This window comes from Bactrocera tryoni, chromosome 1, assembly GCF_016617805.1.
Source record: "Bactrocera tryoni isolate S06 chromosome 1, CSIRO_BtryS06_freeze2, whole genome shotgun sequence".
Lineage (NCBI taxonomy): Eukaryota > Metazoa > Arthropoda > Insecta > Diptera > Tephritidae > Bactrocera > Bactrocera tryoni.
The window spans coordinates 80,772,012-81,702,196 of NC_052499.1; the positions used below are offsets into that span (position 1 = coordinate 80,772,012).

At 36.2% G+C, this 930,185-nt stretch overlaps 33 protein-coding genes, 1 long non-coding RNA gene and 1 pseudogene across 43 annotated transcripts; 14 read left to right on the forward strand and 21 right to left on the reverse strand.

Moving 5' to 3' along the window:
* Positions 1 to 37,064: 37,064 nt before the first annotated feature.
* LOC120778527 (protein toll) lies at positions 37,065 to 343,409 on the forward strand. The gene is made up of 9 exons (XM_040110369.1): positions 37,065 to 37,748; positions 54,997 to 55,309; positions 130,792 to 130,843; positions 156,154 to 156,232; positions 185,248 to 185,295; positions 226,426 to 226,476; positions 310,198 to 310,207; positions 338,761 to 340,110; positions 340,203 to 343,409. Exons 8-9 carry the CDS (start codon positions 338,840 to 338,842, stop codon positions 342,307 to 342,309), a joined length of 3,378 nt encoding a protein of 1,125 aa, XP_039966303.1. The 5' UTR covers positions 37,065 to 37,748; positions 54,997 to 55,309; positions 130,792 to 130,843; positions 156,154 to 156,232; positions 185,248 to 185,295; positions 226,426 to 226,476; positions 310,198 to 310,207; positions 338,761 to 338,839; the 3' UTR covers positions 342,310 to 343,409.
* LOC120777831 lies at positions 273,851 to 274,512 on the reverse strand (annotated as a pseudogene).
* Positions 293,812 to 446,279, reverse strand: LOC120778535 (cation-independent mannose-6-phosphate receptor). 2 transcript variants are annotated; one of them, XM_040110381.1, is made up of 17 exons: positions 445,785 to 446,279; positions 441,952 to 442,162; positions 441,738 to 441,892; positions 441,503 to 441,654; positions 441,313 to 441,444; positions 439,787 to 439,928; positions 439,568 to 439,683; positions 439,018 to 439,130; positions 416,142 to 416,596; positions 415,815 to 415,931; positions 394,037 to 394,183; positions 387,995 to 388,174; positions 387,741 to 387,855; positions 381,097 to 381,164; positions 295,444 to 295,660; positions 295,123 to 295,253; positions 293,812 to 293,901 (listed from the first exon to the last, which is right to left on the reverse strand). In XM_040110381.1, exons 1-17 carry the CDS (start codon positions 445,863 to 445,865, stop codon positions 293,821 to 293,823), a joined length of 2,613 nt encoding a protein of 870 aa, XP_039966315.1. In that variant the 5' UTR covers positions 445,866 to 446,279; the 3' UTR covers positions 293,812 to 293,820. The 2 variants fall into 2 exon arrangements, with proteins under 2 accessions (XP_039966315.1, XP_039966324.1); XM_040110390.1 differs by having other exon boundaries at positions 295,101 to 295,253.
* On the reverse strand, positions 442,460 to 444,134 carry LOC120778549 (ATP-dependent RNA helicase me31b). Its single transcript, XM_040110402.1, has one exon. It carries the CDS (start codon positions 443,945 to 443,947, stop codon positions 442,574 to 442,576), a length of 1,374 nt encoding a protein of 457 aa, XP_039966336.1. The 5' UTR covers positions 443,948 to 444,134; the 3' UTR covers positions 442,460 to 442,573.
* A 311-nt stretch (positions 446,280 to 446,590) lies between the features above and the next one.
* On the forward strand, positions 446,591 to 447,743 carry LOC120766718 (integrator complex subunit 12). Its single transcript, XM_040092365.1, has one exon. The coding sequence runs from the start codon at positions 446,679 to 446,681 to the stop codon at positions 447,687 to 447,689; it is 1,011 nt and encodes a 336-aa protein (XP_039948299.1). The 5' UTR covers positions 446,591 to 446,678; the 3' UTR covers positions 447,690 to 447,743.
* Positions 447,744 to 447,963: 220 nt separating this feature from the next.
* LOC120782749 (nucleosomal histone kinase 1) lies at positions 447,964 to 450,333 on the reverse strand. Of its 2 annotated transcripts, XM_040115194.1 has the most exons (4): positions 449,977 to 450,333; positions 449,250 to 449,916; positions 448,526 to 449,191; positions 447,964 to 448,450 (listed from the first exon to the last, which is right to left on the reverse strand). In XM_040115194.1, the coding sequence occupies exons 1-4, from the start codon at positions 450,223 to 450,225 to the stop codon at positions 448,200 to 448,202; spliced, it is 1,833 nt and encodes a 610-aa protein (XP_039971128.1). In that variant the 5' UTR covers positions 450,226 to 450,333; the 3' UTR covers positions 447,964 to 448,199. The 2 variants fall into 2 exon arrangements, with proteins under 2 accessions (XP_039971128.1, XP_039971127.1); XM_040115193.1 differs by having other exon boundaries at positions 447,964 to 449,191; positions 449,977 to 450,332.
* Positions 450,334 to 450,915: 582 nt separating this feature from the next.
* Positions 450,916 to 452,595, forward strand: LOC120766675 (histone H2A.v). Its single transcript, XM_040092315.1, has 5 exons — positions 450,916 to 451,094; positions 451,437 to 451,514; positions 451,659 to 451,772; positions 452,281 to 452,451; positions 452,517 to 452,595. Exons 1-5 carry the CDS (start codon positions 451,092 to 451,094, stop codon positions 452,574 to 452,576), a joined length of 426 nt encoding a protein of 141 aa, XP_039948249.1. The 5' UTR covers positions 450,916 to 451,091; the 3' UTR covers positions 452,577 to 452,595.
* Positions 452,596 to 455,573: 2,978 nt separating this feature from the next.
* Positions 455,574 to 463,979, reverse strand: LOC120782755 (SPARC). Of its 2 annotated transcripts, XM_040115206.1 has the most exons (6): positions 463,835 to 463,979; positions 460,125 to 460,301; positions 456,723 to 456,908; positions 456,567 to 456,660; positions 455,883 to 456,493; positions 455,574 to 455,815 (listed from the first exon to the last, which is right to left on the reverse strand). In XM_040115206.1, exons 3-6 carry the CDS (start codon positions 456,873 to 456,875, stop codon positions 455,756 to 455,758), a joined length of 918 nt encoding a protein of 305 aa, XP_039971140.1. In that variant the 5' UTR covers positions 456,876 to 456,908; positions 460,125 to 460,301; positions 463,835 to 463,979; the 3' UTR covers positions 455,574 to 455,755. The 2 variants fall into 2 exon arrangements, with proteins under 2 accessions (XP_039971140.1, XP_039971139.1); XM_040115205.1 differs by lacking the exon at positions 460,125 to 460,301.
* Positions 463,980 to 464,891: 912 nt separating this feature from the next.
* LOC120782336 (ribonucleoprotein RB97D) lies at positions 464,892 to 468,405 on the reverse strand. The gene is made up of 6 exons (XM_040114567.1): positions 468,226 to 468,405; positions 467,920 to 468,152; positions 467,553 to 467,797; positions 466,875 to 467,498; positions 466,631 to 466,813; positions 464,892 to 466,259 (listed from the first exon to the last, which is right to left on the reverse strand). Exons 1-5 carry the CDS (start codon positions 468,304 to 468,306, stop codon positions 466,665 to 466,667), a joined length of 1,332 nt encoding a protein of 443 aa, XP_039970501.1. The 5' UTR covers positions 468,307 to 468,405; the 3' UTR covers positions 464,892 to 466,259; positions 466,631 to 466,664.
* Positions 468,406 to 468,722: 317 nt separating this feature from the next.
* Positions 468,723 to 479,321, forward strand: LOC120766248 (oxidoreductase-like domain-containing protein 1). Of its 2 annotated transcripts, none has more exons than XM_040091631.1 (3): positions 468,723 to 468,951; positions 476,717 to 476,832; positions 476,894 to 477,113. In XM_040091631.1, the coding sequence occupies exons 2-3, from the start codon at positions 476,719 to 476,721 to the stop codon at positions 477,107 to 477,109; spliced, it is 330 nt and encodes a 109-aa protein (XP_039947565.1). In that variant the 5' UTR covers positions 468,723 to 468,951; positions 476,717 to 476,718; the 3' UTR covers positions 477,110 to 477,113. The 2 variants fall into 2 exon arrangements, with proteins under 2 accessions (XP_039947565.1, XP_039947564.1); XM_040091630.1 differs by lacking the exons at positions 476,717 to 476,832; positions 476,894 to 477,113 and adding exons at positions 478,794 to 478,906; positions 478,967 to 479,321 and having other exon boundaries at positions 468,730 to 468,951.
* On the reverse strand, positions 471,815 to 481,765 carry LOC120766247 (homeobox protein rough). Its single transcript, XM_040091628.1, has 4 exons — positions 481,464 to 481,765; positions 481,200 to 481,342; positions 474,865 to 475,099; positions 471,815 to 472,373 (listed from the first exon to the last, which is right to left on the reverse strand). Exons 1-4 carry the CDS (start codon positions 481,763 to 481,765, stop codon positions 471,878 to 471,880), a joined length of 1,176 nt encoding a protein of 391 aa, XP_039947562.1. The 3' UTR covers positions 471,815 to 471,877.
* A 3,417-nt stretch (positions 481,766 to 485,182) lies between these two features.
* On the forward strand, positions 485,183 to 505,207 carry LOC120770210 (mitogen-activated protein kinase kinase kinase 4). Of its 3 annotated transcripts, XM_040097488.1 has the most exons (15): positions 493,343 to 493,358; positions 494,557 to 494,751; positions 499,007 to 499,207; positions 499,292 to 499,799; positions 500,027 to 500,264; positions 500,341 to 500,623; positions 500,679 to 500,912; positions 500,978 to 501,118; positions 501,193 to 501,721; positions 501,791 to 503,233; positions 503,304 to 503,495; positions 503,967 to 504,255; positions 504,321 to 504,427; positions 504,495 to 504,674; positions 504,741 to 504,831. In XM_040097488.1, exons 2-15 carry the CDS (start codon positions 494,738 to 494,740, stop codon positions 504,822 to 504,824), a joined length of 4,443 nt encoding a protein of 1,480 aa, XP_039953422.1. In that variant the 5' UTR covers positions 493,343 to 493,358; positions 494,557 to 494,737; the 3' UTR covers positions 504,825 to 504,831. The 3 variants fall into 3 exon arrangements, with proteins under 3 accessions (XP_039953402.1, XP_039953413.1, XP_039953422.1); XM_040097468.1 differs by lacking the exons at positions 493,343 to 493,358; positions 494,557 to 494,751 and adding an exon at positions 485,183 to 485,582 and having other exon boundaries at positions 504,741 to 505,207; XM_040097479.1 differs by having other exon boundaries at positions 493,294 to 494,751.
* Positions 505,208 to 507,287: 2,080 nt separating this feature from the next.
* Positions 507,288 to 507,756, reverse strand: LOC120766412. The gene is made up of 2 exons (XM_040091863.1): positions 507,695 to 507,756; positions 507,288 to 507,592 (listed from the first exon to the last, which is right to left on the reverse strand). The coding sequence occupies exons 1-2, from the start codon at positions 507,699 to 507,701 to the stop codon at positions 507,372 to 507,374; spliced, it is 228 nt and encodes a 75-aa protein (XP_039947797.1). The 5' UTR covers positions 507,702 to 507,756; the 3' UTR covers positions 507,288 to 507,371.
* A 9,049-nt stretch (positions 507,757 to 516,805) lies between these two features.
* LOC120766553 (choline O-acetyltransferase) lies at positions 516,806 to 545,598 on the reverse strand. The gene is made up of 10 exons (XM_040092137.1): positions 545,180 to 545,598; positions 539,176 to 539,255; positions 536,391 to 536,582; positions 522,640 to 522,812; positions 521,764 to 522,567; positions 521,570 to 521,692; positions 521,424 to 521,481; positions 521,215 to 521,358; positions 520,944 to 521,147; positions 516,806 to 517,706 (listed from the first exon to the last, which is right to left on the reverse strand). The coding sequence occupies exons 1-10, from the start codon at positions 545,577 to 545,579 to the stop codon at positions 517,491 to 517,493; spliced, it is 2,394 nt and encodes a 797-aa protein (XP_039948071.1). The 5' UTR covers positions 545,580 to 545,598; the 3' UTR covers positions 516,806 to 517,490.
* On the forward strand, positions 533,667 to 534,509 carry LOC120766555 (peritrophin-55-like). The gene is made up of 2 exons (XM_040092139.1): positions 533,667 to 533,677; positions 533,821 to 534,509. Exons 1-2 carry the CDS (start codon positions 533,668 to 533,670, stop codon positions 534,468 to 534,470), a joined length of 660 nt encoding a protein of 219 aa, XP_039948073.1. The 5' UTR covers position 533,667; the 3' UTR covers positions 534,471 to 534,509.
* An 18,755-nt stretch (positions 545,599 to 564,353) lies between the features above and the next one.
* On the reverse strand, positions 564,354 to 602,365 carry LOC120766554 (vesicular acetylcholine transporter). The gene is made up of 2 exons (XM_040092138.1): positions 602,286 to 602,365; positions 564,354 to 568,323 (listed from the first exon to the last, which is right to left on the reverse strand). The coding sequence occupies exon 2, from the start codon at positions 567,707 to 567,709 to the stop codon at positions 565,904 to 565,906; it is 1,806 nt and encodes a 601-aa protein (XP_039948072.1). The 5' UTR covers positions 567,710 to 568,323; positions 602,286 to 602,365; the 3' UTR covers positions 564,354 to 565,903.
* Positions 602,366 to 640,584: 38,219 nt separating this feature from the next.
* On the reverse strand, positions 640,585 to 640,975 carry LOC120766316. The gene is made up of 2 exons (XM_040091737.1): positions 640,948 to 640,975; positions 640,585 to 640,880 (listed from the first exon to the last, which is right to left on the reverse strand). Exons 1-2 carry the CDS (start codon positions 640,955 to 640,957, stop codon positions 640,600 to 640,602), a joined length of 291 nt encoding a protein of 96 aa, XP_039947671.1. The 5' UTR covers positions 640,958 to 640,975; the 3' UTR covers positions 640,585 to 640,599.
* A 4,820-nt stretch (positions 640,976 to 645,795) lies between these two features.
* Positions 645,796 to 646,183, forward strand: LOC120777906. The gene is made up of 2 exons (XM_040109528.1): positions 645,796 to 645,805; positions 645,918 to 646,183. Exons 1-2 carry the CDS (start codon positions 645,796 to 645,798, stop codon positions 646,181 to 646,183), a joined length of 276 nt encoding a protein of 91 aa, XP_039965462.1.
* A 10,824-nt stretch (positions 646,184 to 657,007) lies between these two features.
* LOC120782611 (proline-rich extensin-like protein EPR1) lies at positions 657,008 to 659,540 on the forward strand. Its single transcript, XM_040114978.1, has 2 exons — positions 657,008 to 657,087; positions 657,194 to 659,540. Exons 1-2 carry the CDS (start codon positions 657,052 to 657,054, stop codon positions 659,204 to 659,206), a joined length of 2,049 nt encoding a protein of 682 aa, XP_039970912.1. The 5' UTR covers positions 657,008 to 657,051; the 3' UTR covers positions 659,207 to 659,540.
* A 14,348-nt stretch (positions 659,541 to 673,888) lies between these two features.
* LOC120782652 (high-affinity choline transporter 1) lies at positions 673,889 to 679,566 on the reverse strand. The gene is made up of 9 exons (XM_040115025.1): positions 678,744 to 679,566; positions 677,471 to 677,781; positions 677,236 to 677,343; positions 676,996 to 677,151; positions 676,496 to 676,924; positions 676,100 to 676,421; positions 675,765 to 676,037; positions 675,589 to 675,700; positions 673,889 to 674,291 (listed from the first exon to the last, which is right to left on the reverse strand). The coding sequence occupies exons 2-9, from the start codon at positions 677,634 to 677,636 to the stop codon at positions 673,974 to 673,976; spliced, it is 1,884 nt and encodes a 627-aa protein (XP_039970959.1). The 5' UTR covers positions 677,637 to 677,781; positions 678,744 to 679,566; the 3' UTR covers positions 673,889 to 673,973.
* Positions 679,567 to 680,324: 758 nt separating this feature from the next.
* Positions 680,325 to 682,837, forward strand: LOC120769037 (kanadaptin). Of its 2 annotated transcripts, XM_040095892.1 has the most exons (5): positions 680,745 to 680,907; positions 680,976 to 681,522; positions 681,591 to 681,727; positions 681,796 to 681,981; positions 682,046 to 682,837. In XM_040095892.1, exons 1-5 carry the CDS (start codon positions 680,824 to 680,826, stop codon positions 682,754 to 682,756), a joined length of 1,665 nt encoding a protein of 554 aa, XP_039951826.1. In that variant the 5' UTR covers positions 680,745 to 680,823; the 3' UTR covers positions 682,757 to 682,837. The 2 variants fall into 2 exon arrangements, with proteins under 2 accessions (XP_039951819.1, XP_039951826.1); XM_040095885.1 differs by having other exon boundaries at positions 680,325 to 681,522.
* Positions 682,745 to 684,532, reverse strand: LOC120769068. The gene is made up of 5 exons (XM_040095928.1): positions 684,231 to 684,532; positions 684,029 to 684,163; positions 683,858 to 683,957; positions 683,201 to 683,426; positions 682,745 to 683,123 (listed from the first exon to the last, which is right to left on the reverse strand). Exons 1-5 carry the CDS (start codon positions 684,515 to 684,517, stop codon positions 682,870 to 682,872), a joined length of 1,002 nt encoding a protein of 333 aa, XP_039951862.1. The 5' UTR covers positions 684,518 to 684,532; the 3' UTR covers positions 682,745 to 682,869.
* On the reverse strand, positions 684,524 to 687,139 carry LOC120769061. Its single transcript, XM_040095916.1, has 5 exons — positions 686,564 to 687,139; positions 686,365 to 686,502; positions 686,108 to 686,270; positions 685,784 to 686,018; positions 684,524 to 685,236 (listed from the first exon to the last, which is right to left on the reverse strand). The coding sequence occupies exons 1-5, from the start codon at positions 686,863 to 686,865 to the stop codon at positions 684,980 to 684,982; spliced, it is 1,095 nt and encodes a 364-aa protein (XP_039951850.1). The 5' UTR covers positions 686,866 to 687,139; the 3' UTR covers positions 684,524 to 684,979.
* Positions 687,140 to 687,229: 90 nt separating this feature from the next.
* Positions 687,230 to 689,424, reverse strand: LOC120769052 (isocitrate dehydrogenase [NAD] subunit beta, mitochondrial). The gene is made up of 7 exons (XM_040095905.1): positions 689,383 to 689,424; positions 689,162 to 689,206; positions 689,004 to 689,102; positions 688,826 to 688,942; positions 688,310 to 688,765; positions 688,112 to 688,237; positions 687,230 to 688,050 (listed from the first exon to the last, which is right to left on the reverse strand). Exons 1-7 carry the CDS (start codon positions 689,422 to 689,424, stop codon positions 687,820 to 687,822), a joined length of 1,116 nt encoding a protein of 371 aa, XP_039951839.1. The 3' UTR covers positions 687,230 to 687,819.
* A 601-nt stretch (positions 689,425 to 690,025) lies between these two features.
* Positions 690,026 to 691,624, forward strand: LOC120770874 (fumarylacetoacetate hydrolase domain-containing protein 2). 2 transcript variants are annotated; one of them, XM_040098512.1, is made up of 3 exons: positions 690,026 to 690,249; positions 690,377 to 690,773; positions 690,986 to 691,624. In XM_040098512.1, exons 1-3 carry the CDS (start codon positions 690,152 to 690,154, stop codon positions 691,475 to 691,477), a joined length of 987 nt encoding a protein of 328 aa, XP_039954446.1. In that variant the 5' UTR covers positions 690,026 to 690,151; the 3' UTR covers positions 691,478 to 691,624. The 2 variants fall into 2 exon arrangements, with proteins under 2 accessions (XP_039954446.1, XP_039954454.1); XM_040098520.1 differs by having other exon boundaries at positions 690,157 to 690,249; positions 690,311 to 690,773.
* A 66-nt stretch (positions 691,625 to 691,690) lies between these two features.
* LOC120770886 (39S ribosomal protein L35, mitochondrial) lies at positions 691,691 to 692,515 on the reverse strand. The gene is made up of 2 exons (XM_040098533.1): positions 692,367 to 692,515; positions 691,691 to 692,306 (listed from the first exon to the last, which is right to left on the reverse strand). The coding sequence occupies exons 1-2, from the start codon at positions 692,389 to 692,391 to the stop codon at positions 691,798 to 691,800; spliced, it is 534 nt and encodes a 177-aa protein (XP_039954467.1). The 5' UTR covers positions 692,392 to 692,515; the 3' UTR covers positions 691,691 to 691,797.
* A 56-nt stretch (positions 692,516 to 692,571) lies between these two features.
* LOC120770866 (MICOS complex subunit Mic60) lies at positions 692,572 to 696,257 on the forward strand. Of its 2 annotated transcripts, XM_040098489.1 has the most exons (12): positions 692,572 to 692,781; positions 693,196 to 693,329; positions 693,391 to 693,605; positions 693,669 to 693,712; positions 693,777 to 693,967; positions 694,028 to 694,176; positions 694,250 to 694,416; positions 694,486 to 695,014; positions 695,087 to 695,107; positions 695,204 to 695,362; positions 695,426 to 695,714; positions 695,776 to 696,257. In XM_040098489.1, the coding sequence occupies exons 1-12, from the start codon at positions 692,737 to 692,739 to the stop codon at positions 695,951 to 695,953; spliced, it is 2,121 nt and encodes a 706-aa protein (XP_039954423.1). In that variant the 5' UTR covers positions 692,572 to 692,736; the 3' UTR covers positions 695,954 to 696,257. The 2 variants fall into 2 exon arrangements, with proteins under 2 accessions (XP_039954423.1, XP_039954432.1); XM_040098498.1 differs by lacking the exon at positions 695,087 to 695,107 and having other exon boundaries at positions 695,776 to 695,953.
* A 598-nt stretch (positions 696,258 to 696,855) lies between these two features.
* LOC120766543 (holocytochrome c-type synthase) lies at positions 696,856 to 698,171 on the reverse strand. Its single transcript, XM_040092120.1, has 3 exons — positions 698,024 to 698,171; positions 697,289 to 697,897; positions 696,856 to 697,230 (listed from the first exon to the last, which is right to left on the reverse strand). Exons 2-3 carry the CDS (start codon positions 697,888 to 697,890, stop codon positions 696,972 to 696,974), a joined length of 861 nt encoding a protein of 286 aa, XP_039948054.1. The 5' UTR covers positions 697,891 to 697,897; positions 698,024 to 698,171; the 3' UTR covers positions 696,856 to 696,971.
* A 19,348-nt stretch (positions 698,172 to 717,519) lies between these two features.
* On the forward strand, positions 717,520 to 740,856 carry LOC120766681 (homeotic protein deformed). Its single transcript, XM_040092322.1, has 5 exons — positions 717,520 to 718,317; positions 720,435 to 720,535; positions 720,612 to 720,789; positions 737,521 to 737,918; positions 739,727 to 740,856. Exons 1-5 carry the CDS (start codon positions 717,612 to 717,614, stop codon positions 740,111 to 740,113), a joined length of 1,770 nt encoding a protein of 589 aa, XP_039948256.1. The 5' UTR covers positions 717,520 to 717,611; the 3' UTR covers positions 740,114 to 740,856.
* A 40,883-nt stretch (positions 740,857 to 781,739) lies between these two features.
* On the reverse strand, positions 781,740 to 783,283 carry LOC120781646 (protein amalgam). Its single transcript, XM_040113876.1, has one exon. The coding sequence runs from the start codon at positions 783,164 to 783,166 to the stop codon at positions 782,153 to 782,155; it is 1,014 nt and encodes a 337-aa protein (XP_039969810.1). The 5' UTR covers positions 783,167 to 783,283; the 3' UTR covers positions 781,740 to 782,152.
* Positions 783,284 to 790,616: 7,333 nt separating this feature from the next.
* LOC120777977 (protein zerknuellt-like) lies at positions 790,617 to 791,683 on the reverse strand. Its single transcript, XM_040109657.1, has 2 exons — positions 791,606 to 791,683; positions 790,617 to 791,541 (listed from the first exon to the last, which is right to left on the reverse strand). Exons 1-2 carry the CDS (start codon positions 791,681 to 791,683, stop codon positions 790,687 to 790,689), a joined length of 933 nt encoding a protein of 310 aa, XP_039965591.1. The 3' UTR covers positions 790,617 to 790,686.
* Positions 791,684 to 822,898: 31,215 nt separating this feature from the next.
* Positions 822,899 to 903,683, forward strand: LOC120779854 (homeotic protein proboscipedia). Its single transcript, XM_040112214.1, has 7 exons — positions 822,899 to 823,544; positions 855,474 to 855,488; positions 899,193 to 899,350; positions 899,427 to 899,541; positions 901,691 to 901,822; positions 901,888 to 902,057; positions 902,132 to 903,683. The coding sequence occupies exons 1-7, from the start codon at positions 823,025 to 823,027 to the stop codon at positions 903,656 to 903,658; spliced, it is 2,637 nt and encodes an 878-aa protein (XP_039968148.1). The 5' UTR covers positions 822,899 to 823,024; the 3' UTR covers positions 903,659 to 903,683.
* A 13,241-nt stretch (positions 903,684 to 916,924) lies between these two features.
* On the reverse strand, positions 916,925 to 917,364 carry LOC120766765. The gene is made up of 2 exons (XR_005704617.1): positions 917,234 to 917,364; positions 916,925 to 917,142 (listed from the first exon to the last, which is right to left on the reverse strand). It is a non-coding gene; the product is annotated as an uncharacterized LOC120766765 (long non-coding RNA).
* A 5,410-nt stretch (positions 917,365 to 922,774) lies between these two features.
* Positions 922,775 to 923,411, reverse strand: LOC120775736 (larval cuticle protein A2B-like). The gene is made up of 2 exons (XM_040106058.1): positions 923,400 to 923,411; positions 922,775 to 923,308 (listed from the first exon to the last, which is right to left on the reverse strand). Exons 1-2 carry the CDS (start codon positions 923,409 to 923,411, stop codon positions 922,775 to 922,777), a joined length of 546 nt encoding a protein of 181 aa, XP_039961992.1.
* Positions 923,412 to 925,162: 1,751 nt separating this feature from the next.
* Positions 925,163 to 929,596, forward strand: LOC120775708 (cuticle protein 18.6-like). Its single transcript, XM_040106023.1, has 3 exons — positions 925,163 to 925,174; positions 925,239 to 925,735; positions 929,089 to 929,596. The coding sequence occupies exons 1-3, from the start codon at positions 925,163 to 925,165 to the stop codon at positions 929,594 to 929,596; spliced, it is 1,017 nt and encodes a 338-aa protein (XP_039961957.1).
* Positions 929,597 to 930,185: the final 589 nt, after the last annotated feature.

Here is a 930,185-nt window from a genome sequence, read left to right on the forward strand (position 1 = left end):
ATGTAACAATCAGTCCGCGTTAAAAATTCCACTGAAATTCATTTTTTCAAACAACACATTCCTCATGCAACTAAAAACTTAAGAAAGCCACCACTTTTTTAAACAAAAACTATGAAAGCTCTAAGCTCTTTACTAAAATATCCAGCAAAATATTAAATTTTCTTATAATCTCATATATTTATTTTCGAAGTAAGAAGTTTAGTTGACCTTACACTGCTCTCTCCAAAGATTTGAACTCAGCCTGACCATAATCCCCAAAGTCTTAAGAAACTTGTCAAAAACTTTACGACAGAAGATTGAAAAACGGTAAATCTGCTTAAAAAGCCACAAAGGACACCACCGAAAGGTGTCAAGCAAACACACAACACAAAAACAAGTACAAAATTTCTAAAAAAAAACAGCATTAACAACTTAAATGTTTGTGCGCTATAATGCCAAGGGGATGCGACCTTACAAGTACAATAATGTCTGGCAGAATGAAGAAAAGCATACATACATTGTGACAAAAAAGTATATATTTATAAGTAAAAGTGTATGCATATATGTGTATGTATTTACACTCGCTTAACCGACACACGTTGCTTTGTGCCACATTGTGGCGACCGCGGTGGCCGCTCAGTCTCCATGCGCTCCGCTGACAAATGTGTTTATAATAGAAAATACACAAGTTTACAATGTAATCCATTTAGGTGTTGTTGTGTCAATATAGTGACAGCAGAAGAGTCGAGAAATTTTTACAAGCACTGGACAGACGTTAAACTTTGTTGTTACATAAGTTGCATGCAACACAACACAAAACAGCTGCAACAATCTCAGTAAGAAAAGAAAACTGTACCATACTCGTACAAGCATGTACACAGGTCGTACGAAGACGATTCGATAAGACAGTGATTGTACCATAAATGCAACACTGTAACTGTCAGCTAACAGCTGTTAATGAAGAGCTGTCAAAGTTCAATGAATAAGTTCCGAGAGAAGTAAATTTGTTGTACTTTACTTTAGACATCTTTTTACCGAACTTCGCCATGGTATTCAGCCCTGAAATTAAGAGAATCCGAGAAATATTTGAGATCTAGAATGTATAAGAAGAAGAGGAGATGGTCTTGTAAGAACTTGGACAGCCTCAACACCAATAAAACTTTTCGGACGCGTTCTTAAGACAAATGAGTTCTAGGCCTATAAAAATGCATCGGACCGAACTTCGTCAGGGTATCTAATCGAATCGTATCAACCAAACTTCGTCATGGTATCCAAAGTTCAAGTTATCCCGAAATTTTAATATATTTGAATCTTGAAATCAAGAAAATTCAATAAATATTTAAAATTTAGAATGTAGAAGAAGAAGAAGAGAAGATCTTGTAGGTACTTGGAAGCATTTTTCGGACGCTTTCTTAAGAGAAATGAGTTCTGGAACTATAAAAATACATCGGAAATGAAAAAAATATTAAACTTTGATCTTTTCTCCAGTGATATGTGGTTTAAAAGTGAAAGAAAGCAACTTCAGAAATTGCGGAATTAGAAACTCTGATTTATGAAGACAGTGGTTTATGGAGGTATATTATGGAGTTTTGATCACTGTGACTATAACTTGTTATCGGACTGGAATAAGTGGCTGATTAGAGAGAGTTGACGGTTACATATGGAGTTACAATTGAAATATAAGAATAGAATATGGGGACCTTCTGAAAACTTTTCTTAGAAGACTAAAGAGACTTAAATAGACTTAGACTTGAACTAAACAATTCTGTAAAATAATGTTTTACTACTTATTAAAAAAATCAAGGATATATCTAACAACCCGCTTTATGTGGTAGTAATGTATATTAAACAGAGACTACGGCACGAGATAAAAAGCGAACCCACAGAGGGACTTGGTGGCAAAACTAACTGAGGCAAAGCTCTGCTTCTTATAAAGCAGAAAGGTAAGGTGTAGTGAAACGAATAAAAAGGTACTAAAAGGAAAATGGCAAAACATTTTTAGCGTTTTTCCGAAGAAAGCCAGGTAAATTGCAAAACTTTCTGCTGCTAAATTCCAAATTTCTCCAAAAAAAAAGTGACAGAAGAAGCGGAAAAGTTGTGCAGAAAGTGCAAAATTTCACCGAGTCTGACTGTTACGAAGCAAAGCCCAAAGGAATGACTATCAATGTTACGGTAAAATGTAATGTCAATGGACGGCGTAAAAGTTTTTTTGCACGCCACCCACGAAATGAGAACTCTTCTCACTTTTGGCGCGCCTCACTCACCTTTGTTGGAGTGGCAGGGAGTGTGTTCGCAACGCTTTTAATTTTCTCAGTTTCGCATGCCGAATCCACTTTTCGCCGCCGTAGCAATGCCATCAACTCAATAACCTGCGTTAGTTGGCTACACTTCCGTTTTCAGTTCGTGTTGCAGTTCGCACTGCAAGTCGCTTTTCGTCGAAAGTTTCCGCTTTCACAATGACCCAGTCAGCGCTTAAACGTTTCCCTTTTGCCTTGCCACTTAGCGCGGCATGAAAAATGTACTGCGCGAATTCGTATGACAATGCAAGGCGGTGCGCGTCTCAAGGAAGGACGTAAGTGCGAGATGAGTTGACGACAAATTTGCAACTTGGAAATCGCTAAAACTTTTCGCAAATTATTTACTCTTTTCTGGTAAACTTTCGCATTGACTATCGCGCTGGCGTCCTTCGCACCTCCGTCCGTCCGCTCGACTGTCCGTTCGTCTTGTAAAACAATTTCAATTTGTTGATGGTGACGTTTCGATTGTGCGAAAGGAAAACAGAACTCTCAAATGGAATTTGGCGTGAATTGTGGCGTACTTTGTTTTGCTAAAAATGTTCATTTGCTGTCGGTGGATATTATTCTTATAAACTATTTGGATATTGAAAGTTTTTTTTTTAGAAATATTTGACATAATATTGGAGAGGGATGTACTTCTTAATACAAATTTGGAGGAATATACTATAAATCGTACACTAAGAGCTCAAAAGTAGTACATAAGTAGGGCAGTAACGTCTGCAGGAAACATGTTAATATAAGTTCTTGGAAATTTTATAGGTAAACGGTCTTCTTTTTTCTTCAGAGAAGCGTGCATTCACTCTGGTAGCTCTAATACAAGTCAAAACTAGTCAAGAAGTGCATTACTTCATTGGCAACAGCTTCAAGCTTTTTCCATATTAGACTTGAATGAGCACCAGGTCAGAATAGAAACTGCAAAGCCCACCACAATTTCAGACGACGCTAAGCAAGTCGCTTGTTCGATGTCCTTGTCCTCGATCTATGAACATCCAATGTGCTTAACACGCACTGGTCAACATCCAGGTACAATTTTTACAATATTTTTTGTAGCAAAGCACCCCTACCCGCATCATATTCGGTATGTGGACGCTTGGCAAGGTATAACACGATTGCGACAAACATGCTGATAGACATCCGGAGATCAATGCAGCTCTTTTTGGATCAGTTGGATAATATATTCAATATATTATTTGGATTAATTTTAAGTGTTCAAAATAGTCTTCCATTCCAGAGAAGAGTAGAATAGAGTTGAAGGGAACAGGGACATAGTGATAAGCTTCTATACGGATGGGTCAAAACTATATAATCGAGTAGAAGCTGATGCCCACTAAGCAAAATTGGATACCAGAATCGCCGTCCGTAAAGCAGAACACATCGGAGATCACAGCAATTAGAGAAAACCTTCTTGTTCTGATAAACAGGGTGCTTATTCTTTAAATGTACATTATATACAGACAGCCAAAGTTCTTTGAAATCACTACAATATTTTAGGATTTCGTCAAAGATGGTGAAAGTATGCTTTGATCTATTAGTGGATTTATCATTTCATTTCACGATAAACCTGCAATTGGTTCCAGGACATAGTGATATTCTTTGTAATTGTTAAGTAAATAAACAAGGTAACATATGTAGAGCAGACACCATTCTACAATTAAAAAGGTGCGAATTTATATCATTCTGGCTACTTATAAATTTTTAATTGAAAAACTTATTATAAATATAGCTGAATCTCCGTGGAGTTAAACCATAATTTGATCAACGTGTAGATCCCTAGAGTCGAATATTTAAATTCAAAAGTATGACCTCTATTAGTAGTGATAACAAGTCACTGCCTGATTAGCAGAAATGCCAGCAGACTAGGAACACAACATAATGACCATTTTAGAAGCTGTCAGAAAGTAGAAGAAGAGGAGAATTGTATATGTTAAAACATCTTTTATGCGAATGTAACGCATAGGAAAAGAATTGGAACTACCGGTCGAGTGCTTCTTAACGATATTTTAGAGGTTGTGCAGATAAAACTTTTTTCATTTCAAGATAAGTACAGGGTGGTTCAGAGAGGACATAATAGAAATAGAGGATTTTAGTGCCGATGATTTCATAATGGCCTGAAGATCTAGGTGATTATTGACATTTTCTAAAAAACCATCGAGATCAGACAGAGAATGATAAAAATTAACTGGAAGCAAAAAGTTCGAAAGGAATACAGAATGGCCATACTCTAGTTACTACTAGTTCTCTCCGTCAAACCCAAACGTCGGCTTTATGCAACCAAAAGTTTTTCTCCCATGAAACCAAATTAACCGAAAATATATAAAGTGCTATAACTAGAGCACTAAATTAAGATATAAAGTTGTCTGTACCAACAGAGGATTCAAATAGCAAGAGGCATCTGTGGTCAAAATTTTTTGAAAAAGTGGGCGTGGCCCCGCCACCTCACAAGTTTAATGCACATATCTGCTAAGTACAAATCCTACAAGAACTTCTACCAACAGTGTGAAAATGGATGAAATCGGAAGATAACCTTGCTCACTCACCATATAACGGTACAGTTAAAAACTACTAAAAGCGCGATAAATCAATAAGTAAATACGGCAGAGACATTAAATTTTACCACCAAAATGGTACGAAGGAGCTCTATCGAAACGGGGTGAAAATTGGACGATAGGCGTGGCACCGCCCATTTTTTGGTGAAATCCCACCCGTCCGAGACCCGACCAACCGATTTCTACAAAATTTAGTTCATGGCTTTCTTTTAATACTTTCTTGTCACATTGTGAAAATGGGCGAAATGGCACTACAAATGGCCTACTTCCCTTATAGCACAATTTTAAATTCCACTTGATTCGTTCAGTTTCCAGTACACAAATCAAGAAAGTATTGAAATAACAAATTAAAACTTTGCATAAATAATACCTTTAGTGTGTGCCATCTTGTGACCAAAAATTGTTAAAAACCAATAAAAACTGTTCAATCCCCTAGGAACCGAATATTTAGACTCCGGTACCTAAATTTGACTTTGGATCGAAAATGTGGGTCAATGATATACATTTATATATTTTTTTCCTTAGATAATATGTTAATAGTAAGACTCTGAGATAGAAATTTATGCTTTTTTCCCAGTTTTCTTTGGTAAAAGTACAGCTCTAATATTTGGCAAAATACCATCTTGAGCAATAGTTGACTTTTGATCGAAAATGTGGGTCAATGTGTCATATACATATAATAACAAGTCCGTTCTTTTCGAATGTAACTTTATTAATTTATTACAATTTCCAATCCTTACAGCTAGGAAGTTAACATAATGTATGTGAGCTTAAAACTAATGAGTGCAAATGTTTATTATTGTTGTTATTATTTAAGAGAAAGAGAGAATTTAGTTTAAGGAAAGATCAATTAGCAAGTATGAAAATTATGAAATGAGAAAAAGAGATATGAGAGGATAAGTAAAACAGGTAAAGAAAGAATGAAGAAGGAAGTGTATGTTGTTGGTAGTGGGAGTATTGGTATATGACTATATATTTTTTTTCTTTCCTTAGATAATATGTCAATAGTAAGACTCTGAGATAGAAATTTATGCTTTTTTCTCAGTCTTCTTTGGTAAAAGTACAGCTCTAATATTTGGCAAAACACCATCTTGAGCAATAGTTCTGATCGAAAATGCGGGTCAATGTGTGATATAAATATGTGAAATTAAGGGATAATCCTTCCCTAATAATGGTATGTCTGTATATCAAAAACGGGTTGAATCAGACCAATACTTCTCTTAGCTACCATATACCTAATATAAAAATTTTCTAACTGCGGAGTGACTTTGTACCGCATATATCGGTTAATATATGAGTTATGTCAACGAAAATGAGCTGTGTTTTATTTATAACAGTATATCGTTGTGCCAAAAATAGCTAACTTTGAGCGAAAACTTAGCCTGGCCCCTATATACCTAATATCAGGATTTTCGAACAGCCGGCTGACTTTACTCTATATGAATGGTTTTACAGCTTAAAGTATTTCACTGGCCTTGATTCTTTCAAGTTGCAAGAGTATAAAATGTTCGGTTGTAGCCGAATTTAGCTCTTTCTTATTTGTTTATGTTCCTGTAGTTGGCTCTGAAACTGTTTTCGTGTTTTGGTTTGGAAAATTTCTCCGAAACATTGCACCAATCGACTTGAAATTTTCCACCACCTCCGTGGACATACATATTTTTCAGATAGTGATAGAAGAAATATGTTTTTTGAAAATAATTTCTATTAAACCGCTCTGTGGTGTTGTTTTCAAAAAAGCCTGCTTTTTTTGGAAAGATACCATCTTGTCAAAAATTAATAATATATTTAACAATATTTTGAACGTTACCTATATTCTTCTATAACAATAAGAAAATTGTGTTTTTAATAGAATCATTAAAATCTTCCTCACCGCCAGACAGGTCAGGCATCAAAAGTATTCAAATTTTGAATGAATCGGCAATTATTAAAATTAAACATAAATTTCATAAATAGTTTTTTTTTTTATTTTTTTATTGAATAAAATGCTTCTGCAGAAAGAAAATTCATTTACTTTTGTCCTTATTGTCTGTTAAGGGATGTCTTGTCAACTATCCATAACATTATTAGAGCTGAAAGCTTAATAGGTTTCCATAAATAAATTGGTTACTGTTTGAAAATTGCCACTGGAATGGTTAAACCCTTCTTCATCCTTACTTAGTTAATCTGAAATTATGATTGAAACCAGAAACGTGTTGAAAAAAAAGTCGGCAAATATTCTGCTACTCCATTCTTCTTTACTAACTTTCTTCTGGGCACACGTATGAATATTTATAGCAAATTTCACACATAAAATAAAAGCGAAGACGTTCTTAAATTGCCGCCAACATTTCACGAATTGGAACGCATAATAAATTTCAGAAGAGAATTTCAAATTTGCCGTGAAAACTGCTGAAGCTTCGTTTAAAGTGCACAAGTGTCTGTTGCAACGGTCGCATAAATATCCATTATGTTTTTTTTTTGATTTTCAACTTTTCTTCTTCAATATTTTGTTACATATCATTTCGTCTCATTTTATACAGCAGCACGAACCTGCAGCCATAAATTGCAAACACAGCAAACATTTTTCTGAGCGATGGAAGAATTCGCCAAAACAAAAAGTAAATAAAATAAAAAGTACAACAACAACAACAACAAAATTGCCAGTAATCCAAGAGAGTACAACAAACTATGAGAGTCACGTAGCAGTTTCATATTTCCACAGCGACAGGCTGCTGGTGTATAAGACACACGGTTAGAGTGCACATACACACGAACATATGCGAACAGCGCCTAACATAAAAGGACGCGAGAAATTGTTGTAGTGCAACTAAAAGATACAAGTGAGGAGAGAACACGGAAAATATTAAAGCAAAAACGCAGAAAATGCATTCGGACCGTGTTATTTGGGCACCAACACACACACACACACACACACATGAACTCACGCGTGGCGCATACAAAAATAACAGTTGTGGATGTGGGGCAGCAGCGGCGAAAAAACGGTACATTTTCGCTAACGTAAATTACCTGGAAAATACGTGACTCTAACAAAAAGTTATACATCAAAGGGGTGAGCGCGCGCCTCTGGCGGTGTGTGTGTGTGTGTGAGCGTGCTATTGCAATTGTGTTGCAGAGCGTTGTTGGGGGCACACACTCATATTCGTGCAACTGCCACATTGGCACGAATCTGCTGTGCGACGAGTGGACGCTTGTCGTCAGTTGCCGCTGAAATTGCTCTGGGGCGCACAAACCTAATCACGATGGCAAGTTTACCTCCAACTACACACATACACACGCACACGTATATATAACACACATACATAGAAGGCAAGGTATGAAAATATTTGTTTGTACGGTTGTCAGTTTGTTGGACGACGGCGTTGCACGTCTGCAACTGTTGCTGCAAAACGCTAAAAATGAGTCTGAGTTAGCAGACGATTTAGGATGTTGCCTGCAAACAGCTCAAGTCGGATTTCGGTAAAAGTCCATTAAAAGCCAGTGCAATCATATGGCTGTGTTAAAGGATTTGCGACGTAAAGCGCAAAATTTTAAAATTAACTGAAGTTGGGATCCTGCGCGGTGAAGGATGATGCTAAGGATAGCGAAATTCTTGATTGGTATTCAGCTGTCGTTGGCTAGGATCGGTTTGGCAAGCTTCATTCTATTATTTATTGACATGTAAGAGTAATAATCAATACACTTTTAGCAGATTTTGCTATGAGAATGAGAATGTTTTATTCCATATGTGGATCTTGGAAGACAAGGTAAGATGTTCTTCAGCTAACCTGCTAAACTTACCAATGGCAAGTTTTATGGTACTAGGTTAAATTAGTCTGGTAGGCCAATGAGTCACGCATAGTTTATTTAAGATCCTTTTGCGATACCAGATGGAGTTTAGTTACTAGGTCCATGAGGAGTAGTCATCATTTAGTATTTCAACAGACCCTGTGGCCTCACTAAAGATACCTCTTCCAGTGTATCATACCGTGTGGACCCCAGATGCCTAGAGCCAATGAGGTTTCCCTAGACATTTCCTGCAGTCTTCTCGATATGTCAGCCCCACTCCGGTCACATGCTGTATTATAAAAATTTTATGGTGCTACATCGAGAAAAAATATACAGTAGTTTTAAAATTGAACCGTTACTACTTAGCAGCACCTATTTCGCTGGAGCTCGTCATATAAAACTATGCTGAGTCTTCGGACTGGGATGTGGTAGTTTCTCTGGGCATCCAGCCATAGTTCAACTACCATACTCACCCTGAACATCGTGAAGAACTTTGAATCAGATCCGATAACCAACCCGTGTGGGTCTCGAAGTCACGGCTAAGGTGGAGTATTGATGGAGCCACTATGAGGTAATTGGTGTAAGTGCTCACCAAGGTTGCAGCGCCTGTCCACCAGCAGGTGTGGCTGTAAGCCGTCGTATGTTTTGAAACTGTCACCCCAGCTGAAGATGTGCCGGCGGGTTTCGGATCAAAAGGTAATTCCAATGAAAGGAACACAAAAACCTCGGATAATGACCTTCCCAAACGTTGATGACCACAGCAAATGAAATAAATAAATTTCACCAATAATCTTAATTACACTCAATAAGTCTCTAATTAATCCCGTGAGGCGCAGAAACATGGACGATGACAAACCGAAATAAGGAGGCACTTGAAGCGTTCGAAGAGAACTGTTCTTTGCAAAATCTTTAGAGCTGCCTGCGTAAGCGTTGTATATCGAAGTAGATGGAACCACGAACTCTACGGCGACATGGGTATAGTTCAGCGCTTAAAAATCCAACGAATGCGCTGCTTAGGCCTTGTGGTTCGCATTGAAGAGGATGCTTCAGCGAAAAGCTGCTTCGACCAGAGACTCATAGGTGAACCGAAGCAATGGCGCATCCAATGGAAGAATCAACTCCATTGCGACCTGTTTGCACTTGGGATATAAAACCTGGCAAAGAATAAAGGCATCTGGCGAACTTTTCTGTTCTGAGCCCAGACCGACCCACGGTTGTAGTGTCAAAGAAGAAGAAGATGATGAATAGTATTCGTACTAGGTAGTTGTGCGCTGAGCTCGGGATCTATTTTATATCTGATCAAATTTGATAAAAACTGACAAAATAAAATACATATTCTAGTATTTTAAATCAAATCTTTATTATCGCCTTTAAAATAGACTCCGGAGCAAATATGCGAGACATGGCTTTATGCATATGACGTCCAACAATCTACCGAATGGCTCTACATCGTGAGACGAAACCGAAAAATCCAAAAACTCACTGAAATTCTTCTGTGTAAACCGACGTTGAGCAATTAAAGAAGCTCCGTCAGGATCGGGAAGGACCTCTCCAAGAATTTCGATACCAAACGATGTCTCAGACAAGGTTATTCTCTGTCGTGCGACTTCTTTAATCTAATACTGTAGAAAATAATTCGAGCTGCAGAGCTATCATCAAACAAACAGTCTTTCTCCACGGGATCCCCGTACCAACCCCTCAAAGTTGCTTTCACACGCATTACGTGTATTTTCTGAATGAATTTACAACAATAGCAACACACACAGAAAAACACATGAAAACCTGATTGTGGAAGTTCTTAAGCTTGCGATTAACTGTATGTTGCACATTAAGACCATGTTCAAGGAATTAAAGTGGCAATTATCACCAAACGAACGAACGAATGACTGGCATCAACGTGCCGCAGCGACAGGATTTACACGCGTGCGCACCCAAGAGCGCAAATCAACGCTGACATAATTTAATCAACAAGCGAGCAACAACAACAACACCACACGCATGTGCGTGTAGCGAATTTATGTGGAAGCCACATGCCACATGCCACACATGTGCTGCCACGAACGCATCAACACGAACGCAAACACGCCAGGCGACAAATGTAATTTGCTTGGCGCAGCAACAGCAACAACAACAGCAGCAGGGGCAGCAGCATGAATTTCAAATCCAAAGCAACGCCGCTCCCCAGCAGTGAGCCAGCGCTGACTGGCAGCTTCGAAACAAAAACAACAACAACAACAACAACTGAATAGAAATGAAATGGCAACAACATACATGCATTTATAAAAATGCAATAAACTGATTTGCACCTCACACTCCCCACGCACCGGCTTGTCGCTCACTCACCGCGTCGATAACTCGGCCGCACTGCCGCAATCGGCTCGTTGAAATGAGCAGCCGGCAATAAAATGCTTGTCGCTCCATCAACAGCCATGGATCAGCAGCACGCAGCAACATGCAATAGACAACAACAATAATAACAACAAAAACAACAACACATGTTGCAACAAGAAGCACTTCAAAAACAAAAATAATAACTAAAACAAAACATCAACGATAACTACAACAACAGCATACTTTATAACAACAAAAACAACTATAACAATAACTACAAAAACAACAACAGTATAAGTTATAATTCAAACGCATGTCGCTGCTTTCAGCCTCTTCAAATACATAATAATTTGAGTGAACGCACATGTGTGCGCATGTATGAATGTGTGCTTGCGTGCAACTTAGTCGCTTTAAGACTGGCAATTAATTTAAATTGCGCATCCACTTTAATCACCGACAGACGTACGAAACAGCAATCACATAAAAGCGACTTAAGATGAGCACACATGCAACCGCACAATGCCACACAACACAAATATACACACATCCACGTGCAACATGCCACATACAAACATTTATTTATGAAGTTTACACATGCGTATGTGCACCACACCCGCGACTTATGGATGCCTGTGCCGCATGCAACGCATGACTTGGCATTCGAACAGCACAACGATAAGCAACAACAACAACGACTGCTATTTTAATACCAAAAAGTTTGTATGCATCTGTACGTATTTGATGTTGGTGTTGTTGTTGTTATAACAAATACAATTTGTTGTTGTTGTTGTTACTATATTTGACTTTGTTGTTGTTTCTGTTGTTGTTGCTATATTTGACTTTGTTGTTGTTTCTGTTGTTGTTGCTATATTTTCTTTGTTGTTGTCACATTTGCTTTACTGTTGTTGTTGTTGTAGCTGCCAGTGGCATGTCATACACACGTTCTTCTTTCCATTTTGGCATAACCAACTGACAGCATTCAACATGGAAATGTCAAGTTCAAGAGTCACTCCACTCAAATGCCTGGCAGCCGCTGGCACTACACGTTTTAGATAGCACCACGCACACACCCACACCCACACCCACACATACATATGCATATACTTTCATAAATAAATATCAACCAATATCCGCACGGCGTTGGCGCGCTCACTCATAAGTCAGCATCGAGGCAAATTCCGTCCAAATGCAGTTGGCAATGCGAGTTAGTCAGCGCCTTTGCCACATCCAATTCCCCCCACACGCCTTCTTGCCGTCAACTCATGCGCTCCAAATCCAATTCACTAAACTCCACTTCACTCTCGCTGCGGCAATGGCAATGTGATTATCATCAGCGTCAGTCTGTCCGTCAGGCGGCAGCCGGCAGTGCCCATCAGCGTCGCTTATAATGCTTGAGGCACCCAACCACACACACACGTACGCATACTGGAGATCCACCACAAGACTTCTACATACTCCAACACTCCAATTATTTGTGTATATGTATGTGTGTGTGTGTAGATGTTGCAGCGCTATAAGAAGTGGATTAGTTGTGACGTTTATGGCATTTGGCTCGGCATTAAGTGGACTTAAGATTTTTAAATGACTCCAAGTACTAGAGGGTGGCTGTGGTTATTGCTGTTGCTGATTGTCGGTTGCTGGTGGCTGCCAAATGTAAACAGAACGCATCACAGGAAGCAGCAGCACGCACTACGCAGCTGCATATAATTACAGTTCTATGCGCTGCTGTATGTGTGTGTGTGTATGTATGCGTGCAATTATCTTCGGTAGTCACTGATAAGGCAATATATGCCTCTGTTTGAACGCGGGGTCAACTTTTGGTTGTAAATTTAGTGCTCCACGTTTTCTATTGCCTCACCCATTTGACTAAGTATTTAAAATAGATATAATGACCATATAAAATCAATAAAATATGAGCTCCATTTGTTTGCTGCTCAATTTGTAATCTCAACTGTAAACTTAATTTCCATAAACAATTTATGTGTTGAGTGACCGTTACTGCATTTAGTCTTATATTGCTCATTTATTATCTAGAAAAGGCCTAAGCTGTGAGCAAGTGTGGAAGCGCCAAGTTCTACAGAATACTTAATAGACATCCATAACCAATTGATTTTAATTGAAAAATGTTTTAATCAATTTTTAACATTTTTTTAAATTATAAATTATCCGTTGGAGTTAAAAATTTTTTTATCTTTTTTATCTATCAGATGATTTTGATAAGCCCTCGTTTCAGATATATAAACCTCAACCGAGTTATAACCCGCAACATCATGCGAAAGATGAGGAATACTGAGTGAATACCTAGGTTGGGGTAGGATTAGGTTAGACAGCTGATCAAAGATCGCACGTGGATTTCACAAAGACACTCCATGCTATTGATAGCGAGGTTAAGTACTTCTAGACCAACCATGAACGCATTGTTAATGAGTACAAGGCTAGTATCGCCGTTCAGCTATCTGAGTGAAGCTGCACTTCAAAGTAGTAGATCTGCTGCTATCTTAATGTCTGCAACCTCGGCTTCAAAGACATTGCAATAGTCAGGATGACTGAATCTGGAGTTGATGCAGAGTTCCTGATAGTAAACATCTCCATCAAAATTCCCCTCAGGCGTTGACCCATCCGTAAGGAATATGGGCAGAGAAAGAGCCGGAAGTCTGCGGTTTGGCGACTCCATGCTCCAAGTAATATGGTATGAAGTCAAAGCGTGCGAGGATATCCCAGTGTGCAGATGCGCGTTCTTTTAAGAACCCTGATTTTGGCTTTCAGTGCTATGGTTGGAGTGGATCTTAGTGCACCTCACATGCTGCCCCTTTGAACGCACTCGAGTTTTCTAGAGCCCTCCACAACACAGCAGGGTCCATCGAACATATGTAATGGGCTTGACTATGGTGTCATAGAGCCAGAGCACCACTTTCGGTGAGAGGTCTCTACCTTTTGCCAATGACTCCTCTGCAGAAGTATATAGGGCACCGATATCTTTTATAAATTCCCTGAACAGGGTATCTTTAAGTTTGTCACGAAGCGTCAGGAGATCCTATAAAGTACTTATATATAGATATTTATATAAATGTCCTCGTCTATTCCATCTGTCCATCTGTCTGTTCTATATAATGGATTGTCAAAAAGTCTTGCGGTATTTTTATTGATTTTTTTTTTATTGAAATTGAAATGAATTTTGATGACTCATGCCCAGCTCTTGACCGTTGCTACGGCTGCTACTATGCCGGTCTCTTTCGACCAATTCAGCGATTTTATCGCAATTTTCGACGACAGCCCTTCCGGAACGTGGCGCATCTTCGACCACCTCTACAGCAGAACGAAAACGTTGAAACCATCGTTATGCGGTGGAAATGGAAACTGTATCGGGTCCATAAACTGCACAAATTTTATTGGCGGCTTGAGATGCTATTTTGCCTTATCGTAGTAGTACTGTAAAATATGTCGTATTTTCTCTTTATTTTGCTCCATGTTTGCGACGCTATAACTCACGAACGACTTAAAAGAAACGACAATCAATCAAACACGTGTTAGCGCGTGAAATGAGCTTTCCAACAGGTATAGCATGACGAATAAAACTAGAACTTCGCGCCAACTAGCGAAAATACCGCAAGACTTTTTTGACAACCTCAGTTTTTAAGATATCCTTTTGAAATTTTGCAAACGTTATTTTCTCTTCAAGAAGCGGCTCTTTTGTCGGAACGGCCGATATTGGACCACTATAACATATAGCTGCCATACAAACTGAACGATCGGAACCAAGTTCTTGTATGGAAAACTTTCACATTTGGCAATGAATCTTCACAAAAAATGGCACAGGTTATTTTCTAAGATAATAATATAATATCCGAAGAAATTTTTCAGATCGGATTACTATAGCATATAGCTTCCAGACAAACTGAACATATAGTTACTAAAGAAATGCGCATAATGAAGGGTATATTAGCTTCAGGTGAATTTAAGGAACTTTCTGACATACTCTCTTCGATGCTCGACTTACATGAGCTTCCTATCAGAATGACCTGAATGGTTCGCTGAATCCGCCGCGTGCACGGGCGGATGTCTCATTGCAGCAGCGACGTCACCGGGATCTTATATTTTCACGAATAGAATAAAACTATCTCCGCAGACCGCTTCGGCCTGCCCAATTTGCTGTGACGGCACTGGGCCTCGTCGTTATTCAACGAAACACTGATGTCAGCATAAGGCGGCAATCACCCGGCAGTAGCCACGATTCTAGTTTTTAAACGGATCGATGGCTCGGATCTGAGCAGAGGTACAACTGCTGATTCTTCGCACAGAAGACTGAGAATAAGGTGCAAAAGGTTTAATTAAGCTAGCCGACCAAAGTAGCATCGAACTTCGTGATGAATTGGGTTATCTTATCTTGGAATGAAATAAGCAGCAATAATTCAAGCTCTTTCCGGTACATCGCTTCATGGACAGCCCTACAAAAAGTGTTCAGGTTTTCATGACACCTTGGTATAAAAATGAGTTGCTGTTGAAATAACATACCAATTCTGTTTTCACCTAAACCGTAATTGGGAATACTCCAGTGCCGAGCATTCAATTGTTCTGGTATATAAACTCGTGCTGTTTCAAATCCTTTTCGCCATGGACCCAAAACTATCCGGCGATTTTAAATCACCGTTATTCTTTCGGACAAATATAATCAGGTAACTGTTTTAAAATAAAATATATAAAATATCTCACACAATTACGGTATAACTATTTATTAACTTTAGCGGCAGTCAGGGTGTGGTGTTTTATTTGGTTTGCACTGATATTTATTTCTACAATTTTGGAAAGAAGTCACGGCAAAAATCGCATTTCCTTCGGCTGTCGCTTTAATGCAATAAATAACTGATATTTTATGACTTCTGGGTTAAGTAAAACAACAACAAAAATATAATTCTTAGAGGCTTACGTACACATATTTTTATGTTGTCTTGCCTCAGCTGCACGCCGAATGCAATGGCGCATATAAATAACGGCACTGCAACTCGAAATAAAAATAAATACAAAATGCTGCCGCTGCATGCAACCAAACGTGGCAAAGCTAGCACGGCTGCAGATCCATATAAATCTTAATTGAAAGTCAAAAGCATTTTTTCGGCATCGAAAGTTCGACCGCTGCACCGCACCGATTATGTTTGCGCAGCCAACGAGTGGCAAGAACGGCGGTGCACACCGCAGCCACCATGCGTGCAACACTCGTACTTGTAGCATATGCCAAAGCCCTTGCCGAAAGTTATCTAAAATATGTACGAGTGCGAGCGCAGTGAGTGAGTAATGTGATAAAGAAAAAATATTTGAAAAATAATCTTTAATAAAAAATAATAAAAAAGGTGAATTTGGTGCTCCCGTGGAACATGAAACATATGCTCGCACTCACCAAGCGGCAGGTCTTTGAGTGAGGGTAAATGCTTTGCCTTTGCAGAGCGCGCGTCTAAAAGGCAGCACTTGTCGATATGAATGCAGCCGCCACTACGCACTCCACCAAAGTCAACACACACACACACGTACACACGGTCATATCAATATTTTGGGTATTTTTGTATGCTTCAGGGTTAAAATGGGTCTCTTACTTCGTTGGCTGCGTGCTTTTAAGCAGATTACTTGTAAAGTTGCGTGTGTGGCGCTTCACGGAAATGACTACGCTTTTTGTTGAAGGGGAAACACTTAGGAAATGACTATTTTAAAGCATTTTAAAAGGGGTTCCACCGAAAGATTGCAGCGGCAAGTCATTAGAAATTTAATTGTTTATTACCCTTGTGAATAAGTGCGAGAACACGTGTAGCCATTAATATTTACATTGTATTTCGAACAAATTATTATTTTGATTACAAATTTAAAATTTTGGATATGCTTTACATGTTGGTTTGGAACAGTAATATTTGAGGTAATGGTTTTAATATTAGATGAGATAATACACATGTTTATTAAGGAGCGATTTTCTTTACTTCTGGTTTCTGAGGAGATAGGAAGCTGGTGCTATTTTCCAGCATATATGATGAATATCGATTGAGCGTCTGCTGAAAGATGTAATCTTTGAGTCTTGGAAGTACTGAAGTCGAATTCTTTCTATCTCCTTATATATTTTATTTTTCTACGAAAAGAAAAGGATAAAAGGAAGAAAATCATAGTTTAACATAAAACACAGTCGTTGAACTGGCTCTCCCAAAAAATGAGAAACTTTGAAAGTTATTAGTATTTAAAGGCGTAAGAAAATTATAGATACATGTTTGCTCATTTGAATGTCAAGTTTGGTTAGGGAACAGGTAGAAGTGTGTTGGAAAAGTCTTTAAATTTGTATATATTATTGATCGTAATGAATCGATTTTTCATCACCCAATCAATCCATCATCAATCCAATGATTTGTATATATTATTGATCGTAATGAACCAATTCGCTGTTTGGATCTTCCTTGATAATGAGATAACTTTCAACATTAACAACAAACATTCGTTGCTGCCTTGGACGGTCTGGGGTTGAATCAAACCTCAAAGGCCTCATTTTTCAGAAGTGGGGCTTCTCAGCGAAAGTGGTCCTCTGGCTCTATGACACCATAGTCAAGCCCATTATGTGGAGTCTTTATATGGTGAAGTACTCTAGAAAAGACCACACTTGCAAAGAAAGTTGAGAGCGTGCAAATCGGAGGCGCACATCAGCATGTGTGGTGCACCAAGGTCCACTCTAATCATGGCACTTAACGCCATTTTGAACATAGTACCCGTAGACATTGCCGGAAGATGTTTGCCTGCAAAATTGGCTATTAGACTCAGGGGATCTGGGTTCTTAAAAGAACGCGTAGGTGAAGACTAGCATGTCCTTGCACACTTTGACTTCATACTAGATCACTTAGATCATGGAGCCGCCTAATCGTACTCTAGCGGCTACTTCTCTGCCTATATACCGACATGGGAGTAATGAGTGGGAAGGAGCCGTTGAAGGAGAGGAGCAGTGAGCTTCTTTACGGGTAAGTCAAAGCTTGGGAGGAAGGTTGGTGTTGGGGCTTACTGAAAGGAGCTTTTTATCAACTCCAGCATCACACTTCCTGACTATTGCAGCGTCTTCCGAGTAGACTACGGCCTCGTTCAGAGAAATGACCATTCACTCAGATAGCAGAGCGGCAATACTAGCCGTTGACTCATTTACAGTGCGTTCAGGGTTGGTCGAGGAATCGCTAACCTCGCTATCTATGGCATAGAGTGTCTTTGTGATAAGACTGTTATGGGTGACGGGCCAAAGCGGAATCGCTGGAAATTGTAAGGATGATGAGCTAGCAAGGAAAAGAACCCTAGAGCCGCTATTGTTAGAATGGGAGCGGGTCGGTGCTCCCGTATCCTTTTGAGTTCTACTATTAAATAGCTGAGCTTCGCGAAAGATTGACCAGTGCTGGGCGACCTTCGGTACTTGCGCTGTCGCAAAAGCAGTTTGGCCAAAGATTGATCTCAGGAGATCTGGTGATGTTTTTGCCTTCCGTTTGGCTTTTTAAAGGTAATTGCCCTATTGGCGTTCACGAAGTGAGCCTGGAAATCCTCCCATACGCCGTTTACAGAGGCTCTATGAGAAAAGAAGAGGTGGAAACAACTCTATACTTCCTTCTTGACTATCCCTCGATGAGAAGGTCAAAACTTAAAAACTTGGGAGCCCATTCTTGCAGACATCCCCGCGAACTGGCGGAAATTGAAACTAAACGCCTTGGCTACTAAACGTTTTGCTAATCTATAAGTTCGAACACAGGAGTTTTTCTTTTCTATGGCTTCACAAGGGCATATACCTTCTATGGCTGCATATACCAGCCCATGTGCGTTCTTCGATCAATCATCTCACTTAACCTAAATGACCTCTGTTTTTAAAAGTTTAGAAATGGCCACTTGAGCGACTTCCAAAGTTCTTCGAGTTTTTTTTTTTTGTACTAGGCAACAATATTCGTTGAATAATATAATACTTCCAGTTCCCGATCTTCAAACTTCTTGGAACGTTCTTCGTTATATACGATAGCTTTTTTCAGATATCTTTTTGCTCTAAAGTTTTTTAATAATACCCCAAAACTATTTCGACATTATTTTACCAATAAATTCAATAAAATCTAAAATATGCCACGAAAATCAAATGAAATATGCAACTGAAGTACATATTACAAACACAATGAAGAGAACATCCTTATGTTCAACACTTCTGCACCATTCAGCGCAGGATCCCATCTTAATACGTTCAATTACGCCCGAAAGTATGCTTAGAGCCATTTAAAAATTCTTTTTTATATTTACTTTTGATATTATATGCTTGTACAGCAGTGTAGGTAACAAATCCTTGGCGTCTTTACAAATAATCTTTCACTCCACACACACACACACACACACACAAATACTCGTATGTTATAACATAACCTCAAAGGATGCTTCGAATGCTACTTCAGTCTTTTATTATTGCTGTGTTCGCTTTTTGTACAACAAATCACTTCATTTCGCTCCGAAAACCTTGTTCAAATGCGAGCATGTCGAATCAAACAAATACTCGTACATCTTCGTCAGCAGGTGAGTATGCCGGTGTGTATGCTTCGGTGTTTGTATGCTAAAGTGGCATATTTGCAATTCTCTTGAGTGTTTGTAAACGTGCGCTGCGCTAAAAAATGCTAAAAATTGTAAATGCGCTTTCTTTGCTTGCACTGCTCTACACAAACAAAAGCAAATACACACACACACACACTCTAACACATACATATATGATCTTTGTATGCTCAAGCACACGCTTGCATTTGGACATTGAGCGAGTAAGTCGTCCACTTGAACGATGCTCACGTGTTGTGTGCTCTGGCACTTGAACCTACTCTTGCAACTGCTTTGTTTGCGCTGCTCAGCTGCCTCCCTTTCGGTCAACAACATTCACTCCACTCAATTCAGTGCACTCCTTGGTCCGTCCATTCATCTCCGCTCGCACTGTCATTCAATTGTTGCCTTACAACAAGCGTCCGAGCGTCCAAACGTCCAAGCATTCGAGTCATTTATCAACAGCTTGTACAATTTATTTATTTTAAATGAATTTACTATACTCGCAAGGATATTTATTTATTTGTTTGCTCCTGTGTTATGCCCCTGACACTTGCAATTGTATACAGTCGTGTATTTATTCCGAACACCATCTCCATTATAGCTATCGGAAGAGGGTGTTTATATATCTGCTGTTGTTGCTAAACGAGTGTCAGACCGATTGTTGTAAGTTTTATAGTTCGAGTGATGACAGGAAAGTATGTTCGAATATCTTTCTTCACCAGTGGGAATCATGTACTGCATCAAAAGCGACACATTCAAGTGAAAGGCGCTATCTTTTTGAGTTTTATATGAAATGAATATTTTAGTAATAAAATTTTATGTTAATAAATGATGTTTTAGTGTATTTAAAATTACATGCTCATATTTTTTCAATTTGAATTTTCGCATGTTTTCTCAATTGTCACCTTAAATCATAGAGAAATATAACGAATATACTATAAATGCGCCACGTTGCCTACATTTAGGCTATCTGGCAAATATTTAGCTATGTCACCCACCCAAAACTATTATGCCGCCAATTAACCTTAAGGAAGTGGGTAAAGGATGGTGAGTAACTCCATTATTTAGTGTATGGATATAGTGGCATGGTTAAGTTAGGTTAGGTTAGATAAATGGGATACTTTTTCATAAGGCCATGAATAAGTAATCCCACGTGGACAGCTAGAGACGGGTGTCTGTTGTGATGCCCAGAGCTCCTAAATACGGATCAAAAAGACCGTCCCATATACTTACATATACTTGTACAAAGGGCCTAGTGCTAGGCGCAAATTTATTGAGGCGTCTAATATCTATTTCAGTCAATTCAGTAAAATTGCAAAAATTATGGTAACCAAGATGCTTCAATTTTTCTCTGGTAAAAGCTATACAGTCAAGGAGAAAGTGTCTGGATATTTCCACCACATCTTCTTCCCTGTATGTTTAGCAAGTTGCAAGACAAACGTCCAGTTAGGACATTTATCATAGCGCCTGACTGCGCGACGACAGGACAACAACATATAATAATAATAGAACCTTTCTTACGAGCTCCTCGGCTTTACAATTTCTGACGACTCCACTGTGATCGGGCACCCAGACAAGTTGAATATGGGAGCAGCTTAATGCTACAGTTAGTGAGGTCACTGCCAGCAAGCTCAAGGCCTGTATAGCAGCTCCGCTATCGGAGTGGAAATATAGCCGCCTACAAGAAGCCGTACTTTATTAAAATATCTATTTTCTGCTACCTTAATACTTAACACTTCTGCTTGAAGGTCACTACAGTGGTCTGACAGTATCAAACAAAAGTTGTTTGAGAACTCTAGACAGAAGATTCGCCCTCCAACCTACCAACCATCTGTTAAAAAGCTCTCTTCTATAGCGATTTTGTCCTACTCAGATACACCTCGGAGGAGAAGATGCCGTTAGGCGTTCCGTGGAGCAGTAGTCGAAGTTAGCGGCGATGCAATCGAAGCGAGAGAGGAGTATCATGGACCTGACAAATCATAGAACTATATTTCCTTAACTATATTTTTAAAGCCAAACGACCACAATTTGTGAGAGTAGTCATCGCTACTCAAAAGCTCGGTTATAATAATATGAGGCAACCAACATTTTGCTCACATTCTCCTCAACATTGCGCTTTCATGATAGTAATAGTATTTGTTGTGGTGTTACTTGTAAAAAAATCTGAAGACGAAACTCAGAGATAGAAAAAATGTTGCGACACATTAAAATGTTAAAGAGACATTCATATATTTATGTTTTAAGAACACGGCGAACTTATATAATATTTTTTAAGTTACATCCGATAATTGTGACTCTAAAAGAGATCATTCAATACAGTGAATCCGGCGTTATTAAGGGGTTACATGGGATTCCTCGGGTACAAAACAGCCTTATTTCAAAAACTTTGTTCTCAAACAAAAAATGAGATATTTGATAAGAATTATTTATGGTTTCAAACATACGCTACTAACAAAGAAATTCTGAAATTTTAGAAAATATATTTTTTTTTAACTCGAGCATTGTGACGCCATTTCCGGTAATTTGTTAAGTTTTGTATTCGATGGCAACCATATCCATTGAAACAACCATTGGGTCTGAGTAGAACTATTTCTCTTTTATTAAAGCATTTTTTGGACTTAGCAAATTATAGCAAAAAAAACTGCCAGAAACCCGTTTAAAACTTTCCTTGAGAGACTGAACTTTTAACATAATTTCTCTGTTTGTTTCGCCAAAAAAATTAAGAAAAAAAGTTAAAAAATAACTTGACAGAATACAAGTTTATTTTAAAACTCATTTCCACATTCTTTTATTTTATTTTATTTTTTTGCGGCCTGTAACAATGACAACGAAAATAATCAACGGAAGTTGCATGTTTATTATTCCTTGCCGCACATAATGACGACAGACAGATGTTTAATAACTAGTAAAGAAACTTCCAAATAAAAGTGGGCAAGAGACTATGAAAAACCAAATAAAAAGCGGCATTTCATGGGCAAAGTTTCTGGCCTTTTTCGCAACAAAAGCAGCAAAACAAAAACGCACAAAATGTTGTACGAAAAGCAGGAAAAAAACTCGCCGGCTAGAAATTTTTCTCCTCGAAAGTACTTTAAGTTTTAGCTACGTGTGGGTCTCAGGCCTTGTAGCACACGCTCATCTGGGGTCACTAGGCCGTAAAAGAAATCGCTGGGGCGACATTGACTTTGAAAATGTCGTGACAATGAGAAAAACTTTACTACTTACGAGCATACAACGAGCAATGGACATGAAATTCTCAAATCAAAAGCAATGAAGCAACAAAAATCAGAAAGACAAATGTAAAAGAAATCAAATATTTATGCAATTTCATGGCTTTCAAACAAACTAAAAGGGAAGTAGCGAAACTTTTGTGCACTTGTTGTTTGTGTAGGCAGTCCAGTAATTCACGTGCCAGCTTAAGTAAAGAATTAAGCGCTGGAGGAAAGCTAAACATGCTATTGTGCTTGTAAAATCAATTTCTAGCGCAGCTTTTGTTTGCAGTTTACTTGGAATGTTCTTTGAAAATGTTGAATGAATTATTTCAAATATTTTGTATTATTTTTATATTGGTAAGGATTTGTAGCAGAACTTATGGCAGGACTGACGTACCTTCCAATATCTTCAAATATTCGTACTTACATATAAACAAGCTTAAATTTTACGTTTCGGCTCGAGGACACGTGCACTAAATTCCCCATCAAGCATGATTGAATTGCCCACTTTTCAAAGTGTGCCTCTACTTAAAATCACATAGGCCTAACCATATGCCTATGCACACAAATACACTTCCATATAATTTTATATCTACGAGCAGTTTGTCTGACTAAACTAAAACTACAACTCGAAGTGTGTCTGCAGACAGTGTGCCTCACTAAATCGTGCATGAAAGGAAGTATGTACGTGCCGAATATGCTAATTACTTTGCTGCACAGGAAATTTCACATTAAACACATGGCAAAACCGGAGTCTGCAGTTCAAGAGGGGTGACTTTAACATAAATCTATGGTATCTGTGTGCAGGCAGGATTATCACTTTTGTGGAAGTAATGCGATCGAAATCAGGAAATCAAATGATTGAACCCAAATTGACATTGTAAATTGCCGTTGAAGGAATGCGTCGCATATATAGAGATATCTTAGCATTTTACTGATTTTGTTTGCGCACATTTAATACGAGTATGAGGGTTATGGGGTAAAATGTAGTGCTACTTGCTTGATTTGTATAAAATATTAAGCCCAGCTGACTACGTCTTTTCTTACCTTAATATTTCAAATTAAAAAAATTGGTTAATTTATGAGATGAGATGTGTATTTAATGTTGTTGTTTATAAATATTACAATACCTTTTAGATGTTGCAAATTTATTGCTCTGACATTCTTCAAAGCTCTTATGTAGCTATGAAGTGGTTTTTAGGTTTGAGATTTGAAATCAGCAGAAAAAATTATGGTTTTTTATTATTTTACTTACATTTAAGGTTTGTCTGGGGCTAGTTGATTAAATATCTCTTATAGAGAGTATTACCTGAAACGGGAGAGAATATATTGTATAAAACCAACTATTTTCGTTAGAAAAAATATTTTTAATTTAAAAATATATATGTATAACATTTAGATTAGTGAGCATCTATTGTTTTTTTTTTCTCAGTCATTTGTACTCGTAATATCATTTTCGCAATACCTCGAATCAAGAGCATTCCACCGAAAAAAGCATAAAGCTAGCAACACGATTTAAAGTCAATGTAAATGGTGTGTAAAATATTGTATATTACATATTTAATATTGTTATATAAAGATCAAGAAAACCTGTTCTCTAAATATTAATCAAAAAGTGGGCGAAAATAAGGACCAGTGAACCAAATTTTGAAGAAACCAAAACAAAAAAATTAAGAAAGTTGGCCTTAATAAACCAAAACAAATCAAACTCTGTGCGCGGTTTGGCGAAAAAAAGGTAAAACCAGTGATACTTGATTCCATGGGTGAAACAAAGAAATAATTTTAAAACTTATAAGAAAACAAAAGATTGCCAAAAACAAGTAAACGACAAGTAAAAATAAGGAAACAAGAGTAAGGAAGTTGTATGATCGTTTGCTAAAAGATTCGGTTGAGCGCATAAGAACAGGAGATGAAACATATGTAAAAATGGAATCAAAAATATTACCATCTCCTCAGTTCTATACGAAACCAAAAGATGGTACTGTCGATCAGTCAGCATCAACAATTTAATAAAAAATTCGGCGAGAAAATACTCATCTGGCAGGCTATTTACTCTCCATATTTTAAAAAGGGTACGATATCGGCCGACAATTATAAGAAGGAATGTCTAAACTCTTGCCACGAAGTTTTTAACACCCAGAAGGAAACGTCGGAGGCACTATAAAGTATATATGTATGTAAACGCTAGACGTGGCGAGTTATTTCAATTTAGTCATATTCGTCTGTACGTCTTTTCGCATGCCTGTCTGTATAAACGCGATCTAGTCCATTAGTTTTTGATAATGGGTTGTCAAAAAAGTTTTGCGGTATTTTTATTAATTTTTTTTATTGAAATGGAAATGAATTTTTGATGACTCATGCCCAGCTCTTGACCGATGCTACGGTTGCTACTATTCAGCGATTTTATCGCAATTTTCGACGACAGGCCTTCCGGAGCGTGGCGCATCTTCGACCACCTCTACACCAGAACGAAAACGTTGAAACCATCGTTGTGTGGTGGAAATGGAAACTGTATCGGGTCCATAAACTGCACAAATTTTATTGGCGGCTTGAGATGCATTTTTGCCTTTATCGTAGTAGTACTGTAAAATATGCCGTATTTTCTCTTTATTTTACTTCATGTTTGCGACGCTATAACTCACGAACGATTTAAAAGAAACGACAATCTATCAAACACGTGTTAGCGCCCGATGCGACGAATAAAACTAGAACTACGCGCTTTCAGCGCCAACTAGCGAAAATACCGCAAGACTTTTTTGACAACCTATTATATCGATATAAAATTTTCCACACTTCTTTTTCTCCAAAAAACTGCTTCTTTGAGCTACTATTGGAAATAACTGTCAAACTAACTCCATTCTGTGTTTGAAAAACTTTTCTTTACGAGTTGCTTACAATAAATTAGGTTATTATCTTAGGCACCGCAATAACTTTCGAAAAATTGTTCAGTTCGGACAACTATAGCATAGAGCTACAAGCCAATATAAAGACTCTTGCCGAAAATTTATGACTCAGCTATAACCTCTTTATTATCACTTTTTCTCGGCAAATTCTGTTTGAGCTTTAAAATTGGACAAAAAGCTGTAGAAAACCGGATTATATGGGAAAACGGAAATAAATTTGCTACCTTTTTCTTGAATTGTGACTCGGTACATTGTCTCGATTTTGAAATTGCACGACATACACTTTGTTGAGAGACTTCACATAATCAAATATTGATGAAAAACATTTTCAACATGTTCTCTATTTCTTTGTAAGGCCAACTCTCTAGCTCTGTCAGACCTCACTATCATCCAGAGTTACTTAGGGGAAATTTTTGGATATTTTCGTACGTAACAAATTTTAAAATTTCGTTGAGGCTGGTCTTGTACCATATTTACTTACTCGAATATTCAAAAACACTATTTTACAAATTTTGTAAAAGTATAATTCCTTAAAATGTTGACATTCAAAGTATGACTAAACTATTATGTAATGGGTAATCGAGTCTGGGAAATATTTGCGTATTTCTAATCAAATTCAATTTACTTTTTATATATATTTTATATATATTCATAAAGAACTTTAATGAACCAAATGTATACCATTTTGGCCGACCACTTTTGCCATTTTACGACATTAAAGACGTTATTCCTTCAGTGTAAAACTTTTCTGGTTTCTCGGCGAAAAACTGCAATAAGTAATTTTCACAGGCTTCTCTTGAAGCCAACTTTACTCCATTAAGAGAGTTCTGTATTGAGCGAAACAAATAGTAGTCCGATGGTGAAAGGTCAGGGTTATATGATGGCATCGAAACTTCCCAGCCAAGCTGTCATAGTTTTTCCACTGATCCTACTGATATTCGCACCATGTGATTGCTAGCACTAGAAATATACGACTGCAACAACATCTATTGCAAAAATACGAAAAGACTTTTTCGACTATCAAACTTATTGGAATCTTTAGGGCTTATTAGACGGCGTTTTACATACGTATATGTATGTATGTATAAGTTATATATTATATAATACCACAATATTTTTCAAACTAATTTCGAATTTTCGAAAATATATTTTATGTCTAGCGGATTTGAATGTACGATTATGCAAAACAATTTTAAAAGTTTTCTTTGTGTCTTTAATTTATACTTGACACACCACAGACACTCTTAACACACCCAAATTTTTACAAGCACAATTAAACGCAAAAAATAATAAAAGCAAAAACAATGTTAAAATTGTTGTAATTTCAGGTACCAAAAAGTCAATTAAATGCGCGTCTTTATGCCTGCATCTCCTTTGCTCAGCAAACACCGTCGTATTGTAAGGTGACGATAATGCGCTAACGTGACGTTAATCATACAACAACAACAACTCTAGTCTTATTGTTGTAGACCTGCCACCACAGGACGCCGCCGCAACCCGCTGTGACAGCGAACGCCTTTTGTTCAAATGCAAACGCAGCACCTTGTTAGTAAAAATAATGAGTACAACAACAACAACGGTGACTGACACGAACGCATCAAGTATACTGCTTCAGTTGTGTTCAACTCAATATTCTCCAATTCGGACCATGAATGTGTTAATTTAGAATATTTGGGCTCGTAAGCGGAACAAATGTACACAAACACACACAACCATGTGTGGTAGTAGATATATGTACATACATAAGACGAAACTGGGCTGGACATGCCAACAGGTTCAAACGAAACACATACATATGTACTGGGTGTACATGTGTGTGTATATATATTATATGTGTACTTCAAGCGTTTCTTGTGAGACCCACCATGTCAATATTAGTTAACTTGTGAACTTGTGTGTATATATGTACATATGTATGTATATAGAAAGTACATACTAAGTAAACTACAAGCATATCTATGAATTCATCCATTTCCGCCTTGAATTTGCGTGGGAAATGTAAATTTCCGCCAAATCGAGTGCAACAACTCGAATAGTAGAGTTCAAGGTAAGATGCTACAGACACATTAACTTACAAATACTATATTCATATATACTTACATATATATATGTATATATACTAGAGTGATTCAAAAAACAAAATTTTTTTCGTTTGGTACCCGGAAAAATAGGTTCCTAGACACCTCTAAGAAAGCCTCACCAAAAATCTTTTCATAATAATTTTTTTTCATTGAGTTATAAAATTCATAAGAAATTAAAAATTTTCCCAAAAATAATCAAACTTTAACTGTTAATATATTTTAAACGTTTGGGTTTACGAAAAAATCTTAATAGACCTTTTTTGTAGAGCATTCAATTTCCTACCAAATCTTAGGAACAAGATATTTTTTCAAGTAATTGGAAGCGAGATATAAATTTTTCTATCTGATAATAAGAAAAAATAGAAAACTGTATGTAGGAGGACCTTCCCGTTACAATTAAAAACTCATGTTTGGAGAGGCTTTCGTAGAGGTGTCTAGGAGCCTATTTTTTTTTTTTTTTTGAATCACTCTAATATATAGGTACATACATATATAAATATTGAAAAATTTTCAAAACAGAATTTCGAACCGCATTATAATATTTCCCATTTGCATTGGAAACCTGCAGATTCACACACACAAAGCCATACAGCATCTCCAACTCTTCACTCTAAGTTTTTTCTCCAGAAATATTGCTGCGTCCATAACGGTAGAGAGTAATTTAATACTTTCGTTTCGGTTGTCAACGTCGAGCGTTGAGCGTTGACATTTTTTTTGTTTGAATGTCAAAAATAAATCGTTATTTACTTTGCTCCACACGTCGAAAGTAAAAGCGTTGTTTGTGCTGAAGTCTGTCCGGTTGCACGTGTGCTTGTGTTGTGCTGTTAAACCGTTGTGCAACACGTGTGTGTCACTTGCAACGTCTGGCGCAATTTAGCAGGTAGAAACTCTAGACATTCATCACCAGAATATTGTCAGCAATAAGTGATTGATTTGGGTTTATTTAGTTTGGCTGATCTCGTATTCACGGACACGAATGAATTACCGCAAAGTTTGTTCTATTATTTTTTCAAGTATTTTCGTGTTAAGAAAAAATAAATAAAAATTCTAACGAAATAATAATGATAGCAAATGTATCAAATTCTGGAATAAAATTGTTGTGGCCATCTTCGATTCGCCACTTCGCTACTCGCTGACGCTAGACGCACTCTCTTCTAAAAAGCAAGATTCACACGTGACAATAATAAGAGTATTTAAATCGCTATTCTCTAAAATATATATGTCAAGTAAAAATAAGAAGAACGTTAACTTCGGTTGCAAGGATACCTTCAGAGTACAAAAAATTTCTTATAAGAACTTGATTTTGACCTGTCAGTTTATATGACAGTTATATGCTGTAGTCGGCATTTAAACTAAGTCCAAGCACACCAGCCATTATTCAAATATATGTCTTCGACCAACAGACTCATCCTAGATAGTGCCGAACTACCTTTGTCTAAGCCTCAAAACCGATTTACAATACAGAAAGAGAAATTCGCTAAACTAAGCTAAGAAAAAATTAAAGAGTATATTTCTAGATCCACTTTTCTGCAACTGATAAAGTTAAATAGCCTTAAAGAAAAACCGAATCATTACGAAAATCTCGCCTGAAAATGTTTTGTGAACGTTGTCCAAAAAAGCACTAGATCGAAAAATTACGGAGACTTAACAAATGAAAACATCATATGTGGAACCCTCATTTGGATTTCTTTCTGACAAATTTTGATGCTGAGAATGACGTACAAGGCGAAAGGTTCCAACAGGACATATCTTTAATAGAGAACCGATAACCAAGGAAATGGAGCGCAGGAAAGCTGGCATATTACTGAAACAAGACCTTCAGGATACCAAAAACTCTTTCCAACCGAGTTGAGTCGTCACGCTGAACGTTTACCATATTCCATACATAATTTATAAGGTCTGCGACGTTTCCTACTGTGGTTTCAAACCTAAAAGACCCTGCATAGAAAAACTCAACGGTGCAATTGGTTCATTTATATTGATGAGAATGACATCTGTATAACTCCTAATACAGTTGATTGAATGGACACGCAAAGACTTACAAAGTTTTCTAATCGTGGAAATTTCGTTCTAAAACTGGATACCAAAAAACATGAAGAAAATAGCCTTTATAAAACACGGGCTTGTGTGCCAAAATATTGGAAATTCTTTATACCTTGAATATTCAAATATGATAACAAGCCAAGCGCACTCACAAGAAAAAATCATATTTTTTTTTTATATTGCATATCTTTATTTACAATCTGTCGTGAAACAATAAGTAAATGTAATTGACTGATATAATTCACATTGATGCATTAAGTGCAATTTGGCCTTAATGTAAGGGTGATCAGTAAATGTATCGTATGATTATTTTTGCATTAACTACTTAATTAGTTCTTACGATCTAAAGGGCAGGATTAGAGGATGCAGTCTTTGAAGTCGTCGTGTGTCCTCACTGTTGTCTAATAAGTTTATGGCGTGTGTGTTGGGATGGAAATTTAGTCTTGTGATGACTAAAAGATTTGTATCTTTTTATTTCGTCAATCACCGTAGATGTGTTCAGATCCTTGTGGAGATGGATATTTTTGATATACCACGGAGCCTTAGCAATCAGTCTAAGAGTTTTTGACTGGTACCTTTGAATAATATTTATATTGGATTTACTTGCAGTACCCCAAATTTGAATGCCATAAGACCATACAGGTTTTAACACAGCTTTGTAGAGAAGCATTTTGTTTTTCAGACTAAGTTTAGACTTGGGGCCAAGCAAACAATACATTTTTTTTGTTTTAATTTTGAGCTGTGTTCTCTTGGCTCTGATATGTTCACGCCAAGTAAGTCTTTTATCTAAATGTAATGTGAGGTATCTTACACTATTGGATTTAGGAATTATGACTCCATTAAGATTTACGCTGGGTCACTCTTCTTTTCTCGATGTGAAGGTGATTTGAGCAGATTTTGAGGCGCTTACCGAGATGTTCCAGTTTCTAAGCCAGGATTGCAATTGATCTAGCTGTGCTTCTGCGGTTTCAGCAGCTTCACTAGGCGAGTAGGAGGATGAAAGTATAGCAGTGTCGTCTGCGTAGGTGGCAACTATTAATTTATCGTCTTCTAGTATTGGCATGTCTGCGGTAAAAACTGTGTAGAGCGTTGGTCCCAGAACACTACCTTGGGGGACTCCTGCTTTTATCTCGTGTATGTCCGAGATTTCGTCTTGAATTTTAACGTAAAAATGCCTGAAACTCAGATAGGATCTGAGGAAGAGATAGAGCGGGGTAGGTAGTATCTTTTTAATTTTGTACAGTAGGCCTGAGTGCCAGACTCTGTCTGTCTGTCTTGTTCTCTTCCAGACTACAAAGTACAGATTTCACAATACGATGGCATTGTTCCGGTGTGCCGTGCATTTGTCTGAAACCAAATTGATGATCTGGGATGATCGATTGCCTTTCCAGCTCTGACAGTAGTCTTCGAAGAAATATTTTTTCGAGTATTTTCGAGAATATTGTCAGTAGGCTTATTGGTCTATATGAAGATAACTCATTTTCCGGCTTGTTTGGCTTTGGTATCATAGTTATTTCAGCACATTTCCACTGCGTAGGGAAATGACTTAGCCTGAAGCTACAGTTAAAAAGCAACACTAGAAATAACAGGCAATTCTTGGGAAGATTTTTGATTGTCTATGCGTCGATATTGTCGTGACCTGGAGACTTTGAATTTTTTATCCGCGAAATTTCCGACTGAACTTCTGAGAGTCTTACGCTTGTTAGAGGTTTATCCATTGGGCATGGACTGTCGATGTATTCTTCAACGTCCCGGCGTTGGATGGTACTGTTGAAGTTAAAAGGCTCAAATTAAGCGTTAAGATGGTTGGCAAAAGCATGAGCTTTGCTTGTGTTTGATCTACACCAAGAATTGTTGGCATCTTTTACCGGAACCTGTCTCACGTTTTAGGTATTTGGTGGTCTTCCATATACTATAGTCCCCGTCCTTGTTTGGATCAACATTTTTGAGGTATTCTCCTATCGATTCTTCTTTAAGTTCAGCCAACTTAGTTTTAAGCTCCTTGGTTGCTTATTCAATGCGTTAAATTCGGTCACAATCGTAGCTCGATGTGGTGGTGCGTAATCATCGTGTAAAATCCATGAATTGTTCTTTCAAAATTATAACCGTTTTCGACGGGTTTTCTCACGCAACCGTCTCAATAGAAATAGAACTCCTTATTGACCGTATGTCCCTCTGGAATAAATTCATGATACACCAAAGCACGAATATCGAAAAAAGAATGAACAACACCTTGAGTTTCGGCGTGATTTTTTGGGCTCAGATAACTTTTCCTTCCATTCCGATGATTATTCGGAATCCCTGCGGACCAAGCATATCCAAAGAGACCTGTTTACGGTACTCTTTTTGGATAAACATCAGCTTTATCGGGACGAGTCAATGCATTTCATACCCAAAATACCCAGCAAAATCATTCGAACTTAAATCTCCAATCCATCTCTCTTAAACTCGCTGATGACTTTCAAGCACCATATCCTTCAATTTTGAATATTTTCATCAATTAAAGAGGTCGAAGGTTGTCCAGAAATTAGGTTAGTTTGAAATACAAAATTTGAGACAAATTTTTTGTCCGATGTTTTAGCCATTGTTAAAGTTGCAACACGCTACTGAGGCGTACCGACTTAAGCTGCTTAATAACTTAAAAATCACATTTACATAGTTATAAAAAAGTATTCTTTACATCAAATATCTAAATATATAAGCCTTCAGTTCCAAAAATACTACTTGCTAATGTAAGTATAAATAAATTTTTGGTAACAAAACTCGCTTTCTGAAAGCTTTAAAGTTGCCTCACATGCATAAACACAGTTCGCATAACCTAAACAAATACATATGGCTGCGTTTCCGGCAAGATTTGTCTCTCCACATGCATACATATATACATATATGATACACATGTGAGTGTGTGTGTGTGTGTTCATATATAAAATTATATGAGACATATTAGCTCTTTTGCCGGTCGATGCTGGCGCATATAGCAAAAGTTTCCTAACCGCACTTTAGTTTGTAAACAAACATTGAGAGGTGATTGCACTTCGCAACCAAAAACAAAAAACAAAGGCACACGCACTAACACAAGCACAGTGGCACACAAAATGCCGCAATGAATAACGCAAGCAAAAGCAGCGACCCACCGAGCGGCGCCGTCAACCCCACCGACGACGGCCAGCCGGCCGATCGAACTGATTGTACAACAATAACAAGGCGGACAACAGCAACAGCAAGAACAAGTGAAGCGCCACAACTGGCAGAGCAAATGCAAACGCCTGCAACAGAAATTTTCGGTGTAATCTTTGCTTTTGCGAAAACAACAATCATTAACGAAACTTGCGATTGTTATTTTGGCTACACCATAATTGTTATTGTTGTTGTTACGCTCGTAGTTGCAGTTACTACGGCTATTTTTAGTTTGCGAGTTTTAGGCGCACTTTTGATTTTATTCTACTACCATCTCTTTTGTTATGCTTTTTACTACACTTTTTTGTTTTTGTTGCACAATTTTGTGCCTATTTTGTTTTTGTGCATTTTGCTTTTGCTTTTGTTACGCCACTTTCATTGTTGTTTGTGCAAAATGCAAATTCAACCGACACAGAGTTCGGTCGGTAATCCAAGCTCTTGGGTGTGAGAGTTGGGTTCCGAAGGGTGGAACCTGCGAGGGCTTCTTCGCTGCCGAAGTGTTGCCGGCGGAGCGCACGAACGACGCAGAGCAGAGAGCTTTCCAAGTGTACGCATGCGTGTAAATTTGCGCTTTGTGCTGCTGCTTCTTCTACTTTTGCCGCTGCCTGCGCTGTTGCTGTTGTTGGTCATTTTTGCGAGCAGCCATGCGAGAAGAACACACAACGAAATTTGTTGCACCAGTTGCAACTCGATTACCGCACGCAATGGTTGGTTAGCGCGACGGCCTCTCCTTGGACGGCAGACAGACATACTATACATATGTATGTGTGCATATGAAACACGTATACAGTTACTAGCTCAAGCAGTGCCGTAAGACGCTTACTTTTTCGCTTGCGAAAGCCGCACATACGTTCATATTGGGGGCCAACAGGGTCACCGCTGCGGCCAGCCAACTGGAACCGGGTGTTGATAAATTAATGCAAATTGCAAAAGATGTTTTTATTGTTGCCCACAAGCTGGCAGTTATTCGTGGTGTAGCGTTCTAAGGCGCTGCATTCACTTGCCACATGTGGGTTGCAATTAAAATTGTAGCCTTTGAACTAAGCGCTGGCTCGCGGTTCAGTTTCCTTATCGTTTTTTAAGGTGCTGAACTAATAATAATTAACAGAAATATTTGTGTCGAGGAATTTTATGGCTTTTTCTTTGGAACTGTTTAAAGAGACATAACACATAACATGTATATGTTCCAAATCCAATATTTGTGGACTCGTTCTAATGAAAAGTTAGTTCAGCGCATGTTTCTGATTTGCTTAGCGCTGGTGTCCTCATTTCAACCTGTTTTGAGATGTTCTCTAAGCATAGAAAAGTTCGAAAGCACCCAAAGTTTGCGAAATGCTGTATGAGTTTTACATAACCTTAAAATTGTACATCGGTATCATAGAGGATTAAGAACCAAATTTCTTCTATACAAAGGCATTCTTTATTACGTTTGTGTAACAAAAAGACCGTGGGCTTCATTACATTTACTTTAACTCTATCGACAAATTTGAAAGTGTTAGGTGTTCTTTGATCTAGAGCTTTTAACTTTATTGAATATACTGAGAAGTTCTCATAAGCTTGATCGATTTTGGTGGTACCAAATCCTTGCGAAGAACTATTTATTTTATGCTAAGATCTGTTCCTTTCTCTTTCAGTTTATCTGAAGTCCTACTTTAAATCCGTCAATTTTGCGTTTGAATAGAATCTTGTTCTGGAGATCTTAATTTCATTGAATACATATACTGGGAAGTTCCTCAAAGCTCGATCGATTTAGTGCAAGCTAATGCCTTTCTTCTTTCAGTTAACCACAAGTTCTACTTTCAGTTTGTAAATTTTGAGTTTGCATATTTGAAAATCCAGTCCGTTTTGGACGACCTTAAGCTTATTCATTAATATTTCGGTTAAGCTTCTTTACAAGAGAGTTATCCAAAATGCATGGCTACTCTGAATAGTAAGTTCAGTTTTCTTGCCCAGGTATTATTTATTAGCAGGGTGCCCAAAGAATATTTGAATATTATTGTATAAATAATAAGTGCTTGAAACTTCTTAACCATCCACCTTATAATCCAAAAGTAATTTTTACCTGTTCCACTTTAGGTTAGAGATTGTGCTGGTGAAAAATTCAACTCAAGATAATCTTGTGACAACGGTCTGTTCCAGTTTTTTTGTCAATTCGGAACATCCAGCTTTATGCAAAAATAGTCGATTTATTTCTACTAGATCTCGTACAATATATAGATAAATTCCTTGTCAAAGTATCAGTGATGAAGTCCTGAAGTAAGAAGTCAATTAAATACTATATATTCAGTCATCGTTGTATTTCGTATGAAAGCACTGAGGACTCTGTAAAAGAGAAAAATCGTGCTTTGTAAGGAGTTTATTGTCACCTAGAATATAAAATAACGTAACATCACTTTTGATAAGTTGACAGGCGAAGGAAAAATGATATATTGAAAAGAATTTGAGTTTTGGTTATAAAGTGGTTATTGGTTATACCTTACAGCGGAAGCTGAACATTTTATGCTGCATATGTGTAATATAATGTAGTGAATCGTAAGGTTGTGCAGATATAAGGGTTTTAGGTTTGGAAATACTCTAAAAAAAAATCCCTGAAAATTTTAGCCGTCAATATTAAAATTAAGAACTGGACCAATTCCTGTAAAAATTTTCCAAAGAAAATACGCTACAATCGTGAGTTTTTATCTTTAAATTCCTACAGATCAGAGGTATTTTATGACATCGCTTTGACTTTAGACGGATATTTCTCAGAATTGTTCACTCTACAAAAGTGTCGAGTGCAACAAAGTCATAACTCACACCGGCGAGGTAGTCCGCGGCTCTAAACCCGATTTTTCCAAGAACTTCGCTTTTTTTGTATATATATCTTGTAAATGACAGAAGCTATAGAAAACATTTACACCACAAATTTGTAAGAAATTTTATTTGCTATAAAAAAGGTCCGACTTCAAAATCGCTATCATTAATACTTCTCGAGATATTCAGCTTTTTAAGTAAGGCTGTATGCAAATTTCATAGATTTTTTAATACATACCATCTATAAAATTTCTATATAGCCCTACCTAAAAAACCGAATATTATTGGAAATATGTCACTCTACCACTCACATTCTTCTGGAAAGGACCTTAAAATCCCAGAGAAAATCCATCTTTCCTTAACCATATTATTCTTTTCCAGATATTGTGACTACGAAAAATTACCTCAAAATTGCATATTCAAACCTAAAGAGGGTATAATAAGTTTGCCACGATGTTTGTAACACCCAGAAGGAGAGAGAAGAAAGTCGGAGAACCTATAAAATGTGGTATATACAAATATAAAATATCAGCCTAACGAGATGAGTAGTCTCTCAGTTTTTGAGATATCGCACTGATATTTTCCACACACCCTTTTCTCTCCGGGAAACTGCTAATTTGTGGAAACCCCCGATATTAGACCACTATAGCATATATCTGCCCTACAAACTGAACAATCGGAATCAAGTTCTTGTATGAAAACTTTTTTTTATTTCTGAAGGGTATTCAACTTCGAAACAACCGAAGTCAACTTTTTTTATTGCTCTAATTAATATGTATTATTACGCCGATGAATAACTATCTAGCAATCGACTAATTATAGGCACAGCTAATTTTTTAATATAAATTATAACATATATTCAAAAGTTCTAATCTGCAATAACTGTCGAACTGCCAGAGCCCTCAAATAATTGGGTTGAATGCGAAATCCCAGAAATAATTTAAAAATTTAAGAAAACAACCCATCGCCAATGCAAGTTAATCCCCTCAGCAACATTTTGCCCCACAACAACAGCAATAAAAATGTAAACAAACTTTCCGCGTCGCTTTTGTTACCGACAACACAATTTGACGTAGACAACGCCGTCTCTCAGCTGCCAGACGGCACATTTATCGCATGCGAGAAAATAGTTACCTGAGCACCAAATTGACTTGCTACACCACTTGCATACACATTGCGCTCTCAAACGCCAACCCACAGTGTGGCGAGAGCAGCGACTGCCTCAACACATTTCCAACTCCATACGTATTCGTTTTGTATACTCGCACCAATGCTGTTTGTGCGCAGTTGGCAACCATGCTCAATGTCGTCTGCTGTGTGGCCGCCGTGTAGCATTGTTGTGTTTGGCGCTCTGCAGGGCGCATTCGTTCGCCTACCAACTGACTTGCTGGTTGGCGTCGTCATCGTCATCGTCGTTGTATGATTATTTGGTCCGTCGTCGCTTCAGTTGCCTATGAGACGTCGTGACGGTCATGTGTGTAGGCGCATTCAATTCCCGTGTTCGGTAGTGAAATAATCAAATTTTGTTTGTTATAAATTTTCGCTCGCGCTCTATTGGCCAGCCCCATCAAAATTGTCGCAATTCCTAAATCGTGCTTTTTGCCAAACTTTTAAAGTTGATGACGCGAATTGGCAGCGCGTGTCGCCCCAAAGCAAAACAAACCGAAATTTTTGTTTGCGCGAAGGAAGCGCGTGCAATTTAGCAACGCGTTGGTGTTTTGAAACCCGAGCGAAAATTCGGTTTTACCAAAAAATTATTTGTTTTTCCATAAAGTGCGGCCGAAGAAATCGCAACGCGTACGTGCGTGTGTGTATGTGTGCGCGCAGGTTTTTTGTGTGAAAATTGATATTTGTGCAAAGTGCAAGTGAAGTGAAGCTCTTCGCCAGCATGCAAATGGTGTGCTGATGTAGTAACAACAAAAATAAAAGTTGACAACAAGTTTACAAACGTCAAAGTGCTGTTTGCGGGCGTGAATCAGCCCGTTTGCCCCGAATTATTGATATTTAACTGTTGTGTTCAACTCTGAAACAGCTTGTAGCTTCGCATCTTTGCAAACTTGAAGATTTGGTAAATAAAACTTTGTGTTTGGAAATTTAATTTTTTAGTAAATCGCTTTTGTCATTTTGTGGCCATGCTAGTGCGTGCGTGTGTGTGTGTGGTTTTATTTGCGTGTTTCAACATCGCTTTGTCCCGCTTTAGCTTATGTTTTTAAGCGCATTGTCTTACTTATTAGCCAAACGTCAGACAAAAGCTGAGCTTAAAGCGACCCTCACGGCCGCCTCACCTGTCTGCCGTAAATGCCTGCGAGCGCGCTCAGCTTCAGCCGTTCGAGCAGCTAGCTTTTGCGTTTGTTATAAGTAATACTGGTTTACAAAATAAACTAATATAACAATAATAACAAAAAATGTAACAAAAACAATAATAAGTAAAAATATACGAAAAATGAATTTATTTGCGGGAATTTTTTTAGAATTACGAAGAAAGTAATTTAATGGTTTACATAAATAAAATTTTGCGAGAAAATGAATTGAAATATAAATAATTAAATGAATTAATAAATATAAGCTATAAAATTGACAACAACAGAAACAATAACAAATGCTTAAATAAAAAAGGTTAAAATTAAAATCAAAATTATAATGTTTCCCACTTGTTTTTAGAAAAAGAAACTAAAAGTAGTTTAATGGGTTTCTTAAATTAAAGTTTGGTTTAAACAAAAGAAATTATAGCATAAATAATTACATTAATTAGGAAAAATTAAATTAAATAAAATTAAAAATTAATCAATAAAATTAATAACAACAAAACATACAACAAAAACAATTATAAATATAAAAACACTACCAAATGAATTTATTTGGGGGAATTTCCTCTATTAGGAAAAAAATAGCTTAATGAAAAATTCAAACTATTAATAATAATACATTAAATGTTGTTAAAAAAAATTAAATAATAAATAAGTATAATATTAAACTGATAATAGCAAAAATACTAGATTTACAATAATAATTATATATATTTGGGCAGATTACTTCTAAAATGGGGAAAAACTATTTCACTCAAAAATAAATATTAATAATAATCATATCAATAAGAAAACGGATTAATAATACTAATTTAAAAATGCAAAATAAGAACAATGCTTCACATTTTTTTGTATTATAAATATTTTAATTTCTTGCTTATTTTCTTGCAATTTGAATTGAATTTGTTTGTGAAAAGTATTGAAATTCTGCAGCATTTAGCAGCAGGAAATTAAACAAAAAATTAATAATAATATTATAACTCCTTATGCTAATCATTCTCTTGGAAATAAAATACAAAATTACTATTTTATTTAAAAGTGAAAAATAATTGTCTGTGCTGTCCGTTATTAATCCTAAAACTTTTTTTATGCCAGTTGAAGTATTTTTTAGCGCCATAATTTTTGGTTAGGTCAAATATTGTAAAATATTAAAATATTTTTGAAGTAGTTTATGAAATTAAATCTAAGTGAACACATTAAAAATGTAAATTTATAAAAATTTATTATATTAAAAAATATTGAATAAATTAAAATAAAAATCATAATAAAAATAAAATATAAATAAAATTATTAAAAGTAAAAATTTAAATAAATTTAACAATTTAGAATTATATACAATTTTTTACTTAAATATCAACAAGTGTGATTATGCAAAATGAATAAGACGGTAACCTAACCATATTAAGTGATTTCCTGTGCCACCAGATTAATTAATTAAAAAAATTACCTGAAAAAAATGAGTTCCTTGAAGGAATTGTCTTTGAACATATGTATAAAAATATAAACAAAAATATTTATAAATAAAAAAAAACAAAATAAAAACAAAATTATTATTAGAAAAATTTAGGAAATAACCATTTATTAATAAAATAATCGTGTATAATTGAAAAAAACTGCAGAAATTAGTCAATAATATTTTGTATATAATATTGCTGGAAAAATTTGGTTTGAGGCAATTAAAAACAAAAAAAAAAGACAATAATATCACAATTTTTGGAACAATTTGAAAATATTTTTTTAAATAAAAGTAGTCAAATGGTCGTACATAATTCAAAAAAAGAAATACAAAATACAGAAACTAGTTAAAAATACTTGGTTTTAATTGGAAATTAATTTAATTTTTTTAATAACAGTAATAAAAAAATCGTATATAATGAAAGAAAATACAGAAATTATTCAAAAATATTTCGAATTTAATTTTTTTGAAAATAACTAAATGACTAAATAATATAAAATAAATATTTGGTTCTAGGCAGTTACAAAAAAATTCAAATATTTATAAGAAACGAAAATAGTAAAAATAATAACTCAATTCTTTGAAACTTTTTGAAAATATTTTTTTTTTGAAATAACTAAATTAACTCAGTAATATAAAATAAAGATTTGATTCGGTTACAAAAAATGCAAATAACTATAATGAGTTTTCTTATAAAAGCAATAATTGGGTGTAATTGAAAAATATACAGAAATTAGTCAAAAGTATTCAGAATATAACTTTTATCAAAATAACTAAATAAATCAAATATTTTAAAATAAAATTTTATATTATAATTATAAATTATAATAAATAATAATAAAAAAAAATATATATATAATAAATATAATTACAATTAATAAAAATTATATATAAAAAAACAATACAAGCTTTTAAAAAATTGTGTATAATTAAAAAAAAAATACAGAAATTAGTGAAAAGTACATATGTATGTATATTCACTATAACTTTTATCAATGAAAACAATGAAACATTTTATTAAAAATAAAAGGAAATAATTACTCCATTAGTGGAACATATTTTTAAAATAATTTTTCATATGAGTAACTAACTACATTGTTCTAAACATTAAAAATAAAATTTTGGTTCGAAACAATTACGGCAATGAAATCGAAAAATTATATTTCAAAACCAAGTTTACTAAAGTAATAAAAAATCATCGTAAAACTTCAAACAAAAATTTATAAAAGTTAAAAAAATGTATAAACTTTTATCATAGTAACAATAAAAATTAATTCCAAATTCAGAATAATTCAGAATAATTTATTAAAAATATATATTAAAGAAATTAATAAATTAAAAATTAATTAAATTGTTTATTACAAAAAATAAATTTTTATTACAATACGTTTTACCTAAATAACTAATTTTTCCACTATATATTTTTTTAAATTTTTTTGCAAAAATCATAAACCGTGTAAACCAGTGTAACGCGCTTTTAAACCTCTATTGCCATTATTGTTGCGTTTTTGCACTTGCTTTGCACAATTTTCTACACCGAATATGTGCTGTAAATAATTAAAAGTTCGCGCTCTTCCTTATCCATTTCAGTAATTCCCCACTTTTCGACGTTGTTGCTTTTCGCAACAATCTGTGCGTAGCGCGCATAACCGAACAAAAAACTTTTAACTGCACAAGCATGAGTTCTGAGTGACTGGGGAGTGCGACGCCCCCCAGTCTCACCCCCCGGCCGCTGTCGTACTACTGTCTGCCTGTCTGCGTTTTATATGAAATAATGCGCCGTTTGACCCGTTGGCGATGCCATTTGCTGTGCATTGTTTGTCGTTGTTGTTGTTATTGTTTGCAGTTGTTTGATATTGTTGTTGTGTTTGGTTTTTGTTTTTGCTGTTGTGCGCGCAGTGACAATCACATTTTCTGCGCTTTTCGCAAACGACGTTTCAGCGGCAGAAGTAAACAGATTAATAACAACAAGCGCAACAACAACAAGAATAACAACAACAATGCGAATACATAAACCAGCAGTTGCACAGCATCCACCACAAAAGTTCCAATGCAAAAACCAGCGTAAAAGTGAAATAAAAATCGGCAAGCAAACCGAGAACGGCCGGTCTGTCGCGCCAGTGTAGAAGCAAACCTGTTTTTGAATAAAATTGTGCTTTTTTGCATTTATTTTTAATTACTACTTTTTCCAATATTTATTTGCCTTCTGTGCTGCTTATCGCAATTGTTTTTGCGTTTTCATTTTTTAATCATTTATTGTAAATATATTTATTATTATTCTGAAGCCCAGCTTCTGCTCTAAGGCGCTTATCGTCACTTATTTTACTACTTGCAAGCGTTTTGTATTTATACCCTCAACGGTATAAACGTATATTAAGGATGCCAGGAAGTTTTCAGCAGCCGGAAGCAAATATTGGAGGAACTTTAAAGTGCATACGATTATATAAGAGATTAGTGTTACGAGCTGAACCGATTTAGCCATTTCCCTGTATCTGTCTATTTATAAGCGAACTAGTACCTGAGTTTTTGAGATATCGATCTGAAATTTTGCGCAGATGCTATTCTCAAGAGGTAGCTCATTTGTCGGAACTGCCGATATCGTACAACTATAACGTATAGCTGTCATACAAGCTTTTCAATCAGAATCTTGTCTTTGTATGGAAAACTTTTTCATTTTACAAGATATCATCAAAAAAATTCGCATAGGTTATTGCCTAAGCCATTGGTGAAAACACCGAATAAATTGTTCAGATCGGACCACTATATGTTTTAGCTGCCATACCAACAGGTGGATGATAATGAAGTCTTTGTATAGAAAACTTATTCAGTTTACAAGGTATCATTACGAAATTCGGCAAAAATTATTTTTTAAGACAATTATACAATATACGAAAAAATTGTTTAAATCGGATCACTTTAGCATATAGCTGCCATACAAAATACTGATTATAATGAACTTCTTGTATGAAAAACTTGTTCACTTTACGAGATATCATCACGAAATTCGGCTCGAATTATTGTTTATCGCCATAATACCATGTCCGAAGAAATTGTTCACATCGGACCACTTTAGCATATAGCTGTCATACAAACGGATCGATCAAAGTCAGATTGGCGATTTTTAAAACACTTTTATGCGATGAGAAATGCACCTGTGAAGGGTATTATTACTTAGGTGCAGTCGAGGTTAACGGTTTTTTATTACATATTTTTCCACTTTTTAAGCTCTTCTCTAACCCTCCTCTCCTCTATCCCTTTTTAACTTATTTTGTCTTACTTTATTATTTTGCTTATTGCTGTTTTACTAATTTGTTTCGCTTCTTCGTCGCCTGCCTGTTCGACGGCCTGTTGCTTTCCGTTTCCGTTCTTCGCCGCGTACGCTTCGTTGACTGCACATTTCAATTTCTTTTGTTTATATTCACCCTCCGGGCGACATTTCATATTTTACTCTCGAGCGATAATAATAAGCGAGATTTTCTGTACAGCTTCTTAGGTCCCGTGAGGCCCTCAACCCAACAACAGGCAGTGAAGTGCTCTAATTAAATTTAAGCATATTAAAAACATCAAACTTTGTTGTAGATTTGTTGTAAAAAAACGAAGCGATTAGTCGCGCTTAAGTCATGTTATAGATAAGCGAATCACTGTGTCAATAAGTTTGTGCATGTGTGGGTAGGTCTAAGTGTATGATTCAAAATTAAATTGAATAATATTAAAACCGTTACAAGATAAGCGTTTATGTGCATATGACACATGAATTTATTTGTTTTTTCCCCATTTTAATTAAAAAGTCATCTTTTATTGGGATTTATGCATTGAAAATTGCTGAAATGAGTTGATTTCACGATTTGACGTATTTGAAACATTTATTTGGAATTATCAGTAGCTTAGAGTTATCGCGTGTTCGTTGAGCTAATATGTGTTCGTTAGAACGAACAGTTGATCTCGTCTTTGAGAAATTCCCCAGAGGGCTCTCTCAATTTACAAGTTGATTTTAGTAGCTAAAATCTTGTTTTTCGACGCAAGCTAGTACATCAGATTAATTTATTAATATTAAACGGTTCGAAAAAACTAGCAAATAACACATTACTTAAACCGTTGGGGATTTTTTGTCTTATTATCTTTTAAGCAACAATTGGAGCTTTTCGTTCTGGTAGTGGCTTGGGCTCAATTTTTGCGCATTTTTAAGGTGTTCACGTTGTGGTGTTGCGAGCGAGAGGAATTAGAATTTATAAAACGACCCCAAACGGTTTGATGGACTTTATTAGTTCCGGTAACGAAAAAAATGTGCTTCAAGTTAGATCCAGATTTCATTGTCTCAGATCAAAAACATTACCCTCAAATATATTACACTTGCCAGCATATTAGTTATTAAATCTATCTTTTACACTATTATGAGAACTTGATTTGTACTTATTATTTAAGATATTCCCAATCGGAAGCTGTCAAATTTTCTTCAACTTTCTGGCAATTTGTGAATTCTACTCCAAACCAAGGTTAAGTCAAGCCAATTTCTGACAAGGCGTTCTGTATCGACTCGATATGATAGTCAGAAGGGCTAGGTCTTGGCTACAAGGTAGCTGAGCCAAACATTTTCTAGCTGCTGTTTTCCAAATAATTTTTAATCAGGCTTGCAACATGAGGCATGCATTGTTATGATAGAAAATTATTGCCTCGTGTCTAATCGCAATCTCCAGTGGTTTTCCGGCAATCGTTCCGGTTTTGGAAGCACATAGTACACCATGATCTTCTAATACCACCAAATACAACGAATTACCTTGGCGCCATGGATATTCGGCTTTCACGTTGATTTGGCTGTTTGGTCAGGTTTCAGATATGCCTCTTCCGTCTAAAATTTTCCTACTTACCTAAATATTTCATCAGTAGTCACAATCTGACTCAAAAACGGCTTCTTTTTCTGGAGTTCAAGCAAGCTTTCACACATGCTTATTAAAAAATTTTGAAATCGGTGAGACCGATATCATTCCATGGTTCTACAATACCTGAAAGTGAAACTGTAAAATAACTAGATCTTTATTTGGACAGAAGGCTCACTTGAAAGACACGCACAAAAGAGAAATTGGAGGAGCTTAATTTAAAACACTGACTGACACTACTGAATTTTATGCCCACCATCACAACTTAGTCTTGAAAATAAAGTTCGTCTCTACAAGTCAATCGTTAAACCAGTATGGACGTATGTAATGTAGCTATGGGGTACGGCGGGTACATCCAACATTAAAATCATCCGAAGATATCAGTCTACGACTTTAAGAAGCATTGTAAGTGCTTCTTGACATATAAACAAGTTTGAAATCTACAAACAGTTTAATGTAGCTTTTTTTAAAAACAAAATCAGTCGAGAATACCTAGATAGACTTTCTAATCATGATATTTTCCTGACAATAAATCTACTGGCCAACAGTTTGGTTGTTAGACGTTTAAAAAGAACCCACATTTAGGATCTTCAAAATAGATTTTAAGTCCTTTTAAGAATATTTTTAACACATTATGTTATTCAAGAATATATTGATTAGTCTCAATGAGGCACAATCGATCCTGTTATGATTCTTATAGTTATTTATAAAATTTGCTGATTGCCTTCAGGTAGATTACAAATAAAACATACAGTAACCAAAAAAACATATTTCGAAGAATAGGACGATATACTAGTAATAAAATTTTGAAATCGACGAGACCGGATCACAATCAATGTTTTAACATATTCTGTTAACAAATACTCTTTCTTCTAATGTGAAATATAATGTAAATTCGAACTTGTTTGGAATCGAAATTTGATAGCTTTAAAAAATACGATCTTTTTATAATTAAAAATCAAAATTAGTTGAATATTTCTAAACCAATATATATAATATTTGTCAATAATAATTTAGTATTCTTACTCTTATAATATCTAGGTGTTCGCACATCAACAAAATGTTAATGAACTATTTTTACTGCTATTGAAGAGCAAGTCAGTTGTGCAAATAGACGTCGAGTTGAGCAAACATGCGGCATAAATAATTTTGAAGCACGATAACAAGTAACACTTGAATGTTTTTATAAAAAATAATTGCGAAAACCTACCTATAATCGTTTTAATTTGACTTGACTACTTCACTAGGTGTTAGATCGATGTTATTGTTCATTTTTTTGGGAGCAATTATAAACGTGAATATAATTCAAAGAGAACAAGAGAGAGAGACCGAGCGTAATGGATTTCGAACAACATATTCTTGCCTATGTATACAGTAACTCTTCACTTGTGGAGACTACCGTTTTGCCTTCCTACTTTAATTTCACACCGTAATTCTCAAACGCTTTATGCAACCTTCAATGATGCTTCACAAGACGCCTAGAGATATCAATGCTCAAATGAGAAAAAATTGGCATTGACATATAATAAACGAATAACGTATATGTTTACAACCAAATCATCATAAAATTCACACACTCACACTCACACAACAAGTAACAACAACCACATGTCGTGCGAATATAAATTGTCCTCAAATTAAATACAATGAATTGTGGGTGTTTGGAAACAGATTAATTGCATGAATGAGTAGCGCACATGCCACATGTACAGCAATAAAATAATAGCAGAAACATAAACTGCAGCGAAGTGTTTGCAAGCCGCAAAGATTGACTGGCGCTACTGTCCACTCACTGGTCTAAAGCATATGTTTCTCTATAGTATATAATGTGTATGCGTGTGAGTTCCAGGAAAAAATTATATACAGTCACTCTCAAGAACAACTGGCATCAGCAATTAGTTTATTGAATGTTCAATTAAAAGACACACTTGTCGCCGTAGGTTCAATTATTCTTGTAACACATACCCTGTTGGACATAAAGGGAAGATATTGACATTTCACAAACTGTTATGAATGGTACTCTTTTCCATAAAAGCTAGAGAGAAAGTTATCAGCGTTAACATCACTAAAGAGATTATGATGATCTATGACTAAGTCAGCAGTTTGTTATCCCTGAAAATATATCCTTATATGTGGTATATATGCAAGTCGTATGACTTATATAATTACTCTTTTCGATCCAATACCTACTACTTTTAGAAATTTGAAAATATTTCATACCATAGGAACCCTACCTACTACTTTTTGAAGTTTCAAAAATATTTCTTAAACTTGAACCCCTTATTACTACTTTTTGAAATAAAAAATACTACTTTTTAAAATACGAAAAAATTTCATAGCTGGACCCCTTGTTACTACTTTTTGAAATTAAAAAAAAATAGTACTTTTTAAAATATGCAAAAATTTTATACTCTTGTACTCCTTGGCATTATTTTTTGAAATTAAAAAATACTGCATTTTGAAATATGAAAATTTCCCTTCACTACTACTTTTTGAAATTAAAAAAAAAAATATTACTTTTTAAAATATGAAAAAATTTCCCTTGGAACCTTGGCTATTACTTTTTGAAATAAAAAAATACTAATTTATGAAATTAAAAAAAATACTACTTTTTAAAATATGAAACAATTTCAAACTCTTGGAACCCTGGCTACTACTTTTCGAAATTTAAAAAAAACTACTGTTTAAAATATGCAAAAATTAAATACCATTGGAACCCCTTCTACTACTTTTAGACATTTGAAAAAATTTCATACCTTTGGAACCCTACCTGCTACTTTTTGAAATTTCAAAAATATTTCTTAAACTTGATGCCCTTGTTACCACTTTTTGAAATAAAAAAAATACTACTTTTTAAAATATCAAAAAAAATTCATAGATTTGGCCCCTTCTTACTACTTTTTAAAATTTGGCACACATTACTACTTTTTAAATTAAACAAAAATGTCCCTCCCTAGAAAAAGTTGCCCTTACCATACCTTGGAAAGTACTACCAAATGTAAAAGAGAAAATTCCAACAAGGTAAATCTTGCCACTGTCGTTTGTCAGTATACTAAAGCCATAAAATATAATGATGTGTGAATGTGGCACGCAAATGAAGAAGTCATAAAAATCCAATATGCGAACGAAGCACACAAATCCAGCATTCATTTACACACACACACCCCCGTTCATGAAGACACAAGTATGGATATGTATATTTTCGGAGGCGCATGTCCCCATCATTATTTTGATTGTTTCGAGAGCATTTGTGTTGATTCCTAGACCCTAAGAAGTCATTAAACTCCTCTTCATGCCGCTCATGCGGCATTAACATTTTAATGTGCTGCCTCTACTTGCTGCCTGCTGCACTCTTTTGTTTTTAATTGCTATGCATTGTTGTTGCTTTGCTGCTGCTCCGCCAGGCGAGATTAAATTTAGAGCAACGCTTTTGGAGCACACTGTGTTTACTCGCAGAAGAATGTCAGTCAGCTATTCAATCTTTCTTTTTAATTCTATTCCTTTGCTGGAGCTATAATTTAATGCTGCTCGTAAAATTTCTGAATTCACTGGCATTTGTTTACTCACATCTCGCATGTAGTGGTGTGTGTTGTTTCAGTATTAAATGCCTTGCTCGGAATGCAGTACTTGTAGCAGCAGCTTCGAATGTTGCACGGCAATGGGAGATGTACGAATTAACTGTTTTTGTTGTTGACAGAGCTATTTGGGTCAATTCTGATTCTCAAAAACAAACAAAACCAACAATATTTAAATACAGAATATAAGTGTACCTGCAGGCAGAAGTCGTCACTGAGATAAGCACGTACAGTTAGAAAGTAAAATTGTGTGCGGCAGGCGATTAGGTGTAGGAATACTTACTGCAAATGTTCGTTTAAGAATTAAATATATGTAGATTTAAAGAGTTAGTAATATTTGAGGAGTTTCCAAATTGAGAAATATTCTATTTTTAGTCATGTTATATGTACTCTTAGTATAAAACTGACTTTAAATATTTTCTCTGAAGAGTCCGCTGAAGCTAAGTTTACTTGTAAGACGAGGCTTTTGGCATACAGCCTGTTGGGTTATCCTACTGAAAGCAAACCTTTATTAAGATATCAGACAAGCGCTTAGCTCTCTTCAAAGTGGGTTATTTTTTTCTTAGACTTTAAACATCTTAAATTAGTAGTGAGTAATTTCCTAAACCAACGCTGCACAATAGCAGAAGCGCAGTCAAAATTGAGAAGGGCCTCTTCGCGCCGTTCGGTATCAAGTGAAACTTCAGAGAGAACAACTGCTTATTGTGTGATTTGTTCAGCATGATGCTGGAAAAACTAATAAGAGCCGCAGAGCTAAATAGATAAGGGACAAAATTATACAAAAATGTACCACGGCTGATGCTATTAGTTCTCCTTTCTCGAGGCTAGACAAAGAAATGAAGCGTACGGGTCTGGTTGTGAACGGGACAAGACGAAAATTCTTCTGTCATCCAACAAACGGTCGTCGCGACTTGGCTCCCACATCACAGTTGACAATCATAGCTTCGAAGTTGTAGATAACATCGTCTATCTTGGAACCAGCGTTCACAACTACAACAACGCCAGCTTTGAGTTGGACTGAGTAGCAAGTTAGTAAAGTCTTCCCTCGACGGACCAAAACCAAACTCTACAAGTTGTTCATTATTCCCGATCTGCTATAAGGTGCAGAAGCGTGTATGATGTCGACATATGATGAGAATCTTTCGATTGAAAGATTTTGCGGAGTGTTTATGGTCTTTTGAACATTGGCTACGGTGGATACCTCAGACGACAGAGCGATGAGCTTTACGAGTTATATGACGATATTGACATAAACTTTCTGTATCATGTTGACGGAATGGAGTAAAGCATCCCAGCCTTGAAGGTGTTCAATGCAGTACCTGCTGGTGTAAATAGAGGAAGGGAAAGACCCTCAAAGGATTGCAGAAAGGTGAAGACTTTCATTCCATAAGATCAGCAGAGTGACATGGTTTGCATTGGTCTTTATGATTGTCGCCAAACTGCGAGAAGAAGAAACGAATGGCGCGCTATAGTTGATTCGGTTATAATCACGGAGGCGATACCTATATTAATGCTGTAATAGTAGTGTAATTTCCTTTACGTACGTACGTTAGCAACACTATTTCTTTAATGATGGGTTGATCAAAGATGGTTTTGTTTTGACTCTCAGCATACATTTGGTCTGAGTGCTGCCGCATCTTCCTTACCTTATCTTAAGTTGTATCTCAGATCCCGTTCTGGACATCCGTTTCAAATCATCAGACAAACCATATCCGATATAAGTGTTTAATAGAACAGAATTTCTATATAAAATTGGATATTGGCTTCTCATATAATACCTACTATTTCGACCTAAACAGCTTAGCTCTCCGTGAGAATATTTTCAGAATAACGCTATTTAGTTAGAGAAGCATTGGTGAGTATCATCATCTGAGCAATAAATGAATTAAAGATTCCCGGTTTGCGCTCTTGCCTTAGTTCTTTCACAGTTATAATATGATAAAGTGTCCAAGAAGTGGCTCCCTGCTTGAATACAGCTGATTATAGCATATTCATGCCCTACACAATGTATGTAATGGACCGAGCGTTAGCAAAAACTTGACTGTCGCCCAAGGGACTGGTTTTCCTTGCTGCAATGACAAGCGCAGTGAAATGACAGAATGTTACGTCTTAAGACAGATTCTATATTTTTTTTCTTTTAGGCATATGTATTATACATTGATTATTTTCCTTGAGATGGAAGAACATAGAACTCTAAAATGGATAGCGGGTATTGGTTGTCTTTTTTCGGTATCAAACTCAGGTTCTAAAGCACTTTATCCAACACCACGGATTCGGCTTAGCTTAAAATAAAATATCATTATACGAAACTGCGCAGAAAAGGCAAGTCTTACATCTGTGACTGTGCGTCGTGTTTACAGCTATGCAACAGGTATAAGTAAATACCTATGTCTCCACATACAAACAGACGTCTCCACAAATACATGAAATAAAGTGTTAACTGCGCGACGACGAAGTTCCACATTCAAAACTGGTCATTGGCTTAGGGCGTACAACACGCATGCGCTGTCTGCTGACCAAGTTGAATTGAGTTGAACTGAACTCAAATGAACTGAACTGAGCCCCGTGCTGAGCAGGGCTTGGCTTGGCCCTCTATTTGTCGTTTACTGCGGAAGTAATTTAACATTTTACAAGAGCAGTGGAAAGCGCTGCACTCACACACACATGGTTACCTATTCAGTGCGCGGAATGCTTTAGTGATGCCCTGTTGCTGTGTTTCCTTTTCACCATGCTTCTCTTGAACCAGAGTCAACTCGAAATGTGCCAACTTTAATTTGTTGTACCCTCTTCACTTATTAAAATATTTTGTAAACACTTTATTTCTTGTTGCCGAGCATGAGCAGTGGAAATTCACACATGACAACGTGTGTATATATATACATATGTACGAGTTTGTGTGTGTGTTTCGTTAAAATAAATGAGTTGGTCATTCCCAAGCGGCTTTTGCTGTACAAACTTGGCCCGATTTGTGAGTTTTTGCGCAGAATAGCGGAATTACTTGGCGGACAGTTGTAATAACAATCATATCTTAAGTGTACTTTTACATATGTATGTATATGTGTCTATTAGGGTGCTACAAATAACTTTCTTGAATTTTTTTTTCAAGAAATACATATATCCGGTGATATATATACCTACTATTAGGGTTTCCCAAAACACTTATTATTTTTTTTTCTAAGAAACCGTATACACTACTAGGGTGACCCAAAAAAAGCTTTTGAATTTTGTTTTTTTTTTATAAGAAACCGTGAAAATAACGTCTGAAATCAATAAGAAAAAACTGAAACTTTTCTTTAAAAAATTTTTTCGATCCACCCTAATATCCATACATTTGTGCTTTTGCGCTTCTTATTGACAGTCAGTTAAACACAGACAAAGTGAGGAAGCAACAAATGTGCGAAAAGTGGCTTAAAGCGTATTGCGAATAGCAAACAGTTATACACAGTTCATGTTGACCGTTGTTTTTGTTGTACTCGTATTTATAAAAATAACATATTTTTTTGCCTTCCAATGTCTCGCTTTAAAGTCTTTTGTGCGCAAATTCAAGCGGGTTTTCATTTTTTTCTTCTTGCCGTTTCGAAGCTTTTGGCAAAATGTTCGCTTTAATTTGTTTTCGCACCGTTATTTCTTTAACGGCATTCACTTTTTCATGTCGACCGCGCCACATTCGAGTGTTGTGGGTGTATGTTTACGGGCATTGTGACCGAATTGTGAGCCAATTATTTCCCATGTCATGGCTGTGCGGCCATTTTCGTGTAAAACGCCAGCGATGCGTGTTAATTTTCGTCTCGGATTGTGACACAAAACCCACTCACGCACCAAAATGTCAGCATTTGATGGCCCGGCTTCTTTCGTGCCGCAAGCTTTAGCTCTTAACATTCCTTATAAGTATGTCTGCATATATGTTTGTATATTATTTCTGTATACGAGTTTGTATTTCTATGTGTGTGTGTGTTGGTGACCAGAAATTTTAATTACTTTTTAATTGCATAATATTTTTATGCATATTTAATGCTTTAACGTCTGTCGTGGGTGTTGTTATTGTTTTGGATTGACATTTTTCCATTGTTATTATTGTTTTTGTGTGTTGTTGCTCATGTAAAAGTTGAACTACTTACGCGCTGAAGCGGCATTTAACTGCGATTTACATACTCATTTGTTTCCATTTTTTTGCCACCGCATGTTTTTGTGGCCCACATCTATGTAGTGTACTGCGAGTGTGTGAGTGTGTGTGTGTTAATATTCGACAAATGTTTGGAACGCCTGAATTTCCGTTTATGAAAGTTTTACACCGCGATTACACTTGTCCAGCCAGCCATGCTTGAAAGCGCTTGTAAATAACTTACTTGCTTTGCACCCTCCTTCCACCACTCATTTCATAACGTTTCGTTAGAAATCTGTAGTAGTTTACATATATACAAATAAGCTTCAGAATTAAAAAACTGTAAGCCATGATTTATAAATATTTTTTTGTTATCAATTAATGTTAATTTAACAATTCCCCGCTTCAATTTCTGACTCTCTCTCTCTTTCTTATCACGAACTGACAGCTTAATGCATTGTCATTTCTCCCGCAATCAATTTGAACACACACACATGACAACTCAATTGAAAAGTCCCCGGCCTAACATAGTAAAATATATTTCAAGGGGGATAGACCGACCCTTCAATTATTCGATACCATTTTTGTAGTACGATTTGTCTTTCACTTCAAAATAGACCTCACTTTCGGCGTTCACCTCTTCTTTCGACAAAAATTTCTTACCAGTAAGCATGCTTTTGCGATCTGAGATCGGGAATAGTCGCTGGGGGTCAGATAAAAAGAAAACGGTGGATGCGGAAGCCATGCAAAGCTCAACTCATCGATTTTTGTCATATTTTTCAGTGGCTTTTGACACAATACACTTTCTTGGTGAAAAAGCAGTTTCTTTTTCTTCAAATGTGGTCGTTTTTCGTCCATCAAATGCTCCAAGAACACTTTGCAATAGTCGATGATATAATTCACAAAACAATGATCTAACATCTATCAAATTTATACACGTGCCTCTTGAAGGTAAACATCGAGCAGGGGACTTTTCAATTGACTGTTATATTAACAACGATTAACAGTTTTAATTAGAAATATTCTTTAATTATACAGCTGTATAATTTTATCAGTCCCTGTAGGAAAATTTACTAGAATAAAATATTATGATATTTATTTTTTCTCTTCTTAGAAATATTAGTCATTCTATCAATAATAAAAGAGTGAAAAAATATAAATTATTTACTATGATAAGTGTCGTCATAATTATGTTCACATAATCTATATACTGATCGACTCAATTTAAGTTTTAGAGAACACGAGCTACGATGATGATATAATATAAATAAGCTCGACCAGCCACCCCAATATAGTAACATCAAAAATGTATACGATATATTATTTTCAAAAGTTTCTTTTTTACGAATTTTTAAAATATTTCTCATTCTACTTTTATACAATTTTAAAATTTTGTTGATACTCCACACTCTTGCAAATTTTACTTTACTAACCGATATTTTAACCACAAATTTATAAGAAACTGATGACACTCCGCACTGTTGCCAATTTTACTTTACTGACCGTTATTTTAATTACAAATTTATAAGAAATCAATTCGTTTTCCCCACAGGGTCTGCGCTTAAGTATTTTTGTGCGAATAGTTGTGTGTATTTTACAAAAACAAGCATGTGAAACCCGTTTAATAACTGTAAGCGTAAAAATTCAGTATTATATGCCCTGATGTGTGTACATACATACATACATACATATGTATGGCTGTAATGGAATGGGGAATATTAATTACAACATTGAGTGCTTTGAAAATTCATTGGAAATTCCTTTTTCTATAGAAACAACACTTAACGTACATTTTGCAATTAGCGTAAATCAAATATACGTTAGATTGGCATTTCGAAAAATTTAAAATACATAAAAAAATTTGTCAATATTTAAAAAAAAAATAAAAAAGATTCAGTAATGATATCTTAAAAAAGAATTAACGTTGCGTTTTAATTTAAAATATTTTGTAGTTTCCCGAAATTTAACCAATCGTAGGCCCTGAAGATAAATTGAAAAAAAAAATATTAATCTACATAGGTGCTCCATTTCGAGGTTCCCTACTTTTCTGAAGAAAAAGCACAGAAACTTCAAATTTAATGGGGAATGTTTATTATCGTCCGAAAGAACATTCTTTGGAATATATTTTTTGAAGATTATCTCTGCGGCTACGTCTCAGATGGTACATCCGTTGAGTCCAATTTTCGATGACTCGCTTGAGCATATCAACTGATAACTGGCGAATGACAGGCGTGATGTTTTGCTCCAAGCGTGATTGTCCGGATAGACTTTAGACTTTACATATTCCCAAAGGCAATATTCTAACGGCATGATATCACATGACCATGGTGGCCAATTGACCGACCCAAAACGTAAAATTATCTGCTCATTGAAGTGTTCTCTCAATAAATCCATTGTTTGATGCGATGTGTGGGAAGTGGCGCCGCCTTGTTGAAACCAAATGTCGGCGAGATCACGAGCTTTATTTTAGGTCTCCAATAGTCGGTTATCATGGCACGATAGCGGTCGCCACTGACGGTTTAGTTCTCACCGGCACTATTTTTGAAGAAATATGGACCGATGAAACCACCGGCATACAAACCGCACCAAACCGTTGTTTTTTCTTGATGAAATAGCAGTTCTTGAGTCTCTTTAAGTTGCTCTTAGTGGTTTGGCAATTTTGAAAACTACCAATCTTCGGCAAGATTTAGGAAAATCTCAGGGATTGAACAATATTAAAATACGCAGCACTACTGTTTTATCACTCAGGCCTGTTTATAGATAATCTAACTTTTCTTGTGACAACCGAAATGGTATTATTTGACCGGGAAATGTATTTCGAAATCAATAAAACTCTCCTCACTTTAAAGCTGTCAAACAATATTCAAGTGAATTTTCTGTATAATCATATGTAAATATGTCGTGTAATTACATTCATTTACTGCTTTAACATTTACATGTTTATTTTTATATTATTTTATTTGTGTATTCTTATCATTAACTTGTCTGCTCGGCTCTTTACAGCTTTCATCGCATGAGGTCAAACATTTGATGTCTTTCTCAGAACACAGCAAACAAAACAAACAGCAGATTACACAAAGCGATAACCCAAATTCATTTGCTTTGGGAAATTGCTGATGATGTTGATGATGCTGATGTAAAATACCAAATTCCCATTAAAAAAATTCAACTAATTTACACACTCATCAGACAGAGAAAGATAGAAAATCCCCAAACGGAAGAGTTCTTGTGTTGTTTGGAGCTGAGGTTTTTGTGTTTAAGGTGAACAAATAGGTGCAGTGAAGAAATTCTAACGAAAGAAGTGAAAAATATTCAGGTGAGTTTCATATAAAGTATAATTATAGACTATTATCTTTGTGTATCAGAATTATTTTTCAATCAGTTTGCTGCTCACATAATTATAAACCGTCAATTATATTTCAAAGAGCTGGTAATAATTAATCAAATATCCAGAAAAAAGAAGACTTTAGTTATTTACCTCTTTTTTTCAAGAGAGAGAGAGAGAAATAATACTCTATCTATGTAAATGGAAAAAGTTCTAACGAAAGGTCGACTAATAGTTATGATTTTTTTATTTTGTTAAAAGATCGATTAGGGGGAGAATACTGCACAATTTCTATTGTCAAGGGTCTATGTTTATCATATAATGCTGGGAGAAGCTTATAGGCTTCCACGTCATTGTAGGTTCTATAGTAAAGAACATTACTAATTATATGTACTTTAATTTTCGAAAAACTATGAAGGTTTATAAAACCACCTAAGTCGATGGGCAACAAGCCTACAGAATTTCAAATCGTTGTAGGATCTCTTAGAGACATTGTAAGTAAATTGTATAACTTTAATTTTTGAAACACCATGAATCTTTATAAAAGCTTCTAAGTTGATGTAAAACAAGCTTTCAGTCTTCCACGTCGTTTTAAGTAAATTGTATGTATTTTAATTTTCGAAACATGATGAAGCTTTATAAAAGCGCTTAAATTGCTGTACAACAAGCTTTTAAGTTTCTTAAAAAAACCTTTTTTAACTTTTAAAAATGTTTGTGATTAAAGTGTTCTGGCAAATGGCTATGAAGCTTTACAAAACAAGATTTCAGTCTTCCACGTCGTTTTAGGATTTCTACGAGGGAGGTAGGGAGCACTTTAATTTTCGTGATGAAGCTTTATAAAAGCTCTTAATTTAATGTGCAACAATCTAAGTTCTTTAAAAAACCCTTTTTAACTTTTAAAAATGTTTGTAATTAAAGTGGCTGGCAAAAGGCTATGAAGCTTTACAAAAGCTCCTAAATTAATGTAGAATAATCTTTTGAATTCCTTAAAAACCTTTTTTAATTTTTGAAAATATCAGTCATTAAAGTGTTCTGGAAATTGCTATGAAGCCTTCCTTATAAAAGCTTTTAAGTTGACTTAACTTTTTTAACTTTTAAAAATTACGTTTTGAACTTTGAAATACAATTATATGAGATAATAGAACATTATAATGAGCTTATCACTGAAACAAAAAATACTCAAAAATCAAATAGAGCTTTCGAAGCTTTTCAAAGCTTAGCTGGACTATATCTTTGCTTATAAGGAAAAAATTAAAATTACATAATAAAAAAATGTTGCTTTCGTAGCTTGAAACACTATACCGAATCTATCCACGGACCTCTAAGCAGGCAGTGAGGAGCTTTCGCATGCAGATATGTAGTGGTAAACCATTTCCTAAATGCGGATCGAGTTAAATTTTTTAGTCTCGTATATGTAAATGTCGAGCCCTTTATGCTGCGCAGAGTCTTAGGATACGACGTATATATCGTTTCTACGACAATCGGTCGGACAGTCGGTTCAAGTAAACGGAACGTACTCATATTTTCATCCGGCCAAGTACTGTCAACTCGACACCATTCCTCGAAATTACTACTTGACTGTTTTCTGCCGCTACAAAAAAAACAACAACATGTATAAACATATGTATGTGTATCTCAATTAAAACTAAATCTCTAGACAAAATCGGGAGTAAAATCTCATCCAGCTACCTAGAAAAAATAGCAATTATTTTATACCGACATTATCAAAATTTGAAGCACTGTTTGCGACATAAATTTAACAGTTTCACATATGTACATTGTACTTGCAACACGAAGAGCAATTTTCGCAAATTTTTCCATTTCTTCCCACCGACACTAATAAAACGCGGCAACATTATTCATATTTGCTGTCAAAAAACAAAATCCAGAGAAAAGTTGAAATCTTACACAAAACTTTTATGTCAAACTTAAGGGGCGAACACATGTTAAATTCAACAGCGCCACATATGATTGCCGCCACAACCCTTAAACGAAGTCAACTGGCTGCCTTCAGCCGAAACTAGAACCCACTTGCTTGAGTTCCCACAACTCATTGTATGAATATACATATTTGTAAGTGTGTGTGTACGATTATTCAACCGCATTTTAGCCATCATTTTACACATTACGCGGCATGGCAGCGCACAGGTTGCACACGGAACTTTTCGAGACATTTGAACAGGCGGCGGGCGGCGACAGCGCTTGACGGAAACGGGAAAAAGGCGAATTTTCCTTATATAAAGCGTTTTACACCTTCAACTCTGCGCTCCACACGCGCTTCACGCTCACGCCTCTTCACTTCTCTTTACTTTATTTGCAGCGCTCCGCTTGCCTGCCAGCTGCTTGCATCCACGCAGGCCATAACTCAAGCATCGCAAAACGTTGCAAGATTAATGGCACCTCAGCTCGAAACTATTTAGTTGCAACCATCGCCGTTACACTTGTACGACTGCATCTGCGGCCACTCTATCAAAGGCGTTGCACGTGCGCCTGCGCTCTTATATGTGCGTGCGTATATGTGTGTGTGTGTGTATCTATGCATATGCGGCTCTACCCTTGCTGTTATTGTAATAATTCGTTTGGTACTTTTTCCTTTTATTGAGTTATAAATTAAGTTATATCATATTCAAAGGGGAAACGCACACACATACATGTATGCTTGTATATTTACACACACGTGAATACCAGTTGCATGCGCGGTGCTACCTTAACTTCAGCTAGATATGTATAATAAACGTAATATGTGTGTGTATGTGTGTATGCAGTTAAAATTTTCTTTCCCATGGCAGTTCATAACCAAAGCAGTTGTCCAAAACAGCGCAAACCTTGAGAAGTGAAAGTGTATCAATTATTTTCTAATATGCTTTATAAGCACTTAGTCGCTTTTATGAAGTCAGTAAGACATATATAGGTATATACATATGTATGTCTTCACAAGCTACTAATGTAAATTACTCATTTATCCGCTTTGCGGCGTCGCTGTTATAACTCAAAGGTTTATAGCTCAATCTACAAACATTATTGCCAGCTATATAAAAGATATATACACATACATACATACAGACCTATATCAATTTATAATTACATATAGTTACTTACGTAAATCTAAGCGGAAAGCAGCGAGTGCACAGACCTTGCTGCAGTGAAATTGTTATGTTTATGGCCAATATTTTACCTTGAAACCACTTCCAGCCAATTAAATCTAAAGAAAGTGAAGTTTCTGTAATTACAAGAGTTACTTTTTCTTAAGCTGCTTTAACTAAGGTTTGCTCTACAATAATAAAATAATAATTTCGGATTTAGAAATTATATTTTTGGATTCCAAAATCATAAAAATAAAGAGACAAGTTAATAAAACAAAAGCTGTCTCTTCATCATCTTTTCTATGTTCAAATTTGAAAAACTTGATTGACACTTGAAATATATTGATAAAATGCTTCGTTGTGGCATTAGTTGGGATGTGACTGAAAATTCCTGGAAGAGGTTCATACAGTGTGTTCTTGCAGAGAAGTTTCCTAGATGAAGTTCAAAAGCGTTTCAAGTTCGGATTGGTGTCGGGCATTACTGAGTGCTTTTGTCGCTGTTATTTAACTTTATTCCATTTTGTTTTACAGAATCCCTGTGATATATATTAATGTAGCTTTCTTTCGAAATCAGAAATGATCCCTGATATTTATTGCTACCAACCATTCTTGAAAAATGTTCGGCTGCAGCTGGAAATTTCGTTAAAAGTTAAATAAGTCAGGCCATCAGCTTGCTTGCTTGCTGTTGAGCAGAACTGTTTTTATGATCTAATAGAATAATTTGAACGTCGTAAATATTCACTTATAAAAAAAAGAGAGAATTACTTATATGGGTAAAAAGGTTTTTTCATATTTTAATATATGCAATGGTTATTTCAAGGTTGGCACGAAATTTTTAACAGCAAGAAGAAAACGTCGGATACATGTTATATAATCTAAGAGGTAAATTGAACAGGCTCCAGCCTGATACATAGCTGGCGCTACTTGAATTAAAGCCATATGTTCTTAGTTAGCTCTAACCTTTAAAAGGCGTGTGTATAATTTTGACAGCTGTTGGATCATTAGTCTGTGAATTATATCACTTTGAGTGAAGCAACTTTTTTATTATGATAAAAATGGTTAGACAATGTTGCGAGTGTTGATAAAAGATTGCTTTTTGACCGGAAAACAGTTACAAACTTGGCTTGATGACAAGATTTCATACACTATCCTTGGAAAATTAGCCGTCAAGGATTGGTATGCCAAGTTTGAACATGGTGAAGTGAGCACCGAAGACGGTGAACGCAATGGAGACCACAAAAATTCATTAGAATGACCGTAAAGTGAAGTTGTTTCAGATTGGAGGCAGTCTAAAGATATCAATTGAACGTGGGCATCATATCATTCAAAAGTATTTAGTTATGAGAAAGCTCTTTGTACAGTGGGCGCCGAGCGAGCGTTCAAAACAAAGACAAGTTGTTAATTCGAAGTAGTGTTTGGAGATTTTTAGGCATGATAAAGAGTTTTTGCGTCGATATGTGACCATGGATGAAACATGGCTCATTTCACTCCGAGTCCAAACGACAGTCGTCCGAGTCTATTTGTACTAAACTGTGGATGCGTGTGGAATAGTTTTTATTTACTACTTTGAAAAAAGAAGGACCATCAACAGCGACTATTACATAGCATTATTGGGACGTTTGAAGGGCCAAATTGTCGAAAAACGGCCGCATTTGAAAAGAAAGAAAGCGCCAAGAAAATGCGCCGTGTCACAAGTAAGTAAACAGGATGGCAAAATTCATGAAATGAGCTTTGAATTGTTTCCGCATTCACCTTATTCTCCAGAGCGACTATTTTCTGTTCTCAGATCTCAAAAGAATGCTCTGTGAAAAGAAATTTTCGTCGAATGAAGAGGTGATCGCCGAAACTGATGCCTTTTTTGTAGTGAAGGACAAGTCGTAGCACAAAACTGGTATCGATGGAGGGTTGAAGCGTCGCTATAATCAGTGTATCACCCTTGAAATGAACTATGTTGAATAAAAAACGAAGTTTGCCAAAAAATATGAGGCGGAGGACTCTTCAATTGTCGTAATTATTATGTATAAACGATCTGCAAAGACATGCTGAATCGATTAAGTCAGGTCCAAGTTAGTTTTTAGTTTTTGAGCTATCGTTAAGAAATTTTGCACACGTCTTTTCTCTCCATGGAGCTGCTCCTATGTCGGAACTGTCGATATCGCACTACTTTAGCGTATAGCTATCACGCAAGCTGAATGATATATTCCATTTGAAGAGATATATTCAAGAAATTTCGCATGGGTTATTACCTAAAGCATTGTTTCTTACATAATGCAATTCTCGAAGAAATTGTTTTGATCGGATCACTATAGCATATAGCTGACATAGAAACTGTACGATCGGAATCAAGTTTTAGTAAGGAATAATTTGTATTTATGAAGAGTATTAGGAGATTTTTTTTTCTAAGGTTAATGTGGAAGTTATTTCTAGAGTTAATTGTAAAACTTACTCTGAACTCCACCCTCTGAACGTTATAACCCGTATGACTGACCGACTATACCGTTTTTCGCATTGCCTGCTGTGCTAGTTTGACTAATTGCTCCCGTTTCGCTTTTTGGACCAACCAGAACGCGCCACGTCAGTTCATAGGTAGCAAGTAGGTCTTAAAAAAAATGCTTCCATATCGTTTATTAGACCAATCAGAATCAATCAATCAATCATGTATGTAGGTATAAACTTTTGAGACGAATTCTTGTTCTTACATATAATTAGAATTCAAACTGAAATACCAGTAATTTTAGGTTCACCGAAGATTTTTATCTACATATATAATCTAGTAGACAAAAACGTAAAATATACCTTTTTTAGTAAAAAATTTCAGTTATAATTAAATTTTCTCAAAGTTATTTTATGTCTCTTTCCAAAATTTTCTCAATTTCCACACTATATCTTCCCGAAGACATACATTTTCCTAGTAAAATTTCGTTTTGAATTACAAATCCTTTCACTTCGGCAACCTTCATTACTACAAAACAAAAAAAGGCGCATAAAATCTCAGCACAAACTACTCAGCTTACAAACGCATAAGCCTTTGTAAGCAACATTGTGGCCGGCAAAACAAAAACAACAGAGCAACAACAGACTGGCACCTGAATAAAGGGAAAAGTGTAGAAAAGGCTTTAACATGCAAAAGACAGCGGTCATCAATATTTTATAAGCAATCCAACATAAATACAGGTGTATACAAGCCCTACACTCACACAACCACACACACACGCGTCTACGTCTACAGTAACTTGCATGGCTGTCAAACACTTGGCCAGCTGCAGCGCCAGTCACATAAAATTTATATTAGTTTCACAAACTTTTGCCTCGATTTTTCACTTTTTTCCTCATTTTCGTTTTATTTGTTGCTTCATGGTTTGTTGCTGGTTGGCGCGTTCTCTGTGTCGTGTTGTTGTACTTACCTCCGATTTGTATGCCATTTTTTGCACCTTCATCTGCTAAATTATTATTATTTTCTCTTCATTCTATTTGCGTATTCGTGTCAAGCTTTAGGGTCATTTGTAGAGCGGTGTGGCACATGCTTTGTCTCGTCTTTGTTTGGGTAACCAGAGCAATCTACTACACACACTCGCTTGCACACGCTGATTATTTCGAGCGCTTTGTTTGTTGCTGCTGTTGTTGTTGTTGCGCTAGTGTAATAGGTGGTTTCTGCAAACGTTTTTGTTCTAAGCAAAGCGTAGTTTCACCTACCTTCTTACTTTTTCGTTGAGTTTGCATTTTTTATACCCCGAACAGGGTCGGTTAAGTTAGACAACAAGTTTGTGATATCCAGAAGGAGTGTAGAAGTATATACCAGATACGCCTTCAGATTTAGAGATATTGATTTGAAAATTTTCACATGTACTTTTCTCTACAAAGAATTTGTTTATTTTTCAGAATCGCTTATATCGGATCACTGTAGCATATAGCTGCCATACAAAGTGATCGGTTGAAATCAAGCCCTTATATGAGAAACTTTTGTATTTATCAAGATATCTTCACGAAATTTGGTACGGATTATTTTCTGAGGTATTGCCATAACATGCACTAATATTGTTCAGATCGAAGCACTATAGCATATAGCTGCCGTACAAAATGATAAGTTGAGATTAAAGCCTAGTATGAGAAACTTTTTTATTTTCCAAAATATTTTCACCAAATTTGGTATGTATTATTTTCTAAGATAATGCCACAAAATCTGCTCATATTGCTCAAATCGGGCAATTATAGCATATAGCTGCCATGCAAACTGACCGTTCAAAGCAAGCTAAAGAGAGCTTGATAAACCTTGCATAAATCGTAGGTTTATATATGTACATAACTAGAACCAACACAATGCCTTCCGTTGACTGCTAACTGTTAGACGGTTACGTTACCTTTTTTCAGATTTTTACTATAAGAAAAGCACCTGTGAAGGGTATTAAAACAACGTTGCAGCAAAAGTAAACGCTTTTTCTGATTTTTTGTTGTTGTTGCATACACATTTTCTCCAGCAGCTGACATTGTCTTTCAGCATCGAGTTTTCTGCAACCAAACGAAATCAAACCGAACCTTCATCAGCACTTGCCACAACACCAGCCCCAGTGCGCTTGCCACACTACACATTTGCGCCCATTTCGTCGGTTCTTCGCTTCATTTGCACATAAGCGCTTGTTGTTTGCTCCTTTTCGGTCTGCTTTTCATTCGAAAAAATGTTTTTTGTAATTGTTGGTTTTTTTTTTCTTTTTACTTGCTCTTACGTGCAATTCGCCGACCGACCGACCGACCGACCTGCTTCTGTATTTATTTGTTTTCACTACTAACACGCTTCTTTTATTATTTATTTATTGGAGCATTCTATACACGTAACACACACGAGCCACCAACACACATACACACATGTATGAAAGCGCTTGATGTGTGTGTGTCGCTATTTCAGCGACTATTCATTCATTCAGCCATTGTTCGAGAGAAAATAGAGCTACTCAAACCACTTTGCCATTAGCCTGATTCTATTTGGTTATTCGATTTAGTCGAGCACATACACACATATACATATATTGACATAACATACATACATATGTATGTACATATGTACATGCATTCCCTCAATACTATAGATTTGGTGGCGTACAAAGTTATTTAGATAACGAAAAAGGTTGCATGCAACGGATTGAGATATTCATACGAACACACACACTCATATGCACACAAACTTAGCTACCTTTAGTGGTGGGTTTGCAGCGTGTAACCCCGCTCACAATGGTCTCGCTTCACAGTTCGACCGCTTTTACCGCCGCTGCTGCCTCGCCTGCACTTTACCTGCGACTCACCTGCTTCAATATGTGGCAAATACCTGCACTTGAAGCCGTTGAGCTTAGACACATTTGTATGTGTGTGTATGTGTGCATACCATTCATGTAGTTTCACAATGTCTATATTTAACCACTTTTGTTGTTGTTGTTATTGTTGCCACTATTTACGTTCTTTTATGGGCATGTTTAGGTTGCAAGATGAGCATCCTTATAAGCTTGTAAGCAAGAAATTGCAAAGGATGTGCGTACAACAACTATACAAATACACATACATACAAAAACACACATACAAAACACACTTACAAACATACAACATCCACACATACACACTAAAATGTATACATGCATTGCGGTGGCATGCTTAAGCTCACCGGAAGTTGCCCTATCAAGCTTTTGCTTTATGCTGCTCCTAAAAGCGTACCTTTAATGTGTGTATGTATATATGTATATACATGTTTGTATATGTATTCATATTTGTAAGTCTGTATAAGTACATTCCCGTATTATCTTGTGTATTTATTTGTTTACCTATATGTGTGTGTGTGTGCGTGTTCTATAGTTCGCTCTGCTTTAAGCTTAATTTGTGTTCGAAAAGCAACTTCCTTTAATTTTCCTTAAGCTGCTTTCTTTGCCGCTGCTTGCCGTATGCCTGTATGTGCCACATATTTATTAGAAAATGTCCTTGGGGCATTTGTGGCATGTGTGAAATCACACCTACAAACATGCGATATTTAAGCGCTTTGGCGCATATTTTTCCCGGAAATATAAAATTACGCACAATATTGCCACCTTTTGTGAATTGTTCATTCATGCTTTGCATATTATTAGGCAAATTGTTTGCGAAAGTTATTTTAGTGTAATCAGCATCTTCAAGGGCTTAAGCTCTTGTCTGCCAAAGGAAGTTTTTGAGGTAAATGATGATGAAGAATAAGGAATTAAGGTCGCGTTGGTTGAGCGCTTACTGTAAGCTATTACTTTTCTACATTTTTATACCCTGAACAGTTAATATTAAGTTTGCCACGCGGTCTGTAACACTCAGAAGGCAGTGTCGCAGGCCAAATAAAGCATATTTATAAATATCATCACTGTGTGAACTGAGTCGTTACGGCCATGTCTGTAGGTCTAACCGAGTATTTTTGCGAACTAGTCCGACAGATTTTAAAATAATTTTTTTTTGTCGGAATTGTCGAGATATCGGTGCACTATAGGGTACAGCTGTCATACAAAATAATCGTTTGAAATCAAGCCGTTGTATGAGAAACTTTTTTATTTGCAAAGATAAATTCATGAACTTTGGTATGCATTATTTTCTAAAATAATGTCACAATATCCCCTCATATTGCTCAGATCGAAGCACTATAGCATATAGCTTTCATACAAACAGAAATCTCAAAATCATGTCCTTGTATGAGAAACTTTTTTAGTTGACGAAAAATCTTCAAATCGAATTGAAAATATTCTTCTTTTGAGATCGGACCACTACAGCTTATAGCTTACTTATAAACTCTCCGATAATAATCAAGTTCTTATATGAAATCGTTTGTATTCCTTTGCAAGGGAGGTTTGTATACTTACCTTCGTTTGTATTCTTGAAGCTCCTCGTAAGAATCTTATATGGTAGAATCACATAGCTATGTTCAGGGTCTATATTGGAAATATTTCTTTACAAGCTACCATTTGTGGGAACTTATTCAAACTCTCGTTTAACATGGCTTGAAATAATTCCATTAACGACTCTTAATCCTTCTTTATTGGCATAGACACCAATCGCCTATCTATCTTTCTGAAATCTATGATTACTTATGATCTAAATAGCATTTAGAAAAGCTGAAGATTAACTAACTATTCATTATTAAAATTTGTTATTCAAAATATGGTTCTGATATCTCGAAGTTTCCAATTTGTCAGTTCCGGAAACAGAAAATATTCACACGGAGTCAAATCTGTCAAATACTTCGGCAGAGCGATATAGAATGTTTGAGGTTCAAAATCAGTGAATTTTCTCTCCAAAATCCAGTCGTTGACGAAAACTTGTTTTATATAGACGCCTCAAAAAGGACATGTAGTATTCCTTATTGACCGTTTGACCTATGGTGAACTACACTTCGTTAATCAAAGAACGTTTTCGTCTTTCTTGAGCTGCACCTGATATTCTGATCTCCTCTAACGCGGTTTTTCCGGTCTCAAATCATAATTGTAGCGCCCTTCGCTGGATTGCTGGACAGTTTCGTCATCATAAACCCACGTCTCATCTCCGGTAATGAAAGAACAGTCATCAGCTGCATTGTCAAACATTTCTTTTTGGACCTTTAATCTTTTTCGGTACATATATAGCATTGACGGTCTTTATACCCAAAATATTAACCAAAATGAGTTCGAGTCGAGATCCTCTGCTGCCAACACGGCGATTTTCAATCTTTAACTTTTCTTTAAGTTTTTCGATCTTTTCGTCATTCACAGTGGAGGAAGTATGACTCACATAAAGTTTGAAATATTTTTTCTATGCTAAAAATAACATATTTTTAGTTCCCTTGAACAAATTTCAATATCTACAAGCAGATACTCAGCCACACATCCACTTGTAATCTGATAATTTACCTCCTACTTCCACAAAAGTACAAACTCATTCTGCACCGTAATTTGTTATGCGACTAAAAACGCTAAGCTCAAGAAAAAACAACACCATACACCCACCCCTTGCAAGAAACTTCACCACAAAGTGCTCCATTTGTGGCGGCGGCTGGCGAAGTTAACGAAAACAGACAAAATACTTTACTCATGGGACCAATTAGTTGATGACCCACCAAAAAAAAGTGAAGACCAACAAACACCTACAACAACAACAATGAAGTTTGCGTAGAAAAAGGTGGAAGCTGCTGCAGCTGGCGCCCGCCGCCTTTGCTAGACATACATGCCTAAGCATCCTGCGTGCCGGACCGTCGATTAGAAGCCGGAGCGCACGTATCACCTAAAACAGACCTAAATGAAGCAAAACATCTTTGAATGGGCGCAACAAATACAACAATAATAGTAGCGAATGTAATGCCGTGGCTTTTTAAGTCTGCCGAGCTTTTCCGGCTAACATTCGACATTGCTTCTTTGATTTTGATTTTTTTTTGTATCTCTCTGCCGGCGTGTCGCCTAAGTCTAACGTCTCAAAATGCTAATATATTTATATGATCCTTGTTGTTGTTGTTGTTACCTTTATACTTAATATGCCTCGCTTTTGTGGCCGTCTATGTTGCCGGTGGGCGTTGGAGTGGCACTGCCTCTGCCCTGTGCCCGTGTCGGCTTTGTGGGCTGCGCCAAGTGTGGAAAATGTGAAAATGTTCCCATCGTTAAAGCGCGGAAATTTAGTTGTCTATAATGAGTAGGCGATTTTTATATAATTTTTTGTTTGTATTTTTGTTGTTGTTGCTGTTGTTGGTTTCACGTAGGAAATGTTTAGCTTTCCACTTGCCGCCGGCAGCCGCCTGCAAGTGCTTCCATGCTTTCATGCTTTGTATTTGTGGGCGTTCCCTTACACAAATGCTTTTGTAGCGCTTCAGCGGCATCTGTTCTGTAGCTGTGTGTATTTGTGTGTATGTGCTGCGCGCATCGTGCCCCAAAATGAAGTGTAGCAGCGCGCCGTGTATCAAATTTTTCTTCGTTAATGTGAATGTACTCTTAATTTTCTTCTTTTTATCTCTTTTTCGTTTTTTTTTGGTAAATGTGGCAAGCATTCAGGCTTCATAAACTTCAAATAAGCGGTGGAGCTCATCGCTGCTTTGTTGTTAGTATTTACGCAGGTTTATTCAAATTCTAATTAAAAAATGTAATTATATTTATATTTTTATATATGTGTGGGTGTGTTTGTGTGCGTGCGCTGGGTCATAATGATAATATCTTTCACTCGTAAGCATTTTCCTCATAGACACTAATGTTCAACCTGCAAGCTTGTGCCAGCGGCGCCGCTCACGTAACTCCCCTCACCACACTCTCTTTTTTTTCGCTCGCCCACTCGCCATCAACCACTTATTACAACGTTACATAAAAAAAGCTATTTCATATCGAAATGCGTTTAATAATAAATATAATATGCCAGCAATATCTTTACATCAACTTTTCTAATGAGAGCTTCACACACACACACACACACATTTTCATAAAGGAAACCGCGGCAACTATGAGGTAGGAAGGGCAGAACAGGCATTAGCGGCACACAGCGCTGCCCACGGCAATGCCATTGGCAACGCGACTGGCAACGACAACCACAAAAAGCAATTATCATGTCTAGATTGGTGTAGCCGAGGCAACAACCAGCGCCAGCGCCACCGCATCTGATAAGCAGCTCTTCAGCGCGCGTAGCTGGTAGCATTAAATGAAAAATAAATGAACTGCAGTTTCCCTGCGCACACAAGTGGCCAACGCATTTTCATTGAGTCTGCACAAGTGGTGCTGCTGCTTGCTGTTTGGGCTGCCCGTTGTGCTGCTGCACATGCGTGGGCACACAGTTGCGCCTTGGCTGGCCGGCAAGCAAACAGCGCGCTGTGGCAGGTTCTTTCAGTGCCGCCGCCGCCGCCGCTTCTTAAGTGCTACTGTTGAGACCCGAACACACACACACACATACACGCATGAGTATACAGTATATATGTATAATATATGTATGTAACTTGCGCGCTGGCATTTTTCAAGTGTTTTGTTGGAAGGATGGCGCGCTCAAGTGGTTGGACCTGCTGTCCGCTGCCAGCCGCCTCACCAATTGTCATTATCTGGCATCGAAGGCAAGACAATCGCAGAAATTACAAGTATTTGTTGTACGCAGTCAATTGTTTTGCTTTCTTTGGCTGTGGTAAGCGATAGCATCGGCTCAAATTTCGTGCGTGTTCGGTTTCATGCAATCTATTTCGGTGTTTACACAAACTGTGGCAGCCTTGCGGTTGCAAATGTCAAACAACACATTTCCATGATGATTTGCTAAATTCACTAAACCCTAAAGTGTCACTTTGGACCCATGAGAAATTTGAAATTTCCCACTTGTCTTGTGCGTAGGTGGTTATTTTGCCGCGTCAAGTAGTTATGCAACAGCCATTACTTACTTGCCATAGATTGCAGCTGTGTTTTTCCAGTCCGTCGACTGCCTACAAGTGCATAGTTATTAGAAACAATTGTTGAATGCGCGCAATCTTGGCATTATTAGTTCGAAAATAATTAACTGCATATTAATTCTAATAGAAAATTCTTATCTCACATGACTTTTTCCCAGTTGCTCTGGGTTATTTTTGAGACAGCACATATTTATGCTAAGAAATGGTGCAAAGTATAAATAAATTTACTAGATTGATTGGCGTTCAAGGTCTTTACATATATGTATATTCTTTGCTTGAAATTCCGAGTATCAAACGCATTGGCTTCCTACCGATGGCAACCTTCAAGGTCACACGTCACTTACTAATGTGAATATTTCTGAGAAATAAGTCTCTAATGCTGCGAACAGACGTTATTTAACGAGTTGTGCTCTTCGAAAATCAGACATCCGTAATTGCAAGCAGCGGTCTAGCGGTTCATATGTGAATACACGTAGTCGCAAGTTTTGTGCAGGAAGTGAAAGTGTGCTGAAAAGTTTGTTTCTTTGTTTCTAGTATTAAAGTGTTTGTCTTTCTTCAAACAAAGGTAATCAATTATTCCAAAATTTTAATTTATTTCATAATTTTAGACAAATGTTTATTATTATAACATAATTTTTAACACAATATGTACTGAAGTCTAGAAAATTTTGCGTTAAGAGCTTGAAAATTTGATAGGTGGATTAAGTTTATACTTTTACTTGTTTTTAGGAAGTGATTTTGAGTAGAAAATCGGTATAGTGATTTTTTGTATTTTCTGATCACTTTAGAACGAACTAACAAAAAAAAGTTCTCCTTCAAAATAGACTCCTGAACCAATACAAACTTGCTAACGCTCAAATAAATTTGCTTTAGTCCCTTCCCTTCCTTTCCTTTCCTTGCCTTTACTTTCCTTATAGCCTCGGCTGGGATGTGCTGTAGTCCTTTCCCTTCTTTTCCCTTCCTTTCCATTTGTACCTTTACTTTCCTTTCTTTTCCTTCCTTTTCTTTACTTTCCTTTCTTTCGCTTTCCTTTCCTTTCCCTTTTCCTTTCCTTTCCTTTCCTTTCACTTTCCCCAGCACCTGCTTCACTCCTTTCAACTTGCTTTCCTTTCTTTCCTTTCTTTCCTTTCTTTCCTTTCCTTTCCTTTCCTTTCCTTTCCGCTTTCCTTTGCTTTCCTTTCCACTTTCTTTTATATCTTACTTCTTTCATTTCCAGCCTCTTTCAACTTTCCTATTCCTTTCCCTTTGCTTTCCTTTCTTTTTCTTTCCTTTCATCTCATCTCCTTTCTCTTCCTTTTTTCGTTTCCTTTACTTTCCTTTTCTTTCCTTTCCTTTCCTTTCCTTTCCTTTCCTTTCCTTTCCTTTCCTTTCCTTTCCTTTCCTTTCCTTTCCTTTCCTTTCCTTTCCTTTCCTTTCCTTTCCTTCCCTTTCCTTTCCTTTCCTTTCCTTTCATTTCTTTTTTTCTTTTCTTTTCATTCCCTTCTTTTCCTTTTTTTCTTTTCATTGTTTTTCTTTTCTTTCCTTTCCTTTCCTTTCCTTTCCTTTCGTTTCCTTTCCTTTTCTTTCCTTTCCTTTCCTTTCCTTTCCTTTCCTTTTCTTTCCTTTACTTTCCTTTCCTTTCCACTCCTTTCCTTTCTGTTCCTATCCTTTCCTTTCCTTCCCTTTCGATTCGTTTCGTTATTTTTCCCTTCCTTTCCATTCCCTTCCTTTCCTTTCCTTGCCTTTACTTTCCTTTCCTTTCCTCTCCTTTCCTTTCTTATCTGTTCCTTTCCTTTCCTTCACTTTTTCTTCCATTTTTTCATTTCCTTATCTTTTCTTTTATTTTTTTCTTCTCCTTTCTTTACTATTAGAAGAGTAGATTCTCTGCTAATACTCTGATAACAACACGACAATATCCAAGCACTGTTTCTTAGACTTTTTGAATGTTATCGTCATTAAGAGAGATGGACTCGGATGAGGAAAAATTTCGATGGCCTCACGACCTTCACTGAATGCTTTGCATCATTCAAAAACTTGTGTTCGTGATAAAGTAGGCTCCCCAAAAACACATCGGCAACATTTTTAAACATTCTGTGGCCGTGATTCCATGCGAAAAAAAAAATTTCAAGCAAACTCGTTGTTCAACATTTTTCTATGGTAAAAATCGCCGCACTAACTTTTTGCGTAGTAAACAAACTTCACATGAAAAACATAAAAAAGTTATAAAAATCTAGAAGAAAACATATGACGATTCGATCTCAAACTTAGTGCTTGAATATTTAGAAGAAAATGCATGAAAACAATTAATATAATATGAAGCCAAATTTTTCCATACGAAATCTAGCTTACACTTCTCAGGGCGTAAATAATCACTGTGAATCCGCCTTTAAGCAGTCGAATTAAATTCAAATTTCTACGTCCTCCCAACAAAACGTTGTTGGAGTATTTTTACAGAAAGTATATTATTGTTTTTATAACGGATACCTAATCCCAATTAGGATGGTAAGGATTAGAAAAGTTGTTAGGTTTGTTGTAGGCTCAGGAAACCTGTTGTTTCGACGCGGTCCGATCACTTGGAGATCTAACTTCGTTTGGATCGGTAAGCTTAATAGAAAGTATCTTTTAAGATGAAGGGTTTGTCTTTAATTATTTATAAAAGAGCGCCCGCATGTAGGCCATATTTTTCGAAGCACGTTGATTGTTTCGAAAAACATATCTTGCATACTTTTCGAAGTAAATTAATTTTAGAGAGGCAATAGGGGCTTCTCTGCTTATTTCCATAAACTGATGATAAGTAATTCTTCAATAATGAACAAAATTTTATAAGAACTTTAATAGAATATTAATTTTTTTTTACAAATTGATGACTTGCAGAAAATAAAGAATCCTTTTAAACTTACTACATATATTATTGAAGAATTTCTTTTGTTTTTAAGAGATTTCTAAGGCGAACACATTACCAATTTCGAAACTATAAATCACACTTAAATTATTTAAATTCAATTTTTAAATTAAACTTTGAATGAAATTGTTATTTTAACCTAACTTTATTAACTTGTTTGCTCCGTATTCCTCGAAATAAGTGCTTTCTGTTTTATTTACAAACTTTTCCCCGCAAATAATGTCTGGTCAGCATACTTAACTTCATTTAATAGAAAACAAATATCGCCCCCCTTAATTGGTGAGTGTTTCAAAGAAACATATTTTCCCAACGCTTATTTATGCCATTAAAAGTAACCGCCGGCAAGATTATATGCCTTGGCACTCTCATTAATGCGTTAACACCTGGGTTGATCATAACTTTTGCTTAATTAACTGGGTCAGATTAGCATCTAAATAGCTTTATGCGCACTTGTACCTAAACCTGATTCCATACACAAGCAAAGGCACTGCGCCGCACTATAATTTTCGCCGCAATGTCTGGCACAGTGAAGCATCAAAATTGAAATTACCCAACGACAGCTTAGAATTAAGGCAAACAGGGTTTTCCGTCTGCCAGCCTTTGTGCGCATTAATTTACTTTTTTTGTTTTAGTTGATGAAAATATAGAGAACAACAAAAATATGAAAAAACTGTGACTCAATAACCCACCCTCACTTAATATTATATTTAAATGATAAAGATTCAAAATTTTCATAAAAACTTACTAAAATGTGTCGGATAACAGCTGAAGCAGCAGAATTTACCCCAACTTATGTTTATTAGGATGGGTCCATTTTTGGTTGCTTTACAAATGTTTAATTTTGCCACGCACCTGTTCCTCTATGGCAAGGTGTGTATCGTCATACTGTTTTTGAATTAAAATTTTGAATGTAAAATATTTGAGCTTACACACATGAGTAAATTTTAATAAAAAATTAGGTATTTAAATTAGTATGCCTAAATATCTTGTGCATTATATCACGCATAAGGTGAAAACTTTAATTCGAAGAGGAAGGAACCTCCGCGCCCTTCTTTTGAGTCAATCGACATTCTGGTTAGCATAATTTCATGCTTTACCTCCATTGATTTCTGAAAAAATTTGAAAAAATTATATATCCTGAGAACCATAAATATTGACTTTATAGAAAAACTCTTAAGTCCAAAGTTGGCCACATTGTGTTGCAAAGAAAAAATCTGCTTAAATGAACATAAAAATAGTATTATCTTATATTATTTCTCTCCCAACTCTCAAAAATATTCCTTCTCCTATATAACCCAATGACTAAAATATCGTTAAAAATCACTAAGCACTGGTCAAATTTTTCGAGTTCAACAAGATTAGTTTAGCTTATTTTAAAGGGCCGACGCTAAATAGTGGATCCAAACTTAGGCAACTTAGATGGTAGGTACTCTGTGTTACTTAAAAACGCTATGCATAGATCATAATGACCCATAATGATGAATATAAAAAGTGCTTTGTCTATGTCTCCTCGTTCACTGAGAGATCTCTAAACCTCATATATAAGTTTAACAATGAGGGAGAGAAACCCTGTATGTTCAGTAAACTTGACTAATATGTCATCAATATTATTGCCAAAAGAAAAATACATAGTAGTGAAGTTTCAAACCAACGCAGATGTATAATATAAATTTTACATCTTACCAGTGATATTAAATGTCTACAGAGAAATTTTACTTGAGTTCCAATTCTCTAATCTGTAATAATTCCTTCTCCTTCCCAACTTTTTCACAAAACAGTCGTGTTAGTAAATTGAAGATAAAGTTCTTTAGCAAATATAGCACAGAACCGAACCAATTACGATCTTTGATTAGCCTTTACGAGCAAGTAACTTTACAATAGAAGCAAATCACGCTGGTTCATCGAATCATAGAATTTTCCGTAGAAGAAATTACTTTTTATTCAAAGACGCCATATCAGTTTGTATTGAATTCATGAGTAGTCTAGTTGGGTTGTTTAATATGGTATATTAAGCAACTGTTTCTTCTATTTCGAAGATCTAAGGAGAGCAAAATTCATAGGAATGTTCTCTCGAGCGCATACCATCATTAAGTTTGAAGCGTATTTTTTAAAGAAATACTAATTTTTTAAACCAAAACTTATTGTTAACTTGGTGCGGTGATATACTGTACAAAGTTAGGCATAAGGAGGTGTGTTTCAAGCTGAGGTTTTTGCAACTTCGAAAGCCGCAGCCTCTAATGCACCTGCAGCCAATTCCAAGATCAAAATCTAGGTAGGCAGCCAAGCAGCAATCAAGGCAGTACCCTCATATCGCATATCGGCCAGAAGTGTCTTGGAGAACATGGCAGTGGAAAGTGTAGCCAGAAGCAAGCAACTTCACTTCTACTAGGTGCCAGCTCACAAAGGCGTCGATGGCAATTAAATAATGGGCGTGATTGCCGAAAAATATGTGCGACTAGTACCCGAAAACGTGTTCAACATTGGGAAAGCATTGCCTATACGACGATCCGGACAGAAGCATGGTAAAGAAAACCAAAACAATGGAACAAGACTACTGGGTGCAAAACTGAAAAAGTCATGTGCAAAACGATACTTGGGAAGTACACAAAACTCCTTTTGCCACTTGGAAGAGACTGTGAGTACATGATCGGAATACTAACTGGTCACTGCCTGGTGGCGACACACGCCCGCAGAATGGCTCTGACAGATCGAGTAGACTGCAGGAAATGTCTAGAGCTAGGCACCAGTGAAACAATGGAGCATACAAGTATATTGTGAACCCATCGTGAAGACTAAGCTGTCAGCATCTGTGGTTCTCCCGGCATGATACACTGGAAGAGGTATCGATAGTGAGGCCACAAAATCTGTTAAAATTCGCTTCAAGTGCAGGCAACCTAAAGGATGAATACTGTTCATGGACCTATTAACTGAACTCCATCTGGTGTCGCAAAGTACCAAAACTGGTCTATTTGTGTCTCTTTGGCCTACCAAGCTAACTTAACCTAACCTAATATTAACTTTCAGAACAGGTAAAAGTCACAGATAGTCTAATCTGGCGAATATAGGGCTGCTCGATGATTTTTTTATTTGTTCATTAGCAGATAAGGCAATACATTTGAATCACTTTATACTTAAAGCAGCAACCGAAATGTATTAAGCAACCTAAATGTATTGCAAGAGATTTTTTCAGAGTCTTACAATATGTCTCATACTGGCAGGGTGGTTGTATATGATAAACTTAGGGTGTTAAACTTTGGTGGCTACCTATATAATATCATTGAACAGAGGGTTCGAAAGGCAAATCGATTCTAGTCACTTCAAAATATTCGAGTTTGATTGAGAATGGAAAATAATAAAGGGCCTTAAAACAAAAAAAATAGTTTTCTCACAACTTTATTATTAATAAAATCTTTTGATTAGGTTTCTCTTTAAAAAATTCACATTTCATTCTAAACTATATTCTACTACCTCTTAGGTAGAAGCTTGCTCATATGTATGGATAAAGCTTTAAGAGTATAAATTGTTTAGAAGAATTATACAAATGCAATAATAAATTTTTACTCTATATTTTGATTGACGTGTAATCTAAAATTTCTTAGCAAATTCCTGAATAATAAACATAACAAATTTCAATAAATCAAGCATCCTTCAGCTCTTACGAATAATTGTTGCCAACTACTCAAAAGGTATGCAAAATTGCATGAAAATTTTACTTCAAATGATGCATATATGTATGTACATACATATACTAACAAATTTGCGCTTTTCAGTACTAAAAATGCAAAATAACGAAACATCACTTTTACTAAGTTTACAGTAAAGGAAAAACGGTATAATAGAAATCAGTCATATTGAAACAAATTTTGAGTTTGGTTATAAAATGGATATATATTGGTTACATATTGGTTACGTATTGGTTACGTATTGGTTATGTATTGGTTATATTGGTTATATCTTATAGCGGAAATTTTATGCAGCTATATGTAATATGATGTAGGGAATCGCAAGCAATAAAAAACTCAACTTCGACTTTTTTGATAAAAAGTTGTTTTCCATTTTAGGTGACAATATGTAGATTCAACTAAAAATAAATTGGTATTTCTTAAAACTTGCAAAACTTTTAAGAACTGAGAAAAATACAAACTTTTCTAGCTATTGTTAAATATAAAAATAAAATATATGCTATAGACCACCGATATTATGTTACTTAATTGTCTGTCAATGGAAGAAGGCAGCTCGCTCCGTCTAACAATATTTATTTTCGTTCGACTTCGGTAATTTCAACTTTTTAAAAGAGTTCATTTTTACAACAACCATATTTTTTCTGCAAGAAGTCGCTGGCCTGTAGTTTCCTTACACATATGTGTGTTTGTGTGCAAGTTAGCTACACGTCTGTCTCAACAGACTTTATTAGGTTCCGCCTGTCTTCCTGCCTGCCTGCTTGCCTAGTGAAGCCTAGAATTTTCAATATAACTTTTTCTTTGCTGCAAACTCAAGAGTAAATTGCATAGTCGCACAGACTCAGGCAGTTTTTCGCAACAAAACAACAACAACACATTCTTTTTATGGCAATTACATGCAACAAATTGGAAGCGCTGCGCATAGCCCATAAGCGGAGCGTGCAAACCGGAGCATTGGCCATTTTAGCTTGAAAATAATGCTGTACACACACACACTCAACAGAAATACCTTACATGTGTGCATGCACAAGCTACAGTCATGTGTATATGTGTGTACGAGTTTCATGCTTTTGTCTACGATTTGTTCATATAAAGCCAAGTGCTCTCATATATATTTGCTGAGAATATTTTATTTCGCATCCTTTAAGCGGCAAGTGTGGCAGGCTGCAGCAAGCAGCAAGCTCAGTTGAGTTTGGCACTTAACTTTTCAGCATCGCAATGTATACGGCGCTGTTGCTGTTAGGGCCGCATATTTGGCATGCGGCGGGTAATCCTGTTATGGGTGTAAAAAGTAATCCGATAAATGCACTATAATGCACGAGTATAAAAATATACAAGCATGTACTTACATGTTAGTAACTATATGTGAGGTTTATTATGACAAGTATGTAAGGGTTGGCCAAAAACAACTTTGAAATGGATTTTAGAAGATTGTTAAGTTTTTTTTTTTTGTTTTTCTAACTCCGACTGCAGTTCACTGATCCTACTGGACTGCCGTTAAACATTTCTTCGCATTTCAGCCAAGATTGGTTCTTCATGAGCACCTGTTTGAACTACTCTTCTCTACTTCTTGATTTCGATCACTCATAATAATCTCTTTTTCTCGTTTTCGCTGCCATTACCGCAGAATGAACATACTGTTCCGTTATCGTGACCGTATTTATAGATATATTGTCTGAAGCATCCGTGTCCGGTTGGGAATTGCGTCAGCTAGTAATCAGTCTCGGCGTGTTTTCTCACCACCAATGCTTGCACCTTTGCGTGTTGTTTGTACGTCTACCTTCCTTATCTGCCATGCCCCAGCACAACTTCCTCTCAAATATACTTTTCTGCCTTTCTTCGTTTTCCCAAGCCTCTGCATTTTTCATATGATGGTATGATACCCGCTATAACTCCAGCTGCTTCGTGCCATACAGTGCGGAATCCACAAATAACCCTTATTGCATTTAGTCAGAGATCTTGATTTCTTGACTTATGCCTTGCTCTGCATTGTTGGTATCCATATGGGCGCCGCGGACATTAGCCCAAACTGACCAACTTTAAACAAGAGTGCTCGCTTGCCCTGGATTGGTCCTTCAATAATTAACCATCATCCTCCGCCGTGAACCCCAGCTCTTTATATATAATTTGCACTACCTTTTCTAATGGGAGTCGTAGCACTCCGTCATATAACACCCTCCACAACAGTGGACCTAGAACTGAGCCTTACGATACTGCTCTCGTCACCTTGAGCAGCGGGTATAGTCCGCTCGATTTGCTGGAGAGTAACGCTTGGCGCATCTAAGAAAGCTATAATAATTTTTATTTAATTTTTTTAACTTAAATGGTGTGTGACTCCGCTTTTATTTTTAATGTGGGCTCCTATATGTAGGCAATGAGTTTTATTTGCTGATGCTGTTTTGTAAGTCAATATACATACATAGAACGCATAATTTTTTTTTACCAATCATAAGTATCACATATTTTAATAATCATTGGACACAACTGGAATTAAAAAATATTATTTTTCTTATAGGATGTACTGTTAAAGCTAACAGACTGATATCGAAGTCTCAAATAGGTTTTGAGTTACGGCCATCTATAGTAAAGCCATCTTTAGACGAGTTTTTATCAAAACAGCATTTTTCACATTAGCTAGAGGGATTTCTGCATACAATTAGCAACTAGTTTTCTCTGATCTGATCAAAAATCGAATTTTGTCAAAAAAAAAAATTCAAAAAAAAAAAGAATTTTTATAAAATTTGAAAAATGTCGGCACTTAAAAAAAATTTTAAAAATTCAATAAAAAAATTTATAAAAAATTAAAAGTAAATTGAATTTTATGAAAATAAACAAAAATTATTCATATTAAATTTTTTTTGTCCGTAATAAATTTTTTTTATTACATTTTTAATAAAACTCAGTTTTTTTAAGTACGAACATATGTATTTTAAGTTTTACATTTTTTTCTACCCTTCAGTAGATATTTTTCTTTCTGGATTCACTCACTGCGTAAACCGGAATCACAGGAACTGTGAGAGACTTTTTTAAGAGCTGTCGAAGATCTCGAGATCTTCGAAAAATATTTAATTTTCACAACCAAGTTATTTTATAAGAAAGTGAGTCTCAATCCCACTGAGCATGGAAATGCAGAATCGAAAGCAGCTATAGATAAAGATAAGAACACGTATCTTCACTTGAAAGTAAACGATATTATTGTCGAAAAAAATAATAACAAAAAAATTTGTTCTCGAAATCTTTCAAAAATATGAATATTACAAGTATTCGAACCACCCTGTGTCGCATATTTGCTTTTTGCTCTTTGCCTTAGCTCTGCAACTGTTTTGCTCCAAAATATTATACTACTATATCAAATTGGTTTTACATCAGCCCAGGCGTACAGTAGCCTTGCAGCGACACCACCGCCCCCCTTCTCTTACCAACATTTTGTTCTACTTCAACGCCTACTCCCTTAGAATATTGTGCTTATCCATAGGTACACACCTAAATACATGGATTTAGTTCCTTTTATGCTCACACAAACACACTCACTCACTTGCCAAGGCAGACGCGCTTAGCACTTTTTCGCCTGTTGAGACATTCATAAATTGCCTGCCTCGCTGGAGAGTAGTTGAAGTTGGCAGCATATTACCGCTGCATATACAACCACTGCTATCATCGTGCTTGTTGTTGTTTTGTAGCGCAGTAAGCGCCGCATTTAGAAAATTGCTACTTTCGCAAATTTGCAGACGCTTCGTGTTTTGCCACCGGCATTTGCCGCACGCCAGCGGCGCAGCGCGCTTCCTAACTTTCCTAGTTACACCTCCCATAAGCACCGCCGCCGCCATTTGAACCTAATAGTTTGCTGCTATGCATTTATGCAGCACTTACACACACACACACGTGCGCTCTCTTCCGTTGCGTTTCGTTTCTCACTGTTGTCTCGTCGCTCTGGTGTTGTGAGTTATAATCATGTGGCAACATTGTAGAGCGCCATTTCATTCACCTTGCCGCTTTTCTTAGTCAGCCAAGATGGTGCTGTGGTGACTCAACCACTCAGCCGGCGCGTTCACACCGGCACACCTGTATGGTGCATGTGGCATGCAGCTGCAGCGCTGAGTCGCACAGCGCCCTCTGAGCGTGTGTTGGCATGCGATGACAGCCTGCTCATAGGTTGCAATCTATTGCTCCATATTTTTCTTGGTCTTCAATATTTTCCTTGATTTATGGCGCATTCTTGCGCTCTACTGCCCACTGCCGCGCGCTCGCCCTCAGCCCCTGTTGGGTGGGGGAAATAAAGCAAAACTGTGTTGCCACGAATTTATGCCTTCCGTTGAGTGTCGTATGAAAAATCGGTTTTGCATGTAAATAATTTTCGGTTTTTGGCATTTGGCAACGCCGCATGTCACATACACAAGCACATATCCACACATGCAGCTTGTTGGACTCTTTTATATATATTATGTTGATTTATTTTGAACCGTTATTATTTTGCGCGCATCGCTTTTGTCTGTCGCCCGCCCGCCGCCTCTGTTTCTGAATTTCTGCTGGAGTTGTGCAAAACTTTCGGAGTTTGCGGCGCTTTGGGAGTTTTCCCACACACACACACACATACGATTTCGTTTTTAAACAAGCTTAGCGTGCGCTCAAATCGCTCCAACGATTATGCAACACCGCAATTAATCAAAATATAAAGCAGAAACAGAAACAGAAAAATGTTGAAACGAAATTGCAGAATAAAGTCGCTGAAAGTTCGTAGGTTTGTTTGTGTTATTGTTGCCAAACCATAAATCATGGCATAAATTGCTAAATAGTTTGAATATGATTGTTTTTGGGGCGCGTTGTGTTTTCGTGCTTGCACAGTCGTATTTCTTAAGCTTCCGCTGCGAAGGCGAAATCGTTGTTTACTAGGTCAAAGTGGTCTGGGAGGATACCTAAGCTATGTATGCGTGTAAAACTGTGAATAAATAAGAAAATATTTTGTTTAAGTGGTTTTAAAGAGCCTTCAGTTAATTTTAGCTTGAATATGGTAGCTTGACTCAATGCATTAATCTCAACTATTCACTTTTCACCTTTATGATTTCAATGTTTTATTCAAAGTTTCTGCAAAAGTTATAAATAAAATTTCTAGCGTTTAAAGACTTTGACTAAAGTGATGTCAGCATGAGAAGAAAATGTAATATATTTGTTCGCTTTTGACAATATTAACTACAAAATTTTCGACAAATTTGATTAAAAAATTTTACTTTTTCTTTTTTTAAAGGATATTCTAGTCTAGAAAAAAGTCCTTTTTTCAAAGTTTAACTCTTCAAGAGTGTGTCCATAGGATGGATTTTGAAATTAAAATTATTTTCGGCGTACACCAAACACTAACGATTATTTGATGTGACATTTGGCGCAGATGTCACTGACAATCATGCCAACCTAGAAAAAAATATTTCGCGGAATGAGTTTTCGCGGGAATTTTAAAATAAAACGTCTGACTTTTTTGTGCTCATAGTAAGTATTAGGGTTACAGAAATTTATAGATCCGGTCTCAACATAATTTTTTTAGTCTGTTCTTTATTTGTGTGAGACGGAATCCATATTAAAGGGACTATTATCGGATCTAACTGGCAAGATCTGATGTAATAAAGAAGTAATAAAAACTATACCCCATAAGTAATTTAACATTTTTAATTCAAATTCATTATTAAAATCACTATGAACTTGGTGAGAATTATATTCATTACTAATAACTAAAATCAAGACAGTCATATCTCAAAAGTTTTTGTTTTATATTAGTTAGAGATTTGAAAAGTGAAGAATGAGTGCTATAATATGTTAACAGAGTGCTGTACAAACATATATTAAGTTGTGAAATCACACCTTGAATTCCATCAAAACTTATACACACCCAAAATAAACATCATCGAAAAACCTATGCTTGTCATTCATACTGTATAACAGCAAATATCAACAAATCGCTCAACTTAACAATTTTCAACCCAATATTTACAAATAACTGAAACAGTAATTTATTTGTTGTGCTATCTTTCAATTTCTGACGTCACTTCCATTGTCGTACAAAAATATTTCATGTGATAACGTTTGAGGGGCGTTTGTAGCATTCACCGCCACACGCACACGGTGGCTCATCAGAACCAGTGTTAGACCAACTTACACTGATAAAAGCTTTGTATCAGATATCGAAAACATATGTTTCTACATACATATGTATGCCGCATGTTGACAAACAAAAATTATGCAGAAATAAAAAGATACGGGGATTCCGAAGACGCAAATAATGCCACTCATTGATAGGTTATTTATAGGTTATTTGCTAGCAAAGTACTTAGTGGATATAAATGGCTTTCGTTAGAATATTCGTGGTATTAAAGAGGTGATATGAGGGTTGCTGTGATAAGCACTGACTTGATGTGGGTATTTATAGCTGTGATAGTACGTTAAAAAGGCTTAAGTTGGCATGGGTCAATGGCAGTGGCAAAATTTGAGTAATTGTGATTCATTGGTACGAACATCGGTTTTGAATTGTATCAAACAAAGCTTCAAATTCGGAGTTTGAAATTGTTTTGAAGCAAAGATAAAGATTATGTCAAAATATTTACTAAAAATAGCATAAACCGATTTAAGTTGATTTTATCTTCTTCCACAACTAACTAACGCTCACTTTAAGAATAAAATAATAGTAATCTAGATCTCTAAGAACTTTATTCGATAATTAGAAGCATAGTTATTTTCATCGCTCTGGGGTGTTATAAATTATAGACTATTATCGAACTAATATTTATATAACTTTTCTTTACGCCTATAGACTCTTTGCGACGTACAAGACTTCGTTATTGAGAAATATTTATTTCAGGATCCTAATTTATCGGATCTATTCTATATTTTTATTTTTAATTACACATATTATAAAGTAAAAATTTTCACCAAAGAATAAATTTCTACTTTTACTACTGTGTGCACAAAATAGTAAGAAACACGAGTCGCGAGCAAGTGTTTTAGATTGGTACAAATTATTCAAAGAGGGTCGAGAACGCATTGACAACGAACCACTGCCAGAACGGCCATCAGCTTCAACAGTTGCTCAACACGTCAATAAAATAAAGAAATCGGTCATAAACCGTACTGGCATCGTTGGAATATGGGAAAGATCAGTGTAAACCATTTTGAAAGAAAATTTGGGCCTAAGAAAAGTGAAAGCACGATAGGTTTTTTTCGAAAAACAGCGTCGTATTAACGTCTGAGAAACAATGCTTTCCGACTACGAGAATGTCATGAAAAGTATTCTTTTTGGCGATGAGTCTTAGATCTATACATATGACGGAAACAGATGATCAATTGGACGAATATCGTGGCGAAGCTGGTCAAATAACTAGGTTATGTTGACAATTTTCCTCGATTATCGAGATAGGCGAGCTCCGAATTACTTCCGACCGAAAGCTGGCAACAAATAATACTATTTGAGTGGTATGCGTCGTATGCGTCGTATTTACGTGAGAAAGCCGGGAAGAGGTCGCTGTGAATGAGCAAATCCAAAGTAAAAACGAAGCTCATTGTCTTCTTTGACATCAAAGGCATCGTCCAGCATGAATTTGTTCCTTCTGGACAAACTGTCAATGCAAAGTTTTACGTGGAAGTCCTCAAGAGACTAAAACGACTTTGACATTGTAATCGCCGATAACGCATCAGTTTAACATACAACTGATCAAAATCAAGTATTTTTTTTGGAAAACTTTTTTATTTGACACGATATCTTTACGAAATCTAGCGTGGCTTATTTTTCAAGATAACGGTACAAACTCTGAATATTATGTTCAGGTCGGACCAATATTATTTCTATTACTTGTAAGTTCTTCTATGAAATTTGATCTTAGGAAGAGTACTTTATTGGTAGATACAAGTTCTCTTTCAATAGCATTTTCAAAAAGTAAATGCCAGTGTGATAATAAACATATTCCCCATTAAATTTGAAGTGCCTGTGATTCTTCTTTAAAAACGTAAGGAAGCTCGAAATGGATTATCCTTCATTTTCGGTGTTTCTTGCTTTTATGTTGGTGTTGTAACTCTAGAAAACATTCCTGAAGTAATTTCGAGGAATGGTGCCGAGTTGTCAGTACTTTGCGGGATAAAAATCCGGGGCCGTTGCAATTACTTGAACCCAACTGTCATGGGAACGCCTTTTTGATATTTTCTTACATACATATATGTACATAAAATACATATATTTGACAACTCTTTAAATACCAACTTTGTGGCACATAAATATTTTGCACAAATACGAACACTTTTCCATACAAATTGTTGAACATTAACCGTATTTACTTAAACCTTGCCACATCGAGGAGAGCAAATAAGAAAAACATTAAAGTAAATCCCACAAATTTGTAATCATAAAATAAGTGACAGCAGTCATGTCACAACAAGAATACAACAAATCATACAGAAATCAATATTGAGACCAAACAAATTATTAGCAGCAATGAAATTTGATGTTTGGCATTTGCCGAAAAATATCAACCCCGTAAAGCGCATTGACTGCGCTAAAAAATGGTGATGTTGTAACGCATTGCTAACATAACTGTTTATGTATTTAAGTGCTCAAGCAAACATATACTGTATGTCACTAATGTGTGCGGGTGTGCCTGCGTGCACATTACTGGCAATAATAAATTGTGGCTCAACGTACGAGTAACTCCCATCAAAGTTTATCGCCTTGATTTGTCAAAATCAAGCATAACATAAAAATTGATTTCGGTAATCAAGCCGGATCGCAGCGCCACCGCCCACAGAGCGCGGCATGCCCGTGGCAATGCTTAATAAATGGCTGAAAGTACTAGATGCGTAGCGATGTGAGGGAACGAAATAAAAATTTACATCAGAAACATTTCACAGCAATAATGGTTAAAATAGCACACACACATATTCATGTGTGTGCATGTGCTAAGGTTTAAAGTAAAGTAGCTCTTCTGCTTTGTGCTGCTGTTTCGAAATATGCGCAATGAGAATTATGAGCACGTATATCCACAATATACCCACAACTATACCATAAATAGTTAGCACGCCTCCCTGCTCCCTGTAGACTAAAATCTGCTCATATTTGTGTGCGCTGAGCAGCTGGGCGCTGCATAGCTTCCTCCGCGAGTATGTTAATCAGGCTGGCGGGCGAACGGATTGCATGCCAATTAAGTCAGCATAGAAAACACATTTGCTTAATGGCGGCACTGAATTGGGTCACGCCACCGCAGCACGGGAACACGCAGATACGGGATGGAATGGTTAATTATAAAAAATGATTGGATTAAAATACTGCCTAAAGCCACAGCAAGCCAAGAACCACTAATAAACATAAAAGCAAACAAACATACACATACATATACACACACTTACATGCATATATAACCACATACACACGCATATATCTTCTCCAAGCATAGCTCCAACACATTCTTCTTCAATTCTCCTCAAAAAACACTCATCGCCCTGAGCAGTTTACGTATTCAAAGTGAGTCACGCTTTGCAGCGCCAACGAAATCTTGAAAAGCTCCAAACTAGCGTTATAGATAACTCCCAGTTTGGAAAGTAAATAATTAAAGTTTTGTTAAGTGTCACTTTGTATGTAAGCCGTGTTGTGCATAAATTAAAAAAAAATCCGAAAAAACTAACCAATTTTTACGACCAAAACACGACAAACGGCATATTTGATACCAAAAGCAACAACACAAGTACGCAGGGCGCAACAACATAACAAGCAACAAGAAAGGTGAACGCACTCACAGCACACACACACGCACGTATACAGCCAGTGCCGGTTTAAACAAGGTGCTAAGCTCAACCTAAGCCCACGGCTGCAATAATAAATGTGTAAATAACAGTTAATGTAATAAAATCTTCTTGAATTAAAGTGTATGCGATAGCTGGCCATGTGCCGCTTACAGCTGTATACGTATTTATATGTATGTGTATATATAGAATCTGCCTTTCACAATTCCGAAATACTAAAACACATATTTACATAAAAAAATACACGATTTCATAAAAAGTATTCAAATTTTGTGGCCAGCGTGTGGCAAATGAATTTCTGGTGTGTGATAAAATTATGGGTGGAAGAACTTTTTTCGATAGTGATGGCTTTCGAAAGATCACTGCATGTTAATGATGGTTCTTATGATTACATACAGTTGAAAACTTTTGAAATTTTTGAAACATTCACAAAATTATATGAAGACACTTGATTTGACTTTTTTGCTAAAAATCTTCGTCAGTCTATTTAGTACTGCTTCATGCACTCTGAAATTCGGTAAAATCAGTTAACAACCAAGCCTACTCTCCGCATAAAAGTTAATAATTGCGACACAAGCATTAAAGTTGGATAGTGAATACCTAGATGATAGGGAAGGGCTTTATGGAAGGCCAGTGTATAATTTGTACAGTGAGAGTGGCACCATATACCTTTAGGTAAAATAATTTATACATATATCGGGTATTACTTTACCAATTTCAACCAAATGGTGTGTGAGGTTATCCAAACATTCCTATCATACAAATGAAACATCAAAAAAAGTTATCAGAAAAAAATTTTTACAAATAGAGTTCTCCAGGTATTTCATTTAACGCGCAAAAATTGTCGAAATCAGGCTATAACTATAACTTCTCAGCGGCCCAAATACCTAAAATGTGAATACCAGTGCATATGGCTAATTTTTTACAGAAAATATTGGTCAAAATTTTGATTCTGTGAGAATATATTTAGACTGACAACTTGAGCTTGTGCTGGAATTTGATATAATCGGCGTAATTCTTCTCTTAGTAGCATATATGTACCTAATATAAGTGATTTCGAACTTCCGGTTGACTTAAAACCGTGTAAAACCCGTTTAAGAAATCTTAATACAATTCATAAATAATTTCTTTCTAATAACAGTATATCCTCTTGCCTAAAATGTATAAAATCAGGCAATACTGCCCCTAGTTTAATATAAAGTTTTGCCAACACTTGAAGTCTTTTCACCTGCTTTGATGCTTGCAAGTTGCAGGAGTATAAAATGTTCCCTTACACCCGATCTAAGCCCTTCCTTACTTGTCATTAATCTACATACTTATTTCCTTATATCGATTGTTTTTATCTTGACTCAAACGAGAAAACGATTTTCTTTCGCAACGATCAAATAAGAAACTTTTAAGAATATTTTAGTTTTTTCCATATAAAAAGTGTTAAGTCGGATTTTGGAGTTCCGAATTTAGAACTTTAACTTTCGGGACTTAAGTTTCTTGTAGTGTTAAATTAATTATTTATATTCTTAATTTTATTTAATGCCTCGAATAAGATGATGGTGCATGTTCAGTTTAGTTTTAGGTGTTGTATTCGTCATATAGGACGTCAACGCGTTTTGAGAACTTTAAGAGCGACTTAATGACTACGTTTGATACTTCGTCTAGCTTCTTGAACTCCGAAGCTCATAGCTACTTAAGACGAGTTCTAGATAATGCTGGACAAAGGCATAGGTAGTGTTCCAGCGTCTATCTTGTCAACTTCTGTGCACTTTCTACATGTTTCGTCAACATTTATGCCCGTCCGGCTCGCATGTGAAATCAGTAGGTTTTGACCTGTCAAGAGCCCAACAGCCGGCCGGCAGTCTTTTCGGGACCGTCTGAGTACGAAGCAAGCGAATTTTCCTAAGAGTCTCTGGCACATGCTCTTGGCGATCCTACATATACTTAATGCATTCCATCATGCCCTGACCCGCCTGTCAGCCCGTTAGTAAATTTCGTCGTATATCGTTCTTAGTGATTTTCGTATTTCCTGTACTTGTTCGGTAGCCAGACGTATGCCACTCTTAGCAATCTCATCAGCAGTTTCCTTTCCCGGAACTCGTTTGAAGCCGCTTTCCGGCAGTCGCTACATCTTCCGCTTCCCAGCTTCAAAGGACATTTTCTGACGTAATGCGATGTGCGGTTATTGCCTTAATTTCTGCCGGGCTGTCGACGTATGTATATATTAATCATTTTTATGTTGTTTCCTGCGTTGTTAGCTATCTCGGCCGCTTTTCCAACTACAAAGACTTCCGCCTGAAAGATATTGCAGTATTGTGTCTGTATCTGTATCCATCTGTATAGATATTGTAAGTTCCACAGGTGTATCACAGGCTTCTGCGCCTCTTTTAATGTGACTTGGAATCTTCTCTTCCATATAAATCGTGTGGGTATGTGGTCCAATTTGTCACCCCTCCCTCCGCTTATTGAGTTATGCCCGAAGGTTCTTTTAGAAAATTCACCTAATGCAGACAATCTTGCAGTTTATTTTGCCACAGAGCTTGTCACTGTAATGTCGATTGGTGGTATGTTGAGCAACCTTAGAAATGTGCTGCCGTTTGAGTGGTTCTTAGCGCTGCCGTTATGCAGAAAATAGCGAATCCCTGTACCCATTCCATTGGTTACCTGTATAAAATGTTTTTCATAGCGGTCCAATCTAAAGTAAGATTGGCTTGACTACTTTTGTGTAACACCAATGCATGAGATCAGGTGATAGGATAAGTGGATCTTAGCATTTTCTTACCTGCAAATAGTGCACCACTGACAGTTTTCACTCTCTCCACCACATTGAGTTTCCACATCCGCGGGATTTTCCATGGCGGGATTTTGTACCTCCTATCCCTCTTATCGGTATTTACCTCTAGGTTGTTAACTAGGTAAAGTTACCCAGAACTTCACAAACGATGGTTGTTAACCAGATATTAAGAGCATTGTCCTAACTGTTTAAGCTCTAACACTAACTCATAGTATGTATTAATAGAACAGAAGAGAGCATCGAAACAACAAATTTAAGTAGTCAATTAAAGGATTTCGAGTATAGAAATCATAAGCAATGCTTCTTCATATTGATCTTACTACATTTTGCGCCCAAATGTAGTGAACTTTTTTGGCTAATGTTTTTTTTATTCTCTACTTCTTTCTAAGCCAAATTAAAAATATAATGGAAATGGATATAAATCAAAAAAATTGTGCAAGATGAAAATAAAAAAACCAAAAACTTGATTATTTTAAATTCGTCACACAAATTTTTAAGTTATGTTGAGAAAGTCTAAAAACCAAAGTTATAAATCACAGGTAATGACCTGCAACATTGCCATATCACTTTTTTCTATAGGACTCATAGCTCTCAACCACGCCTATCCCCATCTTTTTTACCGACCTCAGATCACCTGAAAATTACTTTTCTTTGAATGTTAGTTTATTCTTCGTTTCAAATGGGTTTCATACCACTTTACTTTTTTCTTTCCGAAAATTATCTTCTTCTTCTTTATTGGCGGAGACACCGCCTAGCGGTTTACGGTTGCAGGAGAAACGACACAAAAATTATCTATCTTGGTCTATTGAGACAATTTTTTGTGAAAAAATACCATTTCTTGTTCATAGGTTTTCGATAGATGTCTCATATGTTTTATATTTTGTTTAAACGAATTTTCAACAATTATTTCGATAACACATTTATTCTAAAAAGTCAAATTTTAACCTTTTCTCCAACTTTGTTCTACAAAAGTTTACTAAAATGTTTCAATGCAACACCCCGCAGTCATAGCACACCAGTGAGTAGCGAAGCGAACACGAGCCGCATTAGCATAAAACACGACCTGCAACAACAATTACTGTTTGTTTACCAAAAACAATGCCAGCAAGCGTAACGGAACGCACTAACGAGGCATTGTAGGTAATATGTATACAAAATAACTAACCAACTGGCCAATCGAACAAACAAACACTAACAACAAAAGCTGTTGCTCGCTTCATGTTATTTGTATTTATTTTTTTTCATGCGTTGCACGCTGACTTTGCAACAGCAAATGCATTTTGCCAGCATAATTTTTCATAATGCCCCGACACATAATTCAATGCGATAACTCTGCGGCCTTATGCACAATGTAACGGAATTAGCTGACTAACAGCCGCAAAGCGCAGTTGCAGCTTAACACTTGTGAATAACCAACATATGGAGGCATAGTTTATGCGCAAACACTTCCAGCGGCATTTGTTAATGTCTACTTAATCATATGGACGTATATACATATATAGTATATGCATATGTATGTATATGTATATATTGACATACAAACTCTTGTGTATGTGCAACTTCTATGCGCCAGCCACATTTGGCATTAGACGTAATCGAGCAACAGGTTTATTGCTTATACCCGCAAGTATAGACACACACACACACATACACATGTGGGCACATAGAGCGCAGCTTACAACATTACAGTTACAACTTGTTTGTACATATGTCTGTACGCGCAAATGTATGTAGTGTGTATTTGCGGAGGTGAAACCGTTACAGAGCCGTCTCTGCCAGCTGCCGTTGGAGAACTGAAGAAAAGCAATTTGTGTCATAATGAGATTTATCATGTGCTGAGTCGCACAAATCTTGAGATTTTGTAACACATTGGCAAACATGCTTGCTCACATGCACACACACGCACACATCGTTGCCGTTCGCTCACCTCGTGTGCAAGTGTGTGTGTTAAAGCGATTTGCAGCGCTCAAAAGCTTGTGAATTGCTTGCGAGCTCATGAAAAAAGCCAAGCAACGTGTAAATCACAACTTAAGCTATTGAAATATTTATGGCTGATATTAATGATTCTATAAGGCAAGCGTTGCTGCTGTAATGGCGTCTGGTAAGCCTTTTGCGGCTGTCATTTTTCCAGCAAAGGTGATGTACGAAATTGTAAGCGCTTATTTGTTGTTGTACTCTTCGTTGAAATCCATTAATTTTATTGTAATTGTTATTAATTTATAATAGTGTCGCCATAGGGAGGATTATTGCAATATTTATTACCAACAATATTGTTTATTATTATTTTTTGGAAATTTGGAATTTGTACATAATGACCTCGATTTAATTCTAAGAGAATGCTCGAAAATGTGTGACTTTCGCAGTAAACTACATATAATGGAAATGCATTGAAATCTTCTTCTCACACTATCAAGATACTTTCCTTATATATGTATGTGCTTATCTCAGACTCTTCTATAATTCTAAAAAGTAATATTTAACAAGTAAGGAAGGGCTAAGTTCGGGTGTCACCGAACATTTTATACTCTCGCATGATAAAGTGATAATCGAGATTCATTATCCGGCATCAGATGGAATTCAAAATAGCGTTATATTAGAAGAAGGCGTGGCTGTGAACCGATTTCGTACATATTTCGTACATGTTATCAGGGTGTTAAGAATATATTATATTCCGAATTTCATTGAAATCGGTAGAGTAGTTCCTGAGATATGGTTTTTGGTCCATAAGTGGGCGACGCCACGCCCATTTTCATTTAAAAAAAAAAGCCTGGATGCAGCTTCCTTCTGCCATTTCTTCCATAAAATTTAGTGTTTCTGACGTTTTTTGTTAGTCGGTTAACGCACTTTTAGTGATTTTCAACATTACCTTTGTATGGGAGGTGGGCGTGGTTATTATCCGATTTCTTCCATTTTTGAACTATATATGGAAATGCCCGAAGAAAACGACTCTGTAGAGTTTGGTTGACACAGCTATAGTAGTTCGATATTCGTACGAAGCTCATCAGTTGGCGCTGGCTTTTTGGCATTGACAATAGACTTAACGTAGCTCCATAGGAAATGGTCTAACAGTGTCAAATCGCACGACCGAGGCGGCCAGTTAACTGGGCCATTTCTGGAGATAACACGTTAACCAAACTTCGTTTTCAATAAATCGATTGTGACATCCGCTGTATGGCTTATGATGCCGTCCTGTTGAGACCACGTATTATCCAAGTCCACATCATTGCATTCGGTTCAAAAATATTCGGTAATCATTGGGCTCACCACGGAAGACCGTAATTTTTCGGGATGTAATGGTGACTCATGGAGTGCGTGTGAATTGCTGTCTGACCAATAATGCATATTTTGCTTATTGTCGCAGCCATTCAACCGGAATTCATCCCCGAAAATGATTTTCCAGATAATTTTCAAGTTGTTGCTCAGCCCAAATCACGAACATTCGACGATTCTGGTGATCAAGCGGCTTCAGTTCTTACGTCAATTGAATCTTGAACCAAGATCTTTTCGCCACAATGAAGTCACAGCGCTGCCCAACACTGGTAAACGACGTGTGAGAGACTGATTTGTATCTTCCTCAATTGATGCGATCGCAGCAACAATATTCTCGACACTAAGGGTACTTCTTTGTATCACTGGCACGGAAACATTTTAATTACTGTGCCTGCGGATTAAAATTTTTCCAAGACGCTCAATGGTGTATGTGACAGGATGATTATGACGATCATACATTGAACGTAGCGCTTTAAAAGTTGGACCACTGACTCCGAATTTCTGTGGTAAATTTTAATAATTTTAACCGGTTGCTGGATCGCATATCATTTCATGATTAAAAGGCAAACTTTACTGAAGAGAAATGTTAAAAGAGCGGGAAAATATGGCGTCGTTTGCCATCCCTATCGGTCTACTTTTGCAGCGTCTCTATTGAATCAAATTTTTAACGTAGATATAATACATAAAAAATCCATAGGCGCTTGTCTTGGATTATTTTAAAGCAATAACTAATCGAAAATAAAATTAATTTATAGGTATTAACCTAGAGAAAAAAGAATCATTAAAAAACGTTGTCTACATTTGGGATGCTAGTAAAACATTATCCAAGTTTCACACCTAACACTCACAAAGGTATATTTAAGCCAATCAAGCGGCTAAGATTTAGGAAAGGACAGTCGACAAAACCAGATCGCAAAGCATTCCTTTGTTTTCGCAAAATATACTACAAAACAGTAACAGAAAATTTTCACTCCAAATATCAATATATTTCTGGACCGAAAGACTAGTGAAACTGTTAATATACAAGTATTTAAGAATGAACTGTCTACCGATGTTTATTAAAATCAGAATGTTTTGGCAACGATATTTCAATGTGTAAACGAAGTAATTTCTTTCTTGACAACAGTGAGGTTCTATTTTGTTATTATAATGTCTTAAATAATAAAATAAACTTTATCCACATGTTAATGTCTTAAGTCCTCAACTTATTGCAAGTAATAGTTTTGTAGATACAGCATTGAAGAGTTGCGTGGTCGAGGTCTTGAAACTGTGTTTTCAAAGTCGGTTATCAAGATTGCTCGCTAACTACTTAATCGTTAATTTTTAGGGTATTAAACGATAGATTTTTTTGTTCAATTACAACTATTTAAAAACAAAAAAGTCAAGAAATTTTCATCAGAAGTTCATTTTTTTTTATAAAAATCTCTAAATACCTCTAAAATATCTCTTTTCCGAAGGACCACCAAAAATGACGTCACAAATCCCTTCGTAATATGTATCTTTTGAATAATAAAAGGTTTGAACGTAATATTTAATTTTTTTACTGGAAAAAACAAAAATTAATAAAATTAGACCGTGTTTGTCCAACAAAACCCATGTAACCCCGTAATGCGAAAAGGGAAGTCAAAAACCTTACCAACTTTGCTCAAAATAGTTTGAGGAACAGCACTATACTTTCCTCCACCATAATCTCTCATATGTGAAAAATTATTTTTTATAAATAAGTGGCAAAAACAACAACAACATATTAGGCCCGATTTCTACGGCTTTAATGTATTCTCTTTAAGAATATTAAAAAAATTATCTGTTCTTTCTCTGTTTAATGTTAAAAGCAAATTTAAGCCAAACTCAAGTTCAAGGAACTACAATCAAAACATTATGAAGCTTAAGAAACAAAAAAGTTAAATGAAAATAAAATCTTAAAAGGCAGATTAGTAAACTAATCCTAGCCTAAGAGCATAATCTATTTATTTTTTTAACTTAATTGTATAGAGTTTAAATCGACTCTATTACACGCTTACAACAAGCAATCTCGTTTTACAAAAAACTCAATAAATTCCACGAGCTTCAAACGAATAAGACTTTTCATTCACTCTTTCAAATGTAAAATGAAAAAAATATACTTAAAGATTCAGTATATATTCCTAAACGAATGCAAATTAGCAGGTTTAGTTGGGAAAACCAATCGCGTATAAGTAAACATATATGCGGCTAAAGTTAATAACAAAACGCTAAGAGATAAATCGCAGACTAAGCGGGGACAAAGCGCGTCTCTTTGTAGAACCGAAAATAAAAAATAAAAATAATAAAAAATAACAGACAAATTATGTTTACTACTCATTCTTCTTGGTGAATCGTTAAACCAGTAACAATGTAGAGATATTTCACAAAACAAATTTGGAAAAATTAACATAGTATCAACGAGTATGTACATACATATATATGCCCTAAAATCACACACCTAGAAAAACCGGTTATTTCGGCTGCCAAACTATTGACCGCATATTTATTACTTATTTGTTGTTTTTTTTTGTCGGATTTAGGGTGAATCACTTGGCGATTAAGTGACACAAAAACTTACAAAATTCTTGTTCTTTGGTAAATTACCAGCTTATCTTAATCGGATTTATTCAACTGTTTTTATTTGGAGGAATACATAAAATGCTCTCATTTCGAAGATTAATAAAATTTACAAAGATAAATAAGAAATTCGAAGCTTAAGAAAATTTTAGAAATATGATATACATAATAAAAGAATTTAGTTTCGAGAAAATTAGAAATTTTACATCAGAATTGCAAGCTACAGTGCAACATTGCTTTCTTTTACTTACATAGAAGTTCCTTTAGTATTTTTTCTTATCGCACGAAAAAGAAAAATGGTCCATTACCGGTAATTACTTTTAACGATTCAAAAATAAATCCTAAACGTACCTTTTTTTTTGTTTGATTTTTGAAAATTTTAGCGAATTTTTAACTTTTTCTCAGCCTTAATACAAGATTAACAAAATCTTTTTCTTTTTCTTTTTTTGGATTTTTAAAACATCTATCCTAAATGTAGGCAACATACTATTGTAGCGTGTTTAGCTATATAAAGCTCAATGCGCTTGAGTTCTATTTAGAGAGCAACATTAGCATACTTTTTGGCTGAATATTTCCAAAATGGTTACTAATTTTATGCTTTCGAAAATATCGTACGTAACAATCAATAAATAGACCTCGTAATATATTTACAATAAATTTTTAAAGTGTTTTTTTACCAACAACTGTGGTGATTTCCTTCCCGAACTGTAAGTTATTTGTTATCCGTTATCCACCGTGAGCAAGTTTTGAAGTTTAAAGTATTTGAAGTCATTTTCGAAGATATACAGATGATACTAATGCGCAGGCATACGTAGAGCTAACACTTTGTCGCATCTCTATCTTGGATGACATTAAAATTTTCTCGTACAAAAGCCTATTGAGACCAGTGATGCCTTAAATGAAGAAACGTATAGTGTATTTTCTTCTCAAAACTTTATTCTCGAATATTAGTGTTTCTGATTTTTTAATATTGAACAGGTTTTCGGTGTTGGGTGACTGATAGTTATATGCTTTAAGAAGTAGCGTTGGTAAGTAAGGTATATTCTACAGTTTTTTGGTATTAGTTGTACAGATTGACACTTGCACTATGACTTCTGCTCTAGTGCCTTCTCCGATAACTACACTTTTTTTAATGCACTCAAATCAAAGAGACTTTATAAAGCTCCTTTGTTAAAGATTGTAATGTCTTCTTTCGTCGGGTTTGATTGCCCGATAGTCTGACTTCTTCCTCTTGTGATTCCAGAAGTGTGAGCTCTGTTGTCTTTTTGGAATAGAACCCTAATATGTGCAGAAAACACCGCAACCTGCATTGACCTACATAAAATCCCACAGCGCCTTATTTGTTTTCTAGGTAGGTGGAATAGTTGTTTGAATCGTTTTGTATCGAACTTTTACAGAAATAGCCTCGCCTCTCGAAGTGCAGGCACTTGTTGCCTATGATATTTTTTGCTGAGCCTTTCCTTTTTCCATAGCTCATCTCGTAAAGTGCTGGGGTCTATAGCGAAAAACTGTTCCGGCCCTATTTGTTCCTATATTTGTCTGCAGATCGGCTATCTCGTTTTCGTTGATGCCTGTGTGTTTAGAGATCCATGCTGGTAGGATGTTGTTTCAGTGGCAACTCTGTTAAGCATTTTTATGTCCTTTAGTATCATTTCTGATTTGATTTCAACGGACGAGATTGCCTGCAGTTCCGCTTGAGTAGCACTGAGAATGACAACTCGTTACCCATGATAGTTCTTCTTTGTAATAAGCACTGCAGATCTGCTAATGGCATAGATCTTAGCTTGAAAAATGCTTGCTAACCTTTCCATGGATACTGGTACATGGTCAGACTCTACCAGCCCCAATGCCATCTGCCGCTTTGTGATAGCTTTGGGACAAATCCCTCACTTTAAACTGAGCTCGTAGTGTGGTGAATAACGATGTAGCCGTATCGTATTAATGCTAAAACAAAAGAATTGTGTTCCACTTACATAAACTTCAATATTAAAAGATTTTTTGCTAAATTTATTCGGCGAACTGCTTTCTGATCAGATATGATTTTTAACAAAAAAAAAATTTTTTAAGTAACCGGGCGTGTTCTTAAAAGGTATTAGAATTCTGAGAAATATATTAAAATTAAAGAAGAAGCGAATACGGCAAACTATTTCTGAGTAAAGGCGATATGTGAAAGTGAGAGGTCAGGTTAATGGTGTGTACTATATACGCCTCCCTAACTCTATTATTTTTATCCATGTCTAAAAATAATTACACTTTAAAATAAATATGCTCACAACTGCGTTAAACATATTTACACTTTATGGGTTATTTTTTGCTCATTAGCTCAAAGGCTTATGTTGTCTAAATAGCGTAGTAAATGCCTATCTATATGGGATATCTGGTGATATATGGCGTGTAAATTTGCTAATTCGTCTGTGCTTCTTACATACGTTTAAACTCATATTTATCTACACATATGTACATGTGTACATGCACATGCTTATAATCACCGTGCCACCAACCGGCGCAGTCATTTTTCAAGCGTAACAAATTCGGCGAGTTTCACACCATTAAAGCGGCCTATCTGCGAATTTCGCGTGTAAATTTTCTTTTTTCTAAGTCGAAAGTTCAACAACGTTCCTTGACTCTGCGAACTGTGAAATGAAACCACTTAAGCGAAGGTATATAGATACCTAAACATAATTGCGCAAATAATATTAGCAGAGATAGTTGGTGGCAGCCAAATGAGCCGAACCGGTGGCACAGGTGTTGCCAAGTGTTTTGAAGTGGCAGTAAGTTGGCGGTTTGACGAAATAGTGATGAAATATGCAAAGGTCTTGAAGCATAGACAAAGCAAATACTGTGAAATCAAGCAGTGCGAAAAATCTGTGTACCGTTAGTCACTTAGCCCAACCGCCATATGCCTAAAATGAACATGCTGTACACACTTGGTGGCATTCATTAGCGGCGCGCTGCGCAGCTCGGGCACAATGGTGCGAAAAATTTACAGGAAAATCAGCGCCTAGGCCTCCACTGAGGCTGAGTGTAGTGAGCATTTAGCATGAAGCAGACAGCGCTGACATTTGCACCAGCTTACGCCGAAGAAAACTTTCCGCAATACTCCAACGCACTCCACACAGACATCTTACAAACACACCAACAAATTGCCAGCAGGCTCATGACATAGCTGTCCCAGGCCACCGGCGGAAGTCTCTTCTGCCCGCCGTAAGCCTCTCCTGCCTGCCATAAGCGGCTTACTAAGCTGGGAAGTTCGCACAGCCGCCTAACTACGTGCAGTCGCTGCTAGCCACCTGTGTGTGTGTGTGAGTGGGCGTGCAGAAGTCGGTCGCAAGTGCGAAAGTTTTGCTTGAGCCGCGTGTTTTGACGCACATTTTCTTAAGATTTACGTAATGGAAAGTTGGTCGCGTCCAACAAATGGCAGCTGTGTGCGCTTCGCTCGTTTTGTACTTTGTGTGTGTGTATGTGTGTGCAGTTGCGAGTCGAAAGTAATCATAAGAATTATAAATACATAAGTTTTGATTATAATTGGTAGTTAGGTGAGTGCGGCATCTAACTGTTGGCCGGCGTCTAGTGATCTTTGTTAGCTAAAAGAAGTCACCGCAGAGTCGAAGCTTTCGTAGAATGCCGCGTTGCGCTTGGAAAAAGATTATTAGTGAATTTTAATTAAAAAACTTTTTAAATTACAACTTGCGCGCAGAAGAATTAAATTCATAATCATTACTCATTTTTATCTGTGTGAAACTATTTTATGTTTTGATATTTTAGCCGAATTTCATGCAGTTTCCTTGATTGCAATGATAACAAAATTACTGAATGACAGTAAAAGGACTTTCAGCATTTTTTTCTGGTTGTAATTAAATAAAGAAATGCCTTAAGAAAAGTAGCGTTTATTATTTAAGTCAGAGTGAAATTTATTTTATTTCAACACTCTAATAAAATAGTGAAAGCTCTTTTCCGTTGCAACTTTTAAATAGTTTGATTTTAGTAAAATTCCGTTACATCAATCTTATTGGTTGTGTCAAATAGTTTGCAAAATTGAAAGCTTAGTAAAAGCTCTTTTGCCTTGGAGCTTTTACATATATTTTTAATATCTTTTCAGAAAATATTTATTATTTTAAACGTTCAGAACCTACGTTTGATATAATAATTTTATTAATCTTAAAAGAAAAAAATGTTCGTGATTTTGCTCAAAGTAGTTACAATAGTTCTTATTCGAAATTTTGAATTTTGTTAGCTCATAAATTTCTAAAAATACGCAATAAATAAGCAATGATACATATAACAAATATAAAAATATAAAACATGTTTAAATAGTGAAAGCTCAGTGAAGGCTTTTTTCGCTGCAGCTTTTGTATGGTTTGATTTTAGAAAATCCATGAAAAGTTTTTTTCTCTGAAGCTTTCGTATATACATATATATTTATTTTTTCAAAATTATGAAAAAAACATAAAATATTCGGGATTTTACTAACGGCAGAGAAAAAATTTTAGATTTTTATTGCTTATGTTTTGTGTAAAAATAGCCAGTATCATAGAAATAATGTAAAGCATTTGTGAATAGTGGAAGCTTTTTACTTAAAATTTATGAAAGGAAATTTATTTTTTTTTGATCATTTTGGATTTTCATAGTTTATGCTTTGCTTAAAATTTGGTAATATTGCAAAATTGAAGCCTTACACATAAAAATTTCTCAAAATATTTGCTTAGTGAAAGCTCCAAGCTTTTTCCGCTCAAATAAAGTCCATTTTACAAATCTTAACGGAATTCCAGGCTTACACATAAAATTTTATCAAAATATTTGAATAGTGAAAGCTATAAAGCTTTACGAAAGCTCATTTCCTTTCAAGGAAAGTTCATTTTACAAATTTTCACAAAATGAAATCCTTACTCATAAAAATTGTACAAAATATTTTAATAGTAAAAGCTATAAAGCTCTATGACAGCTCCTTTCTTTTCAAAGAAAATTAGTGTTTTCTAGAGTCTTTCGAATTTAAGGCAGCTTTGCCTAAAAATTGACAATATTTCAAAATTAAAGTCCCGCGCATAAAAATTTATGGAAACATTTAAATAGTGAAAGTTTCAAAGCTCCATGAAAGCTCTTTTCCTCTTAAGGAAAGTTTATTTTGCAAATGTTCACTAAATTAAAGCCTTACACACAAAAGTTTTATCAAAATTTTTGAATTGTGAAAGCTTCATGAAAGCTTTTTCCCTCTCAAGAAAAGCTCATTTCGCTAGAGCTTTTAGAACTTAAGGCTTATACTCTGAATTAGAATATATGTTTGTTATATGTTTAGCTAAAAGATCTCAGCAATGTCATAGAAACTAAAAAGTTTACATATACATATTTATGTATGTATAAAGAAATATCTATTTCATTGTATATCAACTGTATTATTTTTCGCTTCAACAAATTCTGATTCAGAAATGTAATATTTTACTTTGGTCTAAAAATCGATTGAATTATTTTAAACAATTCTTTATTCAATTTGTGCTAAATATTACAGTAAATGTCAAATTTATATACAGTAATGTTGTTATTGTCAAAATTACAAATCATTTGAAATGTCAACATGTCAAACAAATTACATAATAAAGAGATACTTTTGGTTTTATTACATTTACTGGTTATTCAAATTCATCTAGAAATAACCGATATGTCAAATTTAATGTTGCAATGAATTGCTGACAAATACAAAAGGAAGCTTAAAAGCTTGAAGGACTATGCGAGCATAAAGCTTGAATTATATTGGCATATTTTCAAAAATTTCGCTTATCAAAAATTCTGCCATATATTTTCATATATCTGGTAATAATTTTTACAACTGAAAATATTTGTCTCGCTAGCGACATATATGTGTATATCTCATTTATTTTATTTTTATTATATTTCTTTGTTCTTATATCTGTGAAATCTGCAAACATTCACTAAATTTCCTTTAACATTCTTTTCTTTGCAGGTAAATCAAATAAATCTCACGCTGTGTCACATTCATTTCATAGCAAAGTAAGTAAATGCCACACACACACACACACACTGGTGAGCAACTCAATTATGAATATTTATTTGTGCGCATTCACAGAAGACTGCGTTTCCTGTGCCCATGTTAAAAGCATAGGCAGCAAATCACATAAAGAAATAAAGCACACACACAGGCGCACACCGATTTCATTATAAAGAAAGACACATCAAATAATAAATGGCATATTCGCACAACAAGCAGATAATCAAAACAGAAAAACGAAATTTGAATTTTTCTCACACATGGCTGGATGACTACTTCACATATATGTATGTATGTATGTATAGATATATGTGTAAGCTCGTCCTTTTGTTATAGCTTATCCCTCATTATCTGCTCCGCAAGGAACAAAGCGCACATAAAAACGCCGACTTAATCAACAAATCTTATTGTAAAGTATCCAGAAATGGCATAAAAGGACGAGTGCCCAACAAAAGCAGGCATTCACAAACACAATGGCAGGCTCATAGTAATAAATAGAAGCCGCACAGAAAAATGGAAATAAAACCTGGCGTGTTAGTGGTGAAGAAGCAGTGGAAAAAAATCTGAACTCAGCCTAAGCCTGCTGCTTATGTGGTTGACCACAACGGGCCTTTGTTTTCCGCACCGACTAAACCGACTGTTTGTCCGTGCAACTAGTAAGTTATGTCGGATTCTACGAACTCATATGAGGCTTATGCGAAAGCACCAACGGCTTAAGCACATTTGAATGCCAACATGCTTTTGAAAAGCATGCCTCAGCAGCACTTATTAGTGTGTGTAGGTGTATGCGCTTGTGTAGGTGTGTGCGTCCAATTATGTATTTATGATAGCTGCAGGTCCCTTTCGGTTAGTTGCTTGGATTTTGAATGGCGCATTTCACTTAATATGTTTATGTGCGCTTCTTTCTACAGGTACTTGCGTTTGTGTAGGTGCGCTTGTGCATGTGTGTTGCGAGATATGAATATGGAGCACTTATTCTACTTAAAATATGATGCTGCTGATGCTCTTAGTTGCTATGTAGTCGGGCGGAAAATTAAAAGACATAAAAGCTAGCGCAAACACACACACAGAGACATGTGTGGCTTTGTATGATATTTGTGTTTGTATGTGTGCACTCTTATTGCTGTGCATGTAAATGTTGCACAGTCACAAGCGCACACACAAGCCAAGTGCCAGCTTATACACACATTCATAATATAACCATATGCCTTGTTGTTGTTGTGAAGCAGCGTTGTGTGTCGTACTCAACTCGATTAAGAGCTTTTGCTCTTTTAATGAGGCAACCTTTTGCTTGTATAATAAGCACTTCATAATAAGCTAAATTATTTAATAGAGTGGTTGGGAAAAATAAGTGCACTTTAAGTGGTATATCTTCTTCTGAGTGGATTTTCCTCTTTATCGCATTTTCATTTAATAATGAGTTCACTATAGTTTGTTTATGCCAGAAATGTAATCTTTTTTCATAATTTAATTTAATTTAATTTCACTTTATTTCGCATTTTACTTTTTTCTATTGAAATTTTAAAATTCCGCATCTTGGCTTTCCACAAAATTTATTTTTTTTTTACATTCAGTTATTAAGGGGTTACAGTTTTCGAACTTTTTTTATTGTCTTATTTAATTCTATAACACCACTAGAATATTGCCCTAATTTTTCAATTTGATCCGAGTAATTGTTTTCGAGATACAACCTTGAGACTTGGCGCTCGAGGCTATCCTTTTCTTTGCCAAAGCCGCAGAGCTGGCCTCTAATGCACCTGCAGCTGATTGCAGAGTCAACATCTACGTACACAGTCAAGCAGCAATCAAGGAAGTAACCTCGTATCATACATATATCGGTTAGAAGTCTCTTGGGAAGCAGGGCAGTGTTGCAACAAGCAAGCAACTTCACTTCTACTGGATGTCAGGTCACAAAGGCATCGAAGGCAATGAAATAGTTAACGGGATTGCCGAGAATGGTATTCGGCCAATGTCCGAAAACGTGATCAACATTGTGATCAAGGATTGTCTATACGACGATCTCGACAAAAGCATGGTAAAGAAAATTAAAACCATTTCATCAAGAATCTGCTCTTATGTATGTCGGAGCTGCCGTCATCGGACAACTAAAGCATGCAGTCGACATGCAACTGACCGAAAAAACTCACATCCTTGTATCGTAAACTCCTAATGCTTTCATATTAAAAATTCAATGTCTATGAATTTAGCATAAAAAATCTTAGTATGGCTATAAATCTGTTGACAAAGCTCTCTTCCTCACTGACCTTCAATAAGTCACGAATGGCGCCCACTGACGCTCCACAAATTTGCATACAAATCAATGGTCGCAATTACCATGATTACAATCGAAATTTATAAGTCTGTTTTAAGTCTTGCTTTCTCCTTTTTGTTGTTGTTTTTGTTTTTGTTTTTGTTTTTGTTGATGTTGCTTTTGTGTTACTTTAGCAAAGTGCTTTTTTATGGCCTGCCCTGCTGCGGCCTGACGCATTACACTTCGATTATCTTTTTATGCCTTTTAAATGCAAACTTTTGCCACCGTGGCAACGCACAACCCCCAACTCAACTGCTGCCGCTCTCCACCGCCGCTGCGCTTTTGTGCGTTCTGCCGTTTTTCAATGACTTTTCTTTGCGACGGAATTATTTTGCTTATCTCTGCCATTTTGTTTTCGCTTATCGGCCCATTTCTACTTCATTTCATTGCGGATTAGAGACTCTAAAGAACCACGAACAGTTTCTTCAAACGCTAGCATACATACACATACGCACATACTTTAGTTGGCTTTTTATCATTTGGCCGGAAGTTGAAATAAAAATAAATAAATTTCAAAAAAACGCAACAATAACGTGTAATTTGCATTTAGTGCTGCGGTACGAATACATATGTGTGCGTGTGTGTGGGTGGGAGGGCGCTTAGTTCAAATTGGGGTACAGTTTATTACTGTATTCCCAAAACAAATAACCCTAAAAGAATTGAAAAATCCACGGTTCAATAAATGCAATAAATTTATGAGCGTTTGGCCAGCACACATTCGCTGTCAGCAAAATGTCGGCTGGAGTGCCTTTCGGAGCATACACACACACATAATACGCATACGCCTGCATAACAGTTTCCTTGAAAAGTCAAGAGTTTCACAAACAAAACATAAGTATTTGACATGAATTCAATGAAATGGATTTATGGCACGCCCACTCGTAAGAAATTTGTTGATTATGTTTGCACTAGCGACCCAAAGTCAAGCCCACACACACACACACGCATATATGCAGAGCCCAAATGTGAAAGTGACAAAGGCCTTTAAAGGGTTGTGTTGGTTTCACATAAAATTTACATTTTCCATTTGAGTTTGATGGAGCCAAACGCAGCAAAAAAGTTAAAAAAAAATAAATAAGAATGAAGAAACATAAGGCCGGCAAAGGAAACATGCAAATATTTAATACACATATGTAAAAAAAAAGTTTCACTCATAATATATTAGTGTGTGTGTGCGAATTCTTAAGGCAACTTTTCATTGGCACTTTCAACTTTCGCATTTAAAAAGCAAATAAATAAATAAGGCCGCTTTCCAAACACAAATACCTACATATTTACATATGTATACAGAAAAAAAATGTACGTATGTATGCTCCAATCAACCGCCATGTGTAGCATTTTCCGCTCGATTGTTGTTGCTGGGGCCGCAGCTTGTCGCCTTTGCGCCTTGAACACGTCAACGTCGCATGTTGCCTTCGTAAATTTTCAATTGTTCGTTTCGCTCCTCCATTAAATATTCACAAGCCAACTGATGGCACTTTGAATATTATTTCCTTTGGCAGCTTTAGTAAGCGCTATTGTTTTAGTTGTTGTTCTTGCTTTGCACTTTCACCAAATTTGTTCGCTTCTGTCTAATTTTGGCTTTCGATATTTTTGTCGCAATGAAGAAATATAATATTCATACTTTTGGCGTTTGAGCCAGCTGCTCACGGTCTAAGTTTTGTTGGGAGTTTAAAATTAGAATTTTCACTATTCCACACAATATGCTGACAAAACAAAAACAAGAATACTATTTTACAAATCACACAAAAAAATTAAAATTAAAAATCAATCTAAAGTTCATTTACGAAAACGAAAAAAAAAATTAAATAAGCCTGTCCATTATAGTTCTTGAATTTTTGTGAGCGAAGACATTCATGTCGAAATTTCATAGACCCCAAAAACCACCTACAGCTTGAAAAAGTCAAAATTTTATTTGCAATTCGAACTCGAAATTAGTCGGGACATCTTAAGTATTATGAATATATTTTGGGAGTTAATTCCTTTACAAGTTGTTTGTCCGCGATGGACTCCTGAATTACTGAACCGATTTTAGTAAAAATTAGCACACTGTGTCCAGTTTGAACCAACTTAGAAGATTGAATAGCAAAAACAATTCACAAATAAAATAAATACTGTGAAAGCTCCATTAAATGGACGCTCTACTAAGAGAACATCTCACTAACCATGCTTATTGGCCAGTCCCACAATTTGTTGATGTTTATTAAGTACAATCTATTAAGCGGACAACTCTATTAACTAAACAGAAAGGCTGGTAACCAGACATTTAGAAAACAGTCCAAAATTCGTTATTTTTTCCAATGAAATTTATTTGCATGAACATAAGTATTCAAAATTAAACCTCAAGTGCAATCCCATGGATTCTTATACCGTCATAAACGGGTTCGCCTTTATTCGTAAATAAAATTTTCACCGTATTGAATGGTTTATTATATGAGTCAACAGTAGGTTCAATTTCTCTAATACATATGGCCATTAAGCATTTTTTCCATAATCACTCATTTTAGAGCTTTCCTTGTAGTTGTTAAATTAATACCAGAAAGAAAAATAAGTGCTCATTTTTTGACAAGAGACAACAAACCAGAAAAATTTTATTTTGTATCCAATCTTTGTTTACGTGTATGAAACATCCTTTTTATGCAATTCGATAATTCTTACCTTATATCATCCGGCCATTTTTCGCCTTCAAATATGCTTATGTCTTCAAAATTTGAACCGACAAAGTCAAAACTCTTAAACGAAAGCAGTGTAAAACTTAATCTGTTGAGTGATCAGCGAAGATTTGCCTTCTAATATTAATTTGCGAAGAATTAGTTTTTTCTCAGATATTTAATTTAATTCGTTTCTCTTATTAATGCAGTGGAAATTTGGTATCTCAATATAGATGACACTGAAAGTAGGTCGAATGAACCTTCTTGATAAAATAACTCCTTCCGATTCTATATTTTACAGGTCAGTTGAAAAGTCCCAGGCCTCACATATTTTTGGGCAAAATTCGTTTTTTTTATTCAACATTGTTCCCTTGAAGGGTGATGTACCTATAGTCATGATTTCTTTCATCCAACTTTTTGATACCATTTTTGTATTACGATTCGATCTTCACTTCAAAGTAGGACTTAGTGTCAGCGGTCAACTATTCATTCGACGAAAAATTTTTTCCCAGCGAGCATTCTTTTGAGATCTGAGACCATAAAATAGTCGCTGAGGCCAGATATGAAAACTACAATGGATGCGGAAGCAATTCGAAAACCATTAAATGGATTTTTGCCATGGTTTTCACTGACTTGTGACACCGTACATTGTTTTGGTGAAACGTCACATTCTTTTTCTTCAAATCTGGCAATTTTTCGGCAATTTCATCCCTAAAACAGTCCTATAACGCTATGGAATAGTCGCTGTTTATGGTCCTTCCTCTTTCAAGGTAAATAAAAATTATTCAATGCATATACCAAAATACAGGCACCTTAACCTTGCCTGCCGACTGTTGCATTCTTTCGCGCTTTTGAGCGGATTCATTGTGTGCAATCAACTCAGATGACTGTCCATTGGGCTTCCGAGTGAAATGTTGGAGACATGTTTCATTCATTAACACAGATCGACGCGAAACTCAAGGTTATTACGCTTGAAGATCTCCAAACACTGAATCAGCAACTTGCCCATTTTTTGATCAAAACGTCTAGTTCGCGTGACACCCGCTTTGCAGAGAGCTTTCTCATAGCCAAATATTCGTGAATTATATGATGTATACATACAGTTGATATCTTTAGAGTGCTTGCCAGCTCAAACAACTTCACTTTATGGTCATCCAAAATTATTTTGTGTGTTTTCTTTTGATGTTTTCGTTGGTAATTACCTTATTTGGGCATTCACCGTATTGATGCTCATTCAACATGTGCAAACTTAGCATACTAATCCTTGATAACAGTATCCAGAAACTATTAGTCAAGCCAAGGTTTTGCTTCAACCGCATTCTTCCTCTTCAAAAAGCAATCTCTTATCAGCACGCGAAATTTCCCTTTCACCCATTTTTTCTAACAATAAGAAAGTTGCTTCACTTAAAATGATATGATTCACAAACTAATGATCCCACTGCTGTCAAATTTGTATACGCTCCTTTTGAAGGTTTAACATAACTCAGATTTTAATGTATTTAATTCTAGTAGCGTCATCTATGAGTCAGAATCAGGCCGGTTTTCCACTGAGATATTACTAAATAAACAACTATGTCAGCTATACCACTGACCAAATAGTATTAAAACTCCTCCAATTAAGCTTTCAAGTTTTAAGTTTTCATCAGAAAGCAGTCAAAACAAATACTATGAAAACAAAACGACTTTAGACTCACTCTTCAACTGTGAGCATAGGAGTAAGTTGAAAAAACACAGCATTTTCGCTCGAAATATTAATTCCCACTTTCATAACACGACTTTTCATACATTGCTGCTTGCAAACTTACTTCCAAAACCGCTGAACTTTTGTTTCCCCGAAATTATTGAAATTTTTACTCCCAAGAGCAACTTCACTGCCAACGCTTTCGTGGCGTTGTTGAAAGTTACTTTAAGCCCATGCCGCAAAGTTATAATGTACACCTGCAACAGAAACACATACACAGTCAAAGTATTATATTTCGACGCGTGCTAATAATCAATATGCGACTATTTCTGCGAAATTCTCGTGGGCCAACAAGCGCGCTCGTGCCACGATATGCCACTATACGCGCGCCACAGCCTATTTCGCCCTTCAACATATTTCGCGCTAAACTTTTCTTTCTTCCCAAGCCACATGTACGTGCACATATACACACACGCGCTCAAATAATTACAATTGGTCTTTGTGTAGTTGTAGCGCGCGTTGAGCTGCTTTTCTTTGCGCGCGTCTGTAAAAAGTTGGCCATTTTGGCTCGAAGCGCCTGCCTTGCCGCCTTCGCTAACTGCTGCCGTTTGCCTTAATTGTGAAGCGCCTTTCAAGACAGCGCCCGATGATGGCAAACGCAATTCATTAAATTCATTAATTTCGTTCGCAGCTCGACGAGTTCAATAAACGCACTTATACAGTTGCGAGTAAAGCCTGTGCGCGCATATTTCCAATATGCAAATGATAAGGCGCTCAACGCAGGCTGCTAACGAAATCCATTAAGACTTCGGCACACACACACAGACATGGATAAGTGTCTACATTGAAATGCGCACACATACATACTAGACTCATCTGGTCTCTCACATTCGTCCGCGCGCTTTTATGTGCCGTATATTGGTTAGGTCCCTAAGAGCTCCCACATCTGCAAAGTTCGCCGACGTGATTGCGCCAATGTGCCATTTCATCAACTCATTACCCTGCCACGATTGCAAGTGAGGATTTGCGCTTAAGCACCCATTACTAGCGTTCGAAAACTGCGTACTCCGCACGCAAAACAACCAAGCCACCTTCAGCAACAGCAAATGCCCTCGGCGCGGTGGGTGAAGCTCGATTAAGTACAAGCGAGTTGAAAGTAAATGAGTCAAACAGTAAAATGTGAATTGAAAATGGCAAAATGCAAAGCGTAGTGAAGCGAAAAGTCACCGCGTCACAAAAATCACAAAACCGAAGTGTAACCCGCCGAGCGCGTCCAACCTTCGTAGTGCTTTCCTACCGGTCCATTTCGCATTTGCAACGATTGTTAACTTCGATTAGAAGTGTAATTTCAATTATCGCCAAGGAAATTTAACGGCGCGTAGTCGAATGAATGAATGAGCGCAAAGTTCATGGAAATCATGAAAATCAACAGCGGGCGAGCTACAAAGGCGCCGGAAGGCTGGTGGCAAGCAGGAAGTCATGTAGGAAGGAAGGTTGTATAAAAATCAACGTGAAGGACATTCACGCAAAAAATGCGCACACATGCAGATGCACATATATATATGTATATATATACATATGTATATATATATTTAACTATGTATATAGGTATAACCACTCACCCACAGACAGTCGCGCGCTTACATTCGCCAGTATTTTGAACTCGATTTGGCATTGCGCTCACCAAGTGCAGCCAATGAAATTGATAATGGCGCTTTCAACGTTGGCAATGAAGGTAATGACGCTGCCGTCGCCTCTTTGTCAATGACGCGCACTGGACGGCTGCGACGTGCCCATTGAGCAAACGCGTATAGCCGCTGATGATGGCGATGATAATGATGAAAGTATGAAAATAATACGAATGCACGTGATTGGAATTGAGCGCATATTTGCCGCCTTCGCTTTTTGTTTTGATATTGATATTCTGCTTTGTTGTTGTAACATTTCTTTTAGTATTTGTAGTATGAGTTCTTCCTCTCATCCTCTGCTTGGTAAAAAATAGAGCTTTGTATTTCTCTGCCAACAAAAAAATGATTTTATTGTCACGCCATCGAAAGGCCATTCACTTTGGTGAGCGAAAAATTTACGCCTGTTGCTGTCAAGTTTCTTCTATTTGTCATTATTGGCAACTTGGGATGTGTAACGGAAATTAATGTTCATTGTTTTTTTTTTGTTTTTACTAATTTATTCTCACTAAAATTTAGTTTTAGGACTCATTAATTTCGAGACTTTATTTTGATGAAGTAATTAGTTGCCAATATTAGTAGAATTGGAAGTTATTGATGTTATTATTATCTATGACAATTAATTACTTTTATGAGCTAAGAATGGCAGCCCAAAAGTTCGCTTTAAGATTATGAAATTACAATTGGCTATCCTATTTTTAGTTCACAGTTATAAATGATTTCTTCTTCATGAACATATTGAAATACTCGAAAATTTTATTTTGAGATCACATACTTTTCGGGTATTAGAAATAGTTTTTAAGTAACGCTAATCTGACGTCACAGTTAACTTTACGGTACCACCAATGAATGTCAGATCAGCTTCCACACTCCTTTTCTTTTAGAACAGGTGTTTCGTTTTGAGATCAACCTTTAATATGGTAGTATTAACCTAAGCCAGTAAAGAAGAAAGCAACCTTTAATAATTTATCAAAAGTGACGTTTCTGAGGTTTACATACATTTATACATTTATTTGTAATATTAATTTTAAGCAGTTCAGAAATTAGAGGAATGCAGTTGCTTCAGTCGAGCTCACATAGAGTGAGAGCTCACATTGTCGTGGTGAAGGGTGATCCATCTTCAGCGGTTAATTTTCTAGATTTCTGGTAAGACAAGTGGCCAATAATTGGTTGTGTACCACTCAAAATGTACCGTTCTCTGTTTTTCTGGTGGTATGGTTGCGACATATTCAAATTTTTCAAAAAACCAGGCAACCAATTGCTTGGAAATGCTTTGTGCACGAACAAGTTTTGTTGTATTCGACTCATCTAGAAACACCTGTACAGTCGGCCGGTATTTATTCACAGGTTCAGATGCAAAAATCGACGATTCATCACCTGCCCCGATGTCATAGACGTGCTTCGTACCACCGCTATCGCATTTTATTAACATTTCTCTCGACCAATTGACACCAGATTTTTTTTGAGCTATTGACAAATTCTATGGGATCCAACAAGAACATTTTTTTTTTTTAACTGAAATGTTCATGCAATATTGAATGTATGCTGGCGCCATAATGCCTGTAGTAGTTTCAAACTCATGGTAGGTCATATGATGATCTTGAAATATCTGCATTAATAGTTTCCGAAACATTAATGGTTTCTGGACGTAATATGTTGTGGAGTAATCTGTGACCTACATAGATTGAGCTTCTTCGCAAAAATTGAATTAAGTTCATCAATGCACTATTACAAAGTAAATCCAAGGCAGAAGCTGTAAAAAATAATCGCACGAAAATGTTCGCGAATTAATCGCGAGGTGAATTTTTTAAGTTCCCATAAACAATACAAATAGCACTAGTATGTAAAAAAGTTCTGAATATGTATAATATCAAAAATGCCAAACTCTATGATAAAGTTGTGATTTGCAAATTTTCACACTATGGTCGGAAAATCCCGAAATATGATAGGCAACCCACGTATTATAAACACACATGACTTATATAAGAGTGGTAGAGGAACATTTCGAGAGTTGTTTTCTAGATATTTTTACTTTTACGAGTTTTAACCTTCGAGTAGCTCAACTATTTCTGTTTCATGTTATGGACGCAAAGGCATTATATTGACGGGTCTTCTGCAAAGTTAAAAGACCGAAGACTTTATGGAAATACTAGTCTGTTCAATCCAAAAATTTTAAAAATTCGATTTGCTGCTTTGATATGATTAAGTTTAAAAAGATCTCCAAGGTATAAGGAATGTGTACTTTTTCCAAAGGTCGCGGAAAATGTAAGCTAGAGAGTATCGTCTATAGTTATAGATATAGATATGGATATAGATGTAGATATAGATATAGATATAGATATAGATATAGATATAAATATAGATATAGATATAGATATGATATGATATAGATATAGATATAGATATAGATATAGATATAGATATAGATATAGATATAGATATAGATATAGATATAGATATAGATATAGATATAGATATAGATATAGATATAGATATAGATATAGATATAGATATAGATATAGATATAGATATAGATATAGATATAGATATGAGATATAGATATAGATATAGATATAGATATAGATATAGATATAGATATAGATATAGATATAGATATAGATATAGATATAGATATAGATATAGATATAGATATAGATATAGATATAGATATAGATATAGATATAGATATAGATATAGATATAGATATACATAAAAAGAAACACAATGAGGTTCATTATAGAAATTATCATTCGAAACAAGTTCCTGAGCTAAAAGCCCTGGAAACCATTCTCCAAGCATACAATTTCTTCATAATACCACGCATTCAGCAATAGCTTACCTACAAATTGAGAAGTCAAGCTCTGAAATCGCTTTCTATATTTTGATATATTTTACGAAAAACCCGTTTATGAGCTGTAATCTTAGTTTGTAGCACAATGAACAGGATTTACATGTTATACAAAAACAACTCAAATGCAAGTATATGTATATTCCACACATAATACATACGCACTTATATATAATATGTGCTTACATGCAAAATACTTGGATAACTTACTGAAGCCACCACCAAATCCAGCCAGCCACACAAACTGTCACCGACGACAAACCCCATCAGCGGCATGTAGAAATAAATCCTTTGCAAAAATCTTCAAAAGAGTAAATCTTGCTGAAAAATAATAAAAATTCCAACAACAGTGGCGCGAACAACATTTCCCGCCCACTATTCGCACCGCGTTCGAGCTCATTTCGCAGCGTATTTGTTAGATTTGGCACCCTTTTGCGCAGCGCAAATCCCCTTTGCCACCATAAACTGCGTTATTTTGACGCTTCTTTATTTCGCTCGAGATAAACGTCGGCTGATTGTTTGTTTACACAATCACAATAAATTTCGCTGCCGTTTTCTTTCGCCGCAACATTGCTGGCTTTTCAGCATACGCAATCGACCCAAATCTCTCACTTTGACACTGCTCTCCCGCGCCGCACCGCCAACATCAAAATCAAGTGCTCGCCTCGCCGCTGCTTGCCACAACATCTTCGCGGAAGCGCAGCAAGCGCCAAGGTAAATGTTATTGTGTAGCATACATATTGGCGTGGCAACTTGGCGTCATGGCCACAAAAATGTTTACCGTTTTCCAATGCCTTTTGGCATTATCGCGCCATTTCGGGCGCGCTTGTAGTTGCCGCGTGCTTGTATGTGGGTGTGTGGGGGCGTGCAAATGGTTGTTGTGAACCTGCGCTGTTGATAAGCATTTAAATTCCTGATTTATTTGTGGCTTAAGGCGCTGCCGCACTAAAAGAAATCAAGCAAAATAATAAAAATGTTAGCGCTGCCAAAAAAAGGGAAAATACTTCGCATAAATTCATGTTTATTTGCGTGTGTCTGCGGGTGTGTGTATGTGTGTGTATTGCCACAAAAGTATCACAATAAATGGCTAAAAATACGCCAAAGCTAACAAGCTTCAAATGTCAGGGGAGGCGGCGCTTTGGTCGTCCGTGAGTGGCTGTCGCATGAAATTGTCGAAAATATAATATTGAATTGGCGCAAAAGCTCGATATGAAAGGCCTGCGGGTCGCCGCGCAAACTGATGTGCGGGCAATAACAACAACAACAGAGGAAATAACATCCCTGTATATATATGTATGCGCATTGTATTTGTGTGCCGCTGGAAAAATATCGAAGAAATCAGTTGAAAATAAAACGCAAACAACAACAAGCTATGCGCGCCAAAAAAGAGCGGAAATTTTTCGTTTTCAAAAAAGCTTTAGAAAAATTCAATTTGTCGGAATTGAACGCTTTGCGGTGTTGCGGCGCTTGTTATTGTTGCCGTTTTAGGCGATAGGTCGCGGTGGGTTCGCACCAAAAAAAACGAAAATAAATATGAAGAGTGTTAATAAAAAATGTTGAAAATAAAAGAAAAAATGTTGAAAATAAAATAAAAAAGTTGAGTAAAAATAAATACAGCCAAAGCTTGCTCAACTAAATTGCCGCATGTAAACGTGGTTTTTGCGGTTGGCGAGTGATTTTTGCTTAATGAAAACGAACTGGCGAAACGTTTCGGTGTTAAAAATAAATGCATAAGCATGGCTGAAAACAGAAACAGCGACTACAAGCAACTACAAGCAATTTCAATAAAGCAATTTTTCTACGGCATGTTTTCATAGCGCGCACGAAATAGTCGCAACAAAATGTTTCCGCTATTAGTTTTCAGTTTATATGTTTTCGAATTTCGAAAAAAGCAGAAACAAATGTTGATTGAAATTTGCAAAAATATTAGCCATTGCTTGTATTGGTATTTTATATATAAAAGCCTCAAGCAATTTCAACTAATGGAAATTTTTTGACAGAAAGCTCAATGAAAGCTTGAATAGAATAAATTCAGATATGGAAAAGTTGTAGTATTTTTGCAATTTTTTGGGTTTGCTATGCAGTTAGAAGCGACAAACATTTGCTAACTATAATCATGAATATTTTTTGTAATAGCAGGGTTGCAATGACGTAACGTTATTGGCAACAAACGATTTCTTTTCTAATTTATTGCAATGAAGGAAGGTTAAAAGCTTCGAAACCATTATCGCGCTTTTGGTTTTCGCTAACTATATTACAACGTGGCAACATAAGTCTTATATTCAGAAATGTTTCTCTGATTCAGCGCCAAATCAATCTAGTCTCTCTCTCTCGCTCTCTCTCTCCTCGTTTCGTTTCTCTTCTCTTTATTTCTATTTTGTTCTCAGGCATGTTTCATTTTGTATTTTTGTATTAGAGCTAGAAAAAATTTTAGCAGAAACGAAATGTTTTTCTATCTTACCAGAAGTTTTCTACGACGAAAGGCAATATCTCAACTTTCTAGTACTTTGACTATAAAACTGGTTGGTTGACTAAATAATAAAAAATATCAATGTACATAAAAGCTCTGAGGTATAACCTGAAATTACATAAATTCTATATACGCAAACATTTCATATGCGTTTGCCATAGTCGTCATCAAAAGGGGGTCTCTCGTCCGAGGCTGTTGTCTTCTTTTCACTGGGGACATTTTTTACTTGGCGGGCCCCAAATCCAGCGCACAACCCGGTTGGGGAGGTCACTTCTCCCGCTTCTCACTTTAGATCGCCATCAGACGGATGTTCTTTGGCTACCCAGCGGTTATTTGGTCTAAGATCGGAAGTCGTGAGCTGCTTGAGCCATATGTGAAAGAATCATTTCTGGCTACTCTCAAGCGAATGGGGCTTAGAGATCTTTCCTCACTTGCCTGAAAAATCAACTAGAACAAAAATTATATTAATTTTCCGAAATTATTTAAAAATCTCTATCAGAGCTCAGCTAGAGAAATGAATATCAACAACTTATGCTACAGAAAACAAACAATACGAAGAAGTCAAAGTTTTTCTTAATGTTGGTTCATTGAATATTGGGAGCCACGGAAGATATACCGCCTCAACCGGCTGGGCTATAGAAGGTAACCGCGCAGCATTTCCGCGCAGGCTCTGCATTCCGCCGAACCTACTTTACCATTTTTTAAGGCGGTATTTTAGATGTAGGTATTACTCCTAATAAGTTACTTAGTCCTCTTCTGCCTAAAAGTAGAAGTTTTTTGATATGTCAATCATCAACACTGCCCCAAAGTATCTTTTTGATATTGCCAGTGTTCAAAGATCTGATTCTAGAATCCATTGCTTCAAGCAGCACTCAATGATTTGAATCATCTAAGGCAGCTTATGGGAATAGCATGTCTGACTGCCCACGAATGGGCCAACTCATCTGCTTTTCGTTTCTTTTATCCCTATATGACTGGGTTTCCAGATGACTGTAATCAAGGTTTCCAGCGAGAGTCTATTTATTGCTTTCTTGCATAACCTGCGACATTTAGTATAAACATTACACACAATCTTTATTGTCGGTTGGTTACGCACTAGAAAGTGAACGGCGTTCTGTTTAGAGCAAAAGCACACTTGGCGCATTCTGTTAAGTCAACGGTTAAACATCTCGGGCAAAAACAGTAAATAGTAATAATATAATTCGAAGCATCCTTCCTTCATTTAGATTACTACAGAAGAAGCTCGTTCCTGTTCTATTTCACGCTTTGATCTATCAGTGAATACATAGTTTTCATCTTTGGAAATGTCGTTCACAGAACAATTGATCCATGCTTCTTTACTGGGGAAAATGTTAGATTTAATCCCATAAAATTTCATTTCTTGGTAGCTTTGCCAAATTAGACCAATTTCAATATATGTATATGCTTTAACTATACTGAATCATTGCACGAAAGTGGCTTGTTAATTTAAAATGCTGCGTTTACTCTCATAAAACTGAGTTGCTATAATATACGGTACAAAGTTTTAGTATTACAAAATGTTTCCACCACCCACTTTTAATATTTCTTTCATAATGCTTTCAATTATAACACCTAAAATTATGTCCTCTTAGCATGACACGTGCGACGGTTACTAAAAGTTTTCAACAATACATTACATTTTTATTATTTTTGTATGTTTTGGAATAAATGCAGTATAATTTGGAATTTTCGGAGTTATTCGAAATGTTTTCGGAGAACTCTTTCTTTCGATATTTAAACAACTTTTGCGTACATTTCATGCCACATGACCACAACTAAGCAATTCAGAAATTTCGGAGCATTTTGACTTTTCGGAGTTTATCCGAATTTTCGGAGTAGTTTTATTTTTTAATTTTTCGCTATTTTCAGCAGTTACTTACAGTTTGTTTATTTTTTTCAGTTGTTGCATGTTCTTGAATAAAGGGAGTGCAATTTAAAATTTTCAGAGTATTTTGGAATGTTTTCGGGGAACTTAAAAAAAAGATGTTCCACATAACGGTGTGCGAAACATAACAAAAAAATAAGAATAAAGTAGTCCCGGCCAATTACATTCAAACAAACATGCGCAAATTTTTTTGTTTTTGTCAAGAATCGGAATGCTTGCTTGTAGCTACTATATGCCTTACCCTTTGCTAGTGCACACTCCACTCTTTAGTAATAACCGTAATGAGGGTGGGCGCATGCTTTTATCAATGAATTGAGTTAGGTCGATAGCATGTCAAAGCTGAGTAATGGCTATACATCTATCTGTATATATGATAATATATAAGTATGTGTGTGCATACTCACTCTTGACATTAAATGCGAAATTCCAATGAATCGAAGAGTAGTCCCTCAACTCGAGCGCCCTTATTTCGCAGCATACCGATACAGTTTTTTAAAATTTTTTTTTATTATCAGCGCATTGAAATCACCTGAACTGTATTGAGTCAGGCGCTTGATGATGCAACCGCTGTAGTAGAGGCTGCTTTACATGGAAATTACGCCATATAATGCCGACTGCAAAAAAGCAATAACACATACAAGTATATTTACCATATATGAGGGTGTGTGTTCTTGAATGGTTGCCATGATTACGAGTGTGTGGCAAATAACGGTATCCAGCGTATTTATAAACATGTTTTATTGTGCAGGTGTTAGTGTGTGTTTATTTACATATCTTCTCGCTACTTTGTTTGCCGGCTTTGAAATGAAATCGAGATTTCCATGCTGATAACTTCTGTGCCTGAATGCTTTCAACAGCGGCTCCCTATAATACCGCTCCCTTCACCGCGCTCAGCTGCGCTTGATTTTCCACACACTTTTTTTGAACCTTTTTCCTTTCATGCCACAATCTTTTGCAACATATCGCCCTGCTTTAGCGTGTATGTAAATGATTATTTTAATGGAACTTGTGCATTATCCTTTAGTCCTTGCCACCATTCACTGATTTATACACTATGTATAAGTATATGTATATATGGATGTGCTTGTAAGCTGTGTGTGTGCGCGCTAAAAATTGCATAGTTGCGAGAAATGTGCAACAACTACAACAGCTGCTTATTTGTTAATTTTATTTCCACTTTTGCGCTTGCATTCGAAGTGGTCCTTCACAGTGGTGGCGAATGCTTGCGGTGTGCCTCATACAAATGCTACCTGGCCTGCGTGCCCGTGTGCGCCTGTGTGTGTTAGTGTATAAAATAGCAGCACTGCAAAATATGCATTGAAATGCGAAAGTGTTCTTGCACAGCATCATTTTTTTGTTAGTGTTTGTGTATATTTTCGCGGCACAGCAGTTTGCTGCTTATGTGTGTTTGTGTCTATGTGTGGTGTTGTGCCCGCTGTTGGCTGTCGAAGTGCATGTTATCGCGATGAAAAGGTGATGTTATTCAGTAAACTATTCACTTTAGGCACTCATTCAGCTCTCAAAGCCGTTGAGTTGTTGTACGCCTGTGTTTTTAATTGAAATTGCTGGTAAAGCGAATAAATGCAGGCGGTCTTTTTAATCTGTGAAAGTAGTGTGGAGTAGTGGAATAAGTAATTATTTTGTGTGTTTAGATATGTATAAATAGCTAGAAGCTGCACCACAGAGGCTTATGAGAGACTCATTGTTAATGGTGAAGAAGGAATTATAAATATTTAAAAAAATTGGTCTACAATTTTTTTCGGTCGTTAATTACATAGATACGTTAGATACATATATAATTACCATAAAATATTAAATATTTATAAAAATGTATGTATACCGTCACTTAAAATGCAAACAACGTATCATTAAAAAAATCGGAAGTTTTTACTGCTTACGTTGCACTATATCATGTTTCATATATGTAGCATAAAGTTTTCAGCTTCCGCTGTAAGATATAACCAATATTTAACCAATATATAACCAATATATAACCAATATATAACCAATATATAACCAATATTTAACCAATATATAACCAATATTTAACCAATATATAACCAACGTATAACCACTTTATAACCAAAACTCAAATATTGTTTCAATATACGTGGGTTCTATTATATCGTTTTTCCTTCGCTTGTAAACTCATAAAAATTATGTTACGTTATTTTGCATTTTAGAACACGATACGTATTATTGGTAATTTTGAAAAACATGTGATTTGTTGTTAAAGATTTTGTCTAATATTTTATATTAAAAAAAATAATAATTTATTAAATTTACTATATATTCGTCTTTACTTATAAATGTTACTAAAAAATATTATTAAATTATCGCAGCAAAGTTTTAGATAATAATCACACTTGGTGTGGGTCTTGGCTAAATTTTTAATGAGTTAACGCCTTATTATGGGCAGCGCAAATTAACTTTAAAGTAATAATCTCATAACCATCAAAAGTGTAGCATAAATATTGGATGCGCAAGTTTTGAGAAGATCTGAATAGTAAAAAATAAATAGCGGGACGTTCACTAAGCAATTTCGATTTTGTTAGCGCAATTTAAACGCGACTTTTTCATTGCCTACAACATTTTATGAAATTATATATTATTCTTTTTGAACCAATGCCATCTTTCGGCCGAAATATTATTTTCACGCTCATAAAATTTGTGATGCTTTCTGGCCAAAAACTGATCCTTCCTGGCAAACAATTCTTCCAAGTGGTTCTTGACGTTCTAGTAAAGGTTGTCCCATCCAAATAATTTTAAAGCAAACAAGTAATATTCTGAAGGTCCCAAATCTGCAGTATATTGTGAGTCTAGTAGCACATTCATTCAAGCTGCCAAAAGCTTTTAGCGAATCATCAAACTTTTATGAGGTTACGCATTATGCTCATTTTTGCTATTGACCAATTATGAGCTCTTCTCTTTGGTTACATCACTCAATTTGTACAGCGGAGCACAAATATACTTTAGAATTAATCATGATATCGTCGGACAATAGCTCAAAATAAACGATTCCATAGAAATTCACCAAACAGACAACATAACTCTTTTCGTGACTTTCGGCCTACGAAATGGTTTCAGCTGGTTCATTCTTTGTTAGACCATGATCTCTTGTGCTTTACATTCTTAACACACTTTTCGTCGTCAGTAATAATGTGCTTCAAAAATGAATATCTTCTTTGATGTTTGATAAGTAAATCACAGTCGAAACAAATTTTGCTCTGTAAGAGCATGAGGCAGCCATTTGTCAAGGTTCAAATCTTAGCCGTTTTATGTGCCTGTGAACGGTGGCCTTACGCAAATTTAATGTTTCAGTAATCCGTCGACTTATTATTCGACCTTTTCTATCGACAAATGACTTTATTTTATTCACAACGATTTCAAGAATTCTTCTAGTGCATCATCAATTTTGCTATGGGTGTCCGGTCATCACATTTTCTTCGTAAATATCGCATAATTTTCGCCTTGCTTGAACTGCACTTTTAGCCTTTTGACAGTTTAACAGTAAAATTTGCCGACAATCATTTTTTCAATCTTCCATATTCAATATGGTGCCCTATCAAGTTCGCTGCAAACAAATTCAATATGATCAGCTGTTTTAATCAAACGAAATTGCATAGTGAACGACCCTATACATAACCAAGGACATAACTAGGTGTGAGACCTGGCTAAATTTCAATTTGATAATATCTCCCAAAGTTTTATTTCATACACTTTTGTCTTTTTAATATAAACGTAATCAAACTATCGCCATTTTCACTGTCATTATATAGCTTTGTGAACTATAACAGACCCTTCAATCATCTAGCGGCGTCAAGTCATAAATAAAATTTTGCTTCCCAGTTAAATTAACACCGAATTATGGTCATAATTGAAACTCATAAACTCCACAACAAAACCCAAACAAAAAACAAAAAAAAAAAACTAGACAAATAAAAACTAAGAAATGAAAAATGAACAAACGCAGCGAATTTTCCCAAGCTTAAAACGTCACAGTAGCGCCGCAACTGTGTAAAGCTCCATGTGATTACCTGATCTCGCCACCAGCCGAGCGCTAAGTACCAACACGAAATGTGAATTACGAATTTCTTTCTTACTCATTCGCTGACAATGCAAATTGCTGAATGGTCATGAAAGGTCAGTTGCAACAACAACAATAGCAGAATAGCACTACATTAGCAGTTGACAAGCAGACAACAACAAATAATAGCACATTTTTGTCGGTGCAGACACCTTTATTTATGTACAAGTCGTGCCAGACGATTTCACACCCACTGTCTCCAACAAAACAAAAAACCCTACAACAAAATTAACGAAAAAAGTGGCGCAATCAAGTGCTGCAACAACAAGAAATACTGTAACAAAAGTGACTGCCAACGGCAACAGTAGTAAGTAGTGACAATTTACATACTTACATACATACATATATATGTATGACGAAAGAAAAACTAAACAAATGCGCCAAATAACACCAACAATAGCAACAAACACAAGGAAGCCAGTGTGGGAATGCACTTCATTGCAGCGAGCGACTGCGCTGCGTTGCAGAGCGTGCCGACGCAGACATAACAGCGGCAATGCACACATACAAACACACCTACAGACATGCATAATAAGAAAGCGTCTCAATGAAGACAGCCAAAGCGTAGACGAAAGAGACAAGTCTTCGCTGGAAGCAGCATAATGAAGACCGCTCACACATTGTACGTGGGAGGGCGCAAGCAACACGCAACAACACCAAAAAATAAGAGAAAAAAACTAAAATAAAAATAAAATAGAATAAATAAAAGACTGCGGCAAAACCAAAAATAACTAATGCATTTTTTCAGCTTTGTTTCGACACTTTTTCCCGTCAACTGGCAACGCTTTTTCCCTTGAAATCGCTTTACTTAGGTTTGTTGTTGGTTGGTTGATTCGTCGGTTGGTGTGGTTGCTGGTTGCTGTGGCGGTTGATTTCGCGTTCGTGTGGCCTTTACTGCTGAGCGGTTTTCACTGCATTTTTTCACCATGTCAGCGCTAGTTTTTTCCTGTTAATTTATTTTATTTTTATATGTATGTATGTATGTATGTATGTGTGGGTGTGCGTGTGTTTCATGTCTTCTTTTACTGCTTTGGTTAGTTGCACAAATTTTGTATTCACCCGCGTTTGCTTGTCTTGTCGGAACTCAAGTGTGAAGTAAATTACTACCAGGAATAATAAACAGTCAAGAAATTGGCGAAAAATTATGCAAAAGTAAGTAATGTGATGCTCCTGAGAAAAATATGGAGAACGCATTAAAGATAACTTGCAACAGAACATGAACTCTTTTGGAGTACAAAAATCAGATTCAAGGCAATAAAAAATTTTAAATAAAATAAAAAAGTGAAAATAAATTTGTGTAACATAGAGTTTTAATTAAATTTTAACTAACATAAATTTAATTTAATTTTAAATTAAAATGGCGAAAATTAAAAATGTAAGATAAAATTAAAATCGAAAATTCATTTATATAAACTAAATGAAATTTAAAATTTAATCAAAATTGGAATTAAAGTTGGAATAAAAACTAAGAGTAAATTATGTTAAAATTAAGACTAAAAATAATAATAAAACTATAATTATAATTATAATAAGAATTAAAATTAAAATTATTAAGAAAATTATAATAAAAATCAAAATTAATACTATTAAATCAAAAGTAAAATTGAAATTAAAGTTAAAATTAAAATTAAAAATAATAGCAAAACTAAAAACTTAACTGAAGTAAAAATTAATATTAAAACTAAAGCTAAAAATCATAAAGTAATTAAATAAAATTAAACTTATAATTATAATTACAATTAAAAAAAAAATTAAAATTAAAATTAAAACTAAAAGTTATAATTATAATAATAATTACTTTTAATTAAAGTTATAAACGTAATATAATTAACATTATTGTTAAAATTATAATTAAATCAAAATTAAAATAATTAAATTAAAAATTAAAGTAAATCTAAAAATAAAATTATAGTTAATATTAATATAAATTAACAAAATTAAAACTAAAACCAAAAACTAAAATAATTTTGTTAATATTAAATAAAATTAAAATTAATATTAAAATTAAAGTTAAACTTTAAATTAATATTTACTTCTGAGCGGTTTTCACTGCATTTTAAAATTATTTATAATTAGAATTAATATTAATTAAAGTTGTAATTAAAACTAAAAAAAAAATATTATTAAGTTTTAATTAAAACTAAAAAACGTAATTTTAATTAGAATTAGTACTAATCAAAGTTAGAATTAAAGTCAAAATAAATATTAGTAAATTAAAATTAGAATTAAAATTAAAATTGAAAGTAAAACTACCAAAACTATTATTAAAATTGAAATTACTAAAAATAGAAATTATAATTTAAATTAAAATTAGAATCAAGAATAAAATTAAAACTAAACAATAATTAGAATTATTAGTAACCAAATTCAAATTGAGATAAAACTAAAAACAAAATTATAACTAAAATATCAATAAAATGAGGCAAAAATCTTATTTATATTTTATATTTTAAAAGAAAGGAAATATTAGTGTAAAAGACAATTCCTGCCTTTGCCTAATGAGTCATATTACGGAGAAAACCCATCTCCAAAATACTCGAAAAAAAAAAATTTTTGAACGTTTTTTTAAGTTTTTTGTAAGAATGTTTAAGGAAAAGAATGTAAAACAAAACTCTCAAAATGTCAAAGCTTAAATAAAAATTGAGTGAAGATAGAAAAGAAACCGCACTCAAGTAATACTAGGCACCACACAAAAAGGTGTTCTCGCTTGAAGAAACATAGCAAGAAAAAGTGCCAATAAAAACGTACTTCTAGTAATCATTATTGGCCAACCTCGAAACACGTACAATATTTGAATGCTCCAAATGACGAAAACCACTTTGCCTACTTACACAAAAGGCTAAAAGCACTTAAAGCCAATTGCATGTACAACGCAGAGGCGCAGCACTAGTGAAAGATTTCCCTAATGTCGCTCTTGTGTGACCAAAGCAATAACTCACGTCTAGCCCACCAGCATCAATCTAGGCTGCAATGTACCAGGCATGTTGCCGTGAGCTTTTGCTAATAAAATACATGATCCGAAGAAAATAAAATCCGCCGCATTAGGGTGAACTGTAAAGTTGCGCTTTTCTTTTACTTCCTGTTTCTCTTTTGGTTCGTTTAAGCATGCATTGAAGAGATTTTTTTGTTTGACAGCTGTCAAATCTTGAATTCAAAAACTGTTTGTATATGTTGAAAAAGTGGATTTAGTACAGAGGATTTTCAAAAGTAACTAGGGTTGCTTTACGAAGTAATGAAATGTAAGAAATTTTTAACAGAAGTTGCTTAAACAAGCATAATCTATTGAGTTAGGATTTATAAGAAAGAAATCAATCGAAAGTATTATTTTTTTTCGCCGATAACTTGTGACTCTCTCAGCTTTCCACGAACGGACTTAATCGCGACTGGAAAAATCTTCCAAAAAAACTCATCCTGACAACTCTAAGCAACTTAAAATCGTATTAATTCTTGCTACTGCACGAACCTTAAAAACAAATTACTCAACAGCACTTTAAAGACTTCATTTTGAAGTGAGAAATCGAACCCACCTAGTTCATATGCGTCTATAACTAAATTTATGTATATACCCTTTCCAGCTTGTCAGCTGATATTCGCGTAAATATGTGTCTCTCCCTACCTACCGCGCGTGCGAAGTTTCGACGATTGCAGCCTCCAATCGGCCATTCATGTCGTACATACAACGAGCGTGGATTGCTGATGGCGAACTGTCTAGACACATCTACCCCGTGAAATGTGTTTGGCTGTCAGTGGCGCTTTAAGCTGCTGCTGGCAGGCTAACAAGTAGTGGAATAAGAAGAAAAAATCCAATTGACACCGGCATGTTTAGCTCGCTTGACTTCGGTCATGCCTACTTGTCAGGCGCATACAGGCCAGCGCACATACGCGCCAACAGTCGTACATAACTGTGCTTAGTATTCCCTTATGTAATCTTCAGCTTTCGGTCATTATTGATTAGTGTGGCGCATCTTGCGCGCCTTGAGCGCCCCACAAACGACCAGCCGTAGTCCAAACGTGTGTGCGCCACACAGCCATCGCCTGCAACCTCGTGCTTTGGCGTTCACATCGACAAAATGTCTGAATCGTACCACTGGGCCATTGGCCTGTTGGGCCGCTGGGTCGTTGTAACCCAATCTGTATGTGTTGTTTTCGCTTTTAAAGGTCAACGGTTAAGTAAGTCGAACGTTCGTTCATATGTGTGTACGAGTGTGTGAACTAATATATCCTGTTTTTGCTTGCCTCTCTCTGTGACCAGTTATCTGTTTCCTCCCATTTGTTCCTACACTTATTTGTAGCATTCTATTTCTCCAATGGCCGCGGAGCTTTGAAGGCGATATGAGCTTTGGTCACTGTCAGTCGCGTCTAGCTAATGTCGTCAGCTCATCTCATGTGTGTTTAGCGGTGAGGATTCTCACGTTCGATGGCACTTATACACAGACAATTACAAATTTATATAAGATTATATATAGAAACCTTCTTGCTAGATTCGCTTTAATCGCCAGCAAACTTCCTCCCTGTAAGGGCAGAGAGGTCATTATGGATGTATGTATGTGTATACATAAATCTAGCATGCTTGTGAGCGCTCACGATGTCTAGCACCTCGTAAGTGTGCCAATAGCTCTCAATCGTTGGCTTGTTGTATCAACGCACGCCATATATGTATACTGTTATACACATTATATATGTACATATGTGTGTGTGTTCAGAAGCAGCTCATTTTACCGGCAAATACAACTACTGATAACTGTGTGACATCAAGTGTGTGTGTGTCGGACTTTAAGTGCCCCAACTACACACACACACATACATACAAATATACACACAGATGCTATGGCGCTGTTCACTTGCCTGCTGGCTGCCCTCTTCGGTGTCACTTACATAATTTACGCTCTTATGTCTCGCATTGATATCGAATGTCGTTTATTTTATATTTTATAGGCGGCCAACTAATGCTATGCGTACACACACTTCAGCTTTAGCCTGTAATTGTGTTGTTGTTGCTCAAATATATGGTCCGGTCATTGCGTGTGGGCCATAAAGACAGTGAATATGGTTCATCGGCATGTGTAGTCAGCATTGATTCGTTGTTTATGGCATATTGAGGAGTGTGTGTGTATGTGGGTGTGCGCGCTGTGTTGTGTCGGTGACAGCGTGTAGGTGTGTAATAGATGGCGGGTCTTGCGAGTGTAGCTTAAGCCGTAGCTAAATTTATTATTGTCATAAATTTAATTCGAAACTTCACGTAATTCGAAATATGCAGAATACGCTCACAACTTACTTTTCCCCAACATTCTGAGCTATCTCAGAACTGGAGACGCAATAACTATTTGCTTATCTATGCAATAAATATATTTGATGTGTTTGTTGTTTATGTGAATTTATATAAATTATAATCAAATGCAATATTTTATTTAACAGCAAGTTGATATTTTCTGTGAGTTCGTAAATTTTTCTTATAATTTGATTTTTATTTATTACTTTATACTGCTTTTTTTTCTATTAAAACTAATTGGTTCTTTCGTGATCAGAAGAATAGCATTATGGGCCTAGCATTCCTATAACAAAGGCAGGTCGGTCGATATTGCTTTGTATGATATAGGGTCTGTTATATAGAGAGGGCCCTCAACAATGTGCGTCCGGAGACAGTGACTGAAGGCCTGGGAAAGTTTGAGGTGGAATCGAACCTCAAGCTCTTCATATACCTTTAGTCATATTTGCGATAGAACGGTCGAAGCGAGCTGGAGTAGTACAAAGGCATCACGAAAAGTTAATAGGGGCACGCCACGGTGTGGGGCACTCTCGCCATGGCTTTGAATCTTGCTGCTTAATAACCCACTTAAGAAACTCGAGTAGCGAGGCTATTGGTTGATAAACTACGGTGATGATAATGTTCTTATTTTTAAAGGAGAATTTCGGAATAACGTTTACAAACTAACCGATTGATATCACAACGTGGTACTCAACTGGGCGTATAGAAGCAACTTAACCGTCAACCCAAGTAAACCTGAATTGGTTTTATTCACTAGGACACATAAGGTCTCAAACGAGCCTTCAACCTCTTGGATAAGGTGAAATACCTGGGCTCTAATGGAGGTCAGATATTGAGGAGAAGATAAGGAAGCCATCGGTGCACCCGGTGACATTGCCGGCAGGTGTATGGGTGCGACGTGTGCCCTAAGACTCAAGAAAGCTGAGTATATGAAGGTGTCCGAACTCCTCCTTAAATTACATTTCTGAAAAGTGAGCTTTCAGGTCAGCGGTCGAAGCTAAGAAGCTAGGAATTTTCTGTAAGGAGCTCACGGCCAATCTTAGCTTTAGGCTTCCGGACCACTGCACTAAAAGCATTTAGGACCGCTCAAAGTGACGGTGAAAGTAGCAACACGAAGTGCAGCCTCTTTCAAGGAAGCGATCGTTCACTCTTAAAACTAGTCAAGGAGTTTCTATACTCATTAGAAACAGCAACAGCAACAAGCTACTTCATCTGCAAAGGCTTAAGTTGTTAGGGACAGTTTTGCCTCACTCACATCGAAATGGGACCGAGTTGGATCTCCATTAGCGTCTTGGATTCTTGCACTGAACCAATGGAACTCGCTTGCGCTAAGCAGGCGTGAAGCGACGACCTATCCGATAGACATTAATGCAGTAAGGCTAAAAATATTGTCGGACTTTAGTTGTCAAAGTTATATGGTGAAGTACCAGGTGGAATCATCCAATCACTTTGTATTCCATTATTTAGCCTTTGCAAGACTGTAACGGAAATTTTTCGATAATCCAACTACTAGAATACTTAATCGAAACTCATCTCAAGAAATTCGTGATAGGCTCAAAGCAAACGACCAGCGTTCTAAAGTTGAAGATCGACCTCGAAGCCTAACCTAACCTAAACGTACAAAATGTAATTTTTTAAAGACAATTTATAGTTAATTATTATTTTTTTCTAATTTTTGGCTCAGTGAAAAGTTATTTCTTTAGGTTGCTAATTAAAATTTTTTAAATTGATTAATATTTTTTAGTTAATTTTCTTAATTATAAATTAAAATTTTCTTTAATTAAGAAAAAATTAAGAAAATTAACAAAAATTTATCTAATTAAAAGTTTAAATTTTCTTTTAATTAAGAAAAAATTAAGAAAATTAACAAATTTATGATTTATTTAAGAAATTTATTTCTAATTTTATTAATTTTCGTTTAATTAAGAAAAAATTAAGAAAATTAACAAAATTTATTAATTAATTAAGAAATTTATTTTTAATTTGATTATTTTCTTTTAATTAAGAAAAAATTTAAGAAAATTAGACAAAATGTATTAATTAATTAAGAAATTTATTTTTAATTTTATTAATGTTCTTTTGATTAATAAATTTTTGTTAATTTTCTTGATTAAAAATTGACAAAAAATTATTAATTAATTAAAAAAAAGACAATTTCAATTTTATTTCGATACAATTTTCAATTAGTTTTAATCAAGAAAACTTTCCAGTCGGTATACAAATAAAACTTGTTTCTTAATATATTTATATTGTCTTGTATATCGAGTTAGTATTTAAATTTAAGTATAACATTTTTTAGTTAACTGGCAATCAGGTATCTTCTACAATATAGCGTTTTCCTATTTTCTAATTACATTTTTCATAAATTCCAGTCACAATATTACTTAAATTTCTTCATTAGCCGTTTTGAAATTATATCTTGATTAGCTTGCTATGAACAAGGAACAATGGATTTATGGCCGCATTGAGGTTATTTATAAAATTATATTTGTTTCCATAGCTCAGTAATCACCTATCTAAATAAGTCATTTGTTCGAATATTTGATATAATCAAGATTGCGTGGAATATGCTGTAGCCCGGTACGCATAATGGACGCTCTTCGTATCTTGTATCTAACTACAGTTACTTCAAATGTCACTTTATTATTCGGAAAATATGTATCAATCAACATTAAACATCAATCATTTTTGCCATGTGCGTATGTGTGCGTTCGCCTTTAAGTATGCTTGTTTATGCAGCAAACACTTATGGCTTGTAGCAATATTATGGTAATGCAAGCAGACAATCAATATCTCTGTTGTATGAATCGAGGCACACACTGCTTCAAACATATGTAAGTACATATAAGCGTGCATGTATATGCTTTTATTGAATGTAATATTTTGTGTGTGTATTTAGTTACGCCAAATATTATGCTACATGGCGCCATAATCGTGTTATGCCATTAGCGCACTGCTATATTGTGAGTGTGTGTGTGGTGGCAACACAGCTGTGCGCGCTTATGACAGAATTTTTCACATTTTTTGGATTTTCATTTATTTGGTTTTTCGTGCGCATTTTTCGTTGTTGTTGGTTCTCGTTTTTTTTTTGTGCAGCACGTCAAACGGGAAGCTATCATTTACGGCCACACAACAGAGCACAAGTTCAAAAGCCATTCATGTCAAAGCCGGGCGTTGTCACTATGCTGACACTTACACGCACAAACACAAGCACACACACAGACTAATGGAAAAATGGCTTCACACTGCCATTGTAGTTGTAGTTTTGGTGCGCTGACAATGTAGTGAAGCGCAAAGCAACGCATCGCATCAAAGTAACGCATCCCCAGATATTTTTTTAGGTTATGCTCACACTGCACTCTCATGTAAATAACACGCATACATTTACATATACTTATATACACATGTGGATGTAAATTTTAATGCCTGTTTGTAGTAAATATATTGGCAATAAGGTCTTATGTTTGTTAGTCTTATGCAACGCTTTGTGGCAAGCCAAAAATGTTCCGTACGCCACATCATTAGTCCCGACTCGGCTCGCCTTATTGTCCTGCTCTGCCGTGCCATCACTCCCATTCGTCTCGTTGCTGTCATTGTCACTGGCTTCGTGGTTGTTATTTATTATATTCGTATGTGTGTGTGTGTATGTGTTCACTAGTGTGTGTGTAAAAGGTCGCGTTTTGTCATTGGCATGTAAAGTCAGCGGAGATCAAGATTTTTGGCAGCAAATTCGTAGATTTTCATGTTTTTGATATTTTGATATGCCAGCTACAGCTGTAACCTCGTATTAGTTTGCATAATTTGTGTAAATTTCTTTGTGCACAAATGTTGATTTTATGTCTTGTGTTGCGTGGGCGGTTGATGTTGACGACGGCAAGATTGATTGGCTCATTAAGTAGGGCAAATTCCATTTATGTGGAGGCAAAAAATTACTATGAAATATTTTCAGTAAGTCATTATTAAATAAAAACCAAGATTTTGACACAATAAATATTTATGTGAAAGAATAAATAGCTGTGAAAATGTAGTGAAAGTTTTTGCGAAAATATTGCGATTAGAAAACAAAGATTTTCCAAGTTTCTGAGTCTTTGACGATGGATAACTGAACTCAGCTGATGCTGGCATGAATTTGTTGCCTACACTCAGGCACTGTGGGGTATGAAAATTTTAAAAATATTTGTTTTTTTAGGAGAGTATTCTGATATAGATGCCAAAATTTTAGGTATTTTTAAAACTAAGACAAACAAATTTTTTAAAGTTTTTTTTACCCAATTTTATGATATAATTTTTATTGTATAAAAAAATTAAAAAATTCTTTTGCTCAGTTTTATTATATAATTTTTTATTGACAGTTAGAGAATATGAAAAAATCAAAATAGGGCGATGTAATGGAGGATGCAAAAAAATTTAAAAAACAGTGCTTCCTGGCAGCTATGATTCCAACCAGTGATCTTAAGCAAAAAATTTAAAATTAGTAAAGATGTCGCTATCGGTATCTTCGGCGAGTTTTTAGAAATCCGCTTAAGGGCAGATTTTTGAAGGCCTAAACATTGAATAAATGCAAAAAAAATTTTTATTTTCTCAAATTCTTAAACAGAGTACTTGCTTAGAAGTATCTTACAAACAATGTTGTTTCGTACTCAGTTTGCGACTAATATGTACAACTATATGAACTAGTTAGTCACGAATCGTCACAGAGTAGCTCTCTTTGGTCACTTGGCTACACAGCACTATCACCCACCATTGATCCATTTAGTTCTACTATAAGAAAGAAACTAATTTTCACAAATCTACAAACTGCTTCAGTGCATAGTGGCTTCCTAGAGAGAATTTTCTGACTACTAAATTTTGGCCTACATTTAGGAGTTGTCAAGAAAGTGCAAACGTGAACATAGTTAGCTTATTATATACTGCTGGTGTTTATATTTTTAAAGCTTTTTTGATTTACTTTATCAGAAAAGCTGAAGCCTAAAAATTCATTTGGGGGACTGACGGCCTTTTAAGAGTAATCCCAAAACCTATGACGGCGTTAAACACAAGACAAACCAGAAAATCTCAAACGATGTGCTTATTATGTAGAACAATTTATTCCTTCGCCCATACTAGAACAGATATTTTTTATTTTCGGTAAAAAATCGATAATTTATCGATATTTTACACTAAAAAACTCGATAACATGTCGATATTTTACACTAAAAAATTCGATAATATGTCGATATTTTACACCAAAAAATTCGATAATATGTCGATATTTTTCACTAAAAAATTCGATAACATGTCGATATTTTACACTAAAAAATTCGATAATACGTCAATATTTTGCACTAAAAATTTCGATAATATGTCGATATTTTGCACTAAAAACTTCGATAACATGTCGATATTTTACACTAAAAAATTCGATAATACGTCGATATTTAGCACCAAAAAATTCGATAATTCATCGATATTTTGCACTAAAAAATTGGATAACATGTCGACATTTTACACTAAAAAATTCGATAACATGTCGATATTTTACGCAAAAAAAATTCGAAAATATTTCGATATTTTGCACTAAAAATTCGATAATTTATCGATATTTTGCGATAAAAAGAACAATTTAACAATATTTTAAATAAACATCAATAAGTTTTCGATTATTTTAAATTTATATCGATAATTTATCTATGCTTTTATCATAAAAATTGTAATGTTTCGCTAATTTAAATTTAAAAACACCTCAACCTTGCAGAAGATTTTTGTACTAAATTACCAAAATAAGTAGATATGATTAATAAACGCGAGTTTTCGCAAATAAAGAATGTTGTTAAAAACTCCTCTTACGAACTACATTTAAAGCGAAAAGGCTTAAAATAAGATAGGTGAATGATTGAAGCGATTAGGGCGTTGTAAGACCATTTCAGATAGTTAAAACGTCTGCTTGCCGATATAATGGCATCTTAATGACTAAGCGGTTCCAGTCACAATATATGTATGTATATTTTAGAGAATACTCGATGGTCCGCGGTCTTTCACAGCCAAATTAAACAAAAGGGCTGAAGTAAAAGTTTAAAAAAGTTAACTGGCAAACTGATATTCTAACCATATGTTTTTTAGAAAAATACTTATAATTAATTCCAGCGATATTAACATTTATTATATCTTCTTCTCATTTCAGATTTCAAATACAAAATAAATCGACTACTAAAGACCAAAAGTGAAACATAAAGGTAAGAATAATATTGTTTTCCTCAAAAAACAAAATTTAATTAACTAAAAACTGTTGTTACAGTGACAAGCTGTCTTTCAATAAATTTATATTATTTTTTAATTTAAATGTGACTGTCGCACACTTTAATTCAGAACTATTCATGTTTGTACTCACACAAACATTAATAAGCAGAGCAGCGTAAAAGCATATGTAGCTTTGTATATAGATGTTTTTATAACCAAGAAAACTCATTTAATCAGCTCAGCGCACACACACACATCCATTTACATATAAGTATATTTCCACTGCAATCACCTACAAATGCACACATACAGTCGCACACACGTATAATGCAATATTGTATCGCACACGAAGTTATGATTAAACTGACATATCACGTCTCGCATCTGTCAGTGGAAACATTACGCTGCAGTGGAGTGACGCATGAACGTGCTGCCACTACGTAAACACTGGCAAAAATTATGCAGAACGCATTTGAGTTGCGAATTTAATTATATTTCACTTACAACTGCGAACCTTTGGATGAAGCAAGAGTTACTTGGCATTGGGTCAAGGTTTTTACTTGAAATTTTAATATTTTTAAGTGTGGAGGATAAAAAAGTTTGTTTGGTACCAGAATCCTTTTAAGTCCTTCATATTTGAAAAACAGTTTTTGTTCTCATATTCTACTATATTATGGGTCTAATCTTCAAACTTCAATATACAGAAACTTACGGAAGGACTCTAGCTTATAAATTTTTTATTTCATCAAACTTCGGAGCTCGCTCGCTGTTTTCGACAGAGCAGAGAATCTCAAAAATTCGGTATATGCGATTATTGTTTGTTCTTTCACCAATACTAGGACAGTTATTTGTGTATTCAACGTAATTATGACATATTCATGAGGGTCAGTAAAAAAATTGATCGATAGTTTATCGATATTTTTAAGATAAAAAATTCGATAATTAATCATTATTTTTACGAAAAATAGAAACCTTATCTATATTTTTAAAATAAAACTTTATAATGATGCGACATTTTTAAGTTAAATATCGAAATTTTTTAGTTAATCGATAATTTATCGAAACTTTTTAGTTAAAATATCCATTTTTTACTATAAAAAATCGATTACTATTATTAGATAACTAAATTCAAAGATAAACTATCGATTTTTTTTGTTAAAATATCGATATTTTTAATGTTAAAAATCGATATTTTTTGTTAAAATCGATAGTTTTTTTGTTAAAAAATCGATATTTTTTTAATCGATAGTTTTTTATATTAAAAAATCGATATTTTTTATGTTAACTATTTTGAGGCATTTCTGTAACAAAACCTATAACAAATTTTGAACAATGAAGTTTATGAATACGTTTTGTAATTTCCAACAAATACGAGAGACGAGACCAGTGAAATAAAATTTGACAGGTGACAGAAGTAGTGTTGCATTTAATGTTTAGAATGCAGAAAACTTTAAAAGTCAATGAATTTTTCGAAGTGGACATGACAGACAGTGTGATAGTTGACTATCAAACTTTGCTCGCAACGAAATGGCCTGCTAACCCTTTGTCAAAACAACATAAGGTGTACGAGTCGAATCACGCATACACATCTTCGCACACACACACACATATAAAACTCGTTAAAAAAAAAGAAAAATAATGTGACAACTTTACTCCACACTTTGCACAACTTTCCGACAGCAGATGAATACAGAAATAGTGGTTCGCTAAGGTCTACATGTATTTGCTTGCAGAAATATGTAATGTACATGTGTGTATGTACTGCGTGTGTGTGTATGTGCGCCATGATTGCATGAAACATCATTTAACCCATCCATCGCTCATTTTAAACGACAGTCTGTCAGACTGTTACACAACTATCAGTTTTTAAGTTCATTTGCATAACGGGAGTAAAATGATAACATGCACCCAATGCTGACAGCTGCACAAACACACACACCCAGCTACTACATAGGTAGACACACATGTGTATGCGAGATAAAAATTTAACAATATTTTCATTGAAGATGAACCAAAAATACATGAAGAGTAACAAAAACAACCACAACGTTGCGGAAATACCAAGTCAATACCCCAGAAATGCATTTATTGGCCAATAGAAGGGTTTACAGCAGCAGCAGCAGGTGAAATATGCATACATACATATACCCTAGTATGAAAAATTTGCAGTTTTCAATGCTTGTCGCTTGTATTTATATAAAATTTTACTTAAAAATATTTGAAATTTTCAAACAATGTATTTGAAATGCACACTTATATATAATGAAATTAATTTTTTCACAATAGTTTTTTCATTATATAAGCTGTAGAAGAGTTGGCAAGCACACTGGCGATGATACTTCTTTGTTCTTCCAATTAGATTTTGTAACAATTTAAGCACCTTGTTAGATTGAAAAGTAGTTTTTTGGAATTTATAGTGTTTCTCATGCATATAAAATCTCTAAAAATATTCCAGTCAAATATTTATTTATGAAAAAAACTTTTTTCTCTACAAATTGCGTTCTACTAACGGCTCAACAAACATTTTTGGTATACATATTTTTTTCTAAATAAAAAAAAAAAAATAATTAATAAATTCTGGTAGATTAGCTTCAAAGTAAAGCAATTTTGGTCGAGATAAGTAACTCAAGATAATGCCACTTTTGTTCGGCTTCTCTTTTTGATGAAGAAAAAAGTCATATTAGGATGTTTGGCTAGAAATGCGCGCTTCATTACTCCGACTAAGATTGGACTAGCCCTATTCGATCGAAAATAAAAAAAAATATTGAAAGCTCGCAAGGCAAAAGCTTAGAAAAACACAATTTTTTGTAATTTTTTGAAGAGCCATTTAATTTCAAATAATTAAAAAAAAATTATATTTACCAAATTCGAGCTTCACTAATAATCGCCGGTTAATTTTGCAATATTTTGGATTCCTTCGCTTTCATAACCAATATTCAGGAGGTCCTCCGAAAAAATTTGCTTTGGCGGTAAGGAAGATTTTTCTGCTTAAATTAATCTCAAATCCAGAACCACTAAGCTAAAATATCCAGGATTTAACCAATCAATCTCATTTTCGAGGCAGCCAAATGTTGAGAGGGAGAAGGGTTGGAATGCGTTAGCTGTCTTATATTTCTGTAAGAAGTCATCAATAATATTTAAAGGTTTAATTAGACTAGCGGCAATATCAGAAGATATCTCTCAACTTCTTTCATAATATTTGGCATCCCCAAAACTCACATAGATTTGATAAATCTGGGCAGTTGTTTCTATACCTAAAAAGTAGGAAAACTAAACCATTAGTAATAGCAAATGCAACAGTAAGGAATAGTTGATCTCAACTTCCCGATTAGATAGGAAGGATGGATTCAATCCTCTAGATAGCTTGTTTCTTTAACTCATGTGAATATTTTAGAATTTTAATAATCAGCGCGACAGGCTCACACATTTTCATCGATTTTTAGTGATATCCGTTTCAATAATTATAGTTTCCTAAAGCCTTCATGAAAGTTCTCTAATTGCAATCCGCGTGTGCGAGAGAGGCATAAAAGTCTAATATAGCAAAGCACTGTTACGAATAATCTGGTTTGAGTACTTCACTTACCCTTCTAAATATGTTAAAACTTCGTTCAAATATGTTATCTTTGCAGCTTTTCTCATGCTCGCTTCAGAAAATTTCATTCTCCCAATGCCATTAAGTACCTAATTAGGTTTACTCACAATATAATTGACAACAAGTAAGGAAGGGCTAAGTTCGGGTGTCACCGAACATTTTATACTCTCGCATGATAAAGTGATAATCGAGATTTCATAATACGTCATTTACATATTTTTCAAATACCGTATTTTTGTAAAGCTTTATTCCGCTATCATCATTGGTTCCTAATGTACTATATATTATACAGAGAAGGCATCAGATGGAATGCAAAAGAGCGTTATATTGGAAAAAGGCGTGGTTGTGAACCGATTTCACTACCATATTTCATTGAAATACGGTCATCAGGGTGTTAAGAAAATATTATATACCGAATTTTTCATTGAAACTCGGCGTTGCCACGCCCATAGTTCCTCGAGATATGGTTTTTGGTCCATATAAGCGTGGTTATTATGCCCATTTTTCAACTTTTTTAAAAAGCCTGGGTGCAGCTTAAAAACGACTCTGTAGAGTTTGGTTGACATAGCTATATTAGTTTCCGAGATATGTACAAAAAACTTAGTAGGGGGCGGGAGCACGCCCACTTTTCCAAAAAAATTACTTCCAAATATGTCCCTCCCTAATGCGATCCTTTGTGCCAAATTTTACTTTAATATCTTTATTTATGGCTTAGTTATGACACTTTATAGGTTTTCGGTTTCCGCCATTTTGTGGGCGTGGCAGTGGGCCGATTTTGCCCATCTTCGAACTTAACCTTCTTATGGAGCCAAGGAATACGTGTACCAAGTTTCATCATGATATCTCAATTTTTACTCAAGTTACAGCTTGCACGGACGGACGGACAGACAGACATCCGGATTTCGACTCTACTCGTCGCCCTGATCACTTCGGTATATATAACCCTATATCTGACTCTTTTAGTTTTAGGACTTGCAAACAACCGTTATGTGAACAAAACTATAATACTCTCGTTAGCAACATTGTTGCGAGAGTATAAAAATATTAGATGAAACGAGTACTAAAAATAGACTCAACCATAAAAATTACGAATGTTAACATTAACACATCAAACTGTTGTGCTGAAAGCTAGCAAATAAGATCACATACGGTCATATACATATATAGATATTTATATTTAAATGCCCTCTACCTTCTCCATCAAATGACAACTAAACCAAGTAAGCACTCGCTAAACATTCGCCAAACAGTTTCATCTCATAACTTCGCTTCAATTTTCATTTGCACGGCTTTTACTCGGTACTTACTACTTTCATGGAGAAAATTTACAACATATTATTTAACAGTATATGCGCAAATGTATACAGAAACAGCTCAAACAGCAAATAGGCAGATATGAAAGTAGGCAACGCATCAAATTTATAGTCAATTTAGCAGCGAAAAACATAAAACGCGCCATGGCGGGCAATCTGGCGTGGTAGCACACGGCGTATGAGTAATAATATCACAAGCACTGTCAGCATGTGTGTGTATGCAGGCATACGTTGTGAGCCTTTGGAGCGTGTGGTTAAAGAATCGCTGGCAAATTACTCGTAAATTATGCCAACAATTTTGCGTGCCTCTACTTACACGCTAATAGCCATTGTCAATAGCTGTCAAGGTCTCCAACCATGCTGCGTTGTTTATGTATAAGTGCATGCGTATGTCTGTGTAGTTACATTGAAACCCACTAGGGAATTGTAAATTACTAGTTGCATATAGGTATTAGTGAAAATTACTGAAAATATGAATAATATCGGGTGATCGAAGTAGAGTTATTTTTTTTTCAATTTTTTAACAGATCACGTTTGAGTCGTGTTAACATTTGATAGAGATAACCTCCAAAAAATAAATACCAAAGAATGTGCTTTTGAATGATAAAAAACATTATTCCTTACATTTGAAGCTTCAGTGTTTTTAATTTGAATAAGTAGGAAACCACGAAATGGATCACTTTTTATTAATATTTACTTATGACCGTATAATCCCTCAGTTTTTGATCGATCAGTATCGAACTGAAACTTCGTATTTGTCCTTTTCTCCCCCAAAAGCTGATTATTTGTCGGAAAGGCCGATATCGGAGCACTATAGCATATAGCTGCCATACAAACTGATCGATTAGCAGCAAGTGCTTGCATGGAAAACTTTTTCATTTAAGGAGATATTTTCATGAAATTTTGTATTTGCTCATTCTTAAGGCAACTGTGCCATCTCTGAAGAAAATGTTCAGATCGGGCCACTATAACATATAGCTGTGATACAAAGTGAACGAAGAAAGTTCTTGAAAGGCTTTTTTTTATATATTTGTAGGCTATTATAACTTCAGTTAACATGTTTAAAATATTTTCAAGACTCTTTCCAGCTGGGCGCCCTTCCGCAAATACACATACACCTCGTCGCCAGATCTTATTTAAGTGACGCGTCGAAAAAGACGTCTTGCAGCGCGCAAGTGTTACACTAATTCTCATTGTAATGAAATATATGTGAGTGAAAAGAAAATTGCAAAACAAGGGGAGAAGAGCATACAGCGCAAAAAAAAAATTAAAAAAATACTTAAATAAATATAAACGAGCTTTCACCTCCCACCACCAAATTTCAATGGCGCTGCTGCGCGCTTATGTGGTATTTTTATGCGCCATTATATATTTCACATATACACACATGCAGTGAATAACGGTAATGACGTTGCATGCGTGTGGTTGTGACTGTCAAAAGCACGCACACAAACGCATTTTTTGTTTAACAAAGTGAGTAAGGATGTGGCAGGCGTGGTGCGCATTAACACTGTTTTGACAGCTTCAATTCCAGCTGCACTCCCAACACATACACACACTCACACACTTGCAGCAGCCACACAACATTTTCACTTTATCTCATTTCATATTATTTTTGATGTAATTTTTCATATCATCTCTCGCATGGTGACCCGCAAGATGCTCTCACACACACACCGCAAAAGCATAGCAAGCTGCGTTAAAGGTGGGTGTGTGTGTGTGTAGGCCACATGCCGCCTGCCACCACACATCACATCACATGTGTGCGCACTTTTTAGCTGTCAGCCAGCGCATATGTCGATGTGTTTCTGTGTGTGTGCGTTATTAAATTTTATTTTTCTCAACTCAGTGCACAACAAAAACTCCTAAAATACCTTGACTGTTGTTTGTTGCAAGCATCTTTTAACCTGTCTGTGCAGGAAAAAGGCCAGGCTCATATGAAACATGTTCGCTGAATATTAAATTTGTGCGAAATACACACATATATGACTGTGTGTTGTTATATAAATATATGTAAGTATAGGTGTGCGCTTATGGGCATATGTATTTGCTGTAGTATGTGTTAAATTTAGATAAGATATGTGAATATGCTGAAATTCTGTACGCACGTGTGGCGCTTAACGGTTTGCTTGAAGCTGCCACGCAGTCTAATATGAAAATTTAAGTACGTATTTGGCGAACGAAGGCGTAGATTTTATTTATAAAAAGATTTGTAAGAAGACATCTTGTTTAAATAGCAAAAAGTAGCCTGAAGGACTTGCTTAACTCATTTTAAACATTTTTTTACATGACCTTGAAGGGCACACCTAATGTGAAATTAAAATTTTAACTTTTTTTTCAAAATTTCTTGAAAGCTTATTTACTTTAGACCTTATTATTTTTAACAATACTTTAAGGACACACCTAATGTGAAAATAAAAAAAATCGATTTATATTTAAATTAAAATTTTCTTGAGAGATTATTCGAAAGCGTCTGATCCGATCAATATCAAAATTTTCACATTAGACCTTATTATTACCAACTATGCTTAAAGGACACACCTAATGTGAAATTAAAAACATCGATTTTTTTATATTTAAATTTTTTTTTAAAATTATTCAAAAGCAACTTATTATTACCAACTATACTTTAAGAACTCACCTAATATGAAATTAAAAAACATTAATTTTTATATTTCAAATTTTCTTGAGAGATTATTTGAAAGCACCTGAACCGATCAGTATCAAAATTTTTACTTTAGAAGTTATTATTTCTACCTATGCTTTAAGGGTACAGCTAATGTGAAATAAAAAAAATCTTTTATTTTTCATATCTTCTTGAGAGATTATTCAATTAAGATCTTATTAAATAATCCGATCAATATCAAACTTTTTACTTTAGACTTTACTATTATCAACTATGCTTTAAGGGTACACCTAATGTGAAATTGAAAAACATAATTATTTTATATATAAAGTTTTCTTTTGAGATTATTCGAAAGCAACTGATCGTATCAATATGAAAATTTTCACATTAGACCTTAACATTAGGACACACCTAATGTGAAATTAAAATATCGTTTCTTTATATTTCAAATTTTCTTGAGAGATTACTCGAAATCAAATTTTACTATTTTACTAAAGATAATTCTCCATACAATGACTTTCAAGCCCTTGAGCTGATCAAAAATCGAATTTTGGAAAGCCAAATATGATTACAATTGTGTATAAAATTGAATATGTTCTTAAAATCTCGCTATTTTGATGGTAACTCCTTATAAGGCTAATATCTACAATCAGAGATTATCGCGTCGGATACCCTATAAAGTACATATATACGAACTGGTCCCTCAGTTTTTAAGATATCGTTTTGAAATTTTGCAAACGTCATTTTCTTTTAAATAAGCTGCTCATTTGTCGGAACTGCCAATATCGGACCACTATAACATATAGCTGCCATACAAACTGAATGATCGGAATCAAATGCTTGCATGGGAAACTTCCTTATTTGACAAGATATGTATATTGACGAATTTTGGCATGAGTTACTGTTTATGGAAACAATGTAATCTCCGAAGAAATTGTTCAGATCGGCATACTATAGCATATACTGCTTAAGGTAATAATATAATCTCCGAAAAAATTGTTCAGATCGGATTACCATAGCATATAGCTTCCATACAAACTGAACACATAGTTACTGAGCGAAATGCACCTGTGAAGGTTATATTAGCTTCGGTGCAGCCGAAGTTAACGTTTGTTCTTGTTTAAACTATTTTCAAAATTAATTTTCACGGCAATTTATTTTCATCAATTCACAACAGCAATTTTTCGAATATAAATATAATATTTTTTTTTGAGATTTTTTAAACTTATTTCAATATAATTATTTTTTTCAAATTTTGAATTTATTTATAAAATATCGAAACATGTATACGAGAATTAAAAATTTCCTAAAATTATTTAAAAAATCGAAAATTTTATCATTAAATTCTTCAAGTGTAGTGTTGATCCGAAAAAAAATATTTTTTTTTTATAAATTCGATGTAAAAATTTCCACACATTCCCACAAAGGCATGAGCGAAAATCAATCTCTTTAAATATTAATTTTTCATTAAGCACGAAATTTATTGTCGTGCTGCATTTGAAACAAGCCCATTTGCGTCTAAAATGAAAATACATTGGACGTGCGGGGCGTATGCGCAACTTAACAACCGTGCATGGCAAAACAATGTAGCGCACATCAATATACATATGTACATACACACGTGCTTAACGGTTATCAACCACACAACAAAACTGTTCAACATAGGCTGACAGAGACACCAGCGCTTTGTTTTGCAGACCTTTGCCACCACATATGTGGCATGTTGTTGTTGCATTTGTCATTTAATTCATTTAAAATTTAAACGAGCCGCTGACGCATCGCTGCTTTTACCAAATTAAAATTTGATGACAGGCAACGCTTCAAAATTCCAGCAAGGGTAATATTATAATGCACACAAACACACACATATACACACATACACATGCAAATGCGGTATATTAAGCGCACATGCATACATACATATACATATGGTAGCACGTGTCGATTAATGAAAGCGTCATACAAGCAGACAAATTGATATAAGCGCACACATATACATATATATATATCTAGTTGAATATGCGCATTGCCACACATGCATCATATATGCGCATATTAATATATATATATATATATATATATATATATATATATATATATATTTAATAACATACACATCCGCAACTGCTATGCGGCTGTCATTAACAATTCATCTGTCATCGGAGAGCCAACCACGCCAACAGTGCCGTTGTCACCGCTGCCCTCACCGTTTTTGCCCGCCACCTGTCCAAATAAATAATTAACAGCATAAAAATGAGCATTCGTTAACTTTTGAGCTTCCTGCCACATGCCGCGGCGTCTCCACCCCGCTGCATGCCACGCATGCCGCTGAGGCGGTCAATAATTCATAGTTGAGCATTAATACTTTTCATGTTTTTACTATGTTCATATAAATGTGTGTATGAATGCATTGCGCCTCATTTCCAATACATGCACACACACACACATGGCTACTCATACATACATACATACAAAGGTTGTTAATAATTCCCGCGTGTAAGTTATTTATGCGTGCGTACCGTTATTTAAGCCATTTATATGCTGCAGCGTGTCGATAATTTTTTACTGACAAGCTATGCGCCTAATAATAGGCTAATAATATATGGCAGCTTTAGTAGAGTTTGTTATAGCGGTTGTGTCTTCCTAATACCCGTTAGCATGTGTTGCATTTTGCAACTTTGTGCTAGTCATTTAATGAATTTATAAACTGATGAGTGGACCTAAATAATAAATATTGTTGATATGGAAGTAGTGGGTTCAGTATTTTTTATGATAATAAAAAATTACAACAAAAGCATAACAAAGCTGGTTCTCATACAAAAATATAAAGCTTTCAACATGATTTCGGCCTTCTCCGTGGATGACTCGACTAGAATACATTTAATTGGAGTTGTCGCGGTGATATAATAACAGGAGCGAGCTTCGGCGGTAAAAGGACCAAAGGCCATTCTGCTCCTTCAAAGGTTGTTTGAAGCAATGGACCCTAGGGGGACATCTCAGATCTTGGAAAGCTAACAATAAAGAGCATACTACAAAGGTGATTGTAGAAGGACCAACAAGTTTTTACGACTGGGCAAAAGGCACTTACTAATATTATAGAGGTCATCACAGAACACCTATTTTTAAGATATCACATACTGAAAATTGTAAAAGCGGTATGCAGAAATGCATACACAGACAGTCAAGAAGGAAGTGTTTAGGTGTTTGCACCTCATCTTTTTCTATACAGCTCCTGCTAATGGTATCTGGTAAGATTCCTAACCTTCCAGGATGAACGCCAATAGAGCAATGTCCAGTTAAAAGCCCCACAACTAGGGAGATGGTAGCCTTACCGAGTGCAAAGAGATCACTAGATCTTTTCTGATCGATCTTGGGTCAAAAGGATTTTGAGACAGTGCATGTACCGATGGTAGCCCAGCGTTGGTAGTGTAACAGAAGATGATACGGGAGCACCAATCCGCTTTCATTTTACGAGGCGGTTCTAGCGTATCTCTCCTTGCTAGCGCATCAACTTTGCAATTTCCTGCGAGTCCGCTAAGGCCTGGTACCCACACCAGTCTTATCACAAAGACGCTCAATGTTAATGATAGTGAGGTAAGGCTCTCTTTGACCAGCGCTGAAGGCACTGTTAATTAGTTCAAAGCTAATATCGACGCTCTGCTGCCTGAGTGAATGGTCACTTCTTTGGCTGCACTCCGGGGCGGTAGATCTACTGCCACCTAAATAGCTGCAACATCGGCTTGGAAGATATGTACTGCTACAGTCAGGAAGCTTGAAGCTGGAATAGATATAGAGTCCCCCCAGGCTTTAACTCATCCGTAAAAAAACTTCCTGCCCCCCTCTTCTTTCCATCCTCAACTCCCTCGTCGGTATATGGGCAGAGAAGGAGCCGCCAGAGTTCGGTTTAGCGACTCCATGATCTAAGCGATCTGGTATGAAGTCATCCACAATGATGGCTTAGACACCTGACCAGCATGCTTATCACTATAGCGGTGGGCCCTCAACTTCATTCGTTGAATTTTCCTTCCCCTTATAGAGGCTTTTATAATTCTAGCAGAAATTCCTTTGCTAATGCTGGTGATTCCGCCGCGTATGAAGATACCAGCCATTTCTGATTAGTATCATTTCATCATCACCTGAGGTGTCAGATTGCTGCAACCACCTGTCCAGGCTTCTATCAAAACCTATAGAGCTAAACCTACTCAAAATCCAGTTTCAAAGCTAAAGTCGCTCAAGAGTTGGCAGTCCGCGAAGACCTCGGGACATTTAGCGTTACCCAGAATACACCAGCTTGGAGGCAACCTGGACTGCAATCCAAGCTGCATATCAACAAACAAAATTCTTAAAATTCTCTGAGGATCCGGACAGACGCTTGTGCCTAACTGCCGGGCTGATCCTTTATATATGCATCTTATTCGGTCTTCGGCATTTTCTAATAAGTGTTACTTCGTAGCAGCGTTAACAAACGCTATTCAGGCTATAATAATCAATAATTCAAAATAATCAGATAATTTTTTTTTTCTCAAGTGAAATATTTTTTCAAATTAGTCAATTTCTTTATATATTATTATGTTAACGGAGAGCGCTAACGTGATATTCCTTTAAAACATTAAAATGTAGAAATACTTGCTTTAAGTCAATATAAAGCATGAATACTCTTACGAAATCTTTAACTTTTACTTAAAGCAGAAATATTCGCAGCTGTTCTGTTCTGCTAATCCTAGTAATAAAATAAATCTGTCGAAATCAGCTAAAAGCATTACAAATTCTGTGAACACCACCGACGCTCTGCCTCAACCAAATGTGGAGCCGAAGCAATGGAGGATAATCGAGAAAAATATAGCAAAAAGTATTTGAAATCAAGGCAGTTTCCTAACACATACACTTAATCGCACACTTTTGTATTTTCACACACACACGCACACACATACCCGGACGGAGTGTTCTATTCTATTGAATTTGGGCTCTCTAGCTGGGCTCTAAGCTACCGGGGGGGTCGGCAGGTCGCGGATAGCCGAACGGCCTGTAGTAGCAGGTCAGTTGCGAAATAAGTTAAAACGAATAAGCAATCCCCGACGATGAGCGGCAGGAGTGGAGGATGCGGCATAAAAGCTTGCAGATCCGCTGAAACTCCTGTGACTGTGGCGAATCGACACCGCCTCACAAAAATACGTGTCCCCTTCATCATCACTCGTGTGCATGATGAACAAAAAAAATCCAGGCGCGACGGACCCATAATGGGCGGCTTCCTGGTCAGCGTCTGCTCACCATGTTAGGAGCGGCTGTCATCAAAATGACCGGTACACACCGCGGCGCACTGGGAGTCCCTCAAAGTGTCAGCAGCGATTTCTCTGCTTGCTGGATGGAGAGGGTGATGTGAGCATGCTCTGCCGATGTGTCTGCTGCGGTGTGTATCAGGAACCAGCCCCTTCGGGCCCTGGTCAAGGAGTGTACATTGGACGTAGGGAGTAGTAGCCTACGTTGCCCCGGGCGAGCGCCGGTCCGTCCGTGTTTTCCGGGACTGGTAAAGCGAAGGACAAGCCTCAGGGAACTGGGGTAGGGGCAGTATCCCCGAGGGTACACCCGTTCCTGTTTATTTCGGCCCGCCCCCCTGCACACGATGCGCTGGTAAATCAAATATATGGAGTATAACATGAGAAACAAAAACACAAATAACAATAGCAGCAACATTTTTGGGATCATAGGAGGCAGCAGCACTGGAAGCCTGAGCGATGATGGAATTAAAGTGCAAAACTCCCCCCGAAGTACGACTACTGCGGAAGCAGATCCCTTTAAGAGGGCACCAAAATTGGGTAGGTCCCCGATTAAAAACCTTGGTGTTGACAAACCTCTAAGAGCGAGGTCATCACCACCAGCGTTGGGTGACACCACTCTCACCTGGCAAAAGCGATGCAACCTCGTGGAGACTGTATGGCAGAACTAGGGGAAGCGATTAAGAAGTTGATCAAAACAATGAGCCCACCACAACGGTCTACTAACAACACCATGAGAGATCTTCTGGTGTGTGATAGCAAAAGCTACACGCAAGTGCTCAGGAGGAGCACATGGCAAATAAAGAAGCACGTTGTAGTTTTCTAGTAAAGACAACCACCACAGAGAATACACCCAAGAGGCCTCGAGACGAAATACAGCCAAAGCGAAGAACACCACCGAAGAAGAATAAAACTTGTCATAAGGAATGGTCGAACATAGTGGAAGTTCCCTTGAGCAAGGAAGCAAAGTGCGACAACCCAGTCAGAAGCAAGGAGACAGTAATGGGAAAACAAGATGGCTGGATCACGGTTAAACATAAACAACCAAGGAAGACACCACATAAGCCGCCACCCCGACCCGATGCAATAGTAATAGAAAAAACCGGGGACATGTCATATAGCGAAATCCTCAGGACTGTCAGGAAGAATGATACGTTGCAAAAATTAGGGGAAAATGTGACCAAGATAAGAAAGACGGCAAAGGGCCAAATTCTGTTAGAGCTGAAAGAGGCCCAGATGAGAGAGCACGGGGTCTTCAAGACCGAAATTAGTAAATTATTGGGAGAAAATGCGCAAATAAAAGCCCTAACTCACGAGGTTCTGATAGAAATACGTGATCTTGATGAAATCACAACGATAAGAGGACATTACTGAGGCAATACGCCACAAGTAAACGAGAGTTGAGCCATTTTGATATAAACTCGATTAAGAGCATCAGAACGGCATATCTAGGAACCCAAACTGCCGTGGTAAGCCTACCCGCGTTGGAAGCAAGAGCACTTCTTGATGCACACAAGTTGAAAATAGGCTGGAGTAGTGTGCAGAGTAAGGGCGAAGCAAAACCTCAGGAGATGTTTCAGATGCCTTGAATACGGACATCTGGCGAAAGCATGCAACAATCCAGATGACAGGAGCGAGTGCTGCGTCAAGTGTGGAGAACCTGGACACTTTGCCAAGTCATGTAATAAAAACCCGTCATGCAGTGCATGTAAGAAAAAGGAGCAGGGGAAAACATCGGCCACCAAATAGGAAGCAAAAAGTGTCCCCTCTATCGAAAGAGGCGTGTAAAAGCATCAAAAAATGAGAGTCATGCAACTCAATCTAAACCACTGTGAGGGCTGCACAAGAGCTTCTTAAGCAGACGGTTTACGAGGAAAAAAGGTCGATGTACAGCCATACTATGCGAACAGTACAAAAAAATATAAGCGGAGCGACATGGATCTCTGACAACACAAACAAAGCTGCCATATGGGCTGTAATGGAGGGGAAATGTTTCAGGACAAACCGCTATCACGGAAATCTTTCTACACACGCGCGAAAATCTGTGGGATCAATTTTTATAGCTGCTACATACCGCCAAGCATATCGCAAATTGATTTCGAGAAAATCCTGGACGAACTAGTCAGAGAAATTCTGTCTACTACAAGAAACGTGATAGCAGGCGATTTTAATGCATGGGCGGTGGAGTGGGGTAAGCATCTGCACAAATAGGCGTGGAGATGCTCTGCTAAAGGCCTTCTCGTCGTTAGACATGGTATTACTAAATACCGGAAATCAAAATACGTTCGAGAAGAACGGCCGGGGATCGGTCATTGACATTACTTTCGCTAGCAGTTCTCTAGCACGGACAACAAGGTGGCAGGTGTGCGACATATATACACACAGCAGACCATAATGCTATTATGTTCTGAAAAAATCGAACACTCGGTGCACAATCGAAGGAATATGTCCACTAAGAAAGTACAGAGAAAAGGGTGGAAGATGGAAACCATGTGGACGTTGAACTCTTCAAACTCATGTTAGATGGTCATATAACATTTGAAGAAGACATAAATCGACAGGCGGAGACCCTAAAATTGCGGCACGTCACTAAAGCATGCGACGCTTCTATGAGTAGGAAGAAAAATGGCGCCCATAGAAAGCCTGTTTACTGGTGGAATGAGCAGATTGACACATTAAGGAAGGAATGCCACAAAGCGAGGAGGAGGTGTCAAAGGAATCGCGGACATGCAGAGAGTACGCAATTACGCGAATGCTTTAAGAGAAAACGTAGCGATCTCAAAAAAGCAATAAAAAAGTAAATCCTACTGTTTTGCTGCTGAACTCTGCGGAAAAATCGACGAAAACCCATGGGGTGATGCTTACAAGCTGGTAATGACGAACATCAGAGGTGGCAGAGGACAAGCACCGACATTAGCCCAGCGCTACTGAAAACCGTTGTGGAAACTCTATTCCCCCACACAGCCTCTGGAGAATCAAACGGCGCGAGCGCAAGAACCTGCTGATACGGAATGGATAATAGTCACTGATGTGGAGTTAATAGAAACGGCAGAGAGATTTGGAAATGCTAAGGCACCAGGTGTGGATGGTATCCCAAATAAGGCTTTGAAGACTGCTATGACCAAGCACAATGCGAAACCCTTTGCTGAATTGTTTACGCGGTGCTTACAAAAAGGTGTCTTCCCGAAAATCTGGAAAAAGCAAAGACTGGTCTTGTTGCAAAAGCCAAATAAACCAGCAGGAGAGCCCAATTCATATCGACCGCTCTGTATGCTGGATACGACCGGCAAGATACTAGAGCGGATAATCTGCGCACGATTAGAGCTGCATCTAGAAAAAGGAAGGAGAAAAAGGTCTGTCTGACAACCAATATGGATTCCGCAAACAGAGATCCACCACTGATGCGATTGTTAAAAGCTTACTGACATAGCTATCACAAGGCAATAGAGGGTAAGATGGCTGTATGGTACTAAGGAATACTGCGCAGTAGTCACGTTTGACGTTAAAAACGCGTTCAACTCGGCATACTGGCCGCATATTATAAGTGCACTAGAACGAAACAAAACACCGGCTTACTTGGTTAGGATCATATCCAGCTACTTGTCTGACCGGTTGTTACTGTACGACACGGATGATGGACATAACAAAAACATATAGGGTAACGGGCGGAGTTCCATTAAGGTTCCAAAAGCAAGGCCCATTGTTGTGGAACGTTTTGTACGACAGGGGTGCTGCGTCTCCCACTCCCGAAGCAGGTACAGATAATCGGTTACGCGGATGATATTGCTATAACAGTAGTAGCAAAAGAACTGGGACAACTTGAGTACCTCTGCAATCAAGCGGCGTTAATGATCAAAGAGTGGCTCGCGGCAACAAAACTTCAACTCGCTGGGCAAAAAACTGAAGCTGTCCTGATCACAAGCAGGAAAAAGCTCGAAGACGTAAAATTAAATATTGACGGCAACAGTATAATGACCCAGAAGGCACTAAAGTACCTAGGAGTGCTTATTGACAATAGACTTAGCTACAAGACGCACATCGAGAAGGTATGTGAGAAAGCAGTACGTGTAACGGCCGCCCTATCAAAGAATAATGGCCAAACAGTCGGTGGACCAAATAGCCAAAATAGGCGAGCGCTATTGGCGCAAAGTGAGCCAATCAAATTCTGATGTACGCGGCGCCCATATGGGGACCAGCACTACAGCAAAAGATCGTATGCTAAGAAAGCGAAATTTTCAATGCGGCTCCAGTGCCATAAGGGTCACGTGTGCATTTCGTACGGTATCCACACGAAGCGGTTGGGGTTTTAGCAGGCATCATGCCACCAGAGATTATGTGCCGGAACTCCAAAAGAGTATATGACAGGTCTACAAGATTGGGTAGGCGACTAACAGCTGAAGAGCGGAAGGAAGAGAGGCAAACAAGCCTCAATGAGTGGCAAGGTCGGTGGGATGCAGCTACGACGGGCAGATGGACCCACACTCTAATTAGAAATGTACAAGCATGGGTAGAAAGGAAACACGGAGAAACAGATTTTTACCTGACACAGTTTTTGGCCAGGACATGGATGTTTTAGAGAGTATCTCTATAAATATGGACACGACGACGGGACGAATTGTTCCTTCTGCGACAGAAGCGAGGAGAAAACTGCGCTGCACATTCTTCTTTTTCTGCCGAGCAGGTATGAAAAGAGAGAGCAAATCTGCAGAAACTGACAACGGAACAAGTGACACCGGATAATATAGTGCGGCTTATGACTGAGTCAAAAACAAGTGTGGAGCAGTGTGAGAGTGTAGGTGTGCCATAGTTCTGCAGAAAGAACTAAGAATGAAAGAGTGGCAAATGCAGTGAAATCAGAAGGATGAATGAGGAGTAGGTCTGAATGACGTGACTGACGAATGGGGCAAATAAACAAGCGAAGACAATGGAGTTAAGGGTTTAGTACATAGGCGTATTGGTCTCTGCATTAGCAGCCAATACGAATCGTACATGTGTTTGGCATTATTACTTTTGAATTTATACAATTTCGCCCAACATTTATTGAACACACCAAACTGCTGGCGAATTTCGATTCCAACAACAAAAAAAAGGTAAAAAATAATAACAACAAAAAGCCTCTAATGCCGACATTATCTACTTTAAATGTTGCTTCAATTTTGTGCTGCCTTTTCGCCGCAAACACTCGCCCGTATACTTAGCCAGACGCGCAGCGCCGCCCAACGCCTGTCCGCCTGCCTTTATCGGGGTGGAATATGTAAAAAGCCATTCAATATCCTGTGCAGCGGCAAAGGAAAAACAATTAACAAGCCGGCAGACAGCTACACAGCTTTCTACTTCAATGCACACACACATACACATGCACATATGCACAAACACATTTGATTGGGCTCACGCATATGGATTAAATGGAAATTGAATAGTTAGAGCATGTGGCACTTACACTGAAAACCGTAGCTCGTAGGGCACACATAAATTAAAAACACTTGCATGTGTATGAGTATGTGTTTGTGTATGTGTCCTTTACTTTATTTGAATGTGTGGTCATTACCCATACAGGCGGCAACTCTCTGAAAATGCCAACAATAACACAATTCGCAGCACTTCAGCGCGCGCGTGTGTACGTGTGTGTGTGGGTTTCCACACCTAAAACCTAAATCCATACGTGCAACAAGGCAAATGCTAGCTAACATAGGGCGCCACATCCCGTACACGTACCGAATAGCATCTATTTGCATATGCATGTGTGTGTGTGTGTGTGTGCGTTTGTGCGGTTTACAATTTTCAGTGGCACGTTTGTATGGCATTCATTCGACTAACGATGAATATGTGTTTGCTGCCGGTTATAATGGATTCGTGTGGGCTCTCTAACCCGCAGACACACACACGCACACATGCATACATATGTATGTATGCTCACAGCAGCGCACAGGCTCATAGTAGAAGTGGAATATTTAAATCAAAATCAAATTGGGTGAAATGAGTAATATGTACGTGCAACACCACACAACAGCTCACTGACTGCACGCACACATACATGCACAGCCTTGTGGCCTTTGTATAACTGCGCTGTAAGGGGAAAAAAATTAAAAGGGATAAAATCTAAGTGAAAACGTATAAAACGAATTCATTCATCAAATATGGACGTGCTTGAAGCGGGCGAGCCACCAGTTTGCGTGTTTCTGCACACACATACACACACATACTTGCATACGCACACAATTTCAGTGCAAATATTTGGCGTATGAAACCGAAGATGCATTTGCTTTTTGATTTCTAAGCGAGCGCAAAGCAGCGCTGCCGCTCAAATATTCTATTAACTCATTGATAGGCGTGTAACGGCATTAGTGCCCGCGTGTGTGTGTGTGCAGGAATTTCGAATTCAACTTTTAAGCACATATTAAATAATGTAGCCATATCAGCATCTCTTTTTGTGCAGCCGCTTTTCAACACTTTTTTCAGCTTAAAGTTGCAGCCAATTGTCGCCCTCCTGTTGTTGTTGTCGTTGTTTACATTTATTTTCCATAACTTTAATAACAATTGCATATCGCCCACACACGCGCATATATGCATTTATTTGGCTGTTAATCTACATATATTACACGGCATAAACTTGCGCGCGCAAAACACTCAACGAATATATAAATAAAAGCGAGCAAAATCGAGCGAAGTATAAAAAAAAAGTTATTTAATTTCCGCCACAAAGCGCTTCCGCCAAAATATTGCGGCTAAAATCCAACCAAAAAACCACGCGCTCTCACCGAAAAACCGGAAGGCGGCCGAAAAAAATGTTTTTCATAAAGTTTGCGCGTTTTACATACACATACATATGTATTTATGTACTTTTATTTGTGGGTGTGTGTGTGTCGGTTAGAATCGTGCACTACGTATGTATGTGTAAGCACACAGTTATATACATTTATATAAATATACATATGTAAGGTTACCCCATAAATGAGCAGCTTCATTTTTGTAAGCAAAGCTATTCTCAAAAGTAGTTAGCGCCTAAGGATATACTACATTATTTACATTTAAACGGTTTAAAGCGGATTCGGATGAGAGAAAATCAACTTGAACTGCTATTTCATAAAGGCTTTCATTGAAGGTACCTGGACTTCTTAAAAACATCCTTATCAATTAAAAATATTGAAAGAATCTATAGTACCGGATTTTCGAATAGGCATGATATGATTTTTAAGTGCCATTTGGGCCATTTTTAATATGATCTTTAATTTTTCTTATTACACCGGTCAACACGATTTTTGGGTCTGGCATCTACATGTTAAATTTTAGTTTCTCCTATGACAAAAATAAGGAAACAATTTTTTTCCGGTTAAAGTTTGCTTTCGTAGAAATTAGAGCAATTTTTCCATGATTTTTATATTTTTTTTACAATTTCACTATAGATTATAATTAGAAAACTTTTTTTTTAGATACAAGAGTCGTTTTTATTCATGATGTGTGATAAACAATAAAATATAAATGTAAAATAACAAGAAATTACTGTCTAAAAGTGAATATTTTTTGTATTTCTTTTATACTCATATGAGCTCTCTCGTATTAAACCCCAAATATATTTATCGATGTAGATCAGCCCAAAGCAAACTTAAAGAACTAAAGATTAATATTTAAGTGTTTTTCAATGTCTAGAATCAGAATTCAAGCATGAGAACAGAAACCCCAAAAAAAATATTTTTTTTGTTGACCGGTGTTATATTCAGGAATGTTTACGATTTCTTTATGGAAAGCTAAACGCAAGAACAAGGTTTACAAATTATTCAGTTTAATTATCAAAATAAGCGTACTCCAATTGCAACTTATCGCGCTCTTTTGTCATTTTATAGTCCCAGTAATCTTCCACCTGTGCTCGCTAGTCGTCAAATTGTCGAAAATTTCAGCTTTCCTTCTCTTTACATAATATTCAAGTTCCAATAACACAAAGAACGGCTCGAATTAATGAAAATACTGCTGCCATTCAAGCAAGTGTTGCTGAGACCATAGTTTGTCGATTCCAACACATTCTCAAGAATCGGGACTGTCTTAAACCATAATCTGGCAGATTTTGATAAGGAATCTGAGATCCATATAACATTGTTCTCACTTAAGAACTGCAGCCATTGAACAACCGCAAACGTCGTGAGTTTACTGATTCTGCTTTGGAGCAACATGAAAACGATAACGATTCTTTTAAGAAAATCATCTACTCTGATGAGGCTCACTTCCATCTGAGTGTTGTAAGCAAAACTGTTGATTCTGGTGCGTAGAAATCCACAAATTATTCATGAACATCACTGACACTCACCTAAATTGACAGTTTGGTGTGGTTTTTGATCTGGCGAAATCGTCGGTGATAACCAACTCTTTAAGGCCGCAATTGTGAGAAGTTGATCTTGTCAATATCAGTCAAGGCGGGGCTACATGCCGCACAACACTTGCAACAAACAAATTATTGCGTGAATAGTTTGGAGATTGGATTATTTCAAGAAATTGTGACTTTGAATGGCCTTCAAGAAGTTGTGAGTAAACACCATTAACTTCTTGAGGGGTTACTTAAGGGGTTATATCCACTTGCGAGGCAAAAAAACGCATTTTTTTGTGACCTTTTTCCAAACAGGCATTTTATTTTATACATTAATGGAAAAAATGTACTTAAACAGGAATTTAATGTACTTTAACAATCAGCGGTTTATTTAAAAAAATATTGGATCCCCTAGCCCCTGTAGATGATCTGAGGAGAGACGTCCAAACAAAAGTGCTTGGCAGTGAGCAAGATATCTCTGGTCCAAACTATCTGCAAACCAAAAACCAAAAATATTTAGTTTTGTAATAAATAAATACAGGTATTGATCGAAGGTCTAGTCAAAATTTTGACTTTTCACAAAATGGCGACTGTTCAAAAAAAGTTCAGTTTTTCATGAAAATTTTTCACTTCAAAGTGGCTTAAAAAATCGAAATTATTGTCCAAAACCTTATTCCTTCGATCATTATCTGAAAAATATATCTGAGTAAGTCGTGTGAAAATTTCAAAACGATCGGTTTAGCGGTTTCGGAGAAATTTTCCTCACCGACTCTGAAAACACGGTTTTGAGATAAACGCGTTTACTTTCGAACGCTCATATCTCCGAAACTAATTGTCGGATCGATTTGAAATTTTCAGCGAATATTCTTGAATATATGTACATTCAAAAAATGAAAAAACAAAAAAATCGATTTTTTGAAAATCACAAGTGGATATAACCCCTTACGGCCATTGGTCTTTAGTAATGAGCTAGACTCTTCTATTCGTGACATTCGATTTAGTTTAGTGTAAAAAATACTCGACAATTGGATTAATCGAACTCGTCGCCACCAAAGAAGTTGTGGAGGTCATTTGCATGATATTATAATTCAGAACTTAATTGTATTGATTGTACTTTACAGTAAATAAAAAATATTTAAATTATATAAATATATATAAATTATCATATCACTCTTACATACACCCTTAATGTAAAACCCTATATTTTGTCCTGATTATTATCAACTCTTATCCTCAGTTGCTAGTATAGAAAAGTCGAGTTCATAGCTGTCGCATTAAAAGTGAAGATATTTGCTGAGTTGCTGATGATTGCTAATCTACTTAAGAGAAGACCTTCACTTCATTGGAAAGACCAGGTCGAGAAGGACCTGGCTACCCTTGGAATCTGCATAATATTATTCCATTCTCCATTATATTTTCAATATAATAATACCTTTCTCGCTCACTGGGTATACTGTATTTTTTGCGCTTCATAAATATATAAGTTAGCCGCCGCTACAACGCATACATTAATAATCATGAAATTTCATGAAGAATTTCCTTCCTTCCGGTGACAATGGAGCGCTGTTTTTGAAGCGGCGCTTAACGCACAAAACTTTATCCGTGGAGAGCTAGAGTGAAAAAGCCTATATGAGCAAGCACACACATTCATACATGCATGATTTGTATTGTTTGCATAAATAAATAAAGAGAGCATGTATTATGCACACATACTACTTATACACCAAACGCGCCAACGCTTAGCGCCGAAATTATGGAATTTATAATAAAGCTGGCAGTTTTCCGACTCAAACAACCGCTCGCAATGAACACACACACACACATAAACACATACGTGAATACTTTCACGTACTAGCACATGGCAATAGATCTATCTCCCTTTCTACTAGAGCGCTCTATTTTGCTGCAGCGAGGCGTAATGGGCAGCGAGGGCATAGTTTTCATAGCGATTTACCGTTTTGCAGCAAGTTGAGTGCAGGTGCATGGAGGAGACATAAAAACAATAAATGTGCGATGAATAACTTTAATGTGTCTGCAGTGGATGGCTGCGAAAGGGGCGTATACACACACACACACATTCCTACCATTGTATGTCACAGCGGTGTTGCAAGTATGCGCTTGCTCTAGCACCTGACTCCACGCTATCGAGCACACGTGCGCTGACCAGTGCCCCTCCGGTGGTATAAACTCCAGCGCTGCTAGCCGAAAGCTGCTGGCTATACGACATAGTCACCCATTCATGAGTATTAATACATTGAGAATTCCGGTGTTTTTATTAAGAAAAAATATGGCGCTTAAAAAAATGCAGCTTAAAATCGTTGCGAACGCATATATGGTAAGCCTCATGGCTATGCAGGTCTAGCTGTGTCTGGCTGCTAAAGCCTCGTCTGTTCGTCTGCCTGCGGGCTTATGCCGTAGTCCTTTCGTATGCATTGTTTATTCATATGCATAAGAAGCATATACGAGGCAATGAATGCGTCGTGTCTGTCTGTCTGGTCGCACAAATATTATATTTCCACCTGCATCCGTCTGCCGGTCTACATATACCACAATTTTCCCTGCATGCCATTTTTATTTGCGGATTGTTCAGTTTTACAGCGCCAATTTATTGTTGTTTTCTGCTTTTATGTACACAATAAATATTTATGGACGTTGCCAACGTATCTTAGGGATTTTACAGTTCATTGCAACTTTCAGTTCTGGGACTAAGTGGCTTTGACATGAGTACTCCAATTTAAAACAGTAAATCATATTTTATGGAAATTTTAGTAGAAAGTTATGTTTAAATGTCGGAAACATAATTTAATATATAGTTTTTTTGTGAAAATGAAATACTAATATTGTATGGAAAAGTAAAAACAGTTTATTCAAAGTATTGAGCACTGCTTTTTACAAGTTTTGACAACCTTTCTGGCAATTTGTGGGTACCATGCTAATAGAAATGTCCGCCTTTTGAAGCAAACTAATCAGACAACCTTTTATCGATTTCTGCGTAGGAATCGAAGTGCTGCTCAGTCAATGCGTGTCCCATCGATGAAATCAAATAGTAATTGGAAGCGCCTAAGTCTGGTGAATACGGCCGGTGTGTTGGTAGCTCCCAGCCAAGTACTTTGTATGCTGTGTTCTTTCCGGTTTGCCATTCATCATTCAATTTATGTGGCAGCTTTTTTTCCACACTTTTGGATCTTGCCCACAGATTTAAAACGTTATGAAATTGTTTCAAAGGAATTGAGATTGTTTTCAAAAAGCTTCAGAGTATTCTCGGAAGAATTAAATGTTTTTTCAGAAAAAAACCGGAGCGTTCCCAAAGAAACTTTAGAAACAGTAAACAGTAAAATTCTAGAAAATTTTCGGAAATATTCGGAGTAATTACGGATAGCCAAAATATTTTTAGGAATGCTGAAAGGAATTTTAGAAATTTTTGGCATTCGTTTAGAGATTCTTGGAGTATTTGGTAAAAATGTTGTGTATTTTCGGAGAAATTCGGAGTACTTTAGGAGTACTTTCGGAGTATTTCGGTATTTTTCCGAAAAATTTTAGAACTTCGAGCACTTTTGGGAATATAGAAGAAAGTTTTGAAGCGCTTTCGGAAAATCTCGGAGTAATTTCGTAAAGCAAGAGTACTTCCGGCAATTTCGAGAAGTACTGCAGAAAAATTTAATAATTGTTTGTGAGTTTTCACGAGTATTTTCAGAAAAATTAGGAGATTATTTTCAGAAAAAATAGGAGGTTTTTCAGAAAAATTCGAGTTTCGGAACACTTTTAGAAAGTTTCGGGGTAATTTCTTAGTACACGAGCATTTTCAGCAATTTCGAAAAGAACTTTGAAAAATTTTAATAATTTTTTCCGAGACTTTACGAGTATTTTCGTAGAAATTCGGAGTAGTTTCAGAAGGATTCGGTGTGTTGTCAAGAGAGTTCGGAGTAGTTTCAAAAAAACTGAGAACATATCTAGAAATTTTCCATTTTGATAAACTTGATAAGTTCGAGAAATTGCGCAGTAACGGCAAATAATGCCTTTTTGATAGATATGGAGATATCAGAAACGACAATTTCCAAGCTTTTGACTGAAATATGAACGTCTCATTTAATATTCTTTATTTATAGAAACCTGCTACGCTTTATAATATTTAAGTAAATGTTTACTTGAAGGCACATAAATTGTATGAAGTTATCTAAAAATGATCTCCATTTCTTTTCATTTCAGATTAAAAACGTGACTGCAAATTTGCAATTGAAATAAAATTATAAAACTGTTAAGCACTCAACCTTAACGACGCTGACTGGTGAGTACACTTCTCCTAAGATTTTACCATTTCAAAAGGAAATGTCTGCTTTCAACAATGCAACTCACTTTATTGCCTATAAAATATTCAGTTGCAAGTGCCGCAAGCTGTCTTAATACATATGTAAATACATACATATATTTTTTTCTACGCCGCCCAGACAGACAAAGTATGAGTGCACATTAAAATGCATTATACAAATACAAGCGCAGCACAAAAACACTCACACTCAGCGAGCAAATGACTTTGCTTGCATAATTTCAGCAATTGTTTGTGTTACTTCATGCGGCTGCAGCCGCGTCAACGCTGGCAGTTTGCCGTATTACATAATGAAAGAAATGCAAACAATCGCCTCTGTGTATGTGTGTAATTATGCTTTTATGCTTAACAATGTAAGTACAACCAGTTTGCCTGCAGCCGAGCAAGCGAGCGCGCAGTGTATTTGAGTATTTGCATTCGTGCTAATGAAATTACCATTTCGCGGCATTTGTCGCCCACAATGCGCGCACAATTATCAGCGTCAACAAAAGTCATTCATTGCCCTCCCACCACCCGCCCTACTTGCAATTTGTTAGCTTCGGTGTGTGTGTGGAGGCGTGCTGCATGCCACACAGTTGCATTACACTTGTTTTCCGCCATCGCGACACTCGTCAGTGAGCGCGCACTTTTCATAAACACTGTGGCCTCATCTCAGACCGCTGCTGCCTGCACTACACGCTGTAGCTGTTGGTAAACGTGTTAATGAAATAGACTCCATCAGCTGCGGTGCACTGTCAAGTGCTTACATAGAAATTAAGTGACACTTGCCGCTGCGCGCTCAACTTTTTCACTCCCTCAGCACTTTGGAGGCGTTCTCGTTAGCGCAGAATTATGGAGTAGCAGTTTTATTGGTTATAAAGGGCGGAAAAATATGCTACTCAGACTAATTTGGTTAATAAAATAAAAGAGTTCACAGCGTGTAAAAATGCGAAAATATGCTTAAATTAAATGGTTGGATAGCTGAAAGGAATGTTAAGGCGGAACGATGCTTATAAACTTGTTTAAAATGGCTCGTTAGTCCTTTGAACTTTTTGTATAATATTTCTTTGATATATCTTATGCTCTTGTATTACCAGTTAGTGTAGCGGTTAGTCTAAGTAATTGTTGAATATTTTCAACGTTAGTCTGCCTGAATAGAATCAACGAAATATAATATTAAAATCGAGACCCTATAGGCTCACAATAATCTTTAATCAACGTGCTTTTAAATAAAATTTTGAAAAAGAATAACAGAAACATTTTTCCTTTGAAAAAGTTTAAGATCAGCATTATTTCGGATCTTTGATCAAAAGCATATATCCTACAGAATAATAGATATATATTTAGCAAACCAGTTTATTAAAAATTAACGCTTAAGACTCAACAAAATCGCGAAAACACCGCAATACTTTTTTGATAACCTAATATATATTTAGCAAACCAGTTTATTAAAAATTAACGCTTAAGACTCAACAAAATCGTCAACACTTTTACTTATATTATGAGGAGATGTAAGAGTATGCTCGAAAATTTTTTTTAATTGTTCTGTAGAAAGAGTTCTGGAAACAAATGGAAGTCGCTGAGGGCCGAATCTGGTGAATACGGTGAATGTGAATGTTCCAACAATGCAAAAAAACCGCATATATAGATTGGATTTCCATCTACCAATCGTCGCTAAATTGCAACCAAATTGATCCATTTGAAAATTGGGTCACTTACGAGAACGTCAAGTGAAAATAGCCTTAGTCAAAAGGCGATAAACCGGCGCAAACGGTATGCCGAACTGTAATTGAAGTTCAGAAAAGTTCAGAAAGACTGCTATGAGCTGCTTCTCTACGATAAAACTATTATTTCGGACTTGTTCTGTCAATATTGAGTCATTTGAAGGAAGCAATCACCCAAAAGAGACCAACCAGATACTCGAAAAGCTTGGTTAGGATGTTCTTATGCATTCACTTTATAGGCCGAACCGCAAACCAAGTGAAAGCTGTCTGCTGCTGTCTATGGCGAATGATTTGTTGGTGAAAAATTCATCTCACGAGAAACTGTGAATATTGACTGTGACAGATTTTTGCCAATGGTCATGAGACTTTCTATGAGAGCGTCATTATGGTGTTACTTTCAAAATGGCGAGGAGTTAGCGAACAAAATAGTGCATATTTGACTTAAATCTGATCATTCTGACTTTGTTCAAAATTGTCTCTAATTTAATGCAAAAATAATGGATTTCTTCTTCCGGACCTACTATTAGCAGCCTGTGCATTGTACTAAAGGCTTTATTAAGAGTATCTTATATAAAAGCAAAAAGCAAACCGGGGTATTAAGTAGGACTGCCTCCCGTTCACACCGATTTAGCTTAAAAGATACTCTCTATTGGCAAATAGATCCAAAATTTGAGGTATCTATCGAAAAAAAACTTATTTCTAAACAAAGGAAAAACTTTTTCTCTTACCAAACATTGGAAATATAAACGTTGATGTTATAGAAATATTCACTGACACTGTTAGAAGAATAACGTGCATAAATAGTAAATTCACAAAATTTAAATATATATATATGTACGACGTACATTTTCCAAAGGTATATGCATATTCGTATCATTTATGCAAGCAGCACAAATTGCAACTAACTTTTCTACTACTTCAATGATCTACATTATATCTGCCAAAAAAGGAAGCATCTCGTAAAATTTTAGAAAACTCATAACAATAAAATTGAAGTTACTAAAAGAGAGTCGAAAAGAAAGTTTCGTTTAGCTAACAGCTATTATCATATGAAAATGGTTATGAGTTGCCAGCTGCTAAGCACATACATATGTACATAGGTAAACAAACATACACAAGTGCCAAGGCAACCAAAAAGTATAACCATACTCAAACGTACATATATACGAGTATGTGTGTATAAAACTACTGTGCCTTCATAAAACAACTCACATTTGATATGGACAAATGCAAACATGTCTTACGCCACTAAAGTGCTGCGAGTGTAGCATACTTTCAAGCGCACTACCTTCGTATGCATGTAAGAAGGCAAGACGCTGCAAACAAATGACACTTACATACTTGAATGGTTGTCAAAATACACACACACACAAGACAATGAATATTTATTTTGTATGAAAAGTGTATTGCTACGTGTGTCAACTAAGACAAACGACGACAGCGGCGACAGGAGCAAATACGCTTAACACAGCCGCATTTTACTCATACAAAATGTTAGGATGAAGGTACAGCATGTATGCTTATATAAACAAATGTCTCTAATGTTTTTGTCAAAGTACAAGTTTACACATATAAATGTACATGCACATGCTTATGTGCGTGTGTGTGTGTGTCGCACCTTGTGTGCCTTGGTATTTATCATGCACTTAAACACATTTATCAGCAACTTTAGCAGCAGAGTCATTTTAGCTGAATAAGAATTCGCTCAATCCCCAAAACGCCACTGGACTTCAAACGCTCGACGCAGGTGTATATATGTGTGTGTGTGTTGTGTATGGGTAAATAAACTCATGCACGCACAACAAAAAACTTGTGGAAACAGGAAGCGCACATTTATTTTTATGCTCACATTATTTATCTACTCAACTTCACGGGCATATGCGTGCACTTACGAAACTTCATTTATATTCTTTGCTTTTTAGTTGATTCTCGCTGTTTTTTTGTGCGTCTTTATGCGAACACTTAACTTGAAGAGTAAGCTGGAAACTTCATAACTGCCATGTTATGTTGACAATGACGCCTGGCACGAAATCGACATTTATGAGAATGCCAGCGTCTGTGTGCGTACGGCCCGGCATGGCTGTTCGAATGCTTTTAGCCCCGAATTTTTTTTTGTGTGTGCCAAGTGAGCTTTCACGGCGTTTAGCTGTGCGCTTAAATTAATTTCATATGAATTTTTTTTAGGCCTCGCTTTTGTACTTAAATAGAATTGAGTGTAGGCCGCCTAAGGCATCTCTTCAAAGATGTATGTATGTTTGTACTATATATGGATGTGAAGATATATTATGTATGTCGTAACATCTTTTTATGTACTATTTTTCGAAATTTCAAACAATTAAGTGCTTAATATTCTAAAATTTCTTGCAATCCCAGCACGTATGTATATGCTTTAACCATACCGAATTATTGCACACAAGTGGCATGAGCAGCCGCCCAAGTGTCCGAAATTAATTTAAAGTGCTGAGTAAACTCTCATAAAACTGAGTTGCATCTATGGTAGTATAGAGTACAAAGTTTGAATAATAAAAAAAATATGTTCACCAACGACTTTTAGACTTTTTTCATAATGCTTTAGTGTTTGCCATTATAACATTTAAAATTGTATCCTCTAAGCATGACATATGCGATGGTTACTAAAAGTTTTCAACAACATTATATATTTTATTTATTTTTGTTCGGTATGGAATAAATAAAGTACAATTTGAAATTTTCGGAGTAATTCGGAATGTTTTCGGATAACCTTTTATTTCGTAATTTAATATACTTATAGTTACATTTAAAGCCATCACAACTTATGATTTTTTTAAATTTTGGAGCATTTTGTCTTTTCGGAGTTATTCCGAATTTTCGGAGTAAATATATTTTATTAATTTTTGCACCACAAACTAAAAGTAAAATTAAAGTGTGGAGATTACTCTCACTTTGCTTTCATAAAACTGAGTTGGTGCTATAATATAGACTACGAAGCGTGATTATTAAAAACATTATTTTCACCATCGACTTTTAATATTTTTTTAGAATTTTCTTGGATTATTCTATTATAATACGTTAAATAATCTCAGTCTTCTATGCATGTTATTTGCAGTGGTTAGCAACAGTTTTCAACAATATTTTGTATTTTTCCAATTATTGCAAGTTTTTGAATGAATAGTAAAATTTAAAATTTTCGGAGTACTTCGGAATCTTTTCGGTGAACTTATTTTCTCGTTATGTATTATAATTACGCGTACATTTTACGCCAAATCACCAATAGTTAATTATTTTGCAATTTCGGAGTATCTTGACTTTTCGGAATGATTCCGAATTTTCGGAGTAATTATATTTTCCAGTTTTTCGCTCCACAAGTTATACGTACTTATTTAATATTATGCTCCGAATGTTTTGCATCGCAATACCTCTGGATAGCACATTTTTTGTATTGATTTGCGAATCAAGTTCCCTTTTGAGATAATAACCACTCAACAGGCACTCTAACACCCAAAAATCCAATTCAATCTAAAAATCGACACTTCTGCTGCATCGAGCTTTTCGCCAACACTTAAAAGAATCGCGTTAAGCCAACTAAAAAAATGGAAAGTATATTACTTCTAAATGACCACCACTCAAGTATGAGTTTCCCAGACTCTCCATATGTTGTAGTCACTCACCCACACAATTGCACACTCCTCGAGGCAGTCAAATGTCAGCACACTTCACACACTTTGTTTTGCTAGTTCTCGTATTTATGTTTCTATTACTTTGTGTTTTGTTTATTTACGCATAAGTTTATTTGCTTTTTATTATACGTGAACATATTTATATTTACAACAACATTGGCTTGTATTTACCCAACGCAACAAAGTCAAGTGTCCTTATTTTTTTACTATTAAGAATGTATTTATTATTGCGCTTTGTCGCAACGATATTCTTTTCACTCACCAACTTTCACTTTGTTGCTTGCTCGTTTTATTTTTGTTATTGTTTTTGTTTTTTATTTCACATTCCATGCAGTTAACCCCTTTTTTGTGCGTTGCTCAGCACTTTTCTCACTTCTAGTGACATAATTCAGATTTGCAGATAATAAAAATCTTTATTGTTGTCACATTATTGTGACATACTGTACTTAAAAAGGGACAACTAAGCAAAAGCAACAAAAAGTACATATGCACGCTTGTTAGTGTGTATAAAGCATGTGTAGCAAGTTGTTGGAAAAATCATAAATCTACATATGTCGGTGAATCGGTGAGCAAGTGTGTGTACTGTCACATCTACGCACGCATGAATGTATATATGTATGCATGTGTTTGTGTATAAAAGTAAATAACTCTTGCTGGCCTTAGCTTGATGCTCATAAGAAAACACATCTCTGCCAGCATTGTGGCAAATGAGGGCGTCGCTGGTGGCGTTGCGGTTGCTTTGGTAATGCCCCTCTAATGGCGTCGAAGCATTTGGTTGAAATCTGTTTTGATTTATTATGCAACAGTTACACTGTATTTGCACAGCTTTATTTATTTTATTTTCTTTTAATTGTCAGCATACTCGAAAATGTGTCAAGGCATCAGCTGTTGATGCTTTTGTGGTGAAATTATATTTTTCTCGCTTTTGTTCCATATACTGCATCATTTTTGCTGGAAAATAATTAAATATTTTATTGCGCGGCAGATTTCCTTGAAGCTTTCGTCACTATTTGTTTTATTGTGGACTATAAAATTATTGCTTTAATATGAAATATTTGATCATCGAGAGCTTCCAGACAAAATTAAGATATTTTTTTCTTGAAAATAGTCAGAATAAAAGATTGACATCATCGTTCTCACAGAGAACATAACGGGAACGGACCCGGATTTTATCCGGCCAAGGACTGTCAACTCGGCAGAACTCTGCTCAACATCTTTCGTTTTCTTTTGAGAGTAATAAATATTTTTTGGTAACGAGATGTTTTCTGTATTCAGAGCATAGAAGTAAAAATGTTGTGCTTATAGCAATGATCTTTCTTGAGGAAAAGGAAATCCTGTGTAAATAAAATTCTTGATTTTGGAGGTTTTTCGTTCTCTTTAAAACTACTTTTTCAAGACAGCAGCTAACTTTCAGCACTAAAATTGTCCTATAAATGTTAGTTTATTATCTGCCAGGAAAATTGAGTTCAATTTTGTTGAGGAATCCCATCAATTATTTCTGATTATCTCCTTTTTCATCATTCGTTCACCAAAGTGGTTTTTATCGACAGATAAATAGTTAACAATATTATTATTGATTTCATCAGTCAGAACTATAGCGGACAACTATAAGAATATCACTAAAATCTTGGTAAATATATTATTACTAATATAATTTAATCTCTAAAGTTTCACAGAGAACCACATTAATATTCACTGAACTTTATCCGAACCATTCTGCTACTTGCAGTACCCCCAAGGTTTAAGAGGGATAACCATCGATCATGTTTAACCAGCCATTTCTAGAAAGCAGTCGGAAGGGCACTGGCAGCTGAATCTATTCTTATTGAGAACATTTATTTTCTTCAACCATCAAAAGAGTTGATCCATCAAATTCAGAAATTTCTGATAAAAAAATGTGATTCAATGGCTTTTCAAGAAGTTATCCGAATTTCAAACACACCATGAATATATCTCTTCAAGCTTTTAAAATTTTCAGAAAGAAATCAAAGCCAAATCATACTTATAATTTTCATTTATCGACTTCGTTTCGAAATTCTACCTCATTTTTACCTCAAATTTATTATCGCATTTTACTAAATTATTTTTTTCATTTCGAATAGATCAGCACCACCTCATTCATTTCACATCCACACTACCAAACACTTTATCACTTAAAAAACATTTTTGACTTGAGAGAGGGTTGAATAGAGAAGAAATTAACGCCAAAATCAAGACAATCTCTACATATGTTTCGAATAAACCAATAGTGCTTCAGAGACTACCGAAAACTTACTTTGTTCATCTACCAAACTCTCTTCAGTATCACAGTCGTTCCAAGTAATTAAATATAGATTAAATATGTCTTCTTGAGGTCGGAATGTAGTTTACATGATTTTACAAGACAAAGAGCTGTATAGTCCAACCGTAATTAATCCAACATCTTAAGCAAAATCATCACAGAACAGAGAAATATCTATGAGGTTCTATTCATGATAATAGAATTATGTAATAAAAACAGTATATGTTATTTGTTTTCGTAGTAATGCAAAAAATTTCTTGAAATGTTTTCGGAGTAATTAGGTATATTTTCGGAGTAACTCCGAATATTTTCTGAAAAATTTGGTTATCTTTATTAAATATATTGCATTGTGCGTTTTCTGATATGTAACCAAAATATAGCAATTTTTAATTTTCGAAGTAATTCCGAATTTTCGGAGTAAGTTTTTTTTTTTTAATTTTTGCTCTATAGCTATAATTACATGTATTGGTGGTCTTCCTATCTTATAAAAATATTTAAAATAATCAGTCTAGATATTTTTTTAATATTATTTTTTTTTTTGTATGGCTTAAAACTTATTTAAAGTATGATATTATATATTAAATAAACATTTGCATTTATTATTAAAAAAATTTCCACTATTGGTGGTACTTAAGTGCTTATACTTCCCATTTGCCCATTTTCATTCCACGCGGCTTTGACCTCGTTTTCCTCGCCACACGCCCGCTTATAATTTGCAATCACACATACCATACTTATTTACATAAATATTTTATTTTGCCTGCTACGCAATTGTGTCATTGCGAATGTAGCGGCAATTGTTAGCGTTCTCGCTTTGGAGCCAAATTAAACGCCTCAAACTATGCTTTGAAATGTAAACAATTTTCATTGCGCTTTGATTACAAAAGCGGCAGCGAGCGCAAACAATTTCGTATTGTGCGACAAGTAAACAAACAGCAGCGACTACAATTACACAGTGTGCTGATACAGCAACAAAAACAACAATGCTGCTTTTATAGTAAGATTTGCGGGAGAGTCTTTCGCTTGAAACCCTATATGCTTGTTTGCAGAGTGTGGCATGGATTTACTTTTACTTACCAATACACATATTATTTTAGCAACTTGTATGGACGAGTGTGTTTGTGTATGTGTGCACCGCTATATTTCACTTCCGAACACAATCCAAGCTATCGAATATACTTTATATAACAACAAAAAGGTCACAGCTTAGCATTGAAAACTAGTATTTTTGTTGCTTTTTTTCTATCGTTGTAGTGCAAATATTAACAAGCTTGCCACAGCTTGCCAGCAAGTGCAGCGTCTAACGAGTTGGCATTGGCTGGCGTTGCCGTTGTCGTTGCCACCGCTGCTGCTTATGTCACCGGGTGTTGCGTGTCAAACGGGTGTCAATATCAAATCGGTATCTTGTATTGAAATTGAAGTCTGATTTTATGAATATTGCTTGCGTGTGCATGAGCATTCAATAACGGTCTTTCATTCGGCATACCATTGCGCTGCCACCATATTTGCTTATAGCTACATTTGTGTGTATGTGTGTTTGAGTGTGTGCCGACTTATGAGTTTGTCTCGCCGCCACTCGATATTCGCACTCAGTCACTCATAAAAACATAAAAAAAAAACTGGGTGTCTTGTTGTTGACGCGCCATCACTGCTGTCGCAGGCATCAGCGCTTGCTCACAGCGGTGATCATTACTCCTTCTCAGCGCGGCCACTCCAATATCATCGTTGTTGCCGTTTTTGTTGTTATTGTCATCGTCTGCATACAAACTCGGCATTTAAACGTGAAGATATCCGTGTCACGGAATTTCGCAATATGACGTTATGATTTTTTCCTTCCCCTCACATCTCACCGCCGCAATGCTCATATAACACAATTGTTGGTGCGGCAGCATACGGCACATTTTCAATATACATTCCCCCAGTATGCATACACATACAGCGCCACATGTGTAGTGTGTGTGTATACCAATTGGATTGATGAAAAATGAGTTTTCTTTGCTACAAATAACCGTAGCATTTCGTGCCATGAAATATGCACGCACATACACAAACATTAAGCTGAATACACAACAAATACTTGTAGACCAGCTTTTTGTATATTTATGACTTTGCTCATGTATATATGTATGTATGTATGTGTGTGTGTGTTGTGCGCGCGAATTGCAGCCACCATCGGCGCTCACATCGCGCCGCGCTGACAACTGTCAATAAACGCTGTGACCAATATCCTGCCGAAATGCGACTGTCTCGCTATAATCACTCAAACACACACACACCCACACACGTGCTGAAAAACACCAAAAATAAAAGTATAAAACAAAAGTCTATGTAGACTCGCGTGCCGTTATGTGTTGCCATTGTTACGTTTCGGATAGCACGATAGACAACGCGCTGCGCAGCGCCAATGTGTTATGTCACTGACAGTTGCTGACAAAGGCGGCATTGCTGACTGTTTGCTTGCTTTCGCTGCTTTCGGTTGTTTATTTGTTCTGCGTTCTTATTGCTTTATTACTTTTCCCTCAGCTGTCGTTATTTTGTTATGCAGCGCTACCTTTGTTTATTATTATTCAGATTGTCATCGACTTCTTTGACATTTAATCGTATATTATTTCGTTATTTCAATATCCAATTGAGGGTGTTGAATTTGATTGAATACCCGGGGGATAATAGAAATAAGCGAAAGTGTAAATAGCTACGATTATTTGGAAATATGTCAGGTTGGCAGGCAGGTGTTGGTGAGGAAGACAAAAGCACAAATATAGCTATTCGGAGGCGAGTGTCTTGAAAAATAAATAAGTTGTTGCTGGAACACTATTCAGAGTTCTTGCAGATGCTGACAGTTCTCGTATTACAATATGAATCTTTATAAAGTTCTACTTGAAAGGTGCTAGAGGTCAATATTCCAGAAAGCAATGTTAAAGAGAACTTCTATTTACCAGAAGTATTATCCAAATAAGCATTAAACTGAAGCTGATGATTCTTCATGGAAAATACTGTAGTTTTTTCTGCTTTGCGTACACTTGCAAGTTTTTAATATCTCCAGATATGTGTAAACTAGTCATGAAATAGAAAAAAATCAAAAGCAATTATTTTCTACCAACCAATTTAAAAATCTCTGTACAATTTTCTGAAACTTATATGCAGAGATATACGATATTTTTGGTAACTTGCGCCATTAACAGACACTGCTTTATACGAAATCAGTTGCAACCAAACGAAGAAAAATGTAAATCTGAAGCCAAAGATTAACAAATAAAAAATATTTTGTTTTTTTTTTGGGTAGTTTAGGTTTTAATACTCTTATGTGGTAGCTGCTGTCAAGCCAGTTTAATAAAGTAGGCACAGTTGTTTAACATTTACATTAAGTTTAACTTGATAAACTAAACGCAAAAATTTACAACAGAAAACGGAAACTAACTTTCAAATCTGGTGTTCAACTCACTTCATACGCATAAGAGCACATCTCTAATAATAAATAATCAGTGTAAGCATATTTGAAGTGTACAGTGACTACCCAGTCTCTTTAAACCAAACAATTTTCTAACTGAAATCATCATTGTATTGGAATGGATGCAATTGAATAGAAACAGAAAACATTTTGTAGAGGTACGCCATGTTCAGGTTATTGACTTATAAATTAGCAATGACAGACCAGAAATCAATATTGATAAAATTCTAAATAAATTATTCGAACTGTAGCAACAGAATTATCTTCTTGAAACGCTGTTCGGTACAAGAACAAAATTCGATAAACGTTCCTCATCATCATTTTCTATAACTCCCAGTGCAGCATAGGGCCTCCTTTAAACTTTGCTTTTCATGTTTTTATTTGAAATAATAATATTTTCTGTATCTCTAAAAAAGCACTTTTTAAAAGGGTAATTTAATTTTTTGCGGTAATTCAAGGGATTTCTGCCCTATGAATATTTTTCTCCAGGCCAATTACAAACAGAAATTAAATTACAACAGAAACTGAATTTCCAACAAAATTAATAACGAAAGAATTTTAACAAAGTTTTGTAACAGAACATATAAACCACTAAATCAGGTAACAGAAATCTTCAAAGAGAACTTATTGTGCTATCTCAAAAACAAAAACAAACATAATAACATCAACCTAAACCAGAGGAGGAACAGAATTTGTTTTACGCACATATACGTATTATGTTTCCTTAGTAGCTAAGTGACGTTTCTGTAGGCACGTTTACATAATAAATAATTGACAGCAACAGGATTGTGTAGCGCAACAAAATTCCGTACCCAATTTCAACCACTTTCAATAACTTTGTGGAATTATTCCGAGCAGAAGTAGTACTCGGGCGGATTAAAATTGAACATTTTTTATAAAGTTGCCAACTGTTTGAGAATATTTCTCTGTTAAAATAGTGTTAAATGAAGGGTACAAAATGATTCAAAAATATAGAGTTCTAAAAATTAAGTATTTTTATTATCATTAGAGCTGCCACTTATTAATTTATATTCAATTATATTGGTAAAACATATGAAATATGCCAATAAGAATATTAAAGCAAACAGTTTAGGAATGATTGCTGTTCAAATTTTTTTGAAGATGTTGCCACCTGTACAGATATTTCAAGGGTTACAATTTGGTTAATGTAAATAAGAAGTTCGAAAGGCATTAACTGTACAATGTTTCGTGTAGAGTTGCCACCTGTTCATTTTTTTTTCGTTTAAAATAGTTTTAAATAATTAGAACTAAATCTATCAAAAATATAGAGTTCAAAAATTATATAAGCTGCCACTTATTAAATTTTATTATATTATATGGGTAAAATAAATGAAATATGACAATACGAATATTAAAGCAAACAGTTTAAGAAAGATTTCTGTTCAAGAATTTTTTTTAGTGATGTTGCCACCTTTTTAAAAATTTGAAGTGTTATAATTTGGATAGAGAAAATAAGAAGGTCAGAAAGCATTAAATACAAAAATATTTGCGAGTAGAGTTGCCACATGTTCGAAATTTTTTCTATGTTGAAATATAATTAAATAATAAGAATAAGAATGGGTAATAAATAACGAGTTCCTAAAATTGAATAAATTGATTTCAGTTTTTTTCTATGTTGAAATATAATTAAATAATAAGAATAAGAATGGGTAATAAATAACGAGTTCCTAAAATTGAATAAATTGATTTCAGTATTGCTGCCATTTATTAATTTTTATTATAATATTGGTTAATTAAATGAAATATGCTAATGCGAATATTAAGGTAGACAGTTTTAGAACTGATTTCTGTTCACAAATTTTTTAGTGAAGCTGCCAGGTTCAGATAAGCTTAATATGTTCTAAAGGTCAAGTTTTGGAAAAAAGTCATGGTGAGAACATAACTAAAATTTAATTTAATTTCTACCACTACAGGAGCTGCGGCATGCGTTACAGATTTTATCACGAAATCTCTGCAAAAACTTACTAGAATTTCAGTAAAAAGAAAATTAGATTCAATTTAAGGAATTCCACTCACACACCTTGTCCCATGACGTATGTGTTCATGTGTAGTTCTCATGAGTGTATGTGTATGCTTGTTGTTGTCACGAAAATGTCGTTCTAACGGTGATTAATTACCGTCAAAATAAATGTAACCGACGAAGTGTCCACACATTGACGCATGCTGTCCAGCTTGTGGAGGCGTTCGAAGCGTTACATCCCGGCAAGGACACGCACACAAGCACAGCAGGCAGTCATTACCAAGCATGCACACAGACTTGCGTAAGGGTGTGCGTGCAAGAAGTGAAAAAAATGAAAAATTATTTTAATTATCGAAATGTGATGGAGATTGATGTGGTCGTCAAGTGCAGGGAAAACAGAACAAAAAGTGCCACAAAAAACGGCCATGACGACAATAAAAACAGAAAACAAAAAGCCAGCAAACGAGTGGTCTTAAAATTAAATAGCAAAGTAAACAAATTGGCGACGGGGTGCAGCTGCGGAAGGAGCGAGGTGTTTATTTTTTGCTTTCATAAGCTGGATGCGCAAGTATGGCTGGTACCAAGGGCTCAGTTGCACACATATTTTGTTTTTGTTTTAATTTTTATGGCAATGAGCACACACACTCATACATATTTATTATGTAAAAATTAACATTGCCGCACTTTGTGCTCACCACAAAGCACGTAACTGTATATCCTCATATGCTCACTCATATATGAACACGGAAAGAGCAGGGACACAGACACCAGCGCACACATATAGACAAACAAAAGTGGAAAAACCCATAAATAAACGTTTAAAAATGCAAAAATAAAATTGTAAAAATTACAATAACAAGAAAATGCGAAAATATTGCTTGTTAAAGTCATAATTTTTCACCAGGGACATGCAACAGCGCAATATAAATGGCAGCACCGCACACACACATGCATATTTTTATATACTGGTCGGTGTTAAATAAACACATGTAGCTTTTAAACAATTTTAATGCCTTTGCGAGCTTCAGAAGAGTGTGTGTGTGTGTGTGGATTGAGAACGTGTGTGTTTGTTATTGCCTGCTTGTGTATTTGTGTCCATTCAAGTATGCATAAGACACATGTGTCCGCGTGCCTGTGTGAAGAGTAAATTAAGTCATTAATTTATTATGTATATGCCTCCATATACATATAGGTAATTTAAAGAACGCACAGACACAGACACATTTGGCATGCGTGTCTGTGCATTTATTTCAGCATACTCCACAGCTGTGCTGGCATTTGCATGCTTATCGGTCGGCATATTAATCGTGAAAATTATGCTCTTTTGGACTGAGGTTGATTTTGGTAATTAATAATTTCCATACACAGACACACACACACACATTAAAAGGGGCTGTAATAGCAGACGGAATCGCTGTTGGGAATGCAAGCATATCAATAACAACCAGTTGAGCACTCTCGGCGGCACATTCGACATATTTGGCCATTAAGCACACAAGTTGTTTGAAAAATGCTTGCAATGGCTGCGCAAAATTCTGCAGAAATTTAATTGGTTTGTTTCCAGAAGTTGTTGCGCATATATTATGATTATTGTAATGCTATAATAATTTTTTAATTTTTTTTAACAATTTTTATTGAAGTAAAGTAATTAATTTTAAAATTGAAAATTTTCCCTAGTATTTAATAAATCGTCACAAATTATTCATTAAGCAATTGGAAGTTTACAAACGTCAATTCTCTTTTGAAGAAGTAGCATTAACTGCACCGAAACACTTCATACTATTTCAGTCGACCACTTTTTGCCATTTTTCCGCTAGAGACATGATTCCATCAGTGTAAATCGAAATTTCGAATTTTCCAGAACGGAAGCGAGCGAACCATTGTTGTGCTAGACGGACTGATAGAGCCTCGTCTCCGTAAATTTCACAAATTTCATTGGCGGCTTGAGTGGAATTCTTCCCTTTTTTGTACAAAAATTTCAAAATATAGCGAATTTATTTTCATTATTTTCGCTCATTTTTGAACAGCTGTAACTTTTTTTCAACTTCCCTGAATTTAATTTTTTTGAAATGAAATGAAGTAAGATGAAGCTTAAAATCTCACCTTTCCAAAACTATATGGTATGATGCAATGTGATTGGTAGCACTGGAGCTATACGACTGCAATGACATCTATTAAAAAAATACTTTTTCGACTACCCAATATAACCACAAAGTTTAACAGGAGAGCAGCTAAAAACAATCAGAATCGTACTTGATTGCTAAGAGAAGTTCTAAGCAACTTTAACGAAAATTGCGCTGCTATACAGTGGTTTCGTTGCCTTAGATATAAGATTGATTTTTCCAGTCCTCGAAACACTTTTCATAAGCAGTTTTTGGGATGGCCGTCAGCTGCTTCAGCGCATATTTTTAACAATTCGGGAGCGGCAATTTCAATTTGGGTAACAAGAAAAAAATACGCGGAGTCAAATTTGTTGAATACGGTAGTTGATCGATGGTATTCATTGCATTTTTGGCTTTGAATTTGGTCACAATGGTTTTTTTGGTCCCAGTGTAGTTTTGATTTGAAAAGATAATGATAGATTTAAGTAAATGTCCAAAGCATGTGTTTTATTTCAATAAAATGCCTTTTATGAGTTTTTGTATCATAATTTTCTGGGTGGAAATATCTTGTTAAGGACCACCAGTAATATGCCATTATGACCTCAACAACATAAAGGTATTACGAGTAATGTTCCATCCATTCATCACTTTTAGATACTGGCTGAAGCACTCTCTCTGTTCCTCACTATAACATTGATCCTGTTGATTACAAAGATATTCCAACTTTATATTAAATTTTTTTCCTAAAATCTGAAAGTTTGTCACCATATTTTGTACAATTTTTTTCATAATTTGGTACTCTACGGTTACCTAGTACGAAAATAGAGTCAGCTCTTTTAGAGAAGATTTCTTCACGTATTAATCTGTGGCTTCTAAACCTTGTTGCAATATATAATTTATTTCCTTAAAGAGCTTGTATTCTTTATTACAACCGAGAATGACATTAAACTTTTCAAAATATTTGGATTGTTGATCTTTTTAACGGTATATTCGCTTCGATGAACGTTTCACAGAGATCTATAGCAAATGTTTTTCCGTCTTATGGCTGATATTCCGTCCGAAGAACTTGTGCTTGTGAGGTCAGAGCAATTACAAAATGTGCGTAACAGCACAGAGCGATCCAACCTAAATACGCCCAGAAATTGTTTTACCATTCAAATTAACCACCATGCCACGCAAAACAGCCTTGATAATCAGTTATATTTGAAAAAATGGACGCTTTACAGGTACATTGCTGACTTCATATGTCAACTGAATTATAGAATCGCTTATGTAAACAAAATAAGAATTTATCTTTGGTTTTCGAATAAAACGTAAGAATATGCCTTAATAGGCAAAATTGAAACATGTTTTTAAGTATCAAATTTGCGAAATGGACATTCTAAGCAAATATCCGCTCTGCTTGTTAAATCACTAAGCTCCTTTTTGAGAAAATAACTGAGCTTTTATTAGTATCCATCAGTAGGCTGTATTATTATCTGTGTATTTAGCGACATTTCTTTTTCTGAGTAGTCCACGCGCATTACTTTTAAAACGAAAAGGAAATTTCCATTGAGTAAACAAGATATTTTGTACACCGTAATTCTAGGCAGATCCACTTTTGATTGTTAGAAGAGCCTAAAAGCTTTCATTTCTGTGAAAATGTGGTTAAAACTTATGCTAAAGTAAAGCAGCGAGATATTTTCGAAGAAGTGGTAAACCGTTAAGCAATATTCTCTGCGATGGGAAGCATGAATCTTCCAGCATGCAAAGAAAAAATCATCCAGCAGTTGCTTAAGCGCAATTTTCCTAGTTTCATAGCTGCAGATGATTACTAGTCTAGAAGTCCAGATTTCAATCCATTGTAGTACAATTAGTGGAAAGAGTTGCAAAGTATCGCCTGTCAAATCTTCCAGGGAAATTTATAGGGTCTCAAAAATCTTTAGTTCAGGCAGCGTCATCAATAACAATATAATTTTTGATAGCTGTTATTGATCGATGGGCAAATCATTTTAGGGTTAGCGTGTAAGCAAAAGCTGACCACTTCGACCAAAATTTTTATACATCGCTCATTTAGTACCTTCGTATACATATGAGGAACTAGGCTCCAACTTTTAACAGAATTTATGGCACAACTAAGCAGTTACTTAGAAAGTTCAAGGTTAATTTAAAAATAATCTAAAATTTAGTACCTTTCAATAATCTCTTCTTTCTCTCGCCAAAAAACATCTCAACACATTTGTCAGATTAGAAAAACACATTCAGAGACACTTAAAGGAAAAGGAAAGGATTTTTGTAGTGTTTTCTAATCGGTACTCGTTCCAGAACTTCCCACTGTTGAGGTCGAAAATCTACGTACGTATTAAATACAAATATCTTAAAATGAAATGTCGGGCTTAAGTCAGAGTCATAGTTTAGTTATAATGAGCTTTTGAGCTTTTAAAGATATAAGTTAAATTTGAAATTAGCATTTGCGTTAAGATTAAACTACTACACTGAATACTATAGTGATCCGATTTGAAAAAAAATTGTTTGAAGATTACGAAATCGCCTTGAGCAATAATTCGTACCAAATTTCGTGAAGATATCTTAGCAAATAAAAAGGTTTTCATACAAGAACTTAATTTGATCGGTCAAGAGACTCAATATTGGTGGTTCGGACAAATGAGAAACTTCTTGAGGAGTAAAGGACGGAAATGAAATTTCAGAATCATGTCTCTGGAACTATTTGCCTAGATATAGATGGCCAGATGGAAAGACAGACGGACATTCCTAAATCCACTCAGCTCTCTTTGAGTATTTGTATCCACCGCATACTTTATAGGATTCCTGACGTTTCTTTCTAAGTATCACAAACTTTGTGGCAAACTTAATATTGTATATCCTGTTCCGTGTGTAATAATATAAATCTACAAATTAAATGAACTACCGTTACATCATATAAGTATATATGCTTAGAGTTTTTCCAAATAGAAACATTAAATCGAAAAATGATTAATTATCTCTGACGCATTACGAATTCCAAGAAACCCGCTTATTTAAATTGAAATTTGTCACAAATTACCGTAATTGCATACACGTAACTAACGTTACATCCATCGCGCTGTAATCTACATTGACATTTAGGAAGGCAATTATGGCGAGTTGAAATCCACGCATTAGAGGACTGTTAAAATTCTCATGAAGGCGCACAATATATAATTAGTCAATGGCTGCCGACGCATATGCGGTTTCTTTTCCAAATGTAATATATACTTATACACTTTTTTATACTTATACTTATACTTTTTTTATGTGCATACATAATTATTTATACACTCGGACCTATAAATAGTCCAGCTCACCAACCGACGCAACAGCAACGGCAAAGCAAGTAATCAAGCCGGCAAACGAAGTGTGTCATTACAACTTGACAAAAATGTTCCAAGCACTCATATGTCATAGTCATATCCAGTGCAGTATCCCGGTGTCGACAACAGCAATTAAAAAGCGATTAAACTTCATTATTTCAATGCAAACGGCGTGTAGTATATCAACTGATAAAAGGCTTGCAGTGCTCACACACGCACAAAGCGCGCACATACACACGTGTAACACACACACGGTCACACATGTGTGTCACACACAGTACTACAAGCATATATGTTCTTGTTGTTGTTCATGCTTTCCGCTTCGCTATTATACATATGTGTACCATTTAGGTGCGCCTATTTGTATGCTACAAAATTTAGTGCGTTCACATGCTTTTAGTTACAGCGCATACATGCACATGTAACAAGGTGTGTGAGCGACTCCACCCCCAGCATGTTAACGTGCCACGCCAACTTCGATTAGAATCTGCTTTGTAGCTTAACCTGCCCGACTAGAACCGACTGTTCCTTAAAACACGCACGCATGCAAGCACAGACCCCCGCTCTCCATGTGTCCATATGTCCATATGTATTTATGCATTGGTGTAGCCAACCGCACAGGCGCTGCTGCAGCGCGCAGCTAAGCTTAGGGCAGCGTAATAACAGTGTATTCCAGTTTTTGTTGTTGCTTTATCAGCAACGCCCAGCAAACTCGGCGACTTACCTGCCTCGCCGTGTGTGGCCCTTTATTCTTCAGCTTGTGCTTTTGTGCGCAACTAACCGGCTATTAGTAGTAGTGGGGCTTGCTGGACACACACACACACACTCATACACAGACAAGCTTGTTTGCCACATTGTTGCTGTTTTATGTAAATGTACAAACGATTCGCTGCACTTTGTTATTATGCGCGACCATCGCCCCGTCAGCAAAAGCAACAACAACAGCAACATCTGCAACAACAGTTGCAACAGTGACTTGCTGACAGTTTTCGCAGAAGTCCTCTAATGCTTCAGCTCCTGCGCTCCTTCTTGCCTCACCATCGAGCGTTCGTCCAAGTGCGCTTTTGGTGGCTCCGCCGCGCCCACCTGCCAAAAGCGCTCTGCCGTCGCGGTGTGTGAGTGCCACTTCACGTGCTTTCGCTTACGCTTGTACGTGTGTGTGTGTGTGTGTGTTTGCGCGACCTGGTGTAGCGTGACATGCGGGTCATCGTATGCTAACAAAGCTATGCGCTGTTAGCCGACACTGTTGGTCACTAGTAAGGCGCTCTCAAAGTAAAGCTGCTTATTCAATCCATTCACTGTTTTTCTGGTATTTAATTTTCTCTTGTTTTTCCATTTTTGTTTCCCGTTTGCCTGCTTTGGTTTTTGTTGCCAGCTGGTGGCTCGTTTGGCATGCAACGCGTTGGCCAGTTGACCGGTTGACTGTTGAGCTGGCGCTACTAGCGACGGTGTGTATGTGTGCGTGTATATGTAATTGCGTGAGTGTATGCATTCTGGTGCAGATTTTCTGCATTTTCCACAGTTAGCCGATAGGAATAATAGTTTGTTGCGAATTTTAAGTATTTTAACTTTCCAGCCCGCTCGCTGCTATTTGCATACGATTGCAAGCATGTTGCGCCTGTGTGTTTGTGTAGGCAATATTATTTGAGCAAAAGTTTAAACAAATTTATTTCGGAATCCAATTGGAAAATATAAAAAATTAATAAATTAAAAAAACTAAATTTAAACCTTTTGAAGTTTTTTTGTTTTTATCTATTTCAATTTTAGAAAAAAATTTTTAAAAATTAATTACTATTATCATACTAAAAGTATAGTATTGAGTGGCAAGTGCCGAGAAACAAGTAATGCGTAATGGCTGGCAGGTCAAGGGAGCTATATCAGTAAACAGATTAGAAACAACTTTTGTTACAAGTTCGATATAAAAGCATGGTCAAATGGCATACAGCTTTTGGCAGCTACTTAGAAACGCTTTCATTTTTGTAGGTGGCTGATGAGAATAATGATAAAAAAGTTTGACATACCGTTGTGTATATTCCTAAAAGTCTTGCATTGTTCGTGTCACTTTATTTACTACTACATTCACTCTGTTTTTTAGTTGTGAAGTTAAAGTTCTTTTAATTTTTTCCCAAATAGTAAATGCTTTTCGATACAGAAGGTGAATTAACTGCGACGGCTAATTAGAAACAGTTTTTCAAAGAACTAAAATTCCTCAAGTCGTTAATTTTTATTAATAATATTATTGATTTCTGGTAAGGATGTATTTCAAAGTTGTGGTTTAAAATATACTAAAATGTATTATTCAAGTTTTTCAATGAGAAAACGCTGCAGCTGTACACCTACCCTTTGCAGCTACATTTTTGACCTTTGTTGGTATGGAATGATATGCAAAGAAACTTCGAATAAGGTCAAATGCTCAAAAAAAAAATGTTTTTAATATCCTTAAGCATACACAGAATTTTAAAACTATTTTCAATATTGCACGCAGAGAAAAAATCCGAAAAACTTCAATAGAAATAGACCGCAGAATTAATACTATCTCGCGAAAAGGCACAAAAAAGAGTTCCACTGACATTCTACACGAAATTCAAAGCGAATACATTGCCCAAATATCCAAGAGATAACTGACAATCGCTTGGTCAAATCTGGACTTCACGGCTGGACAGCACGCAGGAACCCATTTCTGACTAAAATTCGCAGAAAAGACGCGCACACTTTGCCAACTGTTATTGGTCTAAAACTACAAATCAACGGAAGCATGTCGTTTGGAGCGGTGTAACCAAAATTAATCCTTAGGTCCTGATGGTCGAAGGGATGTTTCCCGTCCAATAAATCAAACATTTTATCCTCGCTTTGTTCCACGCGTATTTGACTATGGTGGATGATCAATCACGGTGTGGGGATTTTTTATCTGGAATGGTGTTGGTCCACTCTATAAGATTGATGCATTTTTAAACAAGAAGAAATACGTCGACATCCTACAAAATGTCGTGTTGCCTTGGGCTGAGAAAAATTTGACTGCTATAAGGAAGATAACAATTCATTATGATGAAGTTAGAACGGCATGGCAAGCTACACCATTGGTGCGCTGTCAGAGCTTAATAACGTAAATTCGAAATCGATGTGAAGCATTATCAAAGTAGAAGAGATAACCAACAAAATACTAACTAAAAGGAAGCAAGTTTTTCTAATATAATTATTTTTTATTGATAAAATATTTTCGTTTCTAATTAGTTGTCGCTCTAAAACCGTTGCATCCACATGTTTTTGTTAAAATTTTCAAAACAAAAACGAATTTTAAATAAAATTTTTACTTTTCGAGTTTAAGTTTAACATAGGTTTCAATAAAATAGTGCAAATACAATAAATATACGAGATTTATTAGAAAATAACATCATTTCCTTCATAATAGGTGTCGTTTCTAATTAGCTGCCAACAGCTGTATGTTAGCTGATAGAAAGCAACACAAGCGACAAGCTTTAAAGTGTCTAATAAATATGTCAAACATGCTAAAGGTCAAATAACATGTGACAAGTGATCAAACTGGTTTTTCTTATTTATACTTCTAATGGCAACAATGTTCTTATTTTTAAATATTCATAAGGCGAAGGCGAAGCACTAAAAGAAACTAAACAGCAGTCAGTGATAGATAACAAATGTTCTAAATGACAGTTCACAAATAGCAGATAAAAACTGGTAAATATCTCAGTTGCATAACCATATTAAATGTCAGAAAGACTATACAATTTAATTTACAATCGACGGCTAAAGAAAATATAGCAAGTAACTCCACAGTTAGCAGACATACCAAGTTAGCAAATTTGACCAGAATTCATGAAAAAAAACATCATTTTCGCCTTTTATAATAAAAATCTTTGTCTTTAAAATAGGTTCATGAGCCAACGTTTAATCCAATTTTGCATGCACTTGTTATCAGCGACAGTTGGTATGGTGCCTTCAGCGAATTTTGCTTTATCGCTGCGAACGACTGAAAACGGCTTCCAATTACGATGCTTGTTGACTAGTTTGCATGTCAAACTCATAAACTCATGTCTCATTGGAAGTTATAACGCTCGCCATGAACGTAGGATCAAAATTCGCATGATCAAAACAATTCAGCTTTATCGAGACGAATCTAACAAGAGCGCGTTTCATACTCAAACTATCCACCAAATTCATTCGAAGGGACTCGCGAGTGTTGTCATGCTCTCTTTCCATCTCTCTAACACTTGCCTGATTTTTAAGCACCATATCCTTCACTTTTTTAATTTTTTCATCATTTGAAGGGATCGAAGGTTGTCCAGAACGAGAAATGCCTTCAACGATCTCTCGATGTTTCCAATATTAGCAACAATTTCGCACACGAAATTTGTTTAGAAATACAAAATTTGAGACAAATTCTTTCTTCGATATTTTAATCATCACACGGCACTACTAAGGTGTGCCGACTTAAAAAGCTGCTGTAAGAAACTGGTCGACAGATCGCGCTGTCCGAATACATTTGATGAATGTAGGATACTCAGCCACGTTGTCTCAAGATTTCCGTATTTTAGTATGAGTCTAGCCTTCACATGATCCACAGCCAAAACAAAAATGAAATGTTTTGGGGCGATCCATAAGAGATGGTTCTCTGCTAACTCCCTGCTGCCAACAAACCGAATTTCAAGCATTTTTCTTAACTTTTCGCTGTCATAAAACAGAGGTGGTTGGACAACTCGTTTGAGACAGATTTCGTTAACTCCACGACCCTTACTGAATGCTTTGTGCCACCCAAATACTTGTGTTCGTCATACAGTACACTCGCCAAAACTCTTCTGCTACATTTACGATGATTCCATAACCGTTATTTATATTGGAAAATTCTCATAAATCTCGCTGAGACTTATGTTTAATTGCCCAGTAGATTAGAGATTCGGAAGCATAAAACAATAGAAAGTAAAAAATATGAAGTATGAAAGATCTAAAAGGTAACTTTTGCATTTACATTTTGGCAAGTATATATCATAAGCTCTTCAAGTAATACCTTTCCTTAAAAATTTCAGATGAAATCGATCATAATGTTTCACGCTTGAAAGTCAGAGCAATTTTACAGGATTAAATGTACTTTAATAATCGGAGATTAGTTTTTAAAAGTTTTGGATTTCCTTCATTCCGAAGCTAATCTCCAGGAGCACCACCAAAAAAAGCTGGCTGAGAAAGATTTTTTTTACCTAAAATTATATAAAATCAAAACCCCAAAAAAAACTATAGTGGTAGACATGTTGAATACATGTAATGATCAAAACTTAGTGAAAATTTTACATTTTTGCCAGAAAGGTCGGCTCCAAGAGACCGTTTTTCCGACAAAATTGACGCGTGAATATGGCTTATTAATTCGATCATTGTATACACCATGTAAGGTCATCGCAGAACTTTTCCTCACCGACTATGAAAAGTTCTAAGAGCCAATTTCGCAAGGTTAAAAAATTGTAGCCAACTGTTTACTGAATCAGCTTCAAACTACCAGAGAATATTTCTAAACATATCGTCAACGAAAATGCAAAATAACGTAACATCACTTTTCATAAGTTGGCAGGCGAAGGAAAAACTTTAACGGAAACCACTCATATTAATACAAAATTTGTGTTTTGGTTATAAAAAGGTTATATATTGGATATATCTGAAAGCGGAAGATGAAAATTTTATATGCAATATGGTGTAGTTCATCGTAGGCAATAAAAAACATAATTTCAATTTTTTCGATGTTAAGTTGTTTTGCATTTACAAAACACTCAATTTCTTGTTTTTTTTTTTTCTTTTTGAAATTCACAAGTAATATTTTCTTTATATATAATCTCATTTGTTCCATGGCAGTGCCATTAGTTTTAATAATGAATGAGATATGCACAATTTTTTTTGTTTTTTTTTTCTTTTTTCTTCTTAACTGAAAATAGTCAACACTTTATTTTTCGCTGGCAAGGCAACATTATTAAGAGAATATAACAGTAAAAGCAAAGTACACGTTTTCACGTGATGCAATCAATAATGTTCGACATGTTATTGCATATTTTATGGCGTTTGAACCCACAAGCTGGCATATATTGTCAGCAATGAACGGCCAACAACAACATAAGCAAGCACACAACAACACAATGCTTGCGCCAAATGGGCAAATGAATGCCACGACCTTATGCTATAGTGCTATTATATATATGAAGTGGTATATGTGTATGTATTAGGGTTGAACTTTTTATGTTTAACTTTTATATATTTTTATTAACGGATTTTTGTTGTGATTTCGCTCTTTATGGGTGACTTAAATATAATATTTGAGATAAATATATATTATTTTATATTACATAATTCTCAATTTTTTTTTCTATAAAGACAACATGACCTTAATATCTCATATATATACATATATATACAAGTACCACATATATGCATAACCATTTAACTTGGCCGTTCATTGGCTTGTTCGCCTGCTCACATTTCAACCTTTCTTTCACTCATCAGCGAGCACGGTGTCGTGTCACGAACAGAGAAATGCATTACAACACTGATTGAGCAATTAGTTGGTCACATTGTGTGTGTGTGCGTGTGAGTATGTGTGAGTGCGTGTGTTCTTGTATGCATGAACAGGAGCACCGTAGTCTGTGTGCTCATGCATTTCAGGCATATTTTATGGCACACACATACACGCACACACACACTCATGCATCCACATTGATTAATTATATGAATTTGCTGTTTGTGCTGCCCGAATTGAGTGAGCGCGTAATTTATGCATTATTGCACTTCATCTTGAATAATTCGGATTTTTCATGCAAAGCCCACACACACTGCATATATATGTGTGTGTATGTATCAAATATGTTTATATAACTGTATATGAAATATTAGCTGCTCAAGTGTGTTTGTCTAACCATTCGTGCCACTCATTATAATAATAAATTAGCAGCAGCATGCAGAATTGTTAATCTAGCACACTCCGAATGCACTTAGCTTAATTTCAACGAAAAACAATATTCTTGCCAATCAAATTTTGCCAACGCTGCTTTATTTTCGCTTCTAAGAAACTTCACAGAAATGTAAATTTGCTTTTTCAGCATTGATCAGCACTTCCACGGGCAATAAATTAATGAAGACATTTAAGTTGGTCAAGCGATGAGCATAAATTAAAGTTGCCATACATGCGCTTACACACACATACACATAGTCGATTCATGAAGTTGCTCAATTTCTCAACCTTTTTTACAAATATGCCACTTTTACTGTTAGCAAAATCAGTTATAGCTTGTTCGTACTCACACAAAGAAATATAGTATGTGTGTCTGTGTGCGCCATTTGTACGACTTCCCTGATTATGTGATTTTCTAGCGACTTTCGTGACTGTTAAGCCGCCAACGATTGCAGACATGCAAACATGCGAGCATAAATAAAATGTGGAAAGAGTATTGCTCTTTTATTGCCAATAAAGCTTGATGGCTTACTATAAACGTATGCATATGTACATTTGTATATGTATAAAGTTTTGAAGGAAAATTGTAAATTAATTTAAGTTCTTTGCATCACGAACGGTTTCCTAACGGTCATACTGCTGAAATGTTGAACTCTTACTAGTATTAAGAAGTTGGTATTCAAATTTCATTAAACTATTATTCAAATTAAATATTATTATTTATTAAATTATTTGAATATTTCGAGTATAATATCTATAAAAAGTTGAACTCCCAAAGGTATGCTACAAAAAACTTTAATAAACTATTGAACGCAAAAGTTGAATATTTGAAAGTACTATATATAAAGTGTCAAAGTTGTTAAGATTCGAAAATCTTGTTCTTCTCGAAATAATTAATAGACACTAGTAGACATGACTTTTTTCCGTATTTAAAAATTTTTAATTTAAAATTTTCATTTTTTCAGAGCTAAAATAAATTTTAAAGATGAACCCTTAAATGTTATGCTACAAAAAAAACTTGAACAAACTCTAAATAACTGAAAAATATAAAGCATCTAACAAGTTAAGATAGGAAAATCTCTTTCTTCTCGAATTAATTCCTAAACACTGGTCGAAACGAATTTTGGATCGGGCTTTTTTCGTACTCAAAAATTTTTTTATTTAAAATTTGTATTTACAAGTATATTTAAACTTTCAGACCTAAAATAAAATATAAAAATGAACCCCTAAAGCTATGCTACAAAAGATTTTTAATAAACTCTAAAGCATATCAAGGAGCTGAATGTCTGAAAATAAAAAAAGTATCATAATGTCTAATACATGCTTTTGTGGACCATACATTGTTGAGCTTGAAAAATCTTTTTCTTCTGGAAATAATTATTACACCGATCGACCCGAATTTTGGGTCTCACTTTTTTCGATTTTTAAAATTGCTTAAATCCAATTTTTTTTTATGTTCAGAGCTAAAATAACATTTAAAGGTTAACGCCTAAGGGTATGCTACAAAAAAACCTTAATAAACTCCAAAGCGAACCAATAAGCTGTATATCTCAAGCATATCATACTACTGTCTAATAAATGCTTTTGTGAACCACAACTTGTTAAGATTGAAAAATATTTTTCTTCTCCAAATAATTATTACACCAGTCGACACAAATTATTGGTCTAATTTTTTAATATTTTAAATTTTTGTAAGTCAATTTTTTATTATTTTCTATCTTCAGGAGATAAAAATAAAATTCCGAGTATTTTCCAAGGTCTAGAATGACAATTTTAGCTTGAAACCAGTAACCCCAATTTATTTTTTTCTGTTGGCCGGTGTTTTTTTATGTTTTAATAGTAAAGCGATTCGATGCATACAATTTGGCGCATATGTAGTGCTTATTTTAAAAGCAGATGGTATTATAATTTTCAAAAATTTTTTAAAAAGCTAGCATTAACAAGAAAATTTTTCTTGGAGTTGCCACATATTTGTTCAAAAATTATTTTAGAGTTAGCGTCTTTTGACAAAATCTCCTTTGAGTAAATATTAAATAAACAAATACATTTTATATTTATGCCCCACAACGGGTTTAAATAGAAAATATTTGAGAGCATAATTTTTTTTCAGTAGAGTTACCACATAATAAATTAACGATTCGTAAACTAAAAAAATTTACAAAAAACAATATACGAAGTAATAATACTAAAGGTATATTGACTGAAATGACATGAAACAGATATATGTATCTGTTTTAGAGCGTTGCCATTAATTGTTATTTAATTTTTTTTTCAAAATTGACATAGGTTGATTTTCATACATAACTATACACGGCGATATACATTTCAGCTAATAAATCTTCAGCGTATTAAAGAAAAAGCGCACAAACATAAACTCAACTCCTGTCGCAAGCAATTCATTTGATCCCGCCATAAAACATGTTGTTAATAACTTTATTGCTGGACGGTTAAAAAATTACAAGCTAAACTTGCATAAGTGGCAATTACGTTTGGTAACGTATACGTCATGTCACTGCCATAGGCGCACAATGTAGTTATTATGCAATATTACACGAAAGCACACATGCTTACATGTACGCATACATATACATGCATATATAGGTAGGTAATGACCGCACATGAGTTGACATTTCTCCAATAAAGGCCACCATTTGCTTTGTCGCTGGCCTCACCATTAAACTCTTTGAAAATATGGCCGAACAAAGCCGACTTATTACTAAGGCACCCGCTTACAATGTAAGGGAGCAGCACGCCAACCTGCCGGGCAGCCAACCTATTGCGATAAGAATCTAAAATGTCATTACAACATTGTTCAATCAAATGCATAGCACATTGTAAGCCGCGGGCGATTTACTACAACTGGACTTGCAGCTACACACATACGCACGCACGCTAGCAGTAGTGGTGGGGCCACGGCAGCAATGCCGCAGGCGAATGAAGGTGTGGCGCTCAGGACACAGCTTTGAGCGACAGCGACTGTGAAGAGAGTTTTAGAGTTTTAGCTTAGATTGCAGTTGACAGGTTGGAATTCGGAGGAGGCCCTACGCTGTTGCACTGAAGTCATGCGAGTGCGAGGACTTGCATATGCGGCGGTAGGGTAGGCAGTTGAGCTAAAGCACTGAGTTGACTACAACTTAATTGACGTGGAGGTACTAAAATTGCTTAACTACGCTGGCTTATGAGCACGACTATATTCACGTGTTGATTTTCGTGCTCCTCATTGTTGCTGCTGTTGTTGATTCAAAGCGAAGCGTAAAGTTCGACGTTATAGATACCTATGTGATAATTAAAGAGCGGTTTAAAACACTGCTGCTAATATATTTTTGTTATTGCTGAGTGCAACTCTAACTGCAAACAGTAAAAATAATAAATTCAGCCTAAAGATATGCTACAGTTGTTGACAAAACTTAACGAAAAATAAAATTTTGCAATTTTGGGTGGGAAAGTGTGTTTTAATTGTGCGAATTTTTATTCAATTTGTTATCAATGAAGCTTGTACCAGCATGAAATATGTATTTAATAATTTTCTTTTTTTACAGACTTATTCTCTTTGGATTACTCCATAGGCTTTAATATATTTGCGAGAGGTGAGTTCAAATATTAAAATAAAATTTATTTTTATTTACAAAAACATTTTTAATTAATTTGAATGAACATAAATTTCAAAAAGTATAGTATGTGATTATATGCTTCTTGCAGGAGTAATCTGGAATAAACTTTATCGCTATATATGTATATATCATATAGTATGCTTAGAGCCGAAAAGTATTCAAGTGAATTTTGAAAATTAAATTTTCATTCATTCAAGTATATCAAAAAACTTCTGTTTTAAAATGCCTTATTTTCAGTTAAGCGTTTTATTAATACATATATTGTGACAAAACAATACACGGAAATTGTCAAAAAATCGCAAAATGTTTAATTATTCATCAATATTTTTTCTGTTGCCTTGAAAGTAATCCCCATCAGATGTAATAAATTTACGCCACTGATTTTTCCAGTCCTCGGAACACTTTTCATAAGCACTTTACTTGATGGCATTCAGCTCTTTCTTTTCCTGTTTTTCTAGCCTTTGTCCTTGATTTACTAAATAGAATATTTGGTAAATATCTTAACTCAATTAAGAAAAACTTTGCTTATTTATTTTTTAAGATTACATAAATGTTAAGTATTTACAGCATTTAATTCTATTATTCCATTTTTATTGCCTGTCTAGCTGAAATCTCTAGACTTAACGTAGACCAATTTCAAATATTAGAAATGTTTGCTTAAGGGGGTACTCTCATGTGAACGCATACATTTTACCACGTTTTAGGAAATTTTTTTTTATGCGACAACAAAATTCAATCATTTTAATTTTTTAATATATTTTTATTTGTAATTTGAAATGTACAAAAAAATTTTTTTTTTCGTTTTTTACATTTTTAATATATTTCTTTTTTGAAATCAAAGTAGACCCCAACAAAAAAAGTAGTTCACTGGTCATGGTGATAGCGGCTGTTCATGTTGTCTGAAATAAAAAAAAAATCGAATGGATTATTATTCAGTAGCTCAGTAGCTCTGCGGCTATCGTCCCTACCAAATGTAATCAATTTCATTCAAAAAACAAGAAAAAACGTTAACTTCGGTTGCACCGAAGCTAAATACCCTTCACAGGTGCATTTCTGTTAGTAACTATGTGTTCAGTTTGTATGGAAGCTATACGCTATAGTTAACCGATCTGATCAATTTCTTCGAAGATTACATTGTTGCCTTAGAAAATAACATATATCAAGTTTCGTGAATATATCTTGTCAAATGTGAAAGTTGTCCATACAAGAACTTGATTCCGATCGTTCAGTTTGTATGGCAGCTATATGTTATAGTGGCCCGATATCGGCCGTTCCGACAAATGAGCAGCTTCTTGAAGAGAAAATGACGTTTGCAAAATTTCAAAACGATATCTTAAAAACTGAGAGACTAGTTCGTATATATACAGACAGACGGACAGACGGACAGACAGACAGACGGACATGGCTAAATCGACTCAGCTTGACATACTGATCATTTATATATATACTTTATAGGGTCTCCGACGATTCCTTCTGGGTGTTACAAACTTCGTGACAAACTTAATATACCCTGTTCAGGGTATAAAAATGTCGAACTTCAAAAAATGGTCGCGAAAATCTGTTTTTTTTTCTAAAAATCGTTTAAAAGAAATATGAAAATATTTTCGAAAATAAACAAATCTGGTAGGCACGATAACTGTAAATGAGTAGAAGAACATATATAGTTTTTAAAGCAATCGGTTGAATACTTTTTTTTTAGGACCATGACAGTTTCAGAAAATGATGATTCGAGAAAAATGCCTTTAGAAACATAGCAGCTGCAGTCATGGCGCCTGGTAGACAGTCGCTTACGACACGTCGGCGACTATGAGCTGGAACTTATCGAATGCTATGAATTTCGGTCTGAATTTTTCACAGCATGTTTTCAATAGGTTTTACTGTCAAAATAGTGATTACATGAGAATACCCTCTTAAGCTCCATTTTATATTCCAAGTACTTGCAATTTTCTAAACAGAAACACATTTCACACATTTTTTCGTTTTTCCGTTAACTCAAACTCTTCATAATTAATTAAAATGCTGAGCTTCCTTCTGCTCCACTTAACATTAATATAATTGCTCTCTAACACTTTTGGCATTTTAATTAAAAGTGTATGCTCACCAAATTTTCCAGCTAATAAATTAGATATGCAGCATATTTTCTATTATTTATTGACATTATATTCGAAAATATTAACTGTATGGCTTTTTCATGACCTCTTTTAATTATCTCCTCACCTGATTAACGATTAATGGCAAAAATTATACTAAAATTATATTCACAGTCATATTTAGTTGACGCAAACATTCACAGAACTTCTGTAATTAATTGCTGCAACTCTTTTAGTTATGTAAATTTAATTTGTAAAAAAAACTTTGTATATTTTGAATATGGCGTATAGCTGACAATTTATTCTATAATCATACATCATTTGATGATAGTTCGAAATTTAAATTGAAGCAGGTTAGCTAGATTCATTTCATTGTTATTGCAGGTCTCTCACTGAACACTACCCAACAGGCTCACATGTGATGAGCTCAAAGCGCTTCGTCGATATATACATAAAGGACTGGTGATCCATATGTAGGGGTTTTGGGAAACACAACTCTCTTGCTGTTCAAGTGGTATCCTAAGTTATCTCTCTAGTACGAGGATCAATCTTCCGACCTAACCTAAACGCATACACCAAAAGTTAAAAAAATATAATTTATATATATATATATATATTATATACATATTTATTGTAAGATTCTCATATTGAAACTAAATACATGATTTGGTTAATTAAAACTGGAAAATCCAAATTTTTAATCGACAATTTTTTAAAAAATTACAACTCTCAAAAAAATATATATAGTATCGAAGGGAAAAAATCAAATTTTTATAATAATTTTGACAAGTTTTGTAAGATTCAACTATTATGCCATATTCAAGTGGTATTCCATTATGATAGACAACAGTTTGTTTATTTTTACTTTTTTTTTACATTTTTCACATTTTTCCCACCATGAAACTACTGAAACTGAAATCTCTTCACTATCATGTCCTCTCTGAACCACCCTGTGGTTGTTCAATTCGATAAGCAACTGATAATTGCGATAATTTTCCTATATAAAACCTTGCATTTGCATAGAAGATGTTTCACAGTCCCTTCTTCTTTTAGCTCTTTTCAGCTTGTACAGTTTTCGTTGTATAGTATCCCTACTACTACAGGCGTGTCTTTCAATAAGATAGAGACCTGTTAATGCACATACTAGAGTTTTAATGTCATTCCAGAGTTCTTATTTTCCATTCATGCCACATTTGACTGCTTGTTGAGCAAGTGAGGGATTGTTTCCATCGAGACTCAGCTATATCTTCAACCCGTTTATTGTTTAAATATCTGCTAGTTGTCATAACACAAATACATTTCCACTTTAACAAAATCGTATTGTAAGGTGTTGCCTAATCTGATTAGTTCATCTGCTTAACAGTGACCTAGAATATTGCAGCGTTCTGGAACCCAATGTAAGTAGTTAATGGTGAAATTTTATTTTAGTCCCACCCTAATTCAAAGCATTCCTTCACTATCTTCAATGCAACACTTGAAGACATAATAGATTTCAAAGATGCTCAGCTTTATTTAATTTTGTATATTTTTTGTTGTAAGCTCCTCTTTGCCTAAGTAATAAAGTCCTTTTTGATTGCACTGATCTCCGCTTGGAAGGCAGTGTAGTCTGCTCTGATAATCGAAAGGCGATTCCGATATCTAATAATGTTGAAAAGACGCCACCTCCCACTTGAGTATGTAGTAAGGATTAGCTTCCACAGCCATGGTAATTAGTTGCTTACACTTTAATCATTTTTTTCTTTTCTCTTGAACTCTTCACAAATTTTATAATATCTGTATAATGAATAAAATAGAGTAATACAGAGTTTCCCATATTCTACTTGTATATTCTAAATATTACCTAAATTTTGTTCATTAACTATTTCTCTGTTCACATTCATCCCTTCAAGAAATGCTGTTTGTCATTCCTATGCTTTCTAGTACTTTTTTCGCTCCATTAAGAGATAGATCTGCCTATATGTTTCTGAACTTTCACATCTCTTCCTCTGCCCCCTTATATCTGTATAACTACCTCGAACTCTACCTCTCGCTTCCTTTAAGCTCTCATATTACCGATTACTTATTTTGAGGCTAAATTTTAAAGAATTTAAAGCTAACCTTCAAAATAAAAGTAATTTTAATTTTACCCCAACTTGAATTTCGTATCTAATACGATTATTAAATAAATATGTATTGTATAATGAGATGAAGAGAATTTCTAATTTTAACTAAAGTGCTACATTTCCACACATCAGCCGTGCTAGAACGCCACGACATAAAAAAGCAAAACATTTTTTCTCGCTAAATATTCATTAAAACTTTTCACAGTTTGTTATTATCACACCAAAATACCGTTAAGCAGCAAATCATGGCAAATACCACAGTATGCGTAAAAAAATACCAACACGTTTTTTTTTTGTTGTTTTTTTTTGGTAAATATGTAAGCGAGTCGGCAACTTTGGCCAGCCGCCGTCGAAAATTATTTTGAAAATGTTGTTTCATTCCGTAGCAACTTTACAGTTATGTATTTCAAAGCTGTTCATGTAGCACGTGGCATCATTTTTTTGGGGAGGGGCTTTGCAGAGCGAAACATGTTTGCATATTTCCCTGCTCTACGCTTCATAATTGAAGTTGTTTTTGTCATTTTTCATTTGTGCACGTCAACTTTTGGCCGCCTTGTTGTTGTTTTCGTTATTGTACAGCACAATGTGTGTGGCACACACCACACCACATGCGCGCGCAAATGCCAGTTAATGACAATAAGCCGAATGTTGTTACAACTAAAAAGCTCTACTCGTAGTAACAGCAAATAATCTCTCACTCCCCTGCGTCGCCCACCCACGCCGCGCCGCGCCACACTTTCACCACCAGCGACGAGAATAAATTTTTTGCAAGCAATTTCCAACAATGACAACTGACATTTTGAGCGCACTGTGCTGCGCCACTGTTGGCTAGCAGCCGGCAACTCTAGCGGGGGAGGCGGTGCGCGCTAATGCTGTTGTTGCTACTTGTGTTGCTGTGCAATTTCATTTGTGTTGCTGCCCATTTTCGCGCGCTCATTTCCAACTCGAGACGCGACATAATGAGAAACTGTCAACGTATCATAAATGGAGTGCTGGCGAGCGGGGGGCGCACAGCTTCCATGCCGTGCAGTCGCAGGAAAAATAGCGAAGCCTGGTACTCACACCAAATCTCCCAGCGGCTGACTGATATTTGTGGCGGCATTTGTGCTTGTCTGTTGCAAGCAATTCCACATTCTAACTACTTAGTGTGCCGATCGGGCGGCTGGCGGAGGCGCGGTGATGTGAAAATGTGGAAATGTGTAGTCATCATTAGTTGTAATAATTTACAGTTGCCTGGTGCGCGTTCGCACGCTGCAAATGAACAAAAACTACAACAAAGCACGAGGAGATGAGATACACAGTTCGTTATATGCATGGGAGGAACTGGAGTATAACCTGCGCAGAAATGTGCATCGATAGAAAAGAAACAGAAAAAGTCATATTTTTTCAGAACCTAGATAAGTAAGAAAAGACATTTGCAAAAAATATGAATATTTCAATTCATTCCAATTTTTAGCATATATCTTCGATGGAAATATATTTTTAACATTACCTTGATCAAAATGTCACACTTTTAAATTTTTTTCAACAAAATATACTGGCCATATTATTTATTATATAATGAGGAATAAAAAAATGTGTTGCCTATGTTTAGGAGCATTGCAAAATACTTAGCTAAGTCACACACCTAATCCAAATTATAAAAAATACTAAAAATCCATATTTTACTACAAAAATTGACATAATTTATACGATTAACAAAAATAAATTAAATGCTGCCTACATTTAGGAGCTTAGTAATATTTCATCCATGTTACACATCTAATCTTGATTAGTAAAAAATATTAAAAATCCATATTTCGCCATAAAAAAATTAAAATATTAATGATTAACACGAAAAAATTTAATTTTGCCTACATTTAGGAGCTGTGGAGTGTGTTCATCCGTGACACACATCAAATCCAAATTAGTAAAAAATACAAAAGTCCTTACTTTGCTATAAAATTTATAAATTATTTACAAAATTATTTCACAGAATAGAATATTGCCTACATTTAGGGGCTTTGTAATATGTCCATCCATGTCGCATACCTCATCCATACAATAAATTATTAAAAAATCAAGCTTTCTTATAAATTTTTAAATTTTCTCCGCTGGAATATATCCCATTCAGTTTACTATATAAGCCACTTCGGTTTACTTGCCTCATCTACATTTTCCTACAGGGCACACTTGCTATTGTGAGCAGTAATATATTTTGCTAGCAGTCCAGCTTTTCGGACTGCTTTAGTGTTTGCCTTTATTACTGGTAATGCGCGCTGACAATGTCCTGCTTAAGTGATGACAACAAATTACTCGCGAGAATTCATTCATTTATTCGTTGAAGCAGTCAGCGGTTTAGTTACCAGCAGCACGTTAATATTTTGAAGTCTAGTTATATATTAGTTGTATCAATAACGTGAGTTTCGTGGTATTATTCTTATGTTTTAAGTTACTTTAGCCTTCACAGTATTCAGCATGCTTTTTAAAGAAAATAAAAAAGGTCTAATACTGGGCAGTTCACTAAGTAACCTTGTTTTTTTAGTGCGATAGTAAAGTATGCCGTAAATGTATCTGTACATCTCCGAAAAATATTCCTGAAAATTTAAGATTTTTTTAAACAAGCCTTATTTTTTCAGGCTAAAAAATACGAAAAAGTTCAATAAGATAAGCTGTTGTCATCAAACGAAATTAGTGAACGGCCCGATATAATGCATATTATTAATCAGTTGAGACATACATGAATTTCAAGTAAAGGATTTCAAACATTTACTTGTACCTAAAATTTTTCATTATTATGACGCAAAATTTCTCTGAGCTTAATGAAAATGCTTAGACAGTTCTATCTGAATACCACCAAGCGGCTTAAAACATTTTTTTGGAGCAAAATTTGTATGAAAAAGCAGTACTTCAGTTTTGGAACTTGATGACTTTATCGAGCTCAGAATTAGGTTATGCTAAAAAATCGATATAATAGACGTCATGAACGCTAGTCCATTGTCATACAACAATACTGGTCAATATAGAGAGAAAATATTATAAAAAATCGATGAAGCCGTGTGAGTTTGCCAAAAATTTGTTGAAGCTTCTATTACATATTCATAAAATTCATAAAATAACTGAATTTATAATTTCTTGAAAAAAACATTTATTCATTGTCGCCTCCACAATAATTTCCATTCGCTATTATGCGCTTATGTCGGCGATTCTTCTAATCATTGAAGCACTTCTCAAACTCGATTTTTGGGATTTCATTTAGATCTTTCAGCGATTTTCATCCATATTGTAAAAGGACGACTTTTAAAGTTCTCCTTATTTTTGAAAATAGTAGAAAGTCTCACAGAGCTAGCTCTAGCCGACTACGAAGGCTGTGACATTGTTGTCGTATTTTTTTGTTTTTTGTTTGCCAAGAACTCAGGAACGAGCAAAGAAGTATGAGATTTTAGCAAATGAAAATCGCCAAGCTTATAAAAACGTACCTAAACTTAGTGGGTCCTACAGACAAAGTGAGCAATAAATACAGCTGAAATTTTTTTTGGACTTCAAAGGTATGGAATAAATCAACATATAATTGACATTTGTTATTTTCTGAACAGACGAGGAAAAAATAGCTGAATCCTTCCACATCACCTCTCAAATTTGTCAGTTAACGTCCTACATGATTTTCAGCCTTACAACATGTACGTTTAGTGGATAACTTGCAGTAAGAGCTCGTACGCATGCGGCAAGTTGGGCCATGCCAAGAGCAAGCAGTTCCCTATATAACTTCACCGTACTACTTTAAGCCGGAAAGATCGCAGAATCACACAGAGCTAGTTGTTAATCAGTGTCTGCTAAGCTCATGTGTAGTTTAGAGGTCCAACACTAGAACCACACAGAAAAGCGTAAACCAGGCTTATTTCTCTTCCGATGCAAACAGCACAAGAAAATCTTTCTTTTGGTCTTATCAGCTTTGCAATTTCTAGCAATTCCGCCATGACCAGGCACCCAAAGGTATCTGATAATGAAATAACTTAATGCCCTCGGTCATGAAGACATATAGTCCTTGTCTAATTTTGAGCATACAGTGAAAGAGCTCAAAGTAAGTATTGTCGCTTTGCAGTCGTAATGAATACTTAGCTACCTAAAAGGCTCAGAGCTACATAAAAGAAGAAATTTGAACTCTAAAACAAACTTTATTTGAACTTAGGCGACCAATTGTCACAATAGAACATATAAGTCGCTTACATAACCAGCGGTGCTCAAACTTTTGAAGTCGAAAAGAATACTTAGCTACTTGAAAGGCTCAGAACTACCTGATGGAAGAAATTTTAGCACTTTAATAGTTCTATATTTTAACTCAGACGACCAAATGTCACAATAGAAACCACAAGTCGCTGGCAAAACCAGCGGTTCTAAAACTTTTGAGTATATGTCAAATGTTGGTACTATTAGCTGTGGTTGTAAAGGTATGGACTTTTCTGGGTATATATTTTTACGCAATATGACCCACAAATTTCAACAATTCAGCTCCTATTTAACGGGTACCTGTGCAAACTCTTACCAGTTGTATTGGTCATAAAAGCTTCCTCCTTCCCCCCTCTAGAGTTACGAATTTTCTGCTCCTTTTATTTTGCCACTTTATTGGCCATCTGAATTTTGAATGCGCGCATATTTACCCCTTTTTGCATTTTTAACGATATTTTAGACATTAACTGTTTTAATATAGAAAAATACACTAAAGTTAACACATAAAAGTGGCCATAAATATTTTCATATGACTGTGTGTTTCCGCTTCGCGCATAATGTTCGGTCATAATCAGCACAATTTCCACATTTTCAACATCAACTTGTTTACACTCATTTAAATATGAAATTTATGAGCAAACACACACACGGCTTTAGGCCACAGCAGCGGACACCCGCACACCCTGTAAAAGTACCCGCTGCTCTGCTGAATTACCACTCCTCTGCTGGGTTACCCCCGCTTTGCTGTAACTCCTCCCCTCACACACTTCAAGCACACCTCCCGTCAGTGTTACGCGCAACCGTTTGAAGCGCCTGCCAGTATGCTGTAAATCTGCTGTGAAAATTATTACTTCAATTCGTTTCATAAATTATTAGGCTGTGCACACAGCTCTGCCGCATATGTTGTTGTTGTTGCCACTGTTATTATTGCTTTGCATTTGGTTGTGCGCGCGCACTTGACTTTTTTATGATTTGGCACCGGAAGTGCTAATTTTCGTTTAACATTCGTTCGCTGTTTAGAAAATTGCTCGCTACTGAAATGTATACACTGGCAGTAATTTCCGCTTCCTCCGAGCGCACAATGCAAAGCTTACAAATAACAAAATGCATGAAGTGTGTGCGGATGTGTGTGTGTGAGTGCTTACAAATACAAATACATGTAAATGTATGTGGGTGGGCGTGTGTGAGTGGGCGCTGGTGTATTTTACGGCTGCGTTCAAGGGTCATGACTGTAGCGACTCAGAAGCCCAACCGGTGTTGGGTCGATGAAGCGCTGCGCCGGAAGTGGTTGTGTATTGGCGTACGGTTGTTTGTGGCTTGCATGTGTATGTGTATGCGTGTGCGCTTAGCTACTTTCAACGAACTTTTAATGCCACAAAATTCTTAACTTAACTTTGCCTTGCTTTGCTCGACTTGAAGTTGTAATCGCCCCGGCAAGTCGGCCGCGCGCCGTTGAGCGGCGCCGCCACTGACAGCGTATGCTTTGAAGCGCTTACCGCATACCTTCGCATTTCGACAGCATTTTTTATGGCCACCGCAAACACGTTAAAACGTATAAATTCAAATTACGGCAAACATGCGAAAACTCATAAATTTCCCCAAGGAACGAACGCTCCAAGGTTGATGTGATGTATGCGAATGCCAAGCTGAATGTGTGTAGTCGCTGCAAAAAATATGTCTATAAAAAGCGCCAAACGCTGGCAGTACGAATAAAGCACAGTCGTGCATGCCAACTTTTCACGCACCTCCACCCACACACATACACCCACACACATATATATACTCAAAAAACGCAAAGAAACTTTGCTCATGCAACGCACTCATTTCTGCCTCCACCCACGCCCGGCGCCGCGCGCCAACTTGGCAAGCGTATGCCGAGAACAGCGAAATAAGCAAATGAGCAGCGTTTCGCCAGAAAATTTGAGCCGGAAGGTCGCAAACAAATAACTGAAGAAACTGCCGCAAAGGCGCTGTGGCGCAAGTAGTGGGCGCAAAGCCCACGCTTATATGTATAGGTGCACGTGTGTGTGTTGGTGGTGGGGGTGTGGGGAAAAATCTGATTTTTCGTGTGCGAATTCGGCACGCCAGCGACGCATACAAAATTTAAATTTCGCGTGTTTTCGCCCTAATGAGAAATGATTTATTTTTAATGCCCTCCTGCAAACATAAGCGCGCTTACATAAGTGTATGTGTGCGTGTGTTTGTTAGTATCCCAGGTCCCAGGGCGCTAACCGCAGCGGATTTGTGGCCTGAACTTGCTTAGCTCGCGTGCACTGGTGCACACGTGAGCTCGTGAGCTTTAAGTGCTCAAAAACTTTGGCCGAACTTGCCGTTATTCCACTTTTTTTCAATACTCTAATTGCTGTTTAATTTTTGCAAAGCTTAGTTGGCATGTCAGCACATTTAAACTCGCACATCTGTTCATATTTTTTTTCCATCAAAGTAATTTATATATTACTTTTTTGCGTTTGCCTTATGCAAACAATTGCATGGCTCTACGCGCCGTAACGTATGCTTTACATATAATTAAGTTTGTGTGTGTGTGTAGGAATCCGCCTGTCGACGCGCCAACATAAATCAAAGGAAATCGCACAAGTGCAAAAATAAATCAAGTAAGTCAAATAAATCAAAACATTTCTATGTGTATGTGTGAGTGTGTGCGTGTGTTTACCAACAGCTGCTGTTCGCCTCCTTCTACATTAGTCTGTCTGTCTGCAAGCGGTTTATGTGACCGCCAGCTGTGCGGCGCTGCTTTAATTTACACCAACTACACACACGCACACATACAGATACAGGCCTGCGCCTCCGCTATGCATGTATACGTACATTAGCAGGCTTTGTTATGGATCCACACCACGTTTGCGGTTTAATTAAGGCGGCTCATGTGGCATATGTAAGCCGCGCGCTCCTTCAAAGTAAATAAAGGGTTCAATGTGTTGCTTTATTGCGGCGCCTTTTTGCACTGCGGAAATTTTTTCTCTTTAAAAGTACATAATAAAGGGCATAAATATTATTAAAATATTAATTTTAAATTAAAAAAAAAATTAAAAGTGAAAAAAGCTTAGCCAAAATATTTTAAAATTTTTTCAAATAATTTTTAAAAATTTAAAATGCTTTTAAAAATATTTCAGAATCCATAAGAAAGGCAAAAAAAACTAAAATAAATTTTTGATGAAAAAAAACACCGAAAATAAAACATTGAGCGAAGAAACACAAATTAAAAAATTTCGAATTTTGAGGTTTTTCGAAATTTTTTAATTTGTGTTTCTTCGCTCAACATTTTATTTTCGGTGTTTTTTTTTCATCAAAAATTTATTTTAGTTTTTTTTGCCTTTCTTATGGATTCTGAAATATTTGTAAAAGCATTTTGAGCGCCCTACTTAAAATCTTATTTAACCGTGACTTTATCAACTGCTCTGAACATTTTTAATTTTCTTTGTATGCCATTGATTTATTTATGAAGTCATTAACCATCAATTCCTTAAGCAATTTTGACTGGTAGACTTCAATTTGATCTTTATACCATTTTAACTGTTATAATAACAACTAACCGCATTGGAAAATGAAAACATTGAAATTCCTACTCTTAATGCCTACTCGTTGTTTCACGGGGTACCTAATCCCCACTAGGATGGTAAGGATTAGATTAAGTTGTCCAACGGTAGGCCAAGAAAACTCGCTGTTTCGACGGGGTTGGACCATAAGTAGAGGGGTGTCAGAGCTGCAGGGTTATGCAATAAGGTGGTTAGTGTCATCCAGGAACTCGTTTTCACCCACTTCCTATAACATTATTGGCCCACAGCTTAATAAATTTTGAGTAATGTCCCTTGCTTTACTCTAAATTCTGATTTTGGAGCCTGCCAAAAAGCTCAAGTGCCAAAACATATTCTAACCTTGCTGACATATTGATTGAGTCCGCATCTTAGTTACCTTAACCAAGTCCTTATCTTCTCATGTAGACTATTGACCGCATTAGACCAGAACGAAGAAAAAAAACATTTATTGTCTGACCTACCATACGCTATTGAACCATTTCATTATTAAAACAGCATATGTAATATAAACTCTTGCCCAAATTTATTTCAGTCATTACACGAATTCAGCTTGTCTGCTCAATATTTTCAGCATATTCCAAGTCAAATACGGTTTGTGTCTTTGGTGAATAACATGCAATAATGCGCCTTATTGTAGGCAATCAATTGATTGCGGCCGACTGTACGTCGACTAAACAGATAATTATATAACAACAACTAAAATAAATGTATTATAAATAAAAATTTCAACATTCATAATTATTTTATATTTTTTATGTTTACGATTTTTTAATTACCTTAACGTCAATTAATTTTCTCCCAAAATTTACACCTTTAAATTTCCAGTGTATAAGTATCCTAGGAAACTCTACAAATTTCAAGAAAAATTGACAAAGCATAGCGAAAGCATAAAGTAAAAGTATCAAGAATCGGAAAAATCATATTCTCTTGGCGAGCCGCATTACTTCAGCTGCTAACTTGTGGCCAGCTAAGACCTCAACTGTTGCAAGTGCGCTTGTGTACCACAGGCATACGAGTAGTTCGTATGTTACTTGCGCCAAAGGTTGTGGCGAAATTATTATGCTTACACGCTCTAGACGCACCACGCACACATACATACACACATACAGACATATACCCACATATATGCATACACACACATACACTCGTATGTGCTTGCGAGATTATGTGGCTGGCCGTAACCTTATATGCCAATTGCCTGGTTCACTGAACCAAATTGCCAGCGTTCTTACATGGGATTACTATTGCCATTGTTGTTGTCGGCTTGTGCACGCCACAGACTTGTAGTCGCACACACACTTAAGCATTTGCAAGCATATTTTAAAGCCGTAAAGCTAACAAGAAATTATTACTTTAAAAGTAAGACATCGTACATGGCTAACGGGCAGTAGCATGTGGTCACACACACACATATCTGTGTCTTAATACACCGCTTATGTACTCATATGGGCAGAAAGTGTTGCAGTTCCATGGAAGTGTAGAGGAAATTTACTCAGAACTATTACCGACCGAAGTTGCTATAAAATAGTAGAGAAATGGTTCTTATGCCAGCAATTTATTGCCGTACCTCAATGCTTTGCTGTGCTACAAGTGAACTTCAAATCACCTTGAATGTGTTTGAAAAGCAATATTTACATATAAATACTGCAAATTTTGTTATAAATACTAGAGTAATTAGGTAAAGGTGTATACTTTTAATAAGTACAATTTTTCAACGGAGTTTAGCTAAAAAAAATTTTGAATATGTCCATCTATTGTGGTTAATGAAGCGCACTTTAGCGGTAGTGTTAGGTAATAATTAAATTAGGAATCAAAATTCTTGCTTCCTTTAGGATAATCTTTGGTAAAATTGTTTTTAAATTAATTTCGATACCTAAAAAAATTATAGTAGACCACTATACCAAGAAGAAGAATTTAGTTTCATCAAATCTAAAACCCAAAACGATAGAAATTATATTTTTATATAAAAATAAGACTTAGGCCGAAAACTTAGTTCCATCAACTCCCCATTAAAGTAAAGAATCGGACCATCTGAACAATTCTGACCCGGACTAACACAAAATAAATACATTTTTTTGTAACCTAACACAAATATTCATTATCCCCTTGAAAATAGACTTCTGAGCCATACTTCCGTGTCAATACTTAATCGAATTTGCATTCATTACTATTATCAGCTGGGATGGCCTACATTGCTTTCAGCGACTTTTACTTTTTTTGGTCTCTGCGCATTTTTGAAATGTCTCACGACCACCTTGAAGACGTTGAAACCACTCGTGCACTCTGCTACGAGATAGGCAATCATCGCCATCGCTTTTTTCATCAATTGAAATGTTTCGGTAAAGGTTTTACCAATTTTAAAGCAAAATTTAATGTTGGCTCTTTGTTCGAAGCTCATTTTCGCACCGATAACACAAACATAAAACGCAATAACTTCACTTTCAATCAATGAAATATCATGAAATTCTCACTGAACAATCGATAAAGATAGCAGATTCTAACGCACTGGTCGACATATAGATGGCGCCACCAGATGGTGCTAGATTCAAAAAGTCTTGTTTACTTTGGAAAACAACTTGTATATAGCCCAGCAATTTGCAGACTCAAGACCCTACGTAGATGGATCACGTGGACAGGGATCACATCATCTTAATCGCGCCCAGCTAGCTGCTGGAACTATTCAGAGCACTGGATCTTTGGTATTATTGTCACAAATAGCTTAAAAACTGAAAACCTTCACAGAACTGCTAGTTTTGGGAATGCTTTTTGATTTAGACCATTAAACTTGGAACGCTAGTAATCGGTAAATTTAATTTACGGCTTATTTGAAGATCGAAATTTTCATAACTGAGATCTTAATTAGTTTTCAGCCTAATTTATGTCCATTATAAAGATATGGTCATCGAAGTCAGCTAATATAGTTTTAAGAAATGAATCCGGCTTGTGTCAAATGTATAGCTAAGCGAACTAGCTCGTAATGCCTTGAGGTGGTTAGTAAATTACAGTTTTCGGAATCAAAACCAGACACCTTGTAGTATAACCCGTCACAGCATACAGTTTTACAATAATCACCTGGGTGGAACCCAGACCGCTTGGCATTCAGAATCTCTGAAAGTGCATTTTAAGTCTTTTTTGAACTCCCTGAGTGATCACACTTCAGATAAACTTCATGCTTCTTGCGGAAGCAAAAAAGTGCCAACCTTCAAAACCTCTTGTTGCAGTCGTTGATTAAAAGGGTATGCAACAACTTTCCGCAAATAGCAATTATCGCAGACATATTTCAGGCGAGAACTCAACAGTAAAAACTACACTTCCAATTAATGAAATGTCATGAATTTCCCACTGGATAATCGATAAAGATAGCAGATTCTAACGCACCAGTCGACATATAGAATGTCGCCACCAGGGGGCGCCAGATTCGAAAAGTCCTGTTTACTTTAGAACGAACTTTGTAATGTTCCGATTTGACCGTTTTTCGAAATGAATTTTCACTAAGATAAAATTTTATCTATTGCATTGATACTTTTTATCAAAAGCGCAAAATTTTGGTTCAAACATGTCTGCTGAGCATGCAAAACTTGTTATTTGAATTATTTTGGTTGATGTAACTCTTAGCCTGACCTTAGTCGAAGTAATGGCTAGATGATATAGCTAAAGTTATCTAACAAAAAATCGTAAGAATACTACAATATATGTATACGAAATAAAGGAGCACTCTTTACACGCCTTGCGTTCCATTGCTTAAATCACGAAACAGTGAACACAATCAGCTAGCTGTTATACAAAGTTTACTTTCTCATTAAGAATAAGCAATTTTTGCAAAGACTATTCTTCAAACGAAAATACATGAACTACATTCGCCTCGAGTTTACCACGCTGGGCGCTCGACCCCCCGTTTTGCCGGAGAACCGGTATTTAAAAAAGAGAGCATTTCTGTTCATTACAAAGTTATGCTGCTTGTCTTTGTCTTCCATCGCGCTCGGAACCCCCCCACCCAACCACCGCAAATCATTTTTATTTATGCAGCTTAAAAGTAAGTACAATGCTGCTTTACAATTTACATTTTTACACCATCTTTTTTGTAATTGTTGCCTTATGCAGATGGCGCTAGCAGGAAAAAGTAGTTTCCTAATTAACGAACACGCTTCGCTGATTTGATTTTATTGCGAACCACCAACTTTGTGGCGCAGCACGCACATGCGATGCCCTGCCCCCACACCGCATCGATCAGGCGCCTTCCGTGCCAGCGTTTGGACCATAGCATAATCTGGTTCTGACGCAGCACCATTAAGACTTCGCTCTGCTGCTACAATATTTTGTTTTTTTTTCTTTGCTTTTTTCAACTTTCGTGGGACAACCGGCGCGGCCAATAACAACAAACGAGCAATAATGTTGAAAATGTCACCAGGTTGTGGTGGCAACAAAGTTGCGCTTTTTGTCGTTACAACAACAACAACAACAACAACAGAAAGAATTGCAGCAACGTCGCCAAGCCACAGAAGACAATGGCTTGAACTAGTTTGCGCTCGTCCTTCATACTTGCTTTGTATTTTTATGCGATTTTGCCATCACTCCGTTGCATGCCACAATTTCTCCAAACTGTTCTGCTTGTTGTTGTTACTTTTTTGCGTTGCATTTTAATGATAAATAGCACAATAGCTGGCCACTGAAGGAAAAGTTAAAAGTAGATTTTTATATTGTCTGCTCTCGCTGCTTGCCTTTCATCCCTTTTTAACGAAGGTATTTATTTCAATTACTCCAAATGGCGACAGGTCAACGACGCCGGACAATGGTGCAGCGCGACAAAAGCTTATCAGTGCAGTGCAAAACAAAACAAGTGGAAGACAGCAGCAAAGTTTAAAATTTATAAAAATTGGCCAAAAAAAAGCAGCGCAATTATTTTTAATTAAAACTAAGAAAATATTTCTTCAAAAAAAGAAAAATTGCAAAAAAATCACAAATTAACTCTTCACCAGCGGAGGGCGAACTCGTGGAGAATACACAACAGAAATAAATTGTGAAATTCTAAAAAAATGTTTTCATTCCTTAAGTCGCTTACCTCTCGATGAAGACTCTTTCACCTTGAAACTTCTCTTCCTTTATGAAATGCCACTTAACTTCGCTCCCGCATTTTCCTCTGTAGTGTGCGTATGTCTGTTGCCACCTGCCAGCTGCCACTTACCAGCAATGCCTCTTCAATGCCACCAACTTTCATTAGTCCGCTGATGCGTCCTCTTATTACCGGTCACATTTACTTGCGGTTTTTAACACACACAAACGCTCGTAGACATAATATTTTCAAGGAAAATGCAGTACAGCTTTTTTCACCTCAGCTAAAGCTGCTGTAGGAAAGCGCTTTAAGGCCGTTCGAGTTGTGAAACTCAAGAGTCAGTGCTGTGCGTCATCTATGACAGCATATAAAATTGGTTTGTGTCTCCACTTTATAAAAGTAAATATATTTTTTTCACTGGCTCGTTAAGCATATTAGATAATTTACATTTGAAGGTCATAAACATCATCGCAATTCGTCTGTAGGTGATCATATCTATGTTTGTAACTCATTAGCACTCAATTCTAAAATATAAGAGTATCGAATAGAACAAAGATAGTATAAATATAATATAAATGCAGAAAAAATCACATAAACTTCAAACTTGATGGGAATATTTACGACTACGTCTCAGATGGTCCATCCATTGGATCCAATTTTCGATGACTCGTTCGAGCATTTCGACTGGTAACTGGCGAAAGACACGCGTGATGTTTTGCTCCAAAACCTGAAACGAAGCGGGATTGTCCACACATACTTTAGACTTTACATAACCCCACAGGAAAAAAAACTAACGGTGTTATATCACACGATCTTGGTGGCCAATCGACCGTTTCAAAACTTGAAATTATTTGCTCAACGAAGCGTTCTCCCAAAAAGTCCATTGATTGATGCGATGTTTGGAAAGTGGCGCCGTCTTGTTGAAACCGGATGTGGCCAAGATCACGAGCTTCAATTTCAAGCAATAACGGTCGCCATGGACGGTAACCATAATAAACCGTTGTTTTTTGGACGAAATACAGCTCTTGATTTTCTTCAGGTTGCTCTTCATTTCAAATGCGACAATTGTGCTTGCTTATGCACCCATCGAGACAGAAATGAGCTCGATACAAAAAAATTTGGCTCGAAAACGTTGGTTCTTCTCGGAACTTTTCGACTGGCACAGAGCCTAGACCGCAACTAGCAAACTGCTTTTTAGTACCAAAAACATTCTTTTCACCAAAATTACTAGTGCCCTTTTCACACACGAAATTCAACTTCTTAAATTTTTGAAATCAAAGTACTTTCTATCTGTATTAAATGTTTGAGATATCAATCTAAAAATTTTCATCATCTCTGTAAGAAGCTGCTCACCATAGCATATAGCTGCTGTACAAAGTAAAGGAGCAATATCAAGCCTATTTAGGGAAATCTCTGTTATTTGAGATTTTTTCTAGTTGTAGACTATTGTCCAGGACAGGGCTTCAATCTCCGAATAAATTGTTCAGATCGAACGACTATAGCAAAATTTTTTTATTTTTTTTGGCGGTTGAGGGAGTGGAATATGCCTTCCGCATCATCAGTACTATCGTCACATCAACGGTATGTGCCACCGTCGCCCAACCTGGACCACATTTGCACTACTTCAGGGTGACGATCCATTTTTCTCATTGTGAGATTTACATCTGTGCAACTGCGTCCAGGTCCTACTTTTTTTGGATGATCCCACAGTTTGCTTCACTCTCCAGCATGACGCTGATTAAATTGTCCGCGTTTTATGGGCCAACCAGGTCTTTTATGGCGGTGCGTTTTCGTTGCCGTTACGCACAGTCTTCTGTCACGTCGTTATATAGTCATGACAGCTCTTCGACTTTTCCCGTTCTGTAGACGTACTTTTTGAAGCATCCGTGTGCAGATAACAGATCAGTTGTATAAAAATCGACTTCTCTGAATTTACGGCTTGCCTATAAGTTTAGGTATTTATTAATCTGGCCACGATTCTCATTCTGCAGTCCCATCTGCGTTGCCATGTTGTTATTGTATCTTTCTGATGTTTCATTTAGCTCACACAGCTTTTTCCTTAAGGTCAATTCCAGAAGGTCAATTGGGGCATTACCGTTTATAACTGATATCGCATTTGAGCCAACTTTGAGGGCTGCGATGCGGTGCACTCTGGCCGCTACCTAAAGCCGGTTTTTCTTTCTGAGCACATCAGCTCAGATCTCAGCTCCGTAACGAGGCTAATTGTCGTCGACATTAGGAGCTTTCTCTTTCCTTGGCTGTGGGCCCCTATATTGACCATTAGTCTGTTAAGTTGGGAGGCGATTTTCGCTGCCTTTCCTGCGACCCAGAAGGTTAACCTGGCGTCTAGTCTTACGCCAAGGCAGTTTACTGCTGTTTACATCCTAAGAATAAGAGACGACTATAGAGACGACTATAGCGTATAGCTGCCATACAAACTGACAAATCAAGCTCAAAGTAAACAGCTTTTTGATTTCCTTGAGAAATACACATGTCAAGGGTATTAGAGCGTCGGTACAACCAACGACTTCTTTTTCCATTGAAACAAGGAAGTATTTACTCGCCATAATTAATTTAAGATAACAAACTGCTAATTAAAAAAAGGAACGCAAACAGTAAATCCAATTGTTTCACTTGAAAAAGAAGTCGGTGCCAAGCGAGAGCGAGCATCGCATGCAATACAATGAAATGCAACAATAAAAACTAAAATGGCATCCGCTTTGAATAGTAAACTTTAGCCGCTGAGCGCTCATTAAGTCAGCGAAATGTAATACAGCTGAATGCACAATGGGCACATTATAAATACTGGCTCACACACACACGCACACACATACACATGCATAATTGCCAGCATTAATTTAGCATTGTAGTGCAAAAACACACGACACCCACACACACATACACACATAAGAAACTGGAGATAGATGTGCATGGCGAATGCTTGGTCCAGCTCTGCGCATATTCAAATGTGGGTCCGCACAATTAAAGCGAGCACACATGCGCAGCAGCTAAGCAAACAAAAAGCGAGGCAAGCGAGTCTGAAGGCAGAATAGTTTACGTGAACACTTGTTAAAAGAGGCTGCGCAAAGGCAAAGGAGGGGCAATGTTTGTACATATGCCAAAAGAAATACAGACATTTTATTCTAATTGAGTTACTTTTTCGCCATGCATGGCGAAGCAAGCTTTTTCACGCTACGCTTTTGTTTGCGAGAGCGCTTGAATAAACGGTGGTGGGAAGCGGCGGCGGAGGGGCAAAACAAGCAAAAAATGCTGGGTAAACAATGTAAGAATAGGAAGGAAATTGAAGCGGGCAAAAGAAAACAGAAAAATTGCATAAACAGGCACACATACGCACACACACTCGCACATGCCTGCGCGCGAGTTTTGCTGCACGCTGACGACTGACTCCCGCATTGTGTGGCAGCAGCGGCAGCGCAGCGAGGCGCAAATCAGGCAGTGCTGGCAACATAACAGAGCTACAACAACAGCAGCAACAGCCGCCTACAACAGTGACATTGCCGTGGAAATGAGCGCTGCAAAAAAGTTTACTGCAACAACAACAACAAAAACAAAGAAATAATTAAAACAAAAACGCGCACAGCCAGCAAGCGGCCAACAAAATGTTGGCAGGAAGGCACCACACACACGTACACACATGTGGAATGACATTATAGAAGCACAGAATGCCAAACAACAGAAATAGCAAACATAATATTAACAAAAGCACCATACAACAATGGCGAGCAAAACAAAAACCACAAAAAATCCAAAGAATTTGCAAACGAAAAATTTCAAAAAACTTTCCATAAACAACAGAAAGAGAATGCAAAAAGCACAGCAAAACAAATACAATAAATTAGCAAAAGCGGTTGTGGGGCAGTGGTGCGCCACGCGAACCCCGCTAACGGTATATGTAAACCATAATGGCTGCTGTGCGAACCATGTAGAAAATTCAACAATTTGAAAATGATTATATTTCCTTACTTATTGTTACTTAAGTGATCCACTGGCGGAATGGCAGTGACAGCATAACACCAAAGACATACCAACAGAGATGGCAAACCCGATCCCCAATCGATAACGATGGAGCAGACGTTCCATTCCCCAACCGTAAAGAAGTTCGAATAGCAATTACCCGTCTGAAAAACAACAAAGCGGCGGAGGCCGATGAATTGCCGGCCGAGCTATTCAAACACGGCGGCGAAGCACTGATAAGAAGCATGCATCAGCTTCTTTGTAGCATATGATCGGACGAAAGCATGTCCGACGATTGCAATTTAAGGGTGCTCTGTCCAATCTACGAAAGTGGAGATCCCACAATCTACGATAACTACCACGGGACAAATCTCCTCAACATCGCCTATAAGGTTCTATCGAGCGTATTGTGTGAAAGATTAAAGCCCGCCGTCAACAAACTTTTTGGACCTTATGAGTGTGGCTTTAAGCCTGGCAAATCAACAGGATCGACACACACCACTACTTCGTCGATTTCAAAGCTGCTTTTGATAGCACGAGAAGGAGCTGCCCTTATGCCGCTATGTACGAATTTAGTATCCGCGCAAAACTGATACGGCTGTGTAAAGCGACGTTGTGCAATACCAAAAGCTCCGTCAGAATCGGGAAGGGCCGATACCAAACGAGGTTTCAGACAAGGCGACTCCCTATTGTGTGATTTCTTCAATCTACTCATGAAAATAATTCAAACTGCTGATCTGAATAGAGAAGGTACGATCTTTTACAAGAGTGTACAACAGCTGGGGTAAGCCGATGACATCGATATCTGTTCTGCTTTATCCAGATTGGACAAAGAGTCGAGGCAAATGGGTCTGTTAGTAAACCAGGGCAAGACGAAATATCTCCTGTCATCGCTCTTGCGACTTAGCTCCAACGTCACTGTTGAGAGTCATCACCCTGAAGTCGTAGATGATTTCGTCTATCTTGGAACCAGCATGAACACCAACTACAACGTCAGCCTCGAAATCCTGAATAACTCTTGCCAACAGGTGCTATTTTGGACTGAGTAGGCAAATGAGAAGTAGAGTCCTCTCTCGACGAACAAAGACCAAACTCCACAAGTCACTCATCATTCCTATCCTACTATATGGTGTAGAGGCATGGACAATGACAACATCTGATGAGTCGACGTAACGAATTTTCAAGAGTAAGGTCCTCTCCGAATGGAGTACCCGTCACTAGTTGGAGAAAGGCCTGGCTACACTTGGAATCTCCAATTGCCGTCTTTAAGTGAAAAGAAAAGACGACTGGCATGCTATTGTAAACTCGACTTTAACCGCGTAAGCGGATGTCTACGCCAATAAAGGAAAAGAAGAATTACTTTTGGAAACTTTATCGCAATCAAATGTAAAATTTTTAGCAATTTTTTTAATATAAATTCCAGCGGCAATAGTCTTATCTTAAATAAGGTACTAATGTGCCTCTGGTTCATCTGCAAATGTGTCAGAATAGTTCGCATTTCCTACAGGGAAGATGTCAATGCATTTGCTTTATAAGATGCACACATGGGGTGTGTGCTTTGGCGAACACATCGAGTGTGGCAAGGCGGGCTGATGACCACTCAGGCGCACGAAGTCTCCATTAATTTGTGGTGAAGGAGTACATGGCAGTTGCCAAACAGTAATTATACATGAAGAGTTTTGTAAACATGATAACAGTATGCGAATAAATTGCAAAAGAAATTAGAGAATACGTGTCCACGTGAATGAAAAATCTATGGGGAAATATAATATAATAGAATATAATCAGTGATACGATACACGATGGGACTAAAAGCTGAACACAAAAAGTCATTTTAAGTATCATTTGTTATACCCTCGACAAAAAAAAAAAACATAAGGATCCCACTAGAAAAATTTTGAAGCCAATATTTTTTGTAAGAGACACCTAAGTATAGATCAAGAGACCAACATGCATCGAACGACTACGAGCTTCTCCCAAATCTGTAGACTCACCTAATTTACATTTCAAAATCGTACAAAGTTGCAGTAGCAACATGGCAACACAGCTTGCAACCACATGCATAACATGTGCAACGAGTTGAAAACTCGCTGCAACACATAAAATTTAGCAACGCTTTGTTGGCGCTGTTGACTTTGTTTGGCGGTTGGCGTGGAATACAATAAATTCACTCGGCTTTCAATTATGCGAATGAACATGTGCTGCTGCGTACTGTGTGTGTATGCAGCATGTATACAGTGTAGCTGCTTTGTCGCTTTGTCACGTGATGCAAGAAAGTTACCACATCCGCTTGTGCCACTTGTGCAGCGTGAAATATGCCACAAATAAACACAATTCACAGTTCCACTGACAATTTGATTTCGGTTGTGTTTCCATTTCCGCAGTCGCCGCTTTTGCATTTCCTAACACATTTGACGATAATTATGTACACGCATTTGTGTGTGTGAGTGCATTCTTTATGCGAATACATAATTCACATTATGCGTGCGCAGCCACTATTGTTTATGCGCGAATGGGGGCGACGCTGGGATGCCATCGAGGGTCTGTGAATAGACACAACTTATGTTTATTTGCTTATAATTCCTGCAACAGAGCATTTAAAGTTTGCCACCAGGTTCCTAACCTCCAGAAAGAAACGTCGTAGACCTTAAAAAGTACCATATAGAAGTTGATTCATTTCGAAGTTCCCTACTTTTTTAAAGAAAAAACACAGAAACTTCAAATTTATTGGGGAATGTTTATTATCATTCGAAGAAATATCCTTTGGCACTTATTTTCTGAAGATTATCTCTTCAAAATTTTCGCCGCGACTGCGTCTCAGGCGGTCCTTTCGTTGAGTACAATTTTCGAGGACTCGTTCAAGCATTTCGATTGGCGAATTAAACGCGTAATGTTTACCTCCAGGGCCTGAATCGAAGCGGGTCTGTCCGCATTTACTTTAGGGTTTACATATCCTCACAGGAAAGAGTCTAACGGTATGATATTACACGATCTCAATGTCCAAGAGACTGGGCCAAAATGTTAAATTAACTGCCCACCGAAGTGTTCTCTCAATAAATCCGTTGATTGTTGAAATGTGTGGGAATTGGCACCGTCTTGTTGAAACCAAATGTGGTCGAGATTACAAACTTCAATTTTAGGCATCAAAAAGTCGGTTATCACGGCGCGATAACGGCCCTCATTGGTTACGTTCTCACCGGCATCATTTTTGAAGCAATATGGAACGATGATTCCATCAGCCCACAAACCACACAAACCGTTGTTTTTCTGGATAAAATGGCAGCTCTTGAATCTGTTCAAGTTGCTCTTCGTCCCAAATGCGGATCTTCTTGGGAATTTTGAAGAGCTCATACAGCGAAGGGACTTAGCTTGGGAAGGTCAAGCGACTTCATTTCTTGCACAAGCTATATTATGTATATTTTTGATTTAAGATCTCGTCGTAAAACGCGCAAAATCATTTCATACGTCAGTCCGTGTTACTGTAAGCGGTGCTGAATCGACTCTTCGCGGTCTTCGTATACATTCTCAGCTGCGGTTGCTATATTTTCTTTGAACGTGGTCTATTCGGTCGAATATTATCCAATAATGAATGCTGGATCTCAAGATGGGTGATGGTGTTGCGAAAAGTACGCTCAGTAGGCCGGAATATTTTTTCCAAAAATGTTTAAAGTTTAAATATTATTATTTTGAAATTTTCTTAAAAATTTTAGTGCAATTTTTTTTTTTTTAAATTAACAATCATATTCTATAAAGGAACCCAATTTAGATATAGAAGCCTAAAAATTCATTTGTTTTAATTAAAATTTTTAGTATCAATATATAGCGCTTTCCTAAACCGTAAGTTGCGTTTCTGAATACCAACTCCCAGATATCCCTTAGTTATGCATCAAATTCAACTTCAACATCAAATAGGTACTTTCGCCCACCTACTGCCGTGTCTCCCACAAATCCAAGCCAATCTCGTAAGTTTCCAAACATTAAATTTGCATAAGAAGACAGTATCTGCCATCAAGCTAGTCACCTCGTAAAATCCTTGTACAATATTATTACAATGCAAACATTTAGTGGAAATTTCGTGTAAATCCACTGCTACTACAGACCAACTAAACAGTCGAGCAAAGCGATAATAATAATTTCATGCTACGAAAATCCGATTGTAATTAACGTACACAACATTCAAATTCTTGCTAATCTCGCTTCCAACAATAACACTCACACACACACACACACACACAAACACACACAAACACACACACACTGACACACTAGTGCAGTGACAGGAGCAAGCGTCACCACCAGCCTCTAAGCTACTTGCCGGCGCTTTGTGCTTCCAGGCCACGGACTTAGCTCATCTTTGGCCACAGCAGGCTGCGCAGCAGGAACTTTCCCAGACACCGACACCACTACTAAGCCACTGTTATCACAGCACTGCACTGCCGAACGAAATTGTCATTAACTTCCGTGCTGCTTCTCAGCCGGCTCTGCTCCTTACTGTGCGATAACACTTCTATATGAATTTTATTCAAATTTCTTCAAGGCTGCTTGGACTGCGTCGGTCCATTGCGCTTATTGTTGCTGTTGCTATTGCCGTTGCTGTAAGAAAATGTTCGCTTTGAATGTGATTTTGGATTTGTGTTAAGCGAAGCGTTTTTATTGCGCTGTGAGTGAAAGCCATTTACATATAAACATGCTTTAGATAATTTTTAAACGCTTGTTGTAAATTTTATTGGAGTTTTTGTTAAAAACGAATTTTTATTCTTTTCTATTGTTTTTTTTAAACTAGAAGAGATTTTTTAAAAATATTTTCTTCAATTATTCTGTTTTAAATTAATGTTTTTTTATGCTGCCAGTGTTCTTATAAAAAAAATGTGTTTTATAGCCATTCAATGATTTGCTAAGAACGCTATTCACTGACTTCTAAGATTTGCCCGTTATGCATATTTACATTTTACTGCGGCCAACAGTACTAAAAGATGGTACATAACGTCAACTAAAACGCAAAACAGCAATAATCAAAAAATCTAAATTGATTGCTTACGATTCACTATATATTCACATATATGTCGCATAAAATGTTCTGCTTTCGCTGGCAGATATAACCAATATGTAATATATATATATAACCAATACATAACCAATACATAACCAATATATAACCAATATATAACCACTTTATAACCGAAACTCAAATTTGGTTTCAATATTAGTGGTGTCTATTATATCATTTTATTCGCCTGTAAACTAGTGAGAAGTGATGTTACGTCATTTTGCATTTTAGGTGAGGATGTGGTACATATAGATATTCCAGTAGAAACGGAAAGAAGCTTAAGCTCACTTAATAACGACAAACATTTGAAAGGTTTATATTAGGTACCAATAAGTGCTTTTTTAGGCGTGTGGTTTTCAATGTGGTAATAAACTTTACGTTATGTTTCTTGATTTATACTCAGTTTGATTTGCCATAAGGAACTTGCTTACTTCGGAACAAGGTTTGCCAATCCACTTTATGGCAGATTTTGCGGAAGTGTCTTGGTTTTCGTGCTTAAAAAATCCAACTCGTGTCAGAATTGAAGCCGAATGACTATCGCATCGCATGTTCAGTAAATGAACCCAAAACGAGATAGCCACCTATCCCAATCAGTATCCCGATTTTCAAAATAAAATTTTTTTCAGCGTTGAAGTGCTCTTTTGGTTGACAAAACCAAACAAAATTTATCGCATTATAAGTCGAGGTAATCTACAAGCCATTATTGAGACGCCGTTACATCCACAAAAATCCACTGTGTGGTGTGCTATATGAGCAGAGGGAATCATTGGTCTTTATGTCTTCTAGAATAACTGAAACGAATAATGGGCATAATGTCACAGTCAATGGGAGACGTTGAACGCTTTGATTAATAAATATTTCGTGCCTGAAATGGAGGATAGTGATGTTTACGAACTTTGGTTCCAACAAGACGGCGCTACCTGCCATACAGCCATCGAAACAATCAATTTATTGTAAAGAACTTTTAGTGAGCGCATGATCTCGCGTCGTGGGCCCGTGATGCAGACCTCAAAATCGTGTGATTTCACACCGCTGAGCTATTTTTTGTGGGATCATGTGAAGTTGGTTGTCTACGCAGTTAAGTTCGCGACCATTGACGCCTTGGTAGAGAATATTCAGCACATTATTGCTTACCAACGGCCCTTTTTGCTCCAAAAAGTGGTCAGAAATTGGGTCTCTATTCCAGTCACTTGCCCAAAATAATTTTTAAAACATAATGCCGAACACTTAACTTTATAATAAAAGTAAGTTCTTGGCCATAACATTGCATTACATGCTTTCAACTTCTTGTCACATGTCTCAAAAAAACACATCCTAAAGTATTTTAACAATTCTCAGTACAATTTAGGAAAACTTTGAAGATTTCATCTACGCTTAGAATGAACCACCCGAGATCATTTGTAGATTTTGTAGAAAATTTACAAATTTAATTGGACTACATTTACTAAAAGCAACCGCACAATAAACACAACAGGCTATAAAATTACTCACTAGATGTCGCTGGTATAGAAATTTTGTCAAAATATGCAATCCACCGGATTAAATCTACTTAACCACCGAAATTGCAGAACCACCCGACTTGATTCAGAACAAGCCTTTTTTTCTCATTTAATGCTCCAGACCGTTGGAACAGCTCACATGACAAGTCATTTCCATTACTGTACTGAAAATCTTACTTATTTTGAAGATGTTTTGGAAACTCAAGCTTCATATAAATTCTAACTACAATAACTTCCTAACGTAATATTTATCTAAGTCAACACATGTGTTTAGCATATACCCCCAGATACAAATGTCAACATACATGTATATATACTGCCTTACAGACACTTATACTTCTATTATATATCTTCTCTTGGTTACCAACAATTTTTCGCTCAGTGCCACCATCACTTCTTGAAATTTGTTATCACATTGGTACAGCATTCTAAGCTTTTCACGAACAACAACACAACAAATACACACCCAGTATACATTAATGGTAATAAAAGACACAGAAATATCGTTTGCGCTTATCTCGCTCGGTTGCAATGACTTTGAATGTCAAAAAAAGCTTGTAACAGTTAAAATTCGAAAGTGTCTACGCTATGTCCGGAGATGAAGCGCCGACAAATGAAGGCAGCATGCTACGAAAGGAAATGGCTGGTGAAATGCGCCAACGACAGACAGAAAGTATAGAATATAATCCGCACGAGATAACACCGCTGAAGAAGGCCGTACGAAAACTCACCCTATGCACACAGGCAAAAAGCCTGGCAAGCTGATGTGGGTTTAACCAAAAATTGCAAATGCAAATGACCTATGAAGTACTTGTAGAACAAGGGAAGTAAAGTAGGCGAAAACAATAATTTGAAGCAGGCGCTACAAAGATTTAAGGAATTTCATTTCATGGCTGAGTGGAGGAGCTATATATCTTAGAAAAAGTAGTATGCCTTTATTTTGACCCACCAGTGCGTATGAGTAATTTTCATACTAACCCAATACTCTTACATTCTATTGTGTGTAATATATTATTTTTTTCCTTTATATTTCATTTTTTTTTTTTTTTTGTTTTTTGCATTCACAACAAATTTTGTTAAGTCACTAATGCGCCTGCTTACTAAATTGAAATTTATCTGCGTAATTGCTGCCCAAAATCTTTCCCTTTTCATATTCTTATTAATGCATAAGCTTTTGTTACTTAAAACCACTTTTTGCCTTAAGCTCCCTTACTTATTCGCCGATTTTACAGCCATTTAAAATCCTTTCCAAACACATTAGATGTTTACGTAAGTAAGAGATTTGCCTTTTTTCCACCTATTCTATCTTTTTATCCTTTTTACCCTCCGCAGTCGTTCGATATTGTCTAACTGCGTATCTCTTACATGCAACTAATGCTTCGGGCACACACACATACACATACAAATGCAAATAGCTTGAAAACTTATTTTGCATATCTCGCAAGCATCCTTTCAATGTTTCCGGTTTAAGTTTCCTTTTCATTCATTGCTCCTCGCATGCCATCCCCCATTTCCGCTGACCCTAATGCGCAATTTAGAAAACGTAAATGGCTTTGTGGTAGACACCTTTCACAAATTGAGTTGTTTTTTTTTATTTTACCTTATTTTTCAATTTTCTTAGCTGCCTGTATGTATGTGTCTTGGTGCTGATATGCTTTTGTGTTCGCCTGCAATCAGTCTACATTAATGCCATGTTAATGTTCCGTTATGGTATTGTGGTTTTAGGCAACTCATCTAGGTTCTCTGGTCGGTACAAATTGCCAGATTTACTTTTGCTTTGCTTTGAATTAAAGTGCCATAGCTCAAATGTCTTAGAACTTTCGTTTAGTATACGAAACCCTTAGTTGAATAGAAGTATGTAGCTTCCTTTGATGATTTGGCTTTTTTTAAGTTCAATGGATAAGCCATATGTGAGAATCCGACACTACAAATATTTTGTTTCTATATTATATAAAGTGTTCCAAAGTAAACAGGACTTTTTGAATCTAGCGCCTCCTGTTGGCGCCATATATGTATATGACGACTGGTGCGTTAGAATCTTTATCGTCCAGTGTCCAGTGAGAATTTCATGACATTTCATGGATTGAAAGTGAAGTTAATGCGTTTTAAGTGATGATGTGATGTGATGCGATCTGATATGCTATGACGTGATCTGTTACGAAGTGATCTGGTAAATGTGATGTGATGTGATGTGATGTGAAGTGAAAAAAAAATTATAATTATGCCCTTATGGTAACAACAACAATATATTTAATACTTGTTTACGTTTATGTGATGTGATGTGTGATCTGGTAAATGTGATGTGATGTGATGTGTAGTGAAAAAAAATTTATAATTATGCCCTTATGGTAACAACAACAATATATTTAATACTTGTTTACGTTATGTGATATGATGAGATGTCATATATTTTGATGTGATTATCTAATTGAGAAGGATTTAGTCGTAGTATAGCATTGTTCACCGCTAAGAAAACATAAATCTGTGATGTAATATAATCTTATATGATATCATCTATAAAATAAGACCCCGTTATCACAACAAAATATATCATATGGTTCATGATATATTGATCTGATGTAATGAGACGTGATGTGATTTAACTATTTTGATACGATTCGATGAAACATCAACGTATCCTTTTGAGAAAAAATTTAGACTAATACATATTTTCAAACAATTTCTGGCGCTAAGACAACAATAACAACATGCATGCTATGACGAGTGTATGCGTGTATGACGGCATGTAATGTGGCCTGCTCTATGTGTTGCTAGGTGATGTCGACGCAATGCGATATTGTATCATATGATGTGATAAGTAGAAAAAGTTTAAATATATGCATCTACGACAACAAGAACAAAAGTAAAGCACGCTGTTTGATATTTGCTGATTTTATGTGCTAAGCTGTTTTTCAATGCGATTTTCATAATGTGATGCGCATTAATATAATTGGATATAACACCACCAGATCCGTAAAATCAAAAAATTTAAACTAATAAATTTTAACACAAAAATTTTTAAATTACATTTTTTCTATGTTTCACCTTAAATACTATACATTTCCCTCAAAATGCCACAATTTTCTGCCTGCATTTCTGCTAAACTTCGAAATCCTTTGATGGTTAATTATGATTTGTTGGTCAGCGTTAATTCTCATTTACAAATTACACGTTATTATATAAACACATTCCATATTTAAATGCAGCGTTATATAATCCCCAAACGAGCTATTTGTGCTTGTAAAGCAGCTTACCGAATTTATTTAATTTATTCATAATTTAAAATGCACAATTCTCCGTACAGCGAGTGATGAAACAATAGTTAAATTTAATTTGCATATGCAAAATGCAAAATGCAAGCAAAAAAGCTATGACAATAACATACCATAGAAACGAATAAGTATATTTCATATAAATAGCAAATAGTGTTATTCATGTGTTAGCATCGAATGTAGACAAACTAAATATTCTATTTGCACAGCGCTCCACAAAAGCCTTGGATTCCGATAATTGCATTTGCAGTTGCAGCTGATGTCGCACGATTTAATGGCAATTCTGGCATGGAAATTCCGCAAATTGAATATGATTTATACTCGCATTTGCTCGCACACAGAACTATATATAATACACATATGTATTTGTCTAGGAATTTCATGTGTGAGTGCGTCTGACAATTATTCGCAGATGTCAAAGATCTAAATTGAATTATGCCGACCACAAAAGTAAGCAAGTCTCGCTTGCTTCTTGGTACAAGGCAACAAATTGCAGCAAATTCAAAGCATTGTCAATTTGTCAAAAAAAAAATAAATTTGGAAAAAATGTAAATACTAATGTTTGTTTAAAGTTTAAAAAAATTAACAGATAAAAGAAGAAAGTATAAAATTCAGTATAGTGGGTTAAATTTAAATATTTTTTATTTTAAACTATTGAAATACAATTTTTCAGTCCTTCAAAAATTATATCATTACTTTTATATAAAATAGTGAACAATCTAGAAACAGCTGGTAACCCTAATAAAAGTGTCCCAAATCTAAGCCAGCATCAAAAATATTATTTTTTTTTTTTCATTTTTAAAATAACTTGCAACTCAATTCAAACTACTCGCCATTGGTCGCTCTCACTTTCTTCTCTCTGGCCAGTTTATTTCCAAACCAACGTGTTTTTCAATAAGAGCGCTACAAAAGCTTTTTTAAATAAAACAAACACGGTTTGGGATATCAATGAAATTTTTTATTGCTGTGAAATTATATTCGATGCCATTATCTTTGGAACTCGGTTTCTTTTGCATGGCCACCACGGGCACGCTTGCAGTGGTCCAGACGCCGAACCCAATTTTCGACGGTTTTCAAGCATAAATCGGCCGATACTGATACTGTTGATACGTACGAAGTTCATCAATCGCCGCTGGCTTGTTGGCATAGACCATCGACTTGACGTAGCCCCACAGAAAATAGTCTAACGGCATCAAATTGCACTACCGAGGTGGCCAATTGACTGGGCCATTTCGTGAGATAACACGTTCAAACAACTTGGTTTTCATATGAATATCATACTATATGGGTCGTCGCTGAAGATGATGTTTCGATGAAAATCCGGATCATTTTCAAGTTATTGCTCAGCCTAATTCAGGAACATACAACGATGCTGATGGTCAAGCGGCTTCACTTATTCCGCCAATTTGATCTTGTTAGGATCGTTTCGCAAAATTCGCCACCACGCCGTCACAGAGATGCCTAACGCTTGAGAACGACGTGTGAGAGACTGATTTGGGTCTTCCTCAATTGATGGACTAGCGGCTGCAATATTCTCAACACTACGGGCATTTTTTTGCGTCACGGCCACGGAAGCATTTTGTACTGTGCCTGTGGATGCAAACTTTTCTAGTAGCTGCTCAATTGTTGATCTGACATGACGATTGGACTTAAAGCTCTTAGAGATGAGGCCATTGACTCCAAATTTCGTAAGTAAATTTAAATAATTTCGACTCGTTGTTGGATCGTATATCTTTCCATGATAAAATGACAAACCTTACTGAAGAGAAATGTCAAAAGTACGGGAAAAAATGGCGTCGTTTTCTATGTCTACTGGTCTACCCGTTATAAATTATCAGCGTGACGAGCTAAGTCGATTTAACCATGTCTTTTTGTCTTTATATTTGCGAGAGCCTAGCCTAAGATTTTGAGAAATTGATCTGAAATTTGGCACAGCCTTTTGGAACAGACGGAACTATAGCTGCCATACAAACTGAACAATCAAAAAAAAAGTGCATATAAAAAAAACTCTTTTATTTCACAAAATATAGTCGAATTTGATACAGATTATTTTGTTCACGGTAAACGGTAAAATTTACAAAAAAAATTACTCAGATCGAAGCACTACAGCAAATAGCTATCCTACAAACTGAACGATAAAATTGAATTCTTTTGTTTATTTTTTTAGTTTTATTTGTGAAGCAATCGTGTAATCGGAGTTAAAGCCTTTTGTTTTTAATTTTTTTCTGAATAAAATTAAATAAATATTATTTTTTTTAACAAAATATTAAATTTTAGTTTCATTAAAAGTGTGTTTTTTTTATTTAATTTAAAAATATTGGAAACGTTGAGCTAAATTGCTAGATCTCTTTCCATATTTTCTTTACACTTTATACTTATCCATTTGAAAATATATTTTCTAGTAGATTTCTTACAACTCTTTGAGCTTATTTCACATTTTGGCGCTTGAATTCGATTGAATTTTCAAAGAATTAAAAGTTATCGATGCACCCCGAATACACCTATTATTACTCGTATGTGTATCTATGGATGCACGCTGTCACTTACGCCTTGCTTCTTATGCAGTAGTGACCAACGCTTGCCGGTTTGGTCACTAACCGCAAAATCACTTGCAAACACACTTGCATACCGTTACATATTTATGTATATGCTTGAATGCCTGAAATGTGCATATGTGTGAGTGCGCCAGTACAACTGTAAATACAATCGCAGCTCAGCATGCACATACGTGCCGTTGTAAGAGTCCATTTGAATGCAACTGCGCCGCCGCAAAGCTCTGCAAGTGGTTGCTGACTGGTGTGCAATGCATTTGTGGTCACCGCCAGCTTCTTTCACTTGCCAACCAGAAGGTATTCGCTTTTATGTGCGCCTTCGCTGCATCCGCTCAAACAGCTCATTCATTTCGGGCCAAATGCAATTGCCACACATTCACACACACGCAAGCACATACCGTTATTTGTAAATACTAATTTATTGGGATTTAAGGCATTTGTGTGATGTGTTCTGTGGATTTTTATTGTGTTTGTGGTTATTTGTTGAACCGACGCCTTGTTGTTGGCGTTGGCATGCCGATGTTAGCAATTGCGAAAAATCTTCAATTTGCATCATCCTTAGCAACTTTATTAACACTTTGGGTTGTGGCAATGGAGAAATCATTTTGCATAAATGCAATTATTGTGCTTGTGTGTGTGGTTGTGCAAGAAACGAAGCTGTAATGCGTAACTGCCGAAATGCATACATAGATATTGTGGAATGCAGCACGAATATTTACACTTACGCTTACTTGCTACATAAGTGCGTACACACTTGCCACAAATGCATTTATGCTCTCGAACATCAAAGCGACAACTTAAATTAGAAATTCGATTTCTTCATTTTCATTTGGAAAACTGAATTTTGTCCTGGCTTAAATGCTGTTTACCGTTATTAAACACCTAGCTTACGATTTAGGTCAGCAATATAGATTGCTTTGAACTATTTCTGTCCATAATAATTATGGGAAAACTTTATTTCGTTCCACTTGAGATTGAGTCAGAAAAAATAACTGCTGCATTTGGATTAACCGTAAATTTTTTGAAATCTTAGCGCACATTTCGAAAACACATATTACGTATACCTATATTAAGGGGTTACCAGGGTTTCCGCGGGCAAAAAAGAGCATTTTTTCAATAAATTTTTTTCTCATATAAAAATTAAATATTTTATTTGAAAAAATGTAAAAAACCTTTTGGAGAATAATATTTTAAATTCGGCCATTGTGACGCCAATTCCGGTAACAGCTCAGTAAAAAGATGCGCTCGCGTTGGCATGATAACTCCCTACAGGATCATCTAAAGTGAAAAAATACGTATATTAGTTGAAGCCTTAACTTAGATCTTGTTCGAAGGAAAAAAAACTGAAAATTAGATTTTTGGCAGACATTTTTACAAAAAAATTAAAAATTCAGTGAAAAATTGTAATCGAAAAAAAATCCTTTATCCAAGTCTTTAATGTATATCAAAGACCTCTGTAAAATTTCATGAAGATCGTTTCAGTAGTTCTCGAGAAATATTGCCAACCGACTTTAAAAACACAGTTTCTGGTTTAAAAACGGCGTACTTAGCCTAGCTAGCCTCACAAGTTTGCATGGCTCTATCTCCGAACAGTTCGAATAATGTTTATTAAGCCTAACCTTGGTTTCAACAGTATATTTTTCTCAAAAACCAATGCTTTATTAATACATGAAATTTCTTTTCATCCATTTTTTGTATACGAACGCAAGTCGTTTCACATAAATGCTATATGTCATGAGCTAATAGCTCAACAACTGTCCCATTTGTACACGTTGTTTTGAAGGTTAGGGCTGACTTAAATTCGTATGGATCTAATACCAGTAATACCATCATCTGTTAAATGAATGCAAGTAATGACCAAAGGATTATACAACAAGTTGATTTTCTGGCAAAATGGCCGCTTTCTAAAAAAATCGTTTTATGTGAAAAATTGTATTCTCCGCCCATTTTTTTGGAAGTCGATTACCCAAAAAAATTCTTCAAAATACGCTCATAGCAGCGAAACTGTTTGCCGCTTCAAATTAAAATTTTCGAAGAATATTTTCGAATACATGTACATTTGAAATACTACTTTTATGTACGAAAAAAAATCAAGTTTTCAAAATTCACAAATGCAAGGACTTTAATTTTGAAATATTGAATTTGGATTAAATTAATTTAATTTAATTTAATTTAATTTAATTTAATTTAATTTAATTTAATTTAATTTAATTTAATTTAATTTAATTTAATTTATTTTAATTTAATCTAATTTAATTTATTTTATTTTATTTTATAAGCAGAATATGTACTAAGTATCATATTTTTTCACATATTTCTTTCTTCGTGTCTCCAATCTTCACTGATTTGTAGATATTCTACCTTTAGAAGCCCTTGTAGCTGAACTTCTGATATCACCTACATTTTACAGTAAAAGTTTTCTCCCTTTTAGAGAAAAAAAAACAATCTACAATTCAAATTCAAAAATATACATGTACTATCGTTGACCAAACTCGTTTTAATTATCGCATTTTTGAGAGCTTTTAATGCAATTTCGCAGCGTTACCCTTGAAGCATCACCTTTCTATGTAAAATAACTGAAATAATTCCATACAACACACGCACCACAATTTTTCATACCCACACCCACTGTAAGAATTTTGAAATTTTTTCGCTGCTTAACTTCGTAATTAATTGAAAATACTTAGACGCTCGCATAGTTGCTTCGGCTTGCACGTTGCGCTCTCCACTCACCCTCTTGTTTGCCATTGGCGCGTTGGCTTTTGCATTTTAATGTTCGCAAAGTGTTGCATTTATGCAGTTAATTAAAATAATACTTCCATGTGGGTAAGTGTTTCTGCACATTATTCTGCTCCTCCATTCTCCGCCAGCTGCATCAAAGAGATGCACAACCACGCCAAATGCGCTTCCTCACCATACTCTGTGCACGCACATAGATCGTTAGCTGCCTGCCTTCTTGGTGTTGTTGTTTTCGTAGTTGTTGTTATTATTTTACGCACCACAATCTCATTCCGAGAACACAGTGCCTGAAGAGGCGGTGGCATCCTCTTAATGAATTCGCCTTTTTTGTCGTTGCCACCTTTATTTAACTATTGCATTGATGTTTTTATTGTTGGTGTTTTTAGTACGCTTTGTACATATTAAGCACGACTTTGCTGCGTTGTGTTTCAATATGAAAGTATTGCATATTTATAAGGCGTTGCCATCGATTGCACCGCAAACGCGAGTGAGTTGCAATTTCAAGGAAAATTCTCTTGATTAATGGTGTGGAGCGCATAATGTCTGACGTGCGTCTTGTGTGCCTCATCACAGCATCCAATTAAAGAGGAAAAGGCTATAGAAAAGCTGCACTGTCATTTTAATGAGAGTTTGCGTTGAATTGGAAATCATCGAGAACGGAGGTGCTAATTTTTTGATGACTACGAATAGATAAAAAGTAAATAAAAGTAAAATAGATAATTGTTTAATGCTCTATCTTTAATTTCTAATTAAAATTTAATTATCAAAAAAAAAATTAAGTTATGAATTATGAATGAACCCACAGCCTTAAAGAGTTCGGACTTTATGCCATTTTGTAATTCATTTGTTTTGAGATTTTTTTGTTAGGTTTCACTTATGGAGAAGGCCGAAGTCATTGAGGCAGTGGAGGACCTTTCAGCACCGTCGAAAATTGCGTATAAATCGTAAAATATTTAATTTTTTATTAAGAAATTTATTGTGTTTTATTTTTTCATCAGAAGCCCGTAGCTGATAACTTTTCATCTTTCTATAATAGATCTCACGATATGCCCGTGCAGTTTTAGTTCAAAATGTTACTATTTCAGCACATGGATTTGCCTTAACACAGTGGCGGATCCACGGTGGTGTTTGACACACAAGTCGACAAATATTAGTTTAAATTCAGGAGAAAAGTCGAGTAACATCAATATTAAAAATATATTGGGAGGGAAATCCCCAAAAAGAAATTTTGTATGAAACATTTCATGCTTAAAATTGTAACAATTTGCCTTACCAGTTTAAGTCTAAAATTTTAAGTTTCGTCCTGCTGAAAACGCTAGAGAAAATTTTAGGCATGCATATTAGGTCCGCAGCGCTTCCAAGAAGCTTACACAAAGCGCAGCACGCATATACGAAGGGCACATGAGTAGAGAGTGCACTCCATACACTGGTATTTAATATCGAAAGGACTCTCGAATATAAGGAACGACACTCGAATAGCCAAGGAAGTCTGTAGAGATACTCCGCCAGTTAGGGTGCTATCTTCGCTTCTAAGGACATTAGTGATGAATAAACTGCTAAGGTACTTGGACGGCCAAGAATATGGAATATGCGGACGAACTGGTACTAAACCTGTCACCTGTAGACCTCTTCGCTGAAAACTGCACAGCGAAATCGGCAGGACAACTACTGACTGCAGGAGAATTTACATATAGACTCTTCGGGCACAATTCAATGGGTAATGGTGTTTTAGTAAACACCGACCACATGATACGACATTACAACTGAGAAAGAAGGTTCAAAGTAAAGATAAAAAGGATGGTTGCGGGAATATGCTGCCCTGGGTTAAACATTATGCAGCCTTTTAAGTTGCCGGATCACAGCAGTATATTTCAAACTAAGGTTCTTGCTATTGCGAAAGCCGCAGAGCTGGTCTCTAATGCATCTGCAGGTAATTCCAGAGTCAGCCTCTATATAAACAGCCAAGCTGCAATCAAAGCAGTAACCTTGTATCGCATATCGGAAAGAAGTGTCTTGAGAAGCCGGCAGCATTGGAAAATGTTGCCAGAAGCAAGCAACTCTACCTCTAATAGGTGCCCGGCCACAATGTAATGAAATTATAATAAAATAGTGGATTGCCAAGAATGGTGTACAGTTAACATCCGAAACGTGATCAACATTGGAAAACCCCATGTATTGTTTATACGACGATCTTGACAGAAGCATGGTAAAGAAAATCAAAACCCGATGAAACGAGCAACCTGAGTGCAAAACTGCAAATGTCATGTGAAAAACGGTAGTTGGGAAGTACGCAAAATTTATATTAACACTCGATAGAAAAGACTGTAGGAACATGATCGGTATACCAACTGGTCACCACCGTCTAAGGTGACACATGCCCTCAAAATTGTTCTGACATACCGAGAAGACTGCAGAAAATGTTTAGCGCAGGACACTAGGAAAACAATGGAGCACCTCTTGTGCACTTGTTCCACATTGGCAAGATTACGCTGTAAGCGTCTGGGATACCCACGGTATGATACACTGGAAAAGATATCAGGGATTCTAAAGGATGACCATTCCTAATGCACCTAGCAACTGAACTCCATCTTGTACTGCAAAGGACCAAAACTGGTCTATGCGTGGCTCATTGGTCTACCAAATAACCTAACCTAACCTATACAATTCTACGTATGCTTACTTACTGATCAATAGAACAAACACACAGTGGCACACAATACGATCAAATTCTGAAGCATCAGTTGCAAAACGCTTCCAGTACCCGATTGTCACTTGGCGTATATATGTAGTATATCTCAAACGTACTGCTTAACTTCGCAAGTTACACGATGCCGCACTACGCTCCACAATTTCATTTGCCACAATTGCATTGTCACAATAAGTCATACAATCCACAAATACAGCTACACAATCTAATAAAACCAATTCAATTTCTTGGTAATGTCATTCACTCCGGCCATGAATGCGCTACACTCAGCGTGGCCACGTCGTCCTCTGCGCTTAACTCCACTTCACTTCATTTTCTTTTCAATTCATTCTGCGTTTCATTTTCTACTTCAGCTCTTCCGCCATGCAATTTGCATAAATTATCCTCTTCCTTACGCTGCTAGTTATCCATATCCGTATCCTTATCTACATTTCCACATTTCTTACATATTAATGCTGTCGAAAAATCTTTTTGATGCCAAGTTCATGCCAATTTCCACAATTGACCCGCTCGCATTAGAAAAAGTTGACAAAGGCACCGAAAACGAAAACTGTCACAACAGTTTCCATTGCGAAAGCATCTGCCCGTTAGTCCGTTGCTTCGGCTGCAGCGCAGGAGCCCGCACTTTTCGTATTTTTCGCATTTTGACTGTCACAAAATTGTAGTTGCAAACTTCGCCATGAATTTTTGCCACTTTTTATGGGTTCGGAGTTTTTTTTAAACTGTTTTTGCGTCAACTATTTGCTTGAAGGACGGTCTCTGTGGCTTTGTTGTCGAAAGCAGTGAACCCCGGCGGTTGGAGCAGCTAGCCAGCAGTCTCGTTCACATTAACCAGCTCACCATGTTGACTTTTTGCGCGTTTTTCAATGCGCTCTAGCTTCTTTAATGCAATTACAAATAATATCCGTCCACATTTAGCTTTGGCGCTTCAAGCTTAATTTTTGCTGTTGCTTTTTTTTACCTAGTTTAGCGGGGCTTATCTCATTTTTCGCGCATATCTCACGCTTGTCATCACATTTTATGTAAGATTTTCGCATTAATCCTTTTTCGGTGTGACATCTCCTCTATGTTTGTTTTCGGCGGATTTTTTGCAACGCAAACCTTTAACATTTCAGCTTATTTGCCATTATTGCCCCTATGACCCGCAGTGTTAACCAAGAGCATGAATTGTCACAATAAAAAAATGATTTTTTGCTTTGCCGATTTTAACAAAATTCACATTAATCTCATTAATTCGTCGCCAATTTTTCATGGTCTATGAATACCTTGCCACGTGGCTATCCTTTTTCAGCTTAACGATTTTTCGATAAGTGCTGACAGTTTGCCAGAAGTTGTTTTTTGTGCATGTTAGGTATTCAAGACTTCAGGACTATATACTTGTACATCTTGAAAAAATAGAGATAATTTGAAAGAAGTTATCTTGGAGTCGCAGTTTTGTGCTTTCATTTGAGAACTGCTTTAATATTATGTACTCATTTCGGCATCGAATTGATTTTGCAAATTTAGTTTTACATCAAAATAACGTTTTCTGTAAATTTATATATCCCACAGTACAATATATCCCAACTACCCATATAAGCCCATATAAGTCATTTTTAGATACAATAAGTTTAATATTGCCTACATTTAGGCGTACTGTGAAATATTTTAGCAAAGTCACATACCCCTTATGCAGTTTATAAATCAGAAAAACAGCATAAAAAATACAAAGTGATAACGAAAAGAGGCAAAGGGTAGAAAGAAAGGTGAAAAAGAGGCAGTAACTGAAAAACTAAAATTTGATTCATGAATCCTTTTGATAGTCCAAAATAAAGCTCATCAATAAATTTTAATCAAAAATTTGTCTCTGAACAGGCACGAAGGCAATATCATTCAAAAAACTACTGCTCAATTATTGTTCATATATAATATAAAGCAAATATATCCTAACTCGCTATATATGTATAATAAGCAATATTATATTTAAATAAAGTAAATTTAACCTTGCCTACACTTAGGCGTACTGTGAAATATTTTAGCAAAGTCACTTACCTTTTTTGCTGTTGATAACATATAAAGCAACATACCTGTAAGAAATATAAAGTGAAAGCGAAATAGGTCAAAATAAAGACAGTAATAATAACTGAAAAATTAAAATTCAAAAAAACTCAATAAATTTATTTTACATAGACAGGTATATAATATAAGTCAGTATTTATTTTTATATATATAATATTATATATAAATATAAATAATTATTTTATATAAACATTATTTTATTTCTTTGCGCTCTAGAACGTATACTTATTAAAGCAACTATTCCTCTCTTTGTAGATTATAATTTTCTTACGCGTCGCAGCAAGCTCAGCGGCAACAAATTTAAAGGTAATTTATGTTTAAATGATTTATTATAAATTAAAAGTAGTGACCACGATACGATGAACCGTGAGTAGTAATATAGACTGCGACAAAATCGAATATAAAGTAGGTTTCCGAACTGAGAATTCCTATTTCCTTACTGAATACAAACTCCTAAGAAACTATTAGCTTCAATTGTGCGGCAACCTTTCTTAAGCATTAAACTAAAAATAGGCATTCGTTTACAGTCATTTTGCGTGGTGTTAAAAGCCATTTCTTACAAATTTTGGGTTGCTTATGCCGAATAAAAATTTTCCTACCGTTATATTTTTTTGCGTTGTAGTGAAGACGTGTAGTAGTGAAACCATCACAATTTATTAAAATGAAAAACAGCTGTACGTGATAGGAAATTTTTGAACTCAAATTAAATCAAATAAATAATTAGGACATCTCAAATACCCCACAGACCTCTTGACACATCAATCGCAAATTTTTCCTTCATACTTGTTGAGTAGTGTAATATTTCGGTGATACCGTAAAGGAATGTTACTTTACCAAATATACTTCTACAATAATTAAGCGCATTTCCGGCATATCATCCTTTTTTAAGCTAAATGCCTAGAGTATACCGAGCGTAGATTTGTAACTTTGACTTTTAGCTTAACAACTATCCCTTAAGGGAGATCCAAACAACTAGCATTATTATTTATCAGCACCTAGAGAGATTAATAATTGTCAGAAATTAAATAAAAAAGCGAAAATGTAAAAGTTGAGACAAGCGTTAAAGGCATTTTACCACAATTCTTCCCAAACCTTGCCAGCCACATTTAACCAACAATTAATTGTAAGTTGTTGTGGTTAAATGTAATTAAAATACTAATAAAACACCAAAAAAAAACAAATAATTGTATTTAGATGAATTGCAGTTACCGTTTTTTTAAGTTCTATATGAATATTTTTTTCCACGATTTTATTTATTATAGCCTTGTTGAGGTATAGTAAGTTTGCCACCAAGTTTGGAATACCCAACAGGAAACGTGACCTTACAAAGTATACCATATGGTATATTTAACTGATCAGTGATTGATCGTGACGAGCTGCGTCGATTCAGTATGTTCTTCCCTCAGACAGCCTGTCTTTGAGTCCGTCTGTCCAAGTGTCTGCACGTCTGTATATGCTCGGATTAGTCCCTCACTTTTTGAGATATCGACCTGAAATTTTGCACATATTATTTTCTCACCAAGAAGCTGCTCATTTCACAGAATGTCCAATATTAGACCACCATAGCATATAGCTGCCATATAAACTGAACGATGTGAATCAAGGGCTTGTATGGAAAGCTTTATCATTTGACGAGATATCTTCAAGAAATTTAGCATGGATTATTTTCGAAAAATATTATGCAATCTGCAAAAAAAATTGTTCATATTGGACTACTATAGCATATAGCTCTCATATAAACTGAACGATCAAACACAAGGCCTTGTTTGGAACATTTTTTTATTTGACAAGTTATGGTCACGAAATTTGGCACACACTATTATTCAATCCATTCCTATAATATACGGAGAAATGGTCTAGATCGAATTACTATAACATCTAGCTATCATATAAACTGACCACTAAATTCAAATTAAAGATATTTTTTTACTATTTTATGTTAGCTATAAAAAATGAATCTGTGTTGGGTATTACAGCTTCAGTGCAGCCGCAGTTAAGGTTTTTTTTCAATTTTTATTATTTTTCAAACAAAAAAAAAATAAAAAAATTCTCACCACACCAAATGTAATGTCTGCAAATTACATGCCTCCGCAAACCATGAACAACAACAATACAATTAAATATTGATTGTTCGAAAATAACAATAAAAAAATAGAAAACATAAGTACCCAACTAAATATCCGTTATACCAAAAGTTTATGAATGCAAAGGACACGTTCAACTTCTAACAAACAAATGTAAATTTATCTGTTTTGTCGCATAAAAATTTACAAATTCTACAAGCGGCAATAAAAAGTTTATTCATATGTGACTAATGCGTGCGTAATTGTCGAAAAAATATGAAAATATGCGCTTTGGATTGCCGCAAAAAAAACTCGATTGCATATGTTGTCAGAAACAACGGTATTGTATTAACATTTCATGCATTGATAGCGCAATTAAAACACAATAAAATGCCGGAAAAAATACAAAAAATAACAAAAAATACAAAAACTAACAAGCAAATAGAGACTTATTAAAAAACTAAATTTATTAAAACAATACAAATTGCCGTTATAAATGTTGGTTGAATATGTAATGCAGCCTAGAAGCTAACGGCAAAATGTAGCAAACACGTTTTTGCAACCGAGCCTCGAATTTAACAAAAAAATATCATTTTCATAGACAATTTATTGCAGCTTACGATATTGAGAAACAAGAACAAAAAAGCAAATTGTGAAAGCTATTTCAAATATTGCTTATGATTCTCGCCAATTGGCAACAATTGTTTTTTATGCCTGAGTGAGCTTTATCCATTGCTTTTTATGCACACTTTATCGCCTTAATATTTTTAAGTGGTTTTTGCGCGGATAAATGCGTTCGCTGCAGCCTATTGGTGTGTGTATGTGTGCAAACACTTGTTTCCATTCCACTCCTCAGTGTTTTAGTGTATGAAATAATGCAAAAAATAAAATATACTAACCTTTTTTGGCGAAAATACTTGAAAAGTGTAATATAATGTGTGTACTCAAAGAGTTTTTAAAAAATATTTTCGTCCTTAAACAAATTCTAAAATAAAATATATTTCGAATTAATTTAATATCAAATACAAGTGCGCCAAGAACTGCACTTCAAATATTAAAATTACATTTTTGTCATGGGTAGAATTTGGGAAGATTTCTTTTTCCACATGGCACTCATACTACTTTCAATTGCACAAATAGTTTAAGTTAGGTTGATCTGGTAGGCCAATGAGCCACGCATAGACCAGTTTGGTCTTTTGCGATACCAGATGGAGTTCAGTTACTGAGTCCATAAGAAGTGCTCACCTTAGGATGCCTGCGCTTGACGCGAATTTCAACAGACTTTATGGCCTCACCTTCGATACCTCTTCTAGTGTATCATACCGTGGTGACCCTAGATGCTTACAATGTAGTTTTGCCAATGCGGGGCAAGTGCATAAGATATGTTCCATTGTATAACTGATCCTGCTCTAGACATTTCCTTCAGTCTTCTCGATTTGTCAGCCTCACAATTGCATAATTACTTCTCATTTAAAACTAGATTAAATAAACCCATGCTGGTTTCGTTCATTTTTGAAAAATAAGTTAAAAAAAAATAGTTGTTGTAATATTGAACTTATAAAAGTAAAAAAATATATTTTATGATTTAGAGGAAGTTTGAAGCATTTTTGCATTTTTGCGACTCCGCTTATTATTGATTTTTCTTTTTTAATCCTGAATTGGGTATAATAAGTTTGCCAAGAAGCTTGCAATACATGCAAAGAAAAGTCGAAAAACCTATAGAAAGTATATATAAGCAAATGATCAGCGTGACGTGCTGCGCCGATTTAGTCATCTTCAAGTCTGTCTGCAAATATTGAAACCAGTTCCTAAGTTTATGAGATATCGATCTGAAACTTTGCGCACGTCCGTTTCACTAAAAAAAAACTGCTCACCTACCGGAACAGCCGATTTTGGACCACCAAGCCATATAGCTGCCATTATAAACTGAAGTAAGGTATCAAGTTCTTATAAGAAAACCTTTTTTATTTGAAAAGATACCTTCAGAAATGTGTCAAGAATTATTTACGAAGGCAATGGCACATTCTCCGAATAAATTCTTCAGAACAAAGGAGTAAAGAAGTTTGGTATGACAACTTTTTTATATATGAAGGAATTTTTTTTGTATAGTAGAAAGAAGCATCGAAATCTAACCTACTTCCAACTCATATCTCTCCCACGGATCGACCGGATTAATTATTACCTCATGGGGGATAGAAAGACTTTAAGTTTCTTCTATCAAACGGATTGACTATCGCCTAATTATTTACTTGAGCTACGGCTGTGAAATAATGTCGCATTCGGCTATGGTATGTGATACCCTTTCTTCCACCTTCCTTGTGCTTATGAGCAAGACTTCCGTTTTCTGCTCAGTCAACTTTAAACTCATGGTAGCAAATCATTGACGTAGACCATTTGCGCTATCATTACATTTAAGCTGAAAGTCATTTAGCTGTTAAGCCACCACTAACACTATGGGGTCATTCGCATATGCGATTGTTTTCACCTTTTTTGGTTGATGTATTTTTAACACTCCCTCGTCGTGAAGTTCCATAGTTGAGGGCCTAATAATGAGCATTGTGGTACATGTATATGAAGGGTATTATAGATTCATTTTAACCGAAGTTTACATCTTTTCCTGTGTTTTCTGTACGACAGTATGTCTCTAACTTTAGGTAGTTGTCAAGAAACTTATTAAAAAACAATACTACTAACTTAATATGCATTACTGGAAGTAGTTCTCTTCCACCTTTTTTAGATTTTTGCTATTTAGTGGAATTTGACTAAACACTATTAACTATATATTTATAAAGATTGACAAAACAACAAACAAATATTTTTTAAAACCCGACTTTATGACTTTATATATAGTCCTGAAGATGGGAACTTGGCTAAAAACTACTAAATTTACAGATATGAAGATTAACAGCAAAAATTCCAAAAAAAAATTAAAAAATCGAAAACCAAAAATTTCTTATTAGTGAACTTACGACTCTTCATATAGTGCTGAGGCAAGAAACACTGTTATAATATTTAACAAACAATAGTTCGACACTCTGGTAATTGACTGAGCAGAGCTACCAGCACAGTCAGAACCAGTGATGGAGTTACTTCAAAGTTAAACTTCCCCAGTTTTATTAAAAGTTTCCATAGTATAAGCAAGTTTGACTCAGCTTCACTTGAAAAGTGTTCACAAAATGAAAAAATTGATGGTTTTTTTCTCCTGTCAATTGGAGGTAATTAAGAGATTAGCAAAGCACTCAAAAATTCGAAACGAAAAATATGCATATTCCTTTTTCAGTACTTCGACTTGAGTTTTGCCATAAACAAGCAAGCACTATCAAGCATTTTTAGGGTTCGTTAAACTAAAAAAAAGTTTCGAAATTAAAAAAAATGCTTCGCCTTTTAAGTGTTATACACAGTTAGTAGGCCGCAAAAAGCGAATTTTCCATATTTTTTTCCGAAAAAGAAATTAAAAAAACCAAACAGATTTCATTAAAGCATAATATGTCAAGTAAATGATTGAAAGAATAAGCAAACTACAATTTTTTGACAAAACAGCAGTTTCTCAAAAAAAACCGATTTTTGACAAAAAATTGGGCTTTAATTTTTTTTTATAAAAAAATATTTAAAATTTCAAAATTCAAAAAAAATAATTCGAACTTAAATTATACTATTTTTAAGCGTCTACTCATTCTCCACTGCTGAAATTCTTTCATAACACCACTTATATCATCATAACAAATGACGCTGTCAACTCCTCTCAGACAACTCTCAACAAACAGCAAATACAAATAAGTTTCTGTGTGTAAATATTAACAATTTTGCGCCAAAAAATAATAATTAAATTCAAATATATACAACAAAAGCACAAACTACGCCACACACACACGCACATCGATAAAGCATATTTTTGCGGCAATAATTCACACTGTGCACACATGCTACACCACTACAACAAGCAACACATATACGAGTATAGTATGTGAGATGTTCACCATTAAGGGCAACCGAAATGCAAACCATTACCTTGTGGCCAAAAATACAAAACTCCTTCCGGCAAACCGCAAATACAAAGCGAACACACTTAAACATTTGCAACTGCAATTAATATCCCGCACTTTTATGTGTTTCTGTCTCGCTTTTCTTTATTTTTTTCCATTTGTCTGCACAATTTTCAACCATTCACAAACACACTCACACGCAAGCATATGTATGTATTAATGTGCCAGCGAGTGCATTTATGCGCAGCAAGTGAGTAAAAACAGACGAACAACAGCCGTTGCTCTCAGCATCACACGCATGCAAATCGCAATCGGATGAGCGCGCACCGGCTGTTGTGCCTTGGCATGACAGACACGCAGACAATTACGGCCGCACACACAACGCCAACTCACTAGCTGCCAGTTAAGCACACAGTGAGTGCCTCTGTGTGGGTGTGTGTGTGTGTGCGTGCTTGCGTGAGTACGAGTGTGTGCAGGCATTCATTATCCTTCAGCAATGCAGTTAAAAATGTAATTACATTTTCCGCCGCTACGCCCTGGCAAACAGACAGTTACAGAATTACATACACAAGTACTGTATATATACATATATATGTTCAAGGCACAAGCGAAAACTGCAACTGAAAGCACTGGAAGCGCATGTGACGCATGTGCGGGATGTGCGAAAAGGGAAGTGGTAGAATAAAATGCATACTTTTGTAAATTTCATTTTGATTGTTTGTTTGCTGCTGTGCTTTGTTTGGGCAGCCAGGCAAATGCAGCGCAATTATCCTTAAAATGTTTATATACCAAGCAGCTGTGATTGCATGTATGCAGCTTAAAGTTATCCCTGCCGAATGGCAAGCAATTAAAACGCTTCTACATTGCCTGCAGCGTATGCACACGACTGCCTACACACACCTACATAACCCAACTACATTTGTATGTGTGCACAGCTAAGCTTGCCGAAAAATAAATTATTCGTGCGCGCTTATGTATGTCATTATATATTATAAGGCATCAAAATAATTGCGTTTCACTTGTTTGGCTAAAATGCAAAGGGTACACAAGGAATAAGCGCAATGGATTTGCATTCCTTGAAATTAATTAAATCACTCATACGCCATGTAGGACGGGCAGATTAAATACAACTAAAACGGCACTAATTCCGCTGCGTAAGTGATAGCTTAAATTATGTGTTTCACTTTCTCTCTCCCTCTATGTGTATGGAGGCAAACACTGTTTGTAATTCGCGAATTTTTAAACACTCGAATTAAATGTAATGAATATGCTTTCTAATGCGCAAAGAAATATGTAATTGATAATACGATTTAATCAAACAACTCACTCTACTTATTTGAAAAAGAAAAAAATATTAATTTTTATATATTTTTTACATGGAAAACCTTTGCTTTACTTTGTCTATGTATTCTGCCCTTTCTGATCTGAAAATTTAATAAGAAAAAAACCTCATAACAAATTTACTAGATTTCTTCCTTGATTCTGATAAATCAAAGCAAATACAACTATAAAAAGCCGAAGAGTGTGGAAGTGCTTTTTCTCAAGCTACGTTAGTAGTTCAAACTATTTCCTTTTCTTTAAAAAATTTAAAAAATAGTAAATTTGTGCATAAATATTTTTGAACACACAATTATTTGAATATATTATAATCGGGGTTGCAAGTAATGCATTAAAAAGTAATTGAGTAGAAATTTGAACAAAATTATTATTTTTTGGTTGGGAATCCAAAAAAAATAATAAAATTAATTAATTAAAAAAAAATAAATTTAAAAAATATGAATCCCACACAGTATAAAGAAATAAAAAATATAAATATATATTTCATACCAAAAACTGGAGTACAAATTTATTTCTAATTTATTTGCAATTTTTAATCCCAACGACCAGACTAAAAATAAAAAAATAAAATTTTAATCCCAAGCATATAACTAAAAAAACAGAATTTGTTTAAGAAGTAACAACATCGCAACATCGAAATAAAATATAAAAAAATTAATTTTTAATCAAAAATATTTTAACTAAGGCCTTACATGGATTTCCTCGGGGATAAAACTTTTTTCAACATTTTTTTCTATTAAAAAAAATTTAATATTTTATTTTAAATATAATTAGAAAATTAAATACTTTTTTTAGAATTTTTTATTGCTACAAACATACACTATTAACAAAAAAATTCTGAAATTTTTGCAAAAAAATATTTTAAACTTGGCCATTGCGACGTCATTTCCGATGACGCCTAAGAAAAAAGACGCAACCGCGTTTGTAGGTTCACTCCTAACAGGATCATCTAAACTGAAAAAAGATGTGTTTTAGTTAACACCTTAACTTAGAACATGGACGAAGGAAAAAATACTTTAAAATTGGATTTTTGGCAGATATTTTTACAAAAAAATTAAAATTTCACAAATTTTTTTTTTCAAATAGTTGTAATTAAAAAAAAAATCCTTCGTACATGTCTTAAAAGTGGAGATCGATTGAGCAGTTCTCGAGATATCTTGCCAACCGATTTCGAAAACACAGTTTCGAGAAAAACGCGTTTAAAGACGACGCACTTAGCCTAGCTAGTCTCGAGCGCACAAGTTCTCAGGGCTGTATCTCTGAAACTATTACTCAGATCAACTTGAAAGTTTAGGACAATATTCTAGAGATGTTGTAGAATATAATAAGACAATAAAAAAACGGTGATTTTTTGAAACCCGTAAACCCATGTAACCCAAAAACCAATAATTTTAAACATTTGCTGGCAGTTGTGTATTAATTCACAATAACTGCCTTCAATTCGCCAAACGTTACCCTTTAACGAATCGAGCATAATTTACCGAGTTCTAAAGCAAACAGGCAAAACTTTTGCACAAACCTGCTTCAACATGTATCTTGACGTATGCATAATAGTGTTATAATGCTTTCTTAGAGAATACATTTATTTTTTTTCACGTTAAAAAAAATTGCTGTGAGCCTTTTTTCTGGTTTTCTATAAATTACTAAGTTGCAATATATTGCCACTTAAACCACTCACACTAGTGAAAATGATCTAAAGTATGTAAAATAAAACTTGATAGCACTGAAATAGCCTTTTTAGTGAGGCCACCGCATACTCTCTTGTACGAATTCTAATCGATAACTTTGTTGTTGATTTTGCAAGTAAATTATTTGAATAGAGAGCAAAAGTGAACAGACGAATGGCAGCTAATAAAGCAATGTCCAAACTACCTTCAAGCATACAAACGTAATAAAATTTCTTCATCATTGTCCGACTAACAAACCAATTAAAAGCCTTCAATACTTGGAATGTAGGCTTCATAAGTTTTGCAATTTTAAAGTTTATTATTTTGTATCTATCACAATTACCTACATAAAAATCGAGTGAAATTTTCATCCCTTTAAAATAGAAGAAGCAAAGAGCAAAGAGTTTTTGTAATGTAAAAATGTAAATAAAAAAAAGATTAAAAATTTAACTGCAACAAACTTTAGTAAGCCAACCAAACTGCTTAGTTGCTAAAAATATATATGTACATGGTTTTTATATACCACCTAGCGCTCTAAAAGCTCACATACAAACCAACCTTACCCTTAATTGCATAGATTTATATCTTCTATGTCCATGCATATCTTCGAATCTCACAAAATCAGTTACGTGCAATACGAAAATATTCACTCATTTTAATAAAACGCTACGACAAACCAGTCAATTTTCATAGAAATATGTACTTCTATATGTGATTACCAAGTCTACTTCTAGTTGCGTTACTTTCCATGTATTCATTTCCATTTGTAATTCCATTTTCATTAGCATTTCCATTACTCACTCCTTGGAGCAAAATTACGAGCGCTTGTTAGTTTATTTGCATTGCCTTAAATTATTCATACGCCTGGTTACGTATACGCCACGTCAGCGCAATGAATATCACTCGGTGTGCGCATACACAGGCAACTATTGCTAGACAAAAACACTGATAAGTAATTGTTTCACAGTACACTACAAAGCTGCTTGTTAGTTGTCGCTTCGCAAGCTCATTTGCATACGCACACACACACACATACACGCATATGCAACATAATTCACTTCTTCCATTCGGCGTAAGACAGCAGCTCAATACTTTTTGCCTTTGCCACTAATTTAATTATAACTGCAGCGTATTAATCGAGACAGTGGCATTTTACACACGTTTCAAACAATGAACGCACGTTTGTGGACTAACACACATACACAAACAACATTTGTTATAACACTTCCTTGCTGAAAGGGATTTTCCAATCCCTCTAAATAACGCTGTATCAATGTGTGTGTGCGGATGAAGTGTGTGTGTTCAGCATGATAATTATGTAACTTATTATGTAGTGAATAATCAGTTAGAGCCTTGCCTGGAGTAAAGTCTTTTGGCAATTATGTTGATAAGCTGGCAAGTCTGCCTTACGCACTGCTAATAAGTTTGCGGATTTACTGTTTGTAATTACATGTATTTGTGTGTATATTTATTTGCTGTGTTCAAATTGCTTCTAATTATCTTTCGTAAGCACACAAGCAAATTAGGATACGTTATACTAGTGAATTAGCAGTTAACCTTGTTCTGTTTCTATAATATTTTTGTTTCTACATAACGCATTGTTGAACAATTTTTTTGTTGTTTTTTTTTGGTATTTAACAATTAGCTCATTTTTCATTTAAAAAAAAAAAAATTTGGAACAACATAACTTATAAACTGCATATCAGCATCTGAAATAAAATATTACACGAGAGCTTCAGAAATTATTTTTTCACCAAAAACTATTTATTATTTATATTTTAGTAGAAAAGGCATTTTATTTAATAAATAAATAAAAATAATGTACACTTACATTATTATTTGTACCTTTAAAGTAGTTTTTTTTAGTTTTGAAAAACTTGGAGTCCCTTCATTACATTGCCGAAAGGTTCTTAACAGACGAAAATTTTTCTGCTTGAAATTATCTGCAATTCAAAACCCACAATCACCTCTTATTATAATAGATGATTACAGCTAATGATCGAAGGAAAAGTAGTTCTTTTTACTTGTATACTTCAGAGATGCTTAAAAAGACGAAAGTTATTATCAAAATCTGATTCCATTTTATCATTACTTGACAAATTTGAAAGTTTCCAGTCGATTGCTCCAGCCATTTCGGAGATTCTTTCTTCACTGACTCTAAAAACAGCGCTTCGTGATAAACCCCTTTAAAGAGCCGACTACAGTAAGCTGAAAAAATACAAATACAAAACTATTTGTCAGATCAACTTCAATTTTTGGGCGAATTTTCTCCAATACATATATGTGTATTGTAACAAAAAAGAACCCGAAAATTGTTAATAAAACGGCAAATATTTAGTTAGTCATCAAAATTAATTTTGTCGCCTTCACGCCAACGAATTTTTCAAGTTTCGAGTATTTTCATTAGCACTTTTTGGGATGACCTTCAGCTCCTACAGCGAATTTTCTTTTATATCTGTGATCAACTGAAAACGGATTCCACGGAGCGGCAATTTCAGTTTGCGGAACAAGAAAAATTCGTATGGAGCCAAATCTTGTGAATACGGTGGTTGATCGATGAAATTCATTGCGTTTTTGTTATTAAATTCGGTCACAATAGTGGTTCCATGAGTTGGTGTTTTATCAGCTTGTAAAATCCATGAATTGTTGTTCCACAATTCCGATCGTTTTCGACGGAGGTTCTCGCGCAAACGCTTCTAAATGGCCAAATAGATTTCTCTACTGACCGTCTGTTTCTCCGGAACAAATTCATGATGCACCAAGGCACGAATATCGAAAAAACCAATGAACATCAGCTTGCCTTTTGAGCGGTTTTGACGTGATTTTTGTGGTTTCGGTTGGTTTTTTCAACTTCATTTCGATGATTGTTGACTTGTTTGTATATCAAACTCATAAAGCCATGTATCATCGGCAGTTATAAAACTTTTCATTAATGTGGGATCGGAATTCGCTCAAACAAGTATATTCAAAGAGACATGTTTACGGTACTCTCATTGAAAAAAATTCAGCTTTATCGCGACGAGTCGAGCAAGAACGCGTTTCGTACCCAAAATTATTTGAACGGACTTGCGAGAGATGTTGAGCGCTCTCGCTATTTCTCTAAGTTTTTCCTGACGATTTTTAAGCACCATATCTTTCTTTTTTTTTAAATTTTCATCAGTTGAAGAGGTCGAAGGTCGTCAAGAACGAGGCATGTCTTCAACGATCTTTTGGCCGTCTTTGAAGGCTTCGTTTCATTTGTTTTTGATAAAACTAAATTTTGTTTGCCTTTTCAATATTCGCTATTAAATTCGCACACAAAATTTGGTTACAAATACAAAATTTTAGACAATTTTTCTGTCGATATTTTTGTCCCTTGTAAAAATTGCATCGCACTACTGAGTCGGTAGACTTAAGCAGCTGCAGTAAACAAACTGGTTGACAGATCACACTCATATTTGGCTTAGTAATTAAGAACAGAGCTACAAACTTAGAAAAATACATTTTTATGGAAATATCATTTACCAGGGGAATTAAAATTACCATGCTTTTTTGTCACAATGTATATTTAATTGAAATATTCAATTCAATATATAAAAAAAATATATAAAATTCAATTATTTGGAATTCACAACTCCCCTAGTAGTCCTATATGTCATTTCTGGGCGCTATTTTTACAAAAATGTTGCCTACATTTGGGCTAATAATGAAGATTTTTTAATTTTTGTCACAGCGCTTTTGTATTAAACTTCTTCAGACTATTAAGTTACTAAAATCAAGTCTAGGTTATTTATAAAATGTTTGGAGGAATAATAGAACATGTCAAAATGTTCATATATTTCTACTCCCTTTCCTACTTCTCTTGTTCAGTTACCCATTTAAATTTTAAGGGGGTATTCTACTCTAGAAGCATGAATAAATCTATAAAATAACAGCTGAACTGAACAACAACCAACAAATATTTTTTCTATCTGCCATCAGTCGAAAACTAAACCAGAACTTAAGCTGGTATTAGTTTTATGTCATCTAAACTGTACGAGAATTAACTCAAATCAATAAATTGTTATAATTTTTAGTATTTCTCAACCACAGTGATAAATTGCGAAATCACACCCAATCTTCAACAATATATGTTTTCAAGAGAGCTCGTAGTGGATCTCCATTAATATTGTGAAACGTTTTTGTTCTCTATTGCCATTTCCGCCATCTAGAAATTACAACCAACTCAGTATGCAGCAGAAAAAATCTTAAAATCTCCATAATCATTATCAACTTTGTGTGCCCAACGCAAATTACCTGCAAATTGTGTATTCTTGTAAGAGCTTTAGTTTAATTATGAGAAATTTGATTAAGCAACATCATACTAATCTCTCAAATGCTTAGGAAGCAACAGCAGCAGCTGCGGCCCCAAGCATATGTGCCGCCAGCAAGTATTGTTTTTGTAAATGCATATAAGCTTACTGTTTGCATTTGTATTTGCATTGGTAAATAATATTTTGGTCAGCACACTATATTTACGTATATAGACTAAGCTAATGCTTTTGGATGCTGGTTATCGAGTCTGCAACGTTAGCCAAATACTGTTGGGGCGTACTTGAGGAAAAACTGTAAAAAGCAAATCGGTTCTGGATTAACATTAACTTTCTACCATTTTCTATTTGCTTGTGTGTATATCTCAGCCAATGCACTATTTTTCAAGCAGTGCTTGGGTGAGGGGGCGCATGCTGCCTGTCCCATTAATATATGCAAAAAGTTGTAACGGCATGCAAAATGCATTACAGTGCGCCTAAATATATGCAAAAAGCTACAAATGCGCGCATGAAATAGGATTTTGAAAATATATTCGTAAATAGCGCTCAAAATGCACTCAGCACAAATTTGTTTTTGTTAAAACGAAGTGCTGCAGTGAGAAAAATGGTAAAGTTTTGTAAAAAAGTGAAGAGATTGAAAAAAATTAAATAAATAGGTGTACTCTTTTTGTTAAATTAATACAATTTGAAATACAAAATTTTCAATACAATGATTATTAATTTAAAGGGTTACGTATGCAGAGTAATTTAAAAAAAATGTTCAAGTGCTAGCATAAATTCGAAAAATAGGATAATTTTAGTTGAGTTTCTTGTTATACCCTGAACAGGGTGTATTAAGTTTGTCACCTAGAAGGAAGCGTCGGAGACCCTATACAGTATATATAGAAATGATCAGTATGTTGAGCTGAGTCGGTTTAGCCATATCCGTCTGTCTGTCCGTCTGTCCGTCCGTCTGTCTGTATATATATACGAAGAGTATAAAATATATGCGAGAGTATAAAAACTGAGGGACTAGCTCAGTATTAAAGTGAAATTTAATATAAAGGATCGCATTAGGGAGGGGCATATTGAAATATTAAAGTGAAATTTGGCATAAAGGATCGCATTAGGGAGGGGCATATTTTGACGTAATTTTTTTGGAAAAGTGGGCGTGGCCCCGCCCCCTACTATGTTTTTTGTACATATCTCGGAAACTATTATAGCTGTGTCAACCAAACTCTATAGAGTCGTTTCCTTCAGGCATTTCCATATACAGTTCAAAAATGGAAGAGATCGAATAATAACCACGCCCACCTCCCATACAAAGGTTATGTTGAAAATCACTAAAAGTGCGTTAACCGACTAACAAAAAACGTCAGAAACCCTTAATTTTACGGAACGAACTGCAGAAGGAAGCTGCACCCAGGCTTATTTTAAAAATCAGAAATGGGCGTGGCGTCGTCCACTTATGGACCAAAAACCATATCTCAGGAACTACTCGACCGATTTCAATGAAATTCGGTATATAATATTTTCTTAAAACCCTGATGACATGTACGAAATATGGGTGAAATCGGTTCACAACCACGCCCTCTTCCAATATAACGCTATTTTGAATTCGATCTGATGCCTTCTCTGTATAATATATATATACATTAGGAAATGAAAATACAATTCAATACTCACACATACACAAATTGATCTAATCTAATTAATTTTACAGCAAAATAAAAAAATATGTAAATGTCGAATAATGAAATCTCGATTATCACTTTATCATGCGAGAGTATAAAATGTTCGGTGACACCCGAACTTAGCCCTTCCTTACTTGTTAAGATATCGTTTTGAAATTTTGCAAACGTCATTTTCTCTTCAAGAAGCTGCTCATTTGTCGAAACTGCCGATTTCGATATCTATAACTATAACATATAGCTGCCATACAAACTGAATGATCGGAATCAAGTTCTTGTATGGAAAACTTTCAAATTTGATAATGTACCTTCACAAAAGTTGACACAGGTCATTTTCTAAAGCAACAAAGTACTCTCCGAAGAAATTGTTCAGATCGGTTAACTATAGCACATAGCTGACATACAAACTGAATGATCGGAATCAAATGCTTGCATGGGAAACTTCCTCATTTAACGACATATCTTCACGAAATTTGGTATGACTTATTGTTTATAGAAATAATGTAATATGGAAAAAAATTGAGAAATATTCAGATCGGCTCACTGTAGCATATAGCTGCCATACAAACTGAACACATAGTTACTAAACGAAATGCGCCTGTGAAGGGTATCTACTATACCCTCAACGGTTTTTCTTGTTTTTAATAAAAGATTTCAAAATGTTTTTTATAAAATCAGTAAATATACCTATATTTAAAAAATGACTTTGGAACCCTTTCATAAGCTTCCAAACTCCTTCGACTTCTTTCCGAGTTAAATGAAGACTTCTGGAAAACATCCATATTAGTGGAGAAGAATTAAAGAAGTGCATTTTCACAAATGCGAATAAATAGCCAGAAATTTCAAACTACCAACAACAACAAAAATAAGGTCTGTGTTTTGGGTAGTGTTGTTACCTAAGAAAAATTTTAACTGAGTTTAGCTTTCTTTTCATTACTTGCAGTTCCTCTGTCATTCATTTTTCTTCTCGAAGGATAGTTTTAGGTGTTCAGAGCTTATAATATACTATTCTTTTTATTTATTTATTAGTGAGCCTTTTGCAATCTCAGTTTTGAAACATATTTTTGGAAATCTTCTTTCTAGTTAGGAGTATATTTCAGTTAAATTATACTACAACCGTTGAAATTAACCTAACCCTTCCTTTTGTGACGCCAGAGATGCCTCAAAGCTAGTCTATATAGAAGTCTTATAAAAACTGTTTTAAAAAAAATAACTAAATATTTAAAAATTTAAGCACACAGAATCTAAAACTGCCAACTCTTCTTTTCAGTTCGCATAATTTTTATTAAAAATCAATTTTTTTTTCTCATTTCTCCAACTGTATACATTTGCATTAATGCACTTGCAAAGAACTCCATAACGTGCAACCACACACATAGCATTTACACACACACATACAAACTGTTTGCGAGCAGCTCCGCATATGACATTTGCGGCAACTAAAATGCAAATACTTCAAATTCAAAATACATAATAGAAAACATACTAAGCATAATGAACCTGCGCATGCGTAAGTGCATGCCAGTATTATCACACTCCACTCACGCACACATACGCACGCCTTTTTATGCATGCACTTAAGCACGCAGCAGCGGCCTGTTGCAGTCGCTGCACGCATTTGCGCCTCAATTTATGCAACTGAAATCTAATTTTCATGCAATCCGCTGCCGAACGGCTTTCAACGCCCCCCACAATTTTCCACATTTCATAGTATTTGTGCAAATGCATGCTAAAAGCCATTTCTGCGCCATAGCTGCGCCTATTTCATATTATTTGCGTAAATTTATGATAGCAACTATTTCGGCGTAATTCCAAACATAATTTATTCGAAAGTAATTTGCAGCATGCAACATGTGCAAATGCGAAATTTCCGGCATTGAAGCTTAAGTGGCGTTAAATTAACTTTGAAAAATTTATACTACCAAATATAGTCATTATTTATGGGTAAAGTTTTTAATTTATAAATAACTTCTTTTAAATATTCTTTTCTATTTTAATATTTTTATATTTTGAACAGGGTAAATAGCAGAGCTAATAATATAGATAAGATATAGATATAAAATTTCGATAATTTCGAGCGTTTGGGCCATGTTCCTCTATCTGTCTACGTTTCCATCTGTCTATATTACTGTGGGCAAAAAATAGTAAGACTTTCTTCATAATTTTACAATTTTTAATATATTCTTCAAAATCTGAGTACCACATAGTATAACACAGATGTCACTGACATTCATATTAGTCTAGAAAAAAAAATATTTCGACGGATGGGTTTTTGGGCTAAATTTAAAACACAAAGTCTTACTATTTTATCCCTACAGTAGTTTATACCCAAATTAAACCCTATTTTTGCGAGATATCAACCTGAAATTTTGCATACGTTCTTTTCTACCCAAGAGTCTGCTTATTTGCTAAAACCACCGATATCGATTCAATTTAGCATATAGCTGCCATACAAATGGACGATCCGTATAAAGTGCTTCTATGGAAAACTTTTTTATTTGACAAGATATCTACCTGAAATTTAGCAAGAATTATTGCCAAAGAAATTGGTATAATCTCCCAAGAAATTGTTCAAATCGGTTTACTATAGCATATAGCTGCCATACAAATCGATCACTCAAAATTAAGTTCTTGTTCGTAAAATTTTTTTATTTCACAAGAAAAGTACACGAAATTTGGCATAGATTATTATCATTGTCAACGCTAGAATCTCCGAACATATTATTCATATCGTTTAACTATAACATATAGCTGCCATACAAACTGACCTGATGATCTTTCTAAATCCTTTAATGAATGACATGAAATTTACCAGTGAAGGGTATTATAGCTGCAGTGCAGTCATGTTAAAGCTTTTTTCTTGTTTTTATGAACAACTCGTGCTTAAATTTTTTATAATTTTTGTTCAATATTTTACTTTATTAAACACTCAACTTATTTTCTCTTAACTGGACATGAAAGCTATAACCACAAACGCATAAATTCATTGAAAACGAGTGTCTGCAGCACTTCACTGCTTTCTTCAATGCTTCGCTCAGCTACCAGCAACACACATACACAAACTCATTCACACACGCACACACATACACACACAACAGCGCACCGAGTGAGCTTTAATAAAGGAACTCAAGTAGCCGTGTAACAGCCCGATCCTTCAGGTCAACCGCAGTCTACGCTTTATATTTATTGTGTTGTGTTATGAAGTATGCTGGTGGCTACACCGCAATACGCAGCAACAACAACAAGACCAAAGCCAACGCATCAACGCTCACTAAGTGCCGGAGAATGCCGCATAGTAAACGCAGCTGGAATTCACTGAAAAAGCGGCGATGCTGCCACACTGCTGCATTGGCATTCCTAACACATACGCGGCGGCAAAGCCGGGGTGCAGAGCGCGGCAGGAAGAAGCGCTGCTGCTGGTCGAGACAGCCGAGCAATGCGAATGCGAGTTTATGGTCGCACTGTCAGTTGTCGATGTGCACTCAGTTACTTATGTGGATAAGTGCTTTTAAAAAATTCATAAACGTGCCCATCGAAATGTCTGCCTCAATGGTGGAGCGAACGAGCTAACGAGCGAGTGCATCGTAGTCGTATAAAAAAGCAAATGAGAGCACGAGTGAATGGGGGCGCCGGTAAGTGGGTTGGCAGGAGTGAATGAGAATGCAGGTGGGTGAGTGGGAGAGTGGCAAGGCGAGTGAGAGAGCAATGAAAGTGGAAGGTGGGCAAGCGAGTGCGTTGGCAGATGAGTGAGTATTTGTATGCATTTAAGCGAGCGCACGCACAACACAGTTGGCAATCAGTCGACAATCGGCCAGACAAACAAACGCAAGCGCGGCTATTATCCCTATATGCCACCACCTTCACACCGCAATGCCTGACAGCACCGACTTGCCACACCGACAGCGCAAATTGTGGCAACTGCAATGTTCTGCTGTTCAGTTATGATTATTTCTTACTTCGGCCAGCTCTTGCTGCCCGCGCATTTATATGCATTTCATAATGCTCTGTGTTGTTTTGTAATTGTTGTTGTTGTTAATTGTTGTGCGCTTGCGTATGTGTGCTTTGTTGTTATATTTATATGAAATGGCTTTGTGGCAGAGGAAATGCATTCATTTCCGCTCTGCTACGCAGCCATAACAGCGGCTACAATAACAATAAGCACAACAAAAGCTTGTGCAGTGGCAGCGTCGAACTGAAAAGCGATTTCCAGCCAAAGCGTTGATGCATGCTGCGGTTGTTCTATATTTCATTTCATTTTGTTTTGTTAGCTTTTAACTTTTGTTGTTCTTGCTTTTGTTGTTTTTCTTTTTTGTTTGTGCTTTTGTTTTGCTCTCTCTCACCACTGCGCCACTAATGCCACGCGCGTTTGCATTAAAGACGCTGACATTTGCAGGCGCGTCCGGCCAAGTGGCGCAGGCTTTGTGCTCGGAGCTAAGAAATCGTGTGGAAATATTAATTTTGTGCGAGAAATGCCTTTGCACCACTTGCCGAAGAGCTTGCAAAGGAGTATGAGTAAGCGGTTGGCATTGCTGTTGTTTGTAGCATATATGTTGTTCACAAGTTTTAAGCCTGTGTCAACGGCTGGGTGAGTATTAGGCTCGAAGCTGGATAAGAGATCTATGTTGAAGAGGGCAAAGCATGCTTGAAGTAAATTATATAAAATAAAAATATTTGAGGTTGTTGATTTCATGATAGAAAATATTAATTTCCGAAATCGTTTTCTTACAATATTTAGAACAAAGTATATTAGAACTGTAAAAGTAGTTAAGGGTTTATAACAAGTTGTGAAATTCAAAAACTTAATTTTTTTGCAGCTACTTTGTGACAAAGGAGAAAATTGTAAATAAAACGCAAAATATTTAATTCTTCATCAATATTTATTCTGTCGCCTTCAAAGTAATCCCCACCGGATTGTGTACTCTTATGCCAACGATTTTTCCAGTTCTAGAAACGCTTTTCGCAAGCACTTTGTAAGATGGCCGTCAGCACCCTTAGCAAATTTTATTTTATCTCTTGGATTGACTGAAAGTAGGTTCCAGGGAGCGGCTATTTCAGTTTGGGAAACAAGAAAAAATCATACGGATTATCAATCTGGTGAATATAGTGGTCGGCCGATGGTATTAATTGCGTTTTTGGCTAACAATTCGTTCAAAATCGTGGCTCGATAAGATGGTGTATTATCATAGTCTAAAATCCATAAATTGTTGTTCCACAATTCCTGCCGTTTTCGACGGATGTTCTTACGCAAACGCTTCAATACGGCCAAATAGAACTCCTTATTGACTGTCTGTCCCTCCGGAACAAATACTTGATGCATCATACGTGACTACGGAAAACACAATGATCACCATCGTGATTTTTGAGCGACTTTGGCGTGATTTTTTCGAATGCGTTTCCATGTCAAACTCGTAAACCCATATCTCATCGGCAGTTATAAAGCTCTCCATGAATTTGGGATCGGAATTCGCATGATCAAGCATGTCCAAAGAGACCTATTATTAAGACTGAAAAAAGTACAGCTTTAACGGGTCGAGTCGAACAAGAACGCGTCTCATACCCAATATATCCCCAAAAATCAATCGAGCTATCTCTCTAAAGATTTTCAAGCACTATATCCTTCACTGTTTTGATATTTTCATCAGTTTTAGAGGTCGAAGGTCGTTCAGAACGAAGCATGTCTTCAACGATCTCTCGACCGTTTATAGAGGCTTTGTATTACTCGCAGGCTTGCGGTTTTGACAAAACGGAATCACAATATATATCGAACATATTTGAAAATAATTCGAAAATATGAGTGCATTTGTAAGAATTTTTTAACTTACTCTAATTGAGTTCCCAAAGTTTAAACCATTTCCAGGACATTCGGGTTCACGTAACCGGAACACACCGGGGTTTTTATCCGGCCAAGGATCGTCAACTCGGCAGGTTTTTGTCGAAAACGCAGTGTTCAGAGTTGGTAGGAAAAAGGCTGGGCCAACTGAGTTTTTGCGCGACTTTTTCTGATATATCAATCATATCGTCAGGAAGTGAAATAGATATAAAATTTTTTATAATAATTCGGGCATTGTTAAAACACTACAAGTGTAAAGTTTTTCTAAAAAAATGATTTTTTCATGGAAGCCGCCATTACGTCACGATCGTTGTCATTTTGATTAATAATAATGACAACAATTTTGGTTGTTTTGCATGTGAAAGATATGTAGGCACAAAAATCTTCCCCACCGCCAGACAGCTATTTTCGGAGGCCTTCTTAGATATCGCCTATAGAATCATTGAAATCTAAAATTGTTCAAAATTAATCAATTAATATTAAAGTATATTAAATTATGTAAACGCAAATTATTTTTAATGCATTATTAATTAAAATAATATAATAATAATAAATTAAATTAAATACCTCTTCAAATCATAAAAGAAGCGCGATCCTTTTTGACTGGCAAGTGGATATAACCACCTATGTTGTATGAAATAGTTATTTTAATATTTTCCACTGACATTACTTCATCTTTACATAAATTAACATTTATAACCATATATACTATATATAAGTGTAATTCTAAACTCTCATTTTTATTTTCGCACCCACACTCATGCAATTGTGGCATTCCATTCGTTGCTTAGTGATTTAATTGTGCAAACTGCATTTCGCTCATTGTTGCCCGGCTCAAACCGGCAACGGATGCATTACTCAATTACTCGCACACGCATACACAGTGGCATCTTTTGTATTTACATTGCGCACGCATGTGTTGGAAATAATCATAAAATGTATTGCAAAAACATTCGCATTTATGCAGCGTATCAAATCGTGCATTATAAATTCATTTTCCAACTAAAAATTTATATTCTCGCTTTGTTTAGCGCAAAATACTACAAACAGTGTGTGATAAATATAAATAAAACTCGCACTAATAACTCGCATTAAGCGCCTTATGCTGCATTTGCATGAACTAATTGGCGATGCGAAAGTAATAGTGCGAATAAATAGTAGAAAATATTAGTTGCAGCAATAAATAAATAAAAGTGAAATGAGCTAGCTGCCTTATTAAAATATAAAATTTACTAAAAATGTGTGTGATATATAAACTAACAATTCTAAAGTTTCTTTAAATCCAAGAGAATTTAATTAATTGTGGAGTTTCAACATATAGAGGATATTCAAATATATTAAATAAATGGCTAACGAGGTTATAATGGAAAGTGATAAGCTGTAAATTTAAAATAAAGGAGTGTAGTTTCCTTGGCTTAGGTTTTTTATATTCTCTAAATAATTTGCCTTTAGGGAGAGGAACTCATTTAAACATTTTGTGTTTTCTAAATTTTCTTTCTATATACCATATATTTTGCAGAGTAAAAATGAAAAAAAGAAACAATGCTAACTTCGGTTGCACCCTTCACAAATACAAAAGTACGGCATCTATACGTCATAGTTATGGGATCTGAACAATTTCTTCGGAGATTGCATAAATATCTGGGATAATAATCCGTGCCGAACTTTTCGAAGATATCACTTCAAATGAAAGAGTTTTCCATATAAGCACTTTATACCGGTCGTTCAGTTTGTATGACAGCTATATGCTACAGTGGCCTCATATCGACAGTTTTGTCAAATGAGCAGATTCTTGTTAAAAAAGGACAGGTGCGAAATTTCAGATCGATATCTCAAAACCTAAATACAGACAGACAGATGGACAAACGGTCGGATGAACAGGCAGACGAATGTGGCTAAATCCACTTAGCTCATCATGTTGACCATTTCTCGTTACAGATGGGTTAATAGGTTTAAGGAAACCACCTTTGCATTGTGGAGTTTAACTTAAATTAACTTCATTCTACAGACTCTTCTCAAACATCGCTGGTTCAGCGCCCTGCTACTTCTCCAACAGCCGCTCAACACTGATGACTGATCTCCTAATAGATGATCCGCCTTCATTGCTGGCTAAGTCCGATAGAACTCCTTCTTTCTCTTCTACCACACGAGGTGGTTAAGGCCAGATGCTCTGGCATCTGTAGAGAGGATCTTTAGAGACACCCTCTCAAAACCATAGCTTATAGTTGAGAAAACAGTGGAACTCTATATTTAGCAGTATCTGCGCTCGCCGATAAAGTTCATCGATTCTCTAAAGCCGTATAACCCGTCAATCGTTTTTAGGCAGCGAGGGATTACAATATCTATTGATCATCTCAATTTATCCTGCGGAGAAAGGTTTGGCTGGGAGCCAGATCCGAGCCCGAAGTTGGGGTGAAGGATGTACTTCCAAAAAAAAAAAAAAAACACCGAATTCCCGTAAGCGATTCTTTACCGAGTGAGACTTCTTCTTAAGTGACCTCTGACGCCTGACTGACGTTTGAGACACGTCCTGTTCATTTGCCTTATTAACATTTCCTTCTCTCAGCAACCTTTTAGCACCCTTAAGCGAACTTGCTTTCTAAACAGATACATACCTGCTCGGTCTGTCTCTCACCGTAATGTTCAATTATTTCGACTGTCAAACGTCGGTTCGATCGATAGGTTACCAGATAGGTTACCCATACAAGGCCAAGAAGGGGCTAGACGCACGCCTTTATGAACCAGTATGCTTAGAGAACTCTATTTTTTAATACAGATAAATTATAGGGTCTCCGACGTATGCGTATAGATGCTCTTGGCAAACTGAGTATAAACTGTTTAAGCTATAAATATCCTAGGGACAAAGCAAATCTCCAATAATACTTATTAACGATATTTCCAACGAAAAATTTATGATCAAACATCAATAGTCTGCTGTTTTGTATTGAATTTTGCATGGCAACTGTGTGAAAATTAATGATTTTGTTACAAAACCATTAAAAATAATAATGCATATTTCGGTGCTGCCGATCGTAAATCATATTATCAGCTGGGCGAGCGCTCATTTCCGCTAAACCGCAGCCAACTTCCGTCCCGCATACCGGCCATGCAACTGACCAAACAACAAAAGCGGTTAGTTCGGACGAAAATACAAACGCAGTTATTCGAAAATAGCGATATAAATTAAAAATATACATATATCCATATATTTTAATAAATATACTATAGACATATGTATATGTATGGATGTATATATATGTGTATTAATATACATATGTATATGTAAGCACGCCGTCGCTGCATGTCCACCACAACGGTTACTCACACACGCCCACATTTATTTCACATATTTTCAGCGATTACGCTAGTGGTTGTGAATATGTATATGTGTGTATGTATGTGTGCTTATGTGTGAGTGCGATTACTATGCGCCGCAGAATAAATGGTAAAAGCTTTTCGATAGTGAATATTAATGGAAAAATTATAAGGCGTGAATGCCTTTGCTCATATCCACATTCATATGTATGTATATGCATATATTGATATGTGTACGCTTGCAAATAAATAAAAATTTGCAACTGACGCTGCGGTCAGCGCATGCGGCATGCGGCATGCGGCGAAGATGCCACATAACTTAAGTGTGATGAAAGCATGGCGAGCAAATGAGGAATTTTAAATGAGTGAAGGCGGGCTCTTATGAAGGCATGCATGTATGCCATAAAATATGTTGCGAACAACAACAGCAAATAATTTTTTTTAATTGTAATAAAAATGCTCAAAATTTGCTGATTTGTAAAGGTATATAATGCTTCTAGGGATTGAAATAAACTGAGCTTTTTAACTGATTTTTGGCTTAAGGATAGAACACGGATTTATTGTGGATATAAATAATTTATATATACTTATATAGGTGTAAAATATCCATCCTCTGCTATCGCGCAATTGAACCAGCAACGGAACTATTAGGCAATATATAGCATACTTACTTAAAAATATATAAAAATTAAAAATATTTATTACTTTTCTGTGAAGTTTTTACTTTTTAACTATTTTTCAATATATACGTGAAAGTAATAAAAATATAAATTTCTATGAAAAATGTATATTTGCCAGGGTATCGCTTTCAATGCGCACACATACTCACACACTCAAAAGCACGCCGTGATGAAAAAGCCTCCACGTGCCTACACATTTAATATGGGTACATGAATAATCGAATGCGAGATTATATTGGTGTGTAGAACCTATAAGCACGTTTGATATATACCTTATATATACATATGTATATAAATATATATATATGCAAGTATATGTATATACGTGCGCTCATCGTCTCTGCCAACGCGCTTGCATTGATAATAAAGCTTAAAGCTCACCGTACTCGCCAGCATGAATCGCACTAACTGGCAAAGCCTTCACAAACACACGCACATTTAAAAATTATCAAAAATATGAAAATATCGCCGGCGTACAAAATACAATTTTTATGTTTAAAAAAAATTTATAATAAAATAAATAAATTAATATTTTGAAATTTATGGGAAAACGAAATCCAATAACCACCTTTTGGTTTTTATGACCTGTCATAAAACGTGTTCGATTGCCCGCATATGCCTGTGCTGCTTCGTAGATACTCGGTGTGTGCGCGCATAATCATAGCAATCTTTTTGGGGCATCCACAAGTCGTAAATGAAAATTTTATGTGTGTTATTGATTTTTAATTCTTCCACATACACACACATCGAACATTGATATATCAAAGCGCATAAATTCTTGGCAAAAAAACAAAAACAAAATGCAATGGCGTTAATGGATGGCGAATTTAAAGCTGTTTGGACGTGGCAAATCACTTTTTAGTTGAACATTTTATGGCAGGAAAACAAACACCTTTGAGCGCAGTTTTGGTGTGAAAATTGAATACCGTTATGGAATAAAATACATTTTTAATAATAAATGAAAATGAGAATGTACAACAAAAAATAAAAGAAAATACTGGAAAAGGGAAATTATAAAAAACTAAATGTAAACTAAACAAATAAAAAATAAAAAACTAAAATATAAAATACAAATAATAATATAAGAAATATGAAATCTAAAATAAAAAACGTAAAATGTAAAAGGCAAAAGGCAAAAAAAAACAAATTCAAAATGCAAGCACAAAAAGAAAAATTAAATATATAAAATTTATGAAATAAAAATAAAATACAAAATTAAAAATATAAAAAATATAAAATAAAAATTAAAAATATAAGTTTTAAGTATAAAATTAAATTAAATTTTTAGTATGAAAAAAAAATAAAATATATAAAAGTATAAAATGAAATAAAACATTATAAAAAATAAAAGAAAAATAAAATATATAATAGAAATTAAATTAATAAATACGAAAAATAAAATATATAAAACTTCAAACATGAAAAAGAAAGTATAAAAAATAAAAATTTTAAATGAAATTAAATGGAAGAAAAATAAATAAAAAATGAAGATATAAATAAATAAATTTAAAAATAAAATTAAAAAAATAAAAATAAGAAATATAAAGGAAAATAATGCTATAAATTTTACAAATATGAAATAATATATATAAAATTATAAAATGTAAAATAAAAAGTATGAAAAATATGAAAAAATATGAAAAAATACATAAAAAGAAAAAATTAAAATATTAAGATTGTATTTTTTTATGTAAATGAAAAAAAAATTAAATGTACTATATAAAATTAAAAAAAAAAATTTAAAAAAACTTAAATAAAAATTATAAGATATATGTATAAATAATAAAATATAAAATGCACAAGAAAGAAAAACTTAAACAAATTAAGTACGGAAAATTGAATAAAACACAATTTGAATTTTAAGGGACTTTAGAAACACACCAAGGGTGAAATTTCGAAAAAATCAAATTTTTAATTTTTCAAAAATAATAGTAAATATGGTCAATGTAGGTAAATAGTTCCTCTTTAAACACATTTCTCTCGTAACAGCATTTTTCAAATTTGCTTGATTACTCGGAGACAAATGAAACGATCAGCATCAAATTTTCTAGGTTGTTCATACAATGAAGTACCAGTTTTGTTGATCAAACCAAAAATCGAATTATGGCAAACAAAAAGCGATCAAGATTATAAGTAAAATTCAACATAAATTTTTAAAAACATATTGTCAATTTTTGGTATTTTTCGACCTTTATATAACATTAACCATTGTATACCATAGGTAATTGTAGGGACAATACCATGAATCATGACATTTTTTTTTGGGTTTACTTTATGAAGAAGGTGATTCCGAGCAGTAGTTTGTTTCATCGCCTTCGAAAATTCCATGTTACTCGAAAACTATTTCTTTTTTTTTTCAATAATATTGAATATTCTTAAAATATGTATAAATATTCCCCAAAAAACCTTAAAACGATTGATAAATTATTATTTTTTTATTACCAGAAAAAGGTCTTTTTCGGTCTGTCGCTAGCTTTCAATTTAGGTGTGCACATTAACTCAAAAGTTACTCATGAATTCATTTTTGAAAATAATGTTTAATGAATAATGGCTCAAAATAAATTAGTTGGCAACAACGATACAAAGATATACACCACCTACACCGTCTTTTCACAAAGCTCTCTGCTGCATCCCGTAAATATTTTTAATATTTTAATATCTTCTACAAAAAACATCAAAAACTAATTTTGCATTTATTTATGCAGCGCATATTTAAAGCTAACTGTGAATCATAACGCATATCTTCAGATTTCCGTCGTCCTCAACGCTGTCCGGCAGCACTTGAGCGCAGCTTTGCCCTCAACCGTTTCTCATTGATGCCACCAAACCTTCCTGCTCGTTTGCACAATTCTCCTCGCTACTTGCCTCATACGCACATATGCTCGCTCCACATTGCGCTTCCGCCCACCCACAGTTCGCAGCAGTCACTTAATACTGCTCATTGTTGCCAGTTTTCGTTTTTATGCCATAATTTATTGCACTTGCCACCAAGTGGCACAACTATTCATTCAAAGGAAGTCCTTAAAACTAACGGATGTAGTAGCTGCTGAACGCAAAACGCACAATGCACACACACTCACACACAGTCGCACCACACCTATACACTTAGGAAGGGCAAACACTAATGCAGCTGGCTTCGTTGTTTGTTGTTGTGTTTTCATGCTTTGCTGCGCCAACTGCATTCATTAGCATTCTCTTGCCGTCAGTCATCTCCGGAATTGCCGCTGCACTCACTGCTGGCTCTGCTACTGCTGCTCAAACTTGCCATCCTGTTGTCGTGTACTCCCTGCTGCAGTGCCCAAGGTCCTTCCTGGTGTTCCCTTACAACCTACTTTAACTAATAATGAAGTACAGTTACTCGGACTGATATTAAGCTTATGCAATTCTCACTTGCATTTCCCTTAGCGAGTACATGTGCGGCGTTGCTGTTGTTGTTGTTGCTGTTGCTACTACTATAAATATTGTTATTTCTATTATCGCTTTCATTGCAGTTGTTTTGCTTCGCTGCTGCAACTGTTGTTTGCCTGCAAATTAAAATTTATCGCCATTGTGCTATTTATGCTGCAATATATTCATATATATGCTTTCATATATATATATGTACAATATCTGCATTTCTAATTGCTGTTGTTTTTGTTGTTTGCGCTTTGTCTGTTATCCCATTTTGCGCATAAATTATGCATTTTTATGACGTATTTGCCGCAAATATTTTACCACAGGCACTTATTGCTTAACTCATGATTGCTATGTGCAACCCTGTGTTCTCTAGTTACCAATTTACGTTATTTATACGTCCACAGACAATTGCCGTTATAATACACTGGCATTAAAAACGTAAATGATTTAAAATAAATATATATAAATAAGAAAAAACATTAACATTAACTATATACCCTCAATATGTGCCTTTCTTCTAGCAAATGTATACATACCTGTACATTACCAAATCTGAAAAAACAATCGAACAAAGGCTTTTGCGGCAGCTTATGTACCGATGGTGGCCCAACACTAGTAAAGTTTCCGCGAGGTCCAGCCATATATGGTAGTAGTAGAACGCAAGAAGTTACGGGAGCACTGTCCCGCTCCCATTCTACCGATAATAGTTCTAAGATGCCTTTCCTTGCTAGCTCGTCAGCTTTATGATTTCCTGCGATTCACAAACCAGTCTCATCACAAAGATATTCGATGCTATTGATAGCGAGGTTAGGCAATCCTTGATCAACCCTGAACGCACTGTTAATGAGTTCAAGGCTATTATCTCCGTAGTATCTTGTGAAATAAAAAAGTCTTTCATACAAGGACTTGATTTGAATCATTCATATTGACGGTGCCAACAAATGTAGCGAACTTAATAGACCCTGTTCAGGGTATGAAAATAGCACAGTGTCATTTATGTTGAATAATTTTTTTTACATTTTTTGTAATTTATCTGAAACAGAAACTTATTTATCTGAAAAAGAAACTTACTACTTATGTAGTAATTAAAACTAAAATACCTTTTAGGTGTCTGTCTTAACTAAAATCATGCCTGGTGTGCGACTTGGCTCAGATCATAAACCATTCCACTTGACTATTATTGAGTTGTTTTAAAAACAAATATTGTAATGACGAATCTGAATCATAGTTGAAATAAGAAAGATATATTTTGAAAAATTCTTAAGCAGTATTAATAAATTGTATGCTTTAGTCTATATTTCAATAAAATAATAATTTAACAAGCCACCAGAGAGCGTATTAACATTCGAGGCCTTAGAAATTCTTATTTGGGAGTTTTCATGAAAACTGTGTTGTATCCTAAAATACTATAATTGAGTTTTATTTTTAGAAGCCTTGGCAAGATTGAGAGTTTTCGTGAAAGCTTTGCGGTACACTAAAACATTTTACATTTATTCTTAGAAGCCTAGCCGAGTGTACGAGTACAATGCCATAGGTGGCCGTTTGCTATAATGTTATCTAACGTTTGGAGAGACCAATACGTTTTGAAGTGGCTTAAATTGTAAAATTTTTTAATCGATTTTTTGAGAGTTGTCTCAGTGCATTACTGCTGGTGGTCTAACAATAGCTGTCGGAAATCAACTATTATAAAATTAAACCACTTATCTGAACTCATATCGAAGCCAGATCGTACGTTGTGGCGGTGAGTTGTTTTAAAAACTAATTTCTAGAAACTTCTAAACTTTGCCTTACACAACTTGTTCGGAAACTGAATAATTCTGCATATTTTTTTCTATATTTAAAAAAAAAATTTATTAAAGTTTTTAATTTTATTAAATGGATAAATTAGTGAATATTTTGAATTACACATTGGGCTGTGAACACATTTTTGAGTTCTTCGTCAAGCCTTTTTTAACTTAATGTAGGCAACGTTTTTCCATCGATCGTAATACTTTTTGAAAGAAGTACAGCATGCAATTAGGCGCAATATTTATTTTTCATTGTTTTATATAATTTAACGAGCGATTTTGAATACTTCTTGCATTATTAAAGATTTCAGGTATATGTCTGTCATATTTTAAGCATATTCACTCCAAGAATATACAAGGTAAACTGTACAAGTTTATTTAAATTTTAATAATTTTCCTGTACCAAATTGATGAGATTACACACTTTGGCAACAGCCAAGACATTCTAACGCGGCCGTATCACACAACCCGGTCACTAACAACAGCATGAGGTTTGCATTTATTGGTGTTAATATCATTTATTATTAAATCTTCATGCAAAATGCTTGCGCCTTCAAACGAATCTGTGGCCACAAACTATTTACAGTTGCCACTGTCGCCGCTGCACAGCTTTTTGTGGCAGCAAATTTGATTACCTAAACCGAGTGAGGTTGTGCGGCAAATCAGATTTGTGCCACCAGCGGAAAAAGCACACAAAAACAAAAGCAAAAAGGTGCATGAATAAATAAATCAGTGGCAATTCGGAGCCAGCAGCTAAGTGCAAGCCAATTAAGGAACTGCACGAAATGCGACATTATGTGAATATACATATGTGTGTGCATACCTGTGTGTGTGTTTGTGTGCGCTGCCTCAAATATATCGAAGTGTCGCCGACAGCAGTGCATACCAATTAGGGCACACTTGTACTTTGTTAACAATTTCTCAGCTTTTTTATTGTCCTCTCCTTTGTAGCTTTGCAGCCCTCAACCAAACGGCCAAACATTGCTATAAGCCGACAAACATTAGTCGCTTTGCGAGAATTTGCTGCGGCATTTGTCGAGACTGAGACTGCTCTGCAGTGCGTATTTCTATTTCTAATTGACCATTAAAAGTTCCGACTAAATTCTTGGAACTTTATTTCCACTTTCAACCTGCTGCAATGCATTTCGGCGATTTTTGCTCTGTTCTCGAATTGTATATTCAATTAGTGTTTGTTGCTTTGCCTCGCTTTGTGGCAGGCGCACACGCATGTAGGCGAGTTTGTAAATGTATGTGTGAGCGTATACATGTATATGCGTGTATATACATATATTCGTTTCTAAATGCATTTAAGCGTCACTTGAATTTGTAGCGCTCGAGGCTCGCTGCCAGTTAGCCAAAGGACATTTAGTGCATTTAATTGCCGCTCGAGGAGTTCTGTTACACACTTGTGTAGTATATAAACTATATACTCTTATACATAATGCAAGAGGCCTCTTTTGCTTTGACACTCTGGCAAATTTCGTGCCTCCAAATAGGTCGAGTGCTTGCCAAATCACTTCGTTGAGGGCGGCCTGCAAAGTTTAAGGAGAGCGCACTTTTCTACTAGTACTTATGGCACTTTTTATGCCACTATTCTTGCAGACCTTCTTTTAATTAGAGCCAGGCCTTTATATTTCCTTGTTATGTATGCGAGCGGCGCTGAAAACGCTATAGTTGAGCCAATATATTTATGCATTTAATTGAAGCTTAATATTTGCGCATATTTGTGGATGTGTGCATGTGTAAGCGAGCGAAATTGAAAGTGTTTGCAAAAAATTCGCTCAATAAACAAGTGGCAAGGCTGCGCGTAATTGAGTTTGTACAAAATTATACATAACCATTTGTGTATATGTGGGTCATTCCACCCAAAATTTACATTCGAGTATTCCTTTCGTACAAAATATTTTTTTTTGTGTTCTTTGACAGGAAACATTGTATTATAATGTTAATTTTTCATTAAAAAAAACGGAATAAAAATAATTCCAAATTTGAAAAAAAAACTATATTTTTTGCTTTTTGTGCTTTTTTTAATAAAAAAAAAATCGGTAAAATTCTACTGAATAAAAAAATTTGAAAAAAAAATATTTTTGTATAAAAAAGTGCTTTTTGTTAATAAAAAAAATTCTGAAAAATTCAACGTATGTATATCTCACTGGAAAGCTGAAGAAAAAATCGTGAAGAAGAGGACAGCAAGCTATTATTATAATGAAATCTTTCCCTCATATACGCAAATATTTGATGAAACCTTTTTTACAAGTTGGAATTTTGGAAATTCTGAAATCTAAATTTTCCATACTGGGTCGAAACAAAAATATACTTGCCCTCTCTTGGCTCAAAGACCAACTAAAAATATTTTGCAAGAAAACAAATTTTAATGTAAATTTTGCATGGAATGGCCCATTTACAATGTATTGATACGCAAACAACATTTTTCACGTTTTGTAATAAAGCTTTAGCTCATGAAAAATGTAATACATAATTTTTTAAAATTAATAATTTTTTATAGCATAGAATTTATTTAACGATTTAATAAGAAATCAAAGCATGAGCTCAATTAAATGTAATTTACTACATTGTATTCATTTTTTCGAGAAAGATAGAGGGAGTAAAAAGAAGAACACATTCGTTTTTAGCACATTGAAATAAATATATGTATTGTTTTTTGAGAAAATTTAAGAGACATTTGAACAATTATAAAATAGAGTAATTATTGGAACAGCTACACAGTTTTCGTCAGCAACCGCACATACTACTATGAGCAAAAAATAGTAAGACTTTGTTCATAATTAAACAATTCATAATTTATTCTTCAAAATTCGTATTGTCCTCATCAAAGTAATCCCTCTTAACCCCAGTACACTTATGTTTTTTTTTAATTCTCGAAACAGTTATTAAAGTCAATTTTCGAAATCACCTTCAACGCGCGTAGCGATTCACGTTCAATGTCTTCAATTGACTCAAAATGGTTTCCACGGAGCGGTCGTTTGAGTTTGCAATAGCCAGAGGTTACACGGAGCTAAATCAAGCCAATACGGTGGTTGCGGCGCGGTATTAGTTCAAAAACTCACAAAGAATCAATGCGGTGCATTCTCGTGGTGCAAAAACCAAGAGGTGTCGGCTCATAATTGCGGCTTCCCTTCACAAATAGCTCCACGCAAATGGCGCATAACACTCAAATAGTATTTCTTGTTGAAAGTTTGGGCAGTTGGTAGGAATTTGTAGTACACCAAAACTCAATAATCGAAAATAAATCGATTTTTGATCTGCCTTTATATGGTTTTTGTGGTTCTTTTTGGCTTCGGCTCACCTTTGCCACGATATTCAGCCAATTGATTGTACGTTTCTGATTCTTAAGCTTAGATCCAAGACTCATCGTCAGTAATAATACGTTTCATGACATCCCTATAGTCAGAAAACATTGTTTCACAGAAGTTAATAAGACACAGTTTTAAAAAAAACTTGGAACCAATTGTGCTTTCACTTTTCTTAGGCTTAAATGATCTTTCGAAATTGTTTTCACTGATCCTTCCGATATTCCAAAGATGCCTGTGATCTCTGACTGTTAATTGTCGATTTTCAAACACCGATTCTTTAATTTTATTCACGTTTTGATCAGCAGTTGATGTTGATAGCTGTCCCGGTAAGGGTTCTGTCGTCAACGCATTGTCCAGCCACATGCTTGAACAACAAAACAATTATCACCTAAGGCAGGGGCGGATGCAGAGTGGGCAAATGGGGGAAATGCATATAAAGTCATACAAACCCAGGAAAAAAGTATATGGCGATTATTTATTATAAATTAAAAAGTCTGACTATTTTTTGCTCAAAGTGGTATGTGGGTATAATAATATCGGTTAGTCTAACATAGAAAACAGAAAAAAAATATTTTTATGGTACAAACATTGTCCCTTTCAACAAAAATGGGTAACTTTCCTACCCCTCATATATCTAATATAAGTAAAAGATCTTGACAAGTATTAGTGAACATGGTATACTTTAGTTTAATTCGAGAAATCGGTTCACTGAATACTACAAAAATAATAATTTTCATTATTATAGAGGATTTTTTGTCAAACATGTCGGTGAGTGTGTGATTCAGTTTAATAAAATTGCGGGAAATATGTTCTCGAGTACACTTGAGTGCCTTTCTCTGGTGGATCTTTTCCTCATATACCCAATAAATTAAATTGCTTAAGTTTATGTGATATAAATATGTGCCATTTGAGTTAATTAGATTGATTTAAATACAGAAATCTCTCACCTAAAGCAAAATCAAAATCTTGTAAAATGTCTAAGTCAATCTACGACTATAACAAAAGCTAATAAGACAGAAAGCATGATTATGAATCTTTCATCCTTTCATCGAATAATGACTGTTAAACACTTTCGCTACATTTTTATTATAAAATTTGTCACGCCTGAAAGCGTTACGATGGCTTAGATCTTTACAAATTGGAAGAGTATAAACTTAGTACTTCCATATTTGTAATTTTTTATATTTATATCCTGAGCAGGGTATATTAAGTTGACCACCAAGTATTAAAAACCTGCAAGAAAATGTCAAAAAGCCTGTTAAATATATTATATATTAAAAGCTGAGCTAAGTCGATTTAGCCATGCTAGTCTGCCAGTTCGCCCGATCATATATGCCACAACTGGTGCTTCAGTTTTTTAATTATCGTTTTGAAGTTTTGTGTACTTTCTTTTCTCTTCAAGAAGCTGCTTATTTGCGCGAACTGCCGATATCAGACCACTATGGCATGTGGCTATCATACAAACTCAACGATCACAATTAGGTGCTGGTATGGAAATCTTTGCCATTTGACGAGATATCTTCAAGAAATTTAAAATGGGTTGTTGTCACAGGTAACAAAACAATCTCCGAAGAAATCGTTTAGATCGAATCACTATAGCATATAGCTGCCATACAAACCAACCACTGAAAATTCAGTTCGATGCAAGTTAGCTTTTTTATTTGTGAAGATATTTCACCTTCGGTGCAAGCTAGCATTTGTTCTTGTTTTATTAACAAATCTCGTAGAATGCCATAATTAAATTAATTCTTAATCATGCTACTTTTCCTTAAAAGGCAACAAACGTAAGCAATTTTTAATACATTTTCCATTTAATATTTTGGGAAAGAGAAAATTGAATAGTAAAAGAAATATTTATTTATATATCGTATACTTTTTCTTAATTAAGAGACTCCTCCGGTTTCTCTGTTTACTCTCCTCCGAAAGCAATCCCAACTCTCACTTGTGGTTTTTCATCAAATCTATTTGCATTTATGCCAAAAAGTAAAAACAGTAAGAAATTCTCTTCAAAAGCAGGCAAAGAAAGAATGCCATAGCATGCTATGGCTCAGAATAATTAGGCCACAAAGTTAATAATTCTGAAAAGAGGATTGAGAAGCAACTGCCAATGTTGTAGGCAACAGTAATTGTTTTGTTTTTTACCTTTTGCATATTTTTTCTCATTTTTAATTTATGATTCGTGACAATTAGTTAAATAAGAAATCAGCAGAAAGTATACAAATGTCTTACTTGCATTACAATAGCGCTGTCATAGAAATTTTTCCTCTCAAAGTAAGTAGTTGCGCAAATGAAATGCAAAAATCGCAAACTACTCAATCACCATGGCGTATACGTTACCAACACAAGCTGAAGGCTATGCATATCATGTATTGGTGTGTGTGTGTGTGTGTGAAAATAAGAAAAGACGAATAACGTCAAGACGACCAGCGACAACAACAATGCACGCAACAAATGAAACCAAAGTATTTCGCAACTAATCAGTTGACTAACAATGGGAAAACTGCTGTTGTCGGAGAAATTAAGAAAAAAAAAATAAAATAAAAAGAAATGAAATCAAATAAAGAAGAAAGTGCCATGAATAGCAAACAAAAGTGTGGAAATGGAGATTGTACAAACGGTGCAGTGCAAGAAAATACAAATCAATTGCATGACTTCAAAGTTTTGCGACAGCTTCTGTGGGAGCAGGCGATGCAACAATGCGAGAACGCGCAGCCATTCAGTGGCCTTTGTTGCCTGCCTGATGACAGCGCTAAGAAAGTGCAATAGCACTACTCCTGCAAAGCCCGCAAGCAAAGTTTTTGCTGCCTGCTTTCTTCCCAGCTCAACTTGCGCTGATTGATCAGCAGCACAAACCGTCAGCACTCATGTCGACGAACACACACGCATACGTATATATATATATATATGTATATGTGCAGACAAACACTCATACATAATAAGCTGCATAACAAATGAGTGTAAATAACTGGCAGTCAAAGCATAAGCCAACGATTGTACCAACTCTGCAAAGTACGCGGCGCATTTGCATTTGTGTGTGCGCTTGTATTTGTGTGTGTGAGTGAATGAATTGCTGAAATGAATGAATGCATTGTATTGTTCGCTCAGCAATTCACTTAAATAGTTGAGTAGTTGAACAAGTTGTTAAATAAGAAAAGTGCGAGCACTCCAACTAAATAAATGGCACTTACTGTACAGCCACTCGCACACAAACAAATGAACAAAAATTATATCTGAAAAAAATATTTTGGAAGAACTATAGCTCTGTTAAATTTATGCAAAGTGTGACTGAAAGCCACTTTGAAAACATCAAGAAGCACAGCAATAGCTTTTATTTCCTCAAGTCATGATTGCAGAAATTATTATAAATAAATAGTTGTAGGTAGCAGAAATGAGGGAGAGCTGCAAATGAGTTTTACAAATAATTTTATTTCACAAGTTATGACAATTTGATGACGGGTTCTTTATGTGCAGTCATTATCACATTTGACCACTCTTCATCAGCTTAGAGAAAAATATTCGTTTTTTTGCTTTGTTGAAAATGACGATTCATGCATTTAGCACAACTTTCTTCAGCTTTGTTTTGTTATTGAAATTTCTTTCACCTTTTGCATAAATATAGCACACTTAGTAACAAAATAACTTCTATTGAAGAGATTAGAGCCTTTTCGATTACTTTTCTCTTGCTGTGCCAAAAATATTATTGTGAAGATAATTGTCACTCGTTTAGTCAGATTAATTCTCAACAAAAGCTGTACAATACCGCACCTGTTCGGATAAAACACTACAGTAAGTCTATGCATTTATCAGTAGTTGCTTATCAAATTTAATAATATTAGGGCTATGAGATTGAGGCCAAGGTCTAGATCAACTCCATTCTTGTTCAGCGTTAAGTCAGTAATACATATAACAAGGTTTGATAGAATAAGGGAAATGTTTATATGTCTTGCAATGGAATTTCTCGTATTTTTCAGCATTTAACTAAAGTATATGCAATAATATTATACATTCAGTGAAAAAATTCGGTATTTGGCCAACCGGATGTTTAACAATAATTCATATGGTATATGGGAAAAAGTTGTAGAATTGACCCGATTTCATTTATTTTTGGCACTGCTATACATTATTAACAGAAACAGATACTCTCTGAATTAATTAGGGTACTTCACATACAATCAACCATACATAGTTTTAATATAAGGAGTAAAGTAAACCAGATGTTTGAAAATTCCGATTTTATCCATTTGGGGAACAGAGATGCAACGTAGAAAACCGCATTTACTGAATTTAATTGAGATAACTCATACATATATTGGCCGATATATTGAACATAAATCCAGTCGGAAGTTCTTTCTAGAAGCTACATTTTGCCAAAAAAGTACTCGGCTATAAAACGAAAAATATTTTATTATTTAATTTCAAGTTGGGAAACACAAAAAAATTCCATGGAGCCAAATCTGGTGAATGCGGTATTTGATCGATGGTATTCATTTGGCTCTAAACTCAGACACAATCGTGACTCAATGCAATGGTGCATTATCAACGTGTAAAATCCATGTTTTCCCACAACTGCGGCCTCAATGCGGCCAAATTGAACTCCTTACTGACCGTTTGTCCCTCCGCAACGAATCTATGATGCACTAAACCGCGAATATAGAAAAGCCCCATGAGATTTTTGAGCGCCTTGGTTGTGGTTTTATTGGTTTCGGCTCATTTTTACCCCTCCATTCCGATAATTGTTGACTTATTTGCATGTCACACTCATAAGCCCATGTCTCGTCGGTAGTTATAATGTTCTCGATGATTGTGTAATCGGAATTCGCACGCTCAAGCATGTCCAAAGAGACATGTTTACAATACTCTTTTTGAAAAAATTCAGCTACATCGGAACGAGTTGGGCAAGCACGCGTTTCCTACCCAAAATATCCACCAAAATCATTCGAACTGACTCGCAAGAGATATCGAACTCTCTTACAATCTCTCAAACGTTTGCCTGACGATTTCCAAGCACCACATCCTTCCTATCCTTCCTTTTTTAATATTTTCATCAATTGAAGAGGTCGAAAGTCGTTCAGAACGTGGCATATCTTCTACGAACTGTCGACCGTCTTCGATGGCTTAGAAATACAAAAATTTAGACAAATTCTTTGTTCAATACTTTTAGCCATTATAAAAATCGCAACGCACTACTGAGGTGTACCGACTTAAGCGGCAGCTGTAAACAAACTAATTGGCAGATCGCGCTCATATTTGGGGTCGTAATTAAGAACAGTTCTACCAACTTAGCAAAATACAATTTTTTAAATATCACTTACCCGGGGAGTGATTGATTACAATTCCATTTTTGCCACAATGCATCTTTGGTTAAATATTAAACGCTTTACATTTATGGAACAGCAGCAAAAGCCGATGTAAAACATTATAAAATATTTCGCCATATTTTACTGACAGTAGCATACCTGGAATATTTGAAACCAAAAGCTGGCCAGCATTGCAGTAGTAAATACAATGCTGCCATCACAATGTAAAGAAACAATTTCTCTTGACTTATAAGGTATCACTTCCTCAAAATCGTTATCTGAGACATCAGACTGCATCCTAAACCTATTTAAATAAAAATCTTCTGTAATGGAAGGCATTTATTTGTAAATTTATCGCCGCATAAAAGCTTTCAAATCGTTGCCGATATGTGGCAGCAATTGAATGCGGAAAACCGGTAGTGCGGCTTAATGGCCAGAACTAATTACGTTAATAAAATTTATTGTTAACACATAAACAAGAAGCACAAGATGAGCAGAAGTTCTATTGGCAATAAATAGCAAATGGCAATGGCCGAAGCAATAACACATGTTTGTAGTCATAAAGACAAGCGTCCGTTTCAGCGGAAACTTTGACCAGTTCCAGCAGCTTCCGCTTGAACCTGTTTGCATTCTCATCGCCTCCGCTGATTTTTTCGCATTTAATAGCCGGCGATTAATGGCGTAAATGTTGCTAACTGAAATTACGATTGTCATAAACCGAGTTTGAACAAATGGTGCAATTTGTGCGGTTTCAAGGCAATTAAAGTCGGGTGCTTAGGCCCAAGGGAGCAGTTATAGAGTTTGAAAAATTATTAGTGGAGATCTTTACTATAGACTGGGGAGTGATAAATGCTGGGTTGGGTATAATATTTAGAAGATAAACTTCGAAAAACTTTTCGTATGAAATTTCTAGATTTCTAGAACAAAAGTGCTTGGAAAATTGCTTTCTACTGCGAGTAAATTGCTTCTAAGGTGCTGCAATCAAGATTGATATACCAAATAATAAAAGTAAATAAAACATTTTTCTGAAAACTAAAAAATCATCAACTAAAATTTATTTTAGGTGTACTACAAATCCAACTCTGATTACTTCATTTCATACTCTATGCCCCGTTGTATTACAATTAGCTCTTTGAAATGTAGAATTGCTCGCCGCAGCCTTAAACACCACACCGTAAATTCACATATTTAAATGCATTAAGTTAGTATTGCAAAGTCAATTATCTGCCCTACAAGTCAATTCGAGTTTAATGCGTTTCTAGTTAGCTCAAGTTAGCCGCACTCAATGCGCCGCACATTCGCTGTGGCAGCAACGGCAAGTGACGAGCCAAGAGTAACAACACGCTGTCATTAAAATGCACACAAAACTGGAATTATTGCTATTTTTAGCGCGCGTGCAGCGGACGGCCAGTGCAAGCGCGGCGGAAAACAAGAGTCAGTTATGTTGACACTGGCCCTTATCGGCGCGCGCAGACGCAGCAGCATTGGCAGCTGTGACATATCAAGTGGCAGTTGCTCGGCGGCGGATTAAATATCTTGTGCGCCATGTACAGTGGGTGTGAACTATGTAATTCGTTATTAGATATTTTACTATAAGTTATTAAGAAAATTTTGTATAAATTGCGGTATAATTTTTTTAGTAAAAAAATTTTTGAAAATTAAATTTAGTAGAAAAATTAATATCAAACTTTTACTGCTATAATCGAATTAATTACGTAACATGAGTTCATTTTTATTTATTTTACTAAGAGAAAGCATTACTTCCTAGTACCATGTCCCGAATACAAATTTTAAGTTATTAGATTACATCTAATGTATTCATTAATCTAGACTATTGTTGTTGTGAGCACGGCAGAAATCATTGCTGAAAAAATTTCGAGGAATGGTGCCAAGTTAACAGTCCTTGGCATAGACCCGACCATCGTGGACACATTATTAAGATTGTCCTCTTTAACGGCAGTGAAGATTTCTAAAAGAGCTTTCGTGTATTGATATAATATTGCTTTTTAAAGGAATAAATACAGTTAAAGCAAAACTTTGGTTTGAAGCCGAGTTTTCGGCCACTGCCCCAGGAAAATCAACCATCTTGGATTGGTATGCCAAGTTTAGACGTGCTGAAATGAGCACCGAAGACGGTGAACGCAGTAGACGTCCAAAAGAGATTATTTCCGACGAAAATAGTTCGAAACCATTCAAAAAAGTCCACAAAATTTTTTGGATGATCGTAAATTGAAGTTGTTCGAGATGTCAGGCATTCTAAAGATATTCATTGAACGTGGATATCATATCATTCACAAATATTTTAATATGAGAAAGCTCTGTGGAAAGTGGGTGCCGCGCGAGCTGAATTTTGGCTAAAACAAGGACAAGTTGATGATTCACAGCGGTGTTTGAAGATGCCCAAGCGTAATAAAACCGAGTTTTTGCGTCGATATGTGAAAGTGGATGAAACATGGCTTCATTATTTCACTCTGAAATCCAATCGAAAGTCACTCGAGTGGCCTGCACGTGATGAACCCACTCCAAAGTGTAGAAAAGGCAATAGACGGCTGGAATGATATGACGTCTTAATATTGGCATGCACATGAAAAAAATTTTATTGACTACCTTGAAATAAAAATAACTATCCGCAGCGACAATTACATAGCGTTATTGGATCGTTTGAAGGACGAAATCGCCGAAAAACGTCCGCCTGTTAAGAAAAAGAAAGTGCTGCTTCACCAAGAAGATGCACCCTATCAAAAGTCAGTTAAACGGCGGCAAAAATCTCACAATTGAATTTCGAATTACTTGCGCATCCATCATATTCTCTTGATCTGGACCCCAACGACTATTTTCTGTTCTCAGATCTCAAAAGAATGCTCGCTGGGAAGAAATTTTCGTCGAATGAAGAGTTCACCAAGAACTGAGACCGATTTTGAAACAAAGGACAAATCTTTCTACCTTTGTATTTTCGTACAACAAAAATGGTATCAAAACGTTGAAGAGTCGCTATAATCAGTATATCATCCCTAAAGCGAACTATGTTAAAAAAAACAAAAACGTAAAATTTACCTGCTATGTTCAGTGTGACGTTGTGAGACGATATAGCCATGTTTGTATATGCGTAAACTAGTCCATCGATTCTGGAGATATCACGCTGAGATTTTGTCCATGATTATTTATCAGAACCCTGGTATCGACCTACAAACGCATATAGCTGTCATACAAACTCATCAATCAAACTCAAAATTAAGATTTTTTATACCCTTCTACGATTAAACTCGGCTATAACCTTGTAAGCAGTGTCTACGCCAATAAAGATGTGCAGCTGTTACCAATATTATAGTTGCTGTGTAGTCGAAGTTAAAATATTTTCTTCTTAAATTAATTGCTGTAATTAAATTTTTTTTTTTCAAGCTTAAATTTTGAATCAAAAGAAACAGATCACTTATTGTAACACAAAATAATCCAAAAAATATGAAAAAAAAACTTCAATTATCTTTCAGAGTACTAAAAAAATTTATCTAAATTCAAATTTTCTTTCCGACCACTATCTTGGTAACCAATACCTGGTAGTCGATGTAAGCTTCTTGCGCCACTGTCTCTTGCACCGCCAAGCTTGCCTTTATAAGGTCATCAAAAGGATGGCAATAAAGCAGCTTTCATTGCATTCGCGATTTACAACAGGCAAGCGTTAAAATAGCTTACAGCACTAATAAAAACAATAACAACAACAACAAATACTAACAGCAGTTATTGGAGTAACGACGAGACAGTTCACCAATAACGCGTGATTATAGAAATTTAACGAGTCGCACATCCTTCCGACTAACACAGCGCGCATTTCTATAAGGGTGAACAGCATGAGTATGTGTGTGTGTGTCGAACAAAAATAGAACAAAAATAGAACAAAAACTTCTGAAATGTGATTGCTAAGAAACAGCAAACACAAATAGAAACAAAAGCAAAAGCAAAAGTATTAACCATCCATAATGGTCTTTAACAACAATAAGAGTCGGTTGGCAGCAGTTAAACATCAACAAGCCAAGTCAGTGCAGCACAGCAGTCAACAACAACAGCAACAACATACGCATATACAAGTAGTTGTTGTGGTTACAATATTAAAGATAAACATTTCAACGAATGACCATGAACATTTAGCGACAATTTCAAGAGAGTGCTTTTATAACGCAATAATAGCAGTGGTGGAATAGTAAACACAACAACAACAACACCAACAAGCAACTACAAACAAACAAACAACAACAACTAGCTGGCACTTTTGTTGCGACAACAATCACTTGAACGCAGCGGACCGCAACACAACTCAACCGTTCGCCCGTTCGGCCATTGCAAACGCTACAGATACTCCGGCGCAGCTGTTTCTTGTAACTAATACCCTGTTGGCAACTACTGACCAAGATTGGCTGCCACTTGCCTCCTTCCGCAAGTCGCAAGTGTTCATGCCACAAATACGCACACACGCTCAGCAAAAGTATAGAAAAGTGTAGCAATATTGCTAAGAGTCCAGTGCGTTGCTAAATGAGAATATTCTTAACCACACATACACGCACACACATACATGTGCACATACTTAACTGGCTTATTGATATGTTGCTACAGTCGTTTGCCGCTTGACATCGCCTTTGTTGACAACCCCATAGTTGTTATTGCTGTTATTGTCATATTTTTCTCCATTGTTTCGCCAGCAGCGCCTTTACACCGCGTACATATGTATTTGCTGCTTACGGTCGCTATAGCAAACAACTGAAATGGAATCACTAATGGCATCGTTTGCACAATATTTCTCCATATTACAGTGACGCTGAAAAAAATGGGTACACGTGCGCGCGCACAAAAGAAAGAAATACGCCGATAATATATATAATAACTGGGAAGGCAGAAAATAAGATAAAAATAAGCACGCAATCATCAGCATTAAAGGAAATAATTTTGTTGGGCAGCGATCACCGATTCTTTTATAATTTGCCTTGCATTGTCATACAAATAACGGCACTGCAATTAAGATTCATTCAAATATTTGTTCCTTAAGTTTCAAACGCTTAACATTCGTCTTCCATTCACCACTTCTCTGCTCGCTAAGTTTAGTATTTCCATTCTATTGTCACAAAATTACTTGTGAAAGCAAGAAAAATATATCCAGTTTGATTTTAATATAGGAAGATACGTAGTTCCTTCGTCAAAGTGCTATAATCTGTTTCTTTTATTCTTGTATTTCAGTATTTCAACTAATTTGACTTAATCGATTCACCACTCTCCAAGTTTTAGCGACTAAAATAATACTTATATGTTATTTATCTTGACAAGAACTTAAATTTAGCATAAATGCGCTAATCTGTAAATATTGAAAATTTGTATTCACTAAGTGCACCCTGTGAAACGCCATATATTTTTTTTAGAAAAAAAACACTGAAAAAATGTAAAAAAAGATGCGCCCGCCTTGGCAGGAAAACTACTTACAGGATCATGTAATGGGAAAAAATAAGTGTTTTAGTTAAAACCTTAACTTAGAAGTTGGACGAAGGAAAAAAAACTGAAACTTGGATTTTTGGCAGACATTTTTTTTCAAATAGTTGCAATAGAAAAAGGTTCCTTCATCCAAGTCTGTCAGTAGTTCTCGGGAAATCTTGCCGCGTTTAAAGACGGCCCTCTTAGGCTAGCTAACCTCGAGCGCATAAGCTCTCAAGGCTGTATCTCCGAAACTATTACTCTGATCAACTTGAAAATTTAGGACAATATCTTATAGCTGTTGCAGAATTTAATAAGACAATAAAAAAACCCGTAAACTAATGTAACCCTTTTAAGAAAAAACACAAAAACTTCACATTTAATGGGGAATGTTTATTATCAATCGAAAGATCATTCTTTGGCATTTATTTTTTGAAGATTATCTCTTTCAAATGTTGGCCTCGGCCTCTTCTCAGATGATCCATCCATTGAGTCCTATTTTCGATGACACGTTCGAGCATTTCGACTGGTAACTGGCGAATGAAACGCGTAACGTTTACCTCCAGGGCCTGAATCGAAGCGGGATTGTCCGCATAAACTTTAGTCTTTAAATATCCCTACAGGAAAAAGTCTAGCGCTGTAATATCACACTATCTTAGTGGCCAACTGACTGAACCAAAACATAAAATTATGTGCTCACCGAAGTGTTCTCTCCATATATCCATTGATTGATGCGCTGTGTGGGAAGTGGTGCCGTTTCGTTGAATGCAAATGTCGCCGATATTACAAACTTAAATTTCAGCCATCAAAAAGTCGGTTATAATGGCACGATAACGATCGCTATTGAAGGTTAAGTTCTTACCGACATCATTTTTGAAGAAATCGGTCCATATTTCTATTCCCCCGGTACACAAACCACACCAAACCGTTTTTTTTTCTGAATGAAATGGCAGCTCTTGAATGTCTTCAGGTTGTCTTCGTCCCAAATTTTCGTAGCCATTTAGCCAGGAATTGGCCTCATCGCTGAAAAAAATTTGGCTCGAAATCTTTTTGGAACTTTCAAGTGCCCTTAGGAAGGTCGAGCCATTTGCTTTCAATTTAGGATCTCGACGTAAAAAGCGCCAAGTCGTTCCATACCTCAGTTCAAGTTGTTTTGAACAGAGCCGAATTGACGCTCCATGGTCTTAGTGTACATTTCCAGCTCCGGCTGCTATATTTTGTTCACTGCGTGCTGGACGGGGTCTATTCGGTATAATATTATCCAATAATGATTGCATGGTCTCAAGATGAGTGATGGTGTTTCGATTAGTTCGCTCGGTAGGCCGATTATGTTGACCATAAGTTGAGCGAAGCTCGCGAAACACATTCTTAACAGAACGTGAATTTTCGTAATATAATTGAACGATTTGTAAACTTTCAGTAGTAAGTCTTTCCAGGATGAAATGCTAAACAAAACTGCACAAAAATAGCATGACAACCTGACACGACTCATACGCGATCTGTCAAAAAAAGTAAAAAATCTGTTAAAAAAAGTATACTCAGACCTCCCGTTATTATATTACTTATATGCTATAAGAAATGCACTTGTCCAGGGTATAATAGCTACGCTGCAGCCGAAGTTAACATTTTTACTTGTTTTTAATAATCCTTTAGAATTACACAAGTCCAATATTTGCTAGACCACATTCAATTTACTACTACAATATTTTGAATACCTATGCTTCCTTTTTAGTTCGAGAAACAGCAATAATATCAACGCAAAGCGCTGGCAAGTGACATTCCAAGTAACCGACTTTCCCTTAATTGGCCAACATTTAACAGCATTACAACCATCAAGATTTTGTGCTAGTCTGATCTACACATTTACATATAATACGGGTAAACATTCTTATAAATATGTTAAAGTAGTGTATCGTCTTTAAATTATGCTCGCTGCTACTTTAATGGTTGTCTTTGCTACTTAGACCTTCAACATATCTTCTATCAATGTTATATATATATATATTAATATATATATCTGATTGCCTATAAATGTTGAGTGTCCCGTACCTATGCCACCTCGTTCCTTCATAAAACTTGTGCTGTTCCAGCGCGCATTGTACTGCCGTCCATTAGCGTCAGTTGAGCTGTTCATGTTTTTCTCCAAGTCCACAACCGCGTTGCTTTGCTAGCCATATGGAAAGTCATGTTTGGCTTTGCTCTGCGTATTTCCTCGCAAGCCGTAGTTTACTTAGCGTTGTCATCATTATGCTTGGTGACTTCATTTTTAGCCGCTGTCGCGCAACAGTCGGCCTCCACCTTTAGTAAGATATTCCAGTTTTTTACGCTTTGCCTTATATTTTCTTCCCTCAACAGCTCCAGCAGTAGCTTCGTCCGCCCGGCTTCGAACCATTTGCAGTGTGACGCAGAATGAATAGCGTAAATTCTCCTTACGCTTTAAACTTCCGATAACTACAAGTCAGCTTTTCCCGCTCTGGTTTTGACTTGAAAGTTTTTTCCCCCCCAACATTATTACGACTATCATTACTAGTGCTGTTTGGCTTCCCACTCCCCCTCCCGCCGCGACACTCTGCTGTTTTTATTGCCATTATTATTATTGTTGATGACGTTGTTGTTGGTGTAGGTGTTGTTTTTGTTGTTGGTGAAACATCAACACGTTTTATTGACCATAATTTTATATTGGCTTCATTTCTGTGCTTTGGAAATAAATAAGAGAAATTGTAAAAATAAAATAATTGCGCTCAAATAAGGGATTAAGTCCATAATAAAGAATTGTTTATGCTGTTTACTGTGTGCTCTGGATGACAGCGTTTGATGTGTTGCGCTGCAGTAAATTCGTAATGGAATCGCTGCTTTTATGCTTCTTTGTTTTTGAAGGCCTTAAAGGGATAGCTGACTGTAGCTGTTGGCGGGGCTCTAGAGGGAGATCGTTTCTGCTTGGACTTCATGTGTATTTTCAGTATTTTTTCTTTCATTGCAAGAAACGATTCAGTTTCGAAGCAAAATAAAGGAAATGTCCAGCATAGAATGATGACATGTGAGAGGGTCTGATCCTAAGAAATATTGCTGCATATGCTCATTAGATTGGGGTAGGTCTAGAACCAGATTGAGAAAAAGCTCGGCAGCGGCGATCTAACTTTTGTGGAGGTTCACTTGGAGTACCCTCAGCTTTTGGTTTTGAACCATCAGGCTGCTGACGGAGTTTTTCCTCCACCTCACCCTCCTGTAGGACAAGTGAAGTAGCCGTGATCCCTTCTATTCCGAAAGAACACGCCTCCCACGCCTCACGCCATCTTCCCGAACCTCGCGTACAGAAGCTTCTCAGCCGTCTTATTGATCTGGAGGATGTAGCTTTGGCCTCCATCTTCGTTAATGGATTTCGCCACGCTTAACCCCCTATAATCGCTAGTTGGCACGCCCGGACTCTGCTTTGTAGCAGCTTCAAAGCATGTTTCGGGTCCACTATGCGACGGATAGTCCTTCGCTTTGGGCACCGATGAAATACTACAGCGGTCTACCATTTCCAGTCTCGCTCCCACTAGTTTGGAAGCGTTCTGACCGCTTCCTTTACCCATGTTAGCATCGGGTCGTCGTAGCATTTTAAGTTTTTGACACAGCAAAGCCATCTTGCTCCATCGGCATGGGTGCGCCCTGTTGGACGTCCATTCTCGAGAAGAGGGCTTCCAATAACTTCTTCATTTTCACTATTTTCTACCGCTCCTGTTACATTTGTCCTAGCGGGTGACTGCGGTCTATGAGAGTGGCGGTGAAATGCCGTTTGGCAATCTCATTGTGCTTGACGTCTACTTTTTTGGCTATGTCTTTGCACTTCCTCTTTTTCGAGGGCGTCTTAGAGAGCGCTGCCTGTTTCTAGCGTTGTGCTCTTCAATCCGATTGGCATACGCTGGGTCCGAGGCATTTCACCTAGTACGACTGTCGAGGTGTTCCCGGCCGTTCTTCACCTCTCTCTAGCCCAATCCAGCCGTTTCACCTCTTTTTCCTTCAGGTTGGACTTGACTTTGTGATAGTTGCATATTCCGACCGCCGCCCTGTATCTCGCTTTTGCCTTCCCATTCTTGCTTAGCTTCTTATTCCCTTAATATCTTCTCATTTGTCTTTTCTTACACACGAAAAAAAAGTTTTTAATATGAAGATAACTGATTATTACCAGATTTACTAACTATATACAATTTTTTTAACATTCACCAACATTTTGTATAATCTGATATTTCAGTTTGTTCTCCAACCACCAACTGACACATATTACCCCATATCTTATGGTAAACTTTGTGAAATCCCAATTTCGCCTTCATTTTTAGTAAAGGCAAACATCGCCTTCATACCTTTGCTTTCAGGTATCATACGAGTATAGCCAGCTAATTCCAGCGCAGCATAAATTTAAAATAACGGTAACATGTCAGCCTTCACTTGCTTTGCTTGCAACAAACAAAATTTAATAAACGAAATATTGCAATCGATAAATTCGCTAAAGAGTACACAAGCCAAAGCCAAACAAACGCCAGCGAGTTTATCATCTGCTTTGCTCGCAACCACACACACGCACACATGCGCATGCTTGCTTACATAAATATGTGTGCTTACGCGCGGGAAAACCACTTATGCATACACAGCAGATTATGTGCGCGAGCCCTGCAAAGGAAGTGGCGTGGCAGTAAAATGCATACTTTCACAGACACCCATACACACGCATGTGCCGGCGAATATATGGCATAACTAGACATACTCGCTGAAACTTACCTGTGGGAAATTGAAAATATTTATATTTTTTTTATATATAAAATAATTTTATCAAAATTTAAAAGCATATATTAAGTGATCCGACTTGACAAAATGCCGCATTTTCACGTATTTTATGCAAATAATAAAGATCACTTTGAAAAAGACTCTAAAACCAATACTAGCATGCCAACGCTTGATACAATTTTGCTGGCATATGTTACAGGCTTGCGATGGGCGCCTTTAGCGAATGACCTTTAATGGCTTCAGTAGACTCCTAGCTGCTTTCCCATTGCACTTTTTCCAGTTCGAAGACAGAAAGATAGAGATGATTCTTGTTTCGTTTTCGCCCAAAAAGACAGTCCCAATTAAGTAAAAATGCAGTGATGGTGAAAAATTTATGAATTTTCTTCCCACAAATCCAGTCGTTTACGACGAATTCCTTCACGTAGACGCCACAAAATGGCCAAGTAGTATTTCTTATTGACCGTTTGAACCTATGGAATGAATTTATTGTGAACCACAGCGATATAATGAAAGAAAATAATGGACATCACATGGATTTTTGTCCAACTTTGGCGTGGACTCTTCGGTTTCGGCACATTTGTGGCGCTCCACGATAGATTAATGGAAATTTTAGACGTCGCATTCATTAACCCACGTTTCGTTACCAGTTACTACGTTGTCAAGCATATCTACCCGATGTCTTCTCTGCAACAGTAATAGGTTTTTTTAATAGTATTGGCACGCTCCATACCCAAAACATTAACCAAACATTAACCAAAAAATTAACTAAAATATTAACCAAGCATCAACCAAAACATTACCTAAACATTAATCAAAACATTAACCAAAACATTTACCAAAACATTAACCAAAAAATTAACTAAACATTAACCAAAACATTAACCAAACATTAACCAAACATTAACCGAACATTAACCAAATATTAACAGCATTTTAACCGACCATTAACCGCACATTAATCAAAACTTTAACCAACATGAGTGGTATCGATCCATACAAGATGTTGAGATCATTTGTTATCTCTTAGTCGCCCACACAATGATTTTCAAGCATTAATTCTTGACCTCTTTCTATGTCTTAGTCATTAACAGAGGTGGAGAGCGACTTCCATGAAGCAAGTTTTCAATGAATTCACGACCTTCCCTGAATGTTATTTACCACTCAGAAACTTATATTCGTAATAAAGTAAAATCCGTAAAACCGGGTTTTTTCTTTTCAACGAGTCCGTTGGAAACACAAAAATTGTGTTTAACAACAAATGAAGCTTGATTTTGTAAAACCAGAAAGTTTAGTTATTCCTGCTGGGTCATAGACATATTTAAGCATATAACGCTGCATGCGTCTGCATATTCTTGTGCGTCTAAAATGCCTGCTGGTATGCGTGAAATGCAAGCGAGCTATGTTTGTGGCACATTGTCTGCGCACGCCGCGCCGAACATTCGCTGCCAACCAAACTGACGCGTCGTCGCGTTGTAGTTGTAATCAGCGTTATCGTCGTCATCGCCAGCAACGCAGGGATAAATGGAGTGTTACAATGTTGTTTCAGCTAACAAACATTGTTGTTGTCGTCGTTGTTATTGTATTGCATTGTTTTTTTTGCTGTTGTTATTGCAGTGTTTTTGTTGCTGTTGTTATTGCGTCTATTGCAATTGCAATAATATGCGGCATTTTGTGAATGCAATAAAGTGAGCACCTTACATATGTGGCAACGCTGGCAATGGCTAAAGCGCCACACACACTTCCATGTAGTGTGATTGCAAATATGTGTGTGTGTGTGTGTGTGTGCATTTAAAATTGATTTTGCCGCGCCACGCATTGCGGCAACTTCCGCATTGCCACAATCAGCTGCGACCCAGCCACACATTTTATGCGGACTTGCACTAGCACACCCCAACAGACATGCAGATCTGCAGCTAGAAATGCGTGTATGTGTGTACGTGGTGGTTTAGTGTATGCAACATTGGTATAACCAACTCCTTTGTACGCATACATTCGGTTGCAAGGTTGCCTTTGTGTCTTTTATTGCTTTACCTGAAGCAAAGCGGCGAGCACGCTAAATTAAATTTGCACTCTCAATAAGTTGCTAAAGGAGGGGGAGGCGTTAAACAGTGCCGCAAATGTACTGGCAAGCCGTTGACTGTGGTGCAGATGAATGGTGTAGGCGGTGTTCCACCAACAGCAAGCATCCCATAGACTTATAAAGCCCCATTTGTCCGCATGAATAGAGGAAATCCGCGAAAATTGATTGAATTGAAAATGTTGCGCGACTTGCAAACTCAAACACACAAGCGCAGATATTTTTTGCTGCTTGCACCCGCGTACTTCTCCCCATTGCTATCAGTTTTAACTGCAACTCGTTGCTGGTGAGCATAGAGCAAATGAAAATACTTGTCAAATGGCTATATGTGAAATATGATTAAAAATTACTAATTACTAACTACTAATTACTGATTACTAAATTAAAAATTACTAAATTACAAATTACTAAATTACTAAATTACAAATTACTAAATTACAAATTACAAATTCCAAGTTACAAATTACAAATTACAAATTACAAATTACAAATTACAAATTACAAATTACAAATTACAAATTACAAATTACAAATTACAAATTACAAATTACAAATTACAAATTACAAATTACAAATTACGAATTACAAATTACAAATTACAAATTACAAATTACAAATTACAAATTACAAATTACAAATTACAAATTACGAATTACAAATTACAAAATACAAATTACATATTAAAAATTACAAATTACAAATTACAAATTACGAATTACAAATTACAAATTACAAATTACAAATTACAAATTACAAATTACAAATTACAAATTACAAATTACAAATTATAAATTACAAATTACAAATTACAAATTACAAATTACAAATTACAAGTTATAAATTACAAATTACAAATTACAAATTACAATTATAAATTAAATATACCACTAATAAAGAAAGTAATGAAATTTTTTGAGATTGCTTAAGCAAATAACGGTGAACGCCTCGGAACCACTGACGACTGCGGAATTTCATTACACGAAGTATTGTCAACCAAAACTCGGCGAGAGCTTTCATAATGGCTTCTTCTGCACACATCCTCAGACACATGGAATATATATGTATATATATATAGAGTAGCACCTACAAATCATAAACTTGTAACGCGTTGTAGTTGCAGGCATAATGCAAGTAATAGAAATTTAAAGGGAAGAAGAAAACGAAGGAAACTTGCAGATACTTGCTGCGTCACTGAAGGAATGTTTAGCAAAGTGATGCAAAATAAGAAAAGTTCCAAAGAAAATTATGTTGCAAGCACTTGTAGTACTTAGTGGAGAAGCAACCGGAAGTGTTGTCAAGTTATGCCAGTGACGCTGAAAGAACTCGTCACAAGTCGACAAGTCGCAACACAAGAAATCAGTAAAGTAAAAACCAGATTATGAGACTGCAACATTCGCGGCGGCGCACAGTAAAGAGGACGATGTGTTGGCGGATGTGGCAAGATCTAAGAAATTTCAATAATCCAAACGGCGGGTGCGATGCGCAAAGATATCTTAGCTAGCAAGCTGTGCTGCGACAGGTTGTGTTGCATAAATACTATTTGCGCTTGTGTATGCAGGCTTATCCATTATATTAGTGACAGCTGCAAATAACATATGTACTCGCACATAACAAACATGAAATGAATTTACAAGCATTAAATGAACTCGCAGCTTGTTGAAGACGGCTGCAGGCCCTACTTTGAAGTGTAGCGCTTATTAGCAGCGAGATAAGCCGACGCGCGATTGTGTGTGGCAGTCGAAGTCAAGTGACTCAACTGATTTAATGAAGTGTGGCACTGTGCAGAGAATGTTGGCGGCAAATGGTGAAATGGCGTTAGAAATTAATTTTGATAAAAAATCACATTTAAACCGCATACAATTTAATCGCTGGCTTTTATGCGATTCCACTTACATTCCGCGCTTACGCCATGTGGCAAGTTGATAAACAAGGCGGGTTTTGATTTACTGTATATTTTTGGAATTTCTTTTATTACCCTGATTTATTTGCATTTAGCATCTTGTAAAAATGTGTATTTTACTTTTGTGGTTTTCTCTGCATTTCAAGAATTTATAATTATAATTTGTTTTAAAGCGTTTTTTAACTTTTTTTTTGCATTTAGTTAATGAAATAATATGTCAATGACCATTTGCTGATAACACGCTTAGTTGCTTGAATGCTTGAGCCAATTATAGTTATGACTAAATGGGATTTCACAAGATTTTATTCGCATGCTTGCGCTTATTAATCAAAAATGAAATAAAATGCTTCAATGAATTTCACTTTGAAAACTCATAATACATATATTTTTAATCATATCTCGTATATTAAAATCTGAGAAGTAACATTCATGTAAATATCCCATTCCATGGAAAAAACGCATTCGTTAGATTTTTTATTATTATTATTTTTTTAGAGGCATTTTGTTTAATAGATAAAAAAAATTTCGATCAATAAAATTTAATGTCTTTAATATTGGATTGATGTTAATCCGTAAGGGAAAAGTAGATCCCAACTTGGCATCAGCATACCGTTCACTACGCACGCTTGACACAGCGGTAAAGCCTTATGAAAGGCTACTTACATACACCTAGGCTCCAAGCAGCTATCAACGAAGACTCTCCCCTACAGAACACGGCTTTAGACCCAGCAGTTCAACTCCAGGAGCTATAAAATATGTTATTGAAAGTGCAGAAGCCGTACAGCGTAGATGGCATAACTACAAAAGAATAGTATTGCTGGCGATTTTAGATATCCGAAATGTCTTTAACAGCGTTAGATGGGTGGATATGATCTACGCATTTGAAAAAAGCTTTGAAATTCCCCGACTACCTTTGAGCTGTGGTGCGGAGCTGCCTTAGTACCAAACTAGAGAGGGATTACGACAGATAGTCGCTACGTCAAGAGTAGCTCAAGGGTCCATTCTAGGCCGATACTTGTGGAACATCAGCTACGATGTTATACTAAAACTCTAAATTCCAGACAAATCCTACTTAATTGGCCAGGCGGACGACATTGCAGCAGTAATTACAACAAAAGACACAAAAGATGCGCGAATATAGCTTAATCAGGTCAGGATACGGACGTAAGCATGGCTCGACTCACACAACCTTCAGTCGCTACTACTGCTAACAAATAAGCAGATACCCCTCGAAATAAGTATGAAAACGACTTCGGATATACTTGGAACAGAAAAAGCAGTAAACTACCTAGGCGTAAGACTAGACCACAGACTAACCTTCTGGGTTCAAATCGAGCACGCCGCAGGAAATGCAGCGAAAATCACCTCCCAACTTAGCAGACTAATGTCCAATCAGCGTCCTATTTACGGAGCTGAGTTTTGGACAGATGTGCTTAAAAAAAAAAATCGGCGCAAGGTGGTGGCTAGAGTGCATCGCACCGCAGTCTTCAAACTTTCATCACTTGGTCCAATAAACGCAGACAATTTAATCAGTGTAATGCTGGAGAGTGAAGCAAACTGGGGTATTATTCAGAAATTCACAACAATTTTGCTAACGCCACCCAGAAGTAATGCAAATGTGCTTCCAGGGAGGCGACACATATCGTTGCTGGGACGACAGCACTGATGATGCGGAAGGCATTTTCCACCGCCTCACCCGCAAAAAAAATATTGGAAATTAATATTGATACATTTTGGATTTCCTCGATCGCGTAGCTGGTCTCCCGTAAAACTTTCGAAAAAAGTTGCTTGTGGATGAGGAAATAGGTTTTACTCGTTTCAAATCCAAAAATACTCTTACAATAGATAAGCAGAGATAGAGATCGAAAAAATAGGATATATTTTAACTTCTGACAACTTCAAAAACTTAAAAAAAAATTCTACGCTTCAGAGTCGTTTAAGAACCCAAATTTTTGTCCAAACCCTTGTTCGTGCGATCCTTACCTTAACATATAGCTTAGTAGCACGCGATTTGAAGTCGAACGACCTTACCGTTTCAGAGAAATTTTCTTCACTGACTCTGAAAACAGCGTTTCGAGAAAAATTCGCTTAAATTTTTGTGAGCCGATCGCCACTATGTTCAATTACACTAAAATCTTACAATATACAAATTTTTCCAAAACTATTTGCCTGATTGACTCAAATTTTCGGAGCATATTTCAACTATATATAGTATCGATATATGTACGTGCTAAACGAAAAATCGATTTTTTGAAATCTACAACTAGCTATAGCGCCTTAAGTATAATATTTATAAATAGTAAGGCTCCAAAGATAAGAACTTTCAAGTTGAAGTCAAATTTCCATGAGTTTAATAAGTTTAAGAGATATTGTCGAAGTAACCCTTACTTGAAACAGACAAAACGACTTTCAAAAAGCTTTAACACGAGAAATATTTATAAAAGCATGACAATGTAAGAATACCATACATCAACCTAGCTTAAGTATTTTGTTTTAATTTCTTACATTGTCATGCTTTCAAAAATAATTTTCTTGTCCTGTAATTTTAAAGCTGATTAACAACTTTTGAAACTTTAACAAACTTCAAATTTTACTGATAAAACTTTTTCGCTTTCTTCTCTTGCAGGTACGTTTCCACGCTTTCCCGGAATATGGAAGAAACTTTTATATATGTACAAGTATGCATGTATGTATGCCAACTAATATAAGGTAACTTTTTGCCGACTTTCAACTAATGAAGGAATCACAAACTTCTGATTTATTTATTTCCGTAATTTGAAATTGAAATCAACAAGCCCACACTTACAACAATCACAACAATCCCCGCCGCCAAGCAGCCACTCACAAAGTAAAGTTTTAAATTATTCTTCATTTGCTTGCTTTTCGAACTCACACCTCAATTGGAAGTCAGTTCACGCAGACCTGATGAAAAATCAATTGGCAATAAACACAGGAAATAGGAAATAAAGAATTAAGTTCAGCAACTCGTTAAACAAAAAGCGAATTGAATTGAAATGAAGGAAGATAGAAAAAAATAAATAAGAGACACTGCAGTTAGAAGCGCAAAGGAGATAAAGCAAAGAAAGTCAACAAGCTCAAGATTAAGCTGCCAAGATTCAAGATAAATAAGGCTATGTAAACAAAACAAAACTGAAACTCTAGACTGTATTGCAGCGCGCATAAACAAATACGAACACCCGCAAAAGTACAAAGTATGCTTAAAAATACACATGTGTATGTGTGTGTGTGCGCGCCTACACATACCAGTTCATATACAGTTACTCCCTTGCAACATTGCGAATGCAAGACAAGCCACAGATATACTACTTTACTCTGTGGTACTGGATACTGCAACAATGTGTGTCCGTATGTGTGGTTGGCTAAGTACTCTGGTATCACAGTAGCCCTGTAGAGAAGCTTATCTGCTGAAAGTCCCTTTATGTGAGATAAACAATTAAAACAAATACAGTTTTGTAGAAAATATTTTCCAACTTTTACAAAATATTTACTAAAGTGGTTCAAGTACGCTAGGTAAGGTTAGATGGCCGATCGAAGATCGCACGTGGATTGGCACATGAAGTGCTTTGTGAAGCCATGGAAAAGCAGAATTCCTGTGTTCGGACTTATAGTTTAGCAAAAGGCTTAATAGCCAAAACAAATTTTCACAGGCTTTTACTTGTAATTTCAACTCTCGCTAGTTCGGTGGGATGTCTGAAGGTATGCGCTTCCAAGTGTTTAAATATCGACCTCCCAGACGCAAGACAATCCAGAAGGAAGTGTTAAACTGTTTCCATCTGAGCTTCTTCTATACAGCATGATCTGTATGATTCCCAACCTTACAGCATGGAAACCAGTGGCCTCTTAAAAGCCCCACAACTAGGGAGAGACTTGCCTTCAGAGGGCAAAGAGATCATTAGACGTCTTGCGATCAATCTTGGGCCAAAAGGCTTTTGCGACAGCGCAAGTACCGTTGGTGGCCCAGTGCTGGCCAAGCTTCTCAGCTATCTAGTAGTTAGTAGAACACAAGAGGATACGGTAGCACAGACCCGCGCCCATTCTACCGATAGCGGTTCTAGGGTGCCGTTCCTTGCTAGCTCACCAGCTTTACAATTTCCTGCCATTCCGCTATATCTCGGCAACCATACCAATACAAAGACACTCGATGCTATTGATAGCGAGGTTAGGCCCTCATCGACCAACCCTGAGCGCACAATATATGAGTTCAAGGATAGTATCGCCGCCCAGCTTTTTGAGGGAATGGTGTCTTCTCTGAAGGTGGCTGCACTCCGGAGCAGCAGATCTACTGCCACCTTAATAGCTGAAGCCTCGGCTTGGAAGACATTGCAATAGTCAGAAAGTATGAAGCTGTAGTTAATATGTATAGAGCTCCTGGCAGTAAACCTCTCTCTTTGACCCATCCTTAAAGAAGCTCACTGTTCCTCTCCTTCAACTGTTCAAGTTTTATAAGAATAACTTTTTTATTTCTGAAGGGTGTAATTGCTTTCTAATACTAATACATTCACTTAGTTTTGAAAGAGTCACATAATGGAAATGATTGTATTCAAAATAAATTGCTAGAAATAGCGAATGTTCCTTAACAAGGATTCTTAGTTAAACTCTTGAAGCAAAAACTAATAAGCGGAACAGGTGCAAACAAAAACAGATTTTCAGTCCACCACTTATTATTCTTCAAATCTGAACACTTAATACAATGGAAAACCCCCAAATTTCAATCCCAGCTAAGCTAATCGTCAAGTTTTCTGAAAGTACCGGATTACTGAAACCAATTTTGGTTTCACGCTAAAACCGTAGTAAAAGAAAATACATATATTGTACTTTTATTCCTATTTTGTATTGACTTACCCGATCACTGTGTCGGGTGTGCGACTTGGATAATAATTATTTTTTAATTTAGGTATGATCCTAAATGTAGGCAACATTGAAAGCTGTTATATTCAAACTAATATATTATGAAACTGAAGTATTGCCAACATTTAGGGTAATGTTAAGTAAGTGTAATTTCTAAAAGAAAAAGTATAGAAAAAAGAATTTAACTTATTTATAGATTCAAGACAATTCACTAAATTTAAATGCAACTCTAATTCAATTTTGCAAAAAAAAATAGACCTATAAACCTACAAAAAAATCTGAATTAAATTCTACACTTAAACCGAACAAAATCTAGCTGTACCGGTTAAAAAAATATTCAAAATTTAAATTATTTTCTCCGTGGGTCTTTCGTCTACACATTTACGTACGTACATTGGTCCTTTACACTCTCACTCACTCACGCGTGCCAACGCAAACACGCTCGCTAGTTAAGTCAAGTCAGGAAGCGCAAACATCTAAAGTAGCTGTTGCAAAAGTTAACGGCAAACTTGAGCCAGCATAAAAATTAGAAAAACCTACAAAATGGTCAGAATGCTGGAGACCGATTGTGCGCGAAAAAGAAAGCAAGCAAAGTAAAAGAGAGAGCAAATAAAATGTATAGCAAAGTAAAGTGGGAAAACTGCGAGCAATGGCAAGTACAGGGATGTATATGAAAATGTGCGAGTGGCACTGTACTCGTCTTGCGCTGCCGAGCGCAGTCGAGTGTAATGAAAAGTTTGAATCAATATTTGCGCAAGAAATTCAATTTCAACGAATTAAAAATCGTATTGGCGCGACTCCGTAAGCGTGCGGAAAAATAAACTTTGAAAATTAGTGAGATTTTAGATTTGTAAAGTTTAGTTTAGCCAAGCATATTGATTGGCTGCCGCCACGATCAAAAGGCGAACGGAAAGCGAAGTTGTCGCGCGAAATTTCCGAAGCGTGTTGATGTGCGGTGAAAAGGCGAGTGAAAGCAAAGTTTGTGGACGAAGTTCGATATGGAATTTGAAAGCTTAAGGCACAATTTTCGCTTACACTCTATCTCTGTCACCACCTCACCCTCTCTCTCCCTCTCGATCTCTGTCCTCACTGAATAACTGTTGATGCTTATCAAAAATTTCTTAAGCGAATCGAACACGTCACCCATTAATCGGCTTGGCATTTAATGATCTCCAATCGAATTCTTCCACAGGCATTCACTTAAAAAGAAAAAATGCAACTGATTAAAGGTTAATCTGTAACTATCCATACACATATGTGAAAAATATACATACATGCATTTGTTGTTATTATGTAAGACACATACGTACGCGCAGCAATTCTTCCACTTCCTGAGGATTTGCTTCAAGAGAAAAGCAATAAATAAATCCGGCCGTGTGCAGTCCCTGGCGGCAGAGCAGCAGCCGTCGTCGTCATGTCGTTGCATGAAAATGTTGCATATGCTCACATGGATATATGTATATATGTGTGTGTGTGCTAGAAAACAAACGAATTCATATTTATTAAGCGTCTCGGCGTGTATCCACAGAAGGCCTTACACACATACATACATGAATGTGGCAAATAAATGTGTAAAGCAAGCAGCAATTGCTGCGCTGTGTTTGCCTTGATGCGCCAATACACACATATGCATGCCTCTGCATATGTTTCCTTTATTTACATATATTTACAAATAAATTCACTCACATATACATATACACTTAAATATGTATATACAAGTACATTAAATATTTGTTGCGAATATTTGCATTGGCGGAATTGAAAAATTCGCAGAACAATCAAATGTTTGCCAAAAGCGGTATGCAGTGTGGTAGAGACTGCAGTAGATTGCGTTGCGGCGCCTTGATGTATGCAAAGAAATCACACAACCTATTTAAATCATTGCTATATGTGTGTGCTTACATTTGTTAAGGTTACGATACGTGGTATGAAATCAAGTTTTGCCAAAATAATTCTTACTCAGTGAGAGACCGTATTTCTGGCGCAAATTGAGGAGAGTTGGCATTCCAACTGAATAAATTTTCTTTTTTACATAACAACTGCTCAGTAGTTGATGTCAATAATGTAACTTATTACATACCGCTTATTTACGAGCTTATAACCACTTGTGAATATCAAAAAATCCATTTTTTGCACATAAGTATGTATATATCAATAAGAAGAGTTAAAATGTTGGTAGTCGAAAAAGTCTTTTCGTATTTTGCAAATACATAGTTGTCTTTGCAGTCGTATATCTCCAGTGCTACAAATCACATTGTGTCATATCAAACAGTATTGGAAAGGTGAGATTTTAAGCTTCATTTAACCAACAAAAAAATTAAATTCAGGAAGTTGAAAAAAGTTACAGCTGTTCGAAAATGAGTGAAAATAATGAAGAAATCCGCTATATTTTGAAATTTTTATATAAATAATGCCACGCAAACCACCAACGAAATTTGTGAAGCTTCCAGAGACGATGCTGTACCAAATCGTGTAGCAAAACAATGGTTCGCTCGCTGCCGTTTTGAAATTTCGATTGACTCTTATTATAGTCTTACACTGATGGAATAATGTTTCAGCGGAAAAGTGGTCGATGAAAATGTTACTTTTTTTGTTCGCTATTGTTCATTATAAAGAAAAAAATATAAGTTGAAATTTGATTAGAAATACAAAAAGACTTTTTCGACTAACCAATACATCGGTTACATATATACGTCCATGGAAAAAGCAAAGTATTAAAAATGATTTTTGTAACGTTTGCAAATTCAACAGAAAACGAGCAATTTATATAATTGCTAACAAAACACACACACCTACACACCCAGCTCACGGTAAAAATATTGCGTAAATATCGATAGCAAACAACTTTGATAAAAAGCTTAAACAATATTGCTCAAAACTGCTGCTAATGCACCAATTCAAAGCAATTTTAATTACGCACATTTTTGTTGCATGCGTTTTTTGTTTTGGTTTTGCTTTACCTGCAAGTGTAAACATTTTTCGGATTTCATGGAAATATTTCTTTACACTTTACAGTTTTTCACAATTTAACACTTTTTACAACAACAGAGCAATCACTAAACTTCGAACGTAAAACCCGTAACTTGAAGATAAGCCTAAGTGCAGTTTCTTGAATTTTGGAAAAAAAGTTTAAGAAATGTTTTTGTTGTCAAATTCGTTTGTTTTGTCGCAAGGTATGGGCCAAAATTATTATTAACTCCTCTGTTCTACGGAAATATTGGGTAGTCGAAAATGTCTTTTCGTATTTCTAATCAAACTTCAACTTACTTTTTAAACAGCTGTAACTTTTTTTTAACTTCCCCGAATTTATTTTTTATGGTTGAAGGAAACTTAAAATCTCACCTTTCCAACACTATATGGTTTGACATAATGTGATGGGTACCACTCGAGATATAAGACTGCAACGACAACGATTGACAAAATACGAAAAGACTTTTTCGCCTACCAATAATTTAATTTGAGTTAAATGACAACAAAATTTGGCTACTGAAATCAATTTTGGCTTCAATCGAGTTAGGACACTTTAACTAAAAGGCCTTACGTCTACTCAAATGTTTGAAAATAGTTTTCGTAGCCATGCACACATACTTAAATATAACTATTTGTGTAAAAACTGCAACAAGTTTTATGTATGAATATCTATATACAATCATCTATGTATAAGTATGTATGTATGCATATAACACCGCATAGCAACAGAACACAATGTACCTACAAAACATTGCCGAGTGGAATTACAACTTTCTTGAGGTAATTCTTCAACTTTAAAAGGAATTCGACAGCTGCTCCTTTCTCCTTTTTGGTTAAGCTGTGTGCACACTTGTTCTTTTGTATTGCAAATTTTGTTATGTACATTTCCTTGTTTGTGGTTGCTTTAGTTTGTGCAAGTTTTGCAAGCGGTTTACACCACTACACATACTCCGAGTTACGTGGCACTTGATTTGGACTCTCTAATTTTGACACTCGCCTTCAAAGGGTCTCACATTGCATTCTAATCTACATTTGCTCTATTTGTTTAGGCTACTACAACTACCGCTACACTCACACACAAACGCAATCACATGAGTACACAAAGCATTCATATTGGCTTGAGTATTGGTTTGTGCAAATAGCAGCGCTTTTATTTCTTTGTTGTCTGTGGGTGTGGCACTTCGGTTTGTTTGGCTAACTTGGCTTTGTTGGAGTTGAAAAGTGGTTTCACAGCCACAAGAATTCAATATGAGTTTGCCAATGTACTATTTTGCATATTTTTAAGTGGAGAGGCATACAAAGAACGAGGCCAAGTGTGTGTAAATATGGCGAGAAAAAATGTAATGGAAACAGTTATCGACTTATATGTGGCGTCATGTGACTTCTGCTAAGCGAAAATTCAACAATGAGGAATTTTGTAGGAGAAAAATTTTAATATTGCTTTCTAATTTTGTGAACAAAATTACTTTTCGACTAGTTTAAGATTAGTTAAGTCTGAATTATTTGATTCTTTTTAGCTAAGCAGCCTTCCTCTAAATTTAAGAAGGATGTCAAATGTTGATTGTAGAATTATTATTATTATTCATTATATTCTGAGATCAATGTTGAATAATTATGTGTTAAATATATATATTCGGGTTCCACGGTGCGGTAAATTTCAAATTGGGGTACAAAAAAAATTCACACGAAGCCAAATCCATGAATTGTTCTTCCACAATTCCGGCCGTGGTTGTTCATCATAATGCACCCAGCCACGAATATCGAGAATAGGATGAGCATCATCTTGATATTTGAGCGGCGTTGGAGTGCTTTTTTCGAATCGTTTTTTCCCCTCCATTCAGATGATTGTTGTCTTAATTGAATGTCAAACTCATAAACCCATGTCTCATCGGCAGTTTTAATGCTCTCCATGAATGTGGGACGGGGTTCTCTCGAACAAGCATGTCCAAAGAGGCCTATTTACTCCTTTAGACCTGGGACGAGTCGAGCAAGAACGCGTTACATATCAAAAATATCCACCCAAACCATTCAGCCGAACTCACGAGAGATGTCGAGCTCTCTTGTCATATCTCTAACATTTGACTAACGATTTTCATGCACCACATCCGTTGCTTTTTTAATATTTTGATCAGTTAAAGAGGTCGAAGGTCGTATAGAGCGAAGCATGTCTTCAAAAATCTCTCGACCGTCTTTGAAGACTTTGCAGCACTTGTAAGTTTGTGTTTTTGATAAAACTGAATCGTATTTGGCATAGTAATTATGAGCAATTATTATATATTTTTCTTTTGAATATTATTTATCCGAGGAACATAGGAGGGGAACCTACGATAGTAGTGAGAAATAAAGTAGTGTACAAGTAAACAAAAAAAAAATATTAACTTCGATTCACGAGGAAACTTTTTGAGCCGTGCCTTTGGAAACCAGCTACCATTGGCTGAATTTCCAAAAAAAAAAAAAAATATTAAAAACTCACAGAATATTAATTAAATATTGTTCTTTGATATTCTCAAAATTAAAACAAACATAAATCATTTAACAAAGGTAAGAAAAACTTTGGTGAAAATACTCATTTTTTCCACCGTCAAAACCAATGTAACCCCTTAAGCCGCAATTCAACAGATTTCCTAACTTTTAACCGAACAAACTCTCACTACGTTCATTCACATGCATCGTGGGTTATGCTTGAGTTGCAAATATAAGCTAATACACTAGCCAGAATTCTTGGAAATTACTAATATCCTCGTTAATGGGGCTTGACTCAATTTCAGCTTCACTTCATAAACAAAATTATGATGAAGAAAGTATTAGCCTTAAGCAACAGCCCTATAACGGCATGTACATACATATGTACATAAGTATATGTGCACAAAGCTGAAATATGCATCATTAACTTACTACTTATGCGCAAATAAGCACAATAGAATGCTAGTACACCTTTAAGTGGTGTCAAGCCATGCGCAGACAAACATACTTACGCGCACGTGTAGCTGTATATGCATATGTATGTATAGTAAGTACAGGTGGGTGGCATTAACGAAATAGCATTTATACCCACAAAGGCTTTTGGCGAAAAACACAAAGACGCAACGTGAGTATGAAACTCAGAAGGCGTAATCTCACCTGCAAAGTAAACCGCAAAAGCTTTTCAGGTGAGAGTTCACGTGAATGTGTGCTCGCAGTAGGAGCTGCTTCAACATGTTTTCGGTACCTAAATACATATACATACATATATATATTTAAGTGTATGGTGCGCAAAAAACGCCACGTAATCACCTACATGATGTTGCTAATGAATTTAATTCCATACCAACCGATCCATGATAATGCTGCAGACAATAAGGGCAGCGAAAGATTTCTGGTTGAAAACGATATCAGAAGAATTTTGCTGTTGCTAGTGGGTTGATATTGAAGCTGCAGTAACAGATTCTTGTACTGTAGGTAAGATTTTAATCGGAAAAAATTAAAAAAAGTCCTGACCTGTTGTTGCCTTTTAAAAATTAAACTTACAAAAAATAAGTGTTCACAAAATTATATTTTCAAAAATAACGTTTTCAAAACTTATGTTTGCAAAAAGTCAATTTGAAAAGTAAAGTTTTCAAAAATCAAAATAAAAAAATAAAAACTAAGAAAGTAATCAAAATATTTCTAAAACTGTTCAAAATTTCATAAATTGAATTTTCAATAATTAAGCTTTTATTTTAAAGTTTTTAAAAGTTAACTTTGAAAAATTATCAAAACACTAATTTCAAAAAGTCCAATTTCTAAAAATTAATTTTTCAAAAATTTTCGAAAATTATAGTCAATTTTAAAAATAAGGCAATCAAAAATTTTCTAAAACTTTTCATGCTTTCTTAAATTAAATTTTCAATAATTAAGTTCTCACCGATCAAATTTTCAATAATTAAGTTTTCAAAATAAAGTTTTCGAAAAACATTTCAAACATCAAAGTTTCTGAAACCAAATTAAAAAAATAATAATTTTCAATTTCAATTTTTAAAAACCAATTTTTCAAAAGTTTAAAAAATAAATTATTCATAAATTTTCAAAGCTCATACATATTTTACAATAATTCTCAATAATTCAATGTTCAATAACTATGTTTGAAAAATAAAGCTTCCAAAAAAAGTTTGAAAAATTATTTTTTCTTCATTAAAGTTTTGAGATAGTAAATTAAAAAAAATAGTTTTCAAAAAAATAAATTTAAAAACTAAAGTTTTCCAAAAATTAAATTTTCAAAAACTATGCACATTTTCAAAAAGAAAGAAAGAAAGAAATTTTTCAATAATTAAGTTTGAAAATTGAGTTTTAAAAAAAGTTTTCAAAAAACCAAACTTTAGTTTTTAGTTTTCCAAAATTAAATTTTCAAAAACTAAATTAAAAAAAGATAATTTTAAAAATATTTTTTTCGAAAAGTAAACATATTTTCCGAAATAAAGGTCTCTATATATGTACATAACTAAGCTGAAAAATTAAGTTCTCAAAAATTTTATTTTAAATAATTAAGTTTGAAAAATTCAGTTTTTAAAAATAAAGTTTTCCAAGAAACAAATTTTCAAAAAAAAATCGAAAATTCAATTAACAAAAATATAGATTTTAAATATACATATGTAAAATTCATAAAAATAAAGTATCCAAAACTTAAATTTCAAAAAACCAGATTTTAACACCAGATACAAGTATCTATTTGCGCTCTTGTAAATAAAATCATGTCACACTACACTGACTTAATTGCAGCTCAGCGCAAATCGTTCGGAAATTTCTGCGTAATTACTTGCTTGGGTATATTCATTTTATTCAAATATTACTAAGTACAGTTGCGGCAAAGTCTCAAACAATAATCATTACCGACTACAACCCTAACACTAACACCCGGCAGCTGCATAGTTTCAAATACCATAAAGTAATGTTGTTGTTGTTTACCTTTATATTCCTCTTAGAATATATACAATATACATATGTACAAAGACACATATAATTCCCGAATTTCGCCACATCTGCAATCCAAAAATCCTTTTAATTAATTTCTTAGCTTTCGCACACCTGATGCAGTGACGACGCACAAAAGTATGCTACACATTTTCAACCAGCGCTGCGTAGGCTTTTAGACTCACACTTTACAACGGTACATAACTGCATTGTTTTTGTGTCGGAATTTATGTATTTTTCGCCAGCCGCCAGCGCCTGTGACGGCATAGGGTTAATGTCTGTGCGTGCATTAGTATGCAAGAATGCGGCTTCGCGCCTCTAATATGATTGGCATAGTCTGTACGTGCTCAGAATTTTGCGTAATTTTATTGTCACTCAAATCGCTTGCCGCCACAAACTGAGTCAGCAAAATTTCACAAAAGGCAGACAGATTCGCCTAAGCAGTTGGGAGTGTGTGCGTGTGTGTATTTAAATTTGATTATTGCGTATTACCGCATATATTTTTATGGCTGGCAATTTTGTGGCAGGTGAATTTAAATCAAAAATTTTTCGTGGAAAATGTGTTTTTGGAGTTTGCGGAATCACTAGCTATTCTGCCTTCGCTCAGATGAATGAAAAAATAAATTTAGTGCTAAATATATGCAAAAGTGAGGTTAGAAATATATGCGTACGTGGCATTTTGAAGATGGTAGTGGTTGGTAGCATATATAAGGTCATATTATGTCTATATATAAATATAAAAGTATGTATACTGCTTCTTTACCATACCAAAAGTAATTACACAACTCGCATTCATATATACGCTTAGAATTTTATTCATATTTCAATCAAATGAGAGCTTAGTTTGAATTCATATTTGTAATTAAGTACATAGTGGCGATAAATACAGAAATATTGAATATTATTTAAGAGATAAATAGGAATAAATTTGTGCTCAAACACACGTACATAGTTGTAGTGTTTAAGCATTACAAAAGTTGACTAAAAGGTGGCAACACGCATTAATATAGCTATGTAAATGTAAGTATGTATGTATGTATGTATGTGTGTGCGTTGCAATCACAATTAAAGCTGCAATATGTAATATATGTGTGTATATGTGTAATATATCAAGGTGTTGATGTAGATCTTTAGATCGCAAATACTTCAGTGGGTACCTGTAGAAGCCTAAGCGCCTGGCTTCACTGCATACATACATACGTTTATACGAAGCATGTATGCCATAATGCGCTTACAATGTTGTATGTCTTTTATATAATATCTTTTTTATCGAAATACTTATGATAAAATGCAATGGCATACGCTTGCAGCTCTTGAAAAAATATAGTTTTTAGTTTCTTTCTTGCTTCTAACTCCATTTTACTTTTCATAACATACATATAAAGGTATGCTTACACTCGCACATTTATAATTTAAAAGGTATTTTTTTACATTTATGATTTATACACAAAAGAGATCTCCAATTCTTAACATTCCAAGCTGCACATTCACAGTTCACAAATACTTATACAAGTTTGTTTTCAAAATATTTCTTTTTCGTATGTGTGTGTGTAATACACTATAAGTTTAAAAAATGCTTAAAAATTTCGCTCATACAATAATACATATAATATATATTCTCTTCGATCTGATTTAGAATTGCTGATTATTCTTATTTTGTATTTTCAGCTTTTATTTATATAGTTATGTATTTATTTTTCCGTTTTGTTTAAATATATATATTTTTTGTTATGTACATATATATTTATTTTTCCATATTTTTTATTAATTTTGTTTTTTTTTTGTATTTCCTCTTTGGTGTTTTTTAGGCTTTCTTTGTTGAATTATTTTCAATTCTTGTTTCAGGTTTGAGGCTTATGTGGCAAAAAGAAGCTCGCATTGAATATTTCAGATTTTCAGCTCATAACGTTCTCAGTACAATAATTTTGTTAAGCTTTTTTAAAATACATAAAAGATTATTATTTGTTGTTATTAAAAATAGTTTTCGTGTTTGTTCACAGTGTACAGTATTGTAGTGAGTTTTCTGAAATCCTTGTTGTAGTTAAGTAGTGTTTCGCATTTGCTCTAGAGCAGTAGTTCATCATCACTGTCCGTAAACTCGCCATTTGTCTCGAGCAACAGGTTCGCTTCCTCATTAGATTGAACCTGTAGAGCAGAAAAAAATTTTATTAGCTGATGGATGCTTTCAATTTCAAAATAAGAATTTAAATTCAAATTAAAATTATATTTGCAATGAAGATTAATAACAAAAAAATTAAATTTATTAAATAAAATTAATAAAAAATTTGGTTGATTTTAATTTCACAATAACAAAAACAATAAAAATTTAAATTAAAAAAAATATTTAATAAAATTTACTTTTTATTAACTTTAATTTAACTAAAAATTTATTTTTTATTTTTTATTAACTTTAATTTAAATAAAAATTTATTTTAAATTTTTAATTTAATAAAAATTTATTTTTAATTACCACAAAAAATTTTATCTTTAATTTTATTTTTAATTTTTTAATAATTTTATTTTTAATTTTTTATTAATTTTTAATTAATTTAATTTTTTAATTATAAATTTTATTTTTTTATTATTATGAATTTAAAATCAAACTTTAAATAAAAAAGAATTAATGACAAAATTAAAAAAAAAAAACAAAATATTAAACATTAAACTTAAAATCAAAACCTAAAATTAAAATGAATTAAGAATCAAAATTGATAAAATAATTAAAATTAATAATAATTGATTAATAACATAATTAAAATTAAAAAAACAATTTAAAGCATATTAATTAATTAATTATTAAAACTAAAATTACAGCTTAAAGAAAAATTAATGTTAAAACAGAAATTAATATTAAAAATTTATGTTTTATTTTAATTTAAATTTTATTAAAAATTTTTTGGATATAAAAATTGAAATATAACATAGAATTAAAATCAAAATTATAATAAAATCAAAGTTAATGTAAACCAAAAAATTAAAATTAGAAATTTAATTAAAATCAGTATAAAAATAAAACCAAATTACCTTAAATTAAAATTAGAACCAAAATTAAATTAAAATAAAAATTAATATTAATTTAAAAAAATGTAAATCTATAAAAAAATCAAAATTGAAAATATAATTAAAATTAAAAAGAAAAAGAAACCAATTTAAATTAGTATTAAAATTATAATTAAAATCAAAATTAAAAATTTAAGTTAAATCACTGTTAATGAAAACTATGAAATTAAAATTAAAATCAAATCAAATCAAATTTAAAATTTAATCAAAATAAAAATAAAATAAAATTACCTAAAACCAAATTAAAGCAAAACAATTTAAATTAAACCAGCTAAAATACTTGCCTTCCCTTCCTACAAAACTTACCCGCGAGTAACGCACCGCCGATGTAGTGCGTCTAAACAAGCGCCTCACGCTGTTCCGGCGCTCCGGCGAAAAGGCAAACACGCCAAGGCAAGCGACGAAGCAAGTCAGCGATAGTATGGCGGCCAATATAGCTGTATTGCCGAGGTACACACGAGCGCAGCGCGACCCAGAAGAAAGATGGTTGAGAAATTGGAAAATTATAAAATGTAAAATTTGCTGTGGTAAAATAGATTTATAAGTAGCAGTAACGGTATAAGAATAACAAAAAAATGTAAAAATAAACGAAAAAGCTTATGGCCGTGTGCAACAAAGTTAATTTACCACCAATGGAGCCAGTTTGCTCGGCAGGATGTGCGCCGCCATTATCTACGCCGCCTGCTGGTGCTGCTGTGCTGCTCTTTGTCGTTGTTGTAGTTGTTGGTGTTGCAACTGTGGTGCTAACGGCCGAGTCCTGCGCCGCCGGCGGCACCGCTCGACTGAGGAATTTGCAGATATCCGGCGTGCTCTGGTGCACGACCAAGTTGCATTCCTTGCCCGCCTGCAAAAGACACAGCGCAAAGAAAGGCAGAGAAATAGGTTAAAAATTAGCGAATATTGCGGAAGTAAAATGGAAAAATGGAAAAAAATGCACAAAATGTTTCAATAAGTACAGTTGAGTGTAAAATTTTTCTTGCCGTTTAGCAAAGTAAATGCTGGTTGATACGTAACGGTCGCGTTGCAAGTAGCGAACTGCGAATATATTTGTGTGCTTGCGTGTGTGTGTGTGTGACGAGATTATTTTGTTGCAAAGAAAAATTAACAAGCTTATTCACACTTAGTGAATGCGCATGTTGCTTGTTATTTGCTGTTGTTGTTTTTGCTGTCTGTGCTTGTGCATCTTACACGGCAGTGCGAAGATGCTGCACAAATAAAGTTTTACATGCGTGCGCATGTAGTTGTAAGTGTGGCAAGTAGCTGTGTGTGCAATTTGCTTAAGTGAACATTAATGTTCCAGCGCGTGACTCGCGTCACACCGCCGCACCAGCGCCGCCCACGCCAAACGCGCGCACATAGTGGCAGCCAGCCACCAGCCATGTGGCAGCGCGGCAGTCAGCGAAGCGGCAGCAACAGTAAACTTAAATAAAAACCCATTTTCAAATTGCTGCGGATAAATGTAAATGCCTGCCAAGTCGCTGGAGATCTGCCGCTGTCTTGTTGTTGTTAGGGTTGCAGAGACAGTTCCCACTTGCTCTACGCGCTGCAAATGCAGATCCACGCTTATACATTTGCAGGTATGTGTATGTATGTGTAGAAAAAATAAAAAATAAATTGAAAAAAGCGCACAAGGAAGCCGGCTCTCCAGCTCGCGCGGATGCGTAGACAGACAAACAAGCAGTCAGAAAGGAATTAGGGGAGGGAAACTAGACAATTTTCCACCTTGTAAAAAGCTAATACGACAGCGCAGATAGTAAAATGTGATAATGTTCTAAAACGAAAATAAAAAATAAACTGAAAAAATAGCAAACTAAAAATGCAAGGCAACTTGCGCTTAATGGTAAGGTGGAATGGAAGGCGGCAGGCGGCTGAAGTGCATGACAACCTCAAGAACGCAAGATGGCATGAATGAATATGCATCCGGTGCTGCGGCGCTGAATGTCTTGACAACATTAGTTGCACTCGCGTTGCATTGCCACTTCACTGCGCCGCGCTCGGTCCAACCATGGCTCACTGACGACATGTTAAAGTTTGAGAAATTGTTGAGTAATAACCATTTTTATGCGGCATATTTAAAGTGTGCGTGCGCCTGCAGGTAGACTACTTAAAAGTTGAAGGAAAGTAAGGTAAATAGTAGCAATAAAAGAAGGTGACGCGAAAATAAAACTAAGAGCGCATAAAAAGAAACAAACGAAACAGCAAAACAAGACAAGAGCATAATAAATATAGAGAATAAATTAAATGAAGAAGTGGTTGTCAAAGAGAAGTCGTCAAATTAAGTTAAATTGAAAGTAAGTGGCGTCAAAATTTTAGATAAAAGTAAAAGTAAAAGCAATAATATTACATTTTTAGAAGTAGGAAGAAAAGAGAGAGAGAATAGAAAGATGTAATAAAAAAATTATGAAAACGATAAAGACAATGATAAGGTAAAGAGAAAGACAAAGATAAAGACAAAGATGAAGATGAAGACATAGAAATAGATATAAATAAAGATAAAGATATAGATAAAGATAAGGATAAAGATATAGATAAAGATAAAGATAAAGATAAAGATAAAGATAAAGATAAAGATAAAGATAAAGATAAAGATAAAGATAAAGATAAAGATAAAGATAAAGATAAAGATAAAGATAAAGATAAAGATAAAGATAAAGATAAAGATAAAGATAAAGATAAAGATAAAGATAAAGAAAAAGATAAAGATAAAGATAAAGATAAAGATAAAGATAAAGATAAAGATAAAGATAAAGATAAAGATAAAGATAAAGATAAAGATAAAGATAAAGATAAAGATAAAGATAAAGATAAAGATAAAGATAAAGATAAAGATAAAGATAAAAATAAAAATAAAGAAAAAGATAAAGATAAAGATAAAGATAAATTTGTGGGCCACACATATTCAAGTGCTGATATTTAGCAGTATATTACAGTACATTTTCAAGGCATTATTTTGAGTTTTTGAAATAAAAGATAAATTTCAGTAAAGACAGTTTTACTAAAATTAATTTAATATTTAAAACAAAATTTTCCCCATATAAATAATTCTATATGAAATATTGGGTAGTCGAAAAAGTCTTTTCGTATTTCTAATCAAACTTCAATTTATGTTTTTTTCTTTTTAATAAATAACTAAACAAACATGTACCATTTTGGTGGACCACTTTTTGCCATTTTTCCGCTGGCGACATTATTCCATCAGAGTAAATCGAAATTTCCAGAACGGAAGCGAGCAAACCATTGTTGTACTACACGAATTGGTACAGCATCGGCTTCGTAAACTTCACAAATTTTATTGCTGGCTTGCGTGGCATTCTTCGCTTTTTTAAACAAAATTTTTAAAATACAGCGAATTTCTTCTTCATTGCCTTCTCTAATTTTTGAACAGCTGTAACTTTTCTACAACTTTGCCGAATTTAATTATTTTTTTTTTGGTTAAATGAAGCCTAAAATCTCACCTTTCTAACATTATATGGCATGACACAATGTGATTGCTAGCACTGGAGATATACGACTGCAACGACATCTATTGACAAAATACGAAAAGACTTTTTCGACTACCCAATATTTTTTTGTAAAATGAATCAATTTTTCTTTTTACCATAAAACCGTTAGACAGCTATCACGGTAATCCTATTTGCATCATTATGAATATTTATACATTTTCATTATCTTTAGTCAGAAAACTAAATTTGTGTCAATCATTATACAACAGTTCAGCTGAAAAACACAACCTCACATACTTTTTCACTTCAACTACAAATTTTAAATTTAATTATCTTTAGTAAAATCCAGCAAGCAAACAATTTTTATTGTTTTTCACTATGCAACTGAGCGCAAAAGCAATCAGCGCCACAAAAACTTGCATTGAAATTCATTAAACAGGCGCTGTACTATGGACACAGCAATACAAAGCACCGTTAACCCTGAACTCAAAATAACAGCAACCAAATACAGGGGAGCCCTGCTTCTAGAGGCTTTGAAGGACGCGCACTTGAATAATTTGCATGCAAGTGTAATTCCAATAAACAAATACAAATATAACAACAACAAAAAGTACAAAACAACAACAACAGCAACACTTAGTTGTGTAATGCCAAACAATGCAACCGGAACAGGGTGGAATTATAGCAAAAAGTCGTTCTACTTGTTCCACTTTAGCATACTTTCAGGAGCGTAATGCACAATAACAATATCAAACACTTGACGCACACTCGAAACTGAAATTGAAATTGAAATTACAACTGAAATTGTAAATGGAAATTTAAATCGAAGCGGGTTAAGTGTGCGCCAACAACAAATTCAATTACACAAACAAAAACGCACAGCACAAACGTATAAAATTAATATATGCATATAATTCAACTTTTTCCGCTTTTATGTGTCACACATTTATTTCTTTTGTTTTCGCTTTTCTTTTTTATTAAATTTTGTTGCGGCGAATTTCGTTCTCGCACACTTTTAGTCGCGGCGCAATTTTATTAGCGTTTTCATGCGCGTTCCTTTATTCGCTTTTTTATTGCATTGCATGCATATAAATTTATATTTGTTTTTGTGTTCGACATTTCAGCGTCTCATTGCGTCTGCCACCGCACGCATAAAGTTCGAAGCTAATAAAATTTATTGCGCTGCTTTTTAGCGATTGCGTCAATCAAGACACCCGGGAAGACGCTTAGCGCACTGGAGTTGACAATAAATGTGCGTGGCAGCGCATTCAAATATGTGCAATAGAAGTCAGCTTTTAGGCGCCAACGCGCGCTCTCGGCTGTGGCATGGCGAAGTGTGAAAGAATCTGCTCGATTTTTTTTGCTCTTTTTCAGTTCATCGCTTTTGAAGTCGATAAAAAATTATACGCGTTTTAGCCAAGCTATCAAAGCGCTAACATATTTTTAGGCGCTTAAACGGAATTGGCATAATAAAAGGTGACATACCTTTATGCCTGCTAAATACATTTGGTTTGCACTAAAATGTGCGCAGTTAAAATCACTTAAGTGCTGCAGCGTGGTTTTCACAATGGTGGCGGGTATTAAATTTTTTATCTCTTAAATCGGGTTTTGTTGATTTTTTTTTAATATTTGGGCGCTAGAGGATGTCTATAAAGATCCTATGTGTACTTATCCTTCGTTTTTTTATTTTTTTTTTGATTTTATATTTTTTTGTTTTAATTAAAGTTACCAAAATATACTTTTTGAATTAATTTAATTTTTTTTCCAAAAATTGTTATTTTGGTGATTAACATTAAAAAAATATATGTAAAAATAATTATAATTTTTTTTAAGTAATCAAATTTTTTTATTTTTCTTTTATTTTCATAAAAGTTAGGAAATAACTTTTTTGTTTAGTTTTTATTTTTCATAATTTTTTTTAATTGTAGTTTTTGTGTTTTTTTTTTCAATAAAAGTTAATAAAATAATTTTTTTTAAATATTTTCCTTTTAATCTTTTTATTTGATTTTATAATACTTTTTAATAAATTTTTTAAGTAATTTTGTTTTTCCATTCAATAAAAAATAATATTTTTTTTTAATTTTGATTAATAAAAATTTTTTGTTTGGTTTTAATTTTTTATAACTTATTTTTGAATAGTGTATTCTGTTTTTTTTTCATAAATGTTAATAAACTTATTTTTTCAGATACTTTCTTATATTTTTTTAGTATTGTTTTTATTTTTTTAAATATATTTTTTTAAGTAATAAAAGTTAATAAAAAATATTTTTATGAATAACTTTATATTTTTTTTTTATCTTTTTTTTTTGTTTTTCATAAATATTATAAACTTTTTTTGTGTGAATTTTTTATTTTTTTTATATATTGGTTTTATATACCTATTATTTATTGTGTTTTTGTTTTTCATTTTTTTTCGCAATAACGGATAATAAATTTTTTTTCAGATATTTTTATATATGCATTTATTTATTAATAATAAAAAAGTTAATTAAATATGGTATTAGAACTATTTTTCTAATTTCACTTGTTTTATAAAAGTTCTTAAAATTTTTATTGCTTAGTTTTTATTTTTTTAATATTTATGAAGTTTTCATGATTTTGTTTTTTTTTTTTTAAATAAGTTAAAAAAATATTTTTTTTAATTTTTATATTTAATATTTTTGTTTGTTTTACAATTTTTCGTTTTTTTGAAATAAAAAGGGTTATAAAAACTAGTCTTCTAATTGTTTTTTACTTTCTTTTAATGATAAAAGAATCCAAAAACATTTTTTGGTTATTTACAAAAACAAAAAAAACATTTGGGAAAACTAAATCTAAAAATATTTTTTTGAACCTTTATTATTTACAAAAACAAAAAAATTAATGTAGAAAAATATTTTTCTTAATTAATTTTTTATTTAAAAAAAAAAACGTTCATTTAATGGTTTTCTAAATTATTTTTTATTTTTTTTTTTTGTTTTTGTAAATAATAAAAATTTCAAAAAATATTTTTGTATCTTTTTTTACTAACTTTGCAATTTCCATATGAAAAGGTTTCAAATTTAAAAACCTTTAATTTAATTGCTTTCCTCTCTTCTGCTTTGCATTCACGATAAAAAAAACACTGTGGTCTGCCTTGTAATATTATATAAATAAATAATTATAACATTACCCGGAAATCACTGATTTGTATCTCTAATTGGCAAGCATGTAATAATAAGCGAAAAAATCGCATTTAAATGCAACTCAATGCTCATACTTTCCTGCCGCCCACTATTGTATACAAACTCAGCGCAACCTCCAACATTGTTGTTGTTGTTGTTTTTGAGTGCATATTGAAAATCCTGAGAATGCATTGTTAGTGACAATAGCTGGCGCACACAATGGCCTTTTGTGGTTGCTTAACACCTTCCGCATTGAATGAACTAAATTGCAGCAAGGAAAATGACCACACAGCAAAGTACTTGCGACAAATAGAGATATGGCAAACACTGTTGTAATTGTTGTTGCTGTAGGTGAGTAGTATATGCGCCGGCAAGCACTTGAAGCTCAACGTTTTGTAAATACATATAGGTTTATATAGACTTGTATATACATATGTATATGCTCTTCAGCAGCAAGACAAAGGCAAGCGCATGTCTACGTGTACAACGGTACACACATAGATTTACCATATTTATGTTTGTATGTTTGCGCATTAGGTTGTATGCATTGTTATTTGACTTGCAATTACAATTTTTTTGGTGCCTGCTGCATACTGACCGAGAAATGCATATGTACATATGAGTTTACTGGGCAATAGTGTGTCATATGCGGACTTACTCACCAAAAATATATATATTAAAGCCTATCACAAGGCGCGAATCAGTAGTTTCTTCAACATACATACACTCTTTCTCACTAATAATTTTATATAAAGTGTTAAGCTTAGACTTGATTTCGAAGCAAGAAATTTATATTTATATATTTTCGTTTTAATTTAAATAACATAAAAATAATTTTTTTATATTTATTTTTAAATTTTTTATTTTATTTATTTACTTTTTTTTATAACTACGACCGTATGAAATAAAAACAAATAATATTAAACATAAAATTTTATCAAAAGATAGCAACATAAACAAAAAAAAAATTATTGTGGCCTATCTCAAGGCGCAAATTTTAACTATTATGTATTATTATGCAATTCTGTTATGAAGAACAGCCACAAACATTAAATAATCAATAAAATTGAACACAAAATAAGAACAGAACATAGAAACATAAGCAAAAACTTTATATTATTGCCTAACTTAAGGCGCAAAAACGTTTTATACAACTCTCTTCTAAATAAAATGTAATAAAGCAAGCGACTTTTCCAATTGCTAAACGCTAAAACTTTAATTAAAGCAATAAGCAACTTGAACACACGCACACATATTTGCATATTTGCATTTGTATGTGTAGATTTGCAGTTGTTGCATTAGACAAATGAAGCATTCATGCAACAAACAATACTGTGGTAATTACAAATTGCAGAATTATTATGATTATTGTAATTACAGCATGCGACAGACGGCAAAGCTTATAAAAGCGCTACAACAAACAACTACAACATGCAGGCAACTTTTTACACAACACAAGCGCACCAATACACATTACATATAAGCAAGAAAACAGCAAAGCAAATTATTATGCAGCTGCAAGCGCATTATGTAGCATGCCGCATTGCATGTATATGTGTGCGTCTGTGTGCATTAATATTAGTAAATTTGTGGCGTCTATAGTTGCACCGGAAATGTAGCAAGTGACATCTCCAAGCCGTTGACATGTGTAGCTGCGCAGCGCTGGCGTGCATGCTACATAACTGTACATATGTAAATAGTTGATGCATATAATATACATATTTGCTTTGCTGGCAATGCACGCCGTGCTTTGCTCCCACACATGCACGCACACGTTTGGCAGCATATAATTTTCATCTAAATTGAATTAAATTAACATGCAATGACAGGAAATTTGCTTCACATGTAAATGCGCTGTAATGCCAGGCATGTAAACATATGTACTGGACTTTTTTCTTTCACTCAGCTTTGCTTACAGCTAATGTTTGTATATGTGGCTGTCTCTTGGGAGAGACATCACGTGCCTTTGCAATTGCATTTCACTTGAATTTGTACTTAATAAAGATCGCAATTAAAGACTAATTCAATAAGTTCGCAATTTTGTGCAAAACATACATTGCATACGTGTGTGAGTGTGCGCGCAATGTATTTAAATATGCAAATTAGTTAATAATGAGTGAAGAAGAAGAGCGTTGTGGCTATGTACACAAATACTATTGCCTAGAAATATATTTGCACGTAATTTTAATAGCGATGATGTACAGATTTTTAATAAAGTATTAAAATAATTCGTGGAAATAACAGAATACCAAGTTTAGATCCGTAAATTTTCACAGAAGATTTGTAAAAAGCTATATAGAAGCATTACGGCATTGAAAGACGCTCATAGAAATGAAGGAATCCTAGCTAGATGAAGTGAATAGAAGCCATAAGGCATTGAAAGACGGTTTTGTATGACAGAAATGCCGCTTGAACGCCACAAAAAGTAGAAGTTGTGGCATCAGACTCTGGCAGGTGATGAAAGCTGGTTCTACGACGATAAACCTAAATGCATAAAATCGTATGTGAAACCTGTTTAAACAACCAAATAAACGGCAAAGCTGAATCTCCATGACGCCAAGGTAATGCACTGTATTTGGTGGTATTAGAAATACGAAAAGTGAGAGAACTCTTTAATGCGGAACTCTACCGAAAACTCTTCATCAAATTTAGCCGAATAATGGGCAGAGTACACGACTTTACACGAGGCTATTTATCGGGTGATTTTTTAAGAGCTTGATAACTTTTTTTAAAAAAAAAAACGCATAAAATTTGCAAAATCTCATCGGTTCTTTATTTGAAACGTTAGATTGGTTCATGACATTTACTTTTTGAAGATAATTTCATTTAAATGTTGACCGCGGCTGCGTCTTGGGTGGTCCATTCGGAAAGTCCAATTTTGGGCAGCTTTTTCGAGCATTTCGGCCGGAATAGCCCGAATTTCTTCGGAAATGTTGTCTTCCAAAGCTGGAATAGTTGCTGGCTTATTTCTGTAGACTTTGGACTTGACGTAGCCCCACAAAAAATAGTCTAAAGGCGTTAAATCGCATGATCTTGGTGGCCAACTTACGGGTCCACTTCTTGAGATGAATTGTTCTCCGAAGTTTTCCCTCAAAATGGCCATAGAATCGCGAGCTGTGTGGCATGTAGCGCCATCTTGTTGAAACCACATGTCAACCAAGTTCAGTTCTTCCATTTTTGGCAACAAAAGTTTGTTAGCATCGAACGATAGCGATCGCCATTCACCGTAACGAAACCCAATTGCTGCGAACGGCGACGAATCGACATTTTCACGGTCTTCAGCCACACTCTCAGAAACAGACGCAATATTCTCTTCTGTACGCACTGTACGCATTCGTGTGGTTGGTTTAATGTCCAATAAAGTAAACTGAGTGCGAAACTTGGTCACAATCGCATTAATTGTTTGCTCACGGTCGATTATGTAGACCATAAATCGGACGTAAAGCGCGAAACACATTTCGAACCGAACACTGATTTTGGTAATAAAATTCAATGATTTGCAAGCGTTGCTCGTTAGTAAGTCTATTCATGATGAAATGTCAAAGCATACTGAGCATCTTTCTCTTTGACACCATGTCTGAAATCCCACGTGATCTGTCAAATACTAATGTATGAAAATCCTAACCTCAAAAAAATCACCCGATATATATATATTTATATAATATATATAACTTTCCATTATGACAACGTCGACTTCATATTGAAAGACCGTTTGAAAACCATTTGGAGAACAGTGGTTATAGAATTCTGCCTTACCCGTCCAAATAGGTGAAAATTTGTTCTTTCTGATTATCATTTGTTACTGTCAATAAGAAATATCCTTACTGGAATTTACATCAGAAAAGGGTTAAATAAATTGGCTTGATTTATGCTTGACCGTCAATCCAGCGCCGTGCTTTTGGCATGGAATCCACCAATTGCCAAAAAAATGTGGGAATATGTTCTAGCTACAGTTGGGCAATACTTTTAATACAACTGTTGTACACTTTTTTGTTCAAAAAAAGCTTTTAAAATAAAAAAAACCGATGAATATATTTATAGACACAATTTTTATGGGAATTTAATAAAAAAAAAAAAAAATAATACAAAACTTAGTTGAGGACACTTCTGGTAGTAAAAGAGGTATGTAACATCGCTAAAACTTGGTGCCTGTCCGCAATATTTATTTATGCGCCTAATAGTAGACAGTATATTAGTATACGTGCCAACATTACAGGCTAAAATTTAGTTTGTTCGAAATTTCAGTGTACTTTATTGACCATACATTTGATTGGGGCAAAAATTCAAGCAATTTTATTACAAAAAAAATGTGTCTAATATAAAACAGATTATGTTTCTAATATAAGCAAGATTGATGGGAATTTAATCAGTGCTAGATGCATTATAAAATGTTAATGTAAAAAACTGAATAATAAAACAGGTGCATGAATTCGCTAAAGCTTATGGGTAACATTTAAAAATGCGCCTAATGATATGTTAATGATTGATATGCGATACTATGGCCAACATTGCAGGTTACAATTTAGCTTGTTCGATATTGATTCAGATTCTTGATTGAGACAAAAATTTAAGCCATTTTATTTTGAACAAAAAAAACTGTTGCTAATATAAACAAGATTATGTGATAAATATAGGCAATAATGCGGTATTCATTATTAATATTTGTTACTATTGTAATTCTACAAATTTGCTAATTTTAATATTTTGCACTGAGAAAACAATAACAGAACGCAAAATCATTCGAAACACGCATAAAATTAGCAATTTTAATATAAAAGTGGACGTATTTGGGACCACAACACATAATACCTTTTTTCATAAATTAAAAAAAAATAATTAAATTAAAATTTAAATTATATATTTAAACACACAAAAAATGTGCCTGTGTACATAATGTCGATACCACAAAAGCTTATAATTTAATGTTATGCAAGTATGCGGTGGTTGTTATACAATTAACCAACAACATTGCAACGGAATCACGAATTGCAGAAATTATTAAAAATAAATTAAAAATCCCGCGGATATAATTGTGGTTATACACATGTGCACACTCCACTGCAAAACGTTAATCAAATACAGAAGGCACACACATACTAAAAAGAAACTAAAATACTGCAAAACCAAGTAGCTTTACTCACTAAAAGTGCACATAATCGAAAAAGTTGAAGCACTTTAAATAGAAGCACCCCGAATTCAGCCGAATTTCACCGCAGGCAGAGCTTATAATAGGAAAATTATGTAGCCAACAAGAAAAACACATTTCCAGCGTCTGCCTAGCGATTAAAAAGGTAACGGCATCAACGTCGCTTTCATGTCAGCTGCCAGACAGCTGCAAACATAAGCGATTTGCCAGCCTGCCGCACATGCCGCAGCGCACAGGAAGCACTTAGCAGCCAACCCAGACATAAACAGTTAGTATACCGCTACGTTTTTTTCATTTACTGGCACTCGGTAAACACCTCAAACGCTGGCGAAGGTGTCTTCGAGGGCAAAAGCACTACAAACCGGCAAAAATTACACAAAAACACGAATGAGTATATGAAGAAAAATTACAAATTGCAAATGAAAGGCGCACAAAATGTTGCCGCTCCACCTTAAGGACACTAATTAAAAGAAACTTTTGTTTAATTAACTTGCTTAAACGCCGCTTTATGCTTAAGTGCGATTTTTTTGCAATGTTTTCTCCAATTTTTAGCCCTTTTTTGCACGAGCAAGAACTTGAATGAATGAGTTGCAACATTTTTTTACACTTTGCCATTGCAATTGCTTTATTTTTGCGCCTGCTCAGCTTGGCAATGCAAGCAACAGAAGTGCACTTCAGCGCCAAACTCGGCTGGGTGCGGGGCGTATACGTAACGTGAATGCATTTTGCTTGCCACCACAGAGTCTTTCATTATAGAAAGAAAATTTCGCAACGAAAAATTTGCTAAACACAAATTGCACGAAACTCTTTAATGCTGCCTAAGTGCATGCAAGCGTTTTTTTTCCTCTCTGTGAGCGTGTAATTGTATGGCGGTCCGCATGGTTTTTTACAACCACATTTACGGAAAGTGTGCCTGAGAGTGTGTGTGGTGTGTTTGGGTGTGGGTGTGTTTTGCGGAACAACTTGCAACACGCTATGAGTGTACACTCAAGTGCTTTCAAAAGTTTGTATGTACTTGTATGTATATATGTGTGCGCTTTTATATTACACCTTGTCGATTTGTGTTTGTGTTTGTGTGCGTTTGTTGGAAAAAAGAGCAAGCAGCAGCTTGAACGCCTTTCAAATTACCGATGGCACAAATTGCGACGCCCATCTAGTCATACACACCTCGCCTAACACATGAGCATATGCGCTACAACAAGAACATCAGAGTCACATATGCCTCTAAGTTTGTGTGTGTGTTTATGAACGTGTGTGTTTAGTATTCTAAGAGACGCCGCTGTAATCAAACATACACTTACACGTGCAGCGGAGAACAGCAAAAAGGCAAGGACCTTTAATGCTGCTCACTTGCTTGCTATTACATGCACACACACAAATCCACACATATGCACAAGTGTACACTTGAAAGCTGCTGGTTGGCAGGCGAAGCGAGTCAGCAAAAGACAAAAACAAAAAAGCAAAACCATTTGCAAAAAGTGCAGTTCCATTATGATGCTGCCGGCCAGGTGTTATTATGTGGCAGCCAGCGTGGCGCGGTAGCTGTCGGTAGGGGCGTGAGAGTCTGCAATCGAACGATCGAAGGAAATACATGCTATGAAGCATGAAGTGGTGTGTAGGTGTGGCAAGTGCACAAAATTCAGTATTAAAGAACGAGAGCAGTTAGAAAATGATAAATTTTAGGTAAACTATATCTATTATATACATATATTTGTATAATATATTACATATATGTATGTATATACCCATATTTATGTAAGCATTCTTAAATCTTATTATTGGCCACATTGTGGCAATATGCAATGCATACATATATGCGCTATATGTATTTAGTGCAACTGGATATAGTAATCGATAACCAACTACAGCTTTTTAAAACTGTTCTATGAAAACTGAACACAAAGTAACTAGTCCCGAAACTAGTCGTTTAGATAAAGCTGATTTCAAAAATGTTTTTTGTGTTTTTTTTATTACGATTTTTGTGTCAATGCTGTGAATTACAAATGTTATTTTCAAGAGTTGCCACCAAACTTAAAATAATCGTTTAAAAATTATTTATATTTTTTGTAATTCAATAATGTAATAAAATTACAAATATTAAATATAGAAGAAAACAATAAAAATAAAAACACATAAAAGAAATTAAAACAAAAATAAAATTTAATTAATTAATTAAAAAAATTATATTAATTATTATTCTATAAAAATGATTAACTAATAAATTAATTATTTAATAATGTTAAAAACTACGAAAAAAATTAAACAATAATAAAAAAATATATTTTAATGCAAAAATAATTCAAGTAATTAACGAAAAATATTTTTTTTAAATATATAAAAATATATATGTATAATTTAATATTATAATAATAATATAATATAAAAGAAAAAAATAGGAATAACAAATGCATTAAAAAATTAAAATTAATTAATTAATTAATTTAATTAATTCAAAAATAGGAAAAATTTAAATATAGAAAATGAGAAAAAGTTAAACAATAACACTAAATAAAAAATTATTGAGTAATTAGCGAAAAATATATTTTAAAAATATGCAAAATTAGAAACATAACAAAATGTATAAAAATAACGACAAATACAAAAATAAAACCAGAATAAAATAGATCTAATTTATTAGCAAAAATTGAATTAATATATTCCTATAAAAATAGTTACTAATAAATTTATTAAAGTAAAACTCTACGAATAAAAATTTAAATTAAAATATTTCATTTTCTTAATTGAAATATAATTATTATTTCTTATAAAAATAGTTAACTATTAAATTTATTTATTTATTTAAGAAAAACTATTAAAAAATTTAAATTAAATTAACTTATTATTTTTAATTATTAATTAATAAAATAAAAAAATTAATTAAGTACGTTAAAACCTACGAAAAAAAATGTATGTCGATTAATTTGCACAAACACATAAAATTTCATTAATTAATTTTAATTTAAATTAATTTTTGTTCTATAAAAAAGGTAATAACTATTTATTTATTTAAGTAACAAACTAGAAAAAAAATTAAATAAAAATTAAATATATATTTTTTTAAAAATAGTTAATTTATAAATTTAAATTAATTAATTACGTTAAAATTTACGAGAAAATATTGTATATAAAAATTAAATAAACATTATTTTTTATAAAAATAGCTAAGTAATAAGTTACTTAACTTAATTAAGTAAAAAACTACGAAATAAAACTAAAAAAAAAAATTAAATAATGATTAAAACATAGCAAAAAATATATTTTTTAAATATACAAACTATAACATAAAAAATTAAAAATGCAAAAAAGGAAATGATGAAGTTAATTAATTATATATAAAAATATATTTTAAAGTTGAAATAGTAATAAAATATAATCAAACATAAAGCTCAAAATAAATTTATTTCAAATGTATAAATTTACTTTAAATATTTTTTATAACTATAAAAATAATGTTAAAAAATTTTATTAAGAAATACTTGTATTTTAAAAAATTTATAAAAATAAATTTGTTACAAAAAAAAATTTATAAAATTTATATTTATAAAAATATTATAAAAAAAATTTAAGACCAATTTTTTTTAAATTTTTTAATATTATTTTTTTTTTCAAATGATAATAACACTGATTTTGTTTCTTTTCTTTTTTTCAGATTAAAAAAGGTATGTACCAACTTTATGGCATTTGTTTGCACATCTGCTTGCATATTGGTAAGTTTATGTTTTAGAACACAACTGCTTTAAAAAACTTGATTATTTTAACTTTCAAGGTCAATTTCATTTATGCATGCACAGTTTACCTCTTTCTCTTTCAAAATTTTTTATGAATGCCCGTTCTCTTCCAAACAAATATGACTTTATTGCCCACCACTTGCAACAACATGTCCCATAAAACCACATTTAATCGATTTCGCTGAGTTATGAAAATTACTTTTGCACTGTGTGAGTTAAACGAAAGCAACTACTACACTTAACGCGCTCAAATGCACTTTTTAATAACTTCAAATTAAACACTCAAGCAAAGACGGCTACTTTTATGTGGCAACTACGGTGACTGTCATAAAATAACAATTAAGCGTTGTGGCAACACACAACACCGATTCCCGCGCACGCACATGTATTTGCCGCCGCCACAACAACACAACAGCTCACCACTGGTTGGCCTCATAAAATTTCACGTAAACAAGTTGCTTAATTAAATTATGACCAAACATTGTAGAATTGCAGTTATGGATACTTAACACAAACTTAAATTACTTACGTAAGTAAAAATGTATGGCGCACGGCCAGCCATTTGAGTGTGAGCACACACTGCATTTACGCATACAGACTCAGATATAGTACATATAGATGTGTGTGTAAGGACTTATGTATATGTAAATATATATCTATAACCCTAGCACCCGTTATAACGGTGTAAAGTAAAACGCGAGTGCAGACTTGCAAGCAATAAAAGTTTACAACACCATACAGACGTTGCCACACACACGAACACCCTGTGAAAGTCTTCATATATACTGCACAAGTTGAGCTTTGTTGGCGTTGTTGTTGTCGTTGCACTTTCATTGTCATTGCACAACGAGGAACTGGATAATTCGAGCTCATAAGCAACATGCCACATGCCACACGCCGCACACCAAAACACCACGCAGTGGCTGAACACCTCACGTGGCACGCGCGTTTGTGCATTTGCTGATATTTTCTCATTGTGTTGCAAGCAAAATGCGCAAAACTGCAACGAGCGCTGAGTACGTTTTTCTGTATGCCGCGTAGTGCTGCATAGAAGTGTGAGTGACGCTGTAACCAAGGCTGCAGCCCCCTCCACAGTTGTTGCATGAATATAGGGTTGCATGCTGTTGAGCATATAAATGCACATTGTTGCAGGCGTGTGTGGCACGCTGAATTTTTAGCCAAGAAATGGCGTTGCGGAACTACGGTATTGCTCATATTGTGCTCTTCATATTTCTTCTTATTTTCTGTGCGCGTGTATGTGTGTGTTTTTAGAAAATAAAGGCATAACGGCTTTTGTATCTGCTATCCTTCCGGCATTCGCGTTGCAGCATACAAAATGCATTACATTACATGCAACACGCGTGCGTGTGGGGTATATGAAATGAGCATCCATTATGGTTAAGCCAAGAAATGGCAGCAGACTTTGACTCGCCATAGCGAGCCGAACTGGATAATGTCGGATATGTTGCACAAATACATGCAGAGCATTATTTCTTAGGGTTATGGTATTAAAGTATTGCAAATGTCGGGTGCGCGAAATTAACTTTACGGCACTTAAACTAATAAAATTCACATTCAGCAGAGAAAAATATTTGGAAAAAAATTTTAAAAATGTTTTAATATAAAAAAAAAAAAATATATATATATATATGTATATACATATATATAAAATATTATTATAAATTGAAAAAATGTTGTTTAACAAAACTGAAAATATTGAAAACAATAAAAAAATAATAGTAAAAATAAACAAACAAAAAATAATAATTATGTCGAAGTCAAAAAATATAGTAATATATTGTACAAATGTCCTTTTATTTAAAAATACATAAAACACTATAATGCAATAAATTAAATAATTAAAAATATTTTGCAAAAAATATCAAAATAAATTAAAAAGTATAAAAACTAATTTTAACAATTAAAAAAAATAAAAAATATAAAAAAATAAAAAACTAAAAAAATACTCATTAAACTATATTTTAAGAAAATTAAAACAGAGAAAACCAAAAATAAAAAAAAAAAATTGAAAATAATATCAACAGAAATATAAAATAGTTAAAATAAATTATAATTAATAATAATATAACATTTAAAAAAAGTTGTTATACAAACTAACTAGAATAAATTATATCAATGTCAATGCCAATGTAATAAAAAAAAAACAAAAACCGATTAAAAAACACAAAAATAATTTTAAAAATTTAATAAAAATTAAAAACTAAAAATAATATAAAAAAGAATATTTTAAGAAAACTTTCAAAAGGATATTGAAAACCAAAAATGCTGAAAATAATGTCAAAAGAAATGTACAACAAATTAAAACAATTATAAAAAAATAAAAAAGTAAATAAATAAAAAAATAAATATATATATGTAAATATCTTCTTAATAAAAAAAACATTAACACAATAACCAACAGTTAAAAAATTAAAAAAATATTTAAAAAAATAAATAGCTAAAGCCAAACAAAAACATATTTAATATCTGCTTATTAAAAAAATTTTAAAACAATTAAAACAAAAATAATTCAAAAATATTGAAAATATATAAAAATAAATTTAAAACTAAAAAAAACTATTTAAAAAACTTAAAACTAAAAATTATAAATTAATTAGTAAAAATAATTAACAAAAATATGCTGATATAAGTAATATAAAAAAATTAAAAAAAATTATTATTTTAATTCTAAAACATTTAAAAAAAGATTTTGAAAGAAAAATATGCTATAGATAAAATTAAAAAAAAAACATAAAAATAAAAAATTTATAAATAATTAAAAATAAAACTAAATATATGCAATATTTTATATAAATTTTCCATTTCGTGTCATTTGAAGTCTAAAACTTAAAATTCAAAACTTTGAGTTCATAAGGCACACAATTAGTAACACCTGCAATGTGGCAAGTAGTGAAACATTAAACACGAAAGTCAATAAATTCTTAAATTTTGTTGCTATAATTAAATTCGTTTAAAAATTTAACAGTAAAGTGTTGCAAAACAGCGCTAAACTTTCAAAAGCTGCAGCAATAACCAAACAAACGCCTGAAACAAAAACAAATTACTAGGCCAGCCTACAGCTTCGAACACACACACACAAACAAATGAAGAAACACAAAGTCAGCTGCAATTTTGTGTTAAGAACTTTTGCCTCCCAAGCGGCTATTTTAGGCTCTGTCGAGCCCGTCTAGCCTTTAAGCGCCGACATCTGCCATTTTCACAGCCTTTCGCTCAGCTATTGCGCTCTCGCTCTCTCTCAACTACGCCAACACTGTTGCTGACAAAATTTTCATAATTGAATTAAATCATAAATTTCAATTTGCAATCGTTCGCCTAAATGAAATTACACAACAAGTAGCAGCAGCGGCTGGCCAGCAACGGCAACGAAGGCGACGAGGAAGAGCACGGAGAGGGAGACGACGTCAAGGCGCGCATAAAAGTGTTGGAAAGTAACGACAATGCAAAGTCAAAGCCCACAGAAAGTGGCAGTTCACATAGCATGTAACATTGGTGACACTAGGCCCACTCCACCACACACATATACATGAACGCAAACACAAACAACAATATGTGAATGTCTGCCTACCGAAAACAATGAAAATTTGTTTGAGAAAATTCGAAATCGTTCGTTCAACTGCCAACTGCTTTGCACGCACGCGTTTGTTTGTTGCTAGCGTTGCTGTTGCTGCTGCAATGGCTGGCTGCAGCCGACATTTGAAAGACAATTGCTTAAGCAAATAACAGTGGGAAAACAATTAAAACAGCTGAAGTAGCAGAATTGTAGGAAAGTTAGCAAAAACCAACGTCCAAAAGCGAAAAAAGGCGTAATACAAGGAGACAACACAGTGCCGTTAGGCAACGATGGGGTACCAGTGTGATGAAAAGTGGGATAATAAATTTTAAAAGCAACAAATTACTTTCTAGGGGGTACACCGAAAGTAACTAGTTAGGTAACCACTTACCATATGACTAGTTGGAAACTAGTTCAAAGTTACAAAAATTATAGTTATAAAATTCAATATAATAAACTGTAAAATCTACAAAATATAGAAATAGTTGCCAACAATTATACTAAAAGTAACTAATTTTGCAACCATTTATCTTATGACTAATTAGAAACTAGTTTCAAATTACACAACTATAGTTGAAAAAATCGGTATAATAAACTGTAAAATCACACAAAATATAAAAATAGTTGCCAATAACTATACTGAAAGAAACTAGTTGCGCAACCAATTACCTTATGACTAATTGGAAACTAGTTTAAAATTACAAAAAATTTGTTCTGAAGTACATTTTAGAAAATGAGAAAATCATTTAGGCTGATTTAACCAAATACACGCGCTGCTTGCTCTCTTAACAATATTAACTATTGCTATTTTTCAAAACTCAAAGTACAGTCGGCGAGCTTTTGCACTATGCACGCCACTGACAAGCAGCTAAGCAACACCAAAACAACAACAACAATCAAACGACAAGAAATCTAGCTGCAGATTTCGGTTGAACAAACACCAGCGAGATACACAAACACAACAGCAACGATTACCAAAAGCACAAACCGACCTGACAACAGCAAAAGCAAGCGTTGACAGCCAGCAGAAAAAAAAACACAAACAACAATATTGGACAACTGTCAAGCAAGTTTTAATTGAATTTTGTGAAAATTGCGAATTCGCTTCTTCCATGATTTCTTCTTACAACAGCAAATTTAATTGTCAACGCAGCACGTTTGTGTTGCCTGAAAACCGTTTGTTTATTAAGTGGCTGCACAAGCGGTTGTTGCACTTTTCACCAGCGAATAAACCAAAACTGTGCGAGGCAGTGAATACAGAGCACTGCACCAGCAATTAAGCCAAGACAAAGACTTTGAGAAAACAATAACAAATAAAAAATAAAACTTAAAATAATTATTAAAATGCATATGAATAGCAGATTAATATTCAAAGGCGCGGCGCAGCAGCCAAGCAACTTCTACTTGGCTTTAGCTGCCGAATATGCCAATTGACAATGGACAATGTCACCCCACCCCAAAAACTTGCAGCAAGCAGCAGTGAGCAAACTTTATCTTCACTTCGACAAGAGCAAACGGTGCTCCGTAGCCTCCTTGCTTCATACTTGGCTCCAGCTGCTCATACTCTCTGTCTATTTCTTCCTTTCTTTCATTTTTGTTACCCGAAATTTTCATCAACTTCCGCTGTTGGCGTTGAAAATTATTGCTGCATACATAAATATACAATATATATTTATATATGCATGTATTTTGCGTAACAATATGTATGCATGAGTTGCTGTATGCAAACAATTTTAACCTTATCAAATATTTATCACATTGCTGACGACGCGGCGTCAACTTGCTTCGGATCAGCATGAACTCCGACTACAGCAACAGCGAGCAAATGGCTTGTTGCCACAAATATATGAATGTGGGATACATCGAGAGATATGCTTGTGTTGTGATAACGGAAAACTTTTAAATGGCTTTCAATGTTTCGCACTTTTATGCGGTCGCCTGTGTTTTAGGGTTTTTTTTTCTCTTTTTTACTCACTGATTTCATACATTTTCAAAAGTTGTGCATAATTGCTGGCAGTGAAGTGTTCTAAGTTCTATTGTAAATGCAGAGTGTTGTGCGGCAGCATTTCACTTAGCTAGCCGCCATTGCGTATGAGTGATCTCGATGTAAGGGTTTTTGCCGCTTTGAGCACTTAAATAAAGCTAGTTTTAGCCTGCTATAACGCAAAATTTAATTCGATAGACAGCAATAAAGACACGAGAAAACTGATATTTATTGAAAATCGGTCAGTAGTAAGCCAAAATATAAAGGTTTATTGCTGTTTGCTAGGAGTCCACCATAAGATAAAGAATATTATATTTTATAAGGAAATAAAATATATTTTTATTAAAAAATATAATTTTTTAGTACAAAATTAAGTGGTTGCGTCAAATATTTCACACTGGATTTACTTCAAAAAAGTGCAAAAGTCGTTACTTTACCACAAATTCTCATATTAAAGCCAACAAGAAGCTATAAGCTGTTGTTTCAAAATTTTTTTAAAAATATAAATTTAAAGAAAACATTGAGTTATTTTTGAAAAATTGAAAGAAAAGAGATGCTTCTATTTTCGGTTTTTTCAAAATTTAATTTGTTACTACTTGTACTTAATGAATATATTTTAACGAAACCTAACGTGATATTTTTTGAATTATAAGCTGCTGTTTTACAAACTTTAAAAATTATAAATTTAGAGAAAAATCTAAACGATTTTTAAAGAATCTCAAGTCAAAAGAGGCGTTTATTTTCGGTTTATTAAAATTCAGAATTTTTGCTCTTTAATTAATATATTTTTAACGAAAGCTAAGTTGATATTTTTGGAACAATAAGCAGTTGTTTCACAAAATTTTTAAAAATATAAAATAAAAGATAAATCTGTATTATTTTTGAAAAATCGTAAGAAAAGAGATACTTCTATTTTCGGTTTATTCATATTTTAAATTATTGCTGTTTAATGAATATTTTTAGCGAAACCTGAATTGATATTTTTGGAATTATTTAGAGAAGCTGATCAATATATAAGTATTATATATATATATTGAACAAGCAAAATTAAATGATTTCAGAACTTCGCAGAATTAAACTATACATGTATAAAATTTTTGAACGCACGCATATAACGCTTTAATTATTTACGCATTGCAATTATGCTTTGTCCGATTAATTTCATTTTCATTGCAAATTAATTTCCTTCCGGTGACTGATTAGTGACAATATTCTATTAAATAAATGAAAAGACAACGAAAACTGACTTAACTAAACTTTATATATACATAACTAAATCTCAACACACAAGCAAACATATACAGATAACTCACCACATTCACCAAAACAAGCACAGGCTCACAGAGAATTTTCAACTGCATATTTGCATGTAAAGTATACATATGTGTACAAGTGCACATACAAATGAGTTCGCAATGCAACTCTACCCACACATACACACACACACTCACACAGTTCCACATACACCCATATAGCATTTTTCGCAACCATAATTGCACCGCAAATGTAAAGAATAATGGCAACAACAAGCACCAGCAAAAAAGTGCACGAAAAAACGATGAAAATGAAATGGCATAACGGTGCAACGCGCAACAAGCGCAACGCAGCAACATTTCAAAGGAGGGCACTATTAGCGAACGAACGCCAGCAGAGTGGCAAGCACAGCTGCTGGCGTACCATTTCTGGCAGCATATTGCAGCAGGCATTGCATTGCCATTGCAGCGCCATTGTCGTTTGGTATTCATATTTGCTTGTCACCTGGTTGCTTACTGATTGTAGGGTTGCTGTTTGCGGCGTGCGTCTTTGCTCCCTCTTTTGCTGTGCAATTACCGTTGGTGTGGCGCTTTGCACGTGCTGTTGACACGCTTTATTAAAAACCGAAAAAAATCATAATAAAAGCATTGCTGCCACATTACGCCACCACGCGGATATTTGAATTTGAATGGGTGCATTTGTGGCATTGCGGAAAACAGAGAGGCGAAACAGGCGTCTAATGCATATGCCGATGAGTTTTAAGCGCGTTCTCGACTGCGGTGCCGATACTTACATTTATGTATGTATGTATGCACCTGTATGTGTTATGTATGTATGTGTAATGCATGCATGCATATGTATGGCTTATGCATGTGTTAGCAATTTTTCATTATTGATATGCGCATACACATGCCACACATCCTTTACATAACCAAATGAACGGTATTTTATATACTACCGTTCAAATATATACAAATTGTGTAGCGGTAAAACGCTGCTACAACGCTCGCACTTCGCTGCACTTGGAAATTTATTCATAAACTTCATTTATTACGCTACTTTAGACAGTTGCGAAACGCGCCACATACATTTATTGCACCGCCGTGCGCTTGCTTGCGTGCGTGTGTGTGTTGCGTTGGGTTGTGCGCACTAAAAATTAATTTATGGCTTCATCCAACTTTTGGCAAACTTTTTGATATACACGCAGCTTAAACGGCGCAACACGGCGTATAAGTGATGCACTTACGCAAAAGTTACTTGGCGTTTTAAATGTTGCGAAACTTTAATATGCCGTTATAACTGTTTTTTTTTTGTAATTTTTTTTAATTTTTACTAAAGTTGAATTATGCGAAAAAATACAATATAAGAAAACAAATTAAAAACAAAAAGCAACTCTTTAGAACTATTTTTTTTTTGAATTTTTTATATAATAAATCAGATGCATATTATAAAAAAAGCTAATAAAAAATATTTAATGAGTGTTATATATAATATAAGAAGGCAAAATAATTTTAAAAAAATAATTCTTGAAAACAATTTTTTTTTTGTATTTTTTATGTAGTAATTTAAATATTATGCACATATATTAAAAAAACACTAATAAAAAAATATTAAACGAGTTTCTTACATAATATTAAAAAACAAAATAATAAAAAAAAAAATTATTTCTCCCAAACTAATTTTTTTTTAGGGTTTTTCTATAGTAATTGAAATATTATGCACATTTATTCAAAAAAAAATTATAGTAATATAAAAAATATTATAAAAATTTTATTCTTCATAAAAATATTTTATTATTATTTATTTGGTAATTAAAAATATTAGAAACCGATTATTTTACAAAATCAAAAACATTCAATATATATAACAAATGTTCAAAAAGGTTCAAAAAATTTGTTAAATTCAGAATTTAGCAAAAAAAAACATTGATTTAAAAAATTAATTTAATAATAACGAAAACTGTTATTAAACCTATTTAATATTTTTATTTATTTAAAAAAAATGTTGCTGCATTGTACACAAATATTTTTTTCCTCTAAAAAAATATGAATTTGTATTATCAAAATTTCATTACGCCTTTTTATCTCAAAACTATGAAATATTCATAGCGCAATACAGTTATTCACGCATTCCTGCATATATTCATTGCATTTCACAATTTCATTGTCGCGTTCAATCACGCCACCGCAGGGCCACTAACCCTACTACACACCGCCGTAAACGCGTTTTTCCCTACAAAACATTTCCAACTTTTCCGCTTTGTGCTTTGCGCTCGGCATGAGTGACATTAAAAAATGATTATTTGAAAATAATTGCCTTTCTTTCCCTGCGCTTTTGTGCAAAGCCAAAAATTATACATAAATTAACACAGCGACGAATATTTAATTGTGCGCCGAGTGGATGGCGGGTGGGCGAGTGACGCGGTATGGTGAACATTCCTGCCGCCGCTTTTTCCTTTTTAGTCTACTCGGCAAGTTTTTGTTTTGCTGCTTTTGAATTTTGAGTTTTCGGCGGGGCGGTCGGCCGGGCTCATTACATGCTGTAGCGCATCCTTTTTCCGAGCCGCACGAAGCGCTCAACTACAAAAGCATATTTTTGCTTTGTTTCGCAGTTTTATTTGAATTTAATTTTTTTCTTCCTTTTTGATATTTACTTGGCTCGGCTGCGCACTCGCGCACTATCTGCTGTCACGGCAATTGTAGTCAGCGCCATTTTTGCCGCTGCCGCGCTTCGCATAATTACCCGCATTAGCATAAATTTGAATTTCAACTAACCCGCCCGTGAGTACACCCAACGCGAAGGCGCTGCTATTTGTAACACGAAAGAGGCACCCTTTACTTACTCCCACTCTTTTTAAATCTTCTGCTTCTCTTTCTTGCTTTTTTTTACTGACGCTTAAAAATGCCATTTATCATTCGCTTGTTCCATGCACACACACCACTTGAGTTATGTGCAGCGCTTGCCACTAGCCTTGCAACATTGTGTCTTTGCCTAAGTTGCACTGTGCTGCTTCTAATTAGACACAAAAGGGCTGCAAATTCTCTGCAAATAACCAAGAGCCATATTTTCTTAGCTTTTCAAAGCAATTTTTTTGCTTGTTGTTGTTGTCGCTTTGTGTTTTTTCGTGTTGGCTGCTGCTTAAGCAGAGCGTGCTCCGCCTTGAGGCGTGTAAGCAGGTCAAAAACTCTTGCTGCCACTTCAAAAGTGCAACCGTGCAGGGAGCCAGCCGTTAAAAAAGTATGAAATAGCACTCTAACGGTAGTTGGAAGTATGCAGCAAGCAGGTGGCTCTCGAGCGGCTTAACGGCAGTGCGAAAAATCAGAGTTGAGCCGAGCGTGTGTGCGAGTGGCGAGTGGCAGTTGTGTGGTGGTAGAAAATGCGGGTGCTTGCAACCCACAGAGAGAAAGATGAAGAACGAAAACACGCTTGAAAGCGGAATGTAAATGTAAAATGCAAATCAAGCAGAAATTAGGAAAACAAAAAAATTGTGGCAAGTGTGCCCAAAAGGTAGCAACTACAAGTCTTGCCCAACGTACCAAGCACGTGCCACAAGCAGAACGTGCAATAACTAGCAAGCCACCACAATGCAACAAGGAAAATAAACAACTGCAGCAAACAACAGCAACAACAAAAGCGACGCAGTAAAAAGTTGTAAATGCAAAATGTTGCAGTGCTCGTATTTTACACGAATTTTATGGGTTAAGCGAAACAAAGCAACCTTGTCAATTGGCTGGCCGAGCATCCGCCCGCCGCCTGCCGCCTGCATGTAATTTGTCTGTTGCCAAGTGACAGTTGTCGCATGCTCCACACACACACACATACACACTCACTTACACTTCACAAAAGTAAATTTCGTTGCATTACGAGCTCGTGGCCTTCAGGCCCATACCCATTGTAGTGGACGACAAGTCGTCGCACATTGTGTCTCTTCGGCAATGGCGGCGTTGCAGCTGTCAATGAGTGGCTGTCGCTGCAGCAGTTGTCCTGGGGCCAAGTGGCGGCACTTCAGCGCTCCACACACACACTCCCACACACATATACACGCACATGTGTATAGTAAAGAAGCACACTCCGCTTAAGTATGCAGGCATGCATGTACGTGATTTTCGCCAACACATTAATTATGGATGGACGCGTAGTTCGCGACGCGGCGTTTCGACATTTCGACGCTTCAGCGCTTGCCTCAGAGCGCCTGCAACAGCCAGTCAACACTCGGCACGTTTTTGTGCTGTGGCATTTTTAATGCGGCACCACTTAAAATTACAGTTTTAATTAGAATCGTCCTCGAAGTTGTCTGCTGCAGCTGGCAAAGCGCCGGCAACAACAATGGTAGAGGGTGTAGTAACAGTAAAAGTGGTGCGCCACCGCATTGTTGCAAATTTAATGTCGATTTAATGAGACTGTCTGCTGTGCGTTCAATTTCGTTGACATTCTATTAAGTATTCAGCAGTTTTGTACGGTGACACGGGGCGTATGAGTGATGCCAAAGTGGCTAGTTAGAGAACATATTTAAATTTTCATTGTATGTTTGTATATACCATATATGTTTATATAGCCACACACAAAACCAAATTACATACACACATACATACATACAAACATATATATGTATATAAATTTGTACTCCCGCATTCCTGCATATTTCAACACATAAATAAGTAACAGACATATATTGCTCCACGATCGCACTAAATTAGCGCTCCACACACACAAACACCCACACAAATTCACTATGTGTTGTCAATAATTGCACGTAAATTAATTTTTAATAATTTTCAAAGCGTTGCGCTTCTGCTCTAATTAGCCTTTATTGGCTCACAACGGCGCAAAGCCCACAGCACCACTAACAAACACACACACACACGCATGTCACTGGCAAATATTGAAATTTGTCGAAAACACTGCTGCTGACCATAATTAAATATATTTACCTAAATGTGACAGCATAATTGCTTTTCATTTTGTGGCATTGCGCGGTAGCGCGCCACCGATTTCTGCCTGAACGCTTGCAAATTGAAATATTGGCAATATTTACCTTTGTCTAGTTTGTATTTGCCAATAATTTTAACTTTATTGCAGCTTGTCCACTTATTTGCTATATAAATATAATTATTTGTTTAACTAAAAGGCAGAAAAAAAATGTATTTGTCAAAAACACAAATTTAGAGCCAATTAGAAATTTCGCATGGCGCTTCGCGCGCTCATAGTGGAATTAACATATTTCAGCAAAACAACAAACTATGAAGACCAGCTGGTTTGTGCTGGTCGAAAATATATAAATACATTGGAATTATGAAACTTTAAATTTATTATGAAGTTTCGAACTTTGTTTAGAAAATTTTTGATGAAATAAAAAAATTTATTGCGCAAAAGCTTGTTCTAGGGCCGTTGATAAGCTACATATAATTTGATATATAACTTGTTAAAAAATTTAGAAAAGTACTATATTGTAATATCATTTATTTTTTTGGCCTGATCTGTTTGTTTTTTCATTTTTTTTAATTTTTACTTTATTTTTTAAATTTTTGTTTTATTTTAAATTCTGTTAGTTTTATGTTGCATTATTATTAATTCTTTATTCCTTAATTAAAATTTTTATTGATTTTTTTGTTTCATTTAAACTTAATTTTTTTTATTTATTTTATATTAGTTTTCACTACATTTTTTCTAGTTTCTTATTTATTTATTTATTTCTTTTTTTAAATTTAGTAATTTTCTTCATTATAATAATTAGTTTTATTTTGTAATTCTTTTTTTTTTTAATTAGTCTGTAATTTTTTTATTTCTTATCTTTGATATTTTTTTTATTTTTTCCTAATTTTTTTTAAGTTTTCTAATTTCTTTTTTTAAATTTAATTAATTAATTTTACTTTATTTCTTTTAATTGATTTTTTTTACTTATTTTTTAAAATTTGCAGTTTGGCTCAAAATTTCAATTCCCTTTCATTCACGGAGTATGATTTTTTACTCGCATTGATAGTTTCTAATGTAATTTTATTATTTTTTAATTTTTGTAATCTTCTTAATTATTTTTTAGTTAAACTTTGTAATTATTTTTAATTTTGTTCTATTTTTTACATTTTTAATATTTTTTTTAATTATTTTTTTTTTTTTAATTTTATTTTATTTTTAATTTTTATTATTATTTTTTTAATTTTCACTTGATTTTTTGTAGCTTTATTCTTTAATTTTTTTATATTTTTTTTTAAGTTAAAATTTTCGACCAAATGGTCTCAATATCACCAAACAAAGGTAGTAGTTTCCGAAAATTATTCTTGTCAGTGCAAATCGGAGTCAAGAATGATAAAGTCTTTTTTCTTTTTGTAGAAATCTACATCTGATTTTTTAAATTTTTTTAACATTTCTCTTTTACTTTAATTCTTGAAAAGTTAGCATTTTAGGTTATGCTTCGACGACATAAACAAAAAAAAACTTAAAAAGGACAGCAATTTTTTGAGCTTATGACCAGTTCTTGTCATATTTTACAAAATATGTGAAAAGCAATATTATTAAAAATTAATGAACAAATTCAAAGAATTCAATTTGGCGCGAGGTTTTCTCTTCGAAGACTCTTTAGAGCGCATAATTCCAACTAATTCAAATCAAAAAACCCAAATCAAGTGCACTGACACCAACTGAGTTGGAAAATAAATTTGAAATATTATAATAATAACGTAATAAAAGTGTTATTAGCACAAATTGATGGCCATAAAAAGCCGTCTTTCTACATGCAATTAAATTAGGCTTATGTTTTGTTGCCGCGAAACGAAGAAAGAACGAAATTTTTTGCTTTATTTCCACAACTCTCCCCTTTTATCGCACACAATGTGTTTATTTTATGCGCACATTCTCTATAACCTTGCAACCCCTTGAAGTCGGCTTTGTTTGCCGCTGCTTAAAAGTTCAACAGACCTAACCTTTCTTTTGTTGCGCCCAACTGCTTTAACCTTTCGCCAAAAAGCAAAAAATGGCTGCCTAATTTCAAGTAAGAAGTTCCTCGAAGAAATCTGAACCTTTTTGGCCGAAAGCATGGCAAGCAAAGTAAATCAAAAACAAGCGAATCAGAAAGCCGTCATTAAAAGCAAAAGCGAGAACCCCAAAAAAATTAAAAAAGTTAACAGAAGAAAATTAGCGCAGAAAAAACGTCTGATTTTAATTCAATATTCTTGGTTCGCGGCACGATCCGCCTGAATGGCTTTTAAAATGAAATACAATTAGGCTAAAACCGCAAGCACACCAACACATGCACATACTCGTATTATTGCTTTTAAAGCACGCTTGAATTAAAGTTTCGTTAATGTATTTATTTACATTTGAATATGTGTGTGTGTGTGTGCAAGTCAAAGTAAAATATTATAATCTAACTAAAATCAAGTGCATCCAGCAAAAGCGCTGCCGGTCGAGCGCTGTTTAAATTCATAATTTTTTCATCAGCCATTTATACTTTATCTATTTTGCGCGGCGGAAGCCAGCATGTATTTGTAATGTTTGTGTGTGTTTAAGCATCGGGAGCGCTACCCGCAAAGCGCGCTGGGCAACAGCAAAGCTCAGGCAATATATAAGCGCTTGTCCTTCGATAAATTCGACACTCCCCACACACACACACATACTTTTTTTTAAACATGCACATCTAAAGTGTCGGAGCGCAATTTTTTCGTTTGACACTTTCTCGTTGCAACCACCCGCCGCTCACCCGACTGCCTGGCAACCGGCAGCGCGGCAAAAACTTTTGCTTTTGAATTATAAATTTTTCGCGCACCGCTTTCACGCGTTAATGTTGTTTCGTCGTCGACTTTTTCCGTGATTTTTTTCGTCATTTCCACTTTCGGTGGTTTTGTTTGCTTTTTTGGGTGAGAAAAAATGGAAAAGTTTTGCGGTTGCATATTCAAATTTTCGACAGTGCCAATAATGTTGTGGTGTGGTACCAACCAATATACATATATGTACATACATATTTATTTGTACACATATACATTACTTTGCTTGTATGTGTAACGGCTGTTGCTTGCACACTTGTGTGTTTATCCATCAGCTGTTTGCCGTTTTAATTGCATTAAAACAAAACAAAGCAGGAAAAATGTAAGCGAAAAGGTGATGAATAAAAAAAAATGTAGAAGGAAAATAGAATAAATAAAAAAAACTAGCTAGATAAGCGCTTTTTGCTGTTCAAAAAATGAAGATTACAATTTGAGCTGTCGCTGAGAGCTGAGTAAGGAGAAGGAATCAAATAATATTATCCTGTTGAGCTGAACTATTTGTTTTTATTTTAAGCTCACCGCGGCTTTTTTGGCGATAGCTTGCAACATTTGATCACTTAAACTGACTAAGGAAAATTTGACAAGACCAAAAATTATTTTATTTTAGTATTAAATAAAAATAGCAAAAAATAGATAATAGTATTTGGCTAAAATTATTTTTTTATTATTACAGACAAGCGCGAACTTTTTACTTCAAAAATTCATTTACAAAATTAGAATTAAAAATTAAATTTTTAATAAATAATAATTTCAAAATTAAAATGATTAAATTAATGTTTAATTAAAATGTAAATATATAAGCGAAATAAATTTTTTAATATATAAAGATATTTTTAATTTTAATTTTTAATTATATCGAGGGGATTACGATGTTTGGATTATAAGAATTATTAAGTAAATTATTAATTATCAAAAATTAAATTTTTATTTCTAATTTTTAAATAAAATGTTAAACTAAAAAGTTTGAAAATTTTTAAATTAAATTATTTAAATAATTAAATTTTAAATTAGAATTAATTTTTTAATTTATAAATAAATTTTTAATTCTCACTTTAATTATAATTATGAAACTTACAATTAAATTTTTAATTTTTAAATACGATTTTTGGATTATAAGTATTACTAAAATATTGATTAATTATTACAAAAAATAATTTTTAATTCTAAATTCTTAAATTAATTTTTGAACCAAAAATTCACAACCTTGTCTATTATAATTAAAGAAATGGTTTTTTCTTCAAACTTCCAGCTTAAATGTTAAATTGAAATTAAATTATTATAATTAAATTATTTTTTTTTTTATTTATTTTAATTTAAAATTTTACTTTAATTTAAAATTTAATTTTCATTTAAATTTTAACGAAAATTAAAAATTAAAATTAGAAATTAGCTTAGAAACTAAAAAATTAATTTTTAATCATAATTTATGAATTTGCAATTAAGTTTTTAATTTTTAAACTCGATTAAAAAAATTAATTAATTCGATTCGAATTAAAAGCAATTAAATATTTCAATTAAGAAAAAGCTAAATTATATTAATTTTTCATTAAAAATACTCGTAAGCTTTCCTTTTTTAAAAAATAACAAAAATGGTAGAACACCAAAGACGCTAACGACAAAAGATGTGAATTTGAAAAACAAATTAATTTTTCATTTAAAACTAAAGAAAATTAATAATTAACAAAATTTAATTTATAAAACTAATTAATTTTTAATTTAGTTTTTAATTTTAATTTTTTAAGTAAATTTTGTTAATTAATTTTTTTTCTTATAAATACACATTAATTTTTTTCGAATTCACAAATTTCAAAGATCGAGTTGAAAAAAAAATTATGTGAATTGAAAAAAATTTAATTTTTAATTATAAATTTAAAACAAGTAAGGAAGGGCTAAGTTCGGGTGTCACCGAACATTTTATACTCTCGCATGGTAAAGTGATAATCGAGATTTCATTATTCGTCATTTAAATATTTTTCAAATACCGTATTTTTGTAAAGTTTTATTCCGCTATCATCATTGGTTCCTAATATTTATACTCGTATTATACAGAGAAGGCATCAGATGGAATTCAAAATAGCTTTATATTAGAAGAAGGCGTGGTTGTGAACCGATTTCACCCATATTTCGTACATGTCATCAGGGTGTTAAGAAAACATTATATACCGAATTTCATTGAAATCGGTTTAGTAGTTCCTGAGATATGGTTCTTGGTCCATAAGTGGGCGGCGCCACGCCCATTTTCAATTTTTTAAAAAAGCCTGGATGCAGCTTCCTTCTGCCACTTCTTCCGTAAAATTTAGTGTTTCTGACGTTTTTTGTTAGTCGGTTAACGCACTTTTAGTGATTTTAAACATAACCTTTGTATGGGAGGTGGGCGTGGTTATTATCCGATTTCTTCCATTTTTAAACTGTATATGGAAATGCCTTAAAAAAACGGCTCTGTAGAGTTTGGTTGACATAGCTTTAGTAGTTGCCGAGATATGTACAAAAAACTTAGTAGGGGGCAGGGCCACGCCCACTTTTCCAAAACAATTGGTCCAAATATGCCCCTCCCTAATGCGATCCTTTGTGCCAAATTTCACTTTAATATCTTTATTAATGGCTTAGTTATGACACTTTATAGGTTTTCGGTTTCCGCCATTTTGTGGGCGTGGCAGTGGGTCGATTTGGCCCATCTTCGAACTTAACCTTCTTATGGAGCCAAGGAATACGTGTACCAAGTTTCATCATGATATCTCAACTTTTACTCAAGTTACAGCTTGCACGGACGAACGGACGGACAGACGGACGGACGGACAGACGGACGGACAGACAGACATCCGGATTTCGACTCTACTCGTCACCCTGATCACTTTGGTATATATAACCCTATATCTGACTCTTTTAGTTTTAGGACTTACAAACAACCGTTATGTGAACAAAACTATAATACTCTCGTTAGCAACATTGTTGCGAGAGTATAAAAATAATAATTAACAAAATCTAATTAAAAAAATTCAATTAATTTTTTTTTTAATTTTCATTCCGATTTTTCGGATAAATAATTTATAAAAATGACATGCACTTGTAAAAAGAAAAAAAATCTACTTTATACTTAATCAGCAATTTAAAAAACATTTAATTTTTTATTAACTGAAATGTTGGAAAAAATTGAGGGAACTTAATGAACTTTTAATGGTGTAACCGAAAGAGTTTTACCCATTAACTTTTAGTATTAGTAAAAATGCAAATAACACCTTGCTAATTTTTAATTATATTTATAAACCAGAATCACACTTGTTAACCTTTTTTCAACAACTTAATATTTTTTGTAAAAAAATAAGCATTAATACTATATTTCGTGATATCCAAGTAAACGCATACATATCATTTTTTTTATTTTACGTAATAATGCCTACTGATTTTCATTTTTTTCTTATTTTTTTTATTTTTTTTTTTATTTTCAAGTTGCAGTCAAATTGAAAAAAACTGCTATATTAAATATATGAGGCATTATTGTTCTTCTGTATGCACTTTTTCTGTAAGCAGCAGCGCCGTGTGTACTCGAGTGCTGTCAACATAAATACAACAATTAAAACGGTTGCTTTTATCAGCCAAATTAACAGCTATCGGCGTTCGCAAATTAATCGCATTTTTTAAAGCGATTACTATTGTTTTTTGCGATTTTTTGTTGTTGCTTGAAAAAATGCGCTCTTGCTATTTGCGCAACCAACTGCATGTTGTCAACTTAATTATGCAAATTATTTAAATTGCGTGTGTAATTATTGCACAAATTAATAGCTGTCAACTTTAAAATTTTCTACTTGAATTTGTGCATATTTAATGCGACTTTTTCAAATATTTCATAACACCACTGTTCTTGTTGTTGTCGTTGCTGTATGTAATTGAAAATTTTACAAAATTCTGCATTAATAATTAATTAAGTTTATTATGTTGACAAACAAAGCTGAAATGCGAAATCTTCCTCCTGAATGGTTATTGCTGTCAAATAATACGACCAAAGGACATCAAATGCGGCACAAAACATACACGCAAATTTACAGCTACTTGCATAAACAGTTATGTACGCACATATCCAGCTGTAATCATAAACATCATGCTTTACAAGCGTGTAGTTGTTGCTATTTATGCGCGTGCATGCAAATATCGGCCATTTTGTGCCGTAATTAGTTTGTGTATATGTGTGTGTGCGTTAGCCTGCCAAGCGTTTTGCTGTTAATTATATTTATAAAAGATTCAATTATAATTTATGATTGTTTTGCCTCATGGTCCGGCCAACAACAGCTGTCAATTGCAGCTACCACAATTTTCACCGTTACAAAGGGTCACTTGAAAATCGCTTTCAAGCCTACACGCAATGTCGAAATGTCAGCGTTAATATTCAAGATAATATTGCCGTTAATATAATGATAACACTCATGAACGTAATGCATAACAATAAAGCAGGGCGCATTGTGCCGGCACGAAATTTCAATGACCTGTTGAGGCGTTAAGTTTGATGTGAATGCGTCAATTGTGCGCCGCTGCCGGCTAACTGTCTTTGTAATGCGTATAATATTGTGGTTGTTATGTTTGCGCAGGCAGGTGTGTGGCAGAAATTAAAGCACACAAGTGCAGCGCCTCGCAGGCTTCTGACAAATATGACCGCACTTGAGCGATATATGAAATTAATTACTTGCATGCCAAATTGGAAATTAATTTATTAAAACAAATTGAAATAAAATTAAAAAAATTACATTTCCAAATAGATAAAATTAATAGATAAATAAATTAAATAAAATTAAAAATAAAAAAATTTATTAAATTGATACGTAATAATTTTATGTATTAAAAATTATTTTATTAAGACAATTTAACAACTAAAAATTACAAAAAATTAAAATAAAAAAGCAATTAATGAAAATTAAAAAAATTTAATTAAATGAATAATTAACTATTTTATATAATGTGGCAGTTGGGGAGTATAGGAAATTAATTATTTGCACATCGAATGGAAAATTATTTTATTAAACAAATGAAAAATAAAATTTTCAAATTGAAATAAAAATAAAAAAACATTATATTAAAATTAAAAAACATATTAAAAATAAAAAAATTAATTCACTGAATAATTAAATTAAATATTTGTATAATGCGGCAGTTGATGAATATATTAAATTAATTATTAATTAAAAAGATATTTAAATAATATTTAAAGGCAAAAAATTAAATTATTAAATATAAAATTTAATTTTTTAAGATTTATTATCCGATTTTTAATTAAGTTTATTTCAAAAATTTACTTTTTTTTATAGAATTTTGTAAAATTAAGAAGCGAAATGCAATGCTTTTCTGTAAATGCCATATAAAGTTAACAAACTGTCTATTACATACTCTGTGAATTTACAAGTATCTGTTAAGCTCAACTGCTGAATGCTTGATACCGAGTTATGTTAAGCTAGAATGTTTACTACAGAGTTATGTTAAGCTAAACTGATAAATAACTACCAAAAGCAGAAAGTTTAAAATTTAGGTACGCTTCAATTGTTTATTTACAGTTTAAGGTTTGAGGAATACTAAACTATTTTTAATACCTTGAAGAGTAAGCAATCTATAAACTGTTATTTAACAGCGCCGTTAATATTATTACACTTCTGTTTACTACAGTGAAATTTAAAAGCAAACTGTTCAATATTAAAGGGAAACGTTGATTTGGCATGTAAAAAAATTAAAAGAAATTAAATTAAATTAAAAAGGGAACTTCAAAAATTACAAATTATTTTGATTCACAATCAAATGTAAAATAACTATTTTCTCACTTAATATCACAATTTTAATTGCAGTTTATGGTTATATTGTGACATTAAATACCCAGCTTCTCATATGATGCCACTTAAATCATATTATTTTTAATTAAATTATTTCTTAAGGGATTTTTAAAATATATCGCAAGCAGGTGCAAATATGTATATAAACCATGCATTTACATATTTTTCTTTTCATTAAAATAAATTACAACTTATGCAGTTCTTCTGTCAACGCGCGTACGCTCTAAGTACTATGGACAGTGCCACCGCCTAGTTACTGCAATTTACTATTTGCTACTATTTTTTATTGTGACTCCCCACATTTGCAGTGTTACGCCCGATCGAAAGCTAAGCGTATTTACAAGACGACATGCATGTTTACGTTTAATGACAACATTAACAACATGGCAAATGACATCAAAAGCGAATGTTGCAAACAAGTGGCAGCAGCAAAAACTTTAAACTGTGCTGGCAGTTAGCAGAAACGCTTGCACAGGCCGCAAACACATATGTACATATATTTGCGAATACTTATTTAAAAATAGACGCTAATACAACAACAACAATGCAGTACTTGTCTTACACATGTCAACTTGTCATTTTTCTTGTGTCAACAACATGACTTTAATGACTTTCTTTTCTTATTGTGCCAGTTGACTGCAGTAAAAAGAAGCAAGAAGCACAATAACAACAACAACAGCAACAATAAAACACAACTAACTTTGCGAAGGCACATTTTTAAATGAAGGCAACTTCGGTTTATGTGCGAATATGCATGCGAAAATAGTTCGCTGTCGCTGTTGTTGTTGTTGTTTTGTGAAAGCTAAAACCACAACAATGACTGACCCTTCGGCATGCCATTGCAGCAGTAAAAAACGTGTCATTAACGCCAAGACAGTCACAGTCATACAAGAATATGCTTAGTTTTTAGATATTTGTTGGTTTTTTTTGTTGTGGTTTAGTTGCAAATCGCCATACACACATTTAATGCCTTCAAGTAAGCACACAGGTGAGTACGTAGTCCAAACGAGGTGAAAGCGTGTTTAAGTCGTCATATTCTTGGTCACACACAATCTAGTGAATTAATCTGCAATTTGTCTCTGTCCAACTGAAATTGCTTTTTAAAGAGCGGCCAACCAGTAATTGACGTTACTTATACGCCATGGTGCGTTCATTTTTTTCATGCGCTTTAACGACCATATGCTGTAGCTAAGTAGCAATTTTTAGTTTCGTAAAAAATTTTAGGGACTTGTTTAAAAAAGTTGCTTAATAATAATAAAAGTGAAATGAAATAAAAATAAAATTAAGAAATTAGCCTCAAAGCTTAGTTTTAAAAAGAAAGTTATATACACGTGTTATGTTTTTATTAAATAAAAAATGCAAAATATTTTTAAATAAATAAATTGTGATATTAAGTGAGAAAATGGTTTTCATATTTGATATGTGAATCAAAATAATTTTTAATTTTTGAGTTTCGCTTTTTAATTTAATTTAATTTCTTTTTACGTTTTCTTTTAATTTTTTTACATGCCAAATCAACGTTTATCTTTAACATTGAACAGTTTGCTTCTAAGTTTCATTGTAGTAAACAGAAGTGTAATAATATTAACGGTGCTGTTAAATAACAGTTTATAGATTGCTTACTCTTCAAGGTATTAAAAATAGTTTAGTTTTCCTCAAACTTTAAACTGTAAATAAACAATTGAAGCGTACTCAAATTTTAAACTCTCTGCTTTTGGTAGTTATTTAACGGTTTAGCTTAACATAACTCTGTAGTAAACACTCAGCAGTTTACCTTAACAGATACTTGTTAATTTACAGAGTATGCAATTGACAGTTTGTTAACTTTATATGGCCTTTAGTAGAATAGCATTGCAGTCAGCTTTATAATTTTACAAAATTCCAAAAAAAGGTGGATTTGTAGAAGATTTGAATACTATTTTGTTAAAAAATATTAAAACTACTGACTTTTCTAAAAATGCTTGTAAAATGAGAGATGTATGTATATCTGGAAACAAAATTCTGAATTTATCAAACACAGACTTAGGGGCTACACTAAAATAAAACTCAGATATTAAATAAAAATATAGAGAATTAATATTACGTTTTTTATCGCATCCAAAAAAATATTTTCAATTAATAATAATTTAAAATTTTTTTTTGAATTTATTAGATATTTTTATTTTAAAAATCTTTTACATTTCCAATTTTTTTTTAATATTAATATATTAAATTATTATTTATTAAGCAATATAATACTTGTCTATTATTTAATACATACCTAAGTATGTGTATTATTTTTTTATATTTTTTTTTTTCAATTATGATTTTTTTTATTGAAAACGTACATATATTTTGAAATTCAACAAAAACAATTAATTGATTAAAAAAAAATGCATAATCTTTTTAAATAAATAAAATAAAAAACATTTTTTTATGTAAAAAATTTTAGTACTTTTTGAACCAATTAATTATTTTTTTTTCAATTCCTAAAAATACTTCTTTTAATTTAAAATACTTTGAATTTGAATTAAAGTTTAATTAAATTTTTTAAATAAAAATAATTCGAATTTACTATTATTTTTTTTTAAACCAAATATGTTTTCTTCAAAAATGAAATGTTTTCATTTTTTTTTTTTCAATTAATTTTAGTTTTTTTTTAATTTCACAATATTTTAATTAAATCAAAATTCTTAAATATTGTATATTTTATTTTATTTTAATTTAAATATATCGAATTTGACATATGGTTAAATTAAATATTTTAATTGAAATATTTTGAATTTAATTTTTTTATTAAAATAATTTTTTTTCTAAGCTAAAAAACAAATTAAGAACGTTTTCTTTTTAAAAATAATTTTATTTTTTTATCAATTAATGTTTTTTTAATTTCTAAATTTTTAATTTAAATTAATATTTAAAATTTTTTAAATTTTATTGTAAAATATTTTTAATTTGAATTAAAGTTAAATTAAATATTTTAATGCTAAATATTAAGATTTTATTATTTTTTATTTATTAAAAATAAATAAAAAATTTTTCGAAAGCGAAAAAAAAATAGTTTTCTATTTAAAAATATTTTTAAATTTTTTATTTAATTAAAATGGTTTTTGGTATTTAAAATTGTTTTAATATAAACTCCTAAAAATATTTTGAAATTAAAAAAATTAGTTATTGGCATTTTATTTTATTTACTTAAAGGAATTTGATTTTTTTACTTAAAAGATTTTGTTTTTTTAATGAATTAATATTATTATTTTTTTAATCTCAAAATAATTTCAATAAAAAGAAAACATAAAAAAAATTAAAATATTTTGAATTTGAAGTAAAGTTAAATTAAATATTTTAATTAAAAATATTATGAATTTATTTTTTTTTTAAATAAATAGTTTTTTTCTTGAGTAAAAAAATTTAAAAAAGTTGAAGTTTACAACATTCTCTTACATTGCATGAAATAATTTAAAATAAATTTCCTTAAATAGTTGCCAAGAATTGCGTTTGGAATAACGATTTAATAAATTACTAATATTTCTGTTATTCCAATATAATAGACTACAATTTTTGTAATATTCAAGGTGTTATATAAGGTTATATTCCACCAATTAAAAATATACACTTTTGCGAAAATGTATGCATTTCCTATAATTTACCTAGATACTCATAAAGCAAGCCTGAAACTTTTATCTCAATGTGATTAAATCCACTTTCGATTTGTTATGGCAACAGCCTTCGAGCGCTTATTTATTGTCTTTGCATATTATGACACAAGTGCATATTTGCATACATGCAGAAGTGCGGGTATGTGCCTGTGCGTATTTACATGCGTATTCCTGCGGTGTAACAAATTATCGAAGCGTTAAGGCTCTAATTGAAATCCCTCTACAATGCAAACACCCCCAGGGCGTAGGATTCCATAAACACGACCTCACTGATGCATAACTACTGCTGCGGCACTGTCAGGCGACCGAACGCCAGCGCTACTCCTGCTGCTTGCCGCCTGGCCGCCACCATTTTAGTAGCAAGTTGCGCATGTATGTGTGTGTGCGTGTGTGTTGGTGGCCTGCACGCCATTGAAGCGGAAGTCATTAGTAGCGAAAACAGGCAACAGCAGTCAGCGGTAAATGCGGTTAAATGCACTTTGTGTGCGTACCGTTAGGCGAACGACCATGCACCCGGCTCATACGATGTTATTTCGCAACTATAAACAGATGCCAGCAAACAATTTCGGTGCTGGCGCAGCATGCATGCGTGCATTTCATAGTAAATACGCGCAAGTTACACAAGCGGATGCTTAGGCGCTGGCGCATTTGCGTTTGTATATATTTATAAATACACAAGCTATCGGGCGTTTACAAGCAAACACACGCGTGTGTAAATGCGCATGCATAAAATTGTGCGAGCGCTTGACAATCAGCTGCCAATGAAGCATGATGGCGGTCACCATAGCAATAAAGGACACTGACGACGAACGCGCGCGCACACTCAAACACACACACAGACACAAAAGGAAATTGCGCAAACACAAGCGCAAGCTCAAACATTAGTTGGGCGTCAGTCCCCCCGCGCTGCGCTTGCCACCACAGTTGGCATGTAGCACGCGTTCGGCGCTGCACCGCAGCACATGACACAGACAGCTAATGCTGGTGATGAGCATAATGGACGTCAAAGGTTGTTTCGTGATGCACAATCAGTCAGGTTGAGTGCTGGTCGCACAGCCGCTACCTTCGCTCTTCAGCTCTCTCTGGTTGACATGGCAACCACTGCAGTCGGTCAGCGCGCGCTGGGTCGGTACTAATTTTATTTGCATTTTAAAAATTGCTCACGAAAAACCTATGCCCCGCTTAATGGCGTCTGCAAAAGCAGCTTTTGCCTTGCAGCTGCTAACTAAATGCCACGCAATTATTTTCATTGATGCGCTGTGGTCTGACGTCCCACTGCGCCAATAGCCAGCAGGCACATGCCACAAAATGCATGCAACAACTAATATGCACGCTTATGTAAGTCGGTGGGCAGGTGTGTCTGTTGGTTGCAGCAAATGTGCATTTTTTTGGAATTCTCGTATAATAGGCCGCTGTGGGTGGGGAAATAAGTGCAGCGAGATAGTGATTGCATGCTTTAGAATTGCTCAAATTTAGGCGTATAATTTGGTTAGCGAAAATAGTGGGCTAAATAGTGTCGAATATATATATTTGGTGCAAGTTTTTGCAGTGTGAATTTTATGTAAATGGAAAATGCTAGTATTGCTTTCACATTTTATAATGCCTTTTTAATTACTTTTTAAGGTTTTTTAAAATAAAACAAGAGAAATACTGAGTATGATTGGTTATAAAAAGAAAAAATCTCGATTTTGATCGATCAGTTCGTTTGGCAGCTATACATTATAGACGTCCGATCTGAACAATATATCTGGATATGGTAGCGCTACCTTTAGTAATACTCTGTGCCAAATTTTGTGAAGATACCTTGTCAAAAAAAAAAGTTTTCTATACAAAGACTTGTTTTTTAACGATCAGTTTGTATGGTGACTATATCCTATAATGGTCCGATCTGAGGAAAAAGCACAGAGATTGTAGCCTTGTCTGGGACAATGATCTGAGCCAAATTTTGTGAAGCTACCTTGTGAAACAAAAAAGTTTTCTATACAAGGACTTCTTTTTTAGCGATCAGTTTGTATGGCGACCATATCACATAATGGTCCGATCTGAGCAAAAAGTATAGAGATTACAACTTTGCCTTAGACAATAACACGTGCCAATTTTCATGAAGATATCTTGCAAACTAAAAATATTTTTCATATAAGGACTTCATTTTGATCGAACAGTTTGTATGGCAGCTATATGCTATAGTGGCCCGATATCGACGAGTCCGATACATAAGCAGCTTCTTAGGGAGAAAAAGACGTATGCAAAATTACAAATCGATATCTCAAAAACTGAAGCATATAAAGATGCCATAAATTAAATGCGAGAATATGTCCTGAATGCGATTCAGTACAGGGTGGCCATATAGAAATTTTGTATCCCTTCTACAAACATTTACAACTTACTTTCGGGCATTATTGACTTTAAATGGAATGTCTAAAAAATTATCCAAGCATATTAAACTAATCTTAGTGAATATGATAAATTTTAGAAAAAATAAGAAAATATTGTAGGTGGATCCACTGCTTAGCTTAACTTTCATTCGATGCGTTTCGACGGTTGATTTTTTTTTTTTTTTTTGAAAAAAAAACAGAAATTTCATTAAAACGTTTTAAGCATTATATATGACTCAGAACACTTAGTGATTGGATCGTACCGCACTGAGGTCTGCTCTAGAGTAGAACATATAAAATTATTTGAAAGAGTCCATGATGATAAATGATCCTAAAATAGCTGTCTACGATATTACTCACCAAAACTTGCAGTAACATTCCTACAAGGTCTAAAGATTATATATACAAGCGCTATTTTCAAACAGATGGTATAAATGAAATAACTTAATAAACAAGTAAGATACCTTAATTAAGCGAATGAAATCCTATACATATGAAATATTTCAGTTAAAAAAATTGTATTTGTTTCTATATATCGTGTCATAAAAATTCGAAATTGACTTTTTTGTTGCTTAAGATTCACTACATCATGTTATACTTGTATATACATATGTCGCATAAAATTTTCAGCTACCGCTGTCAGATATAAGCAATATATAACCAATATTTAACCCGTACATAACCAATATTTAACCCATACATAACCACTTTATAACCGAAACCCAAATTTTGTTTCAATATGAGTGGTTTTTATTAAAACGTTTTTCCTTCGCCTGTAAAGTTAGGTTAGGATATGTATTTTACATCGCATCCTATCGGCCGATGCTGCGCTATGTGTTTAGCCTTAGTTGCAATTAGTATGTGCCTAAGCGCACGACAAGTGATTTTAGTTGGTAGTGAAATGTCATGCTGACACGTTCATACACGGCTAATTTTCTCTTTATCCACACACGATCGCGACCTTCTCCTTTGAGAACGCACACACACTGAGTTCTAACGCGGCGCATGCGCGTGTGAAACACAAAGCAGTTGAGGGACGCACGTGCTTCAGCGGTGATTTATAATTATACTGCTTTCGATTGTTATAATGAGACATCATTGTTATAATGAGACATTACAAATACAGATATAGCTATGAAACATTTATCTATATGTACGTATGTATGTATGCTGATATGTAATTTGTAATTTTGAAATGCGGACTTTGTCGTTTTAGGCAGCTAAGTCAATTTGCACTGCATATATAGCATATAAATCATAAATCAAGATATGCACAACTGTATTTGAGGATATACACAAACGCGCATGCGCACATATATACATATCTTTATCTAAGAAAAATTGCCGCGACGCTTAGCGCTGACAGTCGCACTGGCGCAGTTGTTTTGGTAAGCAAAATGAACACGAAAAGTCGTCGTTTATTTGTTGTTGTTGTTTATTTTCCCATCCAACACTTTGCACCTAAGTCAACAGGCTGCATTCTCAGGCACTTCTCCAAAACGGATAAGCGCATTGTTGCTTTTCAAACAATTCTATTAAAAACCTGCACCCTTCAGGAATCACGTCCGTCCACAAAAGGACACGAAGTTACGTGGAAATAATTACGAAGAGCGAGCGCATAAATCTCAAACGTTTGGGAAATTTCCTGCAAGAGCAAGCAGGTAAATGGGCAAACACAAATAAATGTCTTACGGAGTTTTCCCTTAAATGACACACACACACACATATACTATATATACACATGTGTACGCATTATATTCAAGGCTACAGCTAGCATGTGTGGCGCACATTGCGCGCTGCAGGTAAGGCCGACAGGTAGTTAGTTAGGAACGAAGGTGCGGCTGACGAGCGCGACCCAGCAAAGGCTCAGTTTTGAAAGTGTTTTCGGTGATAACACTGCAGCTAGTGAAGCAGCGCATGCGCAGCTAATTTCCATTTTGGTTTTTAAATTTTAATAAACTATTTGCTATTGTTTTAGTTTGGCAATAAACTAGTTTGGTGAAAGTGAGCGCTAATAATAATTTTTATAAATAAATTAATATAAAATAATTGGCGAAAAATTTGTAACTAAAAGTTTCCTCTCTCTCTTGGTTTTTAGATACCAACAACATAAACGCCACAACACGCTGCCTAAAGTAAGAAACACAGCAACTACGACAACAGAAAAAGCCGCTAAAATGCTTCAACACATAGCGGCCGCCAGCAGCGGGTGTTTCGCCACGCCGCGTCAACGCTTTACCACGCAGCAATGCTTCGTGTACGCACTCGCCTTACTCATCGCCGTGTGTCAACTGCCGACTGCCACGGTAGCCGTTTTCTCACAGAAAAACTGCCGCGACTTGGGCGCCAACTCGCATTGTCAGTGCTCGACGATGCCCTCACGCTACGAAATCCAATGCCCGCCCATGGACTTCAATCACAAATTCACCGTACTAATCAGCCCGGGCGAACACGTACAGATCGATTGCGGTCGCGTCGATGCACGCGAATACAATCTGCTGCCGAGCATGTCCATAGGCGATAGCAAAATCGTACAGATCCGTCAGTGTCCGCTGCCCGGTCATGATCCCATAGCGCGCCTCTTTGAACATTTGGGCATAACAAAGGTGAATTATTTGATGTTCGAAAGCGGTGAGTTGGGCGCCAATTTGACGCGTCACCATCTCAGTGACCTCAAGAATTTGGCGCATCTGCGGTTTAGCTCGAATAGTTTGACACACATGCCGGAGGATTTGTTCGCCGATTTGGGTAATTTGAATTGGTTGGATTTGCGTTCGAATAATGTCAATTTGACGGAGAAACTTTTCGAACCACTCAAGAATTTGACATTCCTCGAATTGGGTCATAATAATTTGAAAACTCTGCCGCGTGGCATATTCAAGAATCAGCAAAAGCTGTTGCATCTCAATTTGTGGGGCAATCAATTGCGCAATCTGACGAAAGATGTATTCGAAGATGCCACTTCGCTCACCGACATCGATTTGAGCGCGAATAATATTGAGTCGTTTGCGCCGGATGTCTTTCAACCGTTAACACAGCTCGGTAGTCTTTATATAAGTGCGAATCATATAAGAGAATTGCCATTTGGACTCTTCTCCAATACGAAAAATTTGACGGAATTCCGTTTGATCAACAATCGCGTGGCGCTTATCGCACTGCCACCACAGCTTTTTTCCAACTTGCCGCACTTGAAGGAGGTGCGTTTGAGTTGCGAACTGGAGAGCGTGCCTGAAGATCTGTTCGAGAACTCAAACAAGTTGGCGAATCTCACGCTGAATGACAACATGTTGACCACACTACCCGCGCAACTGCTGAGAGATCAACATGAATTGTACGATCTGGATCTGTCGCATAATCGACTACAAACACTACCCGATGGGCTCTTCCAGAACACGAAAAAGCTTGTGGAACTTAAACTGTCACACAATCAGCTACGCGAAATCTCAAGGTAAGCGTAAAAGCTGTGAAAACTACTGCTTACAAGCACTTTCCATTTACTTTATGCTAACTGTATCTGTTGTTTATCGCATTTCATTTTAGCGAGCTTTTCAATCCGCTGGTCAACCTCGAGGTACTGCTGCTGGACAACAATAATTTGCTAACAATCAACATTTATGCCTTCCGTGACACAGCCAACTTGAAGTTTTTGGATTTGGAGAACAATCAAATCGATCTCGCCGAAGCACATGCCGCCATTCTAGAGCCCACGGCATACTCCAACTCTGAGTTCGATGCGAACTCGCCATTCCAATTTCTCTACAAGCTGCAACAGCTCAATTTGCGCAACAACTCCATCATGTACATCTTCAATGACTGGAAGACACAGCTGCTCGAACTGCAGAAACTCGACCTCAGCTACAATAACATCACCATATTCCATGACCAAGACCTGCAGTTCCTCAGCAAATATCCTGTCGAAGTGAATCTCACACATAATCTCATACACGAAATCAACTTCAATACAATCCAAATCATGGATGCGCCTTTCGCAAACCGCCTGGTACGCATAGACCTCAACGACAACCCGCTGCACTGCGATTGCCTTATGCTGCCCTTCTTGAAGTTTATCTTCAACGAGTTCAAAGACAAGTTCGAGAATAAAATTGAGTTGCTGACTTCGAATTTGCAGTGTGAAGGCCCGACTCCACTGCAGGGTAAACATATGCAAGAGCTGAGTTACATGGAGCTGCTGTGTCCATTGGATGACAGCGCCTCCAGCGAAAAGCGCTGTCCACGCGGCTGCGACTGTTGGGTGCGTCCGCATGACTATATGTTGCTGGTGAATTGCTCCAACGGCAATTTGACACGCTTGCCCGCACTCCCACACGAACCACTACTCAAAGGCATCGTGTTGTTTGTGGAGAACAACAATCTTATGCGACTGCCGCTTAACAGCACGACGGGGTACGCTGATGTGAAGCAACTACATGCCGCCCGCAATCAGTTGCGTGCCATCGAAGCCAACAACTTGCCAGCGGGTCTGCAATACTTGGATCTGCGCCACAACATGCTGCAGCGCCTCAATGATAGCGTACTGGATTACCTGAACGACAGTAGCACAATCGAAGCGCTTTTACTCTCGCACAATGCGTGGCGCTGCGACTGTGGAACGAGACCGCTGCTTGAGTTCACACAGAGTGCCACCGTACTGCAGAAACTGAAGGTGCGTGACTTCAATCAGATGCGTTGTGCGGTGGATCCAATGAAGCCGCAGGAGGTGCTATGGTTCAAAGACATATCTGTCGCCGATATCTGTCCAACACAAATGGGTTTGATAATAGCTATGGGCATCAGCATTGCATTGCTGGGTCTGTTGATCGGCATCTGCGTAGCGCTCTTCTACAAATACAATCAGGAGATTAAAGTTTTCCTCTATGCGCACAACTGGTGTCTGTGGTTCGTTACGGAGGAAGAATTGGACAAGGATAAGAAGTACGATGCTTTCGTCTCCTACTCACACAAAGATGAAGCATTCATCGCCGACTATCTCGTGCCGCAATTGGAGCACGGTCCAATACCATTCAAGCTGTGCATACATGTGCGTGATTTCATTGTTGGCGGCTGTATACCCGATCAGATTATACGCTCGGTAGATGAATCCAGACGCACCATTGTCGTGTTGTCACAAAACTTTATCGAATCCGTGTGGGCGCGTATGGAATTCCGTGCCGCTCATCAGTCGGCGCTCAATGAGAAACGCAATCGTTTGATTGTCATCATTTACAGTGACATTGAAAATATTGAAAATTTGGATAGCGAACTGCAAGCATACCTGAAGACCAACACCTATCTGAAATGGGGCGATCCATACTTCTGGGATAAACTGCGCTATGCCATGCCACATCCGAGCAGAAAGAACACAGGTGGTTTGGAGAAGACCGCCATGAAGAGTTCTGTTGACGATAAACTAGAACTCATCAAACCATCACCCGTAACACCCTCACCCACTACACCACCCGCCATGGCGGCGAAAAATCCACTCATCGCACATCTGAACGGTGGCACGCCACAAACAGCGATCATTATACCCAATGGCAAGATGACGAACGGCATGACGCCCAACTATCACATGAATGGCAAGACACAGAATGGACATATTAACGGCGCTTTCATTATCAACACAAATGCCAAGCAGAGTGATGTATAGAACAGGGAGAAGGCGGAAGTGTTTCAGTTCGATGACGATTTCTTGTTTCGATGAACCTGAAGCTGAGCCGTGTATGCGTACTAAGTTAATTTAAAGTTTTAAGCCGCGTAAGAAATGGCAAGTGACAAGCAAAATCCCGACAGCGCGCAGCTTGCTGGTTGAAACAACTAAAAGTAGGCTAAGCATATGCCAACAAGAAGGCGAAATACATATAAGGGGTATGCAGTAACGGGGACATTATTTTTTTTTTAGTTTTTGGAAGCCGTCATTAACCCTTATGCTCACAATATACGCATTTAAGTTTACTTTTTTTTGCTGATTTTGAAAATATGTAGTATACCTTTAGGCTTTTTTGAACATATGTAGCATACCTTTAGGCTATTACTGTAATAAGCAATGCTTTATGTAAAATTTCGTAAATTTTGGGTGTGATGCTCATTTATAAATCACTTAAATGCAGTAAAAACTTAATTTTCGCGTAAATTATTTTTTATAAATTTTTGACTTGAATTTTTTTAAATTATTTAAAATTAATTGAATTTTATATTTAAGTTGTTTTTGACTTGTAAAAAATGAGAACTCACAAACAAACATATTTTTATACTCTCACTAGCGTTAAGCATGTAACAAGTTAGCCGCTAAATATTAGCTAAGCAAGTAATGTACATGTATAAAAATTAGAAACTTGAAAAATTCCAAACTTAAAAAATATGCAGAATATTAAGATTAAGCTGTATGGAAAAGCTCAATGCGTTAAGCTCAAGTATGGTTCATTTTCAAGCATTTCATTTAGAAGAAAAATAGGAAATCTCGTTTTCACAATCTCGTTTTGACAATCATTTCGTTAGTTGTTTACGAATCTCAATTGTTAAATATAAATAATCTCAAGGCAAAGTTTTGACTAAGAAAATTTATTGTTTTCTACTTTTTCGCTTTAAGAGAATTTCTCGAATATTTTAACGGTATATATACATACAAATGTATATAACACAATATATAGCTTATTATTTAGACTCACTTAACTAGCAGACGCATATATGCCGATGTATGGTTGTGAGTGAGTAAATATGTAGTACATACACTGTAAGCACACACACAAACACAATTACACGGCCACAACAAAAGCAACAAAAATACACATTTTCACATTTCACAAATGCAATATGAAAATTCCAAAAACTAGCGTTAAGTAACAGTGCACACACACACATATATGCATATAAATGTAATGAATTACAGTAATGTTTAAGTAAATAGCATAGATGTGAACATAATTTCCGCTATACAATAAGTATGTACTTAGTAGATTTTTCAAAAAAAAAATATATGTATAGTATATAGGCGAAAAACAACAACATTTTGAACAAGTAAATACATATAACACATAAATATATATTTATAAGTATATATACATATATATATTTAGCTTTAGAGGAGTACATATACCCAAACAAATGCCTTCTACACAAATATGAGTAAAACAAAAATGAAATTTCAATAAAATTTAATTAAATAAGCAAATCATATAAATGTTTGAGCTGATAACTGTGCATGCCGTACATAAGTATGTATGTATGTATTGCAGGATCTAGACTACAAAAGCAAAATAAAATGAAATAAATGCTGAAGAAGAAGCAGCAAGAAATAAATTTGCGCCAACAACAGTTAAGAAGCAATTTAAGCAAATCTACAGTTACAAAACACACACACACGTGCATACAAAGACAAACAAATACACAGAAACACAATAATTCTATATTCATTTACTTGTTTACTTTTTTTATGCAATTTGAGAGCAACAAAAATCTTTAAGCAAACAGGCATTGTTTTAACAACAACAAAAAGCATAAATATTTTCCCACAACAACAACAAAATTATAGCAGCCACATGACACGTTTAAGTTCAACTTTAAGTTCAGTTCAGTTCTCAAGCAAAGTTCGCAACAATATACATAACACAAATATATATAGTATATTACATACCAAATACATGCATATATGTATATATGTATAACAAACTTTATGTCATAACAATTATAAACAATATACGATGTGCATGCAGTGCATCTAACAATCTTTTGTGCGTGTGTTTTCTGTCTGTCGCTCAAATATTTGTATGCATTATATAAGTAAGTAAGATTTAAAGTCGAAACCTTTACACTCATACACACCAATACACATGCATGCATATATATGTATGTACAGATGTGTAGGTAAATCAATGTCACACACACACAATTACGCACTCATAGGCAGAAGATATTATATAATATTTGGACTAAATTTACGCTATATTGCTAGATGTATGTATATTTAGGTATGAAGTAATGCGAATAAAATTTAAAATAAAACACATATTTTAAAAGAAAAAATAAACGAGACGTGTTGTAATTTCAATTAAAGTCCGAAAAGCAAGCAAGAGCTGATAAGAAAAAAATTATAGGCACTGCACTGCTTCCGATTTCAACTAGTAGGTGCTCGTAAATAGCAGACGTTAGCAGGAAATGTAAACCACTACACTGTCAACAGCGACTACTAATTTCCAGTGACAGCAAAACTGTACTCTTAACCGACTATACCAAGCGAGCGTAAATTGGCACGAAATTTGCAACAAATCGGTAAAGAAGTGCAAGGCTATATCTTGCATTGAAAACAAGAAGAAACCAACCAAAAAAACCTTTAAAACTCAACTGCTGAAAAATTACTCGCGGTAGAATCGCAGCTAGTGGAGCTACCTGACGGTTTGTCATATTCTCCAGGCAACCATAAATTATGAGAAATTGTCTATAATTCTAAGACGGCCCCACCAACAGTGAATAATGTATTCCTCTTAAATGTACTATGGGTCTTTGCATACTGCTTCTCCACAGCAATTGGAAAATTTCACAAAATTTATACGAAAACGCATTAAAATTATATTTTATCTCAATCAGAAATTAAAATATTTTTTCCGAAAAAATTTCTTCTGGTAAAACACTTAAGCTTTTGCTGTCCCTTCTGCAAATACCTGCAGAAAAAAATAGCTAAAAGCTAGGGATATAACATCTAAGTTCGAAAAGTCCCATGCGGTTTAGGTAAACCAAATTGATAAAAAAATATGTTACCCTAATTGATACAACCTTTTTTTATGTTCAAGTAAAGTTTGATCTCCACATGTCAATTGGTGGATGTTTGCCAAAAAGCATTCAATTAAGGACGTAATGTCTTCGTAAAGTCTTCGCAAAACTCTCCTCTTGCCTGTCGTTCAGCTCTGTTTATGATGATCAAATAGAAAAGTTGAAAAAACGGTGCTCAAAAACCGTGGTGTTGGCATCAGAGATATAAAGGGAGATCTCAAGATCTGTTATTGGCGGATGTTTGCCAAAAAGCATTCAATCAAGGACGTAACGTCTCCGCAAACTCTCCTCTTGCCTGTCGTTCAGCTCTGTTAATGATGATCAAGTCGAAATGTTAAAAAAACAGTAGTCAAAAACCGTCGTGTTGACATCAGAGATATAGAGGGAGATCTCAACATCTCTTATGGACCCACTCAACAATTGTGGTTAATGTTTCGGGTATGAAGCGTGTCAATGCCAGACTCTTAGCAAAAGATCTTTTGCAAAAGCGACACCGAGTAAAGGTGAAACAGTCAATATTAGCAACGCTACCGAGAACACCACTTTCATCAAATCCATCATTACAGGTAATGATACGTGGGTTTATGGCTATGACATGAAAACTTTCCAACAATCTAGCGAATAGAATTTTAACAGGTTGCTCCGACGCTATAATAACCTTCACAAATAAAAAAGTTACGCTTAAAAAGTTAACTTGATTCCGAGTGTTCAGTTTGTAAGCTGCAGTGGTCCCATATATAGGACTAATCGAGTATATACAAACAGGAGGTAAACAGGTGAACATAGCTAAATCGACTCATGCCCATAGTTGTCTCTATCTCACGATAAGTCGCATGACGATCTTTCAATATCAATTAGTACATCAATAGTTTCCGGAACAACAACTAATTTTGGACGACCTTCTCGAAATTCTGGGAGTGACCTACGACCTCGATTGAATTCACTATACTACAATCGATAAACACTGGTCCTTGATGGAGCAATTGAGTTGAAGTAAATTCATCGATGAACTGTTGGTGGGTAGTGAAACCCACGCCGAAAGTTGTCAAAAAAAACCGCGTGGAAATGTTTGTGATTTAATTCCATTATTTAGCTGAGAAGAATATTTTAAGTTACTGTAAACAACACGAATAGCCATCGTATGTCAAGACGTTCTGAGTATGTATAACATCAAAAAGGTCAAACTTTACGATCAAGTTGTCAGCTGCCAGATTGCCACACTAGCGTTGCGAAATCCCGATATATAAAAGGCAACCTACGTATAGTCTCCGAGGTTTCCTTATGGGTGTTACCAACATCGTGGCAAATTTAATACACCCTCTTCAGGGTATACAATTGAGCCGAAACCGAAACAATTAAAAATTTACTGAAGGCACCAGAACTCACGAATACTGCTGGAGAAAATTCCAAACAATAGATTCAGTGCGAAAAAATATTTATATACATATATTTTTCGAGAGTTAATTTTTAGAGCTGCCAATATGTTTGAATAGCAGGCATAATGTGTCCGATTTCGCTACTTTCCAACGCTCTGAACAATTTTATATCATTTTGAAAATTTTTTGATGATATTAAGCAAAGATCTCTCGAATTAAAAATTATTTTTAGAAATACGAATAAAAATTATTAATAAGAAGACTATGTTTAAGGGTTATATAAAGTTAGAATTTTCAAAAAATTAATTTTTTTTATTTTAGTTTCTTGATGTACATATATTTAAGAATACACACAGAAAATTTCATATCGTTCCGGTGACTCTTTTCGATGTTCCTGTTTAGTTTTTTTAATTTCAGGGGATCCAGTTCAGAGATATAGTGATCACCGCCAAACGGCTTTTTTGAGAGGTGCTCCCGAAGATTGCCATCTAAATAAATATTTTTACTAGTACTAAGTCTGGAGGATGGAGTCATGTGTAGAAGTTCACGCAAGTGAGGAAAGTTCTCTGATCGCCATTCACTTGGGAGTGGCCAGAAACGATTCTTTTACACATGGCTCAAGCAGCTCACTACTTCCGGTCTTTGACCAAGTATCCTCTGGGTAGCCTAAGAACATCCGTTCGAAGGCGAGCTAAAGTGAGAAGGCGAAACATTCCCTACAAGGGTTGTGCGCTGGGCTTGGGACCCGCCACGTAAAAAAACAATACCAATGAAAACGTTGAAACAGCCTCGGATACCCGCCGGGGGAAGCAGAGGAAGAGGAAGACCTCCACTCCGTTGGAAGGACCAAGTGGAGAAGGACCTGGCTTCGCTTGGAATATCCAATTGGCGCCACGCAGCGAAAAGAAGAAACGACTGGCGCGCTGTTGTTAACTCGGCTATAATCGCGTAAGCGGTGTCTATGCCAATTAAGAAGAAGAAGAAGAGTACTAAGTCTTAGAATATATTTAAAAGATACCATAATATGTTTTAAAATTTTTAGATCAATAAATTTAAAAGTTTTCTCAGAAAAAGAATATAGAAAATTTGTGTTTTCGGCCTTCTAACTGTATATAACGCCTTAATCTTTATTCACGATTGAACCTAACGAAATCGGGATTAGTATTCCCGAAAAGTGGTCTTTACTGTCTCTTTTTTGGATAACTAAGAAATAGTCTCAGATTATTGTCGACCTCTATAAGTCCAACGATTTGCTCAATACATCTTTATTCAAGAACATCTCCGACTTCACTTACATAATTCAGCGACTTTTGTGGTTCAAATCACACTTAAAAGTTACTTCTATTCTTCATTCGAAAACACAATATTGAACTTATTTTAACCATCGAATGAACGGTATTTGTAAGCACGATTGTTCTCGGAATTAAAATTATTTTCAAGACCCTCTTTTATGTATCTCTTTTGAGGAGAATTTATATCAGATGCCAAGAATGCTGGAATTGTTACATATCGTATCCTTAAATTGTATATTCCTGAATCTGGGGCTAATTATCAAAAGAGCTGCCCTACTCCCTCTAAAAGTTACCGCACAAAAACATTTCACTAATAATTTGAACGAGTTTCCGAATTATGGCATCCAAATTGATGTTTATTTGAAAACACTTGAAGTTTTCGCATAATTTAAGCGCAGCGAACTCTAAATATTTCCAAATTCGCAATTTATGTATAAACTTAGTTGAAAATTAAAGCAGCAACTTTTCGCAAGAAATTAATGAAACGTAAAAGTCCGCCAATGGCGATGACGTCGGCGTCGGGGACCTCGTGTCTAACTAACCATGAAACGTAAATGTTTTTCGCGAGCGCGCGCATAACGGTAAGTGCAAACGTCTATGGAACTATTGCAATTGCAATGCATAAGCACGACAATGCAAGAATACAACGACGCAACAACAACAAAACGTAAAATAACAAACAACACCGCCAAGAGCAGAGAAAGGTCAATGGCTGCAGCGCTAACCAAGAGGGAAAAGTCCTGCCGGACCAGACAACAAACAAACAACAAGAATTTTGCCAAAAATTATTGCTGCGAAGCTGCAACAAAAACACCAATAAAATCCACAACAATGGCAATGCAAGACCAGCAACAGCAAGGCTGCGGCAACAATTGCCAAAAGCAAATGCCATAAAACAAGTGAGCAGCGCGCCAAGTGCATAGAGTGGCGTTCAGTGAGCGTGCGAGGCCCCGCGCCCTGCGCTGGAGATAGGCGCCCACGGCTGCACGGCGCGTTGACGATGCGCGTTGCACGTAGGCAACGCATTAAAAAGTTTGCAGCTATTTAAAGCGTCATTTCATTGAATCGCTAATTTCGAGCGCCAATAGTGCGGAGTGAGCCGCGGCGGTCGAGACGAGGAAGTGGCCACGGCAAATAGTGGCAGTGAAGTTGCAATAGTCCAGCAACAGTCACTGTTTGAATAGAAACGAAATTGCAAATTTTAAATGGCGGGTGGCAAGTGAACACGGGCGCAAGTGTTGGTGCACGGAGGGTATACTTAGCCTATGCGTAGGCGTTGCGCTTGCTAGGGTCTTTACAAACGTGTTACGCGGACGGTAGCCAACTCGAACTTGGAAATTTTAGAGCATTGCCATTGAATGTAGCATTAAGTATTGTTCACTTCATATTACAGTAACGTAAATAGTTAGTTAGTAAAAAAAGTAAATGGATAATACATACAAAGTCCAATCTTTACAGATTAATCGACGGTTAGCGCCTACATTGAAAAAAGTTGAGGATCTCATATCAGAATTATATAACTTCAGTGCAAAAACATGCTCTTTAAATCACTTACAACTTTAATTTTATTTTTAGTAAACCAATGGAAAATCCTTAGGTCACATGGAGCTCTTTAGTCTACAATAAGTGTAGATAACTATACTGACAACAAAATTGAAATTTTATCCGGGAAGTATGTACATATTACGAATAACGTGGGGAATAATGCAGTTTCTGAACAACCTAGATCACAAATCATACTTAGAATAATGTAGAAAAAGGTCCTGAAAAGTGTGTTAAGATGACGACCATTTTATGGGTTCTTGTGGATGTGAATAATCCAGATTGAAAACAAAATATAGTTTCTGATAGTAAATTTTCTATTGAACATACCCCTTTCATCCAGCTCAATGAATGAATTCCATAATGTTATCATCGATAATGTGAATAGCTCGTTTAAGATTGGTTCAGATCCCGAAAGGCAACAGAGTAATTCACTTGCGTGTGGTAAGCTTTTACTCTGTGATAGAACCCACAAAATCTTTCCTCGATTAGTAATTGGTAATATGCATAAGTTTTCAGATAAATCAAATGTTTTCAAAAAAATCATAATCACAGAACTTGGCCTTAACAGAGACTGATTGACGGCGAGGGCTTCGTCTTACTTTCATTTTCAAATTCTTTGCTGGATGTATGGGAATCATACGAGTTAACACAAAAAGAACTCATGGAGCAAGTTTCCATCTACAAAGCTCGGCTGAGTCGCAACAAAATCGAACCATTTCTGAAGCTGTATGATTACAGTCGTGGTCGAATCAATTGACGTTCAGACATTTGTTTGCTGGGATTTCCAGGGAATAATTAACTAATAGTTCTTCCCAAACGCCTGAGCTCTTAACTGTCTATACTGTCCATAATTGGACCCTCTGAAGAAAACAGTGACTCGCCAGAAGCTCAGAGAGCTTGATTGAAAGGTCCTAATGCAGCCATTTTACAGTCCGGATCTCAACTCAACAGATTACTACTTGTTCCTCTCTATGACGAATGATTTTACTGGTGAAAAATTCGCCCGTCTCAAGAAGAGGTTGTGCAAAGCGGCTGACTATAATAGTTTTTTTCATCTATCGGTTGTTTGTAACACAAAATATAGATATAGAGTTATATATACATAAATAATCAGGATGATGATCCAAGTGACTACCTGTCCGTCTGTCCGGCTGTCCGGCAGTCTGTGCAAGCGATAACTTGATTAAAAATTGAGAAATCTTAGTGAAACTACTACACTTTGACAAAAAAGGAGGACGAGTTCGTAATAGTACATGAAAAGATGCGGCGGCCAATGGAAGGTTTTAAGACCGGAGAATACTCTTGTAGGACCCAAAGTGGTGATCTAGTGACTGAAGATCAGAGCATACTGAAGTTATGAAGGGAACACTTCTACAGCCTGCAGAAAGATAGTGAAAGTGTAACTCCGGGAGATGGCGTACCTCATTCTACAATTGATGTCTATGGAATAGTTATTCAGAAACGGCGGTGAAGAACTGACAAGGTTATGCATCACGTTCTTTGCAAGATAAGGTCGTAAGAAAGCATGCACGATAATTGGAATCTAAATGTGCTCTGCCGAATTCCCAAAAAGGGAATCTACGCAATTTCCGTGGGATAAGTTTCCTTAATATCGCTTATAAGGTCTTATCTAGCGTACTGTGTGAAAGACTGAAGTCTACCGTCAACATACTGATTGGACCTTATCAGTGTGGCTTTCCACCTGGAAAATATACTATCGACCACATTTTCACCATGCGCCAAATCTTAGAAAAGACCTGTGAAAGGAAGATCGATACACACAATCTCTTCGTCAATTTTAAAGCCGCCTACGACAGTACGAAAAGAAACAGCCTCTATGCCGCTATGTCTGAACTTGGTATTTATACAAAGCTAATACGGATATGTAAGCTGACGTTGAACAACACTAAAAGCTCCGTCAGGAACGGGGAGGACCTTTCCGAGCTGTTCGATACAAAGCGAGGTTTCAGACAAGAAGAGTGTTGATATCACCTCAACAACCGCGGCGTTTGATCTGCTTTCACCAGATAGGATAAAATAATAAATGGATAAAATGTCATAACTAAACATTAAAATAAGATATAAACATGTTATTTGGCAAAACGGATTGCAGCAGCAAGGAGTTGACAATAAAATTTGAAAAAAATGGACATGGACTTCCTGACAAAACTTGGCACAAATAGTGCTTTTAAGGAAAGCCAACTGGAGTCTAAAAACTCAGCAAATCGGAACACAACGGTTCAAGTCCCCACTTACCCATTATATAAACCCCAGTGCGCTTGGCTGACGTTTTGCTAAAAATATCGGTCCATCTGTGGAATATGTTAGTGAAATTCGGCGAAAATGTATCTTTGATAATATATCATTATGTTTAAAATAGGTTGAATCGGGTGAATATTTCATGGGGCTTCATATCTAGTATTAAAGATTTTCGAACTTCTAGTCGACTTTTTACTACATAACATAAATCGGTTTTACCAGTTTCCACAAACTGAAAAAGACTTCGGTTGCAAAGCCTCTAAACATTCTTAAATGGTCAATTATATTTTAGCTGAAAACTTCTTCTCATCAGAGTGTTTTCAAACTTTAATATTCAATATGTCGCTTACCGCCAGCAGGTACCTTAATGCACCGACTTTCTGCATTTCTGAGGAAAAGCTCCACCACTCCAGCTGCGGCGGCCACGCATGCCAACAGCTCATAAATGGCTATCGAGTTGAGAAATGTGAACGTTTATCGCACATAAATGCAATTGTTTTGCGGCGTATTTGTGCATTGCGGCAGTTTGTATGTCAAAGCGTTATACATCCTGCGGAAATTGCCGGTTTTTGCTGTCGACATTTGTAACGCTGCCAAAACCCATTTCGCGCACAAAGGAAAACATTTTCGAGCAGCAGCGGCAAGCAAGCAAGCAAGTCACAGTTACTTTTTACGAAGCAGCGAGCACGAAAGGACGATGGCACTTGTGTATGGAGACTTGCGGCATCTAATACCGTTACAAGCACTCGAAGCGGCAAGCACTTGCGAGTGAGTTTCAAGCGAAAATGCGCGCTCACTTGCCAATCACTTATACTAGTGCGCTCCTTTGAACCGTTGCATTTCAAAAATGAGCGGCTATATAATAGTCTTGCATACCTCCACGTACATATATCACTTTAAGGGATATATATATATATATACATTTCTATATTTTAGGCACTTGACGCTCGATGCACGCGAATTGTTTGCAATTAACTTTAACTGCAAGTTATGAATTTCGCTCGAGTTCTTACGCTCCTCGGCTTTCGCTTGTCTTCATTTTGCTTTGGCGCATTTCGTCAAGCGAAAGAGGTGAGGAGTGCAGCACAGCAGGAAGTATATTTCCAACTCCATTTAACTGCAGTGCCATCGCTATTAAAAATTAAAACAAAAAAAAAACGATAACAAAAAAGAAAGACAACCACAAATATACAAATTGAGTTGAGTTTTATGCTCTTAAGTAAGTGGGAAAAAAGAGGAGACCAAAGGGCTACAGTTAAAGGCCACTATTATCGTTGCCAATCACGGAAGCGGAAGTTGAGTTATTTTAAGCAACTTTTTTGCTAATTTTTTGTTGCACATTCCCATTTTTTCTGATTTTGCGCTTTCGTTTAGCTCCTGACTATCAGCCAACAAATTGTGGCGCTTTTGGTGTAAGCTGTTTGTGGTTGCCGTATTGCGGCAGGCCAAAGTAAATGTATATTCCTTTCTAATTTCTGTAGCGTTTCTATGAATTTAACTTATTTATGGCCAAGGGAAAATGGTTTTATGGTCTGCCGGTTGAGCGCTTGAAATTGTGACTATTTTAGTATGGACTGTGGTTGCATGTGAATGCCGCTTAGACTGAAGTCAACTGCGAGTACGAGTTAGATGATCCGGCAAGCGATGTCGATTTTCAATTTCCGTAAAGATAAACAGATAATGTGGTTTGTATAAAGAGCAGCAGCCTACTCAAACGATTTCAATGACAGCTTTTGAGTTGGTATACTTTGTCTGCGAAGTGTTCACTATTCAACCGGCCTTGGTAATATGGACTAATTATACTAGAGAGCTAAAGTTTTTGTCTCTTGACCCTACAAAAGATTACCGATAGTGACAGCAAACGACGCCATATTTTTTCCCGCTATTTTGATATTTCTCTTCAGAAAGATTTACCCTTTTATCATGGAAAGATATACGATCCAACAACGAGTCGAAATTATTAAAATTTACTACCGAAATTCGGAGTCAGTGGCCTCAACTTTAAGAGCGCTATGTTCAATTTATGTTCGTCATAATCGTCCTGTCAGATCAACAATTGAGCGTCTAGTGCAAAAATGTATACTCACAGGCACAATACAAAATGTTCCCGTGCCAATGAGACAAAGAAGTGCCCGTAGTGTCAAGAATATTGCTGCCGCTAGCGCATCAATTGAGAAAGACCCAAATCAGTCTCTCATATGTCGTTTTCAAGCTTTGGACATCTCTGTGACGTCGTTGTGACGAATTTTGCAAAAAGATCTTGGCTTACATACTTACAAGATCAAATTGACACAAGAACTGAAACCGCTTGATCACGAGAATCGTCGTATGTTCGTGAATTAGGCTGAACATCAACTTGAAAATGATGCGGATTTTCATCAAAAACTCATCTTCAGCAATGAGGCTCATTTCAGGCTGAATGGCTTCGTCAGTAAGCAAAATATGTGTTATTGTCAGGCAGCAGTTCACACGTACTCCATGGGTCACCATTGCATCCCAAAACAATTACCGCTTGGGGAGGTTTATGAGCCGGCAGCGTCATTGGACTGATGATCAAGATCGGCACGTTGCTGTGAATGGGAATCGCTACCGCTCAATGATAACCCAATATTTTTGGCACGAATCTTATTATTTGGACTTGGATAATATGTGGTTCAAACAGGATGGCGTCACAAGCCATACAGTGAATGTCACAGTCGATTTATTTAAAACTAAGTTTGGTGTATGTACGTGTTATCTCACGAAATGGCCCAGTCAATTGACCGCCTCGGTTGAGCGATTTCACGCCGTTAGACTATTTTCTGTGGAGCTACGTCAGGTCTATGTTCTATACCACAAGCCAAGTTTAGACAGATTAGAGATATATTTGAAGTAAATTTTTAGATTTTCGGTGGAAACGTATTATGACAAATTTAAAATTAAACACTGTCTTTCCAATCACAACCGAGACCTTCTCAGCATCTTCAACCGGATTCTAAAATCCAAAGGTCCGGCCAACTGGAATCGGAAATATCTTTAAATATGTTTAATGAAATAAACACTATTACCGAGGCAGCAAATTAAAATAGTTTCATACACAAGACCGTCCTGTCCTATTGCCTTGCTAGTAGTTTCAGAACAAAGAGATTTCAGAAGCATGCGCTCTCTCTCTCTCACACATGTGTTGCGTGCGCGATGCTAATCGAGATAGAATCCTGGTACTAATTTGCCATCGAAATAATCAACTCTCTGTTTTTGCCCACACATAACATAAACTAATGCATGTATGCCTGTTTCGTGCTACTATTGCACATACACATACACATATATGTATATATATATTCATATTTGTTAACACCATCAAGCCAGCTAACAAACACAGAAATGCACTCGCACTCGACCTAATTAAACAGCCTCTGGGAAGGACACTTTTCGGAGTGCAACGCCTAACCACAATTAGGCTTAAATATGTACATACATATGTGTATATATGTATGTATATATTTGTATATGAGGTGGCTGTGAACTAATAGTTGCACCAATAACACTGTTAATAGTACTCTGCGACATGCTTTGCATTAATGAGGGTTGTATGAGAGGGTTGTTGCAAGCTGAGTTGGTTCATGCTACTGAAAAGCATTAACTGAAACGCGGTTATAGAAATATTCGAACTCTGGAAATGCTGTTGAGAGCAGTATAGTTCAAGCAACTTAGAAGTATGAGTTCGATTTGCAACTTCCAGCTAAGAATGGACTCGAAATGTGGAGCCTAAGGCTTAGATATTGAGAACGTTCAAGATACAAAGCAAAGTTGTCACATGGTAGGTAAAATCATTCTTCATACATTTAATCACACCCTAATACAAATACATGAACACATTGTGCATTAGTTGAAGTAAACACACACAGACCACTATCAATATCGATGGCTCAAGGCAGCTTCCCCCAAAGCGCAAACAAATGAACAACGTATTCATTAAGCAGTCAGTAAACAGTCGCGTTCACCGCAGCCTCACACTCGGCCACACACCTTCACATAGTAAATCGAACACACTTGACAACATATACACACACACAAAACAAAGCATTGGGTTTATTTGCACACCCACACATACTTCTTGGTCGAATATAATGCATATGTGTGAACGCTTTAGTGGCTGCCACATATTTACTATCTATATAAGTATATATACTTATAAACATACATTTATCTGTATGTATGTGTATTTTAATACCGCTATTTGCATTTGTGCACTTTGTGGCTTCGGGCCCACAAACGCAAACAAACATTTCTAACTACCGACATATCTCGGACTATATTTGGTCCACTGCAATCTAACCAAATGTGACAACGAGGCCCGGCAGCAGCTGCTGGCAACTATTTAATGCGCATATGTCGACGTAACTGTGTGTGTGCGCTTTCAGTGTTAATTTTAGTGCTGACCTAATAATTGGATGGAAATCTCGATATGCGTCAGCGCAGTGTCAGCGTTGACGGCGCATCATTGAATCTCACTACTGTTAATCAACATAATTTAGCTATTATAAGCCAAAGCAAATTAGAGTTAGTAAATTTGAGATAAAATTTCAAAATTTAGTGAAATAAGAAAAAAGAAATCTCCTTGCAATTATTAGCAGTCTTTAAACCGTGTTCATACAACAACTTGAAGCTTTTGTTCGCCATATACAGCGACAAGCAAATCTAACCCATAACCAGTTAATCAATCTTAAAGAAATATTTTATGTTCCCAAAGAAAACTTAAATATTTCTTAAAGAAATCTTTTACTATCGTAAAGTAAACTTAGAACTTTGAAATTTAATTTCTGTTGTTTTTGTAGCGACAGAAAAAATCCCTGAAATAATTTGAAGGAATGCTGCCGAGTTGACACTTCTTGATCGAATAAAAATTGGAGGCCATACCAATTACGTAGACACGACTCTCGAAGGAACAGTTAATAAATTTACATTTTGAGGCGATTAGCTGTAAAAATTGAAACGACATTAAAAATACCGTGGAATTAGAGAATTTTTTCCAAACAAATAGGACTTAAAAGGCTCGCTCAAGATTTCTTGAAGAGTGTTTTGGTAGAAGAATGGCAATATTCGATTTCGAAGCAGCTCTGACAAGCTGTCATTTCTCACTAGCCCACATTCCATATAATGTAAGAGAGAACTTTGCGAGTTTATACAGCGTCTACCAATAGGGATGACGTGATTTCAATAGCACGTGACGGCCATGTTTGTTAACAGATTTGTGTCATATTTTGTGAGAGTGATCAGTAAGGTTTGCTATTTCATCATGACACATTTCACTTTGGAAATTGCCCAAGATTAGTAAATTTACCAAATTTACATTTTGCGGTGGCTACTGTAAAATCGAAAAACATATTCTCAGCTGAGGCACATTTTTGGCTTAATGACTTTATCAGCAAACAAAATTGTCATTATTGGGGTGAGTCAAATCCAAATCTTCGTTTAGCCCAGGCAACGCAGTTGCATTGCCAAAAATTTACCGTTTGGTGCATATTGTAGTATGACGGCATGGGAGGGACTTATTTATTTCAGGATGAGGGAGGAACTTCCCTTATCATCAATAGCGAGAGTTATAACACAATGTTGACAGACTTTGTTTTCTCCGGAATTTAATGAAATCAACGCGGACGATCGCTATTTCCAACAAGACCGTATGCGGCCTCATGTTTCACGCCTAACTAGAGACACATTGCGTGCAATGTTTGGTGACTCGTTAATTTCGAGAAATCAATTTATATTATTTTTTCATAAGCATATTAAATCAAGAATTCACACCAATCAACCAACAACACTTGAGAAGCTCGAAGACAACATTCAGCGCACTATAGTCGAAGTTCTGCAACAGACTATCGAAAAATGACATAACGGGCAATTGTTAAAATCAAAATAATAAATAGAAACAATTTTAAGAAAATTTGATTGTTAAAGTGATTTTTCCGGTTTCATTTCATTTTAATTTTATTTTCATATTCGTAACCCACGTCTCGTTACCAGTAATGATACATATAATGAATGATGGGCCGTCAGCTCCTTTGTCAAGCATCTCTTTGGGGACTTCTACACGCCGTTGTTTTTGCAAAATATTGCAAAATATAATATAAAAGTGCGAGCAGTAAAAGAAGTTGTTAAGATCCTCTGCTATCTCGCTCATAACAAAACAACGATCTTCAAGCACTATCTCTATCATTTTAGGCATTATCGTCATTACCATGACGAAAGTTTTCGTTGGTTTCACGACCTTCACTGAATGCTCAAAAACTTGTGTTTGTAATAAAGTTATCTCCTAAAACAAGCCAGCAACATTTCCAACGATTCCATAGCCATGATTCCATCGGAAAAAAATGTTAAGCAAACTCGTTGTTAAATATTTTTCCATGTTAAAAATGAAAACTGGGTCTGCAGTACATCCATCTAGCTTGCGCACGCAGTTTTAAGGACCAGTCCGGGTTAATTTTGATCAGATGCCAATAAGTTGACTTCAGGAGTTTCAAAGCTTCCGTTAAAAACCTTCAACTTATAGGTGATACTCTGAGAAAGATTTAAATGTGACTGGCATCCTTCGAATCATAAATACAATAAAATGTAATGTAAGTGTAAGTCTTCTGGGAATAGTTGAAGAGGGATCTTAAAACATGTTTGTAGGGGCTTTCAGTTCAATATGCTTTAAACTTTGCGTACATTACTGGCTTTTATTTAAAAAAAGTTACTCATTATATTACAATTGTCCAAGAGAGTCAAAGAAACCATGAAATATATGTAAACATATACAACAATTATAGGTCTAAGGGTATGTTAGCTACACGCAACACTCTAAACATTTACGAGTATACGGATGGCTCGAAAATGGACGATGGAGTTGGTATACATATATGCATTATAAATATATTTCAATTCTCCCTAAAACTATGCTTGAAGTAAAATTATTCCAAATCACTTTCACAAATATCGCCAGCAAATTAATTTCAAACAACTACATTAGCACCGCTACAGTTACATACAACAACAACAAATAGAGAAGATAATCCGAATGGTAGAGATTTTTGCTATTAACCTAAATTCTTGCAGAGAAAAGCAGACCAAACGTATAGTAGATATATCGCACGGCCAAAAGTGAAATAGGAAACCAGCACTAATTTAAAAGCATTTATGTGTATGTGTGAGTGTGTGCGTTGTGATATGCCGGCACTTAATCCCTAGTGAACCCTTTAGGCAAGCAGCCATTTACTTTATCACCTTCGCCCAAATGAGCCCGATCATTAATTTAATGCAGCCAAAATGAACTCGTCCATGTAAGTGCCAATGTATGTGTGTGCGAAAACACATCCATGTGTGTTAGTATGTATACAAGTTATAGTTACATATATACAAATAAACTTACACGGCTGCTTATATGTACACTTAATGTATTTTGTTTGTGGCATTTAAGAGTGGCAACAATTTGTTTGGAGGTTTAGTTTCTATTTATTGCAACAACTACAATAAATGGGAAACGAACAGCCGAAGTGGCAAAGATGGGAAATGGCGTGCAAGTACATATATACACATATGTATATACGAGTAAGTATATACACGAGTACAGAATTCAGCGTCGAAAATCGATGTGTAAGCGTTAAACGTAGAATAGTGTAACGGCAAGAGACCAAAATAGTTATCAGTAACAACAACAACAACCACTTTGGTTAATAATAACGATTTGCACAGCCATTACCACAACAAACGATGGCGAAAAATCGCCAGACAATCGGCTTGTCCACATACAGTATAACAGTATACTTATAACATACATATGAGTGTGTGTAAAGTGATATGTTCGCATGGCTGTGTGCGCGACAATGTGTGTTAAATGAAGGACCAAAAGTCAACAACGGTTGCCGACAGTGGCGTAGAGAGGTTAATATCAGCAAATATGTTGGATAATTCGGTCTATAATTAGGTCGGAAATAACCAAAGCGAAAGTGACCCAGTTGCTGGCCTCGCCACTTAACTGATTTACAAAGCACCGAGGACCGTTGTTTTACGGCTTACACACACAGAGGCAGTTTTTCGTATTTTCGCATACACTTGCGCACTTATAATATTACATACGTGTGCGAAAAATATGAATTGGAAACTTAACGAATCGATTTATGCCCTAGTCGAGTAGAGTAGAGTTCGCTGATTGTGATAAGAGCTAAGAAATTTGGCGAACAGAACCGAACTTAGATAGCCTTGAGATAGACGTTAATATTTAATATAACCATATATTATACTTATACACATATATGTGTATGTTGTTGTAATATCATTTTAGCTGTTTAAGGCCACCTCTAACACTAGAATCAATAATAAACACCAAAATTTTCCGTTAGCATTTCGCAATCTCGATTATGCACACATACGCAATCGAACACGCCCACACTGGCAATTTGACGTTGACATTGCAGCACATACTCACACTTATTTACCGTTTACACAGCCCTTGTACCGTTGGTTGTAAGCAATAATACTTTCACTTGTCGCCTGCGCAAAGGTTACCCATAAAATTTAATTACCAATTCATGCCAAAAATTTAATTAAAAGTAAACGTTTAAATTTTATATGCTTGCCAATGAAATTAAATCGAGAGGAAAATATAGAGAAAAACAAAAGAAGTAAGGGCGTCACTGTGAGCGCTTATCTAAAGGGTTAAATACCGTGCACGATAGCAATATGCTGCTGAAGGATACAAGAGTTACTAAGTGAAATTTTGATCTTGGTTGGAATTAAGAATCAAGTTTTATTGAAAATTTTGTAAAAATTTCGCTTTTAGTTTTGGTAACGGTTTTCGGATTTTCGCTATAAAAAAGAAAGACGACTTCGAATAACGGCTCTTTTATATGAAATAACTCATTTGCCCACAAGAATTCGTATCGAAATTTGAAAAAAATAAAAATAAATAAATCTGTTTCCCAATATAAAATCGAGTTCCAACACATCTGCGATAAGGATATTAGTTAGTATAAGTATTGAAATGAGGATTGAATGTAATGTCCGGTTTTCACATCGTCAAATTCAATGACAATCGTTGAAAAAATAAAAGGAGTAGATAAAAGTCAGATTGACAAGATTAAAAAACATTATTTTATCACACAATTTTTTTTTTTTTAATTTAAATTTGTAATGTCAAACTTAGTCAAAAATTTGAAAATCGTGCATAACCCTCCTAATATTTCTAAATATGCGTAGTTGGTTAATTTTGAAAAGCTCTGCGTTTTACTCTTTACGCACAACCTGTGTCAAATTCAAAGACAGTCGCAGTTGAGCAATTAAAAGCAGTCAACTCAAGTTAACCAGTGAAAAGCACATATTTGTGTAACTGTAAATAAAATTACATTATACCACTCCTTGCCTTGACAACTGAACGAATTTTTTTAAGATAAAATCGTACAGTCAAACTTTGTCATTAATTTTGACATTATGTCAATGTTATCATGAAAACGTCAAACTTTGTCATTAAATTTGACATAATAAATATTTCAAACTTTGTCATTAATTTTGACATCATGAAAATGGCGAACTTCGTCATTAAATTTGACATCAATAAAATGTCAAACTTTGTCAATAAATTTAACATAATGAAAATTTCTAATTCCACTAAATTTGACATCATGAAAATGTCCCACTTTGTCAATAAATTTGGCATCATGAAAATGCTAAACTTTCCCATTAAATTTGACATAATGAATATTTAAAAATTTGTCATTAATTTTGACATCATGAAATGGCGAACTTCGTCATAAATTTGACATCAATAAAATGTCAAACTTTGTCAATAAATTTAACATCATTAAAATTTCAAATTCCACTAAATTTGACATCATGAAAATGTCCCACTTTGTCAATAAATTTGGCATCATGAAAAGGTCAAACTTTGTCATTTAATTGGACATCATAAAAATTTCAAACTTTGTCATTAAATTTGACATAATGAAAATGTCAATTTTTGTCATTTAACTTGACATCATGAAAATGTCAAACTTTGTAATTAAACTTGACATCATGAAAATGTCAAACTTCGTCATTAAATTTGATGCCATTAAAACGTTAAACATTGTCACTAAATTTGACATCATAAAATGTCAAACTTTGTCATTAAATTTGACATCATTAAAATATTAATTTCGACATCATTCAGATTTGGGCATAATTTGTGTGGTATTTCGGAAAATGTTACTAATTTTGAAAGGCACTCTCTTTTTTGACATCATAAAATTGTAATGTCAAACTTTATCATTAAATTTGACATCATGAAGATGTCAAACTATTACATAAAATTTGATATCAAGAAAACGTCAAACTTTAGTATTAGATTTGACTTCATATAAATTTGTAGTATTCGGGAAAATGTTACTCATTTTGAAACGCACTGTAGTTTTTGACACCATTAACAACCTCTGATTTCACCTTAACTTTGAAGCATTGACCGACCTGTCAAATTGACAGGATCTGTTTTGTCTTATTTTTTTGTCATTTTAAGACATCAGATAAGTACATCAAGTCAGCGTTGACAAAATCAGTTATAAAATATTTACAAATTAAAATATGAAATGAAGAAAATATGAAAATAATGTCAAAATTTGTATTTATTAATAAAAAATCTTTAAACTTCCAACTGTCAAAAATAACGAAATTCATCTTTCCATATAATGCGCTACCAAAAATTTCATTTAGGGTATACAAACAATTCACGTGCGCCAAAAATGAAAAGAGAAAAGTGAACGGAAAATTCGTTTTGCGCGTTGAAACACTTACGCCTACGCCACTAGGAAACAAGTGTTTTATCAGCGTGTGTGCGCTGCTGCCACGGCCACGCTGCTGATAGGCAAGCAGTCAGTCAAGCGGCACATACATGCCAAATATGGATGTGAGTATGAATTTCCGCGCAATATCAATATTTAAATTGCCAGTAAATGCTACGCTTTGTCACAAACACCGCGACATCAACAACCAGCAACAGCCAACAACAATGTTTCCACACATGCACACGTGTAGTACATGAGCAAGTGTGTGTGTGTGTTCCAAATATTCCAGCATGAACGGCGTTCAGCACTTGACTGCTCTTGTGTGGCTTGTTGTTCGGCTCCGGGGAAATGTTGATGGCACAGGTCCGCGGCCTTCAAGCCGTGGCGGCTCTCTCATATGCAATTTTCGCAAATATTTTCGTAGCGTCATCTTTTCTTCGTTTAATTTGCATTTTTGAATTTCCCGCACTGTTATGGCTTTTTCTGTTATAACGGTTTTTTTGCTGCTTTTCATTTCTTTTTTGGCTGCTGGCTCAAGTGGTTTATGAAAATTTCGCCCTTCGCTTTATTTTGCTACATATAGGTAAATGTATGTATACATATATTACATACTATATGTATATAGGGTATATAAAATGCATTGTTTGCATTTTCAAAGTGTATTGGTTTAATGTGCTGTTCATGCGTGTAAATATGCATATGTTTATATGGCTGTGTGTTGCTGCACGCAATTCGTTAACAGTTACGTTGTTGTCGACGCCGTGATTTTAAACGCACTTACATACGCACACTTACACATACACATATGTAGGTACTTGGCGGCGGAAGTGGTGGGAAATTGAGCAGATCAAAGGCGCTGAGTGGCCGGAGATTCCACAAAGCAACTGGGAATTTAAGTATTTTCAGTTTTCCTTTTAATGAGCATGCCTCACCGGGGAAATGTTCTTTATTTTCGTGGTGAGGAAAAAGTTGCGCAATTAAGTGTATTAAAAATTTACATTTGGCACAGCCACATGGGGCGTATGAGCAACATTAATTAAATCAGAAAAATGAAATGACAGTTGATGGCAGCCGAGACGGTGAAGTCAAATAATTCATGGCGTATGGTTGCGTATAAGGCAGGCCACTTTACGGATTTTTACTTCCATTTGTTGAAATTTTTTAATTAATAAAATAATTTAAGAATTGCTTGAATGCAATTTCCAATTAAGCGAAAAATCGGTTTTCAATAAAGTGGGGAGAAGGATATCTGAACTATAAGTATTATGATGAACTATAGAGCTATAATATTTCCAATAAACAAAAATTTAAGGCCATTTTTTCGAACTGGTAAACTCCGTGTTCGTAAGTAATGTTACTTGTGCCCGATAAACTCGAGTTGAAGAGGTCTTTTCGAGATGTAATAGGGCATAGTCATGATTTTGTGTAAGCAGTTACAGTCGTAGAAGCATACCCAATTCCTACTCTTGCGTCCTCGCCGCGCATCCTGGAAACGTGAGTAACCTTTGTGTAAGATGCGGTAGCCAACGTGTGTGGTGCCTGTGGTCACGGCTAAAAGAGAGGAAGCTTCAGCGGAGCGACTCCGTCTTATTCGGTGTAAGGGTTCGCTGAAGTCTAATTGCAGCGTCGGTTCACCAAAGGTGCGTCTGCGAGCGGGCGTCCCTCTTGAAACAATCAGCTTGCTATATAAATGTGTAGAAAAGTCTATACTATTCGCCTAGCGAGATTATGCGCTGGGTTTTTGACCCATCACTCGTAATGAGAAAGTAACAACAGCCTCGGATGAAAGATCCCACTTTTAATCACGACCGCAGCAAATGTAATAAGGACTATGATTTAAGAGAATGTACCTGAAATGTCCGGTCGCTATATAGGGAAGGTGCTCACCTGGTTGATTGTCCTTCAGTCCAAGAAATGCGATGGACGGGACAAGGGCGAAGACAAGTAGGCCCTGACTTTTATTACAGCGGACATAAAAAGGAGCCGCGAGGGAGGGATTCATAGTGGGAAAAGACTCAGTCGTCGAGACCTGGCATACATTCCAGTTGATGAACGCACTTATGGCGACAGCCCCCGCCACTATGAAAAATTGTGCTTGGCGATTTTAACACCAGGGTGGGCAAAGAAGGTATCTTTGGTACAACAGTCGGAAAATTCAAAAAGGGAATTGAGGGACTGCGTTTCCAGCTCCTTACGTAAAGCTGCAAGCGTAACCATTGGTTGTCTGGTACGATGAGAACTGTCGTGACAGGGAAAGAAAGCAGACAACCTACCTCGCTATGTTGCGATCGACGACAGCACGAGCGGGGTGAGATAGATAGAGTTGCAGGGGGAAGTGGGACGCATATGCCGACAAAAAAAGAAAGAGACCAAAATAAGTAATTTGTAGAGCTAGCTCTAAAATTCTACGAAAAGACGCGACGACTAACCGGTTGTGAACAAGACCGAAACGAATTACCTCCTGTCATCAAACAAACAGTCGTCGCACTCGCGACTTGGCTTCCACGTCATTGTTCACTTCGAAGACGTCTATCTTAGAACCAGCATTAACACGAACAACAACGTCAGCCTCGAAATCCAACGTGGAATAAATCCTGCCAACAGGTGCTACTTCAGACTGAGTAGGCAACTGGGAAGTAAAGTCCTATTTCAACGAACAAAGACTAAACTCTAGAAGTCCCTCATTATTCCCGCCCTGCTATATGGTGTGGAGGCATCTACAATGGCATCATGTGATAAATAGGCCTTAGGAGAGAAAGGTTTGCGTAAGATTTATAGTTCTTTGCGCATTGGTAATAGCGAGTACAGCAGTCCGATGAGCTGTACGAGATATACGACGACATTGACATAGTTTAGCTCTGAAAGATTTCGACGCAGTACCCGCCGGGGGAAGCAGAGGAAGAGGAAGACCGCCACTCTGTTGGAAAGACCAAGTGGAGAAGGACCTGGCTACACTTGGTATATTCAATAAACGCCAAACAGCGAACAGGGAGAACGACTGATGCCATGTTCAAAACTCGGCAATAACCGCGTATGTCATCACTAATAAAGAAGGAGAAGTCTTCTTAACAAGATCGACTTTAATTTTTAATCTTATATATACATATATAAATAGAATATATTTGTACTATACAACTTTGCTTCCGCCGTTTTCCAATATATGTCTCTAGGTTTAAGTCGTTTTATATCGATCTTAGACATTTGTGTCAAAATTAACCCAACAATATATATGTAAAGAGAGATCTGTTTGCATCCCAAACTTATTGTCAACTGAAAATGTCACTTTTTGAGCCGAATTCTCGACGTTTGCGGGAAATTTTGCTTTTCCTTTTTAATTCCAAGAAAAGTGGGGCTGAGGCTCATCGAATGCTTTCGGATACGTACGGTGAGGCTGTCTTAAGTGAAAGAACGTGTCGCGAATGGTTTCAACGTTTTAAGAATGGTGATTATGAAGTCGAAGACCGGCATGGTGGTGAAAGGGAGAAGATTTTCGAAGATGCTGAATTGGAAGCATTACTCGACCATGATTGCGTTTCAAACCCAAGAGGAATTGGCCGAATCGTTGCCAGTGACACAGCAAGCCGTATCAAAACGCCGCAAAGCCATGGGGATGATTCAGAAACAAGAAAACTGGGTTCCTTACGACTTGAAACCAAGAGATATCGAACGGCGCTTCTTTGCATGAAAACAGCTGCTTCAAAGGCACAACGGAAAGAGATTTTTACATCGCATTGTAACTGGCGGCGAAAAATTGGTCCACTACGATAATACTAAGCGAAGAAAGTCATGGGGAAAGCCTGAAAATGCCTCCATGTCGACGGAAAAACCGAACATTCACGGCGCCAAGGTCATGCTCTGCATTTGGTGAGGGTGATATATTATGAGCTGCTAAAGCCAAGTGAAACCATCACAGGAGATTGATACCGAACGCAATTGATGCGTTTGAGCAGAGCACTAAAAGAAAAACGGCTACAGTACGAGGAAAGACATGATAAAGTCATTCTCCAGCATGACAATGCTCGGCCTCACGTCGCAAAGGTGGTTAAAAAAATATTTGGACACGCTGAAATGGGAGATCTTACCCCACCCGGCGTATTCTCCAGACGTTGCGCCACCTGACTACCACTTGTTCCGATCGATGGCACACGGTCTAGCTAACGAGCACTTCAGTTCTTATGAAGAAGCCAAAAATCGGATTGATACTTGGATCGACTCGAAAGATGAGGAGTTCTTTCGTCACGGAATACGCATGCTGATAGAAAGATGGTCAAAAGTAGTAGCTAGCGACGGCCAATATTTTGAATAACATTTTTGTAACCGTTTTTATACAATAAAGCCTTAAATTTAAAAAAAAAAAACGGCGGAAGCCTAATACATATATACATATATAATAAACTGCATTTGTATTAGTAAACTGTGCACCTGTTATCCAACACAAATGCGCTTAGAAAAAAACACTAATATCGAAGTAGAAAAAAGGCAGCCTATCGATAATCGTTCTCTGCGCTTCGCACGTGATTCGCTTACGAAACGGCTTTTTAGGCAAACGCGTGAGAACTCACGCATAGCCGGCAACACTCATAAGTGTGCACTTAGCAAAATATGCCCACTTTCATCGCGCATACCACACACTGCAGCACTTCAGCGGCGCTCGGCTTGCACTAAAACCACTTAGCGACTGGCTTATTAAACACGCGTGCAGAAGCAGCAAGTTCACTATTTCGATTTCTGCCTCAAATATGTGTTTCCTTGCTATCGGCTTATTCGTCGTTTTGACTGACTGTCAGAAAGGCGGACAATCGGCAGCAACCAGCAGCCAACAACCTACTTTCCAACTCAGCGCTGGAGGAGTGTGCAATTTGCTGCTGGCTGCCGACTGTCGGGTGCTTGCTTCATTATTTCCTTGAGTGCAAAAAACTTATTCTACTTAAGTTGTTGTTAAAAGCTACTTATGGCCGCCTCTGTTTTATGCGCTTTTCCTACAATGGAAGACACGGACGCTCACTGCGTTTGTCTGCGCTGTGAAAGAGCTTTTAGATTTTCGATTTTGATTTGGCTTCTTTAAGGTTCCTCTTTTATTACTATTATGCTGTACTGTTTTACAAGGTTCATAAGCAGTATTCTAGCGGTTGTGAGCAGTCCCTTTGCAAGTGTGTGCTGTCTGTGTGTGCGGTCTTTGTGAAAATTTTCTGAAGTCTACACGACGTTTTGCAGCATTGTCCTTCACTTCCCATCCGCAGTACACTGCTTTTGAATTATATTTAGCTCTCTTTGCTTGCTGAATATCATGAAGCTCTGTAAGCAACGAAGTGAAAGACTCACGGCACACTTTCTTTCACCTGCTGCTCTGTCTTCTTCGGCTTCAAATTAATACCAAAAGCTATATTTCCATTTTGTATGCCCGCCTGACGAGACATTTTCGACCGACTTGGCATTTGCGCAAAGCTTGCGTGTCCTTTTTCAAGCCGCACCTCACGAATCACAAGTTGAGCACGGCCCAAGATGCTTGGGTGTTGATAAGCGCATCGTTTTGTAAAGGCATTGCGGCGCATAGACCGAAGAAAAGGTAAAGAAATATGCCTTGTTTTAGAGCTCGCTTTTATTTTAATATGCTAAGGTCGCTAGAGTTTTTATGGCACTCATTGTTTCATACCGTTCTGAGCGCAATCTGCTTTGAAAATTATTTACAGCAAAAGCCGAAAAAACTGGCATTTCTCTACAATTTGTTGGCCTCGTCTTGCCCCGCCATTTTTATTACTGCCACCTTATTGTTTGTGGAAATTGTTTCTGCTGTCACAGTCAGCGAGGAGATGTGTTTTAGTAAGCTACTCGGATCTGATTGCTGGACGAATGCTGGCAACCGAAATATACACGCTACACGGATATACGAACTTAAAGAGCAGTCCCAGTAAACCAAAATAGTATCAGTTTGCTTGTATTCTCTATTTAACTCACATCTATTGTATGTTGAAGAGATCAGAGTAAGCTAGTTGAGAGAACAATAAAACTAATAGGAGAACAAGAGTAGGACAGTTGACATGCCGAAACGAGTCTTTCCTTTGGAAAAACTTCTTCAAATGTAGTATAGCCTTTCTTGCTTTCCTTGGAAAAAAGTAAGGCAAAGAAGTCTTAGAAACTAAGTAAATTTGTAGGCAAAAACATCGTCAGTGATACTCGAAAAAAAATAATTCGACCAAGAACTTTTCCAACAGCCCACTAGTCGTTTCTTCTCTTCACAAGGTGGCGCCAATTGAAGATTCCAAGCGAAGCCAGGTCCATCTCCACCTGGTCTTTCCAACAGAGTGGAGATCTTCCTCTGCTTCTGTTTCCTACAGCGCGTGCTGCGTCAAGTACTATCAGAGCTGGATTGTTTTCATTTATTCGTAAGACATGACTTAGCCATCGTAGCCTCTTAATTCGCTGAACTACGTCAATGTCGTCGTATATCTCGTACAGCTCACCGTTTCATCTACTGCGATATTCGCCGTTACCAATGTGTTAAGGGTCATAAATCTTCCGCAGAACCTTTCTTTCGAAAACTCGTAACGCCGACTCATCAGATGTTGTCATCATCAATGCCTCTGAACCATATCTGATGAGAGACTTGTAGAATTTGGTCTTCGAAGTTATGACCGTCAACAGTGACGTGGGAGCCATGTAGCGAGTACGACAACTGTTTGTTTGATGACAGGAGATATTTCGTCGTTCCTTCGTTCACTATTTGATTCGCTGCCTTTGCCATTCTGAAGAAAGCGGAACTAACGGCGCGGTTGTTGAGGTCGATGATATCAATATCATCAGCGTACGCCAGCATTTGTGCACTCTTGTCGAAGATTGTACAAAGAAGATCTATTCAGATCTGCACCACGAACTATTTTCGCCAACACTAGATTGAAGAAGTCACACAATAAGGAATCGCCTTGTCTGAAACCTGGCTTGGTAAGGAACGACTCGGAGTGGTCTTTTCCGATCCTGACGGAGCTTTTGCCGTATTAGTTTTGCCTTGTCTGAAACCTGGTTTGGTAAAGAACGACTCGGAGTGGTATTTCCCGATCCTGAGGGAGCTTTTGCCGTATTAGTTTTGCGAGATAAAAACTTCAGACTTTAAGGCAGCTTTTTTTCATGCTGTTAAAAGCAGCTTTGGAATCGACGAAGAAGTCGATCCTTTTTTCACGGATTCTTTTTTTCAAGATTTGGCATATGGTGAATACTTGATCAGTTGTTCATTTTCCAGATCTGAAGCCACACTGATAAGCTACAATCAGTTTGTTAACGGTGGGCTTTAATCTTTCACACGCTCGATAGAACCTTATATGCGATGTGGAGGAGGCTAATCCCACGGTAGTTGGCGCAGATTATATGGTCTCCCTTTTTGTGGCTTGGGCAGAGCACACTTAAATTCCAACGTCGGGCATTTTCGTCCGACCATATTTTATAAAGAAGCTGATGCATGCTCCTTATCAGTTCTTCGCCGCCGTGTTTGAATAGCTCGGCCGGCAACCCATCGGCCCCTGCCGCTATGTTAACTGGGTTCACTCAATCTATAAAACAGAAAGTGTGTGTTTGTGGTTACTATGTGCGGGTATTTTGTCGGATCTGTTTGTCAGTTGTGAAATTGTTACTTTTTAAGCCAATATGTTTTATGATGTATGAAATTTGATGTTTTGTGTGCGATAACATTTTACACACTCGACTGCACTTTACTTTCGCTTCAACCACCAGCCACCGTTATCTCAGCCATCTTGGCCAGGTTTACTGCGGCGACTATATCAGATAGCATTCAAGCGGACGTACAAATGAGTGAAGACGGCGGCGACACAGACGGGATGGACACGTAATGTCAGTTTCCGTTCTTCACAAAGACACGATGGTCAAAAGAATCGTAGACGACAGCAACGCAAACGCACACAGTGCAGGAACTTACATTCAGTTATATTTCGTTTGTTTTATTTTTTTCGCTTCTGTCTCGTTGATTTATCACTTTCTCATTACATGTTGTTTTGGTTGGTCAGCTGATTGGATGGTTATGTAACATGTTATGTGCTGCTTCGACAAACCATTCACGCAACTACTTAATGTGTATGTCACTAACACACTTACACACATGAATAGAAAGAAGTAAAGGCAACCATCAAATTTGTTACTTGAAGATTTCTGTTGAAGTTATGGCAAAATAGTATTTTGTGCGGCTGACTTACTTTTTGAAGGAAAAGTGCGTTTGACCTTTCGTCATCGGTTGGAATGCAATTGAAATTGTATTCGCTCAACTGAGCACCGTTGAACATGATCATTTCATGATGATTTCAGTAATGTATGCATATTATTTAATGGCTCCAAAATAACAAAGAAACTGGTAATTTATTCTAAAGTTTTGACAGCATCGAAAGGCATAAAAATAAAAGGGTACAAAGTTTGTATGAAAGCTATCTGCTATAGTGGCCCGAACTAAAAAATTTCCTCGAAGATTGTAGCATGGCCTCGGGCAATAATCTGTGCCGAATTTCGTGCGGATCACTTGTCAAATAAAAGAGTTTTCTATACAAAGGCTTGATTTGTGCCACTCAGTTTGTATGGCAGCTTTGTCCTATAATAGTCCGATATCAGTAATTCCGACAAATGTGCACGATATTGGGGAGAAAAGCATGTAAGCAAAACTTCAAATCGATAACTCAAAATCTGAGAGCCTACGCAGAACTAAGCTCGTGAGATGAAGAGAAGCAGAAAATAAAAATTACGACTTTTACTTTTGTGAAATTTTAGACTATCTGAAAGTACTAAATAAATAAGCCTATCGCTGCTCCCACTTGTTAGGGGGTATAACGTAATGCCGACAATCAAAATCTCAAAACTTAGAATTCCAACAATCAAAATACCGACAAATCAAGATGCCTTGTAATAATTAATCTTAAAGGCTTTAATAAAAATATCAACTCCAACTAGACTCCATAATCTCTACTTACAGCGATACAAAATGCTCAACAGAAGTACAAAAGTTAGTATCCGAAAGCAAACCACTACACCACTCCTCCATGATCCTAATCTCAGAATGAGTAAGAGACGGATAAAAAAATTCGAAGAACATTCAAAGCTTGCACATCTTAAGCCAATATTTATGTGAGTTTATTGACACGTACTTTGCATTTGTGTATGTATTCCGCAAAAGCGCAACATTAGCAATAATAACTTGTTATGTTTTTGAAAACTACTATCATCTTAGCAACTATAAGAATACATAAGAATAGGAATGAAAGAAGTAAATAGGAAGACTAACCAGACACGGCGTCTCAATAGTAACCAAGAGAGAATATCCAAACAAAGCCACAGAAAATCATTTGTTGCAAGAGCTAAGTAACAACACAAGAAAAAGGATTTTATGTGTGTAAGAATGTACATAACGGGTGATTCAAATAGAGGTACTTTTTCAATAGCCTTTTCTTGACAGATCACGCGTGAGTCGGGTCATGCTGTAATGTTATTTTTGTTCACTATTGTGTGGCATTAAGACTTACGTCTGGACAACGTTTACAAATCGTTCTACTTTATTACGAAAATTCACGATCTGTAGATAATGTGTTTCGCGCGCTTCACTCAACTTAGGTTTAACATAAACGATCTTCTGAGCGTACTATTCGCAACACCATCACCCACCTTGAGACCCAGCATTCATTATTGGATAATATTCGACCGACGTATAGACCACGTCCAGCAGGCAATGAAGAAAATATAGCAGTCGTAGCTGAGAGTGTACACGAAGACCGTGGAGAGTCGATTCGACGACATTCGCAGCAACTCGGGATGACGTAAACAGCGACTTGGCGCACTTTACGTCTAGATTTTAAATTGAAAGCGTACAGAATATAGCTTGTGCAAGAACTGGAGCCACTCAACTTTCTAAAGTAACATCGTTTTGCTTTTCAGGCTCTTGAAAAGTTCCCAGAGGATCCGACGTTTTGAAGCCAAATTTTGTTCACCGGTGAGAGCCTTTTCTGGCTCACTTCTGGATATGTAAACAAGCAAATAATCGCATTTGGAACGAAGAACAATCTGAAGAGATTCAAGAGCTGTCATTTCATTCTGAGGGAACAACATTTTGTTGTGGTTTGTAGGTCGTTGGAATAATTGGTCCACATTTCTTCAAAAATGATAACGGTGAGAAATTGAAGCTCGTAATCTCGACTATATCTTGTTTCACCAAGCTGTCGCCACTTCCCACACAACGCATAAATCAATGAATTTATTGAGAGAACACTTTGGTGAACAGATAATTTCACGTTTTGGTCGAGCAATTGGCCACCAAGATTGCCTGATATCACACGGTGAGACTTTTCTTGTGGGGATATGTAAAGTCTACAGCGACTATAGGGACAATCCCGCTTCGATTCGGGCTTTGAACAAATTATAACGCACGTCATTCCTCAGTTACCAGTCGAAATGCTCAAACGAGTCAAAATTAGACTCAACGGTTTGACCACCTGAGACGTAGCCGCGGCGATTCACCATTAAATTTGAAGTTTCTGTGTTTTTTCGATATGGATCACCCTTTAAAGGAACTGCCATTGAAAAATTCGTAAGGACCGTTGCTACTTCCTACATCTAAAACGCTTCCAGATGTTAAGAAAACAACAAATCTTTTCAAACAAATTTTGGTCGCTCAACACTAAAAGCAGTAGTTTTTACAACAAAAAGAACAAAAGCTGCATTTTTTCTGAAGGCGAAATCAATATCCAGTTTTCCATGTCAATAACATTCGTCAAAAGAAAAATAACAGCAACATTATAAATGCACACCTGAGAGAGCAAACTTTATGCTTACCACAATGCTAAACAAAATGAAAGTCTGTATAAAATCGAAGCAAACATCTGCAACACACAACCAAGCTGCACACACGCCCTTGCACTGGCGCAAAAAGCCGCACTTCGCTCAAAGCAGCAAAAGGGTATTGAGTGTTTGCTTGTGATTTGTGACAACGGCATTTGCGACACATGCAACAAATACCGCTATGCACTGTTATTTGAAGCGCCGCACAGGCATATTGTGCTATGCTCACTGCAGCCAAGGCAACAAACCGACGCGGAAATCAAAAGAGAAGTATACTTTTCAGCGCAAACAAAGCAAATGCAGCTAAAACAAAATATTATAATTTCATAAAGCTCGGTGTGGCATAACCTTATATTTTTCTTGCAAGCTTTACCCCTAGGCTTAAGCAACACACACACACTACTTTATAGACACTCGGTTTAAATATACGCATACACATGCATTTAGTTTGCTTTGCATTTTGTCTGCTTTTGCGCGCAGCTTCACTATCCATTTTTACTTATTACTTTTACATAATACTTTCAAGACACTCGAGCAGCCGGTTTTCAAGGCTCACGCCACGCCATCTTCCACGGCTTTGTACTCACATTGTTTGTTGTTGTTGTGACAGCAAGGTGAACGCGTTTGTTTGAGTGCTGCTGACGTTTTCTTTGTATTCGCGCTGATTTCATTTCTAGCTGAGTAAACAAACACGAGCACAAAGTTTTCTTAGACACCGCAGCAGACGCATAAAGCACATGTGCACAAAGCTCCACATTCACACACACAAACACATGCATAGACATTCAGGAATACACACACTTGGCGCATGAAATAGGGAAGCAGTAAACACACTGTAGAACAATAAAGATAACAACATTTGTGGCAAAAAACATAAGAAAGCAGAAAAATATATTTTGTTTGCGATAATAAAGCAACGCATATGGCGCATGCTGTGTATTGTCGCCAAGGGGATAAGCCGGCTAAGGAGCTGCAGCAATAGACGCAATAACGCCGAAAGCACTCAACTTTATAGCACACCCTAGTACCATATGTGTCATTGAGGGGCACTCAACATGCGTCTTTTACACTCAGTTTCTTACACCCACGCTTTTTTGCTTCCACTTCCTATTTTCTTCCTTTTCTCTTTCTTATTTTCTAGACTACGCTGCTTCTTGCTCTTTTTTTTTATTTTTTTGTTCTTTCTTTGTTATTTTTCTTCGCATTTTGTACCCTTAAGTAACCCTGCGCTTTAAGTTACTTCCCCGCATCAGTCACCCGAGCAGTTAACGGTATACGCAATCAACACCGAATGATGTGAAAATCACATGTAGCATGAACTGTGAATTATTTTATTTTCCAGAAAATGAGGGGGTTAGACTTGTAAGATACTTAAGTATGTATATATCGTCACCTGAAATGCAAAATAACGTAACAACATTTTCGGAAATTTACAGTGGCATGAATGAAACACGAAATAAAATGGAACATGAGTGAAAAAAAAATTAATATTGGTTGAAACTGGTTTACATCTGAGCGCAGAACCTGAAAATATTGAACATATGTAATATTATGTATGTAATTTGAAGTAGTAAAGCGTCATCAATAAGACACTCAATTTTGAATTTTTCGATGATACGTCATTTTGCATTTCAGGTGACGATATGTACATACATACATAGGTAGCAAGTACATTTTAACCCTTATAGGCGAAGGTTTGCATTATAGAACCATTCATACCATTAGGCGTTTTCGATTCGCCATTTCTCTCCCGCTATCTTTGTCAAAAGTTTTATATGTATGTAATTTTATAGTAAAAAAGTCATATGGATATGAAAATATAGAGTTTTAATAGTGGACCGATAGGAACAGCAAACGTATATATTTTTTCCCGCTCTTTTGACACTTCTCTTCAGTAAGGTTTGCCATTTCATGGAAAGATATGCATTCCAACAACAAGACTAAATTATTAAAAGTTACTACCGAAATTCGGAGTCACTTTAACTTTAAGAGCGCTATGTCCAATTTATGGTCGTCATAATAGTCCTGTCAGATCAATAATTGAGCGTCTAGTGGAAAAATTTTAATCTTCAGGCACAATACAAAATGTTGAGACAAAGAAGTGCCCGTAGTGTCGAGAATATTGCTGCCGCTAGCGTATCAATTGAGGAAGACCCAAATCAGTCTCTCACACGTCGTTCTCAAGCGTTGGGCATCTCTGTGACGTGGTTGTGGCGAATTTTACGAAAATATCTTGGCCATCATCTTCAGCGATGAGGCTCATTTCTGGCTGAATGGCTTCGTCAATAAGCAAAATATGCGTTATTGGTCAGGCAGCAATCCACACGTACTCCATGAGTCACGATTGCATCCCGAAAAAATTACGGTTTGGTGCGGGTAACGGGCCGTACATTTTCCTTGATGATCAAGACCGGCACGTTATTATAAATGGGAATCGCTACCACTCAATGATAACCGATTATTTTTGGCCCGAATTGGATGATATGAACTTGGACAATATGTGGTTCTAACAGGACGGCGCCGCAAGCCTCACAGCGAATGTCAAAATCGATTTAATGAAAACTAAGTTTGCTGAACGTGTTCGAATATCGAACATGACAACCTTCAAAAATTGGGTTCAAGGTCTGGTCATCTGCAAGCGTGCCCATGGTGGCCTTGCAAAAGAAATCGAGTTCCATACATAATGTCCTCGAATGTACTTTCACAGGAATAAATAATTGTTTTTGTTTTTGTTTTTGTTTTACTAAAAAAACTTGTTTAATGCTCTTCTTGTTATATGATCAGCGTGACGAGCTGAGTACATTTACCCATGTCCATCTTAACTAGAAAGGACACTACTAACAAACCGCGGAGTATTATAATGTTATTTCGGGTGGAAGAAACATTCGTTACCACAGAATGAACGCGACACAATCGCGCCTGCGACTGTGTCATGTTAGTGCAAAAGTAAGTACTATGTAGGTATATAGAAGGCCTGTGAGATTTTATTGCACAACTGCGGGAGGATACAGATGGTAAACGTTTACACAGATAACCAGGCGTCACTACGAGCCTCGTCGTCGCTAAAGATTACCTCAAGCGTAGCAAACAAAGCAAAGACGGCCTTAACCTCAGTGGCAGTTCAACTCGGCTTATTCATAACTTAGCTTGACGGCCATAGAAAGGTTTTCAGCAACGAAAACGCAGATGAGTTGGCTAAGTTAAGAGTCTTTCTAGACAAATTTTTGGAAGAGACCATATCGTGCCCGATAGGAAACTTAAAGAGGAAGTTCAATACGCAATTTGAACAAGCTGCGCAAAATAGTTGAAGATCTACAACGAAATACAAAAGCAGGATAACGAAAGAGATATGGCCAACCTATGACAAAATGAAACTAAGGACTTATTAAATAGCTTCAGGAAAAGTATATACAGACTTACAACTAAAAGGACATTGGGTGGTCGAAAAAGTCTTTTCGTATTTCTAATCAAATTTCAACTTATTTTTTTTAATATTTAAAAAGAACGTTAATGAACCAAATATGTACCATTTTTGTCGATCACTTTTTGCAATTTTTCCGCTAGAGACATTATTCCATCAGTGTAAAACTTTTCTGGTTTCTCCGCAAAAACTGCGACAAGTAATTTTCACAGGCTTCTCTTGAAGCCAACTTTACTCCATTAAGGGAGTTCTGCATTGGCCGAAACAAATGTTACTCCCATGGTGCAAGGTCAGGGCTATATGGTGGATGCATCAAAACTTCACAGCCAAGCTCTCACAGTTTTTGCAGAGTTATCAAAGATGTGTGTGGTCCAGCGTTGTCCTGATGGAAGAAGAAGCCTTTTCTGTTGATTAGTTCTGGTCGTTTTTTTTATTGTTTGCTTCAATCTCATCAGTTGTTGACAGTAAAATGCAGAATCAATCGTTCGACCAGGCTGTATCAGCTCATAGTGGATGATTCTTTCACCAAACACTCACAAAACTTCACCAAAACACTCAACCTTTCCACTTTTCATCTCCAGTTACCATTCGCCTCAGACATGGTTCGATTTCATTTTGTTTCAGCAAAGAATCGCAGATGTTAATTCGGTTCATTAAATTTTTCACAGACAATTCATGTGGTACCCAAACATCGAGCTTCTTTTTGTAGCCAGCCCTTTTTAAATGGTTCAAAACCATTTGATGATGAAAGTTAAGTTCCTTAGCGATGTCATGGCTATAGTGACTACTAGTCACTATTTACCATAATTTCATCGACTTTTTCAACGATAAGTCAACCAGAGCAAGGTGCATCGTTCACATCAAAATTTTCAGGGCGGAAGCGAGCGAACTGATACAGCATCGTCTCCGTATACTTCACAAATTTCGTTGGTGGCTTGTGCGGCCTTCTTCCCTTCTTTAAACAAAAATTTCAAAATTTAGCGAATTTCTTCATTATTTTCACGCATTTTTGAACAGCTGCAACTTTTTTTCAACTTCCCCGAATTTAATTTTTTTTTTGGTTAAATGAAGCTTAAAATCTCACCTTTCCAACACTATATGGTGTGACACAATGTGATTGGTAGCACTGGAGATATTCGACTGCAGCGACATCTATTGACAAAATAAAACTATAATATCTTTGCTCACAAAAATATGCTGCGTAGTCTACATTTAATTTTGTGGAAATAAATCTTTTGAAAAAAAAAAAATTAAACTTTGTAACATTTGCAAGCATAAATTGCTGAGCATAAATAAAATTTGCTTAAAATAAACAAAGATTGTGAGAACTTTGTTAGCAACTTATTATATTCAAATTGCTTTCTCGGAAATTGTGCTAAAATATTCACATCCGCTGGCAGCCGAAATGTAGAAACGCGAGAATTTTCCATGAATTTCCTTATCCATGCACATATCGCAATAGAAATAAATAACAACTTTTACTTGGGTTACTTTGAAAGGCCAAAATAACTGACTAAAATAGAAAACAATAACAACGCTTTTGCGCCTAGTGCGAAGTATCGCGGTTGCAATAACGTAACAACTTGCCACATAAATAATTCTTGCCATAACATAAGTGGATTGCAACAGATTGGCGAACATGGCCAAAAACATGACCAGAAACACAGGCACACACCCACGTACGCATAAGTGTTGTACACACGCGCGGGTGCGCACACACACATGCAAAGTGCACCGCACTTGTCGCACCACGAGCACGCATACTAATTTACCAACATACCGCACAACAACAAAAATAACATATGAACAACCAGTGGAAGTTCGAAACCGCCAGCGCATATCTTGAGCGTGTTCGGCAAGCGCAACAACAACACATGGGTCATAACAACACGAGTGTCGAGGGCCACAATCGCGCGTTGTGCAGCAGTAATGCCGCGAGCAACGCGAAAACACGAAAACTAACACCAACTTTTCGACGCTGCAAAACTCACGCCTTCGCCATCGCCGGCAACACCAATGCAACGTGCAACTTTCGCTGCTGCTGCAACAACGCATTTTATTGCTATTACACTTGATACAACTAAAACACTTTTGCAATGATTTAGAAGTACATTTACACACACACACACTCATTTGCATAGTCGAGGGTGACTTACACATGAAAGTTGCTTGAAGTGCAACATTGAGGGGTGTATATTTCAGCAGAATTTCAACACGAGAGGGGAGACAAGCATGTGTGCGTGCTTGATAGGGTTGCATATAGCTCTAGGGAATAATATCATTATTAGTTGTTATTGTAATTGGTAAGGCAACAAGTTACAAACTCGAATGATAACATTCAGAAATTCATCTGTGCTCCCTTATATTGACATTAAATTAACTTCTCGAATAGAAGTGGGTCGGTGCTCCCGTATCCTCTTGTGGTTTACTACTGGATAGCTGGGTCACCGGGTCTGGCCCAAGATCGATCGTCAGAGATCTAGTGATCTCTTTGCCCTCAGTAAGGCTAGCCTCTCCCCAGTTGTAGGGGGTTTTCCAGCCCATAGCCGTATTGGCATCCACCGAGTAAGGCTGGGAATCCTACCAGACGCCATCTGCAGAAGCTGTATGAAAGAAGACGAGATGGAAACAACTCAACTCTTCCTTTTTGACTGTCCCTCGTTTGGAGGTCAAGGCATAAACACTTGGAAGCGCATACCTTCAGACATTCCACCGAACTGGCGGGAATGGAAATTAAACGCCTGTGCATATTTGTATTGACGTTTTGCTAATTTAAAACACTTTTTTTCAATGGCTTCACAAAGGTCTACATATGGCAGTCCACGTGCGATCCCTTTAGATCAGCTATCTAACCTAATCTAACTTTCACTCAATCCTAAAGGTTACAGATGAAGTACAGGTGGCTTAGACTAATTTAATGGGTTTGTATAAGAAACATTCAAACTGGAACTTCACGTAAGCTAATTCTATATTTGTCACCGATATTGATCGGTGCTTAATCTCAGGCGACCCTTCAAGCTTCTGAAATGATGCAGCATCTTCGAGACGGAAGTCTCGGCAGCATAAAGAAGACCAATTTATATAAAAAAAAGGCGACAATCAAGGCAATTATCTCACATCGTTTTACGTCAGCGAATGTCTTTAGAAACAAGGCGGCAGTAGATGTAGCGGCTACCGGAAAGAGGTTGCATATTTACTGGGTTCGAGGCCAGAAAATGTTTCCGGGAAACGAAATAGCTGATGATATTGCCAAAAGTTCCTTTCGTCTGGCAGCCGAACAAGAACAGGAAATACGGAAGTCACTAAAAACGATATACCATGACATTTCTAAAAGGCTGACAATTGGATCAAGGCTAGATGGAATGCTTTAAATACATTAAGGATCGCCAAGAAGATGTGCAAAAGCTCAGGAGAAAACGACTCATGCTTTTTACTCATACGGTCTCGAAAGGACTGCGGGACGGTTGTTGGCCTAATGACAGGTCACAACCTACTGGCATCACATGCGAGCCGAACAACAACGAAACATGCAGAAAAAGCAGGGAAATAAGCATGATAGAGACGTTGGAAGACCTTCTATACTTCTTTGCAGTCTTATTTAGAATTCGCCTTAGATATCTGGAAGCTTTGCAGTCCAAGGGAGTAGTTGAAGTATCAAAATTAAGTATCCAGTCGCCCTTAAAAAATCCCAAAAAGCATTGACGTTTTGTATGACGAATACTTCAGCTTAAATGAAACTTAATCTCCATCTGGCATTACTAAGGACCAATAGGTCTACGGAGCGCGTAACAGAATGCCAGTATTGACAGACCTAACTAAAAGTAACAAGTAGGAACGCACTTGATTTTTGGGAATATTTTATCATAAAGCAAGTAATATATGCTGTATATTGAACTTAATTTTCTATTGACTAGTAACGAGACACGACTGAATATAGAGGAGAGACCCTCCCTCTTTCTATTAGCTTCAACTTTCGTTACGTTACGTTGACGTTGTAATCGATCCTATGTATAGTATATACAGCCCCGGTCTGTTTACTTAGAACCATTTTGGGCAATTAGCCGTCTGTTATTTTTAAGCAGTGTTATTCGCATTGAAAAATGTGTTGAAATTCACACATATATATACATATTAATTTCGTTAAGTATATAATAAATAGTGCAGTTATGTGCATAAAAATGTACTCACATTGTCATAGTTGATAACGCGCTTAGTGTCACCACTACAAATTAGACGCAGCTGAACATTTGAGTTGCCTGAAATGAAAGAAAGAAAGAAAAAAGACAGGACATAATTATTATGGAGAAGTGTGAATGAGTGAAATATTTTTTATAAAAGTTTCGTACATTTTAAACACATTTACAAAGGGGTCAACATGGCAGGCCATTAAAACTAATGCGAAAGGGATGTAGTCATAAAGAGTGTAATGAAAACATTTGCTAAAAACTAAACAAAAAAGCAGCAACAAAGTTGTTGAAAACCCAAATATTAGCCCTCTTTAAATAATATCTATTATAAGTGCTATGTCATTTTCGCTTATCTGCACAGCTTACAATTTGAAAAGTTAACGCCACACAACTATATGCCAGCACGGATACAAAGGCGCATAAACGAGTCCCAAAACCAAAATTCGAGAAAGCAGTCAAGCAGCGAGAATGACTGAAGGCAAAACTTTTGCTTTTATGTGTCAATCAAAAGTGAAACAACTTTCATTTGCATGTGCCATAGTTCAAAAGCTGGCGTTGATGGGAGAGAGGTTGGATGGGGCAGGATCCCTGAACAAGCGTTGCAATTACAAACAACCCCAATTTTTTATTACAGCCCGCTTTGCTTTGCTTTGTTGCAAAATAGTAATTATAATGATAAACAACAACAAACAGACAAGCAAACAAACGTTTTAGAAATAACAGGGTGCTATGAAACCAAAAAAGAGCAAATGTAATTCGGTGATGGACAGCAATTGGAGCAATGTATGCCCATGAAGATTGCATGTATTATCCACCACAGATGAAAAACTTTACAGTTAGTTTTTGGGTAAATGTAGACAGGGCGGCACATAAACTTGAAAAGTAATATATTGCATACAAGAGGTATAATGTAGGAGTAATAATTCCAAGGTACAGTATGAGAGTAGGACGCATTGTAAATACATATTTTCTGAGCTGAACTCAGTTAGGCAGTTTACAACAGAGTCGTTCTTTCCTTTCGCTGTTCGACACCAATGGGAGATTCCAAGTGTAGATCTTCCTTTTCCTCTGCTTCCCCCGATGGGTCCTGCGTCGAATGCTCTCAGAGCTGGAGTGTTTTCGTCCACTCGGACGACATAACCTAACCAGTGCAGTCGCTGTCTCTTTATTCGCTGAACTATGTCAATGTCGTCGTATATTTCGAACAGCTCTTGGTTCCGTCGTCTGCGTTATGCGTATTTCTCTCGAAAACTAGTAACGTCGAGTCATCATGTTATCATCGTTCATGCCGCAGGATGAGGATGATTAGTGACTTATAGAGTTTGGTTTTTGTTCATCGAGAGAGGACTTAACTTCTCAATTGCCTACTCAGTCCGAAGTAGCACCTGTTGGCAAAAGTTATTCTGCGTTATATTTTGAGGCCGGCGTTATTGTTGTTGGTGTTAGTGCTGGTTCCAAGGTAGACGAAATTTTTTCCGACTTCGAAGTTATAACTGTCAACAGTGAGCGAACTCGCGAGTGCGATGACGATTTGTTTGATGACAGGAGATATTTCGTCTTGCCCTCGTTTAGTACCAAACCAATTTGCTTCGCTTCCTTATTCAGTCTAGAGAAAACAGAACTAACGTCGCGGTTGTTGAGGCCAATGATATCAATTTAATCGGCGTACGCCAGCAGTTATACACATATCTTTAGAAAGAAGAAATCAAACGATGTCGCCTTGACACAGAGGAAATTGTGCTAAGTAGGTGACAACTCAGAAAGTTAAAGAACACCGGCATTTGACAAGAGAAACCTTTTGAGAATGGTTCACTTTGTAAAATACCGATTGGTTTTTCTGGTAATTTTTATATTTTGGGTCAATGGACTAATGGTGCGTTTTCCGAAATGAATTATTCAGTATCAAAAACAGAAAAAACCCACAAATCTGAGTGATGACTTTCGTGCTTGCTCAAAAGTCGGTCACTGTAATGCTATACTCGTCGTTGTCTGCAAAAGATGCAGGCCTTTTAGTACGAGCACAGCTTTTACACGCTTCATACACCAATATGGTTGAATCAATCCATAGGAATGTCGAGGTCCTCGGCTAACTTTGTCATGCCAACACGACAATTTAAAGCACTCTTTCCTTAAAATTTGCGATGTTACATAGGTTGCCTTTTATATTTCGGGATAATAGAAAATCGCTTAATATCAAAATATCCTCCTTTCGGATCTATATACCTTTGAACTTATTTTCGAAGCAATTTTTGTTTTCCATGACCTTCACTGTATACTGTATGATTACTCAAAGCACTTCTGCAACATTATCAACAATTCCACAGCCGTGATTTCACCGGAAGCGAAAAATGTCAAATAAACTAGTTTTTCAATTTTACTATTATTTTTTTATTTTGATTAAAAATCGCCAGACAAGCTTTTCACGTCGTGAACAAACAGCGGCCAAACACACACTCATTGACATATGAAGATAAAACTTCACATGAACATTGAAAAAATTGTCATAAATCAAAAAAAAAAAACAGTCCGAGTCAAATTTGATCATATGGTACTTTCCGCAATTGTCTCTCGCTTTCTGCTCAAACTGACTCATTCTGAGACAAAATACGTTATGAAACATTTCAAGTTTATATTTCCAAAAATCTGAATTTGTCTATACTTGAACATATCAACAGCCAGTTTTAATCATGATCTAGTACAAAATACATACATAGGTAGTATATGCCCCTGAAACCCAAACCGAAGCTAAAAGATTTCAGCAACAGAAATAAAGTATCAGTTATGAATAGAATCTTCGGGGAAATTTCCTCGCAAAGTTAGACAGAAGAAATAAGAACAACACTTTGTTTCTTTTTATCTGTCATCTGCATATTAATTTGTCTCATTGTGCAAAGTTGATTATGAGCGAGACGATTTTCTCTTCCTGTCTGCTGTGTGTGACTAAAATTAAGTTAATTTTTTGTATACAACTGCACATGTGCTTTTAAAAGCTTTACCTAGTTAAAGTTTACTAGGAAATTTTTTTTTCATCCTTACAAGGTGAGTCTCATACACCTTGTCACTAGAGCAACAAGAAAATAGCTTTATAAAAATATATGCATGCAAATATAACAATATTATAAGGAAAAAATAAATAGTGAAGAATGAGCATTAAGAAATACACGAACAAGTAAATGCGAGGCACAGCGAAGGGAAAAACGATGTCAGTCAAGAAAATGACGAAAATGAAAATCCCTCAGATTTGTACTTTTAATCGGACAACAAGAATGAAAGTGGCTATACCAACTTGAGTGCTTTTCTGCGTAATAGCAAATACTATAAGAGCACCAGAGAGAGATGGAAACGAAAGCCAGCGCTACAGTCTGAAATGCTGCCATTGATGGCACTAAAACAATGTGCGAAAGTTGTGGAACCGCAAGAAAAAATATTACTTTTTTACGGATTTTGAGGGAAGGCAACTGATTCGAGAAAAAAATCATTATAGACCAAATTGAACCCTGTTTTTGCTGCACACAATGACAGAGAGGTGAAGAGTTCCTACAATTTCAACACACTTTTTATTTTCATGCAAGTTTTAGATAAAGGATTATGGTAGCACCTTCCTACCACACTCATGCACATTACTACGGTATAGGCACTGATCACCATAAACTTTTTTCATCATTTGAAATGTTTCAGTAAACGTTTTCTCCAAGTTTAAAACAAAATTTAATATTTGCTCTTTGTTCAAAATGCATTTTACGACCGATGACCAAAAGCTGCTTTCACTTTTTGATCGATAACATCGATTGTAGTTATCCAATTGTCTTAAATTTTTACGAAATGTCAACAAAAGATCAAACTTTTTATTTCATATACCCACCAATAGGTGGCGCCACCAGAAATAGTTAAATTTAAAAAGTTCTGTTTCTTTTGTGACAGACCTTGTAGGTTCAATATCTATTTTTTTTAGTAAGATGCAAAAGCATATATCTTTTATTTTCTACTGAAGTTAGATGACCATATTTCAATCCAAAATAAATTCAAAAATAAATACATAATATTAGCAAAAAAAAACCACCCAGAAGATTTGGCGAAAATTACTTGAATTCAAGCATATGACGTGATGTGTACCAGGACTTCTTCACCGTCTGTATATGTGTGTAAGTAGGATAACAGCCCGTAGTTGTCGCCGACTTGCCGCAGCCGTCGTCGACATATTAAAAATTCATAGAGCACGGAAACAAGGGAAGTTTTTTTCCATTATCTGGCGGATTTCATTTTTAAATTCCTGCTGCTTTCGGTACTTTCTTGTATTGGTTTTTCCAAACGATGTTGCAAAAAGGTACGCGAAACAAAAAGCGGAATCGTGTATGTATGTTTGGCATTGGTTTGCAGAATAAACAGCGACACTGACATGCCGCTTACCGAGCCGCGCCGAGCTGCAGTGCTGCAAGAACAGCAATAGAGCTAAGCGAGCGCAAAGCTGCAGCGCATATGGCGGAGCATAAAGCGCCGTTGGCATAGCTTGCAATGGGAGCAAAAACAAAATCGCACTGCAAACAAGGATGCGACCTGGAACAGTGCAAAGTGAGACGCGGAAAAACGGAAGTAAGACGATGCACTCATCCGGCTTCCATATGCAAGAAAACGCTTCGCAACATGGCTGGAGAATGTGGTTTTTATTTAAAGCTCAACAAAAAGTGCATGCGAGTGTGTTGGAGCACATGGTGTTTCAATAGGAACGAAGTTAATTTAAAAATATTTAAAGATTGCCAATATTGATCGTTGTATCAAAGATAACACATGGTCCCACTTGACGCTCCCACGCTAAGCACACTGCTCTTTGCAATTTCCCTAGAGATGGATCATCAGACCTTGATAGATCGACATAGCATTGTTCTTCGGAACGTGCGCGCACCGACTGGCTTCGGTAGAGGGCGTTCCTAGCTAACGAACGAGCGGCTGGTCAGTTATCTCCGAGCACCTGGAGAGGAGGTGCAAACCGAAAATGCAGCGTTCGTTAGAGCAGAGATACCCAATTAAATTCTGCGTGAAAGTCGGTAAATCTGCGACTGAAACGTATGATATCCATCAGGCTTACCCAGATGTTGCTTTAGCAAGAAGTGATGTGTTTCAGTGGCCCCAGGCCTTTTAAGGAAGACCGGGAAGAGGTCGCTGATGAAGACCGGAAGAATGAGAAAAATCAAAGTGAAAAAGATGCTCTTTTTTTACATCAAAGGCATCGTCCACCATGAATTTCTTCCACCTGGACAATTCGTCAGCGCCAAGTTTTCCTCAAGAGACTCAAACGAAGGGTCAATCGGGTCTGACAAGATATCGCAGCCGATTGAAAGTTGCCCCACGACAACGCACCGGCTCACACCGCATTCTTGTGAACAGCTACCTAATCAAGGCCGGCATCCCAACGCTTCCGCAGCCCCCTACAGCCCACATCTGGCTTTTTTGTTTTCTTGCCTGAAAAGGCCGATGAAAGGGAATCCAAGCATTCTACTCACTATTCCAGAGAATGCCTTCAATGCTTGGATATCGCGCTCGCAGCTCTGAACCGATGCAGAAGGAGCTTATGTTGAAAGTTTTTAAAGAATTGTAAGTGGCCAAATAAATATTTGTTTCAATCAACTTCTTATTACTTTCCGGACAAACCCTGTATTAATTCCCGTTTCCTCGCTAAGTTCGGCGAAAATGTGTCCACTATGATGTCACAAATTCTGTCTAGCAAAAGCTGGACAGTTCAAAAAAAATCTAGGCATCCTCATATTCCTCGATATAACTTTGGCAACTTGCCATCTGACCATTTAATCTTACTTTAGACTTACGGGCTTCCGCAATAGTGCTTAAAACTGTTTTAGAAGTTTTCTCTTATTTCTTACTCCTCTTTCTTAATTCACGTGAAAGCACCCTTTATTTCACTTGCCAGCCAGCATTTAGCGAAAGTGCTTCTATTTATGTAAGCTGGCATGGCAGTTAGGATGAGTCGCGATAATATCCGTAGGGGAAGCCAAAGCGCGAAACAGCGAGATAAGCGTGAAAGACAAAACAAGCGCAACGGGACAATTGCCAATTCTAATGTGATTTACAGATTATACTTATATATAAGCAGACGAATGAGTGGCACATACGTAAAATGTGAAAAAGTAACGGAATAGCGATTAAACGTTAAATACACTTGACTCCACAGCAAGACTGCCGGAGAAAGCTCGCAAAGCGGATACGAAAATCTGGCAGCGACGTTGCGGTAAATAAATGAAACTGTTTTGGATTTGGAAGTGAGTTAATCTTAACTAAATGCAGACATAGAATAATAGATCATTTTCATTAGTCACTGACTGGCTGCTTTTAGCCGAAAAGTAGTTTCATAGTTTTAAATTTAGTTAAAGAAATATAAAAAAAAATGTTTATTTAATAAATAAATAATTTTATTTAAAACAATTTTGGAGCCTTTAGTTGAATGTTGCGAATAACTTGTGCTAGTTCAACCAGAAAAAATTTGGAAATTAACCAAAAGCTTTCAAGTCAACAAATCTTTCACTTACAGCTTTCTATGAAATCTCCCTCATAAATAGTATATGGTATATTTGAATAAATACCCTTCCTTTTTATTTATAACTGTAATAAATATTAATAAATTTTTATTCCACTCACCGCATGGCGCCTCTGTAGTGAAGAATAAATTCACCAAACCCTGAGAGTAATCAGTTTCAGCTATTCGATGATTTCCACAAATGTTGAGTGTAAACTCATCATTACCGTTGGGAATCTAATGAAAGTACACAAAGGATTGAAAGCGAAAAACGTACATTAAAAATAAAATATGATAGCAATATTTTAAGTGTAATTAATTATAATAAAACTCAACTTTCAACCAAAAATAAGCGGAAATGCACTAATTGGTTTACCTTTATTTGACCAGCGTCGGTGAAATTCGCCTTTTTCAGTTCGAAATTGAAATGAATGTCATCGTTAATTATTTCGCAAGTCTCCTCATTAAAAGTACACATATGTGAGGGACATATAACGTTCGTCGTCCACTGGAATTCGTAATAACAATCTGTAATTGTCTGCAGAATTGGTTTGCCCTGCAATGAAATGAAAAAAAAAAACAATAAATGAGTAAATAGGCTCTTCAAATTATTTTAAAATAAAGATAAATATGACCGGACTAAGAAATATACATATATATACATTGGACAAAAAAGCAAAATACAACAAAAATATTGAACAAAGAATTTGTGTCAAATTTTGTATTTCTACCAAATTTCGTGTGCGGAAGAAGAAGTTAAGCATTTTGGAAAGGCTTACGGTGATTCAGTTTTATCAACGCCACAAGCCTATGAGTGGTACAAAGCCTTCAAAGATGGTCGAAAGATCGTTGAAGACATGCCTCGTTCTGGACAACCTTCGACCTCTTTAACTGATCAAGTTATTAAAAAAGTGAAGGATATGGTGCTTGAAAATCGTCAGGCAAGTATTACAGAGATGGCAAGAGAGCCCGACATCTCTCGCGTGTCTGTTCGAATGATTTTGGTAGATATTTTGGGTATGAAATGCGTTCTTTTCGACTCGTCCCGTTAAAGCTGATTTTTTCTTTTCAAAAATAGTGCCGTAAACTGGTCGCTTTGGACATGATTGCTAGTGCAAATTCCGGTTCCACATTCTTAGAGAGCATTACAAATGCCAATGAGACGTACGTTTAAGAGTTTGACATCCTAACAAGATAGCAATCATCGGAATAAACCAGTTTTCACTCGATCGAAGAGATAAAACAAAATTCGCAGAAGGAGCTGAAGGCCATCTCAAAAAATACTCATACGTGACGTACGTAAGTGAAATTGTTTTATCATTCTGGGTTAAATTTATCGTATTGATTTGTCCCAGAACATTTTCCTCGACCTTTATGGTAACTTAGCCAATTTATGGAACTTAAGGTAAACGTCTCATATCACATTCTTTTAAAAGATGATATAATTAGGCTCATGAAATAGAGCAGAGAAATTTCCATCATCGAGACCTCCAAAAACTAAAACCACGGTCACTTAACGTGGTTTTGGTTTATCCTTAGTTCCTCAGAGTACAAAATGGAATCTATACCACCACATAGCCCTTACTTCAAATTTATTTATCTCATTTCAAGGTCAGAAGTATCCAGGCTTGGAGCACCTACATAGATCAATAATCATTAATGCAAAGAAATTAATTGATCAAAAAGCTATAAAATACAAGATACTATTTAATACTGTGTGAAAGAAATAATAAGACTTTTTTATTTAAATTCCGCACGGAAACACATTCGTTGAAATATCTTTATTTTCTAGGTTGGTATGACTGTCAGAGACGTCTGCAGTACATAAAGTGCATGGGGCGATTTTTACGATGAGTAAAATTATTCAACAAAAAAGTTCAATTAAATTTTGTGTGCGGAATCAAATTATTGGTGTCGAAATATTCAGAATATTGAAAAATGCCTTCGGTGATACTTGTTTGTCGCGTTAAGGGCGGACCATATTCTGGATGGCCATCAACATCAACTGATGATCAACACGTCAATAAAATAAAGAAATTGGTGCTTGAATATCGACAACTAACAGTCAGAGATCTTACTGGCATCGTTAAAAAATCGGAAAGATCAGTGAAAACCATATTGAAATATCATTTAGGCCTAGGGAAGGAAAAGCATATTTGGTTCCAATTTAACACAATTTTATCGAAAAACAACGTCGCGTTAAGCTCTGCGAAATAACGCCTCCCGACTACCAAGTTGTCATGAAACATATTATTACTGGAGATGAGTCTTGAATCTACGCTTACGGTTCGGAAAAAGACGATCAATCGGCCGCATATCGTGGCAAAGTTGAGCCGAAAATACCTACTCAAAACCAGTCAAACGTTATCTTGACAATTTTCTTCGATTATCGAGATGTGGTGTACTCCAAATTCCTTCCGACCGGCTAAACTGCCTACAAAGAATACTATTTGAGTGTTATACGTCGTTTGCGCGAATTTATTCGTAAAAAGAGGCCGACAACTGTTAGTTTTTGCACAACAATAATGTACCGTTGCATTCTGCATTGATTCTTCGTGAGTTTTCGCCAAATTTTCAACCAATATCGTGCCACAACCACCTTATTTATCATCGTGGGACTACTGGCTATTCAGCAAACTCAAACGACCGCTCCGAGAAATCCGTTTTGAGTCAATTGAATAAATTAAACGTGAATCACATTGAAGGTTATTCCAGAAATTGACTTTAAAAACTGTTTCAAGGATTGGGAAAAACGTCAGCCAAAGGAGATTACTTTGAGGATAAATAAATTAAAATGTTTAAAATTATGAACAAAGTCTTTCCATTTTTTGCTCATTGTAGTATATACAAGTATTGGTGTATTGAGTGGACTTATACTCTGATTTTAACATCAAGTCAGTTTTTAATTACAATTAAAATATCCCAGACTCATTGGCAGGTGACAGATAGATCCTTATTTTTACTTAATTACAAAATTTGTCATTTAAAAAATTCAACCAAAAATTTTAACTTTACAGCAAATTCTTACAATTTTTAAGCCAGCGCTTATTTTATTTTTATTTATTCATTCGCTTTGTTGTTTTAAGGCACAAGTTGCACGAAAAAAGCGCAAATAAATGTAAACATATTTAAGCTGACAATTATGATTGCAAATAGCAGTGCACACAATTTAAATGCAGACACACATACATGCTCACACAAATATGTGCATATATTTGCAAATGTTGGAGTCCTTTGCATATGCCGCGCGCACACTCAACGCCGACCACAAAATCGTTCCATAACAATTGAGGACTTGCAGTTACGTCAATAGCGTTTCATAACCGCAGAGGTCACTGCATTTCCAGACACACGCACACAAACACAAAGAGGCGCACAAGAAATGCCAACAGTTGATCGATCAACGGGTGCCTTGACGGCTGACCAGCAAGCAAACAAACCGCCGTTATGGTCATAAAGGGAAAAGCGAATGAAATGGGTGTTACTATATTAAATTACAATTACAAATCAACAGTTGCCATAATCACAACAGCAACCAAATGCAATAAAAACCACACCACCCACACCAATAACAATCAGTACGTTGCCATCCATGCCACAATTGAGTAAGGTGCAGTCATTGCCGACATTATGGCCAATCGGAGTATCACCTGCGGCAACATTCCATAGCAACATTAATATCGGCAAACAATTGCTGAGCCGAGGCATGCACACACACGTGCGTATATATACATACATACTATATGTGAACGGTCGCTGAAATTGATTGGCAGATACATTAATGTTCGGACCACATGACTGAGCCGGGTCAAAGGGAATCGGCATGTCACTAAGTAATTCCACAAACAAGTACATGTTGATATGAATAGTGCAGTTACTGAGTTGAGCCCACTGTTACGATGGATTGAACGATAAGTGAAAACACTGTCTGAAAATGGTTTTCCTGCTCACTAAGTATATTGAGTAATTAGCTGTTTAAATTTCTATTGATATTCATAAATGTCGCTACTAATCAGACGAATACCGAACAGGCGATAGATCGGTGTTGGTCTTCAATATTTATTAAAAAAGTAGTCTCACGATAACTACTGATATTCGAGCAAGCCACAAAGAGACAAAGAGACTATTGTTACTCAGCAGAGTCGGCCAATATCGGTCCCGCTTTAGCCACAGCCATAGTGGTTGTCACCAGCTTAGTCACGCGCTGCTACTTCTCTCTCTATTCTATACCTTGAAACAAACATAAAAGCGAGAGAAATAATATCACATTTGAGTATCGAGTACGAGAATTCTTGATGCAGAATTACGACGACTGCTAAGATGATCATTGCGCCTTTTTTCTGGTGTCTAATGGCGTTCAGAACTTGAATACACGAAATTCTCTTAAGACATTTCGCCTTAAAATGAAAACCTTCAAAAATGCTTTTTATTCAAAGTTTTGAAACTTGTTATTCAGAAGTTACCGAGTCTGCATCTATTAAATATCAAAAGCTGAGAGCTGAGCTAAGTTGAGAGAAAGCCAACGTAATCGGCCTACTGAGCATATTATTCACAACACCATCATCATTATTGAATAATATTCGACCGAATATACCACGTGCAACACGCAGTGAAGAAAATATAACAGCCGTAGCTGAGAGTGTACACGAAGGCCGTGGAGAGTCGATTCGGAACCGTTCGCAGCAACTCGGACTGACCTATGAAACGACTTGGCGCATTTTACGTCGAGATCTTAAATTTAAAGCTTGTGTTAGAACTGAAGCAGCTCGACCTCTTCAAGCGATCCAACGCTTTTGTTCAGCGCTGAGGCCCATTTCTGGCTCAATGGGTATGTAAACAAGCAAAATTGTCACATTTGGGATGAAGAGCAACCTGAAGGGATTCAACAGCTGCCATTTCATCCAGAAAATCCAGTGTGTGGGCCGGTGGAATCCGGTGAGAGCGCCACTGTCAATAGCGACCGTTATCGCGCCATGATAACTGACAATTTGATGCTTGAAATTGGAGCTCGTGATCTCGGCGACATTTGGTCGTAGTTGCGGCCAAAACTTAAAAGATTTAGCCATGTCCGCCTGCCTATCCGTGTGTCTGTTTGCGTTCCTGACTTTTTGGAAAAGCAATCTGAAACTTAGAAACTGGTCATTTTTTCCCTAAGGATGTGCTCATTTCCTTCGTCATTAAATTTGAAGTTTCCGTGTTTTTTCTTTAAAAATGTAGGGAACCTCGAAGTGGATCACCTTTTATATAGCGGTTTCGTGAGCAGGTTATCTAGCGGACGAACTGCGTCGATTTAGCCATGTCCGTCTGCCTGTCCGTGTGTCTGTTTGCGTTCCTGACTTTTTGGAAAAGCAATCTGAAACTTAGAAACTGGTCATTTTTTCCCTAAGGATGTGCTCATTTCCTTCGTCATTAAATTTGAAGTTTCCGTGTTTTTTCTTTAAAAATGTAGGGAACCTCGAAGTGGATCACCTTTTATATAGCGGTTTCGTGAGCAGGTTATCTAGCGGACGAACTGCGTCGATTTAGCCATGTCCGTCTGCCTGTCCGTGTGTCTGTTTGCGTTCCTGACTTTTTGGAAAAGCAATCTGAAACTTAGAAACTGGTCATTTTCTCCCTAAGGATCTGCTTATTTGTCGGAACCGCCGAGATCGGATATAAAATTAAGATAAATATTTTTTTATACCCTTTAAATTGTAGTTTTATATGTATATAACTATGAAGGGTATTATACCTTCGATACAGCCTAAGTTAACGGTTTTTCTCGGTCTCGCGTTGAATTTCTTTAAATAAAGTCATGTCGCTGAAAATACAGATAAAGTAAAAATACTTAATAAACTTATTCAGCGACACCTAGAAATCAAAAAATTGAAGAGCTTCCTAGATATTATATTTCCAAAGAGTAATCTCATCTAACTAAAATACCAAATCCCGAGCATGGCTGATTCGAAGTCACGCAACAATTAACTAACTGGTATAGACACACTGACAGCTCTCCGGATTGCCGATCTCCCACTCACACAAACATGTTCTTTTTCTTACTTTAAATAAAGCTTCACGCACAAATATGTATGAAATACATGTAAGTATGTCTGCAGGAATCAGCCATAATAGAGGCCAAACTATTGCATTGTCAATAACTGCCCTTTACCACTACTGCCATATCGTCCGGTATATCGGCAAGCGGCCATTAAACGTTGTTAAATGACGCATGAGTTAACACCAACGCATGCTGGCTTTAATTGTGGTGAAAAGCGATTACAAGTATAATTAAAAAGTGCCATACTTAACAAAATGGCGACAAATTGCTGAACTTTTAATCAGCCTGCTACAATATCACTTGCATTTGCTTTCGTGTATTGTGTGTATATTTATGTAAGTGTCAATATGAGAATAGTTGTTGTAAAATAGAAGTGCTTACCAGACCGGCGCGCATATCACAGTTGAATTTAATACTAGAGGAGAGTTCCGTATTGCTGTCCGTGGGGCAAGCGCTGCCGCGCAGATAACGTAATTCCGCGACGGTGCGATTGTAGGCGACCAACGAGGCCATTGGGAAACCAAGACTCTGAAAATAAAATAAAATTTTCAATGATAAAAAAAATTAAGTAGATTCACAGGCATAGTTATTGTAAATTCGATAAACTTTGGAGAGTGGCGAATCGAAAAGAAACTGGTATAAATACCATAAAGCTGATTTCCGACTACTATCGGAGTCACAGTCGGCCTGTGGTAAGTAGATTAGCTGTGAATAGTAATACCCAGCCCCCAACCATGGGCTGCAGGAGAGGAGGGCTTGGCTCAAAATGCCTCATGCGTCCAATGAAAGCCCGACGAAGAGACAAACAAATGCCGCCTTTAAATAAACGTCGACAACCCCCACCGGGATTGTACCGAGGGAGGACCTACCCACTTGGGGAGGCAACAAAGCGACATGCACAGACGTTGGCAAAAATCTTGGACAAGGGCTCAACAGAATCGAGGCCTGTAAGATTCTGATTACGATGCAGTGGAAACCCAGACTGGATCAGTATTCTGTAAATAAGAGTGACATCTCATCGAAATAGCTGGCAGGCTAATGCTATTCTCATCTACGTCTCCTTAAAACCCTGACAGGTTTTTAAGTACGTTCAATGCACGTCGCCATATTGACAGTTGAGACGAAATCCTGATTAGTGCCCGAACCTGGCTCCAAACATAAGCTCCCATAAGGTCCTATGTCAACCCTCGCGTGGTCTCCCTTCTTGCATATACATATATCTACGGCGTTTATATAAAAATAATTCAATTTTGACTTAAATTGAAGGATTTGTTCGATAACTTTTTACAATTTTGAAGGTTATTTTATAATGCCACTCTCGTAGAAACCCTCGTCCCTATTGGCAAAAGCTGTGATCTGCGCTTAGACGAATTTTGCATCAGAGAAATAATTCTTCATAGACGGGAACAGTAAGTAATCACTTGGTCTCAGGTCCCGACTGTAACGTGTATCTACTTGTATAATAACTGCTTACCAATTTTCCACAGTTTTTGGTGAATTACTATCGATGTGTATGGCCTGATGTTGTCCTATTGGGACACAATTTCTCTTCAGTAGAGATAGATAAAGATTTCTTTCTCTATTTATAGGACTTTTTTTATATTCGATCGTTTTTATATGGTTCCAAACGGTTTTTTGTACAATGATTTTCTTACTAGACGATTTTCTATAGTTTATCGATATTTTCGAAATTGTATTTGACATCAAAATTACCAGAATGAATTCGGCAAAACCAAAAAGTTAACGTGTACCATAAGCTCTATATACATTTTCAACTGTAACAAAGAGTATCTTTCTAACGCCATTAAGACAAAAAGATCGTACTTTTGCAACACAAGATACAAATTACTAATGCTTTCTATTGAAAAAATAAAGATCTTACTTTTACTCTATATTTTCAATTTTTAAACTATCTTGGGAAGTGTTCGCTTGACTTCTGTCTTTGACTCAAAACTCGTGAGATCTTAGCATGGCGCATTTATTCGGAAAATGGAAATCAATTTTGAAACCTATGTGTGGTCTCATCTCTTTAACAAAAAACATTTATTGCCCCATTCGTGGATGTTGGTTAAGTTTTTTTGTCGAACTTAAATTAATCTCATCTCTCGAAAGTTTTGGTCGTCCTTCTCCACTATGATCATCTTCTGATAAGTATGCTGTCGAACATATGCTTCTATTATGTTGTCTGCATTATACTCGTATTCTATCGACGAATGCCGAAAATTATTGTTTAAATACCACAAAATATTAAGTCTTAAAAAAGGAAAAAAAAGAGAAGTGTCTTTATAGTCAGAGAAACGGTTTTTCGGAACACGTGTATTCATGTATTGTTGTTGTGAAATGTAAAAATATAAATAGTGCATAATATAACAACATAATACTCGTATAGTAAAACTCCGGCATGGAGAGAACAGGAAGAATAGTAGACATAACAGCCGCAACGCGAGAAGTAGTACGTGAAGCAAAGAGCACAAAACTGCTTGCAAACGTAAACAAACTGTATTCTTCTCGTGGCTCATCGTATCGCGTGCGGAGTTCTATTACGTTAGACAAGCTGCTAAGGAAAACATGAAATACGCTCAGTCGACAGCAAGCATTAAACGAAATTCAATTGAACACAACCGAAGCGCTGCTAAATGCATTTCGGATTGAAATTCAAGTAGATTTGCAAAATGAAGCCGCATGCTTTTGAGATTAGTGAATAATTCTTATTTGATGTTATGTCCGCTGTGGCAAGGAAAATGTTCAGCCTGTTACTTTCTACTGAGTCAGATTGTTTTTAGAATGCCAGGTGTCGTATTTATTATGAAATAATAAGAAAACACACTTATTATAACTAAATTACATTGGTACTTGTCGAAAAAAGTTCGAAGTAGACCCCCAAACTACAAAAAATTTGAAAAAGGATCGCCTAACCGACGTTCAGGAAATAAGCAGTGAACTTTGGAATATAAAAAATTGATCTCTTAAGTATTTTACTTACTTTTCCATAATAAGATATCTAACATTTAGTTCTAAATGGAATGTAATCTAGATTAAGATAACTATTCAGACTTGACGTTAGAGGAAAGGCTCAGGAAAGCAGGTACGAAAATCTTATTTCTACTGTTTTTTAATATCTTTCTAATTGATCTTTAGAGTAGTTCTAAACATTGATGATATGAAAAACCTTGAAGAGGTAATGATATATAGTATTCTTTAACAAAATTTTACACACTAACTGGTTTCTAATTTTCAATATAATATTGTCACGTGTGATCCTAGTAGAGGTACTTTTTAATAGCTTTTTTTTGACAGATAACGCGTGGGTTGTGTCAAGCTGTCATATTATTTTTGTTCAGTATTGTTTGACATTTCACAATGGAAAAACCTACGCCTGAACAACCTTTACAAATCGTTCAACTTTATTACGAAAATTCACGTTCTGTAAATAATGCGCACTTCGCTCAACTTATGGTCAACATAATCAGCCTACTGAGCGTACTATTCGCATGCGCTCAGCCATCTTGAGACCCAGCATTCATTATTGGGTAATATTCGACCGAACAGACCACGTCGTATATCTCGTACAGCTCATCGCTCCATCGAATGCGATATTTGCCGTGGCCAACGCGCAAAGAACCATAAATCTTTCGCAGAACCTTTCTCTCGAAAACTCGTAACGTCGAGTCATCATATATTATCATCGCTCATGCCTCTGCACCATTCAGCAGGATGGGGATGATTAGTGACTTATAGAGTTTGGCTTTTGTTCGTCGAGAGAGGACTTAACTTCTCAATTGCCTCCTCAGTCAGAAGTAGCACCTGTTGGCAAGAGCAATCCTGCGTTGGATTTCCAGGCTGACATTGTTGGTGGTGTTAATACTGGTTCCTAAGTAGACGAAATTATCTACGACTTCAAAGCTATGACTGTCAACAGTGACGTGAGCGCCAAGACGCGAGTGCGACGACTGCTTGTGTCATGACAGGAGATATTTCGTCTTGCCCTCGTTCACTGCCAGACCCATTTTCTGTGTTTCCTTGTCCAGCTTGGAGAAAGCAGAACTTACGGCGCGGGTGTTGAGGCCGATGATATCAATATCATGGGCATAAGCCAGCAGCTGTACACTCTTATAGAAGATGGTACCTTCTCTATTTAGTTCTGCAGCTCGAACTATTTTCTCCAGAAGCAGGTTGAAGAAGTTGCACGATAGGGAGTCGCCTTGTCTGACGGAGCTTTTCGTGTTGCTCAACGTCAGTTTACACAGCCGTATTCAGCGAATTAAAAGACAGCGGCTACGCTGGCTAGGTCATGTTGTCCGGATGGACGAAAACACTCCAGCTCTGAAAGTATTCCACGCAGTACCCGCCGGAGGAAGCAGAGGAAGAGGAAGACCAAGTGGAGAAGGACCTGGCTTCGCTTGGAATATCCAATTGGCGCCACGTAGCGAAAAGAAGAAACGGCTGGCGCGCTGTTGTTAACTCGGCTATAATCGCGTAAGCGGTGTCTACGCCAATTAAGAAGAAGAACAGACCACGTCAAGGACGCACTGAAGAAAAAAAGCAGACGTAGCTGAGAGTGTACTCGAAGACCGTGAAGAGTCGAAACATTTTACGTCGAGGTCTTAATTTGAAAGTGTACAAAATACAGTTTGTGCAAGAACTGAAGCCGCTCGACCTTCCAAGCGACATCGCTTCAGTCTATGGGCTCAAGAAAAGTTCTAAGAAGATCCGAATGATGAAATAAGAACGTATTCGTCGATGACCACCGTCATCGCGTCATAACCGACTAGTTGATGTCTTAAAATGAAACTCGTAATCTCGGCGACATTTGGTTTCAACAAGACGGCCCCACTTCCCACACATCGCATCAACCATTGGATTTATTGAGAGAACATTTCAGTGAGCAGATAAGTTCACGTTTTTGGGCGGTCGATTGACCACCAAGATCGCGTGGAGATATGAAAATTCTAAAGTCTATGCGGACAATCTTGCTTCGATTCAGCCTTGGAACAAAATGCGCCATAACCAGTCGCCAGTTACCAGTCGAAATGCTCGAACGAGCCATCGAAAATTGATCTCAACAGATGGACGATCTGAAATGTAGCCACGGCCAACTGTACTTTCGAATGATAATAAACTTCCCCATTAAATTTGAAAAAAAAGCTTTCTTCCATACTCCTTGCCGATGCCTGACAGCACCTCAACACCTTACATCTCAAACCACTTTAGACCAGTTTTGGCATCAGTTCCTAGAATTTCTTCAAAAAACTGTATCAACACACCAGCTGGACACAAAACCTGCTTTTCAATGCACGTAACATAAGCACTATCGAAGCCATTTTTATTTATGAGCAACGCCTTCGGATCACCACAACAGCTGCAGCAACAGTTGTTGTGTCAACCGACACTATGCATAACAACAGAATTTTCGAGTAATCTCAACAAATCGATAAGTGTTTCTTGACAAAAACCAAACACCCAACAAAAGCAACTACAAGAATGGCAACAACACTTTCCAAAAACCACAATGCCACACACTGCTGACAGTGACAACACTTGTGTATACAGCAGCAACAAAGTAGCCACAAATACCACCAGCAGCAGCACACACACACGCACGCGCTCACATGGGGAAGCGCATAAATGGCGAAAAGCAATGCAGGAAGTAATCGTTGTAGCCACAAGCATTAAATGAGGCAGCACTCGCTCAATGCGCACAATTCGGTGCACTTGGCATTGCGATGGACCGGCCAGAGCAACAATATTGAGACTGCGTCGGCCGCAAATCTAGGGCTGCGTGGTCAGCAGCAGCAGCTCTGTGGCTCAGCAGAAATCAGTATCGACAGAATTGCACTGAATTTCGATTTTATGCGCATACCAAAGCAAGTATGTGAGTGTTTGCGTTTCGTCTGCACATACATATGCACATTTGCGTACTTATTAAGAATTATCCTTCCGACCGAAGTGCACAGTTATGTATGCACGTGTGTTTGTGTGTGTGTGTGTGCTTGACCGCAGGCGGTTAAGGAAGCTTAATCCGTATACAACCGCTGTTTTAATGCAAATATGTATGCAAGCTGACTCCGCGTCCGACACAACGGACGAAAATGATGGGTTTGCTACTTATATATGCATGTGGACATAAATAAACACCCTGTAGTACAATCATTCACTATCTCAATGGATTTTTAATGTAATGAAAATAACGATCGAATATTTAGCGCGAAACCAGGTGAGCTGAGTGCCATGATATGGTTCTTTGCTTAAGAAAAGCAGTTTTTATCAAGGTTTTGAGAAAATTCAAGAATTTTAAAAAACATATTTGAATAATTTATCTTTACTACAACTAGTCGACACTTTAGTAACTTGAGTCTTGACTAAAAATCGTGTTTTAAAAAAAGTCTAAATAAAAAAAAAAAAGGTTTCTTAGAGAAGTAGCCTCTCTTTCAGCAAAATCAAAGTTCTTTATATACCTATAATATTTTTGAAAAATCTCTAGGCGATCGTGATTATCGAAGTCCACTACCACTTTATGAACCGTGAATACAAATCTTGTATGGGAAATATCTTAAATGTGAGTCAAAGATTTTTCTAATAGCCGCCGAACTTCGATAGACAATATCAAAACACTCGATATTACAGCCAGATATAATTTGTATATCCTCAATTGAATATATTAAACAGAGAAGTGTCTATTTAGCCTTATCCATCTGTCATGGAAACCTTTCTATTCGACAAACTATTTTCTCGAAATTAGGCAAGGAGATAAAGCCAAGGCAATGCGGACCATATAACATATAGCACCCATACAAAATGACCAATCAAAATCAAGATATAGACAAAAATAAAGATAAAGATAAAGATAAAGATAAAGGTAAAGATAAAGATAAAGATAAAGACAAAGACAAAGATAAAGATAGAGATAAGAATAAAGATAAAGATAAAAATAAGGATAAAGATAAAGAAAAGGATAAAGATATAGGTGAAGATAAAGATAAAGATAAAGATAAAGATAAAGATAAAGATAAAGATAAAGATAAAGATAAAGATAAAGATAAAGATAAAGATAAAGATAAAGATAAAGATAAAGATAAAGATAAAGATAAAGATAAAGATAAAGATAAAGATAAAGATAAAGATAAAGATAAAGATAAAGATAAAGATAAAGATAAAGATAAAGATAAAGATAAAGATAAAGATAAAGATAAAGATAAAGATAAAGATAAAGATAAAGATAAAGATAAAGATAAAGATAAAGATAAAGATAAAGATAAAGATAAAGATAAAGATAAAGATAAAGATAAAGATAAAGATAAAGATAAAGATAAAGATAAAGATAAAGATAAAGATAAAGATAAAGATAAAGATAAAGATAAAGATAAAGATAAAGATAAAGATAAAGATAAAGATAAAGATAAAGATAAAGATAATGATAAAGCTAAAGATATTTTTATACTCTTTTATATTATACTATAAGAAACGTACCTACAAATGGTATTTTTTTATATCTGTGGAGCTCAGTTGAGTCAAATTGCAAAGTTATTCCTGGCTTAAAAATGCCCACTGTAAAAGAAACTATTGAAAAATTGGTGGTTTAGTGGTTTTCCTCTATCGATTGAAGATCCACCTATCAAACCAAACATGATAATTTACTTGCGATCCAAGTGCTGGATTATAGTCAACAACGTATGAGGCTAAAAAGATCATCTATTCGGTTCAATTGATTCCACCTTCATTTTTGTAAAATATTTTCCATTGTAATTCATCACCATTGTTTTTGTAAGCAAATTTAGTTCTAGTCATTGCTATAAGACAGATTCTACATAAAACTGAATATTAAACAAAAATCGAAAAACCCATAAATTATCGGATTTGAACTGTTAACTTCTACTCAAACGCCTAACTGCATTTTTATACTACAAGTATTAGTAACAAATGGAAGTACAAAGCTTTCACAACCAAAGCTCCGTAATTCACTGCTGGGAGAGTGGACGCCATGTACCATAGTTCGTGGTCAATTTAAGTTTCCAGCGAGCGCTAGTGCCGGTGCCAGTTACGTGTGCTAACATATGTTTGTATATATATATATATATACATAAAATGTAGCTATGTATCAAAGAGGAATACATAGTATATTGCAAATATTTGTGTTTCTTTTTTGTTTTGTTGTTGGCGGCGATTTACCTTATCATCCGCTTATCTTTATCGCATTACCAAAACGACCAACGTTCAAGCAGCAAAAACGGATTTATTATTCCCTTTGAGCTTTCAGTCATTTACTCATATTGCATTGTGCACATAAATATGTATAAATGATATATACATATAGTATATCAATATGAGCGCAACCTGCACTGCATGAGCACACACTTGTAGCTTTATACTCTTTCTGACGCTCCTCCTTTCGCATTTCTTCGGTGCTTTTTATTACGGATAAATGCATTTTGGAGGAAATCTCTCACTGGAGGATATTAATAACATTCGGGATTTTCACTTTAATACGATGTGTATAGCAGGTGAAAATGGAAACCACGAAGGATCCAATAAATGAAATTGAATTGAAATTAGTGGCAACATGGTGCGCAATGAACGCCATCAACTGGTAATGGGTTGTGTTTCAAGAGAATCACTTTTTTATTGCAACAGCATTCAATTACACCAAATTATTTTATCGAGGATATCTTAATATTCTTTTGACACTAGCTTAACTGATGTAACGGTATCTGTAATCAAGAGAAATCATGTGTTTTCAAACCACTTATCGGCAAGCGGAAAGTTATTTGTGTTGTTATGAAAACAAAAAGTATCAGCGTGGTCTTCATCCAAACATATTTTATCCATCAAAAGCTAACAAACTGAAACATACAAACATTACATATATATCTTCATATGTATACCTAATTACAATTTTTTTCGCTTTGTTATATTTATATGTGTATACACTATCCACCAAACTAATCAATATGGAAAGCTTTTTCTTTAGTCAACAGTGAATTTATTGAAAAACTTTTTTATCGCCTGCCAACTGTGTCGGGCGAAGATGGAGGCGAAAGTTGGCTTAAGAAAATGAGATAAAAAACTTTTCTGATTATAACAACAAACTAAATTTTTTCCAACTATACTGTTATATAGATATAAAGAATACGAATTGTTGTAGTAATTTGTATCCCAGAAAAATTGTAGTAAAACTTATTTACTCAAAGAGCAAATTAAATGCGATAAATACCAAGGACGGACATGCAGAAGTTTGGCAGAAAAATAAGACATTAACTCAAAATGACCGAGGTGGCAGAATATACGTTTGTAGATAAACAAATTAAAGACTTAAAAGGCGATCGTTTATTTTCTATCGCCACTTTAACAATACGAAGTTTCGGAAGCTTGAAACCGACTAAAAATGAATATGTATGTATGTTAAAATGGCTTCACAGTAGAACTGAAGAATAATATTTTTCTAACTCTCTTCATGAAATTAATGATCTCGGCTATGATAGTGCTCGTGTTAATTAATCACTAAGTATAATTACATTTTCCTTAGGATAACTCACTTAGTCAAAATCTGAGTATAGAGATTTTCAGATACAGTAGTGGAATACCATCTTATTAAATTTGACACGGACTAACAATACAATTATTATTACAATTTTCCATACTCGTTTATAAGCCTGGACTGGGATGCATTCAATGCTTGCAGAAAATTTTTGAGTTTATCGATTTCTGCTCATAATTGTAGCGCCATATTCATAAACTTACGTCTCGTCAACAATAATAATTCGTTTGAGTAAGGGTCCTCAAATACCGCATCTCTTTTGCAGTATCTATTCGACTTCGTTTTTGCAAAAGATTCAGATCAGTTGGTACTAGTCACGCTTCATACCCAAAATATTAGCCAAAATATACTAAAATACATGATTAATTCCTTCCGACCGACCTTGTTCCTGTCGACAAAGAATAGGAATTGAGTATTATGCGTCGTTTGCGCGAAGCTATTCCTAACAAGTAAGGAAGGGCTAAGTTCGGGTGTCACCGAACATTTTATACTCTCGCATGGTAAAGTGATAATCGAGATTTCATAATACGTCATTTACACATTTTTCAAATACCGTATTTTTGTAAAGTTTTATTCCGCTATCATCATTGGTTCTCTAATGTTTGCCTATACTCGTATTATACAGAGAAGGCATCAGATGGAATTCAAAATAGCGTTATATTGGAAGAAGGCGTGGTTGTGAACCGATTTCACCCCATATTTCGTACATGTCATCAGGGTGTTAAGAATATATTATATACCGAATTTCATTGAAATCGGTCTAGTAGCTCCTGAGATATGGTTCTTGGTCCATAGCCGTGGGCGGCGCCACGCCATTTTCAATTTTTAAAAAAAGGCTGGGTGCAGCTTCCTTCTGCCATTTCTTCCGTAAAATTTAGTGTTTCTGACGTTTTTTGTTAGTCGGTTAACGCACTTTTAGTGATTTTCAACATAACCTTTGTATGGGAAGTGGGCGTGGTTATTATCCGATTTCTTCCATTTTTGAACTGTATATAGAAATGTCTGAAGAAAACGACTTTGTAGACTTTGGTTGACATAGCTATAGTAGTTTCCGAGATATGTACAAAAAACTTAGTAGGGGGCGGGGCCACGCCCACTTTTCCAAAACAATTGCGTCCAAATATGCCCCTCCCTAATGCGATCCTTTGTGTCAAATTTCACTTTAATATCTTTATTTATGGCTTAGTTATGACACTTTATAGGTTTTCGGTTTCCGCCATTTTGTGAGCGTGGCAGTGGGCCGATTTTGCCCATCTTCGAACTTAACCTTCTAATGGAGCCAAGGAATACGTGTACCAAGTTTCATCATGATATCTCAATTTTTACTCAAGTTACAGCTTGCACGGTCGGACGGACGGACAGACAGACGGACGGACAGACAGACATCCGGATTTCGACTCTACTCGTCACCCTGATCACTTTGGTATATATAATCCTATATCTGACTCTTTTAGTTTTAGGACTTACAAACAACCGTTATGTGAACAAAACTATAATACTCTCGTTAGCAACATTGTTGCGAGAGTATAAAAAGAGGCAGGTATTATGGGCCGACAACTCTTGTTTTTTACACCACGATAATGCACCGTCGCTACTGTATTGATTCTTCATGAGTTTTTTGCCAAATTTTCAGCCAATTTCGTGTCACAACCACCGTATCAGCTTTATCTGACTGCTGGCTATTCAGCAAATTCAAACAACCGCTCCGGGGAAACCGTTTTGAGTCAATTGAAGACATTAAACATGAAATACGCGCATTGAAGGCTATTCCGGAAATTGACTTTAACAACTGTTTCGAAGATTTACAAGTGTAATGCGGCCAAGGAGGATCACTTTGAGGGGGATGAGTGATTTTGAAAAATAAATTAAGAATTTTATAATTATGAACAAAGTCTTACTACTTTTTGCTCATAGTAGTAAGAAAGAACTTTTCGCGGCCACAGTTTAAATGGACTAGTCCGGGTCAAATTTGATCAGATGATAATGTTTACATAGTATATATTAAAGTCTTCTCCAATAATTTAATATAACTGATTTTAATTCCACAACTTTAAACAGATAGTAACTGCACGAAAGCTACATTTGTGCCACGATGTCTGATTTTTTTATCGCCGCAAAACTAATACTAGGTACCGACGTCACTGTTAATTCATAACTTCGAAGTTGTCGATAACTTCGTCTATCTTGGAACCAGCGTCAACACCAACAACAACGTCAGCCTCTAAATTCAACGCAGAAGGTCTTGAACGAAGGATTTTTGGTTTGCTCAATTACAACTATTTAAAAATAAAAAACGTCGAGAAATGTTCACCAAAACTCTCAATTTTTTTTGCAAAAGTGTCTGCCAAACAGAATTTTAATTTTTTTGTTTTTCTTTCGTCCATTACCTAGTTTATGGTTTTAATTGAAGCACATATTATATGGTTAGTTTTGATGATGGTGTAAGAAGTTCTGCTGTCAACGTAAGGGCATCAATTTTCCAAGAAACTGCCGGAAATGACGTCGTATTGGTCGAGTCATAACTATTTTCCTTTGAAATTTTGACAAAATCTTTGTAAAATATGTATCCTTGGCATATTAAAAAGTATCATTTTTTATATGAAAAAAATATGGAAAATATGCCGTTCTTTGTTCTCGATGAAACATATGTAACTCCTTAAACCATCCGAGAATTTCACCCAACAACATAACTTATTGGTAGTCGATCGATTCACTATCATTTTATTGGCAAATATTTATTAAGTTTTCAGTATATCCCTACATTTCACTAAATATCCCTCTATGTTCTAACTTCCATACTCAATTAATCCATAATATGAATTTCATATGGAGGTTTAGTGATTACGTAGAGGTTAAATTAGAACTTTTTGATTGCTATAAATAATCAGCGGCTTTCATATTTTTCTCAAAGTACTTAAGTCAGCCATTAACGGCTTTATTAAATATTTAAGTTAAGCCAATGGGATTAACGCAATAAAAAGTTAGCTGAGATAAAACAATATTTCTTTTGTGGAATTCAAATGCTTGGCAACTTTCTTCCACACAACGAATCGTAGGTAATAAACAACTTTTCTGTCTCAATTCCATTCTTGCATGAACCATGTGCAGACCGAAGACAAAAAAGGCGTCGGAACAAATAAGCACGAGTTTATGTGGCGTAAATGATTTGTGTGCGGCAGTGTTTGAATCGGTAGGCGCCTGAGTGCACCCAATATCTATACTATACACAAGCAGATAATGAGCACATTTAGCATTAAATCAACGTGACAATGGCTAAAAGTAAGAAAATGCTTGTGAGGTTTACTTTTTTCTCAGTAAAAACAATAATAATATTTCGGCTAAAGACGACTTAAGATAAATTAATGTTGTACTTAAGTAAGAGGAAGACCTCTTATATTCAATTACCACCCTAATGTGTATATACATATATCTGTAGATATGATGCGGTTCATTTTTATATATAAAAGAATATAAAAAATAGAATATTCCACGAATTATTGGAAGTACCTAAAAAATCCGTTACGTGCTGCAATGAAACGTGTGTAAGGTCGCTGAATTTGGCACGAGAAAAAAACAGATGCATTCGAAGGCCAAAAGTCAAAATTATCATGATGCACATGAAGTGCACATATTGTTCCATTAAAGGTCGTCGGTTCTGTGCAAATGTCAGTCCAACAGCCAATTTGCGAGCACACACACCCGTAAAATAACGAGAGCAACAAAAGATGTGGTAATTGAACTAATGCGCGCCAAAAACGCGAACGCATCCATGCGAATATGGGGCACAGTGAGCTATTTTCAATAAGACTATGCTCATAATTTATGCATATGAAGTACAGCGTCAAATAATATACCCGAATTCAGGGAAAGCCTGATGGAAAACGAATTATCTAATAGCAGATTCTCTCCGAAACTTGATTTTAAGCAAGTATTGAACCAAGAACCAAGTCATCTGACATAAACGCTGCACGATGGCATCGTTAAAGTGCTCTTTCCCACGCACGAAAGAAGAATCAGTGAACCCGAACAGGCTAGAAGACTTTCGAAGATCCTCCAGTTCACACTAGAGGAACTGTAAGTGGTCGCTGACAAGCTTAAAACTAACAAATCGCCCAGCTTAGACGGGATCCCAGCAGAAATACTCAAAACAATCACCGCAGAACGACCCGCAGTATTCTTAAATATGTACAACGCCTGCCTTAAAGCTGGAATATTTCCTAAAATTTGAAAGAAACAACGACTTGTCCTAAACAGCAAGGGAAAAGGGGATCCCAGCTTGCTATCACAGCGGGAAAGCTCTATCAAAGACTACTTAGACCTAGACTAGAAGCGGTTACCAATGAAACTGACGGACTTTACCCAGACAGCTCGATTTTAGATCCGGAAGGTCAACTCTAGGCGCTATTCAAAGCGTCATTGAAAGTGTGGAAGTCGCACAACGTAAATGCTCCAAATACAAGCGAATAGTTCTGTTGGCGACTTTACACGTTCGAATCGCCTTCATTATCGGGAGATGGGCGGACATGATCGACGCTTTAGAAAAAAATTTTAGAATCCCTGAATTCCTCAGTAATATGGTCCGGAGCTATCTTATTAACAAAAAGCTGATGTACCAGACTAGTGAGGGACCACGGCAAAAAGAAGTCACGTCAGGAATAGCAAAAGAGTTAATTTTAGGCCCAGATCTGTAGAACATTAGTTATGTCGGATTACTTAATTTGAAATGTCCGATGAATCATACTTAATCGGCTACGTGGACGACATACCCGCAATAATCACAGCCCGAGACATGGAGGAAGCCCGAAGAAAGCTGAAACAGGTCACGACTCGAATGCAAACATGACCTGACTTACATAACCTCCAGCTCGGTACAGAAAAACACAGAGATACTACTGCTGACGAACAAGAACGGCGAAATGTATTGGCTAGAGGGCAACGCAATGCAGCCCTCAGTGTTGCAGCAGTTTAACAAACTGTGGCAAGTGATGCAATATTAGTCATATGCTCCCATTGACCTTCTAGCGCAAGAAAGAAAAAGATGTGGGAGCTAAAGAACCGAATAAGACACGATACTCGCATGGCTAGGAAGATGGGAGAATGAGAGTTATGGCAGATGGACGGCCAGACTTATAAGAGATTTAAACTTATGGAGAAATCGCAAATTTGGAGAAGAAGACTCCCTCTTTTTTTGTTACCTACAAGTGACACATGCCGTTGCTGTGACGGCAGCTCTGATGATGCGGAAGGCATTTTCCACCCCCGCAACCGCAAAAAAAAGAGAATCTGACCCTAACCTGTGCTTAGAGCAACCAGGATAAGCAGACAGTCGAACTCTAAGAGCTGTACGAAAGATGCATCTTCGAATCTAGATCGTACAAGAGTAGAAAGAAATATTGTTAAACTCTGTCAGTCTGAAAATATGGACTATCACTACGGCATATTGACGCATAATTATTTCAAGAATAGAGTCCGTGATGCTATTATAATCATAAGATGAGCAAAGTAAGTTCGTTTACGATTGACTATAATGTAAGTACCAACAAGAGCGAAGCACCGAGCTTCACTGATAGCAACAGATCGCTTCTGAATGCTTTTTGGTATTGTAAGGCAACAAAAAATTCTTTGGAAAATTGCATATCGAGCTCTACAATGAAATTGTCCACGCTTTGCTACGACTGGTGCTTAATTGTAACAATACAAATATTTTGTTAAGGATTATATTTTTGAAAAGAAACCACTGCTCTTCACAAAAATTGTTTTCTTAGCTCTGGTTTCGGCAGCCAAGGGAAAGAAGTGAAAAGAGCAAAATCTACATGCAGCGCTTCTCCTGACTGCAGGAGTTGCATGCATACCAAGTAGTTGTTTTATTTGCATTCTACGCAGGAGCGCAAAATTTTCGACGAACGCTTCATTCGAGCGGAAGTACGAAAGCGGCGTTTAGCAGCAACTTTTCCGCAGCGACAAAATTGAAGCGCTGATTTGTATGCCAACAGAATGCGACCAACTCCGCTGCCACCACACACACACATCACTGAACATATATATGTATATGTATGTATATATTGGTACTACACTTCCGCTATGCTGCTGTTTCCGGTTCCTTTTCCGCTTCCACAATTGGCCATGTCATTCGTGTGTAACTAAGAAAAAGAACGCCGCATAAAGAAGGCAATGAAATAAAATAAGCTGTGGAGGGAAAACTTTATGGCGCAGCAATCTTCCTCACGCTGCTTTAGCGATTTCTTCAAGCGCGCACACTTACTCGCTTATTTTCGTCGCTTTGCAACACTTGAGTGTTAAATGCGCTCGGTGGCATATGAGCCAATTGCATTGCGGCAGACGCATTTGACATTTGCTATGCTGAAGGAGTTTGGCAGCGCGCAGCATTCTGCTGTGTCTTGTCGTGTCGCACATTTTGTAGATTATGGGGTCACGCAGCGTGTTCAGGACGCAGCGTGCGACTGCCACATATCACACGAAAAAGCAGGCGTGTGAGTGCATATAACTGTCCAAATATTGGAGTGTTCTAGCAGGGAATAGGAACCATATTTTTTTAAGTTGTTTTTTGGTTTAAGTTCTCTCTTTTATCCGCATATAAATATGTTGGTGTTTGTGTGTGTGTGTAAGCATACTGCTCAAACTCGCATCCCTTTGCTGAAGTTAGCGTTTTATCACTCCAACCTTTGCGCTGTTATTATTTGAATTCTTTCGCTTTTTACTTCAGCAACTTTCGGCTGTTAACTCGCTCGTACGCATCTGTCTCAGCGGATTTCCAGCGCGCAAATATGCCTTGCCGTACGTGCTCGGTTTTATCAAATCAGCGATGTCTCGGTCGCGACAATTTTGTGGGTAGCCGGAAAATTTCACAAAAATGTATGGAAAAAATTTAGATGCAGGAGCGGCAAATATAAAGAAATTGTGTTTGCCACACACTTTGGTTATATGAAAATATTTGTAGCTAGTATTGGGGTGTAGTCATGCTTCTGGGTAAGCAATTGAAGTCGTAGGGCTTGTGTCCTCGCCGCGCATTCGAGAAACGTAACAAAACTTGTGTAAGATGCCGTATCCAACCTGCGTGGAGCCTGGATCACGGCTAAAAGAGAAGAAGCTTCAGCTTTAAGGGTTCGCTGAAGTCGAATCGCAGCGTCTGTGTACTAGAGGTGCGAGCGGGGGTCGGTCTTGAAACAAGCGGAAACCGCTCCGAATGGACAACCTACCTCAAAATGTTTCGATCGACCACAACACGAGCAGGGTGGGATAGATACCGAGAGCTGAAGAAGGAAGCGAGTCACATATGCAGCCAATGCGTGAGTATGAAGAGCTTGAGAAGCTGGCCGACAAGGGTTTTGCAAGAAAATTCTTCGAAAAGATTCGATTTACAGAAGCTTTCAAGACAGGAGCATGCTCTTGTAGGGCCTAAAGAGGTTATCTAGGGAATGATGTTCAGGGCATATTGATGGTATGTAGGCAACAGTTCTACAGCTAGCTGAACGGCAGAGGCCTTTTCAATTAACTTCTTTCCATGCATTAACTTCTTTCCAAGATATGGCCGACGATTTTAACCTAACGGGCAAGTATATTTTACAGCTATGAAACCCTAAATGAATTTGAATATGACATGCAAAGAGAGACGATTCTGATGGTTAGAGTTTAACTAGCTACAATGTCAAAAACGAACATGCAAAGGGTTCACTCTGCGTTCGCGAGGTAACGACAGCTCTTTTTCAGGGTGGTGATTTGACTTCAAGAACGCCATTCACTGGAAGGCGCTATAAGGAAACGTTCTCTTGAAGATCCTAGGGGGTACTTCCACTATAAGCAGATGACTGTGATGAAGGTTTCTGTGAAATTCGTTGTTCCTTAAGCGGAGATGTGCGGGCCTCACTGTGTAGATGTTCGATGAGAGACATTGAGAGAAATCCAGTTATTGTAGGCATATTCTGACATGTCTGAAACTTTTTCTTCTGCCTTTCACCATATCCAGGGGATCATACTGGTGCTGCGTAATTTATGACTAGTTGTCTTGTAATTTGCCAACACCGTTTCTTTGTCTTTCCTGCAGGTGCTGTCGGCTAGTGACTTAAAGATTTTGTTGCAATCGCGGTCGAAGCCGAAATGAAGGAATACAGGCTGTCGAGTGCCAGTAATAGTTGAATGTTGTACTCTCAACAAATCTGAAGAAAAAATTTACGACTGATGTTCTGTATATATTTGAGGAGGCCGGATTATGACTTTGAGTTCAAAATTTTTCTATCACGTATATCTATTTTTGTCATTTTAGTAAATGGTGGTGGTTTGACCCCTACAACCCTTGACTACAACACAAAAAGCCCTAGGCCTTAGGAAATTTTTACTATCACTTTCGGCTTTAGGAACACAAAATTAACAAGAAACAGCCTCCTACATCATAGTTGCCACCTGAGTATCATCCCTCAACTGCTAAAACGACATTAGCATCCTCTTTGGAGCTGCTTAATGCTTTTATATAAAGTAAGCACTTTAAATGCATTTGCCAGCGATTATCTGCTCGCATAGATGGGATAATGCATAATGCAAGTTGACGACACGGCAATTGCGTATGCCGGCAATGAGCCACTTGTGTATTGCTGGAGCTGCAGCCAGGACCAACTGCTAATTTCGTGTATTGATAACAAACTTTGTTCGGGTCCCCCAGTGCCTGCACTTAGGCTGATATTGCACGCAGAATGCAGTAGAACAAAAATTCCCGACGGTAACGAAACGTACCAAGAACAGCGAATGCAGCATTACAGCAAACAATGCATATGCTGTGTGTGTTAGTAAAGCAACAATTGCTACATCGTGGTAGTACTTCAAGTCCCACAAGGTAACCACGGTCCTTACCGACACAATGCATATTGCTTCGGTTGCAACGATCTTAGGTTTCGTTGACTTGATATGCAGTCATTGCAAACTTCGAAAAATTATGTGGAAATTGCGTGCCAAAAAGCGAACTCAGCGTTTCAATGGCAACCACCCGACTCATCTTGTGCAAGTAGATAGAAGCCTACATTGTCGCTGCCTCATCTTTTCCGGTATATGTAATCGGTTGCTGCATGAATGATGCGGAGCTAAGCTAATACGGAATATGCACAATTCATGCACGAACAAAGCACGATACTTCGGTAGATCCAGTTGTTTTGCATTTGGCAGGCTTCATTTTCAATTCATCATTCACCATTCACCAGTCGCCATTCGATTTGTTTGCAGCATCATTAACACGTTAAGTCGCTCGAAAACGCAAACACACACGTCTACACCACGTATCCATGGACTGGAGTTGCACGACTGCTTGCTGCCTTTCAACAAAACATTCACCCTTGCCGCTTCGTATGCATACATTCAACGATGTTCTTGTTATTGTGCGTCAACTGCCTTTTGTTCAATTACGGTGCCATGAAACTGTTGAGTTCTCGCCTGAAATGTGTCTGCGATAATTGCTATTTGCGGAAAGTTTTTGCATGTCCTTTTAATCAACGACTGCAACAAGAGGTTTTCAAGGTTGGCACTTTTTTGCTTCCGCAAGATACATAAAGTTTATCTGAACTGTGATCACTCAGGGAGCTCAAAAAAGACTTATAATGCACTTTCAGAGCTTCTGAATGCCACGCGGTGTGAGTTCCACCCAGGTTATTATTGTAAAACTGTATGCTGTGACGGATTATACTACCAGTTGTCTGGTTTTGATTCCGAGAAACTCTAAGATACTAACCACCTCAAGACATTACGAGCTAGTTCGCTTAGCTATACATTTGGCACGAGCCGGATTCATTTCTTAAAACTATATTAGATGACTTCGATGACGATATTTTTAAAATGGACATAAATTAGGCTGAAAACTAATTCAGATCTCAGTTATGAAAATCCCGACCTTCAAATATGTCTAAAAAGCATTCCCAAAACCAGCAGTTCTTTGAAGGTTCTTCAGTTTTCAAGCTATTTCTATTGATGAATGTCTATGATTGTCTATCCCGTAGAAGAGTGCACGAGTGGTTTCAACGTTTTCAAAGTGGTCGTGAGGACATACATGACGATCAACATGTGTGCCAATCAAAATCCGTGATCGTCGGAAATTCCATCGAAACTGTGCGTGAATTCATCAAAAATCAGTCGAAATCATCATTGAAATTCATGGAAATCTCCAAAACGTCGATTTGTCGCATTTTAACAGAACATTTGGGCTTACGAAAGGTGTGTGCACGGTTTGTTCCGCACAAATTGACTGACAACCAAAAATTGCTGAGAACCCAACATTCGAAGATCCGATTGTGACCAATTATTTGACTAAAAATCACACATTAACCACTCCGCGTATTCACCTGATATGGCACCATGCGACCTCTGCCTTTTCAGAAAAATGCATTTGCCCATGAAAGGAAAGCGTTATGCAGGCGTAGAGGCCATTCAAAAGGTTTGTACCGGCATACTGGCGGCCATATCGGCCAACGAGCTAAAACACTCGTTCGACATGCTTTTGGACCGTAAAAAAAGCTGTATTGAAGCAGAAGGAGACTATTTTGAATAAAATAAATTGATTTTGCCGAAAAAAACCATTTGTTCTGTGTTTTTTTTTAAGTCCTGTTTACTTTGGAATACACCTTGTAGAATGAGATGTTCTGAAATTTCCTCGGTCTCAAAACCGGAAATTTGCGCAAGAGACTATGCCCATGTCGGACAAATGCTTCCAGAGCCTGTAGTGCCCTGTATAGAGCACGACAAGGAAATGGAATTTGTTTCGGGAAAGGTTGATCATATCTCTAAACCTTTTAAGGTTGTAACCTCCCACCAGTAGCTTGACGTGTCGCATTCCTGTTGCCAGTGCTGTTCTCTCCCCACTCTCCCTCAGTGCGGAGCAATTCCTTTATCCTGAAAACTGCCACAGAGCGGACTAGTTCGTCGGCCAGCTCATTGCCGGCTACTCCTGTATGCCCCGGTAAATCAGGTGTACACGTTAGTAAACTGGTAAGTGGTTAAGTCTTTCTATACACTTCTCCACGAATAAGCTGAGATCCCTTTTAGTGCCGCTTGACCATCGCTGAGTATAGCGATACGCTGCTTGCGATAGTTGCGATGGAGATTGATTTCTGCACACTGACTTACAGCAAAAATTCTGCTTGAAGGATGCTCGGAAAACGTCCCATTGGTGCGGACAGTTTGGTAGGCGGTGCCGCAATGCATGCTCCAATGCCTTCCGGTATTCTCGAAACGTCAGTGTACCATTGGATGGTACTGCTCCTCAGTAGTAGGTCGAGTGTGGAAGAGAGTAACTCTAAACTTCTTTGGAAATTTTACCCTCTGCGTAGCGCCGTCCCTTGGACGAAGGGCCAATTGTGTGTCTTCCCTTAAAGCCTTCATTTGTTGAGACGACATTTTCTTCCCTTTGCTCGGCAATGATGCACGCGTCAAGAACATAATTGTGAAATAAATTATTGTTTTCTTATTCTCTAGCTAAGTTTAAAATTAATTATTGAATTAAAAAAATAATGTCTTGTTTGTTTTACAATCCTTGGAAATTTGAGAGCGTAGAGAACGCCTTTACATTATTTGGCTACAAGGTTAAGTTAGGTTAATCTGGTCGGCCAATAAGCCACGCATAAACCAATTTTGATCCTTGGCGATATCAGATGGAGTTCAGTTACTTTAGGATGCCTGCACTTGACGCGAATTTCAACAGACCCTGCGGCCTCACTATCGATACCTCCTCCAGTGTATCATACCATGCCTGACTACTAAGTGTCAAGCTTTTCCATTGGGTTCAAGAGTAGATCATAGAACAATACAATTGCGGTGGCGCCTCAAAAACTCCAAATTATCTGCAGTTTAATATTTCCTTGACCAACATGTCATTTCATTTAACTCAATAATGCACTCAAGGTACCTATAGTATGAACCTGTGAGAGTCAACCTACATTAAAATCATTGCAATTGCTATCTGAAATACTACCGCCACATTCCAACCGTTCCTTATTTGTCGAACAAACACTGTAGACGTATCTTCAATTTCTCCAGCTGTTGCTGATTGTAAATTTTAAAATCCTAATCACTTTGCCAGCACAAATTGAAAACCAACTTGTTCGATTGCCGTATCGTGTTGTTGCTGTTGTTGACGATGTTGTACATTGTATTTGCCCATATTATTATTGACTGCAACCACTGGTTGACAAGCTCAACGATTTCATAAGTGATTGCATAATTAAAATGACAATCTCACAGAAGAAATAAGCAGGTTCATGCATACTCATACACACACATATACATACATACTGCACACAAGTGCATAGAGCTCGTTATAACGGTAGGGAGGCAACCGAGGCACAAATTAAAAATGCAGCACTACAACGGCTCACTCATCAACAGCAGAGCAGAGCACTGCAGAGCGGAGCAGGGCGATGCGACATGGCACAATGGAGCGCAATAGCAAATTGTAGTGGTGTCGTTTTTAATTAATTCCCACAAGGAATTCCCAAGGATGCTTCAATATGCAAGTTGTAAGCACGCCAAAGGCGAAAGCGTTGAACAACAACAACAGCAGCAACGACCCAACTTGTTTACGTTCCACTAAATTTGGAAGTGAAATTTTGAAAAATACTTTAATGCACGTAAGCTCACCTTCTCCTCCTCCGGTGTCGCCGACGACGAATCCACCTTAGCCATGCAGGCTGCCGAGCCACCCGTGCAACCCAAGCCGTATTTCGGCACCAACGGACGGCAGACATTGAGGAAAAACTGAAAAGCAAGAACAAATTTGTAGATATGTTTGCAGATAGATATTAAAAATTTGTTGGAATGAAAATGAAATGTTCAACTGCGACGGTGTGCTGGTGTGCTGATGGTTGGATTTGTGCAGACATTATTTGACAATGAACTTCTGCTGCAGCCGCGTCAACTACAAGCACACCCACAGTGGCACTCAAAGTGTTCGATGGTCGGTCTCACCTTGGTCGATTTAGGCACTTGTTGTTCCGTTATCGATGCGTTATTAATTTCGGCTTCATAGTTGTCCGTTGCACTAATCAATGGCGTCAAATCGACCACCTCCTCGCTGGTTCCATCCTCCGAATGCTCAACATAGACTTTGACTTTGCAGGCAATCTGCTCATGACAAGCGAATGGTGTTTGAAAGTGAATTAGTAGTTGGCAATTTTTATTTTCGATTATTTTCGGACCCAATGCATTGCTGGTGTTGCTGTCGCCGTTGCCATTCGCTGTCCCATTGTCTTTGGTCGCATTATTGGCACAGACAAACTCAATTCTCGTCGACCACTTGTTTTGGCCATCACAAAGTGCTCCATCGGTGTACAGCAAATATGGTGAGCCGGAACGATCGGAACGTAGTTGTGAATTGCTTTGGCCCATACTGGTGGTCTGTTGGTTCTCGACGAGGCAAGCGCCTAGTGGGGGATGAAATAAAGAGAATTTAATATTTAAATCAATTAAAAACAGAAGTACTCAGGATTGCTCCATTTTTCAAGATCATAAAAATAAATTCTCCCAAAGATGAACATAAATTTATGGAGTTTTAAGTATTTGGGTAAATTGATAAATTCTTCGGTATTCTAACTAGTAACAATAGTTTCAAAACCTAATAGCGAGACCTCCAATCAGAGAAATATTAAGTTTGAGCCTTTTGATTTGGAAAAATGAGAAATATTGAAGCGATTTTTAGGATTTTAGATTTTATATGTAAAGCTTCGAACACATGAACTCACTGACTCACGCCCAAATAGTTTTGGACCTTTTTTTTTCAGAAATTCTTGGGAAAGCTACTAGAGATTAATCTGTTCAAAGGAACCTTTCATATTTTTGCAAGTAAACTTCATCTGGGAATCTCTCCACTCTCTGCTCACTATATTGAAGATCTCCGCTATCGTCGAAAATTTTTATATGAAAGCATAAAACAGTTTTTATACCAGTGGTGTATTCGATTCGCCACTCTCCAAGTTAGTTTTTGGATTCACCACTACTCAAATTTTGATAAATCCGTACACCTAAAACTTTAATTCATATGAACGGACATTTCAGAGTACAACAATGTGTTTAATGTAGGTACCTGCTGACGACAGCCTTACCTCACGGCGGTCAAAAGCACAACGGATGAAATCAATGCGTTGATCAGAAAATGATAGTAATTTTTAGTACCAATTGGCCCATCTAAAACCTCTGCCCTACTTTGAGTCCGTGTACCAGGGGCCCTATTCTGTATCTCGATTCGTAAATGTATTCTATTCGAAATTTGGATCTAGTTTATCATTATGCGAAAGTTGTACCACCCTGTGCGAGAACAAATACGTACAATTTTCGTTTTTGCTTTCTACAACTCAAAAGCTAACGAATATTTTATTCGAATATTGGCTTGAAAATCCGAAAATCGAGTTACAGAATATAAAAAATTCGAATTCGAGTAAATTGTTTTTCGAATCGAGTTACAGAATAGGCCCCCGAATTAAGTCTCGGGTTAGACCTGGTATCCGAAACTACTACGAGTTCAGCCTTCATACTGCTCTGGACTGGGGACCAGGGGTTGGACCTCATACGCACATTACACGCGCACACCATTTACACAAGAAGCTAAACCTAATTCCCAGTTAAACACCTTCGCCGCCTAAACAATCCACTCACAAACAACCCTAACTGATCGGCTAACATCTAAACGTCCATCAGTCCAGCTAATTCCCAGTTCCCTACTGTTGGAGTACATCGGGCATTCTGCAATTACATGCATCCAGTCCTCCACCCCCGTCCCACAAAAACAACTAGACCTACCAAATAGGTGCCTCTGATGCAAAAATGCATTCAGAGGCCTATTCCCCGTAAGCAGAAAATCCATACTCAGACAGAATCTGAAGTCTGGGTTACGCCCAACAAACCCAACGTCCCGAATGTACTCATAAGTCACACGACTGTTAGAGCTATCGTCCCAATGGCCACCTGACCCTATCATCTAGAAGCCTCCTACTCTCTAGATATCCCTGCCTCTCCACATCATCATCGGAAATCCAGTCATTCCGCAGCAAGCTCCTTCTTAACCTGAATGCAACAGCACGCTCTATGACGATCAAGTCAGGAGGGGGCGAACCTAACAAAACCTGCATAGCAGCCCTTGAGATCAGAGTACAGTCGCTCGTAATGAAAATTGGTACTAAATGCATTAGAGCTTAATTGTGGATTCTCTCCAAGAATTTTACATACATATAAAAGATGCGCCAGATGTAAGAGCAAACGTAACTCTTTATTAAATTCCTTGTAAAATATGTCAAATATGGTGTGCTCAAATTTAGCACACGAGTTATCTAGCAAATTTTACTTCGTTTTCATGGCCATCGCCAGCATGCAAATAGCTAAACACACAATAGGCATACATCAAAACCTAGCTTCATGCGCCTGGCTGTCATCCATCTAATACCTCCCAACAGTCGCCAGCACAGACAACACTCAATTTATTTCAATTGCTTGATTTTGATTGAGTGCTGGCAGCCTGGCCGACACCAACTGCTGGTTAAGCCACCCATCCGCAAAACATCCCCTCAGCAGCAGGCTCATCTCACGAGGCACCGCGCTTGAAGTGTGTCACTGTTGAACACCCTGCTCCTCTTACAAGCACTCGTTGGAGTATAAACCCCGCAGGAAGAAATCAAAAAAGTCCCGTTTCAATTGCAGAAAATCTTTTCACTTGCAGACATTACCATATACATATGTATATAGTACAGTATGGAAAGTGAACTAGCGGATTTCTCTATTGGGTAGCGGTGCATGCAAAGGCGACTAAATCAATTCGAGTGATGTTGCGGAATCGAAAAGAAATTGACTGTCAACTAAATTGATAAATGACAATGTGGATTTGTTAGATTTAGAGAGCGGCTCATGGCGAGGCTTGTTATGATGGCTGCAGCGACGGTGTGCAGCGCTTTGGGGGGTCGTTCGACTGAAAGGCTGCCTAAATGGTTTCGCCTAGATGGCTAGCTTGTCGATTTAGGGTGAAACTGATGGCTGTGAGTATTTGAACGGTGCAAATGTGGCAAGTATAGAGTGGCTTGTTACGTCTGAATGAACGAGTTTGCAACTCTGCACTCGAACAGTAGAACGTGTAATTGAATTCGTTTTCCATTTAATGGAGTTGGTTACGCCGGATATGGTAATGAAATTGAATTTAAGTAATGCCAAAAAAATATTGGATTTATTTAGATTTAGCTGTTACTACTTTAATACTCTTTCAACATATTGCTTATAGTATATTAGTATTGTTCACCAAATGGTTGCTTGTAACAGCAAAATATTTATATATCTTAAAATCGGGATGATGAAACGAGTTCAAATTGTTGTAATCAAAATGTACAATGATGTTAAAAATGAATCGGTTCAGTAATACCCATACCCCCATATCCCGAAAATTCCGCTTGACTTTATAGCGGTTCATATGTAAGAAATATTATATCGACCGCAGCATCCGACGCATATTGAAAAATGAGCTCAAGGTTAAGCCTTACAAATTCCAAAAGGCCCATGATCTTACACCGAAGCAGCAACAAGTAAGACTTGAGAGAGCGAAGCATTGTGTCATTTTTCCAATTGAGCAATTCGTAAACTCTCAAAACGATGGGCTTTACTTGACCGACTGTTCATACGAGAATCTAAGTCATCGGTTGGCCACCAGGAGGCAACACCCACCACAAATAATGGTTTGGGCCGCTGTCACCGCAGATAGGCGCTCTCCATTTGTTTTCATCGAACCTGGCGTCAAAGTAAATGCGACATATTATCGGGAAAGTATTCTGGAGGCTGCTCCGTGGGCAAACAAACATTTCGGTCGCAAACCATGGACGTTTCAACAAGACTCAGCACCGTCTCATAAAGCTCGAGTGAACCAAAAATAGCTAAAAAACAATGTTACGAACTTCATTACGACCACCCAGTAGCTCTCGAATTCAGAAGATGCGAATCCAATGGATTATTCTCTCTGGGCCATTTTGGAGAGCAAGGTCCAGTCTCGAGATGCTGAAGAAAGCCATTGTCCGTGAGTGGGCCAAAATACCGGCAAGTCACATTCGGGCAGCTTGCGATTCGTTTTTTGACCTCTCAAGGCCATAGTTAAGGCAAAAGGTGGTCATATCGAGCAAAAGTGAATTGGTCCTGAATTTATGATTATTTTCACACATTTTGTACTTTAAAATAATTAAAAATAACTTTCCAAACTGAATTTATCCCTTTTTTAATTGGTTTAATATACACTTCGAGTGCCGGACCCTGTAATGTCTTCAATTGACTTAAAACGATTTCTACGGGGCGGGCGTTTGAGTTTACTGAATAGCCATAAGTCTCACCGAGCTAAATCAGGCGAATTGCGTAACGATATTGGTTGAAAATTTGTTTGGCCAAATTTCACGAAGAATCAATGCAGTATACAACAGCTTCGAGCAAATGACGCATAACACTCAAATAGTATTCTTTCTTGACATTTGATTGTTGACTTTGAGTGCATTTTTGATCTGCTTAGACGTGTTTCGGATTCCGCTTACCTTTCCCACGATATTCGGCCGTTTCTGGTAGTCGGAAAGCGTTGTTTCACCGACGTTAAGGGGTTACATGGGTTAACGGGTTTCAAAAAGTATGATTTTTTTTATTGTCTTTTAAATTCTACAACATCTAGAACATTGGTCTAAACTTTCAAGATGATCCGAGTAATAGTTTCGGAGATACAGCTTTGAGAACTTCTGCGATCGAGGCTAGCTAGGCTAAGTGCGCTGTCTTTAAACACGTTTTCTCGAAACTGTGTTTTTGATGTCGGTTGGCAAGATTTCTCGAGAACTAATTAACCGATCTTCATGAAATTTTAGGTATTTGAGATGCAATTCTTTAAGACATGGAGGAAGGATTTGTTTTTCGATTACAACTATTTGAAAAAAAAAATCGCGAAATTTTCACTGAAAATTTAATTTTTTTGTAAAAATGTTTGCCAAAAATTCAATTTTCAGTTTTTCCCCTCGTCCAAGTTCTAAGTTAAGGTTATAACTAAAACATGTATTTTTCACTTTAGACGATCCTGTAAGGAGTTTTCCTGCCAACGCGGGCGCATCTTCTCTGAGGGGTCACCGGAAATGGCTCCGCAATGGCCGAGTTTAAAATATTTTTGCCAAAAATTTCAGAATTTCTTTGTTCATAGTGTATGTATATTGTAAATTCTAATAAAATATTTCATTTTTATATGAGAAAAAAATTTGAAAAAAGGCTGAATTTTACCCGAGGGAACCCATGTAACCCCTTGAGGGGCAGCCTGTTTTAGAGGCTTCAAAAAATGGATTTTTTGAGGATTTTTTTGGGAGAGAAAGATTGAATAATTGATTAAAGCGAAATTTCTAGAGTTTATAGTTATATATTTAAACATCATATGTAATGGATATGTAATCTTTGATAATCTGTCTTTGGGAAGCAATGCCCGATGCATCTCGCATGTGCATTTGTCGGACGGCGGGCAGATTGCAAGCCGCAATTTCTATTCGAAACAAAAAATTCAAAAAGATTTATAATTTTTAATAATTTATCTTCTAGTTAAACTAAAAAAAATTCCAAAAAAATTTAAAATTTTACAAATTTTTTAAAGATTAAAAAAAAAGTTGTTTTTGACTACAAAAATTTTACTTTATGTTGTTTAAATATATGTTCAAACTTGACTTTTTTTAGTTTCAATAGAAGAAAATTAAATGCCAAAGATAACAAACTTTGCCCCAATTCCATACGACGTTTAGTTATTTTTCTATCCTGTCCGCCAATTAAGAAAAATAGTAAAAATGGAAAACCGAGAAATCGCGCGTCAAAATTTTCGCTCGGCCACAATTTCTGTTCGAGCTTCGACAAAGTTTCGAAATTCCATTTATAACTTTGGGGACATATTCTTAGATAATTTCTAAAGAGATTTAAGCAAAAAGAAAAAAAAACGATTTGTTGGAGCTTCTAAAGCAGGCTCCCCCCTTAAGCGCCAATATTTCGTCATCGAAATTGTGTCATTCGTTAGTCAAAATTAGTGATCGATATCAAATTGCCAGTGTATAAAATATTCATTTGTACCCGAACTTGTAATAAATAATTTAATTTCTTTTCTTTTATTTTATTTTGGTGCAATATAATCTATATAATTTGTGATGTGATGAAAATCGTGAATTTTGTCCTTAGTTAAGACTTTTATGAAAGAAAAAAATCCGAAATTGACAATATTTCATAAATATAAAAAGCAAAAAACTTCGAATATACTCTCTTCATATTAAAGTTAGACAATATCGAAAGGTGTTTCCAAATAAATATGTATAGTATTGTAAAAATATTTTTTAAAAAAGAGATTTCAAGAATTTCAAACAAAAACTCTTTTAGTGTTTTTCAATTGATATTATTTAGGACAAAAGAGCATACAGTGAACAAAACTCGGAATTAGGTTTCGATATATACTTTTATCAAATATATTAAGTGACAGGTATTTACTGTTACTTTCATTTGTTTAACTACGTAATGTGTGTTCTTTGAAATTTCCAAAACAAAGAGAAAATTGCGAAAACGACGGCAGGCGGAATTTCCCGCGGATTAACCCCGAGCATGCATACACACCTACAGAACATAGACGTTAATACCTTTTACCTGCATGGTGATCCTACGTTAGAAAAGCATAAAAACAACATCACGACAAGATCGCTAGAAAAGTATAAAAGCGGAGAGTAAAAAATATTCAAGTCAGTTGAAAAACTTTTTGCATTGATAGCACTACTATCTTCGCAGAGACTTAACTTCACGCAAAACGCATAAAAATACGGAACTAATCCAGTAATATGAACAATTTCAAAATGTTTCAGTGTTTCTACATAAGACTGCTACTACTTATGTTTGCCACGCAAGTGCCAAAGATCGACGCTGTTTTCACGCCGGAGAACTGTAAAACGCTAAGCGCCGACACGAACTGTCAGTGCACAACGGAACTTGCGCATTCCGAGATCGAGTGCGCATCAGCCGAGACGAATGGCAAATTTAACCTACGCATCGGACCAGGAAAGAATGTGAAGATCGAGTGTGAGGACATTGCACCCGAAGACTACGAGATCTTGCCAAAGTTGAAAATTGGTTACACCAAAATCGTGCAAATCAAACAATGTCCACTGCCAACTGATAAACAGCCGATAGCCAAATTGTTTACACAACTAGGCGTCGAAAGAGTCAATTATTTCGCCTATGCAATCGACGAATCCAGCGGCAATGTTACACAACAGCACTTAAGCGGTCTGGAGAAATTGCAGCATCTGAGATTGAGCATCAAATCACAAAAATGTTTGCCGAGCAATCTCTTCCAAAATCTTAAAAGCCTCGTATGGCTGGATTTGCGCTCAAACAATTTGACGCTAAGCGAAAACTTGCTGGAACCGCTGCCGAATTTGACATATTTGGATTTGGGACACAACTTTTTGGAGCGCTTGCCCGCAGGTATATTTAAGAATCAGCAGAAGTTGCAAAATTTAAATTTGTGGAGCAATCGTTTGCGTACACTAACGAAGGAAGCGTTCCGCGGTGCAGAGCAGCTGGTGCTTCTGGATCTCAGTTCGAACGAAATCGAAACCTTAGAGCATGATGTTTTCACGTTACTCGGCAGTTTGCGTAGCGTGGATCTAAATATGAATAAAATTCGTGAACTGCCCGGTGGACTATTTGCACAGAACAAGTACCTTACGGAATTCAGGCTTGTAAACAATAAAGTACAGCTGAAAACCTTGCCACCGGCACTATTCGCGAATTTGACTTATCTCGAAGAAGTTCGTTTGATATGTGGCTTGGAGCAGGTGCCGGCAGATTTGTTCGCCAACGCCACTAAGCTGACAAATCTCACAATGAAAAATAATATGCTGAAGACATTACCGGAGCACTTTTTCAAGTATCAGCACAATCTCTATGATCTAGACTTGTCCAATAATCGTTTGGAAAGCTTGCCGGATACGCTGTTCGGTTTTACAACGAATCTCATCGAACTCAGGTTGTCACACAATCAGCTCGTCGAAATATCAAGGTAGGTCAACCTCAAAAAATATTTATAAAAAAGATATCTAAATGCAACCTTCATTTTTTACACTTTCAGTGAGCTTTTTAAACCTTTGGTGAATCTGGAGCTGCTGCAACTCGACAGCAATAACTTGGTCAGCATCAGCTTTGATGCTTTCCGCGACACGAGCAACCTTCGATTTCTCAACCTGGCAAATAACGAAATCGATTTCGCCGATCCGCTAGATACAACGTCACTGGATACAACATCGCTCGATTCCTTGGACGAAGACTTCGCCATTGACACCACCTCACCTTTCCGTTTCCTGTTTAAACTGCGCGAACTCAACTTGCGTAATAACTCTATAATGTACCTGCATAAGGATTGGCGAACCCAACTGCTCGAACTGCGCAAACTCGATCTCAGTTACAACAACATTAATTTGTTCTCTGATCGTGATCTGCGTTTCCTGAGCAAACATGTCAAACATGTTAACCTGTCACACAATCTCATAGAGGAAATCAATTTCAATGGCATCAGCAACATGGAACTGCACGCCGACGCGCATACCACAGTTTTTGACCTTAACGACAACCCACTACACTGCGACTGTGTACTCTTACACTTTCTACAGTTCATATTCGGCGAGTTGAACGAAAATGTGGCGAACAAATTTGAAATCTTAACCAACAATTTGCGCTGTGAAGGACCGCCAGCATTAAAGGAGAAAGAAATAATCGATCTTAGCTACATGGAGCTCGTATGTCCACTGGATGATCACAACTCGCAAGAGAAGTTGTGTCCGCAAGATTGTGAGTGCTTGGTGCGTCCCGTCGATTTGATGCTGATCATTAACTGCTCCTATAGCGACCTCACACGAATTCCATTGCTACCTACCGTGCCCATATTGAAGGGCATTGAACTGATCGTGTCGCATAATAGACTGGAGGGCTTGCCACTCAACGTTACTCCCGGTTATATCGATGTTGTGGCGTTACATGCTGCCGACAATCAGCTGCAGGAACTCAATTTGGACAATCTACCAAGGAATTTAGAGTTTTTGGATGTACGCCACAATCTACTAGAAAACTTGAGCGCAGGTGTGCTGAGCTTTCTCAACAGCAGCACCAATATGCAAGCTGTTTTCCTTACACAAAATCCGTGGACTTGCGATTGCGACGCAAAAGCGTTGTTGGAGTTCGCACAAAGTGCGGCGGTACGTCGCAAACTCGCCGAACACGACATGCAACACTTGAGCTGCGTGGTTAAGTCGTCGAATTTAACGAGCAGCTTAAGATTCCGCGATATTAGCGAAAGTCAAATCTGCCCAGCCAAACTGGATTGGTTCTTCATCATTGGTCTGACAATCGCAATCAGTATATTGACAATCGGCCTTTGCACTATAGTTTGTCGCAAATATGGAAACGGAATGTGTAGGTGTTTCGACGTCAAAACGGAGGATGACGACAAATATTATGACGCTTTTGTCTCTTACGCGCCGCTGGATGAACACTACATCATTGAACACCTGAAGCCCGAGCTGGAAAATGGTCCGATACAATATCGTTTGTGTTTGCCCAGACGTGACTGGATTGTCGGCGATTGTTTTACACGGCATCTTTTGCGTTCGGTAAATGAATCACAACGTACTATAGTGGTATTGTCGCAGAATTTCATTAAAACCGTGTGGACCGACACGGAATTTCGCTTGGCGCATAAAACTGCGCTGAGCTCAATACAACACCGCTTAATAATCATAATCTATGGCGAAATCGACGACTTTGAGAGCTTGGATAGCGAACTGAAGATGTGCCTTCGAGCAAGCACCTACCTAACATGGGGTGATGTCAACTTCTGGAAGAAACTGCGCGCTGTTCTGCCGCAAAACACATGTATCGAGCGATTGGAAAAAGAAATGTCAAAGTTGGAAATATGTATGGCTTAGAGTGTAGCGGGCCAATATGAAATAGTTCGATCCCATGAGATGTGATATGTACAGCTGAAGGCTGTAGTCGTTAAGGATTGGCAGACAAAATTTCAATGTAATATTGATACTTTATAAAATTACTCATTCTTAAAAAAATATATAAAATTAAGCCACCTTTGCGGCAAAAAAATATTTTTCTTTTTCTATAGTCTTTGTCTAATACTATGCTGGTAAAAATTATCGATTATCGTTTGCCTAATGGGGTTTTTATCTGAAATAGGATGATCATGTACTATATTTCAATTTAACTAGGTAGCAAAAATACTGAATCCTTCATACGAAAGCAAACATTTTCTGGTTGTATGCAGAAATAAATTCTACGCTACTTCGATTCAATTGCTTTTAATCTGAATAACTGCATCACGGAACCTTCTACATACAATTTTTGGGTGGGTGGAAAGAGTTGGAAAGGAGATGGATCGTAGTTTGGAGGGACGGCAGGAGGTGGTATCTTCTGTCTAGAACTCTTTATCAACTCTAGCTTCAAGCTATCAGACCAATGTTCGTCTTGCAGAGGTGGCTGCTATCAAGTTAGCACTGACATGCAGCTTCCTGCAGAGATCTGGACATTCACTCCGATAGCAGAGTGACTAAAATGGCATTTAGCTGGCTGACTGTGGGCTCAAAGCTGGTCTAGGAGTGCATGACGTCATAAGCAAAGCTTCTTAGACTTGTTTGTGTACCTGGATACACCGATTTCGCCGAAAACTCGAAGCCAAAACTCTCCGCTAACCTCCGTGAGCTTGACATGCGCTAGTCAACAACCAGAACTCTTGCGGTTGCGAGATCCTTCTGGTCCAGAATGAACCGTAAGAGGTCCTCTGAACTACTTGCTCGTAACAAAGCGAATAAATATTTTGTCGGACGCATTTAGTCACTTTCTGCTCTATTGTTCAGCTTTTTCCAGTTTGAGATTGAAAAATATCTCGATAGACACATCTTCGGCGAACCCAGCCTTTTAACAAATTTGAGGTAAAAACACTTCGTCGATCTATGAGGATCTGGTAACTCATTTTTATGAGTTTTTAGGTGTCTCAAAAGGTGCATTATCAGACAGACAGACAGTTTATGTAATATATATAACACTTCTTCCAAAAATAGAATCTTTTGATTCCTACAAGTTTCTTGATCCAAAATAAATGTTCCCACCATAACGTGTTCTATAAAAAAGGAAATTCTTGCATTCCGTTAAAATCTCAACATGACAGTTTGTTGATGAAGACAGTGAAACCAACTGAATGCAGTGTAAATGAGAATTCGGAATCAATTACAAATGTATGCAAATTCCATTGAAATTGTAATTTCGTTTGGAAGTGGTTTGTGCTGTAGAAAAATACGAGTACACACTCACACACACACAGGAAGGCAAGCAACATGAAATAAAAGTACATTTTTTTATGCTGCGATAAAACAAGCGTCAAGCAAGTCAAGTCAGTCGAATCAATCGAAAGTAACGAACGAGGCCAATTGACAAATGCGATTGATTGCATGGAAATTGGCAAACTATTGGTTGCTCATACGCCCCGGTGGCACCGCAAGCGACATGAGCCAATGAAAAAATGGAATAACGAGTGGGGAAAATGAATTGAAAACGAAAATTGGTAAACATGTGCATATAGCGGATGAAGGTATATAAAAACAAACGAATTGAGTTGCTGGCTTTTCACCTTGATCCAAGATTTTTACAAAATTTACCATCTCAATTCTATCTATTTTGTGGTATATGATAGCTCCAGCCAGAGTAGAGACTGTATTCTTATTTAAGTACGGTAAACGCGGCCGCAGCTGAGATGGCAAATATATAATGAATTCAAGAATCTTCAACTGCGAAGTAATTGAAAATAAATAATGGGATTTTAAAGCGCTCGCAAGCAATTCTCAATTGTGCTCTGCTAAGGCGGCAAATCCGGTTAGATAATCACACCTACGACATGTTTACGGCATAGAAATTACAAATTAAGTATGTAAATGCATGTGTGCAAATGCGAATCTTCAGATATTTATATTTGCTTTAAATCAAAACCAATTGCAATTGACGAGATTTATGTGTTGACAGGCAACAAAATGGTAATAAATTCAGCTGTCGCTCCGCAGATGCGCCCAGACTCATAAATTTGCTTTTATATACATAAGCACATATATTTTTTTACATGTATGCTCGTACACATATACTTATACTTTTGTATGTACATGTAAAATAGGGCGTGACCGAAGTGTTGTCGCAATTTTTGCTTCCAGATAAAAATGAGAATTATGCCTAACTAGGACCGTAATAAATAAATCTAACATACAGACATGTCCGACATAGTCCGAGAGATAGCAGCAAATCTCAAAATTTCATTTTGGTTAATGTTTTGGGTATTGGTTAAAGTTTTGGGTAGTAAGGGCGTCAACATGGTTAATGTTTTGGGTATTAAGTTAATGTTTTGGGTATTGGGTGTGTCAACATAGTTAAAGTTTCGGGTAGTAAGGGTGCCAACATGGTTAAAGTTTTGGGTATAAGTGTATCAACATGGTTAAAGTTCCGGGTAGTAAGTATATCAACATGGTTAATGTTTTGGGTATTAAGTGTGTCAACATGATTAAAGTTCTGGGTAGTAAGGGTGTCAACATGGTTAAAGTTCCGGGTAGTAAGAGTGACAACTTGGTTAAAGTTCCGGGTAGTAACTGTGTCAACATGGTTAATGTTTTAGGTATTAAGTGTGTCAACATGGATAAAATTTTGGGTATTAAGTGAGTCAACATAGTTAAAGATCCGGGTAGTAAGGGTGATAACATGGTTAAAGTTCCGGGTAGTAAGGGTGTCAACATACATAGTTAAAGTTCCGGGTAGTAACTGTGTCAACATGGTTGAAGTTCCGCGTAGTAAGTGTGTCAACATGGTTAATGTTTTGGGTATTAAATGTCTCTATGCTAGAATCGTACCAAAAGACCTGATTCTTTCGCAAAAGTAACTGGGTAGAGACCACCAAAGAGATAACTGTTGGCAAGACGTGAGTTTATGCATATAACGTTGAAACTGTCCAACAATAAAGCGAATGGAGCTCCTATGGAAATGTATTTCTTGTCAGTCCGGGTCAAATGTGATTAGATGGTAAATTGAACAGAAGTAAAAAATAATAAAAACTCTTATTCATTTGGATTTCTTAAACTCAGTCACCTTAAATAAAAATCCCGCTGGAAAATATGCACCACCCTAACGGCATTACAAGCGCAAAACATTGATATATATTGTAATGATGGTATTCATCTATGTTTATTCCATTTATCTGCCATCAAACGCGTACGAAATGCGAATTTGTTGAAACGTGTCCTGAATTAACAATTAACAACACCAAATAACGATTGCCCATCCCATCCCGATAAAAACCAATGAAAGAAATTACAGCAACAAGCATCGCATGATCTGACAAAGCCAACATTTACGACAGCAGACATCGTGAATATGACATGGCAACGCTGCAACGCGATATCGAATACAAACAATTGCTGATGAATGTCGCCGACGAAAAGTTGTATACCGAAGAGCCTGGCACAAATAATACAGCGCCAATACACAAAATGCGAATATAAAATAACTCACGCATGGATGTCTATTTGCAGAAGCGTTGTCCATGCAACAATGCTTAAATAGCGATGAAAAAGCATGTGTAAAAACATTATCGATACGCGTGAAAGAGCGCTAGCGGCATTTATGCACCAAAAACCACCAACAACAAAAGTAAACAAACAAATAGCTGTGCGACTATAAATAACGGCACAATAGTGCCGGCAAACGCGTTTAAAGAAGGAACAATCGACAGCGAGCGGAAACATTCGACTGAGTCTATTCAAAATGACCGCCATCAGCCAGTGGACCGGAGGCAACCAGCTGCTCAAGCGCTCGATATTCTAACTTGCGGTTAGCTGCTTTGTGCTCCGACAACTATGTGTGTATGTTCCATATGCAGAGAATAGAGCGTCAATGGCGGCCTGGGGGCAGCAACAATGTATCAACAACGGAAATACGATTGTATGCGACGCTTTCCGGTTGGACCACGTTCAATGCTCGGAGTTATGTTCAATGGCGTATGGAGCGCTGGCTAAAAATGAAAAATTTAAATGAAAGCAAAACAAATAGAAATCAGCATTAGAAATATATAGTTATATGTACATACACACATACATACATACGCTTAGACCTTTTCTAGCAATTTTTCGTGCTTGTTTTTTCTATTTTGTGTAAAAATCTATGTAAACCATCGGTATTTGGACCAGAAGTCCACAATACAAAAGGTGGTATAAAAAAGAGAACTAAATTTTTGGAAATTTTTTTTTTAATTCTATCAAAATTTATGAATCTCAAATTGACCTTTCAGTATAAAGCTTTGTAATATGTCATAATGACCGGTTGGTGTTTGTGTTACTAAATAATTTTAGAACAAAAATAAGGGTGACTCATTTCGAGGTTTTCTACCTCAAACAAAACACAGAAACTTTAAATTTAATGCGGAGCATTTATTATCATTTGAAAGAACATTCATATTTCTTGAAGACTACCTCTTTCAAATGTAAGTGTAACACTTTACATATCCCCACAGGAAAAAGTCTAACGATGTGATATCATACGATCTTGATGGCCAATCGACCAACCCAAAACATGAAATTATCTACCACCGAAGTGTTTTATGCCGATGATATTGATATCTGCGAAAGATTTATGGTCCTTTGCGCATTGGCCACGGCGAATATCGCATTCGATGGAACGATGAGCTGTACGAGATATACGACGACATTGACATAGTTCAGCGAATTAAAAGACAGCGGCTACGCTGGCTAGGTCATGCTGTCCGGATGGACGAAAGCACTCCAGCTCTGAAAGTATTCGACGCTATACCCGCCGGGGGAAGCAGGGGAAGAGGAAGACCTCCACTCCGTTCGAAGGACCAAGTGGAGAAGGACCTAGCTTCGCTTGGAATATCCAATTGGCGCCACGTAGCGAAAAGAAGAAACGACTGGCGCGCTGTTGTTAACTCGGCTATAATCGCGTAAGCGGTGTCTACGCCAATTAAGAAGAAGAAGAAGTGTTTTATCAATAAATCTATTGACTGATGCGATGTGTGTCAATTTTTGCTGTCTTATTGAAACCAAATGTCGCCGATGTCACGAGCTTCAATTTCGGGCATCAAATATTCGGTTATCATGGTGCGATAACGGTCGTCATTGATGGTTACGTTCTCACCGGTATCATTTTTGTAGAAATAGGGACCATTGATTCCCCTGGCCTACAAACCACTTGAAACTGTTATTTTTTCTGGATGAAATGGAAGCTTTTGAATCTCTTCAGGTTCATCTTCGTTTCAAATGCGGAAATTTTGCTTGTTTCCATACCCATTACGCGAGAAATGGATCTCGCTAAACAAAATTTGGCTCGAATACGTCAGATCTGCTTGGAACTTTTCAAAAGCCGAAGCGATGTCGGTTGGGATGATCGACCGGCTTCAGTTCATGCTGTGCGAGTCATTCCTAACGTCAGTCCGAGTTGCTGCGAACGTCGCCGAATCAACTCTCCACGGACTTCGTGTATATTCAGCTACGACTACTATATCTATTCGGTCGAATATTATCTAATAACGAATGCTGGGTCTCCAGAGGGGTGATAGTGTTGCGAATAGTACGGTCAGTAGGTCGATTATGTCGACCATAATTTTCGTAAAACAGTTGAATGATTTGTAAACGTTGTTCAGGCGTAAGTCTTTCCATGAAGAAAGGACAAACAATACTGGACAAAAATAACATGACAGCTTGACACTACTCACGCGTTACCTGTCAAAAAAGGCAATTGACAGAATTACCTCTACTTGGGTCACCCGTTATAATATAATAAATTCCAATAACTCATTTATCTTTGAAAAAGTTAGAAATCACATTGAATACCTTTGAAACTGACTAACCGGTGATACTTCAAATATCAATTTTGAGTTTTCCTGGCTTTTTTTTAGTTGGTACATCTGACCAAATTTGACTGATCTCATTTAAACTGCGAAATGCAAACCGAATCGACAAAAATTTCCAAGATTTGTACAAACTTTTTTTAGTTTATCTTCAAATGTGATGCTTTTTGATAGTTTGTTAATGACGACAACAAGTTAAAAAAAACTGAACGTAAAAATCGTCGTATAGAAGTCGTAAGAGACATAACTGACAAGGTTGCTGAGAGCCCCACATTCATCAAATGCATCATTACTGGTGACAAGACATGGGTTTATAAACATGAGCTCCAAAAATGAGCCGAAATAGAAGAAACCAAAATTCGATGAAGACACTGACGGCCATCACTACCGGTGCTTACCACATGTGTATGAAAAAAAAGTTTGTTTTTTGTCAGTCCGGTTCAAATTTGATCAGGTAGTATAATGTTCATTAACATACACACAGACTAAATTTATTACCCTGCCAGCTATTAAAACTTGAAATGTAACACCACTTGAATACTTCAAGTAATACCTCATGAGCAGAGCAAATAACGTTAAAAAATTAGCTTATAGTCGTTAATTAGCATAAACAGCCATTTGAAATTAGATCAATGTGTGCAAGCTCATTAAAATATACTTACGAATGGTGGTTCACCCAGTTTTGAAATATGTTGTTACGATTTGTGTCGCCGTTTGCACTCAAGTAAAAAGCCATAAAAATAAGTAAAATCTTTATTCTACTATAAGCACCCATGTCTACCATTATTGGTACAGATAATTTCACACCAACATATACATATGTACATACTTAAGTATGTATATGTGTGCCTGAATTCGTACATTTTTTGGCAACTACCCGAAGAGTTGCATATTTTAAAGTGGGGCTGAGTAAACCCAGCGCACAACCCTAATGGGGTTGAAGTCGCCTCATCACTTGATATTGCTCACCTTCGAACGGATGGTCAGAAGGCTACCCATGGCAGCTTGGTCAAAGATGCCGGGAAGTCAAGCTGCTGGTATCATATGTAATTGAATCGTTTCTTGATACGTCAAAAATACCATAACAGATACGAGCGAATGCATAAATATATGTAGTACTTCTACACATGAAATAGTCCTACTTGAATAATTTTTACTCATCGTAAAACCCATTTGTCGAATGCACTTTCTGCACTTCAGAAAGACAAGCCTATACTATGGATCTCAAGTCAAAATAAAATAGTATTTTGATGTGACTTATTTTATCCATATGTCATAGGCTTGTCATACTGAACCTGCAAAAAGTGCATTCGGCAAATGGGTTTTGTCCGATGATTTAAATTATTTAAGTCTTCCCATGGGGTCATGTGTAGCCCACGCATACTGAGGATAGTTTATGCATTCGCTCGTATCACTTATGGTATTTTGCCAGAAACGATTCTTTTACATATGACTTGAATGGCATCACGATAAGCTGCCATAATCGACCAAGTATCCTCTGGTAGCCTAAGAACATCCGTTCGAAGGTGAGCTAAAGTGAGAAGGCGAAACATCCCCTGCATAGGGTTGTGCGCTGGGTTTGGGACCCGCCACGTAAAAAGCCTACCCCAATGAACAGTAACAACGGAGCAACAGGAGCGCAAGTTTGGTGTGGGATTCGTGGTGGGAGAGAGACTCCGTCGCCGAGTACTATCATTCACTCCGGTGAATGAACGTCTAGCCACAATCCGCATCAAAGCGAGGTTCTTCAACATATCGCTGATCTGCGCCCACGCTCCGACGGATGAGAAGGACGATGTGACCAAAGATGCCTTTTATGAGTGCTTGGAACGCACTTATGAGAGATGCCCCCGCCACGATGTCAAAATCGTGCTTGGCGACTTCAACGCCAGGGTGGGCAAAGAAGGTATCTTTGGCACTACGGTCGGTAAATTCAGCCTCCACGAGGAAACATCCCCAAATGGGTTGAGGCTGATCGACTTCGCCGGGGCCCGAAATATGGTTATCTGTAGTACTAGATTCCAGCACAAAAAAATTCATCAAGCTACCTGGCTGTCTCCGGATCGAAAAACTACCAACCAGATCGATCATGTTGTGATAGACGGAAGACACGTCTCCAGTGTTTTAGATGTGCGTGCGCTCCGAGGCCCTAACATCGACTCGGACCACTATCTTGTTGCAGCCAAGATTCGCACCCGCCTCTGTGCAGCAAAAAACGCACGCCAACAAACACAAGGAAGGTTCGACGTCGAAAAGCTGCAATCACAACAGACTGCCGAACGATTTTCTACTCGGCTTGCACTCCTGCTCTCTGAGAGCACTCATCAACAACTCGGTATAAGGGAACTGTGGGACGGCATTTCAAACTCCTTACGTACAGCTGCATCCGAAACCCTTGGTTTTCGGAAAGTGCAAAAGAACAACTGGTACGACGAGGGGTGCCGCGCCGCAGCGGAGAGAAAAAAAGGCTGCCTACCTCGCAACGTTACGATCGACCACAACACGTGCGGGATGGGATAGATACCGAGAATTGAAAAAGGAAGCGAGACGCATCTGCAGACAGAAAAAGAAAGAGGCCGAAATGCGTGAGTATGAAGAGCTTGATAAGCTGGCCTACAGGGGTAATGCTCGAAAATTCTACGAAAAAATGCGGCGGCTTACAGAAGGTTTCAAGACCGGAGCATACTCTTGTAGAACCCCCAAAGGTGATCTAGTCACTAATGCTCAGAGCATAGTTAAATTATGGAGGGAACACTTCTCCTGCCTGCTGAATGGCAGTGAACGCACAACACCAGGAGAAGGAGAACCCGATTCCCCAATCGATGACGATGGAGCAGACGTTCCATTACCGGACCATGAAGAAGTTCGAATAGCAATTGCCCGCCTGAACAACCACAAAGCGGCAGGGGCCGACGGACTACCGGCCGAGCTATTCAAACACGGCGGCGAAGAACTAATAGGGAGCATGCATCAGCTTCTTTGTAAAATATGGTCGGACGAGAGCATGCCCAACGATTGGAATTTAAGTGTGCTATGTCCAATCCATAAAAAAGGAGACCCCACAATCTGCGCCAACTACCGTGGGATTAGCCTCCTCAACATCGCATATAAGGTTCTATCGAGCGTATTGTGTGAAAGATTAAAGCCCACCGTCAACAAACTGATTGGACCTTATCAGTGTGGCTTTAGACCTGGCAAACCAACAACCGACCAGATATTCACCATGCGCCAAATCTTGGAAAAGACCCGTGAAAGGAGAATCGACACACACCACCTCTTCGTCGATTTCAAAGCTGCTTTCGACAGCACGAAAGGAGCTGCCTTTATGCCGCGATGTCTGAATTTGGTATCCCCGCAAAACTAATACGGCTGTATGTAAACTGACGTTGAACAACACGAAAAGCTCCGTCAGGATCGGGAAGGACCTCTCCGAGCCGTTCGATACCAAACGAGGTTTCAGGACAAGGCGACTCCCTATCGTGCGACTTCTTCAACCTGCTCCTGGAGGAAATAGTTCGAGCTGCAGAACTAAACAGAGAAGGTACCATCTTCTATAAGAGTGTACAGCTGTTGGCGTATGCCGACGATATTGATATCATCGGCCTCAACACCCGCGCCGTTAGTTCTGCTTTCTCCAGGCTGGACAAGGAAGCACAGAAAATGGGTCTGGCAGTGAACGAGGGCAAGACGAAATATCTCCTGTCATCAAACAAACAGTCGTCGCACTCGCGACTTGGCTCTCACGTCACTGTTGACAGTCATAACTTTGAAGTCGTAGATAATTTCGTCTATCTTGGAAACAGCGTAAACACCACCAACAATGTCAGCCTAGAAATCCAACGCAGGATAACTCTTGCCAACAGGTGCTACTTCGGACTGAGTAGGCAATTGAAAAGTAAAGTCCTCTCTCGACGAACAAAAGCCAAACTCTATAAGTCGCTCATAATTCCCGTCCTGCTATATGGTGCAGAGGCTTGGACGTTGTCAACAACTGATGAGTCGACGTTGCGAGTTTTCGAGAGAAAAGTTCTGCGAAAGATTTATGGTCCTTTGCGCGTTGGCCACGGCGAATATCGCATTCGATGGAACGATGAGCTGTACGAGATATACGACGACATTGACATAGTTCAGCGAATTAAAAGACAGCGGCTACGCTGGCTAGGTCATGTTGTCCGGATGGACGAAAACACTCCAGCTCTGAAAGTATTCGACGCCGTACCCGCCCGGAGGAGCAGAGGAAGAGGAAGACCTCCATTCCGTTGGAAGGACCAAGTGGAGAAGGACCTGGCTACGCTTGGAATATCCAATTGGCGCCACGTAGCGAAAAGGAGAAACGACTGGCGCGCTGTTGTTAACTCGGCTATAATCGCGTAAGCGGTGTCTACGCCAATTAAGAAGAAGAAAATTATTCAACAAAGAAGTTCCAAGAAATTTTCTGTGCGGAATCAAATTTCAGTTGCCGAAACGTTCAGAATGTTGGAAAAGGCTTTCGGTGATAATTGTTTGTCGGGAGCAAGTGCTTTTGATTGGTACAAATTGTTCAAAGAGGGTCAAGAACGGCTTAGAAAAGTGAAAGCACGATTGGTTCCAAAATCACTCAATTTTTTCGAAAAATAACGCCACGTTGGTGTTTGAAACTTGGCTTTCCGACTGCCAGGATGTCATGAAACGTATTATTACTGACGATAAGTCTTGGATCTATGCTTACGACCCAGAAACAGACGACCAATCGGACAAATATCGTCGCAAAGATTTGCCGAAGCCGAAAAAACTGCCTCAAAGCAGGTCGAAAGTCAAAGTTATGTTGACAGTTTCTTGGATTATGGAGGTGTGGTGCACTCAGAATTCCTTCCGACCGGTCAAACTGCCAAAAGAAAATTGGAGTATTAAGCGTCGTTTAGGCGAAGCTTTTCGGAATTAATGGCTGACAACTCTTGGTTTTTGCCTGAGTTTTGGCTAAACTTTCAACCAATATCGTGTCAGACCCACTGTATTCGCCTGATTTAGCTCCGTGTGAGTTATGGCTATTCAGCAAACTTAAACGAACTCTCCGAGGAAAACGTTTTGAGTCAATTGAAGTCACAAACCTTAAAAACAGGCGAAGTAGTCCGTAAAAATACAAAAAAGTTCATTCGTTCGAAATACTATGTCTGACCAATTTTAACAAAATTTGTATTGAAGCTCAATATTTCGATAAGCTTTTGACTAAATATGCTGCTATTTATTATACCCTGAACAGGGTATATTAAGTTTGTCACGAAGTTTGTAACACCCAGAAGGAATCGTCGGAGACCCTATAAAGTATATATATAAATGATCAGAATGTCGAGCTGAGTCGATTTAGCCATGTCCGTATGTCTGTCCGTCTGCCTGTCCGTCTGCCCGTCTGTCTGTCTGTATATATACGAACTAGTCCCTCTGTTTTTAAGATATCGTTTTGAAATTTTTCAAACGTCATTTTCTCTTCAAGAGGCTGCTCATTTGTCGGAACGGTCGATATCGGACCACTATAACATATAGCTGCCATACAAACTGAACGATCGAAATCAAGTTCTTGTATGGAAAACTTTCACATTTGGCAATGTATATCCACGAAATTTGGTATATATTATTTTCTAAGGCAACAATGTAATCTCCGAAGAAATCGATTGGTTAACTATAGCATATAACTTCCATACAAACTGAACACATAGTTACTAACAGAAATGCACCTGTGAAGGGTATTTAGCTTCGGTGCAACCGAAGTTAACGTTTTTTCTTGTTTTTGAGTAAGCTTTGCGGATTTGGTCAATAACATAACCAATTGTTTTGTCCACTTTCAACTAGAACGAGACTGATATAACTATATAGTATATACTTTCTACTAAAATCGATACATAAAAGATAACAGCTTCTTGTAAGAGAAATATAGCCGAACTAGTTGTTTGTGGGATAGTTTGTAACTAGTTCATTTCACAGCAAGGGATGTAAGAATGCATGAACAAGTTTGTGGTTTTAGCAAAAAAAAAACACGATAAACTGATATAATTTTTCTATTATAGATAATTTTACTCGTACACAGAGATAAAAATATTCAAACATACATATGTATGTATGTGATTTAGCAGCAGGAGGGGGGAAATTTCCTAAACAGGGGTAGTTTGAATTTTCCACCCAACAATTGTGTATAACAAAATTGAGGAGGGGAAGAAGAACACACTGTTAAACATAAATAAGTAAATATGTCTGTATAGATTATTTTTATCGGTATATATGTATGTATATATGTATATGTAACTACATGCTGCTACCCAAACAGATAAAATTGATACACATTTGTGCGTTCTCACGACAGTCGGGTATACGTAAAGGGAACGGACTTGGATTTTTATCTGACTCCGAACTAGCAATTCTTACATTTCTTTAAAAAATATATATTTACATACAAAAAACTTAGATAAAAATCAATACGTTCCCACGACAGTCGGTCTTAGTAACTGGAATAGCCCGGATTTTTATCCGACCAAGGACTACAAACACGGCGCCATGCCACGAAAAAACTTCAGAAATGTTTTCGGCCGCTACAACAACAACAACAACATAAAAATGGATCTAGTTTCAGAGACTTCTAACTGAGACCTGCACATAATGGGACGTCATAGTTCAAGAGACATTTGTTCTCCGTTCCCACGCCAGTCGAGTCTACGTAACCTCAACGAACCAGGATTTTTATCCGACCAAGGATTGTCAAACTCTGCAGAATTTATATATATAATATAAACATATTCTTAAATCTAAAAGTTATGAAATGCAAAATATAATATCCCAGATTCCAAAAGTAAAACACTTCTGTGCATAGATTTGTACATTACTACGAATATGTGTTAAAACAAACATCCAACAACTCACCATCATTTGACAAGCACGGATGACCCGCATTCGAACAGATGCCGAACGTATAATTTTTATTTGAAGGCATCGACAGCTCGTATGTCTTACCCTGCAGCGATCGCATATCCAAACTATGCGTTTAAACCACAACAATCAGAATCATGAAAATAAATTAAATACTTAAATCAATGAAGTACAGTTATTATTTTGCATTTCTATATGAGGGCATACTATTAAGGATTGTGCTGAGTTTCGAATGCATCAAATTTTCAAAATCTCAATAAATTGATTTCAATTTTAGTCTCAATCTAAAACTTACTGATCTAAACTAGATTAGATCTCCGAAACTACAACCCTTGACCGTATATAACCGCTTCGATTCCGGTAACCTAGTAGCGGCTGTTGTGGGAATTGAATTTCAGTCGAAAAACTTACTTTTGAGTTAATAAATAATTTTTCATTAATAAAATTAAACAAAAAATTTATATAAACCGAAATTCAGAACAGTCCTTAATTGTAATGAGACCCAGAAAATGTATGTATGTATATAAAATTAAAGGTTACTTACACTTCATTGCCATGGGTTATCGTAGTGCATGGTGGATTGTTATTACAGGCCAAAGACGTGGTAAACGAAAATTCATACACGTTCTCTTTGGCGCCGATAAATGACAATTTTGAACTCTGTAAACGAAAAAATCAATGATACAGCGATTCATATAAAATAAGTGTGAGCTATTGTGGAGCAACCGGTGGGTTAATATACGTTATTCACTTAGCTCTTTACCTTTATCTCATTATCACATATGAAATGTATTGTTGAGGAGTAATTATGTGTCGCATTATAAGGTGTTGGGGATGGCAGCCGCATGATCAAATTGCCATTTTCTAATATAGGATTAGGCTGCACGGTACCATAGTCAACAAACCTAAAACAAAATGGAGAAATGTGTAGAAGCATTACATAGATATTTTATATAAATACAAGTACACAAGTACATCAGAGCTGGTCGATTTACAGTGAACAAAAAAAAGGAAAAGCGCGTATGCGTATGCGTAAAATTTTTCGAGCCAGCAATACTTTTGATATTCGCGGAATCCGCGAGATCGAACAACTATATCACATATGTATCTCCCATACAACCGATTTCTTAAACTTTGTCTTAAAAATCGCTGGCTCGCAACCGATTTTGGACCCGTTGTCTATTAGGCAAAGTGGTTCAGAATGATCCCTAGAACATTTATAGCGAACGCGTTTTTATAGAAAAAAATCAACCAGCTATAATTTACATATGTATATAATTTCTTATGTTATCCACTGCAAATACATTTTTATACCCTGAACAGGGTGTATTAAGTTTAGCACAATGCTTGTTAGTAGCTACATAAATTATTAGTTTTTTTCTACCCAACAATCTGTTCATTTGTCAAAACCGCCGATATCAGACCCCTGTAGCATATATGTAGCTGCCACACAAACTGAGCGTTCAAAATCAAGTTCGATAGCTATAGAAAACGGTTTTGACAAAATATCTTCCTGTAATTTACCATATATTTTTGTCCAAGGCGACACTAAAACCTCCTAACAAATTGTTCTGGTCAGACCACTATATAGCTGCCTTACAAACTGGCCGACCACAATCAAAATAAAGATCATCTTATACCCTTTCATGCTATAAGAAATATGCCTGTGAAGGTTATTATAGCATCGGTGCAACCGAAGTTAACGCTGCTGTTTTATTATACTCAATTGATGGCTCGGTTCAGAACATAATTTAATTTTTGCGACTCTGACTACGACAGTATGGTCTAAAGATCGAATTTGGATTTATATCCAAACAAGTACCCTCAACTCAGCAGCATTTCTCAAACAAAATGCTTTGTTTTGTGCAGCTTAATCCACAACTTCGAAACTAGAACTTACGTTAGACTGCTTTTTGATATCCTTAAAATATTTAACACAAAGATGTAAATTTGTAAACGACAAGCCAACATTTAAATTACCTTAACTCTCATAATAGACAAAACAAAACAGTAACTGAAAATAATTCCTGAATTAAAACTCCAATCATATGCTTACATATATTTAACTAATGACCTACACTATTTTTCAAAAAAGATTTTCACTGAAGCTCAATTAAAGTAAACTGAAAATTTCTGGGCCAGCGCTCTACCCACCCTATGTACATACATATGTATGTTATCCTAGACATTTAAAAGATTTATCCTCATACACTTTTGATATAAAAATGACATTTAACAATAATTAAAAGAAAATTGGAAAATTGGAGAATTAATGGAATGATTACCAACCGTTGTTTGTAGTCAGTGGAGTTTAATTTTACTAAACATACACTACTCGCTTTGGGACACATTGCATTCTCACCATACAGCACTGGCTTGCAAATGTTCACCACAAACACATTGCCCTGTCGATCGCGTGTTCTGTAATATAAATTATTTTAGAAAGGCAATTTTCAAAATTATATTCGTTAATTGTAACCTATAATTAAAGTCACTCAACGCAAGCAGATCATAATTGTGTCCATTAACGGGGTCCTGCACACTGCAACCATTTGATTTAACCGTTTCGGGTTCAGGCAAACAGGCATATGGTGTCTCTAATGATATATAGAAGTTACACGCATCGGCGGACTACAAAAAATCACGAAATTTATGTAAACAAAAAATCAATATTAACAGATATAAAATATATATTTATTTGCAGTTCAGCTCACATATGATGTCACTTTCGATTGTTCAGCATCCAATGTGTAGTCACAGCCAAGGTACACAAACAATTTAAACTCGCCATCGCCGCTGGGACACTTGGCGCCATTACTAAATTCAAAGTACATTTTGCCACGCCAATAGTTTAATTGGTGTTGAGTGCCTAAACAATATACATAAAATTTTTAAATTAATTTACTTCTATCAAATGAAGCTGCTTACCGAGCACAAACTCCTGATTGCCCCTCCTAAGGCAAGCAGACGCATTGTTATCACCATTACATGCCCGGCCCAAACTGCCACAAATATTGTACTCGAATGTGTCGTCCTTGTCGCTCTTCACAACCTTTGCAATGTCGGAATGTAAGGCTTTGAGGTTGAATTTCTCCCCATAAACTGGCTCTGTTAACTCGCAGTCATTAGTGGAAAAGATCTGAAACGGCATAATTAGCATTTTTATTCAGTCTTACATTTATTATAAAATATAAACTGAGTAAACCTTGGGATTGCCAGCTGAATGCGAACCATTATTTGTTAAGTACTTACTTTTTCATATTATTTATGCTACAAGCCAAATACCTAAACTCATATTTTGTGAAAACCCTATCTTAACTACATTCATTTAATTAAACCACTTAACCCACTTCTATTTCCATCAATCAAAATCAAATACAAATATTTTTGTTTCGTTTTTTTGCGCAGAACTAACGTTCTTTATTTAAAAAAACAGTTTTTTGCCAAACTTCATTACATTTCATTTCATTTATTTGACAAACTCTATAATTGTTTTGTATTTCAGTATTTAGGTTTGTTGAGTTTTAAAATAATAGTTCCTCATATTCGTTCATTTGCTGATATTACCCTCCTCATTTGCTGAATTATTAAGATCATTATTGGTTTCCGTAGATGTAGCTGCTGCGTTGGCAACATACAATGCTGGATCGATAACTTTGGGGATAGGCTTAATTTCGGTTCCAAGTTCTTTTTCAATTCGGTGCAGATCGAATCTATCCTCGTAGGTTATTAAATTAATTGCAATACCAAGGTGACCAAAACGTCCAGAACGGCCAATTCGATGCAAATAGGTTTCTGCCATTCTCGGAAAATCAAAATTAATAACAACATTTACAGCTTGCACGTCGATACCTCTAGTAAAAAGATCCGAACATACGAGGTTTCTGCACAAGCCTTGTCGGAAATCGTGAAACACACGATTTCTATGAGCCTGGGCCATTTTAGCATGTATATAATAACAACAATAACCAAGTTCCGTTATTTTCTTCGCCAGCAATTCGACACGTTGAGTGGAATTACAAAATATAATAGATTGATTAATTTGTAGCTTCGAAAAGAGCGTATTTAAGCAATGAACTTTTTGGCGTTCTTGAACGAATGCGTAATACTGCGTTACGCCTTTTAAGGTCAGCTCTTCCATCAAATTGATTTCATATGGTTCCCTCAAATGTTTCTCCATGAAATTTTTTACGCTTAACGGAAATGTTGCCGAGAACAGTAGAATTTGAGGGTCTTTCGGCAACTTCATAATTACATGATCCAGCATGCCTTGGAAATCAAGAGACAGCAATTTATCGGCTTCATCTAACACTAGAATTTTGCAATGTGACATATCCGCAACTTTTTTGTCCATTAAATCCAAAATACGTCCGGGAGTGGCAATTATTAACTGTACTTTTTGGTATATGCGAAGTATGTCATCTTTAAGAATCGTACCTCCCGTTGTAACCATAACTCGAATGTCTAGATGTTTTGCGAGTTCAATGCATATTTGCGATGTTTGCAAAGCTAGCTCTCGTGTTGGTACTATCACCAGGGCTTGTATATAATCTTTTCTTGGGTCTATCTGCTCCAAAACGGGAATGCAATACGCTCCGGTTTTACCAGTGCCGTTCTTTGCTCTAGCTAATACATCTTTACCGCTTAAAGCTATTGGTATTGCGGCCTCCTGAATTGGTGATGGACGTTCCCAGCCCTTTTCAAAAATACCCATTAAGAGTTCTCTTTTCAAACAAAATTCTTCAAATTCATTTCCACGAGTATCGGTAACATCACTCGTCTTAAACCGGTTGTCTTTTGGCGGAATCTTAAGCTTTGATTTCCATCCCATGTCATCTTGCGGATTCTTGACCATTTGAAGCGCTTTCATCGCACTCTTTGACCCCAAACTTGCATGCAAATTCGTCGTATTTTCTGTAATCATTTTTCTTCCAATTTAATGTAAAATTCTTTTTTCCGACAACGGTAAATGGTAACTGTTATAAAATATTACTTGATTCCAGATTTTCACCAAAGCCTTCAGAGAACAAAAACTAATACTATCCAAGCAGATAATAAAGAAATGCAAATTGTCTTGTCAAAAATGTAAAACGCATGCAGACAAACAATGTTGCCAGATTTAACTTCAAGAAGTCGTCAATCCTTTGGAAAAGCGCAGTTATTAAGAATTACAGTTAGCAAAAAAGACGATGACTATTAAATTTTCGCATTGTTGTATTTATGTGCAATGGAAAACACCGAAATCCGCTAAAGATGCCACATTTGTGTTAATTAGGTTAACATATTTTCAACAAGACAACGCCATTTTGAATCAAAACAAGAAGATACGTCACAAAGAACAAAGATAAACATGGAATAGAGCAAATTTACAATCGTATAATAGAATGGGGGAAGAGGGACGAAACTGATTGCTTTGAATCAATATACTTTTTGTTGCTATCTTTTTACTTTTCACCGTTGCCACTCGTACGATTTTTTTCAGTTTTGTTGTTTTTTTTATTCCTTTCCCAAATAGCCGTATTCACAACTGCTATCTTGTAACGCACAAACAAAGTTGTATGCCAAAAAAGCTTTTATATTGCGCATATATGAAGCCATAACTACGAACTCAAAGAGTTTATATTATGAAATGTAGATTGTTTTTTGGCTATTTCTATACTAAAACTAAGGATTTTTAATTCGTAAAATATTATATTACACAGTAAATATATATGTATTTACTACTTTTGCAGATTATTTGTTGAAAAAGAAATTTGCTAAATTAATATTGTAATATTCATAAGATATTATTAGTTATAATGTCATCTTCCGTGCATATATATTTATAGAAACTGAAATATTTCAAGTGCGAATTGTAGGAGTTATTTAATTATACAGAACTTCGTGATGTTTTACTCTATATTCAAATCAGTTGCGTTTTTATCAATAAAAGTTTGCAAATACTCCACTTTTACTTATAAACCGAATACGCGAGTAATAAAAGGTTGGATGTAAAAATTTTAACAGCAAGAAAAACACCCAAGTTTAATTATTTTTTAGTCTAAGAATATTCCGCAGAAAATCAAATAATGGTTGAGGAATCTTATAATTTATTACGTTTAAAATTTACATAAGGCATATGGAAGTAAAAAAATCTAAGACATATCTCATTATTTTATGCAACAGGTTAAAGTTAACAGAATTGGGAAGGCGACGCAATTAGTACAAAATTTAAGAATCTAAACTATAAGTTTAATACAAATTTACAAAAATAAAATAGGAAAAATCAGATATAGATGATGTAATGGGATATGATAGTACTCAGAAACTCACGGCTATTAAAAATACTTGCGTAAGATAGGGATGTAGAATCACAGATACAGAAGAGTTTCGGTTAGCATTATCAATTGGGCTTTAAAAAACTCAAAAAAAACTTTAACAGAAATCTCTGATAGCGCTGTTGAGTAATTTACAGATGATTTAATCTACAGCGGGTTTGGAGGTCATGCATCATTAATATCAGCCGATTCGCAGGAGTAGAGTATATGGATTCACAAAAGGGTGTAGCATTTATAGCAACTATTAATTCAAATTATGGTAACCTTCGCTAGTGCATACACAGGTGGCATCATTTTAGAAAACAAAGCGAAAGAGATAAATGGCGAATTGACCAGAAAATAAATTTGCAAAACGATAAGAAAATGAGCAAAATAGTAAACATGAACAAAAACATTATTTGATTTACGACAATAAATTGTTTAAAATATATAATCTAAACTTACCAGTGGGTCATTAGTATCAGCATAACCACTGTCTAACACTATCAAGATCGACACGCAAAATGTTATCACTTGCTTATTCATTGCAGTTTTGTTTATGATATCTGAAACTACTTTAGCTAAGATTATGAAATTCTTAGAATCTGCCGCGACGTCATAAGTATTTATGGATTTAATAACTGACACTTTCTGTTTATCGATTCTCCGGTTGCAAACTTACTGGCGCCTCATAGGCGAGATGTACACGCTTACGAATTTATTGTCAATAGAATCTATCAATTTCTTTCAACAACCTGCTATGTTTTACGCTTTAGAACTTTTCAATGCTATGAATATATCTTTGTCTTATCACAGCTAATAGAAATTCACGATAAGCACTAATAAATCGTGCACCTGATGATTAACACTTTATTTCGTGGCAGTTAACCAATTTTATTTTTTACTCTTAACAATCAGCTGCTTCGGCATAACAAACAAATCCAATTGGAATTATTGAAAATGCAATGCGATAGAGATGGCAAAACAAGCACGTTTTCCGGTCTACTGCACTTTTTATGCAAATAATGTAATAAATATTTCAATACGCATACACATAAATGTACGGATAGGGTACCATTATTTTTATATAGCATTATGTACTTTCTGTGGTGAATAACATATATGTATGTACTGTGTGGTAATAATTATTAACACCTACAAATTTTTGGAAATAGTATATTATTCAAAATTGAATTCGACTATTGCATGTACACAAAATATATTGTTAGCACGGCAACCCTGTATGTTAAGCCGAAACAGCTGTTGCTTGGCGCATTCATAGAAAAGTTTACATTATTTCGTAGCTGATATTATATTTATTTGTACTCATTTTGTAAAGTGTGTTTAATTTACAACGATATGACTGCAAATCCAAATGAAATGGAAATGTTGCGCAAAGCAATAAGATTACTACATTCACCTCATCCAAATTCTGCGGTTGAGCTAAGGTTAATGCTAGATGAAGCTATTAAACAACGTTTTGGCCCTGAGCTTATGATATCGAATAATATGAGCAAAAGTCTAATGGAATTGGAAGCTAACTTTCCAGGTCGTGCCGCCACACCGCCACCTCCGCCAGAACATCCAACGACAATGGATCAGGACCCCACTGTAGATGAAGTTATTAATTTAACTGGTTCTCCTGCGAAGACCATATCCGATTCGCCGGATACTATAATTGACTCTGATGATGGCGCAAATATCGGAGGAGCAATGCTTGGAGGCGGCGATGAGGATGTTAATCTGAAGGAGTTTGGCGATTTAAATTGTGCTGTTTGTGGTGAAATGGTTTTCACTGCTACGAATCGCTTAATCGAATGTTCAAATTGTGGTACACTTTACCACCAAGAATGCCACAAACCACCTATCACTGATGAAGAAGCCTCCGAAGGTCAAGAGCACAATTGGCAATGTGATAATTGTCTTAATAAGCCTTCTACTAGTAAGGCAGCGGGTGTTGTTATTGAAGAACCAATCTCATTAATATCGAAGACAAAGTCATCAGCTACATCTTCGCGTTCCTCATCGACTTCAAACTCGTCCTCTCCTTTCGCAATCATACAGGCAGAAACACCTAGTACATCCACATCAGCTGTTCCATCTGTACAAGTGCCGACAATGTCTACAAGTAGGCATCATCATCATAAAAGCTCCCGGTCTCATAAGGAAGAGCGTCCTTCGTCTAGTAGTTCAAAAACGGTAACATCAAGCAGTGCCGTCAATCCAACTTTCAATGTCGTCAGTGCAAGTGAGAAGAGTTCTTCACATTCGTCAAAGAAGTCATCGTCGCACTCTTCTTCCTCCAGTAAATCATCGTCATCGAAGTCGTCCTCAAAACACCATGACAGTAATAAGCGTAAAGCAAAGTAAACTTTTAAAAATATAATTACATATCCGTTTCATATTATTTCAAATAACAGCATAAGTAAATAAAGTATTTTTTTTTGTAAAAAATGAATTTGTTTATAACTATTTCATTAAATGGAATTACCTTTTTGAGTAGGAAACATTGAAATAAAATAATGAAAAGTGAAAAAAATAAATAAATACATACAAAATTAAAATAGTTTAATGGATGTTCCTTGCCTAAACCCGACTCGTGAGAACGAATAATTTAGTGGCTAAATGAACTGTGTAGTCAGTATTCTCTTACAAAAACTTTATTCAGCGTACAGATCAACGAATTTTATGTATTGGATCCCTTGCCAGGAAAGATACGTCAAAGCGCATCTTATTCAATGGAGGGAACAATTATGAATTTTTAACAAATGAGCAATATATAAGAAACAATTACATACATGTACATATAATTTATAAAAAAAGAATGTATAGGTCTTCTAGTAATACAAATGAAACATTGAATAAGCAACACGAGTTTTTTTATGAAACCGCACGTCTAGATTTTTTAACAGTAACAGCTGGGGTGGGTGGACTGCCGCACGCATCATCACTGGGCAATTTCCGAACTTTCACGCGAGTAACTGGTGTATTCCTTTTATCCCCGGGTGTCTCCTCATTGGAGCGCATTGTTTTAGCACTGTTCTTGGCGGCACTATCACTGTTGGTACTAGCCGCTGCGGCTTTCTTTTTACGTTTTACATTAACAATAACATTTGCGTCCATACTGACATCTAATTCAAAATTGAATTCATAAGTTTTACCGGTACGGGGTACTGGCGTTGTGTTGTCATTAACAACAGTCTTACCATGTCGCGAAGTGGATAACGAAATCGCTGGACTGAAATTTATATTCGCTCTTGTAGCAATAGGAGTGGAACGTGTAGAATGCGAAGTACTTGGCGTGCTGGAACTTTTACCATTGGCAGCATCACGAGGAGTGGTTCGCAATTTCTTTTGCAAAGGTGAATGACGTGTTGCCTTTCTTGGCGAGAAAGACGTCGATCGACGCTTCCGAGCTGGAGTTACTTTTGGTGACAACTTATTGAAAGTTTTCATTTCAGGCGAACGGCGCAAAGTTGGTGTTGCATTGCGAGGAGATGATTTCAAGAGTCTTGAAACACTGTCAATAGTTTTCGGCGAACGTTTTGTCACAGTTTTCAGTTGCTTTTGCGGTGCTTTCTTAACCGGTTTCTTTTCTTCAAATATTACATCATCATCATCGTCGTCACTGGCAAACATTTCCACTGATGTGTCCATGGCCGCTGCCCGCTTTCCTAGCAATTTTCCGCGACCTTTGCTTGTGGAAGGTACAGACTTGTTATTATTGTCACTTATCGTAAAACGTAGATCTCCTGTATTTGATATTTTCATTGCTTTTAAAGCAGTGCTGAATATTTTACGGCATTTTTCATAGTCAGGTTTTTCATTATACTCCAGCTTTGCTACATACTTCATATACTCGGCAATAGGACCTGGAAGAATATTCTAAAGTATTATTTTTAAATTTATTTTCTGAAATATTGTACTAACCTGGAACATCTTTAGAATATAAGGTTTTTAAACAATGCGTTACGTCTGCCATGAAATCTTCTTTGGCTTTCTGAACTTTCACTGGTACCGTTAGTATATTGTCCTTTACCCATGGCAATTGAACGCCGGACCATTCTATGATATTATAACCTAATATTTCGAAGTCTGCACGCATTGTAGCTACACCGAGATGTGCGTCCCGAGAAGTATATTCTATAGTACCGTTATGCATTTTTTTGGGATCAGGTTTAAATTCCTTCGTCGTATAATGTGAGGCTAGGCCATAGTCAACTAAATATGCTTGACTATTGCCTTCTTTGCCGTAGCCTAAGAGTATATTAGCTGCTTTCAAGTCTGCGTGCACGTAACCACACGAGTGTATAAACTCATACACATCCAACATTTGTAACGCCAGTCTGTATATGGTTTCCTCGGGAAAACGTCGTCCATTTGCTAACAAGTGTTTTGAAATATCGCTGCCATATCGTGGCATTACAATAAACCGATGTTTGGTGCCTTTTAGTTCAACTGAACCATTCCCAATCATATATGGCATACCAATGGCCTTAAGGCCACGCTCACGCTGAAATCTCTTAATATCTTCCAATTTGGCGTTGCGCATATAGAAATGCATTTCAACAAACAGTGGACCATTCCCATGTGGCTCCTAAAAACCAAGTGTCATATTAATAATTCGCCATTAATCATACTTCAATAAAATACTTACGCACTTCACAACGTAGTTATAAGTTTTCTCACCAACGCGAGAAGCTGAATAAATTTCTCCAAACCCACCAGTTCCAATGGAAGATCCAATTAACCACTGAGCTTTGGATAAATCGGTGAGAATTGTGCCTTCAGCTATTTTTTCTGGCATCGCATATAACTTATTCCGCTTAGGAGCAGCTCCTTTCTTTTGAACACCACCTCCGGCGGCACCATCTGCTGCTGCTTTTGCTTTAGTTGCTCGAGGCATTTTTTTCGAAACCAAAACTTTATATGTTCCTGTATTCTTTCAAAATGCTAAACTAAAGGCGCCAATTTGTTCAACGATTGTGTTTTCGCACTGTTTGCCTACTTTGTACCAAACCGTTGAATTTCATTGAATTCTATTTTGTTCTTGTTCTTCTTATTTTGTGAGTCGTTTTCGTCAACTTCAAAGGTGATGCCATGTTATTTTAATGATTATTACTCAAAAGAAATAGGGTTTTATAGCATACTTAATGTTTTATGTTTATTGTGGAATATTATATAAAATGTATATGGGATTACAAAATAATAATTAAACACAGTCAATGCTTTTTTTTGTCACGTATATAAAGGCTTTCACATATACCGAAATAGTTTTGTTTTTGTTTAATTCCCACAATAGCCATACTCGTTGCCAGTATTAACAGGATTTTATTCGGCCAAAGTCTATTAACCCCGTTTGAATCGGTCAGTATTAGCCTCAATATTCATTACTTTAAACTTATTATATAGCATTAACAACAAACCATTAATCGTCTATAATTTGAAATACAACACATGCATATATGAAGACAACCCATCAATAGCTAGGTCGTCATTTTTTCATAATTTACAAATATTTGTTGTGAAATGCAACCATGTGGCTGAAGGTGTTCGTTTTGCGCCACGAAGTATTTTGCTTGTGCGAACGCGTCATTCGTGAAAAAAACTTGGTGGTGTTCGGACTTGACGTTCCTGTGTCGAAAGTAATAAGTTGTCGTGCAAGGAAAATTTATGAAAAATTACAAATCGAGTGTTAAATCCATTCCAAGGGTGTTATAGAAATTATTTGGCATTTTCGTTTTACTTGTGAAAAGATTTAGAATATAAAAAATGGTAAATAATGTGAATAGAAAAAATACAACTATTAGAATGCAATGAAAAGCTGGCGTTGGCCAATAGACGTCGTAAATGTGAGTGCGCGTGCAGTAATGTACCGTGGGACATCGTGAAATATTGAGATGAAAAGTAAAATCCGAAATATTAAATTTCGTAAATTTGTGTTGCAAACAAATAAAATAGATGATGTAAATTTAAGATCTTGTCGGACATATTTGTATTCTCTATTTAAATGTTCGTGTTTAACCTCACATTGGCCAGCGTTTTCCGGCGATTTTGGCGCAATTTTCACTTTTGAAAACGTAAAATTATTACATCCATTTTTATATTTTATTTAAGGCTGGTGGTAAAGCAGGTAAAGATTCAGGCAAAGCTAAGGCGAAGGCGGTATCTCGATCAGCACGAGCGGGGCTTCAGGTATGTGATAAATAAAGTACAGACATTGTTCCGCCAGAATAAATTTTCGCGCCTTTTTTTAGGCAGCATATAGAGACTATAATTAAGTTGTTCACCCCCATTGTTGATTAAAAATATATGCTTATATATAATTTTCTGTTACAGTTCCCAGTTGGTCGCATACATCGTCATTTAAAGAGCCGCACAACATCGCATGGCCGCGTTGGTGCAACGGCCGCCGTATATTCTGCTGCAATTCTGGAATACTTGACTGCTGAGGTAAGTTACATATTTTACGGTGGGAAATTCACCCATAGAAATCGATGCGTTATCGCGCCTAATTTTCCCTATATCGCTGCTTAAATGTGCCCATTTAGCGTAGTTTGTGCGCGCGTAGAAAAAGCAAACATTTTCAGATGTGTATGTATTTGTGTGTGCTGTACTCCGCGCGCTGTTTGTAATGTCAACTTGAAGTGGCGTTTTTTAGTGTTTTGTTTTGTGGCGTCATTTGCCCGCCATTTTTGTTTTTTGTTTGTCTTTTTAGTAAATATTATTGAACGACTAAAATGGAAACTAAAACATAACGAAACTGAATTGAATGAACTTTTGTATAGTGATATATTTACATACATATATATTAACCCATTAAAAAAATAAGTTATTAAATGAATTTTTGTATCTTAAGTAAAAAAAAATAATAGTTTATCGCTTCCTTCGTACGTTTGACGATTTGTTTATTTTGTGGTTTTATTCCAAGCCAATTTCTAAATTGTTTACTATTTTTTAGGTGCTGGAATTGGCAGGAAATGCTTCAAAGGATCTTAAAGTCAAACGTATCACGCCGCGTCACTTGCAGTTGGCAATTCGTGGTGACGAAGAATTAGATAGTCTGATTAAAGCAACAATTGCCGGAGGTGGTGTTATTCCACATATTCATAAATCGTTGATTGGCAAAAAGGTAAATTCAAATAAATCAACTTAATTTTGTGTTTGTATGCTAATTAAATAAAATTTATTTCACAGGAGGACAATGTTCAGGACCCACAGAGAAAGAATACTGTAATTCTTTCCCAAGGGTATTAATTCTTATTTTATAATAAAATTTCTTTTTAACAACTTATGATAATTTTCGTATTGTTATACAAGTAATATTAATTATCATATAATTTTTCTTAAACGGAAAGCCTAACTTTAAACAAATATTTTACACGCAAAATAAGAAATTGATGAAAGATAAAATAAATAAATAAAATGTAAAATTGTCGAAATTTAGAGAAGACCAAATACATAGTTTAATCAATAACAAACCCAGAAACGGATTTCATGCCATGCAGAATAATTTATACTAATTTCATGGTAAATATTAAAAGTGTACGGAGATACCCAGGGTTCCCATCTGGGATCTCAAGTTGATTTGTGTCCACATCAGCTGTGTGTCGGGTTGTAAAGGCGGAATGGCTTATGATCTTACCCGCTCTGCAGCTGTTATGGAACTACACACCAGAACTGGGTATCATATAAACATGAACTGCAAACATTTCGGTTGCGCTATGTTAACTGTTTAAATTTCGCCAGAGGAGACGTCAGTCTTGTTTCAATATGTGTACACCGTTCACTATAGACTTAAGAAACATCTACATATATAATATAGACATAGTCAAATCGGCAGTGATCGATTCTGTGACAAAATGGAGTCTGGTTTTCCCATCAAAGTCCGGAGTTATGTGTACATATACAAATGATCTTGACAAGAAGTTGAATGTCAGTTTGTTCGTCTGTCTGTCCGTGTAAGCGATAACTTGGATTGGACCAACGCCACGCTCACAAACGCCGTTAAATGAACATTTTAACCGTGGTTAAAAAAAAGTAAGGAAGGGCTAAGTTCGGGTGCAACCAAACATTTTATACTCTTGCAACTTGCTCGTATTAAAGCCAGGGAAATGCCTTAAGGGGTAAAAACAATCATATAAAGCCAGGCGGATGTTGGAAAATCCCCCCTTACATAGGGGATAGGCTAAGTTTTCGCTTAAATGTATCTATTTTAGGCACAAAGATACACTTATGAGCAAAACACGCTCTCTTATTTTCATTGGTATAACTCAAATTTTGGACGATGTATGCGGTACAAAGTCACTCGGAACTTCGAAAATCTTTATATTAAGTATACTGGGGCTAATGGAAGTATTAGTCCGATTCAACCCATTTTTGTCATAAAGTCATACCATTATAAAAGAAGGATTATCCCTTAATTTCAGTTAGATATGTATGTATGTATATAACACATTGACCGACATTTTCATTCCAAAGTCAACTATAGATACTGGGGTTTCCATATTCGGTATCTGTGGTCTTGAACAGTTTTGGTTGAATTTGGACAATTTTATGTTATAAGGCGGCACGCACTAAAGACATTATTCATGCAAAGTTTTATCCCGTTATATTAATTGCTTCTTGATTTGTGTACTAGAAACGGAACGAATCAAGTGGTATTTAAAAATGTGCTATACGGGAAGTGGGCGTGGCTGTTGTCCGATTTAAAAAAAATGCCACGTACTAAATTTTGTCGAAATCGGTCGGTCGAAATCCTATATCTCGGGATTTCTATAGGGCGATTACGCCTATCTGCGAACTCGTTATTTTTTCTGTACTAAGAATCCACATACCAAGAGTCATCAATCACGCACGGACGGACAGACAGACAGTCAATCGTATTTCAACCGGTGAAATCACCATATTTATTAGAAAATGATGCCGGTGAGAACGTAACCGTCAATGGCGACAGTTATCGCGACTATATGATGCCTGAAATTGAAACTCGGCGACATTTGGCTTCAACAAGTCGGCTCCATTTCCCACACATCGCATCACGCAATTTCTAATTTCACGTTTTGGGCTGGTGATATCACATCTTTAGAGTTTTTCCTGTAGGGATATGCAAAGTCCAAGATCTATGCGGCGAATCCCTCTTCGATTTAGACCTATTCGCTAGTTCCCAATCGAAATAATCGAACGAGTTATCGAAATTTCGGCTCAACGGATGAACCATCTGAGACGTAGATAGGTAATCTTCTAAAAATAAATGCCAAAGAATGTTCTTTCGAATGATAATAAACATTTCAGATTAAATTTGAAGTTTCTGTGTTTCTTCTTTAAAAAAGTAGGGAACCTCGAAATGGATCACCCCTTATTATAGGCCGTAAACTTACATAGTTGTATGTGTTATATGTGATTAGTTATATTATATGTGAGATGTGTCAACCAGAGGATCGAAATTTTTTTATATTAGGAATATGAAGTTTAGACCGAGGTTTGTACAAATTCACAACATATTCAGCGCTAAACCTAATAATTTTCGACTTAATATCATTAAAATATCACACAGTTTGTCTAACCTAAATGGTTAAAAGTGGAGTCTGAGTTTTATTAAGATAGAAATCTGTAATCTTCTTCCTAAGTACTCTCTCGACGAACAAAAACCAAATTCTATAAGTCACTCATTATTCACGTCCTGCTATCTGGTGCAGAGGCATGGACGATAACAACATCTGATGAGTCGATGTTACGACTTTTCAAGAGAAAGGTTCTGCGGAAGATTTATGGTCTTTTGCGCATTGGCCATAGCGAATATCGCATTCGATAGAACGATGAGCTATTTGATATGAGACACATAGTTAAGTGAATTAAGAGACAGCGGCTACTTTCGCAAGGTCATGTTGTCCGAATGGATGAAAACACTCCAGCTCTGAGAGTATTCGACGTAGTAACCGCCAGGAGAAGCAAAGGAAAAGGAAAAAAAAGACCTGGCTACACTTGGAATCTCCAATTGGCGCCAAACAGCGTAATGGAAGAACGACTGGTACGCAGTTGTAAACTCGGCTATAACCGCGTAAGCGTTGTCTACGCCAATAAAGAATAAAAATAAGAAATTGTGAGAATGTCACCGCCTGACATTTGAGAAAACATTTCCGTCCCTAAGTAAGAGATCTTAATGGAATTGGGACCAGCTGACTGGTTACTAAAAAGTACTTTTTTACTTACCCAACATATTGTCTTCGGCTTGGGCACCTATATATGTAAGTATACTTGTGACAACATTTAAAAAATTTATTATTATTTTAAGCTAAAATCTCATAATGCAGATATTTCAGCAAGAACTGGAAGATTTTATACACTAAATATTATAGGCACGTAATTTATAAGCACTTTACAAATATGCTGCATAAAATAGAAGGTTGCTGGATTTTTTACGAATTCAACGACATTTAGCCAAGCAATTGCGGGGTGCTTCTGTGAATGTCGTCACAACGCTCATTCAAATCGGTCTGCAATGAAAAAAGTATAATTAGTGATTGATTGGCAGTACTCATTGGTCAACACTTCGATATTCACCTCATCTAATTCCAAGCAAGCTCCCCATTCTATCAAAGTGATGCGATGATCTTTATTCGAGTCACATGACTCTAAGAATGGTGCAATACATTGCTCCAGGCTGACCAATGGTGCACGGATGGGGAAAAGCTCGTGACGCGATACCGAGCGGTCAGTATCACCATCTAAATCACACCATTTCCAAACGGCAGCGTTGGCCCAACGACGAGTCATATTCGTCTCAGCTTCCAATTCCATTTGCATGTAATGTTCGGTGAGTTCGTCACGTTCGGCCAAATCACGCATCACGTTGAAAAGCCAATCGCGCATACGACGCGGGAAGTCCTTCATGTCCTCCTCCGAGCAAGTTTTGTGTTCGTGACAAGGACCGTAGTAGTCGATGTGAACGTGACTATTTTCGGGGTTCAAGCAGCCGGGTGCATTGGTGGCGCAAAGACATCTCTGACGATAGACAGCGCAATCCGAGAGCCAGGTTTCATTACGATTGGTGCAAACGTGACGACGTGCTTCCGGCTCCTCAGGACACTCGGGTATGCATACACATTTGGCTTCAGTGCCATGCACTTGGCACACACGACCGGCACCGCAATGCATCTTCTCACATGGATCAACTAGATTAAAAGTATGTATGTAAATACGAACTCCTTTAAAACAAAAACAAATATAGACAGAGCAGTAACGTACTTTCAACGACCGGATTCAAAATGTTGTTCTGTTGATCTACGGCCTCAGCTGCCAGTTGAGCAGCGATCTCGTTTTCACGTTCCAAGTCCTTGTTCTATAATCAAAAACATGTCTTTGTGTTGAGTGGTAAATTTCTTTTTATCCCATCGTATTTACCGAATTCTTTTGCTCGAATTGGCGCAACAACTCCTCTGCACTCTCGTCGAAGTCTTCCTCGATCAAATCATCCAAATTGAATTCGTCCAAATCATCGGCAAATACTTGCATCGTGCAGAGCAAGCCTGCCAAAAGCAGTAGTAGCAACTTCATGGTTGCGTAAGCTGAGTCTGCGTCTCGTCACAGCTGAAACAAAAAAATACAAAATGTGAACCTTCTCGTTGCGCTGCTGAACTGAGTTTATTCGAAAAATTCGTCTAAAATGCTGTGAGAGTGGGTTTGAATTGCGACAGCGCTAGAAATAAGGCGAGCAGATAAGCCGAGTTTGTAAAAAACAACAACAAGTACACAGGCGTCGCAAAGGTTTCGTGCGTTTGTTGTTATGTTGGGGGATGACCTCGTCCAGCGATTGTGACTTTTTTCTTCAATTCTTTTCTAGCGCTATCAGTCTTCCGAGCTGCTTTAATTTATATTTTTAGTAAGCTTAGACATAAGTCACCAAATGGGCTTTATTGGCGATTTTATATATGTACAAATAGTGATATGAGTTATCAAAAACAACGGAATAATAATTAAATTCGTATAACATCGAGCCTTGAATAAAAAAGAGGAAGGAATGTGGCGTCATGCCGACCGCTTGCTTTATTTTTTCGTCCATTTCACAAAAAGAAGTCTGAATACTAGTTTTGTATATACCATATATTACTCTAATTATACCCAGAACAGGGTATATTATATTTGGCACGAGGTTAGTTACACCCAAATGGAAAAATCGGAGACCTTACGAAGTATATACATATATAGTTGATTTAGTCATGACCGATTGCATTGATACGCAAAATAGTTTCAACATGACGTTTTCCGCCTAAGAAGCTGCGCATTTGTCGGAACCGCACCGTAACATACTACTATACAACCTGATCGGTTATACTTCACTAAATTCCGCACGGATTATTGCCCATAGGACTTACGCGGTACTAGCTGAGTTTACAACAGCTGGTTCGAAGATAGACGAAATTATCTACGATTCGAAGCAACACTACATTCACCGAATAACTTGTGCAGATCGGATCACTAAAACCTAAAGCTGCCATACAAACTGATCGCTTAAAACCCAATCCTTGTAAGGAAAACTTTTTTTATTCGACAGATATCTCCATGAAATTTGGTAAAAATTTTTGTTCAAGACAACAATACAATCTCCGAATCGACTTTTCAGGTCGGATCACTAAAACCTAAAGCTGTCATACAAACTAATCGATCAAAATCCAGTTATTTTATTGGAAGCTTTTTAACTTGACGAGTTATCTTCCTGACATTGGGAATAAATTATTTTCTAAGGTAACGCTACGATGTTGAAACATACTCGTATTGTCCGGTTAGGTTGTCAGGATTAGATATGGATATATTTTACGTAAAAAATCAGTATTTTGTAAAAAATATATGTAACTTTGAAGGTTATTAAAGCTTCGGTGCAACCGAACGTTTTTTCTTGTTTTAAGCTGGCTTGGCTGAGGCTCTACAAAATTTTTAATGTCAGTCTCGTCTGTTGAAAACAGACTTGAAAGCTTTTAACTTCAGAACTTAAGACTTTACCAAAGTTATATCCTTACAAAGATGACCTTTCTAACTAAGGTGCTTGAAGCTAATTAGGGATGCTACCAAATCCTATGAGAGGACGCTTTGAAAACAATGTCAAGTTCTTTCAGGTGTTAATAACTTAAAAGATAGCATTATCAACTTTGACTATAAGTATGTATGTATGTATGTATGTATAGTGATTCCATTTTGCAATGTTAATAAATTTACACAGACATTTAATTAATATAGTAATAGTATTTAAGATGTAAGCTGGTGTAAAAACAAAAACACACCAACCTCTTCTTCTTCAATCAGCGAGTGCGGACTTATCGCCTCGACTTATCACCAACTTCCGTTTGTGTTTCAAAGCGCCGCATATTCGTAATTATGTCAAGACAAACAAGCAGGCGCTTGAGTGTGAATAAATAAATGAATATATAAAGTTTATATACAAAGAATAACACTGTACTGTTGATCATTTAAAACCATGTCATTTCTTTTATTTTTTTAAATTTCAATTACGCTCTAAAAACTTTTGTCGATTCGAAACAATTTATTTTTTCCGAGACATGCTATCAACAGGTGCTAAATTCAAAAACTTAAGCTAACAAAGAGATTAACGATTCATCCCGCAAATTGATTCTCTCTCTCTTTATCCAAACTGGTGCTACACAGCCATTGTAAGACCAATTCTGCACGGTGCAGCAGTATGGCAGACAGGCGTACGGAAATCCTCCTACCGGAAGCTAATGGAAAGAGGTCAGAGGCTCGCTGAGCTGTGCATAACGGTAGCTTTAAGAACAACTTCAACGGCGGCTCTTGAACTAGTACCAAACCTGCGACCTATAGACCTTTTCGTTGAAAATCGCAGCAAAATTGGCGGGGAGAATTTACATATAGAACCTTCGGGCATAGTTCGGTGGGTAATGGCGGTTTGGCAAACAACGATTAATATGATTCTACTTTTAAACTCGAAAGAAGGTTCAAAATGAACATATAATAATATGGTTGGCGTAAAGATATTTTAGCTGCGCGCTCCACTCTAAACTTTTATACGGATGGATGGCTCTAAAATGGAGGATGGAGTATACTGTCAAAAGTTAGGCATAAGAGCCATAAAGGGCAGCAGTTGAAAGTGTTCTCAGAAGCAAGCAACTTCTCTTCTACTGTGTACCAGGTCACAAAGGCATCGAGGGCAATGAAATAGTTGACGAGATTGCCAAGAATGGTGTACGGCAAAGGTCATGTGCAAAACGGTAGATCGGAAGTTCACAAAATTCCTATTGGCACTAGATAGAAGAGACTGTAAGAGCATGATCGGTATAATGACTGAGGCTGACAGATCGAGAAGTCTGCAAAAAATTTCTAGAGCAACGCACCAGGGAAACAGTGGAGCAGCTCTTGTGCGCTTGTCCCGCATTGGCAAGACTACGCTGTAAATATTCGCGGTCACGGTATGATACACTGGAAGAGGTATCGATAGCAAGGTCATAAAGTCTGCTAAAATTCGCGTCAAGCGCAGGCATTCTAAAGAATGACTACTCGTCATGGATGTAGTAACTAAACTCCTCTGTTATCGCAAAGGCCCAAAACTGGTCTATGCGTGGCTCATTGGCCTACCAGACTAACCTAACCTAACCTAACATAACCTTTATTCAAACTCTCGCATGTAGAAATGCGGCCGAAAGCGGTTTGAATTGAATATAAGAGTGTTGTACTACATATATTTCAGTTATTTCTATGAATATTGGAATTTAAATGAAATTCTTAGATTGATTTCATAGACCATAATGCTAAAAAGGGAATTTCATCTGTAATTACTTCAGCTTTTTCAGCAGGAAATTTGAAATCTACCACGTGGCCCCGAACTGCATCTGGTAACTAGTTACATGTACCTACACACATACACACATAGGAGTATGTATGTAGCTCTGAACATCCAATACAACCTAGTGGTGTTTCCGGTTTACCAACTGACTTCAGCGTTGAATATGAAATCTTGCAAAATACAATATATCACATATAGTACATATATAATGTGTGTATGTATGTATGTATAATTATACACTGAAACTGCTTCATCCTTTACTTTTTCTCTTTGCAGTCGAAATTATTAGATTTGCTTGCTGAATTAATTGAAAGCGATCGATACTGCAGACGGTCCATTTTATGTGTTTATATTTCATACACATACACATACATATATGTGCTCACAAGTATATAAGAACATATACATATATGTTCCAGTGATATATACATATGTATATAAGTTCATAGAAACAACGTTGGTTGGCGCTCTTTTCATGATTTTTGATTTGTCCATGTGCGGTTTTCTACAGTTTCTCTGTTTTCATGCAGCTTTAATTGATATAATTCGCCTACGACGCTCACATGGACAACATATGCTAGCACTTATGGAATATAACTACACATGTACATCAGATATTTTATATACACTGCCATATATACTATGCATGCAAAAATATTAATATTATAACAACAAATCGCTCACATATTGAATTATTGGCCTTGGTAAGTGTGTGTATGTGCGAACGTGCCAATTTCTTTCGATTTTATACGGATGTATATTTAGGTTTATGGACCATACAATAACAGCCGAGCTCTCCAGAATAAATAAATGTCAAAGTATTGAAAACACTTTGTAGTTTTAAATTTATATATACATACAACTGCGCCTTTATACATATGTACATACATACATATATGTGTATGAGCACACAAAAAATATTAATGAATATGCCATCAATTTATTAAATCAAATTTATACATAAGTATATACCCTTTACTGCTATTAAAGAGCTTTAGGAAAGTCAAAAGCAACGTCTTTAACTCTATTTTAGGTGGCAGGAACCATCTCAAATATAATAAGATCTATAGCCATTAACACTCAGGCATCAGAACATTTTAAGCATTGGATTAACTAAATAAAAATTTAAATTACGTGTCGAAAATATTTATCAATCAAAAACGGTATATTTAAAGCTTTTAATGAGAAAGCAGGAACTAAACTATTCGACTGTTTTGATGTCTACTTTTTAGACCCTCTTTACAGCAGCTGTTCTATGCTACCAGAATTGGCGGTATTATTCGACCAATGCCTGTTATTTTGATGATCCAGCAACTTTTGATCGGTAATTACTTAAGACAAGCATTAGTTTGTTTGAAAATTTTAGAAAAAAATTGTGTTTGAACAGGCCTTAACTTAAGGAGTTATATTCGCTTGTAAATTTCAAAAAGTCTATTTTTTTGTTATATTGAATGTAAATACATATATTTAGTACGTATATTTTAGAATATTCCTCGAAAATTATAAGCTGATCCGACTCTGTTGCCGCGAAAATTGAGAGTGACTATTGCGCAGCTTCGTTCTGGATACTGTAGCAGGTCCTACTTATCCAGATTCGACCCTGACATATCTAATATATGCCCTGGTAACCACGGGCCTGCCATTGGACGACCTCGGTGACAAATTATCTAATCCTTCTAAAGGAATACGATTTTTGACAATAATTAATATTCTTGAGCGACTCTAATTCTTAAAATTTTTCACAAAAAAAGTCTTTTTGACAAACATCAAAATTTTGACTAATTCTTCAATGATTATCATATGTATCATTACTATTATACATACATTTCTAGTTACAATATTTTTGTTTTGGATAAGTGTTAAAATCCTCCTGTCAGTCAGACATTTATTTTCGCAAGTCCTTCTGGATATCGGCTTTGGGATAAAGATAATTTAATAGTTTTTGGTGATTATTTAAGTAAATGTTCATTATTTTGAGTTATCCATTAAATAAAATGTCTTCTAAAAAACTCAAAAATCGGAGATTTCACGAAGAAAACCGGCTACCAGTGATAATTGTAGTAAATTGTTGGAGAAAAAATCTGCAAAACATTGCTGCGAAGCACCGAGCTCTGTGAGTACTTTGGGCCGATCCAGACAGGGTTAGATCGCCGAAATGACAGCCCTTGGTCGGATGAAATCCGAGTCAATTCCGATGCGTATAACCGGCTGTCGTGGGAATTGGAATTGGGAATTTAGCTCAACCAACCCAGACCAACCCTATTCATTTAACACCCTTTTCCCTTTGGTCCGACCTCGTTGAAACAGCACGTTTCATGGGCCTCCCGTTAGATGACGTCGACGACAACACAGATAACCTTTACCATCCTAACGGGGATTGAGAAATCGTTATAACAACAACAACAACAGTACTTCGGGCCCGACAGTAATTGTCCCCGATTTCCTCGCTCTTTCCTTCGCTGTCTATACGACTTGAGCCATATTCAAAATATGGATCTATTGATTATTTAGACACACTATACTTTAAAGACCGTTGTCCCACTTTTTTAGTCACTCAAATCTTTAAACGCGTTTTTCTCGAAACTGTGAAAGTCGAGAACTACTCAATATTAATGAAATTTTACACAGTTCTTTGAGTTACAGTTCTTAAAGACTTAGTCGAAGGATTTTTTTTTCGATTATGACTCTTTGCAAAAAAAATGTCGCGAAATGTCTGCCAAAAATCCAATTTGAGTTTTTTTTTCCTTCGTCAAAGATCTAAGTTAAAGTTTTAACTAAAATACGGATTTTCACAATTTAAATGATTCCGCAAGGAGTTAACCTGCCAACGCAGACGCATCTTTTCACAATATACGTATATATTTTTTTTTCTAAAAATTTCAGAATTTGAAATCAGTATGTTTGTAACAATAAAAAATGCTAATAAAATTTTAAATTTTTATGTGAACAAAAAATTGTTGAAAAAATACTTTTTTGTCCGAGGAAACCCAGTTAGTTTTTGGAGAGCATTTTTGATCTTTTTAATTACTTTTCTATTTGTTTTTTTACGGTTAATTTGTCCACATTGTTGAAATACGCAATGACATGTCTTCTTGGTTCTCATTTCTTGTAGTGAAATACAATCCTTTTTGAACGATGATTTCACTACAATGCAATGCATTGTCGGTGTAGGCTTGCATATAAAAGAATTTATGCACCGATGACCACATATGTAAGTAACTGATGCCTACATACAGAAAATTATGCATATGCAAATACATGCATGCACATACAGTGAAACCCCGCTATATGAATTATATAGAATTAAAAAATTTTGGCAGAGTTACATATGTATGTACTTATACATATGTATGAAGGTTTGTTTTGTTTTACATTTCATTCGGTTAATTTTTTTGTTTTTTAAGCTACTTTTTCAAGAATATTGTTTTCATTGTTTTTTTATAACGATATTCCACGCACTTGAAGTAGATCTGCAGATTCAAAATACATAAAGCGCGCGAATGCAGAATCTGCATCACACCGAAACGCAGCAAATTGCACGACGCTGTTTAATCTCATTTCACACAAACGCACACACACAAAAATAAAAATTAAAGCGCTAATAATCAAAAAGGATGTTCTAGTTAAAACAATTGCAAGTTCTCCATGTTTTATTTATGCACATACATACATACATACACAAGTAACTATTTCATTTACTTACATGACTGCTAAAAATAAATTGTCGAGAAGAAACGCAATAAAAGTGCAATGGAATATAGCGCTGCCTTTTTTTAAGATTTCTAATAGTTAGTTTCTTTCAACAAAACGATCTAAACGCCTCGAGCACCACCAAACAACTGACTTACTGATCGGACAATGAAAATAATCTGTGCCACATATATGTATATGTGTGCCACCAAGCCGAAAGTGCCTCCGACTGTTCGTATACACAAATTCCAGGCACAGTTGTGGAATTATAGGAAATAAACAGAATTTTCCTCACTGCAAACGTTTAGCGCTTTAAAGTGTGAGTGTATACAACCGTTATATACGGAGATGCTGGCGCAGATTGCACTTGTCATGAGCTACAAGCATCTACTCTCCGCAGTGTATGTATGCGGCACCGCAAATGTTCTACAAAACTAAAAATGCCAGCAAAGCATAAAGTGCTGAATGGTTTTTAACTCATTACTGATGAGAGATGATAGAACTATGTTTGGCCATTATTTTTATGCCCTGAACAGAGTATAATAGGTTTGCTAAAGGATTGGAAATGTAAGAGATCCCTTATAATTTGCATAGGAATGATCAGCATGACGGGTTGCGCCATGACTTAGCCATGTCCGCCTATACATACGCAAAATAGCCCCAGAATATTTGAGATATCCATCTGAAATTGCGCATACCTTCTTTTCTTCCTAAGAAGCTGTTTATTTGTCGGAACCGTCGATATCGGATCACTATAGCTTATAGCTGCCACACAAACTCAACGATAAAAATTTAGTCTTGTATGAAAAACTTTTTCATTTAATAAGATATATTTAAACAAAAATTGCCATAGATTATTGGCCAAGGTAAGGCTACTATCTCAAACCAAATTGTTGAGATCGGACTACTATAGCATATAGCTGTCACACAAACTGACCGATTAGAATAAAGTTCTTGTATGAAATATTTTGTAATTGTTGAGGTTATTATAGATTTGGTGTTAACAAAGTAAACTTCTTTCTGTTTCTTTAGCACAACCCTCCACGCTTTTAAAATTTAAAAACTACTCGTATTAGATTTTTTTGGAGTACTTTTATTTCATTATTTCGTACATGTGTACATTTTCATATCATGAATTGTTGAAATGCTGGACAAAACTTACCCCAGTATACGCGCAGTAGCTTTCGGATATACAGAAGCTAACCTAATAAAGTGTAAATTCCATTTCTAGCGTGTTATTCAGCACATCGTCGACTTCTTGACTTTGGTGTTGCTGAAACTTATGCAGTCGCCTCTCGATCCATAAAATGAGATAAAATAGTATATAGCATGCAGAAGACAAGAATTATTAAACATAAAATAGGTGGCTTAGTGTTTAGCAAATAGTTATTTATGACTTATTCTCGATATCGGTGTACTTAGTTGTCTTTACCTGCACGCAGTAAATATTTACGAATTATACATATAATAAAATAATTGTATGAGAATTGCGTTATATTAAATTAAATTTACTTTATTTGTTATACATAACTAATAACATACATATGCTATGTTTGTTGTTTGTTGCAAATACATAGAGAAATTAGCTTCGTGCTTGTTTTAACTATATTGTTGTGATACGCTAATTGTATAAACTATTATAAAATTATGTGTACTTTTTGGTAGGACACACCAAAATCAATGTGTGTTTTGTAAAATTGTTTTGCTATTTGTAATCCAATTAATAACTATGAATATAAACGTATTCCATCTTTAAAATACATAGTATATGTATATGACATACAACGTTTTCCATAAAAAATTTATCAGCGGTACATTTGTACATTAGCCACTAAGTCATTTTTGATCCTCGTTAATATACATAGATATATATAAGTCAGTACAATAGTATTATTTCAATTCTCGCATAAATATACCCAAGTTGATAATCCCATTCGTTAGACTAAACTTACTACTTTGTGAAATTATTAATGTCTTAATATATATAAATATTGATATTTAGCATATGTATATCTATTGACTTTGCCAAACAATTGCATATATATATTACGAGACTTAATGAATGTGTATATTTTGATTATAAATAGTACAACGTAAACTTCTGAACTTATAAATTTTACATATATATATATACATATGTCTTTCGAAAGGGTAAATTGTTGGCATATAATTACAAGATTTTCAAAACATCTATGTATATATTAAGGCAATTAATTAAGAGCTCTAACAATATAAGTAACACTACTTAGAGAATTATTTCAACATATTGCCTATATGCATAAGGATATGTATATTTCTAAAGTACACATATATTACTTAAACGTAAAATAATTGTCCTTTTAATGCAATGACCTATTTAGTGTGATAGACAAAACAGGTAAGCCCTTCTGTGATTTATAATTAAGCATTTCTTCTATATTGAGCTTGTTGTATTATACCTAAATTAAAGAGAATTAAATCAGAAGTTAAATATTTTACATATTAAATTTGTACACAAAAATAATGTAAGTAAATATTATAATTTTCATTTAGCCTTTGTAGAAGCCAAAAGCATTAGGCGCAAATACATATATAGTCTATGAAATCAAAAATGGGGTGTTTTTATGTAGGGATCTGATATTTAAAATATTTAAGAGTATAAATAAATATTTGGCCATATCTCAGTTCCAATTATAAATAAAAGCGTTAATATTAGCAACACTCCAAAAAATATCTTAAAACTACATCTAAGAAGGCTTAGTAGTATCAAGTTTAGGTAGCGATTTATTAAATAAATATGAATAAGTGCAATTTCCCACCACACAATTACCTTATATTGCATCAGCGTAGTGATACGAAGATCTTCAACGTCTGAACTTATTGGCCATTTGGGCTGCCGTGTTGACTGGCGGCCCTGCAGGTGGGCCATTTTTTGGCGGTGCTGATGCAGCAGGTGGCTTAACTGCGCCATAACCATTATAGCCTTGGGGTGGTGGTTGTTGGTTTCCATTGGCTAAAAATTACCAAATTTATTTATAACTATATATGGTGTAAGGAAAATGTAAAATTATTACCGTAATTGGAATTTTGTGGTGGGCCGTAAGGATGCATACGATTCGTGTTGGGTTGGTTATGCTTGGTAGGACCAGCAGCATAGTTTTGCTGATAACCATTACCAAAGTTTGCTGGTGGACATTGTGGTGGTGGAGGTCCACCTACTGGTGGAGCATTCCAACCGCCAACTGGTGCAGGTCCATTTGGCGGCTGTGGACCTGGTGCCGCATTATTCGATTGCCATTGATTGGGATACCAATTGGCCGGCGGTGCACCAACTTGCGGTGGTGGTGGTCCGGCATTCCAACTATTCCAGGCGTATGGTGCATTCCAGCCATTAGCCGGAGCTGGCGGTTGCGGATATGGACCATATTGCGGTGGTGGCGGATGTTGCGGTGGTCCCCAATAATTGTATGGTGCTCCTTGAGGGTATGGTGCAGGTGGTCCCTGTTGGTATGGTGGCATTGGCTGTTGTGGCACTGGAGGACGGAAATTTGCAGGTTTTTGCCCACCTGGTATTAATTTTTGTCCATTATTGGCACTTGCATCATCCGTTCCAGCCTCATTTCCCTGTTGCTTTTCTTGCTTATATACAGATTTCTTAACATCAACAACAACATATTTAATTGTATGTGCCTTTTGTACTATAAAAATCAATTTTCAGTTATTATTCATTGTTTTTAAGAACGAAAACTTACGTATAGCCTTATCAACAGAATCATAGTCATCGTATTCTATAAAAGCAAATCCGCGCCGTTTTCCAGTTGTTCGATCTGTAAGGATTTTTACAGATATAACATTTCCAAACTTGGAGAAATATTCTTCCAGGCATTTTTCATCATGGTTATCCTTAAGTCCGCCAACAAAAAGTTTTTTAACCGAAATGTTTGTTTCTCGTGTCTCACGTTCTGGGCGAGGGAGCGCTCGTTTTGGATCTACTGTCCTAAGGGTGACAAAAAAATGATTAACGTGAAGAATGTATTATATAAAATTTACATAATACTTATTTAGTGCCATACAATGTCATAAAAATTATTAAGTTGGTTTAGTTACGCGAGTACTTACTTGCTATCAATTATGTGTGGTCTATTTTTCTGCGCCTCATCTACACTAGATGCTTTAGTATAAGTAATAAATCCAAAACCTCGTGAACGCTTTGTTGTTGGATCGCGCATAACAACAGCATCCACTACCGTACCCCATTTTCCATAAAATTGTTTTAAGTTTTCTTCCGTAGTGTGCGACGCCAAACCACCTATAAATAGTTTTCGCAGGTGTTCCAGTTCACAAATATCTTCCTGAAAAGTTGAAAATAGTTTTCCATTAAAACAATATCCATACCTGCATACATATTTGAAAAGTGAAACTTACTTCGTCATGAGCTTTAGTATTCTTTGGCGACTCCACTAAACTTACAGTTTCAACTTCGGGCGTCTCAACTTTTACCGACATTTTTACAAAATTCCTTCGCTTTGCGCAATTTATTTAAAAATGAAATAAAATCTTAAATCGCTTTGACTGAAGTCAGAAAATCTTTAGTTATCTATACAGGAAGAAATAAAATGGCGAACAAGTTGCCAGAAGAATGCAATAATATGAGTTGACTGCCATATCATTAGATAATTATGATAATACAAATATTGCAATTAGATTTTATTATCTAAATACGGTTTTGCACTTATAATAAAAATTTCAATTATTTCAATTTAATGGTATGTATTTTAATAACATTAAAATAAAGAGAAAAAGATTACGGATGAATTTAAAAAGTGAACACATGAAGGAATGGCAACCTCGAATTCTTATGGATTTTCGATTTTTTTTTTGTTACATCTCTAACAGAAAAATATTTATTTACTTTCTCAAAATTTTCTGTGACAAAAAATGGAATTTTTTCTATAAAATGTAAATAAAATTCGAAAATCTTTAAACTAGCGGTTGATTGAACCTTTTAGAAGTTACTGTACTAAACTCACCACGCCGCATTCCAACATTAGCATCAGCTGTTAGCGCTGTTTACGCTGATAAGACCAATTTGGTTGGTGCAAGAAAAATTAGTGGAGCGGCGAATTTACTTCTCTGGCAGAAAAAGTTAAGGTAAGCTTAGTGCCAGAACCGCAAGAAATTGCAAATATTATGCAGCTGCATATTAAAAGTGATTGACACTTCTGAAAAAAGTTTTTTACTGCTCTGAATTCGCAAGTTGATTGTGTAATGATGCTAAAGATGGTGTATTGCAAAAGTAAACATTTACTTAAAGCTGCTGTTGCATAGTTTCAGGCGTTGGAACATGTGTTTTTATATTAAAGAAAACTTTTTCTAAAATACGAGTAGTTTCTAGATTTGTGCTTTAAATATATTTTGTATGCAACAAATAAGGCGAAGTAATGGCAAACGAAGGTTTATGAATACTACAGTATTTCCGTCGGAATTTAGTTGCTTCAAAGGAAAAAAAGTTTTATCCAATGGGGGCAACATTCGCAACAATAATAAGTTTATATACTGTTCCAATCGGAAGAGGCACACCCGAAAAAATTTGTGCAGAGCTCCTTGCACTATAATTATTCAAAAAGTTCATGAATTGAACAATTTGCTCGAAGATTGTCGCGTTGACTTCGAAGATTTTGTATGCCAAATTTCGTGAAGATATCCTGTCAAACGAAAAAATTTTAAATACATGGATTTGATTATGAGCTATATCCTATATTTGGCCGATATTTGCAGATGAAAAAGATGTGTGCAAAATATCAATATGTCAATGTCACTCGTCATTTATACAGTTAAACTTCCATAACTCGAACTCTTGAATTCATTTGGTCGCGGTTTCGCACAAATCCCACTTTGTAAACAGGTGCTCACGTAGAAGTCGCACGTATTTGTTCCTTCAAATGTTACTATTACAGATTATATTGAGATGGACAATGAAATTCGCTTAGCCGGATTTATAACAGTTGACATTAGACAGCTTTTTGACAAATTTTATGTTTTAATGACAACTTCTATAACTCGAAACTTCTTTTTGGATTATGGTGATTTGAGTTAGGGAAGTTGAACTGTATATGTGTTATTTTATAGGCTCTGCGACGTTTCCTTTTTGGTGTTACAAACCTCGTGGCAAACTTCATAACTCCTGTCAGGGTTAATTATAATACCATACATTCAAGATAACCGCACACTTTCCTCGCTATGCCTTTTATTAAAATCTTTAATTATTATTTTTTCCAATTAAATATTTTTTGCCGGCGTTAAAGTTGACCTATTGTGTTCGTTGCGAAAATATTGCCATATCTACTCTAATTACAAAACACTTACCCAAGAACAAACCACGGTTGAATGCATAGTGCGGAACTTAATCTTTGCTGCATTCTCCTTGAATGATTTTTTACTCTTAAATCTATACATACCTACGAACTTATGTATTTAGAAATATTGTTGTTGTAATTTAGCTGAAGAAATGATTTCTCTGTGTTTTCAAGTACTCCGTCTGCGTGCGTACATATGTATGTATGTATGTATGCTTTTAAATTTAGATTTTCCTGTTCTGAAAGCTGCTTTTGGTTACATATCTACCATATTTGTTACATACATTTCTAGGTACATTTGTACGTAAGTCTTACTTCTTACGGCAGTGATAGCAGAAACTACGTAACTTTTTTACAGTTAATCACTCGGTCAATTTTCTTTAGTTATTCTTGTGCTGAGATATTATGAACATTAAGGGGCACACCTAGGGTGAAATTAAAAAAAAACATATTTTTTTATTTTATTTTATATTTGTTTCGGTAGTCCTAAGCTTTAAAAATACTATACTAAAATTTTAAGTCGATATGTCAAATAGTTTTCGATTTTCAGCCTTCTAAGTTTACGCAGTTCAATCAACTCCATCAGATTATTTTTAAACGCTTTCTTTACCGAAACAACATTTTTTGAATTTGCTTGAGTGAATACTCGAAGACAAATGTTCAGATCACTATGAAATTTATTCTGCATGATCTCCAACCAATATATGGGTTTCCTCGGGTAAAAAGCAGCCTTTTTTCAAAGAAATTCTGAAATTTTTGGAAAAAATATTTTATGCGAGGCCATTGGAACGCCCCCGTTGGCAGGATAACTCCTTACAGGATTATCTAAAGTTATAAAAATACGTGTTTTAGTTAAAACCTTAACTTAGAACTTGGACGAGGGAAAAAATAGATAATCTGATTTCAGGCAAACATTTCTACAAAAAAAAAAAAAAAAATCAGTGAAAATTTTCCGAACTTTTTTGAAATTGTTGTAATCGAAAAAAATCCTTCATGCAAGTCTTTAAAAATTGTATCTCAAAGACCTGTGTGAAATGTCATGAAGATCGGTTGAGTAGTTCCATAGAAATCTTGCCAACCGACTTCAAAAACGCAGTTTCGAGAAAAACGCGTTTAAAGTCGGCGCTCTTAGCTTAGCTAGCTCGAACAGACAAGTTCTCAAGGCTGTATTTCCGAAATTATTACTGGGATCAACTGAATAATATTTGGAATAATATCCTAGAGGTGTTGTAGAATTTAATAAGACAATAGAAAGTCGATTTTTTTGAAACCCGTAAACCTATGGAAGTTTGCCTTGGTATTTTTGACTCTGTCATTTTGACCATATTCAAAACATACAATTAGCTTGAATGGCAACTTGAGTCGGACGTAAAAAACTCAAATTCATTTATCGTTCCATCTCTATCTTCTCTCTATATTTCGGCTGCTGGCTTTATTGACATCTAGGAAGACTTGCATTCGAAAATAGCTTTCGGTTAACTAAAGGTATTTCATGAGATCCGTTCGAGGTGCTAGCCTCCCGTTAATTGAGAATTAATTAAAGTAATGTTTTTTTTTATTTTTTATAATCTTTATTATTATAATTAATGCATTTAATTCAAAGCTTCTAGTATGCTAGAATATATACAAAAATCGTGAAATTCTACTTCAACGATAAAAACATTCAAATAAAATGCAACCAAAAATCAAAATCAGCGCTCACTGACTACCATTACAATTGGCTAACACGTATTTATGAGTGAACTTAAGCCACTAGAGGCACTGCTTCCGCTTATGCCCTTGTAAAATGCGCGTTCACTCAAATCGCCATAATGGCCACCAAGGCGTTCAAGCTGATTAGCGGCTAGCTGTGGTGTGCGCGTCTGTGGATCTAGTCCCGAATGTGCCGTTGTTTGTGTGTAGAAATTAGCATCGAGCGATTGTGTGCTTCTGGCAGCATTGTTGTTGTTGTTTATGCCATCCAGTGTACACGTATGCTGCACGATCGAATTGCGTGTTTGTTGCTGCGACGCCGTTGGTGGCGGTGGCAGCGCGGAAGGTGCTGGTGGTGTTGGACCAGTTAGTGTTGTTGGTGTTGGTTGTAAAATGCCATTGTTATTGGGCGTATGTTGTTGGTAAAAACCCTGATGAAGATTCGTTATCATTCGCATGGGCGGTGGATAGCTCGCCGTGTGTCCCATGATTGTGGTCATAAAACCATTGGCCACGACAAAATTTCTGAAATGGAAAGTAGCAATAAAGAGAAGTTCATTTGTACGTTTGTATGCGCATATACATATGTATGTATATCTTTGAGTTCAGTTGTACTGTGTGTATGCAGATTTGTGTGCGTGTGACGGCTGAATTGTCTGCCTAGGGCTAATTAGTCGTAATTGTGCGCGTAAATGTCGTAAAATTAATTTCGTGTTAATTTTATTGTTAACAATAATTTTTAAAGATGACAGTTTTTACTTCCGTTTATTTTATGCTTCAGCGATTCAAACTGAGAGGGGAGTTTATTGTGTGTACTGTTGAAGGATTTCCGATATTTAGGATATATTGCGTATTTTTGAAAATAAATAATATAATTCCAAATATCCAAAAAAAAAATATTTTTGAAGTGCTCTAATTTATTAAGAATTCAAAATCAGTGACTCTGAGTCAAAGAGAGAATGAGAGAGTTCGTTTAACGAACGGAACAGATAGGGTGAAAAGATCAAATCGGCTTAGAGGCAGTATTTTTTTGGAAAATTTTAATGTATAATTCATAATTCTGTCATCGAGGTTGATATACCTATTATAGTGATCTTTCAACTTTCTTAGCTACGAAAACATAGAACAGCTTTTGAGATCAGTTCCACAGATATAGAAACTACAGGATTTGTCCGGAAAGTAATAGGACTGATTTTCTTTCGCCGCGACTGTACTTCGGATCTTGCGCGTACCGACTGGATTTGGTAGAGGGCGTTCCTAGCTAACGAACGAGCGGCTGGTCAGTTTTCTCCGAGCACCTGGAGAGTCAGGACAAAGAGGTCGCTGATGAAGACGGGAAGAATGAGAAAAACCAAACTGAAAATGATGATGCTCATTGTCTTTTTTGGCATCAAAGGCATCGTCCACTATGAATTTGTTCCTCCTGGACAAACAAAGTTAAGAGACTCAAACGAAGGGTCAATCGGGTCTTATTCATAAATACTAGAAAAGTGGAGGAAAGTATACCTAATGTATTAGGGAGTAATAAAAGACTCAAGGCTAAAATTTAAGAATCACTAAGAATACATTGAAGGTAAAGCGATTAAAATCCTAAACGCGTTATCAAGAATGATGGTAAATACAGCCGTCATTTTTTACTCACAAAAGTAATGAGACCGGTTATGTTATATGAGCCTCCAATATGGATCCAGACGCTAGGCATTAAAGCATATGCCCGACAAATAAGCACAAAGAGTTATCAGTGCTTTCCGTACAATATCAAGTGACGCTGCTAAAGTAATAGCCAGTATGATGGCCACTGGCATCGAATACGAGCGGATATACAAGTTATCAGAGCCGTGTATAGAAGCTGAAAGAGAAGAGACAGTGGCTTAGCTACAACTTCGGGCGCCCGGGGCCAAGGATGTTTTGCCGCCCCCCTTTATCTACCTACCTACAAGTTTCATGAGGTGGTTCGAACAAAAGTGAATTTTTACAAAATATCTTCGATATTAAGTATATAAAATTTAGGAACTGGAAGCCACGCAAATTCTGAAGTTCCAAAATTCTCACAATACGGTTTTTAAGGAAATTGATAGTAAATTTACAAGACATATTATTAAAAGCCATGAAAAATCCGTTTTCGCCCTATATCTTGAACACTTTTGACACAATTTGCAGGAATTTTTGCCCGAATTGGAGTTTTTAAATACCATTTTTGAAAACTTGGAGAAATAAAAGTATTTGTTACATTCAAAGCATAGGGTAACTGTGAAAGTGAAACGTCGGTGGAAAATTTGATGACACTCATCAGTCCACTGAGAACTAGCGGCAACAACAAAGCGGCAGCCTCAATTGTGACAATACTTGATCCGTCAGCCCGAGCCATAGAGGAGACTTAAATGTTTTACCACTCCAACGAAGTAATACTTAATCATATGCTTATGTGCTACTTTAAAGAAAGCTTACGTTGACATTGACCACAGGTAATGTAGATAGACTATGGAAATAAAGAAAATAAATATTTTGTGTCAAGAAAATTTCAACATGTGTGAAAGTGACCCCCAAATTTCGAATAACGTAATCACAGGTGACGAGTCATGGATCCTTGCGTATGATCCCGAGACAAAGAAGCAATCTTTCTTTTCTTTCTTTGAGACGACAGAGGGAATCCAAGCAGCATGCACCTCGACTTTCAAGGCTATTCCGTAGAATGCCTTCTGTGACGCCTTTAGTGCTTGGAAATCGCGCTGGCAGTGCTGCATTGACGCAGAAGAAGCCTATTTTCAAAGTTTTTAAAGAGTTGTAATGATTGATTCAATCAACTTTTTTAAATTGACTCAGTTCTATTACTTTCCAGACAAACTCTGTACTTCATATACTTTTCCATTCTACAAAATGCTAGAGCATCTAACTACTGAACTTAGTAGTTCTTGTCTGCTTAGAACAATTGCAGTTTTGTTAAAATGTATTTTATCATTTCTTATAATATATATTATACTAATTCCGAAAATTAGCATCATAACTCTATATTTACCTATATTGCTGATCGATTTGAGCCTTCTCAATGCGTTTATCCTTCGCGCGTCGATTTTGAAACCAAATTTTGATTTGTGTCTCGGTTAAACGCAACGTCTCCGCCAATTCAAAGCGACGATTTCTCGAAATATACTCATTGCGATGAAACTCGACTTCCAGACGCAACGTCTGCTCAGTGCTAAATGTGGTGCGTTGTCGACGTTGACGACCCTCCTTCCGCCTGCGACGAGCAACTGTAAGAGAAACAAACAAACAAATGCTTGCACTTCAGTTGCCGAAACCGCATTAATCATTCAATACAAATTGGTATAAAAAAGTTAAGCTCCTCTTATAACACTTGCTTGTTTACGCTGATGTTCCCATTACATGTGTAACTGATATTAAGAACGAGTGGCAATACATACATATACATATACATATATTTTTACTTACATATGTTAACCACCCTGATCTCGATCTATTTTTTTTATTCTCTGCAATATTTATTAGGGCAACTACACGCACCGTCCGCAGATGGAACACAATGCAGCCACTAAATGGAAATTAATCTGCCGTTTATGCTATCAAAACATATTTAAAAAATGATTTAATGTTTTGCAGCAGTAACATCCTAGCTTACAGTATTTATGTGTTTATGCACGTAATGTGCTATTGGTAAAGAGCCATAATTGCTTTGAATTGTGCGTGCAGACCATTGTAAATGATAAACAACTAATTAAGCTCTCAACCAGCCGCGCCATCGCGCCTCCCCCACAAGGCGTGTGAAGCTAACTGTGGCTGTAATGCTACCGCTCTGGCATTCCCAAATATGTATATTCCACTTGTTTGCCCGCGCACGCTTTGTCCTCGCTTCTGATCCGGGAAATTTCACACAAAGCAAACAGCTGCGCTAACGGACGCATTGTTTCCGCTGCCTCTGCGTTATTACAATTTCTGCACACTCCTTTCCAGTAGTTGAAAAAAAACTAAAAAACGCACGGACACAAATAAAAGTTGGTTTTTGTGATAATAAGCAGTGTTACGCTTGGATAAAATGAGCTGGACTTCAAATTTGCTCATAATCCTTTTTAGAGCGGCTTTGCTTGAATCGCAAAAGCATTGAGTTGACAAAGTTTCAATACTTTTTCCACTATTAAATTAAATACACTAAACTAAAAAAAACTATGCACCCTCCAATCACACTATTCATTTTCATTAGGTTAGCTTTTTTCAGGTGCGCAAGTTTTTTTCAAGTAATACGATACTCTCCACTTCTCAGCGTGTTTGCTGGAAATCCTGGTTGTGTTTTTTAGGTTTCCTTTTCATATCAGTTACCATGTTTGAATACTTTTGGTTTGCGTAATGAGTTCTTAATCCGTTCTTAGTTTTTTCCGAGTTTTTTTTCAAGTAAGCTCAGCGGAAAGTGAGAGAAACTGCTTGGCGCTAACCGGTTTTACCGCAAAGTGTAAATGAAAAAACCGCATGCATGATTTTAAATACGAGTGCTAAGCGGTATATTTTTTGTAACCCTTTGACAATACCTTGCTTTGCCATGGACATTCAGTCAGCAGTAACAAGTTTGTTGTGAAATCTGATATGGTCACACTTTTTGCCTTTTGCGGTATTGCTCCTATCTTAGCATTTTTTATTTTATAACATCCATTTCGCTATCATTATCACATATTGTATATACGTATTTATGATATATTCATAGCGGCACATTTTTTTCATCACTTTCATGACGCACCTGTGCCAAATTGTGCGTGAGAAATTTTTGACTTTACTCATAAATACACGTTTCCTGCCTCTAAAATGGTCGCTTCCTTTTTGTATCGCTTCGATGTTATTAATTTTTTTCCTTATCTGCCTAGCAATGTATGCGGCATTTCGTCAGATTTTACCTAAACCCGTGTGGCTGAAACCGTTGCCAAAATTTTTGGTTAATCAACAGACGCGGATACTGACACAGCAGCCAGAGCACATTAAGGTGGGTCTATTGCAGTTACGTTTGTAGTTCTTTAAAAAATATTCGGCTGTGCTACTTACAGTTACCGCCCACTCCGAAGCCCTGCTGTTTGGCCGGTTGCACGAATTGCGTTTGGGTCGAATATGCGCATAAAATTGCTGACTTATTGAATGGTTGTGACGAGAAAGCGCAAGAAATTGTTTTGAATAAAGTGCCTGATCCGGTGTTGAGAAGTTTCTTGAAAGTAGAATTGAAAAGCATACAACAGCAAAGAGAACGCGAACAGTTCGACGACTGATAAGGTAATAGTTGCTTCCCATTTGGCTTATTATAATAGTTCGTTGCTTTTAATTTAATATTTGAAATATTTTTATGATGATATAGGATGAGCGATAATACAATTATATGCGTTTTTTATGGACGTTTTGAAAAGTTTTCTCGTTTAAAAGTCTATAAACATTTATTTTCAGTTATGCGTTATACTCAGGTAATGAAGTACAAAGCGAAAAAATAATAATAATTCGAGACAATCAGCTGTTTATGAAGTTGCCAATTTACTGCAAAATTTGTGCTTTTATTTTTCTCTTTGAGAGCGAACAGTTGACATTTTTCGAAAAAAATCTGTTCCACCCTAATACATACAGGTTAGGTTAGATAAAAAGGCTGATTACTCGTGAGACCACAAATAATCCCATTTGGACTGCTAGAAATGTTATCCATTGTGATGCCCAGAACTCCTAGAACTCGACGGGTTCGTAGAAAGTAAGGCAACCGATATGTTTCAACCATAGTCTGGCGAAAGCTGTACAGTTTATGATGATGAGTGTTTCACCTCATCGTTCTTATTGCAACTTTGATAAGTAGTGTCCTCAAAAATCTTTAGCCTCAACGCATCGGTCCCAATGGGACAGAGTCCAGTGAAAACGTCTATCGTAGCGGCGATATGAGCCTTGCTAAAAGCTAGTTGTTCAGTAAACTTTTGTGTTCCACTCTGAGCCGAAGATTTTCGCAAGCCCACAAGTGCTGGTTGCTGACTAACATCAGCTGAGCTCGCGCCAGGCCTGTAGATCCAGCGCTCGAATGCCCGAAGACAGAAGAACCCCTGCTCATTTCCATCTGATGGAATTTGTGTATTAGTGTCTTTTCTTCCAAGCTCGGCTTAACAATTTCCGACGATTCTGCTGTAGCCAGGCACCCAGACAGGTTTAATATGTAGGTACTTTGAAGCTACTGCTCGTGAGGTCATGCACTCCTTAACTAGCTTTGAGCACATTGTCAGCGAGCTGTCTGTATGTGTGTGTGTGTTGTTGTAGTAGCCGTAGAAAATATTTAAGATTTGACTTAATATAAATCCGAGCCCATTTCAGTTACGTAGGCCCCACTATCGAGCCCCAAAGTTTAATTTTCCCATTATCAAATCATTTCGGTACGCACCCGAAAAAATTTAAAAGATTTTGATTCGCACTGATGAAAAATTTGAAGACAACTGTCATTTTGTAGAATATTGGATATATACTAAAATTCGTCTGTCCGTTTGAATATATGCGAACTAGTCCCTGACTTTTTGAGATAATCTTCTGAAAAACACGTACTTTTCTACTTAAGAAGCTATTCCTTTGTCGGAATCGCCAATATCGGACTACTATAACGTATGGTCGCCATACAAATTGGCCGATCCAAATCCGGTTCTTGTATGTAAAACAAGATATTTGACAAGATATTTTCACGAAATTTGGTATGGATTATTATCCAAGGTTACGGTGCAATCTTCGAAGAAATTATTTACATCTTACTACTATAGCATATATGTACATATGTAGCTTCCGTACAAGCTGACCGATACAAGTTAGGTTAGGTATGCAACTGTGTGTTATTGTTTCGGTGCAGTTGAAGTTAACGTTTTTTTTGTTGTTTAATTATTTAATAACTATGCTTTAATTATATTCAATTAAATGTGTACATTTGTTTGGTTTCTTCTACAGAGATGCGACCTATATGTCGCCAACCTTATACTAGAGGCCTCTTAATACAACCCGCTAAAACAGTACTTAATTATCTTTTGCGTATATATGGTGATAAATCAGACAAAATTGAGGTAACTTTTCGCTACCATTGATATTTTTAACATCATTGATAATAAAAGTTATTTGAATAGATTCCACCCGAACCCACAACATGCTGCATGTCTGGTTGTGCGAATTGCGTTTGGATCGAATATGCAGAGACCTTGTCAAAACTTTTCGAAGGTAACGACGAAAAGGCGAGACAAATTATATTAAGTAAAATAACCGATCCAAATTTGAAAATGTTTTTAAGTATGGAGTTGAAAAATATTGCACAAAGCAAAGCCGTTGAAACCAGTACGAGTACTTCGAAAAAGGATTAATAGCCGCTATGGAAAGATATTAGATAAAATGTTTGCCTCCCACTCTTATTTAACAATAAACTAAATATATTTATATTCTATACAAAATAAGTGCAAAATAAAATAGTTTACATACATATATAAATGAACAAAATTTTTGTGGAGTTTAATTTAATTGATTTTTAGTCGAGAGATTTTTCTCGTAGTTAAGATCACTTAAGGGGCTATACCACTGTGACACTTTCAAAAAAAAAATTTATTTACTTTTTCGATAGCTAATATTTCCATAAATATCCTGTGAAATCGGGAAGGTCGTATATTGAATAGTTTTTGGATGGCAGCGTTCTAAAGAGCGACCGCTCGGAGGTGCAAACATATGTATATACATAAGTGAAACTTTAAACGCGTTTTTCTCGAAACGACATTTTTCAAAATTGCTGGCGTCATAACTCAACGAGTGTTTTTGAATACATTTACTATACAATAACCTACGATCTTTTGGATTGGTTGAAAATTGTCAATTTGGCATTAAAAAAACGACCATTTTTTACCTATAAAAACGATTTTTTTTCAAAATTACGCCATTTTGTTAATTTTTGATATTTTTCAAAGATCGTAGGTCATTCTATAGGAAATAACTTTAAGTTTAATAAACTTTTCAAATTTTTTTGCTTCAGCAACTCATTCGGCCGGAATCATGACAGCAGTTAGGGCACTTTTTTTTTTGCATCTCCGAAGACAGCCCATAACTCCGTTATTTTTCAACATTTTTGTAAAAAAAATCTTAAAATATAGTTGAATTTACCTTATTGCGTTCAAAGAAGTTCGAAATATTCGATCGCGTACTTTCTCTTATAAAAATTCACGAATTTCGCCTAATTTTTCATGCGTCACACTGGTATAGCCCCTTAATTTTGCTTTAAAGTGATTCTTCTCCGATGTTTTATACTCTTCTAATCCCGAAAACATGTGTTATAAATACTTTTTGGTACAGCCTCGAGTCCTTTGCGAGGGCGATCCATTAAGTAACCCGCGATGGCGCCACTATCGGAAAAACTTTACGATCGTAGATGGCTTCAATCAAAATTTCGACCGAATTGGAAGTGCAGTAAAATGGAAAAGGTTTTGATCTTGTATTAACTAACTCTTCTCCTTCGTTGGCGTTGTCAAACTCTCTTTTTTGAGTCGTTTCGTGGCCGTCGACAAAACATGGATCTTAAGGTATTTATTAGAAGTCGCAGAACAGTCGAAAGAGTGAACTTTTTCTGATAAATCTTTTCCAAAGAAGTTGACGAGTGTGCTATACTCCAGAAAGGCAGCGAACACCGTCTTCTGAGATACCTGCAGAGGGGCAAAACGGTAACAGAACTCTCTTGTGCCGAATTTTGGGCTGATTCGACGTCGAAGTAGTGATTTATTCATCGAATAAAGTTATGGTCTTTTCAATTGGTAACGGTTCACACTTCCGTAGTCATCAAGGCCGAATAAGTTGATTAGTGGTACTATACGTGGGCTAAAAACTGCAGCCCCAATTACCACTTTCTTTAGGTTTGGCCAGTGAAGTTTCCAACCTTGACAAGCCACTCAATGGGTAGAGTTTTAAGTCAAATGGGTTTGTATGTATTATTAAGAATCGAAGAATTTTGAGGATACATAAGCGGTAGTTAGAAATATTTTCGCACATCGTGCCCTCGACCCTCGAGTATATGTTACCGGAACGGACAGATATTTTATTTAACTTATTTTAGGAATGTGAACTCGGCAGCATACCTTCAAATTACTACATCTATGTTTTCTGCTGCTACAATAAAAACAACAACAAATTTTTTTCGCACAAATAAATCTGATACAAACTTTCGGCGGTTTTCAATGCACTTAGGTATATCCGTAACTCAAGGTTTCTAATGAGTTCTAATAGTATGAAAAGTTACTTACTTTTTCTCATAAAGTTGGTTAAAAATTATATTGAAATGTTTAATAAAAATACGATAACTAGACAGGGGTATAGGTAATTATTACTTACGAAAGGCCGTAAAACCGGCGGTGAAGTGGGGTTCACCCGGAAATCCAAATGGAATATTTGGCAACGCTGTCCCTGAACTGTAGCAACCTTTATTATAATCATGCGCGCTGTACGGATCATACATGGTACATCCATTTGGCAATCTAAAGTGAGAAAAATTCAGTGCTCTGTAGGTGATCAATATCCGAATATGAAAAAATATGTGCTTAAACACAACTACATAAGACTTTTTAAGGCACTTAAATTTCACTTTTAAAATCGCACCTCTCATCGTCGTTTATGGAGATTTCTGGCGAAGACACACTGCCCTCATCGCTCTGATAGGTGCTATCACATATTGTCGCACTCAAGTTGGTCACACAATTCTTTTCACTATCATTAGTTGCTGTGATTTGTGCTGATTTGTACGAATCATCACCAACGGCACTTGGATTTACGTTGGACACAGTTTCATTCGTTTCGAGATGACCGTAGAGACGTTCGAAAAATTGTCGCGGAGATGATGGACGATTTTGCGTAGTTTTATCAACAACGGTTACACTGGGGTTCGAATTTATCGGATGCATTGTTTACATATGCATGAGCCGTTTATCGGACGAGCGACGTATGAACCGAGCTAATGGAGCTTATGCAACTGAATGAACTGACGGCGTAGAGCTGTTTAGCTTTACTGTTTTAAAACTGCAAACTATACCTATATCCTACCGCATCCTGCGATTATGACCGAGCAGCACTTTTACTTCCGTTCTTGTGAGAAACTACGGCAAAAAAAGAATTCAGGCAGCGCTAAGCAGCAGTGGTCAGCAGCGCCTTGGTATTGGTTTCATTTAACACCTACACCTCTCAACGCCGTCACCATAGCGCACACATATACACCTTGCAACGGTAGATTTGCGGTTACACTGCTTAAGAACTGCACCGAATTCAGCCAACGAACAAGTTTCGTAGTACTCGAAATAGTAAATTAAAACTGGCTTAAAGGTAAAAAATTAAATTAAACGCTAAAAATTTAAATCAAACTGAAGGGAAAGAAAGGTGTATGTAACTATCTATATGCATACATATGTATGTACTTACATAAAACAGCATTGTTTAGCAGGAGGCGTGTTGTGATTGGTTGGCGCAGAATAATTTCATCCCTGGCATAAATGAAGCTAAGCACTGAGAAAAATTATGTGTTAATTTTATTCAAGAAGTTTTTTAGTGGTTTAATATTCAGTAGGTGGTTTTTTATATATTATACGTATATAAGTACATATATCGTTTGATGACGAAAATTTTGAAGAATACATTAATAATGGCTTGTCAAAAAAGTCTTGCGGTATTTTTATTGAATTTTTTTTTTATTGAAATTGAAATGAATTTTTGATGACTCATGCCCAGCTGTCGACCGATGCTACGGCTGCTACTATGCCGGTCTCTTTCGACCAATTCAGCGATTTTATCGCAATTTTCGACGACAGGCCTTCCGGAGCGTGGCGCATCTTCGACCACCTCTACACCAGAACGAAAACGTTGAAACCATCGTTGTGCGGTGGAAATGGAAACTGTATCGGGTCCATAAACTGGACAAATTTTATTGGCGGCTTGAGATGCATTTTTGCCTTTATCGTAGTAGTACTGTAAAATATGCCGTATTTTCTCTTTATTTTGCTCCATGTTTGCGACGCTATAACTCACGAACGACTTAAAAGAAACGACAATCAATTAAACACGTGTTAGCGCGTGAAATGAGCTTTCCAAAAAGGTATAGCATGACCTGATGCGACGAATAAAACTAGAACTACGCGCTTTCAGCGCCAACTAGCGAAAATACCACAAGACTTTTTTGACAACCTATTATATGAGAGATCGGTGCTTAGTCTAAAAATAATATTATAAATATACGATAAAGAGGGCATATGAATAAAAAGGCTGGTTAAAAAGGGCTAATCCATTTGTAAGTCAGAAAGAAGACTCGTCAAAATTTTGATTTTGAAAAAAATCGAAATATTTCTCAAAAATTATTATTTTTTCAATAATTTTTCAATAAATAACCTTAAAGTAGAGCTGACTAATCGGTCAATTCAGCCATTTCAGGAAAGTTTTCCTCACCAATTCTAAAAACAGCGTTTCGATAAGAGTTTTGGCAGACGATTTCAGTAAGTTGAAAAATTCTTAAGAATACGCCATAACTCTGTAACTATTTGTCGGATCAACTTAAAAAATTCAAGATAGCAGTACATATTTACTAATTTTTCCACTTTCCACTTTTCTGCTGTACACAAATGCGTACGAACAACAAAATATACGCACAAAGAACAGAATATCTTCCGTGTTTAAAGACGACCTCCCCTTCTGCGTGTTTAATCTGATGGGATTGGTGTAACATCTTCGATGCGTCTAATTTTCATTGAAGAACATGCCAAAACGCGCAACGCTTACAGGATACCGGGGCCAGGAGTTTTGGTCTTGTTACCACCGGTAGCACGCAATTTTATGGAGAGAAGTGAAGCCAAGAGCTTTGCACTTTTCAGCGAAATCTTTAGTAGACAACATAGCAGCGTAGGGTGAAGCTTCATCACGATGAGCCTTTACTTTCATACCACCAGTGATGCGAGCAATGGTTTAATGGCCAGACAAATTGGTAACATGAACGAAGGTATCGTTAAAACTGCTACAGATGTGTGCAATGCCGAAAACGTATTCACGATACTTAGTCCTTCTTCCTTTTGCGGTTTAGTCTTTCCGGGTGCTATTTTTTTGGGAGTATTAACAATTGCTTGAAACGGATATTGAAAAAAGTCGTACAAATATTTGCAGTGTACCAAAATTTCAATACTCTTTTGTGCGCCTTTGTGTATGTAGTGTGCCAACTACGCACTCACACATACTTGTACGTTTATGTGTGAAGTCCCAATATGAAATTGGCTCCTCCCATTTGCAAGGACAGAAGAAAAGTACTTACAAGAAGGGTAATCAAGGTAAGGGTATTTGGATAATCAGAACGAAAGTGCTGCTGAAGACTTTTATAGAATCTAAAACATACATACATACATATATGTTAGTGTATACTTAATTATTGTTCATAATTATTGCTTTTAATAAACGTGTATGATTGTTTATGTTGCTGTGTCACAACTTTTACTCCACATTATTCCAAGCTACAGAGAGTTCAGTATCAGTATCACTGTTCGCACTTTCTTTTATTGTAGTGTTTACTGTTGTTGTAATAAATTAAATTTGATATGTTTAAATAGCTCTTCAAAAAGTTATATTTATGAAAAAAATGTATTAATTATTATCATATGTACATATGCATGTATATGTATGTGCGTACATATGTATGTATGTATGACAAAATAAAAGCAAATAAAAATTAAAGCTAAAAAACTAAATTGAAAAAAAATGTTTTAATTTTTATACTGGAGATCAGAAAGAATATAAATTTCATATGTAAATTTTTTTATAATTATACATATAATATAGATTTTTAGCTGCTTAATTTTGAAATTTATAATATTAAAATATTCAATGGTGCATGCAAAAATTGATATAACTTTCAAAACGGAAGTTGCAAGTACATATGTATATACAATATATGTTTATAAACATTTATGCATGTATACACTTATGTAAATACATATATATGGAAGCAATCCTTTATGTTTGTTGGGTTATTTCCACCGGAACAGATGTTCATTATAATGGGAAACAAATACAAACACTAATAACAGAAATAAAACAAAGCACAGGGTGACAATAATAAGCAGTTAAATGGCGTAATAGTTGTTCTTGCTTCATATTTTGCAAAATTGGCATTGATGATGTACAAAATTTTTAATGAACTGAAATAATTAAGCTTAATTAAACTGTACTTTTTATTCAATAACTTTAATAGAATGTCACAATGCTCACTTTTATACAATTGGACCACTCTGTGTTCACTTCCAACTTTTTAATCAATTCCACGCAGTCTATTTCAGTTGGTGAATAAAATTGAATTGAGTCGGTCGTATTTACGTGTTGTGCTGCTCTTATGAAATTTAATATGCTTGTTTTGAAAGTTAATGCATATTTCAGTGAAACTTAAGTGTGTAAAGTGAATTTAGTGAAGGTGAATTAAGTTAAAAGAGCATATATTAATATATAACTAAAGCATATATGTTGTAAAAATTGTTTTAAATACGTGAGCAAAACAACTGTAAATATGTCGGAGCAAAAAATAAGAAGACTGCGATCCAAAATAAATTTGGCAAAATTAGATAATGGAGTTCTGCTGCGACAACTCCACATTGACGATAGCAATAACACCGTCAGCGATATTGTAGGCAACGTAGACCAAAATGAAGAAGCTAAACTTGTCAACGTTGTTCAGCAGGAGGCTGACGACGACTTATCAAGGTAAGCAAACAAGTGACAAAACATAACGGAGAGAAGTGTAATTGTATTGAATCGGAATTGCGTATGGAAACTAAACGGAAAAGTGGTTATTTAGTAGGATCGAGGGAAATGCAAATAAGAGTGAGTTGGGAAAAGTGTTGCTGTTGGAGTAGCCGTTTTTTGGTTACAGCGGCATGTCGTCTGTAAAAGGCTTGCTTGAGCCGGTATTTATGACATTGCCTCGCTATAAAGCCTTAATATGAATTTGAAATCAATAATTTTCAAGTTTGTTCACTCTAAAGTGTATATGTTATGTTTAAAAAATAATAATGTAATGAAAAAGCAGTCGTATAGCATCACATTCGTCCAAAAGCTAAAGCGAAAGTGCAGCGTCTTAGCTTTTTTGGCAAAACCGGAATGCCCGTAATACTTATTTCATTACCAGTACACATGCACATGCACATATGTATATGTAAATGCCCAAACGTACATACATATATGTATTTATATTTACAATGAAAGAAATCAAAGGTAAAGATAATTTGCAAAATGTAATGCGTACTTGCTGGCATGTAATCTGTTCAAAATCAATGTGGAAAGCAAAAATTCAAGGTACTTTTTGTGAGTTGAGTAATCGCAGTATCCGTAAATGTGCTTAACTACATACATACATATGTATGTATGCCTGTGTTTCGATAAAAATATAAAAAACTAATTTGCAGAGTATGCCATTTTTCAGAAAATTTCAAACATACACATGTGTGTATGTAAGTATGTGTCCCTTATTTGAATTTCTGCTAGCTTTACAAATGCTTTTATCAGTTTCGTATGTTTTTTTTTAAAGAAAGATATGATAAGGAGTCAACGGTATAAACACATACATTTGGTGTAGCGAGCATTGTGGTATGTCGTGTTTTTTCGCAGGAATTTTTCGAGGAAATACATATTGCCGAAATAATGAGTATGCACTACTGCTTTGTCGTAAATTAAAAACTAATTTAATTATTTGGAAGTTGTAACAACATGTTCATGACATAAGTATTTACAGTTCTATATAAATAGACATTTTTTTTATGAAGAAAAATAGCGATTTTTGACCACATTTTTTGACGGTATCGACATTTTTTAATAGTAGAAATTTAAATTTGTGGCTATGGTTAATTCCAGACAAGAAAAGTCTATAAATAAGACTCTCTAAAAATTTCAGTTGAATCGGTCCAGTAAAATTTGAGAAATCGTGAGAACCGTTTTGATAAACGCGTTTAGAGTTTCCGGAAAAGTTTGGATGCCGAGTCAGCAAATATCGTCATGCATTGTGACAAAAAAGTACCTAGAAAATTTAAATAAAACAAAAAAATAGCTAATTATGCATAAATTTTTTTTTGTCGCACATTTTTCATAAGTACTTTTTGGGAAGGCCTTCAGCTTTCTTATCGAATTTTGTTTTATCTCTCCGATCGACTGAAAAAGGGTTCCACGGAGCGACAAATTCAGTTTAAATATAATGAAAAAATCACACGGTGCCAAAACGGTGGTCTATCGATGGTATTCATTGCGTTTCTGGCTTTAAATTTGGTCACAATCGTGGTGCGATGCGAAAAAAACTCAGCTTTATCGGGACGAGTCGAGCAAGAACGCGTCCCATACCCCAAAATATCCACCAAAACCCTTCGAGCGGAGAGATGTCAAGCTATCTTACCATCTTTCTCACACTTGTCTGACCGTTTTCAAGCACCATATCCTTTACTGTTTTAATATTTTCATTTTCATCAGTTGAAGAGGTCGAAGGTCGTCCAGAGCAAGACATGTCTTCAACGAGCTCTCGACCGTCTTTGTGTTATGAAAAACTCACCGCATAACTATTATTTTGTGAGCAATAAATAAAACTCTTATTTTGTAATTTTGTAATAAAAATAAAAAATAAGGTTATTTTGTGAGAAAAAAAATAAAAACCAAATTTTAAAAGTTTTTGACATACATATGTGTGTAGCCATCATAAAAACATTTTCTACTACATCATATACATACATGTATGTATGTATATCTGACCCTTCATTTATAATGATTTTTTTAGTCAAAACTTATGTCATAACTGTTATTTTCTGTCCCTGACCTCCTCCTAGACCAGAATACCCCGCTAAGGGGCTATATCCGCTTTTGAATTTCTGTATATTTGAAAATATTCTCTGCGTTGAACCTCTCCCGATATCACGATGACGTTTTTATGTCTTGCTAGTAAATATAACCCTTTTAGGGAGTAGTTAAGCAAATACATACTTGTATAGTAAATTAGTTAAATAATCTTGAAATACAAAACTCAGTGTACTTGTTATTTTGGCTGTATGTGTACATTTGAATACTTAAGCACTTATATGTACATGTATGTATGTACATATGTATATATGAATTTTTTGATCGCGCGGCGAGCCGCTAAAAGTGCTTCGAGTCAACAGTTTGCTTCCAATTTTTATTTTATCTCTTCTTTCGCTATACTCTCAAAAGTCCACGTGTGACAAAGTTTTCAATGAAATTAGTTATATGTTCGCAATTACCGCAAGATATCTGATTTTTATACCTACAATATAATGTATACCGCATATGTATGTATATGTACATATGTATGTGCAGAATTATGTATAATATTGTATTCAATATTGTATTCACATATGTACATACCTACATACATATTTATTTATCATAAGGCGCGTGCTGCGGACCGAATCACCAACTCTATATGTTTGTACTAAATTCCAAAGAAAGTGAATATTTTCTGCTGTAGCAATTTCAGAAGGAATCTATTAATATTTTCTTTTACACTTTAGTCATGTCTTTAATTTAAACTGACTCAGTGATGGTCAATATTTCCACGCAGCAATTCCGTTTTGTTAACCCCATTCGGCGTTGTTATTTTCCAGATTTTAACTACCATTTCTTTTCGATTCACCTTTGGTGTGCTGTCGTCGGCATTATCCGATTTGGTATGCGCTTTGATTAGCATTTATTTTGTTCGCCCTTTGCGTCCGTAACACTTTGTCTAAATGCAAGTTTTGGCGCGACTACGGTCATACTGTATAAATATATACAAATGTATGGGCACAATTTTAAATATACATATATATGTGTGTGTGTGTGGATGTGAACAATTCTTTTGTATTGCTACACACGCATAATTACTCAATGGATTTCTTTGATTTTCATTTTCTTTGAATGAGTTAATAAATCACTTTTATCTTGCGTCTTATTCCACCAAATAGCGGTAAATGTTAAAACTAATTTTTTTTTAAGGTAAATGTGCTACGTTTTTTAAATAAATCTTCTTTTTCTTTTTTATTGGCGTAGCCCCCGCTGACGCGGTTATAGCCGAGTTTGCAACAGCGCGCCAGTCGTTTCTTCTTTTCGTAATGTGGCGCCAATTCCAGATACCAAGTGAAACGAGGTCCTTCTCCATCTCATCTCTCCAACGGAGTGGAGGTCTTGCTCTTCCCCTGCTTCCCCCGGCGGGTACTGCGTCGAATATTTTCCGACCTGGAGCGTTTTCATCCGGACGACATGACCTAGCGGGAGTATGCGATATTCACCGTTGCCAATGTGCATAGTACCATAAATCTTCAGCAAAACTTCTCTCTCGAAAACTCATACCGTCGACTCATTAATGGTCGACTTCGTTCACGCCTCTGCACCTGATAGCATGACGGGAATAATCAGTGACTTATAGAGTTTGGTCTTTGTTCGGCAAGAGAGAGGATTTTAGTTCTCAATTGGCAAAAGTTATTCTGCGTTGAATTTCGAGGCAGACGTTGTTGTTGGTGTTAATACTGGTTCTGAGATAGACGAAATTATCTACGACTTCGAAGTTATGACTGCCAACTGTGACGTGGGAGTCAAGTCGCGAGTGCGATGACTGTTTGTTTGATGACAGGAGATATTTCGTCTTGCCCTCGTTCACTACCAGACCCATTTGTTTCGCTTCCTTGTCTAGTCTGGAGATAGCAGAACTAAGAGCGCGGGTGTTAAGACCAATGATATCAATATCATTCATCGAATGTATCTACTCGATTAAGTTCTGCAGCTCGAATAATTTTCTCCAGCAGTAGATTGAAAACGTTGCACGATAGGGAGTCGCCTTGCCTGAAACCTCGTTTGATATCGAACGGCTCGGAGAGCCTGATCCTAACGGAGCTTTTGGTATTGCTCAACGTCAGTATACACATGTGTATTAGTTTTGTGGGGATACCAAATGCAGATCTCGCCACATAAAGGCAGCTCTTTTTCCTGCTGTCAAAAGCAGCTTCGAAATCGACGAAGAGGTGGTGTGTGTCGACACTCTGTTCACGGGTCTTTTCCAAGATTTGGGACGTGATGATTATCTGGTCAGTTTTTGATTTTTTAGGTCTAAAGCTACATTGATAAGGTCCATCAGTTTGCTGGATTTTTCACCCAATACGCTCGATAGAATCTTATATGCGATGTTGAGGAGACTTATGCCACAGTAGCTGGCGCAAATTGTGGCGTTTCCCTTTTTGTGGATTGAATAGCTCGGCCGGCAATCCTACGGCCCCCGTCGCTTTGTTGTTCTTCAGAGGGGTAATTGCTATTCGAACTTCTTCATGGTCGGTCTTTTGGAACGTCTGCGCCATCGTCATCGATTGGAGAATGGGATTCGCCTTTTTAATAAGTACTTAATTATAAAAACAAAGCATTCCCTGCCGCCAACAAACTGACTTTAAACTCTTTTTTTCGCTGCCATTTTACTATTCTCAACCGAGGTTTTACTGGGTGCACTGCTGCAGAATTAACATCAGTACTAATTCTATTGCCAGTATTTCAACTGAAGCTTGCCGATAATTAGATTTCATAATTTAGTTCTCTAATACCCTTCAAGACACCATACAAGAACTTGATTAACTGACTTCACTTAGTCGGTCTTGTAAGATTGTACCGTTACCTTGAACAATAATTCGTGCCAAGTTTCGTGAAGTTATCTTGTCAGATAAAAAAGTTTTTTATGTGCATACATAAGTACTTGTTTTTGAATTGATCAGTTTGTAAGTAAGATTTACTACAACCAGGTTATAATGGTGCGATAAGTGCGTGGTTTCTTGGAGAGAAAAGAACGTGTCTAAAATACTCGTAATAAAAATTTAAAAAAATCGATATCTCAAAAACCGAGGGACTAATTCGTGCATATACAAACAGACCCACAAACCGATAGACACGGGTAAATCGACTCAACTCGGCGCACTGATTAGTTATAAACATAAAATTTACATGGTCGCCGATATTTCCTTCTGGTTATTAAGAAATCCGTTTCAAACTTACTATACCCGTTCAGGGCATAAAAACATTAAAGCACGCTTTTAGAAAACACAATAAAGTGTAAATATACTCATCAACTCTGCAAACGGTTGTTCGCTGAAACATTGGTGTTTTCCCCGGTTATTGTTGTGCAACTTAAGTGGCTCTCGAAATTCCATTTTCAAAGCATACTATATGTAAACTATTGAGTGTGGTTAAGTTTCCTACTGTCAATAAAAACATTTATGCTTATACATACATATATATACATATGAATATGTATTTATGTATGTATGTGTGTGCAAATGCGGTGAATTGTATGAAATTTTAAATTTCCATAAATTACTCTCAAGCATTTCACACTAGTGAACTTCACTATACAATATGCAGAGAACGCGTGCTACTTAAGTAAGCAAATAGAGCTATCTTGATAGCGTTATTTTCTATTTGATAATAACTAACCCATTAATTTATAGGTTTTTAATGTACCTTATAAATTTCTCTTTACATAGCTGAGAGTGAGACAACGCGTCTCTCTTAAATTTGGTTCCATTTTCTAATTGTTATAAGAGCTTAGGTGCAATAGGGCAGCAATAACACAGCCATTGATACCCTACCGCCAGCAATTTTCAAGATGGAAATATAGTTGCCAATTTTTAAGCTTCAAAAAGCCGCCATGTAAAAAATATTATAAACTGGTTTTATCAAATGAAATATGTATGTATTTTAATGTTTTTTCGAGTTTGACTCGATCTTTGACAGCAATAAAGAAATGTCTTCACTGCTTTGGTGATACTGGCTTTCTCTGATGTGATTCGTACAATATTATTCGATCAACAAAAATATTGAAAAGTTGAATCTTATCGAAAATTTTGAAAGTATTTGGCCTGCCAGATCAAAAATTGGTGGTGTTTGTATTATGAACTATATACAGAACTTACAGAAAAATTTTGATAGTGATTGTCCACATAGAATTTAGACTTTGTAATGGGCTGTCAAAAAAGTCTTGCTGTATTTTTGTTGAATTTTTTTTTAATGAAATTGAAATGAAATTTTGATGACTCATGCTCAGCTCTTGACCGATGCTACGGCTGCTACTATGCCGGTCTCTTTCGACCAATTCAGCGATTTTATCGCAATTTTCGACGACAGGCCTACCGGAGCGTGGCGAATCTTCGACCACCTCTACACCAGAACGAAAACGTTGAAACAATCGTTGTGTGGTGGAAATGGAAACTGTATCGGGTCCATAAACTGCACAAATTTTATTGGCGGATTGAGATGCATTTTTGCCTTTATCGTAGTAGTACTGTAAAAAATGCCGTACCAATGGACCGTCACAAAACGTGAAAATATATGCTCACCGAAATGTACTCTTAATAAATGAATTCATTGATGCGATGTGTGGGAAGTGTCGCCGTCTTGTTGATGGTTACATTTTCACCGAAATCATTTTTCGAGAAATATGAAGATGATTCCATCAGCCTACAAACCACACCAAACAACTATTTTTTCTGGATGAAATGACAGCTAATGAATCCCCTCCGGTTCCTCTTCGCTGCAACTGCGACAATTTTGCTTGTTTAAAAACCCACTGATCTAGAAATCGCTGAACGAAATTTGGTTCGAAAGCGTCGGATCTTCTTGGAACAATTCAAGAGCCCGTAGAGCGAAGCGGAGCGAAAGGTCGAGCGACTTCAGTTATTGCACAAGTTGTATTTGTACGCTCTCAATTTAAGATTTCGACGTAAAATGCGCCAACTCGTTCCATGCAACAGTCCGAGTTGCTGCGAACGACACCGAATCGACTTTCCATGGTCTTCGTGTACATTCACAGCTACGGTTACTATATTTTCTTCACTGTGTGCTGAGCGTGGTTTATTCAAATTCGAATATTATCCAAGAATGAATGTTGGGTCTCAAGATGGGTGATAGGTTTGCGAATAGTTCGCTCAGTAGGCCGATTATGTTGACCATAAGTTGAGCGAAGTGTGCGAAATACATTCCTTACAGAACGTGAATTTTTCGTAATAAAATTGAAGGATTTGTAAACTTACTTTGTCTTTCCATGATGAAATGCCAAAAAATACTGAATAAAAATAACATGCCAGCTTGACACGACTCAAGCGTGATCTGTGAAAAAAAGGAATTAAAAAAAGTATCTCTGCTTGGATCACCTGTTATTATTGATAAACAGATAACCTACCTGCACAATGCACCCGCTGGAACTACAAATACAAGACCATTACCAACTAATGCAAATACTACAGCTAACTTATGTATTGTTTGTTGATTAAAGAGTACGTAAGAGATGCCGCCGAAGAGTAGGTGCGTGCTCTTGGCGAAAGATAGGAAAAGCTCTCTCAATTAGTATCGGCCTTGTGCGCCTCATAACATTGAGTTTGCACAGGGAATACCCTCAGTTGACGGTGTTTATTCGGAAAATGCAGTTCAGTTACCAGCAGACCGGCTGACCGCTTCACACTTTACTTAATAAAATTTGTATTTATTTACAAAATTTTTTTTGTGTTTGCGCCATATAATTTATAATATATGGTGTTATTGTGTTATGTAGTGGCATGACGAGCACTACACTCTACAGCTCGCGCTACCGCCCGCCGTACGTATTTTGGACTTTGCAGATCACAGTCGCTGTGCTTATCGCCTGAGCGTTTGTGTGTGTGCGTCTCGGTGCCGACACTGGTATGTGTGGAGTTGAATTTTGTGACGTTACGTGCGATGAGCAACGTTGATTTACGCCGTAACAGCGTAACGCGGCTGCGACTGTCAAAGCAATACGGTTCAGTGACAATTGACGCTTAGAAATTTACATTTATTTACGCATATAAGTTTTCGGTTGTATGACAATTTTCCGGTACTCTCTTGTGTAGCGTTCATAGGGCTGCTCAACGTCTAAAAAATGCAAAATTGAAAATAAAAGTCGCTGTATTTACCTATAGATAAAGTGTGTGTCGTCGGTGCTCATTGGCAGCGTTGCTCGCCAAGCGCTACGCTTGAGTGTGCGGTGTATTAAGTGCGACCCCTCACAGCGGTCGTGTGCTCGCTCGTGTGAATCGTGTGATATTTAGCAAAAATAATAAAAAAATATATATGTAATTAAAAATAAATAAATTTGCACGATCTGCTGCTGGCTGGAGGACTGATACTGCTACCACAGCACATATTGCCCTAAGAACTATGCATTGCACTAACGTAGCGCTACTTAATGCTCGACCTTTTGCGTAAAATTAATTATAAGTATTATTAATATTTGATAAGAATTTCGCAAGCACCAGATGTATGGGCATTGCAGTTCGCTTTTCGCCTACGCCGGCAACTTTGGTGTTCACGCGATGCCATTAACAGTGGTGCGGAGGTGTCAAAGCTGTGAGGTAGCAGCGGTAACTGTTGTAAATACCATGTGATTGTGCAGTGAACGAAAAAACACAAGAGAACGCATATCTTTCACCCTTTCGCTTGGAAAGAATTGAATTACATGTCTGTGTGCTTAAATTCCGTGCACCACGTACTTACATACACATATGTATGTATGTGCTTATAAAAGTTGAATAGGCATTCGTACTTTGCGTACCCAGATGCATTTAAGCATATGCAATACAATGTAATGCATATATAAATACATATGTATAGTATATAGTACTTATTCAATGTTGTGTTCGGTCGGAACTTTTCGTTCCAGTGTTGTTAGTGTTTAACTAAACCGTATAAAGTGGGCAGTAAATCCACATTTGATTTTGATTTCAATCAAAGAGAAAATTGCGAAATTAAAATACAACAACAACAACAAGAAATAGCGCGTTGTGAACGTTCTGCTTATATTCTGCTGTTTATAGACGAATACAAGATACATTGACAACAAAATGAGACGTAAAAAGTAAGTTTTGTATTCTTATATATCGTCAACTAAAATGCAAAACAACGTATCATCAAAAAAAAAAAATTAAAAATCGTTGTCAGATATAATAACCAATATATAACCATTTTATAATCAAAACTCAAATTTTGTTTCAATGTGAGTGGGTTTCTATTATATCGTTTTTTCTTTCGCCTATAAACTTATGAAAAGTGATGTTATGTTATTTTGCATTTTAGGTGATGCTACATTACATGTCCGTGCATAAGTATTCGTAGCACCACATTTAACTAGGGAAAGAGTTGCTTTATGTTCGGTTGAAAGGGCATACATGTAAAATTGCGAGAAAATTGCTTTATCACTTTGTTGTATTTTTAAAAGCTTAATAGTGTTGCTGTTTTGCTATGTGATTTTATTTTAAAAACTATTTATGTGCCAGAAAAAGTACATTTTATCCAGATAAGTGTTAAATAAGTTAACATAAATTCGGGGGTTTACATTACTTACAAATGTGAAGTATTTAAAAATAGGTTTATTGCAAGTATGTGCTAAGTTTAGATTATGTAAAGTCTAAAACACATAACGGTTATTACGTGAAGTTGATTTCAAAGCCGCGATTGAACGTTTTTGTTCATTTGATATCTTTTTTGATTAGAGACTATTTAAGTTTTTACTAGTTTTTTTCAACTGATCTGTTTTTATTGATTTGAGACTCTTTAAATTCTTTTGTCATCATTAGCGTATATTTATACCCTGAACAGGGTATATTAAGTTTGTCACGAAGTTTGTAACACCCAGAAGGAATCGTCGGAGACACTATAAAGTATATATACATATAAATGATCAGTATGTCGAGCTGTGTCGATTTAGCCATATCCGTCTGTCTGTCCGTCTGTCTGTCTGTCTGTATATATACGAACTAGTGCCTCATTTTTTAAGATATCGTTTTGAAATTTTGCAAACGTCATTTCCTCTTCAAGAAGCTGCTCATTTGTCGGAACGGCCGATATCGGATCACTATAACATATAGCTGCCATACAAACTGAACGATCGGAATCAAGTTCTTGTATGGACAACTTTCACATTTGACAAGATATTTTCACGAAATTTGGTACATATTATTTCCTAAAGCAACAATGTAATCTCCGAAGAAATTGATCAGATCGGTTGACTATAGCATATATGTAGCTTCCATACAAACTGAACACATAGTTACTAACAGAAATGCACCTGTGAAGGGTATTTAGTTTCGGTGCAACCGAAGTTAACGTTTTTTCTTGTTTGAATAGCATTTTGAAATTGTTAGGACTAGTTGTACCTTGGCTTCTTAGTGTGGTATATGTTATCTTCTAAATATGATGGGTTTGTGGAATCCAAACGTTTGATATCTTAAAATTAATATTACAAGGTTTTCGATTGGATACAGTTAGAGATGAGTTTGGGTAAATTTTAGAATGGCTTCTCCCGATTTCCTGGAGGTCCTCCAGATTAAGAACATATATTTTTAGATATTTGCATTTAAAGTTCAAAAATTCCAATATTTGAAGGCCTCAACCGTACACACCCATTATAACCCCTAAATGGGGGGATGCTGGTCTAATTCCCAGCCATGAGTTTTTTTAAATTCCTCGCTTTTTGTGCATTAAAAAAAGTGCAATGTTTACATTTTTGACCATTTAGCAGTTCTATATACAATCTAACGGTATAATTTTTTATTCTAAACATACCATATGGTTTTTATTACCCTTTATCAACAACGTATAAAAATATGTATGACATTCTATGTAGTATAACAGCAAGAAAGCACATTAGCTCCGGTTGCCTTGAAGATTTGAAGCGAATTACAAATAAAAGGTTTCCATACAAGCACTTGAGATTATATCGTTGCCTTGGACCATAATTCATGCCACATTTCACGAAGATAACTTGTAATATAAAAAAGCTTTCGGTATAAGAACGTGAATTTTACCGATCAGTTTGTATGGCAGCTATATGCTATAGTACTTCGATCTGAACCATATGTTCGGAGATTATGCAGTTGGCTCGGACACTAAATAGTGTTCGATTTCGTGAAGACATCTTGTCAAATAAAAAAGTTTCCCCTTCATGGACCTAATTTTGATCGATCAGTTTGTTTGACAGTTATATGCTATAGTACTCCGATCTGAACTATTTGTTCGTAGATTGTACCGTTGCCTTAGACGAAAGTCAATGCCGAATTTCGTGAAGATATCTCTTCAAATAAACAATTTCTTCATACAAGAATTTGGTTTTGAGCGGTGATTCCGACAAATTAGTAGCTTCTTGAGAAGAGAAGGACTTTATAAGTTCTCCGACGTCTCCTTTTGAATGTTGCAAATTATATATACCCTGTGTACAGAAATGTTCTATAATTAAGGCAATTCTGTTTATTTTCGGCCTAGTTTGGTATGGGATGGTTGTGTAATGTATGTATATATGCATTCTCGCACTTTGTTGTGTTGATTAATAGATTTCTTTTAATTAGTCAATTCTCAGAAAATTAATTTCCTTCAAGGATAATGAATTTTGATGAAAAAGTGAGTTCTGCTCTTTTTTAGTCAATGAGCGTTAATTACTTAATTGATAAATATTGGCCATTTCACCCCATCAAGGTATAACTTGTCCATATTCATTATCTTCTCAAGATCAAATTGGTTCAATTTATTCACTCAGTCTAATTAAATTAATCAAGACATTATTATCGAGCCTGTACATATGTACGAATGCATTTTGTTTGCACATTTTATTGGGTTGGTAATCCTTGGCGCAAACTTGAAAGGGGTGACAATGATTATTTAACTTGTTCTCCTAAGTAAAATTATAATATTTGTAAATAAAAAAATATTACATTTAACCACAATGACTTACTTACCCACTTTCTGATAAGAAGTGAAAATTCTCCATAAAAAGTGTTGAGGAGTAAGCAGCGATAACGGGTAACTGTAATAAAAAGATGATTCAGATACCATACAATATAAAATGAGGTGTTTTTGGGGAGATTTAACTTTCATTGGAAATAAAACCAAGTAAAAAGAAAAAGTCAACATTTCGTTTTTTTTAGTTAGCCAATTTTATGTTTGTTATGTCCGCTCGTCCATGTGACACTCTTATGACGTGAAGGTTTTATGATTGCTTTGGTGATGTAATATTTCATAGATTGTGGTTTATGTTTATTTTTGGAGGCTACTTCTTTCAATAACTTGCTGATGAAACATTATGCTAGACCAATGAAATGTATATAAGTAAATACATATACATATGTATATACCTACATGATGTAACACGCATAATATTTGCATTTAGTTAATATATGTATATAGTACATATGTATCTACGTATATCACTTGAAAGCTATGATAGTGTGCCATAATTTCTCGTTTGTCAATCAAAACTGTCAATTAGTCTTTTATAAGCAATATTGTTGTATAATTATAGGCGTGACGACCAGGTAAATATAGAGATTCGCACAAATGCACATAAGTATGCAGCTAAATGGTGATACGCTTAGATTATAAGCGCTTATCAGTAATAATTTGAGACCGGAACACTGCTATGCGATAAGATAAACGCTGAAGAGTCAAGCAATTACACGAATTATAGGAGCTTCTGTGCGCTCCATATGCAAATTGGTAGTGATTTATTTTTATAAATAACGCGCACGACTTGTGAAATTTATGTTTGAATGCATAGGCATAGAAGCGAATATCTATCGAGTTTGGAATATCGACAATTTTTTCCGTAATGAGCGGTATCGGATTTAATGGTGGTTCAGCTTTAGTGACGACCCAAAGCGGTAGCGACGTGTTCAACCCTTCAGATTTTGACCTTCTGCAGGCGAACAGACTTTGTGAGAAACATTGTCTGCTCAGAAATATTGTGGGAGAAGGGTATTTAGGGCCAGAAGCTGTCAGGTTGGTGGTATTGCTTGCACTCTCGGAGAAAGGGTGTTTTTTATGGATTATTAGAGGGCACAATAGACCTAAGGTCGCGGTTCAATGCTCGTCTATTCATCTTAAGGGTTTTTTTTTATATATAATTTCTGGGTAAAGCTGAGATTTAAAAAAGTAGCATATATTCAAATTCTTGGTTTATCTTTCTGTGTTTAATTCTTCTGTTTGCTTTAAAAATCGAAAGTTTTTTTTGGAAATGTGAGCTTCTTTGTCTATTTTGAGTTTTCGTCACGAAAACAATGCATTTCTATCGAGTTCTTAGCTTTATTTTGAAATTTAATATTTATGTTCTTCCATTTTTGCAGAGTTGAATTCCGCATTAAACCATCGGCAAACCGAGGAGTTAACAACTATCATCCACTCGATGAGGAGTTACTTTCACCGCCCGTCGACGATCTAGCGTCACGTTTCGAAGAGTACGGCACAACACCGCCGCGTACAAGAATGAAGATTAAAAGCCGTGATTGGGAGCGCAAAAAAGCGCATGCCGTCGCCTCTGTTGGATCGTACGTAGGCTCCGTGAAAAATACACTTTTTATATACTCGCATTTATGCATAGTTTCCACGTGTTAAGTTCTGTATATTTATAGATCAATTGATTCGACGCCGAGCACGCCCAAAAAGGGCATGACCCGTATGGCGCGTTCCCGTGTATTGCGGCGCAACACTATGGATTGTGCATTACTAAATGAAATGTTTGTTAATGATGAGAGCAAACGTACCAGCAAGCGTGCGCAGGATTTGTTACGTGATGCCGAACGGGAACTTAAAAATTCTATGATTTCAGCATCATCCACCAGCTACTCCTCACGTGGTTCGAGCTTACTCGACAGCACGCACCAACTGGAATCGTTGGATAAGTGTACGCCCTTGAATACGGAAGTGAGCGTGCGTGGCTCTTCGAAGGTGGTGGAATCCTGCAATAGATACATGTGTGTCTCCTCACGGCCAATAGGTTGTCGTGCGTCGGCTCCAGCATCCGCATTTGTCCAACAGCTGCGTTGTGAACGTACACCTGGCTTGAATATACGTAAAGAATTTCATGAGACTTTTGCCAATCTCATTAAGTTGGGCAGTGTTGACCGTCAAGATGCCAAGGTAAAGAATTTTTGAGTTTGTAAGTATGTATACATATGTATACCTGTATTGTCCAAGGCAATATAGCCATAGAAACTGACGATCAAAATCAAAATAAATATCTTATTGTACCCTTTTATGCTATAAGACATGGCCCTGAGGTTCATTCCTTTCTATGTCAAGTTTGTTTTTGTTTTTGTCATCAATCGGTTTGTCTATAATGTTTAACTTTCCTCTATTCGGTTTAGCTTTCCCACGAAGATCAGACCTGGCAAGCTGAACTGAAAGATCTCATTTGGCTGGAGTTGCAAGCGTGGCAGGCGGATCGCACCATGGAGCAGCAGGACAAATATCTATTCAATGCCCGACAGGCAGTGCCGGAATTGCTTTCACAAATCATAAACTACAAATTTCAACCGCGCTTTCAACGCGCCACGAGTGAAGTGAGCGTGGACAGCGGCTTCAGCACGGATAGCAATGCAAGTTGTAAGACAATATTTTATATGTTCTTTGATGATTGAGTATAGTGTATTAAACCACACATTTGTTGCCTGATTTACAGCACCTACTGCGCACCAAACTGGTAAACTATGCACTGGTTGCATGTCTTTGTATTGTAAGGATTGTATGGATCAGCGGGATAACGCGATGAAGGAAGTGGAGGATCTCTTGTCACGCTTAGAAGCCGCTGAAGCGCTTTATCCTTCCTCACAAGTCATGGGTGCTTTTCATCCCATTTACAAAAATGAAAACTTTGTGGGCCGAATAAAAGCCATGTGCTTGTGGTATAATGTAACGCGTCAGAATCGTTTGAAACTGTGCATCTTTGGCAAAATATTGGCAAGGTATTGTAGGCATACGTTATTAAAGTCGTTAAACTGCATGTTGCATTTATTGCAGATTACATGGTGAGAAATTCTCTTGGCCGGTGGAAACATGGTATGGCAGCGATAGCGGTGCTTCTTCTGGTGTGGAGAACGATGATTCAGGTGTGAATTCGGTTGATTCCAACAAGACTAGTTCTAGTCAAGCAACGCCGCAACGTAAGCTCTCGTCTATTTTTTCGGCGCCTAAGGTGCAGTTCATGCTGAACGATGTGACGCAAGTGCCTGGCGAAACTTCCAGTAGCAACGAGTAGGTCTCGCATATGTGTGCGGTAGGCCACATGTTTCTAAAGTTGTACATTTTGTCGCTTTCAGATCTACCTCAACCGAAGTTAGCCATATGTCATCGGAGATATCTGGTCCGCTTTTGCGTAAAACTTCAATGCAAGACATCAATATATTTAGCGTTGAACCTCTAACCAGTTGCAATGATGCTAATTCCTCGGCGTTATATAGGTGTGAATACATATAAATTTCAAGGTTATGCTAAAATAATATAACTGTAAATTTTGTTTTTTATTTGGTTTTAGAAAGTTTATTGAAAACATCTTAAAGTCTCGTGGTCTAGCCAAGGCATTGTCGTTTTTAAATAAATTGCACAATGTCGTGCTGTTCAAAGCGCATATTTCGCTGGAGAAGCCCGGCACGGAAGACTATGACTTCGAGACTGAGCGCATCGACGAAGATGTGCCGCGTTTGGAACCGGAAATAAGTCGTGAGCAAGTCGATGAATTGCGACGCTTTGGCTATTGGAGTGACGAGGCGAAATCCATTAACTTGCCTTCATACATTCCCTCCTTTGTGTTTCTAAGCGGCATACCGTTACAATTTATGCACGAGTTTCTGAGAATGCGGCTCGAGACACGCCCACCGAAACCAAATCCGCTTAGCTTAGAGCAACTCATGAAGGAATTACGCGAGGGATTGACACTGGCATTGACACATCGGGAACGCTACCAGCGGCACATAACGACAGCTTTGGTTGAGAACGAAGAAGAATTGGAACGGTATATGGGAATACTAAATCATTTCGACAAAACTGTGCGAAAAGTGTTTGAGGTAAGGTGCTATTGCAGTCTTTCTAATTTCTATTTGTTGAGCATTTGGTTTAAATTTGTGAATTTTCAGCTGTACTTAGATTATATCGACCAGTTGGTGCTGTCTGGCGCCGAGTGTAACACGAAGTCTGCTTTGGAAAAGGAATGGATGTTTACCAAACTGATCAGCCCCATGATAAATGGCATGCACACAATTGCAGCTAAAAAGTTTTGCACCATAACACGCAACCTACTGCGTAGCATATCCGAACGTTTGGTGAGTCGTGCGGCGGAGCTAGATATACAAATCGACGACACGGCACAGCATGGCGAAATCGATTTGAAGTGGCAGCTTTTAACAATCTGTCGCGAGATGCAATCTCTCTTCACTGTGGAACGTGAGTCTTCGGTGAAGGTGCTGTTCTTTGCTAAAATGTTTTGTCGCGATGTCGAGACCACCGACTTTCATCGTGAACACTACGAGGCTGATGTGATTAATCAACAGCAGGACTTTGTTTGTGCCGAAATAAAAAAATCCTTCAAACTATTGCAAAAGGACGTGCTAGATGTGCGCAATAAATTGTCGAAAATAATCGAGCGTGTAATGGAGCGTTGCGGACCCGAGCGCATGTCCGAATTAGATGATCAGGACAGGCAAGCGGTACTTTCGCGCACGCGTGAGATTTTACATCAGGGCTATAAATTCGGTTTTGAGTACAATAAAGATGTGATTCGGTTGTTCGAACAGCGTATAATGGCAAACAAAGATGAATCGTGTGAGGTCGATTTGGCGCTGGGTATTATCGATTTTGCCAAAATGTGGATGCATTTCGTGATGGAACGTTGCGAACGTGGACGTGGTATGCGTCCACGTTGGGCGTCACAGGGTTTAGAGTTTCTTATACTTGCCTGTGATCCGCAAATAACCCGTCATTTAGACGAGCGACAGTTTGAGGATCTAAAGAAGCAAATGGATCGTTGTATATCACACGTGATTGGTATTACGTCGGAACCGGAAAAGATCGCGCGTAAAAAGGCATCGCCACGCACGCGGAAAACATCTTCACCGGCCACAAGTCGGTCGCGGACACCGACACGAACGCCAATATCCGTAGGCGGCGGCACAAATCCAAATTCGCCGATGAGTTCGCCGCAGTACAATAAATTCTTACATCCCCAATTCAGCTTAAAGGAGGAAGTGTTGCGCAATGCCGCGGACGGTACACCAGAATACAGCGTCAACGAGACTCCCGACGTGCCGGATGCTATTGGTGGCGGAACGGAAAAACTTGGTGAATTACGCTTAATTGTGCCACAATCTTCACCTTTAACCAAATCGTCTCATGAGGGCAGCAGCTCATCGCTGGCTCCACGCCAGATGCGCGTGCGAGACGCTGTGAACCGTTTGGACATGGAAATTGAAGATAATCTGCGTGAACGCAATCTAATTGGTCATGTCAAGGCTTTGAACACTTGCGACAAGGTTCAGATACGTGCACGTAGCGTTAACTTCCATTGGCATCGTGGCATTAAAGTGAGTCACCGTTAAAATTGAAGATTTTTTGAGTATATTATTGAATAAAATGTGTAAATTCTTGTTGTAGATTGGCCAAGGCCGTTTTGGAAAAGTTTACACAGCTGTTAACAATAATACTGGTGAACTTATGGCTATGAAGGAGATTGCCATACAACCCGGCGAGACTCGTGCACTCAAAAACGTCGCTGAGGAGTTAAAAATCCTGGAGGGTATCAAACATAAGAATTTGGTGCGCTACTATGGTATCGAGGTGCATAGGGTATGTAGCCAACATAAACAGCAGACCTATTTTATATTTCCGACTTTGCGTATCCGAGGCTGTTTTGTCGTTTTAATGGGCGGTGTTTTCGTTACGTGGCGGGTCCCAAACACTGCGCACAACCCTGGGGAGGAATGTTTCGCCTCCTGACTTTAGCTCGCCTTCAAACGGGTTTTTTTTTTGGAAACCCAGAGGCTACTTGCTCTAAGATCGGAAGTCGTGATCCGCTTGAGCCACATGTAAAAGAATCATAACTGGTCACTCCCAAGTGAATGGCACTGAGAGAACTTTTCTCACTTACCTGAACTTCTACATTTGGCTCCATCCTCCTCGGCTATAACCGCGTAAGCGGTGTCTACGCCAATAAAGAAGAATAAGACTTTTCATATATTTACAATAACTTTTTGCTAATTATATACTCACAAATACTAAGATTTAATTATTTATTTATATATTTTTTTCATTCTATAGGAAGAACTTTTAATTTTTATGGAACTCTGTTCCGAAGGAACCTTAGAAGCATTAGTGGAGCTATCAGGTGGTTTGCCCGAAGGGCTGGTGCGTCGCTTTACGGTGCAACTGCTTTCGGGTGTGGCCGAGCTACATAGACACGGTATCGTGCATCGTGATATAAAGACTGCGAATATATTTTTGGTGGACGGCAGTAACAGCCTAAAACTGGGCGATTTTGGCTCAGCAGTTAAAATACAGGCACATACGACTGTACCCGGCGAACTCCAAGGCTATGTGGGCACACAAGGTAAGCGATATTACGCTGAAGTTAACATGTACACGAGTACTTCATATGGTATTTATTTCCAATAGCTTATATGGCTCCAGAGATATTCACAAAAACGAATAGTGACGGACACGGTCGTGCAGCGGACATATGGTCGGTAGGCTGTGTGGTGGTTGAAATGGCATCGGGCCAAGTAAGCTATTTTATGAAATTGCAAAATGTGATATAATAATAATAACTGGTTTCACTTATGACAACAGCGTCCTTGGGCACAATTTGACTCGAATTTCCAAATTATGTTCAAAGTAGGTATGGGTGAAAAACCGGAAGCGCCTGAGAGTCTCTCACAAGAGGGACATGATTTTGTAGACAAATGTTTGCAACATGATCCCAAAGATCGTATGACCGCTATGGAATTGCTGGAACAAAACTTTTGCAAGGTATACAACATTCAAAACTTTTTTAATGAGAAAATTTTAATTTATGTCTTCTATACTATATTGCAGTATGGTCATGGTGATGAATTGAATAACGACCAAACGCAAGAGGCGCTAGGACGTTCATTCCGGCGCAACGTTAAATTGAGGTAGCGCATCTTGTGGTTGTCATTGCAAAATAATATGTTGAGAAAGGAGTGCATATTGAATTGTATAACACAGTAGACATGATTCTGTTTTAACATTGTTTGTTATGTATAGCATAAAATACGGGATGAGTGTATATTAATCAGTAAATCTATGAACAGAATATACAGATACAAATACATAGTATATATGTGTTATATATATATGTCTTTATATATATTTATTTTAGATTTTAGCTAATAGAATTTGAACAATGTCCTGAAAAGCGCTTAGAGTCATAGGCATTAAATTAAATGATAGTAAATGTGTATATTTCGATATATGTATGTGTATGTGACAAAGTCCACATGTTTATTTTATTCAAATATACTTGTAAATGCTAAGCCTAAGACTATAATTGTATATTCTTTAATAGTTGTGATTGATGATTGATGACAACTTATCTGAACCTTACGACCCTTACGGGGACTAGGTAACCGTTACAACAACAAAGATTCACATAAGTTGTCATCGAGGTCATCAAAAGGTAGGCCTTGGAAACGTGCTTTTTCGACGGGGTCCGACCATAGGGAGAGGGGTGTCAGATGTGTAGGATTAGTTGGGCATGCAAAGAGGTAATTAGAGTCATGCGGAGACTCGTTGCATGCTGGACATATATTTGATATGTCGGGATCGATTCTGGATAAGTAGGAGTTTAACTTGCTACAGCATCCAGAACGAAGCTGCGCAGGGGTCACTATTAATTCTCACAGTAACTGCAGCTCGTCGTCAGCAATGGGCTGTGTTCTGACTCTAAGGATGCCATCCACCGGGAGGGAGTTGGTGAAGGTGTTTATGGCTCTATGTGAGTTTTTATTCTAGTGAGGTGAAGCATCGAAAGCCAGAGTGCGGAACTTTAATCCGCTAAACCTAATTCTTCTCTTTCCCGCGAAACCACCGATTAAGTATTACTTCGTGGGGCGACGGTCAGTGCATGTCTGTAGTTAGTTGCGTCCGAAGTCTGGTCGGCGTATTGCTTTATGTCGTTAACGTAGTTGAGAAAGAAGCTCTTGATGTTTCTAGGAGGCGGTTCTATGAAAATACTACAGCAGAAACTGCTTTGAGAGGAGTTCGTTATTCTTCTTAACTAGGAGCATACAGGCCTCACTGTGTAGATGTTCGATAGGAAACATCAAGAGACATCTCGGTATAGTCCGGAATGCAGTGTTGTGGTATATCTGCAGCTTCCACGCCTACGTTTTACTGCAACCAGACGATCATATTGGTGCGGCGTAGTTAAGGACCGGTCGGCCGATTGCCTTGTATGATGCCAACAACGATTCTTTGTCTTTTCCCCATGTGCTGCCAGCTACCCATTTAAGGATTTTGTAGTGGCTCTGTACTTGGGCAATAATCGCGGTCGTGTGAGGAGCACAGTCTGTCAAGTGAATCTTAGGGTTACTGACAGTCGGAATTTTAACGCCACCGACTACAATATTAAGGTCAAGTCTGCATTCCTTCGTCCAGTTTGTGAATATGGTCGCAGTGGATTAAGTGGGTAGAGGTTAGGTTCTGTGCATCGAGGAAGCGAGAAAGGTCGGTCGATTAAATACTAACCCCGTTTGGATCGGTAAGTTTTAGATTAAGTTTGTCAGCAAGCCTTGGTCCGCCTTGCTTGTTAGTGTCTAATAGAGCAATATAAAATATAGAAATGGTGTCATCCTCTTCCTCTGATTCCCCCGGCGGTTCCCCCGGCGGTTACTTTCAGAGCTGGAGTGTTGTCATCCATTCGGACAACGTGGCCTAGCCAGCGTATCCGCTGCTTTTTCGCTGAACTATGTCAATGTCGTCGTATACCTCTTATTGCTCAATCCTTCTATCGAATGCGATACTCACCTTTGCCAATGCGCAAAGAACCATAAATCTTCCGCAGATCCTTTCTATCGAAAACTCGTAACGCTGTCTTTGTTCGTCGAGAGAGGACTTTACTTCTCAATTGTCTACTCAGTCCGAAGTAGCACCTGTTGGCAAGACTTCATCTGCGTTGGATTTCGAGTCTGACATTGTTGTTGGTCTTAATGTTGGTTCCTAGCTATACGTAATTATTTACGGCTTCGAAGTTATGACTGTTAACAGCGACGTGAGAGCCAAATCCCGAGTGCGACGACTGTTTTTTTGACGACAGGACATATTTCGTCTTGCCCTCGTTGACTACCAGACCAATCAGAGCTGACGACGCGGTTGTTGAGGCCAATAATGTCAATATCATCGGTAAAAATGGACGATACAAATATAGTAGAAGCAACTACAGGAGGCATTCATTTTTGGCAAACACTTATTTTCGTCAGATTTTAATAAATAGAAATTCAATAATATTTTATTGCAGAGTTAATAACATAACTAAACTATTAAAATATAACGCATTTGCGAACCAAAATGTATTCTCAGTAAAGAAGTGCTCTTGTTTTATTTACATTTTTTTTCGCTTGTATGCTTTCAGAATCTTTCTACATCATTGTATTTAGAACAAAGACTGCAAATTGTAAAGGCAAAATTTTGTGAAGATATTGCGGTTTATGCTTTGGCGGTGGTGCCATACAGTGCAGACACGGTTGAAGTTGGTGCAGCTGCGGGAGTTACGGAGACACTCGGTGGACCGTCGTCAGTGGTTGCGCTATCCAAAGTTGGCGCTGTCGGCTGCTCCGTGGGTGCAGTGGGACCGGTATAAGTTTGAGCAAAAACGGATGATGCCAACAATAAAACGGATAGCATAACGCTAAAAAGCACTTGGAATACTATCAAATAGAAGATGAAGAGAAAGTGAAGTGATAGTGTACTCTTAATAGATTCTTAATAGAAGTGGAGAGTGTATACTTATATAATATCCATCAATTTACCTTTCATTTTGGATGAGTTTGGCGTTCGCAGATGTTTGGGATACAATTTCGTTCAGTATGATTCGTGGAATACATGCCTTAAAGGCTTTACGTGCCTTTTTATACGCAAATATTAAATATTTTATCTAATATGAGAAATTCGTGGAAAATATCAGATTGCCGATAAAGTTTTAATTAAACAACAGTCCGTTTGGTAGGCGCCAAATATTTACATAGATATATTTCACCGTTTTAATTCAATGAATTTATCACAGATTAAACATATTTATGCATATATAGTATGTGCATAGTAATGCGGTATAAGCTCTTTTTTATTTATTTAATTTAACAATTTAAGATTTATTGTGCGTCGTTTTTTTCAATGAATCCTAATTGGTTAATAGATATAAAGCTGCTTTAAGCTACTTGCGATAATTGGCCAAAAATATTTCTTGAATTACACATAAACCGAAAAAATAAATACTTTAGAAAAGTAAGAAGTGGCTAAAGTTGGGTGTAGCCGAACGGTATACCATTTACTTTTACGATTCAGAAGAATTAATGGTGTGTGTGTAATATTTCCATCTATCCGCCAGACTGGATTATAAAGCATGTTTCTAAGTGATATGTATATATGTATGTTAATTGTATGGTATATTGTAAAGTAGAATAGCTAAGTAACGACGTTTTGTTGGCGTGTCACATAACCGTTAGATGCACTGAATCATTCTACTATATGCAGCATGTTGCGAGAGTTTAAAAATTAAGAATTATATCAAAAGTTGCTGCATCAGTGAATGACTTCGATCAATATCTGCCACTTTCCTCCCACATATGTATGTTTATTCATTCATGGTTTAGTCGCTTAGCTTTGTACGTTATACCTGTGACAGACATATGGTAACAACACCATATAACGAACGAATACCAGATAAATACCAGATGTGTTAACAAATACCAGCATTTTATCAACAGAGTAATGCACTACTTTCCTGGTAACGGTATTATTATAAATCATTGTAAAGGGTGATCCATTCGAGGATCCCTACTTTTTTAAGAAAAAATACAGAAACTCCAATTCCCCCTTTGATTTTGATTTTATTATCATTCGAAAGTCAATTCTCTGGCATTTATTTTTTGAAGATTATCTCTTTCAAATGTTGGCCGTGGCTACGTCTCAGATGTTCCATCCGATGAGTCCAATTTTCGATAATTCATTCGAGCATTTCGACTGGTAACTGGCGAATGACACGCGTGACGTTTTGATCTAAGGTCTGAATCGCAGCGGGATTGTCCGCATAGATCTTTGACTTTACATATCCCACAGGAAAAAGTTTAACAGTGTGATATCATACGATCTTGGTATCCAATCGACTGACCCATAACGTGAAATTATCTGCCCATCGAAGTGTTCTCTCAATAAATTCATTGACTGATGTGATGTGTGGGAAGTGGCGCCGTTTTGTATGAAACCAAATTCCGCCAAGATGACGGACTTCAATTTCAGGCACCAAATAGTCGTTTATCATAGCGCGATAACGGTCGCCCATGACGGTTAGGTTCTTACCGGCATTGTTTTTGAAGAAATATGAACCGATGATTTCACCGGCCTTCAAACCTTACCAAATCGTTATTTTTTCTAGATAAAATGACAGCCCTTGAATCTTTACAGATTGCTCTTCGTGCCATTTGCTTCTTTACATACCCACAGAGCCAGAAATGGGCCTAATCGCTGAAAAATTAATTGACTCGAAAACGTCGGATCTTCTTGGAAGAACTCATAGAGCGAAGCGATGTCGCTTGGAAAGGTTGAGCGGCTTCAGTTCATGCACAATTAGGGGTTACACATAGTCTCATAAAGTTACAAGTTAAAACGATCCGAAAACATAGCGTTCAGAGTTGTATTAGCGTAAACTTATTTTAGTATGCAATCCAACAACAAATTTTTTAAACTAGTATAAAAATTTATGCTTTACGATGCTTTATGACACGTTGTGAGTACCCCAAATGTATATTGTACGCTTTCAATTTACGATCTCGACGTCAATTCGAGTTGTTGCGACAGGCGCCGAATCTACTGTCCATAGTCTTCTACGCTACGTTTACTGTATTTTTTTGACTGCGTGTTGGACTTTGTCTATTTGGTCGAATATTTTGCAATAATGAATGCTATGTCCAAGATGGGTGATGGTGTGGTGAATAGTACGCTCAGTAGGCCGTTTATGTTGACCATAAGTTAAGCGAAGCGTGCGAAGCAGTCCGTTATTTCATTGTAGCATTTCAGGAACACAGCTATTAGAGTGCCTTAAAAAATTAATTGGGGGGTTATTATTAGATGAATATAACTTGGTATCTGCAATGGATGAAATCGGCTCATCATGCTGTATAAAATATGGTATATAATAAATATACACAAATACATTTAAACAGGTTTTGACTCTTCCAGGTTATTAAAGTGCAATGATATTAGCTTATGGAACGGTTCTTTTTCTTCATCTTTATCGGTGTAGACACCGCCTACGAGGTTATAGCCGAGCTAACAACAGCGCCTCAGTCGTTTCTTCCTTTGACTATTTGGTGCAAATTTGAGCACCCAGGACCTTCTCCACTTGATCTCTCCGAAAACCTTCAAAGTTCCAGGGTTCTCTGGGACGGTTTAGGTGGGTTAATAAATACTAAAGGTTACTTCGTTGTCTAGTGTGTAAACTTGGCAAGCTAACAATTAGAATTTGTGCAGCTGCGAGATTCTTCTAGGCCAGAGTGGTTCTCTGCACTACTTATTCCGGGTTCATCTCATTGAAATTACGGGTGCTTTGATTGTACACTATTTAAAAGGTTTACACGTCCTGAAACTAAATATTTTGTTCGATGCTAAAAAACAAATCTGTATGGAAAAAAAGTGAGCAAATCCTCTAGGCATTTTCTGCCTAGCTGTTTTCATACTGTGGTAGAAACATATCGGTAGACAGATTTTTGGCGAACCTAATGCGGCTTTAATTAGTTGAGATCTTTCGTTACCCTTAGTGCCGAGGTCAGCCCTACCAAGTAGACACTTTCAAAATGGCAATAAAAACAAATATTATGGTTTTGTAGATATATATTTTATTTAGTTTACACAAAACACATTCATATATGTAAATATGTATTTATATCAGTAAATGGGTAAATATTAAACAATTGAGTGAAACATAACAAATCGAATGGAAATGTGTGCAACATTATACAATACATAACAACATCGTTGCCATAATTTTTTTTGTTAGGATAGTGTGCCTTGCACACGCACTAATAATTTAGAAATAATTTAACTTTTAGTACATTTAAACTTTCAACGCTTAACAAATTAACTCAATAATATAGCACAGTTTCGAATAGTTTTTCACAATATCCATACTTATGTGCCCGCTTACACATCAATTTTCACTAAGTAAAGCAGTAACAATGAACACAATAACAAAGAAGTTCTTTTAGTCTAGATTTTTCACCTTTTGTACACATACGCACACATATGGTACATACATATGTAAATAAATTGGCATTTATATGATTTATTTTATTGTATATATTTTGTTATAATTGTTATACTCAAAGTATATAGTAATATATTTATACAAGCATGTAAGCATTTTCTATGTAAACTAAATTCTATGTCATGCGAATACTTAATCGCATGTAATATTGAGTTGTCAAAAAAAACTTGCGGTATTTTTATTGAATTTTTTTTTTTGCTGAAATTGAAATGAATTTTTGATGACTCATGCCCAGCTGTCGACCGATGCTACGGCTGCTACTATGCCGGTCTCTTTCGACCAATTCAGCGATTTTATCGCAATTTTCGACGACAGGCCTTCCGGAGCGTGGCGCATCTTCGACCACCTCTACACCAGAACGAAAACGTTGAAACCATCGTTGTGCGGTGGAAATGGAAACTGTATCGGGTCCATAAACTGCAACAAATTTTATTGGCGGCTTGAGATGCATTTTTGCCCTTATCGTAGTAGTACTGTAAAATATGCCGTACTTTCTCTTTATTTTGCTCCATGTTTGCGACGCTATAACTCACGAACGACTTCAAAGAAACGACAATCAATTAAACACGTGTTAGCGCGTGAAATGAGCTTTCCAAAAAGGTACAGCAGGTATAGCCCGATGCGACGAATAAAACTAGAACTACGCGCTTTCAGCGCCAACTAGCGAAAATACCGCAAGACTTTTTTGTCAACCTAATATAATAGGTACATATATAAATAAATATGCATGTAAATGAAAATGTGCTTGATAACCGCAGTTTTGTAATCTAAATTGAACGCTTTTTCTTGAAATTCGCTGCGTGAGTTTTTCTAAAAATTGCATTCCATAAGCGTAACTTCTATACTGGGCACTGCCGACTCAAGAAACACTTGTAAAACATGGCCATTGCTTCTTGCGCAAATTGCCTGATTTGCGACATGGAACCGGAAACTCCAGAAAACCTGATTCTAGATTGAAGCAATTTGTAGAAGCAGGTTCAAGGTCCTTGAAACCATCTGCGTGGACGGGGATCACAACACTTCCATCGGGCCCAGCAAGCTCCTGGAATTATTCTGAGTGCTGGATCTTTTTTATCATATGTGATATAGGAGAGGACGCAATAGACAACAGGTCGCAGTGCAAAACCTCAATATTTTCTATATATATTTAATAGAAAAAGAGAAAAAGCGTTAAGTTCGAATGCTCCGAAGCTGGAATATCCTTTACAAATAAAGATTTTCAGTCTACTCGCAGAAAAAGAAAACGAGGTCTTATTTTTTCCTGCTCTTTTGACATTTCTCTTTTGTAAGGTTTGTCATTTCATCATGGAAAGATCTACGATTCAACAACTGGTCGAAATTATAAAAATTTACTATCGAAATTCGGAGTCAGTGGCCAAAACTTTAAGAATTACAAAATATTCCATAAAATAACTTGATTTGCATGGTTAATTTGTATGGCAGCTAAATGCTATGGTAGTCCGATCTCAAAAATTTCTTCGCTTTAGACAAAATTTCATTTCAAATTTGGTTTCTTATCAAATAAAAAAGTTTTCCTTAAAAGAACTTGATTTGAATATTCAGTTTGGATGGCAGCTAAATGTATGGTTAGGTTCGGTTAGTCTGGTAAACAATGAGCTAGGCATTGACCAGTTTTGGTTATTTGCGATACCAGTTGGAGTTCACTAGGTCATTGAGGACTAGTAATCCTTTAGGATACCTGCGCTTAAAGCGGACTTCAACAAACTCAGTGTTCTCACTATCGATACTTCTACCAGTGTATCATATCATGGGGACCTCAGATGCTTACAGCGTGGTCTTGCCAATGGGGAAAAAGAGCAGAAGAGATGTTTCATTGTTTCCCTGGTGCCTTGCTCTAGACATTTCCTGCAGTCTTCTCAATCTGTCAGCCCCAGCATTCAATCGAGTGCCAATAGGAGTTTCGTTGACTTCTGATCTATCGCTTTACACATGACTTTTGCTGTTATGCTATAGAATATGATATCTGCGGTTTCTGCAATTCAGGAGCTTGTTGGAGAGAAAAGGACGTATGCAAAACTTCAAATCGCTATCTCAAAAACTGAGGCATAGACGGACATGGCTAAATCGATTCAGATCGCCATGTTGTATTATAATCTCACTTGATGCATTGCAGTTTTGTCTTTGAGTTTCAAATCCAATAGAATAATGACAAGAACGTTATCAGCGATTTAATAGAGAAACTAACATAAATAAATAGTTCTTAAACAACTTAATAAGTTAAGCTCTGATCATTACTTATTGCCACCTGAAGCCGGTTAGTTTTGTCTCTTTTTAATACAGGGTTGTTATATGCACACATTAAAAAAAATTGCTTATGCTTTGCAAACATATAAATAAATACACATACACACACATATGTATGTATGTATATATAGTGTCCATAGATGAACCATGTATAATAATAAAATTTATATAATTTTCTGCAACAACAGCAATACGTATACGCATTTCAACATAATGTTTCCATATTACCATAATATATTCTTTATAGTTTTCAAATTCAACAATTTTTAAATTCATCAACTACATACACATTACAACAATCTACCAATATAACTGCTAAATGCATAAACACATTTTTGCTTTAAATCATTTTTTCGCTGCATATTCTAAAAGCTTCTTTTTTATATTTTACTATATTTTACATATATAAATGTATTAGTATATTGTATGCTGCATGCATAATTGCATACTGATATGTATTAGTTCATTTCAAGTCTATAACAATTTGGATATGTATATATATACCTGTGTTCTTATGTACACACGCTAGTAGTCGGCATGTCACAGACACATATTTCTAAAGCTACGAAGTAAATTATACTAAATGTAGGGAATTTATATTTGCCTGTGGTGTTAGTTGAATATCATATAAATATAATGGAAATCAGTAGAAATTAATGTTCATATATATGTACATTAGCATATAGTAACAATTCTGATCTTCAAATCTACCCAAATTAGTTGTTTTTTCCTGCAGGGTATGTATGCGTCAAACGATAACGAAGCAGAAATTCTTTGGTGTAGTGTACTTTTAGGCTCTCCTTACCCTAGAATAACACAAAATTTGAGAAACCCAATACTATTGTACCAGCAGTGGAAGCTGATTATGTATTTAGAGAGGAAAGGTGGTAATTTAATTAACAAAAAAAAAAAAGTTATAAGCAGTTGAATAAAAATTTTCAACGTTTAAACTGCTTTCTTAACTTAACAAGAAATATTCATATAATATAATTAACATGTTCTTTTTAGTACAAGATGAAGCAATTACTATGTGGGCGGAACATTTTTTTGTCTTTTGTAAGGACTCTATTCTTGTGTAAGAGTACTCAACTTAACTGGAATACCAGCCGAAAATATTAAAACTAATGCTTCTCGGCTCGTATATGGTTGTATTTTAAAACATCTATACCATTGAACCGCTGTAAGTACACTCTTAGCCTTTGTCTTCATCTGCCAATATTAAAATAATACTGATGCTTCGAGTTTCGATTCTTCTAATTTCATTTATGCACTGCATACGAGTATTATATAACAAATATATAAGTAAATATGCACATTTGTGCTAACAAGCATCAACCAATTTGTGCCAAATATATAGTTTAAAAACATCTGCTTTGTTAGGTATGTATAGTAGAGTGATTCAAAAAAAAAATTTTTTTTTTCGTTTCGTACTCGGAAAAATAGGTTCCTAGACACCTCTAAGAAAGCCTCTCCAAACATGAGTTTTTAATTGTAACGGGAAGGTAATGATTTTTTTCATTGAGTTATAAAATTCATAAGAAATAAAAAATTTTCCCAAAAATAATCAAACTTCAACCGTTAATATCTTTTAAACGGTTGGGTTTACGAAAAAATCATAATAGACCTTTTTTGTAGAGCATTCAATTTCCTACAAAATCCAAGGAACAAGATATTTTTTCCAGTAGTTGGAAGCGAGATATAAATTTTTCAATCTGATAATAAGAAAAAATAGAAAACTGTATGTAGGAGAACCTTCCCGTTACAATTAAAAACTGATGTTTGGAGAGGCTTTCTTAGAGGTGTCTAGGAACCTATTTTTTCGAGTACGAAACGAAAAAAAATTTTTTTTTTTTTGAATCACTCTAATGTATAGTATGTACAAATATATTTATACATATATTATTTTTACTTGTACGATTAATTGACTCTAGGTTAGTAGTACATGCTTCCTACTTTTGTTGACAGATAACGCAATCATTTCCTTTAATATACAATTGTTCAAACTGCTTCGTATAATAATTTTCTTTACTTTTGGTAGAACCTATAGAAACATACTTAAGTGCATATACATATATGTGCTATCTGATATAAACTTAGATTTATTGATGACTCAGGCGCATTATTTTTCCACCAAAATTACGTTTGCAACAAAGTGTCATGTAAAAAGAAAGAAGTTATTCAGAAACATTCAAAGGTATTGATCAAAATTGTAACAATATTTGTACTCATGCTACTTTTGCCTCGATTTTCTCAAATGTTTCTACTTCCATTGGAGCATTAAAATGGAAGAAAAATGTCGTACAAAAAATTTGTCTCAAATTTTGTATTTCTGACCGAATTTCGTGTTCGGAATCGTTGCGAATATTGGAAAATGCTTACAGAGATTAAGTTTTATCAAACACACAAGCCTACGAGTGGTACAAAGCCTTCAAAGACGGTCGAGATGAAGACATGCCTCGTTCTGGACGACCTTTGATCCCTTCAACTGATGAAAATATTAGAAAAGTGAGGAATATAGTGCTTGAAAATCGTTAGGCAAGTGATAGAAAGAGTCCGTTCGAATGAATTTGGGGGATATTTTGCGTATGAAACGCATTCTTGCTCGACTCGTCTCGATAAAGCTCAATTCTCTTCAAAAAGACGTAAACAGGTCTCTTTGGACATGCTTGATCGTGCGTATTCCGATCCCACAAACATGGACAGCATTATAACTGCCGATGAGACATGGATTTATGAGTTTGACATCCATAACAGTCAATAATAGTCGGAATGGAAGAAAAAAACGATGCTCATTATTTTTTCGATATTTGTGGTTTGGCGCTTCATGAATTTGTTCCAGAGGAAGGCGGTCAAGAAAGAGTTCTATTTAGTCGTAATGAAGCGTTTGCGCGAGAATATCCGTCGAAAACGGCCGGAACGGCTTTCAGAGCTTTGGGGTCGTATGGTTTCGGTATTAGTGCAATCGGCGATTGCTAAGTGAGATAAAAATGCTTGTCGAGGTTTTCGTCGAACACAATTTTTTTTGCTCTAACTTGGAAATTTATGTTTTCGGAAAATATTTTCATTTATATCTTTAAGGTATAAAGTTGTTCATAATACATTGTCTTTTGATGAATTTGGAAAATCGAAAATATGGCATTTCGAGCGATGAAATTCATGAATACAGGATTCGGTTATCTGTAGATTATAGCAATAAAGACTTACACCACATTAGCCTAAACTCTTCACATGCTGCTGAGATTCCGACGAGTGGTGTTGAGATGGAGCTCTCTACTTTGGAGCATAACGGCACAACTACTTGTGGTGTATTCATTTGTATATATTCATATGTATGTGTATATTTAGTATATTGTGGTAGAACCGATGTTTTAATGCTCTGAGTATTATTTAGTCGTCGAGTTTTCTGGTAAATCAGTTATGTAATATGCCATTGAGTTGGTGAAAACCATTTCTTTCTACACTCAGCTGCAATATGCTTATATAAATGTCGATCTATATGACAATCAACCATATATAGGTATATTTAATTTATTTCTTTCATTTAATGGTGGTGTCTCTTTTATTTAGCAAATGTCTTTAAAGGCAATCATTTGCTACTAATTTTTCTTCAACGAAAATAGTTATTACTTGTGCATACACATACACATATAATTGAGATTTGCTTACTCTCACTCTGCCCTACGATAGATATAGTATATATAATCTTTATATTTTTCAACTAACAATAAGATTTTCAACAGTTTCATAAATTTCTCTAGTACATACATACATATAGATGTATATTATATATGTGTTTATGTATATTATATATATAACACATTGTATTTAGGTATAATCTGTGTACATTTAACTAATTTCAACGCAGTTCATTACAATGTTAAGGTACGCTTGCTGATATGTATAAGTATATTTGTTACTTTGTTGCTTGCTATTTGTTATTTAACGTTTGTTCTTGTATATTAGCTCGTTACCAACAAACCACCCATAAACTGTTGTTGGCACGACTCTTTGTCGCTTATGCCTCATTTCGTTTGGTCCGTTTCATCTTTCATGAGATCCTTCATCATGTCCAGCGACTCCTTCAGCGATTTGGCGAAACGCGTGGTGCTTGTATCCTCACAGGAGAAAAATGCCGATATACAAAATGTAATATCATCGGCATGTGGATTGTAGGAGCAGCCATAGCCACGTGGCGTTACAGCGCCATAACCCATGAAAGCGTCCGATTTGGTAGCCACCTGTTGGATTATTTGGAAGTATGGTGAATTTAAATTTATGGCAAACGCTCAGTTACATGCGATAGGCACATGTATTGTATTATTATATTATGTATTATATAAATACTATTATTTTATATTATATATGCATATATATTCTACATAAATATCTTTGGCATATATGCAGTTATAAATACATAGAAGGCATGTGCAAATTTTGTATATAGAGACAAAAGACTTACACTGTCTTCTAACTATTTCTATATGGCAATTACATAATAGGTAAGTAGAGGCGTGTGGCTTCCATGTTGTCGAGTGCGCTGTGCTCTAGCATAATTTAATGGTGCAAAGTGAACAAATAAAACAGTGCAGTGCTGCTCGGTGCGGTGCAAGCGACATATACGTATATACACACATGTGTGGTTTTTTAGATTCGTGTGTCCTTGAGTGTGAAACTGAAATACCAAAGTACAGGTGTACTCAAAAAAATGTGCGTATTAATAAAATGCGATCAGCGCTTATATAAGTTGTGTTTTAAATATTGATAAAAATTATTAAAGCATAAAATACATATCGTCACATAAAATGCAAAATAGCCTAACATCACTTTTCATAAGTTTACAGGGAAGGAAAATAATAGAAACCACTCATAGTGAGTTTTGGTTATAAAATGGTTCTATATTGGTTATATCAGTTATATACATTGTAAGCAACATGATGTAGTGAATCGTAAGCAATAAAAAACTCAATTTATATTTTTTCGAAGATACGTTGTTTTGCATTTTATGTGACGATATGCACATCCAGCGGTGAGGACAAGAAATACTGAGTTTTTGTGAAGGTATACTATCTTACAATATATAATATAAAGTAATTATTTTACGCTTTACAGCTTTTTTAACAAAGATTGTTTAAAAATGTTATTGGCGGATTATTTATTTGAAATAAAAGAATTGAAAAACCCGGCCTTTGTTTAATTTTGTAACCGAAAGGCATACCTAATGTCAAATAATAAAATGTTTTTATTTTTATTTTTTGCATACTTCGGTAGAAATATAGAATAGGTCTTTGAAAAAACACAATAAATTTTTTAAGTATTTTTTTAGTTACAGGCTAAGGTCCAACTCGTCATTTCAGATATCAGTTATCAGTTCAATTAGTCTATCAATTTATCCTTAAAATCATTTTTCTCGAAAGAGCATTTTTGCAATTTGCGGCAGGGATGGCCAGAGACGACCAGAATTTTGGGTAAAAATAAACCTTTTTAAAACGCCACAATTTTTGATTTTTTTCGCCCATATGATCTGTACTTTCTAATTTTTAACGAAAGTGAGAAAAGTCATACGAGTGAACAGAAACGATTCCTCTCTCTAAGGTAGCCAAAAATCATCGGTTTGAAGGTGAACTAAAGTGAAAAAGCGAATCATCTCCTCAGGGTTGTGTGCTGGGTTTAAAAACTCCTCCAATGAAAATATCAAAACAGCTTCGGATGGGAGACCCCTCTTTTGTTGACGACCATTGCAAACGTGTTAAGGATGACGATTTAAGGGCGTGCGCCTTAATTGGGAAGGTGCCGTTGCAAAGCTGGCTGATGTCCTCGTAAGAGTAAAGACTGGCATCACCTCGTGGTGGGAGAGAGTCTTTGTCGCCGAGTTCTGGCATTCGCCCTGGTGGATGAACGTCTGGCCACAATCCGCATCAAAGCGAAGTTCTTCAACATATCGCTGACTTTCGCCCACGCCCCGATGGAAGAGAAAGACGATGAGACATGTCTTCAATGAAAGCTTGGAGCGCACCTATGCCAAAATCGTGCTTGGCGACTTTAATGCCAAGATGAACCAAGTAGGTATCTTTGACACAAAGTCTTCTTTGAAAGAACGATATCTTTGACACAACGGTCGATAAATTCACCTCCATGATGAAACATCCCAAAATGGGTTGAGGCTGATCGACTTCGATCATGTTGTGATAGACGGGGGATACGTATCCAAAGTTTTAGACGTGCGTACGTTTCGGGGTCCTAGCATTGACTTGGATCACTATCTTGTTGCAGCGAAGATACGCACCCGCCTCTGTGCAGCAAAAATCTTTATTAAATAAACGTAAGGAAGCTTTGATGTCGTGAAGCTGCAATCACAATAAACAGCCGAATGAGCTTCTGCTCAGCTTGTACTCCCCCTCTTTGAGAGCACTCATCAGCAACTCGGTATAAGGGAACTGTGAGACAGAATTTCAAGCTCCTAACATAAAGTTGCAAACGAAACTACTGGTTTTCAGAAAATGTGGCGAGAAAACATACCACCTACTTGCAACGTTACGATCGACCACAACACGTGCGGGAAAGGATACATACCGAGAGCTGAAGGGGGTACCGAGACGCATTCGCAGACAAAAAAAGGGAGAGGCCGAAATGCGTGAGTAAGAAGAGCTTAACAACCTGGCCGCTAGGATTAATGCTCGAAAATTCTACGAAGACCGTTGCATACTCTTGTAGGACCCTCAGAGGTGATCTCCGATACTCAGAGCATACTAAAATTATGAAGGGAACACTTCTTCAGCCTGCTGAATGGCAGTGAAAGTATAACAACAGAAGATGGTGAACCCGCGAAGAAGTTTGAATTGCAATTAAACGTCTGAAGAAAAAGAAAGCGGCGGGAGCCGATGGATTATCGACCGAACTATTCGAAATTTAAGAAATATATTAACTTCTACGTGCGCTATTAGATTCCATAATTGGTGTAATAATTGTTCTTTATTTCCTATCGCCTATCTGTCATATGTATGTCCGAGTCTTTAAAGTAAAGGTAAATGCGATCGAGTATGCGGACGTTGATATGGTGGATTAATGTTAGTCATATCGCTCGTATCGCCACTCGAAGGCTTTGACGACCTCTAAGTAATATCTACCGGACAAAACGCACTCTATTTTCGTATCTAGAGAATACCTACTGATGATGAGATTACTTTGGTTTACTAATCGAAGAAATTTTTGAGCAATTAACCCCTCCCAAAAAAATCAATGTTTCATATGAAATTGGTGAGATTGATTGAGAGTGATTTTGTAAAAGACTGAAATAAAGACTTTTAAATATTTTTTTATAGAAGTTTGTATATTAAAACAATTTTATGTATGACGTTCAATTCATTAGAAAATAAAATAGTTTTATAAATCTTTCAGTGATTCATTAAATAAGTGCAAGGCTTGTGGGAACAGAAGTGATCACTGTTATGAAATAATGACATCAAAAGTAGACATACCTGACTTGTGCTCAACAAGAAAATATTGGCAGTTTGAAACGTTTCATGGTTGAAAAGTTCGTGCACCTGACCGTTGTTGAATTCCTTACTGGCCTCACGTAAGCCCAACAATGGTATATCAATGCCGTGCCCTAGTATATTTTGAACCATAATTTCTGTTTGACGATTGCAGGCAATGCGGAAAAGTTCCTTGAGCTTATCTTTCTATTTAAGAAGATAATTTAAGTGAAGATATTGATTAAGTTTTGCTTATGCAGACTTCAGTGCTTACGTTATAAATGCTGAATTTGACTTTACGCGCATCGTCGTCCTCGCTCTCACTCTCCAAGGGCACATTTGCGCCTTCGCCCTGGCACATGGCTGTGGCCCATTCCAGTGCCTCTTTGTGGGAAGCTCGTATGCAGTCGACTCGACCCTTAAGGAAAGCATTTTATATTGAGAGAATAAATAAAATTAATAAAAAATTATGCGTTTGCTTACCAACAAGAATCGCCTAGTGGAAGCACTCTCGTAAGTGGCTACGAAATGACCATACAATCTGTTTAAATGAAAAAAATATAATTTTAGTAGAAATATTTAAGCTTGTATTTTCTGGGTGTAGTAAAATTAGTTGCTTTTGCTCTTACTTGAAATAGGATAACTGTAGCATGAGCTGCAAGAAGGCATCCGGACTGCACTTGCATTGCTTGATGAAGTTTTTGCCATAACCTTTGTAACGGTACACATACAAATCGAAGTCTCCAATTGCCCTGTAATTGTAATTATTTCAAGTGTATTTGCACTATATATTTACCGATATTTCCCACTCGCTACGACTTACTTGTCCACTGCAACAGCGGCCTGCTTAATACGTTCATCCACTTGCGGTGTTATGACCCACGGTATGCGTTCGGGTGTCGGGTCCGACGGTACACTATTGCATGCCGATTGCTTTTCTTCCATACTTTTATAGATTTTCTCTATGACATTCACAATGGCATCGCCCTCGGAAAAGGAATGCTCGTAGTTAATACCCCAAGTACCGTCGGTGCAGATGATTATTTGTAGGACTTTGTCGAACCAACGATTAGCCGAATTGTAATTGCTACCGCCGCCATGTATCATTTCGTGCAACATATTCGTATCATCGCGATCACCCACTAAATAGCCTGTGGGCGTGGCGCCAGTGAACGTATAAGCATTGAATGTATTCGGTAGCGGTTCGTCGATGCATAGCATACACAGAGCTTTCTCAATCAACATAATACTATTCTGATTGACTTCATTCTCCAGCAGTAAGTTGCGGTTTGTGGCCCAACGTGTGCGCTCCTCGGCAGTAAGTAAGCCCACCATTGGTGGTTTAGTTGGCAAACAGGGTGCATCGCTGAGTACATACAAGATATTTGAAGCGATTTCAGTCTCCGATATTCGGCCGCGACTACTGGTTTTCAAGTTAACACAATACATCTGGTTGCGACACACCACAATCACATGTTCGTCGCTTTTCTCGCCGCGCTCTGCTAAGTACTGTGTGTCCCGTTCCAAACCAGGTCTGCGGCATGAACCTAGCGGTCGGTAGTATTGTGCCATGCATAGTGGTTGATTCTTCTCTCGAGAACCCGCACGATCGATGGGTAAATTGCCGCTATGCGTGAATTTTCACAATGTTTTAATGCTTAATTATATATACAAATTATTTATATATATCGTTATATACCTGTCCAGTAGTTCCTTATGCTTCATGATGCCGCTCAATAGGTGTGCTGCAAAGCGTGCCACGTCGTGCACCGTTGTAAAACGGACGGGTGGCATTGGCATGCCGGGATTTGAGTTGATTGGCAAAGGCAAACGAACATCCATGTACATGTCATTTAGCCAATAATTGTAAGCCTGCAAAAGAAAGAGCAATTTTGGTACCAAAGATGGTTTAGGAATAAATTATGTCAGTAAAGTGCACAGACGTGGCTTAGTTCTCCATTAGTAGAGGCATGTTAATTTAATGTAGATTTTAACTAATAGCACTGATAGAGCTACCCCGTGAGAGTTTAGTGGCATCAGTTAACCGCTTTACACCACGTTATCGAATTGAGAAAAATTGTTCACCTCTATTTTCCAAATAACGGTATATGTCACCATAAAAATTCGATAGCTCTTACGACTAATGAAACCAAATGATCAAGATATCTTCAAGCCAGTTGTCAATGATATTATTAAATGTCCAACGGAACAGTTGAAATGATCAGGTCAACATTCATTGTTGGGATGAATTTCATACACAAAACTACTAACATTTTGAGGACTACGAATTTAAGTTAACCAGTCTTTTTTAAATTAAAACTAAATAACTAACTCAAATCGGTTAACATTTTCACCGAACACCAAAATCTTGAAAATATATTAGCATATTTAGTATGTTTGTGATTCATACTTAAATTATTACTAAAGATGTATCCACTCTTTACTGGGCAACCGGTTTTCTCTCTACGGTCCTGCCGTTACCCATTTCTGGTGCCGCAACGTTCAGAATGTTGGAAAAGGCCTTCGGCGATAATTCTTTTTCGCGAGAAAGTGTTTTTGGTTAACACAAATTATTCAAAGAGGGATTCGTCGTCAACCACGGCGGTCATCAATATCAACTGACGATCAACACGTCAATAAAATAAACGAATTGGTGCTTGAGAATCGACGATTGATAGTCAGAGATCTTACTGACATCGTTGGCATAGCGAATTAATTTGAGAGGGGCAATATAGATCACCGGAATGTGGTGTTGAGGTTGGCGTTGAAAATATGGTACATACATAGATAAGTATCCGTATTTATGCTTAGAAAATACTTTTGGAAATAATATCCAATTTGGTAGTTTGGTGGTAGTGCGAAAAGGTTTTCTTTCAACTGTGATAATTCAGCAATAAATAAAAATTTGTATTTGAAAATGTCATTAGAAACATTTGCAATTGGCGTAATTTAAATTGATAACCGACAATTTTACGAATCTTTCACATAATGCTTGTTCAAAATACTCAAAAATGTTTCACAATGTCATTGATCTTCGTAATGACGACCATTGTTTCTATTCGATACCGCAATTGATTGATGTTACGATAAAAAATATGTTGTTAGATGGGTTTCTGAATTCATTCAGAAATAGGTGTGGAAATTGAGGAGATAAAAAAAATTAAATTAAAATATTTACAGTTTACTTGCATACCCTAAGTTTATGAAGAGCTAAAATAATGCTTCTGATTTATCTGATGATGATGATTTACACAATTTTCTAATTACAAAATTTTTAAAATATTTATTTATAGACAGTATCAGTTTCATAAAATGTAGAGGTCATAATTAATAATATATAGAGTTTATTTATATTAGTCGGAAATAAATTTTGTCGTGACTAATTCTATTTTGGTCAAGTTACTGACGTAGATGAAATAAATTATGGACTAAATGTAAAGTAAACAAGTAAGGAAGGGCTAAGTTCGGATGTCACCGAACATGTTATACCTCGCACGATAAGTGATAATCGAGATTTCATTATCAGTCATTTACATATTTTTCAAATACCGTATTTGTGTAAAGTTTTATGCCGCTATCATCATTGGTTCCTAATGTACATACATATATATTATACAGAGAAGGCATCAGATGGAATTCAACAAAGCGTTATATTGGAAGAAGGCGTGGTTGTGAACCGATTTCACCCATATTTTGTACATGTCGTCAGGGTGTTAAGAAAATATTACATACCGAATTTCATTGAAATCGGTTGAGTAGTCCCCGAGATATGGTTTTTGGTCCATAAGTGGGCGACGCCACGCCCATTTTCTATTTAAAAAAAAAGCCTGGGTGCAGCTTCCTTCTGCCATTTCTTCCATAAAATTTAGTGTTTCTGACGTTTTTTGTTAGTCGGTTAACGCACTTTTAGTGATTTTCAACATAACCTTTGTATGGGAGGTTGGCGAGGTTATTATCCGATTTCTTCCATTTTTGAACTGTATATGGAAATGCCTGAAGGAAACGACTCTACAGAATTTGGTTGACATAGCTATAGTAGTTTCCGAGATATGTACAAAAAACTTATTACGTCCAAATATGCCCCTCCATAATGCGATCCTTTGTGCCAAATTTCACTTTAATATCTTTATTTATGGCTTAGTTATGACACTTTATAGGTTTTCGGTTTCCGCCATTTTGTGGGCGTGGCAGTGGGCAGATTTTGCCCATCTTCGAACTTAACCAAGCCAAGAAATACGTGTACCAAGTTTCATCATGATATCTCAATTTTTACTCAAGTTACAGCTTGCACGGACGGACGGACAGACGGACGGACGGACAGACGGGAATATCCGTCAGTTTCAACTCTACTCGTCACCCTGATCACTTTGGTATACATAACCCTATATCTGACTCTTTTAGTTTTAGGACTTACAAACAACCGTTATGTGAACAAAACTATAATACTCTCCTTAGCAACTTTGTTGCGAGAGTATAAAAAACTAGTCATTTATATTTTTATGTTTCGTCTTGTTACTGAAACGTCACTGCCTGACCGATAGATCGCAGTTCTAACAAAAAATCACTTTTCTTGCCTTAGAGTAATAGCTTCAACGAGAATACTATCAGAGCTCCAAAGTGATGCTACCTTTGATATTTTTGATTACAGTGAAAAAATGTGAATTTCATGTTTTGATAAAATATTGTTTCCTGGTGGGGAAAAACATTGCTGAATTTTGTCATAAATTTAAACGAATTATTTGCACCCCTATTACGCATCTATAATTTTATGGTACAGCTTCCGTTTGCGAATTTAAGGGTTCGAATAAAAACTAGGGGTTATATACATATAGTTAGAACTAAAAAAAAAACCTATTTCATTTTCTAATGTACATATGTGACCTGGTCTACGGAAAGGGGGCTTAGGTGTCAAAAAATCAATTTTCACTGACGAAACTGACGAAACGAGTTGTTTATTTTTAACAGCTGTTTCCCAGAAAACTAGTTTTCGCACGTTAGCTCCCTTTTCGTAGACCAGGTCACATATATTTAAGAATACACACAGAAAACTTCCTATCGTTCCGGTGAATATTTTCGAAATTACAAGCAAATTTCAAAAAGCTTTTCAGTTGCTTAAATAAGAGGGTTTTCAATAGGGACGCTACAAAAGTAGACCGATAGGGACCACACGCCGCCATATTTTTCCCCGCTCTTACGGCGTTTCTCTTCAGAAAAGTTTGCCATTTCATCATAGAAAGATAGTATATGAACCAACAATGAGTCAAAATTACTAAAATTTACTATCGAAGTAAGGAGTCAGTGACCTCAACTTTAAGAGCGCTACGCACAGTTTATAGTCGTCATAAACGTCCTGTCAGATAAACGTTTTAGTGGAAAGATTTGAATCCACAGGCACAGCACAAAATGTTCTTGTGCCAGTAAGACAAAATAATGTCCGAAGTGTAGAGAATATTGCTGCCGCTGGCGCCTCAATTGAGGACGACCCAAATCAGTCTCTCACACGTCGTTCTCAAGCGATGGGTATCTCCGTGTCGTTGTGGCGAATTTTTCGAAAAGATCTTGGCCTACACCCTTACAAGATCAGATTTGCGCAAGAAATGAAACCACTTGATCACCAGAATCATCGTATGTTCGTGAATTGGGCTGAGCAACAACTTGAAAATGATGCGGATTTTCATCGAAAAATCATCTTCAGCGATGAGGCTCATTTCTGGCTGAATGGCTTCGTCAATAAGAAAAATGGGTTATTGGTGAGTCTGTGAGTGGGGCAATCCCAACGTGCTCCATGAATAACCATTGAATCCCGAAAAAATTACGGCTGGGTGCGGTTTATGGACCGACGCCGTCATTGGGCCGTACTTCTTTTATGATGATCAAGACCGGCACGTTACTGTGAATGTGAATCGCTATCGCTCAATGAGAACCGAATATTTTTGGCCAGAATTAGATGATATGAACTTGAACTCTGCAGGGTTTGTCCGGAAAGTAATAGGACTAATTTTCTGCCACCGCGACTGTAGCTAACGAACGAGCGGCTGGTCAGTTGTCTCCGAGCACCTGGACAAACGTATTCGCGCGACGTGTTTCTGTGAGTGGGGCAAGCCGAAAATGCAGCGTTCGTTAGAGCAGATTGAATTCTGTGAGAAACTTGGTAAATCTGCGACAGAGATGTTTGATATGATCAAGCAGGCTTATCCAGCTTTAGCAAGTCGTTGTGTGTTTCGGTGACACCATGCCTTTTTAGAGGGTCGGGAAGAGGTCGCTCATGAAGACCATGCTGAAAGACGTGTGACTTCGACAAACAGCGACAATGTGACTCGTGTGCGCAAAGTTTTGAACCCAGACCGTAGACTAAGTATTCGTTTAATCGCTCAGATGTTTAATTTATCAAAATCTGTGGTTCATTACATTGTGACGGAGCACTTGAACATACGCAAGGTGTGCGCAAAGATGGTCTCAAAAGTACTCGCTTACGCCCAGAAATTGCGGCGAGTGGAAGTGTGCCAAGAAAATTTGAACATGTGTGAAAGTGACCCCCAATTTTTGAATAACGTAATCGCAGATAACTAGTCATGGATCTTTGAGTGTAGACAAAGAGGCAATCTTCCGAGTGGCACACGCCGGCGGAGGGGATCCCAGCAGCATGCACCTTGGCTCCCAAGGCTATCCGGAGAATGCCTTCCGCGATGACTTCAATGTTTGGAAATAGCGCCGGCAGCGATGCATCGGCGCAGAAGGAGCTTATTTTGAAAGTTTCTAAAGAATTGTAACGATTGGTTCAATAAATTTTTTTAAATCGACTCAGTTCTATTACTTTCTGGACAAACCCTGTATGTGGTTCCAACAGGACTGCGCCACAAGCCACACAGCGAATGTCATAATCGATATATTGAAAACCAAGTTTGGTGAACGTGTTATCTAACGAAATGGCCAAGTCAATTGTCCGCATCGGTCATGCGATTTGATGCCGTTAGACTATTTCCTGTGAGGCTAGACAAGTCTATGGTCTATGGCAACAAGTCAGCGACGATTGATGAACTTCGTACAAATATGGTGGTGCCCATGCAAAAGAAATCTAAATTCATACGTAATGGATTTTCATTGATATCGGAAATTAATCAATCTTTAAATCTTTTGTAGCGCTCTTATTGAAAAACCCGTTATAAACATTTTCGAACTTCCAGATCACTTTATACTGCATATTTGAGTTATCTTAAAGAAAATTACAGAACATGTTTTACTCATAACAGGATATCTTTCTGCCTGAAATAAATAAAATTGGGCGCAAACTTCCTTTCCCCTCTATAGTATAACCAATATCAGGGTTTTTGAACATTCGTCTGACTTTGCTCCATCTGATTGGCGATTGTATGTGAGATACGTAATGAAACCCAGGGAAAATTTGTTTAGTATGTGGCATAATAATAGTTAATTGATAAAATCGAGGCGATATTACCTCAACTCCCATATAATTAGGCCCAGTGATCAAAAAATCAAAATAATGACTATAAAATCGTATTCTCCTCAATGAAATTGTATTTGTCTGATAAGTTGTTTCTGCACTTTAAATTAAACATTTGCTTCAGTTGTAATTTTTCATTTCATTTGGGTGTGGTCTTTTCGGTGTCACACCTAAAGTGCTTGCCGTACTCTTTTTGGTAATCGAATATATTTTTACGAGAGTTGTAACCGAGCAATGAAATTGTGGAATGTGTAGAAGACTTTGGTAAAAAAAATGAATGATATCGGAAAGATAAGATTGACAAATTTTCTGATACAAATAAAATCAATCAGATCACTATCTTTAGAGTAATATTTTCGGTCAGGAAATAATAGCTGCGACAAGAAAAAAGAAACAAAAATGCCACTATAAATAATGAGATCACTTGTAAAAATCAAGCAGTTCAATAATTTCGTTTGGATTCGTTAGGAACGCAACAGCAGGAGCAAAGTAAACGCACCACACAGAGCCAGAAATGAGAGGTAGGCTGTCTAACGAGTTTCAATATTGGAGATAATATAGAAAAAAAAAACAAAAATAAAAATTAATAAGAAAAGTTATTCAAAACTTTATTAATAACAAAATTCATTATAAAAGTAACGGTTTGAAATAATAAACACCTTTTTCACTTAACCAGGATACGCGCTAATCGTTACGACCCTTTGCCTGGCAGCTGTGGCACAAGGCTTCGTAGATTATGAACTGAAATGCACTAAAGACGAGATGGGAATACGTTGGCCTAGCTACTACAGTAGCTCAGACTACTATTTGTGCAATCGCGTTGGAGGTAAACAAATTACGATGACCTGTGGACAAGGCGAAGTTTTCACGTTTGTGTTGCAATCGTGTACATCACCCGGACGTTATATTCCCGCACCACCAATTAATATTTTACCAACAAGTTCATCAATACAGGTGCAAGAGCAAACAGCCCATGCAGTGTCCCTACCTAAGCCACTATATCCCACCGATGATCAACCGCCAGTTATTGCGGCTCCACAGCAGCTACCCGTTATAACTGGTGAAAACCCTAAGCCATTTAACTTTGAACCACCACATGGTGATCATACCGATGCAAGTGAAAATCCTAGCGAAACTAATGAGGAATCAGTGAAGCCGTCATTACCTAACAAGCTCAAACCATCTAATCAACAATTGAACGGTGTAACAGTGCCACTACCACCTACACCCGAACCAACACCACCAGTCGTCAAGAAGCCCGTCAAGCCGCAATCTCAAGTGCCGGTAAAGAAACAGCCCGCCGCACCAATTAAGAAACAGTCAACAACCGATAATAAGAAGAAACCAGTTAAACCCTCAGAAAAACAAGCGCCAACGAAAACCGAGGCAAAATCGCAAAAGAAAGCTCCAACGCCGAAGAAGCCGCCAACACAACCTAAAGAGTAGGATACGATATAATATGTACCCATAACGGTTCAATTTAATTTTCAATATAACTTTATATACACAGTCAATTAAATAAGCGGAATTTCAATACTACATAAATATCATATAATAAACTGATTAACCGCATTTCGGTTGAGGTTTTACTTTAGGAGAATCGGATTCTTTATTTGCTTCTTCTAAACAAAGCATTATCTTTACCAGCATGGTTCTGTAAGGACAGTGTAATTGAAGGATTCTAACCTTAATATTTTCCAATTTACAGCTAGGACTGTAAGGCTATTCTTTTCAACATTTCTTCAAAGTTTTGGTTCTCTTCAATCGACCTCTATACTTCGGTCAACAAATGTAGGACATGCTGTTTCTTTCCAGCCAAATGTTTATCCATATAGGACTCGTAGCAACACAACTCGTTGTCTTTATAAGGTCATTTTAGGAAAACATACAAATATGGAATATAACTGAATTTTCATCAATAGAAATATTTAGCTATCTTAACAAATCTTACTGAAAACAATGCAATCCTGTTTAAAAATACTCTCGATATACATATAGTCAATATTAATTTAACTTTATAATAGGCAACTCAAGCATCTACTAAGGTGTCAAAAGAGTGTTGTGCACATGTAGTCTTAATAGCTCTTTTCTAAACAAGAAAAAATGTTAACTTCGGCTGCACCGAAGCTAATATACCCACTAATATATTCACAGGTGCATTTCCTTTAGTAACTATGTGGAAGTAAATCTATGGAAGGTATATGTTATAGTAATCTGAAGTGAACCATTTCTTCGGAGGTTACATTATTTCTTTGAACAATAACTCATACCAAATTTCGTGAAGACATATCGTCAAATGCGAAAGTTTTCCATACCAGCACTAGATTCCGATCGTTCGGTTTATACGGCAGCTATGTGCTATATTGAGCCGAGATATATTGTCAAATGCAAAAGTTTTCCATACCAGCACTAGATTCCGATCGTTCAGTTTGTATGGTAGCTATATGCTATAGTTAACCGATCTGAACAATTTCTTCGGAGATTACATTATTATCTTAGGAAATAACCTGTGCCAAATTTCGTGAAGATACATTGTCAAATGTGAAAGTTTTCCATACAAGAACTAGATTCCGATCGTTCAGTTTGTATGGCAGCTATGTGTTAAAGTGGTCCGATAACGGCAGTTCCGACAAATGAGCAGCTTTTTGAAGAGAAAATGACGTTTGCAAAATTTCAAAACGATATCTTAAAAACTGAGGGACTAGTTCGCATATATACAGACAAACGGATAGACGGACATAGCTAAAACGACTCAACTTAACATACTGATCATTTAAATATGTACATTATAGGGTCTCCGACGCTTCCTTCTGCTTGTTACAAACTAGCAAATAGGCAAATATAGTAAACCCTGTTCCGGGTATAAAAAGGCTTAAATCATGCCTCACTTTTCCTCAGATCTCTAGATAGAATTTGAGGACGTAAGTATTACAAAAAAGTCGGTTAGTCGCAGCTCAACAGGCTTGGCTGGGTTGCAACAGTGCAGCGCGGCTCACTTTCGGGTTGGCTCCTTACGAAGTGGTTGCTGATAATTAGTTATAATAATGGACGCCATACATACAGGTAGCTTTCTTTATTTCTATAAACGTACAAATTTAATGAAAAGTCTTTATTCCTGTGAAAGTACATTCGAAGCCATTATGTATGGAACTCGATTTCTTTTGCATGTCCTCCACGGACACGCTTGCAGAAGTGCAGACGCCAAACCCAATTTCCGACGGTTTTCAAGCATAAATCGGCAATTTCAAGTACGATATTCGTACGAAGTTCATAAATCGTCGCTGGCTTGTAGGCATAGACCATAAACTTCACGCAGCCCCACAGGAAATAGTCTAACGGCATCAAATCTCACGACCGAGGCGGCCAATTAATGGACCATTTCGTAACATCTTCACCAATCTTGGTTTTCAATAAATCGATTGTGACATTCACTGTGTGCCTTGTGGCGACATTCTATTGCAACCCCATATTGTCCAAGTCTATATCATTAAATTCGGGCTAAAAACATTCGATTATCATTGAGCGGTAGCGACTTCCATTCACAGTAACGTGCCGGTCTTGAACATCACGAAAGAAGTACCGCCCAATGACGTCGCCGGCCCATAAACCTCACCAAACCGTAATTTTTCGGGATGCAATGGTGACTCATGGAGCGCGTGTGAATGTACTTTTATAGGAATAAATTATTTCATTGATATCATTAAAAAAAACTCTTATTGAAAAAACACAAACCGAATTTCGGTAGTAAATTTTAATAATTTCGACTCGTTATTGAATCGTATATCTGTCCATGGATCGTATATCTTCCATGATGAAATGGCAAACCTTACTGAAAAGAAATGTCAAAAGAGCAGGAAAAAATATTGCGTCGTTTGCTGTTCCTATCGGTCTAATTTTGTAGTGCCATATTGAAAAACTCTGTATTAAGTATGTATGTAGAAGCTGGAGGAAGTGACGATCCGGATTTTTCCTTATAGCCTCGCAAATTGTCGGATATCTTTGACGGAGACCTTCAAACATAACCGACGTCTGTATCTGGTAACTTGAAATTTTTTCCGAAAATAATCTAATTAAGTTATAGTATTCTTATATAACTTCTCATTGGCGTTAGCTATTGTATAAGGTGAAATAATCTGATGGATTTTAAAATGGTGTCATATGGCAAGGAAGCATTGTATGATGATTGTGATTATTATCCCATTTCAACCTAAATAAATATTTCTATTAGGTTTGTTTGAGTTATTAAGTAGATATTTACTACATAGATATCGTAAAATCTTGCCTGCATCAAAAATGCTCTTACCTGCGTCTGTCAAAAACTAATGAAGCAACACGTCTATAAAGCTTTATTAAATAATTCAGATATCTAGTAAAGGGTTAAAAAGGTAGTGTATTTTTTTTTTTTTTTTGAGGTACTAATTTCGGCCATAATATCTTCCTCTAGTCTTCATTGATATTTATAGTCTGAAAGTTATTTTAATTATATATTTGAGACATAAATTACCATTTATGGTATCAATAAAATTGGCGCGCTAATTATAACAGACTTACACTTCATATTTTTATTATAACGCCCGTAGTTCTTAATTTCCGAAGGTGCATACCTGTTTGAACTGTAAAGTGTTAAGGGTGTGCTTCCGACTTTGTTCGAAAGGGATACCTACAATTTGTACTTATATAGTAATAGGTAATTCGATGCTTGGTGTTGGATTATACGAATATAAGTATTTTTTTTCGGCATTGGAAGCGAACTCTTCAGTTTTCTTTCTGGAAAATATTTCAAACCGTAGGCGTATATAAAATTAGAGAGGTTCAGTTTTCTGTATATAAAAAATATCTATTAATTTTATCAATCTTCCTTTATTGCTTCCGGATATTTGTTGGAAGCTACTGCTTGGTAAAACGTCAACTTACGAATTTTACGAATTTCACAAACATGTTAATATTACTTCAACCTCCGATAAGCAGAATAATTACAAAATTCGTACTCATGCTAAGTGATAAGGAATAACGCAAACATACATACATGCTTACCGTGAATCTGGGCAAGATTAGTTTTAATAAAGAAATGTTAAAATCAGTCTCTGCATGGGAAATGTCAATTGCCGCTCAATTACAAGCTTTGGTATTAACAAGACTTAACAAGCTGATTAAATTGCTTGTCTGTCGCATGATTGTTATACGGAATGAATTCGCATATAAACGGATTGAACGGGTAACAGAAGTCAGTGTTTCCAACAAAGCGTACAGCACAACTACGACAACATGAAGACAGGTGAGTTGAGTTGAGAGCATTTTCCAGATTCCATTTTATTTAAAGCTCACAAATATGCGCTTTAAATTTTCATTTAGTGACTTCTTTTATATAGAGTTATATATAAGATATTTAATGCATTTTCACTTGTCATATATTTTCAGTGATTGGAGTTCTTTGCGTCATATTAGCGGTCCAATGCGTAACTGCACAATGCCCTAGCCTTAAGACCTACACTACGGAACTGAAGCCGGCTTGTGATATAAATGACATTTACATTAAATGGCCCAATTATGCGAATCAAAGCACTTACTATACCTGCTTTGGCGTGGGAAATCCAGTGTTGACACCATGTCCAAGTGGTGATTATTTCACTTACGTTTACCAACAATGCACCCAATGCAACGAGTATATTCCGGCGCCTGTTTGCGAAAATCTCAAAACACAAAATACTCCCAATTGCGTTGCAATTGGTACTGATGGTTCTGGTGGTAATAATAGCACAACTCCAACCACAACAACTGGCTATCCAACACCGAACTATCCAAGTACCACCAGTTCCACCACAACAACCGCGACAACAAAGGCACCAACTACAACGACAACTGCTAGTACTAATACTACGGCAACTACGGCCTCTACTACTACAGTGATAACCCCACCTACTGTAGCTCCAACAAGTTCTACGACTACAAGTGCCAACACTACATATCCCGGACCACCATCTCCAGTTACTTCGGCCCCGAATGTACCTACGCCTCCAACACCAGCACCAACACCACCAGTGATTGATATAACTCCACCAAGTGCATAAGAACCAAAAATGTTTAAAATTCAATAACAAAAAATTGTTAAATCTTGTTCATTGCAAAGAATCCTGCTTATGTATTTCAGAAAGAAAGTAATAAATGCTGTACCAGTCTAAAACAGATTGCTTAATTATCTACGTTTTCGTTATCAAAAGATTTGCAACCAAAAATATATAACATAAAAAATAATATATAAAATCGGTAATATCTACTATAAAACATTTTTCCATATAAGGACTCGATTTCGTTCGGCCAGTTTTGATGACAGCTATGTATATGGTATAGTGGTCCGCTGTCGGTGTGCTCTACAAAAAAAGGGCGTTTGCAAAATTTTTGATCGTTATCTCAAAAGCTCTCGCTTATGTACAGACTGACAGGTGGATACTACAACGCATACAGATGGACATGGTTAAATCGACTCAGCTCGTCAAGCTGATCAGTTATATGTACATATGTGTACTTTATAGGGTCGCCGTCATTTCCTTCCGAGTGTTACAAGTGACAAATTTAATATACCCTGTTCAGTGAATAATAAAAAAATAAGACGGAAAGTACGGTGTAATGAAAAGTAGAAGGGCAGAAATTAATATATTCGGTGAATGGAAGGCAGAATAAACCCTCAACCGATTTAATCAATTTGTGACACAAAACAATTCTACTAAAGCCGTGCTCACATAATTCTTTCAAAGTATTATATATATTGACAGATGCGGTATAAAACCGTGTGGAAGGAGAGAAATGCATTTAAAGTAGTTGAAAAAGTCTTTTCGTATTTTGTCAATAGATGTCGTTGCAGTCGTATATCTCCAGTGCTACCAATCGCATTGTGTCATACCATACAGTGTCAAAAGGTAAGTTTTTAAGCTTCATTTAAGCAAAAAAATTAAATTTGGAGAAGTTGAAAAAAAAGTTACAGCTGTTCAAAAATGAGTGAAAATAATGATGAAATTCGCTATATTTCGAAATTTTTGTAAAGGAAGAATGCCACGCAAGCTATCAATGAAATATGTGAAGTTTATGCAGACGATGCTGTATCACTTCGTGTAGCACAACAATGGTTCGCTCGCTTCCGTTCTATCAACATTGCCCAGAACCATCACATAAGCAGCCATCATATCGCTAATGAACTCAATTAAAAAAGGCTGGCTACAAAAAGGAGCTCGATATTTGGGTACCACATGAATTGTCTGTGAAAAATTGAATGGACCGAATTAACATCTTTGCTGAAAGGAAATGAAATCGACCCATTTCTAAAGCGAATGATAACAAGAGACGAAAAGTGGATCAAATACGACAATAATGTACGAAAAAGATCATGGTTCAAGCGTGGTGAAGCTCAACAAATCGAAAAAGGTTATGCTAAGTGTTTGGTGGGATTGAAAAGGAATAATACACTATTAGCAGCTTCAGCCTGGTCGAACGATTGACTCTAAGTTTTACTGTCAACAACTGATGAGATTGCAGCAAGCAATCGAAAGAACGGCTAGAACTGATCAACAGAAAAGGCTTCGTCGCCGACAATGCTAGACCACACATATCTTTGATGACTTGCCAAAAACTGGGAGAGCTTAGCTGCGAAGTTTTGATTCAAGTTAGACTCTTCATAATGTCCAAGTTTTTACCCAAACTATGGCATGAGCGATTCGACGGATCAACTGACAGACAAGCGGCTGAGTATTAAGTTATTTTGCTATTCATAACGTTTTCATATACATATAAGCTGTTTCAAATAACCGGTTTCTAAACAAAAAATTGCATGCTAGTTATAATCTTTCCCTAAGGCGTAAATATATTAAGTTTTTTTATAAACTCTACGTATCCGGGAACAAATTTATATGTCTTAATAACTATAGTTGGCTGAGCCAAAAATAATTTTCGCTAATTAAGGTTATCCCAACTTAGCATATCATATAGTATGAGCTCACCCAATTATCCTCAGCTTCACGCTTGTCCATTAAATATTGATGACATTTTTGACCAATACCATCTGGACCCATAAATTTTTTAATCAAAAGTTTCGTACATTCGAGTTTTGCCGGTGTCGTGAAAGCTTCAATGGCGAGTATATAATTAGCCATGGTCTCCTCCAACGGTGGGACTGGTACTTTTGGTAGTGCCTACAATTAAGAAGATTCAATAGAAAAATTAGTGTTAGTTATGTAAATATTATATAAACAAACAATAAATATATAATGGCAACAGTGATGAGCGAGATGAGCGACGTGACGAATCTTTGTTAATGGGACCCCTACACGTTTATTTGAATCTATTGTAGCGCCAGCATCAACTGAGATGTTGCCCAAAATAGTTTAGGTATATTAAATTCTTGGTATCTAAAATTAAAATGGGTCCGAAAATGGTTGATATTTGTCTATATCTACTCACAGTCCTTATAAATTGATTAAAGTAGTGCCCATCTCTCTGGATGTCTTTACCTTTTATGGTTGTCAAAGTGATTGTAATTATTTGGGAAAAGTAAAATTGTCAACTCAAACTTGATTTAAATTGTCTGCTTGCGATGGAGAAAGATACAAAAGACGAATTTAAAAGTGGGAAGATTGTTGAGTTGTCAAGGGGAATTGTACTTTTCTTCAATATTTGCATTACTAATTATATCAAACAGGATTACTGGTGTGTTTCTTGAGCGCTGGGGTTGAAGGTACATACTTTATTTGGCTCTCGTGACGTGTAGCGTGTTTGTTTAGGACCACGTCAATATAAGGAGATTTGTATGCATTAGAGGACACGTGTGTTACATGCATACGTTGTTGACGTTCAAATTCTCTTTAGTTTATAAGTCGGAATCGGTAGTTACAATACATGGCAAATCCGACTTTGTGTCTGGGAATTGGACAATATCTGTTTTAATTGAGTAATTTCTTCGTTTTCGAAGTTTGTCTTAAAAATTTAAAAATTTGCATTCGAATTTAATCTAATAAATGATCAGCATGACGAGCTGAATATATTTGGACATTTGCTGTCGAACAAGTCTCACAGTTGATGAGATACTATATATGACTGAAATTTGAACACGTCCTTTTGTCATTAAGAAACTGTTCATTTTGTGGAACTACCGAACTATAACATATAGCTGCCATACAAACTGAAGAAATCAAACCCAAGCCTTAGTATGGAAAACTAATTTATTTGATAAGGAGTCATCACGAAATTTGGCAGAGATTATTATTAAAGGCATCGCTATACAATGTGCGTTCCAAAGTAAACAGGACTTTTTGAATCTAGCGCCCCAGGTGGCGCCATCTATATGTCGACTGATGCGTTAGAATTTGCTATCTTTATCGATTGTCCAGTGAGAATTGGAATGGCATTTCATTGATTGGAAGTGAAGTTATTGCGTTTTAAGTGTCAGTATGTTTGTGCTATCGGTGCGAAAATGAGCTTCGAACAAAGAGCTGACATTAAATTTTGTTTTAAAATTGGTAAAACTTTTACCGAAACGTTTCAATTGATGACACAAGTTTATGACAATGAATGCCTATACCGTAGCAGAGTGCACGAGCGGCTTCAACGTTTTCAAAGTGGTCGTGAGGACATAAATGACGATCAACATGTGGGCCAATCAAATTCCGTGATTACCGGAAATTACATTGAAACTGAGAGTGAATTCATCAAAAATCAGCCAAAATTATCATTGAAATTCATGGAAATGGAATTTAATATCTCCAAAACATCGATTTATCGCATTTTGACCAAATATTTGGGCTTACGAAAGGTGTGTGCACGGTTTGTTTCGCACAAATTGACTGACGACCAAAAATTGGTTCTGTTTTTTTTTTTTAAAGTCCTGTTTACTTTGGAACATACCTTGTATAAAAATCAGAATGAAAATGTTTTTATAGCCATTTATGATATAAAAAATGCACTTGTGAATATAATACCATTTAGCGGAACCGAAGTTTAAGTTTTTTCATGTTTTCTTTTGGTTTTTTTTTGCAGTCATATAGACACTTATTAATGAATTTTCTGTTTGCAAAATAGTATGTAGTTGAAAATTATTTCATGTGCATTCCAAAATATAGACGCCACAGCTTTGTTGGCTGACATACACTTTCTATGCATTGGATCCAGTTCATCACGGGAAGTATATCAAGGTCGAGTATATGCTGTCGTTAAAAGAAATATTGCTACATACTTTTTTGCTGATTTAGCACTCATTTGGTGCAAGAAAATACCAGCTGCGTTATATTGAAGACTTTTTAAAACGCTCGGAGATTTCCCATTGTCTTCCGAGGAATTATTATAATACATATATCCGTATTTGTAAGCGACTATATGCCATAATAGTCCGATTCGACCAATATGTCCCACTGTTGTAGCCTTGCCTTAGCCAACAATACGTGCCAAATAAAAAAGTGTTCTATAAAAGAATCGGATAGGATCAGTCACTTTGTATGACAGCTGTAATCGATAGTGGTCCGATTGTGTTATTCGATAGTGGGCGATTCGGACAACTGAGTATATTCTTGGGGAGAAAAAAACCTGTGCAAAATTTCAGTTTGATGTCTCAAACAATGATGGACATGGCTAAATAAACTCAGCGTTTATTTATAGCGTCTTGTCGTCTGGGTGTTAAAAACATTGTCTAATATTAAGTCCCCTGTTCAGGGTATACAAATTAATGATTATATGTGACAAAATGGATCAAATACATTTATGACCAAAGAACAAAAATATAACTGTTACACTTACGCAGGGAAAGCCAAATTCGTCGACCGACTCTGCAGTGGAAAGCCATTTTTTCGGGATTGAGAGAAGAGAATCGCGCCATCCTGAAAGCAGAACGATAAGTAAAAAAGCGATTTAATTATCTTTTATAGGCTATAATCATATAAGAATAAAATAGAGAATTCGCTAAGTAATGTGATGTTTTGAAAAATTATCGAAATCTATTTTCTTTATAATTGAAAATCTTTTCATGGTGTCAGTTGTTTTTGTAATGCCTGCAAAAGTGGACATGGTACATAGATATGTATATGAATTATTAGTATTTTTTGGATTTGTTTTCCTTTAATAGTACAGGTATGTTTTAAAAATATAAGTATGTATTATAAAATGTTTGGTTCATGTTTACATTATATCCTGTTGTCAGTGGCAAAGCTGTAATACTTCATAGCCGTGTGCCGTAGCTTCACAGCAGGGTGTCTGGCTTTAGACGTCGTTTTGACATCTTATTAAAAATCTTAAATCAACACTGGTTATGACGACCAGAACGGTGACTTTAGTGTTCGCTTCACGTGAGTTTTTGAACCTTTGAACGCAAGAATATGTCTGTAGATGTAAATAAATATGTATACTGTGTGCGTAGAAATAACGGGTGATTCAAGTAGAAGTATTTTTTTCAACCGCCTATTTTAGACAGATCATGCGTGAGCCGTAAGACAAATTTGGGGTTAATGGGTATGTAAACAAGCAAAATTGCCGCACTTGGCACAAAGAGTAATCTGAAGAGATTCAAGAGCTGCCATTTTATTTCGAAAAAAACAACGGTTTGGTGTGGTTTGTGAGCCAGTGGAATGATCGGTCCATTTCTCTTCAAAACTTATACCGATGAGAACGTAACTGTCAATGGCAACAGTTATCGCGCCATGATAACCGACTATTTGATGCCTGAAATTGAATCTCCTGATCTCTGCGACATCGAATCATGAGTTTAGAGAGAAAACTTCAGTGAGTAGATTATTTCACGTTTTGGGCTGGTTGATTGGCTACTAAGATCGTGGGATATCACACCGTTAGATTTTTTCCTGTGGGGATACATATTTAAAGTCTATAGCCTAGGCGGGCAATCCCGCTTCGATTCAGGCCATGTAGCAAAAAATTACGCGTGTTATTCTCCAGTTACCAGTCGAAACGCTCGCACAGGTCATCAGAAATTGGATTCAACGAAACCTCGGGGAACTCCGGGAAGCTTGAAATGAATCACCCTTTATAAATAATTAAATTTTGTAAAGCATGAATGTATTTCCGAGTTAGTGTTAAATAAAACAGGAATTACTATCATACCCTAAAGACTTTTAAGAAACAGCTCTTTTCTTGGACCCACTTCGATGAACTTTAGCCTATCTAATCTTCCAAATCGATCTTCAGAAAATCTTGAGTTGTCGCCTCATGGATAAACAAAAAAATGTGAGAGTAAGAGAGCGTTGCACGCTCGGGACAATCATAATAATATAATGTCGTATGTGCATAAAGAATCCTGACTAAGCGAAAGAAAAGTACTGCATACAAAACCACTTGTACTACTGCGGAATTTAAAACGCTTGAGAATTTATTCGAACATTTTCATAACTATAAATACAATCGAATAACATAAATAATATGAATATGTACAGATATGTACCCAAGATAATGAATTATCAACCTATTGTAATAATTTTATTGCTGGAATTGCTTTTCTCCGTCGAGTGCTAGCCTGAAGCCTGATCAGTTTTAAAAGGGTAGCACAATGAAGTCAAATTAAATGCAATTTATTATCCTTTTTTACCTACCTAACCAAGGCAACGAGGGCATCACTATCACAATAGAGTCACGTGGCAGCAATTTGAGCACACGCCACACTCCATATTCTTCCCCACCCTGTACATGTTCTTAGTTCTTTTGCTATTGTTACAAATATACACCGACAACTGCCAACCGCCAAACGGCAAGCGTCTGCCGCAACGCGCACTTGTATCCAATGGAAGCGCATTGGCATCGTTAGATCCCTCGTTATCTGATCTGTTTTACCACACCCCTTGGCACGGTACCGATTCGTTCCGTGTTGGCCTCTGTTTTGATAGTAAATTAATGTTTGGAGTTACCGGCAGGCAGCGCGTGGATGGGTGCGTGTAATGCGCCATAAGACAACATTGACAACAACATTACTAACAATATTAACAATCTAAACAACAAAACAATAAAGAAAGGCAAAAGCAGGCGCCGGAACTGCCACAACTCATAGTACTACACAGAGAGGCTTATGGTGGTGTGTGGGGTAGTGAATTCAAATTAAGTAATTAATACTGTAGATGGTCAATGGAGTGGGAGGGGGGCGTGTATAGCAGCGAAGATGTAAATGGGATAAGTTGCGGCTGCTTTATGTCAGCCAATAACTGACGAATTATATTACTTAATTCATTTACAGCAAAGGTTGGCTGATATTGAACGGAATTATTATTTAGAAGCTCATTTACAGGGTTTGTCTGGAAAGTAATAAGAATGATTTTCTTTCGCCGCGACTGTACTTCGAAGCGTGCGCGCATCGACTGGCTTCGGTAGAGGGCGTTCTTAACTAATGAACGATCGGCTGGTAAGTCGTCTCCGAGCACCTGGAGAGTCAGGGCAAACATTTTCGGGCGACGTGTTTCTGTGAGTGGTGCCAGCCGAAAATGCAGCGTTAGAGCAGAGCTACGCGATTAAATTCTGTGTGAAACTCGGTAAATCTGCGACAGAGACGTTTGATATGATAAAGCAGACTTGATTTAGCAAAAAATGATGTGTTTCGGTGGCATTAGGTCTTGTTGGAGGGCCGGGAAGAGGTCGCTGATGAAGACCGTGTTGGGAGACCTGTGACTTCGACAAACACCGACAATGTGACTCGTGTGCGCAAATTTTTGAACTCAGACTGTCGACTAAGTATTCGTTTAATTGCTCAGATGTTAAATTTATCAAAATCTGTGGTTCATGACATTGTGACGGAGCACTTGAACATGCGCAAGGTGTGCGCGAAGATGGTCTCAAAAGTGCTCACTGAGGCCCAAAAATTGCAGCAAGTGAAAGTGTGCCAAGAAAATTTGAACATGTGTGAAAGTGAACCTCAATTTTTGAATAACGTAACCACAGGTGACGAGTCATGGATCTTTGAGTATGATCCCAAAGCCGAGACTTTCTTTATGTACTTTAAATATTTCGAGAGCTTCGGTTTTAAAGTGGTAAAAGCAATGGTGCTTACGATATTTATGACTGAAACGGCTCATAACTGTTAATCTCCTCCATGAAGTTTTTGATGAAATATTAGAAGTCCAGGATAATATTATAGTACTAGCGCGCCAATCGTTCTTCCTTTTCGATGTTTGGCGCCAATTGGAGATTTCAAATTTAACCACGTCCACCTGGTATTTACAACGGAGTGGATGGCTTCCTCTTCCTTCGCTTCCTTAGGCGGGTACTGCGTCGAATAGTCTGAGAGCCGGAGTGTCTTCATTCATTCAGACGACATGACCAGCCATCTACATCTTCCGCTTAATCTTTCTCTTGAAAACTCGCCGACTCATCAGATGTTCTCATCGCTCATGCCTCTGAACCATTCAGCAGGTCGGGGATGACGAGTGACTTGTGGTACATGGTCTTTGTTCGTCGAGAAAGGACTATACTTCGCAATTGCCTAAGCAGTCCAAAGTAGCACTTGTTGGCAAGAGTTATTCTGAGTTAGATTTTGAGACTGAATTGAATTCATTGAAGAAGGCGCACTATAGGGAGTTGTCTTATCTGAAACTTCTTTTGAATCGAACGGCTCGGAGAGTTCCTTCTCAATACTGGCGGAGCTTTTGATATTAGCTTTGGGTGTTACCAAGTTCAGATATAGCGGCATAAAGACGGCTCCTTTTCGTGTTGTCGAAAGTAGTTTTAGAATCGATGAAGAGGTGGCGTGTGTCGATCCTCTTTTCACGACTCTTTACCAAGATTTGGTGCATGCTGAATATTTGGTCAGTTGTTGATTTTCCTAGTCTGAAGCCGCACTGATGAGGTCCAATCAGTTTGTTGACGGTGAGCTTTAGTCTTTCACTCACTACGCTCGATATAACCTTAAATGCGATGTTAAGGAGGCTTATCCCAAGGTAGTTGTCGCAGTTTTTGGGGTCTCCCTTTTTGTGGACGATTTCGTCAGACCATGTTCTACAAAGAAGCTGATGCATGCTCCTTATCAATTCTTTGCCGCCGTTTTTGAAAAGCTCGGCCGGCAATCCATTGGCCCCTCCACTTTGTTGTTCTTCAGACGGATTATTGCTTTTCGAACTTTATCATGGTCGGCATTGCTCGACCGAACGTCTGCTCCATTGTCATCGATAGGGAAATCCGGTTCACCATCTTCAGTTGTTATGCTTTCACTGCCATTCAGTAGGCTGGAGAAGTGTTTCCTCCATAGTTTCAGTATACAAGTACTTTGAGCAACAGTCACTAGATCATCTCTGAGGGTTTACAAGAGTACCGCAAGTGATGAAAGTTTTCTGAACGCCATTTACTTTGGTATTTTAATAGAAATCTTCAAATAGGCTTCTAAGCCAATATAAGCATTGTAACAATTTATTAATTTTTTTTTTTCACTTGTTATATCATCCTTGGCTGGGATGGCCTTCCTTGCTTTCAGCGACTTGTTCTTCGATTTCGAAGCCATTCGCTAGATTGTTGGACTGTTTTTACGTCATATTCATAAATCCACGTCTCGTCATCAGTAATGATACGTCTCATGTTTGAAATAGTCACCTTCAGAATCATCTCCCTGGCGACGTCTACTCGACGTCATTTTTATCCAACATTGCTTACAGAAGATAAAAATGCTTTTTTGCTGTATAATATTACTGCTTAAAGATATTTTACTGATGTGGATAGACTTCTGCAAAACATTTTGGCTACTTAATAACTTTAATGCAAATTTCATTACAACCCCAAGAAAAGCGGTTTAGTGAGTAATTAGGTGTCAATAACTCAGGCAACTACACACATTAACATATACATACATACATTTTTGAGGCATGTAGATGGTCGTCTAGAAAATCTAATTATGCCAGGTATGTATCGCTATACCCCATACACAATCACCCCATTAGGCGGCAAGTTGTAGACGGCAGGCGGTTCGACACATGTAATAAAATGCTTGAATAAACCGACTAACATAATTAAGCGGCAAAAATCACGCTTGCTTGCTGGCTGTATCTGCCGACTCGCCTGTCAGTCACTACATACTTGTACACTCGCACACCAACAACTGTGGACCATTTAAATGACAAGCAACGGCTGCCGTCTGTCACACTAAACGATAAAAATGTAATCCTGACGAGAAATATTGCTTTGCTTTAACTGCTTCTAATTTAACAAGAGTCAAAGCCATGAATATACGCCCAGATTCGCCCCATTGTGTTCGTTGCAGCTAACCACAGACCATAGCAAACAATAAAGAACCAGCGCAAATGAAGGAAAAGAATTTAAATGGCAAAACAAATCCCTGCCATGCAAGAAACACACAAAACGCGAGTCCAATAAAAGACCAGCAGCTTCAAATAGCAACAGCAACAGCGACGACATTGTCATCACCGTCAACATCGGCAGCAACAGCAACAGTACCAGCTACTAGCAGTTGGCAAACGGCAACCGCAGTCACCAGCACGCTTCATCGGGGCTGAACCCCAAAATATGTCAAAGTGCTCGGCGGGTGGGCTGCTGCCACATGCCAAGTTCACGCCACCACTTCGCAATGCAGCAACCCCATTGCTCAGAGATGCCAATTGCTCGACTGGTGCTGGTGCTGCCGCCTGCTCTTGTTGACTTGGTTGTGGGTGCTACTAGGGTCATGGCATTGTCAATGCGTACGGCACGATTCTTTTGTTGGCCGCATTTTTTGAAGTTTTCCAGCTTTCCGTAGCCACTGAGCTTCGGCTACACAATCATTCAATCTTTCATTCATTGTTTCATTCATTCGGTTAACGTACTTTCTTACCTATACCTGCTTTTATTCCGGCGTAGCAGCACAGGGGCGCGGCAAATGCGGCGGGGGAGCGCACGGCACGCACACAAGAATTGAGCCGTAAATCCATTGCGGATTTGGCGTACAATAATGTTGAGCGCTGGTTTTGCCGTCCCGCAAATGGCTGTGCCAACACTTGGTAAGCTTCCGCATTATTGTTGCGTATGCTGCTAAATCTTTTATTTGTGTTGTTGCTTTTGTTCCGCATTTCTTTCTGAATTGGCTTTGTACTAGTATTTGGGGTTTCCTTCTTAGCAGCCGTCAATGAAATTCTAAACTGACGTACGAAGAATGCTCCTTTGACTTGGTTGTGTTGCCGCTGCTGGAGCCGACCGAAATGGCTTCGTGCAATTGCTTGCAGTATGTTAGACATTTCAGCAAAAGATAATGAGATTTCTTAAGATTCCATTTTGCCGAATAAATACAAAGTCTATATAATTTTTTTTTACGAGTATTGATATTAATTTTTAACAAACAAAAAATGAAACCTATAAAAAACGAAACATACACCTGACAGTTATGGGTTGATTCGGAACACCCAGTGTAGTAAACGGATTGAATTCGTATGCCTATGAATTTGAAATCGGAATTTAAGAATAATCTATAACATCAGCAGACGATTAAGAACTGTAATTTAAAAATCATTATTATTATCCAGTTTAAATTATCCGATAGATTATTCCAGAGTGTTAGTCCTTAGCATCTCTTGAAAATGTTTATTTATTTATACTTATTATTTATACTTTATGTATACTATATACTGCCAACTCCAATACTTTACTTCAAAAAACTAATTAAAATTTGAAGTTCCAAAAGTAATACTTTTGTTGGTTTGCTCAAAAGCGTGGTCCAGGGCGCCGAATACAGAGCATCAACTCCACAACACATGGTTAATAAAAAATTGTCCAACAATCAGTCTAACAGGTGTCGACTGTTTTGAAAGCAGTTATTTTACTGTTTCCACTATACCTACCGAATTGCAAAAAATGCATTCTGCCTCGCTCTCTCTCTCTCTCTCTTTCTGTCTTGGTAAATGGAAATGCACCCAGTCTTATTGTTTTGATGAGTGTTCTAAGTAGAGCCACTTTATTCAACTGCCTTTTTTGACAGGTAACGCGTGAGTAGTGTCAAGCTGTCATGTTATTTTTGTTCAGTATTGTTTGGCATTTCATCTTGGAAAGAATATCGCCTGAACAACGTTTAGAAATCTTTAAACTTTATTACGAAAATATACGAATAGATTACGTCCAGCACGCAGTGAAGAAAATACAGCAGCCGTAGCTGAGAGTGTACACGAAGACCGTCGAGAGTCGATTCGGTGCCGTTCGCGTTAACTATGACTGACGTATGGAACGCATTGGCGCATTTAAAGTCGAGATCTTAAATTGAAAGCGTGCGAAATACAGTTTTTGCAAGAACTGAAGCGGCTCGACCTTCCCAAGCGACATCGCTTCGCTTTAGAAATTTTGAAAAATTCCTAGAAAATCGAACGTTTTCAAACCATATTTTGTTCTGCGATAAGGCCAATTTCTGGCTTAATATGTATGTAAACAAGCAACATTGCCGTATTTGGGACGAATAGTAACCTGAAGAAACTTAAGAGCTGCCATTTTATACAAAGAAATAAAGGTTTCGTGTGGTTTGTAGGCCGGTGGAATCATCGGTCCATGTTTCTTCAAAAATGATACCGATGTGAACGTAACCGCCAATGGCGACCATTATCGTGCCATGATAACCGACTATTTGATGATTGAAATTGAAACCTGTGACCTCATTGACATTTGGTTTCAATTAGACGGTGCCACTTGACACACATCACATCTTTCAATGGATTCATTGAGAGAACACTTCTGTTAGCAGCTAATTTCACGTTTTGAACCGGTCGATTGGTCATAAAGATCAAGCTATCACACCGCTAGACTTTTTCATGTGGAGATATGTAAAGTGGGATTCAGGCCTTGAAGCAAAACATCACGTGTTCTCCAGTTACCAGTCAAAATGCTCGAACGAGTCATCGAAAACTGGGATGGCCATCTGAGACGTATCCGCGGCCAACATTGGAAAGAGATAATCTTCAAAAAATAAATGCCAAAGAATGGACTTTCGAATGATAAGAAACATTCTCCATTAAATTTGAAGTTTCTGTGTTTTTTCTTTAAAAAAGTAGGGAACCTCGAAATGAATTACCCCTTCTAAGCAATGTAAATCCTTTTAGTTTGAAGTATGGTATTTAAAAAACTGTGAGACATAAAATGGGAGCTGTTAAAATCGTTTACCGCCACAGCTAACTTCACAACTTCGGCTAGAATTTTTTAATTAACGGATAAATTCTGCGGTTTGAAAATGTTTTCTTTCCCGGTGTATGATATAAATAGAGATTATCACAATTTCGTCCAGTTTTTTGCTTGTGAAAAGTTGTTGACAGATAATTACATCGAAACGTGATGTCATTAAAGAAAACGAAAGTCTTTGTTTATAATTATTATGAAAATTCGACAGCTTGTCTTGTTTATGACGTTACGTGTCGCTATCATTTCGGTATCATTGTGGCATTATTATGCAATATGTGCCATGGATCACAAAGCTTTAAGTGCTTCCTATTCTGTGTGAAGAATTTAAATGCCATATTTTATGCCTAAATGATTTTCGTCTTTAATAAGATACACTTGTTTATAAACACAATTTTCTCATATCGAATTAGACGTGAACTAATTCGTCGTTACTTTATAACGTGACACCGAAAATGCAGCGATACGTCAAATCTTTGATGTCTCATCGTTCTATTAAGGTAACATAATACAAAAAGAAGCGAGAAAACAGAATCGGCAACAAGAATACATTTTAAAGCGTGAAAAATTGCTCGTTTCACCCTCCGCGTATTTCGTTACAGACTCTATGCAACAGTGCTTCGATGTGAGCTAGCGATGGTGGGTGGTGGCCGGTGGTTCGGTTGAAGGTAATCAAACCAGAAATTTAATGTTAATTTTCGTATGTGCCAACAGCACATCAGATATTAAAGTCATCTACCTATAAATACATACATATGTACATGTGGAGCAGTGTCGTTGTAAGGGGGATTAAGGGGGAACATAAACCTCTTCGAATCTTCTACAAATTTTCATTAACAAGATATTTATTCACAGATTTTATCAGATTTAATACCATTAAAAGTACATATACTATATTGGCTATATATATTCGTTTTATCTTTAATTTTTGTGTCACATTTAAACTGCCGCTCCGAATTTTAACTTATCTTCCTCTTTCAAAATCCTACACACGCCACTGAAGCTAGTAGACACTGTAAATATAAAATTATCATTAGCATCACCAGACAGCGGCAAGCCTCAAAATATGCCAATACACACGTAAACACAGCAACCTTGCGTGAGCCTGGAAATGCGTATTGAAATGTATTTCGTCTAAGGGCGAGCAACGCCGCTTGGGGCTGTGTGAGTAATGGGAGAAAATAGCTAGAGGTACGAAAATTGCATGTCGTACCATCGTGTTGGAAATGGTTTCATGTTCATCAGTCGTTTTTTTCTAAAACTTCAGCTCTAGTCATCCAAATGGAGAGGGAAGACGAGGAGGACTCGTCTGATGAAGTTACATTAAGGGTTGGTTTGCGCTGATGTAGCACGTACACCTTGGCTCTATCTATGTATAAGCGTACTTATTGATATTGTACATGTACATGTACATATATGTATTTAGATTAGACGGTTGCCAAATTGCCAAAGCACTAGTTGTGGGGGAGCTGACCTGACCTTAAAGTGTTGCCGATTCATCAGCATTCTAAAAGCAGATGTACAATAGAGGCGCTCTGGGAATTGGTGAACGTAGCGGATGTGATTCAAGTCAATGATTTCCACTTTTCCACAGGCGTTTTCTTCTACTCTTTCTTCTTTATTTTTGGTAATATGTGTTCTGTGTAATACCCTAAAGTCAAGTAACAAATTTTAAATTTACATATGCATTAGAATAAATTAATGTCCAACCTCCTTGCCAAAACGGGCTCCAAATTGCGACGGCGGCGACAAAATGGAGAGCTAAAGGCAATAAAATACTTTTTAGTAATGGTGTATAAAGTTCTCAAAAAAACTAACTGAATGGTAACAAATCTTCTAATCAGTTTTCGAAATTCAAAGTAATAAAACAATGTTCTAGATTAAGTTCAAATACTCATTAATTTGTGTTTACTTTTAAATATTTTCGCACTACTTTCGAATGCTTCCATAAAAATGCCTAAACCTAATAACTAGACCTGCTATAATCATTGTTAATAATCCTATCTTTAACTTAATAGAGTTACAAATTGGCGACTCGAAAGTTTATCGTGTGATTGTCATCTCTAAATGATTAAACCCATTATGTTTTGAACCTATAAACAAACACATAAAAAAATTGGATTCTCTTGAAAATCCTTGGATAAACTTCGACAAGAACTGTATTTTCTTTTACTATGACAAATGATTATTGCCAAACATACAGTTAGATTGAAAATGCTTTAGCTCGTAGCTAAATATTTTTCATGTAGACCTGAAGTATGCCCGACGATTGGTAAATTCGGTAAATAGTGTGCTTTGCCCAATCTACAAAATGGGAGATCCCACAATCTACGACAACTATTGTGGAATAAGCCTCCTCAACATCGCATATAAGGTTCTACCGAGTGTACTGTGTGAAAGATTAAAGCCAACCGTCAACAAACTGATTGATTCTTATCAGTGTGGCTTCAGGTTTGGAAAATCAACAACTGACTAGACTATGACTATGATATTTAGCATGCGTAAAATTTTGAAAAGACCCGTGAAAATATGATCTGCACACACCACCACTTCGTCGATTTCAAAGCTGCTGTAGACAGCACGAAACGAAGTGGCCTTTATGCAGCTTTGTCTGAATTTGGTATTTCCGCAACACTAATACGGCTGTGTAAACTAACTTTCGGGAAGGACCTCTCCGAGCCGTTCGATACCAAATGAGGTTTCCGACAAGGCAGCGTCTCCAATTCATTCGACCTCTTCAATCTACTGCTGGAGAAAATAATTCTAGCTGCAAAGCTAAATGTAGAAGGTACACTTTTCTACAGGAGCATGCAACGCAGAATAACTTTCAAGAGAATGGTTCTGGCCATGAGTATGTTCCAGTGACTGGAAACGGTCATTAATTAGGTAATATTTCGTTCAAATTATCTCAGATAAAAGGACAAGATTTCATAAAATTTATCAAGAAAATTATGTACAATTTATAGTTCCCGTTTTTTTATTTCTTTTTATAAATTTTTGGTGTTTTGAGAAAAATTTTTTTAAAATACTAATACGTTAAATGATCACAGCCAACAAATAGTCTTCCGTTGGCGCCGTCTGGTTCGCGGTGGTATTACGGAAACTCATGGGATAATTGTCATTAATTCACTCCAGGCTGACATTGGCTCGCATTTATTAGTTCAATAGAAATACACATACTTATTTCTGAGTTATGTCTTCTGACTCTTGATTTACATATGTATGTATGTAAATACATATAGATATTATATGGTATGTACATATGTATATTTATTTTAATTTTACTTAACCAGTTTAAATTTTGTAAAAAAATACACTGTGAAAAGAATCCATTTATATAGCCATCAATGTACACTTATTGCAACATTTATAAGCTCGTCTGCTAAACACAGTAACAATCTATACCACATTCATTATATTCACGCCCCACATAACACCAACAACACAAAACGTTGTGTAAATATGAATAGGACTTTAATATTACGGGCTCTTTGGGGTAGACGGTGCTGTTAACAGCACACCGGGGTTGTTTTTTCTCGTTTATACAATTCCCCCATGTTGCTATTGCAATATTTATCTTTGTTTGTTTTCGTTGTTGCTTTTTTACCATTGTATGCGTATTAATTTGTAATGTTGATTTTTCCAATTTCCGCTACTTATTTCATTTTTGATCTTTCACAACGGATGCAATTTGTATTTGCCGGACTTGCTCAGCACAATTCATCATCATTTTCGGCATGTGAATAGACGTAACTTTATACATATGTACATGTATTTATATATGTATGTATCTACTATAAATTCTATATCTGTGGTAGTTCCGGAGTTCAATTTGCACAAATTATTGCACATGCGGACGTACTTTATTATTTTAAGTAAAGACGTTTTATTTCATATGCTCCCAGTGGTGAAATGTTACGAATTAATTCAATTGGAAATTCTGGTTTTTGCTTAATGTTGTTAGAATTATGTATATGTTTTTAGTGTTTTTATATTCTAAAAAGATATCTAGGTTTATCAAGTTCAATAAATAATTCTAAGTTATGCCAGTGGTGGTAATTCTCAAATATAACGGGCTATCCAAGTAGAGGTACTTTTTTCAAAAGCGTTATTTCACAGATCACGCGAGAGTCATGATGAAGATGTAATTTTTATACCCTTAAATTTGTCACGAAGTGTGTAACACCCAGAAGAAAGCGTCGGAGACCCTATAAAGTATATATATAAATGATCAGTATGTTGAGCTGTGGAGTCGATTTAGCTATGTCCGTCTGTATGTCCGTCTGTCAGTATATATACGAACTAGTTCCTCAGTTTTTAAGATATCGTTTTGAAATTTTTCAAACGACATTTTCTCTTCAAGAAGCTGCTCATTTGTCGGAACTGCCGTTATCGGACCACTTTAACACATAGCTGCCATACAAACTGAACGATCGGAATCTATGTAGTTCTTGTATGGAAAACTTTCACATTTGACAATGTATCTTCACGAAATTTGGCACAGGTTATTTCCTAAGATAATAATGTAATCTCCGAAGAAATTGTTCAGATCGGTTAACTATAGCATATAGCTACCATACAAACTGAACGATCGGAATCTAGTGCTGGTATGGAAAACTTTTGCATTTGACAATATATCTCGGCTCAATATAGCATATACATAGCTGCCGTATAAACCGAACGATCGGAATCAAGGGCTTGTATGGAAAACTTTCGCATTTGACGTGGTATCTTCACTAAATTTGACATGGATTACTGCATAAGGTAATAACATAATCTCCGAAAAAATTGTTCAGATCGGATTACTATAGCATATAGCTTCCATATAAACTGAACATATAGTTACTAAAAGAAATGCACCTGTGAAGGGTATATTAGCTTCGGTGCAGCCGAAGTTAACGTTTTTTCTTGTGTTTGTTCAGTATTTTTTAGCATTTACTGATGGAAAGACTTACGCCTGAACAACGTTTACAAATCGGTCAACTTTATTACGAAAATTCAAGTTCTGTAAAGAATGTGTTTCGCGCGCTTCGCTCAACTTATGGTCCACATAATCGGCCCACTGAGCATACTATTCGTTACACCATCACCCATCTTGAGACCAGGCATTATTTATTGGATAATATTCGACCGAATAGACCTGAACACATTGAAGTAAATATAGCAGCCGTAGCGGAGAGTGTATACGAAGACCATGTAGAGTCGCACCACCATTTTTGAACTCAAATTCATAATAAGGACATCACAAACGCCCCATCGACCTTTTAACCAATCAGTCGCAAATTCTTCAGCCGTAGCGGAGAGTGTATACGAAGACCATGTAGAGTCGCACCACCATTTTTGAACTCAAATTCATAATAAGGACATCACAAACGCCCCATCGACCTTTTAACCCATCAGTCGCAAATTCTTCCTTTAGATTTGTTGAGTAGTGTTATTAGTTTGGGTCCAAATTGCGGTTGCTCCTCGCACTTGTGTCAATTCTAATCCTTATACTGGTTACGCTGAAACAAACTCCTGAAACTAACTCATATTCAAGGAAAAAAAATTCAAAGTGAAAATCGCTGTTTTCGATTCGCTAAGCGTTGAGGAATAGCGAATCCAACAAACTATGTCATTAGTTTAAATAGACGTCTTTTCACGCAAGTGTAATTGAGTTCAATGATCTTTTTTTACTGTTGAAATGCCTCCTTTGTCGTAACCCCTTGGTTTCGTGCGGCTACATCTTCTAATTTCTAGAAACAAGTTCAAGTCACTAATTTTTAAAATCAATAGAAAATTGTTTGTAAATGCATTTGTAACAGTAAGTTCTTATTTGAACCATTGTACTTGTCTCAAATCTGTAAAAAGAAATTTGGTGATGGTATTATACCCTCATTAATGCATACTTTCTCTTGTATCACTTACTAACTTTGCGACTGTTGTTAGATGTAACTATTTGCTTGCGAGTGAGAAACATGCAAGGCAGAAATAGCGAATCGATGACTGCAATTTAAATCTTCTTTCACGTTTTGTCCTATGTTTTGACTATAAAATAAAACACTGCCATATTTTTTTTTTTGTTTTTGATTAACAATTATATTTTAATAGTATGTTTACTCCATTTGTTGCAGCTGCTTTTTACGATATCATATAATTACAGAGTTTATATAATCCATCGTATCTGTGGGCATATTCTATATGTTTTATACCATGATTTTGTTTTTGTTTTTGTATTTTTTAATAGTTTGGAAAGCCTGCCACGCGTTACAGAACTTCTCATTGAACATTGTTGCACTTTAACATTTGCATTATATTAAATATGGATTATATAATAATATTTAATTATAAGAATTCAGTTATAATATGGTGAGTATGTGTTCATGTGTGAATGCTTACATATTTGTGTTTATAAGTATTTGCTAATTACCAAATACTTAAATGCTGTTATTAAATTATGATTAATTTTTAAATAAAATTTGCTTTTTTGTTTGTGTTTGTTAGTTAGCACTTTGTATGCAAATATTTATGTGTTGTTGATACCCTTGCCATGATTTATTGTTTGCAGTGTATGGTACATTAATTACAGCTTGATAAAATTACGGTTAATTCGTTCATGTGCACACATACACATACACGTATGTATTGTAATTAATTATGTAGTCATGATTTAAATTTTAGTCATAACTTCAAATGGTGTATTTTTTATATATTTTCTATTGCAAATCCGACCTTATCTTTATTATATTTATTTTTATGCCTTTGGTAAGGTGTATATTTATAACATTTTTTGTATTATTTGTTTTAATCGAAAATTGCAATACAACTGTTCCCTTACATATGCATCTGGGTTTTAATTTACAACAAATTAAGTAAATGTAATTTGTTTTTCATAGTTTTTGCGCAATAAATTACAAACACATCAACACTTAAGTTCAAATACTTATAGTTTATTTTTTTATGATTTATTTTTATTATTTTTTCGTTTTTTTTCATTAATTTTGTGTACTTGATTAAAGTTTTGTTTTCATTTAACTAGTGTAATTTATTGAAAATATAAAATCGTAGAGAATATACACAGGTTATGAATCTTTAACTGGAAATTTAATGTCAAATATATATAATATATAGTTCCAACTAATTATGGCATATTAATAAGCAATACACGGTTTTTCATAGTTTTGTAAATGATCTATTAAATTTTTAATATTTTTCTAAATGTGTTGATTAAAAGCGAAGATAACGCAATGCTTTTTTTTGATATCTCGTAAGCAAATACAATTTTAGCTTTTTTTCAAAATTGAAATTACTTTTTTTTTCTTAAATAGTAATTATTTCTTTTTCGAAATTGTATTTACTATGTACTTTTCTTTTTTTTCCAAAATTATATTTACTAAATATTTCTTTGTTTTAGTGTATAAAAAAGCAGGATTCAGTTCATGAATGCCATTCGACAGTATTTAGGTTAATAATTCTCCAGTTTACCGAGTGACATAGCAAAAGAACACACACTTATTTTGTTAAACCACGATTAATTAGAATGTTCGGTTTTTAAAAGCTAACAGTTTATAACACTCAGAAAATGGTAAAGAATTTCCTCAAATCAAGTCCTAGTAAAGCAAGAAGAAATATAAGCAGAATAATAAACAAAGAAGGGAGAAGAGTTTTGAAAAAAAAACAACACTTTCTAAAATAGTGTGGCTGGGTATATTAATCCAATGCGCAGCGACGATCTCTTGAATTTGTTTCGATTGCTATAAAATAAATTTAGTTATGGTTCCCATAATATCTTTCGCAAAATTTGATATAATAAACAACATGCTTAATGTCTGGTGAATATTTTCTAAATAAAAACAAAAAGTCATAATATTCAACACGCTGAACATCGAAAATCGTTTCCCAGATAAAATAAAAATACTTTGCCTAAATCATATTACACTAAGTAGCGCTTATTTCGGTAGCCATTACAACTAACCGTTATGGTAACTGGTATCATTACCTATTTCTTTACCATTTTGAGCTACAGATATGAATACCCATATGTTTGAGTAACAAAACAAACAAAAATGCTTCCTACACTTCCAACCCATGTTCAGCAGGCGAAAAAATCAGAAAAAAGAAAAAATATTGCCAGTTCTAATTTCTTCAAAAACCACATGTTTTTACTAGTTTTTTTCTTTTTTAATTAGAATATTTTTTTATAATATTTTTATTTTTAGTTTTATGTTTTTACTTGTAATATTTTTTTTTTATTTTAAGTACTTGCTACTAACTAAATATTAGTTTTTGCTAGTAAATCTCTGTTTTTGCTTGATTAAATTTATTTTTCGTTTTTATTTAAAATAATTTTAATACATTTATTACTCAATATTACACTTTGCCGGCACATTTGCTAAGATAAACTGTATTTCCTTAATTTACATTACATACTTAGGCTAAAACTGGTTACTTACAATATTTATATGATTTTCTATAATTTGTATTTTTTTCTTATTTTTTTTTAATATGATGTACATATGCATATGAGAGTGATGGGCGTAGGTATGTTAAGGACATTTCTAGTATGTAGTATGTAGTATGTAGTATAAATGTACATATGTAGATATGCTAAATATTTATATTTTTTCTGCTGATATTTGTAGTTGTATTAATATGCATTATACCTTTGCAGAACTGTCGTTAATTTTCGCTGTGGAAGCATATTTTATTTCATTTTAAATTTTGTTATTTTTTGGCGAAATCGTATATAAAAACCACATATGTCTAGATGGAACTGTTATGGGCGAGTAAATAAGTGATTTACTCTTTTGTTTTATAAATGATATTTCATATCACTTTAAGCTCTGAGATTTGTAATGTATCGGTTATGGAATCCATGCAATTTTTTTTCGAAAATTAAAAAAAAAACTTGTGGGTTAAGTAACGAAATGCTTGGAAAAAATATTTATAGTAATACAAATCGTAGCCTAAAATGCCAAAAAACGTAACCTCACTTTTCATAAGTTAATAGGCGTAGGAAAAACGATATAATAGAAAACACTTATTTTGAAACAAAATTTGAGTTTCGGTTATAAAATGGTTATATAATGGTTATATTTTTGGTTATAAATAGGTTATATATTGGTTATATATTGGTTATATCTAAAAATTTTATGCTTTTAGGTAAGTTATAGGTTGTAGTGAACCATAAGCAAGAAAAAACTCAATTGCGATTATTTTGATGATACGTTTTTCTTTGCATTTTAGGTGATGACATTAGCTCTTCTAACGTAATCCACAAACAATTTTGTTGATATATTCAAATATAAACTATTGGCAACAGAAGAGAGTTCAAAATATAGCTTCGCAGAGAAGTGGCGAGAGGAAGTTGGTTTATCTAAAAAATCCAACCGTTTAAAAAAATATAAAATTTGTTCTAAAAGTAGTCTTTGCTAAAACTGGGTTGCTGAAAAAAATAGCAAAAAAGCATCTACTAGGTATGAATGCATTACCAGAATATTTTGGTTAATTTTTTGAATAATAGTCTGCTACAAAAAAAATTGGAGTAATACACATTACCTTACATACAAAATATTGCTTTCAAGTGTGAGTATGTGTAAAATGTATTTATATAGTATATTATTTATGTCTCATTAATACATTTTATGTTGCTTTCAATTTCGCTTAGTTGAAGGTGCCTAAGTTTTGCTTATTTTCCTTACATTACATCGTATTTACACTTATTTATATAAACTCTATGAACATCCAACATAAAGTCGTCTTAAATTTAATGTTTTCATATTTTTTTCTAGTTACTTAAAAATCCATTTTATTAAACATATTACAATAATTTATGTATAACTATAATAGATACCGTTATAGTTTTGCACTATTTTTTATTTTTAATTAATTTACTATAATTAATTTTCACATAGTCTACATTTTTGCATATGTATTATGTAAAAACTTGGAATATACAGAAATATTTATATATATAATTGCATGTGTTTGCATTATTCACTTCAACGGTTTGTTCACTTTTGTTCTGTTCTTTTGTTAATTGATACATTTTGATGGGAGATTTTGTCATGATTTGTTTTTGTTTTTTGTTTTTGTAATCGTTTACATTTTTCATATAATTGCATGTAAATATGTTCTACTTAAATGTGTATGATATATGTATGTATGTAGGTAACACATGTATATGCTTGTATATGTATAATGGTTGTTTGTGTCCTTAATTTGTACAATGAGTGTAGATCTATTAAATTATGACAAAAAATTTAATTAAAATAAATACCATACATCACTCAGCATGCCAGTTGCACACCAACTAATTGCCACTGCTAACCCACTGAGTATACAAACTCTAAATCTTGAAAAACAAGCCTTTCAACACCCCGACGGATAATGCTTGCAGAAACAGTGACTATCAAAACAAAGAGACCACATCGGCCTTAATGCCACTCACTTAATCCGAAGTCATTCTAACAGTTAGTTATTATTTCAAACTCAAATATTTCCAATGAATCTGCACTTGAAAGTTTCGAAAATCTATTGTTTAGTCCGGCAGCTTTCCCAAAAATTCCCCACTAGTAGAAGTGTATAAGTTATCTCCAGCGAAACTACGAACTCGTCAGGAAAAATATCACAATGAATTAGAATTTATTGACCGACTAACATTACACTAATATTAACAGTCTCAATAAATTTTAAACAGGTTCAAAGCGCTTTGTCGATCTGTAAGGGTTTTATGATCCACTTTTTAGGGGTAATGGCGGTTGGACAAACACCGACTACATAATCCCACTTTTCAACTGGGATTGGCTGGCGTAGACGTATGTTAGCTACGCGCAACACTCTAGATATTTATACGTATGGCTCGAAAATGAACGATGAAGTTGGCACGGAAATATACTATCCAGAGTTAGGCATAAGGCAATATTTTAAGATGCCGGACAACTGCAGTATATTTAAAGCTGAGGTCTTTGCTATTGTGAAATCCGCGGAGCTGCCCTCTAATTCACCTGCAGGCCATTCCTAAACTAACACCTAAGCAGAAATCAAGACAGTAACCTCGTATCGCATATCGGCCCGTCTTGAGAAGCAGGGCAGCAGTAGAAAGTGTTGCCAGACTTCACTTCTAATGGCTACCTGGTCAAATAGGCATCGAGGGCAATAAAATGGTGGACAAGATTGCCAAGAAAGGAGTACGGCTAACATCCGAAACGGAGCATTTTGAAACCCGTGCATTGTCTATTTTGGATGCAAAACTGCAAAAATCATGTGCAAAACGGTAGAGCGGAAGTACACAAAATTCCTATTAGCACTCGAAAGAAGAAACTGGTCACCATCTGGTAGCGACATACGCCCGCAGAATGAGGCTGACAGATCGAGAAGATTGCAGGAAATGTCTAGAGCAGGACACTAGGGAAACAATGGAGTATCTCTTGTGCACTTGCCCCGCATTGGCAAGACTACGCCGCAAGCATTTGGGGTCCCCACGGTGTGATATACTGGAGGGGGTATCGATAGTGAGGTCGCAAAGTCTATTGAAATTCGCGTCAAGCGCAGATATCCTAAAGGATGTCTACTCAGTGCTGTATAGCATATACGTAGGTATATATGTTCATATATTTTTTCGACTTTCTGTGCAATATCGGCTAGTTCGGCAAAGAAAGCGAGCCGAAGATGGTTTCTTGCTCTTGCTCTTACTTTGCAGTTTTGGCTTGATGGTGTTGCTATAACTGCTTGATTGTGGTGATGTATGCTTAGGTACAATTAATTTTATTAAATATTATTAGTTTATGAAAAAAAAAATTAATTAACTAATTAAAATTAAATAATTTAAAATATTTTATAAATACAATAATATTTACTTTAAGGCAATTTCCGCTTTGGAAAACAATTTTCGAAAAGAAAACAAAACATATGTATTTAGCAACATAACTGCATAATAATTGAGGTTATGTAATGTATTTAATATACATTATTATAACTATGATGTACATATGTATGTATTTCTAGCAATTTTTCGTGTATATGTGTGTCAATGTAGTTACATGCGTCACTGAATACCTAAATTTCTATGTATTTACTTAGCTTATTGCTTGTAATACATGGATTTTACATATGTACGTGTTGTATATAGCGCTAACATTGTTTAAATGGCCGTATTATCTGATATGTTTACGGTTTTAACATTTTACCTCGACGCAATACATAATCATACAAACATACATATGTAGGTATGTATGTATATTATATAATCGCTTTGTAAATGTTTTAGCATTTTGTAATTCCAAATTCATCCAATCATGAGTATATGAGAATATAGGTATATACATATGTATATATTTATATTTGTGTATAGTATATAGTGCTTTTTTCGGAAATATACGGGCAGGGGTAAAGTTTAGATATGATACAATTGAATAGGTAGAGTTTGTAAAATATTGACGAATTACCTCAAATTGACAACTAGACGTCATAATATATATTTGTGTAATACAAAATTTTTTCAATAAACGTTATAGATATGTATATATTTGTTTGTATAACTATTTGTAAAGCATTTTGCGTGTGTACACACTCGCTTGGGTTATATATAGGTTGTGTTTGTCTTGTATATAGAACGGGAACGGGGAATATCTGTGTTGTTCTGGCAAAGTGCAGACGAAACGAATGGAACGTTTTTGCTTTAAACGGTTTTTAACTGCAGAAACTCCTTTCTTATTTAGGCGTACAAATATATTATTAATAACTGTATAACTGTTCTTACATGTATTTCGGTGACACATGTGTGTATGTGTGTGTGTACATAGTACATGTAGCTATTTAATATTAATTAATTCACATTTAAGGTACACCTGCTAATTTCATCGACATTTATGCCTGCTGCTCTCGAATATTCAGAGCGTTTTCTGTGCAGTACATAAAGTCAAGCAAATAATAATTGATTGGTAGGTATGTAAATATGAAATCGTATGCTGCTTTCATATTTTTTGTTTATGTACATATAGATTTTATTAGTATTATTTTTAAATTTTCTGCTATATTTCTTATGTACTTCGCTTTTAACTAATTTTACAGTTTTTGTTGTGCATGAAATTGATCGAAACGTCGAAGAACAGTTTGTTTTTTAATTTTTTTCGAAAACATGTTGGAAATTTTATATTATATTTTTATATAAATTATTAAAATTTTAGAACTAGCGATGTGGAAATATAACTTTTCAATGAAAGCAACAATTTCTAACTACAAATACAATAACACTGAAACTGACAACAAACATCGGTTGAAAAATGCTTTTGAGACAAAATCCTGAAGAAGACAACGGAATTTAAAATTACAATTTGTATGCAATAATTCTGTCTTTGATCAAATCAAAGTCACTTGTTTGGACTGTCTAATCCGTTATATGCTATATAACCGAACAAAAGGATTATTTCAAACTTTTTGCTAAGACTGCGTTCACACACGAAGACTTTTGTTGTTCAAACTAGTAGTTTGTGGGTGAAGCACGAGGAAAGGCAAAAGCACCGAGTCGCTCGTGTACGGCTGTATGGCTAATACGCTCCGAGTTCTTGTTCGAAAAAGTTCGTTGTACTAATCGGCATTACTTTTCTTTTTGAACTTCTTTTTATGGTTGCCATTGCGAATAATAAATTTGAAAAAAAATGAGTTTCATCTTATCATTTTTTGCTCATAATAAATTTGCATAACATAATAGAAATACTAAATGACGAATAACCGCTTAAGAATTTAAACAATTGAGTATTTAATTTGATGCAATATTTTCAAAAATAGTATCGAAGGATATTCTTCGAAAACTTGCAGTTCATCCGTCCAATTATTCCGGAGATATGACCGAATTCACCATAATTATTTTTAAGTTATCGTAATCGGCTCCTTATGCATTTTATTTTTAAAAACGCTGTAGATAATGAGGAAAATGTATCCAAAACAGTTGGAGTGACAGGCAGGAAAACTTCAAACGACCTTTTTTGATATACAAGTATTTATCAGATAGTGATCGACGGAATAAGATTAAAAAACGACTCTTTTAAAGCCCCATTTTGTCAAAATAAAAAATTTTGACTTGTCCTTCGAACATTACTTACATTCATAATAATAATATTTTATCTGATTTTCGTATTTGAGATGATATTAAGCACAAACATTCTTCACGGCTGGATATCTTTTTTTGGAAGTCCTACTAGAAATTGATTACATGATCGAGGTTATCCGAAAATGTTCAAGGTGAATCACTGATTATTAAAGAACTTTAAAATGTAATCGTACTTTATTTTCATTAATAATTAAATCTCGAAAGAACTTGTGAAGTGAATATAAAGTAAATTTAATTTAATTTTTTAAATTTAAATTTAAATTTTTAAATTTAATTTTATTTTTTTAAATTTAATTTAATTTTTAAATTTAATTTAATTTTTTAAATTTATATTTAAATTTTTTAAATTTAATTTAAAAATTTAATTTAATTTAAAAAAATTTAATTCAATTTAATTTAATTAAAAAATTTAAATTCAAAATAAAGCTTAGAGAATGCAGAAAAATGTCCAATTTGAGTTGCCAGGCTCGTGTCGCTCGCATAAAAGCACTGGACAACACTAAAAGTGAATCTCCCGTTGATGAGCAAGAAAAGTCTTCGTGTGTAAACCCGGTCTAAGGTGCTTAGATTACAAATAAATACTGTAATATTTTGTTTAAAAATAAATGAAAATATTTTTATGCTGTTCTCACAAAATATACTATAGGTATATATCTCGATACTCACATCACGTGCACATCTATATATACATATTACATACATACATATAATTACATACTAATGAGTACATATCAGTAACTAATATTTACTCATACAGTTTAAATATAAAAATTGCAGAACTTTTACAGTTATTTTTTGTTTCTAATTATAAACACTAACGAAAAGTTAACATTAATCATGTGTTTATAACGGTGTAAGTCGTTATATATTTGCATATATAACATACATACGTATATGATAATTCGCACTTACATAAGTCTAGCATATGCATACATATAAATATTAACTACAGTGTTTAGCGCATAATTGCAATAAAAATATTTATGCCAGTGTAGATATGCATTGATTATGCTATAGTCGCATAATCGCTTAATTTCAAAGAGTTATATAAACTACACACGAGTAAAGTTATATAATTATATTTATATTTATATATGTATGTATAGTTATGTATAGGTATATATATAATATATGTAAGTATATATAGTATGTTTTTTATAAATGTATGTATGTATATTACAGGCTAAATAGCAATAATTAATATCACTGTGGTAATTTTAACAGGCGAGCCATGCGACTCTGATATGTATCGTTACCTTGGTTGTGTCTTATGTTTAAGAATCGTTATCCGCCACAGTGACTTTTGTGAACTCAATCGGCAGCACGTCAACTTTTTTAATTGATATGTAGACGTGTGCGTCGTATCGTCCCAGGTGCAATGTCGGCTTGTGGCGTCAAACTTAAACTAAACACATAATTGAACTGAGGATCTTTTTGTTTTTGTGTTTGTTTTATTAAACTTAGAAAGACGAACGTGCGCTTCGGTGCGCCAGCAGCACTTCACAATGACACCCGAAAGATTTTTGTGCAACTTTTGATATGTAAGCGATATTGATGCCATGTGGGGATAGTGCTGGTAGTGCAGCACCGAATCGCCAGTTCGTCGTACTTACATACATAAATACATGCTAATTTTTGTTACTCGTAACTTCCGATTTCATTTTCGTTCTACGCTTTGTCATTATACTAGTATGTCTAACTGGTAATCTTTGGTTTTGCTAGCTTCATTGTTTATATACTTTTCCATATAATCCATATAATTTACAAACAAAAGTGGTTTTTTTCTTTTGAGAATTTTAGCTAATATACCTGATATTGGTATTGCGGCTAAAATGACTGAAGTTTTCACAGAGGAATCATTAAAAATGCTTTAATTAAGTAAATAAATGGATAATTTTATAAATTTCCATAACTAAGTCAATATCTATGTAAGTCAACGCTCAGCAGAACTTGATATGCTATGTACATATCTATATAATATAGTATATCATATTTTCAAAAATCATGCGCAGAACGCTTCACGATTAGTATTTTTAAAACTGAACTAGAAATATATTCAAAACTTTATATAAGTGAATCGACTCCAGAACTCTGGTATCGATTAACTTCATGATTAGACTGATTTGTGCTGGGCCATAGCGGAATTGTAGCAAACTGCAAGGCTGATGAAATTACAAGGTTAGGTGAGTACCTCATCAGCTGCAGAATGGGAACTACTGAGTAGTTGGAACTCAAAGCTCTGTGTTGGCCACATACTAGCAATTGTGCAATCGCAAAGTTTTTCTGGCTCAAGTGAAAATGTAGGAAGTTCAGTGACTGGACACAGCTCGATCGGAATTCATGCGATAAGATTGAATGTTCGCTGGTAGGTCCAACGGTTATGCATCGAAGTGTTTAAGTCTTGACTACCCAAACGCGGGACAGTCAAGAAGGAAGTATTGAATTGTTTTCGTCTCATCTTCTTCCATTAAGCTTCTGCAGATTACGCTTGGCAGAATCACTAGATCTCTTGAAATCGATCTTGGGCCAAAAGGCTTTTGTGACAGCGCACACGGGATACGGGAGCACCGAACCTCTCCCATTCTACCGATAGTGGTTCTAAGGCGGGGTTTGGCAGTCTTTGACCAGCCCTGAACCCACTAATAATGAGTTCAAGGCTAGTATCGCCGCTTTGCTATCTGTGTAGATGGTCACTTCTCTGAAGGAGGCTGCAGTTCGGAGCAGTAAATCTACTGCTACCTTAATAGCTACAGCCTCGGCCTGGAAGACACTGCAATAGTCAGGAAGTCTGAAACTGGAGTTGATAGATAGCTCCCGTTAGTAGACCCCTCCACCAACCTTAGCCCCAAGCCTTTACCCATCCGTGAAGACGCTCACTGCCCCTCTCCTCAAACGGCTTCATCCCACCCTCAACTTCCTTGCCGGTATGTGGGTAGAGAAGGAGCCGCCAGACTTCGGTTTCCAAGCCGAAGGGAACCGGTATGAAGTCAAAGTGAGTGAGGATTTCTGAGTGTTAAGTCCCTCGTTATTTTAAGAACCCAGGCTCTCTGAGGCAACTTTTGCAGCCATACACTTCCGGCGATGTCCAAGGGAAATATGTGCTAGTTGGCGTTAATGGGCTATACCAGTGTAACGCATGAAAAATTTGGCGATTTTCGTAAAGGTTTGTATCAAGCAGTCCAAAGTGTGAACCAGAAGTCACTTTGAGGGATCGCTATCTAAACTAAGCTAACTGTCGCTTGAAGAATATCTGAAAATAGACACTTGTGTGACACAATTTTTAGCAGTGTTTTTTGTTTTTTTTTTTTAAACTACTTATATTTAATTAGTTTTTTCATCCTTTGAAGGACGAAAATATATTTTCATTTCTTTAAGTAGCAAATTAAATCAGATTTTCACACTGTGCTTTATACAACATTTGCTGCGTTAAATCCAATCCGTGTTCTATATTCTATTTCATAACGAGTAAATCCATCCTTTGTCTAAACTTCAGTCATCGCCTATCGAGAATTATTAACGGTATCTTGCCATGTATTTTTGACAACAGTCATACATAGGTATGCCACATTTTAGTCATGAGTGATTCTAGGCTAGTTCCATAACCAACTAGCCGATGCCTTTGCGTAAAATATCTAAATTTTCAATAAGTATTAAAAAAAAACTATAAATTTTTTAACTCTAAACTAATAATTTGTGCTTGAGAATATTTACTAAGCAGCGATGTCTTGCACACAATAACCGTTCAGAAGCGCTCCTCCTTTACTCCATACAGCACACGACATAGACTATACATATTGATGCGTACATTGTTATTGCTATATTTGACCTCTAACCCAATTAGAGTTATACCTATATGATAATATAATATATATGTTTAACTATTTCCGGTGTATAATACAAAAGTTGTGCTGTTTGCTTTCAATTTCTTAGCTACTTTTGAGATTCTGTTATCTAACTGCTTATGTAACTACATACTGGCGTATATTTGTATATGTATGTATGTTGCGATATTTCAGGTGCAACATTATGTACGAGTAGTTATCTATGGTATGCCTAGTCATGCGGTTATAGTGTACACTCCACTTGCTCTACTAAATATATGCTCGTTTTTATTTTTGTTTGTTTTTTTCTTTTTCGTTTAACTTTTTTCACCTATGTGTATAGATATATGTATGTATATATGTAAGTATTAGTATTATTATTAGCCACAACAACAAAGTACATATTATGTTATTGTAAAATCAACGAAACACGTAAACTATGCGATCAAAGATATAAAAACAAACATAGATTACCGCTAACTTTGTGTAAGACAACATTTTAAAATCCTTGTCTAAATGGATTCGCTGGACCAGCAGGGCCTCTACTCCCGCCGCCGCCATCGTTCATTTGCTGTTGTTGTTGCTGCTGCTGCTGCTGCTGATGCTGGAACGGGTTTGCGACGCGTTGTTGTGGAAGATGTCGCGTTTCTTGCTGCTGATAATTACCACCCTGCTCCTGATAGCCAGGCTGATATTGCTGTTGATAACCCTGATTTTGCTGATAACCGCCACCGCCACCTCCGCCAGTTTGCTGGTAGCCGCCATCTTGCTGTTGGTACTCATAGTTTGTATCGTCCACATTGGATTCCTGCTCCTGTTGATATTGCTGACCGTACTCAAGATGATTTTTGAAATCACCATCAATCGGTTTCTGATCATGCATTACATAGGTTTGATATTCTTTGTTCGGTGGATCTTGCATAAGTATGTTGGCTTCATTTTCGAACGGTTTGAAATCGTAGATATTGCGTAACTTGCGTAGCACGGGCACATACAGCAGATTGGAGAAGGCAATGATGAAGTTCAGCGCTGTAAAACCGATCGCCTCTACTACGCCGCCCGCAATGATGGGACCGACTGCGTATGCGATCGAATATGAAATATCGGCAATGGCATAAATGCTGCCGTACACGGATACATAGCGCACGTCCACCAGGTAGCCCAGCGTTGGTAGCAGCGCGGTGTCGATGAGCGCGATGCCAAAGCAAATAATACAAATGGGTAACATCAGCATTTGGTAGGAGCTGGAGAACGGTATTATGAAGCAGGAGAAACCCTCGAGCGCTAAACCGACGGCAGCCATCAGCCATTGATGATGTGGATACTTTTTCGCCATTTTCACAGTGATGACCACACCCAGCACGTGCGGAAAGAAGGCGGGCAACCACACCATACCAATTTTCCAATTCTCTGTAGTTAGATTATCTTCCATCCACAGCGATATGGTGGGTTCTAGGAAAGCCAACGCCACATTCGACATGGTCAACGCACCGGCACAGACCGCAATGTATGGATCCATTAGCAAGCGCCATATAGGAATCGTTTGTTGTTGCACCTCCTTGCTTTGTCTTATTTGATCTTTAACTGGTTTCATTACCAGCAATAGCATAAGGCCATCCAAGAGACACACTAACGCCAAAATGAGAAAGGGCACTTCCTTGCCGGCGAACTGATAGAGTGCACCACCGAACGGTGGCGCTACCAAACAACCGAAACTGATGAATGCCAAAGCAATACCCAATGCTTGCGAACGTTCATTCTCCTCGGTAAAGCGATCCGCTATCATGGCTAAACCTGATGTGTCGGCAAAAGCCGAGCCCGCACCTTGTAGCGAACGCGCGAAGAAGAGTAAACTGTAACTGCGACCGCAAGCGAACATCGCAGTTGAGAAGAACATAATGGTCAAACCGATCATCATGGGTAAGTCGTAGCCAATGCGATCGATAAGACCACCCGAGAAGGGGTTCACCATCAATTGTACAATGGCTTTCGATGCGAATAGTATGCCGGTGGCAGAGTCCTGGCCATGATGGTCGTGGTGCACTGGTATAATGAGACCGGTGCGATTATCACGCAATGGCGGCGGCGTTGGTGTGTCATCATCGAAGCTACCGATCTCACGCAAATAATCCGGTATGATGGGTACGATTACCATGTACAACATGTTGTCCAAAAGCAGCGCTATCGAGACTATTACTAAGATGAGACGACGTTGGTTGACGGGCTCTTGAATTTTCTCCCAAACGATTTCTTTGACCTCGCGCAGCTCGAGATTGAGCAACGGTATTTGAAATGAACCAGCCATGTTAGTAGACTTAAGTTAAATGTTTTGAAATGTTTAAATACGCTCTTTATTGCTGAATTGCTGAAGTTTTGTACTAAATATGGCGTAGCTCTTGGGTTCGCACTTTAATTGCTGTGTTGTTTGTGTCGTTAGCTCTGGCTTGACTCCTTTTCGCTCTTACTATCCTTTTTTAAACGCTATGCTGTACTTTGTTGTTGTCTTATAATTAGTCCAAACGTTTTCAGTTAGTTTTGGAACTTTTAATCTCATTTTTGTTGCATTTCACCGTTTTTGTAAGCTTCGCAACTTTTGTGGGTTTACTGCTCAGCTCGAGTTCGTTTGGAATGTAAAAACTTTTACATTAGTCGGTTTGCTCCGCTGCTTGTGATTTTACTAAATTTTGTTGTTTTACTTGTTCTTGTTGTTGTTGTTACTAACAGGCACATTGTGTTCGTTTCCTTAGTGTTGTGTGTGAGTATATGTGTGTGTTGACTTAGCGTGGCTTTCGTTAAACTTCGGTTTTGTGGCCGCTGCTTGTGGCTTGTCGTACATTAGCTTTTCCCTCTTCACTCTGCACTCTGTTGTATGGCATAATTTTGCATTTTAGTAGGATCGTTGGCAACCGTCTGGACAACCTTTAACGACACAGAAACAAGATTTCCATTAGATTTCAATGTCAAGTACTTTTCATTTGCTTTTGCTTTATTGCCTTAAACTCAAGAGTTTTATTTGGATTTGCTTTTCCAATTTCTTTTTTCAATTTATTTGTATATTTATTTTGGCTTTCTTAGTGGAAATTCCTTTCAAAGTGCTTAGCTTTCTGAAAAGTTTTCGTTACATTCAAAATGTCTGGGTTCCAAAACAACGACTAGCTTAGAATTTTATGATTGAAATGTTGTTTCTGTGAAGTGAAAGGACGTCCATTTTCATGCGTTTCGTTATCCGTTTGTATTGGAATTAATTTAATTGGCTTTCAATGTTTTTGATTAAAAATTTTGCAAACAAAACGACAAATTAGTTAATTGAATTGGCGTTCTACAAATTGCTAAATTTAATTACACGTAAATGGTGCTGAAATGCGTTGAAATGTTGCGTAGTCCATATGTGGTACAACAACATTGTTACAAAGTTTATTGAAAATTGTTTGTTATATTCTTAAATGGGTATATTCTTCATTCCACTAGTGACACACATTTCAATCATAAAAGTTATACAAACTACTCGCTACGCTTGGATTTCCGACACTGATGAAATTGGCTTAATATTTAAGTAATTATATAATGACTGGCGAAATAGGTGTGAATTCATAAAGTATTGTATAAATAAGGCGGAAAACATAGGGTTTCTTATGTTTGTTGTTATTTCAATGTAAAAGTTCAAAGATAATATTTCGGTTGATTATATAAGCAAATATACATTTTTTAAGAAAATGCTTTGAAATAATCTTTTTCTATCATACATTGTGACATCTATCAAAGTACCCAGAAATTGTTAATAAAACGCAAAATATCTGATTATTTAACAATATTTAATTAGCCAGTCCTCGAAACACTTTTCATAAGAACTTTTTGGTATGGCCTTATGAAACCCATGTCTCATCGGCAGTTATAATGCTCTACATGAATGTGGGATCGAAACTCGTACGATTAAGCATGCTTAAGGTATTCTTTTTGAAAAAAATCAGCTTTATTAGGACGAGTCGAGCCAGAACGCGTTTCATACCCAAAATATCCACCAAAATTATAGTAACAAACTCGCGAGAAATGTCGAGCTCTCTTTAGTCCAGTCATTTAAGCTTAAATTAGGTAAGAATCTCGGAATTCGATTACCCATTTATGTGTCTGTAAATACTTGTATATTGACACCCTACCATATGTAGGTTTTGAGACAACTTTAGGGTGTCAATATGCAAGTATTTACAGACACATAAATGGGTATATCGAATTCCGAGGTGAACTTACTATAATGACTGGACTACTTACCGTCTCTCTAACACTTGTTTGACGATTGTTCAGCACCGTATCCTTCACTTTTATTCATATTTTCATGAGTTGAAGAGATCGAAGATCGTCCAGAAAGAGGTATGTTTTCATCGATCTTTCGACCGTCTTTGAAGGCTTACCACTCGTAGACTTGTGTGGTTGATAAAACTGAATCACCATAAACCTTTTCCAACATTCGCAACAATTCCGCATACCAAATTTGGTGTACCAACTAAAAAAGCTGCTGTAAACGAACTGCTTGACAGATGGCGCTCATATTTGGCATAGTAATTAAGAACAGTTGCCGTTAGCAGAGTAAAATACCACAAACTGTCGTAGTTTGTACGTGGGGAGAACAATTTTGCAACGAACTCTCCAAGAAACACCTTCGTCTGGCAACGCCTGGCCATTTGTTGCCAGTGGTGATTTCTAAAACCGCTTTGTGCTTACTGTAGCTCCTCTTGTTAAGTGTGGAGGTCCTATTGGCTTGGTTGGAACAGCTTGCTTCACCAGCAGATCGGCAAGCTCAGTACCATTGATACCTTTATGTTCGGCGATCAATTCGAAATAAACTCCAGTAACATTGTTGATTTGAGTTGTAGAGAGAAGATTGTTTGAAGTGCCGCTTGACTATCATCGCGAATGAGAATTTATGTATGTATTTCAGGTGATATTTATTCTCCAGAATAATCTCTGCATATCTGCCAATGGTGTAAGAATCCTCTCATGCTTTTTTCGTCAAGTAAAATTTTGAACCTTTCTTCGAAATATATCATCTGGGTGATGTCGCCTTTAGGAAAGACTGCCATCAGTACATTCTCACCAACGACACTCTGCTTTTGAACGATTATTACCCTGTTTTTTCTCAAGTCCTGGTAACATCAAAGCCAAGATAAACCCCATTTCCACAACGATATGGAGCAGAGTGAGATCCAGAATCACTTTTACTGCAGCGGTTGGGGACGTGCACATGACACCATTATTATATACATACACAATTATTTGTCAGCTCAATAGTTGTTAGTAGAACTTAGACACCCAAGATCTCTATCATGGTATACATACACCCAGTATAGAATGCCAGGTTTGTAGCTAGATTCTATTAGCTAGATGGAGGTTGTAAGATCTCACTTAGGGCAACATTATCCCATATCACAGAATTATTTAATTAATCAGAATAAGAAGAATCGTTTAGTTGGTAAGGAAAAACAAGTAAGGCACTTTACTTACCCGATAAGCATCGAAATAATAACTGTTACGAACGAAAGACCTCAACTGCCAACATCGATCTTGCAATCTTGCTGGTAATGTTAGGTTAAATGGCGGAACCGATATCGCACGAGGTCATAGAAATTATAAACTAGCAAAACGCTTCGTAGCCAATACAAATTTGTATATGTCTGATGTCTGACGGCTTGCATTCCCAAGTGTATAAGCCTACCAAACGTGGGACAGTCAAGAAGGAAGTGTTGAGTTGTTTCCACCTGATGTTCTCCATACAGTTTCTGCAGATGGCGTCTGGTAGAATTTCCAGCCTTACTGCGTCGACGCCAATAAGGCATTAGGCTGTTAAAAGCTCCAAAGCTATGGAGAAGCTAGCCTTACTGAGAACAAAGAGATCACTATATCTCTTGCTCTTGGGCTAAAAGGCTTTTGCGACAGCGCATATACCAATGGTGGCCCAGCGTTGGCCCAGCTCCGCGAAGCTCAGCTATCTAGTATTAGAACACAAGAGTATACGGACACAAAGGCACTCGATGCCTTACATGATCTCAAGGTTGATCGAAATAGTGATTACGACAATTTCAACAGTTAACACATAATTTAGTGGTGCGTTTGATATTAGTTCGTGACGTCATGAGCGAAAGAAAGAGAAGGCTTTACTCACAGTTGCTACATAAGTTTGAAGACTTTACTACCTTGCCTATTTCCATGATGCCCTTAAAACGCAGCGCGTAGCAATTTTGTACTCCATCATTCGACAACATAGAACTTCTACTATAATGGGGCTTAATTTTCGTTTTAATTGCGCCGCATTATAGTCACCGGTTGTGCACTAAATAAACTAGTGCTGCTGCAAACTGTGGCAAACAAGTGCCTAGCCAACCGTGAATCCTTGTGGAGCAATTTATCTAAGCCCGGCACTAACGTTTTCAGAACATGAGAACATGGAAATGTTGGTAATAATAACAACAACCCACTGAAACAATTTGTAAAAAGAAAATGCGGAAAATGCGAAAATGCCTCAGGATAATGAATGGCGTAAGAGTGGGATATAGCCGGATATGCTAACAATAAAATGAATACACAAACAAAAGCATGAAAAAGATAGTAGGTAAAAGGCCGAGCCGGGCCAAATGCACTTGAATACGCTAACACGCCGCTGAAAGAAAAGCGTTTGAGTAAATAATTATACATAAATTTAGTTGTATGTGTGTAGCTATGGATGGAGCAAGGACTCGAAAAAGCTTCGTAGAAGTTCTAGCATACATAGCAGCCAGCTAAAAGCCCTTGGGCTTTAAAGTGAATGTGAAGAGTGCGGTGGAGCGAAGAGGTGGTTAGAAAGGTGGAAACGCACAAATGCACTCAATGAGAAAAAATAAATAAATAAATACGCTCCGGCTGTATGTGCGTGCTGTTGTTTTCAGCCTTAATTTCAACGCTTGTGTGAGGATTACATTTCACGAACACAGATCTTTGATGTTGAATTGCTTGTGGGGGCCACAGCCAGCAGAATGGGGTGAGTTTGTACTCACTATTCGGTAAGTTGGTTGAGAAACTTGGCAGGTGTGTCGAGAAAGTAAATTTCATGCTTCCGCTGTTTTATTCACTTTGTTAGTTGTATACGAATTCACTTTTCGGTTATGTATTTGTGCAAGCCCAGTGTTTCACAGTTGAGCGCCGAAAAAAATCGATACAAATTTACTTATAGAAAGTAGACAAGTGTTTTGGAAAAGAAATCAATCGGCAATAAGTTTTCAGTAGCATGAATAATATCTCCATGATTGGTGGCAAGGCTTTTTGTTAGAGCTCTCTAACTAGAAAATTCAACAAACTTCCAGAGGCATCTCTAACGAATTTTGCGAGAACTAATATTGATATAATTATGTTTATATATGTTTGTATAAAATTATTAAATAAAAATAATTTGCAGTACAAAGTTAACACCGACTTTTATTATAAATTAATCTGAAGTTTATAAAATGCTGATCCAAATGGCGATTATGCTTAAGATACAGAGTGGCAATGTATTTATTATACTTTTCCGGCGACATGGCGGACTAAAATTTTTTAAAATACATAACATTGGTGATATTATTCATTTATATTAAAATCGAAAGATTCAGAATGTTGATGTTTTAAGACCATATCCAAAGGGTTAATAACAATATAAACGAAAGCTCCAAAGATACCATTTGCGACTTTAAGGGGTTACATGAGTTTACGGGTTTCAAAAAATCGATTTTTTTGTGATCTTATTAAATTCTACAACACCTCTGGAATGTTGTCCTAAATTTTCAAGTTGATTTGAGTAACAGTTTCGGAGATACAGCCTTGAGAACTTGTGCGCTCGAGACTAGCTAGGTTAAGTGCGCCGTCTTTACATGCGTTTTTCCCGAAACTGTGTTTTTGAAGTCGGCTGGCAAGTTTTCTCGAGAACTACTCAACCGAACTTCGTGAAATTTTACAACTATTTCAAAAAAAAAGTTCGCGAAATTCTCATTGAAACTTTCATTTTTTTGTAAAAATGTCTGCAAAAATCCAATTTTAATTTTTTTTCTCTTCGTCCAAGTTCTATGTTAAGATTTTAACTAAAACACGTATTTTTTTCACTTTAGATGATCCTGTAAGGAGCTATCCTACCAACGCAGGCGCATCTCTTTTCCGAGGCGTTAGCAGAAATGGCGTCGCAATAGCCGAGTTCAAAATATTTTTTTCCAAAAATTTCAGAATTTCTTTTCTAATGGAATATTTCAATTTTTATATGGGAAAAAAGTTGTTGGAAAAGGGCTCTTTTTTACTCAGGGAAACCCATGCCATTCGTATAAAGATCGATGGTTTTAGAATTCTGATATTCTAAGACCAGGACATTAAGAAAGATTTCATTCTAAAAATGCAATAAAAGTTTCAAGGATACCATTTGCGACATTAATACTAAAAATTTGGTAAAAAATTAAAAAGCTGTCGAATAATGTTTTTCTAATTGCGAATACTGTCTTTGATTACAGCCCGGCCAGCTTTTCCATATTTATTCAAATTTAAAATATGTCATTAATTTGTTTCTATACAAGTATAGAAAATATTATATAAGCTCTCCCAGCACACCTGCCTTGCTGCCCCCCATGAATATTTATAATTAACTCAAGTGCATGGCATACGTTGGGGTCGACAAGCTCATTAAACAACAACCACCAAACAACCCTCTGAAAGCAGTGGGCAAAAAATGTGCATATGACCAAAAACTCCAAGTGCACAGAAAAAAGAATAAAGGAAAACAAAACTGAAAATAACACACAAAGGGAACGCACGACATGGTCATGAAAATTTAATGACGCAACGTCATTCGAGCCGTTGTTGGCGTCATCGCCGCTGCTGGCGTCATCGCTGCTGCGAAAGCGCTAGCCGCTAGCCAGCCGCCCACTGTAGAGACTAGGTGGCCTGAAAAGGGAGCTATGTATGCATGTATGAGTATATATGTATGTACGTACAGAGCATGTGTGGACGCTTGACATCACTCGAATGTGTGTTGCGTGCAAGTGAAGTGGACTTCTGTGCCAATGCATGTCTCCTGCTCTAACTGTAAATTATTTTCGCTTTTACCACCGCCGCCTCCCACAAGTATTTTACACTTACACGCATACATATTATTATGTATATTATAATGTATATCACTAAATGCGTCCGTTTTTATACTCTTGCAACATGTTGCTATAGAGTGTAATCGTTTATCGGTTGTACGTATCACCTAACACTAATCGAGATAGATATAGGTTTTTATACATACATATATACATATAAATGAACGGCATGTCGAGAAAAGCTGAAATCCGGGGGACTGTCTGTCCGTTCGTCCGTCCGTGCAAGCAAATTGAGATGTCTCTGGATCAGCCATCTAACCTAACCTAACATATCTCGAGATCCGCTCGACCGATTTCAACTAAATTTGGTATGTAACGTTCCTTTTACATTCCTATATGACAAAGCGAAAATGAGCGCAATCGGACTACAACCACGCCTAATACCCATATAACAAAATTTCATTTGATTATTTCATTTTTCAGTGTAAAAATCAAGAGGCAATTAATAATAGTTTGTCAAAAAAGTCTTGCGGTATTTTCGCTAGTTGGCGCTGAAAGCTCGTAGTTCTAGTTTTATTCGTCGCATCGGGTCATGCTATACCTTTTTGGAAAGCTTATTTCACGCGCTAACACGTGTTTAATTGATTGTCGTTTCTTTTAAGTCGTTCGTGAGTTATAGCGTCGCAAACATGGAGCAAAATAAAGAGAAAATATGGCATATTTTACAGTACTACTACGATAAAGGCAGAAATGCATCTCAAGCCGCCAATAAAATTTGTGCAGTTTATGGACCCGATACAGTGTCCATTTCCACCGCACAACGCTGGTTTCAACGTTTTCGTTCTGGTGTAGAGGTGGTCGAAGATGCGCCACGCTCCGGAAGGCCTGTCGTCGAAAATTGCGATAAAATCGCTGAATTGGTCGAAAGAGACCGGCATAGTAGCAGCCGTAGCATCGGTCAAGAGCTGGGCATGAGTCATCAAAACTTCATTTCAATTTCAATAAAAAAAAATTCAATAAAAATACCGCAACCCATTATAACGAGATAAAATTTGGCATGAATAGTGTTTTTAAGGTATTCCACCTTAAGACTAAAACTTGACTAAATCGAAACAAAACTGTTCAAGCCTGAAATTGTGGACCCAGTGCTTATGGTTGACTTCTTACGAAAATATCGGTCAATGTATGAGATATATAATTGAAATTTTGAGAGAATACTTTCTGATAGTAGTTATCTGAGTGCTATAAATAAGTTTAATCTGGTCAATACTTTCCTTAGTTCTCTTATACCTAATAAAAGGATTTTCGAACTTCAAGGTTACTTTATACCGCATATATCGGCCAATATGCGAGTTATCTTAATAAAATGTAGAGAGCGTGTTTTTCTTATAACAGTATATATGTATTTGTGTTTGCAATAAAAAAAATCGGGTAAAAACTCGTCTTAGGCCACATACTTGTATAATTAACAAGCCTTGTGTACTTGAACGCAATTCCATGCCTTTAACCCTTGCAAGTTGCAAAAGTATGAAATTTTCGGTTATACCCGAACTTAGCACATCCTCACTTGTTCAATATCTCTTTGTTGTTTTGAAATTAAGAGCAAACGCAATAATAATAATTACACTTGCAATGCTTAAATCACCTTTTGAAGTGTTCATAAATACGCGCCAGCTACGTTCCATCTAAAAATTCTCTCAAATCTACTTATGCACACAAACATCATATACATAGAATTTATTTTATTTACACTTTAACGGTGGTTGCTTGGGCTTTCATTCGTAAATACTGTGCCACCACCTACCTTTTCATGACACGACGTTGGAGTACCTTTTAGATCACGTGCCTGAGAATTGTATGGTTTGATGGAAGATATAATAAGGTTTTCGCATGAAAATATTACACAAATGTGTGTGTGTATTTATTTCCATAACAATTTATGTGTGTGAGCGTAAAAAATAATTGAAAGTGGAATATATTATATAATTGCGCAGAGGTCCTTGAAGGCAACAATGGAAGTGCTACAAACGAAATTGTAATAGCATTGGCAACTTCCTGCTTAGCGGCCGGAGGTGATTATATCGATTTGTGGTGGTATCCTTAGGGTGGAGTCAGATGTGTAAGAAGTGAGCACATAGAAATGGTCTGAGTTCTACATTAATATTTATAGTCGTTTAAAGTCGAATTTTAAGAGTGAAGGAAAGTGAGTTAAAATGAGGATAAATCTTTTTCGCTTATGTTGGTTTTTAATAAACATACTCGTATGTAGATTTTTATAACACAACTGGCTTTCAGTTAGTATAAAGTAACAATTATTTTTACATTTTCAGCTTTGAACATGAAATTTGTTGGAATTTTTCTAATGAACAAGTCCATACATACATATGTATATGAAAAGTTTTATTTCAACGCACTTTTAGGTTTATTGAATTGCTTATTCCATGTATTCTAAGAAAACTTCAATTCTGACATTGTTTAAATTGTGAGAAATCCTCTTTTAATAAAGTCAACCATTAAGGGTCTAAACTAGTGTCATAGCCTAAGAAATTCGAATTTTGGGAACTTTTTAATTAAAACTACTTAAAAATTCTTGTTAAACTAGAAGATATTTTCTGTAAAATGACCTAAGACTGAATTAATAATTGACAAAGTGCGGTGTTTAAGAAAGATGATGAATTTCAACCAAAATTTTAGTCGCTTTTGCTCTTCAAAAATTCGTTTTTTGATCAGATCAGATCAGATCAGATCAGATCAGATCAAAAATCGATAGGTCATCGCATATAAAATTTTATATAGAATAGATAGAAAAATTCCTTCAGATTATTTGTCTCCGAGTTAACACCGCAGCAAACTCGAAAAATATTGTTTAGAGAAAGAATGGCTGTAACTCAAAAATTTGAGATATCGATTTGAAATTTTAGTATGTTATTTTTAAACGTATAACTTATTGAAATATTAAAAACAAAAACGAAATTAAAGTCATTTTTTTTTTTGCAAATATTTAACACTCTCTTAAGAGTGCCTCCTAAAAGGTTACATGGGTTTACGGGTTTCAAAAAATCGAATTTTCTTATTGCCTTTTTAAATTATAAAATTACTCTAGAATATTTTCCTAAATTTTAAAGTTGATCCGAGTAATAGTTTCGGAGATACAGCCTTGAGAACTTGTGCGCTCGAGACCAGCTAGGCTAAGTGCGCCGTCTTTAAACGCGTTTTTCTCTAAACTGTGTTTTTAAAATCGGTTGACACCTCGAGAACTACCCTACCGATCTTGATGAAATTTTATACAGATCTTTGTGAAACAATTCGTAAAAACTTGGATGAAGGATTTTTTTTTCGATTATAGCTATTTTAAAAAAATGTCGCGAAATTTTCTTTTTTTTTTTTGTAAAAAAGTCTGCCAAAAATCCAATTTCAAGTTTTTTCCCCTTCGTTCCATTTCTAAGTTGAGGCTTTAACTAAAACACGTATTTTTCACATGAGATGATCCTGTAAGGAGTCATCCTGCTAATGCTGGCACATATTTTTTCAGAGTGGTCACAAGAAATGAAAGCTATTAAGGATTCTGTGTAGCCGAAGTTAACTTTTCTGCTTATTTTACAAAGCATTCTTTTATGGTTTGGGAGTTGAACTTGAAAAAATGCTTTAAGAACAATATTGCAGTGTGGTGGATGAAGAAAAATGATGGGCGGCCTAAAAAAGTTCGAATTTGCCACAAAGTAAATAATAAACTAGTTTACTTTTTCCTTGTGTCGTACCTTTGACAGGCTTGTACCAAAATATTAGAGTAAAGAAAGTACAATTCCTCTCACAACTTTTACATTAGCGTCAAAGCAAATATAAAGCAAACGGATCAGATGTTTGCCGCATAATGGGAAGCAACCAACTTTGTTGTAGAAAAAACTACTGACAAGCCAAACAAACAAACGCTTGTGAAAACTTTCGTTGCGTGCAGCGCAATACTGACAATGCGAACATACAATTCAACATAAGCAATACATACATACATACATACATACATACATACATACAAACTAACATATAATTCTTGTAAAGATGTGCACGTCCACGAAATTGTGCTGAAGCTATAACTTTGCGAGGAAATAAAATTTGCGCCGTAGCGCTAAGAGTAAGTACTTGTATTTTCTTTTGCTTCAAACGTAATTTTTCGCTTCCTTCCTACAGCGCGAAGGAGCACGGAAGCATAGCAAAAGCCGGAGTAGGAAGCGTAGTAGTCTTGTAAGAATTGCGTGCACATGAGAAATAGGCTTACCCCAAGGCGTGCGATGTGTCTGCTGCAAAAGTTCTCACAGCGCGGCACTGCCGCACCTTTCTTTAACAAAAATACGAGAAAAACTGTTATGCCAAGGTGTGCGAGCGTGCTGATATACGAGTATGGTAGAAATAATACATCAAGTATATATAAAATATTGTATTACAGCACTCCTTCTGTCTGAAAGTCTCGCTTATAGTGCTGGTGAAAAAGATGCGTGATTTTGTTTTACACATTTCTTTCAGCATTATGAAATGAATTCAATCCAAAAATGTTCGCATATGGCAAAATACATATGTATGTATGTATGTTCATGCCTCTGTGCGGAGTTAACTTATTAAAGAGATATATCTACTAAATTTTCAATTCGATTTGTCAAAAAAACTAACTTTGTGTGAGGAATATTATATTATAACATAAAGTTGAGGGTCCACATGTCGTATGAGTGATTTTTTTTTGCTTTAACAGGAGAGATATACAAGTAATAGCTTAATTTATTTTCATTAATGAATTTTTTATTACTTTAATATTAAAACATATACGTTGTAAGTACGTAAGTAAATTATCTTTTCATGGCGAGAAGTTTTCTCATCTTTGAAATGATGCAAACTCATTCCTAAATTTTTATTTGGCTTTTGCTGGCGAATGATACTTTGTGAACAAGATATATGTATATGTTTGAGCAAATTTGACATATGTAGACTCGAAATATCTATGATTTAAGAAGTTCTCTTTGAATTAATAGGAGTAAGTCCTCATAACTCGGATATAACCGCGTAAGCGGTATCTACGAAGAAGTCTTCTTAATAGACTGGTAAGTTAGAAATATTATCAACTGGATAAGCAACAGTTATGATGGCTTATAATTTTCAATGAAGAAATCTTTAAGTTATTTGATAGCAAATTCAGGCCCGCGAGCGCCAAATCCCAGGCAATCGCCATTTAACCATCATTAAGCCCATTGTGCCAACGTGTTGTAACCAATTCTTATCCATAAACTCAAAAGATTTGGTAAAACCCCTGATTCTTTTCCATGCCAGCTACCCAATGTCTCTTAATTTGGAGCATTGGGAACCGTGGAATATATCTCGTCTCATCCGATTGAAGACTAGGCATTCGCATATAAAATGTTCTGGCGTCTCATCATCCTCCGCATATGTTTTGTAATCCGGCAAATCCACTTTTACTATTTTCTGAAGGTGGAATCTTGAAGGTAGATACCCTGTGAAAACTCCTAGAATGTAACTAAGCTTATTTTTGTCTAGAAGTAGCAGCTGTTTGGTTTCTCCACCATCAACATTACCCCAAAGTAACTGTGTGATATGCCCTGTGTTAATTTTGTTGCAAGACCTGACGTGTTCCTCATAGGTACATTGTTTCAAACCACACTTGAAGTAGCTGTATGGCCTGGGGCATACTTGAAGTAACTGTATGACCCCAGAGTGGACAAACCCGTCAGCCTTTTCATTTCCTTTACTATATGGCCGGTGCTCCGATATTATTAACCAAGCTACCTAATGAGAGTCTAGTCATTGCCTCGCATAATCTCACGCACTAAGACTTAGAGTAGTACTGGCGCTACGAACAGCCTTAATTATCGCTTGGCTATCCACTAGATTGTTAATGTACTTGCTCGTTAGAGCAGAAGCCCACATGGAATATTCTGTTGAGCCCACAATTTCGGAATAAAAGACTGTATTGTAGTTATTTAGTTTGAAGCTAACTTCGGTGCATGATAGAGTTTATAATTATATCTTGATAATTGATCTTTCTGAATAAAATTTTACACATCAATACACATATATTTATATTCTGAACAGATATATACCAACCAGGAGATATAAGTGTGTTTCTTAGGTTTTGAGATAACGAAATTTTACACATATCCTTTTTTCCAGGAAGCTGCGCATTTGTCAGAACCGACGATTTAGGTCCACTATAGCATATATGTAGCTGTCGTACAAAGCGAACTATCGAAATGAAGTTTTTGTATCGAAAACTTTTTCATTTGAAAATATGTTTTCACGAAATTTCACTTAGATTATTGCTCAAGGCAATGCTATAATTTTCGAACATATTGTACAGATCGGCTAACTGTAGCCACAAATAAATAAAAAATTATTAATTATTAGACGTCTTCAAGAAGTAGTAGAATTTAATTATTTATAATCAAGACTAATACATGGGCTCAAGATGGTGTGAATATTTTCCTACTGTTCACAGTATGAGCATTTGGCAAATACTTATTCACAAATCTTGATGCTTGGAAATAACGTCTAAGGAGCATACATGCATACTTCCATAAGTTGCTACAATCTTTTGCTGCCTTGGTTTTGTTACATCATTATACCAGTCCATTGTATGCATACAAGTTGCTTGTTTGATTCGCCATTCACAAGCATTCCTACTTAAGTACATATATATTTGATATAATAAAATAAATATTATCAATAATAAAACCAATAAAATAATTTAATCTTGAAAGTAAAGTCTCATTTTTCAACTCACACACTGACTAATGAAAGAAAGTTTGCTCTGTGCGCTTGTTGCCAAAGTAATTGCATGTATAACTAAGTAAATATAGTTCACATGAACGAGCACACATACAAGTAAATGTTTGCACAAACAAGCCCCCATTCGCTGGCACTTGAAATTTCTACTCAACTCAAATGTTGTGCAAATATCTGCTCGTGCTCGCATCTGTTCGTACAAGTTGCCGCACTTGTCTTTTGGATACTGTCTACTTCTTTGTTTGTCTACCATTTGCTCGTTGATCTAAGCGTCAACATTGACATTCGCATCCTTTACTTTTACATAACGGTATATCACTGTGTGTGCTTTGCATTTCGCTTACTTTTACATTTATGCCTTTGAAGCATTTCAGCTTCAAGTTTCGCTTACTTGGTCCCAGCTGCTGGTTTTCGACTTGTTATTTGGTTCAAATCTTTTCAACGCACTCAGGTGTTTTGTATTTTCAGTTTTTATCTATTCGAGCTTACAATATTTTTGCAATCAAGTGCTCTCTGCTTTCCACACTCGTACGTTGTTGCGTAGCTTGCGAAAATGTCAAGTGGCAACGTGAAGCGTGAGTGTTGTTGGTCAAGTGCACGAAGCTCGAAGTATTTGCAATACCCAATACCATTTGAAATACGAAACGATAGAATTACGTAATTGAATTTGTTTTACCGTGACATTGTTTGTCAGCGCCCAAATAAAGGAGCGCTCTTATTGTATAATCATTTAAGAAAAAATTTGATTTGTCGACTTTTTATTAGATATTGTTACAGCACAGCAAAAAAAAAATGGTTTTTGTTGGCTGTTACTTCGTTAAAAAGTTTTTCTTTTTAGCACATTTGAAGATGTGCTTTGAATTGTTTCAATTTTGTCCACTTTTTTCAACCATTTAAGCTAGTGTTCACTTTGTGGTCTAATCGGTCAATAATTGCCTACAAACGTATTCTTAAGAGTATGGTTTTCTTGTTATACTGATTTTTTTATGAAAGAGGTGGTAAAATATCAATTATTATCATTTACAAAATACAGTTTTTCCTCACCCACAATTTTGAAACAAGTAAGAAAATCAATAAAGTAGTAGAAATTAAAGGTGAGAACGCTTCTTTGCGAGCCAACACACGTGGCTAATCTCCCATTAAGCACTAAATTGTCAATTAAGTTAACCCACTTTCACCGTATTGGCGCGTGTAATCGTCTGCTTTGAACTGCACTTGAAAGTCAAATACAAAGACTAAATGCTATAAAACATAGAACAGTAAATTTAACACCATTAAATGACCAGCTGGTGGGCAGCAACTCATACCCTGTTGGAAAACTGATGGCCAGTAATTGTCATTTTAATAGAAAAGTATTTCCTGTATAACGAGAGATCCAAGTAGAGCTTCTTTTTCCAAAAGCCTTTTCTTATCATCATGCCGTGAGTCGTGTCAAGCTGTCATGTTATTTTTGTTCGGTGTTGTTTGGCCTCAAACATGGAAAGACCAACGTCTGAACAATATTTACGAATCATTCAACTTTATTACGAAAAATCACCTTCTGTAAAGAGTGTTTCTGAGTGTCCTTTGTATGCCCATTTTCATTTTAAAAAAAGCCTGATGCAGCTTCCTTCTGCCAATTTCTTCTGTAAAATTTAGTGTTTCTTTCGCGCGCTTCGCTTAACTTTGGGTCAACATAATCGGCCTACTGAACGTATTATTCACAACACCATACCCCATCTTGAGGCACAGCATTTTTTATTGGATAACATTCGAACGAATAGATCACGTTCAGCACGCAGTGAAGAAGATATCGCTGCCCTGGTTGAGAGTGTACACGAAGACGGTGGAGGGTCGATTCGGCACAGTTCGAGATTTTAAATTAAAGCATACAAAATACAGCTTGTGAAGGAACTAAATCTGCTCGACATTACCAAGCGACATCGCTATTCTCTATGGACTCTTGAAAAGTTCCAAGAAGATCCAACGTTTTTGAATCAAAGCTCAATGTGTACGGAAACAAGCAAAATTATCGCATTTGGGACGAAGAGCCGCCTGAAGAGATTCAAGATCTGCCATTTCATACAGAAAAAATAACGATTTGGTGTGGTTTGTGTGACGGTGGAATCATCGGTTCATATTTCTTCAAAAATGATGCCGGTGAGAATGTAACTGTCAATGGCGACCGTTATTGTGTCGTGTCGACTATTTGATGTCTGAAGTTCAAGCTCATAATCTCAGCGTTATTTGGTTATTTTTTTTGTTTTGTTGGTACACATTTCATATGTGTGCGAATTTTTATTTGAATCTGTCAATTCATTATTTGTTTACAAACCATTTTGTGTCGCCGTGTCACAGAATTTTTCTATAATGGAAAAAATTTAATATCGTGCAGTGATGAAATTCTTATTTTTGGAAGGTGTAGCTCCAAAAGAAATTCACGAATGAAGGTTAAAAGTGGATAATGATTGGTCACCTACAGTCAAAACAGTAGAAGGCTGGGTTGCTGTATTTAAACGTGGTCGTACAAGCCTTGAAGACGATTCTCGTGAAGGACGTCCAAAACCCCCATCAACAAGAGAAATCATAGCTAAAATACAAGATATGGTTTTGGAAGATTGTCGATTGACTCAAAGAGATTTAGTAGAGGCTATACACGTCTCATTAGGCAATGTGAGCCTTATTTTAAGTGAAATTTTTGGGTTTTAGAAAGCTGTGTGCACAATGGGTGCTGCATTCGCTAACAATGGAACAAAAACACTTTCGAATGCGGCTTTCTCAGCAACATTTGGAGCGTTTTGAAAAGTATAAAGTGAATTTTATTCGTCGATTCATCACTATGGATGAAACTTGGGTCTATCACCATGATCCTGAATCAAAACGATAGACTAAAGAGTGGTGTGAATCTTGTTGTCCTGCTTCGAAACGAGTTTGTGTTCGGAAATCGGCCAAGAAGGTTATGGCATCAGTTTTTTGGAAAACGAGAGGAATTTTGTTTGTGCATTACTTGCAAACTGGTAAAACAACTAATTCTGAATATTATTGCAGACTTTTGGATCAGTAAAAGGAAAAAACTCGTGAAAAAAGACCCGGTTTGCAGAATATTAAGAACCTTTTTCATCAGGACAATGCACCGTGTCACAAGAGCATTTTGACAATGGCTAAAAACCATGAATTAAAGTTTGAATTGTTGGAGCATCACCGTATTCACCAGATTTGGCCCCCAGCGACTTCCATTTGTTTTCAGAACTCAAAAAATTTGTGCGTGGCAAGAGTTTTTCATCAGATGAAGAGGTCATAACGGCTATTGAAGGTTATTTTGTAGACCTTGCGGATTCTCACTTCAGTGATGAGATCCACAGATTGGAGCAAGTGTATTAATGTTCAGGGAGATTATACTGAATAACAAAAGTGCATTTTGAATCATAAAATTGTGCTTTTCTTAGCGAACGACAAAACTTATTGAAAAACCAAATTTCACGTTTGGGACGGGAGAATAGCCACCAAGATCATGTGATATCACACCATTAGACTTTTTATCGATCACCTTTTACTTAGTTGCGAAACGAAACTGTGAAGGGTATTTATTATAACTTTAGTGCAGGCGAAGTTAACGTTTTTGTTTTCATATTTACATACATATCTAGTTGGATTTAGGCGGTTGTGTCATTTGAATTTTCCTACCGGGTAGTGCACACATTCACAACTACAGAGGCTTTGAGATTCTACTTTGTAATTAAAAAACTTGTTAAGCCAAAGTCAAAAATAGCTTAACCCATGCTTTAGGGTAATTCGCTGAATACTTGTACATACATACAATCAAATATGTTGTACCAATATAAATAATACACTAGCATATCAGAGGTACAATTCTAACAAAAATAAATACATACATATGTAGCTGTAGTACCAGCGCATTTGAGCCACAACTTGTTGAAGTACTAAGCATACCGGCTATAAATAAAGCTTAACCTATGCTCCCAATTGTGAAATACGAAACACAATGCGGAATGAACGGAAATTTGTGCCGTTGTAAATAAAAACCGTTGTGAATACGCTCGACATTGTCAAGTGCCTGTGGAGGCTACGGAAAAGGCATTGAAAAATTAAGCGTGCAAAAATAGAATACAAAGCGAAAACAACACCAACAAAACAAAATGAAGCAAGAAAAAATTAAACTTGAATACAAGCAAAGAGTAGGCGGCGAAGTGAAAGGGATGTGACTGCAATAACTGTGCTCGTTAAGGGGGATGCACTCGAAGGAAACATACCAAAGAATATTGTAAAGTGGTTTGGCGAACAAACACAAACCTACACGCACACACATACACTTGTTTATAATTGTGAAGAAATATTTCAAAAAACAAAAAAAAGCATGAAAGATTCAAGGTTAAGGGGGCATTATGCACGCCTACGCTAATGAGCTACCAAGCGCCGAGTGACGGGCGGCGTATATTCGTTGAAGGGTGTTGCTCAGCACGCTTGAATGCACAATTGGAAATAGCAAATTCGAAGGTATTTCGTTAGGGGATGCTTCTGCATTGCCCACTATTTACTATAAGCGGAGTTTCATATGGAAACAGAAAAAATGCTAAAAGGATTAGTTAAGCATTTGCTATTTGTAACACTTGCAACACTTGCCACACTAGAATAACTATGGAATTTCTGCAATTATGATAATCTCAACAACACTATATAGTATGTACGGTTCATTACACCCACATTGAATGGCTGTTCGATTTGTTCCGAATCATTTAGAACACTAATGGTTAATAGTTATACATGGTTGCTTGATGATGGTGTGGTACTTTATGAGAGTTTTGGTCATGGGAGTGAAATGAAAAATATTCATAGTATGAATAATGTGTAATATTGACTGGCCTAAAATATGCAAGAGAGTAAGAAAGAGAATATATTATATTATCTGTTTCATTGAGCTTCCCTTCATACTTGTGCCGTGGCTAGCGATGCCTTCTGACGAATTGAGGAAATCTTATTTCAAAAGCTGACAGGTTCTAACAGTTGGTAAGAAAATTTCCCTAACAGAATCAATTATTTCGCTTGTTCCCGACTTGAATAAGATACAAGTGAATATCGCTAAACTCAAAGACACCAAGAAAATTTTATTTTTGGCAGACAGTGAAAATTTTGCAAAATTTTATTTTTGGCAGACATTTTTACAAAAAAATGAAAATTTCAGTGAAAATTTTGCAACATTTTTTTCAAATAGTTGTTATCGGATTCGTGTATCCCAAAGACCTGTGTAAAATTTCAATAAGATAAGTTGAATAGTTCTCGAGAAATCTTACCAACCGGCTTCAAAAACACAGTTTCGAGAAAAACGTGTTTAAAGACTGCGCGCTTAGCTTAACTAACCTCGAGCGCACAAGTTCTTAAGGCTATAGTTCCAAAACTATTCCTCCGATTAACCTGAAAATGTATGACAATATTCTAGAGGTATTGAAGAATTTTATAAAACAATAAAAATATTCGATTTTCTGAAACCCGTAAACCCATATAACTCCTTAACTAGAATTACCCATACCCATTTAGCCATTTTAACTAGAATGATGGATTTGGGGAGGAAAATACGGGTCGAAGATCTATCCTAAAATCTACTCTCAACATTTCTTATGAATCGAATCAACCAAATTTGGTTGACATTTATCCCTAACTCTACTCAGAGTCATTAAAGAAAATAAATACCTACAACTAACATAAGCCCGAATATTTGCGTTCTATTTTTTCACGCCGAAGTGTTATCGACAGCATTCCGAGTGAACTGCACACGATGAACCCGAGAACGGGTGGAAATACGCAACAATCGGCTGGCAAGGTTATGGCGTCTGTATTTTGTAAAGCGTTTAGAATAATTTTTATTGACTAACCCTGATTGACTATCGACTATTACATGGCGCTATTTGACCATTTGATAATTAAATCACCAAAAAAAAAGGCACCGTGTTACGAGTCAGTTAAGCGATAAATAAAAATCCATGAAACGGGCTTCGAATTGCTTCCGCATTCACCGTATTATACAGATCTGGCCCTCAGCTACTATTTCCTGTTATCAGATTTCAAAAGAATGCTCGCTGGGATGTAATTTTCATCGAATAAAAAGGTGATAACCGAAACTGAGATCTATTTTGAATCAAAGGACAAATGGTACTCGAAAAATCGTATCTAAAAGTTGGAGAGTCGCCGGAACTACAATGAAAAAAAAAAAAAAAAACGAATTAGCAAAACAAAAAAAACGTGTGTTTACTTTGGTATTCTGGGCACTCTTCTATTTTTCTGTTAGCATAAGTGTTAGTTAAAAACCTTTCGAACGATCAAGCGACAAAAAATATAAGATTACAGTTTTGAAGGGCCTACAAAAGGAAATTTGTGAAGATAGTCTGATATGTGGAGAGATTTTCGATAGCTTTGTACCCTGAATTGGGTATAAACATCGGTTTGTAACATCCTATACATTTACGCGATCAAGACCCTCTCTTTTTGAGGTATCGATTTAATTTTAGGTTACCTCATTTTCTCGTCAAGATTATACTTATTTGTCTTATCAGCCAATATCGGACCACTATAGGATATAATTGCCACACAAACTGGTCGTTCAAAATCAAGTCCCTGTACCGAAACCCTTTTTATTTCACAAGATATCTTCACGAACGCTTCGTTCCTGACTAAAGTATTCAGATCAGACTACCATGGCATATAGCTGCCATTAAACTGTCTAGTTTAAGTCAGGTTCTTTTATTGTAAACATTTTTTTTTGACAATTTATTTTCACAAAATTTGGCAGTAATTATTTTTCACAGCGGTAGCATAATCTTAGAAAAAATTGATCAGATTGGAGTACCATTAGATATTGCTGTCATACAAATTTATCGATAAAAACTAAAAAAAAGTTTATTAATGAAAGTCCAGCGTATAGCTTCAGTACAACCGAAGTTAAAGTTCCCGAAAAAAAATTTTGAAAACCATTATAAAATACTTCAAATTTTATTAAAAGCAGGTTACATACTTACTTAGTATGTGCTTAACTTTTCTAACTTCAAACAAAGAAGGACAGCTATTTTGTAACCAAATACATTTAACACCATGTTGGCATTGGGTGAGCACGCATGTTGTTATGTAACTACCAAAGTACATATAAATATGTATAAATATATATACTTGTTTGAAGGCAGAAAATGAATCTTATCGCACCTAGCGTGACATTGTAATTTAATGCCTTGAGTTCTCGCTCTTTGTGAATTTTATTGATTTATATGCGAAATTCACATGCATCCTTGAAATGTGATGCATTACGACGGCTGTCACTATCAAATCCCAAAATCAACACGTACGACATTGTACAAAAATAAATTCATGCAAATACATTCATATAAACATACAAGCATATACATTGGTACATACATATGTACTATGTAATTGTCTTCTGTGCGTGCGTGTAAACGAGCAAGTTTTCTTCGGATTCTCAAGTCTTTGCCTTAGAAGAAGCCTTGGCAGCAAGCTAATAAGTTATTGTAGAAGAACTCACCGTAAAAATAACAACCTACTCAGCTACTCACGCACACGCTATGTCCTTGGGGGATTCAAAATGAAAATCCATTACCTTCCACCCATAGAACGTCACATTGGGAGCTGCGAGTTTTTATGCCTGCAATAATCTAACAACATCACATTTATGTTGTATGTACATATATATGCGTATGTTTATGTGAAATTAGTTGCATGTATTTGTTGTGTTTCCAAGTTGCTTCCTGTTTTGTCTAAAATGACATAAAATTGTAGCGAAAATAAAAATACATTAAATTTATTCCCAGGAGGAACAGAAGCACTTAATTGAGAATTCAAGGAAATATAAAGTGACAACGGGTAGAAGAACTGCTGTGTGGGAAGGTGTTTGGCGGGCACGATATTTCCGCTTGTTTAAACAGACTACTTTCTTAAATGACAACCGATAGAATTATACTTTATTTTTTATTATATATATACTGGAAGATTCGGCCACGCGTTGCTATGACCATGGTATATATTACATATTATTATAATACAACATTAATTACAAGTAAAATATTATTTGGGAATAAAAATAAAAACGTCATTATCAGTTTAAGTTTTTAAATCCAAGGGTTTGAACTTGAGGCTTGAACTTCAAAATGACTGATAAAAATATTTATCAACGAAAAAAAGCTGAAAACGTCAAGATCTAGACTGAACATTTATATTTTTTTACTTTGAGCCTTATTTATAGACGTGTGGAAAATTTAACCATTGAGTAAATGTAGCCTTCTAAAGAGTAACGTTGATTCTGACACTGTCATTGAAATACGCTGCAACAGCACTGTTTCTCCATACAATTTCCCAAATTGTTGATTACAGAATATTTTCGGTTATCTTTTTGATGACCTAATCGAAATTGTTCAATTAAAAATTACAATGATAAATCTATATAACATACATATACAAAAATTATGTGTAACTTTTTCTCTATGGTTAAATTTTGAAATACTGAATAGATTCTAGTAAAATTTACAGACTTTTTTCAGTTTGAGCCAACTTAAAAGATATGATAGCTTATAGTTAATATAAAACAAGTTATTTAATAAAAATTTATATTTCTGAACAATATACAATATTTGGAGATTTTAGCGCTGTCTTGGACAATAATCCGTGCCGAATTTCAGTAAGGTATCTTATTAAATAAAAAAGTTCCCAAACAACGACTTGATTTTGAACCCACAATTTGTATGGCAGTTATATCTTATAGTCGTTCGATATCAGCGCGTCCGACAAATGAAATTTTTGAACAGAAAAGAACGTTTACAAAATTTCAGAACAATATCATAAACTTAGAGACTAGTTCGCGTATTTACAGACTGAGCTACCTAATCATTTGTACTATATGTACCATATATAACATATGTACATACATGATAGGGACTCCGATGTTCACTTCTGAGTGTTATAAACTTCGTTTCAAATGTAGTTGTTTGATGAACTTAAACTTATTCGCTCGTATAGTATATCTCATTTTGCCTTTACCTTTTAACACTTGTGTTCAGGTAGTATCAATGTGGAAAAGCAGAGGTTTCAACAGCTCTAGTGAGAAGTCACTGAAGGCTGTATTGACGTTAAAATTGAATGTCCCTTTGGATTCAGTTTTCAAATATAAAATGATTGAACATAATGCGTGAAAATCAAACGATGGAGTTGGATCTTGAATTTGTCAAATGTAAATTGTGTGTAAGGAAAAACTGTTTGAAAATCCCAAATAATCAAATGTTCTTTCCCAAATTCTTAAATAATCACAGTACACTCCATTTAGGATTTTGAGAGTAAGTTGGTACTCATTTACAAATTACAAAGTATTATGAAGGTCAAAACCATTAATATGCTTTCGAAAAAGTATAGTTGATACGATTATCGTCACATCATGTCACGTGACACTTAATATTTACACTATATTTTTAGATGTTATGCCATTCTGCGTTATATGACAAATGTGGAACCTGAAAGTTTTAAGCTAGCTCTTTTCCATATAAATGGGCTGGCTATATGAACGGTCAAGGTAGCCTTGTTCCAAAACTACTAAAATGTTTATAAAAGTTCTCGAACAGTATTGTACAATCTACTGTAGTTACAGCGTCATTAGAATTGTGCAGAATTTGTAAGAAAATTTATATTGGCTACAATTTTCTTATACTGCACTCTCGATGTTACTCGGACGTTTCAATAACCAGCCAAAAACGATTAATGAAATTCACATCAAATATAGGTTAACTTAGGTTTCAGAATTAATTAACATTCTGATGAAGTTTCGAAAAAATTTTAACGAGAAAGGGAGAGAGAATACAATTGCAGTTTCTTGCTATAGCGAGCAGTTCTCCAGGGTAATTTTAAGGGAAATTTACATGTAAATTGACTAAAGTTTATAAATCAAAATTAATGCCTATGACCCAAACTACCCCCTTCTCCTAAGGGTGTAATTAAATGCGCATTGTGTTATTTTCTATAAAAAACACCACTGGGAGTTAGAAAGAAAAAACAAAAAAAAAAACTTCATAGATACACATAACTTAAATGATACATAATATACTAACTTCCCATGAATACTATAATTTTCAAGCGAAGTTTTTTTTCATCTTTTTCATAAGCTCGTTTACATATCGTCAACTAAAATGTATAATATCGTTACAACACTATTTATAAATTTAAAAAAAGGAATATAATGACAAAAATTAGAAATTACTCATAATAAAATATACCTTGAAATTTGGTATAACTTAGTTATATCTGATGGGTACCTAATGGCAAAAGCTCAAAATTTTGTATTTGATATGTGTATAGCGTCACCTAAAATGCAAAACATCGTATCATCAAAAACATCGAAATTGAGTTGTTTATGGCTTACGATTCAACATATCATATAACATATATGTAGCATACAATTTTCTGCTTCTGTTGTAAGATATAACCAATATATAACCAATACATAACCGATATATAACCAAAACATAACCAATATATAACCATTTTATAACCGAAACTCAAATTTTGTTTCAATATGAGTGGTTTTTATACTCTCGCAACAATGTTGCTAAGGAGAATATTATAGTTTTGTTCACATAACGGTTGTTTGTAAGTCCTAAAACTAAAAGAGTCAGATATAGGGTTATATATACCAAAGTGATCAGGGTGACGAGTAGAGTCGAAATCCGGATGTCTGTCTGTCCGTCCGTCTGTCCGTCCGTCCGTGCAAGCTGTAACTTGAGTAAAAATTGAGATATCATGATGAAACTTGGTACACGTATTTCTTGGGTCCATAAAAAGGTTAAGTTGTAAGATGGGCAAAATCGGCCCACTGCCACGCCCACAAAATGGCGGAAACCGAAAACCTATAAAGTGTCATAACTAAGCCATAAATAAAGATATTAAAGTGAAATTTGGCACAAAGGATCGCATTAGGGAGGGGCATATTTGTACGCAATTTTTTTGGAAAAGTGGGCGTGGCCCCGCCCCCTACTAAGTTTTTTGTACATATCTCGGAAACTACTATAGCTATGTCAACCAAACTCTACAGAGTCGTTTCCTTCAGGCGTTTCCATATACAGTTCAAAAATGGAGAAAATCGGATAATAACCACGCCCACCTCCCATACAAAGGTTATGTTGAAAATCACTAAAAGTGCGTTAACCTACTAACAAAAAACGTCAGAAACACTAAATTTTACGGAAGAAATGGCAGAAAGAAGCTGCACCCAGGCTTTTTTTTTAAATTGAAAATGGGCGTGGCGTCGCCCACTTATGGACCAAAAACCATATCTCAGGAACTACTCAACCGATTTCAATAAAATTCGGTATGTAATATTTTCTTAAAACCCTGATGACATGTACAAAATATTGGTGAAATCGGTTCACAACCACGCCTTCTTCCAATATAACGCTATTTTGAATTCCATCTGATGCCTTTTCTGTATAATACGAGTATATACATTAGGAACCAATGATGATAGCGGAATAAAACTTTACAAAAATACGGTATTTGAAAAATATGTAAATGACGGATATGAAATCTCGATTATCACTTTATCATGCGAGAGTATAAAATGTTCGGTGACACCCGAACTTAGCCCTTCCTTACTTGTTATTATATCGCTTTGCCTTCGCTTGTAAATTTATGAAAAGTGTTGTTACGTTATTTTGAATTTTAGGTGACGATATGTAATAGTCAAATGTTAAAATACGAATTTGATGTTGATGATACATTGTTTTAGGTTGGGATATGCTGTATGAATTTATAACTAACAGTATTTCCCAGAAATTACTCACAACACTAGTGTTATATACAATGTCTGTATGTCTTATTGTGCCTAACCCACAAATTGACTTCCGGCAACTGGTTTAGTATCCGGTCATGATGAGAAAATGCGAATCATACATACATACATATGTATGTATTGTCATATAAATATATTTTATATTAAAAGAAACTTGCGGAACTCATAAGCGTTTTCATTCCTATTTTGTTGCCAATCATCAGAACCATTAACACGAAATGGTGCAAATGCTTTTTGCTTTTACGCCGATGTTGTCCAAATGTGCGGCTACGTTGGGAAAAAATATAATACTAAGCGAAATCCGAAATCAACCCCACTGATTGCGCACATCTGCATGCAGACATACATACATACATGATGTGTACGCGTTTGTCTTCGCGCGCCACGCCTGTCTTGCCGCAAGGAAGGAAACAAATTTCCTCAGGATAACATTATCAACCAGCTTCTTGCAAGAAAAGTGCGTATATTTTGTAGACCCCTTCCCCCGCACACTCTTCCACATCCATATTGGTGTTTATGCCCCTTTTGTTTTGACGTGAAACCGCTATGAACACATCAAGATAAAAACAGCATCACAAGCACCGAATGCCCACAAGCAAATAACGGTGGTATTGTGCCAGTTGGTTTATCCATTTCGGCACACTGCTACATACATACAAACACACATACCAACACGAAGTCGCATAAATGGCTAAATTTTGCTGTTGGGCTACTTGTACGAGTGCTGGTAATGCTAATGTTGATGCTGTTCTTCACGCTGTACGTAACGGTCGTGTGTTCGCTCTGTTGTTGTTTGCTGTTGTTGTTAATTTATGTGGTAGTGAAATTTATATTTATTGCCTTTGTCATTTCGAACAAAATTGAGTTGTTAAGGCGTAGGAGGCGTTGTGGGCCTAATGGTTTTGTGGGAATTTATATTCTCGCAAACACACAAATGAAATAAATAAGTACGTGCGGGCGAACTAATGTATGTATTGTATGTACTTATCAAAATATAATTAGATATTATATTATATTATATATTGTTAAGATATATATATATATATATATTGTTTGTTTAAAAGTCCAAATTGCAATCGATGCAACTTGGTACACATGATCCTTCGCAAAAAAATATGGCCCCGCCCTCTAATATGTAGGTTTAGTGTACATATCTCCTAAACCACTTAAACCAAAGTAACCAAGTTCGCTAAAATCCTATTAAAACCCTTATTGACAATGCGAAAATGAATGAAATCAGATTTTAACCCCGCTCACTCCTCACATAACGATACTGCTAAAAATTGCTAAAAGCGCGATAAATCAATAATCAATAATTCCAGAGACCTTAAATTTTACACCGAGATGGTGTTAAACACCTTTATAAGACCCAGTGTCCAAATTGAACGATGGCACCGACCATTTTAGGTGAAATCCTATGTTTCCAGAACTGCTCTACCGATTTCACCAAATGCGGTATATTACATTATTTTAACATTTCTATGTCACAATGTGACAATAACTTCTACTTTGCATATAACACAATTTGAAATCCTTTTTGATTCTTTCACTTTTCGGTACACAAATCAAGAAGCAATAAATATAACAAGCAATTCATGAACAAATAGTGCCGTGAAGTATACCACTTTGTGATCAAAAATTGTCCACATCGAACCAAAACTGTTCAAGCTCATAGATAGATACGAATAACCCCAGTACCAATATTTTACCAAATTGACTTTTGACAGAAAATATCGGTCAATATGTAAAATATATAATTGAAATTCAGGGGTAAGCCTTTCCATCTCTGTGTAATAAAAATGATTTGAATCGGGTCAATACTTCCTTCAACCCCTCATTTTCGAATTTCCGGGATTCATGAACCCAGCCAATATGTGAGTTATCGTTAAATTGAGAGATCGATTTTTTCTAATAATGATGTAATTTCTGCTTGAAATGACTATAGTACCTTTAGGTATTATGCCGGCCTTAATTCTCGCAAATTACAAGGATTGAACTTATCCCTTTCTTACTTATTTAATCAGCACTTTTATATACAGTTATTTTCAATATAAGGGGATATATCAACCTGCAAGTCAGGAAAAACGCGATCGCCATAATTGGTGTGGTTCCGGAAACGCAATTGCATACCCAAAAATTTACCGTTTGATTCGGATTGTGGTATGGCGGCATCATGTTGTCTTATTTCTTTCGAAATGTGGCGAAAAATGCCGTGGCCATCAAAAGCAAGCGTCATAACACGAACATCGTGACCGACTTTTATTCTCGAAATTTGCTGAAATCGGCGCAGATGATGTCTATTTCTAACAGGACTGAAAAAGGAAAAAACCGTCCTAAGCAAGAATTATTGCGATAGGAGGATACAAATAATGATCGCAGAGTGATGAACTAGTCAAAATTTTCATTTTCGACAAAATGGTAACTGCCTAAGAAACGCGTTTAATGTTTGGGAGCCGATAACACTAAATTAAACAATTATTACAATTACACTCTTATCTCCGAAATTATTTGGCGGATCAATTTTCGTAATATATTGTACATATCGTCTTCTAAAATGCAAAATAACGTAACATAATTTTTCATAAGTTTACAGGCGAAGTAAAAACGATAAAATAGAAACCACTCATATTGAAACGAAATTTGAGTTTTGGTTATATATTGGTTATATCTGACAGCAGAAGCTAAAATAAAACACGCAATTTCGAATGTTTTTAATGAAATTCAACATTAGATATAATATCTTGTTCAGGAGTTGAAACCTTTTACTTTCATATGTTAAATACACCCTACTCTTTGTTTACACCGTAGATACGTTCCTCAGAAAACCGTGTAAAAAAACCGTGTAAAGAAAGAGGCTTTTTCTATATACGTTCCATGCCATCTGAAAACCATGTAAGATGAAATAAAGAACTATATTTACTTTGGAAAACCGTGTAAAAAATGTTGAAAATTATAAAATTTCAGATATGCATACAAATTGTATATTCATATGGCATTTTATTGCGCATTAAAACTTAAAATACATAATTCATACAGGTGAAAAATTGGTAGATTAAGCAAAAAACAAAAGAAATCTGTTAATCCAGAATTAAGAACAGAAAAATTAGAATAGAAATAAAGAAAAAATATTTACATAGCAACATAATTATTCGTCGCTACTTGATAGCAAGCGCAATTGTTTGTGAGGAATCGTCGGTATCGTCACTGGAGATATACATGTGAACAATGTAAATATCATGCGAACAAAATGTGTGGGTAAGAGTTATCGAATAAGGGGATTTCCCAGTTACTACTATGTATGTTCATTTCAGCAATAGTGCTAAGTGTAGTAAAACAAACATAATTACAAGACAGTGATTTTGAAAGCGTACTAGATTAAAATTTTTTTTCAAACGTGTAACTTCAAATCCGTGTAAAAAGAAAGCGTGTAAAAAAAGAGTTGGGTGTACTTTAGACGTCATCACAATAGATATGAGTTTACTCTGTTATAAAACAGCTTATTTTCGAAAATGTGAAAATGACATTTATTAACAAAAATGTCCGTTATATGTTAGTTCGCAGCCAGGGAAACTTTTCAGTCTTAAAAATGTTCTTTCGATAAGCCTCACTGTATATTTCCCATTTATTCACTAGTAGATAGTTCGGTTAGCGGACGAAAAAGTTATAAGTACTCCTGTTTTGATGAAATTTAGATGAAATAATATATGAAAATATAAGTCGTAGAGATTTGGCTTTCAGATACGCCTTGAAAATATACAGGTCAAATCAAATCATCAAATTTCTCCTCACTATTTCTAATTACATTTTACTTCTTTTCATCTGCTTGGTTCACCAACAGCAGGTTTGTATAATTTTGTTTTAAAAAGAGAACTTCGATGACTTTACGTAAACATTCCAAATTCTACACCTCAATAACTGCAAATTTTTCTAGAAATTCAGTTAGTCATACTTCCTACTTGCTAAACAAAAACTATTCGCATACTTGTTTGAAGTAATTTCGAAGATAACAACACGTGCGTAAATACAGGCGGCAGCGTAATAAGTCGTCAATCAACTCTACCAATTTTCAAATTAATTAATTCCAACAAACCACCAATTGTTTCCACTACATGTAAATTCTTACGGTTAATCGAATTACTCACCCTCAAAGTCAATGATAACGAAACTATACGACAATGGTGGGAAGTAATTAAATCTGAAGCCACGTAATGGCATTTGGAAGATTGATAAACGAGCATTCACGTTATTACCACGGAGAAATGCAATGCCAAGTGATTAGGGCTTAAAATAGACACCTTGATGTTGAGGTCATATTGTTATTTTTGTGGAAATCAATTAAATTTGATGGTATCGTTCTAGGTTTAGCGTTTGAATAAAAAAGTAGTAGATGCTTGCATTATAGGTAATAATTTTCAAATCTTACTGCATTGGTAGCAAAATTGCTGAAATGGTCAATTTGACCCCTTGTCGCAATGCGCCTACTGACTCTTCAGCATTTAAATATCAAGTAGTTGGATTCGCTTAAGACTCTTGAAAAAATGTTGCGCTAAAATCTTCATCGAAATATAATAAAAATATAGCTGCAGATCGTTTCGGAAGTGACCTTGATAGAAACTGTTGACTTTATCTCAATAAATGAACTAATATGTACATATGTATGTATATAAACTTGTTCGTATTTGTGTAGACAAGAGCAGACGCCACACCTCAACATCGACGTTGATTCTTTTACTCTGTCGACAGTACACCTCCATATACAAATGTACATGGACGCACAGGTGAGTGGTGTCAGCATTTTTGGTAAATTTTTTATAATTTTTTATTCTTGTTATCTCGTCGTAATATTTGTATCACTTCCTGTTTATAATGGAGTTTTTTAATTGTGTTCTTATCATATCTGGTTGTTGTTAATGTGTGGCCTACACCTTGAATGCACCTTGAATTTCGATAAGAAACCAATTAAGCTTAATTTCAGTCACTTAAATGTAAAGTAGACTATTCTTTTTTTTGGTAGAAGTTAAATGTGGAAGCCAATTTGTGGTACTTTTTGGCGGTGGCAACGGTATAAAATGAGCAACTAACATTGTCGGCGTGTCATTCGCAGTTTCAATATGAAGGTGTGAATCATCGATATTTTTATGTGGAAGTCTTGAAATATAGACATGCAGATATTTATTTTAAGGTTTCTTTTTGTTGCTTTGATATACTAATATGAAGCGATTTTTTTTCTTATTTTTATATATAAACATTTCAGTTGCTTTGCTGTCTAATCGATAAGTATAAAAAAAGGTTCAGGCGAAATTTGGACGAAACGAAAAAGTGTTGAAATAAGAAAATGTTAAGAAAAATGTTTTAAATTATAAATATTTATTTGTCTTTAAAAGATCCCAAACAGTTATTCCATTAGCTTAGTCCTAAGCATGAAGAAAACTGACTTAAACTGTCTGATTTTTCTTTATTGGTGGAGACACCGCTTTCCCAGTTATAATCTACCTGACTACAATTACTTAAAATATAATTGTTTTTGTTTAGGGAAATTAATGCATTTTTTTAATTCTTTGTGCCATTTTATGGATAGTCCGAAGTCACCGAAAGCTTTGAGTACTTTTGCACTCTTACCGTATGATGAAACCACGATGAAAGTGAAACATTTTACAGATTGTATAATTCTTAATTGATCTTCTTCTTGATCTTAATCTTTGATTTGAAAATATATAAACATAAAAGTGCTTTAATTGCACAGCTGGTATACATTTTTGGGTCATCATCTCGCCATATCTGTGCCCGGTCACAAAGATATAGTCGGTAATGAACTGACTGATAAGCTCGCCCGCTCCGCAGCATTCACCAACATGCTAGAATCCGTCCCTTTTATTGCGTTTGGTTCCCATACCATAAAGGAGTTGCTCCACAATTAAGAAGCAGTAGACAAGGAGGGGTATTGGCAACAACTCTAAGCATCATGCCGAATTGCTAATGGGTGGTTACAACCTTAAAAGGTTTAAATATGTAAAAAACCTCCTAAGGGACAAGCTCAGGCTACTCGTCGCTTTCAACACTGGCCATTGTGAGCTCAAGTACCAATTATATGACATGGGCTTAGCTTCTTGTGCGACTTGGCGGTTCTGTGACATGTACCCTGAAGCTCCAGTAGACCTGCTAATTGTTCTGTAAGCGCAGTATAGTTCCATGTTTCCAAAAAGTGATCAATATATTGGAATTTATCAATATGCTAAGGCTAAGTGAGTCGTTTTGACTTAGGAGAGGCTACAATAGACCCAAGGTCGCGGTGCAATCGTCATTCATTTATCTAATCTAATCCAAACAAAACTCTGGCTTTAATTTCTTAAAACTTATCTAGTAAATTTAAGCATATATGCACATGGCTTTAGAAGTACATAAAATCTGCCACATATAATTCAAACTTAGTAACTTTTAATATCTATACAATGATAAAAAAACAAAGGTTCAAACTCAAAGAAAATTTTAACGCAAATATATATCGGAAGTAGTACTAAAATTCCTATATAGATATCAAAATATGTACTTAGAAAAGGCATCCACAACATTTAAGTAATAATTGCAAATATTTTTTATATTTATCAGTTAAATATGTTAAAGAAATTATTTTGTAATGGCTCAGAAATGATTCCCCCTTGCTTCCTTCAAAAATGTGCCAAACATATATCCCAACCCTTACAAAACTATTTAATGCAACTCTTAAGCAAGGCTTATTTCCCTCAATATTGAAAAATTTATTTATAATTAATTTACATAAGAGCGGATTTAAGTCATTCATTGAAAACTATAGGATAAAAGCAAAGTTGTCAGCAGTACCTACACTTTTTGAAGCAATTATAAGAGACGGAATTACCTGCTGGATTTGTCGACTAACTTTTTGTTCTCAGCACGATTTTTGTAAAGGAAAATCTACAGTAACTAATTTGCTAGAATTTGTAAAACATGTATCAACGGGCTTTAGAGAGAAAAAGCATACAGATGTTATAAAAACAGATTTTAGTAAAGCATTTGATAAAGTAAACCATTCAGTTCTTTTGAAAAAACTCGATATTCTTGGGTTTCAACCAATATTTCTAAAATGGGTTGCTGCTTATCTTAGTAATAGATCCCAACAAGTTATATTTAGCGATAATTTTTCTGATATAATTCATGTTCCTTCAAGCGTCCCTCAAGGTAGTCAACGTGGTCCAAATCTGTTGTTATTATTTATTAATTATATATCATCTGTTATTAAGTATTCATCAGTTTTATAATATGCCGACGATGTAAGACTTTTTAAGTGAAATAGTGAAAGATGTCAGTTGCAGACAGACTTAAACATATTAGTTTCTTGGTATGTTAGAAATGATATGCCATTGCATATTAAAAAGTGTAAAACGATGTGCTTTTCTTGTAGATCTGTAGACCCTACTTCATACATAATACAAAACTTTAATTTGAAGCAAGTATGCAGTTTTGTTGGTCTGGGAGTAACTATGAACCCCAAACTCAATTTTAAACTTCATGCAACTTCCATGGTTTTTGAAGCTAAAGGCGCTCTTTGTTTTGTTAAACGTTGCTCTAAATAATTAAGAGATCCTGTTATTATGTAGAAAAACTCTTTTTACATCTTTGGTGTGACTTATTTAGGAGTATACTTCTGTGATATAGAATCCTAGTTATCAAGTCCATTCGGAACAGTTAGTTAAATCATTTACATTGGGATTCCAGGTTAAATCTTCCCCCTTACACTAATCGTTTAAAACTTTTAAATCTACCTACGCTCGCTAGACGTAGGAAAATACTTAGTATAACATTTCTTGTAAAACTTCTGAATGGATCAGTCTGTAGCTCATCTCTGTTGTCTGACATTAATTTTAACGTCTCCATTCGCTCTACCAGGCAGTTTAGACCTTTATTTTTAAAATTTTTTAGAGCAAGTTTTAAGTTCAACGAACCATTCCGCCGTAAATGTCACGATTTCAACTCTCACTCCAGCATATTTGGTCTTAGAGACTCACTCTTTACCATTAAAACATATATTTTATCTACTCTTAACAAGTAACATTAAAAAAATAAACTTACTTCAACCTAATTCTTAATTTTGGCTGTTGGAATTTTTGTTTCTGTAACTGAGCATCTTAAGATCGCAGCGCTTAGAAACTCTCTTGCCTTTTACGGCTCGGTGAAGGATAGTCGTTGGATATTATTATTATTATATTCATGCGATTAAATATACTATAAAAATTATTATGTTTCCAAAAAGCACCCTCAAGACAAATATATGAAAATCGTTTAAAATTATATCATCTCATTTCATTGATACTGATATAACTTTTTTAATTCAGCATATTCACCATCTACTCATTAAATATGTGTTCAGAACAAAGTAGAAGTAGAAAACCGAATCTGTTGAGATAAATAATAAGTCTAAACAATATATGTTTATAGGGCTCTTAAGAACTCAAAAACACAATATAAAACACGAACCTTGACTAGTTGAATTTTTTCAGCCAAAATTTTTTCAAATTATTACTTAATACTTTGCTAACTCGTATGTACAGGTTTCGGAAATTTTCAGCAAAATTCCACTCAAAAAAGGTAAAAAGAGAACATTTTTTATTCAATTATGAAGTTGTTTGAATTACGTAATCGTTGTATTAACAATTATTGTTAGATTTAATTTTTAAAAATTACCAAAAACAATTTTTCCCAACTATTTTGTTTACAGTTTTCCAAATGGAATAGAAAATTTTCAAATTAAAAAAAATCTTTGCGCAATTACACTCTTCGGATTCGAGATTACATAATCGAAACACAAATTCAGCGATGATTTTTTGTGTATTCCGCACAGGTAGATACATTTTTAGACGAGCACTACCACCACTGGTACGCAGCACATAGACGGGTATTCGTATTGCTGTACACACATACAAACGTAGGTGAGTACAAGCACACACATTAAAATGTAGGGATATATAATTTTCAATTAGCGCTGCAATCAGGACTATTTGTAACGATCACTATGGAATTAAATGCATTCGTGCCAAGCGCCGAAGATATGACTTCATACGCAGCGAAGACCACGAAGCAAGTAATTAACACTTTTATGTATGTACGCAGATACTATATATTTTATACATAAGTATACATATGTATGTATAACGCTATTTTTCGCTGTGCACTTTACGGCAGAGGCTAGGACTCACCTGTATCGCTCGGTGTGATATTACTGAGGCGATGCGTTAGATAACCGCGTAGGTTCGAGACTACGCGCTGTGGCGAATTCGGGCCACTGCCGATGGAGAAGCTTCGCAGTTTGGAGAACAGTGCGGCCGATTCACCACTTGTGCCAGCAGCACCATCAGCTGCACTGCCTGCAGCGGTATTATGGGTACCCTCGTTCGACGCCACTGTCTTGCGGATTATAGCGAGTTGATAATTTGCTATTTATTATTTATTTTTTCTTATATGATTTTTTTCTTTTTGAAGTATTACAGAATTTTTAACAAAGTATTATAAACTTTTGTTTCCTGTTTTGTTAATTTTAATTTTTTTTTCACGAAATTTGCGTCCACACAAACATAAGCGACAGAAAGTTGCTTCAGACCAGGAGCTCACACCGTTGCGATTGATAGCAATTATATATTTTTAGTGGCTTTTACATCACCATTTCACATTCGTTTTACAAAATAAAAATATTTTTTTTTCTCACTTAACCACTGCAGTTCACATTAACCAAACTTGTTTCAAAATATTAGAAATACACTTTTCCATGAACATCCAACCGATTGTTGGTGTGATTGAGACACAATTTGTTTAGTTAATTTATTTAATTCTTCAAATTGTATGCCTTTGTGAAAAAATCCTGCATACACACACTTGAAAAGTTGGGAAAATTTGCTAAACCAGACGACCACCGTGCATCGTCCAGGCCAGAGCAAAGGTAACTTCTATCTGGCAGCGCTCGCCTAGCGCATACCCAACATGCCTATGTATACCTTGGCGCTTGTAGTGCTATTCAAGCTGGCATTCCAGTGCCTGCGTATGCTCCAAAAGCCAGCGCACCGACCTACCACCCACCGAGCGCTACTGCCGCCCACCGCCTACCGCGTATCCAGTCGAGTCAGGCGACTTTCCAAGGAGCGCGTTGCATATTCACTCACAAGCGCGCAGGTATTTGTGGCATTTCCTGCATATTACTTGCTTGCGCGTGTGTGTGTGTTAAGTTCTGCCATCTAGCATGTCGTTCAGGTTGTTCAGCGTTTCATTTGCGCTCACATCTATGTATGTATTTTAAGCGCTTGCTCGTTCGCGCTCTCTCTCTGCTTGCTGCGAGACATGCGCATCCTGGCGCTTAGCTTTTTTTATTACTTTTACTTAGAAGACGGCAAGCGGTTGAGTGTGTGCGTCTGTGTGTGTGTGGGAACTTACCATGCGTGCGTCCACCCAATTGGCTTGCTTTTGTGAGTGCACAGCCGTTTTTCCCATACACACATTACATGCGCCTGGTTGAGCACATTTGAATTGGCATAGATTGCTCAGGCTGAGCGCTGTTTTGTTGCTTACACACTGCTCATCCCGCAACACTCAACCATGAGTGTATACGAGTATGTGTTTGTGTCTGTAAGTTATTACATGACTTGCATGTTTGTGGCTGCATGGCGTTGGTGTTGATTGTATCGAGGTTACGTGTGTTGTTGCAGCCGTTAATGTGCTCATCAATGGGTGAATCCTGCTTCCATTTCATACAATTCGATTCGGAGCGATTGAAACCGTCCGTCTCGATTTGATATATTTCTCTATGTGCGAATGTTAATTTATTCGCATATATGTATATATTTATGAGTTTGTAGTTGTGCATGTAAACACATAAATATTACGACACACACACAGAAATGCCAATAAAAGGCACGTAATACTTGTTTATGAACTTTTAACACATTTTATAAATCTACATTTTGATGACAGGAGCGCAGTCGTAATGGTTGCAAATAACGGTTTTTATTTACATTTTTTCTTATTATAAATACTGCAATACATTTTGATTTAATTCCTGCATTCACTTTCCGTTGATTACATAAATGTATGTGTAATTAAATAATTCCATTTTTTGAAAAGGTACTCACACTCCTCCACATTCAAATGCACATTAGTTCAAAGGCACACGTAAGCTTGGCTTATCCGCTCCGCTTTCGCTGCTTAAACTGCTTACAGAAATTTGCAATGAAGCACTTAGTTATGCTTTCTTATCAGCATTTGATTATGATGAATACAAAAGGACGTTTTCAATGAACAACAACAACAATAAATATACATACATATGTACTAAATACACATAATCCATTGCGTAACACTTAGCTTTCATTATATACTCAACGCACATACTCTTTTACACATACGTATATACTCAAATTGTAAGTCATTCTTAGTATTTATTTTGTATAATTTTATTTGCGCTTTTCCACTTGCCCAGTGGACCGACGTGTCCTATCGCCTTCGCTTGACCATGACTCGCTTGTGCTCGTGCTGGTAGATTTGCACAAATTGCACTACAAATGCCCCATAATTTGCCAATTCCGGTGTAATTTGTCACTTGAGTAGCGTTTGTGACAACATTTGTCATGATTAGATTTCCTTCTGGACCTTGTGATAAATGTTTGCTGCATTGTTGGCTATTGTGTTTTAACAATTAGGTATCAATTCTCAATTGTTTGCTAATGTACTGATTTATGTTTGTGTGGATTGCGTGATTGAAGAATTTAGCTGCACTTAGTAACATCTTAGCATTTTATATAGCTTCATAGAGAATTTATTATATTCTTGGAACATGTTGCAAAAGATAGTATAATAGTTTTATGCACCTAACTGTTGTTTGCATCACCCTAAATTAATCGAATAGTATACAATACTGTATAGAAATTATAAGAATGCCGCGACGAGTTTAATTCTGCTTGACAATCTATGTGTTCAGACCGTCAGTGCAGGTGATATTTTAAGTAAAAATTGAGGTATCTTGTTCATACACGTGTTGTTGGCACCAAAGAGGGGTTAGTAACGCAGATGTGTGAAATCAGTCCATTGCCATTGTTACAGGGTTACATGGGTTTAGTGTTTAAAAAAAATTGATTTTTTTATTATCTTTTTAATTTGACAACACCCCTAGAAAAGTATCCTAAATTTTCAAGTTGATTGGAGTAATAGTTTCGGAGAACTTGTGCGTTCAATGCTAGCTAGGCTAAGCGCGTCGTCTTGGAACGCGTTTTTCTTGAAACTGTGTTTTTTATGGTTGGTAAGATTTCTCGACAACAACAGCGATATTCATGAAATTTTACACAGGTCTTTGAAATACAATTTTTTTGTATTTTTTTTGCCTGCCAACGCGGACGAATTTTTTCCGAGCGGTCAACAGAAATGACGTCCCAATGACCGAGTTTAAAATATTTGTTTCCAAAAATGTCAGCGATTTTTGTTAATACTGTGTTTTTGTAATAATAAAAAATTCTTAGAAAATATTTCACTTTTTATATGAGAAAAAATTAAAAAAAAATGCTGTTTTTTATCCGACGAAACCCATGTCAACCCTTAAACGAAAACATACCTATAAAGCGCCATAACTAAACACTGAATTAAGAGACAAAACTTTAATTTGGTACAATGGATCACAGTAGCTAGGGACATCTTCGGTCTGATTTTTTTTAAGCAAGAAAGAGCACGCCCCTAAATGATTTAATGTATATAACCTCCAAACCGCTGAAGCTAAATCAATCAAACTCGCTGAGAAGAAATGCGCTTCGGGCTCCTTTATACACTGTGAAAATCGATCAAATTAAATAATATCCACGCGAACTCCCCATATAACGGTTAGTTTGAAGTAAACGTGCGATAACTCACTCAATAAATGCGCCACAAGCATTAAATTTCGGAACCAAAATGATAGGAAAAGGCTTTAAGGACATAACTAAAAATTGGACAGTGCCACCCCCTGCCCAATTTTGTTGAAAAAACTATTTGATCGATTGCAAAAAAAATTTGATAGGTGAAGTTATCGAAACAATTCTATTAATCACAGCCACGCCTACTTCCCATGTAACAAATTAATAAACCTCAACTGATTCTTTCACTTTACAGTACACAAATAAACATTATACAAATCAAGTATTAGTGAAGTTATCGGACTAAAATTTAGCACGAAAAGTGGGAATATTTTTATGATAAGTATTTCACCTTACACTTAAAAATATACGACAACTTTTCCAGCACCCAAAAAAGAATGATCGGACCAGCATATATGACAGATTTTTAATCGAACATATTGGTCAATCTGTGAGGTCTGGTATTGAAGTTTGGAGAGAATATATTCTTCCTCTCGGTTATAGCCGAGTTTACAACAGCATCAACCAAGTGATGCCAGGTCTTCTCCTCCTGGTCTTTCCAACGGAGTGGATGCCTTCCTCTTCCTCTGCTTCCCTCGACGGGTACTACGTCGAACACTTTCAGAGTGTAGCCGCTGTCTCTTAGTTCGCTAAACTATGTCAATGTCTTCGTATAATATATGTATATCGCTTCATCGAATGCGATATTCGCCGTTGGCAATGCGCAAAGGATAAATAAGCATTCAGAAATATTTTCATCGTCCATGTCTCTGCACTATATAGCTGGACGGGGTGTTTATTGGTGTTAATTCTGGTTCCAAGATAGACGAAATTAACTACGACTTCGAAGTTATGACTCTCAACAGTGAAGAGGGAGTGACTAGTTCAAATCATTTCAGTCAGACAGAGGAGCAGACAAGCAAATGACTAAATCGAGCGAGCTTGTCACTCTGACAATGTATGCAGTTTATTGTAGTTTATAGGATCTCCGACGTTTCTTTCTGGTTGTTAGAAAGTGTGCGCCAAACTTATAATGTGTTTGACTATATTCTATGTATGTTTGTCTTAGTTAAGTTGTTTTGTAAAATTTTACCATATGTGACCTTGTCTACGAAAAGGGAGCTAACGTGCGAAAGCTAGTTTTCTGGGAAAAGCTGTTAAAAATAATCGTCAGTTTCTCGTTATCTCATTAATTGTTCTCCTTTTTTTTTGACACCTAAGCCCCCTTTCCGTAGACCAGGTCACAAATAGTCGTATCAAGCGCTCAGGTTCGTTAGTAAATTCAATTTGGTCAGAGAAAAAATTAAAGTAGAGAAATTAAAGATTCGTGTAAAAGATATAAGGACTCCATTTCGAGAACATTTAAAATTTCTCCTATATAGAATTTTCTATCGTTTTTGAAACATAATTCTAAGTCCGAAAAGGAAACCATGAAGCCCTGCTCGTTTAAATATTTGAAATTGTATCAAATATATCGAATAATATTTTTCTTAATACTTTTAATCCTTCAGGTTCTTAGTAAATAATAGCTGTTTTCTATTTATTATCGCAGCATTTCAACTAAACACTATTAAACGGTCAGAATTTCTTATGAAGAAGAAAATCAACACATTAATAATATGGGTAATGGCGTTAGTTAGGAATTTATTGTATATCACCTTTTTTAGACAAAGCGGTAAATTAGTGAAAAATTCGCTCGATGATGATTTATTCATAATTTTTTTGATTTCGGCGTTATCTATTATAAACCTTCCACATAAAAATTTTGCCATAAATTTCTTGGAAGTACTTGTACTTCTGCCCAAAAGCTTCGTTGTCAATACATGCTTTATGTACTGCAAATTTTTTTTTAAATTTTATCATTTCAGAAACAAGCTTAAAATTGTTTGAAAATACTCATAGTAACGAGATGTGTATGTGTAATCACAGGTTCAACACTTCAGCGCATCGATAATGCCATTCTCCCTTGCATCGAAAGCCATAAACAAATGTAACATTTTATATGAAATAAATAACTTTAATTTATGTTGTTGCGAATAGAGTTGATAAATACAATAGAATTATAAAATATATATACGTACGTATAAGTATGTATACATATGTGCGTTATTAGTATACGTTTGCGAATATCATATTTACATACATATGTGTATGTGTAGATAAAAAATATATTCACTTGAGCCCAGCATGAATGTCCATTTGCTTATCGCTACCGAAAATTGGATCGATATTCAAAGGACATTCATTCCAGTCTTGAGCCTTCTGCAAGAGCACCCACAAAAGCGAAAATATTTTTATAAGTTCGTATGTTACGTATGCTCCACTTGGTCAGGTGGTGCTGTTCACATACATGCGTACATACATAAATACACATCTGTGCTGTGCGCGAGGATAAGAGGGTGAGTTGACGTTTGGGAAAATGTGTGGCATGGCAAGTGGCCGACATTTGGCTAAGCGTTTTATACGTGTTTTTAGCCATTTAACTTGAAGTGAATAAAACAAGGTTATTTTCTTTTTCACAAATTACAGGTCATAGCAATGAATTTCTGAAGTATTCTTGTGAGCGTAAGAAATGCTGAAAATATGGTTCAAAGAAAATACTTAGATAACATGCAAGTAGAGCGAGACATTGTGGAAACGTAAAAGTAGTTGTGCACATGTCCTCATCTGTGTATGTGTGTGTGTGTCTAATAATATTTGCTAAGTCATTCAATTATTTTTGATTATAAGCTAAGAAAATTGGAAGAAGTCGGTAATTTACATAAAGGAAAATTTTAAGCGCCTTGGTCCAGTTTTTAATGTTAATATTAAGGGCTAAAATTGTCAGGGAATTTTTTTCAGGGTATTTCCAAGGAAATTTCGTGACGAGACTGAAAAAAATTAATAGTTAAAAAAACAAACACCCTAATATATATGTATATATGTATATATGGCGGTTGATTAATCTAGATCGCTCGTAGTATTTCAGGATTTACATTTGTATATTATTCGAATCTTAATTTACATTTTTATATATACATATTTTTTTTATAGTTTAAATACGAGTTATCTTGTCAGTTGTAGTGTTATATTTAGTAAAATAACTGCTTAAAAATGAAATTTTGAGAAACGCTATAACTTAGGTTTAATTTAGAGTCCAAAAGAAATTAAGTTCTCAATAGCTATTACCATTATTCCATTTCTTCTTTCTCTTTTATTATATTTGTTATAACTATTTATGCTCAGAAAGTACTCTGTACTTTTTTATCATTATTTCGTTCCGCTTTCGGAGACTCATGTCTTCAATCTCTTCAATCTGTGGATAAGGTAAAATTCCTAGGGCTTATCATTTATGTAAAACTTTCATGGAGACCGAATATTTAGAGATTAAGAAGGAAAGGGTTGCCTTATATTGCGGTAAAGGTACCATACACTAAAGGTGGGATTGGTGTGTTGGATCTATGAAACCGTGGTCAAGTGAATAATATTTTGTTGAAGGGAACTTGAAAAGTCTACACATGCTTAGAAGCTTGAACGTATCCAAAGACCGGCTCTCATCGGCATCTCTAGTGCACACCACTTCCGTGGACATTGGCGGCATATGTATTGCTGCGAAGTGCGTATATAAAGGCGTCCGAACAAAGATACGCTGAAATTTTCTCTTCCGTTAACTACATTCCTGAAAACTTGTAGCTTTTTCTCTGCACACATACCGGCGAAGAAGCTGGGAGAGCAGATTGGAAGGGAGTTTTCTGTAATGAGCTCTCCGTCAATATACATATATTGTATAAGGCATATATGTATTTATAAAGTTTTGTGTCTTATTTATTATTTTTTCAATTACATATTTTGAGACTTTTGCAACCTTGAATAGAACTGTAATCGGTGTCCCCAAAGTTGTCTGCATTACTTATGTATAAGATTGTTTAATTTCTCATTAAAGTCTAAGACTGGGATGCAAGTTGCAGTGCTATGTGTTTATAAAATTCCAAAATATATTGTGACTAAAAAACACTCGGAAATTCGAACAACGAATTTGTCTCAATTTTTGTATTTCTAACCAAATTTCGTGTGCGGAATCGTTGCGAATGTTGGTACAGACTAACGGTGATTCAAAAACACAAGTCTACGAGTGGTACAAAGCCTTCAAAGACGGTCGATAGATCGTTGAAGACATGCCTCGTTCTGTAGGACCTTTGTCCTCTTCAACTGATGATAATATTAAATAGTCAAGGATATGGTAATTGAAAATCGTTAAACAAGTGTTAAGGAGATGGCAAAAGAGCTCAATTTCTCTCACGTGTCCGTTCGAATGATTTTGATGGATTTTGTGTATGAAACGCGTTCTTGCTCGACACGTCCAGATAGAGCTGTATGCCCCATCGCATTGAGCCACGATTTTGACCTAATTTACAGCCAAAAATGCAATGAATATCAACGTTCAATAACTGTATTCAGCAGATTTGGCTCCGTGTGATTTTTCTTGTTCCCCAAACAAAATTCGCTGAAGGAGCTGAGGGCCATCCACAAAATGTGCTTATGACGTGTATTTCAACCAGGGACAGAAAGTAACAGTTATTTCATACTACTGTTTTTGACTAAACAATCATTATGAAGGAAGGGTCTGATAGATATGATGTAGTAATATAAAACTTTTGTGTTTTCTGAGGACTATAGAAATATACATTCAGTATTGGAGAATTTACAAAATCTAAAATCGTGTAAAGGGAAAAAATCTGACAACATAAAAAAATTAACCAAATTTGTTTAAGAAACAAAACGAAATACAAAAACATGACTAAATATGTTCTAATTTCTGTGAAAAATTTATCATTTTTATTGAAGAGTTTATATACATACATTTACATGCATAAGAACTTTGCTAATTATGTTATACGCGGTAAGTAACTAAAAATTTAGAGTGAAGTCCAAAGAGGAGTATACACTTTGCAATATATTAGCATACCGGGGCTTAAATGTATTAACATAAATAGGTATGTCTGTAATATTCATGTTAAAAATATGCATTAAATAGTCTAGACCTTCTTTGGGAATAATAATCCCCGCTCTTTATATCCGAAACATTGTCTGCGCCAACGAACTTGGTCATTGTTTGCTTGCCTGTCACGTAATCATTGCAATGTTAATTCATTTCCTAAGCCAATTTTGGCTCCTGCCATGTGTATTTGGAAATTCGCTTACGTAGACCAATTTTTTGTAGTATGTAAGTATACGTGTGTTATATAGTTTATATTATTTTTCGTTCGAAATTTTTAAAAATTTCTCATTAATGCCAATTATCTACAAAAATATGAGCAAATGCGGTTTTATTTTTTTATTTTCTATGCGCTCCCAAAGTTGGAGCTTCAAAGTATGATTTGTTATGCTCAAGTCTGTTTAGTTTTAAGTTGTAATAATTTTCTCAATAATGCCAAGCTCAACAGAGGCTATATACAACAAGTTCATATGGTAAAATCCAATGAATTTCCAAAAATTTAATTCTCCGTTTTGATTCGAAAAGAATCGCAATTACTTAAGAATACATTTGGTATAATATAATGAAAATTTTCTACTACGTTCCTTCTACAACGAAGAGTTAGCAATCGTAAACAAATGCTTAATCGCTTTTGATTTGTTAACAACATTATAAATACCACTAAGGGCCGCCAACAACAGCACAAAGTGAATAATTCTATTCGCCTACAAAGGAAGAAAGAATATCAAACGCCTACCCAAAACCACTAAGATAATTAGTAATTTGCTTAATTGAAACTGTATTTATATTCTATAAGAAACCGTTAACGACCAGCAGTTATCACGTCGTAGCATTCATGCACCTCAGAGGGGCCCGCAATTAACTTAACCGCACAATAGGCTATAAGAAAGGCAGATTGCTGTGGCACTACGCTTTCGGTTGGGTTGTGACGCACTGATGACCAAGACAACTTGAAGACATACAAATATACTATAAAAGCCACAAAGAAACAGCAAAGCTGCTGATTTTGACATCCTGCATTTTGCAGGAAAACCCTGACAGTGGGAATTCACATTTCACCGCTTTGTCCAGCTTTCAGGGAAACTTGCGAACAAAACCAGTGTGGCTACAGCTTCACCAGCCGCTGAAATTCTAATTTAACTGTGTTTATTTTCAATTAAAATTTTCCTGTTGGTAAGCCACAGCGACAGAAACAAGAGGAACGCTGTTGACATCAGTGCCTCGGCTCAAAATTTAAATGTTCAGGTATGTTTGCAAGTATATTTAATAAAGTGAAGCGAGAGTCGTCAAGTATTCTGGCAAGACCCCACGGTTACCGCGGCTCAAGAAATTTTCCACAACCAAGCTGCTCCCCAATCAATCCACACTCTGTAACCAAGGCATCACAGTGTTGAAACAAAACCGTTAAGACCGCATACAACAAATAAAGCAAAGCAAAAATGTGCGCTGTGAGCAGCGTATGAGGTGACGTAGTCTAGAAGGCGCTTCGTGCTCCGCAGCGCTAAGAAGGTGAAAGGTGAACAAGGTGAGGCGTTCTGGCAAAAGCGCGCCTTTTGGCAATTAACGTTGTGAACTGATGAGTTTGTCACCCCTTCTTTTCTTCGCCCGTTACACTCGCTTCTACCGTGGCAAATACTACGCCGTTTGTTTTGTTTCTGTGGCTGTGTGTGCACAATTTTCCTATAACCCTGTGTGTGTGTTTGTGCTTTTATTGCATGTTTCACCTTTCACGCTGCGCCCACCGACTGATGCATATACACAAAATTGTATGTAAATATATTTATACTTACATATATGTATATATGTATATACATAAACCACTCACACCGTAACAATTTTACATTGTAACTACAATAACAGCACAATAAAGGTATTATCGCGACGGTCGAAAAGCAAACATTCGAATCCACGAAAAATCGATTTTCACGAAATTAGAGTTCTTTCCATTCGCGGTTTGTGCGCATGTGTGTGTATGTAAGGCTGCCCGAGTACTTCGTAGTTTGCTATTAAACTCGTATAGGGTTGAAGGTTTCACGTCAGGTAGTTCACGCCTGATATTCAAAACAAAAAAACGAAACAGTTTCATGTCAACTCAATGTTTGTTGTGAACAGGGGTATTTCGATGGCAAATGCTTGTGGATAGGTGCACTTAGATTATACTATGTAATCTGTTTATTTTTAGCATTGAGCAAATACAGACATATGTACGTATGTAGCGTATGTTTATCGGAAATACAGACATATACATACATATGTTTGTAGAATATATCTGCATAAATGCATTTAATATCTTTGTTTTTTGCTGCTAAGTAAAATATTTCTTTTCTATTTATTGACTAGTATTTTAGTTGTTTTTGTAAATATAGTATAACAAATACTTTTGCCGATTATTCGCATATATCTAGCGGATTTCGCAACTTTAATAATCACTACAATAAAGCTCTGAATATAACATCAGTCAAATGATCTCCACGACTTCGTTTGCTAGAACAAACTAGATGAACCCAGTTTTCGAGTACTTTTTCCACTAATTTAAGTCGTATGTCATGTGACATACTAAGACGCTAAAGACCAATGACTTCAAATAACGCCACAAGAAGTAGTCTAATGCATGTCATGTAGTCCATGCAATGTCACAATTTCTCGAAAGTATTGAGTCTAAACAATAATTCGATTGTTGCATTTGCTGTGTGGGACGTCGCTCCATCTAGGTGGAACCAGATGTTGTCAAAACCAACTTCTTCCAATTGCAGCTATAAAAAATTGGTTATCATCGATCTATAACGCATTCCATTGACAGCAACGGTGTCAACTGCTTAATTCCGAAAGAAGTACGGACCGATGATTCCACCAGACCAAACACCACACAAAACTGTCAATTTAGGTGTAATGGTTGTACATGAAGAGTTTGTGGATTTTCTTCGCACCAGAATCGACAGTCTTTACCGCACCACTCAGATGAGTGAAAAGTGAAAGTGAGCCTCATCGGAGAAGATTATTTTGTTATATTGTTAGATATTGGAGAACGATTCTTCTTCTTCTTAATTGGCGTAGACACCGCTTACGCGATTATAGCCGAGTTAACAACAGCGCGCCAGTCGTTTCTTCTTTTCGCTACGTGGCGCCAATTGGATATTCCAAGCGAAGCCAGGTCTTTCTCCACTTGGTCCTTCCAACGGAGTGGAAGTCTTCCTCTTCCTCTGCTTCCCCCTGCGGGTACTGCGTCGAATACTTTCAGAGCTGCAGTGTTTTCATCCATCCGGGCAACATGACCTAGCCAGCGTAGCCGCTGTCTTTTAATTCGCTGAACTATGTCAATGTCGTCGTATATCTCGTACAGCTCATCGTTCCATCGAATGCGATATTCGCAGTGGCCAATGCGCAAAGGACCATAAATCTTTCGCAGAATTTTTCTCTCGAAAACTCGTAACGTCGACTCATCGGTTGCTGTCATCGCCCAAGCCTCTGCACCATATAGCAGGACGGGAATTATGAGCGACTTATAGAGTTTGGCTTTTGTTCGTCGAGAGAGGACTTTACTTTTCAATTGCCTACTCAGTCCGAAGTAGCACCTGTTGGCAAGAGCAATCCTGCGTTGGATTTCCAGGCTGACATTGTTGGTGGTGTTAATGCTGGTTCCTAAATAGACGAAATTATCCACAACTTCAAAGTTATGACTGTCAACAGTGACGTGAGAGCCAAGTCGCGAGTGCGACGACTGTTTGTTTGATGACAGGAGATATTTCGTCTTGCTCTCGTTCACTGCCAGAACCATTTTCTGTGCTTCCTTTTCCAGCCTGTAGAAAGCAGAACTAACGGCGCGGGTGTTGAGGCCGATTAGTTTAGTAATAAATTGTAAACGTTATTGCAATGCAATACAATACACAAAAAGTAAAGGAACGCTGATCAATTGTAGCGGATATGTCCACTTGTAAATATCTCCAAAAATTTTAAGGTGATTCGGTGAGAAAATTTTTCTGAAATGGCCGGTGCGATCAACTTGAAATTTTCACGCAACCTTCTCAGATATATTTGGAGGTAAAGATCGAAGATTAACATTTACAAGGTACATTCCAAAGTAAACAGGACTTTTTGAATCTAGCGCCCCCTGATGGCGACATATATATATTTCGACTAGTGCATTATAATTTGCTATCTTTATCGATTGTATAGTGAGAGTTTCATGACATTTCATTGATTGGAAGTGAAGTTATTGCGTTTTAAGTGTCAGTATGTTTGTGCTATCGGTGCGAAAATGAGGTCCGAACAAAGAGCTGACATTAAATTTTGTTTTAAAATTGGTAAAACTTTTACCGAAACATTTCCATTGATGAAACAAGTTTATAGCGATGATTGTCTATCCCGTAGCAGAGTACACGAGCGGCTTCAACGTTTTCAAAGTGGTCGTGAGGACATAAATGACGATCAACTTGTGGGCCAATCAAAATCCGTGATCACCGGAAATTCCATCGAAACTGTGCGTGAATTCATCAAAAATCAGCCGAAATCATGATTGAAATTCATGGAAATGGAATTGAACATCTCAATAATATCAATTTATCGCATTTTGACCGAACATTTGGGCTTGCAAAAGGTGTGTGCACGGTTTGTTCCGCACAAATTGACTGACGACCAAAAATTGCTCAGAATCCAACATTCGAAGGACATCATTAAAGAGGTCAAAAAGGACAAAAACTTCCTTTACAATATTGTAACTGGTGACGAAACGTGGTGATATGACACCGTGCGACTTCTTCCTTTTCGGAAAAATGCATTTGCCCTTGAAAGGAAAGCGTTATGCAGACATAGAGGCCATTCAAAACGCTTGCACCGGCATAATAGTCGACATGCTTTTGGACCGTGCAAAAAGGTCCATTGAAGCAGAATGAGACTATTTTGAATAAAATAAATTGATTTTGCCAAAATAACCATTTGTTCTGTTTTTTTTTAAGTCTTGTTTACTTTGGAACGCCCCATGTATTGATATTTTTTTATCCAATTTGAAGTGTAAATTTGTCCATAAAAAATTATTTATTTTTCAGGAAAGAAAAAAAGTTAAAAAAAATGTTGACTAGTCCTTCGATCATTACATACATTTATCTAAAGTAATAATAATTTTTTTGGTTATTGGATTTGAGATATTAAACATAAAAATCTTCCACATCGCCATGTATCGGAGGTCCTCCTTTCGAACGACTAAACCAAAAAAATTAATCAGATTATTTAATAAAATTTTTATTTTTTTCTTATTTGTTAAATAAAATGTTTCTTCACCAAAAAAAAACAACAAAAAAAAACGCATTATTTGCGTCTTGCAAATATAACTTCATAGTTCGTTTGTGGAACAACGGAAATATGAAATACAATTGATTTGCCATTAAGTTTTGTGGAATTGAACTATCACATGTAGTATAATGTTTTTATATGAAAAATATTTAGATGAAAGAGAAAGAATTATTGGTAACAAATGTGAATCAATATTATTTTTGGAGATTGTGAACCAATTTTAGAGGTTTACTACTTTCTGCTGCTAAAACTAAGAAATTTATATGATTTAAAAAAAAAAAATAGAGTTTTTTTTTTTTTTGGAATTCTTATGGATTTGAGTGTGCTGAATGTGAAAATCACTTTTTGTAGTCATAGAACGTCACGTTTTCTGACTATGTTAAACAATTCATCATTGCGTAAGAATAATTTTTTAATACTATTAAACACATTTCTTTTCCATAGTGAGACCCGTTTTGATACATTTTTGCTTGTAAGAAGCAACAGGAAGGTCTCTCTGAAGCGTCCAAAAGTAGTCTGCCATCATTTACATGTTCCATCTTATCTTAGTACCTCTTTTCTATCTCCTTAATATCTTGGTGAAATCGATTACCTTGCTCTTCACTCGCATTTCTTAAACTTTCGACAAAGTAGTCGAGGTATTTGCATATTCGTCGTGGTTGTGAAAAACTGTGGAACAGCCATGAGCTGTCGAATATTTGGTCCACCTGCCGTCAACTTTACCTTTACCCAGCATTATGTAAAGCAGTGCAGAAGAACTTTATGATATAGAACCAAAGTTTTATGTACGACATTCTTCTCAACTTTAAGCTCACTTTCTGAACAACACTTTTTAGACCAGTGATTTGCTCAGTCTTAACTAACTCATAAACACAAAAGGCAAGGAAATTTGGTAAATTCGGATTACATCCGAGCAACATACCTAATATTTTCAAATCACTTCTCACAAGCCGACCGTAGTCTTCCAATTTTCTAAGAACCCATTCCAAGTTCTTATTGGTACCTTTGAGGTGTATGTAATGACTGACAGGAATGAAAACATAGAAACCGCCGTTGTGAAGCAGAACTGCTTTAAAGCTCATATTTGAAGAAATTATAAAATCCGCCACTGTGCTGGTTCTTACTAGATCTTCAATGTATCCGTAAAATAATCAATATTGTTACAATAAACTGGGAAACCAATATCAGACTGCAATCATCTACAAATATAAAAACTTGAGTTGTTATTGGGTTAAGGTACATCATCATCTGCAGCAGAATTTTGAATTTTGAAATAGAACAGAAGTTGCACCTTACCTTTTTTAAAAAGAAGTAATTAAAAAATTAAATTTCATTAATTCCTGTCACTTTTATAATGTTTATCTCCAAATAGTATTTAAAAATCGTGAGTTATTAATAAAAAATCTAATATTTTAAAATAAAAATATATATTTGTATCTCCAATAATCAGTATTGGTTTATCTAGTTAATGGCTATATCATAATAGCAATAATTTACTCTACTAAATTAAATTAATTCTTCTTCTTATTATTACTTTTAATGTTAGGCCGCTTATTCTACGCGTTAACCTAAGTCAATTCACTCCGCTCTAATGAATTATTAAATAGTTTCATTTCAAACAGGTGGAGCAGATTTCAATTTAAAATGCACAATTCATTTCATATGCTTTAAATTTCTCTGACTCTAAGTGTTATGTCCCTTTTGCCCCACCTTTGTATGAAGTGTTTTCCTTTCATACGGAATACTTGTATGCATATAACTGTAAATGCTTTTCCATGTAAGCTGTCACAGCATATGTCTCTGGCATTAATATCAAATTGCCTTCTAAGACAAACTGTGCGCTGAACGCGATTGCATAATTTAACGATTGAATTCAGCAATCGTACGCAAATATGTGTAATTTTTTGCTTCAGCTGGTAATATTACTAAATAAACTTTTTTGATTGGCTTCGGAAAGTTTTTACCAAAGATTGTCACGATTGACAAACATTTGTTAAATTTTCTATTTGATACTTGGTGAATAACAAAACTTTTTATTGGAACGCTAATGAGGTAAATAAATTTTAAATTGTTAAAAAAGCACGCATGTACTTCACTTTAATGTCTGAATATTTACATTCGGTTTTTGTGTTGTTGGGCCATTTTACGAAAAAAAAATCCCAAACATTATACTCGTATGAATATCTTTCAAATCATGTTTTTGTACTTAAAAGAAATTATAGTTCTCAAGCACATTGCTTTTCTCAACTTGTGTAACGTACTTTTATATTTTTGCCTTAAATCCAATAACCTTTTCAGCTGACTCCACGACGTATACGTAACTTTGCATAACAAGGCAGGCATAACTACATAATTTGATCATTTCATTTATTTTCTTGTAGTCCTATATAAAACAAAAATCAAAATAATAACAAAAATATCATATGTATAATATATACATATACACATATGTACAGATTGTGGAAAGGAAACTTTCCGAATTATGTCTGATTAAGTGGCACACCTACAATCCAACTATGATTGCCTTAAAATAAGGTGATTTTTGGTAGTTTTATGAAGAAAACTACACCAATGAATTTTTAATACTTTGAGCGTGTAATTAAAAAATATATAGACACAAATAAAAAATAGAAATATTGAAAATTAAAAAATCGAATTTTCCTCAAAAGAGAGATGGCTTGATCCATCAAAATCACATTTTTCAAACATTAGAAAAATAGCAAGGTCGTTTTATGTAGAAATATGCAAAACAAGCATAAAAAACTAATCGGTGGGATGATTTGTCTTCTAGTTATGACTGCAGCCAAATTGAAAAATTTGTAGTCTCGATTAAAACGCTTGGAGCAATAAGCTCATCACTACTTGAAATATGACTTTTGGCTTACGAAATATGTATTTTAGTAATCAATATTTGCTATCAAGTATACGAAGAATAAATAGTATATAGCAAACACGAGAGAAAACTTTAGTACAAATTAGTGATTTCATAAACTCATCATAACCTCCAACTCTTCTATATATTTTTAATCGATTGAGAGCATGCCAAACTATGACGCAATTAATTGCTTGGTTCTTAGGTTCACAAAAAAGCATTAATTAATATATAGCGTGGCAATTATATCAACAAAACTTTATAGCTAAAACTTTCATAAAAAAATAAACTTTGCAACTACAAAAACTTCTACAAGCCATTTGACATATGTATATTATGGCAGGCAAGAGGATTCAGAGCCAATTGCGGTTATATTAATCGGCATATAAAAGAGTATGTATATGTATATAAAATGTACGTATATATGTGCCTGAAAAATTTTATGTAAGCGTATAAAATATTTATGAGTCAATAATATACAAATATGTACACAAAAGTGGAAATGTTTGCGTTAAAACAGAAAACTTTTTCATTTCGACCATTTTGACACTTTCATTGCGCCGCTCATAATTATGTAAGCATTGCTTCAGATAAAATCTGAGCTGACAATACAAACAAAAAACACTCTCCACACCATATACATACAATATATATAAACGCTTATGTAGCATACACATTTGTATCCTACCGAAATTCACAAAGCCACACAAACAAAAGCTTTGACTGTGTTGAAGTGGTGGAATTTGCTGCGGCTGGCATTTGGCACTCGAAGAGGAGACACTCTTTGTTCGGCGTGTAGCAATGGGTCGGCGCTATGGAGGCAAGGCACAAAATGTGAAATAACTAGTAACAATACCAAAAACGAAAATGAAGTGAAATAACTGCAAAATGGCTGCTGAGAGTGTGGAAGAGTAAAACTAAAATGGAAGTCATCAATGGCAGCCTGAGGAGCTGCACGGTTTTGGTTGTGTGTGTGTGAGGGTGCTCGCTACTTGCGATATATATGGACGTATAGATGTATATGAAAATATATGTAAAATATTTAGCGCCATATATGTATGTACATACGTAAGTTTGTGTGTGTATATTACAAATACAGAACAATAAATTTTGCTTCTTGCGTCAAATGTATGGCACAATTCTCTGAATATTCATTTACTAATAATCTTTTACGTGCAGGAGTTTTTAAGGAGCCACCACAGTAGGATAAGTGAAATATATACATACAAACATATATACATGCATGGTAGTTATTGATATAATACCAATGATTAATAACTGGAGAGTATGCTTTGAATATTAATATTTATTATATGCTGCATATTCTTCCTAAGTAGGTTTATTTGAGTTTGTGCAAAGTCTGTTCAAATATTACTAAGTCCTAATACGCTCTGAATTCAGTGTAGGCGATAAGATATATACATATGTACATATGTACGTTCTGGTGATTTCCATAAATTTTTATGTTTTATACAATTGAATTTTATGTTTACCGATTGCGTAGTTTATCGGTGAAATCTTCTCTAAATGTACACGAAGCTTCTCATGACGAAAAACGTGGCCACGGCATTGCATATTGCTGGAAGGATGGTTTCTTAAATTGTACAATTCAGCGTTAGTAGAGTTTTCCTATATATAGGTTAGACCTTCATGGAAGAAGTTAGTAGCTGGATGCCTTCATCGCTTTTTATGAGAAATGAAGCTAACCACGGAGCAAAAAGAAAACAGAAGACTTTTGTTGTTGGAGTGTTAAAATTGATCCATGATCAGGTTTGCAAAAATTTGAAGTTTTATTTTTTTATATTTTATAATCTCAAATACGGTATTCAAAAGTAAAAACAAACTAAACTCAAATACCGGACATTTTATTCGCAAATACGGGATTTAAAAAAAAAAAAAAACAAAACAAAACTTTAACTTCGGCTGCACCGAAGCTAATATACCCTTCACAGATGCATTTCTTTTAGTAACTATGTGTTCAGTTTGTATGGTAGCTATATGCTATAGTTAACCGATCTGAACAATTTCTTCGGAGATTACATTGTCGCCTTATAAAATAATCTGCACCAAATTTGGTGAAGATACATTGTCAAATGTGAAAGTTTTCCATACAAGAACTTGTTTCCGAACGTTCAGTTTGTATGGTAGCTATATGCTATAGTTAACCGATCTGAACAATTTCTTCGGAGATTACATTATTATCTCAGGAAATAACCTGCGCCAAATTTGGTGAAGATACATTGCCAAATGTGAAAGTTTTCCATACAAGAACTTGATTCCAATCGTTCAGTTTATATGGCAGCTATATGTTATAGTGGTCCGATATCGGCCGTTCCGACAAATGAGCAGCTGCTTGAAACGAAAATGATGTCTGCAAAATTTCAAAAGGATATCTTAAAAACTGAGGAACTAGTTCGTATATATACAGGCGGACGGACGGACGGACGGACAGACAGACAGACAGACGGACAGACAGACAGAAGGACATGGTTAAATCGACTCAGCTCAACATACTGATCATTTATATATATACTTTATAGGGTCTCTGACGCTTCTTTCTGGGTGTTACAAACATCGTGACAAACTTAATATACCCTGTTCAGGGTATAAAAATTTAAAATAAAATAGTCCACATTACGGATTAAAGAATAAAAATATAAATCCACAGCGTATAATTAAATATTTAAAAAATAAATTGTTTCAGAATTAAATTTTTTTCGCATTTGCTTACATCGTATGTTATCTTTAACACTCTGAAGCACTAGGTAGCATACTTACCTAGTCTAATTAAAAACTAAAATTTTTAGGTGACTAAAATTTTTAGTTTTTAATCGTGAGCATATTGGATTAAAAATTAGATTTTTAATTTTGAAAATTTAGTTTTTTATCCCATTTTCGGAATTATCAAAGAATACTCTTAAATTCACAATTTGGAATCATCAAAATCACATTTGTCCCATGGCGGCTAGTAGCACTACACAGCATTGCGTTGTGCATGAATTATTGTCTATTTCACTTGACAAATGAAGTCATAATCCTCTTACGTCTTTTCATTCAATGAAAGTTTTCGCCAAGGATAACAACATTGCAATGAAGGATAACGTGGCAAAAAGTTATCTTGCTAGAGAAAAGATATCAAACAGCGGGCAGAAGCGATAAAATGCAAACAGGATGTTGAATGGTTCAGTTATTAATATGGCTTGCTCTACAGCGATCTTAATTTTACAAAAGTCAGACGATAACGGGGTAACCATGATTCAAGGTTTGAAGTAGGTCTGCGGACAATCTGGAAAATGTAGAGCCTTCTTCATGATCAAGTATTTGAATACTGAAAATTGACGCTGAATCTACAGTCGGAAGTCGCAGAACTCCGAACCAAATGGAAACCAAATTAAAGGAGTTACGACATCAGATCAGACCAGTCGAAGACGACCCAGTTTGGGGTATGAGAACGGTAAAAATAATGGGTACAGAGTCAAATTAATAACCGAATTCAAGTTAGCAATGTATAGTAAGTTGTAAATTTGAGAGAGATAGCAGAAGATCTTAAGATTTCTTATGGATTGCTTTAACACAAATTGAATATTGTTTTGGATATGAAGCGTATCAATGTATGATTCATGCCAAGAGATCTGAATCTTTTGTAGAAATGATTACGATACATGGGTTTATGAACAGCACGTCGAAATTGTACAACTAGCGAATGATGCTTCAAAACTTACCCGAAGCCGAATGAATCAAAATTCGGTAAAGGCGCTGAAAACCATTCCACTCGAGGGTTATATACGTAACAAGTTTATTGGAAAATTGGAATAAGCGAAAGCCTGTAATGTTGGGTTTGGTTTTGTCAGTTCGGGTCAAATGAGCCAGTGATAGATAGCTCTTAATCACAACTGAAGCTGATAAATAATTTGGGTGAAATCAGATGTTAATTTCGCTGAACTTGTTTGCAACAAATTTATTTAAGTATAATAAATTTTAAATGTTGTTATCAGACTAAGAGATTAACACTTGGATATCCTCACACGCTTTGACTTCATACCGGATCACATCGATCATAGAGTCGCCAAACCGAACTCTGGCGGTTCCTTCACTGCCCATATACCGACGAGGGAGTGGGCTTCTTTACGGATGTCAAAGCTTGGAGGAGAAGGTTGGGGAAGGGGTTTACTGTCAGGAACTCTCTATCAACTCCAGCTTCAGACTTCCTGACTATTGCAGTGTCTTCCAAGCAAAGGTTGAAGCCATTAAGGTAGCAGCAGGTCTACTGCTCCAAAGTGCAGCCTCCTTCAGAGAAGTGTCCATTCACTCAGATAGCAGAACGGCGATACCAGCCTTGAACTCATTAACAGTGCGTTCAGGGTTGGTCGAGGAGTATCTAACCGCATCGAGTGTTTTTGTGATAACACTGGTCAGGCCATATCGGAATCGCAGGAAATTGCAAAGCTGATGAGCTGGTAAGAAAGGAACATTAGAACCGCTATCGGTAGAATGGGAGCGGGTCCTGTTGTGTCGTACTACTAGATACTTGATCTTCGCGGAAGCTTGGTCAGCGCTGGGCCACCATGCGCTGTCACAACAGCCTTTTGGCCCAAGATTGATCGCAAGAGATCTAGTGATCTTTTTGCCTTCAGTAAGGCTTAGTTGTGGGGCTTTTAACAGGCCATTGTCCTATTGGCGTTCATGCTGTAAGGTTTGGAATCTTACCATATGCCATTTGCAGAAGCTTTATAGAAGAATATGAGGTGGAAACAACTCAACACTTCCTTTTTAACTGTCCCACGTTTGTTCCCGAATTGGCGAGAATGGAAGTTAATCGTCTGTGATTTGTATAGGCTACTAAGGGTTTCGATAATTTATAAGTTCGAACACAGAAGTTCTTCTTTTCCATGGCTTCACAAAGGAAATTGAAAATGGAAAATTTAAGTCACAGTTATATGGGAAACAAATTTCATTTTACAATAGCAAATTAAAAAAATATAGCATGCTAGTACGCTAAATAAATTGACACATATGTATCTGCTACCTTAATCCTCTCATTCATTTTATAATTCTTTACAATAGATTCTACAGTAAAAATTCAACTCATCATTTGTGATATACTCATTCTTACTTACTTATTTCTACTGTCTTTTGTTGAACTAACCAAGCAATATTGCAATCCTTAGTACTTGAAATTATATGATGGCAAATTCTAAAATTCTACATTCATAATAAAATTTTCGTCAATCATATCATATAGACCACGTATACGTATGTATATGTACATAAAAACTAACAAATTGCGGTGGGAAATTTGATAGTTGTCTATTAATTTTAATTACTCTGAATTGAAAAATAGCGATAGCTCAACGAAACCCCTGTCAGAAATGTTTTGCGAACTTATACATGAATCCTTAATGATTAAGTGCTCACGCACATGCATACACACATTTGCAGTATTTATGTGGAGAAAAATTCCACGAATAGACAGTGCATGTAATACAATAACAGCGCTTGTGTTAATTTGGGAATGCAACTTCTGACATTTCGATGACCTTCTATCGTGTTACTTACAGCAGCGTGAGGTATGTACACATACAGTCACGCCAGTCCACCATAGTTACACACCTATACTTGTGCCTCACCAGCAGCTTTCCATCCTCGACGTCATCGCCTACGCACAACCGCTATAACTACAAAAGCGAGGCGCGCGAGAGGCTGAACACTGAATACCAAGTGCAATGCAAAAACAACAGTAGCACAATAAAGTGCTGTGAAATGTGTTTTTTTTTTGGTTTTTGTTGTTACCGCAGTTGCCTAGCGATTGCACTCTACATGACGGCTTCCACCAAATAAAGCATTTTTCACGCTGTAAGCTGCAGTGCCGCTGACATACCATGTCCTTCCACACTGACAATTGATTGTAACGGTAGATACCTGTACATAAGCAGAAAGGTACGTTTATGTACTGGTTTGGGTATATAGTACATATATGTAAACTGTGATAACAACAATGCCAAAGGATGTAACCTCAATTTGTTGCAATGGCGTGGTATTGTTTGTATTTGTTAGACAGGTTTCAGCAATTTTCACTTGCTTGCCTTACCTATAATTTCCCTCCACGAGAATGCGCTCAGAAAAACTGAAAAGCACAAAGCTAAGGTGCGGGCATAAAGCGACGACTAGAAAGACCAAAAGACAAGTGTGCTCAAAAATATCGACCGTGTGGCATGTCGCTTCCTTGATGCGTCTCCGCCAACGCCGTTGGTATCCACAGCGAAGACGACGGCGACGACATTGAGGGAATCGGACAAAAGTTGAGCAATTTCACATTTCATTCAAATATGGCTGCGTGGGAGTGGTCTATGCCCAGTACAACAATAAAATATTGAAACACTCATACATTAATGAGCTGACACTAACACTAATAGCGCGCGCATTTGTATTGCGAGAAAAATAGGCGGAGCTTTTGTTTATTATACAAGTATTGACGGCGCACCGTCGACGCACATATCCCCATTTGGTCCTTTGGCACTCAGCTGTGCCTTTCGTTTGGGGCTGTTTTCCAACCTTTCCAACTGTCGCACAGAGTTAGAGGTTAAATCAATTCCAGCAGAATGTGCGCTCAGTGCTGTCTGTGAAAACGAAAAATTGGCGCTCACTGGAAAGACAAGTGAATAAGCGGAAGTGTTGGCGGTTGTTTGGCTCAGTGGAAATGCGAGCGTTTTGAAGTGGCGCTCGTTCACTTTCCATTGTAATCATTTATCAGCTGTTGTTGCTGGTGGGTGAGCGGCCGTGCGCGTAGGTTTCGTGTGATAGCAGTGGAAAGTATATTTTCTTGAATTACCCCTGAAGTGGCGTTGCGTGTGCGCTAGGGGAAAATGCTATCTATTGCTGGAAATATAATTTCACCACACCAAAGGGGTGCGAAGTTCAATGGATCACACGTGTTTTCTAATAGACTACTAATAGGCTATAAATTAAGTGTAATTGACTATGAAAGGTATTTGCAGTTAATAAAGTGTTAAAGAGAATATAGTATTCGTTGGAAATGAGCGTTAACAAATAACATATTCTTCTATAGAAAGATTGTTCTGGCGAATGCGAAATATTAAAACTAATGAGGAAAATATTTGTTTATATGTAATATGTATTTATTTGTTTATTTCACTTTAAACATTTGTATTAATAAATATTGCAGTTATTAGTTAGGGTTATAAATTACATACATATATAGTACTATATATCATGATCGATAAATGTGTATATGCAGATAAAGGTTGCGAATTTTTTAATTAAAAAAGGTTAAATATTACATTTTCAAAATTTCCAAAAATTTGAATAAAAACTAAATTTTCAATAACAAAATTTTCAAAATTTGAGTTACAAATTTAAGCAAAATTAAAAATTGATAACATTGTTTCAATCTAATTTTTGAACAACAAATTAAAAAAAAATAATTTTCAATACAAAAGTTGGAATGGAGGAGATAAAAAGGATTAATAATTTCTAACAAATCCTATAAATAAAAGTAAAAATGGGTCGAAATTTTATTAAAAACGGAAATTTGAAATTTTATTAAAAATACGCTTTTTAATTTTTTTTCGGAGGTTAGAAAACTAATTTTTTTTAATTATAATCCGATTTTTGTGACTAAAAATATAATATTAATTTTAATCTGCTGTTTGGAGAGTAAGAAATTTTCAAAATTATTTTTAAGTTTCTCGGATTTCAAAAGAATTATATCTCAAATGTTAATTCAGTTGGCCAATTATTATGTACAAATAATATAATTATGTGAAAAATTACCGGGTCTACCATTTTTTCCTGATGTTAAACTTAGTTTTTAATTCAGAATTTCTATAACGGAATACATTGTGACAAAAAAGTACCCGGAAATTGTAAATAAATCGCAAAACATTTAATTATTCATCAATATTTATTTTATCGCCTTCAAAGTAATCTTCACCAGTCCCAGAGACACTTTACAAAAGCTCTTTTGGAATGGTTTTCAACGCTTTTAGCGAATTTTGTTTTATCTCTTCGATTGACTGAGAACGGGTTTCAGTTTGAGGAACAAGAAAAAACGGTGGTTGATCGATGGTATCCATTGCGTTTTTGGCTTTAAATTTGGTCACAATCGTGTCCCGTTGCAATGGTGCATTATCATCGTGTAAAATCCATAAATTGTTCTTCCATAATTCCCGCCGTTTACGAAGGATGTTCTCACGCCAAATATAGCACCGCATTGACCGTCTGTCCCTCCAGAACAAATTCATGATGCACCAAAAAACAATGAGTATTACCTTGATTTTTGAGCGGCTTTCGCGTGTTTTTTTTTCGTCTCTTCTCTCCTTCCATTTCGTTGATTTTTGACTTGTTTGCATGTCAAATTCATAAACCCGTGTCTCATCGGCAGTTATAATGCCTTCCATGAATGTGAGATCGAAATCCGCATGATCAAGCAGAACCTAACAGACCTGTTTAAGTTATTCTTTTTGGGAAAAAAAAATCTGCTTTATCGGAACGAGTCGTGCAAGACTGCGTTTCATACCCAAATTATAATATGATCGAGCTCTCTTGCCATCTCTCTAACACTTGCCTTACGATTTTCAAGCACCATATTCTTCACTTTTTTAATATTTTCGTCAGTTAAAGAGGTCGTACGTGGCATGTCTTCAACGATCTCTTTGAAGGCTTTGTACCACTCGTTGGCTTGTGTTTTTTACGGGTGCATGCACATACTTGTATAAGGCTATTATGCATTCTTTAGGTACATCCTAGATGTAAAACAAATGAACGGACGTCATTAAATATATGGTAAATGTAAGCGATTGTGTAAATGCAAAAATAGAATTTCTTTAAGCCAAAATTAATGCAATATGTAAATAAATAATTACTATGTATGTGTGCAGAGAAGGACAACAATGCCAAAACATGCTTACATAAGCGCATGGACAACAAAGATTTTGCTATGGACTAAGCTCTCTTTACTGGCAAGTGGACATCGTGTAAGCCACTAACAACATACTACAAACACAGGTAATATATTATATACTTGTCTACATACTTATATACTCCTACAAGCAATTGTACGCATAAGAGTGTAAGTAAACTCATGCCACACGCCAAGCCGATAATTGTTTATTTTGGCTTAGAAGCAGTTAAGTTCAGTTGAGTTCAGCTCAGCGCAGATTTTCATTCCAATTGCGTGTCAGTAAGTACTTTGTCCATTTGGTTGAATGTGGCTCTAACAAATCGATCTGACTAAATATATATACATACAAACATACATATGTACATATATATAGTACATATATATACTTACACTTGTGTAACGTACCATAATTGTGACGGGCCAACTGGGTCTGATGACGTTCGTCCATTAATTGTATTACTATATGCACATATAAACATTCAAATTTATATGATTTTTGTAATAAAAGAAAAAAAAGAGAGTGTATAAAAAAATTTTGTCGGTTACTGCCATTGAATCACTATAGGAACGAACTATCTGGGTGCAAAACTGCCAAAGTCATGTGCAAAACGGTAGATCGGAAGTACACAAAAATTCCTTTGGCACTCGATAGAAGCGACTGTAGGAACGTGATTTGAATACCAACTGGTCAATGTCTGGTGGTCATGGAAACAATGGAGTATCTCTTGTGCACTTGTCCCGCATTGGCAAGACTACGTTGTAAGCATATGGCGTCCCCACGATATGATACACTGGTGGAGGAATCGATAATGAGGCCGCAGAGCCTGTTGAAATTCACGTCCTAAAGGATGACTACTGGTCTTGGACCTAGCAACTGTACTCCATCTGGTATCGCAAAGAACCAAAACTAGACCATGCGTGGCTTATTTGCCTACAAGATTAACCTAACCTACCCCTTTCTTACATAAACATCAATGTCATATTATTTACGTCAAAAAATTTAAAAAATGACTTAAACCATTCTTTCTCAAAACTACATTTTTCAAATTTGTATAAATGGATATTTGGAGACAAATCATCCGATCACTACCAAAGTTTTTCTGCATGCACTATATATATCTTACATATATTGACCTACCAGTTTTTTAATCAGATCAAAATTCAAATTTGGTAAGCCAAAAACGATCAAAATCTTGGGTAAAATTCTACTTTTTTTAAATAATGCCATTTCGACTATTTTTTATTTATTTATTTATTTTTTTTTTTACCATCTTTGGACAAACAATATTTTCTAGTGAGAATTTTGGTTTTAAGTTTCATCCACAAAGAAGGCCAGAACCACTACTGCAGTGGAGAACTTTTTTTAGTGCAGTCGAATATTTACTAGTTTTCTTGAAAAAGTTTTTTGTGTTCATAAAAAATACATATATATAAATTCTTAAAATTTTAAAACAATTTTAAGTATTTTTTTTAATACCCCTAATTGTCCTTTATGCTCGTAGCTATGTCCATGAAATTTAACTTTAATGCTCTTGGTAAACACAATAAATACTTTTATTATAGTATAAATGTTGACAAAATATATTAGCAAATTGAAAAGGATTCGTGTCTAGAGATTGCTTGAAATGTGGAAATACTTCCTTTACATATATTTGAAAAGGCAGCGTTAATATTTTATAATTTCAGTATATGTATATATATATGTATATTCGCCTACGGTCCAACTAACATTAATTCACACCAACATTTCACGCAAAATTCTGATAATTGTCGTAGTAATTCTGAGTTATGCGCATTTATTCAAACGAATATCCTTTATATTTCTTATATTGAGCTGGTTTGCGTGAATGTATATATAACTGCGCATTTGATTCGCTTTTTTTTAAATACCATGACGTCAAGCGCCAATTGTGGCTTATGTTGTAAGGTTGCCTCAGTTGAAGGTCAACCCTGCTCAGCATGAACCAAAATCAAAAGAGAAGGAAAGCCATTAACACTGACAGCGGATAATATGTGAAGTAATTTCGGTTGCCTTTATGTAGGGACATACATATGTACATGCGTAAATTAGCAAAGGCACAAGTGTCAAGCATTTTTTGTTGTTGGTCTCCTACAAAAATGTCACATGGATTTTTCAGAATATTTGTCAAAGAACACCTAAAATATTTGAAAAATAGATCGAATAAGCAAGTAATCTCCTTTATTTATTTATTTATTAACTTATTTGATAAAAGGACAATTAAATACACACATTTGAGGAAATAATATGTACATTTTGATTATTATTTTCTTGGTATTTCTCAAATAATTTGACAGTTGAAGTGGCCTTAAAGTTAACCTGCAAACTTCACTCAGCAAAACCGCTCAATAAACACTCCACAAAAATATTTTCATGTAAATAAAAGCAGAGAAGAATAATGGAAGTGAAAAGCATGTAGTATTAGTTTATATTTGTATTTGTAAAAATTTACATGATGGCGCATTTTTATTAGTACATACTAGAATGTATTCGGAATATTCGGTCTCTTGGCGCTAGATTGCCGCTTCACTTTCGATTTCCCTGGGGCCTGGCCGTCAACTTGTATTTCTATCAATCACCACCTGTCCAGTTTACTGTCAATTGATACAGCGTTCAAATGACAAATGCGTTAAGCAGGTTTTTGTTGTAACCTAAATACCATAAAAAATATGTATGTATATTACATTTTAGGCAAATGTTTTGAATTATTGATAACATTAATGTTGGTAAAATAATAATTTTATTACTGTATATACATATATTTATGTACATATATTTTATATTGCATAGGGGTGTTGATTATATAAATAATATGTGCGTGTTTAAAATTTAGCTCAAAAGTTCGTATTGTTAAAAATATTTTTTTTTGGAATTTTCGAATTTCTAATCGAACAAAGTTGTCATAGCGGTCTTCCACCTTTTCGATGACATTTTCGTAGTTCGCTCTTCTTCTTCAAATATATCACACTCTTGGTAAATTATTTCCTGTAATAATTTGTGTACTCTTGCAATATGTTGCTACAGAGTATAATAGTTTTGTTCACCTAACGGTTGTACGTATCACCTAAAACTAATCGAGATATACGGGGTTTGTCCGGAAAGATCGATTTTCTTCCGCCGCGACTGTACTTCGAAGCGTGCGCGCACCGACTGCATTCGGTAGAGTTGGTTCCTAGATAACGAACGAGCGGCTAGTCAGTTATCTCCGAACACCTGAAGAGTCAGGACAAACATTTTCGCGCGACGTGTTTCTGTGAGTGGTGCAAGCCATAAAATGCATTTCGGTGGCACTAGGTATTTTTGGAGAGCCGGGAAGAGGTCGCTAATGAATGAGCAAATCCAAAGTGAAAACGAAGCTCATTATCGTTTTTGGCATCAAAGGCATCGTCCACCATGAATTTGTTGTTCCTGGACAAACCATCAACGCCAAGTTTTACTCGGAAGTCCTCAAGAGACTCAAAGAAAGGGTCAGGACATCCGATTGCACCACGACAACGCCCGGCTCACACCATCTTTCTTGTGAACAGCTACCTAACCTAGACCGGCATCCCAACGCTTCCGCAGCCGCCCTACAGCCCAAATGTGGTCACTGGACTTTTTTGTTCCTTGCCTGAAAAGGCCGATGAAAGAGGATCCAAGCAGAATATACCACGGCTCTCAAGGCTGTACCGGAGAATGCCTTTCGTGACGCCTTCAATGCTTGTGAATCACAGGAAAAGAGCCTATTTTGAAAGTTTTTAAAGAATTGTAACGATTGATTTTTTAAATCGACTCAGTCTTATTACTACAAACCGTGTATATGTATATATATGTATAATGTATGTATAATGTATACATATATGTATATGTATGTATGTATAAATGATCAGGATGACGAGTCGAGTTGAAATACGGTGACAGTCTGTAAAAATTGAGATATCTTGATGAAACTTGGTTGCATGTTTCTTAGTAAAAAATTACGAGCTCGTAGATGGTCGCATTTGCACCACTAAATTAAGGGAACATCTATAAGCAGAAATTTGAAAAAAAGCGGACGTGGCCGGCCCTATAATGAGTTATTTTGTACATATCTCCTAAACCACTAAAGCTATAACAACTAAATTTACCCTGCACAAATATTATAAGAACTCCTACCGACAGTGCGAAAATGGATGAAATCCGAAGATAACCCCGCTCACTCCCTATATAACGGTAAAATTACTAAAATAAGCCAAACATTAAATTTTACCTCCGGGATGGTATGAGAGACTTTATTGGAGCAGGTGTGAAATTTGGATTATCGACTTTTGGACTTTTTGGTGAAATCACATATCTCGGGATCCACTAGACTGATTTCGACTACATTTAGTTCGTGTCACTTTTCTCATATTTCTACGTCACAGTGCAAATGGACGAAATTGGACGCCTACTTCCCATAATATCTTTAAGGTAAAACAGTGTATGGCCAAATATTCCAAATTCAACCAAAACTTTTCAAGCCTCTAGGATGGATCTGTGGATCCCAATATCTATAGTTGACTTTTGAGCGAAAATACGGGTCAATGTGTGAGATATATAATTGAAGTTCAAAAGAAATCTTTTCCTGACAATGCTAACTCCGTGTATCCAAATTGGGTCGAACCAATCAATACTTCCCTGAGCCCCCAAACACCTAATATAAAGACTTTCCATTTATACTATTTATTCATAACAGTCCATTTTTGTGCCTAAAATACATAAAATTTGGCGAAAGCTTGACCTAGCTACAAAAACAAGAATTTTCGCAAGACAGAAATAATAATTTGATCAATTAATACAAATTATTTTGTGCAACACAACATTACACAAGCATGTAATATTTTCAGTAAGCAATTCCGAATTTTTGCAATATTTTTCTAAATAATAATATTTTATTTTACATAAATGGAGATGCACACTTTCGGAAAGTTGCTTACATTCATTATTTGCCATGAATCATCATTGACATTCAAACTGCATAGCAATCTCCAGCTGGTGCCCTATGGTGAATTTATACGCTATACAAATACCGTTGTCGTTATTGTCGTTTTTTATAGCGATTAAAAATCAATTGTCAATGGGTTGTGTGACATTCAATGCTCTGAAGCATCGCAACTTCGGGTTTCCAATCTAAACTCAAGCATAAGCAGAGCTTTCAAGTTTTGTTTGTTTGTATGTATGTATGTAGGTATTTATGCAACATTTTTGATGGACGCTAATGTGTTTAATATGAATCATTTTTATTTTTGCATCGCCAATTGTGAATGTTGAATATGCGAAAAAATGCGTAAATATTTCAATGTTAAGTACAATGCTAAGCAAATACTTATTTATGTATGTACATATATATAACTAAATAATGTTAACTTCATATACATAAATAAGGTTTAGTAAAATAAAATTATATAGCATATTAAAATTTAGTAGAATAAACTATTTAAAGTATGTGTAATGTTCAATTTTAAAATTTATTAATAAATTATTCTCTACTATTTATAATTAAATCAAAGTATTAGGCATTTTCTAGTCAGTCTATTTTTTTATAACTGTGATAACATCATGGGTTGAGAAGCGCTCTACACTCTATTTCACTTCACTGCCTTCAATACCTATACATATGGCAATATATTTTATAAAAAAAACTAAGTCATATTTTTTACTAATTTTCAATAGCATTAACATAAATAGCAATTGAAGCAATTAACATTGAAACAACATTTGTGCTAATAATGGGCGTGTTAAGTACCTAAGTACTCACGAGTGTATGTGCTCGTGCAGCATTTTGAAATAATAATTAATAACTACATATATATTCATAAATCTTATACATATGTAAATGTTTACATATAGTCATACATACAAATATATATAGCTAAAGTGCACTTTAATTGGACCAAACCCTAAAGCAATCAACCTAATAAACATAAACTTGCTTAACAATCAGACGCTCTATATGTATGTGTATTAGGGTGTACCGTAGTCGTTAATTATTGCATGCAAGATCGATAAGAAATTAAGATACCCCAGGTGGACAACCTACTATACTTAATGTTTATAGTTAACACTTAAAAAATATACATAAGTAAATACCAATTTCAAAAATGATTTCATATTGTTCTATCTACATTGTGAAAAAAGCACACGGAAATTGTAAATAAATACCCCAGGTGTATGATATTTCAAAAAAATTTATTTTAATAAGTTAGTAGTAGTGTCCTTAATTACTATGCTAAATATGAGCGCGATCTGTCAATTGGTTTGTTTACAGCAGCTGCTGAAGTCGATACACCCCAAGAATGATAGAAACATTTCTCTATCATTCTTGGCTACACCCAAGCAGTGCGTTGCGATTTTTACAATGGATAAAAATATCGAACAAAGAATTTATCTCAAATTTTGTATTTCTAACCAAATTTCATGTGCGGAGTCATTACGAATGTTGAAAAAGACTTACGGTGATTCAGTTTTATCAAAAACATAATCATATGAGTGGTATAACGCCTTCAAAGACGGTCGAGAGATCGTTGAAGACATGCCTCGTTCGAGACGACCTTCGACCTCTTCAACTGGTGTAAATATGAAAAGAGTGAAGGTACTTGAAAATAGTCAAGCAAGTGTTAGAGAGATGGCAAGAAAGTTTCTTTCTTTTAAAAAGTGTACGATTCTGACCAAATTTAAATTCAAAAAACGTGATTAATACCATCGATCTACCACCGTATCACCGGATTTTGGCTGAAATTGTCGCTCCATGGATTCCGTTTTCAGTCAATTGAAGAGATACTATAAAATTCGCTGAAGGCCATCCCTAAAAGTGCTTATGAAAAGTATTTCAAGGGCTGGAAAAATCGTTGGCATAAGTGTCTTATATCTGTTGGGAACTACTTTGAAGGCGAGAAAATAAATATTGATGAACAGTTACCTATTTTGTATTTTATTTACAATTTTTTTTGTCCAATGTATATACGATATGTGCTTAGTACAAATAAGCATTGCATTTATATGATCATAATGGCGCTTAAAATAATAAGCAAATAAATATAAAAATATTGAATGAAGAGATAACAGAGATATTGAAAATAAATCCAACTATAATGATTTTGCTAATCGTTAAGGCACGGAAGATATGTATAGCATATTCACAATTAATTTACTGAAAATATATTCAAAAGTGCCCTGCTAAAAAAATATACAGTACACACGAAGTAAATTACTCTTAAAAATATATCTTAATAGTTGTTGATTATGTATAAATTGTACATCTGCAATTATATTGACCTTTATATGCTTATACATATGTATGTACTTATGTATATATATATAAATATTCCCACATTTAATTTACATATTACTCATGTACATATATGCAAATTATAAATATATACTTACATATATGTACGTTCTATCCTGTGTTGAAGATATATGTATGTGGATTCTACAAACTTTTTTATTGTTACTAAGAAGCTGAGCTATCTGTTGCCTATACAGATGACACTTACGTTTTTTTAACTCTTTCGGTGACACCAAACGTAGATTCAGAATCCGGATGTATGCTCACCCTTTCATTTTGCCATCTCTTTCATTAGAAATACCAATTGACCTATTGAATATATATGTATGCTACAAATGTCAAATAGTTGGAACAAATTGAGTCTTGTCAATACTAATTGTACAAGCAACGTTCATTAGTACGTACAAGGATATATTCCAATAAAATTATTGTTCTGTAGAAAGTGTATGTGTTGTTTTATAGTATTGTAATTATCCTTTTTTCATTTTTGTGCATATATGTATGTACATCTTCTTTTTCTTTTTTGGCGTAGACACCGCTTACGCGGTTATAGCCAAGTTTACAAGAGCGCGCCAGTAGTTCTTCCTTATCGTTGTTTGGTGCCAATTGGCGATTACAAGTATAGCCAGTTCCTTCTCCACCTGATTTTTCCAACGGAGCGGAGGTCTTCTTTTTCTTCTGGATTGTTTTCATCTAATCGGGCGACCAGCGTAGCCGCTGTCTTATCATTCGCTAAACTGTCGTCGTTACATCTCGAACAACTCATCGTTCCATCGACTTCGGTAATCGCCGATGCCAGTACGCAAAGGACCGTAAGTCTTCCGTAGTAGTTGTACACTCTTGTAGAAGATTGTACCTTCTCTATTCAGCTCTGCAACTCGAATTATTTTCTCGAGTAGTAGATTGGACAAGTTCGCATTGAAACCTCATTTGGTATCGAACGGCTCAGAAAGGTCCTTCCCGATCCTGAAGGAGCTTTTGGTATTGCTCAACGTCAGTAGTAGTTTTTCAGGGATACCAAGTTCAGACATAGCGGCATGAAGGCAGCTCCTTTTCGTGCTGTCAAAAGCGGCTTTAAAATCGTTAAAGAAGTGGTGTGTGTCGACCCTTTTTTCACGGGCATTTTCGGAGATTTGGCGCATGGTCAATCAATTTGTTGGCAGTTGGCTTCAATCTTTCACATAATACGCTCGATAGAACCTTATATGCGATGTTTAGGGGGCTTATTTCACGGTAGTCGACACAGATTATGGGATCTTCTTTTTTGTGATTTTGGCAGAGCACACTTAAATTCCAATCGTCAGGCATGCTTTTGTCGTACCATATTTCACAAACAAGCAGATGCATACTCATTATCAGTCCTTCGCCGCCGTATTTAATAGCTCGACCGGCAATCCATCGGTCCCCGAAGCTTTATTGATCTTCAGACGGGTATTTGTTATTCGAGCTTCTTCATGGAGTTTGCTACGGTCTTAAAACCTTATGTTAGTCCCCGTAACTTTTCGTAGAATGTTCGAGCATTACCCCTGTTGGCCAGCTTGTCAGACTCTTCGTAAATATTTCTCCTTCGCAATAATTCAAAAATTCTTGTTCATCGAAAATCAAATCCCCGTGTTGTTCATGAAAGGCAATTACCCCCCAAAACTTAACCATTGGGTCGGCATCGGCCCTTACATCTTTCGAAATGAGATGGAAAATGCCGTTACCCTCAATAGTGAGCGTTATAACACATGTTGATCGATTTTTTCACAGGAATTTGTTTAAATCGACGTGGACGATCCCTATTTCCAACCAGACGGTGCTCCGGATCAAGTTTTACGTCTAAACATGGACACATTGCATGCAAAGTTTGGCGACTTGTTAATTTCGAGTAATGACCCAGTCAAATAGTCGTAAAGATCAAGCGATTTAACGCCTCTATAATTTTTTCCCGGGTGGTATGTTAAATCAAAAGTTTACGCCAATCAGCTAGAACCGCTCGAGGAACTCGATGACAACCTTCAGCGCATTATAGCCGAAATTCCAGCCGAAATGCTATCGGGGTCATCAAAAATTTGCGTAAACGGAGCGGTGATGGCCATTTGACCGACATTTTGTTCAAATCATAAAACGGCAACACAAAAAAACATAATCCATTTAGATAAAATCTGAGTATTTCATTTCATTTTAACATCACGCCGTTCTTGTTTGTAGACCTAGTGCGTGGGTTGAGAATATTTTTTGTGTTCCTGGATCAATACCTTTAAAAACTTTTTTAAACATTTATAATTTAGTAGAATTATTTACTTAAATGAAGGTTAAAAGTATGTGAGGCACATCCGCACTAGTTTGTTGGCCTTAGGACAGATTTAAGTTCAACCAAGATAAGGGGTTATAAACATATCTAAGAAAAAAAAAAAACAATTACGTAAAACAATTTAAAGTTTGTGGTATGCATTACTCATAAGTATATACATAATTACAAATTTATTAAATGCTTCAACACTCATATGCATTATATACACAAGTGCACATACTCGTACTTAAAAGCAATCGGCCGACAACATCACGTAATAAGAAATTGGGCAATTACTTATATGAAATGTACAAAAACTTTTTAAATAAGCACTTGTATAGTTGTAGTGTTTTTGTGTGGGTGAAGAAATGGGAATGCATAAGTGTGCACACTCTGTAGACAGCCACTTGTAATGGGCACACACACACACATAAGCATATGTATTGGTGCACTCGTTTATAAAGTATGCGCATCAATCAGCCTTTACCTTGCTTTATTTCGCCCAATTTTCATTTCATCATTGGTATTGCGGCCTGCTTGCGATTTATTGGACCACTGGACACGATTGCACACACACATGTACATACACGCTTAAGTACCTTTGGTCATCAACAGACCTATGCATTTTTAACCGCACACATTTCCTAACCGATTGCAGGCAAAGAAATAGCAAATTGGAAATGGTAATGTTTTTCAATTATTTTTTCTTTTCGATTTATTGTCCGCTGTCCAGCTTATGGATTTATAAATACATATTTCTTCAATTGTTGTTGTGCTTGCTTTATGTTTGCTCAAAGGAAAATGAAAATGTAATTGTAATAATAATTGTGGAATTCGGCCTAACCGAAAACTATATAGGTCAATACCATGTTTAACTAACCAAAAAACGGCAGACAAAACTGTCTGATACTTTAATTGTTGTTAGTTATTAGTAAATACAGGCAGAAAGAAAAAAGTAATAAAATACAATTAATTCATACAAAATGCAAGAGAAAATCGGTATGACATTTAGAGTGTTTAATTATATAGGCAAAGTGCAGAATGTGGGCGATAATTGCTTCGAATAGCTGTCCAAGAGTTCTAATGCGTCTAGATAGTGATTATTGAGCTTGAGTAGTAATTACTAAGGAAATATTGACAAATAAAAGGTCAAACTAACCATATTAAATAATACTATTATACTATGTTCGGACCGACATTGAAAACATTTTGAAAACATATTTGTATGTTGTGGAATCTAAGTCGTTCGGACCGACAATGTGTGTTTTCGATGAGTTTTCACTGACAACTATCAATAGCGGCATTCTCTTGCTCTTGCAAGATTGCACGATGACACAAAATGCAAAAATCTTATACCGAAATATGCAAGGCCAAGAGAGCACCCATTGCAGAATCTAGTGATATATGACGGCACGAAAATAAACGTGGGGTTTGGTCTGACATATTTATAGTCATTGCAAATAAATTTCTGCATGTGTTAGTTGTTGTGCCGTTGCACCAAGAAGGAAATTCTGCAATTTCTGCACCGAGCAAGGTTTTGCAAGAGCAAGAGAATCACCCTAATATGAGAATATCAAGCGACAGCTGTTTTTGCATATGGAATGTAAACAAATATTAAGTGATAACTTAGGGCCGGCGAAATATGTCTTCCAAAAACATCGATTAAACCAGAGCAGGCACCGATTATAATGAATGGAATGTAAGTTTTCAGGTAGTTTTCAGCGAAAACTGTGTTTTCGTTTGACAGATTTTACATGGACAAAAACAGAAGTTTTCGTGCGAAAACCAGTTTTTCCCACGAAAACATGTTTTAGTTGTCGATCCGAACATACTATTAAAGAGATATTAATCAAAGCCTTTTGAAAGAACATAAATCTGGAAGATAGTAAATGGTTTCAATATTGTAAAGAAGCTCCTACTTTAAAAGCATTCTACTAAATAGTAAATTGACTTACAAGGAGCCTTCCAAAGTAAACAGGACTTTTTGAATCTAGCGCCCCCTGGTGGCGCCATCTATATGTCTACCGAGTTAGAATCTGATATCTTTATCGATTGTATAGTGAGAGTTTCATGACATTTCATTGATTGGAAGTGAAGTTATTGCGTTTTAAGTGTCAGTATGTTTGTGCTATCGGTGCGAAAATGAGCTTCGAACAAAGAGCCAACATTAAATTTTGTTTTAAAATTGGTAAAACTTTTACCGAAACGTTTCAATTGATGAAACAAGTTTATAGCGATGATTGTCTATCCCGTAGCAGAGTGCACGAGCGGATTCAACGTTTTCAAAGTGGTCGTGAGGACATAAATTACGATCAACATGTGGGCCAATCAAAATCCGTGATCATCGGAAATTCCATCGAAACTGTGCGTGAATTCATCAAAAATCAGTCGAAATCATCATTGAAATTCATGGAAATGGAATTGAACATCTCCAAAACATCGATTTCTCGCATTTTAACTGAACATTTGAGCTTACGAAAGGTGTGTGCACGGTTTGTTCCGCACAAATTGACTGACGACCAAAAATTGCTTAGAATCCAACATTCGAAGGGCATCTTGTGACCAATTATTTGACCAAAAATCACATTTTAACCATTAACCACTCCCCGTATTCACCTGGTATGGTATCGTGCGACTTCTTTCTTTTCGGAAAAATACATTTGCCTACGAAAGGAAAGCGTTATGCAGACGTGGAGACCATTCAAAAGGCTTGCACCGTCATACTGGCGACCATACCAGCCAACGAGCTAAAACACTCGTTCGACATGCTTTTGGACCGTGCAAGAAGCTGTATTGAAGCAGAAGGAGACTATTTTGAATAAAATAAATTTATTTTTGTTTTTGTTCTTTTTTTTTAAGACCTGTTTACTTTGGAACACACCTTGTATTGTCCATTGAAATTTTAGCTTCTGCAATAAATTCCAATTGACTAGTGTTAGAAACAAATCTAAATTAAAACTTTTGTTTTCAAAGCATTTTATTCAAGTCGGTCAGCGTCAAAGTTTCATTATAAAATTTATTTAGTGTATGGTTCAACCCACTTCCATTCCTCCCATACCACGCATTTCTGCTCCTTCTCCATGAATGCATAATTGTCCGGGCATTGTATGTAATCGGCCTTCTCCTGACCCTCAGGGCAGATCCAGTAGTGTGTCGGATCGGATATGTCACGGAACATGCGCGAGTGATCGGTTACAATGGAACAGTCGGGTTCAGCGTAGATGTCTTGACCATGATAACGCTGTTGAATGTGCACAGCACTGGCAGCAGCGGCCAAAAAAAGCACAGCAGTTGTTACTAAAAAATAAAAATAATTTTAAAAAGTTAATTAATTATTATTAATTTCAAACCTTAATATTCTTACTTTTAAACATTTTTGCTGCGATTTTGTAATTGTTTGCAAATTTCAGCAATAATTGTTTTTAATTTTTTCCTTGTTTCGGGTTTCTATTTATATGTTTGCTCACTCCCAAAATAGCTAACATACTTATCTGCTTCTCAGCATTGCTGCAATTTGTGTGATAAACAAGAGAAAGCACTTAACTGAGTGCAAAAATTCAATTCGCCCAATTCTTTAGAATTCGCATGAAATATGCATTTTGTATTGAATTCGTGTCTATACGGAACATTTATCAGCCAGTGCAAAAAGTCACCTAGTAGTAGTATTCTTCTTGAAAGGAAAGCACTGACTGTTTGTGCTAATAATTTTAATTTTTATTGGTCTAATTTCAAGTCTTTTACTTTTCGAAAACTATAATTCGAATAATCCACGACAATGCAGGTGAAAACCGTTCTCTTCCTTTCTCTTCATATCCACTTGTATAATTTAAAACACAGAATAAGAGAGAGGAACATAAAAATGTTACACGAACACTCGTTTGGTCGTGATAGACACTAAGAAAAAAATTTAACGCCCCTGAAGTCTGAAAAAACTTATGCCAACTTTTTTCCCTTTTCACTTTTTGGGACCTTTTTGACCTGCAATTCCTTCAGCGAATTTTGTTTTGTCTTTCTAATGGACTGAAAACGGGTTCCAGGGAGAGGCAATTTCGGTTTGGGAACAAGAATGAATAAGGAGATTTATTGATGGTATTCATGGCGTTTTGGTCTTTAAATTCGGTCACAATCGTGGCTTGATGCGATGGTGCATTATCATAGTGTAAAATCCACAAATTCTTCTTCCACAATTCCGTCCGTTTTCGACGGATGTTCTCTCGCAAACGCCTCAATGTGGCCAATAAGAACTAATTATTGACCGTTATTCTGTCCACAACAAATTAATGATGCACCAAATCGCGAATATCGAAAAAACAATGGGCATCACCTTGATCTTTGAGCGGCTTTGGCGTGTTGTTTTTTTAGTTTCGTCTCTTCTTTCCCTCCATTCCGATGACTGTTGACTTGTTCGCATGTCAAACTCATAAACCCATATCTCATCGGCAGTTATAATGCTCTCAATGAATGTGGGATCGGAATTCGCACGATTCAAGCAGGTTCAAAGAGACCTGCTCTTTTTGAAGAAAATTCAGCTTTATCGGAACGAGTCGAGAAAGAACGCGTTTCACACCCAAAATAGCCCCCAAAATCATTCAAATGGACTCGCGAGAGATGTCAAAGTCTCTTGCCATGTCTCTAACACTTCTCTGACGATTTTCAAGCACCACATCCATCACTTTTTTAAAAATTTTCATCAGATGCAGATGTCGAAAGTCGTCTAGAACAATGCATGTCTTCAACGATCTCTCGACCGTCTTTAAAGGCTTTATAGCACTGTAGGATTGTGTTTTTGATAAATCTGAATCACCGTAAGCTTTTTCCAACATTCACAGCGAATTAGAAATACAAAATTAGATACAAAATAGAAATACAAAATTTGAGATAATTCCTTTCTTCGATATTTTTATTCAACTACTAAACATAACCTACTAAAACCTTATCTAAGTTCAGTCTAATCAATTATAATTTCACAAATGTAAGTAATTTTAAAAGTTTTTTTTATAAAATATTGCTTAAAAGTAATTGATATTGATTCAAGTAGCCGCTACTGAACACAAAACCAACAAAATCACGAGGCTTCAATTCCAAAATATTCCACGGCGTATAAAAATAATGTGTGTCATCATGTACTTAACTAAAAATTGTGCTGATCGATTTGTTACACTTACTTAAGTTCACTTCTTCCTCACGTTACATTTCGCAGGCAAAAACTTGACAAAGCTCAAATTTTGCAAATGTCATCATCATTGGCAACTGATTGGCTACGTTTGGTAACAACAAGTGTTTCATGCTCTCAACTGTGTAATGACATATTCATGTACATACATATAAATATATAGTATAGGTACGATCAGTTCACTTTCACGCTCAACATTAATGGACCATGGAAGCGTTGGCGGTTAGTCAGTTGGTACCTTCACACTTCCAAAGCTTCGCCCAATCACTCCATGCAATTAACTGCAACTCGTGTGGCGCTGCTTCGTTGAAAGGCGTTTGAAAATATTCGTAATACCTTGCTGTACTTAATTGTTAAAAAATATTTTGTAACAGTTTTTACTTAACATTAGCCCATCCATTGCTTGCTGCCAGCGTTGCTTCAACCTCTCACGCTTGTTTAATTGTTTGCTTTACTAGCGGCCACCAGCATGCAATGCTAGTATCTTGGTCAAGTGGCTAGCGTTTTCGAGCCACTTGAGGCGCCGTGCTGATGCGAAAAAGTGGCAGAAAACTATTAAACAAAAACTTATAGTTTCGCCAAATACACATAACATTTATGCAAATTATGCTCTTGTAAATGCTATGGTAGATCGAAATTGCCGAGGAAGTCGGTAAAAAGCAATAAATAAATTTAGTTGACTTACTTTGGATAATCCATAAGTAATATTGCTTCTTGGACAAATTTTAAAAATAGACGAATATTTGCTTCAATTCACCTTAATTAAATTTGACAATTTCAAAATTTTGGTTTCGAAGCAAAAAATTTGAAAAATTCATACACATACATTTTTCAATCAGAATAGTATTTAAGCAAACGGTGAAAAATTAAGGCCATTTGTATAAAATAAAAAATATACGATATACATATGTACTTAATTTTTTACAAAATCATAAATATTAAAACACAAACATTACATAATAAACACCCTGCAACCTTATTATATTCAATCAGATATAGTATACCATCTGGCCTCCGAGCCGAGAACAAAAGACTACAATTTTACGTATTTTAATACAAATATTTATTTACGTCCAAAAATAGGTTTTTAAGCCAATACATATGTATAAACATGCCAACGTTTAACCAAATTTATCATTCACTTGTTAGAAGCCACTACTTGGATGCTCTTCATTGTTTTCAGTTTCGGTTTTTTCGGCTTCCGCTTATTTTTGGAGCGCACAGTTTCGACGTCATATTAATAAATCTACGTCTTCAGCTCTGTTGTCAAGGATCTCTTTTGTGGCCTATTTGAAAAAGATTTTCGTATTTTTAGTTCGGAGTTTAGACTTATACCCAAAATTTTAACTCAAATATCCTGCATCGATTCATTACAGATGTTGAGATTCTCTGAGTTCTCTTCGACTCAGTAGTCGCGATTCCATTGGAAACTCAAAATTTCAAGCCAACTCGTTGCACAACTTTTTTCTCAATGGTAAAAATCGCCAGACAAACTTTTCGCATCGTAAATAAACAGCGGCCAAACACACACTAAATGACATATGGACCAGTATCCTGTCGAAAGTTACAAAAATTTATAATGAACATTTTGTCCACCCAGAATGGAGTTCTGCCAATAGCTTGTTCGCTAATGGATAGGCCAGAGTATTTATTGTTACTGAAATAATAATTATCTGACTAGTAACGGGTGATCCTTTTAGAGGTACTTTTTTCAATAGCTTTTTTTTTTGACATTTTTTTTTGACAGATCACGAGTAAGTAGTGTCAAGCTATCATATTTTTTTTCAGTATTGTTCATTTCATCATGGAAAGACTTATGCGGGAACAAAGTTTACAAATCGTTCAACTCTGGTATGAAAATTCGCGTTTCTCGCGCGTTTCGCTTATCTTATGCTTAACATATTCGGTCTACTGAGCATACTAAATCTTAAATCTTAAATTGAATGCGTACAATATACAGCTTGTGCAAAAACAAAAGCAGCTCGACCTTCCCAAGTGACATCGCTTTGTTCTATGGGTTCTTGAAAAGTTCCAAAAAAGTCCGACTTTTTCGAGCCAAATTTTGTTCACAACAAGCAAAATTGTCGCATTTGAGACGAAGATTTGAGAGATTCAAAAGCTGACATTTTATCCGGAAAAAATAAATAGCTCGTGAAATCGGCGACATTTGGTTTCAACAACTCGGCACAGTCAATGAATTTCGCATCAGTCAATGAATTTATTGAGAGAACGTTTCGGTGAACAGATAATATCACGTTTTGGGTCGGTATGATATCACACCGTTAGACTTTTTCCTGTCAAGTCCGATTCAAGTCATTGAGCAAAAAAGTCACGGGTGTCGTTCACCAGTTACCTGCCGAAATGCTCAAACGAGTAATCGGAAGTCAGACTCAACAGATGGACCATCTGAGACGTAGCTGCGGCCAACAATTGAAAGAGATAATCTTAAAAAAATAAATGCCAAAGGATATTCTTTCGAGTGATAGTAAACATTCCGCATTAAAATTGAAGTTTCTGGGTTTTTTCTAAAAAAAAAGTAGGGAACCTCGAAATTGATCGAGGAGTTCGGTTAATTGATTTTTTTTTGCGCAACAGCTATAGAGCTATTGGTCAATATGCATTTTCCACATATGTATTCCTTCCATTAGCATTAAGATGTAAACACAAGTTGAATTCAACTTTAGTTTCTACAATTTATTATCAATGTAAAACAAGACTCCAAAAGCATATTTCAAACCATGTAGCATTGAGTCATCTTGCAGCCCTCAGTAATTTGCTCATAAATGACCCATAATCAGTTGACATTGCACGCGCAAGCACCGATATCAATTTAGTATACTAAATGCTTGATAATAATTCAACAAGTCTTTTAATGTTCTACAAATGGATATCTAGTACTGACTAATGTTTTCAAATTAAAAATTTTTATTATCATTTCATTTTATTTTCATTATAAAAAGAAGCTTCACTTATATAAAAGACCAAGTGCATGCTTAGTCAATTATTGTATCTTAATTGAGTCGAAAATACGTTTCGAAAATGAAATTTGGTAATTATGAGTAATATGTCATTTAATTTTATTAAATATTTCTGCTTAAAAATCAACATGAAAATTTTAAAAACTAGTATTTATATTTCTTTTTAAATACTTTTCCGTACAGCTCTCTGTTTTGCACTTGCCGTAGCTCTTGTGGTCAGCATCTCTGCTGACGCCGGTCAATCTGCTTGCCGTGATCCTGTGGAAATCGGTCAGACCTACCAACATCACTTCGATCCGGCCAAGTATTGGTATTGCGAAACTTTTGGTGAGCCTGCTGTGGAGAAGGACTGTCCTGAGGGCATGGCTTACATGCACTTGCTGAAAGAATGCATACCATGGGCCAGCTATCAATGGAAGCCACTTGACGATCCACCAACCTTGGCATAAATGTGTTGTGAAATTATAAAAAATAAAATTGAGAATGTAAAAGTCAAATTTGAACAATTTTTCGCATGAGGAGGGGATACACTATTCGTGGGAGTGAAGTGCGCTTTAAGCTTCTTTTTAAAATGTTACTTGTCGTAGGGTCCTGATGCTAAAGAAGCTGTGTATGTGTTGAAGCACTGCATCATCTTATATTATTACCGCGGCTCTTTACATCTCGACCATAAAAATCGATCTATTTTTACACCAAAATTAGCTACAGAAACTTACATATGTACTAGTATATATGGTACATAAATGCTGGCGTTACTACTTATACTTATACTTAACGTTTCCAAGTTAAATACCTTACTTTATGTTACACAATTGTTCAAAGCAATAGGTCTGAATGTGGTTGAAGTACTGATTGGTTGACGCAAGCGTGGTTAAAAGGTTGATAAGCAGAAAAAAAATCATTTGAATACCATATATGCATATATACATATGTATATTTATGTTTGAAAAATAGTTTCACACCCAAGGCAAGAGTCATCGTTGACCGATAATTTCCCGCTCATTGCAGCGAGCACACGAAAATGCTCGTATTTGACTTCACATTGCATTTTTGATTACGCTATCAATTAGTTTCGTTGATCATTAACTACCGTCACCGGTGAGAGCGATTGAGTGAAGTCAATGCAATTAAAAAAATCCATATTTTCTTTTGTACAAAATTTGGTTGACGACGGCCTGTCAAACTTGTCTTGTTTCCCTCAACAAACTAATTGCTGCGAAATTATTTGACTTCGAATTGTTATTTAATACCTTTTGAAACTTTTCCGAAAAACCTGTAACCCAACACTAATTGAGCCCTGCGCAGATGTGTATTAGCAGGGCTTTAATTGGTTTGTAGTATTAGTGGTAGATGACTTAAGGTCAATCAAATATGCCAAAGAAACTTCGAACAGGCGTGTGCATTGTTATATATATGTATATCAATAATACAATTACATATATACATACATAAGTATATAATATTAATTTGCATATCTTGATAATCTGAAAATCACAAATTTTCCGAAGAGCTTAAAGTCTAATCAACTGACCGAATGATCTAGCGAAAGCGATGATGAATTCTAAAATTTAGAACCAATTTTCCCCTATAATGCAGATTATGTAACATAACTTCCATATAAACTCTAAACTACCTATAAGAGTTGACAGCCGTTACTCTGTAAATAAAGAAAAAGCTGTCAAACATGTAATAAACATTTCAGTGTTGAGCACAATATTTTAAAGAAGAGATCTTGGCCGCCCCATAGGACTTATGACAAATATGTCCATCTTTTGATGTCTTTTGGTTTTGTAAAAGAACGATATAAAAGGTGCTCCAATTCGAGGTTTTCCACTTTCTTTTTTTAAGAAAAAACACAGAAACTTCAAATTTAATATTTATTATCATACGAAAGAACATCCTTTGACATTTATTTTGTGAAGATTATCTCTTTCAAATAGTGGCCGCGACTGCGTCTCAGATAGTCCGTTCATTGAGCCCAATTTTCGATGACTCGTTCGAGCATTTCGATTGATTGCTATAAGGCCTGATCCGAAGCGATATTGTCCGCCTAGACTTTAGACTTTACATATCACCATAGGAAAAAGTCTAACGGTGTGATATCACACGATCTTTGTGGTCAATCGACCAGCCAAAACATGAAATTATCTGCTCACCGAAATGTTCTCTCAATAAAAAAATTAAAGCAAATAACGCCGAGATCGAGAGCTTCAATTTCAGGCATCAAATAGTCAGTTATCGTGGTGTGATAATGGTCACTATCGACATTTACTTTCTCAACGGCATCATTTTTGAAGAAATATGGACCGATGTTTCCACCGGCTCACATACCAGAAAGTGAATTTTCGTAATAAAGTTGAATAATTTGTAAATGTTATTCAGACGTAAGTCTTTCTATGATGAAAAATAACATTACAGTTTAACACGAGTCAAGATAGTTTCCAGCAGACCACGACGAATATCACAAGACTTAGCCTCAGTAATAATGACTTAATAATATTCATAATAATATGTATAAGTAGGTGAAAGAGATGAATTTTAAGAATTTCAAGGAGAGGTTTTTTAAAAAGAAATCCGATTGATTGCTTTAGTAGTATGTATCTCTAGGGTCACCCTATATGACGTTAGAAAGGTAACCCTTCGTACTAAGAAAACTTCTCGCACAATTTTGGGATGGTTTAACTCAGTTTGAGCATGTTCCAATGATAAGCGCTGGCTTGGAATTCCACTTTTCGAAATATCGATAAAAATAATGAAAATTAAATTTCAATTACCCAGAAGCAAAGCCTCAGCCGGACTGATGAATTGCCGGCCGAGGTATTCATATACCTCGGCGAAGAACTGATAAGGAGCATGGTATTTTGTAGAAAATGGTCGGACCAAAGCTGACCGACGATTGGAATTTAAGTGTGCATTCGATAGAACGATGAGCTGTATGAGCTCTACGACGACATTGATATAGAAGTAGTTTAGCGAATTAAGAGACTGCTGCTACGCTGGCTAGGTCATGTCGTCTGAATGAATGAAAACACTCCAGCTCTTAATATATTCGACGCAGTATCCGCCGGGGAAGCAGAGGAGAAGCAAGACCTATATTCCGTTGAAAACCAGTTTGAGTAGGACCTGGCTTCACTTGGAAGCCCCGATTTGTACCAAACAGCGAAAAGAAGAACGATTGACGTGCTGTTATAAACTGAGTTATAACCGCGTAAGTGGTGTCTACGCCAATAAAAAAGAACAAGAAGATTTTAGAAAAAATTTAATCAATTATCAATCGATGTGTGGAAGCCGTTTTTCCCTTACAAAATTGTGGGTAAAACGCAACGATATTGATCCATTATTGGAGTGGATAGTCACTGCTGGGTGAAAATGGAATTATTTACGACAACGTCAAGCGAAAACGATCTTGGTCGAATTGCGGTGAGCCAGCGCAAAATAGAAACTAAGCCAAGATTGACTGTTAGGAAGGTGAGCACGGTGGGTTCGGCAAGAACTCACATATTATCAGCTGCACCCCTACAGCCAAATTCTTAATTTGGACCTACAATTGGACCGTCTGAAGGAAGTAATGGCCCAGAAGCAATCAACTTTATTATCACTCAAAATAGGTGAAAAAATGTGTTCCAATGTCAGCTTAAAAACATCAAAGTGACAAGCCAGAAGCTCCATTCACCTTATAATCCGGATCCGGCACCAATGCACGCAGAATTGTATCTCAAATGCTATAAAGGTATCGATTTCTTCCGCTTCACTTCATAGTACGTTCATTTCTCCGATTTAATTCAAAGCAATCAGTGGGCATTAAAAATATTGCTCATACATCAAATGGCTTTGAAATCATCAAATACGTTTTTGTACACATACAAGTATGCATAGTATGTAGTTTCCAGTCATTTTTTGTTCGTTGTAAAACATATTTGCTTTTTAGGTAAATATTATACACATTAGCGTTTTCACACCACACCAGCTACTGTTCAATCCGATCACTACACATTCACCATGGCTTACTTTGATTGGAGTCCAAAGCAGCAGCTAATAGGCCACAACTAATAGTCTGATGTAAACTATGTAATTCACTAATTATTACAAAACTCTAAAAAAAACGCGAAAAGATGTTGCGGCACAGAGTGTTTGAAAATGTTTATATATTAATAAGTATTTGTGCTAACGAATGTGTGTAATCTTGAGTAAAATAAATGTAAAAGGTATTCGCTTAAGTTTGAGACAAATGTCGGTAAAAAATTCACAGTTAATATCCGTATCCGCCGCTATGATTTACGACAGCGATGAGAAAATATGCGCAATCAAAATAATTACGCATCTAACCAAACGCCAACAATTTGGAAAATAGACAACTGAGCACCTGGCAGCACGCAAGTATAGTTAAACTTCTCAAAACCGTTTGCGCCTGCGCACAGTGTTAAGCTGATTAATAAGCGAAGGTAAAGAGCACCGAAGCGCCGAAGAAATTAAAAACGAAAACATACAATTCTTGCAATGAACAACAGCAGATACAAAGCACATAAAATAACAAAAACCATTTGAGAGTGCGGCATTTTGGTTGAGCGCCAGCGCTTTCTGAGCGCAATTGAGTGTGATGCGCATGCGCGGCGAACATCTTTTTAACTTTATACCACAACATATGTAAGTTGTACTTAATTTCTTTGAAGAGTAGACATATCTATCAACAACGCAAAACATAGCCGCCGCCAAAACTGCAGCATCGAAGCATAGACAACAAAATTATACAATATAAAATTGTAGTAGATTTTGTGGAATTGAGATTTTGGTTGAAAAATGAATTGAAGTTGTATGTAGTAAGTACACTTGGATGTAAAGTGAAGTTGAAAAATATTTGAAAACACCGACACACTCACAATATTATACAAGTTGTTCGTATGAAGTGGTCGTCGCTCAATTGCCGTACATACTTACGGCACCAAAGTGGCACTGAGAAGTGTATCAAAGCGTAGCTTGAGAAAATGCAAACACTATTTTTCGGTATAAAAATGCAAGATGCGCTCGTTGAAAGTCGCAGTTTACATTCAACTATCGGAATCGGCTACAACTAGTGGTGATAAGCAAACGAGGCGGAAAGTTCTTCATATTTGGTCAAAAATATTAATATAAGCATTAACGGAAAAGGAATTGCTGGTTAGTGCCAAAAAAAAACCAAAATTTTATACAAGAAAATCAACAAACAAGGATATTCGAAAAATCGAAAAAGGATAATGCTAAAGCTCATACAGTGAAAGCAAGTGAAATTAAAATTGACAAATAATGTGTCTAAGAAAACTAAAAAAATAATTAATAAAAATTTTTATTTTATTAATAATTTATTAATTCAGCGGTGTGCTTGCAAAGAAAACTGTTTATTGTTTGTTTAAAAAAAGACTAAAAATAACTGACAATATAAACAATTTAAAGATATATTTTCAATATTATTGTGCTACATAAGCCATACGTGTGAAGCTCGAATGACTTCGGATTCTACGTTATTAATATTCTCCGATTTCTTTTGATGAAAAAACTTTACTTTAGAAGTTTTATTTTAGTGCTCGTATAATATATATCGTCACCTAAAATACAAAACAAGGTTTCATCAAAAAAACGAAATTGAATTTTTTTGCTAACGACTCAACACAGCATATTACATATACATGTATGTAGCATAAAATTTTCAGCTACCGCTGATATAACCAATATATAACCAATTTATTTATAACCAACACTCAAATTTTGTTTCAATATTAGTGGTTTCTATTATAACGTTTTTCCTTCGCCTGTAAATTTGTGAAAAGTGGTGTTACGTTATTTTGCATTTTAAGTGACGTTATATCATTTTAATTCAAATCAAATGATTTTAAATCACAATTATTACAAAATATAAAAATAAGTTTTGATTTTCAACTCAAAGTTTCCGTTTTTCAAATGATGCCTTCACTGTTCAAACCAAAATAAGTTTTTTTTTTTTAATTTTTTGGAACTCGAAAGTTGTTGTCACTTCTGCATATGAAGTGACCCAGCTCACATCTTTTGCTAATTTTGTTTCAATTATTGAGTAAAAGAAGTTATAAAAAAGAGAGGCCAATGAGCTACGCAAAGACCAGTTTTGGTACTTTGTCATACCAAATGGAGTTCTGGGTCCATTCTAGGTACATGAGGAGTAGTCATCCTTAAGGATGCCTGTGCTTGACACGAATTTTAACAGACTCAGTGGCCTCACTATCGATACCTTCTCCAGTGTGTCATACAGTGAAGATTCCAGATGCTTGCAGCGTAATCTTGCCAATGCGGGCCAAGTGTACAAGAGATGCTCCACTGTTTTCCTGGTGCCTTGCTCTAGACATTTCCTGGAGTCTTCTCATCTGTCAACCCCATTCTGCGGACGTGTATCGCCACCACACAGTGACCAGTTAATATTTCGATCATGTTCCTATAGTCTCTTCGATCGAGTGCCAAAAGAAATTTTGTGTACTTCCGATCTATCGTTTTGCACATGGCTTTTGCAGTTTTTCACCCAGGTAGCTCATTCCCTCGGGTTTTGATTTTCTTTACCAAGATTCCGTCGAAATCGTCGTATATACAATGTATTGGTTTCCCAATGTTGATGACGTTTTCAGGTGTTAGCCGTACACCATTCTTGGCAATATCGTCCATTGTTTCATTGTCCGTAGAAGTGAAGCTGCTTGCTTCTGGCAACATTTTCCACTGCTGCCTTGCTTCCCTAGACACTTCTGGCCAACATTACAAATTTTTCATATTCTTCAAAATCGACTCCTGACCTATTATAACTAGGCCAATGCTTAATCAAATTTTCCATACACTCGTTATAAGCTTCGGCTGGGATGACCTTCAGCGGATTTTGAAGTTTTCGGAATCGGCTCCATTTCTCTTTCCACATCTCTTTACCACTAATTATGTGTGTGATGAGTGTAGGGTTAGCTGGGTTTTGGGAAGCATATCTTTTTCGTCATCTATTCGACGTCGTTTTTACAAGTAGTCTTTTGGTACCAGTCTCGTTTCATACCAAAAGCGTTAACCAAAATATGATGAGTAGATCTATAAGATATGTTGAGATCCTCTGCTATTTCTCTAGTACTAATACGGTTGTAAAACTGGAATTTTTGTGTTGTAGTAAAGGTATCTAGGGGTCAAGCCACCATCATTTACTAAAGTGACAAAAGTGGAAAATTTTTGAATTCAAACTCGTAATCAGGACACCTCAAGTACCGAAGACCTCTTAGCAGATCAATCGCAAATGTATCCTTCAGATTTGTTGAGTGGTGTTATCGAAATTCCTAAATTTCGCCTTTATATTTTAAGAGGTAGTTAACATTCGAAACCTTCTAAATAAGGTTTTAAAATTAAACAACTCTAAAAATGATATTTAAAGCTACAACACAAATAGCCGCTAATTTACAGCGAACGTTATGTATTCACACACTTATGTATATATGTATATGTATATGTTTTCAGACACTCATCCACACATAAGTTAACTTATTGGAAAGTTTGCTCATAAAAATTAAAACATTAATAAAGGGACTCGTAATGCAATGACAGCATAAAATTAACGCCAACTTATGCAACCGAACGCGGTTGACTAACGGTTGTGTTGCATGCATGTCAGTGGTGATGTGACAGCAATGACAGCGACGAGAGAGCTAAATGAGTCTAAAGAATAACATTGAAAACTGAAAATACTGGAAATTCGTTTGAAAATGAAAACGACAACAACAACAAAGCGAAACCCGAAAGCAAACACATAAAAAACGAAAGTTAGACACAACACAAAATGCACTTGCAACCGCAGTTGTTGACAACGAAAATTGAAAAAGAGACAGTGGCCGCAACATTTGATGCCAGCACAAGGAAGAAACACTTAAATTTTAACTGCTTTTTTCCCACTCGTTTTTCTCTCACATAACTCATTTTTATTTCACTGTTGTTTTCGGCTATTCAAGGCATGAAAAGGCAAACGCCAACAACACATGTGAGTAAGAAAATAAAAATTCGAAAATACATTGCCACACAATGAAGAAGTAAGCGCCGCAAAATTGCATTCAACGAACTTTGTCAGCCGCCAAACACACTAATGCTAATGCCCCCACCGCCCCGTTCATGTGACCTCCCGTTATTTGGCGTGCGATATGTGTATCTGTGCCACTTAAAGCCCTGCTTTGCATAATTTTTTATTTTTTTTTTTTTCATAGTCAAAGTTTACGATGCCTCAATGTGCATGTGGCTCAGCAGGCGGGTGTGAGGCTAATGGGGCGTTTGCGCGCTAACAGAATTTTTGAACTGATGAATTTGCCCACATTAACGACCAGCATTTGATGCAGCCGCCAGCGGCAAGACGCACTTAGCGGTATAAGTTGGCTGGAGAAACTGTGTATATCCGTTGTAATGTCACCATGCAGTGGAATGGCATGGAATTTCAATGCAATGCAAACTGCGTCATGTGGGGGAAGGCGGAATTAATTTTTCAACTTTACGTACAATGAGCATGACAGTGTGCGCATGTGCAGCACGGCTTTGAAAGCTAATATTGCATTATGCATGTAAATGCCTTAAAGCCAAATTCGTTCGGCAAATTGATGTTGGCGCGTGGCTTAAGTCGCACTTAGCGCACAGTTTTCAGCAAATCTAATAAATCAATATTACGAAATTTACATCTTAATACTAGGTTTCAATTATAGCGGCACTTTATTTTCAATATAAAGCGTTTATATAGACATATTTATTTTTATACCCCGTACAGGGTATACTAAGTTTATAACACGCAGAAGGTTATATAAAAGAACAGCGTGACGGGCTGAGTCGGTTTAACCATGATCGTCTGTATACATACATATATGTTTTTAGAAGTTTTCACAAGTTCTTTTCTTCCCTAGAATCTGCTCATTTGTCAGAATCGCCGATCAAAATTAAGTTCTTGTACGGAAAAATGTTTTATTTGACAAAGGTCTTCCTTTTCCTCTGCTTTTCCCAGTGTGTACAACGTCGAAAACTTTCAGAGCTCGAGCGCTTTCATCCATTCGGACGACATGACCTATTCGCTGAACTATGTCATTGCGGTAATCGCCGTTGCCAATGCGCAATCCTTCGCAAAACCGTTTCTGGAAAACTCGTAGGGCCGACTCAACAGATCTTGTCATCGTCCATGCCTCCGCACCTTATAGTAAGACGGGGATGATCAGTGACTTGTAGAGTTTGGTCTTTGTACGTCGAGAAAGGACTTTCCTTCTAAATTTTCAACTCAGTCCGAAGTAGCACCTGTTGGCAAAAGTTAATCTGCGTTGGATTTCGAGACTGACGCCTTGTTCGTGTTAATACTGGTTCTAAGAAGTTATGACTTCTGGTTCCTTTGAAGTTGTGGCTATCAACAGTGACTTGGGAGCTAAGTCGCGAGTGCGAGGACAGTTTGTTTGATGACAGGAGATATTTCGTCTTGTCCCCGTTCAAAACCAGACCCAAATGTTTCGCTTCCTTATCCAGTGTGGAGAAAGCGGAACTAACGGCGCGGTTGTTGCGATCAATGATATCAAAATCCTAGCATATATCCACCATACAAACTGAATATTTGACAAGACATCTTGTCCAAAGCAACTGTACAAATTTCGGACTAATTTTTTAAATCGGTCTAGTATAGCATATACATATATACCCCACAAACTGAACGATCAAAATCAAGTTTCTGTTTGTAAAATTTTTTCATTTGTGAAGGGTATTCTAGCTTCAGTGCAACCAAACATAACGTTTTTTTACGCTTTTTTTAATTTCCATTCTTTTGCGATTTCGTAACGCCAAAGAATTCCACATTGATTTCAAATTGATTTTTCAAGCATCAACGTCACGATGAGGCCCCCAAATACGCAAAATGTATCTAAATATACAGATTCATTTGTACATGCATTCGGTGTCTACATACATACGCATGCGTTTATAAACAAATTTGCAATTGAAGTTTGTAATTGCATTCATTGCGCATGCGCTTGTGACTGAACACGCGCTCATTGTTTGCGAAATCGCATTTGGCGCCCGTGCGTATGACGGCCAACGCAGCATTTGCAGTGGACTCGAAACCGTTAATTTGCGTAATGCTGCCATTTGAAGTTTCTTTGTTTCGCTTGATTCTTCCTTCGTCTGTAATTTGCAATGTTTTCTTTGAACTTCGCTATAAAAGAAGTAGTGCAAATTTGTATTACTTCATGTCTATATATACGCATATATGTATAGAGGTAAACATTTATATAAAAAAAATTACGCGAGTTGTATAAGGTGCTGCCACCTAAAAAAATAATAATACACGCGGCTAATGAAGTATTTCTGATGATTATTGTTCGTTGAGACAATGGATCAATTTTTATTATTTAGTATATAGATAACCTAGAAATCGCATAGATCGATGGGAGCTTTGAGGCATTGTGTAGTCGAAAAAGGCTTTTCGTATTCCTAATCAAACTTCAACTAATTTTTTTTTTAACTAATAAATACATAAACAAATATGTACAATTTGGGTCGACCACTTTTTGCCATTTTTCCCCTAGGGACATTATTTCATCAGTGTAAATCGAAATTTCGAAATTTCCAGAACGGAAGCGAGCGAACCATTGTTATGCTACACGAACTGATACAGACTCCGTAAACTTCACAAATTTCATTGAATTTAATTTTTTTTCTTGTTTTTGGTTAAATGAAGCTTAGAATATCAGCCTTCCAACACTACAGGTATAAAACAATGTGATTGGTAGTACTAGAGATATACAGCTGCAACGAAATCTATTGACAAAATACGAAAATACTTTTTTGGGTAGTCAAATATAGTTATATTTGGTTCCACAATATTTAAATTTTTTTTTTTGTGTTTTTTCAATTTGTGAAATAAATCCGTAAAGGGGCAGTTTTCACATATCTATGTACAAATAAGTGCACATATAACTTCGTTCAATCTCTTAATTCAGCTACGCAACAAGTCATGCACGAAGCTATAGTTGGTTACAGTCTTCGTTGTTTAACATAAAATTCGACATGGTTTTAAAGATAATAGAAAATTCACTCCAAAAGAGCACTAAACATGATCTCCAGTGCAAATGTGCACATTATATACACTTAATACATAACTATAGCCTTATAATAGTGACAGTTTACTGGAGAACAATCTCACTTATCTAAACTACAAATTATAAATACTAATTCCTTCAAACACCTTCATATTTCAAAACATTTCAGAATGTGAACTAATCCTTTATATTTTACTTGCAGATTATATAACGTAAAAGTTTCAGCATTTCCCTAATAAGCCGTTGCCAATATGAAGCTTTTTCATTCCACAGCGAAAGCTGCAACGGTACGTTTATCACTATATATTACACATATGTATATATACATTTATTATATTATTTTCAATTATCACTTTCCAAAAATAAACAATAAATTTCCTTTTCTCTTTGTAGCTGATATGCGTTGCACTCACTTTTGTCAATGCAGAGCCTCCAGTGAGCTCTTATTTGCCGCCAGCATCGGGACCGGCTACGTCATACAGCGCCCCACCGCAAAGTAGTTATGCCCCAAGTGCGCCCACCGGTGGCCCATATGCCAGCGCACAAGGTCCGCCAAGTTCAAGCTATGGCGCACCGCCGGGACCAGCACCACCACCACCACAGCGGCCATCTACTTCATATGGTCCGCCCAGCAAACCCGCCCCTAGCTATGGAGCACCACCGTCGCCTAGCTATGGCGCTCCACCTAGTCCACCAAGCTCTAGTTATGGAGCTCCACAGAAACCTCGACGTCCCGCTAAGGTGCCCGCTTCAACTTACTCTGCCCCACAGTCACCGGTAGCCTTTTATGGACCTCCAAAACCTTCCCCACCCGCACAACCTTCACCGCCAGCATCAAGCTACGGAGCTCCTCCATCTCCACCATCGTCCAGTTACGGTGCCCCTCCATCTGCACCTTCACCCAGTTATGGCGCACCTCCGTCACCCCCAGCAACCAGCTATGGAGCTCCTCCAGCTCCTCCACCACCTCCAGCATCTAGTTATGGTCCTCCAAAGAGTGCACCTCCATCACCTAGCTATGGCGCTCCTCCGTCACCACCCGCTTCCAGTTACGGTACTCCTTCTCGGCCTGCCCCGCCATCTCCCAGTTATGGTGCCCCTCCTTCACCACCAGCATCTAGTTATGGCCCTCCATCGCGACCTTCACCACCAGCAACAAGTTATGGAGCACCCCCATCACCACCAGCTTCTAGCTATGGTCCTCCCTCTCGGCCAGCTCCACCGTCTTCCAGCTATGGTGCACCACCCTCACCACCAGCTTCTAGTTATGGTCCTCCATCGCGACCTTCACCACCCGCATCCAGTTATGGCCCTCCAAAGAGTTCACCGCCATCATCCAGCTATGGCGCTCCACCTGCACCTCCAGCTTCTAGCTATGGTCCTCCATCTCGACCGGCTCCACCATCATCAAGTTACGGCGCACCACCATCACCACCAGCTTCCAGTTATGGACCTCCTTCTCGGCCTTCTCCACCATCTTCTAGCTACGGTGCTCCACCCTCACCACCAGCTACTAGCTATGGTCCTCCTTCTCGACCGGCTCCACCATCATCAAGTTACGGCGCACCACCATCACCACCAGCTTCCAGTTATGGACCACCTTCTCGGCCTTCTCCACCATCCTCTAGCTACGGTGCTCCACCCTCACCACCAGCTACTAGCTATGGTCCTCCTTCTCGTCCTGCTCCACCATCTTCAAGCTATGGAGCGCCTCCTTCACCTCCTGCTTCTAAATATGGTCCTCCTTCTCGGCCGTCTCCACCATCTTCAAGCTATGGAGCGCCTCCTTCACCACCAGCATCTAGTTATGGCCCTCCATCGCGACCTTCACCACCAGCAACCAGTTATGGAGCACCCCCATCACCACCAGCTTCTAGCTATGGTCCTCCATCTCGACCAGCTCCACCTTCAGCCAGCTATGGTGCTCCCCCGTCGGTGCCTTCATCTAGTTATGGGGCACCATCAGCACCTGCACCACCATCAAACTCATATTTACCACCATCCCCCTCAAGTTCAAAACCTTTTGCTCCATCAAAACCTGCTCCACCCTCTACATCGTATGGTGTTCCAACCGGCTACAGTGCACCAGCACCAGCACCTGCTCCGGTGCCATCGTCTAGCTACGGTGCGCCTTCCAGCAGTTATGATGCCCCCGCTCCGGCTCCAGCTCCAGCCCCATCACAAAGCTATGGAGCACCTGCACCACCATCGGCACCTTCTTCTAGCTATGGCGCTCCAAGTGCAGGTGGTAATGGTGGTGGATTTGTTCCTTCTGGCCCTTCTTCTTCATACAGTGCCCCACCAGAATCAAGTCTATCCGGTGGTAGCTACAGTGGTCCAATATCAGTGCCAGAGACCATACCACAGAGTTACTCTGCCGATGGTGGTTACAAGTATCGCAAATAGACCATTATCACCTTGCAAAGAGACCCTGTTAAGAGAGGCGCAAAATTTTTGGCGTAATCCAAATATTTCTTGTGTGACTTTCTAAGTGATCGCCACCATCTCTGCCTCGACTTACATCACATTTGAAAATTATTTAGGTTTATATGGGTTCCTTCCAAAAACCCAGCGTTGCCATTTCTTCGCCTGTAATGAAGTAAACATACATACATCTCTCATTTCTCATTACAAGCTCATGTAACTCGATGTTCGATTTGTTTGTAAACTATACTCTAAGTTTCACATATACATATATGTATATGTTTTCCTACATATGCATAAGTATTAATACTTTCCTTCATTTTCCATCTTTGCATTTTTTGTAAAATATTTGTGTATTACTTTCATAAAAAATGTTAAAAACATACCTTCATTTAAGTTTTGAATATTTTTAAAATAAATTGTTAAATAAAAATGTATACATTCGATGGCTTTTCACTTCACAAGGACTTAAGGTATCATGCGAAGAAATATTTCCTGATATTGGTGCTAAGCGAACCAAAGTTTCAAATGGGTTAGGCTAAAGGCACGAATAATAAATCGCTTAAAGAAAATAATAGTTAAATACGTATAGAATGAATACCGATATAAAAGAATATCGTCACATAAAAAAAACATCGAAATTGAAATTTTTATTGCTTACGGCCCACTACATCATATTACACATAAGTAACATAAATTCTCAGCTTACGCGGTCAGATGTCGGGGTCAGATGTAACCAATATATTGGGTAGCCGAAAAAGTCTTTTCGTATTTTGTCAATAGAAGTCGTTGCAGTAGTATATCTCCAGTGCCACCAATCACATTGTGTCATATGTACCATATAGTGTTGGAAAGGTGAGATTTTAAGCTTTATTTAACTAAAAAAAATTAAAAATCAAAGAATTCGGGGAAGTTAGAAAAAAATTACAGCTGTTCAAAAATGAGTGAAAATAATGAAGCAATTCGCTATATTTTGAAATTTTTGTATAAAAAGGAAATAATGCCAAGCAAGCCGCTAATGAAATTTGTTAAGTTTACGCAGACAATGCTGTATCAGTTCGTGTAGCACAACAATGGTTCGCTCGCTACCGTTCTGGAAATTTCGAAATTTTGATTTACAGTGATGAAAGTCTTACACTGATGGCATAATGTCTCTAGCGGAAAAATGGCAAAAAGTGGTTCACCAAAATGGTACATCTTTGTTAATTTATTTATTGTTATAAATATAAAACAAAATATGGTGAAGTTTGATTAGAAATACGAAACAACTTTTTCGACTACCAATATAACCATTTCATAACCAAAACTCAAATTTTATTTTAGTATGAGTGATTTCTATTATATCCTTTCTCTTTCGTTTTTTTTTTTTTTTGCATTTTAGGCGACGATTTGCAGTTAATATTGGAAAAATTAACTACTCAATCTTTTTTTATTATTTTTATTTACATTTAACCAGTTCGTTTATTGATAATCTCAAAGAGCCTTAGGCAGAAACTATAGCAATATTTCAAACCACTTTATGATTGTGCTTGTTTAATAAGTTAATAACCTTTAGAAAAGATCCGAATAAATTTTTTGTTACTATTTTGTATTTGAGGTTATACTTGTAGGTGTAAGGTTTTTGAAAGCCGGCACATTGAAAATTCCTTATTTTGTAGCCTCATTAAGTATCATTCATGTACGGAGTTCACTCCTTAGCCCAATAATATCTACCAAAGCATATCTTCCTATTCGAAATGCATGAACCGATGTTGTACCAAACGGACGTATGAGATAAAACAGGGAAAGCCCTTCAGGGTTTAAGGCACCTCCGAAAAGCTGATGGGTTTTTTTCACACTCGTTACACCACAATTACCATATCACTTGCAACATATCTCTCTACAAATATTAAGTAATAAATATATTGTTTGTAAACAACCTAAACTTATTTGCCAAATCTGACGCGAAAATCAGTCTACAATTATGTACATATATACATATAGTATAATATTTTTTTTTATGCGCTTGCATACCAAGCATTGAAGCCTACGTAAATTCGTGCAAGTTGACAATTTTGAGACAATGGCTTGTATGCCGGTATCTTTAACTCAAAATTCCCATCACCGAAATCAGATGTCGGGAAGATACGGTAACGAAACCACGGCTGTACAAAGATAATCACACGCAGGGCATGGGAATTTATGGCGGCTGCAAGTGCGGTTGTTTGTATGTCATGTCATTAGGTTACTAGGAAAATACTTTTATTGTACCTTAAAAATACACACAACTACATGAATGCTTGTATGCACCGTTATATACAATTACAATTTCCAACTAAAAGCTCGTATACTTGTAAATAATTAAGAAAAACTATTGCAAAATTATTTAAATATGTATATAGTACATACATACATATATACATACAAACGTATATAATAACTTGAGTTTGCAACCAAAACTTTCGTCATTCATCTTGCAACAAATTATAGCATTTTCCATTATGAACACTAAAACCAGTATGTGGCTAAAATATAATATTTTACATCTCGGTATAAAATACTACGCGAATTGCAGCTCAGCCATGATCTCTCACTAAATAAAACCCATAGATAAGTATATACAAGTTGTGACTTAGGAGCGGTTAGTTGGTTGCAACATTATTTATTGCTCTTTTATTATTTATTTTTATTTAGCTCTTAAGCAAGCTCTAGTACGCCCTTATGGTAATTGCTGGTAATGATAAATATGCCAGAGGTGGTCAAGTTCACATTACATATCCATTAATAAAATCGGAGACGCGTCGCTATTACGCACAACACTGCTTTTGGCTGCACATACATATATACACATATGTATCTATGGACATTATAGCAATGCAAATTTTAATTGTGATGTACACCAAAAAAATTTCCAAACCAAAAAATATTGTATTGAAGCTGTACTCGTACTATTCAATAGAAGAATGTTGTGCGTAAAGCCTTAATTAATAATTAGGCATATTCTAAAAACGGTTAGGCATTAAAAATAGCGATTTATGTTATGTAGAACTTAATTTTTAAAAGTACCTTAAAATAAAACGAGACTAAGGTTTATATCCAACTTTAAAATGTTTGATCTGTATATTAAAAAATACGGCGTTATTACGGCCATAATTTGGCGAGAGGGTTATTATCACATTTTTCACTAGATTTATGATCACTGCATCAGTAATAACGAGTAATTTATAGAAGAAATCCAGGAACTAGCTTGACACATAAATTGCATTTATATGATCACTTTACCGTTTAACTCTGTGTTTGTTAGGGAGATGACAAACCAAATTAACTAACTAACATATGCATCACATGTCATCCTCTCACATTATCTGGCATCAAACTAACAATCAGTATATTAGGAGCTTGGCTTTAGAACTTGGCCAAGAATTATTTATTTAAGGTTAGTAGAAAGCGTATTTCTTGCAAAAATATTTGTTAATCGTTACTGTGAACTAAACAATTTTATATATTTATCATGAATTTCTAGTTCCACCGTATATAATTGATTCATGCACACGTCTCTGTGGACAGCCATAATTTAGAAATTTCATATATTTTGGATCCAGCACAAAAATTTCAAGTAGGGGTCTTAAAATTTTCGAATAAACTGAAAACCGAATATTCGAATAACCAGTTTATAATCCTTCATATGAATGTTAACCGATGAATACTTTTCAAATAGTCGTAACTTGGCGAAGACCTTAATTTTTCCTTGTTTTAAATTTGTGAAAAACCAATTGTGCAACTGCAAAACTGTGGAACTGCAAAATTTCTATAAACTTATTTACGTAGAAAAATTTTGTAGAAGTTGAACGCTTAATTACTATTCGAATAGTCGACAAAGAACGGTTAATCAGATAGTCGAAAATGAGCGGTTAATCGCATAGTCGACGACTTACGACTTTCCGGATACTAGAAATCGTATATTTTTATTCGAATAATGCCTTATCGGGCTAATCCGGTTAGTCGAGCTCTAATTTCAAGAATCATTTTGGACTGAATAGGCTATTGGTAAAAATAGTCGGCTGAGATCTATACTATCATATACATATGTATAATATATGTCAGACAAATATGTTATAATGGGTAATCTATTTCGAGATTCCCTACTTTTTTCAAGACCGAACACAGAAATTTCAAATTTAAAGCAGATTTTTTATTATCATTCGAAAGAACATTCTTTGGCATTTATTTTTTTAAGATTTTCTCTTTCAAATATTCAAATAAAACAAAGTACGCACAGACTTTACATATTCTCACAGGAAAAATTTAACGGTGTGATATCGTACGATCTTGGTAGTTGCCAATCGATCGGCCCAAAACGTGAAATTATTTACTCACCGAAGTGTTCTCTCAAAAAATCCATTGATTAATGCGATGCGTGTGAAGTTCGGGATCTCGGCGACATTTGGTTTCAATAAGAACTTCAATTTAAAGCATCAAATAGTCGGTTATCATGGTGCGATAACGGTCGCCATTGAGGGTTAAGTTCTGACCAGCATCATTTGGAGAAATATGGACCTATAATTCCACTGGCATATGAACGTTGTTTCTTCTGAATAAAATGGCACCTCTTGAATCTCTTCAGGTTGCTCTTCGTCACAAATGTGGCAATTTTGTTTGTTTACATACCTGTTAAGCCAGAAATGGGTCTCATTGCTGACCAAATTTAGATCGAAAACGTTGGATCTTCTTGGAACTTTTTAAGAGCTTTTGCACAAGCTGTATTTTATACGCCTTTAATTAGATATCTTGACGTAAAATGCGCCTCTCGACTCTCCACTGTCTTCGTGTACACTCTCAGCTTCTTCACTGCGAGCTGGACTCGGCCTATTCGGTCGAAGATGGGTTGGATACATGTTGTAGTACGCTCAGCAGGGCGATTATTGTGACCATAAGTTGAACGAAGCGCGCAAAACATATTCTCTACAGAACGTGAATTTTTGAAATAAAGTTGAACGATTTGTAAGCCTTGTTCAGGCGAAGGTCTTTTCGTGATGAAATTCCAAACAGTATTGAACAAAAATAACATGAAAGCTTCACACTACTCATTTGCGATATGTCAAAAAAAAGACTAATGTAAAAAGTACCTCTACTTGGATGACTCGTTAATATACGGAACACAAATTTGAATTTCGATTATAACTTTGTAAATCTGGTAGCATAAGTTTAAAATTTTTTGCATACTTGTATTATGAGGTAAAGTAAAGGTAAAGGTAGCCAACGAAACAGTAAGTATCGATTTTTTTATGATACGCTACTTTGCATTCTAGGTGACGATACATTGTTCATACATAATCTAATATCATTAATAATTGAAGTGAACATAATCTGGATATTATTAGCTGATCTTAAGTGTCATATCTAATTGTCCAACCATAACACACTTGCATTTGTCTTTCATTAAAAGAAAACTATCGGCGAATTTATAGTTTTTATCGTTTATTTAGTACACTCTGCTGTATTTTGATATACATACATATGTAAGTGTATAATAGTTAAACCATAATATTTCGTGGTTTCGTGTATTCTCTATATATTTAAACATTGATATGTGTTTATATTTACTCCTTATCGTGTAACACAAATATACTAATTGAATGTTCTAACTTTTTTGTATTATTAAAGTAGCGCTCATCTTTGTCTATTTTTTGTTAAATTGAAATTAATTTTGTAAGCAAATGGTCAAAATTCGCCAAAATCTGCAACTTCAATAAAAAAGTTTATTACTGTTTTAGGAACTAATATGCGGTTATATTTAGAATAATAACTTATAGAAATTTAATATAAACTTTAAGTAACTATTGGTGGTTTTTAATTTGCATTCATGCGCTTTCTCATCATTCAACTCAAAACTGAGTGTTACTTTACAAAAATTCATATGCAGAGTATAGGTAACCGGCTAATACTTATATAAAAATGATTATCATAAAACGTTGTTGCATTCTCAAAATCGACACATTTATAGTTATATGGCTTTTCAGCTTAGTCGAAAATAAAAATTTTAATGGATTAATGGCAATAAAATCAGTACATAGAAATTAGGTGTTTTAAAATTATTGAATATTGAAATTTGAATAAAACATTGAAAGTAACGTAAGTGAAAATAATAATAATAATAAAGTTAACTAATCAACGGAACACTCCAGCGCACGTTTTGACAGTATTTCAAATCTATGTCATATCTTTGAAGTAGTAAATCAGCTTGTAGCCTTATTGAAGTTCGGAGAAAATTAATGCCTTACGGTTTAACCTGGTCTCCCATTATTCACGTTTATTCCGTTAGTCGATTGGGGCGCTTACAGTCATTTGTCTGTGCTATGTCATTTAATCGTGTAAATTTCCAGTTTTTCAGCGAATTTTGCGATTTTCTTTAACTCTGAAAATAAGTGTTGCAAAGACATTGCAAAACAAATTCCAAAATTTCCACAAACGGTCAAAAATTTCTTTGCAGTCAGATCCAAAAATGCCCCTCCTCTATATATTTTTAGAAATTTGTAATATTTTTATATCAAAATTTCAGGAGACATTGTTCAAATATGTACCTTTGACCTACATTTATTTTTGAAATATATGATTTTTATATTAAAAAAAATATCGTAAAAATACCTTTTTTGTATCTCTGAAACCCACCTAACCCCTTAATTTCAGAGTATCCAGTTCAGAGACATAGTGGTAACAGCAAAACGTCTTTTTTGAAAAGAGATTTCGGAGATCAGCTGTAGTTTCGTTTCAAATACATATTTTTACTGCTACTAGGTCTTAAAATACAGTAAAAAAAAATGCCAGAATACGTGTACAAAATTTTGGATAAATAAATTAAAAATTTTTCTTAGAAAAAACTGTGGAAAATTCACTTCTTTTCGGCCTTCTAACTGTATATAAGTCCTTAAAACAAAAATTATTTTCCATTAACGAAATTTAAATACGAAAAAAATCATCCTTTCCTATAACTTTGCGTAAGTGTATTTTGTAATAACAGCAAAACAACTATTATAACGTTAAAATAGTTAAAAATAAACAAGTGAAATAAATAAGGAACCTAACATAACCTAAAACTTGTAAAGAATTTCTCATTTACATCATTCACATCAGTTGATGCTCATACAAATTGCTCATCAAACTTGCACCAAACAATCACACTGCGTACTAAGAACTTTAAATGCTTAAAATCTTTTATTTTCAACATTGTAACGGATGATTAACGTAGGATTTTAATATTAAAAAACACATTCAGATTTGCAATATTAACTTGTATACTGTTTTAGTTTATAATAGTTGTTATGAAATAGTTTTTTTTTTATTAAAATGGGATAAAATGCCAACAAACTCGACGAAATATAACTTTTGTTTTCGTAAATTTTAGAATAAAATACCGAGCAACTCTCATTAAACGTGGGACATACATATATATATAAAGAATAAATATTTTATCATAGTTCGATTTGTGTTTCTTTGTATTTTTTAACTTTAAGGTCGCCACATACATTTTTGTATTTCTTATGTTTACATTTCAAAAAAGCAGTCAACATCTCTTGCGGTCGTTTACAACTTAGTGTGTTTTTACATTTCATGTATGTATATGTATGTATGTACTTATGTGTATATTTATTATATATTAGAACTATGAAATCCTTGCTGCTATATATATATGTGTGTGTATATACAAACACTCTTAGGTTATAATAAATATTTTTATTTTTTATTTTTCATTTTTGTTCTTACATATGTGCGAGTAATAATGCTTGTTCTTACCTAGAATCATATGTAGTCAGCTAGTAGTTTGATTTCTCATTTGTTAATACTTATAATTACATATAGACGTATGTGGGGCGCACAACTCACCCACTTACATATATGCTCTTTTGTATACTTCCTTGTAAGTAATTTTAGGTTTGTACAAGTAAACCGATAACAGTAAATAACGATCAATAGTTTTTTTTTATTTTCTTCAATAATTGATATGTATGCGTTTCTAGTACATATGTGATTATATGGGGCAGACAATGGAGGGGTATTCGCTATCAGTTAAAATATTTTAATATATTTTTTCTATATTTCAACTATATATTTATAATTTCTCTAGTTAGTTTTATATGTATATAATATTATGAAGCTATGGCCGTCCAAATAATTTTATAGTCTTTACTTTTTGTGAATCGCAGGCATACTATGGATATGTGTGGTATATATTTTTCTATAACTAGATTTACATATTTCACTAAACTCAAAAATATATTAATCATCAAATCGATAAAGTAGTTAACACGAAATTCTTAAGCATGCTGTGAAACCCTTAAAAAATGTCTAAAGCGCAGAATGTCACCTTTACCTGGAATCTGGAGTGAAGCAGCCTAAACATTTTTTATGTATTGTGCCGAAGTTTGTGTCATCTAGCCTACTCTCAAGCTGTGTGATTCCTTAACGGCATCCTAAATGTATTTCTGGAAAATTACCTGAAATATATAGAGTCCTATTGAGTATAGCTCAAACTACTTGGAGGGTATGGGCACACAATATGATCTCGACTATTGAATTGTTGGCGTATCAGGTCTCTTTCCTTCAATTCAAAAATGGTTTAATAGTTAGCAAAGCCTTTCCATCTAAAGCAGTGTGATCCATTATTGGCATCTTAACTGTATTTTCTGAAAATTACCTGAAATATATAGGGTCCTATTGAGTATAACTCAAACTACTTGGAAGGTATGGTCACACAATATGATCTCGACTATTGAATTGATTGAGTATGAGGTCTATTTCCTTAAATTCAAAAATGGTTTAATAGTTAGAAAAGCCTTTCTCAGCCACAGCCTATTTTATCAAGCCTCAAACACAATACTACAACAATTCTTATACCTCAAAGAAAACAATCCTTAATGGTAATAAGTGTTTGTTGTTGGGAAAGTGAATACATTTTAACATTTATGAACGGATGCGTTTTATCAATATTAATATTATAATTTCTAATATTTTTATTTATATGTATCTTATTATATATATATATATTTCATCTCACAACTTACATTAAAATGATATGTATGCGTTTCCAATTTGTAGCTAACTTTCAAGTACTTTTCTTCAACTAATTGTGTCAACATCTTGATCCAACTCAAATCTTCAGCTTTAGCTAATGCATTCGTTTAATATAGATATGCACTATATATGTATGTATATTTCTTAAGTGTACTCCAGCTAACACACCCTAAACAACATTAACACTCAGATGTTAATGCTTTAATATTTTTCTGAATTATTCCTAATTATGTTTAAATTCCTTAATTTTTCTTCAATTTTTAACAGCAAACCAACGTTTGCTACCTAAAAGCGTTTCTCATACATACATATTTATATAACTATATTTGTATGTACATATGTAGAAGAGCGTTTCAAATAATGGAAGGTCACATGACAGAGTTTTGCATCTCACTTGCAGTGCAACAATAGCGAACATACACACTACAAGTACAATAATATATATATTTTTTATGCTTTTGCTGATATGTATACAGTTACAAATAATGTATTGCTTAACAATTTGCATCTGGCGCTCAAAACTAGCTTTTTCATGCATCTTCTTTGTTTTGAAAAATTAAAAATGTAAATTGTGCACATACTTATAAATTGAGAATACTAGAACGTTGCGAAATAACGGTTTATCTTGGTTTGTTTTAATCAAACTGAATGAGTCACTTAATAAGTTAGAATAACAGAGATTTTTTTTTCAATTTGTTTTATTTTAAAGTAACCTTCGCATTCTTTCTTTTTTAATTGTAATACATATATTAATTTTTAATTCCGTTTTACTGAAAAAATTATCTTATTTTGCTATTAATTTTAATTTATTTATATCATGAAAATTTTTAAAAATAAATATTTAATCGAATAAAAAGGTCGAAATAATAGCATAAATCGTTTTGTACCTAAAGATTCGATGTCTAATAAGAGAATTCTTCAAAGCGGCCTTTATATAAAAAAATGTATTCACTGACAACCAGAAAAGTAAATTTTTTAATTAAACAAATTTGAATTAAAAATAGGATTTTCCAATTTTTAATTCCGATTTTGGGATTAAATTTTGTTAATTAAAAATATTTTTTTGGCTTAATTGTAAAAATTGAAAATTAACAAGAAAAAACGTTAACTTCGGCTTCACCGAAGCTAATGTGCCCTTCACAGGTACATTTCTTTTAGTAACTATGTGTTCAGTTTGTATGGAAGCTATATGCTATTGTAATCCGATCTAAGCAATTTTTTCGGAGATTACATTGCTGCCTTAGAAAATAATCTATACCAAATTTGGTGAAGATACATTGTCAAATTTGAAAGTTGTTCCTCCAAGAACTTGATTCCGATCGTTCAGTTGGTATGGTAGCTATATGCTATAGTTAACCGATCTGAACCATTTCTTCGAAGATTACATGGTTGCCTTAGAAAATAATCTGCACCAAATTTGGTGAAGATAAATTGTCAAATGTGAAAGTTTTACATACAAGAACTTGATTCCGATCGTTCAGTTTGTATGGTAGCTATATGCTATAGTTAACCGATCTGAACCATTTCTTCGAAGATTACATTGTTGCCTTAGAAAATAATCTATACCAAATTTGGTGAAGATACATCGTCAAATGTGAAAGTTTTCCATACAAGAACTTGATTCCGATCGTTCAGTTTATATGGCAGCAATATGTTATAGTGGTCCGATATCGGCCGTTCCGACAAATGAGCAGCTTTTTGAAGAAGAAATGACGTTTGCAAAATTTCAAAACGATATCTTAAAAACTGAGGGACTAGTTCGTATATGTACAGACGGACGGACAGACAGATAGTCAGACAGACAGACGGACATGGTTAAATCGACTCAGCTCAAAATACTGATCATTTATATACATATATACTTTATAGGGTCTCCGACGCTTCTTTCTTCGTGTTACAAACATTGTGACAAACTGAATATACCCTGTTTAGGGTATAAAAACAAAACTTTGAATTCCAAATTTCTTGGTATAAAAATTGAGAAAATATTTTTTTTTATTAAAAAGTGGAGTAAGAAATAAAAAAAATGCTTTCCAAGTTAAAAGCTGAAATAAAAAGGCAAAGATTTATATATTTCTTACATAAACACTAAAACTAAAAGCAATTAAATGAACCAAAAAGTGTCGAACTATGATGAGATTTTATAAAATATTGAGTAGTCGAAAAAGTCTTTTCGTATTTCGATTCAAACTTAAACTTATTCTTTTTATATTTATAATGAACTTTAATGAACCAAATATATACCATTTTGGTTGACCACTTTTTGCCATAGACATTATTCCATTAGTGTAAAAGTTTTCTGATTTCTCGGCGAAAAACTGCGAGAAGTAATTCTCACAGGCTACTCTTGAAGCCAACTTTACCCCACTAAGAGAGTTCTGCATTGACCGAAACAAATGGTAGACCGATGATGCAAGGTCAGGGCTATATGGTGAATGTATCAAGACTTCCCAGCCAAGCTCTTGCCGAATCATCAAAGATGTGTGTGGTCTAGCGTTGTCCTGGCGGAAGACGAAGCTTACTTCAATCTCATCAGTTGTTGACAGTAAAATGTAGAGTCAATCGTTGGACCAGGCTGGAATAGCTCATAGTGGATGATTCCTTTCCAATCCCACCAAACACTCAGCATAACCTTTATAGGCGTCAATCCTGGCTTGGAACCATTCGTTGAGCTTCACCACCCTTTGACCACGATCTTTTTCGCACATTATTGTTGCATTTGATCCACTTTTCGTCTCCTGCTACCATTTGCTTCAGAAATGGTTCGATTTCATTTCGTTTCAGCAAAGATTCTTATTCGGTCCATTAAATTTTTCACAGACAATTCATGTGGTACACAAACATCGAGCTTATGTTTGTAGCCAGCCTTTTTTAAATGGTTCAAAACCGTTTGATGAAGAATGTTAAGTTCCTTAGCGGTGTCATGGCTGCTTTTTGCGTGACGGTCCTGGTCAATCTTTCCCATAATTTCATCGACCTTTTCAAAGATAGGTCGATAGAACGGAAGCGAGCTAACCATTGTTGTGCTACACGATTTAATACAGCATCGTCTTTGTAAACTTCACAAATTTCATTGGTGGCTTGCGTGACATTCTTCGCTTTTTCATACAAACTTGTCTAAATATAACGGATTTCTCCATTATTTCCATTCATTTTTGAACAGCCGTAACTTTTTTCAACTTCGCCGAATTTAATTATTATAGTTAAATGAAGGTCAAAATCGTTCAAACACTATATAGTATGACATAATGTGATTGGTAGCACTGGAGATATACGGCGGCAACGACATTTATTGACAAAATACGAAAAGATTTTCGCAACTACGAAAAAATATCAAATTTTACTGTAAAATATATTTTCAGGCTTTTAAAAAAACTTAAAAATATTAATATTAATTAAGTTACATTTTGTTGTTTGAATATGGAAAAAAATTTGATATCTTGATTTGAGATTTTTTGATTGAAAATATGGTTTTTTCGATATCAATATAAAGATGTCAATATAAAGAGAAAAAATAAATATTTCAAAATAAAAAATTTCGACATAAAAAGGCAAGTTTCCAGAAAATTTCGTGAAAGAAACAATTTTTTGCATACGACAAAAATAAGAAATCCAAAAACGTGGTTATTTGAATTTTTCACATAAATTTTGAGGCTATGTCGAAAAACTCTTTGTACAAAAGTTATAGACCTTTTCATTACCTACAACATTGCCGTACAACTTTTTTCTATAGGACTAGTTTTAACCCTTTGAAATTTAGCCACCCCCCTTCCCTCTCTCTAGATTTTCCTATAATGTCTGTTATTTGATTTTTCGTTTCCGATGGGTTTCATCCTAACACGATGTTATTATTTTCAAAAGTTATCTACCGTGGTCTATGTTGTTGTTGTTTTAGCGGCTACTTAGTCCTCGTTAGGATGGTAAGGATTAGCTAAGTTGCCGTCGACGTCATCCAACGAAAGGCCCAAGAAACATGCTCTTTCGACGGGGTCGGACCACAGGGATGAGTGAGGTTGGTGGGGTATGCAAAGAGGTGGCCAGTATCATGAAGAGACTCATTGCACACAGAACATACATATTTTGGATATGTCGAGGTCTATTCTGGATAAGTAGGAGTTAAACCTGCTGCAGTATCTAGAACAAAGCTGATCAAGGGTCACTCTCGTTTCTCGCGGCAACTCGAGTTGTTCGTCTGCAATGGGTGGTTTGACTCCGAGAACACCATTTACTGGAAGGGAGTCGGTGAAGGTGATGGCTCCACTGTGAATGTCCTAAATTTGTTGCGTCCGAAGTCTAGTCGAAGTATTGTCTCACGTCGTCGACATAGTTGCGAAATGACCTTCTGATGTTTCTAGGTGGCGATTCCGCTCAAAGCAGGTGATTGCAAGGATGATTTCTGCGAAAGCATCTCAACCAGAACTGCCTGGAGAAGAGTTCATTATGCTCCTTAACTGAGTGCATACGGGCCTCACTATACAGATTTTCGATAGGAGACATCAAGATTCATCTGTCATAGTCCGGAGAGTATTCTCACAGGTCTGAAGCTTTCGCGTCTACCCTGGTCTATAGTTATGTACGGCATATTGAAGTAATTTTAACGAAGAAGTTTAGCTATGATTATTCAAGTTATTCGAAATAAAAAATTTACCAACTGAAGCAATGAAGCAATGTAAATATATTTGTTGAAATAAATAGTTATTTTATAGGTTGAAATTATTTTTAAAAATCATAGAAATTAAATATATTTAATTTAAAAATATTAACTTAACTTATTTTAAAACTATTCATTTATAGACACACGTATTCACGGCACCTGAGCTCTTTGTATATTCTTAAGATTTAACAGTTTTAGTTACTAAAATGCAAATTTCAACAATTAATGACGCAGAAAAACTAACATTACATATACTTAGTGTGTGGTAATCAATATTTAAGCCAACAACAACAAATGTCACTACTGCGTTTTCTGTGCAAAGTTCTCTCTTATGAACTGCTATAGATTAGAATCCGTTGCCAGCAAGCACATAATACATACATAGAACAAACGAACATATGTATATAGATAATTATAGTTACTTTTTAAGACCATACTGCCTAATGCTAATTTCAAATAGAATGTTTAACATTGCATTACTTTTAAAGTTTTTACAATACGCATTATTCTTTAAGTACTTGTTAGCTGAAAAACACATTGAACATAAAACAAAAAGCACAAGCTGTTAACACTGGCAACACTACACAAAAATAGTTTGTAACAGCAGTTAATATATGTATGTATATATATGTATATTGGTTTTGTATAATTAGTTTACGTTTCTTCTTCTTCCTTACGCATTTTGCTGCGTTGATATGTTTGTTTCATAAGCTTAGTTATTAATTGCCTTCAGATTGCATTATCCAACTGCTTGGCAAGCATTCCTCTAAGTCGTTACCAAATATATTTGCATTTAAAGTCATGTTTGTATGTGTGTGTGTGTTTCATGAGCACTTTTGCTAAATTCTGCATGTTAATTTTGTTTTTTTTTATTTTTTTTAAATCATTTAAGATGTTAGCGAATTTTCGTTTCCCACTTTTCAGGCATTTTTTCCATTATTTCAAATTTCTAATTTTACTTTTTAAATAATTAAATTCAATGTTATAAGTATTTATGCACGTTATGTATTTGTATGTGTGTGTTTATGTGTGTATTTGAACATGTGCTTAGAAGGCAGTATTATCATGCTCAGCAGTTGGCACAGCCATACCTTGTCCGCTTAAATTGAGACCCATGCCCACATCACAGCCGACTCCACCTCCGCCCCCGCAGTCACTTGCGCTGCCGCCACCTTTACCCGTCGCCTTGCTCAACATTTTCTGCACCTGCGCCTGCGCTGTCTGCTGATTCATACGTTTCGCCTCGGCTACGGGTAAATCATCGTCGGACTCGAGCGCCGGATTAATACGTCCGTTACGCTCATCCTTGCCAGCCATTGTGGCTGCACCATAGGAACGTGCCAATGGACCAGCCATAACAGAAAGCTGCAAAGAGTATAAAGTGAGTAAGAAAAATGTACAGAAATTAAAAATTTTCATAATTCGCTTTTGAAGGTTAGAAATTCTGAATTTATTATTAATGAAAACTTATGGGCAGGCAGCTGAGAGTGTACACGAATACCTTGCAGCGTCGATTCGGTACCGTTCGAAGCAACTCAGACAGACGTATGGAACGACTTGGCCCATCTTACGTCGATTATTAAAATGAAAGCGTACAAAATACAGCTCTTGAAAAGTTCCAAGCAGATCCGACAATTTCGAGCCAAATTTTGTTCAGCGATGAGGCCCATAATGGCGCAATGGGTGTGGAAACAAGCAAAATTACCGCCTTTGGGACAAAGAACAACCTGAAGAGATTCAAGAGCTGCCATTTTATCTAGAAAAATACAACGGTTTGATGTGGTTTGTGAGCCTGTGGAATCATCGATTCATATTTCTTTAAAAATGATGTCGTTGAGAACATAACCGTCAATGGCAACCGTTATCACGCCATGATAACCGACTATTTGATGGCTGATATTGAAGCTCGTGATCTCGGCGACATTCAACAAGATGGCGCCACTTTCTACAGATCACATTAATCAATGGATTTACTTCGGTCAGCTGATAATTTCACGTTTTCGGCCGGTCGATTGGCCAAAAAGAGAAGTTTGATATCACACTGTTAGGCTTTTTCCTCGGGGGATATGTAAAGTCTAAACTCTATGCGGACAATCCCGCTTCGATTCAGACCTTAGAGTAAAACAACACATGATTATGTGTCGAAACGCTCGAACGAGTGATTGAAATTTTAACTTAAGGGATAGATCATCTGAGACCTAGCCGCGTTGTCCATGATTTGAATCGGTAAGTTTGTATCTCAGCTATATTTTATATTGGTACGATAGCGGCGATTTCGATAAATGATCAGCTACTTGGCGAGGAAAGGATGTGTACAAAATTTCAGAACGATATCTCAAAAACTGAGTGACTAGTTCGCGTATATAAAGACGGACATTGCTAAATCGACACCTTATTCAGGTATAACAAACAGGTGAAGATAGATTATTTTTAAAGTAAAGTGCTAAAAGTGGTTCAACTTTTCCCATTTTGTTTTTGTTTGTAGCAAAGTTATGTTTTGATTATATAAAATATATAGAATTTTGGCTTTGAAGTTTCTTCTTTTCTTGGATCACACTTTTGTCATAAAAAGAAAGAGTCATGAACCAATTCAAGGCGCCATAGGCCTTTTTCCTCGGTCAATCTTTCTACTTAAACTTTTCGAGATGTTTTCAAAACTTACCTGCTCTCCAGCTTCTGAAGGCTCTCCCACTCTTTGTACATCTTCAGGAATATTCACGACACAACGAAAATAGTCGTAATTCGGTGGAAGTTTACCCGATTCAAACATCATCCTAAAAGTTAAGAGTAAAAATAAATTTTACATAATTTCTCACCAACTAAACGCTGGATACATACTTTGTCCACCAAGAAACACCTATCAGCGTGATCAGACTCATTAACATGGCCATGGTGCGGAAGGGGAATAACTGGGTTTGCGTCTCCTCGTCATAGCCGGGAAAATGTATTAGTGGCGCCAGACCAAGCATTGCCTCACCACCCGACAAACGAATAAAGAGCGCCACAATGTAGGCAGCTAAGCTGCCGTAAGTATTACAGTGCTTTTTAAAGTGCACGACCATCAAAAGTTGTGGGAACAAAATGACATACACCAAATCCGAGCACATGGACCTGCAATGGGTGTAAAATATAAATAAACTATTTAAATATTTTAAATCAGGCGTCGCACTTACCAAAGTCCATAAATGGAGGGAATCGTAAGTGCCATTATAGTTGAAAGTATGCCCACGATTATTATGGCCACACGCATCACCCAAATAATCTCCATCTCGGAAGCTTTTTGACGGAAAATTAATTTGTAAACATTGCGCGCAAACATGGATGCAGCCGAGAGCACCGACGAATCCGCCGAGGACATGACAGCTGCCGAAACGGCGCCAAGACCAAAGAATGATACAAAGTCGGGTGTAAGGTATTGTAGTACCATAGGTAATATCATGCTAGTCTGCTCGACGGTTAGTGGATAGGGGCCGGTATATTCGGTTTCATTCCATGCTTGAAAAGTAAACGTTAGAAAATTAGTAAGTTTTTAATATTTTTTTATTGAAATGCAATAAACTTCCGTTTACCTGTTGCTTTGGCAATGGCGCCAATGAGTACCGGCGGTATTGCCATGAGGATGCAACCAGCTGCCGCAACATACGACAACAATTGAGCGCGACCAGCTGTCTTGCTTGATAACACGCGCTGAAAATACACCTGCCACGGGATGCCACCGAAGATCAATAGCAGTCCATAATCTATGTAGAACCATTGTTTCACCGGTTCTACGTGCCCCATCCAGTCCACCTCCATTGAGGACAAACTCTTCACATGATCATTGGCCCAAGCGAATGGTATGCACATCCACAAACCGATAAATATGCAAAATAGTTGTATGACATCGGTATAAGCGACGGAATATAAGCCGCCGAAAAGCGTGTAGAAAATGGCAATACACGAGGAGAGTATCACCGAAGTGCGGTGGTCCATGTCAATGATTACAGACAGCGTAGCGCCTATGAAAATTACACCGTACAATTAGAAAGGATTAAATTACTGACACATAAAGCATAAAATACAAACACACCCAAAGCGGCTAAAATGCCAGCAGCCCAGAATACCTCGCCACAGAGGGCCGGCAGAAAGAGCAAACCACCCATGCGTTCACCAAAAGAGTCCTGCAGCGGATCCAACATGGTTATGTAACCTTGCTTACGCATGGGATTTGCAAAGAAAATGCCACCTAAAATTAGACATTACAAGAGCAATAAAAAAATTATAATCTTACACTCGAGGTGCTTTGGCACTTGCACGGGGTCACACTTACCGAAAACCAAGCTTAAGGCATAACCAAATGGCGCCTGACACCACACCAGACCGGATGTGTAGATGGCCTCTGCCGTGCCGTTTATGTAGCCACCACCCACCCAAGTTGCTGCGCAGCAAAAAGAAAGCGAATGCATTATTTCAATGTCATTGTGGTATTTAAAATTTCTGGGTGATTAGACGTCACCGCAGCAATTGACCTCCAACACATGCACAACACACACACGCTTACTCACCGGTCATTGTGAATATGCCTACGAAAAGACCAATTGAGCGTCCCGCCAGCATCACCTCCTCCTCGGAATCATTGCCGGCCGCCTTCTTACGTCCCGCCCATATGCCCACGACCAGAATTAGCAGATAGAAGAGCACGATGCTCACCACACCAGCGATATTAATCATGTTGGGGCGTGTATTATCTCCAGATTATTGTTTCAATCAAAAATGTGTTTTTAATTTCCGTGTGATTCGAGTGATGACCTTGTCCAAGCTTAGTTTCAATTTTCTATTATTTAGTTTTCATGGACATATTCGGGCCAAAGGAACACTAGTTAAGTGAGGAGCATGTAAATAGTAAATACTCATTGTAGTTATTTAGAACGCAAAGTAGATAAACATGAAAATAAATTAATGCTAATAATAATGAAAATTAAAAAATAGTAATATGAATTTTTTTATATTTTATTTTTTATTAAGAAAAACTAATTTCACTAATTAAAAAATATTTAAACAAAAAAAGTATCGAAAAAATATTGTCAAAAATTAATTATAATTTATTTAGTAATTTTATCGTATGTATGAAAGGGAAATGTTCTAGCAGACAACTGGCTTAAGAGATCATTTTCAAAAATTCGAAAAAATTCTAATAAAAAATATTCATTATACTTTGAAAATTGTTGGTATAAGTTCAAAGTGTGAATTTAAGCATCAAAGCCTTGGCATTTTCTGATTAGCGCAGAGGCCGAAAATATGCATGAAAAGCTACTTGCATTGCCTGTAGTAGAGCAGCCGAAGGATCGACGACAAACTTTATATTGAAATTTACCGTTGTAATAACACAACACAAAAAGTTATTGAGTAACGGTATACGCAGGTCAGATTAAACAAATAAATTCATTCACAAATGTTTTGACTGGAACTTGGAGCAGCACACACACAGCTTAGTTACGCACAATTACATTTCTCGAAGCATACTTTTAGGCGATGCTATTTGATTGGAAAGTGACAACGGTGAATTGCTGAGTTGATTGTGAGCGGCAGCAAATTCAGAGAAAGCGCTCATTCTTTCTAAAGCATTGGAATTAACAACAACAAGAAAGGACAAAATTATGTGGTTGGAATAAGAGAAAGAAGTGCTTTCGTATTGTTTGACTTTGATTAATGATTTACATTGCGCCTGTAGATAACAACTGGTTCGACGGAATTTGCGTTGTAATCACAAAATTATGCAATAAATGGAAATTTCCGTTGATAAAATAAATAAAGTATATTTCAAAAAAGTGTACACACCTTACAGAATCAGTTTTAGTGTAGATACTGTTTCCAATTGATTTAGAATATTTTTTTTTGTATTTACTTTTAGTTACTTAAATACTTATGTACTTTTTTTTATATGCTTCAAGCATGCATTTAATTACCAATTTATATTTTTTAGATTATATTTATATCAATAAATTGCGAGCACAAATATTTTTGTATTTTTTTGTTAATGAAAATTGCAACTATCGCCCCAGCGTAGGGACGTCTTTTGAGACGGACTATTTCTCGTTTTAAAATGTAACCCGCACATGTGCTCGAACGATTGTCGATTCACAAAACGCTCGCATCAAATACGGTATTTGCTATTTCGTTTGATTGAAAACAAATACAAGTTATTTTCCGTTATTCTCACAAGTTATGTAACATTCGGTTACAGTTTAAGATCTTAGATGTTGCACGTAAAGTATATTCATGCTCAGCCGAAGCAATGATCGCAAACGAAAACCGTTGGTGGCATACACAATCCACACGCACTACTACTACTATGTGAACACACCGTAGAGCGCCTTAAAATATATAACTTTCTTTTCAGCGTCCACCTTGACTGGACACACTAATTGACTGGCGAATAGGTGTGCGCGAAAAGAAAAGTGCGCCTGAACGTATACTTCAGACGATTTTCAATAACCTTGAAAGCAAGTCTTTTCTTTCCGGTAGATACTGTTTACAATTCGTACGTCGCTTCTTTTATTAATTAAATTATTATTTTTTATTTTTAGTTATTATATTATTGTTGTAATTATTTTATTTTTGCTGCAGTCATCACAAACCGGCGCCTAAGTCGGTGCTAACGTTTCGGTGGCAATTCGGTAACTGATTGTCAAAGCCTGGAAGACTTCCTGTGAAGGTATTTAATCGTGCCGTGCAATTTTAGTGTGTATTTGTGACAGAGTGCTTGATTCATTTCTGGAAGTAGTCGGGGAAATTTGAGTGGTTGGAAAACTAGGGGCAGCACATTGATGTAGGAGTCGTAATGGAAGGCCAAAATTGTTTTGAAATCATGGAGGGGTAATGTGGTGAGAATTGTACACATATACATTTATACATATAAATACACATATATAGTTATTACATATATGAGCAATTCACAACCTGTCGTAAAGCATCGTAAAATCGTAAAATTATACAAAAAACAAATGTAAAAATTTATAATTTTACGATTTTACGATGCTTTACGACAGGTATACAATAGTATAGTTAGGAATTTTAAATATTACATATAACACATTTATATACTATTGTATCAAATTTTGTTTTAGCTTAGTTTTACTTGAACAATTTTATATAAAATATCGCCACAATGTTGTTGGTGTTGTTTTTCTTTTTTTTAATTAATTGATTTTTCATATACTTTATATAATTTTGATTACATCTCCACTATATTTTTCGTTATGTTAGTATTATATCTTATTACTTTAAGTTTATTTGTTCAATTTATTGTTTTTTAAGTTTATAACAAAAAAACATTATAAAATAATGTAACTGGCATCATTGTTTACGTCAAAACACTTTCGCTTGAACAGCTGTCTTTTGGCATTTAAACGTTTAAGTTTGTGATTTTACATTAAATGTTTATAGCATTTCGAGCGCATCAAGAAAAGTTTTAATAGTAATATATCAGTTTAATAATACAATATATATTGTATTTAAGTCCAGCAAATCCTTGTGCTCCAATCTTATAGTAAAACCCATAACATAGTACAAATTATGGACGAATTCAAAGTTCCGCTTATGCCAACAAACCCGTCCGGCAAAGTGGAAAAACCTCAAGAAGCGCAACCAAACGATGTTAAAGTTGCGGAAAATGATAAAGTAAAAGAAATTCCAAAAGCGCCTAGTGCCAATACGCCAAATCAAGTTTGCCCTTACAAAGTGCCACCATGGTCTGAGCCGCCACCCGAAACTACCAACTATAAATTTGAAGTTTTAAAATCGGGTCAAATAATAAGTGAAATCGATAATTTACAAAAGCAAGCAGTTTGGAAGTTTGGACGATTAGCGCCACCGGCAAACGATCTCGAATTGGCGCATCCCACGATTTCACGTTTTCATGCGATTCTTCAGTATCGCCCCAAAAAGCAACATTTACCATCTGATTCGGAGGAAGATAATACTAGTGCAGATCCACCAGAGGGTTGGTATATATATGATCTAAAGAGTACGCATGGCACATTCTTAAATAAGCAACGTATACCACCTCAGGTTTTCATACGCATGCGTGTTGGTCATATGTTACGTTTGGGTGCCAGCACAAGATCTTATATTTTACAAGGCCCGGAAGAAGATGCGGAACCAGAGTCAGATTTAACTGTAACAGAATTACGTGAACAACAAAAACAAAAACAAGCTGCCGCTGAAGCTGATGCGATTCGGAAAGCGGCGGAAGCAGAAGAGCGGGAACGAAATGAGGGAATCAATTGGGGTATGGGAGAAGATGCAGATGAGGAAACTGACTTATCACATAATCCATTTGCAAGCACAAACAATGAAGAATTATTTCTCGATGATCCTAAGAAAACTCTTCGGGGCTATTTTGAACGTGAAGGGCTGCAATTAGAATATAAGTGCGATGAAATGTCTGCCGGATCGTTTGTTTGTCGCGTAGAATTACCACTGGATGATGCATATGGCCGCCCCATCATAGCTGAGGTTGTGCATAAAGGTCGCAAAAAGGAGTGTGTTGTGCAATGTGCTTTGGAAGCTTGCCGGATTCTGGACCGACACGGTGTTCTACGTCAATCAAATCAAGGTGAAAATGTTAAATAAATCCATTATTGTAACATAAAATATTAACGCTATTTTCTGTTCTTCATTCAGAACCTTTAAAGAGAAAAGTGAAATCACAAGCAGATTCTGACGATGACGATTTTCTTGACAGAACAGGTGATATTGAACGGAAAAAGTTGCGAAAATCAAATCCTACAACTAATGTCGCCTTAACATACGAAGATTTGGTAAGAAAAAACATTTTGTTTGTAACAGAAACAAGGACTAAATATATTAATATATTTTTTAATTTCAGCTAAAGAAGGATTCTGAAATAGTAATGGAACTACAACGAGTTGCCGATGATATAGCGCGTTATCAAGAAACACAACGACGTCTAAAGGCTTCTCAGTCGAATAACAGCGAAGATCTCGATCACTTTATGGAAAACTTAACCGATGACGTATCTAACCTGGATAAGACCGAAATACGAAGATTACGGGTAAGTCGTCTACTTAACATATTCACCGTAAGGAAAATAATAATTTACATTTCTTTATTTGCAGTTGGAACAACAACGGCTTAATGTCGAAAAGCAAAAAGTGCAAAGATTAATAAAATTAGCTAAACCAATAGATTTCCATTTAAATAAGCCCAGCGAAACGCCGACGGCTGACTCAAGTACGAAGAGACAGCTGCCCATGATTGGAAAACGCAATCAGTTTAGTAAATTTAAGATTGCCAAGATGGTTACAACTAATAAGAGCGAAAAAGCCAATCACACAAATTTGGCTTCTGATGAAGAAGAAGTAGAGGAGGATAATGAAATCAGTTTACCAACAAATAATGGCGTAGCTAAATCTTCTTCGATAGAAACAGCTGCTTCTAAAGAAGGACAGGAAAGTAAACAAGAAGCTGTGGAAACGGAAATTATTGAAGCATCGCAATCATCAGAATGTACTAAAAAGCTCTACGGCCCCGCAGTCATCCCTATAACCAAAGGTGATAAGGAAGATGATGTGCCAGCTGAAATGCCTACGAAACCAATTGATACAAAATCATCTTCAGCAGAATGCACCCATACAGAAGATGCTACAGAAGCGGAAATTACTAGAAAAAAGCGAAGACAGCGTCAAAGACAACGTCAAAAGCGACAAGAAATTGATATGGAAGAGCTCGAGGAGCACGAATCCAACGAGAAGTATGCCAAGTGGGTGCCGCCACCTAATCAAAGTGGTGATGGCTATACAGAATTGAATGACAAGTATGGATATTAGGCTTTTTTTATTTGACAATATTGTATCATGCATTTTTATAAAAAAAAAGTGTAAATACAATCACAACTAATTTACATTTAACGGGAAATTTTAAATAACAAAGAAACATAATATTAACTGCCCTTGGGTTTTGCCAGTTCAATAATCCGTGGCGATGCTTTGGCTTTAAGCGCGGCGGGAGAAATTGCGAATGGATTTTCACGTATATGTGTATTTTCGTACTCCTTTGGCTCAGCCAACTCTTTGATGCGTGCCGTGGGACGTGCCTTAAGTGCATTCGGCGATATAGAGAATGGATTCTCCTTTAGATCCGATTCTCCCACTCCTTTCTCGCGTGCTGTAGCTAACTCCTTGGTGCGTTTTGTGGCTAAAAGTTAGAAAAATATTGAATATATATTTATTTATGTACATATGTAAGATGTGAAAGCAAAATTGTTTAATTACCTTTGTAAGTTAAAGCAGTAGGGTTAATAGGTACTGGCAAGCTTTGAATCATTGCGGAGTCATCATGCGCTGTTGGTAGTGCCATTTTCTTTATATTTTCCGATGCCTCATAAGTCTTCATGGCTGGTGTTAGTGCCCAAGGCTCTTTAGTCGGTTCTTCATGCGTCTTGGGTAGAGCAAGTGCGTTGAATCGGGTCATCTTATCGAGTTTCATCCTTTGGACAGGCTATGCAATAAATAGAGGGCTTAGATTAATTTCATTAATTTTTGTAATTGTTTTTTTTTTAATATATGTATTTTTAAGTTTTTATTTTTCTAGTTTTTATTTTTATAGTTTTATTTTTAATTTTAATAAATGTTTTATATTTTTAAATTTTAATATTTTTATTATTTTTATTTATTATTTTTTTAAATTTATTATTATTGTTTTTTTTATTTATTATTATTATTTATTATTTTTTTATTTATTATTATTTTTTTATTTATTATTGTTTTTTATTTATTATTATTTTTTTATTTATTATTATTTTTTTTTTATTATTATTATTTTTTTATTTATTATATTTTTTTTTTAATTTATTATAATTTTTTTAATTTATTATAATTTTTTTTTTAATTTATTATAATTTGTCACTTTTAATTTGAATTTATAATTACCAATTTTGGTTGCTTTGGCTCTTTTTTGGGTTTCGCCAATTTTTTCAGATATTTTATGTGCTTTTTCCATTCAGCCTCATCCCATTTATGTATTGGAACTCTGTAAAAATGTTAATATACATACATACATACATTTAAACATTTCTTTTTCGATCAGAAAAAATATTTTACTTTTTCTGTGGCGGTTGTATGTTAGTCAGGCGACTATAAACAGACAGTAGGCTCAGACGAATTAAGCGATTTATGCCCAATATGCGCAGAGGTTCAAACAAGTCCTTAACCGTTTCTTTAAATAAAAGTAGTTTTCTGTTAAAACAAAAGAATATAATAACCAAATTTTTCGATGTGCTTAGATTGTGATTTATTGACTTACCGCACTGCTGGTAGAGCTAATTGCTCTGTGCGTGTTCGTATGCGCACATCCCGAACAAACTCTATGGGTTTTTTATATTTACATGGACATTGGGGTATGAAACGACCTTTGATGGGCCGATTGTGTTGAGCGATTTTGAGTAAACGTTTACGTTTCGTAAACATATGCTTGTGGCGTTCCACTAACCGATGCCAACTCTTATATATGTCCGGTAGAAAACAACTTATATTTTCGGGCAGATGGTCAAATGTTGGACAACATTTGGAACTCCTTGAAACTTTATGCATTTTTCCCTTTTTTTAATTTTTTTTCTACACAATAAATTTCGTTTCGAATTTCAATATTTATCAAAACAATTTCATATGGTTGTATTTTGAAACAATAATTCCGAAATTCTAGATTTAGAAAAGCCAAAAATAATCAATAAGGTGGAAAACTGACTCAAGTGAAATGAAAGTCAAATACTTATACTCAAATTAGAGATTGCAAATATGCTTTAACTATCGATTGCCCAATGCAGAGATCAAATTCCAAAGTAATATTTGGCGGTTGGACACTGTATTTCAAATCAATCATGACCGATGCAAAATACAATAGCCCACTACCAAGCTGCATCATTTGGAATAAGAACTCGCATTTAACCTACAACTACATATTTATTTAATAAAAACATAAACTTAAAATTTAAATAAAACACATACATAATTTGCACTTTCAAGTAAAATAAATAATGCCGATAAGGCCGAACACTAAAGCATGTACGTCTTCGGCTTGGCCAACTCCCTCAGACGCGGTGTAATTCTAGCACGAAGCGCATTTGGTGATACTTTATATGGATTGGCGCGGGTATGCTTGTCAAAGTAATCCTTTGGTGCCGCCAGCTCCACTATCCTTTGCGACGTCTTTGCCTTTAATGCATTTGGACTTGTTTTGAACGGCGCTTCTTTGACTTCCGGTTTGTGCTGATAAACAGGCGGCGAAGCCAATTCCCTAATGCGTTGCGTAGCTGTAAGAAATGAATTCAAATTGATTTAAAATGTCTCCACAGACGTTAAATATTGCTTATACAACTGTTGCTGTGATTATTTTTGATTAATCTTTATCTTAGGTATAAGCGTTCCAGAATAACTACAATTATCTAGTGTGATTTATTATACCCTGATAACACCTTTATCGAACCACTACAGCATATGTGCTTTTAGCTACCATACAAACTGTACGATCAAAATCCTGTGCTTGTACGTATTTTGTTGTATTTGACGAGATATTTTCACGAAATTTCGTGTGGATTATTGTTCAGAGCAATTGTATAATCTTCCAACAAATTGTTCAGATCGGACTACTATAGCATGTAGGTGCCATACAAACTGCAAGCAAAACCAAGTTCTTGTATGGATGCTTTGTGTTTGTGAAAGGTATTATAGCTTCGATGCAACCAAAGTTAATGTTTTTTCTTGTTTTTTTTTTAACTTTCTTTTCAAAGTTTATGTTTCATATTATTTATTTTTTTATATACTTAAATATGTATGTATTCCCAAATTATGTAAACAAACCTCTGTAGTTGAGCGCCGTTTCCTTCACGCGGTATACCTCCTCTGGATCAAATACTTCGTACATACGCGGTTTGGATATTTTTAAAATTCGATCGGAGGGCGTGTAATATTTCATATTGTTGGTTAACACCCATTCTTTGGGTTCATCGCTTTCGTATTGTCTTGGTTTCGACAAATTTTTGAAACGTCGCAGAGCCGAGCCTGCACCCTTGGGTTTAACCATAAATCCGTAACCCTATGAAAATCGACACATATTTTGAAATAGGTGTATCATTTCGAAAATATCTTCCAAGAAAGATGTAACATCACAATTTAAGTCAGTACCTTCGGTATCTTTTGTTGCTTCGCTTTTTCTAGCTTTTCCAGCTTAGCTGCCTTTTCCTTCTTCTCTTCTTCTTTGTTAATATCAACTCGTGGTTTGGCAAGCTTCTTCAATCGTTCCTGCCGGAGCGTCTCTTCAGCGTCAGTGAGCTTCTTCGGTTTTTCTCTGCGCAAAAATTTAAGTTTTAATCAAAACTGGGTGTATAAACCATACACATACTTATGTACATGCATATGTATGTTAATTTTCTACAACTTACTTTTTAGTGGGAGGTTGCTTGTTCGACAAGCGGCTATACAAGGATAACATACTCTTACGTAACATGCGATTCACAGTGGATTTACGTTGGTTGCTGAAACTCTTAAAGGAGTCACGTTCTTTCAGTTGCATAAGTCGGCTGTGAGGTGTCATTATGGTTTATGAAATTGTAAAATTAAAGGAGCGACGCAAACACTTACATCACAGGTGGAAAAGCTAGCTGTTCTGTCCGCGTACGGGAAGGCATATCATCCCGCACAATCTCCACCTTACGATTACCAATCTCTGGGCAAAAGCAAGGCGTCAAATATTTGCCCGTTTGACGTCTTGGCTCAGCAAGAGCCCAAATGCGCTTATTTTTGGTTACCATACATTGGTAGCGTTCCAGCAGCTTGGAATATTGTGAGCGTAGCTCCGGAAAGAAGCACATGTGCTCCGCGGCCACCGCCAACGGAGTAATACAGCATTGCGGTCTGTATGCTGGCAGTTTTTTCATTAGCATTTCCAATTTAACACGATATTTTGAAGAAACAACTGATTCCGTTCAAACTTTAAGTGTACCCGATGCACCAGCGGATAATACAAGCTTGTTTAGCTTCGGCGTTGGTACTTAACATTAAGCTGAGCCCTTTGTTTACGCAAAACTTATCGGTTATTTTTTTATATTTTTGCTTTCAACCAAAATTTTCTCGTTCAACTATTATATACTGAAATTTTGAAATACAATTCATTATCGCACAATGACAAATTTATCTGCTCGTCCTTGATATCGTAAAGAAATGAATCAAATCGATTTTTTAAAGTATTCTGTGTCTTAACCCTCTGTTATGTTTTCGTGTTTTCTGTGAAATAATACACTTTTCAAATTCCTGTATTAATATCATTGATTTTATTCTGTCTCAACATTTTGTAAGATCGTCAGGACAGGACAGAAGCAACATTTGCGACATATTTGTATGGCATGATTGTACATAATAAAGTTTACTGTGCTAGGGATTCAATTAAATAAGATATATTCCGTTACATGCAATTTGGTAGAAGTAAAAATGTAAATAATGCATTATAATGACAAAACAAATAAATATAATAATCAAGTTGTTAGCCGATATTAGATATCTACATACGTTTGTCTAGTGAGGTCAAAAATTTAACTATTATATGTATATTAGAATAAATGTATATCGTCGAGTTCATAATACAACGGCTATAACACAAAATGTTTTTAAAGTACATATTCGCCAGATTAATACTTGAAATAAAGATAAAACAGTATTGGACGCTAAAAATTTTGTTTAAAAAATCTCAACAATATGATCTGACGATGTTTTGAAGCCCTCGTTGGACATTTTTGTTGGCTGATCGTCTTTTAATTTTATTATGTCGGGTATTAAGCCAATAATTTACTCAATTTGCTTTGTTATTAGATTGGTTTGGTCGCTCACAGCTGTTGCTTTGTTTAGTGAATGTTGGCTATGACAGCACGTGTATAGTCTTGTGTTGTCGACTGGCCGCCCAAATCCTTGGTCCGTACCTTGCCATCTTTTAGAACTTTGTTAACAGCGTTAGTTATCATTTCGCTGTATGTTGGCAAATTGACGTGACGCAACATTTTCGCGCCACAGAGAAGCATAGCAGTTGGGTTGGCAACATTTTTGCCCACAGCTTCGGCGAAAGTGTGTCTTGCACCCTGTAAAAAAAGTGATTTAAGTAAAAGAGGTGATTATATATATGACATATGTGCAATTTACCGGTTCAAAGACGACAGTTTCTGCAGAATATGAGGCACCAGCAACGACACCGGCACCACCAACAAGACCAGAACCGATATTGTCGAGAATGTTACCATAGAGATTGGGTGTAACCATAACGTCAAACTTGAAAATAAAGAAACGGTGATACATATATGTATATATATTTTTTTGTTAACGCAGAAATGTTGTACTCACCTGGTTTGGTCGTTGAACCATTTGCATAGTTGTGTTGTCAACAATCATTTTCTCAAATTGAATACGTGGGTACAGCTTTGCCATTTGCTCGCAAGATTTAAGGAAGAGACCATCTCCCAACTTCATAATGTTGGCTTTGTGCACAGCAGTAACCTTCTTGCGGTTATTCTTAGTAGCATAGTCGAAGGCGAACTTGGCAATGCGCATGGACTTCTTTGAGGTGATGATTTTCAAGCACTCAACAATACCGGGAACAGATTCATGCTCAAGCGCCGAATATTCACCTTCAGTTTGCTCACGGATAATAACGGTATCAATGCTCTGATGGCGGGTTTTTACATTGGGTAAACTGCGCACGTGCACGACGTTGGCGTACAGATCCAACTGTCTACGCAATTTCATATTCAAAGTTTCAAGTTCACCAGCAACGCTGTAATCTGGAGTGGCCAAAATACCCTGCAATGAAACATAAATGCTAGTGGTGATTGTGAGTGTGCATTTTAATTACTCTCTTACCTTAATACAAACTTTATTCTTCTGAATTGAAGCCACCACATCTTCCAATTTGGCACTCAAAATTGGATTAACCTCGGATAAAAAGTAGTTTTCGAAGTCTACTGGTGCATTGGTTGCCTTAAAAAGTATTTATAGTTTGAAAAATAAGGTATACATTCCTTATGATGTTTATAATTACCTTGAAGACTTCCTGCAATGCATAGACCAATTCCGGACCGACACCATCGCCTGGAATCAATGTGCATGTCACACGGCTACCGCCAAGAGCACCAGAGTCCTGTTAGATGTACAATGAAAACTAACAAAAACTAACTTATATATAGTATAATTTCTTACTTGGTTAACCGCTGAAGTTGTATGAATGGAGCGGACAGCTGTCGCCTAAAAAAATATTAATATGTAAATACCAGAAGTTCCTAATAATTTTGTTGAATTTTATTTAAGGCTTGTAACCTCAAAATTTGCACTAAATTCGCGCTACGACGATTCTGTTTATGTAAGAACTGTCAAGTAGTAATAAATCATGGCAGCTGCAAAATACACCAAGATCTACTCACCTGCATCAGCGTGCGACCAAAGGTTCTTGCTAACAATGCCATGTTTATATTATTTAGTGTCAACAGTTACAAAAACCCCAGTTAAATATTAAATTCCGCTCCGTTCAAAAATAAAGTTGGAGAACCCAACAATCAGCAAATCGATTTAAGATCTTCCAGTGGAAGCATTCCACTATTTGACAGTAAAGAAAAACTGTCAAATTGGCAATCGAACAGATGTTTGGGAAGGAATGCGATTGCCATTTGATTTGAATACGAAGGAAGAAAAATCCAACCCCACAAAATAAAATTTTCAAATAATTGCCTTTTTGATGCCAATATAAATATTCCCGTCGCCTTTCAAAGTTATATACATATGTATATATATAAATCTGAAAGCAGAGAACCAATTTGTTCGCATTGGACCTTCTCAATAATTTACGTTTTCTGCGTTCAAGCAAACAAAACAACACGTTGCATTATTTTTCCTATCAAATTACGTTAAAATCGTCATGCAGTGCGAAGCTGCGATGGACCTGTTTACATTATTTAGCCACCAGTGTGAATATCATAAATTTCTCTCTCTCTTTATATTTATTTTCTATCAGCTGTTATCATTCTGCATCAAATGACATAACTGACTTTTGATTTAACTTTTTATAACAATAAAAAAATTAATTAACACAAATTAAAAAAAAAAAACTATAAAATTATCAGTAAATTCATGGTGTAATTATTGCAAAATTTGGTGTTCTAAATTCTTAACTAAAGTGCTAAATCATACTTTCGGATGGCTTTAAGAGTCGCTCTACGTCTGCATAAAAATTGCTCTAAACTTGTAGCCGGTGGCAATTCTCCATTGCAATTCATTCGACTGAAGTGTTCAAGGTGAGCCGCAGAAATTTTTTAGAAAGCTGATGTGTGTCTAATCTGCGAAGTTATCTTTTAGACCATATTTTTCGTTCAACGAGAGAGGTGCTTAATTCTTAATTTAGTTTTATTTTTTAATTCTTAGTGGATCTAATATTCCGAAAATGCGTTTCGTACAATTTTTGCGTAAGAATGATAACCGTAGACGGCTTGGAGTAGTGTCTGAGGATGGAACAAAGCTCGTAGAATTATCCGGTGGAGCTTGCATTTCCAACGATATGGTTTCATTTATCTCTCAAGGTATTTCAATGGAAGAGGTTCAACGCAAGGTAGAGGGTCTCCCAAGTGAAGACATGTCCGATGCGCACATTCTTTTACCACCTGTGGTGAATCCACAAAAGATCATTTGCATAGGATTGAATTATAAAGATCATTGCGAAGAGCAAAACAAACCTGCTCCCAGCGAGCCAATTTTTTTCAGCAAGTTTAACACAGCTTTGACAGGTCCAACTGGAGACGTTATCGCACATAAAATCACTACGGTAAGTCCTCAACGGAAAATGTTAAGTACGTATGTATCTACATTTGTATGTATGTATGTATATGTAACTGATCTCGTGTTGTGATATAAGTTATTCTGATAAGTCGCCAACTGATATTGAAATTATTTTTATGAATATTTCTATTACCAATTAAATAAACTGAACATAAAATAATTATATATATTTAAATAAATTTATTTATAATTTTTCAGAAAATTGATTGGGAAGTTGAATTAGCTGTGGTCATTGGAAAGGAAGCCAGAAAGGTGCCAAAGGAAAATGCGATGGACTATGTATTTGGATACACAATAGCTCAGGACATTTCTGCTAGAGATTGGCAAAAGTCACGCAATGGAGGACAATTCCTAATAGGAAAATCAATGGACACATTTCTTCCTTTAGGACCAGCAATTGTCCATAAAAGCCTTATCAAAGACGTATATGATCTAAATGTCCGCACAGTTGTCAATGGTGTCGAAAAGCAAAACCACTTCACTGGCGATATGATTTTCAAAATTGATGACGTCATACATAGATTAACGCAGAGTATCACTCTGAAGCCAGGTGATCTTATTCTAACTGGTACACCAAAGGGTGTTGGCATGTACCGAAACCCACCAGAGTATTTGAAACCTGGTGATGTTATTGAAACTGAAATACAATGTTTGGGTAAAATGGTTAACAAAGTAGTCGCAGACTCTTGAAGTGATAATTTGCCAAGAGTGTTTCGAAAATAAGTGTAAAATGGTTCTGCATTTAAAAATTTACTTTTGTGATTTGTTAACTTTTTGTTATATTTAAAAAAATTATTGAAACTGTAACTAAATAAAGGAAAGCATTTATAAATTGTAACGATTGTATAATTTGATACATATGTACATATATTAAACGTAGTTTTGGTTTTAAAGAAAAATATGTTTTTGTTTCAAATGTTTATTTTATGCTTTAAAGGTAATATAATGGCCACATTCCGGCAATATAAGCATAGGACTAATGATAATGTAGATCTCTACATAAAAGTATTTTAAACTTTAAAGGTTTTACTTTTTGTGGCAAAGAATTCATCTCTTTTATGGTAAGGGGTGTACGGGTCATCTATGTAGTATTTCGGACGACGCCAAAAACTAGTAACCATTTTGTCCAGCATGTAACTCTGTGTTGAATTTGTGAAAATGTGTTGACGTAGTCTTCTGCGCAGCTCGGGAGATTTCTTAAACAATTTTTTATTTCGGCCTGTGTGAGTGCGTACCCAAATTCCCCAATCGAGACGTTTAAAACGTTTAAGTACAGCCTTTACGGATTTTCGTTTCCCTTTATTAAGCGAGAATTTTGTTAACGAACGCGTTTGCTGTTGAGGTGCACTGAAAACTGGCACAACTGGTTTTAACAAATCTGTTGAAACTGTGCATGGTAGTTTAGAAAGAAGAGTGGAATTTGTGGTTGCCCACGGGTTACAAACTTGGTAAGAAAGTGCACGCTTCATGGGGGCGATTGCGATGTTTTGATTTGCTAGTTGAGAGACCGTACGGACGGCTGAAAAATTAAAAGATAACTTTGACATATTGATTTATTCCCAAATATTTAAAAATTTACCTCCAGAAAACAATGTCCGAAGCATATTTTTGTTATTTTTGTGGTCTACTATTATATGTATTATTCAGATTGATTCCATAACCGCGTAGAATATAACCAAAAAATCACATATGATATTGACATTTACCCATGACGTTAACGTACTACATTGCCGACACATGTAGATGTCAGTTTTTATTATTGTTCCAATTATATTTCCTCAATTGTCATCGTAACATTTCCACTCTCTGTGCAAAATAGTGGCTCAGTTTGGTGCAAAACAGAAAAAAGTTTTCGTTTTTGTCTAGATCGCGGGAGGACGTTAAGCACCGGCTCGCAAAGGAATTGGAATTGCACCCACGATATTAATTATTCCAAAATTTATAGCAATATGTATCGTCTAGCACTGAAACGACCATGCCGAGACGCCATACAGGTTAGTGTAACTATTTTAAAGAATTGTGTTGTAAAAGATATAAAAATGCTTATGTGCCGTCATCACATCTATGCGTGAGGTACTACAACCACTATCACTCAACAAAACGGAAAGCAAAGGGGCAGCAAGCGCTCTGCTCACCTTAACGCCCGTGTAGACAAATAGATTGTTATGTCATCTATTAATGCAATATTTATACGTTTTGACCAAATATAATCCAAATTCCAAAAGAAAATTGATATGAATCTTAAATTGCAATACATATTCGTTTTTTTAGCATGTGGTGCGTAAACTTTCTACAAATAGCTACACCACAATAATGACAATTGTTATTATTAATTGAATACTAGATACCCATCACCTAACGTTTGCTTATTGAGATCAATTCTTTATTTAATTTAATTCGCATTTCAGATCACATTGAGCCAATATAGCCGAAAAAACTATAGCAATGGCCTGCCACCTAATGTACGAGAAGCCGGTTTTGGCAAAGTGCTGGTATTTCTATCGCCCCTTGTCGCTGTCGGTGGAGTAATTGGATACGCAAAGTCAGTTAATATCACACTTAAATACCATATATTTATATATATAAATAATATAAATTTTCAGATACGACCCGAAATTTCGAAAACAAGTCGAACAAAATGTTCCTGGTGCCGACTACGTTTTAAAAGTTGCTTTAGAGTCAAAAGACCCTCTTGAAGATATAAATAAGCAGTTTGATGGTGTCAAGAAACAATTCAACAATGTCACGAAAACGATTGATAGCGCCACATCGACTGTCACTGGTTGGTTTGGAGGCTCCGAAAAATCTGCTTCTAAGCGTAAGTTTGTTAAATTCTAAATTGGATAATTATCGTTAAAAAATAAATTATAAAATTTCACAGAATCAGAAGTTGCACCAACGAAAACCTCCCCGCCAGCAAAACCAGTGAGTTATAGACTTATATATTCATAAAAAATTTCCATTTCAACACAATAGCTTATCAATTTAGATTACAGCAAGTGCCGCTAAAGAAGCGTCGCCTGCCGCAAAGCCTGCTACTGCCAAACCTAGCGAACCTGTCAAAATAAGTAAACAACCTGAACCTTTGCCGAAGGATGTGACCGACTTGGAAAATGCGGTAGAAATTGCAGCTGCTCTAGCTGTAAAAGAATACAACAAAGCGATTACTATTCTCAAGAGGTATTTATCAATGATTTTCTTCAATTTGCCAAGTAATATAAGTTTCAACTCCCATTTCAGCTTTAACAATGATGTACGCAAAGTCGTTGATGATGCCATAGATAATGTTGACACCTCGAGATGGACCTCTTTAAGGAACAAGACAAGTGCTCGCGATACTTCCGTTGCTACTGCAGAAAACTCTGCACGTGAAGCTATTGATAAAATTGGTAATCAAACACAGCATTTGAAATTGTTAAATATTTCGATATATTATTCAAACTCACAATTTTATGCATTTAGAAAAGTGTGAGATGGCACTAAGCAAAGCTGTAACCTCTGATAATCATGAGCAGATCACTACCATACGCAAAAAAATTAAAACGTTGGTGGATCACATTAACCACGTCAAAGATGAATTATATCAGCATAAGGATCTTGCCGCGGTGTCCGAAAAATATTGGAGAAACGTGAGTATAATATAAAAAGCATTAGCTACCACTGTTGGGTATATAATACTATAATAATATTGGTTATAGGTGGAAAAAGCACGCAACTACTTCGTTGAGGAAATTGAGTCCATATTCCCCGGTCTAAATTTGGCGGATCAAAAACTAAATCTCTCAAAGGAAGATTTGGATTTGTTTATCATGCATGCTTACTCGCATGTACTGGCTTACCAGAAGGAACTGCAACGTTTGCAAACTGATGGTGAACTAAGACTAAAACGTGTGATGGATACCTTCCGAGGTGATAACGAATCGGATGCAGTGAAAGCCCAATTGGATTATCACTTAGAAGCTGAGAAGCGAAAACTGGCACTCGAACAACAGAAGAAAATTTTCCAAATCCGAGCTGATTCCGAAAAACAATTGCGCCAACAATTGAAAAAGCAAGCTGAAGCGCATATGGATCATTTGAACGACGCGATAGCCATGAAGGAAAGCGAAATGAAGCGTAACTTCACACGTGAATTGGAAGACAAACTGGCCACTGAAAAGGCTAATTATAAATTACAACTTGCGGCTATGGTTGGCAAAATGCGCGGAATGGATGCTGCTCTACAAGGTAAGCACACTTGGTCCATTGTTTATAATGTGCAAATTTATAACGAATCTCTTTATAAACGCTACTAATAAGAAATTGATGATGAGCTTAAAGGTACAGAGTTCACCCAATTAATCCTTTTCATTTGATTATATTATTGATATTGAATTTCACGAAGTACGAATAAATTATAAATTGCTATATTTACAGCGCGAGCTGAGTCGGAGCGTTCTGCCCATCAAGCGCAAGCACTTTGGGCTGCCTGCCAGGCCTTGTGGGCTACAGTAAGCACTGGTGAACCTGGCGTACACTGGCGCAATAAGTTGCGTCCGCTGAAGAGTGAAATCAAGGCGATTTCTAAAGTGGCTGGTAATTATATAAAGTGATTTATCACTTTTGACCGATTCTAAATATCTATTTAATTTTTTTCAGAGGGCGACGAGCTGGTTTCTGTTGTTATACAAAACCTACCAACTGCCGCCAGCGAGCGTGGCGTGTTCACAGAAGATGCACTGCGTGAACGTTTCATTAATGTAGAGCGCGTTGCACGCAAACTAGCGCTGGTACCGGAAGGCGGAGCTAGCCTCCCCATCTATTTCCTGTCATACTTGCAATCATTGTTCATTTTGAAGCCTGACGATCCCATTTCTCAGGATGAATTGCAAAACAAACCATTTGATTACAGTAAATTGGACACTTACGATATTTTGAACAGAGCTAGGCAAGTAGAATTGTTGTTACAGCTTACAAATGTACTTAATATCATTTGCTTCTTGCTTCAGGTATTTCGTTGACCGTGGAGATCTGCTGCAGGCCTTGAAGTACATGAATCTGTTGCAAGGTGGTGCACGTCGGGTTGCATGTGATTGGTTAAATGAAACGCGTCTAACGCTGGAAACCAAACAAGCTGCCAATACGTTAATGGCCCATGCTGCTGCAAGTGGCCTGTTATATTTGTAAATTAAAATATTGAATTGACTTAAACCATAAAAGATAAAGAAAAATCGATTGCATGCGGAAGTATCATTGGTATCAATCAGTTACTGTATTTTCATACATTAGACTTATCCGGCAAATTAAATCAACGCTTTAAATAATTTAAAATTCATTTTACATAGTTTTTTTTTTTTAGTTTTGAAATTACCGCTAATTTATAATTGTTGATTTAGTTGCGCATTCCGAATGTAAAGAATTGAACAAGTTGTTGTAATGTTGATAAAGAAATAAAGGAAGAAACACATACGCAATAGTAAGAAGGTTGAAATTGTTGGTGATTTTTATTTATGGTCGCTGGTAATACCGTCATTTTCTTCACAGTAATTTTTATTCTTCAAATGTTCTCCTCAAATTCCATTAATAACTTTAAATATCAAACAAAAAACAGCTGTTAGTTACTGCTGCACCAAAACCCTTCACAGGAGCATTTCTTATAGCATAAAAATCTATAAAAATATCTCTTGATTTTGATCGGTCAGTTATATGCTGTAGTAATACGATTTGAACAATTTCTAACGAGATTGATCCTTTGGAGCAATTCAAGGAGAATAATCCGTGTCAAATTTCGTGGAGATATCTCGTCCAACTTATAAAGTTTTCGCACAAGGACTTGTATTTGATCGTTCAGTTTGTATGTCGATGTCGCTTCCAGCAGCAGCTTCTCGTGGAGAAAGGAAAGTGTGCATAACTTCAGAGCGATATCTTAAAAACTGAGAGACTCGCGTATATACAGATCGACGGACGGACATGTCTAAATCAACTCAGCTCTTAATGCTGATCATTTGTACAATTACTGAACTGAAAAATACTTAAAAAAATTAAATAAAACTAAATGAAGGTTTTTTTGTTTTCGTAAATATTTTATTTGAATATCCTATCAGTTAAATATATACATAATTAGTAAGTGTAGTCCAGTAGTTTTGAAATAAATTAAACTATCGCCTGCATTCAAAAACGAGCTATGAGAACATGTCAATTCAGTTTATTGGTCAACTTTGCCGCTGCCAGTTTCTGTTCGATTGCCTGCAATGGAGTCCAATGCTGCAAACTTCCAACGCATATAAGCGACTCTCATTCGATCCCAAACATTTCCGACCGAGTCCATTGCAGGACGAACGTCGAGTATTGCAAATTTATAATCCTTGTCCACCACGCCGCCATCGTAGTAATCAATAACGTAACGAACATCTTTGCCACAACGATCAACAATCCAGTCATGACGATCGAACGGCAATTCATAGCTAATAAATATAAATATAATTATTTTGAGCTGATAATGTAAAAACGAGTAAAACATACCCCAGCCAGCTGCGTATGCGTGCACGTGGACTATAATCGGCAGCTTTACCACCAAAACTCTTTAAACGTGGATTTCCACACTCCCTAGCATGCAATGCTTCCCACTTAAGTACCTCTTTCCAGGCTTGTTCATTGTTGGCATTATGAATGAAAATAATATCGCCCATATCTTTCTGTGAAATATCGTCATTCTTCCAACGCCAACCTTTCCTTAACATTGCGTTCCAAAACATTTGCTGACTTGGATATTGCCAGAACTGCTGACTACCATCTTCTGTCACTTTTGGTATGCTCGATGTTTGACGGTCTGTGGACAGAGAAAAGGGTTGATCCGGTGCTGGTTGTTGATTGGCAGGTGGCATCATATTGAGTGGATTAATGTCACTTTGACCATGCTGAACCGGACACTCGGATGCTGGTGGAGTGGCAGTAGTTGTAATTTTTTCTTGTTGTCGCTGTTGTGTACTCTTTGGAGCAGCACCTCCTTTCTGGTGCATTGGACACTCTGGAGGTGGTGCAGCACCCGTGGCAGCCATGTGAATATGATCTTTAGGCATTTGTGGTGCTGCCTCCATACGGACGCTTGTGATTGTATTACCCATTATCAATCTATAATTATATTAATGTTTATTATTGAACTGGGTCATATGATTTTACATCCCCCCTAGAGTGGGTCAATGTTGTTGCATAATTAAAACTATTTTATAGTATATTTCACGTATTGGCAGCACTTACATTTAAAGCAATTGCAAATTTAATATTTTTATTAATGTAATTTAAGAAACAAGTCGAGATTACACGTCTAGCAATTTATGTAATTTTGTTACAAAAATTCTTCCCCACGAGGGGTAGTCGCAAATCTACGAGTACTGATGATGTTATTTAAAGCTTTTAAGGTTATAATATACACATTTGACAGTTGAATTTGACACATTTTCTGAGGGATGTAAACTGCGTTGCCATACTAAACAAAAGTGGTTGTTTATTAAAGTGGTGAGATTTTTTTTGTTTGTTTTTATCAGAGAACGTATAATCAGAGCAGAGAACGTATATTATAGACAGAGAGCGTATATCATATTCTCTGTACGTTCTCTGTATATCATGTACGTTCTATGCGTCGTTTATACGTTCTCTGCTACTGGGTGGTCATATGAATATTTCCCAGTATAAATGTCAAACCGCAAAGTCACAACTCGTACAAAGACAAATTGCAAAAGCAATAGTTTTATTGGTTAAATTGTGTTACCCAATTATACTCGTTTAAGCTTTGGTTTATTTACTAAACATAAAATTTGAAAGAAATCATTTCCTTTCGAAGCAGATTTAAATTTTGTTTCATTGCGACTATTATGTGTAATATTCCTGCATATTCACAAATTTTATCACTAAAAATATAAAATTGAACATTTTCACGGCAATCGTGTTTCTGAAGAACCTTAAAAAACGAGAGAAGTAATTTTATTTGTACGTTATCTTGGCGTCACGTTTAGACAAAGTAAAGTTGGTTATGATGTGGTCCAGTGTTCGGTTATAGTTAATCTTTAAGATTGGTTGAGAATGTCGTACAAAAAAATAAGAGCAAAAATTAAATATTTATTTTTCAATTACCGAGCTTCCTAAGTAGATTATATAAAAAGAAAATGAATTAATTATAGCAACGCTTAATTCAGATACGTCGGATTCAGATGAAGACGATGACACGAAACAATTTCAACCATATATAATTAACAGCACCCGTGGCCAAGTTACTCGGTTCTATTTTGTTGCTATTATTTAGATGATATTTGGGAAGTTTTTATTATTATTCAAAATACCAATCTTTCGCATTTATTTTTTACAGATTACCTCTTTCAAATGTTAGTGGCGGCTTCGTTTCAAATGGTCCATCCGTTGAGTACAATTTTTGATGACTCGTTCGAGCATCTCGACGGTTAGCTGGTGAATGTTTTGCTCCTAGTCTTGAAACGAAGCTGGATTGTCCGAATAAACTTTAGATTTTACATATCCCCACGGGAAAAAGTCTAACGGTGTGATATCACACGATCTTGGCGGTCAATCGGCCCAAAACGTGAAATTATCTGAGAAGTGGCGCTGTCTTGTTGAAACCAAATGGCCCCGAGATCCTAACTTAATTTTTGGGTATCAAATGCTATGACTGTTGGTTTTAGTAAATTATGTTGACTATTTATTAGAACCCATTTTACGCAAAAGTATAAACTTTTTCAGTCTGTTTCGCATTAGATGGCAGAGCTGCAAGACAATCGGGGATTAGTTGGCCTGGCCAAGTGTAACTAAAGAGAATAAGGGCGAAAATCAACGAATCATTAATCAATCCTTTCATGATGCGGCGCGGTGCGTGTCCTTTTATGTTAAAGAATGACAAAAAAGCAAACATACACTCTTCTTACACTTTCAATTCGCTGCCAGAATAAAAAAGAAAAGTTGAAGGCATTACAAAGAAGGAATGTCTACATGCGGAGTTTGAAGAACGGCGTTGAAAAAGTAGAGGAGGGAAGAAAATTACCTAAAAGATTTCACAACGCGGCAGGGATAAAGCTACGATTCCAGAAAAAAATGGATAGCGAAGGGAGGAAATCGGCACAAGAAACAATATAAAAATGTATAAAATGGCGATATTATTTGATGAGGGACATTTGCCTATTTACATACATACATACTACAACATACAAGCGAACATTTCACAGAAGCGTTGATAAGATGAGTGACTGAAACTGATGGGTGTCGGTTGTTGAGTGGCTGGAGTGACAGTACGGCGTTGACATGGGGCTGGCATCCAGCGTTAAGAAAAATTGCGTGCCATAAAATGGCATTAATATGAAGAAAGCACTGCGACCGCAGTGTAAATTTTTCTAAAAGTTTGCAAATGGAGTGCCCTGCCATGCAAAAATGAAGAAGCAGCCAACGAATAACGCTAAATTATTAAATAATGCTCTTTCGAAGTGCTTACGTACATGAGGTATGCATGTGATATACATATGTATGTATGTTTGCATGTGTGTGCTGCCTCGCTGGTAATGCAAATTTAAGTGCCTCTTGTTCCCAAAAGTCTTAATTTCAGCCTGCTCTCACATACCCGTGACATGTCACGGCTATACAAAAGTGACATTTAAGGAAAATAAGAAATTAAAATCTAGAATATATGCCAGAAGGAGATAAAGGAGCCTCTACAATGGCAGCGACAGGCAGACCTACACCAACGCTCATTTAGTGAATTGTAATGTGTTGGTAATCGGGAAGAGTGCCGCACAATACGGGTATGTGGAGCAACAAACATCATTAATTATCCGAAAGAATTCTCAAAGTCATGTCGAGACAGACACGCGGACGGACGAAATGTATTCAAATGTATTTTGTTGTTGTTTCTGATGCAAAAAAGAGCACATAAAATGCACTAAATTCAAAAGTAAAAGTTTGTGGAAAATCGGCATCCTCAAAAAACAATGCGAATTGCATTTGCTACTCGAAAATTTTTGGCGAAAATGCAATTTAATTATCTTTTGTCGATTGATTTTTGCAAATTATGTATTTTATGTAATTATGTACATATGAAATTATTATATATATGTATTTATGTATTTATATATTTTTAATTTTAAATTTTTAATCAATATGAGCGTGTTAAAGTTACTAACAAACATACAAAAAAAGTTAAGACCTTTTACATCGTCACTATTTAGGATTAATTATTTAGGCAGCACGAATCATATACAAACAACAAATAAAATTTTAAATAAAATATTTTAAGAAAAATAGTCGAAATCGGAAAATTATTTGTATTTCAAATGTATTTCAATCGCAGTCACGTTATCTTATAAATGAGTCATTTACGAATATTTGCTAAAATTAACCAAATTACAAATAAATTAATGATGCGAACTCAACTATTTTTCCGCATACAGCGAGGTTGGTTAAAAAATAAACCATCGTAGAAATCTTTCGAGCAGCAACGTTTAAAATGAACAGCTATGATATTGCAAGTGTAGTATACGATCTGATCAAATTTGACTCGGACTGCTCCTTTTAGGGGTTACATGGGTTTCATCGGGCAAAAAACCTTTTTAACAACTTATTTCTCATAAAAAATTAATTATTTTACTAAAATTTTTTATTATTACAAACATACACTATTAACAAAGACATTTTCGGAAAAAAATAATTTGAACTCGTCCATTGCGACGCCATTTCTGGTAATCCCTCGGAAAAAAGATACGCACGCGTTGGCAGGACAACTCATTGCAGGATCATCTAAAGTGAAAAAATACATGTTTTAGTTAAAACCATAACATAGAACTTGGACGAAGGAAAAAAACTGAAAATTGGATTTTTGGCAGACATTTTTACAAAAAAATTAAAATTTCAGTTGTAATCGTAAAAAAGATTCTTCGTCCAAGTCTTTAAGAGTTGTAACTCAAAGACCTGTGTAAAATTTCATGAAGATCGGTTGAATAGTTCTCGAGAAATCTTACCAACCGACTTCAAAAACGTAGTTTAGAGAAAAAACGCGTTTAAAAACGACGCACATAGCCTAGCTTGCCTCAAGCGCACAAGTTCTCAAGGTTGTATCTCTTAAACTATTACTCGGATCAACTTGAAAATTTAGAACAATATTCTAGAGGTGTTGTAGAATTTATTAAGACCATCATAAAAACTCAATTTTTTGAAACCCGTAAACCCATGTAACCCCTTAAAGGGAGACAGCTGTGATATTGCTAGTTTTACTATGTACTATACCATCTGATCAAATTTGACTCGGACTAGTCTTTTTAAATTATACGCGTAAACCGAATCAATAAAAATTGTTTTCTCAAATTGGTACAGTTTTCTTTTATGTTCGTGCCTTCACATACTAACATGATTGTGATTAATTTTTTGGTCAAATATGAAACGAGAGTGGAGAAGTCTGAACGCCATTCACTTGAGACTGGCCCGAAATGATTATTTTACATATGGCTCAAGCAGCTCATGACTTTCGGATTTAGACCAAGTATCCTCCAAAAAAATCCTTTAGCATCAGTTTGAAGGCGAGCTACGGTGAGAAGGCGAAAATCCAGAGAATCCCCAGAGTTGTGCGTTCATTTTTGGGACCCGGCACGTATAAAACGCAACTAATGAAAAAAATAAAAGAAGTCTGCTGTTGTAAACTCGGCTATAAGCGGTGTCTACGCCAATAAAGAAGAAGAAGATGAAACGAGAGTCATCGCTCAGCCATCATTTTCGCAAAATTTGGCTCCGTTTTTCATCTTTATGTATTCGAAACTGGAAAATCCGCCTCGAGAAATGTGCCAAGAGTGTATTAAAATCCATTCACTGAAGGTGATCCCTGCCGAGGCTAATAACAAGTTTATGGGAAACTGGATTAAGCGTTGGCCTGCTTGTATTGGCTCAAAAAGAATGAAATTTCAAGGCGATAATAGAGATTTGTGTTAAAATACGTGAAAATGTTGTTTGTTTTGTTGTCTGATTTTTGTCGGTTGCTAAAAATAGGCTTCTCAAATTGCTAAATACTAATATATATTTAGCCTAATATATATATTTATGCGTTTGGTATGAACTGTTAGTTCACATACTACTAAAAATAAAATGTAAAATTTCATTTTACCATTGGAAATTCTTAACTCTTGCCTTTAATTTGCTTACCGGAACCATATTGAACGTCAAATTTCCAATAACGTCGGTGTCAATCATAATTAGTAACAACGGCAATTTTTCATTAAAAACACGAAAGCCGACACTTTCGGAAACATGTAAAATAATAACATACATAATGAAAACACACACACACACATACAAACATGTAATATGAATGTAGTGTGCGCATGAGGAACGTCGAAATTTCCCATTCACATGCGTAACTAAAGCTCAGGCCAAAAGCAAAGATGGTAGACTGAAATTTAAAAAAAACTGGGCTTACAAATTTTTAATAAGTTTACATTGTAAAATATTGTAATCAGCAACTAAAGGCCGAAAGCCATAAAAGCCACAGTACACAGTTGGAATGCCTCGTCCAGCAGCGCCCCGCGGCTATCTAGCTGATGACTATTCGACTTGGAAAGAATATGGCTAAGAGCGAAAGCAAAAGCCACCGCATCTGTTGCACAAGCATCCGATACGTGTATCAATGAAAGTGTAGATTTGTATACGCACACAAATTCGCCGCGGCTATTGCCACATACTCACACAGCTATACTCTATGTGTGTATGGTATGTAGGTAAATAGGTGCTACTGCCGAAGCACATACGAGCGCATGCATACAATTCGCTTATTTAGATAGGCATGTAATGTAATTTTTCTTTACGGCGTTCAACGCTCGCAGCGCGTTACGATTGTAGCTAATTAAATTTAAAGATATTGGAAAGATTATCAATCTTTAGGGCTACTCACTCTAGGCTGTAGACTCTCACAGTGCGCGCATCTTTCGGCTTGGCGTTGCAACTCGCTACACAACTCGTAAGAGTTCGTCATCGCTGAATGGGCGGGCAGATCTCAGACGTTGTTTTACGGCTGCACTGATGTTAGAACTCATAAGCTTTGCCTTGAACAACAAACAACCAACAACCAACAACAATAACACAAGACAAAAGAAACGAATGTAGAAAATGGTGAAAAAAATAATAGCACTCTTGGTGGTGCTAGTGGGTTTGTACGTTTATTTCATGATTGAAAAAATGATTAATGACTGCACTGCCAAAATTCAATTCGAATTGGGTACGCTTCAGCCTCAGCATCAGCTCGTTGCTTAGTATCTGCTGTTTGTTGTATTGTCGCAGTTTTAGCTGTGCTGCGGTCCTGCAGCACACTATCGGGATGTCCGCTAGCTTAAGCGCATACCAGCATTCAAGCTATATATAGTCGAACGCTTCAACAGCTATGACAGTATTGACGTCCCACACAAATCCATTGCCGCTTCCCAGCCATTTTGCTCAATACACTGCGACATGCGACCGCCAGCGAGCGGTTCGGTCAATGCCGACCACGCGAACTAGCGTCAGACTGTTTCCTTTTTTGTTGCTGTTGTTGCATTTGTCGACCAATGCGTGTGTCCTGCCTTGATCCAAATCAAACAATTCACAACGCAGGATCATCAATTACATCGCTCCCAGTATTGAAAGCCCAGCACTTTGCCGATACGATTGCATTTAGCCTTGCAGAAATGATCCCTCCGGCTGCCTGGGTTGTGGGGCAAGTTGCTGAACTGTTTATATGTATATTATACGAGTATATATTAATATTAATATGTTTATGTTTGCTGCATTGTGTTTGTTTGTTTTATTCGTTGCTCGTTTTGTTTGCTTTTAACGGTCGAAAATGGTCAAATGCGTTTGTTAACAACTTTGCGTTGTGCTAATAAATGTTTTTTTAATTGACTCGCGCTCCTCTCACATCGTATGACCGTCACGAGTTCAATTTGCAAGTGTTGAGTCTCACAGCTCCATTTGTGGTGAAAAGGCGTTGAGTTGGCCGCCAGGCAATTTGCAGAATCATTCAGTAAATGAATAAATGCATGTAATATTATGTATGTCTGTATGTGCTTTTACAATTACATAACTTTTCTATATTTCCATTGCATTCATGTGTAGTATTCAATATATCTCAGAAATTTACCGATGTATGTACGTGTATATTTATTGTTGGCCGCCATGTTGTAGAGGTTAGCGGTGTCCACTTCAAATTCGTAGGATTGCCACTACGTTTGTGGGTTGCCTTTTATGTTTCAGAATTAGACAAACATAGTATTGCAACTTGACAAATTACAACATTTTCGTAAAGTTTGACATTTTTGAAGTTATACGTACTCAGAACGTGTTGACATACGACCGCTATTTGTGTTGTTTACAGTAACTTCAAATATTCACCTCAGCCAAACTTGTGAACATTTTCAGGGGATTATTTTTTACAACTTTCGACTGGGATAATCTCACCAACAGTTCATCGATCAATTTAATTAAAATTTTAACGATGAAACTCCTACAAAGACCAGTGTATATCGAAGGTACGGTGAACGAGGTCGTAGATCCTTCCAAGACGAATTTTGTGGAGGTTGTTCAAAATCAGTTGTTGTTCCAGAAACTATTGTACTAACCAATATCGTAAGACCATCATGTAACCTATCGTGAGATAGAGACAACTACAGGCATTAGTAACAGTACAGTAACAGTAACAGTAACATTCAATATTACATAAACATTTGGCTGTAAAAACAATTTTTCTCGTTATACCCCACACAATTCGTCATTGTAAAACTCACCGATCCAAACGAAGTTAGATCTCCGAAAGTATAGCCCTTGGCCGCATAAAATCGGGGTCAATTCCGGTAACATGGAACCGGCTGTTGTGGGAATTGCTCACAAGGCTCGTGTCAGTTAGTAAAGAGAAATGTGAAAAACGTACGATAATGGTGTTTTGAAAAACGTCTGTGGAATCATGAAATATGATGAAACGTGGATTTTCGCATATGAGCCCGAAAGTAAGGAGCAGTCGGCTGTACGAGTATTTCAAAATTAGCCGAATCCAACAAAAGCTGTTCGCACATGAAGCACGTCTAGGCAAATAGTTACCTGTTTTTGTTTTTATTTTGGAAAAACTGGACATGTTGCAGCCTTACTACAAGAACAACGCAGCCCAGTAAATTCTGAGTAGTATACAACCATTTGTATGCTAGTTGTCTATCAAGAAATGAGGAAAACCAATCGGATCACTCTTCACCATGACAATGAATGCTTTCGCACATCGATTGAAATAACTGCATTTTTTATCACTCAAAACATCGAATTTATGAGTCATCCACCGTATAGTCCTGACCTGGCAACGAATGACTTCTTTTTGTTCCCGTTCGTAAAAAATAAACTGAGAGGTTAACGTTATTCGAAACCTAAAGAGGATGTTGATGCGTTCAAAAGGTATGTTTTGGAGATACCTAAATCAGAGTGGTAAAAGAGCTTCGACTGGCGATAGCCTCTCGACAGATAATGTCATCTTTGATATTTTTGTTCCAAAAACGCTTGTCGCAAAGACCAGAATCCGTCCGAAGGCTTTAAGGTTTTTATTTTCACGTATTATGCTTAGCGAATGTTGATTTCTCGGTTTCGGCTCATTTTTGGAGCGCTATTCTCTAGTTTGTTGGACACACTCGTTTTTAAATTCTGTTCATTGACTTATGTAGATCAATCATAAAGAAATGGAAGTGGTACCTATCTAGAGGAAAAATATTGATGCGATTTGGGCACGCAGTTTAATTGACCAGTCCGGGTAAAATTTGGTATATAATGGGTGATCCAAGTAGAGATGCTTTTTTCAATAGAGTCGACTCAAACTGCCATGTTATTTTTTTCAGTATTCAACTCTTGAAACGCTCCAAGAAGATCCGACGTTTTCGTGCCAAATTTTGTTCAGCGATGAGGTCCATTTCTGGTTCAATGGGCATGTAAACAAGTTATGGTAGGCCGGAGTAAATATAGGTTCATATTTCTTCAAAAATTATATTTTTATATATATATATATATGTATATATGCATATTCTTTGTTTTATCAAATTTGCCAACAAAATATTATTATTTAATTGAACCAAAACTAACTAAAATTGTTCTTGAAGTAATTCTTCCACTTAAAAATTATAATGGAACAACTTCGACGGTAATGGTCATCTTGCTATGGCAACATTATCACCAATTCCGTCGAACATTTACTGCAATGGAGCACTAGCCGAGATGCTGAAGGCAACACACGAAGTTTCTCCCCAAACACACATTCTCAGCGCTGCAGCCCAGAAAAGTGTTTTGTGGTCATTTAACCAATACGGATAATTATTTTAATGGGTATAAGTGAAAATATTATTAAATTGCTGTTTATGTAGTATGTGCGGCAAGGAACTGGAATGGGGGAACCAATGCAGTGGAATATCCATGTAGCATGCCGCTGGCAAGAGTTTAACATAATATGACAGGTAATAGTTGAGAGCAGTGATAAATGGCCGACAATTTAGAAAATTGCCCATTTGAGCCATATTTAATTCGTAGCCTTTGGTAAGCTGGCGAACTGGTTGCCCATTGGCTGCTGGCACTGCGCGCTGTACACCATATACTGAACCGGACTGGAGCGGCCGCGCTTGTAAATGGTTGTAGAAATGTGTTTAATTACGGGTTCATTATGTATCACTGTGATTTATTGATTAACTAATAGGTTGTTTCGCTAAGTGGACAAATTACATTTAATTATATACACATTTCATCAAAATGTCTGCCGTCGATGCTGCGCTGAAGCTTTGTGGTCTTGTGTAAAATAATAAAATTATGCTAACCAAATTAGTGTCAAATGACAAATTCATTATGAAGTTCGCTGCTGCTAAATTTACACTTTTCCATATTTACATATTCAGCTGTCAAAGTGATTTGATTGCGTGTGTTCGGCGCATTACGATGATGACGAGCGAGGAGGAATGCGAGAGCTTCTAATCATTTAGCATATCAAAAATAATTTATGTTATCAGTCAATTTGAGCTTATCAACTCAGCAAAGTTATTTTGCTGCGCATCTACTAAATCAAGCATAGTAACATGGAATACATGAATACATACATATACATACATTTATATACCGCATGGCTGTGCAAATGTGTATTTATGTGCTTTATTCGTCAGCAAACGCCTTTGTTGTTGTGCTTGTCACCCACCAGCGCTGTCGTTGTTCTTTGCAAATGCTGCCATCATTAATCACTCAATCAATCATCAGTTCAATCAGTGTATTTGTTGTTGCTGTATTAAATAGATATCATTCTTCGTTTCTAGTTAATCTCTTCAAGAACCAAACTCCAAGTTTTCTTTGCATGTTTGCCTCAAATTAGCCTGTTTTGTGGCATTGTAACTACTGCTCGTGCTACATACATACATATTTACATAAGTATGTACATACTGAGCAATATTGATCCGTATAAAATACTCGTAATCATTTATATTAAATTCAAATTACCGTTAATGCCATAACTTTTTATCTCTTAAGCGTTTAGAAAGTTGGTATGAAATATCAATAAAAAATTAAGAATTTTGGTGATTCGAGTTAAGGAAGTTCAACTGTATATATAATCGCTTGGATTCCGATCCTCTGGTTGAAGGTTTGCACCTTCTGGTTTTTCCCTCTCTTTTGACGTTTTTCTTCAGTAAGGTTTGCCATTTCACCATGCAAAGATATACGATCCAACAACGAGTCGAAATTATTAGATTTACTGCCGAAATTCGGCAACTTTAAGAGCGCTACGTTCAATTTATGATCGCCATAATCGCCCTGTCAGATAAATAATTGAGCATCTAGTGTAAAAATTGGAATCCACACAAAGAAGTGCCCGCAGTGTCGAGAATATTGCTGCCGTTAGCGCATCAATTTAGGAAGACCCAAATCAGTCTCTCACACCTCGTTCTCATGCGTTGGGCATCTCTGTGACGTTGTTGTGGCTGATTTTGCGAAAAGATCTTGGTCAGCATCTTAAGAGGATCAAATTGACGCAAGAACTGAAGCGTGCTGAGCAACAACTTTAAAATGATTCATATTTTCATCGAAAAATCAACTTAAGCGATGGGGCTCATTTCTGGCTGAATGGCTTCGTCAATAAGCAAAATATGCATTATTGGTCAGTCAGCAATCCACACGTACTCCATAAGTCATCATTGCATCCCGAAAAAATTACGGTTTGGTGCGGTTTATGTGTCGTCGGCGTCATTGGGCCATATTTCTTCCGTGATGATCAAGACAGGCGCACGTTGCTGTGAGTAGGAATCGGTACCGCTCAATGATAACACAGGACGGCGCCACAAGCCGCACAGCGAATGTCACAATCGATTTATTGAAAAATCAAGTTTGCTGAACGTATTATCTCACGAAATGGCCCAGTCAATTGGCCGCCTCTATCGAGCAATTTGACGCCGTTAGACTATGTATTTCCTGTGTGTCGAAAATTGAGGACTTCTGCAAGCGTGCCCACGGTGGCCATACAAAAGAAGTCGAGTTCCATATATAATGACATCGAATGTTCTGTCACAAGAATAATGAAACATCTTTTGTAGCGCTATTATTGAAAAACCCGTTATTTTATAAACTCGCAATTATTTTTATTTTTCAATCCGGTATTTAGGATTAGAATTTTCAATTTTAGGACCGTTTTCTCAATATCTGGTTAACAGTCGTCTGCCAGTTAACCTGGTTAACTTAACTAAGACTCCTTCTCTCGGTAAATAACTCTTTTTTAATAAGAACTTACCTTACAGATGACTGTTAACCAAACATTGAGGAAACAGCACTTAATCTTTAATTCAATATTTGCGATTAAATTTTGTTTTTAGCTTTTCGGCCTGCTGGTTAAGATTTCTGGATTACAAATAGTCTTTTAAAATGATTATATATAAAAAAATTAAACATATTAAATATTATTTCAAGATTTATAATGCCTTATTAAGAATGATGGCAAATAGAAGCTGTGTGCGCTCCAGCAGCCGACTTCTAATCGCAAAAGCGATGAGCTCAGTTATACTATATTCAGCTCCAGTATCGATACAGGCAGTAAAGATAAAAGCATATGCCAGACCAATAAATGCGGTGCATAGACTCACAGCAATAAGAGTAACAAGTGCTTTCCGAACTATTTCCAGCGAAGCAGCTGAAGTACTAGCTAGCATGCCGCCCATAGACATCCAGGGAGAGGAGTTCACGAGATTATATGAACTACCAGCGCCAATTACAGAAATCCAAAGGAGAGAAGTGAGAAAGGAGAGCATAACTATATGGCAGCAATGGTGGCAAACCTTAACTAAAGGACGGTGGACCCACAGACTTATACCTGACAGCCAAAAGTGGATAAGTAGAAAACATGGGGATCTGGATTTCCACCTGACCCAAATATTAAGCGGGCATGGGTGCTTCAGAGGCTTTCTATACAAATGTCAAAATGACGTTAGTCCGTATTGGTCGATGTGTACGGAGTCAATAGAAGACTCTGAACACGTGTTTTTCCATTGTCCTCGGTTTCTAAACATAAGGAAAAAGTTAAGAACAGCATTAGGTGGTAGTTTAACGGCGGAAAGTTTGACTGCACTTATGTGTCAGTCCTCTGAGAAGGGGAAAGCTGTTTGCGAAGCGGCTACTTCCATCATGAGAATTTTAAGACAGTAACAGCAGAATAGGCGTCAGTCCGTCCGTGCAATAGAGGAGACGTAAAATGCCCCGCACTCCGGCTTTCGATGCTTCCTTATACTATAAAAAAAAGTCTGATGTATGCACATGAAATCATCAAGTTCTTTATGGCATTACTTAACTGCCACTATCTCGCTGATATTTCACGACATGTCTAATACGAAAAGCCGAAAGCACATTAAAATAAAATCAATAAAAATCCATTTGAATGCAGAAGTCCTTTTTTAAGATTCCTAACATTGTTTTTGTTCACGTGCTTCTTTTGTTTTTCATCAAAACCAAAACTTCTGATGGGTGGCTTAGAACAAATAAAGAAAACAGCAACAATGACAAGAGAGCAGCGCGTTTGCACCCGCAGTCATATATACCTTACCACCTAACTGTGGGTGTGTGTGTGTGTGTGCATGCACGTAGTTCTGCATGAATATTGACGTCGTATGGTGCACAGCTCGCAACATTATAATGTGGCACGTTGTGTATCATTAATCAAAGTTGTGCAGCAAGTGAACTTCCTTTGCCGCTTGACAGTCACAACTGATTGTAAGTTTGAATTGGGATTTTAGCATGGACTTGTATATACTTCGCATGCTCATACACACACACACACACCCATAACACGTAAGTAATGCTTGCTTGTCTGTAGATTGGCCCACACCGGCACCTCGTTGTTATGCATATTGTTGCTGTTACTTAGGCGACGATAGCTGCAGGGAGAGCCATAGTGGCATGAAGGCGTAGTGACATTGGCGGCTGAGCTGGCTGGGCCACCTCACAAGAATTTACAGGAGTCGTTGTAGTTTTTATTGCAGGCGCTCACTGTAGTTGCCAGCTTGCTTTCTGCAAATATGCAGCATTCTCTCGAAGTCATATCAGTTGCTTGGCCAATATGCATGATAATAGTACATGTGGGGATCGGTGTATGTGGAAAACGCTAATGCGGTTTAATCACCTTCTCTTGTGGTTTCTCACGCTTATGTCTTGTAAGGAAACAGTACGAGCCAGCGAAGTAACAGCGCATATTGTAACACTTAATATTTAAATAATCGAGTGCTATGCTCATTATTATCAGTAATTTATGTATACAAAAACAACAACAAGCAATTTGTATGTACATATATACAAATTGGAATAGTTTTGTGTAAACAAAAATAAAGCAAAATCATAAACTAACTGCATTTTTACATGTATGAGTGTGTTTGAATAAGGGTTCGCCTTTCGCCTATTTAGTTATTATATGCTATTTAGTTACCTTAAATACTAAACACCTATGTATGTGGCATGCAATGGAAACTTTTCATGTTTGCCCAGCTATGGGAGCCATAAGTTGTTTGAATTCCTTAGATAGTCATAAGAAAAGTGTGCTCCAAAACTAGATATTTAACAAATAAAGATATGTTGGGCTCATAGGCACAATGGTATGCACGCTTTTAATCGATTTTATTCATTCATTACATTTATTAATGTAAAGCAAAAAAAGTTTGTTGAAAGTGTTTTTGTTGTGGTTTAATATATATGATTTGTGTAGACATACTTTTTGTAATATAAAACCATTAATTTGTTAAACCAAATTGGAGTACGCTATATGTATGGAGGTTATTAAGTTTCTCAAGTATTTTCCCTTTTGACTAAAGGGTAAAGGTGTTTAATTTCTACGATAAGGATAGTGTCTGGGCTAAAAGCTGGTATTAAGAACTGTAAATTTGATGGTCTTGACAGTTCTCTTTGATATATGGTTGATTATATTTTTGTCTATTTACGAAAGACCGCGAAAAGCTGATAATGTGCATCCATCAACTTTTTTGCAAGATAAGGTCGGACGAAAGCATGCCCGACGACTGAAATTTAAGTGTGCATTGACCAATCCACAAAAAAAGGAACCCCACAATCTGCGCCAACTATCGTGGGATATGTAAATCACGTTAATATTGCTGTGTGAAAGACTGAAGTTCGCCGTCAATAAACTGATTGGACCCTAACAGTGTGTCTTTAGACCTGGAAATTCTACTATCGACCAGATTTTCACCACGCGCCAAATTTTATAAAAGAAAGGAAGATCGACACTTATCACCTCTCCGTCGATTTTAAAGTCGCCTCCGACAGCACGAAAAGGAACTGCCTCTATACCGCTAAGTCTGAACTTGGAATCTCTAAAAATGTAATACGGCTGTGTAAGCTGACGTTGAGCAACACCAAAAGCTCCGTAAGGATCGGAAAGAGCCGTTCGTTATCAAGCGAGGCTTCAGACAAGGCGACTCCCTATGGTGCAACTTCTTTAATATACTCCTGGAAAAAATAACTCGAGTTGCAGATCTGAAGAGAGATGGTACAATATTCTATAAGAGTGTACAGCTAATAACATACGCCGATGATATTGATATCATTGACCTTACAACCGCGCCTTTAGTTCTGCTTTCTTCTGGCTGGATAAGGAAGCGAAACACATAGGTCTGGAAGTGAACGAGGCCAAGGCAAATATCTTATGTGATCAAACCAACAGTCAGAATTGGCTTCATAACTTCGAAGTCATAGATAATTTCGGAAGCAGCATTAACACCAACAACAACATCAGCCTCGAAATCCAACGATCTCGCCAACAAGCGCTACTTCGTACTGAGTAGGCAGTTGAGAAGTAAATTCCTCTTTTGAGGTACAAAACCACACTCTATAAATCACTCATTATTCTTTCCTGGTATATGGTGCAGAGGCTTGGACGATGATAGCAACCGATGAGTCGACGTTACGAGTTTTCGAGAGAAAGATTGACATAGTTCAGCGAATTAAAAGACACCGGCCACGCTGGCTAGGTCATGTTGTCCGAATGGATGAAAGCATTCCAGCTTTGAGAGTGCTCGTCGCAGTACCTGCCGGGGAAGCAGAAGAAAAGGAAAACCTCTACTCCGTTGAAAAGACCAGGTAGAGAAAGACCTGCCTTCGCTTGGAATATCCAATTGGCGCCAAAAAAAGGAAGAATGACTGGCGTGATGTTTTAAGCTCGGCTCTGAAGAATAATACTTTTTTATAGACAGTTAATATAATTTATCTCTAATTGAAGACATTCTGGTTGTTATTTTTGTTCTTGAATTTTATTATATCGCTGATAAAACCAATTTTATGATAAAATTCGTTCAGTCTGTTTAGTTTTATTTCAGCTCTATATCATAGCAAATCTTTGTTTCTACCGAATTCGAACGTAATTGGAAATGTGATTATCCACGCAGCTTGTAGTGGAATTTTTTCAGTCTCTTAACTGTAAAATACCAACGATCTTCAGTTAATTCCGATGCATTTTGTTTGCAATCACAAAGTTTAAACTTTCTTCTTTCTTCACTAATAGTTCTATACTAATACAATAAATTAAATAAAAGGAAAAGCCGCGTCAAATATTCATCAAAATTGGTTAAGACGCTGACTTTAACTAATGTCAGTAAAAAAAAATAGTAATTTGCGTCACATAACATTATAGCTGTTAATGAATAAATTTATTTTTACAAATTTCATAAAACGTGACGAAAGCATTACACGAAAACAAAGCAAGTGCAATCAATTACGTACTCTAATGACTTTAAATTGGGCATTACACAGTTAAGTTTAAATATTGAATACAACAAATACAAAAGCAAAATTATGGCGCATCGATTTACAATACAGTTGCCAGGAAAGTTGCATGTCATCACATCAGTTATAGTTGCAGCAGAAACAGAAATAGTAAAGCGCGTATAAGCAAACGCAGTAGCGACAGCAGTCAAGTTGCACATACAGAAGCGCTCACATACACACACGTACATTGTGTATGTAAATTTATATGAAGTCAAGAAATTAACAATGGCAACACCAGCGTGCGGCGTGTAATAATAACGAACCGCGCGCGATTTTATTCATCAAAAATTTGTTGCAAGTCAGCATGCTTCTGAACGGTAGCAAAAAAAAAAACAAAAATTAAAAACGCCAACTAATACAATACACATTTGGAAATCAATACGAAATTGAAAACCAAAATCGTAATCAGAATGAAAACGAAGTAGGCGAGCAAAACAATTGCGCTGCAGCAAACCGAATGTCTGCAGGTTTCTACTCGCATGCACAACTACCATATACATATGTATGTATAGTAAATATGTATGAATGTACCGCTACGCATATGTGTATGGAGAATATTTGCATTTTTCATGCTTACGGCATTCGCATGCGAAATCTCTTTTCATCGATTTTTCTAAATACTTGAAAAAATAAATAAATTTTACTTTTTATTTTCAGTCGGACACTTCGTACGTGTTATGTTAGTTGCGAAGACAAGAATCTTGAGAATGGGGTTTTCAACACAATGTGTGTACCACTTCGCTGCTGTGGGAGGAGCTTGATGAATTGACGAGTTTTGTTCATGCGCCATTAAAGGCAGCGTTCATAAACAAGCATAAATCAAATTCGACACAAAGGCAGCGTGCTGATGGGCAATGAGTCTTTGGCAATCTATTACATGTGTGAACAAACAAAAAGTGGGTATGTTTGCACAGTGGGGCGAAAAAGGTGGCAGAAGTAAACAAATGATCCCTATACATATAATGGTAGGAAACTTATGTCTACTATAAAAGGACATTTAAGTATTGTAAAATTTAACAGAATTTAAATGATTTATTTGAAACAGCAGAATTAAGTAAATAATGTGCAAAGAAGAGAACAAAAAATGTGTTTATGAAGGTGAATAGATTTATAGGTTATATAAGAGTACGTTCCTCAATGTTTATTTATTTGATAAAATTATACAACTTTTTGTTAAACTTAGAATATATTTATATTGAATTATTTTCCTGGAACATGCTTCAAAGCGCCATAATTCTTATATATCTCAAATGTTCTTTTCGTGTCAAATCGGTCTACGAATTGTCACATAATGTTTTCCGATATTCAGGCAGATTTTATGCCGAACATGTCAGTCATTGTGTGAGTTACATATATTAATAAAATGGAGTTGAATTGCTAAAGTGAATACAATCTGAACATATTTTTTCCCAGCTCCGATATAGTGATTAACGATATTAGGACGAGAGAAGCTCCATTTTAAAATTAGTTTTCCTAGATCATTGATACTGTGCTTGCCGCTACTCACTAATGCTCAAAGCAACAAAATTGATTATAAGTCGATTCCTAGTAATACCACAAACAAAATATATTTTAAGGGGTACAAGGGTTTACGGTTTTCAAAAAATCGATTTTTTTATTATCTTATTAAGCTCTACAACATCTCTAGAAATATGTAGAATAGTTTTGGAGATACAGCGTCGAGAACCTCTGCGCTTGAGGCAAGCTAGGCTAGGTGCGTCGTTTTTAAACGCGTTTTTTCTCTAAACTGCGTTTCTGAAGTCGGTTGGCAAGATTTCTCGAGAACTATTCAACCGATCTTCATGATATTTTACACAGGTCATTAAGATATAATTATTAAAGACGTAGGATTTGTTTTCGATTACAACTATTTGAAAAAAAATTGCAAAATTTTCACAGAAATTTGGATTTTTTCTGGAAAAACCCAATTTTCATATTGTTTTTCTTCGTCTAAGTTCTAAGGTTTTAACTAAAACATTTATGTTTTTCTCACTTTAGATGATCCTGTAAGGAGTTATCCTGCCAACGCGGGTACATCTTTCTTCCGGGGGGTCAACAGAAATGGCGTCGCAATGGCCGCGTATAAAATATGTTTTTCCAAAAATTTCAGAATTTCTTTGTTAATAGTGTATATGTACATACATATTTGTATCAATAAAAAATTCTCATAAAATATTTAATTTTTTATATGAGAAAAAAATTTTTGAAAAAGGATGTTTTTTATTTAAGGAAACCCATGTAACTCCTTAATATAAAGTTTTACAACACCTTTGATCCGAACTTAGCTTAGTTCTCATTCAAATAAATATTAATTATTATCAACTCCTTTACTAGTCCCAAAAAACTCTGTACGAATGTAAAACTTGCAGTTTGAAGGCTGAATTTATAGTTAAAAGAAAATAATGTACACTAAATGTACCAATAATTTGTAAATAAGCCAGAAACGAAATATATTCACCAAGTCTACCACTTGGTTTCACTGTTGCATTGTAATAGATTTTCTCTCCCTTGAGCAGAGCGCACATAGAGGTGTGTTAAGCATTTGCAGTTTCATTCGCACATCGCTTGCTTGCCCGTTTCCACCACCGAGTCACTCTTATTGCCGCGTCATGGTGGTGGAAAAAATGGCGTACATATACAATGCCAACAACAGCAATGTGAACAATAGCGCAGCTATGGCTTCTCCTGTGCGGACAGTTACATATGTGTGGGCAGAACCATAGCGTTTAATTCGAGTCGCTCACACCGCCGCACAGCGCGCTACCCTTGAATGTTTGTGAGTGTGTTTTTTGTGTGTGGAAACCAGAAAATCGGGTTTTACGGCAAAATTTTAATGTGCGTCGAACGAAGTCGGACTGCTGTAGACAAATACTGTTGGACAGCAACGAATGAGCCCAAACGGCTGACTGAATGACGGACAAGGGGAACAGGTTCGCTGGTCGTCGAGTCGCTGCGAGTCATACACAACAAAAGAACGGCTCGTCATGAACAGACCGAACGGAACGTAGGAATCGGACCGTACGCGTATTTGAAAGCGGGCTTTTAAGTTTGGTCGCCAACCGCGACTCTTCAAATATATTTGGTTTATTTAACAAAAATTGGAATTTGCTCTTGAGTGCGAGTTGTATACTGCCGACGCGCCTAAACGAATTACTTGAAAACGACTTAATATCAAAAATATACTAAATGTAATTACGAATATAAAAATATACTATGCATTTCCGTGCGCGTTGTAAAATAATGTAAAGTGAATCGTGGAGAAGTGAAAAAAGTGTGTGGGAAGAAGAAAAATTCTAAATAGAAAATAATTATGGTGAATTAAATACTCAGTGATAAATTTATAAAAAAAAATATGTTTGATTAAACCAAAAAAGCTTTGAATGAAGTGAAAAAATATTTATTCTTTACAAAAGCTACCCAGAAGTGAATGTCTTCTCGCCAATAAGAAAAAAACAGGTCCTTTATTAAAGTTTCAGACAAATTAAAAAAACCAAAAAAATACATAAAAATTATTGTGTAGCCCCGTGTCACTATGAGCTCATTTCTAATGGGTTACCCACACGCGCCGCATCACGTTCAAAGCCCCATGGGTATGGGTAATGGCTTAGATCCGAAATTTCCACCCGTTGCCGACGATTATCATCACTATAATGGTCACTACTCCATGACGGCAACGACGGGACATATGTCGGGCATGGGTGCGACCATGGGCGGCGGCATGCCACCCAGTATGCCGACGCATCCGCATGCCACACACCCTGCCGACATGGTCAATGATTACATGGCAGCCGCTGTCCACCATTCTGCCGCTAATCACCATCCGCCTCATCCGCATGCACATACAAATAGCGCGCTCTCAGGTCACCATCACAATAACGGTTATACGAATTATGCGCCTACACCCACTCATCATCACCACCAAAGTCTCGGCTACTATGGCCATCATGCGGCTGCGATGCATACTGGTCCGCCGGAATTCATATCGGCCGGAGCGGTGCACTCCGAACCTATTACACCGTTGGGGAATGGTGTTTATCCACCGCCGGTAAATACGCCGAACGGTATAAGCGCTTCTCTCACCTCAAATGGATATTATAATGGTTATTATGGTACAAATGGCAGTGTCGGTAGTGCTCATTCGCAAGGTCATTCGCCACACTCGCAAATGATGGATATGCCCCTGCAATGCTCTTCGACTGAACCGCCGTCCAACACAGCACTGGGATTGCAAGAATTAGGTAAGCACAAATTTTGTTTCTTAACTCAAAGAAAAGTGTACTTAAATGAGATGAGGGGCGTATGTTTCCTGATAGTAAAAAATTTAAGCAAAGTTGTTCATAAAAATTCTTCAAGTGTCTCCCAGTTTTCAATAGCAGCAAATAAGAATCGAAATAAATCTATATTTTGAGCCATTTTCGGTGCGATAATGGGTGGTATGAGAAGCAAATAAAATAAATGATGTACACGCTCGTAGGTTTAGCGTTGCCTTTAGTATATCGAGCGCTTTAATAATTTCTAATTTTATATTTGAAGACATATCCAAACATTATTGGTATTTCCTTACTTGTGTCGACCGTTTTCTAAACAAAAGAATGTTAAGAGTACATGAAGTTTCTTCTCAATTAGGCTTCTTTGAATAACTAAGAGCTCTACTTATTTGGCGCCATACACATATAGGCACATATTGTGGTTTCGTAATCTTGTCAGACTATTAACCAAATTTTCGAAAAAGATTCCATCTTTGGCTCCATATCACAATTCTCTTAAGGGGTTTCGAATATTTTTGCTTACATATATGGAATGCAGATATATCTGAGAAAATTCCGCTGGAGTTTGAAGTTGATTCGCCAAACTGTTTCGAAGATAAGAATATATATGATTTCAGTATGAATTCGTGGAGTTATTGTAATCTGATACCAAAACTTCGAATTTTATGATTTATTGTGAACTCATTGTAATCTGATCCCGAAACTTTAAACGCGATTCGTTGTTTCGTTGAAGAAAGCTTTTTAAAATTGCTGAACAGATCGACTTGAAACATTCAAACAATCTTCTAGATATATTTGTGAAGCTCGAGGAAATATGACTTTTGATAATAATTTAGATTTTTTAAACAACTCTTTAGTGAAAAAACCACTTTTTTTGAGATATCGCCATTTTGTCAAAAGCATAATTGTGACTTGTTCTTCGATTATTAGATCTAATAATCCATAGTAATAATAGTTTTTTTTTTTGGTTTTTGGGTTGGAAATAATTTGAAGCAGTTACATTTTCTCAAGCTCACTTGTTTACAGGTTTTAGTTAAAACCTTTTTGTTAAAATCTATTAGTTAAAACCTTAACTTAGAACTTGGACGAAGGAAAAAAACTGAAATATGGATTTTTGGCAGACACTTTTACAAAAAAATTTAAATTTTAGTGAAAATTTCGAGACATCTTTTTTTCAAATAGTTGTAATCGGAAAAAAATCCTTCGTTCAAGCCTTTAAGAACTGTATCTCAAAGACGCATGTAAAATTTAATAAAGGTTGAGTTCGGTTGAGTAGTTCTCACGAAATCTTGCCAACCAACTTCAAAAACACAGTTTCGAGAAAAACGCGTTTAAAGACGGCGTATTTAGCCTAGCTAGCCTCGAGCGCACAAGTTATCATGCCTGTATCTTCGAAACTATTACTCGAATCAACAAGAAAATGTAGGAAAATATTCTAGAGCTTTTGTAGAATTTTATAAAACAATAAAAAAATAGTTTTTTTTAACACCCGTAAACCCATATAACACCGTAAGTTTGTCTATATTTCTCTTCTCTGCTTAATTAAAATCATAACCTTTAACTTTCAGTCTAACATTTCAAAACAAATTTCAACATAAGTTCTCATATAAGCTGGGAATACCCTTTCTCCAAATTAAAAAAAATAGGATTTTGTCAGGTAATAAATTTATTATAAGGCGTGAGCCCATGAAGATATATTTTTATTCATTTAAGGGTAATACAATTGTCTTAATTTTAAAAGATATTTATTTAATAAAAAAATTAATTGTTAATTTCTTTAAATTGAGTTCAAATATTGGTATTAGAATGGGCAGATAGGGCCAAATCTGGATCGCTCTCCTTAAAACCTGATAATTTCATATCCTTTGCGTAGCTTTTGCGAGCGCTTCGTTTTTGACCAGTTCTTCAATATCATGCCAAAGTTCAAGATCTTTCTTTATCCTCCATTAGCGTAGCTACCTCTTACGCGGTTATAGCCAAAAGACACGACAGCCTCAGATGAGATAATATCTTAAGCATATATAGTATATTTGTTCCTTCAAAAAGCATATGAAATAAATTTGACGACTAATAGTGTTTTCTTAAAGGTCTCAAATTGGAAAAGCGCATCGAGGAAGCCGCACCCGCCGGACAACAACTACAGGAATTGGGCATGCGGTTACGCTGTGATGATACTGGCTCGGAAAATGTTAGTATTAAAAACGAGTTTGCATTAAATTTTATTGCATGAAATGATTAATTGTTACTAATCTCTATATTTTAAGGATGACATGCTGGAAGAGGACCGTCTGATGTTGGACAGATCGCCGGACGAGTTGGGCTCAAATGGAAATGATGATGATTTGGGCGATTCGGATACCGACGACGATCTAATGGGCGAAACAACAGATGGCGAAAGAATCATATATCCATGGATGAAGAAAATACATGTGGCGGGCGTTGGTGAGTGCATAAAAAACCGTATACTAAATGCAACTGAATAGTTCCACTATTAAATGTCTAAAGGGCGCTAAAGACAGCATTAACTAAAAACTAAGTGACATTTTTAACAGTCATTAATCAAACATATGCACGTTCAAAGTGTTATTAAAATAGATCAAGTGCCGAAAGAGCACTTCAATCCACGAAGTGCGTGTGTAGTACGGTGGCACGAGTGTCTTTCGTCACTTACAATCCAACTTCGAGATATTCGTCGCTTAAATGAGATTTCAAACTATAAATAATAATAATTGTGTTCCACTTAATTACCTGCAGTTACCACGCTTGAGTAAGAAGAGAGAGAGACTGAGAGTTTCAATATCATTTTATTATGACATGCCGCACTAATTGTTTGTTTAAAATATGGTAAATGACTCCCGTGGGATAGAAACATGCTTAAACGCTGGCCAACATCACACTAAGCCAAACGCCTCTATTAATAATTCAATTACATGTATGTATGTATAGATATTCAAAAATATTTTTGAGTTGAAGTGTAGCTCATTTTTAACAAAGCGCACAACGTCAGCGTGGAATGTGGGTTCTTGAACTTGCACTGCGTGCTGGCCGGCTAAGCAGCGAAAGAGTCAAATGCTCAAATGTCAAATGATTCAGATAGTTTTCGGAGTCAGCGCCAGCCGCAGCGCAGAGCGATAATCAGGTTCCTATAACGCAGCACACACATACCTACACACTCTTGAGGTATGCATGTACTATGGACACGAGTCGATGATAAATGTCACAACATTAACATCGAATGACACGGCTCATCCGTCACTCGGTCGGTGTCATCGCCGCTTGTGCGCGATTGTGGCACTGTGCGTTGCATTAGTTCGACAGTAGTTGCCAGCATGTTGCTGCAAAGTTGTTGTATGAAACTGTTGTGCCCAAAGGCATTCAAGTATTTATCTCCTTCAAACGGTTGCTGGTTGTTCTCTGGAGGGCATTCATCGCTTATTACTTGTTGAACATTCATTTGATATTCATCATCAGCATAATCGGCTGCACATTGACATTTCATCTCAGATAGCAGTGAAAGTTTGCTTTGGCAAGGTGTAAAAGCGATGTTGCGGGGACCAAGCGCTTTAAAGCTAGATTTTGGTGGGAAAAATAAATTAGCGGTAGCCACATTTGAGTTATATTTAACAAAATTGGAAAATAATGAAAAACCTAGCTTAAATTTTCTTCCCTTTTTTATAAAAAAAATTTGAAAACAGCCAATTTCTTCATTCTTTTCACCCATTTTTGCTCAGCTGTAACTTTTTTTTCAACTTCCCCGGATTGCTTAAAATCTCATCTTTCCAACACTATATGGTATGACACAATGTGATTGGTAGCCTTGGAGATATACTACTGCCACGACATCTATTGACAAAATACGAAAAGACTTTTTCGACTAACCAATATAATAGTTATTCTACAATTTTATAGCCAATGAAGCGCTCTTTCGAAAAAATATGAAATTAGAACTTCAATATGTATACCTTTCGGCTAGCAGTGCTAGCCTAGTTAGTAAGTGTTGTAATGTATAATACTTAAGTATGGTTTTCTTATGACTAAAAATAATAGCTGAGCGCCATGTCAACACATATGCGTGGACAAACCTCCTCAATGCTTATAGCTAAACATGTGACTATAAAGACCGTAATTAAGAACATATTTGAGTTGTGACACAATTCATTCTGTTTTCGGCCTGTGCCTCAAATGCAATTATCAGCTATATATATACTAGAACGTGCTACCGTCGACGAAAATACCACATAATAACATTTATACTTACATATACTATATGTACATATATATCTACATACATATGTATATTTATGTGTATTCCCCAATGCACTTTTTCTTGATCATCGGCCTATCCACAAACTAGAAAGCCATTAACGAAATGCGTTGAAGAATTAATTACATTGCGTGTTAAAAGATAAAGAAAGAGTAAAAAGCCCATTTATAGCACTCTTCTTTATGTTTCCCGCACACAAGCCTAGTAGCGCCTTAAATACTATAAAAGCGTAATATCGGTTAACATATTAACGCATTTGCCTAATCGATACAATGTTCATACGGAATAATCATTTTTATAGTTTTTTGGAATTGTTATTAGTAATACATATTTTCCTTAAAATTATCAACAAAAATTAATAAAATGATAAATTTTTTTTTCGCTGAACGTTAAGGTATTTTTTCTAAAGAAATAATTTTATCTCACACAATCTGCCTTAAGAGAGAGTTTTTATGATATACCATAACCAAAACTTGAACATATAAAAGTTTTAATATTAACGTTAATAATGCGCTTGATTAATATAGAGTCCTGAGCTTTATTGCCAAATATCGCTTTAGGGAGTTTTATTCGATGTCATTTTTGCAAAAGAATCAGGTCTTTTCGTACTAGTATAGCGTAGGCACGGCTATAACCGTGTAAGGGGTGTCTACGCCTATAAAGAAGAATAGCACAGACACGCTTCTACACAAAACATTTACTAAAAATGTGTTGAGTTGATTCGTAAGAGATGCTGAGATCCTCTGTTTTATCTCCGATGCTAATATTGTGATATTCAAGCACTGTCTCCTTAACGTTTTCGATATTATCCCATCACCAGAGTTGGATAGACAACTCACATAAGGCAAGTTTTTGATGACTTTACGTCCTTCACTGAATGCGTTGTGTTACTGAAATATTTTTATTCATGATAAGATAGACTACCCAAATCAGTTCTGTAATATTTTCAACGATAAATTGGTAAAATAAAATTTCAAGAATTTATATTTGTTACATTTTTTTCCATGGTGAAATTAGCCACACAAACTTTTCGTGTCGTAAACAAACAACTGTTTAACATACAATAGTTAACAAATGAAGATCAAAATCAGTCGGTTGTAAGACAAATTTCGTACCAATCTAGGAAACAATGTTTGATCGATTCGGCTTCCTCGCGCAATTTATATGCAGTCCGAGTCCGAGTCAAATTTGATATTCACATTATCCTAAAAAAAACTGAAGTAATATCGTCAGAAATATTATCTTTCTCAGCAAAGACGGTTCGAAAAATTGGACAATGAGCGTGGTTCCATCCACCTTTGGGTGAAATCTATACCTCGAAAATTGAGCAATTTTAACATTGATGCGGAACATTATCCCGGTATTCTTGCCTAATACTGTGAAGATCTGATCGCAATCAGAATGACTTTCCATACATCAATAAACGGAATAAACGGAATAAAATGTTGAACAAATGTTGCTTAAGGTATTCCATTCCGCATCCAAAATTTTCCGATACCGAATATGTGGCTATGATTGTCTTTTTCCGAAAATATTCTTCCATACATAAGATATTTTAACAAAATTCATATATAATCTTTTTTCGATAATAATGTGCCGTATCGTGTCGTCGTATATCTCGTACAGCTCATTGTTCAATCGAGCGTCGATTTATGGTCATCATAAATCTTCCGCAGAACTTTTTTCTCGAAAACTCGCAACGCCGACTCATAAGATGTCATCGTCCATGCCTTCGCACCATATAGCTGGACGGGGATGATGAGTGACTTGTAGAGTTTCGTCGAGAGAGAGTTTACTTCTCAATTGCCTACTCAGTCCGAAGTAGCGCCTGTTGGTAAGGTTTATTCGGCTTTGGATTTCGAGGCTGACATTGGTGTTGCTGTTAACATTGGTTTCAAGATAGACGAAATTATCTATAACTTCGAAGTTATGACTGTCAAAAGTGGCGAGGGAGACAAGTTGCGGATGCTTTATGACGATATAGCAATAATATCGATGTCATCGGCGTACGTCAGCAGTTGTCTTGAAGAAGATTGTGCCTTTTCAGCACAATTAGCACTTATTCAGCTCTGAAGCTCGAATTGTTTTCCCCAGCAGTAGATTGAAGAAGTCGCACGAAAGGGAGTCGCCTTGTCTGGAGCATCGAATAGCTCGGAGAGTTCTTTCTCGATCCTGAAGGGGTTTTTGGTATTGCTTAAGGGTTCCCGGTGGTCTAGAACACTCAAATTATGGGTGTTTTCTAGACTTTTTTAAGGCTTAAGATAAGAGCAATCGATTTAAAATATTTACAGTTTATTCATACACTTATGAAAAGTACAAAAATATTTTTTTGTTAAATAAAAAAAATTTTTAATAATATTAAAAATGGCGTCCAAAAAAAAGCTATCTTAAAAACTGACTCCAGGTGCCGTTGTTAATTTTGACTCTTCAGAATATCTGCACCATAAAAAGCAAATAAATTATTAATCAGTAGGAGTGCAGCTATCGCTGAGACTACAACCAAAAAAAAAATGATAATTAAAAAAATTTCGCGCTTTTGAAGTTCAGATTCTGAAAACAGCTATTTTTGTTCTTAAAATTAAAATTTGATCGTAGTCCCTAATATTGATCTTATAAACACCATATTCAAATTTCAAGTGATTCGGATGGATAATTTTTTTTTTCATCAACGGCACGCCGAACAAAATAGTTTTGAGATAAATGACGTAAAAAGCATCCATTCATTGAGCCCCTTGATTATAATTGTAATACTAAGATAACATTGCCGAAAGCTTGGTAACAAATATTGTTATTAAAAATACGGAATTGTTATTAAAAATTGTTCTTATACTTTAGTGTTCCATATCTAAGTATCAAAGTTCATCAAATAACATATCCAAACGTATAATTTTTTCAAAACTGGCATGTGAAAAACGCTTATCTAAAGAGACTAAATGTACAATATGTACATTCCTCTACACAACCGCCCAGTGCAATATCTATAAAATGACTTAGAGATGGTTTCAATGTGGCGCTAAGAAAAAATCACAAATCGCAAAATTACGAAATAACAACAGCCGTAGAAAAAATTCAAAGCACAAGTTCAATATTAGGTTTTAACACGGGCGATTTCAATAAATCTCTGGTCATGCGAGTACACAGCCTTGTAAGCGAGTTTCAATGGCAAATAAGCATTCGCTACAGTACGCGCTCCGCCGGCTGCCCCTGATGAGTTTCCCAAATGCGGCGCAGAGACAAGGCGTGCGCGCGCAGTCACTTGATGACTTGCGAAAAATCACATCCACCGCTCCAAGGAGATGCAGGCGGCGCACAGATGCCGCGAATCTGTTCAACACAGACGGTTATGAATTGTAAAATCGAAATACATACAACACGAAAATGTTGAACAGAGAAAAAACGCTGCAAAACAGCAGCAGAAACAAAACCAAAAACTCGACATAACAAGCAACAAACACCGTCATCGTCATCGCCAGCATCCACAAATCAGCAGCAATACAACAGCATAACAGCACAACAGCACAACGGCGCAATATCGACAATGTCGAGAATGACGGAGTTGAATTTGAAAAGTTCGCTTTTATATGACAGATGAGGCACGAATACTCAGTTTCGATGAAAACAACAGTGCCAGACAAACGAATTGACAAAGAGACAAATACATCAATCGCATTGGCGACGCATTCAACATCGAATGAACGGCAAATTAAAACTGCCTCACTTTTACTGCTCTCTCCCTTGCTCCTGCACTGTCAAACAGTAAAAGCTCCAAAGCAAACAAAAAACTGCACATCTCGGCCTTGGTCGTACCTCGCAGCTTAATTAGCGCTCTTTCGGCCGACACACCACAATCAGTACTCATCGCCATTACAAAAGCGAACAAATAAACAACTTTTCAATATCGCACACCCTTTATCGATATTGTTTTTTTTTGTATTAGCTCGCTGACTTTGGTTCTTTAACGCTTTGCGTCAATTAAAGTATCCATTATTCTACAATTTGCAGCCTAACTTGCACTATAATGAAATCGTAACTATCCGTAAGGTGGTCCACTTCATTTATATCGACTAAAAGCCACAGTGTTTTTTTAATTTTTTTATTGTGTTTGGAAAATATTAGAATAATAGTTGTCGAAAGGAAAAGCTGAAAATCTGAGTTTGATTTCAGCCGGCAATTTAATACCCAATTGCGCCAAAGCAGCTCACTTTATGTTTTGAATTAAGTTCGCATTAAAACGATTTTCAAGGTCACTTGCAGCTTTTGTACTCGTTCTTTGCTCGCGCGGCAAATGCGTGATCGTTAGTCGGCTTTGTTCGCTTTCGTTGGTCAATAAGCTTTATTACTTTTTTTTAACAGTTCGCATCAAGTCTCCATTGTTCAATGGTTTACTAGGAATTTACAACAGCTGTTAGACTATGCTGGTATTTAGAAATAAACTTCCTGGCGTAAAATATTAGATCTACATATACTATATATTATGTTTGTATTAAAATATAGCATTGATGCAATAATAAAGGGTGAACCATTTCGAAGTTCCCTCTTTTTTAAAGAAAAAAACACAGAAACTCCAAATTTTATTATTTATTATCATTCGAAAGAACATTCTTTGGTATTTATTTTCTGAAGGTTATCTCTTTCAAATGTTGGCTGGGGCTCGGTTTTAGAAGGTCCATCCGTTGAGTCCAATTTTCGATGACTCGTTCGATGACATTTCGACTTGTAACATTGATATTTGACTTTACATATCCGCACAGAAAACAGTCAAACAGTGTGATATCACTCTATCTTTGTGGTCAATTGACCGGCCCAAAACGTGAAATTGTCTGCTCACTGAAGTACTCTCTCAATAAATCCATTGAATGAGGCGATGTGTGGAAAGTAGCGCCGTCATCTTGAAACCAAATGTCGCAGCTTCAATTTCAGGCATCAAATAGTTGGTTATCTAGTCGCGATAACGGTCGTCATTGACGGTAACCTTCTCAACGGGATAATTTTTGAAGAAATATGGACCACTGGCCCACAATCCACCCCAAAGCGTTGTTTTTTCTGAATAAATGGCTGCTGTTGTATCTCTTTAGGTTGATCTTCAACCAAATGCGGTAATTTTACTTGTTTACATACCCATTGAGCCAAAAATGAGCCTCATCGCTGAAAAAATCTAGCTCGAAAACGTCGGGTCTTCTTATAACTTTTCAATAGCCAATAGAGCGAGCTGATGTCGCTTGGGAAAGTCGAACGGCTTCAATTCTTGTCCAAGCTGTATTTTCTACGCTTTCAATTTAAGATCTCGACGTAAAATGCGACAAGTCGTTGCATACGCCAGTTCGAGTTGCTGCGAACGCGCTGAATCGGCTCTGCACGGTCTTCGTGTACACTCTCAGCTACGGCTGCTATATAAATGTTCTTCACTGCGTGCTGGACCTGCTCTATTCGGTCGAATATTATCCAATAATAAATGCTGAGTTTCAAGATGGTCGATGATATTGCGAATACTACGCTCAATAGACCGATTATGTTGACCATAAGTTAAGCGAAGCGCGCGAAACATATTCTTCATAGAACGTGAATTTTCGTAATAAAGTTGAACGATTTGTAAACGTTGTTCAGGCGGAAATCTTTCCAAGATGAAATGGTAAATAATACTTAATAAAAATAATATGACAACTTGACCCGATTCATGCGTGATCTGTCAAAGGCTATTGAAAAAGTACTTTAACTTGGATCATTTGTCATACCCGATTTACTTCATAAAGAAGTTCAGTAGAGTAATTATTTAGTAAGTCCAAAAAGCAGTAAAAGCGTTAACTCTGGTTGCATCGCAGATAAAATACCCTGCACAAAAAAAGTTTCATAAAAGAACTTCCTATTGATCGGTTAGTAGTTGTTCGGAAAATATAGCGCTACCTTGGACATTTTTCCATGTCAAATTTCCTGAGTATATCTTGTCCAATAAACATTTTTTGATATGATTCAGTTTGTATGGCAGCTACATACATATATATTATAGTTGTAGGATCTCAACAATTTCTGCGGAGATTGTAGCGATGCCTAAATGAAAACAATTCCATACAAGGCCTTTTGTTTGATCGTTCAGTTTGTGTAGGAGCTATAGGCGAGATCGATGATTCCAACAGATGAGTAGCTTCTTGGGTAAAAATATATAAAAATATATCTTAAAAATTGAAGAACTAAATCGCGTACATATATGCAGATAGCCGGATAGACGGACGGTGCTAAATCGATTTACCTTACACTTATGCTTTTTGTTGGGTCGGTTTGATTTTTGGTTAGAAATAGAAGAAGAAGTGCTTCTAAAAACACCCTCTATAAATTCAATAAATAAGTTTAAATAATATTCATCAACTACCTATATATTTTTATAAGTTAACTAACTATTAACTCTCATATAATGGGTTGTCAAAAAAGTCTTGCGGTATTTTTATTGAATTTTTTTTTATTGAAATTGAAATGAGTTTTTGATGACTCATGCCCAGCTCTTGACCGATGCTACGGCTGCTACTATGCCGGTCTCTTTCGACCAATTCAGCGATTTTATCGCAATTTTCGACGACAGGCCTTCCGGAGCGTGGCGCATCTTCGACCACCTCTACACCAGAACGAAAACGTTGAAACCATCGTTGTGCGGTGGAAATGGAAACTGTACCGGGTCCATAAACTGCACAAATTTTATTGGCGGCTTGAGATGAATTTTTGCCTTTATCGTAGTAGTACTGTAAAATATGCCGTATTTTCTCTTTATTTTGTTCCATGTTTGCGACGCTATAACTCACGAACGACGTAAAAGAAACGACAATCAATCAACAAAAAAGGTATAGCATGACCCGATGCGACGAATCAAACTAGAACTACGCGCTTTCAGCGCCAACTAGCGAAAATACCGCAAGACTTTTTTGACAACTTATTATATTACTAATTTTAAATTGTAGCATTTAATTCTATTTGCGCGAATTTGGGGAGGCTTAATTCAGCCTACGTGCATATAGTTATTATTTTGTTCAATTCTAGGTAGGTATGGTTGTATGTCAGTTCACTTTGACGTGTTCATTTAGAAAAAAGTTTAATACCCACACACAAAAGAGCTATCAAACTTCGCGCTAAACAAAAAAGTAACAACCTACAGTTGAACAACATTTGAACGAACCTAACGTTCGTTCGTTTCAAGAGAAGCACTTATTAATGATTGTATATTTATACATACATATATATTTATATATCTTATATTCAAATTAGGATGTTATAGAAGTTGTTTTAAAGTTTTAGGAAGAGGTAAACTTTGATTAACGTCATCACTTCATAGCAAGATTTTCCCCGTTCCTAGTAAGGGCCCAAAACAGTTCCTGGAAACTTCTCCTAGAAGGTCACTTAGGTTATTGATTTCTATCGTCATAAAGAGGTTCAGCTCTGAAGATTCACTACTTATATTTGACAAAAATGCTTTGAACGGAATTAAGTTAAATATTCGAAATTATTATTTTTTTTCAAAATTGATATAAGAATAAAATTGTTATGAGAATATAGTTTTGTCAGGCAAATTAAACTGTTATTCACACTCTGTGTAAAAATCTTACACTAACAGTAAAACCGGAAAATATTATTGCTCTATGTAACCTTAACTCAAGTTTTAGTTGTTTTCACTTGTGTGTAACTTTAATTTCAGAGTTGTTTGCTATGTGCCATGCTCAACGACTAAGCGTTTTTAGTGATAGCGTATAAAACATAGCTCATGCGTTCACGGTATCTAATTTAAAATATTTTCCTTACTTTAATACATTACGCGGCGTGAGTTAGAGTGGGCTGGTCGCCACGAACGAGCAACGCTTGTTCGTATTATGAATTTGCTATGAGCTCATATTTATTTTAAGCAACAAATTGCAAGTCATGTGACAAGCTGCTGATGCAGCTCCCGCTGTTGTTGAAATGTTGACTTGTTTTTTCCATAAAACATGTGAAACATGTGCATATGTACATACATGCCCCTCTCAAATATGGTGAACGTACAGAAATTGTTTAATATTTTCTTAAAACACACACTTTAGTAAGACTTGTTAAATTGTATTAAATTTGGAGTTTTGAAAACTAAATAAGATAATATTTATAGCCCTTTGGAGAGGTGAAATAAAGGGAAACATTAGAAATGTGGAAAAGTAATATAAAGGTTATATATCAGAAGAACATAGGTGGACAGATTTGAAATTTAAGTTGTCACTAATAAAAAATACATCAAAAAGAATGGCCTGGGAGGTGGGCATTTAAAGTCCCCTCTTTTAGATATTAATTTCGGCGTATTACTCTCAAAGAATCTTTATACGTAAAGCTTTGGCTGTTACCGGATCTTGCTAGATCTACGATAAATGGTTTAAAATTTAATTTTTTTGAATTTGAAGCCAACAAAAAAGATCTAACATGCCAATACTGCTTTTAGGTTAGCTTAGGCTATATTAGCTGGTAGTCATACCTTACATCGACTTTCTGGCCCTTAGTAATGTCAGAAGTTCACCTTAATTCGAGCTGAAGTATTCGTCATACAGCACGTCAATGGTTTCTGCGAACCTTAAGAGAGACTTAATATATAATTTTGACACTTCATCTAGTTCCTTGAACCGCGAAGCTGCTAGATATCTAAGACGAGTTCTAGATCAGGCTGGATAGAAGCAGAGTAGGTGTTGCAGCATCTCTGTCATGACTATTTCATCGGACGGCGTTATTGATGATCGTGTCAGTAAGTTTTGATCGGGTCATTAGGCTCACAACACTCCTGCAGTCTTTTCGAGACCGTATGAGAGCTTTGTACATAATATTAGCGATTCTGGAAGTACTTAAGGTATCTAATCTGACCTTGATCAGTCTGTCAGTCCACTGAGAAGTCCTTTTATGTATTGATTTTAGCGACTTGTACTGGTTCGGTAGTCAGTCGGCTGGCATTTTTGGCAATCCCATTGGTTTTGTGCTCTACAAAACAGTATATGTATATGCAGCCGCTTTTCTTTGAGGGTTACAAGGGCTTCTTTGCTTAAAAAAGAGATTTTTTGTAATTTTTGCTCATATTAAAAATAAAATATTTTATTAGAGTTTTTTATTGTTACAAACATATACTATTAACAAAGAAATTCTAAACTCGACCATTGTCACGCCATTTCCGGTGACCCCTCGGAAAAAAGATGCGGCCACGTTGGCAGGATAATTCCTTATAAAATCATCTAAAGTGAAAAAATACGTTTTTTAGTTAAAACCTTAACTTAACTTAGAACTTGGACGAAGGGGAAAAACGGAAAAATGGATTTTTGGCAGACATTTTTACAAAAAAAATGAAAATTTCAGTGAACATTTCTTGACATTTTTTTAAATAGTTGTAATCGAAAAACAATCCTTCACCCAAGTCTTTAAGAATGGTATCTCAAAGACCTGGATGAAATTTCATGAAGATCGGTTGAGTAGTTCTCCAGAAATCATGCCAACCTATTTCAAAAGTCTCGAGAAAAACGCGTTTAAAGACGGCGCACTTAGCCTAGCTAGCCTCGAGCATCGAGTCCTCAAGGTTGTATTTCCGAAACTATTACTCCCAATAACTTGAAAATTTAGCATAATATTCTGGAGATAAAATTTTTTGAAACCCGTAAACCCATGTAAGATTATGAACCAACATTCTCTTTAATAACAAGCTTGATTGAAGCAAATTATTTGATGCCTAATTATAGAGCTAATCTCGCTAATCTTATTGGTAGAAGTTGACTCATCTGGGAAAAAAGTTAAAAAGAACAAGTTTTAAAATGTTTTGAGAGACTTTCTTCTACATACCGCCAACATTTCTCATGGATATATTACTACTTGCAATTGTGAACATATAATTCTATAATCTATACAAATTAAAAGAATGGAAGGAATCGGATGAGTTTTTGAGTAAAATTCAACTCCCAAGTCTTATTTTCTTCTTTTTCATTTAATCCTAATACTGTTCCGAAATGCAAAAAAATATACATAGCAACATTTGTAGTCCGAAAATAAAACGAAAGTTCAGCATTCGTAAATTTATGTGAAAACATGATTCTGTGCCATCTGTCAATCAATACGGTTCAGTTACAGAATAGCCTCCGGATAAATACCCTCCAGACGCTGATCGATTACAAAAGTTAGAGAGATTGGCATAAACATAGGAGATTATTCAAATTTGAATGAAGAAAGATCGAAACAAAAATTTAATTCATAAAGAAATTTAATATCTCCCTTCAATAACTAATTAGCACTAAAAATAACAGTAAATAAATATTAATGAAGATTAAAATTTAAATCGACAACTTATGGCTATTATCTACGGAAGATCGTATTTCTGTAATTTTATGCAAATTCAATAATAATATGTGCTAATTTCCTAAACGCTCCGTTACTTTTATACAAAGAGTCACAATGGTGGTCCAGCGTAAATTCAGAAGCCTGACAAAAACGCGTAAAAAGTAAAAATAATCAGTAAATTACATATTAAAGTGTTGTCGCGATAATTAATCATATTTTATGAAATACACTCGCTTCCATGTGCCACCGATCAAACGAGAAGCAACCGCGTTGCGGATGGGTGTGAAGGAAAACAATAATTAAAGGTTGTCGTTCATTACAATCAAGCGACGGAAGTAACAATGTTATCGGCAACTGTTGGCCGGTGGTCGACGGCGTTCGACGTTTGCGTATGCCCAGTTGCCGGTGTCGCGCAACGATTCTAAGCTGTTTACACGCACTCGTTGTCGATTTTGTCGAACCTACACATACCGCAGTCGAATTGTCTTCGAGCGGCAAGGTAAAACTGATCGCGTTCGGATTAAAAAGATAAACGAAATTAACTGCGAGCAGCCTAATAAGCCGGCAACATGGTTTGAACATTCAAATAGCAAAGCGAAAGAAGCGAAGCAAAACTACAAAACAAGAAAGGGGCAAGTGACAATGAAACCGGCGCACTTTTTTCGGATTTCTACTTACTTCACCTACATAACGTAAAGTATGTACCATACATATGTACATATGTACTTGTATGTATGTAGTCGCGCATGCGTTGGCTGCAGTAGTGTCTTTCAAAAGCGTTAAGTCATAATTGTGCGATCAATCATGCATAAATTGTGAGGAAAACAAACACGCCGACAACAGCGAGAAACATCAGCCGATCAGCCGGCGAAGACGTACTACAAGTTTCAATTCTGGAAAATTGGTGAATGGAGTAAAGTCGAAAATTGGCCCATATCAGCAAGTCCATTGTCTTCGTTTCACCCGAAGACTTTGCCACATGCTATGGTAATTGCCTTTTGATGTTTTCGTTACGGTATTTTTATTTTTACAAAGTTCCATCACAATTGCTACTTGTTTCTTGCTTTTTTATGTACATACATATGTATTACATACATATTGTACATATGAATATTATGTATTTATGTATAAATAAGTAGGTGGTTGCTTCGAAACGGCGCCGATTAAATAGTAAGGTGATTCGTCGAAAGCTTATTTATATTGGGTAGTCTTTTCATATTTCCAATCAAACTACCACTTATTATTTTTTTTTAATTCTTTATTGAAAAAATACGAAAAGACTTTTTCGACTACCCAATATAACCAAATAAAGCGTGAGTCTTAAAAGGCCCAAAACAGCTGCGAAATTTTTTGAGAGACTCTAAAGCGGTCTCTCTCAACAGAAGCTAGCAACTAGTGTGCCCTTCATAAGTTGTTAAACATGTTTTAAAGGCCGCCGAAGACCCATTTTTATTCCAAGACAATAGTCAAATAAACAGTTCTTAAGTAATTCTATGAAACTGGTTGCCGATGAAAGCACACAAAAATGAAGAAAATATTTTAAGTAATATTTATTTTTGTTTTTTTCTTTAATGCTCTTACCCTCAGATTATATAACTTACAAGATATTACGATAACTCCAAGCAAACTAAATTATACCTACACTTACTATGTATGGTATATAAGTATACAGTTAGTTACTTCCATAGCTTGATTGGCCCTCGCTCCTTTATTTAAGTTGTATCATCCCAATGATACGGCACTTTACGTGTAATAAATTGGCCTCTTTTTTGTTGCCACATTAAGCATGCAATCAACACTCTCCGACTGCTTAAGAAATCGAGACAATCACTACGCATTTGGGGGATAGCAGTTGGTTAGGCTGATGTCGGGTTGCCATCCGTCATCAAGAATTGCATTCATTGGCATTGTTGTTATGTGAAATGATACGCAGTTATCGTACAACAACATTTGGCACTTTTGCTGTTGGTATTATTGATTTTCTCATCGTGTAACCGCGTTCTGTTATAAAAGAAAAAGCAAAGGAATTTTCGCTAAAATAAAATGGAGACAAAAAGAATCTTACTTACCATTCACAGGAGCGGATTTTATGGTATAAAAGGGTACAGAGCTGCCTTGCATAATAATCTATGCAAAATAACATGATGATACCTTAATGGGTTACATGGGTTTCTCCGTGTAAAAACAGCATTTTTTTTATTATTTTTTCTCATATAAAAAATTAAATATTTTATTCGAATTTTTTATTGCTACAAACATATGTGCATTATTAACAAAGAAATTCTGACATTTTTTGAAAAGAAATATTTTAAACTCGGCCATTGCGACGCCATTTCCGGTGACTCTGAAAAAGATGCGCTCGCTTTGGCAGGATAACTCTTTACAGGACCATCAATTGAAAAAATACGTGTTTTAGTTAAAATCTTAACTTAGAACTTGGACGAAGGAAATAACTGAAAATTCGATTTTTTGCAGACATTTTTACAAAAAAATTAAAATTTCGACATCTTTCTACAAATAGTTGTATTCGAAAATAAAATCCTTCTTTTATGAAAGTAAGAGTTGAGTAATTTTCGAGAAGTTTTACCAACCGACTTCAAAAACAGAGTTTCGAGAAAAACGCGTTTAAAGATGGCGCACTTAGCCTAGCTAGCCTCGAGCGCACAAGTTCGCAAGGCTGTATATCCGAAACTATTGCTCCGATAAACATGAAAATTTAGGACAATATTCCAGAGGTGTTGGAGAATTTAATAAGACAAAAAAAATGATTTTTTGAAACCCGTAAGCCAAGTTTTCCACACAAAGACCTGAGTTTGTTGGGTCAGCTCTATGGCAGTATATGCTATAGTAGGTCGATCTGTTCAATTCTTTTTCGAAAATTTTAGCAGCGTTTTTGATGATAATCTACGCCAAGCGTTTTGAAGATATCTTGTCTAACAAAAAAGTTTTCCGTATAAGAGCTTGACTTTGATCGGTCAGTTTGAGTAGCAGCTATATCCAATAGTGATTTGATAGTGGCGTTGTTTCCGGCAAAAGAGCAATTTCTTGGGGAGAAAAGGATATGTGAAAATTCAAGAATGATATCTCAAAACCTGTGGAGCTAGGACGAGCATAGCTACAGAGACGGAACTGGTATATAAACTCTTGACCCAATATGGTGGAAAAAAAGTTTGTAAAAGCTGTACGAGTATTCATTCATGAGAAATAATTATTATCCTGATGAGTTTCTTGCCGAATGCCGTAATAGGGGACGAAATTACTTGAAAGAAGTAAATTAGACCTACTTCTGCATTTTCTATACAGTGCACTGATCTAAGCACTTAAATAATAAAACAGTTAGCCAGATAAGTAATAGTTCCAATTTTTCGTGGGAAACACCAATCGAAAATGGCCTTGGCCTCAAAAGTTGTTTCTATTTATTGCGAAATTTGGAAACTAAGAGATCGCTATCTTACCATTGCTTATACAGTTATATAAAAAACCGGCTGTCATCCGTTATTTCTCTATTAATCTTAAATGTTATTCCCAATTGGGCATTCGGCTGTCTTTACGTCTTATTTACACATTTATTGAGCGAAAATAAAGCTTTCATTGAAATTGTTTATCGGATTGTAAAACCAATCAATTACAAAGCCATTTACAATGTTTGTTACGAAGCAGTAAATGAGGGAAAGAACAATAGAAATATAAAATTGTTGAAAACACTCCAAAAGACAAATATATTTCACTTTAGCACAAGTCATATTTCACGTTAAGTTAATATATTTTTCAATGATTGCCACAACTGTAAACAAACTTACAATTGCGCAAGTGAATTCATGTTTATAGTATGTTTGTATGTAAGTCCACTTTTTGTGTTGAAGAAAGTTCTTTTGCGCTGCGGCAGCAGGTGTTGGCAATTCTTGTGAAACTTACACAATTTTCTTGAGCCCACCGTTTGAGAAAAGGGTTGATTTTTCTTGTTGCCTCGCGAAAGTAACCAACTGCTTACTGCTTACCGTTGCCCTTGAGGGAAAGTCTCTTTTAAGTTATACACTTAGTTATCAGTTATTGTCCGTTTTTTCCTCGTGCACTTCACCATTTTTGATGTTGATTAATTGTACTGTCGCCTAACAACACGCTTCACACTGGCCTTTGCCCCGTCAAAGAGTGACAGCGACTGCGACAGACGCATCAGTTGCCACACCTTTCGCATACGAATGCACAACTGTGTTCGTTTTCCGACAAAGTTAAATTAAAAATTTCCACCAAAGTCAAGGAGTCAGTACGAATTTGGCTGAAGTTTGATTAAATGCGCGAACATTTGGCACAAATGCCGCACTCGCTTGAAGGGGGGGATGGAGAGGAGTGCTTAACGATTAGCTGTCAGTTTACCATAATTTGGTGGCTTCAAGTTTTGGCTCAGCGATAAAAGCGCAAAACGGTTAATTAAGTGGCAAAAAATGAGCTTGAAGCTGGAGAGCTCTAATCATAACTTCAAGTTTTAAGATTTTATAGAGAAAATAATATAGTAATATGTTAAATTACTCAGCTCGAAATTTGTAATTTCGCATTCTATTAAAAAAACATTCTCATAACTAAATTGAAACCATTTTTATTTTCAGCAAATGGCTCCTATCAGCCGGGCATGGAGCCGAAACGCCAACGCACTGCTTACACCCGCCACCAAATACTCGAATTGGAGAAGGAGTTTCACTACAATCGTTATCTCACACGACGAAGACGCATCGAAATCGCACATACACTCGTGTTATCGGAGCGACAAATCAAAATCTGGTTCCAAAATCGACGCATGAAATGGAAAAAAGACAATAAATTGCCCAACACGAAGAATGTGCGCAAGAAGACGGTGGACGCGAATGGAAATCCAACACCGGTAGCGCCGAAGAAGCCGAAAAGAGTGAGTGCAAAGAAGCAAGCGCAGCAACAACAACAGCAGCAGCAGCAACAATTGCAGCAGAGTAGTCAACAACAAACACAACAACCTCCAGTAATAAATGAGGTAAGTTTGAAACTTCCTATATAAGAAGTACATAGATTATAGATATGTGTTTACATACAGCTACATTATTGATATTCCTATTCGTAGATTTGTATGCTCTCGCGTTTTCTATCCGTGAAATCGAATACTTTTAATAATATTTGAAATATTAAGTTGAATTGCTGGCTCCGATGGTTAAAAAATAAATCGAAAAGGGAGCGTGGAATGATCTTTACTCAGGATATTGTATATATATAGGTCTTTCAAGATTTAGAATCTCACATCCTTCCCCACAACCTTATGAACGTAAATTTATATAGTTTAGACGATATATTACATATCTTACGACAGTCAAACTACGTGATCGACTCGGAAATTGATTTTTATTCGATCTTGATCTGTTAACTCCAAACTATTTTGTTCCACTTCCTAAACAACAACAAAAACCGAAAAATGATCAAGAGTAAAATCGGATTTCGGGTGGACGGTTATCGCCTACTTTGCATTATAATCTCTTAGAATCACTCAAATCGGACTGCAAATCATTATTTAATTAAAGCGTGATCCATTTCGAGGTTCCCTAGTTTCTTTAAAGAAAAAACTCCGAATGTAATTGAGAATGTTTATTATCATTCGAAACAACATTCTTTGGCATTTATTTTCTGAAGATTATCTCTTTCAAATGGTGGTCGCGGCTACGTCTCAGATGATCCATGATTGAGTCCATGACTCGTTCGCGCATTTCGTGTGGTAACTGGCGAATGACACTCGTGATGTTTTGTTCTGAGGTCTGAATCGAAGCGGGATTGTCCGCATAGACTTTACATATCCTCACAGAAAAAGGTCACCGAAGTGTTCTCTCAATAAATCCAATGAGTGATGCGATGCGTGTGAAGTGGCGCCGTCTTGTTAAAACCAAATGTCGCCAAGATTACAAGCTTAATTTTCAGGCATCATACAAGTATATACATATATATATTTTTCCCGTAGTTCCTAGTACATCACCGTTTTAATAAACGACTATTATGTCGCGATAACGGTCGCCATTGACGGATACGTTCTTACCGACATCATTTTTGAAAAAATATGGACTGATGATTTTATCGGCCCACAAACCTCCCAAACCGTTGTTTTTTCTGGTTGCTCTTCGCCCCAAATGCAGAAATTTTACTTGTTTACAAACTCATTGAGCCAGAAATGGGCCTTATTGCTGAACAAAATTTGGCTCGAAAACATCGGTTATTTTTAGAACTTTTCCAGCCCATAGACCGAAGCGATGTCGGTTGGGAAAGCCGAGCACCTTCAGTTCATGCACAAGCTGTATGTTTTACGCTTTCATTTTAAGATCTCGACGTAAAACGCGCTAAGTCAATGCATACGTCGATCCGAGTTGATGCGAACGGCAACGAATCGGCTCTCCATGGTCTTCCTGTACACTCTCAGCCATAACTGCTATTTTTTCTTAACTGCGTGGTGGACGTGGTCTAATCGGTCGCTTTCCATATATCTATCAGAAACTTTGCATCTAAAAAGATGCTTATATGTCTGAACCACCGATATTGGACCACTATACTTGTATGTTTCAGTTCATATATGGAAAGCTTTTTACTTGACAAGATATCTAAAATTTCCAAACATATTGTTTAGAATGGAAATAAGTAGGAAAACGTTTTCCGTTAGGTGCAAAGTTCGTTATATATAAATATATAGCAAATAAATCTAGCAAATTAACATTTGGTGCAGTCAAAGTTAACGCTTTTTCTTGACTTTTTTTGTACTGAACTCACTCATATTAATCATTATTTCCTCTATTTCATTATATTTTCTAGTGCTTGCGCACGGACAGTTTGGAAAGCATAGGCGATGTCAATTCGTCGCTGGCAAACACACCGTATATGCCTATCCCCAGTGATCCATCGAACATGCTTAACGCTGCAGCGCTGCACCAGCATCCATGCAATAACAGCAGTAACAACGGAAGTGGCAGCTACACAGGATCTCAACAACAACAACAAATGCCAAATAGTCATGCGAATGGTGGCATTAACGGTGTACCTGTCAGCTTGCAGGCAACCAACAACAACAATCAAATGCATGCGAACCTTCATCCCGCCAATCAGCACACACACACGTCCCTGCCGCCGCCAACGCAGCAACCGGATATGATGGCGAATCTGCAACACATAAAACAGGACTATGATCTAACCACACTGTAGAAATTGCGCATATGGGACAGACGGCCGGCCTAGGGTTCTTAAAGTATAGACAAATTAATTAATTTCATACAAATGAGTCTTGAATTACATTTACCTGCACTTTTAGTCTTTTAAATGTGTACGAGCAGTGTAATTTATGCAGCTAACTACAATAACTGTAAAAGTAAGCATTTTATGAGTTCGCACTTATTACATTTCAGTTGCCAAATTTTTATAATTTGTTGGGCAATGAACAGTTATCTTATTTATTTAGGCAATATTCTTGTTATTTACTTATAGAAAACTGGAAAAGGAAATTTTTATTACATTTTTCTCCTACAACCCCTTACGAGCATAAACACGCTAAAATTAGCGGGAAAGCGCAAACTATATTTACCTTAACCTCAAAAATATTTTATTATTATTATGCTTTTTCTTTAAAAGACATAATTAAGTAGCTTTTCAAATTGCCATTCTCAATGATGGTCAATAACAGATTCGGAAAATGCAGTGAATTAGTTAAGTTGAAATATTAATGTACATATATCGTATAAATACAACTAAATACATATGTGCATATGTATATGTGAACAAAGTGTTTTTGTACAGCCTGTACATATACATAAGTAGGGATTTAAACTGTAGATATTACTGTATTTACAAATGGCTTATGTAATTATATGCATATGTACGTATATATAAAGTAATGCTATTCAATGAATTCTTGTCGAAAGAAATAATATCAGTACATACAATTAAATACATAGTTATAGCGTATACATAAGTAGTTATAGTTGTAATTTAAAATATGTTTTATTTAACTTTATTATAATAATGTATAAGAAGATTGTACACAAACTTATAGACAATATTAATACCAAATATATTGAAATGAATATCAGAGTTGTTGGTCTTTGAAATTTTTTATAAATAAATTTTTTTTTAATTTAAAGTGAATGAGCAAGGTCTTTAAATCCATTTGACAGTTTGAAATTTTTACTGTGGGCAAAAAATAGTAAGACTTTTTAATTTAAATTTCGCGCGCAAAAATATGCGTCGAAATATGTTTATCCAGGTTGGTATGACTGCCAGTGACATATATGCCAAATGTTAATTTGTGTGTAGTACACGCTCGTTTTTCTCAAGTACATTAAGTGCATCGGCGATTTTTATCATGAGTGAAATTATTCAACGGTACGCCAATAAAGAAGAAGAAACAATTATTCAACGAAGAAGTTCCATTAAATTTGGTGTCCGGAATCGAACTTCTGTCGCCAAAATGTTCAGAATGTTGAAAAAGGCCTTCGGTGATTATTGTTCGTCGCGAGCATGTGATTTTGATTGGTACAATTTATTCACAGAGGTTCGAGAAAGCGTTAACGACGAACCACGAACAACTGATGATCAACACGTCAATAAAATAAAGGAACTGGTGCTTGTGAATCGACGATTAACAGTCAGAGATCTTACTTCCATTGTTGGAATATAGTAAGGATCACTGAAAACGATTTTAAAGAATCATTTGAGCCTAATAAAAGTGAAGGCACGATCGGTTCCAAAATCATACAATTTTTTCGAAAAAAACAGCATTGCGTTAACGTCTGTGAAACGTAGTAGTCATGAAATGTTTTCTTTCTGGCGATGAATCTTGAATCGATGCTTGCGACCCAAAAACAGACAATAAATCGACCGAATATCGTGAAAGCTGAGCCGAAGCCTAAAAAACTAGGTCAAAGCGAGTCGATAATCAAGGTTATGTCGAGAGTTTTCTTTGATTATGAAGGTGTGGTGTACTTTGAGTTCCTTCCGACCGCCCAAACTGTCAACGAGGAATACTATTTGAGTGTTATGAGTCATTTGCGCGAAGCTACTTGCAAAAAGAGGCCGGAATTATAGGCCGACAACTCTTGGGTCTTGCGCCAAGATAATGCACCGTCGCATACTGCATTGATTCTTCGTGAATTTTCGACCAACATCGTGCCGCAACCATCGTATGCGTATTCGTATTTACTCTGATTTAGCTCCGTTTCTATAATATATCGATGATATGACGTTTTTATTGTTTTGATTTGACCACGCAGCATAAATAGACTACTCCGAGTTAAATTTGATCAGACGGTTAAGTTTAAGACTTAAAGCTAAAACAAAATTTCTGAAACTACGGTTTATTAGAAGGCGTTAAAGAAGTTTACTTGCTGATATAGCTCCGTGTGACTTCAGACTATTCAGCAAACTCAATAGACCGCTTCTAGGAAACTGTTACTATTTTTTGCTCGTAGTAGTAAATAACATTTTTCCTCAACGTTGAAATAACTTATAATAAATATTTGAAAACAAAAGTTCAAAAATGTAATCGGTAATAGGGCTGGTTCACGGCGCCGAAAGTTTGTCTGACGATTTTTGTATTCATATAACTGGGTTCATGACACGTTCCCCAAAGTAAATGTTTCTGTTTCGAAATGCGAAAAAATCTCAAGAAGCCAAATCCGCCGAGCTTGGTACCAGAGCGCTAATTCTCGTTTCATATTTGGCCAAAAAGTAAGTCACTATCGTGCTGGAATATAATGGAGCATTCATGTTTCTTAGTAAGAATCCACACCGAAATTGTTTTGAGTCGACACATAAAAGCTGTTGAGATTCTCTGCTATCTCTCTGATGCCAAACAATAGGGAATTTTGAAGCACTGTTCCTTAAAGTTTTCGTTTTCAACGGCAAATGCAAATGGAATACTTCCATAAACAAAATCATTTGAATAAATTTCGCTTCTAAAACTATGTACCATGACAACAAAAGTACTTTGCCAACTTCATTGTGCATTGTCATTCCTCTTTGTCATTTAATTAGGATATGTTTAATCATCGCTAATATTGTTACTATCTCCATCCACTGCCACATTCCAATGTTGTTCAAGCAATGAGCGTAAGTTAATGTGGTGGAACCTTCATTATCGGCGCGTTCCAAACAATGACAGTTTATCGCGCATAGCCACACCATCGGCATTGTCAACAGTCACTTCGGCATAGTAGTCAACGTCATCGTCATCACAAACGCCAAATTACTTACTCGCGAGCTGATGCAAATGCCCGATAATAGCATATGCTAACAAGATTCCTTAATTAAAAATCGATTCTTTTGATTGATCACAACCCGTTGTCACCTGTTAGCTTCTGGAAATGTGCCCAACAAGGAGTAACCAAACTGCGGCACACTCAGCACGCGAAAGCCTAAAAACTTTACTTCGCCGATTTAGTCCACATGACTGCTTTTAGATACGCATATGGGGTACTTCGTGGCTCCGAGGCTGCGGCGTTCGAAGTTGTCACGACAGCATGCACTCGGTGGCGCATATGAATGGATTGAGCTTCTGGTACGTGTCGTCTCTTAGCGCTTGAGTTGATTGTACTGCGTTTACGTCATACGAAGTTCGCGGAATTATTTATAACTTCATGATGGTGTACAGCAATTTGCTTATGACCGCTCGTGGAGTGTAGCGAGATATCAATCTACATACTGAGTGGTATATATATAAATATATACATTTGATGTTTGTGTGTTCAACTTTTTGATATTTATTACTTGCTTACCGATTATTGTTTGAAATGAATACAATAAAGAAAATTTGTTCATAAAGCGGTATCAATTCAACCGTAAAATATAAAAAGAATAGTCCTGTGTATGTTGCATGCTCAAATTTGCGCTCTTGTGCAAACTTATACACGCCGACTCATATCAATATATGTATGTTTACGACCCACAATCTACCGGCCTTGACATTGGATTGTCTGCCGTGAACATGAAAACACTTTTAGCGATTAATTAATCTTTGCGAAGAGATCTTCAGCACTTCAACTTCAACTTCGAAAAAAATTTTCTAAATTCATAAAACTAACCATCAAATGTCCACAAGCTCAGAAAAATATAGGCAGATACCCGTAAGTAGTAATATACTAAATTTAGATAGTCTCAATGAACTCAAAACGGGTTTTCCGGAACCGTTGTTGGGATGGCTGAATGGCCAGAACTCATACGACGAATACCGCAGTTGCGGCACGATATTGGTTGAAAATTTGGCGATAAACTTACGAAGAATCAATGCAGTATGCGACGCCATATTATCGTGGTGCAAAAACCAAGAGTTGTTGGACCATAATTCCGGCCTCTTTTAACGAAAAGCTTCACGCAAAAGACAGTTTAGCCGGTCGGAAGGAATGCGGGTTGCACCACACCTCGATAATCGAAGAAAACTGTCAACATAATCTTGATTTTTGACCTACTTTGAGTGGTTTTTTCAACTTCGGCTCACCTTTGCCACGATATTCGTCCGATTTATCGTGTGTTTTCGGATCGTAACATAGATTCAAGACTTATCGCCAGTAATAATACGTTTCATGATATCCTGCTAGTCGGAAAGCATTGTTTAGCGGACGTTAATGCGACTCTGTTCTTCGAAAAAATTGAGTGATTTTTGAACCCATCGTGCTTTTACTTTCCTTATCCAAATGATCTTTCAAAATGGTTTTCACTGATCCTTCCGATATTCCAACGATGCCTGTAAGATATCTGACTGTTAATCGTCGATTCTCAAGCACAGATTGCTTTATTTTATTGGCGTGTTGGCCATCGGTTGATGCTGAGTGTCCGTCCTGGACGTGGTTCGTCGTCAACGCGTTCACGACACTCTTTGAATACTTTTACCAATTAAGAACACCTGCCCGCGTCAAGCAATTGTCACCGAAGGTCTTCTCCAACTTTTCGTACGAAGAAGATCTTAACATATCTAATGAAAACGAAAAAAGCGAAAACATAACCCAGCCGAGTTTCATAACAAGCGTTTTAGATTAATTGTATTGGCTAAGGAGCGTCTTTGAAGGCGATTTGATTTAAATACCTTAAAATGTATTCTTTTAGCCTGTGCTGGTCAATCTTTATGGAATGCCACACTAACCCGTCCCTTTTATATTAGTCTCTACGTTGACCAATACAAAATTTTTATTTCATATTTCTGATGCACTGATTTTTGTCTTTCAGAGAGTAGAGTTTGTAGAGTTATAATCATTCAAGTTAATTTTAATAAAGTTTAAGCAAGTATCCTTTCCTCATTATATGAACTTTTGTTATTTATGGATATTCCGTCGCAGGAATGGTTCTTTCGATCAAAGTGCCTGACATGATGTACTTCCTTTAAACGTTTTTCGAAAGTCTTCAGTATAGTAAAGATTGAGACATGCTTATTTTTATTGTACAACAAAAAGCCTTTTGTTAGCTTGAAACTGTTAATCAAAATTTTTCAAAGGAAAGTCTTCTTTAAAGCAGCAGTTTGTGATTAAGTTTTTTTCTAAAAATTTCTCTATATTATTCACGCTTGTGAGAAAAGTACTCTGAACGCCATTCACTCGGAAGTGACCAGAAAAGATTCTAAGTATCCTCTGGGTAGCCAAAAAACATTCGTTTGAAGGCGAGATTAAGTAAGAAGGCGCTGAGCTCCCAAGGAAAAGAAGAAAACAGGGGCATACTAAACCAGTAAGTCAATTTGAATATATATATATATACTTAAACCATAGGTTCAATTAATATTATCTCTTATGAAAAATTAATTGTACTCAATATCGAAAGCATTGCGATGCAAGAATGAATACTTACATAAAAGACTTAATATACTAAAATGCTATGTTATGTGTAGAACGTGTTCCAAACGAATCTTATTGTCTTACGCAGTGTGTTTTTGTTTTCTTCGCCAGTAGGAGATGCCACACCTACATATCAAACATGCAACAAATTTCCTCTCATCCCTGCTCATAGTGGATAATCCTTGCAATGTCCTGCCTGCGTAAAGTCAACCCTTTACCGTTGCGCTTAAACGAAATTACTGAGATCAGTTTTTTTTCTCTACCAGAACCCATTGTGTGGCACGCCTTTGAGTTGTCCTAGTTGGAGTTCCTTAAAGGGCTTCCTGTCTTGGTGAACTATGCAAAATACAAATGCCTATTACTTACTTATTTTGTCTACAGTTGCTAATTTTATGCGATTTACCGTTTTGCATATTTGTGCTGGACGCTCGTCAACGCCCATCAAACAACGTGCAGCAGTCGCGCGGCGGGTGTTTAAAGGCTTAAGTGCAATGACTCGTCGTCGTGTGTTCACTGCATGAGTTCGGCTGGCAAAAGGATTAAATTTTGACTTTTCATTTGTTGATTTGTTGTTTCTGCGAATGAAACACTTTGAAGAGAGGCCGCTGCAAATTTTTACAGTTACTTACAGCTACTGGTTAGTAAAATATAAAAATCAGACGTTTTTTGGTATTTAAAAAATAATTTGAGAATGGCTTAAAATTTTTGCAATAAGAGTACTGTCTTATATAGAGTACATATATATGTTGATGCATTCGGTTTATACAAATATATATTTATATATTAACTGTCTCGACATTTGCTTAGTCTCTGGCTTGTACCAGTGATCCATGTTTCGTCATCGATTTCAATGCGCAATTTCCTTTCAAAGGACAAGCCTCGAATCACCGACAGATTTTACTCATTTTTTATTCTATACAATCCGCTATGCCCGAATGTGGTATCCCCGTAAAACTAATACGGCTGTATAAACTGACGTTGAATAGTATCAAAGGCTCCATTAGGATCGTGAAGTACTTCTCCGAGCCCTTCAATGCCAGACGAGGTTTCAGACAAGGCGACTTCCTATCGTACGACTTCTTCAATCTACTCCTGGAAAAAATAAGTCGAGCTGCAGGGCAGAACAGAGAAGGTATAATCTTCTATAAGAGTGCATAGCTGCTGGCTTACACCTATGATATTGATGTTTTTGGTCTCAACAACCGCGCCGTTAGTTCTGCTTTCTCCAGACTGAATAAGGAAGCGAAGAAAATGGATCTGGTAGCGAACGAGGGTAAGACGAAAAATCTCTTGTCATTAAACAAACAGTCGTCGCACTCGCGACTTGACTCCCACGTCACTGTTGACAGTAATAACTTTGAAGTCGTTCATAATTTTGGCTACCTTGGAACCAGGTCATCAATAATGTCAGCCTCGAAATGCAACGCCGAATAACTCATGCTAACAGGTGCTACTTCGGACTGAGTCGGCAATTGAGAAGTAAAGACCTCACACGACGAACAAAAGCCAAAGTCTATAAGTCACTCACTATTCCCGTCCTGCTGTATGGTGCAGAGACATGGACGATGACAATATTTGATGAGTCGACGTTACGGGTTTTCGAGAGAAAGGTTCTGCGGAAGATTTAAGGTTCTTTACGCTCTGCAACGGCGAATTTCGCATTCGATGAAACGATGAGCTTTACTAGTTATATGACGACATTGACATTGTTCAGCGAATTAAGAGACAGCGGCTACGCTGGGTAGGTCATGTCGTCCGAATGGACGTAAATACTCTAGCTCTGAAAGTATTTGGCGCAGTACCCGCTGGGCAAGCAGAACAAGAAGTTGACCTCCACTCCGTTGGAAAGACTAGATGAAGAAGTACCTGGCTACACTAGAAATCTCCAATTGGCGCCAAACAGCGAAAAGGAAGAACGACTGGCGCGCTGTTGTAAACTCGTCTATAGCCACGTAAGCGGTGTTTACGCCATTAAAGAAGAAGAAGAGTTCGCCATTTTTTGCGAGATTGTGTCCTAATGAGCATTAATGATCCTTTAACGTAAAAAGAAACATTTTATAAGTTCTAAATGTATTCTTTGTCACCTCCTACCGAAGACCTCGCTTATTTATTGCCCATTATCAGGTCTTGCAGGAGTACGCATCCATATTTGTACCTGTCAATTAAACAACAATAGTGATCATTTTTCCGCCTTTGTCTCTTTTGACGTTTGCTCATCAAAGTCGTTGAGGTGCAATGCCAGACATTAAACGGCGAAGATGCGCTCCACTGCTTACAAACAAATAGCCAAACAAAAGAGTCTGTCAAAATAAACAATTAGATGATATTAATTCTCATCAGGAGCACATTTTCGGCAACAAATTCAAATTTGAAAGAAAGCAATACTAAGCACTTACCAATATGCATCCATGTGTGTGTGTGTGAATGTCGATTGCGCGCTTATGGGTTTCTGCTCCTCCTCTTGTCTTTGAAGTGTGCATACCAAATCGCTTTTGTATTGACTATTGTCGAGGCATACCACAGCCCATAAATCGTTCCAAGGTGATATGTGGAGCGGCGAAGGAGTGCATACTCAGACATGGGTATATAAGTGTTTGAATACATGTACATAGTTAAACGGGTGTTTGTCTAAAGTGCCGTCCTACAATTACAACTGCAATGAGCGGCTCAAGTGTGGCCTCGGAAATCAATCACGTCTCATCAATTTGCACTGCAGCTCCGAGTGTTGCACTGCAAAGAGTTGCTGCCGCCGTTGCCATTGCTGTCGAAGTCATTGATGAGTTCGACATGTGGTGAGGTGCGATTGAGCATTGATGAACGCATACGTGCATGCACACGTGTAAAATAGTATGTGCGTGTGTCCGTCTATCGCGAAGCCTTCAGTGAGTACGAGGTGCTACGAATGCGTTTCGTAATTAATGCTTGGCCATTTATTAAATTGCCAGTTTACGCTCGCAAGCCGTTGGTTGGCCCAGTGCCAGGCTGCTCGTAGTGTGGCTAGGACTGTGGGTTACATTCGGGTTAGCTTGGCACTCGGTTCGTTGGTCGGTGAAAAAGTGCAGTGTGTGCAAACAAAAGCCATAGGAATGTTCGCTTCCATATGTGTTATAACTAATTTGTAACCATTAGTCCTATTATGTTGGTTGCTGAGTGTGGTGATTTCGGTTTATTTAAAACCATTTAATTTAATTGGCCGATTTGTGAAAATGGTTTGAGCTAGTTGGGCACGCACCCTTAAAAGATATTAAACATGCAGCTTTAATCTAAAATTGATTTTATGTACTTTTGGGTAGTCTATGAAAGAGGCTTTTATGTTATGGCGGAACTTAACTAAAAAATATAAATTTTATATGAGAAATCACTGTATTCCTCTTTAATGGATTGCTTGATTGTTGGGTTTTAAGTAGTATGGGGCTCAATTGAATTGGATCTTATTCTAGATAAGACTTACCAGTAAACAGTCTTGTGTTTCACGTGAGTACCTGCCGTTGACGGCCTAAGGGTGCTTAAAAGAACATAGATCATAATAATGCGTTGATCTGCACCCAAATAGTACATGCTATTTGCAAGTATTATTTGGTTCCAATTGACCAGGTGACAGGGCCATCTATTCCACCTTGGTCTGATTCGAGGCCCACCCAAAACTTCTGCCGTGTTGTAGGTCTGGCACCCGGTCGCAGTGCGACTCCACACTGAACTGAATTTTTAATTCTACTTACCTTTAGGTTTAAACCAGAGTCAGTTGGGCACATATCAAACTCAATGACTGGTGAAATTTTCGTTTGAACTTCAAATTTTTTTCATTAGAAGAAATCTCATTCAAAGTCTAAAATATCAGTTCAAGGTAGTTTTTACGCTTTTGGCTCATTTTTCTGATGTCGTACAGTGAAATTTCCTTTTGCGGGCATACTTCATAGTCAGACATCTATCATAATTTGAATTAAAACAAATCCGGGTCAAATTTGATCAGACAAATTTTTCGCAAAACAGTGATTTTTCATGAAAGTGGAGTAAAAAAATGAGGAGTAAATTGGTTTCAAACAAATGTTGAAATTAAATAAATCCGGGTCAAATTTGATCAGACAAATTTTCGCAAAACAGTGAATTTTCATGAAAGTGGAGTAAAAAAATGAGTAGTAAATTGGTTTCAAACAAATGTTAAAATAATATTAAAAACATCGTACCTACATACATATGTATGTATGTATGTCGTTTACTAGATAAAGCGACTGCGAAGCTATATTTTTGAGCGCACACATGCTATAATAGTCTTTCTTCGAAATATATTGTAGCCCGATTTAAAAAATATTTGTTTCATATTTTTTTCAAGTGAATAAGGTTTTTAGGATGCTGAAGTGTATTTAAAGCTAAAAGCGACAAGAAACAATTACGGAAGGGCTAAGTTCGGGTGTAACCGAACATTTTATACCCAGGAAAATATGGGACTTGGGGTAGTATTGACCCGATTTTATCTGTTTTTGCCAGTAACACATATACTTGTAGATGTATTAACTTGCCGCATACTAAAGAAATTTCTCTGGGTTTTAATGAAGTACATCGTACACAATCACCAATCATATGGAATAAAGTCAATCAGATGTTCGAAAATTTTGATATTAGTTATGTACATATGTAGGGGCTAGGACAAGTTTTCGCCTGGAAGTTCGAAAATCTTTACATAAGGTATATTGGGGCTCAGGAAAGTACCTCTATTATCACGATAGGACTTTCTCTGAATTTAATTTGTATACCTCATACATTGACAGATCTTTTCGGACAAAAGTCAGCTATAGATACTGGAGTCCACATTTCTGGCATTAGAGGGCTTGAACAGTTTTTGTTGGATTTGCACAATTTCTAGTGATAAAGTGGCATAATTTAAAAGAATTATTGGTGCAAATTTTAACACCTTATATTACTTGCTTCCCGATTTATGCACTGGAAACTGAACGAATCAAGTGGAATTTAAAATTGTGGAAGTAGGCGTCGTTGTTGTCCGATTTCGCTCATTTTTGCACTGTGATATGGAAATTTGAAAGGAATATTACGTACTAAATTTATTCGAAATCGTTACGTCCAGTCCCCAGATATGTGCTTTCACCAATGAGTGGGCGGCGACACGCCTATCGCCAAATTTTCATACCGGCTCCCATTGAGCCCTCTCATACCATCTCGGGGGTAAAATTTAATGTCTCTATTGTATTTGGTCTTTGCTTTATCGCGCTTTCAATAGTTTTTAACAGAGAGTGGGCGGAGTTATCATCCCATTTCGTCCATTTTCACAATGTCGTTAGTAGTTCTTATAACAAGCGAATTTGGTTGTTGCAGCTTTAGTGGTCTAGGAGATATGTACATGGAACCTATTAAAGGGCGGTACCAAGAACCTTTTCAAAATTTTCAGCCCACAAGTGTGCTTTGCTACTGCGATCCCCTGTGCCAAATTAGAGTTTTATATCTTAATTTCGTACTAAGGTTTATATGTTTATAGGTTTTCGGCTTAAAGCGTTTTGTGGGCGTGGCAGTAGTCTTATTACGCCCATCTACGAACTCGTAATTTTTTGATCACAAATGTATATATATATATATATATATATATACATATGTATATATATAAATAATCCTATATGTATCTCGATTAATTTTAGGTGATACATACAACCGTTAGCTGAACAAAACTACTACTATACTTTGTAGCAAAATGTTGAAGAGCTTGTATGGCACCTACATATATGGTGTAGTGGTCCGAAATATGCTGTTCCTGCAATTGAGAAGCTTTTGGAAGAGAAAAAGAGGTGTGCAAAATTTCGGATCGGTATCTCCAAAACTGAGGGACTAGCTCCTGTAAAGACGAACGTGACTAAAGCGTTTCAGCCCATCGTGCTGATCTTTTATATATTTATGTATATGTATTTGTTATAGGGTTTTCTATGTTTGCCTTTGTGGCAAACTTAATATATCCTGTTCTGGGGATAATTTGAAACACCTAAACTGGCCGAACTCTACAATAAATCAGTAATATTAACTTTCGGTTACGTGATTTTGAAATACTTGTAGTTCCAGTTTTTAAAGGTTCAACTTTGGGATACAAAGAAATATTTAGAGTATAGCAAAGTTTCTGTTAAATTGTTGCTAACACATACATATACATATGTATGTTTGTAGGTTGTTACATTTAGGCTTCGACTGCCGGAACTCCAAAACAGTGACCGTTGCCCAATACAATGTTCTCAACAGACTACACATATGAATGCACATATATAGGTACATACTTGTATGTATGTACATATATGCGCTACACAATTTATGCACATATAAATGCATACGTAAGAATACGAATATGCGTTCAGCGGCTGGAAATGGCGAGTTGAGTGAGCTGCCGCATTCGTTTGCTTTATAATATCACGAATAATTGACTTTTGATCATTAATCAAAGTGCACAATGCAGACATTTCATTTCGTATTTTATTTGGGTGGATTTTTTTCCTTTCCATTTCCATTTTCCCGCTGTTTCTGTTTCAGTTTCTTGTTCTGCAGCCACTATTGCCACGCACGTTGTTGTTGTTTTATAGTTGTTCTAATACTTTTTTTTTTGCCCACTACTTTCGGTGGTGCCGCCAAGTGCGCCTGCTGTGGCATTGCGACTCTCTGCACAGCCCTTGTCAGTTGCACCGTCCCGGTCGCATGCTTTATGGTATAATGAGGTGAACGCTACAACTGCCGCCATAACGGACTCATCACCAATCATCAGTTGACATGTATCTTACATTCGCCACAATATGTGTATATATAGATATGTATGTATATGTATGTAGTTATAAATAAGCATGGTCTGCAACATTTTCGCATTTTCGCACTCATGACTTGTTTCCAACATTTACTTTCAAAAAGCTCTTGCTTTCAAGATTTCCCAGCCCACTGGCAAGCTCTTCACTGCGTATAAGCAATTTGATTGGCATACGTAAGCAGTTTGCGCCATCGTCGCCCCTGCCGTACTTTCCCACACACCCCTAAGAGCTTTCACAACGTCACAAGTACTTGCACTGACATTTCAAATCCTCACATATGATCTGTACTTAAATGTGCTCGTACACCCTTATTCTCCCGTCTGTCAATCAAAGCACTGCTACTGCTAAGACCCTCTCCCTTGCATGCGCCATCGCGTTGAAAGTCTTGTTTGCTCAAAGGATAACACAGGTACACGCACACACATACAAGTGTAAACCATACATACACTTATGTATAAGCATACAAACACACACCCAGTAAAGCGCCGAATTTATGGCACATGTGCCAGTATGTGAGTGAAATATAAAAATACTTCACCATCCTTCGCCTCATCCCATCGTATTTGCAGTGAGCATTACCATTGCTGTTGTTTTTGCTGCTGCCTTCCATTTTCTAGGCGAACACCATTTTTTCCGGCTTGTTGTTAGCTACAGTGTTGTGTACGCTTACGTTTGCATTTGACAGTCGCATTTCGTGAACTTTATTCCGAGCACAAACTCGCTTACATAGCTCAGCACGTATGTGGTTATATGTATAGTACATGTTATGTATGTATGTAGTATGTATACATACACACGTGCTTAAATGTCTACTTACTAGGGTTCACTTCAATGTCAATTTCTCCCTTTCCATTGAACTTTTTGTTGATTATACTTTTGCTGTGTATCAGAATGCAAGAAATTTTTTTGACAAATGCATTTCATACCTCTTTTTGTCTTTCGAATATTAGAAAAATTTAATAATTCTGTTAATTTTATGAAGTACTTTTGTAGTTATTTTATTGGAGAATGGAGGCATATGTAAAAGCTCACGCAAGTGAGGAAAATTCTCTGAGCGGCATTCACTTGGGTGTGGCCAGAGACGATTCTTTTAAATATGGCTCAAGCAGTTCACGACTTCCGGTCGTAGACCAAGTATCCTCTGGGTAGCCTAAGAACATCCGTTTGAAGGCGAGCTAAAGTGAGAAGGCGAAACATCCCCTGCATAGGGTTGTGCGCTGCGTTTGGGACCCGCCACGCAAAAAGCACCACCAATAAAAGGATCAAAACAGTCTTAGATCGGAGTCCCCAATCGATGGCGATGGAACGGATGTTCCATTGCCCGAACATGAAGAGTTCGAATAACAATTACCCGTCTAAAAACAACAAAGCGGCGGGGGCCGATGGATTGCCGGCCAAGCTATTTAAACACGGCGGCGAAGCACTAATAAGGACAAACAACAGCTTCTTTATAGAACATGCTCGGACGAAACCGACGAATTTAAGTGGGCTCTGCCCAATCCACAAAAATGTAGTCGCCACAATCTGCGCCAACTAACGCGAGATAAGCCTACTCAACATCGCATTAAAGGTTCTGTCGAGCGTACTGTGTGAAAGATTGAAGCTCATTGTAAACAAACTGATTGAACCTTATCAGGTTCGTTTTAGACCTGGAAAATCTACAGCTGACCAAATATTCACCATGCGCCAAATCCTGGAAAAGACCGTGAAAAGAAGATCGACACACACCACCTCCTCGTCAATTTTAAAGCCGCCTTCGAAAGTACGAAATGGTACTGCCGTTTTGTCGCTATGTGTGAACTTGGTATCCCTGCAAAGTTAATACGGCTGTGTAAGCTGACGTTGAGCAACACCAAAAGCACCGTCAGGATCGGAAAGGACCAAGGTGCAGAGGTATGTACAATGACAACATCTGATGAGTCGGCGTTCCGAGTTTTCGAGAGAAAGGTTCTGGGAAAGATTTATCGTCCTTTGTGCTTTGGCTATGGCGAATACCGCAGTCGATGGAACGATGAGTTGTACGAGATATACGAGGACATTAACATAGTTCAGCGTATTAAGAAACAGCGGCTACGTTGGCTGGCTCATGTCGTCCGAATGGATGAAAACACTGCAGCTCTGAAAGTATTCGACGCAGTAACCGCCGGGGAAAGCAGAGGAAGACCAGGTGGAGAAGGACCTGGCTGCACTTATTATAAGGTAGTATAATATAACAGCAACAAATAGTATTGACTCTTTTTTAAAAAAAATTTATAGTCTTTACAGATAAATTAAGCAGCTTTACAGTTAACTCGTGTCACAAAGCTAACGCCACCAATGTACGCCTATGAATATGAAATACAAAAATCTATTTAATGATGAAAACACTAAAAGGCTCACTTTTAACATTATAAATAATGCCGCTCATTCACCGAAAGTTAATTATTATTGGCAAATAGGCGCTAATACCCCTTCAAATGAGCGCACACTTAAAGGTAGCACCCTCCTTCGCAATAAGCTGACGTGACAGTTGAAACATCGAAGCATTTACGCACATGCAACCTCCAGTTAATCAACTAACCGGAGAACAAGACACAAACTGTATGTTGAAGTACATTCCAGTTTGCTTCCTAATGAGGGTGTCCACGCGCCAGCACCACCTTGCCACCTTGCCACCGCCATGTAAGCCAATGTCCTGTTCGAAAGCAGCAAATTGACAAAGTGTTGATATTCCGAGTAATTAAAAGGATCTAACTAATGTCCAGTACAGTTGAGTTTTGACCAAAGTCCATTCATTACGGTGCATACCTAAATAGCTTGATGAGAGCACGGCAAAGCTCTTCTGTCACTTTTAAACTTGTCAGTGTGTGAATGATATGATTTGTGGCCATGAATACAAACGTGTATTTACATATATGTACATTTAATATGTATTACATTGCTACAGGGTATGTGTGAAATATAACTGACATTGCTTTGGAAGCGAGCCAACCCACATTGGCTTTTGTCCGATACTAGGGTGATGTGGACAGTGAATTTGATTTGTTATTACGTCGATTTGAGTTTTGATTATTGATGTTATTTGTTAATTGCTTTATATCGACTTTTAATTAATCGATTCTTTGCATATATATGTTTGGTATATGAAATAAAAATATATTTATGCATATTCCTGACCAAATATTTTTGGAGATGTGAGCGTATTTGTAAGAATTGTTTAACTTAGTGCGATCGGCTCCCAAAACTTTAAACGTTTTTTTCTAGAAACGCTATTTTTATGGTTGGTGTAGACATTTTTTCCAAAACGGCGGGATCGATAGACTTAAAGCTTGTACACGACCTTCTTAGTTATATACACTGTCATGTAACGATCGAAGTAATAATACTATTGACGATAACTTCGATTTGTAAGACCCTCTGAAATGTAATTTTCTCGAAAAAATTACTTTTTTTGAGATACCGACACTTTGTAAAAAGTTAAAATTTTTTCGGAGGTCGTCCTGAAGATAGACTATGAAATGAAGAGAATCCAACATGTTTCAAAATGAATAACCTGTTTTAATGTATATTAGGTTAGGTTAAAAGGTCGATCCTAAGAAGGATCTCACAGGGTAAATTTGGTTCAAAGTTCGATCTTAAGAAGGATCTGACTTAGACAGCTTAGGACGTTAGTCCGTTGTAGTGCCTATAAATTCCTTAATACCCTAACAGATTGACAAAGTGCTTTGAGACTGTCACAAAACACACTAAATTTTGTAAAAAAAAAACTCACTAAAAAATCACGTAGCGCTATTTTTGACTTATAAGTGGATACAACTCCTTAAAGATAATAAGCAGTGGAGGTTAGATGACTTTGGAAGAAACACTATCAATAATTTCGATACGACAGAATCATGACGCGTTTGCTTGGTTCGCTAAAAGCACCGAGATGTTTCGGTCTCAGTATAGAGAAATCAGAACAGAGAAGAAGAAAATATCTGGTTATCTTGACCTCGTTTTCTTCCATACAACTTTGACAATTTTCGGAAATTTTTTGGAAATTATCTCTTTCAAATGTTGGCCGCGGCTACTTCTCAGATGGTTCATTCGTTGAACCCAATTTTCGATGCTTCGTTCGGGCATTTTGACTGGCAACTGGCGAATGACACGCGTGATGTTTTGTTCCAAGACCTGATTCGATGCGAGATTGCCCGCATAGACTTTAGACTTTACATATCCCCTCAGGAAAAAGTCTAACGGTGTCATATTACAAGATCTTGGTGGCCAATCGACTGGCCCAAAACGTGAAATTTACCTGCTCACCGAAGTGTTACCTCAATAAATCCTTTGAGAAATGTCGCCGAGATCACGAGTTTTAATTTAAGGCATCAAATAGTTGGTTATCATTCCGCGATAACGATCGCCATTGACGGTTACTTTTTCACCGTCATAATTTTTGAAGAAATATGGCCCGATGATTGCACCGACCCGCAAACCACGTTGTTATTTCGAAATGAAATGGCAGCTTTTGAATCTCTTCAGGTTGCTCTTCGTGGCATTTTGGCTTCCGTACATACCTATTGAGCCAAAAATGGGACTAATCGTTGAACAAAATTTAAGTCGAAAACGTGAACGTTGTTCAGGCGTAAGCTTTTCCATGATGAGATGCTAAACAATACTGAACAAAAATAACATAATAGCTTGACACGACTTAAGCATGATCTGCCAAAAAAGGCTATTGACAAAAGTACCTCTAATTGGATTAGATAGGTCTATTCGAACGTACTTTAATTTTTACTTTATACGTATATATAATTCTCCATAAACTTTCGTGAAATTGTTTTCTGAGACCCACCCTAATATTAAGCACATTTGGCTGACATGCATTTCTGTTCTTGTGGTCATTTCAAAAATCACGTAAAAATTCCAGACAAGCTTGTGCGTTGTCCAATGTCAGAGGGTCAGAGAATGTGAGTTGAGATTTGTTTACGTTTTAGGAATAAGTTTTGTTTGTATTATTTTGTGGGATAAACGTATATCCCACACATCCCCTTATATCAATATTACTTTTGAAACTAAAGCGCTTTTAAATTGTTTACAAAAGCTCGGACACATTAGAGATGATGGGATTCAAGGTGTGGAAAGGTGGATATTAGGTATTACACAAGTAAATTAACTGGTCTGTATTAAAAACATTCAAAATTATTCATATGTACACATATTTAAAATAGTAAATGTGACTGTTTGCATGTCGAAATTTCGTTTTATTCAAAACTTAAATATTCTTCAGTCGAAAAAGTAGGAGGATATTTGTATCCCTTAAATGCTGCAGCAGCGCCATAGGCATGAAAACCAAACGACTGCAGCGCAGCAAAGCAGCATCCACCGTTCCGAAAAACACCTTCGTCAAATTTGACTGACAGGTTTTCAAGATGTTCACACTAGCCTAAGTTTTTTAAACAATTTGGGGAGAAAAATGGTTTACATCATGGCAACGGGATTACTTTAAGTAATGCATGCATTTGAGCTACACGCAAACACACTCGTTCACACACGTGTGTGGAGGCACGTAACTTAAAGGTTTCATTGTGGCTACGAAATTGTAAGAAAATAAAAAGAAAATAGTTAAGCGTCTGCTTAAATTCTCAGCAAGGCAACAGCGAAGTATGTTAAGCGGTGGTTGCAGCGTTTGTGGAAAATCTGCTCGCCAGTCAGATGGCATCCAGCATATCAGCCAGCCATTTGTTGCACTACAAAATGGCTACGCTCTCCATACGATTCCCATTCGATTTTACCAATATTATCTAACCTTTGGCGTTAAACATGTTAAATTTTTAATTAATGAATTTCTCCTCAGCTGCTGGTGCATGCAGGTCTGTGAATTATTTTGCCTGTTTTGCTGGGAACAAATAAATGCGGGTTATGTTCTTGTTGTTTTTGTAGTTTGCTTAACTCTAAGCATACATAATTTTATGATATTTGATTAAGTACTTAAATACTTAAGTTATATTAAGCCAGCGTTAAAGGTAGAATTTAAGTTGTAATCTCGGATTATAATTTTAATTGCTAAAAAATTTAATACTTCAAACGTTAAATGTTTTAAACATTAAAATTACTCGTTGGTTTCGACTACACTAAAACCAAAACTACCAGACTCAAATAAAATCAAAATAAAACAAGAAAATAAGCCTTTCACAAGTAATAATGTTTTCCAAACAAAAACTTGATTTTCTTCGAAGAGTGTGTATATTCTGACAAAAAAGTACCCGGTGTTGTAGTTTAAATTCCCCGGGTAAACGATATTGCAAAAAATGTGTTTTGCTAGGTTGGTATGACTATCTATCTACTATCAAATATGACCGAGTTCTTTTAACCAGTTTGCTGACAGCAGCTACTTAAGTTGGTACACCTCAATTGTGCGTTGCGATTTTTACAATGGATGAAAATAACGAACTAAGAATTTGTCTCAAATATTGAATTTTTAACCAAGTTTTTTGTACGGAATTGTTGCGGATAAGACTTACGGTGATTCAGTGTTATCGAAAACCTAAGTCTACGGGTGGTATAAATCCTTCAAAGACGGTCGGTAGATCGTTGAAGACATTCCTCGTTCTGGACGACAGTTTAGGATATGGTGCTTAAAAATCGTTGGGCAAGCGTTAGTGAGATGGCAAGAGTGCTCGACATCTCTCGCGGGTCCGTTCGAATGATTTTGGTGGATATTTTTGGTATGAAACGCGTTCTTGCTCGACTCGTCCCGATAAAGCTGAACTCTTTTCAAAAGGCGTACAGGTCTCTTTGGACATGTTTGATTAAGCGAATTCCGATTCCTCATTCACGGAGAACATTATAACTGCCGATGAAACATGGGTTAATGAGTTTGATATGCAAGGAAGTCAATAATCATGGGAATAGGGAAAAAATCGAGCCGAAACCAAAAAAACCACGCCAAAGCCGCTCAAAAATCAAGGTAATATTCATTGTTTTTTCGATATTCGTGGTTTAGTGAGTCACGAATTTGTTCGGAGGGACAGACGATCAATAAGGAGTTCTATTTGGCGGTATTGAGGCGTTTCGTGAGAACATCCGTCGAAAACGGCCGGAATTGTGTAGGAACAATTCATGGATTTTACGCGATGTTAATGCACCATAGCATCGCGCCACTACTGTGACCGAATTTAAAACCAAAAATGCAATGAAAACCATCGATAAGCCACCGTGTTCATCAGATTTTTTCTTGTACCCCAAACTCCCCCGTGAAACCCGTTTTCATTAGGTCGAAGAAATAAATCCAAATTCGCTGAAGGTGGTGAAGATCACCCAAAAAGTGTTTATGAAAAGTGTTTCAAGGACTGGAAAATTCTTTGGCATAAATGTGTCTGGGGAGGATTGCCTTGAAAGCGACAAAATAGATCTTGACGAATATTTAAATATTTCTTATTTTATTTACAACTTTCTGTTTCTTTACAAATGTATGCTTTTTTGTCACAATGTATATCAGCTAAATGATGCATCAGACAGATCTGTACAATTTCTTCAGAGTATGTACTGTTGCTTTGGGCAGTAATTTATTCCAAATTTCATAAAGATATCTTGTAAAATTAAAAAGTTTTCAATGCAAAGGCTTGATTTTCATCGATCAGTTTGTATACATAGCTTCTTAGGCAGGAGAGGACATCAGCATTTCAGATCGATATCCCAAAAGCTGAGGGAGTAGTTTTCGTATATACAAACGTACAGATGGATATGGCTAAATCAAGTCAGCTCCTCATACAAAAAAAATGTGGTCATCATCCAAGCTTTCTTTTATGCTACTTTAAAGGCTTATGACCTTTTTCGGTTGAGCTTAATATATATGAAAGATTCTGTAACAGGTTGGATCTTCAAAAAAACAAAAAATATATACATACATATATATATGTATGCATAAAATATATTTTACTGAAATGGTACCTCCAAGAATTTCAAAAATAAATTTAATAATATAAAATTGACATATACATATGTACCTCCATACGTGGTGTGTTCAAAAAGTATCGCGACAGTTTGCTGACAGTTTTCTTCGATTGCAGGGGCGCGGTGCATAATGAGTTCTTGCCACAGGGAATAACGGTCAAGGAATATTACCTGCAAGTTGAGCGCAATTTGCGCGAAGCAATCCGCCAGAAACGCCCGGATTTGTGGAAGAACAAAAATTGGCTTTTGTACCACGATAACACCCCTGCTCACACATCGTTGCTTGTGCGCGACTTTTTGACCAGAAAAAAAACACACTAATGATGCCGCAGCCACCGTATTCCCCAGATCTGGCCCCCTGTGACTTTTTCTTGTTCCCTAAACTTAAGAGGCCCATGAAAGGACGACATTACGCTTCTCTTGACGAGATAAAGACGGCATCGAAGGAGGAGCTGAAGAAGATAAAAAAAAATGATTGTTTGAAGTGCTTCGAAGATTGGGAAAACCGTTAGCACAAGTGTATAATATCTGATGGGGATTACTTTGAAGGGGACAAAATAGATATTCATGAATAAATAAATAATTTTTGAAAAAACACAAAATTCGCGATACTTTTTGAACACACCTCGTACATGTGTATACGCTTAAGAACTTAGTAGGAAGCACGCAATCAGAAATTTCTCTCATGCCAACGATCAATTTAGCTTTACATACATATATGCAAGTTTAGAAATAAAGAGTTCTATTCAAATGCAGGGTTTCAAAATTTTACATAAGATGTGTATTATAACCGTCCATGCCATAGTCGCGTTACGTAAACAGAACGTTACGTTACGTAAACGGCCTGTCATCTCGACAATATTCCTCATGCTACTTAAAGGCGTATTTCGGTAGCAAAAACTGAAACTCTCAACACGCAAATGTGACTTGACTTTTGTAATAGTTAATTTTTAATTTGTGTAAGTGCGTCGAAAAATTACCGTTCTTGACTTGCACTATAGATTAAGCGCGAAATTTGAAAGTCATCGCGATAAAACATTGTGTATGTGGCTATTCGAAGAAAAAGAAATTGTTGAGTGATGAAATGCATTAATTGTTGCACGACTAAGAAGATGCCTTGCAATTGTAATTAAATATTTTTAATGCATAATAACTACATTTTAAAACCGGAAATGTTACGAAACACTGATTTTTAGCAATTCTAAAATATTATATTGAAAATTTGTTGTCCATTACGTATGTATGGATATACTAATGCACGTATGCATTGTATGCTATTTTCTGTCTATATTAACCGCTATTACAAAATGAACATGGGGCTATGATGAATCGACCATATTTTTGGGCAAGACTGTTTTGGAAATACGGTTTCGTTCTCTATAGTATACAAAACCATATGGGTCTTAAAGTGATAGCAATCGAAAAATTAAAATTGAACAAACACTCTTATGATATATGTATAATAGCTGAACGTGGTATAAATGCTTTGTTGTGAGTCAGATGGTAAGTTCGGCAACAATTTTCCAACGTTTTTATGAGACTTATCTATAGTACAGTGAAAGCTCTATTAATCGGACGCCCTTTTAGCGGCCTTCCTCATTATCATTGCACATTGGCCGGCCCCAACATATTTTGATGTTTATCAAAGACAATCTATCAAGCGAACAACTCTATTAACCGGACTATTAAAGGGACAACTTTATTAACCAGACAGAAAGGTTGGTCCTGCCAGTGTCCGTTTATGGGGATTTCACTGTTCTACTCTGTTTCCCCAAGTATTTTCATTGGTTTATTTATGCTTTAAGGAATTACTAGAATAATTTATATTTTATGTGCGGCACTTCTTAAGTTAACTTGAAAATATTTTTGAAGTCGTTCTATGTATGTACTTCGACGTACGTGGCGACATATGTACAAGGTCATAAACATTTTGCTCAATCCTTATCACACAGCTGTAAACTAAAACCCCGGATCCACTACTTAAAGAATTTAATAATTGCTAATTTGTATAAATAATTTTCGACGAGTTACTTTAGTGTGCGTAAAGCATCAAATACTGGGATAATGTTGATTCTCGTTTTTACGTTAACTGCTTTTGGTATTTCCAATTTTACGATCTTTAAAATTACCTTTACGGTCATTAGAATTAGTTACATGCAGCGTCATCTATGAACGGTTAGTTGAATTAGTAAATAAAGACACAAACCTCAGTTCACAAATCGTGGTTTGTGTCTTCGCTGTTGCTGGCTTTTTATTTAAAAATTTTGTTTGATTCAGTTCTTATGAATAAATACTAAAATTATATCAAACAATTAATGTTTCAACTTGTGTCAATGTGATACTTCGTTTTTGAAATAATTTCTATGAATTTATAATATCATAGAAGACGGGGGTTCAGATTTCCTGGCTAATATAATTTCAACAATTGGAAATCATTTCACCATTTCATCATAGATGGTGATTTCAGACCACATTTTATCGATAAATCATATCGATATGTATAATAGTCGCGTCCGAGCAAGAAGCGGCTATCCAAACTTCAATCCATTAAAATAATTATGAAACTAACACAAGCACAACATGCTTCTTTATAAGCCCTATGCGTCAGAAAGGTATGAACTATTACACATACACATTAGTTTCGGTTAGTTTTATTCATATGCCCTTAAGAAACTCTAACTAGATGTCTGGTAGCGCTCTCGGGTAATTAGCTTGTTGACTTGCAGAGCTAGATCAAAAATGTATGGCAGGAACTATGCATTTTTGTATGTGTGTCTGCCTATTTGCGTTTCTACTCCTTTTATGAGGTGAATCAGTTCTTAATGACAATGAAGTACTTAGTAAGAGAGTTATTACCTGTGCTTGTATTACGAGGAGTTCAAATGCGAACAGTGTCATTGTTATCAATAAACCGTTTTCTTCATAATAACTCACAAGTTTATGAAACTCGAATTTATTTGTGTGTCTACCAGAGTTCTTGGTAAACCGGTTTTGAGAAACTAGTGACGACTATATATGTATAAAAAAGCATGAGCAAGTCAACTATTGAGTGATTACCCCACTTATTATATCCTGAGCAGGTTATATTAACTTTGCCAAGATTTTGTAACACCCAGACGACGCAGCAAAAGTATCGTCAAATTTTCGAACGAAAAACTACCGCACACTATAGTTTTTAGTTTTTCCTTTGTATTTAACTTATATTTATGGTCGTCTAGCACTCTGTACATGTCTGACAGTTCGGATTAATGGCACGATGGAATGTGTGGAGGTAGCTTCCAAAGCGTCCTTTGGATGGGGATTGCACTGCTGCTCTAGTTTCTCTCCTCGGCCTATGTCGATACTGTTTTAGGCGCTGCTAGCTGATATAATGGCAAGTTCTTCCCCCTGGTTGTCAATGGGCGGCATACTACCGATACATATGTAGATACAAGGTCTGTCGCAAAAGAAAAAGGACTGTTAAAAAAAACAACAAAAAATTAATATTTTTCAAAAGTTATATTTTTTTATTCAAAGTAGTTTCCTTGTGATTCGATACAGCGTTTAGCCCGGTCAATTAGCATTTCAAATGAGTGTTTAAGGTCATTTTTCGGAATCTTCTTCTTCTTAATTGGCGTAGACACCGCTTACGCGATTATAGCCGAGTTAACAACAGCGCGCCAGTCGTTCCTTCTTTTCGCTACGTGGCGCCAATTGGATACACCAAGCGAAGCCAGGTCCTTCTCCACTTGGTCCTTCCAACGGAGTGGAGGTCTTCCTCTGCTTCCCACGGCGGGTACTGCGTCGAATACTTTCAGAGCTGGAGTGTTTTCGTCCATACGGACAACATGACCTAGCCAGCGTAGCCGCTGTCTTTTAATTCGCTGAACTATGTCAATGTCGTCGAATATCTCGTACAGCTCATCGTTCCATCGAATGCAATATTCACCGTGGTCAACACGTAAAGGACCATAAACCTTTCACAAAACTTTTTTCTCGAAAACGATCTCTCTCTCGGAAGTACTTTCGCGTAGTACTCCTTTCTGCGTTGGCGGCCTTCGGCCGCGCTTTAAAAAATAACCCTGGTCGAGCGAATACCCGTATTACTCCTTTCTGCGTTCTCGATTCTAACTATTATTCTTTATTTTTTTTATTGACATAAGCAAATTAATCAAATGATACAAATGTTTTTGACTTTATTTCTATATAAAATTATTTTTACAATTTTAATATTTAATAAATAACAACAACACACTTTTACTTTAAACATAATAAGGTCATTTTATTTAAACAATTTTTAGGTTCTTCCACTCTCTTTGTTAAACCGAAAGTAACATTGGTTTTATTAGCACCATTCTTCTTAAAACTGTAGTTTTTCAGTTCATTGGCAGATGGACTTCCTTCTCCGATACGCTTTAGCTCAATATATGAGTATGTATATAATCACCATAAGACCAGAAGTTGTATTTCCTTCGAAGGAAGTGGAGCAATATGTTCATCTTAGGTTTAGAACTAAACACTCCAAAAGCCAGCTGTGACTAGTTTTCATTTGGCTTTCCTTTATACATGAATCTTTAGAGCTGCATTGATGTCTGCCTATTAACTAATGTCAAGAATTATACGTATGTATTAAAATTTGATTATTTCTTTTAGTTAGTAGTTTTTCTTAGAACAATAACATATTTTTTTATGGTTATTCTAGTCAGGTGGCATGCATTTCAGATAATATCTGAAGTTTTGTAAAAAATGGCAATTAATATGTTTACTACCCCCTACTAGTTCATCTTAATATTTTATATTTAAAATAATTTCTATAAGGAAGACTCTTTAAAATTTTCGGGTAAATAGATCCAGTGAAACCTAAGAAATCGTGGGTATCGCTGTTAAATAGACAGTTTCGAGGAAAACTTGTTTAAAGTTGCGTGAACTAGTCGAACTATTTTATAACCTAAATCCCCGAATTTTACTTGAATTTTGAAAAATCCTTTGTAGACATATTCTTGAATATTTAAGTTTCGAAAATATAAAAATCAACAAAAAAAGCGACCAAAGACCTTAAAAATTTTTAGAGAAAGTGGAAAGTGGATCGGACACAACTATAAAAGCACTAATGGACGGGGTTCCGAAAAATAAAAATATTTCTTAATAACACATAATTCTTGGTTTATTCTTCAGTTTTTCAAACTTAAAATAAATGTTTTTAATAAAATATTTTAGTTTATAAAAATCGGACAACTGGTTTAAAGGATTTTTTTCATTTTTGTAACGGACAATTTTATTCGACGCAGTCCTTAGACTAGAAAGCCCTCTTTAATTGTGAATATAAACTAAAAAAGTGCTTGGAAGCAAAAACACACATGTACACACATACATATATACCAACTTACGTACAATATGTTACCATAACCGTTGCAGTTGCCAAAATAAAAACTGTCCTCAGCACAAATTTTGTTTCAATTGTTCACTTGTCCCCCGGAGTGACGGAACTGAGCGCAATTTTTACTGCTATTTTTAGGAAAGAAAAAGTATCCTTTATGCCAGCACAAACATACCTATGCATTCGTATATGTATATAAGTATGTATGATGGTATGTAGGTATAGTAGTACGTGTGAATTGCGATGAAACGTTTTGAAAGCATTCTGAAATCAAACAACTGTCAATTGGAAAATAAATCGTTTTTCTTTCTCCATTGTTGCTTCCACAGAGAGTAGGAGAAAGTTGCTGAATCTTTCGACGTGGAAGCAAAATCGCACGGAAAAGAAAACAACGGAAAATACGATTAAAGGACGAATTGATGAAGATACTAAAAACACTCACATATAATACAAACAAACGAGCATCAGAGTGCAGAGATATGAAGTTAAAAGTGTGTTTGACATATGTCACGTGGGTACTAGTAAAATGAAAAGTATTTTATGTAATGCTTGCTGAAAACTTATTTTGTCAAATGACTGTTATGGGAGCAGTGAAGCTTATTTTTTAATTTTAAATTTCTAAGTTAAATATTTTATTAACAAAAACGCATTTCTTTATAGTAAAGTTTAGTAGTATAACAAGAGACATGAGTTTATGGCGGTGAGCTGTGGTAAATGTTGCTGAATGTTCAATGTTTTTATATTAGGAAAATAACAAATAATTGTAGCTTTATCACTGTCCAGCAATATTCAAATAAAAAATAAACCCCATTGTCTTCTATTTGCTTCTGCCAAAAGAAAATATGACGTTTTTGTAAGCTCGTTGAAAAATCACCACATCGAAGTTTGCTCGTTCTGGTGTGTGTTTGTCGATTACTTCTACCCTGTGAGATACCTGTAGAGACGAGCTTCTGATTGGCCATAAATGCATTTGGATTGAATTGCTATTTCAACAAAAGCCCGGAACTACAGGGTAGGTCACGGGAGCGTTCAAACATTCGTTTTGTAACACCAAGGCAATTTCGGTAACCTGAAAATGAAAAACAATAAAAATATTTAAAGTAAATATATAAAATTGTGAAAATTATTAAATAGTTAACATTATTCAATTATTCCTGAGAAGTAACAATATTCCATACTTCTTATGAAGCTGTCGAATGAAAAAATAAAATAAATGGCCGAAAAATAGTTAAACTTACAAAAAAATTAAAAAATGTTTTTTTAATTTAATGAATGTTTTGCTTAAGCATTTACAACGTCTAGGGTCTTAAAAAGGCTTAACTTTAACAATATACATGTATTCTGGGAGTAGGAAAAGATTGGGGTATTATGGGGCATAGTCATGTTCCTGGGTAAGCAGTTACAGCCGTAGGGTTATACCCAATTCCTACTCTTGCTTCCTCGCCGCGCCCCTTGAAACGTGAGCAAGCTTGTTTAAGATGCGGTAGCCAACCCGTGTGGAGCCTGGGGTCACGGCTAAAAGATAGGAAGCTTCAGCGGAGAAACTCCAATATATCAATATATTCGGTTTAAGAGTTCGCTGAAGTCTTATTGCAGCGTCATCAGAGGTGTGGCTGCGAGCGGGAGTCGGTCTTCAAGCAAGCCGCTCGCTATATAAATGTGTATACGACATTATGTTACTCGACCAGTAAGGTTGTGTGCTGGGCTTGGGATCCGCTACGTAGAAACCACTCGCAATGAAAAGAAAAGAAAAAGAAAACAGCCATTAATGAAAGACCCCACTTTTGATGACGACCACAGCAAACATAATGAGGACTATGATTTAAGAGCTTGCACCTGGAATGTCCGGTCACTAAATTGGTAAGGTGCCGATGCCCAGCTGGTTGATGTTCCCATAAAAGTAAAAAAAAAATGCGATGGACGAGTAGGTCCTTTACTATAGCGCAAATTCGGAGTGGAATTTGTGGGGGGAGCAAGACTCAGTCGTTGGTGGATGAGCGTCTAGCCACAATCCGCATTAAATTTTTCAACGTAACACTGATTTCCGTCCACGCCCGAACGGAAGAGAAGAACGAAATGACCAAAGATGCCTTTTATGCTTGGTGTCACTGTTAACAATCATAACATTGAAGTCGTAGATAATTTTGAAATCCAACGCAGAATAATTCTTTCCAACAGGTGCTACTTTGGACTGAGTAGGCTATTGAAAAGTAACGAACTTTCTCGTTGACAAGTGCGCCATCACTCCCGTCCTACTATATGGTGCAAAGGCATGGTCAATGACATCATCAGGTGAGTCGGCCTTTGGAGTGTTCGAGAATTTTTGCGGATTTCTTTACGGATTGACAACGGCGAGTACTGCAGTCGAAGGAACGACGAGCTTTATGAGATATGCGGCCACATTGATATAGATCAGCGAATCAAGATACAGCGGCTCACTGACTAGGTCATGTTGTCCAGATTGAAGAGATCACTCCAGCTTTGAAGGTTTTCGATTTAGTGCACGCCGGTGGAAGCAAAGGAAGAGGAAGACGTCCACTACGTTGGAGAGATTAGGTGGAGAAGAACCTGGCTAAAAATTTTATCGGCTGCAATTTTTTATTGTAATACTCACATTTATTCTGTATTTTGCACAAATTAATATTATTCCTTTTCTCGAAAGTTTTGGGCATTTGAAACAGAGCTAAGCGGCAATATTTTGCCCATTATTACAATTAGACATAAGTATGTATTTTCGAGTATGTACATGCTCATATAAATAGTTGTATATAAGTACTATGTATGTGTATATATTTTTATATATTTGCAGACATGTTGGAAGAGAATGTAAAGTACAAGTATAACCACAGTTCCGATAAAGGAGCACCAACTGCCAAGGCAAAAAAAAAACACACACATTTGCACCTACACATTCTAACTGGTTCAGACAGTTCATGCAGTTTTATAGGGAGGGTATACATAGGAAGATACTTTCATTAAAATTGGCCTTTTAAACAGATATCAAATAGTAGTGATGACGATTTTCTCGTATACATATGTACATAGAATTGATTCTTAACGCTTTGCTATATATAATATACATTATGTCAAACTTATATATACATACATTAGGGTTTTTTTTCCAACTGTTAATTTTTTCAGTCCCGTCACGAAATTTGGAAATTTTTAGCCCTTAATATTAACATTAAAAACTGGACCACGGCCTGTAAAAATTTTCCATAGAAAATACACTACAATCGTGAGTTTTTATCTTTAAATTCCTACAGATCAGAGATATTTTATGGCATCGCTTTGACTTTAGACGAATATTTCTCAGAATTCTTAACTCTAAAAAAGTGCCCCGTGCAACAAAGTCGTCACTCACACCGGCGAGGTAGTACGGGGCTCTAAACCTGATTTTTTCAAGAATTTCGAATTTTTTTGTATATATCTCGTAAATGACAGGAGCTATAGAAAAAATGTACATGACAAAGTTGTAGGAAATTTTATTTGCTATAAAAAAGGTTCGAGGTCAAAATCGCTATCATTAATACTTCTCGAGATATTCGGCTTTTTAAGTAAAGCCTTAGAATTTTTATAGATGGTATGTATTAAAAAATCTATGAAATGAAGCGGGATTATCACACGATCTTGTTGGCCGATCGACGGACCAAAACGTGAAATTGCCTGCTCGCAAAAGTGCTCTATAAAAAAATCAATTGAATGATGCGATGTGTGAAAAGTGGCCTCGTCTTGTTGAAACTAAATGTCGCCGAGATCACAAGCTTCAATTTCAGGCATCAAATCACGCTCAATCTTTTGAAATCTATTTAATTTACTTTAAAATGTCTAAATTTATCCATCAAAATTACTTAAAAATATAATGTGTATCTAATAATTAGCAATACATACATACATACATACATATAAAAAAGGCAATTATACAGTTGTATGTAAATGAAGTGTATGTACACATGTTGAAATTCATTTGCGTTTTTGTAGTTGTATGTAACGGCGCATACTACACATTTTCAACCAAACTGTGCAAAATAGTGTTGCTTTCAGGGACGTTAAAAGCATTATCTTTCACCTCATCTCTGCTGCCCGATGTCAGCCCATATCAGCGGCCAAATGGTGGCACGATTGCAACTACAATCGTTAAAAGAAAACTTTTAATTTCAGCCTGTGCGCATATTGCACATTTCGCATCCGGCTGCCGTCCGAAATGCTCTCCTCGGAAATTTATGCCTCTGTGACATGCATTGTTGCTGCTATTGTTGTTGGCGCTGCACTTGATGGCACGAGTAAATGGTAGTTGTTATCTAAATGGCACGAAGTATAAAATTTAATTTTACATTTCTCTCTGATAACTTTATCGCTTCGTTTCGGGCGTTTCGGGCGTTTCCATTTTAATTTTAGAATTATGCATATTTTGCATGTAGAACACGAGCAATAAAATTATGAAATTTATACTAGTGCTAAATTTATTTTTATAACCTATTCTAGTTTGTTTTAAAGTGGATTTTATATCGATAATAAGTAAAATTTGCTTACAGTATTTGATGGAAATATTTTAACTTTTCTTCTTCTTCTCAATCTTACGCGATTATAGCCGAGTTAACAACAGTGCGCCAGTCGTTCCTTCTTTTCGCTACGTGGCGCCAATTGGATATTCCAAGCGAAGCCAGGTCCTTCTCCACTTGGTCCTTCCGACGGAGTAGAGGTCTTCCTCTTCCTCTGCTTCCCCCGGCGGGTATTGCGTCGAATACTTTCAGAGCTGGAGTGTTTTCATCCATCCGGACAACATGACCTAGCCAGCGTAGCCGCTGTCTTTTAATTCGCTGAACTATGTCAATGTCGTCGTATATCTCGTACAGCTCATCGTTCCATAGAATTCGATATTCGCCGTGGCCAATGCGCAAAGGACCATAAATCTTTCGCAGAATTTTTCTCTCGAAAACTCGTAACGTCGACTCATCGGTTGCTGTCATCGCCCAAGCCTCTGCACCATATAGCAGGACGGGAATTATGAGCGACTTATAGAGTTTAGCTTTTGTTCATCGAGAGAGGACTTTACTTTTCAATTGCCTACTCAGTCCGAAGTAGTATTTTAACCCTTTCGATTCAAATTGCGCAGTTAATAATTTTATGCTCTTTATCCCATATTTTTAAAGGTTAACTTGTTATGATTATGTTATTATTCCATTTCAAAGGATAATTTTATTAATAACAGAGTTATAAGCACTCAAGGTCAGATCTTCGAAAAAGCACAAATTTTATATTTTAAAAATACTGACCCGACTTTGAAACACTATAACATGTATCATATAACAACAGGTCAGTTAAAAAGTACCCGGCCTACCATAAGAAACAATTTTTTTTGGAGAATTGTTTTTTTGTTATTCAACATAGTTCAACTCAAGGACGATACACTGATATAGCAATGATTATATGTTTAGATCCCGTTTTTGTAGTACCATTTGTCCATTGCTTCAAAATAGGACTCAGTATCGGCGATCACCACTTCTTTTGACGGAATTTTCTTCCCAGCTCGTGAAGCATCGACGCCCACTTTTGATCAAAAATAACGACGAGTTGACGATACGAAGGAGTGTTTGGAGATATTCAAACGTAATAAGCCCGAGTTGTTGGATGAATCGCATAAGTATGTACGAAAAAATATAGATACATCACTTCACTCCGAAGTCTAATCACCAGTCATCCGACCGATCATTTTCTGTTATCAGATTTCAAAAGAATGTTCCCTGGGAAGGAATCTCTGCACAGTTTTCTTATACATAAATCTTCGTGAATGATATGAGGTATATGTTCAGTTGATGTCTTTAGAGTGCTTTCAATCTCGAATAATTGCACCTTACGGGCGTCCGAAATTATTTTGGGGACGTTTTTTTTTGATATTTTCACCGGTAAAAACCTCTTCTGGGCGTCCTTTGCGGTTTCGGTGCTCACATCTAAAATTAGCATACCAATCCTTGATGGTTGGTTTTTCTGAGCCAATGCCCGGAAACTAGTCATTATGCCAAGTGTTTGCCTTAACTGTATTTTTTCTTTTAAAAAGCAATAATCAATACGCGAAATTTCTTTCAGTACATTTTTTTTATAATAACAAAAGTTGCTTCACTCAAGCTCAATGATATAATTCACAAACTACATAATGATCCCACAGTGGTCAAATTTATAAAGGTGTCTTTTGAAGGTAAGGGCTAACTAAGAATCAAATGGATTTAATTCTAGTAGCGATATCGATGTGCCCTTCCAGGGACTTTTCAATTGACCAGATAAGCTGGGGCGCAAAATACACCATTAAATTGGGAAAAACACTTAGACACTAACATGTTTTCCTTTTTGAAAGACTTACAAAATGTAATTAGATATGAAGCTTCTAATAAGCTTAATTTCAAAATTTGAAGACAAATATTCTCATTTTGGAAGCTAATTTCGAACAACGGAGAAATTACATTATCCTTAAAACTAAATCTTTCGAAAAAATTGTTTTTGTTCAACAACCTGAAAAAAGTAGATTTTTCTTTATAGATTTGCCTTCAAAAATAACGATAATTTTTAACACACTATAATACCAAGAAACTCATATGATTTTACCCGATTTAAGTATACCTCATTATAATCTTTGATATAACATAACTCTATTTGTTATACTTACTATGCATTTAAATACTGCCAGTGAATCGAATACAAATAATAGCCCAGTTAGCCTTCGATACGCTAAGTGTTACTCTCTAGCGAAAAGAACAGACTATACCAGATGCTCAAACAACACTTCAAAGAGCTATCCGCATACTCTCTTGTACGAGTTCAACTCGATAACTTTGTTATTGCTTTTACATGTAATATTTTTGACAAGAGTGTAGAGGCGAGCAAAGAAATGGCGATCGTATACAAGTAATATAAACTTAATTTTTAAATTTTCAAAAATAAATTTTTTATATGCGAAAGACATTTTAGGTTTTTAGTCAACTTTCTTTGCAAAATTTATGATTTTAGTTAAATATATACTATACAGTTATTCTCTATTTACTCTCTGCCCATTTTAAGCAGCGAAACATTTCTACATTTGTTCGCTAATTTCATTTCCGAACGCCATAATCCAATGTAATCTCTAGAACCTCGGCCAAACCTTAGATAATTCGAAAATTTTTCGTATAAAATAGCAATGATATGTCTATTCTCTTACACGATCGGGTCTGTTTGTAAAGAGCATCTCAAATAAAAATGTACTATCTTGATACTATTTCTAAAATATCGGACGTTTTATAATTTTGAAAAAGATTTAAGTTGCTCAAAATTTGTTTTAAAATTGGTAAAACATTTACCGAAAAGTTTCAATTGATGAAACCAGTTTATGGCGATGATTGCCTATCCCGTAGTAGGGTACACGAGTGGTTTCAACGTTTTCAAAGTGGTCGTGAGGACATAAATGACGATCAACATGTGGGCCAATCAAAATCCGTGATCACCGAAAATTCCATCGAAACTGTGCGTGAATTCATTAAAAATCAGCCGAAATCAGCATTGAAATTCATGGCAATGGAATTGAACATCTCCAAAACATCGATTTCTCGCATTTTGACCGAACATTTGGCTTACGAAAGGTGTGTGCACGGTTTGTTCCGCACAAATTGACTGACGACCAAAAATTGTTCAGAATACAACATTCGAAGGACATTATTTGACCAAAAATCACATTTTAACTATTAACCACTCCCCGTATTCACCTGATATGGCACCGTGCGCTCGTTCGACATGTTTTTGGAACGTGCAAAAAGATGTATTTAAACAGAAGGAGACTATTTTGAATAAAAATAAATTAAGGTCCTGTTTACTTCAGAAAGTTCCTTGTATTAAAGGGTCTGTTCATGGATATGCCTTCGAATAGTTTTCAAGTTCATGAAGTAATCCTGCTCAACATATACTAAAACAATTACGGTTCCCAGCCATTCATACGTGATTAAGTGGAATAATAATTAGAATATTGTCCTAAATTTTCAAGTTGATTCGAAGAATAGTTTCGGAGATACAGCCTTGAGAACTTGTGCTCTCCAGACTAGCAAGGCTAAGTGCGCCGATTTTGAAAGCGTTTTTCTCGAAACTGTGTTTTTGAAGTCGGTTAGCAAGATGTCTCGGGTACTACGCAACCGATCTTCATGAAATTTTACAAAGGTCTTTGAGATACAATTCTTAAAGACTTCGACGAAGGCTTTTTTTCGATTGCAACTATTTGAAAAAAAAATTTTCAAAAATCCAATTTTCAATTTATTTTCCCTTCGTCCAAGTTATACGTTAAGGTTTTAATAAAAACGTGATTTTTTCACTTTGGATGATCTTGTAAGGAGTTATTCTGAAAACGCGGCCGCATCTTTTTTCCGAGTGGTCGGAAATGGCGTCGTAAATTTTTTTTTCAAAAATTTCACAACTTCTTTGTTAATAGTGCATGTTTGTAACAATAAAAAGTTCTAATAAAATATTTAATTTTTTATATGAGAAAAAAATGTTTGAATAAAGGTTGTTTTTTTACCCGATGTAACGCCTTAACAACTTCAGTTCAGAGAATCAGTCTTTATCTTTCACTTTATGGGAAATAATGGTATAATTTCACATTATAAAAAAAATCTTTTTCAGAAAATCAACTTAAAAATTGCCATATGAGTTCTATAAAATATCTTAAATGTTAAGAATAGTTTGGATTATTAAAAGACTTTGTTTGTAGGATTAATATACTTTTCTAAAAATATTTTTCAAACACATTAACACCAGATGACTTACTCTTCACATAAAAAAACTTCAGACTAACTCCACATTATTCACCATTGAAGTGATTTCTTTAATTGCTGAAGGTGATTAAAACTTTAGCACTCAATTAACCTATAAAAGTACATCCATCTCACGCATTCAAGCTTCATACATATTTGATGTCTGCCAAAGTTAATTGCAACTCTTTACGTCCGCGCCGCTCACCTTTCGCGCACCTGTCTGCTCGAGTTTAGAGTCACGTTTAACACGTGCATCGCCACAACGAATACGAATACGAATACGTTTTTCTTCATTTGCGATTTTATTGTTTACAAACAAGTACACGGTTGGAATGTCCAATAGTTCACGCGGCACGGCACGGCACAACCGTACATCAATCAAAAACTTCGCTAAACACGGAACGCCGGAACGTGGCTACGTGGCGGCAGTTTATAATAATAAATGCTTATACAGACATATTTATGTATAACACTAGCTAACGGTTATTAATAGCGTGTATGTATGTGCGTTGCACAAAATCACTGGACCATGCAAACACAAGCTAGACGAGTTGCAGACTTATTGCTGACAAGCCGTTAAAGGCCTAGCACAGCGTTTAAACACTTCTCCGACACTGTCTGACATGGAACGAGTCCTCACAATGCACCCGACATATGTATGTATAAGCAATTCGTGCTGTGAATTGTTTTTGTCCGTAGTGTTTAGTTATGGAACCCTCAACGTTTGAGTTCTGGCGTCTGTATAGAGGAAAGAAATTGACTGCAGCTTGTCTGTAGCTTACCAAACTTGAAAGCGCCATTGCAGTATCCACCGGAACAGTGAAGGTAGGTGGAAGTTTTCGTTTACGAGAGAGATTCCTTTAAATATACCTTACACATACATATAGACATATGTATAATTGCATTAGAATTTATGTATGTATGCTGACCGGTAATGCACCACCAGCAAATCGCGACTTTCCAGGTTCCACTTGGAACAAAAACAAGTGAATTTATTTTTTTTATTCACGAAATTGGTACTCTCTTGAGCGCTGGAGTGTTTAGTGAATGAATCGCATGCCAGCATCCATTTTTACAACAATGGCGCATTATGCACCGCAGTTTAGTAGCGCATGCGCATCCCGCATACGTATGGACTTACATGTTGGTGTCAAGGATTTACATATACAGGGTGTATATTAGTAAAATTATTAGTAAAGAAACTCCTTTTTTTCTATTTTTATATTTGAATGAGTGTCGATAATATATTTTATGTAAGCTGTTGTAACGGTATTGAGTTTAATCAATCGATCTAAGCGTTTTTGGCCATGTCAAGTTAAAGTGTGTCACTATCACAATGTCAATTTTATCTGAGCAACGTGTGTTTGCTCTAAGAAATGGCGCAGCTTCGATTGTATATCTTGAAAAACTACTCAAATACTGTTCACTGAATTCTAGACGAAATTCCTTTCTTGAATATATTCAATCACTTACTTTAAAGAATGTGTCTCAATTCTTAGCTAGCTCTTTCCTTGGATGAAAGCTCGACATATATCCGAAAGATGACCGAAGTCCACTTTATTATACAAATACAGCTTTTCCCCTCATACATATGTATTTTATGATCCTTGCCTCATAAAAATTTATTTAGAGTTTGTCAGTTGCCTCCAGAGTTATTGGCTGTTAACTTCGCTCTTCATACAATTTTAATTTAGGGTTAAGACCCCTCTTTATGCAATAACTACGCAAAACCACACTAAATTGAAAATAACCTTTAGAATCCTTTATATAGATCTTAGCATGGAGGTTCTCAAATTTCCGTCTACCTATCCAATGAAACCGCTCAGCTCAGTCAGCTTAATAAGTTTATCTCAACGGATGATCCAACAAAAGTACTTTTTTAATAGCCTTTTTTTGACAGATCACGGGTGAGTCGTGTCAAGCTGGCATGCTATTTTTGTTTGGCATTTGATTATGGAAAGACTTGCGGCTGAACAATGTTTACACATCGTTCTACTTTATTTCGAAAACTCACTTAAAGAATGTGATAACGGGATCGCTCAACTTATGGTTAACATTTCGCAACACCATCGCCCATCTTGAGACCCAGCATTCATTATTGGATAATATTCGATCGAATAGACCACATCCTGCACGCTTTGCAGAAATTATAGCAGCTGCAGCTGAGAAAGTACACGGGGACCGTGGAGAGTCGATTTAGCTCCGTTCGCAGCAACTCGAAACAACGTATGGAACGATTTGGCGCATTTTACATTGAGATTTCAAATTGAAAGCGTACAAAATACAGCTTGTGCAAGAACTGAAGCCTTTCGATCTCTATGAGCTCTTGAAAAGTTCCAAGAAAATACGGCGTATTCGAGCCAAATTTTGTTCAGCGATGAGGCTCATTTCTGATTCAATGGGTATGTAAGTAAGCAAAATGACCGCATTTGGGATGAAGAGCAATCTAAAGAGATTCTAGAGCTGCCATTTCATCCAGAAAAAACAACGGTTTGGTTTGGTTTATGGGCCTTTGGAATAATCGGTCACTATTTCTTCAAAAATGGTGCCGGTGAGAACGTAACCGTCAAAGGCGTCCGTTGTCGCGCCATGATAACCGACTATTTGATGCCTGAAGTTGAATCTCGTGATCTCAGCGACGTTTGGTTTCAACAAGACGGCACCACTTCCCACACATCGCATCAACTAATGGATTTATTGAGAGAACACTTCGGTGTGCAGATAGTTTCACGTTTTGGGCCGGTCGATAGACATTTTTTTGTGAGAATATGTGAAGTCTAAAGTCTATGCGGACAATTCCGCTTCGTTTCAGGCCTTGGAGCAAACCATCACTTATGTCGTAGGCCAGTTGCCTGTCTAAATGTTTGAACGAGTCATAGAAAATTGGACTCAACGGATGGATCATCTGAGACGTAGCCGCGGCCAACATTTAAAAAAGATGATCTCCAAAAAATAAATGCCTTAGAATATTCTTTCGAAGGATAATAAATATTCCCTATTTAATATGAAGTTTCTATGTTTTTTTTTTTTGTTTTTAAGTAGGGAACCTCGAAATGTATCACCCTTTAAATATAAATTTCGAAACTTTGCTATCGTAGGCCCCTATATTAACATATTTATGGTACATCGAGTCGCATATTGCAAGTTAGCGGCGTAACTCGAATAAGCAACTGATAAAGATGTAAGCTCCAAATTATTGTTATTGGTATTTATGATACTTAAGCACATAAAATACACATTTTCGTAAACAAAGTTAATAGTAATGCTTACTGACTGCGAGCTTTTATAGTTCGGTCAAATATGTTGGCTCATTATTAATACGCAATTTTGGGATACACTTAATAATGCATTTCTTGCCGCAGTAAAACACTCGATTTCACATTGCGACACATACATATATACAAATTATAAATATCTCCTCTTCACTGCAATTTTTTGTCTTTTTAACAAGTTCACATTATTATTATTGTTTTTTTTATTTGGTTTCCATATTTTTTTATGTTTTTAAAATTTACGAAATATAAAATTTTCAAAACGCTTTATTTCTGCCATTCATTAAAATACCAAAACACCAGACGATTATATTATAAAACTTATTTTTTTTAACAAAATATGCATTAAGCCAAATCTTTATTTTTGTTTCTCAGGCGCGTACTAAACACCAGGGGATGAAACGAGTTCTACAATTGTTCCGGCGCGTTCAAACAAACCAACCCTTGTGCAACTGCGGCCAGATGCAAGAGCACGCCAGCATCACACCACACAGGCGAAATGAACGAGCGATTGTGAGAAAGCGGGACTACACACATAGCTACATATGTACATGCACATATACATATGTACATATTTGTGTTCATGAACAGTAACAGCCTGCATTTCTGCAAAATGTTTCCAATAGCGTGTCGACCAACGAGAGGAAGGCACTTTTCAAAAAATCGATAATCCGCTGCTCGCCATTCGAAGTGAGCGAGATATTATACTCTGCGTTGCATATGTATGGTATTTAGCTTTTGTTGTTTACCGCACCCCTTAACGATTCGTGACGTCCTTGTTCTGGCAATTGGCGCGCCCAGACGAAGTCCACAATCACTTGCCATGACAGCCATTTAAAGCTGTGAACGCGTTGAAAGGAAGCTGTTTATTGAGCATCCTACACACACACACACATTTACATTTGCGCATACACATACATATATTTATTTGTGTGTATTGCATGTATGTGAATTCATATCATAATGAAATAGAGTAAATCACATGCTTAAACAACAAATAATGATAATTTGATACAATTGTTATGAGAATTGAAACCAATAATGCTAACACTGATTTAGAAAATCTTTTGTCGGATTATACACAGTATACAACATATGTATATGCCTAAATTTCCTATAAAACTATGAGTTTTGCGATTTCTGATGTTTTTTGATTGAGCTATAAAATTCATTAGGAAAAAAATTTGCTTTAAAATAATCAAACTTTTACTATTAAAAACATTTAAACCTGTTAAGTTTAGAGAAAAATCGGTAAAATATTTTTATAGAGCATACAATTTCCTACAAAGTCTATAAAACAAAATATTTTTTCAAGTAATTGGAAGCGAGCTACGAATTTTTGTTTGTGATAATAAGAAAAAAATAAATAAAAATAGAAAACTGTAAAGCGGAGGAACGTTCCAATACAGTTAAGAGCTCATACCTGAAGAGATTTTGTTAAAGGTCTCTGAGAACACAGAGTGCCAAGTGAAAAATGTAAAATGTTTTTTTTTTTACTTACCCTTAAGTATACTATATATCGTCACCTGAAATGCAAAATAACGTATCATCAAAAAATTCGATTTGAGTGCCTTATTGATTATGATTCACTACTTCAAATTACAAACATAATATTACATACATATGCATGTCCAACATTTTCAGGTTCTGCGCTCAGTTATAAACCAGTTTTAACCAATATTAAAAATTTTTTTCACTTATGCTCCATTTTATATCGTGTTCAATTCATGCCACTGTAAATTTCCGAAAATGTTGTTACGTTATTTTGCATTTCAGTTGACGATATGTACATATAAATATAAACAACCATTTTTATTAAATTGAAATTACGTATCTGTATTGACCATTATGGGGTGAATTATATTTATATTTGCCATTTTTCTACAAAGAAGTTCACTACTCAAACATTTTTTATGTATATTATATTTATACTATATATCATATCAAGGTGCACTTTAAAATAGCGATTATATGTCTATTTTCTTATCAAATCGGGTTTGTTTCTAAAGAGTATCTCAAATAAAAATTTACTATCTTGACAATGCTTCCAAAATATCGGAAGCTTTATAGTTTTGGACTAAAGTAGCTCAAATATTAATATGACGCAGTTGCTGAGACAACGCTGAATTTCTTTACCATTCTAAAACAATTCCGTTCCGAAGACAGTCGTATCTACCTAAACGGAACTGGATCGGATATTAATACGGTCAAGGCCTGTCAATTCAATTTAAAATTATAAAGAATGTTTTCATCTGTCGACTGAGGGCAGACGATGCTACTTGATGTTTTAAGTAAGGGACATACATATGTACCTAGTGTAAAATTCCACAAATAAAAAATGTTTCGACGTTGCGAATTTTTAATAATTAAATTTTTATTTTTTTATTCCGTATTTGGCATTTCAAAAAATGTAATTCAATTATTTTTTTAATACATTATTTGCAAAATTTTTTTTCACATTTCAATATGTTATTCCTTTAAAATATATAGAATATATGTATATAGAAACTTTAATTCCAATCGTTTTTGAATTACAGCCTGTTAAAGTGAAACTCCTCAGTTCAATCAGCACTATCATTTTATCTTTAATCGGGTTTTTTCGCAAAACTATGTGTTTTTGGCAGGTCAAAAACGATCAAAACTTTAGCTAACATTATTATTTTCAAACGCAGCCATATTGTCAAAATATTATTTTTTTAATTTCTTTTTTTTTGACCGTAGGATATTCCACTGGATATTTTTTTTAAGTTTCATCTAGGAAGAAGGCCATAGTCAATGCCGCAGGCGAAGACTATTTTTAGCACCCATTCCCACGACAGTCGGGTCTAAATAACTGGGACGCACCTGGATTTTTTTCCAGCCAGGACTGTCCACTCGGCACCATTCCTCAAAATTACTTGAAGAAAATTTTCGGCCGTTATAATAACAACCACAACCGTTTTTAGCGCCGTCGGAGATCGCTTGTAAATCGCAATTTTTTTTTTAATTTTCATTTTAATTACATTTAAAATTTTAAAATAATTGAAATAGAAACTTTTTAACCTGTCACTCTATGTGTTAAATTTGTTGTGTATTTAATTTAAGTTTCTACATTACATTAAGAAAGTGCAGACATTGGTTCCCGAAGTAAAATAGTTTGATCCTATAAAAAAACGTTCAAACAGTTGGCCACACTTATTGTGAATATTTGATACGTCATATAATACCCAATTAGCCTTATAAACACTTCATTGCTGTTCGTTTATTTATCAATTTAAAGAAACCACTTGTGTAGCCGTAGATCTCTCAAAACATATACGCATTATAAGCCTCTTTTTAAATTATATTTTCATTTTGAAAACTTTCCGAGTCTTTTACGTGATCCATGTTGCTTGGACTACATTAGTGAGATTGATGTAATTTCGTTGTACCTCACAAGTTTATTGCAAAAAACCTAATTTATTTGGAAAGAAGAAATGTCTCAAATTTTATTTCAACATAATAATATAATATTACAAAGGTCTGTTACCTTGCCTTAATGCCTTTTACTGCCTTATCGCAGTTCAATCAGAATGGGTTTAGTTCGTGCCTACCTACTGACGGTTCGGATTCAAATCTCATAGTAAAAGTAGTATAGTAGAAGCACTATGTACGAGTTAACATCATTTATATTTTGTCGATTACAAAAATACTTACCTTAAGGTCTTCTGAATACTCATAAAATGTCATGATTTACTCAATAACTGAAATACTAAGAGTTAATTTTTTTTTTAATATCGTGGATGTGTAGACTATTTGAAGGATAGGGCTTACTACATGAGACATATGGAACATGTGTTTCATCCAATTACCTCGCTGTGTAATGAAGCTCCATTTTCTCTCAAATTAAGTTAAATATGATCTTGAAGCTATTAAAAACAAGACTTAAGCCAACTGAAACACTCACTTAGTGTGGCCAGACTTTTATTTGAAATAAAGCATATGCATTTTTAAAACAGAAAATGGACATACCCTAAAACGGTCGTATAAGACCGCATACCCCATATAATTATTTCATGCACAGATTTCAACACAAACTGTAGCCCAAAAAAATTCTCAGTTAAACGAATACAAAAGCATAAAGCGTGTTTATTATTTGTACGAGTGAATCAAATTTAATTGAATAAAATAACTAACAAAGGCGAATGTCAAAAAACGAACAAACAGAGAAACACATATAGTCTTTTGTATAAAAAAATTCACCAGTCAAATCTGCACAATACATAATAAGATTAAAAATACTTCCAGTGCGCGCCACGTCTGATGCCACCGGACAAAATTTAAATTCGTAAAAAGTCAAAAGTAAGCTAACAACGCCGCTCAAACTGACGAAGGCACCGGAATCACTGGCTGGAACAAGTGTAGACGCGCATCGGCGTGTCCCAATTTGTTGGTGGCATTGCAGTAGTAATCACCAAAGTCGTGTTCGGCAACACTTGCTATACGTAGCACCGATGTGGTGGTTTCATGTGCGGATGCCGTATTGGAGACCTCATAACGTGAACTCGATTCCAGTTTGGCGCCATTGCGGTGCCAGAAAACTGCCGGCGCCGGATATGCCTGCACACTGCACTCCAATTCAGCGACATGTGACAGCATCTGTGCCACCTTCGGACGTTGTACAGCGATTTGTGGACGAAATTCTACTTCGATGAGTACCATACGTTCGTCGGGTTGTCCTACGCCGTTGTCGGCGACACAGTAATAAGCGCCGCGATCAAGTCGATGCACCTCTTTGATGCGCAGTGTGGGTCCAGCTAACTTTTGTCCACCGGCCGGCATAATTGCATTACCTTCACGCTTCCAATATATGGTTGGTTGTGGAAAACCTTCTGCATAACAGCTTACTTCGAGATTTTGTCCTTCGGTCACCAGTTTGGACTTTGGTGTACGTTCTTCGGATATAATGGGTGGATGTTTGATGGACAATTTCAGTTTCTTTGTGATCTTATCGGTGGCGGACACAATCACTTGACATTCGTAGGGGCCCATGTCACTCGCCTCTATTTTCGTTATCTTCAGCGCGTATGTCGCACTGTCAGCCTCGTCGTCCCTCGTCTCGGTAATCGTGTAACGCGGATCACTCAAGCTAAGTATATTGCGCATGGACAACACAACGGAACGTTTCGCCCAGCTAACGGACATGCGACCGACATTCTCCACTGTGCAGTTGAACTGTACATCTTCGCCAACATTTGCAACAACATCGCTGGAGATGTGACTGATCACAGGCTGGTTTGCATATAAGGCATTCGGAAGGAGCAGCAAAATAGCCACCAGCATAAAGGTTGCCGAAACAAGCCGCTCCATCTTCAAAAGTTCAAGTAACGGCATAAAAAAAGTTATTCTTATATGTTCACTCTTTTAATCTTTTCTTTTTTAGAAACACTTGAACTCACTCAACCACAATACACGATGCGTTCTTTAACGCTTCCGATTCTTGACTGATCACTGACCGCAACGCGCAATGAAAATTACTGCACCACGACCAGATTGCCGAGCCGCTCTTTGTGCCTTTGCTTTGCTCGCGCCTTTGTCTCCTTCGCCGTTAATTTGGCGCATACTTCCCCATTTTGCTTCTTTTGCATGAGCCACGGCGCGCTATCGCCCGATTTCCATACAAACAAACGCACAGTTATTGATGTGCCCCTACACACACACAGTTATATATATTAATCTGCCTACATACATGTATGCGAAAGCTTCAGCTATACGCCTCTGCTTTCCGTGCTGATGCGATGTTTACGTCTAGCCGCCTAGCCGGTATGTGAAGCCCACTTGGGAGATTGAGTGGCCGTCAGCCGCGTATGCCTGCTTTCTTAAGTCATACTCTCACACAAGCGTCCAACGGCGCTTGTACCCACTGCCTTGTCTCTGCCGTTTTCTTATCAATGAATTCTCTCGCGTTCTTTTTTTCTGCGTCTTCAGTGCAGAAACTGATATTTCTTTAACCAGTTTGTTTTGATTGTCACTTCCTCGTGCAGTTTTGCTAAGTTTTATGACTATTTGCATTATGTGTGTAGTAAATAATCTGACTTTGTGTGCATTTGTATTTATTTTTGCTGCAATCCAAGACATTTTCCGTCGTAGTAGCAATGACCGTCTGAGTTACTTAATTGTAAATTTCTTGTGTTGTACTCGGCGCAATCTTGACTTTGGTTTTGCATGTAAACATCTCGGCATACTTTTCTGCTTAATAATCAATTTTCTACTGAAGATTGTGAACCGAAAACACCGCATCTGCTGCGTGTTGGATTTGAAACACTTCGAACTCTTCTTACAATGATACTACACATGTGTTCTAGGGAACCCTACGTCAAGCAGAGTTGCAGCTTGCTCCTTCTGCTGGTGTCAGACCATGCACATATGTATGTATGTTTGTACGTATGTATCATGATCATTCGACACACCCATGTGCGTGCTTGTGACTACACATACAACATACACACCGCTGCTCACCGAAATGTTAAAATAAATGCTGTCGAAGTTTTGGGACGCGCAATCACTATTCATTAAATGATTTATCACCTTCTCGGCTGCACTAACAGAATTTACTTCAGGTACAAATTGCTCGCATACCATGATGAGGAGAACTATCTAGTGAAAATACTCCAGGAAGAAAAATATTTTGTATATTAAACATTGTAACAAAAAAGCGTCCGGAAATTGGGATTAAAATCGTTAAGTTGGTAGGACTGTCCTTAATTACTATGTCAAATATGAGCGCGATCTGTCAACCAGGTTGTTTACAGCAGCTGCTTAGTTCGCTCTCCTCAGTAGTGATTTGCGATTTTCACAATGATTAAAAATATCGTTCTTTGTTGTTTGTCTAAAATTTTGTATTTCGAAATTCGGTTTCGTGTTCGGAATCATTGCGCATGTTGGAAAAGGCTTACGGTGATTCAGTTTTATCAAAAACACAAGCCTGCGAGTGGCAAAAAGCCTTCGAACACGGTTGAGAGATCGTTAAAGACATGCCACGCTCTTGACTACCTTCGACCTCTTCAACTGAGGAAAATAATATAAAAGTCAAGGATATGGTGCTTTAAAGTTGGCAGGAAAGTATTAGAGAGATGGTAAGAGAGCTTGACATCTATGATGAGTCCGTTCGAATGATGTTGGTGGATATTTTGGGTATGAAACGCGTTCTTGCTCGACTCGTACCGATAAAGCTGAATTTTTTTCAAAAAGGGCACAGTAAAAAGGTCTCTTTGGACATACTTGAACGTGCGAATTTCGATGCCACATTTATGGAGAGCCTTATAACTACCGATGAGACAAGGGTTTATGAGTTTGGCAAGCAAACAAGTCAACAATCATCGGATTGGAACGAGCCGAAACCAAAAAACCACGCCAAAACCGCTCAAAAATCAAGATGCTGCTCATTGTTTCGGAATTCGTTTTTTAGTGCATCATGAATTTGTTCCGGAGGGACAGACGGTCAATAAGGAGTTCTATATGGCCATATAGAGACGTTTGCCTGAGCTCATATGTATATCAAAAACGGCCGGAGTTTTGGAAGCACAATTCATGGATTTTCACGCCACGTTTGTTACCGAACTTAAAGCCGATTAACCACAGTATTCACCAGATTTGGCTTTGTGTGGTTTTTTCTTGTTTCACAAACTCTTCCGTGGAACCCGTTTTCAGTAGATCGAAGAAACATATAAAAAATTCGCTGAAGGCCATCCCAAAAAGTGGTTATGAAAAGTCTTTCGAGAACAAAATAACTAAATAACAAAAAAGTTTGCGTTTCACTTAAGTATTTATAATTTCAGGATACTTTTTTGTCACAATGTATTATAATTACTAATTAATCATATGAAATTTAAATCGATTTTTAATATTTCGAAAGATCTTCTGTATTTCGAAAAGTATTAAATTTTACTCTTCAAAATTTTACTTCATGTTAGTTCTAACATTAAGTATGTAATGTGTGAAAGGAAAAAAGAATAATTTTTAAAACAATAAACTAATCCCCAGTCAAAACTTTCCCTTGCCTGTTTGGGATCTCTCATTTAACTTTAAATATAACAAACATGAGCATGAATATTCGTTTAAAGTCAACTAAGCAGGGAAATGAAATACTTCACTAATCGAACTTTTAGACCTTCTTTGGTAAATGTGATCTACTCAAACAAAAAACTCAACTGACTTTGGACAACACTTTCACCGATTTCAGCTCAGTATATGTAATCCATATAAATTGTTCTTTCTTATGTACATCATAAATCCAGTTTTCCATGAGCTTATCGGGTGCACAGATATGATTTCGACATCAAATCACATTCCTGCAAATGAAAAGCAAACCATCCAATGTATACACATAGTTCCGTCGGTATATTTTGAGTTTATGAACGGTTTGCATTGCTTGGAAAAAACATATCCTGTAGGAAAACAGCTTCGAGTAAAGTACTAGGTGACACTAAACGAGAATTTCGTAAGTATGAACTTTTAGTAGAGTCGGGTTGTCGTTTTTGCTTATTTTCTTTATGTATTTTACAACTACATTTCGTTAAACATTTACCTTGAAGTTAAACTTTTTTGAAATTCTTGGCTTAAAATATGTCGAATTGTATAAGAGGGAGCAAAGTCAAGGAACTTCTGTTCAATCTGACTTCAGTCAGACCACCACCACCAATGCAAACGAAGAGCTCGAGTTGTCGAGAGAAACGAGATTGACCCTTGCGCAGAATAGACCCTGGTATTTCAAATATATGTCCAGCGTGCAATGAATCCCCACATGACACTAGCCACCTCTTTGCATGCCCTGCTAACCCTACTCATCTGACACCTTTCTCACTTTGACCCCACCCCGTCAATCCAGTACGTTTCCTGGGCCAACCGTTGAATGACGTGGATGACAACTTATCTAATCCTTCCCGTTAGGATGGTAAGCATTAAATTAGGTATCCGTTCCAACAACAGCAACAACTTCAGTTTATGTACTTAAAATAGTACAGGGAGTTAACATTCAATACATAAGGTCTTAAAAGAACTAGTAGAGTAATTTTGACTTTTCCTGCTGGGTGAGTCCATATGTATGTACTACACTTATGCAATGAGTTAAGAGTGAGAAGCATCTGTATCTACTTATTCTGGCAATGGCAGTCGAGTGTAAACGCACTAGGTTCAGCCGAGCTTTCTTATTTGTCCTTGAAGTGAGTGTTACCAATGTGTAAAATAATTTAAGATAAAGTTTTGTTAGAAAGCAAATGTTTGATAAGAATGTTCGAAGTTATGCTTGATTTAAATTTTAAATATAGACTCCAATAATTATTCTTAAATTTTTGATAGTCCGAATTTATTATAATTATATTATTACCACATAGCTGTTAAATACATATTTTGTTACCAAAAGTCATATGTAGAGCAGCACTAATTTTTGTTTTTTAGAAATACCTTATCATTTTATAAAAATGCGCAGAACAAAATTCACCGACTACATTTCCGAAATTTTTTTGTAAACGGCAATCCTTCCATCGCGCATTGCTGGCAAGCTGTATTCTGAAAATGTCCTTTACACTGCAGTGCACCTTCTTTTATACTGAGTGGACTGTTGGCGGTTAATGGTTGGCAGCCGTTTGGCTTTGATATCCATTTCGTTCTCGAGTAGTGTGACCATGGCGTGCAACATAGCACAGTCAAAAGCGGATCTGAAACTGAAAATGTCAAATTTTGTAATTTATTACTTAAATCCTGTTTCGCTGTTTTCTGACCCTGAGTAGTGAATGCAATTCTGTGCTTACCCACAGCGCACACGGAACTGTTGAGGTTGAATGTTTGCTGCTGAATTCATACCAACGCAGTCCTGACTTATTGACTCTTTTATATGGCCTTCATATACATATGTATGTGTGTATTTAACTTGATATTGTTGCATTAGTGTGTGTATGTATGGTAGTTTACATACAGTAATGTACATAAATGAGAATTAAGGTGGTATCTGTTTTAATAACATGCTACTAAAAAGGCATATTTTAGGTGAACATGACAAATTCACTGGTTTCGGAAATTTTCTTACTTTCTCACCATTATTTATAAAAATTTCATAAAGTTTTTTTCTGTAATGCAAACAACCAATAATTGATACTCCTATATGGAGTTTTATTGAGAATACTATTGTTACATCCCAAACTGGGTCATTTATGTGTATCTACAAGTATATAAAGGTCAGTACTTAAGGGAACTTCTTGGATCGTTCATATTTGACTGGGAATATAGAAGACGGTATATTTTAATAAATGGTCATCAGCGGAAAACGTCAAAGAAATTTACATATTTGGCTCAGCTAAGCATATCAAAGTACTGAGCAAAGTTCCATAAATCCGTTTAACGAATCTATAAATAAAGTAATTGTAGTATACTAGCTTTCAATTCGTCTATAACGGTGTCTACGCCAATAAAGAAGAAGAAGCTTCCAATTAAAAGCTATCCTAGTTAGGCATAACATACAAAAAAATTTCAAGTGTTCTATTCCTGGGGTTCTTAATCATGTCTGAACTGAACTTAATCCCTTCAAATCAAAATTAATCTTTTCTCATATAATAACTGAACACAATACTGTTGCTACATACTGTAGACAATTTTGACTGCTTAGGAGCTTAATTTTGCATAATTTACACACAGATGGCGCAAAATCAGAATTGGATAGACGATTTCTCTGAATGTATATGGTTTTATTTTTAATCAGTGAACTGGTTGTGGAGTGTGATCTTAAGCGAACATTGATATATTGATTAGATAAATAAGTCAAATCATCAGCATTTATTAAGTTAGTAAAAGTTTTATTTCGACCTAGCTTTTAGACCTCAAACATCTATGTTTTGTTGTATAGTGTACACGTTTTCTTAAGCAAATATTTAAAAGTTTCTTCCTGCAAACATTCATAATATTTTTCATCAACCATGTATCCAATATACGCTCCATATAATAACCACCGGTGTTTCTCTCACTTGACATGCAGATGGCGCTAAAAGCGAATTTTCCCTTTGGCTAGTATTGTCACTGCTGTTTCCGGAGGAAAACTTGATATTGTTTTAATAATTCAATATAAAAAGTATATTTCTTCCGTAGTTTTAATTATTTACACATATTTATTATATATTAATTATTATTAATTAATTATATATTCTTTATTAATCCTTCATTTCCCCGTTTCTATTGTATTTACATTTGATTTAGTCAAACCAATTAAACAATGTGGAAATACGAGTATACATCAAGTGATTAAGGCGAATCAGCATCTTTGCTTTCTGTTTAACATATACATATGTATATACTCTCCAGGTCATCCAAAATGATCATGCAAATCGATTATAGACAGGCCTTCAGAAAATATGTAAAAAATTTCTTTATATTGACACATGTATATCTAGTCCAGGACTGTTTCGGAACCCAAAATATTTCCAGCTTATAAACTGATAGTTTTGGGAACTTAATTAATTATTTATGTCACCGCTTTCCACTCACTCCGTGCAGCTATCAGCATGGTTGTGGGAACTCTGCTGATAATAAAATTCCTCGTTCATGCCACTATAACTTCCAGCTCAAAAAATTACCCAGAAATCGTAATTTAAATTCTCCGGCAGCAGCTGCATAAGTCTGTATACCTCAATAGTGCGTTATGATTTTTAATATCAATAAAATATCGAACCAAGAATTTGCCTCACATTTTTTATTTCTAACCAAATTTTGTATGCGGAATCGTTGCGAATGTTGGGAAAGGCTCACGGTGATTCAGTTTTATTAAGAGCACAAGAGACGGTCAAGAGATCGTTGAAGACATGCCTCGTTCTGGACCTCTTCGACCTCTTAAGCTGATGAAAATATTAAACAAGTGAAGAATATAGTGCTTGAAAATCGCCTGGCAAGTGTTAGAGTGATTTTGCTGGTAATTTTGGGTATGAAACGCGTTCTTGCTTGAGTCGAGGTGAAATCTGTTTTCAGTCGATCGAAGAGATAAAACAAAATTCGCAGAAGGAGCTGCAGGCCATACCAAAAATTACTTAAGAAAAGTCTTTCGAGGACTGGAAAAAATGTTGCAGAAGTGAATTACGTCTGGTGATCAGAATTGAACACTCTACAAAAGTGCCCATTGCGACAAAGTCGAAACTCACACCGTACTGCGGGGCTCTAAACCTGATTTTTCCACGAAATTCGCATTTTTTTGTAAATATCTCGTAAATGACAAGAGTCATAGAAAAAATTTACATGACAAACTTGTAGGAAATTTTATTTGCTACAAAAAAGGTCCGAGGTCAAAATCACTATTATTAATACTTCTCGAGATATTCGGCTTTTTAGGTAAGGCCTTATAGAATTTTCATAGATGGGATGTAATAAATAAACTATGAAAACTAACTAAACATAACTAGGTGGAACATAGGGGCCTCTACCTAATTAGTTAAGTGCAGAGCTTCTAAAATATGAATATTCACTCTCGAAGTTAGTGAAGATGTTTCACATTTTACGAAACATATCAACTGCAAGGGGAGACTTATAGACAGTCCTCGAATAATAAGATCTTTTGTATGGGTACGCGTCTATCAAAGCTAAAAAAGGCTAAAACGTCAACGAATTTAACATTTTTTATGACAATCAATAGGAAAACACAACTCTTCGGTATTATACTATATACATATATACATTAATATAATGAGTAAAGGAAGTTAAATAAATTGGTATCTAACATCCTTACTGGTTAAAAATTACACATATACATATGTATATGTATTTATTTAATTATTGTTGAACATTTTTAAGTAGTAATTTGTTTGGTATTTTAGCTAAAAAAATATAATAAATAATATCTTATTATTATTTTGTGGCATTTAATATTTCAGAATACATAATTAATATTCACTACTTTCTGCCAGCAGCCAGTTCAAGGGTTCGCACCACGACAGATTCATTGATGGCTTGGGCGAAGATATGGATTGTGGTGTTGCAGACCACGCAACAGATATATTTTCGCAATGCATCGGTTCTGCAGACATTACTTTGCTCGCTCCTGTACAATCAACAGCACGAAGTGGTTCTGGAGTGTGCAGTGGCAACGCTGGATTCGCAACGATTTCATTCGTGGTTCCTGACTGTGTAAAGCCTGTGCTTTGGTTAAGTTGTTGCAATATTTCTGCCAGATCCGGGGATGGTATCGATGGCGGTATCGCACTAGCATTTGCCGTAAATGTGTTTTGCGTTGCAGACTTAGCGATATTTTTAGATTTAACTGGGTTAAAGGTGTTTATGTTGCAGTGCGAACTTCCGAAGTTTTGCTGTCGTCTTACCGCGGGATCCATGGAGTAGGACATCAGTCGTTGCACTATGCCTCTGTGCGCTAGTTGTTCGCTCAACGTCTGCGAATCTTTTACAGTGAGTCTTTCATTGAATGACGAACGTTTCGAATCCTTCTTTTGTTTCATGCGACGATTTTGAAACCATATTTTCACCTGACGCTCACGGAGCGATAAACGCCTGGCGATTTCTATGCGGCGTGTACGATAAAGATATACGTTTTTCTGGAACTCACATTCCAACTCCAATATCTGACTTCTGGTGAATGCGGTGCGCGAACGTTTATGTTTATTTGCAGTTGAGGATGAAGTCGACTGATCTTCTGCAGAGCTTGCTTGATCGTAAGGGTTACTGCTCAAGGATTTGTGTTGCATGGATGTTGTTTGTTTGTTGTTGTTTGTGTGGTAAGGTGACTGTAATGATAAGAGGTGGTTATATATTGTTTGTATATAAACGGTTCTTGTTGTTTTTACTTACGACATTATAGAAAGGTATTCCTTTGTGAACTCCAACCTCGATGGAATATGTTGGAAATTGTTGGACACTTGTAGTCATATCGCTCTTGTGGATCAAACAGTGTTTACTCTTCAATATCTGAAACGCGTTTAAAGCAATTCTGCAGATTTGTTTGCTTTTATAGCAACGTCTGAGTCCTTACTAGATATCAACCTAATTTCCATGCGTTAGAAGGTTAAACACTAATAGAATTCGTGTGTGCATAAGAGTGTTACGGAAGCGTCGCCTCGACAAGGACACCTGATTTGCGTGTGTACTCCCTAATCGCGGTTGGCACCACTCTGGCGAGTCGTACGCTCCGCCATACAAAACACACGAAACAAAAGAGAAAACGTCAGGCGACAGGAACGGAACCACAGGTAAATGAAAATCTCTTTGGTCGCGCTCAAGCTTGACTTACACGTTTAGCAGCAAAGTCTCGACTTGTCTGCATGAAGCCACCGCTACAATGGCACAACTGTGAAAAGCAGTCGCGACGACGAAGCCACTGGACGGCTGCGCCCGCATGCCAGCATAAAAAATGTGCAAGGCTCAGGAATTTGCAGAAATATGCGCGTCTGGACAGGTAGGCGGGACGTGGCAACATATTTGGTGACTAAGACTATTGATAAAAGGCGACGATGGGCTAAAAAATGATAATGAAAATTCCAGCAAAAAAAGAAGAGCAACAAACAAAGTTATGCCGTGGTTGCCAGCCGTGAAAACTAAAAAAAAAATTTAATTTTTACATACACAAATATTATAAATATTAGATATTAACGAGTATTCATTGATTAAAATAAAATACTATTGCTGATTTATTTATATTTATTTATATATTTACTTACAAAATTCGAAATATTTTTGTTTTTCCCTATTTTTAATATTCACAGGCTCTTTCGTGCCTGTGGCAGCTCTGCCGCGCGTGCTCAACATTAAGTAATGCACTTGTTCCAGTATCAGCATAAAACCTTTGACACCTGTTGTTGTAGCGTAACACGAGACAGTAGCAGGTCGACTAAACAACAATGAGGGCAGCAATTTCCTCGCATTATACGCACACACAACCAAACATATACAATGTTGCATTCTGTTCGATGGGCGCAACCCGTCATTGATTGAAATATTTAAGAACAACAATGTGGCGCCTTTGTTTGCATAGGTCTATAAGCAGTTTGTTCTACAGAACAAATAAATACTTCTTCTCAGTGCAAACCAGCCTTATAACCGAATTCGAAGGACGAATGCAACGATTTGTGAGGCTTTGTATTTGTTTTAACACTTTATGGATCTTAAATCTGTTTGTTTTGTTCATTGAAATGTTTGTTGTGGAACGGCGCCAAGTTTTGAGTTCAAAAGATTTCAAGGATCTAAAGCTTGCTATTATATAATTTATGCAATTATAAAACAGAATTATGTACTTACATATATAATATATACATAAATTTCGATATGCCATATATAGAGTACACTGTACGGCAACTGGATATTGAACAAAATATCTATTTTTTCGAGAAATTTAGTCCTCCGAAATTGAAAAATTTGCAGTATCGTATACAGAGTGGCGCAAAAGTCAGAAGATGAGCAGAAGATGCTACACATTTTGCTATTGACCTCTAATGTCAGTTCTGTTTTGACATTTGTGTAGTAAACACATGTGAAATACACGTAAATATACAATGGTACGCTACACCGCGTGCCATAACCGATATGCTGAAGGATGCATTTCCCGGGCGCCTAATCTCCCGTTTTGGCGATTTGACCTGGCCAGCAAGATCGCCTGATTTGACCGCTCCAGACTTCTTTTTGTGGGGCTTCTGAAGTCGGGGTTTTCGTCAACAAGCCTCAGACTCTGGCAACTCTTAAAGACAATATCCGTCAAGAATGTGAGGAGCTATCGCCGGAAGTTCTGGCCAAAGTGAAGAAAATGCCTTAAAAAGTGCTCAAATGACAATCAACTGTGGCGGCGGCCATTTACATGATATCATATTCACGACTTGATGTAAAAAATTTAAAAGACCAAATAAAAATAATTCACAAGCAGAATCAAAGTTTTCCATTTTTAAAAAAAAGTTTTTCATTTTCCAATAGACATCGGAAGTTAATTTTTTCGCCACCTGTTAAAAGCACTTTATTCATGATTTTATCATTTCTACTTGTATTGTTCAAGCTTATCAAAGTAGCGCCAGAATTTTTGAAATATAAAATTTTTATTTTTTTCGAAACCTGATTGAATGGAAAACGGGGATATCCATATTTTAACACTTTTAGAAACCAGCCGCGTCATGTACAGTAGTATTTATTACATTACGGACAGGCTGAAATGTATTATGATCATTTCTATGAAAAAGAAGAATGCATATTCATTTTAGTAGAGCAACTGATCTTACCTATGCCAATTTGAGTGCTGAATGTCTCGATTTTATTAAAAACAACTTGAACAACAAGGAAAATCTTAAAATAAGCTTGGATGTACGAAACATCATGTTAGACTAGTATGTAGATAATATTCTAAAATTTTGAGTTAAAAAGGTATCTAAAACAACATGATGACCTAATCGTTCAAGAATATTCAGATATGTGTATGTATGCTTATGCAATGTGGGTCTTCAATCTCCAGACGTACCAAATCACCAAACAATCAATGACAAGTAGTTGCAACGTTCGAAAGTAAATTGCTTCCAGCATGCTACCCGAACCTCACACCGAGCGACATTTCTTTTATAATCAGAACTTAAGAAAATGGACGCTGGAAAGAAGTCACTAAAATTAATGTACTACATTAAAGAAATATCAATAAGTTGAAAGATCGCTATCATCAACTATCAATTCCATGCAATTTTGTTTTGTCAAAACACTTAGCAATTGCAACTCTGTATGTAGAATTAAAACATGAAGAGCTACGAACTTTTCTACTTGCATCGTTAAAATATTTTTGAAATTTATTCGATTAAAAAAACTTCTATTATGCCTACAGGTATAAGATCTAGTAAAAATAAATCCAAACATATGTTTTCATAAGCTTTTCTAGCTGCCAATTTTTACCAGCGAAATCATTCGTCGTAAATAGCAACAGATAACAATCCTTTGGTACTTGAATCAGACTCAATCAAGCTCCCGGTGTTTGTTTCGAACTGATGGAATAAAACTTCTCTTGTATTCTTCAAAGCTGGCGTCTGCTGGGCCATTGCTTCCCACAAACGGTCCATTGTTGACAATACATCTCCGAATTTCATAGAGGAACGGCCTTAAATATATGTATGATTGTCTGACTATTCCATGAAAGATGCTGCAAAACATAATTGACCGTAATTCCTGGCCATCCTTAGCGCCGGCTCACCTTGATTCGTCCAGGAACAGTAGCAATTTTTTTCCGTTAACAGGTGCACTCAACTTATTTGTGTATCAAAATGTTTTCAAATGGGTTTTTGTGAAAAATTTAGCTCATGGGCTATCGAATGCTTACATGATGGTTTAACATCAAAATGTTCGAAACGAAATCGACAGAACCAATATTGCATATTATTGGTTGGAAGAAGCCGTTGAAGGAGAGAGGCATTGAGTTTCTTTACGATGAGTCGGAGCTTGGGAGGAAGGTTGGCGGAAAGGTTTACTGTCAGGAGCTCTCAATCAACGCCAGCTTCAGACTTCCGAACTATTGCAGTGTCTTCCAAGCCGATGTTGCAGCCATTAAGGTAGCAGTAGATCTGCTGCTCCGGAGTACAGCATCCTTCAAAAAAATTATAATTCACTTAGATAGCAGAGCAACGATACTAGCCTTGAACTTATTTACAGTGCGTTTAGGGTTGGTCGAGGAGTGCCTACCCTCGCTGTCAATAGCCTCGAGTGTCTTTGTAATAAGATTGGTATGGGTGCCGGGCCATAGCGGAATCACAGGGAATTGTGAAGCAGTTGAGCTAGCAAAGAAAGGTATCCAGAACTACTATCGGTAGAATGGGAGCGGGTTGGTGCCCCCGTATCCTATTGTATTCTACTACTTGATAGCTGTACGGTTGAGAATCTTACCAGACACGATTTGCAGAAGCTGTATAATGATGAGGTGGAAACAACTCCACACTTTCTTCTTGGCTATCCCGTGTGTGGGAGGTCAAAACTGATTTAAAAAGTTTCTTTAGTATGAAATCTTAGCTTTCTAACGTCTTATAGCACTCACACAATACAGACTACTAAAGTCATCTCGTGAAAAAATAATGGACTTTCTTTTACTAGACCAAATATTACACATAATAGTGTGGTCAAATTGAAAGGTGATTTTTTAATTTATACCTGGCGTGTTTTTCGAATCGGTAAATTTTTTTTCTCTAAGTTGGTAGAACTGTTAGTGACATCTATGCTAAATTTTTCGTCACAAAAAGTGCGATAATGCACCATCTCATACTGCATTGGTTATTCGTGATCATTTCGCCACATTTTCAACAAATATCGTGCCGCAACCACCACATTCGCCTGATTTACCTTCGTGTATCTTCTGGCTATTCAGCGAATTCATATGACTACTCCGAGGACACTGTTTTGACTCAATTGAGGATATAAAAGCTGAATCGAAAAAGGCTCTGATGGCCATCACGACGGAGGATTTTTCCAAGTGCTATGACAACTGAAAAATTCGTTGACATAAGTGTATTTCAGCGGGAGGCGATTACTTTGAAGGAGATGAAATGGGCAAAACTCAATTTGATCAGAGGAGTATATGTACATATGTTACATATAGACTTACCTTGAAGTTTAGTTCTATGGAAAGGCTTATTAAGACAGAATTTGTCACAGAATAAGAGTAGTGTCAGACATATTGATATGAAAACATCCTAGCAAGAATAATACTATTAAAATAATTTCTAATTTTTCATACTGTTATTTATTGTATTTAATTCGAAGATAGAGGTAGAGATGAATACAGAAAATATTTTTTACAAAATGAAATTATAAAAAAAAAATATTTAATCATTTAAAATAGCTTCTTTTTTGTTTTTGGCAATGTTTATATCTACCAATATAGCTAATATTTTTATATAACCCGACTTAAGGGGCTATACCAGTGTGACACTTTCAAAAAAAATTTTATTTTTTTTTTGCTTTTTCGATAGTTTATATATTCAAAAATATCCTGTGAAATCGGCGAGGTCGTATCTTCAATAGTTTTTGAATGGCAGCGTTCTAAATAGCGACCGCTCAGAGGTGCAAACATATATAAGTGAAACTTTAAACGCGTTTTTCTCGAAACGACATTTTTCAAAATTGCTGACATCATAACTCAACGAGAAATCGACCGATCGACTTCAAATTAAAACTGGATATAGTTGAATACATTTGCTATACAATAGACTACGATCTTTTTGATTGGTTGAAAATTGTCAATTTGGCATTAAAAAAACCACCAATTTTTTCGTAAAAAAACGATTTTTTTTTTTCAAAATTACGCCATTTTCTTAATTTTTGATATTTTTGAAAGATCGTAGTTCATTGTATAGAAAATATATTTAAGTTTAACAAACATTTTGAATTTTTTTGATTCAGCCACTCATTCGACCGGAATCGTGCCAGCAGTTGAGGCACTTTTTTTTCGGCACGTCCGCAGACAGCACATAACTCTGTTATTTTTCAATATTTTTGTAAAAAAAAAAAAATTTAATATAGCTAAAAATATACTTTATTACGTCCATAGAACGTCGAAACATTCAATCTAGTACTTTCTTTTAAAAAAATTCACGAAAATCCCCTAATTTTGCATGCGTCACACTGGTATAGCCCCTTAAGCTACTCTTCCATATGAAATCTTCTAATCACCTATAAGTTAAGGGTACGTAAATATGTATATTGGTATCTATAATATTTTTTTGCAACTCAAAAAAGTTTCAGTTTGTCATTTACTCGTATTGAGTAAATGAACTAAACATGTTTATTGTTAATACGTTGAAAAGTTTTCTCTGTTTCCTTCTAGCAAAAGTCATAATCAACTGGATGACTTGCAATGCTTTCCAATAAATTAGATTCGCTTTTAATCACCTAATTTCGCTTTTCTTTCATTAACTCTTTGTTAACCGTTTGTTTTTTCTCTAACTGATTTCATGCGATATCATATATATGTGTTTATACTTGTATGTATATACAAGTGCACATACATATATGTATAAACTTATAGTTTAACTAAAAAAAATACTAATAAAAGGGACAACAGAAAGTTTATCGCAAACTTTAACAATATCCCAACTTAATATCCCACCATTTCAGGCCATAAAGTGTATGAATTGTGATTCATGGCCAACAGCTGTTGGTGCGTGTGGACATCAAATCACTGCAATCTGTTATCAACCGATTGAAGAAAGTCTAATTTTGAGCTTAATGGCGATTCTTAACGCTTATGAATTTGTTCATCGAGTTTCTTATAAAAGTGGCGTTTTCGCCAAAATGAGTTTATGATTTGATGACACCGATTTATGCGAATTGCCGCAGTTGCACAAGACTACCTATACTTATATACGCATGTATACATTTATACACATGTGTATGCATACAATCTGTCATTTTCTTAAATATATGTAAAACAAAAGCAGAATGTGTGCCCGAAAACATATGCCAATAACATTAAATTAACCAAACCATTTGGATATATTTTATTAAAACAGTTACTACTACAAATATAACCCTGTTTTCAAATGGGTGTGGTAGTGTAAGTGAAAGGTATTGTTGTTTTTTAATATTGTGGAAAATTATTTATAAATTATGTTTGCCAAAATATTGTTTATACATGTAAGTAGTTATAATTTACCTTTGAAACGTTGAAATTATTGATAACAATTTTTAAAAGTGGGGAGATGCGAGGAACATTTTCTTGGATTTTTAGAGAAAGGTTTACTGAAAGTTTACTTTTATTGCATATTTAATATATGATTGGCTCAACCCGTTTATTAATGAAAGACAGTGAATAAATTAAAAGGAAGAAAAAAGGAGGTGCCTGGAAGCTGTTTTTAAGAATATTCGGCCACAATATTAACACTCGTAATTGACATTTTATAAAAGGGATAAGTATTCGATAACACTTTTCAGTTTAAGAATATTTGTATGGAAATAAATATACAGAATAAGCTCGTGTGCGGTTGAAGTGTGTGTAGCAGTAACCAAACACTTAATCACAGCGGTTCACAAGTACGACGAAAGTAGTAATAATAGGGGCGCACCTAGTACCAGACTTTACTGTAGTTACATCTCGTTGATAACTTCTTACATTCTTTGATTATCTTTAATAACTGGTGCTTATTAAGTGGCTATAAAGGCGATGTATTGGACAACTTTTAAAAATCCTCAATCCAGGTTGTTCAATAAGTTTTGTCGTTCGAAAAGAGTTAAGTACGATATTTTTTTTGTTTTGTCGCTACACTCTTCATATGAACGTACTTATGTATGTGAAGTTTCAATTCATTCTTTGTTTACAAGCCATTAATGTCGCCGAGTCACAATATTTTTTTACAATGGAACAAATTGAATATCGTGCAGTGATAAAATTCTTATTTTTTTGGAAGAAATTCACGAACGAATATTAAAAGTGTGTAATGATTGTTCATTTAAACGTGTTAAGCTGATGGCTTAACCGCTAGTGCTATATATATAAATTGTAATTGTAATTAAATTACCTTTTCAATTAAAAAAAAAAAAATAAATTTAAACGCGGTCGTACAAGCCTTGAAGACGATCCACATGAAGGACGTCCAAAAAAGCGCATCAGCACCAGAAATCATAGTCAAAATACAGAATATGGTTTGGGAAGATCATCGATTGACTGAGAGATATTTAGTAGAGGCTCTACACATCTCATTAGGCAGCATGAGCCATAGTTTAAGTGAATTTTTGGATTTTAGAAAGCTGTGTACACAATGGTTGCCGCATTCGCTAATAATGGAACAAAAATATTTTCGAATGCGACTTTCTCAGCAACATTTGGATCATTTTAAAAAGGATAAAGTGGATTTTGTGCGTCAATTTATCACTATGGATAAGACTTGGGTCTATCACCATGATCCTGAATCAAAACAAGAGGGTAAGGAGTGTTGTGAACATGGTTGTTCGGCTTCGAAACGAGTTCGTGTCCGGAAATCGACATCAGTTTTTTGGAATGCTAGAGGAATTTTGTTTGTGCATTACTTGCAAATAGGGAAAACAATTCTGAATATTATTGCAACCTTTTGGACTAGTTGAAGGAAAAAATTCGTGAAAAAAGACCCGGTTTGCAGAAGAAAAAAACCCTTTTTATCAGGACAATGCACCGTGTCACAAGAGCATTTTGATAATGTCTAAAATCCAGGAATTAACGTTAGAATTGTGGGATCATCCACCGTATGCACCAGATTTGGCTCTCAGCGACTTCCATTTGTTTCCAGAACTCAAAAAATGTATGCGTGTCAACCGTTTTTCATCAAATGAAGATGTCATAACGGCTATTGAAACGTATTTTGCAGACCTTCCAGATTCTCACTTCATGGATGGGAGCCACAGATTGAAGGATCGTTGAAGCAAGTTTATTAATGTTCAAGGAGATTATACTCAAAAATAAAGTGTATTTTGAATCATAAAATTGTGTTTTTCTTATCAAGCGACAAATCTTATTGAACACCGGTAAATACATAAATGAGTATGTAATTTCTAGCATCGGTAATTCTAGCCAACATTTCAAAAAATTTATTGAGATGAACTTTGCGTACTAATAATACTTCTTTGTCGGAATGCAAAATGTTAATAGTCTTAGCTAATACACCAAACAGGATTGTCAGTGAAGTTTAAAACAAATATTCGTGGCGTTATTGGCAAGGAAAAACTTGCTGTGTTGAAAAAGTTGAATCGACGGCATGTTCTTCACGCACTCAGGGTATCCAACTTTTCCAAATTTTCCAAATTTTGGGCTAAATACTACATGCAGTAAAGTTTTTGAACAAAAAACAGCAAATGATGACAACTTCATGCAATATCTGTTAATTTGTAAAAAAGCGCCAACAAAATTTATATCACATTCTAAGAATTTGATTTCAAGTTCTAATATTATTAACACGGAGTTTTAACTAGTACTTCCGTAAAAATTACCGGATTATGCAACCATTTCGAACCAGTTAGGACATGGTCACTGTTAACTGTTAACTAACTAGTATTTCAGTTTTGCATTCTCAGTGTTTTCATCGCAAGGTTGAGTCGTGCATGTACTTAAGTATCGCATAAATGGGACAAGAAGCGACACCGATCATCATTGTACAATACATCCCTTTCCGGAACAAATTCCAGGCCGTCACACACACACACATACACATGGACATATGCACACACAAATGCATGTACGTGTCAGTATAAGGGAAGTAGTAGTGCTCGCCTGGCAGCACTATGTACTCGCAGAATGTTAGGAAGTGGCACAAGACTCGCAATTTGACTCTACACCACTGAGCTGTCAGTGTTCAGTGCGTAGAAGAAGATTGATTACCGCCATGAAATTGTGTTTGTCTTTCGACTAACACGGATGGCTGGGCGGGCGGGTGAGTGCAGGGACATCACCAACTGACGGACAAGCGCTCGTTTTAAAGGGTAAAATACACACATGCATACGTGCCTGCGTGAGTGTGTGTGTGTGTGCTTACATGAAAGCATATGCAGAAATGAGTGTGTTCCTTGCGGTGGATGGCGGTAAGTGGTTGGATTTTCGATTGAATTGTATTTGTCGTGAAATTGCAAGAGTAAAGGGCAAAGTGTTAGGCGCTGGTGACACACCATACACTTGTGACATGTGACAATGCCGAATTCGGTGCTGACGAAATGTTCGAGTGCAAACACACGCACAAGCCACCGAAGCCGCGCTGAAATCACAGCAAACAAACTTTTAATGAGTTGTTGAAAATATGGAAATTATTAGAAAGCAGATATGCCCGGCTGTGACTTAAAGCGAAGGTCGCAACCGTACCGATGCCTTTCGCTAAATATTCAACAACTTTAAAGTCACACGTAGTCGCTGTTGTTGTTGTTGCGAGGCGAATTGGAAATTTCGACACGTTTAAGCGTTATGACATTTACTCACACACATCGCTGTGTTCTCAAAAGATTTTCACGAGCTTTTTCATTTGTGCAACACCTGTCGGGCGGCCACATGACGACGTCGAGGCGGCAAAGGTGCGATAGTAAAAGGTGAATGCAAAGCGAGTAAATATGTGTTTTTTTTGGTTGTATTGGTAACGGTCTATTCGTGTAAAAAACAGTAGAAATGTAAGCAACCCTCGTTGTGGCGCCATACATGACCACGTCTTTCCGCGAATGCCTCGGATATGTGTAGGCTATGCGCTCAGCGCGGGTGTCAGGTTGTTGGTCGCCGTCGGTTATTATGTATTCCACGGCGTGTTTGCGAAATATATGCGAATGCGTGAAAAAAATATCACTTAAGCGCATGAATGCCGATTGCAGCCGAGGGAATGCCAAGTGGCTTTTTGCGCTGGGCGACACACCTTTCGCGGCACGATCCTTTGGCACCATCTTTTGTGTCCCTTCTAGATTTTTAACTGTGCATTTCTAGCTGTTTTTTTTGCGTTATTGTTTTAAAAGTTTTAAATTTATCCAAGAAGGGGTGGTGCGTGACGTAGTTCGGAGCATCTGTTGCGTTCAAATGCTTTGGCTCATGCTACCGTTGGTGTTATTGTACTTTTTTCAACCTAAGTTGAGGTAAATATAGACTGAAATTATCGATGCACAATTGAAAGCAATGTGCGCTGATTACTGCTGGTGTGAGTGTCGTTTGTAGTTCGTAAGAGATAATATAATATATTCAAATGAGTTGGAGCAGCAGAAATAATATCGTCGCAAAGTCATAACCAGCATGTGGAGAAAGCGATAAACAAAATATTGTTTTGTTTGCAAAATTACAATGTGAGAATCCAAAACCTTTCTTATAATCAATTATTCATAGAAAATCGTATTGAAGAATAAGACTATGTGGAGGCGTTGATTATTAAAGGAGACTGTTAATGTTGTTCAATGGACATGTCGTACCTAAAAATAGCTCGTTCACAGGTCACAGGGCAAGTAATTTGAAATTTATTTAAAAATAATAAAAATCAAATACTGAGTTTCTTAGATGTTTATGTTCATTTGGCTGGGATAGGCAAGTACCCGTTCGATCGGTTTTCTGTATGAAATTTTGTTAGCATTTCCTTACATGCGTATAGGGCACCACTGGCCTTTTTCACTCTCTTCTTTACATTGAGTTTCCACATCAGCATTAGCTATGTTAGACCTATTGGTCCGTAAACTTTCGAATAAAAGAGGATTGCTTTGCCCTTCTTCGGTAAGAAAACGACCATCGCCTCTGTTTAAAGGATAGGTACATAGTTAAGCTTTAAACATCCTTCGTATATTATGATCAAGTAAGGAATCAGCGCTTTTGATGCGTTCTCCATCTTAATTGGCGTAGACACCGCTTACGCAATTATAGCCGAGTTAACAACAGCGCGCCAGTCGTTTCTTCTTTTCGCTACGTGGCGCCAATTGGATATTCCAAGCGAAGCCAGGTTCTTCTCCACTTGGTCCTTCCAACGGAGTGGAGGTCTTCCTCTTCCTCTGCTTCCCCCGGCGGGTACTGCGTCGAATACTTTCAGAGCTGGAGTGTTTTCATCCATCCGGACAACATGACCTAGCCAGCGTGGCTCCATCAGGACTGGATAAATATTGTCCTTAATTATCGTTACTTCGCTTGTCTTTTCTAACTTGCCGCAGAACCTCCTCTTCGCTTTACGAATTTCTTGTTATACTCCTTAATTACATCTTAGCTTTCTTCATCAGTCAGCCCGGTAAGTTTGAAGAATTCCTTAGCATCAAGGTGGCCTCGATCCACCTTTTGCATCTGTTATAGGGTTCACCTCTTTCGTCGTTGGCGACTGCGCCTATCACCAGTGGTCTTTTAGTTTTACCTGTAGCGTCCACCAACCTCAAGAGTTCTACTCTTGGCGCTTCACCAACATGGTTCCTAAACTATACTTGCTTTTGTGCAGATTTATTTAAAGAACCTTCACTCTTTTGTCCGGGTTTTCTTCACGGGGTCGGTTTGAGGATTCGGCACTCCATCTGCTCTGTGGAACTTTAATGTGGCTTCTAGGACCTCTTCTAAATTTTTTCCAACCTCTCGCTCTTCTAGTGTGTTTTAATTTTTGTCGGCTGGGTTGCGCTTCTCGACACATCTGGATTTTGTCTCCTGCGAGGTATGACGACCTTCGCCTATGATTGGAATGCAATTGTGGTCGAGAACGGCTCCCTTCCATCGACCTTGAAGCTTTGCAACCGCTTCCTTTATACATAGCAGTGAGGGGTCGTTCTTACAATTTAATATTTTGACTCCGTTGAAGAGCCAGTCCACACCATTGAAAGTTGGTATAGGCATGCCCGGTTCTCCACATAGTCTGTCGAAGAGCGCGTCAAGCAATTTCATCTCTACCGCTTTCCATTTTACTCTGCTGAGGATGAGCTTCCTCTTCCATTGTATTTACGCTTACAACGCTTTCGAGCTCTGAGTCTTCACCAGTCCCTCCCCTACCGACGTTTGGGCTGATATCCCAGCCCTCCATGGGGCCCTCCATGCTGAGTTTTGTTTTTCGAGGAACCTCTACCTCTAGGGGGGAGTGTATATGTAGCTTTTCCTTAGCTAGACGCTCAGCTAGATGGTGCCTGCTCTAAAAACAGGTCCAGATTTAAAGCGGGGATAGTACCAACAGCGATGATATGAAAATTTGTCTTCAACTAATTTTAAATACTCATCATTAAATACAAGAAATTCTCAAAATTTGCTTTGCAGTGCTATTATTTAGAACACTGCTGTATACATATAATTGTATGTCTTCCGAAATTGTTTGTATTTAAGAACATGGCGCTCAATTCGTGGCCTCGCCATATCCGGTTTTGAATGTACAGACATATGTATATGAATTTCTGCATTTGTGTACTCCTGCTTTTTTATTTACATGTATGTACATATGTATGTAAATAAATTATATAAATGCCGTTCCTTCAAGCCCAGTGATATTATTGTAGCAGGACGAGGTGCAATACAAAGCATATGCTTTCATGTTCACGTATGGTATATCTACATCTATGTTTACGTCAAAGCTAGCATATGCGCGGTGGCGCGGAAAGGTCGTGTTTCCTCGCCATACACACGTCGCAACCGTCATTGTCGTGCAATCATACCAGCGCCCGAGCATTACAAACATTTGCCAGTACTCTATTATTAGATATCATTACATTTTATAGACCATAATTGATCCTTTGCGCTGTGCATGTTTTCATTTCCTTGTATTACGAATTTCTTGGGATTGCAATTGAGCTGGCGCATACACGAGTTCAACGCTTTAAAAACTAATACCATAAAAAGGTGATTTGAAACTTTTTAGAAAATGAATTGGTTACAATAAAATCCTATTTAAAGTTTTAGTAATCAGCGGAGGAAGCGCATGCTAATGCTTATTGTTTATACTCCGATTATAATTGATCTGTGCCGGCTGAAATGGAGACGTACAGGTTTTGAAATTGACAAAGGCGAAGAAAGAATTATCCAGTGGAAAAGGAGAACCAGATAGTCACCAGAACTAGATTGAGCTAATGAGCTAGAGCATTGCCTTCTTTTTCCTTCCTTTAACACATAAATTAAAATTCTTTTGATCATTACCGGACATACTATTATCTCTATCTAAGAAAACTCTGGGGAAATTTTAAATCAATCGGTTCAGTCGTATGGGAGAGCAGAGTTTCTTTGACTCCAAAAACCGAGATGTTTCGCGGGGATACCAAATTCAGACATAGCGGCATAAAGGCACCACTTTTTCGTGCTGTTAAAAGCTGCTTCAGAATGGACGAAGATGTAGTGTGTGTCGATCCTCTTATCACGGGTCAGTTGTTGATGTTCCAGACCTAAAAAACACACCAATAAGGTCCAATCAGTTTGTTGACGGTGGGCTTTAAACTTTCACACAATACGGTCAATAGGACCTTATATACGATGTTGAGGAGGCTTATCCCACGGCAGTTGGCGCAGATTGTGGGGTCTCTCTTTTTGTAGATTCGATAGAGCACTCTTAAATTCCAATCGTCGGGCATGCTTTCGTGCGTCCATATTCTTCAAAGAAGCTGATTATTAATTCTTTGCCGGCGTACGGCCGGAAATCCATCGGATCCCGCTGCTTTGATGTTCTTTAGACGGGTAATTGCTATTCGAACTTCATGGTGAGGCAATTGAACGTCCGCTCCATCGTCATTGATTGGGGAATCGGGTTCACCATTTCCCGGCGTTATGCATTCATTGCGGTTTAGCAGCCTGAAGAAATGTTCCCTAAATAATTTTAGTATGCTCTGGGCATCAGTGACTTTATCACCTCTGGGGGTTCTATAAGTATATGCTTCGCCATTGAAACCTTATGTTGATATCGGCATATTTTCGTAGAATTATCGAGAGCTACCTCCTTCAGCCAGTTTGTCAATCAATTCGTACTCCCGCGTTTTCTTTTTGTTTGTCTTCAAATGCGTCTCGCTTCCCTCTTCAACTCTCGGTAATTATCCCATCCCGCACGTGTTGTGGTTGATCAGAATGTTGCGAGGTAGGCAGTCTGTTTTCTCTCCACTACGACACGGCACTCGTGATCATATCAGCTCTTCTTTTGTATTTTCCGAAATCCAATGTATTCGTTTGCAGCTGCACGTAAGAAGCTTGAAGTGTCGTCCAGCAGTTCCCTTATACCGAGTTGCTGACGAGGGCTCTCAGAGAGAAGAAAATCGTTCGGTTGTCTGTTGTGACTGCAGCTTCTCGACGTCGAACCTTCCTTGTGTTTATTGACGTGCTTTTTTTGCTGCACAGAGACGGGTGCTTGTCATGGCTGCAACAAGATAGTGGTCCGAGTGGATATTTGGACTTCGGAGCGTACGCATATCTACGGTTACCATCTAAAACGCTTGATACATGTCTTCCGTCTACCAGAACATGATCGATCTGGTTGGTGGCTTTTCGGAGACAGCCAGGTAGCTTGATAATTTTTTTTATGCTGGAATCTAGTACTACAGATAAGCAGGTTACGGGCGACGACGATCAGCCTCAACCCAATTGGGGATGTTTCATCATGGAGGCTGAATTTACCGATCGTTGTGCCAAAGATACCTTCCTTGCCCACCCTGGCGTTAAACTTGCAAAGCACAATTTTGACATCGTGGGAATGGCAGCTCTCATAGGTGCGTTCCAAGCGCTCATAGAAGGCTTCTTTGGTCACATCGTCCTTTTCTTGTGTCGAGGAGTGTTATTCTTAAAATTAAAGTCTCTGTAATTATATGCAATCGAGTGTCTAACCTTATCATTTCTATATAAAAAAATGTCGTGAACTTGTTTATTTTTGCTTTATTATTTGTGTTCAACTTTTCGATGGCCATTTGCGGTTCGAGGTCAGTTTTTGACAAAGCCCAATGAAGAAAAGTCAAGTACATACATTGTGTCAGCATCCTTTTTATCCACTTAGGAATGCATTTATCCTTTTTATTTATTATTAACACAGTAAAAGTGTCAACCGCAACAAGCTCACACACACACACACACACAAAAACAAATCACATGCGTCTGCAAACATACACATAACCGCACTTGTACGACATCTCAAGAATTCTGCTGACCATTCCTTCACGCATTTTATACCGTTAGTATGTAGCACAACCGCACATTCGCCGGCTAAACGAAGCGACAACGCTCACTTGATTTATGGCCGTTTCACCGCACTTACGCACTACTTACGAGTGTCGAAGTGTACCCAGCACGCCGCCGCTTAGCACAACGCCGGGCGGCGGCAGCACAGTGGCGTTGCGGCGGTGTGGCTGGTAGTGGCAGCATGCCCAAAGGAATGCTCCTGCAGCTAACCCTTGTGGCAAATTACTGTCCCTTGGGAGAATTCGGGAATTTGATGTGGTTGAGTAAATGCACAACTACAACTCAAGTGCGGTTAAATGTTATTTTCTGCGAAAGGCAAGAAAAGCAAAGGAAGCGAAAGCGCTCACACCCCCCAAACCGCTGCCGGACGGACACATTGCACGAGTAGTCGTGTATTTGGCGAGCTAAGTATCGTTAACTTGCTTGTGGCATAGTTGAGCAGATTGTTGACATTTTCGAACATGTGGTCTCGCGGGGCCAGCGAGCAATGCGAACCGGATACGGAAGCGTGGTGAGAGTAATTTTTTACACTCGCTCGAGCATTGCTTCGGCAGCACATATGGAAATAGCGCACACATGCATTGGACGCCACATCGGAATCACTGTAATGAATATAGATGCGAGTTTGGTTTGAAGGGTGTGGTTAATCGTTTGGCAATAAACGCAACTAATCAAATAAAATCAAATATTAGCCAACAGTCAATTGAAATATGAATTTGCTTTAATGTGTATTGAATGTCTGCCAAATTGAATATTGTGTGGCAGGGCTGTGGAATGTTAGTTGTATGTAAGGTGAATTTGTTTTTTATATTTCTATATTATTTGCCAAATATTTCAGAACTTGCAAGGGTTAAAAATGATCTGGTTAATATAAAATAAAGTTTAAATACAGAGACCGGCACTCGAAGTGTAACCAACTTCAGACCGTTCGCGCATCCGTCGCACTAGAATCAGCTGTTTATAAATTTGCTGAATGACAGTTCAGAGTAAAGGCAAAAGGTGGTCGTATCGAGCAAAAGTGAATTGGTCCTGAATTTATGATTATTTTCACACATTTTGTACGTTAAAATAAATAAAAATAATTTTCCAAACCGAATTTATGGCTTTTTTAATTGGCACTTCGAGTGCCGGTCCCTGTAATATGCGTAAGTTCTTGTGCTGAAAATTTTTTTAGAAAGATTCTGATAGTCAACGTCAAGGAAGAATTTTTGAACGACTTAAGATAACCTCTTTATCTGCTTTATTGTCGTAGAACCGCTTACCTGGTTATAGCCGAGTTAACAACTGCGCACCAGTCGTTTCTTCTTTTCACTATTTGGCACCAACTCCAAATACCAAGTGCAGCCAGGTTCCTTTCCACTTGATCTCTCCAACGGAGTGGAGATCCTCCTCTTTCTCAGCTACAACCAGCGGATACTGAATAAAAAACTTTCAAAGCTGGAGTGTTCTCTTCCATCTGGACAACATGATCTAACCAGCTCAGTGGCTGTCTCTTGATTCGCTGAACTATGTCAATGTCGCCGTATATCTCGTCAAACTCAGCCTTCCATCGACTGCGGTATTCGTCGTTGCCAATGCGCAAAGGACCATAAATCTTGCGCAGACCCTTTCTCTCGAACACTTCTAAGGTCGAATCATTGTCTACGCCTCCTCTGCATACTCGTATAGCGGGACGGGAGTAATGAGTGACTTGTAGAGTTTGGTCTTTGTTCGTGGAGAGAGGACTTTATTTCTCAATAGTTGACAAGAGTGATTCTGCATTGGATGTCGAGGCTGCCATTGTTTTTGGTGTGACGACGAAGCCAAGTCGCTTCCTTAAAGGTGGACCAGCCTGTACTTCAACAACGTTTGACGTGTAATTTTGTGCTTTCAACATTTTGTTATAAGTTCTTGAAATATTAATGGAATACAGATTAATAATTAATACTAAAATTGTGAAACTTTTTATTTTGGATTAAAAATTTATCAAAAGTCATGTCTCTAGCCTTTTGAACACCCCTTAACGAAATAAGCTTTCATTTCAAAATTCCTTTAGTTAAGAAAATAGAAGCAGAAAATAGTGTTCGACCATTTTCATTTGCATTTGGCTGCCTGCAATTCCCAGAAATTGTTTCGATGACAATATTTGTTTGCGCACAGCAATAACAATAAATTCCAAATGCTGCTGCGGCCGTGGTAATGGACAGCCAACTCGCCAGATACAATTTAAATGGGTTTTGTTGTTAATTAAATTAAATATTCACTCGCCGCTATTGCTTGCGGAGTCGATGAGCGCGCAGAGCTGCTTGAAACATACAACAACACCAACAAACATACAAATATATTTCACCGCGCAACCTAACCGCGAACGAGCTGCAAAGCTCGAATACAAAACTAAATGCCATTTCGGCAAACAAACGTACACAAACAACAACAACAACATATGCAATCACGTAACAGAGGCGATTGAGCGTGCAAATCGGAGTATTTTCTAAGTGCATAGATGGAATCTATAATTTTCTTGGCTAATCGCGCAAGGCGGCAGTCCCACGGACCACACTCCACGGTCCACGGCGGTTTATCGCTGTCGCAGTTGGCTGTGAATTTTGAATTTGTGGTTGAGCGAAGATTTACAATTAGAATTGCCTTTGAGCAAGTGGCGTGGCGTGGCGTGTTGCGTTAAGCTATCTAAATAAAGGCGTTTGAATTGTCGAAGGGATTAAAATTATTGCCGTTTCTGTAGAAATGAGTGGAATTAAATAATTAAGTTTCCCGGTGTTTTTAATTGAAATGCGAATTGAGTTAATGAAATTGCAATTTCATTTAAATATTTATGTATGTTTGTTTGGGTGTGTGTAAGGTATATATGTACATAAGTGTGTAAAGCTCAAATCATAGAAAATTAGTATGTTTAGAATTATAAAGCATGCTTTTAATTGTTTGTTTGAAAATTTGGATTTTAGCGAACAATATTATGACAGATTGAAATTTCCTTTGATTAGAAGCCCTTTGGAATACATTACACTAATTATATAATTGTAACAATTATTACTATTCCTGACTAATTCTGTAGAAAGACATCACCACAGATATCAGAAATATACTGAACTGATCTTTATACAAAACTTGGGCTCCAACGTCAGGCGAGAACTAATATAGTCAAAAAAGTACTAGTGTGGGCAAAAAATAGTAAGACTTAATTTAAATTTCGCGTGAAAACCATTTGTCGAAATATTTTATTTCTAGGTATGAATGCCGTATCAAAACAAGAAAAAACGTTAACTTCGGCTACACCGAAGCTAATATACCCTTCACAAGTGCATTTCTTTTAGTAACTATGTGTTCAGTTTGTATGGAAGCTTTATGCTATAGTTAACCGATCTAAACAATTTTTTCGGAGATTACATTGTTGTCTGAGAAAATAGTCTATACCAAATTTCGTGAAGATAACACGTCAAATGCAAAAGTTTTCCATACAAGCACTTGATTCCTATCGTTCGGTTTGTATGACAGCTATATGCTATAGTCAGCCGATCTGAACAATTTCTTCGGAGATTGCATTGTTGCCTTAGAAAATAATTTATAGCAAATTTCGTGAAGATACATTGTCAAATGAGGAAGTTTCCCATGCAAGAATTTGATTCCGATCATTCAGTTTGTATGGCAGCTATATGCAATAGTTAACCGATCTGAACAATATCTTCGGAGATTACATAGTTGCCTTAGAAAATAATCTACACCAAATTTCGTGAAAATACATTGTCAAATGTGAAAGTTTTCCATACAAGAACTTGATTCCGATCGTTCAGTTTATATATCGGCCGTTCCGACAAATGAGCAGCTTCTTGAAGAAAATTGACGTTTGCAAAATTTCAAAACGATATCTTAAAAACTGAGGAACTAGTTCGTATATATACAGACGGACAGACAGACAAACGGACATGCCTAAATCGACTCAGCTCAACATACTGATCATATAGGGTCTCCGACGCTTCCTTCTGGGCGTTACACACTTCGTGACAAACTTAATATACCCTGTTCAGGGTATAACAATCATTAGTATTTTGTATACGATTGTTTTTCTGAAGAACATAAAGTGCATTCGTTGATTTGTACCATTAAATTTTGTGTGCGGAATTAAAATTATGAATATCGTAAGGATTGATAGAAGCCGTTTTAAAGGATCATTTGGCCCTATTTAAGCGCGATTGGTTCCAAAAACACAAAATTTTTTCGAAAAACAGCGTCGCGTTAACGTTTGTGAAACAATGCTTTTCGACTATCAGGATATCATGAAATATATTATTTTTGGCGATTAGTGTTGGATCTATTCTTACGACCCAGAAACCGTCGATCAATTGGTCGAATATCATGTCAAGGGTGAGCCGAAGACAAAAAAAATCACGTCAACGCAGGCCAAAAATCAAGTTTTCTTCGATTATCAAGGTGTGTTTCCCTCCGAAATCCTTCCGACCGGGCAAACTCTCAATTAGGAATACTATTTCAGTTTTATGAGTCGTTCGTCCGAAGCAATGCGTAAAATAGGCCGGAATTATGGGCCGACAACTTTTAGTTTTTGCACCACGATAATGCACGGTCGCATGCTGCATAGATTCTTCGTAAGTTTTCGCCAAATTTTCAACGAATATCATGTCGCAACTACCTGATTCGCTTGATTTAGCTTCGTGTAACTTCTGGTTATTCAGCAAACTCAAACGACCGCTCCGGAGAAAACCTTTTAACTCAATTGAAGATATTAAACGTGAATTGCTGCGCGCATTGAAGGCTGTTCCGGAAAGTGAAAAATAACAACTGTTTCGAGGATTGGAGAAAACGTCGGCACAAGTGTATTGGCATCAAGGGGAATTACTTTGAGGAGGACATCACAGATTTTGAAGAATAAATAAAGAATTTTAAATTATATTGCTACTTATTGCCCATAGGTCCACACTTACCTTGGACTTGCAAATGTGTCAGGGACTGTCTGGATACAGTTTTATCTTCAGTTGGGAGGTATCTCGCTAGGGTCTGACTTCATAATGTCTTGGTCTTCGTTGATCCTCGATAGCACAGCATTCGAATATGAGGCCTTACTATTGTAAGAGGAACATAAAAGGGCTTAATCAAGATGTCATGCTACCTGAGCTGAGAATCAGCCTGACTTGAGGCCTAAAGAGCCCTGCCTCTACCATACTTGTGTATCAGGTGCTAAGCGCAAGCGGATATGCTTTTCTCTACACTCGTGATTTCAAATTAATGGTAACAATATAAATAAAATCCTGTGAAGTCCGACTCTCCTCTCCGATGAAACTATTTGTTCTCAAAAGAGAGTTTTGTTGCCAACGAGCTTTATGACAGCCAGCCCCAAAATAGGAGCTAGGTTTGATCTAGGAACAAAGGTTGGCACTAGCACTGAAACTTCAGCTAAACCTAGCTCCAGAAAACCAACTTATATTAGTGGCTACTGGAACACAGCTGAGTAACCAGAGACTGACTAGAAAGCAGAAAGGTGAAGCAGTGAAGTGAAGCCAAAAATGAAATTGGCGGTAGCGCATCCGTTAAAGAATGGCCTACTAAACACGACCCTGCTAAGGTGAGGTAAGGGAATAAATTGGTCCAGCTTAATAAAGCCGCTTTAACCAAAGTTGGTGAAAGTGGTGGTGAGATTGAGATGAGATATGGTTTCACGAAGGTCAAAATTATGACATGCAAATCAAATGCCAATGTCATCGACCACTGGTCTCCAGATAATGAGATAGTTGAAGTCGCGATGCAAGTACTGTTTGAGGTATTTACTCGTGAACATACTGAGAAAAAGCTTTTGAGGATTCGATAAAAACAGTAACTAAGGCGTTTTCTTTAAATAAATCTCCATGAAATGATAATAGTTTCATTTACTGTAATTAATCGGGTAGGCAGTAGAGCAGTCTGACTTCGCCCGCATTCAGAAGCCATGCTCAGCAACTATTTACATACCAGGTAGTAAGCTGTTGTTGTGAAGCAAAGGTAATACATCAACATTTATTACTTGAAACCGAACAGAAATCGACAGGAAGTATCCCACACATTTCTCACACATAATTATTTTTATATTTCGGAAACACTGTATTTTATTCAGTTTCTATTCTATTATTATTCTGTGGAGAAGGACCTGGCATCTCTTAGAATTTCCAATTGGCGCCAAGTTGCGAAAAGAAGAAACAACTGGATATGGTTCATTTCAATGTAGTCCATTGACATCCTTATAACAGGTAGGTGTCTACAGACCATTAGCATTATTATTACTACCATTCTCAATACAGTACAGAATTAGGGATCCCAAGAGGGTCTGCAGTTGAACCCGGTGAAAACGAATCTGCTTGTGTTCATAAGAAAGCACAAAATTCCTCTATGGAGGTTCATTCGATGAATGGGACACAACTCGCATATCGGCCAGAAGTGTCTTGGGAAGCAGGGCAGCAGTGGAAAGTGTTGCCAGAAGCAAGCAAGCATCGAAGGCAATGAAATAGTGAACGAGATTGCCAAGAACGGTGTACGGCTAACACCCAAAAATGTAATCAACATTGGAAAACCTTTGCATTATCTATACTATGTTCTGGACAGAAACATGGTAAAGAAAATGAAAACCCGATGGAAGGAGCTACGTGGGTGCAAAACTGCAAAAGTCATGTGGAAAACGGTAGATAGGAAGTACACAAAATTCCTAGAAATAGAATAGAATAGAGCTGACAAATCGAGAAGACTGCAGGAAATGTCAAGAGCAAGGCACCAGGGAAACAATGTAGCATCTCCTGTGCACTTGTCACGTATTGGCAAGACTACGCTGTAACCATCTGGGGTCCCCACGGTATGATATACTAGAGAAGGTGTCGATATTGAGGTCACAGAATCTGTGTAAATTCGCGTCAATCGCAAAAATCCTCATGGACCTGGTAACTGAGCTCCATCTGGTATAACAAAGGACCAAAATTAGTCTATGCGTGGCTCATTGGCTTATCAAATTAACTTAACCTATCTAAAAAGGTTGTATGAAATTTTCAAGTCGATCGGTCCGCCATTTCGAAGAAACTATTGTAATCGACTTTGAAAACCGAGCTTCGAAAGAAGCGTTTGAAGTTTTGGGATCCGATTACACCATGTTGAAAAATTCTTAAAAATATGTTTGCAGCTCAAAAATTATTTGTCGGATCAACTCCAAGTATACGGAAAATATAGTATACTCAAATACCATATACATATGTATGTATGCACATTCGATATATACTATGAATAAAAAATTTTAGAAATATAAAAGCGTAACGCCTTAAAAAATTGAATAGACTTTTATAAAAAAAAATTCAGTTCATTGATGATCGATTTAATATATTATTCGAATTTTCCACGTAACGACACTTTTGCGTTAAACAGACTCGTGCACGAATATTGATACGCGTATATAACGTACCACCAACCCATGTACATACATACATACATATGTGTGTATGTGTTTAAATGTGCTTATTTATACAAAATCAAGTATTCCATAACTGATTAGTTTGGCGCTCCAAATCGACAATATGCAATTTATGTGCTTTGCCCAACTTTATTCATTTCCCCCTTTCGAACTTTTAAATGTGTCAATTTATTATTTCAAAACTTCGCAAAGTTCTGCGAAAACTTTTGTTTTGATTTCACTGCAACTTGAAAAAAACTTTGACTTAAAATAAACTGCTGTTTGGCTACGCTATCTGCTGTGCTATGTGCTGAACGCATTAAAAGTGGCAAAGAGAAGCAAAATAATGCCAAGCGAGCTTCAGCGCACGGCAATAAAAACTAATATGGTCAAAAGTGAAGAGTCCAACAAAAAGCATTGCCACAATGATTGACAGGGTGATAGATAACACAGGCAGGCGACGGACGGCGGATGGCGGTGCTGGAACTGAAAAAAGTGTGCGAAATGTGGAAAGCGAGCAAAGGAATGTGCATAAAGCGAAATGTCAAAAATGCCCGCGAAATATAGAAATAACATACAGGTATAAATAAGTATGCGCTATCAAATACCAAAACAAAAAAATAGCGAGAGAGTAAAAACTGAAATTAAAAATGAAAAAAAAACGAAGCAAACCAAATGAGAAAGCTAAAAAATTGCGAACGAAAATCGTATGCGAATAAACTAAAATGCCAGCACATAAAATCAACATGTACAATGCTCAACAGCAACGCTATTGCCACAAAGCCACAATGAGTTGTGCGACAAAGCCACAAACAATGAAAAAACACACTACGGATGCAGCTGCTGGCCAATCAGCAGAGCGGAGAGTTTTCGTGGCGCGTGTGTTGTTGTTTTAGGCTTTGCTTGGCGGCGGCGCTGTTTGATGTGGTTGAAGGCAGCAAACTCCTCCCCCAGTGGTGAATGTAAGCATGGCGGCAGTGCGCATGTCCGGCTGTTAATGTGCGTTTCGGTGGATACCAAAATGATGGATGGCAACTGCCACACAAAAGCCACTCCCCACAACGGCATTTCAGTGGATGTTTTTATTGTAACACACAGTGAGACCGTTTGGCTGACTGGCTGGTGGGCCCGAGTGCATGCAGCAAGTATGAAGTGGCGCTTAGTGCGTCCGGTGCGATTGGATAGAATAGAAGTCGTTTGCATGCCAGCGAGCAGTTGCGGAAAGTTTTGTGATAACGGCTGGGCTTATATTATATAAAAGCAACAATATTCGTGTATGCGATTTGTGCGGAAAACAGAAATACATTTATGAATTTACATATTATAACGGAAATGCAGTAGCGAAAAACGGAAAATAATAATAAATAAAGGTTGTTTATGAAATTGTGACACAAATTAAAAAGAAGTGATGCGGTTGAATTGAGAAATGTAAGGAGTTTCGAAAATTTAGATACGAAAATAAAATGTTTGTATACATACATATGTATGTATGTATGTACGTAAAAAAACAGTGTATAATTTTGTGCATATACATACATTATAACGGAAAATTTATATAATTTTTTTTTTTGTTTTTGATCGCTTGAATAAATGCTGTGAAGAGTATGTGCCCTTAAAGCGGTTATTTTGACACGAGTTTTACTAACTATTACTTTTAAAAAACTCAAACGATCAGTTCTCTGTGGAAGATTTAAAATTTTGGATTGAAAAAATGACTCAAATAATAATCAGTAATCCGTGATACGGATACGGATACGACGTTAAACCTGTAAGCAAATCCAATTGGAGGACAACATCTAGAAACAGAACAGATGAAATTCGGTATTAAAACATAAAGAATAACCAAAAGGATTTCCATAAGCTACATGTACATATCTTTCAAGCCATGTCATGCATGAATCAGTGAATCGTGTTTTGATTTATAAACTTGGATTCTGTGATTTTAGAACTGAGTTCTATTAACTTTTACTTTTAAAAAACTAAACAGATCGTTTTCTGTGGAAGATATCAAATTTTGAAGGGAAAATGTTTTTGGAATAATAATCAGTATTTCGGATACTGTTCCAAACCTTTAAGCAAATCCAATTGGAAGACAATAACTAGAAGCAGAGATAGATTCAATATTAAAACGTAAAGAATAACTAAAAAGATCTCCACAAGTAAGGGATCTTTCAAGCCATCGCGTTTTGAGAGATAGGCTTGGATCAGTTCTAACTGAGTTCTTCTAGGCCTGGATAAAATTATGCTTAATTGAGAAGTAGTGAAAAATTCTATAATAATATGAAAGCCCTAGTTCTTCTAAGAGTTCTACCAAACTGCATATTTATTTTTGTAAGGCGATTCAATTCAAACTTTCGACTAAATGTTCTTTTCCTTGAAAAAGTGTGGAATTTCAAAGAAAATAACTTTTGGTCGAAAATTAGCTTAACTGTTCAAAGAGTAGAGTAAAAAATACTCAAATAAAAAAAAATTAAAATTCGGTAACACTGAAATCCGAAATCAGAATTCCCTATTTTAATACAAGAACATTATTTTGATCATTCTTATATGATAAGTGGTTCAGTAACGGCGGTTGCGTCAAATGAGCAGCGTCTTGGGGAGAAAAGAATGTGAGCAAAATTTCTGCTCGAAAACTTAAAAATTGAGCTAGTCTCTCAGTACTATACAGAAAGACTCTCAGGCAGATCGAAATGTTTTTATCGATTCACCTCATCACGCTGATCATTGAATATGTATTTTAAAGAGCCTCCGACGTTATCTACTCACTTTTACAAACTTCTCGGCAAACTTAAGACTTAACTGCTCAGGATATAAAGATTAAAACGAGATTGTTTCAGAAAACTGTCACCATTTTTATATACCCTTCTGAACCAATCTCCATTGTTTCGAGCAAGCAATATGCAAAGGTTATGAAAATTTGAACCCGTACGAGTACGGTGGCACAATCAAACCGATAAATTTGTACAATATGTAAACATGTGTAACTCTCCAAAATAAAAACAAAAAAAAAAAAAACAACACCAGTAGCCAGAACCAAAGGCAATAGAAAAGAAGTAAACAATAACAACAGCACAGCAACGAATAACAAAATATCATCCACCATTGTTGTTTTTACCAGTTGAACCGGTTCCCCATGGACAAGCACGTGTGTGTGTGTGCATGCGTGTGGTTCCGCAGCAAGTGAGCACTTTCTTTAACATAAGATAGAAAGAGAAAGCAGCGCATATGACAGTTGGCGAGGGAAAACGAAATAGCAACAAACAAATGCATTTCAGCCTTTTACCAACATCACACAAATTCCAATTGCATTTTTCACTTGCCCTGTAGGAAATGGCAGGAACTGCTGTTTTTAAAGCGCATAGACTGGTGAATAAAAGGGGTTAACGGATTATATCTAATTATAAAACAAAACCAAAAAAAAAAATTTATGATTTTTTAGAAAAATTAAAAAAAAATTTTGTTTGTGGCTTTTTTTGGAAGATGCATTAAGTTTAATATATTTAAATTAACAAAAAAAAAATTTATTAAGAAATAAAAAAAATAATGTACTTTTACAGAAATAATGTTGATTAATAATTGGAGATGCATGACTTTTGGATACCTTGATACTGTAGCTGATTTTTGGGAGGAAATTCTCAAAAGGTCTTTGGCGGTGAGGAAGATTTTTCTGCTTAAAATTACCTCAAATCCAAACATTAAAAAAAAAAAACAAAAAAATATTGATCCAAAAGATTAATACAGGTAATGAACGAAGGATTAGTGCAATTATTGTTTTTTGACAAAATGTGGTTTCCGAAAAAAACGTTTTTTGTGAAAATATTTACACTTCAGTGAGGACCTATTAAGAACAGTTTCAGGACACACAATAACATAATGTTACTCCATTTAAAGGATTTCATGGACTTTCGAGTCTCAAAAAATCTATTTTTTTATTGCTTTATTTAATTCTAAAATACCTCTAGACTATCGTCCTAAATTTTCAAGTTGATTCGCGTAATATTTTCGGAGATATAGCTTTGAGAACTTATGCGCTCGATGCTAGCTAGGGTAGGTGCGCCGTTTTTGAAGGGGTTTTAATCGAAATTGTGGTTTTGAAGTCAGTTGGCATGATTACTCGAGAACTACTCAACCGATCTTCATGAAATTTTACACAGATCTTTGAGATACCTCTATATATGTATGTACATATGTATTTGTTATCAGCTGCTCTCTTTTTCCCTTTTTTGAAGCGTATAATTAGCTTTTTCAAACTTGGAAAATTCTTGGAATTGCTAAGCCGATTACTTTTAAGAATAGCTTGACAGAAATATATTTATGTTACTTGTAGAATTTACGATTCTTGGAATTGTCCACTAATCTGACTGGAGCCGTAAACCTATTGAGGTATTTACTCCCACAATCTAAGCAAACTATTGAGATCTCCACTTCCAACAACTTTTGGTTCTGAGGAAACTTTTTAGTGTTTCGTTTATAGCTGTGGAAGAGATGGTAAAATGGTTTTACATAAATGTCGTTTTTTCACATACTTAAAGTTTCTTTTAATAAAATTCAACATCACCACAATTTTCACACAGAGTGTGCGAATACTCCTCAAATGTACATATGTATGTGTGTGTGCTCACGTCAGTCTCTACTGACTCTCATTGACAACTGCAGCCAGCATGCGTTGTTGTTGTTTTACATGATCGACGCGCGTATGTATCGCATGCATTTCGTTAGCCGCTACAAGGCTACAACAAAACATCAACTCTCCAAACCACCAACCACCCCCAAGCGTCTCCAAAACATTTTCATTTTGTCTCCACATCTTGTACTCCACAAGCGAGTTTGTCATTGCCATGCATGTAGTATCCGTTAACCCTGTTACCATTGTCGTCGTCGTCGTGAGATGTTGTCGCAAGTGCTGTGAGCAGCATTTTCTTTGTTCGACACACGCTGGCTGGCAGCTCGTTGGCCGCCGCAAAACTTAAGCTTTTATCGCGCTATTTGTTTGGCACTTGTGCGTTCGGGCGTCGTCATAGACGCCACAACGGGTGTCATAGTGATGGCAGTTGGTGTTGGTAATTGTGTATAATGGTGGTCTGCTTGGTTTCGTTGCGCTTCAGTAAACAATACGCCATTCTGTAAAGTGCCGCACCGTTCGGCTAGCTCGCTGTCGCGTCCGATTTTAGTGAGTGAGTTTAATTTTTAGCAGAAAGTGATAAAACAAAAGTCGTGCAATTACAGCTTGAAAATTGTAAGTGCAAATTTTTTTTCAAATTCTCAAGCTTCTTGAAAGCTTAAGAGTGGTAATTATTAATACAAAGTGGCAAAGTGTTTGTGTGCTACTTTTGGGGGCTATGGAGAATATTTTAAAAATAATAAAGAAGAATAAAGTAAAATACATTGATATAGCAACAGCAACATTTCTGCTCAATTTCAACTTTTTGTTAAAGTTTTAAAGCTTTATATCGTGTCCAATATTTGACCGTTTAAGAACAGCTTAGTGAAAGAGAATAACTTTTTCTACCAATACTATTGGAAATATTTTGTAAAAATAAATTTGTAGAATTTCAATTTATGATCAGCCTTGAGGAGTTGAATTGATCTGCTAGTGGAAGATTGTATCAGAGCACTCTGAAGAAACCAGCATTGTCAATATTCGGAATCAGAATCGGTGCTTGTATGCAGTAATGGCTTATAAGTTCCTGAAAACTTCTTTACAATGGTATATTATATGAACAGAATAAGTCCCCGCATGGATAAGTAAAATATTATATTATGTACTTGGAATATACCCGTTTTTAGTTAAGACAGACCGCAGATCACTTAAAATACATTGGTGGCATGAGATCTCTTGGTAAAACTAACTGAAATTTATACATTCTTCATAACGGGATGACACTATTCCATCAGTGTAAAACTTCTGGTTTCTCGGCGAAAAACTGCAACAAGAATTTTCACAGGCTTCTATTGAAGCCATCTTTACTCAATTAAGGGGTTTCTATATTGACCAAAACAAATGGTAGTCCGATGGTGGAAGGTCAGGGCTATATGGTGGATGCATCAAAACTTCCCAGCCAACCTCTCCCAGTTTTTGCCGAGTCATCAAAGATGTGTGTGGTCTAGCGTTCTTCTGATGGAACACGAAGCCCTTACTGTTGATCAGTTTTGACAGTTGTTTTAGATTGCTTGGTACAATGTAATTAGTTGTTGACAAAATGCAAGATCAATCGTTCGAACTGGCTGGAGCTGCTCATAGTGGATGATTCCTTTCGAGGCGTCAATCCTGGCTTTACGTCCATTTGTTGAGCTTCGCTACGCTTGGACCATGATCTTTTTCGCACATTATTGTCCTATTTGATTCACTTTTCGTTTCCTGTTACCATTCGCTTCACAAATGGTTCGATTTCATTTCGCAAAAATCGCAGATGTTAATTCAAAAATTTCAAAATTTAGCGAATTTCTTCATTAATTTTTGAACAGCTGTAACTTTTTTTCAGCTTCCCCGACTTTTTTGGTTAAATTAAGCTTAAAATCTCACCTTTCCAACGCTATATGGTATGACACAATGATTGGTAGCACTGGAGACATTGACAAAATACGAAAAAACTTTTTCGACTACGCAAGGTACATATACATACATAACTGTCAGAGTGTAGGACATCTTAAAAACAAGGATAAAAAGTAATAATCTTCGGTTGCACCGATGCTAGAATACCCTCCACAAATTAAGAATTTTGCATATAAGAACTTGATTTTATTCGTTCAGCTTATATAGTAACTATGTATGTATGTATATGCTATATTGATCCGATCTCGGTTTGGTTTTAAAAATGGGCGAAATAGCATTTAATATCCTCCTATTCTCTCATATTCTGACAAAAAATAATCGGCCGAACATCTTTTCGAGCGTTTTTCAAATTAAGAGAATTCCAAAGAAAGTACACAGCGAAGCTAGTCACACAGGTGGCTACGAGTTCCACAGTATAATGGTATATAAAATGAAGAATTTGTTCATACATTTCGCGTAAAATATCAAACTGTACAACAACTGATTTTGGTAGACCATTACAGATTCGTTTGCCGTTCTGCAAGCCATCTATCGGTTAAATTACCGGTTACTAACCAATAGTGCTACCAGAAACTTCTGTTCAAGCTGTTGACAAAATTATTTTCGAACCTGTGTTTGCTTTTTTGACCAATTTAAAATAAAATTCATTAATATGTTTACTTGGGATTCCAAGATATGATGATTTCTGAAATGTTAGTGCTACTAAAAATTTCTGTTCAAGCTTTTGACAGAACTTTTTTCGAACCTGTATTTGATCCTTTGACGAATATATAGCAAATTCGTAAAAACTTTTACTTGGGATCCCAAGTTGGATGATTTTTGAAATGTTGGTTAATTTTATGTTACGTAAATCGGTTAATATACGAGCTTATCTTTTAAAATCGAATGATAATTTCAATGAAAATGGCATTTGTCACTGAAAATGGTTGATATGGAATCCTCACCGAAGACTAGAATGGACATATGAGACATATAAGTGAGCAAACTGAATTAAACCAAGTTAGTTAGTAAAGCTTTCAAAGAAAATGAGTGCAATTTCATACTCCTCAAGTTGTTGTGTTTGGCGTGAGTATTAAGTGTTCGGGTCCGCCTATTTTATTAATTGTTAATCACTAAGTTGTGTGCTCAGTTTTATTCGATGCAAATGTTAATTGAATCGCGCGTTGATATTAACTAATATTAATTTTCGCCTTTCTTATAAACAATTAATTCAAAAACTTTGGCTTAGATCCAACTAAAATCTGAGCTAAAATGGGTGAGACACCCGATGACTGCATTAAGCACTCATTACAAAACGGTTAACAGAGTAAACAAAATATGATCATTAAGCATTTGCCCCAAAAGTAAAACAGTAGCAAAATACAAATTATATACAAATGTTCATAACGCCACACCAACAGCGCCGCGTGAGGCTTAAATCGGTGTGGGCTTAGCGAAAATTCATTAGTCATTTGTACAAAATTATTGATTTCGGCTGATTATAGCATTTCACATTTTTTCTCTTTCTCGTTTCAGGTGAGACGGTAGTACACCATGGAAACCACACAGCCACGCATCTGCTTGCACACGAAATTTAAGTGATGATTTATAAATGAATGTGGATACTTCTAACATTTGATGAAGTCTAGTGTCGTGTAGTGTAGTTAAGTGCTATTGTGTTAACTAAGTAACTGATAACTGGTGCGATCGATTAACAACTGTTGTGCGGTGTGTGTGTGTGTGTGTAGAAAAATGCAAGAAGTGTGCAGCAACTTGGACCCCCAAATGGGCGCACAAATCAAATCCGAATCGCCATTGAATGCGCTGCATGTGTCCACGGGCGGCCAGACGATAGTGCCAATAGTGCCGGTGGCACCGACGGTGGTGCCCGTGTCGGTTTCAGCGCCGGCGCAAATGCCGCTAGTGCCACAGCCGCCACCGCTGCCGCCGTCATCAGCGGCCATGCTTGTCAGCGGCAAAATGGGACCGAGCAACTGTGATAAACGTGTGACCGCTGCCGATACAGCGTACTGGATGGCCGCCTCCGAGGGGGGTTTCATCAATTCACAACCGTCCATGGCTGAGTTTCTCAACCATTTGAGTCCGGAGAGTCCGAAGATGGGTACACCTGTCGGTGGTGGTGGTGGCGGATATCCGGTTGGTGTTGGTATTGGTGTGCCACAGTCGGCGGACGGCATGGATTCGGTGCCCGAGTACCCGTGGATGAAGGAGAAAAAGACATCGCGAAAAAGTCAAAATAACAACAATCAAGGTAAGTGCTTGGCAACACGCAAAGTAAAGCGTAAAGATTAATTACTTTAATAAAATTGCTTTGGCTGAACAGCGCCAACTGGTAATGAGGCCTAGATTCAAATATACATATATAGACATACATATGTATGTACATATATATATATACATATATGTAAGTGTTAATAAGTGTGACTGTGTACTGTTGCTTGGCCTGTGGCCTATGTACATGCTATCCATCAATAAATCAGTACAATATACCTCAACACAACAACAAAAATAACAATAAAAAATACGAGGTTTATGTAGTTGCAGCCGAAAATGTGCCCGGCGCCCAACTCACTACGCACTCGCTCTAGAATTAAGCCACAATCGATTTGTTCACAATTTACAGACGGCCCTCATTGCTCCGCCATGCATAGGGATCAATGTTGAGGTAACACTGACGAACAGACGGTATCTTTGATGAACCGTCAAAGTATCCAACATTTAAAAAATTCCCAGTCAACTGACCGATCCCATTGCCCAAGCGGACTGTACGCCGTTCGCCAACATTTCGTGCGGTTGTGGCTGCACGGCGGCATTCGGCAAAAGATCTGTTATTTGCGATCATTTGTAACAATTTTCGTGGCTGCACACGTGAAGGTTGTGGCTGCGGCTGCGGCTGTGAACGGGCAATTCTGCTGCGGCGACCCCGACCTGACTTCGCTAACGCATAGAATGTGAGAGTTGATCGTGGATACGAGTAGATGTGTGTGTACGTATGTGAGCGGTTGCTCGTATTTTTAACTTTCTTAAAATTATATTTGTATCAACGTGGCTATTCTTTAGACGGACCATTTTTTTGACGGAAACATGTCGGCCAATTACCAACAAACGCGGTACAGCTTGTATTTGTGATTGTAGGTACGCATTTATGTATGAATAACATATGCTTTCGAGGATTCCGTCACTAAAAAAAAGCAAAAAAAAAACAAAAACTTATATGTACACACACTCAAACATACATAGAGGTCCACAACATATGTACAAAAATAATAAATTACGTATGGAAGCCAACCATCCATCCGCTGTTTTTTCACCGCCTTGTGATTCGCCCATCCCGCCGTCAGTAACCGTTGGCTCGGCCTTTACTTGCCGCTCGACTGTGCAAGGTATTGCAGTTTACAAACAATTTTAAATTCTTTAACAACTCTTCAATGGGAAGAAAATGTTTGCTACCAGTCACTCGGAGTGACGGTTAGCTGACTTTGGCACAGTACCCAAATCTTGCAACCTTCATTATGTAAGGGCAAAAGAAAAATACTGCCACAACCTGAGCAGCAGGAAAAGGCCGTGTGCGATTGCAACCTGTTATTTGGATTCATTTGTCAAAATATTTTGCTGTCTCCCTATTTTGCTCTGGGGTTGGCAAACGGAGAGGGTAAACAGGCTGTTGATTTTGACATTGCTGCTTCTTTAGTATGTAATCCAAAGCAGGAGTTAAGTTTAAGGTTGTAACAACGAGTGTTTTGTACGTGGAAATTAAAAAAAAAATATGAAAAAATATTGTGTGCCTAGGAAGTTCACATTTCGCCGGTTCTTCACATATCCTGAGGCATTTAATGCAGTTTTTCATTTATACTGCTCTCTGTCTCTCATTTTTTCTATGCGTAGTGTGTTTATCGTATAAATACGTTTACAGATCTTCAAAAAAGTTACCGTTGTATCAAAAATATCTGCTGAAAATCACTTACTTTTTTGGTTATAAGTTGGTATAAATAGACTGACGAAAAAAATAAAATTTGATTCCAAAATTTTTATTTTCTGAGACGAAATCTTAAGCGCGTTGGCTATTATTTTCCAATGTCATAGATAAAAGCTTAAATATTATATAATACAATCAGCTAATATATATTTATTCATATAGTTCGGTTAAAATATTCAAGGCTACTTAAATTTAGAACGATCTGACAGTTAGTGAATACATATGTTCAAAACTTTATTAGAAATAATAACCTAAAATTCCACAGCGTTCCGATATGTGGAAAAAAATATTCGAGTTGAAAGATAAAAAAAATTAATTCGCGATCTTAAGGGGTTACATGGGTTTCCTCGGTTAAAAAACAGCCTTTTTCAACAATGAAAAAAAAAAATATTTTTTATTGGAATTTTTTATTTTTACAAACACACACTATTTAAAAAAAAATTCTGAAGTTTTTGAAAAAAAAAAATTTTAAACTCGGCTATTGTGACGCCATTACCGGTGAACCCTCGAAAAAACAATACGTCGCGTTGGCAGGATAACTTCTTACAGAATCATCTAAAGTGAAAAATACGTATTTAGTTAAAAACTTAGAGCTTGGACGATGGGAAAAAACTGAAAATTGAATTTCTTGCAGACATTTTTACAAAAAAATTAAAATTTTAGTAAAATTTTTTTTTTTTAATTTTTTATATATCGTCACCTGAAATGCAAAATAACGTAACAACATTTTCGGAAATTTACAGTGGCGTGAACGAAAAACGAAATAAAATGGAACATGAGTAAAACAAAATTTTAATATTGGTTAAAACTGGTTTTTATCTGACCGCAGAACCTGAAAATGTGGAACATATGTAATATTATGTATGTAATTTGAAGTAGTGAAGCGTAATCAATAAGACACTCAATTTCGAATTTTTTGATGATACGTTATTTTGCATTTCAGGTGACGATATGTAGTTGTAATCGAAAAAAAAATCCTTCGTTAGTGTTTTTAAGAATTGTATCTCAAAGACCTGTGTAAAATTTCATGAAGATCGGTTGAGTAGTTTTCTTGCCAACCGACTTCGAAAACACAGTTTCGAGGAAAACGCGCAGTCTTTGCGCGCTTAACCTAGCTGGCCTCGAGCACACAAGTTCTCAAGGGTGTAACTCCGAAATTGTTACTCGGATCTACTTGAAAATTTAGTACAAAACTGTAGAGGTGTTGTAGAGTTTAATAAGACAATAAAAAAATCGATTTTTTTGAGACCCGTAAACCCATCTAACGCCTTAAAATAATATCCTAAAATTCCTCAACGTTCTGATATGCGGAATATTGCTTCGAAGTCAGAGGTTAAAAAATTCAATTCGCTATTTTCAAACGGTAAGTTGTATCAATAAATTACCTCAGACAAAACTTGTATATCGTAAAATTATTTTAAAAAAATTCTATTAATTCTGTTTTCCTAAGACCTGCAGATTCTGAGATTGCTCCCCTTTAGTTCACTCTACGAATTGCCAAAAAAATTCCGTTAAATTGCAATATACGAATAGAAGACCAATTGTTTCGAATTGTGATATACGTGATCAACTCTTGTTCGATATTGGTCAATTTCGAAGACTCAAAAAATTAGCGCGCTTAGATATTTTGCTCGTTTGTCCATCTATAGTTCGGCAACTGTTCAGATTTTATAAGCAATTTTTAATATATCCTGATCGCATTGTTACAGAATATTATAAAACCAAACGACCGAATATATTTTCGAGTGTTTTTCAAGCTAATTGCATTCCAAAAAGAATATACAGTACTACCTCGACATACGAGTTTAATTCGTTCCGCAACCTCGTATCTTGAATTACTCGTATCTCGAAGCAAATTTCTCCATACAAAACAATTGAACTACCATTAATCGGTTCCAACCTCCAAAATGTCACCCCAGTTATTTTTGCTACGTGCTTTTGAATAATAAAAACGTATTTATAAATATCAAATATTTATTACACAAAAAAAAGAGAATGTAAAGAAATAAATTGGATATCCTCACTGGTCTTTGCCTTTTTCGCTACATTTTTCTCGCTTTCACCTGTAGGCCGTTTAGAAAAAAACATGTCCAAGGAGGTTTGTTTCTTCCTCCCTCTCAGAATGTTCCGGAAATGAGTTAGGCAAGTGTCATTAAAAAGGCCAGATGCACGACCTGTTGCAACTTTTTCTGGGTGTTTTTTTCCACGAACTGTGAAACTCTCTCCCACATTCCTAAGATCTCCTTTATCTCACTTGTAGAAATAACCTTCTCCTCTGATTCCTCAAAACCAATTTCTTGCATAACCTCAGTAGGCTGCTGTGACTGCTGCGTGTTACTACCGAACCGAACCGGAATCGTATCTCGGATTTCGCTCGTAACTAAAAGCAAAAAGTCACTTGCTCGTTGGCTCGTATCTCGAAAAACTCGTATGTTGGGGCACTCGTATGTCGAGGTACCACTGTACAGCTAAGTTTGTCACACTGGTGGCTACGAGTTCCTCAGTATAACGTTATACATATAAAGTGAGGATTTTGCTCATATGTACATTCCGTGTAAAGCATCGAACTGTACAGAAACTGCTTTTGGCAGACCTTTACAGATTCGTTTATACATTGGTGTTCTGCAAGCCACCTATTAGTTATATAACCGGTAACTACCCAAAAGTGCTACCAGAAATTTCTATTCGACCTTCTAAGTACATATTACTTAAGGACGAATTAATAATTCTAACCGAAGCATTGTGTCGCCTTTCTTTCTTACTCGAAGGCCTTATGAATTGTACTGTGAGTATGTGTTAGTTTTGGAGCTAATTCTTTCAGTTTATTGTAGTTTCAGTAGCCGTGACTTGCTGAGCAGCTACCATAAGTAAATTCTCTCATTGGTTTCTGAGTTGCTAATAAAGCGTAAGCTGAATAATTTCATTCTTCGTTAGATTTGTTTATGGTGATAAAACAACTCAATTTCAGAAAAAAATTCATCTTCAGAAAACATTAGAATAAAACCAATTCAAGAATGTTGCACATCTTTAGAAGAGTATTTACATTAAAATTTTTCTCACTCAAATATAGTGCGAATTTCAACACTCATGAGCAGATTTGGAGTGCGTAAAATAAATACCGTTAAGTGGGCAATGCAACTTGTCATGCTCCACCCACGCACGTACGCTTACACTACGAAAAAAACATTAGCACACATACATATACAATTATGCCCACATGGCGTTCGCCCTTCACACTGGAGGGTCAATATATCTTATTTAACGCAATACTCACGAACACTTGTAGACTCGGCCTCGGATTTTGGCTGCTGTGGTGGCGACGCGCACGCTGAATCTCACCTACGAATACCAAGGCAACAACACCATGCCGCGACCTTACGCCGATGAAAAGTGGCTAAATGTGTGTATGCGGACGGACAGACAGACTGCCTGCTGAGCGGGATAAATTACAAATGATGTTAACAAAGTGCATGAAGTTGTAACACTTATACCGCAGTATATGTGCGTGTGTGTGAGTGTTCGTTCAACAGTTTAATTTGTTAATATTGTCAAATTAATTCATTGTGCGTCGACAAGTGCGGTAAATGAAAACATACATACGTACATAAGTAAGGGAATGTGTTCATATGAGTTGGACTACTGTTTCCTTTTGCAATAAAAGCATATTTTCCAACGAATTGTTAGTAGCAAAGATATAGGAACAGCATCAAAAAAGTAAATTTATGTGGATTTTAAATAACGGTATTTTATTAACGCTCTCAATATAGTTTTGAATTTTGACATATGAAGCGAGTTGTTCAGTTTGCGATCATTTCCAGTCCCGGACAATCTTTTGAGTGTGAATTAATTTCTAACTCAACCAATGCCATGACATTCGGGCGAGAAGACTGCGACCAAAGTGGTTGACGCATGTATAAATCAAGGCATATCTGGAAAATTGTCATTATGACCTTTTCGTCGAATAGACCCAATAATTTGAGTGGTCAGCATTGCATAGATATAGAGAGAGATGTTGCTACTGACTTCATTTATGCCGTTCGAGTGCTATGGATGTAGAGATATGTATTCTTTGATGTATTCAATACCTCGAACTAGGTATCTATATATTCGTGGACTGCTCTATTGATGAAATGTTATAGGATCATAATCAATTCTATGGTTCTCACTATTTCCAATGATAATCTTCATCGACGCTAATAGCTGCTACATAGATGCTGTTAAGTATTTGAAACTCGACATATCGTTTAGCCCAGTTACTGACAACAGTGTAATGATACAGCTGTCGATATCCTTATTGCCAGAGATTCAGATTATAAAAAATCTGTTAAGTATCGTAAGGAGAGCAGTACAATTCCTATTTGTAGATATATGTACATATGTTATGAGGTGAATCATGCGGATTTTCTTATAAAAGCCTTTGAAAGCCAAGCAAATATGGCACACGTAATATGTTAACATAAAAACAACAGACTTGAAAAATCATGTTTCTTGTTATAGAATACCTGACCTTACAAAAAATTGATCATTTACGCAAGTAAAGAAATGCGCTTAGGGTTAGCTAAGTCGCATTCTTTCGATGAGCAAAAAATAGTAAGACTTCGTTCTTAATTTTAAAATTCCCGATTTAATTTTCAAAATAATCCCATTGTCAATATTTTTTCCAATCTTCAAAACAGTTGTTAAAGTCCATCTCCAGAATAATCTTCTATTCGCGTACCGATTCACGTTTAATGTCTTCAATTGACTCAACGCTTCAAGAAAGCGTTCTTCTTACGAGTTCTTTTTACGAGTAACTTTGCGTAAACGACGCATAACACTAAAATAGTATTCCTTGTAGACAGTTTGGCCGGTCGGAGGGAATTTGGAGTGCAGCACACCTTGATAATCGCAGAAAACTGTCAACATAACCTTGATTTTTGAGCAGCTTTGACGTGTTTTTTTCGATTTCGTCTCACTTTTGAAACGATATTCGGGCGATTGATGGTCTGTTTCCGAGTCGTATGCATAGATCCAAAACATTTCGTCAGTAATACTACATTCATGACATTCTGGTAGTCGGAAAGCATTGTTTCACAGACATTAACGCGACGCTGTTTATCGAAAATGTTTAGAGACTTTGGAACCTATCATGCTTCCACTTTATTAGACCTAAATGATTTTTAAAAACGGGTTTCACTGATCCTTCCGGAATTCCAACGACGCTAGTAAGATCTCTGACTGTAAAGCGGCGATAACTTTATTTCAATGACGGATTTGCCATCAGTTGATGTAGATGGTCGTCCTGAACGCGGTTCGTCGTCAACGCTTTCCGACCCTGCTTGAAAAATTTGTAGCAATCAAAAACACTGGCTCGCGACAAACTATTGTCACCGAAGGCCAATTCCAATATTCTGAACAATTTTCCATACAATTTTTATAAGAATCGATTTGGATGGTCTTCAGTGCCTCCAGTGAGTTTTGGGTTTGTTCCCCTCTTTCGAAAGCCTATTTGTTAGACTCTTGTAAAGCAATGAAGTCATATTCATAAACCCGCGTCTCGTCACCTGTAATGATAACTTTGTTGATCCTAGAAGCTACGTTGTCAAGCTTCTTGTTTGCGACTTCGGTTCAATGTCGTTTTTCCAAAAGATTCAAGTTATTTGGTACGAGTCTAGCATGATAAGTAACCAAAATGTGTTGAGTGGATCCATAATAGAAGTTGAGATCCTCTGCTATCATTTGATGCCAATACGACCACTTTGAAGCACTAGTACTTTTTTGCATGAAGCAAGTTTTCGATGACTTCACGACCTTCATTGTATGCTTTGTGTCATTCATATGCTAATGTTCGCGATAAAGTCGTCTCCTCGAAACACTTCCGCAATATTTTCAACGATTCCATACTTCTACTTTTTTGTTCTTCTTCTTTATTGGATTAGACACCGTGATTCCATTGGAAATATAAAATTGCAAGCTGACTTATTTCTCATAGTAAAAATCACAAAAAGGTTAAACTCATCTGGAAAAAATTTTTTTGGGCTTAGTCAAATTTGATCAGATTGTATACTTAATACACATTCCAATAAAAATTTTAGTATAAATAATTTTTGTTGACATTTCTTTAATATATTTTTGAATAGCCAGTATTTAACATGTGTTGTCGATTGTCTGTTACATATTATCTCTGCGAATGATTTTTCGGCAATAGATTTTTGTAAAATTAACTCATAATATTTACACATCTTAATTTTATTTAAAGTTATACATCGTACCATTGAATGAATAGCCTTATTTACGAGCTGATTACTGCTCCACAAATCTCTAATGCCTTTCCCCTAACACGAAAATTATACAAAATAACACAACAACGCTGCGGTGCGTACGAAGAGTCGTTAAATGGCACATAAACACGGCCATAAACTTAAGTGTGTTGGTTGAGGATGAAGGGAAGGAGGAGTTTGTAACTCAACTAGATCCACGTACAGTGTTAGAAGCATGCTTACATACATACCTATTATATACAATATTGGTCTGCAATGCAACAAGTTGAATTAAAATTATTTTGTTTAACATTTATGCGCCTTTCAACTTTAACCCACATTTTGCCGCAACACTCATTACAATATGTTCGCTCCATACGAGAACGAACGAATAACGAATTGCCTCTTATTGGCGCTGCGAAGGTAAGCAAACGGTTCTGGACATGCATATATAAATATATACATATGTATGTACATATGCTGTCGAAACAATATTATATGTGCTTATATGCGCATATTGAGCGCCAGCTGTGGCATCCACCCACCGAGCATATGTTGCATACGTGCGTCTGAACCACCGCCTTCAACAGCGACTGCTCTTCGCCGCAGCGCGTGAATGTCCTGACTAAAGGCCCTTAACCACCACAACTCTATTCAAAATATCATCCATTCATCTATACGCATACTTGTAGGTTGGTCCGTTGGACGATATATACTTAGTACTGTCTGTGTGTTGCCGGTTGAAGCGCCGGCTTGTAAGGCAAGGGAGAGTAAAAAATCCGACGCGCGCTTTTAAATCCACCCCCTGCGGATTATGATTATAACAAACCATTTATCATAATATTTATGTTGATGCGGCGCACTTTTTCTCAATGAAGTCGCAACTTCACCACGTTCACTTCTTGTTACGAGTATTTTATTAATTTTATTTATGATGAGTCATTTGCACGTTTACATTTCTAACCTTTACAGTTGAATTCATTCAGCGATTTTTTCATGTCAGATCTCATTGTGATTTACTAGGTTCAGGAGTGTGCATAAACATATTTATACTGGTTTTGATGTTTCTGAATACGATTGTTGAACTTGACTTCAGCCTTCAACAGAGTCGAGCGGCACACAAACATATACATGTACAAAGCTAGGCTGCCAAGTAGTTCTTTAGAATTAAATTCCTCGATCCTTTCGGTTAACACGAGTTTATTATTCAATCACCAAAATCTGTAGAAAGAAAAAGTTGCAGAAATTTTTTGAAAACGTAGTCGTGGAACTTGTTGACTTTCGATCCTGAGTGTTTGGCATGCTCTTCTAAAAAAGGGTCATTATCGACCCCTCTCGATGCGTGTACTAATAAGAATATACTTTTATGTCGATGTATATTAATACTGATGTTCCTAGTTATACCATTTATTTGGAAATCCAATTTCTCTAAGATTCCTTAATATTTAGCGTCAAGTGTTTTTTCGAGTTAAGATTGGTTGGTTGAAGAAGATGGCGTGTGAGGGATGTGGATTTGATAAGAAAACCAGATTATTTTCCTCCTCAGCTGCCCAATATCTCTTTATTTGGAGATTTGGAAGTCGTGGAATATGTATCGTCTCGCACGGCGGAAGGCTGGGCATTCGCATAGATAGTATTTCAGCGTCTCATCCTCCTCCGCGTATGCTTCGTATTTGGCCAACGCCACTTTTCCCAATTTTTGAAAGCAATGAGACTTAGTATTGTCGCTACGGACAGCCTTAATATCCGCTTGTCTATCTAGAAGGTTTATGTACTAGCTGATTAGAACAGAGGCCTTCCTATTTCATTCTTTGATCTATCGGTGAATATGTAGGCCTCACCGTTGGGACTGTCGATCACAGAACCATTGGACCATTCTTCTCTATTGGGGAATGAAAACGTTGTGTTTATTTTCTAATGAGTCAATCTTTTTCGGTATCACTGTCAATTTAGCCCGAGTTGATTAATAAGGTTGATTATCCGTAATAACATGCCACTAATGATGCCGAGTCTGACTCCAATGATCTAAAATTATTTATGAACCGGCTAGCCCTAAGCATTGCCTTAAACTGAATTTGTGTGTATTTTGGACGAATGTAAGGACAACATCCAGGGCCTTAGCTTTTTTCATTGCGCCCATAATCAACAGCGAACGGGCTTTTGCACCTGTTCCATGGGTTTAATACACCATTTTTTCGATAATGCCATCCACTATACCATCGCATCATATGTTGGTATGTGGTGGATGACAATTGTGTAGAAATAATAGACTTTGTGGGGTAGTAAATCCTATTTTCGGTCATTGACTCTTCTGTAGAAGTTTCAGGTTCGAAGGACTTTGGAAGCCCTGCTCTCAATATGCTCTCTCCAGCTTAGTTTTATATCTAGGATAACTGCGAAATATATGGCTAAGCTCGAGATTACAATAGATCCCCAAAGTGGGGAGTTTGAATTTCGAAGCTTCTGTCTTTTTTGTGAAAAGACAGATTTCTGTTTTTTTCAGATTGACGGTTAGGTCGTTACCATCCAGCTAGTTGGCAAAAATCTCAAATCTCCTTTCTATGAGTCGGAATAGGCGATTAAGGTTCATTCTTGAACAGAAGATAGGATAGTTTCTTCTTCGATGAGCAGAGATCTCAAGGCCTCTTTCTATGAGACAGGATATGCGACTAAGGTTCATTCCAGAAGACAGCGAAGTTGTCTGCATAACAGACGACCTTAAATTTATTCCTGTCAAGTAGGAGTATTAATTTATTGATCCAAGTGACACAAAGCAAGGAAGATAGGTTGTCTGCTTGCTGTTTGCCATAATTAAATCTGATAAGCGATTTTTATACCGTCCCATTTAATATGGCTTGTCTATTACTTAGCATGTGACTCAACCAGGCCAGCAGGTTCTGATTAATATCAAATGATTCGATAGTTGGTATCAGTGCAGCCGTACTGGCGTTATTGAAAGCAACTTTCACCTCAATGAATGCCGCTAGGGTGAGTTTTCGTTTGTGTAAAGAGCTTTTGATAGCCCTAACTAACTCCTCCTCCAATCTCCGAAAATACAGTCCTTCGCCGGATTCAATCCGGGTCAACTCCGGTAACGTAAAACGGGTGTTGTGGGAATTGTTGCCAACTACTTCGTATTGGGCGGTGTCAAACTGATTTCCAGCCAGAACTCCAAACGGTTGGGTGGCATTTGTCGTTTGATGAGTTCGTCGTAGATCCTTGCCATACTTTTTAGTAGTAAGCATGTTAGACTGACCGAACTATAAGATTTTGGCAACAAGTAGTTTTACTTTATCGGTTTTAATTAAAAGATTATAAGGGCTATTGCCTAATAAAATTGGGGCTTCAAAAGTTTTAAATTTGTTGGTTTCAATACATTTTTTTAGACTTCAAATATTAAGCGACGTAATAGAAAATTTTGGGAATTTTGGACTTATAATTTAACCTTAGAATTGGTTGATTGTAGAAGTTCTTTGGCTATAAGCAGAAAATATTTTATTATGGAAATATGACTGTGTTCAAAACACAATAAAATTATTTCTGAATTTTGTTACTAATTTTTCAATATACTTGAACTCGTACTTAGGGAGTTACATACGGTTAGAAGGTCGAAAAAAGCAAATTTTCCAGAATTTTTTCTGAGAAAACTTTAAAATTTACTGGTACAATGATTTGTACTCATACTGTGGTATCTTTTAGTTCTATTTTAAAACAGAGTATTAGTAAAAATATTTATTTGGAAAGGAACTACAGATGATCTCCGGGAGTTCCTCTCAAAAAAATCGTTTTTTGGTGACCACTCTGGACTGAATCTTCTAAAATTAAAAATCACACAGATTTCTTTAAAGTAATGTTAAAACTCGAAATCGTAATCGAAAATAAGGTTTTTTGGCGTGGCGTTTAAAGTTTGTCTTCCAAGCACTCTAAAAGATCTTTTCAAATTGACGTGTAACTTCGAAAATATTCACCGGAACGATATTAAATTTTCTGTACACTCTTAAATACAATATATAGTATGTAGTTAAAGAAAAAAAAAAATTGATTATTTGAAAATCGTAACTGTATATAACCCCCTAACAGGATGTAGAAAAACTATCAGGTGATTGTCTAATAATTTTAAATACTTTTGTTATTTTTCATAGTGACATAAGCTTCATTCCCCTATAATCCTAAGCTTACAAGTGCAAGTAACAACAAATTTTTACATAAAATCATCATTAAATTCTGTAAATTAAATTTAATATTGCCTGGAGGATGAATCGAATATTTCAATTTGCATGCATTAACGACAATTTGCGTTGAAAAACGTGCGCCTACTGGGAGAAAAAAACACAAAATAATAATTTGCATTAACAAAGCGATGACAGTTAATCACATAATTTTATAAAACCCTTTAAGATGAACTTGAAGCGCTCGTAAAAAGCATGTTGCAGTACATTAAATTAATGGAGCACGTCAAATAACTTGCCTAATTACAGCGCGAAGCCGCGCGCCACTTACCGCAAAGGCGCGACTTTACAGAAGTGCCAACACTGAGCGCTGGCAAATATTGTTTGAAAGTAACAACAGCAATGATGAAAAAAAAAATGAAAATGGAGTCAGCGAATTGTTAAGGTCGCGCAATTAATTGTTACGACTTCATTGTGGAGATAAGTGTCCCGCCATAGGCAAAGCGCGCTAGACACAGCTCACATCGGGCTTCATACGGCGCTAACGCTGCCTCAATTTTTCGCCGCAATATTGTCTTTTGATGCATTTTTGTGTAACGGCTCAAGACGAACAAAAGGATATAATTGGCATGTGGTCTTAAAGGGCGCGACGGCAAGCGGACGCGAAAGTGTTGGCGGCCATGATTTTGTGGTTTTTAAGGGTTATTTGTTGGTTTGCGCTTTTAATGCTATTTTTCTTCAAATGCCGCATTTTTTGAGGTTAGGAGTTCGGTTTTTGTATGTGTGGGTGCGCAGATGGTGGCAACAACGGTTTGTTTGTATATGGAAAAATCTGTTACAATTAGTTATGGTCGCTTGGCCCAGTGAGGCGGCCGCGTCGTGCTTCATTTTTTCGTTTAATTTTTATCTAAGCGGTGATTTGTCATTATTTTAAGCCAGCCTGTGCACGGCAATAATAATTTTTGTTTATCTACGAAATTATGAAAAATAATGTCGCTTTTTACGGCGGTTTTTCTAAATGCTCATTTAGCGAGCGCGCTGAATTAGGCCGTTTAAGCGGTTAAGCGAGCTTTGAAAAGCGACCGCAATTGATAATGAACTCATTTAGAAAATTGGAAAAGTTTGGATTTTCCCTTTTTATATACGAATACAAGCAAACAGATATATATAAATAGGCTCAAAAGTGCTCAAAATGAAAGCTTTGGATTAAATTATTTTTTTTTTCAGTTTTTTTTTTATTGAAATCGAACGTTTGCCTCTCAAATTGACTGAAATTGACCTTCAAAATTCATTTAAGTAACAATTTTTTCATCAGCGTACGAAGTGGCCATTATTCTCGTTCTCCCACCAAACCACGCAAATATCGATTTAATTTTATGCTCATTTCTTTTCATTTAACCAAAAGGAGCCAACTTCGGAAATAAAAAAAAAAAAATATGTACAAGCAAGGAAAAACTGTACTGGAAATGAAAATATTTATCCACGATTAAAATTTAAATAGCGCTTTGAGCAAGCAGTAGCGCCTACCCCGCACCGCGCTCTCAACTTTCACATTTTGGCATATCATTTCTTTTTGTTCTTTAGAGTCTTCTGTTCTTCTGTGTAAATTACACTACATTGCGTCGGCTAACAGAGGTGGGTGGGGTCACCCTTGGCAAATAGAGTTCTCTCGCTGTTTGGCGTGCAGCCGCGTTTATATAACTCACTCCAATGGCAATGACACAAAAACCACACTTAATCGCCGCGGATCACATTGCGTTAAGCGCGGTGACGATAAAAAAGCGCCGAAAAAATAAACAAAGTTTGGTCCTTTGCCCTGCTACCATTGTTGCTGTTGTATTGCCTTCTCCACTCCCAACTGTACAGTAGTGGAGTATATTTAAATGTTGTTCTTAAGCAACCCTCGCCCGCCGGCGCTGCTCTAAAGAAGTAGTGTGGGACTTAAACTCATACTTCGCCAGAATTAAGTGGATTTTACCGCAAACATTCCGCATATTTTATTATTTGGCACTCGGTGCGTCCAGCCAACGCGTCGTTGGACACTCTCCAACCGCCTCGGTGACTTGTATGCGCACTTGCCACGCTGGCACTCGCTGTGCGCTGTGCGGGCTTCATTGTCGTTGAATTTTACGAGCGTCACCGCCTGCATTTTGTTGGTAGATTTTGTAGTAAAACGTTTAGTGTAATAACCGCAAATGAAAAGAACGAACCAAATCTGAAATAATTTTCAATTTGTACACGATTTACTTTTATGTTTACTGCACTCTCCATCTCTGCACGGGCTTTTCTGTCACTGTTTACTACTTAATTTCGTGAGTGAGCAATGTGAGAACATCGTTTCTTAAGTGATTTGTTAACATTAAGTGGTTAAGAACGAACTCGTCGGATTTGCAGTTTTAGAAAGTGACTATTTTCATGGTGAATGAGCAGTGGGTATGAGGTGAAATTGAATTTTTAGACGTTTCATAACTTTGGAAGCAGAGTTTTTTGCTTTCTCTGATACTATTACTTGAAGCTTATTCTAGAGATAGAATTTAATAAGACAATAAAAAATTCGATTTTTGGAAACTCGTAAAACCATGTAACCCCTTAAGAAAAACATCTACAAACGTCTTATTCAAATTATTACTAATAGAAAGTTGTAACATTTTCCGATATTTCTGGCAATTTGTGGACACTTTAGCAGAAGAAAGGGGCTTGATGACCAAAAATGAATGAAACAAATTTTCCATACCTTGTTCTCATGTGCCATTCCAGTAAGAGACCATTGCTTTTCGCACAACACAGAGCAGTTGAGTAGATCTAAAACGATACCACTAGAAATATGGTAAACTATGTTTACAAATAATAGATTTCTGGACATCATCAGCAGTAAATGTGTAAATCAATATTTAATTTTTCTATAACGAAGGATTTTTTGGAACCCTTCAAGTTTCGGTGCGGTTTGTGACAGACCTCCAGCCATGAGCATAAAGTGCAGTCCAATAGATTCGAATATGGATGACTACAGACGGCCCGTCAGCTGCAGCTATGAAAACAGGAGTATTGCTTTTAAGCTACTGCCGGTTTTCCCTCGTGTGCTGGAGCAGAATCTTGCTTGAAGATCTCATACTCTCCGTCGAAGATTATATTGTTTGCCGCTTTTACCCTTTTTTCACAAAAGTAAAGAGATGTAACGCCGCACAAAACCATTATACTTGTAGCATAGCTGGTGACTATTATATGTTATTAGACACACAGCATATAAATTTTAATAAAAAAAACTGCACTTTTTCCGCGAATGTGTCTTCACTGTATGAATTGTAAATTTTATAACAGAATTTATGACAATACTAAGTACATAATATTTTAAACATCAGAATTAGAATATATATGTATATTCCAGGTGAAAATGTTAGTTTAAGTTAATCTGGTAGGCCTATAAGACACGCATAGACCAGCTTTGGTTCTTTGCGATAGTAGATGAAGGAAGAGGAGTAGTTATGCTTTATGATGCCTGTGTTTGACTCGAATTTTAACAGACTTGGCGGCTACACTATCGATACCTCTTCCAGTGTATCATACCAAGGGGATCCGTCACGCTTCTAGCGTAGTCTTGCCAATGCGGAACTAGTGCACAAGAAATGCACCAATGTTTCCCTGGTGCCCTGCTTTAGATATTTCCTGAAGTCTTCTCGAACTGTTAGCTCTTTCCTTCAGGTGTATATCACCGCCAGACAGTAACCAGTTAGTATTTTCATCATGTTCCAACAGTCTCTTCTATCGAGTGTCAATAGCAAATTTGTGCACTTCCGATCCACCGTTTTGCACCTGACTTTTGCAGTTTTGCACCCAGGTAACTCGTCCCTTCGGCTTTTGATTTTCTTGACCATGCTTCTGCCGAGATCGACGTATATACAATGCATGGGTTTCCCAATGTTGATCACGTTTTCAGATGTCTTTGTGACCTGGCACTCAGTAGAAGTGAATTTTCTTACTGCTGGCAAAACTTTCCACTGCTGCCCTGCTTCCCAAGACACTTCTGGCCGATATGTGATAGTCAGTAAGATTGCTGCTTGGCAGTAGTCTACGTAGGTGTTGACACTGGAAATGCCTGCAGGAGCAATAGAGCCCAGCTACACGGTTTTCGCTATAGTAAAGACCTCAGCTTGAAATATGTATACTGCATTGGTCCGGCAACTTTAACGGATGCCTTATGCCTAACTCTGTACGGAGTATTCCACAACCAACTCCATCGTCTGTTTTCGAGCCATCCATATACATAGATGTTTAGAGTGTAGCGCGTAGCTAATAGAGCTTTGTTTTTAATTCTCCAGTCAAAGGGTGTAGTTTTGAGTTAAAGCAAGAGAGCTAAGTAAAACAAAAACTAATACTTAGTTTTCATGCAAACTCGACTTTTTGGTACTGACGGTAGTTTCAAAAACTCCTTCTGCATAGTATTTATTTATTATATCAATATTTATAATTTTTAATAATAGTAGAATAATTAAAGATCCATCAAGAGATACCACAACCTCATAACGTTGGTTGTATAACAGTATTAAATCATTTAATTTTTTCAATACATAATTTTCATGTAACCCGGGTAAACAATGACACCGACTTTAAGGTAACAAACAAGCAAACTTAAAATAGACGACAATTAGTGTTAGAAAGGCTTGTGTAAAATATAAAAATCCAGTCACATAAATTTTCATTATATTTTACTTACATACATATGTATAAACATACATATATCCATTTGCTGCATAATAATTTTACCGATTTTCTTTTCAAATCAAGAACAAGTTTCTAAGTGATTTGCATATTCATTGCAGTTAAGACAAAATGCTTTACAAATTGGTCTGTCATCCGTTCTACGACTTTTAAAGATATACTAATTTATGGTAAAATTCGCTTAGAGCAGGCATCTACTAGCAATACTACTGCCCAGCAAAGCTTAAAAACTAAGAAAAGTCAATATGCTGCGACTATATTTTGTAGTTGCAGTTCATGTGTGAAAAAAAAATCTTAGAAGCATTTATCTGCTATTTCTATGTATAAATATATGTATAAATAACCTAGCATATAGATAGCAACTTAATATTGGAGGGTAAACACAAAGACGTCACATTATGCAGCAGTCACCAGAGGCCAATTCAATCATGTCATATATAATGAAATTTTGAATGCAAATCAATCAGCAATGACACAACGATTTGATGTATTGTTCTGACTATGATGAGACTATGAGAGTTGCCGGTGAAAACAAAAAAAAAAAACAAAAAACCAGCAGGCATGTGACATTTTTAGCGATGACAAATTAATTTTTAACTCGCCTGACACCAAAAGTACACAAGTCTAATAAGACAAAAACAACAACAGACGAAAACGAAGCAAAAGCCGTACGCACTGCAATATTAGGGATCATTTTACAATTGCAAATATATAAATGGACGACCTCTTACATCCAATTTATACAACTTAAAACACCTTTTGCTTTGATGTTCAGCGTTTTAATAGACCCCAAAAGACAATGTCAAACAAAACACTTTACTTATAAATAAATGTGTGTATGTAATATACATACTTATACATATGTACATATGTATGTATATATGTATTTATGTTGCAAGCTTCTGTGTATTAGATGATGCCTTGCTGACAGTGCAATCGTTTAGCGAGTCGACAATCTCTTTATTACAATCTGACTTGTTGGTCACAGCCACACACACATATACATACATAGCGTAGCGCTTATTATAATCTTAATTCGGCCTATTCCATGTTTGTTTAACAACATACAGATTTTTTTTAGCATCGCTCACAGGAGTTGAAGGTATGAAATGCAAGATTCCTCATGCCACGTCAAAGCTTACACGTTGCTTTACACGCTTGTGCGCGCGCTTATGTAAGGCCAATGTGCATATGTGTGCAGGGGAAAAAGGTCAAGTCCAGAATGATGGATGATGCTGTTTCGACATTTGCCGTTAAGCAGACAGCGACCCAGACAGCATCGACGAATATGTGAAAGCGTTTAAGACTTTGATGATGCGGCGGCAACAGTTGCGGTGTTGACGTTGGTGTAGCACATTAAACGACTGAAAGCAAAATGATTTGGTTGAGTGACATTGCTAACAGAGATATGCGTACTAAAAATGCATATATACACATACATAAGTATGTACATATGTATATAATCAAATTTGTAGTGAAGTCTTCCATGCCAGAAACCAAATTTTAATTTTAGCACACAAAATATACATATATGTATATACATATGCAGACTTATGTATCACCAGCGCATCCTTCATTATTTATTTATTTCTCTGCAAGCCTATCTCCAGCGCAAATTTGTATCCCATTCGAAAATTGCCGTGCCAAAACGCTGCAAGAAGTTCGCTGATTTGTTCACACGCGACCTCAGTGACCTCGGCGCACTCAAGTACCGCAAGTAGCGCGCAACCGCTTGCGGAAATGTGATACCTTTGCACGAGCGGTTATAAATTTTATCAAACTTTCAACGCGCACTAAATACAAAAACTACAAACACTTAAAATCCAGCGAAAATTTATGATCTCCGAATCACGTGCGAACCACGCGCTGCACCCCAACACCAACACCAAGCACCAAGACCAGCAGTCAAAGCGCTTCCGTGTGCCGCACCTTATGTAGATATGATGCATGACGCGACAAAAACCCCCCTCCTAACCTTCCCCTTTGGCCGCATCCTTTTGCATAGATCGGATATTCTAAAATCTGTTTTGAAATTTAAATAAAAAAGTCCTTGTGCTGCGGTTTCATGTTTGAATATAAAATGAGCGGCGCCACACTAAGCATATTCGAATGCAGCGCTAACACACCAACACACACGAAAATAAAAATATTTAAAGTTTCTACAACAAACAAACATAGTGAATGGATTCATTCGTTGAGCACGATGACAAACGGAAAATCCGAAGCATATTCACAATCACATTGGAATCATTCGAAAGTCACATAAACACTCAACAATCACACAAACACAACCACACACATGTGTGTTTGTGTGTGGGGTACCCACAGGAAGGCACAAGGATTGCCATATCGCCGTTGTCGCTAAGCATGTGTTTGCGGTGCTGTTGACTTTTCATGCTCTTTTAAGCAGCGATAAATGTTTTCACGATTCAAAAACTTTACTTCATCCCTTCCTTGTTTAAATATATATGTGTACATACATATGTACATATGTTATATACATACATACATATATGTAAGTATGCACTACATATTTAAAATGATTTAAAAGCTGTGAAACTTAAATTACTTAGCTCGTGGTTGGGTTCAATTCAAGGGGTAAAGAGAAAGATTTAGTAGGCAAACTGAAAAATGTTCAGTATAACCTTAAAAAAATTAACTAATTTGGATTCCAATTCTCTTTCTAATTTCCGTTCGAGCCAGTCCGCAATCTTCTTCTCCGCGAACATTCTTTTGAGATCTGAGAACAGGAAATAGCCGGTGAGAGCCAGATCTAGAGTATACGGTTGATGCGGAAGAAATTGGAAGCATAGTTTATGGATTTTTGCCATCATTTTCACTAACTTGGGTCACGGTGGAGAAACAGCACTTTCTTTATTTTTTAAATGCGGCCCTCTTTCGGTGATTTTGTCGTTTAAACGATGCAATAATTCTATGTAAAAGTCGCTGCTGATGATCATTGCTTTTTCATTAATGATGAAAAGTATTCTATGCGCATGCCAAAATGCAGACGCCATAACCTTGTCAGCCGACTGTGGCGTTTTCCCACGTCTTGGAACGGGTTGATCGTGTGCAGTCCACTCGGATGACTGTTGATTTGGCTTGGGACTTCAATGTTTTATGCGGCGCAAAACTTGAGTTAATTATGCTTCCTTATCTCCAAAACCTGCTCCGAATCATCATCTCGTCGTTATTTTTGGCCAAAAATGAGCTTGCGCGGCACCCACTTTGCACAGAACTTTCTCATACTCTAATATTCGTAAATGAAATAATATACACGTTCAATTGATATCTTTATATCGCCTGCTATTTCGAACAACTTCACTTCAGGGCCATCCAAAACTACTTCGTGGAATATTTTATGATTTTCGTCGATAGAAACCGCTTTTGGGCTCATTTCACCACGTCTAAACTTAGCATGCAAATCCTTGATGGTTGATTTGTTCGGCGAAGTGTTCGGAAACTCGTCATCAAGCCGAATTTTCGTTTCAACTGTTCCTTTTCCCTTCAAAAAGCAATATTTTATCAAGCGCAAAATTCCTTTTTCCACATTTTTCAGAATAACAAAAGTTGTTTCACTCAAATGATATACTTCACAAACTAATGATACGACAGCTGTTAAATTTGTACAGGTGTTTTTAAAAGTTTATGGCGAAAATTATATGGATTTAATTTTATTAGCGCCATCTATGTGTTAGGCTGAGCCCAAGCTACTACCGGGATCACAGTTGGCGGATTGTGAACGGCCTATACTAAGTAGACAAAACCCTGGGCAAGGACCCATTAGAATAGACACCAGCAAGATTCTGTTTATGGTGTATTGGAAAGACGGAATGGATCTGTTATGACAAAGGGCTGGTGAGAACAGCATTCTGTCACCTCAATAGGTAAGAGTGATATCTCACCGAAATGCCTGGTTGGCTAACGCTGTTCTCATCTCCGTTTCGTTGAAACTTTGGTAGGTCTGTAACTACGTTCAATGCGCGTCGCCACATTTCTGGCAGTACAGGTTCAGTTGAACTCCTCATTAGTACACGAACCAGACCATGAATATAAGCTCCAATAAAGACTTATGTCAACCCTCGCGAGGCCTCCCTGCTTGCGCAACTGCTACAATGCGCGAAAATAGCGGCTTGAAGCGGAGACACGGCAGAACAAAATGAATAGACCTCAAGAACAGAAATAAACAAAGATGGTCAAGGTGAGGAATATGGGACTGTCTTCCATAGGAGAAGTAGGATATTTAGATCCCCTATACTAACCACTACTCCAACACGATCGGACCAAACTGGAGAAAAGACAGCCTTAAGAGAAACTTGAGCTTAACAAGCAGGTTCCGCAAAACAAGGAAAAGGGAAAAGCATGCCAGCTGCCAACACCGAAGAAGCCCTACTCAAAACTCATCGAAATAAGAGTATATCAGCCAAAATGGGAGAAGAGAAATCTATAGAAAAGTGTAGAAACTGGCGGCTTAGCGCAGAAAACGGGAAAGTCGGGGAAAACAATTTGTATTCAACCTGTCGAAATCAGCGCTCCTTTTGGATATCCGGTTATGCATATCAGTTTCTCATCGACCGTTTTTGTGATAACGCCGCCTACATAATTAATTCGTCCAGGAATCGCTAACAGCTTGAAGTTACAAGGACAAGTTCGAGTATTTATTGAAAAAATCTTCAAATCAACTGCTTAAACGGCAAGATCTGTCTTTTCTCGTAATCTTGCCGCATATCCAAATCTTTGTTTATTGCGGTTTCGGTATTCAAAGGGTTTAAGCTGAGTAACAAGCTGTATCAAATACTTAAACGAACGGGCTACACTTGTCTGCCAACGCATGCGCTATAGTGTTATGATTATTTTTTAGTGGAGAATATATTATTTTTCTTTTCTGTAAACTACTACAGTCGATTTTAAGTCTTAAAATTTAAAAATACATGAATACAATTAAGTGAGAATATGATATCATGTGAATGGCCGCCGCCACAGTTGATTGTCATTTGAGCCCTTTTTATGGCATTTTCCTTCACTTTGGCCAGAACTTCCGGCGATAGGTTCTCACATTCTTGACGGATATTGTCTTTAAGAGCTGCAAAAGTCTGAGGCTTGTTAACATAAACCCGCGACTTCAAACAGACCTACAAAAAGAAGTCTGGAGCGGTCAAATCAGGCGATCTTCTTGGCCAGTGCAAATCGTCAAAACGGGAGATTAGGCGCCCGGGAAATGCATCCTTCAGTATATCGGTTGTAGCACGCAGTGTAGCGTAAAATTGTTTATTTACGTATATTTCGCATGTGTTTACTACACAAATGTCAAAACAGAACTGACATTAGAGGTCAATTGTAAAATCTATAGCATTTTCTGATAGGAGGATTAGTTTGGACTTATGTATATACTGACAGATACGTAAGGTTTGTTAGAAAAACGAACTACAAGAAATGAGATCAGCACGCAAAGATGGCGAGCAGAGAAATGGCGAATCGAACACAACTATTATTATTATTACATAAGGTTTTTGACTGATAATACAATAAGCTCAATGCTTGTAATGAAAAGGGATAGGTTGTTCTAAATCCCAGTGAAAAATAATGCATAAAAGTCGATGTTAGTTACGTCCGATAGCGGCGATGGCAGAACGCGAAATCATCGAAAATTTCAGATATTACTGTTAGCAAAAGTTCAACAATCGTTAGTGAGTAGTATGCAAGCTTACTTGAACTTCCCGATGTGCTTTGAACAAAAACATATTTACAGCATTTTTCTGCTGTCGCTGTCGCATTCAAAAAGAAAACTTTAAATTGTCTCTTGGCACTTATAAGTCTTATTAAAAACAAAAGTGCGATAAAATTTCATTTGCATCGAAAACACATTAAACGCAGCAGTTGTTGACTGTGAAGAAAACGCGACGCTGCGAGGCGGCGACATCAGCAATGACAGCAAAAATAAAATTCAGCGGAGAGAAAAAATGCACGGTTATGGCGCTACGGTTAGCACTCCCAGCGGCGGAATCATTCTCACCGCTCGACGCCATCAGATGTTGGTCGCCCTGGCATGCCTTTAATGTGTTGACAAATTATTTTTCAATGCAAATTTGCAATACGGAAACGGGTGTGTGCGCCAACCACTCGCCAACGCCAAGTCAAGCAGCTGCACCCGCAATTGCCGAGGCGGAGGGCAGCGCAAATTTGAATGTGTTGGTAGGTGCTTAAACGTTTTGCGAAATTCATTTAAAAATATTAAAAACAAATCGTCTGCATATATAGCAGTCTATTCAGTTGTTGGATTTGCAATTGGTTGATTTGTGGCTCAACGCTCCCCTGCACGATTTGCAAATGATTTTTATTTTTGAGCTCATTTCGTTGTGCATATTGTTATATAATATTGAAATATGTATTGACGCGCATATTGCGCATAAAATATTCAATAACGCCACCCCGCTGTAGCGGCAGTTATTTATTATTAAATATTTTTTTAATACAATTCATTACATTGCAACAAATATTTTAATCGTTGTTATTATGCACGCTCCGTAACTGTAATAGCCATTGTACGATTGTAATTGTTTTTACATCCCGCGTTTTAAAACGTTTATTGAATTCAAATGCACACGAATTACACTCTTTTAGCGTTTAAGTTTTTTGCACGGATTTCGTGTTTTTATAAGCGCACAGTATTGCGCAAATCATTAGCACTTTATGTAAAGGGTTACATATAGCAAAACTGAGTATAGAAACTCACATATAATTTCGTGAACCATATTTAAAACATTTAGAATATTTCAGCTATTTGAAGACTCTCAAGGTATTTTTCATTTCTTTTTTTAAACTCAAGTTGAGCTGCTTCCAAGATTCGAAGTTTCGCAGAGTTCCATCAACCTTTACTCCTGGAGCTGGGACTTTTCATGAAAAATTATAGGGAGAATTACTCGGTTAATAACATCTAGAAGTCGGAATCCATCTGTTGCTAATTCATTAATTGGAACTAACGGGTTGTTCAGTAGGAACACAACAAAAGTGGACCGATAGGGACAGCAAACGACGTCATATTTTTCGCTATTTCGACTTTACTCTTTAGTAGGGCTTGCCATTTCATCATGTAAAGATCTATGATTCAATAATGTGTCGAAATTGTTAAAACTTACTATCGAAATTCGGAGTCAGTGGCACCACGTCCAATTTATGGGCGCCATAATCATCCTGTCAGATCAACAATTGAGCGTCTAGTGGAACAATTTGAATCCACAGGCACAGTGCAATATGTTCCGGTGCCAGTGAGACAAAGAAGTGCCTGTAGTGTCGAGAATATTGCTGCCGCTAGCTCATCAATTGAGAAAGACCCAAATCATTCTCTCACACGTCGTTCTCAAGCGTTGGGCATCTATGTGACATCATTGTGAAAGAATTTTTCTTGGCCTACATCCTTACAAGATCAAATTGACGCAAGAACTGAAGCCGCTTGACCACCAGAATCGTCGTATATTCGTGAATTGGGCTGAGCAACAACTTGAAAATGATCCGGATTTTCGCCGAAAAATCATCTTCAGCGAATCGATTTATTGAAATCCAAGTTTGGTGAACGTGTTATCTCACGAAACGGCCCAGTCAACTGGCTGCCTCGGTCGTGCGATTTGACGCCGTTAGACCATTTCCTGTGGGTTACGTCAATTCTATGGTCGATGCCAACAAGCCAGCGACGTTTGATGAACTTCGTATGAATATCGAACGTGAAATTGCAGCATTATCGGCCGATTTATGCTTGAAAACCGTTGAAAATTGGCTTCAGCGTCTGGAGTTTTGCAAGCGTGCCCGTGGTGGTCATGCAGAAGAAATCGAGTTCCATACATAATGAAGAACAATAATAAAGAATTTCGTTGATATCCCGAACCATTTCTGTAGTACTCTTCTAGCGTTCTTATTGAAAACCCCGTTATATTTAGGGATTATACCCGCTTGCATGGCAGAAAAAAAATTTTTTTATGTTCCTTTTTTTTCAAGATGTACCTTTACAAACCTTAATATATTATGTTTTAATTATCGGTGTCTAATTTTGAAAATGTTAAATGTCATCTTCAGAGGGAACTCCAGAAAGAGGTTACTAGCGGTGCAGAAGATTTTTCTGCTTAAAATTTACTCCAAACCAATAAACTGTACTATTACAATAGATGAAAACAGTTAAACTTCGACTAATCGAAATTTTGTTTTTTGACAAGATAGCGGCTTCCTATGAAAAAGTCGTTTTTTAATTAATAATTCAGAGAGGCTTAAAAAATCGAGATGATTATTAAAAATCTTATTTCTTCAATCATTAGTTGACATATACATACATACATATGTATATATATAAGGAGGTGGTGTGTAAATTTTAGAGCAATAGGTCCAGCCGTTTCGGAGAAAAATTTCTCACTGACTCTGGAAATAATTTTTAGAGAAAGGCAAAAAAAATGCATATTCCCGAAAATATATACATTTGTAAATTTACTGTCGTTATATTGAGATAGAAAATTCGATTTTTTGAAATTCTCAAGAAATAACTTTTAATTTAATTACAAATAGTAAAAGGAAAAGTTTATTTAAAGAGTCGGAATTTTTATATATTTTTTTTATTTTTTAATTAATTTTAATTTTTAAAGAAGAATACTTGATCAAAAAAAGGTGGGCGTGGAAAACATAAGGGGATAAGAATTCGTCAACGTGAAGTGGCAAATAACTTTATTTCAATTACTGCTAAAATTTCCCCCACAACTGTACATAGAAATTTATGTACATTTTACTATTTTAAGTAATGTCTGTGCTTTATAAAAGCCCGATTACAATTTGTATCTGCGTTCATGCATGAAGTTTAGCTTACCTCCCCCGTTACCCCCGCACCGCTTCATAAATGACACTTTCATATCGATCATATTCGCATGTAATAGGATAAACTGTATTTATATTTCATTATTAAAATTTTGTATATCAGCGCGATTCAAAATTTTTACTTCCTCGCAGCGAATGTCACTTCGCCTCTCTTGCTCGGCTAGTAGTCAGCCATTGGGTGTGTTAATAGCTGCATTCACGGGAGTTTAGTGCAAACTCTTTTCACACTTTGCGTTCCCGCACCAGAGCGGAGCGCTTCGTTTGCGATGAATTGATATTCTGTCCACATATTATGGAAATTCCTTAATTATAGTATTTATTGCGTATTTTTCATAATCTAATTGCACAAAAGGAAAACATTTTTCCGCCGTGTTTGCTATTATTATTGTTGTTATATTTATAGCCATGATCATTAACGTCATTACATAGTAATTGTTTGTAATGGGCGGACATAATAACTATATTAGTTAAAAGTGCCATTCGAAATTCCAAAACGTGTTTAAAAATGACAAGTGTTTCTAACATCTCATCATCTAGGGACTTGACAGTTGCAAGGTCATTCAATCATCGCGTGTAATTATATGTATTTATTCACGACAAATATTTTATATAAGCATATGAAGTATTAGCGTTTTAATAACTGGTAATATACCAGAAAAGTACTTGACTGTTGGAAAGGGTTAAATATTTGGGGTTAGAAGAGGAAAGGTGTTAGCTAATATTGCTAATTCTGTTGGAAAAATGAATGACCGATGTAAAGCTCTATTACAATAAGCTCGACTAATAATTTGTGATTTTATAGACTGAATAGGGTATACAAAGGGTGCCACGAAGTTCCTAATACCCAGAAAATAGTTGGAGGCGCATTATATATGTAAATATGTACATAAATGATAAGTGTGGCGAGGTGAGTTGATTTAACATACTCTTCAGTCCTCTTTTTGAAACAATGACTCTCAAGAAGGACCACTAAAAAATACAGCTACCATCCGTTCCAACGTCAGTTGGGTCGAAGTAACCGAAAGAGACCCGGATTTTTATTTGGCTAAGTACCGACAACTCTGCAACTGCTCGAAATTACTTCAGGAATATTTTGTACCGCTACAACAACAACAACAAAAACGACATCTACCATACAAACTCGTCGATCAGAATGAAGTTGTTGTATGGAAAAATTTTTAATTTTACAGATTTTCTAGAAAAAATTTGGAAAATAATATTGTCCAAAGCAGTGCTACAATTTCCGATCAAATTGCACGGATCGGAGTACTATAGTACAAATACCTTTACATGCCACAAGCAATGTACCTGTGCAGGGTGTAGCCGAAGTTAACATTTTTTCTCGCTTTTTCACATTTTTGTGTATTCACATTTGGCTCCGTAACCCACGTGACGTCTCAAAAAATATTTGTAGGTGTGTGTTGTTTAACATGGCACACTTGGCGCCACAAAATATTCAGCACTCTGTGACCAATTCGCATTTAACTCGCCGTATACGTCGATAACTTGAACCCACGACCCCGGAAAACAAGGCGGAGTGCCTCGTACAATTGTCCTACAAGTGCTGGTTCAACGGAAAGTGCATACATACTGTGCCTATATACAAGTTTGTAATACATAATATATGTATGCTTGGCATACAGACAAACATTTGCACATACACATTTCATGCGGGTATCAGTTTTTACCTTAAAATGCTTTAAGGCACTTGGCGGGCTCACCAACCCATCGAGCGAATGTGCCATTTCGTTTTGTTTGGAAGAACGCACGCCATGGCGGCGAGTGGGTGGAGAAACTGTCAGAATGAATGAAAGGCATGGACACACCCACTGCCAGTCAACGGCACATTCGATAATAAACGAAGAAGCATTGTGTGTAAGGAGCGTTAAATGAGAAAGGCAAAAAAAATGCGTCACCTACACATACATGCATACAAATACACATATATTACTTTTAAGGAATTCAGTTTCTGCGAAATAATTAAGTTAAGAGCGCTTACTTGAATTAAATTCTATTTTTTTTTTCGTTAAATTTCTTTTTCTAATTTTTATTTTACTAAAACTTTAACCAAAATTTTAATCAAAACTTTAACTAAAACTTTATCCAAAATTTTTACCATAACTTTACCAAAAACTTTAACCCTATTTTAACTCTACTTTAACAATAACTTTAACCAAAACCTTAGCCAAAACTTCAACCAAAACAATAACCGAAACTTTAACCAAAACTTTAACTAAAACTTTAACCTAAACTTTAATGGAAACTTAACCAGACCTTAACCAAAACTTTAACCAAAACTTTAACTAAAACTTTAACTTTACTTTAATCAAAACTTTAACCATCATTGTCCAGTCACGGTTTTATCCTCACGCCATTTTAGTGGTTAATAAATAAGCTGAAATAGTTGCTAATCATTCGGCGAATTTATTTCACTTCCTTGGCCAAATTCAAATATCAATCCCAACCACAGATTACCCTTCATTATTATTGCTGCGTTTATAATTTTGCCAGCAGACACTATTATTTCCATTAGCATGATTTTCGGTCACGCTCTCTCTGTGTGGAAGGCATGGTGGTCTTGCTTTCGTTTTTATACTATGGATGATTACTCATGATATTTCACTTCAGCGCCTCCGACAGTAAATTTGATTTCCGTTTTTGTGCAAATAATGTTGTAGTTGCCAGACTGACAGACAGCGTCATGTCGACCACACAACGACAACGACACCGTCATCGACACTCATACCACGTGTCCAAAAAATCCGTTGCTTTTTAAGCACACTTTTCTTCGTATTTACTTGAGCTTGCTTTAACTTACAAAAACTAAGGGATTTGTATATGAACTACTAACCAAAAACTTTTCGGTACTTTCTGCATCAAATTCTTGCCAAAAAGGTTAGTTTTTGTTGGTTGTAGCTAAATTTTCATAAACTTCACGTAAATATTTTTGAGTAAAGAAATTACTGACCAGTGCACTTGCCCAAGTCTTCGATTCACACCGCTTTATGGACATACATATGTGCAAAGAGATGCACATATTTGCGGCGGAAAATTGTATCCGTGTCTTGGGTTAATGATTTTCCACTCAAAGGCCGGAGATCGTAAAACTTTCAGTGAACAATTTGTGCGCTTCTTCAATAAACTTTACTCGATAAACTTGGTTATACATGCTACATATGTGTGGAGGGTATACCTAAAGCTGAAGTTAAGAAAGGGTTAAGTTATAAGGACAATGTGGGTAGTACTTGATAGTTTGTTCTTTAAAGTGTTTTGAATTTGATGAAAAGACTCGAGCGTCTACTAAATTGTATTGAGAAACACTAATCCAATTAATTTTGAATACTCAACCGTATATTTCACCGCATGCACTTGATGCTTTTCGCAATTTTTGAAAGAAATCATTAAATATTATGGTCGATTTTAATGTAAATATACGATATGGTCTAAATATGCCTGGAACAACACGACTTAAGGAACTTGAAATTAATTTAACAAATTTTTAAATCGAAAAAACTATATACATAATCTTTGCCCCCTCCTTTGAAAAATCAAAAATTTTAACATTTCTAAAATCCAAGTTACCAGCAGTTAAATACTTCGGTTATAAATTTATATCGCACATACCTCCCAAATTAATTTAAAAATTCAGCTAAAAATAAAAAATTACCAAGTTCCCTTTCCAAAAAGTTTCTTACTACGCCAGTGACAGTTCTGCTGCTCTTTAAAGACTTTCCACGACTACTCGTTTACCTTGCGCCAACGGAATTTATGTTTCACCCTCAAACAGCAACGCTTCCGCCAAGGAAACCTTTGCTGAAACGACAGGAAAAACGGAAATTCGTTTTTCTTCACACTGCCATTCTCTGCTTCTGTATGTTTATCTAACACAAGAATATTAACGGTGCTTGCGGTTGCAATATGTATTTATTTATGTGCGCTCGCCAAGTGGAATATGCAGAATAGCTGAGCGAGTTTCCTTAGAGAAAAGTGCATAGCGCCACCTGTGTGATGTACATACATACATAAAGTAGTATATACATATGAGTGAAGCTATCTAGAATATATAAAATAAGATATAATGTTTAGCGTACAAAGTTATAAACTCGGGTCGATAGGTAACTCAATTTTTATATATTAACTCTTAGAAAATGTAACTAAAATTTCAATATTAATCTATCGTACCATGAATATTTTGATTTCTCATAGAGCAGGGTAGATAACTTTTAAAAACAAAAAAATCACAATTTGCTAAAACCTAACCCAAACGAAAGATAAAATAAGAAAGATTAGGCAAAAAATAATTTACGAGCGATTTGTGGTCGAGAAATGGAAGTGGAGAGGCGTGATTGAATATTTAAGGGTTAAAAACGGTTTATCTTAATTTCCGGCAAAACTACGCGTCCATTAGAAAGAAGTTATATGGAAATGTTCTAGGTAATGAAAAGAGCTATAACTTTTGTGTACAGACTTTTTTCACTTAACCTCGAGATTTATGTGAAAAATTCAAAAAAACAAGTTTTTGCGGTTTTTTGATTTACTAACAACTAAAAATTGTGTTCTTCAAGGAACATGGTTTACCTCCTTATGTACCAAATGCATTTTTTTTTTAAATTTTACCATTAAATGTAATATAGATAAAAACACAATTTTTCAATAAAAAACACAGAAACTTCAAATTTAATGAGGAATGTTTATTATCAATCGAAAGGACATTCTTTGGCATTTATTTTTTGAAGATTATCTCTTTCACATGTTGGCCGTGGCTACGTCTCAGATGGTTCATCCGGTGAGTCCAATTTTCGATGATTCGTTCGAGCATTTCGACTGTTAATTGATGCCGTGACGTTTTGCTCCAAGGCCTGAATCGAAGCGGGATAGTCCGCATAGACTTTAGACTTTACATATCCACACAAGAAAAAGTCTAACGGTGACTTTGGTGACTAAACGACCATTCCAGAACGTGAAATTATCTGCTTACCGGGGTGTTCTCTCAATAAATCCATTGATTGATGCGATGTGTGGAAAGTGGCGCCGAGATCACTTCAGACACCAAATAGTCGGTTACCATGGCGCGATAACAGTCACCATTGACGATTACGATCTCACCGGCATCATTCTTGAAGAAATATGGATTGCACTGGCTCACAAGCCACATCAAACCGTTGGTTTTATCTGGATAAAATGACAGCTCTTGAATCTCTCCAGGTTACTCTTCGTTCCAAATGCGGCAATTTTGCTGGTTTAGATACCCATTGTGTCAGGCTTCATTGCTGAACTAAATCTTCCTTTTCAAGAGTCCATAGAGCGATGCGATATCGCGTGTGAAGATCGAGCGGCTTCAGTTCTTGCACAAGCTATATTTGTAAGCTTTCAGTTTAAGATCTCAAAGTAAAACGCGCCTAGTCATTCCACACGTCAGTACGAGCTGCTACGCACGGAGTCGAATCGACTCTCCACGGTCTTCATGGACACTCTCTACGACCTATATTTCCTTCACTGGACGTAGTCTATTCGGTCGGTTATATTAAAAGGCTTACATGTGGATATTTCAATTACATATTTCATTAAAAGAGAATTATCAGCAAAAGTTCTCTTAAAGTATTTTTCCTTAACTTAGAACTTAGCTGTTTAAAATCTCTCTATCTATCAACTGACTTTGCTTATCAATATTTGTAAACACAAATACCCAATAATCATAAAATTCCTTCAACGACTATATTAAATCTGTTAAGTAACCAGTAACTTCTTAGCATTCCTGTTGAAGTTGAAGTTGGCGCAAAAAATCGCACTTACACCTTTCGATACATAAACTTTATGCAGAGGTGTCTTAAAAAATTGTAAATTTTATGGCTGCATCTACTTGTGTTCCGCAATGTCAACTCGATAGCGCTACGCACTGATTGCTGAGAGGTGTGAGACTCTATAAAATACAAAATTTATTGATTTCAGCGGCACTTCGAAATGTTGCAGATAAGAAAGTCGTAGACACTGAAGGCGTGGCTGCAGCTTTACCCCGCTTTGAAGAGAGTTGGTGATAATTTTAGTGCTCTTGGTTATTAATAGCTGCGAGCGAGCTTACTTGAAAGTTTTCGTTTGCATTACTTTAAAGCTGCGGAAATATTTTTAAGAATACGAAAATATATTTCTTGTATAACATAAATATAAATATTATTATTCTAGCATAAAAATATATTATATTTTAATATCAAATTTTGTTTTCTCTTTTGCAGCCGATAATGCTATAAGTAAGTACACTTGATTATTTAATACGAGTATAAGCAACCGATTGGCAACCACTAATAAGCACTTAACTAAGTATGTCTGTATAGTAAAATAATAAATAATTTGCATTCGTTTTGGGCGAATTGGCCTGTCTCTTGCAGTTTTTACCAACTCATTTGTGGGCTCAAGTAAATTTGTGTGGAATGCAAGAAACAATAACACACTTTATACCGCGCGCTCAGGGGCGGTTATAACACCCATTTCAGTTCGAACACTTGCGCAAACCTTTCACAAATTTTTCAGCTTATATAACTGGGGAGTGTAGGCAAATAGAGACTTAACTACACTTGATATAATCAATTTTTAATTTTCGTCTTGCTTTTCACATTTTCTACATTTTACTTATTTACTTTTTGGTCGGCGTAAAGGAAAATATAAATTTAAGTCCGTTCAAGAATGCTTCGTGGTTTGGTCTTTTCGTTAGCAATAAATAAAAATACTTAGCCTTTTTATTTCCGAAAAAATAGCATTTAGTGAGAGTGGGCATATAGACCAAGAGAGAGAGAAATAGTCGTATAATTTATTTCTTAACTAACCTATGCAACGTTTGCTGTACTTCCGATTTGAATGGAAACAGATAGAATGAGAAATATTTGGTCTATTGCGATAAAAAATAATTAGTATTAAATTATAATGGAAACTGAAAGTGTATAATTGTTGATGCAATAATCATTAAGGGGTTACATGCGTTTTCTCGGGTAAAAAACAGCTTTTTTTCAACAATTTTTTTCTCATATAGAAAATTAAATATTTTATTAGAATTTTTTATTCTAACAAACACACACTATTATAAAAGAAATTCTGAAATTTTTGGAAAAAAAATATTTTAAACACAGCAATTGCGACGACCCCTGGGAAAAAAGATGCGTCCGCGATAACTCCTTACATGATCATACAAAGTAAAAAAAATACGTGTTTTAGTTATAACCTTGAATAAAGATCGGTTGAGTAGTTCTCAAGAAATTTTGCCAACCGACTTTGAAAACACAGCCTAGCTAGCCTCGAGCGCACAAGTACTCAAGGCTGTATCTCCCAAACTATTTCTCAGATCAATTGGAAAATTTAGTGCAATATTCAAGAGGTTTTGTAAAATGTAATAAAATAATAATAAATACTAACCCAGTAACCCCTTAATCCAATGACTTTTCCAGTCCTCGAAACACATTTCATAAGCACGTTTTGGAATAGCCTTTAGCTCCTTCAACGAATTTTGTTTTATCTCTTCGATCGACTGAAAACGTGTTCCACGGAGTGGCTATTTCACTTTTGGGAGCAAGAGAAAATCACACGGAGACAAATCTGCTGAATGCGATGGTTGATATTATGATATTCATTGCGTTTTTGGCTTTAAATCCGTTCAATCTCTTATTGATGAACCAGTTTCATACCCAAAGCATCCACCAAAATCATTCAAACGAACTCGCGAGAGGTGTCGAGCTCTCTTGCCATCTCTCTAACACATGCCTGACGATTTTCAAGCACCATAGGTAAATTTTTTAATATACATATTTATCAGTTGAAGGGGCCGAAAGTCGTTCAGAACGACGTACGTCTTAAACGATCTCTCGACCGTCTTTGAAGGCTTTGTAGCACTCATAGGCTTGTGTTTTGTGAAACTGAATCACCGTAAGCCTTTTTAAACATTTGCACTGATTACGCACATGAAATTTGGTTAGAAATTTAAAATTTGAGACAAATTCTTTGTTCGATATATTATTTATCTCAACGCTCTACTGAGGTGTACCGACTTAAACCGACTTCTGAAAGCGTACTGGTTGACAGATCGCGCTCATACATATTTGCCATCATAATTAAGGACAGTCCTACCATTTTAGCAAAATACATATTTTTTAAAATTCATTTACCCAGGAAATTTAAATTAAAATTTCCGGGATACTTTTTTTGTCACAATAGTAGTAGGTATAGCAAATCTTTCAGAATACTATTCATCGGAAAAATTGCGCTTATGTTTAATCAATGGAGAGAAGTAAAGGGCAGAGGCGTAAACAATTATCTAAGCCGCATATATGTACATATGTATGTATGTAGATATGTATTTGTTTAGTACAAAACTTATAAAAAATTCGCGATTCATGGCAATAATGCATTTACGAACACAACTTGCCACTAACGTACACATACATACATAGTACATACTCATGTACATACATATATACACATATGTACGTATATACACATATCAAACATGTTATAACATCTAAAAAAATTATCAAACAATAAAAACATGACAACATTGTATTGAAGGCAAGATTAAGAATAAAGAATAAAATCGTTAGCAACAAAAAAAAACTTCACATACGAGCCCTGGCAATATCGACGCGAATCTACGAACACAACATGTCGTGCCAAGCCGCTCACTCAGAAGTTGTGCCCTACAACAAATGATACAATAATTGCCCGTAGCCATTGCCATCATCGTCGCCATCGCCATCACCAGCGCCATAATCGGCGTCAGCGCTAAGCACAACAACGCTACACGACGGTCATACGAAAAAAAGCGACGAAAGCAAAACCCCAATAACAAATGAAAAGCTAAACACGTCAATGTCGTTCCCGGCCCCACAACAATTGCTACTGCATGCTGCTTTTGTTGTTGTGAAGTTTTGTAAATACATACATATGTATGTATGCATATAAGCGCATAGGTTTTTTATGTGGTGCCTTTGTTGTGGTCCGATTGTGTTTTTATCATGAATTCTTAAAAAGCGCGCTCTGTCATGCAATCGAAGTGTCCGGCGGTCGGTTGGTCGGTCGACGATAGCACATACAAGCATATAACAACCGCTGACACACCATATCCGAGACACGGAGCATAACGCTCTCATGGATACATAAGTATATACATACATACATACATATTATATACTTATGGCCGACAATTTCGTCATCTTCAACGGTGCAGCCAACACGGTTGCGGCGGATGTGCGCTTTTGAATTGCCTGCTTGTCCACCATTGACATATGTACATTTATGTATGTATGTTACATATACCAAGTAACAACAATAATGACATGACCAGCGAAGAACTGAACTGCGCTGGCAGAATAGCAACAAAAAGCGGGGCACTTGTAAAAAGTGGTTGCTATTCGTACCTCAATCATGTAATTATTTCCTCTGAGTGCCTCAACCACTTCGCTACGCCTCGACCACCATTGTCACCAACAACAACATTACAACGATACAACAACTACCGTCAAAAGCTGATGCCAACCAAAGAACAGCGCAATGAATGGCATATATCAACATTCAACCATATATCTAGATTCAGACATATAAATACATATGCATGTTTGTATGTACAAGCACATACATATGTCCAAAGTAGGGTCCGAATATACACGCTTATGCATACATACATGTGTGTTTAATAATAGGAGGATTCTAGCGTGTTTTGATATATCTTTACTCACTTTCATAAGCTTTCGTGTGCGAGCACTTCCACTGCCCGTTCAGGGCCAAAAAAGTATAATTGTTTGAACAAAAGCGCGGAATGAAGGCGAAGGCAAATATATAATACATACATACATATGTATATGTATGAAAGTTCCTACATATGTTATAATCCGTGGAAAAATGAATATGCACAAATTTTCGTGTCTTCTGTTTGGTTACTTTGCTCGATTCAGGTAAAGTAAAGCGTGGCTGTAGTTCCTGGCAGGCTTTAGACAGCAATGGTGGCAGTAAGAGCGTTGCTAAAACCGCAAAATGGTGCACTGATATGCTTTGAAAGAAGATTATGTATTAATTTAAGGGAATCAGATCAAGTCTTACTTGCTTTATTGGTTTACTTAGAATTCTACTTGGTAATATTTCCCTGGCAAGGTAAATCGATTTTTTGATTCTTGGCCTAATTAGGCGTATAAAACTTATATTTCATAATTTTAACAAGAATAAAATGATAAATGCACCTTGAATGGTGAAACAATTGTGAAACCAACTAATATTATAAGGCGAATTTATGGACTTATTCATTTTATTATTGGTATGTTAGGCCAGGGGCGATATACATATACATATATATGATTAATAGAGATTTCGTACGATTGTCGATCAGTTTGTATAGCAGCTATATCTTATAGTTTTCCAATATCGGCGGTTCCGACACATGAGTAGTTCCTTGGAGAAAAAGAACAAGGAAAATTTCGGATCGAAATTTACAAACCTAAAGTAACCTGTTCAGGATATAAACAACATTTATGATATGCTCGGGTTTTTATTGTGTCATATTCAATAATATCTGTCTTCGATTCGCAATTTCTATAGTTGCTTCTGCTCTCTAGTCAAAAAATTACATGCAAAAGTAACAACATAGTTATTGAGTTGAATTCGTACAAGACAGTATGCGAACACCATAGCGAAAACCGATTCAAAGCTGTTTTTTTTTTATATGCTGAACAGGATATATTAAGTTCGACACGAAGTTTGTAATGCCCGGAAGGAAACGTCGGAGACTCCATTAAATATATTTCGAAATGAATAACGTGACGCGCTGAATCGATTTAGCCATGTCCGTCTGTCTGCCCGTCTCTGCATCTGTCTGTATATGTTCCTCAGTTTTTAAGTGAAATTTCACAAATGTTCCTTTTCCCCCTAGAAGCTAAAAAGCCTATATTGCACTATAGCTTATAGCTGCCTTACCCACTGTATGATCAAGGTCAAGTGTTTGTATGGATATTTTTTTCATTAGAGATGATATTTTCGCGATATTTTAAAAAGTTATTGTCTAAAACTCTGAGGAAATTATTGAATTCGGATAAGTATAGCACATAGCTGCCGAACTAACTGAACAACCGGAATCCAGTTGCATAGATTAGGTGCAACCGAAGTCAACGTTTTTTCTTGATTTTCATTCACATACATACGAATCTATTATTTCGGAGTATCAGCTGTTTGGTGTGGCCATTTTTTGCATTTTATGAAAAAATTTAGCAAAATAGTGCATATATTTTTATACCAGCAGAAAGTAGAGACTACAAACAACATAAAGTCTGCTAATTAAAAAAAAAATATTTTGACGTGTGATTTTTAATTGAAATTTAAAGGCCTTTTCACTTTTAAGTAGATATTAGGGTTTCTCTCTAATATTTTAAATATGAACAAGAAAGGAAGGGCTAAGTTCGGGCGTAAACAAACACTTTATACTCTTGCACTCTTCAGGAAAATATGGAAGCTGGGCGTAGTATCGACATACTAAAAATTATTTTCCTGGATTTCATTAAAGTATCTCAGATACAATCAGCAATCATATAGAGTAAAGTCAATCGGATGTTCGAAAATCCTGATACTATTTATACGGCAGCTAAGTAAAGTTTTCGTCCAATTTTATCCATTTTAGGCACAAAATGTTATGTTATGAGTAAAACATACTTCTCATTTTCATTGAGATTACTTACATATTGACCGATATATGCAATATAAAGTCACCCGAAAGTTCTTTATATTAGATATCTAGGGGCTCAGTGCAATATTGACTCAATTTAACTCATTTTTAATACATATAAAATAAACTTGAGGGGATTGCGTATGGCATACTGTAAAGTAATTATATTATTCTTCCGTTCTATTAATTACTTCTTGATTTGTACACTGGAAAGTGACAGAATCAAATAGAATTTTAAACCGTGTCATATGAGAAGTAGGCGTTATTAATTCTGCTCATTTTCGCACTGCGTCATTAGAATATGAAAATAATGTTACGTACCAAATTTAGTCGAAATCGGTCGATCGGATCCCGAGATATGATGCGACGTCTATCGTCCAATTTTTACCCCGGTTTCAATAAAGCTCCCTCATACCATCTCGGGTGTAAACTTTTACAGCTCTGTCATATTTAGTTATTCATTTATCACACGTTTAGTAGTTTTTAACAGTACTGTTATATGTCGAATGGACGGGGTTGCAAGAGTATAAAAATATAGGATCTTTGAAACACTAGAAGGCAAGTTTACACGAAATTTTCTGAGAGAAAAAATTGTTTTTACCATATATAAATAGAAAACCCATAAACTTTGAAATTTTCACATACATTTTGAGGTTATGCGAGGCAGTCTGTATGTAAAGTTTATAGATCCTTTCCTTACCTAGAACTTGGCCTTATAACGTTTTTCCATAAGGCTCGTAATTCGCCGGAAGTAGAGATAAGCCATTATAAATTCTTAAGAATTCAACCACGCCCCTCTTTCTTTCTTTCTCTCCTTTCTATTCCTCCTCTGGAACACGGATCACTCATAAATTACATATATGTCCTTTACTTTTTGTTATTTTATCTTTCATTTCCGATGGATTTCAACCTACTATGAAAATTTTTTTATCATCTTCAAAGGCTTCTGACTAGTCGATTAGCCTTTTTAAAAAAAATCTGGGAACATCTTTTCATAATATAATCTTGAAAGACACATGTTATTTGAATATAAAACCAGAGGGCTTCATATTATATTTCATTCGGGGTTCCCCGTCCAAATATGTTATCATGAGCAGAAATCATTGCTAAAATCACCTTTGGGCTCAACAACAATAACGATACATAGAAGATGAAATTTCTTACTTTCAATCAAAGTGCACAAAAAAAGTATTTATTTCGGATAATTGTAGTTACATAAAGCATATGTTTTGTCAAGACTCTATACTTAAAAATATTACACACATACATACATATATACATATATTTGCAAAGGTGCACACCAGCGCTGAAGACCCTTCTACATGTGTATTAATCACAATGCTCTGATGTGTGGATTAATTTCTAATTTCAAATAATACTCTTGTAGTACAAAACGAGTTCATATCAACGTTTATGTTTACATTTTTTCCTTACCCACTTCCCTTTGTTTATCGATGGCAGGACATTACAGGCATTGGCGACGGTTGCGGTTTAATTTACCTTGATGGAGTGCACTCCGCCTCTCTACCACTCCACCTACTATTCGTTTATGTACATACACACGTATATATGTATGGTTGCATGCATGTATGTGTGGCTGTGTGCGCGTGTTTAAGCTCGTCCAACCCTCAGTCCATTTCTTCATTTCTTCGGTCATTTGTCCACAAGTTTGTGTATCGCCGGCAATTTCGTATACCCTATTGTTGTTGGTGTATTTTTTCGTTTGTTTCCATTTTTTTGTTTTTGCCTCAAGCCGTAGACCTACTATGCATGTGGCTAGCGAGAGGAAACCCTCAACTATAAGTTGTGTACTTTTTCACATGCGCATCGTTGTATGCATCGAGATAGGTTGGCGGATAGACGCAGACGGTTCAAGCCCACATGTTAACATCATTAATCATGACATTTCAAGACTGACAGCAGTGGCCGATCAGCGGCGCATCACTGAGACGTCGGAATGAAAGCAATTTTTTCGGTATTCTTTTTTTCCTGGTGCTAGAATTGCTGCAACAGGCCCGAAGGCTGCAGTAACAACAAACAGTCACACACACTAGCAGAGACAAGATAAATTTGCTCACAGCACAATCCGCATTCAAAGAAAAGGTAGCGAACAACATTTGTCATGTGATTACTACAATTTTCGAAGATAAATTTAATTAGGCCTTATTGTGCTAGTAATAAGGTGTTAGGTTAGCTGGACACGGGCAAAAAAACGACGAAGAAAATTATTCACATAGAGCAGCGCATTGATTTAAAGTCTTATCCCAGTTCCACTAGAGGAAAAGGGTAATTTGCTCACATCTGAGAATATACAAACTTGAATGAAAGCATATGTTACGGTTTTTATATCCAACAAAACTTCAAAAAGCCATATTCTCAAAAATAAGTTACAAATTTAATGAATAAGGAAGGGAAAGGAAATTAAATATTATTGTGTTTTATATAAATTATTATCGATTGCTTGAACCGATTGCGCCCATTTTAGTACCCACACTTAACATTACGTAATCACTTAATTTCACTTGTATATTTTGCTGACACACTAAAGTCGACCGGATCATTAGCTATTAGTAATTACTCATATTTATTGCTTAACCTTATTAAGATATCTTGGAGTCTCATCAATATACACGGTATAAGTGACCTTATCAGAGGAACAGAAATCAAAATATTAATTTGGTTTGAATCGGTATCGTAATTTATGATGAATTATATTTTACCTCAAAGTAAGAAAAGACACCATTTCGAATTTTCGAAAATTTTCGGTTAATAACTATATATAGGTGTAGTTTTTGGTTAAAATTTTAACTTTTATTTAAGAAGAAGGCAAAGCAAGTTCGGTGCTTTAAGGCGGATGAGGCAAAGCGTCTAAAGACGCTGAGTTCCGAACAGTTTTTAACCAGTCTAGCAACATGCGAACTATCGTTGTCGGGATGGAAAATAATTATCTCGTGTCCAGGCGCGAATTCCGGACGTTTTCAACAATCGTTCGTTTCAATTCGATAAGTTGTTGTTGCTAGCGATCCCCACTAATGGTTTCACTGGATTTTAGAAGCTAATAACACCGTACGCCCTTCAGATCCCACGATACAGAGGATTACCTTGTCATCTTAGACGTTTTGAAATGTTTGATTGAGTGACTACCATAGCTTCTGCGAGCTCTTCTTGTGTTGCCAACAGTATTCATTTAGTAATGCCTCCGGCTCGGACTTTTAACACTTTTTTGTCAGTCAGTCCAGGTCGTTTTTCGCCTTTTGAATCATGAAATCGCAAAACACTTTTTTCACGCGCGACCAGCACCTTTGGCGTTTGTTTTTTACGCTTCAGATGAATGGCATATGGTATACTGAAAAAAACACACAGTAAGGTTGGTCTGGTAGGCCAATGAGGCACGCATAGACCAGTTTTGGTCCTTTTGGATGCCAGATTGAGTTCAGACACGTTAAACAGTAGTTTATCCGCGCATGATAGGAATATTAGAACAATGGAAGAATAATCAAGTTACGCAATTTTTTGGAAAACTACTCGAATATAGTTAGTTTCGAGCGTAACAATCATATGGGAGTTGGTTATGGTTATTATCCGAATTAGTCTATGCCATCAATTATAGTGAATACTCTTCGTTCGACGAATCCCTTAATTTTTGGCAAAAAGAAGGGACAGAAAGTGAATACTGGGGTTGATTATGATATCCCTCACCAAGATCCAAGTATAAGTAAGATTAGATTGGCTTAGATAAAAAGACAAGAATTGCACAGCGACCTTATGCCTACTGTGGCCTCTCCAAAATCTGGGTGCTAGCGAAGCGATGTGACCCCTATTTGGAAACATGGGTCCAAGGGCCTTTAACACAGATTCTTATCCTAGAGAGCGCTATAATTTCCGAATATGTACTACAGATAGGACCACTGTAGTATATACGTATGTAGCTTTCATGCAAACTGATTGGGTCCTGAATGGGAACATTAACTTAATGCTGCGTAAGCTAAAGGAACCAATGATTCTAAGGCTTGTAAGGATCTAAAAGGCACGTATCCGATTACCTTATAACACAAGAAGCTGGAAAAGAATCAAAGTAATATTCCTACCAAAGTCATGTAGAAGAACACTCGAAAATGTAAATGCCTCCTTCATGCTGAAGATCACAGAAAGGCTAATAGACATACACATCAGATCAATTGTAGCGGACAACTTATTGACTGTACAACATACGGTACATACATAAAGGGTTATTCAACATAAACTGCCCTACATGAGGGGATAAATGTAATAGAAAATTCGTTTTATCTCAAACAGTATACAATGGTTTCCTTTCATGATATAGAGAGAGCTTTTAACAATATACCAGTAGAATTAAACATGGCCATTGAGTCTCCAACACATGGCGACTTAGGTCACATGGTGTGGATGCTTACTGAATGAACTAGTTATGTAAGCAGAGGCACTCTGCAGGGAGGTGTCCTTTCTCTGCTTTTACAGGAGGTGGCACTGAACGAAATACCAATCCAACTCAATGGAGGAAGCGTTAAAGCAGTGACTTATGCAAACGATTTAGTGTTAATGGTATCAGGACTGTTTCTATCCACAAACAGTGAGGTAATGGAAAGTCCCTTATAAAGGTTGCACCAATTGGTCGCAAATAACGGACTAGGTGTTAACCCTAGTAAGTCAGAACTGATGCTATTCACTAATAAAGCCAAAATACTTCAATTTCATCGTCCCTCACTCGAAAGTAGAACAAATTCGCTATCACATACGGCAAAACATCAAGAGGTCGAGATCGAAACCAAACTAAACTGGATAAGTTCGTGTGTCACCGAACATTTTATACTCTCGCATGATAAAGTGATAATCGAGATTTCATTATCCGTCATTTACATATTTTTCAAATACCGTATTTGTGTAAAGTTTTATTCCGCTATCATCATTGGTTCCTAATGTATATATTATACAGAGAAGGCATCAGATGGAATTCAAAATAGCGTTATATTGGAAGAAGGCGTGGTTGTGAACCGATTTCACCCATATTTCGTACATGTCATCAGGGTGTTAAGAAAATATTATATACCGAATTTCATTGAAATCGGTGAAGTAGTTCCTGAGATATGGTTTTTGGTCCATAAGTGGGCGACGCCACGCCCATTTTCAATTTTTAAAAAAAGCCTGGGTGCAGCTTCCTTCTGCCATTTCTTCCGTAAAATTTAGTGTTTCTGACGTTTTTTGTTAGTCGGTTAACGCACTTTTAGCGATTTTCAACATAACCTTTGTATGGGAGGTGGGCGAGGTTATTATCCGATTTCTTCCATTTTTAAACTGTATACAGATTGAAGGAAACGACTCTGTAGAGTTTGGTTGACGTAGCTATAGTAGTTTCCGAGATATGTACAAAAAAATTAGTAGGGGGCGGGGCCACGCCCACTTTTCCAAAAAATTACGTCCAAATATGCCCCTCCCTAATGCGATCCTTTGTGCCAAATTTCACTTTAATATCTTTATTTATGGCTTAGTTATGACACTTTATAGGTTTTCGGTTTTCGCCATTTTGTGGGCGTGGCAGTGAGCCGATTTTGCCAACTTCGAACTTAACATTCTTATGGAGCCAAGAAATACGTGTACCAAGTTTCATCATGATATCTCAATTTTTACTCAAGTTACAGCTTGCACGGACGGACGGACAGACGGACGGACAGACAGACATCCGGATTTCAACTCTACTCGTCACACTGATCACTTTGGTATATATAACCCTATATCTGACTCTTTTAGTTTTAGGACTTACAAACAACCGTTATGTGAACAAAACTATAATACTCTCCTTAGCAACTTTGTTGCGAGAGTATAAAAAATTAAATGGAATGCGGAGGGCAACTTGTTCAGTGGTTACTGGGGCATTTAAGTCATGCCCGACTGCTGCGCTTAATATGCTCTTACATCAACTGAACATAGATATTTTGAAATGAAGATTAGCAACATTCTCTGCTTTAAGGACCAAGTAGATTGGAAGTTGAAACATCAAAAGGTATGGGCATAGCAATATCCTGAACCAGCTCGAAGTAAGCAACTGGATTATGGTGTGTTCCACGTTCTTCCAATACCTTTTCTTCCAATTATATGGCATTCATTATTATAGACTCCTTGGCTTTCATGGCAGAATTCGTGCTCTTCTTAGCTTAAACATGTTTTACTTTCTGCACAATACATTCTTTGATCCATTTATGGAACAAGAGCAAGACGAAAACAAATTTCAAATTTCTTTTTGGTAGGAAGAATCTGAAAGCAATCACTTATTGGTGACATGGTTGCATAAGTTAGATAAGAAGTGCGATAATGCACCATCTCATACAGCATTGGTTATTCGTGCCTCATTCGCCTGATGTGGCAAATTCACATGGCCACTCCGAGAACACCGTTTTGAATCAAATGAGGATATAAAAGCTGAATAGAAGATGGCCATCACGACGGAGGATTTTTCCAAGTGCTATGACAACTGGAAATTTCGTTGGTATAAGAATATCTGAAGGAGATGAAAAGGACAAAATTCACCTTACAATTTGATCACAGTAGTGTGAATAAATATTTTAACCTAAAATGTGATAATTGATGCATGATGAGTAAATTTATGGAAGCCGCAGACTTTGTTCGTCGTATCATAAAAAAATATTTATTACTCTTATATATATCGCTTAAGCCGAAAAACCGTTATTCATGACTAAAAATAAAATTTTAAATACCTGTAAGCCCAAATTACAGCTTAAGGCAAGCAAAATACCGAGTTTTTTTAAGCTAACAAATCTTCATTGATTTAAAGACGCTGTTCGTACCTTTGAGCCGTGTACTTTCCAAGTTGCAAACTTTTAATGCTGTCAAAAGCCCATTTGTCCTTGTGCCAAAAGGAATATTCCGCTAAATCTGGGTTGACTTATATACTTCCGTTTCCGGCAGAGATACATACATTTTAAATTCACTTCAGCTCACACACACACAATTGCAAACTTCTAGAGGAGTACATACATACATACATACATACATGTGGATATGTATTTACGCACACCGACACCTTCGCCGAGAATTTAAGCAGATTTTTATGCAAATGTCCTAATCAAATTCGCATTTCAAAGTTGAACTTGTTATCCAAGCTGCGCGTCGTCGCAGTCGCGGAAAAACCAGTTTGCCGCAGAAGGATAGAAAAACTTTTGCAGCTCAGCGGCAGCTGCAGCAGCCGCAGCAAAGCGGAGATTTCTATTTGTGCACCTTCCATTCATGAATATACTTTACTCGCGCGTATTGGTGTGTGTGTGACCGCCACTATATACACACACACATGCACTGCTCCTATAAAGTCGTTTACCAATTATGTATCTTTATACAATACATTTATAGTATATATGTGTGTGTTTATATGTTATATGCATGAGTATCGAGTAGGTAATTGGTATCGACTACCAAGAATGCGGAATCTAGCTGCGAGAGAAGGAGATAACTTGCACTTCACATTATTTGCCGCAAAATGAAATTCCACCCATTTTTAATTTATTCGCACTCAATATAAGAATAAGAACAAGAAGAAGAAGAATGAAAAAACGCGTTTGATAAAAAATGTGGCGCAATGCCTCGACGGCGTATTGGATTCTCACTACCCGCAAGGATGTTATCGCCAAAGGAAACGTTACTTCACCACTTCGACACCAACCCCCACCATTTCCCGCTGTCACGCCCACCCGACGCCGCTTGCGATAAGTAAAGCGGCTGCTCCAAGCATAACTCCAATTATCAGTGACGCAAACCAGGCTTCGAATTTAACCTTAAAACTTAAGATTTGATGGCGAGCGAAAAACCGGGAGAGCGATTTTACTTGTGGCTCCGTCGTTTTTAATCAAAAAGCAGCAAACGCGCGCTTAAGAACTTAAATCTGCATGTCGAAAGCGATTAAGTAATTCTGCTTGCTCTCCCTCCACGCTCGTGCGCTCTCATTTCATAGAGCGCTCTTACATTTGAATGTGTGTGCATTTTTGTGTTTGTGGTTGCCACGCAATTATTCCCGCTGAGCCATACATTAAACGCAAATGAAGAGTGGAAAGATTGCATAACAACAAAAAGGAGGCTTTTCGGTGAACTCTTAATTTCAGTTAAATTGGTTGAATGACTACTGGCTCCGGTGTTGAGCTGGCCTGACGTAACCAAAACAAAGCACCACGGTATTACGGCGAAAGGATAAAATTAGAAGCTCTGGTGACACTGTTGTATGCATAATTGCTCAACCGCATGAAAGTTGCTCGCGGATGGCGCCACTCCCGGCCTCAGCTATTTGCAGCAATGAGTTTATTCCAATTGGGAAAAGGATGCTGCCTATTTGGGTATGGATGTACATACATACATACATACATATCTACATACGCGTCTATTCAATTGTTTACGTTACACTCGATGCTGCGCCTTTTTTCTCCCGGCTGTGGTGGCAAGGTGTTGGAGTTCGGGGCCCTGCCAGATGGATATTCGTTTCGCCGTTCAGCAACAACTGCGCTGCTTGCTGATACAAAGTGATTAATGACAATTTAAACGCTTTCAATTAAGCAATTTCACGTGTAGCTCCCGGAGAATGTAAACTGTTACATGGAATTCGCGACTAGCAGCGAGTTACTTAATACAAATGGTATGCAAGCATCAAAAAAATTCACAAAAAAACAACTCATTAGAAAATAAATTTTATGGTGTTATATTCTCTTTGTTTAATTGTGTTGGAATGCATTAACAAATTATTTAAATTATCATCGGAAACTTGTTAGAAAGTGGCGATTTGATTTGTAGAAATATCATTTTAGCAAGAGCCAACTTTTTGTTTTAAGAACAGAGCGACAACGAAAACCAAATGCAGACCAAAGCCTAAATGCAGTTTCCATGACCGTGGCTATGTGAAGCATCGAAATCTACGCTCCTTCCAAGGCTAAAGATGTGGACTATGAACTATTTTAAGGTAAAAAATCTAAATTGAGAAGAATTCAACAGGGGTTGCAGGGTGGAGCTATCTCACCGTTGCGGCTTAACTTCTACATCTCGAAACTCCCTCAACCACCAGAGGGATTTTCTATCAACTCGTGCACTGATAATTGTACGGTAATGATGTTGGCAATGAAATCGATCTACAGCGACCATATCCACTTACTGACACACAGACAGACTTTACCTTAATATTCCAGTCGATGGCGTTAAAACTCCGACTGTCAATAACATAAAGATTTTATGTGTGACATTCGACAGCCTGTGCTTCTTCACTCCGCACGCGACCGCGATTATTGCCAAAGTACATAGCCGAAACAAAATCCTCAAGGCGCTAGACGGCAGCATATGGGGAAAAGACAAAGAAACGTTCTCAACAACATACAAGGCAATCTCGCAATCGCAGACGAGGATGCTGCAGACGTGTCAGAGCACAGCACTCCGGACTACAGCAGGATGCCTCTTGATGTCTCTCATCGAACATCTGCACAGTGGCGCCCGTATGCTCCCAGTTGAGGAGCATAATTAACTCCTCTGCAAGCAGTTGGCGCCACGTAGCGAAAAGAAGAAATGACTGGCGCGCTGTTGTTAACTCGGCTATAATCGCGTAAGCGGTGTCTACGCCAATTAAGAAGAAGAAGCAAACAGTTTCTGCTGGGGTGCTTTCGCAGAAATTATCTCTGTAGTCACCTACGTCGAGCGGAACCGCCTCCTAAGCGCATCAGGAAGTCCTTTCCTAACCACGACGATGATATAGGAAAATACATCGACCAGACTTCGGACGCAACAAATTTCAGATGTGCACTGACCGCCATTTACAGTGAAGCCACTAGCACCTTCACCAACTCCCTCTCAGTGAATGGCGGACTAGGAGCCAAACCACCACCTATTGCAAGCGAAGACCTCCAGTTGCCGCAAGAAACTAGAGTGAATCTCGCTCAGCTTTGTTCTAGATTAAGGCAGGTTAAGCTCCTACTTATCCAGAATCGACCCTGTTATATCAAACATATATTCGGCGTGCCACGAGTTCTAGTATGACACAAACCACTTCCATAATCCAGAAAATAGTTACATGATAATAGATTAGACGAATACGAAGGGTGGTTGAGCGAAATCCGTTTTCAACGGGCTTTCAGTTAAAATCATCTAAATTGTGTTTCTATGCGTATTCCTCAGCCAAAAGTCACGTAGCATTGTTACCAATTTCACGGACCTTTTCCAACTCAGCATTAATAACAATTTCTGGGCGACCCGGCTGTTGGTCGTCATTTAAATCCTCACGACCATATTTTTAATTCAGGTAAACCAGATATAAACTTGAGTACTTGAGTATAATCATGGCCATAAATATTTTCAAAAAATTGTACTACATGCCTGCAATTTTTTTTAAGTTTAACACTTTGTTCCACTTTTGTTTTATTTAAATGTCTGCAATTAAACCATCTTTCAGCGGATTTATAAGAAGTTAGATGCGTTTGAAAAAGGATGAATCTATTTTGTAGATTGAATTTGTCTGAATCCGAATGCTAAGGATAATACCTAGAGACAAGATTCATGAATATTTTTATCCGTTGAACTAATAGATAGAGCGATCGATGGAAAGGCGCCAGAAAATATGTTTGAGAGGAATTCAGTGGCTAGATATAAGTAGCTGATTTTAGATTACATATGTATCTGCATATATATAAAAAATATAAAATATAATAAAAAATATAAAATATATAATAATAAAAGTAAATATAATATCTTGCGATTTAAAAAACGATTATACGCCAAATCCTTTGTTCGACTACTACGACTCTTAAAACGCTAAAGATTTTTTGTTTTGTGTTTTGAATACACTTCTTTTAATATTTTTTTCTTTAATATATTTTTTTATGAAGATTTAGGTATAAAGGAATGGAAATGTGGGACTGAGGTAATGAAATTACCAACCCAAGCATGTTACAAGTGTTACTACTTTATCAAACTTACTACTTCAGTGTAAAAACTTATTGACTTGGAACATATGCTTGTCTTTGCGCATTTTAGCATACACCATATAGACAAATGGGTGAGCAATGTACAAGTATGTTGTCACTATGTACATGCACTAAGCTAATATTAACCCTCGAGCCCCCAAGTCGTCAAGCATAAATCATCTAAATCACTTAAACATGCACACACGTACACACAGGCACATATGTAACTATGAAATCGTAGGATATGCATATATGAGTGAGCTTATGTGAATCTAAGCAAATGCGCCCGCGTGCTAAGACATTAAATAAATCGTTGCCTGCCAAATGTTTCACATGCGATTTTTCTTCGAATTTTCTTCGGCTTCTTACGGACTGTGGAACGATTTGCTGCGAATGGCGCACTTTCAAGCAATTTTATAGTTTTGTATGTGACCAGTAAAATTTGCACTATGTGCCGGTAGGAAAAATCTGATAAGCAACATTTTTTATAAGCCAATATTATGGCAGCCCTATTTTTGACTTTATGTCAATTGTTAGAATCTCTGTCAAGGACTTTTTAAGGACTTTACAAATGAGTCACAACCCGGAAAATGGCAAATGTTCACGAGGTAGTGGACGCAATTAAGACAAAAGTAAACCTAACGTTGAGGTAGTTAGGTGTATTTCGAATTCCTATATCAAAAATTAATTGTTCTTGAACATTTTTGAGTTGTGACTTTTTTGTATTTATGTAGTGTGCGATATGTTTGGTATATTATATGTCTAACTAAAACTTTCCTACATAGCGTAGTCAGTCTGTCATGTGGCGCGCAAATTTTGCTATTGGATGAAATAAAAGTTGAAGTCTTTGCTAAGGATAAGTTGTTAGCCGCCCGTTATGAGCAGGTGGCACAGTCAAAATGTCACCGTCAAAGCAAACTGGTGGTGCAAGTGTTTGTACGTCTTCGACATGTATGTATGCAAATTTCGAAATCTTTGAAATAATTTATTGACAGACGTGATTGCAGAAATATCTACCTATGTATGTACATATTTATGTTTATACAAATATATATACATACGTGCCAAGATGTCAAAATAATTACACAACAATTTCGCAACTGAAAATGTGTTAAAGGCACACACATGCATATATTTTTAATTAGGAAATACATATGTATTTTATAATAGATGACCTCAGCCGTGCCGTGGCTAAGGTATAATTAAATAATATTATAGTTAGCGGAGCAGAGTAATAGTATTATTTATGATATAAGAAGAATATATTCTAGGGGATGTAAAAAAATCGAAGTTTGAAAATGATGGATACGAATTTTGTTTGAGTTGATTTTAAGCACAAATCAACATAAAATATTGCATTTTTTATTTTATTAATTTTATATTAATATTTGCAACAAATGAATAATTCGCAAAGTTTTTAGTTAATAACATTTCATATTAAGAATGAGGTAGGTTGGTCAGATCGTTCTTAATTTGTAACAAAAATATAAAAATTTTTAATTTAATTGAATTTTTGACTATTTGCTGCACAATGTTCTTTATTCAAAAATTATTTGGTAGCATTCCGAGTATATCTGCCAAATTTAAGAATTCAGTTTGAATATGTATGCTATCATTTTCATCAACATCAATCAATCGAAATTTTTTTTGATTTTTTAATTTATTTTATTATTTATTTTTGAATTTTGAAAACATGCTGTTGTATTAAAATATTACGTTTTTTATTCATGAATTGTCTTCTTTTAACATAATGGAGATACAAACTATCTTATCCTTTAAGTCGGATCAAACTGAACACAGTGTGCTTTATTTTCTGAAAATCCGTTTGGTGGTTAAGAAGTTTACCCCGGACAAACAACGTGAAATGTAATTTTTAACTACACTGCTGGTCTAAGGTTAGAATAAATTGTTCTATTTATAAACATGCGTGCTCTTATTGTCCAAAATGTTTTTCTTATCAAAGTTGGAATCTTGTCCGAAAGATATTTGCTCATGCAATAGAGGCCCGCTAATCCGGATCAATTAAAACCGGCCCCTATCCGGAATATAGGGAAATCCGGATTACCAAAGACATATCAGAACTATGTATTATGAAAAAATATTTATAATTTTCTGCTTGTTTATTATAACAAATAATACACATGTTCCAAAAAAAAAAACAAAAAAACTTAAACCAATAAAGCATAAAAGCGAATGTAGGGAATAATAAACATGTGATCCGGATTAGAGGATACGGATAGAGAATGTCGGTCCGGATGACAAGAGACATAATAGAAATTTTGAGTTGTTTAACCCTGTCCGGATTACAGTGGATTAGACCATGTCCGGATTCGCGGGCCTCTACTGTAGTTGGTTAATTTGCGGAAAAATAACCGTACATTGGAAGATTCCACAAATGTCTATGGCAATCACGTGTGTTTTCGGTTGGTCATTGAAATAGACGCACCTTACATTTCTCTGTCTTGCGTAAACAAGTGCCTTTTTTTCTATTGTTTCCGAGCTACATTTAAATTAATGGGAAAATCTACTATTCTGAGCTTATTGAAAAGTAAAAAAATACACTTTTTTCAATACCAAGGACTATCTAATCGAAACATTGCCAAACAGATAAAACGCAGCTTCAGAACAATTAATAGATATTTGAAAGATCCAGAGGCATATGGAAAAAGCTTTAAAAGTCTAAGTCTGCAGCTAAGATTAAGGATTTAGTCGGAGTAAAAGCAAGCCTTTCAACTGTACAACCTACAATCAGAAATGCAGAACACCTAAAGCGTCTGAAAACCAAGAAAAAACTTTTTTATTCTAATATTGGAGCAATATTGTTTTTCATATCAAAAGTTGAAAAAAATGGAATTCCATATTTCAAAAATTATAATATGGAATAAGAAACTGTAAATAAGAAAAAATGCATAATTGTGTTGCTATTTTGCCATGTTCAAAATAATATTAATTAAAAGCTTGACTTTAACAATTTTATATTTTTCAATCTGGTATTTAGGGTAAAATTTTGTCTTATTTATTTTTAATCCATTTTTTAAGAGTAAACATATATTTTTAATTTTTAAAATCCGGTCTTTGTGATTATAAGTTTTAGAATTATCTTTAGATATTTTATTTCAGATTTTTGGGATTACAAAAAAACATCAATTTGAATTAAATTTTCTTTTTATAAGTGATCACTAGCTAATAATCTTTTTCAGAAAATCAAAATGTTCGGTTAAAAAAATAAAAAAAACTATAATATGTAACTCAACGTAACTTGTTCTGCGTTTCATTTTGTTTCAAAGCGTAAGATTCTTAAAATTTAGCTCTAAATAGTGGAAAATTCAAAAATATCTTCAATCTCAATACATACTTCATATCTCAATACAATTTCTTTGAGTGCAGATCCTTTTTCAAATCTTCAGACCAATTATGGTCGACATAACTATAGAAATAATTTATATATTTACTATTTTTATTCACAAATAAACTTATCTCAATGGCGTAAGCATCTAATAACTACATTAGAAAAGCATATATTACGAAACTTTCAAGTTTTTTCCGTAAAACCAATTTGAAATTAAATATTTTTTGTTTCATTATGTAACAAAAATATTGCTGCTTTCTACGTAGAATAGTCGTTCAAACTTTTTTTGCGGTTTTTAAATTACCAGAAACACGATTTTTCAGCTCGATTACGTTTCCATTAACAAATATTTGATTTGCAAGTAATGTGGCTATTAAATCGCAAAGAATTCAAATACTCAGCGATGGGATAAGCGTAAAACGCGCACTCATTCAACAATAAGTTGCGCCTAAGATAGCAGCAACCGCAAAGTTTCACGGAGCAACAAAAAAAAAAAACAACATGAATGACGGCGTAGGAAATACCTACGTTTTCGTTTGCCGTCCACTGTCGCAACACCTCGCTCCCCCACTGCTGCGCCTGCTGATGCAACGCGCAAACCTTCGGCTTGCGATTATCGCAGCATCATTACAGAACTTCCACCGAAGAAATGCTCAAAGCAAAACTCAATAGAAATAAATAAAAACGTAAACGCCTGTAACCTTAAGAAAAAAATGCAGAAAATGCCCCCACCGAACACGATATAAAATTCTCCACTTTATGTGGAAAAAATTCAAATACAGAAACTGGAAAAAAGTACAAATAAATGCTTCATCTTTTCTTATCGCATGCAATAAACCAAAATAAACGCTTCATTTCCATTTGTCTCGCTACAAATTCGCCCTCAGACATTCGCGTCAACCGCCAAGTGGGAAGGGCCGCACAAGGACCGTCTGCCTGGGCCGAGGGCCAGTTCGGTTTAAAAGAGCGCACTGTCAGTTCTGCAACGTCACTTCACCATTCAGCGGCATCAAACGGCAACAGCAGCAACAACATCGACGCCGGTGTCGCTGACGTAGCATGCAAGATGCTCATAATTGTTGTTGTTGTTGGCAGCAAAGGTGGCCATCGTGTAGATATGTTTGCGATTGCGCTGTTGCGGTGGTGCGATGGGAGCGATTGTTGATGGACCAAGAAAAGTTGCGATCTAAAGCAACGCCAGTGGCGAAGCCCACCCAACTCGGCGGGCAGCGAAGAGGCTAAACATCTGCACTGCCCAGCGGCCACTTGCTCTCCCTCCAGCCACAAGGGCGCATGAACACGCAATGCAAAATAAAAAGAGCTAAACAATTTAAGAAGACTCTTTGCTATTTACTTATTATTATTATTCCTTTCTTTTTTTGCTGAGAATAAGCTAAGGTCTTGCTTTTATTTTAAATAAGCGTGAATGCAGTGAGGGAATTAAAACAACAACTAACAGCAACAATTACATCAGCAGTCATAAAATTGCGGCGAAAAAAGCAAAAACAAAGCGTCATTTCCGGTGCTGGACAGACGGTTGAAAAAATGGCGGGCTAGACAACATTAAACCGAGTTTCTAATTATAATTTGACAAAAACATTTAAGTCAAAGTTGTGTTGAGGGGAATTCGAAAGGCGATGTGACTTGTTTTAAGGAGCGGAGAGTTTAGACTTAAATTATTTATGTCTATATAAGCATATGATTGTTGTCTTCGAGATTTAAGCTCATTCTTATTATGCAGGCAGAAAAATATAATTGAATTTGAAAAATTTCGCTGACGTAATTTCATATGCATTTCCTATATACTAAAGGAGGACCCATTTCTAGCTTCTCTACACTTTTCAATAAAAAAAACACATAAACTTCAAATTTAATGAAGAATGTTTATTATCATTCGAAAAAAAACATTTTTTGGTACTAATTTTTTAAAGACTCTCTCTTTAAAATGTTGGTCATAGCTACGTCTCAGATGGTCTATCCGTTGAGTCCAATTTTCGATGACTTGTTTGAGCATTTCGATTGGTAACTGGCGAATGGCATGCGTGATGTTTTGCTACAAGGCCTGAATTGAAGCAGAATTGTCCGCATAGACTTTAGACTTTACATATTCCCACAGGAAAAAGTCTAACGGTGTGATATCACACGATCTTAAGGGCCAATCGACCGGCCCAGAACGTAAAATTATCTGCTCACCGAAGTCTTCTCTCAATAAATCCATTAATTGATGCGATGTGTGGGAAGTGGCGCCATCTTGTTGAAACCAAATGACGCCGAGATCACGAGCTTCAATTTTAGGCTTCAATTAGTCGCTTATCATGGCGCGATAACGGTCGCTATTGGTTACGTTTTCACCGACATGATTTTTGAAGAAATCTATACCGATGATTTCATCACAAACCACACCATAACGTTGTTTCTTCTAGATGAAACGGCAGCTCTTGAATGTCTTCCTAAATGTGGCAATTTTGAATGTGTACATATTTACCTATTAAGCCAGAAATAGGCCTCATCGCTGAAGGAAGTTTTGCACGAAAACAACTTCTTGGAAATTTTCAAGAGCCCATAGGTTGAAGCAATGTCGCTTGGGAAGGTCGAGCGGCTTCAGTTCTTGCACAAGCTTTATTTCGTATGCGTTCAATTCAAGATATCGACGTAAACTACACCAAGTCGTTCCATACGTCAGTTATCCAGTCCTGTCATCGATTTTTAAGATGAAGTTTTTTAGTGTAACAAGTATAAACTTGTTCGTCTGTTTTTTAGATATCCGTACGAAATTGAATACGTAGGTGCATTTTGATGTTACATATATTGATCAGTGATTCGAATCGGTCAGTACGGACAACTGTATCACATATCTCCCATATAACCAAATATTCAGATTGTTTAAGCTTCGTCTTAAAAATCGATGGCTCGAAACTGGTTTTATACCTATAGTACGTTTGGCAAAGTTATTCAGAACGATCCGTAGAACATTGTCTGCATACGTGATTTTTTAGATGGACACGGGTGAATCATGACACCACCAATATTCCGTGGTTTTGGGCTTTTGGTCAAGGTGGAAGTTTATTACGAGCAATTTGAACCTTACGAACCTTAACCTATATCGGTGGTTGGTGTCTCTAACTAACATGCTCATGTGTGACCACCTTTTTTATATAATTTCTGTCATTCAGTGCACACTGCTAAGGCGCTAATGGCCGCCAAAGGGTGACATAAAAACTGCAAAGTGCTTTTTGGGCGATTGGTTGGCGAGGTTGATGTTGATAATGGCAGCATAACGATACATTTGCGGTCTCTATGTTGTCAAAATTTGGAAAGCAACGAATCGAACAACCAACTGAAATAATTTATATAGAGTAGCACAAATCAAAGGTAGATAGTATTGAAATTAATTGTAATTTAGTAAAATATCCATAGAAAATATTTATATTTTTATTATCGCCTTCAAAATAGGCTCCTGAACCAATTCCGGCAATCTTCCATATACCATACCTGTTCTGAGACTCGACAGGGATAGCCTTCAATATTTTCAACGAATTTTGTTTTATTAGGTTTCGGCAAATTTTTGGATCGCTAGTCGACTAGGATAGCCTTCAATGCTTTCAACGAACTTTGTTTTTTTCGATTTCGGCAAATTTTTGGATCGCTGTTCGCAAGTTTGTTTTAACATCATAATCATACACCCACACCCACGTCATGTCACTAGTAATGATGCGTTTGCTGAATGTAGGGTTCTCAAGCATACATATATTTTATAACCGCTACTACTTGTTGTTTTTGTAAAAGATTCAGATGTTTTGGTACGAGTCTAGCATTGGTACGTATTATACCCCAAACTTTAACCAAAATATGTGGAGTTGACCCGGAGAAGTTGATTTCCAAAACCTTTTCTTCAACCTGTTTGGTGTTATCGTCATTAACAGACGTGGGTACACGAATCGCTTGAGGTCCGTTTTCGATGATTTCATGGTTTTCACTGATATATTCGTGCCCTTCAAATGCTTTTGTTCGAGAAAAGAGGACTCTCCAAAACAGTTTTGCAACGTTTTAAATGATTCCGAAGCCGTGTAGGTTTTTGTAGGATACAAGTGAATTCCGTTAGACTCTTTATAGGTATTATTTGCATCCAACAAAGTTAAGCTATCACTCCGAGTGTGCTCACAACATTGGAGATTTGAACAAAATCTTTACACTCACGGCTGCAACGGCGACAAACGTGATGAGAGGGTGAAAAACGAGAAAAATGCCAAAGTGCGCCGCTCCAAAAAACGATCATTAATTATTTTACTTTTATTTTTTTAACGCATAAGGAAACAAGTAGCAACAACAAAGCTTATCTTTGTCCATAAAAATGAATAACCGAAAAATGTGTATGTATTTGTAAGCGCAATTGTTAAATTGCTGTCAACGCCTGTGCGCTTGTCAAATGTTGCTTGACGGATTAAAACAAAAACAAAAAGCTTTCAAAACTGCTGCATTTCTTTGCCATCAAAGACGCCATCTTTAATACAATATGTAGCAGTTTTATTGTTGTTAACAACATCGACGAATGATCGGTAGTAACTGACACACAATGCCGGCAACAATAAACAATGGACACAGCCGGAGCGGACAGTGGCCAACCGCTGATCATTGCGCGGGCCTAGCGCGCTTCTTCAGGTGTTGCCACAATGGCTTGTACTACAACTTCTCTTTGATGTTGAAAGACATTCACTTTTATATTGCTTCATGAATGCCACGCGCATTTTTAAGCTGTCTTCCGCGCTTAAAGCCTTGACTGTAGCTTGTGTTTGAAGCGCGATCATTTTTCATCAGCTTTCCGCTACAATTGTACAATTTCAATTGTTCAACTTTGTAGAAAAGCTGCTTCCTAAGTCTTCATGTGCTTTGTTTGTATGTATGTTTAGTGCTCGATCTGAGTTTGGCCTTCTAAGCGCATCGATGGCCACAGCGTAACAATAACTGCTTACTGGAACAAGCATTTGGAATCGCTTTAGTCCCGCGAAATATGCGTGTAATCGCATTCAAGCGTTGAACTCAAAGTCACGTAATTTTAAAGTAACCATTGCGAATTCTTGTCATTCCGCTTGAGGTACTTACGGCGAATTAGCCAATGAATGTGCAAACAGACGCTCCAAATGTGTCGCGAATAAATAATGAAACATATTTGTTCGTCTTATTGGCTTTTAACTGATTTTCACACTTGATATTTACATACTTGTATACATATGTATGCTATAGTTGCCTTCATTCCACTAGCAGAACTTTCGGCTTAAAGCTTTCAAAGATCACTGGATGAGTCACGGACTACAGCTGTGAACTGGAAATATTTTTTTTTTTTAAATCAGATGATTTATTATTTTGAAATTGTATGGAAAATTTATCAATAAATATTGAAGTGCACTAAAAAGTCCGAAATGAAACATTCAAACAACTTTTTCGTTATGTAAAATATAGGGATTGTTCCTGAGATTTCCAAACTATAGATTTCGATGTGCTTATTACAAATGCGTTCTGGATTTTTCCAGGGGCTTCCAAACTGAAGATCTCGAAGTGCTTAATTCAAATGATGAAGATGCGTGTCAATAGAACATTGAAGGGGTTTTCTACCTCGTGAAATCCAAAATAGCTTTTTATTCTTTTCCATATTCAGAAAGATACATGTTTCACAAATTCCGTATCAAAATTTCGATTTGAAATGTGTTATAACGAAAGTTATCGACTGTTTGGTGTAGGGTTGTCAAGCGCGCTGATCCGCGCGGCCACATTTTTCGAGTTGGGGCAAGGTCAATGGGGTGGAAAAATTGCGCAATCGCCATTAAATTTTTTACACATGTTCACCAGGAATTTGTGCATATGTGGTACTAGAATTTGCAAAATATATTTAAAATAATGTATTTAAAAAATAATTAGTAACAATAAAAGCGTCAAAAATCGTTTTTTTTTTTCAAGAGCTCACAATTGCTGTACTTCTCATGTGTTTCCATTGGGTCAACAAGGTAGAAACATATTGCTATAACAATAACAGCAAGTGTTTGGTGTTCTTCGTCCAAGTCTTTAAGAATTGTAGCTCAAAGCCCTGTGTAAAATTTCAAGACGATCGGTTAAGTAGTTTTAGAGAAATCTTGTCAACCGACTTCAAAACCAAAGTTTCGAGAAAAACGCGTTTAAAGACTTCGCACTGAGCCTAGCTAGCCTCGAGCGCACAAGTTCTTAAAGCTGTATCTCCGAAACTATTACTCGGATAAACTTGACAATTTAGGACAATATTCAAGTAGTTTTGTAGCATTAAATAAGATAATAAAAAATCTTGTTAAAAGGAAAAATAATTTACGGGCGGTCTGAGTTTGGGCAAAGGGAAGGTTTTGGCTGAATTTTTAAGAGGACTTTTTACACATAACCTTAAAATTTATGTGAAAACTGTACATACTCCACTTTTTAAGTTTTTTGTTTTTAGTATATTTATTAATACTAGCACAATTTTTTTTTCTTTCGCTAAATTTTGAATTTATATTGATCTTATTTCGAAAAATTAGTAATTTTCTAAAAAGAGTTTTCAAGACAAAATATCACAATTTCCCCTTTTTTGTTTTTGTTTTTGTTTTCGTTCTTGTTTATGTTATTTTATGTTTCGATTCCAATTAGTTTCAACGTACTGTGAATATCATTCTTTTTTTATAATTTTCAAAGGCTTCTGCACTAGTCTCAGCCCTATATTCACAAATGAACTTTAGCTGAAATGAGAATTTTGGTAGTTTTGATAATTTTTGATTCCATTTTTCATAATGCCAACTAATTGAGTAAAAAATATTTTCATTATGACACAACTTTTAGTATACTTTTTTATAGTATTTCCGAAATTCATTAGCAGCTCTATGCGAAAAAATTTTATTTACGATTTTTATTAAAAATTCTTTTAATAAAAAATTAAATAAATAACCCTAGAGACAACTTTATAATACATAAAAAATATATTTTCATAAATTTGTTTATTTTCACTCAATATAAAACTGAAGCACTTTAAAAACTTTCAGTATCAACAGCCCACACAATGCAGCTTTTGTAACGCTTTCACATGGAAACCAACCCTAAAGCGTGGATTACGCCATTGAAAATTGTGTTTTGTATATTTCGCTTCCTACAAGCAGACGCTTATAATCTATTTAGCATATTATATACTTACAAAAAAATGAGTACATAAAGCTTCCCTCATTTTGATTGACAGTTCAGCATGCATCCCTGATGGATTTCATATTTTCAAAGCATCTCCCGTCAATCTGAAAGTGACAACGTCAAATATGGGTGGAAAAAATTATGAAATAAAGAGACAATATAAGCTGCGCTGGGTGTGTAGCTACCGAATTTGTGTTTTTTTTTTATATTTCTATCATAATTTAAAAGCAAGTGAATTTGCATACACAAACACATACAGCGTTTCGATATATTTTTTAGCCATTTTTATATAACGTATATAAATGTAAATGATTTAATATAAGCAGAAGCGCTGGCTGGCTACTTCAACTTTGCTCATAGCATTTCCGATTTATTTACTTATATATATGTACATACATATATACATATACTCATAAATAAACATAAACACTCAAGCTACATATACACACACATACACGCATTTAAAGCCAATTTGTTGGTAACTTTTTCAATTTCACACGGCTCGCAAGTTTTATCATCCGCTTTAAATTTTAAAACTTTCCATTCGAGTCTCAAGCGCCAAAGCCGTTGCAAGTGGCTGTTATGTTTTAAACGAGTTTCAAGAAAATCAAGCGAAAAGCAAAAAATGTCCGTCTCTGTGGGGAAAGTATGCAATAAGTTGAGTTCTGTTGACTTTTTTGCTTCGGATGTTGGGGTTCTACCTTTAGCAATCGCCACCGATGTGCCGCAACCCACTTAATGGGTTTTTAATAAAACACACGGAGTGGCATTGAGACAGGTTCCCACCTGGGAGAGCAACGCAAAAAATATGCTGAAATTGACGACACTTATTTAATCACAATGCTTAAAAAAATTTGGTTTTTTAGTCAAATTTAAATGTGGGAAAAATCCGAGTGCGGTAGTGGGTTTATAATCAGCGTATACCGTAATCTCTATATATACTTATATATAATAAAAGTGTGTGTGTGTGTGCTTTTGCGCGCATTGTTAAAAGTGTTTGAAGCTCATTTTTATCTGCTTGTTATCTTAACAAGCTTCTGTTGTTTAATGATTATCGTTTTAAAACTCATTCAACGTAAATATTTAATTGCATCAGATAGTTATAGTCGATGACATCGCTACGTACAAATGTACATAAATACTTACTACTAAAAATATTTAAAATAACTGTACATTTTTTTTTAAGCGTTTAGGTAGTAGAAGGCATTCCTTTTTCAGTACTTTTGTAAAATATATTTGAGTGAATAATGGTTTTCACTCAGGTTTTGAGAAAAGCTTTGAAAAGCAGTAGACTAATATAAGACTTCTCTGCTGTCAACTGAAGCCACTTGAGAGTTGTGAGTTGAAATGGCTTTGAGACAATCCAATAAGGGCTTAACTCTAAGTAAAATTTGGGAAATTTCTTTAAGGCGTTACATTAATTTCCTCGGATATAAAAAACAGCATTTTTTCAAATATTTTTCTCATATAAAAAATTAAATATTTTATTCGAATTTTTCATTGTTGCAAACATACACTATTAAAAAAGAAATTCTGAAATTTTTGGAAAAAAATATTTTAAACATCGGAAATATTTTGCGCCCGCGTTGGCAGGACAACTCCTTACAGGATAATCTAAAGTAGAAAAATAAGGCGTTTAGTCAAAACCTTAACTTAGAACTTGGACCAAGGAAAAAAAAACTGAAAATTGGATTTTTGCCAGACATTTTTACAAAAAAAAAAATTAAAATTTCGCAACATTTTTTTTCCAATAGTTGTAATCGAAAAAAATCCTTCGTCCAAGGCCTTAAGAATCTTAAAGATCTGTGTAAAAATTCATGAAGATCGGTTGAGTAGTTCTCGAGAAATCTTGCCAACTGACTTCAAAAACATAGTTTTTGAGAAAAACGCGTTTAAAGACGGTGCACTTAGCTTAGCTAACCTCGAACGCACAAGTTCTCATGGCTGCATCACAAGTTACTAAGTTGAAATGTTATAAGAGAATATGCGGATTCCTTATTTCCAGAGTAGCCTTTTACATATGTATGTATATTTCGAGATGAGAGAAAAAAAATTAATTAATCAGCGAAAATCTCTTTATTTCTCTTCAAAATATTTTCCATTAAGATCTATAAGTATATTTTTATATGCGTTTGAACCAATTGTCGAAGCACGTTCGCCACTCTGCTGGAGGTATCTCCAAAACATGCCTTCTGAACACATCAACTACTCTTCAGAGTTGACCTCTAGGTTTAACTTTTACATACGGAAATAAAAAAAGGTCATTTGTTGTCTAGTCAAGACTATAGTGGATAACTCATCAAATCGATGTTTTCAGTGCTCAAAAATGCAGTCGCAATAAAGTGATCTGCCTTAAGTGGCTGGTTTTCGTGATTTCTTGAGAGACAAACTGGTGAAATGATGGTTGTGTATCACTCAGAATTTACTGTTCTGCGTTGTTCTAGTGTTATGTTTGCGACGTGTTCAGTTTTTCCAAAAAATAGGCAGCCATTTTCTTAGAAGTGCTTCGTCAAGGAACAACTTTTCTTGGATTCGGCTCATTTTGCAACTACCATACAATTCATTCATCATCCATCACGATTACATAGACCTGTTTCGCTTGTACTTTCTTAACATTTCTCTCGATCTATCGATACGAGCCTTTTTTTGAGTGATTGGCAAATTGCGTGGGATCCAACGAGAACAAATGTTTTGTACAGTCAAATGTTCATGTAATATTGATGTGCTGGTACCAAAAATGCCTGTAGTTGTCTCTATCTCACGTTAAGTTACATGACGATCTTGCAAATTCAGTTTGCGACAGCATCAATAGTTTTTGAAATAATAACTGATTTTGGACGACCTTCACCAAATTCGTCTTGTACCGATCTACGACCTCGATTGAATTCACCATACCATCGATAAATACAGGTCCTTAATGGAGTTTCATCGCCAAAAATTTTTCATCGCTGCTGAGTTAATCCACGACGAGTAGTGTAAAATATAATTTTAGCGAAATTCAGCGTTGTTTGAATCAGCTTTGTAGTATGATTTGTGTTTTGGTTCAAAATAGGCCTCAGTCTTTTTTTTTGGAGGCTTGAAGACAGAAAATATTCGTTTTTTTCCTTAGCCGCTTTCTTCATTTCGGCACTCACTTTGCATTGACTTTCTCATACCCAAATATTCGTGAACGATATGATGTAGACGTTCGGTTGGTATCTTTAGAGTGTCTTCTATCTCGAACAAGTTCATTTCGCTGTCATCCAAAATTATTTTGTGGACTTTTTTGATGTTTTCATCGGTAACAACTTCTTTTAGGCGTTCACTGCTATCACCGAGCTCGGTACTCATTTCACTGCGTCTGAACATAGCATACTAATCCTTGATGGTTGCTTTTCCTGGGGCAGTGTCCGGAAACACAGCCATCTCCTCCAAGTCATCAGTTAAGTATAAGTTTTTGTTTCAACTGTATTTTTTTCTTCAAAAAGCAATATTTTATCAACACACGAAATTTCTTTTTTTTATTCATAGTAAATCAAAAACGAATGATCCGGCATCCACGGATTTTGAAAGTTAGGTTGAAGTTAACTATAAATTCTTCTTATTCTTCTTGACAGTCGAAGAAACTGCTAATGCGGTCATATCCGAGTTTATAAATTAAAAACAAAAATATGCGGGTTTAATTCTAAGTAGCACCAGCTATGTGTCAGGCCGGGACTTTTCAATTGACTTTTTAGTTATTATTTTAAAGAAAAATTGCTCAAAAAACCTCTAGTCATATCTAGCTGGCTGTTCATAAGAAGTCAAGACAGCCTCTAGCTTTCTTTGTAAAAAGTTAATATTTTTCAATTTCCGAACTTTCTGGGCGTGGCTAGCGTACCGTTACGCCAATCCAGTACATGAGTATAACGCCTTTCAAGTCCACATTCCAAGCGTGGAAAAATTGATGTGATTTATTCCAAATAACTTTTTACTGCACAAGAAATCAGCGGCATGCAAAACGTTTAATCCATTTATATGTATGTATGTACATACATATGTATATAAATAGTATAAGCTAGCTTGTGTATGAGAAAATGGCCACACTTTGGGGCCAAAGCCAAACGGGCAGCGAAATTGCGCACAGAGCAATGAAAAAGTGCAACGGCAATTTAATTTATTATGCACTCTGGCACGACATGCACTGCCCGGCGTTTGCTTTGCATGCAAAAACAACAAAAATATTCCAAATATATACACGTAGATGCATGCAAAATGACTGACTATTAAACATGCGCTAATATGTATTAGTGAGCAAGCAGTATGGACTGCATAATAGTCAAGAAGTAATTGCATTAAATTACAAGTTACCCTTTTGACGGCTTAAAACACGCAAGATTTTAATTTAATAACAGCATAGTTGCACTGATAAATTGCTGAGTTCTTTTGAGGCAAATTGCATTCCTGGCATTATTTGTGGCTATAAAGCGCGCCATTACATGTTTTGTATGTAGGAATGTGTGCATAAAGCATATATGCACGTATGTGTGTGTCAGCGGCTTTTGCTCGTGGCAAAGCTTAATATTTATTTGTGCTTATGCAGTTGTGTTTGTGTGCAAAAACAATTTGTTTATAATAAATGCAAGAGAATTAAAGTAAAAGTTGTTTTGCAGTTATATCACAGCGGTTAATGCCATTATTGGTAGTTGCAAAAACAAAAACAAAATAAAACAAGAAAAATTGCTAGCTTATACTCTGCACAACTGCATTTGTTATAGTAGCTTCAAATGGTATCAGAACATCTTTAACTCGATTTTGATCGATCGGTTTGTATGACAGCTACATGTTATAGTGATGCGATCTGAACATTATAAGCAGAAATCATAGCAATGCCCCGAATTATAATCTGTGCAAAATTTCATAAAGATGCATTGACAAACAAAAGAGTTTTCATAGAAGGACTTGAGTTTGATTGGTCGGTTTGTATGGCAGCTATATCTTATAGTTGTTCAATCTAAATAATACGAACAGATATCGTAGCAATGCCTCGAATAATAATCTATGCAAAATTTCGTGAAGATACCTTGACAAATAAAAGAGTTTTCATAGAAGTATTTGAGTTTGATCGATCGGTTTATATGGCAGCTATATGTTCTAGTGGTCCGATCGGAACAATATCAACGAGTATCATAGCAACGCCTTAAATAATAATCTGTGCAAAACTTCATGAAGATATCTTAACAAGTAAAAGAGTTTTCATACAAGGATTTGAGTTTGATCGGCCGGTTTGTATGGCAGCTATATCTTATAGTAGTTCGATCTAAACAATATGAACAAAAATCGTAGCAATGCCTTGAATAATAGTCTGTGTAAAATTTCATGATGATAACTTGGCAAACAAAAAAGTTTTCATAGAAGAACTTGAGTTTGATCGGTCGGTTTATATGGCACATACATATATCTTATAGTGGTCCGATCTGCACAATATGAACGGAGATCATAGATTTGCTTTCTACAATAAAATGTGCTAAATTTCGTAAAGATATCTTGCCAAATGAAAAAGTTTTCCATACAAGCACCTGATTCTGATCATTCCGTTTGTATGGTAGCTATATGCAGTAGGGATCCAATATCAGCAGATCCGGCATATGAGCAGCTTTATGATGAGAAAAAGACATGGGAAAACTTTCACGTATATATCTCAACAAATGTGGCTATAGTTGACGTATACACAAAGGACCCGGCTAAATCGATTTCATTGGGTTTCCGTCTCCAGCAAGCTTCCTGGCAAACTTAATATACACGATTTAGGGTATAAAAATCTTCAAAAATAAATATATTACTCCGTGCTTTTACACAAATACTTACGGAGAGCTGAATGCATACACACACAACCTCATATGTAAGCATTTCACACATTCATTACAATCTCTTCAGCGCCATTAACTTATCGCCATTGCTGCATATTCATAGGTAAATATATATATTATAAATGAATTCTTGAGAATTATGTAAACATTTTGTAAATAAATTTCAACATGCTACCGTTTGTGGCACTGCGTGGCAGCTTTGGGCTGACTGACTGTCCGACCTCGCGTCTGAAGTGGTGCCACTTTGCCTGCACCGCCACTGACGAACATTAATCATAATTTTTTCACGCTCCTTTCATGTTCAAGCTGATTTACATACTTGCTTGAGTTAAAATTCATTTGCTCAAAAAAACTATTTTTCGTCTTTCTAACAGCACAGTTGACATTTGTCGGGCGCTATTTACAGGTCAAATGGAATTGTGTGCCGCGCAAACACTAAGAGACGCAGCCAAGTAAATAAAAATAAAATCTTTTAGCGCTATATTTTTGTTCACATTTAACTCTTAATATTATCAAAATGGTTGAAAACAGTCGACGTAATAAGATTTTTGCTCTAAAATACTTAGTTCGGCTTGAGTTGCTCTGCAGAAGACACGCCTTGTTGCTTTGTTTTGAGCAACTCTAATATAAATAGAAAATACATCCACAAATATACATATAAAAAAAGCAAGTCTTTATTTGTGCATACAAGTTTTGTACCGTTACCCCACTTTCGAGAAAAGTGTGCTTCCCTAAAGCACTTTTCTCATAAATGTCAAACATCTTCCACAAATTAATTGATTGAATACATATTACTATACATACATACTTACCAACCTCTCTGTGCTACAAATCCCAGTACTCAGGCTTTCATTAAAATTGAGTCATCAACAAGAAAACCCAAGAAAGCACAGTAACAGTAAAAAAACTGTGAGTGATAAGGAGAATTTGTCTCAATCTTTCGCATTGACAGATTGAAAGGGTTAAGGGATGTTTGTGGTTAACTGTAAGGGATGCATGTTGCTCGTTTGCCCTGGAAAGTGGACTGCTTCATAGCCGAGCAAATAGCTGCATTAAATTTAATCAGTAGAGAGTTGGCCTTTGCATTAAAGCTAAGCGGTTGAGCGGGTTACAAGCTGCAATTGAGGTTAGAAAGAACATTTCTAAATAATGCATGTAAGTGCTATATCCTGAAATAAATTTGAAATACAACTTTAGACTCTTTACAATATGTGAACCAATTTAATAATAAGAAAAACATAAATAATTTACATAACATCAAATTATTAAAAATATGTAAGTTGGATGGCTGATTCCTCAGCATTGCGGATGATCACATTTAGACTGTTTTGTACAGTTTTTTGTGATGCCAAACGAAAACTCTTGAAGTTATCAGCTATCGGCAAAAGCGCCCTGAACTTAGTACAAATCTACTAAGGTGGTTTATTTCTATTTCCGCTATTTCACTTGGATGTCTTAAAGTATGAGATCCTAAGTGCTTTTGCCTTGAGCTGGCAAAGCGATACATTTAAGAACGAAGTGTTGAGATGATTTTATCTCTTCTTCTTCCATCTAGCTGATTCAGCTGGTATCCAGTAAGATATTCAAACCTTTAGAAACAAAAGAGCTTTCATGCAAACACTTGCTTCTGATCATCAAGTTTGTAACCGGTTTAAGGGGTTATATGGCTTTCCTGATTTCAAAAGATACAGCCTGGAGAACTTGTGCGCTCGAGGCTAGCTAGGCTAAGTGCGCCGTTTTAAAACGCTTTTTACTCGAAACTGTGTTTTGAAGTCAGTCGGCAAGATTTTTTGAGAGCTACTCAACCGATCTTCATGAAATTTCGCACAGGTCTTTGAGATACATTCCTAAGAGCTTAGACGAAGGACTTTTTCAATTACAAATAATTGAAAAAAAAAAATTGGGAAATTTTAATTTTTTTTGTAAAAATATCTGCTAAAAATCCAATTTTCTGTTTTCTCCTTTCATCCAATTTCTTAGTTAAGATTTTAACTAAAACACATAACTTTATATGATCCTATGAGAAGTTATCCTGCCAACGCCAGCGCAACTTTTTCCAAGGGTCTTCAGAAATGGCGTCGCAATGGTCGAGTTGCGAATGTGTTTGTCATGAGAAAAAAAATTGTTGAAAAAAGGCTGTTTTTAACCGTGGAAACCCATGTAATTTCTTAAAAAATCGAATTAGTTACAAAAAATCTTATTCCTTCGAAGATTAGTAGAAAAATTGACAGGTTTCCAAACAAATTTACGATATACGTTCTTTTTTGTTCCAGAGTGCAGTTATATATCGTCACCTGAAATGCAAAATAACATATCATCAAAAAATTCGAAATTGAGTGTCTTATTGATTACGCTTCACTACTTCAAATTACATACATAATATTACATATGTTCAACATTTCCTGGTTCTGCGGTCAGATATAAACCAGTTTTAACCAATATTAAAATTTTGTTTCACTCATGTTCCATTTCATTTCGTGTTTCATTCATGCCACTGTAAATTTCCGAAAATGTTGTTACGTTATTTTGCATTTCAGGTGATGATATGTATGCATATTAAAGCGGATTGATTTACAGGAAGCCAAAAAATACAGACAAATTGCATATACGTGAAATATTCTATTCACCTTTATATTAAATTTCAGTCGAATATCTCAAAAACTAACCGAACAGTTTTTATAATCCCTAAATAATAATTTTCACATTAAAGATCGCTGGCTCGAAACCGGTTTTAGACACATAGTAGCTTTTGCAAAGATGTTCCGCATGATCGGAGAACATTTTTCTGCTATGTTAAAAAAAAATCGACCCGCTCTAATATATGTATATATGCATTACATTTATAAATGAAGCTTTCACTTGACTTCTTTAAAGACATAAAAACATACATACATATAAATACTCGTACACTTTTTGTGACTACTTCTACAAGTATAAACAAAGTCAAACAGCAGTTTGAAGATATCAAAGAGTCTCAGACAATCGGAGAAAATCCAATTTGATTCGATTTGGTTTGGCTGCCGTTGCTTCCTGACGGTAGCAATATCACAAAAGCGTAACAAAAAGCCGCCAACAATGAACAAGAATATCTATAAACATTAGAACACACTCATTCACACCTTCGTACACATGTATATGTATATACATACACACAGCCGTCAAATACATAAGCAATTGTGCATACACAATTTGAGCGGCAAATATTTTCATGAGAAATCGACTTTTACCTAAAGCGTATGATTAATGGTTTCGCTCGTTTTTGCCGCTTCAATGCGAGCAACACTGCAACAACACTCCGCTGCGCGCATTGACGAAGCCGCGCCGTCACACACGCGGAGGCGGGCTGCTGCAGTTGTACTTTATTTCATTTTTTTATGCGCTTTGACGCGATGATAGGTCCTTGATGGAGCTGCCGCTGCAACGAATCTGTCCGTCACATTGTATTGCAATCTCACGCGAAGCGGCAGCGCGAACGCTTCGAAACAAAGCCAAGTTAAGCAGCTTGGAGTGGCAGCGCTGCGGCTGGCTGGGATTATGGTGGCAGCGACGGCAGTAAGTTGTAACATCCGCTGCCGCATGTGAGCACAATGTGGCATGTGGCGCGCACTGCAGCAAAATTGAACGGGCGAGTGAGGCACACAAGTGGCAGCGTCAAATTGGTATTACAAAAGCGCTGCCACATGTTTTCAGTGTTGTGCGAGTAGACTTATAGCTGCTACCGCTGCGCATTATATAACGAATTCCACTTTTTCCTTGTTCTTCAACATTTTTTTTTTTGATTTTTCAATCGATTTTGAATTTGTTATTTATATTTCCTTATTTCTTCTTCTTCACTTGCATCAGTTGTTTTTGAATTGATTTTAATATTTTGATCAACCGTCAATCAAAGCTTACAGCATTCTGCTGGGGCTACGCTCTCCCTACTCACAGTAACGGTTGTTTTTATTTTCCAATAAATTTAATGCGCAAAATTTAATTCAACACAGCGGGCTGCAGCTTAAATTTGCTGAGGAAATGTTTTATGCTCGAAGAGTGTGTCTTTACCGTTTATTGGTTGGGCTGTCTGTCATCACCTAAATTATTGTCAACGGGGTTAGTCTTGAAAACCACAAAGTTAAGCATAATTTAAGCCACAACAACAAATTTCGCCCAACTGTGGCACAGCGGCGGCAATGAGAGACAGACGGACAGACTGCCGCACAATTACCAACAAGCTTTGATGGAACACACGTGTGCGCCACATATATGTGTACACACATACGCATACACATACTTAGATATTTTACTCATACTTTTATATTTTACCAGCACTGCTGTGCCGTTTTCGAAAACTCTTAATGGTAAGTTGAGCAAAAAAATTCGGAAGATAAATTGGGGTCATATCTTCTATGTCCAAGGTGTGGCTACCACTTTGACACTGTTACAATTACAAAGTGTCCGCTTTGTTGGCCCCCCCACACACCCAACAAACTCCCAGCCCAAAGTGTAGTAGATTTAGGTTAGGTCAGTCTGTTGCAGTGGCAAGTCGCGCATGGGACGCCAGCATTTTGCTGACCGCTAACCACGCACACACACACACATGCACGCTAATTTTCCGCACATGTCCTTAATGTGCGCATCCCGGGTCCTTTCTGTGGCGCTGGCTGCAACTTTAATCGCCTCCTGCTGTTGCGTGGCTCATCTATCTCCACACGTAGTTTGCAATGCGTGTTAACAGAATTGCGGCTCACATTAAAATCAGGCCTCGAAGATGGCGCTGGGCATCTGCAAACAGGCAGGTAGCGTTCGAGTTCGGTTTGTGGCTTGTTGTGTGTGCCTCTTCGTGCAATTCAATTTCGTGCAAAATTTTTAGCAAGCTTTCTGTCTTCTTTTTTGCCATAAAAGGTACATGCTCTTCACAGTTTTTTGCATTTAATGCTAAACTTGCACTTATAGTCGAGTGGTGTTGGCTGGAAAGTGCACTTGGGTTAACGGTCAAGTATATGGTATGTTTAACGCAGCTACAAAAAGAATTAAATAACTGCCATGCTCCACGTTTGTTCAAATTTAGTCGTAAATTATTTTTGGGTGCTTTTTAATAAGTGCAAAATACTGTTATGTAGATAAAAAGAGGGGCTTCCAGCAACTAAGCGCAAGTGTTAACATGTGAATTAGTGCCTCATTCTTCAAAATGCCCTGTAGGAAAAGAAAGGTGCACAAGTTTTATGTTGCGGCTAGACTTTTTTCGTAGATGTGAGCGTGGTTTAAAGATCCATTATGTATGTACATAATCACGTTTCTTGCGTGTCACAATGGATGTTCAATTTTTTGACACTACAGATCAGATTTAACATTTAGTTTCCGTAAGGGAACAACTCATTGTAGATAAATCCCACTAAACTAAACCAAATAGCATACATTTTCTGAACGTAAATTATAGCCTGACCCCCGATTGAGCTGGCTCACCACCATTCGATTAGGAACGTGTTCGCTTTATGCTGTCCTAAGTGACCCACTTTTCATCACCAATAACCATCAGACATAGAACTATTTTGGTGCTAGTCGCAGATGCAAATTCGATCCATAATTTGTTTGCGTTGAGTGTTGCACCAATACAGTGTATGGTATTACAGCATCAGACCCTTATACAGTAATTAAATTTTTAACCACCTGTTTGACATTTTCAATGAATGAATATAAAGGGTGCCTCAAATTTAACGCAAAATTGCAATTCAATAGAAAATACACTTTTTAATCTTTCGATTTAAATATTTTTATTGAATCATAAAGTACCTACGATAAGGTTATTTATGGAATAACATAATGGCCTCCACGGCTTTCCATATTCACATACACACTCCTCCTTTAATGCACGTGTGTTTGTGGGCTTGTTGCAATAGACCAGTGATTTTAAATGAGCCCATAGAAAAGTCTAATTGTGTTAAATCACCTCATTCTCAAAAAAGCATGGCCGAATTATGCCTTCAGCTCAAAATCCATACCAAACAGTGACACGTTGTAGAAACATTTAGAGCTGTGGCTGCCAAGATTTTATTATTTTTGAAATATTCTTCAATACTGAAGACACGTAGTTCTATTGTGTAAGACCCTACTTTTACTAAGCCTAAACTGTCACCTGCCGATTTGTGTTTTTTTAAGGTTATACTTTACTACATAATTGGTAGAAAATTTAAACCTTGCGTTTATTTTGGGACACCCTTTAAATATTTCAACATAATACTGTAGCTTGTTTAAGGCATTGTCCTTTATTATATGAGAGACTTTTTACCACCATTTTTTTGCTAGAAAAAAATTCCATGTGATAAAAATCGGATATTTTCGGTTAGCAAGAAAAATTGTTGAACATTAATTATAATTATTAATCACATAAACATAACAAATTTGATCCGTTCTGACTGAAAAAACAAAATTTTCAGTTATTTTAATATAAATCTTTATTATCGCCTAGATATAGACCACTGAACCCGAACTGAACTGATGGTCTTCAGTGCCCTCAGCGAATTTTGGTTTTTTCGTTTTCGGCACACATTTGTACTTCGTTGGACAGTTTTGATGTCAAATTCATAAGCCCAAGTCTCGTCACCAAGTAAGGGGTTAGTTACATAGGTTTCCTCGGGTAGAAACAGCTTTTTTCCGGAATTTTTTTTCTCATATAAGAAATGCAATATTTTATAAGAATTTTTTATTGTTATCAACATACACTATTAACAAAGAAATTCTGAAATTTTTGAAAATAAATATTTTAAACTCGGAAAAAAGATGCGCTTGCGTTGGTAGGATAACTCCTTCCAGGATCATCTGAAGTAAAAAATACGTATTTTATTTAAAGCTTTAACTTAGAAATTGAACGAAAGGGAAAAAACGGATAATTGAATTTTGTAGACATTTTTACAATAAAATGAAAATTTCAGTAAAAATTTCGTGTCATTTTTTTACAAATAGTTGTAATCGAAAAAAAGATCCTTCAACCGAGCCTTTAAGAATTATATCTCAAAGACTGTGCAAAATTTCATGAAGATCGGTTGAGTAACTTACTCAGACCAACTTGAAAATTGAAGAAAATATTCGAGAGATGTTATAGAATTTAAAAAGACAATAAAAAATCGATTTTTTGAAACCCGTAAACTCATGTAACCCCTTAATATGCATTTGTTTAATGTAGCGTCCTCAGCTACGTTGTCGAGCATATCTTTCTTCCTCTACCTAACGTCGTTTTTGCAAAAGACTTAGGTTTTTCGGTACGAGCTTAGCATCTTACCCAAACCATGAATCAAAGTGGTTGAGTCGATCCAAAAGGGCTGTTGAGATCCTCTGCAATGAAGCAAGTTTCCAGTGACCTCGTAATTTTCACTGAATGCTTGTTTTCATGATAAAGTAACATTTCCACAACATTTTCAATGACTTCGTAGCCATGATTCCAGTAAACACATAAAATTCCAATTTTTTTTCTTACCGGGTTAATTGAGCATAGATCACAAGGCCTGCTATAGAAGTTTAGAGAAGCCCTTCCCACTATATGCATTTATAGATTTATTGATATTACGATAATGTGTTTTTGTAGGAATAATGACTGGATTGCCTATTACTCAAACTAGGTTTATCTCTCGGAAAATACAAGAATTTAATTAAAATTAATTTATCGTATAAACATTTTAGTTAATATTAGCTTATTTTAATGTTTACCCAATTTTCACTTGCAATTATCCCGGAACGTTTTGCTTGAATGCTGCGCAACAAATATTGCATTGGCATTTGAAATTTATTTGGTTGATTTTCCAACGTCAAACCTCTTTAGATCAACACCAAATGTAAACGCTAAATCTCTGGATATACATATATAGTACATAAGTAGATATATATATTATATACATACATATGTATAAGCCCTCAGCAAGCACATTTCACAACAAATCTGCACAGTTGTAGTCTTGCCATACAAATCATTTATTTTTCAATTTCCCCACCCAACTGCCAACTATTGAGAACTCTGTCGTTTTAAGCCATAATTTTGCACGATGTCAGGTGAATCCTTGCTTTTGTGCCGGAAAATATGTACTTCCTTTCAGGTTATGTATTCTCTGCTTTACAAAAGTCACAAGCTTCATGCGCTCGTACGACGTGCGCTGCTGCTGCTCGAAGGCATATTTAGAAAATTATCTTTTCACTCGTCGCCAAAAAGGAAATCATATTTTCTGCTTTTGTGCACTTTACCTTTTTGGTTTTGTGCTGCTGCGGCTGTGTGTGTGTGTGTTTGAAGGGCGGCGCTACTGCTTTGCTAAGCATACAAATAGGCGCTTCCAGTTGATATGTGTGTGTGGGGGGTGCTGTTGCAGCTAGCATTCAATGCAAATGCAACTGTGCAACTTTCCGCACTTGATGACTTCAAGCTTGTTCGCAACTATTTATGTGCTTCGAACGAATTCCGGCTACAAAGGACACTTGCTGCATATCGGCTGTGAACGAGTGCAACAACAGTAAAACTGCCAACTTTGGTTTATGGTATCCGCTCTTTTGATGAAGAAGTTCATTTGGCAGCATTCAATAATTCAAAACAATTTTTTTGTTATTCAAGATATTTGCTCGTAACTACTCATATTCAAGCCATGGTAAAACCGGGTTTTCCAATAAGGATGATATGATTTCTAAGTGCCGTTTCGGCCATTTTTAATATGCCATGACGTGTAATTTTTCTTTCATTGTATCCAGTAATGCTTGCAATTTCATCATGGCAGGATATACGCCAGAACAAAATTCACAAATTATTTAATTTTATTATCAAATCATTCATTCTCCAATTAAAATTTTCGTAGGCTTTTGCCATTTTATGGTCGTAATAATCGTCCTGTGCTTGCTTTTCGTCGAATTGTTGAAAATTCCGAGCGGAAATTTTCTTTTAATTCTTCAAGTGCCAATAAGATGAAGAACCGCTCGAAGTAATAAAAATGTTGCTGCCGTGCAGGCAAGTGTGGCCAAAGACCGCAATTTGTCGATTCCAAGACGTTCTCAAGAATAGGGACTGTCTCAAACCACAATCTGGCGTATTTTGAGAAAGAATTTGGACTTGCATCCATATAAAACTAATCTCATTCAAGAACTAAAACCACTAAACCACCGCAAACGTCGTGAATTTGCTGATTTTGCTTTGGAACAACGTGAAAACGATAACGATCTTTTTAAAGAAATCATCTTCACCGATGAAGCTCACTTTCACCCGTCGATCATCTGTCGATCCTGGTGCGAAGAAAATCCACAAATCATTCATGAACAACCACTACATTCAGCTAAATTGACAGTTTGGTGTGGTTGTTGGTCTGGTGGAATCATCGGTTCGGTACTTTTTTCGAAATAAAGCTGGTGACACCGTTACTGTCAATTTAGGGCATATAGATCAATGATAACCACCTTTTTATGGCTGCATTTGGAAGAAGTTGATCTTGACAACATCTCGCTCCAACAAGACGGGGCTACTTGCCACATAACACGTGCTACAACCGAATTATCGCGAGAAAAGTTTTTAGATTCGATTATTCCAAGAAATTGTTGCATTGAATGAGCCCCAAGAAGTTTGTGTGTGTGACCGAGGCGGCCAATTGACTAGGCGATTTCGAGAGATAACACGTTCACCAAACTTGGTCTTCAATAAATTGATTGTGACGTTCGCTAAGTGGCTTGCAACGCCATCATGTTGGAACCACATATTGTCGAAGTCCATATCATCTAATTCGGGTCAAAAATATTCGGTTATCATATGAGCGGTAGCGATTCCCATTCACAGTAAGGTGCCAATCTTGATCATCACGGAAGAAGTACGGCCCAATGACACCGCAGGTCCACAAACCGCACTAAACCGTAATTTTTTCGGGATGCAATGGTGATTCAGGGATATGTGTGGATTACTGCCTGACAAATATTGAGGAAGCCATTCAGTAAGAAATGAGTCTCATCGCTGAAGATGATTTTTTGATGAAAATCCGGATCATTTTCAATTTGTTGCTCAGCACAATTCACGAACATACGGCGATACTGGTGGTCAAGCGGCTTCAGTTCTTAAGTCAATTTGATCTTGTAAGGATGTAGGCCAAGATCTTTTCGCAAAATTTGCCACAACGACGTCAGAGATAGGCATAAGAACGACGTGTGGGAGACTGATTTGGGTCTTGCTTTCTCTTGATGTTCTTAAAGTTGAGTCAACTGACTCTGAATTTCGGTAGTAAATTTTAATAACTTCGACTCGTTCCTATCGGTCTACTTTTATAGTATCCCCTGTAATTATTAATTTATAAATGTTTGAATTTCCTTAACAGTTATTGAAAAGCCCTGTATGATTCTTAGAATGAAGAAGAGCCTTCTCCTCCATGGATTATTGATTATTTTACTCAAATTGAAAGCTGAAAATGAGGTTTGTTATTTTGTAACCTTCAATTTTGTCACACATTCTTTCCAAAATGTTGCAACAGCCCACAAAGCCACGTTGCGAGCATCACATTGCGAGCGTCTTGGCACTTGCTTGGCGTTTTTTGATTGATTGATTAGAATTTTGTTAATTACTTTGCAGTGCGAGTTGGGCGCTGCTTACTTATTCCCCTAACTTACTTAACAACTTCATTTGTGGCAAGATTGGCGGCTTTAGTAACGCAAAAGAAAATGGAATTTTGTTTTTTATTAAATCAACATCGTCCTAAATAATTCCCGTTATTCTATTAATAACAACGTTTGGTAAATTCTGTGCTCCCAATTATGCATTTCAAAGTGTTTTATATTACATATATTTTCATAAAAATAATTTACTGTAATATTATATAATGCCTTCACACAAAACGAATGCAAATTATTCAACAAACGAATACATAATTTCGCTCTCTACGACATTTAGACGCGAGAGCCCTACTTTAATATGTACACACACTCAATTCAAAATCACATTTACTCAAGTATCAAGGAAATGCAATTTTCAATTGCAGCTGAATTCGTTCCAGAAAATGGTCTCCCCCGACGCCTGCGTACTGCCTACACCAACACACAGCTGCTGGAACTCGAAAAGGAGTTCCATTTCAACAAGTATCTGTGCCGACCGCGACGAATCGAAATTGCAGCGAGCTTAGATCTGACCGAGCGGCAGGTGAGCGCATTTCTACTTACACTTCTTCGATGTTGTATCCATATGTAAAAAGTGAAATCTTATTTTCTGTTTGCAGGTCAAGGTGTGGTTTCAGAATAGACGAATGAAGCATAAGCGTCAAACATTATCGAAGACGGACGATGAAGACAACAAAGACAGTCTAAAAGGTGATGATGATCAGTCTGATAGTAGTAAGTGCTTTATCCTTAATTTCTCTTTTGGATAATTGGTTTTCCACCTAGTTTCGCACTTTAGTGTAACGAGCACAAACCCATACATACACATGTATTTCTAGCATGAAAAAAATGTTAATGTCATAAAACACAGTTATCATTTAAGACAACCCAAACCATCGTAGAATAGTTTTAAGCGAGAAACCGCTTAAATCATCTTTTCTGCTATCACCAGATATTTATATTCTCATGTATATATGTATGTACAGAGGTACTTGAACAACTTGTAACAAAATCGACGAAATGGAAAATAATCTTATCAATCATTGTCATTGGCTCCGCGTCTTCTTTTCTATGCCGTTGACACTTCGCTGCTGCGTTTTTTGCCATCACATTTGGCGAAATGTTTTCTGTGGTTCCTCGTACACTACAACCCTTTTAATGAAAATTAAGCACACACTTTCAGAACTTCTTCTAAAAACATGTAAGACCTTAAATACAGGGTGGGCTGTTAGCGCAAAGCATGATATTTGCTTGCACCCAACTAACTTGATGGAATAGTTTGGAAGAGTTCCAAAAATGTTCCAGATACATTAATATCGGATGAAATGCCATAATTGACTTTTAATGATCCTGAAATCATAATGCAAGACGACCCAGCAGTCGCCAAAAAATTATCAAACATTCTCAACCGAAAACAGTTTTTATAAAGTGACTTAGTCTAGTAAAAATAAATCCATTATTTCAACTAAAAAAATCATATTTTCTAGTGAAGAAGTGGTATATTCACAATCTTCTCTTGAATAACTTGGTATCGGGTCCTGACTATCCACCTTTCATATAAGAACCTTCCAACCAATCTCCTTAAGAATCTGTCGAGTCCCAATCGACTCCTGCCATTGTCCTGACAGAACATAATTTCTCTCCTATCTGTAAAAGCTTGCTGTTTCTGAGCAATTGTTTCTTTTAGACGATCCAATTGTTGTCAGTACAGGTCCGAACCAAAGGTTTAGCCGTAGAGGAGCAGGAGCAATTCAAAACACGTTGTTGGCAGCATACAAGACAATCGACCGGACGATCCTTAACTATGCCACCCTAATATGGTCGTCGGGATGCAGTGAAATGCAGACGAGGAAGCTTCAGACATGGCAGAATACTGCACTCTGGACTGTTACGGGAAGCCTCTTGATGACTCCTATCGAGACCAGATTTCGGACGCAACTAACTTCAGACATGCACTGACAGCCATGCACAGTGAAACCATAAACGCTTTCACCGACCCTCTCTCAGTAAATGACGTACTTGGAGTCAAACCACCACCCATTGCAGACGAAGAGCTCGAGTTTCCGCGAGAATCGAAAGTGACTTTTATGCAGTTTCTGGATACTGTAGCAGGTTAAACTCCTACTTATCCAGAATGGATTCCGTTATAACAGACATATATCCAGTATGTAACGAGTTCTCGTATGACTCTAACCATCTCTTTGCATGTCCTGCTAACCCTAGACATCTGACACCCCTCTCCCTATGGTTAGACCCCGTCGAAACAGCGCGATCCTTGGGCCTACCGTTGGATGACCTCGATGACAACTTAACTGAACCTTACCTCCCTAACGAGGATTAGATAACCGTTACAATAACAGCAACAGAAGCAACTCATAATAGATGATTACCTGTAAATCCTTCCTCAACGCCAATCCTGGCTTTACCAACGTTTTGCGCCGCATCACCGCGATGCGACTACTTTTCCTTACCATCTATCTCCTGCTTTGGAAATGGATCGATTTCTTTCGTTTCAGCGATTATTCGCAAATAGAAATTCGATCTTTGAAGTTTAAAAAAGGGATATGTCAACATTATGCAAAATCGAATTGACCCCAATCACTCTTTGTTCATACTTAAAGACCTTATACTTTTTATGGACCTCTCTCATACATTTATACATGCGGATATTACGAAAATGGGCTTCGAGCCCAGGCTTCGCAAACCCCCTTTATCAAATGCAACGCTAATCTCATATCAAATCAAAAATTGCAAATGAATTAAAATCTTTCATTAGTAAACTCAACTCATAACTTTAGAAACTCCCTTATTCCTCGCATTCACTTTCCCTCGTTTGCATTTTTTTTATCTTAACTAACATTTCTCCACTTAACCTCTCATATAGACTCCAACTCGAAGAAATCTTGTCAAGGCTGTGAGCTGCCGTCGGATGATATACCAGATTCCACTTCGAATTCACGGGGGCACAACAACAATACACCCAGTGCGACCAATAACAACGCGAGCGCAGGAAGTTGTAAGTAAAACTCTTGGAAGGATCTTATTAAAAAATATTTAAATTTTGTACCCTCCATTCCAAAGTGACGCCGAACTCGACCTTGGAATCAGGCATATCCTCAAATCTGCTTGGTAGCTCAACTGTATCCGCGTCGAATATGATCAGCGCCGACTCCAGTGTGGCTTCCAGCGTCAGTCTTGACGAAGACATTGACGACAGTCCCATCAAGGTGAAGAAAAAAGATGACAGCCAAGTAAGTGCCCAAAATAAATTGTAGTTACATACTTATTCACCAGTTAACACCCCTTTTGCTTACGCATTGAGCAGGTTGTGAAGAATGAGGCCGTTTCGACATCCACCAAAGCGTCGCCATTCCCCTATGATTCACCGGTCGGAAATGGTGGCAGCAACAACAACAACGTCACTGGCAACGCCGCTGCAATGCTTTCGGGTGGCGGTGGATTCCGTCGGAACTCAGACACCTTGCCACACAATGCACAATCGGCGGTGAATTCGAACTGTGGCCCCAACACCGAAGGTGGTTCGCGCAGAAAACGTTTCCAAAATGGCAACAACGCGAACGCGGTAAATAATGAGAGCAGTGGGCGTGCCGGCATGGCCGCGTACTTCCACGGTGGCTACTACCCGAAACACAACCAACACGAGCAACGGCCACACTTACACCATGCGCAGCAGTCGCAACTGCAGCCGCCACCGCCACAGTCGCAGCTGCCGTCGACGCAGCTACAATCGCCACACGATTACTACGGCAAGTACGACATTGAATTCGCCGCCTCAAGTTCGCCACAACACGGGCCGCAAGCGACGTTGCCAATGCCACCACACCACAAGCTGCAGCAAATGCCAAACAACAACCAACTGCAACACCAGTCGAATGGTGAATATCCCAGCTCCAAACCGGACTTCATTAGCAAACTCTCGCCCGACCTGCACAATGCGAAACTTCAACATGAATTCCAAGCAGCCAAGACAGCAGCCGTCAATGCATTCCAACACGCGCAAACTCACCACCAGCCACAACCGCCACCACACCAGCAGGTTTTCTACAATCATGGTGGCGAGCCGATGCCGCCAGGTGCCGCCGGCCAGTACATGAACTATAATCACCACGCGGTGGACAATGGTGGTGCGTACATGCATCCCCACCATCATGCTGGCGCTGAGTTCGAAGCGACATCTCTGAACGCGACCGGCAATTACTACGAAGCCAAGTCACAAACCGCTGCCTATTACGAACACTTGAATTTCCAACAGCAACAGCACCAACAACAAATCCACCCCGACTTTCACCAACACCAACAAGCACACGACGTGCAACAGCTACAACAACAACAACAGCACATTGGTGGCATACCAGCCGAGTTCATGGTGGATGGCACGCCGCATATGAAGATTGGCGCCGGCGCAGCGCCGCCAGTGACGTCTGCAGATGTGTACATGCCGCCCAATGCCAGCGCTCTGGGCGTGCAAATGGAGAACTGTGATGGCAGCTACGGCAATTTCGCCACTTTTTACGAGAATGGCCAAGCTCAGCTGCAGCAGCAACCTGGCAGCATGCCACCACATCATCCGCAAGCACATCACCATCCACCGCATTCACACGCGCACCATCAGCCAACGGGCGGCCATATGAATATCGGCGCAAATAATTTCGCAATGAATGGTAGTGCGCCGGCAAATGCCGCCGCTTATCCGATGGCAGGTAATGGTGGACCCGTCGCTGCGGCTGCTGGAAATCTTACCGGCATGGAGAATTCAAACAGCTCATCGGACTTCAACTTCCTCAGCAATCTGGCAAATGACTTTGCGCCCGAGTACTACCAGCTGAGTTAGTTCATCTAAGGCAAATAAAGGGTGTTTTGCGGTACACTTTGATTTTTTTGTTTGGAGAAATGTCTTCATTTGATGTTTTATTTTGGTGTTATCCAAAATAATATTATTTTTTGTGCACATATCCACTTACATATGTACTTATGTATGTTAAGTAGTTATAAAATTGAGTTTCTAGTTATGTCCTTTTTGTTTGCTTCATTGTATTTTGAAACCAGTTATTTTCCTTAGTATATGTTTTAAAACTTGCAAATATTTCCTATCAATTAGTTATTATTTCATCCCGCTGAACTTAATTGTCATTCCCTCGTGCTTTTCTCGTAATTTAAATCCTTTAAAAATACTGTTTTCTTCTCTTGTAAGTAAACATTAAATTGTTAACCTTTGAATAAAAAAAATCTGAAAAAAACTCCATGTACATACATATGTACAAAAGTTGATAGTACGTTAGATCGATCAAAAAGCAAGTCAAAACAATGTAAAATCGATATAATACGAGTATATGTCTGTATGCATCTTTAAATTGTTGTATATAGCATACTATGTAAGCGCTAATTAGAGTAGTAGCCCTGTGAAATGCTAATTAGCAAAATTTAGTTAGTTTTGCTCAAATGAAAAAGAAAATAAGAAAAACATAAATAAATAATGTTCAGCAATTGTTGTTAGTGTTAAGATATGCTAATAGTTCTATAGCTGTATATATGTATGTATGTATCTAAATAAATTTAATAAAAATCAATATATATATACAAGGTCTGTCGCAAAAGAAACAGAACTTTTTAAATATAACTGTTTCTGGTGGCGCCACCTATTGGTGGGTTTATGAAATAAAAAGTTTGATCTCTTGTTGATATTTCGTAAAAATTTTAAGATAATTAGATAACTACAATCGATGTTATCGATCAAAAAGTGACAGCAGCTTTTGGTCATCGGTCGTAAAATGCATTTTGAACAAAGAGTAAATATTAAATTTGTTTTAAACTTGGGAAAAACGTTTACTGAAACATTTCAAATGATGAAAAAGTTTATGGTGATCAGTGCCTATCCCGTAGTAATGTGCATGAGTGGTTTAAGCGATTCCAAGAAGGTCGTGAGGACCTCTGTGACGATCAGAAGTCGGTCGTCTTCAGAAGTCAAAAATAAAGACAATGCTCATTTGTTTTAACGATTCCGATGGTATTGTACACCGAGAGTTCTTCCCACCTGGCCAAACGATTAATGCTGTGTTTTACCTTGGTGTTATGAAGAGTCTTTTGTCACGCATTCGTCGTGCTCGACCACAATACCGTGGGGCAGGGTCCTGGCGCCTGTTGCACGATAATGCGCCGTGTCATCGGTCGACGCTTGTCACTGATTTTTTGACAAAAAACTCCATATTAACTATTAATCACTCACCCTACTCACCTGATCTGGCACCCTGTGATTTTTACCTATTTGGAAAACTTCATTTGCCCATGAAAGGACACGGGTTTCAGGACATTTCAGCTATCCAAAAGGCGACGACCGATATTCTCAAGAGCATTCCGAAAAATGTCCTTAAACACTCACACACAAGGAAACTATTGTACTTTGTACAAAAAAATATAACTTTTGAAAAATATTAATTTTTTGTGGTTTTTTTTTAACAGCCCTGTTTCGTTTGCAACAGACCTTGTATATATGTGTATATATATCTTTGTATGTATGTATGAATGTACTTTTGAAAATTATGTAAAAATTCCATGGTGCATACTCATACTCAAAAGAAACTTTTTTTACAGTTATTGAAATTATACATACATCAAATTGAACCTCGCTGCAAGACAGAATTTTTAGCTTAATTTTAAAGTTTCCCATAAAAAAACTTGTTTTCATTACAAATAGCATGATTATTTAACCATTAAGGATCAATTTTTTTAAATCGTAAATTTTTATAAATACATTATTCAGAAATTCCTAAAAAGATAAAATAAATAACACTTAAGCAATTTTTTAACCAATTTTTTGGTGACAAATACATATATATCATAAACAATAATTTTAACTATTTTATCCAATATTTTGTTAAATGTGAACATTTTTGAGCAAAACGCACTCAAACTACATATTCTGGTATTTTTCAAAGCTTTTGAATATATGAACATGTTAATTGAAAAAAAAATCCGAGTTCGATTTTTAGTAGATTTTACGAGTAAAAAAACCTGATCCGAAATGATTTAATAAGTATAATATTTATAATGTAAGTTTTTTTCAACGTGTTATTTTGTATGGGAAGTTTTAATGATCAGCGAATCTTAAAATAGTTAGCCTATAAATCCTACCTTGCACATACCTTTTTCTATGTATTTATGTTAATTTAAATCCACAACTTTTATAGTTCGTTTTTTGTTCCCTCTAATATGTACATATTTAAATTCTTTTTGAGCTAGTGATTTTTGATATTTAGAGGAGCTTTTGCTGTCCTAAGGCAAGGGATTTTGCTCAATTTCACCCATTACTTTGCATTCTTGCCATATTACGAGGGGTCCTATATGTAAAACAAGTCTTGTATTTGTTTTTTTTTTTATTAAAACTTAAAAAAAAAAATCAGCATCTCATAGAAATTAGTTGAATATCAGAAATATATATATTTGGCGTCTTGTCAAACCATTCTTCCAACTTTCAAAACATTATATAGAGAAAAATGCTTAAATTGTAAAGATTTATGTATTTTGAATAATAAACTGCCCGCGTTTTTTCAGACCTAAATAATTATTAACTGTGAATGTTTGCAAAAGTAAAATAATAGTAAAATAATGCCAAAAGCAATAAGATTTCTCAAAGCAGGCCGCTCAGAGATTTGTGAGAATCTTCCCCCAAATTTATCCCGAATATGTAATATTATTGCATAAATTTGACTGAAAGAACTAAGCTATTTCATAGACATAAGTGAATCCATTACATGCAGCGATCCAATATCAAGATTTCTAATTCAAAAACTCGAAATTAGAAATCAGATGGTCATCCACCACGACTCCTCACGGAGTCCTATACATACTTGAATATTGATGGTCAAAGATTTTGCGCTCTGGTAGCATTTTTGTTAAAGAAAGACAATGCAGCTGCAACGAATATATTGGCATGACACCGAGTGCTCTAAGGAAACTTTTATCATTTAGTCCTCTTTCAATATCTATGTCTATAGGTCTCGCGGATTGCATTAATACTTGTATATCGGATATATTCCATTTCCCAAATTTCTTAGAATTTTGCTAAGAAAAAAAGCTGTTCAAAAGTCGTTAAAAATACGCAGCAATTGGCATGCCTTAAATAGAACGAATAAATAACTCAGTTAAAATAATCAGGGTGACAAAAAAGTTGAAATCCGGGTGACTGTCTGTCTGGCCGTGATATGTACAAGCTGTAACTTAAGATATCTTAATGAAGCTTGGAATGGGCGTTTCTCAGTAAAATAAAAAAATACGCGTTCGTAGTTGGCCATAACTGGTTCACTGCCACGCCCACAAAACGCTATTAAACGAAAACCTATAAAGTGCCATAACTAAGCACTCTGGGATCACAGTAAATAGTTAGAAAAGTGGGCGTGGTCCCGCTATCTAATAAGTTTATTGTATATATCTCCTAAACCACTAAAGCTACAACAACGAAATTTCCCTGCTGAAATATTATAAGAACTGCTACTGACAGTACAAATCTATAACTAAATGCGCCAGAGTCATTCAATTTTACCAAGATGTTATCACAGAGCTTTAATTGAAATCAAAATTGGACAATGGACGTGGCAGAGCCCACTTTAGGGGGAAAACACATATCTCAAGACGCGCCGTACCAAATTCAATCCATTTCGGTACATGTTATTCTACTGAAATTTCTATGCCACGGCGGGAAAATGGGCGAAATCGGACAGTAATCACACCTACTTCCCATATAGTACCATTTTAAATTAAATTTCCCTTTCCAGTACACAAAGCAAGAACTAATTACCATAACCTGATATGATTCCATTAAAGTACGTCACCATATGACCAAAAATTGTCCTAATCCAACCGTAACTCTTCAAGCGCCTAGATACCGAATATGTGGACCCCAGACCCTATGGTTGACTTTTAACCGAAAATATCGGTCAATGTATACAGGATATACAATAGAAATTCAAAGAGAATCTTTTCCTGACAATAGTAACGCTTGCGTCAAAAATGGGTTGAATCGAGTCAATACCTGCCTAATATAAAGATATTTAAAATTCCGGGTGACTTTGTCCCCACATACCGGTCAATATGTGAGTTATCTGAACGAAAAGAGAGCCTGTTTTACTCACAATAGTGTATTTTTGTGCCTAAAATTGATAAAATTGGGTAAGAACTTGACCTAGCCCCCATATAACTAATATCAGGATTTTCGAATATCCGGCTGACTTTGTTCCATATGATTGCTGATTGTATGTGAGGTACCTTTATGAGACCCAGGAAACATTTTTTTAGTATTTGGCAATGTTCATGTAATAAAATCAGGCACACACTATGATATGGAGTGATATTAACAATTATACATTCATACATACTTATCTATATATATACATAAATGCACATATGTACATATATATTATATACAACAATAATTTCTTAGAAATTAGCTATAGTAAGTCCCAATGATAATATCTAGTTAAAAAAACCTGTATATAGTATACTATATAAGTTTATGAATATGAATTACATATGTGCGCCGTATAGAAATTAATCAGTAGCATAAGTAATTAAAATAAAAAAATGCACAGAATTCCATAAAAATCGTAGCTTTTCTAATAGTTGTATTTATGTTGATTTGAAATCGAAGTTGTTTGCGACACGTTTTGCCTCAAAAAATCAATAGTGATTAGCAATTGATAATAAATTATTCAAAATAAACATTTAGCAATATTTTATTATGGCTTTTTGTTGTTTGTGTTTCGTATCAAACTTAAATTTTCAATTGTATTATATATAATTTTGCTTGGCAAAGCAAAAAATCTCTTAAAAATTGAATCCGTTCCGGTTCAAGTGCAATTTTGTATGCGAGATATTGTAATAAATAAATTGTAGTTATGTTACTAATGAATTGCGAAAAATATCAAAACAAAAACAAAAACAACAAATGCGTTGCGATATTTTTTTCAAATATTAAATATAAAGATAAATGTAATTATTAAAAGTAATTAATAATAAATATGCTCATAAATAAGTATTTTACAATTAAATGTAATTAAAAACAAAAACAAAAACGAAGCTAAGATAAACTGCTTTGAAACAGTTAATAAACATAAACGTGCAAAATTGAATTGAAGCAATACTTGAATTTAACAGCAGAAACAGTTATCACTAATACCCTAACAACACTAAATTTTTTTTATACCGTTATAAGCTTTAGAAACTTCATATCGTCACTTAAAATGCAAAATAACCTAACATCACTTTTCATAAGTTTACAGGCAAAGGAAAAAATATATAATAGAAACCACTCACATTAAAACAAAATTTGAGTTTTGGTTATATAATGGTTAAAAAATAGGTTATTTAATGGTTATATATTAGTTATATAATGGTTATATAACGGTTATATATGGGTTATGTATTAGTTATACATGGATTATTTATTGGTTATATCGTACAATAAAAGCTCAAAATTTTATGCTACATATTTGTAACATGATTTAGTAAATCGTGAGCAATAAAAAACTCAATTTCGATTGTTTTGATGATACGTTGTTTTGTATTTTAGGTGACGATATACAGTATTTATAAGTTTCGGCACGCAATCTCTCAAAAAAATTTAACAACTTTATTAGCGACTTTTATTTCTCGCTAGACTTTAATGATTAACACAAAAACATATATACATATATGTATGTACGTATGTATGTATGTGCGTACAATTGCGTGCCAGCACCAAACTTACAAATATTCCTTTCGCACGCCACGCTGACGCAACAGCAAACGAAATGTTAGTAGCAACAAAACTACTAACATTCGAAAATATCCATGGATAAAAAAAAATTTGAAATAAAAAGAAAGCGTGGAAATGCCATAGAGAAGAAAAACAAATTTCCGTCCTTTTCGGCGAAAATTTTGACTGACAGCTAAAAGATGGATGATTTTAATGTCAACGCCTGTGACTGCATATCTCGCAGTGCCTTTCTTCCGATATTCTATGCATGTGCATATGTATGTATATGAAACGGCCTTTATACATCCTGTGGCACATATAGAAACATACTCATGTGTACGTCCGCATGTATTTGCACATGCGTCAACATATGCGCTTGGATGTGTGTAATGCCGGTTGTAATCTAGTAGCCTCGTGGCTGGACGCAGCATTGTAAACATTGGTACGCTTAGAACTCAAGTCGCCCAATTTGAGCCAACTGCGGGGAGCCTTCAAGTACCTTTCAATAAACTGTAGATTTGCTCAGCATATGAATTGAGCTGTTGCAGAATTAAATGGAGATATACAAGTATATGTATTTATGTATATGTGTATATATTTCAGGGAATATATTTTAAACGACTTACTTTCTTTCATCGGTTTTTATACGGAAATTGAGAGATTAAATTTTTCGGAAAAAAATGATTTCTGTCAATTAAAATTTTTTTATATTCGCTTAACGGTACCTTATAACACTTTTTGATTCAGTTTTATCAAAAACATAATCCTACGAGTGGTGCAAAGCTTTCAAAGACGGTCGAGAGATTGTTGAATATATGCCTCATGCCTCGTATTGGACGACCTTCGGCCACATGAACTGATGAAATTATTAAAAAAGTGAATGATATGGTGCTCGAAAATCGTCAAACAAGATGGCAAGAGAACTCGACATTTTTCGCGAGTCTGCCCGAATAGATTTGTTGGATATTTTGGGTATGAAACGCGTTCTTGCTCGACTCGTCCCGATAAAGCTGAATTTTTTTCAAAAAGAGTATCGTTAACAAGTCTCTTTGGACATATTTGATCGTGCGATTTCCGATCATACATTCATACTGGTTTATGAGTTTGACATGCAAAAAAATCAACAATCGTCCAAATAGAGCCCGTTTTCAGTCGATCGAAGAGATAAAAAAACTCTTCGTACAAGTCTTTAAGAATTGTATCTCAAAGACCTGTGTGAAATTTCATGAAGACCGGTTGAGCAGTTCTCGAGAAAAACACAGTTTCGAGAGAAACGCGTTTAAAGACGGCGCATTTAGCCTAGCCAGCTTCGATCGCACTAGTTGTCAAGGCTGTATCTCCGAAACTATTACTTGGATCAACTTTAAAATTTAGGACAATATTCCAGAGGTTTTATAGAATTTAATAAGTCAATAAAAATAATTAGATTTTTTGAAACTCGTAAGCCCACGTAACCCCTTAACTCGCACCAAAAGACAGATGGATTGTTCTAAGAAGCTTTTTTGCGTAGCCTCTCCGGCCAGGGATCGAACGCATAACCCACCGAGTGGCTGTCATGAAATTAACGCATTCGGCTCCAGCAGCCACTGCATGAACACACATACCATTAGGATATGGTATTTGAGGGACACATTGTCGCCATTACATGAAAGCAACCGAATGCCGGCTATCCGGTGCTGGCTGTTTTCTTCGCCACTTGGACCAGCTGGTAATCTATATGTAGGCTATGCGAGTATGTATGTATGTGTGCTTACATTCATTTGACAGTCAGCGAAGTAGCAGCGTGTTTTTCTCTGCAACTATGTGTTTGTGTTTGTGCTTGTTCTTGTACTTGAATGCACATCTCCACTTTTGGAAATGCTGGCTGACAGAAGCGGTGAAAATTTAAGATTGATCACCCATAAGGGTGTTCAACGAAATTGGTTTATGTGGGCAACGAGTGTGTGTGTGTGGCTAAAAGAGGAATAATGTCAAAAATGTTTAGTACTTTTCAACAAATGCTTGTTCTTGCCCGCCAATTCCCTGTTGAGTGGTGTGTTGAAACGCAACAAAACATCGAAAACGGAATCAATTTAGCTTGGGCAACCGTGGACCAATGGTCCGTTAGAATTCTGTACCGACAAATGCATTTATATATGTATGTATATCCTATATATACATATATTGTGTATATACATATGTACGAGTATATACTCGTAAAGGAAATATGTGTGTGTGTGCTCCGTCCACAGCATTTTTTTGTTGCACGAAAATTATGACAGGCAACTAATTAAATTATTTTTGATTAAGCAAGAGACTCGTGTCGAAAAATTAGAGTTCCACCACTCGAGCTGGTACTAAGAGCAATGTTTCGTATATACAAAGTTTTAAATTTTGAAAATATTTAGCAAAATTTTCTAATAAAATAAATTAACTGTGGAATGATATTAATTTCATATCAAGTCACTTATTATTTATATATTTTCAAGGTTATATTATTAATAATGTTCCAACAATGATTTTGTATGGTATCACTCTAGCTCTTTAAAATAGCAATAATATTAAATTGAATTTTCGTGTTGCAATCATCGTATTCACCGATATAGCAATTTCGGCAATTCTTACGATGAGTGAAATTATGCAAGAAAGAGGTAGATCGCGTTGATCAACATGTCAATAAAATAAAGGAAAATGCTTGAGAATCTACGACGAAAAGTCAGAGCTCTTACTGGCATCGTTTAAATAGTGAAAGTATCAGTGAAAACCATTTTGAAAGATCACTTGGGCCTAAGAAAAGTGAAAATTACAAAATCACCAAATTTTTTCGAACGTTAACGTGCCGTTTTCGCAAAGCTTTTCGTAAAAAGATGCCATAATTATGGACCGACACCTCTTGATTTTTGCACCACGATAAGCACAGTCGCATACTTCATTGAGTTTTCGTGAGTTTTTCGTCAAATTTTTAACCAATATCGTGCCACAACCACGGTATTCGTCTGATTTTACTCTATGAAACTTCTGACTATTTAGCAAACTCAAACGACCGCTCCGGGGAAACCGTTTTGAGTCAATTTAAGACATTAAATGTGCGTCGCTACGCGCTTTGAAGGCTATTCCGGAAATGGACTTTAACAGCTGTTTCGAGGACTGGAAAAAATGTTGACACAAGTGTATTGTGGCCAAGAGAGATTACTTTGAGAGTACGACATAGATTTTGAAGAATAAATTATGAACAAAGTCTTACTTTTTTTTTGCTCATAGTAGTATAGGGGGTGAGAGGAAATATTGGTCTAATTTTACTCATTTTTGACACAAGGGTACACTATTTTTAGAAAAATATTATTTTTTAATTTCAGTAAAATATCTCATAGTTTTGCCGATATTTTAGTTAAAAAAAGTTATACGAGTTAAAATTGGGAACTTGAAAATTTTTGGACTTTGACTATTTTTTTACGTGAGATAACACGCCTGAGGTATAGGGTCACTATTTGTGCAAACTTTTGTTTCAAGAACTTATTGGTATCTTATTTTCTTAATACACCGGTCAACACGATTTTTGGGACTGACATCTACGTGTAAAATTTTAGTTTCTCCTATAACAAAAATAAGGAAAACATTTTTTTTCCGGTTAAAGTTTGCTTTCGTAGAAATTAGAGCAATTTTTCGATGATTTTTATAATTTTTCTATAATTTCACTATAGATTATAATTAGAAAACTTTTTTTTAGATACAAAAGTCGTTTTTATTCAAGATGTGTGATAAACAATAATATATACATAAATGTAAAATAACAAGAAATTACTGTCTAAAAGTGAATATTTTTTGTATTTCTTTTATGCTCATATGAGCTCTCTCGTATTAAACCCCAAATATACTTATCGATGTAGATCAGCCCAAAAGCAAACTTAAACAACTAAAGATTAATATTTAAGTGTTTTCAATGTCTAGAATCAAAATTCAAGCATGAGAACAGAAACCCCAAAAAAAATATTTTTTTTTTTGTTGACCGGTGTTATCTTAATCTGTAAAGTGATTAAATCCAATGGAATTTAAATGGGAAAAGGGAGTAATCGTGGTTGTTGTACGTAAGAATATCAAAATACTGTCATACCACCAACTTCGGCTGAGATTGTTAAAGTTGTTCCTTAGATATAAGGACATTTAAAGGTACCACATCCATTGTTTAATTTTATTACTCGCCCATTTAGGCCATATCGGGTGTAAATTTAATGCCCCTAACATTTTTATTTATTGAGTCATCGCACTTTTAGTAGTTTTTAATATAACTATTATGAGTGGGTGTGATCATGGTCCGATTTCACCCGTTTTAACAGTGTATGAAGAGGTGCCACAAGGACTTCGAATTAGTAAGTTAGAATAAAATAGCTCTTATGGGTTGTAAAATATTTATTTTAAAACTATTAGATGGTATTGCCCACTTTTTAAAAAATTTCAAACAGTAAATATCTCTTTCTACACAGATTTCCTGTACCAAATTTCAGTTTTGTATCTCATCTTTGTATTTCTTAAGCTTAGTTATAATACTTTATAAATTTTCTATTAACGGCATTTGGTGGACGTGGCAATGGTCCAACTTCACCTATCTGCAACACCAACATCCCTTGGATCGCAAGAAACATATTTATCAAATTAACAATCTATAAAATTTTCTGCTCAGCTAACATTGCAATGCATCTCCACCTCTGCATCAAAACAAAGTACTCCTTGCCGGAAATTACTTTTGAAACTAAATTCAAATCACTACTTTAATGGTTATGTGAGCTTTTTTTGAAATTTTCAAATTATTAAATTTATAACGGGTGATCCAAGCAGAAGAACTTTTTTCAATAGCCTTTTTTTGACAGATCACGCGTGAGTCATGTCAAGCTGTCATGTTATTTTTGTTCAGTATTGTTTGACATTTCATTATGAATGTACTTAAACCTGAACAACGTTTACAAATCATTCAACTTCGATTCAGGCCGTGACAATCGTTAGTTACCAGTCGAAATGCTCGAATGAGTCATCGAAAATTGGACTCAACGGATGGACCATGTGAGACGTAGCCGCGGCCATTGAAATTTTGAAAAAGGTTATCTTCTAAAAATAAATGCCAAAGAATGTTCTTTCGAATGATATTAAACATTCTCTTTTTTTCTTTAAAAAAGTTGGGAACGTCGAAATGGATCACCCTTTACTTCAATTATTGAGCTAATTTTTAACTAATATTTTTAATTCAATAGTATAAGTAAATCTCAATTGTAAAACGATAATTAAGCATTTAATAATTAATTCAACAATATCCGCTTAAGATAAGAGTTCGTGCGAGCAAGCTTTACCCAAAAAATGCGCAGTCATAGCTTAATCATTTTCTACTTTTTTGGATTATAAAATGATTTCAAGTAAGCGAGATCATTAATTATTGAGCGTAAATAAGTGTGTCTCGGGCGCATTCCGGGCGCGAATCTATTTTAGTGCATACCTTAGCATGCACCTGCCATGTCTTTGTTTCCATTTTTTTTGATTTGTGCAAACATACATGTTATGTATGGATGTGTGTGCGCACATACTTATCTTCGAATGTCATGCGAGAATAAGACTTGCAACTCATTACTTTTATTAGGCTTATTATGTGCAGAGCAAAACCTGAAATGGCCTTGAAAGGCCAAACAGCGGTAATTGGAGTGCACAAGCACATCTACATACAAGTGCACACATGTTCGTATGTATTCGTCACCAGACAATGCTTAATTTTCTTTCTATAAAAAGCACAGCGCGGCTTAAGGCACAAATACAACAACACGGCGAGTAGTTTGAATGAAAGTAAGTAGCAATGAACGATTATGTTTATGAATGCAGCCAATTGAGCAATCGACCAAATAGTTTCGGTTTTGATACACATATAGATGTGTGTATGTATGTATGACTGTGTGTATGTGCATAAAAAGCGAAATGAAATGCAACAATGCCACTTTGCTATTGTCCCCAACGACTCATGGCTATGTCTACCGTTATTGCATGCACCAACACACACGTACACACATACACATACAAATTGACATGCCCATTGTACCTTCAAACTACCAGTTTCAAACGGTGTTTCAGAGTTCGACATTTCAATGTGCGAGCACTCAGCATAACTGTTTCACCAAGTTTGGCAATGACAATAATAACATAACGGTAAATGATAGATAAATGCGAGTGAGTTAAAAATGTTATTGATAAATGTGATTTGCTAATTTTGAATTTTGTTGTAAATTCATATGAAATGCAGAGATTTATTTAGCCATAATTTTGCAAAAAAAAGTTTCGGTAAATTAATAAGAAATGGTGCATATTTCAATTTAAAGCTTGTTTTTACTGACTCATTACTCTAAATATTGCTTGCAATAATTTAGTGTAATGCTGTAATGCAATAATACCCTTCACAGGTGCATTTCTTGTACCTTAAAAAGGGTATAAAAAATCTGTATATTGATTTTAATTGGTCCGTTTGTATGAGAGCTATGCGCCATAGTGATCCGATCTGAATAATATGTTCGAAAATTGTAGAGTTGCCTTGGAAAATATTTTCTGTCAAATTTCGTGTCGATATCTTGTCAAATGAAAAAGTTTTGTGTACAAGAAGCTGATTTTGAACAGTCAGTTTGTATGAGAGCTATATGATATAGTGATCCGATCTAAACAATAGACTAGAAGATGATAGCGGTGTCTATGGAAATAAGCTGTGCCAAAGATTCGTGTAGATAGCTCGTCAAATAAAAAAGTTTCTCATACAGGTACTTAAGTTTGATCGGTCAATTCGTATGGCAGCTATAACAAATATTGGTCCGATATCGTCGATTTCTACAAACAAACAATATATTGTGGAGAATAGAACAAGTGAAAGTTTTCAGATTAATATTTCCAAAACTGAGGGACTAGTTCGCAAATGTATATGCAGGCAGACGGACTTTCCCAAATCGTTCATGTCAAAACTTAAGATACCTTGTGCAGGGTATAAAAACCCAACCTTTGACATGAAAATCCGTACATTTCCACCTTAGTCATTTCTATAAGCTTTTGACATTTCGAAAAAGTAAGCACTTGAGTATTACAAATTTATTTAATTGTGTATATTTTCATGGTTTTTTTTTTATGTTGATGGGAAGGAGTATTTTGTGCTTCAATGCTTGCTCGGCAGTATTTCAAATATTTTAAAACCAATTTCCAACGCACGCTTTAACGTATAATTTGCAGAAAATAAATCAATTAATGCAATCAAAAAAATCAAAATTATTAATATCTTCAGTACACAGTCACAAATAAATATTTTTTTCTACGAAATCGCAACAGCAGGCCATAAAACATTCTCAATACACCCCACAAGACATTCAAAAGCCAAGCACCAAATATTGTCTATTGTATTTTTTTATTCGTTGAACCTAAACTATGAAAAATCACAATTTTGTCCAATGGCCGAGACTGCGTTTGAGGTCTTCCAACGTTATTTTTGCGATTCAATGTTCGATGATGAGTGGCAAAGTAGTTCAATGAGTCCGAATGTATGGTACTGATGGCATGAAGTGTGAAAGCAAGCTTTTCTTCCATGACCGAGCAAATATATTTCACTGCAATCAACAAAAATTCATGAATTACACACTTTAACATTTAACGTAGCACAAAAATTAATAATATTTATTATATAATTGTCACACTTACCGCAAATGCGAAACACGCTCACTAATCACTGCTTGAAGTGCCGCTGCTCGGTCAGGATTCTCACAAGTTGCATGGAATTTGGATGGCAGACTAAAATTTAAATTTAAATATTTTTCATCGAACTCCTCAGACTCAACACAAAACACTGAATGAAGCTGCTTGTGTTTGAACCCATATTTATATCTGCAGCAAAACTTAAAGTGTTCTCTTTCAAGAATCCAGCCACACAAACACACACACGCACATACGAAAGTATGTAATGCACAGATCACTGCATTTCAGCATAAACTTTTGCAAAACTCCTTGTTGACATGCTCACATACATTCACACACACACATTCACACGAGAGTGTCTCCCTTTTTCACTTTTCTGCTGCGCTAGCCATTTTTTGCTCACCAGTCTGGTTCTGCTCATCCAGATTTGTTTTTTATCCTTGCCTCGCTACCAGCCTTGTGATGCAATACAATTGAAGGGGCGCTGCTTCACTTCTTTATATTCCACTCCAGAACACAGACTTTGTCGCTGCAATCGTATTATGCTATTTTACCTCGTAAATACATGTAATATAGTCTTACGCGTCGTGGCGAAAAAAAGCGTAGACATTTCTGCAAAAAAAGCTGACATCTTGTAAAAGATGCATTCTCCAGCATTTCATGCCCGCTAGGAAATCTAAACAACATTTTAATTATTTTTTTTGGAATTTTCTGTTTGAAAATTCTGAAAATTGGAAAAATTTGGTTAATTTCTTCATAACTTTTATTTTTAATACAATTTTGTTTTTAAATTATTCTAGAATTAGTTTTGGTTTAATTTTTTAATTTTTTTTTGGAGTCAGAGATTTTTTCTAGAATTATACGTTCAACGGAATTCTTTCGTAAAAGTAAAAAAAAATCAACCAAGCTCTCTTATTTGAGCACTGATCTGAGTTGAAATCTTTATTGTGACGGTCATTTGTAGGAGGCTTCAGGGGTGCATGGGTTTCCTCGGGTAAAAAAAAGCCTTTTTTCAAAATTTCTTTTCTCATATAAAAATTTATAATTTTTTATTGTTACAAACACACACTATAAAAAAGAAATTTTGAAATTTTTGGAAAGAAACTCGGCCATTGCGACGCCATTTTCGGTGACCCCTCCCAAAAAAAATGCGCCCGCGTTGGCAGGATAACTCCTTGCAGAGGGAAAAAAGCTCAAAATTGGATTTTTGGCAGAAATTTTTACACAAAATCAAAAAAAAAAATCTTTGTCCAAGTCTTTAAGAATTATATCTCAAATTTCATGAAGATCGGATGAGTAGTTCTCGAGAAATCTTGCCAACCGACGTCAAAAACACAGTTTCGAGAAAAACACGTTTAAAGACGGCGCACTTAGCCTAGCTAGACTCGAGCGCACAAGTTCTCAAAGTTGTATCAACTTGAATTTGGGACAATATTCTAGAGGTGCTGTAAAATTTAACAAGACAATAAAAACACACACGCACATTTATCGTCCATTATGGTAGGTTTCCACTTTGTAATAACCCAAAAATACTTCTCTTAGAATTTTAACTTATCCGAAAGCGTTCCATGGTCACTGTGTATAGGCTACCCATCTCATATTTACGAATTCGGATAGAAAGTGAAAAAAGCGAACTCATATTTCTTTTGAAAAAATTTTAAAGTTTCCATTTATAACCTCAAAAACCACAAGAAGGCATCCAAAGGGCACAGATTTGGGATTATTTGCTGATAAAAAGTTTATGGAATAAAATTATGTGAGCTTGGCATTAGGTTATAAAATTCAATTAACAATCATCAACTCTAGATTGAGAGAGGTTTCATTATGAAGAAGAAACTACTCGTATATGCATGAAATCATGGGATCTATACATCAGAATAAAGAAATAAAAATAAAACCGAAAAAGAGTTAGAAACTTAAATGGTTTCTATAAAAATAAAACTGAAAGAGAAATTTAACTAATTTCTATAAAACTGAATCCATAACCGACAATTAAGATCAAAAAGAATCAAGGAAACGATTGAAAGCTTAGACAATTCAAAAAAAGGTAAAGAACCGAAAAAACTTAATTTAATATTTGCTAACAAAACATTAAAAATAACTAAAAGATAATATATACTAATGCCTCTTTCAAATAATTCCTACTCAAATATTATCAATCGACTCTAAAAAAGAATAATTATTTCGCTTGGAGGACTTCAAGTCTATAAACATCAAGCTCAAATATTTTGAAAACTAGAGTCCTGAGTCCATATGAAATTACTGAGACTACTGTCGATGCTGAGCCCGTGGCTTTCTGATACGAATTTCCCTCAAACCTTGCGCAGTAATTTCAAGATTGTTTCTACAGGGTTGCCTTGAACATATGGCTGCTTGCTGGAGCTGCATGTTCTACAAAAGCGCCCAGGTGCACGTAAAGTAAATGATTTTTACTTAAAAATTCTGTAAAGGAACAGAAGGTACAGCTAAACTAATGGATCTTGTAAGTATTTTTCACTGACCTTGGAAACTTAAACCCTTTCAATATTTTTACAAGTATAAATTAAGCACACATACACACACACATGCACACGCGTGCATGTAAGCCCACGTCTACAGGTATGCAATTTCCAAAATAACAAACAAACTTGTTTACGAAAAGTGGAAGCACAAAAAGATGTAAACGGCAGGTGCAGACGCAGAACGCAACGAAATATTTCGTAGACGCTATTGTGCCAGTATTTATTGGTTTATTTGCGATCTTTTCGGCGATGAGTGATTTTTATTTTTATTTTATTTTTGCGTGAAGATCTAAAACGATAACTGACGTATTTGCCATGCATGCGAGCGCGACTCTTATAGTTTCGTCCTTAATTGTAACTTCGTGAACTGAATAAACAAACAAACAACAAAAGTTGACACACACATACATATGTATATTATATTGTATGTGGTAAAATGCGAAGTGCATTGGCACATAATGAATTGAATGTATTTCCTTGGTGCTTGTTTTCAATTCAAATCGCTGCTTTTTGTATTTGTATGTCTGATTAAATGTTGTTTGAATCCGCGCCAACGGGAAAAAAATCCCTCGCTGGAGTCGAAGGGTTGGTTCTAGTGTCTGTGTCGGTCGGTCATTGCACTTTCGTTAAGCTCGCAGCATTTTGTAATGAGCATTTCGCTGTTGCTGCCAAGGGATCTTCACTGGACTGATCAACACAAAGCAGATGAGCCTCGGGAAACAGGTCAGCCCAATGCTCATAAATAAGCATTTCTATGAACTCTGTTTACCTCCAAGTCCAAGTCCTAACTTGCTGCCACAATAGATTTCAACACGTAAGTCGGTACGCTTGCGCACACAAGTTTATTACAGAGTTGAAAAGAAGTCGGTCAAAGGGAAGAATTGCAAATCCCTTTGTGTGTGCGCTTTTTTCTAAATGGACAACAAAGACCTAACATAACTTGCTCAAACTCCCATTGTCGCTTTGTTACGAATATTGTAAAGGTGACTTTAAGGTGGCAAGATTCAGAGAATAAAATTTACTTTGCATAAAGATTGTTCACATCAACTATTTGCTTCACGATGGTGATGGTGATGAATAAATTTGTGCCAGTATAAGAGAACTACTCTAGTTTCATTTCCTATTTCCAAATATTTGTATAATTGTATTGGGAAGTAGCCGAAAACGTTTCAAACTATTTAGTTGTATATTGGGTAGTCGAAAAAGTCTTTTAGTATTTTGTTAATAGATGTCGTTGTAGTCGTATTTCTCCAGTGCTACCAACCACATGGTGTCATACCATATAGTGTTGGAAAGGTGAGATTTTAAGCTTCATTTAACCATAAAAAACTAAATTGAGGGAATTTGAAAAAAAGTTACAGCTGTTCAAAAATTAATGAAAATAATGAAGAAATTGCTATATTTTGAAATGTTTGTATGAAAAAGGAAAGAATGCCACGCAAGCCACAAATGAAACTTGCGAAGTTAACAGAGACGTTGCTGTATCAGTTCATGTAGCACAACGATGCTTCCCTCACTTCCATTCTGGAAATTTCGATGTAAAAGATGCACCTCGCTCTGGTCGACCTATCGTTGAAAAAGTCGATGAAACTATGGAAAAGATTGACCAGGACCATCACATATGAAGCCATGACATCGCTAAGGAATTTAACATTCATCATCAAACGGTTTTGAACCATTTAAAAAAGGCTGGCCACAAAAAGAAGCTCGATATTTGGGTATCACTTGGATTGTATGTGAAAAATTTAATGAACCGAATTAACATCTGCGATGCTTTGCTGAAACGAAATGAAATCAAATCATTTATGAAGCGATTGGTAACTGGAGATGAAAAGTGGATCAAATACGACAGTAATGTGCGAAAAAGATCATGGTCCAAGCGTGGTGAAGCTCAACAAATCGTCGCAAAGCCAGGATTGACGCTTCGAAAGATTATGCTGAGCGTCTGGTGGGATTGGAAAGGAATCATTCACTATGACTATGCTGCTCCAGCCTGGTCGAACGATTGATTCTACATTTTACTGTCAACAACTGATGTGATTAAAGCAAGCAATCGAAAAAAAACGATCAGAACTGATCAACAGAATGGGCTTTGTCTTCCATCAGGACAGCGCTAAACCACTTACGTTTTTGATGACTCGGCAAAAACTGGGAGAGCTTGGCTGGGAAGATTTGATGCATCCATCATTTAGTGCTGACCTTGCACCATCGGACTACCATTTGTTTCGGTCAATGCAGAACTCCCTTGATGAAGTAAAGTTCGCTTTCAGAGAAGCCTATTAAAATTACTTGTCGGAGTTTTACGGCGAGAAACCAGAAAAGGTTTACACTGATGGAATAACGTTTTTCGGAAAAATGGCAAATAGTGGTCGACCATTAAAGTTCAATGAGTTACAAATATAAAAAAAATAAAAATAAAGAAAAAAGAAAAAAGAAAGAAAGAAAAAGTTTGATTAAAAATACGAAAAGACTTTTTCGACTACCATATACCTATACAGTTGAACTTAAATAAATCGAACTCTTGAACTGCCAGTAGAAGTAAAATTTCATACAAATTTCCCTCCATAACTCGAAGTATTTCTAACTCGAAGTTTGTTTGTGGATTATGGTGTCGGTCGCTCAAAGATGAAAAACCTTCTAGAGTGATATAATAAAAATGAAAATTGCTGTCACGATCTTACGCAGATTTTGATGCCGCTGGCGACAAGGTTTACCAGAATATCCAAAAGTCAAAAAATCTTTGATCTTCATTATGCAAAAAAGTTATTTTCTATTCTTTAAATTTTCCCTTAATGCAAAAACAATATATGATATCAATCCTATGTTTACCGATTGCATTTTCCCCAAAAATACATCGCGAAAAAGTACATTTTTCGACCTTTGTGGGTGCTACCCCCCTTTAGTTAAACACAGCTGCAGATAGGCTTTGTAGATTATTTTTTATTTAACGTCGAAATAAATTAGAATAAAATTATTAACAATTCGTTGAGCGTTCACGCACTCGTCCATTTAAAATAGTCTTCGAAATTGGACACTTCTCTTCGAATTAATGATGGTAAGCAGGGGCGGCGTAGTGAGCCACTGGGGCAGCATAATGAGCTACGGGAGCAACGGTCTTGACCACAGCAGGGGCTGAGTAGTGAGCGACTGGAGCAGCGTAGTGAGCAACTGGAGCAGCGTAGTGGGCAACTGGGGCAACAGTCTTTACAACTGGAGCGACGGCAACAGCTTTAACGAGAGGTTCACGGTTCACGACGGCATTGAAACCGTTCACGGGATCAGAAGTGTATTGCACAGTGCGTTTGTAACCATCAGCATCAATCAGAGAGTATTCACCACGAACCACATCACCATCACGTTCCTCAACTTGGCTCTTGGAATCACCGGTAAGTTTGTCATCAACGCCATAAGAGAATTTGTATTGAGGATGAGGATCGTATTCCTCCGACTTCACCACAACCTTTTGAGCTACAGCCACAGGTGCTGCGTGCACAGCGACGGCTGGTGCGGCGTGGTATACTGGAGCAGCGGGTATGTAGCCAGCGCTGGCCGCGGCGACGAAAGCGAGTGCGAATACAAACTGCAAAAGCAAATTTGATTATTAACTTAATATAAACATATTTCTTATATATTGAGTTCCCGCTGCTTAACGGTTTTGTGATTGAACTTACCTTGAAAGCCATATCGTGATTATTAGTTGAGTTCCTTGCGAATGCGAAGACAAGAAGTGAATGATACATATCGGTCAATTCGCTGACACTTTTATAGTAGTGCAACGCTTTCATTTGGTCTTGAAAATTTGGTGTGAGTTTTTTGCTCTGCAATCTACATATTTCTGTTGCTAAAACCTGTTCAGCTGTAGTTAGTCAAAGGGCTAATATACTCTCCTTTTCCATTTTTATGTCGAAGCTACTTAGAGCTAATAAGTTGAAACTAATAACATTCAAATTAGACACACATATGTATGCATATATAAATCTGGAGATGTGCCCGTACATATGCATATATATATGTACATATACGCTCTTTTAAATATGAATACGAAAAAGTGTAATATTTGTATGGCAGCCATTTGCATAAAATTTTAAGTTTCCGCTATCAAATATAACCAATATATAACTATTTTATCACCAAAACTCAATTTTTTTTCAATATGAGTGGTTTCTATTATTTTGTTTTTCCTTCGTCTGCAAACTTATGAAATATTTTAAACACCGCCCATTTCCAGTGATCCCTCAAAAAAAGATACGTCCGCGTAGGCGAGATAACTCCTAAAATCCAAAATGGAAAAAATGGTTTTAGTTGAAACCTTAACATAGAACTTGAACGTAGGGGAAAAAACTGAAAAATGGATTTTTGGCAGACATTAAAAAAATGAAATTTTCACTGCAAATTTCGCCAATTTTTTTTTAATAGTTGTAACCGAAAAAAAATTCTTCTTCCAAATCGAGAAATCTTGCCAACCGACTTCAAAAACACAGTTTAGAGTAAAACACATTTAAAGTCGGCGCACTTAGCCTAGCTAGCCTCGAGCGCACAAGATCTCAAGGCTGCATCTCCGAAGCTATTACTCGGATCAACTTGATAATTTAGGACAATAATCTAGAGGTGTTAAAGAATTTAATAAGACAATAAAAAGAAATCGATTTTTTGAAACCCGTAAACCCATGTAACACCTTAAGTCGAGTCTTTATCAAGTATATATGTATGTATGTATGTAAGTTATGTTTTAGTAACATTTCAAGTTTGGCGACATCTAGCGAACCACTTATCAAAATCGAACAATTTTTCACAATTCATCAAGGTTATACCTTCAAAAGCTAGGCTTCTGGGCTTCCACAATTCGCACAATTAAGTCAGAAACTATTCCATCTAATTGAAGAGTTTTATAAGATTTTTTTTGTTTTAGAATTGATCGCTTTACATTTGCAATTATGCCATAGGTAAATTTTTCACCGAAATCAAAATTTTTGTAATCAATAAGTGCTCGCCGACAGACAGTGACGTCCCACAGAGCATCACCCTACAAAAATACCAGCTAAGTGAAGGAATAGAAGATCGTCAGTTGGCTAGTTAGGCGCACAGTTGTTACTAATGTAAACTCATTTATAACTAATTTATTTCACTGCAGGATTGCCGCTACATCAAACTGCAACAACATATTTAAGCATATATTTGTAATTTTATTAGTAAAACTTTCAATTAACACGGTTCACCTTAAGTCTCAATTTCTTATGTGTAGGTGTATAGTATGTGTGCACCTTCAAAGATACAGTTATTTTCATTGCTATAGCTGCATAGATAAACTAACGCACTGCAAAATGTATAAAAAGATTTTCAAAATCATATTTGGCATCATTCACTTCTTGCATTCGTTGTGACAAAGAACCAAGCACACGCTTAACACCGAAATTATTCAACACATTTCGAAAACATGGCATTCAAGGTAATTTTGCCAACCTGATCTAATTGTTTGCCAATATCAATAAAATGAATATTTCTCTTTGCAGTTTGTATTCGCATTCGCTTTCGTCGCTGTAGCTAGCGCTGGCTATCTACCCGCTGCTCCAGTTTACCACGCCGCACCAGCCGTCGCCGTGCACGCAGCACCTGTGGCTGTAGCCCAAAAAGTCGTTGTGAAATCGGAGGAATACGATCCTCATCCTCAATACAAATTCTCTTATGGCGTTGATGACAAACTCACCGGTGATTCCAAGAGCCAAGTGGAGGAACGTGATGGTGATGTGGTTCATGGTGAATACTCTCTGATTGATGCTGATGGTTACAAACGCACTGTTCAGTACTCTGCTGATCCCATCAATGGTTTCAACGCCGTCGTGAACCGTGAACCTCTCGTAAAAGCTGTTGCCGTCGCTCCAGTTGTTAAAACTGTTGCTCCAGTTGCCCACTACGCTGCTCCAGTTGCTCACTATGCCGCGCCAGTTACTCACTACTCAGCCCCCGCCGTAGTCAAGACTGTTGCCCCCGTAGCTCATTATGCTGCCCCAGTGGCTCACTACGCCGCTCCAGCTGCCCATTACACTTCTTATGCCGCTCCAGCAGTCGTCAAATACCACCATTAAAGCCTAAGAAGTGTTAAAAATTCGATTTGAAATGGGTGAATGTGTTATTTATGGAAATAATTTCCATTTGTTATTTAATATCGATATACATATGAATATGTACATATATTTATTTAACACCACAAATTTATTTAAATAAAAGGAAACCGATAAATTAAAAATAAATCGTTTTTAATGTTAGCGCAGCTAGAATTGTGTAAGTCCTACATATGTACTTATAGTATACTATACACCATACGAGGGTTGCTTTTTATATTACGAGATAAGAGTACAAAAACAAATATTGATAAACCAAAATCTGTTTATTGTTTTCTAAATATTCTCCATGAAGACCTATACACTTTTGTACGGGTTTAAACTAATTGTCGAAGTACTTTTGTCGCTCTGACTGAGCTACATATCTCAAAACATAGGTTCTGAACACATCAACCGCCTTTACAGGTGCCAAAAACGCGTTTTGTTTGCGATTGACCAAGTGTGTGGAATACAAGGTGAACAATTTGTTTTTAAAATTAAATGTTCATGCAATATTGAATGTATAGTGGTCTTCCAGAACATATGATTCTAGATTGCTTAACAATTCATAGAAGCAGACTCAAGGACCTAAGTTCCAGCAAGCTCTTGGAATTATTCAGACTGCTGGATCTTTGTTACCATATGTGATATAGGAGAGGGCGCAATAGGCTATAGGTCGCATTGCAAAGCCTTAATTTTTTATCTATCTCTGTTGGTATAGATCTATCTATCTATGCTGTTCTAACTAATGATATAATTGTCTCAATCCCACGATAGGTCACAAGACGATCTTGCAATATCAGATTGCGCACAGCATCAACAGTTTCCGAAACAACAACTGATTTTGGACGACCTTCACGAAATACGAGTGATCTGTTAATTCGATTGGATTCACCATACCATCGACGAACACTGACCCTTGATGGAGCTTCATCGACATAAATTTAATTATAATAAGTTCATCGATACTGAGTTAATCCACGCCAAAAGTTGTAAAAAATAATCTGGATTCTATTCCATTTTTAGCCAAGATGAATATTTTAAGCTACTGCAAATAGGGTTCATATGTCAAAACGTTCTAGATATATACATATGTGGGACATAAAAATGTCAAGCTCTACTATAATATGAATAACAAAGTTGTGATTTGCCAGATTGCAACACCAGCATTGTCCCGAAATATCAAAGGCAACCTACTTCATGTTATTGTGGTCTGACAAATGAGCTGTTCTAGGGGAGAAAAGAACGTGTACAAAATTTCAGAACGATATCTCAAAAATTAAGTGACTCGTTCGCAATATACAGGCAGACGAGCATGAATATATGACCTCAGCTCGTCATGCTGATCATTTATATATTTGGTCCAGATACCTGACCAGCATGCTTATCAGCGTAGCGTTTTACGATTTTGGCGTTCTGACCTGAGCTTTCTCGCTAGTACTGCTTTGCTTCTGTTCTGTGAGATTCTTTACGGATGGTTCAAGCCTTGGGGAGAAGGTTGGTGAAGGGGTTTACTGCCGGGTGCTCTCTATCAACTCCAGTTTCAGACTTCCTAACTATTGCAGTGTCTTCGAAGCTTTAAAAGTAGATCTGCTACTTCGGAGTGCAGCCTCCTTCAGAGAAGTGGTCACTTACTCAGGTAGCAGAACGGCGGTACTAGCCTTGAACTCATTTACAGTGCGTTCAGGGTTTGTAGAGGAGTGCCTTACCTCGCTATCAATAGCATTGAGTATCTTTGCGATAAGACTGGTATGGGTGCCGGGTCATAGCGTAATGGCAGGAAATTGTAAAGCTGATAAGCTTGCAAGGAAAGGTACCCTAGAACCGCTATCGGTAGAATGGGAGTGGATCGGTGCTCCCGTATCCTCTTGTGTTCGGCTACTAGATAGCTGGGCTTCGCGGAAGCTTGGCCAGCACCGAACCATCATCGGTACTTGCGCTGTCGCAAAAGTTTTTTGGCTCAAGATTGATCGCAGGAGATCTAGTGATCTGTTTGCCATCACTAAGGTAAGCCTTTCCCTAGTTGTGGGGCTTTTAACAGGCCATTGCTCTATTATCGTCCATGCTTTAAGGTTGGGAATCTTACTAGGCGTCGTTTGCAGAAGCTGTTTGGAAGAAGATGAGGTGGAAAAACTCAACCCTTGCTTATTGCCTGTCCCGCGTTTGGGAGGTCAAGTCTTAAACACTTGGGAGCGCATACGTTCAGACATCCCACCGAGCTTGCGGGAATGTAAATTAAATGTTTGTGCAAATTTGTATTGACTACTAAGCGTTTTGCCCATCTTTAAGTCCGAACACAAGAGTTCTTATATTCTATGGCTTCACAAAGGACTATACGTGCGATCATCGATCAGCAATCTAACCTAACCTAACTTATTAAATGTGTGTTTCCTTTAAAATGCGATTTTGAGCCTATCTGCTGTCTTACATTATTTCAAAGTTCAAAATTGTGCCAAATTTTCCCTAGACTTTATTTATCATATTATATAAAACTTTTTCAATCCCTAGATAAATTTTTCATCTTCAAGCAATATGTGAGATATACTCATTGAATTAATAGAAATACTCCGCTTGTCATATGTAATTTGGTGTTAAGCTTGCCTTAATCGGCGAGCTAAATACAAGGACCTCGGTCCCCTACCGTTCACTACATTAACATCTCAAATATTTCAAATACTGCACACTCCTCAAATTCTTGAATTTTGCGATGTTTTTTAATGTATGGTTCCGTCCAAATTTTACCCTTCAATATTTGTTATAAATTTAACCGTTACTAATTGTAGCAATATCAAACTGAACTGCTTCAAAAAATTCAAAAACATCTACACATGTTCGTATGTAGATATGTATGTATTTAATTATGAGTCAAGCATAAACTAATTCATATTTATAATATTTTCGCACGTCATTACCTTTGTATGCGAAATTTTGTAAATTTGTATCAAGCGTGCTGAATGCTTTGATAAAGTGAGCTGACCTGTCAAGGCACAATTATACAATTTTCGCTCCAATAAAAAATACGGACAGGTGTAGTATAAAATAGGCGACAAACTCTTGTTTTCTATCATTCACTTCTTGTATTCGTTGTGACAAAGAACCAACCACACTTCTCTAAAATGGCATTCAAGGTAATTTAGCGACTGCTTGAGATTAAAGCAACCTGATCCAATTGCTGCCAATAATATCAAATTTAATTTTTTCCTTTCCAGTTTGTATTCGCACTAGCTTTCGTCGCCGCGGCCAGCGCTGGCTATGTACCAGTTGCTCCAGTATACCACGCCGCACCTGCCGTCGCCGTGCACGCAGCACCTGTGGCTGTAGCCCAAAAGGTTGTTGTGAAATCGGAGGAATACGATCCTCATCCTCAATACAAATTCTCTTATGGCGTTGATGACAAACTTACCGGTGATTCCAAGAGCCAAGTGGAGGAACGTGATGGTGATGTGGTTCATGGTGAATACTCTCTCATTGATGCTGATGGTTACAAACGCACCGTCCAGTACACTTCGGATCCCGTGAACGGTTTCAACGCCGTCGTGAACCGTGAACCTCTCGTAAAAGCTGTTGCCGTCGCTCCAGTTGTAAAGACTGTTGCCCCAGTTGCCCACTACTCCGCTCCAGTTGCCCACTATGCTGCTCCTGCTGTTCACTACGCTGCTCCAGTTGCTCACTACTCAGCTCCTGCTGTGGTCAAGACTGTTGCTCCCGTAGCTCATTATGCTGCCCCAGTGGCTCACTACGCCGCACCAGCAGTCAATTACCATCACTAAAGACTATGAAGTCTTCGAATATTAGCCAATGAAATCAATAATTGTGAATGTATCTGTACTTGTTATTAATTTATGTATGCATGTTTATATCGATCAAAATTTTAAGTTAATAAATGATGTAATATAAAATCGTATCTTATTTCATTAATTTCATTAATTTCATCAATTTTATTTAACTATATTTTGAGCTAGGTTAGGTTAAGGCACTGATCATTGCATAAATGACAATGAAGGATCCAACTTCTACAATTTAAATCTCTGGTCCGTTGTAATAACAAAAGATAATTATGGATCATAAGGGCTTTTGTCCTCCCATGTATGCTTACTGGTCAATAAGAGCTACAAATGTGGCAAGATGAACCTTGTTAAGAGAAAATAGCTCAGTATGCGTCTACAGCTTCCTTAAAATCAGACACCTCTGCTTGAAGAATACTCTAGTGATCTGGTAGTCTGAAACTAAGCTGACATAGAGCTACTAACTTCCTCTCGAAGTTTCCCTGAACTTTAATCCATTTGTGAAAAAAAGAATTGTGTCTTTTCAACAGCGACTTCGTTCCTCCTACATACCTCTCGCCTGGCGATGTTTTTT

Bases quoted from the DNA above. Each gene is read 5' to 3' on its own strand.
- LOC120778527 (XM_040110369.1), top strand. From the start codon at position 338,840: ATGCTTCAACACATAGCGGCCGCCAGCAGCGGGTGTTTCGCCACGCCG. The intron at 340,111-340,202 runs GTAAGCGTAAAA...ATTTCATTTTAG, and splicing joins CAGCTACGCGAAATCTCAAG to CGAGCTTTTCAATCCGCTGG.
- LOC120778549 (XM_040110402.1), bottom strand. From the start codon at position 443,947: ATGATTACAGAAAATACGACGAATTTGCATGCAAGTTTGGGGTCAAAG.
- LOC120778535 (XM_040110381.1), bottom strand. From the start codon at position 445,865: ATGAATAAGCAAGTGATAACATTTTGCGTGTCGATCTTGATAGTGTTA. The intron at 442,163-445,784 runs GTAAGTTTAGAT...ATGCCGTTTCAG, and splicing joins CTGATACTAATGACCCACTG to ATCTTTTCCACTAATGACTG. The intron at 415,932-416,141 runs GTGAGACCGACC...CTTGCTTTTCAG, and splicing joins AAGTGCCTAAATCGACCAAG to TTTTTCCTCAATGTCTGCCG.
- LOC120766718 (XM_040092365.1), top strand. From the start codon at position 446,679: ATGACTGCAAATCCAAATGAAATGGAAATGTTGCGCAAAGCAATAAGA.
- LOC120782749 (XM_040115193.1), bottom strand. From the start codon at position 450,225: ATGCCTCGAGCAACTAAAGCAAAAGCAGCAGCAGATGGTGCCGCCGGA. The intron at 449,917-449,976 runs GTAAGTATTTTA...CTTGGTTTTTAG, and splicing joins ATAACTACGTTGTGAAGTGC to GAGCCACATGGGAATGGTCC. The intron at 449,192-449,249 runs GTTAGTACAATA...ATATTCTTCCAG, and splicing joins ATATTCTAAAGATGTTCCAG to GTCCTATTGCCGAGTATATG.
- LOC120766675 (XM_040092315.1), top strand. The intron at 451,773-452,280 runs GTAAGTTACATA...ACTATTTTTTAG, and splicing joins TGGAATACTTGACTGCTGAG to GTGCTGGAATTGGCAGGAAA. The intron at 452,452-452,516 runs GTAAATTCAAAT...TTTATTTCACAG, and splicing joins AATCGTTGATTGGCAAAAAG to GAGGACAATGTTCAGGACCC.
- LOC120782755 (XM_040115205.1), bottom strand. From the start codon at position 456,875: ATGAAGTTGCTACTACTGCTTTTGGCAGGCTTGCTCTGCACGATGCAA. The intron at 456,494-456,566 runs GTACGTTACTGC...CTTTTAATCTAG, and splicing joins TTTGAATCCGGTCGTTGAAA to TTGATCCATGTGAGAAGATG. The intron at 455,816-455,882 runs GTGAATATCGAA...TTTTCATTGCAG, and splicing joins CTTGCTTGGAATTAGATGAG to ACCGATTTGAATGAGCGTTG.
- LOC120782336 (XM_040114567.1), bottom strand. From the start codon at position 468,306: ATGTCGGTAAAAGTTGAGACGCCCGAAGTTGAAACTGTAAGTTTAGTG. The intron at 468,153-468,225 runs GTAAGTTTCACT...TCAACTTTTCAG, and splicing joins ATACTAAAGCTCATGACGAA to GAAGATATTTGTGAACTGGA. The intron at 467,499-467,552 runs GTAAGTTTTCGT...TGATTTTTATAG, and splicing joins TTCTGTTGATAAGGCTATAC to TACAAAAGGCACATACAATT.
- LOC120766248 (XM_040091630.1), top strand. From the start codon at position 478,796: ATGCGACCTATATGTCGCCAACCTTATACTAGAGGCCTCTTAATACAA. The intron at 478,907-478,966 runs GTAACTTTTCGC...TTATTTGAATAG, and splicing joins ATAAATCAGACAAAATTGAG to ATTCCACCCGAACCCACAAC.
- LOC120766247 (XM_040091628.1), bottom strand. From the start codon at position 481,765: ATGCATCCGATAAATTCGAACCCCAGTGTAACCGTTGTTGATAAAACT. The intron at 481,343-481,463 runs GTGCGATTTTAA...TTCTCACTTTAG, and splicing joins TCCATAAACGACGATGAGAG to ATTGCCAAATGGATGTACCA. The intron at 475,100-481,199 runs GTAAGTAATAAT...TTTCTCTTACAG, and splicing joins CGCCGGTTTTACGGCCTTTC to TTGCTCGTCGCAGGCGGAAG.
- LOC120770210 (XM_040097468.1), top strand. From the start codon at position 485,389: ATGTCGGAGCAAAAAATAAGAAGACTGCGATCCAAAATAAATTTGGCA. The intron at 485,583-499,006 runs GTAAGCAAACAA...CCATTTTTGCAG, and splicing joins GCTGACGACGACTTATCAAG to AGTTGAATTCCGCATTAAAC. The intron at 500,624-500,678 runs GTATTGTAGGCA...CATTTATTGCAG, and splicing joins TTTGGCAAAATATTGGCAAG to ATTACATGGTGAGAAATTCT.
- LOC120766553 (XM_040092137.1), bottom strand. From the start codon at position 545,579: ATGTCTAACATACTGCAAGCAATTGCACGAAGCCATTTCGGTCGGCTC. The intron at 539,256-545,179 runs GTAAGAAAGTAC...TTCTGCTTTCAG, and splicing joins CGGAATAAAAGCAGGTATAG to GATGGCGCGATTCTCTTCTC. The intron at 522,568-522,639 runs GTATATAACGAT...ATTCACGCATAG, and splicing joins CATAAGGAACTACTGGACAG to CGGCAATTTACCCATCGATC.
- LOC120766554 (XM_040092138.1), bottom strand. From the start codon at position 567,709: ATGGCTGGTTCATTTCAAATACCGTTGCTCAATCTCGAGCTGCGCGAG.
- LOC120782611 (XM_040114978.1), top strand. From the start codon at position 657,052: ATGAAGCTTTTTCATTCCACAGCGAAAGCTGCAACG. The intron at 657,088-657,193 runs GTACGTTTATCA...TTCTCTTTGTAG, and splicing joins CCACAGCGAAAGCTGCAACG to CTGATATGCGTTGCACTCAC.
- LOC120782652 (XM_040115025.1), bottom strand. From the start codon at position 677,636: ATGATTAATATCGCTGGTGTGGTGAGCATCGTGCTCTTCTATCTGCTA. The intron at 675,701-675,764 runs GTATGTATCCAG...CTTAACTTTTAG, and splicing joins GGTGTTTCTTGGTGGACAAA to GATGATGTTTGAATCGGGTA. The intron at 674,292-675,588 runs GTAAGTTTTGAA...TACTCTTTGCAG, and splicing joins CTTCAGAAGCTGGAGAGCAG to CTTTCTGTTATGGCTGGTCC.
- LOC120769037 (XM_040095885.1), top strand. From the start codon at position 680,481: ATGGACGAATTCAAAGTTCCGCTTATGCCAACAAACCCGTCCGGCAAA. The intron at 681,523-681,590 runs GTGAAAATGTTA...TTCTTCATTCAG, and splicing joins TCTACGTCAATCAAATCAAG to AACCTTTAAAGAGAAAAGTG. The intron at 681,728-681,795 runs GTAAGAAAAAAC...TTTTAATTTCAG, and splicing joins CCTTAACATACGAAGATTTG to CTAAAGAAGGATTCTGAAAT.
- LOC120769068 (XM_040095928.1), bottom strand. From the start codon at position 684,517: ATGCATAAAGTTTCAAGGAGTTCCAAATGTTGTCCAACATTTGACCAT. The intron at 684,164-684,230 runs GTAAGTCAATAA...TTGTTTTAACAG, and splicing joins TTAGCTCTACCAGCAGTGCG to AAAACTACTTTTATTTAAAG. The intron at 683,958-684,028 runs GTAAAATATTTT...ACATTTTTACAG, and splicing joins ATACAACCGCCACAGAAAAA to AGTTCCAATACATAAATGGG.
- LOC120769061 (XM_040095916.1), bottom strand. From the start codon at position 686,865: ATGCTAATGAAAAAACTGCCAGCATACAGACCGCAATGCTGTATTACT. The intron at 686,503-686,563 runs GTAAGTGTTTGC...GACACCTCACAG, and splicing joins CTAGCTTTTCCACCTGTGAT to CCGACTTATGCAACTGAAAG. The intron at 686,019-686,107 runs GTACTGACTTAA...CGATTTTCATAG, and splicing joins AGCAACAAAAGATACCGAAG to GGTTACGGATTTATGGTTAA.
- LOC120769052 (XM_040095905.1), bottom strand. From the start codon at position 689,424: ATGGCATTGTTAGCAAGAACCTTTGGTCGCACGCTGATGCAG. The intron at 688,943-689,003 runs GTAATTATAAAC...ATACTTTTTAAG, and splicing joins CATTGCAGGAAGTCTTCAAG to GCAACCAATGCACCAGTAGA. The intron at 688,238-688,309 runs GTGAGTACAACA...TTTATTTTCAAG, and splicing joins TGGTTCAACGACCAAACCAG to TTTGACGTTATGGTTACACC.
- LOC120770874 (XM_040098512.1), top strand. From the start codon at position 690,152: ATGGCTTTAAGAGTCGCTCTACGTCTGCATAAAAATTGCTCTAAACTT. The intron at 690,250-690,376 runs GTGAGCCGCAGA...TTTAATTCTTAG, and splicing joins ATTCGACTGAAGTGTTCAAG to TGGATCTAATATTCCGAAAA. The intron at 690,774-690,985 runs GTAAGTCCTCAA...ATAATTTTTCAG, and splicing joins TCGCACATAAAATCACTACG to AAAATTGATTGGGAAGTTGA.
- LOC120770886 (XM_040098533.1), bottom strand. From the start codon at position 692,391: ATGCTTCGGACATTGTTTTCTGGAG. The intron at 692,307-692,366 runs GTAAATTTTTAA...TTAATTTTTCAG, and splicing joins TCGGACATTGTTTTCTGGAG to CCGTCCGTACGGTCTCTCAA.
- LOC120770866 (XM_040098489.1), top strand. From the start codon at position 692,737: ATGTATCGTCTAGCACTGAAACGACCATGCCGAGACGCCATACAG. The intron at 693,330-693,390 runs GTCAGTTAATAT...ATAAATTTTCAG, and splicing joins GGAGTAATTGGATACGCAAA to ATACGACCCGAAATTTCGAA. The intron at 695,363-695,425 runs GTAATTATATAA...AATTTTTTTCAG, and splicing joins GGCGATTTCTAAAGTGGCTG to AGGGCGACGAGCTGGTTTCT.
- LOC120766543 (XM_040092120.1), bottom strand. From the start codon at position 697,890: ATGGGTAATACAATCACAAGCGTCCGTATGGAGGCAGCACCACAAATG. The intron at 697,231-697,288 runs GTATGTTTTACT...TATATTTATTAG, and splicing joins CGCATACGCAGCTGGCTGGG to CTATGAATTGCCGTTCGATC.
- LOC120766681 (XM_040092322.1), top strand. From the start codon at position 717,612: ATGAGCTCATTTCTAATGGGTTACCCACACGCGCCGCATCACGTTCAA. The intron at 718,318-720,434 runs GTAAGCACAAAT...GTTTTCTTAAAG, and splicing joins ACTGGGATTGCAAGAATTAG to GTCTCAAATTGGAAAAGCGC. The intron at 720,790-737,520 runs GTGAGTGCATAA...TTTTATTTTCAG, and splicing joins AATACATGTGGCGGGCGTTG to CAAATGGCTCCTATCAGCCG.
- LOC120781646 (XM_040113876.1), bottom strand. From the start codon at position 783,166: ATGCCGTTACTTGAACTTTTGAAGATGGAGCGGCTTGTTTCGGCAACC.
- LOC120777977 (XM_040109657.1), bottom strand. From the start codon at position 791,683: ATGACTACAAGTGTCCAACAATTTCCAACATATTCCATCGAGGTTGGA. The intron at 791,542-791,605 runs GTAAGTAAAAAC...TTATCATTACAG, and splicing joins GAATACCTTTCTATAATGTC to TCACCTTACCACACAAACAA.
- LOC120779854 (XM_040112214.1), top strand. From the start codon at position 823,025: ATGCAAGAAGTGTGCAGCAACTTGGACCCCCAAATGGGCGCACAAATC. The intron at 899,542-901,690 runs GTAAGTGCTTTA...CCTCTCATATAG, and splicing joins TGATGATCAGTCTGATAGTA to ACTCCAACTCGAAGAAATCT. The intron at 902,058-902,131 runs GTAAGTGCCCAA...CGCATTGAGCAG, and splicing joins AGAAAAAAGATGACAGCCAA to GTTGTGAAGAATGAGGCCGT.
- LOC120775708 (XM_040106023.1), top strand. The intron at 925,736-929,088 runs AGTGGCTCACTA...CTATGTACCAGT, and splicing joins GTAGCTCATTATGCTGCCCC to TGCTCCAGTATACCACGCCG.